The sequence below is a fragment of the Bos indicus genome, chromosome 21 (genome assembly GCF_029378745.1).
Source record: "Bos indicus isolate NIAB-ARS_2022 breed Sahiwal x Tharparkar chromosome 21, NIAB-ARS_B.indTharparkar_mat_pri_1.0, whole genome shotgun sequence".
Taxonomy (NCBI): Eukaryota; Metazoa; Chordata; class Mammalia; order Artiodactyla; family Bovidae; genus Bos; species Bos indicus.
The window spans coordinates 41,938,111-42,757,921 of record NC_091780.1 but is presented as its reverse complement, the minus strand read 5'-3'; the positions used below and the strand labels follow the sequence as shown (position 1 = coordinate 42,757,921).

Genomic DNA, 819,811 nt, shown 5'->3' with positions numbered 1-819,811 from the left:
GTGTGAGGCGCCAAAAAAAAAAAAAAAAACAACTGTTAAGATCATTTAAAAACTGGCTCAGTTCAGTCGCTCAGTCATGTCTGACTCTTTGCAACCCCATGAACTACAGCACACCAGGCATCCCTGTCCATCACCAACTCCCGGAGCCTACCCAAACTCATGTTCATTGAGTCGGTGATGCTATCCAACTATCTCATCCTCTGTCGTCCCCTTCTCCTGCCCTCAAATCTTTCCCAGCATCAGGGTCTTTAAAAATGAGTCAGCTCTTCACATCAGGTGGCCAAAGGATTGGAGTTTCAACTTCAATATCAGTCCTTTCAATGAACACCCAGGACTGTTCTCCCACAGAATGGACGGGTTGGATCTCCTTGCAGTCCAAGGGACTCTCAAGAGTCTTCTCCAACACCACAGTTCAAAAGCATCAATTCTTTGGCGCTCAGCTTTCTTCACAGTCCAACTCTCACATCCATACATGACCACAGGAAAAACCATAGCCTTGACTAGATGGACCTTTGCTGGCAAAGTAATGTCTCTGCTTTTGAATATGCTATCTAGGTTGGTCATAACTTTCCTTCCAAGGAGTAAGCATCTTTTAATTTCATGGCTGCAATCACCATCAGCAGTGACTTTGGAGCTCCACAAAATAAAATCAACCACTGTTTCCCCATCTATTTGCCATGAAGTGATGGGACCGGATGCCATGATCTTAGTGTTTTGAATGTTGAGCTTTAAGCCAACTTTTTCACTCTCCACTTTCACTTTCAAGAGACTCTTTAGTTCTTCACTATCTGCCATAAGGGTGGTGTCATCTGCATATCTGAGGTTATTGATATTTCTCCTGGCAATCCTGATTCCAGCCTGTGCTTCTTCCAGCCCAGCACTTCTCATGATGTACTCTGCATATAAGTTAAGTAAGCAGGGTGACAATATACAGCCCTGACATACTCCTTTTCTTATTTGGAACCAGTTTGCTGTTCCATGTCCAGTTCTAACGGTTGCTTCCTGACCTGCATACAGGTTTCTCAAGAGGCAGGTCAGGTGGTCTGGTATGCCCATCTCTTTCAGAATTTTCCACAGTTTACTGTGATCCACACAGTCAAAGGCTCTGGCAGTCAATAAAGCAGACATAGATGTTTTTCTGGAACTCTCTTGCTTTTTCAATGATCTAGCGGATGTTGGCAATTTGATCTCTGGTAACTCTGCCTTTTCTAAAACCAGCTTGAACATCTGGAAGTTCACAGTTCACGTATTAAAAACTGGTAGGGACTTAAACATATTAAATAGGACAGACTACTTAGTTCAAGGTCATAAAAAATGATCTGGTGCTCAGTCATGTTCGACTCTTTGCTGACGTCATGGACTGTATAGCCTGCCAGACTCCTCTGTCCATGAGATTATCCTAGCAAGAATATTGGAGTGGATTATCATTTTCTCCTTCAGGGGATTTTCCCCATCGAGGGATCAAACACATGTCTCCTGGGGCTCCTGCATTGGAAGGTAGATTCTCTACTGCTAAGCCACCTGGGAAGCTCTGGTGAGTACTGATACATAACTAATTTGGATGAATTACTAAGCAATTAGAAAATATGTCAACTCTTAATCCAACATCACATATACTGGGATTAAGATTTAATATAAAATAGAAAGAAATTTGAATAAATACATTTTAATACCAGGGGAAAGTATCAGACAAGCTATCGGAACAAGAACCATTATTAAACAGTTCAAAATAAATTTTATAAGGCAAATAAAGCTGAACAGAAAATCTATACTGTGAGAATAAACAAGTATCAGGTTGTTCCTAAACTATAAATTCCCTGGCATCTACTTACAGCAGAAGTCCATTCTACTCAAGGTTTTGGCACTCTTCCAACGATGAGTAAAAGTAACTAAACCAGAACTGCCAACACTGCATTAATTCCAAGATTTAAAATTTAATACATCAAGCTAAGATCCTGAAAGATTTCTATAAAAGATTAATATCGAACACTTTAAGATTTAAACAACATGAGAACTGTGGATCTTTCCCACCCAGCCCTGCACCAGAGATAAAACCTTACCAATTCCTCGATCCCAACAGCACAGAGATAAAACTAACACTGTAAGGGGGAAAAAATGGAATCATGCTCATAGGAATGATGATGAGATCAGCTAAGTAGTGAATATCCCCAAAGTTCATTAGTCAGTAGACTTTAACTACCTTAAGAGATCATGGTACTTGGATCACTTCTAATGACTGCACATTGGACATCAGACATTATTAATGCTTGAAGAGTCTTCTCAACTACACGCAGACCCTACCATAAGAAGTCAATGTTGAAGAGTAGTTCCTTCCCTTATTCAATCTTAGAAAACTTTATTTTCAGACATTTGATAAACTGAAAAGGCTTCTGAGAACTTACAGAGTTCAGACACAATAAAAGACTTAAAATGTGATATAAAGTTTTGAAGTAAATCAGAAATTGTTCAGCCTAAGAATTAAGGTAGTTAAAAGGATTAAACTTAAGATAAAACATATACAGTCATCATTCAGGTCACTGACCTCACCAGATCCATAGAATCTGGTAATATAGTCCCATAAACTTTGACTGTAATATTCATGAACCATGAAGAAAACAAAAATATTATATTCTTCAGTGTCAGCACCTCTGTTATAAACTAGAATAGGCTTCCAATATTTCCAGTACCTCAAAATAATGTCTAGCCACAGCTAAGAAACCTGTGCAACCTTGTTTTTCCAAACATTTTAAAATTATCATGCGTAGGTATACATACAGAACAGATTTTGGATCTCCTCTCATGGTACAGTAAAAGCTCAATAACACACTTCTCAAAATAAATTATGTCACCATACTGACATAATTTAAAAAATATTTTCCTATTTTATGAAAAAAAAAAAAGTTGATTTTTACCAATGAAATGGTAAAATTAGAGGCAACTATAACTTAAAATCACATAGCTTCTTAATGTTTTATTCATAGCATTCTTTACACAGAAGCTTCACTGATATTAAATTTACTGCAGCATCCTGTTGGTGAAGCACAAAAAATTACATTATAAACAAAGAAACAAAGCACTTTGACTTTTTAAAATTATATATATATTTATATCCAATTGACAAATAGCATCACAATTATTACCGTATAAAAAACTAAAAATCACCATGTAAGCTAAGGCCTAAGTTCTTAATCCAACTGTTCCCTTCTGTTACTATCTAAGAGATATAAGAAATTAAATTCCAGTACCTCAAAAAAAAAAAAAAGGGTCTATATTATTTACATACAGTATGGAAAATAAAAGCTGCTTTTTGGCTAAGTTAGATTGCTGGTACCTACATTATTTACATTGTAAATATTAGAGGGAGAAAGCACTACTAACAAATACCATTTCAAATGAAAATATATTTTGCCTGGAATTTTGTTCTAAAATTAACTGTATATCCTAAATAAGTGTCTGTTGAAGACAATTTGATTTCCCATAAATCTACTGAAAATTTAGACAGTTCCACTATGCTTCTTTATATTGCTAATCTAGATAGTGTTAAGTACAATATTGAAATAAGCACTGAAGCTTAAATGAAACGATGGCAACATGTGTGTAGATGGAATTTTATTTAAAACTGTAAAATATAATGCCTTAATATTTACCCATAATTATGAGACTATCTAATATTCTTTTCATCCTTTAAGAAGTTTCATATATGACAGGTCCCTAAAACAGTGAAACCTTCCAGTAACTTACCAGAAAAAAGTTTCATTATATTATTTTGCTTGTAGAATTACTTATCTAACATTAAAAAACATATCTAAACCCTTGGCAAAAACAAACGCAATCAATTCAGTGTAACAGACTGAGCTTTAAACTGTATTTTAATTATCAATTAACTGTAACCTATTGGTTAACTGAACCAAAAGCAGAATTTTAAATGATCCGCTATGAAACTTTTCAAATCAATTATAGAATGCATAGAAAAGTGGAGATAAATTTTGGGGAAGGTGTAAGGTAGTAAATGTGGAAAATGGTAAATGCTAGTTTTAATAACAAAAGTTGCACTAAATGTACATGAAAGTTAAATTAACACAGTATAAAAGAGAATAGCTTAAATAAACTGGGATTCACATATTACAATAGCAAAGTTATGACCGAATGAACTGAAGACATGAACAGTTCTGAAAATTCTCTTTTCAGCCTACTTCCAAAAGAAATAGTCAGGCTTTTTTCCTGTACATAGTTTTGAGCTTTGTCTATACCATATATAGTAGAAAAATAAATTCTTTAGCAACCTAGAAACAGTTTATAAAACTCTTACAGTTTAATTTTCTTTGCCAGACATGCTGATGTTAAACTGACAGCTATAAATTAAAGCTATATAGACAATAGGTATAAGTAATATAGAACAAGAATACTACATTTACCAGATTTTTCTTTTTAAAAATTACTGTACTTTCTTAATTCCTGTGTGCTTTGCAATAGGAATAATAGGGACTTTGTTTTCTTAGAAAAGATAATAACATGTAAGAGTATAACACAAATAAGATAATTTATAATATACATGTACTTCCACAGCAGCCTGGTTCATGTCAACATCTTGATTCTGAAGTCAAAATTAGAAGTACAATACCTAGGACATAACAGTTGGGAAAGACAGTATTTATTTTAGGAAAAAATGGAGCAAATCAAACTCTTAGGAGCCTCAAATCTCAAAACCATCTATTTACTATAGTATACATTAGACAACCTTAAAATTGCAGTATGAAGATTACAACATGGACTGAAGAAATTTTTCTTTACTACACAAAATATAACCTAGCAACAAAAATCCACATTTTTTTTTTCCTTTCTGGGGAAAAAAAAGGGGCATGGTTTGATAATGAACAAATTTTGAATAAATCCTATCAAAATTTACCTATGCCATTTAATTCTGAAAATTTTATCCGTAATTTAGTGTTCTGGTTGTAACTTTGCTAACAAAATGTTTAACCTCCAAAGCAGCAGTCATTTACAGCAAATCTGGTACCAACATCAAAGGAAAATAATTGTTTTACAAAACGGTGCAAAAGCCACTTTGGATTTTAGTACAACATATCACAGAAAGAATATGAATACAAGTTTGCAACTTTATATATACATACTCCAAAGAGGCTGTCAGTACCCAAAGTATTTTTATTGCTATATTAGCAATGGATTTTTGGATATGTTTTTTTAAGGGCCACATAAAAATAGATTCAAGGGACAGATTAAATTGAAGTCCTAGATTAAAATGTTTGGTTTAAAGACTTTTCTACAACAAATTTCATGTTTATGTATGAAAAGTTATATAACCTTATATGAAAATGTCATGAAGTATTTTCTACACTATACTAAATGTATTTCCCAAGAGGGAAAAAATTAAAATATCTAAAATATATTAGATTAAGATTACAAGACCATAATAGATCTTTTGAACATGCATCTGTTTACAGAATTAACAGTATACAAGATGTTGGTTTCATTATGGACTATAAAGAAATGAGTTGGTGACAACTATCCTTTGCACAACATTATCAACTCACTTTAGCCACAAGCATGTCCTTGGTATGTGTGTACAAGAAATATTTTCATTTACCCCCATCAAATCATCCACAGGTTTACTTAGAAGATGAAGGTGCAGAAATATGTTAAATGTATTTTTCTTTCCTTCAAACAACATCCCAAGCATGGCATAAGTAGCCTGAAATAATAAAATACTTAACTGGGCTTTTTAGTTATCTACACAACCTACTAAAAGTAAATTAAGTTGCTCAAATTAACACATCAAATAACAAAACCAGCCATAAAGCAGGCTGGAAAGCATTAAATGTTTCATATACGTGAGTTTTTAAATCATTTAATTTCTATAGAAAAATTTTATTCACAATATAATGTGACAGAAAATGCCACAGGAATGATATACTGATTGCAATAAGGTTGCATGCAACAGCAGCTTTGTATTTTATAGCTATTTTTGTTTATAAAAATTAAACCTCTCAGTCATGCTTATCACATGGTCTTAGTTTTGTAATGTAAATGAGTAAGGAATACCATACAGTTCAAAGAGGAAATGTCTCATCATTTTGAATGTGAATTATCTGTAAGAAACATGAAGTATACTACTGAACCCTGAAACATGCATGTCTAGATTTTCTTTTGTCCAATTTCAGGCTGTCTGCAATCCTTCTTACTTATATAATACCAAGAGGATCCGTCTGTAACTGTGGTTGTATCAGCTGAGGTTGCAATGGTGGTGGTAACTGAAGTGGTACCATTGGTTCTACCAACTGTCCTGGGTTTGAAGGTGGCGCTGGAGCCACAGTGTTTGCAGTTTCCACAATTTCTCCATTGTAAAAGAAAAACTGACACTGTTGAATGAATGTTTCAACAACGGATTGATGGATCTTGGTGGTAGACAGAAATTCTCGATTTTCAAAATCAGGTCTCATCAAAGTTGGCCAAAAACAGATGGATAAGTTGTCTGCTGTCATTAAGTTGACTTTATTATGTTGACTGACCCTGAAATTATGATATAAAAGAAAAATTAGAAACCAGTCAAAACTCATTACAATTAAAGAATTCATGAGTTGGAAATTGTTTCAGATGATTTGGCTTTACTTTTTCTTTTTTTAAATCTTAACTTCAAATTTGAAACATTTTCTTCTTGTGCATTCCATGTTCAACTACATTCTAATAACAGAAGACAGCAGTAAAATCCATTCCTTATGAGAATCAAAGATGGTTTTTACTTCCAGAAAAATTATTCTACTTCCAACCAGGAGACTTTTTAACTTTCAAAAAAAATTAAGTTTCTAGTATTCTAAAAAAACAATCTTTTTAATCATCAACTACCTTGCACATCATCACAAATTTCAATGACAACAGTTCACAGAAGCACATTCTACCTTAAAACTCTTATGATTTAACAATAAATAATTTACAAATGACCATATATTACGCAGGAAAATTTTATACTTAACTGTGCATATCAAAAAGTTTAGAACTTAAACCAAAGGACCCACATCCCCGAACATAGGAATTGTTCATCCGAGGTAAAATAAATGCCCTAAAAACATGTGTTCTGTGGTAAAAAAAAAAAAGGCATTATCTTTTGTTAAGAGACTAAATTAGAATAATCAGAATAAAATCAACCTTCTCTTAAAATACAGTGTATAGTGGGGCCCAGTCAGGTATGTCTATGTGGTAGTCAAATAAAAATTCTGAAAATGCCTATAAATCTGAAAGACATGAACCTGGGCAAGTCTAATTGTTGAGTCAAAACAAACAAAAGGGAGGTAATGTTTGAGTTGAGTAAAGGGTAATGGGTGTTAGTAAAATACTAGGAAGAGTAGTTCAGTCACAACAGTGGTTCTCAAATACTAGAAAGCAAAAGTAATAAAACAGCATGGTATTGGCATAAGAACAGACACATGGATCAATGCAACAGAATAGAGGGCCCAAAAATGAACCCACACATTTATGGACAATTAATTTTCAACAAAGGAGAATACACGATGGAGAAAAGACAGTGTCTTCAGCAAGTAGGAGAGCTGGACGGCCACATGTAAATCAGTGAGGTTAGAACACTTTCTCACATTGATATACAAAAAAAAAAAAAAAAAAAAGAAGTCAAAACGGCATTGGACTTAAATGTAAGACATGACACCATAAAACTCCTAGACGAGAACATTCGCAAAACACTCTCTGACATTGTCGTTTAGTCGCTAAGTTCTATCTGACTTCTTTGTGACCCCATGGACTGTAGCCCACCAGGCCCCTCTGCCCATGAGATTTCCCAGGCAAGAATACTGGTGTGGGTTGCCATTTCCTTTTCCAGGGGATCTTCCTGACCCAGGGTTCAAACCTGTGTCTTTTGCATTGGCAGGCAGATTCTTTACCAATGAGCCACCTGGGAAGCCATATTCTCTGACATAAATCACAGCAACACTTTCTCAGGTCAGCTGCCCAAGATAATAAAAATGAAAGCAAAAATAAATGGGATCTAATGAAGCTTACAAGCTTTTGCATAGCAAAGGAAACTATAAACAAAATGAAAAGACAACCTATGGAATGGGAGAAAATATTTGCAAACAGTGTGATCGACAAGGAGTTAATTTCAAATACACAAATAGTTCATACAACTCAGTAGCAAAAAAAAAAAAAAAAAAACACAAACCCAATCAAAAATGAGCAGAAAACCTAAATAGACATTTCTCCAATGACATACAGATGACCAACAGGCACATGAAAACATGCTCTACATTACTAATTATTAGAGAAATGCAAATTAAAACTATACTGAGATACCATCACACACTACTCAGAATGGCCATCATCAAAAAGTCTACAAATAATAAATGACGAACAGGGTGTGGCAGAAAGTGAACCCTCCTAAACTGTTGCTGGTGCAACAGTGTAAATTGGTGTAGCTACCATGGAGAACAGTATGGAGGTTTTTTAAAATATTAGAGTTGCCATATGATCCAGCAATCCCACTCCTGGGCATACATCCAGAAAAGATGAAAACTCTAAACTGAAATGATATATCCACCCCAGTGTTCACAGCAGCATTATTTACAAAAGCTAAGGCATGGAAGCAACTTAAGTGTCTATCAAAAGATGAAAGGATAAAAATATGGTAAATATACACACAATGGAATAAAAAAGAATGAAATGATGCTATCTGTAGTTAATGAATGGACCTAGAGACATACTAAGCAAAGTTAAGTCAGAAAGAGAAAAATACCATACAGTATCACTTATATGTAGGATCTAAAAAATAAAATGATACAAATGAACTTATTTGTTCAAAACAGAAACAAGATTCACAGACATAGAAAACCTATGGTTACCAAAAGGGAAAGGGCAGAAGAGGAATAAATGAAGACTTTGGAATTAAAAGATACACATTACTACATATAAAATACAAAAAATGATAGGGCCCTACTGTATAGTACAGGAACTATGTATGATATTCCATAATAACATATAATGGAAAAGAATCTGAGAAAGCATGTAATTGAATCACTTTGCTGAACATCTGAAACCAACATAACATTGTAAATCAACATTAAAAAAAAACAACCACCACCTCCCAGTGGTTCTCAGTGTCTATCAGAATCTTCTGGAGTGCCTGTTAAAACACAAGTTTGATAATTATGTCTTGAGTTGGGTCTGTTAATTTGCATTCCTAACAAGTGCCCAGGTTTTGCTGATGCTGCTGATTTGAGGACTGAATTTTGAGAAAGACTAAGGCAGTCATGTTAAGATGTGATAAGGAGCCAGGCACAAATTGATACTTTTTGTTAAATGCTATCAGTTTAATACAGTGGCACTGTATTAATAACGTGGTGGAAACGGAAAGGAAATTTAACAGAATAAGTTAGAACTAGGCCACTTAATGTTAATGTTTGGATTTTTTTCTTCAGGATATAAGTGATCTTTACAGAAAGAGTTTTCAAAATGATCACTCTGGCATTGTGATCAAAGGAGAAAGAAAAACTGGCAGAGAGAGCTCAATGAAAAATTAGAGTTCCCTAAATGAGAAATGATGAAATTAAAGCAGTGGCAGAGGAATGAAAAGGAAAAATAATTAGGAGAAAAAACTAATATGACACAGTAACTCACTGAATATGAAAGGTGAAAGAGAATATATTTAAAGAACAACTCTATGGATTAATTTTTGCAATCTGTCAATCACCTATTATATATCTATCATTTATTTCCTATACTAGAATGTAAGTTCCATGAAACGTGTGATTATTTTATTTACTGATATCTGTATAGCACTTATAAGAGTACATGGCACAAAGAGTAAACCCATTATCGTCAATAATTGAGTATTTCTTTTAAAATTTAAGTCTGGTGATAAAATTTCTCTATTCTACTTTCTAGTGGCTCCCCACACCATTCAGAGAAACAATCATGCAATGTTTTTTTTCACTGACACTTACTCCCTACCCCAACCCCTTAAATGTCAGTTGAACTCAACAGTGAAATTAGTGATATACATGAAAGCAACCTCCTTGTGAAAATATTTTGAGGACTAAAGCTAGTCCGTAGGTTACACTCTGAGTAGTACTGTCCTATCCTTCACTCTGCTCAAGCAACATATGCTTCTTTGCTATTCCTCAATATATCAAATGTGCCTGTTGTCACTAACTGTTGTTATCACTGGAGTCAAACACACTAAGTGTCTAACATAACACTGATGGTGGACCAGCACATGATTCTTTGAACATGCTCTTTCCTTTGTCCCTTTTCCATATTATTTTTTAATGAAGTTTAATTCTTATTTCAGTACTTCAATCAAACTATAAAATAATATGTTCATATACCATCCCAACATTCCATACGAGATAAGCTCTCTTCTAGTACCCTGTACACATCTGTTAAAGCATGAACCACCTGTATGGTAATTTTCAAAAGAGGAAATTCCACTACCTATACTGCAATGTTATATATGCTGGTATTTTCTCAGAGAGGGAGACTTCAGAGAAGTTACTAGAAATGTTTATAATTTTATGCTACACTGAAAACAACAAAACTTTAATATTCTCTTTTAAGAGCTACAGACTGAAATGTACTTGTTTTGGACACTGACATTATTAGCTTAAAAAAACCAAACATGAGTTCATTACAATGTTAGTAGAAAATATTGTGAAGGGTGGACTCTCACTCTCAATAACAACTCTGTGAGGTGTTATTCTTCTCACCCTTATACAGTCAAGAAAATCAAGACTTCAGTTCAGTTCAGTTGCTCAGTCGTGTCCGACTCTTTGAGACCCCATGAATTGCAGCACGCCAGGCCTCCCTGTCCATCACTAACTCCTGGAGTTCACTCAAACTCAGTTCCATCAAGTCGGTGATGCCGTCCAGCCATCTCATCCTCTGTCGTCCCCTTTTCCTCCCGCCCCCAATCCCTCCCAGCATCGGAGTCTTTTCCAATGAGTCAACTCTTCGCATGAGGTGGCCAAAGTACTGGAGTTTCAGCTTTAGAATCATTCCTTCCAAAGAAATCCCAGGGCTGATCTCCTTTAGAATGGACTGGTTGGATCTCCTTGCAGTCCAAGGGACTCTCAAGAGTCTTCTCCAACACCACAGTTCAAAAGCATCAATACTTTGGCGCTCAGCTTTCTTCACAGTCCAACTCTCATATCCGTACATGACCAGTGGGAAAAACCATAGCCTTGACTAGATGGACCTTTGTTGGCAAAGTAATGTCTCTACTTTTCAATATGCTATCTAGGTTGGTCATAACTTTTCTTCCAAGGAGTAAGCATCTTTTAAATTTCATGGCTGAAGTCACCATCTGCAGTGATTTTCAAGACTTAGGAAGGGTTAAAAAATTTGTTCAAGGCCACAGAACTAAAAACATTTCAAAACCAAATCTATTTAACTCCAAAGTCTTGAGGTTTATCCCATTATACAATATCAGTATTTTCTTTCATTTAACGAATGATATTGGCAAGAGTTTCTTTATAGAGAAAAGCATGAACTTGAAGCTCTACACTATTTAAGGTTTTTGATATTGGATAATGTTATACATTTCAGTCAAGAAGGATGGTAATATGAATTCAAGTTTCTAACAGACTTTCACTATGAAGACTATCTAAACAAAACAAGCAAGATATACAAAAGAAATAGCACAAAAGAAGAGGGAATTAAAGCACTTAATAAAATTTGGATTCTAATCATAAGATGTGCCATTTGAGCATATGATTTCTCTTTAAATCTCAATTATTCCAACTTCAAACAGGTTGATTTGGTTAATTATCTAAGTGTCATTTTGACAAAAAAAAAAGTACTCACCACACTTACTTTTTATAAAATCATTATGTATACTAAAAGGGTCATATATCTTTCTTTAAAAAGGTTGATGAAAAACCTATTTTACAAATCCAGGAAAAAGTGATCTAGAGATTCAAAATTGAACTATCTGTTAAGTTTGTCTCTATCTTAAAATTATCCAATTTATAGTTATGTTGAAATCTGTAGTGCATTTTACTTGCAAAAACAAAAAATAAAAATACCTGTTTAGATGTGTTATTATATATCTGAATACATCATAGTTAACAGGATGAAATTTCTTAACAATTTCTTTCAGTGCATGAAGACGTTCTGCTTTATCCAGGATTTCTGTAAAAGTAGTGAGGAATTTGTATGAAACACAGACATTAAAAAATACTGATAAAGCTTCTTGCTATGCTTATTATATAAAACAATCAAGAATGTATATGAAATATGTTAGGAGAGGTAAACAAAAACAAAGAAAATGTAAAGAATCTGCTAATAAATAGATTATCATTTATTACAGTAACTCTTCAGAAAGCTAATAACTGAATAACTTGGGGATGGCGAAATCGTGTATTAGTAATTTTTTAAAGCAACATCTAACTAGGTACTGACTTAGAATCAACTAATTACTAACAAATCTGTTAAGCTCTTAATATTCATGGTACAAACAGTAAATATTTTAGGCTTTGTGGGTGAAACTATTCAACTCTGCAGTTGTACAAAAGCAGCCATAGACAATATGCAACAAGAGTGGCTTTGTTCCAATAGAACTTAAAAAAAAAAAATCTGAATTTCATATAATTTTAACATATAATTTTTTCTTTTAACATTTTCAACCATTTAAAAATGTAAAAAAAAACATTCTTAGCTTGAAAGCCTTCTGAAAACTGATGGCAAGCTGAATTTTTGGCCCACAGGTCAGTTTGCCAGCACCTGATTTAAAGCATCACCATATACTTATTTATAATTCACTTAGCTTATCAAACATCTTTTTTCACAATCACTACAGTGGTCAGTTACTTTTCAAACTTATGCAAATTATGAAACAGGATAACTGAAAGGCAGTTCTGCGATAAATAGGAGGAGAGAAGAGAGCACCCTTACTGCTTCTCTTCCTCATTCACTTCTTTCTTCCAAAATAATAGTGGGTTCCTCTGGAGGGGTCCAATCTGCATAGCAACTCATGGCAGGTAGTATGAATACCACTTACTGTGTGTTAGTCACTCAGCTGTGTCTGACTCTTTGCGACCCCATGAACTGCAGCCCACGAGGCTCCTCTGTCCATGGGATTGTCCAGGCAGGAATACTGGAGTGGGTAGCCATTCCCTTTTCTAGGCGATCTTCCTGACCCAGGGATCAAACCCAGATCTCCCACAATGCAGGCAGATTCTTTACCATCTGAGCCACCAGGGAAGCCCCAAAACCAAGTACTAACAAATTTCTCATTTGCCACATATCACTTCTAAATCAGCCCTCAATAATTTCCTAACTAGGAAAGTTCTAAGGCTATTGTTTACAGTCAAAAAGGAAGAAAATCTAAGCTATCAAATGGACCATTTTCCCAGTTTATATATGAGACTATGTATAAGGCAACTGGATCGTGTGCCAATATATTGAAGTGGATTTTAATTAAAAGAAAATTAACTGAGAACTCTTAACAATCAAAACCATAAGAAAGCAACTTCACTCTAAAGAGTCTGAAGACTTGGAATCAGAAAGACATATTGAAGAGAAATATTTAGAAACTAAATATTGAGAACACAGTAAGGATTAAGCACTAGGTTACCTGACAGTCAAATAGACCTTTTTTTCCTCATTTTCCAGATAACAAATGAGTATCTGCTAAGTGGAAACATCTGGATGAATGATTATGCCAAGTAAGAATCAATACTGAATAAATATTCATTTTCCTGTCTAACTCTCTCAAAAACTGACTTAAGACATGAGGCCAAAGTTAATTTCTTTGACTTAAAACATATTTAAAAAAAAAAACATACTTTACTGAAGTACGTTACAGATACATTCATTTGAAGAATTAATTTCTTTTTCCTAACAATGCCTTTGAGTTTGATTCAAATACAAACCTCAAACTTCCAGCACTATGATCTAACTTCTAGGAGCACCTAGTCATCTAGGAGGCTAGCTAAAAGTATTTAAAGGGAAAGAACTTTAATAGACAGCTCTAGAAGCTGAATTTTTATTTGCTACACATTCTACTGAATGACCTCGTTTAACACATAGCAACCAATGTACAAACCCACTACCATCACCCCTCTCAAAAAAAAAAAAAAAAAAAAGGCTTATACTTACTTGCTGCTTCCAGTAGCTCTGGATGAAGAGAATATGGAATTAAAGGATCTGGTAGATCTGCAAAGAAAGCTTTAAGAGCTCCAGCTACAGCATTTACTGTTACTTCCATTGATACTAGACTGATATTATGATCTACAAGACAAAAATTGAAATTAAAAATTATAATAAATTTAAATTTATAACAAGAGAAGTAAGCTAAACAGGTATTTGAAGATCCAAAGATATTTAAGTCTTCTCATTGATCACCTTTATTTAAAGGCAGATTCATCTCTCCCCCATTGTTTTAATGTAAGTTTGCCTGATAAAACTGTAGATAATGAAAGAGAAAACCAAGCAAGGAGCATTTTCTGTTACAATAAAAAACCTGTTAGGCTTATTAGTATACAGGCAATATTATTTAACATTTCTCTTCTCTTAAAACATTTTGTTTAATGTAAGCTATTTTTAAAATAGGTCATAAGGAAACAGAGACACAAAGATAGGAATCATACATATAAATTCAAGCTTCAACTTTTTAACTTATACTTTAAAAATTTTAATATAAAACACTTTAAACACTTATCAGTGAAGTTCTAACTTTAAATAAATAAGAACAGAACACAGTAAAGGTGTATTATAAGGTTAATTTGCTATTTTAAAGTCTTATTTTCCTTTTATAAATACAATGAATACTTATGATAAAGAAAAAAGTACCCCCATAATCAAGAGATAATCACTGTTTATACTTTAGCATGTTTCCTTTCATCCCTTTTCTGCTCATTTGAAAAAAAAAAGATGAATCACATATATATATTTTATATTGAATTTCATTTTTAAGGCATTATCCAAGGTTATTAAAATTTCTTTTAAATAATTTTTAAGGGAGCAGGAAACATTTCATTGCAATTTCAAGCTTGTAGAAATTCTGCAATAATAATAAAAATACAAAGAACTCACACATACCCTTAACCAAGAATCACCAATCTTTACATTTTGTTCCACACATAAACAATTTTAACAACTATAAAACATTCTCCCAGACATAAAATTTACATAATATTCTATTACTGAAGATTTAATTTATTTCATTTAAAAAAGCTATAAAGATTTTATGATTAAAAACTTGTATTTACTAACGCTTACTTCCTTAGGCAGGCTACATTCCTTGAAATATAAGCTACCCAATCAACATTTAACACAGTGTCTGGCACAGAAAATTCATCATATGCATTATCTCATTATTCTTCGGTTATTTTTATCACTCCCATTCTGAAGCACAGTGAAGTCGCTCAGTCATGTCCAACTCTTTGCAACCCCATGGACTGTAGCCTACCGGGCTCCTCCGTCCATGGGATTTTCCAGGCAAGAATACTGGAGTGGGGTGCCACTGCCTTCTCCAGGGGAACTTCCCGACCCAGGGATCGAACCCTGGTCTCCCGCATTGTAGGCAGATGCTTTACCATCTGAGCCACAAGGGAAGCCCAATTCTAGATTAAAAAGTTGCTGTTTAGAAAGATTAACTTCCAGAGATCACAAAGAAAGTAAGTGACTTCCCAGGTGGCGCTAGTGGTAAAGAACCCGCCTGCCAATGCAGGAGATGTAAGAGATGTGGATTTGATCCTTGGGTTGGAAAGATCTGAAGGAGGGCACAGCAACCCACTCCAGTATTCTTGCCTGGGAAATCTCATGGACAGAGGAGCCTGGCGGGCTGCAGACAATAGGGTCACGAATAGTTGGACACAACTGAATCAACTTACCACAGTAAGTGGTAGAACTACAAAACAAAACCAGAAAGTCTAAATCAAGAGACCCTGGTACTGATTATTCTTCCTTTATTACTTAGAGGTAAAATTGTAAGGATTTGATAAAGTCTAAACAGTTCTTGTAACAAAATACTTTTAAAAAGTGAAACACTAACAATACTCTTTCAAAGCAAAGCATACACACCCCCTTCTCCAACACTCAACAATTTTACCATTTCAACACATATAATCTTCATTATTCTATATGGTTATCTAGTATTCTGCTTGTAAACATGAGTGGACTCCCCACCTTTAAAACAAAATACAAACAACACTGCAATAAATTTATTGGTAGGCTTACATGAAGACTTGTAACAAATATTTACAAATGGAATTTCTCCAGCAAAAGCTATATAAAGCACCCATAACCAATAATACACAACACACCTGTTTGCCTATGCCCTACCAATAATCTTTTCCATTCTCATAATAAATACAATCTTTTTGTTTTAATTTTTATTTATTTATAACTGACAAAGGCCAAGCATATTTACATATGTATGTTGTTCTTCTGAAATTAAATTGCTTAATCTAGCAAAGAAAGTCCATAGCCCCCCTAGATTTGCAGTTTTTCTCCTGATTTTGTTTTATCCACTGTTCCATACAGAAGTTTTTACATTTTTAAGCAGTCCAGTTTATCATCTTGTTCATGCTTACTAGGTTTCATGTTAAGTTTAGGCCTCTCCCTACTGCAAGATTATAAAAATATTCACTCATTTTTCTCCCTAGTACATACAGTTTTCATTTTTTTCACTTAAATCTTTGATCTCATAATTAATTTAATATGAGTAGGAAATTCAGCTTTTTAAAAAATCCCTAATTAGTTGGCACAGTATCATGAAAGAAAAAAAACACTTTCAAATTGCACTTAAAGGTAAATCTGCATACACAAAGATGATGATGCATCATAACTCAATTTACTGCTTTTCCAATTCTGCTAATGGATTTACAGCTCTCCTGTTTCTTGACTCTGGTATCTGTCTGATTAAATACTCCTAATACTACTTCAAAACTTTCTTCCATAATACATGATCTTAAGGAGGTTTTCATATGAAATTTCAATAAGGAAACTAACAAGATGGTAATTTTGCCTTATGTAATTATCTTTTTACCTTGATCAAACTGCTTTTGAATATTGTCTTGATCAGTTTTGTTCCCACTAACACGGTAGAGTCCTTCAGTACATAATCCTAAAATAAAGAAAGAGACTTTTATACATGCATATATAAGTACAACAAAGAATATACTTAACCTTATGTACAACTTAGTGACTTACAAAATATGGTGGTAAATATTTTTAGGAACAAAATAATTTTGAACATTTCATTTAAAGTAAGTTCACAATGGACTATTTTAATTTTAAACCAGTTAGGCTACTCAGTTCCATGCAAAAAGTGAGAAGAAACATTCTTCCTATTTCTTTTACTAAATACATCTAATTTCCTGACTGTGATATATTGAAAAAAAACCAAAAGACACTGAAAGGTGAAGAGAAAGTGAATTAACAGCAACTCTAAGAACTTGAAAAACAACATGACTGAGTTCTCTGGGTTTTCTTTTTGCCTTATATTTCCTAGACCAGGCAACAGACAAGCCTGCAACCCAGAAACACTGATGAACACAGGCAAAAAAATAAAAACAACAATAAACCACCACTCAGAAAACCAACAAGAAAAGCCTGCTCTCTCTGGTGAAAGGATTGGGAAAGGTGTAGACTAGCAAGCAAAATCATTTTTTAATTACTGCCCTACTCCAGCCAAACATCGTGGAACCTACTCCTCCTCATTCACAACAATGGCAATCTACTAGCCAGCAGCAACAAAGGTGTCCCTCCCCTTTCAAGATGTCAGCAAGGGCTGATTGAAGTCTGAAGTTTTAACTACCACCTTGACCTAAGAGGTAACCTCCCCTCTCCACCACAGTGGTCAACAGAGGCTGGTGGAGATCAAGCAGGGTGGGGAGTCCAATCTTCTAGCCTCACTTTGTAGCAATGAGGCAGCCTTCCTCCTCGGCTAGTACAGTGTCAGAGGAGGCCTGTTAAAAATAGATTTAAATAAGACTCAAAGTTTCACAGCATACTATTCAAAATCTAGAATAAAAACATAATAAAATGAAAATCATTCATCATTTCAAGAATCAAGAAAATCTCAACCTGAATGAGAAAGACAATTAATCGACACCAATGCAAAGATGTCAGTTGTGGAACTATCTGATAAGGATTTCAAAGCATCATAAAACACTTTGGTGAACAATTATAAACACACGTGAAACATACTTCCTAACAGAAAGTATCAGCAAAGAAACAGAAATATAAGGAACAACAAAATGGAAATTTTAGAATCAGAAATACAGGAACAGAAACAACAAATTCACTGAATGCTATCAACAACAAATGAAGACAGAGAAATGAGCAAGTGATCCTGAAGACAAACAACAGAAATTATCCAGTCTAAAGAACATAAAGAAATTAGACATGGAAAAAAAAAAAAAGACAAGTTGCAGGGATTTGTGGGACAACAGATGAACCAAGATTTATATCATCAGCCCAAGACCTATCCCTATGTTCAATGGGAAACTTCTAAAAGAGACTCAGTTTGATAAGGCATTGTACTCTTCTGATCACAAGGAGGAAAAAAAGAATAGAATAGTGGATTCTGTCAAACTTATTTCCGGAGCAATATCAAAGGTGCTTGTATGGGACAATATATTAATCCCTTCTAATTTTCATCAGGTTAAAATATTTTATTAATATTTTGTTTTATAAATTTCACAAATATCTTTACATACAAAGATGTGAAAGGGGAAAAAAAAATGTACCTCACATTGCAGGAAACAAGTCAACATTGAGAAATTCATGAAAATAAAGGTAAGGGAAGATCCCCTGGAGAAGGAAATGGCAGCCCACTCCAGTAGTATTCTTGCTCGGAAAATCCCATGGACAGAGGAGCCTGGCAGGCTGTAGTCATAGGACTGCAAAGAGTTGGACACAACTGAGCGATTGAGCACAAACACACAAACCCGCAAAAAAGGTAGCAAAAATCCACTGACAAGTTTCATGGGTCAAAGTCATTAAATCCAAAGTTTTAACTTCAATAAAGCACAGCTGCTGCTGCTAAGTCGCTTCAGTTGTGTCCAACTCAGTGACAGGCTCCCCTGTCCCTGGGATTCTCTAGGCAAGAACACTGCAGTGGGTATAAAGCACAGCAGACACCACTAAATAACCAAAATTATCATTTACTGTGGGACAAAATAACATACTACTCCAACAACTCAACACTCAAAACATGAAGATCATGGCACCCAGTCCCATCACTTCATAGCAAATAGATGGGGAAAAAGTGGAAACAGTAACAGACTTTATTTTCGTGGGCTCCAAAATCACTGTGGACAGTGACTGCAGCCATGAAATTAAAAGACGCTTGCTCCTTGCAAGAAAAGCAATGACAAACCTGGACAGCATATTAAAAAGCAGAGGCATTACTTTGCTCTCTAAAGTCCATATAGTCAAAGTTGTGGTTTTTCCAGTTGTCATATATGGATGTAAGAGCTGGACAGTGAAAAACGCTGACTGCTGAAGAATTTATTCCTTCAAACTGTGGTGCTGAGGAAGACTCTTGAGAGTACCTTGGACAGCAGGGAGATCAAATCAGGCAATCCTAAAGGAAATCAACCCTGAATATCCACTGAAAGGACTGATGCTGCAGCTCTAATACTTTGGCCACCTGATGAAAAGAGCTGATATTGGAAAAGACTCTGATGCTGGGAAAGATTGAAGGCAGGAGGAGAAGGGGACGACAGAGGATGAGATGGTTGAATGGCATCACAGACTCAATGGACAAGAGTCTGAGCAAACTCTTGAGAGGGATGATGAAGGACAGGTAAGCCTGGCATACGACAGTTCATGGGGTCACGAAGAGTTGGATACGACTGAGCAACTGAACAACAATACCAACAGATATGACGCACTTAGATACAACAATACTTTGGTGGTATTTCTAACTAAAATGCAAAATTCGAATCCAATAATGAGGAAAAGAAACCTCAAACTGATGGAGAAAGAAAACGTTTATTTGTATAGTAAAACACCAATCCATAAACATAATAAAAATGATAGACTAACCTGACATAGTGACAAGCATTTATTTGCTACATAAAAAGGAAACATGTGTAATCATCCATGCTAAAAACCTTGCCTTCCTTTCACTGATAACTGAGTGATGTATTTTTTCTTTTTTTAAAAAAAAAGCAGCAACACCAACTTAATAATCTAGATGTGAATTAAATCATCCAAAGTATCCATCCTGGGCCTCCAAGTAATACAGGCATTAGAAATCTATACCAATATTCCAAAACTAAACTTAAAATATGTTTTAACCAAGTACTTTCACCTTTTTTTCTTCCATTAGAAAGATTAACCCTTACACTGCACAGAACTCATGATATCTGAAGTTCTAAAAGGGTCTAAGTTCTATTTGAGTTAATAGATATAAAATAAAAGAGTTTCACTAAAGTCACAAAACACACAACAAACAGTAAGGGAGAAGCAAGCTGTGTAGATCATTCATGAATTATATTGTTTCCATGGGAGGCGGCATCAGCAAAAGAGACGAAGAAACAAATTTTGGAGCTTGGTTCCCCAATAAAAGAAACTTAAAGTGAAAGTGAAGTCGCTCAGTCAGGTCTGACTTTTTGAGACCCCATGGACCAGAGCCTATCAGGATCCTCCATCCATGGGATTTTCCAGGCAAAAGTACTGGACTGGGTTGCCATTTCCTTCTCCAGGGGATCTTCCTGACCCAGGAAACAAACCTGGGTCTCCCGCATCATCAGTTCAGTTCAGTCGCTCAGTCGTGTCCAAACTTTGCAACCCCATGAATCGCAGCATGCCAGGCCTCCCTGTCCATCACCAACCCCCGGAGTTCACTCAGACTCACGTCCATCGAGTCAGTGATGCCATCCAGCCATCTCAACCTCTGTCGTCCCCTTCTCCTCCTGCCCCCAATCCCTCCCAGCATCAGAGTCTTTTCCAATGAGTCAACACTTCGCATGAGCTGGCCAAAGTACTGGAGTTTCAGCTTTTGCATCATTCCTTCCAAAGAAATCCCAGGGCTGATCTCCTTCAGAATGGACGGGTTGGATCTCCTTGCAGTCCAAGGGACTCTCAAGAGTCTTCTCCAACACCACAGTTCAAAAGAACACATCAATTCTTTAGCATTCAGCCTGCTTCACAGTCCAACTCTCACATCCATACATGACCACAGGAAAAACCATAGCTTTGACTAGACAGACCTTTGTTGGCAAAGTAATGTCTCTGCTTTTGAACATGCTATCTAGGTTGGTCATACCTTTCCTTACAAGGAGTAAGCGTCTTTTAATTTCATGGCTGCAGTCACCATCTGCAGTGATTTTGGAGCCCAGAAAAATAAAGTCTGACACTGTTTCCACTGTTTCCCCATCTATTTCCCATGAAGTGATGGGACCAGAGCCATGATCTTCGTTTTCTGAATGTTGAGCTTTAAGCCAACTTTTTCACTCTCCACTTTCACTTTCATCAAGAGGCTTTTGAGTTCCTCTTCACTTTCTGCCATAAGGGTGGTGTCATCTGCATATCTGAGGTTATTGGTATTTCTCCTGGCAATCTTGATTCCAGCTTGTGCTTCCTCCAGCCCAGCGTTTCTCATGATGTACTCTGCATATAAGTTAAATAAGCAGAGTGACAATATACAGCCTTGACGTACTCCTTTTCCTATTTGGAACCAGTCTGTTGTTCCATGTCCAGTTCTAACTGTTGCTTCCTGACTTGCATACAGATTTCTCAAGAGGCAGGTCAGGTGGTCTGGTATGCCCATCTCTTTCAGGATTTTCCACAGTTTATTGTGATCCACACAGTCAAAGGCTTTGGCATAGTCAATGAAGCAGAAATAGATGCTTTTCTGGAATTCTCTTGCTTTTTTGATGATCCAGCGGATGTTGGCGATTTGATCTCTGGTTCCTCTGCCTTTTCTAAAACCAGATTGAATATCAGAAGTTCACGGTTCAAGTATTGCTGAAGCCTGGCTTGGAGAATTTTGAGCATTACTTTAGTAGCATGTGAGATGAGTGCAACTGTGTGGTAGTTTGAGCATTCTTTGGCATTGCCTTTCTTTGGGATTAGAATGAAAACTGACCTTTTCCAGTCCTGTGGTCACTGCTGACTTTTCCAAATTTGCTGGCATATTGAGTGCAGCACTTTCATAGCATCATCTTTCAGAATTTGGAATAGCTCAACTGGAATGCCATCATCTCCACTAGCTTTGTTCATAGTGATGCTTTCTAAGGCCCACTTGACTTCACATTCCAGGATGTCTGGCTCTAGGTCAGTGATCAAACCATCATGATTATCTGGGTCGTGAAGATCTTTTGTGTACAGTTCTGTGTATTCTTGCCATCTCTTCTTAATATCTTCTGCTTCTGTTAGGTCCATATCATTTCTGTCCTTTATTGTGCCCATCTTTGCATGAAATGTTCCCTTGGTATCTCTAATTTTCGTGAAGAGATCTCTAGTCTTTCCCATTCTGTTGTTTTCCTCTATTTTTTTGCATTGATTGCTGAGGAAGGCTTTCTTATCTCTCCTTGCTGTTCTTTGGAACTCTGCATTCAGATACTTATATCTTTCCTTTTCTCCTTTGCTTTTTGCTTCTCTTCTTTTCTCAGCTATTTGTAAGGCCTCCCCAGACAGCCATTTTGCTTTTTTGAATTTTTTTCCATGGGGATGGTCTTGATCCCTGTCTCCTGTACAATGTCACGAACCTCAGTCCATAGTCATCAGGCACTCTATCTATCAGATCTAGGCCCTTAAATCTATTTCTGACTTCCAGGGTATAATCATAAGGGATTTGATTTAGGTCATACCTGAATGGTCTAGTGGTTTTTCCTACTTTCTTCAATTTAAGTCTGAATTTGGTAATGAAGAGTTCATGATCTGAGCCATAGTCAGCTCCCAGTCTTGTTTCTGTTGACTGTATACAGCTTCTCCATCTTTGGCTACAAAGAACATAATCAATCTGATTTCGGTGTTGACCATCTGTTGATGTCCATGTGTAGAGTCTTCTCTTGTGTTGTTGGAAGAGGGTGTTTGCCCTGACCAGTGCATTTTCTTGGCAAAACTCTATTAGTCTTTGCCCTGCTTCATTCCATATTCCAAGGCCAAATTTGTCTGTTATTCCAGGTGTGTCTTGACTTCCTACTTTTGCATTCCAGTCCCCTATAATGAAAAGGACACCTTTTTGGGGTGTTAGTTCTAAAAGGTCTTGTAGGTCTCCATAGAACCGTTCAACTTCAGCTTCTTCAGCGTTACTGGTTGGGGCATAGACTTGGATTACTGTGATATTGAATGGTTTGCCTTGGAAATGAACAGAGATCATTCTGTTGTTTTTGAGACTGCATCCAAGTACTGCATTACGGACTCTTTTGATGACCATGATGGCTACTCCATTTCTTCTGAGGGATTCCTGTCTGCAGTAGTAGATATAATGGTCATCTGAGTTAAATTCACCCATTCCATCATAGGCAGATGCTTTACCATCTGAGCCACCAGGGAAGTCAAAAACAACTAAGGAGCAGCCACAGTGTATCAGAATCAACTTCTGCAGAACTCTGGAATCTACTAAAAAAATTACAACCACCATTACAAGTTTTGGAGAAGAAATAAGCTTTAAACTGCCCAGCTACTACTCGCCATAGCCTAGACTGGCAACGACCATGAGGAAGGTAGACTGCACTTGGGGTTTTGGCTGCAAGTGTCAGAGGCAGGAACACAGATCTTGTTTGTAAAGAAATATAGTTGTAAATTTTAACTTGTCTGATGGCTCCCAGAAAAAAGAGCACAAGGGCTTGCCTATGTTTCACTATGCTAAAATATTTAAATATCTTATTTTCAACAAAAAATTTAAGAAGCACAGAAAAGCCAGTATGGTCCATTCTAGGAAAAAATATTAACAGAAACTGCCTATGGGGAAACCCAGTCACTGCACTTATTAGACAAAGACTTTAACCTTTAAAAATGCACAAAGAGCTATCAGTTCAGTTCAGTTCAGTCGCTGAGTAGTGTCCAAACTTTGCAACCCCATGAATCGCAGCAAGCCAGGCCTCCCTGTCCATCACCAACCCCCGGAGTTCACTCAGACTCACGTCCATCGAGTCAGTGATGCCATCCAGCCATCTCAACCTCTGTCGTCCCCTTCTCCTCCTGCCCCCAATCCCTCCCAGCATCAGGGTCTTTTCCAATGAGTCAACACTTCGCATGAAGTGGCCAAAGTACTGGAGTTTCAGCTTTTACATCATTCCTTCCAAAGAAATCCCAGGGCTGATCTCCTTCAGAATGGACGGGTTGGATCTCCTTGCAGTCCAAGGGACTCTCAAGAGTCTTCTCCAACACCACAGTTCAGAAACATCAATTCTTCGGCGCTCAGCCTTCTTCACAGGCCAACTCTCACATCCATACATGACCACAGGAAAAACCATAGCTTTGACTAGACGGACCTTTGTTGGCAAAGTAATGTCTCTGCTTTTGAATATACTATCTAGGTTGGTCATAACTTTCCTTCCAAGCAGTAAGTGTCTTTTAATTTCATGGCTGCAGTCACCATCTGCAGTGATTTTGGAGCCCCAAAAAATAAAGTCTGACACTGTTTCCACTGTTTCCCCATCTATTTCCCTTGAAGTGACGGGACCAGATGCCATGATCTTTGTTTTCTGAATGTTGAGCTTTAAGCCAACGTTTTCACTCTCCATTTTCACTTTCACCAAGAGGCTTTTTAGTTCCTCTTCACTTTCTGCCATAAGGGTGGTGTCATCTGCATATCTGAGGTTATTGATATTTCTCCCAGCAATCTTGATTCCAGCTTGTGCTTCATCCAGCCCAGCATTTCTCATGAGGTACTCTGCATATAAGTTAAATAAGCAGGGTGACAATATACAGCCTTGACATACTCCTTTCCTGATTTGGAACCAGTCTGTTTGTTCCATGTCTAGTTTTAACTGTTGCTTCCTGACTTGCATACAGATTTCTCAAGAGGCAGGTCAGGTGGTCTGGTATGCCCATCTCTTTCAGGATTTTCCACAGTTTACTGTGATCCACACAGTCAAAGGCTTTGGCATAGTCAATGAAGCAGAAATAGATGCTTTTCTGGAACTCTCTTGCTTTTTTGATGATCCAGCGGATGTTGGTGATTTGATCTTTGGTTCCTCTGCCTTTTCTAAAACCAGCTTGAACATCAGAAGCTCACGGTTCACGTATTGCTGAAGCCTGGCTTGGAGAATTTTCAGTATTACTTTAGTAGCATGTGAGATGAGTGCAACTGTGTGGTAGTTTGAGCATTCTTTGGCATTGCCTTTCTTTGGGATTGGAATGAAAACTGACCTTTTCTAGTCCTGTGGCCACTGCTGGGTTTTCCAAATTTGCTGGCATATTGAGTGCAGCACTTTCACAGCATCATTTTTCCGGATTTGAAACAGGTCAACTGGAATTCCATCACCTCCACTAGTTTTGTTTGTAGTGATGCTTTCTAAGGCCCACTTGACTTCACATTCCAGGATGTCTGGCTCTAGGTCAGTGATCACACCATCGTGATTATCTGGGTCGTGAAGATCTTTTTTGTATAGTTCTTCTGTGTATTCTTGCCACCTCTTCTTAATATCTTCTTCTCTGTTAGGTCCATACCATTTCTGTCCTTTATCGAGCCCATCTTTGCATGAAATGTTCCCTTGGTATCTCTAATTTTCTTGAAGAGATCTCTAGTCTTTCCCATTCTGTTGTTTTCCTCTATTTCTTTATAGGAAGCCATGAACAAAGAACCATAGAAAACCAGGAGAATGGTGACTTAAAAAATGAAGAATATTAATACATACAAATTCTAAAAGATGATGCTATTAAAGCACTGTACTCAATATGCCAGCAAATTTGGAAAACTCAGCAATGGCCACAGGACTAGAACAGGTCATTTTTCATTCCAATCCCAAAGAATGCTCAAACTATTACACAATTTTGCTCATTTCACATACTAGCAAGGTAAAGCTCAAAAGCTTTCAAGCCAGGCTTGAACAGCATGTGAACCAAGAACCCCACGGACTGAAGCATGCCAGGCTTCCCTATGTTTCACTATCTCTCAGAGTTTGCTCAAATTCATGTGAATTGAGTCCGCGATGCCATCCAACCATATCATACTCTATTGCCCTTGTCCTTCTGTCCACAGTCTTTCCCTAGCATCAGTCTTTTCCAGTAAGTCAGTTCTTCACATGAACTGGCCAAAGTACTGGAGCTTTGGCTTCAGCATCAGTCTTTCCAATGAATATTCAGGGTTGATTTCCTTTTGGATTGACTGGTTTGATCTCTGTGCTGTCCAAAGGACTTTCTCCAGGACCGCAATTCGAAAGCATTAATTCTTCAGTGCTCAGTCTTCTTTATGGTCCATCTGTACATGACTACTGGAAAAACCACAGCTTTGACTATATGGACCTTTGTAGGCAAATTAATGTTTTTGCCTTTTAATATGCTGTCTAGGTTTTTCATAGCTTTCCTTGGAAGGAGCAAGTGTCCTAATTTCATGGCTGCAGTCACTGTGCATGATGATTTTTGAGTCCAAGAAAATAGAATCTGTTAATGTTTTCACCTTTCCCCCATCTGTCTGCCATGAAGTGATGGGACTGGATACCATGATTTTAGTTTTTTGCATGTTGAGTTTTAAGCCAGTTTTTTCTCTCTCTCTTACCTTCAGCAAGAGTGAAGTTGCTCTTCACTTTCTGTCATTAGAGAAATGACTGCATATTTGAGGTTGCTGATATTTCTCCCGGTCATCTTCATCCCAGTATGTAATTCATCCAGCCCAGCATTTCACATAATGGACTCTGCATACAGTTAAATAAGCAGAGTGACAATATACAGCCTTGTTGTACTCCTTTCCCAATTTTGAACCAGTCAGTTGTTCCACATAAAGTTCTAACTGTTACTTCTTGACTTGTATACAGGTTTCTCAGAAGACAGGTAAGGTGGTCTTGGCATTCCCATTTCTTTAAGAATTTTTCAGTTTGCTGTGATCCACACAGTCTTTAGCGTAGACAATGAAGCAGACGTAGACGTTTTTCTGGAATTCCCTTGCTTTTTCTATGATCCAGCAGATGTTGACAATTTGATCTCTGGTTCCTCTGCCTTTTCTAAACCCAGCAGGTACATCTGGAAGTTCTTGGTTCATGTACTTTTGAAGCCTAGCTTGAAGGATTTTGAGCATAACCATACTACCATGCAAAATGCATGCGACTGTATGGTAGCTTGACAGTTTTTCGCACTATCCTTCTTTGGGATTGGAATGAAAACTGACCTTTTCTAGTCTTGTGCCAGTCCTGAGTTTTCCAAATTTGCTAACATATTGAGTGTAGCACTTTAACAGCATCATTTTTTAGGATTTTAGATAGCTCAGCTAGAATTCTATCATCTCCACTAGCTTTGTTTGTAGTAATGCTTCCTAAAGCCCACTTGCACTTCACACTCCAGGATGTCTGGCTCTAGGTGAGTGACCATACCATCGTGGTTATCTGGGTCATTAAGATTTTTTGTATATTTCTTCAGTGTTTTTTATTTTGTATATCTCTTCTTAATCTCTTCTGCCTCTGCTAGGTCCTTACTGTTTGTGTCCTTTATCATGTCCATCTATGTATGAAATGTTTCCTTGATATCTACAATTTTCTTGAAAAGATATCTAGTCTTTCCCATTCTATTGTCTTCTTTGCATTGTTCATTCAAGAAGGCATTCTTATCTATCCTTGCTATTCTCTGAAACTCTGCATTCAGTTGGGTGTATCCTTCCCTTTTCTCCAGTGCTTTCCTCTTCTTTCCTCAGCTATTTGTAGAGAAGCGATAAGCCTCCTGGCTGGAGGAGGTAATGGCAAACCACTCCAAGAACCCCATGAACACAAACAGCATGAAAAGCACAAATACCTAAGTACAAATCTAACAAATATATACAAGATCTGTATGAGAAAAACTATAAAACTGATGAGTCAAAGCAAAGGACTAAATACAACTGACCTCTGAGCAATGCAGGAGCTAGTCCGTGTATAACTTATAGCTGGTCCTCTGTATCCACTGTTGCTCCACATTCACAAATTCAAGCAAACATGGATTGTGTTTAGTAATATATTATTTACTACGGAAATATATCCAAGTGTAAGTGGACACACACAGTTCAAACTCATGCTGTTCAAAGATTAACTGTAAACGGAAAGATATACCATGTTCTTGGATAGGAAGACAAATACCATTTGGGTGTCAATTCTTCTCAGCTTGATCTATAGATTCAAAGCAACCCAATCAAATTTCCAGGAAATTATTTTATGGTTATCAACAAACTGATTGTCAAGTTTATAGATCACTGACTTAAATGTAAAATGGAGAACTATATAATTACTAGAAGACAACATAATTAAAAAAAACCTAGATGACCTTGGGTATGGTGATGCCTTTTTAGATATAAGCTCAAATACACAAGCTGTGATAAAAATACTGATAAGGTGGGCTTCCTTAAAATTAAAAGTCATTGCTCTGTGAAAGACAACATCAAGAGAATTAGAAGATAAGTCACAGACTGGGAGAAAATATTAACAAAACATGTTATCTGATAAGGACTGCTATCCAAAATATACTGCTGCTGCTGGAAAACAACTCCACTGCAAAATGGGCCAAAGACCTTAATAGATACCTTATCAAAGAAGATATATAGATAGCAAATAAATATAAAAAGAAGCTCCATATCATATGTTACTAGGGAATTTCAAGTTAAAACAATGAGACATCACTATTAGAATGCCAAAATACAGAACATTGACAACACCTGCTGCTGCTGACAAAGATGTGGAGAACAGAAATTTTCATTTACTGCTGCTGGGAATGCAAAATGGTCTAGATGCTCTGGAAGACGGCCTGTAAGTTTTTTAACAAAACTAAATGTACGCTTTGAGCTTCCATTGCCAGGAGCCTGGATTCAATCTCTGGTTTGGGGAACTACGATCCTGCAAGCCTCAAGGTAGGCCAAAAAAAAACAAACAAAGAAACCTAAAGGTACTCTTACCACGTGTGCTCAGTCACTCAGTTATGTCCAACGCTTTGCAACCTGTTGGGCTGTAGCCCACCAGGCTTCTCTGTCCATAGGATATTTTAGGCAGGAATACCAGAGTGGGTGGCCATTTCCTCCTCCAGGGGATACTTCCAACCCAGGCATTGAAGCCTTCTCGTCTGCACTGTAGGTAGATTCTTTAATGCTGAGCCACAGAGCAAGCCCACTCCTACCATACCATCCAGCAATAATGCTCTTTGTTAATTTACTCATAGGAAATGAAAAATGTCTACACAAAAATCTGCACACTGGTGTTTACAGCATTTATTTTGTAGCTATAGCTATGTTTATAGCATAACTGCCCAAATGTGGAAGAATACAGGCTGTTCTTCAGAAGGTAAATGGATAATTAAATGGTGGTACATCCAGACAATGAAATGTCAAGAAAGAATGGTGTTATTAACCCATGAAAAGACATAGAGAAAGCTTAAATGCGTATTACTAAGTAAAAGAAGCCAATCTGAAAAGGGCACATATTGGATTATTGTCTAACTATACATTGTAGAAAAGGTAAAATAAAAAGGTAAAACAATAAATAGGTACGTGGTTGCCAGGGGTGGGGGAGGTAGAGAGAGATGAATAGGCAGAGCACCAAAGATTTTTAGGGCAGTAAAAACACTCTTTATGCTACTGTAGTGATGGGTATGTCATTATACATATGTCCAAACCAATAAAATATACAACACCAAGAGTAAACACTAATGTACACTATTAACTGTGGGTGATATTCATGTATCAGCACAGGTTTATCCTTGGTAAAAAATGTACCATTTTGGGGAGTGATGTTGGTGATGGGAGTTGGGGAGAGTTTCATGTGTGAGACGGGGTAAATGAGAAATCTCTCTCTTGATTCTGCTATAAATCTAAAATTTTTTTTTTAAAGATATAAACACATAGCGATCAATGCAAAGAAACAGAGGAAAACAACAGAATGGGAAAGACTAGAGATCTTTTCAAGAAAATTAGAGATACCAAGGGAACATTTCATGCAAAGATGGGCTCGATAAAGGACAAAAATGGTATGGACCTAACAGAAGCAGAAGATATTGAGATGGCAAGAATACACAGAAGAACTGTACAAAAAAGATCTTCACGACCCAGATAATCACGATGGTGTGATCACTCACCTAGAGCCAGACATCCTGGAATGTGAAGTCAAGTGAGCCTTAGAAAGCATCACTATGAACAAAGCTAGTGGAGGTTATAGAATTCCAGTTGAGCTGTTTCAAATCCTGAAAGACAATGCTGTGAAAGTGCTGCACTCAATATGCCAGCAAATCTGGGAAACTCAGCAGTGGCCACAGGACTAGAAAAGGTCAGTTTTCATTCCAATCCCAAAGAAAGGCAATGCCAAAGAATGCTCAAACTACCGCACAGTTGCACTCATCTCACACACTAGTAAAGAAATGCTCAAAATTCCCCAAGCCAGGCTTCAGCAATACGTGAACAGTGAACTTCCTGATGTTCAAGCTGGTTTTAGAAAAGGCAGAGGAACCAGAGATCAAATCTCCAACATCCGCTGGATCATCAAAAAAGCAAAAGAGTTCCTGAAAAACATCTATTTCTGCTTTATTGACTATGCCAAAGCCTTTGACTGTGTGGATCACAATAAACTGTGGAAAATTCTGAAAGAGATGGGCATACCAGACCACCTGACCTGCCTCTTGAAAAACCTGTATGCAGGTCAGGAAGCAACAGTTAGAACTGGACACGGAACAACAGACTGGTTCCAAATCAGGAAAGGAGTATGTCAAGGCTGTATATTGTCACCCTGCTTATTTAACTTATATGCAGAGTACATCATGAGAAATGCTGGGCAGGAAGAAGCACAAGCTGGAATCAAGATTGCCGGGAAAAATATCAATAACCTCAGATATGCAGATGACACCACCCTTATGGCAGAAAGTGAAGAGGAACTGAAAAGCCTCTTGATGAAAGTGAAACAGGAGAGTGAAAAAGTTGGCCTAAAGCTCAACATTCAGAAAACGAAGATCATGGCATCTGGTCCCATCACTTCATGGGAAACAGATGGGGAAACAGTGGAAACAGTGTCAGACTTTATTTTTTGGGGCTCCAAAATCACTGCAGATGGTGACTGCAGCCATGAAATTAAAAGACGCTTACTCCTTGTAAGGAAAGTTATGACCAACCTAGACAGCATATTAAAAAAGCAGAGACATTACTTTGCCAACAAAGGTCCATCTCGTCAAGGCTGTGGTTTTTCCAGTGGTCATATGTGGATGTTGGACTATAAAGAAAGCTCAGTGCAGAAGAATTGATGATTTTGAACTGTGGTGTTTGAGAAGACTCTTGAGAGTCCCTTGGACTGCAAGGAGATCCAACCAGTCCATCCTAAAGGAGATCAGTCCTGGGTGTTCACTGGAAGGACTGATGCTGAAGCTGAAACTCCAATCCTTTGGCCACCTGATACAAAGAGCTGACTCATTTGAAAAGACCCTGATGCTGGGAAAGATTGAGGGCAGGATGAGTAGGGGACGACAGAGGATTTGATGGTTGGATGGCATCACCAATTCGATGGACATGGGTTTGAGTGGACTCCGGGAGTTGGTGATGGACAGGGAGGCCTGGTGTGCTGCAGTTCATGGGGTCACAAAGAGTTGGACATGACTGAGCGACTGAACTGAACTGATATAAATTTAAATTATAAAAAGCCACACTATCTTTTGCAATGGTCATGCACTCGTTTTAGGAAAAAATAATAAATGCTAATTCTATTTTGGAAAATAAAGACTTAAAAAGATATCACTCTTGTGTTACTATTGGCACAAAGGACACACATGTAAGGTTATTAAAAGAAACTAGGGTTCATTTTTAAACATTAAATAAAGATTTAATCATATGTGCCCCCAGTTTTAGGAGCTACAGGTCCCTAATCTCTTAGAGATTATGGTCTAATGGCTATGGTGTTCAAAAAAACAAAAAGAAAGGATTAGCTGTACCCCAATGACCAGCTACTTTCAAGAAGAAAATGTTCTTGCTAACAGATAAAAAATATGTTTCAAAGCCAGACAACACAAAAGGCCATTTATTAATATACTAGAAATCCTTAAGGAATTTCTGCTAGACACAGGCATACTAAAATTATCTCATGAAACGCTTTAAGGGCTAATTTATAATTCTTGGCTATATCAAGAATAAACAAGTCACTCTTGAATCATTAAAGTCAGATGTCAATGATCACAACTTTAAGCATTATCTGACACTGTTAAGGTTATTAAAAGTCTAGAATTTCCAAAGCAACCTAAGAAGTCCTTTAGGAAATAGCATCATATGTTTCTTAGTGTGATGCATCAAAGAAAGATATCTCAGCCCTATGTAGAATTCCAGCCAAAAGTGTTTAAGTTGAATCTGACCAGGAATCAGACAAAATTTAGGAACATTCTGGGAAAAAAAACTTAAGAATTTTCAAAAAATGTGTCAAGAAAATATAAGGCTAGAGAACTATTATAGATTAAGGAAAGATAAAGAGACATATTTCATGCATAACAATAAATGCAAATGCACGATCCTTGACTGGATCCTAAACTGAAAGAACAAAGAAGCTGTAAGAGGGCATTACTAGGATAATAATGGAAATCTGCTTATAAACAAAATATTAAAAAGTAAGATTTTATCAATGTTTTATTTCCCAAAGGTGTTATTTATATTGTGGTTATGTGGAGAAAATGTTCTTAGGAGATATATGCTAAAAGATTCAAGAATGAAGTACATGGTGTCTGTAACTTTCCAATGGTTTAGCCAAAAAAAAAAAAGGTTGGGGAGAAATGTGGTAACCTCCTCCCCCAAAACTGGTATATCTAGATGAAAGTTATGTGGATGCTTCATAATATTATCCTTGTAACATTTCTGAAGGTTCAAAAAATTTTCAAAATGTTTAGAAATAAAGAAAACACTGGATGATTACTTCAGATTTGTGGTCACATATTTAACGTGAAATGCATGGTTTATGTTTTTCTACAGCCATGATCTACTTTTCTCGTCCAATTACAGAGAAGGCAGAGAGTTAGTTTAATCAAAGTTGAGGTTTGCCAAGAGAATAACATGGTGGGGTTTGATGAGATATGCAAAGGAATGAATATAAAAATGGACTGATATATAGGTAGGATAAGGAAGCACAGACGATAAAAGGCAATGACATTCAGTGAAAAAGTTATTTATTTAGATCAATGAAAATGAGTAGGAGTTCTTCAAAAAGGCAAGTGGGAATGATGAAGTATAAATAAAAACAAAGTTATAGTAACCTTTATTTTACCAAAAAAACAGAGATTCATTTATACTCATTTCACCTCAATTATTTCATTTATCATTGATGTGTTGGAACAACATAATTTTCAGACCAATATTTAAAGAACCTCACTGAGACACTCATGCTTCTAACATAATCTGAGCAGAAAAATAACCTCTAAGCTTTAGAGGTAATCTTTTCTTTGTAATTTGTAATAATGAGGGCATTTCAGATTAACTACATCTACATGCAAATATAAATTTTAGGATAGTGAGAGAAATTCCTGATTTATCTGGAACTTGGTCATCTCATCCCCTAACCTATCATAACTTAAAAAATGCAAATAAAAAAGATTATAAATAACCAAAAAGATGTTACAAACCCCTGCACTAAAATATACTGTTTTCTTTATAGGAGGAATACCTCCTGTTTACCCACAGATTCTATTCAACCTAACCAAAAACACAACTTAGACTAATTCTGCCATATGTTTTCCTGACTCACAACAAATTAGAAGTTGTAAACTGGAAATGCAAAATAAAATTATAAGCAGCAGGAGATACACTGGCAACAAAACATAAAACTGAAAGACTAAAATCAAGAAAAAATTTTAGAAAATCTCTAACATAGAAATGCTTCAAAAGTTCCTGAAGATAGCTCTTTAATAACAGAGAAAACTAGCTTTAAAATATTCTAAAGAATAAAAAGATAAAGGAAGAAACACTTCCTAGCTCATTCTATGAGGTCAGTATTACCCCAATACTAAAGCCAAAGACTCCAAAAGAAATGAAAGCTATATACCAATATTCTTTAGGAATACAGATGCAAAAAACTTCTGCAGAACACTAGCAAACTGAAGGGCTTTCCAGGTGGCACAGTAGTAAAGAAACTGCCTGCAAATGCAGGAGATGCAAAAGATGCAAGTTTGACCCCTGGGTTGGGAAGATCCCCTACATTAAGGAATGGCAACCTGCTTCAGTATTCTTGCCTGGAGACTCCTTGGACAGAGAAGCCTGGTGGGCTAAGAGTCAGACGCAACTGGGCACCCACACAGCAAATTGAATGCAACAGCATTAAAAAGATTATATACCATGAGGCAGTGGGATTTATCACAGGAATGCAAATGTGGTTCAACATAACAAAAAGATAATGCAACTCACATTAATAGAATGAAAGAAAAAATCCCACATGATTATATCAACTGACACAAAAAATCATTTCACAATATCCAACACCCTTTCACAATAAAAAATACTCTACAAACTAGGAATAAAATGTTTTATGGATTGACTTAGTCTCCCCAAAAGATATGTTGACGTCATAACCCCCAATGCCTTAGAAAGGGACCTTACTTGCAAACAAGACCACTACAATCAGCTAGGATAAGATGAGGTCATATAAGATGAGGGTGAGTCCTTAACCCAACAACTAGCATCTTTCTAAGAAGGCAGATACAGCCAGAACTCCAAAGACAGAATGGAGTAACATTATTACTTGTAAGCCAAGGAATATCAAGGATTGATAGACACCACCAGAAGCCAGAAAGAACCAAGAAAGGATTCTATCCAGTCTCTGAGGGAGCATGACCCAACTGACATCTTGATTTCAGATTTCCAGCCTTTAGGCTGTCAGCAAATACATTTCTATTGTTTTAAGCTACCCAGTTTGTGGGAGTTCATTCTGACAACTCCAGGAAACTAATACAGAAGGAAACTTCTATAACATGATAAAGAATATTTATGAAAAATTCAGAGCTAACATGATAATGGTGAAAGAAAGCTTTCCTCTAAAGTAAGGAATACCAACAATGCCTGCTTTCACCACAGCTATTCAATATTACACTGGAAGTTCAAGCCAGAGCAAGACACAGAAACAAAAGACAACCAAATTTCAAAAGAAGAAGTAAAGCTATCCCTATTCACAGTGGTATGACCTTATATACATAGAAAATCCCAAAGAATACACACCCACACCAAAAAAAAAAAAAAAAAACCTAATATGCTAATAAAAAAACTCAGCAAAAAACAGAATAATCTTAAAAGCAGTTGGGAATTGAGGGAGAGAGGGTAACACATCATATACAGAGGAATACTGGAAAGAAAAACAGATTTTTTGGTAAATATCATGCAGAAGATGAGGAGCAATCCAAAAAACTGAAAAGAAAAAAATCTAACAGCCTAGAAATAAAAGAACAAAGTTGGAGGACTAAACTTCCTGGTTTCAAAAATAACCCCAGAGATAAAATATTGAAAACAAACTGGTACAGACAAAAATGGGTAGGCATATAGATCAATGGAATATAAGTGGAAGAACTACTCACATTTATAGCCAAGTGATTTTCAAAAAGAATGTCAAGGTAATTCAATAAATGGTGCTTGGACAATGGATATGCACAAGCAAATGAATCAAGCTGGGATGCCTCCTTGTACCACACACAAAAATTAACTCAAAATGAATCACAGACCTAAATATAACAGGTAAAACCAAAAAAGCTCTTAGAAGAATATATAGGAATACATGTTTGTAATCTTGGCTTTGGCAAAGCTTTCTTAGATATGATACCATGTACACAGTAACCAAAAAAAAATTAGATTTCATCAAAATTTACAACTTTTGTGCTTCAAATGATACCAACAAGAAATTTGGGGGAAAAAAACTGCAAATCGTATTTGAAAGCAACTTGTTCACTGCAGATGGTGATTGTAGCCATGAAATTAAAAGATGTTTACTCCCTGGAAGGAAAGTTATGACCAACCTAGACAGCATATTAAAAAGCAGAGACATTACTTTGCCAACAACGGTCTTTCTAGTCAAGGTTATGGTTTTTCCAGTGGTCATGTATGGATGTGAGAGTTGGACTATAAAGAAAGCTGAGCGCCGAAGAATTGATGCTTTTGAACTGTGGTGTTGGAGAAAACTCTTGAGAGTCCCTTAGACTACCAGGAGATCCAACCAGTCCATCCTAAAGGAGATCAGTCCTTGGTGTTCACTGGAAGGACTGATGCTGAAGCTGAAACTCCAATCCTTTGGCCACCTGATGCGAAGAGCTGACTCATTTGAAAAGACCCTGATGCTGGGAAAGATTGAGGGCAGGAGGAGATGGTGACAACAGAGGATGAGATGGTTGGATGGCATCACTGACTCAATGGACACGGGTTTGGGTGAACTCCGGGAGTTGGTGATGGACAGGGAAGCCTGGCATGCTACAGTTCATGGGGTTGCAAAGAGTTGGACACCACTGAGCGACTGAACTGAACTGTATCTAGAGTATATAAAGAACTCTTCAACTCAACACTAAGATAAACAACTGAACTTAAAAATGGCAAAGTATATGAAAAGATGTCTTTCCAAAGATATACAAATGGCCAATAAACAACTGAAAATTCCTCAAAGGGTTAAACATAGGGGCTTCCTTAGTGGCTCATATGGTAAAGAATCTGCCTGCAATGCCGGAGACCCGGGTTAGATCCCTGGATCAGGAAGATGCCCTGGAGAAGGAAATGGCAACCCACTCCTTCCATGGATAGAGGAGCCTCATGGGCTACAGTCCACAGGGTCGCAAAGAGTCAGACATGACTGAGCGATTAACACATACGTACCCTATGATCTAGAAATTCTGCTCCTAGGTATGTATACTCGAAGGAGGGAAAAATGTGTCCACACAAAAAACTGGTACATAAGTGTTCACTGCAGCAACATTCAGAGTTGTCAAAAAGTGGCAATCAACACAAATTCGCATCAATGGAACATTATTCAACAATAAAAATGCATGGGGATTCCCTGGTGGCTCAGTGGTAGAGTCTGTCTGCCAATGCAGAAGAAATGAATTCAGGGCTTGATCTGGGAAAACTCCACATGCTGCTGAGTTAGCCCATGCACCACAACCATTGAGCCTGTGCTCTAGGACCTGGGAGCTGCAACTACAAAGACCACGTCTGCAACTACTAAAGCCTGCGTGCCCTAGAGCCAGTTCTCAGGAACAAGACAAGCCACTACAATGAGAAGCCCACGCCCTACATCTACAGAGTAATGCGCACAGCAACAAAGACCCCGCACAGCCAAAAATAAATAAAAATTATTTTAAAAAATGAAGTACTGAGAGATGCTAACGTGGATGCTATAAAACACTATGTTAAAGCAAAGAAGAAGACCAGAATAGGTAAATCTATAGAGTCAGAAAGTTAAGGGATGATGAGTATGGAGAATGGGGAACTGACTGCTTAATGGATGGGGTTTACTTTGGAAGTGATGAAAATGCTCTAAAATTGAATGTGCTGATGCTTGCACAACTCTGTGAACATACAAATATACCACTGGACTGTACAATTTAAATGGGTAGAGTGTAGATTATGTGAATTATATTTTTATAAAGCTGTTTTCTAAGAGGATTATAACTTAAGAAAACCTTTCAAAAATAAGGATAATTACTTATTTAAAGTAAAAATTATGAACATATCCTATGATACTTAAAACATATTGTAAATTTAAAGTGTACAATAGAAAAAGGGATTGGAAGGTTAAATGTACTGTTCCAAGGTTCTTAAGGTACACATTATGCTGGTGTAATGTTGTCTAAAGATGAATTGTGATTAAAGATATGTATTTAAAATTCGAGAGTACCACTTAAAATAACCCTAACAGATAAACATTGTAACTGGATGCTGGCGTTAAAATAAGAGAAAAAAGTTTTCAGCTTATCCAAAAGAAAGCAAAAACAGAAAAGGAATAATGTTCACACTAGACAAAAAATAAATAAAAACAAGACAGAAGATTTAAAACCAATTAGATTGATAATTACATAAAAAGCCAATGATCTAATAAATACTCCACTTAGAAGAGTGGATTGTCAGACTCAGTCCATGAGAAACTCCATTAAATAAGAAGATACAATTAAAAGGATTAAAAAAACATACTTCATAGAAAAAAAGAAAGAAAATGCAGTTTGCTACATTAATTTTAGATTAAGTAGGCTTCAAAACAAGGAGAATGCATCATAAGATACTATTTCATAAAAAAAGACATAAACCTAAATATATGTGAAACTAAAGAAATTACAAAACACATAACGCAAAAGCTAACACAACTCAAAGGAGAAACAGACAAGTTATCAATCATGATTAAAGATTTTAACAGTACTCAATTAAAAAAAACAAGTCAACAAGAAAATCAGTAAGGACAGATAAGATTTGACCAATATTCTCAAAGAACTTGACCTGACATTGGATGAATCTTTCATCCGATAGCTTAATAAACATTTTGATCAAGGTCCCAAGGAACACTCTTCAAAACAGACCACATTCTGGGCTATAAATAACAAGTCTCAATAAAGTTACACTGAAGTCAAACTGTTTTCAACTGCAACAAAATTAAACTATAAATGAATAACAAAGTTATCTGGAAAACATCTGAAATAAAAATTAATGTGTTAAATTAAAAAGTCAAAAGGGAAATAAATTACAAAGTATCCTGAACTGAATGAAAATGGAAACAGCATTAAGACCTTGGTGTACAGCTAAAATAATATTTACAGGAAAATTTAAAATGCTAAACAGTATAGAAGACTGGACAAAATCATTAATCTAGGTTTATACCTTAAGAAACTATAAAAAAAATCGAAAGCAAAAAGAAGTAAAGAAGAAGTAGAATTCACTGAGTTTAGAAATGGACAAAAGAGAAAAAAAAAAATCAATAAAATCAAAAGCTGGTTCTTTGAAAAGATCAATAAAATGGACAAACTTCTAACAAGAAGGAAAAATGAAATTAGTAATGCCAAAAACAAAAGAAGAGGCATCAAAAGTATGATATGGAATTTTATACACCACCTTATAGCAACTTGAATGAAAAGGATAAACTCCCTGAAAGACACAGTCAATGCTTACTGAATAAATTGAAAATCTGTACAGTCCTATATCCATTAAAGAAATTTAATCTATAGTTAAAAGCCTCCTCACAAAATTCCAGGTCCAGATAGTTTCGCTGGTGAATTCTCCAAAATTTAATAAAGAACTATTACCATTCTATACAATCTTTTCCAGAAAACAGACTCAGTCTGTGATGCCAGCTTTACCCTGATACCAAAACCAGATATAAGGCACTGCTGCTGCTGCATCACTTCAGTCATGTCCGACTCTGTGCGACCCCATAGACGGCAGCCCATCAGGCTCCCTCGTCCCTGGGATTCTCCAGGCAAGAACACTGGAGTGGGTTGCCATTTCCTTCTCCAATGCAGGAAAGTGAAAAGTGAAAGTGAAGTCGCTCAGTCGTGTCCGACCCTCAGCGACCCCATGGACTGCAGCCTTCCAGGCTCCTCCGTCCATGGGATTTTCTAGGCACTGCTAGAAAACTATAAGTTGTTAATTCTTAGAATGCAGAATCCTTCACATTTTAGCAAACTGGGTCCAGCAATAACACATAGACCAAGTGGTATTTATCCCAGGAATCTCAGGTTAATTTAACATTTAAAAATCAATTAATGTAATTTCACCATTTACACTGAAGTAAAAATGAGCTTTCTAGATAAGACATTCGCCTAACTTTTTTATTAAAAAAAAAAAAAAAGCTTATCAAAAGAGGTCATTAAGAATAAATAGAGCTATAATGAAATTAGCTCATGTTTTCAAACCATTAAATTTTGTAGTCTATTCAGATCACTACAGTTTCATGGTTAACTTGTATTCATTTTAAATGCACATAAACATAATATTCTGCCTATATTCCTCAACTGTGACTAGTCCAACAGATTCATTGGATGAAACAGACGTAAGAGCAGGCTTGTTTTTAAAACAGTGAGGATATCTACACACGCCTTACAAATACAACTCAAACCATATAAACCATATTAAGCTAGTGCTCCTGAATAAATAATAACATCACAAACAAGCTACCTCCTGTGCATTCATAAATATTGCTATGAATTTTAAAAGGAAAAATTCATGTGTAAAATGAGTTAAAAAATAGTATCAGTCTTAAACATTTTGAAAACATTCAAACTACTACCTTAAATCATACCTATGATTAAATAGTAGCATAAATTTTAAATCAAATGTCTTGCAATGGTAACTTCTATCCTACCTGTATCTTCAATAAATTCCACACATTTTTCAACAAACAGTGGTATAGGCTTCTCAGCTGTAACCAGATCCTGGAGGGGCATCCCAAAGTAATTACTTTCCCAATTTCTACGTGTTGGTGGATTGAAGTTCTTAGTTTTCTTTTTCTGCTATAAGAAAAAATATTTAAGTTAAAACTATTTTAATTAATTCCCTTTAAAATAACATTAGTATCAAGCAATATAAATACACAATTTGTATCAAAAGAAATATCTAAAAGTTACATCCAACCTAATGTCCATCAATATGGCATTCAATAAATAAATTCTGCTATAAACAGCAACTTGACCAAGAGAAACAGATGAAAGTGAACAGACAAAAAATGGCTGAACAGAAGAAACTGTTCTCTTTGGAAAATAAGAGAAAACTGGATAGGCAGGAAAATTAGAAAAGATCATTTTTCAATGCCAATGAAAAGGAAAAACAAGGAGTAAGCATCACACAATTCACAGTTCAAGTGTGGTATGTTAATTGCTGCATTTGTTATTTGGTCTTTGACAAGTTCCAAGTGAGATTTTTGTGCATAGCTATACTAGTAAGCATAACATAGTTTTATTTATTGATTATATAATGAAGCTATGCAACTCCATGAGTGTCTATAGTTTCATCATTTATGCCTTATTTCCCCATTTTCTTCCATACTATCTATTGAATATTTCTTAAACATTAAGATATTTTTTATAAAAGAAAGTAACATCCCAGTGGGAAATGAGATGTTAATTTAGTCTATTAAAAACATTTTACTAGGCACCCAAAAAGGTAATTTTTATTAGCAATGAACAAAACATTTTCACAATAGTAAAAAGTTACATAAGGATTTTCAAAGTTTAACTTCAATCTTGCACTGGGAGAAAATAGCTTCTTAACCAGGGAATGAACATTTCAAAAACTAAGGAAATACTGCCTGAAATTCAACCCTTAAGGAGATTCTGAGTCAGTCTTCCTTAAGTAGGGTGTATTTATATTTGTCATGAGTATTTTAACTGACTTACAAATCAGATAAAAACATGCTATTTCTAATCAGAAAAATGTGTGTGTGTGGGGGGGGGGGGGGCAGAAAGGGAGCACAGGCTGAGGTTTCAACACTTAAAGCAACAGCCCTCATTTTAATTTCCGATTCTTCCCATCGGAATCTCTCCTTTGGATGGACTGACCTTTCAATATTCTTTCAAGTTCCGAGTTACGCAATTTCCCTGGTGGCTCAGACGGTAAAGAATCCAACTACAATGCAGGAGACCCAGGTTTGATCCCTGGGTCGGGAACATCCCTTGGAGGAAAAAACAGCAACCCACTCCAGTATTCTTGCTGGAGAACTTCACGGACAGAGGAGCCTGGTGGACTAAGGTCCATGGGGTTGCAAAGAGTCAGACACAACTGAGCAACTAACAGTCAATTAAATCCTTTCTTTCATTTCAATTTGAGGCTGCTCTACCTAGCAACATCCAGAGTTCATGAAATCCAACTTTTAAATTTTCATATACCATCACTCTGGTGATACAGCTTACACACAGTATAACTAGGTGTTTGGAATGTCACCATCAAAGCACTGGAGTACTTGACCTGGCTCAAGACCTAGCCCATCAAGTCAAGTAGTGTGGATTCTTTCTACTCCTTAGACGATCCTTCCACTAACCACCACCACCAAAACAAAACAATGTGCAAGAAAGCAGAAATGAGCTGAGGTAGGGATACAGTGGTTGGGTTGTCGTCTTTCTTAGGAGGAGCATTAAGATGCTTTCTAGTCTGCAAACTACTAGAAGCACCATTTGATTAGAAAAGTAAAAACTAAGGCAATGATGGGTGTTTTGTTTAGAATGATAATACAAGTGGTGAAAAAAGACTACATTTAAGCAGATTAATGATAACAGCAATGCCTAGCCTTTGGTAGCAGCAACAGAAATAAAAGATCTTAATCTGAAATGTCAACTAAAGGAAAAAGTTGTAAGAAAAGTAAGTAGCTAGTCCTAACTGCTCCAATCAACTCTTAAGAAATTTGCTTTTCATACTACCCTTTAGGAACCAATCTAAATTCTGAACACTTTACTAAAATTGGGGTTAGATTTCTCTGGGTTATGCTGAGGGGATATCTCCCAAGGTCCATAAATGTACAAAGGCAAGTTACTCAATTCTGCAGATTCAACACCACTAATCTGAGGGAATGAAAGGCTAGGTGGCTTATAGCATGGAATTTCTGGCAAACTCTAAAGGGATAATTTACTAACATTTAACCGCCTTGACAATCGAGTTACAGGTCACACACACTGTAGGGGAAAAAATGCATAAAAAACTTACGAGACTACCAATTTTTCTACTAATTTAAACTGCTACAAAATAAAATTCTGTGTAGGAAAGCTGTTTTGAATTAGACACTCCTATATTAGCTTTTATGATGAAGAAAAATGTCTGTGACTTTTTTCTGTAAGTGACAGATCTTTTATTTATTTAGGCTGCATTTGGTCTTTTTCTCTAGTTGCTGCGAACGGGAACTACTCTCCAGTTGTGGTGCAAGGAATTCTCATTGCAGAGGCGTCTCTTGTTGCAGAGTACAGGCTCTAGGTACTGAAGCTCTAGGCTTCAGTAGTTGTAGTGCATAAGATTAGTTGCTCCACAGAATGTGGGATATTTCTAAACCAGGGATCAAACCCATGTCTCCTGCATTGTCATGCAGAGTCTTCACCATTGAGCCACCAGGGAAGCTCTATAAACTGACAGTTCTTAGGAACAAAAATCGCGTCAGAGAGTTCTTTAAAAATGTGAATTTTGAAAAACTACATAATTCTAATATACAACCCTTAGTTAAGAGTTGCTAATCTATAGCTTCAAATTTATACCAATTTAAAATAATTTATATACTATAAAATCTATTTCATAAATTAAACTGTCTAAGGCTAGATGATGACAACTTCTATTGCCATCAAGGTTTTCTGAAATGCAAGAAAAAAGATGGGGCATATGGTTATTTGGTCATTTATATCTATAGCTTTTGACCAATCATTAGTCAGAAGTGGCAGCCCCCAATTAAATAATTGTGTTAGTAAGAAAACAAATCTGATTTATGATAATTCAACTTCTGATTCATCATTACATATAAATCTTAATTTCTGCTCAAATACAAATACCCATGGTCTTTTTTTCTGGCCACTTAGGTAAATCTCATGTCTGCAAAAGCATATCTAGTAAAACAAACATTCCATTTCACAAATAATATGAACAATGTTACTAATTAAGTGTCTAGCAGATATTAAAAACTATCATTAGAGTAAGTAAACACAAAAAGGTATATAAATAGCTCTTTACAGAACTGGCTCTTCCCCTTCAGCAGTATCAGCAACACAACAAAGGAGAAAAACTAAGCAACATCCTGAAGTAAATACTATAATCAATAACACTGAAAAAAACACAATACCTCAATTCACAGGTAATCAACCAACTGAAGAAAACTTTGGTAGCAAGAAACAGTGGAGGTAGTTTTCAAAGAATAAATCTAGGAAACAAGAAATTTTGGACTTCTCTATTGTCTTTAAGATGGGATTCTTGAAATAAAAGATGAAAGAAGAAATGAGACAACCATAGGTAAGATGTAAAGAAAGTAAAGAAAAAACCCATTAAAGAAATGAATACCCTCTTTGGTAAAACACTCAATGATTCAAAATATCAGAATAAAGTGGAAAAGATCATCAGAGTCCTCTTTTCAACTATATCATTTCTCTGACACACACCAAAAACCACTTTTGCTCCCATTTTAAAAAGAAGTCTTCATCTTCCTCTCCCTGTGAGTAACTGCTCCAGAATGAGAATTCCTTTTCGTAGAACAAACTCATTGGAAAAGACCCTGATGGCAGAAGGAGACTGAGGGCAGAAGAAGGGGTAACAGAGGATGAGATGGTTGGATGGCCTCATCAACTCAACGCACATGAGTTTGAGCAAACTTTGGGAGATGGTGAAGGACAGGGAAGCCTGGTGTGCTGCAGTCCATGGGGTTACAAAGAGTCAGACATGACTGAGCAACTCAACAATAAACTCCACATAAATCACCTATACTAGTTGTCTCTAATCCCTCTCTCTCCATTCCCTTTTATATGTACTCAAATTAATCTTTTGCTCAGATGATAAAGAATCCGCCTGCAATGCGGGAGGACCCTGGGTTGAGAAGATCCCCTGGAGAAGGGAACAGCTACCCACTTCAGTATTCTGGCCTGGAGAATTCTATGGACAGAGGACGCTGGCAGGCTACAGTCCATGGGGTCGCAAAGAGTCGGACACACCTGAGCGACTTTGACTTCACTTCAAGTTAATCACTTTCATCACTTCACTAAATCTGCTCTTACTAATATTATAAATGATCGTTCTGCAATAGTCAGTTTTCAGCTCTCCTCTTAACCTTTCAACAGTTATTCTCTTGAACAGACTTCAGGAGACTACCTTTGTTATCTCACTTGTCCTCCCCTTATTAGTCTCCTTTGCTGGTCCCTCTTGGCAACCTTGTAATACTGGCAACACCCCAGGCCTCAGTCCCTGTCTTTTTTTCCTCAATATCTATAATCACCCTCTTGGTAATGTCACCCATATGCTGATAACCCAAATCAATACCTCTAGCTCAGCTCTTTCTCTTGATCTCTAGACTCATTTGGAACATTCTACCTGACATTTTCACTTGAATGTCTGAGACATTTCCTAACATGTGCAAAACTGAACTCCTAATGATGTATTTCCTTAAAATGCACTCCATGTTTAGCCTTCTATATACATCTCAGTTGCTGACAATTCCATCCTTTCAGTTGCCAGACTAAAATCTTGGAGTCATCTTTGATACCTCTTGTTTTCTCACATCCTACTTTCAAATGTATGATACAGCAATTACCCACATCTTAACCATCTTATTGTGTTGACTGCCTAATCAATCCTCCCTGCTTCTACCATCATTCCTTACAAACCATTCTCAATAAAGCAACCAGGATAATGACTCCACAAATAATGGCCTTTAAGGGCATATACAATCTTGCATGCCTTGAACTCTGCCTCTTTTTATTCCGACCTTATTTCCCTGTACCTTCTCCTTCATTTTACTTCCTTTCCTCCAACTACATGGCTTACTTGCTTTTTCAGCATGCAACATATGCTCCTAATTTTACATCTGTTCCCTCTACCTTCTCAATGAGGCCTACACTATTAAAAACTGACTATTAAAAATTGTAATCTATGGCCTGTCTCCTGCCCAGAACTTCCAATTCCTCTTACACTGCTTTTCCTATCCACAACACTATATGATTTTCTCATGTATCATCATCATATGCCTGCTACAATTTAAGCTCCACACAAGGGCAGGGATTTTTATCTGCTTTGTTCATTAATATACTTTAATGACCTGGAATACTGTTCGTAAAGAAGAGAAAGGTACAAAGTCAAGGTACAAGTCAAGGTCTCTTCTGAAATAATGAATTTAACTTGCAGACAGAATAATCTCATCATGCACCAAGGAAGATAAACAAAAAATAGGAATAAACCATCAAGTTACAGATATGCTGCAGACTTGGAAAGCTTCAGAAATCTTAAAAAGCATTTAGGTAGAAGAAACCAATGACCAACAATGGTGAAAAAATATCAGGCTAGCCTCAAAGGTCTCATGAAAACCTAAAAAGTCAGAAAACTCATTTCTATAGGAAATGAGAAAAAGATTTGTCAAGGATTCTTTACTTAGTGTGTCATCCAAATTATGGGTAATAAGCAACTCTAAAAGGAACTATAAAGTTCTCAAATACATAATAATTAATATTTAAATAATAGCACTCTCAAACTGCTTTCTTACAAATCCTAATCACATAATGAAACATCATTGGGTGGAGAACAGGGGACACAGGAATAAATTAGGAGTTTAGGATTTATATATATATATTTATTAGTATATATAAAGTAGGTAACCAACAGGGAGCTACTGCATAGCACAGGGAACTATTCTCAGTACTTTGTAATAAGCTACAAGATAAAAGAGTATGAAAAATATATATATACACACACATACATAATATCTGAATCACTTTGCTGTACATGTGAAACTAATAAAACATTCAAAATCAACTATACTTCAATCAAACCACAATGAAACATCATCAGTATTAAAGAACTTACATCTGGAAAATGTGTGCTTTGAAAAACATAAAAATAAACACTTAAACACAAAACTAATTCTGAGTTACAGTGGTACAGCTACTAAACAGAATATTATCTGTAATTTTATGAGTCAATGTACAGAATGTAAAAATTAAACAACTAGTAGGCCAGAACCAAAAGCTTCAACCTATCCTAAAAAAGGTGGTGGGGAGTAAAAGATAAAGTAATTATGTTAATATGCAACAGGGTATCACAATATACTATGAAGGATTAAGGATGTTAAACTGAAGTTGGGATTCAATATAAACTTAAAGATAAAAGGAAGCCTCAAATAAACTAATAGCTCCTTTCTCTTCTTTTTTTTTTTTTGCTGATGAAAAATAAAAATAGAAAATAAGAAAAAAGCAAACTGAAACATAAAAATAAATGTAAATGGGGGTTTCCCTGGTAACTCAGTAGTAAAGAATCCGTCTGCCAGTGCAGAAGACACAGGTTCAATCCCTGGACCGGGAAGATCCCACATGACTCGCAGCAACTAAGCCCGTGCGCCACAACTACTGAGTCTGTTCTCTATAGAGCCCAGGAACCACAACTACTGCCGCCAACTACGGAAGGCCTCGTGCCCTAGAGCCCAAGCTCAGCAACAAGAGAAGCAACTGCAATGAGAAACCCGAGCTCCGCAACTAGAGAGTAGCCCCACCACCTGCAAACTGAGAAAAGCCCATGCAGTAACGAAGACCCAGCACAGCCAAAAACGAAGATTAAAAAAAAAATTTTTTTTAATATCTAAATGGAATAAGATCAGGTAAGTTATAAAAGACTCTCAGACTTGGTAAAAAAAAAAAAAACAAAACAAAACTAAACACGACTAACCACATGTCATTTTAACAGACACTCCTAAAAGTTGAAAACAAAATGATGGAAAAAAGAATCATTTTTGTTTTTACAAGAGCAATGTTAACTCTGCTGCTGTCTTCAAAGCAAAAAGCTTTGAACCATACAAAAGAGACTCACATGATAATTATCCAGAATTCAACCCATCATGTAGCAACAAACTATAGCAGAAATATGTACCTCTAAGGAAACAGAAATTTTTAAATGATCTCCTTTAGTTCTTGTCAGATCAAGTATACCAAAATTATGGATAACAAAGATGAATTAAGAAGGTTGATTTCAACAGATTTATATATACTAATATATGCTAAAGTTCAGGAACCAGATATATAATCTCATTCCAAAGTAAATCATTTATGTTAATATTATAGAAAAAATTAAAAAACAAATACTAAAGTATTGACAACAATCCTCTAAGTTTAGAGGATGGTAAAAAAGGAAAGAAAGAAAAGGTTGGGGTGAGGTTACACAGAATTTTCACTGTAGGTTGTACAGTTCCTTTTGTAAAGAAAATGCTTTCTGAGAAGACAAAGATTACTTGTGTAACCAGAAAAAAAAAAATCAAGATCTTAAAAATTATGCTTATGGAAAAAAAAAACTGTCTACAATACATAAATTGTAATCCTGTTTTCAAAAAGGAAAGAGATAGGAAATCAAATTTTTCCCCAGTAGCTTCCAATTTGAGTTTTCCCTTTCTTACATACTCTGTCCCACACAGATTCTCAACGTATCACAGCATGCTGAAAAACTGAGAAGTTGGGCAATCAAAGAAACTCATGTAACTACAAGCACTACCTACCCTCTCTCTTCCTAATGTCCTCAATTCACATTTCATCCATCTATCCCTCTCCTGGGTCATTCTTATGAATATACAAATATACTATCTCTCATTTTAAAAAACAAACACAAAAACAAAACCCTCCTTTGATCCCATATTGAGCTCTACTGTCCCAATTCTTGCTCCTCTTCATAGAAAAACTTCTTGAAGATGTCATCTACATTTACAATCTCTATACTTTTCCACATCCCATTCACTCTTCAACCTACTTCCATCTGGCTTTCTCTCCCGTCCCACTGAAATGCTTGTTAAAATCAGATACCTCTACACCATCAAATCAAAAAGAAACTTTTAATTCCTCCTGAGCTCTCAGCAACTTTCTTGATTGATCACTTCTTCTTAAACACTTGCTCTCTTGGCTCCCATGTCACGACTCTTTACTAGTTTTTCCTCTTTTCTCAAGAATTCCTTTTTCAGTTTCATCTACTATAACTCTTTCTGGTTTACCCAGTGTCAGTTCTAAGTTCTCCCTTCTCCACCCATTCTCTGTCCTTATGTGAATTTATCTAAACTCATGGCTTTCAATGTTCTTCTATCCTGAAAACTTTTCCTCTGAGTATCAGATTCATACATCTAACCTTTATACTTCCACTGGGATGTCAACACAGGTATTTTAACATAATATAAAAGGCACAAAACAGATGTCCTGATTCTCTCTGATCTGAAACTTTTCACCCTTAGCTTAGTCTTCTTCACTATCCCAGCAAATCTAAACCCACCCGTTGCTTATACCATTGCTTATACCATAAATTAATAATCAATCTTGATTTTCCCTTACTCTCTACAGTGAATGCATAAGAAGCCCTATTGGTAGGACTTCCAAAATACTCTAGAAATTGTCCTAGAGTACTTCCTTTTTATTACCTTTTTATTAAAGGGTAATTTTCCTTTTTATTACTTACACCTTGGCACAGTATCTGGCACACAGGTGCTCAGTCAACACTAAAAGAAGCAAACAGAATGATAAACAGGAGCCTGAGAAAGCATTCACGATATAATGTTTCTGTTAATAAACATACAAGGTACTGTTGGTTTATTTACCAGTTATGCAAATAGTTTCATTATACCTAATTTTTTTTCCTATGGGAGTCAACATATAGGTGTACCTAAACTTAAGTATTTGAACCTAATAAAATCAGGATTCATACAAAATAATGATTCCTATCATAAAACTACAAGAAGAATTAACAACCAACTCTATGCAAATTCATTTGGAATAAAGTAATGTATCTTCAACAGAATGTAAGAACTGAGCATTTACCATGTACGTAACATCATGCTAGGTATTCTGCAGGACAGGGCACACAAAGCTACACACGTGAAAAACTTCACAGAATACACACACACACACACACGAGTACAAGCAAACCTGGCAGACTCCAAAGACCCGTGGGTTAATGTCAATATCCTGTTTGTGATATTGTACTAGTTTTGTAAGATGTTACCTTTATGGGAAACTGGACAAAGGGTACATGGAATCTTTCTGCATTATTTCTTACAATGGTATGTCCATCTACAATGAATCAAGTTAAATTTTTCTTAAAAAGGTCACTGCAATAATCCAAGTAGGAAGTTATGATAACCTCAACTAAGACTGTGACAATGAAATGGAAACATGTTTTATGGCAGAATAAAGATCAGCCAACTAAAATAAATAGCAATAGCATGTAGTTTAGACCCAGAGCACCTCCTTCATGAAAATACATTCTTAACCAATCATGGTGAGGATAGGGAAGTAATATCTATGACCTGTGAGGAAAAACCTGCCTCTCCTAATGAGCAGGTACAAACATGCCTCGTACGATCGACTTCTAGAACGCACAGGAATTTCCTTAAAGGCCCATTCAGCTAGACAGAGTTTCTCAACTTCAGTATTATTGACATTTTGAATTACAGGGTGTTTAGCAGCATCCCTGACCTTTACCCAACAGCTATCAGTAGCAAACCCCCACCCTAGTTCTGACAGCCAAAAATGTCTTCAGGCATTGCCAGATGCTCACTGCAGGTCAAAACTGACCGTGGTTGAGAACCATTGTGCTAGCTAATAACAAGGACTGAGAATTCAAATTTGGGAGATGGCTATAAATATAACCCTGAGAAGTCTGAGTTTTTTTTAAATTCAGGATTGAGAATCACTACTATAGGGTACACAAAGATGAATGATAATCATAACAGCCCTCAAAAAGCTTACAATGTAATAATAAAAATAAAACTTACTGAACTACAAAGCAGTAAAACTACTATAAAGTGATTATGCTGGAAGAATATTACACCATAGCATGTGTGTGTGTGCTTAATCGCTCAGTCGTGTCCAATTCTTTGCGACCCCTTAGACTGTAGCCTGCCAGGCTCCTTTGTCCATGGGATCCTTCAGGCAAGAATACTGGAGTGGGTGGGTAGCTGTTTCCTTCTCCAGAGTATCTTCCTAACCCAGGGATCAAATCCAGGTCTCCCACATTACAGGTGGATTTCTTACCAGCTGAGCCACCAGGGAAGCCCAAGAATACTGGAGTGGGGAGCCGATCCCTTCTCCAAGGGATGTTCCTGACCCAGGAATCGAACTGGGTCTCCCACATTGCAGGCGGATTCTTTACCAGCTGAGCTACTAGGGAAGCCCATAGCGTAACACACCAATATAAGAAAGAAGTCTTTAGTGGAAACCAGTGTTCTGTGAAGATCTACTTAATACTTCAGAAAAAAACCAATTCTATAAGAAATGTTAGGTGCTGAGACGTTCAAACACTTTACAAATGAGAGATATTGTGAATACTCTCTCACACCCTTTAACCTAACACTATGTGAAAAGAAGGAAGAGAAAACTGAGGGCAAATAAAATGTGGTCTGGGTTCTTGTATATACTAATCAGACAAAATGGTTCTCACACTGATTAATCTCTAAGATGACATCTTCCTATAAAGCATTTCCACATATATTATCTACCTGGCAGGCATTTTATTAATGCCATTAACAACTTTATTACAAAAAAAAATTAAATCTGGAGTCACATCATCGACTCAATGGACATGAATCTGAGCAAACTCCAGGAGATAGTGAAGGATGAGGAAGCTGAACACAACTGAGCGACTGAACACCACCACCAGGAGAGGGACCTAGCAAAATCTATTCCAGTAAAGGATGAGTAGATTTCTTCCCAGCTTCCCTAAATATTTATTTTCAAGTGTATTAAAGGGAAAATAAGTTTTATATTATACCCAGCATTTTATTCTTAAAACCACTACTTCTCCCTTTGCTTTTCATGTCATCTGTTAGGTTCTTTCTGGTACTCTAGTGACTTGCCAATCCAACAATGAGAGCATCAGTAAAGAATGAAGAAAAATTCAAGTGTGTTCTCCTCTTACATCAACAAAGGTTCTAGAGTCCACAGTTTTAGTAAGTACATAAGAAACCTTTAAAATGCCACTAAAATTTTGCAAATGTGCATTTTTCCTTTTTCCCAAACCCTTCCTTAGATTCTCAAAGGCTAAGAACAATTTCCAGAAAGCTCAAAACAATTACACATGCACATGCAAAATGTACCTTTTATTTGCACAAAGTTACTTTCTCAAGACGACTTTTGTCATACCCTTGGTATTTTGTTCTAAGAACTGCAAACATCAGAAATTACTACTTTTAAAAAGTAGTCGTCCTTCCTCTGAGGCGTCTCTTTACATAGTCACAGATTAAGTCCTATTGACGGCTCTTTCAACACTCCGACTGTGATGACAAGAAAAAGTTAAGAGCTAAAAATTATACAACAATACCTACTGTAGAAATAACTCTTCTAGGGCTGAGTGGGACAATTTGCAGTACATAAAATTTTGGAGCACATAAAAATTGATAAACCTATAGACTCATAAGTCTTGGAAGAGTAACAACTGCCCACTCATATAAAATTATAGTAAGAACACATATTTTGTGTTACAGGAGTTAAGTGCCTCCTTGATATATATATATATATATTCTGGTTTATATTTTGGTGGTGGTTTTTACCATACATCAACATTAATCAAGCCATGGGTGTACATGTGTCCCCCAATCCTGAATCTCCCCCCACCCCATCCCTCTGGGTTGTCCCAGAGCACCGGCTTTGAGTGCCCCGCTTCATGCATTGGACTTGCACTGGTCATCTGTTTCACATATGGTAACATGCATGTTTCAGTGCTATTCTCTCAAATCATCCCACCCTCGCCTTCTCTCTCAGAGTTCAAAAGTCTGTTCTTTACATCTACGTCTCTCTTGCATATAGGGTCGTCATTATCATCTTTCTAAATTTCATATATATGTTAATATACTGTATTAGTGTTATTCTTTTTGACTTCACTTCGTATAATAGGCTCCAGTTTCATTAACTAAACATATTCTAAAAATTATAATGCTATAGAACTAAGAGTAACTTCAATAATTTGTGCTATGCCAGGTTTTGCTAAACATTCAACATACTACTATGAAAGCTAAGAAAAAACACAAAGTTTGAATAGAGACACACAACTGAAGACATTAACATTTGCTCTTAAATTAGTAAAAAACAAGCATACCACTGACAATCATTTAAAATAAGTCTTATTAGAACGTGTCAATCAAAATATACTTTAAACACTAACCATTCTGAATTACATTTTATTTTGAATTTGAAGAGCAATAGATCTTGGTCAAACCCACAGCAAAAACCAAATCCAAAGAAACAGCAAACAGTAAAATACAGGCAGAAATACTCCTATATTCACACTTATGTCATACCATTAATTGATGTCACCAGCACCAGAAATGCTACTAAAGAAACCAATTTTAACTTCATGAGAAATTTCTGAAACACTTTAGAACTAATCAATCAGAGGCAGAACATATTTAGCCAATTAGCCAGTATGAAAGCAATAGAAGCTGTTACTAAAGACACCTAAGTAAATGCTTTCCAAATGAGAGATACCAGAAGTTTTACTAACCTTGATGAAAATATAAAAAATGCTTAATATTCAACAAAACCAAATTTACTAGACTGAATTCCTGAGAGCAGAGCCCACGACCAAGTCATAACTTTGGCCAGTGTTCCTCTGTCATAGCAAGCATTCAGTAAGATGCTTATTAGATAAAAAAACAATTTCTTGAGTCAAATAAATGCAATTATTAAAATATATATATATATATAAATGGTTGTTTTATTACCACTACAAAAAAAAGTCATATATTCATACTGACTTCAATTGATCATAGTACAACACATTGTGCGAGGACATGGAGATCAACTATAAACAAGATATAAATCCAGCCTGCAGTAGACACTGGCTTTCATCCCTTAGAAATTACCCTAATTTGGGGGAAGCCAACCTCACCCAGAGCTCTAAAGGCTCAGGTCAACATTCAGCAGCATAATTCTACTCTCCTGGCCAGACTTCATTGGTTAGGAATGGAGACAGGACCCAACTCACAGCAATGAAACTGGAAAAGATGCTGACGCTGACTGAGGAATCTGGGAAAGCAGTTTTCTCATTCTTCTGAACACACTTCCTTTACAAAAGTGACCCTTATTCTCTCCATTAAGGAAGTGTCTGCAAGGTAATAATAGATACAATGGGCACCCTATATCAACTGCCCAGAAATCTTTAGATTAAAAAAAAAATAGGTAAAAAATAGAAAATCTGAAACTGTCAAGCAGTTCAAGACTTGGTTAAATGACCCTGTTCATTAAACAGGTACAAACTACATTATCTGTATCTGACCTCTAAGAACTCCTCTTTCTATAGTAAGTTTTTCAAGCATTCAATTTTTAGTTAGCCTTAAATATAATTCTTTCAGGACTCTAGTTTCTCTCAGATGTGAACACCGACAGTCACTTAAGTAACCGTCAGAAGGTTACACTAAAAAAGTGATACACATTAAAAAAAACAACATGCAACTTACCCTATAACTTATACATTCTGATACAGACAAACAGCAGTTCAACACAGACATATTTTCACGTATTTCATTACTTTTGTATCTGGGATGAACAATTTCTAGATCAAGAGAAAGTTCTTGTTACCACTGTTTGGCTTGACAGTATTTTCAAACTGGGCATTTTACTTAATAAAGACTGAGGTTCTAGAAGTCAGAAGTCTAATAATTCTAAACTTAAGATTTACTATTCTAAAGGATCTACCATAGTAATAGCTTGGTACCAATTCACTACTTACTAATAATACATTAACTTGTTTTGAAGAAAACATACCTACTTTGGTATTCTTTCCTTAACAGGCTCTAAGCCCTAGTACAATAGCTAAAGCAGCAGAATCTTCTAAGATACTGATAGAGGGGTTTAGTAAGAAGGGAGCAATAAAAAAAAAAAAAAATAATAATATGGATTGGAAGGAACATCTGAGGGTAAAATACCAGTTGGTAGTTGCTAATAAAAATAAGTGTATGAAAAGATTCACGACCTGGAAACGACAGGAAAACAACTTTTAAAAAGGCTGAAAATGAAAAATCATTAGAATACCAGCTTATTCTGCTGCTGCTGCTGCTGCTGCTAAATCGCTTCAGTCGTGTCCAACTCTATGCGACCCCAGAGACGGAAGCCCACCAGGCTCCCGCATCCCTGGGATTCTCCAGGCAAGAACACTGGAGTGGGCTGCAATTTCCTTTTCCAATGCATGAAAGTGAAAAGTGAAAGTGAAGTCGCTCAGTCGTGTCCGACTCTAGGGACCCCATGGCCTGCAGCCTACCAGGCTCCTCCGTCCATGCGGTTTTCCAGGCAGAAGTACTGGAGTGGGGTGCCACTGCCTTCTCCGCCAGCTTATTCTAATGCACCACAAAATTCACCAAGTATTCTACTATTTACTATCTGAATCAAGAGGATAGCACCAAAATGGATACTGAAGAAAAGACAAGTACATCTCACTTCACTGCATGCATGTGTTAAAAACTGGCAATTTTATCAATACAACTCAAAATTTCTCATTTAGTTCATTCTCTTAAGCACTGTTTTACAAGCACTTGTAAGTTACAAAATCAATTTAATAGGTCATAAACCAGCACCTATTTTTTCACTATAATAGGCTAGAAAATCAAAATAACTTATAAAGTAGGTACTGTTTTAGAAAATTCCCTTTACACAGAAATATATATGTATAATGGGCCATGATTTAAGAAAATAATCCTTACAAATCTTTCCAAACCAAGGAATATCTTACAGCTCTTGTTCCCACAACTAATACTAAACTCCTTTGGGGGTACAGAACAAAAGATAGTTAAGCATAAAGCCATCTCTGATTGGCAGAAATGACAATCAAAGCCCACATTAGGAGAATCAGGTCTTTGAGCCTCTTTTAAATGCCGCTAATGCCCAAATGTTATGATTTTCCAGATGTCAAGGAACCTAAGAAAATATTCCTAGACTATAGCTCCCATGCTGGAATAAAAGAACAAAGGTTAAGAGAATGAACTTTTCTCTTAGAAAATAAAAGAAAGAAAAGTACATAAACTTAGGATCAGAAATCACAGAAATCACGTAAGTGCAAAACTTAGGAGTATTTAATTTAAAAATGAGTCAGGAAAGTAATCCAGCAAATGGGATAGAGGACTATTCTGAAATACAGATGGAGTATACTGGGATATTTCAGGCATGAAGCACATTATAATAGCATTTATTGAGCACTGCTACATGGCAGGCATTTGAAACACATAGTTCCAACTTCTCCCACAATTCCAAGGAAAACATTGTAATTCTTAATTTACAGGTGAGGCAATCAGTTAAGAAAGGGTATGTGATCTTTGTTTATTCTCCCTACCTTTAAGGATAATCGCTGCTACCTGGCCATTCAACGTTGGTAGCTCTTCAAGGCTGTGTTAGACAACTGTATTCACTCCCCCTATGTCATTTCATCTACTGCCATCTCTGCTTCACTGTCTCCTAAATATGTATCTCCAACTCAGACCTCTTCTCTGAAGATCTGCATATCTAAATACCTACTTTACACCTCGACCTGAACTCTAACTTCTACCCCTCAATTCCAAACCTGGCAAATTTCCAATGCTCTATGTAAGGAACTTCCTGGTGGCTCAGACAGTTAAGCGTCTGTCTAGAATGCGGGAGACCTGGGTTCGGTCCCTGGGTCAGGAAAATGCCCTGGAGAAGGAAACGGCAATCCACTCCAGTACTATTGCCTGGAAAATCCCATGGACAGAGGAGCCTGGTAGGCTATAGTCCATGGGGTTGCAAAGAGTCGGACACAACTGAGCGACTTCACTTCATGTAAGGAATAGCATCATCACTAATTAAGCTGCACAAGCTAGAAACCAAGGTGGTATCTTTCCTCTCTCATTCATCATCTTTACCCTTCCCTCATATACGCAATATATTCACCAAATCCACCCCATTCCATCCATTGCCACCATTCTCCCTCCCGACTCCAACTATTCAAATTGTTCATCACGATTCACTTAGGCTACTGTAAATGCCTACTGGTCTTCCATATCACTCAACCTATACTACACACTGAAACCAAGTGATTGCAGATTCACTAACTCTGTTCATTTCAATTTACTCTTAGGCTCAATAACAAAAAGTCCAACAGTAATAAAAAGGTCTGAGTCCAGTCCCCACTCTCAAACCTCTCTTTGTACTATTCTCTCCCATAGGTCAGGTGTCAGCCAACTATGGCCTAGCGGACCAGTTTACCCTGTTGCCTGTTTTTTGAAAATAGCCATACTCAATTCATTTACGTATTGTCCATGGCTGCTTTTGCACTGCAACAGTAAAACTGAGCAGTTATGATACAGGATGTATTACATCTTCAAAGTCTCATATATTTATTATTTAGCTCTTTACAGAAAGTTTGTCAACAATTGTTTTAGATCATTGACTAGTCACAGTGACCTCCTTTAAGAACATGCACATTCTATTCATTTAGGATTAAATATTCTTCCATCCACCCAACCATTCCCCTAGTTAAGTTCTATTCATATATCAGATCTAAAAAATGACAAGTCTCAGAGAAGCCTTTACTTACCCTGTAGACCAGTTTATCCTAATTCAGATTAGCCACATTTCAAGTGTTCAACAGCCTTAGGTGACTTGGAAGGAAAGTTCTGAGTCAGAGGTCTGTATATTTGGGAGCTCTCTGTTCTATCTTACTGGTCAATGTGACTGTCTCTATGCCAATACCACACTGTGTTAAATACTAAAGTTCTACACAATTTGACAGAATAAGCACATATATCACCACTCCACCTCTGCCTTTCTTCTTCAGAAGTGTCCTAGCTATTCGATATTTGTATTTACTACTCTTCCATATTTGTATTAGAATCTGTGTAAAATTTCTTGAAAAATCTGACACTTTGAGTGAAACAACACAATTTAGAGATGTAGAGTCTGAAGAACAATAACTTCTTTATGATAAGCCACATTCATGGACAGGAAGGCAACAGCTCCCCATTTATTTAGATACTCTTTAATGACTTAAAATAATGTTTTATGCTTTTCAACAGAGGTTTGCACATTACATTACAATTACTCCTAGGCACTAGATAATCTGCTATGCTTTTGTAAATGGTGTCTTCTCTAATTACTTTTTCTAGTTATTTATTGCTGAGGTATAGAGATGCAACTGACTTGATTATTGATGATATATGGAACTAACTTTGCTCTTTTATTTATAATTTATCTGTAGATCCTATTTGGCTTTTACATAGGCCAATCATATCATCAGCCACTAATGAAAGTTTTGTTTCTTTCCAATACTCATGCTTTTATTATTTTTTCCTTATCTTTTTGCTTTAACTAGGATCTCTGTATAATATTGACTGGAAGTGGCGATATTATAAATATTCTATCTAGTTTCTGGGTCAAAAGGGAATTTATTTCCCTCATGAGGATGTTATTTAAAGTGATTCACTTGTTTGCGTATTTATAGATACCTGTTCTCAAGTAAGCTCTCATCTGTTCATAATTTAGTAGCTTTCCACTAAATTAGTAAGAAGCTAATGCATTAAATTTTATCAAGTAGTTTCTATATATTGTTGATTTTTTTTTTTTTGGCGTTTAAATACATCTGACAACCCCAACAATTGTGGGTCAGTACCCTGTGTTCAAATACATGAAAATATCTGCAGTGAACTATATGGATATTTTTTAAAATAAGACAAACAATGATTATATGTAGCCTCACACACCAGTTCAAGTAGGATTTTCCCAAGAACAGGGTAAATCAGATCATGCTGCCAAATTCTACAAAAATTTTTGATTTTCAGAGGTTATGGATTTCAAAGTTGCAGTTAAGAGTCTGTGGACTTGCACTTTAAAATTTTTGCATGTGCACTCATAAGTAAAATGGGGCTCTGGGACTAAGAATAGGTAACTTCACAGAGAATAAACTGAATGAATTCTCCTACTCTATTTTCTGGATTGTTTTTGCTTTGGCTCCATCCCTTCATTCTTTCTGGAGTTATTTCTCCACTGATCTCCAGTAGCATATTGGGCACATACTGACCTGGGGAGTTTCTCTTTCAGTATCCTGTCATTTTGCCTTTTCATACTGTTCATGGGGTTCTCAAGGCAAGAATACTGAAGTGGTTTGCCATTCCCTTCTCCAGTGGACCACATTCTGTCAAATCTCTCCACCATGACCCACCCGTCTTGGGTTGCCCCACGGGCATGGCTTAGTTTCATTGAGTTAGACAAGGCTGTGGTCCTAGTGTGATTAGATTGACTAGTTTTCTGTGAGTATGGTTTCGTGTGTTTGCCCTCTGATGCCCTATTTCAACACCTACCGTCTTACTTGGGTTTCTCTTAACTTGGGCGTGGGGTATCTCTTCACGGCTGCTCCAGCAAAGCGCAGCCATTGCTCCTTACCTTGGACGAAGGGTATCTCGTCCAGAAAGAATGAAGGGATGGAGCCAAAGCAAAAACAATACCCAACTGTGGATGTGACTGGTGATAGAAGCAAGGTCTGATGCTGTAAAGAGCAATATTGCATAGGAACCTGGAATGTCAGGTCCATGAATCAAGGCAAATTGGAAGTGGTCAAACAAGAGATGGCAAGAGTGAATGTCGACATTCTAGGAATCAGCGAATTGAAATGGACTTGAATGGGTGAATTTAACTCAGATGACCATTATATCTACTACTGCGGGCAGGAATCCCTCAGAAGAAATGGAGTGGCCATCATGGTCAACAAAGAGTCCGAAATGCAGTACTTGGATGCAATCTTAAAAACGACAGAATGATCTCTGTTCGTTTCCAAGGCAAACCATTCAATATCACAGTAATCCAAGTCTATGCCCCAACCAGTAACGCTGAAGAAGCTGAAGTTGAACGGTTCTATGGAGACCTACAAGACCTTTTAGAACTAACACCCAAAAAAGATGTCCTTTTCATTATAGGGGACTGGAATGCAAAAGTAGGAAGTCAAGAAACACCTGGAATAACAGGCAAATTTGGCCTTGGAATACGGAATGAAACAGGGCAAAGACTAATAGAGTTTTGTCAAGAAAATGCACTGGTCATAACAAACACCCTCTTCCAACAACACAAGAGAAGACTCTACACATGGATATCACCAGATAGATGGTCAACACTGAAATCAGATTGATTATATTCTTTGCAGCCAAAGACGGGGAAGCTCTATACAGTCAGCAAAAACAAGACCAGGAGCTGACTGTGGCTCAGACCATGAACTCCTTATTGCCAAATTCAGACTGAAATTGAAGAAAGTAGGGAAAACCACTAGACCATTCAGGTATGACCTAAATCAAATCCCTTATGATTATACAGTGGTAGTGAGAAATAGATTTAAGGGCCTAGATCTGATAGATAGAGTGCCTGATGAACTATGGACTGAGGTTCATGACATTGTACAGGAGACAGGGATCAAGAACATTCCCATAGAAAAGAAATGCAAAAAAGCAAAATGGCTGTCTGGGGAGGCCTTACAAATAGCTGAGAAAAGAAGAGAAGCAAAAAGCAAAGGAGAAAAGGAAATATATAAACATCTGAATGCAGAGTTCCAAAGAATAGCAAGAAGAGATAAGAAAGCCTTCTTCAGCGATCAATGCAAAGAAACAGAGGAAAAGAACAGAATGGGAAAGACTAGGGATCTCTTCAAGAAAATCAGATACCAAAGGAACATTTCATGCAAAGATGAGCTCGATAAAGGACGGAAATGGTATGGACCTAACAGAAGCAGAAGATATTAAGAGATGGCAAGAATACACAGAAGAACTGTACAAAAAAAGGTCTTCACGACCCAGATAATCACGATGGTATGATCACTGACCTAGAGCCAGACATCCTGGAATGTGAAGTCAAGTGGGCCTTAGAAAGCATCACTACGAACAAAGCTAGTGGAGATGATGGAATTCCAGTTGAGCTATTCCAAATTCTGAAAGATGATGCTGTGAAAGTGCTGCACTCAATATGCCAGCAAATTTGGAAAACGCAGCAGTGGCCACAGGACTGGAAAAGGTCAGTTTTCATTCCAATCCCAAAGAAAGGCAATGCCAAAGAATACTCCAACTACCGCACAGTTGCACTCATCTCACACGCTGGTAAAGTAATGCTCAAAATTCTCCAAGCCAGGCTTCAGCAATACGTGAACCGTGAACTTCCAGATGTTCAAGCTGGTTTTAGAAAAGGCAGAGGAACCAGAGATCAAATTGCCAACATCCACTGGATCATGGAAAAAGCAAGAGAGTTCCAGATAAACATCTATTTCTGCTTTATTGACTATGCCAAAGCCTTTGACTGTGTGGATCACAATCAACTGTGGAAAATTCTGAAACAGATGGGAATACCAGACCACCTATCTGCCTCTTGAGAAATTTGTATGCAGGTCAGGAAGCAACAGTTAGAACTGGACATGGAACAACAGACTGGTTCCAAATAGGAAAAGGAGTTCATCAAGGCTGGATATTGTCACCCTGCTTATTTAACTTATATGCAGAGTACATCATGAGAAATGCTGGACTGGAAGAAACGCAAGCTGGAATCAAGATTGCTGGGAGAAATATCAATAACCTCAGATATGCAGATGACACCACCCTTATGGCAGAAAGTGAAGAGGAACTCAAAAGCCTCTTGATGAAAGTGAAAGTGGAGAGTGAAAAAGTTGGTTTAAAGCTCAACATTCAGAAAACGAAGATCATGGCATCCGGTCCCACCACTTCATGGGAAATAGATGTGCAAAGAGTGGAAACAGTGTCAGACTTTATTTTTCGGGGCTCCAAAATCACTGCAGATGGTGACTGCAGCTATGAAATTAAAAGACGCTTGCTCCTTGGAAGCAAAGTTATGACCAACCTAGATAGCATATTCAAAAGCAGAGACATTACTTTGTCAACAAAGGTTCGTCTAGTCAAGGCTATGGTCTTTCCTGTGGTCATGTATGGATATGAGAGTTGGACTGTGAAGAAGGCTGAGTGCCGAAGAATTGATGCTTTTGAACTGTGGTGTTGGAGAAGACTCTTGAGAGTCCCTTGGACTGCAAGGAGATCCAACCAGTCCATTCTGAAGGAGATCAGTCCTGGGTGTTCTTTGGAAGGAATGATGCAAAAGCTGAAACTCCAGTACTTTGGCCACCTCATGCGAAGAGTTGACTCAATGGAAAAGACTCTGATGCCGGGAGGGATTGGGGGCAGGAGGAGAAGGGGACGACAGAGGATGAGATGGCTGGATGGCATCACTGACTCGATGGACGTGAGTCTGGGTGAACTCCAGGAGCTGGTGATGGACAGGGAGGCCTGGCATGCTGCGATTCATGGGGTCGCAAAGGGTGGCACACGACTGAGCGACTGATCTGATTTTCTGGATTTGTAGAACACTGGAATGACCTGTTCCTTAAAAAGTCTCCTTAGAATTACCTGGGCCTGGTATTTTTGTGCTAAGAGGTAACTACTACTGCATAACTTATTTAACAGTTACAGGATTATTCTAAGCTTTCTTGTAATGGACTTCAACTTTGCTTAACTTTTAAATTTATTGATCTAAATTGTTGACAGTATTTTCTACTATCTTATTAATCTGCTGCTGCTGCTAAGTCACTTCAGTCGTGTCCGGCTCTGTGCGACCCAACAGATGGCAGCCCACCAGGCTCCCCTGTCCCTGGGATTCTCCAGGCAACAACACTGGAGTGGGTTGCCATTTCCTTCTCCAATGCATGAAAGTGAAAAGTGAAAGTGAAGTCACTCAGTTGTGCCCTACTCTTAGCAACCCCATGGACTGCAGCCCACCAAGCTCCTCGTGCATGGGATGTTCCAGGCAGGAGTACTGGAGTGGTGTGCCATTGGTTTCTCTGCTTATTAATCTGATCTATTTGTAATTATATTCCCCTTTTCATTCTCAGGGTTTACACCTTCTCTTTTTACCTGATTTTGCCAGATTTTGGTCTATGTTTCTAGTCTTTTCATATAATAAAACTTTTAGTTTTGTTGATTTCTCATTTGGTCTCTGTACTCATCACTTCAAAACTGAATGTGTACATCGGCCTCCTAGCTAGACTACCTGATGCCAATCTCCTCCCCATTTGGAATCTCAAGTCAAAACAATTTTCTTACTGCTCAGGCCCTGCTTAACTAACTGCTTTTGGATTTGAACTAGCTCTTCAGTTTAGCAGACTCTTATAAGTTTCAGTTCAGTTGCTCAGTTGTGTCCAACTCTTTGTGACCGCATGGACTGCAGCACGCCAGGCCTCCCTGTAAAGGTAATGATATTACACAATACCCTCAACTGGGACAGTTTCCTATTTTATCTTAACTTGCCTAGACACAATCTTATACCTCTGTACAAATGACTTCCCCCTATTAAAATATCTTTTCTTCTTCCTAAAAACCAATCAAAATACTCAAAACTGGTGATTTACCTTTTTCATGAAGTTTTGTGAACCTAACTCTATACCTCTATGGTGATCTCTCATCTTGTATTCACTTAATATATGTATCTGACAGTATTATCACAAAATAACGTATATACTTTTTTATTTAATCAATTTACCACATGCCAAAGCACTATTTTGGAGAAGGCGATGGCACCCCACTCCAGTACTCTTGCCTGGGAAATCCCATGGACCGAGGAGCCTGGTAGGCTGCAGTCCATGGGGTCGCGAAGAGTCGGACACAACTGAGCGACTTCCCTTTCACTTTTCACTTTCACGCATTGGAGAAGGAAATGGCAACCCACTCCAGTATTATTGCCTGGAGAATCCCAGGGACGGGGGAGCCTGGTGGGTTGCTGTCTCTGGGGTTGCACAGAGTCGGACACGACTGAAGTGACTTAGCAACAGCAAGCACTATTTAAAATAACTATGAACGTATTTCTCATAGGGAAATATGTTTATCTCCATCTTCCTTGAAAGGAGTATACAGAAGTTACACAGCTAGCAGTCTGGCTCTAGATCATGTGCTCTTAACTATTACACATGCTTCCCTACAGTGCTCTAGTATTACTTTTCTACCTCTGTTCCAAAAACAGGGTACTGTCTTTCAAACTAACATTTAAGCTTTTTTAGGGATGTGCATCTTCAATTCTTTTATATCCTTCAACAACTTTTTGTACAGACTTAAGCATTTAGCAGGTTTTTAGTGAATGCTCACTAAACTGAAATAGAAGACAAACTTACTCAAGTCCAGCTTACACAATGAAAATAATTTCCAGGCAAACAAAAGCTGCACTAAAATGCTCCAGCTTTTCTGTAATGCTTAAAGGAAAAATACCACGGATAACTATGATATAAATAGTTAGCCTTGGAGACATCCAAGGCACTACACTGTACATATATAATACAAAGCCCTAAAGTGTAACTGCAGCATAAAACTATATTTATAAAGCTGCATTGTAATCTATGTTTATCTTTTTAAGAACAGAGGTTCAAACATTTAAGTGACATTTGTGTTTAAGGTTAAACACTGAAGGATTAAAAAATCACTTATAGATCTAAAAGCTTCCAAAATATCATGTTTTCCAATTCTCTTAAGTATCGTAACACAATTAATCTAAAATTCAAAGCAATGTTATATAGGCATGTCTTGGAGATAATACAGGTTGAGTTCCAGACCACTGCCTAAAAACAAATATCACAATAAAGTGAATCACACAAATTCTCTGGTTTCCCAGTGCATGTAAAAATTACATGTACACTATATGGCAGTCTATTAAGTGTACGACAGTATTATACCTAAAAAACCCAATGTATGTACATCAATTTAAAAACGTAGCTAAAATGTGTTAATCATTATTTGAGTCTTCAGTGAGTTGTATTCTTTTTGCAAAAGTAACATCAAAAATCACTGACCACTGTAACAAATATTATAATAATTTTAACATTTAGAATATTTTGAGAATTACCAAAATGTAACACAAAAGCAAGTAAGAAGTAAGAAAATGCTACTGGAAAAATGGTGCTATGAAGCCTTGATCATTGCAGGGTTGTCACAAACCTTCAATTTGTAAAAAATGCAGTATCTGGGAAGTGCAAAAAGCAAACCGCAAAAAAACAATATATCAAATATGCCAATATATCAAATTAATATGTCAACAAATCAAGCTGCAAAACTGCGAAGTCAAAAGGGAAAAACAGACAAATAGGATGCTTATAAACAGAGAAAATGAACAAAAGCATTTTATATCTAAGTTTCTGTAGACAGAATCTACCTATTCACCTAGAACTTTTATGCTGAAGAATACAAAATCAAACTTCCACCCCAAATAAACTTTTTGCTGTTCAGTTGCCCAGTCATGTCTGACTCTGCGAAATGAACAAGTTAAAGCACAAGTAAATAAAATGAAGTAACAAAAAATAAACAAAATGAAGTAACAAAAAATAATCAATCCTCACAAAATATTCAGAAAATTAAAAAGAGCTGCCAATTACACTTACTAAATGACAGAGAGCGTAACTTCTCACTGACATCAAATCCATTATCTTAAAAAAGTAATTTTTTAAAAGTCAAAACATCTTTAGAAACATTATGAACCATAAATTAAACTTACTTTTTTGTCTTCTTTCACTTTGTGGGTTTTCTTCTTCATTTTCTTATCATCTAACTCTTGATCTGAAGTGATTGCAGGATTATCAATACCACCTTTCCAAGTTTCAACAGGAGAAAGAAGTGGATCTTCCTCACTTCCACGATGTCTTCCTTTTCTTTTCGTTTTAGAAGTCGTGAAAGCCTCATCATCACTTGCATCTGAATGTGTTCTTCTGTAGTATGACTTGGCTTTACTAAACAGGGTTTTAGATTTATATTTGTATTTTGAAGGCCTCCGTTCTCCATGACTTTTCGAGGTTCTATCGGAAAATCCATTTTCTTCATCTCCTTGGGTGTTATTTACAAATGAGTTTCTAATTTTAATAACACGATTCTGACTGTCATCTGGGACAACGTATATCTCATCAGAATAGCCCTTCTGTTTGAAAATTGTGTCAATAGGTTCTGAATAGTTATCTGAAGGATCCATATCTTCGGGATGTGCCAAAGGCACCCGAGAAGTCTGTTTTCTTGGATTTTTACCAATACCAGCTTCAATTGTTTTTAAAAGGTTTGGATCCAATTTTTTCACGTTTGTCTTCGGTGCAACTGGTTTAGGTTTAATAGGTGGAGGCACTTTATGGTTGCGTTCATGGTCATGACAATTCGGGGTGCTGTGAATAGGGTATTCATTTCCTTCCAAATCTAATCTATATCTGGATCGGTCACTAGGTGTTGGAAGCAGCTGTACATCATCCCCAATTGGACTATAAGGAGGTGGTGCTTCTGTATCATCATCTGAATCAGGGTAGTTGTTGTAGGGAAAACAGTCTCTGGGAGATGGCAGGAAAACATCTTCACTCTGATGGGTTGATTCCCTTGTACTATCAGATAAATAGGAATTTTCTATCATATTTTTTTTCTCTAGAACATCACTGAAAAACAGTGTAAAGACCTCAGTTTGCCGATGATACTGAGATAAAGAATACAATGCTGTAAATTTAGCAGAGATCTCAGTTGCAATGTGTTCTCCTTCAGTCATTAACTCCTTGATGGCCTCATTTTCAAAAAAGTCTGCTTGGCTGTCAGTAACTGCCACCAGTTGTACAGGGATGGTGTCCTGAACCTCTGACAGAAATGCTCGAAGCATTCCCATTGATGCTTTCCGTTTGGCAGAATACACTAGTATATAACCATGAACCAGTTCATCTTTCCTTACTCCAATTGAGGAATGGTATGATAATATTGTGATCTGTATTCGCCTCCTTTTTTCACCAATGATTTTATCAAGCATTAGGGAATTATTCTGTCCAGCTTGGGCAGCACTACAAGAATGAGAATCAAGGAAGGGTGAAAGAATAAGATCCACACTAAATGGATCACCACACATGGCACACATGACAATTCTCAAGTCAGCTTCTGATACATCCTTATTGGTGGGAACTGGGCTCACCACATCTAAATTATGTTTAACAGATTCTAATACTCCTCTTAGAGCTTGCTTTATTTGGGTTTCATTAAATTTACGAGGATATGTACCACCAGGTACATCTACAAAAGGACACTGTAACTTGTTTGCCAACTGTTGCCCTTGGTGCCTGAGAATTGGTAGATTCTTACTAATAGAATCTCTCTGATTAGCCAGAATTAATGTAAATGGAAGGTTGGCCATATACTTATCTTTTCTGATCTGAGAAGCTTCAGTTCTTATTTTTCCAATAAACTCCCCAATAAAATTCAGTGACTCAATGGAATTAAATACACAAAAGCACCCATGTGGTTTAAAGGCAGCAGTCCACAACTGACTTAAAAAGTAAGGCGACTTGGCATCAACAGGCCGAAGATCAAGTTCATAAATTTTTCCATCTAAGGCATACTCATCGTCAGTGGATTGTGTCCTTATCTCATTTGCTAGTTCTTGGGCAAGGCCATCTTTCCCTAAAATGAAAAGGTTAACTTTATCTATATTGGTGCTATCATGATACAACCGTAAGCGACCATGATCCAACTGCAAAAGACTACTGGCAAGTAACTGCTCTACTTTAATGTCTGTACAGTTTTGGCCACTAAGACATGTTTCTTTAGTGGGATGATAAACAAATCCTATATGCTTAAGTAGAAGAGACTCCCTATCCGGTGCAAGTTTCTGTAAAGCTTTATATCTAGGTTCTTCACTCAAAACTGTATGAATTTCACTCATTTTATCTGAACTAGGTGTTGCATTAAGATCTAAATCATAAAAAAGTTCAGAATGTTCAAAAAGCATTTCCTGAAACTCTTCTTTGGCTTTTTCAACTATTTCTCGCTGATGCCTACCATACACCTCTTTGCTATCAGCCTCAGTGATGTATTTGAAGGCTTCATCCTCCATTACAAAACACATAACTTCCTCCCATGGTTGCCCAGGTGAAATAAACTGAATTTTTTCCAAAGTCTTCTTGAATTTTTCCTTCATTTCTACCCTCCTCTTCTCTGATATTAGATGCTGTACATGGTTCTGATAGACTTTTTCAGCTTCTAAAGTGCTCAGGAGGTCAAATGGGATCCGTCTATCGTTGATTTTGTCTATATGGTCAGTTTCATCCCAAGGTGTTTTTTCTAGCACCACAAAACATAACTGAAAATCTGCTCTCTTTTCCATTAACTTCAAAGCTTCTGACCAATTCAAATGTTCAATCTCTTCCAGATTTGGCAAAAGAGTGTTAAAAGCTCTCGGTAAAGTATTTATATATTCTTCTCTCCTTTTTCTTATATGTTCCTGTTTAAGCTGTTCTATGTGTTTTGAGAATGTATTTCTAGCCTTTCTTGTTCCCTCTAAGTTGATGTATTCTTCATAATCAGGATGATTTTTCAATTTGTTACTAACAGTTTTCCAAGTTGCATGATAATCTCTTACAGTCTGTACAAGTTTTTCGAACTTATCTGTTGCTGTGACAACAAGTTGTCTCTGTGTTTTATAAGCATCCAGATAGGGAATAATTTTAGGCTTGCCACGAGTTTTATCCAACATTTGTACCAGTGCAGTGAAACATGTCTCAATGTTGACGTTAAATCGTGCTGATGTTTCCACTACAAGAAGGTTCTTTTTGTTTGAAGCAAATGCCTGAACTTCTCTAAGATAATGATCCACACATTCATCACATTTAGTTGCTGCTATTATTACAGGTTTTTTTGATTTTGATAGTTGGACAAAAAGGTTATTCACAAATTTAAGTTGATCATCAAACTTCCTATTGCATCCCTGACTTACGTCAATGCACAATAAAAATCCATCTACATTGAGCTTCCCTTCAGGCATTTGCTTCTGTTCGAAGTCTTGTTCCAAGCCTAGTTGATCAGTGCAAATGTACATTAGTTTTTCTGCTGACTGCAATTTAGAGGCAGCTGCACGCTTTATATATGGTTGCAAATTCGTACTCCGATGAGGCAAGAAAGTCTGGTCATCAATGAACTCAGTTTGTTCGATGACATGAATTTTGCACTCTACTCCATCTTCACCACTTTGCGTTATGTCACCCCAGTACAAAAAATGATCATTGTTTACTACTCGTCCTCCGAAGTCAATGGTGCTAAGCACAGAAGTATGTTCTGGATAATATTCATCAGCTTTTGAGCGTACAAATCTATTGCACAAACAAGACTTTCCAACTCCACAGTTACCTTTGTCTTTTTCAGTCCCAGAGAGTCCAACTACACTGATGGTATAGGACGGGGGACGAGGCTCTTTGTTTTTTGCCATCATAACTCTCTTGTCATGTCTCTACATTCATAAAGATAACCAGATATACTTCTCATTTTGAAAATAAAATCATCTCAAAATACAGATCCCACATTTCAGAACTACATTTGGTTCTTTGTATTTCCCTCATTTCTGTGCAGAAAGGTCTTCAAGATCATATGGATCATCTTCCTAGAAAGAGAAAAAGGACAAATCTTAGTCATGAATTATACATGCTGAACTATATACACATTAAAGATGTTCATAATAAAGCACCAGACAAGTTAACAATGTCACAGTATTTTAAGAAATCACCAAAGACAGTTTATGATTTACTGTTAAAAGTGCAAGATGACCTCAAAATTTAAGGCAAATCTAACAACTAAAAAAACTAAATACAAATTTTAATGTGATCTTACAAACTTTAAAATAAAACCCTATTTACCAAATATGCATTTTGTTTCTAGTCCTTCCCTTCCCTCAATTTTCCTGTCTTCTCTGTCTGGAGGCTATGTTTGATAATAACTAAAACAAACTAGTTGCCTTAACAACTCTCTCACAACTTAAAAACCTATCTGCTTTCTCTTACGTGGTTCCTCAAACCTTATTCCCTAAAATGGAATTTCATGTGAATTTAGCAAGATCTTAGAATTTTTAAGTCTTATGCAATCAAATATTATATACAAAACCAATTAAATATATTCATATACGTAAACAAGAAAAAGGAAAAAATGAACAGTTAATACAAATTGTTACAGTGATTAACTGGATCAACACTTCTCAAACTAAGGACCAATTTTTATTTCATATACGCAAGTCAATTTTTAAAAACACAATGAAATTTTTAATCTGAATGAAATCTTTTAAAAAATGTAGGCCCCAATTTCTTACTAGATTCAAGAGACAAAAAATTACTGCCAAACTGTTTCTAAATGTTCTTGATTCCTGCATTTATTTCCTCTCAGAGTATTTACAAAAAGCTCCCAGATCGTATTTTGAGTAGCACAAAGCTCAAGAATTTTAAGATTATATATCTGAGACAATCTTTTAGAATTATTTGATATAAAAACAACAACAAATAACCCATAAGACTTGCACATAATTTAATTCAGCTTATCTGTGTGGAAACAATGAATTAGTCTAATGGTTTTATTTGGAGACTCTTCACATTCTTTTGAGGTTTAATTAAAAGCAATACATAATTTCTACTATACCAAATTTCACAAGGAAAATATCCAGTCATGTACATCAACATATATGAAAAATATCTTCAATCCAGACAAAATACAAGATCATAAAGACCATGAGGGGAAAAAAAATAAAAGGTCAGAAAATAACCACTATTTGCCCCAAATACGTGGTTTCTCCACTACCCTCAAAATTGCAAGTAAATATCTATTAAGATTATAGTCCACATCTGCTATACTAATGGTAAAAAGAAATTATTCTTGCAATTTAAAATTTTTACTGTATTTCTAATATTTTAAAATAAAATATCAAGATTTATTCTTGTATTATCTAAGTTTATCCTAGCAACCTCAATGAAATACTGATTTTAACTGTATCAGCCACCAAACACTCAAGCAAAATATTAGGTTCACTTGTGTAAAATAATGTTGAAGCACCAAAATCAGTAGTAGAAAATCATGAGTAAATGGAAATGACTTCAAATTAAATTCCTAACATTTATTAGTTTACAACAACAGTAAAACCCTAAATCTTTTGAGACACGGTTCCCCAATGTATAAAATGGAGCTGCCTATCTAAACAAATTTAAGAACTAAGTTTTTCTTTGTTAATGTTAAATGCAAAGAAAAAATGCTTAATAAATATTAAGTTCTGTTTTTAAGATTTGATTGTTGCAATCAAGGAAGCTGTTGAAGATTTATTAAAAAATGACGTGTTCAGGCTGGTGATTTGCCAGTATTTATCCAAGAGCAGTACATACAATAACTAGCAGTGTAAGAAATTAGGGCAGTCCCACTCAATCCTATTAACTCTCTTTTATCAAGTAAAAAAATTTTTAAATCTTAATGTGATCAAACTGAATATTTGCACTGAGCATCAAGTTTAACATTCTTTACTTAAACCACAGAAAAGAACAATTGGGCTACTTAATGGATATCTACTGAAAAGAAAACAGTGAACTAACTGGATAACAAAATTATAAAGAGCAATAAAAAGGGAAATTAGTCTGTGAAAATAGCATGGTGATTCCATAACAAATGATTAAAAAAAAAAACCCTTCAAACAGCAGAATACAAAGTCTATCTTTCTTTCTTTCTTACTAAACAAGCAAAAAATTGCAGACGATATCCTTTTAAATGTGTACCAAAAGAAAACATAACCAGCGATTTCTTTGGGGAATTTTTACATTGAATTCTACAAACACTAGACCTACGCAGAGCTCTTGATTAACTCTGGTGGACAAACATCTATTCTGAAAATTAAGAGCAATTCAAAGCAATGAAAGACTGTTCCCTGCTTTCCAGTTTAAGAGACACAAAATTTTCAATAAAAAAGTAACAGTATGTTATATGGACCTGAGTATTGTGGAAAATTTTCAACTACAAATCTAATCCTTATCATAATGGTTACATCTTGGTTAATATATTTTACAAATACCTATCCAAACACATTAAAAGAATCATTCATGCTCTCCTAGAGCATAAACCTCAGAAGACTGAAACACTTTTCTATCTAAAGTTATCCAGCATAAAAGTCAAAATAAAAACACTACCACAAAATGAATTTTTAAAGTTTCAGAAAGAAAAAGCCGTTAAAAGTAAGGTGAATGGAAGCATGAAGTCCTCATCCTTTTATCAGTCATTGAAAACTAGAAGGCTTTTTATTTAACAGAGAAATAAAACTCTATTGTATTGACAAATTTTCAGTACTAAGGCTCTGACACATCCTAATTAGTGGCAGTCTCTGACTTACAAATATTAAAGTTCAAATTAAAAATAAGGTAGCTTTGTGTGACATGTGTGGTTTACAGACCAAATTCACAGTAAACTACCACTAAGACACAGTAAAGAACATCCACGTTCTTTCTAGTAACAATGTTCTCAGGCAGGCTACCTGCTGGCCTTTTGAAGTCAGATCCAGAGTTTTTGTCATGAGTCACCATATAGTGATTTTCTGGTGAGAAAATTCATTTATCTAGAGGTAGGAAAGAATGCTGGACAAATAAATAGTTGCTCTCTCCAACTCTTCACCAGAGCAGTGCCTATCTGATTTACAGGTTTACTTAATTCAGAAGCTTTAGTTTAAAAGTATTTTCAGATTTTAAAAAAGTTTCAGAAACCCTAGACTAGAAAACTATTGTCATCTTGTCCTTGAAAAGATTTTGTCATTTGAGTGAGTATGGTATAACTACCTCAAGGAAGAAAGTTATACTTTCTGTACAGGTTTATAAGGAAATTTACTTTCAGACACTTGGATAGTTTATGTAATTAATCCACTGGCCCTCACTATTCAAGTCAAAATTGCACACTATTAACTAACCAAGGTAGTTTTTCTTTTGTACTGAGAAAAAAAGAATGCCTTTTTAAAATTTCCCACTAACAAGCTAATGGCCAATGTCTACAGGCAGGCTGTTAGATTCAATTTGAAAACTCCTTTCAAGTATTTTTAATGGTTAATACTTGACTATGTCGATCTAGACATAGCTTTTCTATTTTTGACATAACTTAATCTTTGTAAAAAAAAAAAAAAAAGAAACCAAGATAAAAAGCAATAATGACCTATTCACAGTTACAGGGTTGACTCTCTTGATGACCAATCTTTACCTTCTTAAGCACTGTCACTGTTGTTTACTAAGTCGTGTCCAACTCTTTTGCAACCCCATGCACTGTAGCCCACCAGGCTCCTCTGTCCATGGGATTTCCCAGGCAAGAATACTGGAGTGGGTTGCCATTTCCTTCCTTCTCCAGATCTTCCCGACCCACGGATTCAACCATGTCTCTAGCATTGGCAGGCAGGTTCTTTACCACTGAGCCACGAGGGAAGCCCTTCTTAAGCATTAGTGCTACTTGTAATAACCTGCAATGTAATTTCTCCTCGTGCTTTTAAGATTATCCTATACACTTTCAAGGAAATGTTTAGAATAAGTATCTCTACAGAAATTAACAACAATGTATAATCTTTAAGTTGGACAACTGTGCTGAAATGAAGCTATCTCTACAATTAAGTTTTGAGACGTTTTAAGTCATTCAAACACAACATGATCCTTTTAATGGAGTTTTAATAACATGAAGTGGCCTTCTGCAAAAATAAAAAAAAATTTTTTTTAAGCTCTATAAGGAATCTAGTCAACTGAAAGAGTCTTAGTAATTCTGGATTTAAACTAAATTTTGTAACTTTTCACAAAACCGTTGCACTCATGAATTAATAAAAAGTATATTTTAAAAAATATTTTACACTTCCAAGTTACTATATGCTGTCAGGAAAATTCCTGCTGGCCTCATCTTCAAAATACATTCAGAAATCATTGCTTTTCACTACCTTTATTGCTATAAATCTGATCTCATTCCATTCTCATCTCTGGCTCTTCATTCCTCCAAAGGCTTCTGAACTAATTTCTCTGCTTCCACTCCTGCTCCTCTTCCTCAGTCTGTTCACAGAGCAGCCAGACTATTTCTTTTAAAACATACGTAAGACCGTCCCTTTCTTGAGGTTAAAACTGTCCCGTGTCTCCAAAAAAGTAAAAGCAAAGTCTTTTCAATGGCTTACTACAAGATCTACCTTCTTTAACCATATCTTACTCTCTGACCTATTCCCATTTTATTCTCCCCATTCCTCATTCTATTCCAGTCACAGTGAAGAATCCTGAACAAGCTAAACATGTTCCTACCTTTGCCCTTACTTTCCCTAACAATCTCCAAATTCTCCTTTGCTTATCCTAATTTACAACTTCTTCATTATTTGTCATTAACTCTACCCCTCTCCCCTCCCCATTCTAGGTTTAAAAAGATGTACAAATGCACAAACCTGTTCATTCCATCATCATATTCCAAGAGCCCCAAATAGTCCTTCCCACATAGTAGCTATTCAATAAATGTATGAAGCCTAATAAATACTACAATCAAATGTTCTTAATTCCCTGGTTAAAAAAAGTAAAAAGTAAAGCATGTTAGGTTTACTAAGTAAGTGCTGCTGCTGCTGCTGCTGCTGCTAAGTCGCTCAGTCGTGTCCGACTCTGTGCGACCCCAGAGATGGCAACCCACCAGGCTCCCCCGTCCCTGGGATTCTCTAGGCAGTAACACTGGAGTGGGTTGCCATTTATTAATCTAAAAGACATCATAAAGCTATTTATGGAGGAAATATACATATATTCAAGGTTCCAAAATTTTTGTCAAAAATTAAGCTATCAGAATAAAGACTAACTATGGTCTATAATAATGTACAGGTATACCTTGGAGATATTGCATGTTTGGTTGCAGACACCACAAAAAAGCAAATACACAATAAAGTGAGTCACACAAATTTTTTGGTTTCTCAATGCATATGAAAGTTTACACTATACTGTAGTTTATTAACTGTGCTTCCTTTATGTCTATATGTACATACCTTAATCAAAAAATAACACTGTTGGAAAAATGGCATCTATACACTTGATCTACACAAGGTTGCCAAAAACTATCAATGTGCAAACCCTCGGGATCTGCAAAGCACAATAAAACAAAGTATGCCTGTATTCAGTCAGAATAATCCCCTAATTTTTATTTTTTACACTTAATATTTTTTAAAATCACAATCATTTACTACAGAAAAGTACACTTCAAAGATCTAATTACACAGAAGCAGCTTTGTAATTACATTCTTTTTTTTTTTTAATTAAAAAAATATTTATTTTTGGCTGTGCTGAGTCTTTGATGCTTCACAGGTTTTTCTCTAGTCACAGATAGTGGGGGCAATACTCCAATTTTTGTGTGCAGGCTTCCTGTTACAGTGGCTTCTTTTATTGCAGAGCACAGGCTCTAAGGCACACAGGGTTTTAGTAGTTACAGCTCCTGGGCTCTAGAACACAGGTTTAATAGCAGTGGCATACGGGCTTAGTTGCTCTGCACCATGTGGGATCTTCCCAGACCAGGGAGGATTCTTTACCACTGAGTCACCAGGGAAGCCCTGCTCCATCTTTTTTAGGTCAAATAAAGAAAACATCCCTTAAATAAACAAATATTCAAGACAGAAGACAGATTCAAGCCCAAAGATGATCATATATTCCACAATCTTAGATAAACTTACCTAGAAAAGTTTGAGAGTAAAAATATCAACTGTATACTAAAAGATGAATATGGCATAATATTACCTTAATAATATACTTAAGTATACCTCAATACAAACTTACGCTATAAAAATTAGAAGAGGAAATGAAAAAGCCATTTTAACATATAAAAGAGTTAAGTAAACAATGTTAATGCCAATCATATTCCATATTTTCTTTGACTAAGGTTTGTACCACATAAGCATACAACCTTAAGGATGAAAGGAATGCTAAAGTCATATTCCCATAAATTAGTCTTCATGAAAGCATATCTTGGTAGGATCCAGGATAGAGCGTTAGGATGATTTTTTATTTTTTAATCATATTCCCAGCACTCAGATCAGCGCCTGATATACATGGGAGATCAAGTATTTGATGACTAAATGAATCAATCTTCAAACTCAGATTCTGGAAAATCTTGAAGTCACATTCATAGTCACAATTAACAAAAATCACATACTATTATGGATCCATAAGGTATAGCACTGCAGAATATTCTAATATAGCAAGTCCAGTTCTTCCCCCAAGACCTTTAGTCTGCTCATTAACAGAAATAATGAGTTTATAAACATTAAGCCTGAAGGGTACTTCCAGAAGGGTCTCAGTATGCGGCAGTCAGGGATCTTTCCAAACTCTACTCAGCAAAGGTAATTCTGCTTTTTACCCATTTTTATCTTTTGATATTTCAAGTATTTATTGTTTGAAAAAGTTTCACTGCAGAACATAATGGTGTAAACTATTCCCAAACAGATTTACTGCCAATACTATTTTTAATCCACACTTTCCTCTAACAACATGTCGTCTCTGAGGACATGGTATCAAAGTTATTCTCAGCCCTTCCTAGTCCATTTCTTTATTCTGTGGTGAAAACAGAAGAATCAAGGGTCACCTCATTTACATCAACCTGTGTAAACAACCCATTAAATATATACTGTGCTTAGCTACTATTTGCTTCGCTTTATGGCAGAAATTTAGATAGGGTGGTCAGAGAGGGTGGTCTGACTAAGCCAGAGAGCTATGAATATACTCCCTTCCCGGGTCCAAGTTCTTTCTTCTCACTTTGGAGAATGGAGACATGGGGAGAAGGGCATAATTTGCCATTCGTTATTGTAATGCTACACAGGAGGGAAAACAAACTACAATTTTCTTACTTATGGGAACATTAAGTGGTCAAATAAAAATCTCAAAAAAAGGGTACAGACTAAAAAGGAGGTATGCTTTTTTTTAAAAAAAGGCTGAAAACCACTGCCCACTCTTTAACAAGTACTACAGATGAGAAGACATAGGCAATGCGATACACTATAAAACTGATAAATGTAATAAGAACTCAAAGAAATGAAAGATCAGTACAAATTAGAATACTTTGTAATTTGGGCTTTGAAACTTTTTCTGTGAAAGGTCAAACAATAAATACTACAAGCCACAGACAATATTTACACAAATGATCATTATAGACAATGACATTAGAATTCCATGTAATTTTCACATATTACAAACTTTATTCAAAATTGTTTCCCCAACCATTTCAAAATGTAAAAAGCCATTAAACAAAATAAGCAGCAGACTGGATTGTGCTCACAGACTATAATCTGCAGACTCCTGCAATAGATTTAAGGATTTGAGTAAACTCTGAAAAAGAGACTGGGTTTGGATTTTAAAAAGTTCTTCCTGGTATGTGATTACTGTGGAGTGGCTGAGTACAGTTGCCATGTTAGAAAGTAGAAACTTACTTATTTCTGAAGATATGTCTATGGAAGGTCTTCAAGGGCAAATACAAGTTAGACCTTGTAGTGAGCAATAAGAAACCATTCTAAATTAGAAGTGAAATACAAAATTGGATTTGGAGGGGCACAGTGCCTAAGAGATGGGCAAACACTAGAGAGAGGCTTGAAAGCACCTGAACTATCACAGAACTGAAAAGAGCCATTCAAGACAAAGACTTTGGTGACTGGCTACTAGATAAAAGAAATAAAAAACAAATGAGTCAAGTTTCTTAAAGAAAAACTAATCAGTCTCAGCAACAGATGGTGCTAACACTTGAGTTTCAGGTGACAGTATTACCAAGACAAGTGAAAACACAGAAATGAAATGAGGTAAAGTCAAGATTAGTAACATCAACTTCAAGATCACAAACTTGAGAAAATAATTTAAGAGACCATGTGATGTGATACCCTTTGTAACAAGTATTCCAAGAGTTATAAACTTAGATAGTAAAGTAGAAATCTGGATCTTTGTCTCTCCTTCCCTTTAACAGTCAACCAAAACAAAAATAAAGAAGAAAATGAAGAGAGATATTATCTTGGTTCTAAAAAGGCAAGTATAGAAAGAAATATAAAATGCTGGATCACAATACTGAATAGGAAGAAAATGAACAAACTGTATACCCTATTAGAAGGCAAAGAATCAGTTTTCCAAGGCTGTTTGACAATGCCAAATATAGTTAACAAAGATAGGAATGTAGAGATAATTTATTTCCCCATTACTCCTTCTATTAACCTTGTGTTAATATTTTCCCCCAAATCCTTCAATTTGGCTTACAATGTACAAACTGAGTTTGTACATTTTTACCTTATATTCCTCCCCCACTCTCTCCGTTAATTTATCCACACCTCCTTATGCTTTGGGTCTACAGTGTCTTTTTTTCTCACTTATCCCAATCCTGCAACTTCAAAAGGATATCTCCTTTATTTAAATTTCTTTACACCAATTTTTACATCAATATCTACTACTTTGTATATGGCTCTTCTACTGTGTTAAACTGGCATTTATTCCTAAATCGTCAAGCACCAAAGCTTCGCACCAAAGCTGTAAGCTCTTTTAAGGGAGCAACATTTCCTTGTTTCACTCTAATGCCTGCTGCTGTTGCTAAGTCGCTTCAGTCGTGTCGGACTCCGTGAGACCCCATGGACTGCAGCCTCCCAGGCTCCTCCGTCCATGGGATTTTCCAGGCAAGAGTAATGGAGTGGGGTGCCATCGCCTTCTCCACCCTAATGCCTAGGTGCGCAATAAAATATTGGTCAGGGATAATAGAATATACTAAGTCTAACATGAAGCTAGAAAAATGAAAACTTCGTGATGAAAAGCTTGAAAATCTAACCAAAGGGAACCATACTAGTCATTATGTTAACCCAAAAATTACAGTTATGCATAACTTTTCCCCAATAGTTCTAAGGAGTAAAATACAGACATGATCAAATATTAACAACCTATTTTATCTGACTGCAAATCTAAGGAATTGTGGACAATCTCCAAAATACAGAGAAAACAAAACAAAAACCTTTTTTGTCTCTCTTACTTTCAAAGTTCTACTTGCAGTCGAAACATTCAAATTCAAATGCTTCTTCTGTAAAGGTTTCCCAAAGAGGCCCTGATAGAAAACAGTGGTTCTCTTTTCCACATTTCTTAGTACTTGTAACCATCAATATTTATTACTGTAAAGTTACTACCGCTTCAACTATAGCTTGAGCTACATATTTCTAACTTATCTTGGTACCCCTAAGGCCAGGCACGTAAGTGCTGAATGAAAGTAATCTTAATTAATGAATACAAACTGGATGCTTTCAAACAAATTTTAATACAGATGATTTTTTTTCCAAAGTAATTCTTGTATTTAGGAAGAATACTTTTAATAGACAAAAATAAAAGCTGCCCTGGTTTCTAAGGGTGAGATATCAGAGGAAGTCTCAAGGCACCCAGCAAAAATCCATAAGGGATCCAAGGAACAGAATTTGAAAACCAATTAAAGTTCATACCTAAAATTCTAAGCAGTGAACTAATATTTTTCTTTGTTTTCCTAGTTTGAGAAAATTATCAACAACCTTCACTTAAACAAATAGGAGCTTGATTACTCAAGTCACCAAATAATGGAACACTTTACAAACTTTCTTCACAGTTCTTTGCAAAACCAAACTCCCATGGTGTACCCCAAACATCCTTTAGGAACACAAATGTTACTAAAACACAGAACACTATACAACACTTCTTGAGCCAACTATATTATCTGCATACTTTCTGGGTATGCAAAGAAAAAACCAGTCCAAATAAATTTCAAAAATAATATTTATGGAAACTTAAGTTGTGACAAAACATTCTGCAGCTACCAAGAAAATCCCAATTATGCCATTTCATGTTTAAGAACTGAATACTAAAAGCAACACTTGTGTTAAGTACCATTAATGATGAAAAAGTAAAAGTTTAGTACAGTCTTCTTGAGAAATAACTTTTTCCTCAATGTATAAGTGAGTTACAAAATATTATTCTAAGCTGTACCACAATATCAATTCCAAAAAAAGAATGCAAATACAATATTTTATTCCTTAAAAAATCTTAACTCTCAAGGTCGAAATAATTTTCTCCAAAAGAGTTTAAGTGTATAGATTATATCAGCTTTTCAAACAGAAAGAGAGAGGGGTGGGGTCCTGGTTTCAAAACATTTAGGTTAAGTACCATGTGACAGAATTAAGACATTACTTTTACAATACAATGTCTAAAGTGCTAAAGTAATTTAAATGTGGGAGAGGAGTGCTAAAGAACTGATGAAGATATCAGAATTCTGTGACAATTCTTTCTGGGATATCCAAGTGTAACACACCCCATTCCCCAATGCTCTTGTAATTAATGTACAAAGAATGGTAAAATACATGCTTAAATGGGTTAAAAAAAATGCAGCCTCCACATGACAACCAAATCGATTGTTATCTAGTCACCTGAACTGCTCTAATTTCTGCTTTAAGTCAATTAGATCAGTAGTGCTATTTCTTGAAAGTTAAATGCACAGATATACCCAGATTTTCAATCATGTATGTTTAATCACATGCTCCAAGGCCTATGCAAGTTTTTGGTAGTCTGCATTTACCAGTGTCTTCCTCTGATCGACCATATACAAGAAACGTGGGTCAATTTCAAACAACAAATAGATGAAAGAGCCAAAAATGAAAAAGCAATTTAAAATGGAAGCGAAATCTTAATCTGAAAACTGCCTAGTAGGTTACAGGTATGGTCAGTATGTCTATTTAAGAATACTAAATAAGTGTACAGTTTCATCACATTAAAGTCGAATAAACCGGAATTGACAGTACTTCCAAACACATTTTATTAACATATTTTACTCAACCAAATACTTTTCTGAAGCGTTGAATCCAGATCAAATTTTTGTTAAAAGAACCATCTTGAGTGGAGATTTAAGAAACAGTCCCTGAAATGAATATCAATGGAAATAAACACTTATTAATATATTCAAAATGAATACTGGTTTTGGAATTTAAGTGGAGTCGGCAAACCCCGCCCTCCCAACACCTGTAGAAGACTGCGTAAGAAAAGATCAGTAAACATAGCGACGCATTTCACTGTTTCATACCTGAACACTTTTAAAAAAACGATGTCGTCTCCTACCAATTACAAATGCAAAAACAAATACCGATGGGAATTTAAACTTAAAAACGCGCGTACACACCATCTGTATGCCTCTTTTGGTCTATACTTAAAACATTCGAATTCCATATATTAAACATGGGCCCAAACCGGATTTCTATCATATTGTAAAAGCATAACCATCTTCCTTACAACTTTCTCGGAATTTTACTAAACGTCCTGATAGTTTGCCTAGACTTCCGAGCACCTTTCAGCCTCAGCTACACCCTGAGCCTCCACCTCACTTGCATTTCTAATAACGCTGGAGAGGGAGGGTGAGAGGGAGTGAGTGTATTTATGTGTGGATAAGTGCGCGCGCGCTCCCGCGCAGTTCCCCACCCCCACCCCGATACTTTTCTTTAGTGGAAACAGAGGGAAAATCTAGAGGTTATTCTAGCGAAAACTCAATTTCAAAGCCTCAACCCAGCCGCAGCCAACCCTTAGGACTCTTGTGTTTTGGTTGCGCAGTGCAACTTCTCACATCCTACCCCGAGCTTTAGGAGCAGTCAAGAAATTGGTGAACAGAACCCAGGGTCCGGGGGGAGCTAGGGGGAAAAAGTGAAAGGGCCGATCCCCCAGAAAGGCGCTCAAGTTTGCAATGAAGAGTGTGTCTCCGCGAATATGCGCCCACCCCACCTCTCCCCTTCCAGGTGGAACTCGTTAACAGCAGCCGCCCGGCTAATAGACACCGCCACCTTCCTCCCCCACGCACCACCCGAGACCAGGGCAAGTGAGGGCGGCGGGCTGGAGAGGACTCCGACCACCACCAGGCCTCCGCCGACCCCTGCCCCATCACCTGTGGGGAAAGCGCCCCCTCCCCCGGCCTCTCTGCCCTTCACGCCGCCCGTCTCCCCCCACGGCAGCCGCTCCCCGCCCCGGCCTGCGAGGACAGAGCGCGGCGCCGGGCTCCCCTCCGCGGCGGCGGGGCCCCAGCCCCTTGAACTGGTTACAACCGGCGGCGGCGACCGAGCGGGGCAGTGGGCGGCGGGAGGGTCCCCGGCGGGGAGGGGGCGAACGGGCAGGCCCAGAGGAGCGGGGAGTCGCAAGGTCCTACCTAACACCGTCGGTCTCCTCCGTCTCCTCCTCAACGGCAGCGGCCCCGGTGGTGGCGGCGGCAGCGACATTCCTGGGGAGCGCTCCCGCCACCGCCGCCTCCTCCTCCACTCTCTGCTCGCCTCTCTTCCCTGGCGCGCTCACCGAGCGCCGCGTCCCTTCAGCCACCTCCCCCCGCCCGCCCCAACACACACGCCCCGAAACCTCAAGCCCTACGGCTCCCGTGGCCGGGTAACCCACCCTCCCTCCCTCCCCGCCACCAGCGGCGGCCCCGTCCCTCCCCCCTTCCCCGGCGCCCGCCGCCGCGCCGGGTTCAGTAATGGCGGCCACTCGGGCTCCCTTGCGCTGACGGATCTCTCCCTCTCTCCCGAACTTTACCTCAGCATCTCTCCCGGCGCGCACCGCCGGAACGCACACGCGCGCGCGCGCTGCCACACACCCGGCCGGGGGCGGAGCGGCGGCGCAACCTCGACGGGGCGCGCGCGCGCGCACCCGCACCGCCCTCCCCACAATCCCCCGCCCCCGCCGCCCTCACCTCCCGACGCCTCCCGCGCCGCGCGCCCGGCTGGGCCCCGCCCCTGCCCTCGTCTCCCGGGAGCCTGGGAAGGCGCGAGCGCCGGAGCCGGAGGGAGGGAGCGAGTGAGTGCGCGGGGCCGCGTTCTCGCTCGCGTCCCGGCTCCCCCATTGGCTTCTGCCCCTCCCCCTTCTTCCTCCGCCTCTCCCATCCATTGGTTCCCTCTCCTACTCCATTCCTTCTCACCTTTTCCCTTTTACCCATTGGCGTGAATATTTTTCCTTTGCTTTCCCCCTTTCGCCGTATTCTGCTCCTCCTCCGTCCCATCCTCCACGCTTTAGAAGCTGCCGACCATGCAGCTCTGAGCATTGTCGTCTCCGACCTTCCCTGCTTTCTCCCTTTCCTTCTGTTCCGGTTTCTGGCCGTAACTGAGAGCAAACCACAGTACTGCAAAGGGACCTGATATTATGTTAGCCGTTACAAACATCGCATGGGCACTGAATGATTCTCGATAAATCAGCTTACGCTTTCTGAGTATTACAGAATTCAAGAGAGGAAAATATATGCACCACGCTCGTTCTCAGGGACATGCTCCCGCGTGTGCAGCCAGTTTCCTGCCTGGGATCTCTGGCCAACTAGACGGCACCCGCCCGGGACCTGGTGCCGTACTCACCCAGAAAGCAAAACTCCATGGGAGCAAGAAGATTCCGTTTCTCCGTCGACACCGCACAGGGACGGAGGCAGGCCCTCGGTTTAATCCATTCTTAAGGAAATTGAGCGAGATGCCGAGACATGGGGCGGATTGAATTCAGGTGGCCCAGAAGACCCCTGCTCACACTACTACTGAGCAAACCTTTAGGAACCATCGGTCACCTGGCTTTTATTATACTGTCTCAAATATAGTCTATTTTTGGAGACGTAGAAATTTCACAAGTTTGGAGGTACCCTGGGCTTTTGGCGTATTTCTCATCTGAGCATTGGCATTGAGTCGTGGTTAAAGGGCGGTGGAAAAATGTCTTTTCTTTCATCACTGAAGAAACTGAGGTCTTGTGACTTTCCCAAGGTCATCAGAATCTGTCTTACACGTAGTTCTTAAAATAGCTGCCGGCAGATGAAAGAATGAATGAGCAAAAACATAAATCTACCCCAATTTGTTATGTTTAAAAGAAAGAAGTAACTTGGGGGCCAATTTCTTTTGGGGAGTAGATTTATTTCCTGCATTGAAAACGGCTCATCATCAGTAAACATATAAAAAAGGCTTTTAAATTTAAAGTATTCTTTACTTCTTATGTTACATAAGGTACTTTAGTTAGCCAAGGTTGCTTTTTAGTGTTATAATGATGCAGCTGCTTCCAACCAGAAGTACGTTTAGGGTCTGTCAGTAAAGAAAAACAAAACTACCTTTTGGTAAAAATCTGTTAGAAAATATTTGTCAGTAAATCTGCCACAAAATTTCAGCAGAAGTCCTGTTTCTTTCTTCCACACCCCTGCCCTTCTACTCCATATTTCTCTAAGGTAAACTTAATAGACAAAAGCAGAATAGATGTTTAATTTCTCTATGTCTCTTGCTCCCTAATTTTAAAAAGGCATGACTAAAATTACTTCCTCCAGCCACTCCCTTGCATCTGAATGGTACCAAATAGGTTAAGTGAGGTACCTAGGTACTTATTTCTTTCAGTTATAAACCCTAGGCAAGGAAAAAGGACACTACAGAAAACTTGCAAAAAAAGAAAATATACAAAAAAGGAAGAAAAAGAGGAGAGGAGGAAATTTTGGAGAGTGGACCCATCAAAATGCGGTACTAATGCCTTAATACACACATCACTTGTACAGGTTGGAAAGTCCATGCATTTAAATGCGTTTTTTGACCTTTGTATTAAAAGTTCCTAAAAGTACAAGAAGCCAATTCAAAGCTAGAATTTTGATGTTGAAGTATTAAGTACTATAATAGGGTGTCCACCCTAATATAAAAATTATTTCCTAAATAATCAGAAATTTCATAACCATGGCATGTATCAGTACAAACCAAAGTCAAATCAGGGCTTTTAAAGGTGTTAACATTCTTTACATATTACTGTTTTCTTCAAAACAGGACATCATACTGAAGAATCAGGACATAACACTGGAGACAAAAAAAGACTTTTCAAATTTATATTTTTCATAATATAGACACAAGAAAATGAAGCAGGGCAGGGAGAGGGGGAAGCCATGGTTTTCAAATGATAATTGTCATAACTGACATTGTTTTTACTCTTTAGTCCTCCTATATCATCCATCTTGAATTAAGGAGTCTGAACTTTACAACTTTGCTCCTTATTAATACTAATACACTGGTGAGCTGCTTACCAGTACAAATAACTAACAAATTTTTATATCATTTTAATTTTTGTATCTGCTCCTCTCGAAAAAGAAAGCCTACAGTTTTCGGCATAAATAAAAATCTGAAAATGGAAAAAGGGAGTCAAAGTTCTATGGTTAAAAATACTTAGATATATCAATTAAAGGCTATAAAGAGCAGAAAATAAAACTCAAGGATAATATGGCATATTTTAAAATTGATCAGGAACCATGCCTTCAGGGAAACAGCTTTAAACACCAACCCTCCCCACCCAAAACAAAACAAAAAAAACTTTGAGAAAATAAGCAACTTATCATTTTACATACACACAGAAACACTCTGGAGAGAGAGAGTAAATATCACCAGTCCCTCTCGGATCAACTACTCTTCTTATCTAAAAAGGAAAAAATTTAAGCACTTGTTCTCCACTGGATAATTAAAATCACCCAAAGCTTTGTTCTTCATTTACTTTGAAAAAATTAGCAGAGTAAGATTTCAGTCAGGCATTTTAGGTTTTTAATTTAAATATCCTCCACAAATTTCTATTTCTTTAACACATCCTAACAAAGTATTCATATGCACAGTCTTTTTAGGATCAAAAGAGATGATAGCCATAAAAAATGTTATCAACATTCCAGCTTTTACCATCAGCAGTAGCACTACATATAATATTCAGATGTTTGATGTGATTTGGTTTCAAAAGAACTTACCCTATAGAAGTGGGTACACCCCCTGCTGGAAATCTCTGATTATAACTACTTTGGCTTTTGTACCCTGAACCAAAAATACAGGAAAAGCCATAAAGGGCCTTTCCATTCATGACAAAATTAACCCATACTTTTTGCCTGTCTGACATTAAGACAGGCTTTTGGAAAACATACTATCTCAGAATATCACCCTGATTACAGGAAAAATACATGAAAAAGTTGGAGAATAACAGAGGTAAATAACAATAACAGAAACGTTATTTCATGTCTAATTTCCCACAGAATTTCACGACTTGTTTCCATACCCCACCTAACCCCTACCTCCTCCCTCAACCTTTCTCTTTCTCCATATCCCGTATAGTTAGAGCTATTGGGAGGAGAGAAAGCAGGGTATTATGGGGTGTTACTCCCATGAGCAGGCAGTACCAATAACCAATAACCACAGTATAACCACAGTAGCCATTTGCTGAGTTAAGGTGCTAAAAAGCTTTCTCCAAATTTGTTTTATGGCTACCAATGATATTTTCAGCATGAAGAAAAGGTGTTAATTATGTTTTGGCTATTACAGTAGAAAATATTTTGACAAGAGTTAAGGTAATTGTGAGCATGGGACTGGAACAGTAGGAAAGAAATGCAATGACCTTATTGGCATTTTGTCCCACAAAACCTTGTTCTGTTAATTTTTCAGAATTGTATTTTCAGACTGAAATCCCAAGGATGGTATCAGAGTCTAACTTCAAAATGTTACATTCATGCCGCTCTGGTCCTCGGACATAACTGAAAGAGTAAAATTAAAATTATGTTTTTGAATAATTAGTATTTTATAAAGTTATTTGTAATGCAGACTCCTTTTAAAGTAATAACAATTCATTCAGGTCCCACCAGCACAAATACTTTAATTAGACAAAAATCTTCAAGTTATTTCCTCTCACAAAAGGAGGTATTGTTGAACCATCTGGACCCTCCATTGAGTTTTTATGAAAGATCACAGCTTGAATTTAATCAACCCCAATAAGTTTAACCCCATAAAGCTAAAAACTAACTGCAAAGGTTCCTAAGAATTCTCTTTGAGATTGTTACCACTGTAATTTTAAATCATTACAGTGGGAAACAGGAACCTGTATTGCTTGACTATTTAACTATACACATAATTTTTGTGAATATCTGTATTCCCACTTTCTAGATTGTAAGCCCCTCAAGGTAGGCATCACAGATGAATGTTTGGCCCTGTTCAATAACTAGAATTTGATTAGTAGAAAGTTCAGTAAACATTTGGTAATAATAATATGAAACACTCTAGGTTTTATGGATTTCTATGGATTTATTACTAACAGAAGACTTTGGATTTATTTTGAAATACCAGCTGAGATAACCACTTCGGAAAATACAAATCATTTAGACAAATTGCTGAATTAGCTTGTGAAAGTTGAGTTAGATGTCCTTCCCCAAGTACCACCTATATTTCTCCATATTACATCTCCCTGGTAGGTAATTGTGAGTTACCAGTGACAAGTAACCATGGGTCTAAAGTGTCAAGGAATATTCTAAAGAACTGGTGCAACCAACAGTTTCTGAAATCAATAATAAGGCGTCTAATCTCTTCACAATTAAGGCTTTGTTATTTCCACCTATTATTATAAATTGCAGTAGATGATGAATGTCTTGCCAATCCATGCTTCAGCATTTTCTTCAAAAAGCGTCACAAATAACAATGTGATTTTTTTTTCTGATGAATGCACTGGTTCTTTCAAGCATACCTATTACATAGTGAAGAAGAATAACACTCATCTTTCCCCAAATAGGCTTCCCATCTCTCTTCAGCACAGCCCAGCACAGGGCTCTGGCATATACTGCATTTATTTCTAGCTTTGGTTCTCTTAGGTGTAGACATTAAACAACTCTTCTATTCTTTCCCCCCAAAGTATTTACATTAAAAATTCTGAGATTTTACAAACATGATAACAAAGTAAAAATGACAAAAGTTCATAAAAGCTCTGTGTCCTATAAATCAGATTCTTTAAAATTAAATAAAGTGGATTTAATTAAAAATAGATTAAATTAAAAATAAATTTTAAATATTTTAAAAGTATATATTTATGGAGGTAGACAGATATTCATATTTTCTGTGAAAAAAAATAGACTACAAAGCAATGAAGGAAGTACAATTCTATTTTTATAAAAAGAAAATGTTTTGAAAACAAGATGACAGTATTATTAACTAACATGTTACTAGAGATTTAATCAAAATTTCCAGAAGAAATATCAACAACCTCAGATATACAGATGATACCACTCTAATGAGAGAAAGTGAAGAGGAACTAAAGAGCCACTTGATGAAGGTGAAAGAGGAGAGTGAAAAATCTGGCTTAAAATTCAGCATTCAAAAAACTAAGATCTGGTCCCATCACTTCATGGCAGATAGATGAGGAAAAAATGGAAACGGTTGCAGATTTTATTTTCTTGGGCTCCAAAATCACTGCACACAGTGACTGCAGAAATGAAATTCAAACATGCTTGCTTCTTGAAAGAAAAACCATGACAAACCTAGACGTTGTATTAAAATGCAGAGATGTCACTCCGCCAACAAAAGTCTGTATAGTCAAAGCTATGGTTTTTCCAGTAGTCATGTACAGATGTGAAAGTTGGACCATAAGGAAAGCTGAGCACTGAAAAATTGATGCTTTTGAACTGTGGTGCTGCAGAAGACTCTTAAGAGTCCCTTGGACAGCAAGGAGATCAAACCAGTCAATCCTAAAGGGAATTAACCCTGGACATTCATTAGAAGAACTGAGGCTGATGCTGAAGCTGAGACTCCAATATTTTGGCCACCTGATGTGAAGAGCTGACTCACTGGAAAAGGCCCTGATGCTGGGAAAGAGTGAGGGCAGGAGGAGAAGCAGGGAAGACAGGGTGAGATGGTTGGATGGCATCACCAGCTAAATGGACACTAGTTTGAGTACACTCCGGGAGATAGTGAAGGGGGAGCCTGGTGTGCTGCAGTCCAAGCCAGACATGACTTAGTGACTGAACAAGAGATTTCATATACATGGTGATATTATAGCAAGTGTTTACTTTATTCTTTTTGCTTTTTCTGCAATTAAAATTTTTCCTAAATTTTTTGCAATAAAAATTGGAATTATACTGGTTGAAAATTGAAAAAGAAAGGCAATGTAAAAAGCAGAATAAGGTAAACTGTCTTGAAGCAATTGAACTGTCTCTATATACATCTACTAATTTCCTTTTTTATTCTTGCCTTTTCTTCTCTTCACTGTTTATCCCCTTACTCCTACTTTAGCTGTTTCTTCCTTCTTCCTTTTTAGTTTTTGATTCTCCATCTTCTTGTCCTTCTCTCTTAATTTTCTCTTGGGCATTTTACAGGCCACCTTGGGTACTGTCTGTCTGCGGGAGCCTCTGATGTAATGGAATGAAATGGTCTAGGCAAACCTATTATTTCCACCACTAGATTGTATTGTCTTTGATGACTTTTTAAATGTTCTTACAGACCAAAGCAAATCAAGCAAAGAACATACGTTTTAATTGACTTATTTTAAATTATGTAAATCTGCCAATAGCATTGCCTCTACTGTTGATGATTTCATGGCACAGATTCTATTTTTAAGCTCTTTTTCCACACTAAAACTCTGCACAAAAATTTTCAGATATAGACAATAGATAGTTTGTCTAATATTGATAAAACTGAGCTGATCTTTCCACATGCTCTGGTATTTCCCTTTGTACTACAAGGTTTATGATAAAATGTGTTCCATTTGGAAGGTTTCCCATGTGGATTTGCTGATACTTAACTTCCCTGGTGGCTCAGTCAATAAAGAATTCACCTGCAATGCAGGAGACCTGGGCTTGATCCCTCGGCTGGGAAGATCCCTTGGAGGAAGGCATGGCAACCCATTCCGGTATTCTTGTGTGGAGACTCCCCAATGACAGAGGAGCCTGGCGGGCTGCAGTCCATGGGGTCGCAAAGAGTCAGACATGGCTAAGTGACTAAGCACACACAGCACCGCACACAGGTTACCTTTGACTTCCTATCACCCCAAAGCAACAAAGGGTTGCTTTTCTAAGTCAGAAATTTATCTTGTAGAACTCCTCCTTGGCTATATCGTCAGCACAGCACAATCAATTACCAATTTAAAGAAAGGTGAAGATGCTCTTACTACAATACAAAGGAATGCTGGAGCACAAATTAGTGTAGTAGAAAGACCACCAAACTGGGGATCAGGGGACTTGAATTTGTTATCTCAGGTTCTGCTTACTGTGTGACCTTCAGAAGTCAAGGAATATCTCTGAAGTTTCCGTGTCCCTAAATGGTCCCTTTGCCACTTTAACACTATGGAATTTGAATTTATTTTGCAAGGTTAGCCCACAGACCAGGCTTCACTCCTTCCTGTTTCACACTTAATTTAACACCCACCCACACTCACCATCACACCCAGGACAAAGCTGTTACTCTTAGCTTCTCTGTAAGTTTTGTCTGAGGCCTGTACCTCATCCCTCCCTACAAAGGAAAAGGAAAAAAAAAAATTCATCCTGATGAAACTAAATTAATTGCATTCCTCCAAAACCCATCTCTAAAATCTATTCCTAGAACAAGCCAGTCATATCCCTGTTATAAGGGCAGCTTCTCTGAACATTCTTTGACAAAAGATTGCTTTGTAGTTTCTAAGCTTACAGTCCTTTATACTCCCACAATTTATTCATCATTCTTCCCCCACCCCACCCCCCAATCAGCAATATAGCCCCCGGCATCCAGTAGCCAATTCTGGGTCTTCACAATCCTATTTATTAATAGTATTCAGGTGCTCATGGTCTCACCCATGCCACTTACGGTCAGTCCTATTTCTACCATCACCCCAGACAACAACTAATCTTCTTTCCATCGTTAAGGACTTGCCTATTCTGGACATTTAATATAAATGGAATAATACAATATGTGGTCTCATGTGTCTGGCTTCTTTGACTTACACTATTTTTGAGGTTCATTCGTATTTTCAGATGCATCAGGAATTGCTTCCTTTCCATTGCTGAGTAGTATTCTATTGGATGTATTTACCACATTTTGTTTATCTGTTCACCAGTTAGTTGACATTTGATTGTTTGCACTTTTTTAGCTACCATGGATAATGCTGCTATGAATACAAAAATGTTTGCATGTATATATGTTTTCATTTCTCTTGGGTAGATACTTACAGGTGAAAATTATGGGTCATATAGTAAATTTATTTTTAATATTATAAGAAAATGCCACATATTTTCCAAAGTGATTCTATCATTTTATATTTCAATCAGCAGTGTATGAGGGTTCTAGTTTCTCTACAATCCGGTCAATATTTCTTATTGTCTATCTTTTTATTATAGCTGTTCCAATGGGTAAGAAGTACTATCTTATAAGTACCTTGAATTCACATTTTCCTAATGACAAATTCTGTTGAACATCTATTTATGTGCTTTTTAGCCACTGGTATCTCTTCTCTGATAAGATTTCTATAAAAATCTTTTGCCTATTTTAAAATTGGGTTGTTAGTCTTATAATTCTGGGTCTCATTGGATCTTAAATTCTTCTATTGAAATTTGCTCTCCAAAAATCCTGAAGACTTTTTCTTAATGCAACAATGACTTTATTTTCATATTTCCCAATACTTCCTTGCATGTTTGTGATATTTTTTTCCAACTTGCATAATGTTGTAAAAGCTAAAATATTGAGTAAAATATTTTCTCTTCCAGGGTATTCTTACAATCAGTTTATTTAACTGGCAATACATAGTTGTTTAGACTTTCTTTTCTTTTCCTCATTGTCTAAATGGGATGGCTTCATACCAGTTATCCTATTTGATTTTATTGTAGAAACAGTACACTCATTCTATCAGAAAATCTGAGTGAAGGACTGTTAAACAGTGAGCCACATGCTCCCTGATTCATGACAACTGGGATCTCTATCTCAATAGCACAAGGCTTGAGCAGAATTTTTGAGGGATTTCAACCAAAAGTGAGTTACTACAGCTAACCTTCTTCTCCTTGGTGCCTAATTCATTTTCAGTTAGTAAGAGTTTTTGAAAGTGAGTTAACTCTTTTAAGCCAAGGGAATACAATTTTAGAGCACTTCAAAGTGATCTTTTCATTTGATACCTCAAAATACTGCCATGCCTTTTAGGGTTTTGCAGTAGAAGGCAGCTTCTTGGCCTCAAAGAAATCATGTTCCACAGTGATTTAGGGATTAGAAAAAAAGAGAGGCTACTGAAGTTTGGATACTGTTTTCCGATTTACTATGTATACATCTGCAGAGTGGCCTGTAGGTTTGTGTTTCTGTGGTATGCATCCCAAGTGGCATAATAATTCTAATAAAAGAGCTCTGGCTTTGACAGCATTCTGTATGTTCACCTTGTATTGGAACAAGCTGCTGACAATTCTTTGACTTTACCTGAGGGTAAAACTCTTCACCCTCTCCAAACATCTCATCAGTTAACTTGTTGTAATTGGCTACCACAGCCCACCATTCTGATAAGTATTTTTAGCTAAATCATCACAATAATAGGTGTTTGTTAAGATATCTTCAGAAATCAGATGCCACTTTGTACACCTGCAGCTTACAAAGACGGCTTGCCTATTAAACTCTCCTAAAACATTGAGAATAAATACTCTTGTTGTTCAGTTGCCCAGTTATGTCTGACACTTTGCGACCCCATGGACTGCAGCACGCCATGTCTCTCTGTCCCTCATTATCTCCCAAAGTTTGCCCAAGTGCATGTCCACTGCATTGATAATACCATCATATAAATACTCTTTAAGTTGCTACAATGAAATATTGTCTAAGTTGCTAAAATGAAATGTCCTCATTTGAAAATGGAAAGTCTTCATACAAAGTGGGACACTCTAGGAATGCTGACAATTGGAAATCTTAGTCTCCCTAGTCCTGTTACATTGGTCCAAATCTTATTTAGGTTTTTGCTTTTAGTTTAATCATGTTGAGAACGCTTGTTGTTTGAAAGTGATATTATTGAGTGTAAGCTGGTTATAGGGTAATTATTTTAAGTTTACTCTGTTTGAAAGTGATATATTGAGTATAAGCTGGTTATAGGGTAATTATTTTAAGTTTACTCTGGATTATTTCACATATGAGATATACTCGGAGTTTGATGTATTTTAGAAATTCAGTATGATTCCAAATTTGTTCAAACATATGAACAAACATGTAAATACTTAAATAGCCTGGCAGAAAATAGATAAAAATATTAACAGTGGCTATCTCTGGGTAATTTTCTAAAAAACACATTTATCATATATACTTTCTTGCATATTCATCTTATATACTTTTTATTTGTCCATATATTTTATTGGATTTATTGGATAAAAAAAAAGAGGATTTTTTTTTAACACTGCACATACTAATCATATCTTCTTGTTCACAACATTCCTTAAAATTATACTGTCTGGCAGATAGAATACAATCAACAAGAATTCTGAAACCTAAGTAGACCATCTCTTTGGAATATTTTTTTGATATACTCTCTCATTCAACAACTATCACTTTGTACCCACTATGTACCAAAGACTGTGCTCAAATCAAAAATACAAATGTGAAAGGCATGATTTCTGCTTGCAGTGAGCTCATTTTCATGTTCTAGGATTGGATATTAACTGAGAACTAGGTCCATAGATTACATGTTTTAGTGAAGAGCAAATAAGTCTTTCAATTTCTATTATTCTCTAATAGTTTCATTATCTATAATTTCTCCTTTTAAACATGCCAAGCATAGACAGATAAAATTTTCTGTAGAATGACGAGTTTGAATAGACAATAATTTCTCCTTAGTCTAACTAAACAACTAACTTGCTCAAATTACTTTTGTAATTAAGGTATTTTTCAGATTCTGATCGTTAGAGGTACTCTAACTCACTTTTTTCTCTTCTATTGTCAAAGTTGTAATCTCATGGTTTTGTGTTTTGCAATTTTTAGGTTAGTGCCATACCACTAAATGACAAAGAGGCCATTCCAAGACCAAATGAAGTCTTGTTTTAACTGGCATATAACTGTTTTTATTTGGGTTTCTGTGGAATTTGGGAGTCTGCAACTCATCCAAAATGAGGGCATTCCACAAATTCCATTTCGTAAAAGCCATCCCTCCTTCGTATACCGTTTCCATTTTCTTCAATGTAACTAAACTTTTAGCAGGACATTCCAAGAAAAGTGATAAAGGGATGTGTTTTAAGACAAGCAAAACAGAATTCTTACTCAGCAAGTCCTCTCGGTAATATTAATAGCAGTAGCAGCAAAGTAGTAGTAATAGTAGTACTACAGAAAAATAATAAATATAATTAAACACTTAACACTTTAAAATAAATTTTGAAAATCCAAAAATATAGTTTGTATGTTTTAGTTGATTCAACACAAATAATAGTCACAAATCTTCAGCAATGTGTGTTTATTTCTCAAACTGTCTATAAAAAAACTAGGTTTTTCTGGATTGCCAAAATTGTAGCCTAAAAATCTTAGTTCTTCTTTTACATGCAAAAGTTTACTCGGACTCTGGGCACTTAAATGCAAAGAGAAACAGGAATAGATTATGCTACAATAATAGGAGGCCTTAAGGAAGACTGTGGTTATCTTCCCGTGTAAGATTACTCCTGTGGCATCTTGTTTCCTGAGAAATATAGAATATGGTAGCTCCCCATATATCAGGGATGGTCTGTTGATAACGAGTAAAACTCATTCAACTTAATGGGGATGAGGCGCATAAGTCAGGACAAACATGGAACCCAGAGAATGTAACAGAGGAGACTCAGAGAATGTGACAGAGGAGACTCCAAGAATGTTCTAACCGAAGGCACAGTTGGTTTGTGGAATTGTAATAGGGGTTCCGTTCCAGGTCCTCATTTCTCCTGGGAAAGCCTCAGCACGTTTTCCTGAAGCCTGGCTTTGTGCAGACTCACGACAGAGCGTTTCACTCTTAGTGATGTGCTCTTCACTCTTCTCCTCAACAGAGCACAATTTAATACAAGTACTTCTGAGTGTGCTAAAATTTATGGAAAATATGCTCTGTAAGAGCTTTAAGTAACTTGGATTCTTTTGCTTGAGAAAAGGAAAACTATTTTTAAGCATATAAATGATGCAGTGGTGAGTGAACAAAAGGAAATGAGCTTATACAGCCATAAGGCTGAAAAGAAGGAAGACCTGACAGTGTTAGACATCTTAGGGTTTTTTGGACTTCTCTGATCTGCCTGCAGTGCAGGAGACCCCAGTTGGATTCCTGGGTCGGGAGGATCAGCTGGAGAAGGGATAGGCTACCCATTCCAGTATTCTTGAGCTTCCCTTGTGGCTCAGCTGGTCAAGAATCTGCCTGCAATGCGGAGACCTGGGTTCAATCCCTGGACTGGGAAGACCCCCTGGAGAAGGGAAAGGCTACCCACTCCAGTATTCTAGCCTGGAAAATTCCATGGACTACAGTTCATGGGGTTGCAAAGAGTTGGACAGGATGGAGCGACTTTCACTTTCTTTCACTGGAGATATTTGAAAACCAGAGTCATAAGTGCTGCTGGTAAGTCAGGATAAAGGACTAAGTGGATGTTCCTATGATGCTACTCAGGTAAAGTGAAAAATACCATTAAAATCAAATGTTCTATGTGTCTTAACATGCTTATAAAATAAGAAGGCTGCCTTTCACTTGGTGTGAATGCATGGTAAATAACGCTCCAGTGACACAGGCCACATACCAATATCAGCATCCGTAGCTGAACCCTGAGTCTCAGACTCATCTTTGCATCAGTATACCTGGGCGTCTGTTCTCCCAGATTATCATCATTATCATCGTCATCATCACAAATGAATAAATCATTATCCTTTCCTTCAAAATTTTAATAGGTAGGAAAAAGGACACTATGTCATGGTTCCCAAATTTTTCATGCTGCTGCTAAGTCACTTCAGTCGTGTCCGACTCTGTGCGACCCCATAGACGGCAGCCCACCAGGCTCCCCCGTCCCTGGGATTCTCCAGGCAAGAACACTGGAGTGGGTCGCCATTGCCTTCTCCAATACATGAAAGTGAAAAGTGAAAGTGAAGTCGCTCAGTCGTATCCGGCTCCTAGCGACCCCATGGACTGCAGCCTACCAGGCTCCTCCATCCATGGGATTTTCCAGGCAAGAGTACTGGAGTGAGGTGCCATTGCCTTCTCCGAAACTTTTCATAGTCACTTCAAAATTTTTCAATGGCTTCCATGTGATAGTTTGTGTTTTAAGAATCTGTTGACGAGACAAATACAAAATGACAACAGCAAAAAGCTGTCATGAATTTTCTTATTATTTAAAATGAATGTATCTTGTTAATCCCCATGGCATTTATGTACATTTGAAAAATTGTACCTATGGGACACTGTATGTTAAGTTTCCAGACACTGTTTGGTATGCACATTCAAAGGGCCCAAGAAAAGTCAGCCCTCAGAGGAAAATAACAACTGGAGCTAAGGAGATCTGGATCTGTAGTCACTCCTTGAAAACATGACCAGATGTCTTTCTTTCTGAACCTAACTTTCTAATCTATAAAATAAGGAGGCTGGACTAGCAGCTCTTTAAGAATCCTTTGAGCTTTAAAACGTCTTTGATTATATCAGATTCTTTATTTAGCAACCATATGCAACTGGATTTAAATGTCATATGTGGCTGTAAATGTCAATGTATGGCAATATTAATATGGCTTTTCATGCTGGAAAGTTGTTCTTATCAAGAATTTCTCAATATTCTCAAACACTTACATTTAGTAAACCCATTACAAATATAAAGCATGCCTACTTCTCAGACATTGCTTTATTTTTTATATTTCATTTAGTCAAACAATCTTAAAAATTAGGTTTAAACATATTTATCCATATATTAGAGACGGAAACACTGAAGTCTGTCCAAAGAGTTACATAGTAAGTCAGTGACATAGTTTTAAACAGAGTTGTCATTAGAAGATAAGTTCTGCAAAGAATGCTAAAAGTATCTATTCATGCTCTTTTCACAGTAATGAGTAAGTTATTGAAATAATCACTGTAGGAGATTATTTTCCCCAAAATTATCACTATCCTAATTGCTGATGACTATTAACTCAGTTTTTTCTAGTTTGTACTGTTTGATTGTAATTGATTCAAAGACTGTAAAGCTACTGTATCAGGGTTTGTGTATGCTTTTTAAATGTTGAAGTAAAGTATACCTGAAAATATTTAACGTTAATATTGTTAATGTAAATAGTATTTAAGGAAAATTTTGAGAGTGAATGAATTAGTGAAATAGTAATAAATGCTGTTCTTAGTAAATTTCAGCAAATGATTATACTTTTAAATTTTAAAATATCAAATCACATTTTAATTTTAATGTTTATAGTTCTGTATAATGTTTACTTTTCTTCAATAATATGATTTGAGCATTATCGTTAGCATTTACTTTACTCTTCTGACCATATTTTTCCTAAAGTGAGTATATATACAAAATTAGTATGACTTTATACACAAACACATGATAGATATTTAAATGCCAAGCACAAAATTCCTCTTAATCATTTTGAATTATTAGTAGATATTTTAGATAGTCACAGGAATAACTTTTATTCATAACTGTTCCATCATTTCAAAGCCTAATTATAGGAAATATTTTAAAATACTGGGAGCCTAGAAATAAATAGATATCTACTCCAATAACTTGGGATAGCCAATGTTTCCAGAGCAACTGAATACCTAACGTACTGGGAAGAATAGCTTTTAATTTAGAGCAACAGAACTACTGTCCAGAACAAACCAATACCAGTTTGAAGAGGATTTAGAATGCTTACATTTCACCCAGGTATAAAAAATTATATTGAGTAAAATCTAAGGAGTCATGTCAAGATAAGCATGATAAAGTTTCAGCGATTTAGTTAGCAGTGAAAAGGAGAAAAATAGAGCCTAAAACAGAAGGATGTTAAACCCAGAAAACTTCTATAGAGCCAGGGAGTGAGGCTTTGAGACTTTTGTCACAACTCTTTCTTCTTTTCATCCTTCTCAGCCCTGAATCAAGTAGGTGGCTGGGCCACACTGCAGGCTCCTATCAGGGGTTGAGCCCTGTTCTGAAATTCTGCTGAATGCGTATAGATGTATTCATGGGAACTAATTCTCCCACCTTGAGCAAGCTCTGCACCCTGATTAAGCACTTGCAAATTCTATGCTGCTCAGCAGCATCTTCATGAAGCTTTCCAAGGTTGCTTGGCGAGAAAAAGATCTTCCTCAAAAATATACTGATTATGGAATGGTTCAGATACAAACTGCAAAGTGCTGCATGAGATAGGATCGGAAGCAACTGATCAGAAGCTCACAAGGGTACATATGGTAGGTCCTTGACTAGCCACTGCATGATGGGAGGACACAAAATAGGCATCTAGCCACAGACACAAATAAAATATTGAGAAATGCCAGCACAGTTTCATGGCTAAAACACAGTTCAGAAATTAATTTCAGCTTTACATAATCACACAGGAAGTAATTAAATGAAACAAGACAACCTGCTTGTTCAGAAATTAATTTCTATGCTAATCTTGAACCCTAAATTTTTGCTAATCCTGTTTCACTTTAATCACATTTTCAAAAGCCTACACTCTTTACCATGTTTCCCAAATGCCACTGTTTTTCACAGTGTGTTCTGTTTTGATACAGGTCTTGTCATTTTTGCCCTCATCTGACAAATTTTTAAAAAGGCAATCTAAACACAATCCTACACAAAGTTTGGAATGTTTCTTGGTGCAAATGCCCCTGAAAATTTCAAAGTTTTCTAGATTAGTTTGTCCCAGTCCAAATGATCAGAGGTCTCTACAAGAAAGCTCTCAAATCGTTTCCACGGGCTAAGTAAGAATCCAGCAAATTACCAAATGATGGATGAACAACAGCTATTGTGAGGCCTTTGCTGCTGCTGCTGCTGCTGCTAAGTCGCTTTAGTCATGTCTGACTCTGTGCGACCCCATGGATGGCAGCCCACCAGGCTCCCCTGTCCCTGGGATTCTCCAGGCAAGAACACTGGAGTGGGTTGCCATTTCCTTCTCCAATGCATGAAAGTGAAAAGTGAAAGGGAAGTCGCTCAGTCGTGTCCGACTCCCAGCGACCCCACGGACTGCAGCCCACCAGGCTCCTCCATCCATGGGATTTTCCAGGTAAGAGTACTGGAGTGGGGTGCCATTGCCTTCTCCTGTGATGCCTTTAGGCACGCTGAAAGTCACTCAGTCGAGTCTGACTCTTTGTGACCCCATGGATTATACAGTCCACGGAATTCTCCAGGTCAGAATAATGGAGTGGGTACCCTTTCCCTTCTCCATGGGATCTTCCCAGGCCAAGGATTGAACCCAGGTTTCCCGCATTGCAAACGAATTCTTTACCAGCTGAGCCATAAGGGAAGCCCAAGAATACTGGAATGGGTAGCCTATGCTTTCTCCAGTGGATCTTCTCAACCCAGGAATCAAACCAGGGTCTCCTGCATTGCAGGCAGATTCTTTACCAGCTGAGCTACCAGGAAAACAAACACCAAATCATGCACTAGTCATTTTCCAAAGTAAGTGATTATCATCCCTACAAAAAACATTTTAAAGCATCTAAGTAAAATGACTATATCTTCCTCTAGATTGAAATATATTTATGACATCTAAGGACTGTTTGTCCAACTGGTTTATTCAGTCAATTGTTCATTTGTCCATTCATTTAACCAACATATACAAAGTGCTGGATTTTGTGCTTGGTGCTAGAGACATGAAGATAAAGATAAATCTATTCTCACTGTTTAACAGGAGAGAAATGGGAGAACAATACTGGATTATAGTGATAAGTATGTTAGAAGAATGCTCTCCACTGGGAAGGAGGGTGTACCAAAGAAGGCTTCCATCACCAAGGAGATGATAAACAACCAGAGTCTGAATCAGGAAGAGGAGCTGCAACAGTGAACAAGAGTAAAGCTAAACTAGTTTTTAAAAAAACTAAAAAAGTGAAATTCAGTAGGAATCATTTGGAAAGACAGGTGACCTGTGATTACCCTAGAATGCAGCTCAGTTTTATTGCTTCAGGGCAAGAGAAAGAAGTCCATGCTCTCCAAGGACTCCTTTTCCACTTTACAATTTTTTGATTTTGAAGCTGTGGTACAAACTTAGCAATAAAATGATAAAGAAAATCATTCCACATGTGACCATAGCAGTCAGGAGAATGTAGGAGAGAGTCTAGGATGCATGACCAAACAGTCCTCAAACACCATCATCAAATAATCTCCCCAAATCTCTATGGCCCTAATTCCTCAATCCTCTATGAGCATCATTCATAATTTTCCATTTGAGGGGCTGTGATATATCCCCATTCTTAGAAATCTCTGTGACCTTTTAAAAAGATAGCTCAAAACATGACCTGTAAAATTGTAGCCTACGTTTCTTATTTTCAACACTTAAAATTTCAGAGTTCTTAGATTCTTCCCTTTCTACAATATGAAAGAGATAATGAAAACATTTGTTCTGTCCCAAACTAAAACAAAAACAGAAAATTTACACTAAATTTAGCAGCAGTAATTCTATAGGGCTTCAGTAGAACTGGACTGCAATTGAATAATCTAATGAGAAGCACTTAACTCCATATTTGTGTGCCCCGCTTCAAATCCATGCTGTGGGGAGGGGAGTAATTTTTTTTTAAGGGACTTCCAGCCTGCAAAGAATCCACCTGCAATGCAGGAGACACAGGAAATGTGGGTTTGACTCCTGGGTCAGGAAAGTACTTTGGAGGAGGAAAATTGCAACCCACTCCAGTATTCTTCCTGAAAAATTCCATGGATAGAGGAGCCTGGTGGGCTACAGTCCAAAGGATCACAACTGAGCGACTAAGCACGCACCTATATAAGTGATTAAACTACTCTTGGATGCGGCATAAGATAAATCAATAAGATAAAACAAACTGAACTCAACTTTAAGAGAAACTTTGTTATGGTGAAGACCCAAACATTGAGACATCATTAAAGCTTCCCGATTAAATTAACATAAGAGGCACAATCTTTCCATTCCCCTTTCGGTTAAGAAGCTGAAGCTTCTTTATACTGACATTTCAATGTGTCTGAAGGGTTAGTTAAACCAGAGTAGATTCATAACCTTGTATAAAACAGGGAAGAAAAACCAAATAGCAATGATTACTAAATGTTGCAAAAGACTATTCTACGTGACACTCAAAAAAATGGTGTGCCCTTTAACACAGCAGTTCTTCTAGGACTCTGACTCATGGAAAGATAGGCAAGAATGTCAACTGATGTACTATTTGTATTGTAAAAGAGGGAAAACAAATCTATTTTGATTAAAAGAAGATAGATAAATCAACTACATTAGAACCATAATATGGGATGCTATGCAACCATTAGAATGAGATGTATTTATATGTACTAGCATGAAAAGAGGAGAAGGCAATGGCACTCCACTCCAGTACTCTTGCCTGGAAAATCCCATGGACAGAGGAGCGTGGTAGGCTTCAGTCCATAGGATCGCTGAGTCGGACACGACTGAGCAACTTCACTTTTACTTCTCACTTTTATGCATTGGAGAAGGAAATGGCAACCCACTCCAGTGTTCTTGCCTGGAGAATCCCAGGGACAAGGGAGCCTGGTGGGCTGCCGTCTATGGGGTCACACAGAGTCGGACACGACTGAAGCGACTTAGCAGCAGCAGCAGCATGAAAAGATCTCTAAGATATTAAATGAAAAAAGCATGTCACTTAATTATATATATATATATGTCTGTATCTATACATAAAACTACATTCCATTTATGTGAAAAATATATGTGTACATATATGTACATATATCTATACATTTAATGTATGGTAAGGAAAGATGTGTACCTGTGGAAGAAAGTGGATGGGTTGCAAGGGAGGCAGGGTAAGGATACAATAAAGAGGAATTTGTTACTTCTTATACTTTAATGTTGTTTACATTTTATGATTAAAACTCTCTTAAAAAGTAAAAAGCAAATGGTATACATCAGTTGTCAACAAGGGTAAAGAACAGTAACAGCAACAAAAAACCTAAAATAAAGTTAGAGGTCATAGCACACACTAGAGAAGGCGTACCAAAGTCTGTTCCAGAAGACTGAAAACAATCTCAGTAGCAGATTTTGGGGTTTTCTTTTCAGATAAGGTATTTTCAAACAGTGAATTATGTAACCTCAAAGCATAACATCTCTGATTAGTATGCACTGCAACTTTATACTATATAGATTGTATCATTTTGTAATGTGTCAAGCACATCACTATAAAGGCACAAAACATATGCTTTTCACCTGTGATAAATCACCTTGACTAGGTCACAGAATGAGTAGACAGCAGGCTGTAGAGTTTTCTAAGTACCACATAAGAGCCCTGAAATGTAGTGACACTTTTCTTATTTTGCTGGCATAAGTGACACATGCCATCAAAACCACAGCCCATCTCACATTTGTTACACTTTTGACAAGCAATTGTCATTCAGTAATGCTTGTTCATGTACATTGGCATAAAACAAAAGGAGATATATATTTATTTTTATTTCAGAAGTATAAAGTTGTATTCTAGTATTTTTATAATGCTGGTAATTCCTTACACTTATTAGAATTAACATGATAAAATATAAATATTTAAAAAATAATAATTTGAATAATTATATAGGGGTTTTTGTTCCATGGTACTCAACTCTACCTAGTTAGTATTTAGTTCTATTTATTCCTCACCTTCTCCTAACTTTCTTCCTTCTTTTTTTCCTCCCATCCTTTCTTCATGGCTTCCATAATTACATATTCAACACCTCTTATGTATTAAGCAGTGTGCTAGGTGTTAGGAATCCAAAGATGAGTATGACATAATTTCTGCCATGAATGAGTTTACAGTATAGTGAGGTAAGCAGGTTAGACCGAACAAAACATGATGCTGTAATAAAATCCTGATGAAAAAGAAAATAACATTTACTGGGCATCTACTACGTGCAAAGCACCATGTTAGATGTTTATCTGCATTATTCCTTTAACCTTCATATTTAACCTTCCTACCTTCCTGCAGGTATTTTTACTTTCTTTTTGCAAATGAGGAAATTGAATTTCAGAAAAATGAAATAATGTTAAAGATCTCAAAGCATCTAAGAGATCAACAGCAGTGCTGTTAATATGCTAAATTATAAACTTGGCTTCATTAACTCACTTGTTAATACCTGCCCCTGAACTAGAAACCAAAAATCTTGCCACCCACTGCCAAAGCTCACTTTTAGTTAGAAAGAAATGGGCTGCTATGGTTCAACAGTGAAACTTGGCAAATGTTTTACACAACTGAGTTTCAATTTTAAGTATAAGATAACATTATCATTCTATTAACAATTAATTTTTAAAAATTTGACAATTGGGAGAGTGAATTCTTCTGAAAATAAAAGTATTGATACTATATACAGAAAATAGAGTACTCTAGAAATAACATTGAATGGTTTATCTGACCTCCATCTTACCAAGTTTCCTTAATTTCACAGTTTAAATGCATTCTTAATTTTTCTTCTCTTTTTGAAGGACAGTATTGGACCAGTTTCTATAACCAAGACATATCTAGAAAACTTAAGCTTTTAGGAGGAGAGGAGGAAGCAGGCATTTTATAGCTAGTAAAACTGAAGATCCAAGTATTAACTGAAGGTTGAAAGAAAGGTCAACTAATGAGCCTTCCTCAGTTTAACACTTTCTGTTCTCTTTGTTAATAGAGATGAAAAGTAGCTTGTTTGCTTCCTCCTTACCTTCCAACATATATTAAATACTTACTGTGATCCAGACTTTGTGCTAGGTACTGGGGATACAAAAATGAAGTAATGCACAGTCTAACAGGGATCTTGTTGCTGCTACTGCTGCTGCTAAGTCGCTTCAGTCATATCCGACTCTGTGCGACCCCAGAGACGGCAGCCCACCAGGCTCCCCCGTCCCTGGGATTCTCCAGGCAAAAACACTGGAGTGGGTTGCCATTTCCTTCTCCAATCATGAAAGTGAAAAGTGAAAGTGAAGTCGCTCAGTCGTGTCCGACTCTTCGCGACCCCATGGACTGCAGCCTACCAGGCTCCTCCGTCCATGGGATTTTCCAGGCAAGAGTACTGGAGTGGGGTGCCATTGCCTTCTTGTGAGGCCCTGTAAATACCATGTTCTAGGCACTGTATTGGGCTTCCAAGGTGGCGCCAGTGGTAAAGAAGCACCTGCCAATGCAGGAGACATAAGAGACGTGGGTTCAATCCCTGGGTCAGGAGGATCCCCTGGAGAAGGATGTGGCAACCCACTCCAGTATTCTTGCCTGGAGAATCCCAGGGACAGAGGAGCCTGGTGAGCTACAGTCCACAGACTCACAGAGAGTCGGACATGACTGAAGACAATTAGCATGTACACACAAGCAGCGTATTATGTGCTTTAGATGGGTTATCTCATTTAATACTTACAATAACTCTGTCTGATAGGTAGTAATATTGTCTCCATTTTGCAAATGAAAACAAAGCTAATGACAGTCACATATCCAGAAAGTAGCATTGCTAAATGTGTTTGAATTTTAATTACTGTATGACACTGCTAAAGTAAAGACAACCAAAGAACTGTGGGAGCCAGAAAGGTATAAAAGGGAGTGACCAACTTGGCTCCAGGCAGTCCAGAGAGCCTTTTTAGAGGAGATAATATTTGAGCTTTACCTTGAAAGAAGAGATAGTAGATACACAGTGGGTGGACGGGTATTTTAGGCTGAGTAAAAAATAAAATTTTAATTGTGTGTGTATACACACACACATGTATATAAAGGAACAGAGGTGTAAAAGAACAGGGCAAGATTGAAGACACAGTTCAGGGCCTTCAAGAAATGAGCCAACAGGCCTAAAGCTAGATGAGGAAGGTTTGCATGTTTCAACAAGGAACTTAGGCTTTATCCTGAAAATAGCAGAAAATTAAGAAAATGGAATAAAAGGTTGTGTGCATGTGTGTGTAAGATAATGCCTGTGGCAATGAAGAGAGTGGGCTGAAAGCACTATGTCTAAGTTTAACTGCAACAGTCTATGAGAGAAGGAAGGGGCTATCCTGAGGCTATGTGTGATAATGTGATTTATAATAAGGAATACATGTTTGGTTTTCATTCCTAGTCCCTGACACAGGGCTCCTAAAACTTTATAAATTTCTAAGTGATAAGAACACTAGAAACATCTTTTGATCTAGTGTGGTGACTCTGGGTAGGCTCCTGGATGGAGGCCGGTCAACAGAAAGACCAAACCATGACTAGAAATTTTGGCCCTGCCCCCACCTCGACTTCTCTAGAAAGAGGAGAGGGACTAGAAATGGAGTAAGTAGAACTCGATCAGGCGTACATGAGGAAGCTTCCATAAAATCCCAATAGCATGGGATTCAGAGAGCTTCTGGGTTAGTGAACACATCCACACTGGGAGGGTGATGCACCCCAACTCCACAGGGACAGGAGCTCCTGCACTTGGGACCCTCCCTGACTTCCCCCTATGTATCTCCTCATCTGGCTGTTCACCTGTATCCTTTAATAAACTGGTAAGTGTTTTCCCGAGTTCTTTGAGCCTCTCTAGCAAATTAATCAAGCCCAAGATAGGGGTGGTGGGAACCTCTGATTCACAGCCGAGCCAGACAGAAGTTGGGGACCAGCTAACTATTTGTGATTGCCGTCTGAAATGAGGTGAGAGCTGTCTTGTGGGACTGAACCCTCAACCTTCAGGATCTGATACTATCTCCAAGTAGATAGTGTCAGAGTCGAGTTAAATTGCATGTTGCACAGCTGGTGTCACAGAGAATTGCTTGTTGTGGGGAAAAACACTCCATGCATTTGGTGACCAGAAGTGTCAGAAGTGAAGTGTTCTATGTGAACATAAAGGCGAAACACACAAGAGGAAATACTGTTCATTTTTTCCCTTAATTTACTCTAGTTCTGTGGATGTCTAGGTATCTAAGCAGCCTATCTTGTGCACATGCTGAGAGGGGTTAAGTATGTGTATAGCTTGTGTGTATGCTCAGCTGTGTACAACTCTTTGTGAACCAATGGACTATAGCCCGCCAGGCTCCTCTGTCCATGTGATTTTTTCAGGCAAGAATACTGGAATGGGTTGCCATTTCTTCCTCTAGGGATCTTTCCGACCCAGGAATTGAACCTGTGTCTCCTGCATTGGCAGGAGGATTTTTTAGCACTGAGCTACCTGGGAAGCCCCCATGGACACACCTTACATGTCATGTTATTGTGTTACGCATTTTTACATGTATTATTCACTTGATCCTCATAATAACCCTAGGAACTTATTTCTTTTTCTATTTTGTGGAGATTTCCTATTATTAAGAAAGTTATCTAAGATCATACAGGTGACCACTAGTGGAGCTATAATTCAAACCACTCAAGCCTATCTTCCTTCAAAGCTTATGGCCTTTCACAGAGGACACACTCAAGGACATTACAATCTGTTCAATGGTTCCATTCATTCTAGTTGGCCTTCAGTGAATTTAAATAAAGTACCTTTGAGAGCCAAAGTGTTAAAGCAGCAAAGATGACAAAATAAAGATCACAGAGCAGATCTATAAAATAAGACCTAGTAAGGGGCTTCATTTAAAAGTATGCTCTTTACATCACATTTGTGGGCATACTGCCATTCACCTAAAAGGGAAATTTCTAGAGATGCATGTATAATTTGCATTTGTGGTTTTGGAAACTTCCCAGAAAACCATGCTCTGAATAAAAGGACATGGTATTAAGGTAAAATCTATATGTAGCTTTGCCTAGCAACCTAACTTCCAGAATCAAGGTTATTACTAAAACAATTTTGAGTAGGCTTTGTGTATTTAGATGTATATATATGCGCACACACACACACACAAACACATACACAGTGTCGTTTTAGAGAAACCAGGCTAGCTGCTACCCTTTGTAATGTTGCATTCCTGTGACTAAATGGCCTTGATTCCATATTAAACTAAGCTTTCACACTGCTATAGCAAAGTGCCATTATAGTTTTATTATCATTCATTAAGTTTACAAATGGATTGGGAACGATAATCCACATGGTATAAGTGCTATATCAACGTTAGTTGCTGCTATTGCTGTTATTCTTTATTATTATCATTACTATTTTTCCAATCCAACCAATCATCAACATTAATAGTATCAGGGGTAGACCCTAAAACTTTGGAGGGTCTAGCATAGCATGAATCTCATATGCCTTTGACCAAAGAAGCATCTTCTTTTTTTTCTGAGGATACTCTAGATTATGAGATTGACTCAAACAAGCCAATCATCATTTCATAATTTCCTTCTTCATTTCCCCGCTCCCCTATACTTCTGGCTCCTCTGTCCACGGGATTTCCCAGGCAAGAATACTGGAGAGGGTTGACATTTCCTCCTTCAGGGGATCTTCCCAACCCAGGGATTGAACCCATGTCTTCTGTGTCTCTATTGGCAGCTAGATTCTTTACCACTGAGCCACCTACTTACTCATAAAAAAGAATGAAATAATGCCATTTGCAGCAACAAGGATGGAACTAGGGATGAACATATTAAGTGAAGTAAGTCAGAAAGAGAAAGACAAATATTATTTCATATCACTTATACGTGGAATCTACAATATGACACAAAGAAGCTTATCTACGAAATACAACAGTCTCATAAACATAGAGGACACAGTTGTGGCTGCCAGAAGGAAAAGTGGGTACAGGAGCGGTGGACTGAGAGTTAGGGATTAACAGATGCAAACTATTATATAAGACAGATAAACAACAAAGTCCTATTGTATAGCACAGGGGACCATATTCAATAGCCTGTGATAAACCAAAATGTAAAAGAATATGACAAAGAATGCATTGGCTGGGCAAAAACTCATTCAAATTTTCTGTAAGATGTTATAAATGAACTTTTTGGCCAACTCAACTGAACTACTTTGCTGTAGAGCAAAAATTAACACAATGTTATAAATCAACTACACCAATAAAATAAATTTAAATAAAAGCAATAAAATAAATTAAAAAAATATCTACCTTCAGGGATAAGTCAGGAGCTTGGCATGAACACACACACACTACTATATATAAGATAGATAACTAACATGGAACTACTGTACACTCTATTCAATATTCTGTGATGACCTATACGAGAAAAGAATCTAAAAAAGAATGAATATATGTATGTGTATAACTGAGTCAACTTGCTGTACATCTGAAACTAGCACAACACTGTTCCAATACAATTTTTTAAAAGAAACTAAAAACAAAAAACAAGGGACTTCCCTGGTGGTCAGGTGGTAAAGAATCCACTTGCCAAAGCAGGCAACACGGGTTCCACCCCTGGTCTGGGAAGATTCCACATGCCACAGAGCAACTAAGCCCACACACCACAACTACTGAGTCAATGCACTGCAACTGCTGAAGTCCGGGAGCCCTAGAGCCCATGCTCTGCAACAGGAGAAGCCACCGCAATGGGAAGCCTTGGCACTGCATCTAGAGAAAGCCCACACACAGCAGTGAAGAGCCAGTGCAGCCAAAAAGAGAAAGGAAAAAACCTCCAAAAACCCAAGCCCCTCCCCAACCCCCCCAAATATCTACCCTCAAGAAGATGCTATTCTAGTGGCCCACTCACACCACACCTCTCACCCACGTTATCCATCCATCTACGGCCAGGATCGGATACCCTGTCAGGACACAGGACTGGCAATAGGTACAGAGCAGGGAGGAGAAAAGACCAGGCCTCCAGATAGCCACCCCTCACCCTTACCCTCCTGCCAGACTGACTATACATCAGCATGGTTAAGAGAAAATCCCCTCACCAACGCCCCCCTGCCCCGCCCCCACCGCTACACTCACCTTTGTATGATGTTTTGGCTTTTGTCACCTCTGGAAGCTCACAGTTCATGTAGCTAAGAGGCGGCTCTCCTTTCCAACCAGCAGGCACCTAACACTAAGAGCTTTTCATGAGGAAAAACTTGAAGATTTGTAGGAACCAAGGGCATTTTACATGAAAACTAGACTCCTGGCTGCAGGGCTGTGTGCAAGCACCTTCTCGTCAGGTACGAGCTGTACTGAGCAGCTCTGCGATCTAGGATTCCGTCCACATGCAATCCACTTGTGCCACACTAGACGCTCGCATCAGTAGTGCCTGAAGGGCATGACCAGGAGATTGAATTTGACCTACTTCATACTCGGGTTCCTGCTCTGTGGGATCTTAATGAGTTTCACTAAACCAAATCTTCCCAGTTTCCCTAAAATGTAAGGAAGGAAACAAGATTCAAATGATTCATTTAGAAATATCCCTTTATCATGCGATGTTGACTAAACTCTTCAAATGAGAGCATGTCAAGTAGATGACTACTACTTATCCATCTCAAGAGCAGGAACAGAAATTATCTACAAAATAGAGGAACTCAATTCTCAAAAAACCAAAAAATGTTATTTGGCCAGTGATTCAGCCTCTTTCTCTCAAACCAAACTTTTTGGTAAAAGTAACAACAAATGAAGAAAATAGGTGTTTTGAATTGAATCTCTTGTTTTCCCTTCCTCCTGGTGGAGGTAACTAATAGACAGTGAAATGGCCAAGAGGTAGGCAGGAAGCCACAGACGATAGGAGGAGGAGTGAAGGACAGAAATGATCCACGGATGGTAGCTAGGTCTGAAACAATGTAGAATTCAGTGTATTTCTACTTTACATGATAAAGGAAGAAGCATGGGAAATAATAGTTATACTAGCTTAGGTAATGACAGTAATTAATAGTTACATGCCTCGACTATGCTAGGCCCAGTGCCTGCCAGGTATTTTATATCCATTATCTCTTAGCAATTCTACAAGGGTGGCAGTATTCTTATCTTAGAAAAGAAAAAACTGGGGACTCAGCGAGTTAAGTGTCTTGCCCAGACTCACATAGCAAAGTGGAAGAGCCTGGACTGGAACCTAAACTCAAGGCCCTTCCCTTTCGCCCCAAGTCTCCTCTCCATGACCCCTCAGAATCTATTGCAATATTTGATACAGTTCTCAAGTGGGAATCTATTATATTGATAGTTTAAAACATTTTAAATAACATTCTAGTGAAACATGTAGAATATCATTAGGGTATGGAAAAATCACTTACAGAGCTTGTTTAAATTGAGTATTACTGGGTTCTATCACTGGAAGACTGAAATTCAGTAGGTCTGGGGTTTACTATCTAGACCCCAGGTCCAGGAATCTAGATTTAAACATCCAAGTAATTAATATAAGTGATCATCAGATTATACTTTAAGACACAATGTCATTGACCCTACCTGAAATTTCTAATTCTCAATTTCCTATTCCCTTGCTTTGTCACTCACTTTTTTCTAACATGTATGATGGATACATGCCAATGAGATTATAGTTTGGTGTTTTGGGGAAAAAATACAATACTGGTGGGAAGGCACCCAAATACTTGGTGGAACTCTGTTGCTAACTGGTTGGGTAAACTCAAATAATTCTTTTGAATTGCTGGGGGCCTTTGCTTCTTTACAAATGAAGAGTTTCTAAAATCACACATCTATGATTTTATTTGGCTAAAGAAAGCCAATTTTTAAAATGAAAATGGTCTCTAGAGCCTAAACATTTCAATGGTGAAATCTGATAAGCAGAGTCTGTTTTCTCTATAAGTTTTATAATACCAACACAGTGCCTCTCAATATCATGGATCTGGGGAAAGGGAATGGGAATCCAAAACCAGAAGGAAGTGCAAGTTACATTTTAAAACCATTCAGTTGTTTGCTTAGCAACTGATTTCTTCAATTTCCTGATGGCTCAGCAGGTAAGGGATCTGCCTGCAATGAAGGAGATGCAGGTTTGATTCCTGGCTGGGGAAGATTCCCTGGAGGAAGAAATGGCAACCCATTCCAGTATTCTTGCCTGAGAAAGCCCATGGACAGAGGATCCTGGCAGGCTACAGTCCAAAGGGTTGCAAAGAGTCAGACATGCCTGAGCACACCCACACAATCAAGTAGTTATAGCCATCCTAAGAATACTTTTTGTATACATACAGTAGACTCTTGAATGATACAAGTTAGAACTGTGCTGGTCCACTTACATGTGGATTTTTTAAAATAGTAAATACTGTAATACTAAATGACCCTCAGTTGAATCTGTGGATACAGATCCATAGACACAGAGGGTCAACTTTAAAGTTACCAGAGGACTTTCCACTGAGTAGAAAATGGGGCCTTAAATCCCCATGCTGTTTGAGGGCAACTGTATTTCAAATCTTAAAAGGCAGGTTTTTGCAAATCATTCATTCTAGTTTTCAGCAGCATCTTGCTGCTGCTGCTGCTGCTGCTAAGTCGCTTCAGTCGTGTCTGACTCCATGCGACCCCATAGACGGCAGCCCACAAGGCTTCCCTGTCCCTGGGATTCTCCAGGCAAGAATACTGGAGTAGGTTGCTATTTCCTTCTCCAATGCATGAAAGTAAAACATGAAAGTGAAGTCACTCAATCGTGTCCGACTCTCAGTGACCTCATGGACTGCAGCCTACCAGACTCCTCCGTCCATGGATTTTCCAGGCAGAGTACTTGCAGTCCAATGCAATTTTGAGTTAGCTTTTAAAGAACTAAAGACACCCCTTGATTTACATTAACACACCCTTGGATATTCAAAACACAGGTTGAGAATTGCTGATTTTTATCTTGTTTTTAAATGCCCAAAGTATGATTTATTGGATGGTTAGTGTCCATGGAGATAAACCTAAGAAGTGAAATAAGTTATATGAGTGAAGCCACAAGTTACAAAAGATAAGGAAGACCGTGGTGAGAGACCTATGGTTTGAGGAAAATCAGGAAGCAAACTTGCTCGCTTTCAGAAAATTGTGTTTATTTACCTTGAAATATTCCTCTCAGCTCTGTGACTGATTAACACCTTAAGATTGCCGGGAGAAATATTGATAACCTCAGATATGCAGATGACACCACCCTTATGGCAGAAAGTGAAGAGGAACTCAAAAGCCTCTTGATTAAAGTGAAAGTGGAGAGTGAAAAAGTTGGCTTAAAGCTCAACATTCAGAAAATGAGGATCATGGCATCCGGTCCCATCACTTCATGGGAAATAGATGGGGAAACAGTGGAAACAGTGTCAGACTTTATTTTTCTGGGCTCCAAAATCACTGCAGATGGTGACTGCAGCCATGAAATTAAAAGACGCTTGCTCCTTGGAAGGAAAGTTATGACCAAACTAGATAGCATATTCAAAAGCAGAGACGTTACTTTGCCAACAAAGGTTCGTCTAGTCAAGGCTATGGTTTTTCCAGTGGTCATATATGGATGTGAGAGTTGGACTGTGAAGAAGGCTGAGCGCCGAAGAATTGATGCTTTTGAACTGTGGTGTTGGAGAAGACTCTTGAGAGTCCCTTGGACTGCAAGGAGATCCAACCAGTCCATTCTGAAGGAGATCAGCCCTGGGATTTCTTTGGAAGGAATGATGCTAAAGCTGAAACTCCAATACTTTGGCCACCTCATGCGAAGAGTTGACTCATTGGAAAAGACTCTGATGCTGGGAGGGATTGGGGGCAAGAGGAGAAGCGGACGGCAGAAGATGAGATGGCTGGATGGCATCACTGACTCGATGGACGTGAGTCTCAGTGAACTCCGGGAGTTGGTGATGGACAGGGAGGCCTGGCGTGCTGTGATTCATGGGGTCGCAAAGAGTGGGACACGACTGAGCGACTAACTGAACTGAACTGAAGGCACTAATTTTCTTGTTCAAACAGCTTAGTCTAGCAGCAACTTTGGTTACAGAGAGAAATGAAACGATACCATGTATTATTACGTGGGAAATCTGAATCGTCAAAAACAAAAGAAACAATTCACTCAATTATGAACTAAGTTGAAACGCACTACTTACAGCAATGTTGAGGGAGACATTAATTTCACATTTAGATAGTGTGCAATATTTTCTCCAGCATTTTGCAGTATAATTTAACAGCTCTTATTTAAAAAAGGAACTTTTCAACTCAATTGATGCTAGTTTTATCTCTGAAGCTTTCAATTATACACATTCCCAAAAGCATCATATTAAGTAAACTCAATGCATTCATAATCTTACATAGCCAGTGTAGCATAGTAGAGGCACTTAGGGAAGTGTACTAAGATTATTTTGCATGTATCATAAGGATAAATATATGTTTTCAATCTATTTTCTAACTATTTCCTAAGCCAGATCTTAGAGAGTTCATAAATTGACTTCGACTTCTTCAGTTTATGATTTTGCAGTATCCAAGAAAGATAAAATGTTTGCTGCTGCAGCTAAGCAATGTAATATTGCTACAGTCTATTTATTTGTGCTGCAAGGTAAGCTCACAAGTTAAAATGAAAAGGTTACTTTTTTAGGTCAAGAATTCTAAGAAAAACAAATTTTTATACTCCATACTAATCTTTAATAACATTCATGAATGCTATGCCCTAAAAAACCAAAGTAACTATTTTTTATGGCTTAGAAAAAATTCTAGCCAATAACCTCTAATCTACCAATAACCCAAAATATGAACTCCAGAACCAAACCCCTGACAAACCATCAAAGACCACGTGGGCAGCAGGCTATATAGGTGCTCAAGCATCTTCTCCCTTCACATTGTACTGCATCTTCAAAACTGAAGAAATAGTTCTATGAGCCAAAAAGGGGCTGGTGGAACTACAGCCCTCTCTCTACTTAGCTACAGCTCTCTCTACTTAGAAAAATAAGAAGAGTATGTCCCAGTGGATCAGAAACTTCTGTTATCATGATGTTCAAAATCATTGGGATGCTACTTGGCCGGCAAATTGTGCATTTACCTAATTTTTTAGAGGTTTTGTGTCCACTTAAAAAACTTTGGGTATAATTGTGGTCTAAGGATGCTCTATCAGTGCTGAGGGGAAACCCAGAGAGCAGGACTTTGTTGTAATGTGTCTGTATTATATCTAAAGGATACATAACTTTTTCTAGAATTGTTGTTTAGGCATTCAGAATTTGGGTAGGCTAAATCATTCTCAATAGTAATTCTGAATAATCCTTGTGTCTGAAATGCCAGATGGAGGAATATCAAGGTAGATGAAATGAATTAATAATAATGGCAGCTAAAATTTATCAAGTGTTTGATATGAATGATTTTGGTTAATTCTCACAGTGATCCTCTGAGGTACATATAATTATATATTCCATTTTACAAATGAGGAAATGGAGATCTATGGAAGTTAAGCAACTGGCTTAAGGATTCAGAGCTGGTAATGGAAGAATGCGAATTTAACCCAGGCAACTGGGTTGCATATCTGACATGTTTAAAAGATGTGCTATATGGCCTTCCAGAAGGCCTCGTTTGCTTCCAGGAAGTCCAACTCCACAACGGTCAGCCTGTCTCTGCTTACCTGTTGTTAGTTGCCAAGGAAAGGAGACAATCCTTAAGGTGAGCAGCATAAAATGTTCAAATGAGAGTTAAATAAGGAACTTGTGTTTTTATTTATGCTACATTGTGCTGTATGTAAGGCAATTTATATCATTCAGTACTTCAGAACCATACCATTAATTTTGGAATGTCAGATTAGCATGGAAGCTATCTAATCTAGCATTTTTTTCAATAGGAATTTTCTGACACCAAGGATACAATGTTTAGGGATACAGCCTCTGTAAACATATTCCAAGTTAAAAAGTTCTTTGCAAAAGGATGGGGAAAAAGGGGTAACTATGTAGAATTTGAGGGAAGTGACCGTAAGACAAATGGAATTGACTGAGAAAATCTCATTGCTTTGAGGTTCATGGAAGAAACTTGTTGCCAACTCTGGGCCCCTGGGATGTCCCCCCAGAACCTTGTGAGCAATGGACTTTTATAGAGTTTATAAAAACTCTAGGGACCTCACCTCTAGGGACCAGGGGGCTCCTCAGCTCCAGGAGAGAAGCTAAGAAATTCCAAGAAGCCTGTGCAGTTCCTAACACGTTTGTGTGCACAGCTAAATAGTGTATACTATTTTCTTCCCTACCTCTTCTATTCTTACTTGGTGGGGCAGCGGGGGCAGGGGGGGCATGGGCGGTGGTTTCTGTGTTATCTGTACTCAAAGAAATCTCCATGCCTTTGTGAAGTGACAATGACCAAATTCTCTTCATCAATTCATTCAAAGTTTCTGGTCAAAACAGACAAAGAAATAACTAGAAAAGGTTGGAAAGGATAAGAAGGTGTTTTAGTAAATTTAAAATATATTGTTTCCCTGAAGTACTAGTGCGTTTTCAAAAGGCAGTCTCCTAATTTGTAATCACACTCTTACTATTTTATATCCAAATTCATTCCGTATTTCATGACATTTTATTATTTAAACATTTTATTTCTTTATCTGGCATTGGTTATTTTTGAACCCGTGGTCAGATAAGAAGGCTGGGCAGATGGTACTTTCAATTTAAACAGATTTTTATGCCATTAAATGGAATGTTTGCTCTGTCTAAGAAGAGCATTGACTGTAAAAGTCACAAGCTTCAGACCATTTCCTGTGGGATTTTTCCACTGTCCTTCCAATTAGCCAGTCAATGTGATGTTTCTCTAAACATGATCATTTATTTTTCTCTGAGGGTTACCTTCCATCCCATTCAAGAAAGATGATCCTGGAAAATAAGGACAGCTTTCTACACACCCTCAGCACAGTATTATGATTAATTGCAGCCTAACGTAATAAATGACACAAGGAAAAAGCATTCAGTTTCTTTACTCTTCTCATATAAAAAAGCATTTGTTGCACTTTGAGTCCCAGCCAACTTTCATTGTTTAGACAATAATTAGTCGAATTATACCAATCACCAACAATCATAACAGACATTATATAATTGTAATTTAGACCAATGACCTTGGACTTATGAAAACAGAATGTGGGATATTTAATTGCATAATGTGGCACTACAATTCTGTATCTATAAACTCCAGGTTTTTATATTAGCTAATTGATTTATAATACCCTGTACCTAAACATTTCTGAAAATGACAAAATTATGTGAGTTCTACAAGATAACCAAATAACATTTATTTCAAAGAAACAGATCCATATTAAAAATAAGACTTCCATTCTCCTATAAATAATGACTTCATATACTTCAGAAATTTGAAGGGACTTTGCAACAGTTTAAATTGATCTGTTTCAGACAATTGGACTAGTTTAAATTATTGAAGGATGAAAACAAATCAACATCTTTTATAATCAGAGAAATGCTGAATCTGTTCAATACTCACTGTCAGTGGAGTTCACCTTAAAAATAGAATGGGTTGTGCATACAAAAACAAACCTCAAGTTGGAAGCTTCACATCAACTGAATGATGGATAAAAGACTCTTCCAGCACAGTAGGCAAATTTCCCCTTTAATAAGCAGCCAGGAAAAAGCAATATTTCAATGTTTGCTCTCCTTCCTCTGAGAGAGAGGGTTTCACTATGACTTATTTTACTTCCTTTTTATTCTGTCCTATTTTCTTGGCTCTCACAGACAGCTCCAGTAGCAACATGACAATACCACTTTGCACTTGCCGAAAGCGCCTTTTCTCTAAAACTCTCAGCTGTGGTCTATGCGAGGAGAGTGTAAAACAGGGGAAATGATGCAAACATTGAAGTTCATCCTCTCGTGCAAACATTTTGAGAGACTCAGACTCATTTGAACTCCAGCCTGGGAAAGAAGGACACCAATGAAAACCTAACTCCTCCCAAACTTCATGCTTAGTATCCCTGAGGCCTTCGGCAAGATTCACCATTATCTTGAGCTCTGACTCACATATAAAATACAGCAATTCCATTTTCTTTATGAGCATCTGAAGAGTAACTAGATTGCTTTTTCTAAAATAAAACTTGGGGAAAAAAAGCAGATTCTTGGAATTCTAAAAATAAGCCTAAAGTGGGTACTTAGTAAGTATCAGTCTTGGATGTATGTTTCTAGTTGAAAACATTCACATTTCTGTTTTTTTTTTTTTTTTTTTTTTTTAATGAAAAAAACTTGCTTATCCAGGGGGAAGAAAATCTCAAAATAAAAAAATGCTTCAGAATATAATTTATCAAAAGGTTGTTGATGCTCTCCTTTCAGTGTTTTATGTATTTGCATATGTATATGTAAATCTGCCGGAGAAGGCAATGGCACCCCACTCCAGTACTCTTGCCTGGAAAATCCCATGGACGGAGGAGCCTGGTGGGCCGCAGTCCATAGGGTCACTAAGAATCGGACGTGACCGAGCAACTTCCCTTTCACTTTTCACTTTCACGCATTGGAGAAGGAAATGGCAACCCACTCCAGTGTTCTTGCCTGGAGAATCCCAGGGACGAGGGAGCCTGGTGGGCTGCCGTCTATGGGGTCGTACAAAGTCGGACACGACTGAAGCAACTTAGCAGCAGCAGCAGAATGTAAATCTGCATCTGTAGCCATCTACACAAGTATTTTTTAATGGAAGAGAACTTTCTTTACAAACATCAGAGATCTCTGTTGTATGCTAAAGTTGTTTAAGGTTACTATCATAAGATAGAGATTTTCAACTTTCCAGGTTCCTGAGGAGTACCTGGGTTTCAGGAATCAACAATCATTCCTTTGCTCTCAGCATTTATAATGGCTTTGAAAACTTAGAGCAGTTTTCCCTTCATATTTCATCAAAGATGCAGATAGTTCTTCTCAAAGTTTATCAGCTAATTAGAAGAGTTAATTTGTGTGGGTTGGAAATTCCTCAGCCCAGTTTTTATTTTAGTAAACTTAAAACACACATAACTCCTCTACCAAGAGAAAATGTAGGAAAGATAAATTAACCTGCCAGAGTAACCAGAAAGAATGTATTTTTGCAAACATGTATTTCTTGTAGATTAAAGAAAATGTGTTTTCAAAAAGAGATTACAAGCCAGTCTATACAGTATAATCCTGGTGTTGTTTTAAATAAATGTGTGTGTATGTGTTAAAGTCACTCAGTCCTGTCTGACTCTTTGCAACCCCATGGCTAAAGCCCACTAGGCTCCTCTGTCCATGGAATTCTCCAGACAAGAATACTAGACTGGGTAGCTATTCCCTTCTCCAGGTGACCTTCTCAACTCACATATACACAAACACATATACCAGCAAATAAAATACAACAGCATATAGAAAGATTAATATATCATGACTAAGTGGGAATGCAAGGCTGGTTCAACACTAAAAAAATCAATCAATGTAATTCATCATATCAATAGACTAAAGAAGAAAAATCACATGACCATCTCAATATTCACACAAAAGCATTTGAAAGAATTCTATATTTACTCATGATACTCTTCACAAGTTAGGAAGTGAAGGGAAGTTGTGCAGCCTAATTCAAGGCATCTACAAAAAACCTACAGCTAACATCATACTTAGAACAGGAGCAAAGTAAGGCTGTCTGCTCTCATCAGGGCTACTAAACATCACTCTGAAGATGCTGGCCAGTGCAATAAGGCAAGAGGAACAGGCACATTGTTCAGAAAAGAAATAAATTTTCTCTATTTGAAGATTAAAAAAAACACATCTAAACAACATTAGTTATTAGCTAAATGTGAATTAAAACCACCATTATACACTACCATATACCTGTTGCTAAGTCTCTTCAGTCATGTCCGACTCTGTGCGACCCCACAGACGGCAGCCCACCAAGCTCCCCCGTCCCTGGGATTCTCCAGGCAAGAACACTGGAGTGGGTTGCCATTTTCTTCTCCAATGCATGAAAGTGAAAAGTGAAAGTGAAGTCGCTCAGTCGTGTCTGACTGCCAGCAACCTCATGGACTGCAGCCTACCAGGCTCCTCCATCCATGGGGTTTTCCAGGCAAGAGTACTGGAGTGGGGTGCCATTGCCTTCTCCATATACCTGTTACAGTGACATTAAAAAATAATTATACTAAGTGCTTGTTAGGATGTGGAGTGATGGAACCCTTATAGTTGCTATTGGAAATGCAAATGTTATATAGTCAGCCCGGAAAATTGTTCAGTATTTTCTTATAAAGTTAAACCTTTACCTAACAAATAATCTAGCAATTCCATTCCTAGATATTCACCAAAGAGAAATGAAAATTATTTCCCAGTGGCTTTATTCAAATCGCCAAAAACTGGAGACAACTCAAAATGTACTTAGAGTGAACGGAAACAAGTTGTGGTACATCTATTTATACAGTGAAATCTTAGTCATAAAAAAAAAATGAACTGTTCATACACATAACAACATGGATGAATCTGAAATGCCTTATGCTAAGAGAAAAAAGCCAGACTCAAAAGATTACATCTTGCACAAGTCTGCTTATATGACATTCCAGAGAAGGCAAAATTAGAGAAAGAGAAAACAGATCAGTGGTCACCCGGGGCTGGGGATGAGAGTAAGAGGAGAGGCTGACTATAAGGGCAATGAAAGGAATTTTTTTGAGGTTGATAGAACTGTTCTGTAACTCGATTGTGCTGGTGCTAACAGGACAGTGTGCACTTATCAAAACTCCACAGTACACAAAAAATGTGAATTTTACTGGAGGTGAATATGGTAAACTTTAAAAATGCATTAATACATACACACATAAAACCTGGAAGGATATATGCCAAAATACTGATGGCAATCATCTCTTTGATGTATTAAGTGTGATTTTAATTTCTTTCTTATCCTCTAACATTTTTAAATTATCTCCAGTCAATATATATTACTTTTATTTCCAGGGGAAAATAAAATTACATTTCTTTCATCTGTTGAATGTGAGGTTGCCTGCCTCTTGGAGGTCTTCTTCATCCCAGTATTCCCTTCTTTCTTCCATTCTGTCCTTTACAATAGTTTCAATACATCAAAACTCAGTTTAAGAAGATGTAATGATTGCCTAATGCCTACTCAAGCTAGCCCTAATTTCTTTGCTGCCTCTATTTCTAACATGAGATTAGACAAAGATTTATTGAGCCCTTATTATGTGCCAGGAACTACTAGGTGCTCTACATGAAATATCTTAGGTAATCCTAGTACAATAACCTCAAATAATGTGCTTTTTCTGTCCTCAATTTACGGATGCCTATTGTCACAAGCTAATAGAGATGGAAGTGTGATGATCCCAGAGCTCAAATTCTCAACCACTGCAGTGGAGTGAGGTGATTAAAAAGTATGACATCTGGGGTTTCCTTGGTGGTTCAGTGTTGAAGAGTTGGCCTGCCAATGCTAGATACATGGGTTTTCCATGATCTGGGAAGATCCTACATGATGCAGAGCAACTAAGCCCACGACTATTGAGCCTGCCCTCTAGAGCCTGGGAGCCGCAACTATGAAAGCCATGTGCTGCAACTACGGAAGCCTGCGTGCCTTAGAGCCTTGCTCTGCAAGAAAAGAAGCCACCGCAATGAGAAGCCTGTGCATCGCAACTAGAGAGCAGCAACCCCACTCAGCACAACTAGAAAAAAGTCCGCACACGGTCAAAAATAAATAAAATGATTATTTTTTTAAAAAGTATGGAATCTGGAGGAAAGCTGCCTGGGTTCTAAACCTTGGCTCACTACTCTAGTGGGTGATCTCTGGGGAAATTATTTAACTCCCCTGAATCTTTTCCCTGAGCATACATAAAGATAATAGCAGCAACTATTCAGTTGGTTGTGAGGATTAAATTATATTATACATGTGAGGCGCTTAGTATATAATAGGAGTTCTCTCTGGGCCCTCCTTCCCACCCCTGCCAGTCTTCTTTCCTCTTCAGCTCTAGCAGGAACCTTCCTTCAGCTCCCATCAAGGTGATCACCTAACTATTCAGCAATAGCACCAAGCTCTTCCTGTCTACTACCTTTTTTGTCCAGAACATCTACTCTTCTCTTTTCCACTTGTCTTATCCTAGCTAACAAGGCTTAGCTCAAATTACCCTTGGTCCAAGACAACATTTCTTTATTAAGCTCCTTATGGGTGGTCACTAATGATTTTATGAACACTAATTTTGTCTTTGATTAAAATGGCCATCCAATAAGGTAAAGAGTATTTCTATCATCATAGAAAGTTCTGTTAAATAGCACAGGTCTGGAATGTAGACCTCTGGAGGGCAAGGACTATAGCTAAGGTTCTGGAAACCCAGCAGTACTTAACACAGTGATTACACAGGACGAATTCAGTTGAGCACTTATGTTTTATTGATTTGCCAAGGGCATTCACATTTGATGGGAATACTAATGTAGGCATGATTGTTTGACCTTGGCTACAAAATACTGGTTGATTAAGTTATTTATACAATTTCAATTTTCATTTCAAAACACCAAATTTCCAAAGAGCCCAGCTCATCTCTCCCTATTCAGGGAAATGAAATAGCTTATTTTGCCAATGACCTCTCTAGTTATGAGCTGATGTCCTCTGTGACATATGCAATTTTCACAGAATCTTAGATTGAAGCTGCCCATGTTAAGTAATCTTGTGCAAAACATTACCTAAAAGAATTGTCTTAAAGCAAAAAGATTTCCTTGTGCTTGACAAATACTGCCCTGATAGCCAGCAGCATTTCAATAAAGAGAAAATGTCCACATTCACCTTAAAAGTAAAGAATTAAGGTCAACTGATATAACCAAGGTCACATTTCAGCACTACTACTGGATCCATTTCTCTCAGACACCTGAGCCCCTAGCATGCACTGTCTTTACCGAATCCTAGAATTCTAAATCATTCCCATGCCCTTAGGGTATTTTACGCCCACTAATGATGCCATTTATTCTGAGTGCCTACAATTTGTAAGCTCTCTGCAAAAGTGGGAAAAGCTGAGGCCGAGGCACAGCGCCCCCCCCCCCCCCACCCCAACCCCCAGCCTCAATCAGGTAAACATCTTGGCTCTAACCCAGCTGAGTCACTGTCACAGAGTAAAAGACTCAAAAAAGTCAGATTGAGCTTAAACCATTCCACTAAAGCTGCTGCAAAGTAGGCCATTAAGAAATAAAACATAAAAGTAACAAAACAGCCTTTTTTCCACCATATGCTAAGAGGTTTCTCCAAATGATAACACACACACACACACACACACACACACAATTCCATACATCAGACAGGAGGGCAAATTGAGAAAGTGGCTTCAGGGATGTGTTGATTGAAATACTCAAGCAAGATGAATTGCTTTTTGATAATTAGATTTGAGGAAGTCTTTTTTTTTTTTTTGGTCTTCTATGACTCCACTGTTGTGTTTATTGCAGAAAGACTTAAAATTCCAAGGAGGGAAAGGTCTTTCTCCACATGTTTCATTTCTTTGTGCTTTTATCCAAGACACAATGAAAACCTTTATAAAAATTTCTCTTATCAGGCTTATTTGCCAAATATTTGCAATGTTAAAATGGTTCAGTATTTCACCCAAACTGTAATTAAGATTTGAAGAAGAAAGTTATTCCTGGATATATCATTATTAACATTCAAAAAGAATAAAAGAGGAGTAGATATGAGTTTCAACAAATGAAATTAGCAAAATGAACCTGATTTATATTTTAGGCATTCTCTGATAGCATAGCTCCTAGAATTACAGCATAAATAATAGCCCCTATTATTAAAATTGAGAAATTCAACAAGGCACAAGATCAAAGTGCATGTACACTGGGTTAACCTCATACTCATTCAGTCTCAATTATTAAAAACTGCTTTTGGTTAGATTTGCACTTTGAATTGAGAGGATTTCTTAACTGACAGCAAATTTACAGCCTCTCCTTATTGCAGCAAATTTGCTTGACTTTTGGTCTTTATGCTGACATTTTGATAAACTACTATTCACATCTCATGGAGAAATAGCATGATAATAATCTATAGCAAACACTTGCAAATTAAAAAAAAAAAAAAAGGGAGCAGAGATAGCAGGATAAAATGCAGCTCTCCAACGTCAGAAAAGTAATCAACAGTACCAACAAAAACCTATTGGCAGTCTCTTTACTGTTGCCCATATTGAAGTCCCCTCCACCTCCCACAATCCCCTGGGAGGTGTGCTCAATTTTTTTCATTAAAGGGATTGAGATGGGAAGGTGGGGAGGGTCAGAGACAGAAGGACATAGAATGTGATGAAGAGATACAGACAGAGGAAGAGACAGAGAGACAGGGAGAAAGGCAGAGAAAAAGAATCCAAGACACAGAGTTTCTGACTCAGGAGGTCTGGGGACCCACCTTAGGAATTCAGCAATCCCAGGTAACTGAGGAGAGGAAGACTGTCAGAAAAACAGAACAAAAAAACCAAATAGGTTCATACATGCAAAAAGGGGAGAAGGTACTTCTTCTCTTTGGTCTGTGAAATACCAAAGCTTTTTAAACCTGAATGTGCCTAGGAATCACGCCCGGGATCTTGTTAAAATGCAGATTCTGTTTGAGCAGACCTGGATTGGATCCAGACATTCTGCATGTCTGATGAACTCAGGTGATGTTGATGCAACTGGACCAGGAACCACTGAATCTGAAGTCTCTACATTACCCAAGGCAGTGTTTATCAAAGTATGTCCTGATGACCATCTACATCAAAACCACAGGGTTGGTTAGTTAGGGAGGGAGGGTACTGTTCTTATTGCAGATTTCCCACCCCCTAGACATACTGTATCAAAAACTCTGAAAGTGGAGTCCCAGGAATCTGCAGGTCAAACAGAAGTTTCTTTGATTCCTATATAGACTAAGAACAATGGACTGGGTGTTGGGGGATGGTAGAGGTGAGGTGGAGTGGAGGAAAGGCAGGGAGAGGAGGACATTAACAGGTAGTTGTTCAGGGATTAATATTTCCAGCTACTGGCTTATCAGGGTGCCTGCTTATTTTCTCTCCTTTATTTTATTGCCCACCTTATGTTGGTTGTCGATGACATCAGAGAGGCTAACTAGGATCCTAAAAGAAGGGGTGAAACTTCCAATCACCTATTTTTTTCTGTATTAGTAAAATCTTAGTAAGAAAAAAAAGGAAACTGTAGGCCATATTTAAATTTGTTTTCTTAAATTTAAATTATTTCTGCTTTACCTATCTTCTGTTTCCATAGACAACCACAAATTGTCGTCTAGACTTCTTTTGTTAGCAGTAAGTGAAAAAATGTTTCTGTAGTGATTACTTAATATGTTGCTAAATCCAGGAGACAGCAACTGTCTGCCAGCAAGTACCATATTGAAGTTTCCTAAACACTACAAAAAATAGAAATTATTTACAGTTAGCATTCAACATTGGCAAACAAGTCATGTTATTAAAGTTGTGTTTGCATATGTGATATTAGGAGGCATGCAAATGTATGTGCAAAACTGGTCATAATTAATCATTTCCACCAGTGAGAAATATCCCATTTCCAATCTTGTGGTCCAATCCCGCCTTTCTTGGGAGCACAGATGTGTGTTTTTAACCTGCTGGGGACACAGTTGCTGCTGCTGCTGCTGCTGCTAAGTCGCTTCAGTCATGTCCGACTCTGTGCGACCCCATAGACGGCAGCCCACCAGGCTCCCCCGTCCCTGGGATTCTCCAGGCAAGAACACTGGAGTGGGTTGCCATCTCCTTCTCCAATGCATGAAAGTAAAAAGCGAAAGTGAAGTCGCTCAGTCGTGTCCGACTCTTAGCGATCCCATGGACTGCAGCCCTCCAGGCTCCTCCGTCCATGGGATTTTCCAGGCAAGAGTACTGGAGTATTATGTGCAATAGCCCTTTCCCAACCGCCTGATCCTATACCTAATTCCTATTTCTTAACCAAAGACTAAAAAAATAAAGTTTGAACAGCAGTAAATATGGACAGTTGTTTCTAATCCTAGTTCGTACTGGCAGAAATTTTTGAAAGCTCAGGTTCCCCAACCATCTCAAGATTCATATTCAGTAGGCTTGGGGTAGGCCAGGAAATTTGTAACTGTCTAAAACATCCCAGGTGATTAAGAGGATCAGCCAGAATTGGGCCTTACTGATATATATAAAAGAGCATTGGACAAAATCAAGGAACTTCAATAACATTACAGTTACTATTTTTGTTGTTCATAAAATTTATGTTAATTTAACATAAATTTATGTTTAGTTTAATTTATGTTAATTTATGTTCTTCCTACATATCAGGCATGTTACGAAGCACTTTACATATATTATCACTGAATCATCACACCAACCATGAATTTATGGGTGAGGAAAGTTAAGTAATTTGCCCGAAGTCAGAGATAGTAAGTGGCAAAGCATAAATTTGATTTTATCATCAAGTAATAACTGAGTCATTTGAGCAGGCAGTGAGTCATTCAAGTCATTGGGTTTTCCCATTTGGAGATGAGGACTGGGAGACTAGGAAGTAGAGCTCTTCTAATCTTCCTTTAAGCTCTAATGTTTACTGGTGGAATTCTGTTGAACTAGGAGACATGGTTTGTGCCCTTCTGGAGCTCAAGCTGGGTTGTCAGTCTCCCTGGTCCTCCTCGTTTCAGGTTTAAAGTGTCACTTCATCTCTGTCTCCTCATTTCTTATGGAGCAAAAAACTTCTTCACCAGCAACCCTAGTTCATCTCTCAAGCATCTCCCAGCACCTCAGGGTAGAACCCCAATCCTCCTGGCCTGCTGGGTAGCAGCTAACCCAGCCCTGTGCCGTTGACACAGTATGTTCTCCACCTCGATGCTCTGCCCTTCCTGGTTGCCTAATGGCATGAGCCTGCTTGCCCCTCAACAACCAACCCACGTATCAACTCCTTCGTGTAAACATCCCTCTTTTCCTGTTCAGAACTGATTTTTTCTTTTAATGTTTTATTTTTGTCTTGTGTTACAGGTAGAGTGAACTTAAGTCCTAGCTCTTCGGCAATCTCAGTTTCAAATATTCTGTCAGCTTATCTACACAAGGATGCCAGTACTTGGCAGTCTTGGTTTAGACAACATGGCAACTGTAGTTATGGCATATAACCCACTAGGAATGTGAACTGTTTTCCTTTTGGTGACGTTACGGAGGGCAGAGACACCTGCCTTATCTGTTTGACTATTCTTCCAGCCACCTCCATCCATCTATTCATCCATCCATCTACCCATTTATTTGCATGTAGATCAAGTTGCTGCTGCTGCTGCTAAGTCGCTTCAGTTGTGTTCGACTCTGTGCGACCCCATAGACGGCAGCCCACCAGGCTCCCCCGTCCCTGGGATTCTCCAGGCAAGAACACTGAAGTGGGTTGCCATTTCCTTCTCCAATGCATGAAAGTGAAAAGTGAAAGTGAAGTCATGTCTGACTCTTAGCGACCCCACGGACTGCAGCCTACCAGGCTTCTCTGTCCATGGGATTTTCCAGGCAAGAGTACTGGAGTGGGTTGCCATTGCCTTCTCCGGTACACCGAGTTACATACCCCAAATTTAAGTTGCCTACACTTGGCCCATAATAGACACAATTTTTTATTGAACTGATAGTAACTGATTTTATGTGAATCCCTATTTAGATAAATCCTTTGCAATCATCTTCTTCTCTACCATACCCTCGCCACATTGGACACAAAACCATTTCCTCTAAAAAAGTAGGTAATAAAATATTAAAGGAATGATAGCTATAGAAAATGAATAGAAGGACAGAAATGTTAAATTTGATTAGTGCAGGTATCAGCATAATAAAAGAGACAAAGCTGACATTGTGCTTTGGTTAAAAGACAGTGATGAAGGCCAAGCTCTTTAACTGGACCTGTGCCCAGCACTGCCTTTGTACCAAGTCTGGTAAAGGATTCAGACAGCATGAGACCAATGTGACCCGTAAGACTAAGTGAAGGTAAGCAAGGGGCCATGTCATAGTCAGCTCAGACTGCTATAACAAAATAACATAGAGTGGCGGGGGCTTATACACAACAGAAATGTACTTCTCACTGCTCTGGAAACTGCAAGTCTAGGATCAGGGTGTAGGCATGCTTTCTTGTGAGGTCTCTCTCCCTTGTTGCAGACAGCTGCTTTCTCATGGTATCCTGCATGGCAGAGAGCAGACAAAGCAATCTCTCCTGTGATTCTTCTAAGCATGTTAATCTCATTCATGAAGGCTCCATCCTTAGGACCTCATCTAATCTTAATCACCTTCCGAAGATTCCACCTCCCAGGACCATCACAATATGGGCTACAGCTTCAACATATAAATTCTGAGGGGACACAAACATTCATTCTATTAGCAGACTGTGAATAGGTCCTCAGAGGCAGAGCTCTTCCACTCACCACAGCATAGGGTGACAGTATGCAGGGAAAACAAATAGAGTAGACTTCTGAAAGGGGTTTCATCTCCCAAGGCAATAAAATAAAAGCAAAAATAAATGGGACCAAATCAAACTTATAAGCTTTTTCACAGCAAAGGAAACTATAAACAAAATGGAAAGACAACCTATGAACTGGGAGAAAACATTTGCAAATGATGCAACCGACAAGGGCTTATTTTCCAAATTATACAAACAGCTCCTACAATTCAATAATTAAAAAACAAGCAACCCAATCAAAAAATGGCAGAAAACCTAAACAGATATTTCTCTAAAGACGTCATACAGATGGTCAAGAGGCACATGAAAACATGCTCATGATCACTAATAGAAAAATGCAAATCAAAACAATGAGATACTACCTCACATCAGTCAGAATGGCCATGATTAAAAGGCCTACAAATAATAAATGCTGGAGAGGCTGTGGAGAAAAGTGAACCCTCTTACACTCTTGGTGGGAATGTAAATTGGTGCAGTCACTATGGAAAACAGTATGGAAGTTCATCAAAAAACTAGAAATAGAGTTACCATATTATCTAGCAAACCACTTCCCGGCATATACCCAGACAAAACTATACTTTGAAAAGATAAATGCACCCCTATGTTCAAAGCAGCGCTATTTACAACAGCCAAGACATGAAATCAACCTAAATGTCCCTTGATAGATGAATGAATAAAGAAGATGTGGTACATATATACAACCATATGAAATAATGAAAAATGCCATTATTTCGTAAGAAAGAAATAATGCCATTTGCAGCAACACGGATGGACCTAGAACTTATCATACTAAGTGAAGGAAGTCAGAGAGAAAAAAGACAAATACCATATCACATCACTTATACGTGGAATCTAGAATACGATGTAAGTGAAAATATGAAACAAAAACAGGCTCACAAATATAGAGAACAGACTCATGGTTGTCAGGGGCAGGGAAGAGAAGGGCAGGATTGGGAGGTTGGGATTAGCAGATATAAACTAGTATCCATAGGATGGATAGACAAGGTACGACAGTACAGACAGACAACGGTATTCAGTATTCTGTGATGAACCATCATGGAAAAGAATATATGTACGTATAATGGAGTCACTGTGCTGTACAGTAGAAACTAAACACAACACTGTAAATCAATCACAATAAAATAAAAAAAAATGATAGCTTCTATGTGCTTGGATACCAAGAGGAGATCATGAATAAAGGAAAGATCATGCATAAGGAAACTCAGTGTTCCAAATCTCCTTTTCATGGTTATTGTTTGGCAACTTGTAGAAGGTTTCACTGATTTCCAAGATTTTCTTAAACACCTCTTCTCTGTGCTCCCAGACCATGTATCTCCCCTGTTAGCTACCACAGCGTGGCTTCCTATGACTTATCTATCCTTTTTATTACACAAAAGGAAAAACAGAAAGCTCTCCACAAACAAGATGTCATTTACTCTGGTGTTTCCAAGACCTGGTAGAGACATAGAAATTGCTCAGTATGTGTCTGATGAATTATTGAAGGGAAAAAAATTAGCCATCCATACCTATCATGCGTATTTCCTTTTAGTCACCTCTTTTGGACTTCTCAAGTAGGTAGTGTTTTGTTTGTGTCATCCTCATAAAAATGTAGGCTGTGTCAGGCCACAGGTAGGTTTCTGACCCACAGGAGGTCTAAGCCTGGGAACAATGATGTAGAAAAGATCAAAGCACAGGGGGACTATTTGGACTAAATCCCCTTTTAAACAGAGAACTTTGCTATCTCAGCCATTCTGGAAAACGGTTCTAATTCTGATTTTATTCTAGTAAAACAGGCAAACATTTCCTTTGCAAGGGTTGTCCTCTTCTTTCTGCTTTTGCATGAGCATCCAAAGAGTTCTTGTAGAGAGTTCTTACACTCCTCTGTGTAAGATGAGAATTACAGCTTTAACATTTACTTCCTCTTAACCAAGACTCAGGAATCCTGAATCAATAATTTCAAAGATCAAGTGAGACGGCCTTTGCTTTGTAATGTGTTTTTCCATCTCACTATCTACACACTGCCCTTTTCTCTCTGCAGTCATCTGTAATTAGTTTTCCGCCACGACCTGTTTAGAATAGCGGATGCACTTCCCTTGACCATCTAGTTAAATATTATATAATTATACTTCACATTTTGTGAAACCTTGGTTATTCTAAAAAGGTTGGACACGGTGGATCATATTTTCTCATAGAAAAGCAGAGAACGAGGTTTTGAGGTTTGGCTTATGGTTAGTGGCAAGTCATAAGAGTGCTGGACATTCTCCTGGAGCAGCCTCTAACACATTCTAACTCACCTTTACTGTGTCAGCTCTGTGATCTCTGCCTTAGTCCTGTTAAGCAAAATGATATATATATTTTTTAAAAACCACATGGTCTATGGTGAATAGCACTACATTTACTCTCATACATTTTCCAGTTCCTGTTCTTTTCCCTAATGCACACTGGAAGAACATGGCCCAGCTGCATGCCAACCAGCAGAAGCAGAGGGAACTATATGGCTAGAGATTCCAGTTTCAATGGGAGATGTGGTCCTAAAGGCCTCAAATGACTGAGGTCTCATCATCCTCAAACTATCTTGTGTTGTTGTTATTATTTGTGACTCTTTACTTATGCAAATCTCCACAAAGAACAGTATTTCTTTTTTTTTTTTTTCATTTTTCAAATGTGGTCACATAATTATTTAAACACAATAGTGTATGTGAGTGATGTTTCCATTAACTGTGGGGATTTTACAAATTGTAACTCCTTCAAGCTCCTTTCATCTGGGAATTTTAAAGTCAGATTAGATCTAGATTGAGCTTTATGAGGGGTCTCTCAATGGCAAAAATAGCAAAGCATTTAAGGAAGTGTTATCTATATACAAATAGCCTATATCTTCAAAGGATAGTTCATTATAACTAACATGCAACAATCCTGATTATTTCAGTAGGTCATATACAGAAAATATAATTCTCTTTTCCCTACATTATTTTTTCTGAGAGTAATATCACAGACCAAAGGATCATTAAAATCAGGTCCTGGATTTTTAATTTTCTTCAAAGGCATGTGTCAAGGAAAAGTATATGCTGTAAAAATCAGCTTATCACTGACAAGTCACTCCTTAGGTTATTAAAGGTGCAAAAACTTCCACACCACCATTTACTTTTTATAGAGAAAAAAATGTAAATGTTACAGTCAGAAGAGAAAAATAGTTTATTCAGAATTGTTGAGAGGCATAACTAATGAGACACTATGCAATACTTTGCAAAACTGTCACCTCTCATTCATTTGAGTTCCAAATCTCCACTTGGGTATGAGCAAAATCTTTTGCTGCTGCTTGTCTCATTATGGCCAGAGGTCCTCCTCCTAGACTATCTGCATTGTTTCTCAAACTGGTGTTTTGCAGAACACTGACCTTCAGAATGGTGGACAAGACAACAGAGCAGAGTGGTGGTCACCTTAATAGCCATGGGCATGAGCTGTGTGTGGATTGATGACAAGGTATGCGCTGGACCCAGGATACTGATGAACCCAATGCTGTTCACCTGATGCCAACAACACTTTTAAATTAGACTTTAATGCACACACAGTCCTAGTTCTAGCACGTCCACCTCTGTGATTTCAAATGTTACCCGCTCTAGTCCTTAGTCTCAGTATTTATAAAATAGGCATGATAAAGCTAGTCCTTGTCGCAGTAATTGAGAATACAATGAGATGAGGCATGCCAATTTCTTTGTTCATGCTTACCTATTTCTTGTCTGTCCTTACCTCATTCCCAGGTAAAAACTAGGGACTTTATCTTGTACCCAGAGGTATCTCCAGTGCCAGGAACAGTGTGGTCACGTAGCAGGAAGCTTGACAAATATTGTTCTGAAGAAATGAATGACTGAGACAATGTAAGAGAAGATCTTGACATGATTCCTGGCAAATAGTAAGTGCTCAATAAATATCAACCAAATTAGTTCTTTGAAATGTTTTTTGAATAAAGTAGCTTGTGTAATATATATTATAAAGACTCTGAGATATGGGGCTTCCTGGCCCAGTGGCTAAGACTCTGTGCTCCCAATAGGGGAGCCCAGGGTTTGATTTCCAGTCAGGGAACTAGATTGCATATGCTACAAATAAACAAGATCTTGCGACTTGATGTAGCGACTAGGACTCAGTGCAGCTAAATAAACAAATGAAAAAAAAAAAAAAAGACTCTGAGATATCCTTCAGTGAAGAAATCTGCATAATTTTTATTTCTTCAGTTAAGAAATCTGTATAACTGCTGCATTTACCAGTATTACTTAGCCACAAAACTCCCTCTTCTCAACTATACCTGCTAATCAATATTTTGCAACACTATTGTAAAACTGAACACACTTTGGGGAATAAGGAATTAGTTCAGTATCCCTATTTAGAGGTAAGGCAACTGAGATCCAGCTATTAAAGAATTTGCCTAAATCAAGTAGAAAGAAGTAGCAATTCCAGAACTAGAAGCAAAAGTTCCAAGTTCCAAGCCTGTTGTTCTCTCCCCAGTGTGTGAGCCGTGACATTGTTCTCTGGGATTAGAAGGTATTGGATTCAAATCCCACCTGCATTGTCTAACATTGAGGCATGTATCAGACACCGCTGGTGCTCCACCTCACAGCCTCTCTTCTCTAACTGGGGCCTCTTTGACATCTGAGCGTTGAGTACCTGTTGGAATTGGCCCCTAGGAATGTGCAACCTGGGGGGTTCAGGGCTTAACACCCCACTGGGCAACCTTTGACCAATGGGGGATGGTCTCTCTTGGGTAAGTGCTTTCCCTTTCTACTCCCAGGCAGATAACGCTGAGGTGCAGTCTGTATGTCTCCCTTGAGGGTCCCTCTGGGATGGACCCCAGGCGCCCAAAGCGGTGACATAGTTCACAGCTGGGTAGGAATGTATGCGAACTCTCCACATTGCTAGCTTTCCTCCTTTCCACTCACGTGCCTTTCCCCAGGTGTGTTACTCTTTTGCTTACTATTGGAAGCAGCTGTATCGTCTCTTGTGAGCCCATTAAACATGTGCCAGGTTTCACACCAAAGGTGGCTGCGATCTGGCAGGCAGGGGTGTAAAAGAGGGAGTGACGTCTAAATGTAAGTTGGACTAGAATGGAGGCCTCTCACAGATGAGAGGTGCTACTAGGCTCAAAGCTCTGTTGTTTTCCTCTTCCTGAGTTTTCAAGGATTTTGAGAAGACACGAGAACAATGTGTTTACAAACATACTCTGTGTTTTTAACACCTTCTGGTTGTTCTGTTATGCTGATTGAAAAGAGAGAGCCACTCTTGGTGTGGGAAAACCACGCAATCTGAGGTCATTACCACAATCCTTTAGCAATGTTGGGTAACCTACTAGGGCACCAGAGGTTCAAGCTTTAAGCTTACTGTTCTGCTCTTGACCCTCAGGCAAGAAAGGGAGGCAGCACCGCTGTATTGCACTGTGGACAGACCCCCCAAATCTCAGTTTATTTCCTGCTTATGTAATGATACAATACAAGGGTTTTGGTTCAGCAGTTTTCTTCCATGTTACGCCTTAGGGACATGGGCTTTTCCACACCATGGCTTTGTTGTTCCCTGGAGCCTCATTCTCATCATCTGTATTCAGCTGGCAGAAAACGAGAGTATGGAGAAGGCTCTCTGCCCACAGCTGACACTCAATACCAAAGTTTATATTCCACTGGCAAGAACTAGTCACGTGGCTCCCCCTAGAACAAGGAGGTTGGTAAATGCAGTGGTGAAGTATAAACTGGGGAAAGCAGCCCACCGTCTCTGCTACAAAGGTACAATTGTCAAGAATGCCAGTTCTAGGGACTTCCCTGGTATTTCAGTGGTTAAGACTTCACCTTCCAATGCAGGGGGTGTGGGTTTGATCCTTAGTCGGGGAGCTAAGATCCCACATACCTTGTGGCCAAAAAACAAAACATATAACAGAAGTAATACTGGAGCAAACTCTATAAGACTTTAAAAATGGTCCACTTAAAAAAAAAAAAAAATCTTAAAAAAGAATGCCAGTTCTAGAGCCTAGGACCTGAATCCAGATCCCAGTTCTGCCCCTCAGATGTTGTTGTTCACTCAGTCATGTCTGAGTCTTTGTGACCCCATGGACTGCAGCACACCAGGCTTCCATGTCCTTCACTGTCTCCCGGGGTTTGCTCAAACTTTTCTCCACTGAGTTGATGATGCCATTCAACCATCTCATCCACTGTTGCCCCCTTCTCCTGCCCTCAATCTTTCCCAGCATCAGGGTCTTTTCCAGTGAATAGGCTCTTCACATCAGGTGGCCAAAGTATTAGAGCTTCAGCTTCAGCATCAGACCTTCCAATGAATATTCGGGGTTGATTTCCTTTAAGATTGACTGGTTTGATCTCCTTGCTGTCCAAGGGACTCTCAAGAGTATTCTCCAGCACCACAGTTCAAAAGTATCAGTTCTTTGGCACTCAGCCTTCTTTATGGTCCAACTCTCACATCCATACATGACTATGGAAAAACCATAGCTTTGACTATACAGACTATACAAAGTGATGTCTCTGATTTTCAATATGCTGTCTAGGTTTGTCATAGCTTTTCTTCCAAGAAGCAAACGTCTTTTATTTGGGGCTGCAGTCACTGTCTGTAGACATTTTGAAGACTGAGAAAATAAAATCTGCCACTGTCTTCATTTTCCCCCATCTACTTGCCATGAAGTGATGGGACCAGATTAAACCAGCTTTTTCACTCTCCTCTTTCACCTTCATCAAGAGGCTCTTTAGTTCAAATTTATTGCCTGCCTGTAATTTGCTATGAATTAACTTGGTTTCTCAAGTCTTAAGAAGGAATGCTTAAAAGTGAAGTATTCAGTTAATTCACTTACCTGGTATCCCTGGTTGAAACTGTCTACATTTATCCATCTTCTATACTGCCATCAGAGTTCTGTCCCTATGTAAATCTGATTATTTTACTTTCCTGCTTAAAATCTAAATTGCTTCCTTTCTATCTATGAATTAAGTTCCAACTTCTTAGCCTGGTATATCAGGACCTCTAAATGCTGCTACCCTGACTTATCTTTTACCATCAGCTCCAGCACCCTTTCACTAATGCCTCACTGCACTGGATTTTCTCCATTCTTTTTCACACCTTTGTGACCATGTATATGCTGCTACTAGAATTCTGTTCCCTATCCCATCACCACCTGGCAAAGGCCCATGTACTATTCTTTAAGGCCCACTCATCTGATCCCTTTTCTTTGAAGCCTTCCCTGGATCTGCCAGCTCTGCCTCCTCCCACCACCACCACTCCCGGATGCCTGGGTGAAATCAGCTACCCGTTTCCCTGATTCCCATTGCATGTAAACATACCTCCATGGTGGTATTTATTACTTTACACTCTGGTTTTCCAGCAGTCAGCCTCCCAGGCACAGCTGTGAGCCTCAAAAGCAGAGAACATGTCTGATTCATCTTTCACGGGCCCAAGACAGCATCTGTCTCATTTAGCACCCAACACCCAAAAATGCTCAACTTCATTGGAATTCAAAATCCTGGCACCACAGAAGAATCTGGAACAAGGAAATAAAATCCACTCATTCTCTTGTTGTGTTTCTCCTTACACAAGATCTTTACTTCTCAAGAGTTATTTTACCATGGACACATGTAGTCTATTTCATAAAGTACAAAAAAGAAACAAATGTATGTTTTCTAAAAAGTTACATGCTGCAAGCTTTGATGCTTATTCAAGATCTAGGAGAAAGTATATGGTTTTTCCTCTTAATATGTGTCATCATCCAGGGAGCAATGAAGTCACCAAGGTACATCCACTGGAGATGAGGACTGGAACGATGAAATGTCACATTCTCCACATGTGGACACAGATCCTCTTTGGGTTTTTGAAAACTAATCTCTTATGACCAGACCTCCTTTCTGCAGAGGACTCTTTCAGAGGCGCTGGCATTTGGTAATGTGTATAGAGCAAGTATGGTTGTCACAATGGTCAGAGCATGCTTCTGGTGTTTAGTGGGTGGGAGACAGGAATGCCAAATACTTTGCAATGCATGGTCAGTCATGCAAACCAAATATTGAATATCATTCTACCAATGCCAATAACCTCCCGGGTAAGAACTACTGAGTTAAGGGATATGGTAAGCCCTTAGTTGAGAACCCTTGAGTTACCCACTCATATGCTTAAGTCTTTATTTTTTTAGGTGAGATAATAGCAAATCATAAAAACCCAAAAGGAAGTTCCTGCCTTTGTTTAAAGACCTTAGATTTAAAGAAATTAATAATATTTTTCTTCCATGTACTAAGTATGGGCTTATATCACATTCACTGGAAATAGGAGACTCCTAAAAGAATCAACAAGAGAAGCATTTGGCAGGCCCTCTTGCTTTTGAATATAAGATAGAACAGCAGAATAAAATGGCCCTTCTTTGCAATGCATTTAATTTAATAAAACACCAGATTAAAGGTAGGACAGTCTCATCCTTATTATAAAATAACCTGCAGAGTGAAAACTGAAACATGCACAATTCCATTAACCTTCCATTCATAAAGCATAATGTAAGTAGAATGTCATTTTAACATCCAACTGAACAAGGCTATTTCCATGCCCTTAAGAGTGCTTTACATCTTAACATTATTTGTCAGGGTGCACACAGGAAATAGTATTGGGGAACAAAAATCCCAGTGCAACAAAGCATTTAGAAATATTTACCCTCTTAATCATCTGCTTTCTGAATGAAGATATTTCCTTTTCATATAGAGTTTTGTTTGCATTATTAAATATTCTTTTTATTAAAGTATAGTTGATATACAACATTATGTTAGTTTCAGGTGTATAGCATTGTGATCTGACAATCAAATACATTACAAAATCATCACCACCACAGGTCCAGTAACCATCTCTCACCATACAAAATCATTACAATATGGTTGACTATATCCCTTATCACTCTGTTAAATATTTTTAGCAGCATATACAAAAGCATGTCAGTTGTGGCTTCACGATATTTATTGAATTTGGCGTCTCTGTTAAATATTGACCTAGGGTGTACAGAATCACAGAACTTCAGAGTCTCAGGTCTTCAAAGCCCAAGAAATCATGGAGTCCAGTTCCCTATTTTGCAGATGAGAAAACTGAGGCTCAGGGAGATGAGGGATAGTGGAGGTGATGGTTATCTGTAGGGCCAGGGAGGAAAAAGAGTGGATCTGGGTAGGTTTGCTTTGTGAGTGCTCAGCATTTTCCAGTTACAGATTGTCTTTAGTGAACCTTTGATTACTTTCTGAACGCTGCTGCTGCTGCTGCTGCTAAGTCGTTTCAGTCCTGTCCGATTCTGTGCGACCCCATAGACGGCAGCCCACCAGGCTCCCCCGTCTCTGGGATTCTCCAGGCAAGAACACTGGAGTGGGTTGCCATTTCCTTCTCCAATGCATGAAAGTGAAAAGTGAAAGTGAAGTTGCTCAGTCCTGTCCCACTCTTAGTGACCCCATGGACTGTAGCCCACCAGGCTCCTCCATCCATGGGATTTTCAGGCAAAAGTACTGGAGTGGGGTGCCATTGCCCTCTCCAATTTTCTGAATAGATAATGGCAATTCAAAACCCTGCTCATTTTATACCCTATTTTAGCTGTTAGTACTAATATAATGAGCTCATGACCAAAAAAAAAGAAAGAAAAATAGGGGTAAAACCAAACAACCATATAATTTATAAAACCATGAAACAAAACCACCTAAGATTTGAAAAACATGTTGCATTTCATTAAGATATTGTGTTCTGTTCAGTTACAGTCAGTGCAGAAAGATGTAGCACCATTTACCTTCTCTGGCCCTAATGGGTTGGCACAAGGCAAGCATGTCCTTTAGTGCCTATCTCTTCCTCCCTACCCCCCAACATCTTTGAAAATGCATACCTAATGCTGGCTTTGTGCAAGTGAATTTTAAGCCCAGGAAACAATAGAGTATATTTAGTATATTATAGCAATAGGCTTCAAGTTTAATGAGATTTGGATCTAATGTAGCAATTCGGAAGTCTCTTCAAGCTTATTAAAATGAGATTCTACTCAAGTTTACAAGCAGGTACAATAACACTTGAGATGTGACCGTATTCTGTATTCAAGAGGCTTTTTTTGAAGTACATGTAAGCAAATTGCTTATGTAATATTCTCTTTTTCTTTCCATATTTTTATCCTATGACCACTGACACAGGAACAAATGTCCGTCTTTGCTAGGTACTAGTGTAGCATTTTGGTAATTAGCTTAAAATACAGCTGCTTTGTCCTCCTGCTGCTTTGCCCCAAGGCAACCTGTATCTGAAAGCTTATTTTAAAGCCATTCAACAAGCAGGAAGAACCACACCTGTTGCATTTGATTTCCTCCCCATTAAATCAGGATAAATAATTTAATAAGAGCTGCTCATGCACAGACACTCTAGTGACTGGTTGAAAGATATGACTACCAGGCTGCTGGCATTTTTGTTATTCCTGGCTGGTCTTGAGCAGAAGCTTGTTTTTCTTCCCCAGTAAGCCAAATAGCCCTGTGACCTGAGACTTTCACCTAAACCCTTAGAGCACTAGGACCTTTCAGTTATGACAAGAGCCATTGTTTCTTTTACAACCATGGCAGATACTTTTGGTTGGCTATTTAACTGACCATCACAGCCTCCATCTTCCTATAGGCTGAAATAGGCAGATATTTGTATTCCCAGCCTCCTTTGCAGCCAGGGTGGTCATGTGACCCAGGTCTAAACAATGAAGCATAAGGTGAAGTTGCCAAGGGTCTTCTGGCAAATCTCTTCTTCCCTAATGGAGAGGTGGTTTAACACTGTAAGGGCTCTAGAGCTGAACTGCCAAAAGCTTGAGTCCAGCTTTACAACATCTTGTCTCTGTGACCCTGATAAAGGTAACTGCACTCTCTGTGCTTTGATTTTTCCTATCTGCTGTAGAATTAAAGGAGTTAACACATGTAAAGTACTTAGGATAGTCCCTGAAAGATTAGCAAATGTTCAAAAATGTTAGTTATGATTATAATTAATGAAAGAGAGAGGACACACAAAGAACATTTCTGCTAGCTGCCTTTGAAAATGGCTCTGTGAGGTCACAATGCCTGGAGTTATGGCAACCATTCTGTCATCATGAGGGGAAGAAAATTGCAAAGACTTTTGACTCAGAACCCTTGAGTTCTGAAGATGCTGACACAAACCTGGGACTGTTTAACTCAAGGTTTTCTTAAGTAAACAATAGACATTCTAATAGTGGATTTTCTGTTACTATCTACTGAACAATTCCATCTAACACTGTCCGTATTAATCCAGGGTTTAATCCCTATCATCTCTGCCTCCAGCTGTACTTTTGGCTTTGTTCACCACATATTGTTTCCTCCTCTGGGGGAAATCTTTTAGGATGTTCCCTCCTAACAGTCTGAGGCTGACTTCCTTTAATCCTCTCTGGGAACTCTCTTAAATAGGCTGTGGGTTTGATAACAGCCTCCTGTGAGGGAACTAGGGTTTAATGGGGAACGGGAGTTATTAATCCTTCACCCTCCTTCATCTGAGCAAGATCTAGCTATAAAATAGGCAGACCCCCCCTGGTTCCTGCAGGGCTAGCCACTGCATACAGTCATATACAGTCCATGGAATTCCTCAGGCCAGAATACTGGAGTAAGCAGCTGTTCTCTTCTCCAGGGGATCTTTCCAACCCAGGGGTCAAACCCAGGTCTCCCACAATGCAGGTGGATACTTTACCATTTGAGCCACCAGGGAAGTCCAAGAATACTGGAGAGGGTAGCCTATCCCTTCTCGAGTAGATCTTCCCTACCCAGGAACCGAATCGGGGTCTCCTGCATTACAGGCAGGTTCTTTACCAGCTGAGCTACCAGGGAAGCCAGTAAGTTGCAGGGGTTCCAATCTGGCAACTCACAGGCTGTGTCTGAGGTGGCGTAGGGGGTCTCTGCAATCTCTAGGCTCTGATGGTAATCCAAGGCTACCACATGCATGATGTGAAGAGCAGAACTGAGTGACCTCTGAATTTCACATGGTGCTTTTTTGCCAAGATCACTATAAAACTGCCCTACCTCCACTCCCTCAGTGCAGTTATGTTTCTTCTGGCAAAGTCTATTCTCTACTCTTTGCTTTCCAGACCACTCCAGGGTAGACCATTATGAAAAACACTGAAGACAATGATGTTGTTGAATGACAGAGGAAGGAAGAAATACAAAAGTAGAAGCTCTGGGACTCTTGTCTAGACAGTTTCTTGCTGGGTGCCTGATATCTCTTTTTCTATATCCAACTTTGATGATAAGCCTCCAAGGATTTCTTTCAGCCTGTTTATTGCTGAAACTACTGTAGAATCACAGTTAAAAAAAAAAAAAAGGATAATGAAAAGAGGGTGTTGCTTTATAGCCCACCTGGGTTCTGGAATTAAATCCAGCTCAGGTTAGGAGCAAGCCATAAGACCCAGTTGCTGTGACCTACTACAAGGCCTCAGTGAAATTATTTTCAACATTTCCAGTGCATTTGTAGGTGATTTTTCTGTCACATAAAAGTCAGAATGAGAAGGCAGTTTCTCTGGGGAAATTTGGAAGAAAGAAAGGCACATTCATCTATTGCTTGAATCTGTTTTCACTTTTTAAGCATATCAGGGTATTTATGTTTTAGCTAAACCCACAAGATGTTCCAGTAAGGATCAACACGTTGCGTTGGATTACATTCTCAGAAGAGACTGAACCCTCTGGAAGACAACATAAATGGTCGTTTAGGTGTGGGTTAATGAATAGCCCCAGTGCTTAGCACCCTATGCTATCCTGCTAACTCCCAGGATGTGCTGACCTGAGGGAATAGTTTCATGCAATATACCCACTTCAGTATTCTTGCCTGGAGAATTCCACATGACTGACTAAACACACACACCCACACCCACACACACACACAAACAGATACTGCCATGCACATCACTGGGGGATGACCAAGAGCTGGACAGGGACCTGGATTTGTAGAGCTGCCCGAAGAGGAAGCTTCGTGGCTTTTCCACTCCACACTGTTAGACATGCCTAAGTCCCTTCTCCAGCTAAACAAGCCATTTTCCCCCAGTGCTTCCTGAGTCCTTAATCCTTTTACTGAGAAGCCAGAAAAAGAGGTCAGTGCAAATGGGTGTTGAAAAGAAAAACCCTGGGTCTCTTTTAACCAAGAAAAGCAGAGCATTTCTGAATTCTGGCTCCAACACAGAAAAACCCTGTCTCTAAGTCCCTGCTCATGACGACTGCCTGCGGACTTGTTGAAAAGTATTCTGGCTGATATTAACTGCCACGATCACATATCCGCAAAGAAACGCTTTAAAAGTACCCAGAACCAGGTTTTTAAAAGCAAGTAGGCCAAGCAGTCTATTATACAATGAGCTTTAAATGAGAAAACATATATGCACACATACATACACACACAAGTGAAGGTTTAAGATCTGTAGTCTCAGGTGTGTGCCTAGCACTATGCCAAGCCCCCTAGGTATGTAGAAGATTCAGAAGACAGGTTTCTTATCTTCCAAGAACTTAGACACAGGAAGGAAGGCCCGATCATTCTACATAAGATGGTTAAACAGTTAAGTGCTCGACTGTGTGGTAGTAAGTAGAGCCGTGCCAGGTGGGCAAGGGAGAGCCCTGGGGCTGAAGCTGTCAAGGGACACTTTGTGGAGAAGCTGCCAGCCCAGTGGCTGGTGCCATGTCAGGGAAATGATGAATTTAGACAGGACTGAGATGGGGCAACTTCTTTTATCCACCGAGGGCATCTGTGTGGGTCAGGAATGCAATCAGACAACTTATGTTGGTCTGACTCAAACTTTGTACTTAGTTCAAGGTCTGATTTATAGCTTCAAACACTTTTACCTATAAACACAAAGACACTGCAAAATGATTTGAGTCTTTAAAGTAAACAGTTGAGAGCTGGTTTTACTGTGGCATGAGGCTATGTAAGAACTGTTTGATGGTTCTGTCTTACTACAAAGGTGGCTCTTTCTTACAAGTCAGGACTTCAGTTTCCAGGAAATGAACATTCATGGCTTTAGTCACCTCCTTGCTAGAGAGACAATTGGAGGAGAAACTGAATTCATTCCATCCATGTATATCACTTTCCCTGGATTCCCAAAGCAATGAATGAGATTTAAGCAGCAGTTGCTGAATTCTTTGCTTTGTCCTGACATGCAGACTATTTAAGAAGGAAATCAAGCCAGAGAAGTATTTAGGGGGGAAAGTGGCTGCAATTTATTTTGAAATGCATCAAAAAACAAACTGGACTACTGGGTTGGATAGAGGGATGGATATGTAGATATGTCATAATGTAAGTATAGTAAAATATTAAGCATACTCATGTAAAAAATTTTTAACTTTCAACTTAATTATTAAACAGTTTATGATGGTAAACTGAGTCAGGGTTTTGTTTTGCTTTTTAAATTTTCTTGCCCTTTCTTCTAATAGTTAAAGATCATTATCTGAAAGGACACAGAAAGAAAATAGCTTGGATTAAGTGCTGCTGCTGCTACTGCTGCTGCTAAGTCGCTTCAGTTGTGTCTGACTCTGTGCGACCCAATAGACGGCAGCCCACCAGGCTCTGCCGTCCCTGGGATTCTCCAGGCAAGAACACTGGAGTGGGTTGCCATTTCCTTCTCCAGGATTGAGTGCTAGACATACTGAAAAATAAAAATTGTATATGTTATTTTTTTAAAACAAAACCTCAAATCTGTCTTTACCAGCCAATTGTAGATGCCAGAAGTTCTACCATTAGAAACATGGTCTTCTGAATTTAGGGGTTATTCTATAAAAACCTCCTGGGGTTCTTGGAGGACTACCAAATTAAACTCTATTAGTTATCAACACTTAACTTCAAACCTTAACTGTCCACTTCCAAATAATATGTAGCTAAAGATGTTGAGATAAAGGAGACAGAAAAGAAAACAGAAGTACTGAAGATTTTAGAGGATGAGTGCAAGATGCTGAAAATATATCTACAGATCAGATATAAAGATGTAACAACAACTTCACTTTCTTACAAAGTAACCCTGGGCCAACTCAAATCTGTATAAATGTTTGATGTTCTTGAATTCTATATAAAAACATGAAACTAAAAATTTCTGAAACTCCAATGGAAGTCTCCTGTGGCAATCTAAAAAGGCTTATAAACTTCCCTCCTATAGCTCTTGCTACTTGATACCAAGGACTCAAACCCAAATATCAGGTCCACTGAGGACACTGGGTACAACAGACTGTTCATCTACGATTAGGTTGAAATGTTGACTTACCTTTCCTCTGTGAAGGAGAATAATTTCATCTTTGTATATTTATCTGCTTTTTCTATCATTAGGTACCCTTTCTTAGCCTGGTTTCTAGAGCCCGAGGCAAAGGTTCAGGTACTGTTAGGAAGGGTATACCAAGGATCGGGAGTGAAGAACAAAGGAAGTGAAGCAGGAGATAGAAACCAGATAAGGAAGCATATTGTGCTGGCTACCACTGAGCACAACTGACTGATATCAAAGGACTTTTCCATGGAGCCATGTAAACAATGTCTCAGCAATGCCCCTGTAGGGAAAGACAGGGGAAGAATGTATTCTCTGCTTCCAGAGCCCACTGGTCACAAGTTTCACTCTATAGAGTAAACCCCCACTGGACACCCAGGTGTACACCTTCAAGGGTTGCTGTGAACATCTACGTCAATGTCTTGGAATAGAAGAAATCCCAGAGTAACAGGCAAGTCGTGCACAGCATGGGTGTGAGGCAAAGAGCTGTCAGGCTGTGCCTTTGTGAAGCTGCTGGTCAGCTGGAGCAAGAGACAAGTGGAAAAGATCTCAAGCGGTGGATAAGCAGCAGCTGATACATCCCACCCTGTACCAAGCAGCCTGCTGTTCCCTCTGTCATCTGGCTCACTTGGTTTACTCTAGAATCTCGATTTTCCTAAGAGGAGGGTGCACTTACTTTTTCCCTGAAGGGGAGGTCTAAGTCTAATCAGTCACAGAATTTCCCTCAAGGTGGTGGCAGTTGAAGTTTCCAAAAAAAATTTCAGAGCAAGAGGGTTAATGAAATAAGATGTAGTGCCAGCTGGTTCTAAGGCCTTAATTGACATTCACCCTCCCCCTCTTCCACCTCCTGTTTCAGATTTCTATCACCTTGGCCAGCACTTTGCCACTGATGTGCAGTGCTAGCCTAGTAGTATAATCAAGATCTACACTCCCAAGGGATGTGAGGTCTTTACTGCTTTGCCCTTGGGCTGTGATTGCTATAATTACCCACTTTCCCTGGATGCAACAAAATATATACATCTTTGTGAATCCTGTGGATTTCAGAAGTACTCTTCCCTGCTCACATTGTGCAGAACCACCATAGCTCCTCTTTCTTTGCTTGCTGATCCTCCAGTATAAGGAGCCCAAAGTAAGCAGGAGGTGGATACAATTCAAGTTCAAAGGAAACCTTTGGACCTCTGAATATCAGGGCCTCTAAACTTGGAAAATTCTGTTTGTAGGAATGTAAAACCTTCCCTGAGAAGGTTTCTGGAACTGATGATAAGACAGGCCATGTCTCCTTCCCAGACCCATGTGTTCTAACTAGTGGGAACATGAAGTGAAGTGAAGTGAAGTCGCTCAGTCGTGTCCGACTCTTTGTGACACCATGGACTGTAGCCTATCAGGCTCCTCTGTCCATGGGATTTTCCAGGCAAGAGTGCTGGAGTGGATTACCATTTCCTTCTCCAGGGGATCTTCCTGACCCAGGAATTGAACCCGGGTCTCCTGCATTGCAGGCAGACGCTTTACTGTCTGAGCCACCATCGTATATTGGCTGATTGTTGTTGTTTGGTCACCCAGTCGTGTCTGACTCTCTGTGACCCCATGGACTGTAGCCTGCCAGGCTCCTTTGTCCATGGCATTTCCCAGGAAAGAATACTGGAGTGTGTTGCATTTCCTTTTCAAAGGGATCTTCCTGACCCAGAGAGTGAACCTGTGTGTCCTGCATTGGCAGGTAGATTCTTTACCACTGAGCCACCAGGGAAGCCCACATTGGCTGACCATCCAACATATATAGTGCAAGCCCACAGAAGATTGCTCCAACTCTGCAAGGTGTTTCCCCCAAGGTGACGACTTAGTTGAGTCTTTAGTAGCCTCTTCCACCACTCTGTTGACATGCTTTGGCCACCTGGTGCAAAGAGTCGACTCATTGGAAAAGACTCTGATGCTGGGAAAGATTGAAGGCAGGAGGAGAAGGGGACATTAGAGGATGAGACGGTTGGATGGCATCACTGGTTCAATGGACATGAGTTTGAGTGAACTCCAGGAGATGGTGAAGGACAGGGAAGCTTGGTGTGCTGCAGTCCATGGGGTCACAAAGAGTTGAACATGACTTAGGGACTGAACTGAACTGATTGATATTAGACTGGCTGCTTCTGGATAACAAGGTACATGGTACATCCTGCAGTTATGTGCCTATTGTCACCTCTCTTCTGCCAGTACTATAAAATGGGTCTCTTGGTCTCACATATCATTGTAAGGGTGACTACATCAATATACCAGGTGTTCTGAAAGACCTTTGGTGGTTATATAGGTGGAGGCATTACTTGGAGACAAAACAAACCCATATGCAGAGTAGGTATCAACTAATTTACCAACAGTAAAGATGAAGGCTGCCCATCAGGGTTGCTGCTGCTGCTGCTAAGTCGCTTCAGTAGTGTCCAACTCTGTGCGACCCCATAGACAGCAGCCAACCAGGCTCCCCTGTCCCTGGGTTCTCCAGGCAAGAACACTGGAGTGGGTTGCCATTTCCTTCTCCAATGCATGAAAGTGAAAAGTGAAAGGGAAGTCGCTCAGTCGTCTCCGACTCTTAGCGACCCCATGGACTGCAGCCTACCAGGCTGCTCCGTCCATGGGATTTGCCAGGCAAGAATATTGGAGTGGGGTGCCATTGCCTTCTCCAGCCCATCAGGGTAGAAGGGACCAATATCACAGCCCTGCTATGAAGTAGCCAGATGCGTCACTGAAGAATGGTGTCATATCAAGGAATCAACACAGGTCTCTGGTTCTGCCAAGAAGCCTTGAGCAGCCTTGGTAAGAAGGTTCATAGGTGGACCCTCAAAGGTGGGCCCATACTTTGGACCCACACATAGACTCCTTGCTACTTTGGCCACACTGTTGATGGGATCACAGGACAAGCACTGGGGAGCTGAGGAGAGACACTAGCTTGTACCCACAGGATCAATCATCTGTCCCGCTGGTTGCTGAAATCCTCCCTGCGCTGGATGCTCTTTGGTGATCACTGATGTGAAACACAAACATCTGCACACTTTATGCCCAAACTGTGTGTCTCTTCTCCAGACCTTCTTGCTCCATCTGATGGGACCATCCTCTAAGAAAGTGCATAAACTGCATCTCAAAGATGGCATGCTGTACTGGGATGGGAGAAAAAGAATTTCTCTACGATTGGTAGAGAACTCCCATTTCCCACTAGTCAAAGGTTTAAACTGGGACCAGTAACTCTCTTGCATTTCTAGGTTGGTGCTCACACCTGGGCATCTGAAGGTGGAGGGTGGTCCCATGCCTCTGTGTCAGTAGGGAAGCACCAGGAAGGTGAAGGGCTTGCAGAGCAGTCCTGAGGCAGTCTCAGGTGGCACTGTCTATGAACCCCGTGTGAAGCACCTGTGTGAAGCCCACTGACGTCCATGCAGAGCTGCCCACTTCTGAAGCAGCTGGAACAAGCAGGTGAGGCTGAGAATAACTGAAGTAGAACATACATGTTTGCACTCCTCCAAGCACATTTCCAAAGAACTGTGTCTCCAGGCTATAGGAATTAACTAAGCAATTTTATCGTTAATATGGAGTTTCCCGGCTTTGGACTCCATCTGCCTTATTCCCTCTTCACCACCCCTTACCCCGAAGGTGTTCTTGGGAATCCGAGGAATGTGTCAAACGTGTCTGAGACTCCATCCGGGCCTGTGTTCAGTGCCATGATCCTGTTCCAACTTTGCCCAGCAACCAGACTGCCCCTGCAGGCCCTGCCAATGCTGCTGTTCTACTCGGGAGGCAGAACTTTGCCAAGTGCCTTGGCCACACTGAAAGGAGAAGGTATTCCTGCTTGTGTCATGCCCTGTGGTGGGAGATGCCTCATCCTGCAGCACAGTTGTCTGGGCTGTTACACTTTGGTAACCTGTGGTGTTACACTTTGGTGACACCGCTCCTCCAGTTTTATTTATTCTTCTCTCTAGTGCTGGCGTATGACACTGAGATCATTGGACCAGGGTGTCTTCAAATAACAGAGACTCTGTGCTGAACTGAGAGTCATTACTCCTTTTGATCCTTAAGTCCTTTTGCTAAGTCCGGCTTGCTGTGCCAGAATTTTTTTCCCCTAAGGATAAGTTTCCTCCCAGGGACTGTACAGCTCTTACAATTTAGTATTTGATACATCTTTTTCTTCCAAATCCCTTTCCTCCAGTTTGCTAGAGGACTCAATTCAAATTCTTTGTCTAGGAGGTTCCTGAAGATTCTTGTAAACCAGGACAACTGAGAGCTGGGAGGTGCTGTTTGCCCATTTCCTCCCACTAGTCATATCTGACTCTCAGCTCTGGCCCATCCCTGCTGCTACTGCTGCTAAGTCGCGTCAGTCGTGTCCGACTCTGTGTGGCCCCATAGACGGCAGCCCACCAGGCTCCCCTGTCCCTGGGATTCTCCAGGCAAGAACACTGGAGTGGGTTGCCATTGCCTTCTCCAATGCATGAAAGTGAAAAGTCAAAGTGAAGTCGCTCAGTCATGTCCAACTCCTAGCAACCCCATGGACTGTAGCCTACCAGGCTCCTCTGTCCACGGGATTTTCCAGGCAAGAGTACCGGAGTGGGGTGCCATTGCCTTCTCCATCCCTAAGGGTTCTCAAATGCTTAGGAAAGGAGAACAGAGAAAACATCTCTTATACACACACACACTATCAGGTTAGTGATTTAAAATATAATTTGGAAGTCATAACAAAGCCTCCTCTTAAATGTTTACAAAGCTTGTACCTACAGAGCATCTCTCCTATTACACTCCCTTTGATGGTCACTTCCTTCTTGGTTTTGGTACCCCTTGAGTTAAAATCTTAGAGCTTTTTCCATATACAGAGACAGTGAGACTTGATGATAGCCTCAGAGAAGCAGAGAAATGCTGCCAGGAAAACGTGCAGTGGACACCCTCCATGCCAGGACCCCAGTCATCACATCTCAGGAGCTGGATCTCAGTGGGTGATCCCAACATGAGGGAAACCCCAGCATCCCCTGGGAAGTTATCAGGACTCCTGACCCTGTCTTCTCAGACTTTGGGTGGGAACTTCCCCTTTCTGTTTCCATTGTTGCTTGGACAAAGGAAGTGGCAAAGTATGCCAGCCACGATTCAAGTCAGTCAATTCAAACCTGGCAGACACAGTACTGTGCTGCAGGTAGGCACATCCTGGATTAACTGCTTTCAGCTGAAATACTCATGTGTGTGCACAGCAGATCCTGAGGCATATTCCAAGACGCTGCTACTGTTTTAGTGGGCTGTCATTTCGTGGTGCCTTCCTGAGTGCAGGAATCTTGTTGGCATCTTCCATTGGACAGCATCAGGCACACAGTTGGTGTTAAAAATGCTTATTAAATAATTGCACGAAAAAAGAATTACATGTAGAAAGAAATACTTGAAATAAATGCCATGAGCTGGTGAGCTCTACATTTTTTTTTAATGATAGAGCAGTTCTCACTTTAAGAAACTTTGAAAAAGAATCAATATATAACCCATTTGAATGTGTCTAGACATCGATAAACATGGACCAATGTAGCATCAGAATCCCAATGTGAAAGAATACATAAAGAGGAGAGCTCTGTCTTGTCTGCTATTTCCTATGTACACACTCTTGTGCTGTAAGAAGTCAGAATGTTAGAGCCGGAGGAGACCCACCAGATGTAAAAACCGAAGTCTGAGGAAATGTGGTAACTTGCCCAAGGTCACGCCTTAGTTTGGAGCAGATTCTGGACTGGGACTCAGATGTCCTAACTCACACTAGACGTTTGCTCCCTCTAGTCCCTGCTCAGTTATGACGCCTTCTCCTCGGCTGTACTTTTGGGACCATGGCATGCGAGCATTTCTCCTTCAATTTTGAAGTCCCCTGTTTCAGAGGTGAGCCAGTCTCACTCTTGGAGAAAGGCTGCTGAAAGTAGCAATTACACCCCCAGATTTTAGTCCTTCTCTTTCTTAATGACATCTCTGATCAATTGGTGGAAATATTGGTGGAAATATTTCAGACTGCTGTCTGAAATATCTCAAATTCAGCAGTACCTCCTTATTTCAGTGGCTATGCTAACTTTAAGAGAGGAAACACGGGAGAAACAATTTAGTTAGAAATGCTATGATTTTCTCTTCTCTGCCTCGTACTCTCTTATCTCCCTGTGTGTTTATTTCTCTTTCTCTCCCTTACACACACACTGATTATTTCCTGTACTCAAAGGGTTGCAAAGCAGCCGGAGAAGTTACTCAATTTGTCCCCCTTAGACACGGCCACACCTCTACATCCTAGATGTAAGAAAATCTGACTGTTTGTGCAGAGGACTCCTCCCTTGGAAGTGCCCTTCATTTTCTAATAACTCTGACTAAGAGCAAACCATGCATGAGTACACCCCACACACGGGCACAGTGTGGGCAGCACGGGACCAGAGGACCTCCCACTGCTGCTGCTGCTGCTGCCGCTAAGTCACTTCAGTCATGTCCAACTCTGTGCGACCCCATAGACGGCAGCCCACCAGGCTTCCCTGTCCCTGGGATTCTCCAGGCAACAACACAGGAATGGGTTGCCATTTCCTTCTCCAATGTATGCAAGTGAAAAGTGAAGGTGAAGTCACTCAGTCGTGTCCAACCCTCAGCGACCCCATGGACTGCAGCCTTCCAGGCTCCTCTGTCCATGGGATTTTCCAGGCAAGAGTACTGGAGTGGGGTGCCATTGCCTTCTCCGCCCACTGCTGCTGGCAGCCCCTAAAAGGCAGTGCAGGTGCAGAGAGGGACAAAGTTACCCACAGCTCCATTTCCTACACACACGAAGCTGGGCTCTTTATCAGGGAGCTTTCCCTGGGAGACATGCCCCAGCAGTCACCCTCTTCTAAGGGAAGGGATATGTGTATACATATAGCTGATTTACTTTGTTGCACAGCAGAAACTAACATTATAAAGCAATTATACTTCAATTTAAAGAAAACAGCTTAAAAATAAATAAATAAATAGACACACCTGAGGTATTACAGGGAGTTTGTATCTGGTGCAAGATTCTCTGGATTTATTAACAGCATACTACCTCCTCAGCACGAAATCCTTCCTATCCTAACCCTCACTGCAAAGGCCATTTCTGTCACTTCTCATTGACCACTGCAAAGATGCAGAAGAGTAGGTGACCCCCTGGGTGTCACCATTGACCCAGGTCATCCCTTGAGAGGTTCATCTAGCCTCTCATGGCAGTTTGCTATGAAATTCATTGAACAGATTTTTACTGGAAATGTCCTCGGTGCTAAGCTCTTAGTATAGAAACCCTGAACACAAAACTTATCATAAAGTGAGAAAGTTTATATTATAATGATAATGGTGATAATAGATAGTATATGCCAGGTCCTTCACTAACTTACTACCTCAACCCTATGAAGTGTTATTACCTCTGTGCTGTGCTTGCATGCTCAGTCATCCAACTATTTTCAACTCCATGGACTGTAGCCCACCAGGCTCCTCTGTCCCTGGAATTTTTCAGGCAAGAATACTGGAGTGGGTTGCCATTTCCTTCTCCAGGGATCAAACCCCCAGCTCCTACATCTCCTGCATTGCTGAGCCACAGGGGAAGTCCCTGTTACTACCTCTAATATTCCTTTAATAAACAGAAGTCACGCATCAGAGAGGTTAAGTGACTTGCCCAACATCACACAGCTTATTCATGAAAGAGCCAAAAAGCTTTTCTCCAAAGCCCATGGTGCCACCACCATGAGCAAGTAGACAATTTCAGTAGATGGTAAGAACTATAAAGGAATATGTACAAAATACCTGGCGAGCACAGAGAAGTCACCTAACTTAGCCTGAGGAATTACAGAAGGCTTCCTGGAGGAGATGTTCTCTGAGGAGCCTCAGACCCCTCCAAGCCCTAGGCCAGAGGCAGGCTCACTAATGCAGTAGGGGCCTGTCCAGTCTCTACTCATTTTTCCTTCCTCCATATCTTGACTGGATGTGACTGGCTCAAACCACTGTTCCTGGTACCAGACTCAGATTCAGAGGAAGTTGATCCTTCTTGGGCTTCTGCACCTCCCCACCTCCCCAGCTTGGCTGTTGAATCCCTCACAGTCTAAAGCAAGTAAGAGAATTGATGCTGCCTCCCTTTCACCATTAAGGGAACCCGGGTGGCAGGCGAGGAGAATTAATGCATTGACTCTGAACTCTGAACATATCTGGGATGGGGTGACTCCATTGCAAACTCATTGTGTCATACTTGAACAATATAAGGATTCTTTGCTTCTCTCTGAGAACCCACAGCTGCAAGATTTCTAGGCTGCTTTGCAGACTCTTATCAGAGTTTTAATGAAGTGTAGTTGGTTTGAAGTAAAGTCTGTCGGTTCTCATGAAAAGAATTAAATTTTGTTCTTGCACTGTATATTCAGCTCTGAACCATGACTCAGGGCTCATTACTCAGAAAACAGTAATCCATTTTCATCCCTAAATATTAATTGTGCTGCTGTATTTTCCCCTGATAGGAGGATGAACTCATTATCTAGAAGGGTTTGCCCATAGGAAACAATTGATTACAATGGTCTAGAAACCGGGTGCTCAAAGAATTTGAAAGGGCCAGATACTGCCATGCTGAAGGCGTCTTTGGCTGGGAAAAAGGAAACTAATTACCACACTTAATCCTAGTGACATTCCAAGGCAAACTAGTATAGCCATTGGGATGTTTGCAACATTTGTAAAAGGCTCTGGCTGTACTTTTCTGTAGCAATAATCACTGATTATGAACACAGAGCTGGAGAATAACACAAGGTCTTTTAGTCCAGCTTCTAATCTTTGATTTAAGCCTATGTGTCAGATGAGCAAGACTACCTCTCTCTCAGTTTAAAGATTGACAAGAGCTTTAATCTCAGGGACATGGCACATAGTAGCTACTCAACAAATATCTGTTGAATGAATAAACAAATGTGAATGCATGTTGTGGCTTTCCCGCACTTCACAGGCTTTTCAGCCACGCTTTCTATTGTAGAGTCAAGAAGCAATCTATTTTTTCCATTCATGGCTCTGGGGAAGGTACAGCAAGCATGGTTCAGAAGGGGAAAGAAGGAAAAGGAAGAAGGGAGGAAGAAAACCAAAGAAAGAGGAGAAGGAAGGAAGGAGGGAGGAGCTCTCTGGAGAAGAGAGAAAGGTACAAAAGGAAGATGTAGGGAAGCAGGGAGGGCAGTGGAGAACATGAGAGGAAGGAAGAGCAGTGAAGTAGCCAGACTGGAGGGAAGAGGAGGAAGACGGGAGAGCGGGCATTGAGTAAAGCAGTTAATGGCCTAATAGCAGCTTCTGAGAGCTCTTGGAAAATTGGAAAAAGCTTCTGAGAGTTCATGGAAAACAAGTGCTACGACCTGGTAGTTTCCCTAAGTGGGAGGCAGAAGAGCCCCCGGGGAAGAATCTGTGTCTGTGGTGGTATAACAGACTGAATAAGAAGGTTTTAAATAGCAAGAAAGAGAGGGAGGGAGGGTGGAAAAAGACTCTCCCAGTTAATAAATCTACCATCTTCCTAAAACTGTAAGTTCACTTTCACAGCAATGAGACAGGCTCTTGTTTCCAAAAGGCACCTTTCTAGCTAGAGACCCTAAAAAATTGCCAAGCTCACAGGTTGGAGTGCTGCTTGTGGGGAAATGAAGCCTGCTATACCAGAAAGCAGACCTAACTTGTTTAGGTCCTTGCAGGAAATCTAGCCTGCTTCACTGCCTTTCTCTTTTTTTGGCTGTGCTTTGAGGCTTATGGAATCTTGGTTCCCCAATCAGGGACTGAGCCTCGGCCCTTGGCAGTGAAAGCGCCGAGTCCTAACCACTGGACCACCAAGGAACTCCCCTCATTGCTTTCTGAGCTGGCCAAGGTCAAGATGATAGTTTTACTTGCCCTGCTCAGCAACTTAAAATGCTCATTAGCAGCAAGTTCTTCATTACGTCTAATCTATATCTCTCTTGCTTTAATACAAGTTTCCTTTTTCCTCTCTATCCAGCATCAACAGAGATTAATTAGCCCCTATGTTCTGTACAGTACGTTCCTTGATACTCTTTGCTGCTGCTGCTGCTGCTAAGTCACTTCAGCTGTGTCTGACTCTGTGAGACCCCAGAGACAGCAGCCCACCAGGCTCCCCTGTCTCTGGGATTCTCCAGGCAACAACACTGGAGTGGGTTGCCATTGCCTTCTCCAATGCATGAAAGTGAAAGTGAAGTCGCTCAGTCGCGTCCAACTCTTAGCGACCCCATGGACTGCAGCCTACCAGGCTCCTCCATCCATGGGATTTTCCAGGCAAGAGTACTGGTGCGGGTTGCCACTGCCTTCTCCGTGATACTCTTTACTCTTAGATTATTCATTAGCCATCTCCACCCTCTCCTACCCAGGAAGGCTTTGAATAATCACTAAATAGATAATGAGACCTACTTCTGCTAACTTTTCCTAACACATCCTCGTGCACAGCATCACGAACCTGCCACAGGCAAAAGGATCACAATAAAACAATTTCAGATTGAGAATTATCTGTACATTTCCTTAGTATTTAGTCTGGATTATCACCCAAAGATTAATTAACCACATGCTCTTCCAAATATTTTTATGAAATTCATATAGAGCATGAATTATCACCTCCATGTGAGGGAAGAAACTGGAATGTGCCTTTCCCCAGCAGGTTTTCAGTACAGCCAGAAAAAACCTCCAGTGTTTGCACTTGAATTTTCTTTCCCTGCCCACAGTCCAAAGTATCCTTCATGTCTTCAAGATAAAAGTCCAGAAAAATCCCAAAGAATTTCCGAGAGCCACAGCCACGAAGGAGGGCTTGTTGTTGGTCTCCCTGTGGTTCTAACACTTCCCTCAATAGCCTGATATATCTTCCCACCACACCAGGCATTTCATCCTGAAATTCTCTTTATCAAAAAAAAAAAAAAGCCTTGCAGGAAATGCTCTGGCCATTGAATTGGTTCATAATGACAACTTTCTCAAAATTTTCCATTAGGCATCAGCTGCTCTTTAAGTTAGAGTGAAGAGAAAAGGTCATCATTTCTCTTGCTGCTTAAACTAGAGCATGACTCAGAAGAACAAACAGGGAAGAGACGGCGCGAATCCCCACATTATTTTTTAATACCCCACGTGGTCCTGCAGGCTCCACTCAATAAGACCTAGGACTAAAGTAAGTCTATCTTTCCTTACGTAACTGTTTACCTTTGCAAAGCCTTCCTAATCTCCCAGGATGTGCAGATGGCTACAGAAAAGAAACTACATTCCTTCTTGTATCATATGGGACAGACACCCAGCAGGCAAGACTGGTTTCCCCTAGGGTCAGGCAAGTGGACAGCCAGCCCCGTGTCAGAACAGAAGGTTGGAGCTGAGAGTGTGGGCTGAGCTTCTCCTAGTCAGAGAAGGGGGTGGGGACTGAGGAGAGAGCAAAAGGCCACCTCCCCAGCCAGCACACCCTCCCAACTCAAGAGCATCTGTGAGATTCTATCATTAGAGATTCCTTGTCTTTGTCTCCTGAGAGAAGACAACAAATCACACACTGAATTATAAGCAAATCGGTGGGAATCTGTTCATCATGTGACTCCCTCTGGAAGTGGGGCTCCGGGGCAGTGGGAGTTCTTCATTCACAATGCTGCTCAAGCCCTGTCCAAGAGGACGAGAGCTGGTGCTGTGTACAGGGACAGAGCAGGCAAGTCTTCTCTTCTTGGTCCAGCCAGGGTTGGTTTTGTTTTTGGTTTGTTTGTTTTAACTGAAGTACAGTTGATTTACGTGGCTTCCCTGGTGGCTCAATGGCTCAAATGGTAAAGAATCTGCCTGTAATGTGCAAGACCTGGGTTTGCTCCCTGGGTCAGGAAGATCCCATGGAGAAGGGAATGGCTACTCACTCCAGTGTTCTTGCCTGGAGAACTCCATGGACAGAGGAGCCTGGTGGGCTATGGTCCATGGGGTTGCAGAGTCACTGAGCAACTAACACACACACATAGTTGATTTACAATGTTGTATTAGTTTCAGATGTATAGCAAAGTGATTCAATTATATATATATATATATATATATATATATATATATATTCTTTTTCAGATTCTTTTCCCTTATGAGTTATTACAAAATATTGAGTAAAGTTTCCAGTGCTACACACCTGTCCTTGCTGGTTATTTATTTCACATGTGCAATGTGTATATGTTAATCCAAAACTCCTAATCTGGGGAAAGAACACCCTCCCCTTCCCTCCTTGGGAACCCTAAGTTTTTTTTCTACTTCTGTAGGTCTATTTCTGTTTTGTATACGTTCACTTGTATCTTTTTTAAAAAAGATTCTACATATGAGCAATATCATACAGGGTTTGCCAATGGTTTTTAAGACTCCATAACTAGTCTTACATCACTGGCCTGCTGAGCTGGTACACCTCTTGCACACATAGAACAGCACTGCTTTCAGAATGGACCCCTCACCATCTTGATCTGTAGCCAAAGGTTTTCAGCCCAGGGATTTCCTGGATATAATGTCAAATCAGGTGAATAGAATCTCTTTGGTTACCTTGGAAATTCTCTCTGAAAGTAAAACCTTGGTTTTAAAAGGGAAAAAGGGAAGTTGATACCTGCCCAGCTCCATTTTGGGTGAGGTTGGTGGAGTTGCCTTTGCAAAGTTAAGTGTTACCAGGTCCCCCACCCACGCTGTCCCAAACAGGCTGCGTGAGCTAGAGCTTCCTTTACTCTCCAACTCCTGACAATACAGTGTCCCACTGGCAACTTCCAAAACACAGGGTATGAACTTTCTCTTCTGGATTTGAAGGCTGGAATTTCAGAAGCGATTTCAAATTTTGATTGCCCAGTTCTCATTTTCTGTGGATTTTGGCAAGCCAGCTGTTTGTGACACTATTCTCATCTGCTAGCCCCACCCTTTGGTGGGACACATTTCAAACTGAAATCATCCCATCTTGAGCCATGAGATCTCTTGCTTCGTTTTTAAAAAAGCAAAAGAGCCTAGCACTCAGCTGCAAACAAATTCCTAGGTTAAAGAACAACCATTTTTTGTCAGCTTAAGCAGATATTCTGACTTTCTGGGGACGTTTACCCCATGAAAATGTACTCTCTCTCCTGGTGGAATGCCTCCCAGAATTCGCTGGGTGGATCAAGTGACATTTCCAACTAGAGAGGCGAAGAGGAATGGAATGGGAAACACAGTCATGATTCTTTTCTTCTGCAACCAAGGTTTTCAAGGAATTGGCTACTTACTCTTTTGGCCTTGGTATGTCTCAAGCAGCTGTATTCACATTTTGTTTTGGGGCAAGCTCTCACTGTCTGAATTGCTATCGGCCGTTTAGGCCAAATCTTGTGTCTGAATCTCGGTTAATTTAGGAACAGGCTAGAATTTTACCTGTATACCTATCTTCACTTTCTGTTTTACTTTGGAGACCTGGATTTTTTAGGTAGAACTGGAATCTCTCAATGCTCTCAATGTGGATTCCCTGTGCCAAAGCAGCTGCATTACGAAGTTGAAAAGGGATCTGATTTGACTTTACTTCCATCTCAGTTTCTATCCAGTTTTAGTAAAGATGGAAACTGCACATCTTCTTTTATGCCCATTATTTCCACTTCAGGTAAAAAAGGAAGAAGTTAATGTCCAAACATGTTCGCTTGTCTCTGTCTCAGAACATTTCTTATAGGTCTATCCAGAGAGGACAGAGGCTGTGTTGATTCTGCCTGGGAAGACTGAGACAAGTGGGTTTAAATAATTCATAGCTTTTCAATCTATCAAGGCGGTGGCTGTGGGGTTGTTTATCATACTTAAACAACTGAGAATGGGCAGGAACTGACATTCAAATGACACCAACATGAGGGCATGGGATGGGAAGGAGGAACAGGGGTGGTGGTGGCAGAGCAGAATGATGACTTATGTAGCAGTTCACCCCTCTGCCAGCATCTGCAGCAATGCTACTCATTTCCCCTATGCTTTGTTTCTCAAACCAGAATTTTCAGCTTCCTCCTCCCAAGGAATATGTAGCCATGTGCTGGGCACTGGTAGCCCGGGGATTAACAAATCCATCTTCCTAGAATACAAATTTTGCATGAAAGATTTGGGGGTTGGGACATGTAAAGCAACTTAACTAGTAATTTAAATAGTTTTATGTTTAAAAAGCAACATATTAGGAATAGCATAATTTCAAATATATATTTTAACCTAAAAGAGGAGAGTGAAACCAACTCTTCCAACTTCCATGAGTCTTCTACTAAATCCCAGGCTTCCAGGGATTGCATGTCCACACTCTGGCAGGTGGGATCCCTGAGCAGAAACATCTGAAAAACCCATCCTGCTGTATCTAACAGAAGTACCCACCACACCGGTGTCCCGAGGCTGGCCTGCAGCTGGCTTCTGTTGGGCAGGGCTGCCCCAGGCACGCTGCTGTGTGGACTTGCTGCGTGATGCCTGGGCCCAAATGAGCCATTCCACCCCTCTTGCTCCAAATAAATCCCCACTGTCTGCCTGTCATGATTGCTTCTCACTGGATGGTAGTTACGAGGCCATTAGTAGAAAACAAGAATCTGCTCTCTCCCCATCTGCATATTGGACAAGTCTTGCACTATTTAGCTTGTGAGGCCTGATAAGAAGGCAGCACAATTTGCCCATTGACTGCTGCCCTCCTTTCCAGCCCCGAGTACCAGAGTCTCCTGGCTTAGACTCTGATTTTGCATGTCCCTAGCTGTCCCCCATTGAATGCTTTCAGTCGCACCTGCGTGGCACTTGTGAGCAAAGAAAAAGGGCTCCCTTTGAGCTAATTCAAACTCCTGGCCCTCACACTTGTTCCACTCTTGTCTGTCCCCAAGATCTCTAATTTGAGGCCTAAACATGTTGGAAGAATGCTGTTTTCATGCGTCCACAATGCACTGTTTATTTTGATCCATACTCCTAGGAACATGCTGGGTACTTCCCTTGTATTTTTTTTTTCCCCCAAAGAAGGCAGGCACTGATGACACGGCTCTCTCTCCTCTTCTTTTTCATGATGGCTCTGAGGTCAGCCGTGACTGTGTCCAGGCATAATCTCCCTTGGATTCAGCATCTCTCCGGACCTGGTCCTTCTTTTGTTGACTTTCAAGAAAAACAACTGACTTTAGGACATGAATAGCTCGGTGCCATAGTCCCATGAAGGTTTAGCACATTTGAAAATTATTATCATGATGACAGACTATTGGATGCCATGATAAATTAGGAAGTTCAGATGCCAATTTATCATGTAGTGAGATTTAAAAAGAATTGCTATCAGAACTGTTGCTACCAGAATTCCTTTTGTGAAGAGAACTGACTGCTAAGTTCCATAAGGATAAGGACTATATCTCCTTTCTCTTCTTTGAATACCCAATGCCAAGCTCAGTGAGGGGCACAAAATAGGAGCTCGATAAAAATTTATTGGAAAAAATGAATGCATAAAAACCTTTAATGGGCCATTTAGACAGACTAAATACAGCATCTGGAAGGGCCAGAACAAAGGAAAAGCTAAATGGCTATACATAAGAAAATGGAAGAAATTCCCTCTTAAGAGGGAAGAGAAAGGGAAAGAGAGAACAGAACATTTCAGGAGGTAGGCTCAGAGATATTTAAGTTCAGCAGTGTATTAAATTCAAATTTAAGCTATGCTTGAATTATAAAATCCCTCATCTCCTCATGTTTATTTTATGTAAAACTGCTACACACACAAAGGTTTCAAGTGAAGACTTTTTGTTGTTTTACTTGCTAAGCAGTGAAAGGTGCTGAATTTTCTGTATGGGAAAGTACCACAGGAGTAAGGAATATCCACAATGATGCTCAGAGGACCTAGAAACTACTCCACTGGAAGCGGGAGTCACCAGCAGGGGTTGTTGCTTCTCCTCTACTCAAATCCCAGGCAAACTTGCATAGTGTGGGGTGCAGCCCACCCAAGAGGGATGGGACTCATTTTGGTCTCCTGTGACATCTAACCATGGTAAGACACGACCACTGGGCTATGAATTTCATTGTATCTGACACCACTCAAGTCCTTGTTTTTGAATTCAATCCTTCCCATTACCCTCCTTTCCCATTTTTTATAATGCCTTAAAACATTTTCACTATCATGAAATAAAAAGTTTCTGCTGAGAACAAAATGAGAAATATGTTTATTCCCATGAGGATTACCACCCATGAAATCTATTCTTGCCTTTATAAGGCTCAGCTTAGAATATAGGTAGAAAAGCATTTGAAAAATGCTTGTAATCTTGAATCTGAAGTAATAATTAATTGGCGTGAATCTGAAGAGGCTTCCCTGGTAGCTCAGCTGATAAAGAATCTGCCTACAATGCAGGAGACCCTGGTTTGATCCCTGAGTTGGGAAGATCCACTGGAGAAGGGAAAGGCCACCCATTCCAGTATTCTGGCCTAGAGAATTCCCTGGACTATATAGTCCATGGGGTTGCAAAGAGTTGGACACGGCTAAGTGACTTTCACTTTCCTTTACACTTCCACTTTAAACTAATAATAAATAATTAAGTATAAGAAATTATGATGCAATCTTAAATTTCAAATGAGATTTGTTGAAGAAAAAAAAAATCTTTCAGGCCACTGAAGAAATGTGCCTTCCCCATCTCATCTCAACCATCATGATGGATTAGTGAGATTAAAACAGTAACTTTCTCTACTACTGACTATGATAATAGGTGTTCTTTATCATATCTCTTTATTTAAATTTTAAAAAATGAGTGTGATTAATTCTGAACTTGCAGGAAACTTGCATACCAAGAGACAGTTTGAGGTTAATGTTCTTTGAAATTATCTTAGGCTTTTCTCCAAATCCTCCAAGGAGTTTTCTTAGAACAATATCCTGGGAAACGAACCAGGAGGGTAGACCCTTGGCATCTGAGGGTTCCACATGGCACGTTTACACTCTGCATGTCTGCTATATGTAACTGCCTCTGGATTTCTATGATACATAGGAATTTGTCATTTTGAGTCTCACCTAGCCTCATTTGTTGTTCTCTACTGCTCTCCAGAAGGGGTTCTCTTTCTCTACAAAAAAAAATGGCCACTGAAATTTCTTGAAAATTGAAAAAGTGGTTAATTTATGATGTAAAAGATGGGACAAGAAATAGACTTATGCTTGAAATGTGGTTCTAGGAAAACATGGATTCCCCAAAATAAAGAGAAACAACCTTTTCAAATATTAAAGAAATTGTATACTGGAACTTCCCTGTGGCTCAGACGATAGAGTCTGCCTACAATGCGGGAGACCTGGGTTCGAACCCTGGGTCGGGAACATCCCCTGGAGAAGGAAATGGCAATCCACTCCAGTACTCTTGCCTGGAAAATCCCATGGATGGAGGAGCCTGGTTAAGCTACAGTGTGTGGGGTCACAAAGAGTTGGACACGGCTCAGCAACTTCACCTTACCTTACCTTACTGAAGCGACAGAAATTAAAATTTGGAAAGAAAAGATCTCATTACCAGCTCTTAGCTCATATTTTAATATAGAGGCAGAGTACAGAAGTGACACTGCACTCATTTTCTATTTCCCATCCACCCACGAGCCAGCTGTGTAAACTGGAGATAGCTACTTCACCTCTCTGGTCATTGTCATCATCATCACCATTATGGAGGCCAGAATTTATTGAGTCCTTACTATGAGTTAGGCATTGTGCTAAGCTCTTTATCTGGATTATCTCATTTAATGCTTGCAACAGCTTGATGAAGTAGGCACTATTATTATCTGTAGAAGCAAATACTACTGAATAACAATAAGAGTTACTGAAGCTGTATGTTGTCACTCTGCTTATTTAACTTATATGCAGAGTACATCATGCAAAATACTGGGCTGGGTGAATCACAAACTGGAATCAAGATTGTCAGGAGGAATATCAACAATATCAGATATGCAGATGACACTACCCTGGCAGAAAGCAAGGAAGAACTAAAAAGCTTCTTGATGAAAGTGAAAGAGGAGAGTGAAAAAGCTGGCTTAAAACTCAACATTCAATAAACTAAGATCAGGGCATCTGGTGCCATCATTTCATGGCAAACAGTTGGGGAAAAAAATGGAAACAGTGGCAGATTTTATTTTCTTGGGCTCCAAAATCACTGTGGACAGTGACTGCAACCATGAAATAAAAAGACGTTTGCTCCTTGGAAGTAAAACTATCACAAACCCAAACAGCATATTAAAAAGCAGAGTTATTACTTTGCTGACAAAGGTCCATATAGTTAAAGCTAAGGTTTTTCCAATAGTCATGTATGGATGTGAGAGTTGGACCATAAAGAAGGCTGAGCGCTGAAGAATTGATGCTTTAGAACTGTGGTGTTGGAGAAGACTCTCAAGAGTCCCTTGGACAGCAAGGAGATCAAACCAGTCAATCCTAAAGGACATCAGTCCTGAATATTCATTGGAAGAACTGATGCTGAAGCTCCAATAATTTGGCCACCTTATGCGAAGAGCCAACTCATTGGAAAAGGCCCTGATACTGGGAAAGTTTAAGGGCAGGAAGACAAGAGGGCAAAAGAGGATGAGATGGTTGGATGACATCACTGACTCAATGGACATGAGTTTGAACAAACTCTGGGACACAGTGAAGGATGGGGAAGCCTAGCGTGTTGCAGTCCATGGGGTTGCAAAGAGTCAGACAGGACTTAGTGACTGAACAATAAAGCAAAACATTACTGAATGCTGATTGTGGGGGAAAGGAGGCCAAATGCATTACATGCATCATCTCATATAATCCTTTTAATCATGAGTTGGGTACTATTAAGCCTCTATTTAACAGATAGGAAATTGAGGCTTAGAGAGGTTCATTAATTTGTCGAAGATGACACGGCTAGTAAGAAGCTAAGGGGGATTTTGAATTAAAAATGCCATGTGCAGCAACATGGACGGACCTAGAGATTATCATACTAAGTGAAGTCAGACAAAGATAAGTATACAGACATCGCTTATATGTGAAATTTAAAAAATGGTATAAATAAACTTATTTACAAAACAGAAACTTACTCATAGACTTCAAAAACAAACTTATGGTTACCAGTGGGGAAAGCTTGCGGGGAGGGAAAAATTAGGATTTTGGGATTAACATATACACGAGCTATCTATAAAATAGATAATCAACAAAGACCTCCTGTGTAGCACAGGGAATTCTACTCAATATTCTGTACTAACCTATATGGGAAAAGAATCTGAAAAAGAATGGATAAATGGATAACTGAATCATTCCACTGTACACCTGAAACCAACACAACATTGTAAATCAACTATACTCCAATATAAATGCAAGAGAAAATATTCTCTGGAGCTCAAGATCCTAACCATTAGGCTCTACTGGGTATGTAAAGAAACTAATCATACTGAAAAAACAGACATTAGTGTACAGATGTGGAGTTCTTTATATTTACACAGTACCCAGTGTTGGCAACATTCTGTCATTTAGTCATTATGTCATATAGATGGTATTTCCCATTGGCACGGCCAGATCTCTGAACTGTTTCCTCTGTAGTAATTTTCACAGAACCATACTCACTGCATGTGGTTTCCTATTTGCGGCCAAGATTGAACGCCGAAAGGACAGCTGGTCGAGGTTCAGCTTTTAGAAACAGACTATAAAGCCAGGTCTCATCTGTGTGTGACTTGAGGTGACCCATAAGCGACTGAACCTGTGCCCTGGTCACATTAGCACTGCACTTTATCCAAAGAAACCAACTGCCCTCATCAAATCCTAAGTGTTATCTCGAGCAATTTCTTTTTTTTTACCCTATTAAACAGATGGCAAGAATCTGTGTTTCTGACAATTGAACAAACTTTCTTTTTTGCCTTTCTTGGCTTACAAGAAGAAAGGAATAGAAAATGGAAATTCACTGGGACAAAGAGAGGCAGATTTCTAATGTAGATTCTCCAAACCATACAACATACACCATCACACATCCACACACACACACGCACATACCCCAACACAAAGACACACAAATGCACACAAAATACATACGTACATGCACACATACACACAGAGCCACCACCAGCAGAACAGCAGAGACAAGAGCAATAATTATTTGTCCATAATGATAGCCCGATGGGAGATTTAGCAATACTTCATTTTCATGCATTTTCTTTAAGGGAGCACAAGTCATAGAAGACATAGAAACAAATAAACAATCTGTTAGATTGACTGTCAATGTGAGGAGCAGATGTATCCAAATGATAGTTATTAATGTTATTTCTGTCTCTGGGAGAATGATAAATTACATTCAAGTCCATTACTTAGTAGAGTTATTATGCATTTAGGAACTGAAATGGGGGACAGTTTTGATTTTTTTTTTGGAAGAGCAAAGGCAGACTCATCTTTCGGCTGAAGCATGACTGTTTGGGGATCTTCTTAGATCCCATCTTGAAAGAGAGAGAAGCTGGCCAGGTGTCACTCTCGTCCTTGATGGGTGGCACAGATGAAAAGAGGGGCATGCACAGGGGATTTGTTCTCAACTTCATCATGATACTCTTCCTTTATCTGACATTCACTAAAAATAACATTTGAATGAAGGAATCAGGTCACCCGGTGACAGTTTTAGTAGTAGCAGTACGTTGTGGGGAAAGCTTTTATGTCTTCATGCAGCATTGCACAATTTCAGTGTTGGGTTTGTAGAAGGCATTTCCAAAGACAGTCCTCAGAGCTCAGGAGAGGGTAGCTACATTTCTGGGGCAACTCGGAAAGCACGCTTCCACTATGAAGGCAGAAGCTAGAAGGAGATGAATAAAACCTTAAAGCCTTGTTCCAGTCCTGCCATTCCGTATCTTTTTCCATGTGATATACTGGCCCCAGTAAGTAAGCAGACTACTCACTGCTTTATGATATTTGTTTCATTTTTGAGTACAGAAAATACAAGCTGCAGATTATTTTAGTGTCAGATGGTCAGAGTGAAACTTGGAGCCTCTGAAGACAGAAGACATTTGTATCCTGACTCCTGATTCCAGAACTTTTAAGAGACCTGGCACATAGTAAAGTTCTGAAGATTATTGAATGAATAGTAATAGTCAGAAACTCTTGCGGTCTTTCTGATGCATCTGCTGCCTTCACCCTCACTCAGCCCGGCCACTGGGTCCCCTGGCAGAGACTCAGACACACCGAACACAAACCTCCTTTGCATTCACTGTCCTACTGACCTGGACAGCTTCTCACATTTATTTGTGGGACTGGCTCTCCCACCTCCTAAGGTCTCTACTCAAATGACATCTTATCAATGAGGACTTCTGTCCTTTTCTCCACATTCTTCCATTGTGCTTACCAGCATCTGATATAATATATATTCACTTGTTCATCTGTTTAGCCTCTTTATCTACTCCCCCTGACTAGAACACAAGCCCATAGGAGCATCAGCTTTGCCTTGTTCATTGCTGGATCCCTAGAGCTTAAAAATAAATACTGATTGAGTGAGCAAATGGATGAACATGTGTTTTGGTTATCATTCCTCGCGTTGATACGAACAGATACTCACTCAAGCAATATCAAGTAAAGGGGATTTGCCTTAAAAGGAAGGAATCTTCCAGAAACCCAAGGATAGCAATGATGATAGGTTCCTTGGTGGGGTTGGGATGGGTGTTCTGGAGGCAGGAACTGGAAAAAGTGGCCGGACCTCAGTGGAAGGGTTGAAAAGATTAACTCCAGCACTCCATCGTGACCGCACGTGGAGTCTCCTCTCCCTGGAGACTACTGATTTCCTTCTCACTTCAGCTGGTACCACCCCACGTGATAGCTCTGGCTGTACATTTACTGCCCCACTCCATCAGCTCTCTCAGTCACAATCTTTCCATGGAGGAGTCTGATGATCTCAGGTCACCTTTTCAACCCAGGTCAACAGTGCCTAAGTTGCTGGCTTCTCAACTGGTTAAGCCAGTGTCCTCCCTGGAACCACTCACCTATGATGTGAAGCAGTATCAGGTGATCTGATCCTCATTCAGTAGAAATCGCCCAAGGGGCAACTTCTAGAAGGATCAGGATATTGATCTCCCAAATACTATCCTCCTCCTCCTCCTCCAAGAATGCTCTTTTATCTCCTGTGCTCACACTGCACTCAGTTGCTCAGTCGTGTCTGACTCTTCGCGACCCTGTGGACTATAGCCCACCAAGGTCCCCTGTCCATGGGATTTCCAGGCAAGAGTACTGGAGTGGGTTGCCATTCCCTTCTCCAGGGGATCTTTCCAACCCAGGGATCAAGCCTGCATCTCTTACGTTTCCTACATTGGCAGGTGGGCTCTTTACTGCTGAGCCACCAGGAAAGCCCCTTGATTTCCTACATTCCCCTTTAAAGGCAGTAGGGAGTTCACTGCACCTTTTTTGTTTGCTTGATAGACTTTTAATCAGTTGGTTTTGTCCCCCAGATGTCTTAAATATCATGACATGTGTTAGTTTAAAGACTTTACAGTTCATGTGGAATCAAAAGTCATACAAGCATTTTTTTGGTCATGGGCATCATGGCAGATTCTAGATCTAAAAAGGTCAGATGGTGTGGCAGTCCCACATCATTCCTGGGCAGAGAATGTTCTCATATACACAGTTGACCAGAAATGCCACATCTACTGGGGCTTCTTCTCATGAGTTAGGAGATTTGGGGAGAGGGAACATTCTGAGACAGCTAAATTCACAGCAAAGGGACTGGCTGCTGCTGCTGCTGCTAAGTTGCTTCAGTCGTGTCTGTGCGACCCCACAGACAGTAGCCCACCAGGCTCCCCCGTCCCTGGGATTCTCCAGGCAAGAACACTGGAGTGAGTTGCCATTTCCTTCTCCAATAAGGGACTGGCAGGAGACAATTATTTTGTTTGGCTCAGATGCTAGAGGCTAAGCTCTTGAAAGGTGTGTAATTAATCTCTCCTACGTACTCTTTAAGTCTCTTGTCAAACCCAGGATTTGTGTTACTTTCTGGTCTCAAGATTTTACTATTGAGAACCTTCAGCTAAGTAAACTGAAGCCTGCATGGACCCTGATGATGTTCCAGGGAGACTGTTGCCGTCAGCATTCTACAGAAAGCAGGCAGCCATAAGCAATGGGGTGGTGACCCTTACAGAAGCCACCGAATGCATTCAGCGGACCCAGGGGCAGTCACCCTCAGTTTCTTCAGCTCTGAACCTTAGAATTATGAGGATCAAAATTGAATGGACACACTGTGTGTGAAAAATCCTCCAGTTTAAATGATCAGGAAAGAGACTTTATTTTTCAGAGTAGGAGCTGACAACTATGGCCCATGGGGCTTGCTGCCTGCCTTTTTTTTTTTTTTTTAATAACCTGTGAACTAAGGATGGGGTTTACATTTTTAAATGGTGAAAAATGTCAACAGAAGAAGAATATTTCATGATATGAAAACAATATGAAATTCAGATTTCAGTGTCCATGAGTAAAAGCTTTATCGAACATAGCCGTGTTCAGTTGTTTACATATTGCCTATGGCTGCTTTCCCACTACAAGGGCAGAGGAGTTGTGACAAAGACACAAAGCCTAAAATATTTGTTTTCTGGCCCTTTACAGAATCAATTTTCCAAATTCTGTTTTAGAACATAGAAGTTAAAAGTAACCATCTAAGTCAGACATAACTATGTCAAATCATAGCTCACCACTAACTAGCTTTGTGGCCTTAAAAAGTTACCTAAACTTTTTAAGCTCCACTTTCCTCATCTGTAAAATAGAGACAAAAACAGTCCTATCCCCAGTGGTCTTCTGGAGGAAGTGGATGAGCAGAGAGCCCAGCTCCACTGAGTAAACCAAGGGATGACTGTGAGTCTCTTATCCTCAGCATCCAGGATGGTGATTGGCACAGAACAGGTGACAGATATGTATTGCAGGATAAATGCATGAATAAACAGCAGAGTGGACATTTAATATTAATTTGGCATATTACCCCAGAGGTGTCTGGGGCCAAGTAGCCAATGAAAGAAATGGAAAAGACAAGCCAAAAGTCCAAGAGGGGTCAGGACGGAGCAAAGCCAGACCAACTGAGCTGTTGCTATTCCTACCAATGCTGCCCCTGCTGCTGGGGTCAACCAAGCCTGGGCGGGGGGCTCTCACTGGGCACTGAGATTTCTCTTCTGCTCGGGTTTATCAGAGTATTTATTCCTGGAATTAGAAGCCACTCATTCACTCTCTACCATTAGGAGATCTTTTGGGCTTTACCTTTACAGGCAAATATATCCAGAACCCTCCCCTTTTCTCTCTCTCTCTTTCCTCTGCCATTCCTAGAGTTCTGGGCTGAGCCACCCATCATCTCTCACCTCGGTGATTTCAACAGTGTCTGTTTCCTCCTTTGTCCTCCTGTAGCCTGTTCTTAGTACAGTAACGAGGGTAACCCTTGCACAAGGTCAGATTATGTCACTCCTCTGCTCAACTGTCCGGGCTGCTTGTCCCATGCAAAGTAAAAGCCAAAGTCCTTCCAATGGCTTAAAAATCATGGCTTGCTCTGTTCCACCCATTGCTCTTGACTGCCTCTCCTCTTCTCCCCTTTTGCCCACTCTGTTCCAGTCGCAAGGCAATTTGCTGTCCCAAAGGCACCAATCGGTTCCTGCCTGAGGGCCATCCTCCCATCTGTAGCTTCTGTCTGAATGCTCTTCCTTCTGACAGCCCCATGGAGTACTCCTTTCCTGCCTTCAAATCTCCTCAAACGTCACTTCTCAGTGAGCTCTATCCTGGCCACTCTGATGAATTAATTCTGTTTAAAACCAGATTTGCACCCTTCAGCATTCCCAATCCCCCTTAGCTTTACTATTAAGGATTTAGTCATCCCATCTATTTTTACTGGTTTTATTTCCACTAGAATGTAAGCTCCACGAGGGCAGAATTCTGAGGGTTCTTTGTCCAGCAAAGCATTCCAAGGATCTGGAACAGTAGCCAGCCCATAGTAGGTTCTCAATAAAATTTGTTGATTGAACCAATTAATCTAGTGTTTTATAATCCAATAGCCTTTCCCCCATCTCAGAATTTACCTCTCACTGGATCTGCCAGGAAGCTGACCACCCCCTGGAAGTCTCCGTGCCAGTATTTTAGATTCTATAAAGGAAGCCTAGAGAAACTCTCCCCAGGGGAGTCTGCGGAGGCCCAAACTACACCCCAACTCCAGCTGTACCCCCTGGGTCAGGAATGACCTTACTGAAGGCAGATCATCCAGCACTGGACTATTCAAATTCCTGTTTTTTCCCTTTCCCTTGCTTTGTTTTTGCACCAGCATTATTGGCAAGATCTGCAGAACTTCAGCAAAAGGGTGAGGAAGACACAAACCTCAATAGCACTGAATTTCTAGCCTGTATAAAAGATCTGGCAGGAAAAAGAGCTTAAACTTTGGCAAAAATTAGGGGTAGAATCTGTGTATTGAGTTATCCCAATTATCTCAGATAATGGTGCGATTATATCAACACCTCTGAGGAGGATGAAAGGAAAATATGAAACGGCTCCCTTCTCCTCTGTACACTGTACCCTGTTCTGTACCCTGCCCAGCACAGCACGGGCACATCCAGCATCTCTCATCCCAAGAGGGAGACTGTTGCTTATAGACACCTGGTTCCCGGCTGTCACGTCGTAAGGAATCCTACCAGTGTTCACAGGAAACGTCCTCACAGCCCTCTCCCTCTGGCCCATGTTCCAGCAGAGATGACTGTGGTCAGAGCCGTCATAAAGTTTAAGTGTACGTGAATCATAAATAATGACGAATAACCACATTATAAATTTTGCAAGGCTTGTTTCACAGAGATGAGATTTATACCTAAAGAAACTGAAAGTAAATCCTTCCTCCACCCTTTTAGGGCCTCAGGATACTCAGCAATAAACAGGGAAAGGAAACTGCCTGAAGAATTTATTGAGGGAAGTCCTTGACCAGCCAGAGCTGGGGCACTCCTGGCGTAGGCTTCCCGCGTGTTCTTTCACTTCTCAGGTTGTTATCTAGAGAAAGGGGGTGGGAAGAGCAAAGTGCTCCTAAGACAGCACAATATACTATACTTCTGGGTTCCTCTTTAGAACCTGGAGATGTAAAGTTTTAACTTTTTTTCTTACACATACAACTATTTATTGCTATAAAATAGGCACCTACCTTTTTTTTTCACCTATCAATTTTATAGGTGTGCTTTAAGAAAAAAAAAAAAAAAGCCAAGCCCTTGCTTCTCTCTGCTTCTGCCCAGTCAGAATGTAAGGAGTAAAGTAAGTGAAAGCTATACCCTTTTTTACCCATTGGGCAGTGCTGCCTGCCCCTCACTCTGGGCCAGTGAGTCTATTTGCAAAGCTGATTTAAGATGAAAAGCAAAGTGTAAGGAACAAGCTGTACCCCTCTGCCCTGATGAATATTTTCTGAGTGAAGTTTGACCAGTCTCAAAATTCTTCACAAATTCAAGTGGAAAAGGCATTGGGCTTCTAATGGCCTGGATCAGGTTTCCATAGTAGCTTGGTTAGACAACAGACCTTTTCCCAAGAGTTATGCAGATCTTGTCAATAATGCTTGTGCAAAAACAAGAAAGCCAACAATGGGGTCTTGTTCAGTTTAAGCTGAGTCATGAAAATCATGCACTAAAACCATCCTAGGAGAAAGACCTGATTGGTGAAGCAACAGCCAGTAAACTCGGAAGGAATTTTTGAAAGGAAGTGTTACCCTCTGTATTCTGAAAGGCATTTAAAGCAATGAGATGTTGAAGACAAACAATTTGACATTGCACTTCTTAATCTCATAAAATATGCTTAAAACTAATTCATTATCATAATTTATAGCAGGAACTAGTCTCTTATGTCTCAATGGACAGCCTGTCTGACATCATGGTTCCATTTGCATGATTCATTTTTTTTAATGGCAATCTTGCCAGGCCATTATAAAGTAAAACAATTAATTATTTTTATGATAGTTGGTTGCCTTCTGGCCCTAGTTTTTCCTTCATGGGGAACGTTATCGCTCATGCAGGCTTGCCTGATACTTCTGCCAATGCATGTCAGAATGCTGCCTGTACATTAACACGAATCATCCAAAACATGCAAAATGAAACCTCATTTCGTTGGCCATTGCAAATTTAATACTGTTCCTGTCTTGTGTTTCTTACAGCTCTGCCTTTACAGCAAAGCAATTATTCAACCTGACCGGCACTACCATTACACCAAATGTCACCATTCATCCCAACAAATAGGAAAGCTTTAGTTAAGGACAGAGCTGTTTTCACTGGTGCTCTCTCAAAGAGGACAGTGAGAAGGCTGTGGGGAGGCAGAGTAAAGGATAAGGAAATTAGTCCTTCTGAGACTCTTCTTATGTCTATACCTCCAATGGAGAGTCAGATGCCATCTAAGCCAAAGTGAGGCTAGCTTTTATTTCTCTACCCCCTCCTACTCACTTCCCACTCTTCCTCATAACTACAGAAAAATGTAGAAAATCATTTTTCTGTTAAGATTCTCTATTGCTTATTATAATTATTATGGCAACGATTGCTGGGTAGGTTTGCAATCTGTGAGAGTTTACCACACTAAAGATATTAAATCCTCTTATGGACATGATCTCATTAATTCTTAGAATGATATTCTGATATGAAACAAGGATCCAGACCTTCAGTGCTCGTGCTGTTTATGGACAGGAGAGCAAGGCAAGGAGCTGGGAAGCTACAAGGGAATTAGCTAAGCTGGGATTAAAACCTAGTGTTCTCTCATTGAGTGCTAAGGCTACGCTAGATGATTCTACAGCTTAGAGGCACAAAACAAACACGTAAGGATCAGCCAGGATGGACTGAAAGTAACCCTTATTTCACAGAGCTTCACAGGGCACCATCTGACTGCAGCCTCTGGGTCCCTTAATTCAAATCCTTAGAGGGAAATATCACCGGCAAAGCCCTATCTCTAGACTGATAGCGTTTGGGTCAGGTGCCCAATCCTGGTCTAGCTCCTGTGACGTGAGTTCCGGTGAGGGATCACATGTGATGCAGAGGTGCTCCTGCAGCTAGAAGGGAAGTGAAGGCAGGCTTGTCTAGCCTGTTTGTTCTGACAAGTGTTAGTATATCATTGTGTTCAGCCTTGTCTTCATATTTAACTTGTCTTTCCTAGTACAGTAAGTTTCTCGACATTAGGGCTCTTTTCAAATTTTTTTTTTCTTCCTACCTCTCAGGGCCTTGTATGTGGGTTATCAAAAAATTTGGTTGAACCAACTTTATTCTCTTTTGGTATATAGCAAGTAAAAAATGTAAATATCTCTTAGCCATTTGATAAGAGAATTAATGGTATGACATTTTCAATTGCAATAGCTTTTAAATACTCATTTTAAAAAGATAGAAGATAGCCATATTTTTCTTCATAGAAGATAGCCATATTTTTCTTCATAGAAGATAGCCATATTTTTCTTCATAGAAGTGTGATCTTCCCATTGGCAAACATCACTTACAAGTGGTCTATGTTTCTTCAAAATGGTTTTAAGATGATGTGCTCAGAGACTTCAGTGTTCCACAATGACAGAGTAACTGATACCTGGCTTGTCTTCCTACTGCAATAAACTTTAACGATGAACAAAACACCTGAGGTAACTGTTTTTAGGCAAAGAATGACAGGCAGCATGGGACTGTGGTTTTTGTAATTCTGCAGTTCTTGAGAGAAGGGAAGCATGACATTAACCCCACAATTACCCCAGTTTTGTGCTCTGGGTATAGTTCTGCCATAATATAGGGAGATGGGGACAGTGTAGAGTGAGAAGATAAGTCAGAGATTATAGTTCCAAGCTGCTGAAACAGTTAATATTTGTGAGATCAGATGCTAGAGTAGAATCCATGCAAAAAGAGGTCCCAAAAGTCTGTGGAGACTCACCATGGATCCTTGGCACAGACAGGGCTGCACATCACCAGGTGAGACTCTTGGGTTCAGCAAGGATCGACTTGTGTAGGGCTGACAGTTGCATGGCAGTACCAGTGGTAACACCAAAGGTTGTATAGCACTGGCAGGTACTGGAGTTCTAGTCTAGAATTCAGTTGAAACCTCAGAAAGACTTTGTTTTAGGACTTGAGAAGTAAGAACTTTAAGAGTAAGGACCATATCATAGACTAAGGACTAACTTCAAAACCAAAACAGACATCCCCTAAAACAAAACAAAACAAAACAAAAGAAAACAAAACTGAGTTTGACAGAGCCAAAAAGGATCCACCAGTGACTTAACCAGCCATAAGAACAATTCAACACTCTTTACACTCAACACATAATCCAGAGTCTCTATAATGTATCATTCATAATGTCCAGGCTACAACAAAAATTTACCAAGCCACAAATAAAAAGACAAAATGATATAAAGAAATAAAAAACAAGAAAAAAAAAAAAAAAGACGTTCCAGATGTTGAAATTATTAAACAAATACTTAAAGGGAGCTACTACACATATGTTAAAGGACTTAAAATATGGTCAAAATGAGTGCAGAGATGAGAAATCTCAGCAGAGAAAAGGAAACTATAGAAAAGAATAAAATGGCAATTCTAAAACTGAAAAGTACAATATATAAAATGAAAATTATTACTAAAGTTGAAGAGAGATAGATATTATCCATTCTGGAGATAAGAGATAGGTTTAAAAAAATGAACAACTTGAGTGATCTATGGGACAATCATGTGGTTTAACATAATAAAAAGTATTCCAGTGTGACAACAAGATGGCAGAGGAGTAGATGGACCTGGAGTACTTCTCTCTCCAGGGATGCATCAGAAACACATCTTCAGATGAAGAGAATCTCACAGAGCTGAGAATCTCACCAGCTGAGAGTGGCCAGGAGTCCCTGACTACTGGAAAGGAATATATAGATTCATGCAAAGCTCGTTAGGATGGAGGAAGGAATGGAAAAAGAGGAGAGTGAGTGGGACTGGACCTGCACCTGGGGTGGAAGAACTGAAGCAGGGTGAGATCCCCACAGCAAAGCAATAGTTTGGGACAAAGCGTAGGCGTCTGAGGCTGTTGGAGAGTGAAGCAGCTGACCTGTGATGGTCTGACTAGAGTGAGAACCACACAATCTGTAGCAAACAGGGACACAGGTCCTCTAGTAAGTGTAGTGGCTAGGAGCAGGGACATAGGGATTGGAGAGTAATCCCAGGGTGAGGACCGCTGTTGACTGTGGGGAGATGGCCCGAGAGGACCGAGTAGGGAGATCATGGCAGGGAATGCCCTTGGAGGAAAGCCAGGCAGTGATGGAGACAGGGTGATACTGCTGAGTCACGGGCAGGGGGTGGAGCCATCACTATAGTGCCTCTGTCTCCCCACACGCCAGTGCCGGCAGTTGATTAAGAGAGACAGACCCCTATATATGCCGTCTTCAAGAAACCCACCTCAGACCTAGGGACACACACAGACTGAAAGTGAGGGGCTAGAATAAGATACTCCATGCAAACAGAAATCAAAAGAAAGCAATACTTTTGGAGTAGCAATACTCATGTCAGATAAAATAAACTTTAAAATAAAGACCATTACAAGAGACAAGGGCTTCCCTGGTGGTTCAGACTGTGGACAATCTGCTTGCAATACAGAAGACCTGGGTTCAATCTCTGGGTCAGGAAGATCCCCTGGAAGAGGAAATGGCAACCCATTCCAGTATTCTTGCCTGGAGAATCCCATGGACAGAGGAACCTGGGGGGCTGCAGTCCATGGGGTTGCAAAGAGTCACACACGACTGAATGACAAACACTATAAGAGACAAGGGAGGGCACTACATAATGTTCAAGGGATCAATCCAAAAAGAAGATATAATAATTATAAATACATATGCATCCAACATAGGAGCACCTCAATACATAAGGCAAATGCTAACAACTATTAAAGGGCAAATCAATAGTAACACGATAATAGTGGGGGACTTTTTAAATTCCCTGCTCACACCAACAGACAGATCATCTAGACAAAAAATTAATAAGGAAACACAAAGTTTAAATGATACACTGGACCAGTTGGACTTAATCGATATCTACAGGGCATTTCATCCAAAAGCAGTGGATTTCACTTTTTTCTCAAGTGCACGTGGAACTTTCTCCAAAAGAGATCACATCTTCTACCACAAATCAAGCCTTGGTAAATTTTAAAAAACTGAAATCACTTCAAGCATCTTTTCCACAACAACACTGTAAGATTAGATATCAAGTACAGGAAAAAACAAAACAAAACTACAAAAGACACAAATACCTATGCTTCTGAATAACCAACAGATCACTGAAGAAATCAAAAAGGAAATCAAAATATACCTAGAAACAAATGACAATGAAAACAGAACAACTCAAAATCTATGGGATGCAGTAAAGGCAGTGTTAAGAGGGAAGTTTATAGCAATACAAGCCTACCTCAAGAATCAAGAAAAACATTGAATAAACAATCTAACCTTACACCTAAAGCAACTAGAAAAAGAGCAAAAACAAACAAACAAACAAAAAAACCCCAAAGTTAGTAGAAGGAAAGAAACCATAAAAATCAGAGCAAAAATAACTGAAAAAGAAATGAAAGAGACAATAGCAAAGGTCAGTAAAACTAACTGGTTCTTTGAGAAGATAAACAAACATTAGCCAGACTCTTCAAGAAAAAGAGAAGACCCATATCAATAAAATTAGAAATGAAAAAGGAGAAGTTACGACAACACAGAAATACAAAGGATCATAAGAGATTTCTACAAGCAACCATATGCCAATGAAATGGACAACCTGGAAGAAACAGACAAATTCTTAGAAAAGTATAACCTTCCAAAACTGAACCAGGAAGAAACAGAAAAAAAGAACAGATCAATTACAAGCATGGAAATCAAACTGTAATAAAAAATCTTCCAACAAACAACAGTCCAGGACCAGATGGCTTGACAGGAGAATTCTACCAAAAATTTAGAGAAGAGCTAACACCTTTCCTGCGCAAACTCTTCCAGAAAATTGCAGAGGAAAGAAAACTCCAACTCATTCTACAAAGCCACCATCACCCTGATAACAAAATCAGACAAAGATGCCACAAAAAAGAAAATTGCAGGCCAGTATCACTCATGAACACAGATACAAAAATCCTCAACAAAATTCTAGCAAACAGAATCCAACAACACATTAAAAGGATCATATATCATGATCAAGTGGGCTTTATCCCAGAGATGCAAGGAATCTTCAATGTAGAATCAATCAATGTCAAACACCATATTAACAAACTGAAAGATAAAAATCAGATGATCATCTCAATAGATACAGAGAAAACTTTTGACAAAATTTAACATCCATTTATGATAAAAGCTCTCCAGAAAGTAGGCATAGAAGGAAATACCTCAACATAATAAAAGTCATATATGACAAACCCACAGCAAACATTTTTCTCAATGGTGAAAAACTGAAAGCATTTCCTTTAAGATCAGGAATAAGGCAAGAGTGCCCACCCTCAACACTATTACTCAACAGTTTTGGAAGTTCTAGCCACAGAAATTAGAAGAAAACAGAAGTAAGAGGAATGCAGATTGGAAAAGAAGAAGTAAAACTCTCACTGTTTGCAGATTACATGATACTATACATAGAAAACCTTAAAGGTGCCACTACTGCTACTGCTAAGTCGCTTCAGTCGTGTCCGACACTGTGTGACTCCATAGACGGTAGCCCACCAGGCTCCCCCGTCCCTGGGATTCTCCAGGCAAGAACACTGGAGTGGGTTGTCATTGCCTTCTCCATTACGTGAAAGTGAAAAGTGAAAGTGAAGTCACTCAGTTGTGTCTGACTCTTTAGTGATCCCACGGACTACAGTCCACCAGGCTCCTCTGTCCATGGGATTTTCCAGGCAAGAGTACTGGAGTAGGGTGCCATTGCCTTCTCTAGAGCTAATCAATGAATATAATAAAGTCATAAAATTAATACACAGAAATCTCTTGTATTCTTATACACTAACAATGAAAAATTAGAAAGAGAAATTAAGGAAACAATCCCATTCACCACTGAAACAGAAGGAATAAAATACCTAGGAATAAACCTACCTAGAGAGACTAAAAACCTGTTTGCGGAAAACTATAATTCAGTGATGAAAGAAATCAAAGATGACATAAACAGATGGAAAGATACATCATGCTTCTGGATTAGAAGAATCAATATTGTGAAAATGACTATACTACCCAAAGCAATCTACAGATTCAATGCAATCCCTATCAAATTACCAATAATATTTTTCAAAGAACTAGAACAAAAAAGTTCACAATTTGTATGGAAGCACAAAAGACCCCCAACAGGCAAAGCATTCTTGGGAGAGAAGAGTGGAGCTGGAGGAATCAGACTCCTTGACTTGAGACTATACTATAAAGCTACAGTCCTCAAGACAGTATGTACTGGCACAAAAACAGAAATCAGACCAATGGAACAAGATAGAAAGCCTAAAGATAACCTATGTACCTATGGGCACCTTATCATTGACAAAGGAGGCAAGAATATACAGTGGAGAAAAGATAGTCTCTTTAGTAAATGGTTCTGTGAAAACTGGACAGCTGTGTTTAAAACAATGAAATTAGAGCACTTCCTAACACCATACACAGAGATACACTCAAAATGGATTAAAGACCTAAAGGGAAGACCAGAAACTATCATATTCTTAGAGGAAAACATAGGCAGAACACTCTTTGACATAAATCACAGCAAGATCCTCAATGTCCCACCTTGCAGAGTAATGGAAATAAAAATAAACATGGGACCTAATTAAACTTAAAAGCTTTTGCACGGTGAAGGAAACTATAAACAAGGTGAAAAGACAACACTCGGGATGGTAGAAAATAACAGCAAATGAAACAACTGACAAAGGATTAATTTCCAAAACATACAAGAAGTTCATTCAGCTCAATACCAAAAAAGCAAACAACCCAATCAAAAAGTGGGCAGAAGATCTAAACAGCCATTTCTCCAAAGAAGACATACAGTGGCTAGTAAACAAACGAAAAGATGCTCAACATTGCTCATTATTAGAGAAATGCAAATCAAAACTACAATGAGCTATCACCTCACACTGGTTAGAATGGCCATCATCAAGAAATCTACAAACAATAAACACTATAAAGGGTTTGGAGAAAAGGGAACCTTCCTGTATTGTTGATGGGAATGCAAATTGATATAGCCACTGTGGAGAACAATATGGAGATTCCTTAAAAAACTAGGAATTCCTTAAAAAACTACCGTATAACCCAGCAACCCCACTTCTTGGCATATACACTGAGGAAACCATAATTGAAAAAAGACACACGTGCCCCAATGTTCATTGCAGCACTATTCACAATAGCTAGGACATGGAAGCAACTTAGATGTCCATTGACAGATGAATGGATAAAGAAGTTGTGGTACAAATACACAATGGAATATTAGTCAGCCATAAAAAGGAACACATTTGACTCAGTTCTAATGGGGTGGATGAACCTATAGCCTACTATACAGAGGAAAGTAAGTCAGGAAGAGAAAGACAAATATCATTTATTAACACATATATGGAATCTAGAAAGATAGTACTGATGAACCTATCTGTAGGGCAGCAATGACCATATAGACATAGAGAACAGACTTGTGGCCACAGGAGGGGAAGGAGATGGTGGGATGAATTGAGACAGTAGCACTGAAACATATACATCACCGTATGTAAAATTAGATAGCTAGCACGTGTTTGCTGTACGACACAAGGGACTCAAATCTGGGGCTCTGTGACAACCTAGAGAGGTGGGAGGTGGGAGGGAGGTTCAAAAGGGAGGGGGCATATGTATACCTATGGCTGATTCATGTTGATATATGGCAGAAACCAACACAATATTGTAAAGCAACTATTCTCCAATTAAAAATAAATAATTTTTTTAAAAAGAAATCCATTAACCCAAAAGAAATCAGGAAAGGAGGAAAAAAAACATACGGCAACTAGAAAAAAAAAGAGATGACAGACTTAAAACTAATAATCATCCTACTTATAAATGGACTAAATATTCCATTTAAAAAGGAGAGATTAAAGAGTGAGACCCAACTAAATACTGTTGAAAAGAGAGCCAATTAAAATATAAATACAAAGATAGCTTAAAGTGAAAGTATATAAAAATATATGCACACAGTAAACATAAAAAACTGCTGTGATTTATTAATATCAAAGTAAAGAGTATTATCACAGATAAAAAATGATATTTCTTAAGGAGAAATCAGCAAGATATAAAAATTCAAAACATATACTTATCTAATTACAGACCTTCAAAATATGTGAGAAAGAACTGGCAGAACTAAAGGGAGAAATAGAAATCATAGCTGGAGATTTTAACACCCTTCTCTCAGCAACTGATAGAACAATTAGACAATCAGAGTAGACAAGGAAGATTTTAAACAAAATTATCAACTGGATCAAGTTGCCATTTAGAAAACACCATACAGTTAAGAATCCAGTCTCTTCATGGAATATATTTACATAATGAAATATGTCCATCGTGTTGAAATATTATACAACATGATCTGTGACTATAGTACATTTAAATTAGAAATCTATAAAATAAGGATATCAGGAAAAATCCAAATATTTTTAGGTGAAACAACATAGCCTAAATAACCCATGTGTAGAAGAAAGCACAAGGAGAACTGGAAAATTTCCAAACTAAGTGATAATGATATCAACATATCAAATCTCATGTGATAACAGTTAAAGCAGTCTGCTTGGAAGGAAATTTATAGTTTTTTAAAAAATTCATTTTCTTTTAAGGAAGAATATCTTAGAAACTCAGAAAGTTTTTTTATTTTTTTGGCCACACCTCATGTACTCTGCTGCCTGGAGAATCCCAGGGACGGGGAGCCTGGTGGGCTGCCGTCTATGGGGTCGCACGGAGTCGGACACGACTGAAGCGACTTAGCAGCAGCAGCAGCAGCAGCAGCAGCATGTACTCTGCAGGAGTTCCCCTAACAGGAACTGAACCCATACCCTTGTAGTGGAAGCTCAGCATCTCAACGACTGGACTACCAGGGAAGTCCCAAGAAATTTATAGCTTTAAATGCTTATACTAGAAAAGAAGAATGATCTGAATTCAAAGATCTCATTCTCACCTTATAAAGCTAGAAAAAGAAGAGCAAATTAACCCCAAAGTCAGTTGAAACAAAGACACAAAAAAGCATAATCAAAGAAATATTCTATTTTCATTTATAATACTCTAGCATAATTGATCAAGAAAAGAGACAGTACAAATTACTCACACCAAGAATGAAAAAGAGGATGCTACTATAGACATCCTACAGACATTAAAAGGATAATAAGGCAATATTATGAAATATTCATGCTAATAAATTTCACAATTTAGAAGTACTGGAAAAACTCCTTGAAAAACTCAAACTGCCAAAACAAAAACAAGAGGAGAAAATCTGACTAGCTCTATGTCTATCAAAATAATTAAACTCATAATTAAAACCTTCCCCACGAAGAAAACTCCAGGCCCAGACAGTTTTTATAATGAATTCTCTTAAACACTTAGGGAAGAGTATTACCACAATCAAGGACTTGAAAGATACAGAGGTGGTGATTCCCATCACATCTACACTGAACTTGTCTGTCTGGCCTGTGCAGAAAGCCAATGGATCTTAGAGAATGACAGTTGACTATTGTAAACTGAACCAAGTGCTGACTTCAAATGCGGCTGCTGTTTCGGAAGCAGTTTCATTGTTTGAGCAAACATAACATTTCCCCTGCCACCTGATACGTAGCTATTGCTCTGGAAATACCCATTTCTCAAAGCCTATTAATAAAGACCACCAGAAGCAGTTTGCTTTCAGCTGGCAAAGCCAGCAATACACCTTCACTGTTCTGCCTCAAGGATAGAGCAACTCTCCAGTCCTGTGTCATAATTTAGTCTACAGTACCCTGATCACCCTTCCCTTCCAGAAGATATCACACTGGTCTTACTAGGGGCCACCAAGTTACTATGCCATCTGAGTCAACAGGCAAATAAGAGGATTACTTTACTGGCCAGACTTATTGATCCTGCTTATCAAGGGGAAACTGGGCTGGTACTACACAATGGATATATGGAAGAGTATGTCTGGAATGTAGGAATCGCTTAGGGTGTCTCTTAGTACTACCGCCATATGATTGACAGCACTGGAAAATGACAACAATCCAATTCAAGTAGGACTGCTAATGGTCCAGACAGACCCTTCAGGAATAAAAGTTTGGATCACACTACAAGGCAAAGAACCAAAATCAGCTAAGCTTCTTGCTGCAAACTAAAGGAATATGGAAATGGTAGTGTAAGAAGGTAGATATAAATACCAGCTATGACCATGTGACCATGTTATAGAAATGAAGACTTTAATTGTTATGAGTATTTCTTGCTTCTTTTGTTAAATATGTTTATATATATATATATATGCATATGTTTGTTTTTTCCCTCTCTTATCCCCGTATCATCTAACATAAGATATATTAATAGTTAACTTTATATAAGAATATCTAAGTTATAGGATATCAGGGAGAAAAGGGAACCTCACCCAAGACTTTTGCATCCTCTTTTGGGGAAAGAGTCAGTGCATTTCTGATTGTATACACGATAGTTGCACCATGTTAAGTAAAAGTAGAGTTTTGTTAATGGGCTTTGTTGCAGCCTTTATTTGAAAGTTAAGAACAGTTTAAGGAAATGTATATGAGTGTCAAATCAATAAGAGATAGGCTGTGATGGTCTGTTTTATGCCAGCTTTACTAGGCAATAGTCCCCAACTATGAAAATACTAGTCTAGGTGTTGCTATGAAGGCATTTTCTAGATGTGATTAACATCCACAATTAGCTGATTTTAAAGAGATTATCCTCACCAACAGGAGTGGGCCTGATCCAATCACATAAAAAGGCCTGAAGAGCAGAACTTGAGGTTTCCCTCAAGAAAAAAAATTCTACTGAAGCTTCAACTCCTGCCCAAATGTTTCCAACCTGTCCTCCTTGATGACCTGTCCTACAAATACTTGCAATATAGCCATGTTTCTTCCTTTCTTTTTTTTCTATCTTCACATACACACATACATAGATATGTATATACAAATACATATATGTATATATGTATGTATATATATATATACATATACACACATGTATATGTATACAGTGGAACCCTAACAGATATGTCTTCAACTCTTCTTTGAGGCTAGAAGAATCTTGATACCAATACTTGACAATAACATACAGGAAAAGAAAATTGCAGACTAATATAGCTCATAAATTATAGACACAAAAATTCGTAATAAAAATGTTAGCAAATCAAATTCAGCAATATAAAAAGGATTATATATCATGACCACATGGGGTTTATTCCAGATTGAAAGTTAGTACAATACTTGAAAATCAATCATAGAAATTCATCATTTTAACAGAATAAAAGAGAAAAGCCACATCACCATCTTAAAAGAGTAGTAAAAGCATTTAAAATTCCATATTCATTTGTGGTAAAATTCTCAATATATGAGAACTAGAAGGGAATTTTCCAGAGTGTGATAAAAAGCATCTATAAAAACCTACAGTAAAGATACTTAGCAGTTAAGTATTGGCTGCTTTCCCCCTAAGATGGAAACAAGGTAAAGCCTCCACTTCTACCATTTCTAGTCATCATTGGACAAAGATGGCATAAGCAGTGTAATAAAGCAAGAAAAAGAAATGGAAAGAATAAAGATGTGAAAAGAAAAAAATTAAGCTGTCTTTATTTACAGATGGCATGATTACTTATGTTGAATGTTGATTACACCACATACTCTTAATAGCCTTGTGATCTTGGGCTAACCGCTTACTATAACAAGGCTTATTGTCCTCATCCTCACATCAAGTTATGAGGATGTAATGAAACGTTTAGCACAATGGCAGACTCATGATGGTGGTAATGGTGGTAACTTAATCCAGAACTTTAACCAGAATTTTAACTTCTCTGTGCCTCAATTGCCTCATCTATTAAGCAGATAATACTATTGGCTACCACATAAGAGGGCTTCCCAAGTGGCGCTAGTGGTAAAGAATCCATCTGCCAGTGCAGGAGACATAAGAGCCCTGGGTTCAATCCCTGGGTAGGGAAGATCCTCTAGAGGAGGGCATGGCAACCCACTCTAGTATTCTTGCCTGGAGAATTGCCACGGGCAGAGGAGTCTGGTGGCCTGCAAAGAGTCAGACACGACTGAAGCAACTCAGCATGCATGCACCAAGTAAGAATTCTGTGACGATTACAAGCAAATGTACATATGATGCTTTGAACCATGCCTGGCACAAAACAAGCGTCAGTAGTGTTAGCCACTTGTATTATTATCCAATTATGTGTTCTGTGTTTAGAATAATCTTTTATCTTAAAATTATTCTCTAAGAAGCCATCTTAATAGAAAGGCTTTGGGACTCACTCTTCTTGGTAAGAAGAGCAGAGCTCTCTGGAATCTGAAAGTGATTTGTAGTCCAAGCAATTTAATTAGATTCAATAAGCTCTTATTGAAAACCTACTCTATAGCAGTTACTGCTACAGGAGAAGGCAATGGCACCCCACTCCAGTACTCTTGCCTGGAAAATCCCATGGACGGAGGAGCCTGGTAGGCTGCAGTCCTTAGGGTTGCTAAGAGTCGGACACGACTGAGCGGCTTCACTTTCCCTTTTCACTTTCATGCATTGGAGAAGGAAATGGCAACCCACTCCAGTGTTCTTGCCTGGAGAATCCCAGGGACGGGGGAGCCTGGTGGGCTGCCGTCTATGGGGTCGCACAGAGTCGGACACAACTGAAGCGACTTAGCAGCAGCAGCAGCAGCTAGGCACATCTATACATTTTAATCTCTTTTAAGGCTCAAACCCGGTTTTGGGTGGGCACTTTCTTCAGGTCCATTTTTGGGGAGACTGAGACACAGGGTAAATACTTTGCCCAAAGCCCCACTGCTAATAAGCGACCAGGTTAAAATAGCATTTCAAGGCCTCCAAGTCCAAGCATTCTCCTCGTTTCTTAATCATGTACAATACAAGTAGCCCCCAACTAACCTCACCAGCTTGTGTTTATTCTTTGTGTACAGATAAAATTAGTCAGTCACGAGCATTTACGCTAAATGTCCAAATTAACACTGGGAATGTGTGTCGAACGAAGCCAAAACTGTTGGTGGGGGTGGGGAAGGAGGAAGGGAGAAGGCTTCTCTGCAGTCCAAGGGATTTGGAGCCACACCAGCAAATCTGCCCCCGCTTTCTAGACTCCGTGCTATGAGAGATCAGGACGTATAGTAAACGGCGTCACACCAAACTCCATGCCCAGTTCTTGGAGGAAAAACACAGAAGGAGCTAAAAATGTACCTGTGTTGGATCCCTGCACAAAGTGGGCCTTCATTAGTTATCGCTACATGTTGGTCTAGAAGAAATATTTCATTAGCTACACTCTTGCTGTAGATTTTATCTAGTTGCCATAGAAACTTGGGAGGAAAAGCTTGTTTCTAACCCTTGGACTAGGTTTGCCACCCAGTTTCACAGCTCTATTTAAAGAGCCCCCTTGTTATTTTAAACTCTTCCCCTTCTGGTCTCCTATTTTCTTCTCCTATGAGACAGCTGGATGGGACCTGTTCATGACCTTCCAACTGAGACTTGGCATGTTTTGAAGGCACAATTCCTGAGGGGAGATGGCAAGAGCCAATATTGCTTTTCTTTGTTTATCTCTGAGAAGGGCTCCGGTCGCAACAGAATTTTTTTAAGCTGAGGTTTCACTTCATCAAGAGTAAAAATGAATTGTTCTGTTTCTATTGCCTCTACCAAGGAAGCTTCCCCACGTAGCCCAGGTCCTTACAGAAGTAGTGAGCCCCACCCAACTCCCTAGACAGCCTCTAAACTGGAAGTGTCTAGTTTCTAGACACCCTGAGTTCTTCTGTTCTCTCACAGGCCCCCTCTTCACTGTTCCTAGAGTTTCCAAATACACTACTCGGGCTGTGCTTGTCTGCACCGCTTTCCCTCCCCAAGGGACGAGCACATGTACCTCAGAGCAGGAGTCTAGGCTCAGCTCACAGACAGTGGCTCGCAGGATGTGAACTCCTGCCTGTCTCCATACTGAATGAGTGTTGTCCCTCTCCTCTCCTGTCTGGGGACTCATTCGGCACAAATGGAGATTCTCATCTCATTACAATTGGGTTGGCTCCACAGGAGAGAGGTGGGTGTCAGATGGTGAGTTGTATTTATGGTGGGAGACAGTTAAGGCCTGGCCCTGCTGTGGTTTGGAGGTAAGATTGAGGGCCAAATGCTGGGCCCTCCTGGAAGTTAGAAAATGTAAGCTGGGAAGGATAGGAAGACTGCTTCCAAGCTTATTTTGATTGTAGATGGAGGTGAGCTTGGGTACATGGCCGAGAATGATATCACATAAATGACATACTACTCCTGCCAAGGCAGAGACAGTCTCCCAGAGAGGAAGTAGAGCTACGGGTCTCACCTGTGTCCAGGAGCACGACTGCCACGCCATGGACTTAACCTCTCCAACTGAGGATGAAAATTGGGTATGATGGCCTACTAAGGAAGCTGCCAGGCAACCCCACCTTGCAGGGGTACACGCAGTTAGGAGGGTGTCTTGTATTAGCATTCTCTTTCCTGTATTAGCTCTGGGGAGCCTGATTATGGAGCCTGATAGAAAGGCCTGGATGACTCTCACAAGCATAGGGGAAGATAAAGATGCATTACAAACTGTTCTGTTCCTGTGATTACTAACAAACGAGTGAGATAAGCTGGTTCATCAGTGAAACACTCCCTGGAGATGAGAGGCTTCAGGGTTGCCAAGACAAGTAGTCTTTCCTTGGTAGAAAGTTCAAAGGTGACCACTATGGCTGGGTGGGTGTTTACACCTGGCTGTAAGCCAACAGTATCCAGGTGAGTCCTGGATGTGGGCAAGGAGGAGTTCCAGTTGCACCTATGGGATGCTTATAGCTACAAACCCCTTGTTTGTCACACTTGCAAATGCTTCTCATGCTTCAGATAAAGCTTGATGCATATAGTAGATAGTAAACAAGTGTTTGTTAAATGTATACCAAGTTGTTGTTGTTTTTGCTATAAGTCATGCTGCTGCTGCTGCTAAGTCGCTTCAGTTGTGTCCGACTCTGTGCGACCCCATAGACAGCAGCCCACCAGGCTCCTCCGTCCCTGGGATTCTCCAGGTAAGAACACTGGAGTGGGTTGCCATTTCCTTCTCCAATGCATGAAAGTGAAAAGTGAAAGTGAATTCGCTCAGTCGTGTCCAACCCTTCGAGACCCCATGGACTGAAGCCTACCAGGCTCCTCCGCCCATGAGATTTTCCAGGCAAGAGTACTGGAGTGGGGTGCCATTGCCTTCTCCAGCTGTAGGTCATAGATTTCTTTTAATAACAGTTTTATTGAGATACACTTCACAAACCACGAAACTCGCTGTTTTAAAGTATACAACTCAATGAGTTTCAGTGTATTCACAGAGTTCTACAACTATTACCACTACCTAATTTGAGAACATTTTTCACTACCTCTCTCCAAAACTCTGTATCCGTTAACCATTCTTCCCTAGCCTCTATCCCTCACCCCCTGGCAACTACTGACCCAGTTTCTGTCTGTGACAACAGTTTTCTGACAATTGCATTCCAGTTTTATGGATTTCTGCTTAAGCACACAAAGCAAAATGTCCACCCAGGTCACGTTCTTCAGAAAGCATCCCCTGTGTTATCCTGGTTCTAACTAATCCAGCCTCATCCTTTCTATCACTTAAAAGAACAGATGGCTTTAGCCTTCTCCAGGCCAAGGCTGAGTCTCTGGATTGCCAAACATGCTGATGAGCACTGAAATTCAGCCCAGAATCACAATGAGAGCAAATGTGAAATACCTGGACATCGCCAAACTAACACAGGCCTTTCCCCATGCTCTAGCACCATTTAGCAGCAACGGAGGCGACCCATTCTGGTGCAATGACTGTTAGCGGAAATGGGGCATGCTAGGTCAGTGATGGGGGGTTGGGCTTAGTCTGAAAAGGCAGCACTGAAGATGGGCAGTGGTGTCAGCCAAGCGACTTCACATGCAGAAGCACCAAGACCTACTTTAGGATGCAGCCTGGAATCTGAAGCCCCAGGGTTTGAGATTACGCTGGGAGAAGTGGGGATAGCCCAAAGATCTGAAGCCCAAGGCAGAGCTGATTCAGGATCCAGGGTGGGCAGCCAACTCCAGAACACAGGAGTCTGTGCAGGCTGAAAAGGTAGTTCTGAGGACTATTGCCAAATAGCTTGTTGCTACCTCAGTCAGATTTCTTAGCCCAGTGCAGCAGCAGTTCTTGCCTGAGAGCATTTTAAAGGTACCATGGGAACTCTGACACTGGGAACTGAGACTCACTGGCAGATAACATTCTAGAGGAGGTCAGTTCTTCCTTCAACAGCTTAGCCTATTTTGAAAATGAAAGTTGGTGAGGACAAATCTCCAGTTCCGGGAACATCATGGTGGCTTCCCTTAGAAGAGGTGGCGAGGCTCTGTGTCACATTTACAGGCAACTGTTAACGTGGCTTTCCTAAGCCAGAATGTGAGCTTCTCGCAGACAGTTGGTGTCATTTTCATTTTTGTATCCCAGTGCCTAGAAGTTCTGGCACATAACAACCACTCAATAAAGACTTATTTAGTGAGTAAGTGAATTTCTAGTACCTGACTCCATAAAATATATGCTCTCTTTTTTTTTTTTTCCAACTTCTCAAGGAAATAGGAGGGAAATACAAAGGAGCAAAACTTTCCACAGAACTCAGTGGCAAAGAATACCCCTTCTCCAAGACTCACTGCATTGAGGAGGGCAATTATGATAAAATATAAATGTGTGCTTTTAAATGTGCTGCTCTTTCAGGGGGAAAAATGGCACTGCACATCCAAGAGGAAAATATGTGAGCTGAATGAAGATTTAAAAAACAAAACCAAACAATTGATGTAAGGCCAGGGAAACAAGCTCTTAAAATGCTGGTGCAGAGACAGCGAGTACCACACATGTGTGTCTACCCCCTTCCTCCCGAGCCCATGACAGACACCGCTAATCAAGTTTAGGCTATTCTTTCCCACCAAACTGAGGCTTAACTTTAGAATCCTTGTCAACACTGTATTTCATGTGGTCATTACTGGGTGGTTGGTGTTGATAGACCTAATATAAGCCATTAGTCACGGCTGAGCTGGAGTGTAGGAAGGACAGGGTGGTGAAAGAGTGTGAGGTCATCTAAGGAAGACAAGAAGGGGGACTGGGAGGAGCCCCGACAGACGGCTGAGATCTGTGGTCTGGCTCAAGCCTTCTACGGAGGTTGTGGGGTTCATGCAGAAGTCTTGGCCTAACTCAAGGAACGCCCTGGGGCTGGATCTGAGACAAAGACAGAAAATGGCCTAGTTTTCCAAGAGCCCCAAGGGGCTAAGCTAACAAGTCGGGTCACCTGGCAAAGTCTGTTACCCCAAAGCCTGAGTCCAGAAGAGCAGGCAGTTCACTGAAAGAGGAAGGAAACAGCGTTAATTCTGTGCCAGGGCCAGGTACAGAATAACTGAGTCTGCCTGGAAGACATGCTTGAGCTATAAGCTGCTTGAACCCCAAAATCTGCTGCCTGTGCAGAAAATGCTAGTGGTGTACAATTTGATGGAGCAAACTGCTTCTGCCCCCATGTTAGGGGTGACAGGAGGACAAGGAGGGACAGATTTGTTTCACAAGTGAAGGGAAGGGACTTCCCTGGTGGCTGACTCCACCAACTGAAGGTTGGCTGACTCCAACCTTCCAGTTCAGGGGTCCTGGGTTTGATCCCTGATCAGGGAACTAGATCCTGCATGTCTCAGCTAAGACCCAGTGCTGCCAAATAAACAAATATTTTTAAAAATCAATACAATGTTAAATGAAAAAAAAAAGTGAAGGGAAACTGGTAAAGGAAAAATTTCTCTTCTCTTGTCTTCCCAGAAGGGGATAACACAAAATGACCTGAGTATAGCTTTTTGCTTGTCAGCAGCTCCTTTGTAAACCTGAAATGTCTGCATCTATTTTCAGCCAAGCTCTGTAAGGGCATGGGATTTCAGTTTCTCTTTTGAGGTGGAGGAACGGGAACCCAGACAGACTGCATGACGAGTTCTCTGACACACAGGAGACAGCTGGGATCAGCCTTCACGCTCTTCTTGTTCAAGACTTGTCTGGGCTGACAGTGGAAACCACGATGCCCTCATCAAAACAGCCCTGAAGAGAAGTGGTCAGGAACCACTATGAACTGAATTTGAGTTTTTCTATGGCACTTTTCCTCTGAGAATCTAGAAGTATTTTCCTGCTTTACACTGAAGGAACTCAATAAACATATCTTTATGTCAGTAACATCTTTCTAATATACATGTTTGACTACAGATCAGAAGAGCCAGTGTATGGGCTGGCCCACCCATTCTCAGAAGCAGTGTGGAAAAAGAAAAGTTAGGAAGACTTCAATTTCAGCTTTAGCACTTACTAGCTGTGCAGCCTTGAGTGGTTACTTTCACTCTCTGAACAACTATAAATTTAGGGTACAACTCAATCCTAAAGGAAATCAACCCTCAATGTTCACTGGAAAGACTGATCCTGAAGCTGAAACTCCAATACTTTGGCCATCTGAAAAGACCCTGATGCTGGTAAAGACTGAGGGCAGGAAGAGAAGGGGGAGGCAGAGGATGAAATGGTTAGATAGCATCACTGACTCAATGGACATGAATTGGAGCAAACCCCAGGAGATAGTGAAGGACAGGGCAGCCTGATGTGCTGCAGTCCTTGAGGTCGCAGAGTCAGACACAACTTAGTGACTGAACAACATTTACTTCTTAAGGGCTGTCCTGAGAATTCACAGGGTATATAACTAGCTTGACACACAATACATGATCAGTAAAGCTAAACCCATCCCTCCTAGGTCAAGACAGAGGCTGGTGGCTTTGTTCTTATAAAGTAGGCAACATGGAAGAAGTTGCTTAGAGACAATTCTGGACTCCTGGATGTCCAGAAGTCCAGGCCAAAGCCCCTTCCTCTTCTCTATCTCTTGCTGTCTCACTGGCCTGCAGGCTAGGGGTGAAGACGGTGGCAGGGAGAAGGCCGAGTGGACTGGCTCCCAGGGAACAGAAGCATGCAGCTGCACCCTGCCCTCAGGGCTGTGTTTGAGGTCATTTCAAACCATGGACCGTTTGGAGAGAATTCTCATCACCCTTTTTTGGGAGGTGACAGAGTATAACAGCCTGAAGGGGAGGTGGGAATTAAGGAGAGACAGAGCAGGGAACCATGGCACAGCCAGGACCCCGGTCACTGGGGAACGCTCCCCAAGGGCACTGAAGCTGGCTGCTCAATGAATCCGCTTCTTGGCTCAGAACGTGCATGCCTGTGTCTCAGCCTCCTCCTGCCCTCAGGAGCCCGGGTGCTCTCCTCCCCTGGGCTCAGCCTCTGCCAGCTCCCTTAGCCAAGCCCACGGCTCGCCAGGAGGTCAGGTCCAAAACACAATTGCAACAACTGTAGTGAAGGCTGAGCAAACAGCCCCGAAACGATGATGAAAAGCTGAACCAGGGGAGCAGGCGGGCTGTCTGGGAAAGACACTAGAATGATAAATCATGGCCACCAGGCCCTGAGTTCTCTCCAGACCAGGAGATTTGCCGGCAGTGGGGGTACAAGGCTCCCGGCTGTTCCTCCTGAGCACACTCTGGAAACACAGCACTGTTTCTTTTCAAGTAAAATGTTCACAAGATGGCTGTCAAGACCATGATGAAAGCCATTAGAGGAAAGTATGAATGCAGAACCCTAGGGACTTATGAGAAGGCAGTCAAAGGCTGGAATATTTTAAAAACCAAACTTTTTCTCAGCCACCCCTGGTATGGTCCTGCCCTCTGCTGAGGCCCCAGCATGGCCTGGGTGCTTCACTGGGGAGGGAACTGAAGCCCCACAAGGCAGCTGCCCTGGAACCACCTGGAAGACAGAACCATGGTGCCAACAGGAGGAGGTTACCCTGCAGAGCTTGGCAGGAGGAGTGAGCAAAAGTTATACAGGGGGACACCCTGGGGAAGGGAAGGTTGACCTGCAATCTATATAAGGGGCATCAGGACAGCATGAAGACTCCAAAGCCATCTCCTTCCTCCTCGCTGGCCATCTGGTCCCTGGCCACTGGGGCCCACTTGTACCTTCAGAAAAATAAGACCTCAGGCTTGTGAAAAGCATCAGTGTCTCCAGCTAAGGCCAGCCTGCTGTTTCTTTCTCCAAAATGTTTTACCAGTTCCTCTTTTCCCCCTCTTCATTCCTGTGTCACCCTAACCCAGGCCATGTCATCTCATTCTTGGATAACTGCAATGGCTACAGTGCAGCCTTCTCAACCCAGCTCTCAGGTCTTCCTTGCCATGACCATAGACTTTCTTATTTTAGGACTTTCTTCTTTAATGACTTAAAAAAAAAATCATGAAATTCCCTTACTCCTAGTTTTACACTGTTAACCTATCACGCAGTGTCTGGAGCCCAGACCCCTCCCCCTAGCCTTCCAGATCCTCATAACCCAGCTCTAGCTTCTCCAGCTCGTGGAGAATCTGGACTTTCTGCTCCAGTTAAGCCTCCACCTCCCTGTTCCCTGTTCAGGCCAGGCTCATCCCTACCTGCAGCTCTTATTCCTCCTTTCCACACCCTCCTCACCCTCTCCACCTAATCAAACTCTCCCCCTCCTTCCAGCCCAGCTGCAGTCCCCTTCACTCCTTGCCTTACAGGACTTCCTCGGCCTCTGTGCTCTCTCATTCTTCCAAGTTTCAGCTGAAATCAGCAGCTCGACATGGCTCTTGATGAGTTTCTGATTGTCTCATTTGTCTAGCTCGTCTGCAAGGGATCTGGGAGCAGGGCCACTGCTCATATCCTTCAGTGACCTCAGGAGAACCAGGAAAGAGCATGGTGTTCACATATAAAAGGGTCCCAATTCAAACTGGCTGGCTCTACAAAGTAGGGTGACCTTGAATTATAGTGAGGCCATTCATTTGACAAATGCCCACTGAATACCTACTATGTTTCATGACCGCAGTGTCATGATCACTGGAGACTACAAGGTAAGAAAGATGCGGAATTAATAGACGACAGGGAAGCATAGTTAAATGCACAGTTACCACACAGGCTGGCATGATGATGCTCTGATAGAGAACAAAGAGTATGCTAAGAATGAGGGCAACCAACCCAGTCTCAGGAGACCATGGAAAGCTCCCCAGGGTTGCTGTTTCTTAAAGTAAGACCTTGAGTTAGCTGGTAATGGGTACTAGGGAGAATGAGAGAAGAATATGAAAGAATAATGAAAGAAGAATTTTAAAAGAACTGAAAAGTTTAATGTAGCCTGATTGTTTCTAGAAATGGGTTTTCTCTTATTTACTTGAACAGCCTCTATGCTATCACTAGTGATTAAATGATAATATAATTATCTGTCTGTATCTATTGATCTATCCATCCATCTATATATTCTTAGCCAAGAACACACAAGTCCTGTGTGCTTGCCAGATATGGTCTGGGGAGGAGCAAGAGAGTATATATTTCATAGTAGCTTTTCATTCTCAGCTGTCTGAGATGTTTGGGATAGTATTTCTTACAAACGGAGGGTGGGGAGGAAGGCGGATGGGAGAGGGAAGGATCCCTCTCTCTTACATAACACTCCAGCCCACTCGTTCCCCTCAGTTTATTGCTATTCATAGCATTCCTTTTTCATCCAAAATGTAGGGATAATCTGACTGTGAAGCTATTATGGATAAAATGAAGAGACTGCTATGTACAGATCTGCATTCTCTTTCTATTGCTGAGAGTCAAAGGGTGAGGGTCCATCCCAGCTAGATTTTCACATGTTCAGACTAGCAGGGTAGTTCCTTGAACAGGAAAAGGTGAGCTTTACACATAGCCAATTTCTCAGAACAGGGTCCCAGCCTGGATGTACTGGCATTTGATTATGCTACTTCTGGATTATTTATTTAATATTGTTTCATTAAATTTTCAAAGAGCACAAGCGGTTCTACAAATAAAACACGGAGTGCCAGGGTACGAAAACGGATGGTTATAGTCAACTAATATTTTTGATGCTGAAAGAAATCAGGTAGGATGTTTGTGTGCTTATGTGGGAAAATAGGTACTATTTTGTGACAGAAGATCCTTCCAGTCACACTGAGACCCTTCTCTCTGTGGACCTGTGAACAGAGCGAGCGGTGCTGCCTAGAAAACTGGACTCTACCCAATCTGTCCAAGCACCACAGCCTTCTACTACCTTACAGGGAGATGGCTGGACCTCAGCCTCTCATGCTAAGTATTCAGGGCACAGACATCAAACTCCTCTTTGTCTTCCACGGGATGGCAAAAGGCTGGGAAACACAGTCAGGGCCCCACACCTCTATTGACTAGTTTGGAAACAGGAAGGCCCTGGCTGCGATATTCAACCACATTAAATGGCCGGCATTATCCAGAGCCTTGAACATGGGTTCATTGTCTGGCTGGTCTTTGCCGCTGAGCGCGCTGGAGAAAGGCCGTGCGTAATTAGGGGCTGCCTGGTGAAAAGGGCTCCGCTCACACCACATGCCCAGTTTTTGTCCTCGGAGGAGGGTGCCAATCTGAGAAAGGGTGAGCCCCACGGGAGAGACAGTATAAAGGATTTTGAGGCGGGGTGGCTATCTTGTTACAGTGACTTTGAGTTACAGAGGAGATTCCCGGTCAGAATTTAGATTTAGGGCAGGACACCTGCCTGCGAGAGAACCTAAGAGAACTTTGCTGCCGACAGCTGTGTACGGCGAGCAGTGGCTCTTGTGCTGGGGAACTGTGATGTGTTTTTCTAATAAATTCTTCCCAGTCTGATGTGAATCGTTTCCAGGTACTTAGATGACTCAGTGACTTAATATTTCATTTTAAAGCGTGCTCTGCACAGGAAACACAGCTGACATTAGGATTTTTAGACTTTAGATGTGCCTCATCCAGTCAGGTTGGTTTCAGACCCTGAGGTGGCATTGTAGAAATATTTCCTATGAACATTAATAAACAACCCACATTATTCTCTAGAAAAGCAGAATCAGTCTTTTTAATGACATGAAAAAGCTTTGAAATGAGAAGAATGTGGAGGTTCTCAGCACTCCTGAGACATAAATTCAATCTCTCTGAGTAGAGGGTCTCACACCCAAATCGCCAGCTTTCATTTGCTAGACCACAAGGCTCCTTTAATTCCTTGACCCTCTAGCTTGTAGTTTTTTTCAAATAGCCAAAGACATTCTCATTCATGAGGTTCCCAGTAATTTGAACAAGCTAACAAGCTTTCCTTCCCCGTCTTGTGCTCCTAGCGCGGTTGTGGTTTCCAGGCTGACTCTGGTACCCTTCTCAGCAGTTCTGCTTTCCCTGCCCCATGGTCTGGCTGTGGAGATGCAGGCTCAGAGCAGTAGCCAAGCTTGGCTGTGTTGAAACCAGCCATTGTGATTTAACCATGAACAAACTCGGAACCTTAGCCTTTGAAAGGAACCTGAAACTTATTTGGTTCAGTGTCCTTCCCCAAGTTATCTCCTCTCTAGTTGAAATCCTCACTACTTTGTAAGACGGCCTCTGTATCAGCTGACATTGCTAACTGCAATCAAGTTCTCTTTCCCAACACCCCACCCCAGTGATTCTACTCAGTCATTCCATTTCCTGGCTATAACCCTGGTACAGCCCTCTCCAGAATGATCATAGCTAGTTCCTTATATATCATTTTTCTCTGCTGAAGTCTTGAAGGCAGGAGCCCTGTCTTATTCATCTTTGTATCCTTACTGAACAAGAGCTGAAAAGAAATGGGCAATTCTTTCACTTCGGCACTAATTCATCTCACTCTATCAGTCAACCAAACCAAACTATTTAACTATTCCATGGTTCGAGCCACATTTCTCCAACTTGCTTGAAAAGGTTTCATGAAAGAGCCCATCAAATAGCCTTCTGAAATCCAAACATATTCCCCTGATCTTTAGGCTTAACATTTCACTTAAAAAAAGTGGAAATGAACTTGATTTGTTATTTTTTTTTACTGAATCCATCTTAGAACCTGGTAACCATGTCTCCCCTTTCTATATTTTAACAAACTATTTGTTAGATAACCCATTTGAGAAATTTGCTGGTGGCTAACGTTGAGATTACCAGCCTGTAGTTTGCAGAGTCCACCTCTGAAATTTGGGGTCCAATTTGCCCCTCTGACTTGTGGCTAGTCATTTCTTCATAACTTGTGCAGAAACTATTAAAAAGTTGTTCCTTGATCCTACCTGCAATTATTTTGGTTCCCTGGAAAGTAATTTATCTGGCCTTGGAAACCTGTGCTGCAGTGCTAAGTCACTTCAGTCGTGTCCAACTCTGTGTGACGCCATGGACTTTATTCTGCCAGGCTCCTCTGTTCATGGGGATTCTCCAGGCAAGAATATTGGAGTGGGTTGCTGTCTCTTTCTCCAGGGGATCTTTCTGATCCAGGGATCAAACCTATGTCTCTTAAATGTCCTGCATTAGCAGATGGGTTCTTTACCACTAGTACCACCTGGGAAGCTCTTGGAGACCTGAATGCTTTTCAAATGCCCAGCTTCTCTCAATATCTTTGTCCTCAACTTGGGCTTCACTTCACCTTTCCAGGCTGCGTGCTCACTAACGAAGGAAGACAAAAATCCAGTGTAACTCTGGGACCTGAAGTGTGGTGAGAGTCTGGAGCATTCCTGCCAGCTATTGGCAGAGGTGGATTTACTATGAAGTTCATGAAGCTTAATCTTCAGAGCCTCTTACTAATTTTGTGTTCTTTTTCTTAAAACTGTACTGCCAAACCATGCACACTTCAAAGCACAGACCTATGGATCTGTCTTGGGTATTGTGTAAGGTCACACAATTTGCTTCTACTGGAAGTGTTCTTATGGGTATCGCCAATAGTTGGTCTATCAAAGCAAGAATAGAAAATATAGGGCTGTTTTATGGGCTAACCAGGAAGCTTAAAATACTCAGCACTGATACTACCATTTCACCAAGACTTTAGGAAATTCACTTAACCTTATTGTTGTTTCATTTCCTTACCCACAACATGGGGAAAATAATCCTTCTTTCTGTCTTAGTTGACACTCATTCAATGTTGACCCACTGCAGGTATATCCCACTTTACAGTAATTTGATAAATACAAAGAAATGTTTGTTGACACCATACACATTAAAAAGAAAAATTAATAACCACGGCATAATAAGCCAGGTTAATTCTACAGGGGAATTGATTTAATTAGTGAGTGCTGAATTTTAAAAAAGAATACGATTTGCAGTAGGGAGAACTGACTTATGAACACAAGCCAAGAAGCAGTGGAAGGTTGAGTGTGCCCCTGAACCCTCTTGAGTCCCAGTTCCTGTGTCTGGAAAATGGAGATGACAATACTTCCTCAAAAGATGTTGTGGCAATTGAAACCAGGTAGCGCAGTGGTAAAGACTCTACGTGCCAATGCCAGAGACACAAGAGACGTGGGTTCAGTACCTGGGTTGGCAAGGTCCCCTGGAGGAGGGCATGGTAACCCACTCCAGTATTCTTGCCTGGAAGACTTCATGGACTGAGGAACCTCGTAGGCTATAGTCCATGGGGTCACAAAGAGTCAAACACTGAGTGACTAAGCCTGTAATACTAAAATGCTCTGTAAACTGTGGAAGTGATTTATAGATGACTGGTGTTATTACTGCCTTCAATCATAAAAGTTATGCTGATTTAAAAAATCCAACCTACCCAAAATTTCCTGAAGTACAGACTCGGTATACCATTGACAATCATGGAGCACATGAGTTAAAACTTTGGTGAACAACAATGCAAATATCAAATGCTATACAGATAACCAGAAGTTTGAAAATCAATAATTATCCTACCTCAAAGAGCACATCTCTTCGATCCAGACCCCACTCTTTTCATCCAGCACAGCAGAAAAGCTAGCGATGTTGAGATTCATACAGGGAGTACAGGATCAGTAAACTTATTATCCGACCTTATTATGGAATAAACATTCCTTCAGTTCCTTCTTTACTGTGTCCCAAAGTCTGGGATATTTTGGTGATACTCCCCAGCCCAGGGAAACATTTCTCCAGAGTTTCAAAATGCTTGAATCTGAGTATTCTTATCTTCTTTTGTTCACTCACAATATCACAAGTTCCTGACTTGAGACTGTCCATTCAGAGAAACAACCTTGGACAATAGCTTCAGGTTGCCCTTGAGATGCTTAAGCTCCTTCTTGGCAGGAGAAATTTTACAACATTTTCCTTTCACAGGTTGCCGAAAGATTCAAGAAGGACTTCAAGCCTCTTGGACATTTTTGAGCACCTTGCTTGCAGGATTAATCTCGAGTTGGAAGGCTATTTCTTGACTTTGCTTAGCTCAGTTTAACAGCAATTTAAACATAGATTCCACTCCTCACAACCTGTTGTTTTACAAGGAAGACCTCATTTCACAAAGTTCCACGTAGAGTGGAGCTTCTGGGCTCAATAGAGACAACTGCGTTCATTATCGCCAGCCCTGACTTTCATTTCAGTGAGGAATCCTGTTTCAGTTCATTATCTGCGTTCCGGCTTCATCAGTCTCCATTAGGAAGCACCTTGCCTTTCTGCCAAGAGACAGTGAAGGTGAGTGGCCCAGTTCCCTGCCACAGGTGCAAGCTGCCAGCACCCTGCCCCCACCAAGCACTGGCCCCTCCACCTGCAGGCCAGAAACCCATCTTCCCTCATTAGGAAGAACGTTGTTTCTGAAATCACCTTGTGACATGTAGAGTCCAGAAAGCATGCTCTCTCCATCCCTACCTGTGCCCCTTTCATTCCTGCCACTGGGGGCTAGCCCCCAACTCTCTTATCACCTCAAATAGAGCACTGATCTCCAAAAGGATCCAGACTGGGTATTCAACCCACCTTTCTCAGCATCTTCCCCTTACTGTTGAAGCCATAGCATTCAAAGGAGAAAAAAGGAGAAGGAAATAAACCAAGGCCAATTTTGTACAGAAAGGGGAAGAGTAAGGCAGATGAAGTAAACAATAAAGATGTAGGATGAGCCTGGGATTATAGGGGCACCTGACACTGAATCAAGAATCCTTCAAAGGTCCGCTGAGACCCCATGGTGTCTCTGAATTTTGTTTAAAAACCAATAACATGAAACTAAAATATGTTTGAGAACTGATGAGGGTTTCTCCCCACTTCATCCATGTCATTTCTTTCCCTTCTCTGAATTTATTAAAACAAATGAAAAAACAGACCCTGAGTAGCATGACATGTCAAAACTTTGTCCAGAGACCATGCACACGAAGAACAGAAAGGTGTGTTTGTTTTGCAGACTTTCCACTCAGAAGAATTTAAGGCCTCCTTAGCCCTGCGCAGCAGGGGCTTCACGCGGCCTCTTACAGGATGGAGTCTTTCCTCAGATCTACTATCTTCATACACACCAGCTCCAGCTGTGCCTTCATTTTCAAAGCCAGCACCTGCTTCCCACTTCTCAGGCCTGCACTCAGACAGCTGGAAGTGACGGGGGCATTTCTGTCCTGGTGAGGGAGGGGGGCAGGACAGCCCTTGATCACAGGTGGGAACTCCTCCAGCTCCTTGTCCATCCCTTCCTGATGAGGACAACTCTGAAGGCTGAACTCGTCTGTCTCCAAGAGCAACTCCATGGGACTTTGCCTGATGCTTTCCTAGACCTCCCTTCCTGATCCTACCTTCCCACCAATTTTTCCTGGAAATGCTTCCTAGTACGTCATTTTCACATGACCCCTTATCTTAGCAGCAGCCTCTGAGGAGCCCCACCTATGACATCCTAGAATGAAGCCAAGAGGATGCAGAGAGGGGAGAGAGAGAGAAAAAAAACAAACAAGTCTCCAACAGGTGGGAATCAGAGATGTGGAGGGAGATGAGAGAGAAGGGCTTGACAGAATGGGCTAGATGGTTTTTAGACTGAAATGAAAGAAAAATTATGTGCCCTCTTCCAGGTCCCGTATGTCTTCTAATATGTATGTGTACATGTGGTGTATGATTTTCCTTTTCTCTCTCTGGCAAACAACTGTATTTCATACCTTTCAGAGATAGCAGGCATAACTAAAGAGTTGCATGTTATTTCATCCTAAAATATATTTTCTTTATATATTCTTAATTTGGGGAACAAGAAAACAGCTTTGACAGGAAATAAATGAAAACACAGTTTAAAGAAAAGACATTATGAGCCTCGAGCAAAGTATTAATAACTCTAAGATATGACAGGAAGAGGTGACGGGGATGGAGTGTCATCTTCTCTCTGGATTTACAGAGACACCCTTTGATCCTCTTGCCCCTGAACTGTGAGGGCCCCCGCTTGGCAGTGGGTTTGAGAGTCTTGGCTGAGACTCTTAACCTCCCAGTCTCTTTTCTCTATCTGTAATATAAATGACAGTGAATGAAAACAGCATTCATTTCATCATGCTTACAGGGTATCAGAGCTAAAATTTATTAATGTATTTAACTCATACAACAACCCTTTGAGCAGCTACTGCTATCTTCATTTCCCAGATGAGGAAACTGAGGCACAAAGAAGTAATATGACAAAAATCTGCACAGGTACACAGAAAAGATACTGTCACTGATCATCAGGAAAGTGCTAATCACCACCACGAGAAGCGATTACCTCACACCTGTCAGAATGGCTATCACCACAAAGACAAGAGGTAACAAGCGCCCGCAAGGATGTGGAGGAAAGGGAACTCTTGTGCACTCATGGTGGGAATGTAAACTGGCACTGCCACTATGGAAAACAGTATGGAGGTTCCTCAAAAAATTAGAAATTGAACCACCATATGATCCAGCAATTCTACTTCTGAGCACTTACCTGAAGAGAATGAAAACATCGACTCAAAAAGCTATACACACCCTCATGTTCAATGAAGCATTGTTTACAATAGCCAGGATGTGGGAACAACCTAAGTGTCCAGTGATGGATGAGCAGATAGATACAATGTGATACACACACAATGGCATATTATTCAGTCATAAAAAATCTTGCCATTTGCAACAACATGCATGAACTTTGGGGGCAGTATGCTATGTTAAAGAATTCAGAGAAACATAAATACCATATGTTCTGCAAGAAAAAAAGAAGCTCTCAGATACAGAGAATAGATGGATGGTTGCCAGAGGCACAGGGTGGGTGTTGGGGAAATATCCATGAAGGGAGTCAAAAGGTACAAATTTACAGTTAAATAATAAATAATTCATGGGGATGAGATGTACAGCATGGAGACCATAGTTAATAATACTGTATTGCCTATCTGAAAGTTGCTAAGAGAATAGATCTTACAGGTTCTCAAAACAAGAAAAAAAGTTTTGTAACTAAGTATGGTGATAAGTGGGCTTCCTGGGTGGCTCAGACAGTAAAGAATCCACCTGCAATGTGGAAGACCTGGGTTCAATCCCTGGGTTGGGAAGATTCCCCTGGAGGAGGGCATGGCAACCCACTCCAGTGTTCTTGCCTGGAGAATCCCATGGACAGAGGAGCCTGGTGGGCTGCAGTCCATGGGGTCCCAAAGAGTCAGACATGACTGAGTGACTAGGCACAGCACAGCAGCATGGTGATAAGACTGACCCATTATGGTGATCATTTCGCAATATATACAAAGAGCAAATCATGTTGTACACCTGAAACTAATATACTACTCTATGTCAATTATTCCTCAGTAAATAAGTAAAACAAAATGAAACAAAATAAAATCTTTTCCTATTTCTCATAGTTGTCATGAGGATCAAATAAAATAATGGATATGAAGACAATTTTAAGGCACATGTGGTATCAATTCAGTTCAGTCGCTCAGTCATCTCTGACTCTTTGTGACCCCATGGACTACAGCACACCAGGCTTCCTTGTCCATCCCCAATGCCCAGAGCTTGGTCAAACTCATGTCCATCAAGTCAGTGACAACATCCAACCATCTCATCCTCTGTTGTCCCCTTCCCCTCCCGCCTTCAATCTTTCCCAGCATCAGGGTCTTTTCAAATGAGTCAGTTCTTCACATCAGGTAGCCAAAGTATTGGAATTTCAGCTTCAGTATCAGTCCTTCCAATGAATAGTCAGGACTGATTTCCTTTAGGATCAGTTGGATCTCCTTACTGTCCAAGGGACTCTCAAGAGTCTTCTCCAAACAGTTCAAAAGCATCAATTGTTTGGCACTCAGCTTTCTTTATGCTCCAACTCTCACATCCATACGTGACTACTAGAAAACCATAGCTTTGACTAGATGGACGCTTGTTGGCAAAGTAATGCCTCTGCTTTTTAATAGACTATCTAAGTTGGTCCTAGCTTTTCTTAAAAGGAGCAAGCATCTTTTAATTTCATGGCTGCAGTCACCAGCTGTAGTGATTTTGGAGCCCAAGAAAATAAAGTCTGTCACTCTTTCCACTGTTTCCCCATCTATTTGCCATGAAGTGATGGGACTAGATGCCATGATCTTAGTTTTCTGAGTGTTGACCTTTAAGCCAACTTTTTCACTCTCCTCTTTCACTTTCATCAAGAGGCTTTTTAGTTCTTCTTCACTTTCTGCCATAAGGGTGGTGTCATCTGCATAACTGAGGTTATTATTTCTCCTGGCAATCTTGATTCCAGCTTGTACTTCATCCAGTCTGGCATTTTGCATGATGTACCCTGCATATAAGTTAAATAAGCATGGTGACAATATACAGTCTTGACGTACTCTTTTCCCAATTTGGGACCAGTCTGTTGTTCCATGTTCAGTTCTAACTGTTGCTTCTTGACCTGCATACAGATTTCTCAGGAGGCAGGTCAGGTGGTCTTGTATTCCCATCTCTTTCAAAATTTCCCACAGTTTATTGGGATCCACACAGTCAAAGGCTTTGGCGTAGTCAATAAAGCAGAAGTAGATGTTTTTCTGGAACTCTCTTGCTTTTTTAATGATCCAATGGATGTTGGCATTTTAATCTCTGATTCCTCTGCCTTTTCTAAATCCAGCTTGAACATCTGGAAGTTCATGGTTCACGTACTGTTGAAGCCTGGCTTGGAGAATTTTGAGCATTACTTTGCTAGTGTGTGAAATGAGTGCAATTGTGTGGCAGTTTGAACACTCTTTGGTATTGCCTTTCTTTGGGATTGGAATGAAAACTGACCTTTTGCAGTATTAGCATTATTGGTGTAGTTATTATTGACCACGTTAATAGTTGTCATCAGAGCTACCAACCTATCCATGTTATAAATAACCTTTCCCTACAGGTCTTACAAAGCCACAAGGCTACATTCCTGGACAGGGTGCAGTGGGGCACTGTTTACCTGTAGAAGGTATTTATTTGAGGTTTACAAGGTTTTTCCTGTCTGCAGTGGGGGCCTCAATTACACCTAATGGTCTCTTTTTACTCCAGTGTCCAGTCATGTCTGGAGGACTGCCAAAGTGGGCTCACAATGAAGCTCCTAAGGGGGCCAAGGAGAGGAACTGCAGAGATATCTTCAGCCCTGCCCTTAGCCTCTGTCATGGATCGAACTGCACACCCCAAAAGATGGTGAAGTCCTAATCCCCAGTACCTGTGAACATGATCTTATTTGGAAATGGGGTCTTTGTAGAAAGATCAAAATAAGACAAGGTTATTAGAGTGGGGTCCAATCCAATATGACTGGAGTCCTTATAAAAGGGAAGACAGATACAGAGACAGACACATACAGAAGGCAGATGATGCAAAGACACAGGGAGAATGCCACATACAAGCCAGGGATGCTCGAGGCTACCAGAAGCTAGGAGAATGGCATGGAACACATCCTTACCTCATGGCCCTCAGAAGGAAATCTACACAACCAACTCCCTGATCTCAGATTTCTAGCCTCCAACACTGAGACAACAGATTTCTATTGTTTAAGCCACCTAGTTTGTGGTACTTGGTTACTAATACAGCCTCCTTTGTTACTTTCTTATGGTACTTTGTTACTAATACAGTTAATGTAATAAGTTAATATGACCTCCCATTGATAAGCTGCCTCTGCTCCCAGCCTCTGACAGAGAAAACGGGATACCCTTGTAACCTGCCCCTCTTGGATCAAAGCTATGGGGAAGAATGTGGGAAAGAGTTCTGAGTGAAGGGCAACCAGACCCAAGACTTACCAGGATGCAGGACTGCTGCAGCCTGTTTCAGAGCGAGGACTCAGCACCCGCCCAACCTCTCTCCAGTGACAGGAAGCTGTAGTGAGTGGTGGGTGCTAAAGTTGGAAGCCCACATAGGCCCTGGACTATGGCTGCCATTCTGGGTGGTATATAAGATGAATAAGGAGAGGAATGAGTTTGGGCAAACTCCAGGAGATAGTGAAGGACAGGAAAGCTTGGTGGGCTGCCGTCCATGGGGTTGCAAAGAGTCTGACATGACTGAGCAACTGAAAAATAACAACAAAGAGGAGAAGCTGGCCAAGAAGGAGTTAAGAGAATGGAGAGAAGAGAAGCAAATGAGAAAGACTGAAAGACAGAAAGTCACAGAGAGAAAGAGAGACTGGCCGGGCCCAGTGGCTGTCTTGTTTCTGCCCTTACCTGAGCCAGATTTTGTTCTGGTCCCTCAAGCATGTGTGTATGCTTGCTAACTTGATTCAGTTGTGACCCCATGGGCTGCAGCCCATCAGGCTCCTCTGTCCATGGGGATCCTCTCCAGGCAAGAATACTGGAGTCGGTCGCCATTTCCTCCACCAGGGAATCTTCCAAACACGGATTGAATTTGTGTCTCCTGTAGCTCCTGCACTTCAGGCAGATTCTTTACCACTGAGCCACCAGAGAAGCCTCCCTCATGCATATTCTTTAATAAATACCCACGTTTTCCCTCTGGTAACTTGATTGTTCTCCTTCTTGCACCTAAAGTGGCCTGAGTATAACAGCTCAGAATAGAAACATCAGCCCCTGGAGAATGATACTAAGGAAACAGTGACATGGGTATTTTATTTAGTCCAGCTCCCCATGTTCTGTGCTAATATGAGAAATAGCATAGTAAGCAAATTAGAAACTAAAAAAGGAATTCATAGTGAGGTAATACACAGAATGGTGATTATAGTCAATAATATTGTATTGCATGTTTGAAGCTTGCTAAGAGTAAATCTTCAAAGTTCTCACCACAAGAAAAAATGTTTTGCAACTTTGTATGGTGACAGATGGTAACTGACTCACTGTGGTGATTATTGCACAGTGTATACAAATATTGATTTGTTAGCTTGTACACCTGAAATTGGAGAAGGATATGGCAACCCTTCTTGCCTGGGAAATCCCATGCATAATCCCTGGCAGACTACAGTCCATGGGGTCACAAAGAGTTGGACATGACTGAGCAACTGAGTTGCACACACATCTGAAATTAATATATTGTTATATGTCAATTATACCTCAATAAAAATATTTTTTAAGTAATTAAACGATTGATTTAGCTTTTTAAGGACAGTGAAAGTGAAAGTCGCTCAGTTGTGTGTGACTCTTTGCCACCCCATGGACTATACAGTCCATGGACTTCTCTAGGCCAGAATACTAGAGTGGGTAGCCTTTCTCTTCTCCAGGGGATCTTCCCAACCCAGGGATCAAACCCAGGTCTCCTGCATGGCAGGCGGATTCTTTACCAGCTGAGCCATAAGGGAAGTCCTAGAATACTGGAGTGGGTAGCCTATCCCTTCTCCAGCAGATCTTCCCGGCCTAGTAATTGAACCGAGGTCTCCTGCATTGCAGGTGGATTCTTTACCAACTGAATTATCAGGGAAGCCCATCTTTTTAAAAGCCCTAAGATATTAGGCACAAGATAGAATTGTTCTGGAACCCTGTGACAAAGTATAACACAAAAAGGGGATGCAGGAAGGAAACAATCATGCTGATGGGGTCAAAGCCTAGAAGTTCCAGGGACCTAGTTCTGAAGAGCCTTGCAGACCAAGTGAAGCAGTTCAGCCTTTTCCTAGGAAGGAGGGTGGCCCAGACTGATAGGGATTTCAGAAAGATGAAGATAGCAGCAGGGTGAGAACGGAGGAGAGTGGGACAAGATTGGTGGTAGGGAGTATGATGAAGAGGCTGTCCAAGAATCCAGCCATGAGATGATGGTGGCCTTATATGAGGACAGGGCCCTGGAGGAGGAATGAGGAAGGGATGTAGTTAAGCGAGGTTAAGGCAGGAATGCTGAGTATGAGTGGACTTGGTGACTGTGGAGCTGAGGGGAGGGAGGAACGGACAAGGACATGGAGTCATGTGAAGTGACTGGTGGGCAAGGACTCAGCCCCGGGGGGAAGGACTGAGAAGCAAGAACCAGTCTCCAACATTTAAGACCCAGTCCCCCCAGTGCAGCCCCATCCTCAGGGGCTGAAAGTATATGTCATCCCCCCAACAGCAGAAAAGCTCCTCTTCAGGCTGCTGCCTGCTTGGAGCCTCACACTGGAGCTCTGTGTTTACACATTCAGGAGAATTGAATCTCCCATAATCATATATGTGACAAAGGGCTCGCTATAAGCAACGTTAATGAAGACAAATGAATGAGCCAAATGCTGCAGCTTGCACAGCGGCTCTCCAGGGCCCTGCCTTGCAGGGAGGCTGCTGGGAGGGAGAAGCTCATTCCTGGCTGGGCTGCTGCTCTTGCCGTGCCTGACGGAGATGTATGAGAACCCTCCCACCTCGGGGTGACTCACCACTGCCTGCCCAGTGGGGGCAGGCCTCGCAGGGGGCTTTAAGGGACTTCTAAGAAGATTCAAAGAATGTGTTTACACATTTTTTGGGGAAAGCTATCTTAGAGGAGATAGGCAAGTGGAGATTAGCTGGACACAGTGGTCTGATCACGTTAAATAAACAAGCTCCCTGCATCGTGGTGGCTGCTGACTGGGAAAGCAGGTATTAGGATTTAATTCCAGCCAGTGAGTGACCACACCCCGAAAGGCATCTTGCTGAGTGCCATGAATCAGTCCTGCATCCAGGTTGGGACTGGCTCTCAACGGAATTCTCTCCTAACCTTTAAGGCCATGTGTTTCTGCTCATTTCTCTTTGTGACAGAACAGAGAATATTCAACTTTCGGACTTTTACTCCAGCCCTTACTGCACGGAGAGGGGGGATCACAGCCAGTAGAAAGAAAAAGAAGATACATATAAATCAAGCAGCGTACCACTGGGGCGGGGGAAGCGGCTCTGTTCTGGCCCCAGATGACATGGGTGGATGGCAAGCAGGCCCCACCCTGAAAGGCTAAGCTGTGATGCTTAGATGCAGCTCAGAGAATCTCGAGAGGTAGAAAGACAGTGGTCCAAGGTGCCTTTGGTGAGAGGATACAGAAACCTGCCCCATGAATAGGCAGAAGTGCTTGCTGTAAAAGCACCCAGACTCAGCAGCAGGGAGAGGACCTCCGCCAGTTCCGCATTTGTTCTGTGTGGTTCAGGAGACTGCACAGTGGACAACGACTCGATCCCAGGGGAAGTCTCTGACAGGACATTAAAAAAAGATGCCCCTCAGAGTCTAAATGAAACACTCTCAGAATTTCCCATCACGAATTCAAGAAGTCAATTTTACTAGATCAATAGGAAGGGATTTGAAACTAATTAATCAGTGCAGAGATCAGATCAGCCAATGACAGGAAGACAAAGTGATGGAAACTTGGCAAGTCAGTGCAAGGCCTGCCTGGATTCAGACAGTGAGATAACACTGGGGCTCAGGCCCGTGGAAGAAATTCCAATTGATCAGTGAAGGGAAGAAAGTTGGGTGACAAATCCACCGTTTCCAGCCATCTTCAGGGGATATCCTCTTAATGACACTCAGATTGATTTTCCATTGCTGGAAGAAAAAGAAGGAAGTAGAGGTATTAAGAGACCATAAATAACTTTTAATAAAGCCAGGCAGGTGGCTGAAAGAATGTATGTGTACAGGAAAAATGAAGAACAAAAATAATGCACAAGTTTCCACCATCAACAGAGTGACTACGAGTCAGTAAAACTGGGATGGGAAACAATATGGAGTACCTTAACACCTTAAGTAGCCAGCAGCCACACCCTCGAGGTGCCGGCAGGGAATGGGGCCTTCTCTCAGGCTCCAGTTCCCTCCTCGCCTAAAACAAAGGGTTGGGCCAGATGAGCGACAAGGCCTAAAGATGCTACTGTTTATTCCTATTCTAGAGCCATACTGTGGAGAAGGCAATGGCACCCTACTCCAGTACTCTTGCTTGGAAAATCCCATGGATGGAGGAGCCTGGCAGGCTGCAGTCCATGGGGTCGCTGAGGGTTGGACACGACTGAGCAACTTCACATTCACTTTTCACTTTCATGCATTGGAGAAGGAAATGGCAACCCACTCCAGTGTTCTTGCCTGGAGAATCCCAGGGACGGGGGAGCCTGGTGGGCTGCCGTCTATGGGGTCACACAGAGTCGGACACGACTGAAGTAACTTAGCAGCAGCAGCAGAGCCATACTGAGAGGGGCACAGGTCAGTGTTGACCAAGAATTGGCCATAACTGTGTCATGGGAAGACACAGTCTTGCCTGGCTTTACTAGGTTATTTATGTTCTCTGATCACTTCTACTTCCTTTCAGCAATGGAAAAATCAATCTGAGTGTCACTGGCCATCACTAGGTCGTGGGAAGTTTCCTAAATCAGGACTAGATCTGGCCTCAACACACTCCCATCACTTAATTTTTCAAAATCCTTTCAGAACCCAGTCAAGTTGTATCCCATTATTTTATATGTGCCTAACACCATTCTGGCCACATAGTGGCTCAAAATGTACACATCCCTCACGTCTCCTGGAGCACAGAAAAGCACTCAGCCTTTGGAGCCAGAAAGAACTGGGTTCAAATCCTCATCATACCACTAGCTGGTTGTGGGATTCTCAATTGGTCACTTCCATACAATGGAACAGTAGGCAGTATGAAGAAGAATGAGCTGGTTCTATAGGAACTCACATGGAAACATGCCCACAATATAAGTTTAAAGTACATAACAGACAAGAGTCAAACGATGAAAGCAAGTGTTCATCAGGGGATGATGGGCCAAAAAAAAAAACAGTAATATATATAAGAACGAGATATTATTCAGCCTTAAAAAGGAAGGAAATTCTGACATTCTATAACATAGTTAAACCTAGAAGACATTATGCTAAATGAGATAAACCAATCACAAAAGGACAGATACCTAATGATCCCCATCTATACTAGGTTCCTGAATTAGTTAAGGTCATAAAAATAGGAAGTAGAGTGGTGGTTACTAAAGGCTGGAGGAGGGGGACTGGGGAGTCAGTTACAATAAAAAGGTAAATGACAGAACAGTGAGTTTGGTATGCTCCAATTTTGGTTAAAGCCTTTTCCTCTCTGTGTGTTGTCTTTGTACAGAGGAAAGTCTGGAAGGTTGCCTACCCCACTGCTAACAGGGTTCCTTTGGGGCAGTAGGACTGCAAATGGGTGGTAACAGATGACATGATTTACAAGTTACCTGCATCTCAAGGCATGAAGATTCGTGTTCAGTTTTGACCAGGCAATGTCAGTAAATTCTGACTCTCAAAACTTCCCTGTTTCAAAAGGAAAAAAAAGTATTTATCATTACTCTTGTCATTCCCTCCTGGGATGCTGTCTATGGTTTTCTATTTTTTACCAAACACAGTCTGGACGCCATTGCTTGGCATGTAAGACCTGTACAAATGGGCTGCAACCAGCCTCTGACCAGTCTCATTGAGCTGTCTCCATGTGCCAGGATCACAGCCATTCAATTCTCCCTGAGCACAGTTCTTCACCTCTGTGGCCTTGATCGAGCCTTTCTCTCCAGAAACTGTCCTTCTCCTCAATCTCTGCCAGCAGCCCTCTCATCCATTCCTCATGTACACAGTCTCTGAATTCCTGGATGGAAGCAATCTCTCCTTCCTCTCCCAATCATCACACCTAGCTCATCCCTGGCTCACTTGTGTGTACATCTTCTCTCCCCTCAGGGACCCCCTGCTCCTGGAGAGGAAGGATCATGCCTCATGCAGCTTGGTAATTCCCAGGGCACCTACTATGGCAATAATAACTTAAGAGCAACAGTGGTGATGGTGGTGAGAGCTCCACACGGTACACCTCGCTCACCTCATCCAGTCCCAGCTGCTGCCGTTCACTGAATGCCTGTGAGCCAGGCTCTGAGGTCAGAAGTGACATATATCACCTCACTTCATTCTCACGGGACTTCTGTGGTATAGGTGTTATTATCCCCATTTTGCAAACAAAGAAACCATGGCTTAGAGATTAAAACACTTCTTAAGATCACACTGCAAAAGTGGAGATATGCACTCAGGCCTGACTGGCTCTAAAACACGTGATCCAAATAATTATAATCAACTGCCTCCCCCGTATACTGGCACATGCAGTGGGCACTCAATACCTGCCTGTTTCATGACTGCAACTGGAGAAAAGGCACCATGCCATGGGCAGAGCACAATGGCTGTGGACTCAGTGTTGTAAACAAAACAAAACAAAAAATACCCACTGTGCTCTGGGATCCTCGGCCAGTGGAATTCCTAGAAGTGTCAGCTCACACCCGCTGGCAACATTTGAACAACACTCAAGACTGTTCAGGCCAACCACAGCTCTTCCTTTGCTCTCTGTCTCAATCGATTTCAGATATCCATTTCTCCCCAACCAAAGCTTCATCTTCTCCCCATCAACACCCAGGGGCTCTGCTCATATGTGTCAATGGTTCAGTCTGGAAAGTGGCGGGGAGGCGTGATTCTCTTGGATTCTGACTTCAGACACATAGACGCGAGGAAAGGAGCCCTGCAGAGTTGATCTGGCCCACTCGCCTGCTCGTGCTCTCCAGAAGCAGCGATGACGAGGAACACAGGAAAGATTCTCAGATGTGGAGAACAGATTCTAGAGGCTCTAGGAAGGACAGGAAGGAGGGACCTGCCTGCTGACCTCCGTGCCCTAGGCCTTCTTCTTCAGAGGCAGGTGACCCCAGTACGTGGTGAATGTAGACGTGCATTCTCCACACGTGCTCCCAGAAAACACAGAACAGGTCCCAAGACTTGGTGTGAAAAAAAGTATGTAAAACGTCTCATTAATAATTATGTCGATGACATATCAAAAAGATAACATTTTGGATAATTAGGTTAAATATATATATGGTTAAAATTAAGCTTTAATTTTTAATATATACAGAAAACATGAAATAATATATATGATTTGCATTTGTTGCTTGCATTATATTCTCATTGGACACAGCTGATCAGACCTCTAGCTCCTCTGCTGTAGGTCCATGCCTGAGGCTCTGGCTTTCCGGACTCAGATCAACCCCACCTGGGTTTTCTGTGCAGCGGCAGTTATGGTGCTTAGGGTTCCCCGCCTCTGAAGCCAACAGCAAAGTTTGAGAATAAGAAAGAACTAGACAAATGGAGAAAGTAGTATCGACATATATACACTATCATGTAAAACAGATAGCTGGTAAGAAAGTGAAACTTGCTCAGTCATGTCTGACTCTCTGCGACCCTATGAACTATACAGTCCATGGAATTCTCTAGGCCAGAATACTGGAGTGGGTAGCCTTTCTCTTCTCCAGGGGATCTTCCCAACCCAGGGATTGAACCCAGGTCTCCGATTCTTTACCAGCCAAGTCACAAAGGAAGCTCAAGAATACTGGAGTGGGTAGCCTATCCCTTCTCCAGGCAGTCTTCTCGACCCAGGAATCAAACCGGGGTCTCCTGCATTGCAGGTGGATTCTTTACTAAATGAGCTATTAGGGAACAAGTTGCTATATAACACAGGAGCCCAGCCTGGTGCTCTGTGATGACCTAGAGGGGTCAGATGGGGAGAGGGGAGGGAAGCTCAAAAGGGAGGAGATACATGTATAATTAGCGCTGATTCGCATTGTTGTAAGGCAGGAATCAATGCAACATTGTAATTTTCCTCCAATTAAAAAATTATAAAAAGAAAGAACTAGATCTTTGAGTATTCACTCACATTTCCCTCCCAGCCCATCTCCCTGGGACTGCTGCTGCTACTGCTAAGTCACTTCAGTCGTGTCCGACTCTGTGCGACCCCATAGACGGCAGCCCACTAGGCTCCGCCGTCCCTGGGATTCTCCAGGCAAGAACACTGGAGTGGGTTGCCATTTCCTCCTCCAATGCATGAAAGTGAAAAGTGAAGTCACTCAGTCGTGTCCGACTCTTAGCGACCCCATGGACTGCAGCCTACCAGGCTCCTCTGTCCATGGGACAGTGGTTTTCAAAATGTGGCCCTTGAACCACCTACATCACTTCACCTGGGAACTTGTTAGAAACGCAAGGGATCAGGCACTATCCAGAACTGTACATCCCTAAACCTTGAAGGCCTCTTCCATCATAGGTCAGTGCTGTAACGAAACGGGGAGATACACCTTAGATTTTCTAAGGTTGAAACAGCAATGTGGAAAGGGAACAGCTTTTCCTACTGTCCACCAAGAGGAAAGCAGCTGATGGTCAAGAGAGGCCTAGGACACTTTCATCCTCTGAGGCTCTGGGCATGTGAAAACAAGTTCAGTTCAGTTCAGTCGCTCAGTTGTGTCTTACTCTTTGCAACCCCATGGACTACAGCACACCAGGCTTCCATGTCCATCACCAATTCCCGAAGCTTGCTCAAACTCATGTTCACCGAGTCAGTGACACCATCCAACCATCTCAGCCTCTGTCGTCCCCTTCTCCTCCCACCTTCAATCTTTCCCAGAATCAGGGTCTTTTCAAATGAGTCACTTCTTTACATCAGGTAGCCAAAGTATTGGAGTTTTAGTTTCAGCATCAGTCCTTCCAATGACTATTCAGGACTGATTTCCTTTAGGATGGACTGATTGGATCTCCTTGCAGCCCAAGGGACTCTCAAGAGTCTTCTCCAAAACCACAGTTCCAAAGCATCAATTCTTTGACACTCAGCTTTCTTTTTGGTCCAACTCTCATATCCATACATGACTACTGGAAAAACCATAGCTTTGACTAAATGGACCTTTGTTGGCAAAGTAATGCCTCTGCTTTTTAATATGCTGTCTACGTTTCTCATAGCTTTTCTTCCAAGGAACATGTGTCTTTTATCATGGCTGCAGTCACCACCTATAGTGATTTTGGGGCCCAAGAAAATGAAGTCTATCACTGTTTTCAATGTTTCCCCATCTATTTGCTAAGAAGTGATAGAACCAGATACTATGATCTTTGTTTTTGGAATGTTGAGTTTTAAGCCAGCTTTTTCTCCTCCTTCACTCTCATCAAGAGGCTCTAAAGAGTCTTCATAACTCTTTAGTCTAGTTCCTCTCCACTTTCTTCCATAAGGGTGGTGTCATCTACATATCTGAGATTATTGATATCTCTCCTGGCAATCTTCATTCCAGCTTGTGCTTCATCCAGCCCAGCATTTCTCATGATGTACTCTGCATATAAGTTAAATAAGCAGAGTGACAATATACAGCCTTGACATACTCCTTTCCCAATTTGGAACCAGTCTGTTGTTCCATGTCCAGTTCTAACTGTGGCTTCTTGACCTGTATACAGATTTCTCAGGAGGCAGGTAAGGTGGTCTTGTATTCCCATCCCTTGAAGAATTTTCCAGTTTGTTGTGATCCACATAGTCAAAGGCTTTGGCGTAGTCAATAAAGCAGAAGTAGATGTGATGTGAAAACAAAGGCATGTCCAAATAGGGTTTCAAAAATTGTGACATATTTTAAAAATTTAATAAATGAAGGCTTGTGCCACATGTAAAATTTAAAACACAAAACAGTGTGATCATCTATTCACAATATAATAGAAGGATTTATTTTTGAAATTTACGGGCATGGTACCAAAGTCTGGCAGAAATTTAAAGCCGATGATCGTTTCCTTCTTTTAGCCCTATTAGCATATCTTTGAAGATAAAACTTTTAAAATCCAAATTTGAAGCCTTTGGTGAGTGTGAGAATTCTGGATGAAAGGCCTCCCTTTGCTATGCACCCCCTTTCTGAGGGGACTCCTGGAGAGACGCCCTTTATAAATGCGGCCAGGGGCAGCTGGGTGATGGGGGTCAGCCAGCAACGGAGAGCCTGGCACCAGACTGCTGAGGTGGGTTGGGGGACACAGGAGAGAAATCAGGGTTCTGAGGGTGTGCCCAGGCAGTGCCAGCCAGCACTTTCCCATCCCCCTCTTCCCTGGTGGCTCAGATGGTAAAGAATCTGCCTGCAATGTGGGAGACCTGAGTTCAGTCCCCGGCTAAGGAAAGATCCCCTGGAAAAGGGAGTGGCAATCCACTTCAGTATTCTTACCTGGAGAATTCCATGGACAGGGGAGCCTGGTGAGCTACAGTCCACGGGATCGCTAAGAGTCGGACACAACTGAGTGATTAACACACACATGTGATCAGTGTCCATGTCTGCAGCTCGCCACCTTCTTGGCCTCTGGTGCCCCCCCATCCACAGACTGCTGGCAGCCCAAAGTGGAGCAGTGACCGTTGCAAAACACCTTTTACCAGTGAGATGAGTCCTCTGGCTTGATACATAGTTGCTGGGGAAGGGGAGGAATTGGAGAACCACTTGCCTGTATAGAACCTGCAGTAGTGTGGGTTTATAAAATCACAGCTTCTTCTGTCCCAGAGGCTGGACTGGGTTCAGGGCTCAGGACTCCTTGTGATATTAGGCTTTAGGAAGAAGAGAAAGCAATGCCAGACTGAACAGTTACTGCCTGGGCAGCAGGCACATCAGTGAGGAGTGTCACTGGCTGCAGCAGCATATGCTTTCTTCTTTGGGAGGTGAACTCAGAGACATGCCAACTAAAGGCCTTGCCAGCTGCAAGCCTCTGAGGTCTCTTTGGAGGCCCCCAGCAAGGTCTGTGGCATTCGAGCAGTACAGGCAGCCTGGGTGCCACAGGGTGGAGCGGGGCGGGGGCGGGGAGGCACCGGGCAGGAAGAAACAGCAGCCCTTGCTCTCCTGGACTCTCTGCATCAGCAGCCGCCACCACCTTCCTATTTCCTGGAGATGTGGCCCCAGGCCTCATGTCATCCTCTCTCCAGAGAACCAAGTCTTCCAGGGACAAAGGTCACGCCCAGGCAGATGTGAGTGAGAGCTGGGGTTCGAAGTCCAGGGCCAGCACTCACACTTCATGGTGTCCTCAGCCAGGGCAGGGTTGGTCTGAATCTGTCATTTCATTTTTCTCATCACTCTCCCTCTTGGTCAGCAGGTTCCTGAATTTCTCCAGACTATGGAAAATCCGAGGAGAAGGGGAGAGAAAGGCAGAGAGAGAAGGGAGGAGAATGAGCACGTGGCCCATCCACTACCTCATGGCACCAGGGTGGTAAACATTTGGAGAGAAGCCAATCGTCTGGCGCCTCAAATCTTCCACATCTCTCCAGCCAAGATTCAGACCTGTATATTCTGGGCTCTTTCTGCCCCATTTCACCAGGCTTTAAATTACCCAGACCTGGGTCTGGGTTATTTTGTCCAAAACTTTCCTCTGGAAATCCAGATTGTGATGCAAGATATACATTCTTGGAATCAGATTTCTGAGGCCTAAATGCACGACAGTGTGGACTTAGCAGTCTGCATCCCATTTCCACCAGCCCATGGGGTGAATACACAGTGAGGTAATCATCACTTCCTGCTGGCTCGGGAGACAGCAATAGTACAGATAAATTGGGATAACCTAGCCAGGGCTCAGCTTGTCCTGGCTATTCAGAGAGAATAAGGAAGAGGGCCTCAGATGATTTGTACAATCAATCCCAAGGTTGTCAAATTGTTCCTTCACTGTGGAATTATTGGTTTCAAAATCCACCCCTAGATTCTGTTATGACAGAAGATCATTTTGGAAAGACAACCAAAGCCCAATCCCAGAGAGTCTCCCAACAAGTGCTGTAGTAATAATACTGGTGATAATAATGGTGGTTAATAAATATCACTTTGTGCCGGTTATAGTTCTAATGCTTCACGTGGGTCTGTGGGGAGGGCAAGGACCATCCTTGGTCAGGTGGCCTCAGCCAGCTCTCTGCAGTACAGTCCCTTGCCCTCTGCTAAGCCTCCAACATAGACATGTCTCTTTTTAAAAATTTGCCATCTCATGCACCATGTGGGATCTTGGTTCCCCAACCTGGGATGGAACCCATGTCCCCTGCAGAGGCACAGCATCTTAGCCACTGGACCACCAGGGAAGTCCCAGAACAGACATGTCTTGACTCTTCAACATTCTTGTTCAAGTCTCAGCCAGCCTAGGACCCGGGCCTACTTCTCCTCACCACAAGGAAAGAGCAGTAAGCCCCTGACGGCTGCATTCAGTGGGGTGTTCTTTAGAAGAAAACTCCAGAAGAAGGGACTGTGAGTCTCCAGGAGGCAAGCACTGTTTTTGCTCATTGCTTTTGTTCCTCTAGGGAGCTGTAAGGTGTGGTGGGTGGAGGTCTAATTGGGTAAAAATATGTAAAAAGCGTAAGTTAATTCATAAAGTTATTATTGTCTTTCTAAAGCAGCCTATGTAGATCACAACAAACTATGGAAAATTCTTTAAGAGATGAGAATCTAAGACCACCTGACCTGCCTCCTGAGAAATCTGTATGCAGGTCAAGAAGCAACAGTTAGAATCAGACGTGGAACAACAGACTGGTTCCAAATTGGGAAAGGAGCATGTCAAGGCTGTATACTGTTACCCTGCTTATTTAACTTACATTCAGAGTACATCATGCAAAATACCAGACTGGATGAAGCACAAGCTGGAATCAAGATTGCCAGGAAAAATATCAATAACTTCAGATATGCAGATGACACCACCCTTATGGCAGAAAGTGAAGAGGAACTAAGAGCCTCTTGATGAAAGTGAAAGAGGAGAGTGGAAAAGTTGGCTTAAAACTCAACATTCAAAAAACAAAGATCATGGCATCTGGTCCCATCACTTCATGGCAAATAGATGGGGAAACAATGGAAACAGTGACAGACTTAATTTTCTTGGGCTCCAAAATTATTACAGATGGTGACTACAGCCATGAAATTAAAAGATGCTTGTTCCTTGGAAGAAAAGCTATGAGAAACCTAGACAGCATATTAAAAAGCAGAGACATTATTTTGTTGACAAAGGTCCATCTAGTCAGCTACGGTTTTTCCAGTAGTCATGTATGGATGTGAGAGCTGGATCATAAAGAAAGCTGAGTGCTGAAGAATTGATGCTTTTGAGCTGTGGTGTTAGAGAAGACTCTTAAAGAGTCCCTTGGACTGCAAAGAGAACAAACCAGTCAATCCTAAAGGAAATCAATCCTGAATACCCATTGGAAGGACTGATGCTGAAGCTCCAACACTTTGGCCACCTGATGCGAAGAACTGACTCATTGGAAAAGACCCTGATGCTGGGAAAGATTGAAGGCAGGAGGAGAAGGGTACAAGGATGAGATGGTTCGATGGCATCACTGACTCAATGGACACGAGTTTGAGCAAGCTCCGGGAGCTGGTGATGGACAGGGAAGCCTGGCATGCTGCAGTCCTTGGGGTTGCAAAGAGTTGGACACGACTGAGTGACTGAATTGAACCGAACTGAAAGCAGCCTGCTCTGAGGTAGCAATTACTCAAGTATATTGAAAATATGAAACCTTATCAAACACATGTGCACTGCATAGCACATACCTGTGGTAAAGTGAAAGTCGCTTAGTCAAGTCTGACTCTTTGGGACCCCATGGATGTAGCCCTATAGCTCTTCTGTCCATGGATTCTCCAGATAGGAATACTGGAGTGGGTAGCCATTCGCTTCTCCAGGGGATCTTCCTGACCCAGGGATTGAACCCGAGTCTCCTACACTGCAGGCAGATTCTTTACCATCTGAGTCATCAGGGACGACCTACAAGTGCTCCTAAAATGCTAGTTGGCATAAACCTTATTTTTCTAGCATGTGTCCTGTGTAGAGCAGGGCAAGCAGGGGAGTAAGAACAGTGTCATGTGGCTCCTGCCCGTGCACTGGCTGCAGAGTCAAGCACAGGGTGCCTGGGGCTTCAGCAGCATCATCACCTGTTATCCTCACCTCACACCCATGAGGGAGGGACCCTCATCCCAATTAACAGATGAGAAAACTGAGGTTTGGGAGTCAAATGATGTCCTCATTATTGCACAGCCATCAATAGAAGAACTTGTTGGAACCCGGGCTTCTCTGATTCCAATGACCGGAACTAGAGATAAGATGCAAGCAAGACAACATAGAAAAATTCTCCCAAATTATGCCCCAGTTATGCCCCAAAGCCCCCTAATTACAGATGTGATTACAGAATCCTGTCACTTCCTTTCTTTTGCATCTTCCTTGCCTTCCTGATCCAGTCAGAATATATTTTAGATAGGTCTCAAGTGGGGTGTGCCTTTGCCTACAAAGAGCCACTGAGACACTGGAGCAAATCAAGCCAGTAGGTCTATTAATAAACGCCCCCTTCCAGAAGCATCCTTCTACCAGCACAGCTTCACTAGAAGGACTCAGATCCCAAGCTGGTCAAAAGGGCCATCACCCAGTGGTGCCAGGTCCAAATAAGAGAGGCACTGGTTACAGAACCAGTGACACCACGGGCTGTCCAAGAGAAGCACAACAGAAGGTTCTCCAGGAAGCTTCTCAGCATTCAGGGAAGTTGATCTCTGCAGATTCAGCATCCTGAGGAGCCAAGGCCAATTCCAGGCCGGGCATGTTCTAACAAATGCAGCACTCAAGCCCAAGACGTTCAAATTGTTACCTCATGTTAAAGAGAGCCCAAAGCTGCAAGCAATTAGCACTGCATCTGTGAGACTAGGGAAAGACAACCGAGAGAGCAGGGCTTAAAATGACTATTTTGGTCCATGTGGAAAATTGATATGTTACGTGCATGATAAAATCCTTTCAGATATGCTTTTAAACCTTACATTTTTAAAATTCAGGGTTTAAACGTTATTCTGGGAAAAGCAGCATGAGATCTACAGCATCAGGAGATCCGTAAGTAAACCGAAAAGCTGTTGGAACCTTCAGCAAAGGAATTAATGCAATAAATGAACTCAGGCGTTAGTGCAAATGAATCAAACTGCATAAATTATAAAATTTAATCAGTCATGGAATTTCAATACTCAAAAGGACCTTGAAAATTATCTGTTACAAGAGCAAGAATTATGGAAAATAAATGGTCAGGTGGAGAAAATCTCCTGGCTAGAGAAATGTACAAAGAAACAAGAGAGTCAGGACGTAGCAGGCACAGTGGTTGGAAAGTTCAGGGTTTTGCTCAGCCAGCTTGGGTCTGAAGCTCAGCTCTGCTTCTTGATGGCGGTGTGAACCTGGCTGGGTTGTTTGATCTTCCTAAGTGAGTTTACACCTCTGCAAAATATGTCAGTGCAACATGAGGTTATCTGAGTCTTAGGGGAAACCATCTACAGAAAAGACTTATTACGGTGCCTGGGACACCACATGGTTCCTGAGAGGTCAGCATTCTCTGCTGCTGCTGCTGCTAAGTCGCTTCAGTTGTGTCCGACTCTGTGCGACCCCATACACGGCAGCCCACCAGGCTCCTCCGTCCCTGGGATTCTCCAGGCAAGAACACTGGAGCAGGTTGCCATTTCCTTCTCCAATGCATGGAAGTGAAAAGTGAAAGTGAAGTCGCTCAGTCGCTTCCAACTCTTAGCGACCCCATGGTCTGCAGCCTACAAGGCTCCTCTGTCCATGGGATTTTCCAGGCAAGAGTCATGGAGTGGGGTGCCATAGCATTCTCTACACAAATAGAATCTCAGTGAGCCAGACCGACACACTCACCAGATATCACTGTGGCCTTTCTCCCATCAGTCCATGAAAAAATAAAATAAAATGCAGGAGACTTAAGCACTCAGATTTCTGACTGTGGAGCTGGACATGGTACTCAAGAACGTTTTTGGGTTAAAAAATCATGTTCATAGAAGGGATCTGCATCTCAACTGAGAAAGAAGCCAGACCTGATAAGCAAGAGAAGAGGCCCCAGAGAGACGTGAATCTCCTCCCTTACAAGGGTTAAGTGAACCATCTGAGCCATCTCAGATGGTAAAAAAAGATGCAATGGCTCTTGATGCAAAACTGCCCCAAAGTTATATAACTCTGGGCAAACATCTGGCCAAAGGAGTTTCAAAATGAGCTTCAACAGTGTTCTATTTTAGCCTAGAGTTGAAACCAATGATGCAGTCAGAGTGACTAACTGAAAAAAGCTGAAGTTTAGCAATTAAGATATTATTCTATGTTTGTGTGTCTTTACATCTTAATATACTTTAGTTTAGCCTTATAATGAAAAGAAGAAGTGTTAGTAGCTCAGTCATGTCTGACTTTTTGCAACCCCAAAGACTATATAGCCCACCAGGCTCCTCTGTCCATGGAAATCTCCAGGCAAGAATACTGGAATGGGTAGCCTTTCCCTTCTCCAGGGGATCTTCCTGACCCAGGGCTTGAACCTGGGTCTCCTGCATTGCAGGTAGATTCTTTACCATCTAAGCCACCAGGGAAGCCCCAGCCTTATAATATAACATTTATTCATCATGCTGAGGAAAGCAATGTAGAATAGTGGGAGAATCACAGGCTGTGGAACAGGACAAACCAGTCCACTGGTATGTGAATAATTGTACCTGACTCTGGCATTGCTGTAAAGTGTGGCCACGTAGTTGGTGCCTGATAAGCCTTTGTTTCTTCTTCCGTTTCTTCCACACTTGTTACATTAATAAGCAGCTCTATTTTTGAATGGAAAAGATGGTGATCCTTGCCTGACGTCATTTCCCACACCAACCAATAGGACTCAAGCTGCTCAGATCAAAACCAAGGAATAGATAGCCCTCTCTGGCACCTGGTGGCTCAGATGGTAAAAAAATCTGCTGGCAATGCAGGAGACCTGGGTTCAATCCCTAGTCAGGAAGATCCCCTGAAGAAGGGAATGACTACCCACTCCAGTGTTCTTGCCTGGAGAATCCCATGGACAGAGGAGCCTGGCGGGCTACAGTCCACCAGGTCACGAAGAGTTGGACACGACGGAGCAACTAACACTTTCTGTTTGGCGACAATGCACCTGAAGCACAGACACAGTGTCTGTGAGGGGATTCGCTCTGGAGCATCATTTCCCAAGCCTTAACTTTCATGCACTGGAGAAGGAAATGGCAACCCACTCCAGTGTTCTTGCCTGGAGAATCCCAGGGACGGCGGAGCCTAGTGGGCTGCCGTCTATGGGGTCGCACAGAGTCAGACACGACTGAAGTGACTTAGCAGCAGCAGCAGCAGCAACCTACAGTAGCAGAAAAGACGCCTGTGCTTAGAGCAAGAGACAAGGGTCTTCTTCCTATTTTTGCTACTGGCCAGTTTTTTGTTTTGTTTTGTTTTTTACCATAGGTAAGTCACTTAACATGTATTTCTCCCTCCAACTCTACAAAATGAGGGATTTATTTTTTTTTTTAAAGACTGGACAGCATCCAAAGCCCTTAGAGCTGTAAAACCTCCATGTTTCTACAGTTTGGTTCATGCTGTTTCTACAGTTTGGTTCATGTGTGATTGTGTTCTATTTCAAAAGGCACAGGGCCCTGCTCTATGACCTCCATGTTGGTTCAAGTCATGATTTGTTCCCTGAGCTAGAGTCTCCATATAAACAGTGATTGCACAAACAGAATCTGAGTGAACCAGGGTGCCAGCTGTCACTGCCGTACCCTCTGCTTACTGTGGAGATCAGCTAAAGCTGTGTGAGCTGGGAGTAAATGGATCTGCTATGAAGATATTATTTTACTGTGAAAATGAGTTTTCTGATATGTTTAAAGAAGCAAAAATGCTCTGAAGACATTTATGTTTAAATGATCTCACATGAATTAGAGAAACAAAAAATATCACACAACCTCCCAGGCTTCTGCAGGTATTTAGTTACTGTAGGTGATAAAAATCTCACTTAACTCCCAAATGACCCCCTCACCCTGAAATTTTTTTGGTCAGAATTCAAAATAAAATGAGGGCATATGCCATTAATGGCCTCAATAATCAGACCAATGGGGGCAAGAGCTTTGGTTTATAGAATATTAACATCTCACAAAACTAGGTATTTGATTCACTTCTGTAACCTTATAGCTTCCCCAACAGTTGGCAGAATTTTGCACCTAGCAGGCTGGGAGCTCTTTGAAGGCAGAGAACGTATCTTGTTCCTACTGGGCACAGGGCCCTGGTATTTTATAGATGCTTGTATTATTATCTACGAAAGGCCAAACTATGCCCTATGGTTTGCTAGGGCCACCATCACCACCACCACCGAGTACAGCAAACCGGTACTTAAACAACTGAAATCCGTGATTTGAACAGCAGGGATGTGTTTCCTCAATTTTGGAGGTCAGAAGTCCTGAGATCAAGGTGTCTTTGGCAGAACTGGTTTCTCCTGAGGCCTCTTTCCTTTGCCTGCAGAGGAACATCTTCTCCTTGTGTTTTCACATGATCTTCTCTTTATACATCACTGTTCAAATTTCCTCTTTTTAAAAAGACACTGGTCATATTGGACTGGAGTCCACTATAATAATCTCGTTTTAACTTAATTACCTCTTTAAAGACCATATCTCCAAATACAGTCACATTCTGAGATACTGGAAGTTAGGTCTTCAACATATAAGTTTAAGGTTGCTGTGCTCAGATGCTCAGTCTTGCCTGACTCTTTGTGACTCCATGGACTGCAGCCCACCAGGCTACTCTATCCACAGGATTCTCCAGGCAAGAATACTGGAGTGGGTAGTCATTCCTTCCTCCAGTGGATCTTCCTGACCCAGGGATTGAACCTGAGTCTCCTGCATTGCAGGCAGATTCTTTTACTGTTTGAGCCACCAGAAAAACCCCAATAAATTTAGGAGGGCACAAATCAATCCATTACATTGCTTAGTAAGTGCTGAAAGAGTGAATGGTGGAAGGATAGATGGATGAGTGGATGAACAACTTGGTAGTCAACCAACTCTAGGCCAATTAAATAAATTGACACAATTACTTGTGGAGATTGTTTTTGCTGCCATACTCGAAAGGTTTTTACATGTTTTCATCCAGCCTTACAAGATGTTTTTAACAATTATTACTCACCAAATTCCATCAAGCTGACAAGAAATAGCCACACCCAGACTTATCAATACCATTTCCCCTGTCCCTTGCTATACTCGAGGGAATATTAGTATTTGCCTACAAAAATAACTACTGCCTCTCCTGTAAATAACTGTGTACTTAGTTCCTTTACATTAGGGAAACAGAAAGAACTAAAAGAATAGTTTTAGTTAGATCTGTTGCCTGATATTTCTTTGTTCAGCCTGTTTTTGTTTCTTTTTAACCGAACCTGGCCAGTACTTAGTTTCTAGGTTGTCTTCAGTTCAGTTCAGTTCAGTCGCTCAGGCGTGTCTGACTCTTTGCGACCCCGTGGACTGCAGCACGCCAGGCCTCCCTGTCCATCACCAACTCCCGGAATTTACTCAAACTCATGTCCATTGAGTCAGTGATGCCATCCAACCATCTCACCCCCTGTTGTCCCCTTCTCCTCCCACCTTCAATCTTTCCCAGCATCAGGGTCTTTTCAATTGTGTCAGGTCTCTGCATCAGGTGGCCAAAGGATTGGAGTTTCAGCTTCAACATCAGTCCTTCTAAAGAACATTCAGGACTGATTTCCTTTAGGATGGACTGGTCAGATCTCCTTGCAGCCCCAGGGATGCTCAAGAGTCTTCTCCAACACCACAGTTCAAAAGCATCAACTCTTTGGCTCTCAGCTTTCTTTATAGTCCAACTCTCACATCCATACATGACTACTGGAAAAACCATAGCCTTGACTAGACAGACCTTTGTTGACAAAATAATGTCTCTGTTTTTTAATATGCTATCTAAGTTGGTCATAACTTTTCTTCCAAGGAACAAACGTCTTTTCATATCATGACTGCAGTCACCATCTGCAGTGATTCTGAAGACCCCCCAAAATAAAGTCTGACACTGCTTCCACTGTTTCTCCATCTATTTGCCATGAAGTAATGGGACCAGATGCCATGATCTTAGTTTTCTGAATGTTGAGCTTCAAGCCAACTTTTTCACTCTCCTCTTTCACTTTCATCAAGAGGCTCTTTAGTTCTTCTTCACTTTCTGCCATAAGGGTGGTGTCATCTGCATATCTGAGGTTATTGAGATTTCTCCCCGCAATCTTGATTCCAGTTTGTGCTTCCTCCAGCCCAGCGTTTCTCATGATGTACTCCGCATATAAGTTAAATAAGCCTTGACGTACTCCTTTTCCTATTTGGAACCAGTCTGTTGTTCCATGTTCAGTTCTAACTGTTGCTTCCTGACCCGCATATAGGTTTCTCAAGAGGCAGGTCAGGTGGTCTGGTATTCCCATCTCTTTCAGTATTTTCCACAGTTTATTGTGATCCACACAGTCAAAGGCTTTGGCATAGTCAATAAAGCAGAAGTAGATGTTTTTCTGGAACTCTCTTGTTTTTTTGATGATCCAGCAGATGTTGGCAATTTGATCTCTGGTTCCTCTGCCTTTTCTAAAACCAGCTTGAACATCTGGAAGTTCATGGTTCATGTATTGTTGAAACCTGGCTTGGAAAATTTTGAGCATTACTTTACTAGCGTGTGCTGCTGCTGCTGCTAAGTCGCTTCAGTCGTGTCCAACTCTGTGCGACCCCATAAGACGGCAGCCCAGAAGGCTCCCCCGTCCCTGGGATTCTCCAGGCAAGAACACTGGAGTGGGTTGCCATTTGAGATGAGTGCAATTGTGAGGTAGTTCGAGCATTCTTTGGCATTGTCTTTCTTTGGGATTGGAATGAAAACTGACCTTTTCCAGTCCTGTGGCCACTGCTGAGTTTTCCAAATTTGTTGCACTCAATAGAGCATCATCTTTTCACTGCATCATCTTTTAGGATTTGAAATAGCTCAACTGGAATTCCATCACCTCCACTAGCTTTGTTCATAGTGATGCTTCCTAAGGCCCACTTGACTTCACCTTCCAGGGTATCTGGCTCTAGGTGAGTGATCACACCATTGTGATTATCCACATCATGAAGATCTTTTTTGTACAGTTCTTCTGTGTATACTTGCCACCTCTTCTTAATATCTTTTGCTTCTTTAGGTCCATACCATTTCAGTCCTTTATTGAGACCATCTTTGCATGAAATATTCCCTGAATGGTCTAGTGGTTTTTTCTACTTTCTTCAATTTAAGTCTGAACTTGGCAATAAGGAGTTCATGATCTGAACCACAGTCAGTTCCTGGTCTTGTTTTTGCTGACTGTATAGAGCTTCTCCATCTTTGGCCGCAAAGGTTGCCTTGGCATACTGATTCCATTTGGTAAAGTTTAGAAATGCCCCCAAAGAATTGTAGGGGATCAGGAAAAGACCCACCAGCGATCTCAGGTTGATTTGGTCATTTTGAGTGCTATTACACCTCTAATGGCATAGAAATTCAGAAGCCTACCCTCCTCTGCCAATGATCTTTCTCTATGTTTTCCTCTGGTTGTAGAATAATCTTGGTCACAGTAAAATTATCAAGGTGGTTGAAGGTGTGTGTCTGGATGGGGTCAGCAAGGTACTTGTGCTCCGAGCCCTGCCCTGAGATGTCCTGGGTCATGCTGATGGCCACCAGTTTGACTCACAAGCTCTCCTAGTGCCAGCCTCTGTTCTGATGGGAAGCACTGCCAGGACACACGCCCAGCCTTAAAGAATGAACTCTTTGTGGCACAGCCGGTATGAGACTGATTCATGGTGTTGTGGGACCATGTGGGCACTCATTCATTCATTTATTCATTCATTCCTCTGTCATCCATTCCTTAGTAGAAACCTGGTTCAGTGGTTAAGCCATAGCATAAGCTTCCCTTGAAGAAGTGTGGCAATTGTAAAAGGTTCCATTGTGATTCACACCAATTCTGTGCTTTAAATAACAACAGAGAGATACATTGATACTGTGAGTTCTATCTGTATAACGTGTAAATTAGGTGTTAAAATTTAAAGACAAATTTATTGTGGTCCTTGGTCAATGACAATGATAAATTATCCTGCCTATGACCCCTGGGCAGATCAGCTACTCTAAATTTAGGATTAACCCAGGCAATTGCTCCCCTGCTGCCTTCCCTTGAGGCTTCCTAGACGAGGTGGTATTTCCATGGATGTCACTAGGCATAATGCCGTGCAATTTCAACTCTGTGTACAGAATAGGCCCTTGAGGTTCTAGCTTTCCCCATCTGCAGAGTTCTTTTCTCACCCCACCCCTCCAGACACCCAGACAGTTGTGATGGGAATTAATCAAATATATTCATGTGCCATAAAACTTCTTGTCAGGGATTCAGACCAAGTGATTTCTGACCTCTCTCTGACTGCCTCTGTTTTTAAAAATGTGTTTTAGCTCTCCTGTTTCAGACATGTTTTATTGTATACCACTTCACATTCTTTTTTCCGAGTAGGTAGCGTGTAAATCATAGTTGAAGAAAAATCCATCAAAGCAATGTAATATTCCCACAGCATGAAGAGGAGGCGGCAAGATGCTGGGTCGGTTCCCCTTAGGCCCACCTGGCCAGGCACACCTGTCATTCCCTAGTCAGTCCTGCTCTCTCCAGGCTGAGGAGTGATGGAAGAACCACCCAGAGGTCTGTGAGGAGCCCCACTCTGCCAGAAGTCGAGCGCTTAGTATCACTCGAGCCTTGCTTTGCTGACAATCTCATGTCACAGAAAGACAAGGTTACGGTGACGAGAGCTGCTGCTTGGACCTATTGTTGGCCAGTGGGGTAGAACTAGATGGATGGCAGGATGGAGCTGACTGGCCCTTGGAGACAAAGGGGACTTGTCATCATATGATTTATAAGAGCAAAGAAGGAACATGAGCAGCTAATGTTCCTGAACCTGTAGGAAAGAGGAACTACACAAGTCCAGCAAAAATAAAGTGTGGGTCAATGGACTTAAACTCGGAGGGCAGCATAATGTGGAGGTTAAAGTGCACACGCAGGAAGCTGTACAGACCTGAGTCAGGCCTGCAGCTCCGCCCTCACAGCTGTGCAAATGTCACCTCCCCAGAGCGCAGGTTTCGCACTATAATCGTGAAGAATAAGACCTACCTTGTATGTCAATTGTGGGAATTAAATGAGATAAGGTACATACCGCATAGTGCCTGACCCATGGTAAACACTCAAAGGCTGGCTGTTACTGTTGCTGTTCCCAGTCTTGTAGGCTTCCGAAGCGCGAGGCGCTAGGCTAGGTGCTCTTTGATCCCATGGTCAGAGATTGTAATCATATAGAGCTTGATTCTAGAAAGACTGCAGGTTCCACATAATATAATTCTGATGATCTATTCATACCTAATTCCAGAAAGGAAGGAGCGAGGGAGTTATCTGAAGAAATCACTCTGTCTCCAATGAGTTTGTATTTACAAAGACACTTACAAAGGCAGGAAGGAGGAACCTGCAGCCAAGAGCAGCCCCAAAGGAAGGGCATAAAGTGAAAGAATCAAGCCAGGGAAGTGGAAGGCTGGGGCCTGGGATGCGTGCAAACAGAACAGTTACACTTAGAACAAGAAAAAGAACAAGAGAGGTTGTTGGCCTACTGCTTGGGGCAGACGACACTGTTAACTTTGGCATGATATAGTGAACACAGAATTTACTCAATTCCGAGTTTGTTTCCATCTTCCCTATCAAGAAGAATGTCTGTGAGCCAGAAAGGAGAACAAAAACATGGCCGAGAGGAAATTAAAGTCTGAGATAGCGAGGGGAGAGGAGGAGGGCACCTGCTGCTGCGTTTAAGTCTCCGGGCTCCGATGAATTCCATCTCGGCAGCATTTGTAAGGGCTCCCAAATACTCACTGCAACAGAGGTGCAGGACAAACAGCCCCAGGACCCTCAAAGAACATGAATTCATCATTACAATATATGAAAAATGGCACTATGATAATGTATACGTTTATGAAGCATGGAAGAATTTCCAGAGACTTGCAGAGGGGCAAATGCTTCAAGTTTAGTAGCAGAGACTGTTAGCAAAATTTACACCAACTTCATCCCTCTCAGAGGGTTCCTCCAATGTTAATTTGTTCCACAGACATCCTTGTTTGGAAATGGTAACAAACAAGGCTGCACAATCTTTTTGTGAACCAGGAAGAAAAGTAGAGACTCCTTGATAGTACAAGTAAGAGAACTCAGCGTAGCTCAACTATAATCCCCAAAGAGGACTAGAGAAAATAGGCTAGCAACCATCTGTAAAGGGATTTTAATGGCACACGACTTGGCTTCCAGTGCCTCTGGACACATACAGACAGGGGTCTGGCTTGTAGAACGAAGGAGGTATGCTGACATCTGCTGGGAGAAAGATCAGGAGGCAGTGGGTGGGGTGCAGGAGGGGTTCAGAGAGCAGCCGAGGAAGCTGAGAGCCTGTGTCTGGATCCTAGCTCCACCCCATGATAGCCGTGTGATGTTGACAGAGTTATTTAGATTCTGACTCCATTTCCTCCCTCTGGAAAATGGGAACTTTTTTGCTTCGACCTCGCTAGATGACATAGTTTCCATCACTGTGTATTAAAGCATTTAGAAAAGTACCTGATTAGGGAAGTTATTGAGAGCCCAAACCATCTTGTCTGGCTGAAATTATGGAATCTTATAAAATGAAAGCTATAAAATACTTAAAATAAATTCTAATACCAAATAAGGGAAACAGCCTACAAGTTGAACAATATGGGGTTGATCGTACACATGTATGATGGAATATGACAGCCACCAACATCATGTTACGGAAGAAGAAGTAAAGCAATGAAGAAAATGGGTCAGGGTTAGGGAGAGGTGGCGATGGAGGCAGAGGTGCTCTTTGGGGAGGATGGTCTTTGAGGGATGGTCATGACCAGGGACTGAAGTGAGTCGAGCTGCGCAGTGCTGGGAACAGCAGAGGCCCTAACACAGGAAAGGGCCTGGATTTGAAGGAAGCACACAAGACTGGAGCGCTGTGTGCCAGGTGTAGAGGAGACGGAAGTGGGGTTGGAGAGGCCTTGCCAGGCAGGATCCCTCCAGCCAGGGAAGCGCTAGGGTTTTTTCTGTGACATGGGAATCCACAGGAGATTGTAAGCAGGAGAGAGTTAAGATTTTAAAGGATTGCACTGGCTACTTTTTGGATCACAGGCTATAGGGGAGTAAGAAAGGAAGTAGGGAAACATATTTTGGGCAATAGTAATTTCACAGTTCTGCAGTATTTTAAGAAAAAGATGATGATGGCTTAAGCTGGGAGGAAATGGTGAGAAACGGCAGACTCAGAATACATTTTGAATAGTATGACCCTAATTTTGTAAAAAAAGAAATACACACATGCATATATGCTGGGAAGAGGTATATGCAGGAAAGAAGAGTGGTTATCTCTGGATCATGCTATTCATGGTGATTTTAATTTTCTACTTTGTGACTTTCTGCATTTTTCCCAACAAACATGTAGTATTTAAAATATCAGAAAAAAAGAGGACATTTTTGGAAAAGAAAAAATCAATTATTCAGGGACAGGCCACGTGAGGTATGGATCAGTAACTGCCTAAGCAAAGAGACCTTGAGGATTTGACTGACAGCAATTTCAGTACCTGTTGACAGCGTAAATGACTAACCAAAAAATCATCACGGCAGGTAATAGGACATAATTTAGGGACTGCCTGATCGGGAGCTCACTCTCTGTGGGTGGTGACTGCCCATTGCACTCTGCTTTATCCAAGCCCACCTGGTGAATGTTCTGGGTGCCACATTCTAAGATCTAAATGAGCTGGAGGAGAACCATCAGGGTAGAGAGAGGGCTTCAAACCACACACGTGGTAATAAGGAGCAGTGACTGCCCCTGAGGACCCACTCTGTGTCAGGTACTTGAAAAACGTGAAGTAGTTACAGTATGATATGCTCAATTTGACCAGAGGAAAAAGGTGGCAAATGAACATTTTTTTGAGCAATAATGGAGCCACTGCACTAAACATTTTTTCATACTTTATCACATCTGATCATTACCATGATATCTGAGATAAGTATTACCTTTGTTTTGTAGAACTACAGTTCTATGAAATTGAGTTAAGGAAACAGCATTGGCATTCTTATGGACTCTGGAGTCAGAAAGCCTAGATTCAAATCCTAAGCAGCTCTGTGACCTTGGGCATGCTACTCAGCCTTCCCAAGTCTCAATTTCCTCATCTACAAAACAGGGGGTATGACACCTATCTTAAGGGACTATTTGGAGGTTGAATTATTTAATACATCAGAGCACTTTGCACAGTATTTAGCATTGTTGAGAAAACATGCTTAAAATCACCCTGTGAGTTGGGGAACCAGTGGAGAAGTAAAGAATCCGAGTTACTTTCTAGGAGGTAAAGGTCTGTGGATAGAGAAGGATGGGGAGGCTTGTACTGACTTTAAGAAGTAGAACCAGAGCCACTGAACATAAGCGTAACAGGGTGTTTCAGTTCAGCTCAGTTCAGTCATTCAGTCATGTCCAGCTCTTTGCAACCCCAACGACTGCAGCACGCCAGGCTTCCCTGTCCATCATCAACTCCATCATCAACTTTGAGCTTACTCAAACTCATGTCCATCAAGTCAGTGATGCCATCAAACCATCTCATCCTCTGTCGTCCCCTTCTCCTCCTGTCTTCAATCTTTCCCAGCATCAGGGTCTTTTCCAATGAGTCAGTTCTTCACATCAGGTGGCCAAAGTATTAAGAGTTTCAACTTCAGCATCAGTCCTTCCAATGGATATTTAGGGTTGATTTCCTTTAGGACTGATTGGCTGGATCTCCTTGCAATCCAAGGGACTCTCAAGAGTCTTTTCCAACACCACAGTTCAAAAGCATTAATTCTTTGGCACTCAGCTTTCTTTATGGTCCAACTCAAACATCCATACATGAGTACTGGAAAAACCATAGCTTTGACTAGATAGATCTTTGTTGGCGAAGTAATGTCTCCGCTTTTTAATATGCTGTCTAGGTTTGGTAGGGTGCAACTTGAAATTTGTTGGCTAGGTAACGTCAGTTACTTTTCTGCCAAAGTAGACACAGATTTTCCTGGTTCAGGGAAGAGTCATTAAGTGGTCCAGAGAAGGCAATGGCACCCCACTTCAGTACTCTTGCCTGGAAAATCCCATGGACGGAGGAGCCTGGTACGCTGCAGTCCATGGGGTCGCTAAGAGGCAGACATGACTGAGCGGCTTCACTTTCACTTTTCACTTTCATGCATTGAAGAAGGAAATGGCAACCCACTCCAGTGTTCTTTCCTGGAGAATCCCAGGGACAGGGGAGCCTGGTGTGCTGCCGTCTATGGGGTCGCAGAGTTGGACACGACTGAAGCAACTTAGCAGCAGCAGCAGTAAAATAGGTTAACTCAGTTGTATCTGTTTAACAAGGCTTGATTAAGCTCAATGCTAAGGACTTTCTAATAATAATAATAATAGCTAATATTTATTTAGTGCTTAATATACACCAAAATTTTTACATGCCTTAGCTCATTAATCCTCACAAAACCCCATGAGATGGACACTACTTTTTATCACCATTTACAGATGAGGAAACTGAGGGTGGGAGAGGCTAAAATACCTTGTTCACAGTCACACAGAAGACAAAGATGGAATAAGAGTTAGATGACAGAGACCCAATCACAGAGATTATCCTTTTAACCACTTTTAACCACTGTATCTTTATAAAGATGGAAGGAGAGTGCATACAGAGTGGCACCAGAGCTGATGGCATTAGATCAGATGTATGTTTGGGCTAGAATACCCATAAAGTCCTTTCTTGGGCTACAACACTGAGATTTTACACTTCCTTGCAACCTTAAGATCTGTGTGTTTCATTTATCCCTGCAGAACTGCTATCAAAATGAATTGTTTGTTATGAGTGGAAAATAAGCATAGGAACTACTGCTAAGGAATAAAAAGATAAACCACATGTTGAGATGCATTCTAAGTCTGTAGGTCAAATTGCATTACAACAGCCTTTAGGGGCATGGTATTTGTTCATTCAACATATATTTATTATATGACTTTGGTATGGTTCTAGGTGCTTGGTATATAGCAATGAACTAAACAGTCAAAGGTCCCTGCTTTGTGGATTTTACAGTCTTGTTGGGGGAGGGAAAATAAACAGTAAACATTATAGCTGAGCAAATTATATAGTATATTAGAAGGCTTTAAGTACTTGATCACAGTTGTAGTTTTAAATTAGGCTGGCAGGGAAGACCTCTTTGACATCTAAGCAACAACTTGAAGGAGGCAAGAGAGTCAGTCACGTAGGTCTCTGAAGGAGAAACATTAGAAGCAGAGGATATAACCAATGCAAAGAGCCTGCCTGGTTGGAAGAACAGCAAAAAGGCCCCTTGGGACTGAGCAGGGTTAGGGCGACAGCAAAGGGGAAGAGGGGAGGCCCAAAGAGCAGGGCAGGGGTGACGGGTCTTCCAGGCCATTGTCAAGACTTTGGCTTTAATTCTAGGTGAGATGAGGAACTGCAGTGGGACTGAAAGCAGAGAACTGACATGATCCAACTTACATGAGTACATTAAGATGCACCGCATTTTATGTTGTTTTGACTTTAAAATGTTCTTTACCACTGAGATGGCTGTGCCTGAGGAAACAGAGCTGATGCCTAAATGAAAGTCTGTACAATGTGCTGAGAACTGCACAAGCCTTGCGACTGGAGTGGGAAGAGAGGGGGTTGGTGGATTTGAGTAAAAATAGTTTTGTCATTTAGCGCAGAGCTGCTAGATGGAATAACTAATAACAATAGCTGTAAAGGTCACTGCAAATAATAAGTGCTATTAAACACTAACCAATACTTAAAAATAAAAAGCATATCATTATTCTTTGGCCCAGGAGTCAGGACCTCTGGCCGCCCGCAGGGCTCCACCAGCCTGTTATCGCTCCGGAATCTTTAAAGGACTTTTCCTTCAGCTGGGTTATCTGATGACTGAATCTCCCATCAACAGCTCTGGTGGAAGGAACCGAATTGTTTGCCATGTGTACTTGGCAACAAAACAATCTTGAGGGTAGGGGTTGATGAACATTTGTTTAAAAAAAAAACAACCAACCATTGATTCATAAGTTGCCCTTACAAGACTCCCTGAAAAGCACTGAGTGTGTAAATGAGTGACATGGGATGCAGGTAAAAAGCTCTTGCAACGAGCTGTTTATACCAATCTACTGGGTCATGGAAATTTTGCTCAAGATTTATTTGTGTGGGAATAACACTAGAATACTAGCTTGCCGGTGCCAGCTTTGAAACTGAACAATGAATAGCTATTGTTCTTGACACTGTATCCGGCCGCTCACATCCACACACACTGAAGATGACCTTCCTCTCTAGAAATAACTTCCAGCCATTATATATATATTTAATTGTTACTGGGATACTCAATGTTCTAGATGCCTGGCGAGGAGGGAAATTGTGTAAAGATATTTCAGATTCTCTCCTTGAAAGGATTCCACAACCTCTCTATTTTGGTAAGTCAGGTCACTGATGTTACTGCATTCCAGCATAATGACATATACTAAGAGGTTATGAAATAAAGGGTGGAGAAATGAACTAAGTTATTAAAAGTTATTAAACATCTATCAAGTACCAGGGTCTGTGTGATGGTATCATTTTGTTTCACCATCACAAGCCCGTAAGAATAGATACTCTCGTCTATGTTGAAGATGAGGCAGCTCAGGCTGGGAGAGATGAAGTCACTTGCTTCAATTACTTAATAAGTGTCAGAGCTGGGATCTGCACTTAAGCCAGTTGACTCCAATCCAGGGGCACCTGACACATAGATCTGCCCTCAAGAAGACTCATCTAGTGGGTGAGGCAGGACTGACACACAGAAATCCATTGGAGAAAAACACCAGCAGTACAAAATCAACGCTCATAATCCATGTGATTGGGACTCCTGATTCCAATTCTATAAATGAGTATGAAAGTGAAGTGAAAGTGTTAGTTGCTTAGTCGTGTCCAACTCTTGGCGACCCCACAGACTGTAGCCTGCCAGGCCCCTCTGTCCATGGAATTTCCAGGCAAGGATTCTGGAGTAGGTGGCCATTCCCTTCTCTAGGGGAGCTTCCCAACCCAATCTCCTGCATTGCAGGCAGATTCTTTACCGTCTGAGCCACCAGGGAAGCTCAAAAGGCCCTAAACAAAGTACTTACAGAGACATTAGTGAAGGGACTAAAGGAAGCATGATTGTTTCAGATGATCTAAGATGCCTGAGAAGATGGGCATGAGGCTGCAGGCCCAAGACAGCACTGCCCACCTTCTAACTCCAACATTCTCCCTCAGGTTCCATGGTATGCAGGATAATAGATGTGGGGTGGAAGGTGTCAGATTAAAAGCAAAGTCCTAAGACATTAAGGTAAAATGTGAATTAAGTCACAAAGACAGCAAATAGGATTCACTAGTAACTATGAAAATAAGACTGAAAGGTGACTGATGACCTGCTAAAGTGTTAGGAAATCTTTAGCTTCTAGGATGTCTGCCTTCTTTCTTGTCATGCACTGGGCTTTACTCTGGGAATGGCCATTGTGCTAGTTACTAAGCTATAAACAACCTCCGATGCTCTACCTTGTGGCTCTGGAAATAGAACCACAAGGAACAGAAATGGCTGTTTAGGATGTTGACTGGAAGAAAAGTGGTTCTTCCGGCCAGGGCAGACCACTATGGTGCTGAACGTCTACACAAACATCCCCTGAAGTCATACATGATCCCCATAATGCAAGAGGGCAAGCAATTTCCCTACTGGGAATCTAGAACTCAGCTATTCTGTGTCACCAATTGTGGGGATCAGGATGTTATTCCTGGGAGTAACTGGTCCAGGCATCCCAGTGTGGCCAGGGGTCCCACACAGAAGAGGCAGTGGGAACACTTCCTGGTTGACTACTCCATCAGGGCAGTAGGATTTTGGCTATCTTACCCTTTGACAGCTACTTCTGCCACCACTGGCTAATCATTCATGTGCTCCACCACCTCAATGCTCCCTCAGGTCTGCAAGTACCAAGCAGGTAGATGTGGCAATAACTGAGACCCTGGACCTCAGGCAGTGCAAATCCAACTCTTACCAAGACCACAGTGTAGTTAACATTTTGGAGGTGAAACTGGAAAGGAACAAAGGCCAAAAAAAAAAGAAGTCCAGCCTCTCTTTGTCCTATAATCTATCTTTTGATGACCAACCTAGATAGCATATTAAAAAGCAGATATTACTTTGCCAACAAAGGTCCATCTAGTCAAGGCTATGGTTTTTCCAGTAGTCATGTATGGATGTGAGAGTTGGACTGTGAAGAAAGCTGAGCGCTTTAGAATTGATGCTTTTGAACTGTAGTGTTGGAGAAGACTCTTGAGAGTCCCTTGGACTGCAAGGAGATCCAACCAGTCCATTCTGAAGGAGATCAGTCCTAGGTGTTCTTTGGAAGGAATGATGCTAAAGCTGAAACTTCAGTACTTTGGCCACCTCATGTGAAGAGTTGACTCATTGGAAAAGACTCTGATGCTGGGAGGGCTTGGGGGCAGGAGGAGAAGGGGACGCCAGAGGATGAGATAGCTGGATGGCATCACCAACTCGATGGACGTGAGTCTGAGTGAACTCCGGGAGTTGGTGATGGACAGGGAGGCCTGGTGTGCTGCAATTCATGGGGTCGCAAAGAGTCAGACACAACCGAGCAACTGAACTGAACTGATAATACAATAATATGCATCTGTTTTTACATGGTGAAAGAACATGAGTTAGTTTGGTCAGAGATTAACTGTGACCTCTCTAAGGCAGACTTCACTCACAGAGCGGCTAAGAGAGTTGCATTTGCACATGTGCAGACGTCACAGGGACTCAACTGAATCTTACCAAGAATAATCAATTGCATGGCCCTCGCTCAGGAGCAACTACATCTGTTAGAGTTTCTGTCCCTCTATTTTCAGGCATCTCTGCTGAACAACTGCACACCTATTTGCTTTTTTATCATTCTAATATTGAAATTTTGTATAAACCTGATTGTGAAAGAGCCACCAGAGAGATGTGGCTTTGGTGTGACATCAAGCATAACTGGAGCGTGAAGTCAGTAAACAACAAAAAGAGATACATTTCCTGGTGTAATAAATTTAAAGAAACAAGCTAATCTTTCACATCTTCTCCGTGTAAAGAGCACTTTCTGTGGATGGGAACTATTTTGAAAAATTCCACAGAAGAACAGTGATTGACAGTGGGCTGGGTTGTCTTCCCTTGGTCCCTCCACATCCACTCACCACCCTCTCTTGAGGGCTGCTCCAGGAATTTCAGCCTGTAGACCATGTCACCGGGCTCTTGTGCTTCCCGGCTTCCTGTCAGCTTCTGCCAATGGGGAGCTCACAGGAGGTGGGGCCACTGTTCAAACTGTCACTGGCAAATCAGAATTTCTGTCTTGGGACTTCCCTGGTTGTCCAGCAGTTAAGAATCCTCCTGCCAATGGAGGGGACACAGGTTTGACCCCTGGTCCGGGAAGATTCTACATGCCATGAGGACTGAGCCCGTGCTCAAGAGCCCATGCACTGCAATGAGAAGTCTGTGTACCACACTAGAGTAGCCCCCGCTTGGGGAAACTGGAGGAAGCCCAAGTGCTGCAACGAAGACCTAGTGTGGCCAGAAGTTAAAAACAAACAAACGAAAAAGCCAAAACTAAGAATCCTTTAAGAAAAAAAGTTATGTCTTCAGGACCCCTTTCAGGTTTACTGTGTCCTTGACTTAAGGTCACTGCTTTCTCTATATTACGGCCACCCCTCTGCCATCCATCAGGGGCCAGGGTGAGGGCAGTTTTCCTGCTCTTAGTCCTGGGTTCCTGCTGGACCTCTGTGCCCTGCTCCAACACACACCCACATCTCTGCAGATAACTCCCTTATAAGTAAACTCTAAACAAATTGTTTTAATTTGGTGTGCCATCTCCTTCTTGTTAACTGTACAATGGACTCTAATGATATACCACTCAATATAAGCAGGGGGAGATAACATTCTAGTCTCGTATTGAAAATCTGCTTTTCAAAGAGTTAAGTAATATTTGTTATTGTTAGGTAATGTGCAGAGACGCTATTCAAACATTTAACATGGTGCTCTAGCAGGGTCCTGCTGAACCAGGCATTATCCCTTTAGTTGCTGGATTATGGAAAAGCCTAGAAAGTTCCAGAGGAGGGGTTGCGGCAGCCAGGGCAGAAAGCAGTTGGTGGGATGGGGTGTCAGGACTGTAGCTATTGACCAACCTATACTGGAGGGTTTAGTGTTTCAACAGCTGGTGCATTCCAGCTGAATACTTGTTGGGTAACATGCCTACCTATCTATTTTCACCTTTGGGCCAGCAAGTTCTAACCACAAAGTTCATTTCTATGGTTATTTAATATACTCTGTAGGCAGAAGTGCAGATGAAGAAGGAGCAGGGAACAGATGTTGCCTTGTATGTATAATGAATAAGCAACAAATTTTGCATTCCCTCCCCCTACCCCAAGTGAACCAAGAAAAGAACCAATTTTAAGCCTCTGGCAGAATGGGTAATGCATTGACAAGCTTGACATACGAACCAAATTTCAAGGGCTGCCCAGGCGATTTTTACAACTGTGGCATTTGCATCAAAGATGGTCTGTGCTAAGCATTTTGCATCTCTTATGACAGTCCTTTTAATCCTGGACTTTGGTTTCTTATGTTCCAGCCCATAAAATACAGCACTGTTTGGTCCTAAGCCATATACAAGAAATTTCTTGGTTCTTTTAGTGCAAATCCTATGTAATGTAATTGGTTATTCCTCCTCTGAAACAAAATTATATCACATATTTTTATATTTCTTCTACTGCTTCTATGGTGACACTATTTACATATCTCAAGTGATTAGTCATAAAAACAGGCCATATGCTTGTAACACTTAACTATCTGGATTTTTAATCCTGTTTCAGTCATGGACAATTACATAAATTCCCTTCTTATTTACCATGTTGAAAATAACAAATAGCTAAACTATCTAGCTAATGTAGCATCAGGTTTAAGAAAACAGAACACCTTATGAATTTGCCAGAATTTCAAAGGAATCTTTAGCTATAGGACAATGGTTTAATATGAAAGAACATGCATGCCAGCAGCTAGCATTTCAAATACTGTCATTTCTCCTTTGTCCCATTATCCACTGGAGGTAACCTAATGACAACAGAATCAGGAAGCAGGTATGGAATGTGAGCACATACGTGAAAGAGGCTAAAGGATATAGGATCAATTAAGCTGTAGAAGAAATGTAATGATCACAAATTGTTCTGCACTGTAAGCCAGCCCTTGTTTAATATTAATATCAATGTCAGCTGACATCTATAACATAATTTACAAATTTTACTTCTGTTTAATCTCCTGTTCACAAGAATAACTGATCAAGGAGGATATCCTGTCTTGATATGAAGATATGTTCTTCAAAGCTTATTTGTTGAGTTTTTCCTTATGAGATTTATGAAATCAAATGTTTCTCCTTCTTAAAGAAAAAATTACACCATAAGCCTGTAATTAAACAAGCATCTCTGGAAACAGAAAAGTAAAAAGAAGCACAATTAATTAATTGTGCTAACTATTCTTCCCCAAGGATATTAGCCAGGGCTTCAAGAATTAATTAGAATAATATTAATGAAACAGAATTATCAAGCTGCATCTAGCACTTTTCCATCTTATAAAACACTCCAAGAAAAGACAGGTACTTGGTCCAGTTAAGTAAGCAAACAAATTCAACATTTCTAAGGATACTGTGTTAAAATTCCCTGAGAACAGAGGCAGTCCTGGGGTCTTTGTTCATCTTGCTTCCCAACATGTTCCTAAACACACCACACAAAAGATCTCAAGGCATGGAAATAATAAGTAACTCTCTTGTTTTCTAGTAAAAAGTTAGTTGTTCTGGGAATAAAATGTACCATTACCCAACCTCTAAGTGGGGAAACTCAATCAAACTGCCATAGAAGTATAACGTTAAATAGGCAGCAAAGTAAACCCTTGACTTCTAGTGTGGCTAACAAACAGGCTGCTGACCACCCACAGAGACAATTACAGAATCCCCCACAATCCATTACCTCGGTCAAGTAAATTCCCATTTACTACTAAGGAGCAGACGCTATAAATGTCCCTCTAAATGTGCTTCCCCAGCAAATCTGTGATCAGAAGACGCCAACAGCTTTGCTTCAGCCACAGTGTTGGCTCCCTCACCTGACCGACTCCCCCACTTCAGTTCCGGGCCTGCCTTTTGGGGGGCCTTTCTTTAGTCAGAAACAGACAGCAATCAATTTGATAATATAAAAGTGTCAAATCAATCCATTTACAGCTAAGAAAAAAAAATACTGCTGATGTTACAGTCTCAAAAAATCCAGACACTGAACCATCTGGATTCACAGTGGGAACTCAAAACAGAAGAGGGTAGAGGCACAGAAGTCCAGGGGCCTGGGAGGCCTTCTGGTGGGGTGGCTGGCCTCACACGGAGATCACCTCTATGCCACTCCCAGCAGAGGGGCTTTTGCAGGGTGGCCCATGGCTGCTCAGGTCAAACGGGCAATTGCTTATGCATGTGTGCTAAATCACTTCAGTCATGTCCGACTCTGTGTGACCCTATGGACTCTAGTCCTCTAGGCTCCTCTGTCCATGGGAGTCTCCAGACAAGAATCCTGTAGTGGGTTGCCATGTCCCCTGCCAGGGGATCTTGCCAACCCAGGAATCAGACCCATGGTTCTGTTGTTTCCTGTATTGGCAGGTGGGTTCTTTACCACTAGCGCCACCGAGGAAGCCCTGGCAAATTGCTCATACCGATCTAAAACTTCCACCTGTTTAATACTCCCTTTGTTTCTCCCTTTTTGTTTTTCTGAGGAAGTAGCGTAAGACTAGCCCTCATCTTCCTTCCAGCTCTGCATGGAGTCTGTGTTCACCATAATGTCTTCTCTAGGCCTTATCCCTTTAGTCCAACTGGCTGCCTCTATCAGGCTAAGAACACAGAGGATTCAACGAGCAAGATGCAGTGCCAGGCACATGTGATTAAACAATTCATTAGGATGACTGCTATACCCATAAAGTCCTTTAGAAAGTGCCTTTTAAAGTTTTTATCCATAACAATGTAAACCTTTTTTCAACAAAGTCTATATGGAACACAGTACATGGGTTGACTGAGCAGAGCTGCTCTGGGTGGAGTAAGATGGGGGCTCAGCCTCCCTCTGCTCCCTTCAGAGGCCCTAGAAACACCCCTACCCCATAGAGTCCCAGGGCCCTGTGCAGCACAGTGTAAACACCACAGCTCTAGAACTTAAAAGAAGGCAATCTGATCAGATGTGGAGTGCTGGAAGGTGAAGGTATAAAGAGCAGGTAATGGGAAACATCCCTAGAATAAGTGGCATCTGAGCCAGACAGTGATGGCTGAACAGAGTTAAGCAAAGGAAGCTCGCTCGGCATTCTGGCTGCGCTGAGGGAGTGATTAGCACGGAGAGTGTGTGAGGGAATGTCCTGAACCAAAGTCAAAAAGCAGGCTGGACAGAGGGAGGAAGGCTTTGAATGCTAAGCTGAGGAATCTGTACTTTTCCTAAAGGAAAAGCCATTGGAAGCTTTTAGACTGGGGAGTGACATGAGAAGGTCTGTGTTTCATAAAGGTTAAGTTCAGTGGTGATAAGGAGTTCACCCCACAGAATGGAACAAAGTGGTGGAAATTAATACTGAGGTTGTTGCAGTGGTGAGATGAGCGCTTGTTGGAAGGACATTTTGGAGACGAAACTGGTACCAGTTGTTGGCTGGTTGATTAAAGGAGAATTCCAAGATAATGCTAAAACTTCTTATTCATTAATTCAGTTAACAAGCACTCATTGAGAACCTACTATGTGCTGGGCACAATTCAGAGATGAACAAAATAGTTTCTGCCTTCAAGAAAGTGACAGCCTGGGGCTTCCCTGGTGGTCCAGTGGTTAGGAATACACCTTGAAAAAAAAAAAAAAAAAAAGAATCTGCCTTGCAGCACAAGTGATACCAGTTCGATCCCTGGTCCAGGAAGATCCCACATGTGGAGCAACTGAACCTATGTGCCACAACTACTGAAGCCCGTGTGCCCGAGAGCTGTGCTCCACAAGAGAAGCCCAGACACTGCAACTAGAGTTGCCCCCGCTCGCCGCAACTAGAGAAAGCCTGGGTGCAGCAATGAAGACCCAGCACAGCCAATTAATTAATTAAAATTTTTTAGAAAAGAAAACGGCAGCCTATTCAGGTGAGACAGACAGATAGGCAGTTAAGCAGAGCATGAGTGGTAAGTGTGTCTACAGAAAGTGTACATGAGGGTATGAGAGCATAAAGGGGTATGCTGGCCCCTTCTGCTCTATTCCACTCTCCTTCCATCACACCTACTGTGCATCAGGGAATGGAAAGCTAAGGACTACTTTACCTTGCAACTGTTTCCCCACATGGACTTAGTCTCTGCCAACCAAAAGCAAAGACTGAAAGACTTGGAACATAAGTATAGATGCCATGATGTAGTGGTTACCTGTGACTGCTGGCATCATTTATCCTAACAAACAAGGGTGTGGAGGCTTTTTTACGGGGCAGCCCCCAGCTTCCCGCGGGGTGCCAGTTTCCAGCTGACATGGCTCTTGGCAGAGGCAGTGAACCCTTGTTGGCCAGTTCTGCAGTGATAATTTTGGAGTCACCCCTGGAAACTCAGCTTAGAACCTGCTCCTTCAACCCTATGATAACTTTACGAGCACCTGTTCCTCCTTTCTCTCTTTTTTAAAGCTAGCTGAATAGATTGTTCAGTTCAGTTCAGTTCGGTCGCGTTAGCTACAACTAATTCCTAATTGAATCAAAGAAATTAAGGTAGGCTGGAGGTGGTCAGGGAAGGCTGCCAGGAGAAGATAAAGCTTGGATGACTCTTAAAGGCTGAGTATAATTAAGTCAAATAAAGAACCAGAAAAGACATTCCAGGCAAAGCTGGGAAGGTAAGTAAGAGAGAGAATGATGTGTCCAGAGAACTGCATAGGATTCACACAGGGGAAAGCTAGGAGGTAAAGACAGAAGGGCAGGCAGAGGCACATTCATGACAGCCTCTTGGGAGCCTAAGCAGTCTGAGTTTTATTCATGGGAAGTTATTGGAAACTGTAAGCAAAGGAATAATATAAGCAGTATTAAATGTTAAAAAGACATCCTTGCAGAATTGTGAAGTGTAGACTGGCACAACTAGAGAGGAAAGTGGAGAGACTTCAGCAGGAGGGAACTGCAATCATCCTGGCAAGAAATATTGAACATTGAGAGAACAGCTAAGAGGCAGTTGGAGCAGAATGGTGGGGACAGATTTTAGAAGTGAATAGGAATCAGAATTTCTAAGACTGTGATCATCTAGGTATAAGGTGGATGTGATTAAGAAGGTGCTGTTGAGGGTGACACTCCATTTTCTGGCTTTGCCAACGGGTGGATGATGCTGCCATTTGGAATGGCAGGGGAGTGTGTTTGGTGGGGAAGATGAAGAGTTCAAGTTTGGATATGATACACTGAAGAAGCCCATAGACAACTAAGCAAAATTATAAGCAGGCCTTGGGATAGATGAGTTTGTAATTCAGAGTTCAGTTTGGGAGTCCTTCCATGTAAGTGAATGCTAAAGACTGGGGTAGAAGGATTGAAGAGAATGTATAACCTGAAAAGGGGGTAGGGCCGATGATAGAGAACCAGGGACAACAAGCATTTATAAGGTAAGAATGGAAAAAGAGGAAGACAGGACCAGAGAGAAAAGAGAACACAAAGAAAATGGTGTCTTGGAGGGCCAAGAGAGAGATGTGAAGAAGAGAGTAGTGCAGTATCAGATGTCCCAGAGTGCATGCACACACACACACACACACACATGCACACGCACAAACATATACACACTCTTGTGCATGCGCAGACACACATAGAGTTTTTTGCAAAACCTAAGCAAAAGTGTTTTAATGGGAGAGTGGGGCAATGCATTTTAATAGAGGGGGAGAAGTAAGCACTAGAACAAGGGAGAAAATATCAAAGGCTATTTTTTTTTTTTTTCAAGAAACTTCAATATAAGAGAAGAAAGAGACAGTTGCTAGGGGAAGACATAAATACGAGTGTTTCATGTGCTTTTTAAGACTGGAATGACTTAGAATAGCATACAATTACTGTGAAGCTGCTATATGCCAAGCGCTGCTCTAAGTGTTTCACATGTGTTAATTCACACAATCCTTTTAACCACCCCATGTGAGAGGCACATTAATCTCCATGCTTCCCAGAGGAAGAAACTGAACACGGGTGAGCTTAAGTAACCTGTCCAGGGTCACAGCAGCAGCACTGGGATCCACAGCTGAGGATTCTGTGAACAGGATTGCACGCAAAACCACGTGGTGAGGGAAAGCCCTAGATCTGAGTGAAAAGAGCCAAGGTAACTGCTAAGCAAAGGAGAGAGGGCGCTGTTGATGGACAGTAAAAGGACTGAGGAGCTGCCCTGAGCTGCGGCTGAGGCTGGAGCCCAGGACTCTCCTTCTGCCTTCAGTTTGCCAGGTGTGTGATGGGACTGAACAGGACTCACAATGGAGCAACAGATACTAGGTTTTGAGCATGAGGAAAAGGTAAGGAATGATATTGGAAAGAAACAGAAATAAATTAATATTAATTTATTTAACAAACATTAAATAGTTAATTACGGTGTACCAGGCACTCTTTTAAAGATTTCTAAATATTAACTCATTTAAAAATGACCTCAATAGTCACTGTTTCCATTTATTGTCCTGTGAGCAAAGCATTTCTTTAAAACTCTTATGATCCTCACAACCTCCCTATAAGGAAGCCATTATTCTCATTTAAGGAAAGTAAGTTTTAGACATACTAATTAATTAGCCCAACATCACAAGATTTAGCCAGTTGTGAAGCCAGGCTTTGAACCTGTATTTGTATCTCCAGAGCCTGTGCTTTCCACCACTACACCCCATCTTCTTTGTACAGAATATGGTGATGAATCAAATGTTCAGGCTAGATAGAAGACATAGGCCAAAAGGGGACAGTTGTTTGGCTAAAATTGGAGGAGTATAGGGTGGAGGTCTCCGTGTGTTTCAAGGACAAATAGAAGGAGGCTAAACTGAAAGGGTAGAAGTTGGGGTCAAACATTGGTATTCCAGAGTTTAGGATTTCAAAGGCACAGCAAGAGCCATGGTTCTGGTTGGAGGGTGCTGGGCTAAGATCTTGGATGGACTCAGGATCTAGAAATGACAACAAGAAGGTTCCATGAGGCTCAGGAGAGAAAGATTTTGATAGAAGGATGAAGAATCAGTGGGCTGGTCAGGGATGTAGTGTGGACGGCTAAGAGTGTAGCAAGCAATCTCTCCACCTACCCTCCTACCCATCCCTACTCACCCCTTCCACTTGTAATAAAGTTAATTGATGAATTCAACACAAGTCCAATGAGGTCAATGGTCAAATGGTGCCACACGCACACAAAATTGTTCAAGCTTGTTCACAGCCACAGGAAGAGCAAGAACTTGTATAACCTGACCAAAGGTAGGCGTGTATGAACGTAGGTATTGAATATTTGTTGAGTGCCTAGTACACCAATAAGTTCCACTGGAGAGACAGAAAATAATGAAATAAAACAACGCTGATGGTAAGTGCTATGGAATAGAATAAAAGTTGGTTAAGGGGTACAGGCAGTAAAGGAGTGAAGAGGTATATGTATTGCTATTTTATACAGGGCATTTGGGGAAGGACTCACTGAAAGATGACATCCTTACACAGTCTTGCAAATATCTTAGAGAAGGCACATACATGCAAAGGATCTAAGGTGGTACATGCTTAACATGTTCAAGGAACATGAAGGAGACCTGAGTGGCTGGAGCAGAGGGAACAAAACAGGGAATAGTAGAAGAAAAGGCTGGGGCAGGAACAGAGCGTGCTTATAGAACATCAGAGTTGTTTTTTGTTTTGTTTTTTTTAAGCAGAGGATTAACATGATCTCACTCATATTTCAAGGGCTCACACTCACTGTTGTTGTTCAGTCACTCAATCATGTCCAACTCTTAGCGACCTCATGGATTGTAGCATGCCAGGCTCCTCTGTCCTCCACTCTCTTTCAGAGTTTGCTTAAGTTCATGTCCATTGAGGCAGTAATGCTACCTAACCATCTCATCCTCATCCACCCCCTTCTCCTGTTGCCTTCAATCTTTCCCAGCATCAGGGTCTTTTCCAATGCATTGGTTGTTCACATCACGTGGCCAAAATATTGGAGCTTCAGCATCTGTCCTTGAGTATTCAGAGCTGATTTCCTTCAGGATTGACTGGTTGGATCTCCTTGCAGTCCAAGGGACTCTCAAGAGTCTTCTCCAGCACCACAATTTGAAAGCATAAATTCTTCGGTGCTCAGCCTTCTTTATGGTCGAACTCTCACATCTGTACTTGACTACTGGAAAAACCATAATTTTGACTACACAGACCTTTGTCGGCAAAGTGATGTCTCTGTTTTTTAATATGTTGTCTAGGTTTGTCATAGCTTTCCTTCCAAGGAGCAAGTGTCTTAATTTCATGGCTGCAGTCACTGTCCACAGTGCTTTGGAGTCCAAGAAAATAAAATCTCTCACTGCTTCCACTTTTTCCCATTCTATTTGCCATGAAGTGATGGGACAGGATGCCATGATCTTAGTTTTTAGAATACTGAGTTTTAAGCCAGCTTTTTCACTCTCTTTCACCCTCAAGAGGCTAAAGAACTAAAGTAGTTTCTATTTGCTTTCTGCCATTAGGGTGGCATTATTTGCATATCTGAGGTTGTTGATATTTCTCCTGGCAATCTTGATTTCAGCTTGTCTTTCATCCAGCCCGGCATTTCCTATGATGTACTCTGCATAGAAGTTAAATAAGCAGAATGATAATATGCAGCCTTGTCATACTCCTTTCCCAGTTTTGAACCACTCACGGTTCTAACTGCTGCTTCTTGATCCACATACAGGTTTCTCGGGAGACAGAGAGGGTGGTCTGGTACTCCCAGCTCTTTACGAATTTTCCACAATTTGTTGTGATCCACACAGTTAAAGGCTTCAGCATAGTCAATGAAGCAGAAGTGGATGTTTTTTCTGGAATTCCCTTGCTTTCTCTATGATCCAACTAATGTTGGCAATTTGATCTCTGGTTCCTCTGCCTCTTGGAAACCCAGCTTGTACATCCGGAAGTTCTTGGTTCACATACTGCTGAAGCCTATCTTGAAGGATTTTGAGCATAACCTTGCTAGCATGTGAAATAACTGTAATTGTATGGTAGTTTGAACATTCCTTGGAATTGTCCTTTTTTGGGATTGGAATGAAAGTTGACCTTTTCTAGTCCTGTGGCCACTGCTGAGTGTTCCAAATTTGCTGACATATTGAGTGCAGCACTTTTAAGCGTTGTCTTTTAGGATTTTAAATAGCTTAGCTGGAATTCTGTCACCTCCACTAGTTTTGTTTGTAGTAATACTTCCTAAGGCCCACCTGACTTCACACTCCACGGTGTCTGGCTCTAAGTGAGTGATTACACCATCATGGTTATTCAGGTCCTTAAGATCTTTCTTGCATAGTTCTGTGTATTCTTGCCACCTCTTCTTAATCTTTTCTGCTTCTGTTAGGTCCTTAATGTTTCTGTCCTTTATTGTGCCCATCCTTGCATGAAATGTTCCCTTGCTATCTTCAATTTTCTTGAAGAGATTTCTAGTTTTTCCCCATTCTATTGTTTTCCTTGGTTTCTTTACATTGTTCATTTAAGAAGGCTCAGGATCTGAGTGACAGTCAGCTCCAGGTCTTGCTTTTACTGACTGTACTGAGTCACTCTCACTTCTGAGTGTCAAATAGTTTGTGCATAGCAAGCCTTAGAAAGGAAAGATACCATATAAGAAGCTACTACAATAAGCCAGGCGGACCAGGGTGCTAGCAATGGAGGTGGTGAGAAATACTTGGATTCTACATGTTTGGTAAAAGAATGGGAGAACTGGATTGTGTAGTTGGCAGCCTCTATAATGACCCCCAGTGATTCTTCCTTCTCTTTGAGTGTGGGCTGGACCTAGTGACTCACTTTTAATGAAAAGAATATAGCAAAGGTGATGGTATGTCAGTTTCAAGACTAGCTTATTAAAGGTGACTTCTGTCTAGCTGCCCTCTCTGGCTCTTTCTCTGGCTAACTGTGGGGAAAACCAGATACTATGCTGCAAACTTCCTTTGGAGAGGCCCATACGTCAAGAAACTGTCATCTCTAGCTAACAGCCAGTAGGGACCTGAGGCTTGCCAACAGCCACATGAGTGAATTTGGAAGTGGTCTTCCACAGTCAAGCCTTGAGATGACTTCAGTTCTGGCCAGGACCATGACTATAGCTTCATAAGAGACTTTGATCCTGGAGACCCAGCTAAGCTGTGTCCAGTTTCCCAGCAAGCAGAAATTAGGTATAACTTGTTGCAAATCAATACAGAACTAATACAGATTGGAGATGGGAAGGAAGAGAGAGCATAACTGAGGATGACTCCAAGGGTTTGGGGGTTTTCCCGGTGGCTCATTGGTAAAGAATCCACCTGCAAGGTAGGAGCTACAGAAGATGCAGTTTTGATCCTTGGGTTGGGAAGATCCCCTGGAGGAGGAAATGGCAACCCACTCCAGTATTCTTGCCTGGAAAATCCCATGGACAGAGGAGCCTGCTGGGGTAGCAAAGAGTCGGACACAACCGAGCACACATACACTACTCAGTTGAGAGGGAGAGGAGGAAGCAGGAAGTGTTTTGGATGGGTTAAATTTAAGATGCCCGGTTAACGGATATCATGAATATGCAGTTGTATTTTCAAGCCTGGAGTTTAGGGAAGACATCTTGGCTGCTCAAGCCTTTGCTCATTTTTCTATTACTCTATCTTTTTGTTATTATTTGTAGTAGTTATCTGCATAATATAGATACAGGGCCTTTGTCAGATACATGCAGTATAACTATCTCCCACTCTGTGGCTTACTTTTTCCCTCTCTGAATAGTCTTTTGGTTTACAGTGTAAATTTTAATACAGTTTGACTTATCCACTTTTCTGTTTTGGTTGGCACATTTTATACTCTGTTTAAGAATTTTTCCATACTCCATGGTTATGAAGATGTTTAGAAATATAAATTTGAAAGTCTACAAGCAATAAATTCTGGAGACGGTGTGGAGAAAAAGGGAACCTTTTTACACTGTTGGTGGGAATGCAAAATGGTACAGCCACTATGGAGAACAGTGTAGAGATTCCTTAAAAAACTGGAAATAGAACTGCCATACAATCCAGCAATCCCACTGCTGGGCATACACCCTGAGGAAACCAGAACTGAAAGAGACACATGTACCCCAATCCTCATTGCAGCACTATTTACAATAGCTGGGACATGGAAGTAACCTAGATGTCCATCGGCAGATGAAAGGATTAGGAAGTTGCAGTGCTTAGTCACTCTGTCATGTCTGACTCTTGGTGACCCCATTGACTGTAACCCACCAGGCTCCTCTGTCCATGGGGATTTTCCAGGCAAGGATACTGGAGTGGGTTGCCATGCCCTTCTCCAGAAGAAGTTGCAGTACATAAACAAAATGGAATAGTAACTCAGCTATAAAAAGGAATGCATTTGAGTCAGTTCTACTGAGGTGGATGAACCTGGAGCCTATCATACAGGGTGAAGTAAGTCAGAAAGAGAAAGACAAATGCTATATATTAACACATGTATATGAAATTTAGAAAGATGGAACTGATGATCCTATATGCAGGTCAGCAAAGGAGACCCAGATATAAAGAACAGACTTTTGGACTCAGTGGAAGAAGGCAAGGGTGGGATGATTTGAGAGAACAGCATTGAAACATATACATTACCATATGTAAAACAGATGACCAGTGCAAGTTTGATGCATGAAGCAGGGTACCCAAAGCCAGTGCTCTGGGACAACCCAGAAGGATGGGGTGGGGAGAGAGGTGGGAGAGGGCAGGAAGGGGGACACATATACCTATAGCAATTCATGTTGATGTATGGCAAAAATCATCACAATATTGCAAAGTAATTATCTTCCAATTAAAATAAATAAAATAATTTTTTTTAAAGAATATAAATTTGAGGATCATCAATGTACTGGATAAAGCTACCAATGGAGTGATTACAGGAAGAGGAGAAATCTCACACACGCGCCCGGGGCACATCAATGCTTTAGAAAACAGAGGGATGAGGAGAATCAGCAAAAGAGACTGAAAAAGAGTAGATGGTCAGTAACGTGGAGAAGACCTAACCGAGACAGAGTGGGGGCCTGGAAGTTTCTAAGTGAGGCTATTAATGCTGACATATACTGATGTTAAGCAGAGAAGGATGAGACCCAGCATGGAGCACTGGAGTTGGCTGTGTAGAAAACACAAGATAAGCACTATTCTTAAGAGTATGTGTGTATGTTGGGGGTAGGGAAAGCCCTAAAGTCTAATTGGAGCAGAACAGAAAAAGTGAAGACAAATACAGGTCACCCTTCTGAAAGACTGTGCTATAAATGAGAGGAGAAAAATAGGGTGGCAGCTGGAAGGAACTATGTGACCAAGGAAGGTATTTTTTTCCAATGAAAGATATAATAGTACATGGGAACAGCTAATATGTGTACAGCCAGTGAGGAAGATCAAACTAGGAGATAACTGATAGTGAGTAGACAGTGGCTTAAGTGCTGGAACCATGTCCTTGAGTTGGCAACAGGAGATGGGACCCAGTGCACAGATGGAGCTGCTAGTCGCGTATGCAGTTGGCTGGCAAATGTGGGCATGGAAGCAAGTGGAAGGCCTTTTCTGATTGCTTTGGTTTTCCCACACACACATAACAGAATCACTGAATCTAGACTGTGGGCCAGGCCACCAGGGTTCACATCCCAGCTCTCCCATCTAACAACGTTATAACCTTAGGCAAGTAACTTCACCTCTGTTTTCTCAGCCTTCACATCTGTGAAATGCAGATAACAGTACCTACCTTAGAGGGTTGCTGCAATGATCACATGAATTAATACGCATAAAGCAAGGTTTTCCTTGCATTGCAGACAACATTGAGTTTCTGGACGTTTTATACTAAGGTGCTAGTCATGGACTAAAGGGAAAACACCAAAGTGGAGCTCCAGGCATCTAAGCGTTTCCCTGGGACACATTAATGTCTCCCCTGTGGACTGGGGGAAGGGAGTTCTAAGGCAACTTGGCAGGAATGCTCTGTGACCCTAGCGCCTTGTGATTCTCAACTCTTGGCAGTAGTTACGGCCTCCTGCGGAGCTTCACAAAAGCATCAGTGCCTGGGCCCCACCTTCAGAGATTCTGACTCACTGATCTATGGTGGAGCCTGTGCTGGTGCTTCTGGGAAGCTCCTGCCATGAATGTAATGTACAGCTAGGGTTGGTAAGTACCAGTCTACTAGGCGGGCCATGCTGTGGAGAAAGAGGATGAGCCATGAGAGTTGTATTCTATTAAACATTCTACTTATCCCATAAACTCTGATTCTACATCTACCAAGCCACTTTCAAGATTTACTCTAGTTCTGTAGATGGTTTTTCCGTAAGAGAAGTGTCTTGATATCTAGCCTGAGTGGCAGTCACCTTCTCACTGTAAATGACTACCGTGTCTCTGTGGTCATGTGCAGTGGCATGACTCTCTGCGGGGCACAGGCAAGTGTTTTGGGACTTAGCACTGGCACGGGTCAAAGGGAAGTCATGGAAGTGGTGCCATCTTCCCAGCCTCATCTATGGGCACAGATTAGCAGACCGCTCCCTGAAAACACTTTCATCTCCAGGAAGTGAGCAGCTAGGTATAAACACCACATTTCATAAGATGTGTGGGGAAAGGGAGAGCAGAGAATGCTGGCTCAGCTCTCATACCTGTGATGTTGGCACAAACACTGGACATAATTTCTTACAGCCTAGAGCCACAGCTCCTAATCTACGACTCATGGACTTCCTGTATCAGAACCTCTCTGTTAAATGAGAATATCTGGAAACAGAGCAGAAATCCACATTCTAATAGGCTCTCCGGGGAAGTATTATGTATGAGAAAGCAAGGGAATTTAGAAAGTTGAACTGATTTTTACTTTCCATGAAGATAATATGTGAATAAGTCAAATAATGCAGAAGACCTCAAAACCTACTATCCCCTTCTCTACCTTCCAGTGGCACTATCCAAAGAGCAAACTTTCTTAATATTTTTTCTTTTGGAAGTTACTTATCTCTTCTGGCTAATATGTTGGATAAAATTAAGAATTATTTCTATTTCTTAATTTCTCAACTAAAACAATTTTACTGACTATGATACAAAGATAAGGATTTTTATACTATCCCATTTTTCGCCTCTCTTTTCAATGTTTCAAATTTTTTTCAGTTTAACAATAATCACTGTAACATTAAATAATATTCACACTTCTGTTTCTTTTTATGTAAAACTTTATATCTTGTCTTGAATTCCCTATTCCCTTCCACATTCTACCTTGTGTCAGGTATATTTTTAACTTTACATGACTAGATTCTTCAAAAAATAAGCCTTCAATTGATAGACCACCTCCTCTTCCCCAACCCCCAGCTGCTCACCGCTGCTTCCAAAGCCCCTGTTGACTCTCAACGCAAGGCCTCCTCTGCTAGGCCAACAGCTTCCTTGGCCCCTGCAACTGGTGCTAGGCTGTCTGTTATCTTTCCCTACCTCTCACCCGTCAGCTCACTCTCAACCTTCCAGAAATGTGTTCAGGTTTCTCATTCTGTTGTGAACCCAAGTTCTATTCCCTTCTCTGCTGTGGGTTTATTCTTTTGGTAGTTCTATGCTTTCATTTTGGTTGGTCTTGGGAGTAATGGAAGGCAAATGTTTGCACCTTGTTCATCTCCATGAAACAGATGTCTTGGAACTTATTTTATAGAACAAACTGCATGGTCATTGCTGTTTTGCATATCAGTCCCAATTCCCTCTTAATTATGTTTGTCCTGCTCTTTCTTACATAAAGACTGTTCTTGATAGAATATGCATTAAGCAAATTTTCATTTCCTTTGTCATCAGTTTATAACAATCTGTTCTCCTTGCATTACACTTATTTAAAATCTACCTTAGTGCCACTGAAAGTATTTTCAAATATCTTAGGTCATTGTATCTACAATTTTTGAATGTTTGTCCCATTCTTGGGTATTTAGCACTGGCTATACCTCAACCTCTCTTTTCATTTTGAGTCTAACTTTTAAAAAACAGAATAAGATCTCCTAAAGTAAGTAAAAAAATAAAGTTGAATATCTCATTCTACTGCTCTATGAAGCCAATGCCTATGGGGAGTCTGCTTTTAAAATTCAAGTCCTCTGCAGTGTGAATGTCTGGCTCTGTGGTTCAGATGTCAGCTTTGGAATAGGACTGACTGTATTCAAATCCTGCTCTGGCACTTACTTGGCATGAGATCTCCAGTCATACACATAACATGGCAGAAATTAGTGGGCCATTCTCCACAACACTCTCCCCTTCCTCCTGGGAATATAGGTAGACTCAATTTCCTAGCCTCCCCTGCAGGACGGGGTGACCACACGATTGAGTTCTGGCCACTGAAACTGCAGAGTCCTTCCTGACCTCAGTCATCCTGGCTGCTGGCCTGATATGAATTTCCAGGGCAGGCTTGGGAGCCACAGATGGAGTGGAAACCAGCCCACCCTCAACTGATGCTGACAGTGAGATTTTACATGATCCAGAAATAGCCTTTACATGATTAAAGGATCCATTTCCTTTTTGTTAATCCAATGAGGTTTCAGGTTGATGTTATAGCAGTTTGATTTACTCTAACCAATATACTTAACCTTGCTAAGCCTCACGTATCTCTTTAGGATAATTCTAGTACCTACTTTCATAGTGCTGTTAAGAGGATAAAAGAGAAGCAATGAATATAAAGTATGTTAATGCAGAGTGCTTGGAAAATGGTAAATACACAATAAAAGTTCATCATTATTATTCTGTGAAATTTGTTGTTAATTACTGTTGTCTATTAAGTGTGATGTAACAAAAGTCTCTCACACACACTAAATGCCCATTCCTTGCTGTCTGAAATTCCACCATTCCTTTCTAGAAATCAACATCCTCTCCTTTAAAGAGTAACTTGAGGTACCATTTCACACCAGTCAGAATGGCTGCGATCCAAAAGTCTACAAATAATAAATGCTGGAGAGGGTGTGGAGAAAAGGGAACCCTCTTACACTGTTGGTGGGAATGCAAACTAGTACAGCCACTATGGAGAACAGTGTGGAGATTCCTTAAAAAACTGGAAATAGAACTGCCTTATGATCCAGCAACCCCACTGCTGGGCATACACACTGAGGAAACCAGAAGGGAAAGAGACACGTGTACCCCAATGTTCATCGCAGCACTGTTTATAATAGCCAAGACATGGAAGCAACCTAGATGTCCATCAGCAGATGAATGGATAAGAAAGCTGTGGTACATATACACAATGGAGTATTACTCAGCCATTAAAAAGAATACATTTGAATCAGTTCTAATGAGGTGGATGAAACTGGAGCCTATTATACAGAGTGAAGTAAGCCAGAAGGAAAAACATAAATACAGTATTCTAACGCATATATATGGAATTTAGAAAGATGGTAACAATAACCCTGTGTACGAGACAGCAAAAGAGACACTGATGTATAGAACAGTCTTATGGACTCTGTGGGAGAGGGAGAGGGTGGGAAGATTTGGGAGAATGACATTGTAACATGTAAAATATCATGTAAGAAACGAGTTGCCAGTCCAGGTTCGATCCACGATACTGGATGCTTGGGGCTAGTGCACTGGGACGACCCAGAGGGATGGTATGGGGAGGGAGGAGGGTTCAGGATGGGGAACACATGTATACCTGTGGTGGATTCATTTTGATATTTGTCAAAACTAATACAATTATGTAAAGTTTAAAAATAAAATAAAATTTAAAAAAAAAAATAAAAAAATAAAAAATAAAAAAAAAAAGAGTAACTTTCCCACTTCTAATTATATGATGAACATGTTTATATGTTTATTGCAAAAAATCTATAAAATATAGAACTTATAAAGAACTAAATACTGATAATCTATAATCCTATCATCTGAGATAACCATTGCAAGCATTTTGGCATATGCCCTAATCCTTCTATTAATATAGGAATGTGTGTTGTGTGTGTGTATGTATATATATATATATACACACACACAACACACACACACATATTGGGTTTTTTTGTTGTTTAGTTGCGAAGTTGTGTCTGACTCTTTTGCGACCCCATGGACTATAGCCCACCAGGCTCCTCTGACCATGGGATTTCCCAGGCAAGAATACTGCCTGAATTGGCAGGCAGACTCTTTACCACTGAGCCACCAGGGAAGCCCATATATACATATATAAAATACACACACACATACAATCAAATCAGGAACAATACTAAACATACAGTTTCTTTTTTCACCTAACATTTCATCTTAAATAGCTTCCTAGGATTCAAATATACTTTGAAAAGATGATATTTGATGGGTGCTTATTGGCATGTAACAACTTATTTAACTATTATGGATATATCACACTTCAAACATTCTTTACTGTAACACATTTTTGTTTCCACCAGAATAATTGGAGAATCAACTTTTTGTATGTATATCTTTGCCTTTCTGATTATTTTCCCTTTCTGCTCTCACTTTCCTTTACCCAGGCCCTTAAAAATAGTTTTTGTTCCAACAAATGATACAATAACTGATACTTATTTCATCTTGAACTATGTTTTACCTTTGCTATTTATTATCTTTTTCCTGTAGTTTTAAAAACAAAAAGGTGCTTGGAAAAGTTCACAGATCTTTTCTCTGAATATCGCACATTAATATATTTATTAAATTGTTTTATTTGCAGAAAGAAAACACAAAGTGAAAGTGAGTTCGCTCAGTCGTGTTCAATTCTTTGTGACCCCACAGACTGTAGCTACCAGGCTCCTCCGTCCCTGGGATTCTCCAGGCAACAATACTGGAGTGGGTTGCCATTTCCTTCTCCAATGCATGAAAAGTGAAAAGTGAAAGGGAAGTCGCTCAGTCGTGTCCGCCTCTTTGCAACCCCATGGACTGTAGCCTACCAGGCTCCTCCGTCCATGGGATTTTCCAGGCAAGAATACTGGAGTGGGGTGCCATTGCCTTCTCCAGGAGATCTTTCCGACCCAGGGACTGAACCCGGGTCTCCCGCATTGCAGGCAGACGCTTTACCGTCTGAGCCACCAGGGAAGCCCACAGGGTGATATCTACACTGTGAGTTAGAAGCAAAAGGAGTTCTGTGAGGAGGAAAGGGACAGACGGTGGACGTGAGATTAGAGACAAGACCGTGCCCCACCTCAGAATTCCACATCAGAGAAAGTCTCCTCTTCTCCTGTTGTCCCAAGCATTACCAGAAGATGAGCTACTGAAGTTCTTCCTTTTATACATAAACAGATGCAAAAAGAACATGAAGTGTTAACAAGCTAGGATCTTGCTTAACTGGGTTTTAGCTGAGTATACAGATGGCACTGACAAGAAGAGTAAACAATGGTACTACCAATGAAACATAATCCTTGCATGGGACTCTTGTTTATTGAATGGCTTTGGTCAGTGCCTGTAGATAAATTAATAATGATTCTAGCTACCTCTGTCTCCAGCAGCTAAATCAATGCCCATTCTTCAGGTCAAGGAGATGCAATATTTCTACACTACATGGTATCTTGGCAAAATGTTTGGATATGTGTAGGAATGCAGGTTGCAGCCTCCCTGGAAGGCTTCCATGAATCACAGTTATCTATTCCCACAGCTGGAGGGGACCACGTAAGTCTGCAACTGGCTTGGAGCATGCAGCAGTCATCGTCTGAGGTAAATGCTCCTTTACCTTATTTGCATTTACTTCTGAATTGTTACCTATCATCCTGAAGGTCTAGCTACAGATATTTATTAGAATGACAGTGTCGCTCTGCCTTTTCCCTCAGGCTATGACAAAGTGTAACATTAAAACAATGGACACAGATCTGCCTTTCTGTCTTCACACAAAGGATGGTCACTCTCAGTAACATCCTCTTCAAACAAAAAGGGCAACAATAGGAGGTACGATCAAGATCCCAGCAGGAAACACGACATACTCAAATTAGGGTAATTCATGGATGGCTTAATGGAGGGACTATTTACAAAGGCGTGGGCAAGGCGTAGGGAAAACAGGTGTCAGGGTGGCACTCTAAGTCTAGTAAGCAGCAGGGCAGTGACCGGCCCTAGGCCTGGAGGGGTTAGTTACCGGACACAAAAAGCACAGAATCACGCAGAAATATCTGTGCTGACTTACTTTTAAAAAATTGAATTATAGTTAACTTGGGCTTCCCTGGTGGCTCAGCAGTAAAGAATCCGCTTGCCAAGCAGGAGATGAGGGCTTGATCCCTGGGTTGGGAAGATCCTCTGGGGAAGGAAATGGCAACCCACTTCAGTATTCTTGCCTGGGAAATCCCATGGACAGAGGAACTTGGCAGGCTACAGTCCAAAAAGTCACAAAACAGTCAGGTGCAACTTAGAGAGTAAACAACAAAATAGTTAATGTACAACATTATAATAGGATATTATATTAGTTGCAGGAATATAAACATTGATTCAGTATTTTTGTAGATTCCACACCATACCAAGTTATTATAAAATACTGACTGTATTTCCTGTGCTGTACATTACAGCTCTGTGACAATGATTTTGTAACTGGTAGTTTGTTAATCCCTTCACCTGTTTTGTCCTCCCTCCAACCCTCTCTCCTCTGCTAACTGCTACTCACCTGTGAGTCTGTTTGTGTTTTGTTATATTTTTTTCATTTGTTTTGTTTTTTAGATTACACATACAGTGAACACGTCTTTCTCTGTCTGACTTATTACACTAAGCATAATAACCTCCAGGACCATTCATCTTGTCACAAATACCAAGATTTCATTGTTTTTTTATGGCTGAGTAGCATTCCATTTTATGTATAACACCTTTTTTATCCATTCATCTGTCTATGGGCATCTTGGTTGCTTCTGTATCTTGGATGTTGTAAATAATGATGCAATGATACGCAGTGCATGTATCTCTTGGAATTAGTGTGCTGACTTGCTTGTGATAGAGGGATGCAGCCAGCCTTAGTTGACTCTACAGGGAAGGACCCTGAGGAATAAACACCTTGACATCACTCAACTCTTTCCCTTGATCTCCTGATGTGCTTACCTTGGTAGAACCAACTAGAATGGAGTAGCCATGCCAAGTCACTCTTGCAGGGCAGAGAGCAGGAGTGTGGGGGAAGGTGAAGAGTGAATGTGGCAAGGTACATGGAAGATGGCTAGCAAAGGAAGAAAGACCAGAGCTTAGTGTGGATGTGCCAATGTGAGACATCAAGAGGAGAAGTCAGGGAGGCAGGGCACTTATGACTGCTGTTCAGGCCTGAGCTGGATACACACACTGAGGACCCAGCACATAGATGCTTTTTAAAGCCATGAGACTGAAGGCAATAATGAGGTGAGTATGGACAGAGATGAGTATCAACGGCAGAGACCTAAGTCTTTCCTAGCAAAGAGACCTGAGAGAAAGGAAAGCTTAAGAGCTGTAGAACCTGGAGGGCAGCTGAGCAAAGACTGAGCAATGGAGCGTGAGAAGCACCGAGGGCCAGCATCACAGGCAGCTCTTGGGCTGACTTGGAGGAAACCTGCGACACAGCGTCCTTGGTGACTCTGCTGTGTTGTGGTGGAGACAGGGAGACCAGGGCTTGACCACGGAGCATGGCAGAGAGGATGGGAGCAGGCAGATGGACAGTGTGAGCGTGAATACATTTTGAGGAGTTTTTGCTGCAAAGAGGGGAAGAGAAATGTGAAGGAGCACTGGCAGGGGAAGTGGGGTCAAGAAAAGGTTGACTGCTTTTAACAGAGAGATAACATTAGGTTTGTATGCTGATGAGAATAATCCATAAGAAGGAGCAAAAACGATGGCAGGAGAGGGGGGACTATGGCAACAGGACACTCACGGGCCCCTAGGTTAGGAGGCAGCTGCCACTCAATGCCAGCTGATTGTTGCCACATCTGTGGTTTCTCTAAGAGAAGCCAGAGATTGACATTAAAAAAAAAAAAAAAAAAGAAACATGAGTCTCTTGATATTTCAATGATGACAGGAAATTTAAAATTTTTTAAAAATTTTCTGAAGTCCAAACAAAACTCATCTGCGGGCTGCCAACTGGCTGCCTACAATATGGCAAAGCTTCATCTCTTTCATGGTTACCAGGTGTGGTCTCCTGCTTTAGGGACCGTTGAAGGACACTGGCTGTACAATCGCTAAATTCTTTCAACTTGTAAGGACCCCCGGGGTGGTGCTTGGCCAGGGTGGCTAATGATACAGTCACCGTTCCCTTCCTAAAGGGCAGCGGAACTGAGGTTGCCAGCGCGGGCCGCACATCCTATACTTAAGTCCTCACAGCTAATACTTAGGCTTCACATATGCCCTTTACCTCCTCCCACCTCCGGCTCACTAAGGAAACTTATTATCTGCAGGCCAATGCAAATAAAGGTCACCAAGAGACACTTTCCAGCCAGACACCAAATGCTGGCTTGTGGTAGAAGGTCTGATTGTTTGTAGGCTCCTGGCTAATAAAAGAAATGCCAGTCACAGGGGGCCTCAGCCTGGTCTGAAACTCACAAGGAGCCCCAGCTGTCAGCAATGGCCCCAAGCAGGACAGCACTTGGATTTCCAAGGATGTCCAGCACCTGCACAGAGAAACTGCAGAGCCTGGCGAGTAGACGGTCCTTCACTGACCCAGGGAGGGCACACGACCTGCCAGGCAGGGAGGAAGGAGAGCTGACATAGCCATGCCACTGCCTTCTTCCAGAAGCAAGAGTGAGGAAAGCCACCTTGGGTGGGTTGCTGAGATTTTATACTCAGGAAACTGGCCTTTAGAATAGGGTTAAAACCGTAGACCTCTCTGATTTTCACCGTGTGAATACAAGCGTTAAAAATGCTTCTCTGGTCACAGTGTTGGTTTCCCCTAGTGGTGCCTGGTGCTGCCTGGAAGCACAGTATCAGCCCTAGAAAAACTGTATTTTAAGTGAGTCTCGCCTATTAAGAATGAGTCACTCAAGCTTCATCTGGAACAGAATCAACTTTCATCTCTGAAACATTCTGCTTGCTCAGTCACCTTTCAGTTTGATCCCATGGACAGCAAGACAGGAAAACGGTCCAAGGCTTCTGCCACACTGTGAGGCTCTAATGCATACCTGTTTTTCCTTCCATCCTGCTCAAATGCGCCCAGGGAGAGGAAAAAAGGCTTAAGCAGGCTGAGGAGAAGAGAGAGTCCTCCATCAGAGGCACTTTTAAATGTCTTGAGCAGGGAGGTTAAAATGCTTCTCCCTGCTCCCAAGGAGAAGGAAACTGGGCAAACACCGATCAAGAGCTCCTTTGTAGGCAGGATTCTGGAAAACTGCAGAAGCAGAAAGCTATGGACAACATTTAAAACAAAACTGGACAATGAGGTATCCCCATGCACCCCAAAATATAAATGGGTGGAGACAAACCAACACTCACAAGGCCTGCATGGTAGCCCATCTGTGCAGGAGGAAGAAGAGGGAAGCCGCGGGGCTCTGACTTATGGACCCAAGAACAGGAAAACCACAGCACAGCCTACGGCTTTCACTGGAAAATAGGGAAGGCCAATTTGAGGACAGAAGCTAAAACCAGGAGCTTTTACCCTCACCAATACAAAGTGAGTGCAAGGGGCCTGAGGTGAGCAGGACATAGGGGCCCCTGTGGGATCAGGGCTCCCTCCTAGAATGGGGCCCGCACCAGGGAGGAGCTGCTGGGAGTGCAGTCAGAGATGAGCAGAACAGGGACAACAGAGAGGAAGGAAAGAGAAAGCTCAGGCCAAAGGACAGGCGGGAAACGGAGCCAAGAAAGCTGAGCGAGCAGGCTACTGTATGTTTGAACATGGGCACAAAATCAACAAGAGAGGTGCTTTGTGAGGAAGAAACACTTTGTTTAACCCCCGCCTCATTCTAAAGTTGAGAAAAACTAATTTCACTAAGAATGAGTGATAGGAAAGTATCAAGGTACATACCATACAGATAATGATAAGAAAAAGGAAAATAGGGAACTCAGAAGCATCCCATAGGCAAGGAAAGCAAGCCAGAAATACACGATACAGTACAAAATTGTAACCTAATTACTTTAAAATGAGTTCAAAGGCATTAAGGAAATAATAGAAGACTTGAAAACAACAATCAAAATTAGAAGAGCTCAGAAATGAGGTGACAGAACTAATACAAATTAGAAATAAAAGAAAAACATTTCAGAAATGAAAAGTAAACTAGAAGGAATATAGAATAAATATACACAATAATGTCCCAAGAGAAAGAAAATATAAAAAAGAGAAACATTTTAAAAACCAAAAAGAAATGAAGAAAAGAATTAAAAAGAGATCAAGAGAAAATGAGGAATATTAAAGATAAACAAGGGAGCTTGAATGTATAGGGAAGAGTCCCTGCAGAAAAGTCAAAGTCAAAGAACAAATACTAAAAACTGTAACTCAAGAAAAAATCTTCTACAGTGAAAAATATAGTGACTTCCCTGGAGGTCCAGTGTGAAGACTCCATGCTTCAATGCAGGAGGTGCAGGTTTGATTCCTACTTAAGGAACTAAAGTCCCACATGCTGCAGAGCACAGACAAATTAAATAAAAATTTAAATATAGAACTGTGGTGTTGGAGAAGACTCTTGAGAGTCCCTTGGACTGCAAGGAGACCCAACCAGTCCATTCTAAAGGAGATCAGCCCTGGGTGTTCTTTGGAAGGAATGATGCTAAAGCTGAAACTCCAGTACTTTGGCCACCTCATGTGAAGAGTTGACTCACTGGAAAAGACCCTGATGCTGGGAGGGATTGGAGGCAGGAGGAGAAGGGGACGACAGAGGATGAGATGGCTGGATGACATCACCGACTCGATGGATGTAAGTTTGAGTGAACTCCGGGAGCTGGTGATGGAAAGGGAGGCCTGGCGTGCTGTGATTCACGGGGTCCCAAAGAGTTGGACACGACTGAGCGACTGAACTGAACTGAACTGAACTGATACACATATACACATATATTTGAAATCCATATTGAAAAAAAGCACAGTATGTACCTGAGAATATCAACCCCAAATGACCAATATGAGGCTATATCTGGAAAGGGAAGGAAGAGACAGGAAGGGACCCAGAAAAAAGAACAGATGAATTATAAGAGAAAGAAAATGAAACTGCCACTTGGTTTTCCCCAGAGCAATGCTTTTTCTCAGAAGGAAATGGGGTAACATATTTAAGATAGTTGAAGAAAGAAAGTATGAATCAAGGATGTAATACCCAGCAGAAGTTATTTTCAAGTATAAAGGGCACAGACAAACTCTGCAACATGCAAGGACTTAGGCAATACTATTCCTAAGACCCTTTCCTGAGAATGGGCTTCAGACAACCGAGATGGCTAGGGTGACATTGACATAAGGACCGATGGTGGACATTACATATGGTATATTTTACATGTGGAATGGAGACTATGGGAGGGCTAAGACACACTGTGGAAAAAGTGCAACTAGTAAAAAAATAGGGGAAAGACCAGATGTGAACCCCATGAACAGTATGAAAAGGCAAAATGATAGGATATTGAAAGAGAAACTCCCCAGGTCAGTAGGTGCCCAAATGCTACTGGAGATCAGTGGAGAAATAACTCCAGAAAGAATGAAGGGATGGAGCCAAAGTAAAAAGAATACCCAGCTGTGGATGTGACTGGTGATAGAAGCATGGTCCGATGCTGTAAAGAGCAATATTGCATAGGAACCTGGAATGTCAGGTCCATGAATCAAGGCAAATTGGAAGTGGTCAAACAAGAGATGGCAAGAGTAAATGTCAACATTCTAGGAATCAGCGAACTGAAATGGACTGGAATGGGTGAATTTAACTCAGATGACCATTATATCTACTACTGCAGACAGGAATCCCTCAGAAGACATGGAGTGGCCATCATGGTCAACAAAAGAGTCCAAAATGCAGTACTTGGATGCAATCTCAAAAACGACAGAATGATCTCTGTTCGTTTCCAAGGCAAACCATTCAATATCATAGTAATCCAAGTCTATGCCCCAACCAGTAACGCTGAAGAAGCTGAAGTTGAATGGTTCTATGAAGACCTACAAGACCTTTTAGAACTAACACCCCCAAAAAGATGTCCTTTTCATTATAGGGGACTGGAATGCAAAAGTAGGAGGTCAAATTTGACCTTGGAATACGGAATGAAGCAGGGCAAAGACTAATAGAGTTTTGCCAAGAAAATGCACTGGTCATAACAAACACCCTCTTCCAACAACACAAGAGAAGACTCTATATATGGACATCACCAGATGGTCAACACCGAAATCAGACTGATTATATTCTTTGCAGCCAAAGATGGAGAAGCTCTATACAGTCAGCAAAAACAAGACCAGGAGCTGACTGTGGCTAAGACCATGAACTCCTTATTGCCAAATTCAGACTTAAATTGAAGAAAGTAGGGAAAACCACTAGACCATTCAGGTATGACCTAAATCAAATCCCTTATGATTATACAGTGGAAGTGAGAAATAGATTTAAGGGCCTAGATCTGATAGATAGAGTGCCTGATGAACTATGGAATGAGGTTTGTAACATTGTACAGGAGACAGGGATCAAGACCATCCCCATGGAAAAGAAATGCAAAAAAGCAAAATGGCTGTCTGGGGAGGACTTACAAATAGCTGTGAAAAGAAGAGAAGTGAAAAGCAAAGGAGAAAAGGAAAGATATAAGCATCTGAATGCAGAGTTCCAAAGAATAGCAAGAAGAGATAAGAAAGCCTTCTTCAGCGATCAATGCAAAGAAATAGAGGAAAACAACAGAATGGGAAAGCCTAGAGATCTCTTCAAGAAAATCAGAGATACCAGAGGAACATTTCATGCAAAGATGGGCTCGATAAAGGACAGAAATGGTATGGACCTCACAGAAGCAGAAGATATTAAGAAGAGATGGCAAGAATACACAGAAGAACTGTACAAAAAAGATCTTCATGACCCAGATAATCATGATGGTGTGATCACTGACCTAGAGCCAGACATTCTGGAATGTGAAGTCAAGTGGGCCTTAGAAAGCATCACTACGAACAAAGCTAGTGGAGGTGATGGAATTCCAGTGGAGCTCTTTCAAATCCTGAAAGATGATGCTGTGAAGGTGTTGCACTCAATATGCCAGCAAATTTGGAAAACTCAGCAGTGGTCACAGGACTGGAAAAGGTCAGTTTTCATTCCAATCCCAAAGAAAGGCAATGCCAAAGAATGCTCAAACTACCACCCAGTTGCACTCATCCCACATGCTAGTAAAGTAATGCTCAAAATTCTCCAAGCCAGGCTTCAGCAATACATGAACCATGAACTTCCTGATGTTCAAGCTGGTTTTAGAAAAGGCAGAGGAACCAGAGATCAAATTGCCAACATCTGCTGGATCATGGAAAAAGCAAGAGAGTTCCAGAAAAACATCTATTTCTGCTTTATTGACTATGCCAAAGCCTTTGACTGTGTGGATCACAATAAACTGTGGAAAATTCTGAAAGAGATGGGAATACCAGACCACCTGACCTGCCTCTTGAGAAATCTGGATGCAGGTCAGGAAGCAACAGTTAGAACTGGACATGGAACAACAGACTGGTTCCAAATAGGAAAAGGAGTTCGTCAAGGCTGTATATTGTCACCCTGCTTATTTAACTTATATGCAGAGTACATCATGAGAAATGCTGGACTGGAAGAAACACAAGCTGGAATCAGGATTGCCAGGAGAAATCTCAATAACCTCAGATATGCAGATGACACCACCCTTATGGCACAAAGTGAAGAGGAACTCAAAAGCCTCTTGATGAAAGTGAAAGTGGAGAGTGAAAAAGTTGGCTTAAAGCTCAACATTCAGAAAATGAAGATCATGGCATCCGGTCCCTTCACTTCATGGGAAGTAGATGGGGAAACAGTGGAAACAGTGTCAGACTTTATTTTTCTGGGCTCCAAAATCACTACAGATGGTGACTACAGCCATGAAATTAAAAGACACTTACTCCCTGGAAGGAAAGTTATGACCAACCTAGATAGCATATTCAAAAGCAGAGACATTACTTTGTCAACAAAGGTTCGTCTAGTCAAGGCTTTGGTTTTTCCTGTGGCCATGTATGGATGTGAGAGTTGGACTGTGAAGAAGCCTGAGCGCCGAAGAATTTATGCTTTTGAACTGTAGTGTTGGAGAAGACTCTTGAGAGTCCCTTGGACTGCAAGGAGATCCAGCCAGTCCATTCTGAAGGAGATCAGCCCTGGAATTTCTTTGGAAGGAATGATGCTAAAGCTGAAACTCCCGTACTTTGGCTACCTCATGCAAAGAGTTGACTCATTAGAAAAGACTCTGATGCTGGGAGGGATTGGGGGCAAGAGGAGAAGGGGACGACAGAGGATGAGATGGCTGGATGGCATCACTGACTCGATGGACGTGAGTCTGAGTGAACTCCGGGAGTTGGTGATGGACAGGGAGGCCTGGCCTGCTGCAATTCATGGGGTCACAAAGAGTCAGACACGACTGAGAGACTGATCTGAACTCTGATCTGATCTGATACATGTATCTACAGATACATATCTTTCCTAGCTGTGTCCACTGAAAAGGCCTAGAAACAGACTGATCCAGCAGCACTAGATATGGCTTTAAAAATAATTTCTCTTGAAAATAACCTGGGGCTCATTAGAATAATGGAAGATTTCAGGTGCAATGTAGTAATTTTATATAGATGTGATCATTTGAGTTTCAATAACGATAATACATGCAACGTTTTTAAACCTATAAATATGTTTAAATAATCTTTCAAAAAAGGAACTGGTCACCTTTGAGGTATGACAGGGTACTAATTCATGAGAATTAGTAAATAAAAGGCAAGAATCAAGCATTTATCCTTCTTTCCCTATGTAAACTATACCACTGATTATCAATAGTAATGAAGAATCTCTCTATAAATGTATTCTAACTAATAGAAAGAAAGGATAGAATTAAGATAGCATCACTGTGCAACTCTAATGAGTTAAAAGATGTACACATTAAAGCATCAAAGTTGTTCCTATCACTAAAAGAGAGACAATCAGATAACACGTACCTCCTATGATCTTGCCAAATACCACCCACAATTTTGCCAAAGTGAGTCTGATCCAGTGTCTGGACCTAGTTGCCAATTTTCAGGAAATACAGAGGCCAGGGGAACATGCTGTACTGCACCAAGAGACTACAATCAGCACAATCCAGATTCGGGGAAATGCTAAAGGTCCAGTGGCCTGGACTCCTCTATATAGATTTTAAGGAAAAGAGAGGGAATCTGTAAGTTAAAAGAGACTTAAAGACACCTCAAATTTTTTAAATGAGCAAGAACTAAACCACAGTGCTAAGGGAGGCACATATACAGAATGATAAAAAAAATGCAGCTAAATGATTACAGTAGTCAGGATATGGTTACTTTTGTGGGGAAGGTGGGACTTCAAGTGGGTGTATTAGTCGGCATTCTTCAGAGAAACAGAATTAACAGGATATTTATAGATACATAAAAATACACACATATAGATTTATTACAGGAATGGACTCACGTGATTGTGGGGGCTGAGAAGTACCACGATCTACCACATGCAAGCTAGAGAACAGGAAAGCCAGAGGTGTGATCCAGCCCGAGTCTGAAGGCCTGAGAATCAGGGGACCAAGGGTGTATGTCCTGGTCTGAGTCTCACAGCCTGAGAATCAGGAGTGCAGCACCCAAGGGCAGGGGAAGATGGTTGTCTCAGCTTAAGCAGAGAGCAAACCAGACTTCCTCTGCCTTCCTGTTCTGTTCAGGCTCTGACTGGACGGGATGATGCCAGATTTGGGGTAGCTCTAAAGGTCAAATGGCCCGGATCCTCTACATAAATTTTAAGGAAAAGAAAGGGAATCTTTAAGTTAAAAGAGACTTAAAGACATCAAAATTTTTAAATAAGCGAAGGGCAATCTTCTTCACGCAGTCTACTGATTCAAAAACTAATTTCTTTCAGAGGAATCCTCACAGACACCCTCAGAAATACAGCATGTTTTACCAGTCAAGTAAATCCCATTCCTAGGACCCTTTCCTGAGCATGACTTTTGAACAACCTAGAAGATTAGGGCAGCATTAACATAAGGACATTCCTTTGCCCAGTCAAGCTGACACATACAATTAGCCATCATAGTGGGTGACAAAGTTCTATTTATTGACTTGAAAAGTACGCTCACCTCAGAATAATTATATCATGCTATCACTCTATGTTGTTTTCTGCATCTCTGTTCTATAATAATAAAGTCATATTATTATAATAATAGTCCACCTGAAAGGGCTCTCTACAGTTGGTAGGCAGGAGAAGAGCCGGATGCCAGGTTAGGAGGTGGAAGGAATTCCCCTGCAGACCTTTGGGAAAAAGCAAACCTTGTTCTAGCCCTCACTGTCAAATCTTGTTCAATCTAGCTCTGTGGTCAATTCAACTGGGTGTGCTTTGCTATGGTTATCTAATTCTTGGTGATTTAAAGTCTTTTAAAATATGTAAAATGGAGGCATTTCATCCAATTAAAAAGAAAATTTTCCATTGCAAAAAGCTTCTTAGTCACTAGAATAAATGACTAAAGGAAGTTCTGCTCTTTCCCATGAATGCAAGAGTTAAACTATAAAGAAAGCTGAGTGCTGAAGAATTGATGCTTTTGAACTATGGTGTTGGAGAAGACTCTTTTGAGAGTCCCTTGGACTGCAAGAAGATCAAACCAGTCCATCCTAAACAAAATCAGTCTTGAATATCATTGGAAGGACTGATGCTGAAGCTGAAACTCCAATAATTTGGAACTGACTCACATTAGGAAAAGACCCTGATGCTGGGAAAGATTGAAGACAGGAGGAGAAGGGGACGACAGAGGACGAGACGACTGAATGGCATCACCGACTCAGTGGACAGGAGTTTGAGCAAGCTCTGGGAGCTGGTGATGGACAGGGAAGCCTGGCATGCTGCATGCAGTCCGTGGGGTTGCAGAGTCGGACACGACTGAGCGACCGAACTGACTGAACTGATGAATGGCTACAGGGCTATCTACTCAGAACACCCCTAGGTGCAGGCACATGTGAAGACAGGCCCGACAGATATCTCTTTGGTGTCCCACAAGGAGATCATGATTGTACTGTCATTGCCCAGGTGTGCTGGCCATCATAGGAAGGCAGAATAGTGTGGTGGCTGGGGCACAGATATGTGTCAGAAAGACTAAGTTCAGATCCTGGCCTTGGTCACTTACTAACTCTGGGCAAATTATTTAACCTTTCCAAATGTTTGTTTCCTCACCTACAGAATGAGCATAGTAATCACAACTATTTCATTAAGTTGTGTGAGGAATGAATGTAATGATAGATGTAAAGGGCAGAATACCTGATAATCGACAAGAACTCACTAGGTGTGAGCTATTCTATGTTTATTACTATTAATGTCATTATTATCACCAGAAGGACAGCCTGTTAAGGAAGAAAATACTTTAGACCAGTGGTTCTCAAAGTGTAGCCCCCAAACCAGCATCATCTGCATCACCTGGGAACTTCTTAGAAATGCAAACCAACCCACTCCCTCCAACTCCAGACCTACTGCACCAGAATCTTGGGGGTGGGGCCCAGCAAGCACCACCAACTCAATGGACATGGGTTTGGGTGGACTCCGGAAGTTGGTGATGGACAGGGAGGCCTGGCGTGCTGCAGTTCATGGGGTTGCAAAGAGTCGGACATGACTGAGCGACTGAAGTGAACTGAACTGAACCAGTAATTCTAGGCATGCTAGAATTTGAAAACCACTCATCTCATACCATCAACTGTTAAAGTCTCCTACAAACTTTCACAGCCAGAGAGCTTGAATTTTTCAGGAAGGCTGCTAAAATTTTGCTTTTTTTTCAATTGACTGAGAGAACAATGAACTTGAAATCCAGTCTTGATTTTATCAGCCAGTGATGCTGAAGGAGAATCCCTGCCTGAAATCCCACTAGCATTATAAGTACACTGAAAGCAAGATTGTGGATTGTTATCCATGTGTTCCCCAGCATCTCACATGCTGTCTAACAGGTTGTAGACACTCAATAAATATTCATTGCCTGAACAATGAATGAAGACTTAGGAGAAAGATGGAGATGATCATAGCATTCAACCGGCAATTCAAATCTCAAATAATCTAACTTAGGATTTTGCTTAAAAATGCTTGCTTTGTAGAACTCAGGAGATAGTTATTTGCTTGGCTTAGTCAGCAACATAAACATATCTTATTAAAATGTATGGTTTCCAGTTGAAATTGGAAAAAAAGGATCAACATCGATTTTAAAACCTCAAATAACTAAATTTCCAGTGAAACTGAATTTGGGGCAGTGCTCAGGGAGTCCTTGGATTAAGAGACAACCAGAAGAAAACACTGGACAAAAAAGGATTTTAGCTACTGTTTCAAACGCATTTCTGGGGCTAGAACCTGAAGATAGAGACGTAAATGACTTTCTCCCTCCATGTATGCATATATACATATGTATAGCTCTATAATAGAAGTATAAATGATCCTTTATGTCCTGAAGCAAGATAAAATATAGAAGATAAAAGGGCTATACTGAATATAGTTTATTAAGGCAGAGAATTATACAAATTTTAAGAAGATTTCAATAATTGCAAATTTCCTGCATATTTTGCTTTCTTTTTCAGTTTCTAAGTCATGTCCAACTCTTTGCAATCCTATGGACTACAGCACACTAGGCTTCTCTGTCCTTCACTATCTCTGGAGTGAGTGAGTGAAGTCGCTCAGTCGTGTCCGACTCTTTGCGACCCCGTGGACTGTAGCCTGCCAGGCTCCTCTCTCCATGGGATTCTCCAGGCAAGAATACTGGAGTGGGTTGCCATTTCCTTCTCCAGGGGATCTTCCCAACCCAGGGATTGAACCCGGGTCTCCTACATTGCAGGCAGAAGCTTTATCCTCTGAGCCACCAGGGAAGCCCTATCACTATCTCTGGAGTTTGCTCAAACTCATGTCCATTGAGTCGGGGATGCCATCTAATCATCTCATCTTCTGTTGCCCCTTCGCCTCCTGCCCTCAATCTTTTCCAGCATCAGGGTCTTTTCTAATGAGTCAGCTGGTCTCATTAGGTGGCCAAAGTATTGGAGCTTCAGCTTCAGAATCAGTCCTTCCAGTGAATATTCAGGGTTGATTTCCTTTAAGATTGACTGGTTTGATCCCCTTGCTGTCCAAGGGATTCTCAAGAGTTTTCTCCAGCATCACAATTTGAAAACATCAGTTCTTCAGGGCTCAACCTTCTTTATGGTCCAACTTTCACAACCATACATGACTACTGGAAAAACCATACCTTTGATTATACAGACCTTTGTTGGCAAAGTGATGTCTCTGCTTTTTAATATGCTGTCTAGATTTGTCATGGCTTTCCTTCCAAGAAGTAAGCGCCTTTTAATTCCGTGGCTGCAGTTGCCGTCTGCAGTGATTTTGGAGTCCAAGAAAATAAAATCTGTCACTGTTTCCATTTTTTCCTCTTCCGTTTGCCATGAAGTAATGGGACCGGATGCCATGATCTTAGTTTTTCGAATGCTGAGTTTTAAGCCAGCTTTTCCACTTTCCTCTTTCACTCTCATTAAGAAGTTCTTTAAGTCCTCTTTGCTTTCTGCCACTAGAGTGGTATCATCTGCATATGCTAAACTACTGTATATAGAAAGCAGCAGTCACATCATCAAGTTGAAGCACCACATCTTCATACCGAAAAATATCTTTTCCTTTAAGAATTAATACATAAAACTAATAAATGTAATTCTGGGAGGCATAGGAAAATTGTCAGCCTGGCATCTATCCACACCTACAGACTATATAGAAAAATATTAAAGTAATAAAAAAAGTGTCAGAGGCAGTAATGCCAGGATCATCCATATTTATTTTGCTTCTTGTACTTGACCATCTATCAATGTGAATAGCCCTCAGTAAAAATGAATGGTTTTATCAATATTCCAGCAAAACACATTTGGTTTTACCAATGTAAGATCCACTGCCACCAACCTTGAAAAGTCTGGTCTCCTGGCCCCAGGACACCAGTTCTTTTGCAGATCAGTATAATCTGATGAGAAGCATATATTACCTAGAGCAGCTCTGTACATCAGAGGAAAGGAAAAAAGAAAACTGGGGGACTGACAGCAATTCCTTGGTGGCACTTGACAAAATAATGCAAGTTAACTGAGGAATTAATAGTCATATTGGAACTATCATCTTTTACTTTGGGATTAGAAGTAATGAAAGACTCTGGGGCACTAAAGCATCATCATCCATTGATTTCTAAGTAGGCTGAGAAAGATAAGGAACATCCCAAAGAGTTTAACTTACCCTTAAGGTGATACTGATTCATACTTTCTCCATCCATTTGTTCATTCTCTGTAATTCTGTCCTTGGTTGCACCTTTAGATTTACTTTCGTACTTAGAAAGTAGGACAATGGGCTTGTCCATTTTTCTATGTATTCTATTGACTCTGTTTTTGGTGACTACAAACTCTTCAAGGATTTCCTTGTTATAAAACATTCAGAAACCTCACTAATCTTTGTGAAATTAACAAATAGTTTTAAAATTTTCTCTAAAAATTTCAGTGTTCCATCCATTTATTTTTCCACTTAAAAAGGTTATTTATACTTATTTATACCCTACAGCTCTGTAGTAGCTCAGACGGTAAAGAATCCTCCTCAATGCAAGAGATCTGGGTTTGATCCCTAGGTTGGGAAGATCCTCTGGAGAAGGGAATGATGGCAACCCACTCCAGTATCCTTGCCTACAGAATTCCACGGACAGAGGAGCTTGGTGGGCTACAGTCCATGGGACTGCAAAGAGTTTGACACAACCGAATTATCAACACACACATACCTGACAGCAGTGGTTATTCACAACTGTAATAATGGAAAAAATACCTCAATACTCCTTACAGTGTCACATGCCTACTGAATCTCTGCACAGTTAAGGAGAATATAAATTTCTAATATTGAAATTAAGGAATTTGGGAGTTGAAGAATAAAATAGTTACCTGAAAAAAAAAAAATGCTCCAACCTCCACCAGCGTGTAATGATTCCCAAATCTATCTGAAGCCCAGCTACCTTTCTGAGCTACAGACTGGACACAGAGCTGCCTTCCTGTCACCATCATTCTAATGGTAAGGAGATCTGCAAGGTCCTCACACACACACACACACACACACACATGGCACACTTCATCATGGATTCATAAGTGGCCTTTCAACAGGAGGCCTTTATATGGGAAATGAGCCAGTTTCCCGGTCTAGAGATAGACTCGGGAGACGTACCAGCACGTTTTCTTCCATGCCTGTTTCTGATGCCAACCAATACTGCAAATAGCAGATGACAATTCTGATCCTTCCAGATGCCTGTAGGATCAGGCGCTGCCCCACTGCTGTTCTCCACTTTGCTGGCCAGCATCTGAAGGAGCAATTTTATTATTTGCTCAGATTAACTGATGAAGAAACAGAGGTCTTTTAAGAAACCTTACTTAATAGTTCTGCAGAAACTCTGCACTTGACCCAAAGAATAAAATGAGTGGTCAGTAACTATAAAGGTATATTCCGGGCAGGTGGGGTAGGGGGATGGGAGGGAGGCTTGCAAGGGAGGGGATATGTATATACATGTAGCTGATTCACACTGCTGTACAGAAGAAACTAACACAACATTGTAAAGCAATCATGTTCCAATTAATACTTTTTAAAAACATGCGTTCCAGTACTTCACTACTGGCTCACCAGCATCTGAATCTTTTCCTCAGGGATGAAGCTCAGACCACCAACAGCTGGGCAAAGATGATGAGAAACTAGGACAGAGACTGAGGGGTGGCTGGCACTGCCACAAGCCGGGACCTGTCTCTGCTGTGTGTATGTAATTCCTGTTTTAACGGGGTCTTTTCAGTTACACATAATAAATCCCTCCTTGATTAAATGATGGGGACTAGGTGATCAGTATTGTTTCTTTTGTTTCAGCAACTATAAGATGAAACGTGAACTCACATGGCCTCAAGGGAAGGGTGTAAGTCAGGCTGTATGATCAAGGCCTAATAAAAACCTGTCAAGATGTCACAATGATCACATGTTCCATAGGCATCTGAAATTTAACATGGTCAAAGCCAGTTATCATCCTCCTCCTAAAACACCCTGCTCCTCATTTCTACTGGTACCATCTGCCCAACCACATCCAGACACCATGTCCTACCATTTCTAAATTCCATTTGATTGATCACCCTGAGTTACTAGATCAGATGCAGGAGTTGAGGTGGACATTTAGCAGGCAAAGCAAGTTGAAAAATGGAGTGGACCACCGTGGAGGAGGCAAGGGAAGTCAGGAGGAGGTGGCAATGATCTCTGTCCTTCAAAGAGTCCTCCTAGTAGTGAGCTATTTCTGGCCTATATGGGTGGAATATGTGAGTCTGAAGGACAGCCAAACTAGATGTCCTCTCCACAGAGACCAGAACTTACTGAAATGCTTTTTTTCCAACAGCTTCTTGGTATACTGATAAACCAGAAGATGTCAGGAAGTCCCCTTGGGTATTGATAATTGCAGCAAGCATTGGCTGGCTGCAGAGAGACTCACAGTGAGAACTACAGGGTGTCATGTTGAATGTGGAGCCATCAAAATCCGAAGGAACTCTGCAGTTTCAAGTAACATGTTTTCTGGCTGAGCCACAGGTACAGGAACTGAATGTAGGTCTCTCTTGCCACTGCCACTTCTCTCCTCCCTGAGTAGAGCAGTCCCCAGAGCATGTGACCTTGAGAAGCATGAAGGTCAAAGCCGGCAAGTTGAATTCAAACTAAGCCACTTGTTAATCAGATAAGTCAATCCTAACGGAAATCAACCCTGAATATTCATTGGAAGGATGGATGCTGAAGCTGAAGCTCCAATACTTTGGCCACCTGATGCAAAAAGACGATTCACTGGAAAAGACCCTGATGCTGGGAAAGATTGAGGGCAGGAGAAACGGACGACTGAGGATGAGATGGTTGGATGGCATCACTGACTCAACGGACATGAGTTTGAGTAAACTCGGGCAGACAGAGGACAGGGAAGCCTGGAATACTGCAGTCTCTAGGGTCGCAAAGAGTTGGAGACAACTGAGCGACTGAACAGCAACAAAGAGACAAAGTGGAAAATGGGAGTTAGAGAATGGAGGTATGGGGAAAGGAATCAAGGTGCCAGCAAAGTCAAAAGTGAGAAGAGACAGAGTTGCTCTGGATGAATCCTGAAGGCAAAGTGTGAATGCCTGCTGGGCTTTTTGTCTGCTCTCAGTAATCTCTTAATGTGGGAAAGCCAAGATTGTTCAAATGATTCGGAGCAGAGCAGCAAGTTGAGGTGGTTCATGCTCAACACACATGATTCCACTGCGTTGTAACAGGTAAGCTCCTCTAATGAGGAAGAGAGACTGGGATGAGTAAGAGACCCCCCGGAACTGCAGACATCTGAAATAACCTCTATGGGAATGGAAAGGGTGTTGACCAGGGACATACAAGCAGCACCCAGGAGCCAGAGGACCCCATTAAAGCTGGAAACCACATGTTTGTTGTAGCAGTCTTACACTTGAGTGTGTGGTTTTCTACAGTGTTGCTGAGCAGTTTCAGGAGGAGAAGAAGCCAACAGCAGAAGTCATAAGAGCGCTGGCAAGAACAAAGTAGCATATAGTGATTATACAAAATAAGGGAGTGAGGGAGAAGCAAATGAGCCGTTTACTGTGTGAGTCTAGATTGGAGAAGAAAGGAAGATGTGATGATGTTTCTGTTTCACCTTGGCTGAGCCTTGGTGCCCAAATATTTGGTCAAACATTATTCTGCATGTTTCGGTGAGGGTGTTCTCAGATGAGACTAACATTTAAATCAGTAAACTTTGAGTAAAGCAGATTGCCCTCCATAACGTGGGTGGGTGGACCTTATTCAATCAACTGAAGGCCTTAATAGCACAAAAGACTGACTTCCCCCAAGCAAGAAGGAATTCTGCCGACAGACAGCCTCTGAACTGCAGCATCAGTTCTCCAGGTGTCTCCAGCCTACTAGCCCACCCTGCAGATTTTTCACTTGCCAAGCTCCACCATCACTTGAGCCAATTCCTCAAAACCCCTCTCTCTACATATCAAGAGAGAGAATGTTGCTATTCAATTATCCTATATATTGGTTGCTGCCCTATTACTTCTGCTTTTCTGGGGAACCCTGACTAATACAAAAGATAAATCTGGACAGAGGGGAAGGACTGGGTGAAGGGACATCAAACCATCAGAAGTTCTGCAAAGTTCACTAAAGGTAACAGAGTGTGGGAACAGGAAGAATGGTAAACAACTAAACTCACATTAGGGGAGTTTCAGATTTCAGATGCAGAGCAGACAGAAGGAGAACAAAGTCGGAGGAGTGGGGGCAGAGAATGTGAAAACTGAGAAAGGTTTTGAGGTCGAGGTGCTTGTCAGGCTGTCTGCACATGCACACTGAAGCAGGACACTGCGTGTGGGTGGGAGACTGGAGAGAAGATGGTGAGCTAGCATGCCAGCAGACCTGACAGCCCCATTTAATGGCTCCTTATCTCCAGTAGCAGAGAAGGCGATGGCACTCCACTCCAGTACTCTTGCCTGGAAAATCCCATGGATGGAGGAGCCTGGTGGGCCACAGTCCATGGGGTCACAAAGAGTCGGACACAACTGAGCGACTTCACTTTCACTTTTCACTTTCATGCATTGGAGAAGGAAATGGCAACCCACTCCAGTGTTCTTGCCTGGAGAATCCCAGGGATGGTGGAGCCTAGTGGGCTGCCGTCTATGGGGTCGCACAGAGTCGGACACGACTGAAGCGATTTAGCAGCAGGAGCAGTATCTCAGGTAGGGCAAGTCCAGTTCCTTCAAGTGGAAGGAAGCCCTTAACAACCTGGCCCTTCGCCCCTTCCTAGCTCACCAATGCTCAGCCCCAGCCCAGCCCAGCCTCAGCCACATTGACCTTCTAATCTGTAATCTGGATCCCGACTAAATTCTCAACCTTCAAACCTTTGCACATTTCATTCTTCTTGCCCTTCTTGGAAGGGCAATCCATTCCTTACTTTCCTCATCTTCTTTCCATACTGGCACCTTCAAATGAAGCCAAAAAGAATTCTCATCTTGACAGACACTCCTAATAAACCAAAGACCCTCCGGGCAATAGTCTCTTTCAAAGGTCAGGAAAATTTCTTCCTATTCACAGTGATTAGCTGTACCTTGAATGAAACAAACTGCACTTTCCTATGGGACTGCAGGTTCTACAAATCCTTTAAAAACTTTAAGGCTGCTCAGTCTAAATAGCATCCCGGGATTTGAGCTTTCAAGGTTTAATTCAGGTAGCTTCAGAGAATTGTATTAATTACTTGTAAAGATGACAACAGGTGGCAATAGGTGGACTCACCTCCAAGGCTCTTCATTTTCTGTGGGCCACTGCCCATTGCCAGATTTTCAATCTCAATGTTTAGTGCAAAGACATGCTTTCTGCATCGATTTCTTTTCCTATACTTGATTTTCCCCCTACAGCCTCTCTTGAACTTAATGCTTTATTTAAAAAGTGGTAAATAAAACATGAGCCTGGTTTTAACTTTTAAAGCATAAAGTAGTTCAATAAGTAGAAGAGTGGATGGATGTTGATCAATTAAACTTGATTCATAGCTTTCCAACTGATACCTAGATCAGACACTTTGGCAGTAAACTTTAAGCTCTGATTTCTTTCTTTGGCCTAAGAAAAACTCATCCCTTTGGCTCATTTTCTTCTCTTCATAAAGAGTGTATGGAGGTGGGGAGAGACCTTATGGGACTGGAATAACTCTATTCCAGGTTATAATAACTCTAAACCCTTGCACATTTGCTCATCTTTTCAAACCACTGTCTTCAAGTTCTCACCAGTAATAGAAACAAAAGTATCATTACAGAGTCATATTGATGGGCAGAATTGTCCACATGTGACCCTTCTTTTCACAATTAAGCAAGCTGAAGCTCTTAGTGGCAGACACAAAATATGATTCCTTACTTTAACTAAAAGCTCTCCTCTTTAATAAACTCCTCATTCACTGTGAAATTGAAAACACAGCATTTTCCTGATGACCAGATGGCCTAGCAAACTAAAGCACTTGAGACACTCCACACCTCCTCCCACTACCCTCCACAGTGGGCACATCAAGAAGCAAACTCCTTATTCCTCCCAGATGCCAGCCTCTCTTGAAGGCTTCTCCCAGTATTTACTTAAAAACAACAACAACAACAGAGCAATGGAGTTGGAAGAAAGCAAATATTTCTTTAAAGCTATAAAACTCTTTCATACGAGTCAAATAGTAAATGAATAAAAGAAATGAATCAAAATTACATTCTTGATTAATATTTCATTCAACAAGAACGCCACTTATGGTTATTCTATCTGGTACAGCTGTTTGAATTACAATTTCCCTTCAAGTTCACATCCAGTACTCCGGAGAGTAAAGCAAAGAAATTCTAATATAAGGTAATGTGAGTAGAATCTTATCCCCATCAGTTGATATCCACTTAATATCATGGACTGTTCCAGCTAATAAATGCCTATCACGATTCCTGAGATTCTTTGGGTATATTTTTCTCTAACAGTCTTACCTAGACAAATTCACTGAACTTTCCAAACCTATTTCTTCTACCCAAGAAAATGGGTACCTTACAGGCTTACTAAATATACGGAAAAATAGAGGGAAAGAAATTCATATTTGTAAGGTACTTTCCCATACGGATAAACTGACAATTTTGTCTCTCATTTCATTAGGAAATCTACCTTCTCCCTCTTCCTCAAACCAGTTTTAGAGATGGTGACTAATGTTCTTATTTACATGGGAACTGATACCACTGTCATTCGTAACATGCTAGGGCTGCTAGGAATTGTCAAGGGAAATTAGCTTGTAACAAGGATTTTTATTAACAGGGTTGTGAAGTGAAACCAAAACAGAGGTGGTAGTACCTATTGTGCATTTGGAAAATATGGTCTCAGAAAATGTGCAAGCAAGTCACATACACACTTGTTTCTAAAAAATCAGAACACTAAAGTGGTGTTCTAAAAAGCATGGCAATAAAACCATCATTCAGAAATGAAAGTGGGTTATACAGGTTCCAGCCTAAACACTTAGATGGCATATTTTCCTACTCTTTTCAATGTCTCATTTATAAAAAAGCAACTTGACTAAATAGCTCCTGTTACAACAAGTAGTAACTGATTCTTTACTAATAGGAAGTGATTATTATGAATCTTCATTTTTTTAATATTTACTGTAAAATGTAATTAATTGGAAGTTTTATATAAATATAAAAAACTTGTTTATATGAAAATTCCTCTCTAGAAAGGATAAGAAATCTCCCTGATTCTACAGAAAACAATTACTTGCTAATTCAAAACAGTAAAAATTCTCCCCTCACCATAAAAAGATGTAAACTAATAAAAGGTTTTGACATTTTTGTTTATTAGTGATTTTATGTATACTATTTATAAAAATTGGTTAGTGCAGAGGGAGACTAAATAATGTTGACTGTTTCAAGCAATAGTCTGAACACTAACCAAAGAATAAGGAGATAGATGTTTTTTTCAGGGCAATGTTTTTTCCTACCACAAAACATTTGAGCTAGAGAGTCACAGGATATTTATTTTAAAACTTTCTAATCAGTAAAAAGAAACACTTCCTTGGTGCAAAAAAAGGAGCAAACATCACCCAACGTTCCCTATAAATTCTCCATCAAGGAAAACTGGATGTAATTAAAAAAAAACAAACACAGAATTTTGCTCCGAAAATAAACTTTATGCAATCACAGGAAGCACTTAGATCCCTTTTTTCCTCCTCTTGCAGGAAAATGAAACAATCTCTGGGCCACAGGAAATAACACGAGTTTTAGAAAATCCCTGTGGTATGAGAGAAAAACCTTCAAGTGAATGTCTTTTGAGTCCCATTGATGATGTAAAGGACAACAGATGTTCAAAGACTCAGGTACTTCAACAAGTAGTAACTGATTTGTACTGCTGAAAGTGATGACTCCATCTGAGGTTCAGGAAACACGGGAGAGCAGAGAGTCACACACACAACACTGCCATCAGTATGCCTGCACACAACGAACTCCCAGCTTCATTTTGACTAAAAGAGCAACCGTGGGAAGAGTGATGATGGTAAGAGCAGAAGAAAAGCAGCATGAGAAGAAACGGAGAAAAAGTGTATAGGACTATTTTATTTTAGCTTGCCAGCAGATTCCCCTGGGAATGAGTAAAAATACGGGCATGCCAATGATTGATGAGACGTTTAAGTAAAATCAACAATTCATAACTGTGGATACATATGAAGAAATTCGTATCATAATGCAGCTGGGTAGAAGAAAACCAGCTGAAATATTTATAACACTTTCATTGAATTTAACTATAAGTATTAAGAGTACATTCTGCCTTCAAAGCACTTCTTAGAATATCCAGTTGAAGTGAAGTGAAGTGAAGTTGCTCAGTCGTGTCCGACTCTTTGCGACCCCATGGACTGTAGCCTACCAGGCTTCTCCGTCCATGGGATTTTCCAGGCAAGAATACTGGAATGGGTTTCCATTTCCTTCTCCAGGGGATCTTCCCCACCCAGGGATCAAACCCAGGTCTCCTGCAATGCAAGCAGACGCTTAACGCTCTGAGCCACCAGGGAAGTATATCCAGTTAGGAGGGTATTTTTGCCATTGCTATATAGGGCACATTAGTAAGCACACATTTGTATAATCTCACCATAGACTTGTCAATTAAGTCCTTCTCAGGATGAGAGATCAAAATGTTTTATTTACAGTAAATCAGGAAGAATTTCATATTCTGTAGCGATTTCTTCCTTTGTGGCTTTAATGCAAAAAGGAGATTCCACAAAACCTGAAGACCATCTATTTGGGCTGTGGCATTCCACGACCACATCTTGGATTCAACAGGTCATAAACAGGATAATAAAACAAACTGAATTCAACAGATTAAAAATGTAGTTTCACGTGACTTTTTAGACTGCTGGGTTTTGGCAACAGCAACTCGGCAGGATGCCATGCTAAATCATCCACAGCACCAAGATACACGTTTCACTTCCCCATGCTCTTCCATCATCCTTTTGCAGCCTTGGTTCCCTCAGGGTGGTACTACTGTGATGGTTTTCCAGCTGGTCTCCCTATTTTTCCACAATCGCCTCATTTCCGACATATGGCTGAATCAACTTTTAAAAAATATGGCTTCCATTTAAGTTAGTTCAAGAGTCAGGAACTTATGAGAGCCAGTTTCTTAGTAATCTTACTGAGATAACTGGTATATACATATGTATGTGTGTATGTTTTAATGCAGAGTGTAGCTCCACATACATTTTTTTCTTTAAGACCCCAAACCTGGGGATCACTGCATTTCAGACATATGGAGGTGCTTTATTCTCTTTCAATGGCTGCATTATACTCCACTATATGGATGTTCCACGCCTTATTTAACAAGTCTCTGTGGAAGGGAAATGGGTGGTTGACTGAGTAGGAGGAAATGTATTTTTTCTCCAAATGATATTTTTAAGGTCACATTTCATACACACAAAAGAATACACACAAGTGAGTTAAGTAACAAGACAATATCCATGACCATCCTCCCAAACTAAAAAAAAAAAAAGTTTACCAACAATGTATTTACTTTTGTGTTCATCTCTCACCCGTCTCTCACCCTAGAAGTACGTTTTACCTGATTTTAATGTTTATGACTCCTATAGGTTTTAAAGAAAATTTTATCATATTTGTTTATATGGCTAAATCATAAATTAGTTGGTTTTGCTTATTTTTGAGCTCTGTAAGATAGCATTGCTATAAATAGTCTTTGCAAAGACATTGCTGAAATAGGATATCCATATTGTAAACAGTCTTTGTAACGTGCCCCTTTTGCACATTACATTTCTAAGATTCATCCATTTTTAAAAAGGAGCTGCAGTTCATTCATTATCACTGCTGCAGGATAGTCTACTGTGTGACCATACTGCAATGAATTTATCCACTCTTCTGCTGCCAGACATTTGGGTTATTTGCAGATTTTTGCTACCCTGAGCAGTGCTGCTATGAACATTCTTGTATGTCTTTTGGTGCACATGTGTAAGAAACCTCACAGAAATACCAAGAACAGAGTCATAGCTTATGTGACTGCAGTATCACAACAAAGTGTTCTGCAAATGGCTGCTTACCATTTTACCACTAGGGTCTAAGATACGTCCCTTCTGACACTTGGTCTATAAGACTTAACTACTTTTTACAATCCGGTAAGTATAAATGACCTCTCATTGATTTTGATTTGCATTTTTCTGATTACTACTGGGACTGAGTTGTGTCTCATGTTTTTTTTTTTTTTTTTTTTTGCTTCTTTTAAGATATTTATTAATGTAAATTAAATACAACAATTCAACCTAATTCCCTAGCTTTAAACTGTGTTGATATTGTGCTCTACGATTTTTTTTTAAATTTTATTTTATTTTTAAACTTTACAAATGGGCCATTCATGTTTTCTCTTCTGTGAAATGCCTGTTTTGTTTCTATTGCCGAGTTTTCAATTAAGCTATTCTTTCTTTTCTATTTTCTTACTGATCTGTAGGAGTTCTTGAATTCTTATGAATAACTAATTATAGGTTCTGCAATATGTTCTCAGCTGATGATTTATCTCAATTTCTACATGATGTCCTTTACCGAACAGACATTTTAAATTTTAACGTAATGCCAAATTTATCAATCTTTTATTTTATAATGAATATCTTTTGAATGAAAGGTTATTGTTTAAGAGATTCTTCACTCCTAGGATCACAGTCATGTATTTTCTTCAAAATTTTATGAGTTTTACTTTTAAAATTGATTTTTATATGGCATGAGGTAGGGATCCAATTATTTTTCTGTCTCAGCAATATTTCTCCAGTGATCTGCAATACTCATTTTGTCATAAATCAAATATTTAAATATGCATAAACTGTTTCTAGGCTGTCAATTTTTCTATCCCTATGTTAACTCCAAACTGTCTTAATTACTATAAATTTATAGTGAGTTTCGATATCTGGTAAGGCAAGTTGCCCTCCTCCTCCTCCTGCTGATTTTTCTACTCCAGGAGTTTCTTTGCTATTCTTTGATCTTTCTCTTCACATACATTTTGAAATCAGTTTGTTAGGCTCTATGAAAAGGGGGAATTATTTTTCATGGAATGCTTTTTTGTACCTTTTAAATTTTTCTGGAAAGCATGCATTATAGATAAAAAAAAATTTTTTTTAAGTCTTATGACTACTTGTTGTATCAAGGTCACACTGCACTTCATGTCACTCAAGGCCCTCTGTAATAGGATCAGTTTTTTCCATCCTATTATCCTATTTCCCATTACATCCAAATATGAAACTATATTTCCAAGTGGGTTAGTTTTCCTACAGATTGCCAATATACACCATATTCCTTCCACCCACTGACACCCATTTCTTTACTCATATTATTTCCTCCTATTTAACCCTCTAATCTTCAAACCTGTCAAGTGCCTACAAATTGGCACTTGCCAAGAGCATTTGCCACCTGCCTCTGCAGAGATTGAACCCTGTGTTGTTGCAGCTGCCAACCTTCAAATCCTGTGAGAGGAATTCAGGGTGGAAAGTAAGGCACTTTGCACTTCAGGGCAACTGTGGAACAGGTCTTTAGTTAGAATCTTTTTCAGAAACTGATTTCATGATCCCAATCCTTGCATCTCTTCATGTGTAGAAGAGCACTAAATCTCTTCATGGGGGCACCAGCTCATAGTGACTAGCAGAAAACCTTTTGTAAAGTAAGCGCCTGATTTGCACTGAACTCCCCCTTCACCAAAATTGTACATATTGACCTTCCCCCACTACCTCCTTGGAGCAGTCTCTCAGAGCTATCTGAGGTGCTGTCTCCGGGGCTGCAGTCTTCACTTTGCCCCAGTAAAACCTAACTCGTGACTCTCACGTTCTGCATCTTGTTACTCGACAAACCTGATTTCAGATCTTCTTTCTCCAGGCCATTTCCCTCAAACTGTTAATATACTTGGGAGTTTTGCTCTTATTCATTTAAACATATACTTTGTCATAGTTTAGTGTCCTCAAGTAAAGTAGAAGCTCCTTGTGATCAAGTATGGGCTGGAAAAGAGTTGAAGAAATATTTTTGACCAGTTCTTCTCAATGTTAAATGGATTTTAGACTAAACACTATTGTTGATGTTTGCTTCCAGTAACAACAAGGCCCTTTAGTTTCAATATGTTGGCTTTCTTTTGTACTTGATCTAGGTGAGTAACTAGATTAGTGAACTATAAGAGAAAGCCAGTATTTAATAGAATTTATTTGCCAGGAACCTTTACGACATAATTAGAAAATACCCTCATCAGCCAAGACAGCCTAATAACACATTCTCATAGTGGTTTTCAATTATCTGTATAGTTCTCCATCTGAAGAGATGATAAAGGAACAAGTGTGTGAACCATAATAAATCCATTAGGCACAGTGTGAGAAAAAATGTTTAAACAACAGTTCAACACCTGCAACACCCATATTCTACAATGTTTTTTAAATGCTTGAAACAGATACAGTTGAAGATAATTTATTGTTCCTATTTTACTTTTCAATTTAAATAGTAAAAAAAAATCATTATTGCTTGATACATTCAATTTGTAAAAGATAACTGATGTTACTGTAAAGGTCCAAACTAACCTACAGTATTAAAATTACCAAAGGCACAGGGTATAGATGAGATAAACAAGAACTCACAACTGTCATATTTGAAAATACCTACAAAAGATTAAAAATAATAAAGAGTAGGAAAGTAATTTGAAAAAACCTTCAAAAACATAACCATTTTTTGTCTTTTTAAATTAAACGATAGTTTTTGTACTAAACATCCTTTATGTAGTAATCGAGTTATCTGTTGTTATAAACCTGACATTCCCAGGAGTAAAAGTCAGCTACTTTTCCAGTAAGTTGAAAATATGGCACATCAATATTTATATAGGTCATCCAGTTTTAGAGTTTAACAAGGTTTCCAAAGCATTGTTACATTTTAAACTGAAGGTGTAAAAGTTACTTAAATTATAGTTTATTAGAAAAGTGGTCTGTGACCAAGTTCTATACTATACTCTATGTAGAGTTTAAATCAAAGTAAATAGTTTTAAATGTGAAAACAATTTGCTGCTTCAGGTAACACAAGCAGAAATGGCAGAAGTAAGAAAAGAAAGCAAATAATTGAATTGATTACCCTACAAGTTTCAATCTGAACTCCAAACATCAGCAGTCACTCAGACTAGCACAAGGAAGAGAGAATGCTCATGCAGTTGTTCAATAAGGTCTCTTTAGTTAAAAAAAAAAAAAAAAGAGAGACTTTGAAAAAGGGATTTGAAAATAACTATGCATGGAAACTGTGACATTTCAGTCATTTAAAAGGGTTATTTTCTTATAAAAACACTATTCTAGAAAGTATAATCCAGTAGCAGAAAGCAACTCATGAATGCATCATTTTTCTTAATAACCTTCTTGAAGTATAACTGATGCATAATAAACTGAACATATTTAAAGTGTACAACTTGATGAGTTTTGACCTAGGTATACACCACAATCAACTTAATGAACATTCCATCACTTTCCAAAGCTTCTTCATTTACTTTTATATCTATTCCTCTCTCCATACCCGTTCTCTCCCAGGGCCCATCTCCAGGCAATCACTGATCTACCATGTCTAGTTGGTATGCATTTCCTAGAACGGTATGTACATAAAATTACACAGGTTGTAGCCTTTTTTTTCCCTGACTCTTTCATTTAGCACCATTATTTTAAGATTTAATAATTTAAGAATTTATTTTAATAATTCAAGATTTAATAATTCATTCCACTTTATTGCTAATAAGTATTCTATTACAGAGTGGTGGTTGGTGGTTTAGCAGTAAATCACATCTGACTCTTTGTGACCCCATGGACTACAGCCAACCAGAATCCTCTGTTCAAGTCACAGTCAATCTGGTTTATCCATTCACCTTTTGGTGGAAATCTGAGTTCTGTTCAGCATTTGGATATTATAAATAAAGATGCTAGGAATCAGTTCAGTTCAGTCATTCAGTTGTGTCCGACTCCTTGCGACTCCATGGACTTGCAGTACGCCAGGCCTCCCTGTCCATCACCAACTCTGGAGTTTACTCAAACTCACATCCATTGAGTCAGTGACACCATCCAACCATCTCATCCTCTGTCGTCCCCTTCTCCTCCCGTCTTCAATCTTTCCCAGCATCAGGGTCTTTTCAAATGTGTCAGCTCTTCACATAAGGTGGCCAAAGGATTGGAGTTTCCGCTTCAACATCAGTCCTTCCAATGAATATTCAGGATTGATTTCCTTTAGGATAGACTAGTTTGATCTCCTCGAAGCCCAAGGGACTCTCAAGAGTGTTCTCCAACAACATAGTTCAAAAGCATCAATTCTTCGGTGCTCAGCTTTCTTTATAATCCAACTCTCACATCCATACATGACTACTGGAAAAATCATAGCTTTGACTAGACAGACCTTTGTTGGCAAAGTAATGTATCTGTTTTTTAATATGCTGTCTAGGTTAGTCATAACTTTTCTTCCAAGAAGTAAGTGTCTTTTAATTTCATGGCTGCAATCACCATCTGCAGTGATTTTGGAGCCCCCAAAAATAAAGTCTGACACTGTTTCTACTGTTTCCCCATCTATTTGCCATGAAGTGATGGGACCTGATGCCATGATCTTTATTCTCTGAATGTTGAGCTTTAAGCCAACTTTTTCACTCTCCTCTTTCACTTTCATCAAGAGGCTCTTTAGTTCTTCTTCACTTTCTGCCATAAGGGTGGTATCATCTGCATATCTGAGGTTATTGATATTTCTCCCAGCAATCTTGATTCCAGCTTGTGCTTCATCCAGCCCAGCATTTCTCATGATGTACTCTGCATATAAGTTAAATAAGCATGGTGAGAATATACAGCCTTGACATACTCCTTTTCCTATTTGGAACCAGTCTGTGGTTCCCTGTTCAGTTCTAACTGTTGCTTCTTGACCTTCATACAGATGTCTCAGGAAGTAGGTCAGGTGGTCTGGTATTTCAGTCTCTTTCAGAATTTCCCAGTTTATTGTGATCCACCCAATCAAAGGCTTTAGCATAGTCAATAAAGCAGAAATAGATGATTTTCGGGAACTCTCTTGCTTTTTTGATGATCCAGCAGATATTGGCAATTTGATCTCTAGTTCCTCTGCCTTTTCTAAATCCAGCTTGAACAAGTGGAAGTTCACAGTTCACTTACTGTTGAAGCCTGGCTTGGAGAATTTTAAGTATTACTTTGCTAGCATGTGAGATGAGTGCAACTCTTCAATAGTTTGAGCATTCTTTGGCATTGCCTTTCTTACAGATGGGAATGAAAACTGACCTTTTCCAGTCCTGTGGCCACTGCTGAGTTTTCCAAATTTGCTGGCATATTGAGTGCAGCACTTTCACAGCATCATCTTTTAGGATTTGAAAAAGCTCAACTGGAATTCCATCACCTCCACTAGCTTTGTTCGTAGTGATGCTTCCTAAGTCCCACTTGACTTCATATTCCAGGATGTCTGGCTCTAGGTCAGTGATCACACTATGATGATTATCTGGGTCATGAAGATCTTTTTTGTACAGTTCTTCTGTGTATTCTTGCCACCTCTTCTTAATATCTTCTGCTTCTATTAAGTCCATACCATTTCTGTCCTTTATCGAGCCCATCTTTGCATGAAATGTTCCCTTGGTATCTCTAATTTTCTTGAAGAGATCGCTAGTTTTTCCGTTTCTATTGTTTTCCTCTATTTCTTTGCATTGATCACTGAGGAAGGCTTTCTTATCTCTCCTTGCTATTCTTTGGAACTCTGCATTCAGATGTGTATATCTTTCCTTTTCTCTTTTGCTTTTGGCTTCTCTTCTTTTCACAGCTATTTGTAAGGCCTTCTCAGACAGCCATTTTGCTTTTTTGCATTTCTTTTTCTTGGGGATGGTCTAGCTCCCTCTCTCCTGTACAATGTCACGAACCTCCGTCCATAGTTCAGAAGGCACTCTATCAGAGTCCTTAAATCTATTTCTCACTTCCACTGTATAATCGTTAGGGATCTGATTTAGGTCATACCTGAATGGTCTAGTGGTTTTTCCTACTTTCTTCAGTTTATGTCTGAATTTGGCAATAAGGAGTTTATGGTCTGAGCCACAGTCAGCTCCTGGTTTTGTGTTTGCTGACTGTATAGAGCTTCTCCATCTTTGGCAGCAAAGAATATAATCAATCTGATTTCAGTGTTGACCATTTGGTGATGTCCATGTATAGAGTCTTCTCTTGTGTTGTTGGAAGAGGGTGTTTGTTATGACCAGTGCATTTTCTTGGCAAAACTCTATTAGCCTTTGCCCTGCTTTATTCTGTATTCCAAGGCCAAATTTGCCTGTTACTCCAGGTGTTTGTTGACCTCCTACTTTTGCATTCCAGTCCCCTATAATGAAAAGAACATCTTTTTTGGGTGTTAGTTCTAGAAGGTCTTGTAGGTTTCAAAGAACCACTTCAGCTTCTTCAGCATTACTGATCGGGGCATAGACTTGCTTTACTGTGTATTGAATGGCTTGCCTTGGAAATGAAAAGAGATCATTCTGTCGTTTTTAAGACTGCATCCAAGTACTGCATTTTGGACTCTTGTTGACTATGATGGCTACTCCATTTCTTCTAAGGGATTCCTGCCCACAGTAGTGGATATAATGGTCATCGGAGTTAAATTCACCCATTCCAGCCCATTTTAATTCGCTGATTCCTGAAATGTTGACATTCACTTTTGCCATCTCCTATTTGACCACTTCCAATTTGCCTTGGTTCATGGACCTAACATTCCAGCTTCCTATGAAATATTGCTCTTTATAGCTTTGGACCTTGCTTCCGTCACCAGTCACATCCACAGCTGGGTGTTGTTTTTGCTTTGGCTCCGTCTCTTCGTTATTTCTCCACTGATCTCCAGTTGCATTTTGGGCACCTACCGACCTGGGGAGTTCATCTTTCAGTGTCCTATCTTTGCCTTTTCAAACTGTTCATGGGGTTCTCAAGGCAAGAAGACTGGTTTGCCATTCCCCTCTCCAGTGGACCACATTTGCTAGGAATGTTTGTGTATAAATCTTCATATGAATATATACTTGCTTCTCTTGGTAAATAACTAGGAGCAGAATAGTTAGATTGTTCAGTAAGTGCATCTTTCACTTTTTAAAAATGTGCCAGACTGTCTTCCAAATGTAAATGTACTATTTTATGTTCCCCACAACAGGGTATGAAAGTTCCAGAGGATCCACAGAGTATCACATCAACACTTGATGTGGTCAGTCTTTTTCGTTGTATCCATTTTCATAGCTGTAGAGTAACCTCTCATTTTGAGTTTTTTGTTTTGCTTTGTTTGCATTTCCCTGATGACAAAAGGTGTTGTGTATTTTTCACACTACTTTCCAATGGTATCTCTTTTGGTGAAGTCTCTAGTCCCATTATTTACTCATTTTAAAGGAAATTATTTTTATTTTTTAATATAAATTTATTTATTTTAATTGGAGGCTAATTACTTTACAATATTGTATTGGTTTTGCCATACATCAACATGAATCCACCACAGGTGTACATGTGTTCCCCATCCTGGACCCCCCGCCCACCTCCCTCCCCGTACCATCCCTCTGGGTCATCCCAGTGCACCAGCCCCAAGCGTCTTGCATCCTGTTATCGAACCTGGACTGCCGATTTGTTTCTTATATGATATTACACATGTTTCAGTGCCATTCTCCCAAACCATCCCACCCTCTCCCTCTCCCACAGAGTCCAAAAGACTGTTCTATACATCTGTGTCTCTTTTGCTGTCTCACATACAGGGTTATTGTTACCATCTTTCTAAATTCCATATATATGCGTTAGTATACTGTATTGGTGTTTTTCTTTCTGGCTTACTTCACTCTGTATAATAGGCTCCAGTTTCATCCACCTCATTAGAACTGATTCAAATGTATTCTTTTTAATGGCTGAGTAATACTCCATTGTGTATTAAAACTGGGTTTTCTGTCTTCTTATTATTAGGTTATAAGAGTTCTTTATATAGTTTAGATACAAATTCTTTGTCAGATATTTTGTATAAATATTTTCTCCCAATCTGTAAATTTCCTTTTAATTTCCTTAACTACTGTTTTAATTTCAAATAGCTGTTTTAATTTTTATGAAGTACAATTTTTGACTTTTTCTTTTACAGTTTTATAGCAATTTTCTGTGCCATATTTAAACAAGTTTAACTCAAGATGATGAAGATTTTTCTCACATCTTTTCCTTTTAGAAGATTCATAGTTTTGGATTTTGAATTTAGGTATATGATCCATTTTGACTTAATTTTTGTAAATGCATAATGTATAAGCCAAGGTTCATTTCTTGGCAAAAAGATGCTCGACTGAGTACAACTGCTGAAAAGATGATCTATTCCTCATTGAATCACCTTTGTACTTTTGTTGAAAATCAAGATATCATATCTATATATGTCTATTTCTGAAAACTCTACTCCCCTTCTCCCCTTAAAAAAAACTTCCAGCTGTTAATGAACTTAATTTTTACCAAGAGGTGCTTCAAATACAGTGGTGGACTTATTTGATATATATCTCTATATATTCTTCAGTTTTAACTTTATAGGATTCTAGAAAGGTATTCAGTGTTTCCAAGGAGTCTGTTTAGGGGGATTCTTCCCCTGTTTGGAACGCAGAGAAACAGAATTCAGATAAAAGTTTTAAAACAACCCAAAAAACCAGTAGCTGGATTAAAGTACATGTGACCACAATGGGTTACCAAATACCCTACCCCTAAATTAGATGGACTTGCTCACCCGTGTCCAAGGTAGAGGTGGACAGCTTTGGGCTTCCCAGTAGCCTACCTTGGAAAGCTCAGGATTTGGCTGAAATCAGAGACAGAGATAGGAAGCAATCTGCCCGTGAGTCACTCCTCTTTTCCTGGGATGGAGCAACTGGGGGAGTGAGAGAGTCAATTCCTAGGTAGAGGCAGGTTGATAAGAAGTCCGGGGTCCCTGAGGAGAAAGGGGTCTAGGCTCTCAAGGAGGAGAAAAGGATAAACGTTATTTCTACATTGCTTTGGCTTAGTCTATATAACAATGTATCTTGCTGGAGGACATGTTTCTCCTTAACAAGACCCTTCTGACTAATCCTGTTATCTTAAGACATATAATGTGGGAGTGGGTCTGATGAGACCTTTCTATTGTCAGTTCTGTTAGGTAGGTAGAATAGGAAGCAGAGTCCAAAATGGCAGTGGCTAAAAGACAAGGAAGGGAAAAGCCCATGAAAACAGAACAAAGGAAGGTCAAAGGAAGGTCCTAGGACCAGAGTGAGGACATCAGGTAGAACAAATGGCACTCCTGGCTAGCCCAATTTGCATAGGGCAGGCCCAGGGGGAGGGAAAAACATATAAAAAGAGGAGCCAAAGGGCTCTCTCTCTCTCCTGTGTGCTGGCGCGCTCCTCCACTCTCCTCTTCCCGTCTTCGGGTTGGCATGCCCTCACGCTTTGAGGATGGATTCTCCTGCTATCTTCTAAATAAAATAGAGGTGTAACACTGATTTATCTAAGAGCTATAACACAGTTTGTCCAAGACCCGAGAGCTGTGATGCGCTGAAGGCTTTAATGTCCGTCATTCCAAATCTTTGTTGTGACGAGACAGAACCGAAGAGCATACACTGGCCTGAGAGTTCTAATCTTGTTAATTTAAGATGTATGCTGTCAGAGTGGGTCTGGTAAAAGTATTAAAGGCCTTGATAAGACTAGTGAGTGAGGGCGCTCTCTGTCCCTCTTCTGATGTCTATGTCAGAAGCTTTCTCTGTCCTCTTTCACTTTAATAAAACTCTGCTACACAAAAGCTCTGGAGTGATCAAGCCTGGTTCCTGGTCCCGAAGATAAATCTTCTTCGGAGATCAGGAATCTGACATAGCTCACTGTAAGCTATCAAGAGTTTGTCTTTCCCTCCTGGACTGGTGAATGGAAATTTTCTACATTCTATGGAAATGTGAAGGATGAGAAATAACTATTACTTCTAGCAAGAGGCAGACTAGCTGTGCTTGATAGTCTATTTGAAGTCAGCTCCCTGAAGCTTAGCAAAGGCTACCAGAGGCAAAATTCTGGAATAAGCTTCATTATTGCTCCCAGAGCTACTTTCCCTTCCTTCATTTTTGAACCTGGGTATAAACTCCAACCACAGGTATTTTTCAGTGACTTACCTGGAAGCATGTGCAGAGACTTATAGGTGAGGGAGAAGGGAGCACATTATTACATATGTGAATCTTCTCTAAGTCACATATTTATGAGTAAACTCTTTCTCATTTTTCCATCAGATGTATTAAATTCTGGTACACAACTTTAGGCACTTCTGGAAGCTTATTTAAATTATTCCTTTTCCAGGAAGGGTTAAGCTTGGTTCAACTACTTGCTTTTTTGGTATTTTGAAGTACTCAATGATTATCCACATCGGCCTTCTTCCAAAAAGAGAATAAAATACAATTACATATCTACCACCTAAAGTCATTTCTTCTTTTTCAGAGTGATGAATGATGATTACTGTGTGTCCACAAATACTTTTATTCATGATTTTAATTAGCATGGATAATTTGGTCCAGAAGACTTCAGTTCAGATATAGCAGCACAAGTTTGTTTTTTTAAATTATACTTTTATTTTTATTTTGAGGTATTTGTAGATTCACATGCAGCTTATAAGGAATAATACAGAGAAATTTCATTGTGCCCTTTACCAGTTTCCTCCAGTGTTAACATCTTGCAAAGCTATTGCACAATTTCACAACCAAGATACTGACATTGATATAGTTATGATACAGAACACTTACATCCTCCAAAGGATCTCTCATATTGCCCTTGTACAGCCACAAACACAATTCCCTCCCCCATCACCAATCTCCTCCTTAACCCCTGGAAACCACTCATCTGTTCTCCATTTCTATAATTCTGTCATTTCAAGAATGTTAAGTTGAATCATATGGTACACAACTTTTTGGGATTACTTTTTCATTCAGCATAATTATCTGGAGTTTATCCAGGTCATTGCATGTATCCATACTTTGTTCTTTTTCATCAATGAGTAGTATTCTATAGTATGGATATACTACTGGTTGTCGAACCATTTACCCAGTGAAAAACTTTGGGTTGTTTTGGCTATTACAAATAAAGCTGCTAAACTATGCAAAAACATTTATGCATAGTTTTTTTTTTTATGTGAACATAAGTGTGCAAAAACATGTTTATAATGAGATATAACTCTTTACCTAATTTTCTGGCTGCTTAACGACAGAGCAAAGAAACTCACGCATTTGCCAAAGGTCACAGACCATCTCCTTAAAGTGAGGATTAACTACTAAACTCTTATCAGTACTTACAGCTTTATAACCTTGGGAAGCCCTTGACTCTCTCTCTCTCTCTGAGCCTCAACCAGACAAGATGTTTTTCAAGGTGTGTTCTTTGAAATATGAACTTCATGAAATGCTCCTAAAGGGGAAGGGGAGGTGGGAAAGTTAATGGTCAAATAAGTTGAAGAAATTTTGAACACTATATTCACATTCCTCTTTTGAAATAAACAAATGCCCTTTGGTGTACAAAAGGAAGGATCCAGTATCCAACTGCCCAAGTTCAAACCTCTACTTGCTAGAACAGTAACACTCAGTACAACACTTAACTTTCCCACATCTCAACTTCCCCATCTATAAAGCAGAGATAACAACAGTACTCCACTCAAATCAATGAAAGATTAACTATAAGGACACAAGAAAACCCTTAATAAATGTTAGCTATCATTATTATTGCCATCATAATCAAAACAATCAAAATATTTATAATTTTGTTAAAAATATACATGCCCAGACCCAGATTCATAAAGTCTAGGGGGAGAGTCTATTCTAGATGAAGAAGTAGAAGTTCATCTGTATTAAGAAAGGGTCCAAGATAGTACTAGATGTAGGATTCAGACCCAGACCACAATGCCTGATGGAAAGTTGTCATACTCAGGTCCATACTCATACTCAGTAAATCCTTTAACGCTATAGTCCTGCAGAAAGAGCAAGGTTCTCTCCTGAATTGAAGGTCGGGCTTGTAATATTAACTCATGATTCCTTGCCTTGGGATAGTTCAATAAAATAAAATGCAGTTCCGGGATGCTGGCACACAATAGCTTTCAAAAATATTCCTAAGCATTAAAAAAAACTTTTTTTTAAATTTAAGCATTGGTATGTAAAATTTTTATTTGTGAGTCATTGTTTAGCAAATCAAATCTGAAGACTGGACATTATTTCTTTAGAAATACAAGAAAATAATTATGATTGCTATTGTTTCTGTAGGTTTCACCACCACACTGCTGACTTCCAAAGGCCTTAACTGTCAAAGACCAGGCAAATTTCCAAGACACTTGGGGAATGACTCTGGAGGTGGTGGTAATCTTCTTACCACTTCAGTAGCAATCCTTAGGTAGGCTTTGGCCTGGAAAAGAATAGATTTATTTGCTGTATATTTCTCCCCAGTACACATCAAGTGACTCACAAACTGCCGTCGCTGTCTGCTGAGTTGAACAGAATGTGATGAAATTCAATAGTGAGAAGATACTGCTGTGAACATTGCGGGCAGGGCAGAGGAGAAAGGATTTTAGGTTATTTGGAGGGTAACTTTCTGAAGAAAAAAAAAAAATCAATATTTAGTAGCAGCAATTACTGTTTTTCAAACTCTATTTCCTGTTTCAGCAAACTAGCAACCCAGTCCAGCTGCAGAAAAATTACACCTTCCTCTTCTGAAAAGTTGATATCCTGAGTGGGATACTGCCATACTTCTTTGGCACTAAGAGTTGTTAGTCATTTTTGAAAAGACTATCTATACCATCCTAGGTTGATCTTCAGAAAGCATTTTCATCATTCTCTTTGGGAATGGTGTCTGATACCAGCACCAAGCACCTACAGGCTCCTCCATCCAGTGAGATTTAAGCACCATGCAAGAATTCCTAGAATCAGTTGTCACATTGTCCATCTCTACGACCCCAGTACAACATAACACAAAAAGCAGCTCCCAAGCATCAAGTGGGCCACAAGTGACCTAAAGCCTGCACAGTCCAGTTAGAACAATGGTCCTGGCATTTGTATTTCAAAGTTTTAAACAATTAAAATGCAAATACTACTTACTTCTTCTACCTTATCTATAAAGAGTAACTGTAAGACAATAGTAAGATTTTCTAAAACTGTTAATTTATACATTTATATACTTAAGAGTTGTGTAGATACTAATTCTACTACCCCTACAACCAGCACCACTTGATGTAATGGTAACAGTTAAAATTTACTTGAGTACTTAATAACAGTCAAGTACTATTTCACTTTATCCTCACAGTTATTGTAAGGGGTAAATTCTGTCATTATTCCCACTCTATAAACAAGAAAACCAAGACTCAGAAAGATGAAGAGTATTGTCCACAGCATCACAGCTAGTGTGAGATGAGCTGGGCTTTGAACACAGGCAGACCAGTTCCTTGACTCTGGATGGTAAAAGAACTGTTTGAGGCTTCTTTACTCTGACTATCAATCCTAAAGGAAATCAGTTCTGAATATTCATTGGAAGGACTGATGCTGAAGCTAAAACTCCAATACTTTGGCCACTTGATACAAAGAACTGACTCATTGGAAAAGACCCTGATGCTGGGAAAGATTGAAGGCAGGAGGAGAAAAGGACAACAAAGGATAAGATGGTTGGATGGCATCACCGACTCAATGGATAGCAAGCTCTGAGAGTTGGTGATGGACAAGAAGCCTGGCATGCTGCAGTCCATGGGGTCACAAAGAGTCAGACACAACTGAGAGACTGAACTGCTAACTGAATTTAACTGAACTACCCTGACTTGATGTTTAACCGTGTTTCATACATCTTGATTATTTTTAAAAAACTATACTCAAAAGTAAATATTTTCTCCATTTGGGGAAATAGTTTAATATAGACCCCTGTGTATTTACATTATGAAGTTGATACAACATAATTAGCAATCAGCATTTTGAAAAGGAAAAGAATTATTTTGATATATATAATTATGTTGGGTTTTCCTGGTGGCTCAGACAGTAAAGAATCTGCCTGCAATGCAGGAGACCCAGGTTCGATCCCTGGGTCAGGAAGATCCCCTGGAGAAGGGAATGACTACCCACTCCAGTATTCTTGTCTGGAGAATTCCATTGACAAAGGATCCTGGCGGGCTACAGTCTGTGAGGTTGCAAAGAGTTAGACACGACTGAGTAACTAACATTTTCACTTTTTCATATAATTATATACATATACACATATATATATTATAATTTTGTGCCACAAAAAGAAACCCATGTTCGTAACTCACATCATAAATTTAATATTTGTCACATATTATACCAGAAAGAAGAATATGTATACACACATATAGCTACCTTTATGTGTGTGTATATGTGTATGTGTATGTATCTGTGGATACATAGGTATTATATATACATATACATTAAAAAAAGGGCCTACTACATGGCACACGAAACGCTGCTCAATTTCTGTAATAACCTAAATGGGGAAAGAATTTGAATAAGAATAGGTATGTGTATATGTTAAAATAAAAAATTTACTTGCATTTCCCCCTGGGAGTTGGGAATGAAAAAAGTCAGTCATGTCTGTTATCTCTCAATCAACATGCTGGAAAACTGTTCATTAAGGAAATTTTAAATTATGCTAATTACAACAATGACACACATTTAAGTGTATATTGTCTATATATATATTGCCAGCCTACTTGTTTCATTGTTGAAACATATCATATATGATTACATAAAATATATGTTTCACATTACTACTTTACACCTTACATTTTGGCTCTACTTCTTGAAAAAGATCCAATGATTATAATCAGAAATGTTTGACTTTAAAAGGAGTAATTGGTTATTTATGTTAATATTAATAATTGATATATTTGGGTTTGTATTTATCAAGTTTTTGTGGTCTCCTCAAAAGACCTGATTTAATTTCGTATTCAACCTATATTAACTTCTTTTCTACTAACTTTTAAAAATAAATAAACACTTGACTCCTTTTCTTTAGAAGTTATATACTTGGTATTTGTCAGTTTTTGATCTAGAAACAACAGTGTAATTAAAAAAAAACGAATTACAGAGTAATTTTATTTAATATTTTAAAGATCTACCTTGACTATGTAGGAAGATCACATGTAAATGTACTTTCACACGCTACTTTTTCACTGGTGATATGTATTTAGATTTCTTTAAAAATACATGCATGGATCCTAAGTGCACACAGCAATGCAAGTGTACCAACTGAACACACTTCTGTAACTCAACACCCATGTCAATAAGCAGAATACTGTAAGACCCCCCGAAAAAAAAGAAAAAACTATGTTTGTTCCCTAATAGGTGAATTATATTTTATTTTACCAAGAAAGTGTTAAAATTTCATTTACATTCTTCTTTTAAATAAAAGAATAGCTCTCAAAGCATGAATAAGACCTTATATGTTTTTACTGAGTACATACTGTACTAAGTACTAGTATAAGTAATCACACAATCCAATGGATATAAAATAAACACCATTGGCTCAACATGGATGAAGAAACTGAGCTTGTCTGCTTGGTCACAAAGTTAGCAGGATGAAGAACATTCACAACTGGATCTGCCTGACTCCAAAGCCCAGCTCCTTCTAGCATATCACGTGTAGGCTGTGTGCTCAGTCTCTCAGTTGTGTCTGACTCTTTGTAATCCCATGGACTCCCACCAGGCTCCTCTGTCCAGGGAATTCTCCAAGCAAGAATACTGGAGTGGGTTGCCATTTCCTCCTCCAGGGGATCTTCCTGACCCAGGGATTGAACCTGCAATTCCTGCATTGGCAGGTAGATTCTTTACCACTGAGCCACCTGGAAAACCCACCACATCACAAAGAAAGTGAAAGTGTTGGTCACTCAGTCGTGTCCCACTCTTTGCGACCCCATGGATTGTAGCCCAACGGGCTTCTCTGTCCACGGAATTGTCCAGGCAAGAATACAGGAGTGGGTTGCCATTTCCTTTTCTGGGGGATCTTCCCAATCCAGGGATTGAACCCGGGACTCCCACACTGCAGACAGACTCTACTGACTGAGCCACCAGGGAAGCCACATCACACATTAAACAGTAAATTCAAAATACAAGTAATTCCAATCAAAATGTACTGTCTAAAAAGGGTTTCAATCTCTGCTGTAGTCACCAGAAACAACAGATTTTGCTTTAAAATGGAAATAACATATACTTCATAAAGAAATATTTCTTTTAAAATGAAAGTGTGATTTTCAGGACTTTCCTGGAAGTCCAGTGGTTAAGATTCTGTGCTTCCACTGCAGGCAGCACAGGTTCCATCCCTGGTTGGGGAACTAAGTTTCCACACGCTGCACAGTGTGGCTCCCCCCTGCCAAAGTGCTTATTTTCACCCACGCATTTTTATAAATATTAACACCTTTTATCTCCTAGTAGCTTTTCTAGGTATTTAAGTCTAATATTTTACTGTGTAAATAAAAGCACACTAAAGCAAGCTAAGGCCATCATTCTATAATTTCTTAGTTCTTACTTACATTAAATTAGAGATATAAACCTATCTCACTATACAAAATAAAGATTCCATAATAATCAAATTTGCTACATTTAACCTTTGCTTTTTAATGGACTATCCCCAAGCTTAAACTTTCAATATATCACACTGAAAGTAACAGTTAGATTGTCATTTGCTGAGAAATCACTGAAAGTGCTTAGTTTAACAGTTTCAATTTCCACAAAATTGTTGAGATCGAATTTTTTCAGCCAATGAAGATTCATTCAACAAATACTTTTTGGTTCTTCAGTTCACTTCAGTTCAGTCGCTTAGTCGTGTCTGACTCGGTTCTTAATGCAAGGCATAGTTTAGGGAAATCTGTGGGATGCAATGATTAAAAAAAAAAGGGAGGCAGAAGCACTCTCTGGTAAAGAGTTGGGGCCTTAAGGTCAGACAAGTAAGCTTTAAAATCCTAGTTCCATTACTTATTAGCACTGGCCTTGGGCAAGTGAATTAACCCTTCCAGGCTTGGTTCCATTATCTGTAAAACAGTTATAATAATAGTATCTACCTCAAAGGGCTTGGGGGCATATTAGGTAAGAATAAAGTATGTGAAGTACTGTAATACAAAAAGTAAATAATGAATGAATGTCTACTATTATTACTATTATGACCTCAAGTAATTTACAATCCCATTGAAGAGTTCATATTAACATATCCTTTTGGACAATTTTCCTGCCTGAGGACTAAGTAAATTAAATCCCTTCCTTTTGTTTTATCTATCATTACCAAGTAAAGGCACTGTATGACAACCAAAGTACACAAGCTTTATGGTGAGCTTTTCCCCTTTGTCTTTGTTTTTAAAGATGTGAAGTTCTAGTTTTCCATACACAGTCATTTCATATTAGGATTCAGTTCAGTTCAGTTGCTCAGTCATGTCCGACTCTTTGCGACCCCATGAATCGCAGCACACCAGGCCTCCCTGTCCATCACCAACTCCCAGAGTTCACTCAAACTCACGTCCATCCAGTTGGTGATGCCATCCAGCCATCTCATCCTCTGTCATCTCTTTCTCCTCCTGCCCCTAATCCCTCCCAGCATCAGAGTCTTTTCCAGTGAGTCAACTCTTCGCATGAGGTGGCCAAAGTACTGGAGTTTCAGCTTTAGCATCATTCCTTCCAAAGAACACCCAGGCCTGATCTCCTTTAGAATGGACTGGTTGGATCTCCTTGCAGTCCAAGGGACTCTCAAGAGTCTTCTCCAACACCACAGTTGAAAAGCATCAATTCTTTGGTGCTCAGCTTTCTTCACAGTCCAACTCTCACATCCATACATGACCACTGGAAAAACCATAGCCTTGACTAGACGGACCTTTGTTGGCAAAGTAATGTCTCTGCTTTTCAATATGCTATCTAGGTTGGCCATAACTTTCCTTTCAAGGAGTAAGCGTCTTTTAATTTCATGGCTGCAGTCACCACCTGCAGTGATTTTGGAGCCCAAAGAAATAAAGTCTGCACTGTTTCCACTGTTTCCCCATCTATTTCCCATGAAGTGATGGGACCAGATACCATGATCTTCGTTTTCTAAATGTTGAGTTTTAAGCCAACTTTTTCACTCTCCTCTTTCACTTTCATCAAGAGGCTTTTTAGTTCCTCTTCCTTTCTGCCATAAGGGTGGTGTCATCTGCATATTATGAGATTATAATGTAGAAATTATAAGACAATAAGGCTTCTACTTACCTTTTAAAGCCTTCACCAGGTATATCTTACAGCATAGCTTTTAACATCCAATATTAAGACTTTTACTTGACAAACAGAATGAAACCATAAGATTAACCGTCTATCATAGGTTCATCATTGTGTCCTGGACTCAACCAAAGGCAAAAGGTAGAAATAGTTGAATGAACAATTATAATTACACACACCAGAGGAAATACTATTGAACTTAAGAGTTCTGAATCCTAAGTGTCCACTCTCTCTCCCTTCCTCTATTGCTTTCTCTGGCTATTTTACACTACTTATATTTATAGCTTCAATTACTCTCATTTCCTCAGTTGTACACATAGTGAAAAAGTGAAGTTGCTCAGTCATGTGACCCCATGGACTATAGCCTATCGGGCTCCTCTGTCCATGGGATTTTCCAGGCAAGAGTACTGAAGTGGGTTGCCATTTACTTCTCCAGGGTATCTTCCCAACCCAGGGATGGAACCCGGGTCTCCCACATTGCAGGCAGACGCTTTACCATCTGAGGCACCAGGGAAGCCCGTGGTGCACATATGCAGATGGTTTTGACTTTTGGTTGAGTAGGTAGTAGCCACTTGGAGCTTTTTAACTGGTACTCTAGCCCCTCCCAACTTTTCCAATGATGCCTCAAATTCAACACATTCCACACCTTTCAATTAATCACTATGTTTTTAAATATTACTGGAAAAGTTAAATTCCTAATGCCTAATTTTAGAAGATTTTATGGACAGAGAATGAGAGCCCTGGAACCTGGTGCTGAGAGGAGGGATTAATTAAAGATAGACAAAAGAAGGAGGAATTAGTAAGAAGACAAAAAGCTAAAGATGAAACTTTTATTTATTAATAAATTTGCCTGTAGCAAACCCCTAAAAGCTAACAATGAAAAGTGTCAATCTAAAGGGCTATGCTATGCTAAGTCACTTCAGTCGTGTCTGACTTTGTGCAACCCCATAGATGGCAGCCCACCAGGCTCCCCCGTCCCTGGGATTCTCCAGGCAAGAGTACTGGAGTGGGTTGCCATTTCCTTTTCCAGTGCATGAAAGTGAAAAGTGAAAGTGAAGTCGCTCAGTCGTGTCCGACTCTTAGCGACCCCACGGATTGCAGCCTAACAGGCTCCTCCATCCATGGGATTTTCCAAGCAAGAGTACTGGAGTGGGGTGCCATTGCCTTCTCTGTCTAAAGGGCTAAGAATTAACAAATAATTTGACATATTCCATCCCATTAATTTTTATAGAAGTGTATCACGTTTGCAAGTAAACACTTCTTTCATTCTCTAAATGAAGACATTCAGGTAGAATGGGCACTAAGCTTCCATGCATATGGCAGAATCTGTTGAGATGGCTGAAACCAGCTTCTGAGAGCAGATTTCCATTTAAGTTCACAGGCGAAAAGGGAAGGGGATTATAAGAAGGTAAGATTCACCATAAAAGTCATCAGAAGGATCCTAATCCAGGACTCAACAACAGTTTCCTAATGTCTAGGAATTCCTGATGTCCTAGTAAAATCTTTAATGCTGAGGCTGAGAACTCTATCCTCCATCTTATGATTCAAATTCTGCTGATTTTTAGATGTCACCAAAGAGTGACATTTACCTGAAGCTATGTAAGGGGAAGGGCATAAATGGGCTCAACCCTTTGATGAAGGGTGGAAGAAAGACAATTAGCACCATGACAACTTTCACAGGACATTTCAGAAGACATAAATACTCATAGCTGTATTCTACTTGGCATTTTTCAAAATATTTTCACATTATCATCTCATTTAATCCCTCTCATTATGATATAATTTACAGACAGAGAGAAAGGTTCAGAGACATGAGGGAACTTATCTAAGGTCACACTTAGGAAGTAGCATTCTTGGTAATGAAATCCCAGGCTAATACTGATTAATGCTTTGCTTTTCATGCAGAGACCTTTTGAGAATCTAGTAACTCTCTTGTTCAATTTCCCAGAAAAATGCACATTCATACATTCTGGATATAACTTCAGAGGAATTCTCAAACCCAGGTTAAGATATTCTGTATTATGGCTGCCACTGTGCACACCAATGGGACCACCCCTCTTATCTAGATCTCTGTAATATGAAAAGGAGGTGAACTGAAAGCCAGCCTAAATATACACAATAGACAGACACTGAAGCAAGCTTGCAATTAATTGAGAAGGGAAGCAGATACTGCCTTGGGAAGAGGATGCAAGCCTACAGTTTCAGAGCTGAGTATGGAAATAGCCTCGGGTACTATCTTGGACAAATTCCTTACTGCGAATGAATCTCTACTTCTTCATTTGAAAAATGGAGATTATCAAACATACCTCACAAATGTGTTATGAGAATCAAATTAAGAGAGTATGTTGTATTTAATGCACTCAAGTACTGTGCTCATTTCTTAGAAGGAACTGAAGAAATCATAGCTATTAGTAGAGGACTCAGAAGGTGAGTAGAGAAGGAAAAGGCAATCCACTCCAGTATTCTTGCCTGGAAAATCCCACGGACAGAGGAACCTGGCGGGCTACAGTCCATGGGGTCGCAAAAGTCGGACATGACTGAGCGGCTAAACCACCAGAGATGACACAATGAAAAGAGGACAACATTTAGAAGGAAGAGAATTGCTTTTTAATCACATCTTGGCATCTATCAGTTCTGTGACCTTGGAAAATTATTTAGCTTCTATGAGTCTCAGTTTTCTCAACTGAAAAATGGGAACTATTTATACATTGTATTAAGTTGTCGTGAGCATTGAAAGTATATAGATGCCTAACAGTGTCTAACATACTCTAACTGCTATTATTGTTAGAAAGATGGTTAATAACAATGAATGTCTGCAATCTAAGAGTAGGAAACAATAACTTCCATGGAAACAAAATAAATACAAAGCTCCATTTTCTAAATCTCTTTTTATGGACATGTCTGAATCTTAAAAAACTGCTCAGAAGTCTTCATATGTAAGGCTGACAATGTGGTGTGTGAAATTCTCACTAGTTTTAGCTGAGACTTCACCAGATTAAGTCTAGCCTAAACCACAAAGGGGTAGCTTGCTCACATTACCATAAATGTCAGCCAGCAACAGTAAAATAATAGATCTAATTTTACGTAAGTGTAAATGAGATTTAAAAAAACATGTAACCAAAAAACTCTACAAACACTGTTGTTTAGAGCTTTAAATCATATTGCTTTTTGATGGCTGCTATATATTCTCTGTTATGTTACATTCCTTTAACTTTCTGAAATGTTTTTGCTTTTGGAGAATCTCAAAGAAAAAAAATAATGGACAGGAGGGAAAATATTTTAAAACCTAAATTCATAATTGAAATAAACTACTAGACAATTATTCTTATTGAAAAGGATTCACCACTACATATCTTTAAATAGGCTGCTCTCAGGAGGCATTTAAAAGTATTTGACTTTAAAAACCCTCAATTTTCATACAACTTTTCATTCACTGCATAAAGTACACTTACAGTAGATGAGATTGCCATGCTTCAGTTGTGAAAGCAATAAAAGGTTATGTTTTTTGCTTATCTGAAAGATTTCAAAGAAAAGACTGAAAAGGAAATTTAACATTTATTACTACATAAGAGGCAGAGAAATGAAAAACAAGGATATATACAATAGTAAGTTTACTCAGACATCATATCCCAGCAACTCAATCGCCTGTACCATAACTGTCGACCCTTAAGAAAGAGAAAGGAGCTCTGGGTCCTGAAAGAGAGAGTTCAAAATGAATCTACTTGACCAATCTCAGACTCCTGGTTGTCAGCTTTGCCCTTATTGTATTCACAGTTCTAACAAAGTCTGGCTCCTTTGTCTTTCGGTTCATACAGGATTAGAGGAAGCAAACTAGAATGAAAGGGGGAATAGTTATGGGTGGACAAAATAACGGTACTCTAAAGCTACATTTATTTGGTATGGGAAAAAAAGAAAAGCTAAGAGGACTGATTGAGGCTGTTTGGCAAAGGAGCATAAGAATTACATTAAAACTGATACACCAGATGATGGCTCACTTTCTAACATAAACAGCAACTGCTACTTAGGAAAGAAGAGATATATATGACTTTATTATATATGATTATATATATTACGTATATAATAAAAGTATTATATATAATAAAATCATACACTTATGATTTTATTTCTATTTTAAAAAGAGTAAAATAAAAGAGCCATGACAAACCTAGACAGCATATTAAAAAGCAGAGACATCACTTTGCTGACAAAGATCCACATAGTCAAAGCTATGGGTTTTCTAGTAATCATGTATGGATGTGAGAGTTGGACCATAGAGCACCAAAGAATCAATGCTTTTGAACTGTGGTGTTGGAGAAGACTCTTGCGAGCCCCTTGAACTGCAGGGAGATCAAACCAGTCAATCCTAAAGGAAATCAACCTTGATTATTCACTGGAAGGACTGATGCTGAAACTCATACTTTGGCCACCTGATGCAAAGAGCCAACTCACTGGAAAAGACTCTGATGCTGGGAAAGATTGACGGTGAAAGGAGAAGAGTGTGGCAGTGTATGAGATGGTTAGATAGCATCACTGACTTGGTGACATGAACTTGAGCAAACTCTGAGAGATAGTGAAGGACAAGGAAGCCTGGTGTACTGCAGTCCAGGGGATCACAAAGAGTTGGTCACAACTCAGAGACTGAACAACAAAAGAGTTGACACTTAAAGGCAGTGAGCTTCAGCAGTCTTTGAAAAATCTATCTGTACCACAAATTATATTAGATAATGAAACACTATTAATTTTCCCACCTTACCTCCTCAATCATATTTATTAAAATAAACGCAGTGAAAATTCAATCTCTAAAGGTTTATACAGTTTCCCTACATTCAACTCAATTTTTTCTTGTATTTGGTTTCCTTCTCTCAACAATCAGCCGAACTTCTAACACTGAAATAAAATAACTTGAGGCAGTTAGATATTGCTAACTAGCAAGAAAAGAATTTTACAAATTTCCATTGTTCATGTTCAAATTTCCATTGTTCATTGTTCATGAGAAAACTGGTTGGGTGATGATTCTTTGTAGTTGGGCCTGTTCAGTTGATAATTCAGAATCAGCAATGGTATGTCTACCTTATAGTAACTTAAAGAAGCTTTGATTAAGTTAACTAATATTTGGTTAATACATTCATTCCCAATAGACAAACTTGATCTCCCCAACCTTCTTTCTATATATCAAAAAGTATATATCCTGTGAAAATAAAAAACATATTTATAAATATAACTTACCTCATCACTTTCAGGCTGTGAAAACACAATCGGCTGGCCTGTATCTGAGGCTTCCCTTATGTTAAGATGTAAGGGGATGTCTCCTAAAAGAGTCCACCAGATATCCATTAGTACCACAAAAGCTTATACAGGCATTTGAAATTTTACTCTTTGAACTGCAGAAACAAATTGATTCAAATCAACCTGAGTTATGACTATCCTCAAATTGCTAAATTTCTGAAAAACAAGTTTCAAATGAAACTTAGGGACAAAATAGTCCTTTTGAGGGTAATACCATGATTACATTTGAAAGCAGTGTGGCAGTCAATCAAGGAATAAGATCTCTGATTTATTCTTTGCTGGAGGTCTTCCAGCAAAAATGACCTGGAAGATATTTGTAAATTTTTCCCCCTGTAATAACTGATATAGACATAATAATATGATATAGACATATCTTGCCACATAATAACAGGAAACTGAAAAGGAAAGATGAAGAGGGAAAGAAGTTTTTAAAAAGCACAACAGAATAATCTTCCTGATAGTGGCAGATGGGTGAGCAAAGAGAACTGTTGAAAAGCAGGGCAGACTTGTTAGTTCAACTACCTGCCTCTTTATCAGATAGAATTATTTTTATTTTATTACATATCAATCTATATAGCAGTATACATAACTTGTGAACTTGAGCTCTCAGGAAATAATAAGAACCTCCAATACACAGACTTGTATATGTGTGTCTTTCCTGAGGATATATTAGGTAGTAGAATTCGGAGGAAAAATGCTCTGATCCATCATCCAATTGATTCTTTCTACCACACCATCACAAGTAAAGCTGAGATTTAAAATGCAGTAAATGCAGTAGAAGAGTTGACTTTCATGCTGCTCAGCATTCTTAGAACCACTTTAAAGTCCATGCAAAGGTTATCGAAACATGTATGTATGTGTGTTTTACATAAAATATTCATTCAGTACCATGTCATTCAGTGTAAACAATGCAGAAGAAGAATGTGTTACAAAGTTACAAAGCTACCACAATTTATATTATGAAGTACGGAGTAACAGATATGTCATGTGCCTCTTATCAGCATATTTTGAGATCTTAGCCAACTCTCTTTTCTAAGTGTTCAATAGACAAAAATGCATGAATATTTCAATAACCACGTAAAGGCTAGTTTTTCAGTACATTTGATGTCTATTCTATAGATCAACTTTGGACTATAGGAAGCTGTCATGTGGGAAGCAGGGGAAGATATGTTACAGAAAATATTTAGAAACCCAAAAAGTTTTCTCTCTTGATTTATGAACTGCCAGTATATAGTAAAGAATCTTGAATGCTTTCATTCCCACCACAGTGTCAGAACAAAACAGTAAAATCGTCTCCATTATATAGCCAGCTTGTTCATTGTTGTTGTTCAGTGCTTGTCGTGTCTGACTCTTTATGACCCTATGAACTGCAGCACGCCAGGTTTCCCTATCCTTCACTATCTCCCAGAGTTTGTTCAAATGCAAGTCCATTGCGTTGGTGATGCCATCCAGCCATCTCATTCTGTCACCCCCTTTTCCTCCCCAATCTTTCCCAGCATCAGAGTCTTTTCCAATGAGTCAGCTAGTGACATCATTTCTGCCCTCCAGAGACTCACAATCCGCAGAAGAGGAGAATAAGATGAGGAAAACCTTGTGAGAAAGTAGATGACACAGTGAGAGCAGCAGTGGACTAACAGCTGTGCACAGAGAAAATTTAAATGGGGTGAACGTAGTGAGAGTTGCTGAGGTTCAGTCTGGCCTTGAAAAGTATTTTTGAAGGGCTAGGGCTGAAGGAAGCACATTTCAGAGACATAAGTTAAAGAGGTTTCTGTGACATGATCTGAGACCTTAATTACTATGTATGCTGCTGCTGCTAGGTCGCTCAGTCGTGTCCAACTCTGTTCGACCCCATAGAAGGCAGCCCAACAGGCTCCTCTGTCCCTGGGATTCTCCAGGCAAGAACACTGGAGTGGGTTGCCATTTCTTTCTCCAATGCATTAAACTGAAAAGTGAAAGTGAAGTCGCTCAGTCGTGTCTAACTCTTAGTGACCCCATGGACTGCAGCCTACCAGGCTCCTCCATCCATGGGATTCTCCAGGCAAGAGTGGTGAAGTGGGTTGCCACTGCCTTCTCCGAATTACTATGTATAAACTGTCCCTATAGCTGAATACAGGCTTTCCAGGTGGCTCGGTGGTAAAGAATCCACCTGCCCAGAGGGATAGGGTGGGGAGGGAGGTTGGGAGGGGAGTTCAGGATTAGGGGGAGATATGTACAACTGTGGCCCAATCATGTTGATGTATGGCAAAAACCATCACAATACTGTAAATTAATTATCCTCCAATTAAAATAAATAATTTAAAAAAAGAAAAAGAATCCACCTCCCAAGTAGGCTCGATCCCTGGGTTGCCAAGATCCCCTGAAGAATGAAATAACAATCCACTCTAGTATTCTTGCCTGGGAAATCCCATGGACAGAGGAGCCTGGAAGGCTATAGGGTCGCAAAGAGTCAGACATGACTGAGTGACTAACAACCACCACCACAAGCTGAATGTGGATAAAATTCTGAAGAGCCATTTTACCAAATAACCATTTGAAACACAGCTCCCTAGATGAAAATAAGAGGCAGCAAGAGAGTCAGTAAAGGACAAATAAGAGTCCTGGGGGTGTCACCCACCCAGGAGGTCACAGCTGTGAGAGTTCCTGATTTCAGTTCCTTGTTCCCAATTCCAACCTCTTCATCATCAGAACCCCTGTTTCAGTTCATGCGAGAGCCCTCTGGGCCCCATGATCACATTAAAGGGAGCAGATGTGCTCTACATTAGAACTCTAAATTAGTTTTCCCGAAAGAGTTTGAGATACAACAGTCTATCGCACTAGCCGAGTTTCTCTGATCAGTAATCAGTGTTTCTGATACATTTTTAGGGTAACTATACATTTGATTTGCAGGGCTTCCCAGGTGGTTCAAGTAGTAAAGAACCCGTCTGTCAATGAGGGAGACATGAGATGCAGGTTCGATCCCTGGGTCGGGAAGATCCCCTGGAAGTGGGCATGGCAACCCTCCAATATTGGCAGCTCCAATACTGCAGTTGCCATTGGCAACATGGCAACTCCAATATTCTTACCTGGGGAATCCCATGGACAGGAGCCTGGCAGGCTACAGTCCATAGGTGGGCTACAGTTCATAGGGGCACAAAGAGTCAGACTTGACTGAGGAGACTCAGCATGCATGCATACATTTGTGAGCTGTTGGTTAAAATGTAACTTCCATATGTAGGTTTCTCTAGGAGATGTGTTTCAAATTCTAAATAAGTGACTTAGAAAATCATACCACCCATTCATAAATTAGGGAATTATAATACTGTCAGCATAATTCAATAATGCCATTGTAATTACACATTTACTTTACATATAAGTGAATGTCAATCTGCTGTTATTATGCAGATTTGGGAAACTGAACTTCCTAGGTTAGTTAAATGAGAAACAGTTGCAGAATAAAATTAGTATCTTTAATTATAAAAATGTATCAAAATATATCATTAGTATTCACCTGGTACTGTGGTAGCTGCTATAGTACAAATGCATAAAAACAATAATACATTTAACATCAACTTTTAGAAAACTAATTATAATAAAGAATGTTTTTAATTCCTTGATCTCTAAGGAATATTAATTGCTAACTACCTAAAACTGATAATTCACTCTATGACTGCATTATTTAGCAGCTAACATCTGCCTTTACCCAGAATAGAAACTCATATGCAGAATATCAAAACATGTTCCCTAAAAAGTCCATTAAGTTGCTTGTGGATTTAAAAAAAAAAATATTTTATCTAAAATCTGTGTTTTCCCCACATCTATCCTGGAGAAGGTTCCATGTGTGCTTGAGAAAAAGTTGAAATTCATTGTTTTGGGATGAAATGTTCTACAATACAATAATGTAAAGTAAAAAAGAATAATAATAATAAATAAATAAATAAAAATTAAAAAATAAAAAATAAAATCTGTGTTTTGCTCCTTTAACATATGATTTTACTTCTCCTTCAATTACTAATTAATTCTTCAGTTCAGTAACATGAACAGTATAGACAAGGTGAGTTTCAGGAGCCATACTTCATAGACACAGCATAAAAAGATTACAGAAAACAGTAAATAGCATTTTTTCTAGAGCAGAGGACTTATACATTCAGAACTGATGAGGAAGGCATTTCTTCACGCACATCAAGAACTGACACTTCCAAAGATTGCCACAACATATGAAATAGGTATTTCTGTATACGTCTGCTCAGTTGGTAAAGAATCTGCCTACAATGCAGGCGACCCTGTTTCAATTTTGGGTCGGGAAAATCCACTAGAGAAGGGATAGGCTACCCACTCCGGTATTCTTGGGCTCCCCTTGTGGCTCAGTCCACAAGAGTCCACCTGCAATGCAGGAGACCTGGGTTTGATCCCTGGGTTGGGAAAATCCCCTGGAGAAGGGAACAGCTACTTGCTCAAGGATTCTGGCCTAGAGAATTCCATGGGCTGTATATAGTCCATGGGGTCACAAAGAGTCAGACACTGAGCGACTTTCACCTTCACTTCTGCTTATACTAAGAGATGTCTTCCCAACTTAGCAAACAAACTGATGACCATTATTTAAAATGTGGACTTCAAATCAGAGTAGTCAAACCACAAAACTTTCTTTGCAAATTCAGGTTATGGGCAGTTTTCATCTATAGCAAGAGTTATAATTGGCAGAACAAACCTCCTATTCAAAATGTGTTCCACTAGTGAAGTATCATAAAAAGCCAAAAAAAGGTTAACACAGAGAAGTGCGCTATACTAACTTAATTCAAAACACAAAGCCAAAAGCATTTCACCATTCTGAGATGATCTTCATCACCATGCTATTTCCTTTGCAAATGAATATCCGGTGGTCTTACCTAGAATATCAAGATCAAGGGTCCGTGCTAGTCTCCTTGCACCATCAGCACCAAAAATATGAGTTTTGTGTTTACACTTTGGACACTGGAAAACACTCATATTTTGGACAAGGCCCAGAACCTAGAATAATAAAGACACATTGAAATCAAAACAAAATTAAACTGAATTTCAATCCGTTATTTCAACAAGCTTCTACTGCGTGCCTACTAGGTTTCAGAGATACTATGATGAATAAATAATGGTCTCTGCTCTCAAGCAACTCAAGCTAGTGGGAGGGCAAGACAGATGCCATTAACTCAAATAATGAGATAAGTGCTAAAAAATTATAAATGATGGGGATCAAAAATTCTGTTTTGGAAGAATAAGAGGGATGGATCTCTGGGTTTCCCACAGAGAACTGGTTCTTCAGGTTGAGTGTAAGAAGAGGGGTTGAGGCCTACAGCAGGAATTCTAGGCAGAAGAAAAGGGCAGAAGCCAAGGCAGTGAATTTTGATTTGTAGGGCCTATTTTGGCTGCAGTCCAGTAAAGGGGAAAAGGCAGAAGTTAGTTTGGTAGAAAGGTCGAGGTCAGATGCTAAGGTGACAAATGCTATCCATGTATTTGAGATTTCATTTTTGAAACAACAGAGATGGCACTGAAGAGGCAGTGATACACAGTCAGATCTGTTTCAGAATTTTACTTTGAGGTCAACATGGAAAAAATAAGCAGGAAGCAACAAAAGAAAGGACACAGTTAAGAGGCTAACTGTGGACAAAGCCTCACAGTAGAAAACAGCTAAGAAATGTTGTTGTTCAGTCTCCTGATCGTGTCCAACTTTTTGTGACCCCATGGACTGCAGCATGCCAGGCCTTCCTGTCCCTCACCATCTCCCAAAGTTTGCCCAAGTTCATGTTCATTGTATCAGTGATGTCATCTAGCCATCTCAGCCTCTGATGCCCTCTTCTCCTTCTGCCTTCAATCATTCCCGGCAACATATACTGAGTACTTATTCTAGGTCAGGCCCTGGGATAAGGGCTGTATGAAGTGAGGTGAAGTCGCTCAGTCGTGTCTGACTCTTTGTGACCCCATAGACTGTAGCCTATCAGGATCCTCCATCTATGGGATTTTCCAGGCAAGAGTACTAGAGTGGGGTGCCATTTCCTTCTCCAGGGGATCTTCCCGACCCAGGAATCGAACCCGGGTCTCCCCCATTGTGGGCAGATGCTTTACCGTCTGAGCCACCAGGGAAGCCAGGACCAAGGGCTATATATGCACTATCTTACTGTCTCTTTATAGAACTTTATGAGATGGGTTGTTAGCATATCCTTTCCATAGGTGAGAAAACTGACACAATTAGCAAAAGACTGAAACTCAGCTCTTATCAAAATGTTATTATTTAAAACAAAAATTTAAAGCTATATACAAAGTATTCATTTCTTTCTGAGTTTCCCCAGCTTCAAAAGAGATATTTCATAAACATTAGCTGAATAAACAGACAGGATCTATTTATGATCCTTTTAATCTTACTCCTCATTTATAGAAAGCCTGGTTGTCTTCTAGAGTAAAAATGCAGAAAACAACTATCAGAGGCTTATAGGTAACAATGTCCATATCATCCCACCAATCCTGCCAATACACTCATCATTATGGGAGATATCTCTATTAGAACATTTGCATTTTAAATGAAGAATAGCGCTGATAGTCCACAATTAAATATATCAACAAGAAGGTGATCAAATGTGTTATTCTTTCTGAAAAGAGAAACAGGAAAGAGTAAAGTTTCCTACGACATATGTAAATGAAGACAAATAGTGAGGGATATAAATTTGCAGGTAAGCATTTTCCATGCATTACATGCCCTTTTGCTGATGGAAAGTGTCACAAAAAATAAATCATACCATGTTTTGGTAATTCAGTGCCATCTTCAGAAAGCTAAGGAAAACCCAGCTAAATATCACACAGCTTATTTTATTCACTATGTCTACATAATACACTCACTACTTGAGCTGTCTTATATCATTTATGTTGAATGTATATATCCCCTAACTGTAAGGTTTTCATAAATATAAATAAAGTTACATACTTTTATAAAATGAAATTTTATATAAATAAAATTATATATATTTATAAAAATAATATAAATAAAATTATCACTCAAGAAGGAGAAGAAAGAAAATTGCATCATGAAAATTTAAAGAAGGGTATATTCTAATTCGGAGAGAATGTGAAATGTATTCCTTCTCTGGAACCTCTTAGGCTTTCCAAGATATAGAGACATGGAGCAAGAGTATATTTGCAGTTTGTCTGTGATTAACTTATTAGAAAATCGTTTGCTATGGACTGTATAAATGTCTCAGACATTCCCTGTATAGACTACATAAATGTCACAGACATAAAACTGTAATCTAACTCAGGATTTAATGTTATGCTATTATATGCCAATAACGAGGCTAAACACAAGAAGCAGCACACAGTAGTGAGCAAAACAGACTTGAAGCTTGTACGCTAACTGGAGAAACAGATTGAATAATTAGTGCAAAAATTGATTTTAAAAACTAGAACAGTTTCTCTAGAAGCAAAGTACAGAGTATTAGAAGACTGTAGAGAAGAGAGGACTCTACTACAGGAGTCACAGTGTGGGGAAATGTTTGATACTACGCTTGATCTTAGCCAAAAGGCCGAGAAGCGATGGGGGGGAAATGTTTGATACATTGATCCAACAGTTAAAGAGTAAGCAGGTTAAAAACAAGGAAAAGTGAGGAAATACACTCAAAAAAGAAGTAGAAGCATGTCTACTTCAAGGAACTGAAAGGCAGTACGGCTGAGGTATGGGATGAGTGGTGGGAGATGAGGCTTGAAAGGTAGGGGCTACAGGCCATGTTAGGTATGTAGGCTGTATGAAGCAGAGATGCCACTGAAGAGTTTAAGCAAGAGAGACTGCTATGCTTATAACTGCAGGAGACTCATTTCTCAAGACTGAAGGGTTTTAAAAATGACATGGAATAGAAAAACTAAAAGGATTTTTCTTTGTTTGTTTATTTCTTTGACAAACACAAATCCAGTAAATGTATGCTCTGAAATCTGTCATTTCAGAGGTGACAGTTTTTAGCGAAAGGCCAAGGAGAAAAGGAAAGATATAAGCATCTGAATGCAAAGTTCCAAAGAATAGCAAGGAGAGATAAGAATGCCTTCCTCAGTGATCAATGCAAAGAAACAGAGGAAAACAATAGAATGGGGAAGACTAGAGATCTCTTCAAGAAAATCAGAGATACCAAGGGAACTTTTCATGCAAAGATGAGCACAATAAAGGACAGAACATGGTATGAACCTAAAAGAAGCAGAAGATATTAAGAAGTGGTAAGAATACACAGAACTATACAAAAAAGATCTTCATGACCCAGATAATCACAATGGTGCGATCACTCACCTATGAGCCAGATATTCTGGAATGTGAAGTCAAGTGGGTCTTAGGAAGCATCACTATGAACAAAGCTAGTGGAGGTGATGGAATTCCAGTTGAGCTATTTTAAATCCTGAAAGATGATGTTGTGAAAGTGTTGCACTCAATATGCCAGCAAATTAGGAAAACTCAGTGGCCACAGGAGGGGAAATGGTCAGTTTTCATTCCAATTCCAAAGAAAGGCAATGCCAAAGAATGTTCAAATGACTGCACAATTGCACTCATCTCACACACTAGTAAAGTAATGCTCAAAATTCTCCAAGCTGGGCTTCAACAGTAGGTGAACTATGAACTTCCAGATGTTCAAGCTGGATTTAGAAAAAGCAGAAGAAGCAGAGATCAAAGTGCCAATATCTGTTGGATCAATGCAAAAGCAAGAGAGTTCCAGAAAAACATCTACTTCTACTTTATTGACTATGTTAAAGCCTTTGACTGTGTGGGTCACCACAAATTGTGGAAAATTCTGAAAGTATGGGAATATCAGACCACCTAGAAGCAACAGTTAGAACTGAACATGGAACAAAAGACTGGTTCCAAATTTGGAAAGGAGTACGTCAAGGCTGTATATTGTCACCCTGCTTATTTAACTTATATGCAGAGTACGTCATGGGAAATGTTGGGCTGGATGAAGCACCAGCTGGAATCAAGATTGCCAGAAAAAATACCAATAACTTCAGATGTGCAGATGACACCACCCTTATGGCAGAAAGTGAAGAAGAACTAAAGAGCCTCTCGATGACAGTAAAAGAAGAGAGAGAAAAAGTTGGCTTAACACTCAACATTCAGAAAACTAAGATCATGGCATCTGGTCCCATCACTTCATGGAAAATAGATGGGGAAACAGTGTCAGACTTTATTTTTGGGGGCTCCAAAATCACTTCAGATGGTGATTGCAGCCATGAAATTAAAAGATGCTTACTCCTTGGAAGGAAAGTTATGACCAAACTAGATAGCATATTCAAAAGCAGAGACATTACTTTGCCAACAAAGATCCATCTAGTCAAGGCTATGGTTTTTCCAGTGGTCATGTATGGATGTGAGAGTTGGACTGTGAAGAAAGCTGAGCGCTGAAGAATTGATGATTTTGAACTGTGGTGTTGGAGAAGACTCTTGAGAGTCCTTTGGACTGCAAGGAGATCCATCCAGTCCATTCTGAAGGAGATCAGTCCTGGGTGTTTTTTGGAAGGAATGATGCTAAAGCTGAAACTCCAGTACTTTGGCCACTTCATGCCAAGAGTTGATTCATTGGAAAAGACTCTGATGCTGGTAGGGATTGAGGGCAGGAGAAAGAGGGGACGACAGAGGATGAGATGGCTGGATGGCATCACCGACTCGATGGATGTAAGTTTGAGTGAACTCCAGGAGTTGGTGATGGACAGGGAGGCCTGGCGTGCTGCAATTCATGGGGTCACAAAGAGTCGGTCATGACTGAGCGACTGAACTGAACTGAACCGAAAGTCACTGTAGATGGTGATTGCAGCCATGAAATTAAAAGACGCTTGCTCCTTGTAAGAAAACTTATGACCAACCTAGATAGCATATTAAAAAGCAGAGACGTTGCTTTGCCAACAAAGGCCTGTCTAGTCAAAGCCATGGTTTTTCCAGTAGTCATGTATGGATGTGAGAGTTGGACTATAAAGAAAGCTTAGCACTGAAGAATTGATGCTTTTGAACTGTGGTGTTGGAGAAGACTCTTGAGAGTCCCTTGGACTTCAAGGAGACTCAACCAGTCCATCCTAAAAGAAATCAGTCCTGACTATTCATTGGAAGGACTGATGCTGAAGCTGAAACTCCAATACTTTGGCCACCTGATGCGAAGAACTGACTCATTTGAAAAGACCCTGATGCTGGGAAAGATTGAAGGCAGGAGGAGAAGGGCATGACAGAGGATGAGATGGTTGGATGGCATCACCGACTTAATGGACATGAGTCTGAGTAAAGTCCAGGAGTTGGTGATGGACAGGGAGGCCTGGCGTGCTGCAGTTCATGGGGTCGAAAAGAGTCGCATAAGCCTGAGCGACTGAACTGATCTGAAAATACTCTAGTTTTTCCCCTGCACAGTTCTTTTCTTCACAGGATTTTTCTCCTGGGCACAAAGTTAGCATTTTTCTTCTTTGAATTAGGTGAGGACATGTATCTTGTTCTGGCAATGAAATGTGAACTGAAGTGACATGTGTCACATCTAGGCAGAGGCTTTAATTGCTAATTCCCCATTATGTTTCCCTCTGTTCCTGGGACAAGCAAGCTTCCATAAAGTGGCTGCTCAATCTGTCTGGGTGCCAGAGTAAGAAAAATGCAGACGAGTGTTAAAGCCAAACTGTAATGGACTTGTAGCATGAGAAAAATAAACTCATGTTGTTTTAAGCCACTGAAATTTGACAGTTGTTAGTATACATGCTGCTGCTAAGTCCCTTCAGTCGTGTCCGACTCTGTGTGACCCCATACACGGCAGCCACCAGGCTCCCCCGTCCCTTGGATTCTCCAGGCAAGAACACTGGAGTGGGTTGCCATTTCCTTCTCGGATGCATGAAAGTGAAAAGTGAAAGTGAAGTCACTCAGTCGTGTCCGACTCTTAGTGACCCCATGGACTGCAGCCTACCAGGCTCCTCTGTCCATGGGATTTTCCAGGCAAAGTACTGGAGTGGGGTGCCATTGCCTTCTCCGTGTTAGTACACATAATCCAGCCCATATTGGCTGACAGAAAGGTGTTAGAAGAAACTACTAGAGTTTCTATTTCTTCCTTATGATTTCCTTTTAATCCCAACTTTTTTGTGTGTTACAATGGAAATAATATATAGAATTTAGAATGTTGCCTATATATAGCATACCTTATAGAATCTATATATAGGTACATATAACATATTTATATAATTTATATCTCTATGTAGTATATATAACAGAATCTACCTCCATATATGTGTATATATATAATTATATATACTTTCAAACATCACTTATTCATAAAGACGTACCATCAAAACAATTTAGAGATAACCCTTTATGTAAAAGATTGTGATACCTAAGCTTGGTTCTATTACTGATATTCTTCATCTAGTTAAAGGACTAATGCCTAATACTGCTTCCTAAGTTATTTTGAACAAAGTAATTCCTCTTAACTCTAGAATTTCCTCAATTAAAAACTTTCCACACAGATACCACATTTCTTAAAAAAAAAAAAGCTGTATAGTAATGGAATAGAACAGACAGCCAAGAGCAGACTCATAAATTAAAGTCACTAATTTATAATGGAGATGACACAGTGCTGCAATGTTAATCGGACATCCATATAACATCCAAGAAATCTTAACCCTCTATCTCATACCATGCACAAAAAGTAATTCCAGATGGACTGTAGAGCTAATATGAAAGATAAAACAATAACATATTTGGAAGAAGACAGCAGAATATACTTAAAACCTTGGATGCAGGGAAAGATTTTTTTAGCAGGACACAAAGAAGCCCTAAACATAAATGAAAATGTTTTGTTAAACTGGACTACATTACAATTAATAACTTATCAGAAGATATAATTAGAGTAAAAAGGCCACCTATAGAGCAAGAGATAGCAGCTATAATATACATATATAACAAAGGACTTTTATCTAGAATATATAAAGAACTCCTGCAAATCAATAAGAAAAAATAAGAAAATACAATAGAGAAATAAGCAAGAGACTTAAAAGGCACTTCATAAAAAAAAGATAATCAAAAACAAACGAACACAAGGAAAAGTATTCAATTTTAATCATCATCAGGGAAATGCAAATTAGAATCACAATACCATGCATTTATGCTTAAGACCTGATTAGAACAGAAAAAGGTCCTTATGACTACAACAACCCCCTTGCCTATAAAAAGTTAAAAAGCCAAATATCAAATGTTGATGATGACATACGATAACTGAAACTCGTAGCTTCAGCTGAGTGCAAAGTGGTGCACCATTGTGAGGAACTGGTAGTTATCTACTTAAACTGATGTATGCCTATACTGTGGCGCAGTATTTCCACTCTGTTATATGTTAAAAATGTGAACATAACAGTCACCAAAAGACATGCATAAAAGTGTTCATAACTAATTATCCAAGAATGAAAAGCTACCTAAATGTCCATTAACAATAAAATGGAGAAATAAATTGTGGTATATTCATATAATGGAAAGGGCTTCCCCGGTGGCTCAGATGATACAGAATCTGCCTGCAATGTGGGAGACCCAGGTTCAATCCTTGGGTCGGGAATAACCCCTGGAGAAGGAAATGGCAACCCACTCTAGTATTCTTGCCTGGGAAATCCCATGGACAGAGGAGCCTGGCAGACTACAGTCCATGGGATCGAAAAGAGTCAGACACGACTGAGTGACTAACATACAATGGAATGCTACACGGCAATGAGAAAGAACGAACTTCAGCCACAGTCCACAGCGTAAGTGACTCTCTCAAACAGAACTGGAAGCAAAAGAAGCCACATGAAAGTATATACTTATTATTCCCTTTATATAAAGTTCAAAGACACGTAAAACTAACCAATGGTGTTATAATTTGGGTTCTGCTTTGAGGGCAGTGATCAGGAGGTGGCACAAGGCAGAAGCTTCTGGAGTATGGGTGATGTTCTGTTTCTTGAACACAAACAATGGGTGTGTTCACTCTGCAAAAATGCACTGAGCAATATATACCTACAATACATGTCCTTTTCATATGTATATCAGACATCAATAAAACGCCTACTTTTAAAAAAAAGGTGGTCATGTGAAGAGCAGCCAAGAAAGCAGTAAGAACAAATATCCAAAATGATGGTTTACTGGTCATCTTGTGAACCTGCACACAAAACCAACCATCTGTTTTAAATAGAAAATATTCCATAAAGAGAGAGGTAGCAGTAAAATTAATATGAGGTCTTCAGGAAGAATAATCCCTTATTCTTTCCACATGACATTCCAAAGAAAGAACTGAAAGAAAAATCTAAACCCAGAGAAGCTCTGGAATGGTGGGGTTCTAGACCCTTAATGTCTCATAGGGTAGCCACTAGTCCACATGTGGCTGCTAAGCGCTTGAAATGTGGCTAGTCTGATTCGGGATGTGCTGTAAGTATAAAACACACGCTGGAAACCAAAGACTTAGTACAAGTAAAAGAATGTAAAATATGTTAATAATGTTCTAAAGTTTACAAGTTATTCTTTAACCTTTTTTCATTGAAGTATATCATGAATACACACAGAAAGCACACAAATCATAAGTGCATGACTGGACTTATCATAAAGTAGGCCCATGTTACCATGACGCTGTTAATAAAGTCTAGCCAGCACCCTAGAAGTCTCCCTCTATACTCTCCAAAACAAGTTGCCAAAGGTATAAACTAAAAGCCTGATTTCTAACACCATAAATTTTGTCTAGTTTTGAACTTGATATGAATGTAATCATGCAATACATTCCTTTGTGTCTGTATGATGCATGCAGCTAAATCACATACATCTGCAGTTCATTTGCATGGAGTCCTAAGATTCCATGATGACTATATCACAGTTATTCATTTTCTCATTGGATCATCTGTGCTGTTTCCAGATTTTGGCTATTATTAGACAGTGCTTCTACTAATGTTTTAATACTTTTTTTTTTTTTTTTTGCTGGGTATTAGGTTATGCATATTTAACTTAAAAAAAAGCCAGTTTTCCAATAAAGTTCTACCAATTTATACTCCCACCAGCAGTGAACCAATTTACATTTTCACACAGTACCAGTTGCGTGCCACAGCTTCACCAACGTTTGATATCAACAGGCTTCTTTCATTTGGGCAGGTAGAGTAAGTATACACTAGTATCTCGTTCGGAGAAGGCAATGGCACCCCACTCCAGTACTCTTGCCTGGAAAATCCCATGGATGGAGAAGCCTGGTGGGCTGCAGTCCATGGGGTCGCTGAGAGTCGGACACGACTGAGCGACTTCACTTTCACGCATTGGAGAAGGAAATGGCAACCCACTCCAGTGTTCTTGCCTGGAGAATCCCAGGGACGGGGGAGCCTGGTGGGCTGCCGTCTATGGGGTTGCACAGAGTCGGACACGACTGAAGCGACTTAGCAGCAGCAGCAGCAGTATCTGGTTGTGTTGGATTGTTCCATTGTCAAGCTGTTTGTACTGGGAACTGTATTTCCCAGAATTCCTTCCTTGTATGGCTCCTGATTAAATTTCACCAAAAGTAAAGTGGCATGACATTTGGAAACCTTACCCTCTAAAGGTTCCCTGTGGTCAGAGGTGGGGACAGAAACTTGCAGAGGTGCAAACTGCATTCTAGTCTGTTCTTATTCTTTCTGATGCTGTGCCCAGCTCTCCTTTGTGCTGTGGTTTTGTGTTGTCAAAATTACTAACGAAGTTAAGTATATTTTTACATGGTTATTGGTCATTTGTATATTCTGCTCTGTACTGCTCAGGTCTCTTCTCTATTTTTTCCATTGATTATGTGGGTTTTTTCTTATTGAATTGCCAGAGTTCCTAGTATGTTTAATGGAATCCCTTTTTGCTCGATTCTCAAGTTTTATATTGACTTCATGTTGACAGGATTTTCAATATACTGAGTTAACTATATTTTTAAAAATAACTTCCAACTGACAAGGGATTAATCTCAAAATATACAAACAGTTCATGCAGCTCAATATTAAAAAAACAAACAATTCAATCCAAAAAGTAAGCAGAAGATTGAAATAGACATTTATCCGAAGAAGACATTATAGATGGCCAAAAAGCACATGAAGAGATGCTCACAACACTAGTTATTAGAGAAATGCAAATCAAAACTACAATTAAGTATCACCTCACATTGGTCAGAATGTTGTTGTTCAGTCACTAAGTCATGTCCTAATCTTTGCAACCCCATAGACTTTTGCAACCCCATGGACTGCAGCACAACAGAATGGCCACCATCAAAAAATTTACAAATAACAAATGCTGGAGAAGGTATGGAGAAAAAGGAACCTACCTACACTGTTGGTGGGAATGTAAACTGGTAAAACCCCATGAAAAACAATATAGAGGAGCCTTTAAAAACTAAAAATAGAACCAGCAATCCCACTCTAAGGCATATCCCAAGAAAAAAACCATAATTTGAAAAGATACAAGCACCTCAATGTTCAATACAGTGCTATTTATAATAGCCAGGACATGGAAGCAACTTAAATGTCTATCACCAAAGGAAAGGTAAAGAAAATGTGGTACACACAGACAACGGAATATTACTTAGTCATAAAAAAGAACAAAATCGTGCCATCTGCAGCAACATGGACAGACCTAGAGACTGTCATACTAAGTGAAGTCAGACAAAGAAAAACAAAGATCGTATGGTATTGATTATATGCGGAATAAGTGTAAAAATGAACTTATTTACAAAGCAGAAATAGAGTCACTGAAGTCGAAAACAAACTTATGGTTATCAGGGGATAAGAGGGGGAGGGATAAACTGGGAGATAGAGATTGACATATACATACCAGCACATATGAAATAGATAACTAATAATTAGAACCTACTGTGTAGAACAGGGAACTCTACTTAACAGTCTGTAACAGACTATACGGGAAAAGAGCCTTAAAAAAAGAGTGTATACAACACTGTAAAGCAATTATCTTTCAATTAAAAATAAATTTTTTAAAAAAGAGTGTGTATATATACATATACGTATGTGTATGTTTAACTGATTCACTTTGCTGTTCCCTGAAACTAACACAACACTGTAAATCAACTACACTCCAATAAAAATTTAAAGGATAAATACTTCACCTGTTTTTTTCCATTTTAAAAAATATGGCTACTAAAACCTTAAAATTACATTTGTGGTTTGAATTATATTTCTATTGGACAATGCTGCTGTTGACCACTAAAGTCAAAGTGTAGAACTTATTTGATAGTTCTCCTATCAAATGTTATTCTAAGGTCCCAAAAATGCAAAAAAAAAAAAAAAAAAGGTTATCAGGGCCTGTAATTTATGAATATTTTTAAAAAATTGAGGAGAAATGAAACATTTACCTTTAAGACTATTTAGGACAGATAAACTGTCAGGTTTCTTTGCTTTTAGTTGAAATTGTATCAACTGGGTGTGGTAACATTCATGTGTGGTTATCTCTTTCTGTTCAGAAGTTCATACAACAGTGATACACACACATATTATTTAACTAGAAAAGAGAAAACAAATTACTTCCTAAGATACACAGACTATGTGGCTGAACAACTTTTTCAAAAAATGGGATTGGGTGGGAGAAAATTTAAGAGAGCTTTCAATATTAAAAAGATTAGAAAACACTGCCTTAGTCATTTAAGAGCAGTCTTCTATAATTAATGATTTTTGAACAGGGGTAGCTAATGTAATAAAACAGAAAATTATAATAACCATATTACAATGCTGTTCATAAAAATTCTTTAAATAGGAAGGAATACATATCCACATGATCACTCCCTCCCCTCACCCCCAAAAAAGCTTTATACTGTGTGAATACTTTATATGTTGTTAAGCTGTTTGTGTTTACTGTAGAGCTATTTTGTGTATCCTTTGATCATAGAAACATTAGAAAACAGACGCTTTGCCACAGCTTAATTTACATAAAACCACTGAGACGCAGCTGTGAGCATGCTCAACCATTTTTTAATGTCTCATCAAAGTATAAGATCCTTTTTTCTTTTTACCTCAGCTGGTTTCACTGAAAGAAAGTAAATGCTACATGCCTGCCTAGCACCAGCCACCACAAACCTTTAGCACGCTATTCTTACATGATTCTAATCCATCACTGGCTCAGAAGGGCACTTCTTTTATTAACTTTTAAAAAATTGACTCTCTTGAAATATCAACATTGCCCTTAAATACTGGATTTTTGTGTCTAAATGTATTGAATTAAGCAGACTCAGAAGACTCCAGTTTTAATTTCTTTTTGGCATTTTAAACCTGGACTCAAGTAAGTAACAAGCAAGATTTTCAGGCTACTATATAATCCAATTTCTCAAGGTTACAATCAGGTTAAATTCTTGCCGGCTGGAACCTGTCACAAGGATAAAGAGCTATGGTTTAAGAAAAAATGAAGAGGAAAAACTCACCATTAAACAGAGAATGAATAATAATAACTAAAATTGATTAGATTCACAAGTGCTTTTCAGTTCTCCATTTAGCCTTGAACCAGGTTCTGGTATATTTTAAAGCATGTGTACAGACATTATAATCTTAAAAAATGAGACTGGCGTTCTTGTTTTCTCTTTCAAAATTAGTCTGGCAATAGACAGAGCAATGAGTGGGGAAGGCCTGCATTCATTCTTCTCTCAGGGACCAACTACTTCTGGATCCATGTGGTACGACTTAACTTCTCCAAGCCTTGAATTCTAAAATGAGAGGTTGTAATGATTTCTAAAATCTACCACTATAACAATAACATTCAGAGCTACCCTTTACAATGTCATGAGGTAAGATCTATGCTAAGAAGTACACGTGTAATCTTATTTAACTGCCACAACAACCTATGAGATGGGTCACAAAACACTTAAGCTAAATTATTTCTTAATCTCCTTAACCCTGTGATATTTGATGATATCCACATTACTAAACCTCAACTCTAGATAATTCACAGAAATAACAATTAAGAATGCAGAATCTGGTTGGCAATCACCTTAGTGTTTCTTAAATATTTGAGTTTTGAGGTCTTTTCACTTGGTCTGTTCTGATGGCTGACTGCCTCCAGTGTGAAACAGAAGGATGACTTTATTTTGTGAGCTGGACAACTATGAAATAAGAAGCTGTATGTGTGAAAGTCTGTGGAAAGAGAGAGTCTCCTAGAATGGCCCCTCAAACCAGTCAGTGGAGGCATTCTGCAGGCGGCTCCCAAGAGATCCCCAAATGCCACAGAAACTCCAGGGACTTAGGGAAGAGGGACCCTAAGATTTCTCTGGCTGTCTTCTTTACCAATGCCTTTGTACTCACTACCATCTCCAAGACCAGGAACTTCTACATCCCTGCCAACTATTTCATTGGCTCCTTGGCCACGACTGACTTCTTAGTTTCTATTTTGGTCATGTTCATCAGCATCACATATACAACCACCCACCCCTGGAGCTTTGGCCAACTCCTGTGTGACATCTGGTCATCTTCTGACATCACATGCTGCATAGCCTCCATCCTGGTACTGGGCCATCACTGACACCCTGGAATACAGTAAACAGCAGACAGTGGGCCATGCGGTGCCATGCTTGCCATCATCTGGGCCATTTTCATCCACATTTCCATCCCTTCATTCTTGTGGCAGCAGGCTAAAAGCTCAAGAAGAAATATCAGCTTGCCTGGTGAGTACTTCTCTGATCTCTTACATTATCTATTCCATCTGTGGGGCCTTCTACGTCCCGCCTGTATTGCTCATTATCCTCTATGGACAAATCTCCAAGGCCACCTGGAACCATATCCTGAATCCACTATCACTTTATGGGAAGTGCTTCACCAACAGCCCATCTCATCAAAGACTCTGTGGGGTCCTCACTTTGCTTGCTCAACGCCAGCCTTCATGAGCGGCATTCTTATTTGACCGGTTCCCCTCTCATTTTCAACCATATGAAAATCAAGCCTGTGGATAGTGTTCTGGAGCACAAGAGGATTTCTGCTGCCTGAGAGAGGAAAGCCACAAAAAACCTGGGGAAGCATCCGGGGGACCTCTATCATCTGCTGGCTGCCCTTCTTTGCTGAATCTTCAGCCTTCCTTATCTGCCAGGGCTCCCGCTGGGCCGACCCAGCCCTTTTGACTTTTTTCACTTGGCAAGGCTATCTAAACTCCCTCATAAAACCAGTAATATACACTGTGTTTAACAAAGAGTTCAGCAAGCATTTCAGAAAATTGTCCATTTCCAAAAAGCCTCTTAGTCTTATTAATATTTGGTGTAGTTACTGCTGTTGTCTTTTAGGGCCTATAACCTGATTGAGTTAATGAAAGTCACTCAGTCGTGTCTGACTCTTTGTGACCCCATGGACTATCCAGCCCATGGAATTCTCCAGGCCAGAATACTGGAGCGAGTAGCCACTCTCATCTCCGGGGGATCTTCCCAACTCAGGGATCGAACCCAAGTATCCTGCACTGCAGGTGGATTCTTTATCAGCTAAGCCACCAGGGAATGTCTTTTTTATTCTTCCTAAGAGTTGGATTAACCCCGATATCTTGGGTTTTGGTTCAATTAATAAAAGTCTTAATATTTTTTTTTACAGAATGGGGACTCTGGAAAGTAGACCATTTAGAATAGGATCCCAGAGACCCACTAAACAGATACACAGCCTTATGTGAAATGTTTAATCTCTGTACTACAGTTTCCATGTAAGAAAAATGGGGAAAATAATGTTATTACCTCACAGGGTTATTGTGAGGGTTAGATTCGGTAATTCATGTAAATCACATAGAACTGCATTTCCACTTAAAGCATACATGGACCACTGAGAGATGCTGGAGGAAGACAAAAAGGAGCAAACAGCTTCAGTCTCTAAGATAAACTATGGCTGAGATGCAGAATGCTATCTACTCAGTCTTACAAAGGTTGTGACTAAAGAAAAGTCATTTTTGAAAATGGAAAACTTGTTCAGTTGTGAAGAAGGAAGCCACATGTGATACATCATGTGCAAACTAGTAGAGTTCCAAGAACGAATTCTAATAGCACCTTCCAAGGCCTTGAAAGCCAATGATGAAAGACTAAGTACATCAAGCGTATTAAACTTTACAGAGAAACAAATGAGACAACTTGATGATCACAGAGGAAAAACTATGCTCAAGAATGAAGAGAATAAATGTGTCACTTGTCTCTATCTTCATGTAAGGTTCAGTTCAGTTCAGTCGCTCAGTCCTGTCTAACTCTTTTCGACTCCATGAATCGCAGCACGCCAGGCCTCCCTGTCCATCACCAACTCCCGGAGTTCACTCAGACTCATGTCCATTGAGTCAGTGATGCCATCCAGCCATCTCATCCTCTGTCGTCCCCTTCTCCTCCTGCCCCCAATCCCTCTCAGCATCAGAGTCTTTTCCAATGAGTCAACTCTTCATATGAGGTGGTCAAAGTACTGGAGTTTCAGCTTCAGCATCATTCCTTCCAAAGAAATCGCAGGGATGATCTCCTTCAGAATGGACTGGTTGGATCTCCTTGCAGTCCAAGGGACTCTCAAGAGTCTTCTCCAACACCACAGTTCAAAAGCATCAATTCTTTGGCGCTCAGCCTTCTTCACAGTCCAACTCTCACATCCATACATGACCACAGGAAAAACCATAGCCTTGACTAGATGGACCTTTTTTGGCAAAGTAATGTCTCTGCTTTTGAATATGCTATCTAGGTTGGTCATAACTTTTCTTCCAAGGAGTAAGCGTCTTTTAATTTCATGGCTGCAGTCACCATCTGCAGTGATTTTGGAACCCCAAAAAATAAAGTCTGACACTATTTCCACTCTTTCCCCATCTATTTCCCATGACGTGATGGGACCTGATGCTATGATATTCATTTTCTGAATGTTGAGCTTTAAGCCAACTTTTTCACTCTCCTCTTTCACTTTCATCAAGAGGCTTTTTAGTTCCTCTTCACTTTCTGCCATAAGGGTGGTGTCATCTGCATATCTGAGGTTATTGATATTTCTCCCGGCAATCTTGATTCCAGCTTGTGCTTCTTCCAGTCCAGCGTTTCTCATGATGTACTCTGCATATAAGTTAAATAAGCAGGGTGACAATATACAGCCTTGACGTACTCCGTTTCCTATTTGGAACCAGTCTGTTGTCCACGTCCAGTTCTAACTGTTGCTTCCTGACCTGCATACAGATTTCTCAAGAGGCAGGTCAGGTGGTCTGGTATTCCCATCTCTTTCAGAATTTCCCACAGTTTATTGTGATCCACACAGTCAAAGGTTTGGCATAGTCAATAAAGCAGAAATAGATGTTTTTCTGGAACTCTCTTGCTTTTTCTATGATCCAGTGGATGTTGGCAATTTGATCTCTGGTTCCTCTGCCTTTTCTAAAACCAGCTTGAACATCAGGAAGTTCACGGTTCATGTATTGCTGAAGCCTGGCTTGGAGAATTTTGAGCATTACTTTACTAGTATGTGAGATGAGTACAATTGTGCGGTAGTTTAAGCATTCTTTGGCATTGCCTTTCTTTGGGATTGGAATGAAAAGTGCCCTTTTCCAGTCCTGTGGCCACTGCTGACTTTTCCAAATTTGCTGGCATATTGAGTGCAGCACTTTCACAGCATCATCTTTCAGGATTTGAAATAGCTCAACTGGAATTCCATCACCTCCACTAGCTCTGTTTGTAGTGATGCTTTCTAAGGCCCACTTGACTTCACATTCCAGGATGTCTGGCTCTAGGTCAGTGATCACATCACTGTGATTATCTGGGTCGTAAAGATCTTTTTTGTACAGTTCTTCTGTGTATTCTTGCCACCTCCTCTTAATATCTTCTGCTTCTGTAAGGTCCATACCATTTCTGTCCTTTATCGAGCATATCTTTGTATGAAATGTTCCCTTGGTATCTCTAATTTTCTTTAAGAGATCTCTAGTCTTTCCCATTTTGTTGTTTTCCTCTATTTCTTTGCATTGATGGCTGAGGAAGGCTTTGTTATCTCTTTTTGCTTCTTTGGAACTCTGCATTCAGATGCTTATATCTTTCCTTTTCTCCTTTGCTTTTCGCTTCTCTTCTTTTCACAGCTACTTGTAAGGCCTCCCCAGACAGCCATTTTGCTTTTCTGCATTTCTTTTCCATGGGGATGGTCTTGATCCCTGTCTCCTGTACAGTGTTACAAACCTCATTCCATAGTTCATCAGGCACTCTAGCTATCAGATCTAGGCCCTTAAATCTATTTCTCACTTCCACTGTATAATCATAAGGGATTTGATTTAGGTCATACCTGAATGGTCTAGTGGCTTTCCCTACTTTCTTCAATTTAAGTCTGAATTTGGTAATAAGGAGTTCATGATCTGAGCCACAGTCAGCTCCTGGTCTTGTTTTTGTTGACTGTATAGAGCTTCTCTATCTTTGACTGCAAAGAACATAATCAATCTGATTTCTGTGTTGACCATCTGGTGATGTCCATGTGTAGAGTCTTCTCTTGTGTTGTTGGAAGAGGGTGTTTGCTATGATCAGTGCATCCAACGCCAAATTTGCCTGTTACTCCAGGTGTTTCTTGACTTCCTACTTTTGCATTCCAGTCCCCTATAATGAAAAGGACATCTTTTTTGGGTGTTAGTTCTAAAAGGTCTTGTAGGTCTTAATAGAACCGTTTAACTTCAGCTTCTTCAGCGTCACTGGTTGGGGCATAGACTTGAATTACTGTGATATTGAATGGTTTGCCTTGGAAACGAACAGAGATCATTCTGTTGTTTTTGAGATTGCATCCAAGTACTGCATTATGGACTCTTTTGTTGACCATGATGGCTACATGGGAGCCATAGTAGATATAATGGCCAGGGGCAGCGGCCGGGAGGACCAACCCTGTGTCCAAGGAGTGGTGGCTGCATGGGCCCAGGAGGGCCTAGAGGAGCTATCCCACGTTGAAGGTCAGGAACGGCGGCAGTGAGGAGATACTCCTCGTCCAAGGTAAGAGAAACCCAAGTAAGACAGTAGGTGTTGCAAGAGGGCATCAGAGGGAAGACACACTGAAACCATAATCACATAAAACTAGTCAATCTAATCACACTAGGACCACAGCCTTGTCTAACTCAATGAAACTAAGCCATGCCTGTGGGGCCACCCAAGATGGGCGGGTCATGGTGGAGAGGTCTGACAGAATGTGGTCCACTGGAGAAGGGAATGGCAAACTACTTCAGTATTCTTGCCTGAGAACCCCATGAACAGTATGAAAAGGCAAAAATGATAGGATACTGAAAGAGGAACTCCTCAGGTCGGTAGGTGCCCAATATGCTACTGGAGATCAGTGGAGAAATAACTCCAGAAAGAATGAAGGGATGGAGCCAAAGCAAAAACAATACCGAGCTGTGGATGTGACTGGTGATAGAAGCAAGGTCCGATGCTGTAAAGAGCAATATTGCATAGGAACCTGGAATGTCAGGTCCATGAATCAAGGCAAATTGGAAGTGGTCAAACAAGAGATGGCAAGAGTGAATGTCGACATTCTAGGAATCAGCAAACTCAAATGGACTGGAATGGGTGAATTTAACTCAGATGACCATGTAAGGTTACTCTCTGGGATCGCAGAGAGTCAGACATGACTGAGAAACTGAACTGAACTGAACCTATCACCTACACTAGTGTTTTTGCAACTTTCTAAAACTGTCTTATAAGAGAAATATTTGACATCTTGATCTAATACAAAAACACATGTATATGTGTTTATGACTGAGACCATATCCCTACGAAATAACACTTTCTCTTCCTAAGAGCAATTTACCCTGATACTGTTTTAAAACTTTGGTTATATCTCTCACTGTATTGATTTCCTGACTCACTGGTGGGTCACAACCTAGAGAGTGAATGACTCTGACCATTGCTAATGCTTTCTTATTGCCTCCACACTCCTGGCTGCTATTCTACTTATCTCCGCAAGATTAATTTCTTTTTAAGTTCCATTCTAATTTTGTCTTTTTCCTACCCAGCATTCATTATGAATGCCTCTAAACATTTCAAGAAGAATTTCCAAATTCTTTAACCTAATATTTAAGGTTTGACCGAACCAGAGCCTAGCTAGCAAAGACACATACAAATGTATTATGTCAACTATAGCAAACTGAATAACCCTGAACACTAGTTATTTCCTCATTTTTTTCAGACTGAATTCTGTCCCTTCCCTAGTCTCATGATAAACTAATAACAATCCTCCTCCACTCATTCATTCAATATAAATTTAGTGAGCAGCTGTGCTGGTAAAGAATCTGCCTGCAATGTGGGAGACCTGGGTTTGATCCCTGGGTTGGGAAGATCCCCTGGAGAAGGGAATGGCTACCCACTCCAGGACTCTGGCCTGGAGAATTACATGGACAGAGCCTGGCAGGCTACAGTCCATGGGGTCGCAGTCAGACACGACTTAGTGATTTTCACTTTGTTTTCACTTTCATACATGGTGGACACAGTAGGAGGTCAGTGGTCCCTGTACTCACAGAGTTAACAGTATGGCAGTACAGTGTGAAAATACTGACGAAATGTGAAAACAGTTACAAAAGGGGAAGCAGAGCATTACTGAGTCATACACTAGAAAAAGCTTACCTCATTAATAGGGTCAGAGCCAGTCTCCCAGAGGAAAAGCCATTAATCTAAGTACCAAAGGATAAAAAGGATCTACCAAGTGAGAAGTGAGGGTAAGGGTTCTGAAATATGAAAACAGCATGCTGAGGACCAAGAGAAGAGAAACTATGGAAATCTCAAAGAAGCGAAAGACAACCCGTTTGCCTGGGGCAGAGAGAATGCCAATCAGAGTGGCCTTGAGCTGGGAACAGCAGATTGTGGATGGCATTATATCACAGGTCAAATGTCAGTGTAGGAAGGAACATTTGAGGATATTTAAGATATGTTTCTTGCCCTCTAAGAACTCAGATTCTTCTGTTGGGACTGATAGGTAAACTTGTAGTGGAATAAGAGACAAACTAGATATATGTTCAAGTAGTTCAGAGAAAGAAGTATTAACCTTTTCTGGTAGGTTGGGAAAAGCTTCCTAGAGGATGTCATGCCTGAGCAGGAATTTGAAAAATGAATATGAACTGGAAATGGCTTTTTAGGCCAGAGACCAGCATGTACAAAATTACAGGAACATTAAAAAAAAAAAAAAAAAGCCAAATATGGCTTTGCCATGAAAACTTTCCTTGATAGCCCAGAGAAGAAAGAGTTCTCATGTCCCTCAGAATTCAGGGCCCCTGCACCACAATGAAGTTAGTCTACAAAATGATAAGGTACTTGAAGAAAAGGCTTCATTCTCACTTTTTTATTTTAAATCATCAATTGAGCTTACCACAGTACTTTGCTCATAGAAGGCACTCAATGTAAGTAAATATATATTTGTAGAATAAATAAACATAAGTATTTGTTGAATTAAAATTACTAACTGACCCTTTATATACAGAAAGAATAAGAGAGGAAAAATACTTTACTATGTGGTTCCCTAGTGGCTCAGGGGTGAAGAATCCACCTGCCAGTGCAGGAGAGACACGGGTTCAATCCCTGGGTCAGGAAGATCCCCTGGGGAAGGTTATGGCAACCCACTTCACTATTCTTGCCTGGAGAATTCCATGGACAGAGGAGCCTGGCAGGCTCCAGCCCATAGGATTGCACAGAGTCAGACATGACTTAGCGACTAAACAATGACATACTTTAATATACTTTTCAGCTTCTGAAAAGGAGATTACCTAAGAAGAAAGGGCTGGGTAGTGAAATACCTGTGATTTTACAGTTCAAACAGAAGAGGAAGGGCTCTAAATTGAGGTGTCTGGGCCTTCCTTATCAGTCAGTTCAGTCGTGACCGACTCTTTACGACTCCATGGACTGCAGCACACCAGGCCTCTCTGTCCATCACCAACTCCTGGAGTTTACTCAAACTCATGTCCATTGAATCGGTGATGCCATCCAATCATCTCATCCTCTGTTGTCCCCTTCTCCTCCTGCCTTCAATCCCAGCATCAGGGTCTTTTCCAGTGAGTCAGTTCTTCACATCAGGTGGCCAAAGTATTGGAGTTTCAGCTTCAATATCAGTCCTTCCAATGAACATTCAGGACTGATTTCCTTTCGGATGGACTGGTTGGATCTCCTTGCTGTCCAAGGGACTTTGAAGAGTCTTCTCCAACATCATAGTTCAAAAGCATTAATTCTTCACCACTCAGCTTTCTTTACAGTCCAATTCTCACATCCATACATGACTACTGGAAAAATCATAGCCTTGACTAGACGGACCTTTGTTGGCAAAGTAATGTTTTTGCTTTTTAACACATATAAGGGCTTTCTTATAAAAGTCAACAAAAATGGATGAGAATGACATAGTATATGCTGCTAAGTCACTTCAGTCGTGTCCGACTCTGTGCAACCCCATAGACGGAAGCCCACCAGGCTCCCCCGTCCCTGGGATTCTCCAGGCAAGAACACTGGAGTGGGTTGCCATTTCCTTCTCCAATGCGTGAAAGTGAAAAGTGAAAGTGAAGTCGCTCAGTCATGTCCGACTCTCAGCGACCCCATGGACTGCAGCCTACCAGGCTCCTCCATCCATGGGATTTTCCAGGCAAGAGTACTGGAGTGGGGTGCCATTGCCTTCTCTGGACATAGTATATAGTCATCATTAAAAATGTGTAAGATTGAAAAATTATTATTTTTTTTTAAAACTGTCTATCTACAAATACTGACATAATCAAGAATTTGGCAAAGTCAATATCATTTCAGGCAGAGAACAGAGAATTTAATAGCTCTTCTCCTTCCCCTAAGGAGCCTTGAATTTTAAGAAATTATTTAAATTAATTTCAAAACGTTTTTGTAGACATTAATAAACTCTGACCATACCAATGAATTCCAATGACATCAGTGTTTCCATGGTAACTAATGCACTTCAAAAGGGGAAAAAAAGAGAACAAGACTAAAAACCAGGAAAAAAATGAAATAAAGTGGTACAAACAAAGCATAACATTTCTCCTTTGCATTTATGGAACACTTTCTAATTTCAAATGCTTTACCATTACTCAGACTGCAAGGCTCTTAAGTGCCAGAAGGATCTCAGAGGTCATCAAATCCACATCTTGCTCAAAGCCAGGATTCCCTTCACAAGGCACCTACACCATGGCTGTCCTCCAGCAGTTTACAGAGCTCTCTGCTGGGAAGTTCTCATTCATTTACTTGCAAAGATTACCGAACACCTGTCTTGTTTTGCAGGTTAAGAGCTGACTAAAACATTCTACCGCTTTTTCAAATTTTCTGCGGTTTAGAAGGCAAATAATTAAAATCAGTGAAGAATGAGGGCTATAATAAAGACAACAGACAATGTCAAAAAAATAATGGAGGAATTATGCATTTCCAATGACTTTCATTTCCACTCCTCTTCAGTCCCACACATCCATGACCAACCATATCCTGTACCTTGTCATGACCCAGGACTGCTCTGACTCTGCAAATTTATATTCCAACATTCACTTTCACTTCACGAATAGTTCCTTTTTTCCATAACTAATCCTGCCCTAGTCCCACAAGCCTTATGCTGCCTAATACTTCCTCACAATACTTTCTGGTTGACAGCTCAACTTTTATCCGTTAGTGACACCCACCTAACAAAATTCTGGCTTCCTCTCTTTTAAAAACTTTTCTCTCAAGGATTTCATGCTCCTTTTGAGTGAGCTGGACACTTGCCTCTGCACTCATCTTACAGAACTAGAAGTTTAGCATTCACTTATATGCTGATAGAATGGTTATTATCATGACCTTGAAGTGGCAGTAACAGATCATTGGCTCAGTTATCTAATTCCTGCCAGAAAGACGGATTATGAATTACTTGTTCACATAATTTTGGGTGGGTAACTATCTAACTTTTTGCTGATTTATACTTTAAAATCTCATATAAGTAGTCTTATTAGTTATCTGCGTAGGCACATTACTTGCATCTAGTTTATCTCGGAAGGCATAATAGGAAATAAAATTGTTCAACTAAGTGCTTTATCAAGACAGTTTTCTATCTGAAGCAGGTATTTGGTTCAGTTCAGTTCAGTCGCTCAGTCGTGTCCAACTCTTCGCGACCCCATGAATCACAGCACACCAGGCCTCCCTGTCCATCACCAACTCCCGGAGTTCACTCAGACTCACATCCATCAAGTCAGTGATGTCATCCAGCATCTCATCCTTTGTCGTCCCCTTCTCCTCCTGCCCCCAAACCCTCCCAGCATCAGAGTCTTTTCCAATGAGTCAACTTGCTTTAAAATTTGTCCAAGCTAAACTTCAAATTTATAAGCTTTTGCATAGCAAACAAAACCATAACAAAATGAAAAGACAACCTATGGACTGGGAGAAAATATTTGCATATGATGCAACTGATAAGGGCTTAATTCCCAAAATACACAAACAGCTCATACAACTCAATAACTAAAAAACAAAACAACAAAACAACCCAATAAAAAAATGGGCAGAAGACCTAAATAGACATTTCTCTAAAGAAGACATACAAATGATACTCAAATCACTAATTAGAGAAATGCAAATCAAAACTGCAAAGAGAAAGGCCATTACTAAAAAACCTACAAACAGCAAATGCTGGCGAGAGCATGGAGAAAAGGGAACTCTCCTGCACTGTTGGTGGGAATGTAAATTGGTGCAGTCACTGTGGAGAACAGTAAGAAGGTTCTTCAGAAACCAAAAAATAGAGCTACTGTATAATCCAGCAATCCTACTCCTGGCCATATATCCAGACAAAACTAAATAAAAAAGAAACACGCACTCCGATGTTCACAGAAGCATTATTTACAATAGCTAAGGCATGGAAACAACCTAAATGTCCAGTCCACCAACAGATGGATGGATAAAGATGCGGTGTGTGTACGTACATATACAACGGAATGTTACTCAGCTATCAAAAGGAACGAAATAATGCCATTTATAGCTACAGGGATGGACTTAGAGATTATCACACTAAGCAAAGTAAGCCAGAAAGAGAGATGAATGCCATATAATGTCACTCATACGTGGACTCTAAAATGTGACACAAATAAATTTACCTGTGAAAAAGAAACAGATTCACAAACAGAACAGACTTGTGGTTGCTGGGGTCAGGGAGTTGGATTGGGAGTCTAGGATTAGTAGACACAAACTATTATATATAGAATGGATAAACTACAAGGTCCTACTGTGCAGCCCAGGGAAGTATATGAAAGACTCTGCAATAAGCCATATAGGAAAACAAAAACAAAAAGTTCCGCTTTATAAGCTCTAAAATCTAACCAAGAATTAAACAAAGCCATTGGGAGCCACAGAGATGGAAGTATCATTTTGGCTTCATACTGAAACACTTGTTCTAAACCACACTTTGGCACAAATCCACTTGCTTTTGATGAGGCACGCTAGGAGGAAGAACCCTCTATTTATGGTTACAAAGGTGATGAAAATGTGTTCATTACCTACAGGGTTTCTTTTATTAATATTCTTGAGGATCTAGGAAAGAGTAATGCCTCTCCTCTCAGTTCTGCTTCTTTTGAGCATCAAGCTCTTTTTTAAAAAATTTACTGAAGTACAGTTGACTTACAATGTTGTGTTAATTTCTTCTGCACAACAAAGTGACTCAGTTATATATATGTATATATATGTTACCTACTAATCCCAAACTCCTGTTCCTTTCCTTCCCTATTCCACCATCCCCGTGGCAACCACAAGTCTTCTTTATGTCTGTGAGTCTGTTTCTGTTTTATCAATAAATTGATTTGTATAGCACTTTAGATTCCACATATGAGTAATATCATACGGCATTTATCTTTCTCTTTCTGAGTTACTTTGTTTAGTATGATAATCTCTAGGTCCATCCATGTTACTGCAAATGGCACTATTTCATTCTTTTCTGATGGCTGAGTAATAGTTCATCTTCTTTATCCTTTCATCTGTCAGTGAACATTTAGGCTGTTTCCATGTCCTGGCTATTATAAGTAGTGCTTCAAGCTCTTTTATTTAACCCCACAGAAATGGACAGTCTTATAATAGCCTATGTTTCTTTCCCTGTGACTGCTTGAAAATACATGGCATACTTCCAGCACACACCTAAGTCCCTTAATAGCATGCAAGTTGTTTACAGACTTCACTCTGAGTCCATCTGATTTTGTCTTCTCGCTCCTTTTTATATTTTTATTTTTTGCCACTTTGTATAGCAAATTCTTACTTTCAAGAAGATGGTGAGCTATAAATGAGTTACAACTGTAGAAGACAGAAGGAAAAAAGTCATCTACCTAAATAATTTCTCAAAATTCTCATTATTTTTTTTTTAGATAGTGACAGCTACAGATAGTTGAGACAGGGAATAATTGTTCAGAAAACTCATACTTGAAGGATATTTCAGATTTTTCTTTGATTAATATAATGTGCATTCCTGTTTCCACCTATATGTGTATTTTTAAAGTAACAATTACAATGAAGAATGGGCTACCCCGGTCTCAGTGGTAAAGAATCTGCCTGCCAATGCAGGAGATGTGGGTTCAATCCTTGAGCCAGGAAAATCCCCTGGAGAAGGAAATGGCAACTCACTCCAGTATTCTTGCCTGGGAAAGCCTACGGACAGAGGAGCCTGGCAGCTACAACCCATGGAGTCGCATAAGAGTTGGACATGACTTAGCAACTAAACAACAACAAAAAATGAAGTAGGGTGTTCACACAGATTTCCACCCAGGACTAAATTAAATTTTGGATTGTATTTCTCAATGATCTGCTTTTTTCAGTTAGAAGCATTTCTTACTTTTCCAACAGTGAAGGTGTAAATACTTACGGGCACGTGGACTTTTCGAAACATCTCAGCTCCCTTGTGTGCATCCATCAATGCAATGTCCTGAGGCGTGGAGACAATGACAGCACCTAACCAAGTGGAAACAGAAACCACAGCAAAATGATGCTATTATTTAATTCCGTATGGAAAGACTACTTCCAAAATTATGTTGACTACACACTAAAAGAGTCTATTATATTAACCGTTTAGGTAATCTGCATAAATTTCACATACATGAATAGGAAAGATAAGGCAATATCTGTTTTGTTCTTGCCAATTTTTGACTCCTCACTCCTAAAATTAAAACTGACCTGTGACTCATGATCACAGCTGTATCATCAGGATCTTCTTCTCTTTCACACACACACAACGTGCTACCTAGAAGATGCACAAGGTGTGCTTTACTTTCAAGAACCTAACAGCCTACTTGGGGAAACCCCCAAATTAAGGATTCAACACAATATGCTAATAAGGGTTATAATAAAGGTAGACCTAGGGTGTTATGGAGTTATAAAGGAAGAACAAGAGAAGAGGATGGTTAAGGTGGTCGTGAATGGGGTGAGGAAACAAGTGATAAGAAGAAACAACAGGGAAAGTTTCCAGAAAGAAGCGATACCCAGCTGAGCTCTAAATCTGTATTCCAGAAAACTCGCTACTGTGGTTTATACTGTAGAGAATCCTTTGGTGGGGATAAAACTAGGGCTTGTGGCAGAAACTCAGATGCAAAACAGGGGCAGTCTGAACTAAAGCAGCACTGAAAGTAGATGGAGATGGAGGCTTTCCTGGGTCTCCACTATTACCCCACAGTAACCAGATGGTTTTGAGTTTTGAGGGAAAGTGCAGTGCAATTTTTTCCTGTAAGTAGAAACACCAGAGACCTGGTTATGATTTGTAGACAGTATGAATTTCTTAAATTTGGGGGTTTCTTCTAGATGATAGACTGAAAAAATGAACATATTTTAGGTCACCTGATGACCACAATCTTATAATGAAATATTTACTGCCGTGACATTTCGGCATTCCAGACCACCAAACTGGCAGTAGTACTTTGGCACAGCCAATGAGAACAGAAGTAGGATTAACAATAAATAACTGATGCATCAAGTGAAGGGCAGATGGTACTATTACAGAGCGCTACAGAGTCTGAAGGGACAATTTGAAGAAGACAGAACAGAGAAAAGCAGCAGCAGCATCAAGTCCTCACAAAGCATGTGGCAGCACTGGCACACTAAACCCAGAGCAACTGTGCAGCAGCAGTTAGCTACAAATTCATCTTGCAATTGGTACTTTCATTTCAGCAAAAACTTTATCTTTCATACTAAATCAATGTCATTAGTTTGAATTTTACTGATCTTACACATTTGCTTGAATGTAATTTGTAAGTTTTGTAGTTTTTAAAAATTATATAAGAGCTATAAGCTTAAGGATTTGTGTTTATGCTTAGATAAGTAGCCTACTAACAAAAATAAGTCTATTTGGGGCATGAGCAGATTATTTTCCTTTAGAAGAAGGGTTTATTCATTAGTCAAGCTTCAGAAACACTGGCTTGGAATTCAAACAGAATGAGAATTCAAATTTTTATTCCATAGCTGACTACCAGTGTGACAAGGGGACTAACTTAATCTCTTTGAGATTTAGTTTCTAATTTACAAAATGGCATAGTAATTCTTAGGTCACAGGATGCAATAATTTAATGAAGTAATGTACATACGATACTCGACATGATGCCATAGGTAAACAATCCATAAATGGTAGCTGTTGCTGTTGGTTATATTTTTATTATCTTTATTACTATTATTAGTAAAAATGTTCTAGAAGTTGTTGGCAAGGTCATTTTCATATTTGCCATCAGGCAGCTCATCCTACTTTTTGAACTGTTCCATGGATCACTACATTCTTCTATTTGGATTTATTCTTCCCAAGAAACCCAAAACAAACCAACATTTCTCTTTTTCCTTTTTTAAAGACTGATGGAAATAACTGTTGTGCAAAAATATACTCAACTCTGCACATCCAGTGTATTTCCATAATTTGCCACCTTCCCGGTTCTGTTATCATATCCAGGCATTTGGAGGAAAATTAATTCCAGTTCTGCCCCCATCTACCTGTGTGACTAACCTTGGGCAAATAACTCAGAATCACCCCAGGTCTCAGTTTCCTTAGCCGTAAAATTAATGCAAGGGCAGATAGTCTTCAAGGTCTCAGCCAGCTCTCTGATCACACGATTTTGCATTCCCTCTTAACTGTAGTTTTCAGTTCAACCTGACTGCCTCAGTAATCCTATTTAAGCATATGTGAAATACCACCTCCTCTAAGAATTATAGTCTCTCAATCTCAGAGCCATTCTCTTCACCTGTAAACAATGCCCCCCACCCCTGCTGCTGCTGCTGCTGCTAAGTCACTTCAGTCGTGTCCAACTCTGTGCAACCCCATAGACAACAGCCCACCAGGCTCCTCCATCCCTGGGATTTTCCAGGCAAGAGTACTGGAGTGGGGTGCCATTGCCTTCTCCAACCCCTCGGCTATTTCCTCCAAATTCTCTCATAACGATAAATCAGTATAGAGGGGTTTTCTATTAGTCCTAAAAAGTACCTTTAGCTTTAAGATAATATAAACATTTTTTCGTTGAAACACACTTCATTCACTGTTTATATTACTAGTAGACAATATAGTTTCATGGATGGTTATTTTTCTCAATTTTTAATCAAACAAAATAACTATGCTGTACACAAAACAGGCACTTAACAAAGGATCAGGGATTTAAATAATTGTCCTATGTTTTCGAATTATCCTAGACTACAGCTCTAAGAACTCTTTGTAACTCCTTGAACCAGGAAGCAAAAGCTCTGAATTCTGGTTTTGTTGACTCTGCTAATGTATTATATAATCTTGGATAGCTCACTAAATCTCAATACATCTCAATTAACTTCTCTATAAAATGAACCTATTTCCACTGGTCTTATTTAAAGAGCTATTTCACTTTTTAAAAAATAACAAAACTGTTACAAAAATGCTTAGTGATAGCTGTAAGACCCTAGAAAGAGGGATTAAAGTGTCTTGGTTTTCTTGTACTTCACACTAACATGGTCTCACAAATAAGCATCCATGATGGCTGAGCTTGTTTGCAATTTAAACAGTACCACTCATCCATCATAATAAACTGCTGACAAGGACAGACGATCATCTTCCATGTTCCATAAAATGCTCATAAAACATGTAAACATTCCTCTGGAATTACCAGCTACATTCATAAGAGTTTTTGGTGTAAGATTTTCTTCCCCTTAAATATATGTTCTTAACTATTGACTAATTGCAATGCAATCAGTCTTCAGGAAGCAATTTTGAGAAAAAAATGTCTAGCCCTTGTTAAACAATACAAAAACGTAACTGACCCATAGAGAAATCACTACACCTCTTTTGCTGTACCAAATTTCACTGCGTCGCACGTGTACTATTCCAGACACCCGAGAGTGACCTCTACAAATTACAAAGAAATAAAGTAAACAAAAGAGAAACAAAATCTCCAGTAAAATTAGTCATTAACCAATCTGTGCATCACAATGCATATTTTTCAATTTTAAAGGAATTATGTTGGTTTTTGTTACTAATCTCTTAACTTAAAATATGATCTCTAAATCTGATATTACAGTTTATCTCTACAATTCTTGACTTTCTACTTAATAAATTTCCATTTTTCTCACAGACTCTGGAACAGGAACCAATATGAACTAGCCTAGATTGTTCCCCTCTATACCATCACTGATGATGTCACTTCAGTTTTGTGATGGTTAGGAAACTTGTGCTCCCTCTACTGACCACAAGGAATACTAATAGCAACAAAGAGAATGTTTACTTTGCAATAAGGATAATAATTTTCAAGGGGTAAAAACAGAGTACCATAAAGTACCATCTCAAGAACTCCATGAAGAATTTTCTATTCATTTTCTAGGGTAAATGTCTAAGTCTAAATAAATAATATTGTTTAAATGTTATTTTCCAAGTTGTAATCTATGTAAAAGGCATTTTACCCTCTGGGATTTACTATAAGAGGTTAGTTGTCTATCAGATTCTGGAAAATATATAAACATCCTGAAAAATAATTATTTAGAGTATTGTCTTAACTGCTAATTCTCTTGAGTATTGACAGGAAACTGCATCTATAACTGCATATCTAGATTTGGATCCAAGTTCAGAGCAGTTAGTTCCAGTGGTCATGTACGGATGTGAGAGTGACTATAAAGAAAGCTGAGTGCTGAAGAATTGATGCTTTTGAACTGTGGTGTTGGAGAAGACTCTTGAGAGTCCCTTGGACTACAAGGAGATCCAACCAGTCCATCCTAAAGGAAATCAGTCCTGAATATTCATTGGAAGGACTGATGCTGAAGCTGAAACTCCAATACTTTGGCCACCTGATGCAAAGAACGTGATGCTGGGAAAGACTGAAGGTGGAAGGAGAAGGGGATGACAGAGGATGAGATGGTTGGATGGCATCACCGACTTGATGGACATGAGTTTGAGTAAGCTCCAGGAGTTGGTGATGGACAGGGAAGCCTGGCATGCTGCAGTCCATAGGGTTGCAAAGAGTCAGACACAACTGAGTGACTGAACTGAACTGAAGCATTTAAAACTAATCATTCCAGATGTTACACTGATCATAATTATACCAGTGTGGAATTACTGAACTATGGCATTCTAAGTCTCCAAGGCATAAATTGTATCTAATACCCAAGCTTGATTGAGAACTTCAGTGTTGGAACCTAATAAAAATATACAACAAAAACTGCCCTTAAGTATACCTGGATGAGTAATTCTATATAATCCTTTAGCACATCAATGTAAAGTCAACCAACACTTAAAAGAAGAAATTAACTGCTATTCTTAATGTTCACAGTGCTCTAATATTTAATGCTGCTGATGCTCCTTGATTTATTTAAAGATACTTACAGCAAAATAATCATTTTCTGCTAGCTTAGCAGAATTATGTTTACATAATTGTTTATTGACTATAAAGGAGATTTGCTTCAGTATTTTTTAGCTCTCCCTTGCCATTCTTCTCTATAACTCCCAAACTTCCTGAATTATAAACATTATTCCCTGTAATATCAATAAATGTCCACTAACATTAGCAGCAGATTAAGTAAAACAAAATTAAAAAGGCAAATTCACCTTAAATGTACCCCCAGACTGTGTTTCAACAGGGAATATAAATAATTCTTTCATGAGTCATTGTTTTGGATTCTATACTCCATTCCAACAGAGGAGAGAATTGGTATAGTCACAAAGGGTATAGGTTTTACTAATTTAAAGATCAATCATTACGTTGCTCACTTTAGAAATGAATTTTGTCACAGAAAATTATGCCAATTGCTGCCAAAAAGCATTATAAAACACAATAATTAGTGGAAATCACAGAATTTCAAAGTCATTGGTGAGAGAGAGCATGTGCACTTTTAATTAAGAATTCAAGTTTGTTAAAGGAATCTGGACACACATCTGCTATTTAGAAAGAGAGATTAGCTCTTCAATAATGGAGTCAAAGGCAACAGGCTTCCAATCACCTACCTTAATGAACTCACTAGGGATTCAGACTGCGTTCACTGTGAACCACTGAGGACAAGAGAAGTTTCTGGAGATTCTAAAGAGCTTGGGCTAGAACCATCCAGTTCTCTCATATTCTATTCACATGCTCGCTCTCTCTCTCATTCTCATTCTTTCCCTCAGTTCTGATACTATCAGTAAAGATTAAATCCTCAAGTCTTGAGTCCATCTTTATGTTGATCAGTAAACACCTAGAGAAGCCTACTTGTTTTACACAAATGTCTCTGCAATCTTCTTCTATAAGCATCTGTTCATGCTGGACTCTTAAGATTTAATATTTTGGATTTCAAACTCTGTTCAATCAGATCAGTCGCTCAGTCCTGTCCGACTCTTTGCGACCCCATGAATCGCAGCATGCCAGGCCTCCCTGTCCATCACCAACTCCCAGAGTTCACCCAGACTCACGTCCATTGAGTCAGTGATGCCATCCAGCCATCTCATCCTCTGTCGTCCCCTTCTCCTCCTGCCCCCAATCCCTCCCAGCATCAGGGTCTTTTCCAATGAGTCAATTCTTCGCATGAGGTGGTCAAAGTATTGGATTTTCAGCTTTAGCATCATTCCTTCCAAAGAAATCCCAGGGCTGATCTCCTTCAGAATGGACTGGTTGGATCTCCTTGCAGTCCAAGGGACTCTCAAGACTCTTCTCCAACACCACAGTTCAAAAGCATCAATTCTTCGGCACTCAGCCTTCTTCACAGTCCAACTCTCACATCCATACATGACCACAGGAAAAACCACAGCCTTGACTAGACGGACCTTTGTTGGCAAAGTAATGTCTCTGCTTTTCAATATGCTTTCTAGGTTGGTCATAACTTTCCTTCCAAGGAGTAAGCGTCTTTTAATTTCATGGCTGCAGTCACCATCTGCAGTGATTTTGGAGCCCAGAAAAATAAAGTCTGACACTATTTCCACTGTTTTTCCATCTATTTCCCATGAAGTGATGGGACCGGATGCCATGATCTTCGTTTTCTGAATGTTGAGCTTTAAGCCAACTTTTTCACTCTCCACTTTCACTTTCATCAAGAGGCTTTTGAGTTCCTCTTCACTTTCTGCCATAAGGGTGGTGTCATCTGCATATCTGAGGTTATTGATATTTCTCCCGGCAATCTTGATTCCAGCTTGTGTTTCTTCCAGTCCAGCGTTTCTCATGATGTACTCTGTATATAAGTTAAATAAACAGGGTGACAATATACAGCCTTGACGAACTCCTTTTCCTATTTGGAACCAGTCTGTTGTTCTATGTCCAGTTCTAACTGTTGCTTCCTGACCTGCATACAGATTTCTCAAGAGGCAGGTCAGGTGGTCTGGTATTCCAGTCTCTTTCAGAATTTCCCACAGTTTATTGTGATCCACACAGTCAAAGGCTTTGGCATAGTCAATAAAGCAGAAACAGATGCTTTTCTGGAACTCTCTTGCTTTTTCCATGATCCAGAGGATGTTGGCAATTTGATCTCTGGTTCCTCTGCCTTTTCTAAACCAGCTTGAACATCAGGAAGTTCACGGTTCACATATTGCTGAAGCCTGGCTTGAAGAATTTTGAGCATTACTTTACTTGTGTGTGAGATGAGTGCAGTTGTGCGGTAGTTTGAGCATTCTTTGGCATTGCCTTTCTTTGGGATTGGAATGAAAACTGACCTTTTCCAGTCCTATGGCCACTGCTGAGTTTTCCAAATTTGCTGGCATATTGAGTGCAGCATGCACATAAAGCTCAAGCTGACCATGCTCTCAGTGAGCCACCACCAAAGGCTGTTTTATTCATAATAATACACATTCCTTTCTGAACACATTGTTTCTCTAACACGAACCCCAAAGAAGAGAACCGCTATACCCTGATTACCTTAACTTATTTAACCAGGTGTATTTCACAAAAGAAAGACTGAGATTTTTCATGGAAAAGCTTTGCTCCAGTTTCAAATCATACTTAAGATATGAAGACATTCTTCAGAGCTACACAGCACTCTGATCAAATCTTTAACATCTAAGACAAAGTGCAAAAATTTTTAAATGATAGATTGTGAGTCTCATCCTTTTTCTACATATAAATGTTTAATAGATTTAAAAGTAGTTTTTAATATGAATCTGACTATCCCTTGGCCATTAACTATTCATTGAACTTTAAGATATTAAGGAATTTTAGCTGTCAGGCATATGATGAACAAAGTGCCTAGAAATTCTTCAAGGATAAAACTGAATGAATGATATCAGAAGGGTCCCATCAAAACACAGGCTGGATAAATCAAGGAATTATCAGATAAGCTGTTCTAGACAGAATGATTCTGATATCTACATAAGAATCATTTGGGGAAGTTTTTCAAATCCTGGGTCTTTCCATGTCATAGTTTAAAAGTTGTTAATTCTTAGGCTATTTCCTTGAACTGTTAACTGACACATTATAATTTCTACCTATAATATATGTTGACACAAATACAGGGGCCCTGCTTCTTAAATTTAATTGGAAACATTATTGTTCATTAACCAATAGCATTATATTTGCTTTATAATTTGATTCCCAAACTAACAAAGACTGAAGTTTCAGACTGAATACCAGGAGAGTCCTTAAAGATAAAATACTGGAATACAATTCCTGGTCTTTAATCCTTGGCTACAATTTGCCTAACAAACAATAACAAAAAAATATTTTGGAAAGAATTTTTATAATTTGATGGATAAAACAGTAATTCTCTTCTTCATCATGTGATTATTTGCCAAATATCCATTAATTATAACCCTGCCCAACATTTTTATGGAAATACACCAGGGGAGAAATCCAAAACTGACTGTCTCCTTTAGTTTCACACTACAAACCAAAAACATAAGAAGATTTACTATCTCTGAATACTAGGGAAATCTATGACCTAAGTCTGCCACCTATCAGGTATAAGCATGCTTTAAGCTTTACAATTTGAGGTAATTACAAATTGTACAATGTAGGGAGAAAACAGCACTAAAATCCAAAGCAGCCAAATATGGCCCATGGAAATTTACTTAATGAAGGCAACAATATGTTTCTGATCTGTTCATGTAATAAAAACTACTGTTGGGCTTCTCCAGTGACTCAGTGATAAAGAATTCCCTTGCCAATACAGGAGACACAGGTACAATCCCTGATCCAGGAAGATCCCACAGGCTGTGAAACAACAAAACCCATGGGCCACAGCTGTCGAGCCTGCGTTCTAGAATCCAGGAGTCCAACTACTGAAGCCCCTTGCTTGCCCTAGAGCCCATGCTCTGCAATGAGAGAAGCCACCGCACTGAGAAACCTGCACGTCACAACTAGAGAACAGACTCCGCTTGCCACAACTAGAGAAGAGCCTGCAAGGCAACAAAGACACAGGACAGCCACAAACAAAGACAAAATAAAATTTTACACACACACACACACACACACACACTACTGTCAAAATTGGCAGTCAAAGAGTATTACTGTAAAAGAGATAACTGAATAGTCCAAGCTGGTGGTGGGAAAAATACAAGTGTGGGCTTGGACTGGCATCTACGATGAGTGAATAGGAGTTCAGTTAATGTGGCAAAAGGCCCACTGCCTTTCATAAGCAATAAATGCCCTTCACTTTAAATGATGACTGAAATATTAAGGTGGCCCAATTTAAAATTCCCATCTCATCTCATTTAAGCGAATAAGAGGCAGAAAGGCCTCAGGCTTTCCTTCTATCTGTAGCGTCCAGAAAGGAAGGGCTCCAGACAGGAAGAAAGGGCATAACCTCATTTCCATAATGCCATGCCAGTCTGCTAGTGCAGCTTGAGTCCGTGGATATTCAGCATATTGTCTAGCTGCCTACTCTGCCACACGCAGTAGCTTCTCCCTCCTTGTGGGAAAGTAATGAAGACAGCACCCACATGAGGACCACCTGGCTGCTTTCTATGCCCTTCCTTGGAAGTAAAAGAAAGAAGACCAAGAAGGGATCATGAACCGCCCTCACGAGTGTTCAGTCTTTGTCCCTTCTATTTTAAGAATCATTTCCAGAAGTTTTATTCCTGCATCTATTTTTATTTAATAAAGTGAAGGAGAACTTTTTTTTCATAACTCTATCCTATCAAAATAAGCCCTTCTATCCATTACTCCCCACTGCAACAAAATATACTTAACATCACAGTTTATCTCCAATATAAATATTCTGTTCATTAATTTGACGATAGTAAAATTTTGACATCTGATAGCATGAATTTTCACTAATTTGACTGTACTGAAATCTGTATTAGCTTCAAACTTTCAGAAGGCAGGAATCTTTGTACTTCATCAATCACAAGTCACTAATTCACAGTTATAATGACAACCATGAAGAAAAAAAAAAGCTGTTTTGATTATTTTCCACTTGCTATGCTCCACTTCCTTCCTCTCCCTCTTTCCCAAGCTCTGCTTCATTCTCTGTGCTGATCAACCCAGGTAGCTGACCTGTGTGAATTCTAGCGCCTGAATTTCCTTATCTTCTGGCTTTCAATAGGGATCTGCCATAGCAGGTACGCAGGGCACAAAGCTGTGAGAGGAGAAAAAGGTGGGACCACTGTAAGTACCACACACACTGCTTCCTCTCTGTCTTGCAGAAGTTCTGCCCTTGCTTGCATTCCTCTGTGGTCAGAGCTCCCAACAAACAGCCCCTCTACCATGACTTCAGCAGTCGCCAGGTCTCACTAACAGGCTTCACCCTCTGTTCCTTCAGGCAGACAGTCAGTAAAAATTCCTGACTGTCACCAGCCTCTGGGTATTTCTCCATCCCTTGTTGGTTTCCTGATTGTTGCCCACACCTCGGTAACTAATCCCTTCATTAAACTCACTCTGTTAATTCTTTTTAAAGTGTGTCACCTCTTTCCAGCTAGGACCCTGACTAATACAGCACCTTAATATGAGTCACTAAAACTCTCTAGTCTCTCAAAAAACAAAAATATGCTTCACAGATTTCATGAGAGGCATAAATTCTTCACTTAATTCCAAGAGTCAGTCATCTAACAAAGCAAGAAAAATATTTTAGGCAACATCTATTAGAATTCAAATAGTAACATGGTGCCTATATTTTCAGACTTTCAAGGAACTTATAATGTTTCTCAAAGAAATATTAATCCTCTTCCATTATGGAGAGCAGTTAAGTGTTCGATAATTCCCAAGAGTATATCACTATGGATTAAAACAAAAACAACAACACTACAAGTCAACACTGGAATATACCCAACTCAATATATGGCACCAACTAATTTACAACAAGACAAACAGCAAGCAAAAACTCAGCAAACTGTGCAACAAAAAAAAATAAGAAAAATAACACAACAAAATTGTCACTGATAACTCTGGCTTCTCCTTTTGACAGGTTCAACAAGACAAGAGCAAATGCAAGGACTATAATTGATTATTTCTCACCCTCTATTCTGTCCCCTTTCCCTCTAGAAATTACTACAGCTACTAGATATTTGCAGTATATAATGATTCAGTAGTCCACGGAAGCTCAAATTTAAATCATTAGCTACTAATACTGCTGCCAACACATTTATCACTATTTTTGCTACACAACACTCTTAACAAATAAGAGGAGGATTTTTTTCTTTAAAGTTTCCTCTTATAATGAGCTTGTCATCTATCCTATGGAACAAAATGGAACACATAATAAGACTTGCTAATTAGCACTCGGAAAGAAGATCTTTTACTTGTACAGGTCTGTCTCCATAAATTTTGCAAAATGATGTCTCTTTACAAGCATAAAACACAATTTCATTCTCAACAGGGGTTGGAGAAATGCAAAGTTCATATAAAGATTCCTAATTCACAACATTTCACACACCCCCAAAAAAAACTCTTCTAAAGTATTCAAGTAGTTTCTAAAAATGACTATACATTTATATAGAGCTTTTATGTTCATTATCTCATTTGCTCCTTCTAAGTCTATGGGGTAGGCAGGTATTCCACACATAAAGATAATCACATAGTTAGTCCCTTGCCAAATGTCCCTGCAAGTAAATAAAAGAATTTCTTATTACCTTACAATGGAGCAGCACTAGTGACTCTCATCAGTAATTTTATACAGAGCCTGTTGTTGTTATCGCTGTTTAGTCACTAAGTTGATCTACTCTTTTGCAACCCCTTGTCTGTTGGATTTCCCAAGCAAGAATACTGGAGTGGGTTGCTATTTCCTTCTCCAGGAGATCTTCCTGACCCAGGAATCGAACCTGCATCTCCTGCATTACAGGTTTACCTGATTCTTTACCCCTGAGCCACTTGGGAAGCCCATAATACAGAGCCTGCATGTAACCAAATAACAAGTGCCCATATGTATACTATTATCCCAGACACCAAAGAAAAGTTAGTATCAAAAGATATCAACTAACCACAAGTATGTTATACATAACACAAGAAAAAAGATAGCATAAAGAAATCCCTAAAATGAAATTGTTTTTCCCTCAAAGGAAGAATTAAATAAAATCTATGTTGCTTTTGAACTGTGATATTGGAGAAGATTCTTGGGAATCGCTTAGACTGCCAAGAGATCAAACCAGTCCATCCTAAAGGAAATCAGTCCTGAATATTCATTGGAGGGGCTGATTCTGAAGCTGAAACTTCAATATTTTGGCCACCTGATGCAAAGAACTGACTCATTGGAAAAGACCCTGATGCTGGGAAAGACTGAAGCAGGAGAAGAAGGGGACAACAGAGGATGAGATGGTTGGATGGCATCACCAACTCAATGGACATAAGTTTGCACAAGCTCTAGGAGTTGGTGATAGACAGGGAAGCCTGGTGTGCTGCAGTCCATGGGATCACAAAGAGTCGGACACGACTGAACAGCTGAACTGACTGATGTTTTTAAAGGTAATGCTTTAACTGATACACAGAAAAGAGCTCCCAGGTAAAAGCAGCTGGGTTAGGAGAGATCGCAGGAATGAGTTAGATAAGGGGACACATAAACAGTGACAACTAGTCAACTAACTTTGTCATTTATTCGATCAATATTAATTGCATAAGCCATTGCCCAAGGTACTCTAAGAAATACTATAATAAGTGGGGAAAAAATCATTGCATTCAAGCAGCTTACCGCCTAGTTGGTAAGATAATACCAACACAGATAAAACACTCATTCACTGATCAACATTTCCTGAGTGATTACAGGAAGGCACTGAGTTCGGCCCTGCAAGAAACACAAAGATGAATGAAGCAGAGGCTTTACTCTCCAGAGTGTAACAGTCTGGTAGAGAAGATAACACAGTTATGTAAGTTTTGAACAGAGAACATAAGAAGTGCTATAGAAATCGTTCAAATAAAATGCTATGTGAATTCCAAAGAGGGATAAAGGGTTCCTAACTGGGAGACTGGGGGAAAATGGCAAGTAGTAGCCATTAGAATAAAAAGTAAGCAGGACCAGGGTACCCAGTGAATGGGAAAGGAAGACATTCTAAGTGAGGGTCAACTGTGTCTTATATTAGAGAAAGTAAAGGTAGGAAAGAAGGGCAATGGGTATGTAAGGTTTAGGGGGAGTATCCCAGGTTATACGAAGGAGTTTAGTGGGAAAGAAAAGGAAGTCGAATCATAGCGGGGCTCAAATGAGAGTTGTAAAAGCTTCTGTGGTTTGTGGGATATGGGACATAAGAAAAAGTAGAACACAGAGTATCCTAAAAGAGTTCTAAAGTCAATGATAAGAAAAAAGGAAAATGAGGTTCATAATTAGAGACAGATAATTCAGGTAGGTCTAGAAGGGCAGACATGATTCTGTCAGGCTGTTCCAGATTATATGAAGTGATGAAAGCCATGATTCAAGCCAGGCCAGTAAGTCTTTGGTTGGTGCCCTTCCCTCTAAATCCTGGGAACTGGCTCAATTTTAGTATTTACTTAGAAATGTTAGCTGTGAAATGACCGTGGCCTGAATAAAACTACACTTCGGGACCTAAGCCTGTAAGAAATATACATATACAGAGACAATCACCAATGCACGTGTCCCCTCAACATCCCCTCATATCCTTTCTGGTGTGTTTCTGATATGTCCTGCTTGCTCTGTTTTTCTCATTATAAAATTAAGACATGTTCACTATAGAAAATCTAGTCTTCTCACTGCTATTAACTTTAACATTGACATAATAAACCATTATTGTATTAACACCAACAGCTGCAATTCTATACTGAGAGCCAGTGTGCCTGGAAACCAGCCAAAGGCCCATGACCAGTATGACCAGCCCCAAAGACAACACTAGTCTGCCCAAGAATGATTTGGAGGTCTCCTAGGGCTTCCCTGGTGACTCAGACGGTAAAGAGTCTGCCTGCAACGTGGGAGACCTGGGTTCCATCCCTGGGTCAGGAAGATCCCCTAGAGAAGGAAATGGCTACCCACTCCATTTTGCTTGCCTAGGAAATCCCACGAACAGAGGAGCTTGGCAGGCTGCAGTTCATGGGGTTGCAAAGGGTTGGACATAACTGAGCGACTAATACTACTTTCCTAAAGCCCAAAGGAGACTGCTTCTAGACTGCCTTCAGGTCTTCCCTAGGATGTATAAAGAGGCCCAAAGCAATCTTTCAGGAGTCAGAAACAAACAAGCAAAAGCCTTGAATGCAGGAGACACCAATCTAGACCACTGGTTGGATACTCACCACATAGGGTGCACGGGTTTAGGCATATTCACAGACAAGTTTATTTTTATTAGAGATAACCTAGATTAGAATATTTACAGCCTAAATGGGTTAAATGGACTAGAACTAAACTTAGTAAATCCATCAGTCAAATATTGCTGGGTTTTCTACTAGGGCAGCATGATGTAGAGCTTGACAGTATAAGCTTTAAAGTCAATCAGAACTAATACAAACCTCTGCTATGACTCATTGTAACTGTGTGGTCTTGAGAAAGTTACTTAACCCTTCAAAAATTTAAGAAAATAGACATAATATAACACCTGTGATCCTCAAATAAAAAACTAACACATGGAAAACTGTCATTAAGTGGCAGTTTGTTAATAACAGCCAATCATCCTGGTATCTGTTTACACAGAAATGTATTGTCTTTAAAGAATGAGTGTTTTCTCAGAAAAGGAAACCATAAACCAAATGAAAAGACAATCTATGGATTGGGAGACAATATTTGCAACTGATACAACTGACAAGAGCTTAACTGTCAAAACGTATAAACAGCTTATACAACTCAACAACAAAAAACCAAATAACCCTATTTAAAAATGGGCAAAAGACCTAAACAGACATTTTTCCAAAGAAAACAAACAGATGGCCAACAGGGGCATGGAAAGGATGCTCAAACTGCTAATTATTAGAGAAATGCAAATCAAAATTACAATGAGATACCACCTCACACCAGTCAGAAGGTCCATTATTGAAAAATCTACCAATAACAAATGCTGGAGAGGATGTGGAGAAAAAAGGGCACCCTCTTATACTGTTGGTGGGAACATGAGTTGGTGAAGCCACTATTAAAACCAGTATGGAGGTTTCTCAAAAAGCTAAAAATAAAGTTGCCATATGATCCAGCAATCCTACTCAGGCCTATATCCAGAAGAAACTATAGTTCAAAGATATATGCGCTATGTTCACAACAGCACTATTTACAATAGTCAAGACATGGAAACAGCCTAAATGTCCATCAACAGATGAACGGATTAAGAAGATGTGAGATATATATATATATATTATATATTATATATATATGCAGGAGTTAATAGTCAGCCACCTGTTGCTCTGGCTAAGCCATGAGAAAATCACCATGGGAAAAGAATAAAAGCAAAATACAGCAATACAGCATAACCCAAATAAAAGTACATTGGGTTGATCAGTTGGGGTTGTCATGCCCTGCTAAGCTAAGGAAAAACATAGTGTGGACCTTGGAACACTGGGTCAGAGCAAGTCCAGAACGCTGCCTGTGCACACACTAAGATGTTTTCCCAAGGCATATGCGGGTCTATGACCTCCAGCTAGGTGATACCCCTTGTACAAAAAATAACAAAGATAGTTTAAAGTAATCAATAAAATGGGAGACGTGACTGGGAACACAGGAGGCTGACTTCATTGCAACACAACAGATACTTTCTGCTTGCCAAGACACTAAATAAAAGTGATGTGGCTCCAAGGAACAGGGCTCTTGATCTAAGAGGTCTTGAGTCCACCGGTCCCATCTTTAAACCTTTAACTCTGTCTCTCTTTTTTTTTAATTTTATTTTATTTTTAAACTTTACAATATTGTATTGGTTTTGCCAAATATCAAAATGAATCCACCACAGGTATACATGTGTTCCCCATCCTCAACCCTCCTCCCTCCTCCCTCCCCATACCATCCCTCTGGGTCATCCCAGTGCACCAGCCCCAAGCATCCAGTATCGTGCATCGAACCTGGACTGGCGACTTAACTCTGTCTCTAGTTTCTTTTTCCCAAACTGCGTCAACCACTTTCGATCCCTACCTGCTGTGCTGGCTGTACACACACACACAGATATATACACTCAGTGGTTTTAGTCATGTATGCCAGGCTCCTCTGTCCATGATATTTTTCCAGCAAGAATACTGGAGTGGGTTGTCATTTCTTTCTCCTACATACACATACACACACACACACACACACACACACACACACACACACACACACACACACATATAGGGGTTCCTGGGTGGCTCAGTGGTAGAGAATCTGCCTACCAGTGTAGGAGACACAGAAGAGGTGGGTCAATCCCTGAGTCTGAAAGATTCCCTGGTGGAAGAAATGGCAATCCACTCCAGTATTCTTGTCTTGAAAATCCCATGGTCAGAGAAGCCTGGGAGGCTACAGTCCATGAGGTCACAGTCAGTCAGACGTGACTGAAGCAACTTAACATGTGTGTGTATATATATATATATATATATATATGAGTATTACTCAGCCATAAAAAAGAATGAAATAATGCCATTTGAAGCTACATGGATGGACCTTGAGATTATCATACTAAGCAAAGTAAATCAGAAAAAGAAAGACAAATACCATATGATATCACCCATATGTGGAGTCTAAAACACAACACAAACAAACATATTTACAAAAGAAAAACAGACTCACAGACATAGAGAATAGCTGGTGGTTGCCAAGGGGAAAGCGGGATGTGGAAGGGATGGAGTAGGGGAGTTTGGGGTTAGCAGATGCAAACGACTATATGTAGATCAACAAGATCCTACTGTACAGCACAGGAAACTACATTCAATATTCTGTGGTAAACCACAAAAGAAAATAATATGAAAAAGAACATATGTATGTGTATAAGTGAATCACTCTGCTGTACAGCAGAAACTAATACAACATTGTAAACCATCTATACTTCAATTCTAAAAAAAAGAAAAAAGAATGAGTGCTTTCGACCTACTTTTTTTAAATTATAAAAATATGCACATTTGTTAAAGAAAATTTAGAAAATACCGATAAACGAGAATTTTAGTGTTATAGTCCAGATATAGCTAAGTTTCTGTATTTTTGAAAGCATCTTTACTACCTGGTCCGATTGTTTTTTTAATGGATCAGAATCGGGAAGTGAAATATACATTAATTTTCCATAACAGAATTATGGAACACTAGAATTTTCATTTTCAGATCTCTTTCCTGAGACAAGACAAGACAAACTAGGTGTGGCACGATCTTAAAATGCTCCCCAATGCACTGTTTATTCTTTAAACCTCATCTCCATGAAGTGTTCTACAAATCCCTTCAAACCTATAATCTCTTCTTCCTTTGATCCTCCGTGTGTGTGTGTGTGTGTGTGTGTGTGTGTGTGTGTGTGTGTTATTCACTCAGTTGTGTCCGACGCTTTGCGACCCCATGGATTGTAGCCTACCAGGCTCCTTTGTCCATGGGATTCTGCAGGCAAGAGAACTGGAGTGGGCTGCCATTCCTCCATACCATGGGGTTTATATCTCTCAGATTACTTCTTCGTACTCCATATTATAGCTATCCATGTTTCTTTTCTTACCCGCCACTCCCTCTCCTTGCCCTTCTCTTTGCTCTATCTCCTAAGACTGGGACTTCTAGTTTTCAAGTATAAGTGATATACAATAATATATACAGGTGTGTAATATAGTGAGTCACAATTTTTAAACTTTATGTTCCATTTATAGGTATTATAAAATATAATATTCTTGTAGCTTATATTATACATAATGTTTTGTATATCTTATTCCCTACCCTTATGCTGCCTCTCTCCACTTCCCTCCCTCAACTAGTAACTACTAGTTTGTTCTCTATATCTGTAAGTCTGTTTCTTTTTTGTTATATACACTAGTTTGTTGTATTTTTGGGATTCCACATAAAACTGATATTGTACAGTATTTGTCTTTCTCTGTCTGACTTCTTTCACTTAGCACAATACTCTCCAAGCCCATCCATGTTGTTGGAAATGGCAAGTTTTCATTGGTTTTTTTTGTTGTTGTTTTTTACAGCTGAGTAGTATTCCATTGTGTGTATGTGTGCACACATATGTATACATAGATATATATACATACTCACCACATCTTCTTTATCCATTCATCTATTGATAGCATTTAGGTTGCTTCCATATCTTGGCAATTGAAAATAATGTTGCTATGAACACTGGGGTGTGTTTGTCTTTTTGAATTAGTGTTTCCATTTCTCTCAGATATGTATCCAGGAGTGGAACTGCTGAGTTATATGGTAGTTCTATTTTCAGTTTTTTGAGAAACCTCCCTACCGTCTTCCCCAGTGGCTGTACCAATTTACATTCCCATCAACAGTGTACAAGGATTCAGATGGGACTTTTAACCTGAGGACAGTGAACCTTCTGAAATTATACATAAAAATTGTGTTTCTGTAGGTACAAATACATTTCCATTTATACATCAAATTATCAAAAAAAGGTCCACGAATCAAAAAAAGGTTTGGAACACTTGTCTATTATGGGAAAGACTTGATTTAACCATCCATGGATTCTGTACAGTGCTAAGTACCTACCTTCATATGGATAGTATTTGTTGCTTTGCAACCTCAACTATACTTCAATGAAAAATAAAAAGGGACAAAAGATAAATGAAAACAAAAACTTGAAGAAGAAGCAGCAGTAGCAACAGCAGCAGCAGCTACCTACTATGGAGTACAGCACAAACTGAGTTGATGAGTTTTTCCCAAAGGCAGATTTTAAGAATGACAACAAAATTAAGAAGGAAACACTGTTTCTTCATTTTAAAAAATAATTAAAGTTTATTATTAAATCATAAAATCAATGTTAGGTTTATGTTTAATGCAATCTTATAAATATGTTTTCCTCATTCTAGAATCATTCTCTCATCTTATTGTAAAAAATACTGTTTCTGAATGGTGCTTACCAGGGGCTAGGGGTAGGAGGGAATTCAGAGTTACTGTTTAATGGGTAAAGAGCTGCAGTTTGGGAAGATGAGAAAGCTCTGGAGATGGATGGTGGTGATGGCTGCACAATGTGAATGTACACAATGCTACTGAACCGTCATGCACATTTGACCAAAATTCTAAAAACATTGCTTTTTATTCATCTAACATACTGAAAAGCAGAGACATTACTTTGCCAACAAAGGTCCGTCTAGTCAAGGCTATGGTTTTTCCAGTGGTCATGTATGGATGTGAGAGTTGGACTGTGAAGAAGGCTGAGAGCCGAAGAATTGATGCTTTTGAACTGTGGTGTGCGATAAGACTCTTAAGAGTCCCTTGGACTGCAAGGAGATCCAACCAGTCCATTCTGAAGGAGATCAGCCCTGGGATTTCTTTGGAAGGAATGATGCTGAAGCTGAAACTCTAGTACTTTGACCACCTCATGCGAAGAGTTGACTCATTGGAAAAGACTCTGATGCTGGGAGGGATTGGGGGCAGAGGAGAAGGGGACGACAGAGGATGAGATGGCTGGATGGTATCACTGACTCGATGGACATTGAGTCTGAGTGAACTCTGGGAGTTGGTGATGGACAGGGAGGCCTGGCGTGCTGTGATTCATGGGGTCGCAAAGAGTCGGACACGACTGAGTGACTGAACTGAACTGAACATTAATTACCTATTACAGGGTAGACTCTTCATCAAAGGTAAGAAATAGAGATACTAGTTAAATTTTAGGATATTATAAAGAAATCCTCAAAGGAGAAGTAAATCTTAACCTCAATCTACACATTATTTGTTTTAGAGTATAAGCACAAATTAAACAGGGTGATATAATCATAAATCCTATCCAGATAGAGGGGCTATTATCTGAATAAACAAAGGAAAATTGCTTAGGGACATCCATTTATCTGTGTGAAGTAAATTAAACTTTTTCAAGGTACCAATTCACAACTCAGGGAATAAATAATAATTTAGCTCAACTTTATCAATATTATCCACATAAATAAGAGTTTTGGAATCTTGCAACAGGCATTTCAAAGTTCAAGGAGTACAACTTATTCAATAAACATTTAGCGATTACTCTTGGTATTTAAAAAATAAAAGTCCCAAAACTACTTTAAAAAGAAAAAAATACAGACTATTTAGAACTCTGACTACAGAAAGGACAAATTACTTTCCTGTTTTACTGCACTTTACTCCCATCTCATGCATTATAATTTGCCCCAACAAAGTAAAAGCCTCAGGCTCCAGAAAGGTTATAAATCTAATTAAAATATCAAAAGCAGTCATAATTATTAGTAATATCATAATGATATTTTCAAAGAATATATCAGATCAGATCAGATCAGATCAGTCGCTCAGTCGTGTCCGACTCTTTGCGACCCCATGAATCTCAGCACGCCAGGCCTCCCGGTCCATTACCAACTCCCGGAGTTCACCCAGACTCACGTCCATCGAGTCAGTGATGCCATCCAGCCATCTCATCCTCTGTCATCCCCTTCTCCTCCTGCCCCCAATCCCTCCCAGAATCAGGGTCTTTTCCAATGAGTCAACTCTTCGCATGAGGTGGCCAAAGTACTGGAGTTTCAGCTTCAGCATCATTCCTTCCAAAGAAATCCCAGGGCTGATCTCCTTCAGAATGGACTGATTGGATCTCCTTGCAGTCCAAGGGACTCTCAAGAGTCTTCTCCAACACCACAGTTCAGAAACATCAATTCTTTGGCGCTTGGCCTTCTTCACAGTCCAACTCTCACATCCATTCATGACCACAGGAAGAATGTATATATATTATCAAATACCTAGTTTCTAAACTTTTTGGTGACTGTCCATGATAGCTCCTGGTTATTTATTACCAACAAATAACAGATTTGAAAAGACATTTTAAAATTCCATTATTTTCCTCAAAGTCTTATATGTATATAAGAGAGATTTACAGAGAGATTTACAACTATTTTTGCATTGGAATCCAGGAAAATCCTTAGAAACAGGTTCAATATAAAAGCTAATACTAATATTTAAATTCCATTGCATAAAAAGATATCCACTACCATACTGAAGTGTTATATATTTTGTATTTGATGTAAACAAACATGTTTATTGCTCTCAACTTTAACATTAACTAATTGGCAGGATATAAAATTTTCCCATAGTTGTATTTATTAAAAAGCCAAATTTTCCCAGTATTTATTCTTATTCAATATTCATTCAATAAATATTACTGAGTGCCTGCCACATATCAGGCACTATGCTGTAAGTGCTGAACAACTGTGAACCAAAAAGCCAGGTTTTAACTAAATAATACTTAAGCATTACTTCTTTTCTAAAACACAGACTAACATAACTACGTTTTCAAAGTGTCTTTCTTTATATTTTTGTTTGGCAGTTCTTTGCAACTTTTGTTCATGAATCTGATTTCTAAAGGTAAATTTATAAATGATAATGTTTTTAAGACACAAAAATGTTTGCCTGTCATAGAGTTTGTTTTACTGTATGACAATAACAAAACATCAAGGATAACACAAATTCCATTTAACTGTAAGAGTTACCTGAAATGGGAATATTCTGTGAGACTGATAACTGCACGTCTCCAGTTCCTGGTGGCATGTCAACAACCAGATAATCCAGTTGACCCCAATCTACCTAAAAGCCAAGATGACACAAATAATATCACTATAAAAACAAATGTGGTGAATAGTGATGTAAACAAAAAAATGAATTCATGACAAATCTAAAATAATAGATAGCTTTCACTTTCTAGAATAATGAAATAATAACAAATCTAAAATAAGATTACTAAGTGCCAGGGACTATGCTAAGGGCTGATATGGACGTATAAGAAACCATCTTTGCTTCTAGCAGAGCTTCTCTGACCAATAAGGTTAAGTTTTCAGATGATCCCACAAAACACACACAATACCATAATGATGATATCATTGCACAATGGACTTCGGGACCAATAATCTATTTTCACTGAGAACAGCCCTAATTTTACCTAAGGAGGTCTTAGCTTTTTGTCCTTCAAGTTTTGTGTGTGTGTGTGTGTGTGTAATAAAGTTTTATTAAAGTATAAAGGAGATAGACAAAGCTTCTGACATAGGCATCAGAAGTGGGTAGAAAGAGCACCCACTTGCTAGTGTTAGCAATGGAGTTATATACTCTCCAGTGAATTAAAAGAAATGTCTGGAGGTTGTAAAGACCTCACCAAACCTACTCCCATAATTTACATTTTAAGATAACAGGATTAGCCAGAAGGTTTAATCCAGAGATTGTCCTCAGGCAGGATACATAATCCTAAGGAATGTAGAGGGAAAAAAAGTTTGTCCTTTCTCCTGCCTCAAGCATTTCAGACCCCTCTCTCCTTGGGGACCCCTAGACTTCTTATCAACCTGCCTAGGAAATGACTCTTTCATTCCCCTCTTTTCTTTTAGGAGAATTGTGTTGCCAAGGGAAAGGGGTGTCATTTTCATTCCATAACTACTTCCTGCTGCTTAGGGGTGTGGTCCCTAAATTGTTGAGGCAACATATTCTCCTAACCCTCATATTGAGGGTCTCTGATGCAGCGGCCCCAAGTAATAGTTGGAGGAGCCTATGGCACTCGTAGGAGCTTGGACAACCACTTGTAAATTAAAAGCTTTTAGACGGTTAGAAAACCCCATTATACAGTTACAGACATAAGGCAAAACAGTCATTAAACCAAGTTAAAATCAAAATGAAAAGTCACATTATGTCCATAGATACGTCAGTCCATCTTAAGGTTGTTAGATGTCATCAGTTTAAGAAGAGGCATCACATGCGATTGTTGTTGAAGGTGTTTGCAGACTTGGAGAAAGTCTTTTCCTTGAAGTGGAGATGTCCACCACAGGAAGCCTTCCACTGATGAAGAGGGGAGCACCCCACAGACCCAGCAGTTAGACTGATTGTGAAATGCTGCGTAGGAGTGAACCCAGGATAGGAAGGAATTGTCTTGAGGATCAAACGGCAGACTCAGGATTTTTGGAGTCAGCAGAAGTAGGCTCACATAGATTATCAGGCCCATCTTTTGGCTCGTCCAGACAGTCCCACTATGGAAGTGGATCGGGAAGAAAGTGGCCAGGGGCTTCAATAAGCACGGAGTAAGTTGCCCCAGTATCATGTCCTGAAGAATCCTGGACGAGCCCCCAAGATGAAAGGTTGTTGCTGAATCACTCAAAGACACCGGGATTCTTGGCCTCTGGAGGAGAAGAATTCAATCTGGGGCCAGAGATGAGGCTTGATAGCTTGGAGCTTTTGTGTAATAAAGTTTTGTTAAAGTATAAAGGAGATAGAGAAAGCTTCTGACATAGACATCAGAAGAGGGTAGAAAGAGCACCCCAGAAGGGGGTAGAAAGAGCACTTTGTTTCCTGTATCAGATCCTACTAAAATTTTTAATGTTTATTATTTTTTCTTCATATAACACACTAATAATGAAAACTGAAACTTGATAAGAAAATTTTATAAATATAACTAGATTTCCAAACTATTAGCATTTGATTATTTCTTTTCAGTCACTTTTCTAAGTATCTATACCTAGAAAAATGTTCAGCCTCAATTAAATAGGTATCAAGGATACTTTGGGGCTTTCCTAGTGGTTCAGTTGGTTTTTAAAGAATCTGTCTGCAATGCAGGAGACCTGGGTTCGATCCTTGGCTCAGAAAGGTCCCCTGGAGAAGGAAATGGCAACACAATCCAGTATTCTTGCCTGGGAAATCCCATGGACAGAGGAGCATGGCAGGCAACAGTCCATGGGGTCCCAAGAGTCAGACACAACTTAGCGACTAAACCACCACCACCACCAAGGGTACTTCAAGCTCTTTTCTCCTTAAATGGTTCTTCCTTATGAATCCCCAGTTTCAGCAAATGGCTGTAAGGTCCTCTCAGTTGTCTAATACAAAGACTTGGGATCATACTTAACTTGTTCCCTTTCCCTCACCATTTATATTAAACTTTCTAAAAAATCTATGAAATGTATTCACTTCTCCTTCTGCATGGCCAAGAACCCAACATGAACCACAGTCATTTATCACCAAAATCTCCCAACCAATTTCCTTGTATCAGCATTGCCCATACAGTCTATTCTTAATACCACAGACAAAAATGATTTGATAGTGCAGTGTTTTTTTGTTTGTTTGTTTAAAACTCCTCCATTGCTTTTAGAATAAAGGCTGAGCTTAAGCTTTAGAACTTCTACCTGGTCTTCTTTACTTGCTAATTCCTCCTCATTCTTGAGGCTGCAGCTTGAAAATCACTTCCCATAAATTTCATTAAAGATTAGATATGCTGTTCCTATTATGTAGGAACAATTCTTCTAATCATTTGTTCATTCATTCAACCAACAAATGTTTACTGAGTATCTACTCTATATCAGGCATTGAGCAAGGTAATTAATAATTGAATAATATCATGGTCCCTAGTCTCACAGAATTTACAGTACAGAGGGAGAGAAATATTCAACACAAAATGATATAACCTGTGCAAAAAAGGTTAGTGAGAGAATTGAAAGATCAACATAGCTGAAGAGCAGTGCAAGAGGAAAGATGGCATTCGTTTACTATCTTTTCAGTATCTATCTTCTCATGAAACTGTAGATGACTTAGAATATCTAACATAGAATGGACACATAGGAGACGCTCAAGTTTTCTTTCAAGGAATGGATGAATAAATACACACATGCAAATACTTAACATTTTTTTAAAAAGGAAATGGAAATTATACTGTGTATCCTGCTTCTTAAAACTTAATAATGTGAAATAAGCCTTTTCCACAAAATCAGATATTCTTAAAATATGATATTGGGTCTGATGGATTCATTTATGTTTTAACACATTTTTTCAACATATATTTACTGAGAAGTGATTCCAGGCACTGTTCCAGGTGGTGAATAGACAGCAATGAAAAAAACAAAGTCTCAGCCACTAAGCAACTATAGTTTTAGTGAGGGAGACAGGTAGATAAACAGAAAGACAAAGAGTAAAAAGTACTACAAAGAAAATAAGCATCCCTTTCTATGCAGAATTACTTGGTTCCTGATTTGGATATATCCAGATCAAACAGCAAGAAACATTTTAAAAGTCTTCAATTTCTGAGTTTCAGAGAGCGGGCAGTAAGAGTTCAGACAGCTAAGAATTTATCAAAGGAGTTCTTTCAGTCTCTTTAGTTCCCAGGGTCAGATAGTGAGGAACACATGAAGAAGAGAGAAAAGGAATAGAATGTGGTGTAAGGGACTACCTTCGACAGGGTGGTCAGAGTCTGAAGTGAGAAAAATAGCATGCAATTCTTAGAAAGCATTCTAGGCAGAAGCAATGGCAAGTGGAAAGACCCTGAGATGGGGATACGCTTGGTACATTCACGGAATAGCTAGGAAGGCAGCACAGCCTTTCTAAAACAGCACTCCTCCAACCATCAGTCTCTTTCCTTCTCTGAATGTGTTTTTCTTGAAAACATTTATCAATATCTGACATTATATACTGACATGTCTTTTAGGAATTCTATGATATTTCTCAATCACAAGTATTTGATACTGATTACATGACACATTTTAAGAGAATGATGAAATGATGAACATGAAGTAGTTCACTTTCAATATGGGGTTTCTTGGTTTGAAAACAGTTATCCCTAAGTTACCCATGGCCATCATCTATGAAACTATTTACAAGAAAGATAAAGGATACTTTTCATTTTACACCCTCTACACTGAAACTCCTAGTACTGGCAAACTGACAAGCCTCTTTGTTTCAGAGGACATCAAATGACTAGCGCCAACAATTTATAATTGTTGTTCCTTGGCATTTAATCATATTTATCACATTGGCTCCAATTTCTTACATCTTTAAAGAGAATTCCTATTATATTTCCAAGGAACTAAAAATACTACACTGTTAAGGCAATGAATTTCAAATGACTCTTAAACTGAATTCAAACTCTATGGGAAAAATAAAAAACCTGGCCCAGAACCTTCATCACACATAGTAGGCATTTCACCAAGGCTTGTAGACTTGAACTGAACTCAGTATCTGATTTCTAGTTTTATGGCATTCACTAATATATCAATATATGGCTATTGATGAATATATAATAATATAAAATAAACATAATTAACACATTATTGTTGTTCAGTCACTAAGTCATGTCTGACTTTTTGTGACCCCAATTAACAAATTATTATAATATTGAAATGAAATGTTAGTTGTTCAGTAATATCCAACTCTTTGCAACCCCATGGACTGGGGCTCACCAGTCTACTCTGTCGGGATTTCCCAGACAAGAATACTGGAGTGGGTTGCCATTTCCTTCTCCAGGGGATCTTCCTAACCCAGGGATCGAACACAGGTCTCCTGCAGTGCAGACAGATTATTTACCAACTGAGCCACCAGGGAAGCTCTCAAGGAATACAATATTAATATATTAAAATATACTGTCTGCCAGAAAGTTCCAGTTCTCTTGTAAAAGAACTACCAAAGCATCGATTTTAGAATGATTTGGGGATTCTTTACATTCTATTCAGTGTGGATTTACTCACATAAATTATTCATTACTAAATGCAGGGAAATAAGTACTAGCAAAACACCCAGGCATCTAATTTAGTAAAACCCAGCAGCAGATCCTGGCTTCCCAGGAGACTTTATGGTAAAGAATCTGCCTGACGATGCAGGAGACGCAGATTTAATCCCTGGGTCAGGAAGATCCCCTGGAGAAGGGGATGGCAACCCACTCCAGTATTTTTGCCTGAAAAATCTCATTGACAGAGGAGCCTGGTGGGCTATAGTCCATGGGGTATCAAAGAGTCAGACATGACTTAGTAACAGAGCACACAGCACAGCAGAACACCCGGACTTTGTGTCATGGAGCACATACAACTTCGGTGGTCTTCTCTAAGAATAAGAATGCAAAGTCAGGAATGCAAAACTAGATACAAAAGTGAATATTTATTTAGAATGTAAAAGAAATCATCATAACATGCTAGCACCTTAGAGTTCCTTTCTCCGAGACCTCCTGAACACCAGAAATGCTTACACAGAAATTGTCCCTGACTGCAACCGGCTTCCGCTGTCCACTGAGAACATTCTACAACCCAAGACTGTGTGGAATCCTGAACTTAAGCTTCATTACCTTCAAGGTAACTCCACCTCTGGTAAAACCTTCTCAGCTGCCTCTCAGGCTCTAGACTTAAAAGATCCCAGTGGGACAGACTGAGTCAGTCTAGAAGTGGAGTTACCAAGGTGGTTCAGAGATGCCCTATGGATAAAGAGGCAGTGCTGCAGCAGAGAACCCAGCAATGCAGTTAGGGAGTCAAATAGGTGCATCGTATCTGAAGGGGCACATAAACAGCATAATAGGAGATTAAAAAAAAAAAAAATCCAGTGTTCAGGGCAATTGAGAAGGATGGGATGTGGTACAGATTAGGAGCAACAGTTCAGACCTCAGTCTGCCAACAGAAGCTCTGTGCAAGATGTCTCTTTTACATAGTTATATGTAACTTTTAATTTCCTCTAAAGTGTTTGAGATACAGGACTTTTGGAATCAAATCAGTCACTGAGCTTTGTCCAAAGTCCTTCAAATAACATTAGAACAGCTGTTTTTTCCTGTCTTATAAATATGCATTTGTATTTGCTAAAACAGCACATCTTATGGTATTGCTTTTTTAAATTGCTCTTTCTCTGTTATTAAGACAACCAACACTTGAAGGGTATGCCATCAGAAATAATTAATAGATCTCTGCTAAATTACTTTTATTTTTTGTCCTCATCTTACTATTTATCTTTTTTGTCAACCTTATTCAAGGAAAATATTTCAGTTAGCACCAACTGGGGTTCAGTTTGGTTCAGTCGCTCAGTCGTGTCCGACTCTTTGTGACCCCATGAATTGCAGCACACCAGGCCTCCCTGTCCATCACCAAATCCCGGAGTTCACCCAGACTCATGTCCATCGAGTCAGTGATGCCATCCAGCCATCTCATCCTCTGTCGTCCCCTTCTTCTCCTACCCCCAATCCCTCCCAGCATCAGAGCCTTTTCCAATGACTCAACTCTTCGCATGAGGTGGCTAAAGTACTGGAGTTTCAGCTTTAGCATCATTCCTTCCAAAGAAATCCCAGGGCTGATCTCCTTCAGAATGGACTGGTTGGATCTCCTTGCAGTCCTAGGGACTCTCAAGAGTCTTCTCCAATACCACGGTTTAAAAGCATCAATTCTTCAGTGCTCAGCCTTCTTCACAGTCCAACTCTCACATCCATACATGACCGCTGGAAAAACCATAGCCTTGACTAGACGAACCTTTGTTGGCAAAGTAATGTCTCTGCTTTACAATATGCTATCTAGGTTGGTCATAGCTTTTCTTCTGAGGAGTAAGCGTCTTTTAATTTCATGGCTGCACTCACCATCTGTAGTGATTTTGGAGCCCAAAAAAATAAAGTCTGAAACTGTTTTCACTGCTTCCCCATCTATTTTCCATGAAGTGATGGGACCGGATGCCATGATCTTCGTTTTCTGAATGTTGAGCTTTAAGCCAACTTTTTCACTCTCCTCTTTCATTTTCTCAAGAGGCTTTTTAGTTCCTCTTCACTTTCTGCCATAAGGGTGGTGTCATCTGCATATCTGAGGTTATTGAGATTTCTCCCAGCGATCTTGATTCCAGCTTGTGCTTCTTCCAGTCCAGCGTTTCTCATGATGTACTCTGCATAGAAGTTAAATAAGCAGGGTGACAATATACAGCCTTGACAAACTCCTTTTCCTGTTTGGAACCAGTCTGTTGTTCCATGTCCAGTTCTAACTGTTGCTTCCTGACCTGCATACCAATTTCTCAAGAGGCAGGTCAGGTGGTCTGGTATTCCCATCTCTTTCAGAATTTTCCACAGTTTATTGCGATCCACACAGTCAAAGGCTTTGACATAGTCAATAAAGCAGACATGGATGTTTTTCTGGAACTCTCTTGCTTTTTCCATGATCCAGAGGATGTTGGCAATTTGGTCTCTGGTTCCTCTGCCTTATCTAAAACCAGCTTGAACATCAGGAAGTTCACGGTTCACGTACTGCTGAAGCCTGGCTTGGAGAATTTTGAGCATTACTTTACTAGCATGTGAGATGAGTGCAACTGTGTGGTAGTTTGAGCATTTTTGGCATTGCCTTTCTTTGGGATTGGAATGAAAACTGACCTTTTCCAGTCCTGTGGCCACTGCTGAGTTTTCCAAATTTGCTGGCATATTGAGTGCAGCACTTTCACAGCATCATCTTTCAGGATTTGAAACAGCTCAACTGGAATTCCATCACCTCCTCTAGCTTTGATTGTAGTGGTGCTTTCTAAGGCCCACTTGACTTCACATTCCAGGATATCTGGCTCTAGGTGAGTGATCACATCATCGTGATTATCTGGGTCGTGAAGATCTTTTTTGTACAGTTCTTCTGTGTATTCTTGCCACCTCCTCTTAATATCTTCTGCTTCTGTTAGGTCCATACCATTTCTGTCCTTTATTGAGCCCATCTTTGCATAAAATGTTCCCTTGGTATCTCTAATTTACTTGAAGCGATCTCTAGTCTTTCCCATTCTCAGATGACCGTTATATCTACTACTGCAGGCAGGAATCCCTCAGAAGAAATGGAGTAGCCATCATGGTCAACAAAAGAGTTCAAAATGCAGTACTTAGATGCAATCTTAAAAACGACAGAATGATCTCTGTTCGTTTCCAAGGCAAACTATTCAATATCACAGTAATCCAAGTCTATGCCCCAACCAGTAACGCTGAAGAAGCTGAAGTTGAATGGTTCTATGAAGACCTACAAGACCTTTTAGAACTAACACCCAAAAAAGATGTCCTTTTCATCTAGGGGCTGCTGCTGCTGCTGCTGCTGCTAAGTCGCTTCAGTTGTGTCCGACTCTGTGCGACCCCATAGACGGCAGCCCACCAGGCTCCATCCCTGGGATTCTCCAGGCAAGAACACTGGAGTGGGTGAAATTGAAGAAAGTAGGGAAAACCACTAGACCATTCAGGTATGACCTAAATCAAGTCCCTTAATATGGTGAAAGTGAGAAATAGATTTAAGGGACTAGATCTGATATATAGAGTGCCTGATGAACTAAGGCTAATATGTCTTCCCCAAACAATATTTGTGTTTTGTATTCAAAATAATGCCTGATAATCAGAGAGAAACCCAAAAGCTCAAATAAAGGTAATTCCTTCTTTACTGAGGAATGACTGGGAGATAAAAGTGTGTCTTATATTTGGACAGATAAGGTTATGAAGACAGCAGGACATCAGTTATGAAGAGTATGTTGCCATGAATGGGTAAAGAAGATGGACCACTTCCTTCCACAGATATTTCTCTTAAGAAGCTGACCAAAGCAGCACCTATCAAGCCTCGAAGCAGAGGATGCTGGGAGTACAAGTGCAAAGTGTCTGAGTTGTAAGTGTTAAAAAGAAACGGCCCATGGATGCATTCCATTTTTAGCTTCTCAGCTGGCTGGGGCAGTGTACCACAGTCAGCCTCCAGTGGTTTCCATCATGAGCACTACACAGGCCATGCTACTACCACAGGGTCAAGACGAGCTTTTCCAAAGCAAAGCTTTGGAAGGCAGAGTGTCCCAGCTTTCCTAGGTTTGTGAGAAAGGTCAATGGGAGCCAGATGAAAACAACATCAGCCAGGGTGGGCCCTGGATCCCTGTGGATTCAGGGAGGAACATCACTGCCAAGAAAGAAGAGCTAGAGTTATGATCTGCTGGAGCCAAAGTAGTGGCCAAGAAGAATTACACTCCTGAGGACAAAAAAAAGGTGTGACTTAAGAACAAAAAGACAAATCACGAAGCAGGAGAAATGGGAGAAAAATCTAGATTGAATAATTTAAAAGTGGACTTTATCTCGAAAACCTATTCATACAATGCTTAAAATAAGTCCATCGGTAACAGAGCAAATTCTAAAGGAAGCTGGCTAAGTCAGACATTGCCTCTTTCCTTCCTGTCTGCTCTTAATCAGTCCTTGAATAGTTGGTTGACCCTTATGCCCACTTGAGGCATGAGTAGATCTTAATGTCGTGTCCTGACATCTGACTCTGGCTATCCATCTGTTGCTCCTTCTATCCCGTACCGAAATCCTGCCATCTCTCCCTGATTTCCTGGTTCTCCAACTGCATGATTTAACCCTAACAGCAAATAGAACAGTACTTATACTTTGTTCAGAATCCCAGACATGAAACCATGCTACCTCTGGCACAGGAGATGCAGCTAACCTTGTCCCAGACCCATGGACAAACTTGTCAGGCAAATCACCAAGCTACTAGGATTTTTGCTTCAACTAACTTCCAAGGTTTGAATAGGTCTTCAGCTCCAAGAATTCTAGGTAATTATTTTTATATAAAATTATCTTCTCAACTTCAGTGTAAGTTCCCTGACATGAGTCCATTCTTTATGCATCTCTGAACTCTCCACAACTAATTCCCTCCATAATGAACCAGTGTTCAGTGTTCAATCCATATCCACTGAGAGTAATTCTGAGTCAATTTATTACACTATTAAAACTAATTTTTTTTTTTTGCCATATGAAGTACCTTTTACATAAAATATAGATCTAAAATAGAACACAAATTAGGATTAAGTCTGAACCATGGTTTTTGCTCTGCCCAGTGGCTTATTCATAAAATCATATAACATTTTATTTTGGTTGCAAGAAGAAAATTGCTACAAAGACGAAATTATTTAAATAACAAATAATGTAATAAAAACTTGAATAACAAAAAAAAATTCCACTTGAGTTGATGACCTACTAACTTGTAGAAATAAATGACACAACAAAATTTAATGAACTTATCCTTGAGACTATTTTGATAAGAGCTAACCCAGTTACAGGAGAAGGCAATGGCACCCCACTCCAGTACTCTTGCCTGGAAAATCCCATGGATGGAGGAGCCTGGTAGGCTACAGTCCATGGGGTCGCGAAGAGTCGGGCACGACTGAGCGACTTCACTTTCATTTTTCACTTTCATGCATTGGAGAAGGAAATGGCAACCCACTCCAGTGTTCTTGCCTGGAGAATCCCAGGGACGGGGGAGCCTGGTGGGCTGCCGTCTATGGGGTAGCATAGAGTCGGACACAACTGAAGCAACTTAGCAGCAGCAGCAGCAATCCAGTTATGTGGTGAAAACACATTATTCGAGTTATAACAATGATCTAAAACTTCTTTAATATTTTCACTTATTTCAGATGAAAATTCTCTAGTCCATTTTTTAATTTCTTCCTTGCCATAGGAAAAGAAGGTGGGGTGGAAAATGCCTTGAATAAATCCCTCCAGATACTACCAACCCAAATGACAGCAGTAATGTTCTGAGAGAGAAAGAAGAGAAACTTTATTCTTTATCCTTCCCTTTAACATCATATTTCATTTCATTTTATCCTTCTCTTTAACATCATCTTCCATTTCATTAACTGTCCTAGCAGATATACAGAGCAGACTGAAGCTGACAACACGGACAGCATCAATTCACAGATGACTTCTTACCCAAAAGTTGATAGATGGGCCAATCTTTGGTAACGCTACCCAGTTTCTGAAGCAATATTTAAAGATTATCCAATTCCCAGTCCAGCCCACAGACACACAGGTAAATCCACAGACACCCAGGTAAATCCACAGTACAACTCAAACAGTAAAACTTCATGGTATAAAAATAATAATGTTACCACAAAAGTAAGAATATATCAGTTAATTATGAGAACATCTAAGTTCTCCAGACTCCTGCTTTAGACCAACTGCTTATACATATAGATGTTCATAACCTAGGAAGATGATGTTAGTAAAGGATAGGACTGCTACCGAAAAGGCCTAAAATATTACAAACTTGCCCGAAAATCAAGATGTTTTTATTTTTAAAAAATACTATGGGGAGGGTGGTGGGAGGGACGTTAAAGTGGGAGGGAACATGGGTAAAAACGTATGTCTGATTCGTGTTGATGTTTGGTAGAAACTAACACACTACTGTAAAGCAATTATCCTTCATTTAAAAATAAATGTTAAAATTACTAAAAGATATTTAAAAAATAAAAACTCTGCTTTGTTTTTTATTATACACCTAAACGCTGAAGCTTCAGAATTTTTTTTAAGTAGGAATAACAAACCACCTTACTAACCTAATTTGCATGCTTAGTCACCCACTGATGTCTGACTCTTCACGACCCCATAGACCATAGCCTGCCAGGTTCCTCTGTCCATGGGATTTTCCAGGCAAGAAGACTGGAGTGGGTAGCCATTCCCTTCTCTAGGGGATCTTTTCGACCCGGGGATCAAATCCAGTTCTCCTGCAGTGCAGGTGGATTCTGTACCATTTGAGCCACCAGGGAAACCCAACCTAATTTGGAACAGTTTATAAAATATATTTAGATGTGTAGGACTCTCTTTAAGAAAATTAAAAACTATAATACTCTTTTTAAAAACTCCTTAGAAAAAATACTGTATTTGTGAGGATCCAAGGTCCTGAAGGAGGTTCTTAAAGATGTTACAGAACTTGAGGGACTTTCTGCTCCTGGAAAGCAATCTACCCAATGTATTAACAGTACTGAATGCTAGGGGTGATCTGACTAACTGTTCCAGATGATTTCTTGAGCTCCAGTTACCTGCCATCTAGAATCCTACACTTGAGCCTTATGGTGCATCAGGAGGAACTGGGTTAGTGAACAGGGAAGAGGTGGGGGGAAGGGTTTGCAGGTAACAGGTAAAGGAGAGCAAATGGAAATGAGTCTTTTTGAGAGTCTAAGGCAGATACATTTATGTAACACTGCAAAATGGGCATTATAATTTCTTTCTTATAGAGATAAGAATATTGAGGATTAGAGAAGTTAAGAAAGTTGCCCAAGGTAAGGCTGATGGTGAGTGATAGAGTTGGGATACAAATTCTGGTCTGTGTGGCTCAAGTTATGTTTCCAAGTCTCCCAGAGACTTAGGAGCAGCATGACTATTCCAAGCCCATTCTCCGAGGCCTTGTTCTATTCGCACAACCCCAAGAACAAATGAGCTTTACTACACCACTTTTTCAGAGTATGATAATAAAAAAGTAGACACTATAGACTCACAGAAAATTATTTACTTACATAATATAAGTAAGAAATAGAAGAATCATTTGTTTCCTTATTTTTTCCCCTTTACTGGTTAATTAGAATGATGTTTCCTCTATTTCTGAGTATTTTTTATGGTATGTCATAGTATTCTTTCCTTACATAATCCTTTAAGAGTCTTTTACATATTAAAGCAAGATCAACCAGTCAATCCTAAAGGAAATCAACCCTCAACTCTGAATATTCATTGGAAGGACTGATGCTGAAGCTAAAGCTCCAATACTATGGCCATCTGATGCAAAGAGCCAACTCATTGGAAAAGACCCTGATGATGGGACAGATAGATGGCAGGAGGAGAAGGGGACCACATCCAGCATCTCATGCTGGATGGCATGAGATGGTTGGATGTCATCACTGACTCAGTGAACATGAATTTGAGCAAATTCTGGGAGACAGTGAAAGACAGGGAGGCCTGGCCTGCTGCAGTATATGCAGTCACAAAGAGTCAGTCATGACTGAGTGACTCAACAACAACAGATTAAAGGCTCTTATAACCATGGAAATGTTAACTATGTGTTAGTAAAGAATATTAATAGTAATAATAATAACCCACCACTAAATTTTGGTTTTGTTCTCAATCAATAAATCATTAATGAATCATAAATCATAGAATCATCATTCTACCAACCATCTACACACAAAAAATTATGTGGAACAACGGTCTGAAACAAAGTAAATATCTTCTAAAGACTAAGACACAAAATAAATATGTTTTTAAATACCTACAATTTTGAACACAGTGTTTCTTAAACTGGCCCACTAGGTTTTAATCCAAAAATTTAAAGATCTAACACCAAATAGAAAACCAACTGTGAGGAATTTATAGCTCCATATGCAGCTATATTTCAAGTATGAGCTATTATAATGCAGCTTTTAGATTTCAAATTCTGATTCAGACATTAATTACTATGATTTAAAAAAAAACGGCACTGGAAAGAAGGAGCTCAGCAAAAATCAAGACTATGAATCTAGCTGGATATAGATAAGAAATCCAGATAGCTCTTCATCAAAAAGAAGAGTTCTAGTCTGGGAAACTCGTATACCTAAGTTCTAATCACTTTTGTCTCTAATTAACTGTATTACCATGGGTCAACTAATTAACCTCTGTGGCCCTAACTATTCTCTTCTGCTAAAATCAAGTGTTTAAATTAGATAATCAGTAAGATTCCTTAAAATAACTTAAAAAAAGAAAATGTGATGATGACTTGTTTGTGTAAGCTGAAAAACATTTGTGAGAGATTTGCTTAGAGAAAAAAGTGAATAGAAAGTATTCTTATCCAAAAGCACCAAAATGACAACACAAGCTTTTTTTCTAATTTTTTTAATGGGAGTACTTTATATAAAAACAAGAAAGGTAAAAGCAAACTGGTATATTTAACAAATTTATTTCATGGAATGATCATATTTCTTATGGAAAAATTAGCTGAATTTTACAAAGAAATATAAATTTGTTTTGATCAGTCCTGACTACCATCCTAAAATACCTCATTCTGGCTCATCTAGGAATTAATATGTTATATCTCTATAAAATGTCATAATTTACAAAATAGATTCTTCCTGAAAAGCTGTATGGGGAACTACCACTGAGGTAAGGAGTGGGGAGGGGATTCAATCACAGACTCTTAAAGGGGGAGGACCTAACCCAGTTTTCCCACTAATACAAAACTTCTGTCCATAAACATTCATGACGGAGATATACTTAGCCAACAACAGAAAGTTCAAATCATTCCAATGCATATCACACTCAAATACAAATCGTGGAATAATTTACACAAAAAGGATGGACAAAAGTTGTCACTTAAGAATTTTTTCTATTTTTTTCTTTTGCTATATATAAGATCAGTTTACTTTAACTTACTTTATTTCTCCTACAACACAGCTTAAAATATGCTTTGTTTTCTGATTTTCCTTTGTTGGTATGGTGGTTTAGTTGCTAAGTCGTGTCCTACTCTTGCAACCCCATGGACTACAGAACCTGCCAGGCTCCTTTGTCCATAGGATTTTCCAGGTTAGAATATTGGAGTGGGTTGCCATTTCCTTCTCCAGGGGATCTTGCCAACTCAGGAATGGAACCCAGGTCTCCTGCACTACAGGCAGCTTCTTTACCGACTGAGCTACCAGGGAAGCCCTTTGTTTGCTACGGGAACCTCTATTTATAAAGACCTCCTCCTTTTAAAAATATGAATAAGCACCTACTAAATTATAAGGATTTAACTTGAGACTACAGACATATACTTGGGCTTTTAGAAAAATAAAAAGGATTAAATGTGTAGAATAATTTTTGTAAACTGATGTGTTTTCAGTAAAGGGAAGATATCAGCAGTTTCAGGTGTAAGGGTTGTGTGAAAGTGTCAAAAAACAGCTTAGTCAGAAAGTCAGATATTAAGGTTTTATTACTGATTGATTCTCTGAATTTAATCAAGCTGCTTAACTCTTTGGTGCCTCTGTATCCTCATCTTGAAATGGTTTTCAACAGAGAATTTCAGAGATAGCAGGGACTCTGGAGGTTATCTTGTAGTCGTGTCTGACTGTTTGCAACTCCATGGACTGCAGCACACCAGGCCTCCCTGTCCATCACCAGCTTCCGGAGCTTGCTCAAACTCATGTCCATTGGGTCGGTGATGCCATCCAACCATCTCCTCCTCTCTCGTCCCCTTCTGCCTTCAATCTTTCCCAGCATTAGGGTCTTTTGCAATGAGTCAGTTTTTCGCATCAGGTGGCGAAAGTACTGGAGCTTGAGCTTTAGCATCAGTCCTTCCAATGAAAGTTCATGACTGACTTCCTTCAAGATGGACTAGTTGGATCTCCTTGCAGTCCAAGGGACCCTCAAGAGTCTTCTCCAACACCACAGTTCAAAAGCATCAATTCTTCAGCACTCAGCTTTCTTTATGATCACTCTCATATCCATACATGACTACTGGAAAAACAAAAGGTTTGACTAGAGGACCTTTGACAGCAAAGTAATATCTCTGCTTTTTAATATGCTGTCTAGGTTGGTCATAGCTTTTTTTCCAAGGAGTAAGTGACTTAATTTCATGGCAGTCACCATCTGCAGTAATTTTGGAGCCAAAGAAAATAAAGTCCGTCACTGTTTCCACTGCTTTCCCATCTATTTGCCATGAAGTGATGAGACCGGATGCCATGATCTTAGTTTTTTGCATGTTCAGTTTTAAGCCAGTAAAAATCACTCTCCCCTTTCACTTTCATCAAGAGATTCTTTAGTTCCTCTTCACTTTCTGCCATAAGAGTGGTGTCATCTGCATATCTGAGGTTATTGATATTTCTCCCAGAAATTTTGATTTCAGCTTGTGTTTCATCCAACCTGGCATTTCGCACGACGTACTCTGCATATAAGTTGAATAAGCAGGATGATAGTATACTGCCTTGAAGAACTCCTTTCCCAATTTGGAAGCAGTCTGTTGTTCCATGTCCGGTTCTGTTGCTTTTTGACCTGCATACAGGTTTCTCAGGAGGCAAGTACAGTGCTTTGGTATTCCTGTATCTTTAGGAATTTTCCACATTTTGTTTTGATCCATACCGTCAAAGGCTTTAGCGTAGTCAATAAACAGAAGTACATGCTTTTCTGGAACTCTCTTGCTTTTTCTATGATCCAACAGATGTTGGCAATTTGATCTCTGGTTTCTTTGCCTTTTCTAAATTCAGCTTGATCATCTGGAATTTCTTGGTTTACATACTGTTGAAGCCTCGCTTGGAGAATTTTTAGCATTACTTTGCTAGCGTGTGAGAAGAGTGCAACTGTGTGATAGTTTAAACACTCTTTGGCATTGCCTTTCTTTGTGACTAGAACGGAACCTGACTGTGGCCACTGCTGAGTTTTCCAAATTTGCTGGCATATTGAGTGCAGCACTTTCACAGAATCATCTTTCAGGATTTAAAATAGCTCAAGTGGAACTCCATCACCTCCACTACCTTTGTTCGTAGTGATGCTTCCTAAGGCCCACTTGACTTCACACTCCAGGATGTCTGGCTCTAGGTGAGTGATCACACCATCGTGGTTATCTGTGCCATTAAGATCTTTTTTGTATAGTTCTTCTGTGTATTCTTGCCATCTCTTCTTAATATCTTCTGCTTCTGTTAGCAGCAGAAGCAGAAGATATTAATATGTTTAGCAGCAACATATTGTTAGCATACCATTTCTATCCTTAATTGTGCCCATCTTTGCATGAAACATTCCCTTGGTATCTCTAATTTTCTTGAAGAGATCTCTGCTGCTGCTGCTGCTGCTAAGTCACTTCAGTCGTGTCCGACTCTGTGTGACCCCATAGACAGCAGCCCACCAGGTTTCCCTGTCCCTGGGATTCTCCAGGCAAGAACACTGGAGTGGGTTGCCATATCCTTCTCCAATGCATGAAAGTGAAAAGTGAAAGTGAAGTCACTTAGTCGTGTCTGACTCTTTGCGATGCCATGGACTGCCGCCTACCAGGCTCCTCCGTCCATGGGATTTTCCAGGCAAGAGTACTGGAGTGGGGTGCCATTGCCTTCTCCGTGAAGAGATCTCTAGTTTTTCTCATTCTATTGTTTTCCTCTATTTCTTTGCACTGATCACTGAGGAAGGTTTTCTTATCTCTCCTTGCTATTCTTTGGAACTCTGCATTCAGATGGGTATATCTTTCCTTTTTTTCCTTTGCCTTTCGCTTCTCTTCTTTTCTCAGCTATTTGTAGCTTAACAGACAACCTTTTTGCACTTCTTTTTCTTGGGGATGGACTTGATCACTGCCTCTTGTATAGTGTCATGAACCCCGTCCCCAGTTCTTCAGGCACTCTGTCTATCAGATCTGATCCCTTGGATCCATATGTCACTTCCACTTTATAATTGCAACGGATTTGATTTAGGTCATATCTGAGTGGACTAGTCGTTTTCCCTACTCTCATCAATTTATGTCTGACTTTGACAATAAGTAGTTCATGATCTGAGCCACAGTCAGCTCCAGGTCTTGTTTTTGCTGACTGTATAGAACTTCTCCATCTTCAGCTGTAAAGAATATAATCAATCTGATTTCAGTATAGACCATCTGGTGATGTCCATGTGTAGAATCATCTCCTGTGTTGTTGGAAGAGGGTGTTTGCTATGACCAGTGCATTTTCTTGGCAAAACTCTGTTAGCCTTTGCCCTGCTTCATTTTGTACTCCAAGGCCAAACTTGCCTGTTACTCCAGGTATCTCTTGACTTCCCACTTTTCACTCCAGTCCCCTATGATGGTCAACAAAAGAGTCTGAAATGCAGTACTTGGATGCAATCTCAAAAACGACAGAATGATCTCTGTTTGTTTCCAAGGCAAACCATTCAATATCACAGTAATCCAAGTCTATGCCCCAACCAGTAACGCTGAAGAAGCTGAAGTTAAATGGTTCTATGAAGACCTACAAGACCTTCTAGAACTAACACCCAAAAAAGATGTCCTTTTCATTATAGGGACTGGAATGCAAAAGTAGGAAGTCAAGAAACACCTGGAGTAACAGGCAAATTTGGCCTTGGAATACGGAATGAAGCAGGGCAAAGACTAATAGAGTTTTGCCAAGAAAATGCACTGGTCATAGCAAACACCCTCTTCCAACAACACAAGAGAAGACTCTATACATGGACATCACCAGATGGTCAACACCAAAATCAGATTGATTATATTCTTTGCAGCCAAAGATGGAGAAGCTCTATACAGTCAGCAAAAACAAGACCAGGAGCTGACTGTGGCTCGAATCATGAACTCCGTATTGCCAAATTCAGACTTAAATTGAAGAAAGTAGGGAAAACCACTAAACCATTCAGGTATGACCTAAATCAAATCCCTTATGATTATACAGTGGAAGTGAGAAATAGATTTAAGGGCCTAGATCTGATAGATAGAGTGCCTGATGAACTATGGAATGAGGTTCGTGACATTGTACAGGAGACAGGGATCCAGACCATTCCGATAGAAAGAAATGCAAAAAAGCAAAATGGCTTTCTGGGGAGGCCTTACAAATAGCTGTGAAAAGAAGAGAAGCAAAAAGCAAAGGAGAAAAGGAAAGATTTAAACATCTGAAAGCAGAGTTCCAAAGAATAGCAAGAAGAGATAAGAAAGCCTTCTTCAGCGATCAATGCAAAGAAACAGAAGAAAACAACAGAATGGGAAAGACTAGGGATCTCTTCAAGAAAATCAGAGATACCAAAGGAACATTTCATGCAAAGATGAGCTCGATAAAGGACAGAAATGGTATGGACCTAACAGAAGCAGAAGATATTAAGAGGAGGTGGCAAGAATACACAGAAGAACTGTACAAAAAAGATCTTCATGACCCAGATAATCATGATGGTGTGATCACTGACCTAGAGCCAGACATCCTGGAATGTGAAGTCAATGGGCCTTAGAAAGCATTACTACAAACAAAGCTAGTGGAGGTGATGGAATTCCAGTTGAACTATTCCAAATCCTGAGATGATGCTGTGAAAGTGCTGAACTCAATATGCCAGCAAATTTGGAAAACTCAGCAGTGGCCACAGGACTGGAAAAGGTCAGTTTTCATTCCAATCCCAAAGAAAGGCAATGCCAAAGAATGCTCAAACTACCGCACAACTGCACTCATCTCACACGCTATTAAAGTAATGCTCAAAATTCTCCAAGCCAGGCTTCAGCAATATGTGAACCGTGAACTTCCTGATGTTCAAGCTGGTTTTAGAAAAGGCAGAGGAACCAGAGATCAAATTGCCAACATCCGCTGGATCATAGAAAAAGCAAGAGAGTTCCAGAAAAACATCTATTTCTGCTTTATTGACTATGTCAAAGCCTTTGACTGTGTGGATCACAATAAACTGTGGAAAATTCTGAAAAAGATGGGAATACCAGACAACCTGATCTGCCTCTTGAGAAATTGGTATGCAGGTCAGGAAGCAACAGTTAGAACTGGACATGGAACAACAGACTGATTCCAAACAGGAAAAGGAGTTCGTCAAGGCTGTATACTGTCACCCTGTTTATGTAACTTATATGCAGAGTACATCATGAGAAACGCTGGCCTGGAAGAAACACAAGCTGGAATCAAGATTGCCGGGAGAAATCTCAATAACCTCAGATATGCAGATGATACCACCCTTAGAAAGTGAAGAGGAACTAAAAAGCCTCTTGGTGACAGTGAAAGTGAAGAGTGAAAAAGTTGGCTTAAAGTTCAACATTCAGAAAACAAAGATCATGGCATCCGGTCCCACCACTTCATGGGAAATAGATGGGGAAACAGTGGAAACAGTGTCAGACTTTATTTTTCTGGGCTCCAAAATCACTACAGATGGTGACTGCAGCCAGGAAATTAAAAGACGCTTACTCCTTGGAAGGAAAGTTATGACCAACCTAGATAGCATATTCAAAAGTAGAGACACTACTTTGCCAACAAAGGTTCGTCTAGTCAAGGCTATGGTTTTTCCTGTGGTCATGTATGGGTGTGAGAGTTGGATTGTGAAGAAGGCTGAGCGCCGAAGAATTGATGCTTTTGAACTGTGGTGTTGGAGAAGACTCTTGAGAGTCCCTTGGACTGCAAGGAGATCCAACCCGTCCATTCTGAAGGAGATCAGCCCTGGGATTTCTTTGGAAGGAATGATGCTAAAGCTGAAACTCCAGTACTTTGGCCACCTCATGGGAAGAGTTGACTCATTGGAAAAGACTCTGATGCTGGGAGGGATTGGGGGCAGGAGGAGAAGGGGACGACAGAGGATGAGATGGCTGGATGGCATCACTGACTTGATGGACGTGAGTCTGAGTGAACTCCGGGAGTTGGTGATGGACAGGGAGGCCTGGTGTGCTGAGATTCATGGGGTTGCAAAGAGTTTGACACAACTGAGTTACTGATCTGATCTGATCTGATCTGATGATGAAAAGGACATCTTTTTTTGATGCTAGTTCTAAAAGATCTTATAGGTCTACAAAGAACCATTCAACTTCAGCTTCTTTGTCATTAGTGGTTGGATCACAGACTTGGATTACTGTTATACTGAGTTGTTTGCCTTGGAAATGAACAGAGATCATTCTGTCATTTTTGAGACTGCACTCAAGTACTGTATTTCGGACTCTTGTTGACTATGAGAGCTACTCCATTCCTTCTAAGTGATTCTTGCCCACAGTAGTAGATATAATGGTCACCTGAGTTAAATTTGACCATTCCAGTCCATTTTAGTTCACTGAGTCTTAAAAAATGTCCTGTTGACCACTTCCAGTTTACCATGATTCATGGACCTAACATTCCAGATAAAAAAACTGAAAGTGAGAAATCAGATGATTTGCCTAAAACTTACCCTGTAAAATAGGGATAATAAAAATACCTTTGTCTGATATACAGAGGCTTTTTTCTGAAGCAGAAATGAGATCACTAATTTTGTAAAAAGCATTAAATAATTAAATAGTATCATATTGAAAAAAGTTACTTTAAAGAGCAATTTGTCATATAGTGCAAGTCAGCACTAAAATTTCTCTCAATGAGCATATCATGTCTATTCTTCTCATCAAGGGCTAAGAAAATATGTGTCGATTTCTGAGGTCACCACATTCCAAAAAGACCTGAAAATGTAATTTAAAAATATATTTTCCATATGTTTAGATGTCATCAGTTCAGTTCAGTTCAGTCGCTCAGTCGTGTCCAACTCTTTGCAACCCATGAATCCCAGTATGCCAGGCCTCCCTGTCCATCACCAACTCCCGGAGTTCACCCAAACTCATGTGCATTGAGTCAGTGGTGCCATCCAGCCATCTCATCCTCTGTCATCCCCTTTTCCTCCTACCCCCAATCCCTCCCAGCATCAGGGTCTTTTCCAATGAGTCAACTCTTCGCATGAGGTGGCCAAAGTACTGGAGTTTCAGCTTCAGCATCAGTCCTTCCAATGAACACCCAGGACTGGTCTCCTTTAGGATGGACTGGTTGGATCTCCTTGCAGTCCAAGGGACTCTCAAGAGTCTTCTCCAACAACACAGTTCAAAACCATCAATTCTTCAGCGCTCAGCTTGCTTCACAGTCCAACTCTCACATCCATACGTGACCACTGGAAAAACCATAGCCTTGACTAGAACGGACCTCTGTTGGCAAAGGTCTCTGCTTTTGAATATGCTAAATAGGTCGGTCATAACTTTCCTTCCAAGGAGTAAGCGTCTTTTCATTTTATGGCTGCAATCACCACCTGCAGTGATTTTGGAGCCCCCCAAAATAAAGCCTGACACTGTTTCCACTGTTTCCCCATCTATTTCCCATGAAGTGATGGGATAAGCTGATTTAAATGCCTTTTTGCAAATTAAATAAGGAAATTTTCTCACCAGTAAAATTAAGCATGAAACCATTGTGTCAAAGTACAATTTAAAATTATGTAAATGACTAAAAATAAAGGCTAAGAAAAGAGCAGAAAAGAAGTCACATCTGTTCTTTGAATATATTAATTAAATTTCTACATTTTGGTGACCTGTATCCTGTTCCTGTTAAGTAGACCTGTCACCTACATATCTGAAGAAAAAACAATAAATGTACTGTCATAAGTGATTTTTCCTAGCGAAAACTAAAAATGTAGCAGCTAATACAAAAGACCAAGCTATATTTAACAAAGGATTTTGAGAAAGATTAAGGATGGAGAAAGAACAGAGATGAAGATGATACAGATATAGATTGGAAGTAGGTTTGTGGACAGAGAGGGGAAAACACATAAAACAATCTACTTCCCATCTCATCAACTTCTGAATTTCCAAACTTCCTAAACTACATAATTACTTAGAAGTACCCAAAAGACATCTAGGAAACCTGAAACAACCAAATTGCAAAGAAATAGAAAAACGGACTGAATTTTATGCATCTCATTAAAAGACCATTAAATGAACAGCTGTTCCTTCATTCTCATTTATGAACACTGGTCATTATACCCAGACTTGTTCACAATAATCCTGTCCCCTAATGAGCAAGTGAATGTGGTAATGTATCTAGAAATTGTTCTTTCCAAAACAGGTATCTAGTGTTTTCTTATTTATCTTAATATTGCAGATCACACATTAATACACATGCCCAGCGCCAGAATATAAGAGGGTACACAGAATCACCATTATGGAGTTTAACCCTAACTAAGAAATTAATTCCAACATCTTCATGTGCCAAGTGTTGTTCTAGACACTGAGAATACAGCAATGAACAAACTAACTGAAGCTCCTGTGTCCCTGAAATGGGGACAGAAGGACAAAAAACAAACCAAATCTGGTATATCACTTGTAATCTTGATGAAAGTCATCTTTTGAGACCTCAGTTTGTTGTCTATAAAACTGGAAATTAATATTACTAAGTATCACTAGACTCTTCTCAAACAAAAACTACACCAAAAACCTGTAATCAATAGAACTTGCACTACAATTTTCCCTAATCGATCCTTGCCTCCAGTGGTAGACACATAACAGAATCCAGTCCAGAGTAGGAAGTGTAAGCCATGCCATGAAACAGAAGAAAAATAATTGGATAATGGTGAGGCTCAATACAAGTGTTAGTTGCTCAGTTGTGTCGTACTCTTTGTGACCCCATGGACTTTAACCCACCAGGCTCTTCTGTCCGTGGAATTCTCCAGACAAGACTAGAGTGGACAGCCATTCCCTTTTCAGTCCCGACCTAGGGACTGAACCCTGGTCTTCTGCATTACAGGGAGATTCTTTACCATCTGAGCCACAACTAACTCTAGTTAGTAAGCTATGGTTTCTCAAATAAGATAATCATGACATATATTGCTATTCTGGAAAATATTTTCTCTTAGTTTCAGTACTATTGCCCAGAGAAGTCATTTTCAATTTAAATATCATGGCTGTCTGTTTAAAAATCTTTGTTATCAACTAGACTACTGTTTTCAGATAATGAATTTCAAGGCACATTTAACATGAGAATTCTTTTTTCTCTTTCAGTTGAAAAATAATATTAATTATTTTATTTAGTATGATGAACACATACTTTTTCAAATTGCATCAGGATAGGCATATAGTCAGAGAAGGCAATGGCACCCCACTCCAGTACTTTTGCCTAGAAAATCCCATGGACAGAGGAGCCTGGTAGGCTGCAGTCCATGGGGTCGCTAAGAGTCAGACACGACTGAGCGACTTCACTTTCACTTTTCACTTTCATGCATTGGAGAAGGAGATGTCAACCCACTCCAGTGTTCTTGCCTGGAGAATCCCAGGGACGGGGAAGCCTGGTGGGCTGCCGTCTATGGGGTCGCACAGAGTCGGACATGACTGAAGCGACTTAGAAGCAGCAACAGCAGGCATATAATATGAAGTTTGATTTCTTGCATTTAAAACAGTTTGACTTCTTGCATTTAGGGACTTCTCTGGCATTCCAGTGGTTAAGACTTTGCTTTCCAATGCAGAAGGTGTGAGGCTGATCCCTAGTTAAAGAACTAAAGGCTCACATGCCTTGCAGCCAAAAAACAGAAGCAATACTGTAACAGCTACTCAATGAAGACCTTAAAAATGGTCCCCATTTTAAAAACAACAGCAAAGTAGTTATGGAGGAACAAATTAAGGTTTGAAGTTCTGACCAAGCTACTTTAGCATCAGAAAGCAAGGATATCTGGGTGTAAGAAATTAATTCCGTGAATCAGGTATAGTCTTAGTAATTCTGAAATATTAACATATAGGACAATAAGTCAGAGTAAACAAATATATGTGGATTGCCAACATAAAATGTAAGTTAATTTTATGGCCTGAATCAATCTGTTGGTATCTCCCCTCTCTCTCTGAATTCCTCAATCAATGACCTATTAAAAAATAAAAACGAGAGAAGAAAGACCAACAGTGAGAAAACTAAGGCTAAAACTTGAGCACAAACCAATATAACTGGAAGAAATGTGTATTAACAGTAGAACCAAGCTGCTATCCTGTTTAAATAGTAAATCTCTCTCTAAAGGGCAGAAGACAAGTCTCATTCACCTTTGTATCTTCAGGCCAGGTACATGCTGCTGCTGCAGCTGCTGCCAAGTCGCTTTAGTCGTGTCCAACTCTGTACAACCCCAGAGATGACAGCCCACCAGGCTCCCCCGTCCCTGGGATTCTCCAGGCAAGAACACTGGAGTGGGTTGCCATTTCCTTCTCCAGGCAAGGTACATACATGCCCAATGAAAAGTCTCATTCTGTTGAAAAACAGAGACAATCAAAAGAAATCTTCCACAACCTCCCACCACCAAAGCCACTAACCTTCGTCATCACAGCCCACATTCTTTCCATATAACATACTGTTTTTCAATAACAGTTACCCCCATCCCTTCTATCTCAATTTCTCTTCCCAATTTGGAACCAGTCTGTTGTTCCATGTTCAGTTCTAGCTGTTGTTTCTTGACCTACATACAGATTTCTCAGGAGTGGGTCAGGTGGTCTAGTATTCCCATCTCTTTCAGAATTTTCCAGTTTATTGTGATCCTTACAGTCAAAAGCTTTAGCATAGTTAATAAAGCAGAAATAGATGTTTTCCTGGAACTCTCTTGCTTTTTCGACGATCCAGTGGATGTTGGCAATTTGATCTCTGGTTCCTCTGCCTTTTCTAAAACCAGCTTGAACATCTGGAAGTTCATGGTTCACATATTGCTGAAGTCTGGCTTGGAGAATTTTAAGCATTACTTTACTAGCATGTGAGATGAGGGCAGTTGTGTGGTAGTTTGAGCATTCTTTGGCATTGCCTTTCTTTGGCGTTGGAATGAAAACTGACCTTTTCCAGTCCTGTGGCCACTGCTGAGTTTTCCATATGTTGCTCTACTGGCAGATCCCTATTCACCTACTGAAGGCCTCCTGTACACTCCTGTTCAAGTGTAGACCCCACACCCCAAATGACCCACAGAGGAGTGGTGGCAGGGCCTTAATCAGTCCCAGGACTCCAGTGCCTGCACTCCTACCCTTTACACTGCATGGATACCCATGAACTCCAGCAGGACAGACCACCTCGCAAACTCACTGGTGAAACAGTTCAGTGAACTATGTGAGACTGAAGCCCCCAAACTGAATCCAGAGGCACCCTCATCTGAACTGGAATTGCCTGTGGGCATCGGTAATCCCTTGAGGACCAGACATCATCTTGAAGCCAGACTGCGCTTCCTTCTGGACAGGAAGAAACAGAACAACTCACCAAAACCCCTATGGCCAGCCTTGAGAGACCCCAAGACTCTCCAATCTTCAGGTTCTAAGCGCAATGGATGGAAAATAAGGTACTAGGGAGGTCTCTGCTCACCATCCTGTAGGATGACAACTCCCCCAGGACCCTGTGACAGGTAAGCAGCCTTCTTCCCTGAGTAAAAATGCTAGAGAACTAAAGGAAGGGGGTTTTGGGAACTGAATGACTTCTAAACACTGGAGGATGAGCTTGGGAGCAAGGCCAGGACCAAGACAAGGGAAATCCACATTTTCTTTTGTGGAGAACTAGGCCCTATGAGACCCCAGAGCCTGATGAAATTCTGTCTTTATAGCCCTCTCCCAGGGAGACAGGAAAGGCTCATTTTCTCTGACTCCTCCTAAACCTAAGATAGGACTATAAATGAATGAGCACATAGGTAACGAAAAACTCATTCTAAAGGCAATTCCAGAAGAGATGTTCCACAAAGTGCAGTTATCCAAGGCAACATCCTTGGGGTAAGTGTATCATGCCATGTTCATTTCTATCTTATTCTCTACAATCTCAAAGCTAGTGCTTTCTACATGACAAACCACAATAAACTTGCATTAAATAAAGAAATAAATGGGGAAATGAGCAAAGGAGCAAACAAACAAGCCCACTTAGAATAAAATATGTCTTGACCAAGAGTCAAGTCTGAAGAAGTTCCACTATATCCCTAACAGGAGATACTGAAGGCGAGAAGCATACAGCATCATGTTTCCAGTGGAAAGGCCATGATCACCTTTGTTGACACCTGTGTGCCAAACTGGAGGATGGTGAGAGGACCACCCTGGCCATAGCAAACAAGCCCAACTCTGGAGCCCAGAATGTGCTGCAGAGCGGAAGCATCCTAAGGACACAAGGAGGAGAAAATCTACCAGTCATTTATGTTTCTACTTATAAATATTAGGATAAAAATTATTTTACCAAGGAAACTTATCATTTTATTCAACAACCATAATGAACAATTTCCTTAAGTAATTATTTTGAATGACACCTCATATATGTATGTACATATTTTTATTTGTACATATTTTTACAGTCTCATTCCCTCTATGCATTTACCTATAAATTATTTCTCAGTTCCCTCTTGATGGAAGATATAATTGTAAGTGTCTATTATTCACATGAGCCAAGGAATGTTTGCCAAATTTTTATATCACATATAAACACATATCACAAAACTTAACCTCTACTTATCCAGATATGGAAAACAGCTTTTAGACACGATGTGACATTAATTACCCAAAATACAAATATTTTTAAATAAATGCTAAGAGAAAATGTGACATTTTGTGAATTTTAAAAAATCTTTCTGAAGCTTTGCTACACGTTAATTCTTCCACACATGAGCCTTTGAAAACATTAAAAATGAAAATGCCAGCTGAATATTAAATACTTTCATTAGGCAACAACAGTATATACTGTTAATATTCCAAATGTAAAAGATTAATAATTCACCAGCTTAACAAAGATTTCATTGATTCATTCCAAATATTTATTAACTGCCAGCTGCATCTGCCAGGTATTCACCTGAAGTGCTGGGAATTTAAAAGCGAACATGCTAGTCAAGATCTTATCACCACCACTATGCAGCTTACATTTTAATGGTGGAAACTGTCAATAAATAAATATAAAAGAAAATGTCAAATCACGGTAAGTGTTGTGACAAATAAAATAAGATTAAATGATTATCACAGCCAGCTCTTCTGGGATGACACTAAAATGAGACCTGAAAAAAAATTAAAATGAAACCTGAATTTTAAGAGGGAACAGACACTAAAGGTCCAGGAAAAGAGGGTTGCAGATAGAGAGAACAGCAATTTCAAGGGCCCTAAAATGGGAATGAACTTGCAGTACCTAAGAAAAAGGGAGAACTGTACTCTGAACAAAGGTAAACAAGGCGGAGATGACCTAAGTAGAGGTCATATTAGGTAGAATCTGCCAAGATAAATATTTTTGACTATAGGCACAGTGACTTTTTGTTTTGCTTCCAATTTTATTAAAGAAAGTTAAGACATATATGAGAAAAGCAAAATGGAGTCTGATATCTTTATTATCCAGTTTCAACAATTATTAATTTATAGCTGGTCTTGCTTAATCTGTATTTTACTTATTCCCTACCTACTCCTTAGACATCATTTCATTTTAGTATGTATCTCTAAAAGATAAGGACTCTTATAAGTATAACCACAATCAATATTATCACCATTATACATTATTTTCAATAATAATTTATTACAATTGTCAACTATGTAGATAGTGTTCAAATTTCCCTGTGTATCATTTTCTGAAAAAGCTTACTGGTTCAAATCAGAATCAAAATAAGGCCCAGATATTGCAATTAACCGTTTCCTGACCCTTTAAATCTATAAATCATTGTTCCTTTACTGTTTTCCCCTGTAATTTATTTGTTGAAAAAACTGAGTCCTACAAGATTTTCCAATTCTGGATTTCCTGATTGCACCTCCCTGTGTCACTTAACATGTTCTTCTGTCTCCTGTATTTCCTATAAACTGGTAGTTTAATCAGATTCAGGTTAGAATTTCAAACAAGATTGCTTCATAGCTTATGCTACGTACTCTAAACAGGAGGCAGATAAACATATAGTATACTCTCTCTGTCTCTCTGTCTCTCTCTCTCTCTCTTATATATATATATATATGCTGTTCTGTGTTCAGTCACTTAGTCATGTCCAACTCTTTGCAACCCCATGGACTGTAGCCCACCAGGCTCCTCTGTCCATGAGTATTCTCCAGGCAAGAATACTGGAGTGGGTTGCCATGCCCTCCTCCAGGGGATCTTCTCAACCCAGGGATTGAATCCAGGTCTCCCACAAGGCAGGAGGATTCTTTACCATCTGAGACACCAGGGAAGCCCAAGAATACTGGAGTGGGTAGCCTATCCCTTCTCCAGGGGATCTTCCCAACCCAGAATTGAACCAGAATCTCCTGCATTGCAGGTGGATTCTTTACCAGCTAAGCTACCAGGGAAGTCTATAAATATATATATATGCAACCAGTGTTAATTACTTAGATCTATTATAATATTTCATTAAGAGTTGTAAAATGTTGATAACTATAATTCTATCATTCCTTCTTTATCAGCTGAAATACTTCTGTAAAAAATTTTCTTCATCAATTTTATGGTTAATAGTACAGGAAAAATAAAATAAATACTTGATTTTCTTTATATTCAAGTTTTCCAAATAATAAGATGGTTGCCTAGTATATGGATGATTTTAAGCAGGGAAGGTTTTAAAGATCATTCTGAATATCATTTGGAGAACAGAGTGAAATACAAGAAAGTGAAAGCAGAGATATCACCTAGGAGGCTCCTGCACTATTCTGAACAAATGATGATAGATTATACTAGGTTGGTGGAGAAGATGAGAGGAGTAGACAGATTTAAGATCTATGTGGAATGTAAAATCTATAGAAGTTGCTGGTAAGTTGTATATATAAGGTAAGGGAATGAAAGAAATTAAGAATGAGTCCTAGATGTTTGGCCTGAACAACTTGTTATGGGAAACCCTAAGGGAGGCACAAATTTAGGAATCAAAGTCATCTAGGTAATGATATGGATGAAATTAAGTCAATATTTACCCAACTTATTGTTTTTTTTTTTCCTTATCCTAGCTGAAGATAACTAAAATTTTCAGGACAGAGAAATAAACTACTGTTATTTGTTGTTTTCTATAAATAATATTTCTGCTCAAAAATAATACAAATTCCAACTTTCTTTCTTAGAGAATTCATTTTCTCACCATATCCCTTCATGCATATATTAACAAAGAATACACTGGGTTAAAAATGTCAAAGAATAGTATTAAATATTTTAACCCATATGTATTATCAATCTTTTATATTTTCTAATGTGTATGCTATGTAGTTCTAAGTTGTTTCAGTCCTGTCCAATTCTTGGCAACCCCATGTACCGTAGCCTGCCTGGCTCCTCTGTCCATGGGACTCTCCGGACAAGAACAGAGGGCAGGGTTTCCATGCCCTCCCCCAGGAGATCTCCCTGACCCAGAGATAAAAACCATGTCTCTTCAGTCTCCTGCATTGGCAGGCAGATTCTTTACCACCAAGGCCATCTGGGAAGCCCATATCACCTAATAGGTCACCACAAATAAGGGATATACAAAGAGTCAGGATACAGAAAACAGGAGAAACAGATTAAAAACATTACCATTTAATAAGTATTAATGAAATTAATCTTGGGGGAATTCTTCACTTTTTAGAAGCTAATTTTCCAAACTCCCATTTCTATGTGAGTAATAATAATTCAAATTGCCCTGCTGTTTTCCCTTGCCTCGTTCTACAAAGGAAGATGTGGAATGTTTAAGAGAGAAGAGAAAGAAAAGAGTCTAACCTTAACATATCATCAATAACAACAAAAATAATTAAAATTACCTTCTAAAATGACAAGATTTCTAAAGATATATTATCTAAATTTTCATACAGGAAAGGAATATCAGATGTGTCACAAACTACTTCTATATATAGAACTTTTAGAATGTTATTCCATTTTGATAATACACATCTACAAAATATCTGATTACCTAGTGAGTTAACAAATCACTCCTTTCATAATGCATTATTCATATACACATTGTATTTCTGGATAATAGTTTACCAACGCTTTTGACCTCCATTAGGTCTTATAACTATCTGTAAATATATCTTATTTAATAGGAACTGGGTTCCAGACTAGAATGTCTTTCTTTTTAATATGCAAATAATAGCTCTGGGTTATAGTTTCCAGCCTCAACAGTGTCTTGTTAATTGGGCTCCACTGGACTACTCAGAAAAAGTAAGAGAAAGTTTTTTTCAGCTAAAAATCAAAGTATAAAGATAAAAATAGGATAAGCACAAATATAATTCCAAAAATTACCAATGTGGATCAAGCATCTCTTAATTAGAAAGAGAGATATCCTGGACCTAAAGGGAATTGATGAAAGAAGTCTGCCCATAACATTTTTGCACCTGTTTTATATCCCTAGATATGTTCCAATGTCTCCTGGTTTATAGTCCAGGGGAACTTGAAGAGAATTTGTATCCTGCTATTGTGTGAAAACTATATAAATCTTAATTATGTTGAATTGGTTCATAGTGCTTTTTAGTCTACTATATCCTTCTACTTTTCTGTCTATTCATTCTATTAATTTTTGAGAGTTTGATATTGAAACTCCAACTAGAAATCTTTATCTTTTTTTAAAAAATAATTTCAATATATAGTGAAACTGTACCTAACCTTGTTCGGTATTTTCCAAGTCTCCTATAAATGTGTTATCATACTTTAGACAAGAAAAGAAGAAAGGAGTCTGAGTTCATTTAGAAAAGCAAAGCCATTAAAATCAATAATAAAAAGCCTTCAACATAATGAACACATTGAGAGTGAAAGTGGCTCAGTTGTGTCTAACTCTTCGCGACCCCATGGACTATACAGTTCATGGAATTCTCCAGGCCAGAATACTGGAGTGGGTAGCCTTTCCCTTCTCCAGGGCATCTTCCCAACCCAGGGATCGAAGCCAGGTCTCCCACATTGCAGGCAAATTCTTTACCAGCTGAGCCACAAGGGAAGCCCAATGTATACATTAAAATACATAAAATAATTCTATTAACCCATGCACAGCTATAAAATACTTTGAATTATGAAATAAAATTGTCCCTTAGGTACTACATTTTATTTTACTTTTAAATGCTTTTCTTGACACTTATTTTTAAAGAAACATAATTAAGTGCTCTTTGATCCTGTGTATTCTTCTTATTCAGAATCATGATGAATGTTTTAATGCAAGTCAGTTCCATCAACAGCTTTATAAATGATAAATTGTATTTTGAATATAAATTATTCAAAAATGCATAGTCAGAAGATTTCTAAACAGCTTGTTTAAATATAGAATGCACAAATTTCAGACAATGTATCTATTCATTATCTGTAATACAAAATAGGTCCTTTTATTTATGTATGTGATATAAGACTAAGTAACTTAGTCTCAAATTTCTTTACTACTCTACCTTCTCCATGTAAAAGATCACATTTTTTCTCATATCTGTTTCATTCCTACTGGCTCCTTCTTGGTAAAATTTTCCCTATTTTTTTTTTCATTCTCCTTATCTAGATGCTAAGACTTCCCCAATGTAAATAACTGACAGTGTGTTTCTTCATTAACTTTCTAATCAGTTCAGTTCAGTTCAGTTGCTCAGTTGTGTCCAACTGTTTGCCACCCCATGAATTGCAGCACGCCAGGCCTCCCTGTCCATCACCAACTCCCAGAGTTCACTCAAACTCATGTCCATCGAGTCAGTGATGTCATCCAGCCATCTCATCCTCTGTCGTCCCCTTTTCCTCCTGCCCCCAATCCCTCCCAGCATCAGAGTCTTTTCCAACGAGTCAACTCTTCGCATGAGGTGGCCAAAGTACTGGAGTTTCAGCTTTAGCATCATTCCTTCCAAAGAAATCCCAGGGCTGATCTTCAGAATGGACTGGTTGGATCTCCTTGCAGTCCAAGGGACTCTCAAGAGTCTTCCCCAACACCACAGTTCAAAAGCATCAATTCTTCGGCACTCAGGTTTCTTCATAGTCCAACTCTCAAATCCATACATGACCACTGGAAAAACCATAGCCTTGACTAGACACACCTTTGTTGACAAAGTAATGTCTCTGCTTTTGAATATGCTATCTAGGTTGGTCATAACTTTTCTTCCAAGGAGTAAACGTCTTTTAATTTCATGGCTGCACTCACCATCTACAGTGATTTTGGAGCCCTCCCAAAATAAAGTCTGACACTGTTTCCACTCTTTCCTCATCTATTTCCCATGAAGTGATGGGACCAGATGCCATGATCTTCATTTTCTGAATGTTGAGCTTTAAGCCAACTTTTTCACTCTTCACTTTTACTTTCATCAAGAGGCTTTTTAGTTCCTCTTCACTTTCTGCCATAAGGGTGGTGTCATCTGCATCTGTGATGTTATTGATATTTCTCCTGGCAATCTTGATTCCAGCTTGTGCTTCTTCTAGCCCAGCATTTCTCATGATGTACTCTGCATATAAGTTAAATAAGCAGGGTGACAATATACAGCCTTGACGAACTCCTTTTCCTATTTGGAACCAGTCTGCTGTTCCATGTCCAGTTCTAACTGTTGCTTCCTGACCTGCATACAGATTTCTCAAGAGGCAGGTCAGGTGGTCTGGTATTCCCATCTCTTTCAGAATTTCCCACAGTTTATTGTGATCCACACAGTCAAAGGCTTTGGCATAGTCAATAAAGCAGAAATAGATGTTTTTCTGGAACTCTCTTGCTTTTTCAATGATCCAGCGGATGTTGGCAATTTGATCTCTGGTTCCTCTGCCTTTTCTAAAACCAGCTTGAACATCTGGAAGTTCACGGTTCACGTATTGCTGAAGCCTGGCTAATACATTATCCTTAATCTGGGTAAAGTGAGAAACAAGGTCATGGGCTAGCTTGAAAAGAAGCAAGCCATATATTTTCATCCCTTTAACCTTTCTGATTACTATTTCTTTGAAGAAGTATAGTGAAGTCACTTAGTTATGTCCGACTCTTTGCGACCCCCTGGACTGTAGCCTACCAGGCTCCTCCGTCCATGGGATTTTCCAGGCGAGAGTACTGGAGTGGATTTCCATTTACTTCTCCAGGGGATCTTCCCAACCCAGTGATGGAACCCAGATCTCCCGCATTGCAGACAGACACTTTACCATCTGAGCCACCAGGCTATTTCTTTGATTTCCTCTCAAAAGGACTCTGCTTAGTCTTATCCTCAATTATAAAGAAATAGTGCAACATAGTTCCTGAGGAGTTGGTTAGAATGTCATCCTATAATTACTTTAAATGAGTAGAGATGCAGATCCAGAATTTCAAAGATTATCTGATCCTGAGGGAAAACTGTTCTCTTGTTTTAGGTTGATTAGCACCAGGATGAAAAGGCAGTACCACCATGAGGTGTATGTTTTCCAAGCAAACCAGACAGATTCGGTTTCATCAAGTAAACCAGACGGATTCAGATTCACAACAAAACAGGATACTTCCTCATCAGAAATATTTAGAATCTTAAATTAGATAGGAAATTCAAAATTGAAACAAAGAAGGTGCCTTATAGAGAATACCACCATAACTTGTAATAAACAGTATTTAGAGTTACTGTGGCTTTTAAGAGTCATGTAACACATTCACCAACTAACAACTATTGAGGACACAGGCCACTCTAAGAATCACTGAAAATTTTACTTGCCAAATCTCCTGTCACAAGGTACGAATACCTTTGGTTTTTACTTTATTCAGAAATTTTCACAATAGCTTATGATTTCTAAATATAGACCTTAAATTATATCAATTATACTTAAGTAACAATTTCTTGATGACACTTATAAAGATATTACTGTAATCAATAATGAATGTGCAAATTAGATTTGAGGAAGAGAAGCATTCTGGATACAGCAATTCTCACTTAAAGAATGAAGTCTTATTAAACTTAAGACAATGACTCTTCTTGCTTTTCTTTCTTATACCTTTTTCCGTTTCTTAATGTCATAGCAGTGAAGGAAAGTTATCAACACTAGAAGATATTGGAGAAATCAGGAAGAAAGGAAATGATGAAAGTACACAAAAATAGAGCTCTGAATAGGGAAAGGAACCAGGAATTGAGAACTACTGCAGATATGCAGGCAAGTGTTGAAGTGGGTAGGGAAAGCTAGGAATTTTCTGCCATTCAAACTCCTGAAGTTCTGCACACCCTGAGGAACAGCATCACTGAGGCATCTGCAAAGTTTGAGTTCTATCATTTGTTAAATAATGTGACAAAAACAACACTTTCTATTTTCAGGAAAACTTCCTCTTTCTTTTCTATATGAACCCTCACACAAAAATCTCCTCAAAAATATTTTCTCTCTATAAAATACTTTGGAATAAATTTAACCAAGAAGCTGTAAGATCTGTACAATGAAAACTTTAAAATTTGAGCAAACTCCAGGAGATAGTGGAGGGCAGAGGAGCCTGGCATGCTACAATCCATGGAGTCACAGAGAGTCGGTCACAGCTTAGCAACTGAACAACATCCAAAATATATAAGGAATTAATATAATTCAATTTAAAAAAAACAATTAAAATATAGGCAAAGTTCTTGAATAGACACTCTTCCAAAGAAGACATATTAAAAAGGCCAATAGGTACAAGATTAGGTTCTCAGCACCACTAATCACCATGCAAATGCAAATCAAAATTATAATGAGGTGTCATTTATACTTGTTAGAATGGTTATTATCAAAAAGATAAGAGATAAATGGTGGCAAGAATGTAGTAAAAAGGGAAAACTTGCAGACTACTGGTGGGAATATAAATTGGGACAGCCATGATGGAAAATAGTATGAAAGTTCCTCAAGAAATGAAAAACAGAACTACCGTATGATCCAGAAATCCCACCTCTAGGTAAACATCCAAAGGAAACAAAATCACTGCCTCAAAGACATATTTGTACTCCCATATTCACTGCAGCGCTACTCACAACAGCCGAGGTACAGAAACAACCTAAGTGCCACAGATGAATACATGAATGAAGATGTGCATGTGTCCTCAGTCACTCAGTCATGTCTGATTCTTCATGACCTCATGGACTGCAGCCCAAGAGGCTCCTCTTTCCATGGAATTTTCTAGGCAAGAACACTGGAGTGGGTTGCCATTTACTACTCCAGGGGATCTTCCCAACCCAGGGATCCAACCCACGTCTCCTGCATCTCCTGTACTGGCAGGGGGATTCTTTAACACTGAACCACAAACCACACGGGAAGCCCCAAAGATGTGATGTATATACACAATGGAATATTATTCAGTCTTAAAATGGATGGAAACCCTGCCATTTGCAACAACATGGATGAACATGGAGGGTGTTATGCTCTAAGTGAAATAAGCCAGACAGAGACAGACAAATACTGTATGGTACCACTTATATGTGGAATCTAAAAAAGAAGTTGAACTCATGAACAAAGCAGAATAGTGGCTGCCAGGGATTAAGGGGGTAGAAGAAAAAGGGAGAGTCTGGTGAAAAAGGTATAAACTTTCAGTTACAAGATTAATAAGGTCTGAGTATCTAATATATACTGGAGAAAGGCACAGCAACCCACTCCAGTATTCTTTCCTGGAGAATCCCATGGACAGAGGAGCCTGTCAGTCCGTGGGGTCACATTCAGACACAACTGAGAGACTAACACACACACCTTATGTATAACATGATGACTACTGTTGGTAACCTAATCAGAATTTGTTAACAGAATGGAACTTAAGTGTTAAAAGCAAAAAAAAACAAACAAAAAAACCCAAAATATGTGAGGTGATGAAAGTGCTAATCGTGGGAATCCTTTCAAATCATGTTATACAGTTGAAACATATTTTAATATTATTTCTCAATATACCTCAATGTAGCTGAAAAATAAACAAACATATATACATGTATAAATAAATATCAATCAATCAGTATCAATATCAGTCATATACTGATTACCTTTGAAAGTGAGCACTGAGTGGGAAGAAATATGAGGGAACCTCCAGGTATTAAAAACATTCTAGATCTTGGTCTGGGTAGCAAGTATGCAGGAGTGTATAATATATTAAGATTGGTGCATTGTACTTCACTGTTAAATACTTTTGAAAGTATTTTTAAAGTTAGAGTGGTAGACAAAAAGGCAAAAAAAGTCAAGAAAAATCTAAAGTTAAAAGTAACATCACAAATGGCTGCCCAGACCCTCAGGAAGCAATCTAGCTTTATAATATAAACTCTTTGAAATGCAGATAAGATATTTTTCATACAAATATTTATAATGGGAGGGAAACAAAAACACTGAATTTCTAACAAAGGGGAAAACTTGGGAAGACTGAGTTATATCTACTCACTCTGAAGTGTATAGCCTTTGTCAGGAGCTACCTTTATTGAGAGAAGATTTTATGTGCCACTGCAGTAGTTTGTGAAGCATGCTTCAGATATTTATCACACAAATGAAATATAAACAAGAAATGTGCCTTTCTCACTGTCCAAGATTATGAATGCATATCTACTCTGATTTTTGAAACCAGGGAAGCAGTTCTGCTTCTCAGCGAAAAGACTAGTGGGACACATCTAAGCAACAGACACAGAAGAGAGAGCTACTGTTCCCCAGACTATTCTACTATTTGAACCATACATTCAAATGTCTGTAGTCCCTGATCCAGATATCAGTTGTGTAACCAAACAAGGTAGTCTATAATTTTCCTACTGTTGGAAGCAGCTAATAGTTGTTTTTGCCACATTCTTCCTGGTTTGCTATCAATTGAAAAAAGCAATTTAATATATATCCATTTTGCATGGAAATTTACTATATCTACAGGAATAACAAAAATGACACAAAGATACTAGCCTAGAGTGATATGTCTCAACCAGGTACAACTCTGACCTCATCCTCAAACCAGAACATTACCAAGGTCTAGAGAAAATGTGAATTGTCACAAGTGGAGCTGCTATGGGCACCAGTGGATAAAAGCCAGATATGCTAAATATCTTCCAGGGCACAAGACAGCCCGCCTTCCCAGCCAACAAAGACATTACCCAGCCCACACCTAGAGCTGCCATATGAAGACTATAACATTTCATGTCTCAGAAAAACTGTGATTTATCTCTTTGGCTAAAATCTGGGGCCAAAAAGCCCAGATCCACAGAGACTAAACAGCATTCATAGAAGACAGGTGGTTGCTACTCAGTCATTCAGTCATGTCCAACTCTTTGTGATCCCACGAACTGCAGCATGCCAGGCTTCCCTGTCTTTCACCATCTTCTGCAGCTTGCTCAAACTCATGTCCATTGAGTTGGTGATGCCACCATATCATCTCATCCCCTTCTCCTCCTGCCTTCAATCTTTCCCAGCATCAGGGTCTTTTCTAATGAGTCAGCTCTTCACATCAGGTGGCCAACATACTGAAGCTTCAGTTTCAGCAGCAGTCCTTCCAATGAATATTCAGGACTGATTTCCTTTAGGATTGACTGGTTTGATCTCCTTGCAATCCAAGGGATTCTCAAGAGTCTTATCCAACATCACAGTTCAAAATCATCAATTCTTCGATACTCAGCCTTCTTTATGGTCCAATTCTCATATCCATACATGACTACTGGAAAACCCATAGTTTTGACTAGATGGACCTTTGTTGGCAAAGTAATGTCTCTGCTTTTTAATATGCTGTCTAGGTTGGTCATAGTGTTTCTTTCAAGGAGCAAGCGTCTTTTAATTTCATGGCTGCAGTCACCATCTACAGTGATTTTGGAGCCAGCCCCCCAAAATAAAGTCTGTCACTGTTTCCATTGTTTCCCCATCTATTTGCCATGAACTGATGGGACCAGATGCCATGATCTTAGTTTTCCGAATGTTGAGTTTTAAGTCAGCTTTTTCTCACTCCTCTTTCACCTTCATCAAGAGATTCTTTAGTTCCTCTTCACTTTCTGCCATAATGGTGGTGTCATCTGCATATCTGAGGTTATTGATATTTCTTCTGGCAAACTTGATTCCAACCTGTGCTTCATTCAGCCCAGCATTTCTCATGATGTACTCTGCATATAAGTTATATAAGCAGGGTGACGATATACAGCCTTGACGTACTCCTTTTCCTATTTGGAACCAGTCTGTTGTTCCATGTCCAGTTCTGTTACTTCTTGACCTGCATACAGATTTCTCAAGAGGCAGGTCAGGTGGTCTGGTATTCCCATCTCTTGAAGAATTTTCCACAGTTTGTTGTGATCCACACAGTCAAAGGCTTTGTTCAGTTCAGTTCAGTCGCCCAGTCGTGTCCGAGTCTGTGACCCCATGAACTGCAGCACGCCAGGCTTCCCTGTCCATCACCAACTCCCGGAGTCTACCCAAAGCCATGTCCATAGAGTCGATGATGCCACCCAATCATCTCATCCTCTGTCATCCCCTTTTCCTCTTGCCCTCAATCTTTCCCAGCATCAGGGTCTTTTCAAATGAGTCAGCTCTTTGCATCATGTGGCCAAAGTATTGGAGTTTCAGCTTCAACAACAGTCCTTCCAATGAACACCCAGGACTCATCTTCCTTAGGAGGGACTGGTTTGATCTCTTTCCAGTCCAAGGGACTCTCAAAGAGTCTTCTCAAACACCACAGTTCAAAAGCATCAATTCTTTGGTGCTCAGCTTTCTTTATAGTCCAACTCTCACATCCATACATGACCACTGGAAAAACCATAGCCTTGACTAGATGGACCTTTGTTGGCAAAGTAATGTCTCTGCTTTTTAATATGCTGTCTAGGCTGGTCATAACTTTCCTTCCAAGGAGTAAGCGTCTTTTAATTTCATGGCTGCAATCACCATCTGCAGTGATTTTAGAACCCAGAAAAATAAAGTCAGCCACTGTTTCCACTTTTTCCCCATCTACCTGCCATGAAGTTATGGGACCAGATGCCATGATCTTAGTTTTCTGAATGTTGAGCTTTAAGCCAACTTTTTCACTCTCCTCTTTCACTTTCATCAAGAGGCTCTTTAGTTCTTCTTCACTTTTGGCATAGTCAATAAAGCAGAAGTAGATGTTTTTCTGGAACTCTCTTGCTTTTTCAAAGATCCAGTGGATGTTGGCAATGTGATCTCCAGTTCCTCTGCCTTTTCTAAAACCAGCTTGAACATCTGGAAGTTCTTGGTTCATGTACTGTTGAAGCCCAGCTTGGAGAATTTTGAGCATTATTTTGCTAGTGTGCGAGATGAATGCAATTGTGCAGTAATTTAGACATTCTTTGGCATTGCCTTTTTTTGGGACTGGAATGAAAACTGACCTTTTTCAGTCCTGTGGCCACTGCTGAGTTTTCCAAATCTGCTGGTTTATTGAGTGCAGCACGTTCACAGTATCATCTTTGAGGATTTGAAAGAGCTCAGCTGGCATTCCATCACTTCCACTAGCTTTGTTCATAGTGATGCTTCCTAAGGCCCACTTGACTTCACATTCCAGGACGCCTGGCTCTAGGTGAGTGATCACACTGTCGTGGTTATCTGAGTCATTAAGATCTTTTTTGTACAGTTCTTCTGTGTATTCTTGTCACCTTTTCTTAATATCTTCTGCTTCTGTTAGGTCCACACTGTTTCTGTCCTTTATTGAGCCCATCTCTGCATGAAATGTCGTCATGATATCTCTAATTTTCTTGAAGAGATCTCTGATCTTTCCCATTCTATTGTTTTCCTCTATTTCTTTGCACTGATCACTGAGGAAGGCTTTTTTATCTCTCCTTGCTATTCTTTGGAACTCTGCATTCAGATGGGTCTATCTTTCCTTTTCTCCTTTGCCTTTTGCTTCTGTTCTTCCTCAGCAGAAACGTGAGTATGTACTAAACCATTTACTGAAATCTTATTTGTGACGAGGTATACAGTATTCCTGTTGCAACATTTAATATATTAGACTAAAATAACATGCAACATCTATTTAAAATGAGGTAGCCAAAGCAATACTCAGGGAAACATTTATAGACTATACTTACATCTATGGTTCAAAATAAGATTCAATTAAAAAATAGAAAAATAATAATAAACCTTGAGAAAAAGAAGAGAAAAGCAATTTAAAACTGAAGAAATTTATGCTATAGAATACCAAAAAGCTGAAGACAACCTTGACAATAAATCACTACAAAGATATTCTAAGAGAAGAGAATTATAACCCAACATCCTTTATGAACACAGATTTTTAAAACCTCTAAATTAGAAAAAACAAATTTATCAAAATATAAAAATAATAAAACATCATGACAAAGGGATTTAACGTCATGAATACATGGTAGATCTAATTAATAAAAACTCATGTAATTTATTACATTAGTAGAATAAAAGACAAAAACTGTACAATCATCTCAACATATATAGAAAAAGCATTAAACAAGATTCAATCCCCATTCATAATATTAACATTTAGCAAAGTAGGAAGGAAGTATCTGAAGCTAAGAGATGAGATCTGTAAAAAAAACTAAGGTTACATAACATATTTACTTAATGATGAAACAGTAAATGCTTTTCAAAAAGTCAGGAAAAAGATGAAGAAATCCATTCTTACTGCTGCTACATTATACTGAAAAAGCTGGTCAGTGCAGTAAGCCAAGGCAAAGAAATAAAAGACATAAATATTGAAAACGGAAAGCTTCTTTATTCCTAGATAATATGACTGCATGGTATGCAGAAAACTCAATGGGCTCTACAAAAATCACAATAATAAATGATTTTAGGAATAGAGGAAGATATAAGATCAATATACAAAACTCAACTGTATTTCCATATACTAGCAATACACAGTTCCAAATGAAGTTAAAAAAGAAACAAAAAGGTATCTAAAAATAAGCCTAACAAAGATGTACAAGTTTATTACACTACAAAATGCTACTGTAAGAAATTTCAAAAGACCTAAATAAATGGCAAGATAAATCATGTCCATGCATCAGAAGACTCAATATTGCTATGTCAGCAATTCTCTCCAAATTGAGGTATCAATTTCACAAACCCCCCAGCAAAAGTCCAGCAATCATTTTGAAGAAACTTACAAGCTGATTCCAAAATTTCCATGGAACTAGCACACAATCTAAAATTCCCAAAACAATTCTTTAAAAAGAAAACAAATCCAGAAGCCTTATCCTACAGCTATTAGACTAAGTCGTATTGGCATGAGGCAGATAACAGAATACATAATCTAAAAACAGACTCCCTACACACATACACAAATAATATCTATCTACCTTTCTATACATATATACATACATGTATTTTTCTTTCAACCAAGGCTTCAAGTTAGTTAAATGGAGGAAAGTGTCTTCTTAAATTTAGTGCTAGAAAACTGGAAACGTGTATTAAAAAATGAAGTTTAACTTCTTTCTCACACTATACACAAAAAATAATTTGAGATGAAGCACATGTCTAAATACAAAAGACAACCAAAATTAAAAAAGAATCTGTCCATCAAAAAACACCATTTAAAAATGACTGACAAACATGAGAAAATATTTTTCTTTCTTTCTCTTTACCTCTCCTCTGTCACATGTGCACATACACACTCTATCTTGCTACTCTAAATAGATCGATGAAATCACATCTAATTTTATGTGACTGTTAATCAAAATATTACAAATCAACAGAAAACAACCATTTAAAAATGAGCAAAAGACTGAACAGACTCTTCACAAAAGAAGATATTCCAGCAGCTAATAACCATATGAAAAGGTCCTCACACTTTTTGGTCATCAGAGAAATGCAAATGTAAAACACAGTAAGGTATCACTACACTCTAAGCAGAATGGCTAAGTCAAAAAGAATGACAGCCCCAAATGTGGGCAACAATACATGGCAAATGGTATTCTCATACACCACTGGTGGCAGTATAAAATCACTTTGGAGAACTCTTTTGTAGTTTCTCATAAAGTTAAATGTATATCTAATCTGCTGCTGCTGCCGCTAAGTCACCTCAGTCGTGTCCAACTCTGTGCAACCCCATAGACGGCAGCCCACCAGGCTCCACCTTCCCTGGGATTCTCCAGGCAAGAAGGCTGGAGTGGGTTGCCATTTCCTTCTTCAATGCATGAAAGTGAAAAGTGAAAGTGAAGTCACTCAGTCATGTCTGACCCTCAGCGACCCCATGGACTGCAGCCTACTAGGCTCCTCCATCCATGGGATTTTCCAGGCAAGAGTACTGGAGTGGGGTGCCATTGCCTTCTCCAATACCTAATCTATAACTCAGCAATTCTACTCCTAGGTATCAACACATTGAAACACAATGAAACACATTCATTTTTCAATGAAAGACATTGAAAAAACAGAGATGAACCAACTGTCCCTCAACATAAAGTAAATAAAATGTGGCACATTCATATGATTAAATATTATTCAGCAAAAAAGAACAAATTACTAATACATGCAACATTGATAATCTCAAAAACTTTATGCTGAACAAAGGCAAAACTATTCTATGATTGTAAAAATTCATAAAGTGGCTTCCTGTGGGGGGATGGGGAGAGGAGATGACTGAAAAGGGGCACAAGGGAAGTTTCTGTTGTCATGAGAATGCTCTTTATTTTGTTTTGTATATCGGACAGAGCATGGGTGTATCCAATATCAAAATCTCACCAAAATGTTCACCTATCATCCTTGTATCTTATTATATGTAAGTTATACTTCAATAAAACAAAAATAACCAATAAACTCAATCAGCAAAACCGAAAGCTTTTTTCCTCAAAAAAGATCAATAAAATAAGACAACACTTTGACAAGTCTCATTAGGAAGAAGAAGAGATTTGATATTATAAGAGATTACTAAATACAATATCATACTAATAAACTTAAAACTAGATGAAATGGATCATTTCTTAAGAAATTACAAATTTAAAAACTGACACAAGAATAAATAGAAAATATGAATGAATAAATAACACAAGAAAATAGTCAACGATCAACTTATAACCCAAAAGGCATTTGGTCCAACGGTTTTGAAGAGTTCCTTCAATGTGGAAAATTTGTTTTCATTTTCTTAAGATAAATATCCCAAAGTGGAATTGCTAGATTGTATGAGAGTTCTATTCTGAATTTTTAAAAGAATCCTCATACTGTTTTCCATGGTGACTGCACCATTTTACATCTCCAACAACACTGCACAGGAGTTCCCTGTGGTCCACATACTCGCCAATGCTTCTTATTTCTCGTCTTTTTTTGGAACAGTCATTCTGACAGGTGTGAGGCACTATTTCATTGTGGCTTTGACTTTATTTATTCCTCAGTATTTTTTAAATGCAACTGTAAATAGGACTGTTTTCTTAATTTCTCTTATAGCTTGTTGTTAGTGTATAAAAAAGACAGATTTTGGATACTGATTTTGTATCCTGCAAATTTACTGAATGTGTTTATTAGTTCTCATAGGCTGTTTCTTTCGGTGGTGTCTTTAGGGTTTTCTACATATAAACTTACGTCATCTGCAAATAATAATTTTACCTCCTCCTTTCTGAGTTGAATGCCTTTTTCCTGCGTAATTGGTCTGGCTAGGATTTTCACTAACAATAAAAGTGGACAGAGTGAATAAAATAAAAGTGGAGAAAATTGAATACTATAGAGTAAAAATGGAGAGAGTGAACATTCTTGTATTGTTTCTCATCTTAAAAGAAAAGCTTTTAGCTTTTTCCACTGAGTATGATGTTAGCTGTGGGCTTGTCATAAGGCCTTTATTATGTTGATAGAGAGTTGGACTATAAAGAAAGCTGAGCGCCAAAGAATTGATGCTTTTGAACTGTGGTGCTGGAGAAGACTTGAGAGTCCCTTGGACTGCAAGGAGATCCAACCAGTCTATCCTAAAGCAGATCAGTCCTCGGTGTTCATTGGTAGGACTGATGTTGAAGCTGAAAACTCCAATCCTTTGGCCGCCTCATGCAAAGAGTTGACTCATTTGAAAAGACCCTGATGCTGGGAAAGATTGAGGGCAGGAGGAGAAGGGGATGACAGAGGATGAGATGATTGGATGGCATCACCGACTCAATGGACATGAGTTTGAGTAAACTCCAGGTGTTGGTGATGGCCAGGGAGGCCTGGTGTGCTGCGGTTCATGGGGTCGCAGAGTCGGACACGACTGAGAAACTGAACTGATACCACTTTGCTGAGAGAGGTGTTTTTTTTTTTTTTTTTTTTATCATAACTGGGTGTTGAATTTTGTCAAATGTTCTGTCTGTATCTATTGAGAAGATAATATAATTTTTATCTTTTATTTTGTTAATGTGGTGTGTCATATTAATTGAACCATCTTTGCATCCTTTGGTTAAACCTCACTTGTTCTTGGTGTATGATCCTTTGAATGTATTGTTGAATTTGGTTTGTAAATACTTTGTTAAGAATTTTTGCATCTATGCTCAAAGGGACACTGGCATATAATTTTCTTTTTATTCTTGTGTGGTTTTGGTATCAAGATGTTGTCAGCCTTGTAAAATGAGTTTGGAAGCAATTTCTCCTCAAATTTTTGGAAGAGTTTAAAAGAACAGGTATTAAATGTTTTGGTAGAATCTACCAGTGAAGCTCTCTGCTCCTGGACTTTGTTTAGAGTTTTTTGATTACTGATTCAATCTCCTTACTAGTAATTGGTATATTCATGTTTTTTATTTCTTCCTGACTCAGTCTTGAAAGACTGTATGTATCTAGTATTCATCCATTTCTTCTAGGTTGTCCAATTTGTTGACACAGATAGTGGTTCAAAGTAGTCTCATAATCCTTTGTATCTCTGAAGTGCTGGTTTTAAGTTCTCTTCTTTCATTTCTAATTTTATTTATTTGAACTCCATCTCTGTTTTTCCTAGTGAGTTTGTCTAAAGATTTATCAATTATATCTTTTCAAAGAACAAGTTCTTAGTTTCATTGATCTTTTCTATTGTATTTTTAGCCTCTATTTCATTGATTTCCACTTTGATCTTTCCTCCCTTCTACTAATTTTGATTTCATGTGTTGTTCTTATCTGTCTTCTTTAGGTATAAATTGACTGTTTATTGAAGATTTTTCTTTTTTCATAAGGTAGGCATTTATCATTATAGACTTCCCACCTAGAACTACTTCCCTCTTAGAATGATGTTTGCTGCATCTCGTAGATTTGGGTAGATTTCTTTTTGTTTCCATATGCATGAAACATCTTTTACCATCCTTTCACTGTATATGAGTCTTTTATTATCAACAAATATGTGGGCCTTATTTTTGTACTCATGTCTATTAAGTCTCCTTCACTGGAAGGCAGGTTCTTCACCACTAGCGCTACCTGGGAAACCGTGTGTGTGTGTGTGTGTGTGTGTGTGTGTGTGTGTGTGTCTGTGTATGCACTATGTCACTTCAGTTGTGTCCGACTCTGTGCAACCCTATGGACTGCAGCCTGCCAGGATCCTTTGTCCATGGGATTCTCCAGGCGAGAATAATGGAATGAGTTGCCATGCCCTCCTCCAGGGAATCTTCCCAACGCAGGGATTGAACCTGTATCTCTTACGTCTAACCTACATTGGCAGGCAGATTGTTTACCACTAGTGCCGCCTGGGACACACACACATACATACCTACAGTAACAAGTTAAGTTCGAAGTCATTCTAACACTCTACATTTTTGCTCCCTGTCCAATGTTTCAAGTTTTCTGATGTCATATTTTACATCTTTTTTTAAGTGTATTCCTTAACTAATTATTGTAGTTACAGTTATGGTAAATATATTATTTTTGCCTTTCAACTTTCACACTAGTTTCACAAGTTTTTAATCCAATACCATTAGTATAAATTTATCTTTATTGGTGAGGTTTTTTGTCTGTTTTATTGTTACTAATTAGTAACTTCTTTTTAGCTTAAAGATTTTCCTTTTTAACATCTTTTGTAAGGCCAGCTAGTAGGGATAAACTTCTCTTGCATTTGTTTCTCTAGAAAGCTCTTTATTCCTCCTTCAAGTCTGAACAATAATCTTGCCAGGCAGAATATTCTTGATTGAAAGCTGTTTCTTTTTCCTTTCAATACTTTTAAAATAGCATGCTTTTCCCTTCTGGTCTGAAAAGTTTCTATAGAGAAATCAGCTGATAGTATTATGGGTGTTCCCTTGTACAGGCATACCTCATTTTACTGTGCTTCAGCTTATTTTGTACTTTGCAGATATTGCATTTTTTACAGCTTGAAGGTTTGTGGCAACCCTGCATTATTAGATGATGGTCTGAAATTTTTAGCAATAAAGTATTTATTGAAAAAGATTTGTACATTTCTAGAAATAATGCTATTGCATAACAGACTACAGTAGAGTGTAAATGTAACTTACACTAGAAAACCAAAATGTTTGTATGACTCACTTCCTGCCATGTCCACTTGATTGTGTTGGTCTGGAACTGAACCTGCAGTATCTCTGAGGTGTGCCTGTGGACCACAGTTGTTTTGCTCTTTTTTTTTAAGGAATCTCTCTTTAAATTTTTATATTTTATATTTATAATATATATAAGATAAAAGCAACTTGAGAATTCCCATAGAAGCATCTACTGATAGCAACAATGACATCTCACAAAGAAGAGGGCGAGGGAGGAATCAGCCAGGTTAATAATGATTGCAAAGTAATACAATTTGAGGAGAGACAAGGAGAATAAGAATCCCAAAACTTGATCACTAAACAATTATTCACTTTCTCAACTACAGAACTGGTTCCAGAATGTCATCATAGTTGATGCTTTTATAAGTTTCTCTATTCACCGTAAACCTAGATCTGACTTCCTATGGGCTTTGTAAAGACACTTTCATATTCTAAGGTGGTTCTAACAAAATACTTAATGCATCTACTCAGTAAATACTTTTCAAATAAATCTATCAGAAATGTTATAACAAAACACAGGAAAAGAAACAAGCCCATTTAAGAGGCTGTCAGTTTCCTCACTTGGGTTCACGGGAATTAAACATCAAGTAAAAAGCATCTGAATCTGCTAAAAATATGAGGGTTTTAAATGCTGTGACACAAAGTAGTAGAAAATACTAGTGTCAATTTTTCCCTCTATAATACAACAAAACTTGGATTTCATCTGACAATTTCTATACTAGTTTCAGTGCAAAGCAATTTAGAAATAGACAAGTCAGAAACTCCTTAAAACTACATTAGGGCTTATAATGGAAATGCTGACAGATGCTTCTCTATAATAATGCCTGGTGAGACTATATTTTACAAATGACTACATCACAATATGCATGCAAGTGTTGTATATTAAAATGCAACAATGCCTAGCTTATAATTAAATCAAAACCATGAAAACTTCTGTAGAACACGTTATAAAGAAAGTGTGATGTGACAAGAATTTTTATGAAGTTAAAATATAATTCAAACAAGGACTTCTTAGAACTTAACTATTTAGAAGATTGAAACAAGAGAAAATATCAACATAAATACTAGTAATACAAGTCAGAGAAGTACAAACTCAGCACAGTCTAAAATGAAGTGAAGATGCTCAGTCATCTCCAACTCTTTGCAACCGCATGGACTGTAGCCTGCTAGGCTCCTCCATCTATGGGATTTTCCATGCCAATAATACTGCAGTGGGTTGCCATTTCCTTCTCCAGGGGATCTTTCCAACCCAGGGATCAACCCAGGTCTTCTGCACTGCAGGCAGACTCTAAACCATCTGAGCCACCAGGGAAACCCATACAGTCTAAGATAGTTTAGTTCTAATGTGACCAGTGTATACCATAGTTACTTACAAAATCATATCTGTTTTTGAGATGATCATATCCCTGGACTAAGACCAAAGTATAAACTTAGAACACAGATATAAGTTTAAAAAACAAAAAAACCCTCAGTATTCCTTCTTCTAGAATCTGTGATCAGCACTCTGCTGTTGCAACATTTCCTGCCATTATACCTCATGCTGTCTTTGTTTTTGACAGTTATAAGCCACCATCTCCAGTAACCTTGTTTTGAACCCTCCATACCTATACTACAATAGATAATGGCAGTCAAAGCAATTCCCTCGTGGCTTATATGATAAAGAATCTGCCAGCAATGCAAGAGACCGGGGTTCGATCCCTAGGTTAGGAAGATCCCCTGGAGAAGGAAATGGCAACTCACTCCAATATTCTTGCCTGGAGGAATTCCATGGACAGAGGAGCCTGGAGGGCTACAGCCCCTGAGGTCGCAAAGAGTCAGACTCAACGGACAGACTAACTCTTTCAGTTTTTTCTTTCAAAGCAATTTGGATCCAAAGACCCAGAATAAGCAATTCTACCACTACCAAAGAAATATGGTAAACCTTCACTTACTAAGAAGCTAAAACTAAAGAATCAACTTCATGTTTCAAAGCAAAGTAGAAAGCCAGAAGCATTACACAGACAACTTCATTATAAAGCTGTATGCAGATAACAACATACATTTCATGATACTAGCACATAGTTCATCTTAAAACAAATAATTTACAAAGAGTTTTCTAAGGGATACCATTTTCTCTATTTTCATCTAATGAAAATACTATATTTGTCTACTTGCATTGGTGTGTCCTACTGAGTTATTCACTGACTCAGCGGTTCTCAACAAGTGACAATTTGTTCCCCAAAGGATATGTGGCAAAGTCTAGAGACATTTTTCATTGTAATGAGTGAGGAGAGGGATGCTACTGGTTTATTGTTTTTCAGTCACTACATCAGGTTTGACTCTTTGGAGCCCCATGAACTGCAGCACACCAGACTTCCCTGTCTTTCACTGTCTCCGAGAATTTGCTCAAACTCATGTTCCAGTGAGTCAGTGATGCCATCCAACCATCTCCTCCACTGTCGTCCCCTTCTCCTCTTGCCTTCAACCTTTCCCAGCATCAGGGTCTTTTTCAGTGAATCAGTTTTTTGCATCATGTGGCCAAAGTATTGAAGCTTCAGCTTCAGCAGCAGTCCTTCAATGAATATAAAGGGCTGATCTCCCTTAGGATTGACTGGTTTCATCTCTGTGCAGTCCAAGTCAAGAGTCTTCTCCAACATCACACTTTGAAAGCATCAATTCTTCAGTGCTCAGACTTCTTTATGGTTCAACTCTCACATTTATACATGACTACTGGGAGAAAAAAAAAACATAGCTTTGACTATATGGACCTTTGTTGACAAAGTGATATGTCTGCTTTTAACAGCTGCTTAGGTTTGTCATAGCTTTTCTTCTAAGGAGCAACTGACTTTTGATTTTGTGGCTGCAGTCACCGTCTGCATTGATTTTGGAGCCCCCCAAAATGAAATCTGACACTGTTTCTACATTTTCCCCATCTATTTGCCATGCAATTATGGGACTGGAGGCCATGATCTTCATTTTCTGAATGTTGAGTTTTAAGCCAACTTTTTCACTCTCCTTTTTCACCTTCATCAAGAGGCTCTTTAGTTCCTCTTTGCTTTTTGCCATTAAAGTGGTATTATCTGCATATTTGAGGCTGTTGATATTCCTCCTGGCAATCTTGATTCCAGTTTGTGATTCATCCAGCCCAGCATTTCGTATGATGTACTCTGTATATAAGTTAAATAATCAGGGTGACAATTTACAGCCTTGACGTACTCCTTTCCTGATTTTAAAACAGTCTGTTGTTCCATGTCAAATTCTAACTGTTGCTTCTTGTCCTGCATACAGATTTCTCAGGAGGCAGGTAATGTGGTCTGGTATTCTAATCTCATTAAGAATATTCCATAATTTGTTTTTATCCACAAAGTCAAAGGCTTTAGCGTAGTCAATAAAGCACATGTTTTTCTGGAATTATCTTGCTTTTTCTATGATCCAGCAGATGTTGGTTCCTCTCTGCTTTTCTAAATCCAGCTTGTAAATCTGCAAGTTCATGGTTCACATACTGCTGAAGCCTAGCTTGAAGGATTTTGAGCATAATTTTGCTAGCATGTGAAATGAGTGCAATTGTGTGGTAATTTGAACATTCTTTGGTTGTATCTGGTCGTCAAAGTAAAATCCAACGCTGTGAAGAACAATACTGCATAGGAACCTGGAATATTAGGTCCATCAGTCAAGGTAAATTAGATGTGGTCAAACAGGACATGCCAAGAGTGAACATCGATATTTTAGGACTCAGTGAACTAAAATGGACTGGAATGTGCAAATTTAATTCAGATGACCATTTTATCTACTACTGTGGGCAAGAATCCCTTAGAAGGACTGGAGTAGCCCTAACAGTCAACAAAAGAGTTTGAAATGAGGTACTTGGTTGTGATCTCAAAAATGACAGAAAGATCTAGGTTCCTTTCCAAGACAAACCATTTAACATCACAGTAATCCAAGTCTATGCCCCAATCACTAATGCCAAAGAAGCTGAACAGTTCTGTGATGACCTACAAGACCTTCTATAACTAACATCAAAAAAAGATGTCCTTTTCATCTTAGGGGACTGCAATGCAAAAGTTGGAAGTCAAGAGATACCTGGAATAACAAGCAATTTTGGCCTTGGAGTACAAAATGAAGCAGAACAAAGGCTAATAGAGTTTTGCCAAGAGAAGGCACTGGTCATAGCAAACTCTTCCAATAACACAAGACAACGCTATGCATGGACATCACTAGATGGTCAGTACCAAAATCAGATTGATTATACTCTTTGCAGACAAAGATGGAGAAGCTCTACACAGTTAGAAAAAATAAGACCTGGAGCTGACTGTGGCTCAGATCATCAGCTCCTTTTTGCACAATTCAGGCTTAAATTGAAGAAAGCAGGGAAGACCATTAGGCCATTCAGATATGACCTAAATCAAATCCCTTATGATTATACAGTGAAGGTAATAAATAGATTCAAGGGACTAGATCTGGTAGGCAGAGTGCCTGAAGAACTATGGATGGAGGCTTGTAACACTGTACAGGAGGTGATGCTATGGATATCTGATGAGTATCCAACAGCTAGCGAGGCTGCTAAAAATTTTACAATGTACAAGATAACCTCTTCCTGGCCCAAAGCGTCAATAGTGCTGCTGTTGAGAAACGTTCCACTAATTTGTTTTAGTGGAATTTTAATTCCACTCATTTGTTTTCTTACCAAATGGCAATTCACAGTTTCACTTATTTTTAACTGAAACAAACATATAAAAATATCAACCAAAAATCAGTAACTAAACTTAATTAAGGAGAGTGAAGAGGAGTGAAGAACGCAGATAATCATACTTGAAGTACGCAACTGACTCACTCATTCAACATATGATAGTACTACGATCAGATCACAGTCTGACACAGTACTAGGCATTGAGGATATCACGGTGCTAAGACAAGAAATCTGCTTTCATCTAGCTTATGTTCCAATGCTTCCAGGTTGAAGAAATATTCAAACTAAATTTAAAAAACCTTCCATTGCTGATACATTCTGGATAACTGATGTAGCTATGCACACAGTTCCCAATGATAGAGCACTCATTCAATTTTTGGAAGTGTCTTCATTTTAATAAGCCAAAATAACCTTCCCTGTAGTTTTCACCCTCTGATCATAGTTCTGCTCTCCTGAGTCATAAAGAACAAATGTCTGTTCCACATGACAGCCCTTTACACATTTAAAGACAGCTCTCATACATCTCTGAATTTTGTCTCCCAGAGGCTAAAACAACTCCTCTACTACCTCTGACAGTTCTTCCTAAGACATGATCCTTAAGACTGAATGGAAATGAATAAAATCACTAAGATTTTGCAAGAATTTTGGCTACTAATTAGTAATTGATAAATTTTCTTGAGCTATCCTTCTCAAACCCACAAAACTGTTTTTAAAAAGAAAGAATATATTTACTACCTCCATGTACAATATACTTGACATTTTATATGCATCATCATATTTAACTATCACAACAATCCAGTGAAGAACATAATTTTATCTTCACTTAAGACATGAAGAATTCATGCTCAGGAAGATAAAAGGAAAGAAACTGTGGTACATATACACAATGGAATACTACTCAATCATAAAAAGGAACACATTTGAGTTAGCTCTAATGAGGTGAATGAACCTAGAGCCTATTATACAGAGTGAAGTAAGTCAGAAAGAGAAAAACAAGTATCACACATTAATGAAAATATATGGAATCAAGAAGGATGGAGCTGATGAACCTATTTGCAAGGCAGCAGTGAAGACACAAACACAGAGAACAGACTTACGGACAAGGGTGGAAGGGGAGGAATGAGAGGGTGAGATGAATGGAGAGAGCAGCATGGAAGCAAATACACTACCATATGTAAAACAGATCGTCAATGGGAATTTGCTGTATGACTCAGGGAACTCAAACTGGGGTTCTGTAACAACCTAGACGGGTTGGAAAGGGTGGGGAGTGGGAGGGAGGTTCAAGAGGGAGGGGACATATGTACACCTGTAGCTAATTCATGTTGATGTATGGTAGAAATCAAACCAATATTTTAAAGCAATTATCTTCAATTAAAAATAAATTCAACAACAAAAAAAAGGTGTCTGGGAAAAGGATTAGAACAAGTCAGTTACACAGCAATAAACATTCCTTTCATTAAAAATAAAAAGAAAGATTCAAGCAATTTTTCGAGATCATATGCCTTTCCTAAGCCCATGTTCTTTTCACTATACCATGTTATCTAAAAATGGTGCTTGCGTTCACATTTTAATTCAATCACTGAGTTTTCATTATTTCCATTAACCAGTCTTTCAATGAAGCTAAATCTCAGAGTACTTTATGCTTGCATAAACAAGAAACTTGCTCTAATATAAAAGCATTATAACATTAAGTGCCTTTTAATAAGAATATACATAAATTTCACTCTACCTATACAATTCTCCCTATTATACATTGAATTCTGCTTGATTAACAAATTCTATGTAATACATGATTTCACAAGTTGCTATACCTTAAGAAAACAATCTAATTAAGAAAGATAACATTCAATTGAAATCTATACACTATTACCTATACTGAAATAATATACAATGTCAAAAATTCTTAAAGCTCATTCATGGAAATCAGACAGGATAATATAATGGCAGAGATTAGTGACAGACTGGGTATGAAATACTGAATAACCTCTTAATCTCTTTGGGCTTCTGTGCTCTAACCTAAAAATGAAGAAAACAATAAAACCTACCTCACAGGGCTTTTGGAATACTATAACAGGTCCTGAATGGGTCTCGCTACTTCCACCATTCTCATCCGTTCCTTCCCATTCCACCTACTTCTGTTCTGTACACAAGCAGCCAAAGTTTAAAACAAAAATCCTATTACATGATCCCACTGTACAAAAACCTTCAGTACTTTGTGTCATTTTTGGAACAAAGTCCAAAATCCTTACCAGAGTCTGTAAAACCCTAAATGGTCCAATCCTTGGCTTCCTTGCTCACTTATACCCGCCACTATGAATGTTCTTCCCCTAGATGCCTGGATGGCTCAATCTCCTTCCTTCCATTCAAGTCTGCTTTAAATGTCACCTGCTCATATAAGCTTTCCCTAGTTTCCTCTACTTATTTCCAACAGCACTGATCAGTAACCTCTATCATATTGTTTTTATTTATTTGTTTATTTCTGTCTCTCCTACCAAAAAATATTAACTAACCCATAAGAACAGGGTCTTCATGTGGCTCACCACTGTATCTCCAGTACTAAGCATAGTGCCTAGCACATTGTAGGTGCTTAATAGTTAATCCATGAAATAATGCAAATAAAGAGCTTAGCACAACCGTTTGGGAAACAGAAAACATTCAAACAGTGTTAACAACAATAATAACCACTATTATTACTACCAATACCAGTATTTCTGTTATTTTTCATACATTCATTAAACAAACTACCTCTAAACACTAACTTTGTGCCAGGCATTGTACTGTGTAATTTTTTACATGTTGATTTTGGGTGTTGACAAGTTTTTGAAAACTAGCTAGAAAGCCACTGGCATAGGATGATAGTTGCAATTCACAAAGTAATTAAATACCTCCAAAAGACTTCTGGAATTCTACTAGTTCCAGACTTTCTGGTTTTTCCTTTAACTTGATCTGTTTATCCCATTAGTCCACGCACAGTACCAGGCAATAGCAGTCAATAATAAAACGTTAACAGTGGGGGCATTATCATTTTCTTCTTTACTATTTTTTCAGGCTGTTGACTTTTCTTAAAACCAAAACCCAAGACATACTCCAGCCATGAACAATTATAAAGTATATGAATCACCAAACCTAGCCAGAGGCACTGATTATATTAACAATTCAAATGAGGTTATAGGCGAGGCAGCTATGGTATAATAGTAAAGAGTCCCTTCCCAGCTACATATGACCTCATGCAAGCTACTTAGCTTCCCTATGCTTCTGTTTCCTTAACTGCAAAACAGAACAACAACAACAAAAATTACCTCATAAAGATATTATAAAAATGAAATAAAATAAAGGAGGTGAGATTTCAGGCACACACAAAGACACTAATGTCTGCTCTCACAGCTCATGGAATATAAGCTCAAGCAGAAGTATGGAATTTGGGAGTGCTTTATGCTTTTGTGTAATGTCCACAATATCTGGCACAGATTTAGTAAATATTGACCTTATATTACATTATATAGGGGAAACATACCTAATTACACAGTGTATAGACGTTAAAAGCATCAAAAACCAAGCAATTTGTCCAAGGTTTTGTGAGTCATTAATGAAGAGAAACTGATAACCATGCACTTTACAAGATGGAATCAGCATTTCTCTAGACTTGAAAAACCCCTAACATTGTCATTATTCATATGACTCCCCCAAAATCATGTCATTTTTTCACTCATTTGTTCAAGCCAACACATCCTGAAATTCAAGTGCATGCCACCTATTATTCTAGGTGCTAGAGATAAAAAGGATAAGGCTTGGTCTCTCATCTACCCTTAAAGGAATGCAAAGGTTTTTAAAAATAGCTCATCTTAAGGGTTATGGAAGCTCTGTGGAAGGAATCAATTATTTTAGGAACAGCTTTATAGAAATGTTCTCCAATGGACCTTTCTGCAAGAATGAAAATGTTCTTTAATATGCATTGTCCAATGCAACAGCCACTAACCACATGTGGCTAATGTAACTGTGAAATGGAATTTTTAATTTTAATTAATTTTAATTTTAATAGCCACAGGTATTAACTAGTGGTAGTAACTAGTGGTTACTTTACTGAATAGCAGCAGGGCTTTACAGAATAGGTAATACTGAGCTGAAATCTTGAAAGAAGGGAGTAAGGAACTGATGGGGGTAGGGGACAGCACAGTCCCATTCCCAGGAAATAAGGGCACAGATGAGACAAAGGCCTGTGAGAAGGATTTCCTAACATGTTTAGGGAAGGCTGCCTGGGATATGTAAAATGTGGGAAAAAGAAATGAGGTTAGAGGGCTAGATAGAGCCAAAATATGACACCTGTGAATATCAAGCTAAAGAGTTAAACTTTATGCACCAGATAGCGGAAAACATTAAAGACTTCAGAGTCAGGGAACATATGCATATGACCATATCCACACCTTAGAAAGACAATTAGACCATAAGAGGAGCCATACATTGAAAGAAAGAGGAGACCAGAGTGGTGGCTTTAGCTATGGATCAAACTACTGCAGTTCTCAAAGTAGTTTCAGTGATTCTGATGACCACAATCACAGGGAGAACAAAGATGAAGAAACAAATTCAAGAGACATTTTGGAGATAAAATAAGTGAGATTTAGGAAACTGAGATGTGGCAGACAAGAAGGAAATCAAAGTGAAAGCAGCTGGGGTATCAGCTTGGAAAACCAGATAATTTAGTTACTTCCTACATTGACCGAAGGGATAAAGAAAATTTAAAGGCTCTTGCTTACAGTTGTTTGTCAGAAACAATCTAAATATCCATTAATATCTTAAAATTTAAATAAATTTTGTAATTGAGATAGTATAATTACTAAAATTATTTTTAAAGAATATATAATACCAGGGTAAAATATCATGACATAATAAATGAAACAAGTAGACTACAAAGCACCATATACAGCACGACCCCAATTTTGTTCTGTATATTGGTAGGATTTTTTTTAATTGAGGGAATATGCCCAAAGTGAATAGTAGCTTACTTTGATAGTGAGGTAATGGGCCATTACAACTTCTTTCTTGACCATTTTTTTTCTTATTGTCTTATTCCAACAACTACAGAATATATTTTCTTTAAAAATAAACTTTTGGTCTAAAGCACTGTACTTTATGGGTGCAGTGGCTCAGTGGTAAACAATCCACCTGCCAGTGCAGGAGATACAAGAGAGATGGGTTCTATCCCTGTGTCAGGAAGGTCTGCTCAAGGAGGAAATGGCAGCCCATTCCAGTATTCTTGCCTGAAGAATCCCATGGACAGAGGAGCCCTCGGGGCTGCAGTCCATGGGGTTGCAAAGAGTTGGACACAACTGAGCGCCTAAGCACACATGCACCGTACTTACAGCACTGGCATCTGTGGTAAACCTACTGAAGTGTGCAACTGTGTCACAAACAGAGGGGATTTACTTTACAACGCTGTGTCAGTTTCTGCTGTACAGAAAAGCAAATCAACCATATGTGCAATATATCCTTTCTTTTTTTTTAATTTCCTTCCCATTTAGGTCACCACAGAACACTGAGTATAGTTCCCTGTACTATACAGTAGGTCCTCATTAGTTATCGATTGTATACATAGTAGTATGTATGTGTCGATCCCAATCTCCCAATTCATCCCACCGCCTCCTTTCCCCTTGGTATCCATACGTTTGTCCGCTATGTCTGTGTCTCTATTTCTGCTTTGTAGATAAGATCATCTTTACCATTTGTCTAGAATCCACATATATGCATTGCTAACTGCTACTGCTAAGTCACTTCAGTCATGTCCAACTCTGTGTGACCCCACAGACGGCAGCCCACCAGGCTCCCCTGTCCCTGGGATTCTCCAGGCAAGAACACTGGAGTGGGTTGCCATTTCCTTCTCCAATGCATGAAACTGAAAAGTGAAATGGAAGTCACTCAGTCGTGTCTGACTCTTAGCGACCCCATGGACTGCAGCCCACCAGGCTCCTCCATCCATGGGATTTTCCAGGCAAGAGTACTGGAGTGGGGTGCCATTGCCTTCTCCGACATATATGCATTAATATACAATAACTGTTTTTCTCTTTCTGACTTACTTCACTTTGTATGACAGTCTCTAGGTCCATACACATCTCTGCAAATGACCCAATTCTGTTCTTCTTTATAGCTGAGTAATATTCCACTGTATAATATATATGCATCACATCGTCTTTATCCATTTCTCTGTTGATGGGCATGTAGGTTGCTTCCATGTCCTGACTATTGTAAACACTGCTGCAATGAACACTGGTGTGCAAGTAACTTTTTGAATTACGGTTTTTCTCTAGGTATATGCCCAATAGTGGGATTGCTGGGTAGTATGGTAGCTCTATTTTTAGTTTTTTAAGGACCCTCCTCCATACTGCTCTTCACAGTGGCTGTATCAATTTATATTCCCACCAATAGTGTAAGAGGGTTCCCTTTTCTCTACATCCTTCCCATTTATTGACAGAGGGAATATGACGTGACCGTTCCCCAAAGTCTACTGCAGGTTTGTTATGGGAGACTAAATTCATGACACATTGAATAAAGCAGTTTTTTTCAATTTGAAAAATTTACCACAAAGTATAAAATGGATTCTTCCCCATTAAATTTATTTATAATGTCTTATCATGTATAGTTTATGTCTATATACTTGCGACTACAAGTGGGAATTTGCTACAAACCTATCTTTTATTCTGTGTAGTCATGCAAAAAAAAAAGATTTATTCTGTTCATACTGAATTTCAATTACTCAGGCTCACTTGATATACAGCAGACACTGTATGCTCAAGAAGTGGTTCAGCAAATACTAATTTCTTTTATAGGTACATTCAGTCCTTTTTGCATTTAGCAAAAACCTAGCTTTCCAAGCCCTACATTTAGATTTACAAGGAAATCCTAATCTAGTATAGATAAGCCTACCAGAGAGGCATATGGCTATGACAAATCCTAATACATTTTGGATGTGAATAAAACACAATTAGATAAGCAATGTAATAACTCCTCCTTCACTAACTAGGAAATGAATAGATTTTTTTCAACTATAATGTTAATCACTCTGCCATATGATAGGTTTTTTTTTTGCCTTGGGAAACCACATGTACATTAAAAAGGGAATCTTAACCTAATATTTCTAGCCACATGCCATCTTATTCTCATAATTTTATAGGAAAAGAAAGTAAAGGGCTAGAATTAAAAGCATTTTTCTATTTCAGATGTTTAGAAACCTGGTTTGGTCTCCTTAACTAAAATTAGTTGTGTATCTTATTTCTATGTTTTCTATGAAAACACACTTGTAGAGAAGCAGGCTTTTCTCTGGGACATTTGGACATAAGCCTCAGGGCTAGGTGGTAGCAATGGGCTCATCCAATAAATCTGATGAAAGTGAGACAGTAACAGACCTGGGCCCAAGGCCAGGTACCCTGGCTTGAAATTCGACAAGATTACAGTTCTAAAATTAAAACATATTTTCCCTCCGAGTTGAAACAGGGAATAAGCTTTTACAATACTAGTTAGTGACAACCGGGAAACATCAGCTAGCTTCCAAACCCAGAAAGAGCCTCAGATGCTTTAGCTGACTACCATGTACTACACAGTGGGCAGGAGTCACTAAAATAATCACTCCACAGGCAAAGAGAATCCAGAAATCTGCAACAGCAATTAGCCACCAGTATCTTACTATGTTTCTGTGATCTGATGTCCATTTCCATGGAAACAGAAAAAGAAGTGAGAGGCAGCCAAGAGAAGAGATGTCGGAACTTGTCAGGTTCAGTGACTAGAGCTGAAAGCTGTAAATGCCATTTTTTTTTTTTTTTTAAACAAACAGCATCAGCTGACTTCTGGCACATAATCGATTCTCAAGTTAGGCAATGTCAGCTTGCTTGGAGAAGCATAAAGCTAAAGAACAGGCTTAGGTTTTTTGTTTTGTTCTTGAAGGTCTGGATTAAGGGAGAAGGAGATGCAAATTAGAAGCAAATGGTTCAAAATTCTACATTCCTAATATATAAAAATGTCATAGAATTGTTTCAGATTTCACAAAGTGAAGAGAAGGATTTCTTAACTGTAATGGGGAGTGGGGAATGTAGGCTCACCACAGACCATTATCTGTAATGAACAGCAAGACGATAGAGGCAGGGACGAGACAGAAGGCAGAGGAGGCAGCAAGTACAAAGGCCCTGAGACGAGAGAGTGTGTGCTCCTTTCAAGGCACTGCAAGCACCACAGAAGGCTTTCCCAAGGAGGTAACGCCTAAGCCAAGACTTCAAGGACTAGATGGAGTAACAGAAGAGAGCATTTTGCCAAGAAGTAAGAGCATGAGGGAAGTCCTGGAGGCAAGAGAGCAAAATGAATCCAGGAATAGCAAATAGTTTAGGGCAGCTGAAGCAGAGAGTGGGAGTAGGGGAATGAGCTGTGATCAGATCAAGAAGGTCTTTATTTCCCAACTTGGATTTTTGCACTTTTGTCCAGAAAATAACAAATTGTCACTAAAGAGTCTAAATCAGGAAAGTACATGATGAGATCTGCATTTTAAAAAGATTAGTCAGACTATCTCAGATTACAGAGGGATATAGATGTAGAAGTCTGTTATAGCTTTCCCAGGAGAGAGAGAAGGGGGAGTGTGGGAGGGGCAGCCACAGAGATGGGAGACTAGGACACAAGGAATATGGGGGCTAGAGGGGAGAAGGACGAATCAAAGATGACAGCCAGGATTTTGGCCAGAACAGGTACAGGTATGGTAGTGTCAATCACTGAATCTCTGTCACCAGCACAGAAGGAGGAGTTCAGGTGTGGGAGACAATGACGAGCTCTCATCTGGACTCCATGACTTTGAGATATCCAGCTAGCCAGCAGGCAGCTGCCCATGGGATGGGTGTTTTTACCACTCAGAAGAGACAGATGGGGTGAATATAGTGTCTGGGCTTCAGGGCTGGCTGCTATTGCCCAGGGAAAGCACGAGATCAGACAGGATTCTAAGAGATGAACTGTAAAGTCTTTAGACTCAGTTCAAATGTTGGCCACACCATTTACTAAGTAGGGTCACTTAGTCTCCAAGCCTGTGAGTTGGGATAATTACACCTGTGCTGCAATCATGGGGTCGCAAAGAGTCGGACACGACTGAGCAACTAAAATGAACTGAACTGAACTGAAGGACTAATATTTTTTAAACGAATATAGAGAAGAAACTATAAAGGAGAAAGAGAAAAAGAAGATTAAAAAGTAGATATCATAGGAAATGTAGTATTATGAAAACCAATGGAAAAGGGTATTCAAAATTAAGAATAGATCAATTAAGAACAGATGAATTAAAATGAGAAAAGTTTACAAAGGATTTTTTTAATAGACATTTCTGGTGATCCTGGCTAAAGTAGGGTGAAGGTGCCAGAAGTAGATGATAAATGAAGGAGTGAGACAGATTTGGAAAATTCCTTCAAGAAGCTTGCCTGCAGCAGAGAATAAAAATTATACTGGCAAGATGAGTAAGATGAGCACTTCCAGGGGACAAGATTGAGGGTATACCATGAGAATGGGTGGCTGACATAGAATGGAGGTTAAAGGCACTCACATTAAGAAGGCGAAGACCTGGAGAAGGAAATGGCAACCCACTCCAGTATTTTTGCCTGGGAAATCCCATGGACAGAGGAACCTGGCAGGCTACAGTCCACGCCACTCTTTTGTGTCCTAAAGAGTCCGACACAACTGAGCTACTGAACAACAGCAAACAGCTGTCAGAAGTCATGCAAAACATGATGGACAGAACACACACATAAGACCAGTTTCCTCTCATCCCTGAGCTTCAGCTGGATGTTAATGTGTGCCACTTGGGCCCCCTTCAGAACTGAGTCACTCTTTCTTCCAACTGCTGGGAGTGTTGGCAGAGGATGTCACTCAGCTAAGTCTCCATCCAAGCATCACAAAGGCATCCCATGCCTAAGACTGTGCATCCCACCTGGGGATAAGCCCATGATGGAGGATAAAGGCCTGGCGAAGGGGGTGATCCCCAAGAAGTCACTCCATCTCCAGAGCCCCCAGGGAATGTACTGAGGCTTGTGTTAAAACTGTAATATGACACAGACATAGAGAACAAACATGTGGACACCAAGGAGGGAAAGGGGTAGGTGGGATGAACAGAGAAACTGGGACTGACATGTCTACACTACTATGTATAACACAGATAACTAATGAGAACTTACTGTACAGCACTGGGCGGGGTGGGGAGGTACAACCTGCTTACAGACATATATTCAGTTAACCTTAAAATGCACTGCAATATATAATAGGTGCTCCCCAGGTGGCTCAGTGGTAGAGAATCCACCTGCCAAAGCAGGAGACGCAGGTTCAGTTCCTGGGTCGGAAAGATCCCCTGGAGAAGGAAATGGTGATGCACTCCAGCATTCTTGCTGGGAAAATCCCATGGACAGAGGAGCCTGGTGGGCTACAGTCCATAGGGCCGGACAGAGTCTGACACAATTGAGCGACTAGGCATATGCAGTGGGTGCAGACAAATACTGTTTGATTCTGCTTTTACAAGGAACCCACAACAGCCACATTTATAGGGTCAGAAAGTACAATGGTAGATGCCAGGGGCTGGGGATGGTGTGGGGAGGGGGAATGGAGAGTCAATATTTAATGGGGACAGAGTTTCAGTTTAGGAAGGTGAAAAATTTGAGAGATGGATGATAGTAAGAGCTGCATAACAATGTGACTGTACTTGGTGCCACTGAATTGTACAATTAATATGGTTAAATAGTATGTTTTATAGTATGTGAGTTATACTGAAATTTAAAAAAATTGTTTTAAGCTCTGTTAAAAAAAAAAAAAGGCAAAGAAACTGAAAGACCAGGATATTAACTGGATTGTCCATATGGACTCTGAAGTTATCCAAGACGGTGGCTAGAACAGGAGTAAAAGGAAATGGCAATATCTTTAGCAACTAAAAAAGAATGACAGGACTTCTCTGGGGGTCCAGTGGCTAAGACTCCAAGCTTCCAATGCAGGGGACACAGGTTCGGTCCCTGGTCAGGTAATTAGATCCCACATGCCACAACGGAAGATCCCACCTTGCTGCAAGGAAGACTGAAGATCTTGCTTTCTATAACTAAGACCCAGCACAGTCAAATAAGTTTATTTACTTATTATTTACTTACATAATTATAAAAAAAAAAAAAGAATGACCAAAGAAGGACAGGAGAAGTCGGCTGTACTTTTTGTAACCATGACTATCAGAAGAGAATGTAAGTATGGAGGAGTACCAGAGCAGAAGCTGCTCTAGGGAACAACAATGTGTCAGACCTTACCCTAAACCCATGGGTACACAGTAAGTGAAAGAGGTGCATCCACTTAAGAAGACTTCATGAAAAGTGCTGTCTACAAGGAATTGCAATTTTCAGTAAAGGCAAAGAGACAGAGAGGAGTTCTCAGTTAATGACATTAAGGAGAATACATCTAATGTAAGTTGGGGCACCAGAGATCCTCGAAACAAAGCTTTGGGAAGAGGAAAGTAAACTCAGGTTTAGGAGAGAAGAAGTTCCAAGCACATATAAAGATGAGAAAAATTTTGTAACGACCAGAGAGGATTATATTGGGGTAATTACCAAAATGGCAGGTATATGGGGTGTAACGGAATTAGTAGACTCAAGATTTCCAAAACACTCTCAGCAGCCTTTCTACAACTGAGAAAAACTGTACTTTCAAGGAATTCCCATATTGAGTAACAATACCTAGAAACTCAGCAACAATGTTTTTAGCGTACTAGGTGAACACCCAAGTTTAGCTCAGGCATACATTCATTCTGGAAGTCAGTTTTATTCACATTTATAGTGAATAATCTAACTTTGCTCAAAAAGACCCCTAAACACTGACCTTTGACTTCAGCTTGTGGGAGGTAATCTCTAAGGTCTCTGTTTTCCTGGGGCGATGGTGTAGCCAGGTAGTAACAATGTGATTTAGAATGGGGGCTTTCTCTTTTCGGTCAGTCTCAGAGGAGCTGGAGACTAAAGACTGAGACCAGCCTCGGACAGTCAACAATGACCATGTCACACAGTCCCAGCAAAACTTCTGAGAATACCAAAGCTCAGGTGAGCTTCCTTGGTTGGCAATACTGCATGCCCAGCATCACACATCAATGCCAGGGGAGTAGTGTGCCCTGGCGCCACCGGGAGAAGACAATGGAAGCTCCATACTGCGTAACAATTCCTCGGATACTGCGTTAGGCACTTCTTCCTTTGGCTGATTTTAATCTCTTTTTCCGGTAACAAACCATACCCATGAGTGCAGTTGTACTCAGTGAGTTCTGCGAGTTCTTTTAGCAAATTACTGAATCTAAGGATGGTCTTGGGAATCCCTGAATTTGTAACTAGTGTCAGAGTGAGGGCAGTCGTGGGACCCCTCTAAATTTATATTTGGTCTAAACTACATCTGTTCTCTCTAAATCAAAATGTTTGGCAAAAAAATGATTTGAAAAGAACTCAATATATGAGGTTAGCTGAAATTTGTCACTGAATAGTAACTAGTCTATTCTGCTATCGATGACTCTTTGCTCCCATAAATTCCTCTGAACTGTGAAGAAGTCTCAACAAATAACCACTAAGAAAAGCAGTGTTGAGGTTTCATCTAGATATAATAGATACTCACTATATCACTAAGACAGAAAGTCATTTCCCTCTACTGAATTGCAGCTTATTCTAGGTAACTGGGAAACGCCATAGTACCTCAGTGAAGTGTGATCAAACCCAAATAATGAATCCTTATAAAACTATTTTAATTTTTTAAAAAGGCATTCTATAACTACTACACTTTATAAATGGTTTGTCAAATTTCCCATTATCAAATACTGGTAAAGACTTTATAACTTACCTTCATATAAAAACTGTACCAAAATAACATATTGCCTAAATTTTTAAAAATGCAATTGAAGTGGAATGAAAAACAGTATTTAACTAATGAATGTTATTGTAAAGAGATTTATCAAGACATTCTCTCAGATATGCCTTATATGGTACAAAGCATAAAATACAAAATATATAGTCAAATGACAAAGGAAAAGTCTCAATATATTAATACCTATTAGTATTTCAGAGATGATAGCAAAAGGCGTGTTTTCATTCTTTTAGGTGAAAATTTAAACCTTTGAGATTTCAGTTGTACAGTTTAGTTAAAAGCTCAGCCTAGGGAATCAGAAAGATTACTTGTAGGATCCTGCTGAAGTTATTTAATGTCTTTATGCCTCAGTTTCCTCATATGTAAAATAAGAATAACAGTATCTATTACACAGAATTGTGAACATTAAATGAGCTAATAAAGGCAAACAGCATAAGGCTCAGTATATAGTAAAAACTCAATATTAGCTATTTTTAGTAGTTTAAAATTATCCAGTGATAATACATTAATTCAATCTATTTAATCTGATGCTTTCTACATTGAGGATCTGACAAATTTGTTGCTATGGACATACATACATATATATATAGGCTTGGCATAAATACAAAAAGAAATTTTCTTTAAAAAGGATGTTTTCATTCACCATGAGTCATTTCTTTCAGTGCACTTTTTATCAACATCAAATAAAAATTAAGTAAAGGTTCACAGAAACAAAAAGAATCTATGCCATCAAGTTTCATGCCGTTCTTATCTACAATTTCTCTAAATCTAACCACTGAACAAATGAAAAATGTCAGAGGATAGGTTGCTGTAAAAAGTAATAGGGAGACTCAATGACTGACATCCCCAAAATCAGACACTGGGAAGAATAATCTGGCAGGTTCTGGCTAAGCAATAAGAAGGAAAATTAAGTTAGTGATGAGGAGATGAAAGAGGATGAACAGGTTGCCAAAGCTGTCACCAGCAGTTTAAAACAGTCTTTCAACAATAAAAATACCTGACCAAAATGAATGACATAGAATCATTCTGCAGTGACTGTGAAAAAGATGAGAATATAATTCAATCAGCACCAAAGCAGTCACAGTTAAAATAATATTTTCCATACAGAAGACATCATAGATTGTACGATATACCATTATTTTATATACCAAAAAAGATTAAAAAGTTAATAATTAAAAAAATGTGATGTCAAGATTTAATGATTATAAAATATACTCCAATTTCAGAGATACTGAAATTTGAAAAAATATCTATCTTAAAATCAATTAGGTACAGTATCTATTTAAATAATAAAAAGTGGTCAAAATCCTATAAAGTCCCCAGTAACAACCACAACTCTCTTTATAGCCTGCTTGGGATCTATTCAAATCTTTTTGGAATTTGAACAGCTCTAGTAGGCTTCTCAGAGAAGGCAATGGCAACCCACTCCAGTACTCTTGCCTGGAAAATCCCATGGACGGAGGAGCCTGGTAGGCTATAGTCTATGGGGTCGCTAAGAGTCAGGCACGACTGAGCGACTTTACTTTCACTTTTCACTTTCATGCATTGGAGAAGGAAATGGCAACCCACTCCAGTGTTCTTGCCTGGAGAATTCCAGGGACAGTGGAGCCTGGTGGGCTGTAGTCTATGGGGTCGCACAGAGTCGGACACGACTGAAGCAACTTAGCAGCAGCAGCAGTAGGCTTCTAAGATATGATTCTCACCCATGATTCTCCCTCTGGACCTAAGGAAATAGAAAAAGCCCTGTCCATCCAAAGGGGCCACAGCTCTAAGAAGCTCTCCTAAGGGCCCAGTAAGTAATCTTACTTTATTAATCTTGATCTTTATTAAGGCTTCTTAATTATAACTGCAGAAGACAAGGTCCTACCTTTTATAATTACCCTCTATCCTAGACTCAGTTCAAATTATTGTAGCTTATTCTTAAAAGTCTTGATCAACAATATAAAAGAATTAGAAAGTTATAGAAAGTTAGGAATTCTGAAGTGTTCAAGGTAGAAATGGGAAATTGTAAGGTTTGGGTAATTAGTCTACTTTTATTTTATTCATTTCCTAAGGCAATTATTTTAGCCTCGTTGGTTTTTGCTGCTAATGATTTATATTTGACATCATTCCATTGCCCTTTGATTAATGTATTTCACTGGCTTGGCACAATTTTCTAGTAGTGATTCCTTTTGCACTAATTTTGATTGCTGACTTCAACTTAATTGAGAGAGTCCATTTTGTCAATTCTCTTAAAAACACGACAGGATTCTGTATGCTTCCTACTATGTCAGAGCTACAGTGAGAGCCATCTTTAATATGAAATGACTGTCCAAGGACCCCTATTACTTCCCCCAGGTAGTTACACAAAGAAGGAAATGGGGAAAGCTTCCTGTGCTGTTAGACGCAAAACAATACTAGAGCATCTTTGCATGGTCAATGAAACACTGATCAAGTTTAAACCACAAAAATTACTTCAATTTCCTAGTACCTTTCTGTCCTTTCTTCCTTGTTACTTCCTTTCCTGCTTTCCTTCCAGATGCAAGGCCTGGAGTCAAGCCAGATGCTCTGTTTTTCTTTATTTGTCCTTACTTCCCGATTTAGGTGTCAAAAAGTCATAAATGAAATCTGCTGTTGTATTTCATTGGGACTGAATAGTCACACTGTGCCTCCCTTCCCATTCTATGTCCTAAAAATGAATCCTGATTCTCTATGTTCACTACTGAGAATGAAAAATTAATATGATGGGACAAAATCAGGAAGGCCCCATCTGTCTCATTGGGAAGCACTAGAACCACTGCCAGGGACTCAAAACTGGTAATCTGAGTCCACAGCTTCTATCACTCCTAGAGGGTGGGTGAGCCTACAGATAGGCTGAGAACGTGTTTTTCACTCAGGCAAAAAGAGCTATCCAAAGTAAACAAGGGCTTTGAGCTGAGAAGAAAAGGGAAGACCAGAAATGAGAAACCGAATACACTACTGAAAAGTTCTAGGGAAGAAGGACATTTAACTAGACAGGTGACAAAGCCTATCCTTGCCAAAGGGGTGAGCCATGTGAAGAAATAGCTAATGAGGTACCACATGAGAAGGGATAGGAGATGACATGCTGGTTCCTGCATCTAGACCAGAGCAAGATATGACTGAAACACCTAAAACGCGAGAAAGGAATTCATGACCACAAATAGGAAAATTCATCTTCCAACGGTACCAGGAGTAGGGCTGATCAGCAGAGAAAAGACAGCAGAGAATACTCTGACTCAGGTATATATGGTCAGAGGGCTGCAGCAGGAGGCCTTCTGTGGGTGTCAGGTTAGAAAAGAAGCTCTGAGAAGCAGGGTCCTCCCAAACTTAGAAATTGCTCCAACCCAAAACTACACAGAAGAATATCAGTGCTACACAGAGAATATCAGTGGCTGACACTGGACAACAAGAACCCTTCTTTTTATAAATATACTTTGGTTGCTTTACTTCTATTGTTTTCTTCATAAAAATACCCATTTAAACATTCTGGTCATTAAGTAGTTCTATCAGGTGAAAACGTATGTCTACGCCTGTGTTAACAGGGATCAGCACACATGAGTAAACTGGTGAAGTAATGACGTGTTAGATCCACTCTGATGCTTGAGAAATTTACCAGAAATGGCTTGGGGTGGGGGATTAGGGAAGTCAGTGCCAGCCTAGAACACTGTAAAAGCTTGTATTCAAAGCTGCATATATAAGAATAGTCACCATGGTGAGTTGGAGGAACTCATGTAAGTCATCTCTGACAACTGGTATTTTTAAAAAGGGTACTTTAAGTTGGAGGAAATAACCAGCATTTATATTCATAAGCCATTTTCAATTCCTGAGAACTCATTCCCTTTCAATGTGACTGCATGGTTCCTTCTATGACATGGAACCGAAATGAATTGGTTAAACCTGGTCTCATGACAATACCACCGACTTGAATGGTCAATACTATATAATATTCAGCTTTGTCCTCTAAGTACCAGCCTTGACTGCCTTAAACAAAACACTGTAAAACAGTATCATTATCAAAATGTCTAATGTTCAAAACATCTTGCTTATGACCAAAACTCAAAAGTAGGTCTGCAACTAAAAGCTTTGACATTTTCAAAGGTGGAACTACATCTTACATAATCCTTGTGTCCTCAGCATCTAAACAATGCCCCCCCAAACACAGTCAGTTCAGTTCAGTCGCTCAGTCGTGTCCTACTCTTTGTGACCCCATGAATCGCAGTACACCAGGCCTCCCTGTCCATCACAAACTCCCGGAGTTCACCCAGACTCACGTCCATCGAGTCAGTGATGCCATCCAGCCATCTCATCCTCTGTCGTCCCCTTCTCCTCCTGCCCCCAATCCCTCCCGGCATCAGAGTCTTTTCCAGTGAGTCAACCCTTCGCATGAGGTGGCCAAAGTACTAGAGTTTCAGCTTCAGCATCATTCCTTCCAAAGAAATCCCAGGGCTGATCTCCTTCAGAATGGACTGCTTGGATCTCCTTGCAGTCCAAGGGACTCTCAAGACTCTTCTCCAACACCACAGTTCAAAGGCATCAATTCTTCGGCGCTTAGCCTTCTTCACAGTCCAACTCTCACATCCATACATGACCACAGGAAAAACCATAGCCTTGACTAGACAAACCTTTGCAGGAGCCACTTAAATATGTGCTGCTGACAATGACAAAAAGTCTGATGACATTTTAAAAGTACAGAATTGTACTGTATTTGTAGAAGTACAAGTATCTGATACTGTACAAGTATCTGATTGCGAAATGAATGAATAAATGCAGTGATCAAAAGAAACGCCTGCCAGGTTAATCAAATTGAGCTATTTCTTAGCTAATACTGCCTCAGAAAAGTATTTCAAAGAACTAGACTTTAGTTATATTGTATCTCTATTTCCTTGTTGACTAATCTATAGTTTTAAAAGGGAAAGGATAATTAAAAACAATGCTTAACATGCTTGATTCTGTCACCTCAGAAGTCCCAAAGAAATCTAAGAGTAGTAACTGAGATATTACACAGAAACTGTGCCTCATGTTTAAAGATTTTTTAAGGAAAAATCAGGTCTTTAGGTGCCTGAAAGACTACTGTCCTGTCCAACTGAATTCATTAATGTTCTTTGTTCTTTAATGCTTCATGGAAGCCTAATAAAGTGTTTTTAAATATGAGACTTGCTAACTATCTGATGATGCAAAAATCATAGAAATGAATAAGGTCAGATGCCCAAAAGTGACAAGGAAAACATTCAGTAACTTGATCTACATTTAATGCATAGTCTGAGAAACTTTTCCATGCAAGGCAATAAATTTCTTTAGTATATTTAGACATGGTTAACTTAATTATCTTAAGAACATCATTTAACATTTTATTTCTTTGACTAAGTAGGAACTTCTGAAATTTAATATATCATATTATAATTCTTAATGATTATTAGTTATATAATATCAAAGGAAGAAAAACAGATAATTTCCTTAGGAATTGTTTAAACTATGAATGACTAAAAGAAAATCATTTAAAGTAATATTTTCATGCTTCCATGTATCTTAATAATCAGAAGACCTCTGATCTATTACCACTGCCAAATAAGGATTTAGATATGCCACAATTAAGTACAACTAAATATTAGCAATTATTTAAAGTTAAACATTAAATTGTTCAACAGTTTAGTATAAAATGAACTATTGTAATAACTGGTATAATAGTAACTTTATGTATAGAATATTGTTTGAAATAAAGTAGGTTATAGATTAGAAGATATTTTTATTACACTGTATATTGAAATGGTAATAAAGTTTCATATATATATTTTCTACCATACATTGGCCAATACTTAATAAACCTTGGTTGCCTCAAACATTAAATACAGAAAAGAATCTGGCTGTTAATTATCCTGTTAAACACTGGGAAAAATACACCCATTATAGCTTCTTGTATAATGACTTGCCATTTGAGAAATGATGTATCAAACTCCTTTGGCTCTTCCCATGAGAGGTACTTAGGGGGCTCAAGAAATTTTTTTCATTTTATACAGGATTAAGCAGAGCTTAGCCCACACTCAAAAGCAAAATTCTTTAGGAAACCAAAGGCTGAGAACATTCCTTATTCAGAAGTGAAATTCCATTGTCAGGGAAATCACTAATACCAGCTATCAAGGGAAAATGTCTCATTCCTATTGCAGGATCAGCTAAAGTGAAACTGCTTCTTTAGTTGCTAGGAAACAACCAACTCATTATATGCCATTATCAGAGCCCTAGAGAAGAAACTGGCATCTGCTTCACATTTGGGGATACTGGAGAATGAACTAAAAGCACTGAGACTGCTGCCAAAATCCCTGGTCTTCAGGGTTTACACTGTGACCGCAGCAGGTGCTGACACCAGACTAGCCTTTGAAGTTTTCCTTCCCATGCTGTTCTTCTACTAACTAAAGTTATTTTTCCAATATCCCACATTTTTAAAGTCAAAGATTCTAAGACAAGATTTCCTTGTTTGAGTTAAACTAATTATATCATGTTGAGCACCACTTAAGAGGAAAAAAAATATTACTCCAGAATCAACGAATAATAGAAAAATTTTAAACTATCAGTTATTCATTGAGTGAAATGATACTAAATGTTTGTGCCTTTAATTATTTAAAGTCAAGATGGAAAATAAAAGGAAATTGTTTCCAAAATCAGGAGAATAAAAAGAAAAACACAAAGATAAATCTACTATTCAAAATGACATTCTAGCATTTATCTGCCTAGTTTTCCTAATTGATCATAAAGTTTAACTTCTATTTTTATGGGCTGGCATGCTTTCCTGCAACTCATCACAAAATGCATTCATGAACACACAACATTTATTCATCAATCTCTTCCCATCCTTTTAGTAGATGAAGTTGAAAGGAGGTGGGGTGATATTATGCAGATAAATTAACTAGACACTGGCAACTGAAACCATGAGAGACTCCCTATACAACTGCTTCTGTATCCAGAAAAATAAGTTATGCTTCAGAAGAAGGTGCAGATGTTGGTAAAATAAATTGACAAACCATCTTTCTTTACAAAATTACAAAGAATGATCCTGGCAGAGCTCCCCTACTTTAATACACAATAATTCTTTGTCTCATCTCCCACTCTAATGGTCATCTTATTTTGATTATTTATACCTGACACTCTTGGCTAAATAATATTCCCCTGATACTACTTCATACTTTCTATTCTCAAACAACTCAGTTCCACTCCACCACCGTGACAACCTTCTCCCAGCCTGGCTCTTATCTATATCTTATGAAACATCATTTCTACCAAAGGTTGCCAGACTTAGTAAAAAAAAAAAAAAAGAAACAGAGGAAACTGCTGCCAAGTCACTTCAGTTGTGTCCGACTCTGTGACCCCATAGACGGCAGCCCACCAGGCTCCCCTGTCCCTGGGATTCTCCAGGCAAGAACACTGGAGTGGGTTGCCATTTCCTTCTCCAATACATGAAAGTGAAAAGTGAAAGTGAAGTCGCTCAGTCGTGTCCAACTCTTCGCGACCCCATGGACTGCAGCCCACCAGGCTCCTCCATCCATGGGCCTCTCAGTTAAATATGAATATCAGATATACAATGAATACTTTCTTAGTGTGAGCATGACCCAAGCAATATTTGGGACATGTCCATACTGAAAACTTATTCCCTGCGTATCTGACCTCAAACTTAACTAAGTATATCTTGCATTTTATCTAGCAACCCTATTACCATCCCACAATGAGATAACTTGATCCTTGACAATTTTCTCACTTTGAGAGAAACGTGCCTTTCTTCAACAACACCAAATTTTCAAATAAGGAAGGAAGGCCCAAACTTTCTAATGCCCCTCCCTTCCCTAACAAAATCAATTTATCTGAAACTTTCTACACTTGTTCCTACCAAGCTACTGAACCACTTCTTCCCCATAAAGAATGATTCTCAATTATGTGATGCCTTCGATTTTACACTCAGCCTCCTGATCCCTCCTGACTGCCTGTCTTCCAGGAAACCAGACCGTGAATTCAATATTTCCTTCATTAATGCCCTGGATGTGTTTCCCGTCTGGATTTTCTGCCATGCCGATCCTGGATCCAACAACAGATTTCACCTATGTCAGCTTTCAGGCTTTGGAGAGTTGCTAAAGACAGTCATAAAAACTCATCAAACCTAAAAAAATCACATTTAGCATCCAGTGGGCCTTGGCTGTTGCACAGGGCTCATTTCTCTCATCTTTTTTTTATTCCTCTGAAAGCAGTTCAAAAGCACTGCCTCTAGCCCAAGGTATAACCAATCTTGATTTCAGAACCACCAGCATTAAGACGACTCACCTGGGATAATCTATTAAAAATGTAAACTTCTTGGCCCTCCTTTGAACTTACTGAGGAAAATGTTCAAGTGGGGGAGTGGAATGGGAAGGCTATAAATATGAATTTTCAACTAGCTCCCTAGACAATTTTTATGAATACAGAAATTTGTGAACCAAATTTGCTCAACTGAGTAAACTCACTATCTTTTTCCTTCCACTGAGAAGATCTAGGAAATACGAATTTTGGTTAACCTCTTTTTAGTGTCAGTTATGATGGGGTTCCCTCATCTTCTTTTCATTGTACTCACCAAAATTGGACTGAAAACTTATTTTCTATAAATAATTCATAACTTTTTAATCCCCTTCCCTTTTGCCTCTTTCATAATATTCCTCTTTCAATAATCCTCTCATTTTCTATTCTTCAGTCCTTCTACACTATATTCTGTGCTTTGGAAAAGGTATGCCTGCCCTACTCGGAAAACAAATGAAAAGGGTTTTCATTTGATACCATTCCTCCTTAAGTTTCCACCCTGTTTTTCTTTCCTTTTCCCCATCACCGCTGAATGGCCTATTTTATATTATGGGCTTTATACAACTCTACTTCCAAGGTCATGCTATAAATTCATTCTTAAACACCTATCATCTGACATTTTTCATTCCCTATACTACTAAAGGATCATAAATGGTTACCTACCATCTATTATTTCTTGCCCTTTTTCAATCCTCACTCTCACTGACCTATCCTTCTTGAAACTAGTGGTTCCCAAACTTATCTACACAGTGGAATCAGATGCAAAGTTCCAAAAACACTGATGCCTAGTTAACACCCCAAGAGTTTATGATTTACTCTGTCTGGGGTGTGACCTGAAATTTGAAATTTTTTTAAAATTCCCAAATGACTCTACTATGCAGATATGTTGAAAAACCATGGCTGCAAACACTTTATGATATTAGCATTCTTAGTTCTTTTCCTACTTGAACTACTTCTCTTCTTCTTGACTAATTCCTTTTCCTCACAAAATCACCACCTCAAATCAGAATATTAACCAAAGAGAAGTCTGCTACTATAATTAATATAGCTGAAGTCATGAAATCAGATGTCTCAGGGAGGATGGTGGTGATTATGACAATAATAATGACACCTAATATCAAGAAATCTAATACCCTACTTATTATAAGATGTATCATTATTTTATGTCAGAAGAAAATAGAGCAAACACCTAAGATGAGAAAGAATCTAATAGAAGAAACTTTCGTAAAGTTGGGGTCCTAAAAGACTAAACTCTCTTCTTCTAAAGGTAAATAAAACATAAATCCTCAAGTGAGAAATAAATTTCAAGGAAATATGCACCTCTCCAGGCCATGGCAGAAGGCAGAAAAACACCTCCTAAAGACAATGAACCAAAATTGGTACCCATGGAGCTTTCCATCTGAATTCTGACCACCAGACTGGTCCCAAAAACGAATTCTATTTAAAGTTGCCTCAAGGGGTGGGAGGTGGGAGGGAGGTTCAAGAGGGAGAGGATGTGTGTATACCTATGGCTGATTCATGTTGATGAACGGCAGAAATGAACACAACATTATAAAGCAATTATCCTCCAATTAAAACTAAATTTTAAAAATAAATAAAGTTGCCTCCGGTTGAAAACACCCCAGATGAATGAAGAAACAACACAAAATATCTCTGGAAGAACCAGAATTCAAGCCACAGATAAAGGAATTCTGAGAAGTTATCACTCATAAGATGCATTCTGATTAGAAAATGTTAAAATTTGGAGAGAATCTAATTTGTATTAAGGTTGATAAAATACAGTAATAACATGGCACACTTATATAAAATTACTATGCTTTCTAAGAATATTATAAACTCATTTAATTTTTATAATGTGGTAGATACTATTAACCCCATTATACTGGTTAGGAGACTAAAGCCCAGAGAGCTTTCTGCCCAAGGATATACAGCTATTACATGTGTAGTAAGTATTGGACTCAGGCAATTGTGGCTCCACAGTCCATGCCCTTAGCTACTGAGCTATGGACATCAATTAGACAAATTAGGGCATATTGCTTATTGGAAATAATGAGAAGCAGAAGACAATGGAACAGCACCAGATGGTCAATATGGAAATCAAACTGATTATATTCTTAGGAGTTAAAGATGGAGAAGCTCTATACACTCCTAATTGCAAAATTCAGGCTTAAATTGAAGAAAATAGGGGAAAACACTAGGCCATTCAGGTGACCTAAACCAAATCCCTTATGATTATACAGTGGAGGTGACAAATAGATTTAAGGAATTAGATCTGGTAGAGTGCCTGAAGAACTATGGACAGAGGTTTGTAATGTTGTACAGGAGGCCGTGACCAAAACCATCCAAAAGAAAAAGAAATAGAAAAAGGCAAAGTGGTTGTCTAAGGAGGCTTTACATATAATGGAGGAAAGAGGAGAAGCAAAACCCAAGGGAGAAAGGGAAAGATATACCCAACTTAAGGTAGAGTTCCAGAGAATAGCAAGGAGAGATAAGAAAGCCTTCTTAAGAGAACAATGCATAGAAATAGAGGAAAACAATAGAATGAGAAAGACTAGAGATCTATTCAAGAAAATTGGATATGTCAAGGGAATATTTCATGCAAGGATGGGCACAAAAAAGGACAAAAACAGTAAGGAACTAAAACAAGCAGAGGCGATTAAGAAGAAGTGGCAAGAATACACAGAAGAATTATACAAAAAAAGTCTTAATGATCTGGATAACCATGATGGTGTGGTCACTCACCTAGAGCCAGAAATCCTGGAGCATTACTTGAGAAGCATTACCACAAACAAAGCTAGTGGAGGTGATGGAATTCCAGCTGAGCTATTTAAAATTTTAAAAGGTGATGCTGTTAAAGTGCTGTGCTCAATATGTCAGCAAATTTGGAAAACTCAGCAGTGGCCATAGGATTGGAAAAGGTCAGTTCTCATACCAATCCCAAAGAAGGGCAATGCCAAAGAATATTCAAACTACTGTACAATTGCGCTCATTTCACATGTTAACAAGGCTATGCTCAAAATCCTTCAAGCTAGGCTTCAGTAGTACATGAACCAAGAACTTCCAGATGTACAAGCCAGGTTTAGAAAAGGCAGAGGAACCAGAGATAAAAATTGCCAACATGTGTTGGATCATCAAGAAAGCAAGAGAATTCAAGAAAATATATCTACTTCTATTTCACTGACTAAAATTCTTAAAGAGATGGGAGTACCAGACCATCTTACCTATATCCTGAGAAACCTGTATGGGTCAAGAAGCAACAGCTAGAACTGGACATGGAACAATGGACGGGTTCAAAATTGAGAAAGGAGTACCACAAGGCTGTATATTGTCATCCTGCTTATTTAACTTACATGCAGAGTATATCATGTGAAATGCCAGGTGGGATAAATCACAAGTTGAAATCAACATTGCCAGAAGAAATATCAACAACCTCAGATATGCAGATGATACCACTCTAAAGGCAGAAACTGAAGAGGAAGTAAAGAGCTTCTTAATGAGGGTGAAAGAAGAGAGTGAAAAAGCTGGCTTAAAACTCAACATTCAAAAAACTTAAGATATGGCATCTGGTCCCACCACTTCACAGCAAATAGAAGTGGAAAAAGTGGAAGCAGTGACAGATTTTGTTTTCTTGGGCTCCAAAAGCACTGTGGATGTTGACTGCAGCCATGAAATTAAAAGACACTTGCTCCTTGGAAGGAAAGCTATGACAAACCTAGATAGCATATTAAAAATCAGATACATCACTTTGCCAACAAAGGTCCATATAATCAAAGCTCTGGTTTTTCTAGTAGTCACGTATGGATGTGAGATTGAACCATAAAGAAGGGTGGGCACCAAAGAACTGATGCTTTTGGAGTACTGTGGACTGCAAGGTGATCAAACCAGTCAATCTTAAAGGAAATCAACCCTGAATACTCATTAGAAAGATGATGCTAAAGCTGAAGCTCCAACACTTTGGCCACCTGATTAGGAAGAGCTGAGTCACTGAAAAAGACCTTGATGCTGGGAAAGATTAAAGGCAAAAGGGGGTGGCAGAGGATGAAAGGGTTAGACAGCATCACCGACTCAGTTAGACAGCATCATCGACTCAATGGACATAAATTTGAGCAAACTCCAGGGGATAATGGAGGACAGAGGAGCCTGGTGTGCTGCAGTCCACTGGGTCACAAAGAGTTGGATACGACTTAGCAGCTGAAGAACAACAAATCCTAATGAAAACAGTAATATGCTTTACAAATTGATAAGCTGAATATGAAAATTATATAGAAATGTGAAAAAACCTAAAGTAGTCAAAGTAATCTTAAGAAAGAACAAAGTTGGAGGACTCTCACTTTCTGATATTAATAAGCCATCTAAAGAGCTACAATCATTAAGACAATATGGTTTTACTGTAAGGATTCAACTATTACTGGAATACAGCAGTGTCCAGAGATAGACCCTATACATAAGCTTAATTGATTTTTGTCTAATGTATCAAGTCAATTCAATGGGGAAAGGGAAGTCTTCTCAACAAATAATGCTAGAAAAATTAGATAATGTGTATTTTCCAATATGACCAAGCAATTAACTCTGACACTCTCTACCTGGAGATAGCATCAGATTCCATATTAAGGGCTTAGTCCCACAAGACTGCACCCAATTCAGATGCCAATCACAAATCCAGGCTGTTACATGTGCTTTGGGGCTAACTGGCTATTAATCAGAGGTTCTCAAGATCCCTCTCCTTAAGTTCAATTACAAACATATCTCATTTTATCATGCTTCACAGATACTGCATTTTTTACAAATTGAAGGTTTGTGGCAAACCTGCATCAAGCAAGTCTTTCAGGACCATTTTTCCACATGAGCATTTACTCACTTTGTGTCTCTGCATCACATTTTGGTAATCGTTACAATATTTCAAACTTGTTAATTATTACTGTATTTGTCACTGTGATCTGTGATCACTGACCTTTGATGTCACTATTGCAAAAAGATTATGACTTGCTGAAGACTTCAGTTCAGTTCAGTTCAGTTGCTCAGTCGTGTCCGACTCTTCGCAACCCCATGAATCGCAGCACACCAGGCCTCCCCATCCATCACCAACTCCCGGAGTTCACTCAGACTCACATCCATCAAGTCAGTGATGCCATCCAGCCATCTCATCCTCTGTCGTCCCCTTCTCCTCCTGCCCCCAATCCCCCCCAGCATCAGAGTCTTTTCCAATGAGTCAACTCTTCGCATGAGGTGGCCAAAGTACTGGAGTTTCAGCTTTAGCGTCATTCCTTCCAAAGAAATCCCAGGGCTGATCTCCTTCAGAATGGACTGGTTGGATCTCCTTGCAGTCCAAGGGACTGCTGAAGACTTAGATGATGGTTAATGCTTTCCAGCAATAAAGTGTTTCTTAATTAAGGTATGTACAATGTTTCTTTTAGACATAATGCTACTGTATACTTAACAGACTAAAGTACAGTGAAACAAAACTCTGTGCACTGGGAAACCAAAAAGTTTGTGTAATGGCTTTATTGTGATACTCTCTTCATTGTACTGGTCTGGAACCAAACTTAAAATACCTTAGGTGTGCCTATATTGTACTTGAGCAGCTCACAGAGCTCACAGAAATGTTTACTTACATTTCCCAGTTTATTACAAAGGGTATAGGATACAGATGAAAGGGCAGATGAAGACGTGGTAAGTACACAGGGCAAGGTTCAAAAGGGCTCTGAGCACAGGAGCTTCTGTCCCCATGGAGCTAGGGTACACAACCTACCCAGCACATGGATGTGTTTTACAACCCAGAAGCTCATCAAATCTTATTCAAGAGTTTTATAGCGTTTAATCTGCAGTCCACCCCATATCCCCTTCCCAGAGGTAGGCAGGTGAGGTGGAAAATTCTAACTCTCTAAATACTTGGTCTTCTGGTGACCAGTCCCATCTGAGGCTATCTTGAGATTCCACCCTAAGTCATCTCCCTAGCATGAACCAGCCAGTGTGCTGAAAAAGGGGCTCCTTATGAATGACAAAGGACAAATCTACTACTCAGGAAATTCCAAGGGTTTGGGGAGCTTTGTGTCAGGACCAAAGGACAAAGAATAAATGTATTTCCTGTTATCACACAACAATGAAAAATATAAACCTCGATCATTATCTCACTTCACACACGAAAATTAATTCAATATATACAAGCCAGACCCATAAGTTTTAAGATAAAAGAAATATACAGGAATATCTTTACAACCTTGGGGTAGACAGGCAAAGATTTCCTACAGAGGACACAGAGAGCACTAAGCATTAAACATAATTTTTTGATAAACTGGATTTCATGAAAATTTACAACTTCAGCTCATCAAAAGCAAGCCACAGACTGGGAGAAATATTCCCAATATATGTATCTGATAATGGACTCATAGCCAGAATACTCAATTACAAGAAGAGAAATGAGCCAAAAAAAAGTGAAGGACTTGAACATAACACTTACGAAAGAAGACACAGCAATATCTAACATGCACATGAAAAGGGGCTTAACATCACTGACCATCAGGGAAGCACAAACCGAAACCATCGGAAGACATCATTTTTACAGCCACCAGTGAAGAGAATGATAACACACACAAAAAAAGGATGTGAAACAGTTGGAACCGTTATGAATACCTGTACAAGTATTTACAGCAGCATCATTCATAATAGCCCCAAACTGGAGACTACACAATTGTCTATCATCAGAAGTTATAAATTGGGTTATATTCATGCAAAGGAATTACTACTCAGCAATAAAAAGGACTCAGCTACTGATACATGCAACAAGGATGATTTTAAAAGCATTAGGCTAAGAAAAACAAATGAGATGCAAAAGGGAATTATACTACAAGGTTCCCTTTATATGAAATATATAAGAACACACAAAACTCACTTAGAGTGACAGAAGTCACAATAGTGATGGCCTAAGCAGAGAAGGCAATGGCACCCCACTCCAGTACTCTTGCCTGGAAAATCCCAAGGATGGAGGGGCCTGGTAGGCTGCAGTCCATGGGGACACTAAGAGTCGGACACGACTGAGCGACTTCACTTACACTTTTCACTTTCATGCACTGGAGAAGGAAATGGCAACCCACTCCAGTATTCTTGCCTGGAGAATCCCAGGGATGGGGGAGCCTGGTGGGCTGCTGTCTATGGGGTCGCACAGGGTCAGACACAACTGAAGTGACGTAGCAGCAGCAGCAAGGGAGCCCAAGGAAACTTTCTAGAGGGGGATAAAAATGTTCTCTATCTTGACTGGGGTGTGGTTACATAGTTATATATGTTTATCAAAAATCATTGAACTCCATATATAAGATATGTGCATCCTACTATATCTGTAAGTTTAACCCAGTAAAACATTGAAAGAAAGGAAAAACAACTTTAAAAACAGATTTTAGCTTAAGATGGCAGACTGACCACAAGTACTTATCATCTCCCCACAAATTAGTATCTGGGATGAGATAGAAGAGCATCTGAAACACTGGTATTCTGCTTGTTTTGTCCTAGGTGATGAGTACAAAGGTATTTTCTCTTTGGGATAATCCATCTATCTGGACCCTTATGTACATGTATCAGATCAGATCATGTATACGTGTTATATTCTGTACATGTGTTATATTCAATTTTTTTTTAATTGGCCAATGAACTAGGTATCCTCCACAATCCACTGCTATATAGAACATCCAGAAACGAAGGAAATTTGTTGCTGACTGTAGCCCTCCAGGCTCTTCTGTCCATGGGATTTTTCAGGTAAGAATGCTGGAGTGGTTTGCCATTTCCTTTTCGAGAGGATCTTTCCAACCAGCGATCGAACCTGCGTGTCCTGTGTCTCCTGGATTGCACGCAGGTTCTTCACCTGCTGAGCCATCAGGGGAAGCCCACAGAGCATCTAACCAGCTATTATACTTTCACAGAGCATGCTCCTCAGAACACCAACCTTTGGCCTGTATTTCTGTGTCTCTTCTCACTGACTTGAATCTCTAAGTGTCTGATTACTGTGGAAAGTGGAAGAATTTCCACCTTCTTGTGGCCATCCACAAAGCCTTAGGAGGAATTCTGAATCATTTCCTGTTGATAATTCTAACCCTAACACAGGAGGGGGAAAACCAATAATGAGGATGAAAAAATGTTGCCTGCCATATTAGTAAACAAAGGACTTGCAGCCATCAAGCCACTGCCCTGTAGCCTCCCTGACAGTTAGCCCTGAGGGAACTTAGGATAGAAACAGGATGTCTGTCATCTAGCGGTCTGTCAGCTGCTGCAGCCACCCCGATGGTGCACCCTGAGAGCAAGCTTAGAAGGAGAAAGCACAGGATACTGGTCCCAGATAGCTGAGGCCCCAGATAACTGAGGAATGATTTCAGTGAGCCCAAGCTCTTGCATCTTCCTGTACATAAACAAGCACTAAATTCCTTACCTTGAGATATGTGGTTTTCTTTAGTAACAGTAATTTTTTTTTAATTTTTGTATTTTATACTGGAGTATAGCCAGTTAACAATGTTGTGAGAGTTTCAGGTGGACACCAAAGGAACTAAGCCATATGAATACATGTATCCATTCTCCCCAAATTAACAGTAATCTTTTGATGTTCTGACTACCTGGAAAACTTTGCTGCAAAAATTCATATATCCTGGTTCCTCCCTTAACCACTTTGAAGCAGTCCCTTAGAGTTATCCGAGAGACTGCATCCAAGGATTAAGTCCTCGGTTTGTCCACCAAACAAAACATAATTTTCAACTTATAGGTTGTACTTTTTTTTCAGTCAACAATATTAAAATCAGAATCCTCCTTCTGTGTTTCCAAATTTTCATTGACTCTAATTATAAACTGAATAAAGATTGTTTTAAAATTTCCTTAAAGAAAAAAAAGGCTGGTTTAATCCACGAAAATAAAGGTCAAGATCACGGGATGGACAGAATGTTGTTAGGAGTATAACTGAAATAACTAACTATGGGATCTGAGTGTAAAAGAGAAAGAAATGTAGCCAAGAGACTTAAATGTGCTGGGAAAACAGAAAGATCCTGGGAACAAAGATCAAAAAGCAAATTTATCAGAACTCAAGCAGCAGAAAAATAAGACAAGATGTTACAGGGGAAAAAGAAGAGTTTCAGAGTTCAAGAAATATCTACTTACTTTAACAACTGGAAATGAATATAGGAGTACCTATGATTAGAACTGTCAACCTATGGCATGGTGCCTGACCTAAAGTAAAACGTGAATAAATAAGGGGTAACTGTTGTGAGTCAGTGAGAAAATGTGAAGTACTTATAACCTAGAAAATAATTAACTATAAATGTACAGCAACTAAGAAAAAAATAAAATTTATTTCTATAAATAACATACAGCCCATCTGATATTTTTAGATTATCAAATCAAATGTTCTCTTCCTTAAGGATAAATTAAAGTTGATTGGACAGACACTATATATATAAATATATAGCCATATGTACTCAGAGTAAAATAAAATTTCATTTTCTTCTGAAGCAATTTTAAATCATAAACACGGTGGTTTAAATATTTTTTTCTACATTTGAGGAATTTCTACAATGCCCTTATAACTCAATATTGGCCACAATGAAATTAACCATAAATCTAAAGAAGGCAGATTACTTATAAAATAGATATCCTCATTGTACTACAGACTCAACAGAGTCTGAAAAGGGAAACAGAACAATATAAAATAAGGCATTAGACATTAGTACTGAAAAGCAATGGGAAAGTTTCAATCACATGATGGTGGAATTTGGTCTTGGCGCCACATAACTCATTATAAATTCAGTCTGTCAACTGGATTCTTTTGCAAAACATCTCAAACATGACTGGAAACCTTAATGACCCTTCACCAGCAAATATTTACCACAGTGTACCCATAATAAAATTCTACTTAAAGCAATTTTATTACCTGCCTCAATAGTTTCTCAATGGCAGACATTACCATAAGACCTCTCCAAACAAGGGGGGCAGTCTCTTCAACCAGGAAGCCCATGGACATACTGCAGAAGGAAACCAAAAATACAACTAAATTACATAGGGTAATCAATATTACTCTGAAAACTAACATAAAGTAAAAAAAAAATATGCTCACCAAGCAATACCATAATTCAAAAGAGGCCGCATTAAGTTGCCTGAAAGAGAAAAAAACATTTTTTAGAAGAGAAAGTCACTATACATAAACATAATCATCAAGCAGTGTCAAATTAAAAATCTAACTAAGGTATTGGAAAAAAAGCTATGACAAACCTAGACAGTGTATTAAAAAGCAGAGACATCACTTTGCCAACAAAGGTCCGTATAGTCAAAGCTATGGTTTTTCCAGTAGTCATGAATGGATGTAAGAGTTGGACCATAAAGAACGCTGAGCACCAAAGAATTGATACTTTCAACTGTGGTGCTGGAGAAGATTCTTGAGGCTCCTTTGGACTGCAAGATCAAACCAGTCAATCTTAAAGGAAATCAACTCTGAATATTCACTGGAAGGACTGATGCTGAAGATGAAGCACCAATAAATACTTTGGCCACTTGATGTGAAGAGCTGACTCATTAGAAAATACCCTGATGTTGGGAAACGTTGAGGGCAGAAGAATGAGGTGACAGGATGAGATAGTTGGATGGCATCACTGACTCAATGGACATAAATCTGAGCAAACTCTGAGAGAGAGTGAAGGACAGGGAAGCCTGGTGTGCTGCAGTCCGTGGGGTCCCAAAGAGTCAGACAGACTTAGCAACTGAAAAATAACAAAGCTACTCATATTGCTACTCTTAAATTAATACATCTCAATTTGAAACAGTTAAAACATCATACCAAGTATATAACTAACATATGCAATAGATTCAACATCTAAAAACAGGTGGGATATAGTTTCAGAAACACATCTATAATTTTCAAGTGTTCTAAAAAATAGTCTCAATAAGTAATTTGTCTTTCAATTTCTTACTTCAAATCTCAACATAATACAAGCCAAATGTGAAAAACCAAAAGCAACATAGTACTCAATAATAAAAGACTGAATGTTTCTCCTCTAGGATCAGGAGTAAGACAAGGAGGCCCACTTTTGCCACTTCTACTCAACATAATACTGAAAGTTATAGCCAGAGCAATGAAGCAAGACAAAGAAATAAATAGCATCCAAACTGCAAAGGAGGAAGTAAAGTTTCCTCGTTTCACAGATATTATGATCTTATATATAAGACCCTAAAGATTCCAGAAAGAAAACTATTGGAGCTAATAAGTAAACCTAGTAGAAGATACAAAGTTAAAATTAAAAAATCAGTTTATTTCTTATACACATGAACAATCTTAAAAGGAAATAATGAAAATCCTATTTATAACAGCATCAAAAAGAATAAATACTTTGGAATTAATCAAGGAGATAAAAGACTTGTAAAATTAAAACTATAAAATATTGCTGAAAGAATTTAAAGAAGACAAAAATAAAAACACATCCCATGTTCATCAGCTGAAAGACTTAACATTAAGATGGCAATACTACCCAAAGTCACCTACAGATTCAATGCAATCCTTATCAAAATGCTGTTAACATTTTTTGCAGAAATAAATCCATCCTAATATTCATATGGAATCTCAAGGGATCCCCAATATGAAAATCAATCTTGAAAAAGAAGAACACAGCTTGAAGACTCTTACTTCCTTATTTCAAAATTTACTACACAGCTACAGCAATCAAAACCCAGTGGGGTACTGGCAGAAATGCAGACATATAAACCAATGGAATAGAATAGAGACCCCAGAAATATACTCTCACTTATACAGTCAAATGATTTTTTCACAAAGAGGCCAAAATCATTCAATGGGGGGAAAGCTGGGAAAATTGGATATCTAAACACAAAAGAATTAAGTTGGACCTTTACCTAACATAAAAAATTAACTAAAAAATGGATCAAAGCCCTAAATGGAAGAGCTATTAATTATAAATCTCTTAGAACACACAGGGCAAGAGATTCATGCCACTGGATTTGGTGAGTCTTTCTTGGATACAACACCAAACAAGAGCGACAAAAGAAACAACAGACAAACTGGAGTTCATGAAAGTTTGTAAATGTTGTGCATCAGGAGACAATATCAACAGGGTGAAAAGGCAATCCACAAAATGGGAGAAAATATTTGTAAATCATTTATTCTATAGAGATTAACACTCAGAATATAGAGAAAATTCTTAAAACTCAATAAAACAACAAAATTCAAAAATGGGCAAAGGAAGTGAATAGACATTTCTTCAAGGAAGATATATAAATGGCCAATAAGCACAAGAAAAAATGTTCAACATCCTGATTGCTATTAAAATGTGAATCAAAATTACAATGAGAGATCACCTCACAGTATTAGGATAGCTGCCATCGAAATGTAAAAAATATATATGCGTTAGTATACTGTATTGGTGTTTTTCTTTCTGGCTTACTTCACTCTGTATAATAGGCTCCAGTTTCATCCATCTCATTAGAACTGATTCAAATGTATTCTTTTTAATGGCTGAGTAATACTCCATTGTATATATGTACCACAGCTTTCTTATCCATTCATCTGCTGATGAGCATCTAGGTTGCTTCCATGTCCTGGCTATTATATACAGTATACTAACGCATATATATGGAATTTAGAAAGATATATAGACTGTATAGATCAGTCTTATGGACTCTGTGGGAGAGGGAGAGGATGGGGAGATTTGGGAGAATGGCATTGAAACATGTATAATATCATGTATGAAACAAGTCGGCAGTCCAGGTTCAATGCACGATACTGGATGCTTGGGGCTGGTGCACTGGGACGACCCAGAGGGAGGGTATGGGGAGGGAGGAGGGAGGAGGGTTCAGGATGGAGAACACAGGTATACCTGTAGTGGATTCATTGTGATATTTGGCAAAACTAATATAATTTGTAAAGTTTAAAAATAAAATAAAATTTTAAAAAAATGTAAAAAATAAAAACCTACAAGCAATAAAAATTGGCAAGAATATAGACAAATGGGAATCCTTGTACACTATTCACAGGAATGTAAAACGGAAATACTACAGAAAATAATATGAGTTCTTCAAAAAACTAAAATAGAATTACCATACAATCCAGCAACTCTACTTCTTACTATATACCAAAAAAGGACTGAAAGCATGGCCTCAGTGTCCCGAAGAGATTTTTGTACACTCGTGTTCATAGCAACAGTATTCACAATAGTTAAAATGTGGAAACAAACCAAGTGCCCATTAATGAATGAATGGATAAGCTAAATGTGGTATAGCTATACAATGGAATATTATTCAGCCTCAAAAAAGGAAGAAAATTCTGACATATGCTACAACAAGGATGAACCATGAGAACATTATGCTGAGTAAAGTAAGTTACCCACCAAAAAAAAAAAAAAAAGAGAACTACTCTATGATTCCTCTTAAATGAGATACTGAAAGTCAAAATGACAGAAAGTAGAATGATGGTTGACAAAAGCATGGGGAAGTAGCAATAAAGAGCTACTGTTTAATGGGCAGAGTGTTTCAGTTTTCCAAGATGAAAAGAACTATGGAGATAGTCGGTGCTGATGGCTGAACAATATTATAAATGTATTAAATATCACTTAACTGTGGTGTTGGAGAAGACTCTTCAGAGTCCCTTGGACTGCAAGGAGATCCAACCAGTCCATCCTAAAGGAAATCAGTCCTGAATATTTATTAGAAGGACGGATGCTGAAGCTAAAGCTCCAATACTTTGGCCACTTGATGCAAGGAGCTGACTCATTGGAAAAGACCCTGATGCTAGAAAAGACTGAAGGCAGGAGGAGAAGGGGACGACAGAGGACGAGATGGCTAGATGGCATCACCGACTCAATGGACATGAGTTTGAGCAAGCTCCAGGACATGAAGACAGACAGGGAAGCCTGGCGTGCTACAGTCCATCGGATCACAAAGAGTCGGACACGACTGAGTGACTGAACAACGTACACTTAAAAATGGTTAACAGGGTAAACTTTAAGTTATGTGGTTTTTACCACAATAAAAGAAAGAAAAAAAAAACAACTTGACTCTCTAATCTGAGACAAGAAATTGTATTAATCTTAAGATAAAAACCAATGTACTACTTATGCTCACGACAAAACAAAGAAAATACACTTCATGGGGCAAAAGACTATTATAAAATATAGTTTCTTTTATCAAACTATCTGTGCAGTCATGCCTCCAGTCATTTTCGCTACCATATCCTACATTTTCACCATAACAAAGTATATAAAAAGCCCTCTTATCTTAGATAACTTAGACAAGTACAGGGCTAAAAGTTTAGGACAAAATCATAAAAATCTAGCAAGATTACACATTCAGATTTTATCATATATTCTTCAGTTCTTTCTCCTCTTTAAAGAAGTTTAAATTTAAAATAATGTATAAAGCATATAGGCATGATTTATACAAGAAATCCATTACTGAACTCAACTCTATTCATTGGATACCTACATAAGAAAAGGGCTTCCCTGATAGCTCAGCTGGTAAAGAATCCGCCTGCAATATGGGAGACCTGGGTTCGATCTCTGGGTTGTGAAGATCCCCGGGAGAAGGGAAAGGCTATCCACTCCAGTATTCTGACCTGGAGAATTCCATGAACTGTATAGTCCATGGGGTCGCAAGGAGTTCGACACGACTGAGAGACTTTCACTTCACACAAAGAAAAAACTATGACGCTTCATTAAAAGACTGGTGAATAAGAATGCTTTTTACTGTTCCAAACTAAAATGTTTAAGAATGCATATATTTCTTTATGGTTTCCCTCTATAACTTCTGACTAAACTAACAAGCTCAATCTTCCTCATAGCTAATTTGGTAATACGACTCTTTCCCACATAACTTCATCAGTTCTTTCCAAAGCATCCAAGTTAAATTTCAGAGTAACAACTTTCCTTCATTCTGCTTTGGACTTCGTTCTACTTTCTATTTTCTTCAATAACATATGCATAATGATTAAAAAGTCAAGTAGTATAATTAAAATTATTACTAAATGTCAATAATCCCCAACCCTGTCCTATTTTATTACTCTCCAGAGCCAATAACTCTTAACTGACTTTTTTGTTGTTGCTGTTTCTTGTTTTCTAATTTATTTTATTTATTTTTAATTGGAGGCTAATTGCTTTACAACATGTGTTGGTTTCTGCCGTATATCAGCATGAATCAGCCATAGGTATCCGTACGTCCCCTCCCTCTTGAACCTCCCTTCCATCTCCCAACCCACCCCACCCGCTCTAGGCTGTCACAGAGCACCAGGTATGAACTCTCTGCATCATACACTGAACATCCACTGACAGCGGCTGCTCTTTGCTGGAGGAGCCGTGAAGAGATACCCCATGTCTAAGGTAAGAAAAACCCACATAACATGGTAGGTGTTGCAAGAGGGCATCAGAGGGCAGACACACTGAAACCATAATCACACAAAATTAGCCAATCTGATCACATGGACCACAGCCTTGTCCAACTCAATGAAACAAAGCCATGCCATGTAAGGCCACCCAAAACGGACGGGTCATGCTGGAGAAGTCTGACAGAATGTGGTCTACTGCAGAAGGGAATGGCAAACCACTTCAGTATTCTTGCCTTGAGAACCCCATGAATAGTATGAAAAGGCAAAATGATAGGATACTGAAAGAGGAACTCCCCAGGTCGGTAAGGGTCCAATATGCTACTGGAGGTCAGTGGAGAAATAACTCCAGAAAGAATGAAGGGATGGAGCCAAAGCAAAAACAATACCCAGCTATGGATGTGACTGGTGATAGAAGCAAGGTCCGATGCTGTAAAGAGCAATATTGCATAGGAATCTGGAATGGTAGGTCCATGAATCAAGGCAAATTGGAAGTGGTCAAACAGGAGATGGCAAGAGTGAACATTGACATTCTAGGAATCAGCAAACTAAGATGGACTGGAATGGGTGAATTTAACTCAGATGACCATTATATCTACCTCTGTGGACAGGAATCCCTTGGAAGAAACAGAGTAGCCATCATAGTCAAAAAGAGTCCGAAATGCAGTACTTGGAAGCAATCCCCAAAACGACAGAATGATCTCTGTTCGTTTCCAAGGCAAACCATTCAATATCATGGTAATCCAAGCCTATGCCCCAACCAGTAACGTTGAAGAAGCTGAAGTTGAATGGTTCTATGAAGACCTACAAGACCTTTTAGAAGTAACACCCCAAAAAGATGTCCTTTTCATTACAGGGGATTGGAATGCAAGAGTAGGAAGTCAAGAAATACCTGGAGTAACAGGCAAATTTGGCCTTGGAGTATGGAATGAAGCAGGGCAAAGGCTAATAGAGTTTTGTCAAGAGAACGCACTGGTCATAGCAAACACCCTCTTCCAAAAACACAAGAGAAGACTCTACACATGGACATTACCAGACGGTCAACACCGAAATCAGATTGATTATATTCTTTGCAGCCAAAGATGGAGAAGCTCTATACAGTCAGCAAACACAAGACCAGGAGCTGACTATGGCTCAGATCATGAACTCCTTATTGCCAAATTCAGACTTAAACTGAAGAAAGTAGGGAAAACCACTAAACCATTCAGGAATGACCTAAATCAAATCCCTTATGATTATACAGTGGAAGTGAGAATTAGATTTAAGGCACTAGATCTGATAGACTGCCTGCTGAACTATGGACTGAGGTCAGTGACATTGTACAGAAGACAGGGAGCAAGACCATCCCTATGGAAAAGAAATGCAAAAAAGCAAAATGGCTGTCTGGGGAGGCCTTACAAATAGCTGTGAAAAGAAGAGAAGCGAAAAGCAAAGGAGAAAAGGAAAGAAATAAGCATCTGAATGCAGAGTTCCAAAGAATAGCAAGGAGAGATAAGAAAGCCTTCCTCAGCCATCAGTGCAAAGAAATAGAGGAAAACAACAGAATGGGAAACACTAGAGATCTCTTCAAGAACATTAGAGATACCAAGGGAACATTTCATGCAAAGATGAGCTTGATAAAGGACAGAAATGGTACAGATTTGAAGATCTGTACAAAAAAGATCTTCATGACCCAGGTAATCACGATGGTGTGATCACTCACCTAGAGCCAGACATCCTGGAATGTGAAGTCAAGTGGGCCTTAGAAAGCATCACTACGAACAAATCTAGTGGACGTGATGGAATTCCAGTGGAGCTATTTCAAATCCTGAAAGATGATGATGTGAAAGTGCTGCACTCAATATGCCAGCAAATTTGGAAAACTTAGCAGTGGCCACAGGACTGGAAAAGGTCAGTTTTCATTCCAATCCCAAAGAAAGGTAATGCCAAAGAATGCTCAAACTACCGCACAATTGCACTCATCTCACACGCTAGTAAAGTAATGCTCAAAATTCTCCAAGCCAGGCTTCAGCAATACATGAACCATGAACTTCCTGATGTTCAAGCTGGTTTTAGAAAAGGCAGAGGAACCAGAGATCAAATTGCCAACATCCACTGGATCATCGAAAAAGCAGGACACTTCCAGAAAAACATCTATGTCTGCTTTATTGACTATGCCAAAGCCTTTGACTGTGTGGATCACAAGAAACTGTGGAAAATTCTGAAAGAGATGGGAATACCAGACCACCTGACCTGCCTCTTGAGAAATCTATATGCGGGTCAGGAAGCAACAGTCAGAACTGGACATGGAACAAAAGACTGGTTCCAAATAGGAAAAGGAGTATGTCAAGGCTGTATATTGTCACCCTGCTTATTTAACTTCTATCCAGAGTACATCATGAAAAACGCTGGACTGGAAGAAGCACAAGCTGGAATCAAGATTGCCGGGAGAAATATCAATAACTTCAGATATGCAGATGACACCACCCTTATGGCAGAAAGTGAAGAGGAACTAAAAAGCCTCTTGATGAATGTGAAAGAGGAGAGTGAAAAAGTTGGCTTAAAGCTCATCATTTAGAAAACTAAGATCATGGCATCTGGTCCCATCACTTCATGGGAAATAGATGGAGAAACAGTGTCAGATTTTATTTTGGAGGGCTCCAAAACCACTGCAGATGGTGATTGCAGCCATGAAATTAAAAGATGCTTACTCCTTGGAAGGAAAGTTATGACCAACCTAGATAGCATATTCAAAAGCAGAGACATTACTTTGTCAACAAAGGTCCGTCTAGTTAAGGCTATGGTTTTTCCAGTGGTTATGTATGGATGTGAGAGTTCACCTGTGAAGAAGGCTGAGTGCCAAAGAATTGATGCTTTTGAACTGTGGTGTTGGAGAAGACTCTTGAGAGTCCCTTGGACTGCAAGGAGATCAAACCAGTCCATTCTAAAGGAGATCGGTCCTGGGTGTTCATTGGAAGGACGGATGCTGAAGCTGAAACTCCAATACTTTGGCCACCTCATGAGAAGAGCTGACTCATTGGAAAAGACCCTGATGCTGGGAGGGATTGGGGGCAGGAGGAAAAGGGGACGATGGAGGAAGAGATGGTTGGATGACGTCACCGACTGGATGGACATGAGTTTGGGTAAACTCCAGGAATTGGTGATTGACAGGTAGACCTGGAGTGCTGCAATTCATGGGGTCGCAAAGTGTCGGACATGACAGCGACTGAACTGAACTGAACTGAATTTGTTTCAGTGCTACTTTCTCAATTCACCCCACCCACCTAAACAGACATTTCTCTAAAGACATACAGATGGCTAATTAACTGACTTTTTAAACTTCTTATAATGAATTAATACTACACTTACAGACAGTCGCAAATATAGCCAAAGTCCTCATATGCCCTTCACCTAGCTTTCCCTAATGTTAATATTTTATATAACCATAGTACAATTAGTCACAACTATAAAATTAATGTTGATACTATACAATTAGCTAATCCACCAAACCAAAAGTCTGACAGTTTTTAGTTATGACATTATTATTTAGCTCTTTTCCACAAACACTGACACACTTTTCATGCACCCATCTTCCCAACACAATTATATCACACAATTTTTATTACATAGTCATGTAAATGTTAGTAACAGATGAGCAATATAGCACACAATACTATTTTTCCTTTGTCTCTCTGAACTGATAAGATCTTTGTGCGGAACGTGTGTATGCGTTTCCTTCATTTTCTATGTATTTATTAGCTGTTTGTTCCCATTTTCCAGTTGCTCAAGTATCAAATTCATTAATCAAATGCACTAGGTATTTGAGTTCATCATCTTGAACAAGGCTCTGTTGAATCCTTTATAATGTCTCCTGAATAGCAGAAGTTCTTACTTTTTAGGTAATCAAACTAATCGATTTTTTTCATTTATATTCTAACCTTTTTGGGTTTTCTTTAGGAAAGCCTTTAGTAATACAGTCATTGAGACAGTCTCATATTATCTTCTAAACCTCCATGGCTTTGAATTTCACATCTAAGTCATTAATTAAAGTGAAGTCGCTCAGCTGTGTCTGATGCTTTGCGACCCCATGGACTGTATCCCACCAGGCTCCTCCGTCCATGGGATTTTCCAGGCAAGAGTACTGGAGTGGATTGCCATTGCCTTCTCCGGGGAACCTTCCCAACCCAGGGTTGAGCCCAGGTCTCCCACACTGCAGGCAGATGCTTTACCATCTGAGCCATCTAAGTCATTAAACCATCTAAAATTAATTTGTGTGTGTAGTGTGAGGATTCACTTTTTTATTTTTGTGTGGATAATAAATTGTCCCATCATCAATAATCTGCAATGCTAGCCTTGTCATAAATCAGGTTTCCAAATATGTATATTCTGTTTCTGGACTATCTATTCAGTTCTAGTTGTTTATCTGTCTATCCTTAAGTCTGTCTATCCTCAAATAGGGCATATAGTGCAGCTTTATAATAAGTCCTCTTATCTGGCACAGCAAGCCACATATTATTCTCTCTTATCTGTTCATAGACCCTTTGCTCATCTTTATAATACGTAAATTCAACTTGGTCATCACTTTTGACAAGTGGAGTTTTGACTGAATTTGCAAGACTATTAGGAAGACTGAGATTTTTATAAAATTTAGTCTTCCTATCCATGAACATCATTTGTTTTCCATTTATTGACATTTAAAAAAAATTATTTATTTTAATTGGAGGCTAATTACTTTACAATATTGTGGTAGTTTTTGCCATACATTGACATGAATCACCCATGGGTGTACATGTGTCCCCCTGTCCCAAGCCCCACCTCCCACCTCCCTCCCCATCCCATCCCTCTGGGTTGTCCCAATGAATTGGCTGTGATTGCCCTGTTCCATGCATTGAACTTGGACTGGTCATCTATTTCACATATGGTAATATACATGTTTCATGCTTTTCTCTCAAATCATCCCACCCTTGCCTTCTCCCACAGAGTCCAAAAGTCTGTTCTTTACATCTGTGTCTCTTGCTGTCCTGCATATAGGGTCATTGTTACCATTTTTCTATTTCAATAAAACTTAAAAAAATTTTCCACATGAAATTTGTATATTTGCTAGATTTGTTCCCAGGTACCCTGTATTTCTGAAGCTATTTGTATCTTTTTTGAAACTGAACTTTCTAATTTTTTATTGGTACTAAATAGAAGTTTAATTTTCTCATATATTAATCTTATATCTAATCACCCTACTAAATTTCTGTGTCCATTTTAATAATTTTTCTATAGATTTAAATTTATTTCTACTTAATTATATTTTCTGCAAATAATGACAGTTTGCTTCTTTTATTTAATTCCCTATTCACCTGCGTTAGTATGTGTTGGAACTTATTTTGCAGGTTAGGAGTGCCTATATAATGTTAAATAAAGCTGTGATACCAGCGTCTTTCTCTTACTCATAATTTTAAATGGAATGCTTTTAATAGTTCACCAGTAAGTATGATTTTTAAGAGATATTTTTTAAGAGATACACTGTATTTTTAAGAGATACACTGTATCAGGTTAAAGAAAGTTCCGATAATTTTATTCCTTGTTCGAGAAGAGTTTTGATCATAAATGGTTTCTGGGTTTTGTAAAATGCTTTTTCAGCATCTTTCTGAATTATACTTTTTCTGCTTTAATCTGCTAAAATAGTAAGCTACATTAACAAAGTTTTACTAATACTGAATCAAGAGATATTTTTAAGAGATACACTGTATCAGGTTAAAGAAAGTTCCGATAATTTTATTCCTTGTTCGAGAAGAGTTTTGATCATAAATGGTTTCTGGGTTTTGTAAAATGCTTTTTCAGCATCTTTCTGAATTATACTTTTTCTGCTTTAATCTGCTAAAATAGTAAGCTACATTAACAAAGTTTTACTAATACTGAATCAAATGTGCTTTTGTGTATTAAATCAAATTTAATCAAAATATAGTTGTTTTGTATAATGTTGAATTTGTTTTGCTAACATTTGCTTCAGTCTTTTTACATACATTAATTAGGGAGACTGTTCCATAATTTTTCTCTTTTCATCCCAGCTTCTAAGGTTTAACTAGCCTCACAGTTAAGCCTCATAAGTTGTAAAGTATTGTATACTTTTCTATTCCATGAGTGAGTTTGTGTAAGATTGGAAAACAACAAAATTCTGTAAAGCAATTATCCTTCAATTAAAAAATAAATTAATAAAAAAATGAAAAAAAAAAAGATTGGAATTACCAGTTTTTTGAGTGTTGGCTTGCTATTTTCATCACAATAAGATTTTTAACTACTGATTCCATTTTTTTAAATAAGTATAGAATGATCTAGATATTCTATTTATTTCTTAACCTGTTTTGGTGATACATATTTTTTCAGGAATTTTCTATTTCAGAAAATGTTTAAAACACTTTCTCATAATTAAAACTAATGGTTGTATCTGTCAATTCCCTTCTTTATTTCCAATTTTTTATACATCTATTTTTTAATTCTACATTACCAGAAATTTGTCTAAGTTATTAATTTTTTTTCAGTTCTGTTGGTCCTCTCCACTGTATCTTTGCTTTCAAGTTCATTAATTTCTGTTCTTAATCACTTTATTCCTTCTACTATCTTTGGGTTGACTGCATTATTCTAATTTCTTCAGTTAAAGAGTTACCAGATTTATTTTCAATTTCTTCTTTTTAAATATAACATGACTATTTATTTACCTCTAAATATTATTTTAGCACTGTCCCATGTTTTCATTTTCATTATTTCTTCTTTCAACCATAAGTTCTTAATCAACTTAATTTCCAAATGTGTAGATGTTTTTAGTTACTATTTTGTTATAAACTTCTAAATTAATTGTGTGACAATTAGAGAATGTGGTCTGAATGTATAATCTTTGAAATTCACTCAAACTTGTTTCAGTGGCCAGCACACAGTCAATTTTTCCAAATGTTCCACTTATATTCAAAAAGAAGAGTCCATAGATAGCCATTAGAGGAAGCTTGTTTACAGGCAGCAATTCCTCACTTTCAGTAATACTTTGGCTTTAAAAGTCTTCAAAGTCTATTTTGTCTATTAATATTATACCCACTTTCATTTTGCCTGATTTATCATTTTCGATCCTTTAACTTTTAGCCTATGTACAATTTTATGTTTTAAGGAACAACTCTTCTAAACAGCTTTAACCTATCCAGATTTTACTCTTGTTGTAATTATGGTTTTAGGTTTTGTTTTATCCTGTCTTACAATATTAATCTTGCAACTGGAGAGTTGCATAATATTAATATTATTGGTACATTTGAATTCATATCAACTATTCTGTATTGTACTTTCTCTTTGCCTAAGTTTTTTGAGGAGTAGCCTTATTTTTTTATTGTGATTCTTTCCCTCATTTCCCCCTTCTAAAATAGAAATCACACGGTCCAGTTCTGTTCTTAAAATGATGATCCAGTAATGTACACAAACATTTAAAGTATAAAGTTAATCAATACTGCTACCTTTTCCCATCTGAATGTTTAAAATCTAATGACTCTCTCTCCCAGGCCAAATTATACGCTATTGTTTTCCTAAATTTTAGTTCTATCTGGAAACCTCTCAAACATTATCTATCTCTTTAAAGAATGCCTCAGTCACATTTTCTCCATTACCTCCTTCTAGAAGGTCTTATTAGACCTATGACAGACCTTTTCATGCTATGTTCCATGCCCTTCAAATTTCTTTTTCCCCCCCCAGTCTTCTCTATAGGTTACATTCTGAGTATTTTCTTTTCATCTATATTCTAGTTAACTGACTTCCTCTTTAGTTGTGTCTAATCTTTTGTTTTATCTGTCTCCCCCAACCACTCGCCCACGCCCCGCCCCCACCCCCACCCCACTGCCCGCTTCCTTTGGTTTGCATTCTACCCAGAGCCAAAGACAAGTTCAATATACATCCCTATAACCACCAGTGTAAGGAAGAGCTCTTTCACTGGTCATTCATTAAGGATGTCATCCTTCAGACATCCCAGCTTTATACCTGGTGATTCTCCACTGAAACTTCTTTCCCTCCCCACCACCTAAGGTGCCAAACTTCATCTCCATTCTCTCATACACAGATCTATAAAAATATAGGTCCTAAGCTACCAAGGATCAGCAGGTAATACCTGGGTAGACATCATTTCCAGTGCTAACCAATACTAATTAGCTCACACTTTCTTATTATTTCTAAGTTCTCAGAAACTCTCTTCCTTTCCTACTACCTCAGGTATGCATTGAAAAGTACTTTTTGTTAAAATTCCACATAATATTTTAAGGTATGCCATTACAGGAAGAGTTTTTCTTTTTCTTTTTTTTTCTCGAACCCTCCATATTTTATTTTTTTTTATTTTTTTTAAGCATGCAATTTGATAAGTTTATTTATTTATTTTAGTTGGAGGCTAATTACTTTACAATATTGTAGTGGTTTTTGCCATACATTGATATGAATCAGCCATGGGTTTACATGTGTTCCCCATCCTGAACACCCCACCCACCTCCTTCCCCATCCCATCCCTCTGGATCATCCCAGTGCACCAGCCCTGAGCACCCTGTCTCATGCATCGAACCTGGACTGGCAATCTGTTTCATATATGATAATATACATGTTTCAGGAAGAGTTTTTCTAAACACTGTCTGCCTACCTGACAGAACTAAAAGTGGAAAGCTGCTGATTTTTATTTAATGATCTTATATCCCCCCAAAATATCTTGCAGAACTCTATTTTTCAAATAGTTTTCTATTCATATCTTTGAATTTTCAAGGTAGACATATTACATCAAATCCATGTCAATTCTATCTTTTCCTTTCCACTATTAATAATACTTACTTCCTTTTCTTGTTTTAGTGCATTGGCTAAAACCTGCAATAGTAATAACAGTCTCATCTCATAGGAAAAAGATTATACCAAAGTAAATTAAGAGAATATGAGTATCATCTATTCCTTTACTCCTCCATTTGAAATACAGATGGTTTGAGTAGTTTGCTGCTGCTGCTGCTGCTGCTAAGTCACTTCAGTTGTGTCTGACTCTGTGTAACCCCATAGACGGCAGCCTACCAGGCTCCCCCGTCCCTGGGATTCTCCAGGCAAGAACACTGGAGTGGGTTGCCATTTCCTTCTCCAATGCATGAAAGTGAAAAGTGAAAGTGAAGTCATTCAGTCGTGTCCGACTCTTAGCGACCCCATGGACTGCAGCCTACCAGGCTCCTCCATCCATGGGATTTTCCAGGCAAGAGTACTGGAGTGGGGTGCCATTGAGTAGTTTGACTCTGCTCAAAACATAGGTGTGAAGTTCAAACTGGAATTAGAAATTCAAACTAGGTGTTCAGGACTGAATGTCTTTCTAACACCATACACAAAAATAAACTCAAAATGGATTAAAGATCTAAGCATAAGACCAGAAACTATAAAACTCTTAGAGGAGATAATAGGGAAAGCACTCTCCGACATATTTACATCACAGCAGGATCCTCTATGACCCACCTCCCAGAATATTGGAAATAAAAGCAAAAATAAACAAATGGGATCGAATTAAACTTAAAAGCTTCCGCAAAACAAAAGAAACTATAAGCAAGGTGAAAAGACAGCCTTCAGAATGGGAGAAAATAATAGCAAATGAAGCATCTGACAAACAACTAATCTCAAAAATATACAAGCAACTCCTGCAGCTCAATTCCAGAAAAATAAATGACCCAATCAAAAAATGGGCCAAAGAACTAAATAGACATTTCTCCAAAGAAGACATACAGATGGCAAACAAACACATGAAAAGATGCTCAACATCACTCATTATCAGAGAAATGCAAATCAAAACCACAATGAGGTACCATTTCACGCCAGTCAGAATGGCTGCGATCCAAAAGTCTACAAGCAATAAATGCTGGAGAGGATGTGGAGAAAAGGGAACCCTCTTACACTGTTGGTGGGAATGCAAACTAGTACAGCCACTATGGAGAACAGTGTGGCGATTCCTTAAAAAACTGGAAATAGAACTGCCATACGACCCAGCAATCCCACTGCTGGGCATACACACCGAGGAAACCAGAATTGAAAGAGACACGTGTACCCCAATGTTCATCGCAGCACTGTTTATAATAACCAGGACATGGAAGCAACCTAGGTGTCCATTAGCAGATGAATGGATAAGAAAGCTGTGGTACATATACACAATGGAGTATTACTCAGCCGTTAAAAAGAATACATTTGAATCAGTTCTAATGAGGTGGATGAAACTGGAGCCTATTATACAGAGTGAAGTAAGCCAGAAAGAAAAACACCAATACAGTATACTAACGCATATATATGAAATTTAGAAAGATGGTAACAACAACCCTGTATGCGAGACAGCAAAAGAGACACAGATGTACAGAACAGTCTTTTGGACTCTGTGGGAGAGGTAGAGGGTGGGATGATTTGCGAGAATGGCACTGAAACATGTATAATATCATATAAGAAACGAAACGCCAGTCTAGGTTCGATGCAGGATACAGGAAGCTTGGGGCTGGTGCACTGGGATGACCCAGAGGGATGGTATGGGGAGGGAGGTGGGAGGGGGTTCAGGATGGGGAACATGTGTACACTCGTGGCAGATGCATGTTCATGTATGTCAAAACCAATACAATATTGTAAAGTAAAAAAATAAATAAATGTCTGTGATTTCCGACCCCCGCTCCACCATCAAAATTTATGTTGCAAACCTAACCCCCAATCTGATGGTACTAGGAGGTAGGTCCTGTGAGGTGATCAGGTCATGAGAGTGGAGTTCTCATGAATGGGATGAGTGACCTAAAAGAGACCCCAGAGAGTTCTCTTGCCCTTTCTACCATGAGAGAACACAATGAAAAGATGGTTATCTGTGAGTCAGGAGGCAGGTCCTCACCAGACCCAAATCTGTTGGCACTTTGCTTGTGGACTTCCCAGACTCAAGAACTGTGAGAAATAAATGTCTGTCTACAGCCATACTACCCTGAACACGCCTGATCTCGTCTGATCTTGGAAGCTAAGCAGGGTGGGGCCTAGCTAGTACTTTGATGACAGAAATAAATGTCTGTGATTTAAGCCACCGAATATATGGTATTTTTGTAACAGTAACCTGAAGACTAAGACATTGGGTCAATCAAAATCTTTTCACAAAACTGAAAATTAAAATGTCTAACACTGTAAACTCAATGAACAAGAGTTTGAGCAAGCTCTGGGAGATGGTGAAGGACACCGGGAAGCCTGGGGTGCTGCAGTCCATGGGGTCGCAGAGTCAGACACGACTGAGTGACTGAACAGCAACACCATAAAGGAACAATCTTTAATCTACTGTATTAGCATGTTAGTTCCTAGTCCAGTGAAAATGTATACTTTCAATATCTCTTGTACTTTAGTGAATAATCAATTATAAACCAAAAGCTCAGCAATGTGAGCAGATTCAGCACCATGTTAAATGTTTTTTTCAAAATTTAACTGTAAAAAATGTACACTGAAACAGAAACATGGATTGCATATACATTAAAGAAGAAGGCACATCCTTCACTATCTTCTCCCATGTAAACTGGAGTAAACAAAACTGATGCTGCCTAAAAGCATTTTAGTCTAATTAATAAAACTACCAAAATATATTGCCAGCATAGGCTGAAGCCATACATTTAAATTAACAGAGAAAGACTGAAAAATAACTCATGATTACATGTACAAATTAGTTTCTTCGCCCTACACTTTTATTTAAAGAAAATGTGTACAGCCATTCCTCCACATAAACCTCATAGGAAAACTAACACAGTACTACTGTAAGCTTGCATAGATACTTTGGAATCCACTGTCCTGTGAATAATAGCATTTTGAAGAGACCATCATTAGCAGAACATACCATGACACAGATCATTATTTCCCACTTGCTCATATCTTCACAAGAGCTCATGCATTTAAGCACAAAAGAGTCTTACTGTAAGTCAAACTATCTCAATCGCCACAATGTCACTCACAGAATGAATGACACATTGTCGTATCCTCCTCATTCTATTACAACACAGTCCCATCATTTCTAACAGGTGCGAATTTAATTAATGGATTATACGTCACCAGTGGATTTCAAACAGATTTAGAGACTACTTTTATATTATAAACTAATTGTCAAGCTAGAATAGACACTGTGACCATGTCAAGATTAAAAACTAGGTAAAAGGAAATGGGCATAACAAGGGCTGTTTTAAACCTTTCTATTAAAGTTGACATCATTAAATGTTCCAAGGATAACTCTGATCTAGAATCAAATCTTTTTCTGTAGCAATCCCACTGTTCGCAAATCAGCTAAATAGTAGACATTCCCATTTACTTGGTATTAGCAATAAGCCTGAAAAATCTCTGTACCTTCTACTCTGTCCCTTAGCTCTGAAAATAAAGAAAGTATTTTAAACACAGTTGAACACCAAGGTCAGGAATATATGTCTTGAAAAAAATTATACCTTGATATCATATAATTAAAGGTATTAAATTCATTTTTAAAATGCAGAATGCAGCCAAGAATATAGAACCTCATCTTATGAATTTTAAGAAGTATTTAAACATAGAATCAAGTAAATAATAAAAGTTTTATAAAAACAAGCCTTTACCCACAAATTAATGAGAAGACACTCAAAGGTATAAGAACCTTCAAAAAGTAAGAAAGGACTGACAGGCAAATTTTACAATTTCACTTTCTCACCATCCACTTTCATATTCCTTCTTTTCTTTCTAAAACAAAGAACCTTTCTTAGGAGAAATAAGATGCAAGGAGTTGTATCCACTATTGTTCTTTCAGGAGAACTTCAAGTGGTTTGGGGAGACAAAGTAGTTCCACCAATTAATAGTACCTAGGAAAGGTTTTGAATACCCTACCAGCTTACCTAAAAGAAAAGAATTTAGAGAGAAGATGAGTAAAGGTGAGAATAAAATGGGTCAAAATTCACGTGAAAACCTGGATAGCCCAAAAGTAGTAACACGGTAAATATTAATAGAAGTGGAAAGGAAAGACATCTAGAATTCAGAGAAGGGAGCAAAAAGTATGAACACAAAGACAATTCTTCAGTGCTTTTATTGTATATCTATTAATCATGGAGAAGGAAACAGCAATCCACTCCAGTGTTCCTGCCTGGGAAATCCCATGGACAGAGGAGCCTGGTGGGCTACAGTCCATGGGGTCGCAAAGGGTGGGACACACTGAGCACCTAATACACCTATCAATCAACATGACAATTTCACTTATCTCCAGAGTACTTTTCATTTTTGTACCACCTTAGAGCCTTACTATACCATCCCAGGAATCCACTCATCTAAGAACTGAAAGCCATTCAAGCAAATCTTTCTCAAAATCTAACCCTTTTCCCAATTAAAACACTGCCTCTTTCTTTTCCAACCCATTCCTTCCCTCAATTTAAAACTCTCCTTTTCTCATGTGGGTGGCTTCCCTTAGGAAAAGAATCTGCTATGAGTAAACCACTTTGAGAACTTAAGTTTTATAGAGGATATATATATATATTTTAAATAGAAGCTGCTCTCTAGAATAATATAAATAAGATAATATATAAAGAGATATTTTGGAGGAAGGATTACTATCTCAAATTCTTACCAATCTAGAGCTATGATTTTCTGATTTTCTTCATTTATTTTTTTTTTTTATTTTTTTTATTTTTTATTTTTTATTTTATTTTATTTTTTTTTTATTCTTCCAATTTTATTTTATTTTTAAACTTTACATAATTGTATTAGTTTTGCCAAATATCAAAATGAATCCACCACAGGTATACATGTGTTCCCCATCCCGAACCCTCCTCCCTCCTCCCTCCCCATACCATCCCTCTGGGCCGTCCCAGTGCACCAGCCCCAAGCATCCAGCATCGTGCATCGAACCTGGACTGGCAACTCGTTTCCTACATGATATTTTACATGTTTCATTGCCATTCTCCCAAATCTTCCCACCCTCTCCCTCTCCCACAGAGTCCATAAGACTGTTCTATACATCAGTGTCTCTTTTGCTGTCTCGTACACCGGGTTATTGTTACCATCTTTCTAAATTCCATATATATGCGTTAGTATACTGTATTTATGTTTTTCCTTCTGGCTTACTTCACTCTGTATAATAGGCTCCAGTTTCATCCACCTCATTAGAACTGATTCAAATGTATTCTTTTTAATGGCTGAGTAATACTCCATTGTGTATATGTACCACAGCTTTCTTATCCATTCATCTGCTGATGGACATCTAGGTTGCTTCCATGTCTTGGCTATTATAAACAGTGCTGCGATGAACATTGGGGTACACGTGTCTCTTTCCCTTCTGGTTTCCTCAGTGTGTATGCCCAGCAGTGGGGTTGCTGGATCATAAGGCAGTTCTATTTCCAGTTTTTTAAGGAATCTCCACACTGTTCTCCATAGTGGCTGTACTAGTTTGCATTCCCACCAACAGTGTAAGAGGGTTCCCTTTTCTCCACACCCTCTCCAGCATTTATTGCTTGTAGACTTTTGGATCGCAGCCATTCTGACTGGTGTGAAATGGTACCTCATAGTGGTTTTGATTTGCATTTCTCTGATAATGAGTGATGTTGAGCATCTTTTCATGTGTTTGTTAGCCATCTGTATGTCTTTTTTGGAGAAATGTCTATTTAGTTCTTTGGCCCATTTTTTGATTGGGTCGTTTATTTTTCTGGAGTTGAGCTGTAGGAGTTGCTTGTATATTTTTGAGATTAGTTGTTTGTCGGTTGCTTCATTTGCTATTATTTTCTCCCATTCTGAAGGCTGTCTTTTCACCTTGCTAATAGTTTCCTTTGATGTGCAGAAGCTTTTAAGGTTAATTAGGTCCCATTTGTTTATTTTTGCTTTTATTTCCAATATTCTGGGAGGTGGGTCATAGAGGATCCTGCTGTGATGTATGTCGGAGAGTGTTTTGCCTATGTTCTCCTCTAGGAGTTTTATAGTTTCTGGTCTTACGTTTAGATCTTTAATCCATTTTGAGTTTATTTTTGTGTATGGTGTTAGAAAGTGGTCCAGTTTCATTCTTTTACAAGTGGTTGACCAGATTTCCCAGCACCACTTGTTAAAGAGATTGTCTTTAATCCATTGTATATTCTTGCCTCCTTTGTCGAAGATAAGGTGTCCATATGTGCGTGGATTTATCTCTGGGCTTTCTATTTTATTCCATTGATCAATATTTCTGTCTTTGTGCCAGTACCATACTGTCTTGATAACTGTGGCTTTGTAGTAGAGCCTGAAGTCAGGTAGGTTGATTCCTCCAGTTCCATTCTTCTTTCTCAAGGTCGCTTTGGCTATTCGAGGTTTTTTGTATTTCCATACAAATTGTGAAATTATTTGTTCTAGCTCTGTGAAGAATACTGTTGGTAGCTTGATAGGGATTGCGTTGAATCTATAAATTGCTTTGGGTAGTATACTCATTTTCACTATATTGATTCTTCCAATCCATGAACATGGTATATTTCTCCATCTATTAGTGTCCTCTTTGATTTCTTTCACCAGTGTTTTATAGTTTTCTATATATAGGTCTTTAGTTTCTTTAGGTAGATATATTCCTAAGTATTTTATTCTTTCCGTTGCAATGGTGAATGGAATTGTTTCCTTAATTTCTCTTTCTGTTTTCTCATTATTAGTGTATAGGAATGCAAGGGATTTCTGTGTGTTGATTTTATATCCTGCAACGTTACTGTAGTCATTGATTATTTCTAGTAATTTTCTGGTGGACTCTTTAGGGTTTTCTATGTAGAGGATCATGTCATCTGCAAATAGTGAGAGTTTTACTTCTTCTTTTCCAATTTGGATTCCTTTTATTTCTTTTTCTGCTCTGATTGCTGTGGCCAAAACTTCCAAAACTATGTTGAATAGTAATGGTGAAAGTGGGCACCCTTGTCTTGTTCCTGACTTTAGAGGAAATGCTTTCAATTTTTCACCATTGAGGATAATGTTTGCAGTGGGTTTGTCATATATAGCTTTTATTATGTTGAGGTATGTTCCTTCTATTCCTGCTTTCTGGAGAGTTTTTATCATAAATGGGTGTTGAATTTTGTCAAAGGCTTTCTCTGCATCTATTGAGATAATCATATGGTTTTTATTTTTCAATTTGTTAATGTGGTGTATTACATTGATTGATTTGCGGATATTGAAGAATCCTTGCATCCCTGGGATAAAGCCCACTTGATCGTGATGTATGATCTTTTTAATGTGTTGTTGGATTCTGATTGCTAGAATTTTGTTAAGGATTTTTGCATCTATGTTCATCAGTGATATTGGCCTGTAGTTTTCTTTTTTTGTGGGATCTTTGTCAGGTTTTGGTATTAGGGTGATGGTGGCCTCATAGAATGAGTTTGGAAGTTTACCTTCCTCTGCAATTTTCTGGAAGAGTTTGAGCAGGATAGGTGTTAGCTCTTCTCTAAATTTTTGGTAGAATTCAGCTGTGAAGCCGTCTGGACCGGGGCTTTTGTTTGCTGGAAGATTTTTGATTACAGTTTCAATTTCCATGCTTGTGATGGGTCTGTTAAGATTTTCTATTTCTTCCTGGTCCAGTTTTGGAAAGTTGTACTTTTCTAAGAATTTGTCCATTTCTTCCACGTTGTCCATTTTATTGGCATATAATTGTTGATAGTAGTCTCTTATGATCCTTTGTATTTCTGTGTTGTCTGTTGTGATCTCTCCATTTTCGTTTCTAATTTTGTTGATTTGATTTTTCTCCCTTTGTTTCTTGATGAGTCTGGCTAATGGTTTGTCAATTTTATTTATCCTTTCAAAGAACCAGCTTTTGGTTTTGTTGATTTTTGCTATGGTCTCTTTTGTTTCTTTTGCATTTATTTCTGCTCTAATTTTTAAGATTTCTTTCCTTCTACTAACCCTGGGGTTCTTCATTTCCTCCTTTTCTAGTTGCTTTAGGTGTAGAGTTAGGTTATTTATTTGACTTTTTTCTTGTTTCTTGAGGTGTGCCTGTATTGCTATGAACTTTCCCCTTAGGACTGCTTTTACCGTGTCCCACAGGTTTTGGGTTGTTGTGTTTTCATTTTCATTCGTTTCTATGCAAATTTTGATTTCGTTTTTGATTTCTTCTGTGATTTGTTGGTTATTCAGCAGTGTGTTGTTTAGCCTCCATATGTTGGAATTTTTAATAGTTTTTCTCCTGTAATTGAGATCTAATCTTACTGCATTGTGGTCAGAAAAAATGCTTGGAATGATTTCTATTTTTTTGAATTTACCAAGGCTAGCTTTATGGCCCAGGATGTGATCTATCCTGGAGAAGGTTCCATGTGCGCTTGAGAAAAAGGTGAAATTCATTGTTTTGGGGTGAAATGACCTATAGATATCAATTAGGTCTAACTGGTCTATTGTATCGTTTAAAGTTTGTGTTTCCTTGTTAATTTTCTGTTTAGTTGATCTATCCATAGGTGTGAGTGGGGTATTAAAGTCTCCCACTATTATTGTGTTATTGTTAATTTCTCCTTTCATACTTGTTAGCATTTGTCTCACGTACTGTGGTGCTCCCGTGTTGGGTGCATATATATTTATAATTGTTATATCTTCTTCTTGGATTGATCCTTTGATCATTATGTAGTGACCTTCTTTGTCTCTTTTCACAGCCTTTGTTTTAAAGTCTATTTTATCTGATATGAGTATTGCTACTCCTGCTTTCTTTTGGTCCCTATTTGCATGGAAAATCTTTTTCCAGCCCTTCACTTTCAGTCTGTATGTGTCCCCTGTTTTGAGGTGGGTCTCTTGTAGACAACATATGTAGGGGTCTTGTTTTTGTATCCATTCAGCCAGTCTTTGTCTTTTGGTTGGGGCATTCAACCCATTTACATTTAAGGTAATTACTGATAAGTATGTTCCCGTTGCCATTTACTTTATTGTTTTGGGTTCGAGTTTATACACCGTTTTTGTGTTTCCTGTCTAGAGAATATCCTTTAGTATTTGTTGGAGAGCTGGTTTGGTGGTGCAGAATTCTCTCAGCTTTTGCTTGTCTGAAAAGCTTTTGATTTCTCCTTCATACTTGAATGAGATCCTTGCTGGGTACAATAATCTGGGCTGTAGGTTATTTTCTTTCATCATTTTAAGTATGTCTTGCCATTCCCTCCTGGCTTGAAGAGTTTCTGTTGAAAGATCAGCTGTTATCCTTATGGGAATTCCCTTGTGTGTTATTTGTTGTTTTTCCCTTGCTGCTTTTAATATTTGTTCTTTGTGTTTGATCTTTGTTAATTTGATTAGTATGTGTCTTGGGGTGTTTCTCCTTGGGTTTATCCTGTTTGGTACTCTCTGGGTTTCTTGGACTTGGGTGATTATTTCCTTCCCCATTTTAGGGAAGTTTTCCACTATTATCTCCTCAAGTATTTTCTCATGGTCTTTCTTTTTGTCTTCTTCTTCTGGAACCCCTATGATTCGAATGTTGTAGCGTTTAATATTGTCCTGGAGGTCTCTGAGATTGTCCTCATTTCTTTTAATTCGTTTTTCTTTTATCCTCTCTGATTCATTTATTTCTACCATTCTATCTTCTAATTCACTAATCCTGTCTTCTGCCTCTGTTATTCTACTATTTGTTGCCTCCAGAGTGTTTTTAATTTCACTTATTGCATTATTCATTATATATTGACTCTTTTTTATTTCTTCTAGGTCCTTGTTAAACCTTTCCTGCATCTTCTCAATCCTTGTCTCCAGGCTATTTATCTGTGATTCCATTTTAGTTTCAAGATTTTGGATCAATTTCACTATCATTATTCGGAATTCTTTATCAGGTAGATTCCCTATCTCTTCCTCTTTTGTTTGGTTTGGTGGGCATTTATCCTGTTCCTTTATCTGCTGGGTATTCCTCTGTCTCTTCATCTTGTTTAAATTGCTGAGTTTGGGGTGTCCTTTCTGTATTCTGGCAGTTTGTGGAGTTCTCTTTATCTGGCGTTTCCTCACTGTGTGTGGGTTTGTACAGGTGGCTTGTCAAGGTTTCCTGGTTAGGGAAGCTTGTGTCGGTGTTCTGGTGGGTGGAGCTGTATTTCTTCTCTCTGGAGTGCAATGAAATGTCCAGTAATGAGTTATGAGATGTCTATAGTTTTGGGGTGACTTTGGGCAGCCTGTATCTTGAAGCTCAGGGCTGTGTTCCTTTGTTGCTGGAGAATATGCTTGGTATGTCTTGCTCTGGAACTTATTGGCCCTTGTGTGGTGCTTGGTTTCAGTGTCGGTATGGAGGCATTTGATGAGCTCCTGTCAATGAATGTTCCTTGGAGTCAGGAGTTCCCTGGAGTCAGGGTTTGGACTTAAGTCTCCTGCTTCCGATTATCGGTCTTATTTTTACAGTAGTTTCAAAACTTCTCCTTCAATACAGCACCATTGATAAAACATCTACATTAAAGATGATAAGTTTCTCTACAGTGAGGGTCACTCAGAGAAGTTCACAGGGTTACATGGAGAAGAGAAGAGGGAGGAGGGAGTTAGAGGTGACCCAAATGAGGTGAGGTGAATCAATAGTGGAGAGAGTGGGCTAGCCAGTAGTCACTTCCTTATGTGCACTCCACAACTGGACCACTCAGAGATGTTCACGGGGTTATACAGAGAAGAGAAGAAGGAGGAAGGTAACAGAGGTGGCCAGAAGGATAAAAGGGGGGAATGAAAAGGAGGGAGACAGATCCAGCCAGTAATCAGTTCCCTAAGTGTTCTCCACCGTCTGGAACACACAGAAATTCACAGAGTTGGGTAGAGTAGAGAGGGGTTAGGGAGGAGACACAGGCGACCTGGTGGAGAAAAAGGAGGGTCCAAAGGGAGAGAGAGCAGTCAAGCCAGTAATCTCACTCCCTAGTGAAAAATGGGTCCTGAAGATTGGGTCCTTAAAGGTACAAAATTGGTAACAAATACATAAAAGCAAAAATTAAAAATCTAGAGTAGAGTTTGGGATTTCAAAAATACGATGTTAAAGAAAAGAAGAAGGAAAAGAAAGAGAGAAAGAACGAACAAAGAAAAACAAACAAGGTCGCGAAAATTATAAAGAAAGTACAGGTACAAAATTGATAACTAATACCAGAAAGCGAAAATTAAAAATCTAGAGTAGAGTTTGGAATTTCAAAAATACGATGTTAAAGAAAAGAAGAAGGAAAAGAAAGAGAGAAAACAAACAAACAAATACGAACAATGTCACAAAAATTATAAAGAAAATACAGGTACAAAATTGATATCAAATACCAAAAAGCATAAATTAAAAATCTAGAGTAAAGTTTGGAATTTCAGATATACAATGTTATATAAAAGAAGAAGAGAAAGAAACAGAGAAGAAGAAAAAAAAAGGAAAAAAAAAAAAAAGTCACAGAAATTATATAAAAAAAAACTATAGGTACAAAATTGATAACATATACCAAAAAGCGAAAATTAAAAATCTAGAGTAGAGTTTGGAATTTCAAAAATACAATGTTAAAGAAAAGAAGGAAAAAACAAAAACAAGAACAACAACAACAACAAAAAAAAACAAGGTCAAAAAATTATAGAATATATATATATGAAGTTTGCTGAAGAAGAAAAAAATAGGGTCTTTTTTTTTTTTTTTTGCAAAGTAATAGGTTATAAAAGTGAAAATTAAAGGAACAATAGAGGACTTAAAATTTTTTTTTTAATTAAAAAAAAAAAAGAAAGAATGATCGTAAAAATAATAAAAATATATCTAGGGCTTTTTTTTTTTTTTTTTTTTGGGTGTTGTGGGTTCAGTTCATTTTTGGCTAGTTCCTTGGTCAGATTTATATTTCTCAAGATCTATAGGCCCCTTCCTATGTAGTCCGTAGTAACCACAGGGTTTTGATCTATTGCCTGTAGCTTCCAAGGCGTTTCCCTCTGTTATATCTTCTTCTGTTTGTTAGTCTCTTCAGTATCTGGTTTCCGCCCTGACTCAAAGGGCACGGTGGAGGACACTTTTTTTTTTTTTTTTTTTTTTTTTTTTAGGCTTACTTGTTCAGTCGCGCTGTGGGGAGGGATGCTGCAAACAAATAACACTGGCGTGGGCTCGCAGTGCCTCAGCCACCCTGGGTCTGCCCCCACTCACGGCGCGTGTAGCCTCCCTGTCCACACTGCTCGGACTCTAGGTTGTTCCGCCGGGAACAATCCGAGGCCGGCCCTGGGCTGCATGCACCTCCCAGGTCCAAGCCGCTCAGGTTCAGGCACTCGGGTAGTCCTCAGAGGCGCAGACTCAGTTGGGCCTGCGTTTTCTGCTCTTCCCAGGTCCGAGCGCCAATTTGCTCTTCCCAGGCGAGCGCCAATGCTGCGACTTATCGCCTCCCCGCCACTCGGTTATCTGGATGTAAAACCGGCGCACCTTCTCAGGCAGATGTTGACCGTCCAGACCCCCAAGAAGTTTTAGTTAGCAAAGAAGCCTGCTTACAATTTTATAGATAATGTCTCTCTGGGGCTGCGATTGCCCCCTTCCGGCTCTGGCTGCCTGTCACCGGAGGGGGAAGGTCTGCAGCCGGCTATCTCTGTTCAGTCCTTTGTTCTGTGCGCGGGCCTGGCGGTCTTAGGTTAGGGCTGGCTTTTCGCGTGGTAGGTATCCCACAGTCTGGTTTGCTAGCCCAAATTATTTCGCTCAGATAGCGCTCAGGGTATTCAGGCCAGATTCTTACTCTCAGCTATGCAGCCCACACCGCGTCTCCCTGCCCAGCCCCGGTTTGCTAATGGCGGATGCAGGCGTCTGCGCTGCTTCTCTGCTGGGGGAGTTACCGTAGGGCTCGCAATCTGCGAGTTTTAAATTGTTTATTTATTTTTTCTCCCTGTTATATTGCCCTCTGTGCTTCCAAAGCTCGGCGCAGATTCGGCTGTGAGAAGGTTTCCTGATGTTTGGAAACTTCTCTCTTTTTAAGATTCCCTTCCCGGGACGGAACTCCGTCCCTCCCTCTTTTGTCTCTTTTTTTTTGTTTTTAATATTTTTTCCTACCTCCTTTCGAAGAGTTGGGTTGCTTTTCTGGGTGCCTGATGTCCTCTGCCGGCATTCAAAAGTTGTTTTGTGGAATTTACTCGACGTTTAACTGCTCTTTTGATGAATTTGTGGGGGAGAAAGTGTTCTCCCCGTCCTACTCCTCCGCCATCTTGGCTCTTCCCCTGATTTTCTTCATTTAGTGTGTGTGTGTGTGTGCGTGTGTGTATGTGTATGCTCACTCACTCAGTTGTGTCCAACTCTTGCTTCCCCATGGACTGCAGCCCATCAGGCTCCTCTGTCCATGGCATTTTCCAGGCAAGAATACTGGAGCAGGTTGCCATTTCCTTCTCCAGGGGATCTTCCCAATCCAGGGATCGAAACCACGTCTCTTGCATCTCCTGCACTGGCAGGCAGATTCTTTACCACTGCACCACCTAACTACTTAGCAAATATTTACTGAGTAACTAGAAATACAGGGACAAACTTGGCATCCTACATTTGAATCTTGTCAATTTATACTGCAGAGTTTAACAAGAAGAAGTGAAAGGAGGACTAGAAAAAAACAGGTGATAACAGGACTACAGGTAAGGATGATAAATACTTGCTTCACATACTCCAACAACCCATACACCACAATTCCTGAGCTCCAGCCTACTTTACACCTGCTTTGGCATCACTAACTGAGCACTAACTGATCACTAACTGACCACATTTTTTATTGCTGCAACCAGATACGGATAAGAATTTTTTCAACATTATGTTCCAGATAAGAAGTTAGTATTTAAGTTGAAAACTATGTGTTATCTCCAAGTTAATGGAGTAGTCAGGCATCTGTGAAGGAAAAATTTTTTAAGATGACAGAAGGAACCACTTACATTCAGTGTAGAAGAATAACAAAAATAGCAGTTATGTGTCATACAGCACCGTATAGATACTTTACAGATATTTACCATATTTCACTGACTCCTTATAACAATCCTATGAGGCAGTACTATTTCCATTTTACAGTTGAGGAAAGTTGAAGGCTGTCCCCAGTCTCTAATGCCTTTCTTGCATGGCAGCCTCGAAACCAGCTCTCCATAGCCATCCCCTCTTCTAATCTCCTCCAGCATCAAACACTTAACAAATGGGTGGGATGCATGGAGATAGTAACATGGAAACATACATTACCATATGGAAAATAAATAGCCAGTGGGAATTTGCTGTATGACTCAGTGAACTCAAACCAAGGCTCTATAACAACCTAGAGGGCTGGGATGGGGTGGGAGGTGGGAGGGATGTTCAAGAAGAGGACATAGGTATACCTACGGCTGATTCATGTTAACATTAGGCAGAAACCAACACAACCAGGGACGGGGAGCCTGGTGGGCTGCCGTCTATGGGGTCGCACAGAGTCGGACACGACTGAGGTGACTTAGCAGCAGCAGCAACAACACAATATTGTGAAGCAATTTTCCTTCACTTACAAGTAAATAAATTTATTTCTTTTTAAATGTTACCCTGTATGATTATTTATCTTTTTCATGCCTCTTTCTTGCCTCTCCAACCAATACCATATTCTTCTTGCTCAGTATAGCTGGTACTCAAAACTACATGTTAACATAATGGCCAAAACACTTCTGTAAATAGCACGCCCTATATTTCGTCACTCAGGCATTTTCAGTACAGTAAAATATTATTATTATCACTTTTTTATTATTAATATTTTCTTTATAAGTTGTAGCATGCAAACACTTCACTGTGGCATGTGGTATCTAGTTCCCCCAACCAGGGGTTGAATCCAGGCCCCCTGCTTTGAGACCACAGAGTCCCAGCCACTGGACCACTAGGGAAGGCCCCAGGAAAGCTAATTTATTATAAGAAATTAACCACTTCTAGCTGTGGCCTTGAAAAGTTGCCTTCATATGACACATGAAGTATTTATATGTCATACTTCTTATAACATAGTCGAACATCAGAAAACTAAATTGCCCAAAGTTAAACAGCTAGCAACAAAACGAGTAAGGATTTGAGTCTAGGCTTGTTTCATACTAAGTCTCATATTCTTACCACATACATCTCCAAAGAAGCAGAAGGTTTAATTAAGGTCATGCCAACATACATGAGATCAGAAGATAACACACAGTTTAAAGAGCAGCAAATATAGGAGCATGTTTTCTTTCTATCGCTTGATGATGTCCAAACAAGTTTCCTGAAATGATTTAACTCTGAAAGACCAAGTTATTCTATACTTAATGTGTATCATCTTTTAAGCCAACAGAAAAGTCTTAACTGGGGTTATGGCTGTAAAATCATAATTGACTATTTTGGGTTATTTTGATATATCTTTTATATAAATTTCTGTAATCCCTATCTTTCTGTTTATATGGTGACATTTCCAGCCTTCTTATCAAATTTATATGACATATAAAACTGGTTTTATTAACCCACCAAGCTTTTAAAAATCTCAAATTCATTTTTGAGCAGCTACAGCAAGCTCCAAGTACAGGGGATTCAGGAGCTGGAATTTGAAACATACTAGCAATACATGCCCACAAGGCAAAATAAGAGAATTTAGCAGCAAATTAGCAAAACAGGAGTGACATACTGGGACAAACGCTATCTTAGCCATATGACAAGGGCTTAACACAAAACTGAGCTTCATACAGTAACTAAAATACATATTAATGTGTATACTTGAAGCAACAAAACATAAAAAAGACAAAATTATGACTGCCAACATTTAAAAAACACAAGAATACAAAATACAATAGAGAAAATAAATAGATGTACAGCCAAAGACAACACTCTGGTTACAGCACACTCTTTACATCAGTGTGGTTAAAACAATACATTAAACTCAAGTTAAGAGGAAAGGAAAAGATACAAGGCATAAAAATGAAAAAACCGTCTTAAGAAGACTACCGGGGGGGGGGAACAAAAAAAAACAGACCTAACATGACAGCAACAAAAAAAAGCCATAATAAAGATAAAGCTAAAAATGTTAGTCTTTCAGTTGTGTTCGATTCTTTGAGATCCCATAGACTACAGTCCGACAAACTCCTCTGTCCATGGAATTCTCCAGGCAAGAATACTGGAATGGGTAGCCATTCCCTACTACAGGGGATCTTCCCAACCCAGGGATCAAACCAGGGTCTCCTGCCTTGCATTCTTTACCATTTGAGCCACCAAGAAAGCCCAAAGGTATAGCTAAGAAATGTAAATAAACATAAATTACAATAAAAACATTAACAACTAGGAAATGAAATAATACATTTACAAATACTCAGAGGCCAACTCCTTTCAATAAGCATTTTGCATATACAATAAAAGCCTTACCATTACCCATTAAGTTATACTAGATATCTGGGAACTTATATGAACGGTCCATATATCAGAGTATATAGATAAGAAAACAGAAAAAAAAAAAAAAAATAGAATTAATAGGAAGCAGAGTCACTAATGTCTGTGACCCCACAGTAATCTGAAAACTATTCAAAAAGGTAATGAAACTTTGTAATGTTAGATAGCTTTTTATTTTGGATATGGGCTACCATTAAAGCATTTATAAAATAGTAACATTTAAAAATTCCATTCTCTACCACTTAAAATTACAGGCAATAAACTTATATAAAAGTTGCAACCCCACAAAAGACTAAATATAAATTACATTTCTGTAAAAATGAGTTTTATTTTAAGGTATCAATGAACACTCACCACTTAAAGAGATTTCTTTCCATTCACTCTCTCATTCAACACATTAGTGAGCATCTACCATATACCAAGGGCCTTCCCTAGTTGCTCAGTGGTAAAGAATCCACTTGCCAATGCAGGAGACATGGGTTCAACCCCTGGGTTGGGAAGATCCTCTGGAGAAGGAAATGGCAACACATTCCAGTATACCTGCCTGGGAAATCCCACGGACAGAGGAGCATGGCAGGCTATAGTCCAATGAGTCACAAAAGAGTTGGACACAACTGACTGAGTCTCCTAACAGCAAAGAGCTAAGCTTGTCAGTCTCATGAAAGATATGCAAATATTAAAGCAATTATTTACTCCCCCTTGACAATATAAAATGTACACTCAAAAGCATTTAAAGAACTAATGTCAGCAGTCTCAACTCCAGGTGCACAGCATGTTATCTCCTCATTATCTCCAATTATAGTTAGGTAAATTAAGTTGTCTAAAATATTTAAAACTATATTTAGAAATCAAATAAACCTGACACTCTCAAATCTTACAAATGCCTGACAGGGTAGCCTTACCAACTACCAAAATCACTCTAAATACCCAAGTAACTCTTGTAAATTTAATAAACAGAAATAATAAATGAAATAAATCCAAGTATCTTGAATGCTCTAACACTTTAGAAACTTAACCAAATTATTTTAATACTTTCAAGTTAAAATCTTCCTAAATGTACTGTAGCAGCAAACTGGGGGGAAAAAAAACAAAACCCTGGTTCCTGAACACCTTGTGGAATAAAACTGTCTTATCAGGCCTGTATGGATGCACCCAAATTCTTATGTGAAAGAGAAATAAACTACCTTGTTTAAGCCAACATTGTGTTGTGTTTCCTTTCACCCACGATCAAAAAAAATACTAATTAATACATAACATATGTTTAATATCAATGAAACATTTCAAATTAAAATTACAAAGCTAACATGAGATTCTCTAATATGTTTAATTCTCTTAAATGCTTCCAACACCTTTAAAAACAAATACACATATATAGTACCACAATGATTCTAAAACTTTTTCTTAAACAACACAAAAATGTTAATACTAATAGATGTGATTTGTTCCATAAGACAGCACATTTACCACGATACGGTTTAGGAGTACAGTTTATCAGTCAGCATCAAACAGGGTCACAGAACCTAGGGTCTTCTTCCAGGAGAGTTCTGCTTGGCAAGCACGCTAAGTTTTGTCATGTTGTTTTTGTTGTTTTAATAGTTCTAGGGCTTTTCAGGCCAATGGTTTTTCTTACACCTCAATATATCATGCTTCTTCAATTTTTTTAAGCAACCTCCCAACACATCACTTAGTTGCCTGTTTGATTTGGTAACAGTCTGTATGGTGGTGTGCTGGTAAAGAACCCACCCGCCAATGCAGGAGACACAAGTTCAATAGTGTCTCATGGGAAGATCCCTTGGAGAACGGAATGGCAACCCACTCCAGTATTCTCGCCTGGAGAATTCCACGGACAGAGGAACCTGGTGGGTTATAGTCCACTGGGTTGCAAGAGTTCAACACGACCTAGTGACCAAACAACAACAGTCTGTATACTATACTCAGATTCAACCAATATCATTAGTGACTGATTGGATTCTGCCTTCTTTCCTCATCTTTCTCATCTGGCTCAATGCCACAATGCTACATTCATTTTATTGGCAGGAGAAACACAACAGAGAAATTTTAATTTATTGCTGTTGCTTTTACAAATGATAATCAAAAATTATGACAGAAATCAACTCTTTAAAATAGAAGCTTACATGTCTACCATTATTGATTACTTGATTTCCACAGCTGGCTACTTATACAGTCTTATTTACCATAAAGTTCAGTTTACTTCAGTCACTCAGTCCTGTCTGACTCTTTGCAACCCCATGGACTGCAGCATGCCAGGCCTCCCTGCCCATCACCAACTTACAGAGCTTGCTAAAACTCATGTCCATCAAGTCAGTGATGCCATCCAACCATCTCATCCTCTGTCGTCCCGCCTTCAATCTTTCCCAGCATCCGAGTCTTTTCCAATGAGTTGCTTCTTTGCATCAGGTAGCCAAAGTATTGGAGCTTCAGCTTCAGCATCAGTCCTTCCAATGACTATTCAGGACTGATTTCCTTTAGCATAGACTGGTTGGATCTCCTTGCAGTCCAAGGGACTCTCAAGAGTCTTCTCCAACACCATAGTTCAAAAGCATCAATTTTTTGGTGCTCAGCTTTCTTTATAGTCCAACTCTCACATCCATACATGACTACTGGAAAAACCATAGCCTTCACTCAATGGACCTTTGTCGGCAAAGTAAAGTCTCTGCTTTTTAACACAGTCTCAGGTTGGTCATAGCTTCTCTTCCAAGGAGCAAGTGTCTTTTAATTTCATGGCTGAAGTCACCATCTGCAGTTATTTTGGCACCCAAGAAAATAAAGTCAGCCACTGTTTCCACTGTTTCCCTACTGTTTCCCCATCTATTTCCCATGAAGTGATAGGATCAGCTTCCCTCATCTTAGTTTTTTGAATGTTGAATTTTAAGCCAGCTTACTCACTCTCCTCTTTTTCACCCTCATCAACAGGCTCTTTAGTTCTTCTTCACTTTCTGCCATAAGGGTGGTGTCATCTGCATATCTGAGGTTATTGACATTTCTCCCGGCAATCTTGATTCCAGCTTGTGCTTCTTCCAGCCCAGCGTTTCTCATGATGTACTCTGCATATAACTTAAATAAACTGGGTGACAATATACAGCCTTGACGTACTCCTTTTCCTATTTGGAACCAGTCTGTTGTTCCATATCCAGTTCTAACTGTTGCTTCCTGACCTGCATACAGATTTCTCAAGAGGCAGGTCAGGTGGTCTGGTATTCCCGACTCTTTCAGAATTTTCCACAGTTTATTGTGATCCACACAGTCAAAGGCTTTGGCATAGTCAATAAAGCAGAAATAGACATTTTTCTGGAACTCTCCTGCTTTTTCAATGATACAGCAGATGTTGGCAATGTGATCTCTGGTTCCTCTGCCTTTTCTAAAACCAGCTTGAACATCTGAAAGTTCATGGTTCACATATTGCTGAAGCCTGGCTTGGAGAATTTTGAGCATTACTTTACTAGCGTGTGAGATGAGTGCAATTGTGTGGTAGTTTGAGCATTCTTTGGCATTGCTTTTCTTTGTTTTTCCATAGACCACATCAAAAGCAGAGCAGAAAGAGGAAGCGGGGAGTGGTTATGGCATTTCATTTCCTGACTTTCCCTCTGTAGGATGATCTTAAGCTGGCTGGGTACCTCTGCTGCTGCTGCTGCTGCTGCTGCTAAGTCGCTTCAGTCGTGTCCGACTCTATGCGACCCCATAGACAGCAGCCCACCAGGCTCCCCCGTCCCTGGGATTCTCCAGGCAAGAACACTGGAGTGGGTTGCCATTTCCTTCTCCAATGCATGAAAGTGAAAAGTGAAAGTGAAGTCGCTCAGTTGTGTACGACTCTTCTCGACCCCCATGGACTGCAGCCTACCAGGTTCCTCTGCCAGTGGGATTTTCCAGGCAAGAGTACTGGAGTGGGGTGCCATTGCCTTCTCCGCTGGGTACCTCTACCGAGTGCCAATGCTTCTCCCAAAGCAGCCATCTCTACAAGAACAGTCTCCTTCCAGGCTTAACATGCTCCCTCCTCTAACCTCTTCAGGCCTAGAAGTAGTAGCCACTATCAACAGTTACTACTTCCACTGTTATCAACAGTTATTATCCTACCTATTGTGGTTTTCCCTCCCACACCACTTCTACAGATTTACAAACAGTCCCTTTCAAATAATTTGAAAAGCACACTTCTGTGTTTTTGGTGAAAAGTGATCCCAGGGAACAGCTGCTTGAAATGTTGATTTTGCTGTTGTTCAGTCATTCAGTCATGTCTGACTCTTTGCAATCCCATGGATTGTAGCATGCCAGGCTTCCCTGTCCTTCATTTTCTTCTGGAGTTTGCTCAAACTCATGTCCATTGAGTCAGTGATGCCATCCATCCATCTCATCCTCTGTCGCCCCCTTTTCCTCCTGCCAATCTTTCTCAGCATCAGGGTCTTTTCCAATTATTAGTTGGCTCTTTCGCATCAGGTGGCCAAAGTATTGGAGCTTCAGCTTCTGCATCAGTCCTTCCAATAAATATTCATGGTTGATTTCCTTTAGGATTGATTGGTTTGATCTCCCTGCTGTCCAAGGGACTCTCAAGAATATTCTTTAGCACCAGAGATTGAAAGTATTGACTCTTCAGCTCTCAGCCTTCTTTATGGTCCAGCTCTCACATCTGTACATGACTACTGGAAAAACCATAGCTTTGACTATATGGACCTTTGTCTGCAAAGTGTTGTCTCTGCTTCTTAATACACTAAGTTTATCACAGCTTTTCTTTGAAATGAGATTGAGATTACTCTAGAAACTCAGGAATAATCTCCACAGTGAGAGAAAATGGGGCCAAAGGTAATGCATTTAATGTTATAAAGATTAATGATTATACAAATCAGACGAAGGGCAAACTGGGAGATACTGTGGTGTGATATATAATTTTATGGCAATTAGCCAGAATCGCAGGGTACACAGATATTTGGTTTAACATTATTCTGGGTGTGCCTGTGAGGGTGCTTCTGGGTGGGATTAATATTTGAATCAACAGACTGAATAAAGCAGATTACCCTCCCCAGTTTAGGTGAAGTGAAGTGAAAGTTGTTTAGTCATGTCCAACTCTTTGCAACCCCATGCACTATACATACAGTCTGTGGGATTCTCTAGGCCAGCATATTGGATGGTAGCCTTTCCCTTCTCTGGGGGATCTTCCCAACCCAGGGATCGAGGGATCAAACCCAGGTCTCCTGCATTGCAGCTGGATTCTTTACCAGCTGAGCCACAAGGGAAGCCCAAAAATATTGGAGTGGGTAGCCTATCCCTTCTCCAGCAGATTTTCCCAACCCAGGAATCGAACTGGGGTCTCCTGCACTGCAGGCAGATTCTTTACCAGCTGAGCTATCAGGGAAGCCCCTGAGGGCAATGTAGGTGGGCCTCATCCAATCCACTGAAGGCCTCAATAGAATAAAAACGCAGAGTTAGGGAGAATATCTTCTCTCTGCCAGTCCTCAAGCTGGAACATCAGTCTTCTCCTGCCTCCAGACTCAGACTGGAATTCACATCATCAGCTCTCCTAGTTCTCAAATGTGTGGACTTGGACTGAAACTATACCATCAGCTCTTCTGGGTCTCCAGCTTGCTGACTGCACATCTTGGGACTTCTTGGCCTTCTTAACCACATAAGTCAATTCCCTATTATCCTTCTATCTATCTGTATCTCCTATTGGCTCTGTTTCTCTAAAGAATCCAGATTAATACAAATGGTTATGGAACTTAACTGCTACAAAAAAAAAAAAAAAAAGCTGATTGTAAAATTGTGGACTCATCTGACTTCCTGAAGAGTACACAGGAAGGAAAAAGAAAAGCTATGAACATATCTTTGCTTCTGGCAATAAAAACTAACAGCAGTATTTACCCTATAAATACCCCCAGCCTCAGCACCCCGCCCCACCAACACACACACACATGGAAAAACCACACATTTTCAGACACAGGACAACAGGAAGGAAGCCCACAATCCTTGAAAGAAGGGAAAGCAGAAGATGAGGGCTACGACTGCCCCAGTTCAGTGCCCTTGAAGGACTTTCCAGACTGTGGCACAGGAAGGGGGAATTCAAACAAAGCCCAGTAACATGGTGAATAGAGAAAAAAATAATCAAGAGTTAAGTGAAGCAAAGGCAGCAAGTATTTATGGGGCAGAATATCAGAGAGGAGGAAGCAACACAGAGCACTGCAGAGAACTGCACAGGGGACCCGAGGAGTCGCTGTTGAGTATTCATCTGCACATGAGTAAGAGGAAATTCCCCGGGACCAAGGAAAGAATCAGCAGGAAGCCGCAAACTGTACAATTTCCCAAGATCACATATGGCTGGGAACATTTGCTATGTTCCCACCAGCCAGAGAGGAAAGATTTACCAATACACGGTAGAGTCCTCTGGAAGTCATCACAGCAGTATTGGGGTAAATTAGCCCTGGACTGAAGTCTGTTCTGGACCCACTCTAAGTTTAAAAGTTATCCTCAAAGAATCAAACTGATTCCAAATAACTTAATTATATGTAACAGGAACTGGCAAACTTTTTTTGTAAAGAACCAGACAGTAAATATTTTAGTCTCTTTTACATGGTTAGACCTCTTGAACTGGGCAATGTATGTCAAGATATCCATGACAATCGAAGCTGACTATTTTCCTAAAACCATTCCCATTTATTATATAAATAAACTAAGGCTTGGAGAAGATAAGTCAACTTGCTCAAAGTAAATGAAGGTAATAACATAGCCTGCAGTCAAGATCTGACTCCAAGTCTCTCAGACTGTGAAATCCATGGTAACAATTCTGTATTCTACCTCCCTTGTAATAAGCCTTTTGCTATCCCAGTCTAACAGATAAATTTCATCACAGCATGAAAGTTGCTCAGTTGTGTCCGGCTCTTTGCAATCCCATGGACCATACAGTGCATGGAATTCTCCTGGCCAGAATACTGGAGTGGGTAGCCATTCCCTTCTCCAGGAGATCTTCCCAACCCAGGGATCAAGCCCAAGTCTCCCGCATTGCAGGTAGATTCTTTACCAGCTGAGCCACCAGGGAAGCCCAAGAATACTGCAGTGAGTAGCCTATCCCTTTTCCAGCAAGTCTTCCTGACCCAGGAATCGAACCAGGATCTTCCACATTGCAGGCAGATTCTTTACCAACTGATGCTATCATCTTAATTGATGCATCCTCTGTCACTATCAACTACTTGTAATAACAGTGAAAGGCAGTGAGCATTTACTAGGAACCTTTAAATTTATTTTCTTACTTATTTTTTATACAGGCTTCAAAGTTGTAGACCTTGCCCATGGGCAGTAAATGGTGACATCAGAAATGGGGGTTGCATTAGTGAGATCCCAAAGCCTAATATCTTTCCACCATAGCACACTGTCTTAACAGCAGCACAAATCATAGGCCTCAGAGTGGTCCAAAATTGAGAAGTGTAAGAAAAACTGTGTCCCAAACCACAGAAAGGGAAGAAGGAATGCAAGGGGAAACTGAATGGCTATTTGGGAGGGGAAAAGCTTCACTGTGAAGTATGATGTATTCTCTGGGCTTCTTGGCTCATTATCATTTCCGTTTCCATTAAGGTCCAGTTTAATTCTATCAAATTCACAAAGACATTTTCTACTTCTCCTTGCCCTCTCTAGTCTCCTATATTCTCCAAAGCAATCATGTAATAGCATAAAATATATTATATTGCTATTTCTGAGTGTATATTAATCAGATTATAAGCAGCTTTGAGGACATCTTTTGTATCTTATAGCCTACATTCTAACATGACTGCAGTGTCTGCATTGATAAAGATCATATTCAAGTATTATATTTTTGAAAAATTAATTAGAAATTTTTAAAAAATAGGTTATCAAGTCCAGGTATAAACAAAATAAATGGAGAGAAAAGTCCCAGTGCAAATCTACAGGACTTCTTTATAAAGAGCCACATTTAAATAATACTTTCAGACTTCTGACACAAACTAATTCATTTGCAAAGCACTCATTTCCACATTACTTTAAAAAAGGAAGAAAAAAATGAGGTCAATAATTTCCTGAAATCCATAACAAGCATTACTAAACCAGAAACCAAGAATTCTGACGTCGGGTTGAAGAATGTCCTACTAAACAAGTAGGTCTCCAAGCACACTCTCTGGTCCTCTAGAGATCCCAGAAAACCTTTCAGATGATCCACGAGGGGAAGACTATGTTCATAAAAGTACTAAGATATCATTTGGCCTTCCACTCAGTCAACTTTTGCACTGATGGTCCAAAGGCAATGACGGGTACTAGAAACTAATGATGCCTTAGCACAAATCAAGGCAATTGCACCAAATGTACTAGCAGTCATCAGACTCTCCCCCACCATGGACTGCAGTAAAAATAAAGGCCAGCCCTGGGTGAAGTAGTGAAATTTACTTATTAAATCTTGACCCTTGAGTACACATCTTTTTAAAATTCTGTGTGACAACACAGAAAATACATATAAAGCATCTCTGCAGCACACAATTACAATTGCCAAGGGAAAGCACTTGTATAATTGTTTGAGCTGTAAGCTAACTGGCCATATTTTTCATGGACCACCATTTTTACCTGAAAGACAAACTTAAAGACCACATAGATGACAAACCTGTGGTTGCCAAGGGGAAGAAGGGTAGGGAGGGAAGGAATGGAAATTTGGGATTAACAAACTATCATACATAGAACTGATAAACAGCAAGGTCCCACTGTCGAGCACAAGGAACTCTATTCAATATCCTGTGAGAAGCCCTAATGGAAAGTGTATATGTATACACACAACACACGCACACAAATATATCTGAATCACTTTGATGTACAGTAGAAACACATTATAAATCAACTATACTTCAATAACATAAACTTTAAAATGAAACTATTACTTGTCAAATTTCGGTGTAGCATCAAAGAAAACCGACACTTATTTGAAATAACTACTAAAATATCATTCTCTTTTTCTAACTACATGTCTGTGTGAGACTGGAATTTCCTCATATATTTCAGCCAAAATATTGCAACAGACGGAACGAAAAACGAGTTATGAAAGTCAAGCAGTTTTCTATCAGGTCAGACATATAAATGATTTACAAAAGTATAAAACAATGCTACTTTTCTCACTGATGTTTTACTTCAGAAAATACTTTTCATTAAAATGTTATTTATGTTAATAAGTATGAGCTTGATGTTACTTTTAATGAATTAATAAAGTTTTTTTTTTTTAATTTCTCAGTCTTAACTCTAATTTGATAAATATCAGTAAATATAACCTCCTGTGTAGCTCAGCTGGTAAAGAATCCACCTGCAATGCAGGAAACCCCAGTTTAATTGCTGGGTCAGGAAGATCCCCTGGAGAAGGGATAGGCTACCCACTCCAGTATTCTTGGGCTTCCCTGGTGGCTCAGATGGTAAAGAATCTACCTGCAATGCAGGGGACCTGTATTCGATCCCTGGGGGTTGGGAAGATTCCCCTGGAGGAGGGCATGGCAACCCACTCCAGTGTTTTTGCCTGGAGAATCCCCATGGACAGAAGAGCATGGCAGGCTACAGGCCATGGGGTTGCAAAGAATCGGATATGACTGAGCGACTAAGCACAGCACACACATTAGCAAAAGCTGTGTGGGATCCTCAATCATTTTTAAGAGCATAAAAGGCCCCACAGACCAGAAGGTTTGAGAACTACTATAGTGTGTGCTGTGCGTTGTGCTCAGTCGCTCAGTCACGTCCCACTCTTTGTGACCAACACTCAGAAGAATATGAAGATAAGTAAACAGTTTATAATCTAAATATTAAAAATTAAAAAACACAAATTTGTGAGGAAAAAATCTCACTTCACTTCTGGTTACACCCAGGGTTAGGATGTAAGGAGATGACTATCATTTATTTTGGAGGAAACGGATAGACAAGAGGAAAAGCCAACTCTAGGATAAACTTATAGATTCTCCAGAAAAATTCCCAACTCCCCACAGCCCTCAGTTATAACTACCATTTCCTATCTCTGCTTGGAATTACAAAGAAACAGAAGTGGGTAGAGAGGAAAGAGAAACGGCACAGAAATGAGACAAGCCTCAGGCACATTCTAAACAAAGGGCTGTGTTGGGGTGGAGACAGAAGGTGGTAGTCTACATTGCGATTTATAAGTGAAACATCCCATACATACTGCTCATGGCAGAACATATCACCCATACTCCCAATGGCCATTTTTAACACTGAAATTAAAAAATAAACATAATCTTTCCATTATTTGTTTTCAATATGCCTAAGTCTTTTGCTCTTTCAAGCCTTCTCAGGATCCAGGGCTGGCTGTATGTACTACATCACAGGAAGATTAGAAGGTCCTCTCCATGGTTCTCTGATCATACCTCTTCATATGTTACATTGCATGTTGACATTTCCCGTCTCTCCCACTGTAAGCCTCAAGAATAGAGTTTACATCTTACTCATCTTTTTCCCCTGGAGCACAGCATAGTACCATTTTAGTCATGCTCAGTTTCCAAATGATTGATTTCCCAGAGGCCAAATGTAAATATTTTATAAAATACATTTCTTCAAGAAGCACAACACAAGTTGTGCACATTTATAAAACAGTAGTTTCATAAACTGAAAACAGAATTATCAAATTTAAAATACATAATTTTTAATACTTATCTAAATTAGCCTCTCTAAAAATGCTGACCCCATGCAACCCCATGGACTTGCAACCCATGGACTGCAGCCTACCAGGCTCCTCCGTCCATGGGATTGTCAAGGCAAAAGTACTGGAGTGGGTTGCCATTTCCTTCTCCGGGGGATCTTCCTGACCCAGGGATTGAAACTAGGTCTCCCACATTGCAGGCAGATGCATTACCTTCTGAGCCACCAGGGAAGCCAAAAAATGTTGACCACTTCATCCTAAGGCTCCCCCTTGGCTTCCAGGATGCCATTTCTTCCTGCCTTCTTCTTAGTTCTCTGGTCACTCCTTGTCAGTCTTTCTCTGATCACCTTAGGTTATTTCCCCAAAATTCTATTCTCAGCCCTATACAGTACTGCAATCTCTCTGAAATTCTTTTGGGTTACATTATCTAAATCAGGAATTCTCAACTCCAGCAGAAGTGACATTTCGGACCAGATAATAATTTATTGACTTCCCTAGTGGCTCAGTTGATAAAGAATTTGCCTGCAATGCAGGAGACCCAGATTCAATCCCATCCCCTGGAGAAGGAAATGGCAACCCACTCCGGTAATTCTTGCCTGGAGAATTCCATGGACAGAAGAGCCTGGTGGGCTATAGTCCATGGGGTCACAAGAGTCATACACACTTAGTGACTAAACCACCACCAATAATTTATTATTATTGTGCTTTGTGCATTACAGGATATGTGCATTGCAGGATATCTAGCAGCATCTCTGGTGTCTACCCACTACATTTCCCCCCAGTTACGACAATCAAAAACATCTCTAGTCATTTTTGACAGCACATTTTCATATTGGCTCTCCCTCCTTTTCTCCTTCCTCAGTCCAGTTTTACTCTCTAATAAATTATTAGTGTGCAGGGCTCTGCTTTCTGGGGAACCCAGTTTTTCCAAGAAAAGTCTGTGGTTTGTAATATTGCAAGGGAGATCCCAAAGCCCATCAAACTGCAAGCTGCTATTTCTGCTTTCCTTTCCTTAATTGAAATACCTCAGTGACAGCAGAATAAAATCAAAACTTACTGTCACTGCTTCCTCACTCACCATGTCTCCAAACCTATTACAAATAACAAGTTCCAGAATAAACAGTCTCAAATAACATCTTTATACTAATACATTCACATAATAATCGTTGTCCATGCACTATTTTAGCCTGGCAATGAAGGCAGTCTGAGGAAAAGTAGGATGATGCATGCTGAGGTTCCAGTTCCTCTTCTTTTCCCAGGCTGTTCTGTCTCAGAGCAGGGACTGTGAACTCTGTCCTTTTCATCATGGCCCAAATTCAGGCCCCACAATCCTCCACCTCTTATAGCTAACCAGAGCTATACTCAACATTTAAGTTAAAACATGAGGCAAGAGTGGCAGTGTCCTACACACTGAAACAATGTGAACGGCCATTTCACTCCATGTAACATAATTCTCAAATGTCAAATTACTAACCATATAGGTCCTTTCTCTTTTCCGAAAAATGGAAAAAAGTGGTGTAAGAATCATTCATCTACCACAAAGACTAATGGCTAAGAAAATACCTTAAAACAGTCTACATTATTCATTAAAAAAATTATATATATATATTATGATTGCAAATTAAGTTACTCACATACCCAAAGTAGAAAATAAAGAATGCATCTAATGTACAAGAAATCTAACAGAAAACTTCTTTTATTCAACTAAGATTGACTGAGCGTCTATTATATAACCAAGTGTAAGTGAAACTGAGCCAGAAAGCCTCAGCTTTGTGGATATTCTACTGTCCGGTAGAGGAGATTGAAAAAATTAAGCAGATAACTTACCCTTGCAATTGCAGTAAGGAGAGTAAGGAGTGAGAGAAGGAGTCATAGAAGAAGAATCATTAAAATTGAGACTTGATAGTAGAAATTAGTTGTGGAGGCGGGGTGGAAGACACTAGAAATGTAAGGTGTCTCAGGGAGAGAGAATATACTATGTGAGGGTCCTCAGCACTTCTGTGCTGGCATTTTTGAGAAACAGAGGCCACTGAGACTGGTATTTGCTGAATAACAGAACAAGGTTATTGGAGCTGAGGCAGTAGAAGTAAATAGAAGGCAGGGACCAAATCACAGAGGTGTTTATAACATTGATAATGTTACAAATGGTAATACAGGTAGCCATAACAGTAAGAATTTAAAATATAATAAGCTCTGCCACTTTTTGTGACACAAAAATGTAATTTTTGGCTATAATTCATAACAACTTGTATACTAGTGAAGTTTCCAAACTGAACAACAGAGAAAGTTTACAGCTAAGCTTACGAAGTCTCCCAAATAAACCTCACTATTCTATTTTCTCCCAGTTCTATAATGATCGCTCTTTTACAGAGCAAGTTGATTCACTGGGTTGAGACCACAGACATACTGAAGAAACCCTATACTGTTAAGCCTAGTACAGTTAATACTGTCAAAAAATATACCCAGTTTTTTCCCTTTCGTAATGGTGGTAAAACATTCATAACATAAAATTTATCATCATTAAGTATACAAAAGAGTGATATTAAATATAATGTTGTCCAACCATCACTACCATCCCTCTCCATAATTCTTTTCATCTTAAAAATCTGAAACTCTATACCTACCAAACAATAATTCCCCATTTCCCTTTCCCCCCAGCTCCTGGCAACTACCATTCTACCTTCTGTGCTTATAAAACTGACTACTCTAAGTACCTTATGTAAGGGGAATCATATACTATTTCTCTTTTTATGACTGGTTTTACTTCATTTAGCATAACATCCTCATGATTCATCCATGTTTCAGGTTATGTCACAATTACCTCTTTAAGGCTGACTAATACTACATTGTATGTATATACCACAGTTAAATTCATTCACTGATGGACACGTGGGTAGCTTCTGCATTTTATCTACTGTGGATCCTCTATGAACATGGGTATACAAAATCTATCCAATCTTAAAGAACAAGATGGCATTTCAATGCATTACCCTATATAGATGCATGCCACATAGACAAAATCCTGGGTGGAAGTGCAGAAAGAAAATGAAAAAGATGCCTCATTTCATTATTTTTGTGTGTGTGTGAAAGTCGGTCTGTCGTGTCCGATGCTTTTGCAACCCTATGAATTACACAGTGCATGGAATTCTCCAGGCCAGAATACTAAAGTGAGTCCCTTCTCCAAGGGATCTTCCCAACCCAGGGATCAAACCCAGGTCTCCCACATTGCAGACGAATTCTTAACCAGCTGAGCCACCAGGGATAGCACGTCTAATTTTTCTTCTCTCTTGCTAGCCTCCAAATCCAGACCATCAAAACTTTTCATGCCTCTTAGTATAATTTCATTATTAATGGCCTCTTGCCTTTTGCCCTAGAATCCCCAATTCATGGATGAATTATTTCCCTTATCTTCCACTTCAAAACTCATTTTACGTTCTGCTTTCACCAAACTCTTTTTCCGTCTTAAATGCTTTACTTTCTGTTAGCTCAAAAAGAAAAAAAAAGGAGGAGGGGGGAGCATATGTTTTGTTAAAATATTCCTTAAAGGTTTCTAAAGTACTCACTGAATTATTAAAGTAACTATGAATCAGCAATAATGTGTTCTGTTCTAAAAAGCAAAAATTCAGAGAATACATACATAAAAACTAGAGTATTACAAACAAAATTGCAAGCTATCCCTCCACAATACCTAATAATAGTAAGTTTCTTTTAATTTTTCTCATTTCAGAGAAGATACTGAAAATGTCCTGATAATGTTGAGAAATACTAAAAATGATCAAAGATTAGGAAATAAGGGGAAAAACAAAAAACAAAGCATCTAGTCTATCTGGGGTTAGACTAGAAAAGAGAATATGAACTGAGGTAGAAATTACTAGGGAGCCAGTGCAGAACTCTGAGACCTCAGTCCTGTTTTCAGTAAACATCCCACTCCATTGTCCTGAATTCATAGAATGTGTCTTTAGTCTGATAAATTATCAGCAATCAGATCCAGGGAAGGGTAGTAAATAACTTCTCTTTCATATTGAGTTCAGTTCAGTCGCTCAGTCCTGTCTGACTCTTTGGGACCCCATGGACTGCAGCATGCCAGGCCTCCCTGTCCATCACCAACTCCTGTAGTTTACTCAAACTCATGTCCATTGAGTTGGTGATGCCATCCAACCATCTCATCCTCTGTCATCCCCTTCTCCTCCGGCCTTCAATCTTTCCCAGCATCAGGGTCTTTTCAAATGACTCAGTTCTTCATATCAGGTAGACAAAGTATTGGAGTTTCAGCTTCAACATCAGTCCTTCCAATGAATATTCAGGACTGATTTAATTTAGGATGGACTGGTTAGATCTCCTTGCAGCCCAAGGGACTCTCAAGAGTCTTCTCCAACACCACAGTTCAAAAGCATCAATTCTTCAGCACTCAGTTTTCTTTATAGTCCAACTCTCACATCCATACGTGACCACTGGAAAAACCATACCTTCAAGTCCCCTGACTTCAGCCCTAATTCTTTCTGAGCACCACTCTTCTCCACGGTGAAATAGATATGAGTAAGTAAAGTAAAGTAAATGTTGCTCAGTTGTGTCGATCTTTGCGACCCCATGGATTGTAGCCCACCAGGTTCCTCTGTCCATGGGATTTTCCAGGCAAGAATACTGGAGTGGGTTGCCATTTCCTTCTCCAGGAGATCTTCCCAACCCAGGGATCGAACCCAGTTCTCCCACATTGTAGGCAGACGCTTTACCGTCTGAGCCACTGGGGAAGTCTAAGAGTCATATTATTTCGGAGTGCACATGCCTCAATGGGGGCTTCCCAGTTGCCTTAACTGCCTGTGGCCTCAGCATCGATTCTGGATCAGGAAGATACCCTAGAGAAGGGAAATTGCAACACACTCCAGTATTCTTGCCTGGAGAATCCCATGGACAGAGGAGCCTAGAGCGTTACAGTCCAAGGGGTCACAAGAGTCAGACACAACTTAGCTACTAAACCACCACCAGTATTCTTGCCTGGAGAAATCCATGGAGAGAGGAACCTGGAGGGCTACAGTCCACAGTATCACAAAAAGTCAGATATGAACAAGTGCCTGACTGTGCACACACAGCTACTAAAACACACTTGTTTGTTCTTTAGATAAATAAAGCATTCTTCATGGACTTTATGTGCTACAGCCTTTGGCTAAGATGGTTTGCAGCAGAACAAGTAGAACTCCAAAAAAGAGGCTGCCTATTCTCCAGCTCAGAACTGGCAAAGAAAAAAGGAAAAGGGTTTTACCATACTAAAAAAAGTATTTAGTTCAGACTATTCAATGACCTGTGTAAGAAACAATAAGCCAAGTGAAGGGTGGACTTTTGTCTTGATAAAGTAAGGTGACAGGATTCTTTAAAGAACACAAATCTTATCTCTGAGATATTTTAAAGATAAATATCTTTATCTGAGGTTCCTGACACTGTACAGGAGACAGGGATCAAGACCATCCCCATGGAAAAGAAATGCAAAAAAGCAAAATGGCTGTCTGGGGAGGCCTTACAAATAGCTGTGAAGAGAAGTGAAAAGCAAAGGAGAAAAGGAAAGATATAAACATCTGAATGCAGAGTTCCAAAGAATAGCAAGAAGAGATAAGAAAGCCTTCCTCAGTGATCAATGCAAAGAAATAGAGGTAAACAATAGAATGGGAAAGACTAGAGATCTCTTCAAGAACATTAGAGATACCAAGGGAACATTTCATGCAAAGATGGGCTCGATAAAGGACAGAAATGGTATGGACCTCACAGAAGCAGAAGATACTAAGAAGAGGTGGCAAGAATACAGAGAAGAACTGTACAAAAAAGATCTTCACGACCAAGATAATCACGATGGTGTGATCACTCACCTAGAGCCAGACATCCTGGAATGTGAAGTCAAGTGGGCCTTACAAAGCATCACTACGAACAATGCTAGAGGAGGTGACGGAATTCCAGTGGAGCTCTTTCAAATCCTGAAAGATGATGCTGTGAAAGTGCTGAACTCAATATGCCAGCAAATTTGGAAAACTCAGCAGTGGCCACAGGACTGGAAAAGGTCAGTTTTCATTCCAATCCCAAAGAAAGGCAATGCCAGAGAATGCTCAAACTACCACACAATTGAACTCGTCTCACATGCTACTAAAGTAATGCTCAAAATTCTCCAAGCCAGGCTTCAGCAATACATGAACCGTGAACTTCCAGATGTTCAAGCTGGTTTTAGAAAAGGCAGAGGAACCAGAGATCAAATTGCCAACATCCACTGGATCATGGAAAAAGCAAGAGAGTTCCAGAAAAACATCTATGTCTGCTTTATTGACTATGCCAAAGCCTTTGACTGTGTGGATCACAATAAACTGTGGGAAATTCTGAAAGAGATGGGAATACCAGACCACCTGACCTGCCTCTTGAGAAATCTGTATGCAGGTCAGGAAGCAACAGGTAGAACTGGACATGGAACAACAGACTGGTTCCAAACAGGAAAAGGAGTACGTCAAGGCTGTATATTGTCACCCTGCTTATTTAACTTCTATGCAGAGTACATCATGAGAAACGCTGGGCTGGAAGAAGCACAAGCTGGAATCAAGATTGCCGGGAGAAATATCAATAACCTCAGATATGCAGATGACACCACCCTTATGGCAGAAAGTGAAGTGGAACTCAAAAGCCTCTTGATGAAAGTGAAAGAGGAGAGTGAAAAAGTTGGCTTAAAGCTCAACATTCAGAAAACGAAGATCATGGCATCTGGTCCCATCACTTCATGGGAAATAGATGGGGAAACAGTGGAAACAGTGTCAGACTTTTTTGGGGGGGGCTCCAAACTCACTGCAGATGGTGACTGCAGCCATGAAATTAAAAGACGCTTACTCCTTGGAAGGAAAGTTATGACCAACCTAGATAGTATATTGAAAAGCAGAGACATTACTTTGCCAACAAACGTCCATCTAGTCCAGGCTATGGTTTTTCCAGTGGTCATGTATGGATGTGAGAGTTGGACTGTGAAGAAAGCTGAGCACCGAAGAATGGATGCTTTTGAACTGTGGTGTTGGAGAAGACTCTTGAGAGTCCCCTGGACTGCAAGAAGATCCAACCAGTCCATTCTGAAGGAGATCAGCCCTGGGATTTCTTTGGAAGGAATGATGCTAAAGCTGAAACTCCAGTACTTTGGCCACCTCATGCGAACAGTTGACTCATTGGAAAAGACCCTGATGCTGGGAGGGATTGGGGGCAGGAGGAGAAGGGGACGACAGAGGATGAGATGGCTGGATGGCATCACTGACTCGATGGACGTGAGTCTCAGTGAACTCTGGGAGTTGGTGATGGACAGGGAGGCCGGGCGTGCTGCAATTCATGGGTCACAAAGAGTCAGACAGGACTGAGCGACTGAACTGAACTGAACTGAAAGCCAGAGTAAATCAAAACAAGATTTACAGATTAACATGATTAAGTTAATAAGATTTCAAGATTCCTTCAACTCCTGATTTACACTTTGCCTTAATATTCTGGGCTTCCCTGGTAGCTCAGCAGTAAAGAATTCACCTGCTAATGCAGGAGATGTGGGTTCCATCCCGGGGTAGGGAAGATCCCTTGGAGAAGAAAATGGCAATTTGCTTCAGTATTCTTGCCTGGGAAATCCCAAGGACAGAGGAGCCTAGTAGGCTACACAGCCCATGGGGTTGCAAAAGAGTTGGACACAATTCAGTGAGTAAACAACAACAACAATTTAATATTGTAGGTATAAAACAGATTGTAAACAAAATCCAGGAAGTCAGCAAGAAAAAAGTCATTTCTATAACACCTTGATTATGCAATACATCCCAGAACCCTTTCCAAAGATAATCAGAGGAACTCTAGCATCAGATTAAACCCGAGAGTCCACAAGACAATGACCAGAAGAAGTAAATTATAAATGAGAAACTTTCACTGTAACTACTGCATCCAAATTTAATTATTCAAGTCAGTAACTTCAGTAACACCCCTAACTCTCTGCCTTGGAAGAAAAAAGGTAATTTCAGAAATAAGTAGGATTCACTCTCATTCTTTATGCACTTAAATTACCTTAAGAAAATTTAGTCACTTCTTGATAACTCTTACTGGAGATGACTGCTATTATAAAAAGTCATTTGCCAAGCTGATTTTCCACATTTTCTCTGTCTCTTCTGTACACACATTCATTTCATAAACTTGGAAAATGCTTATTAAGACAGAGAGAGCAGAATATTGTGACATGAGTAGAAAATCTATCCCCCAACAAAAAAAAGTGAATCCTACTTTTAAAAAAAGTCTCATAGTTAATCATTATTAATAAGAACTGTGTCATCCTCAATAAAATTACTTGACATTTCAATTTTAGTAACCTCTCTCCACAGGCCTTAAAAATTTTCCTACTTTATTAGCTAAATATACTATAAGACATTCTTTAGTAAAACTAAGTAGTGATAAATTCACAACTGTGATAAAGTGTGAATTCATCATCATAAAACTGTGAAAGAAAGCAGATGTCTACCAATAAAAGTTAGTTGAGAAAGCTTAGTGAAAATCCTCAACAAAAAAGAGTATTACATCAGTGAATTAACAACACATTTCTGTGTGCAACTACCATGTAATATTTTCTTACAATTTCAAGTGAAAACCTTCCTAGTCAATAATTTCTAGGAGTATAGTTTGGCTATACTCTAATATGAAATCTGCATATTATGTTATTTACAAACTTAAAAAAGAGAAAAATGACTAGTATTTGTTCTTTAGACTAAAAAAAAGGTTAACTCATGGTAAGATGATAATTTCTCAAACTACACATGGATTTTATTCTAAATTCCATTAGGTTCCCAAAGCAACTGGTCATTTGCAGCCATTATAATGTCAACCTGGTGAGGTTTTTTGTACAATACTCTCTCTACAAACCAGCTAGACTTTCCATTACCATAATTTTGCATACTTCAAACCAACATAGAAAATCACTATTGTCATTTTAAGCTGATAGAAACATTTTCAGCCTAAGAAATCCAAAACTATTATAAACAAATTTTTCCTCAATTACTGAACTCACTTCTCTAGAAACAAATGTAAAATTTCCCTTGGTGATCAAGACTAAAATATCATAAGTATAAAAAGTATGGTTTTTCTATAATCTCCTCAAAAATAAAAAATATAAGAGAATGAATCTGCCAACTTTAACATGGAGTTTTAAAATTAACAAATTGATCAAAACTACATTACCATATGTCTGCTTAAATAATGAACAGAAAAATACAATCCTGAAGTCCCACTCCCTCTATGGTTGTGTAGCTAAGTCCAAGAACAGGGGAAACGTTTATAAAGCTAAGATTCTACTCACAGTTCTATCTCCCCAAAATCTGAACCACGGAAAACAAATCTTTTTTCTTACCGTTAATAAGATAATTTCATGCTGCACTGTGCTTTCTTTAATAAACAGTAATACAGGATAAATTAAAATGACAAAAACTTAGAAAAGTCAAAATGATGCCAATTAGTACAATGGTAGCAGGTTTATCTAAGATTCAAAAACCAATTTATAAGATGGGCTTTCAAGAATCCACACTCTTCTAAGTGAATGCCTCAATCGTTTGGTTTATTTCTTATGGGACTTGAGATCTGCTTGTCAACACATATTCTTTTTAGGCTTTCCAAGATTTCCAGTAGCTCATTTTTACCAGAAAGTCTATTTAATGGCAGCCAATTTGCAAACATCAAATTTAAGAGTACAGCTTCAGAAAAACAAGAAAAAAGAAATTAAAGTTCACTTCAAGTATTTATACTGGCATAGACTGAACAGACTAAGAAAAACTGACACCAAGGGCTCCATTTTGCCATCACTCATGTGCTACACGCACTAGTTTTCATGCTACTTTAATCAAGAGACAGACATAAAGAGTCTATCATTTAAAGTACACAAATCCATTACTTCTTTGTGTAAGTTTGACATTTTGGCTCATGGCACATATTTGTAAACTAAGTACGCATTCCACTAAAAGGGCAAAGAACAAAGAAACTAGAATAAATTAGCTTTCTTTTAAGTTTATATTTTCACAAAACAAGAAAACAACTTAAGTGGGTGCTTGAAATGTAGGACGGCTAGGGTCCCTTTTATCATCACTAGAGCCTTAAATTCCTTCAAAATAATAGGAAGAATCCTTATTATCTGATAAGCGGTTATTCAGAACTTAACGCTGTAACTGATTTCAACAACTACAGCACGAACAAAACCACCTTGGTGGTGGTTTAGTCGCTAAATTGTGTCCAACTTTTGATCCCCATGGACTGCAGCCCGCCAGGCTCCTCTGTCCATGGGATTCTCCAGGCAAGAATATTGGAGTGGGTTGCCATTTCCTTCTCCAGGGGACCTTTCTGACCCAGGAATCGAACCTGGGTCTCCAGCATTGCAGGCAGATTCTCTAACGACTGAGGTATGAAGGAAGCGCTGCTGCTGCTATTGCTAAGTCACTTCAGTCGTGTCCAACTCTGTGCGACCCCATAGACAGCAGACCACCAGGCTCCGCTGTCCCTGGGATTCTCCAGGCAAGAACACTGGAATGGGTTGCCATTTCCTTCTCCAGTGCATGAAAGTGAAAAGTGAAAGTGAAGTCGGTCAGTCGTGTCCGACTCTTCGCAACCCCATGGACTCCAGCCTACCAGGCTCCTCCGTCCATGGGATTTTCCAGGCAAGAGTACTGGAGCGGGGTGCCATTGCCTTCTCCGTGAGGGAAGCCCATCTCAGCACAAACAAAGGCACCTTAAATAGCAGATAATGTCTTACTAACATTTAATCACAATGACAAAAATAACACCTTCTGTTATGTACACAGAAAATTCAATAAAAACCCTTCAGTAAATACAGGCATTTTGTCCTAGATTCATGGAAAATGAAAGGTCCAATAAGAAATAAAAGAAATTATTCAATTTCATACGCTTACTATCAGTTCAGTTCAGTTCAGTCACTCAGTCGTGTCCGACTCTTTGCAACCCCATGAATCGCAGCACGCCAGGCCTCCCTGTCCATCACCAACTCCCGGAGTTCACCCAGACTCATGTCCATCGAGTCAGTGATGCCATCCAGCCATCTCATCCTCTGTCGTCCCCTTCTCCTCCTGCCACCAATCCCTCCCAGCATCAGAGTCTTTTCCAATGAGTCAACTCTTTGCATGAGGTGGCCAAAGTACTGGAATTTCAGCTTTAGCATCATTCCTTTCAAAGAAATCCCAGGGCTGATCTCCTTCAGAATGGACTGGTTGGATCTCCTTGCAGTCCAAGGGACTCTCAAGACTCTTCTCCAACACCACAGTTCAAAAGCATCAATTCTTTGGCACTCAGCCTTCTTCACAGTCCAACACTCACATCCATACATGACCACAGGAAAAACCATAGCCTTGACTAGACGAACCTTTGTTGGCAAAGTAATGTCTCTGCTTTTGAATATGCTTTCTAGGTTGGTCATAACTTTCCTTCCAAGGAGTAAGCGTCTTTTAATTTCATGGCGGCAGTCACCATCTGCAGTGATTTTGGAGCCCCCAAAAATAAAGTCTGACACTGTTTCCACTGTTTCCCCATCTATTTCCCATGAAGTGATGGGACCAGATGCCATGATCTTCATTTTCTGAATGTTGAGCTTTAAGCCAACTTTCTCACTCTCCACTTTCACCTTCATCAAGAGGCTTTTTAGTTCGTCTTCACTTTCTGCCATAAGGGTGGTGTCATCTGCATATCTGAGGTTATTGATATTTCTCCCGGCAATCTTGATTCCAGCTTGTGCTTCTTCCAGTCCAGCGTTTCTCATGATGTACTCTGTATATAAGTTAAATAAGCAGGGTGACAATATACAGCCTTGACATACTCCTTTTCCTGTTTGGAACCAGTCTGTTGTTCCATGTCCAGTTCTACCTGTTGCTTCCTGACCTGCATACAGATTTCTCAAGAGGCAGGTAAGGTGGTCTGGTATTCCCATCTCTTTCAGAATATAGTTACAAATAAATTTTAATAAAGTGTCTTCATGCAAAACTATTTTTCAAGGAAAGTTACCAGTTGTTTCAATTTTTCTCTTTTTGAGCATAGAATTTCCTTGTTCTTAAAGCTTTATATTTAATAGTTTTGTAAGAAAATGTAATAACAACAGCTATAAATATTAAAGATTTATTCAAAAAATTACTCTGTCCTATTATTGATGGCAGTGAAGGCTCGGGAGAGAAATTAATTTTTTCAAAAACAATTTAAAATAAATATAACAAAAATCTGATTAGAGAAAATAATTTTCAGCTCTTCTAACAAATATATTAGATACTTTCTATTCAAACACCCCCATACATCCACACATTTTATATACGAAGACGATGATGAGCTAAATTTGACCATGTACAGTGTGCCAAGCACTGGGCTTCATATGCACTACACTTACAGCAATTTTGTAGTTAAGCAATTAAATATAGCAATTCTATCCAGTAAGTACAATTGTTTAACCCTATTTTAGACATGGGGGCACTGAGGCACAAAGAGGTTGAACAAGTCATTCAAAGCTACACTGTTAATCAGTGACAGAGCCAGAATTCAAACCCAGACAGTCTGGCTCCATACCTTATATTGCAGTGCGTGTAAGGTATACACGGTATATGGCACAATGCCTGACACCCCACAGGTACTAAATAAAAGTGTAACTATATTGTCATACTCTTTATCTCTTCTTTACTTACTCTGTGATAATTCTGGATTGCCTTTCAGATTCATCATCTTTGGAATTGAAGGGCCATACACATCCACATCTAACAAACCAACAGCCTTTGACTGTAAGAAAACAGAATTTACCATAAGATTCCCCCACTCTTCATCAAAGAGAAAGTGCACAGCAACAGTAAGTCTAACTACAGAGAAGCTAATTTGTAAAATATTTCAAAATCACAACCTAAACTTTTAAAGCAACAGTAAGGTAAAAGAACATAAACTCCTAGGTGTAAATATTTTTTGTTGGTTTACTAATCTCTTTCAGATAACTGACCAAAGAAATCCACTGCACATACTTTAAACATTGTGGTTCAGATCTCCCATACAGTCACAAACAGACTAAGATTTTTTTATCTGAGAACTAACAAATTACATGCACACAATGTTAAAATAATGGTTTACAACAGCAAACATAACCCCAGGAAGATGGAGCATTAACTTTTGGAAAGACTATCTAACACACCAAAGAATACAAAATGAGGGGAGAAAATCATGGAAACAAGACCATAATTAAAGCAAGTGAGGAATTCTGATGCAAATCTGGCATGGAAATGCTAATGAGGATAGTGGCAGACATAATACAGAGGCAACCTCTTATGTGCAAGTCACAGTAGAACACCCAAAGTCTTCCAGAGAATTCATAAACAACCAAAACCATTTTCTTTGATGATTTATGCAGTTGCCCAAGAGCAGAATATCTAATTGGTCTCTTCACTAGCTGACAGTTAATCAGCAGATTAACAAAGAAAGACAAACAAAATTCACTATCTCTAAATAGGTCTTTTTTTCTTCTCCCCCTACCACCTCCCTGCTCTTTCTCCTTTCACAGATTAAATCAATTTGTTACTGGTTTTTCTCATATACAAGCAAACAGAATGCTAATACTAACACGTGCTTTTGAGTTCTGTTTCCCCAGGACATACAACTCACTCAGTTCTCTCCCTATATGCTGGCAAGATAAAATTCCTTAAACTCTCAAAACTTTTTAACACTAAACAATCTCTCATTTTCTGTTATCTACCTATTTCCAGACACAAAATTACTTTTTAAACCTGTCTGGTTCCCATAAATTGACAAAATAAGGTACACTCAAATTTATGCCCCTAACTTTGACTCAAATGGCAGTTGTAAGGAAATTATTTAATATCCCTCTGTGACTCACAGAAGCTAAGGGACTCGAGATTACTATCTATCTCTCAGTTTGCCATAAAATAAATGAAAAAGGAGGAAGAATACATTACCTTTAATAGAATAGTGATATATAAAAACTAGGTTTAATACTTAAAAAAATCATTTTGAATGTTAGTTTCTAGCTTTCTCATCAAAAGTAGGTGTAAGACCACCTTGCTGCTGCTGCTGCTAAGTCACTTCAGTCGTGTCCGACTCTGTGCGACCCCATAGACGGCAGCCCACCAGGCTCCCCTGTCCCTGGGATTCTCCAGGCAAGAACACTGTAGTGGGTTGCCATTTCCTTCTCCAATGCGTGAAAGTGAAAAGTGAAAGTGAAGTTGCTCAGTCGTGTCCGACTCTTAGCGACCCTGTGGACTGCAGCCTACCAGGCTCCTCCGTCCGTGGGATTTTCCAGGCAAGAGTACTGGAGTGGGGTGCCACTGCCTTCTCCGAAGACCACCTTATACGGTTACTATGAGGAGTCAGTGAAAACTGTAAATAAAATCCTTAGCAGAGTGCCAGGACCCAGAAGGAATTCAAGTGGTACAGAGATATAATCAGGAAAAGTCTAGATGTTTCTTTGGGTGATTTAGGATGGCATGTGTTTAGAGATTCTGATTTCTCCACAGAGCTGGCTGTGGAAGCCTAGTTTATCCAGGTTCTTTTTTTTTTTTTTTTTAAACTTTACATAATTGTATTAGTTTTGCCAAATATCAAAATGAATCCACCACAGGTATACATGTGTTCCCCATCCTGAACCCTCCTCCCTCCTCCCTCCCCATACCATCCCTCTGGGTCGTCCCAGTGCACCAGCCCCAAGCATCCAGTATCGTGCATCGAACCTGGACTGGCATCTCGTTTCATACATGATATTTTACATGTTTCAATGCCATTCTCCCAAATCTTCCCACCCTCTCCCTCTCCCACAGAGTCCATAAGACTGTTCTATACATCAGTGTCTCTTTTGCTGTCCCATACACAGGGTTATTGTTACCATCTTTCTAAATTCCATATATATGCGTTAGTATACTGTATTGGTGTTTTTCTTTCTGGCTTACTTCACTCTGTATAATAGGTTCCAGTTTCATCCGCCTCATTAGAACTGATTCAAATGTATTCTTTTTCATGGCTGAGTAATACTCCATTGTGTATATGTACCACAGCTTTCTTATCCATTCATCTGCTGATGGACATCTAGGTTGCTTCCATGTCCTGGCTATTATAAACAGTGCTGCGATGAACATTGGGGTACATGTGTCTCTTTCCCTTCTGGTTTCCTCAGTGTGTATGCCCAGCAGTGGGATTGCTGGGTCATAAGGCAAATGTAACATTTCTGATTAACCTTCTTCCGTCCTTCCCTCTCCTCCCTCCTTCCCTCTGTCCCTCTCTCACTTTCCTCTCTTCCTACTGGTCTTCATACCTTTCTCTCCTCTGTTACCTTTTTGATGTATGTCAGCACTGGCTGGATGTCATCACCGACTCGACGGACATGAGTCTGAGTGAACTCCAGGAGTTGGTGATGGACAGGGAGGCCTGGCACGCTGCAATTCATGGGGTCGCAAAGAGTTGGACACGACTGAGCGACTGAACTGAACTGAAGCACTGGTACTAAATTCAGGTCAGTCAGTAGCTTTAAAAAGGTAGAACATTCAATGAGAAATTCTGACCCAATTTAACTCCTTTTTAAACCACAAACAAAAGAATCCAGTTAAATTGAAAATAGGAGTAAATTCACTATGGATAAAAAGATTTTCAAACCTAACAAATCTAGATAACTGTTAACTATTATCTATGGGTCTGCTAATATTATAACTATCACCTCTTTTCCATATCTTTTCCATGACACCTACAAAACTAAATGCTACCATAAAATAATAATAATGGCAATTAAAACAAAAAACATTCTAAGATTCTTTGTCCTTGCTCTCATTTATATTAAGATTGGTTTTAAAGTAACTTGAAAGGGTTAGGTCCCAGGTTTCAAATTAATCTTCTAAAAATACCTGTCAAGTAAAATAACTTAGTTTTCTAAGTTTATGTTTTCAAGAAACAAGAAAACAATGAAGTGGGTGCTTGCAATAGAAGATTGCAAGCTCAATTTTATCATCACTAGATCATTAAGTTTCCTTCAAAATGTTAGGGAGAATCTATTTATCATCTATCTGTCCTGTCTTCTAGAAGAAAACTATGCTTGTCTACAAGTGAGCCCTTGGCATCATGGGTTAAAACAAAACTGAAAACCTGCTCTAAAATTTGCTGTGGTAGGAGTGGATTTTGCATATATATATACACACCTAGATAGCTGCTGGTACACATTATCACATAAGAATAAAGAGGGTAGGGAGGGAGATCACAAGAAGTTAATTTCCTCTGCTTCCAAGACGATGGAACTAAGAATAATAATAGAAAATCCTCTACAAGTCTCTACTGACTGACTAAATTTAGTACTAATTTAAATTTTGTACTAAATTTAGTACTAATGCTTACATGTATCAAAAAGGAAACAGAGAAGCCAAGGTATTGAGACAGGAAGGAAGACGGCAGGACATAACCGTTAAAAGAATGACACAACCATGAAAAACAAGAGGACAAGACCAAAACGGGTTAGAACCTACTAGGCTCAAGGTGGAAGAAGATTCAGCTTCCAGTAGACCTTCAGCCACACTATATGCTCGCTGTAATACATTTTCATATGCTAAATATACACCCACAGGTGCCATGACAGTTTGGAAGCCAATTATAAAAGGCCCCAAAGAGGGTGGTGCCCCATCTCCTGAAAATCCCCAATCCTTCTCTAAGATAGTTAGACTATTCCTGCTACTCCTTCTTTGTTGTTTAGTTGCTAAATTCTCTCCAACTCTTTGCAACCACAGGGACTACAGCCCATGAGGCTTCTCTGTCAGTGGGATTTTCCATGCAAGAATACTGGAGTGGGTTGCCATTTCCTTCTCCAGGGGACCTTCCTGAGCCAGGGATCAAACCCCTGTCTCCTGCATTGGCAGACGGATTCTCTAACTCTGAGCCACCATAGAAACCCATAAAAACTAAATTATGCAAACCACTAACCACCTGCCACAGCCAAGCTCTGCTCTCACTTTTCAAAAAGACTCCATGCCCTGGGGTCACCTCTTACCTTCTAAAGAGAGTGTGAGTGTGTGTATGTGTGTGTATTAGTAGATAAGTCATGTCAGACTCTTTGCGATCCCATGGACAGTAGCCCACCAGGCTCCTCTGTCCACGGGACTCTCCATGGGAGTAGGTAGCCATTCCCTTCTCCAGGGGATCTTCCCAACCCAGGGATTGAACCTGGATCTCCTGCATTGCAGGCAGATTCTTTGCCATCTGAGCCACCAGAGAAGCCCCTCAAAAGAGTGTGTCTCTCTAAATAAACCTGCTTTCATTTTACTATGGCTAGCTCTTGAACTCTTTCCTGCACAAGGCCAAGGACCCTCACTTGGCAGCCCATCCCAGGTACTCAGTCAAGACCTGGTACGTGACCATCCTCTCATACCCCATTTTTCCTGCAATATACAATGGTTAGTAGAAGGAGAGGAAAGAGAAAGAGGGGCACAGGGAAGCAGGAAGGAAAGGATGGAGGAAAGTTAATCAACAGTGTTGTATTAAGAACCTGTATAAACTAGGCTTCCACAGCCAGCTCTGTGGACAAATCAGAATCTCTAAAAACATGCCATCCTAAATCACCCAAAGAAACACCTAGACTTTCCCTGATTATATCTCCCTACCACCTAAATTCCTGCTGGGTGCCAGGCACTTTAAGGATTTTATTTACAGTTCTCCTTGACTCCTCATAGCAACCGTGTGAAGTGGTTTTATACCTACTTTTGATGAGGAAGCTAGAAACTAACACTCCAAATGATTTTTTTTCACTACTCTTCCTTAGAATGAAACAGAATGGAAAATTAAACACAAAAATACCAACCACATAAAACTCCACCGTAACTTGAACACGACCTATCTACAGAAGACTTAGATTAAAAAACAGGAGTCAGCAAGATTCTCCCGACAGGGCCAAATAACAGAAAATATTTTAAGCCTTGTGAACCATTTGATCTGACAGTACTGATCATTGCCACTGTAGCAGCAAAGCAACTACAGACAACATGTGAACACAAATGAGCATGGCTGTGTACTATAAAACTTCATTTACAAAAACAGACAGGATTTAGTCCACAGGTCATAGTTTGCCAACAGTGATTTTAAAAATAAACTTTTTCATGACAAAGTTATTCAGCTGCCCAACAACCTAATTTTGGTGAAGCCAAGAGCAGGCAGGACACAGTCATCTCCTATGGTGTCAGAGGAGCTACCTCAGTAAAGATTTACTTCCTCATCTTTAATTGGATAGTTTTTAAAAATAATAAGGAGCACATGTATTAGGCTGTTTCACTGGAACTTAGTATGTCTTGTTTTGATTTTATAAAATGCAAATAAATTAGTGCCCATTAAATAGAAACTCCAAAGCCTGTATTAATTAAAGTATATTGTACTTTGATTGTGGCACAGCTACCAACCTGATAAAATTACCATAGCTACAAAAATCAGCTGAAACATAACTTCAAGTCTAGAATTCAATAATGTTCAAAAGATGCAAAATAAACTTTGTTTTTCAAAATTTACACCATTATTTTTCAATAGGCTCCTATTTTAAGTGTACGAACAGTTTCAATTTAAACTTTCAACAGTTTCACACTGTAGGAAAATAAATGAGCAAGGTAAAGGTTACAAATAAATATATGCAACTGATTGTTCAACTAAGTTTTATAATGCCTTTCCACCTCACTCCTTCTAAAATAATTATATTTAGTCAAGAAAGGTCCAATTAAAGTTTCTTTCATTACAGCCAGGCCCAAAAGAATAATCACTACAAAAGCCTCATCAAATACACAACAAAGAAAATGATTATTAGCAAAAAAAAAAAAAACCACCTGTAAATGCACTGTTGTAAGGTGGGCTTTCCAGGTGGTTCAGCGGTAAAGAATCTGCCTGCCAAGCAGGAGACGTGAGCTCGCTCCCTAGTTCAGGAAGATCCCGTGGAGAAGGAAATGGCAACTCACTCCAGCATTCTTGCCTGGGAAACCTAATGGACAGAGGAGCCTGATGGACGACAGCCCATGGGGTCACAAAAGAATTGAACACGACTTAGTGGCTAAACAACAACTATTGTAAAGTAGAACTGCCATGATAAACTTAACCTAATACGTTGGTACCTAGTATTACACCCCTTCTGTGACTCTCCTGCAGTACTCTCACTCTAGCAGACAACAAAAACATAACACATCAAACCCCAAGATACTACTTAGATTTTTGGATTTGTTTCTTTATAATTCACAATACCCTGTGAGAGCTAGACAAGGCGGCAGAATTATTCAGAGTGATTATAATGTTTCATTACCGTTGCATGAAAGCTACAATTTGAGCGCCTACAAGTCCTGTTTTTTCTGTGTGTTGGATTTCAAAGCCTCCAGCAATAAATTTGATAGTGCTTTGTTCTTCCAACAGAATTATTACTAAAGAAGATTGCAAAGCTTCATGATGATCTTTTTATCCATGACATCTGCTAATAGAACCCATCAAAACAACATCTTAGAGTGGTCTACCCAATTATTTGTAAGTAAACAGTCATTTAAGATTAAGACCTACTCAAAAGTGTCCTTTCCACAGAGATATCCAGTTAAGAATCCCATGATTATCTACACATTATATTACATTTAACCTTGGACTGGAATTGGGGATTTATTCAATTTGAAGCTTAGTCAAGCCTCTTTTTCCTCTCTCTGTTAAGCTTTAAGTCAAGCTGTCATTCAAAGAATTTAAATCTCTTAGTAGAGAAAAATGCTTCTTATCTTGTTCTTGTTGTTGTTCAGTCACTGTCATGTCCAACTCTTTGCGACCCCACAGACTTCAGCATGCCAGGCTCCTCTGACCTCTGCCATTTCCTACAGTCTGCTCAAATTCATGTCCATTGAGTCAGTGATGCTATCTAGTCATCTCATCCTCTGCCGCCCTCTTCTCTTTCTGCCTTCAATCCTTCCCAGCATCAGGGCCTCTTCTAATGAGTTGACTCTTCACATTAGGTAGTCAACATACTGGAGCTTCAGCTTCAGCAGCAGTCCTTCAAATGAATATTCAGAATTGTTTTCCATTAGGATTGACTGGTGTCATCTCCTTGCAGTCTAAGGGATTCTCAAGAGTCTTCTCCAGCACCACAATTTGAAAGTTTCAATTCTTCGGCACTCAGCCTTCTTTATGGTTCAACTCTCACATCCATATATGACTACTGGAAAAACCACAGATTTGACTAAACGGACCTTTGCTGGCAAAGTGATGTCTCTGCTTTTTAATATGCTGTCTAGGTTTGTCATAGCATTCCTTCCAAGGAGCAAGTGTCTTTTAATTTCATGGCTGCAGTCACCAACTGCAGGGATGTTGGAGCCGAAGAAAACAAAATCTGTCACTGCTTCTACTTTTTCCCATCTATAAGCCATGAAGCGATGGATGCCATGATCTTAGGATTTTTCATGTTGAGTTTCAAAAGCTTTTTCACTCTTCTCTTTCACCCTCATCAAAAGGCTCTTTAGTTCCTCTTTCCTTTCTGCCATTAGAGTGGTATCATATCTGCATACCTGAGGTTGCTGACATTTCTCCAGCAATCTTGATTCCAGCCTGTGATTCATCCAGCCCAGCACTTCATATGAAGTATTCCGCATAGAAGTTAAATAATATACAGTGACAATATACAGCTTTGATGTACTCCTTTCCCAATCTGGAACCAGTCAATTGGTCCATGTCCAATTCTAACTGCTGTTTCTTGTCCTGCATACGGGTTTCTCAGGAGACAGGTAAGGCGGTCTGGTATTCCCACACTTGAAGAATTTTCCACAGTTTGTTGTGATCCACACAGTCAAAAGCTTTAGCATAGTCAATGAAGCAGAGGTAGATGTTTTTCTGGAATTCCCTTGCTTTCTCTATGATCCAACAAATGCTGACAATTTGATCTCTGGTTCTTATGCCTTTCCTAAACCCAGATTGTACATCCGGAATTTTTCAGTTCCTGTACTGCTAAAGCCGAGCTTGAAGGATTTTGAGTATAACCTTACTAGCATGGGAAATGAGTGCAACTGTATGGTAGTTTGAACAGTCTTTGACATTGCCCTTCCTTGGGATTGGAATGAAAACTGATCTTTTCCAGTCCTGTGGCCACTGCTAAATTTTCCAGATTTGCTGGCGTATTGAGTGCAGCAGTTTAACAACATTGACTTTTAGGATTTTAAATAGCTCAGCTGGAATTCCATCACCTGGCTTTATTTGTAGTAATGCTCCCTAAGGCCCACTTGACTTCACATTCTGGGATATCTGGCTCTAGGTTAGTGACTACACCATCATGGTTATCCAGGTCATTAAGACCTTTTGTATACAGTTCTGTATGTTCTTGCCACTTCTTAATCTCTTCTACCTCTGTTAGCTCCTTACCGTTTCTGTACTTTATCATGCCCATTCTTGGACGAAATGTTCCCTTGAAATGTTCCCTTGTTCCAATTTTCTTGAAGAGATCTCTAGTCTTTCCCATTCTATTGTTTTCCTCTACTTCTTTGCACTGTTCATTGAAGAAGGCCTTCTTATCTCTCCTTGCTATTCTCTGGAACTCTGCATTCAGTTGAATGTAACCTTTCCCTTTCTCCCCTGCCTTCCACTTCTCTTCTTTCCCCAGCTATTGAGGAGTAAAACCTCCTCAGACAACAATTTCACCTTCTTGCCTTTCTTTTTGGGGGTAGGGTTTTGGTCACTGCCTCCTGTACAATGATTCGAACTTCCATCCACAGTTATTCAGGCACTCTGTCTACCAGATCTAATCCCTTGAATCTAGTTGTCATTTCCACTGTATAATCATAAGGGATTTGATTTAGATCATATCTGAATTGTCTAATGGTTTTCCCTGCTTTCTTCAATTTAAGCCTGAATTTTGCAATAAGGAACTGATGATCTGAGCCACAGTCAGCTCTAGGTCTTGCTTTTGCTGACTGTATAGAGCTTCTCCATCTTTGGCTGCAAAGAACATAATCAATCTGATTTTAGTATTGACCATTTGTTGATGTCCATGTGTAGAGTAGTCTCTTGTGTTGCTGGAAAAGAGTTTGCCATGATCAGTGCATTCTCTTGGCAAAACTCTGTTAGCCTTTGCCCTGCTTCATTTTGTACTCCAAGGCCAAACTTGTCTGTTACTCCAGGTATCTCTTGACTTTCTACTTTTGTATTGCAATACCCTATGATGAAAAGGACATCTTTTTTGAGTGTTAGTTCTAGAAGGTGTTGGTGGTCTTCATAGAAATGGTCAACTTCAGCTTCTTTGACATTAGTGGTTAGGGCACAGACATGGATTACTGTTATGTTGAATGGTTTGCCTTGGAAACAAACTGAGATCATGCTGTTGTTTTTGAGGTTGCACCCAAGTGCTGCATTTCAGACTCTTTTGTTGACTATGAGGGCTACTCCATTTCTTCTAAGGAATTCTTGCCCACAGAAGTAGATACAATGGTCATCTGAATTAAATTCGCCCATTATCATCCACTTTAGTTCACTGATCCCTAAGACGTCAATGTTTAATCTTGCCTTCTCTTGCTTGACCAACCAAGTCCAACTTACCTGGATTCATGGACCTGATATTCCAGGTTCTTATGCGATATCTTTCTTTACAGTATCAGATTTTACATTCACCACCAGACACATCCACAACTAAGCGTCATTTCCCCTTTGGCCAAGCTGCTTCATTCTTTCTGGAGCTATAAGTAATTGCCCTTCACCCTTCCCCAGTAGCATATTGGATACTTCTGACTTGGGCAGGGGGGCGTGCTCATCTTTCAGTGTCATAGCTTTTTGCCTTTTTATACTGTTCATGAGCTTCTCCAGGCAAGAATACTGGAGTGGTTTGCCATTCCCTCTTCCAGTGGACCACGTTTTATTAGAACTCTCCACCATGACTGCCTGCCTTTGGTAGCCCTGCATGGCATTACTCATAGCTTCACTGAGTTACGCAAGTCCCTTCCCCACAACAAGGCTGTGATCCATGAAGAGGTTCCTAATTCTTTCAGTTCAGTTCAGTTCAGTCACTCAGTCATGTCCAACTCTTTGCGACCCCATGAATCGCAGCACGCCTTTAATTCTTAGCTAACATTAAATAACTTTGAATGTCAGAAGTAGTAATGGTTGGACAAAGTGATAAGAGAACAATTTCCTACTATATTTATCAAAGGACTGTCTAAATCTTCAAGTTCAATCAAGAAAGAAAGAGGAACAAGGGCAACATAAAGGAAAACGTTCACATGGCTAGACAGAGGGTAGAGATGAGCTCATGAAAAGGACAAAAGAATCTCAAATGATAAACTGTTTGTAAACAAGCTAGAAATGGAAGAGTATCAAATTAAAGATTATTTAGGATTAAAAACAAAACAAACAAACAAAAACAACACCAAAAGAGATCATCTTAATCTTCTGACTGCTTTTTAGCAAAGAAGAAACTGGTCCAGAGATAATGTCGTAGCTGGGTCTAGCTTCCAAGTCTCTTTCCAACATACCATAAAGCCTAATTACTAACACTCACTAACCACTCCTCTTTCTTATTTTTTCCTCTCATCTCTTCCCCTACTATTTTCCCCCTTTCACTCCACTCCAGACACACAGCCCCCGGCAGTGTATTTAACACACCAGATTTGCACCTGCCTGAAGAAAATGGCAACCCACTCCAGTGTTCTTGCCTGGAGAAGCCCAGGGGCGGGGAAGCCTGGTGGGCTGCCGTCTAAGGGGCTGCACAGAGTCGGACATGACTGAAGCGACTTAGCAGCAGCAGCAGCAGCGGGACTTTTGTAGTTGTTATTTCTTCAGTGAAGAATGCATACCTCCAGGGATCTACCTTGTTCTGTCACTTTCTTCAAGTCTCGATTCAAACATCACTATATGGTGAGGTCTTCACTGGGCATAAGCTGTTTAAAACTACAGCTCCCTCATCATTACATAACATATGTCCTTTCCTCGTCGTGCTTTTTCTTTCTTCTTAGCACCTATATAAATATTTAACTTACTATATATTTACTTATTTATCTTATTTGTCTCACCCACTAGAATACCAATTTCATTCGGGCAAAGAATTTTGTATGTTTTATTCACTACTGTAAATAGAATCTAGAACAGTAGGCAGTCATGGATTTACTCTGTGCTATCTCAAGAAACTGTGATTCAGTAGGTCTGGGCGGAGTCCAACAAACTGCATTTGTAACACTCTCGGGGATAAGATGACCAAAATGTGAAAAACAGTAATTTGGATAGTATGGAAAGGCAAAGAGGAAAATTTGCTCTAAGGGCCCATGCCTTGGGATCAGCAGGATCAGGGTAACAGTCATCGACAGTAACAATGAAGAGCGTTCTTTTTCTTTTTTTAACTATAAAATAGGAGTTTACATTCTGCCACATGGGTAAACAGTCACAAGGCTTGGGGCAAATGTAGATAAAAAAACTACTGTTTATCTAAAATTCAAATTTAATTTAGTGAACATATTTTTATTTTCTAAATCCAGTAACCCTACCCCAGCATCTCTTCTCAACAGGGCAGTCAGAATGATTCAGAGTTGAAACATAAGTCAGATGCTGTCTACTCAAAACCTTCACTGACACCCCTTCCTACATTTCATTCATGAAAAGCCAAAGTCCCTACGACTCACCAGACCCCACAGAATCTATCCAGTTTCTCATATCCTTGCCTTCCAATCCTGTCAACTTTCCTTACCTGTTAACTTCAGTCCACTTTTACTCCAGAAGCCAAAGTGATGTTTTTACTATTCAGTGAACGGTAAGCTAGACATGGCCCCGTGTATTAGCCTTTGAATTGGCTATCCCTTTTGTCTGACACAATCTTCCCACAGATAGTCACACAGGCTACACTCTCATCTTCAAGTTTCTGCTCAAATATCATGTTTTCATTGGGACCTGCCCTATTTTGAAGTGCAAACGAAACCCACCCCCACACAAGTACTTTTCTCTCCCCCTTATCCTAGACTACTTTTATCACTTTCCAATATGCTATTTACTTACTTATGATGTCTAATATCTATTAATTGTGAACTCCTTAATGCTAAGGATATCCCCAGCACCTAAAATAGCAATAGTAAAATAAATATTCATTGAGTGAATGGGTGGATGAATGAATGAATAAACCTCCAGTGTTCCTCTACAGAGTATCAAGATTGGTTACTATATGATCCCTATGGTCTCTCTTAAGATCTAACACTCTATATGAGTTCATGAAATTCCCTCTCCTAACACCTCTACACTAACAGTTTAAGTTAGAAAATTCAAAATTAATTAATGTAGGTAAAGTTTAAAATATCTAGTATTAAAAAAAAGGGGCGAGGGGTCATACATTTCCTTGCAGTCTATTCTTAACCACCACTTTTCCCCAAGAAAATCCAATGTTATCTGCATTTTTCTACTGATCTCAAATCCAGAAAAATGGGACTTCATAGAAGAAAATCTAGTGCAAAGACTGGTTATAGTGGGCTGCTGTAAAATACACACACACACACACACACACACACACACACACACACACACACACATATATATATATATATAATAAGAGTATACTATCTTTAAAAAAAAAAAGCACACTATCTAAATTTTTAAAAACTAGACCCACAATATAGTGTGAAAGGGCTCATTAAAAAGAAGGCAATTTTTATACCTGTTCACTATCAAGATTAGGTTCAATCCAGGGTTTTAAGCAGAAAAAGGCTTTTTTTTTTTTTAACATAAAAAACACAGAAGTGTGTGTGTGTGTGTGTGTGTGTATGAGTTCCTTTCCAGAACACACACACATACCATGGAGACAGGCAACATCATCTTTAACAAAAGGAATTGCGTTAAGTTCCACCTTTTCATCTAGCAAGTATCAGAGAAAGTAAATTAGGAATAAAACCACTAAGATTAAGAAAAACCTTGCATCTTTGGTCTTTATAATTAAAGAAAAAAAGTATTGATGCTCTTAGCAGAGTCTTCAAAATCAGAGAAAAATTAGGACGCCTTCTATCACCATGGTAATACAGATGCAGAAAAAGATACTTCTAGATACTAACCTCTAAAAATAATGGTCATCTTATCTGTGACATCAACCAGCCCCTTTTTTTGACAGAATCTAAGCCTACAGAACTACAAACCTAACCAAGTAAGAACCTTCTTTCCCAAATCAGATAAGGTACTGCAGCAAAAGCACTGAAAACCAACATCAATTCCTTCAAAATGTCCTTAACTAAACTGCAATGCAGGGAAGAGCATTTACAATTCTGATAGCAGCTCTTGCAAAGAAAAGCAATGCAGCAATGCAGGAATCAGATGTAAACACAGCACCTGATCCACCCTCCAGATTCAAAATCACAGGAGCCAAGCATGGTTTTAAAACCCACGTCTTCATGCGTCCTCTGCTCTCCTTTCACCAATTGTTTCAACACTGCCCTACCGAGGATTTAGAGCCCTCCTTATTCCTCAAAGAGATGAGATGAGGGAAACAAACCACTGAGAAGAATAAAAATGAGAGAGAAAAAAGGAATCGGTGAGAGCCAAGGTAGGGAGGAAGGGGAGAATAATTAAGAAAAAAAAGACAAGACTGTTCTGTGATAAAGATCTGGATAACTTCTTATTGTACAGAATCAGATCGTGAAATTCAAAGGATGTGGAACAGTTTTGCCACCAATATGTTATAAACTAAACGAAACTAAGGGAAAATATATTGAATGTAAAATTTAGGTAACTGTTCTCTTTCTAACCCATAAGCAAATTCAGCAACTTCCATTCCATTCCAAAGAGAGAAAATGAATTTCTGGCAACACGCTGCACTTTACCAAAAGAAATTTATAAGGTAGGCCAAACAGTGCTGAGGAGGAAACACATAGCTTCTTGAGAGCTATTCAAAGCAAAATCGCTATTGCTTCTAATGGGAAATATCAAAGCAAGTTGTGTACAACGCTTTCTACCTAAAACTATAAAGGGGAAAAGCAGTTTGGGGCTTTTTACCTTCTGAAAATTACCTTATAAAACAATATTTTTATTTTATTGTTTGGTAAGTGTGGTGAATGTATCTGTGTGCTTACAGAGAAGAAGGAAGAGTAAGTAAGGAAACATTTCTAATGCAAGACTGGTTTTAGAGGCTAGTTTAACATACTTCCCCCTCTGTTACAGAATTAATTAAAAACAAAAAACACAGCCTATCTTTCATTTTAATATTTTAAATTAAGTTTCTTATTCAGTACACAATTATTCTTATAAAAGATACAGAGAGGTAGACACAAATGTCTCAAGTCAACATTATTCATACACATTAGTGGCGATCTATTAGCAGGCAAAACTGTATATATATTCCATAAAATGTATTTAGGGTTAGATAATTCAGGATTTAGATTTAGATGTATCACAAATGCATCCATATTATAAATGAAGTAAATAACAGTATTGTATTCAAATATTTATATAACTACAAAACAAACAAAAATAAAGTCCAAAAACCTCAAGGTACTATTATGGTCACACAGAGTTGGACACAACTGAGCAACTGAACTGAACTGAAATATTATGATCATCAAGTATAAAATGATGTTATAAAAATATCATTATCTAAACCCAAGTAAGTTATATTTATATAATTAATTTCAATTAAATACCTATTGCAATTACACTATACTTTAAAATATCTCAATACATCTTGATACAATATTTAATTTTTTATTGAAGCATAATTGATTTATAATATTATGTAAGTTTCAGGTTATAACAGTGATTCACAGCTTTTTAAGATTATACTTCATTCACTTCAGTTCAGTTGCTCAGTCGTGTCTGACTCTTTGCGACCCCATGAATTGCAGCACACCAGGCCTCCCTGTCCATCACCAACTCCCAGAGTTCACTCAAAATTAACTGCCATTAAAAAATGCTGGCTATATTCCCTGTGCTACACAATATATTCCTGTAGCGTATTTATTTCATACATAGTTCAGTTCAGTTCAGTCGCTCAGTCGTGTCCGACTCCTTGTGACCCCATGAATCGCAGCACACCAGGCCTCCCTGTCCATCACAAACTCCCGGAGTTCACTCAGACTCATGTCCATCGAGTCAGTGATGCCATCCAGCCATCTCATCCTCTGTCGTCCCCTTCTCCTCCTGCCACCAATCCCTCCCAGCATCAGAGTCTTTTCCAATGAGTCAACTCTTCACATGAGGTGGCCAAAGTACTGGAGTTTCAGCTTTAGATCATTCCTTCCAAAGAAATCCCAGGGCTGATCTCCTTCAGAATGGACTGGTTGGATCTCCTTGCAGTCCAAGGGATTCTCAAGAGTCTTCTCCAACACCACAGTTCAAAAGCATCAATTCTTCGGTGCTCAGCCTTCTTCACAGTCCAACACTCACATCCATACATGACCACAGGAAAAACCATAGCCTTGACTAGACGGACCTTGGTTGGCAAAGTAATGTCTCTGCTTTTGAATATGCTATCTAGGTTGGTCATAACTTTCCTTCCAAGGAGTAAGTGTCTTTTAATTTCATGGCTGCAGTCACCATCTGCAGTGATTTTGGAGCCCCCAAAAATAAAGTCTGACACTGTTTCCACTGTTTCCCCATCTATTTCCCATGAAGTGATGGGACCGGATGCCATGATCTTCGTTTTCTGAATATTGAGCTTTAAGCCAACTTTTTCACTCTCCACTTTCACTTTCATCAAGAGGCTTTTTAGTTCCTCTTCACTTTCTGCCATAAGGGTGGTGTCTTCTGCATATCTGAGATTATTGATATTTCTCCCAGTAATCTTGATTCCAGCTTGTGCTTCTTCCAGCCCAGCGTTCCTCATGATGTACTCATACACAGTAGTTGTACTTAATTCCCTACCCCTATATCGCTTTCCCCGCTTAACTCTCCCCTATTGGTAACCACAATTGTTCTCTATATTTGTGAGCCAGTTTCTTTTTAGTTACATTTGCTAGTTTGTTGTATTTTTTAGGTTCTACATATAAAGGATAATATACAGTATTTTCTTCCTCTGAATGACTTATTTCACTAAGAATAACACCCTCCACATTCATCCATGTTGTTGCAAATGGCAAAATTTCATTATTTTTTGTGGCTGAGTAGTATTCCGTTGTAAATGTATGTTCATCTACCTATTAATCTATTAATGGATACTTACGTTGCTTCCATATCTTGGCTTTTATAAATAATGTTACTATGAACACTGGGGTGCATGTGTTTTTTTTCAAATTATTGTTTTTGTTTTCTTCAAATATATATCCAGCAGTAGAATTGCTGGATCATATGACAACTTTATTTTTAGTTTTTTGAGGAAACTCCATACTGTTTTCCATAGTGGCTGCACCAATTTACATTCCCACCAACAAAGTGCAAGGGTTACCTTTTCTCCACATCCCTTGATGCAATATTTTTAAGGGAGGATCAATAAAAAATGTTTTTCAAAATATTAACAGCTTACTCAAAGTTCAAAAATAGTTAATCCATTCTATTGCCAATTAGCAAAAATATTTTTTGATAAATGAAATCAATATTACTTATTACCATATGAATCACATAACTAATTATTTTTATAATTTTTTAAAAATAACTAAATTATTAAAGGCATAGTAGAATGCAGAAAGAAGCTATCTAGGATTTGCATCACCAAATAGACGGCACTGTGGCTAAGTTACTAACCTCGTCAAATCTCAGTTTTCTTACCTATAAAAAAAGATTAAGAAGATACATACCTTACAGGATTTTTACACAGAACAGCGTAAATTTGTGAAATTTGTGAAACTAATAATAGCCAACAGTTATATATAACTATAAGCCAGGCACTTCGCAAGTACTCTAGGTATGTTAGCTTATGTAATCCTCACAACAACTTCATGAGGTAGGTGTACAGTATAATGTCAAGGCACACAAAGATTAGTAATTTACCTAAAGTCACATCTGTAAGTGCAGGAGCTGAGAAAGGAACCCAGACAGCATGCCTTCAGAGTCCACAGGAACAACCCACTACAGCAGGCTGCCTCTTTCCTATAAGACAAATTAAGTCAAATTCCCTAGCACAAAGTAAATAGCCAATGTAAGCATCTTCTCCCTTCCACCAAGACCTCCTTACGCACTGAAACAGGAACAACGAGCATTCACTCTCAATGAGTAGTTATTTATCACGAGACAGTCATCACAATAACATTCCAATTATTAACCCAGGCAACTACATAAGCCCCAAGAATAACAAACTGATCCTAAATATGCACTTACTACTTTTATCAGAATTGTCTGGTTTTTGTTTTATAAGAGCAAGAATCCTGCCTAGTTTAAGGTTTCATATGAGATTACTGTGAAAAATAGCCTCTACTGAATATTAAATAATGTATTTCACAGAAATGGGATTAGTAATTCTGTATACTGACTGATTTTTAGCCTATATATTTATATAGATTATACAGAACAGACACAGCCAAAAATGCAGTTAGGAAAATAAACAGAGCTTATATGCTCAAGCTTAGAATATGTTTGGCTGGGCCAAAAAAATCAATTATTGATTACAGTGGATACCAAGTAACAAGAAAAGCAATTTATTATATTTGGCTTTTTATTTTCTTTTTGTTGTAGCTTTACAGAAATGTGTTTCTTTGCTAAATTAAACACCCAGTACTTATTAAGGTACATGAAAATAACCAGTTACTGAATCCTTACAATATGGCAGTCATTAAGCTAGACACACTACATAAATACTGTGTATTTCAAAAAGCTATGTAAAGTAGCTATTATTATTATTATTGGTGATGTTGTTGTTATTACACATTTCACAGATGAGGGACCTGAGCTCTGTGAGCGAAGTGCTTTGGCCAAGTTCACACAGTTAATAAGTGAAGAATTGGGATTTAAATTCAGGTTTGCCTAAAACCAAAGACCACATTTTTCCTACCAAATATACCTAAACCAAGCTGTGCATCAGAATTACCTGGGGAGCTTGTTAACAAAATTGATGGTCAAATCGAAGATCTAAAAATAATCAAATTCCCAAAGATTCTGATTTATTTAACAAGCTCCCCAGGTGATTCTTATGCAGTGAGCTGACACTGGTCCAAGAAGTAGTCCTTAAAAATGAGAAGTGGACATATGTATACCTGTGGCTAATTCATGTTGATGTATGACAGAAATCAAACCAATTAAAAAAAAAAAGACTGAACTACCTCCAACAGTCTCCTCCAAGTTCCATTAGCTTGGTGATTAGAAGGTACAATAATAGGGTCCTAGGCCTAGGACGGTATCACCTTGTAAGTGGTATTAACAGGTTAAGGACCCAACTTAATTTTAGATCTTAGATTTTAGATTTTACACTTTGGTAAATAGCATTATCATCTCTTCACTCATCACCAAACCAGGAGCCAATCTTAATTTCTCCTTTACTTCTAACTTTTCTTTTAAATCTGTCCTTTTGCCTTTTTACTACTAACTAGAGGGTATTGGCATCTCCTAACACTACTAATTTCTAGCCTCTGAGAACTCCTACTCTCACCTGTTCTTTTCATCAGCAGAGCTCACCTCCCACTGCTGCTGCTACTGCTAGGTCGCTTCAGTCGTGTCCAACTCTGTGTGACCCCGTAGACGACAGCCCACCAGGCTCCCCCGTCCCTGGGATTCTCCAGGCAAGAACACTGGAGTGGGTTGCCATTTCCTTCTCCAATGTATGAAAGTGAAAAGTGAAAGTGACGTTGCTCAGTCATATCCAACTCTAGCAACCCCATGAGCTGTAGCCTGCCAGGCTCTTCCATCCATGGTATTTTCCAGGCAAGAGTACCACTATAAAGATGGAAAAAATCAGATTCCCCATTTCCCAGCTTCTTTTGCAGCTAAGTCACTGTCATGAGATCCAATCTTGGTCAGTCAAGCTAGGAGTGCCTAGTCAAAGTTTTCTTCTCTAACAACAAGACAGCTTACCCTTTTAACCTCCTGTTTGTGACTGAATGAGAGCCATCTTGTGACCATAAAGATTAAAACAAGAAATATGCAGCAATGCCATCCTAGAGCCCTGATATAACTGGGTTTCTTTTAACCAACTCTTTAACTTCTAGATTTCTTTCATGTGAAATAATAAACCCCTATTTTTAAGTGAATTTTAGTTGATAAGTCAGTTCTCACCCTTCTCATTACAAATGCCTCCCTTGCCTCCCCATCTATCTCTAAAGTATCCCACTGATTACAGGACAAAATTCAGAGTCCTTTACATGTCGTATGCATCCAGGCTATTTTCAGCTGGATCCCCCATGAGCCGTCTTGTTCCAATACAACAGAAACTATAATCACACAGACTACTTCTCATTCCAAACACCTTAGTGTTTCTAGGACTTTGCTTACATAGTTCCTTCAACCTAAAATTCTCTTCTATTCTGCTTTCTACCAGCCAAAATTCTACCTAGTCTACAAGCTACTGCCTCTGCTAAAAACTGGAATTAATTTCTAGTTAATAACTCTGATAGTAACACACTGTATTTATACCCACCAACTGCTACACTTGTCACATTCTTCCTTATATATAAATAAATGTGTATCTGTCTCCCCCACAAGATTGGAGGATTTGTGAAGGTAGCCCCCATGTAAACACAGTAAAAAGAGTGACTAGTACAAGATGGTCCTTGGATTGTTCAACTGAACTTGTTCAAAATCAGTAAATGTTCTCAACTATGTCTTTTAGGAGCCAAAAGGGATGAAGACTATATTTTAAAGGGAAAGAAAAACTGTAACAAAAATATTCAGGGAATTTGTGAAAAGCATTTTGGAACCTCAAAACTATTTTCAATTTAAGGTACAAAATAAAATGTCTTCATTGTCAATTGATAAATAAGAATCACAAAGATAATGCAAAATCTTAGAAAATGATTAAAATACTTACTTGCATATGCCAATTCATTTCTACTCTCTTATGATTAACATATTCGATGTCAGCCTGTAAACTGTCCTTACTCTATCTTATTATTTTAGTCCAATAGAAACACTGTTGGGAAACTCAATTCAAAACTACTATGAGAAACCACTTCATACCCACGAGGATGACTATAATCAAAAAGAGAAAATAAGTAAAGCATTGTTGAAGATGTAGAAAACCAGGAACCTTCATATACTGCTGGTAGGAATGTAAAATGGTATACCCAGCAATTCCACTGCTCGGTATACCCTCAAGGGAACTGAAAATATATGTGTATACTAAAACTTACACACAAATATTCACAATAGCATTATCCCTAATAGCCAAAGAGTGGAAACAACCCAAACATCCATCAACTGGATGAAACAGATAAATGTGTTATAACCATACAATGGATTATTATTCAGAAATAAAAAGAAATGAGGAAATGAAACATGCTATGACATGGATAAACCTTGAAAATATTACACTAAGTGAAAGACGCCAGTCACAAAAGATCATGTATTGAATGATTCTACTTAAATGCAATGTTCAAAACAGGCAAACCTATAGAGACAGAAAATGAGACAGTAGTCTTCATAGTCAATAAAAGAGTCTGAAATACAGTACTCGAGTGCAATCTCAAAAAAGACAGAATGATCTTGGTCGGTTTCCAAGGCAAACCATTCAATATTACATAATCCAAGTTCATTCCCCAACACTGATGCCAAAGGAGGTGAAGCTGACTGGTTCTATGAAGATCTACCACACCTTGTAGAACTAACACCCCCAAAAAAAGGTGTCCTTTTTATCACAGGTGACTGGAATGCAAAAACAGGAAATCAAGAGATACCTGGAGTAAAGGCAAGTTTGGTCTTGGAGTACAAAATGAAACAGGGCAAAGGCTAACAGAGTTTTGCCAAGATAACACAGTGGTCATAGCAAATACCCTTTTCCAACAACATAAGAGACAACTCTACACATGGACATCAACAAATGGTCAATACCAAAATCATATTCATCAATCTGTTCTTTGCAGCCAAAGATGGAGAAGCTCTATACAGCCAGCAAAAACAAGACCTGGAACTGACTGTGGCTCAGATCATCAGCTCCTTATTGCAAAATTCAGGCTTAAATTGAAGAAAGTACGGAAAATCACTAGACCATTCAGGTATGACCTAAAATCAAATCCCTTATGATTATACAGTGGAAGTGACAACTAGATTCAAGGGATTAGATCTGGTAGACAGAATGTCTGAAGAACTATGGATGGAGGTTCGAATCATTGTACTGGAAGTAGTGACCAAAACCATCTGCAAAAAAAGAAAGGCAAGAAGGTAAAATGGTTGTCTGAGGAAGCTTTACTCCTCAATAGCTGAGGAAAGAAGAGAAGCGAAAAGCAGGGGAGAAAAGGAAAGATATAACCAACTGAATGCACAGTTCCAAACAATAGCAAGGAGAGATAAGGCCTCCTTCAATGAACAGTGCAAAGAAGTAAAGGAAAACAATAGAATGGGAAAGACTAGAGATCACTTTAAGAAAACTGGAGATACCAAAGGAACATTTTGTGTAAAGAGAGGCACAATAAATGACAGAAACAGCAAGGACCTAACTGAAACAGAAGAGATTAAGAAGAGGTGGCAGGAACAGGCAGAAGAACTATACACAAAAGGTATATAATCACATTGTGACCTGAATAATCACAATGGTGTGGTCACTCCCCTAGAGCCAGATATCCTAGAGTGTTAAGTCAACTGGGCCTTAGGAAACATTACTACAAACAAAGCTAGTGCAGGTGATGGAATACCAGCTGAGCTGTTTAAAATCCTAAAAGATGATGCTGTTAAACTGCTGCATTCAATATGTCAGCAAATCTGGAAAACTCAGCTGTGGCCACAGGAAAAGGTCAGTTTTCATTCCAATTCTAAAAAAGGGCAATGCCAAAGAATGTTCAAATTACCATACAGCTGCACTCAAGTTGCATGCTAGTAAGGTAATGCTCAAAATCCTTCAAGTTAGTCTTCAGCAGTACATAAACTGAAAACTTCCAGATGCACAAGCTGGCTTTAGAAAAGGCAGAAGAACCAGAAATCAAATTGTCAACATTTGTTGCATCATAGGGAAAGCAAGGGAATTCCAGAAAAACATCTACTTCTGCTGCATTGACTATGCTAAAGCCTTTGTGTGGATCACAACAAACTGTGGAAAATTTACCAGACCACCTTACCTGTCTCCTGAGAAACCTGTATGCAGGTCAAGAAGCAACAGTTAGAACTGGACATGGTACAACTGCCTAGTTCCAAATTGGGAAAGGAGTAAGACAAGGCTGTATACCATCACCCTGTTTATTTAACTTATATGCAGAGTACATCATGTAAAATTCTGGGCTGGATGAAGCATAAGCTGGAATGAAGATTGCTGGGAGAAATATCAACAACCTCAGATATACAGATATGATACCACTCTAATGGCAGAAATTGAAGAGGAACTAAAGAGCCTTTTGACAACAATGAAAAGAGGAGAATGAAAAAGCTGGCTTAAAACTCAACATTCAGAGAACAAGATGTCAGAGGAGTAGGTGGACGTGGAGTACAACTCTCTCCATGGATACATCAGGAATACATCTTCAGACACAGAAGTGCATGCAGAACTCCAGCTAAGAGCAGAAAGGAGTACCTGACCAGAGGAAAAGAATATATAGAACCACACAAAACTCAGTAGGGTGAAGGAACTAGACGGAAAAACAGGGAGCGTTAGTAGGACTGGATGGTGGAGGAACTGAAGCAGGGGTCCAACCCCCATTTTGGGGCAATCGTTTGAGTCAGAGGCGGAGAAGGAAACGGCAACCAACAATAGTATTCTTGCCTAGAGAATCCTGTGGACGGAGGAGCCTGGTGGGCTGCCGACTATGGGGTCGCACAGAGTCGGACATGACTGAAGCAACTTAGGAGCAGCAGCAGCTGAGTCAGAGGAGAAACATTTAAGGCTGTGAGTGAAACAACTCATCTGTGGCAGCCTAAATGGAATGAGAATCAGACAGTCCTTACTGCAGTCATACATACCCTGGACAGGGAGACGTAAGTCTCCTTGAAGGTGCAACAGCTGGGAGCTGAAGTTTAGGGATTGTGAAGCAATCCTGGGGGAGGGCTGCTGTTGACTGAGGAGAGATGGATCGAACGGATGTGAGAGAGGAGATTGTGGTGGGAAATGCCTGTGGAGGAAAGCCAGGTAACCATGGAAGCAAGGTGATACTGCTGAGTCACGCGTAGCGGGTGGGGCCATAACCGTAGCCTCTCTCTCCCCACACACCAGCATCAGCAGCTAAATAATAGAAAGGCTGGCCCATCAAACACCTGATGCACTGAACTAAAGAGCAGAACTCCATTCAGGGTACTCCTTTAAGAGACTGATGTGCCCAACTACAGAGTAGGACCCCACCCAGGGTGCCCCAGATGTGCCTGACGCGCCGAACAACAGAGAAGGACCCCAGGCAAGGGAGCCCTCTAAGCGCCTGAACCGGTGGAGCTACGGAGAAAGACTGGCCAAAGAGGCCTTCTGATCACCAGCTACAAGACTCGGAAGAAGACTCTGACAGGGCCATAACTCCCACAGTGGAGGCAGTCCGTGTCCCTGCACATTTGGTGCTGTTAGGGTCCCAGCAAGCCAAGCAGCTGCGCAGCCTTCACGCCCAACTCTCACTGGGGCAGAGCTGACACAGGGAAAGTCTTAACGCCAGTGCGCACAGGGTCACTTTGGTAGTGTCTGACTCTGCAACCCTGTAGACTGTGGCCTGCCAGGCTTCTCTGTCAGGGAGGGGGATTCTCCAGGTAAGAATACTGGAGCATACTGGCCAATACTGGTTGCCATAGCCTTCTTGAGCACTATATTTCCGGCTGTCCTAGCCACCAACTCCCCTGAGTACCTGGAGCTGCCAAAACCCCTGTGACCCAAGCAGCTGCACCACCTCCACACCTGGCCCTCACAGGGGCAAACCCAAGCCCTCCAGGGCAGCCTCAGGAGGAAATCCCAGTGGGCAAACCACATGCAGAGGTGGAAATAAAACCACAATTGAAACCCAGGGCCAGTGTGGCTAAGGAAGAAGACCCAAAACCTTCCCACCAGCTGTACAAACTTCAGATTAAATCCACACAATCAACTAAGCAGACTCTGTGTCTATGGAATATATAAAAGGTCATTGAGAGCTCCCACAAAAGAAAACGCACTAGTTCTGAGAGCTGTGGACACTGGAAGCAAGAACACATAGAAGCAGGACCAGATTAGAATCTGAGCTGCCTCCACAGCAGGTCCAGAGATCAGCACAGTGTTGGACGGCCTCCTAGAGAGCTGAGGTGGACTGTGACTCCCAGCGAGGGAAAGGACTCTGAGAGCAGTGACTCAAGAAAAACATTTATTATGTTTTGACCTGTTCTGTAGATTCTTTTGGATTTTTTTTTCCTTTTATTTCCCCCTCTGCTATAGTTGTTGATTTTATTGGCACTATGAAATCTAATTAAGCTTTTGAGCTTTTTTTTTCCTCAGTCACATTTTTTATTGTTGTTATAAACCTCTGCCTCTACATTGGGCTTTTGCAGTTCTGTGGAGTTTTCCTTTTCTTCTTTTTTTAAATTTAATTTTTAATTTTTTAACCTATTATATTTTTCCTACATTTATTCCTTTCCTTGCCTTTACTACTGTCCTTTTCCCCTTGCAGTTAATCTTTAATGTATATAAATCTTCTTCATCTACATCTATTTAACTTTGCATATCTATTCTTTCTTTTCTTTCCTTTCCATTCAACATATTTGTTAGTTTTATTTTCATTGCTTTATTCCCCACTTGGTACCTTGCTTTAGTTTTGTTTTCCAGTTTGTGCTTTAGTTTTGCTCTTAACCAGTAAATATAATTTTTTATTTCCTTTGTTCGCTGGGTCAATCTATTGTACTTTATTTTTGTTGGACTGTTTTGACTCTGCTCATGGGTGTATATGTATATGTGTATGGTCCATTATTTTAATTATTATTTGCCTGATTTTGTAACTGCCATTTGTCGGGGGTTCATCTTTTGTTTCTTATTTTTGGATATTTGTTTTAATCTCACTTAAATGCCATAACAAACCACTTGTGGAATCTTCATTCCTGAACAGAGATCAAGCCCTGAGCCTTTGGAGTAGGAACATTGACTCCAAGACCCTAGACTATGACAGAACTAACCCTGCTGCTGCTGCTGCTGCTAAGTCGCTTCAGTCGTGTCCGACTCTGTGTGACCCCATAGATGGCAGCCCACCAGGCTCCCCCGTCCCTGGCATTCTCCAGGCAAGAACACTGGAGTGGGTTGTCATTTCCTTCTCCAATGCATGAAAGTGAAAAGTGAATGTGAAGTCGTTCAGTCCTGTCCGACTCCTAGCGACCCCATGGACTGCAACCTACCAGGCTCCTCCATCCATGGGATTTTCCAGGTAAGAGTACTGGAGTGGGGTGCCATTGCCTTCTCCAGAACTAACCCTAGGGAGTATCAAATACTGAGAACTCACACAAAGGAAACCACTTGAATACAAGACCCAGCATCACCCAACCACCAGTACTAGCACCCTGTGCAGGGCATCTCATCTAAACAACAAACAAAATAAAAATACAAACCCAATCATCAGCAGACAGGATTACTACCTCACTCAGCCTTGCCCATCAGATGAAAAACAAACAAATAAACAAAAACTCAGCACAAATCTCACCCTATACAAAGCTTGTACAAACCACTGGATCAACCTTAGGAGGGGAGAAACCAAAAGGAAGAAAGAATTCAACCCTTAAGCCTGGGAAAAGGAGACCTCAAACATAATAAGTTTAAAAAAAAAAGAAAAGAAAGAAAGAAAAGGCATAGAAATACTACACAAATGAAGGAACAAACTAGAAACACAGAAGTCTAAATAAATGAAAAGGAAATAGGCAAACTACCTGAAAAAGAATTCAGAATAACGATAGAAAAGATGATCAAAGACCTTGAAAACAAAATGGAGAAAATGCAAGAATCAATTAACAAAGACCCAGAAGAATTAAAGAATAAACATACAGAGACAAACAACACAATTACTGAAATTAAAAATACTCTAGAAGGAATCAATAGCAGAATATCTGAAGCAGAAGAACAAATCAAGTGAGCTGAAAGAGCTGCTGCTGCTGCTGCTGCTGCTAAGTCGCTTCAGTCGTGTCCGACTCTGTGTGACCCCATAGACAGCAGCCCACCAGGCTCCTCTGTCCCTGGGATTCTCCAAGCAAGAATACTGGAGTGGGTTGCCATTTCCTTCTCCAACGCATGAAAGTGAAAAGTGAAGTGAAGTCACTCAGTCGTTCCCGACTCTTAGCGACCCCATGGACTGGAGCCTACCAGGCTCCTCCGTCCATGGGATTTTCCAGGCAAGAGTACTGGAGTGGGGTGCCATTGCCTTCTTCGCTGAAAGAGCTAACTCACTGGAAAAAATCCTGATGCTGGGAAAGACTGAAGGCAGGAGGAAAAGGGGGCAACAGAAGAAGAGATGGTTGGATGGGATCAGCAACTCAATGAACATAATTTGAGCAAATTCTAGGAGATAGTGAAGGACAGGGAAGCCTGGCCTGTTGCAGTCCATGGGGTCACAAAGAGTCAGACACAACTTAGCAACTGAATAACAACAATAGAAACAGAAAGTAAATTAACGGTTGCCTAAGGCCGGAGTACAGGAGATTGAAGAATAATGGCTAAGCCATACAGGGTTTCTTTTGGGGTAATGAAAACGTTATAAAATTGATAGATATACTACTCTGTGAATATATTAAGAGGCAGTGAATTGTACACTTAAAATAGATAAACTGTATCTATTTGTATATGAATCTAACTGTATGTAACTGTACGTGAATCGTTATCTCAATAAAACCATTAAAAAAAGAAATGTTCGGACCCCAGTCAGTTGTAACAATCAGCAAGCCTTAAGCAAAGATATAGATTACTTACTAGTAGGTAAAAGAGTATAGACTAAAAGGTGCACTTCTGTCTTGACCAAAAGTTGACTGGAAAAGTTCAACACATTTGCTAATATTTCACAATCAGGAACAATTCTTCTATATATAAAACTTGAAAATGTGCACGTTATTTTTCAAAGGCATCAGGAAAATGTATCTGACATCAACTCACCTGTACAATAAAGAAGTCTGGGATGGAGGTCACCCCTGACTTCTTCATCTCCTCTCTTGTATCCAATCCATCATCAAGACCTACCAATTTTACTTTCTTTTCCATTTCCACTGCTAAAATCTGAGTCGAAGACATCACCCATGTTCTGCTACTTAGGTTACTATAATAGCCTAAATTGGTCTCTTGGGCCCATTCTAACATCTCTACCATTCTTCATTCAACAGTGAAGGAATGTTTAAGCAAATCTGGACATTTCTATCCCCTGCTCATAATTGCTTCCCACTGCCCTTAGGATAAATTCTAAACTTCTAAAATCCTTGACATGGTCTCCAAGGCTGCTATTCTCCCTCTCATACTGACTGCCACCTCACTGGCCTTTTTTACATTCGTCTACCTCTCCGTGTTCCTTTCAATTTAGGGTTTTCTGGCACAAAGGTCCTTGCTCTCCAGGAGTTTTCATTCTAATGGGGGTGATGGGGTAGGGGAGTTGGAGAAGGAGACACGAAGGAAGAAGAAAAGTAAGAATTTTGGGGCAATAACAGTTATTAAACTGGAAAACAACAGACTGGTTCCAAATAGGAAAAGGAGTACGTCAAGACTGTATATTGTCACCCTGCTTATTTTACTTACATGCAGAGTACATCATGAGAAACACTGGACTGGAAGAAACACAAGCTGGAATCAAGATTGCCAGGAGAAGTATCAATAACCTCAGATATGCAGATGACACCACCCTGATGGCAGAAAGTGAAGAGGAACTAAAAAGCCTCTTGATGAAGGTGAAAGTGGAGAGTGAAAAAGTTGGCTTAAAGCTCAACATTCAGAAAACGAAGATCATGGCATCTGGTCCCACCACTTCATGGGAAATAGATGGGGAAACAGTGGAAACAGTGTCAGACTTTATTTTTTGGGGTTCCAAAATCACTGCAGATGATGATTGCAGCCATGAAATTAAAAGACGCTTACTCCTTGGAAGGAAAGTTATGACCAACCTAGACAGCATGTTGAAAAGCAGAGACATTAGTTTGCCAACAAAGGTCCGTCTAGTTAAGGCTATGGTTTTTTCTGTGGTCATGTATGGATGTGAGAGTTGGACTGTGAAGAAAGCTGAGTGCCGAAGAATTGATGCTTTTGAACTGTGGTGTTGGAGAAGACTCTTAAGAATCCCTTGGACTGCAAGGAGATCCAACTAGTCCATTCTGAAGGAGATCAGCCCTGGGATTTCTTTGGAAGGAATGATGCTAAAGCTGAAACTGCAGTACTTTGGCCACCTCATGTGAAGAGTTGACTCATTGGAAAAGACTCTGATGCTGGGAGGGATTGGGGGCAGGAGGAGAAGGGGACGACAGAGGATGGGATGGCTGGATGGCATCACTGACTCTATGGACGTGAGTCTGAGTGAACTCCGGGAGTTGGTGATGGACAGGGAGGCCTGGTGTGCTGCGATTCATGGGGTTGCAAAGAGTTGGACATGACTGAGTGACTGAACTGAACTGAACTGAACTGAAACTGGAAAAAATAAAGTAGAACAGAGTACTGGGAAAGAGAGCAATGGTGGTTGTTGGAAAGAAGATATAACTGCTGTTACTCCCTCAGGGAAGTCTTCCCTGAGCCCTCAGATTAGGATCAGCATCCTGTTACATGCTTCCCTAACAACAGGATTTCTCTTTTGCAGTACTTAGCACAGAGGTAAATAAACAACTTGAACTGTCTTATTCACCACTCTTTTCAAAATACCTACCATAGAGTCTGACATAAAGCAGACAGTTAAACACACTTTAAAGGAATGCCTTGGGTTCTCCAGTTTCACAACATCAATCATAAAACCACAGACCATGTGATGTAATCAGTCAACCTAGCCAGAACCAAAACCAAGAGTTACCAAGAAAAACCAGAGGTTATCTGTCCCACCCCTGCCCTACCAGCTTCTGCAACACCCACTCTGCTGCCTTCAGTTTACTATTGCCTATGTTACAGTCCCCGCAGTCTCAGAAGATACACACTTAAAACAACATCTGGCTTCCATATTCTCTATCCAGTCAAGTATAAAAATAAAGCATCATTTATTATCACAATCATTTCCATGGCAAATATGAAAATGTCAGAGCCCTAATTCAAGGACCATACGTGTAAGTAGCAGCTTTGCAGGGGATTCTGTCAAAGGTGGATTACTCAAGTTCCAATTACAGGACTTGTTTCCAGGCAGGTCTCTTCTTTCCTGACTTTAATTTCCTCCTTTAAAAACGACATTTCAGGGGCATTCCCTGGAGGTCCAGTGTTAGGACTCCAAGCTTCCACTGCTTAGGGCATAGGTTTGATTCCTGGTCAGGGAACTAAAATTCCGCAAGCTACATGGAGTGGCCAAAAAATAAATTAATACTTTTTGTAAAAAGACAACATTTCAGGGACTCCCCTGGCAGTCCAGTGGTTAAGACTGCACTTCTACTGCAAGAAGCATGGGTTCAATCCCTGGCCAGGGAACTATTAACAAGACTCTGTGTGGCACAGTCAAAAGAGTTTTAAAAAGACGTATTGCAGACTCTTATATTTCCCTTTTTCTTTTGACTACTTATAACAATCTTTAGTCCTTTTTTCTCCATTACAAAAACAATTTCTACTACCAAACTACTTTTGAAAAGATCTGATGCTCAAAACAGGTATTATTTATTACTATAATGTGGGGAAAAAAGTTTGTCAAAGTATTCACAAGCTCTGTGGTGTGACCACTGTAAATACAAAATTGGGAGCTAATTAAGCTCAATCATTCTCATTAAATGGAGGAAAACAAGTAATATGAAGATTTAGCCCTTGAACATTTGGTCAAATGCCTATGAAATATAGTATTTAGGGAAATTCTAGCCCAGTATTGTTGCAAACATCCCTCTGATTCCAAATATGTCCTCCACCACCATCTCATCCCACCAGAGTGGTCTGATCCTTCCTTTGAAACTTAATCCTCTGTAAAAGTAAAGAGACCAGTAGTCTAACTAAAAAAAAGTCTCTCTGCTGTTAAAAAAAAAAAAGTACACAAATTTCCCCCAAAACATCCTTTGCCTGGATGAATGCCACCTTTAGTCATGCACAGCTGGCATTTGCTCACTAAAATACTCTGTTCATAAACAAGCCCCCTCTATCCTATTATCACCAGCATCTATTAATTTTCAAATTGTCCCTACCATGATAGAATTTCTATGTTATGTAACTTTTGGAAATTAACCATTCTAGTCAGTACCCAATTCATCCTGACATGATTTTTTTTTAATTCCTTAGAGAACTTCCAAAAGAACGAAGCTTTCCACTATGTTAAGCCAAAGAAAGTATGGGGAAATGGCTAATAAAGTAACAAGTAGACAACTGCTTAAAACCAATGTGCTATACCAATTAGAACATTTAAAACCAATGTCTTTTTTTTTTAACTCTCTACGGCTTTAGCAATTTGGATAAGTCTTAAAATACATGCATTCCATTATCACAATCTTAAAAATGTCCTACTTGATATAAGACCATTTTCCCAAATCCCAAGTTTCAGTTCGGGATGATGATATAGTTTGAGTGATGGGTTTCGGACCCAAGTACTTAATTAACACTACCTCTACCACCAAGGGCTTACCTGGTAGCTCAGCTGGTAAAGAATTCACATGCAATTCAGGAGACCCTGGTTCGATTCCTGGGTTGGGAAGATCCCCTAAAGAAGGATAGGCTGCCCACTTCAATATTTTTGGGTTTCCCTGGTGGCTCAGATGGTAAAGAATCAGCCTACAATGAGGGAGACCTGGGTTCAATCCTTGGGTTGGAAGATCCCCTGGAGGAGGGCATAGCAAACCACTCCAGTATTCTTGCTTGGAGAATCCCCATGGACAGAGGAGCCTGGCGGGCTGCAGTCTGTGAGGTCGCAAAGAGTCGGACACGACTGAATGACTAAGCACAGCACATAGCTACCACCAAGGCAGATGACAGTGCAAGCTATCATCTTTAGCCTCAACTCCTGCAACTGCTACTAGCAAGTCTCTCTGCTTCCATTCTTACTCCCCTATAGTCTATGCTCTACAATGCAGCTGCATCCTTCTAAAAAGGAAATAAGATCATGTCACTGCCCTGGTTTAAAAACTGACATCATACTCAGAAAAAAAGTTCAGAGTTCCACCATGGCTTATAAGGCTGCATGATGTGACCCTGCCACCCTCTCCCTTGGTCCACTCTAGACACACTGACCTTCCTGGTATTCTTTAAACAATCCGAGTGGAGTCCATGTCAGGGCTTCTGCTCTTCCCCAGGCCCAGTTTTTCAATTTACTTAGGTCTCTGCTCTGACATCTTTAGACAGTCCCTTCCTGACAACCCAATCTAATACAGCACCTCCCATCACTTTCTGTTTCCTTACACTGTTTTATTATCTTTCATAACTCTTGCTACTACCTAAAAGTATATATTTATTTATTGTATCTCTTCCACCAGACTGTAAACTCCTTTAAAACAGGACTGTGGACTTTTTTATCATTATATCTCCAGGACCCAGAAAAGTACTCAATACATAAGTACTTAGTAAGTACTTGAATGAATGATTCAAAGTATCTCTATCTGTAGAAGCATTGAGTATTTTAATTTCCTATAGATAGACTGTTTTGAACATTAAAGGAAATCATGTTATTTGAAATAACCAAGAGGAGCCTCAACAATTCAAGTTTCCATTTTTACCTTTTCTGAGTCTGACCTTGAAAACGGAATAAACCTTTGAATATGGAATAATGCAGGCAGTGTGGCTCATAACACTATTAGTGTAAATTTCACCTCAATTTCTAAAATTAACTATTTAAAAAAGACTTTGAACACAATGCTGCAAAGCAACTACAGCCAATAAAAATTAATTTAAAAAATAAATAAAAATTTTAAAAGGCTCTTCTGTCAGCATCAGGCAAATCCCCATAGTCTCTGTTCAGATCATACTCCTCTGCTCACCAGTCTCCCACTGAGGAAAGAGACTGTCAAAGCTCAGACTTCTAAGGATTACCATAAATATAAAGTCCTCCCTAACTTTGGCTACAAACTGGTCATTTCAGAAGATGTACTATTAGATGTCTATAATACCTGAATACTTAATTATCTTAATTGCTCACAGATGCCTTTAACTCGTCCATCTCTGTACAACATAAACCACGTTTCACTTGGCAACCATATAATATAATACACATGACTTAAAATCTATGACAAGTCCCTCTCCATCACTAAGCAGTAAATGGAAATTCAGCATTTGTTATTCTATTGCATATATAAGCACAGAGGCCAAAAGACAAAATCACAAACCAATGGAATTATGCCCATCCAAAATGAGCGTTTTCATTAATGTTCCTTGGCCAGAATAGTCTTCAGCTGCACAGAATGTTTTAAATAGCCTAATAAAAATAGGATACAGATACCCTTTTCTCTCTTAGTAAGCTGTATCTTTAATAACTTTTAAAGAAAATATATATGTGGGGAATAGGATTACATTTGCTGGTCATCTTTTATTTAAGTCACCCCAAATAGCCCAAAGAATAGGACTAGATAGAGCTTTGGTCAGTTTCCATGGTGACTGACAAAGAGCCCCATCACATTCCAGATAACATTCCAGCACAAATTTGAGAGCAAGGCTGTTCCAGGGTTTGGAGAAACCATATGTGTCTTATCTTATTCAGGAAAAATCTAAACACAGAGCAACCATATTCCCACGCAGGGCATGGAAACTGCTTCCCAAGATTACCTGAGTACTTTCTCTCTTTAATTTAAGAACGTTACATTGTTTAAAAGCCACAAGTGATAAACCAACCTGTCATTTATTGCTCTTAAAAAATCCTAGCTTGTTATCTGTCCTGACAGTGATAAAATCATCTTTTAAAGAAATAGCAGGATAGAGTTCTTCCTTCCAGCTCAGCTGAAAATCAGGTGGTTACTGTACTTTATCACTCACTCAAGCAGAACATGCTGCCTGCTCTCTTAAATGGCCATTTCAGACTTTTATAGACATACAAAGGAGACTTATGTCCTTTTGGAGGACAACAGAGAAAGACTTTCTGAAGAAGCTTCTTAAGAATAATAGCTAAAGAACTATTTAAAACAGCAATCCATTTTCTGTAAAATTCGTTGATGTGGTTAATTTGGCAAGGCATTTGAGAGATGAAGGAGGAAGTAAGGACAGTAAGAGGTTCAAGCTTATAATTATTTTGTCTTATTACACCAACAATAAATAAAGACTCTAAAAGTTTTTTTCGCTTTCATCTGAACGCTCATTGACCCATTTCTGCACAGCAGTGCTGACCCCAGCCCTTTCACACAGCGCAGCTGCCAAAAGCGAAGCATCACATGTTTCCGACCAAACAGAAATAGGCTGGAACAAAATCTGTAACGTGAACTTTTTCAAGGCCAAAACTGAAACTTTCAAATGCTTCAAACGAAAACAATACTGTTCTGGTTTCAACTTTATTCTCACAGGCTTTAATCTTATCAAAGCTTCTTTTAAATCTAATCCTTGTTCACTTCCCTAAATTCTGGCACACAATGATAATATTGCAAGTATAAGGTTTTTGGTTTTGTTGTATATGATTTAACTGAAATAAAATGTTGACACACAGAATGTAAACTCCCTAACTTCAAAGCTTCTCTGAGCATAACTCTCCCAAGACAAAAATGACTCCTTGGTAATTTTATAGACATTTTAGAAAGTCCAGTAACTCATTCAAATATTTAGAGAATTTGACCAAAGCAAAATTTGTTTTCAGTTGCCTAGCAAGCATTTACTGAGTATATAATAGGACAGGCAATAATGGCAGATGATTTAAGATATAGTCCCTGACCTTGTGAAAGTTATGGTCATTCTAATGGCAGGAGATAACCATATGAACCAATGAGAAAGAAGTGATATTGACATTATGTGAAGCCACTAAAAAGGCTTCAGAGAGGAAGGAGGTTTAGAAGAGGAAGAAAACTGCCAACATGAGACTTGAAGAATGAAAGGAACTGGGCAAACAAAACAAAGAAGACAGCTAATGCAAAGGAGAAGCTGAAGCAAAGTCAATCACAGAGTGGAAATTTAGGTAGACACAACCTTTAAGAAACTGCCTGCAGTGCAAGAGACCTGGGTTTGATTCCTGGGTCAGAAAGATCCCCTGGAGAGGGAAATGGCAAACCACTCCAGTATTCTTGCCTGGGAAATCCCACAGACAGAGAGCCTGGCGGGCTAGAGTCCATGGGATCGTGAGAGTCGGACACGACTTAGTGACTAAACCATCACCACCAACCTTTAAGAGCTAAATTAAGCAATTTGGACATAGACCTGTATGTAGTAAGAACTATCCTACAGTCAATGTAAGGAATCACTATTTAATTCAAGTGGGAGAGATAATAAAGACTAATTAAGAGGTTATCACTCACCTAGAGCCAGACATCCTGGAATGTGAAGTCAAGTGGGCCTTACAAAGCATCACTACGAACAAAGCCAGTGGAGGTGATGGAATTCCAGTTGAGCTATTTCAAATCCTGAAAGATGATGCTGTGAAAGTGCTGAACTCAATATGCCAGCAAATTTGGAAGATTCAGCACTAGCCACAGGACTAGAAAAAGTCAGTTTTCATTCCAATCCCAAAGAAAGGCAATGCCAAAGAATGCTCAAACTACCACACAGTTGCACTCATCTCACACACTAGTAAAGTAATGCTCAAAATCCTCCAAGCCAGGCTTCAGCAATACATGAACCGTGAACTTCCAGATGTTCAAGCTGATTTTAGAAAAGGCAGAGGAACCAGAGATCAAATTGCCAACATCTGCTGGATCATGGAAAAAGCAAAAGAGTTCCAGAAAAACATCTATTTCTGCTTTATTGACTATGCCAAAGCCTTTGACTGTGTGGATCACAATAAACTGTGGAAAATTGTGAAAGAGATGGGAATACCAGACCACCTGATCTGCCTCTTGAGAAACCTATATGCAGGTCAGGAAGCAATAGTTAGAACTGGACATGGAACAACAGACTGGTTCCAAATAGGAAAAGGAGTCCGTCAAGGCTGTATATTGTCATCCTGCTTATTTAACTTATATGCAGAGTACATCATGAGAAACGCTGGACTGGAAGAAGCACAAGCTGGAATCAAGATTGCCGGGAGAAATATCAATAACCTCAGATATGCAGATGACACCACCCTTATAGCAGAAAGTGAAGAGGAACTCAAAAGCCTCTTGATGAAGGTGAAAGAGGAGAGTGAAAAAGTTGGCTTAAAGCTCAACATTCAGAAAACAAAGATCATGGCATCCAGTCCCATCACTTCATGGGAAATAGATGGGGAAACAGTGGAAACAGTGTCAGACTTTATTTTTGGGGTCTCCAAAATCACTGCAGATGGTGACTGCAGCCATGAAATTAAAAGACGCTTACTCCTTAGAAGGAAAGTTATGACCAACCTAGATAGCATATTCAAAAGCAGAAACACTACTTTGCCAACAAAGGTCTGTCTAGTCAAGCCTATGGTTTTTCCAGTAGTCATGTATGGATGTGAGAGTTGGACTGTGAAGAAAGCTGAGCACCAAAGAATTGATGCTTTTGAACTGTGGTGTTGGAGAAGACTCTTGAGAGTCCCCTGGACTGCAAGGAGATCCAACCAGTCCATTCTGAAGGAGATCAGCCCTGGGATTTCTTTGGAAGGAATGATGCTAAAGCTGAAACTCCAATACTTTGGCCACCTCATGTGAAGAGTTGACTCACTGGAAAAGACTCTGATGCTGGGAGGGATTGGGGGCAGGAGGAGAAGGGGACGACAGAGGATGAGATGGCTGGATGGCATCACCGACTTGATGGACATGAGTTTGAGTGAACTCTGGGAGTTGGTGATGGACAGGGAGGCCTGGCATACTGGGATTCATGGGGTCGCAAAGAGTCGGACACAACTGAGTGACTGAACTGAACTGAACTGAAGAGGTTATGAAAACTCCTAAGTGAAAGGTAATAAAAGTCTTACATATGTTCATGATAATGGAGAAAAGGAGATACTTCCAAATTTAAAAAGGCCAGCACTTAGTAACAGATATATAAAAGTGGAGTGGGATTGAAGAAACTAAAGACAAGATAATATCAAGGTTTCTAAATTAGGACACCAATAGATGTGGTGTGATATTTTTAAAACATGGCCACATATTTACTAGTACCCCTCCCATTATGAAGTGAGGTCTATGCCTCCTCCCCCTTGAATCCGGGAAGCACATGAGTACTTCAGAACCAGAACCCGGCCTGATGACCAAGACTAGATCACAAAAGGCCATACATCTTCCTCCTCATTCAGTGGGGCATTAACTCTCAAAGCTCTGAGCAGTCACATAAGAAGTCCAACTGCACTGAGGCTGCCATGCTGCGATTAAGCCCATGTGATATGGAAAAGCCAGGTAAAGGTACTCCAATCAACAATTCCAGCTAAGCTCAGCCTTCAAATCATCCCGGTCTAAGGACCAAGCATATGAATGAAGAGTCCCAGATCATTTCTGTCCCCAGCCATTTGAATCTTCCCTGGTGAAGCCCCAAATGTTGTAGAACAAAGTCAAGCCATCCCACCTATGCTTTAGCCAGATTTGTGTCCCATAGAAACCGTGAGCAAAATAAAATAGTTGTTGCTTTATATGACCAAGCTTAGGGTGGTTTGTTACACATCAATAGATAACTGACATGAGTAATGGTAGCATATAAGTGATTTATCAAAGAATACAGGAACAGAAGGTTCAGGAGAGGAAGAAAATTACGGAGTTCCATTCCAATGATTAAAATCTGACAGATCTGTAGAACACCAAATGGAGATGCTGAACAAACTACTGAAAATAAAGCTCTGGATTTTTAAAAAGAGACAGATGACAAAGAAGCAGTATATAAAGACAAAGGGAAGGCATGTTAAGTATAAGGGAGAAAAATGTTAAAAAATAGGAATGGAGCAATATGAAAAGTTAGAGAGGAAACTGAAAGGGTTGGAGAAAGAGAAGAATCAAGATAGAGTGATAAAAAAGCCAAACAAATAAAGATTCTCTAACACGTCAGCCACTGTGGTCAGCAGTATCAAATATAGCAGGGTATCAAGTAGAATCAAGCAATTTGGACAGAGCATATATATTTGGCAGATAGTTGATAACTACAAGAGGAAATTCAACAGCATAGTAATAAGTCAAATTACAGAAGTCGAGAAGCAAACGAGAATTGGGTAAACTGATACAGCAAGTGTAGACAACTCTCTCAAGTATGGCTGTAACCAGAAAGTCGGAGGGGGCAGAAGCTTGAGGGGACCCAGGGGCTAACGAAGATCTGCTGATTCATTCACTCACCCAACAAATACACATTCATACTTTTCGATGTGTATGAGTGAGATGAGGAGCTCTCTAGACCACGGGGAAAGAATGAGTAAAGATAAACTGAAGATAACAAAAGGAATGTATAAGTCAAATCCTTTTAGAAAAGGCAGCAAATGGAGGATCAAGAGTCCAGGTAGAAGTATCGGGTCTGAAATCTCTTTCCCTGAGGAAGGAGAGGAACGTAATCATGATGATCACAGGAAGATACAAATGATACAGGGAGAGGACAGTAAACAAGTTACCAAGGAAAAGTCCATTTTTCAAATTGAATAGGAGGCAAGATCACATGCTAGGGGTTGAGAGAGTCATTTCCTACGCAGGTTGATAAGAAGTCCAGGGGTCCCCAAGGAGAGAGGGGTCTGGAATTCTCAAGGAGGAAGAAAGGACAAACTTTTTTTTTCCTCTACATTCCTTAGGATCATTTAACAATAATGTATCCTGCCTGAGGACAGTCTCTGGATTAAACCTTCTGGCTAATTCTGTTATCTTAAAATGTAAATTATGGGAGCAGGTCTGGTGAGGAAAATCCCATGGGCAGAGGAGCCTGGTGGGCTGCAGTCCATGGGGTTGCTGAGAGTCAGACATGACTGAGTGACTTTACTTTCACTCTTCACTTCCATGTATTGGAGGAGGACATGGCAACCCACTCCAGTGTTCTTGGCTGGAGAATCCCCGGGACGGAGGAGCCTGGTGGGTTGCCATCTATGGGGTCGCAGAGAGTCGCACACAACTGAAGTGACTTAGCAGCAGACATTCTTTGGATTCACTGGAGAGTATGTGACTCCACTGCTAACACTAGGAAGTGTGTACTCTTTCTACCCTCTTCTGATGTCTATGTCAGAATCTTTCTCTATCTCCTTTATACTTTAATAAAACTTTATTACACAAAAGCTCTGAGCGATCAAGCCTCGTCTCTGGCCCTGGATTGAATTCTTCTCCTCCAGAGGCTAAGGATCCTGACGTCTTTGCGTGGTTCAACAACAACCTTTCAGGGTGAAGAAACGTGGAATGTGATAGACAGATTGAAAATGGGAAATATTTGGAAGAGCATTTGTGGCAAATGAGAAGAGAAGTAGACCAGAGACAAGTCAAAAATCATCTAGTCACACAGAGATCCTGGCTCCAACTGAAATAACAATCTCCCAAACAGGCACTCAGGCTGTAAATTAACTAAGATGAGGACAGCGGTAGGGCTTTTTCAGCTCTGAATTCCCATGTCAAGCATAGAACCTAGGAGATGACAGGCCCTCAACAAATGTTTTTATAAAAGAATGAATGAACAAACCTATATATGAAGGAATAAGACAAAAGTACTCTGCTGTGCTTAGTCACTCAGTTGTGTCCAACTCTTTGGGACCCCATGCAGTGCAGCCCACCAGGCTCCTCTGTCCATGGGGATTCTCCAGGCATCAATACTAGAGTGGGTTGCCATGCCCTCCTCCAGTGGATCTTCTCAATCCAGGGATCGAACAGGTATCCCGCATTGCAGGTAGATTCTTTACCAGCTGAGCTACCAGGGAAGTCCAAGACAAAAGTGCTTCACTGGAAATCTATTCATTCTTTTCATTGATTATAAACTGATAATCCCCTATGAATGTAATACGTATGAATATGTGTAGTGATCACAATTATCAAATATTTGTAAGAAAGTCATTATAAATTTATTTATAACTACTAAAATAAATCCATTTCTTATCCTAAAACAAATTCTTAGTTTTAATTAAGATTTTTGCTCTAGTTACATATATATCTTGAGTCTCTCCTCAGTAAATGTCAAAATGTGTGAGTTCAAATTCACTTAAAAAAACACTCTTCTTACCAAGAATTACTTTTGAATTGAAGAACAAAAAGGAGGGAAAATGATTTTGCAATTGTTCCTTCCAGATCTCTTGTCTGAGTTTCCTCTCCAGCTTTAAAATATCTATACTTTGAACACGAATAGTGCACCCTTCCTCCAAAATGGCTAACCATTAACAAAACAAAATATTTTTATAAGAAATGTGTATGTTGTATATACTACCAAGCAATGATTAAAAAAAAAATTAATAGGTTGCTTTAATATACTGTAATTTCTTTACAAGACTGGCATTAAAGAGAAGATAATTCCCAATATGAGCTAAGTAGTATACATCAGGATTTCCTATGAACTGTGAAAAACAGAGTTTCATTCATATTTAATCCAAATTCACATTATAACTAATATTATAGTTAATGTGTCCAGGCTGGAATTTAGAATACTAGAACAGCTAATGCTCTTATTGGCATTTACTATATGCCAGACCATGGGGTTGCAAAGAGTCAGAGGCGACTGCATGGCAACAACAATGTGCCAGACACTGTGCTGAGTGCTATATATGTATTATCTCCTTTAATACTCACAGCCTTAAGAGGTAGGTACAGGCAAAAGTTATACAGGCTGCAAGAGGCAGAGCCAGAATCAAGCCCAGGTCTATTTGCCACCAAAAAGCTGGATTGTTAACTGCTATACACATAACTATTAATGAAGAAAATCATCATGTTTTAAGTGGCAGTACATATCATGTTCTGTTTCCAAGATCAATGAACTTTTCAAAAACCAAAACCTAAATCTCAAACTAAAACTTCCCAGTTTTTCCAACATAATCACAGAACTTCAAAGACTTAAGACAATCTTAATTATGTTTAAGAGGCTCTCATAATAATTTTGTGAAATAGAGAAGTACATCTGCAAAGAGTAAGTGTGAAGACATTATGTAATCATGGGAAAAAAATAAATATTTTGAGATAAACATCAGTGGAAAAAAAAAAACCAAAGAAACACAAACTCTTTGAAGATTATACTGCTTCCTTTTCCATCTTTCAATCCAATTAAAATTCTACTTAATGATTCATTGTAGCAATGGAAAATAAGTAAAAACTTAAAATAAGATTTTGTTAATAGTCAATTAAGTAAAATGCATATCAATTTTTGAGACATTACTTGCAAAAAAATTTTATTTAGCTACAATACTAAAAAGTAATTTAAAGCTTACTGTGTATCAGCCATTGTGCTAAGCACTTCACATTATCCCATTTAGATTTCAATTTCATTTGCTCAGGGGGAAAGGGGCATAATTTAGCATTCAACAAATCATAGATAGCTTATCCAACACTTAGAACCTACATATGTGAAACATATTAGTATATATATTCACAACCACTCTTCACTTAACGTGTTCCATTGTCATTACCAACATTTACCAAGAGCCTTCTATATACCATCACTGGACTAGAGACTGAGAATTAAAAAAAAGGGAATAAGGCCAAGATCCTTGGCCCAAAAAGGTTCCTAAACTAGCACAGAAATTAAACAAGGAAACAGACCTCTCAAATAATATGGGAGGTACTAGTCCTGTCCTCAAAGCATCATAGCAGAGAAAATAAACAGCTGAAATCACCTCATGAAAGATCCATAATAAAGGTCTGAAAAAGATATGGCATTAAGGAATGAAATGAGAAGACATACTCCAGAAAGCTTTGAGTGGTAGCAGCAGCAGGAACAGGTATCTGATTTGGAGGTGGGAGGGAACCACATGACTGTCACAGGACAAAGACAATTACAAGAAAGAAGAGTTTGGTTTTATACATGTTGAGCCTGAATGTTTGTAAAGCACTCAAGTGGGCATCTACAGTAGGTGAGGCAGCCAGGTCTGGCACCCAGGAGAGATATCTAGGCTGCTAATGCATTTAGAATCCAGGGCACATGGGTAGTTACTGGGGTAGTGGGGAAAAATGAGATTACTAGACAGTATAAAATGAGAAGAGAGCCAAGTAGAATGATGGAGCACACTATGATTTAAGAATCAGGAAAAGAATAGAATGCAGCCCACTAAGCCACAAGCCCTCCTATCGCACACCACTCCTCAAAAAACAATGCAAAACAAAACTTTGCACTTATATACTATGAAACCCATCTATATACACTTGATTCATCCATGTGGCAAACATTTGTTGTCTATTTCCTAAGTCAATAGCCAAGAATGAAGACAACACAGTTCTGAATCATAAGAATCCAGCTATCATAGGCGTAGTATAACAAATAGGCTAAGGGCACAGGATCTAGGCTGGCATTCAAACCTGGCTCTGCTGTTTACTTCCTGGGTGAGCTTGGGCAAAGTACTTAGCCTCCAGCTGCTTCTGCTTATTATGTACAGGGATCATAACAGTATCTGTTCCCATATGGTTGCTATGAAAAATAAATGAATTAAGAAACATATAATGAGGAACAGTGCTTGACGTATAACAAATGTTCGATAAATGTTATTTTTATTATTTGCTATATAAAATTACCAGAATGGTTACATAGGTACATAATAGTAACAATAAATAGTGCTACTGGATTTCACAAGATGGAAGAAAGACCCTCACTGGGAGTGAACTCAGGGAGCACGTCACTAAGTACCTCTCAGGGCAGGCTAGCTCACACAGTGCCTCAGTGTGCATCAGAATGCAGTCTGCGGGTGCACATGAAGAGGAGGATACCCTGGATGTCTGTCATCACTCAATGCCCTTGAGAAGTACTCTAGGGGCACAATATAACCAGCTCAAGCCATGCATCGCAGCCTGGAGGAGAAGACCTATAAAGCTGAAGAAAATGTAGAGACACTCCAGTAGAAACATAGAAGAAACACTGTAAGCTATTAAGAACATAATATAGTCAAGCCCAAACTGGCAACAGCAAGTAACCCAGATTTGCCAGAGCACAGGGACTGTCTAGAAGAGCTGAAGATAAACCCAGAAAGGTGGATGGGAGCCAGATTACAGAAGATCTTGAAGCTCACCAAAGGCATTCAGGAGTGACTCTGAGCAGGGTGAAATGGAGTTCCAATGGTGCTCAAGTAAGAATAATCTGGCATTATGTACTGAATGGATTTGTGCTTGGGCAGGTAAGATGTGCTGCATCTGGCATTATGTACTGAATGGATTTGTGCTTGGGCAGGTAAGACGTGCTTGCAGCAGTCTCCTAGTCTGCGAGGCCCTTAAAGGCAGGGGCTGTATTTCATGCATTTCTATATTCTCCAAAGTAGCAAAGTTCTTGGGGAAGCGTAGGCACTCTGTAACTGTTTGAGGTATACATGAATGAATGAGCCAAAAAAAAGTAATATGAGGCTTAATTAGAGTGGGAACAATGAAAAGAGAAAGATACATACTGGAAAAATATTGCAGAGACAAGGACATTTGCTGGCTGATGAAATGTGACAAGGATAGGGCAAAATCAATAAAGACTGTAAAACTGATAAATACTAATTGTACTGCATTATAGGTTTCTGTGAAAGGCAAATATAATTATGTTCACAAAAATGCTCTATGAAAAAAAGACGGCTTTTCTCTGAAATAAAAGCTAGTTGTCTTGGACAGAAACACTACTATATTTGACCTTGAACACAGGTCATCATTTTAAGACATTTATCTTCCTCTTGTCTTCACTAGATTATAAAACCTTTAAGAGTGCACAGCGTGCCTACTCTGAAACAAACTACGATAAAACCTTATTAAGTGTGGCTTTAAGCACACTTTGTCCCACTCACAGAAGAAACAATTACTGAACTGAAACAATTACCATCACCAAAATACACACACACATACACAAAGAGACATATATACACTTACGTAATTATATATACACACACAAAACAGTTTTGTTAATGCAGTCTTAGTAGGCATATTTACTTTTCTTTATATACCCATACTCATTGTGTCTGACAGTGAGTGTTAGAGGTGCTCACTAAATGTCTGTTGAACTAAAATGAACTGAAGTGAAGTGATTTAGGAATATCACAGAGCTTATCAATGGTTTCTGGTGACCTTTACCTTCCCCTCTCCAGTTTCAGTGCTTCTCTGTTCACTAAATTTACACTGTAGAAGAATGAGATCCATAATAAAAGTGGTTAAGAAGATAGAAAAAAGAAAGACTAAAATATATGATCGGTAATATGTATAATCAGTGTTGTGCCAGAAAATGTTTAACAATGGCCCAGGGTGAGCTGGGAAGTCTAATTTTCAGTATTTGTCTATTTTCATTAATTAAATACTCCCACCATGGCCTATTTTGAGCTAACAACAGGATATCAACTGGAAAATTCTTAAAAATTTAACAGTTCTCACAACTAGCACGAGCCAGCTCCAATATACCACAGGAGTGAATATTTAAATGCATGGTACACGTGACAGGATCCCAGATTCTGCCCTGTAACACTACCTGCCACCTCCCCAAAGCAAAGTACAAAAGGCAAAGAAAAGGCAGGGAAAATTCACACCCTATTCCTGTAAGGCTTTTATTTCCAGCTATAAAGTAGTCTTCTTTTGAACTGGCATATGATCCAGCTCAGAAGTTTTCTTTTGCCTTGGCCAGTGACAACCAAACTTTTTTGACCACGTACCCCACTCGGTGAAAAATGTTCAGGTATACAACCTCAATACATGTTAATACATCTGTTGACTTTATTAGAGCCACTATACTAATTTACTATAAATTATAAAGTGTATACAAAAAACATAAATTTTAAAAGATAAAAATTCATACAACATAAAGAAAAATTCCACATTCCAATGACTATCTTACATATCCCCTGGGGTTTATATAACCCTGTTTAGAGATTATTAAGACCAACATTGTAAGTAAAATGAATAACTTCCTGGACCTGTTTCCTCTAAGCCAACAAACAAGCCTTATTAGCTCTTCCTACTGCCATGCTGAAAAAGGGCAACCCAAAGAAGAAAGGAGAAAACGGTTAGCAAGGTCTTGGGCAAAGCTGGCTTAAAGGGTAAGCGGGTCAGAGACCCCTCTTACAACACAAGCTCCATGAAATTAAGACTCCATGGGAATGAACCACTAGATCAGCTCCAAAGACACCATCACGCCTGGAGATTTTAAGCCCCAAAGCAACATACCCTAGTACCATTCCCCAGTAAATGTCCCTGGACGTAAGCCATCTATATCAGCTCAGGCAATGAGAAGGCCTCGGAGGAATCTTGAGTTTTCCCTATAGACCAAACATGTCCTTGAAATAAACGCAATATTACTAAAATCTTAAGTTGGGGAATACAGATTATAAGACTATGCCAGATATATATAAATCATATATTTATATATGATCTATCTTCTTTTCTATATGCAGTTAGTCCTCCGGCAGATCACAGTTTAAGTCAAACATCTTGCTCCCAAATCAAAAACACTGTTAATCAAGCTATATACAATGAATCTTTCTTAAATACATGCAAACTAATTAACTAGGACAAGACAGTAACCAACTATAAAATACTGCATTATGTCTGATTATCTTTGAGTTCCACAGCATGCTGCTCAAATTTCCTGACTTTCTTTTTTCTAAGTTATATACTAACATTGCTAAAGAAAAAAAATCAAGAAATGAAAAAAAAAAAAAAACAACTCAACAGAATACTGAAGCCCTGCCTAAGGAAGATTCTACAACGTCTTTAAAGACACTTAAGGATACTAAAATGCTTTCTGAAAAAGTGGCCCAGAGAAAAACATTGCTTTTCCTTTCTTGCGGCCAATTTCCCTGTCATACATCTAGACCATTAAAGACGAAGCTGCTCTCATGCCTGAAGGAGGGGGGTGGGGGTGGGGGTGGGGTGAAGCAAACAGAAAAACAGAAATTTCGGAGCTACCATCTCACCAAACTAGCAACATCTAGGACTTCTCTGGTTGTGTGCTGGATAAAAACCCACTTTCCAATGCAGGGGACATGTTTTGATCCCTGGTCTGGGAAAATTTCACAGGCTGTGGGGCAACTAAGCCCACGCACCACAACTACTGAAGCCTGCCACGCTCTGGGGCCCTTGAGCCGCAGCTAGTAACCCTGTCTGCTGCAGCTACTGAAGCCCGTGGGCCTAGAGGCAGCGAGATGCCTGTGCACCACAAAGAGTGGTGCTCACTGTAACTAGAGAAAGCCCGTGAGCAGCAACTAACACCCAGCACAACCAAAATAAAAGAATGAAAATAAATAATAAATTTTTTAAAAAACTAGCAACATCTGACATGAAGGAATCAATCCCTTTTAACTATTTTTTTCATCCTTAGATCATTTATTACATGGTTACTTCACATTATCTTATGACTCAAAGCTTTGGCTGAAATGATATCCAAATTAAAAGATCCCCATACCTATGAATTTACTTACCTTCCTATCCACTGAACTTTTCCTGTTTCCTCCCTAATTTAAGAAAGATGGGGTCCTTTCTTCAAGGTAACTAAGTGCTTTAATAAAAAGTATTCTTTAAAAAGTAGTACTGGATTTTATTTCAATAAAGTTGCCTAACCATACATGAGTATCTCTCTTCTATTCCAAATTCACATTGAAACCAAACAAACAAACAAACAAAGCTTAAAACTAAATTAAAAATAATCACACAAGAAAACAAAAAAGAATGCATTAGCAATTTAGAGTTCTAAAAAATTCTAGATGCATGGCTCAACCTTTGCTGCTGCTGAGTCACTTCAGCTGTGTCCGACTCTATGCGACCCCATAGACAGCAGCCCACCAGGCTCCCCCGTCCCTGGGATTCTCCAGGCAAGAACACTGGAGTGGGTTGCCATTTCCTTCTCCAATGTGTGAAAGTGAAGTCGCTCAGTCACGTCCAACCCTCAACAACCCCACGGACTGCAGCCTTCCAGGCTCCTCCATCCATGGGATTTTCCAGGCAAGAGTACTGGAGTGGGGTGCCATTGCCTTCTCCGTGGCTCAACCTTTAGCATGCATCAAAATCACCTAGAGGGCTGGTTAAAACACAGACTGTAGGACTCCACCTTGAGGGTTTCTGATGCAGTAGATCTGGGGCTCAAGATTTTATGTGTTTAACAAGTTCCCAGGTGATGCTCATTCTGCTGGTCAGAGGACCACATTATAAGAACCCCCATGCTAAATAAATAGAGATCATTAAAAGGAACCTTTTTTATTAATTCTAATTAGCATCCTCGGAGAGACTCAAACTAATGGTACAACCATTTTTTTAAGTGATCAGGAAAAGCAACTGCAAAATAGGCAAACAGTGCTGAAAAACTAGAAAAAATATAATTTCCAAATTAAAAATAAAAAGGGCTAAATAACAACCACAACCTAATATAGCAGTGTGAAAAATAGCATAAGACATCTTCCAAAACACAGAGCAAAAGACAAAGAGATGGAAAATATGAGAGAAAAATTAACAAGCATAAAAATCAATATCTACCTAATAGATTTCTGGAGAAAGAACAAGCACATCACAAAAAGTAATCAATGAGGAAATTTTCCCTAAGCTGAAAAAGACTCAAGCCTTGTACTGCTTGCCCAATTTCCAAACAGGTAAAAAAAAAATGTAATGCCAACAACCAGATACATATCTGTGATATTTCTAAATTTAAAAGACATAAAGGAAATTCATAAAAGCCTCAAGGGGAAAAACACAGGTTATTACAAAGCAGTATGAATCAAACTATCACCAGACATCTTATTAGCATGCTAGAAGAAAATGGCAAGCTGTTTTCAAGGTTCAGAGAGCAAATTATCGTGAACCTGGAATTCTACATCTAGTCAAACTAGCAAATATGAAGGTAAAATAAAGACACTTTTGGAAATTTAAGGACTTAAGAAAACTGACTTCCTGTATCAGTTTCCTACTTTTACTGTAAAAAATTATCACAGAAATTCAAATGGGTTTCAATGAGCTAGAATTCAGGTACTGACACGATTACATACCTTTGGGAGGCTCTAAGGACAAAAAAACATTTCTTGCCTTCTCTAACTTCTAGAGGCTACCTGAATTCCTTGACCAGCAACCCCCTTCCATTTTCATCACCATTATTAAATGTAACCAGTACTTACGGCAGATTTTTTAGCCCCTTAAAGACATGCAAATAACTAGAGCTACAATATACAGCCCCTGATAAGAGTAAATGAAAAACATCAGTATGCTCTAAATCATTGACTTAAAAATGTTAATAAATTAGTAGTTCTATTAATAAATACCTACCGAATCATTCGCTGCTAGAGCAAGTGCAAGGTTCACTGTAAGAAACAAAGAAGTAATTAAATTTAGTAACTTTCCTTCTACCAGAATTTATTTTGCCTTTTAATATTTTCAATGTAATAACCAAAGCAAGTAAAATTTTAATATAAATCCTTTATTAAAAAAAAATAAACAAGGACATGGAGAGACTATAAAAAGTAAAAAAGACAAAAAGGAAAGTAACATTTCAGCAAAAGCAATAGATGCCTGCCTCAAAACTTTAAATAATCCATTTATCATATGTTACAACTGTGTTTAAATAATCCATTAAATGTTTTAATCATATTAATGTATATATCATTCAATTACTTTCAAAAAATACTTTGCAGAAAAATTACTTTTTAATAAATAAAAATGGAGCTGATCCTACTGTTTTTTAAACATAAATGCAGGTAATACAGGAATTCCAAACACTCTAACTCACAAATACCCACATAACTGAAAGCTTGGATCAGTGAGGAGAGGGAAGGGAAAAAGGTAAGACAATGAAACATTTTCCCAAAAGTGCCTATTAATAGTGAATCTCAGACATAAACGGGGAAAGCAGTAGGCCCCAAAACCACTGTTAACCCAGCAAGAGAGATATGCTACATCTGAGATGAGAAAGAGGTCCAAAAAGAATATATTCCCAAACTGATAAACAGACCCTCATACTGTGGATGATAATTCCTTACCGGACAATGTTACAGATGATGCCAATACTGTTTCTTTTGAAGTATTTAAGAACATAAACTCTCAAGGCAGACCTGGTTCAAACCCCAGGGTCACCACTCTGTCTTTTACAATCTTGAGTATTTTTACCCCCAAGTATGTTTCCTCCTCAATAAAATGAGGTCCTATATCATAACTGTTGTGAGAATCAAATCAAATTCTAAGTGTAAAGTCCTCAGCCTAGGGAATGGCACTTGACAATTCATTATTAAATCATTATTAATGTTTAATAGTTGATTTAATCATTAAATTATAAAATAATTCTGAATTTCAGGTATACTGTAGGTTAAACATAATCCAACTTTGAGGCAGAGTAATTCATTTCACTGTGAGGGTCTTTCTCCATTTACACAACAGAATCTAAGAGCATGTTTGCATTAATCAAAGGTCCTCATTCTAATCCAAAATATTTCTAGCACACATATTCAGAAGGGAAATATTTTGAGACAGTTTGGAATTGGAATAAATATGTATAAGGGAAAGAAATATAATGCAAATGGAGTTACATAGAAATAATCTATTTCTAAAGCAGAGAGAGCAGTTATGAAAAAGTATAGATCAATTATTTGAGATAGATGGTATGATGCTAACAAAGATGAAAGCAAGGAAGGGATGCTTACTAAAGCACACGTACGTCACACACTCAACATTTTCTCATATATTTTCCTGTCTAAATGCTGCCACAGCCCATAACATTAGATGATCTTAGAACCTAAAACAATAAATAAATTTGCTTTAAACAAGTGCTAGCCTACAGATTTGACAAATTATATTGCACAAAACCCAAAGAACTTATGGCTATTATCATGAAAATGCCTTCCATCTTTAACCAAACCAAGTAAACACAGAGCTTGCAAAAGGATTCACACCACTGAAAACAGGTATTTTTTTTTTTGAAACCTTAATTTTCAAAACACAAGTAGAGGTGGATTCTAGAACTGAAAACTAAGAGCTTCCAAATTTTACAAACAAAATATCAAACAGATAGATTGTACGTCCCTAGGAAAGAAAGCAAGAGTGTGTAGGATACAGCATAAATTCATTAAGAACAATCACTAACCATTTTAAATAATAATATGGTATCTATCAAATAGTAATAGTAGGAATCTATCATAACTACAATTCTTGTTAAATCTTAATTTCTTCAAAATATCTGAAAAACTCTTCCACAATACATTCAGGTCAAAATGGGGGGAAAAAACTAAGCTAATAACACTATATAGTTGGATCTATAGCTGGTTATACAACTACAGAACTGCTGTATCCAGGAATTACCAAATATGGCTTTGAGTCAAGACACAGGATCTCTAGTGAAAGTCACAGAACTCTGTACCTGGCCCTTTTTATTTCAAAATGTCATTGGTTTCAATGGAATTAAGTGATTTTAAGGTACATATATGCCCCGAGTTTAGATTAATATCTGAGGAAAAAAAACTTTACAGATCTTAGGGAGGAGGTGCAAGATGGAGTAGGGAATTAAGAGGTTCAAACTACTATTATAAAATCAATAAGCTGTAAGGATATACTATACAACACAGGGATTAGATCCAGTATTTTTTAATAACCATAAATGGAATATAACCTTTAAAAATTGTGAACTATGCTGTATACCTGGAATTTACATAATACTGTACATCAGCTACACTTCAATTTGAAAAAATGCAGAAATATGAGTCAAAAGCTGAAAAAAAAAATACATGATATATACAAGATCTTAATAGTAAGGAACTATGTCAAAACTAACAAAATGAAATACAATAAGGATAGTTATTTTTTTAATCAGCTGCAAAAAGGATAGATTGGAAAAAGATCTGAATTAAGCCATTCCTATTAAAATGACTGAAAATTTTAAGTGATGCAACAAAACTTGAGAGATTTATGACTTCAAATTAATAATACAAGTTGCCTCTGTTGAACTGGAAGGAGGGGAGCTACCTTTTTACATTATTATACTGAAAGTTTTTTTAGAAATAAAAAGTTTCTTTTGAAAAAAATTGGGAATACCTGTTCATTAGTCCTGGATGGTACCTCTTACATTTCTAGTGGGACTTCTTTTATGGGTTCCGAAAGCAGCATTTCAGTCACAATGAAATCTATAATCAATTTGAAAACTCCACCAAAAAAAAAATCCTCTGTTCCAGTATATTAATATAAAGATCTAAAGATTAAATGTTTTAAATAATTAAAAGATTTTCAAATATTAGATCTATTTTGACTTTATAAATGCTGGAAAACTGTTATGGTTAAATGAAAATAGGTCACAATAATGTAAACAATCTCATTGCAACTACTTAGCTCAATGTACACTGAAAAAGATTAGAAAAGAATGCAAATAAAACAAATAAATTTAGTATTTAAAAAAAAAACAAATAAATTTAATATTAAACTTACTAAATGTTTTAAAAATAATAACAATCAAATGTTGAGTACTTACTATATAGGAGACAGGGGGCTACGTGGTTAACTTGTTTAATTTGCATGACCACCCAATGAAAAAGATTATCATCATTGTCACTTTACAGTTAAGTAAACTGAAGATCAGAGAACTTCCCTGGTGGCTCAGACGATAAAGCGTCTGTCTACCATGCAGGAGACCCGGGTTCGAGCCGCAGGTTGGGAAGATCCCCTGGAGGAGGAAATGGCAATCCACTCCAGTACTTTGCCTGGAAAATCCCATGGACGGGGGAGCCTAGTAGGCTACAGTCTATGGGGTCCCAAAGAGTCGGACACGACTGAGCGACTTCACTTTCAAACTGCAGATGTGATGGGCAACCTGACTACCTTTTCCTCGGTCAAGGAGTCAAAGACCTGGCAACATATCTAGTTCTGCCTAACTCCAAAATCTAAGCCCTCAGTCTCTACCAACTCCTCATACTAAGGAACCAGCTATTAGAAACTTCACAAACACTTTTTCAAGAACAAAACTACAACTTTAATATTGTGCACTTGCCAGTTGGCCTAAAGTTCTACTCAAAATGAGAATATCCTATAATACCTGCTGTAGTAGACTTTCCAACTCCACCCTTTCCAGAAGCCACAACTATAACTTGTTTAACACCTTCTATCGGTTTCTGCTTTGGAAGTCCTCGAGACATGATTTGTGATCTTCTTTGTTTTAGGGTCTCACTCTCAGCGCCAGAGAACTTGAGAAGAAGAAGAAAAAACAGTTTTAAAATAAGCTATCTCCATTATTACGCGGTTAAACAATGAGGTATTTGCCACTAACAGGGCTTTCTTTTCTACTTTAATTCTGCTCATCTCCATTAGTTAGGTCTTTAGTGTTATTTACAAATAGGTGTTGATAAAAACTGCAGAGACACATTGTTTAAGTTGGAATTTATTTACCAGGCGTTAAAAATAGCAAGTAAACAATCTCCCTCTTTACGGAGCTAAATCCCCCACGTGTTTTCCTTCTCTTTAACCTATTTTCTAAATAAACACTAAGGAAGCATGTGCAAGCCACACATCCATGTTCTAACCGTCTATTTCACATCCCTCTATGCCTCGCCCTGGTCCTCCTGGGGGCCTGCCTGGAAAGTGGGCACATCCAGACCACTGGGGTCTCACTGAGCAGGGGAGGGGGCCCAAGAGGGACTGAAGTGAGTTCTTGGCAAGAGGCAATTGCAGAACACCTGCAGGGAACCTGCAGCCCTGGCGCCCCAGCATCTCCGACCCGCCCGCCTCCACCTGCCCTGCAGCAACACGGACCTGGCGCCGACAAATCACTAGTCGGCTTCCCCCAAGTGGGACACGGACCCCGCCGCAGCCCCGAAGCGACACTCCACCAAACACCAGCAAACGCCGCCAAACCCCCATGGCGCGGAATACTGCCTGAAGCCCAATCCGGAAACCGTCGCGTCTGGCGCGGGGTGATGACGTCCCGTAGCAACGCTCCGCTTCCATTCCCTAGCGATTAGCCTCTGAGTTTGTTTAGCCCAGGAACGTAACTTGTCGTGGTCTCATCTGTAGCCAGGTACAAACATTTTGTAGCCTTTTACCAAACGTCTGTGAAATATTTTCACGTATATACTCTAATTTGCTCCTCACAGAAGTTCTGGAGTAAGTAGGAGACTCAATACGATTCTCTTTTCGTAGATAAGAAAACTGAGATTTAGAAAGTTTAGAAAACTGACCCGACTAAGAAGTAGGGAGTGGTGGAAGTTAAAAATGACTCCAGGTGTTCTCACAGCGCAGAATATAGTCACTTAAACACTGCCACTATTAAGGATTTTTTTTCTCCTGAATGATCGATAGTAATAGTCTCTTTTGTGTTGGTTTTTCCTGCTATGTGCTTATAATTCTCTGAAAGAGAAATCAGTGCTTTGCTAGGCTCCGAAAAGTTTAGCTAAATCAAAAACCAGATCTAATGAAACAAATTTCACTCAAGAAGCAACTTGAGTGAGACAAAGCTTGAAAGAGGAGATGGAATTTATCCTGGTAAAAGGAAGGATGTATCCATACATTCAAAGCAGATGAGAGTGAAGGAAATCACTTTAGGAAAGAAAGCTGGAAAGCTGATACAGAGACCCCAAAAAAGGATCATTTAGGGTGTAGGGTGATTTATCCTCACATATACCCCATATTTTCTATGGTTGAGTTTTGTTTCATTTGCTTTCTATCTGTAGAAAGTTTATTGTATAATCATTCAGTTTATTTTACTCTGATCTTTAATTTCTTTAGTTTTAATGCAACTGTAGCATAGCAACCTCAAAGAATTATTCTAAGAATTAAATTAGATATTACTGGGGGGAAAATCCATTCAATTTAGAAGGCGCTGAAAAAAATTCAATTCCTTGCTTTTTCTTCCCCAGTCTCAAACTTTGTTACTTCATTCAGTCTTCTTTATCTTACATTAAGTTTAACACTCCTAGGTTACTGTTTTATATCACTTTCTTATTTTATTATTTTGTGATATGTTTTTATGGTTAATTTTCTCAATTTTTAAATTTGTATCTGCTCAATTTTTATAAATTATAAGCCAAAAGTATATAGTTAAGGAGAAATAGCTGTCAGAATAATCCATTTACTAAACAAGAAATGCTGAATATCTGTTTCTCTCCAGGTAACTTTGTAAGTTCTTCCAGACCTCTCTCAGATTTATTCATTTAACAAATATTTATTGAGCAACAAATACACACCAAGCACTACCCTAATCTTAGGGTTTTCAAAACTAAACTATACTGCATCTTTCCACTCAAGGACTTTACGATCCAATGCAAGAGACAGAGTAAGTTAACACACGATTACAGCATGGTTTGAAAAGCATAAGAGAAAATCACTGAGTAATACAAAAGTATAAAGAAGGAGTACCAAATTCAATCAGAAAAGGCTTCTGAATAGCGTAACATCTAAGTTGAATCCTGACTATGGGTAATGTGTAGGAGTCTGCGGGATAATGACTACAGGGTTGTTGTGCAGAGGAAAGAAATGAATTGTTACGAACTGAAAATAATCTGTGTGGCTTGAGGATAGACTGTGAGGTACAGGACTGAAAGAGATGAGGCTGGAGGTTGGTAAGGTAAAGGCTGCCCAGATCATAAAAGGTTTTATACATCCTGTGAAGGAATTTGGACTTTATCTTGAGGGAATCTTATAAGGATTTTAAGCAGGAAAGTAGCATGATCAAACATAACAAATCTGTTGCGTTTTGGAAATACCACTGTGACTGCCAGGCAAAAAAAGAATTGGAGAAGACAGTTCAGAGGCAGGGAGATGGCAGATTACTGCAGTAATCCAAAAGAGATGTTGAAAGCTTGACTTCACATCTCCAAATTTCACTTTGCTTATCTACAAAATAGATAATACTTATTTGTAGTTGTTTTGAGATTGAACTTAATGTACATAGAATGCCTATCACATAGTACAATATTCAATGAATATTAGCTATTGTGATGCTTACTGGTGGTATAGAATTCATTAATTTGGGAAACTACATAAATGTTACTGACACTCTTTGAAAGAAACATAAGAGGAAGAAAACTGAGACCAATGTCTATAGAATGAATGAATGGTTAATTTGATTTATCTTTTCCTCAGATTGGGCTTCCCTGGTGGCTCAGACAGTAAAGAATCTGTCTGCAATGCAGGAGACCGAGGTTCGATCCCTGGGTCAAGAAGATCCTCTGGAGAAGGGAATGGCAACCCACTCCAGAATTCTTGCCTGGAGAATTCCATGGAGAGAGGAGCCTGGTGGGCTACAGCCCATGGGGTCACAAAAAGTCAGACATGACTGAATAACTAACACATTCCTCAGATTACGGATATTGAGAGAGTAGTAGATCTGTCTATTATTTCTTCTTCAATAACCACTGCCATACAGACACATACTCACCCATGGCCCCTTCTCAAAAGAGTATTCTTGCTCAGCTCCTAAGAACTGCTGAGTCATTTGACCCATCCCCATGGTCACAAATTGGATTAAAGACTGACATACAATCAAAACTGGACCAATCATATTCTTTCCCCAGAGGACTTAAAACATAGGAGATGCTACTCAATCTTAGTTTGCATTTGAACTGGTATGACTAAAGTGACCATTTTCTAGTTTGTACACAGAGAAATAGAAAAAGCCAATGCCAAGAAAGAAAAACAAAGCAGATAATAAGAGATCATGTGTCCAGAGAAGGAAGGGAGGACAGCTGTACTGGTTCATAACAGTTTTCTGGTTCCTGCTTCTAGTCCATAGTAAAGTTCAGCTATACTTCCTATCCTTAGGTCCATAAGATACACTTACATCTTCCAACAAATTCTCTTCTTGCCTTGGCCTACTTTGGGTGGGTTTCTGTGGATTTGTAACTATGGTGAGATAAATTTTATAATATTTATAGAGGACTTCCCCCTATAGTTTCTTGTAGCTCATATAGCCCTTCCGCATTTGGACAAACCATATGGCATTGTATTATGATACCTTGAGGTGTGCCAGTTGTTGAGTGAACATGCCAAGCACAACGGTGACAAACACAGTTACAAAAGCTAACAGCTAAGGGTAACAAAATGTAAGTATGGCAAGAAGATGAATTCCTGGTTACACAGTGACGCTGCTATGCCGGTCCTGGCCTGTGTCTCTAGACCTCCTGTTGTATGAGATAATCAATTGTTTAAACCACCGTTGGTTAGGATTTCTTTTATTTGAAGCTAAAATTATCTGCACTTATTGCAGATAATTTCCATCCCTAAGAAAGAACCCCATAAACTTTGACTACCTCTCCTCATTCAGCTAAGATTGAGCCCCAGTGAGGAAGGGGAAAGAGAGAGCCTCAAATCAGTTAGAGGGATATGAGAAGAACAGAATCAATGGCCACATTCCCAGATAGAACTCAGTGTAGTGGCAGGGACTACACAATAAAAATGGCTGAGTGTTGTGTTTAGGCAAACAGTCTGAGACAGCCTCGTTGTATTTGCCCCCACAAAGAGCCACAGGAGTGGCTGAGAGAAAACTGATCCGTAAAGAGACCTTGGTGGTGATTTAATCTCTCAGTCATGTCTGACTCTTGTGACCCCATGGACTGTAGCCCTTCAGGCCTAAAGATCAACTAAACAGACATTTCTCTAAAGAAGATATACAGATGGCCAATAAGCACATGAAAAGATGCCCATCATAGTTAATTATTAGAGAAATGAAAATCAAAACAGCAATGAGGTACCACCTCACATCAGTCAGAATGGCCATCATTTAAAAGTCTGCAAATAACATATGCTGGAGAGGGTGTGGAGAAAAGGGACCCCTCCTGCTCTGTTGGTGGGAATGTAAACTAGTACAGCCACTATGAAAAACAGTATGGAAGTTCCTCAAAAAACTAAAATCAGAGTTGCCATATAATTCAGCAATCCCACTCCTGGGCATATGCCCAGACAAAATCATAATTCAGAAAGACACATGCACGCCAACACATACAGCCGCTCTATCCACAGTAGCCAAGACATGGAAATAACCTAAATGTCCACTGACAGATGAAAGGATAAAGAAGATGTGGTAAAAAAAAAAAAAAAAAAAAAGGAAGAAGATGTGGTAAACACACACACACACACACACACACACGCACACAGGAATATTACTCAGCCACTAAAAAGAATGAAATAATGACATTTGCAGCACCATGGATGGACCTAGAGATTACCATAGTAAGCAAAGTAAGTCAGAAAGAGAAAGACAAATATTAATACCACACTATATCACTTACATATGGACTCTAAAATATGACCCAAATGAACATATCTGTGAAAGAAAAACAGACTCACAAATACTGAAGTGTGGTTACCAAGGGGGAGGGGCCGAGGGAGGGATTGGGAGTTTGGGGTTAGCAGATGCCAACCATCGTATACAGGATGGATGAACAAAAAGGTCCTACTGTATAGCACAGGGGACTATATTCAATATCCTGTGACAAACCATGATGGAAAACATGATGAAAAAGAATGTGTGTGTGTGTGTGTGTGTGTGTGTGTGTGTGTAACTGAGTCAGCTTGCTGCACAGAATTAAACACAATGTTGTAAATCAACTATCAGATCAGATCAGATCAGATCAGTCGCTCAGTTGTGTCCGACTCTTTGCAACCCCATGAATCGCAGCACGCCAGGCCTCCCTGTCCATCACCAACTCCTGGAGTTCACTCAGACTCACGTCCATCGAGTCAGTGATGCCATCCAGCCATCTCATCCTCTGTCGTCCCCTTCTCCTCTGCCCCCAATCCCTCCCAGCATCAGAGTCTTTTCCAATGAGTCAACACTTCGCATGAGCTGGCCAAAGTACTGGAGTTTCAGCTTTAACATCATTCCTTCCAAAAAAATCCCAGGGCTGATCTCCTTCAGAATGGACTGGTTGGATCTCCTTGCAGTCCAAGGGACTCTCAAGACTCTTCTCCAACACCACAGTTCAAAAGCATCAATTCTTCGGCACTCAGCCTTCTTCACAGTCCAACTCTCACATCCATACATGACTACTGGAAAAACCATAGCCTTGACTAGACGAACCTTTGTTGGCAAAGTAATGTCTCTGCTTTTCAATATGCTTTCTAGGTTGGTCATAACTTTCCTCCCAAGGAGTAAGCGCCTTTTAATTTCATGGCTGCACTCACCATCTGTAGTGATTTTGGAGCCCAGAAAAATAAAGTCTGACACTGTTTCCACTGTTTCCCCATCTATTTCCCATGAAGTGATGGGACCGGATGCCATGATCTTCGTTTTCTGAATGTTGAGCTTTAAGCCAACTTTTTCACTCTCCTCTTTCACTTTCATCAAGAGGCTTTTGAGTTCCACTTCACTTTCTGCCATAAGGGTGGTGTCATCTGCATATCTGAGGTTATTGATACTTCTCCTGGCAATCTTGATTCCAGCTTGTGCTTCTTCCAGCCCAGTGTTTCTCATGATGTACTCTGCATTGAAGTTAAATACAGGGTGACAATATACAGCCTTGACGAACTCCTTTTCCTATTTGGAACCAGTCTGTTGTTCCATGTCCAGTTCTAACTGTTGCTTCCTGACCTGCATACAGATTTCTCAAGAGGCAGATCAGGTGGTCTGGTATTCCCATCTCTTTCAGAATTTTCCACAGTTTCTTGTGATCCACACAGTCAAAGGCTTTGGCATAGTCAATAAAGCAGAAACAGATGCTTTTCTGGAACTCTCTTGCTTTTTCCATGATCCAGCAGATGTTGGCAATTTGATCTCTGGTTCCCCTGCCTTTTCTAAATCCAGCTGGAACATCAGGAAGTTCACGGTTCACATATTGCTGAAGCCTGGCTTGGAGAATTTTGAGCATTACTTTACTAGCGTGTGAGATGAGTGCAATTGTGGGTAGTTTGAGCATTCTTTGGCACTGCCTTTCTTTGGGATTGGAATGAAAACTGACCTTTTCCAGCAGTTTCCACAGGACCTTTTCCAGTGGTCCTGTGGCCATTGCTGAGTTTTCCAAATTTGCTGGCATATTGAGTGCAGCACTTTCACAGCATCATCTTTCAGGATTTGGAATAGCTCAACTGGAATTCCATCACCTCCACTAGCTATGTTCGTAGTGATGCTTTCTAAGGCCCACTTGACTTCACATTCCAGGATGTCTGGCTCTAGGTCAGTGATCACACCATCGTGATGATCTGGGTCGTGAAGATCTTTTTTGTACAGTTCTGTGTATTCTTGCCATCTCTTCTTAATATCTTCTGCTTCTGTTAGGTCCATCCCATTTCTGTCCTTTATCGAGCCCATCTTTGCATGAAATGTTCCCTTGGTATCTCTGATTTTCTTGAAGAGATCCCTAGTCTTTCCCATTCTGTTGTTTTCCTCTATTTCTTTGCATTTATCGCTGAAGAAGGCTTTCTTATCTCTTCTTGCTATTCTTTGGAACTCTGCATTCAGATGTTTATATCTTTCCTTTTCTCCTTTGCTTTTTGCTTCTCTTCCTTTCACAGCTATTTGTAAGGCCTCCCCAGACAGCCATTTTGCTTTTTTGCATTTCTTTTCCATGGGGATGGTCTTGTTCCCTGTCTCCTGTACGTCACGAATCTCATTCCATAGTTCATCAGGCACTCTATCAGATCTAGGCCCTTAAATCTATTTCTCACTTCCACTGTATAATCATAAGGGATTTGATTTAGGTCATACCTGAATGGTCTAGTGGTTTTCCCTACTTTCTTCAATTTAAGTCTGAATTTGGTAATAAGGAGTCCATGGTCTGATCCACAGTCAGCTCCTGGTCTTGTTTTTGCTGACTGTATAGAGCTTCTCCATCTTTGGCTGCAAAGAATATAATCAATCTGATTTCAGGGTTGACCATCTGGTGATGTCCATGTATAGAGTCTTCTCTTGTGTTGTTGGAAGAGGGTGTTTGTTATGACCAGTGCATTTTCTTGGCAAAACTCTATTAGTCTTTGCCCTGCTTCATTCCGTATTCCAAGGCCAAATTTGCCTGTTACTCCAGGTGTTTCTTGACTTCCTACTTTTGCATTCCAGTCCCCTATAATGAAAAGGACATCTGTTTTGGGTGTTAGTTCTAGAAGGTCTTGTAGGTCTTCATAGAAGCCTTCAACTTCAGCTTCTTCAGCATTACTGGTTGGGGCATAGACTTGGATTACTGTGATATTGAATGGTTTGCCTTGGAAATGAACAGAGATCATTCTGTCGTTTTTGAGATTGCATCCAAGTACTGCATTTCGGACTCTTTTGTTGACCATGATGGCCACTCCATTTCTTCTGAGGGATTCCTGCCCGCAGTAGTAGATATAATGGTCATCTGAGTTAAATTCATCCATTCCAGACCATTTCAGTTCGCTGATTCCTAGAATGTCAACATTCACTCTTGCCATCTCTTGTTTGACCACTTCCATTTGCCTTGATTCATGGACCTGACATTCCAGGTTCCTATGCAATATTGCTCTTTACAGCATCAGACCTTGCTTCTATCACCAGTCACATCCTCAGCCGGGTATTCTTTTTCTTTGGCTCCATCCCTTCATTCTTTCTGGAGTTATTTCTCCACTGATCTCCAGTAGCATATTGGGTACCTACTGACCTGGGGAGTTTCTCTTTCAGTATCCTATCATTTTGCCTTTTCATACTGTTCATGGGGTTCTCAAGGCAAGAATACTGAAGTGGTTTGCCATTCCCTTCTCCAGTGGACCACATTCTGTCACATCTCTTCACCATGACCCACCCGTCTTGGGTTGCCCCACGGGCATGGCTTAGTTTCATTGAGTTAGACAAGGCTGTGGTCCTAGTGTGATTAGATTGACTAGTTTTCTGTGAATATTTTAAAAATAAAATACACGTGCATGATCAGATGTGGACGACTCTTTGCGACCCCTTGGACTTTAGTTGTCCAGGTCCTCTTTCCTTTGGATTTCCCAGGCAGGAATACTGGAGTGAGTTGCCATTTCCTACTCCAGGGTAACTTCTGACCCAGGGAATCTTCTGCTATGTCTCCTGCAGCTCCTGCATTGGTAGGCAGATTCTTTACTACCTGGGAAGCCCCAAATAAAATCATAATGAAATACAAAAGAGAGAGAGAGCTTAAGGTAAAGAAAAATAGTAAGACTTGGTAATAATCTGCATAGTTAAGTATCTGGCATTTCAGTGGATGCTGGTATGGATAGATAAAGACCACGAGAATTACATTCACATCACCATGTCTGGACACTATAGCAAATAGATGGGGAAACAGTGGAAACAGTGGCTGACTTTATTTTGGGGGGCTCCAAAATCACTGCAGATGGTGATTGCAGCCATGAAATTAGAAGACACTTACTCCTTGAAAGGAAAATTATGACCAACCTAGATAGCATATTCAAAAGCAGAGACATTACTTTGCAACAAAGGTTCGTCTAGTCAAGGCTATGGTTTTTCCAGTGGTCATGTATGGATGTGAGAGTTGGACTGTGAAGAAAGCTGAGCACCAAAGAATTGATGCTTTTGAACTGTGGTGTTGGAGAAGACTCTTGAGAGTCCCCTGGACTGCAAGGAGATCCAACCAGTCCATTCTAAAGGAGATCAGTCCTGGGTGTTCTTTGGAAGGACTGATGCTGAAGCTGAAACTCCAGTACTTTGGTCACCTCATGCGAAGAGTTGATTCATTGGAAAAGACCCTGATGCTGGGAGGGATTGGGGGCAGGAGGAGAAAGGGACAACAAAGGATGAGATGGCTGGATGGCATCACTGACTCAATGGACATGAGTTTGAGTAAACTCCGGGAGTTGGTGATGGACAGGGAGGCCTGGCGTGCTGTGATTCATGGGGTCTCAAAGAGTTGGACACGACTGAGTGACTGAACTGAACTGAACTGATACAGAAACTATATATATGGAGTCTGTGATGGGGTCTTACTTATCAAGATTAAGTTTCTACCACCCTAAGAAAATTTAACAAATACTGATCAAAACAAAGAGAATTATTTTGAATGTCTCCTGTGCATACAGTAATAGTATGTATTGTTTTCAAGAAAGGGAGTATCTGTACCTGCTAGATTACTCTCTCTCAAAATGTATATATATCCTCCTTAGGTGACCAAGAACTCATTGAAAGCTCAGATACCCAAACAAATAAGAAGCCTGCCTTATTTCCTGCCCATAAACCTCAGGTACTTCCTCAGGGTTGCACAACTTGGCTCAACTCACTAAAGAAGAGAAGAGTCTTGTGGACTGTTTCCATTCTCTGCTGAATAGTCTAAATAAAGCCCCCAAACTAGTGCTACTTCCTTCAGTTTAAGGTGACTGTCCCCAGCTGAGTCTCTCATCCTGTTCAAAGGCCTCACGAAAATGAAAACCTCACCCCATCTATGCTGCTGCTACTGCTAAGTCGCTTCATTCATGTCTGCCTCTGTGCGACCCCATAGACGGCAGCCCACCAGGCTTCCCCCTCCCTGGGATTCTCCAGGCAAGCACACTGGAGTGGGTTGCCATTTCCTTCTCCAATGCATGAAAGTGAAAAGTGAAAGTGAAGTCGCTCAGTCGTGTCCGACTCTAGCGACCCCATGGACTGCAGCCAACCAGGCTCCTCTGTCCATGGGATTTTCCAGGCAAGAGTACTGGAGTGGGGTGCCATTGCCTTCTCCGCATCCCATCTATGGACTTGTCTAAATGACAGCCCCATTAACTGACTCTACTTTGCCTCATAATGTGATTTGTTTCTGAATCTCTCTACTCTTGACTAAGCATGAAACTGGCTTTTATCTATATCTAATACAAATGTTCACATTAAAATATATGGAGTAATTCTGCTTAGGAGAATAACTTCCCAGTGAGCCAGGCTCTCTGTAGGAAACCTGGTCTACAAAGTTTGTGGATTTTCCCATAACAAAGACTTTGCTGGCCTTTCAGTACCTTAGCTCACATAAAGTTCTGTCAAAGAAGTTCCTCATTCTTATGTTTAAAAATTGCACAAAACCAATATATGTACAGGGTTTCCTCCACTATCTGAAAGTAGAGTGCTCCTATGAAACCATATGAAAGCTGAAATGGTGTAAGGCAAAAAAGCAATCACCTTAGGGTACATCTTACTAATAGATGCATAAAATATTAATAAATTGAGATACAGCACTGATGCTCACAGAAATAGTTCAAAGCTACGGTGACTTAGAAGGAAAGCTATGACAAACCCAGACAGTGTATTAAAAGCAGAGAAATCACTTTGCCAACAAATGTCCATATAGTCAAAGCTATGGTTTTTCCAGTAGTCATATACAGATATGAGAGTTGGACCATAAAGAAGGCTGAGCGCCAACGAATTAATGCTTTCGAACTATGGTGTTGGAGAAGACTCTAGAGAGTGCCTTGGTCAGCAAGGAGATCCAGCCAGTCCATCCTAAAGGAGATCAGTCCTGAGTGTTCATTAGAAAGACTGATGCTGAAGCTGAAGTTCCAATACTTTGGGCACCTGATATAAAGAGTCACTGGAAAAAACCCGGATGCTGGGAAAAATTGAGGGCAGGAGGAGAAGGGGACGGCAGAGGATGAGATGATTAGATAACATTACTGACTCAATGGACATGAATTTGAACAAACTCAGGGAGATAGTGAAAGCCAGGGAAGCCTGGCATGCTGCAGTCCATGGGGCTGCAAAGAATCGGACACAACTTAGCAACTGAGCTACAACAAAGGGTCCAACCAACAACAATAAAAATGACAACTTGATGCTGAGATGCTGCATATAGTTCCTGGGGAAGGAGCTTGAGGTGCCAACTTGCTGCTCAGGGGGCACTGCCTCTATAGACACTTGCTGTAAAACAAATGCTGAACGCTATTTTCACTTTCCACCTTTTTTCCATAAAAGTAAAAATCCTCTTCAGATTTCATTTAGTGAAAATACGTACTTATCGTAGGTCCTTCATATAGACAAAGGGGCATAAAGCAAACTTTGGAAAAGAGGGGGAAATACCTGTATGTTCTTAGACTGGATAGGCTTCTGATAATGCCTCCAAATGACTAAAACTTCACCTCTAGAATGAGACAGGGTGGGTCTCTAAATGCCAGTATACAAAGCTGGGTAAATCATGGGTGATTTGACATTTGAATTTCTGATTTATATGATTGAACTGAATCCTTGGGCAAAGGTCAGGGGCTCACATTATAACTGAATAGAGTCTATTTTTAATGCTACACCTTCAAAGAAGCTCCTACCCTGAAACAGAAGCCACACTATCAGAATTCAGAAAAAGTATTTTTCTCCTCAGGCAAATACTTGCTACACCCAAGGCCTTAGTGTTCCCAGTCTTTTGTTTTTTTGTTTCATTTGCTCTGGCATCAAACCTGTATTTTTTCAGCAAAGTCCTTCCTGCCCTTCAATTCTATACTAGAGATGAGAAGACATAAGTTTCTATAAGACTTGGCTAAAACCTGACTTCACTCTGTATTCAGAAGAGAATTTTCCTGTGTATTTCAGAGAACATTCCAAGGACAATGACAAAGCAGAGCCCTGTCAAAATACCAAACCTACACTTCAGCTAATAAAAAGGAGACATGTAGATGTTTGTCTGTTTGAAGCTGCTACCACAATATTAGAATGTCTTCTTTGATCATGTGGCTTACATAATATCTTAGTCTACTTGGCATGGTGGTACCCCATCTTGTCAATTCATTTCTTGACCTTTTCTATTTAGGATTTATGAACCATAGATATTATACATGATATGTCATTAATACTGCAGGCACAAAATTTATTCAGTCCTTTTATGTGAGTGAAGAACTCCTACCAAATCACTATAATCTCTCAAAATACATCTATAGTCTGATTTAGAGCAGTAGAGCAGAAATACCAACATTAAGGGTTATAATATCAATTTGCCCTAAAATAAACTGGCAAACTTAAAAATAGGAAATGTATCTATCTTTGTCTTCAGCCTTCCACACAACTCTTAAGCTGCAGGAAGTGCTCCAGTTCATACCAACCAAACTTACAAGTACTATTTCCATTTTCCATGGCATTTCTTCTGCAGCTTAAAAATAAAAACAAAATAGGATTTTCCTGACTACCCATTCAGGCTAATGAACTTATTCTCAATCCTATTAGAGGCCATCCACTAACTATAACTCAACAATCCAAACATTATTGAAGCGGTAATTACTAATCTCTCCCATCATAGGCTTTTGCAGTCTTTGTTAGTCTTCAAATAGATAAAAATGTTTTCACACAGAAAATGATCATTTGTGCATAATTGCTCTAAACTGTTTAATAGCTGGTGTTTTGACTTGTTAAGAATACAAAGAGCTCTCTTAATTACCTGATGAAGTTTTGTCAATTACTCAGTCAACAACCTTATTACAGTAATGCCACAGTGACTCTCTTTTGATCATTTCTAATCATATCCAAGCATTACTATTTAACCTTATTTTATCTGTAGAGGAACATGTTGGCAGGTAGGGTTTCCCTGATGGCCAAGTGGTAAAGAACCTGCCTGCCAGTGCAGGAGATACAGGAGATGTGGGTTTGATTCCTGAGTCAGGAAGATGCCCTGGAGGAGAGTAAAGCAACTCACTCCAGTATTCTTGCCTGGAGAATCCCATGGACAGAGAAGCCTGGGGGCTACAGTCCATGGGGTCACAAAGATGTGGACGCAGCTGAAGTGACTTGGCACTCACACATGCAAGCACATGCTGGCCTGTGCTGCTGAGAATGCCATTTTTAGTAGATATCGCTTATCGATATAACAAAAGTAATATCATGTGCTGATAAACCATTTGTTGATAAAACTCATATATATGTGAGACTATTTTTCTCTAACATTTTTCTGAAGTACAACTCTTTACTATTTTTTCAGGGTCTGATGTAGGGTATCTCATTTCATAGCTGACAGTAGTAGATAAACAGCAGAATAGTGGAAGAAAAAATAATGTGCTTAGTAGTTTATACCTACTTGCTTGTGATACTGTATTGCTAACTAGAAAATTCTATTAAGTCATTCTCATCAATTCCTTCTGGATTATAGAATTAATTGAATACTATTTCTTCTTTTTTTTGGCCATGTCATGTGACATGTGGATCTTAGTTCCCTAGCCAGGGTTGAACCTGTGCCCCCTGCAGTGGTACTAACCACTGAACCTCCAGAGAATTCCCCTGAGCAAGATTTCTTAATGGGTATCTCTCTTGGTAGATTGTCATATGTCAAACTAATCAGTTCTTTTCCAACTAAGATACCTCAAATGATCCCTGTCTCCTGGCATTTACTGCTGCTGCTGCTGCTAAGTCGCTTCAGTCGTGTTCAGCTCTGTGAGACCCCATAGACGGCAGCCCACCAGGCTCCCTCATCCCTGGGATTCTCCAGGCAAGAACACTGGAGTGGGTTGCCATTGCCTTCTCCAATGCAGGAAAATGAAAAGGGAAAGTGAAGTCGCTCAGTCGTGCCTGACTCTTCACGACCCCATGGACTGCAGCCTACCAGGCTCCTCCATGGGATTTTCCAGGCAAGAGTACTGGAGTCGAGTGCCATTGCCTTCTTCTATTAAGAGCACAAGACTCAGTAAATAGAGTAATGAAAGAGAAGAAAGAACATAAAAGATCCACACTTACACAGATTTTTGTTTTACAAAAAGCACCAAAGTATCCAATTAGGAAAGTCTTTACAACAATGACAGTCAAATAACCCTGACTCCCATCAAACACCATCAAGGTGGATGATAAACCTAAACATAAAAATTGTGATTTTGGAGTAATCAAGTTTTTAGATGGGTCATACAACACAATAACTATTAAAGAAAAAATTGAAGAATTAAGCAATATTCAAAATTCATCAAAAGATACCATTAAGAAAAGGAATAGGCAAGCCACAGATTGGGCTTCCAAGGCGGTGCTGTGGTAAAGAATTCACCTGCCAATGAAGGAGGTACAGGAAATTTGGGTTCAATCCCTGGGTTGGGAAGAGTCCCTGAAGTAGGAAATGGCAACCCACTCCAGTATTCTTGTCTTGAAAATTGCATGGACAGAGGAGCCTGGCAGGCTACAGTCCATGGCGTCTCAAAGTGTTGGAGGCAACTGAGTACGCATACACGAGCCACAGATTAGGAAAAGATACTTACAAAATATGAATCTAATAAGAACTGTTGTTATCTAGAACTTGTCCAATATGTAGCCGACGTAGCTATTTCAATTTAAATATAATTTAAAATATACTTCTTCATTTGCACTAGTTGCATTTCACAATAAATACATTTCACTATGCAGAATATTTTATGGGACAGCACTGGTCTAGAATGTAAAAAAAGAAAAGAAAAGAAAAAATCCACAACTGACAATAACTAGACAATCCAATTGAGAAATAGAATAAATATTTGAAAATATGTTTCATAAAAGTGAAGATACATGGATAGCCAACGTTATTAGTTAACAAAGAAATGCAAATTTAAATTACAATGGTATATAATTACAACACACCCACTAGAATGGTTAAAATGTAAAGGAATGACAAAACCAAACACTGACAAGGTCGTGGGGTAACCGGAACTTTCTCACAGTATTGCTTGGAATTTAAAATGGTATGACCACTTTGGACATGAATTTGAGCAAACTCCGGGAGACAGTGAAGGACAGTGAAGCCTGGCGTGCTGCCAGTCCATGAGGTCACAAAGAGTCAGACACAATTGAGTGACTGAACAACCACCGCCACTTTGGAAAATAGTCTGGCATTAGAAGATCTAAATATATACCTATCCTATGACGTAGCAATTCCACTCCTAGGCATAAATAAAAACACATTTCCCACAAAGATTTGAATGCAAGTGTTTGTAACAGCTTTATTCATAATAACTCCAAACTGGAAATAGCCCAGATGTACATAAATAGAAGCTAGCTACAGTGTGCTCAGTCGTGTCTGATTCTTTTCAACTACATGGACAGTAGCCCACCAGGCTCCTCCGTCCATGCAATCTCCCAAGCAATATTACCGGAGTGGGTTGCCATTTCCTCCTCAAGTGGATCTTCCCAACCCAGGGATCAAACCCACGTCTTTGGCATCTCCTGCATTGACAGGCAGATTCTTTACCACTAGCATCACCTGGGAAACCCACATAAATTAGCAGAATGGATTTTAAAATTGCTTTATATTTGTAAATAACAGGTAGTGAAAAAGAACAGACATGAAACAACATAGATATCTAAAAAACATTATGCCAGTGAAAGAAATCTTACACGTGAGAGCATATACTGGATGACTCAGTTTATATAAAACTCTAAAACAGGCAAAAATAATCCATGGTGGAGAAAAAATTAGAACAGTGATTCCAGAGGAGGTGAGGGCAGAGGTTATTTGGGAAGGGGCATGAGGATCTTTCTCATCTGGAGTGATGGTAATGTTCCATATGTCACAGTGGTTTGGGCTACCCATGCATATGTGTAAAATTCAGTGAACATACACTTAACATTTGCACATTTCATTACAGTAAATTTCACATTTTAAAAATTGTTCTGAACTGTAGCTATTAATACACATAATGGACAAAGTATTTAGGGAGAAGTATACTAATATCTGCGGAGAAGGCAATGGCAACCCACTCCAGTCCTCTTGCCTGGAAAATCTCGTGGGCGGAGGAGCCTGGTAGGCTGCAGTCCATGGGGTCGAGAAGAGTCGGACAAGACTGATCGACTTCACTTTCACTTTTCACTTTCATGCACTAGAGAAGGAAATGGCAGCCCACTCCAGTGTTCTTGCCTGGAGAATCCCAGGGACAGGGGAGCCTGGTGGGCTTCCGTCTATGGGGTCGCACACAGTCGGACATGACTAAAGCGACTTAGCAGCAGTAGCAGCAGCATACTAATATCTGCAAGCAAATTTACAATGCATCCAAAAATTAGATGGTTTAGATAGAGGGATGAATAGATGGAAATGTGACAGAACAAACAGAGTAAAAAGTTAATAGCAGGTACTTCCCTGGCAACCCAGTGGTTTAGACTCTGTACTGCCAATGCAGGGGGCACAGGTTCAAATCTGCAATGCCTCGTAGGAGAATAAGATCACACACGCCACAGAGCATGCTCAAAAGATTAAAAAAAAAAAAAGTTAATAGTAAATCTAGGTATGAATAGATTTCACTGCAAAATTCTTTCAATTTTGCTATGTGTTCAAATTTTTTATAATAAAACATTGGTGAGGGGGAAAAAGATATCCCAGGCCTGTCAAAGAATTCCAGTATTAAATCTCCAAAATAAAAATTGAGAGAAAAATATGATGTCAAAATCATATTTTTCTCTTGCTCTTGTCTATAGCTTCATCCTACAGGTCCCTGAGCTGCACTTCCCTATCTCACATGAGATAATTCCCTCCCTTCAAGGATTCTGAGTATTATAGAAAAAAGAAACACTCAGAGTCTTTGCAACTGCAATTTTTACTTAAAGCTCTGTTTTATCTTCTGTCCTTTTATCTTCTGTGCAAGAATATAGGCAGGTTCTGATTTAGAGTTTTCAGATTTTGGTAGTCCACCAAAATCAAAATGCTAATGAGCACTGACTAGTAATATTTCCAAAATTAAAATAAAAATAAGGAGTCAGGAAGAAAAGAAAATGATTTTTTTAATGTAAGTAATGCTATTCTCCTATAAAAGAGGAAGATATGAAAAGAGTGGAAGGAGAGAAAGTTTAGAGGAACTTGAAAAACACTACCTCAGTCAGGTGATCAGGATCAACATCAACAGAGATAGGTCATTGTTGATGGTATGTGCCTGTTATAATAAATAATCTGACTGCCCTTTATCCCTGGTGCCTGGGCAGTAGACTCTAAATCCTTGGAATTTTCTGTGTAATTGGAATATCTTTGTTATTTCTGAGCCCCTTGAACTATACCTGAGTTTATGCTAATAAGATACCTTAGGATGGAAGCTGGCCATGCCAGAGAGACCAACCAGGTGAGCCAAGTGATATCAGCACAGCCTGACCCCCCTCCACGGAGGGGAAGTATACTGGAGAATGCATCCAATTACATTGTCAATGATCCAATCAATCATACCTACGCAATGAAACCCCAGTAAAAATTCTGGACACCAAAGCTCAGAGGTGCTTCCTGGTTGATGAGCAAATTGATGTGCCAAGAGGGTGATGCACCCTGATTCCATGGGGAAAGAGCATGGAAGCTTAGTGTTTGAGATCCTCCCCAACTGCACCCTATGTGTCTCTTCACTTGGCTGGTCCTGATTCATATCCTTTCTAATAAAGCTGTAATCTTAAGTATACCTCTTTCCTGAGTCATGTGAGTTGTTCTAGTGAATTATCAAAGCTTCAGGGCTTGTGGGGATCCTTGAATTTATATAGCCATTTGGTCAGAAGTGCAGGTGGGAAAGGAAACCTCAAAATTGCAACTGGTGTCTGAAGCACGGGTAGTCTTATTGGGGACTGTGCCCTTAATCTGGAGTCTGTGCTAACTCCAGGTGGTTAACATCAGAACTATGTTGCAAAGTTGTAGTACCCTTGATATAATGCAATGAAAATAGCACTTTATCTCTGAGGCCAAAACCCCTCGTCTAATCATAAGCAAAAACATCAAAGAAATCACAGTTAAGGAACATTCTATAAAATACGTTATCAGTACTACTCAAAATTGTCATCAAAAGCAAGGAAAGTGTGAGAAACTGTCACAGCCCAGAGGACCCTAAGGAAACATGATGAAAAATTTAATGTGGTAACCTAGACAGGATCCTGGAACAGAAAAACTTAAAAGACTCAAAATATAGACTTTAACTAATAATGATATATCAATGTTGGTTTGTTAACTGTAACAAATGTAACACATTAAGGAATGATATTTGTAAAAAGGAAAAGTGAATATGGGGTATACGAAAACATTCTGTACAATCTTCACAACTTTTCTGTAAATATAAAATTATTCTAAAATAAAAATTTTATTTAAAAACAAAGGATGTAGAGAAAAAAGCAAAATGGATATCTAAGGACCAAGAACATAATCAGATCAATAATACTATACTAAATAAATCAGTAGTTAGTGATAAGTTCCTGTTAACTGACAAAGTTGCAACTGCAAGTATTCAGGAATCTTAAGTCAATTCAACAATTTTTAAATGCAACACTTTAGTGAGCTATCTTTCTAGTTAAACAAATCTAGCTGAACAAACGTATTTATCTGCTTTCATTCATGTGAAAAGGAAATATAAAATTTATAAGCCCACAAGGACAAAGAAAATGGGAGAGATGATAATAACTGACTAGTGATATCAACATTTAGAAGATAGAAAGCAGATGGAATAGCCGCAATGGACCCAGGAGGACAGAGGCACTGCTCGTAAGAGCCTGCAGAGAAGCTTATTATACTGGCAGAGCCAGAAAGAACTCAAGACTTTGTGGCATCAGGTACTCTGGAAGGCAAGAGTCAGGTACGGAGCTGAGAACATAGAAATCTGTTGAAAGTCTGCACAACAAGCTGAAGATCCCTAGATTTTCTCACTTACAGCTGTGCAGTTAGGCCATCACTCTTTATCTTCCAACACCTCCTTGCAGAATACCTGAACTGTTTTTGTCAGAAGAAAAGCAACAATAGACTTTAAAGATAGAAAGACCAGACACAGCTATACCCAACTAAAGTATCAAAGACTTTTTATAGATATTCAAGTCTCAAAATGTCACTTCCCATTTCTTAGGAAGGTACTAGAGTATATGCTTCAGCAAAACAAAAAAGTAAATCATGGAAGTCATAGGATTCTAGAGATATTGATAGCCAGACTAGATAATTCTCAACATGATTAAACAGAAAGAGTGTAGGGCCCAAGAAGGAGGTATCCAGGAAGAAATAGAATTTATAGTACCTATGCAGATGACACCACCCTTCTGGCAGAAAGTGAAGAGGAACTAAAAAGCCTCTTGATGAAAGTGAAAGTGGAGAGTGAAAAAGTTGGCTTAAAGCTCAACATTCAGAAAACAAAGATCATGGCATCTGGTCCCACCACTTCATGGGAAATAGATGCGGAAACAGTGGAAACAGTGTCAGACTTGATTTTTCTGGGCTCCAAAATCACTACAGATGGTGAGTGCAGCCATGAAATTAAAAGATGCTTACTCCCTGGAAGGAAAGTTATGACCAACCTAGATAGCATATTCAAAAGCAGAGACATTACTTTGCCAACAAAGGTTCGTCTAGTCAAGGCTATGGTTTTTCCTGTGGTCATGTATGGATGTGAGAATTGGACTGTGAAGAAGGCTGAGCGCCAAAGAATTGATGCTTTTGAACTGTGGTGTTGAAGAAGACTCTTTCAAGTCCCTTGGACTGCAAGGAGATCCAACCGGTCCATTCTGAAGGAGATCAGCCCTGGGATTTCTTTGGAAGGACTGATGTTAAAGCTGAAACTCCAGTACTTTGGCCACCTCATGCGAAGAGTTGACTCATTGGAAAAGACCCTGATGCTGGGAGGGATTGGGAGCAGGAGGAGAAGGGGACGACAGAGGATGAGATGGCTGGATGGCATTACTGACTTGATGGACGTGAGTCTGAGTCAACTCTGGGAGTTGGTGATGGACAGGGAGGCCTGGCGTGCTGCGATTCATGGGGTTGCAAAGAGTCGGACACGACTGAGCTACTGATCTAATCTGATCTGATGTGTCAATTGTCTTCTTAGAAAGAATTAGCAATTTTTTAAAAAGCCTAAGAAATAGGAAAAATGAAATACTAGCTAACTTGTGAAAAAATAAAAGGCTGTTCCAGAAAGAAAATATACTTAGGAAGCAGTATGGTATTTTTCATATATTATTTTTAACAAATTTTGGATTAACTAAAACTTTGAATATTAACTAAATTGGGAGGACAGAAGGAAAGTATAGCTATCAGTCAGATCCCAACAGGGAGTAGATGATAACAAAGAGGGTATGATTACAAAGAGATCCTTTACAAAGACGTGGGCAGTATGTAAGAGAATCACAGTATTGGACCCCCTAGGCTCCAGTATTCTTGCCTGAAGATCCCCATGGACAGAGGACCCTGGAGGGCTACAGTCTGTGACGTCACAAACAGTTGGACATGACTGAGCATCTAAGCGCAGCACAGCACAGGCTCAAAGAAGGGAGGAAGGGAACGACAGCCAAAACCCAAAAGAAGGTCTTGAGGCCCTTTTGAAAGGAACAATGACCTTTGTTTGAGGGACACTGGGAAAAAAGTTGGGGTAAAAAATAGCCTAGCCTCTCCCACTTCCCTCTGTCACACTTCCTATCTGCTCCCCACTGCCCAAATCCAACAAGAAGCCAGAGAGTATGGCAGCCATAGATGTGATCCATACAGCTGAGATTCCCAGGACAGAGCATGTAGATGGTGGAAGCGGAGGGACAAACAGGAGGCAGCTGGCACAGAGGTGAAATGTGACTGTGAAAGAGCTAAGTCCTCATCTACCACCGTAAGTCAGTTTTCAAAACTGATGAATCAAAAGATTGTACTATATGGATATTACTGAGCAGCACAAAAGCAAATACCACAAGAAATAGTTGGTAATGAACATTCCTGAAGAAGATACTGTATGAGAAAAGTACAAAGGAGGAAAAAGTTCAAGGAGTAGTCAAAGAACAAGTGTCGCAGTTTGTTCACACCACAAGGAATCTGTAAAGGAAAAGTGAGAGATAAAACTGAAGCGACAGATTGGGGTCATATTTTGGCACTTCCAAATGCCAGGCTGAGGATTCTGTATTTAAACAGTATTGAGCCTTTTTAGGACTTTCCTGGTAGCTCAGACAGTAAAGCGTCTGCCTACAATGTGGGAGACCCAGGTTTGATCCCTGGGTTGGAAAGATCCCCTGGAGAAGGAAATGGCAATCCACTCCAGAATTCTTGCCTGGAAAATCCCATGGACCGAACCTTTTTAAGTATGGGAGTGACATAATGAGAGCTGAGCTCCAAGTAAGGTTGATCTGGTAGTGATATGTAGGATTAAAGTAACAAAAGCCTAGACAATATGATACTTAGTATATTCTATTTTATAGTCCCAGTTAAGAGTTTTCAAGTATTTAACTTACAACAGTGGCAGTGAGAATAGAAAGGATGACATTACCCTAAAATATATTTGGAAACATCATTGTGAGAAATTGTTTACTTAAGTGGATATCAGAGAAGGATAGGGAAAAATTAAAAACAACTACAAAGATTTGAGTTCAGATAAACTGCAAAACCATAGCTGGCATTAATGGGCATCACTGGCAAAACCAATAATGGCATTAATCCAGGACAGGAACAAGTTTGGGATAAAGACTGCTTTAACAAATACCCACTGAATATTTACCACACATGAAGCACTATTGTTGGCAATGGGGAAACAGCAGTGAGCAAATCATACAGCAGTTCCTACCCTCATGGAGCTCACATTCTGGTGGAGGAAGACAGACAGTGGATAAAACAAATAAGTACTATGGAAGCTAGAGAGATCCTAGCAAGAAATTCAAATCAGAAATGTGGAACTGGGAATTTGAGATGATTAATTTGCATTTAGAAATGAATTTTGACGAGAAGGCAATGGCAACCCACTCCAGTACTCTTGCCTGGAAAATCCCATGGATGGAGGAACCTGGTAGGCTGCAGTCCATGGGGTCGCACAGAGTCGGACACAACTGAAGCGACTTAGCAGCAGCAGCACACAGTTATAAGCCTAATGTAGATGGATCCTAAACTACATATCATGTGCAATTCATAAATGAGATTGTGCTTACATAAAGAAATGATCCTCTTAAGTGTAGAATTAGTGGACTTTTAGATATGCAGATGACACCACCCTTATGGCAGAAAGTGAAGAGGAACTAAAAAGCCTCTTGATGAAAGTGAAAGAGGAGGGTGAAAAAGTTGGCTTAAAGCTCACCATTCAGAAAACTAAGATCATGGCATCTGGTCCCATCACTTCATGGGAAATAGATGGGGAAACAGTGTCAGACTTTATTTTTTGGGGCTCCAAAATCACTGCAGATAGTGATGACTGCAGCCATGAAATTAAAAGACGCTTACTCCTTGGAAGGAAAGTTATGACCAACCTAGATAGCGTATTCAAAAGCAGAGACATTACTTTGCCAAAAATGGTTCATCTAGTCAAGGCTATGGTTTTTCCTGTAGTCCTGTATGGATATGAAAGTTGGACTGTGAAGAAAGCTGAGCACCAAAGAATTGATACTTTTGAGCTATGGTGTTGGAGAAGACTCTTGAGAGTGAGTTCCTTGGACTGCAAGGAGATACAACCAGTCCATTCTAAAGGAGATCAGTCCTGGGTGTTCATTTGAAGAACTGATGCTAAAGCTGAAACTCCAGTACTTTGGCCACCTCATGTGAAGAGTTGACTCATTGGAAAAGACTCTGATGCTGGGAGGGATTGGGGGCAGGAGGAGAAGGGGACGACAGAGGATGAGATGGCTGGATGGCATCACTGACTCGATGGACGTGAGTCTGAGTGAACTCTGGGAGTTGGTGATGGACAGGGGGGCCTGGCGTGCTGCGATTCATGGGGTCGCAAAGAGTCGGACACGATTGAGCGTCTGAACTGAACTGACACAATATCCTTTCTGTGTTGGTGCTTGTATTTAAGACTGTAAATCTCATCAGCTTTTGCACAGTTAATGTCTCTATTAGACTCGTTAAAAAGTATCTTCTATGGTTAATAAAATGTAAAGACTGCACTGGCTATTATGCTAGCTTTCATTCTTACATATTTTCACAGGGAACTTGCTGTAATGAATTTATTTTGAGAAGTTTTAAATCAAATTCTATGTCAGGATTTTACATTAATGTCCAATAGGTCGTTAGATTTGTTCAATGTTAAAATAGGTATTATGGTAACTTCCTCATCAGTTAAATTACTAATTTAAAGTATAACATGTTTTTTATTAAGAGAAACTAACTTATAGAGAAATTTGGCTGAGAATAGACAATTGTTAAGGCCCTTTGTTGTACAGAATACTGTGCTTTAATAAATCATGATGTTGTAATAGGAAAAAAAAAAGAAATGAATTTTGAGATGGAGCTGGGATATCCAGATGGAATACCCAGATGACCAGAATTCAAGAGAATTTAGAGCTAGAGATGTGAAATAGAGATTTTGGAGTCAGAAACAGAAGAACCAGAAAGTGCTGTACAGGGTCGACTTACTATTCACAAGGTAGTACCTTTTCATTTCGTTTTGTTTTGTTTTTGGTAGCATCTTTTTGATTCAGCTGCTGCATTCCCCAGTACAAGCTCTAGTTTTGCAGGTCGAAAGAAATTCTATTTTGTCAGTGTCTCCAGTTTGAGGCAACTAACTCATGCTAAAAATAACAACAACAAAAAAAACGGACTGATGTAAGGTCAGAATTTTACTGTTAAAATGAGAAACCACTATCAGCTCAACTGTAGGGCTCACATTATTTAGTTAATATCTGTAGGAAAGTGTACATAGGTAGCTAGAGTGTCTGACTCCTTCTTACTCATCACAGAATCAAGGCTAGGAGAATTAGTTGAACAAGGTCATAGCTGTGATAGTCTCATGCACTCCCTAACCCCACAGAGGGACATTTGAACGGAACAGTAATTGTTCTCCCTGGTGATTTGTCCACCATCTTCTCAGACAGAGGGAGAAACATGATGTCAACTCTTCCCCTTTGACCCCCTTTCTTCTAGGCACCTTACAGACTCTTCCTTACATTCCTTTTTTACTCAGAATAATACATAGGTGTTTTCTTGGGAACTGGGGTACAGTTAAATAGTATTGTTATGATTTATGGAATCTTGAGGTTTGATGGGAAATAGAATGACAACAGCTTCATCTCTAAAGTATTTAGAACTATCCAGGAACGTTTTCAGGGCTCATGGGCAGATGCCATGTCATAATATTCCAAGAGAATTCAAGAAAACACTCAGGAAAAACATTTTAATCTGCAACCATGTCCTTCCCATCCCCTTATACCCCATTTGGCACATGATTTATGACTTACAATGTGAGAGGCTGAACTGAGAAGCAATTGAAAATGTGTTGATATTGAAATGTGTTATTCTTTATTTTTTAGCACCTATTATGTGCCAGACACTTTGCTAAATGCTAGGGATACACTGTAATAGAGAGCTAATATGGGGTTTGCAGTATATTGAAGCAGGAAACACTAACCTTTCCCAAAGTTAATTCCTGTGAATCTATCTTAGATGTCACGTCACAACCCTGGCCCCCGTAATGTCAGGATTCATCATGAAAATGATGAAATTTTCTAAGGTTCTACAAGTCAGATCTACCTCTACTGTTACTCCAACAAGGCAAAGGGTATTGAGGGGAAATGGGTGTTATCATGGGTTGTGATAATAGCTACTGAGAACAGAGAATATATGCAGAAAGAAACAGGTGAAATCAAGAAAAGAGAGTGAAGGGGACTTCCTTGGTGATCCAGTGGTTAAGAATCCATCTTCCAATGCAGGGGACATGGGTTCAATCCCTGGTTGGGGAATTAAAACCCCCACATGCCACGGGGCAACTAAGCTTACACGCCACAGTGAGAAGCCCAGCCCACAAGCCACAAAGCAGACCTAGCGCAGCCAAAATTTAAAAAAAGAGAGAGAGAGAGCCAGGAACAGAACCAGGGAAAATGTTTACACCTAGGTTACAAACAAGAAGAAACGAAGCCAGCAAAGGAAATGGGAACAGTTTGAGGAAAAACAGGAAGAGCAGTCTGACACGATGCCTCAGGAAGCAAGGAAGAATGGCGGCAAGGATCAGCAGTAGACACTAGTTAGACGTTGGCTTTGGAGACAAAGAAGTCATTTGTCATCTTTAAGAGGCTAATGTCAGTGAGATGTGGAGTTTGAAGCCAGAAAACAAGATGATAGTGAGTGTGTCATAGAAAAGTAGCCACAATGACTGTCTCCTCAGAGGGCAAGAAACTAGCACTGTCTCTGTCTCTCCTCAAATAACCTGGACTAGGGAGGGGAAAAGGCCCTCCTCCATCCAGGGAGGCCATCTCTTCCATAATATAGGGAGACCAATTCTCCCAGTATGCTCAGGATTCTCCCAGGTTTAGCACCAAAAGTCCTACACGTGGGGAAACCTCTCAGTCCTAGGTAAACCGGGACTGCTGGCACCTGATGTTCATATGGGTGTGACACTTTATTTTGGTAAAGTCTTGATACATGCTGGTAATGATCATTTTAAACAATTTTATTGTGGTATACTTTGCATACCATAAAAGTCACCAGTTCAAGTAATCATCGAAAGCAAGTCTCAACCCAGGTTGTACGTTAAAATCACTGGGGAGTTTCTAATGAATATCAGTGACAAACCTTCAGTCACAGGGATGCCTGAGGCCCAGGTGTTGATATTTTTTTTCCAAAGCAAACCCAGTTGACCTCTAATGTGCATCCGGCATTAAGATCCACTGGTTTGAAGTAAAGAGCAATACATAATATCAGTGCTCTTCTAAGTTTTCAAGAAGGAGAAATGAAGTAAGAACTCAAGTGGATATGATAATATAGGCTTCTTAAAATGAGTAAATATTTGAAAAAGTAGGGAAAAAAAGAGTATTTCAAGTATTTCTTATTTTGAATTCTAGTGCCAAATTCTAGAACTCAGATGGGTTTTTCCTTTCATTAAAATGCAGTATGGTAATTATCTTGCTAGGAAAATTATAATGTGTGTCCACATTTTGCATGAAATCCTGCTTCTGATTACACAACGGTCCTACAAATAAGAAAGTATAATTTTTAACTTTATACAGATGAATACATGTTTCCTTTGAATGTGTAAAAGGGAATGTTTCAAAATTTAAACCTTCAGTCAGCATTCCAACAGCCTTTACACACTAAAATGTTATTGATTTCTGTGTAAAAGGAGATTGTCTTTTCCATAACAGTATTATTCTCGGACTCCAAATCAATTAAAGATACCCTGCTATAATCCACAAGAGACTCCCTAACAAATCAATGCTAATTCCAAAAAATGTTTTGGCATTTTAAATTTTTATTCACTAAGATGTCCAACTGATTCATATTGAACAGGACAGGCATCTGAAAAAAGTAGATTACTTGAAAGTATTTATTTTATATGCTCATTTCTAGCTATGAGTGAAAAAGTGTGTAAGTCGCTCAGTCGTGTTCGACTCTTTACGACCCCATGGACTGTGGCCCAGCTCCACTGTCCATGGGATTCTCCAGGCAAGAATACTGGAGTGGGTTGCCATTTCCTTCTCCAAGACCCTATATAAAAAATATATTTGATCAATAATAATAAAGTGATTATGAGTCAGTTCAAAATTTCAGTAAGCAAGAAAGCTAACTTTATTTTCCTACAACTTAACTTAGTTTCTATCTTTAAGCCTAATTCTGCCTGTGTGCAGCATGGCACAGTCAGGCCCTGTTCTTGCCTGTCTCAAATAGTCATGGGTATATACCTCGTAGCTCAGACAGTAAAGAATCTGCCTGCAGTGCAGGAGACAATGGTTCAATCTCTGGGTTTGGAAGATCTCCTGGAGAAGGGAATGGCTACCCACTCCAGTATTCTTGCCTAGAGAATTCCATGGACAGAAGAGCTTGGCAGGCTACAGTCCATGGGGTCACAAAGAGTTCGGACATGACTGAGAGACTAACACACTTTATCCGCTCTCTTTCAGGTTTGTCCAAAAGGCAAGGCCCAAAACCTTCAATGTGAGACACACCAACATCTATTTTTCCATTGCTTTCTTCTTGTCTCATTTCTTCCAAAGAAAGAAAGTAAAGTTCCTCAGTCGTGTCCAACTCTTTGTGATCCCATGGACTGTAGCCTACCAGGTTCCTCCATCCATGGGATTTTCCAGGCAAGAATACCTGAGTGAGTTGCCATTTCCTTCCCCAGGAGATCTTCCCGACCCAGGGATTGGACCCGGGTCTCCTGCATTGTAGGCTGAGGCTTTACTGTCTGAGCCATCAGGGCACCCTGATAAAGGGCACTTATGAAAAACTCACAGCTAACATCTTACTTACAGTGAAAAACAAAATGCCTTTTCCCTAAGATTAAGAGCAAGGCAAATATGTTCGCCTTCACCAGTTCTATTCAACATTGTCCTGGAGGTTCTACACATGGCATGTAGCCAAGTAAATGAAAAACAATCCAGATTGGAAAGTAAAAAAGCAAAACTATCTCTATTTGAGGACAATATTATCTCATAAATAGAAAATCCTAATGAATCTACTAAGAGCTACTAGACCCAATAAAACAATTCATAAGATTTTAGGATACAAAAATCAACTATATCTCTCTGTATTAGTAATAAACCATCCCAAAGCAATAATCATCAGATGAATGCAAATTAAAACTACCATGAGGAATCACCTCATACCTGTCAGGATGGCGATCATCAAAAACACCACAAATAACAAAAGTTGGCAAGGATATGGAGAAAAGGGAATACTTGTACACTGCTGGTGGGAGTGTAAATCGGTGCAGCCTCTGTGCTGTGGAAAACAATATGGAGGTTCCTCAAAAAACTAAAAATAGAACTATCATATGATTCAGCAATTCCACTCCTGGGTATATATTCAAAGAAAACAAAAACACTAATTCAAAAAGGTAGATGCACTGCATTGTTCACAGCCATAGTATTTACAGTAGCCAAGGAACAGAAACAAACTAAATGGCCATCAACACATACATGGATGAATAAGATATACGTGAATTACTACTCAGTCAGGAAAAAAGAATGAAGTTTTAAATATTTAAATAAACACATAGAAACAGAAAGTAAATTAGTGGTTGCCTAAGTTTGCAGGATTTGGATAGAAATTTGGAATGACTGCTAATGGTTATGAGGTTTCTTTTGAAGTGATGAAATGTTTTAAAATTCATTGTGATGATGGACTTATTATTGGGCGAATATACTAAAAACCACTGAATTCTATAATTTAAACTGGCCAACTGTATAGTATGTGAATTACATCTCAATAAAGCTATTTTTTTAAAAAGATAGATTGAATAAGGATATTTCTGGAAATGAGAATATAAAGTGATAGATTTAAAATAAGCAGCATTATATCTTTAAGCAGCATTTATCTTTAAAATTTTTCAACATATTTGAATATACTGGACCAAAAATCTAAAAATCTAGACTATAATCACCAGATAATGACAAACTTTACATAAGACAAAAAGTCATTTCATTTCTATGCTTAAGTATCTGCCATAGATTAATCTCCTTGATTCTAAGGAGAAAACGTGTTTACATTTTGATAGCTAGTTTATAAGATGGTTGACATAATTCCAAATATTCCAATATGATAATGGTAGTATACAGCAGAAAAAGAGGGTGCTTCATTCTGTATGCCTCTTTAAGAGTAAGAAAATCTTTCCCAGAAGCCTGCATTGCAGGTTTCCCATCATTCCTCGTTGGTCAGAATTATGTCTCATGCTCCTTCTCTAAATCAGACTTGGTGTGGGTGTTTGGGTAGATGGGAGTGAATTGCAATAATTGACTTAGACTAATCAGGATTTACTTGTGTCAAGAAGGTGAGGAGTAGATATCAAAACAAACTCAGGACTCAGCTGGCAAGGAAGAAGGGGTGTTGGGTGGGCACCAGTAGACCCTTCTATAATACCAAAGACAAAAGAGAAATATGAAATAAAAACTTCATTGTACCTTCTTCAGCTCAGAATAAGGTATGGGCCCTTCATTCTGTGCCAAGCAAGAGTTTTATGACCTCCCAGAACTATCGGATTTCTCCAGGAATTTTTCCCCTCAAAAAGTAACCATTGCTTACTGGAAAAGGGGGTTCCACAGCATACATTTTAGGAAGTCATCAGAAAGTTATTACTAGACCTTTGCTAGCACGTTATTAGCAGAAGTCACTGTTCCCTACCACTGGTCCTTCACCATACAATTTTGGATGTATGCATAGTTACAGAATATCATCAATTTTTTATTACTTCGGATTAGTGTCATTCAGTCACTTAACAAATGTTTATTAAGCACAGCTAACCTAGTGTCATACTAATGATGATTAATGTCTACTGAATGCCTACTACATGCCAGGTACTATATTAGGTGCTTTACATATATTCCTTTATTTAATCTATTTAATCTTCAATGTTATAAAGTAGTTGTTACTATAATTTCTATTCCACAGATGAGTGAATTGTCAAATGGTTAAATATCTTGCCAGAGACCACAAAGATAAGGTACGAATCACTATTTTACAGAAAACAAAGGAAACTGAGACTTAACAATAAGCCATTTGCTTGAAGATAAACAACAGAAGAGAGGAGCTGGCAGAAACAAGACTCAAACCAGGAGAGTCTACTTCCAAAACTGGTGCTAATGAACTGCCGCCCTGTATATTCATGGAGGATATTTTGTCTTGAAAGATGTAATTCAGTGTATTTCATGCAAGGTCATCACACCCAGTTAGATAATGGCTTTCCCGATAATATATTCCAAATAGGAAAACAAGTACATCAAGGCTGTATATTGTCACCCTGCTTATTTAACTTATATGCAGAGTACATCATGAGAAACGTTGGGCTGGATGAAGCACAAGCTGGAATCAAGATTGGTGGGAGAAATATCAATAACCTCAGATATGCAGATAACACTACTCTTATGGCAGAAAGTGAAGAAGAACTAAAGAGCTTCTTGATGAAAGTGAAAGAGGAGAGTGGAAAAGTTGGCTTAAAGCTCAACATTCAGAAAACGAAGATCATGGCATCTGGTCCCATCACTTCATGGTAAATAGGTGGGGAAACAGTGGAAACAGTAGCTGACTTTATTTTGGGGGGCTCCAAAATCACTGCAGATGGTGATTGCAGCCATGAAATTAAAAGACGCTTGCTCTGTGGGAGAAAAGTTATGACCAACCTAGATAGCATATTCAAAAGCAGAGACATTACTTTGCCAACAACGGTCCATCTAGTCAAGGCTACGGTTTTTCCAGTAGTCATGTATGGATGTGAGAGTTGGACTATAAAGAAAGCTGAGCACAGAAGAATTGATGCTTTTGAACTGTGGTGTTGGAGAAGACTCTTGAGAGTCCCTTGGACTGCAAGGAGAGCCAATCAGTCCATCCTAAAGAAGATCAGTCCTGGGTGTTCATTGGAGGGACTGATGTTGAAGCTGAAACTCCAATACTTTGGCCACCTGATGCAGAGAGCTGACTCATTTGAAAGGACCCTGATGCTGGGAAAGATTGAGGGCAGGAGGAGAAGGGGACGACAGAGGGTGAGATGGTTGGATGGCATCACTGACACAATGGGCATGGGTTTGGGTAGACTCTGGGAGTTGGTGATGGACAGGGAGGTCTGGCGTGCTGCGGTTCATGGGGTCACAAAAAGTCAGACACAACTGAGTGACTGAACTGAACTGAATAATATATTCAAAAATCAAATTGATTTTTCTAAAACAACTTCAAGAGAATGTCTCGATTATTCCCAATTCAAGTCTCAAAACTTCCACTTCAGATTTCTACTGGAAAGGTAGAAATGCTCTTCTGAGTCTTTTATTTGTAACACACGGTTTACCAGATTTGTTTCTAAAAATGGGTACCACTGGATTTATTAGGTTTCTTGGATTTAAATACAAAAACTCTGCCTACTTATACATGCTATATGTCAATAACATCTCAATGAAACTGGGGGAGGAAAAACTCTACCTGATCCATCAGCATCATAGTTCAACTCTGTCAAGCAGATGATCAACTTAAAAAGGATGATGGAACTTATTAAGGAGAATTAGGGTCAGATTGCTAAAACACCAACTGTGTTTGCAAAAGAACACAGAAAATTAAATTGGTCAGAAAAGATTAATTAGTTAAATTTGTTAATTAGTTAATTAAATTGGTCAGAAAAGATTGACCAAATTTATTAACTAGATTTCTCATCCCTCACCAAGTCACTTCATATTCAATAACAGGAGATTGTCCTATCTAATTTGTCAGTGGTACTCTGACTTACATTCTACTTGCTGTCAGGGTCTACATCCTGTCAGGGTCTCCTTCCTTCAGGATGCCTTCCCAGATCTCTCTCATACGAGCTGATTGATATTAAAACTATTTGTTATCTTTTTCTTCCCATTGTGAGCTGAATTGAGTCTCCTCCAAATTCATATGTTGAAGCTCTAACCCCCTAGTACCTCAGAATGTAACTGTATTTAGAGATAGAACTTTGAAAAGGTGATTAAGTTAGAATGAAGACATTAGGGTGGGTTCTAATCTGACTGGTGTCCTTATATGAAGAGAATATTTGGACACATGAAGAGATGAACACACACAGAAGAAAGACCATGTAAGGACATAGGAAGAAGGTCACCATCTGCAAGCAAGGAGAGAGGTCTCAGAAGAAACCAGGCCTGCTAACACCTTGATCTTACATTTCTAGCCTACAGAACTGTAAGGAAATAAATTTTCTGTTGTTTAAGCCACCTAGTCTGTGGGATTTTGCTATGACAGCTCTAGCACATTAATATACTTCCCTATCTTAAGAGACCCTCTGAAGGAGAATCCATGTCATATTCAACTTTGTATCTTTCAAAGCATTGACATTAAAGGCACTTGTTAATTGTTCATGTCATTATTATTATTGTTTTAAAATTTGCTTCAAATATCCTCATCCAGATGTAGATGCTGAGACTCTACAAAACCAAAAATAATAGTGTAACATATTCAGTTCCAAAAGATTTGTGTAATATTCTGCCACATGCTAAGTGCTTCATATACAAAGACGAATAAGACTATTCCTGCTGCTGCTGCTGCTGCTAAGTCGCTTCAGTCGTGTCCGACTCTGTGCGAGCCCAGAGACGGCAGCCGACCAGGCTCCCCCATCCCTGGGATTCTCCAGGCAAGAGCACTGGAGTGGGTTGCCATTTCCTTCTTCAATGCATGAAAGTGAAAAGTGAAAGGGAAGTTGCTCAGTCGTGTCCGACTCTTAGCGACCCCATGGACTGCAGCCTACCAGGCTCCTCCATCCATGGGATCTGCCTACTCCCAAGGAATTTATTTTCAGTATTCTAAAAAGACATGTAAATGAATAATTGCAATTGTGCTTGACTAATTCCAGTGACAGCCTTAGGGAAAGAGGAAGTCACGCCTTAGCAGATATTTGAAGGCCACTTTGCTCATGAAACTGTCTGTCTTCACCCATTTAATTTCATGAGAGTAGCATATATCTTATTATGTGCATAGATGAGTCAGTGGGACACACCAGCCTGTTCTGCTGTCAGTCTTACCCAATTTAATTTGACAGCAATGGTTCCACTAAAACATTGCACAAAAGGCCCTCTAGAACCACCTGGTAATAGGTGTTTGAGGCATATTTCATGAGGATAAGAATTATTCTTTTCTAGCCATCTCAACTTCTCACCTAGTGTGTCTATATTCACCATTACAACATAGAAGCAAACCCAGTTTAAACAGACGACTGCCTTGCTGATTCAAGGTTTTGCTAGCTCAGCAGGAAGGGATGTTATAAATGCCAGAGATTCATTGATGTTGTCTCTTTTGTTCTCTGCCAGTGAAGGAATGGTTAGGCCAGAGTAGTTGTCCTAATGAACAATTTTTAAAGGCTTTTTACTTTTCTGCTATCTAAATAGTACGTTTTAATCATCTAGAAAATGAGGGGAGGGGAGGAAAATGAGGGGGTTGATCAAGATCATCTCAAATGTCCCTTTCTGTTTTAAAATTCTATGACTCTGTAATCCATATCCTGACTTTTTAAAATGTGAAAATCAAGAAACAGTAAGCGTCTAGCTTATTCATGCATGCTTATAATTTATTCATTCAGAACTATATTACATAACAGTAGTAGTTATACATGCTTCTAAAAACTAATTCATTCCTGAAATTCATTTAATTTTTATTGACTTTTTTTTTGGGGGGGGGGTAGGTTTGCCATATGACATGGCGTGGAGGATCCTAGGTCCCTGACCTTGCCACCTGCAGGGGAAGCATCAAGTCTTAACTTAGACCACCAAGGAAGTCCTGACCCTTGACCATTTTAAAGTTCCTCAGGGTATAGCTCAATATATTACATTAATTTCAATATCTAATTATGTCTGTCATTGAGGAAAAAACATGTTTTATTGATTCTAAGAATCATGCTCCTATATAAAAATACTGGCTTTTAAGAAGGAAATCTCCTTGTGGGAAAAAAGTTTTGGCCTCTACTACAAAAAAACTTATTTTTAAACCTAAAACTTGAGTTTTTTATTTTGTGATGGGCTGCGAAGTGCAGCCTATAGGATCTTAGTTCCCTGACCAGAGATCAAACTCGGGGCCCCCACACTGGAAGTGTGGAGTCCTAACCACCGGACCAACAGGGAAGTCTCTGAAGCATTTTTAAGACATTAAATGCTTCCTTTCTTTAATGAGATTTACTGGTCATTGTTCATTTCCTTTATAATAGAAGATCAGTTGAATTTCTTAATGCCAAATAAATTTCTCCTAATGCTTTTAATTCTCACTGAATCTCACTCAGATCCTTATATCTGAGTGGAAATGTCACTTATTTCAGAGAAATTAATATATAATTCAGATGAACTGTTTACTGGTTTCAAATTGGAAATCAAGGTACACAGTTTACACTCATCAATTCAGTTCAGTTCAATTTTTCAGTGGTGTCTAACTCTTTGCAACCCCAAGCACTGCAACATGCCAGGCTTCCCTGTCCTTTACCAACTCCAGGAGCTTGCTCAAACTCATGTCCATCGAGTCAGTGATGCCATCCAACCATCTCATCCTCTGTCATCCCCTTCTCCTCCCACCTTCAATCTTTCCCAACATCAGGGTCTTTTCAAATAAGTCAGTTCTTCACATCAGGTGGCCAAAGTATTGGAGTTTCAGCTTCAACATCAGTCCTTCCAATGAATATTCAGAACTGATTTCCTTTAGGATGGACTGGTTGGATCTCCTTGTAGTCCAAGGGACTCTCAAGAGTCTTCTCCAACACCACAGTTCAAAAGCATCAATTCTTTGGCGCTCAACTTTCTTTATGGTCCAACTCTCACATCCATACATGACTACTGGAAAAACCATAGCTTTGACTAGACGGACCTTTGTTGGCAAAGTAATGTGTCTGCTTTTTATTATGCTGTCTACGTTGGTCATAGCTTTTCTTCCAAGGAGTAAGCGTCTTTTAATTTCATGGCTGCAGTCACCATCTGCAGTGATTTGGGAGCCCCTCAAAATAAAGTCTCTCACTGTTTCCATTTTTTCCCCATCTATTTGCCATGAAGTGATGGGACTGGATGCTATGATCTTCGTTTTCTGAATGTTCAGTTTTAAGCCAGTGTTTAAGTTTTTAAGTCAGTTTTTCACTCTCCTCTTTCACTTTCATCATGAGGCTCTTTAGTTTCTCTTCGCTTTCTGCCATAAGGGTGGTGTCATACGCATATCTGAGGTTATTGATATTTCTCCCGGCAATCTTGATTCCAGTTATGCTTCATCCAGCCCATGCTTCATCCAGCCCAGCATTTTGCATGATGTACTCTGCATATAAATTAAATAAGCAGGGTGACAATATACAGCTTTGACATACTCCTTTTTCTATTTGGAACCAGTCTGTTGTTCTATGCCCAATTCTAACTGTTGCTTCTTGATCTGCATACAGACTTCTCAGGAGGCAGGTCAGGTGGTCTGGTATTCCCATCTCTTGAAGAATCTTCCACAGTTTGTTGTGACCCACACAAAGGCTTTAGCATAGCCAATGAAGCAAAAATAGATATTTTCCTGGAATTCTCTTGCTTATATTCAGGGACTCCTTTATGAAATCAGACAATAAAGTGTCCCTCCATTCCTTCCTTCCTCTACCCTCACTGTCTTCTCTCTCTGGCTCTCTTTTTCCTTCTCCTTCTTTTCACAGAGTTTCACTAGATAAATATAAAACCTATGTAACTGTGACCCAGGTACTCTATCCTAGAATGGTATCATCAAGGGAACACAATCCAAGAACTAAAAGGAGTTCAAAAAAGACAAGTCCTTTACTTATACTGCTCAAACACCAAGGCAAAAACTCATAATTCATGTCAACACTGCTTAAAGTCCCACATTTCTCTGCCACCCACTGTCCTCACACATTCCAGGTAGTTCCCTGCTTCTTTTTCCTTGTTATAGGAATTCCAGCCTTGGAATGAAAACAATTCATCTTTTTTTTTTTTCACTATCCCTTACATCTCTGTACTACTAGCCCCTTAGACTTTCCCAGCTTCATTTCTATTTCTGGTAACATCCTCCCAATACATGTTAGGCTTGGGTGGGAATGGGGGGAAAAACCTGGCCCTTTGAAAGAAATTTTGAAACTGCCAGAAACATGATAGCCTTGTCAAAACCACACGGATTCAGCCCTATGATCTATGAAACATGTGGTCTGGGGTTTTTTGTTGTTGGTGTTGTGTTCCACATCACAAAAACTCACTACCATGTTCAAGTAATGTGTGTCTTCTTGAATATCTTATTCACATCTTTTCAAGGCCCTTTTCATCCTATGTGACTCCTGCAACACCTTCCTAAGTGGGTTCTGCTCCAGTTTCTACCAATTCTAATCCACCTAATCTACTGCTAGATTTTTTTTAGAAAAATTTATTTTAGTGTTAGTTGCTCAGTTGTGTTCAACTTTTTGTGACCCCAGGGACTAGAGGTCACTAGGCTCCTCTATCCACGGAATTCTCCAAGCAGGAATACTGAAGTGAGTGGCTATTCCCTTCTCTAGGGAATCTTTCTACCCAAGGATCTAACCTGGGTCTCCCACATTGCAAACAGATTCTTTACTACCTGAGCCACCAGAATCATCCTAAATACTGCTTCATTATGTCATTCCCTTTAAAAAACTGCAATAACATACAAATGTCTATAAAGTTTAACCTGTTTAGCTTTACACAAAGAGTCTTGAAAATTTGCCTCCAAACTATCATCTTACAACCTTATTTCTTTTTACCCCTAATTCCGTCATATATTCTAATCAACTCAAATGCTTAGCCTCTCCAAGAAATATCTCCTGATTTATCTGCCTAGTAATCCTTTTTCTGAAACTGCTTCTCCTCTCTTCCAACAGCATGGTTACAATTACCATGTCCTTACTTGCATCTCAAACATTTATAACTAATGTAATCATACTTGCATTTTAGAGCACATGTGTCCACAATATGGAAGGAGGGTGGACTAATACAAGAAGAGAACAGAGGCAATAAAACCAGTCAGGAGACCATTGGAAGAGTCCAGGAACAGGCCTTAGAGATGACTGGATGTGCAAGGTGAGCCAGGGTGGTTGGGACTGAGGATGACCTGAAGGCTGGATGATAGGTGGAGAGTAAGAACGAGAATACTAAAGAATTGGGGGGATGATACTGACCTCAGTTGTCATGAGGTAATTCATATGGAAGCCCCTAGCACCAACCCTAGGACAAAGTAGGAGGTCCATACATGTCAGTGTCCTAGGTCCTTTCCCCACACCCTTGGGTTCTGTTTCCCTGTTAGGCTCTAAGGTCCTATGGGGCAAGGGTTACACACAATACTTCTCTCTCGCCCTCACAGTGACTACTCAAGTCCTGGTACACTACAGAGAGTCAGCAAATATTTGTTGATTTCACTGACTTTATGCAAAGCAGTTTTGTTTTCATTGCTTATAATAATATATTTTGTCAAACTGAACACTCTGAATAGTATTGTATAGACCTATTTTTTAGACAAAGGACTGAAAGAATGCTTTCCTCACTGTAATCTTGTTTGATTTTGGAATGGTTTTTAGAAAGTCTGAATTCTAATAAACCATCATTTTCTTTTTGATGAGTAATAAATAAATAAAATCCAGACCCCCCAAAATAAATAAGTTTTTCATTTATAAATATGTATAAATCTGAAAATGTTCAGTAAACATCAATGCATAATACTTAAAACTAAATCTGAAAGCTGAATACACAGCCTGACTCCTAATATAAAAACAAACTAATTAAAGCCAAGGATTTAGAATTTGAAGCAACTCCTGTTGTTGAATCTCAATCTCTATCTCAGATATAACTATGAAACTTTTAGAGAATTAATTCCTTCTTAATTCTCTATACAAAAGATTACTCTTATTTTCCAATATACATTATCTCTTATAAGTTATCTATTTACTACATCAACTATATGCAATATATAACTATTGTATAATAATAGATTATCTGATATATTTATACATAAAATCTAATATACATTATCTATGTGCAGCAAAACTGTAAATTTGGCAAATATATTGAAATTAAATACTCAGAAATTTATCTTAACTAATTCTACTGCCCTGGAGATATACAATGTATCCAAGAAAGTCATCACTTTTATTAACCTGAATTCAAGAGGAGAGATGAGCCATGCATAGCTGCTGTGTTTGGCAGTATACCTGTGCAGATTCCTGAACACTGATAGAAGAGAACATAACCTGAGAATAAACTCTGATACGGGAAATGTAGGCCAACCTATAAAAAGTGTGATCTGAGACACAATGAAATGCTCACCTACTATGATGCCCAATATTCCACCAGTGGGAGCATTCTTTTAAGTTAAGAAGATTATCTCTGGGAGACTTTTGTTATACACTGATGTATAGAACAGTCTTATGGACTCTGTGGGAGAGGGAGAGAGTGGGAAGATTTGGGAGAATGGCATTGAAACATGTAAAATATCATGTAAGAAACGAGTTGCCAGTCCAGGTTCGATGCACGATACTGGATGCTTGGGGCTAGTGCACTGGGATGACCCAGAGGGATGGTATGGGGAGGGAGGAGGGAGGAGGGTTCAGGATGGGGAACACATGTATACCTGTGGCGGATTCATTTTGATATTTGGCAAAACTAATACAATTATGTAAAGTTTAAAAATAAAATAAAATTAGAAAAAAAAAAAGAATGACCTTGGTATGCAGTAACTACCCATTACTTAACTTAATTTTAGTATCAGTCCAAGGTTTTAAGCTACCTAAAACTCTTGGAAATTATCTTCAAGCTGACATACCGCAAAACAGAATTACTGTTGAAATAAAAGTTATTTTCAGAATAATTACTGTGAAATAAAAGATTTTCAGAATAATGAAAAAAAAAATGCAGTAAAAGTGTTAAAGCATTGACCTGCAGGTACCCACAATTTCACTGTCATGATGGGTTTGTTTTAATAGCTCCCTATCACCTAACAGAGAAACATGGTTTGGTCCTTCGCCCACTACTTACCTTTCTCAACTTCATTTCCTGCCATTCTATTCTCCCCAACAAACCCTTCCCCCGACTTCCATGGCTGGTGCCTTCTCAATCCTTCAGGTTTTCAAATTAAATGCAATCTCTAAGAAAAGCCTTCCCTCACCACTCAAGTCATAGCAGGGCCCCACTCTATCAGAGATCCCTTCAGAGCACTACTAACAACTTGTCTTTTATCTTTTTTCATTTACTTGTTTGTTATCCATCTCCCTCTAGGAGCATCAGAGCAAGGACCTTGAGTACATTTTCTCCATTATAATCTTGGCCCTACACAGTGTCAAACACTTAGTAAAGGCTTGATAAATATTTGTTAAGTAAGCAAATAAATGATAAAGTGATATAACACTTCTAGAATTTTGTATAAAAAGTATGGCAAGATCTTAAAATGTTGAGAGTGATCAAATAATTCTTCTAGGTATTTATCTTAAGGAAATAATTCAAAATGTATAGATTTATACACAGATTTTTCATCACAAATTTGTTGTGATGAAAAATTTGAATGTCATTTTTCATCACAAGTGATGGATGTGAATGTCCAGAAATAAGAAACAGTATTAAATAAGTGACACTTTAAAAGAATATTTAATGCCATGATAAAATGCCCATGATATAAAGGTAAATGGGAAAAGTGCACAAAAAGAGTCTAAACAGTATGATCTCAATTTTGCAAAAAGAAAGAGTATAAATGCATAGGAAAGAACTGGTATATGTATCAATGTACCAAAGTATTAATGGCATTTTTCTATAGGTGATGGACGACTTCTACTATTAATAATATTCTATGTTTTAAAAAATTCCCTACAACAAATATGTATTACTTTTATATGTAGATTAAAACAAAACACTTTAAAATACAATTGTAAATACCTGATGTGTGAAAAGCTAACTACTGTGCTAATTACTGAATGATCCAACACCTGAATGAATGATCAACACTTTTCCCACTCTCTAGTGGTTTGTAGCTTATGACATGCTCCTGCTGCTAAGTCGAGTCAGTCATGTCCGACTCTGTGCGACCCCATAGACTGCAGCCCACCAGGCTCCCTCGTCCCTGGGATTCTCCAGGCAAGAACACTGAAGTGGGTTGCCATTTCCTTCTCCAGCGCATGAAAGTGAAAAGTGAAAATGAAGTCGCTCAGTCATGCCCGACACTTAGGGACCCCATGGACTGCAGCCTACCAGGCTCCTCCGCCCATGACATATTTCCAATCCCAAAACGGACCTTGCAATTAGAGCCATTAGCAGGTCAAGAAGAGGATGACTGAAGATGGAAAAATGGTGAGACTGGGTGAGGCAGCGTGGGGCAACACAAAAGAAAAAAGGGGAAACAGGAAGGGAGATGAGGGAACCCCAAGGATAAACTTCAACTGTTTTCATCCTTTCAATAAATACATAGTGAGTGCCCACTGGGCAAGGTATTTTGCTAGACAATAGGGTTACAAACATGAATAAAACAGAGTAGAAACCAGCCCTAAAATTACAGTGGGGCAAGTTGATAAGAAAAGCAATTCCATTAGAGCTCTACTGTATAATTATTAACAAGATATTCTGCGAGTACAGACAAGGCACACCTAACTCTCATGAGAATGGCTGTGATCAGAAAACTTCTAAGAAAATACTAACTCATGATAACGCCCAAAGGACAAAATATGGAACTTCAGGCAGGTGAGACAAAATATAACCAAAGTTATGAACATGAAGCTGCATGGCTATCAAGATGCTCTAAGCTGCCTGTAGCCCTAATTAGGACCTGAGGTGACTGCTATAAGTGAAATATCACTTGCTCTGGGCTCCATATGAAATGCAGTTGCTTGAATGGCAAGTATGCAACCTTCCCTGAAGAAGATTTTATTGTGTAAATTAGATGAAATTAATGTTTGTGGTCAGACCAGTATGTCTCAGGTATTATAACCTGGTATTTCTGTTATACTCTGAGGGATAACAAAGCTCTTTCTCAGCACAAATAGCACATCAGAGTGCTTGACTGAAAGCGGTAAGTAGACACATTAGCAGATCGGGAGGGCAAAGAGAATTTTCTTTCATGTCTATTGCCAGCCCATTTTCTTCAAGAAAGAGGGGCCTCAAGCTGACTTAGTACATGGTGCAATCAATACATCACTTGTTTTTATGTCTCAATCATCCCTCTTTTGAAGGGCATTTAAATTCAGCTTGGTGGGATTATGTGGACTAACCTGTGCACAGTGATGACTTAGTTTCTCATCCCTTTGCCTTGTGGGATACATTAGGTCTAGCTCTCTTACATCAAAGCCTGAAAGTAAAGAATTGGAGAATCTGTGCCACTGCCAAGAATCTAATGATTCTCCAAAATTACGAGATCTCATGTGGCTGCTGCCATTTAGTTTGCTAAGTCATGTCTGACTCTTTTGTGACCCCATGGACTGTAGCCCTCCAGGCTTCTCTGTCCGTGGGATTTCCCAGGGAAGAATACTAGAGTGGGTTGCCATTTCCTTTTACAGGGGATATTACCGACCCAGGGATCGAATTTGCATCTCCTGCATTGGCTGGCAAGTTCTTTACCCCTGCACCACCAGGGAAGTCTCATTTGGATTGCAACAATACATGAAACAATCACCACAAACACCACTGAATAAACATTTAGTAAATTTAAAAAGGAATAAAATATTTATAGTTTGCCAAAAGATCTTCCTGGATAATTTAAATACAATTTTTTCCTTTACTTTAGGCCTTAATTTCATTTCATGCAAAGATGGGCACAATAAAGGGCAGAAATGGTATGGACCTAACAGAAGCAGAAGATATTAAGAGGTGGCAACAATACACAGAAGAACTATACAAAAAAGATCTTAATGACCCATATAAACATGATGGTGTCACTCACCTAGAGCCAGAGATCCTGGAATGCAAAGTCAAATGGGCCTTATGAAGCATTACTATGAACAAAGCTAGTGGAGGCGATGGAATTCCAGTTGAGCTATTTCAAATCCTAAAAGACGATGCTGTGAAAGTGTTGCACTCAATATGCCAGCAAATTTGGAAAACTCAGCCGGGGCCACAGGATTGGAAAAGGTCAGTTTTCATTCCAATCCCAAAGAAAGGCAATGCCAAAGAATGTTCAAACTAATGCACAGTTGCACTCATCTCACACACTAGTAAAATAATGCTTAAAATTCACCAAGCCAGGTTTCAGCAATATGTGAACCGTGAACTTCCAGATGTTCAAGCTGGATTTAGAAAAGGCAGATAAACCAGAGATCACATTGCCACATCCATTGGATCATCGAAACAGCAAGAGAGTTCCAGAAAAACACTGACTTCTGCTTTATTGACTACGCCAAAGCCTTTGACTGTGTGGATCACAACAAACTGTGGAAAATTCTTCAAGAGATGTGAATATCAGACCATCTGACCTGCCTCCTGAGAAATCTGTATGCAGGTCAAGAAGCAACAGTTAGAAATGGACATGGAACAACAGACTGGTTCCAAATAGGAAAAGGAGTACATCAAGGCTGTATATTGTCACCCTGCTTACTTAACTTCTATGCAGAGTACATCATGTGAAATGCTGGGCTGGATGAAGCATAAGCTGGAATCAAGATTTCCAGGAGAAATATCAATAATCTCAGATATGCAGATGACACCACCCTTATGGCAGAAAGTGAAGAGGAACTAAAGAGCCTCTTGATGAAAGTGAAAGAGGAGAGTGAAAAAGTTGGCTTAAAACTCAACATTCAGAAAACTAACATCTGGCATCTGGTCCCATCACTTCATGGCAAACAGATGGGAAAACAATGGAAACAGTGACAGATTTTATCTTTTTTGGGCTCCAAAATCACTGCAGATAGTGACTGCAGCCATGAAATTAAAAGATACTTGCTCCTTGGAAGAAAAGTTATGCCAACTTAGCATATTAAAAAGCAGAGACATTACTTTGCTGACAAAGGTCTGTCTAGTCAAGGCTAAGATTTTTCCAGTAGTCATGTATGGATGTGAGAGTTGGACTATAAAGAAAGCTGAGTGCCTAAGAATTGATGCTTTTGAACTGTGGTGTTGAGAGTCCCTTGGACTGCAAGGAGATCCAACCAGTCCATCCTAGAGGAAATCAGTCCTGAATATTCATTGAAAGGACTGATGCTGAAACTGAAGCTCCAATACTTTGGCCACCTGATGCGAAGAACTGACTCCTTGGAAAAGACCCTAATGCTGGGAAAGATTGAAGGCGGGAGTAGAAGGGGACAACAGAAGATGAGACAGTTGGATGGCATCACTGACTTGATGGACATGAGTTTGAGTAAGCTCCAGGAGTTGGTGATGGACAGGGAAGCCTGGTGTGCTTCAGTCCATGGGGTCACAAATAATAAGACACGACTGAGTGACTGAACTGAACTGAGGCCTTAATCTAAAGCTTAATCCTGAATGTGCTTTTAAATCTCATTTTGAATAATTCAGAGTTTGGGGAAACAACCCATAATGTCAATAAGCCAGTGTAAGAGCTAAAGAAGCATTCACACAAAGTAATATATTAAAATCAATTCAGTTAGCTCCCAGAAGAGGAATCTACTATATGTTTAACCTCTCCATAATATTACATGACTCAAGTACATAGATTGATAAAATTTATGTCTCACCAAACTGCCACTCTTCTCACTAGATTTAGGACCTTTACATTATGTCTACATAGACATTTTAAAGAATACGTATTTCTTATTCTTTGAAGATGGCATTTCCAGATGCCAACAGAATATTAGATTACAAGCACAAAATTGACATCATGTTCAAAATAAAGAGAATATTCAACTTTCTGATTTGTCAAGTATAAACTTATTCTCAATGACATGTCAATGTCTTTAAAAGAGGGAATTTTCAAAAAACAAAATTTATAAACAGACAAAATCTTCAACTTCAAAGAAAGCCAAATTAGAAAAATAATGAAGATCATTTTATTTGTAAAAGATGGTTATTGATGATAAGCTGTTTTATTTTTTTTAAGCTGTTTTATTAATATTTACTTATTTGGCTGCACCAGGTCTTATTTGCAGCGTGTGGGATCTAGTTCCCTGACCAGGGATCAAACTCAAGCCCTCTGCATTGGAGCACTGAGTCTTAGCCACTGGACCACCAGGGAAGTCCTAACGACAGGTTGTTTTAGGTTTCTACCATACTACGGTGTCAACACTCAACTTTTTCTTTGAGTCATTTCCCTTTCCTTATTCCAGGAATCTTGGTGAGATTGACAATCACAGTTGTCCTGTCTCCCTCACCCCCGGAATGAGCACTTAATACAGGCCTCCTCAATCAGAGTCCTTCCCCACAACCGATATTTGAACAAACATGGAAAGTCATCTCTTTCCACAATTTTCAGTGACTTGGGATCAACATAAGCCTGGAGTTGCTTGTTGGCCAACTTCTCCAGTTGCATGGAAGAAGTCCATTTTCTAGGACAGAAGAGGCCAACAAGTAAAGGAAAACAGAGGGAAGATAGTGTAAGAGAGAGAGAAAAGGGGGAGAGAGAAAGAGGTCTGACCTAATAGGATCACTGATGCCACTTAGTTAAGCTGAAAGCTAGTTTAACCCTTGAGTTCCCCCCAGTACATGAACCAGTAAATGTCTCTCTTTTTTAAGGGGTTTGTTTACACTAGTTTAGTTTTAATTTGCAATTAAGATCACCAATATAGTACCTCTCCAATTTTAGTGACAATATCTATTATTATGGAGAAATAATTATGTACCTATAATTACTATACATTACTGTTAGATTTTCTTTTGGTCTCATGCAACAGAAATATGACTACAGTTTCTTAACTAAATATGGATTAATTTATTCTAGTAACAAGAAGTCCAGAGGAAAGAATCCAGCTGGTACCAATGTTCAAAAAAGTCACAAGCTCCTTCTAGCTTCCTGTTCTACCACCTTAACTTGCAACATGTGTGCGTGCTTAGTCTCTCAGTTGTGTCCTGACTCTTTGTGACCCTATGGACTGCTCTTTGCAACTCCATGGACTGCAGCCTGCCAGGCTCCTCTGTTCATGGGATTCTTCAGGCAAGAATACTCGAGTGGGTTGCCATATCTTCCTCCAGTGGACCAGCGAAGCCATTTCGTAGCCTAAGTAGCAAGAAGGTTGCCCTACTTCCAGTCAGTCAAGGAGAAAGGAAGGGAAAAAGGGAAATGTGTGTGCCAGTCACTTCCTTTTAATTGGTAAAACAAAATTGTTTCTAGAAGCTCAACCTTTATAAACCAGAACACAGTCATATAGACATACCCAGCTACAAGGGAGTTTGAGTAAGTGAGGTTTCTGTAACAAGTCACATTCCTACCAAAGAAAGTCTTTTATTAATGAAGATGAGAATGAATATTGAGTAGGCAAATGCAACATTTTATTTTGGTGGCCATATAAGTTGGTATAGCATTTATGGAAAGCAATTTGGATTAACTGTAAAAGTATTCATACCTGGTGATCTAATAGTACTTCTTCTGGGGATTTATTCTGAAATAATTCAAAACATGAAAAACTAATGATCCTAAAAATAGAGGGAAAATCTGTATAACAACCATAATATCCAAAAATAAGGAAATAATTATGAAAATTAGTTTGCAAATTATATATTGTACAGACAATAAAAATTATAGTTCTTAAGACTTTGAAACAATATGGGGAAACATTTAGGATATAATGTTAAATTTTCAAAGTTGACTATAGGATTTTATATGCACTAAAGTTACATATATGTTAAAAATCACAAAGGAAAAAATTACTGAAAGAAATTACACCAAAATGTTAACAGTGGTTGTATTAGGTTATTGTGGTTATAATTTTTCTTCTTTCCTCTGAGTTACAATTTTGTTTCCTTTAATGATACATTTTAAAATTAGAATATTTATTTTTAAATCAGTCAGTTTTATCAGCATATCTATCTATTCTTTGAAGTAGTTCTCAGATATATTAGATATATTTTCTGTATGTTGATACTATTCTACTATTATCCCATTGCTCAAAATAACACTAGGATCAAAATGTTACCAAATAGATATTTGTTGGCAGATTATTAGATGTTTATTTTTAAGCAGTATTAACAGTGTATTAATCCACGTTCTCCAGAGAAACAAAACCAATAAAATATATTTATGAAAAAGAAAGAGATATAAGAAATTGGCTCATGCAATTATGGAGGCTGGCAAGGCCAAAATCTGTAGAGCTGATATCCCCATTCAAGTCCAAAGGCTGACAGGCAAGAGAATTCTTTCTTATCGGGGGAGGATCAGCCTAATGTGCTAGTCAGGCCTTCAACTATTTAGATGAGGCGCACACACAATATGGAGAGCAACCTCCTTTTTTAAAAAATAATAATGGTGTATTTTTAAAATATTTATTTATTCAATTAATTTACTTATTCGGCCATACCAGTTCTTAGTTGCAGCACATGGAATCTTCTACCTTTGTTGCAGCATTCAAACTCTTACTTGCAGCATGTGGGATTTAGTTCCCTGACCAGGAATCGAACCAAGGTCCCCCTGCATTGGGAGTGCAGAGTCTTAGCCAATGGACCACTAGGTAAGTCCACAATCTCCTTTGTTCAGTCACAGTTTTAACTGTTAAATTGGTTAAATTTCATCCAGCACCTCACAGAAATACACAAAATCATGTTTAACCATATCTGGACACTCCATGGCTCAGTCAAGTTGACATAAAATTAACCATCACAGTATAGGCTAACTCAAATACATTTCACACGTTAGGCTAATTTATATCTTTTTAGATCATGCATTCTTTTCTCTACTTTATGTTTGTGTGTTTATATATTTTGCATTTGCCCAGCAGGACTTTACCTTTGCTCATTCTGCTCCCTCTGTCTAAATGCCTTCCCTATAATTGCCATATTTCTAAATCCTGATTATGTTTAGGCCGTACTCGGATGCCACATCTTTTCTGATTCCTCCTGTCTTCACACTCCCTATGCAGTCCACTCCTCCCACACACATCAAACTAGAAGTAACTTCTCCTTCTCAAAGTGCCGACTCTGCTTCTCTAATGGCATGTTCCATATGTACCTTGCTTTACAGATTTCTGAATAGGATTTTTTAGGCTATAAAATTCTTGAGAAAAGAATTCATGTCCAATTCAATCTTGAATCTCATGAATATCTTACACTGAATAGCTGTTCAACATTTATTTGTCGAACTAATATATTTTATATATTTTCCTTGCAGCCAAAGGAGTCAGGAATTTCTTGGATAACAAATAATTCAAAGACATTTTCCTACAAAGTAACAGAGTTCAAGAAACTGTCTCTTGATAAATCCATGTATTGAGTAGTCAAGAAAACACACCTTTAGCTGGTTAGAATCTTTAGTCGCTTTGTAACAAGTATATTCTATATATTTAAACAGAATTTTAAGTATTAATTGTCAGATTCACTTGAAAAGTATTGGGGAATTGTTTTGATTATGATAATAGTTTTCCTTTATTGCCACTTTTCCCACTTTTGAAGTCTGAAGCAGTTAATTCTTTCATGATTTCATTCTTATTAAATACCTATTTATTGCACTAAGTCTTTGAGCAAAGGCATAAATTGAACAAGGGGGCTTCCCCAGTGCAGCTCAGCGGTAAAGAACCTGCCTGGAGTGCAGGAGACGTATGAGGCATGGGTTCGATTCTTAGGTCGGGAAGATCCCCAGGAGAAGGAAATGGCAACTCACTCCAGTATTTTTGTCTGGGAAATCTCATGGACAGAGGAGACTGGCAGGCTACAGTCCGTGGGGTCACAAAGAGTTGGATATGACTGAACACACACACACACACACACTGAACAAAACTATAATTGAGCTGGTCACGCATGGCATTTGCTGTTTATCATGCTTTAGAGAAGTCACATCATCTTTCTATTACATTGTTTCTATAAGAGTCCATAGAATCAACAGATTTCAACAACAACTGTATCTGTGAGTGCCTTTCTTGAACTCGGATTTCACTACAATTAGTACATTTTACTAATCGCTCAGAATTGTCAAAATTTACAAAGCCTTTCTTGTTTCTCCCTCTAGTGGTCAGTAATATTCATTGACATGGAAAACCAGATGGGTGATCTTAAACATGGGTGAAAAGGAGGTGAACATTCAATTGTGGTGTGAGTAAATGTGAAATGTATTCAAATAGATGTTTCACAACTTTAGAAGAGGTTTATTTGGGATACAGTTTCTTCAGATACTACACATAAATATTCTTTATACTTATTTTTTTAATAACACCTATTTCTATTTTACATGAATAATTTTTAGACATTCTGTATAGTAAATTTCCTATGCAGAAATAGGTCCAGAAATAATTTGGTTTTCATACCAAATTATCTGATAATATTTTAGTAATAAGTACATTACTAGATAATTTTAATTCTTTTAATGTTTCCTTAATAGGATAATCCTTCCTCCACACCCACACAATTTGCATTGACTCCTTGCTATTATGTAAAATGTTTCCCTTTTCAACTTCTGATTTCTTGTTTTAAAGTATAATGAAAAGCTTCTTTAAATAGAAATAAATTTTAAAGTTCCATGATACTTTTGTGAAGTAATAAGATGGTCAAATGTGAGTGAGATAAACAGGGAATATGTGTGTGTGTAATGAATTCTGATTTCAGAGGTGAAACTGTGGTCAAGTACCTCTGAATGGAAAAAATTTCAATTTTTTAAAATGTATTTATTAAAAGTAGTACATAGTGAATCATCTTAAAAGAATGCTGTCAAATATTATTATATAAAAATTGGCCTGCTTTGCCAAGACTCACAAAATAGTACTCCTGTTTAAGAATGATCATTTTATTAAAGATAGAGTGACCATATAATTTGTCATCCAAATCAGAACACTTTTGAGACTGCAGAAGACCCTATTAATTATCTTGGACAACAAGTATAAATTGGGATTGTCCCAGACAAATCGGAGCATTCAGACACTCTAATGAACTCTAACTTATTAGAAACATAAACTATTTAATTTATTAAAAACAGAAAGCAGTTGTAGCAGTTCTCTTACTAAGAAGGTTACAGTGAGTCATGCAGATTTATTTGCTATAGGCTAAAGTTACATCTTCTAAGATAACTCAAGGACCAAAGACCCTAGGTCTATTAGAACACTTTTATAGAGTAACCAACTCATCTCAGTTTCTCCAGGGCCTACCTAGTTTTGAAACTGAAAGTCCGTCATCTCAGGAAGCCCCCTCAGGCCTAGGCAAACCAAGCAGGTTAATCACCTGAATTCCATACAGCCAACTTCTAGTAAGCTGGCATCTCCTCCATGGCCCTTTAGGTAATGTGGGGCAGGTTGCTCAATGAGAACCTCTTCTACCAGGAGTGAAGCAACTCTTTCCTGACCCCTAACCTAGTTCCAGCCTCCCTCCAACTGCCGCAGGGCTCAGCCTTCATTCCAAGGACACTGCTGACCATGACCCTGGTGCCATGACACATTGTGCCTCCTGACACAGCCTTTCTGCTCCCCATCTCCCATTAACACCCTTGTTTCCACTGAGAGGCCACATATGAATGCACTACTAGGGTCTTTGTGCTGCCATGAGAAGGCCTTCTGTTCTACCATCTACTTAAGAGTTTTACACACTTCACTTTTAGTGCAAGACTCCATCTTTTATTAAGCTTTGCATGCAGGAAGGAAATGAAAAGAGCATTCCTATCCTCAAGAAGAGGTTAATAATATTAGGCGATTCCTTTAGGCATATTAAGTCACAAGTCAAGCCAACTATCGAAAATTATTAAAGAAATATTCCACAATGTTAACTATAAAAAACTACTGAACCTTATAGCTTAGCAAATTTTGAGAAAGAATTTCTAAAGATGCCAAGAGCACATTTTTGAAAAGGGCAATAATTTTTTTTTTCCCATGAAAAGTAAAATACAAGGACCAGATAACAGTGAAACAGGAGGGAAGGGGACAGGGTGCAACACTTAAAGAATGACACAGCTGTTGTGAATATGACATAAACTGGTTAGAACCAACTAGGCCCAAGGTGGTGAAAGATTCAACTTCCAGTAGACCTTGAGCCTCATTATATGCTCATTGCAATACATTAGTATATGCTAAATGACTCACCTACAGGGGCCATGACAGTTCCTAGGCCAACCACAAAAAGCCAAAAAGCGAGGGTGGGCCAGTTTCTGGAAATCCCCACTCCTTTCCCAAAACACTTGGACTAATTCGCCCACTTGTTAGCCCATGAAATTACACAGCTGATAAAAGCTAACCACCCTGTATTTCAGGTCCGCTACTGCCTTTTGAGGCTGACCACATTCTGTCTATGAAATGTGTATTTCCCACGGCCTCTCACCTTCTGAAATGGTCCACACTGACTATGGAGTCGGTATCTCTCTCAATAAATCTATTTCTTAACTATCACTTTGCAGCTCACTGAATTCCTTCTGGGATGGGACATAAAGATCCTGCGCTTCATTAAGTCCTGAGATCAGGTGTGCAATTCCAATTAAAAGTGGGTTCGAGTTCCAGCCAGTGGGTTCAAGTCCCAGTGTGAGTGTTGGATAGCTTCCCATAAGAGCCCCATCTGACTCGTGCGATTTCAACAGCAACCTTGTCTCTTATAGTAGATGATCTAGATGGCAATCTGCTCTGTGATAGAGGTTGATTTCCTCTCCAGCAAACACTTTGCTCGTCATCTCCCCTGGATGTCCGACAGATACCCACATTCAACATGAGCAGAAATGAGCCCATCATCTTCCCCACAAATCACTGTTCTCTTTTTCCATTCTTCTTTTTCTAAACAAACTGCATCACCATCCAGCCAGATGCAGAACAAGAAATTTAGGAGTCATCTTTGACTCCTCCTTCTCCCTCACCCTCAGATTCCATGAATCCTCCTTAGAAGTGCTTCTCAAACCCATTGCATTTTCTCTATCTTCACAATACACGTCTTGGCTATCATCCCCACTATCATTTTTTAAATTAATCTCAAAGAATTTGGCTGTGTTGGGACTCAGTTGTGGCACATGGGATCTCAGTTGTGTCATTTGGGGTTCTTCGTTGTGGTGCATGAACTCTCTAGTTGTGGCTTGTGGGCTCTAGAGCACAGGCTCAGTAGTTGTGGCCTGCAGGCTTAGTTTGTGTGCAGCATATGGGATCATAGTTCCCCGACCAGGTATTAAACCTACATCCCCTGAATTGCAAGGCAGACTCAACCATTGGACCATCAAGGAAGTCCCAGGTCACTATCATTTTTCCAATACAGTCTACACTATTGCCTCCTTCTAATACATTGTCCACACAACAGGCACATAAATAGTATTATGAGCTGAATATGTCCCCCCAAACTCATATGGTGAAATCCTAACTCCTAGTACCTTAAATGTGATGACTTTGTGATAGGCCCTTTAAAGAGTAATTAAAGGATGTTAACTAGACTTTTCATGGTGATCATTTTGCAATATATACAAATATTGCATCATTATGCTGTATACCTGAAACTAAATTAATGCTATATGTTGATTATACCTTGATTTAAAAAAAATTCCTAAACGCTAAAAAAAGAGGCAATTAAGTTAAAACAAGACCGTTATGGGGGCTCTAATCTAATCTGGTTGGTGTCCTTATAAACAAAGAAAACTTGGGTATACGAAGAGATGCTGGCAAACAATCCCCTCAGAAAATGAGCAGAAGACCTAAATAGATATCTCTTTAAAGAAGACATACAGATGGCCAATAGGCACTTGAAAAGATATTCAACATCACTAATTATTAGAGAAATGAAATTCAAAACTACAATGAGACATCACCTCACACCAGTCAGAATGGCTATCATCAAAACAAATCCACAAATAATAAATGCTGGAGAGGGTGTGGAGAGATGGGACCCTCCTACACTGTTGGTGGGAATGTAAATTGATACAGCCACTATGGAGAATAATATGAAAGTTCCCTATAAAACTAAAAATCAGATCAGATCAGATCAGATCAGTCGCTCAGTCATGTCCGACTCTTTGCAACCCCATGAATCACAGCATGCTAGGCCTCCCTGTCCATCATCAACTCCTGGAGTTCACTGAGACTCACGTCCATCGAGTCAGTGATGCCATCCAGCCATCTCATTCTCTGTCGTCCCCTTCTCCTCTTGCCCCCAATCCTTCCTAGCATCAGGGTCTTTTCCAATGAGTCACCTCTTCGCATGAGGTGGCCAAAGTACTGGAGTTTCAGCTTTAGCATCATTCCTTCCAAAGAAATCCCAGGGCTGATCTCCTTCAGAATGGACTGGTTGGATCTCCTTGCAGTCCAAGGGACTCTCAAGAGTCTTCTCCAACACCACAGTTCAAAAGCATCAATTCTTCGGCGCTCAGCCTTCTTCACAGTCCAACTCTCACATCCATACCTGACCACAGGAAAAACCATAGCCTTGACTAGACAAACCTTTGTTGGCAAAGTAATGTCTCTGCTTTTGAATATGCTATCTAGGTTGGTCATAACTTTCCTTCCAGGGAGTAAGCGTCTTTTAATTTCATGGCTGCAGTCACCATCTGTAGTGATTTTGAAGCCCAGAAAAATAAAGTCTGACACTGTTTCCACTGTTTCCCCATCTATTTCCCATGAAGTGATGGGACCAGATCTTCATTTTCTGAATATTGAGCTTTAAGCCAACTTTTTCACTCTCCACTTTCACTTTCATCAAGAGGCTTTTGCGTTCCTCTTCACTTTCTGCCATAAGGGTGATGTCATCTGCATATCTGAGGTTATTGATATTTCTCCTGGCAATCTTGATACCAGCTTGTGTTTCTTCCAGGCCAGCGTTTCTCATGATGTACTCTGCATAGAAGTTAAATAAACAGGGTGACAATATACAGCCTTGACGAACTCCTTTTCCTATTTGGAACCAGTCTGTTGTTCCATGTCCAGTTCTAACTGTTGCTTCCTGACCTACATACAAATTTCTCAAGAGGCAGACCAGGTGGTCTGGTATTCCCATCTCTTTCAGAATTTTCCACAGTTTATTGTGATCCACACAGTCAAAGGCTTCGGCATAGTCAATAAAGCAGAAATAGATGCTTTTCTGGAACTCTCTTGCTTTTTCCATGATCCAGCGAATGTTGGCAATTTGATCTCTGGTTCCTCTGCCTTTTCTAAAACCAGCTTGAACATCAGGAAGTTCACGGTTCACATATTGCTGAAGCCTGGCTTGGAGAATTTTGAGCATTACTTTACTAGCGTGTGAGATGAGTGCAATTGTGTGGTAGAGCTACTATATGACCCTGCAATCCCACCCCTGGGCATATATCTAGAGGAAAACATGATCCAAAAAGATACATGCACCCCAATGTTCATTGCAGTACTATTTACAATAGCCAAGACATGGAAGCAACCGAAATGTCTATAAGCACAGGAATGGATAAATAAGATGTGGTACATATGTACAATGGAATATTACTAAATTCATTAAAAAGAATGAAATAATGCCATTTGGAGCAACATGGGATGGATGTAGAGAGTGTCATACTGAGTGAAATAAGTCAGAGAAAGAGAAATAATATATGACACCCCTTATATGTGGAATCTAAAAAGAAATTATATAAATGAATTTACTTCCAAAACAGAAACAGATTCACAGGCTTCAAGAAGGAGCTTATGGTTGCCAGGGCAGGGAGGGGTGATGGAGAAGGATGAGGGGAAGTGATACTTAGGGAGCTGGGGACGGACATGTACATACTGCTTCATTTAAAACAGATAGTCATTGAGGACCTACAATATAGCACATGGAACTCTTCTCAATGTTACGTGGCAGCCTGGATGGGAGGAGAGTTTGGAGGAGAATGGATATATGTATATGCACGGCTGAATCCCTTCACTGCTCACCCGTCACAATATTGTTTGTTCATCAACTATACCTCAAAACAAAATAAAAAGTTTAAAAAGAGATGCTGGCAAACAACCCCTTCAGAAAATGAGCAGAAGACCTAAATAGACATCTCTTTAAAGAAGACATACAGATGGCCAATAGGCACTTGAAAATATATTCAACATCACTAATTATTAGAGAAATGCAATTCAAAACTACAATGAGATATCGCCTCATACCAGTCAGAATGGCTATCATCAAAAAAATCCACACCCTCTCCAGCATTTATTATTTGTGGATTTTTTTGATGATAGCCATTCTGACTGGTGTAGGTGATATCTCATTGTTGTTTTGAATTGCATTTCTCTAATAATTAGACCCTAGGGGCATACCCTAAAAGAAAAGACCCTTTGAAGAGGTGACAACAATGGAGCCACCTGTAAGCTAAAGAAAGAGGCCTTAGAGGAAACCAACCCTACCAGCATCTTGATCTCGGACTTCTGGCCTGTAGAACTGTGAGACCATTACTTCCTGTTGTTTAAGACACCAGTCTGTGGTGTTGAGTTAAGGCAGCCCCAGCAAATTAATTCATGTGGCATTTTCCCCTTCCCATTACCCTTCAAATAAAATGCAGTGCAATTAACATGGCCTGTAAAGGCCTCCATGATCTGGCCCTATGAACATCTCCTGCCTCATCCCTCTCCCCAGGTCTCTGCCCTCTGTCTCATGCTTAGTCACTTAGTCGTGTTCCACTCTTTGCAACCCCATGGACTGCAGCCCACAGGCTCCTCTATCCATGGGGATTCTCCATGCAAGTGTACTGGAATGTGTTGCCACGCCCTCCTCCTAGGGATCTTCCCAACACAGGGATGAAACCCAGATCTCCCTCATTGCAGGCAGATTCTTTACCGACTGAGCTCACCAGGGAGACCTTATTGAACTTCTCAGTCAAACCTGAGGCCTTTTCACAAGGTGTCTCTTTTGCTGGAAATGTTACTCCTTCACTCTCTTTATCCACCTAACTTCAAGTCTCAGCTCAAATGTTACTCCCTCAAGGAAATCTCCCTAACACCAGGTCTCAGTCAATTTTCTCTTTACATCATTAAACACAGTTTACTCTATTTGCCTCATATGTCCTGTTTTCCCCCACACTAATTCAGAAGCTCCCCAATAGCCGAACCACTCTTGTCTAGTTTACTCTTCTATCTATAGTGCCAGCACAGTACTTGACACATAGAAATATAGTTGGCCATATGACCTATACTCTCTTTCAATATTTACAGCCTCCTCTGATGAGGAACTGAAACCTCTGTCGGGTTAGTTGGAGAACCCACTGGGATAGCACTATAAGATGCCAAATATGCAGCCCTCCTCCCAGCAGGCTCTATCTTCACCAGCATCCTCAGCTCAGAGGATCCTTTTCAAGAGGTTTAGTCTGAAGGAGGGATGGCAAACAACACACCTCAGAGTTCCTCCTGTGGACTCTGCTCCAAGTGACTTAGGACAAGACCTAGGATCTCTCTCTATCCCAAACCATCTGAGAGTGTGTCTGTAAACTGGTATTCAGAGAGGGACTGTGAACTAGCCTAGTGAATGCTCCATACAACAGTGTTTTGAACTGCAGCCAACATCATTTACAAAAATAATTTTTGGAATGTTAAGGGAGCATTTTAAACCTAGAATGTAGTAGGAGGAACACATATTTTCAGATAGGAATCTGAAGTGTTTTTCATGTTCTGATAATCTCACTGAAGTGGGAGGCCATTAGGTGAATTTTCTGTAAAGAAGAGAACAAACATTCCTAGGGTGCTAGAAATGAAGAAATTCACAGAGATGAAAATGAACTTTCTGCTCTGAGAAGCTATCCTTTAATTGTTTCTTTCCTCTAGGAGTCTGCTGGCCTTTCAGGTCCTGAATTAGTAAAATAGGCTTTTTTTTTTGTTTTTCTATAGCGCCCCAATATTCCATGATGTTCCATCGCAGAAAGCCATCATGACCTACAATTTCTATGTGGGTTCTTGTGCCACCTTTGTTCTGATGCCTTCAGTGATGTCTGAGATGCAGGGTTCCTGGTCCTGATGTATGAGGCAATTATGTGTGGAGGTCTTGCAGCCTGCACGATGGTGGCTGGCTAGCAAAGATAGGTGGGAAAAGGTCTGCCTGCAGGCTGATTGTGAGAAACCTAAATTCAGTCCTATTTATATTTCAGTTATTTTTAAACTGCTATATGCAACTTCAGTTCAGTTCAGTCACTCAGTTGTGTCCAATTCTTTGTGACTCCATGGACTGCAGCATTCCAGGCTTCCCCATCCATCACCAATTCCCAGAGCCTACTCAAACTCATACCCATCACATCAGTGATGCCATCCTCTGTTGTCCCCTTCTCCTCCCTCCTTCAATCTTTCCCAGCATCTGGGTCTTTTCCAATGAGTTGGTTCTTCACATCAGGTGACCAAAGTACTGGGGTTTCAGCTTCAGCATCAGTCCTTCCAATGAATATTCAGGACTGATTTCCTTTAGGATGGACTAGTTGGATCTCCTTGCAGTCCAAGGGACTCTCAAGAGTCTTCTCCAACACCACAGTTCAAAAACATCAATTCTTCAGCGCTCAGCTTTCTTTATAGTCCAACTCTCACATCCATACATGACTACTGGAAAAACCATAGCTTTGATTAGATGGACCTTTGTTGGCAAAGTAATGTCTCTGCTTTTTAGTATGCTGTCTACGTTGGTCATAGCTTTTATTCCAAGGAGCAAGTGTCTTTTAATTTCATGGCTACAGTCATCATCCGCATTGATTTTGGAGCCCCCCCAAAATAAAGTCTGTCACTGTTTCCATTGTTTCCCCATCTATTTGCAATGAAGTGATGGGACCAGATGCCATGATCTTAGTTTTCTGAATGCTGAGTTTTAAGCCAATTTTTTCACTCTCGTATTTCACTTTCACCAAGAGGCTCTTTAGTTCTTCTTCACTTTCTGCCATAAGGGTGGTGTCATTCAGTTACGGTCACATATTTTTATCTCATACTAAAATCCTCAAAATAGCCTGCAAGGGACTATCAAATGATGCAAGGGATTATCAAATGATAGCTATCAAAATGATGATGTTAAAAAAAAATGATGATGTATATGTATATTCATTAATAGTTTATTGAGATGAAAGACATGTATAACACATTATTAAATGGAAACAGTTACCAAACAGGATGCATAGTGGGTCCCATTTTTATAGAAATGTAAATCCCATGTACAGAGGAGCCTGGTAGGCTGCAGTCCATGGGGTCACTAGGAGTCGGACACGACTGAGCGACTTCACTTTCACTTTTCACTTTCATGAATTGGAGAAGGAAATGGCAACCCACTCCAGTGTTCTTGACTGGAGAATCCCAGGGATGGCGGAGCCTGGTGGGCTGCTGTCTATGGGATTGCACAGAGTCTGACATGACTGAAGTGACTTAGCAGCAGCAGCAGCTGTACATATTTAGATTTATATACCACAGTCAAAAACAAAAACTAGTTAGTTAAACTTTTTTAAAAGCTCTTTCATGAGAGTCCTTTGGACAGCAAGGAGATCCAACCAATTCATTCTAAAGGAAATCAGTCCTGGGTGTTCTTTGGAAGGACTGATGCTAAAGCTGAAACTCCAATACTTTGGCCACCTCATGTGAAGAGTTGACTCATTGGAAAAGGCTCTGATGCTGGGAGGGATTGGGGGCAGGAGGAGAAGGGGACGACAGAGGATGAGATGGCTGGATGGCATCACTGACTCGATGGACATGCTGCTACTGCTGCTGCTGCTAAGTCACTTCAGTCGTGTCCAACTCTGTGCGACCCCATAGACGGCAGCCCACCAGGCTCCCCTGTCCCTGGGATTCTCCAGGCAAGAACACTGGAGTGGGTTGCCATTTCCTCCTCCAACGCATGAAAGTGAAAAGTGAAAGTGAAGTTGCTCAGTTGTATCCGACTCTTAGTGACCCCATGAGTTTGAGTGAACTCCCGGAGTTGGTGATGGACAGGGAGGCCTGGTGTGCTGCAATTCATGGGGTCTCAAAGAGTCGGACACGACTGAGCAACTGAACTGAACTGAACTGAAGATAAATAGGGGACATCTGAAACTTAGACTCTAAGTGATAGGACTGAGGCCATGTCTTATTAAAAAAATACTAAAAGATTTGAATTCAGGTACATCTGAAGTCAAAGCTTTTTTTACGCTTTTGTTAGGTTATTTTTTGGTCACCCTTTAAGCAGTGCTGCAGGCTCCTCAGAGGAATCCTTATTTATAAGTAAAGAGACCTACCCTAGACTCCCTTAAGGCCTCATAAAAACAAGGTTCTGGGGTGTGTGTGTTAGTTGCTCAGTCATGTCTGACTCTGTGCCAATCTCCTTTGACCATGGAATTCTCCAGGCAAGAATAGTGAAATGAGAACAAACCCAGGTCTCCTGCATTGCAGGCAGATTTTTTACCGTCTGAGCCACCAGGGAAGCCCAAGTTTCAAGCAGCCATGAGAAAACTCTTCACCTCCAAATTGGCTACAGTCATGATGACTCCTTACTTACACTGATTAAGCCACAGTAGGCCCAACTTGCCTTAGTTTTTATTCTGTTTGTATCCACAACTTTGGGGAAAAAACATAAATAAGCCACATTTGATGATGGCTTTCATAAGTATACCTTAAAGGATGCAGTTTTATAAGTATATTAAAATATTTAATTTCATTCCTCTAGGTATCCAGGACCTTTGATATTATCAGATTATAATCTTAGTCAAGGACCAACTTATATTGTCCTATGTTATTTCACGTACTGAGCAATAGAAATTTCTCATTTCCATCGTGAAGACAGAAAGAAAAGGAGCATGCTTCATAAGACAAGGAACTGTGAATTCCAATCTTATATTATGTTCTGATAATTGTGGTTGTGAAATAAAGAAGAGAGGGACCTAGGATATTGCCTAAGAGAAATGAAAGTAAAATGAGCTGTAAAACTACTGATTTTTATATCAAAACCTTAAAGACAATTTCCTGTCTAACTAGCAAACAGTAAGAAATATTTATCTTCAGGAAATCACCCTTACCAGCTATTTTAAGGTCAAAAAAGTTAAGGAAATTGTCATTCTAGCCATCTAGTTCTCCTTAGTAGAAATCTTTACCAACTTTAAAAATTATATCTCACACTTAACTTGGAAGTCTTAAAATAATATATATGAAGGAAAGTCCAAAACCATGTTAATATTACACAGTAAATTTTAGTTTCAGTATTCAGGACTGGAGTTTCAGCTTTAGCATCATTCCTTCCAAAGAAATCCCAGGGCTGATCTCCTTCAGAATGGACTGGTTGGAACTCCTTGCAGTCCAAGGGACTCTCAAGAGTCTTCTCCAACACCACAGTTCAAAAGCATCAATTCTTCGGCCCTCAGCCTTCTTCACAGTCCAACTCTCACATCCATACATGACCACTGGAAAAACCATAGCCTTGACTAGACAAACCTTTGTTGGCAAAGTAATGTCTCTGCTTTGCAATATGCTATCTAAGTTGGTCATAGCTTTTCTTCCAAGGAGTAAGCGTCTTTTAATTTCATGGTTGCAGTCACCATCTGCAGTGATTTTGGAGCCCCAAAAAATAAAGTCTGACACTGTTTCCACTGTTTCCCCATCTATTTCCCATGAAGTGGTGGGACCGGATGCCATGATCTTCGTTTTCTGAATGTTGAGCTTTAAGTCAACTTTTTCACTCTCCACTTTCATCAAGACGCTTTTGAGTTCCTCTTCACTTTCTGCCATAAGGGTGGTGTCATCTGCATATCTGAGGTTATTGATATTTCTCCCGGCAATCTTGATTCCAGCTTGTGCTTCTTCCAGCCCAGCGTTTCTCATGATGTACTCTGCATAGAAGTTAAATAAGCAGGGTGACAGTATACAGCCTTGACGTACTCCTTTTTCTATGTGGAATTTAACTCAGATGACCATTATATCTATTACTTTGGGCAAGAATCCCTAAGAAGAAACGGAGTAGCCCTCGTAGTTAATAAAAGAGTCCAACATGCAGTACTTGGATGCAATCTCAAAAACAATAGAATGATCTCTGTTTGTTTCTAAACAGGCAAACTGTTCAATATCTCAGTAATCCAAGTCTATCCCCCATCCAGTAACGTTTGAAGAAGCTGAAGGTGAATAGTTCTAAGAAGACCTACAAGACCTTCTAGAACTAACACCCAAAAAAGATGTCCTTTCCATTATAGGGGACTGGAATGCAAAAGCAGGAAGTCAATAAACACCTGGAGTAACAGGCAAATTTGGCCTTGGAGTACAAAATGAAGCAGGGCAAAAGTTAACAGAGTTTTGCCAAGAGAACGCACTGGTCATAGCAAACACCCTCTTCCAGCAACACAAGAGAAGACTCTACACATGGACATCACCGGAGGGTCAACATCGAAATCAGATTGATTATATTCTTTGCAGCCGAAGATGGAGAAGCTCTATACAATCAGCAAAAACAAGACCGGGAGCTGACTGTGGCTCAGATCATGAACACCTTATTGCCAAATTCAGACTTAAATTGAAGAAAGTAGGGAAAACCATTAGACCATTCAGGTATGACCTAAATCAAATCCATATGATTATAAGTGGAAGTGAGAAATAGATTCAAGGGATTAGATCTGATAGACAGAGTGCCTGAAGAACTATGGATGGAGGTTTGTGACAATGTACAGGAGGCAGGGATCAAGATCATTCTCAAGAAAAAGAAACTCAAAAAGACAAAATGGTCTGAGGAGGCCTTACAAATAGCTGAGAAAAGAAGAGAAGCAAAAGGCAAGGGAGAAAAGGAAAGAAATATGCCATGGACATGTGTTGAGTAAGCTCTGGGAGTTGGTGATGGACAAAGAACCCTGGCATGCTGCAGTCCATGTGGTCGCAAAGAGTCAGACATGACTGAGTGACTAAACTGAACACATCAAAATTTAAAGACCCTCAAAAAAGGATGCAAATACTTCAATAATTTTGTATTGATTACATGTTGAAATTATAATATTTGTATATAGAGAGTTAAATGAAATAACATCATTAAAATGAATTCTACCTACTGCTTTTTACTTTTTAAATTGACTTCTGGAAAATTTTAATGTGACTTGCATAATATTTCTACTGGACAGCACTGCTTTTACTTTTCAGTAATTTTAGGATACTAAATCAGAAGAATATTAGACTTCATTGCTATCTTCTTGGGATATCTCAAGCTTACAGTTTACCTTAAAAGAGGATCAGAAACATATAATCTACAAACATGGTTAACAAAATGAAAAGCATGAAACTCATATGCACATACATGTACCTGTACCTCCTAAATCCTTTCACTTACCCCCATCTTCGTCGCCACTACTTGGTCCAAGTTGCCTTTGTCTCTTGCCTGAATTAACAGAATAGTCTTGAACAGATGTAGCAGAACCTCTCTGATGCCCACCCATAACTCCTTGTTATTACTCTGTCAGTTCTTGCTGGCCAAATTTCCTCTGCCAGGATCCACTTTCTTTTAACCCCAAAACTTTCTCTGATCCCATTCTATCATATTGTGAAAAAGAAAGTACCAAGAAATAATACCTTCTGGGAGCATCCATCAACCAAAAACTGACAGGAATTGGTATATAAAAACCCAAGCTCCTTGTCCCTTGGCTGAAGTAACCCAGTGGTATATGTTCTACACCAGAGTTTTCCAGAGTTCCTCAGTGGGATTAAGCATTAATTACCCACAATCGTATCTACATTCCATAGGGCTGCCAAGAGTTGGACACGACTGGGTGACTGAGCACAGCACAGTACCTTGTTTAATGTTTCACCCTTCATTTGCTCCTGCCCTTCCCTATCTCTCTTCCTCATCCCTTACCAGAGTTTCCTGGGGTCATTTCAGAAAAAAACTACCTACTTTAGAATTCTTGTCTATGGGTCTACTTGTCTATGGAACATAAACTGAGATCATTAGTTTTCCCACTGCCACACTAATTTTTAACCAATCCATTCTCCACCTTAAAAGCCAGACTATCTTTTTAAACTATCACCAGAATCATATCACTTCTTATCTAAAACCTTTCAGTGATTCCCACTGCTTTTAGGATAAGGACTATTGATACTTTAGTTTGAAGTTTCTAGATGTGGATTCCAATGATTACTTTACTACCTGAGTTCCTTTACTGCACTCTAGAGATCTTACTCAGAGAAGGCAATGGCAACCCACTCCAGTACTCTTGCCTGGAAAATCCCATGGACGGAGGAGCCTGGTAGGCTGCAGTCCATGGGTCACTAAGTCAGACACGACTGAGTGACTTCACTTTCACTTTTCACTTTCATGCCTTGGAGAAGGAAATGGCAACCCATTCCAGTGTTCTTGCCTGGAGAATCCCAGGGCCGGGGGAGCCTGGTGGGCTGCCATCTATGGGGTCACACAGAGTTGGACAGGACTGAAGTGACTTAGCAGCAGCAGCAGCAGAGATCTTACCATCAAACAAAACATTATAAATCAACTATATCCCAATCAAAAGTTTTTGTAAAAAATAGAACTTCCGCACCATGAACATTACAAATTCTAGTATCCTACTTCAACCATAGTCTATATTTAAACAAACACTACTATACCTGCACCAGACCCCCAGTCCCTCAACCTCGCCCTTTCTCTCTCTCTGTCAAACTCACAATGGTTTTGCTATTCTTCCTAAACTCCTAGAAATATCACTTCTACTATATTATCAGCAGTCTCAACTCTGTTGGCCCTCCACTCTGGTAGTATTAGCATGGAAACCATCTGCCAAAAATATTTTGACAATCTGCTTCTTCTACATCCAGGCTGAAAGCAAATGTAACAGAGTAGATGGCTCATAATTTAAAATTTTCACAATGAGGTATTTTTCCCCATTCCCAGGGGGAATCTACAAATAAGTGATTCTAATCTCAAATAAACCCTAATCATAGCTCAATAATTTAAATGTGTCTCATCACTTCCATCAGACATTCTAAATTTTCATTGTTTTCCATCACCCTTCCTTTGCTCACTTTCAGCAGATTACACTGAGTCTGAGTTTGCAGAGAAGCAAGCCTATCAAGGCCTCCATTCTATCATCCTGTCAAAAGCCCATCTCCCCACCTATGCTCCAAAACCCAAATCTTTTTCCTCCAAGACTGAATCTGAATCCAAGACTTTCCATAAACAAGATGCAGACCAAGTTCCCAGCCTCACATTCTGTCTCTCCTGCAGATACATCCTACTTACAGTTCCCGGAATGCTATCCAGACATGGAGAGCAGCTGGAGCCTGATATGGTGGATCTTATCCAATAAGACTAGGAACAGATGAACCCAGGAGATAGTTTCCTGAATAAGGCTGAATTTCTCTTTCCAGGAATGCTATCAGAACAAGGACCCAGCCAAGGAGGAGAACACAAGCCATAAATCATGACATGAAGTTGAAAGGTCATGAACCAAAGATTCTAATAAATGGGGAGACCTAATTCTGAGAGCAAGAGCAGACAGAAAGTAGAAAGGGGTCAATAAAGAGGAAACAGACATGCAGCAAGAAGTGAGTTAGGTCCAGGGTAATGCTCTTCTCTTAATCCCTGCACAGTTGGCTCCTTTAAGTCATCCAAAGTCACTAAATATCACCTCCTGAAAGACTTTTCCCAGCAGTCCCATTTGGCTAGTCACTTAGTTACTCATCACATTGCTACGTCTTAATTAATAACACTCTGCATAATACTGTAGGTGCTAGCTGACATTGGATTGTTGGTTTATTGTACATCTCTCCCAACTAGAATGTAAGCTCCATTAGAACAAAACTCTTATTTATTCTATAACCCCAGTGACAAAAACATTGCTTGATAAATATTAAATAAATCAATTAAATCTCAAGAATATTTTGCATTTTTTAAAGATCTCCAAGTGATTCTAACTTTAGTCAGAATAAAAACCATTAGGTTAATAGATGTCTTGTTGTTCCCACTATGCTGGCATGTGGAAGATGATGAGAAGTGATCTTGAAAAGTGCAGAACCCAGCCAGACAAATGAAACATTGCTCTCTTTCATTAGGCCTTTAAACACCCTGTTTCTACGGCCTAGAACTTGCTTTCCTTAACATTGCTTAGGTGTTTTGTTCACATGTCATCTTTTTAATAACTATAAACACTAAAGGCAATATTTTAAAATTATTTATTTTCCCTAGTCTTGAACATTCTCTGGCATGTATTAGATATTCAATAAATATTTCTTGAATTGCACTGCCTGGATTCGTTCCAGCCTACTGGGTTTGCTGTTGTTCTCTGATACAGCTTATATATGAATGATCATGCATTTAGCATACCATGTGCCAGGCACTGTGCTAACCCATTATATATAGTATCAACGAATTGTTATTAATAACTCTTAATAATATTTAATAACTACTATTAATTCTCAAAAGAATACTTCAGGAGAGGTTTTCTTTCTTTTTTTTACATGTACAAATGAGGAAACTTGAGATTCAGGAAGGTTTTGTATATATGGTAAGTAAAAGAGAATTTGTAACTATGGCTTTGTGTTCTCTCCTATATTGTTTTGTGCAATCAATATAGTGCCTATAAGTAGTGCATCAGTATTTTCAGTGTACATTATTTCTGCCCCAAATCTTTTATTAACTAATAATGGAATCTAGGACAAGCTCCCAAATATCTTGATGGATCTTAGTTTCTTCACCTATAGTACCAGGAATTAGATGAAATTAACTGCTTGGTCTCCTTCAGCTCTAAAATTATATACATTTATGAGTTTATAGACTTTCAAGCATTTCACCATCTGTTTCTGCATTTCTATTTCATACTGTGATCACATCAAAACAATATAAAAGTTTCCATTTCCATGAATTCCCCTTAAAACCACCAGAATTATTTTGAAATATGAAAAGTGAAATGAAGTCATATCATCAAAGCCACAGAAGAGAAGCTCCTTCCTCAAAAAGTTTGCATCTTTCTCAACAGAGATAATATCATTGATGTAATTACCTATTAGATAAATACTCTCACTAATGAGAGTATTTCACAGGGGAGTAATGGAAGAATGAAATTTTAGGCTATGTAATAGTGGTACTGCTGCTGCTGCTAAGTCGCTTCAGTGGTGTCCGACTCTGTGTGACCCCATAGACGGCAGCCCACCAGGCCCCGCCGTCCCTGGGATTCTCCAGGCAAGAACACTGGAGTGGGTTGCCATTTCCTCCTCCAATGCATGAAAGGAAAAGTGAAAGTGAAGTCACTCAGTTGTGTCCGACTCTTAGCAACCTCATGAACTGCAGCCTACCAGGCTCCTCCGTCCAGGGGATTTTCCAGGCAAGAGTACTGGAGTGGGGTGCCATAGTGGTACTAGCCCTTGTGAAAATTTTGGCAGGGGCTGGGGGTAAGGAATTAAACACTAGTCCCAAATATATTTATTATTTATGAATTTTACTAAAAGTTGAGTTTGGAAATGTAGAGTGGAGGGGGGAGGAGGAAGAACCTGGTCCAAATTCCTTTTTGTACTAATGAAATAGTACAGGGCAGTGGAAAGAGCCCTTGGTTCTTTTTTTGGTGGAAACCTATTGTGAATCACTCAGCTTCCCTGAATCTCATTTGGCCAATCTTCAAAATTAGTAGGTATGGATCAAATAATATCTCAGGTTGTTCCAAATCTGTGAATTAGCTCACAGGGTTTGAAAACCTAGCAAGAAATTCCTTTTAAAAGGCAGTTCAGTTCAGTTCAGTTGCTCATTCGTGTCCAACTCTTTGGACCCCATGGACTGCAGCACACCAGGCTGCCTTGTCCATTGCCAACTCCCGGTGTTTACTTAAACTTATGTCCATCGAGTCGGTGATGCCATCCAACCATCTCATCCTCTGTCGTCCCCTCTCTTCCCACCTTCAATCTTTCCCAGCATCAGTCTTTTTCAAGGAGTCGTTTTTTCGCATCAGGTGGCCAAAGTATTGGAGTTTCAGCTTTAGCATCAGTCCTTTCAATGAATACTCAGGACTGATTTCCTTTAGGATGGACTAGTTGGACCTCCTCGCAGTCCAAGGGTCTCTCAAGAGTCTTCTCCAACACCACAGTTCAAAAGCATCAATTCTTTATAGTCCAACTCTCACATCCATATATGACTACTGGAAAAACCATAGCTTTGACTAGACGGACCTTTGTTGGCAAAGTAATGTCTCTGTTTTTAGTATGCTGTCTAGGTTGGTCATAACTTTTCTCCCACGGAGCAAGCATCTTTTAATCTCATGGCTGCAGTCACCATCTGCAGTGATTTTGGAGCCCCCCAAATAAAGTCTGCCACTGTTTCCACTGATTCCCGTCTATTTGCCGTGAAGTGATGGGACCGGATGCCATGATCTTAATTTTCTGAATGTTGAGTTTTAAGCCCACTTTTTCACTCTCCTCTTTCACTTTCATCAAGAGGCTCTTTAGTTCTTCTTCGCTTTCTGCCATAAGGGTGGTGTCATCTGCATATCTGAGGTTATTGATATTTCTCCTGGCAATCCTATTCCAGCTTGTGCTGCTCCAGTCCAGCATTTCTCAAGATTAGCAAGTTTGAAAACTTATCTTGAAGCAAAGAAGATCAGTTCTTAGGTTGAAGATCATACCTTCGAATGAAATTAAGAACTAAAATGTAAGTTTGTTTTTCATAAGGCTACAGTAGCAAGGAAAGCTTACAATTCTAACACAAATCCTGGATTCCTGAGCGTCACTGCTGAAGCCACACAGCAGTTTTGATGTGCGTTTTCTCCACTGGCAGTGCAGAGATGAAGAGGATAGCAAGCAGGAGAGAAATCAGCACACTGGGGTCAGCACAGAGGCCGATCCTGAAAATGTCAGAGGTGGATTAGAGAGAGGAAAATAGAAAATGCAGGGCTCCGTCAGTCATAAATGCATTACACACATTGTAGGAGTTTCTTATAATGCAATTGTCTTCTTGGATATGGTAACCGATTCTGTGTTCTTTCTAGCCATTCTCAACAACTGTACAAATGCAGATCTTTCTGCCTGTCAGTCTTCATCTTCTCACACTAAACAATATTAATTTTTGGCCTGTTTTCATACATTCCATTTTACTGTGAAACTCAATATTTGAGTTTTCCTTTCTGACCACTGTCTCTCCAGCAGCAGATTCTACCATTTTCAGATTCTAACTTTTCCATGCTTAATAGTTATCACCTCCCTATGTACCCAACACCATGTATCCATATGCTAATTAACAAGCTAGAATCAAGGCAGAATAGATGTCTGGTGGGATGACCAAATATGAGATGGTAATTTTCTTTTGAGGTGATTTTTAATCAGTGTTTTAACACCAGAAACAAGCTTTGTTAATGGAATAACAATAGTTAAACAGAATAATGTTTTTGAACTGTGGTGTTGGAGAAGACTCTTGAGAGTCCCTTGGACTGCAGGGAGATCCAACCAGTCCATGCGAAAGGAGATCAGTCCTGAGTGTACATTGGAAGGATTGATGTTGAAGCCGAAACTCTAATACTTTGGCCACCTCATGTGAAGAACTGACTCCTTTGAAAAGACCGTCATGCTGGGAAAGATTGAAGGTAGGAGGAGAAGGGGACGACAGGATGAGATGGTTGAATGGTGTCACTGACTCAATGGACATGAGTTTGGGTAAACTCCAGGAGTTGGTCATGGACCGGGAGGCCCGATGTGCTGCAGTCCACGGGGTCGCAAGGAGTCGGACATGACTGAGCGACTGAACTGAACTGAACTGAAATAGAGTAACCTGAATAGCATAACATTGTTTATGGAATTTTTTAAATCTTTCCTTAAAATGGAGAAATTATTTGAAGAAATACTCAACTGTCTGCCTACACCTTTAGAGTATACATTCCACAGAAAAAGGAAGGGAAACCAGCAAGAGGAAGTCTTGCTGAATATTTAAATAGTAGTTTCATGGCTGGGAAGTAGTATAGGCAAGAAGAAAAGCAGGTGAAAGGCAGGCAAAGTGTCACTAACTTGAAGCGACTTAGCAGCAGTAGCAGCTGGAGAGGAAACTGCTGATATAGAGTCCCTTTGACCCTCCCAAGACCATCTGGTGTGAAGATACAGCTTCAAGGTAAGGTTCCCTGAGACAGAAGGTTTATCCTAGAGCTATCATCTGAATAGACCCTCTAGGCTCACTCCAGATCAAGCTTCCACAGATTTTTGTAGTCCCCTCCTCCATAGTAGCTTTATAATCCCAAGCTAAGGTGGGGTCTGCTTGAAAGTCACTTATGCCAAAGGTATCATTATAGCAAGGCTTCATAATAACTCTGACAGCCCTTGCCCCAGTAGATGAACATTTAGATTTTTTCAGAAATCCCTAGTGGTACTTTAGAATTTAGTAGTTGGGCTTTGGGAAAGAGAGAAATATGACATTAAAAGGACAAAATGAGGCTCCTGCTACTCTTAATATAACAAGTTGAGGGGACTTCCCTGGAGGTCCAGTGGTTGAGAATTCATGCTTCCACTGCAGAGGGCGTGGGTTTGATCCCTGGTGAGGGAAAAAAGACTCCACATGCCATGCAGTGAGGCCAAAAAAAAGTTCAACAAACAAAGGGAGGTAAGTGATTCAAATATATTATCTCACTTAGTCCTCATAAGAAGTCACTGGGGTTTAGAAGATGAAACAGGCTCGGAATTAAGAGTCCAAAACCACAGAACTGGTAAGTGGTAGAGACAGGATTGAAGCCCAGTTCTGTGGGATGCCAGAGCCCCAGTTCTGCCCCATTAGTTTATAAATGCCATGCCGTGCTGTGCTCAGTCACATCCTGCTCTTTTCAGTCCCATGGACGGTAGCCCACCAGGATCCTCTGTCCTTGGAAAATGCTAGAGTGAGTTGCCATTTCTTCTTCCACAGGATTTTCCTGACCCAGGGATCGAACCTGCATCTTTTGCATATGCTGCATTCGCAGGTGAGTTCTTTACCACTAGCACCACCTGGGAAGGCCCAATTTATAAGTAACTACTTTAAAACCATTTCAAAAGATGTTTAAGGATGAAGAAATCTCCTGGTCATGTGCAATAAATCAGGCTTCCTAGGAAACTTTATATGCTTTAATCTCTGAGCCACCAGGGAAGCCCTCAGAATCACTACCAAGGTTGATTTTCCTCAAGTCCTACATTACTTTCAGGCACCCTTCTAGATGGAGCCCAGCCACACAACTTTTAATAAAACCTTCTCTATAATTCAGCTTCTCATATGCACATACAGAGCTATCACACACACAACCAGACAAACATACACACTACACAAATAAACACACACACGGACTGCTGATACCACAGAGACCACAAAAATATGCCACCTGTGCTCAGATTACAGATACACACACACACACACACACACACACAGAGCTCCACACACATCCCATGAATTCAAACACATACCATTAGAGACACACACAGCATATATGAACATACATACACACAAAGGCACCACAGATATAAAGACAGACCACAGGCACACAGACACACAGGTACACACACACACAGCACACACAAATAGATACACATAGGTCTACACACACACTATCAGAAACCCTCCATAGGATTTTGTTTCTCCTTGTCTACTCATGCCCCACTGTCTATCTAGTCTCCATCACACTCATCATCTCATTAACAACTCCTCTCCCACCACCGGTCTCTTCTCTTTGGAGGAAACACAAGCTCTTTTCTTTCCACTCCCCAGAGCAACCACCAACACAAGAAAGCTGTGATTAATGAGGATAAGGGAGACATTACACCATGCCAAAGCATAGCAAGTGGATTAAAATTAAATATTACGACAGTCCCCATTTTAAATCCCTTGTGTCATCTCTGCCTCTCAGAATATCTCATTGGCCCTTGCTCCTCTGGAAGCCTCCCCTCACCTGCTGTGTTTTCATGTGGCCCCTCTCTGGAGAACATCCTTATTCCTCCTCCCTCTTCACATGGTCCCAGGACCTTTAACCAGCCTCTTCCTTGGGCTGCAACTCTTTCACTCACCATTGCTCATCCATGCCATGTCCCAAGACTTCACTTTTTATTCCCAAAGCAGACTACCAAGGTATCTTCCTGAACAGGATCATTTTTCTACTTGGCAGGGAAAATCTTGCAACTACCTTCGCAGGCAGAATTAACTTAAGGCAGTCGTGATTTTAACAGTAATTATGGTATTTCTTCTCTTTCTGTATTCTTAGAATGTTTTTGTTTAGTGAAAAAAAAATTAGTAATTTCCACTGCTTTACCCAGTTTATCAAAAACCAATTAGCTGATATGATTCTATTATAATAGCTATTTTCCAAAATATTCTCAGGTCTATATTTTCAATATTACAGGGGCATTTATTCAAGAAATAGGATATTGTGAATCATCAAAGACTTTGTTTCATGGAACACTATTAAAATACTACACATGTGCATAGACCTAGAGATTGTCATACTGAGTGAAGAAAGTCAGACATAGAAAGACAAATATCACATGATATTTCTTAAATGTGGAGTCTAAAAAAAATGGGGGTACAAATGAATTTATTTATAAAACAAAAGTAGAGTCACACATGTAGAAAACAAACATATGGTTATCAGGAGATAAAAGGGAAGAGGCATAAATTGGAAGACTGGGACTGACATACACACACTACTATATAAAAAATAGATAATAATAAGAACAAGCTGTAGAGCACAGGTAACTCTCCTCAATACTCTGTGATGGCCTATGTGGGAAAAGAATATATTAAAAAAGAGTAGATATGTGTATATGTATAACTGATTCACTTTGCTCTACTCTTGAAACTAACACAACATTGTAAATCAACTATACTGCAATAAAATTTTTTAATTAAAAAAACACTTTACACAAATTACCAATTTTCAAAGAAATAACCAAACACTGATGGTGTTCCCCATCTGCCACAGTGGATGTATGGTGGGAGATGTTGATGAATAAGAAATTAAACCCCTCCTTCATTTTCTCCTCTGTTTAAATATTTGCCTTTATATGGAAAAAAGAAATTATTTTTATATAAAACTACTTGCATACAACAAGTATTGGATAAATATAAGTTCCTTGACTTCTCTCTCCTCTCCAAGTAAGAAAGAGCAGCTATGAGGTTCTACAATACACCCTCCTCTTTCATTGATTTGGGAAGGCACTTCATGATCTCACAGTATACCACAGAGCTCCCATATGAACTGAGTGTTAAATACTATTAATAGCTAATAACATTTGTTACATATAATTAGCTCATGGGAGAAGTCTAACTATAGCTCCAACATGATTACCAATTTACAGCCATTGTTATGTTTGTTATTCAGTTTCATTAGCAATATCACCCTAACCAAGTCCTAGTCAAGTAAAACTTCTACACTGCCATATTCAAGAACCTGTGCCCATCAAGAAGGGTCAGACTTCTGGCTAATACCTAATTAGAATACTTTTAGCTACCTAAATCACTTAACAGAGTAAAAATATTCCAAATGTTATTTCTACTTCACATTAATTCATTGCATCTACAGTGTTTCTATATTTGATGCTCAAATTCAGATCAGATCAGTCGCTCAGTCGTGTCCGACTCTTTGCGACCCCATGAATCGCAGCACGCCAGGCCTCCCTGTCCATCACCAACTCCCGAAGTTCACTGAGACTCATGTCCATCGAGTCAGTAATGCCATCCAGCCATCTCATCCTCTGGTGTCCCCTTCTCCTCCTGCCCCCAATCCCTCCCAGCATCAGAGTCTTTTCCAATGAGTCAACTCTTCGCATGAGGTGGCCAAAGTACTGGAGTTTCAGCTTTAGCATCAGTCCTTCCAAAGAAATCCCAGGGCTGATCTCCTTCAGAATGGACTGGTTGGATCTCTTTGCAGTCCAAGGGACTCTCAAGAGTCTTCTCCAACACCACAGTTCAAAAGCATCAATTCTTTGGCGCTCAGCCTTCTTCACAGTCCAACTCTCACATCTGATCCTAATTCCTCATACAAAAATAAAGAAAAATATCTGATTTGTATTCTTGCAGAAATATTGTTTGCCATTTTAAAAACATTGCCATTTTGAATATTAATATGGAAAAATTACTATTTTAATTTCCATGTTTAATCATTTCCTTTGCTTCTTTTTTGTTGTCATTTCCAGTTTCTCATTCCAATTATGGACCTGACCAACTCTACTGATTTCCTGCTCAATGACTCTACTTTAATAAGAAACAGAATTCACATTCCAAAGTCTGCCTCAAAAGTGATTGTTGTAGTTCTTTTGTTTATGTCATTTTTAATTGGCACTATCACCAATGGTCTCTATCTATGGGTGCTAAAATTCAAAATGAAAAAGACTGTCAATACTCTCTTATATTTTCATCTCATTCTCTCCTATTTTATTTCAATATTATTTTTGCCATTTTTGGCCATCTCCCACCTTCAAGACAATCACTGGAGCTTTGGAAGGGCCACGTGCAAGATCTTCAACAGCATTTTGTATGCAACAATGTTCGCCTCTGTGTTCTTCCTCTCGGCCATCAGTGTTGATCGTTACCTCCTCACTTTTCACCCGGTGTGGTCACAACTGCATCGAACCCCACGCTGGGCTTCCAGCATCATCTTGGGAGTCTGGATCTTTGCTGCTGCCCTTAGCACGCCCTATGTGGTTTTCAGGGAGACACATGATGACCATAAAGGAACAGTGACCTGCCAAAACAACTATGGTGTGTCTACTGACTGGGAGAGCAAAAAGATGCAAACATTAAGGAAATGGATTCATGTAGCCTGTTTCAGCAGCCGCTTCTTGCTAGGCTTCCTTCTGCCTTTCCTCATCATCACCTTTTGTTATGAAAGAGTAGCCAGAAAGATGAAAGCAAGGGGACTGTTGAAATCCGGCAAGCCCTTCAAAGTCATGATGACAGCCATTGTCTCCTTCTTTGTGTGTTGGATGCCCTATCATGTATACCAAGGCTTACTTCTCACTGAAAACAGATCTCTGTTTTTCCAGCTGACTGTCTTACTCACAGTGATAACTACTACCTTCAATACTGTGTTTTCTCCCACACTCTACCTCTTTATTGGGGAAAACTTCAGAAAAGTTTTCAAGAAGTCTGTCCTTGTTCTTTTTGAGTCAACATTCAGTGAGGATTCCTCGGCAGAAAGGACAGAAAACCTAAATTCAGAAGCTGACATGTAAATTCTGGATCCCAGAGCAAACAGGGGACTCTTAGTCAAAGACATCATCAGTAAAGATACTCAGCTTTTGTATATAATATAGTGTCTATACTAGAGAGACAGCTGGACTGTACTATAGTTAGATTTATGAATATTATAAGGGCTATAAAATGTGGTGGGTAATGTTGAAAATATGATTTTTTTCTTTTTACTTTGTAGTAAAATACATGCAACATATAACACCATTTTTTTTTCATTGTACATTTTGGCGGCATTAAATTCACAGTACTTTGCAATCATCAACACTATCTATTTCCAAAATTTTTAATCACCAGAAAGAGAAACTGTACCCATTAAGCAGTAACTCTTCACTCCCCCTTCCCCCAACCCCTCATACCATCTAATCTGCTTTCTAGTTCTGTGAATTTGCTATCTAGATGTTCTATGTAAGTGAAATCATACAGTATTTCTCCTTTTGCATCTGGCTTATTTAACTTAACATGTTTTCAAGGTTTATCCATGTTGTGACATGTATCAGAACTTCATTCTTTTCATGGCTAAATAATATTCTATTATAGGGTTCCCTGATAACTCAGTTGGTAAACGATCCACCTGCAATGAAGGAGACCCTGGTTCGATTCCCAGGTCGGGAAGATCCACTGGAGAAGGGATAGGCTATCCACTCCAGTATTCTTGGGCTTCCCTTGTGGCTCAGCTGGTATAGTATCCACTTGCAATGCAGGAGACTGGTTTGATCCCTGGGTTGGGAAGATCCCCTAGAGAAGGGAAAGGCTACTCACTCCAGTATTCTGGCCTGGAGAATTCCATGGACTATATTGCCAAGGGGTCGAAAAGAGTCCAACACGACTGAGAGACTTTCACTTCCCTTCACTTCATATGAATATACCACATTATGTTTATCCCTTCTTCTGTTGAGTTGTTTCCACCTTTTGGCTATTGTGAATAATGCTACCACAAACACTAGTGTACAAGTGTCTGAGTCTTTGTTTTTAACTATTTTAAATTATTTTGAATTGCTGGGTTATGTGGCAATTCTTTAAGTTTTAAGGAATTGCCACCTTTTCCACAACAGCTGCACCATGCTGCATTCTCACCAGCAATTTACAAAAGCTTTGGTTTCTCCATACCCTCAGTTCAGTTCAGTTCAGTCGCTCAGTCCTGTCTGACTCTTTGCAAAACCATGGACTGCAGCATGCCAGGCCTCCCTGTCCATCACCAACTCCCAGAGTTTACCCAAACTCATGTCCATTGAGTTGGTGATGCCATCCGACCATCTTATCTTCTGTCGTCCCCCTCTCCTCCCGCCTTCAATCTTTCCCAGCATCAGGGTCTTTTCCAAACAGTCAGTTCTTCGCATCAGGTGCCCAAAGTATTGGAGTTTCACCTTCAATATCAGTCCTTCCAATGAACACTCAGGACTGATCCCCTGTAGGATGGACTGGTTGGATCTCCCTGCAGTCCAAGGGACTCTCAAGAGTCTTCTCCAACACCACAGTTCAAAAGCATCAATTCTTCTGTGCTCAGCTTTCTTTATAGTCCAACTCTCACATCCATACATGACTACTGGAAAAACCATAGCCTTGACTAGATGGACCTTTGTTGGCAAAGTAACGTCTCTGCTTTTTAATATGCTGTCTGGGTTGGTCATAACTTTCCTTCCAAGAAGCATCTTTTAATTTCATGGCTGCAGTCATCATCTGCAGTGATTTTGGAGCCCAAAAAAATAAAGTCTGACACTGTTTCCACTGTTTCCCCATCTATTTCCCATAAAGTGATGGGACCGGATGCCATGATCTTAGTTTTCTGAATGTTGAGCCTTAAGCCAACTTTTTCACTCTCCTCTTTCACTTTCATCAAGAGGCTCTTTAGTTCTTCTTCACTTTCTGCCATAAGGGTGGTGTTATCTGCATATCTGAGGTTATAGATATTTCTCCCAGCAATCTTGATTCCAGCTTATGCTTCATCCAGCCCAACGTTTCTCATGATGTACCCTGCATATAAGTTAAACAAGCAGGGTGACAATATACAGCCTTGACATACTCCTTTTCCTATTTGGAACCAGTCTGTTGTTCCATGCCCAGTTCTAACTATTGCTTCCTGACCTGCATATTGGTTTCTCAAGAGGCAGGTCAGGTGGTCTGGTATTCCCATCTCTTTCAGAATTTTCCACGGTTTATTGTGATCCACACAAAGGCTTTGGCATAGTCAATAAAGCAGAAATAGATGTTTTTCTGGAACTCTCTTGCTTTTTCGATAATCCAGAGGATGTTGGCAATTTGATCTCTGGTTCCTCTGCCTTTTCTGAAACCAGCTTGAACATCAGGAAGTTCACGGTTCACATATTGCTGAAGCCTGGCTTGGAGAACTTTAAGCATTACTTAAATGCTTAAAGAGATGAGTGCAATTGTGCTGGAAAACTCAGCAGTGGCCACAGGACTGGAAAAGGTCAGTTTTCATTCTAATCCCAAAGAAAGGCTGTGCCAAAGAATGCTCAAACTTTTCTCAAACCTTGAGCTATCCAATGCATTTTTCTTATGGAAATGTTTTTCTTAAGCTATGTTAATTAAACTATTTATTTGATTTGGAATTTGCCTTTCTTCAAAATGGTTCCACCTAAAACTAACTTTTTTCTTTTCTCAAACCTTGGGCTGACAATAGCTCAACAAACCAGTATTCATATCAATTGTTTTTTTAAAAAAATATAAATTTATTTATTTTAATTGGAGGCTAATTACTTTACAGTATTGTATTGGTTTTGCCATACATCAACATGAATCCACCACAGGTATACACGTGTTCCCCATCCTGAACCCCCCCCTCCCTCCTCCCTCCCCGTACGATCCCTCTGGATCATCCCAGTGCACCAGCCCCAAGCATCCAGTATCATGCATCGAACCTGGATGGGTGATTCGTTTCATACATGACACTATACATGTTTCAATGCCATTCTCCCAAATCATCCCACCCTCTCCCTCTCCCACAGAGTCCAAAAGACTGTTATATACATCTATGTCTCTTTTGCTGTCTTGCATACAGGGTTATCGTTACCATCTTTCTAAATTCCATATATATGCATTAGTATACTGTATTGGTGTTTTTCTTTCTGGCTTACTTCACTCTGCATAATAGGCTCCAGTTTCATCCACCTCATTAGAACTGATTCAAATGTATTCTTTTTAATGGCTGAGTAATACTCCATTGTGTATATGTACCACAGCTTTCTTATCCATTCAACTGCTAATGGACATCTAGGTTGCTTCCGTGGCTGGGGGGTGACACACCTCACGCCATCCTATCTCAAAAATGCATATTGTGGGAGAGGGGCCTGGTAAAACTCCGTCAGCCTTGAGGTGTCTCTCTTATCCAATTAATAGCTTTCTAACAGATACAAAACAGCTTTCTGAAACTAGTAAAGGAGGCACTCTTTTTTCCCCCTTCTGATGTCTATGTCAGAAGCTTTCTCTCTTTTATACTCTAATAAAACTTTATTATACAAAACCTCTGAGCAATCAAGCCCCATCACTGGCCCCATATTGAATTCCTCTCCTCCAGAGGCCAAGAATCCCAGTGTCTTTCACAGCTCAACAACAACCTTTCAGTAAGGAATGCAGAACTAACAGGCTTTCACCCACTAGAAGAATTCGGGAAACATCAAAAAGAGAGAGGAGACTCCAGTGTACATGTCCTACCAACCTTCCAGAATCCTTCTCACTGGAATCCATCTTGACTGTATGATGCATGTGTCACCAGGAAGGACCTTGAGTCAGAGTGATTGGCCAGAGACAACTCAGAAACTAACTGGATTATCATAAAACCCCAGAAGGCGAGCCACGTGGCAGAGCAGTTCTTCCGGGTTCCGTTACCTCCTGCTTTCCACCAGGGTGTCCTCTCCCAATAAAGTCTCTTGCTTTGTCAGCACATGTGTCTCCTCGAAAAATTCATTTCTGAGATTTAGACCAGAGCCCACTCTCAGGTCCTGGAAGAGGTCCCCCTTCTGCAACAGTACCAATTACTGCTATTGCTACCTCTGGGCCCAAAATGCCAGCAACTAGGTTTCAGTGCAACTGCTACTGCCACCAATGCCACTTCTGCACCTGATCTTGAACCTCCTGTGTCTGAAAGCCCTGCCAACAATGACATCAGGAAAATGGAAGCCCCATGCAGAAGCCCCAAGCACTGTTTATTCACACTGCTCACTTGCAAGCTTAATCTTGCATGTAGCATCTAATCAGCATGCCTGCATCCTAGCTGCAAAGGAGGCTAGGGAACTGATATCTACATGGAAAAAGGATAATGTGGGAATTTCCCCAAATATAAAAGTTATTCAAAAGGTGACCCTGTCCATTGACTTCACCCTAAAAGCTTTTCACAGTGATTAGCCTCAGCAAGAGAAGCAAAACTGCATTCTGCTGAGGAGTGACTGGGAAGTGAGAATCCAGGCTCTAAGAATAGTAACTGTCTTAAATTTAGAAAATTAAGGTGTTCCCCCTCTTTGTGTTAAGGGACTCCTATTAAACGCAAATATACCTTTTAAGAAGGTTATGTTTCATTCACAAGTTAATGTGAATTACTTTAATCAGCTTCACGCCCAGCAGAGTGCAGCTAAATACAGTACTTAGAATATTAGACTTTTGACTGTGGCCCACAGGAAGAGAATCTATCTTTGAAGTTGTAGGTCAAGCCAGGAGCAGATATTGGAGACCCTAAAGGTAACATAACATAACATAACATAACATAACATAACATGCATAGGCGAAAGACTTTGACTATGTGGATCACAACAAACTGGAAAATTCTTAAAGAAATAGGAATACCAGACCACCTTACCTGTCTCCTGAGAAACCTGTATGCAGGTCAAGAAGCAACAGTTAGAACTGGACATACAACAACTGACTAGTTCAAAATTGGGAAAGGAGTACATCAAGGCTATATATTGTCACCCTGCTTATTTAACTTATATTCAGAGTATATCATGCAAAATGCTGGGATGGATGAATCACAAGCTAGAATCAAGATTGCCAGGAGAAATATGAATAACCTCAGATATGCACATGATACCACTCTAATGGTAGAAAGTGAAGAGGAACTAAAGAGCCTCTTGATGAGGGTGAAATAGGAGAATGAAAAGCTGGCTTAAAACTCAACATTCAGAAAACTAAGATCATGGCATCTGGTCCCAACACTTCATGGCAAAAAGATGGGAAAACAATGGAAACAGTGACAGACTTTACTTTTTTGGGTTCTAAAATCACTGTAGATGGTGACTGCAGCCATGAAATTAAAAGATGATTGCTCCATGGGAGAAAAGTTATGACCAACCTAGAGAGCATATTAAAAAGAAGAGACATTATTTTGACAACAAAGGTCCATCTAGTCAAAGCTATGGTTTTTCCAGTAGTCATGTATGGATGTGAGTTGGACTATAAAGAAAGCTGAGCGCAGAAGAATTGATGCTTTTGAACTGTCTACTCCTGAGACTCCCTTGGACAGCAAGGAGATCCAATCAGTCCATCCTAAAGGAAATCAGTCCTAAATACTCATTGGAAGGATTGACACTGAAGCTGAAACTCCAGTACTTCGGCCACCTGATGCAAAGAACTGACTCCTTGGAAAAGACCTTGATGCTGGGAAAGATTGAAGGTGGGAGGAGAAGGGGACAACAGAGGATGAGATGGTTGGATGGTATCACTAACTCAATGGACATGAGTTTGAGTAAACTCTGAGAGTTGGTGATGGACAGGCAGGCCCAGCATGCTGCATTCCATGGGGTCGCAAAGAGTCGGACACGACTGAGTGACTGAACTGACTGTGTATGGATGAGAGCATTGGACCACAAAGAAGGCTGAGTGCTGAAGAATTGATACTTTTCAATTGTGGTTCTGAAGACTCTTCAGAGTCCCTTAGTCTGCAAGGAGATCAAACCAGTCAATCCTACAGGAAATTAACTCTGAATATTCATTAGAAGGATTGATGCTGATGCTGAAGCTCCAATACTTTGGCCACCAGATGCAAAAAGCCAACTCACTGGAAAAGACCCTGATGTTGGGAAAGACTGAAGGCAAAAGGAGGAGGCAGCAGAGGATGAGATGATTAGCTAATATCACCAATTCAACGGACATGAATTTGAGCAAACTCTAGGAGATAGTGAAGGACAGAGGAGCCTGGTATGCTGCAGTCCATGGAATCACAGGGTCAGCCATAACTTATTGACTAAACAACAACAACAAAATAAAGGAGAAAGAAGATGGAGAGCTATTCTGAACAGAGAGTTGGTGACTAAGAAGAAATTCTTCTAGATCTGGTATGGCCCTAAAAATCCAGTTTGTGCCAAATTGTTTAAGCTGCAGACTTTATCTTCTCTGCAGTTAAGTCTAGTAATCCCCATTTAGTTCAGGCTTTCCAGGAGGTGGCTCCCCTTCCAAGTCCTGTCCTTCCCTTACTGGTGAAACCCAGCAGGACCCTGCAGGGTCCTCCTAGATACAACAGTCCCTCGGTGCCCCTATTACAGGAATGGGGATTCCTTCCAGGGCCTGAGAGTGGGCTCTTGTCTAACACTCAGAAATGAATTGTCCAAGGAGACACACATGCTGACAAAGTAAGAGACTTTATTGGAAAGGAGCACCTGGGTAGAAAGTAGGAGGTTAAGGGAAGCCAGGAGTACTGCTCTACCACGTGGCTCGCAGTCTTGGGTTTTATGGTAGTCGGGTTAGCTTCTGAGTTGTCTCTGGCCAATCATTCTGATTCAGGGTCCTTCCTGGTGGTGCACACATCACTCAGCCAAGATGGATTCCAGCAAGAAGGATTCTGGGAAGTTGGCAAGATATGTGGACTGGAGTCTGCTCTCTCCTTTTGGCCTTTCTTGAATTCTTCTGGTTGGTGGTAGCCTGTTAGTTCCGCATCCCTTACCAGGAACCCCTGTTTAAGATAACTCATGCGAGTGGTTACTATGGTGTCTGGCCAGGGTGGACAGTTTCAGTCAGTGGTCAGTGGTTCCTCTAACATCGCCACCTTGGTTTTTTTGTTTTGTTTTGTTTTTTGTTTTTGGTAGAAAAAGAGTCTTTACTGGGTTCCAAAGAGGAGATTCAAGAAGTTATTAATTGCTGCTGCTGCTGCTAAGTCTCTTCAGTCGTGTCCGACTCTGTGCGATCCCATAGACAGCAGCCCACCAGTCTCCCCCGTCCCTGGGATTCTCCAGGCAAGAACACTGGAGTGGGTTGCCATAGCCTTCTGCAGTGCATAAAAGTGAGAAGTGAAAGTGAAGTCGCTTAGTCGTGTCTGACTCTTAGCAACCCCATGGACTGCGGCCCACCAGGGTCCTCGGTCCATGGGATTTTCCAGGCAAGAGTACTGGATTGGGGTGCCATTGCCTTCTCCAAGTTACTAACTAGGGAAGTGAGGAATGCAGAAACAAAGGGTATCAGTCAAGAAACAATAATAGCTCGGCTACATAACAGAGTCCTAGTTCCTCCTCCAGGAATATTTATAACAATTTGACATATACTTTTGACTTGTCCTGCAGGAACTAAGACCTCGACCAGGGTGGAGGATGTGACTACATTCTGAGACTACAGATCAGTCTGAGGGAGAAGACTGATGGTTTAGATTTCTGGATCACCACTGTTTTAGGTCACCACCAACCAATAAGAAGAAAATCACATACCCTGCAGCCTTTTGGCACACCCCGCCCCCCAAATGTTGCCTTTAAAAATTCTTCCTTGAAAACCATCTTGGAGTTCAGGAGGGTTTCTTCTGCACGAGCTGCCTGTTCTCCTTGCTTGGCCCTGCAACAAATCTTTCTCTGCTCCACACTATAAAGTTTGCGATTGACTTCACTGTGCATCAGACTCATGAATTTGGGTTTGATAACACTGGGAGGGTAAGAACACAATAGTGTAAAAGAAATCCTTTTCTAATGTTCCCTATTGTTTTCCTTGGGTCTTCACTAAATTCTGAGCACTGTGAAGTGAGAACAGCATCTTATTCCTCATATATTTCCAACACCTAGCAAGGTGTCTGGCATGATAAATAAACGTTTATACCAAAAACTGGCTAAATATGTGAATGCACTTATTAATTAATTTCAGAGTTGGAATTGTTCTCTATTTGTGGGGTCTTTATATTGTCCTTCCTCAAGCATGCTAAGGCTCTACAGTATTTCTTTTGCTTCACTTGCCAAAAGAAGCAATCAAGGAATTGCCATCTGATAATACTGATAATTCCTTTTTTTTTTTTTTTTAATCTCAGTTTAGTTCAGTTCAGTTCAGTTGCTCAGTCGAGTCTGACTCTTTGCGACCCCATGAATCGCAGCACGCCAGGCCTCCCTGTCCATCACCAACTCCTGGAGTCTACCCAAATCCATGTCCATCAAGTCGGTGATGTCATCCAGCCATCTCATCTTCTGTCGTCCCCTTCTCTTCCTGCCCCCAATCCTTCCCAGCATTATGGTCTTTTCCAATGACCTTGACTCATGGACCTAACATTCCAGGTTCCTATGCAATATTGCTCTTTACACATCGGACCTTGCTTCTATCACCAGTCACATCCACAACTGGGTATTGTTTTTGCTTTGGCTCCATCCCTTCTTTCTTTCTGGAGTTATTTCTCCACTGATCTCCAGTAGCATATTGGGCATCTACCGACCTGGGGAGTTCCTCTTTCAGTGTCCTATCTTTTTGCCTTTTCATACTGTTCATGGGGTTCTCAAGGCGAGAATACTGAAGGGGTTTGCCAGTCCCTTCTCCAATAGACCACATTCTGTCAGACCTTTCCACCATGACCCATCCGTCTTGGGTGGCCCCACATGGCATGGCTTAGTTTCATCGAGTTAGACAAGGCTGTGTGATCAGATTGGTTAGTTTTCTGTGATTATGGTTTCAGTGTGTCTGCCCTCTGATGCCCTCTTGTAACACCTACCATCTTACATGGGTTTCTCTCACCTTGGACGTGGGGTATCTCTTCACCGCTCCTCCAGCAAAGCGCAACTGCTGCTCCTCACCTTGGGTGAGGGGTATCTCCTCACAGCTGCCCATCCTGACCTTGAACATGGAGTAGCTCCTCTCGGCCCTCCTGCACCCGCCCAGCCACCCCTTCTTGGATGTGGGGTAGCTCCTCCCAGCCGCTGCCCCTTACCTCGGGTGTGCCGCCCCTGACCTTGGAGGTCAAGTAAATGCAATTGAAGATTTAGATGTATATGAACAATTCATTATCAAAATTCTATTATTTATTTACTTCTTGCTGGAGTCAGTATGAAGTTTACTTAGTTACAGCACTCAAAGACAACGAAAATGGTTCATTATTTTTTTGGTATCAAATCAAATTTGATTCCAAATTTTCTTCCCCCATGGTCCAAAAGAGAGCTGTAAGTCCATAGTGGCTCCCTGTAGCATGCCTCTTAGTCAAGTCTTAAAGATCCCTTGAAGGCAGTGGTTTCCTTCCTTTGTGAAATAAAATTCTTATTTTATGGCAAAATAAGGAAAATTTAAACATAAAAATTTTCTTTGTCCTTTGAACTCCTCTCTCCCCAGCTACCGTCCATTGTATATCTGCATTACACATCAGACAAACCTCCCCCACCTGCATACCTTTTTAAACATAAAAAGCAACACTCTCTTAGCATCAAAACAACTCCTTAAAAGATAACATTCTTGGAACTTTCCTGGTGGTCCAGTGGCTAAGACTCCATGGTCCCAATGCAGCAGGCCTAGATTCCATCTGTGGTCAGAGATTTAGATCCCATATGCTGCAAATACGACCCAGTGCAGCCAAAGAAATAAATATTTAAAAACAAAGAAACAACCAAAAAACACACTTACACATCAACAAATTAAATTTTTTTAAAGATGACATTCTTCCTTATTCTTGCAAAGGGTCATAAGATGCTTAGATCTGGGTTGTATACACTATCAGTAATATGTCATTTAATGTACAGCCTTCTGTTTCAAAACATTTATATAACTGTGCCTTGACTTCTAAAGGGTGGAATAGTTCTCAGAGTTTTCTGAGATGCTCTTTGGATTATAATCCTCAAATCTGGCTCAAATAAAAATTTCCATTTCTTTTTAGATCAACTGATTAAATTTTTGTTGACACCTTCCTGCCATGCAAGCTGGGCATTATAGGGGGCATTTTCACCAAGGCAAGAGTCTTAGCAACCATTCTCCTCTGATGTCTTGCCATATTCCCAAAGGCCGGAAAAAAAAAGGCCAGAGGAGGAGTAAAAGACTTTGACTCATCTTACACTGATTACTCACTAAGTCAAACTTCACCTTGCTAAACTCTTGGAAAAATTAAATATTTCCACTAGAAACATTAACAGCAGCGATGTCTCTCCTTGTCTTCTCAGCTGTTATATTCCTACCAAAGGGGGACAAAAGAGTCCTCACTGTGGCCTTGACAACCTCTTAGGTCAGGGTGCCAGATGTCTTTCACTTGCCTACAGATCGACACCAAGCATTCTCCCCCTTGTTTTCTGCCCTGGATGTTGGGACATCAACAGGTCCCCTGCTTCTTAGTTTCTGGTTAGGTTTTATGATGGGGGCACTCTGGCAGGAAACAGAAGGAAGGCAGACAATGCTGTCAGGTGTTTCTTTTCCTAGCTCCTTTCCTAAAAGGTTACTTAAAGTTAACTGTGCTTCTTAGCACATGGTCCATTCCTTCTCTTAAGGGTCTGTGTACCCCTGGATTCGAGATTCCCTCCCTTTCCCCTTCAGGCCAAGGGAATGGTAACATCTCAGCTGCTACTAAGTCTTGATTTTGTCCTGAAGACAAAGGTCCATCTAGTCAAAGCTATGGTTTTTCCAGTAGTCACGTACGGATGTGAGAGTTGGACCATAAAGAAAGCTGGGTGCCAAAGAAATGATATTTTTGAACTGTGTTGTTGGAGAAGACTCTTGAGAGTCCCTTGGACTGCAGGGAGATCCAACCAGTCCATCCTAAAGGAGATCAGTTCTGAATATTCATTGGAAGGACTGATGCTGAAGCTGAAGTTCCAATAATTTGGCCACCTGATGCGAAGAACTGACTCCTTGCAAAAGACCCTGATGCTGGGAAAGACTGAAGGCAGGAGGAGAAGGGGATGACAGAGGATGAGATGGCTGGATGGCATCACGGATGTGATGGACATGAGTTTGAATAGGCTCCGGGAGTTGGTGAAGGACAGGGAAGCCTGGCGTGCTGCAGTCCATGGGGTTGCAAAGAATCAGACACCACTGATCGACTGAACTGAAGTCCTAAGTTACTATGCTACCCACTATGGATCTCCTACACCTACAACTTTGTAAATAATGCCTCTGTCAGTAAAACTCTTCTAAGGTTATTCTATGTAGACTATGTTATTTGATTGCCGATAGGTCCCTGATTGAACAGTGTGATAAAATGACATATTTTCTCTGACTATAAATAATCATTAACTTATTTCCCAAATAATGTATTTGTTTATGGCATTTATCCATCGATTTCAAAGAACTACATAAAAAATAATTTCTACAACATTTCTCAGTAGAAAGATATAAGAGGAAATTTTTTTAAAAAAAAGAATAAAATCACAATTCTCATACAAACATAAAATTAGCATATGTCAAAAACTTTTATTTCATTCATTCTTAACAAGGAAGAAGCCAGTGATATATTACAACCAGCTCAAAAAAAGAACTCAAATCTTCTCAAATGTTCGCATGCATGCTAAGTCGCTTCAGTTGCGTCCGACTCTGTGTGACCCTATGGACAGCAGCCCTCCAGGCTCCTCTGTCCACAGGATTCTCCAGGCAAGAATACTGGAGTGGGTTGCCATTTCCTTCTCCCTTCTCAAATAAAGAATTCCAAAAAATTTATGTACATACTTCCTAGCCAAGGAGATAGATTGTAACTCCTTACCCCTTGAGTGTGGGCTGTGTTTAGTGATTTGCTTCCAAAGAATAAATCATGGAAGTGGGTATGTGTATAAATTTACAGTGGAGAAATCTGGCAAACACACTACCTTAGCCAGGTAATTAAGGTTAACATTATCACTGATAAGACCTGCTAACAGCATGTATCTTTGATATAATGTAATCAGAAGCACTTCATCTCTATGGTCATCCTCCAAAAACCCATAATCCTGCTCTAATCATGAGAAAAGACACCAAATTCCAATAGAGGGGCATCGTACAATGTACCTGATCAGTACTACCCAAACTTTAAAGGTCATCAAAAACAAGGAAAGTCTGAGAAACTGTCACGACCTAAGGAAATATGATGGTTGAATACATTGTGGTATCCTGGATGGGATACAAAAAAAAGGATTTAAGAAAAAACTAATAAATCTGAATAAAGTATGGAGTTTAATTAATATACCAGTGCTGATTTCTTAGTTGTAACAAATATACCATAGTAATTCAGGATATTAATAATAGGAGAAATCAGGTGAGGGATAACTTTCTGTGGTACTATTCTAAAGTTTATTAGAAAGAGAGAGAAAAAACTACTCAAGGTGCTATATATTTATATTCAGGAAAAGAATGCTGAAATGAATTTACAAACAGATGCAAAACTGGCAAAACATATCCACAGAGTAATGATCAAAATTTACAGGCATGAATGATTTGCTTTCTATCACTATGCAAAGAGTTAGCTTCTATTTCTACAGAGTTGTAAAATAATCTAGTCACAGACAAATCCTAAAAAAAAAGAAAGAAAAACAAACCAATCCTGTATGGCCCTCTAGGGCTAGGTGAATCTCAGATGCTCCAGCATTCTGTTAAAAAGATACCTAGAAATCTCTTTGCCCATTTCAAAATCTTTTACAATTTTTTTCTATAAAGGATGCAGGTGTCAAAATTATTTTAAAAAGCCCTTACAACAGGCTGGCCTGATTTGACAGAAGTATACAAATATTCAAAAGGTTATGCAATGCTTTGCTAAGTTATCAGAACACTATGAACTGAAAAATAACCCAAAGATGAAGATAATTTATCAGCCTGCCCTGGGGAAACTCTACAGACTGCCAAAGATATACATCATTGCCTTAGAGTTAAAAGCACTTGCTATGATACGTTACCTAGGCAACACACCAGCAAATGGTGCAGTAATAAAATAGAATTTTAAAAAGCAAGATGAACAAAAGAACAATCAATATCAGGTTCCAAACTCAATTCCATTTCCTACCTGTTTGTACAAACTATTCATGTTAAGAAGGGACTCAGCAGGAGACATAAGCGACACAGGTTCGTTCAATCCCTGGGTTGGGAAAATCCCCTAGAAAAGGAAATGGCAACCCACTCCAGTATTCTTGCCTGGAGAATCCTATGGACAGAGGAGCCTTGTGGGCTATGGTCTACAGGATCGCAAAGAGTCAGACACGACTAAAGCTATTCAGCACACAGCACACACAGCTCTTAGGTGGGAACTATCATCTTACCAGGCCTCATATTTTCATCTGGGAGAGACTTCAACTGAATTAATGCCATGACAAAAATATATGGTGACAAAAATATATATGGTTATGACTGGAACATTTGCCCTTGGAGTTTTCTTTTAAAGTTCTTATTTAAATATGTGTGTTTCCTTTTTCTTCACAGTATTAATGCATGTGTCAAGTGTCTTGAAGCCAGAATTCACATGGGTCTTTCACACCTCAGTTTTAGATGCCTTGGTGGAAGAGTGTCTGTCTCTTACAGTAAATTGGTAAAGACACTTCTGAATATAATCTAGTAAACTCTGCTTGACCACAGGGGAAAATGTGCTGATCATGCCTTATGTGAGAATTTCCACTCCATGACAGTAATATTTCTTATTATACAAATAAATCCATTCGTATTCTGGCTCTATCCCAATTTACATGCATTTTAGTGAGTATGAACCAATTTCTCATAACCTTATCGCCTCCCTAGGCACTGAGGAAAAAGAAACTTTTCTAAGCTTTGAAGTAGGGGGTTAGGTTTCTTCCAGCCTTCCCTGAAATGAAACATCTCCCTCCTCGTGTTGCTTTTCTACTGATTAACATTTCCATGTAAAGCCTCAGGCGAGAGGCTCATTTTAGAGCTAAATCTTAGGAAAAGCTCCGCTCATTCCAAGAATGATGAAACAGACTACTCCTTGTTGCAATCAGGAAGCTGACTATCAGCTGCAAGGGATCTTTCAGAAGTGGTTCTCAATTTTTTTATGTTTGTGAAACACTTTTGAGCATTAAAATTTGGGGCAGCCAACTTGAATGAATTAAATCACTTAAAATAACTCTAAATTATTATACATTTCAGAGGGCCTGGAATGCATTCATAACTAACACGCTATCCAGATGGTCTCCTTTCAGCACTGTGTTTCAGAACTATTTCTGCCCAGTGATTTCTTGTATTCTCACAAGGAAAAGCTCTCTTTACATTCCAGTTAACCTCCCTCTAGAGCCAACTTAATGTTGTGCTTTGCCTTTTACTTCTAACTTGAAGAAAATTGTACAACACGATCCACTTCAGAATTACACATGATGAACATAACTGTCTCATAACAAAAATTACAGTTACATATCTGTGAAAACTTTGCTACATTGTCAGCTCAGCACTCCAGTCAAAAACAGTCTTGTCTGTTTTCAATTTCCCACATTGCAACTGACATAATTCCATTTTCCTTTACTTCCTATGCTTTATTTTTATTCACATTTCACTATTTTATTGCAGGTATAGCTGACTTTCTTAAATTCTCTGTGGAATGAGGTTAGAGGTTCCAAAAAAATAAATAAAATACAGAAAGTAAATACTTTCTCTTTGGTGCCTACTCTCTACTGACCTCTGCAGGTAGAAGGAAAGAATAAGATCAGCACCCAACATAAAGATTTAAAAGTAACTGGTGTTTTTTGAGAGGCTAACCATTACCCACCAGACTCCATCTATTCACAAGAAGGATTTCCCAATTTGCTGAACCCTTCATTGTGTAAAAATTTCTGGGAACCACAGACTATTTTCAAGAGACTTCCCTATCTCCTACATCCATATACAAATGGACATGAAGTCCTCTCTCATTCAAGCTCAAGGTTAAGCACCTCTATGTCAAAATTCCTTCAAGCCCTGTAAAACTTGAGTCTGGGAGTCAAAGAGAATAGAGACATAAAAGTGCAGACAATGCAACTTGTCTGTGCTTTGCAGACAAATGTCAACAAATGTATGAACCCCTGCAATGCAGCAATCAGAGATAATATGAGATTTTGCTGTTTTTACAAATGTGTGCAGGCAGCCTGCAAGATAACCAACAAACAGGCAGTTTCAATTCTGTGTAGAAAGGACCTTTGATTACGCACGGATTATTTTCTTCAATCACACTACTTTGTATGGATAGCAACACTGTCAGTGATGTCATCTTCTAAAACAACAGAGAGAAATGTACAGGCATATTGTGCCAGTTGAGCCCAAATCAATGACCTGGGTAATGCAGTCAGGGTAACACTATTATCCCTCATCTAAATCCTTCAAGCCCATAGAAAAATAATGCTAATCTGATGCAGGTTCAAGAAATACGTTATGTGGGAAAGAAAATCAAGTATTTAATTTTACATACACTCTAATATGTACTTACAGGAAACACCACAGAATATATAGTTTTTACAATTAGGAGCATGTTTAAAATTTATTAACAATCACAGGCTTTCTTGTATAAGAATATTTTTATTGAGTATATTCTATGAAAGACTGATGTTCAAATATGTATTCATATAGCCTATCAATACCTTTAGACAACCGCGAGAGAAGAATGATTTATATAGCATTTAGGTGGCAGTGTTGCTTTACTGATTGGGGTAAGGAAATTTTTTGAAAGATTTATTAGACCTTTCAGTTTCACCTACACTTGTTTTGTGATTCAATTGACTCGTTCTATGTACCTATCTTCATAATGGACATAATATGGATTTATGCAGATTTAATTTTGTTTAACGTTTGGAAACTGAGATGAAAAAATGTGTCTTAAAAAGGTATGCAGGGAAGAGAACCACTGGGTCCTTAAAATCTTTTAAAAGAATCCACTGAGCGTCTTCTACCGAGTTGCAGGTTGGGGTAGAGTTAAAGATTGTATTGACAGAGCTGTGAAGCCCGCACATCCGGGTCACCGGAGAGCCAGGCAAAGGCCCCGCCCTCCTGGAGGCGGGGCCACGAGCGACCAGGATGTTCCTCCGTCTCGCCGCGCCCCGCCCCATCCTCCCTGAGCGTAGAGGGCTGGCCTGTGCGGCGCGAGGCCGGAACCTGTGGGATATCCACGCAGCTTGAGCTATGGCTGACAGTGGCAGAACGCCTCAGGCCCGGGCTCTCCTGCAGCAGTGCCTGCACGCCCGGCTGCAAGTACGCCCGGCCGAGGGGGACGTCGAGGCCGAATGGGTGGAGGTAACGTTGGCCCCGCAGCTCCGGTTATCCTATGGCGCGCAGGGGCGGTTCTCACCGTGCTGTCCTGGTGATTCGTACCCCGCGCTCACTCCGAGCCAGCCTGCTGGCGCCTGGCAGGTGGTGCGGTCGGCGCTGGACTCCTGGCCCGTCCACCCAACGCTGCCGTTAATGCCTGCCTGGCCTCGCCTTTCTCCTCAGTCTTGCATCACCGGCCCCGGCCCCTTCTCCCTCGGACTTCCAGAGGAGATTAAGAGGGACCCCGGGGATTTGAGCTTCCTCTCAAACGATCTACCTGAGCTCAGTGTACTTCAGGCCTAGTAGTCTCAGACCTCTTGCTTCAAAAGAGCAAAAAGCCTTCTCACTCCTGGCGCCTTGCCCGGGCTGCTGGTGACTTGTGGTGGTCTGGTTCGAGCTTCTAGGTTAGACTTGTTGCAAACGCTGAAGATCTGTTTTGACTTGTACTCCAGATCCCGTCGAATTCCGTCTTATGTTGGGTGCAGCTAGGTGTTAACACAGTAATGAGATTGCCTATGAAACTTCCTTTCTCAAGAAACTTAAAAATTTGGCTTATTTCACACTAGGAACAAAGACCACTACTTTAAAAGTTGCATTGTTATCAAACACACTTCCTCCAAAGAATTTTAAACATTTACGCCAAATGTCCTTCCACTTGAATATTTGCCTTTTTAAGACAGCCTGCCCATATGCAAAATTCCATGCAAAAACATGTTCTTTGAGGCCCTGACTTATTTTTGGAGTAAGCTGAAATGAAGGGAGGTCTTCCCTGGTAGCTCAGTGGTAAAGAACTCGCCTACCAATGCAGGAGACATAAAATTTGCAAATTCGATCCCTGGATGGAGAAGATCCCTTGGAGGAGGGCATGGCAACCCACTCCAGTATTCTTGCCTGCAGAATGGCATGGACAGAGGAGCCTGATGGGCTGCCGTCCATGGCGTCTCACAAAGAGTTGGACACCACTGAAGTGACTTAGCAGGACCACTCGCAGAAGGGGAAAAACTTGTAATAATAATAAATAAAACTTTTGGAGGTACCAAGAAACTTTAATGGATCATTTCATTCACTCATCTGCTGAATCCCATCCCAGATCTAGCACTCTGTAACACAATCTTCGTTATTATTTTAAATACAACACATAGACCCTATGTGGATGACTATTCTTACATCACAATCTGTTGCTGCTGCTAAGTCGCTTCAGTTGTGTCCAACTCTGTGCGACCCCAGAGACGGCAGCCCACCAGGCTTCCCCGTCCCTGGGATTCTCCAGGCAAGAACACTGGAGTGGGTTGCCATTTCCTTCTCCAATGCATGAAAGTGAAAAGTGAAAAAGTCGCTCAGTCATGTGCGACTCCTAGTGACCCCATGGATTGCAGCCTACCAGGCTCCTGCGTCCATGTTACCCTCTGGTAATTTGGAAATACTGAATATTTATAAGCATAAACATTCTGGTATTTTTGCCGTCCCTTTTCTTAAAAATTCATTTCTTGTTTCTTTTGTTGTGGCCTTTTAAAAATTTATCTTCCTTACTTTGAAATTTTATTCTTTCTTTTTTGCCATCCTTTCCAAAGAGTTGCCTATTTTTATATTTGCTTCAGTTCAGTCGCTCAGTCGTGTCCGACTCTGCAGCCCCATGAATTGCAGCATGCCAGGCCTCCCTGTCCATCACCAACTCCTGGCGTTCACTCAAACCCACGTCCATTGAGTCGGTGATGCCATACAGCCATCTCATCCTCTGTCGTCCCCTTTGCTTTCAGGGGATTATAAATCCCAAACTATTAATCATTTAGATTTCTTCCATGCCTCTTTATCTTTTTATATGCTTCATGTCGCATCTCCTTATGCAAAATCAAATAGTTTATTGCAGCCTGCCAAACTATCAGTGTGTTTATAAACTTTAAAAGCTATTTTAAAGCTTTCTCTTCCACTCCCACACATGGTTAAATTAGTATAAAGAGTTGACAAGTAATTAGAGAGTAAATACTTTCCTCTTTCTCAAGCATCCTCCATTCTGTTATTAACAGTTATAATTTTTTAAAAGCTTTCTTTTTTAATTGTCACAAAGATTTGAAGGTTACTTTGCGTATTCTTGGTTTCATTCATTTAGATCTTTGCTCTCACAGTAATGTTTTTCTTCCTGAGAGGCATGAACTTTTTAACCTACAGTGAGAATTATCTGTAGTTCTCTATATATTTGAAATGCTCTGTTTATACCAAAAGAAGCTATAAGGAAAGTGATTCTGTTTTGAAAATGGGAATTTGTAGGTCACAATTTAAGAGCTATTGTTGTGGTAAACTAAAAGAAAATACCTTAATGAGGAGTGGTATGTGGTGAGTGGTAAGAACAGGCATTTATTCATGCAAGTAATTAGATGCTTAAATCTGATGTTGTTTAGTTATTAAGTCATGTCAGACTCTTGTAACCCCATGGACTGTAACCCACCAGGCTCCTCTGTCCAAGGGATTTTTCAGGCACCTCATAACGTGTCCGAATATGAATGTGCTTGAAAAATTTTGCCCTGTGCCAAAACAATCCCAGGAGAGAAGGCTGTGACAGTGGTGCAGGTATCTGTATCATTCCACCTGCCACCTCCTTACAGTGGGTATGCGCTGGAGGCACTTGCTAGTTCCAAGAGCACTATTTAATTTTTTTTTTGATGGAGGGATGAAGCTATTTTATTGAGGAGCTTTGGGAGAGGGTCAAAGGGCTAATAGAACAATGAGATCTGTCTTCCTTCTCCCCAGCTTCACCCTAGTCCTCTGAAAGGCAATCGCACTTGTAGAAGGTTACTTCCTATCCAGATAGATCAGGTGTGAATGCAGAGCTGTGTTTATATTTATTTAGAAGACTATTTAGATAACACATAGAACCTATAAGATAAAGTTGAACTTAAATGCACTCAGCAGAGCCTCTATCATGTACAAAACAGTCTATAAAGTGCTTTGGGAGTTAAGATGTAAAATAAATTGTGTTTCAGTCCTTAAATTTCTTTTCACATACTTAATAAGCAAATATATAGCTCTTACTATGAACCAGGCACTGTTTTAAGTACTCTACAGATATTAACTCCTTTAATTTTCACAATAGCTCTTGGACTCAAAAGGTTAATCTACAAAATAAAAAATTTAATGATTCGCTTTGCAGCAAAATGAAAGTCATTTATCAAATGTCTTCTCCATATAGTCTCTCTCCTACAAGAGCTAAGAAAGAAATGTCCTAGTCATTATATAAAATAAGCTTACATTCCTGATAACAGACAACCTCTTGATGTAGAACTTAATATGAATGCGATTTCCAAGGTTTAATCACTGTGTGTATTTAAAGAATTAACAAAAGTAACAAAAAAATAATAGGACAGAAATTTCTTGGAGTTTATTGCAATGGAATCAGACCCTTATTTTTATTATTTATAAGTAAATGGATTAGTAAGAACGAAGAATGATGATGTCAAAAGACATGTAAGTCACAATGTTGTTTATACATCAGTCATATCTGATATTATGTGAATTCATTTGATGTTGAATGAATAAGCCTCTGCAAAACTGAATGTTTCTAAATCTGTCAGCTTTACTTGAGGAGGGGAAGTGAAGTGAAATGAAGCTGCTCAGTCGTGTCCGACTCTTTGGGACCCCATGGACAGTAGCCTACCAGGCTCCGCCGTCCATGGGATTTTCCAGGCAAGAATATTGGAGTGGGCTGCCATTTCCTTGTCCAGGGGATCTTCCCAACCCAGGGATTGAACCCGGGTCTCCTGCATTGCAGACAGACGCTTTACCGTCTGAGCCACCAGGGAAGAAGTCTAGTTCATAATCCTAATGATTTTGATTAGAGGTTTGAAGGTATAACTTGGGGTCTTCACTGCTCTTGGCTCTTTGGTTTTTTTTTTTTTAGGTGCCATCAATTTATTTTTTAAAAGTTTGTTGAGCTCACCAGGTTTATCTGGATTTTAAAATCACCCAGGGGTCTTACTTCTAGGAATTTACCTTATGAAAATACTTACCTTGACTGTATTTTTAACTTGATTTTTGAAAGAAGTGATAACTGAGGTGATTGAATATAGAAAAATATTTTCTCACACATTTAAGAAATCAAGACTATTGTAAAAAGTTATTTCTCTTCTTCTGCGTTTAACCTCTTACCTATAACAGTTGTAAAATTTTATTCATTTTCCTCTGTATCTCTCTATAGAAGTTTCTGATCTGAGTTTATTGTGGTTTCTCATAGGTTCAAAGAGGATTAGTGATCTACGTGTGCTTTTTCAAGGGAGCTGATAAAGAACTTCTTCCCAAAATGGGTATGTGTTTAGTATTATTTGTTTTATAAGAGTGAGAGTGAATAGCAATAGATGAACCAGAAGGGCCAAAGAGTACAATCTTATATTATACAGGTGTGTAAGTTATAAATGACTTAACTCTGTGTTCTGTTGTTGACTTTATTTATTTTCCTGTTCCAAAACTTAATGTAAGCAAGTGTGGTGGAATTCTTTTAAAATATCTGCAGCTTTTCGGATGGCTGATGGACTGGTTTAGAAGAGTGTACAAAAACACACAGAGACAACACAGCAGTATTTAGCCAAGGATACAGAAACTTGTGGAAGCAGGGTGGCCACACAGAGAAAAACAGATGCTGCATTTCTTAATATAGTTTTCTTATCTCTTAGAGGCCCTAACAGGGGGATGTAGGTGACACTGTATATGCAAGATGTGGTTCAAATCTGTGTAGATCAGGCTTATATTATTATTATGGAAAAATTTACATTCTGTAAATTCTTTGTAGGAAATGCATATAAATATTCTTGAATCAAGTTTGGTATCATCATAATCACACCTCCCCTAGGGGCAGAGAAAACAAAGTCAGTGTTCGGGCATCTCTGCAGGCATAATTTACCTGCCTCCATCTTCCCAGTGTTCTAAATAGTCTATACCTCTGCACATTCCTTTGATAATTACATAGGTTCAGATATACCAAATCAAACCATATGCTATCTCAAGACAGTATTTGATAGAATAATTATGTCCAAAAAAAAAGCCTGAAATAGTGGAGCTATCCCTAAAGTTGGGGACAGGTTATCTTTCTCTTCATTAGTAAAGGCATTACCCATTAGTTGGATTAATAAAGTAGCTCAGATGATAAAGAATCTGCCTGCAATGCAGAAAACCTGGGTTCGATCCCTGGATCAGGAAGATGCCTTGGAGAAAGCAATGGCTACCCACTTCAGTATTCTTGCCTGAAAATCCCAAGAACAGAGGAGCCTGGCGGAATGCAGTCCATGGGATCACAAAGAACTGGACATGACTAAGTGACTAATACATACACATAAACTATACAGATGGATAATTGAAGCAGGCAGAAGTTAATTAACCCAGAAGAGCTTTGAACAGTGGAACTCAAGCGTTAATAGCCCAATGAAGAACAATTTGAACAAAGGGCTAAAGCTTCTAGAGGAGATTTTATGCTGAGACATCAAACATGTTTGACAACTTTGTCAGAAGTTGAAAACTAGACTTGAGAGGGGCCTGTGATAGGTAAGGATGGAAAGCCAGTAACTGTAATAGTTTGAAATTTGAATCTGGAGGATAATACAGAGCTTTAAAGTGTTTAAAGAGAAAATAAAATGAGGTCTCTTGTTAGAGAGGATGATTGCAGGGATTTAAGGCTTGGTTGTTGGGCATTCTGTCTGTTTCTGCTTTGAATTAAGGCCTTATTGACCATAAAAAGTATATAGTAGAAATCTTCAAAAACAGGAAGGGCATTTTTTTCATGACTTAATGTTGACTTTCTAAACTTGTTTTTATATATTCTTAAATGGATCCTAATTATAATAAGGCAAAATGAACCAGCCAAATGCAAGCCGCATTTTGTTATGTAGTAATTAAATCCTGTGTACATACATGTATGTCTTTCTGAGTTTACTTTGAATATGTGCATGAGATTGTGGTCAGTTAAAAGTCCGCCTTAACTCTTCTAGTGGACAGTCTATAACACAAAGCTTTTATATATCATGATTCTCAGTAAAGAACTGTGACTCTTAAGAATCACATTCTACTGGTGTGAGTTATAAGCAAAACAAGTCCATCTATTATTGATAGAAGTAGCTTGTACTTCCCTCTATTCCAGGAGGCAAAGTATGCCAGTGTGACGGGATTCTCTTAAACAGCCCACCTCATACTTATTACATGGATTCAGATTTTTCCAGTCAAATCATGTACCTCTTGGGAACATAATAACCAGTTACAACCATAAAGTCTGAAGTAGCATGACTAACATAGAAATGTGCATAATCTTCCTCAATTCATCTTCAGTATAATTGGACAGATTCAGGGGCCCTGTCAAAGCTTTGCTTCCCATATTCATCATTAGAGATACTTGAGTTTCCAAAAAGTGAAAGTGAAAGTCACTCAGTTGTGTCTGATTCTTTGCGACACTGTGGCCTGTACTGTCCATGGAATTCTCAAGAGTGGGTAGCCTTTCCCTTCTCTAGGGGATCTTCCTAACCCAGGGACTGAACCCAGGTGTCCCACATTACAGGCACATTCTTTACCAGCTGAGCCCCAAAGAAAGCCCCAAGATGCCATTAATTCATCATCTCATTTTAATTCTACTTACTGACATTTGTATTTGTATTTACTTCTACATGCTGATATTGGTGGCTCAGTGGTAAAGAATCTGCCTGCAATGCAGGAGATACAGGTTCAATCCCTGGATTGGGAAGATCCCGTGGAGGAGGGCACGGCAACCAACTCCAGTATACTTGCATGGAGAATCCATGCTCAGAGAAGCCTGGTGGGCTACAGTCCATGGGGTCCCAAAAGAGTCGGACGTTAGCAACAATAACAACTGATATTTGCGTTATCAATCATCAATGCATGCATACTTACTTGTGTCTGACTCTGCAACTCTGGACAGACTCCTCTGTCTGTGGGATTTTCCAGGCAAGAATACTGGAGTAGGTTGCCATTTCCTCCTCCAGGGGAATCTTCCTGACTGGGGAATTGAACCCCCATCTCCTGTGTCTCCTGCATTGAAGGCAGATTCTTTACTGCTTGGGCCGTAGGGGAAGCCCATCTTTGTATGCCAACAGCACTAATTGAATTCTCAGAGCCAGTAGAGGGAGATGTATGGAAGTGTAATAAATTGCATTTACCTTTCTGGCCTATTATTTCAAAACTGCCTTCTTAGTCTGTCACTGGCCTGAGGCCTGGATAGCTGGGTAGTGATTTCTGTGGAATGAAATGCTCTGGAGAATTACAGTTTCCTTAAAAGCAATCACTAAGGACTGCTGGCTATATAGCAAAGTCCTATTTATAATAGAGAAAATTAGAAGTATTTTAAAATAGGTATTAGTTAAATGAAAATTGATAGTGCTTAATGCATAACTTAGAAATTCATTTGGGTGTTCACCTTGGCAGGTTTTCACCAGGTTAATTCCTTGATTTGTAGAGTAAAAGCCTTATTGAATCCTTGCTGATATTTGCTACAGGCTTTCTAAAATTGAAACCATTGATACCCCACCAGAAACCATAGCTTTTCAAGCCTGATTATTCACAAAAGAATGTGAGGTTTCAGTAATTCTTTTACCATCTGTGTCCTCTCAGGACTATTCTTTATAAGCAGAAGTTACTTATATGCCTTGTAGAGGTAGAAAGACCCTGAGTGTTTATATTAGGCATTTCATTTGCTTTTTGTTTTGAAAACTGGCCAGTGTTGAAATGTAAAAGTTCTCTAAGTTTAGTTTTTTTTAGCTCACATAAACATTTATGGTTATTTTGACACTTCTTACTAGCTGTGAGTGTACTTTCCATAAATGGCATAAAAGTAATAATCCTATATTTTCCAGTATGTATGTGAAGATAATGCCAGTAACTCTATGCCTTTGGATTTACTTTTCCAGTTGACAATGAATTTATTTTATTTTATTTTTGTGACAATGAATTTCTGATGATTCTACCTTTCACCTTTATCCTTCTCCCACTGGTGATGTTTGTATTGATGAAATGATTAGTCTATGTTAATAATGCCTTTGAGGTTATAAAACTCCAAAATCAGCTAGTTTGTAACAGAATTGAACCTGGAATCTTTGTTTCAGCTTAGAACTCTAGGCAACTAAGTTTAAAATAATAAATGCACTAAGGTTTTTATTTAATATTCTTTGTTATAAAGCATAATATGTGTGTGGAGGATCTTTCATGGTCTTTTCCAGTAGGATTTGCTCTGAGATATAAAAAGGAACAAAAAGGCAAAATCTTTTCATATATCCCTCAGGGAAGCAATATTTTAAAGTTCTGGTATATGGTTAATTCTGTAGTCTTTTCTGGATGATTTTATTGCAGGAAGATCCTAACTGCCAAGTCAGATTTAAAACATCATGCCATTTTCTGCTTGAAATCTTCCTTGTTTTTCATGCTTAGATCATTTAGCTTACTGAAGCCATTTTTGAAATCTACATAGAGACTTTGGGTTAAAAGCATGAGCTGACAAATTGGATTTTCAACATGAAATTTGCTGAGTAGAAGATTGTTGTTTTTCTTCATGTTTGTTTTTTGCTTTGTTTTCCCTTTCTTCCCCACCCAGTTAATACACTGTTAAATGTGAAATTAAGTGAAACAGAAAATGGCAAGCACGTCTCTATATTGGATCTACCTGGCAACATTCTTATCATCCCTCAAGCCACCCTTGGGGGTAGAGTAAAAGGAAGAAGCATGCAGTATCACTGTAACTCTGGAAAAGAAGAGGGATTAGAACTTTATTCCCAATTTGTGAATCTCTGTAAAAAAGAATTAGCTGCTAATAGCAAGTGTGCTGAAGCTGGGGTTGTCGTGAAACACGGTACTTACGGCAATAGGCAGGTGTTAAAGCTCGACACCAATGGACCGTACACACACCTAATTGAGTTTTGAAAGTTTCGACAGCCGTAATTAGATTCCCTAGCCCCTTCTTCTGGAGAAGGCAATGGCACCCCACTCCAGTACCCTTGCCTGGAAAATCCCATGGACGGAGGAGCCTGGTGGGCTGCAGTCCATGTGGTCCTAAGAGTCGGACACGACTGAGCGACTTCCCTTTCACTTTTCACTTTCATGCATTGGAAAAGGAAATGGCAACCCACTCCAGTGTTCTTGCCTGGAGAATCCCGGGGACGGGGGAGCCTGGTGGGCTTCCGTCAATGGGGTTGCACAGAGTTGGACACGACTGAAGCAACTTAGCAGCAGCAGCAGCAGCCCCTTCTTCTTGAGTACACGAATCTGCAGCATTTTTAGATAAGAAAATCCTGGGTTCCATCCACAACTCTGCAGCCTCCTAATTAGATGACCTTGCCAGTCACCTAACTGTGGATGTCAGTCACCTTCCATCCCACTTTCCCCTACACTGACACTCAGAAACTTGAAATATCCTCTCTTCACTTTATGGTCATTGATAAGAACATGGAAGTGTTCCTAGAGAGTTGTATTTAAGCTTTTTGCTGTGAAGCATTTTGTACAATCAAGAAAAATATATTTCTTATGCCCTCAAATATATGTGGTATGTAATAAAAATCACTATTTGTGTTAAAACTAGGTAAAACCCAGCACAAACCAATTATAATTTTGTCAAATTTGTTTTAATATTTCAGATTTCCATATTTTGAATAAAAGAATATGCATTTACTATTCTTCTAATACTATGAAAATGTAATGCAGAAATGTTATTGTGCATTTTAATATTACTTTCCAAGAATATCCAAGTGCTTTAAGTTAAGAATCTTTAGTTGATATAGGAACAGGGGATGGGGGACTAAAAGTTGTTGTTTTTGTTTAATATTCTTGGTTAATATTCTGTTTCTCAGTTTTTTACCAAAACAGTGTGTGTCATATTGTTTGTCTTTGGTTTTTAAAAGTTACTGTTTAATTAAATTAGTGCTCATAATTTTTTTAGGAAGTTCTTTTCTTGTTGATTTAGATTGCTATATAATAGGAATAAAAAGGGAAGCTTTCTGCTGGAATTACTTGAAAACAAGTTGATTTGTTTATTTCTGTTTTATTGACTTAGTGATTTGGACCCAGTGTCATTTTTTCTTTTAGTGTATTTTTGTGTCCTCCCCTCTCAAAATTTATATGTTGGAGTCTCCCAAGTCTCCTAATGGTATTTGCAGATGGGGCCTTTGGAAGGTAATCAGGGTTAATAGATCATGAGAGTGGGTGTCCTCATGATGGGATTAGTGTCCTCATAAGAAGAAACACCAAAGATTTTACTCACCCTTTCTTTTCCGGCCATGTGAAGATTCAGTGAGAAGGGGGCCTTTTACAAACGAGGAAGAGAACCTTTACCAGAAACTGACCATGCTGGTGCCCCGATCTTGAACTTCTAGCCTGCAGAACTATAAGAAAATAAATTTCTGTTGTTTAAGCCACCGTAAGTGTCTGGTATTTTGTTCTAACAGCCTAAGCTAAGACAGTGATATAAATAGCCAGTAAGGTAGGCTTTTCAAAGCCAAGAGAGAAAGATCTATAAGAAGTTGAAAGAACAAATGAATCAATAAAAGGTATTGTTCACTTTTTGCAAACTCCTTTGACTTGAATCAAATATTTTAAAGAGTGAAAATGAAATAGTGTTTCTTAATTATCAAAAGATGAAAAATTGAGTTGAATAAATACCTTAAGTAGCTGTTGAAAATTCTTTGTGTCTTATACAATTTCTTTAGGATTGGGTTCCTTAGATTCTTAAAGTGTCTTAAGAAAAAAATCCTATTTTCTCTGTATCCTTCCTGTACTATTCTATTTTAGAACTTGAGGATCAATAATTGGCTTGGTAGTGAGCTCATTGTCCTGAACTTTTGCTTTATTGATTCACAATACACTTATTGAAATGTAATAAACTATTCATAAACTTGCAAACTCCAATTTTCTCAGAATTTCTCCAAAGAAGTGTATGTCTTTCAAAAAGATTATGTGTTACCTATTTTAAATCATTTTGATGTGTGTGGGTGAAATGCTGACTCACAGCCCTAGATTGCTATTTTATAGTTCAGGCAGTTCTCCTTTAAAAAAAAAATTTGCTTGAGGTACTTGTGGAGAATAGCAATTTCAACTACATGAAAGGTTATTAAGCAGAAGATGACACCCAAGTTTGTTTCATTTCCCAGGAGACTAGAACAAGCGAGAAAAAGCAAGAGAAATAGTAGATTTGAAAATAACTACTGTGTCTTTCTCTAGCTCTCCTGGCCCAAGATGCTCCAAGAACCTTCAACAGATACCTAGTTTTATCTTCACAATATATAATGAGGACAGTGCTCTGGAAAGTAAGAAAATGCTGGAATAATTTTCCCAAGATCATACATTAGGGAGCAATAATTTCCATCTCCCTGACTTTTTTTGTAGTGAGAGTTAAAATTGATCTTTATAAAGGTTTGGCATCTCCCAGTGTGGATCACTTGAGAAAGAACAGAAAATAAATTGTTTACTTACTGAATTAGGTGGCTGCAGGGTTACACCTAATTTAGGTGTCTTCTGTCTCTGTTCTTCGAAGATTCTAGAATGTTTAAATTAGAGTATCTTTTCTTTTAACTGAAGTATATAGTTATTTACAGTGTGTTTCAAGTATATAACAAAGTGATTCAGTGTGTATGTGTATATATATATTTTTCAGATTCTTTTCCCTTTATAAGTTATTATAAAATATTGAGTATAGTGCCCTGTGCTATACAGTAGGACCTTATTGTTTGTCTATTATATATCAGATCAGTTCAGATCAGGCACTCAGTCCTGTCCAACTCTTTGCGACCCCATGAATCGCAGCACACCAGGCCTCCCTGTCCATCACCAACTCCCGGAGTTCACTCAGACTCACGTCCATCGAGTCAGTGATGCCATCCAGCCATCTCATCCTCTGTCGTCCCCTTCTCTTCTTGCCCCCAATCCCTCCCAGCATCAGAGTCTTTTCCAATGAGTCAACACTTCGCATGAGGTGGCCAAAGTACTGGAGTTTCAGCTTTAGCATCATTCCTTCCAAAGAAATCCCAGGGCTGATCTTCAGAATGGACTGGTTGGATCTCCTTGCAGTCCAAGGGACTCTCAAGAATCTTCTCCAACACCACAGTTCAAAAGCATCAATTCTTCGGCGCTCAGCCTTCTTCACAGTCCAACTCTCACATCCATACATGACCACTGGAAAAACCATAGCCTTGACCAGATGGACCTTTGTTGGCAAAGTAATGTCTCTGCTTTTGAATATGCTATCTAGGTTGGTCATAACTTTCCTTCCAAGGAGTAAGCGTCTTTTAATTTCATGGTTGCAGTCACCATCTGCAGTGATTTTGGAGCCCAGAAAATAAAGTCTGACACTGTTTCCACTGTTTCCCCATTTATTTCCCATGAAGTGATGGAACCGGATGCCATGATCTTTGTTTTCTGAATGTTGAGCTTTAAGCCAACGTTTTCACTCTCCACTTTCACTTTCATCAAGAGGCTTTTTAGTTCCTCTTCACTTTCTGCCATAAGGGTGGTGTCATCTGCATATCTGAGGTTATTGATATTTCTCCCGGCAGTCTTGATTCCAGCTTGTGTTTCTTCCAGTCCAGCGTTTCTCATGATGTACTCTGCATAGAAGTTAAATAAGCAGAGTGACAATATACAGCCTTGACGAACTCCTTTTCCTATTTGGAACCAGTCTGTTGTTCCATGTCCAGTTCTAACTGTTGCTTCCTGACCTGCATACAGATTTCTCAAGAGGCGGGTCAGGTGGTCTGGTATTCCCATCTGTTTCAGAATTTTCCACAGTTTCTTGTGATCCACACAGTCAAAGGCTTTGGCATAGTCAATAAAGCAGAAATAGATGTTTTTCTGGAACTCTCTTGCTTTTTCCATGATCCAGAGGATGTTGGCAATTTGATCTCTGGTTCCTCTGCCTTTTCTAAAACCAGCTTGAACATCAGGAAGTTCACGGTTCACATATTGCTGAAGCCTGGCTTGGAGAATTTTGAGCATTACTTTACTAGCGTGTGAGATGAGTGCAATTGTGCGGTAGTTTGAGCATTCTTTTGGTGTTGCCTTTCTTTGGGATTGGAATGAAAACTGACGTTTTCCAGTCCTGTGGCCACTGCTGAATTTTCCAAATTTGCTGGCATATTGAGTGCAGCACTTTCACAGCATCATCTTTCAGGATTTGGAATAGCTCAACTGGAATTCCATCACCTCCACTAGCTTTGTTCATAGTGATGCTTTCAAAGGCCCACTTGACTTCACATTCCAGGATGTCTGGCTCTAGGTGAGTGATCACACCATTGTGATGATCTGGGTTGTGAAGATCTTTTTTGTACAGTTCTTCTGTGTATTCTTGCCACCTCTTCTTAATATCTTCTGCTTCTGTTAGGTCCATACCATTTCTGTCCTTTATCGAGCCCATCTTTGCATGAAATGTTCCTTTGGTATCTCTGATTTTCTTGAAGAGATATCTAGTCTTTCCCATTCTGTTGTTTTCCTCTATTTCTTTGCATTGATCACTGAAGAAGGCTTTCTTATCTCTTCTTGCTATTCTTTGGAACTCTGCATTCAGATGCTTATATCTTTCCTTTTCTCCTTTGCTTTTCACTTCTCTTCTTTTCACAGCTGTTTGCAAGGCCTCCCCAGACAGCCGTTTTGCTTTTTTGCATTTCTTTTCCATGGGGATGGTCTTGATCCCTGTCTCCTGTACAATGTCATGAACCTCAGTCCATAGTTCATCAGGCACTCTATCTATATCTATTAATTCCAAACTCCTAATTTGTCCTCCTTCCCCTTTCCCTTTTGGTAACCATAAGTTTGTTGTCTGTGTCTCAGTCTGTTAATATTTTGTGAATAAGTTCATTTGTGTCATTTTTAAGATAACATATGTAAGTGATATCAAATGATATTGATCTTTGCCTGAATTACTTCACGTAGAATGTCATTTCTAAATACTGTTTTATCTGTCCAGTTTGAAAACTTCATGTATTCAGTTATATAAAATACTGTGTATAAGGCATGGACTACCAATGAGTATGAATTTATCTTGAATATACTCATTCTAGGTAAAGCAAATACTTTCACATTTCTTCATTAGTTCAAGTCAAAAGAAGACATGAAATTTGTGAATAATATATGTATTAGTGATTTATTGAGTCCATAATGGAAGACCTGGGCTTCCTGGTGGCTCAAAAAGTAAAGAATCTACCTGTGATGCAGGAGACCCAAGTTCAATCCCTGGGTGGAGAAGGTCCCCTAGAGAAGGAAATGGCTACCCACGCCAGTATTCTGGCCTGGAGAATTCATGGACAGAGGAATCTGGCAGGCTACAGTCCATAGGTTTGCAAAGAGTGGAGCATGACTGAGCGACTAACACACACAATGTATCTGATTTGTTACATTGTAGTTATTTCTTAAAGCTCACATGATAATGAAACCAGTATTTCTAGAAGTACTTTACCTATTAATTTATTGAAATAATGCTTTCTGAAAGGGAAGATCTACTAGAAAACTAACATTTTCATTCTGAAGCCACACTTTGGTGATGACTTTAACTGTCTGTTTATTTTGATAGTCTCCTAATTATTCTCCCTCCATTCTGTTTCTCCTACCTCTAATCCCTTTTTGCAGATGATTTCCAAGGTAATGTTTCTAGAAAATTCCTTTCTGTATAACATTCCACTGTTCAGAAACTTTTATAACTTTTTTTTTTTTTTTTTTGGTCTACAGGACAAAGTCTAAACTTCTGAAGTTGGCATGAAGGTTCTCCTTACTCACTAGGAGTGAATGAACTCATGAAGGGAAATATGTAGAGGACCAAAGTCAGAATCCTGAGAAAACAAAGTAAAGGCAACATATGAGAGGCCGGAGAATGGTACAGAGATCGAAGAGACAGAGAGAACCAGATAATGCATTGTTAACACAAGATAGTTTTCAAGATGTAAACAGTTGGCAGGGTCAGTGCCAAATACTGAAGAAATATCAGATTACACTGAGGGAAAAACTTCTGGGCCTAGCAGTTAGGTGTTTTCAAACTTATGGAAAATTGATTTAAAATTTGAAAGTTAGTCGGATAGAAAAGGATTCTTTTTTTTCTTCAGGTAGAGTGTTTCAGGGTTTGCCACTGGGCCACCTGTACAGGAATCCCCTGGGGAATCTGACATTTTACCAAATGCAGTTTTCTGGGACCATCCCAAATCTGTTGAATTAGAATCTCAGGAGTTAATATCTGTCTAGTCACCAGTCTTCTCCCGGTGATTATTGTATATACTGGAATCTCAGAACCACTGTTACATGAATGAAGCCCAGACTTCTAAAGTTGGTATTACAATTTTATAATCTGGCTTCAGCTTGACTTTTTAACCCTTTCTCCCTCTACTCCCCAATAGAAATTCTCCAGTATAGCTCTTTTTATACCCTTCTTAGATCATGCTAATTAGTAAGTTGCCTTCTGCTCTCCTCTAAATCCATCATTCAATATCTGGCTCAAGTTGGTCTCTTCTGTCATTTCTCCTGCCTTTATCTCCCCAGGCATTATGGTTGTTCCACTCTTGACACTTGTTATGTGTATTAGGAGAATGAGTACTTCACCTTTTTTTATGTTGATATGTCCTAACTACAAGAGGATAAATAATATTGGACAGAGACAATATAACATGAGCGCACACACAGTTTTTCTTTAAATCTCCCACAGTTCATCTATAGCACTGTGTTGTCCATGCTCAGTAATTCACAATGTTACCTGAATTAATATGGAGGCATGTAAGGGGCTCGGAGAAGGCAATGGCACCCCACTCCAGTACTCTTGCCTGGAAAATCCCATGGGTGGAGGAGCCTGGTAGGCTCCAGTCCATGGGGTCGCTAAGAGCCGGGCACGACTGAGCGACTTCACTTTCACTTTTCACTTTCATGCATTGGAGAAGGAAATGGCAACCCACTCCAGTATTCTTGCCTGGAGAATCCCAGGGACAGAGGAGCCTAGTGGGCTGCCCTCTATGGGGTCGCACCGAGTCAGACACGACTGAGGCGACTTAGCAGCAGCAGCAGCAGCATGTCAGAGGCTAGAATACTCTTGATTTTGGTTCAGTTTTACCAGTATTTCCCACAGATTTCTTTGTCATTAAGGAATAAAGAGGTTGGAATGTGCAGGAACCAAATTTAATACCACCACCCCCTTTCTTTAATACAATAGATAATACCAGAAAAGTTAAAAAGACAAACTAAAACAGATTTTTGAGATTCAACAAAAATGTAGGCATGGCTGTTTCTATTTTGTCGCTTTATTATATCAGGATGTTAAAGAGAAAAACCACATGCCCAAAATGATGTCACTTGTGCTAAAGCCCATGATACCAAACCTAGATTTAAGATCTAACCTACTTTCAGTTTCAACCTTCACCAGAAATGTGGTCTTTTTATTAAAAAAAAAAAAGAATAGTTGACTTACAATGTTGTAAAATCGTTTCACAATTGTAGCAGTTAATTTCTGCTGTATAGCAAAGTGATTCAATTATACAAATATATATATATATATACACATTTTTATATTCTTTTCCATTATGATTTATCATAAGATATGGAATATAATTCTCTGTGCTATACAGTAGGACCTTGTTGTTTATCCATTCTGTATATAATAGCTCACATCTGCTAACCCCAATCTCTCACTCTACCGCCCCCCCAACCCCCTCCCTCTTGGCAACTACACGACTGTTTTCCATGTCCACGAGACTGTTCCTGTTTTGTAGATAGGTTCATTTGCGTCATATTTTTAGATTCCATATATAGGTGGTATCATACGGTATTTATCTTTCTCTCTGACTAATTTCTAGTTGCATACATATTGCTGCAAATGGCATTCTTTCTTTCTTTCTTCTTTTTTTTTTTTTTTTAATATTCCTAAGTAGTATTCCATTTCAGAGCTAGTGGTAAAGAACCCACCTGCCAATGCAGGAGATGTAAAGTGATGTGGGTTTGATCACTGGATTGGGAAGATGCTCTGGAGGAGGGCATGGCAACCCACTCCACTATTCTTGCCTGGAAAATCCCTTGGACAGAGGAGCCTGGCAGGCTACAGTCCATAGGGTTGCAAAGAGTCGAACACGACTGAAACGACTTAACACACAACACACACAGTATTCCATTGTATGAATGTACCACGTCTTCTTTTTCCATTCGTCTTTTGATGGACATTTAAGTTGTTTCCATGTCTTGACTATTGTGACCTGTGCTGCTATGAACATAGGATTGCATGAATCTTTTTGGATTAGAGTTTTGTCTGGATATATGCCCAGGAGTGGAATTGCTGGATCATATAGTAATTCTACTCTAGTTTTCTGAGGAACCTTCATACTGTTTTTCATAGTGGCTGAACCAACTTACATTCCCACCAGAATGTAATGTAGGAGAGTTCCCTCAGAAATGTAGTCTTAATCAACCAGTCTAGAGTTTTCTTATCAATACCAATGTGGTAGTCTGCCATGGGCTTCCCTGGTGGCTCAGACAATAAAGAATCTACCTGCAACGCGGGATACCTGGATTCGATCCCTGGGTTGGGAAGATCCCCTGGAGAAGGGAATGGCTACCCACTCGATTATTCTTGCCTGGAGAATCCCATGGACAGAGGACTCCGGTGGGCTACAGTTTGTGGAATCACAAAGAGTCAGACATGACTGAGCAGCTAGGCACACACAGTTTGCCATGTGGGTACTCTCTATCCTCAAGAAGAGGAAGCCATCTATATAATAAAATCCTTCAATCCTTCCCCCTAAAGATGTTTTAGCCTAAAAGTAGTTCTTTCTTTTGTTTTGCTAAGAGCTACCTTGCCCCACCTTTCTTCCTATAAAATGCTTCCATTTTTTATACCCCCTCCTAGCACCCCTCTAGTTGCTCAGTAGGATGCTGCCTGATTCATGTATTTCTCAATAAAGTCAATTAGAGTTTCAGCTTCCTTGCGCTGTGGCATGTGGGGTCTTAGCTCCTGAATCAGGGATTGAACCTGTGTCCTCTTTGGCAGGTGGCAGCTTCACCACTGGGCCACCAAGGAAGTGCCAATTAAAAAAAATTTTTTTTTGAGTCCTTTTCAAAGTAAACCTTTTATGAGTCAAATATAAATGTCTTTCTGTATTAATAAATACTAATTTTGATACAACAAGCTTTAAGACCCTTCTACATTTAATTACAAAGTGAAGTGAAAGTTACTCAGTTGTGTCCGATGCTGCAACCCCATGAACTATACAGTCTATGAAATTCTCTAGGCCAGAATACTGGAGTGGGTAACCTTTCCCTTCTCCAGGGGATCTTCCCAACCCAGGGATCGAACCCAAGTCTCCCACTTTGCAGGCAGATTCTTTACCAACTGAGCCACAAGGGAAGCCCATATTTAATTACAAAATAAAGCAATTCTGTGGAATGCATCACAAATAGTAGCCAATTTCATGATAAATATGATCCTACTTCTTTTTACTGGACTTCTCCATATGAATGAATTCTTTATCCTGGGTTATTTAGCATTTTTCTCTTAAGAAACTTAATACAATTTGACCTATTACATCAGCTTTTTTTTTTTTCTGAATGTGAAAAGAAGAATTTATGTAGAGAATGTACCACACCCTCTTTAAGAGTATCAGAACCATTAGCTAATACTGTTATAAACAATTGGGGTTGGGAAGTTAATTGTGGACTTTTTTTTTGAGGGGGAGGTACGGAGTCTTTTTAGGGCAGGTCTAACTATACTAGCAAAAATGCCATCCTTGGCTCCCACTTTGAGATATTGTTTACTTAGCTTTGTACTAACAGATAAACTGAGACACACTTTCTACTCTAGGCGTTCTTTTACTTTGCAACCCCAAGGTAAGTCTCTTTAATGAGTAGATATTATCATCACGGTTGCATTTTCTTAATGCCTAAATTATTTTGTATCTTGATTACATTCACATAGTCTTCTTGACTTTTATCTCTTTTCATCCTATACATATTTCACCTTTTTCAAGCCAGGTGTTGGAAATCTAACATTTTCATAATACTGCGTCATCGATAGCTGCTGTCTATTTGAAAGTTATAATCCTTAGAATGTGCAGGTCAGCAGTGGATCTGGGGGCTATGTGAAATACAGATGGTTCAAGATATGACCCTTAAAATGCCAAGGAATTTACCATCTAGCAGTGGACATGATAGACACAGAAATGTATTAAGTACTGTGTGACCAGTGGTATCTGGACAGTGCTATCTCTGAGCTATAGAATAGCAGCAGAGGGAGAAGATATTTCCAGCTAGAGTGGTGAATCCCTGTGTTAAAACAGGCATGGCAACCTGAGCCACCCCTTGTAGAATGGGTAGAATTTTTATAGGCACAAGTGAAGTGAAAGTCATTCAGTCATGTTTGACTCTTTGTGACCCCATAGAGCATACAGTCCATGAAATTCTCCAGGCCAGAATACTGGACTGGGTAGCCTTTCTCTTCTCCAGGATAGGCACAAGGTGTGGGGATAATAAGGTGTCACTGAAGCCTTTTTAAAGAGTGACATAATTAAGACAGTTGTTTTTGCCACTTCATGTGGCTTTTGGGATCTTAGTTCCCGGACCAGTGATCAAACCCACACTGCCTGCAGTGGAAGCACAGAGTCTTAACCACTGGACCACCAGGGAAATCCCAAGTCAGTTGTTAGGAGAATAGTCCTGACAGTGGTATACAGGCTTCCCAGGTGGCTCAGTGGTAAAGAATCCACCTGCTATTGCAGGAGACCCAGGTTGGATCCCTGGGTGGGGAAGCTTCCCTGGAGTAGGAAATGGCAACCCACTTGAGTATTCTTGCCTGGAAAATTCCATGGGCAGAGGAGCCTGGTGGGCTACATTCCATGGGGTCAAAAAGAGTCAGACATCACTGAGCACACAGCATGCACTGGTAGGGAACATAAGGATTGCAGAGAAGAGGAAATTTTGTGACAGGAAAACAGATTGTTAATTTTGTTTTAGTTTTTATGAGTAGTGCCAGCATAAAGGGATTCGGCTTCACTTATAACATGGTAGTGCCTATGAACATGGAAATAAGCAAAATTGGTGATACTGAAAGGTGTTTAAAACAATACACTTCAGGACATCTGATTAGTTGTGAGGGAGCTAAAAGGAATCAGAAATCACTCTAATATTTCATGTATGGGTTACTGAGGAAGATGAATTCAGATTTTAATACACTGAGTTTCAGGCACCTAAAGTAGAAATGTCTACTAGATTTGTCACTCGGGGCAGAGAGAATACAGAGGCACTCAGTAATATTGGATGATTAAATCTTGTCTATAGGGTTTCAATGGTCACTTTTATAAATAAGACTCTTAAATCTGGACTCTCTCTGCCCTGAGTGACAAAACTTTTAAAGTTTTTGCTTTCAAAGTAGTACCATCTACCAGATTTGGTAAAATTTTGTTTATAAAAGTGATCGTTGAAACCCTATAAATAGACAAGATTTAATCATCCAATATTACTGAGTGCTTCTTCGGGTAAGTATAAGAGGCACACTAAAAAGGAGAAGGCAGTTCCCTTATGTATGTTACAACAGAACTGGTGTGTTAAGAAAGTGAACCGAAGCACAGAAACTAGGGGTGCCAGAAGAGAGGTTAAAACGGTACCATGGAAATTTGGAGATGGGAGAGATTTCATCTAGTTATGGGAGCGCTGGCATTTTAGTATAATTATGAAGATAAGATCTATGAGAGATGATGTAGAGAACAACAAAGGATTTGGGTTCCAACCAAATTTATAGTAACAGAAGGAAGAGGAAAATTGGCAAAGGAAGGTTAGACAGGAAAAGTTGGAGAAGTGGAAACACTAGTTTCCTAGAGTTCAGGTTTCAAGAATTGGGGAAGTTGGTGCAAACATACAGGAAACTTGAAATTATTACATAGTTAACATCCCCGTACCCACCACCTAGAGTGTAATAGGCGTCTTGCTGTATTTGCTTTACTACCTATGTATCCATCTGTCCATTCCAAGAATGAGGTTATTTTGTTTGCAAAGGGTTTTGCTGGTGGCTCAGATGATAGAGAATCTGCCTGCAATGCAAGAGACCTGGGTTTGATCCCTGGATTGGGAAGATCCTGTGGAGGAGGGCATGGCAATCTGCTTCAGTAATCTTGTTTGGAGAATCCCCAAGGACGGAGGAGCCTGGCAGGCCACAGAACACGGGGTCCCAGAGAGTCGGACACGACTGAGCAGCTAAGCACACACAAGGGTTTTAATTTATTCCCCTTCTTTTCTCCCCTTTTAACCTCTACTGGTTAGCTTCTCCTCCTAGAGGCCCCGGTTGCATGTGAGCCTGCTGCATTTCACTGATAAACCCAGATTCATTATACCTATATAATAGAAAAGCCTCTGCACTGTGAGCCTCTCTGTCTTTAAAGAAATGTCCCAAATGATGACCCTAGGAGAAATAACTTTCCCCCTTTCCAGTTAGGTTAATTAACTGTCCCTGGAAGTCTGCACCTGAGACAAGAGTCTATTTCTAAATGACCCATGATTTATCAAGTTTGCTAGTATTTCTGAGAAGGGGGCAACAGAGGATGGGTTGGTTGGTGCTATCACAGACTCAATGGACATGAGTTTGAGCAAAATCCCGGAAATGGTGAAGGACAGGGAAGCCTGGTGTGCTGCAGTACATGGGGTCGCAAAGAGTCTGAGCCACTGAATAACTAGTAGTTTACCAAAGTACAGTCTGAGGATCTCCCTAGTCAGAATTACTAGGAAAACTTGTTAAAAATGCGGACTCCTGTATCTCACCTTGGACTTACTGAGTCAGAATTTCTGAACAAATGCCTGAAAAGTGCATCTTAAACCACTTTTCCCTACCTGTGACTTATACAAACTCTCATCTGAGAACTAATGGTATAGCCTTTGTGGTGATATGTCTGAACCAAGACCTGGGAGGCTTCTGTTGTGGTCTCAGCTTTTCCATGGACTCTTGTGTGTTACACTAGCCTAAGGTAACTCACTCCCTTCAGGACTCATAAGGGAGGGAATTATACTTGACAAATTCTGAAATTCCATTCAGTTCTACCATTTTGTGGAACTCTGTAAACTGAGTGTTATAAATCAGCAGTTGGTTAAACTTTAATCAGATAAACTGAAAAAAAAAAAGTTTCAGTTTGTGTTCATTTGAGCTATAATTGTTGCTTTTAATTCAGCTAGTATGTGTGTTACTCATCAACATAACTAAATCCTTCTTGCATCTCATGAGTTTTCATTTGGTTTTGAAGGCTGGGCTTCAGGCGTTTCACTCAGCCCTTTGCCATCTCATAGCTCTCCGTTTCCGTGGAGATTCCAGTGTTCATAGTCTGCCAGTCCATTTTGAGCTGTTGCTACTCTGCATTCCTTTTACATTGTTGACAATATCCTTTTCTTCTTTTTCCTATAAAAAAGTGGCTTATTTTTCAGGGCTCTAAGTTGGCAGAAATTATTACAAGTTTTAAAACTGTATTTACCAGTGAAACAGAAAAGTATCTTATTGTCTTAAGCAGTGATTAAATTTTCTGCCCTCAATCACCTTGGTGTTGGGAAGCTTTTTTTTTCCCCATTATAAATCTGGGCCTAATTTTCATTTCAAGGGGATTTCAAAATATTATTTTTAATGTTATTCAGTGTTCTTGCCTTCATCTCATAAATGATAATGATGAGTGCCTGTACCCTCCAAAATGTTTTGGTTTTTTTTTTGTTAACTCTTTTTCTTTTTGGTAGCATTGTAAATTTGCTGTGTGCTAAACTTTTCAAAATATTTTACTGATCGATTCTTACTTACTGAAGTCATATGCTCAGAATAAAGTTTATCCAGTATATAGTTCACATATTTGTGTTTATGCTAAAAATATGTGTAGGAGTAATATTAATTTCTATATTTTATCCTCTCTTTTTAATTTACAAATAGGGGAAAGAAATTACACAAGTATTTTGGTACTGGGCCACTTCTCTCAGTTTGGTTACTATTTTAGATTAGGTAGTTAACCACATACTACCTAGTTAAGTGCAAAACAGTAGTAAGCATTATGAGAAGCAGATAAGTACATTGCAAGATGCCTAACATTAAGCTTACAATAGTAATTCATCATGAATTACATAATAATCAGTAGGAAAAACACTGGACTTTAGCCCTCCTAAAATTTCTTTTGTTAGACACACTCAGAATTCAAAAGGCATAGTTTTTTAAACAAGAATTTGTTTAGAAGCAATTGTACGTAGTGGGTAAAAAGATAATCATGTTTCCCTCCTTTGTAAGTTCCTGTCTTTATATATATCAGGAGGCAGAGGGATCGGGGCATGAATGTAGATTTGGAAGTTAGCTACACATACATGGTAGTTAAAGTCACTGAAGTTAATAGCAATGGTTCCTCAAAAATTAAAAATACTACTACCATATGATCTAGCAATCTCTCTTCTAGTCATACATCCAAAAGAAATGAAAGCAAGGTCGCAAAGAGACATTTGCACACCATTGGTTATAGCAGCATCATTCACAGTAGCCAGAGATGGAAGCAGCCCATACATTCTTTGAAGACTGGATGAATAAACGAAATGTGGTATACACACACAGTGAAATACTATTCAGCCTTAAAAAGAAAGGAAATTCTGTTACATGCTGCAAAATGGATAAACATTGAAGACATGATGCTAAGTGAAACAAGCCAGTCACAGAAAGAAAACTACTGTATGATTCCACTCATGAGGTATCTAAGGCAGTAAGAGTCATAGAAACAGAAAGTAGGATAGTGGTCGCCAGGGGCTGGGATCGGGGAGGAGGATAAGTTGTTGCATAAGGAGAGTTGTTTAATGGGATAGGATTTCAGTTGTGCAAGATGAAAAAGTTCTAAACGTACAACAATGTGGGTATACTTAAACTATGGAACGACACACTTTTTAAAAAAGTCACCAAAGTGGATGATATTTTCTAAGACAGTGTGTAGAAAAGATGTCAAGAGATAAACCTTAAGGAAGCCTGTGCACCCTTGGAGCCCCCATGCCACAACTAGAGAATCTGTGTGCTGTAGCAAAAGATCCCACATGACGCAATGAAAATACTGCATGCCAGAACTAAGACCCGAGGCGGCCATATATATATATATGTTTATGGGCTTCTCAGGTAGCTCAGTCATAAAGAATCTGCCTGCCAAAGCAGGAGATGCAGGTTTGGTCCCTGGGTTGGGAGGTTTCCCTGGAGGAAGAAATGGCACCCCACTCCAGTATTCTTGCCTGGAAAATCCCATGGACAGAGGAGCCTGGTGGGCTATGGTCCATAGGGTTGCAGAGAGTCAGACACAACTAAGCACAGCATGCAGTGCAGTATGAAGGAAGAAGCAAACAGTAAGAATCTGAGTATTTAAGAAACAGGCAGATGAAGAGATGCCATCAAGAGGCTAGCTAACAGAGTGAAAAGAGAAGCAGCAGAAAAATTCTAAGAGACATAGAATCCAAGAGAAGAGATAATCTCTCTTGAAGTAGATCATAGTGAACAATAGCCAATCCAGTGAAGAAGTCAAATAAGGTAGAATTTTTTTATGAGCCACTTAGATTGACAACTGGGAGGTCCCTATGAACCTTACCGAGAACACATTCCTTGTAATTATGTAAGCCAAATATCGAAGATTGAATGGGACTAAGAAAATATAGTAAATGTAGATGACGCTCAGAAAGTTGAGTATGAAGGAAACTGAAGAGCGTAGTTTTGTGGAGAGGCAGTATTAAGGATTTTTTTTTTCCCTTGTAAGATGCAAAAAATCAGCATGTTTTTAAGGAAGAAGAAGTAGAGAAGAAGAGATTTATAGAGCAAAATTATGGAACAAAATATATCGAAAGTATTGGTAGAGAAATTCTTTTAGAATACTGGAAAACTTTGGGTATCTTTGAGATAAGAAGAGAAGATTGCTGAGTATGGGATGAAAAGGAGAGCTCTCATGGAATTTAGATACCATGACCTCTACTTTACCATGAGACACAGTCATCTGGGAGAGAGGAAGATGGCGTGGCTTAGTGGCTGGAGGATAATAGTGAATGTTTGACGTAGCCACTTCAGGAAATGGGTAAGTGAGCCAACTAGCTGAGGCTCAAAATCATAAATAATGCAACAAATTAGAAAGTACTGTTACACAATTTTCTTGGCAATCCAAAAGCAGATTGGAAAAAGCAGATGGTTGGGTTGATTCACATTCAGGGATTGGCAGAGGAGATGCAGTGTATTGAGGTCATGGAGTGGAAGGAATTGGAAATGCTAGTAAAAAAGTGGTTGAAACAACTGACCTCATAAACCAAGGGTGGAAAAAGCAAAATCAATGAAAAATTAACAGATGAAGGAAGTGATCGAGAAGACATGCTTCTAAAAATTTAGAAGGAGAATTATAAAAGAGAGTGAAAGATGTGGAAAGGTGAGAGAATGGTCGTTGTATGAGATCTCTGAGATAGAGTTATTATGAGTGATAAAATCTAGAATGTGGCCATGGGAATGTGCAGCTGCAGTGGAAGATGTCAAGGAATTTAAAAGCTAGTACCCCATTTGGATAATAAATGTAACCCAGAATGCTAAGCGGAGAAGGCAATGGCAACCGACTCCAGTACTCTTGCCTGGAAAATCCCATGGACTGAGGAGCCTGGTAGGCTGCTGTCTATGGGGTCGCATGGAGTCGGACACGACTGAAGTGACTTAGCAGCAGCAGCAGCAGCAGCAGCAGAATGATAAGACTCAGAACAGCAAAAAATACCCATGACCCTGAGCCCAAATCTTTAATCACTGTGAAAATGTGATATGAAGATCAGTAAAAGGCAGAGATGTGGATGGGAAGAGAATGATGTATCAAGAGGATGTCAGAGAAGGAGCAAAGAAGAATTATAGTTTGAAAACCATGAGAGAGCCAGGGAAATGTCAAGTCCATCTCCTGGTCTTGAGAATCACTGTCACTTACAGGGAAGTTCATGGTCAGGAGGACGTCAGGTTTCCATTATAGCAAAAAAGAAAAAAAATTTTTTTTAATATTGTTAGGGAAAAGTTAGAAATAGAGGAAAGTTTATTAGCAACAGAATGGTATTTTAGAAGATAAAGTGAGATCAGTAGGAGAAAAAGCAAGCTAAGTTGTATGGGATAGAGCACAAAAAAGAAGTGACTAGAGACGTTATATAAGGGAGATAGGATGCTGAGAGGTACTCAAGAGTTTCAGGGAGGTAAGAGAAGAAATATGAATGGAATTATGATGCTAAATTCTGACTGACTACTATTTGTGGGAGATGAAGCAAAAGAAGCTGAGAGAGAGATTAATACAACCAAAACACTAATTATGTCTAAATATTGTTTGGAAGACATAAAAGATGGTGACATATATACAATGAAAACACTAAATTTTGGCTTCATATTGTGTAGGAGAGATGAAGCAAAATGAAGATGATCTGAAAGGAATACCTCTTATTAGTATAGACTCTGCTTTAAAGTTTTAGAATTCAGACTTAAACATTTTGTCCAGGGAAAAAAGCATCTACTTACCTTCTTCAATCACAACTTTCTCCACATATTTATCGTTCAATATTGAAAATACATTGAGTGCTTGATTTACAGTGACCATAATTCTGTTCCAGTTCCCCTGTTGGCCCAGATTTCTCATTTGTTTGCTTATTATTTGTTGACATATAGTTCACATGTCATAAATTTACCACTTTCAAGTGTCTAATTCAATGATGTTTAGTGTATTCACAGGGTGGTACAGTATTACTGTATCATACAGTATTGCAATAAGGTTGAACGCCACCACTGTCTAATTCCAGAACATTTTCCTCACTCATCCTCACATCTTTGATTTCTATGGATTTTCCTATTCTGGACAGTAGCCCTAACTGGAATCATGCAATATTTGACCTTTCGCATGTGGCTTCTTTCATTCAGCATAACGTTTTGAAGGTTCATCCATGTCATAGCATGTGAAACTTAGTATCAAAATGTCATTCCTTTTTCTGACTAAATAATATTCCATTGTATGGAGATATGTTTTTGTTGATACATTTATCTAATTGGTAGACATTTGCATTGTTTCCTCTTTTTGGCTGTTATGAATTGTGGATAATGCTGCTATAAACATTGGAGTACAGTTTTTTTGTGTGAATGTATGTTTCAATTGTTTTGAATATATACCTAGGAGTGGAATTGCTGAATCATGTGACTCTATGTTTAATTCTTTGAAAAACTGACAAACTGTTTCCCAAAGCAGGTGCACTATTTTAAATTCCTACTGGCAGTGTATGGAGGTTCCAGTTTTTCCACTTTATCACCAACACCAGTTATTTTCCATTTAAAAAAAAATTATAGCCCTCCTAGTGCCTGTGAAGTGGTATGTCATAGTTCTGATTTGCATTTCCCTTATGACCATGTTAAACATATTTTCATGTGCTCAATCTCCCTTTGTATATCTTTTTTGGAGAGATGTCTGTTCAAATTATTTACCTATTTTTGACTAGGTTATTTGTCTTTTTGTTGTTGGTTATAAGAGCTCTTTATATATTCTGGATACTTGACCCTTACCACTAAATGATTATAAATATTTCCTGTATTTTATGAGCTATCTCTTTATTTTCCTGATAAGGAAATCTTTATCCTTGATTTCAAGATGTTCTTGGACAAGAAAACATTTAAATTTTTATGAGGTCCAGTTTATTTCTTTGGTTGCTTGTGCCCTAGGTGTCATATCTAAGAACGTGGCATATTTATAAATATATCCCTTATCCCTCTCAAAGTGTCACAGTAGACAATAAGTTATATGGACACTACTAATAACAGTCTCAGGGATAGGTAATTAGAAGTCCCTGGGATGAGTAAATACTCACTTATTTTATCCTTACTTCACCATAGCCAGTGTCATCATTTGGCATCTCTAAAGAAAATCTGCCAGCAGTTACAGTTGCCATTTTGTATACTTAGTCATCAAATATAGTACATTGATCACCTACCATGTGTCAAGCACCTGTCCAAAGGGGGAAAAATTACCCCTGGAAATTGCGAAGAGAAAACTTTTAAAAGTCCTTATTTTTTTTTGGTAAAAGTGATATAAACAAAAACAAATAATGAAAAGATCAAAAACCCTGTAAGTCTATTGCTCAAATACCATTATTTCACTTTTATGTATTCTCTTATCATCTTTGTTTATAAACACACCCATATTTTAGTGCAGTTAAGTGATAAAGGGATTTTATATTTTTCTTTTTTAAAACAATATTTTATCATAATACTTAAGAAAAAGATTTTTTTTTTTTAAATTTTGATCTCAAGGAGTGTAAGGAAGAGGAAGCAGACAAAAGGAGAAAATGTGTAAATCAATAAAATATTATTAAGATAAGCAAGTATGGCCTGTAAATGGATTTGTGCTCTGGTCTGTGAATGCCTGTAGGTTAGCAAATCGAGTTCGAGAGTATGTAATTCTATTCCATATTATTAACATTTCTCTTTTCTTTCTGATCTATGACTCTGGCTCCACTGATTATCTTAACTATATTATATGGTTAATTTAATTTCTAGCTATTGTTCATGCAAGTCAGTTAAATATTTGCATCTAAATAGGTTCTTAATTCTAAGTCTAAAGCTAAACAAGTTTGACATATAAACTAATTTTTATTAGAATTCCTTCAGCAATAATGTGTCCCAGAGGAATTAATAATAGATCTATCTTCATAAATGCAGTAACTGATAAGAATTTTCATATTTATTATATATAATTTTTCCTCATGAATTATAATTCAGCAAGAATACTATTATGTTTTGCCCTTTTACTGAGTAAATTCAATTTCTTGAGGTAGACAAATAATCTTTGATTATGAATTTTACAACGAATTATTTGAATTGTAATATCACATTATCTTGTGTGATTAATATTCCAATACATTTAATTTTTAAGTGGATGATCATCCATCATAAGTTTTTACATTCAGATGTCTGCAGTTGGTGAATAAAGTTCTGGTGGGATGCCTTATATGCTACTTATAAAGGATGCTGCTGCTGCTGAGTCGCTTCAGTCGTGTCTGACTCTGCACCATCCCATAGACGGCAGCCCACCAGGCTCCCCCGTCTCTGGGATTCTCCAGGCAAGAACACTGGAGTGGGTTGCCATTTCCTTCTCCAATGCATGAAAGTGAAAAGTGAAAGTGAAGTCGCTCAGTTGTGTCCGACTCAGCGACCCCATGGACCGCAGCCCACCAGGCTCCCCCGTCCATGGGATTTTCCAGGCAAGAGTACTGGAGTGGGTCGCCATTGCCTTCTCCGTATAAAGGATGAAACATTCCTAAATGAAAGCACTAAATTCCTTTCTTAAGTTGCCTGTCTGCAGGTAAACAGTGTACCTGCCTAAAGAGCTTGCAGCTGAAATTGAAGATTTGTGTACTATTCTTCAGTCCTGCCTCTGGCTTGACCTATCCTATTCCTTGGGCTTTGGCTCATATTTAGAAGTGAGCGGCTAATGTCATTAAATTTTGCTCCTTCACCTTGATATACTCCATGATTAATTTGGCTTATGATAGTGTTTCCTGTGGTTCCCCTCAGGAACTTTCTGGCAGGGAAAAATTTGACAGGCTGACCAAGGAGTCTTCTCATTCCTCTCAGCCCCGCTTTTATTGATTCCCAACAGACACCTCCTTCCCGCTTCCTGGAATCAGCTCTGGATCCCATCATCCAGAGCCTCCTCTCCCTGGCCACAGTGAGTTTGTTGCTGCTTGGTCCTCCCTCTTTCCACTGAAACCTTCTGGTCCTGCTGTTTACTTCTTCAGGGTCACAGTCTCCCTATCTTCCAAGGTGAAAACTCTATGAAAGAAGTAGCCAGAAGAGATCTCCAGGATTTTCTCTCCCATCTCAGGATACAGCATTCAACATGGACTTCCTAAAGCCTGTTTCCTTGTCTTTCTAATGAAAGCCAGAGGAATGACTCCTAACCATGAGATTTTATTTATTTATTCATTCATGGCCATGAGGCCTGTGGGATCTCAGTTCTCTGACCAAGAACGGAACCTGCGCCCTCACAGCTGTGGAACCGGCTGCCTTCCACAGCTGTGGAAGTGCAGAGTCCTAACCACTGATCCACCAGGGAAGTGCCTAACCGTGCGATTTTAAAGTCAGATATGAAGGAAAAGGGTATCATAGCAAACTACAGAACCATTTTAGGTCTTCATTCCTTGCCAGTTATGCCTCCCTACGAGGAGATAAATAGGAGATAGCAGTTTTCCCCCTCAAGTCCATGTGATTGACTGATACCAATCTCATACATAGAAGCTTATGTTTATATGGCCAGTGGTAAGAAAATTACTATGAATACAAATTTGATGTGCCATATGCATATGACTTTGCTTTGACATATGACAGTAACGGTTAAAAGAAAAGCAAATAAGTGAAAATAATTTCATGGAGGTAGCAGGATCCTATCTTTGTTTCTTTGAATTAAAAAAAAATAGTTGTATTTTCAAGGTGATGCTAATAATAAAATTTTAAAATAAATGTATGACTACATACCTGTAAAAGAAAGACTTGTGAAGGTGTTTAACATATCTTATACAGTTTTTAATATATGTGGTACTATATTAAATATAGTGGACAAGATAACAGACAAGGATTCAGAAGACCTGGTTTTAAAATCTTACTTATGGAATCTTGTTCCAAACATAGACAAATTACTTAGCTATCCTGGGGTTTGGTTTCTATTTCTGTTCACTGTGAAGGGATTTTTGAAAGAATAGCAATAGAATATTTGAATTTAAAAATTGGAGAGCTTAGAGATCCTGTAGTACAACATGGTTGTGTTCCAGAGGAGGGAATTGAGGCCCAAAGATACTAACTGACTTGCTTATAAAATATATGCTGGCAACGTTAGGACAAAACCATAAAGTTTATGCACATATAAAACACTATTTCTTAATCTGATCAGAGAATGAGAAGTTGAAAGAGATATTAAGGGTCCTAGTCAAGTATGAACATAATTTGCAGTCGATTCTTATGTAACAGCTGTGTAGTTGCAGATTTGCCTTTGCTCCATATTCCTGCTCAGAAATACCAACTCTGAATTTAACTGCTTCTTCCCAGATTACCGTTAATCCCTTGTGGCTCAGACAGCAGAGAATCTGTCAGCAATGCTGGAGACCCGGGGTTTGATCCCTGGGTAGGGAAGATTCCCTGGAGAAGGGAATGGCAACCCACTCCAGTATTCTTGCCTGGAGAATTTCATGGACAGAGGAGTCTGGCGGGCTATAGTCCAAGGGATTGCAAAGAGTCTGACATGACTGAGCGACTAACCCTTTCATTTTCACTTTCCAGGTTAGATGGTCTACTATTACCTACTTACCCTCATGGATCAAGGTCTATACTATGTTGTAAGTACTTCTTGGCTGAATATTTATAGTAGTAGATTCCCTACTGAAGAAAATCCTGTCTGTAGCCAAAAGTTCTTAATAGAAACTTAGTTCTAAAAGCAGTCACAGATTACAGCAAGCTCAGCAGTACATTGACAAATGATGCTTGATAGACCAAAAAGTAGAAAGCTGTATCACAAAAGGCCAGCAGATCTTTTGTTGGAGTGGGAGGTGTCAGTGTCATTTTAAGGCTTCAGATCACACTGAAATTGACAGAGTGGAAGCTGTGCCCAACCCATGAGTTTTGTGACATGAGCTTGCCACATGTATACTCCAGTCTCCTTGATGGCTTCATAAATATTGAGGAAACTCTGCTCCCAGGAACACTAGTTCTAAAAGATATTAGTATGCGTTCCTTTAAAATACACACACACACACACACACACATTATATTCCATTGCCAAATAAGAGTGGGAAACACTGCTTGAAATGCAGTCTACTAATATGCCTAATGACTAAGAAACAGCTATAAAATGTTAACATATAGGTTTTCTCAAATTTATTTAAGAATGCCTTTTTTAAAGGAACAATTGTTGACATCTTGAGGAGTACAATCTAGAGCAGGAGTGTAGAGCTTCATGGGTACACAAGAGTCCCATTGTTTGGGTAGTACTGTTCTACTATCATTGAATTTTATACTCTAAGGGATAGAAGCAATCTTAAAGGGTATCTATCATTTCCAGTTTTCCAAATGTATAGTGGTTGGAACCTAGAGTTATAGCAGATGGGTTTGAATAATAAAGCAAGATATCACGTAGCTGGTCAAATGGGTAATTACAGGTTTACTTCTTCATTTTTACATGCACCATTAATCACCAACAATTCTACTTCTAAGAATGCTTCCTTTATTGTGGGGGAAATTATTCCTTTACAGAAAACAAGAAAATGTAGTATGATGCATTTTAGGATAAGTATAGAGTAAAGGGGCTTCCCTGGTGGCTCAGAGGGTAAAGCGTCTGTCTGCATGTAGGAGACCCAGATTCCATCCCTGGGTTGGGGAGATCCACTGGAGAAGGAAATAGCAACCCACTCCAGTACCCTTGCCTGGAAAATTCCATGGATGGAGGAGCCTGGTAAGCTACAGTCCATGGGGCTGCAAAGAGTCACACATGACTGAGCAACTTCACTTCATAAAGTAAAGAGAAAGTATATAGAAGTCTCCCTTCCTTCAGCAGGTAACTGATGAATGCCTTCCGTGTGCCCAGCAGGAACACCCAGTAAGTTGACCAGCTGGAGTAAGTTGGGAGTAGAGAGGTAAGGTAAGTGCCCCAAAATGCTGGCTATCATTTGACAATGGGCAACATGCCAGTTATTTCTATTATATTTTGAATCCTCAGTACACCTCAGAGAGGGAGATGTTGCTCTCATTTGAAAGGGAGGAAACTGAGATATGAAGAAGTTTTCCCTAGGTCAAGCCTACTAAGTGGTAGAATTAGGCTATGAACACGTTACCAGATTCCAAAGCTATATGCTACAAGCTTCATCTTTATTGTGACTTAAAAATCTCAGCTTGAGATTGAACAAAGTATAATAGTATTTAGTTGAGAGGTGAAACATTTCCGTTTGGTTAAAACGAAACTCGTTTTTCAGAATTCTGTCCTTGCTGTTGTCTCTCTTTTTCTCTTTCATTGTATTAGCTGTCCGCTCCATGCAGCAAAGTTCTGAATCTAGAGCTCTCATTCTGACCCCTCTCCTATGCTGTAGTCCTTTCTCCATTTCTCCACTGTCACCTCAAATGTGGCGTATTAATAATTAAACTTATTACTTTCTCCGCCTAATTTAATTTTCTTAGTCACTTGGGCTCAAAGTTTGGACCCATCTTTGAATCTTTGGTAAAATTAGTTGTTGGACTCAACGGTACTGTTATGTATCCCTTCCAGCTCTAAAATTCTAGTGTTGTTATTCTTGTACCAGATAGTCAAAATGAATCACTTTCTCTGCTTTGGCCCAAGAATAAATAATTTTATGCTCAAACTGTTTTCCAGGATTATTTCTATATCTAACGGAGCATATTCTATTCATCCATTCTTATGCATTCTCAAAGTCCATTTTAAATGCCATATTTCTTTTTTTTTTTTTTGAAGATAGATAGCTGCCATTTAATGAACACATACTATGTGCCAAGCACTTGATATATTTTCGCTTATTTTATTTTTAGCTGTGCAGCACATGGGATCTTAGTTTCTCGAACAGGGATTGAACCCAAACCCAAGCATTGGAAGCACAGAGTCCCAACCACTGGAGTGCCAGAGAAGTTCCTAAGTGCCATCTTTCTTTGAGCCTCCCAATTGTACTTCACAGTATTTGCTCTCTCCTTCAGGATCTAGAATATCTTCGTACCTTTCTCAGCATAGTTTACAGTACCCCCCACACACACACGTGTGTGTGTGTGTGTGTGTGTGTGTGTGTGTGTGTGTATCAAGTGGGAAAAAGAGGATGCCTGGAGGGATGCTTGGTGAGGGATGGAGCCTGAACAGGGTGGGGAGGGCTCGACGACTGGGATGAGGATAGGGTTTGGGAGAACGGGTAAGGAAAGAGAAAGAGGGGCGTGCGGTGGCTAATTTAGGGGTTTCACACCTTAGTGGGGTGAGGGCAGCATCCTCCAAAGGAAGAGATGGCAGCAATGGTGATTACTTAAATACAGGATAGGTGTTCAAACAATAAATATCTGAAAAATAGGATCCAGAATGTTCTCTGTAGTAAAGAGTTACAAATGTGGAAGGGAGGATAAACTATGAATAGAATAAACTATATGATGCTAGATTGGAGGTATTACTGTGAAATACAGGTTTTCAATATATGTTGTTAAAAAAGAAATACAGCTGTAAATGTATATGTAAGTACACATACACAGATGTACTGTATGTGTGTGTTAAGGTACAAATATTCCCTAGCTGGAAAGCCTAAGACAGCCTGAATGGTGATACCCCAGTAATAGTGAGCATGCCTAGTGTTGCCCACTTCTCCTCCTGCCTGAAGTCTTTCCCAGCATCAGGGTCTTTTCCAATCAATCAGTCAATTCTTTGCATTAGGTGGCCAAAGTATTGGAGCTTCAGCTTCAGCATCAGTCTTTCCAATGAATGTTCAGGGTTTTTTGCTTTAGGATTGACTAGTTTGATCTCCTTGCAGTCCAAGGCTCTCAAGGGTCTTCTCCAGCACCACAATTTGAAGCATCAGTTCAGCGCTCAGCTTTCTTAATGGTTCAACTCTCACATCCCTGCATGACTACTGGAAAAACCATAGCTTTGACTATATGGGTCTTTATCAGCAAAATGATGTCTCTGCTTTTTAATATGCTGTCTAGGATTGTCATTGGAAGGACTGATGCTGAAGCTGAAGCTCCCAGGCGGCCCTAGTGATAAAGAGCCCACCTGCCAATGTTGGAGAGGTGCTGGTTAGATCGCTGGGTTGGGAAGATCCCTTGGAGGAGGAAATGGCAACCCACTTCTTGCCTGGAGAATCCCATGGATAGAGGAGCCTGGCGGGCTATAGTCAATAGGGTCGCAAAGAGTTGGCCATTAATGAAGTGACTTAGCAAGCAGGCATGTGCTTATTAGGAAGACATCTATTTAACCTTCCCTGGTGGTTCAGACAGGAAAGCTTCTGCCTACAATGCGGGAGACCCGAGTTCAATCCCTGGCACAGGAAGATCCTCTGGCGAAGGGAATGGCAACCCACTCCAGTACTCTTGCCTGGGAAATCCCGTGGACAGAGGAGCGTAGTAGGCTATAGCCCATGTGGTTGCAAAGAGTCAGACACGACTGAGCGACTTCAAAGTATTTAGGGACAATGTGGCACCCTCTCAGTAACTTAGATCTCAAATGGTTCGGGAAGGAAAAATGTTCTCTACACTAGAAGAACTTTTGTACGTTTGCGCTTATTTCAAAATAAAAATTGTAAAATCAGATTCAAAATGCTGAGTATACTAGAAAAACTCAATTGACTTGGGGGCCAAGAGGTTTTTATCTCAATTTCTCCCGTGGCTGGGGTGTGTGACCTTAGCCAGGCCCCAGAGTTTCGGGCTGTAAGACTACAAAGCTCTCTAAGGGTCCTTTCCATGTCTACACCCACCCACGTACACTTCCTGCCTGAATTTCTTCAGGCTCTAGTCGTGTTCAGATGCCCGAAGGCTGTCCCCAAGGATTCTGGCTGGCGTTGGAAACAAACAAAAATGGGTGTGGCCAAGCTCTCCAGACTGCAAAGCTGCTGCCCTGGCTTCAACTTGGGCCGCAGTCTCCTTCATCGCTCTTTCGGCGGTGGAGCACTCACGCCTGCCAGAGTGGGCGCTCGATAGCTCGGCGGCCGGCTGGCGGGGCCTCGGATCGGCGGTGCGGTGCGGGGCGGGCTCCCAATCGCTGGCTCCCGCCGCACTCCAGGCTCCGAGCTTTCCGGCCCCGCCCCGCGCGAGCCCCTCCCGCCCCGCTGTCTCGCAGTCGCCGCCGCCGGCGAGTCCCGGTGCTACCCTGCCGCACTGTGTAGCCGATAGAGTGGCTGGGCTGGGACGGGCGCTGAGTCGTGAGGGGACGCCGCGGGTGAGCAGTCGGGAATCCCAGGAGTGAAGGCGGCTCTGGGCGCGAGGGGGCGGTGTCCGGGCTGCCTGCCGGCGGGGAAGAAACACACCCCGGGGGCCTGCACCGTGAGTTGAGCTGCTTGGGGGTGCGCGGGGTGGTCGCGGCAGCCAAGAGGTGGAGGAAGTTGGGACCCCGGGAGCAGGAACAGGTCGAAGGATTAGGTGTCCTGGTCGAAGGGGCCGGAGCCCGCCGAGGAGGGGATCTACAGGGGCGCGGGGACGGCCGAATTGCCAGTGCAGTCGGTCCTTCTTCCTGGGCTCTGGGAAAGTGTGTTTCACCCGAGCACAACAGGTAGGCGTGGACTCTGGCCTCGCAGGCTGGAGCCCCCGGGCGTGCGAAGAAGGTCGGAAGGTCGGAGCCCGCCTAGCCGGCGCGCCGCTCCCCGGATCCGCCCTAGCGGCGCCCGCAACGTCGGGGGTTGGCTCGGAGCGGGGCCCCAACCCGGGCTTCGGGCGAGGTTCTCCGGACGCCCGCGAGCAACCCTAGAGGCGGGTTTCCTGAAGCAGTAGAGACTGGATACTGGATAGTCTTTCGCAAAGAAAGCGAGCCTTTGCTGGGCTAGCTTTTGCTTAGTACAAGGAAACATTTCTTAACCCTGCTCTCGGTCAGCACAGCGTCATTGCAAGGGATTGTAAAGTCTTTGGAAACTTTTAAGAAGCGCTTTATGATACTAGTCACAGTAATGCATACCTCTGGCAAGATGATTTTCATAACAGTCAAGTCAAATAATGTCTGTCAGATGATTTGAGCTCTTTTATGAAAGGTCATAATTATACATTCTTTTTCCGTGCAGTCATTTATTCAGCAAATATTCAGCGCCTTTTATGTTCAGGCTGAGCGCCCTTAAGGACCTTAGAGAGTAGAAAAGACGTTAAAAGGAGGGAAAAGGGGGACCCGTAAGTATGGTTCAGAACTTTGTCAGAGAAAATACTCTGAAGAGATTAAAGTGGAAAGAAAGCAGAAGTGTCCTTGAAGCTGGGCATTAGGCGGATGGGGAAAGGAGAATTGTCCTGTTTCGCAAACATTTTAGAAAGTATGTCTTTAAGAAAATGATTTTAGATCAGTATTGAAGCCGATGGTTATCTTACATTTTAAACACCATGGATTTTTTTTTTTTCCCTTTAATGAAATGGGTAGCAGGCAGGGTTTATAACATAAGAATAGGGACAGTTGGAAAAAGTAGTTATTTATATAGAGAGCTTTAGTGCTACAAGCCTCCTGAATTGACAACAGACCTGAATTTTAGCTTAAGCGCCTCCACTACTGTTATGGATGTTAGCTTACTTTTCTCTTCTTTTCGTCTTTATATCTTTATGACTTTAGTAACAGAAAATACATAGCCAAACTAAAATTTTGAAAAATTGCCCAAATAATACATTCTCTAAGAAGAAAAATTTAAAAATTTTTGTCTTTAGGCAATGCACATATCTTCCTTTCTTCAGCTTTATTTCAAAAAGAGGACTGAGACAGTTTATAATCTTAAGACTTCACTGAATCTTCTTTCATTAACTATCCATAGTATAGTTAATGGGTTTGAACAGCCCTTAAGTGGGATCTTAGTCCTCTCACGTAAAAGCATTTCTGCATTTTAAGGAGAGTGCCAAAACTGGGAAACTGTTATTAAATTTCATTTAAGAAAAGAATTAACTGAGGCCTGAGGAATTAGTAGAGATTTGTTTGTATCATTTAATTGAATCTTTTGTCTAGTTGTAGTATTAAATTCGTTGAAATTACACTAGGGGTCAGTAATTGGCAGGCAGATCCAGCCTGCTGCCAGTTGTTATAAAGTTGTACTGGAACATAACCACACTCTTTTATCTATTTATAGCTGTTAATGTGTTGTTTATGAGTAGTTGTGATAGAGACTGTGTGGTCCATATAGCCTAAAGTATTTACTCTCTGGTCTTTTACAGGAAAGAATTGCTGACACTGGACTAGAACTCTACAAACTCTTAGTCACTGTATCTTTTGTGAGAGGAAGTAGGTTAAGTTCAGTTTTTATTATTTTTCTTACTTTTTTAGTTGTGTCAGGTGGACTACTGCATCCTATAAATGCTTCTGGATCCTAGATGTGTAATGTTGGGAAAAGGTCATGGCTTTTCAGTCATAATTACCTAGTAAGTTTTAATTTCAGCATTTCTCGCCTTTTGGAAGGCTAGAGAAAGGGAAGGATTTTTGTGTTTCTAACAACTTTATAACTTCTACTTTTAATTTGGATCTGGTGTGGACTTTTTTAATTTAGTAAGCTCTTTTTAAGGTATTTCTGTTTTTCACAAATAACAGTTATTTTTACTTGAACATTTTTTTTTTTACTATGAATCTAGTGACATTGATTCAAAGACTAGACAGAAAATTATTCACAGTGTAACAGCATGAAGTCAAAGATATATCTACAGTAAGACCCAATGGGAAATTGGAACCCTTGAAACAGACACGCAGCAGATTGAAATTGGAGCATATTGTTCTGAATCATGTTTGAACTTCTTTTTTTTAATAGTAACAACTTAAAAAATAAGTATTTCTAGAAAAGAAACATAATATAGTCATAAGCTAAACTAAGTCACTTCAGTCGTGTCTGACTCTGTGCGACCCCATAGATGGCAGCCCACCAGGCTCCCCCGTCCCTGGGATTCTCCAGGCAAGAACACTGGAGTGGGTTGCCATTTCCTTCTCCAATGCATGAAAGTGAAAAGTGAAAGTGCATAATGTTATGTTTATGCTGCATAAGAAATTAGAACTAATTATGTGACAGGAAAGAATGTAAAGTTGTGTGAGGTGGTATTTAAGTATTAAAGCAGAGTATATACTTTTGCCAATTTTGAAACCATGGTTCTAACTTCTCTAAAATATTTTATGTATGTACTCCTTTCCTAGTTTATGCTTCTCTATGGATATATTACAACATCTATCTATATTCTTTTCTGTTGCACTTGTAGATTTCTGTATGTTGAATTTATGCATGTTTTTGTGTATTAAATATATAGTCAAAACATTACCTCACTTATTCCATACATTTTTATGTAAGTAAAATTATTAGGAAGTTGAAATTACCCATTGAAAAGCACAAAATTTTTTAAAAGATATTTTGGGAGGAAATCTGAAAAGCAAAAAAAGAAAAAAGAAGCATATACAGGTACAGAATCCCTTAAGCTTAATTACAGAGTCCAAAAGGCACTTTTCTTAACTCATTTGGCAGCAGAACATGACCTGACCTGATAGGAAGCTGTTTATAGTCATTATTTATCCTACTTTTATGTGAATATGTTTATATTTTGCTGCAGAAATATCAGTGAATTTGATTGTGGAGTGCTGCCTGAGACGAGCTGGGGGTTAGAAGTAATAGATGATGTGTTCACTATATTACTTGGGTGGATGTGATGATGGCAGCCGGAAAAAAAGGGAATAATGGAGTTGTTCCAGAGAGCTACACTTGTGAAGTTAAGAGCCCAGTTAGGCATCTGGCAGGGAGTCTGCTAAAACAAAACAAAACAAAAAACCCTCAGGTAGGGCCCCAGGAAGGTCAGAACTGTGGCTAAATTCTGGGCTAGGCACTTTATAAGATATGTTGTAAATTAGAAGTGGGAACCATGAAGAAAAGCCAAGATGTCAGACCATAGTGGGAATAAGGGTGACTCTGAGTGCTCACCAGGATAAAAGCCATGAAATGAACAGTTAGAAGGGGGAAAAGGAGGGGATTCTAAAGCAGGTAGGGTCTAATGACTAAAGTAGGAAGTCCTCAGTAGCAGATTACTTGAGCACAAATACAGTGATATTTTGGAAAACTGAGCAAGGATTCCTCTGCTCAGCTGGAGGAATACTGGCATCTTACGCACTTTGCTCTTGAACTAAGTATCCGCATATTGCCTGCTTTTTAAAGTGTCTATATTAAATAGTATTTTTGTCTCTTCCATTACTGTTAGCTGCCTGCTTCAACTTCTTCATGCTCTCAATTAGTCTGCTCCTTCGCTTTTAATATGGGGCTCTACCCCACTCCAACTAGAATCCAGATAGCTGGATTATTAGTCATGTCTAGACTAAACTAAGAGTCAGCAGGCCCCGAGAGACAAGAAACTTATGTCAGTAAAGTTGATGATCTTTGAAACAGTTAATTGCTATGTATCTTTTTTTAAACTTTTTTGTTTGTTTGTTTTTTACTTCTTATTACTGAATTCTTTACTAGGTACCAAGTAGTGAGATTGCTTAGGTAGTGACTTTCAGATGAGTGTGATGGGAGACATTAGAGTAAAATTTCTCTTTTAAAACTTGCCTTCTGGCACTGCAAAGTGTCCAGAGTGATATCTTTCTTCCCAGGGGGAGGTGGAAGAGTTGGTTTGTGGAATGAAGATTGATAAAAATTGTCAAGAATAACCAAGGACTAAGCTAACACTGTTAGTCGCTCAGTTGTGTCAGACTCTCTGTGATCCCAGGGAGGAGCCCACCAGGCTCATGGAATTCTCCAGGCAAGGATACTGGAGTGGATAGACCTCCCCTTCTCTAGGAGATCTTCCCAACCCAGGGATCGAACCCAAGGCTCCTGCATTGCAGGCAGATTCTTTACCGTCTGAGCCACCAGGGAAGACTAACGGTGTTAGTATTAGTTACTTAGGGATTTGCTGTCTTGGTGGGAAGGGCCCTCTGGAAGTTGATGTCTCTAGTACACCTCACATTTTATCAAAAAGCCTCGAAGTACTGGAGACCTAAGTGGATAGTGAACTGATAAGAGAAAACAAAGTTATAAAGGTTAAATGCTTCAGTGGGCGTGGTAGTAACTGTCAGTGATTAGAAACTGTATGAAGAGTACATGAAGTAGTTGAAGGAGCATGGACATTGAAACTAGACAGATGTAGGCGTTACCTTCTTTCTTCTACTTCTTTCCTCACTTAAATCTTGGACAGATTTCTTAATTCATTATCCTCATCTGTAAAATAAGGATGATAATATCTGAATTTTAGTATTAGGGAAGGGTTTCCCTGGTAGCTCAGTTGGTAAAGAAATTGCCTGCAGTGCAGGATACCCGGGTCCAATCCCTGGGTCAGGAAGATCCCCTGGAGAAGGAAATGGCAACTCACTCCAGTATTCTTGTCTGGAGAACCCCATGGACAGAGGAGCCTGGTGGGCGACAGTCCATGGAGTCTCGAGAGACAGACACGATTTAGTGACTCAACTACCACAGTAGTAGGGAGATTCAATGAGATAGTGAATTAAAAGGTTCTAGTAAGGAAATCCTGAGGAAATGTTAAGTCTCTTTTCCTATCATTGCCTTGTTAGCGTTGGTTCTGCTGCTCAGCCCCCTGCGCCCTTGCCACCATAGTTCCTTTTACCGTCTAAGGTTTTCTCTTTTTTAATCTGGAGGGAGAATGCCAGAGCTAGGCTACGCCAGAGGCCTCTTCTGGCAGCCTCCTTCACTGAATCCAGCTTCTGCCATTCTTCTCATCCTTAGTAGTAATCTGCAGCACTTGAGGAAAAACGGGAGGAAGGCAAAGGAAATTGCATACCTACTTCTGGCCCTTTCTTACCTCACTTTATCCATTTCTGTATAACTCCTGTTTCTTTCCTACTCCATTCTAGCTTCTCTGTCTTATAGGATGTGCTCCTTAATCAGTTCTTGGAGTTGAGTGAATCTGCCTTTCCAACTGATTTGTATTATGCCGTGATAAGCAGGTTTCACAGCATTTCTACCACATTTGCAGGAAGTATTTGAATCTAGGTACACTGAATGTATTTTCATTATATTGTAAAACAGGTTATTAGTGCTGTGTGCCTGGGTCATGTTGTCATATGACTTAAGAAACATGAATTAAATTGATTTTATGGGAATTGTATTCAGAATTCCAAAAATCAAATATTAAAATTTATGGTGCAGCAAGCCATTTTTAGCTCAGAATGGGTGTGGTGTGAAACTTGGTTGAAAGTTATGAATAACACAGATTTTTATGTGAACTGATAAATCATTTGGTTAATTAAAACTGTTCTTTTTTTCTTCACTCTTCTTCCAGGAGTAGTAAAGAAAAGATTGTTTATATTTAGAATTCTGAATGTTAGATAATTTGATCCAAAATATTAACCAGAAATGGCTACTTTTAAGTAGCAGTGTGACATTGTCTTGTTACATATTCTTCTACTTGCTATAAAAATCCTATCATAGTATAACTAAAAGGGAATTAAAATTTTTTTGAATTATAGTGGTCTCTAATGATTAGTATTTAAAGATTGTGCTCTATAGAACACTGAGTTCTCAGGATTCCCAGCAGGGGGAGGAAAAGAAAAAGGTAGAAATTGGGCAAAGGTCAGTACATAAAATATGCTGAGAAACGTCAGGTGCCATACATACACACACACACACACACACCCCCTTCTGGCAGTATATAATGTACATTACATATAGCACATGTGTGGAGACCCTCTATAGGAAGGAAGACTGCCATCTTGGTGTTTCCTGAAAAGATTAGGATTCCGTTCCCTCACATACAACACAAATCCTCATTTCCTCGTTCTTTTTCACTACTGTTCTACACAACGCTTTTTAGGAAACACTGCTTTACCTGTGGGGATGCTCTCAATAGGTTAACCTGTTAAAATTTATGCACTTGTAGTTTCTACAATTACAGTTTTTAATGAGAGCCTGATAGTGTCTGAAAATGTCAAAGAATCATTTCTCTAATGATGGACTTGCAGGTTTTCAGTTTTCACCTCTCACAATGCTCTAATCAATGCTTACACTTCTGATATTTTCCTTTTCCTTTCTCTGCCACGAATTTTCAAAAACTCATGCTTTCGTCAGGTGGTTTTGATGTTTTTTGACTTCTTTATATTTTCCAAAAGAGTTGAACCTATTTGTACTGTCACTATAAACCTATCAGCTTTTCTAAAATCTCAGTTTGGCTGTGAAATTTTTGCATTTATAATATTTAGATTTAATGTACATGTATTGAATCACTCAGCTAAATTCTTACTGAGCTTAATCAATATTGTACACTTAACATTTTAAGTATTTGACTAATGACAACTGGTTTATTTAGAGTATTAGAATGTCTAAGTTCATATCAAGTAATATCATAGATTTGAATTTCATTGTCATTTTCCTGCTATTTTCTAAAGCAATTTTGGTTTCTTTGGGCTTATCTAAAAATAATAAGTTAAATCTTTTTTACCCAAGGTAATAAATGAATTATAGGAGAGTAGGGGACACTCATCAGCTATTAAAATACCTATATTATCTAGTTTCCGTATTCTTTGTAGATGAATAGTGCTAGTTTTATTTCTTTTTTTTAAACATTTGGTTATTTCTAGTTAAAAACATCCTTTTACAAAGAAGACAAAGTGAAATCAAAGACAGAAGCAAACAGGGCATGGGCTTCTCATAAGCTCTTGGTCCAAAACCTGGACGTGATTTTCCGCGTGGACAATAGGGGTGACTGGCCAGCAGAGGGATGACTTTGAGGGGGTGGCTGGAGCTGCAGCCTAGTTGCCTAGTCACCTCACCATGTGAGGATTAAATGAAAACTCCCATTATCATAGCATCTCAGCCTCCAGAGATTCTGTTAAGTTGGTTTAGGCTCAAAAAACTTTGTATTTTTTAAAAGCAACCAGAGTTGCTATTAACCAGAGTGGTCTATTTTGTTATAGGTCTACTATTTTGACATGCTCAGCTTTTTTAACAGTTTACCTACCTCATCTGTGTTCTTCCTTTTGCTGTTTTCCCAACACTGCCTTTTTAATTGTTTGACCCTTGTCCCTGAAGGAGTTGGGAGGTAAAACTGATTTTGTGATTTACCGAAAGGTATAGGGCAAAATATTGGGGCTTCCCAGGTGACGCTACTGGTAAAGAATCCACCTGCCAGTGCAGGACCTGCAAGGGACGCAAGTTCGATCCCTGGGTTGGGAGGATCCCCTGGAGGAGGGCATGGCAACCCAGGTGATTCTTGCCTAGAGAATCGCCTGGACAGAAGAGCCTGGCAGGCCACAGTCCATAGGGTCACAAAGAGGTGGAACGACTGAGCATGCCCACATGCGTGGGGAAATCGGCAGAGTGAGCCCAGATACAAAGTAAGGCCCCACCTCCACCGCCATGCTCTGTTTGTTCTACACTTTTGTCCCTTACATCTTAATGTCAAAAATGCTGTTTTCCCTTTTTTTCCGGTGGAAAGGTTTCCTAGCACTGAGGAAAGAGAATGAGCTTTGTTCCCAAAGAGACCTGGGTTTGTTCTCATCTCTCCGTTTACTGGCATCAAAGTTTTTTTTTTTTTTTAATGTAAAATGGGGACCAGTAATACTTGCTTTCTTTCCTGTGATGATTAGAGATTTAAGCACCTAAAAAGATCTTGGCTCAGTGAATAATAGCTGCTTTTCTGCAGGGCAGCAGTGGAGATGCAGACAGACCAGACTTATGGACAGAGAGCAGGAAGGAGACAATGGGACAAAAGGAGAGAGTAGTATTGAAACATATACATTACCATGTGTAAAATTAAGACAGCCAGTGGAAATTTGCTGTATGATGCAGGGAGCTCAAATCTGGTGCTCAGTGACAACCTAGAGGGATACGATGGAGTGGGAGGTGGGAAGGAGGTTCAAGAGGTTGGGGACATGTGGCTGATTTCATGTTGATATATGGCAGAAACCAACACAATATTGTAAAGCAATTATCCTCCAGTTAAAAATCAGTAAATTTTAAAAATTGATGAAATTTAAAAAGAAAAAGAATAGCTACTGTCATCAGTTTGTGTTTTGGGAATTAGTGGGAAAGTGAGAGGCTTTGCCATGAACTGCAGCAGGTAATAGGTGTGTCCTTCCCACTTGCGTTACCAAGGTGATGCTAACAAATGGTATTGTGAATTATAAAAGTAAGGAATCAGTGGAAGTTCAGTTTATTGGTTTTTAAGGGTTTCATTTTAAAAGTTTTAAAATCATAAAAAATCTGGAGACTAGAGAAAATAGCATTACCCACAGTGCTACTGCTTTAATAATCATTGCTAACGTTTTGAATCAGAAAAATACCAGGAGCATCTCACAATTTAAATGATGGCTAGAAAAGCCCAACACTTTATGAAGCATATCTATAATAAAAGAAATCTTGTACCGAGCGAAGACAGTATTAATAGGGGGATTAATCCTGAAAGACTTCCTGAAGGATTTATTTTTAATAAAGGTAGATTTTGGAATAGTTTATTGTAGGAAGAAGCAAGGTGCTTCAGATTTAAAAAATAAGATGCAGATAGGATTTTCAAATCATCAAGATGAAACTATTAACTCTGGAATCACAAGTGACTTGCTTTAATATTTGTTTTACTCTACAATCAGTGAAGACTGTACTTAGGGATATTTAAAGTACAGTGACAAAAAGACCTTATTTGCTTTCTACCAGGGGCAGCCTTCCTTAGGCAACATCTTAATTATGACCTAACGCTCTGTGTAATTTGTGAGTTCCTATTTTGTTACCTATAATTGTGCAAAGCCTGAATCACAGGTCATAGGGAGTGTCAGGTCAGTAAAAAATGATCCATCTTCTTTTAGATTAAATCTTGTGGGGATTCAGATCAAGCTGCCCAGAAGGTGTCACTTTTGCATGAGGATTCTTTTGAACCCATGGGTTCAAGAGAAAATATTGTCCTCCCTTAACTACTTAGAATAATTTAAATTGGGGGCTTGTCTCAGGGAAGAGTTGTTATTGGAGGTAAATTTTTTCTAAGTAGCCCCATCTCTGTCAGAGCAAACATCTATTTACCGAACATCTTACTCCCCTTAGTCATCCTGTGACTGTTCCTGTCCTTGAAGCCCCAGGCTCCCTCGGCTTAGAGTGGCATAATACCTCATTTTACCTTTCTGTCTCTCAACACTTCATGTATCTGGGGTCTTTGATCTTCCTGTGTGGGGGGTTCCTTATGTCTGGAATTGAATTTTTTCTCCTGTTTATCTGTCCATGCCAATTTAATTCCTAGACCAGAATTCAGAAAAACCTAGAAGGGTAGAGGAATGTTTCTTCCCTCCCCAACAAAGCTAATTACTGTTTTGGTTTTTTTGTTTGTTTGTTTTGAAAGGTATAGATTTTAAGATTTATGTGTGTACCCTGAAATATGGGAGATTCTTGAGAGGATTTTTTTTGTTTCCTTTTTTTTTTACTCTATGCTCTTTAAACAAAACTGAGAAACTGAAAGCTGGAGGTGGAGTTGCAGCTGCTGTGATGTCTTTTAAAGACTTGAGAGGCCAAGAAAAGTAATTTAAATTTGAGACATTCCAAAACTTTAACTGCATGATTCAGTTCCATTTACTGAATGGCTTGTTCATTTTGTAAATTAATTTTTTATTGCTCAGGAAAGAAAGAAAACCAATTTGACAAACCTGTCTTATTTGTGTTTGAGGGGGTCTCTTTATTTGTGATTTTTTTTTTTCTCCATACATTCTTCAAAATGATATAATAAATCATTTTAAGAAACTAAAATGACCAAAAATATGAAGAAGACTTTTCCCCCTGCATGAAATTGAGCATATGTTCCCCCAAATGACATATGTTCTCAAAATAGTTATGTTCCCCAAAAGTCCTTTGTAGATATGGTGATCATTTCAAATATTAGAAAATGTCAAATCATTATGTAGTACACCTGAAACTAATGTAATACTGTACATCAAGTATATATTAGTAAAAATGAATGAATGAATAAAATTCCTGGCTTCAAGGTATTTGATAGGCTTGATTGGATAAAAGGGTGGCAGCATAGTATGTAGCGGTTAAAGCGCATATATCTCGAGTTACATCGCTTCAGTGCATGACCATTTTCTGTGTAATCTTAGAAAAGTGACTCACTCAGCTTCTCTGTGCCTCAGTTTCCTCGTCTTAAAATGGTGCTAATAAAAATAACTACCCATGGACAGTTCTGCAACTTATTCAAGAATATTTAAAGCTCTTAGAGCTGTGCTTGGACTATAATTAGTGATCAGTAATAATTAGTGTCTGTCAAAAATAATGGTTGGCCTTATAGTTGGTACAGTGGTTTGATGACACCTTTTTTTCAAGTAGCATAACTGTACCTTGAAAAATACATTGTTATATGTGTTCACTTTTAATAAATTAATCACTCTGTAACCTCTCCCGAGAAGCATAAAAATGGAAAATAAGAGAAAAATTAGACAAATAAGCATTCTCCAGGTATGTATAGCCATAGGACTGTAGTTGAATTAAAACATACAGTAGATTGACTGTATTTGTATTCATCATCCTTAAGTTACACTGTAGGTTAGAGCAGGAACATCTGTTGTTTGCAAAGTGCATTTACTTATGTCATTGATAATACATATGTGGAGATCAGAGGCCGTTGTAGATTTGGGGGTTTGGATGTGGGATTACCAGTGTGAATTGTCTACTTCGTAAGAGTAATTTATATGAGAAATGTATTGAGGGCATGGGAGATAAACTTTATGCCCTGCTTATGATCTCTAGCTCTTTACTGAATTATTTATTATTGCATTGTGTTAGCTATTTTGCTTCTTGATAGATCATTTTACACCACAATATTGCTTCTGCCTAAGGAAAAAAAATGTCTCTTCAGCAGTCCTAATGACCTCTAAAAAGGGTAATTTGATTCTTAAGATAGGGTTTTGACTTGCCCTGGTGGTTACAAGAAATTTTCTCTGTGATACTCAGGTTATTTTTTTTCTTCCTCACGCAATAGCAGATACTGAGTACAAACTTGCTTTTCTCCTTTGGTATACTTAGATTTCTTCTGGAAATTATTTCTGTAGTGTTTATTACCTTTACTGTGCATATTTTCATCACTTCACTTTGATAAATGAAGAAAGAAAAGGAGGGTTTCTTGCCCAAGCCAGAGGGCGAAAGTAAGGTAAATCAAGAGCAGGAGCTGAAAACTTGAATCCCCATAGAAGTTGGCAAATAATGTAAATGAATAATGTAAATGAATAAGAGTCCCTGCTCCCCTTAGATTCAGTCATTCATTGCTGTATGGGATATGGACCCAGATTTTTGTGTAAAATCTTGTGTTTAAATGTTAGTAACCAGTTTTTTCCCCAGTACATATATTGCAGGTGAAATTTAGCCAACAGTTCATCAATTTGCAACTACTGTCTTTTAAAGAGGCTCTTTTCAGTTATATCACAATTATTACAGTGTTATAGTCTAGGTAATTTCATACCCATAAACTCTCTAGGAGAAAAAAGAAAGAAAAGCCTTCCTCATGTCTCCCATCTGATTTTCTAATACTGCTTACTACACGTGCATGCTTGCTAAGTGGCTTCAGTCCTGTCCGACTCTTTTTGTGACCCTGTGGACTATAGCGCACCAGGCTCCTCTGTCCATGGGATTCTCCAGGCAAGAATACTGGAGTGAATTGCCATGCCCTTCTCCAGGGGATCTTCCCAACCCAGAGATTGAACCCATGTCTCTTACATCTACCTGCATTGGCAAACAGGTTCTTTACCACTAGTGCCACCTGGGAAGTGCACATCTTACTGGCTTCTCTGCAAAAGACTGAGGTTTATTTAGGGGGAATATGGGTTATGTATTGTATATGGTTTAGTTTAATTACCTGTGGCATTCTTTTTGTATCTCTATGCATTTCGAATTACATGCTTCTTTTTAGCTTAATAGGTTTATTTATAATGTATTAAAGTTACTTTTTATACTTCAATATGGGATAGATGTCGGAGAAGGCAATGGCACCCCACTCCAGTACTCTTGCCTGGAAAATCCCATGGACGGAGGAGCCTGGTAGGCTGCAGTCCATGGGGTCGCTGGGAGTCGGACACGACTGGGCGACTTCACTTTGACTTTTCACTCTCCTGCACTGGAGAAGGAACTGGCAACCCACTCCAGTGTTCTTGCCTGGAGAATCCCAGGGACGGGGGAGCCTAGTGGGTTGCCGTCTATGGGGTCGCACAGAGTCGGACACGACTGAAGTGACTTAGCAGCAGCAGCAGCAGCATGGGATAGATGTACCCACCTTAAATGTATATGATACCTTCTCTGTTGTTTAATGTTCTTGATGATAGCTGTTACTCCTGGAAGTAGTAGTGTAATTTGTTTTTAAGCCAGCTTATGTTTTTAAAAATTTTTTCTCCTTAAATAATTTTTCCAACTTTTTTATTGCAATATTTAAAAAATTACAGAAAAATTGAGGAATAGTAAAATGATCGCTCACATATGTACTACCTACAATATTCATCTGTTAACATTTTGCCATATTTTGTGGCTAACTGATTGATGTACTTAACCATTTGAAAATGAGTTGCAGACATTATACTGTTTTATTGCTGTATACTTGAGCATGCACCTAGAAATAAAAAAATCCATAATCAGAAATGCCATCTTGTAAATTTGCATATGAGTGAGTGTATATGTATTTTACCCACATGCTTGTATGTTGTGTATATTCTAGAAAGTTACTAGAGTATACCCAGGAGATGCTCATGAATCTAAAAACAAAACCTCTTCTATTGATTATTTGTTACGAGAGAAGTGAAGGCTGTATTGGATCTGGGTCATAACAAATAATGATCTGTGTTCTACAGTCCTTGGATGGCATCCATCCAAGTGCCTTTAAAAACATGAGTTTGCTTTCACAACAAGGTTCACAGAGATAGGGAGACTATCTGTATTGGTAGAGATGGGATTTTCCCTAAAAACTCCTAGCCTCAGGCAGTGTCTTTATTAGATTGGAGAAACAGATGCTAATGGGAATAAGTACCTTTGCTCAAGTCTTGGTGCTCAGTTGATCAGTCATGTCCAACTCTTTGAGACCCTGTGAACTGTAGCCTGCCAGGCTCCTCTGTCCATGGGATTTTTCAGGCAAGAATACTGGAGTGGGTTGCTATTTCCTTCTCTTGGATCTCCACATAAATGACAGGTTATGTGTGGAGGCAAAGGCCCTGGGAGACCTCAAGCTTTGGTAATTGTTAATACATACTCACAAGCCATTTTAGTAAGAAAAAAGTGCTTATGTTACAGAGAAAACTGAAAGTCTTCACACTTGAGTAATCTTAACTGTAAAAATTTCAAAATTTTAATGAAATGTCTCCTGTTTGGCAAGTTTTGACATATGAAATCAACAATCCTACTCTGTTCTGCTTATCTACTCTCTGAAAAGGGGGTTTTGTATCAATAAGTTTACTATTGGGAATTTTCCAGTTTTACCTTAGGGCTGTTAGGAAAGATGTCTCCATTTATTTATGCTTTGTGCTTTTCTGTGGAAGATTTGCAGTATTGTGATTGCTTTCCTTTTCATTCTTCTTTTAAAATATTATTTTCCTTTATTATAGGTATATGACTAAAGTTTAATGAGAAGAATCGTGACCAGCTAGGAGACTTTTCTGCAAGGAATGGAATTAGCTCATAGCTTATTGCTGAATGAAGAAGCATACAGTCAACTGGGTGAAGTTCAGAAGGCAGAGTTTATTTTTGATTGGTTGAGATATTTGGAGAAACTCTTGGTTGCAACCAGCAGGGTGAGTAACATTGCAAAAACTGTTTTCCAAGGTCTTTGGTTTTTTTTTAAGTGCCAGATAATGTTTAATTCCTTTGGTTTACTTTTCTGGTTCTGTCCAGCATAACCTAAATTAGCTTTCAAAGGTTAGACCTTAATAAGATTTTACAATGAACTAGTAGGTTTCTTCTGCTTGAAAGAACAGGAAGAAATTAACCAATATTTATAACGTTACTTTCAAATATGTTAAAAACTAATTCCAGAGCACAGTGTGTTAAATTTCATCATTGTTATCTTCTTACCTGTGTCCCTCCATATGCATGACGTCCTGGAACAGTATTGCACTAAATAATGTTATGGGAGTTTCACTTAAAAGGGTGAACTCTTGAAGGGGAATATGAGCTGAGGAGTCTTTGAGTAAACATATTCTCTCTTAAAAGTTTATAAAATAGGTACTACAAAGAAGAAAGCTAATTCATATCCTTTACCTACATTCAACAACTGTTTACATTTTGCCAAGTTTAATTGATTTGCAGAGCCATGTGAGTTGCTACTTTATTTCTAAATACTTTATATCTCCTAAAAATAAAGGTATTCCACAGAATAACAATACCTTACATAATGCAAAAATGTTGCAAAGACACTACTCATGGAGACATTTAGAATTTATAAATGACAAAGATCCATAGCCTAAATTAACAAGTGTTTTATTGTGAAAGTTGATGCCTCAGGAAGCATCTGAATACCATGACAACTGTGATAATACTCTGTTCTCCTTTTTTAGAGAGTAGATAAGTAAAATGGAGTCACAGCATGGCATTTACATGCATAAGCTTGCAAAAAGAAAATTGCGCTAAACTAGGAAACAATCTGAGTAAAACAGGTAACTGTTAAAAGGTCAGCTCTGGTTGTAGGTTGTTCACTGATGCAGATATATATCAGGCAGGGACTTAAGAACTAAGAAGTGCTGCTACTGCTAAGTCACTTCAGTCATGTCCGACTCTGTGCGACCCCATAGACGGCAGCCCACCAGGCTCCCCCGTCCCTGGGATCCTCCAGGCAAGAACACTGGAGTGGGTTGCCATTTCCTTCTCCAGTCCATGAAAGTGAAAAGTGAAGGTGAAGTCGCTCAGTCATGTCTGACTCGACCCCATGGACTGCAGCCTACCAGGCTCCTCCACCCATGGGATTTTCCAGGCAAGAGTACTGGAGTGGGTTGCTATTGCTAGTTAAGATATAAATTTGTTCTACATTTCAAACCTAAGAAGAAAGAGAAAAAATGGAACCCTTGTCTTGTTCACAGACTCCAGTATATTGTGGTCCAGAATTTATTCTCTGGAGATAACAGCAATGCAGCAAACTACTTGCTTGTGAGGTGTAATAATTATGCCACCAACTTATTTGTAATATTTAGTTAAAATAATTTTTCATTTTTCTAGAGGCTTTTGGTTCTTAATTACATGAAAGCAAAATCATATTATAGAAGTACATGTAATTGCATTGATGATAATCTTCTTTGTTCACTTCATTTGTAGAGTGATGTAAGGGAGAAACAGAAGACTCTTGTGGAACAGCTCCTGTCTTTGCTGAACAGCTCGCCAGGGCCTCCTACTCGTAAACTCCTTGCTAAAAATCTAGCCCTTCTTTATAGTATTGGAGACACGTTCTCTGTTTATGAGACAATCGATAAATGTAATGATCTTATTCGAAGCAAAGATGATTCTCCAAGTTATCTTCCCACTAAACTGTAAGTTAATATTGAAACTGAATATAAGAGATCTTTGTTGTATCATTTTTTAAAGAACTCAAACTTTGCTGTATAGTAGAAATTAGCACAACCTTGTTAATCAACTCTGTTTAGTAAAATAATTTTTTTTAAAGAACTAAACTACTTGATAATTATTATAAAAATGAATACAAATTGTTTTCCTCATTTTCTTAAAAATATGTAGCTTTTGAAAAGATCTAATATTTTCCCATTGAGAAATAGTTCTTTTAAAAATTTTAGACATGTGAAGCTTAGATTTGGGAATCAAAACCGTCTGATTAATATTTTAGCCGTTGAGTGTTTAAGGAACAAGTATGTTAAATTCTTCATGTTTTGGATGTTCTTTTAGTTTATTAGTTCTTAGTAGTGAAGATTAATAGTAAATATATAGAACAATACTTTTCTAAGATCCTAAAAGAACAACTAAGTTTCTTTCTCCATAGGACTCAGTTCATTTTATCACCTGTTGTTTACAGAAGGCTATTTACGATGTATGGCTCCACGGTACTAATTTTATAGAAATTTTTTTATTGATTTAATTTTTAGCTTATGATAGAATATGCTTTTCCATAAAATGTTGAGACTTAATGAGAACACTGTTCTTTTTCTTTTAAGACTGTCTTTGATTATCTAACATATGAAGCTCAGTTCTATTAAAAAATTTGGAGGAATGGAATCTTTGGGCTGAGATTTAAATTAGTTGAAGATAGATCTTTTTAACATTCTTATATTGAAAATGTAATCATTTGATACTCCAGTGTCATTCCTTATGACTTAGCAGTGGAGTAGATTCTGGGAAATTTGTCCTTTAAAAATTTAAGTAGTCATCTTTGCATGTCCTAAGATCCTTTTTTTCCTGTTTTTTCATTCTTGACTGATTTCTAATTGAAATGTCGTTTCAGTGCTGCTGTGGTGTGTTTGGGTTCCTTGTACAAGAAGTTGGGTAGAATATTAGGTAACACCTTTACTGATACGGTGGGGAATATTCTCAAAGCCATGAAGAGTGCAGAGGTAAATACAGATTTTATAGTTTCTTGAGCTTATAAAAGAGCCTTATCTGTGACAAGCATACATAGTATATGTGTAAATATATCCATAAATGACATATTTTTAGGTAGTGCACCTATGTACTTTGTATATTAAATCTTTATTAGAAAAACAATAATGCAGTAAAATTTTGTGTATTCAGACAAATTCCAGTGGACACAAACTAAGGTGTTTCTCTGGCAGACCTGTCCTGCTCCTCCTTGTTTCACCTTTTCCATCTCATGCTACTTACTAGTGCCAGAGCAAGTGCTTGCCACCAAGGGTCCAGATACATAATGGGTAATGACTGTCTACCTGATGGATGGATTAGTATTCTACCAGCATCAGCAGGGAGTAAGGAATAAAATCAGGGTAGGAAAGAGTGTGAAGGACATAAGCTTGACTAGGACCTGGATGACCTTTTAATTGCCAGGGGTGAATATATTCTCAGCCTTAGCCTCACTGATATGTTGGTATCATTTACCATTGTGAAACACCCTTTGTCTTTATCAGACTTCTAAGATATACTGTAATTTTTTGCCAACTAAAGTTTTACCAATCACATTTTAAGATTCAAACATTTGTATGTTTGTATATCAAAAATTTTAAATCTGTGGTTCCTCATATTTAAGGATAACTCAGCACCTTTAAATATTAAAAAAAAATCGCACTAGTTCTTATTCTTACATTACTTTGAAGAAGTCTAGAAAATTTGTAAAAATGCAGGACTGTCACACACCTTTCTTTAACTATATCAGGATAAAACATGGGAAAATTCAAATATAAAATATGCCAAATTTCAAGAAGAATGTAACTGATTATAGAACTTTACAGAGAAGTGAAATCCATAATATAAAACTGGTGAGAAAATCAACTCAGCAGATTACTTCTCAGCAGTAGTAGCTTTCACAAAGATTGAAGAAGATGATTAAGGAGGAGAGATTGTTAACATCCATAAACATGGTTTTATTTAAAAGGACGTGTCTGTAAAAACTTTTTTTTACTGAAGTGTGTCCACTTTAAACTTTTTTTTTCTCTTAGCGTCATTGATAAAGCTATACTTTTTAGGGCTCATGGTTAACAGAGAATTACTTTATAAGTCTCAGAAAATATTAAGTTCTTGCTAAGTATTTTATTGCTCCTCCACTTTATAACCTTTATGATTGAGTTGATTTATCAGTACCACAGTGTTTTGGAAATATCAAAAGGGATTTCCACCGTTGATACACACCAATAGTGATAGACAGTGTTTGAAACTGGCAGTATTTGAAAAAAAAGTTAAGTTTCCCATTAGGAATTAGCATTAGGACTCATTTTGCTATGTCCACCTGTAATTACTCACTATTATGCCCCTTTGAACAAAAATTAATAACATTGCTATGAAAATGATATTGATGTTAGCTTACCTGTAGTAGCCTTAACTTCCTGAGATACACAAACAGGTACTATTTCTTGAGTGTTTACTGTGTGCTAGGCACTATGGTGAATGATTTCCCCACAGGCACTTATTTACTGGCTCTATGGGATTCATCTTATCCTCGTTTTATTTTTATTTATTTATTTTTGGCCATGGTATGTAGCATGTGGGATCTTAGTTCCCAGACCAGGGATTGAACCAGTGCCCCCTACAGTGGAAGCCCAGAGTCTTAACCACTGGACCACCAGGGAAGTTCCTTATCCTCATTTTATAGTTGAAGAAATAAGTAAGAACAGCTTAAAGTCACATTGTTGCTAAGGTTCAGAGCCAGGATTCACACCCAGATCTTTTAAAATCTAAATTCAGACTTTAAACTTTGAGTTTACTCACACCAATAAATGATAAAAATATTCTGAACATTTACTGTGTGTCAGGCACTGTTCTAAGTAGTTCAGTTCAGTCATTCAGTCATGTCTGACTCTTTGCGACCCCATGGACTGCAGTACCCCAGGCCTCCTGTCCATCACCAACTCCTGGGGTTTACTCAAACTCATGTCCGTTGAGTTGGTGATGCCATCCAACCATCTCATCCTCTGTCGTCCCCTTCTCCTCCTACCTTAAATCTTTACCAGCATCAGCTTCTTTTCAAATGAGTCGGTTCTTCTCATGAGGTGGCCAAAGTATTGGAGTTTCATCTTCATCATCAGTCCTTCCAATGAATATTCAGGACTGATTTCCTTTAGGATGGACTGGTTGGATCTCCTTGCAGTCCAAGGGACTCTCAAGAGTCTTCTCCAACACCACAGAGTCTTCTCCAAAAGCATCAGTTCTTCAGCGCTCAGCTTTCTTTATAGTCCAACTCTCACATTTATACATGACTACTGGAAAAACCATAGCTTTGACTAGATGGACCTTTGTTGGCAATGTAATGTCTTTGCTTTTTAATATGCTGTCTAGGTTGGTCATCTTTTCTTCCAAGGAGTAAGCATCTTTTAATTTTAGGGCGGTGGTCACCATGTGCAGTAATGACATGTAGTAATTCATTTGATCCTCACAACAACCATATAACAGATAGAGAAACAGATTTGCCCAAAGACATGGAGTTAGTAGGTGGCAGACCATGCACTCTTACCGTGTTACCTCATTTATAACAACCATTTATTGAATGCTTAACAATGTGCAAGCTTTATGCCTGGTACTTCCATACAATTTCATTTAATCTGCGTGTCAACCCTATGAAATTTGTACTGTACTGAAGTATAATATATATTAATACAAATAGCACTGTAAAGTAGTAAACACTGGGCCTTCCCTGGTGATCCATTGGTTAAGATCTGCCTAGTAGTGCAGGGAACTCAGGTTTGATCCCTGGTCAGGGAACTAACATCCCATATGCTGCAGAGTGGCTAAGCCCTTGTGCCTCAACTACTGAACCTGTGCCACAGTTAGAGCATCCTTGCATCACAGTGAAAGATCTGCATGCCATAACGAAGATCTGATGCACCCAAATACATAAGCTTTTTTTTAAAGGAAGCATAAAAAAATAGTAAACACTGTGTAAAATAGAAATTGTTCATGTTTTTAAATGTCAGAATAGGTTAATTAGTTTGTATAAAAATCCTACTATTTCTCTAATATGTGAGATAAATTTCAATGCTCATGCTGTTTTTCACAGTGAACTTTTATTCCTGATCCTTAAATTTTTTCCTCTTTGACAGTCACAAGGTCGTTATGAGATTATGCTGAGTCTGCAAAACATACTGAATGGACTGGGAGCTGCTGCTATCCCTTGCCACAGGGATGTTTATAAAGCTGCTAGATCTTGCTTAACAGATAGATCCATGGCTGTTCGTTGTGCTGCTGCAAAGGTAAAATAGTCTAATAAGCAGAATTTGTAAAAATTAATATAAAGACAACTTAATCAGTTAATCCCAGTGAAAACACTGGTAACCGCTACATGATCTCAGAGCTGCTACCTTGGTATTGAGGTGAGACTGTCTCATTTTAACATATGAGGAAAACAGGGCTGCAAGGGTTATGTGAATTTCCCAGGGTTCTTAAAAGTAGTTAGCAGCACATTGTCAGAAGTGGGGTCAAGTTGTCAGACTCCTAAGTATTCCTTCCATTCCACTGTCCCTCCTCTCTATGGGTGTGTAAAATTTACCTGTAAGGTTTGTGTTGTTTGAAAGTGACCTTTGTTTTTATCATGCTTTCTTAACATAGTGGGTTAGACAGTTAGTGTTTATGTTGGAATTAGTCTCATAATTGCTCATAGCCAACAGATAGCTTCTAAAGACATTTTTCATACCCCGCTGAATTAGAAATGGGTCTTTGTGGACACATTGCTTTATATATCGTAATTTTTATGGCTTATAGTTAGTATTCACTTGTCCCTGCAGTCATTATTTAGAGACTTTGGATTTGTGTATTCTTTTTGTTAGCTCTTGATAGGTTCTTCGACTTATGTATATCTGAACCTGACATTTCTATTTTGTGTTTCATTAATTTCTTTTTTTCCCAATTGAATAGTGTCTCCTTGAACTTCAGAATGAGGCCGTCTTTATGTGGAGTACAGACCTGGACAGTGTGGCCACACTATGCTTTAAATCCTTTGAAGGCTCCAATTATGATGTGCGGATTTCAGTTTCAAAACTACTAGGCACGGTGTTGGCTAAAGCCATAATTTCTAAACATCCAGGAACAGGTAAATTTATGTAATTGTTTTCATAATGTCTTCCATAACTTTTTCCCTGTTGACTTGAACAAACATACGTAGCATTACTGCTACCCCTTACTACTTCTTGAAAGAGGCAGAATATCACGCAGATTTTAGCTTGGGAACATTCAAAGTCCTCAGAGTTCATATTAAAATAATTCAGTGAAAGTTTGAGGAAAAACTTAAAAGAACTCGTAAATAAATGTGCTTTGTTCAGTCATTGTCTTCCTCTACACCATGGCCTTTGTTTTTGTTTTTTTTTGGTGTAAGTTAATTGTGGAGTGTTGCTCAGTAAGAAATAAGATCTGATTCTTGAGAATTTTTTTTTTAAGCAGCGTGCATCTGATTACATACATTTGGTTTGCCATCTTCTAGATTGGTATAAGGGAGCAATGATGTAAATAATTCCAAACAACAGATACTTGAAATTTGCTATATTTGGACAGTTTAGATAAGTTGCCAGGGATTTATGGAATCTTTTAAAGTTACTTCTTGAGAACTTAAAGGTTCGTATCTTCATTTCCCTTGTCTATTCATGGTCCCACTTTCCTAACTATTTTATACCTTCATCTTCTCCTATATTACTTTCATTTGATGGCCTATCTTCCATAGGCTCCCCCTACTAAATCTACCACCTTCCAGCATCTATCTGCACATGCTCCACTGCTATCAAGACTTTTCCCCTATTATCAAGATGAATTATCTTCTATTAAAGCCTTATGTTCAATATGTATTAGAGCTCATCTGCTCACCTGCTTGAGGACATAGCTGTAGGAAGTCTCCCCTCTCCTACATCAACTTTTCCCTTTCAGTTGGTTCATTCCCTATAAAGCATGCTTTTCTCCCCCCTCTCATCTTTATTTTATTTCTCCCCCCTCCTCTCATCTTTAAAATAATTTTTTTTTCCTTGTGTCTTCCCAGCCAACTGGAGCCCAATTTCTCTTGCCTTTGCAGCAGAGTTCCTCAGAAGGGTTCTTGATATTCAGTTTTTAGTTTCTCTCTTCTTTGAAATGCACTTAAGATTTTTCCCCAGTTGTCTGTCAAAAACTATTTTTGTTAAGGTCATCAATGACTTCCATGTTCATCATTTATTCAATAAATAATCAAGTATTTATTGAGGATTTATACCAGGCCATGAACTATTCTCAGCATGTAAGAGGTGTTACTGAACAGAACAGATTAAAAGCCCCTAAACTTTGCAGCTTCCATTCTAGTTTTTAGTCACGCTAAGCCAGTGGGCAGTTCTCTGCTGTCTTACTTGACAGCAGCAGTCAGCTTTCAGCAACATTTAACTCAGTTGATCTTCCTCTCATCCTCTTTTCACTTGCCTTTTAGGGCCTTATACTGCCTTGGTTTTCTTTCCTCCTCTGTAGAAATTCCTTTTCAGTCTTTAATGATTCCTTGTCTTCTCAAAGAAGACACCCATTACCTTGTCCTTGATCTTCTCTTTACGTGGGCTCACTCTAGTGATCCCAGCCAGTCTCTTAGCTTAAATACCGTCTGTGCATCAGGGGTTCCTGGATTTATGTCTTTAGCCCACACTTCTCTCCTGGATGCTGAACTCTCATACCTACCTGCCTGTTTGACATCTCTGTTTGAATGTCTGTTTGATGTTTTGACTTGTCCCAAGTGAATGTTTGATTTCCCCTCCCCCATATGTATACATATATACCTGCTCTCCTTGCAGTTGCAGTCTTGCTAATCTAAGTTGATGACAGCTTCATCCATGCAGGTGTTCAAGCAGCAATTTGGAAAGTCACCTTGAATCGTCTCTCTCACACTCAATACCTATTCTACTTACCAATATTAAAACCATCTAGACTTGGGGCTCCATGGAGAAGTGGCTCATATGGTTGAGGCTCATCTGAGAATGAGCCTGGGACATCTTGTTGTGCCAAAAAAATAAGGGACGTCCAATGGCCAGCTTTCTGAAGACACTTCCTCTGGTCAAATTCAAAACAATATTAGAATTAATAATGCTAGAAATAGATTATAACATGTTAAATAAAAAAGGAATCTATGAGTCTGTAATGAAAATAAGTAAATAAAGGAGAAGGGAAAGGTCTATTTTTACAGTTGAATGCCGACCAAAAAGTTTAGAAGTGATGAATGTTAGATAATGACCTTTTGCAGTCATTATAGGAATAGTTCATGCAGATAAGAGTCTTCAGTGCATTCTGAAATGGGTTAGAGTTTATTTATACTGTCTTAAAGTATCACTGAAGAAGGCAATGGCACCCCACTGCAGTACTCTTGCCTGGAAAATCCCATGGACAGAGGAGCCTGGTAGGCTGCAATCCATGGGGTCGCTAAGAGTTGGACATGACTGAGCGACTTCACTTTCACGCACTGGAGAAGGAAATGGCAACCCACTCCAGTGTTCTTGCCTGGAGAATCCCAGGGATGGAGAAGCCTGGTAGGCTGCAGTCCATGGGGTCGCACAGTCGGACACGACTGAAGTGACTTAGCAGCAGCAGCAGCAAAGTATCACTACACAGGTGGCATAGTGATAATAAAGGGGAAAATGGTATTTTACAGTCAATGAGATTGACAGACACCTGATTCATTTATTCAAAGATAATACCACCAATATAGGGACAGACTGACATCAAACCTGACATTCTTTCTGATATTATGTGTTGAGAAATCTTACAGCATTACTTATGCAATTGAAAGCTTTTCTGTAACTACAACTAGCCATATATGTAGGCTTCAAAAATGAGAAAGTGATAAGGAAGATATGGAAGCTAGGAGAAGGGTACATGAGAATTTATTTTACTCTTGCAGCTTTTTTGTGATTTTGAAATTTTTTCTAATAAAAAATTTTAAAACTATGTAAATATGTATACCAAGACTCCTGTTGTAACTACCTTGATCTAGCCTGTTAAAAGCTACCATCACCTCTTGGTATTACTAAATCCTCCTAATGTTTTCGTTTTTTCTACTTCCACCTTTGCCCCTCTGTAGTCTTCTCTCAGCACAGAAGCAAAGTGACAGATGCTGTTACTGCTTTGCTTGAGGGTCTCCACTGGCACCTCACTTTACTCACATCATCATTATAATGATTGACAAGGTCCTATATCTTCTGCTCTTGCACCATCCTCACACCCTGTCCTGTCTCCTACCAGAGAACTCACTGCATATAAAAGATAATCTGCTGTATTTTTTTGTGTGGCTTTTAATCACTGTCTGACATACTATTAATAGACACTTTGTCATTTGTTATATTTATTCTTGTCTCTCCTTTCTAGAATTTATGATCTGTGAGGGCATGGATTTTGTACTGTTCACTAATGTTTCTTTCCATGTACCAGTATAGATTTTCATCTGTGTCATCTTTAGGCTGAGAAATTTAGTTTTCTGAATAATCTTAGTTTTCTGAATGTTGACTTGGATTAACATAAGTTTATTTTGCCACTGCCTATGACTTATGTTGGTAATGAGGATCAGAGCATGTGACCATCATTTTTTCAGAAGAATGAAAGGGTGAAAATGCTTTTTTTTCTTTTTTTTAAAAGGAGATACTCACAGGGAGAAACGCAACTGTGTCAAACTGCAGACAAACTTAAAACGTTCTGCCTAGCTAGCCTCTTAATTATTGCAGCCTAAGGATTGACTGAGAAGTTTTAGTAAATACTAGCTTTGATTTCTTTAGAGACTGAGGATGTAACAAAAGTTGCACTTGCAATTGAGAATTTTTAAAAAACATGGTGTGGTTACTTTATATAAGTTTCATTAAGAGTTGTAGAGCATTTAGAAAGGTAAAATTTTGATTTTTGGCCTTTTTAGTATTTCAAAAGAATTTTCAAAGTGTTGTGTAGTGTTTTCTATTTATTTGTTTATTTGACTCTGCCAGGTCGTAGTTGCGGCATGTGGGATCTAGTTCCCTAACGAGGGATTGAACTTGGACCGCCTGCACTGGGAGCATGGAGTCTTAGTCACTGGACCACCGGAGAAGTCCCTGTAGCATTTTCACTCTTGGAGAACTAGGGCAGTTTATTTATGTTTCCCCTTGTTTTAGAAGACTGTTAGCCTTTTAACTTGAGGGCAAGAGAGCAGTAGGTCATAATCTCAAAGTGGCATAGACTTTAAGATGTCATTGACTTGATACATCAGAGTCCATTATGATTTGTTGTCTGAACACTTTTGTGACTTTATGTGTTACTGTGTGTAATGTCCTGTAAGTTCTGCCTTTTGTTTGGATTTTTAGTTTTATTTTTCTTTCTGTTAACATGCTGTTCAAGATTATGTATTAAAATTTAGTCTGTAAAACAAAATTACATGTTTTGTTTTGTTCTTTGTTATAGCAGCCTCACGTCAGAGCATTCGCAGAGTATCACTGGAGGAAGTTCTGGAATTACTAGGAACAGGGTTTCTACGTGGAAGTTCAGGATTTCTTCGAGCCAGTGGAGATATGCTGAAAGGAACCAGTTCAGTCAGTAGGGATGTTCGAGTTGGAGTTACTCAGGTTAGAATCACAAACCAGTCTCTAAATGTAATTCCCACCTGCCCGTGATGAAAGTTTTAGTATCTGACTCCAGGCAGAAGTGATACTGTGCCAGGTCATCACTTATGCTCTAATGTTTATAAATAGATGTGGTGAGGCCAAATACTTTATAAAAAAGCTAGATTATAAGTAAAAGAAGCTTGTTTATACAAAGCCAGCTAAATAAGCTATTGCAGTGTACTTTCAGTTCGTAATAATGGGAGACTTGTTTATTTCCTTTGAAAGGTAAACATTTTTTTGTTTGTTTCCAGGCCTTGGGCTTCCATGTGTCTTGTGTTTTCACATGTTTTCCATTGTGTTTTTGTGTGCTTATAGGGTTCAAATTTAAACTGTTAGGTACATAATATTCAGCGTGGGCAATATTATATTTCTATCTTATATGGTTTCTACTTTTAAATAAAGATTACAGAATTGTAATTTCCTTAAGGGCTTAAATTCTTGGTTCTAAACAAAACTTAAAAAGCTAAACCTTGGGAAAAGGGTCTTTGAATAAGAGAATATAGAGGTCTTTGCATTCTTTCTTTTAATTTTCGTATTTTCTAGATGCCATTGTGGGTCTAAGCAAACACATATATATTTTTTTAATTCACGTATAATCCTCATTGTTTTATACTGTATGATATTAGAGTTCATGAAAATATAAAATGTCCCAGCATAACTGTAAACTGTTTTTAAAAAACAGATTACATGAGATAACTACACTCTGTATCTCTAGAGTAAGGCAAACCATTAGCATTCATGAAAATAAAGATAGTGATTCATCACTATAAACTTTCTTTTCCATTTTCTAGAACTGAATTCTCTTAGAGTTATGGTATTAGACCATAGTTAATTCTTACATTGTGTTTATTTGTTTGTTTTGAGTTTTCTTCTTCACAATGTTAAAGAGCTTGAATGCTTTGTTCAGAAAAGTCATAGGCATGTTTTACTGATTAGCTAGCTACGTTGGCTGTCCTGAAACCTTGCAAGTCTGACCAAAATAAAACACAGGCAGCATAAATGAAATCTCAGTTGAAAGACTAGGTACTTCAATTTTGGCTTAACAAGCAAAACATTGTACAATATTTATATAGTTAAAGTGGCTACACAAATGAGGAAAAACTAAAAAATATTAATAAATTCTGCATATTTCATGGAAGATAAGACATTGATATAGAATTGAAATTATTTCATTTTGAAGATAAAACTCATTTCTATTTTTTAGGCTTATGTGGTGTTTATTTCAACACTAGGAGGAGCATGGCTAGAGAAAAATTTTGCTGCTTTTCTTTCTCATATCCTAAGCCTGGTTTCACAGTCACACCCTAAGGCCACCCAAACTCAGATTGATGCTGTCTGCAGTCGCCGTTGTGTTTCATTTATCCTTCGAGCCACTGTTGGAGGCCTTCTTGGAGAAAAGGCTCAAGTTGCTGCTGCTAAGGATATTTGCCAGGCTATCTGGAAGTTAAAGAAAGTTATGGGTATGGATCTTCTAAGACAGTCTCTTTTAAAACAGGGCTAAAGAAATTGTCCCTTTGAAAAGCTGGACTGGTATATAATTATGTTAATACAAAAGAAGCTACTTTTATAATACAGGTCAGTTTTTTCAGAGTAGAGCAGTCTATGATAGATGAGACATAAATTATCTAACTTGATAAGAACTGTTACATAGATGTCCTGATCTTAGAGGGTGGTGGTTAATAGTTCCTTAGAATTCATAGTCTTTCTATACAAGTTAAGATACATTCTCTTTAAAACAGGTAGTTCATCTTAGTTCTTCTACTGGCCGAAGTCTACTCTGCTTATGGAGTTCTCCCTTTCAGGGACACTTGCTAGAAGAGTGATAAGGCATCTATAATCAGCTTGCTTGAACTAAATTGGTTATATTAGTTCAGTTCTTTCTCTGTAGATGCAAGTCTCATTTTAGTATTTTAGTTACTGCCTCAAGGATTTCATATATATCAAGTGGAGGTATTCTTTACCTTTATATGTTTTTACTCCTGATACCTATTGCCTGTAATACATTTTAATAAAACAGTGATGCCTAGTTAATTTTCCTGTTTCTATCAGATGCTGTAATGAGTGATGGTAATTTGGAAACCCGGCTTGGCTCTGCAGATGTAGCTGCCAGCCAGCATATGCTGGTGTGTGCTTTACAGGAACTTGGAAATCTCATACACAGTCTCGGCACCACGGCTGCACCGTTGTTACAGGATTCAAGTGCAGGTATCTGTTGCTTGTGACTAGTCTGAATACTTTGTTTTCACTTTTCCTTTTAGAGAACTTTTCTCTGAGAAAGAAAAGCTCCTTCATATCACTCATTTATTATAGATTTATTAGGGTCATTTTATGAAATATGTATAATCAAGATTATATAAAATATGTATATATTTGATTTTTTTTTTCCTTTTAGCTCTTGTAGATAAAGGTTGTTCTCTAGGTCTCTTCTTTACTCTAACCCCCTTTCTGGAGATATTTAAGATAACATGGAAAAATGGAGAAGTAATCCTGAACTTATATCTTTCATCTGCAGTGAAAGTGTTAGTATTAGTTTCTATATGGTGCATGTAATTTACCTCCTCAAAGGTCTTCTAAGCATTCTCTTTCCTTTCTCTTTCCTTTCTCTTTGAAAATTATTGAGAGATAATACTATAAAATTCACCGGTTTAAAGTACACAGTTCAGTGGTTTTGGCATACTCACAAAGTGGTACAAACACCACCACTGTCTAATTCCAGAATGTTTTCATCACCCCCAGAAGTCCTAAATGACCCATTAGCAGTCATTTCGCATTTCCTCTCCTACAGCCCTGATAACCACTAATCTATTTTCTGTCTGGATTTGTCTGTTCTGGACGAGATTTAATATAAATAGAATCATATAGCGTGTGGCCTTTTGTGACAGGCTTGTTATGTAATTACTATTTAAAATCATCTTTAATGGCTTTTGTCCTTTGACTGTGATACACAATTCCTGCTGGCTAGAGCTTACATTATATTTGGTTTGTATGCAATTTATTGTAGGGCATATATTGGTAAGGTAGCAGTCGACATGAACTGTTACACGTTATCATGAAGGTATATGTTGAACTGCAGCAGTACAGACTTTCTTGTTACTGGTGGTAGCATTTGCATTTCATTGTCTTCATAGTGGTTTAGTAGCCTTCTGGGACCTAGTGAAGCCTTGATTTTGTTCAGCATTTTGTTCTCAGGTAAGAGCAATATGGTGGATAGGGAGAATACTGATTACATAGATAAATATGCCAGAAAGGACTTACAAGAAAAGGAGGCTGACCTGAGATGTGACATTTCTTCTCAACATGTTTTTGTTATTAATTTCTAGTACCACATTAATGATCTCAGATCAAGTAAGCAGAACATTGGCTTGTTTAGGAAATAAAACTTTGCTTTGTCTACTGACTTAATTTAAGCCAATTTTCATGTGATATATTAGTAGAAGTAATTCTTAGGTACAAAAAATTATAATTATGTATCACTTAATTTTTACAATTCTGATTGGCTTTTGATAAAGATAATATATTTTAAATCCATGTGGCTGCTTACTCTTTTGGCTGTTTGATGACATCTTTATTTCTGTAGCTGAGTCATTGTTTGTTTATTCCATCCCTGCAGGCATCCTTGACAATGTCATTTCAGTTACTCTTCATCCTAGCATTTCCGTTCGACTAGCAGCCGCGTGGTGTCTACACTGCATTGCTGTGGCACTACCTTCCTACCTGACGCCACTCTTAGATCGTTGCCTCGAAAGGCTTACTGTGCTTAAGTCTTCACCTGAAGCAGTGACTGGCTTTAGTTTTGCTGTGGCAGCTCTGCTTGGAGCCGTGAAACATTGTCCTCTAGGAATTCCTCATGGAAAGGGCAAGGTAACGACTTCATTCTTCACGTATGATAGTGATATTTCAAGCATTTCCTAAAAACCTTCGTTGTCTTCCTGTGTGTCACCCGGTAAGAGGCATTCAAGACGGGTTTCTGAGCTATCAGCTATAGTACTGCTTAGTGTTAAATATCATTAAGGTAATAACTGTGAAAAATGAAGGGATGGTTAAAAATATCATATCCACACTTAAACAGGAGTTGGTTTTAGTGCCTTTTGTTAGAAATACCTCCAGTTAGTAAGATACTTTTTTCCTGAAGACTTTTTTCTTTTTTTGGTTATATATTCAGCTCTGCCATTCCTTTCTCCAGGGTATCTTCCCGACGAAGGGGTCAAACCTGGGTCTCCCTCATTCAGCCGCCAGAGAAGCCCAGATGTACTCTATAAGCATACATTATCCATAAATGTGAAATATCCTATTTCTCTCTCCTTTTGTTTTAAAACAATATTTCTTAGACTTTTAAAATATAACATTTTAAATTAATCTCACTTTACTGTGAAACTGCTTTATTGTGAAATTATTAAATACTTTCAACTATGGTTATATAGTATACTACCTTTGGAAAGACTGTTATCAGCCACAGTAGTGTGCAGAATTTTAAAATGAGTTTCCTGTAATCAAATTTTCTTTAAACTAAAAGTCAATTCAAATTTTAGACAGCTTGAACAGTTGTACAATGTTTTCATGTAAGCTCTACAAAGAATTACAGGGTTGCTGTATACAGAACTAGGATTGCTGTGTACAGTCTAATATACCAGTGTTTATCCTGGGAGCCTTAACGTTTTCTTCGTTTCCTTTATGACATTGTCCTATGGTGTAGTGTATGTGAATGATTATCTTTTATCATGTACTTTTATTATGTGTAAGAATTTTTCAAGAGATTGTTATTATTAGTTGCTATCATTTGTCAAGTTAACCTATAAACTGATATACTTGTTTTTACCTTTTTCTTCTATACATCAATAGATTATTATGGCGTTAGCAGAGGATTTGCTGTGTTCTGCTGCTCAGAACAGTCGCCTTTCCGCTCAGCGCACACAGGCCGGATGGCTGTTGATTGCTGCGCTGATGACCTTAGGTAACAGTTTTGTGGAGGGCTTATAAAACTACAAACTACGTGGGGTTTTCTGAATATAAATATTCTAATGTATGACTTGATAGGAATAACTTAAAGTTGGATATATACCAGAATTTAGATAGTCATAGAAAAATTTTTCTCCTAGCAGTCACCTTATGAAACCATGTACTTATTTTATCTAATTCTCAGAATGTTTTCGGATGTCCTTATTTGAAATTCTCTTTAAGACCAGTTTATGAGCCTTAGGTAGGATAAGCCAATTTGATTAGCTTTTACATTTAACTCTGGTTTTTCCAAAAATCATTCATATCTATCTTCATGAAAAAAATTTTTCCACAGTTTAAAGATAGGCAAGAGAACATATGATAGCCCATGAATCCAGTTCTATAATTGTTCTGAGAATCAGTGACACTAATAAGGTGATTACATTGATGAGGATAGGGTACATTTAAATTATATTTATTAAAAAATTAGTAATTATTTTATGATCATGACTATTATATTTACATCCAATAACTTTAAACTCAGTTTTATGACTTTATTAAAGCTATAGTCTAATTTTCTTTTTATAGTTTTTTGGTTTAGTTTTGGGATACAAAACTTGATGGGTTTGACCAGCAAACCATTTTGACACCTCTGAAGTAATTTGATCTAAAAGGAGCTTAATTAAAATAAGCAATCATAAATGAAGAGCCACTTTAAGTTGTTTTTGAGGTGATTAAAAAGACTTACTGGACTACATCAGAGTTCAGCCTATAGGCCAAATCTGGATTGCCACCTATTTCATACAGCCCATTAGCTAAGAATGGTTTTTATGTTTTTCATAGTTTGAAAACAAAAATAGAGTATTTTGTGATACATGAGAAATACATGAAAGTCAGTTTTCAATATGCATGAGTAAACTTTTTGTTAAATACAACCATCATCGTTAGTTTACATATTGTTTCTAATGTTCAGGCCCTGCAGTGGCAGAATTGAGTAACTGCAGCAGAGATGGTATGGCTTTCAAACCCAAAAATGTTTACTCTCCGGGCCTTAATAGAAGTGCTTGTTGGCCCCTGGCATAGACAATGATTTCACAATGCAATGGGAATAATGTGGTCAAGCTTTTGTTTACTTTTGTCAAGATGTTTCTTGCCTGCCGTATTGATTATTTTTGGTTAATTAAAGGAGAAAATAAACTACTTAATAAGTATAATGTTTTAATGAACAAAAGCTTTCAAAACAGGGTAATCCCATTGGAAGAAGACTACAAGACAGCCTTTATGTAAGGGATTAGGGCATCCTGTTTTGTGCATATTCATAGTCAACATACCAAAAGAATACAAAAAATTAGTGTTTTTTAATTGTTGTTTTCTTGGGCTTTTTAAAAAAATACATTATTCTTTCACTTTATTATCTGGTTTTAGAATGTGTTACTGTCCTAATTTCAAAGATGAGTGAGATTTTGCTTTTAGGTGTCATTATAAACTCACAGATTCTTACATATTTATGTGTTTCAGTCCATTGCAGTCATTATTCCTTTGATCCTCAAATTGTCTGTGGGAGCCCCTGCTAGTTGGTTCCTATGTCCTTTTTCTTTTTTTTTTTTTTTTAATTTTTGGTTGCGCTGGGTCTGTTGCTGTGTGAAGGCTTTCTCTACTTGCAGCAGGCGGGGGCTACTCTCCAGTTGTGGTACATGGGCTTCTCATCAGGGCGGCTTCTCTTATTGCAGAACACAGGTTCTAGGTGCATGGGCTTCAGTAGTTGCAGCACATGAGCTCAGTAGTTGTGGGTCACAGGCCTTACAGCACGTGGGCTTCAGTAGCTATGGTGCACAGGCACAGTAGTTCTTCGATGACATGTGCAGTCTTCCCCGACCAGGGATCGAATCCATGTCCCCTGAATTTGCAGGTGGATTCTTATCTACTGTACCACCTGGGAAGGTCCCCTGTGTTCTTTTAACATGAACCTAGTGTTCTTTTGATAACATCTCTGTTTTTGACATGACAAGATGTCTCAGCTTTTACATCATAATTTCTGCTTCAGCTTACAACCAATGGTTTCTCCAAGGAGCTCTGATTATATTTGGTGCAGTGGAATTTAGGTGACAGTCTGTATACTGTCACCCTGCTTATTTAACTTATATGCAGAGTACATCATGAGAAACGCTGGGCTGGAAGAAGCACAAGCTGGAATCAAGACTGCTGGGAGAAATATTAATAACCTCAGATATGCAGATGACACCACCCTTATGGCAGAAAGTGAAGAAGAACTAAAGAGCCTCTTGATGAAAGTGAAAGAGGAGAGTGAAAAGGTTGGCTTAAAGCTCAACATTCAGAAAACTAACATCATGGCATCTGGTCCTATCACTTCATGGGAAATAGATGGGGAAACAGTGGAAACGGTGGCTGACTTTATTTTTGGGGGGCTCCAGAATCACTGCAGATGGTGATTGCAGCCATGAAATTAAAAGACGCTTACTCCTTGGAAGGAAAGTTATGACCAACTAGACAGCATATCATAAAGCAAAGACATTACTTTGTCAACAAAGATCTGTCTAGTCAAGACTATGGTTTTTCCAGTGGTCATGTATGGATGTGAGAGTTCTACTATAAAGAAAGCTGAGCGCCAAAGAATTGATGTTTCTGAACTGTGATGTTGGAGAAGACTCTTGAAAGTCCCTTGGACTACAAGGAGATCAGTCCTGGGTGTTCATTGATAGGACTGATTTTGAAGCTGAAACTCCAATACTTTGGCAACCTGATGTGAAGAGCTGACTCATTTGAAAAGACCCTGATGCTGGGAAAGATTGAGGGCGGGAGGAGAAGGGGACAATAGAGGATGAGATGGTTGGATGGCATCACTGACTCAACGGACATGGGTTTGGGTGGACTCCAGGAGTTGGTCATGGACAGGGAGGCCTGGCGTGCTGTGGTTCATGGGGTTGCAGAGAGTCGGATAAGATTGAGCGACTGAACTGAACTGAACTAAGTGCTTTATTGATTTTTGCCTGGCAGTTTTAACACCTCTTTTGTATTTTCAGCATTTCTTTCACCACTTATAGTTTTCATTGTCATTTTTAATATATTCACTGTTCTGAACAAACCTAAACTCAGGTAGACCACATTTAAATCCTTTTCTCAGATGTGAACACTTCTAACCCCTTTTGCTACACTTTTCAGTTTCTCTGATGTCATGTTAGTGCCTTTGATTCAATTGCAGGCATCTACATGTGTGTTTGGTTTTTGTTAGATCCAGTGTTATTCTTGGTGTGAATAAACTTACTCTTGTATAACTTTGTAATTACTGTAAACTCACGTTTATTAACTTACTTTACATACACTTCTGAAATAAATTATCCTCATACCTCTCTGAAAAGTGATGCTACTTTGTTCACTGTTGAGTTAGTGAGATATCTTAAGGGCAAATACTATGAAACGTTTTGTTAACTGTGGATATTCCCAGTGACAGCATACCTGCTTTGTTTTTTGGTGTCTGACTAAATTTTGCATTCAGAATTTTCTGTATTCCCACAGCCCACTGTATATGAGTGTGCCTGTGTGCACACTCACAGAAACCTTTTAAAGTCACTTACTCCTAATTGCCTTACTCCAGTTTCCTTATTTTCCTAGGATGTTTTTAGTACTACTTCATCAAAGAAAGTAATAAGCAAGGAGTGAATATGGCTTATTTTGCTGTATTCAGTTTCTAAATGTTGCTCTGAAATCAAATTTGCCTTTGGATTTAATCATGTCTGATTTTTGACCTGGAGCAAGTTGCTATCAAAAGTTAGAATTAGGGTACTTCCTTGCTGATCTACTGGTTAAGACTCTGAGCTCCTAGTGCAGGTAGCCCTTGGATTGATGCTTCATCAGGGATCTGGATCCCACATGCCACAACTAAGACCTAATGCAGACAAACAAATATTTTTTTAAAAGAATTACTCTCAGGAGACAGTATTATTTGTTACCAAAACAATAGTACTTTGCATTTATGCAGGTACATTAGTTTTTTAGGCTTAATTTAAAATGCATTCTGTTGTTTGGCTCTGGACAGGTCTTTGGAGATAAACAGTGCAGGCTGTTCTAGCTTCATTTTACAGTTCAAAGAAATTGAGGCTTAAAGAGTTCACAGCAGTAGTAGAAGAGCAGACACCAGAGCCTAGAGTTTGCTGTCAGTTCCTTGATTTTCCTCTCTACTCCAGTGCCTTCAGATAGTCACTGATCCAGTAGTACATTTGTTGGAACTAGAGGGATGAAGTAATCCAGCAGTAGTGGATTCAAATATGTTTCTTTTAAAAGGGAAGGGTTTTAAAGAGTACCCACTTCGGGTTCTTGTACAAGTGACAAGTTGAATAAATTACAGGTCCTGCATTTGTCAGTCATCACCTTGCTCGAGTACTGCTCTTGTGGAAGTGTGTCTTCCCAGTGTCTCCTAAAGATCTAGAAACAGAAAAGAGCCGAGGAGACTCCTTCACATGGCAGGTAACCTTGGAAGGACGCGCTGGTGCTCTCTGTGGTAGGTTGAGTTTAGTCTTTCCCTTTCCTCTGGCTTTTTCCATCTTTTAACTTCACATATACTTGTATGTTTGAACTTGAGGGGGAGAATCTGCTTCTGGTGATTTTTGTTATTGAAATAATTGATATGTTGGCAATTATAATAGAAGTATCATGTAAAAAAACAAATTTAAGCATTCTTCTCTTTGGGATATTTTATTATAATATGATCTACTTGAGAAGTGTCAAGATTGCTTTGTGTTAAGTGGGCATTCATTTCCCTTTTCAGAAAAACTAGGGTTGAAGTTAATTAATATCAGCTAAGTATGGTTTCTATTTAGCTTTTTATATATGTGAAAGTTGTACCCTTCTACAACACACAGACCATTAAAAATAGTATCCACATTGAAAATTTAAGCTAAGGAAAAGACATGGAAGCACAGACTTTTTTTGAAGCACATTTTCTTAGAAAAGCATCTTTTTTAAGAGTAAAAATGACACGAATAAACAAAACCAAAATCAATGCTTCCTTGAATCTGAGTCTAAATTTTAAATATTTACTTTTTTCTATATATGTGATAACTCCTTATAAACTTGTATGTTTCAGGTAACATCTGTGAAACCTAACATGCTGACTTAAAAGGCAACCGGGTTCCTCAGAACTAGTGTAGAATTGGTAGACTTGAAGGTCCACTTTGAGTTTAAGGGCTGAATAAAGCCCCAAGAAAGCAACATTTTGTTGATTTGGTTTTCCGTCTCTTTTAGTAATTCTAGGAAGTTTGATTTGTTTTTTTGTTTTTTCAGTTTCACTGGAAGTAGAAGCCACTAGGTTCCTTTTTTTACTAGAGTTTCAAGAATTTTTTTGGTTTTCACACATTTCTTTATTCTTAAAAAAATGTGAATGCTGTACCAAAATTGAATGCTTTTTTTCATGCTTCATTACATTCTGCTAAGTCAAGGTCTGTTCTGTTTTTCAGCTATCAAGAGCTTTGTCGCCCACTGCGGTGATCTCCTTACTGAGGAAGTAATTCAGCATCTTCTTCCACCACTTCCTTGCACTGTGGATTTGCTAACTCAGTAAGGATCCACTATTAGATTTGATACAGACTTATAGCAATCAGTTACCCGCTGGTTATGTAATATTGTATGAAGTACATTAATGAAGCCAAGTTTCTGTAGTTGGTGAATGATGTTCCATTTGTAGACGAAGGCAAACATTTAGTTACATGATTTTTTTTTTTTTAGGGTAGGATCTTGAAAAATACATATTAAAAGGGAAGGAAAGTTACTTGGTGGATAATGTATCTTCCATACAGTCAGATTTAACCGAGAAAGTAAATATTAAGCCTGTTAACCTTTTCAGGTATGCGTTTCATTGGTTTGTTAGTGCTGTTCTGTGTTCTTAAGAACCAGATGCTTGTTAACAGTTTCAGTTTTTTGTTGTTCATATTTTTCATGTTTGATTTATATTTTTTAAATATAATTTATGTCATGGTCACTAATAATTTCCCAATTAATGAAATGTACAGTTTAGGGAAAGATTTTCCAAAAAGTGTTTAATAATACAACATTTTATGTATATGGAAAAATACATGTGCAACTTCCTATGAAACTATAATTATTTTAAAGTAAAAAGCTGAAGAAAATTCTAAAATAAGAAAAAAACAGTTCAGATTATGGCTTATGAAGCATAACAGTAAAGTGAACCCCTGTGAGTTCAGCACAACTGGCGCAGAGGTTAATGAATGTTTGCGGTAACAGACTAGAGAGTAAATATTTTAGGCTTTTCAGTTCACACAGTCTCAGTTGCACTGGCTCAGTTCCCTTGTTGTAGCTTAAGAGCAATCATAGCTCATCTGTGAATGAATGAATGCAGCTGTGTTCCAGTAAAACTTTATTAATAATAAGGGGAAGTGGGCCCAAATTAGCTATCCCTGGACTAGAACACTGATAACTTTTGAAGTTTTATCTGTGTGCTCCTCTTTAATACCATTCTTTCTGCCCTACTTTAGAGGTAATCACTATCCTGAATTTTAGAGTTGTCATTTTCTTGTATTTTTCAAAAGTGTATCACATATACATGTTTCCCTAAACAGTTCCTTGTTTAGTTTTGCTTGGTTTTGATCAGGCAGATGGTATCATATTGTTTCTGAGGCTTAACTTGTTTTACTCAACATGATATTTCTAAACTTCCTCTACATGCAAGTATGTTCTTGTTTGTTGCTGTTTAATTTTTAATTGAATGTACAGCAACTTACCTTCCTGTTCAGTGAAATAGCCAAACTATTTTCCAAAATTTTTTCATATGTATATCCATATTAATGGGAGTACCCATCAATCTACTTCTTCACCAACACTTACTCAGATATCAACTCTTGTTTAATCCAATAGGCATAAATTGGTAATCTCGTTATGATGTTATATGTATCTGGTTCCTGATGCTTTAAGTGTCATACTGTATGTTTATTGTTCTCACTATTTCTTTGAAATCCCTATCATGCATATATTTACCTATTTTTAGGTAAAATAATGATTTGATTAACAGACATTCTTTTTTTTTTCTTAGCTGTACCACATGTCTTGTGGAATCTTAAGTTCCCTGACGAGGGATTGAACCTGGGTCCTGCAGACATTCTTAATTTAAATGTCAGATTTATGAGTCTTTTACTTCTTGGTTCAGTTCAGTTCAGTTCAGTCCAGTCACTCAGTCGTGTCCGACTCTTTGCGACCCCATGAATCGCAGCATGCCAGGCCTCCCTGTGCATCACCAACTCCTGGAGTTTACCCACTTATGCACATCAAGTCGGTGATGCCATCCAGCCATCTCATCCTCTGTCGTCCCCTTCTCCTCCTGCCCCCAATCCCTCCCAGCATCAGAGTCTTTTCCAATGAGTCAACTCTTCACATGAGGTGGCCAAAGTACTGGAGTTTCAGCTTTAGCATCATTCCTTCCAAAGAACACCCAGGGCTGTTGTCCTTCAGAATGGACCGGTTGGATCTCCTTGCAGTCCAAGGGACTCTCAAGAGTCTTCTCCAACACCACAGTTCAAAAGCATCAATTCTTCAGCGCTCAGCATTCTTCACAGTCCAACTCTCACATCCATACATGACTACTGGAAAAACCATAGCCTTGACCAGATGGACCTTTATTGGCAAAGTAATATCTCTGCTTTTGAATATGCTATCTAGGTTGGTCATAACTTTCCTTCCAAGGAGTAAGTGTCTTTTAATTTCATGGCTGCAGTCACCATCTGCAGTGATTTTGGAGCCCCCCCCAAAAATAAAGTCTGACACTGTTTCCCCATCTATTTCCCATGAAGTGATGGGACCGGATGCCGTGATCTTAGTTTTCTGAATGTTGAGCTTTAAGCCAACTTTTTCATTCTCCTCTTTCACATTCATCAAGAGACTTTCTAGTTCCTCTTCACTTTCTGCCATAAGGGTGGTATCATCTGCATATCTGAGGTTACTGATATTTCTCCCAGCAGTCTTGATTCCAGCTTGTGCTTCTTCCAGCCCAGTGTTTCTCATGATGTACTCTGCATATAAGTTAAACAAGCAGGGTGACAATATACAGCCTTGACATACTCCTTTTCCTATTTGGAACCAGTCTGTTGTTCCATGTCCAGTTCTAACTTGCTTCCTGACCTGCATATAGGTTTCTTGGTTAGTACTTTCTTTTGATTTATAAAATATTCCTGCATGGTTATAAAGATACAGTTTTTCCTCTCTCTAAAATGTTTAAGGTTTTTGTCTTTCACATTTGTGTTAATCCATCTGGACTTTATTTTTGTGTTTGGAATGACATAGGGTTCCAATTTCATTCTTTTTTAATATGGATAACACATTGTCCCATACTTTACTAAAGGAATCCATGCTTTCTCTCTCTGGTAAATGCCAGAGCACAGTCTGTTTCTGCATTTTCTTACCATATTCTATTGATGGGTTTGCCCATTTCTGTGCCCATACTACACTGTATAATAATAATGATAAATTTTAATGTCTGTTAGGGCAAACTTTTTGGCCTTTTTCATCTTTAAGCATAGTTTGGCCTTTTTGCAGTTTTGATTATCTCCTGTTGAAATTTTGTTTGGAGTTAAATTGGATCTATAGATAAACTTGAAGATGATTGACATTTTTATAATATGCATAAACATAATACCTCTACTATTGTTGAGGTTGTTACAAAGTGTAAAATTTTTCTATGTGAAAGTCTTATATGTCTTTAAAAACATTTATTCCTAGCCAGTTACTTCCTATTTTTCTTTGCAGTTATTAAATAAGTATGTCGGAGTGAGTATGTGTGTGTCTCTATAATCTCTTTATTGCTAGTGTATTAAAAAATATAATTGACCTTATATCCAGCCACCTTGCTAAACTTTCCTATATCAAGCATTTGTTTGTAGATTCTTTAGGATTTCTCCCTTTATGATATTTATTCATATATTTATTTGTGTTCTGTCGCTCCCCTATGTGGTAACCAGATGACTTGACTACAATTTAAAACTGAATAGAAGTGGCTTATTAAAGCGAATGCTTCTCATGTTTCACGAATAAGAATAATGTTTGTGACAGGCTTTTTGTTTTATTATTATTTTATTTCTTTTTGATTGCATTGGGTCTTTATTGCTGCACAGGGGCTTTCCCTAGTTGTGGTGAGCGGGGCTACTCTGTGCGAAGCACAGGCTGTGGGTGCACAGGCTCTCACACAGGCTCAGTAGTTGTGGCCAGTGGGCTTCATTAGGTTTTGCTTTTTTTTTTTTTTCATTTCATTTATTTATTTATGGCTTCACTGGGTCTTTGTTGCTGCATGCGAACTTTCTCTAGTTGTAGCAAATGGGGGCCTGCTCTCTAATTGCGGTACATGAGCTTCTCATTATGGTGGCTTTTCTTGTTGCGGAACATGGGCTTCAGTGTTTAAGGTATGTTGGCTTAATTGCCCTGTGTCATTTGGAATCTGCCTGGACCAGGGATCAAACTCACGTCTCCAGCTTTGGCAGGCAGCTTCTCTTAACCGCTGGACCACCAGGAGAGTCCGGTTTTGATTTTTATAAAGTGGTTTAATCTGATAATTTTAATGTAACAAATTTTACTAATTTTTTACTAGGTTGCATTCTTGAGATAAACTGAGCTTGGAAATAGTTATCCTTTTTTGTAAACTTATAGATTTGGTTTTTTATGTCTGGGATTCTTCACATATGTTTATCAGTGAGACTGCCCTATAATTTTCTTTATTGTGCTGCAACCCTCAGGTTTTCAATGATGCTATACTAGCTTCATGGAATGAAGTAGGTGAATGTTTTATAACGAGGGGCTTTTAGAAGATTGAAATGGTGTGTCACATGAAACCCTCTGTAAAACAGTCTGGACCTGCTGTTTGATTTGTGGGAATTATTTTAAACTACATAGTTCATTTCCTTAATTGCTTTAACTATTTGAGATCTGGCTTGGGGTTCTGTTTTGCTTGTGTGTTAAATTTTTCCAGAAATTTTCCCATTGCATCTTCATCTTCAAATTTTTTGGCATGAAGTTATTCTTAGTATTCTCTTATTTTTTTAATCTCTGTTGTATCTGTCATGTCCCTTTATCAATTTCTGATAAGTTTTCATTATGCCTTCTATTCTGTTTTTCCTGACCCATCTCATGAGAGGGTTTTTTTTTATTCATTTATACAAAAAGTAACTTTGCTTATGTTGAACTTGTTTCCTATTTCATTAATTATCACTTGTCATTACTCCTGTTCTTAAATTCTTTTTCTAACACCTTAATTTGAAAGCTTAGCTTGTTGAATTTCTTATAATTCTTTTAATATAAGCTAAGGTCATAAATTTCCCTGTAAGGATCCAGTTGCTCAATCATAAAAGTATTAACATATACTATTTCCATTTTTTTCCAATTTTATGTATTTTTCAATTTCATTATAATTTCTTTGGAGTTGTTTAAAATTATGTTTTAAAATTTCTAAATGTATGGAGCAGTTTCTAGATTACAGTTTCGTTAGATTGTTAATATAATTGCATTGCTCCTAGTTAAAAGGATCTGTATATTTCTTTATCCAATGTGGTGTATATTTTGTTGGATTCGTATATTTCAGTTGTCCTGAAAGAAAGGCCGTTATTTCTTCAAATATTGCCTGTTTTCCTTCCTTGTTAAACTTTCCTTCTGGGGCTTTGGTTAGACAGATTTTCAGTGTTTTTGTTTTGTCTTCCATGTCTCTTGTGCGTGTTGTGCTAAGTTGCTGCAGTCACATTTGACTCTTTGCAACTCACTGGACTATAGCCCACCAGGCTCCTCTGTCCCTGGGATTCTGCAGGCAAGAATACTGGAGTGGGTTGCCATGCCCTCCTCCAAGGAATCTTCCAACCCAGGGATTGAATCCATATCTCTTATACCTCCTGAATTGGGAGGTGGGTTCTTTACCATTAGCACTATCGGGGAAACCATGTCTCTTCTAATATTTTTTTCTTTCTGCTGTTTTCTGTGATTTCTTCCACAGCTTCTTGCAGTTAACTAATTCTGCCCTCAACTGTGTTTAATTCAGTATTCCTTTGCCTCTGCCAGGACCTGGGACTATTTAAACTGTCTTTCAGTTCAGTTCAGTTCAGTTGCTCAGTCATGTCCAACTCTTTGTGACCCCATGGACCGCAGCACACCAGGCCTCCCTGTCCATCACCAACTCCAGGAGTTTACCCAAACTCATGTCCATTAAGTGGATGATGCCATCCAACCATCTCATCCTTTGTCATCCCCTTCTCCTCCTCCCTTTAATATTTCCCAGCATCAGGGTCTTTTCAAATGAGTCAGCTCTTCACATCAGGTGTCCAAAGTATGGTAGTTTCAGTTTCAATATCAGTCCTTCCAATGAACACTTAGGACTGATCTCCTTTAGGATGGACTGGTTGGATCTCCCTGCTGTCCAAGGGACTCTCACGAGTCTTCTCCAACACCACAGTTCAAAAGCATCTTGGTGCTCAGCTTTCTTTATAGTCCAACTCTCACATCCATACATGACTACTGGAAAAACCATAGCCTTGACTAGATGGACCTCTTTGGACAAAGCAATGTCTCTGCTTTTTAATATGCTGTCTAGGTTGGTCATAACTTTCCTTCCAAGCATCTTTTAATTTCATGGCTGCAGTCACCATCTGCAGTGATTTTAGAGCCCAGAAAAATAAAGTCTGACACTGTTTCCCCATCTATTTGCCATGAAGTGATGGGACCGGATGCCATGATCTTAGTTTTCTGAATGTTGAGCTTTAAGCCAACTTTTTCACTCTCCTCTTTCACTTTGATCAAGAGGCTCTTTAGTTCTTCTTCACTTTCTGCCATAGGGTGGTGTCATCTGCATATCTGAGGTTATTGATATTTCTCCCAGGAATCTTGATTCCAGCTTGTGCTTCTTCCAGCCCAACGTTTCTCATGATGTACCCTGCATATAAGTTAAACAAGCAGGGTGACAATATACAGTCTTGACATACTCCTTTTCCTATTTGGAACCAGTCTTTCGTTCCCTGTCCAGTTCTAACTGTTGCTTCCTGACGTGCATACATATTTCTCAAGAGACAGGTCAGGTGGTCTGGTATTCCCATCTCTTTCAGAATTCTCCACAGTTTGTTGTGATCCACACAGTCAAAGACTGCGTAGTTAATAAAGCAGAGATAGATGTTTTTCTGGAACTCTCTTGCTTTATCGATGATCCAGCGGATGTTGGCAATTTGATCTCTGCTTCCTCTGCCTTTTGTAAAACCAGCTGGAACATTTGGAAGTTCGAAGTTCATGTGTTGCTGAAGCCTGGCTTGGAGAATTTTGAGCATTACTTGACAAGCCTGTGAGATGAGTGCAGTTGTGCAGTAGTTTGAGCATTCTTTGGCATTGCCTTTCTTTGAGATTTCTGTGGGATAAACTGTCTTTAAGAGATCTCATTTATCATCCCTGCAGTGCATGGGCACAAGCTCAGTTGCAGGTTCTTGTGTTGATATTGGTGTTCCCACTCTGATTTTAGCTCCTTTTTTATTTCAAGCATGTTATGATCATTTATTTTGGGGGGTAGTGTGGGCTTGGCCTTGGAAAAGTCTTTCTTCAAGTCTAGCAATGGAAATTATCTTTTATCCAAAATCTAAAGTGTATTTATAGAAGAAGGCCCTTTAGAGATTTTAATCTGTCCTACTTATAGTAGTAGAAACCCTTAGGAATAAGTTCTTACTTTTTTGTATTCATCTTATTTTCTTTAAATGGACACACATGCAAACAACCCTCTGAACTAAATTCTATTGTATTTAGACCAACTGAATGTTGCAGAATTTTTAAGAATTGTAATATCTTAACGTCTTGCCAATACAATTTAAATATTTTTCATGTAATCAGTCGTAATCCCATCTTGTTTTAGAGGAATACAAAAATACAGTGGATTTGTTTTTAACTTTCATAACTAAAAAATTCTCCCCAGGTTTTATAAATGTTGTTTTCGAAGGTGAGAGATAATAAATAGAACCAACTTTCTTCTTTTTTTTTTTCAATAAAATGACAAGTCAAAAATAATTATTTACACTTCCCTCATGGCTCACTGGTAAAGGGTCCCCCTGCCAATGCAGGGGACTCGGGTTCCCTCCCTCATTTGGGAAGATTCCCACATGCTGCAGAGTTACTAAGCCCATGTGCCACAATTATTGAGCCTGTGCCCTAGAGCTTGGCAGCTAAAACTGCTGAATCCCACATGCCTTGGAGCCCATGCTTTGCAACAAGAGAAGCCACCACAGTGAGAAGCCCATGTCCTGCAAGTAGAGAAAAGCCCAAGCAGCAGCGAAGACCCTGCACAGCCAATAAATAAATAAATATTTTTTTATTAAAGAAGTAGATTACCAATCGTAGTCTCTCTGTCTCTGTCTCAAAAAAGAAAAAAATATATATATATAATTCTTTTTTTCTTTTAGAAACAAGAAACAGCATGCAGTATTTTTCTAGCAAACACACATGAATAAGCATTACCAGGATTTCTTAGAATACCTGGAAACCACATGCCAAAACAGCATAGTAAATTTATTCCAGTGGCACAGCAAAAGTAATACCACTGAATTTCTGTATTGCTACAGGAGATGAAAGCTTCACTCCATTTTATCACAAGGCAAAGTGTAGTAATCCTTTAATAAATATTAGACGAGTGAACATCAATAAAATGATGAGAATACCAGTAGTGAGAATGAATAAAAGATTAAAAAAAGAGTACATTAAAGTGAATGAAAGAGAGTGAAAAGAGGAGGTGATAAGAGCTTTTATGACTGGAGCTTTTGGGGAAACATTGGCTTCACTTTTGCTTTCTTAAAAGTGAATTTGTTTCATGATTCTGTGTATTTTTATGATTCATTGTTATTTGGTGAGTGCATTCCAGATGAAGTTTTCTAACACTTGGATTTTTTCCTAGATCTTTGCGTCTCCTGTTTCTTTGGCCTGTTCCTTTTCTGCATAACAATTTAGTTTTCATAAATGCAGTGTTGTAAATGTGGGGGTTTAGTAAGAGTTTCAGCTAACAGACAAAATAGTAACAACCTTAGATATATATAGTTTTATGAGGTATGATAGAAAAAATAGCTAAATGGTTTTCATATCTGACACTTGTAATTCCTCTTTTAACTTCAGGTCATGCATTATAAAAAATAATAAATATGGACTTCCCAGGTGGTTCTCTGCTAAAGAGCTCACATTCCAGTACAGGGGGTGTGGGTTTGATCCTTGTTCCGGGAGCTAAAATCCCACATGCCTTGCAGCCAAAAAGCAACAGATAGAACAGAAACAGTATTGTAACAGATTCAATAAAGACTTCAAAAATGGTCCACAGTAAAAAATTTTTTTAATAATTTTAGTAAATAAAAGCATTAATGATTATATATAATACGTATTTTATCTTTATATGTCAATATGTTGAATATTTATACATTGTTATATAACTTAAACACTTAACATATACTTTTTCTTTTACTTTAAGGCTCTCTTCAATACTAAAAACCTATGGAAGTCCTTTGAAAACACCATCAGTAGTTTATAGACAAAGGCTTTATGAATTGTTGATTTTATTATCTCCTGAAACCTATGAAGGTAAGTGCCTTACACCTGAATGTTTTACTATTTGTGATTAATACAGTGCCTGAACAAATGGATTATATGGCAGTTACTTCGTGCTTTGTGTTCAGGAGATTTTGGGAGTTCAGTCTTAACGCATATGTTTACCGTTTTATAGTAAACACTGTTGTTCAGTGGCTAAGTTGTGTCTGACTCTCTGCGACCCCATGGATTGCAGCACACCAGGCTTCCCTGTCCTTCACTATCTCTCAAAGTTTGCTCAAGTTCATGTTCATTGAGTTAGTGATGCTATCTAACCATCTCATCCTCTACTGCCCCCTTCTCCTTTTGCCTTCAGTCTTTCCCAGCATCAGGGTCTTTTCCAGTGAGTCAGCTCTTTGCATTAGGTGGCCAAAATATTGGCGCTTCGGCATCAGTTCTTCCAATGAATATTCAGGGTTGACTTCCTTTAGGATTGATTGGTTTGATCTCCTTGCAGTCCAAGGGACTCTCATAGGTCTCCTCTAGCACCACAATTCGAAATCATCAATCAATTTATAGTAAATAAAATACATTAAAAAAGAAAATGTTTCATGTCTTGCTATCTTCTCTCTTCTGAGAAAAATGTCCCTAGTTTCAATGTGTGAGAGAGAATGAGTCCCAAAGATTAGTCTTGGTTCTACTCCAGGGTTTTCTACAGAATACATAATGCAAGTCAATTAGAAATTTGACCATTCCCTGTTTTCCTTCTAGAGTGCATATCTATTGTACACATTGCCTTCCATTATTCCATTCTTAACTCTGTCCAGATAGCACTTTAATCTTGAGTGGTATACCAAGGTATAATTTATCTTATAAAGTTTATAATGTAGGTTTTGCTTTTATTGGGCTCAAGATGACTTCAGAATATTTGAATACTGCATTTGGTTAAAAAAAAAAAAAAAGCTTGCCCTTATTTTGCAATTAGTTCTGTATCCTTTCTTATAAATTTCAAATACAGTTTTAAGAAAATGTATTGCTACTACTACTGAATACTTTAAGATGCTTGTTTTAAGAGGTGAAAGTTGAAAATGGCCTCTAATGGGAGCATCTTTTTTTTTTTTTTAATTTTCAACTAACCAAATTAAGTTAATCATTACTTCAAATCTATTTCTTTTGGGGATTTCCCTGGTGGCCTACTAGTTAGGATTTCAGGCTTTTCTGCGGCCCGGCTTCTGTCCCTGGTCAGGGAACTGAGATCCCACAAACCACTTGGCATGGCTGGAAAAAAAAAGAATTTATATAACTTTTCATCATGGTTGTCCAACAAAAGCAGAATTTTGTCACAACAGTTGCTTAATTTTCTTAAGTTTATGGAACAAAACTTGGGTTCCTAATATTTATTTCCTATCTTAGTTTCGTTATGGATCTGCATTCAAGTATTTTAATTTTCTCCACACTGAAAATTGCTCCTCATTAGCATCAGAAAGTGGTGTATTTTTACAGGAGAAGCATATTTGCATTTTAAAACTGAATCATCTTTAAGTACTTTGTTCAGGGACAGTTAGGCGGCCAGCAGTTACTTTATATGAGAAATGGAGATATACCACTGTTTTCACATTTAGCTGTAGTACCAAACATAGCTTGCATGTTATGCCACCAATAGAATTATTTTCTTGAGTATCACATACTGGTAACTAAACTAACACACTCTTACTTGCTTCATTAAGCTTTTATTGATCCCTGTCCACTGTCCCCAGTTGCTGTGTATAATCTCTCCTTTCTCTAAACATAGCTATATACTCGTTTTTCATTCTCTATGAAGCTTAGTATTTCCTACCTTCATTTTTTAGTTAACGTGTGTGTGTCTTGAGTCTTATATCTTCTTCAAGGGAGGATTGTCCACAGAGAAGTCCCTGTTTAGTAATTACTAAAACATCAAATTATGATAGTGAAATTGTTTAAAACATCCTTAACTGTAGTGATACACAGTGAAATATTTATAGATGCAAGTGATAGGCTTTCCAGGGATTGCTCCAAAATAGTATGGAGGGTGATGAGATAGTCAATTGAGAGTACAGGTGAACCGAGATTGATCTAGCTGGTTAGGATGAGTGACAGTCATTTGCTGGGGTGGTGGGGAGTTAGGCTGCCATACTACTAATATTATGCCTGCTTTGTCTGCCTTTGTTACTCTTTTTTCTTTCTGTTTTTATGCTCCATGTCATTTTATTTAAAATGATGGTAGTAGTATTTATTTAGTGCTTAAAATATACATACACACATACTTTGAGATGTTTGTTCTTATCCTTGTGGTCAGCAACATAGTTGAGCTTTTTATAGGTAGGGCATTTCTCAGGGAGGAGAACAGATTAAAGAGGCTGTGATAGATTAAAGTTAGCTGATAATGCAGTTTAACGTTCACCCTGGGCTCTTTAAACCCCGTTCTCAGACCTGTTAACTGCTATTGCTAAATTGCTAATTGCTCTTTTTCTGTGACTCAACAGGAAACCTCAGTGTTATCCTCAGAGAGCTGGCTGCTGACCTGACCGCCCCTGATATACAGGTGGCCGCATCCGCATTTTTACTCCCACCCCTCTGTCATCAAGATGATCTTCTAATATTAAGTCCTTTGCTACAAGAGACTGACCATAGATTTATTGAAGAACAGGTATGGTCATTTTTCAATAACTCTTGGATTGATTCAACCTATGAACTGTGGTTTAATTTGTTTTTTGTTGTTTTTTTTAAATTGGCCACACTGCACGGCAAGTGGGATCCTCCTTACCCAACCAGGGCACAGAGTGCCAACCACTGGACCACAAGGAAGTCCAGAATAGTCGTTTTAAAACCCTATATGCAATTTTTTTTTTTTTTCTTTTAGCTCCTGCTTGGTAGTGGTATTGCTTGTGGAAGTCTCGAGTATGACCCTTACTCTATTTACGAGAAAGATGTAGAGGGAGATTCGGTGCCTAAGCCCTTACCTCCAATGCTGTCAGTTACTAGCTCTGCAGTCAAGCTGTTTGGAGTTGTATGCGCTCATGTGGGAGAAGCTCAAAGGTAAACCGTCTTCAGAGGTTCACTTATCCTGAAATGTGTTTCAGGTTTGGTAATTTGTTCAGTGAATGCATAATAGACTGGTAAAAAAGAAGTTGTCAGAAGTTCTCATTAATATAAAAGACTTCTTATAGATGACAGGTGAAGGTGAGATTAAAGGCTCTTGTTTAATTATTCAGTTGGCTAAATATTTAATAAGAAGTAATGAAGTCAGTGATTAAACTGAAAACTGCTAGGCACTATGGTGGATGCAGTGCTTTTCCCGCATTAACTTCTCATCTAGCTGAAAATACGAATGTAAAACTCAGTGACACAAAAAAACAGTGATTTATGAGCCAGTATTGCAAACGGAAACACTGGTTGTCTGAATAGACAAGATCTCATACTATATCTTCAGTTTCAGAAAAATTAGATTAAAACAGATTAGTCTTCAATTTGGTAGATTCACTTCACTTGAAATGAACTTTGGTTTTTAAAAATTACAAAGACTGCTAATGATTTCTCATTGAGGGTAACAGGGTAATATCTTTCTTGGGGATCAAAACCTACTACTCATGTCTAGTATCCAGGAAATTCTGTTTTTATCTGAGATACTGAATGGGAACTGAATCTCTCCCACAGGCTGTGCTGGTTAACAGTTTGCAAAATATTAACTGTCTTCATTCATTCATGTTCCTTCTCTTTGTTTCTTTTATGCTAGACCAGCAACAATGATAGATCATAGTTTTTATATAATTTTATCAGTTATGTCTTCCAGAGAATACCAATTAGGTAAGGGATTTACCTTGGTCTCTTTGATGAAGAATCGCAGAAATATTTGAGTCTTGTCAGCAACACATTTGGAGAAGGCATTGGCACCCCACTCCAGTACTCTTGCCTGGAAAATCCCATGGATGGAGGAGCCTGGTGGGCTGCAGTCCATGGGGTCGCTAAGAGTTAGACATGACTGAGCGACTTCCCTTTCACTTTTCACTTTCATGCATTGGAGAAAGATATGGCAACCCACTCCAGTGTTCTTGCCTGGAGAATCCCAGGGACAGGGAAGCCTGGTTGGCTGCTGTCTATGGGGTCACGCAGAGTCGGACACAACTGAAGCGACTTAGCAGCAGCAGCAGCGGCAGCAACACATTTCTGAAACAGGCTTTTGGATAGTCTACTTTCAGTGGATAGAAAACAAATAACATTTATGTTGATTTTTAATAACTTCATGTTGTTCTATTTTAACTTACAATAGTACTTAGTATCATATGGTATATGCATATTTTGAAATTAATTTCAAAAGATGATTTGAAATTTGCAACCTATAGTTCACTGTATACTATAACTATAAAGTTAAGACAATATGTGACTAACTTATAAATGAATGCTGTAGCACTAAAAGATGAGAGGAAAATCACAGTGGTCTGGAATTTTTAAAGAATTACTGATGGAGAGAAGATTTGAACTAGCCTGTAACTGTATTATTTTATAGTGCATACAATTAATTTCAAATACTTAATTTGGATTAATACAGCAATAACTGCAGCCTTATGAGCAAAAGATTTAAATTAAGCATGTTCTTGAAAGACTCTGTTAAACTCTTTGATAAGTCTCAGATAAAAAGTGGGGGAAAAAGCATACTTCTTACAAATTTTCCTTTTAAAACATTGGTTTTATTGCTCTCCTAGAGAAGGTGATTTTCTTTTTGATTTTACCCAGATTTATTGCCCATTTACAGTTTCAAGGAAATAATTACAGTTTCAAGGAAATAGTTTCTTATTTCTGTTTTTTACAGTTTAATGAACTTTAAAATGTGCCACATTTCTTTTTATCCCACCTGGATAAAAATAACATATAGAATGAATATTCAGGGGAGCAGAGGTCTTGTTTGTCTTAATGAAAATGTTACAACCTGGTAAAGCAAAGCATATTCTCTTTGAATTCGTAACTGAATAAAAATAGTAGGCCGTAGTTTGGAGAGTTTTAAAGGAAGTGGTCTGGCAGGATCCTGCATTTAGCAACTATTAGCAATCTCCAGTGGATGCACTTGAGCACCACAGAGAAACAGACAGCAAAGTTGAGCTTCTAGTTTCCTGTTATCCAGAGATGTTACTTGTTTACAAGGCAGACCCTTCTCTGGGCCATAGGTTTGCATCTCTAGAAAAGAAAGGTCTTCAAGTACCTGTATTCAACAAGTGAATGTTTTCAAGTGTTTTGTTGTGGTGGTTATCTTTGTGTTAAAACAGTTTAAAAGAAACTCATAACATGAGGTTGTCCTGAAATTAGAAATAGGTTTTTAGTACTTTATTTATGCACTTAGGAATTAAATTATCTTTAAATCATTGATTATTTTGACTGTAGGATTCTAAAACTAAGAAAACTTTGTATTGATAATTTTAAAGCACTAAAATGTTGAAAGCTCTGGAATATCAAGATATTTTATACAGAGAAGAAATTATTACTGATCTTATACATGTGTTATTTATGGTTACTTTCCAATATATTTTGCACCTAATTACAAAGAATGAATTACTTAATTCATCTGAATTAAGTACCTTGACTGTACATTGCAGTCATTTGGATCATTTTTTTAAATGTTTTAAAATGTAGGTTCTGATTTAATAGTAATGGTATGCATACCGCATTGGACATTAAAATTTTTTAAACTCCTTAGGTGATTCTGGCATGCAGAGAACAGTGCTAAAAATGCTATAAAGTAATGTACAGTGTAAACTGATGGAGAGAGAGGAAAAGGATAGTTATAGCTCTCAGTAGTAAAAATTTTCCCCATTATACACCCTCTCTCTGAATGTATAAGAAAGGTAAATCAGCATTTTCAATATTTATGTCTTTCCTGTTTACTTAATTACTTGTATGTTTTCATTTCATCCAGACTCAAACGTTTTATTATCTAACTTTGTTCTGAACTAATCAGTTCAGTTCAGTCTCTCAGTCGTGTCCAACTCTTTGTGACCCCATGGATTGCAGTATGCCAGGCTTCCCTATCCATCACTAACTCCTGGAACTTGCTCAGACTCATGTCCATTGAGTTGGTGATGCCATCCAACCATCTCATCCTTTGTCATCCCCTTCTCCTCCTGCCTTCAGTCTTTCCCAGCATCAGAGTCTTTTCCAATGAGTCAGTTCTTTACATCAGGTGGCCAAAGTATTGGAGCTTCAGCTTCAGCACCAGCTAATTTTATTAATTATATTAATATGAACTAATAATTATATAATTGATACTACTTAGGAATACAAATTCAGTATTACTAAAAAGTGGTCATCTCCATCTTCCTGAAGAGTCAGAATGTTTTCTTGTGATCCGTGTCAGAATATGGGAATAAAGGCTGGAGAGAAAAGTTTGGGCTCTGGTAGTCTCATTTAGGGTCTTTGGCCTATGTATGTGGGCAAGAAAATAGTACAGGTCAGATTTTATTAAAATATAACAAAATTCTCAAGCTCTAATCTTAAGTATTTTTAGTACTTTCAACATGACACAGTTTCATTATAACAGGTGATTAGGATATGGTCTAATAATGATGTTTTAGGTTTTAAATTCATTGACCATATGGTCAATATGGTTACTCTTAATTTTTCTTCCTGCTGGGCAATTTGGTTATAAATATTTTCTTGAAGCATAATGACTTACATATGGTCTTGGAAAACAGAAAAATTTTATATGATACATTTATTGTGTTAGTTGTAATAAAAATTAGAAATGGCCTAAATATCCCAAACTAGAGAATTAGTTAATTAATTCCAATAGCAATTTAAAATTATTTCAGTATGTGTGGAATCTGAAAAATACAACAAACTAGTTAATATAATGTAAAAGAAGCAGACTCACAGATACAGAGAACAAAACTAGTGGTGACCAGTGGGAGAGGGAAGGGGGAGGGGGAGAGCAACAGGGGGTAGCAGCTGAGAGGCACAAACTGTCGTGTGTGAAATAAGCGACAAGAAGATCCTGTGCAATGCAGGGAATATAGTTGTTTGAAAGTAACTATAACTGGAATGTAATCTTTAAAAATTGTGAATCACTATATTGCATACTTGTGACTTAGATAATATTGTATGTCAGTTATACTTAAATTAGAAACAAAATCACAGGAGGTCAAGATAAAAAAGAGAAAAAACTGTTTCAGTACAATAGTTAATAAGGTGGGATTAATGTTTAGGGAAATAAAAAAGTTATTAACAAAGTATGTACACTGTGAAACCAGTTTTTAAAAAATGATCCATATATCTGGAGAGACAAGACCAAAAATGTCAAAATATGGCTTTCTGTTTTTTTTGGGGGGGGTGGGGTGGGTTTTTTTTTTTTGGCTTTCTGAATGGTGGGATTTGGGGTGAATTTTATTTTTCTTTCTTTTTATTTATTGCGATGAACTGAATTAACCTTGAAATAGGAAATAAATATTTAAATAGACTACTTAAGAGTTACTATGATTTTCCCTAAATTTTTAGTGATTCACTGTGTTTATCCTCTGAATTGATTTTATGTATATTGCTTTCCTCGAGTCATATAATGTAACCTCGCATACCTTCCTTTTTTTCTGACTTAACTTCTTCCACAACTGGGTTTATTTAAAAAAACGTAAGTTCCATATCTATTCTGTTTTGATAACAGAAGTATCCTTTGGAGCAGAACTGTGTTTGGGCTTTTTGGGCTCAACAGAGTGATAGAGATTTAGTTAAGGGCTTTAGAAATATTATTGGAAGTACAGTAGAGTTGAGTAAAAGTATACCCACATGCCATCTTCAGCCAGTCATGCCTGTTTTCACTCACTGGGTTAACCCTAACCCTGCTGCTAAGTCGCTTCAGTCGTGTCCAACTCTGTGCGACCCCATAGACGGCAGCCCACCAGGCTCCCCTGTCCCTGGGATTCTCCAGGCAAGAACACTGGAGTGGGTTGCCATTTCCTTCTCCAGTGCATGAAAGTGAAAAGTGAAAGTGAAGTTGCTCAGTCATGTCGGACTCTTCGCGACCCCATGGACTGCAGCCTCCTCCTCCCATGGACATGCAGGCTCCTCCATCCATGGGATTTTCCAGGCAAGAGTACTGGAGTGGGGTGCCATCGCTTTCTCCGAACCCTAACCCTAACCCTGATTTAAAGGGAGAGAAGGAGAGAAAGGAAATTCAGAGCTCTGAAGCAATGTTTATAAACAGAATAATTGGTGGGGAGAAAAGGGGGTGATTTTTTTTCAAGGTTAATATATCTTTAATCTCATCAAATGAATTTAAAAAACTCCTGTGTTACAAGAACATGAAAAACAACTCACATTGTTTTTTAATACATTAAAACCTAACGAGCACATTCAATCCCAGACCAAAAGTGATATGCACATTCATTATAGGTGGAATTGTAGAATTGTGAAAATAAGAATATTACTCTGCACTAGTAGGAGAATGGTTGAATAAACTGTAGAATGTGTATAGTAAAATTTGGTTTCCTGAAGAATAAAAATGATTTGAAAAGTGATAAAGAGGTAATGTTAATGAGAAAAGCAAGTGTAAAAACTATGCTATATATAGTATGATCCCCACGTACATGTTTAAGGTATAGTTGGGGTTCAGAAGGTTGTGCTTCTTCTCACAGTGATTCACTGTGAGAAGTCCAGGCTGCCTTTAAAATGAAGCAATGTATTTGAATCCAATAAGTCCTGTTACTAAGAACAAAAATGTTGATGCAGGTAACTTTTAAAATACCCTTTGTTTAGAAAATAGTTGCTGAAATAGCCAGATTTGCCCAGGTAAATCTACATCAAGTGATACATGTTATTTATTTTTTCCTCCCTCAGTGTCATGACACATAGTCAAAATACTTTTGCATTGGTATTAATATATTTTCATTTCCCAAAAGGCTTCAGTGTATTTGACAACAGTTTATCTCATTTTAGTAGCTCCAATAAAATGCAACCAAACAAATTAGTAGTGGATACTTAATACTGCCCTTTGACTTAATTTCTCTTTAAATCTTGTTGTTTCTGATTTTAGGCTTCTTGTATTGGAACAGCTTTTGGACAGTGTAAAGCATACAAAAGGAGCTCGTCAACAAGTAGTTCAGTTACATGTTGTTTCTTCAGTTTCTAGTTTCTTGAAGGTAATTCTATTTTTTTTTAAATTCCCGCTTACTTGATTTTCTTTTTTTCCCCTAACATGTGGCCAACTAAGTAGGTTGAGGGAAGAAGTTTTTAAAAGATGGTTTCCCCTCCCCCCCATTTTTCTTGTTTCAGGATTTGTAATTCCCCTTTTACTTTTTCTCAGAATAAAACTCGCTGGTCAGAAGTCAAACCTATAATACTATTTTAGAAACATGCTTTAACCTACCAAGCCTAATATCGGAGACCTGGGATTGGCAGATTATGGCCTATGGACCAAATCTGGCTCATTGTCGCATTTATGACTTACTGTTTCTAAGTAAAATAGACTTCATTGGTCATTTATTTTATGGAAATCCCTATTAATGTTCTTTGAACACATATGTAGTACAGTGATAATTGATCACCATATTGTTTGCCTGGAGGCTTGAAATTCTAAAGTACTTCATGAGAAAAATTACATTTGTATGTCAGTGTGTGTTTCTGGTGTTTTGATTTTCTTTTTTAAGTAGTAATCACTGAATATGAACATATTTGTTTAACCACAATATATATTCCAAACTGGATAAGAGAATTTACTACAGTTGTAAGTTTGGATTGTTTTTTACATATTTCAGTATGTGGCTGGCTCTAAGGGACATTTGGGTCCAGAAGAAGTGAGAAGACCTGTCCTTGCATTGGTGATGGGAGCCTTAGAAAGTCCCAGCCCCCTCTTGAGATGTGCAGCTGCAGAGGCATGGGCTAGATTAGCCCAAGTAGTTGATGATGGAGCTTTTACTGCTGCATTAGCTCAAGTTAGCTTTGACAAGTAAGTGAATTTCTTACTTAATACTCATGAGATATGTGTCAAAACTGTGTATACCTTGTTGGAACTTATGAAACTTCTGATTATAACTTTAAAAAACTGAGAAAGGCGTATTTTGTTGTTGTTCAGTCACTCAGTCATGTCTGACTCTTTGCGACCCCATGGACTGCAGCACACCAGACTTCCTGTCCTTCACTATATCCCTGAGCTTGCTCAGACTGTTGTCCATAGAGTCAGAGATGCCATCCAACCATCTCATCCTGTGTCATCCCCTTCTCCTCTTGCCTTCAGTCTTTCCCAGCATTTGGGTCTTTTCTAATGATTCAGCTCTTCATATCAGGTGGCCAAAGTATTAAAGCTTCAGCTTCAGCATCAGCATCAGCCCTTTCAATGAATATTCAGGGTTGATTTCCTTTAGGATTGACTGCTTTGATCTCCTTGAAGTCCAAGAGACTCTGAAGAGTCTTCTCCAACACCACATTTCAAAAGCTCAGCTAGGGTTAGGGTTAGGGTTAAAGTGGAACCCCCACCCCCACCCCCGCTGCCTTCGACTGCTTTTCTTAGAATGTAAAACTATTATTAATATTTTTACTTTGGTTTTTGTTTTTATATGAGAAAGATCACTGTCTCTATGAGTGATGTAATAGGCCACCAGTAGACTCTGGGAGTAAGAAACTTAGGGAGTTTCATCATATAACATATAGATGATAGGTAGTAAAACAATCTACTGGAAAGAAAAAAGGCTGCAGATCAGGAAACATAAACTGTATGTTCATTCCTACCAGCTTTGTAACCATGAGCTGGTTGTTTAATCATCTTAACCTGTTTTTCTCTGTTTCAAATAGAAGTTTATTAATGATGCCCTGCCTGCTAAGAATGTTAAGGTGAATGAGAAAATAAATATGAAAGTAGTATGAAAAAATAAAACAACTGCAGATGCTCATGGTTATATTAGTTATATATGTATATAAAGTTAGTAGCTGTGCTAGTAATGCAGAAGGCACTTTGACCTTCTAGTCTCCTGAGTATGTATGTCTTGATTTGGTTATGAACTCTATATCTCTTGTCAGATTGCTAACTTGGTTCTAATTCCAACTCTTCCATTTAATAGTTGGTTACTTCGTAAGAGTTCTTTGGCCAAAATGACTCAGTCGTTTTGATTTCCTCATTTGTGAAAAGGAACTGATAATAGTATGAATCTCACGATTCCTGAGAGGATTAAAGGACCCAATATAAAGTGTGTAAACTAGAATACAGTGAAAACTCCGGATGAATAATAAGTTCTCTTACTTTATTTCATTTTAAATCAAAGTTCTTGAGCTGGAACTCTATATGGAATTAGTATCTCTGCAGTGAGAGTTTTAAAAATATAACTTAATGATAAGATAATAATGCATGCCATATGAATTTAGTGTGTATTTCTGAAAGACATTGAAATTGTTTATATTTAAATAATTATTATTAATAATGTGATGACATCTAAAATTTTTTTTATTTATTCTTGGCTGTGCTGGATCTTCGTTGCTGTGTGTGGGCTTTCTCTAGCTGCGGCAAGCAGGGGCTACTGTCTAGATGTGATGTGTGGTTTTCTCATTGCAGTGCCTTCTCTTGTTGCAGAGCATGGGCTCTAGGGTGTGTGGGCTTCAGTAGTTGCAGCACATATGTGAAGACATTTTTATTTAAAATATTTTTCTTTTCAAGATACCTTTCAAGTTATTTCAGAATTTTTTTGTATCAGTTAACTGTAAATGTATTTCTGAATTTTGCAGCTCTTTATATAAAAAGTTTCCCTAAGTGACTGTGCATGCATTGGTCTATTGCAGTAATTATCATTTATTTTTGTTTCCATAATCACAGACTGAAATCAGCAAGGGATGCAGTTACCAGAACAGGACACTCATTGGCTTTGGGATCCCTACATAGGTACTTAGGAGGAATAAGTTCTCAACATTTGAATTCTTGTGTTGGAATCCTTTATACTTTGTCTCAGGACAGTACCTCACCTGATGTGCAGGTGAGTACACGATTGATTTGTAGATAATGCCCATTATGTTGTATTGACCATTACTAATTTATATAATAATTCTTGCTCCATAATAAAATTAAAACTGTTGTTAACCTCAGTGGATTTTTAAAATTCACATATCACTATCTTTACTTCATACTCAATACCTAAAGTCAAATTCAGTATCATTTTCTGAAAATTGATCTGCCTTCTATCTTAAAATAACATCTACTATCTTGTGGAACTTAACAGGGACCAGGCATTGTATTACATTTTTCTAAACATATTAATGTATTTAATCTTCACAGTTATCTAGGATGTATATTCCCATTATATAGAAAGAAAACTGAGGCTTATGGAACCTAAGTTACTTGCTCACACTTACAACCACTAATATATCGTGGAGTCAGGTGAAGAACATAAGTCACGGACTTTAAACTCATGTTCTTAACCACTTTACCATATTATTATACATAACTTATTCATTTCTGCCAGTCATCATTCTCCTGAGATCTTAATCACATCTTGAATGATTGTTGTGCTTCCTGCTCTTCTGGTCCCCTTATTGTATCTCTGTCCCCCTTGTGTGACCCTGATTACTATAGTGGACTTCCCTGGTGGCTCAGATGGTAAAGCGTCTGTCTACCATGTGGGAGACCTGGGTTCGAGCCCTGGGTTGGGAAGATCCCCTGGAGAAGGAAATGGCAATTCACTCCAGTACTGTTTCCTGGAAAATCCCATGGACAGAGGAGCCTGGTAGGCTACAGTCTATGGGGTTGCAAAGAGTCAGACACGACTGAGCGACTTCACTTTCAGACTTTCAATTACTGTAGTAGCCTCCTACCTGGTCACTTTATTTTTAGGTTCTTTACAACTCTACCTAGATATGAAGCCAGAAGTCTTTGCCTGGGAAATTTTCATCTTGCCACTTCCCAACCAAAAAGCTGGGGATACTGCTTATTCTTCAATCAACTCCTCATTGAAGTCCCATCAACTGACTCAGAAGCTTTTTTGGTTATTAACTCAAAGTACTGATCTTCTCCTAAGATGATCTTCCTGCTTTCCTCCCACACGTCATTCTCATATCTGTGCTGGAGTTTTTCCTATTGCTCTTCTTTCTATTCGTATTTTATAATCCACATTTTTTAGTACTGTAAGATCCAGTTTAACCACCACCTTGTCAAACTTCAGCATCTAACATGGGTCTCATTCTTTGAATTACCATATCACTAATAGTTTTTTTCACATCATCTGTTACTTGAGTTGATTTATAAGGTATTCCATCCTTTCTTCATTCCTTTAATACAGTACTTTTTGCTTCTATTTATTATATTTCTCCTCTTCCCCTTCAAAAAGTCTGTTCTGAACAGACTCCTTTTCTATTGAGTCTCTTTTGTTGATTATTAGATTTTTCTTTCTGTGGCATCCAGTGTCATCAGTCTGACTCTTCTTGATTGCTGCCATTTCTCACCTAATGGGAGCTCATCATTTTACCATTTAAAAATACTGTAAGCTTTTTTTACATATTTGTTGATAAGTGGGGTAAAACTTTCTTAGTTGATTTCCTAAAGGGAGAACTTTTTAGATACTTGTTGTTATAGGAAGTTCAAGCATACATAAAAGTAGAGAACATGCTATAAGGAACCTATTAAACCCACCATCCAACTTCACTGATTATCAGTGATATTGGTGTTGCCTGATTTTATACTTCATGTCAGTGGAACCATACAGTATATACTTTTTTATGTTTGGCTTTCTTCAACATTGTGTTCCAAGAGATTTGTATTATTTCCTGTAGTTGAGATCCTGTTGAATCTTTTAAAAATTTGAATTTTTATTCGCTGTATAGATTAAGCAGTAAATAATTTTCAACACACTAGATTTAGTTCAAGCCGTTAGCTAAAGAACCAAACACGATTCTGGAATTCTCAGTTCTGAGATATATCCATATGTGTGCGTGCTAGCTAAGTCGCTTCAGCTGTGTCCGACTCTTTGAGATGCTGTGGACTGCAGCCCTCCACGTTCCTCTGTCCATGGGATTGTCTGGACAAGAATACTGAAGTGGGTTGCCCTTACCTTCTCCAGGGGATCTGCCTGACCCAGGGATGGAACCCTCATCTCTTGTGTCTCCTGCATTGGCAGTCAGATTCTTTACCACCAGCGCCATCTGGGAAGCCCCTGTATCCATGTATGCCATTCTAAATTGGACATTTGTCTCTCAGTTGTTTTTTTACTGGTATTTACATTTTTTTTCTTCAACTCCTGAAGTTCCTTGTTTCTCTCTCCAAGTTAGTAATAACACACACTTGACTTTATCACTCATTTCAACAAAAGAACAGTTCGTAGTGTTTTTGTGTTTCTTAATGCTGCTATAACATTTTTAACTCTTTTTCTCTGTCTTCACAGACCTGGGCACTGCATTCTCTCTCATTGATAATTGATTCTGCCGGCCCACTCTATTATACACATGCAGAACCAACCCTTTCTCTTATTATGATGTTGCTGTTAAATGTGCCTTCTACTCATGCTGAAGTTCACCAAAGTCTAGGTCGCTGTTTGAATGCCCTTATTACTACATTGGGTCCAGAGCTACAAGGTATGTATAGCTGCTTTTGTGATATTTTACATAAAAATATATGCATAAAAATGAAAAGTTTCTCTCATTGACTCAAACACTTCTCAATAAAGTGAAGTTTAGCAGAATGTTCTTTCAAAAATATGGGCAGAATATTGAGAATAATCTTGGGAAGACTGACTTCTTAGTGATGACATAATAGAAAAAAAAAAAACAAAAACATAGAAATTTAAGCTTCACCAACCATTAGTTAGTTGGATGACTTGGGAAAACTTTCATGTCTCTAAGCTTTAGTTTCCTCTTCTGTCAAATAAGAGAAGAGTTGCAAAACCCTTGTAATTGACACACAGTAAATGCTCAGTATATTTTGTTAAAATAAATGCCAATCAGATTTCTCTTATCTTGTAAAGATGCGGACCATATTTAGAAGGATAATGTCTTAAAAATACTTTCCTTAACAAGTTAAATGACAAACATAAAAAGGAATAGTTTCAAAACCTCTTATCTCTTATAAGATACGAATGACTAAGCCCCAAAACTCAGTTATTCTGATCTATTCAAATGCAAAATACATGATTTTAATATATAAAAGCAACCCTCAACTAATACGAGCAGGGTTATTATTAGCAGTTTCTAACTCTACTTTTCATGAAAATTTGATGTGAACTGCAGTCTTCAGTTCTTTGCCTAATGATTTGTGTTGCCATGAACCTTTCAGACTAAAAATAACTAACATTATCTAAAAACTTATAACCTGGATTATCCCTCCTTCTGAAGAAGAAATTTACTTCACAGAACCTCAAGTTTAAAATTAGAGGAAAAAAAGAAATTTTAAGCCCAGTAATATGTGTTTCAAGGGTAATGATTTTCTAGGCCGATTTAAAGCTTTCTGCTTTCATCTTAGGTAACAGCACTTCTGTTTCTACCCTAAGAAGTTCCTGTCTGCTGGGTTGTGCAGTGATGCAAGATAACCCAGACTGCCTTGTCCAAGCTCAGGCCATCTCTTGCCTTCAGCAGCTTCATATGTTCGCTCCACGACATGTCAACTTGTCTAGCCTGGTCAGCTGTCTCTGTGTGAGTATAAAACTGCATATGTCGTTAGTTTCTTTTATTGGAAATTTAAATTTATTTGTTAATCTCTCGACCATATACAATAGTTATTTTCCCTCAATTTTAGTCTTTTTTGGGGAGGGTGTGGGGTAACTTCATATAATCATATCTTAAACTGCTCATATATTTATTCACTTTCCCTTCCATTAATGTTAAACTTAGTATTTGGAATATTGATTCATTAATACTGAGTGCTAACATCCCAGGTACTGTATAAATGCTGTAGGACATGGAAATATTTATGTGGTAATAGCAATTTTTTTCCTACTTCTTCTTTTTCCTGTTTTCCAAACTTACATATAAAGTTATTTTCATCCCAGATGAAATATTTTTCCTGAATATTCTAGCAGTGTATGCTTCAACATCTGGGTTCTAACAGTGTGTCTAATGAACATAGAAAGGTGAAGGTGATCAATACAGTGTTCTGATTAGGTGGTTCATGATCATCAGTGGTTTTAAGATTTACTGTGAGCATCACCAGTTTCTATCTGGACTTGCCTGAAAAAGTTACAGTTGGAGTTAAAACTTAAGACCATTGATTTTCAACTTTTTCTGCACTTGTGATGTTTACAGCACCCTCCCCTTAGTAACATGATAGTTGAGAATCATCACTGTAGACAAGACCTGTCATTTTCAAACTTGAGACAAAATATGCAGCATTTCAAACCTTGAAAGAACCGCAAACATTATTAAAACCAACATTCTCAATAAAAATATAAAGAGCAAAAAGTGAAATATTTTGCCCAAGGTAATATATCTAGGTATTAGTAGCTTTGAGTCTAGAACCAGCTTTCTGAACTCCTTCTTCAGTCCTCATTTCATTATTTCATGTTTACTTGGTAGTTATGGATACCTCTTAACTCTGCCCCCTCCTAGCTCTGTGGCCTTAGGGATGGCCCATAACCTCCCCCAGCCTCATCTTTCCTGTCTGTAAAACACAAGGGTTACACAAGATGCCACCTGTAAAGGCATGGGTCCTCGACACTTAATAACCACTCAGTAAATTGTAGTTGTTTTTGTTTTCTTAACATATAACTTAGATGTAGAATTTTATTTATCTTCATATTGATTTTCATAGTCATAATTATCTAAGACTCTTAAGGAGAGAAGATGACTGACTTTCCTGATAGAAACTTCGGTTTCTGTCTGTATTAAACATTTATTAGAGAGTATAGCACCTCCTGGAAAAGAATATTACCTTTATCATTCAGCAACTTTTCCCAGTAATATTGCTGTTTATATTCGAAGAACCATTGCCAACATTAATTATTGAAAGATAACCCACTCCTCTGCAAGTTGACCTAACTTTCTGCTCTCCATTTAAATATATCAATACTACCCTTTTTTTCTTCTTGAATCATAGTAGAAAATTTCCATTAATAACCATTTAAAATTTCTTCTTTAACTAATACATGAATTTATTCATTAAGTAGAGTTTATTGAGAAATAAAGAGCATAACTAATTCCTAATGAATTAATTCTGATTGCATTCATTACTCTTTTGTTTTCCCAGACTAAGAAGGTTATATACAAAGAAGAATAGACACTGTTCTCAGATTTTTTCTTTTAGGTACATTTAGAGCCACTGAGAAAATCAGAAGCAACAATTACAGATCTTATTCATGTTACTCATAATACTTAAGCTATAAAATAATCTTTTTAATACAGAAATTAAATTCAAAAATTGCTATCACTATAGTGTGTTAATTTTGTAACTTAAAATTTTGGTTAGTAAAGCTTTTATCCTAAATTTATTATATTTTAAAGTATGCCCTGTAATAATAAAATTGCTTCTGCTTTCCTATTAATAACTTTATGTTCAGGTTTTCTTTTCTTCATAGAAATTAATTATTTAGCATGAAGTGTTTTCATATTAACTGAAACTCTCTGAATATTCAGAATACATTTAATCATTAGGAAAGAATCTTACTATAAAGGATTTTCTTCTAACTGCATGCTATTTAACTTCCATTCTGAACTTGGCCTTAGCTACACTTGCAATTCTCACTACTCACAGTTTTAAAACTTGGCTTCCAAGAGTAAAAAAATCTATAACTTGTGATGAGGTAAACGATTAACTTTGTCTCTTATGGGACACCTGTTCATGTGAAGGTAATCCAGATCACTCCTTTCACACTGATGTCTACTTGATCTGGTTTTATTACTAAGGCTTGATGAAAGATTCCAAAGGAAAACCTAATTAAACAAATGTGCATTTTGAAATTACTGTATTTTTGTTATCTATATCTTGAGTTGACTGTTTTTAAAATCTTAGCTCAACTCATGTTTTAAGTTGGAAAATGAAGTATTTATGGCCTGTCTTTAAAGCTGAAGCTAAGCCAATTTGAATGATAGCTCTATCAACATGTATATTTTAATGCTTAGCTGACTGTTGTCAGAGTCATCCTGGTGTTTATCTTTTGGTTTTTGTCATGACCAGTCTGTCGTTTGTTTTTGTGCAGGAGATCTTGTTGGATAATTCTGTGTTGGTAGGTCCCTGACCCCCGATTCCTAACTTTATTTGAGGTTTGCAGTGCTGTTTCTTTGTGTCCACCCGCCCCCGGCCCTTTTGGTTGTAGATGTTCTTCTTTTCCTCTGCATCTCTCTGTTTAAGCTAACCATTAATGCAAAGTCCAGTGTGTGTGGCATGTTACATGGTGTTAACTTAATACCAGCGTAAACAAATCCTCCCTAACCTTCTCCAGCTGGTGCACTCACTCTTTGCATTTAATTTTGCATCATTTTGATTTAATATATTCATTTCAGAAAGGAATTGAACATATAGTTTGATTTTAATTTCTGTATTTTGCCTGCTTGATTGTTTGCCTTAACCCGCTCTGTTCTTCTTCCCAATATAAATGCTGGAGAATGACATGGAGATATTAAGCGTCCCATTTTGTTTTGTGTGACAGTCCTTAATATATTTTCTACTGAATAAGTAGAGTACTTTTGAGCATGCTTTTTCTAAAAGATTGTATGACCAGCCTGAATAAATGCTGCACCTGCCTTGAATTATATGCTTGTATATGCTCCAGTTAATACAGCTAGTAGATTCATTAACTTTTCTTTAAAATTGTCTTTAGAGTGCTTCTTTGCTATTGTTGTTAAATACAGCCTTAATCTTGGGCATGAATAAACTTAATCTTTTTACATTTTAAGTTCTCTGTTAGCCTGTGTACGAGTTTCTAACAGCAAAGTTCTTAAACATGACTAGAATGACATAACCTTGAAACTTTGTGAATGACATTCCTGTCTTTCCACTGTCCATGACATGTACTCAAGGGTATAATAGAACATATTTATAAAGCAGACCTCATCCATATATTTCACTGATAGTATATTTACAAACTTTGTCTTTTAGCTCATGATAAAATTAAGGGTTTAGCCCTCTGCATAGGGTCGTGTGCCAGAAGCCCCCACCACTGCCTACGCTTTTCTCAGAAGTCGGCCTCTGCTCTTTTTGGCAGACTCACCTGCCTCAGTCATGCCTTTCCCACATAAGCCAGATCTAAAGGCGCTTATAAGAATTATGCCATTAATTCTCAAATGCCGCTTGGAAAATCACTGTTGAAGACATTTATTGTCATAAGCCACACCAAACTGGTCTTTATTTTCATAGTTGGAATGAAATAAATTTTAAAATCTCTAGGCTTTATTCTACTTATGAAATCACCTTTGACTTGTTTTAATTACTCATTTAAGGTATATCACCATTTGTACTATCATTTACCCTCAGTAGATGCAGCTTATTGAGATTTACATTGTTTAAATACTTCTCAGTAAAAAGAATATGTATTGAGTCTGTCATTCGAGCAGAAATATTCTCTATCATGAAGATATTTAGATATCTGTGTACATATATGTATATCCACATATAAGTAGATATGCATGTATAAAATTTGCTATCTATAATGTCTCTAGAGAGCACTTTTGGTGAATATGTTTTCTGAGTTAAAACTCTTTCTGCCTTTATTTGAAAATGCATTTACTTACTCTCTATGGCATCTGCATAAACTATTGATAGAGGCTGCATTAATAATAGCTATAGCTAATGTTTAATTGCGCATACTTACTATTTGCCAGGTACTGTGCTAAGCACCTTTGCATGTTTCTTTGTGTTGACTTTACAGCAGCCCTGTGAGATAGGGTAGTGTTATTTTCATATAATAAATGAGGAAACTGAGGCACAGAGAATTTAAATAATTTGCCCGTGGTCACATAGCTAGTAAGTCATGGATATAGGACCCAAACTGAGACAGTCTGACTCTAGAGCCTCCATTTTAATCACTGTGCTACAGTGCTCATATAGATTTATAAAAACTTGGAGATTCATAAAATGTAATAGTATATAGTTCCACATAAAACATAACAGTATATGGTTCCATGAGCACTTGTATATACAGTAGTGTATAAGCTGCAAATAAATTCTTTTTCAGTGGTATCCCTTTGTCTCTCAAAACTGTTTTACTCATATACATTTTATGTCTTCTAACATTGTCAAGAGACTTTTGCTTGGGTTTGTTTATGAATATTGCATAATAAGTACATGTATTACTCCTTAAGCTATTTCTAAGTTATTTAGTAAAAAATACGTGCTAAGATAGTTGAAGAAATCTCTGTATATCTAATGAATCAGGAGGGGTCCAGTGAGTAATCTGTTAGACTTTTTGAATGTCACCAAGAATTTCGGTTCCTTTACTTCCCAAATGGTATTTTTCAGGTGAATCTCTGTAGTCCCTATTTGTTACTGAGACGAGCAGTACTGGCTTGTTTATGTCAGCTTGTTCAGAGAGAAGCAGCTGAAGTTTCAGAGCACGCTGTTATGCTTGCTAAGAACAGCAGAGAAGAACTGACTCTGGGTAATTCTCTTTATCAGTATTATCTCCAGCTCAGATGATTATTTTAATCCTAAAGCTTCTCTAGAGACATGAGTTTTTAAAGGGAAATTTAAAAGTTAGTATATAATATCTTAAATGTGCTATAAGTGACGGTTGCTAAACAGTTATCATTCCAACCATTGATTTTACTGGTTTAAAGCAGTGGTTTTCAAACAGGCTCCCCACAGCAGCAACATCCAACTCACCTGGGAATTTGTTAGAAATGCAAATTCTTGGGCTCCATCCCAAGGCTAAGCCAGAAATGGGGGAGTAGCGCCCAGTGATCTGTTCCTTATCCCCACTAACGGTAGTGTGTACTGACGTTTGAGAGCTGTTGGTTTTGGACCAGTTTTTTTACAATGGATTGAAATTGCATTTAGGCCTGAAGTCATTTATGATATGTGCCTTTCTTCCCCTCAAATCTAATTGAATAAAATTTCTCATAGATGAATCTGCTTCAAATTAAAGGATTTCTTTGCCCCTTCTATGTTTTAGAGCTGAATTAAAGGACTTCTTAGCCCGTAAGGTTTTAAGTGTATCTCTTCATTTTAAAATCATATAACTAACACAAACATGTGTATAAATTCAGACTACAAAAATAGAAATGATAATGTCTTATACTTTTAAAATATATAGTTTCCAAAGTGCTCAATAAAGGACAGAAATGGCATGGACCTAACAGAAGCAGAAGATATTAAGAAGAGGGCAAGAATACACAGAAGAACTATACAAAAAAGATCTTCACGACCCAGATTATCACAATGGTGTGATCACTCACCTAGAGCCAGAAATCCTAGAATGTGAAATCAAGTGGGCCTTAGGAAGTAGTACTACGAACAAAGTGAGTGGAGGTGATGGAACTCCAGTTGAGCTATTTCGAATCCTAAAAGATGATGCTGTGAAAGTGCGCACTCAATATGTCAGCAAATTTGGAAAACTCAGCAGTGGCTGGAAGAGGTCAGCTTTATGGACTATGCAAAAGCCTTTGACTGTGTGGATCAATAAACTGTGGAAAATTCTGAAAGAGTTGGGAATACCAGACCACCTGACATGCCTCTTGAGAAACCTACATGCAGGTCAGGAAGCAACAGTTAGAGCTGGACATGGAACAACAGACTGGTTGCAAATAGGAAAAGGAGTATGTCGAGGCTGTATATTGTCACCCTGCTTATTTAACTTCTATGCAGAGTACATCATGAGAAATGCTGGGCTGGAAGAAGCACAAGCTGGAATCAAGATTGCTGGGAGAAATATCAATAACCTCAGATATACAGATGATACCACCCTTATGGCAGAAAGTGAAGAGGAACTCAAGAGCCTCTTGATGACAGTGAAAGAGGAGAGTGAAAAAGTTGGCTTAAAGCTCAACATTCAGAAAACTTAAGATCATGGCATCTAGTCCCATTACTTCATGGCAAATAGATGGGGAAACAGGTCAGACTTTATTTTTCTGGGCTCCAAAATCACTGCAGATGGTGATTGCAGCCATGAAATTAAAATACGCTTAGAAGGAAAGTTATGACCAACCTAGACAGCATATTAAAAAGCAGAGACATTACTTTGTCCAAAGAGGTCCATCTTGTCAAGGCTATGGTTTTTCCAGTAGTCATGTATGGATGTGAGAGTTGGACTATAAAGAAAGCTGAGCATCAAAGAATTGATGCTTTTGAACTGTGGTGTTGGAGAAGACTCTTGAGAGTCCCTTGGACTGTAAGGAGATCCAACCAGTCCATCCTAAAGGAGCTCAGTCCTGGGTGTTCATTGGAAGGACTGATGTTGAAGCTGAAACTCCAATACTTTGGTCACCTAATGCGAAGAGCTGACTCATTTGAAAAGACCCTGATGCTGGGAAAGATTGAAGGCGGGAGGAGAAAGGGACGACAGAGGATGAGATGGTTAGATGGCATCACTGACTCAATGGACATGAGTTTGGGTAAACTCCGGGAGTTGGTGATGGACAGGGAGACCTGGCGTGCTGTGGTTCATGGGGTCACAAAGAGTCAGACACGACTGAGCGACTGAACTGAACTGAACTGAAATTTCTATCACATTTTTAGAAAGTCTCAGACTTCACAGAGCTTTCCAATATCTAAAGCTGTCAGATCCATAATGTGTTTTACTGTTATTCTGTGCTCTTTAACTTAGTTTTATTATTATATTAAAACCTTGGCTCTGACTTACTCTATCAGCATTGCTGAACTTGTATATTAGTCATCAAATAGGTTGAAGAACTTGTTTGTAGATTATTCTGTGATCAATTAACCAGAGAAATTGTAATCTTCTAACCATGTATGGTATTCTCCCCATAGTGACCTTTAACTTATATTAACTGCTGAAATTATCTATATTTGTTGCTTTAGGATTTATTATGGTAATATGCTGGTATATAATTATTGAATAAGCTATGTGGGTAAGATAGTAAAGGATTTATTATATAATTCCTTATTAAAATTTTTATAATTTTTCAAACCATGGAAAAGTAGGAAGAAATATGCAAGTGAACACATAGACTCACCTACTTCGTATGTTTGTAACATTGACTTTGTGTATCTCTCAGTATAACACATAAGCCTCTTGCCAAACCATCTGAAAGCAGGTTGCAGGCATCATGACTCTTTACCCCTAAATACTTATCTGCATCTTTCAAGAAGGACATGCTCCTGCTTGACCACATGTTATTTCCAAACCTAGTAAAATCATTTAGTATTTTCATAGAATTTGTAGTTCTCACGTAAATTTCCTGTATATTAAAAAAAAAAAATGTCCTTTATAAATTTGTTTCCCCCCCTCATGCCCACACCCCACCCCCAAATTTAGGATCCAATCATGACTCATACGTTACATTGGGCTGTTCTAACTTTTAGACCCGTGATCAGAAACATTCCTACCACCTCCTTCTGATCTTTAAAAGATAACTAAAAGATCACTAAAAGATCTTTAAAAGATAACTCTTCTTTTAAATAGTCTAATAGTAGCATAATCTTTAGAAACTAAATGCTTTCATAATTGCCAAATGAGTTAAATCCTCATAAGAAAATGTACTTGTTCTTTTTATGTTTCCAGAGTTAGAGGAAATAGATACTAGATCAAGGCTTATATTTCTTTTTTGAAATGATGTATTACTTTGCAGTGAGAATATTGTGTAGTAATTTATATTAATTCAATAGTATTCTTAGATCCACTGTAGCTTAGTTGTAGTAATTAAACAGTCTTCTCCATTTAATAGTTGTTTTCTGAGTTTTACTCTCATGTTAATAAATTTAAAGCCTTTATACCAGAATAAGTAATGCTTAATTATGATTATTTATTTGAATTTACTTTAAAGAGAAGATAAAATAATCATTCCAAGAAACACTATAAATTTTTAGAAGTATTGCATGCTAATTGGGTTAAAATGTTTACCTGATAAGGAAAACATATTAGTAAACTCAAAGATTTATCTTTTAATGACATTGTATAAAAAATAACTTGGCAGTGTTGTGAATAATAATCAAACTTTAGTTGTGAACTAAAACAGACCTCAGTAGACTGAGGGTGCCGTACGTGGACCAGTTCTTTAGAGTGTATTTGCATGTAATATTTTTAATAACCACTGAATGTGTGTGCTTCTCATATGGCAGTTTTGTTTTCTATATTACTTAGATCATCGATTTTCTTCTTGTCAGATGCTAACATCAGAGAAGTGGGCCTTGAAGGGGCCTTACTGACCTTACTTGACAAAGAGACAGATCAGAAATTATGCCATGATATCAAAGAGACTTTAAATCATATGCTCACATCTATGGCAGTGGATAAACTCTCCTTTTGGTTAAAGCTTTGTAAAGATGTACTTGCTGCATCAGCTGGTAAGTACTGGTGATTACCAGCCAACATAATAAAACTGAAAGTAAAAGCGTTATATAAAATTGTCTGCTAGTGATAATTTATTAATTTGGATATTTGGGGTAAAACTGTTGCTTTTCTTTAAGTGAAGATTCTAATGCTAGTCTTTAAGTCCAGCACTTAAAGCTTACTTTTTTTTCCTCTTATAATTGTGTTAGAGTCTTTAAAATTTGTATCTTTGGACTAAGAGAGACAGTGAGTGAGAAAGAAAGAAGATAGGAACCATTTCTGTTCCAAATACTGTACATACTATGTATCATTTCCTCTTTTAACCATCTTATGAGTAGGCAGTAGTGTTCCATTTTACACAAGGGAAAACAGGGCGTGCAAAGGATAAGTAATTTTCCCAAAGACACACACATATTCAAGCCTTAGCCTGCATGACTTTAACATCTAACTTTTCATTATATTTCAGTAGCTCTCAACTCAGTTACTTAAGCCTTATAATTAATGTAGCTCTGGTCTCAAAGGAAGAAAGGTACTGTAAAATCTGGCTCTTTTTTTTTTAGTTTTCTTCTCTGTCCACCTTTGTTCTTGTTGGTACTCCTATCTTTCAGTTACTGACACTTGTCTTTCCACCATTATGTTGTACATGTTTTCCTTTCTTGATGTTTTCTTCTGTCCCCAGAAGAAAGAACTTAAAAGGACTTCTTCAAAAGAAAAACTACAAGTGCATAGATTGGTGACCTATCTTCTTTAAAATTTTATAGTCACTATGTGAACTTAATACTCAATTTACTTCACTGTTTATTCTTTTTATCCTTTGTCATTTACCTCTACCCCTTTTTATTCGAAAAACATAAATTTCAGTCTCTATTGATGTCTTCAGTCTCCATTGATGTTTTAAGACGGGTTTGCCTTAACTTTATAACATCTTTGCTATCTGTTGTATCACACTCAAAAAATGTTGACATAAAAGATAATTTAAGAAAAACAAGTTGGTTTATGTTATAAGTTGCATTTTAAGTTGAGTTAAATAGTTAATAAGTCAGCAATTAGTACTCTTGCCTGGAAAATCCTATGGATGGAGGAGCCTGGTGGGCTACAGTCCATGGGGTCATGAAGAGTCAGACACGACTGAGCAACTTCCCTTTCACTTTTCACTTTCATGCTTTGGAGAAGGAAATGGCAACCCACTCCAGTGTTCTTGCCTGGAGAATCCCAGGGATGGGGGAGCCTGGTGAGCTGCCGTCTATGGGGTCACACAGAGTCGGACTCGACTGAAGTGACTTAGCAGCAGCAGCAGTATAATATTAAAGGGAAATAATTCCTTAATTACTGGCTCTGTTGCTGCTGCTGCTAAGTCACTTCAGTCATGTCTGACTCTGTGTGACCCCATAGATGGCAGCTAGTCATCTGGATAATTTGTGATTGTAAATATACCAATGGGTCTATCCTGAGGAAAGTATTTTTTGGACATTTTTGTGGATTCAGGAATCTTCTTAAATTCATTCAAGGGCCCAGTGTTAACATATCTAGTTCTGTCCACCATACTCCCTACCACAGAATGCTGTGCTTCCTTGAGTATATCCATCTTCATACAGCGGATTGATAATTATTCTAGTATCATATTCAGTCTTTCACTTTAAATATAATTTAATGGCTTCATCATTTTTTAAGAATAGTTTTTTAGCGTTTCTCGAGGTAAGCACTGTTACCAGTAGTCATTAGACATGATTATTTTACATCGTTAAAAGATGTATGATTGATGAACAGTATGATCTGTACTTAAGGTCATTTGTGTCTCTTTATAAGTGTATCTTCCAGTTGAAACTATGTGTATTTTTCTCCCTTGATAAAAGATTTTGCAAGCGTAACCTGTGTGGATACAATGCAAGAAGAGGAAGGAGATAAAGGGGATGACGCTTCGGTTCTGACCAGCAGAAATGATGGCAGACCTCACCCTTTCACCAATCCCCGATGGGCCACAAGAGTCTTCGCTGCTGAATGTGTCTGTAGGATAATCAACCAGTGTGAAAATGGACACAGCGCACATTTTGATGTTGCTTTAGCGCAGGAAATGAAAAAGAAGGATTCAAGAAGTAAGTGGCTTAACAATGACAAGACCAAATGGTACACATAGAGGCGCTCTGTGCCTGCAGTACATTTCTAATGTTCAAATGCATTCTTTTTTTTTTTTTAAAAAAATAAAAATTTCAGCAGTGCAGCCTTTATTAAGGTCGGGCCCCGGCTCACTTGGAGCTGGTGTACTTGGTCACAGCCTTGGTGCCCTCGGACACAGCGTGCTTGGCCAGCTCCCCAGGCAGCAGCAGACGCACGGCCGTCTGGACCTCCCGGGACGTCAGTGTGGTTCAGCCTGAGTACTGGGCCAGCCGGGCGGCCTCACCGGCCAGCCGCTCAAACAGATCGCTCACGAACGAGCTCATGATGCTCATGGCCTTGGAGGAGATGCCGATGTCGGGGTGCACCTGCTTCAGCACCTTATAGATGTACATGGAGTAGGTTTCTTTGCGCCGGCTGCGCCTTCTGGACTTCTTGTCCCCAGGACTCCGGCCGCGCCGGCCCCCAGACTGCTGCAGCTGTCCGTGCTCAGCACTCATCCTCCTGGTCCTCCCGGCTCAAATGCATTCTTAATGATTGAACTGAATGCTTAAATCAGCATTCACTTTTGTTTAGTGGACATAATGTGATACATTAAGTTTATAGAGAATGGTCACGTTCTTGGAAAGTATGTGCATTCCCAAGTTTTATTTTCTTAAATTTTATTTTTATAGAACTATTAAATAGAGCAAAATATAGCTATTTTGCTCATAGATTATTTTGGTTCCATGGATATTACCTTGAAAACATCTGAGTCTATCTCAATGTAAAGTAAACCTACTTGTGAGACCAGTTTGACCTTTTATTGTTCAGTTTTATTATTTTTACCTAAATACATGTTGATTATGGTTTAATTCACTTAAACACATATATTCAGACACAATGCTCATATCTCAATGCCTTATAAATATTCTTTACCTGACAAAAGTATCACAAGGCAAGATGTTGTTATTCCCCATCTGAGACTATGAATTAGGTATTTCTTTTTTATTTTTCAAGCAAGCACGTATTGCGTCTCTTAGTTGTCTTTCGTTTGCTTAGTTTTATTGAAGTATAGTGGATTTACAGTGTTGTGTTAATTTCTTCTGTACAGCAAAGTGACTCAGTTATGTGCACATTTATATATTTATATGCTTTTTCATTTTCTTTTCCATTATGGTTCACCACAGGGTGTTCAGTTATCGTTCCCTGTGCTGTCCAGTAGGACCTTGTTGTTTATCCGTTCTGTAGAGAATAGTTTGCCTCTGTTAATCTCAAACTCCTATTTATTCTCCCCGCTACTTCCACTCCCCTTGGCAACCAAGTCTGTTCTCTATGTCAGTGAGTCTGTTTTTGTTGTGTAGATAGGTTGATTTGTATCATATTTTAGATTCCATGATGCTGCAAATGGCATTATTTCGTTCTTTTTGATGGCTGAATAATACTGTGCTGTGTGTATATACCACATCTTGATCCATTCATCTGTCAGTGGACTTTTAGTTGTTTACATGTCTTGGCTGTTGTAAACAGTGCTATGAAAATAGGGGTGCATGTATCTTCAGTTTATGGTTTTCTCTAGATATATGCCCAGGAATAGGATTGCTGGATCATATGGGAGCTCTTTTAGTTTTTTAAGGAACCTCTATATTGTTTTATGTAGCAGCTGTACCAATTCATATTCTTGCCAAATTGTACATTCCTTTTCTCCACACCCTCTGCAACATTTGTATTAATATTTGCAGGCTTTTTAGTGATGGCCATTCTGCCTGGTATGAAGTGGTTCCTCAGTGCAGATTTGTGTTTCTCTAAGAATTAGCAGTGTTGAGCATCTTTTCCTGTGCCTGTTGGTCGTATGTATGTATAGTTTGGAGAGGTGTCTGTTTAGGTCTTCTGCCCATTCTTTGATAGTGTTGTTTGTCTTTTTGTCGTTGAGTTGTATGAGCTCTTAGTATGTTTTGGAAATTGAGTCTCTTATTTGTGATGAGCACTAATACTGATAGGTATAAAATGAGTGTGCTTACTGACTCTTGTGCTCTTGATTAAAATTGTAATTGGCACTTACTAAGATGAGCTGGTTTCTTCAGTATGACCTGTAACTAGTATACTTCTTTGACTTAGTCTCAAATTTTTTTTAGGTAAACGTTTGTTGTACCTGTAAACATTTTATTGTTGGAACACTGTTAAATGATTGTTTTATGTCTCTCCCCAGTAGAATTATTATACTAAGTAATATGTTGTAGGCATGAAAGGAATTCTCATTTATAATTTTATAGCTAGAAATATTTTTTTATGCCCCATCTTTTGTGTGTGTGGCAGCACATGCAAAAAAGTAAGGTAATGTAGTCCATATGAAAGTGAAAGCGTTAGGTGTTCAGTTGTGTCCGACTCTTTGTGACCCCATGGACTGCAGCCCACCAAGCTCCTCTGTCCATGGGATTTCCCAGGCAAGAATACTGGAGTGGGCTGCCAGTCCCTTCTCCAGAGGATCTTCCTGACCCAGGGATCAAACCTGGGTCTCCTGCATTGCAGGCAGATTCTTTACCATCTGAGCCAACAGGGAAGCCCATAATCCATATAAAGAACCACATAAAAAATCTTTAAAGGAATATTATCTTTTAGCTTCAACTTGACATGAAGAGAATGATTAATGTGTAATTCATCAAAACCCAAAGTTTCCTAAGTACCTTCTAATGTACTTTTATCAGAAAGTCTGAACAAAATTTTTATTGAAAATACTATTAGCATTCTTCTAAAGGATGCTAATTCTGCCTTTGTTTTTTCAAAGCTGTATTAGTATTTGGTTTGGGATGGTTGTTTGTGTCTGAGTATTTGATCTGGGATGGTTGTTTGTGTCTGACTACTTGCACTGGTGCAGTAAATCCAGCTTTAGGGTCTGTAACAAACAGTCAAACTGTAAAAGTACTTGAAAGTCTAGCTTATGAAATTAAAAGGAGGAAAAATTAGCACTTAGCATAAATCTTAGTTCCAGCATATTCTTAATAAGATTTTCTTTTTTTAATCTTGTAGATGATTTTTTGGTGCTACATCTTGCTGACTTAATTCGCATGGCTTTTATGGCTGCCACAGATCATAGTGACCAGCTCCGTCTTTCTGGCCTTGAAACCCTGTTAGTGGTTATTCGGCGATTTGCAGCGATTCCAGAACCAGAGTTTCCAGGTCATGTGATTCTGGAACAGTATCAAGCCAATGTAAGCACTTTCTATTAGAGAATCTTATTATTAAACAACCAGGTTAGAAGTCTGTGAAACTAATTGGCATGTCACCTCTTAATACATAAATGTGTGTGTATCTCTGTTAATATATCACCAGTCTAATCAGTATATGTTTGAAGAAGAAATCTTCAAGTAAAAGCAAAATAATTCATGAAACAGGTCTTTTATAACGCTAGAAGTTAAGTCACGTAATAAAAACCTTCTTGGTAATTTATGGGGAATAAAGGGCTTTGATAATGAAATTCTTTACAGAATATCCAAATAACCTTAAGATAACACCAAATCATTAATATTATTAACATATTCCACTTAGGCTACACTCATTTTATCTTCAGGTTACTACTCCTAGGCTAGATATAACCTCCTTTATTTCCCCTGAACTTAGAAAAGAGTTCAAGATTCTTTTACTGGTTCTGTAATCTTTTTAACTGGTGTTTGTTTGCCTGGTGCATTGAGCAACCTAGGAGGAACAAGGAAGGTAACAAAATCATCATGTTACATCACACACATCACATGTAGTCCTTCAGCAGTCATGCAAGGATACCTCTCGTGATTCAGAGGCAGCTTCTGTTGACTGGCAATTAGGGAATCCAGAGTAGTTCACCAATTGGTAGCAGGCTCCATCACATCTTCCCAACAGGTAATGTCAGTGTATGTTTAGGGAAAGAGAAAAGGAAGGGATGGGAGTTACATAGAACTACATATTAGTCTAAATACTATATTCCAGCTTAAGGGGAGCTCTGTTATATTTTTATTCCTCTTAAAATTATAAATGATAGAAATAAAATTACCACTCACTTAAGCAGAAAAGGAAGATTGTTTTGGGGAATCTTAGTTGGCTCTGCTTTCTCCTGCACTGGCTCTTTTTTCAAATTTGCCCTCTCCAAGTGGTATCAAAATGGCTCTCTTAGCATCTAGTCTTTTAAAGACAGCACTTCTTTCCGAGTACTTCCAGCAAACATCTACAGGAGAGATTTCATTATACCAGTGTGGATCCCTGGAGCCAGACAGTACTGTTAGCTCCATAGCAACCACATGGGCTAAGAGTTGGCGAGAAAGTTCCCCAAAGGAGAATTGAGATGCTCTTACCCCAAAACAGGGAAAGACATCCTGGGCTGGCAGAACCAAAAAGTGCTTAATACCTATTATAAAGGGATAATTTTAAGATAACATTAAAAAGAGAAAAGAGTTTGTGCTATCTTACTTATTGATGCTTGAACGAGCATATCATTTCTTGCCAGGTAGGAGCGGCACTTAGACCAGCCTTCACCTCAGAGACACCACCTGACGTCACTGCCAAAGCATGTCAGGTAAATAGTAAACTCTCCTTTAGGAAGCAGCTCTCCAGATAGTGTTTAATACCAAGGTTCAATGTTACAGTTGTCCACCCACCCATTAATCTCAGCTGCCCCTTTTCTTCACCTTTTAAATTTACAGAACTTTTTCTTTCTTGTAACTGCATAGTAAGCCAGTATATGGGTATGTCACCAGTTGTCTAGTGATGGAAATACGGGGGCTCGTTTTTGTCTTTCGCTCTTACAGATAGTGCTGCAGTTAATGACCGTCTTTCTGTATGGGTCATTTCACTGGGTCCAAGCATGTATGGGAGCTAAATTCCCCAAAATTGAATGGTTGGGTTAAAGAGTGTATTACAAGAGTTAACCACTTTAAACTCCTGCCAGCACTCTATGCAAGTGCCTGTTTCTCAGCAGCTGTGTGAGTTGGCAAACTTAAGATTTTTGTGATGGAGTAAAAAGGGTATCTCAGGATAGTTTAGATTTGTATGCCAAGTGAGGTTGAGCGTTTTTTCATATATCTAAGAGCCATATGGTATACAGTTTTAAATAGTTGCTTTTCTTGATGGTGTTGTCAAGCATTCAATATCCAGCCCTGAATGGTCTGAGATAAAAGCAGAACTGGTATGAATTAAATTAATTATAAACAAAATGGCAAAAACTGATTTTACTCATTTCTTTCAACTTTTCAAATTCAGTTGTATTTAGGAAATGTTTGAGTACCTTCAATATTCATAGAATTTTGTTAACTGTTATACTGAGTCTAATTTATCATTTTATTATATGTGTTCTTGCTATAAGCCACTTGAAATCTTTTGTGAAAGGAAATGTGAACTAAATAAGTAGACAGTAAAGGAAAAATAAATTTTCATGAAATATCGTGACAATCAGGAAAACCTTCATAGATGGCCCCTGATAACTGAGGAAATTTCTGGCATTGGAGGATTATTAATGATGTTTGTTTTAAAAGTTAAAAATATCTTCAAAAGAATAAAAATCTTTATTGAGGCGCAATTAATCCCTGATTTTAAAATAGTAAGATGAAATAATAAAGATTGGAAATATAATTCAAATGTCAGTCCAGACAATTATGCAAGTAGTGCCTTTCATGGCTTATCTTCTCTATGTTAATAACATCTAAAACTCTTTATTTACTTAGCACAGCTTCCTTTCTTCAAATCAAGAGATTTCATTCTCTTTTGAGTTTTTAAAAAATTTATTTATTTTAATTGGGGGCTAATTACTTTATAATATTGTAGTGGTTTTTGCCATACATTGACATGAATCAGCCATGGGTGTACATGTGTTCCCCATCCTGAACCGCCCTCCCTCCCCATCCCATCCCTCAGGGTCATCCCAGGATGTGCTCCAACCCTGAGCACCCTGTCTCATTCTCTTTTGAAATGCTGGCTTTGACTATCATTATCAGCAGTATCCCATTGGGTTTCTTGATAGCAAGATGATTTAAGTGACCAGATTCCTGAGATATGAGTGAACTCTGCTGAACTCCCAAAGAGGGTGTTTATAGTTTTTAAATATAATTTTTGATTTTCTTAAAAAACTAGGTTTGCAGTGCCTGGATAGCAAGTGGAGTTGTAAGTGACCTTAACGACATCCGAAGAGTTCATCAGCTGCTTGTTGCATCATTAACAAAAATTCAGGTTGGAAAAGAAGCTCTTAGTCACTTATATAATGAAAGTGCTTCTACCATGGAGATCTTAGCTGTGCTAAAAGCCTGGGCAGAGGTTAGTATGTCTCAGTTTATGACTAGAATTTTGGAAGTTGTTAATAAACGTCTTAGGCCATAAACTGAAATTAGCTATTTAAAACACAAGTAAGTCTGTGTTTAAGGTTAACTGAAGACTTTCAACATTAGATATATTTATATGCTAATTGATATTTTGGCCAAGGATTCTAAAGTACCCTCCTGTTGTCTTATCTGCTGTTTTAAGCAGGGGGCAGTCATAAGAGACTTTATCATAGCCAATGGAAATCAACTTTTATTGAAACCTGAATTATTGGAAATGTGGGTTTGCTCATATATTCTACCAACTATAACACATGCTTTAATATTTCTTAGAGCTCTTTCTTTCATAAAATGACTTTTGAATATTAAGTAAGTCATTTATTTCCTAAGATTAAAAAAATCTTAGAGGGAAGTACTTAGTTGTTCTTTATTTACTTTTCTAATCAGAAAGCCATATAATTTTAAAAATTTATGATAGAAACGTTTACATATATACAGAAGTAAACAATACTGTAATGAACTCATATAAACTCATTATCCAGCTTCAACAGTTATCATATTTGGCCAGTCTTGGTTCATGTATCACTTTAGTTAGAAATATATATAGTCTCAGATTGCAACTGAGTGTTGCAGCCAATATGTGAGAAGGGGTTTTCTACAGTAGGGCTAATTAAAACCAGAAGATTGTTGAGTTTCTGTTTTTGTCATTATTTAGTATTGACAAATTTCAGTTAGAAAATATTTCTGCCTAGACTTAATAAGTTGGATTTAATGATCTTTAACAATCAACTCTAAATGGTTTAAACATATGCTTTTGATAGAACAAACAGATATTCTGTAATTTCTGTAACCTGTTTTATAAATTTACTGTTTTATAATGTTTTTTATAATCATTTGAATCTCTGTATTCTTGCTTAAGCCATTATACATTCTCCTGTTCTCTCCTTAGTGGAAATAATGACTAGCCAACAAGCTCCATGTAATTGAGGTCCATAATTATTTGAAATCCTTAGAGCCAGATAAATTGGGATTTAAAATTTGGATGCATATTTCATGTATCCCTCCAGGATGTTTGGGATAATACTGTAAAATCTATAATCAAACAGTTTATAATATATCTGTGAAAATGTTTGAATAGTCACACTGTATAAATAGCCTCACATAAATTTTTTTGTGTTTTGTCACCAGATTGTTGCCCACAAAATTACATTTTACAGAGCCTTTGGATTTCAGAGCTATGGATAAAGAGAATAGTACACATTATGTACTATGTTGAATACTTTAACATTCTGTAGTCCGTGTCCATAGTCTATATAGGTAAATGTTTTCTAAGTCATTTAGTGGTAACATTGAAAAAATATTCAGTATTTCAGCTTATTTGATTTCAGAGATGTAATCCATTTCAATATATGGCTACAGGCAGCCAAGGCCATAGCCAGGCTTAGTGAAACAGGGTGCCAGGATCATTTAGTGACAGCTGTCATGGTTGTAAACTGCAGTGTGGCAGCATCCTTGTCAAGTATTATTACCCCTAACATATCTCGGTGAAGATAATGCTTTGGATCTTTCTACCCCAGTTTTGTCTGTGGTTGCACCTGTGTACCTTCTTGTATCATGTGCATTTCAAGTCCAGGAGGCAGGTTCAAGGTAAGTCTGCAAGATAAAAATATTGTAGCACCTGTGGGTCTAAGATTTTCCTATTTATAAAGTAACCTTTATACAGGTCTACATAATTGCTGTAGAAAGGCATAAAAACCACAGACAATCTTTGAAGACTCCTGCCTGTTCAGAAGAGAGCGTTGGAAACGGGTCAATTTCACCAGATGGGCTGCTTGACTTAGTCCACGCAGACCTCGGCACATTGAGTAGGCTCTGGCTAGCTGCACTTCAGGATTTTGCTCTCCTAACTTTGCCTTCAGAATTTGCCTCTCAGCTTCCTGTTGAAGGTAAGGGGGTGAAATATTTACTGTAATTCCTAGAATGACTGTCACTAACATGTATTTTCAAAATTTCTCCACTAGCAGGTAATGTTTATATGAAACATTTTTTCAAGAATAATTTTCATTCATAGAATAGTCATGGGAGAGTTGCTCCAGGGTAGAGACCCTGCAGTTGACTCGTTCAGTCATGAGGCACGCTCTTCCGAACTCACAAGATAACGGCCAAATCGTTCTCCAGCGTGATTACAGCAGTGTATATGATCAACAACATGCCTCTGTTTATCTACATCTTCCCTCCACTGTATGTTACTATACTTGTTTTTCCCAGTGTGATGAGTTTAAAGAATTTCATTGGTTTATTTCGTTGATTGAAAGTCTTTTTTCATCAGTTTTTGGGCTGTTTAAGTTTCTTTTTCCATAAATCACCCAGTCATCATCTTTGCCCATTTTCTACTTCATATTTGTCATTTTCTTACTGACTTGTTAATCCTTCCATATGTTTAATACTCTTCCTTTGTGGTTCCATATCTGGAAGGTATCCTCTCTCAGCCTGTGGCTTGGCTCTTTTACCTTTTTAAAATTAATATAATCAGTTTTTTATGGTTTATGTTTCCTCTGTAATACCTGATATTTTTTTTAAATTAAGACCACAAAGCTATATAAGCTTTACACTTTTGCTTTTTACATTTTAGATTGTAGTCCTGCTGGAATTTCTTTTTAGTGTGTAGAATGAAGATAGGGCTCTAGTTTTTTTTAATTGGAGTATAGTTGCTTTACAGTGTTGTGTTAGTTTCTGCTGTACAGCACAGTGAATCAGTTATACATACACACATATCTACTCTTTTATACATATATTCCCCCAAGGGAATCTAATTTTATACTCAGTTATTAATATCACATTTTGTGGATTGGATATTTGGCAGCTGCTTTTAATCTTCATGTTATTCCAAAACAGCTATTATTTTTTTCACTCCTTGCTATGAATTTTAGGGCCAGCCTGTCAAGTTCTATTAGAATTTTAATTGGAAGTATACACAATGATATGCAGAGTATTTATTGGACTTTATACCTTTTTATAGCATTAAAAATGGAAATAACGTTGATTTACTGAAAAAATTTATCAACAAAAATGAATGACACATGAATCAACATATGTAAATCTCTAAAACATAATGTTCAGGGGGAAAGCAAGTTTGAAAAGGATACACACAATATGAGGCCTTTAAGTAAACTCACACTAAATAACAGCATCTGTTATTTATGAATATAAACGTCTAGTGTGAAAGTTTAAGACCTGAGACTGATTCACAGTGACTTGAGGAAAGTGGTTATAGAAAGAAGGGCAAGAATTAGTGGTATATAGAGTTTTAGTGGTTTTGTTTGTTTTTAAGAAAGAGATTTAAGAATGGTGAAATGTTACTTAATCTTAGAGGTAGGTGAGTATCAGCATTTGTTTTATACATGCATATATATACTCTGGGCTTCCCAGGTGGCTAAGTGGTAAAGAATCCTCCTGCCAATGCAGGGGACAAGGGTTCGATCCCTGGGTCAGGAAGATCCTTTGGAGGAGGAGATGGCAACCCACTCCAGTATTCTTACCTGGAGAATTCCGTGGACAGAGGAGCCTGGAGGGCTGCAGTCCATGGGGTCACAGGGAGTCGGACACAACTGAGTGACTGAGCATGCCCGCACACACACTGTGGTTTCTCTTCAGATTGTATGAACCTTTTGCATTCTAAACACACATCACATATTTGTTTTAAAATATTTTATGATTAAAAAGAAAAAGGGCCTACAAATTTCTTACGAAGTTTTAAGGATATGTCAGCACTGTGACCAACAGTTGTATGCTCAGGAGAAATAAAGTCTGATAATAAAACATTGATAATATAGCAGCATGGATGATCCATCTCTAAAAATATTGTTAAGTTAAAAACAGTTGCATACTGTGTATTTTTGTGAAGTCCAAAAATGGGCAAATCTAATCTGTGGTGGTGTAAGTCAACAAGTAGTCACCTTGAAGTGTAGGGTACAGGCTGGAGATGGTCTGTCTCTTGTAACAGATAAAAGGGAAAATGGAGTGTGAATACATCTCTTCATTTATTCCTCCTGAAACTGTTTGCTTTCCCTTTTTTGTAGGTGGTGCTTTCTACACAGCAGAGACTAGTGAAAATGCAAAACTGCATTACTACAACTCCTGGGCGCTTATCTTGCATGCCACAGCACTGTGGCTTACAAGCACAGGCTTTGTCGTTGCTGACCCAGATGAGGGAGCCCCTAATCTCTCAAGGCCTGTGACACCAACTTCCATGTGCCAGGGCTCATCCTCTGGACCTACAGTAAAGTCCCCTGAGGATGTCTACACTGAGAGATTCCATCTTATTTTAGGTCAGTAAAACACTTTTTACCTGCTGCCAGCCATACAGAGTTTTTCATGGATTGTGCTTTCTTACCTGTCAGCTCTTGTGGCTGTTAACTTCATTCTTTATTAGGCAATAACAGTATACTGAGTCATCTACCCCTCCCTCCCCATTTTCAAGAATTACAAGGTTCAAGAAGGTATATTCACAGGTCCAGAACTGCATTAACATTTAAGGTCAAAGATAAATGAGATTTTTAAATTTATGAAGTTTAACCATTTTTTGGCTTTCTTAGAACTTCATTTTTAAAATGAGGTATCTTTCTAGATGCCTTGAGTTTCTAGATTAAATGTTTTTCACACTTACCTTGTTCTGAGGAAGCAACCTGTTAGATTACCTATAAATAAGTTACTAACTGAAATGTGAGGGTTATAAAGGTCAGTAATTAACTACTGAGGTTTCTGGTTCATAGAGCTTCTGTTATTCCTCCTGAAGCCAAACATGATCAGACTTGCTATATCCTTGGGTATATTAAAATTTTGTTTCTGTTTGCCTTGAGAGCTTTTTAAAAACAAACTTTTATGTAATAAAGACTGGCAGGGCATAAGCTGTGCTGTTTAATTACCTTAGTTCAAATTCTTGGTGTGCCTCATTGTAACAGACATTTAGTGAACTATTTAAGCTTTATGTGCTCAAAAGGAGTGGGAATAATAGTACCTACTTCCTGAGATACCGTGAGAGTGAAATGATGTAAAGTACAATGCCTGATACGTGGCAATCACTCAATAAATTTTAGTCAGAATAAAATTATGAAACTCTACATGTTAAGTTCTGGCACAGTTTTATTATAATTTTTGCAGTAGTGCACAAGCCTAGTTGAGATTATTATTTGTGTACATGTTGATAAAAACTGTTAAGAGATTGCCTTACCACTTAATTGTTTAGTCTTAAATTCATGGTGATTTATTTGCATTGCTTCTGTGCTGTTTATTTGTGTATCTTATCAAAATAGAAAATTCTTTAACGTCAGAAACCAAGACTCTAAAGAAGCCCTGTTCTCTTTCTCTACTTTCTACAGGAATCAGTGTGAAGTTTCTATGTTCCTTACGTTCAGATGCAACCATGGAAAGCATTACTGCCTGTTTACACGCGTTACAGGCCCTTCTCGATGTTCCTTGGCCAAGATCTAAAATTGGCAGTGATCAGGTGATTTCTTGTTGCTTGTCAGGCTTCTGTAGATTCCAAGGCACAGCAACAGAAATGTGTTCGGGTTTCTATAGTGAACAGTGGGTGAACACAGAGAAGTAAAAAGGAAACTGAAGCACTGCATAGCTGAGCTCCGAACTGAAGAGCCGGCAGCAGCCGTGCTGACTCGGGAGCAGTCACGCCTCTGTCTGCCGCTTTCTGTCTCTGCTCCTGCCACACTTACTTTTGCTGCCACCAGCCCAGCACTCTGTGTAGCAGCTCTTCGGGCGAACTTGCTGCGTGATGGGAAGGTTCTGTCTTGTGCTATCCTTGCCTCTTGCCGCTTCGCTGCACTCGCTCCTCATATGCATCTGTGTCTTATGCCCCATTTCCCCAGGAGAGAATCCTCTTGGTGCATGTTCACTGTCAGGTGTGTAGTGCTCCATCAAGGTCTTTTAAGAGACAACTGCCTAGCCTATAGGTGGAGTCAGACACTAATACCAGACCCAGTTGTGACCATGATTTGAAGGACCACTCTACAGTGTACAGCACTTCCTTTAACTGCCTTCCCAAGAGCAACAGTGCATTGGGCAGGCACTCTTAGCATCATGTATCACCATATGTGTGAATACTTATTCGCTAAGTTGTGTCTGGCTCTTTGTGACCCCAAGGATTGCAGCCCACCACGGTCCCCTGTTCATGGAATTTCCCAGACAAGAATACTGGAGTGGGTTGCCGTTTCCTTCTGTAGGGGATCTTCCTGACCCAGGGACGGAACCTGCAGCTCCTGCACTGGCAGGCAGGTTCTTTACCACTGAGCCCCCAGGGAAGCCGGTATTACCAGTATATTGAATTGTATATTAAATGGACTTTTGGATGTTAAGAAAAATAAATGGTATAATTTCCTCTCTGTATAGACTGTTATTTATTACCACTATCGTTTATTAGGTTTAAAGTATGAATCAGGCTCCTGCCTGACTTGAATTGCACATGGATAAGTTTTAAACTTTTTGTGCTTGTTAATTCTGTATGTTAAAACAAGTATTATAATGAGTATTTTGCACTTATTTTCAAAGATGAAAGAAAGCCACCAGAGTGACCAATAGAACAGGGGGAAAGTTAAGTAGTATTCTTCTAGTGTATTTTCTTTTGAGTGATATTCATTCTATGCTTAATAACTTACACACTGTTAATGTCATTTTTGCCACCATTTGTAAGTATTAGAAAACTTTAATATATCTCTGGGAATCTTTTTATCTTGAATCTGGCAGTCCTTGTATACTTTGAGCCATGTTTTTTTATCTTGTTATAGAAATTTCCTTGTTTGTTATCTCAGTTGAGGAACTGTGTGAAAATGATCTTTTGTCATAGTGCCATCTCCTACAAGATTGGACAGAAATCAACCTGGAGATGGTTTAAAGTGGAACAAGTATTACATAACTTTATTGCCCTGACACTTTATGATTTTTCAAGCATATAATTTTCAAAATGGTCTCACCTGTTTTCGGTCATAGGACTTGGGTATTGAGTTGTTGAATGTACTACATCGAGTAATTTTGACTCGAGAATCACCTTCCATTCAACTGGCTTCTCTTGAAGTGGTCAGGCAGATTATCTGTGCGGCTCAAGAACATGTGAAGGAGAAAAGACGAAGTGCAGAAGGTGAATATTAAACCACAATGCCAAATTAATCATACAGCATCATTACCTTTTTTTTTTTTTAAAAAAAAAAAGCTTTTTTAAGTATTTATGTGTCTATGTCATCCTGAGAATCTGTTGTGTATAATACAAATGAAACATCTCTAGTTACGGCTTTAAAGTCTCTCAGTCGTCTCTACGTGTTACCTTGGGTATTGTCAGTAGTTAAAGTATTTTTCCTTGGGAGAATTAGAATTTTAACAGCCCTGGAAGGAAAAAAAAAATCCCTTATATGGATTGAGTACTTAAAAGTGTTTACCAGTGTACAGGTAAAGAATCACTGACAATTTTTTTTACTGACTTAGTTTTATATAGTGATTAAATTGCTCATTTATAAGTCTGATTTGGTATTGGTGAGTATATCATTTAAGATTACGTTTGACTACATATAACAAAACCCAGAACGACAGTAGATTTAAAACACAAGGACTTATTCTCTCATCTACAAGATCTCCAGAGGTTGGCAGTCCTGGGCTGAGATGGCAATTTCATAAAGACAGAGACCTCAGTCCGTATCTTTCTGCCCAGCCACTGCTTACAGTGGTAAAGTCAGTGCTGGAGCTCTAGCTTTCAGGTTCACATCTTAACTGCATGGAGTTAACCAGACAATATGCAAGGCTGAGAAGGTCCCCGAGGATTTCTTTTGATCCACTACAGTAAGAAGTCCAAATAAAGACAACAACTCCTTTTACCTCCATAACTGCTTTCTCTTTCATTCTTTAAGACCCAAGGCTTGACCCATTTAAATGTGTTACCTACAACAGAAGCAAAGCAAACGTGAAGTATTTATTCAATACTGGTCTTTTTGTTTTCCAGTCGATGATGGAGCTGCTGAAAAGGAAACCTTGCCAGAATTTGGAGAGGGAAAGGACACAGGAGGACTTGTGCCTGGGAAGTCTTTGGTCTTTGCAACATTGGAGCTGTGTGTGTGCATTCTAGTTAGGCAGCTCCCAGGGCTAAATCCTAAATTGACAGGTAGCCCAGGAGTCAAAGCAGCAAAGCCACAGATGCTGTCAGAAGATGGAAGTAGGTTGGTTTCAGCCGCGTTAGTTATCCTCTCTGAACTTCCTGCAGTGTGCTCTCCTGAAGGTATGTTGTGGTATGTGATGGCTTTACTTGACCCGAAAGGAGAGAAATGGTTTTAATAGCTAATGGAGATAATGGTTGCTAATCTTTTTTTCATTAAACAAATGGTGACCCAAAGATTTGGGTATTGTCTTTAATCCTTTACGATTAATGATAAAGTAATTTATTTTACTAAAAGGATGAAAGTAAATATAGGGACAGCATGTACTCTAGAAAAATAATGCTCTTCAATGGTGGGTTTTTTTTTTTTTTTTTTTAAGAAATATTTTAAGCCAGTTGATGGCAATTAATCTCTCTGGGGCGTCTTTTGGTATACAGTATCTAATGGATTTTCCCTGCCTCAGTTTTGATAGAAGCTTCTCATCATATCCAGTTCTGTTTGGAATCAAGTCCATACTTTTAGTGTAGTCTCTAAGGCTCTCCACAGGGCTCTGCTGAGTACAGCTGCCTCCTGATACCTTCTGTGTGAACCATAAACCTAGGAGGTTCCATGCTTAGCCCCGTTCTGTGCTATTGCCAGTGGTGTTACTTGATCTGAAATGACACCAGCCCTTCTCTCCTTTTTAAAATTCTGCCTTCCTTTGAAATTCAACTCCAGCCCTGCTTCATCCGTGAAGGCTTCCCTAAAAACTCTCATACTGAGTTTTGTTTTTCTGTGTGTGTGTGTGTGTACAGCTTCCATATGTATATACATAGGTTTTTTTGTTATATATAGAGGCATTATATGTAATCTATTATTATATAGAAAAGATAAATATACATATATATATATATATATATATATATACATACACACACACAGACATATGTCTTATTTCCAGCTAAATGTTTACCCTCTAGTACCCTAGCACATAATAAGGACTCAGTACTTAATAGATACTTAATTGGTAAGCATATTTCTGCTTAGATGTGACTTGACAGACTTATATGCAGACAGCATATAAGTCTTCGTAAGTCTCATATAATATATATTATAAGCTTAATATAACTTCAAGCTTCAGTTTGACTTAAAACCTTGTATTCCTTATTCTCACACCTGCCTTATACCAAGAATGCAGAAAAAGTGACTAGCAAAGGATTAAGGGCAAAAATACACTACATGAGTTTTGTGGATAGTCCCTGGGAAAACTTAATTGACCGTTTTAACTTTAGTCTCTCTTCCCTTTCCTTTTAAACAAAGCGACTTTTTAACTACTTAGTAGCCATGGAAACTTTTAATTTTTTGTACTAACTCACTGCAAATTGCAAGGCTTAATATAAAATAAATCCCCCAAATGCATAGTGGTAGCGAATGTACTTAATGCCACTGAGCTATACACTTAAAAATGGTCAAAGTGGGACTTGCCTGGTGGTCCAGTGGCTAAGACTCCATTAGGTGGCCTGGGCTTGATCCCTGATCAGGGAACTAGATCCCACATGCCACAACTAACACCCAGCACAGCCAAAAAAAAAAAAAGATTAAAGTGGTAAATTTTTGTTAAAAATATTTTACCACACTAAAAAAAAAATAAATTCAATGTCAACTCCCAAATAAAATCACACAGCACAAGATAATGATACTGTGATATAATTTAAATAACATCTCCAATTAGAACCTAAATTTTATCCAACCTTTAACATCTTAAGGTTATTAAAATTGTTATAATCATTAATGAAAAATAATCTTAAAAGCTAGAAATCTTTGACATAACCTTACTCATTTGGTAATTTCTTTTGAGGAACTACATACAGACTGAAATAGTGTTTTTCAAAATGTCTTATAGGAAGCATCTCAATCCTTCCTACTATACTGTACCTCACAATTGGAGTCCTCAGGGAAACGGCCGTGAAGTTACCTGGGGGCCAGCTGTCTTCAACGGTTGCAGCTTCCCTACAGGCTCTGAAAGGAATATTGTCTTCTCCCATGGCCCGAGCAGAAAAGAGCCATACTGCTTGGACGGACCTTCTCCGTAGTGCTTTAACTACGATTCTTGACTGTTGGGATCCAGGTAAGTCAGGCTCTTTGGAAGCAGTTGTGCAGTTTGTTTTAAAAAGCAAGATGGACAGTTTTTCGAGAATAAGCTGTTTACTTGATCGTGTTTGGCAGTCTTATCTAGAGGAGACCATGTTCACTACATATTTAGAGGATAAGTATCATAGGTAGCAGGTATCTGTGGTCTCATTTTAGTATCTTTAACGTTAATGCAAAAAAATGGCTAGAAGCCTGTGTGTTGACAGTGAGAGACATTCAAATGTAATAATATGTTAATTTTAAAATATGGTGTCATCCATGTCAGAATTTTTTAATACAGTATACTGAAAACTGGATAAGATATACATTATAATTCAAGACTGATCTGGTTTATATCCTTACTCCAGCACCAGTGCTAAGTGACTAGACATGCTATCTAATTCTCTGAGCCTTAGTTTTCTCATTAACAAAATAAGGAGACTGTGTTACAGGAAACTGTTAGATCAGTAACATATATGAAAATTATTTCACTTTTTACTTGGCATATATCAGTAAATGATAGCCAGTATTATGTTCAATATCTGTTCAAATTAGTTTTTCTCTGTTATTGTTATATATTTTCAACATTGTCATTGTGATTGTAAAAAGTGTTTACACATATTACAATTAACCCTGCCTTCTTTGTTCTGTTTATCAGTGTCATAGTTCACCATATTCTGTTTCATATGGTAAAAAGATTTCAGTTGAATGCAGCAATTGATTGATCGCACACTTTGTGCGCAGAGTTGGGAGTCTAGGGAAGTCTGCTAAGTCGCTTCAGTCGTATCCGACTCTGTGCAACCCCATAGACGGCAGCCCACCAGGCTCCCCCATCCCTGGGATTCTCCAGGCAAGAACACTAGAGTGGGTTGCCATTTCCTTCCCCAATGCATGAAAGTGAAAAGTCAAAGTGAAGTCGCTCAGTTGTGTCCGACTCTTAGCAACCCCCTGGACTGCAGCCCACCAGGCTCCTCCATCCATGGGATTTTCCAGGCAGGAGTACTGGAGTGGGGTGCCATTGCCTTCTCCACTAGGGAAGTCTAGTACCTACAAATTGCCGTTGGGTGTGATTAATACCATAGAAGCTCCTGAAGGCAACAGTAGTATCTTACTTATCACTGCATTTCTAGTATAATGAAATAGAGACAACTGGCAAAAAATTAGAATGGTTCTGTTTGAGTGAACCAGGCAGAGTGTCACAGTAGGGTTCTGTGGAAGCGCATGCTGAGATGCAGTTTGGCGAGCGAGTATTTTTGAAGGCAGTGGGGAAAGCAGTGTTAGGCAAAAGTAGTCATACTGCAGTACGAGTGCCCAGCAGAACTCAGCACACCTACGGGGGTCCTCTGAATACTGCCTTTCAGAGGACAACAGGGTTTGCACTCCAGCTCAGATGTGGCTGCCCCCTGAAGACTGTGATGTCAGTCAAGACAACTCTGGGGCTGAGGTCAACCTGAGGGAGTTGACCATGCTCCTCACAGCTGGGCAGGACCTCCCACTATGGAGGGGAGCTCAGTGGTACCCCTCTGTAACTACCAGAAGAGATTTCTCAAGAGAGTTTCCTAAAGGATAAGAAAGTATTCTCCATTCTCCACATAGACATCATAGAAATGTATTCTCACACATTTTGATATAAGACCAGGAAACTTAAATAGTACGGTATATTTGGGGACAGCAATAGTGCAATGAGTGAATGTGGGTTTGAGGGGAAAGAATAAGAAGGTAGTGAATGGTAATGAGTAAAGAGATGAAGTTGGATGGTACATGGGGTCAGATGATGAAAGGTTTGGCATGATTGGTGATTTGGACTGTCTTTAATAGGCATGTTCTTAAAATGGTATCGAAGTGATAGGGTTTGGGTTTCTAAAGACTCACTTCGGCAGCAACACAGAGAAGAAAGCAAGACTGTTGGAGACAAGATTGTAGCAGTAAGGATATGAGGAATGGGATAATGAAAACTAAAATGTTAAGCAAGTATTAACAAAATTTACTGGTAGTTTGCCATAGGAGTTGAAAGGTTAAGGTGATTTGAGCATTCATGGTGCTCTTAACAGAAATACCAAAGGGAGGGTTTTCAGGGGAAGATAGTGAGTTGATTTTGAAATGTCTACAGGATAATCAAGTGGAACAAACTGTGAAGCGGTCAGGGATTCAAGAAAGGCTGGCTAGAGATGGTTTTAGACAGCATGTGTTCAGGAGTTGTCAGTGCCACCTGTGGGATGGTTGAAATCACCTAACTTGGGTTTATGCGACAAGATGGGAGGAGATTCTGAATATAATGCAGGAACAGAATCCAAGGAAAAGAGTTCTAATGACTAGAGACTGGGCAGCAGTGTAAATTACACTCTGGAGATCATGCTTTACAGAGTTTAGGCACAAATGAGCAGGAAGGAGGGGAAGGATCAAGTTCAGGCTTCTCTTGACCACAAGACAAGAAAGCGAAGGAAGATAGAGGGTCAAGGAAGGTGGGTTTTGTTTTTTTTTTTTTTTTCAGATGAGGGTCTAGCATGAGTTCCTGCTAGTGGGGAGAAAAGGTGGAGATAGTGTTGGAGTTGGAACTGTTAGGGAAGAAAGCAGCATCCCTTTTCTAGGCAGAAAAGGAAAAAAAAAATTCACAGCGCATTTAGAAGGATGAATCTGTGCCAGTATGAAGACAAGGAGGTAAGGATGGAAAGTAATAAGTGTAGGTTGTTAGGGTGAGTTATGATGAGCTTGCCTCTTTGATCTCCACGCACAGGCACACAGATGGTTTTCTGTTGTCTGTCGGGGAATGAGGTTAGGACATGAAAGATTTGGACTCACTAGTGAGAAGAAATTAGGAAGGGGCTGATCGTGCTAGGGAAAACATTTACAACATAACAGATTGCTCCAAAACTTAGTGGCTTCAAAGAACAAACATTTGTTATCTGACAGTGTTAGAGGGTTAGGAATCGGGGAGCTGTGTAGCTGGGTGGTTCTGTCTCAGGGTGTCTCATGAAGTTACTGTTAAGATGATGGCCAGGGTCACAGCCAAAGAACCCATTTCTGGCTCGTGGCTGTTGGTAAGAGGCCTTAGTCTCTCACTGGCTGTTAGCAAGAGGCCTCAATTCCTTACCACATAGAGCTAATGTTAAGGGAACTGTGCATCTTATTGTAGGTAAAAGAGAGGAACATTGGGCTTCCCTGGTAGCTCAGCTTATAAGAATCAGCCTGCACTGCATGAGACCCCACTTCTGTTCCTACGTCGGGAAGATCCCCTGGAGAAGGGATAGGCTACCCACTCTAGTATTCTTGGGCTTCCCTGATGGCTCAGATGGTAAAGAATCCGCCTGCAATGCGGAAGACCTGGGTTCAGTCCTTGAGGGGAAAATCCCCTGGAGAAGGGCGTGGCAACCCACTCCAGTATTCTTGCCTGGAGAATCCCATGGACAGAAGAGCCTGGCGGGCTACCCTCCATGGGGTCGCAAAGAGTCAGACATGACTGAGAGACTAAGCACATAAGGGAATTGGGGCATGAGTGGCAGAATAAGGAAATTTTAGAAGAAAGGGGGAGAGGAACCCAGGAGAACATTACTTACGGGGAATAAAAAGAGATTTTTATACTACATAGACTAGCTCTTGTAGTTTCAAGTCACTGTAAATGACTAAAAATAACTTGGCTGTATGGGAAACACTGTGGCACTGTAAGTACCAGTATATTCTCTGGAATCAAACTCAACACCTCACTAATAACTGTGTGATTGTAGCAAATTACTGAATTTCTGTTCCTCAGTTTCTTGTCCATAAAATGGGGGAAATGAGGAATACCTTCCTCATGATGTTACTGTGAGGATTAAATATAAAGTGCTTGTAATAATGCTTTCGTAATTTTAATAGGCCTTGCACCTATTTTACCTTAAAATTATCCAGATTATTCTTATAAATATATCTCCTTCCATCTATAATATTTTGCCTTCATTGCTGCTGTGTTGCAAGTGTCCATTCAAGTATTAATCTCCTCAAACTTTCCTCTGACTGCCCGGTGTAGCAACTCTGGGTTGCCATAGACCTTGTGACTAGCTGAAATTAATTTCTTTATTTACTTCCTGGCATATAGTACATCTTCTCTGTAAATTGTATTCCTAGAGCCAAAAAGAATGCTGGCACATAAAAAGTTTCTTCAGTATTTGATGAGTGAATGTTAAAGAGTATGTATATCTGATTTCTTCCTAAGTAGCAATCCATTCTTACACAATTTAATGAATTGAATTTGCCATGCCTTTTCAAATAACATTGATTTTCCACAGCAGGTTTATTAAAATTATTTAATGAGAGTAGGACTTTGGAAAATGAAGGTAAATTACATCTAGTAGAAAATTCCTTTAAATGATTGTGACACACAGATTTTCACATTTTTCTATACTCTTAAGAAATAGGATATGTAACAAAATGCTAAGTTATTTTCATTTGACACATGTATTATCAAAATATGAATACTTTAAATTTAGCAAAGAAAAGACAATTGTCCAAGCAACTCTGTATTTCTCCCCAATAAAAATAACAATAGTTAATTTATTATGAGCATTTATGTACAACATGCTATTCTGAATGCTACATGAGGATTAACTCATTTAACTTATAAACTTAAGTACTATTTTCAAGATGAGAAAAGTGAAGACAGGGTTAAATATCCAAGGTCACACAACCAATAAATGCATGTATCTAGTAAATATATATATGTATTTACTCATCTCTTTACTTGTGAGGGATTCCCTGGTGGCTCAGAGAGTAAAGCATCTGCCTGCAATGTGGGAGACCCGGGTTCAATCCCCGGGTCAGGAAGATTCCCCTGGAGAAGTAAATGGCAACCCACTCCAGTACTCTTGCCTAGAAAATTCCATGGATGGAAGGAGCCTGGTGGGCTACAGTCCATGGGGTCGCAAAGAGTCGGACACAACTGAGTGACTTCACTTTCACTTTACTTGTGAAGATTATAATTACTTTCGTAATTCTTGACTCTAGAATTACTTAAAATGTGCATTTTGAAGCTATATCATTTGCCAGGATTCTTAGTAAGTCACTATTTATTATTGTCTGCAACCCTCTGGTGCCCAAAAGAAATCGTTACTACCAAACTGGAGAAAGTTTCACAGATACATAAGACAGAAAATATGACAGTATCAGGATCTGTTTTTCATAGATGACTTCTCCTTAGTAGATGGAACACACCAAGAACTTGATGAAGTCAGTCTGCTTACGGCTATCACAGTATTTATTTTGTCTACAAGTCCAGAAGTAACTACGATCCCATGCCTTCAGAAGCGCTGTATTGAGAAATTTAAGGCCACTCTTGAGATAAAAGATCCTATGGTAAGTGTCCTTAGAAGACAGATGTTTATAATAATAGGAATACGTTTAGGCTTTTAAAAACTTTTCTTTGTGATTTTGTTGGTTCCAACAAAAAGTACCAGACTGAAGTTTTTATTTTTAGGTTTGGATTATTTCATATTCTTAGGTTAAAGTCAAATAATAATGGTCTTGTTTTTTGGCCCTGAGGATAGAATGTAGTTAGAGAAAGATTTAAAAAAAAGATTAAAAATACCACCAACTAAATTTTAAATAGGACATCTTAAAATTGATACATTCCTAGAACTTTAGTGGGTTTTCCTTCAGAAGGGAAGGGAAAGGAAGACTCTAGCACATGCCTTCAGTATAAGATTGTAAAATAATGAGACCAGTTTCAAAAACAGCACATACAAATTAATCCCATTCCTTTCTGATCCTTTTATTCACTTGGTTAATTTCCTATATTTTTAGGTGCTACAGAATAAGTTTGTAGCACATGATCACAAATAAACTCCTAAAATTCAGGAACCAGGTTTTCTCTCAGAAAAAAAAAAATCTTTCAAACATCATCACAGTGAATTAAATAAGGGATTATTTGTATATATGATGTATCAGTTCAGTTCAGTCACTCAGTAGTGTCCGACTCTTTGCGACCCCACGAATCGCAGCACGCCAGGCCTCCCTGTCCATCACCAACTTCCGGAGTTCACTGAGACTCACGTCCATCGAGTCAGTGATGCCATCCAGCCATCTCATCCTCTGTCGTCCCCTTCTCCTCCTGCCCCCAGTCCCTCCCAGCATTAGAGTCTTTTCCAATGAGTCAACTCTTTGCATGAGGTGGCCAAAGTACTGGAGTTTCGGTTTCAGCATCATTCCCACCAAAGAAATCCCAGGGCTGATCTCCTTCAGAATGGACTGGTTGGATCTCCTTGCAGTCCAAGGGACTCTCAAGAGTCTTCTCCAACACCACAGTTCAAAAGCATCAATTCTTTGACACTCAGCCTTCTTCACAGTCCAGCTCTCACATCCATACATGACCACAGGAAAAACCATAGCCTTGACTAGATGAGCATTTGTTGGCAAAGTAGTCTCTGCTTTTGAATATGCTATCTAGGTTGGTCATAACTCTCCTTCCAAGGAGTAAGCGTCTTTTAATTTCATGGCTGCAGTCACCATCTGCAGTGATTTTGGAGCCCAGAAAAATAAAGTCTGACACTGTTTCCACTGTTTCCCCATCTATTTCCCATGAAGTGATGGGACCAGATGCCATGATCTTCGTTTTCTGAATATTGAGCTTTAAGCCAACTTTTTCACTCTCTACTTTCACTTTCATCAAGAGGCTTTTGAGTTCCTCTTCACTTTCTGCCATAAGGGTGGTATCATCTGCATATCTGAGGTTATTGATATTTCTCCCGGCAATCTTGATTCTAGCTTGTGTTTCTTCCAGTCCAGCATTTCTCATGATGTACTCTGCAAAGAAGTTAAACAAGCAGGGTGACAGTATACAGCCTTGACGTACTCCTTTTCCTATTTGGAACCAGTCTTTTGTTCCATGTCCAGTTCTAACTGTTGCTTCCTGACCTGCATACAGATTTCTCAAGAGGCAGGTCAGGTGGTCTGGTATTCCCATCTCTTTCAGAATTTTGCACAGTTTATTGTGATCCACACAGTCAAAGGCTTTGGCATAGTCAATAAAGCAGAAATAGACGTTTTTCTGGAACTCTTGCTTTTTCCACGATCCAGCGGATGTTGGCAATTTGGTCTGTGGTTCCTCTGCCTTTTCTAAAACCAGCTTGAACATCAGGAAGTTCACGGTTCATGTATTGCTGAAGCCTGGCTTGGAGAATTTTGAGCATTACTTTACTAGCATGTGAGATGAGTGCAATTGTGCGGAAGTTTGAGCATTCTTTTATTCTTCTGTCCTGTTTATTTCCTCTATCCTAACAGGCGCTTTATGTAGCAGTCTCAAAGTCGTGTCTCTGATACATGGTGACATATAATTAATACAGTCTAGACACAGTTCCCTAACACCTTCATTGCATCAGATATATGTGATTCTTCATCTAAAACGTTTTCCAAAATCTCCAAAATATTTTTCAAAGTTCTTTTTTTTTAATATATATATTACAGAGACATATAAAGGGGGAAAATAGAAACTAGTCAAAAAAAGAAAAATTAACTACTTTATTCCCACTCCAAGCTGTCACAACCACTTTTAGCATGCAAGCTTGAATTTAGTGTTTAGACCTCCAGAATTGAAGATAAAACAGAAATAAGTTTAAGTTTGGGGGTGGGGGTGTAGGAAAATTTTTTCCTTTACATTTTTAAACTTTTAAAAATTAAAACTTACATTTTAATGTAAATGTAAACTTGTATATATGGTTTATACTTTTTTTGTCTCTTATCTGACTAGGTACAAATCAAGACCTATCAGCTCCTCCTTTCCATTTTTCAGTATCCGAATCCAGCTGTTTCCTATCCATACATTTACTCTTTAGTATCCTCTATCGTGGAAAAGTTGCAGGAAATAAATAGGAGGAAACCTGAAGACACTGCTGAGCTTCAGATCTTTCAAGAAGGCATAAAGGTCTTGGAAGCACTGGTGGCCGTGGCTGAGGAACAGCACCGTAAGTGCTAGCACTGAATGCGTACGAACAGAGTCAGAACCTGAATGTTCTTTAAAGTATAAAACATCCCTCTAGTCACTTAATATTGTATTTTCACACTTGCGGAAAGGCAGATGTTGATGTTAACCCCAAGTATTGATATTATTTAGTATTGGTTTGGGAGAAGAGATCGGAAGAACTGCTTCCCTTCAGGCTGGGGAAATAGGTTCCTGTCAAGTGTGCATGGAACATCTGCATCCCTGCAGCCGGTGCTTACACGGTCTGTGTTCTTTGCAGGCTCTCAGCTCGTGGCCTGTCTTCTGCCCATCCTCATTTCCTTCGTTTTGGACGAGCATGCCCTGGGATCAGCAACTTCTATAATGAGAAATCTCCATGACTTTGCTTTGCAAAATCTCATGCAGATTGGGCCTCAGTACTCATCCGTCTTTAAAAGTGTAATGGCTTCTTCTCCAGCCTTGAAAGCCCGCCTTGAAGCTGCTATAAAGGGCAATCAAGAAACTGTCAAAGTCAAGACACCAACATCTAAACATACTAAGAACTCTGGGAAGAGTTCAAGCATCCAGTTAAAGACCAACTTCCTCTGATTTTTTTTTTTTAAACTAGTAAGCACCTTAACACAATACTTGATCATTTCCTTCACTTTGGGGGCAAAAGTGACATTTTAGACACAAGTGCACTTGAGGTCTGGCTATTTATTTTAATTTAAATAGCTTAATTTGGAAAGTCACAGCCAACTTACTTTTTGTGGGTTTTTTTTTTTTTTTTTTTTCTTTCATATAATAAAACCACAGCTCAGTCAGAATTCTTGCCAGGAATGTCAATAAAATGCTAAAGAACTAAACTTAGAAAACCAACCACTGCTTTAAAAACAAAATTTATTTCTTCTAACAGTCTACATACATATGGTATACTTAATACATTTACAAATATAGATTTGACTCTAAATTATCTGCATTTATATTGTATCCCAATTGCTAATTTAAAATTCTGCCTTATTCAGTAATTGTATTAAACTTTCTTGGAGTTCTCGAACAATGTAAGTGACTGGAAAGCTATTTAGGAAACTTGGCTTGGAAGTATCTAATATATATATAATAGTACAAATTAATTACAGTCCTACAGTGTAACTTAAGATTCGATATCTATAAATATCATGACATTTTATGATCTATTGGTTTTATTTGTATTGAGTTTGGAAAATTGACATTTTAATCATTTTAAATATAACCAGGGCATTTCAATTTCTCCCAAGGATTTTCTTTTACCTCTGTTCCTAACAATTTTCTTCATTTTCATTTGTGGCAAACATTCATACCAATGCGTTTATAATTCATATCTATATTTTAATTAACTATGGGTTTCTATAAATGTTAAATTTAGTATAAATTTAGATCATCAATGAATAAAAGTATGTTTTTTTAACATGAAACATATTTTAATATAGAAAAATCTGATGATGAAGTCATTTTGGTTGAAAAGTATTTTTTAATTGTTGATGATCATTGACTCTCCTTCCACTTCAGCGTTATACTGTGTGAATTAAACACTGTGTCAAAACAAAGCACTTCCCCATTAAAAATTAAAACCCGAAGTGAGAGGGGCATGTTCACAATGGAGAGACACTTGGAGTCAAGCAAAAGCAATGTGATGTACTCTATTTTATTATGTTTGTATATAAATACACTTGTAAATTGTTCAGAATGAAAACATTTGACAAATTCTAACACTACAATCAATTTTTCTAATTTACATAAATAAAGCTAATTTTCTTTACCATTCTTGTATGTGAAATTATTTTACCCACAAAAGATGGCTGGTTAGTCTTAAAGAGTCCAGAAAATCATTTCTGTGGAGCAAATAATACTTTCTCTAAAACAGCCTATTTTCTCTTAAGAGTCCTGTTTTGGGCACATTCTTTGCAGTGGTTTGCATTCTTTGTCTTCCTAATCGTCTCTATGAATTTGTATACTTACTATTTCCTTCACCTGAATGCCCTTCTCTGCCTGTTCTGTCGGGCTGACTTCCACTCCTTTTAGATCTGGTTTAAAATGTCACTTTCCCTAGATAACGCCTTAAGGCTTCTTACCCTCTCCTCAGACCAAGCAACTATGACTGCTTCTTGACCTGTGTTCCTATAGTACTTTATATATTCTTCCGTGCATTGAACATCACATTACATTTTAATATTTCCCTTTTAGACTGTGCCTCCTGACAGTGAGCCATTTTGTCTTCTATAACTGCCTGTGTGACACCAACTAGACACTTAAAACTGTTGAACTGCACTGATGTAGGATAAATTTGAACTCAGAAAGGTATTCCTTTGCAAGGCAAATGCTAGACTGGGATATTCCCAGGATAAAATTTTGTTTGTTTCTTTTATATTGTTTTGTGTTTTGTTTCATTTAGTCTGTTTGTAAACATTAAGGTTTCTGCTCATCATTTAGCGACCTGGCATCCTGAATTAATCTGGATTAAGGTGCTATACAAATATCAGTACTTATGAAAAAATATCATGTCGTCATAGAATTAAGAACTTTGAGTTGGACACTATTCTATAACCTATTTCTTTGTATCACCTTAACACAATATTGGGTTGTTTGGGATTTTTTTCTTTTCCTTACCCTGAAGCTTGTAGGATCTTGGTTCCCTGACCAAGGATTGAACCTAGGCCCCCAGCAGTGGAAGCAAGTCCTAACCACTGGAGTGCAGGGAATTCCCTCTTTAATACAATATTGAATTAGTTAAAGATATCCTTACTGATAAAGAATGTAAGAGGCTTAATGGCTGAGGTTTGAACCCACCTTTCAGTGTTCCACATTCCGTCCAGAGCTTTCCTCACTCTTTGTTGAAGATATTTTCATTGAATATTTCTCCAAATTGCCACCAGAAGTTTTATGGCTAAAACAACAGGAAAAAGTGGGAGAAGTTTGTGACCTCTACAGTTTCCATGGGAATAATAATTATACAATTAGATACTGATATAAGTTCTGACTTGTTCAAAGGTGAATACTTAAAAATTGAGAAACACATAAAAAATTCTTTACATCTGTTTTATTTTAATGAGTCTCCAGTTACGATAAAGCAGTTGCCCCTTAATTAACAATAATTCTTTACAAATTAAATCTATTGATGAGTGACTTGGATTGAAACAAAGTGATATAATATTTGCCTTGAGCTTTATGTTTTTCTAAGGGCAGAAAGAACTATACATAAAAGTTCTTAACGACCTGGATAACCATGATGGTGTGGTCACTCACGAAGAGCCAGACATCCTGAAGTGTGAAGTCAAATGGACCTTAGGAAACATTACTATGAACAAAGTTAGTGGAGGTGATGGAATTCCAGCTGAGCTACTTCAAATCCTAAAAGATGATGCTGTTAAAGTGCTGCACTCAATATGTCAGCAAATATGGAAAACTGAACTTGGCCACAGGACTGGAAAAGGTCAGTTTTCATTCCAACCCCAAAGAAGGGCAATGCCAAAGAACATTCAAACTACCATACAATTGTGCTCATTTCACTGCTAGCAAGGTTATGCTCAAAATCTTTGAAGCTAGACTTCAGCATATGTGAACCGAGAACTTCCAGATGTATACACTAGATTTTGAAGAGGCAGAGGAACCAGAGATCCAAATTACCAAAATTCATTGGATCATGGAGAAGGGGAATTCCAGAAAAACACTGACTTCTGCTTCACTAAAACCTCTGATTTTGTGGATCCCAACAAACTGGAAAATTCTTCAAGAGATGGGAGTACCAGACTACCTTACCTGTCTCCCAAGAAGCCTGTATGTGGGTTTGAAACTTTTGTTTCGAGAAGCAACATTTAGAACACAACATGGAACAACTAACTGGTTCAAAATTAGGAAAGAAGTACAATAAGACTGTATATTATCACTCTGCTTATTTAACTTTTATGCAGAGTACATCATGTGAAATGCAGGGCTGGATGAATCGCAAGCTGGAATCAAGATTGCCAGGAGAAATGTCAACAACCTCAGATTTGCAAATGATACTAATCTAAGGGCAGAAAGTGAAAAGGAACTAAAGAGCCTCTTGATGAAGGCCAAAGAGTTTCCTCTTTAAAGCTAGCTTGAAATTCAGCATTAAAAAACTTAAGATTGTACATCTGGAATAGAAGGGGAAAAAGTGGAAACAGTAACAGATTTTGTTTTCTTGGCCTCAACATCACTGCAGATGGTGACTGCAGCCATGAAATTAAAAGATGCTACTTGGAAGAAAAACTGTGACAACTTAGACAGCATGTTAAAAAGCACAGACATCACTTTGCCAACAAAGGTCTGTTTAGTCAAAGCTATGGTTTTTCTATGGTCCAGTAGTCATGTACGGATATGAGAGTCAGACCACAGAGAAGGCTGAGCACTAAAGAATTGATGCTTTCGAATTGTGGTCCTGGAGGAGATTCTTGAGAGTCCCTTTGACTGCAAGGAGATCAGGCCAGTCAATCCTAAAGGAAATCAACCCTAAATATTCAGTGGAAGGATTGATGCTGAAACTGAAACTCCAATACTTTGGCCACCCAATGGGAATAGCTGACTCACTGGAAAAGACCCTGAAGCTGGGAAAGATTGATGGCAGGAGGAGATGGGGGCAGCAGAGGATCAGATGCTTAGATATCATCACCAACTTAATGGACATGAATTGAGCAAACTCCAGGGAATAGTGGAGAACCGAGGAGCCTGGCATTCAGACATGACTTAGCAACCGAAAAACAAATAATCTCATTCTACTTAATCTAATGTTTAAAAGCTTATCATGCTGCTAAGTCACTTCAGTCATGTCCGACTCTGTGCGACCCCATGGATGGCAGCCCACCAGGCTCCCCTGTCCCTGGGATTCTCCAGGCAAGAACACTGGAGTGGGTTGCCATTTCCTTCTCCAATGCATGAAAGTGAAAAGTGAAAGGGAAGTTGCTCAGTCACGTCCTACTCTTAGCGACCCCATGGACTGCAGCCTACCAGGCTCCTCTGCCCATGGGATTTTCCAGGCAAGAGTACTGGAGTGGGGTGCCATTGCCTTCTCCTAAAGCTTATCATGGAAATTCTTAAAAAGAAACCTTGGAGACACCATATATTTATTAATGGAGCACCTAAAGCAAAATTTCTATTTCTATAAAAGAAAACTCCACCAACAACCTAAAGGGATCATTAAGGCACTTTTAAAAGATACAAATAAATGCTACAAAAGAGATGATAGCATTGTGCTATGGAACTCTGTAACATTAATATTGAAGAGAAAAATTCCCTTTTTATTACAATATTAGTTTGCATGTTGAGGGAAGAATTTAAACCCTCAAGCTAATAAACTGTGATGTTAATAAAAAACTGACAATCTATGAAATAAAGTCTATACTACCCAAAAACTATAAAGTTAAAATGTTGAATCATTTCTGGCCATTTAAAGGAGTCTAACTGTATTTTTAAAGAAAATAAGAGGCCATTGCTACCAATGGAAAACTAATGTTGACACTGTTTTGCTTAAATATTAGGATCAAAATTTAATCACTTCTCTGGAAAATAATCTAGATGAAAAATATATGTACGTGTGTGTGTATATATGCATATAAACACATATCACCAAGAGTGGACTGCTTTATAAAATAAAATATTCCAAGAAAGAACAAAACAAGTGAGTTATTTTTAAGGCAATTTAAAGCATGCTAGTGACACAGCAAAAGCAGTTTTGTTAGTGTTGTTCCTGAAGTTAGTACAAAGGTCCTCAAGGGGGAAAAAGAGAAGTGCATCTACAACTAGAACAGGCTCTCCGCTGAGCAATGAGGTAGAAGCCCTGGCATTTCTCTGCTGGCTACTTGTTTCTGATCTTAAACCAAACTCCGGGCCTTGTAGTTTCTAATCAAATGCTGGAGGAGTACCTGCTGCTTCCTGAGTTGCCGGAGTGACTTGTCTCCTACCCTTTTCTCCCTAGTAGGGTCAGCAACATATCATAAGCCTATTAGGGTTAGAAACATACCATCTAGGCCTTCATTTAAACACAAAAGCTTCGTAAAAATAGATTTGCTAAATTATGGAAATTCTTTTATTTCAGTGGTCAACAGACTATCATGAGTCAATATCAGATGAGATGTGGTTAGAACATGTACTTCCTATTCCCCAGTCAGCTGTGTTGTGACTCTACCATTTGCTACAGGTTTTCATCACAAATGCATTCTCTTTTCAGTAATAAAGTGACCATTCTGATTTCTCAATGTTGTATAAAAATTTTTGTAGAATTTTCTATAATATTAAAGTGTTTCTTTGGTTATTTATGTTCTTAACATAGAGCTGGAACTTCCAGAAATCACCTAAAAGGTCTGTCTCTGGGCAAATACAAGTCTAAACCATTTAAAACAGTTCATTCTATTTTAAGGTTGGGGTTTCCATGCCTGTCCTTGAAAACCTGTCTAGCACGTTGCATTATGTGACTTTCAAAATCATCTTTTCTCTAACCATCTTAAAGTGCCTACTTTTCAGCTGTTTCTTACATATTATACCTACAGCACAACTGACAGAAGGTAGGTAAGTTGGACTTCATCAAAATTAAGAACCTTCGTGCTTCAAAGGACACCATCAAAAAAACGAAAAGACAACCCACAGAATGGGAGGAAAAATTTTGCAAATCATATTTATATTATATATATATATATATATATAGAGAGAGAGAGAGAGAGAGAGAGAGAGACCATCCAGCATATATAAAGAACTCTTAAAATGTGACAATGAAAAGTCATCTCAATTTTTAAATGGGCAGAGAATTTAAACAGGTATTTCTCCAAAGAAGATGGATATACAAATGCCCAATACACACATGAAAAGATGCTCAGTCAGTAGTCATGAAGGCAGTGCAAATCCACCATAAGATACCACCTCATTTCCACTAGGATAAGTGTGATCAAAAAGACAATGACAAGTCCTGAGAAGGATGTGTAGAAATTAGAATCTTCTTACATCGCTGGTGAGAATTAGTTGTAGCTGCTTTGGAAAACTGGTAATTTCTCAAAATGTTAAACATAATTAATGATATGACCCAGCAAGTCCATTCATGCAAAAACTTGTACGCGGGGACTTCCTGGTGTCCAGTGGCTAGGACTCCAGCCTCCCAATGCATGGGCCCTGGGTATCAATCCCTTGTCAGGGAACTAGATCCCACATGCTGCAACTAAGAGTCTGCATGCTGAAACAAAGGCCCAGTGTGGCCAAATAAATAATAAAAAAGAAAAAAAACCCTGTACATGAATATTCACAGCAGAATTATTGATAGTAACCAAAAAGTGGGAACAACCCAGGTGTCCATCAACTGATGAATATATAAACAAAAGTGGTATATCCACTCAATAGAAAATTATTCAGCCATAAAAGGAATGAAGTATTGATACATGCTATAAAATGGATGAAACTTGAAGATGGTATGTATGGTAAGTAAAAAAAGCTAGACATAAAAGGCCTCTTGTCATATGATTCCATTTTATGAAATGTCCATTGATGTGAACTATTATGAATAGGCAAATCCATAAAAACAGAAAGCAGATAACTGGCTGTCAGTGAAGGGAGGCTAGAGGGGAAGGTGACTGCTAATGGGTATGGGGTTTCTTTCTGGAATGTGGAAAAGGTTCTGGAATTAGACAGTGATGTTGGTTGTACAACCAAGTGAATATAGTGAAAAAAAAAACCCCGGTACACTTTAAAAGGATGAATTCTGTGGTATGTGAATTTGTTATGGACTGAATTATATCTCCCAAATAGATGTAGTCTTAACCCCTATTACCTCAGAATGTGACCTTACTGAAAAACAGGGTCATTGCAAATGTAAAGTTACGATGAGGTCATACTGCAGTAGGGTGGGGCCTTAATCCAATCTGACTAGTGTCCTTGTAAGAAGAGAAGAATGCCCCTGGGAGACACAGAGGGAAGATGCACATGTGAAGATGGAGGCAGAGACTGCAGCTACACTGCCACCACGGAGAAAGGCCTGGCCTTGCCAGAAGCTGGAGAAGCAAGCTCCTCCTTCCCCAGAGGCTTTGGAGGGAAAATGACCAGTCAACACCTTGACTTTGGCTTTTAGCTTTCAGAATTAGGAGAGAGTAAGTTTCTGTTTAAAACAAGATTCTGGTACTTTGTAATGGCAGCCCTAGAAAAATGACAGATTTATATCTCCAAGTTTCAAAGAAGGAGTTAGTTACAAAGTTAAGGGACCAGGCTATTCTCAGCAGAAAGTAGTTGCTCAGTATACAAAGTAAACACAGTTTACTGTGATGGAAGGAAAAGACGTTACAAACAAATCTTTACTGTTCAAAACATCAAAAGGCTCATAGCTATGTTTTTAGTTATTTTACTTAGTAATGTTATTTTGGTTCCCCAAATACAACACATTCTATTGTTGCTTTTCTTTTCTGCCTTATGGTGGTGTATGCAGCTATGCGATCTTAGGAAAGCCACTGGGTTTTCACTCTTCTCATTTACAAAATGTTCTTCTTCCTTCATATTTTAATGAGAAACAAATGACAGGGTGCATCTGAAAACACTTGGAACTCCAACAGTGAAGCATTTATTCTTTCAATGCCATGATTGTAGCTGTTATCTAAATTAAGCCTTATTCAAAAGTCTCAATTAAAATTTCCTTAAGGCTATGCTTACCAAACATGCTTGGTCCTACAAATCATTGGAGGAAAAATGATAAAATCCAGATATTTGGAGCTCACCCTAGAACCACTAAATCAGAATCTTCAGAGAAAGGGCCCAAGACTCTTATTTTTAGCTAGGCCCCATGTGACTCAAAAGATCTCACAAACATAAGAAAGAAATTCTTCCCTGTCAGTATCTGCTTACACATGGTGCTCCTGGAAACATAAGGAAAGCATATTGAAAAAACTGAGTGCCCCTACCCCCACATGCCAGAAAGTAATAACGTGCTAAAACAAATGATCAAAACACAATGGGAACATGGAATAATATACAATAAATGTCCATGAGTCTATGCTAATACAAATTATTGAATAAATAAATGGTGAAAAATAGACAAATCTCTCATGCAAAAGAATTCCAAATAATTTATGTGAACACTAACTCCCTACCCCTTAAGTGTGGGCTGCAGGTAGTAATTTCCTTTAAAAAAGAGGGGAAGGAAAGAAGAATAAACTTTACACTGGAGAAGCCTTAAAATATTAATTACCTCAGCCAGGTGATCAACATTAACATCAACAATGAAAAGTCATGTGGATAATATATACCCTTGACACTGGGCTTCCCTGGTAGTTCAGCTGGTAAAGAATCCGCCTGCAATGCAGGAGACCCTGGTTTGATTCCTAGGTCAGAAGATCCCCTGGAGAAGGGACAGGCTTCCCACTCCAGTATTCTTGTGCTTCCCTGGTGGCTCAGACGGTTAAGATTCCACCTGAAATATTGGAGACCTGGGTTCAGTCCTTGGGTTGGGAAGATCCCCTGGAGAAGGGCATGGCAACCCACTCCAGTATTCTTGCCTGGAGAATCCCATGGACAGAGGAGTCTGGCAGGTTGCAGTCCATGGGATCGCAAAGAGTCAGACACGACTGAGTGACTAAGCACACACACACACTCTTGACACTGTATGATGAGAATGGCACTTTGCCTTCGTGGTCTTCTTTCTAAAAACCCATAACCCCAGTCTAATTATGAGAAAAACATCAGACAAAACGATATGGAAGAGTATTCTATGAAACACCTGGCCAGTACTTTCCAAAGCCATCAAACTTATCAAAAACAAGGAAAGTCTGAAAAACTATCAGAACCAGGAAGAGCCTAAGCATGATGACAAAATGTAAGAAATTCTGGATGGGATCCTAGAACAGAAATGGGACAGTAGTTAAAGACTAAGGAAATCTGGACTTCCCTGATCATCCAGTGGTTGGAAGTCCACTTGCCAATACAGGGGACACAGGATCCATCCGTGGTCCTAGAAGATTCCACATGCTGTGGGGCAACTGAGCCTGAGATCTAGAGCCCGCGAGCTGCAACTGCTGAGCCCATGTGCTGCACTTACTGAAGATTCCAAGCTTAAAGCCCGTGCTTTGCAATAAAAGCAGCCCGTGCACTATTGCTGGAGAAAGTCTGCACACAGTAACAAAGACCCAGCACACAGCAACGAAGACCCTGAACAGCCAAAAATTAGTTAAACTTTTTTAAAAAACTAAGGAAATCTGAATACAGTATGAACTTTACTTAATAATAAAGCATCAGTTTGGTTCACTAGTTGAAATGTACCATATTAATATATAATAACATATTAATGGCAGGCAAAACCGGGTGTGTGGTATATGGCAACTCTTTACTATCTTTCCAACTTTTCTATAAATTTAAAACTGTTCTACATTTTAAAGTTTACTTAAAAAGAAAGAGAAAATCTGATTCAGAATGTCTGAGGTATGGTCCAATAATCTGCATTTTTACCCAACACTTGTTTTTCATCTCCCTTCTTGCTTTTTAGTGCTTCTCACTTTGTGAAAAGCACTACCCTAACTAAGGTCGGCTCCAGTGTGGCTTTCAGCCTAAAGCAGAATGACTGTAGGCTGCTTGACCTCTGCCTACAAGAAGTTTACTGATTAACACTATACAGGTATTTATAAAGTAGGTCAGCTCTGCCTCTGTTTACCTCTGCTTTGAGGGATTAGTCAGAACAGGTAACTCTGTCTCTGGTCGCCAGCAGGAACAGGTGTGGTGGAATAGAAAAGCAGGTACCTGGCTTCCATTTTGAGAGTAACACCCATCTTAATAAGTCTCAAAACACCTTAGTCACTTCCATTTTGTTGTTGCTGCTCCCTTTTCATGTACTACTTCCTTGGGCTCCATTCCAGATAAAAGAAATCAAGTGCCAAACACTACCCTACAGAATGAATGCCTGAAGACGGCCACAATAAATAATGCTCCTGGACCCCCGTTTCTAGCAGTCACTTCTCCAGTCTGAGTCATCAGCTAGACACATTCCTACTGCTTTTCCTGTTCCCTCCTAGAGATAGCACCAGCGCCTTCTGCAGCTGAAAAGACTAGAGCACTGAATGGTATAAACAGCGGTGTTTAGACAAGAGATCACTAAGATCTAGGTATAACAGACTTAAGGATCCCTCGTAATTCATACTACTTTATCAACATCTGAATATTAAGTATCCAGGGGAGAAAACTGGTAAGAAAAACAGGGCAGATCTCAGACCCAGAAGGACAAATACTGCTGGAGTTAGTTCCTTTTGAAGTCCTTGGAAACCATGTAATGTGAACAGCAGGTGACACTATTTTCATCACATGTTCATTCCCACACTCTGAGGACAGGGAAACAATGCACCCTTCTCATCGGCGTTTACACCCCGTATTGTATTTCTATGTGTCCCCTGCTATGGTGTTGCTCAGCCAACCTGTACACACAGGTCTTTCCATCTTTGCACAATCCTTCTATTTTCTTAACCACTTCTGTCATTGTTCACTAAACTTCCCTCCCCTTAACTCAGTCTATTCTGTTCAGACTCAAGAAGTAGAGACTACTGATTCATGATGACGTTGAGTGAGATCATGGCTAATTAGGAATGATCATATCTGTAAAAAGCATTTCCCTTGAACTCAAAACCCAATCATAACAGAAACTTAAGCACCTACACTGTGCAAGGCCATGTGGAAATATAAGGAAGGACCAGGGCAGAAAGAGTACTGAACTCAAGCACCAATGGATATGGATTCTAATTTCAGATCTGCCTATGACTAATTTTGTCAGCGTGGGCAAGTCAGCCTCCTGGCTTCAGTTCCTTCTCTGCTAAATAACTGAGCAGAGTGTGACCAACTATCCCAGTTTGTCTAGGATTGCCAGGGCCAGCACTGAAAGGGATTGCCAGGGACTGTGTCCCAGGAAACTTGTCAGTACCAAGTGAGCCAGGACAGTTAGTTCCCCTCTTGCACAGGCTATTTGGTTCTGATACTTCTAAGCATCAGATGCTTCTCAAGGCATGTTGTTTATGACCTTTTATGAGTGTGGACTGAGTCACAGAGAGACAGGGTGGGGGGTACAATGAGAAGAATCTGCACGGCTTCCTGCCTCTTGGGTTGTGACTCACCAGGGATGTTACAGTGCACCATTCCTAACATCTCAGGGTAAGAGATCAGCTGAGAATGGTACACTAAGGCAAGAGACATTCTTGGATTTCCCAGTGGGAAAGAAATTCAAAAAAAATGGCCTAGTGAGAAGAATTTGCAGTAGATGTTGAGGCTGCCAGCATTCTTGCAAGTGAGCCAATGGCCTTTTAAACTACATCTACAACTGACGAGCTTCTTGGCCACCATCCCAATGGAGGCTCCTTTCCCAGTTTAGACTATGTATTCAAAACTGGCTTGGCAGTAAGGCTTTTAGCATCCTTATTCCAGCAGGAGAGAACATGAAATCAACTTCCTAATAAAGGCTTAACATTTTTTTTTAATGCAGAAAACAAAAACAAAAACCAGAGTGAGAGACTGCCACTGTTGAGGCTGATAACAGAATCTGTTGTCCTGTTTTCTTGAGTTTCAAGAAAAAGATCCCCAGGACTCCCCTGGTGGCCCAGTCGGCAAGAGTCCATGCTTTCAATGCAGGAGGCACAAGCTCTACCATCCTTGGTCAGGAAATGAAGACTCCACATTCCACATGCTGTGTGGCACTCAGGATGGGGTGGGGGATGCTAGCCTTACTTGAATAGAAAGACAGCTGAACTCAAGGCCTTAAGTAGATTTACTACATGGCAAACAACAATAGAGGTTGCCAGGTGGCCCTGAGCTGACTCAGAAAAATGATGTAGCTTGCTACAGATTTATATTTAATTTAGAAGCAAACTTCAGAATCACCTTGCATATTTATGTGCTTGATTTCATTTTGGCTTTATGCTTAAGATCAACTCCTATTTCAATCTCACCTTGTGGAATAAATCTGGCCTGATTTCCTTCTCAGTCATTCTTCTTAAATACCTGGATCCAAAACACAAGCCCCAAATAATTATTGAGTGGAGATAGAATGAAGGTACATGGAGAAAGTCAAAAGAGCTAGATTAACACAGGCTACATAAGGAGCTAAGAAAGAAATCAAGGACTTTCTCTAACTCAAGAAATTAAGAGAGCAGTTTTGTAAAGTCTCTTACCCACCCTTGGCCAATCAAAAATACAGTAAAGTCACGGACTTCTCTGGTGGCCCAGTGGTTAAGAAACCGCTACCCATGGAGGTGACACAGATCTCTGGTCTGGGAAGATCCCACATGCCGCGGAGCAACTAAGCCCATGCGCCACAACTACTGAGCCAGCCCTCTGGAGCCTGCGCTCCACAACAAGAGAAGCTGCCGCGATGAGAAGCCTGCAATCAGAGAAAGCTCAGCAGTAGCAAAAAGACCCCATGCAGCCAAAAATAAATAATAAATGTTTTAAAAAATAAATTACAAAGTCTTTAAAAAAAATACAGCAAAATCAAGTTAAACTGGTTTAATAAGTGTGTGCCAAATACTATTATAGTATTTCCCTTAAGCAAATTTGCTCCTCTCCTCTGTTAGCTCTATTTTAGTATAATCAAAAGCAATTAACAAAGAAAACTTTTAGCTATAATTTCAAGAGTTAACTGTCTGGAGACTAGTTCATCAGTTCAGTCGTTCAGTCGTGTCCGACTGTTTGCGACACCATGAATCGCAGCACGCTAGGCCTCCCTGTCCATCACCAACTCCCGGAGTTCACTCAGACTCATGTCCATTGAGTCAGTGATGCCATCCAGCCATCTCATCCTCTGTCGTCCCCTTCTCCTCCTGCCCCCAATCCCTCCCAGCATTAGAGTCTTTTCCAATGAGTCAACTCTTCGCATGAGGTGGCCAAAGTACTGGACTTTCAGCTTTAGCATCATTCCTTCCAAAGAAATCCCAGGGCTGATCTCCTTCAGAATGCACTGGTTTGATTTCCTTGCAGTCCAAGGGACTCTCAAGAGTCTTCTCCAACACCACAGTTCAAAAGCATCCATTCTTCGGCACTCAGCTTTCTTCACAGTCCAACTCTCACATCCATACATGACCACTGGAAAAACCATAGCCTTGACTAGACGGACCTTTTTGGCAAAGTAATGTCTCTGCTTTTCAATATGCTATCTAGGTTGGTCATAACTTTCCTTCCAAGGAGTAAGCGTCTTTTAATTTCATGGCTGCAGTCACCATCTGTAGTGATTTTGGAGCCCAGAAAAATAAAGTCTGACACTGTTTCCACTGTTTCCCCATCTATTTCCCATGAAGTGATGGGACCAGATGCCATGATCTTCGTTTTCTGAATGTTGAGCTTTAAGCCAACTTTTTCACTCTCACTCTCATCAAGAGGCTTTTGAGTTCCTCTTCACTTTCTGCCATAAGGGTGATGTCATCTGCATATCTGAGGTTATTGATATTTCTCCCGGCAATCTTGATTCCAGCTTGTGCTTCTTCCAGCCCAGCGTTTCTCATGATGTACTCTGCATAGAATTTAAATAAGCAGGGTGACAATATACAGCCTTGACGTACTCCTTTTCCTATTTGGAACCAGTCTGTTGTTCCATGTTCAGTTCTAACTGTTGCTTCCTGACTTGCGTATAGGTTTCTCAAGAGGCAGGTCAGGTGGTCTGGTATTCCCATCTCTTTCAAAATTTTATTGTGATCCACACAGTCAAAGGCTTTGGCATAGTCAATAAAGCAGAAATAGACATTGTTCTGGAACTCTCTTGCTTTTTCCATGATCCAGCGGATGTTGGCAATTTGATCTCTGGTTCCTCTGCCTTTTCTAAAACCAGCTTGAACATCTGGAAGTTCACGGTTCACGTACTGCTGAAGCCTGGCTTGGAGAATTTTGAGCATTACTTTACTAGCGTGTGAGATGAGTGCAACTGTGTGTCTGGAGACTAACTATAACGCAAATGAAAATTTGTGTTTACCCATAACCTACACAGCAGTAAAGGGATCTAGTGACATGGATATCTATAGAAGACATTTTTGGTGACATAAGGTCAACATGGGATAGAATGGCTAAATAAGAAGACTCCGGGCATGTGACTTTATTTTATTTTAGCCAGGCCATGTGGCCCAACCAGAGACAGAATCTATGCCCTCGGCAGTGAAAGCATGGAGCTCTAACCACTGGACCACCAGGGAATTCCCTAGGCTTGAGACTTTAAATTCTTTCACTTGAGGAGTATTCATTATATGTTACCTAATAGGCTGTGAAGAAATGGAAAGATGTGCACTGGTTTGCTTTGTCCACCCTGGCAGGTGATCAAAGTTCCCTTAATGAGCAAGACTGGGCCACCTGTCCTGTCCACTTCCCTCTGAGTTTGTTAATCTCTAACCTATGGAGCTGAGAGAGAGCAAGAGGAGGGGTTGTAACTTCTGTAAATCCTCCCTGGGAAGGAATTTCTGACAGAAGATCAGATGAGAACAAATAGATTGAATCACAGCCTGATTCAGTCTAAGCATGTATCAGAATTATCAAACTCATCTAACCAGATGTCAGTGTTGTACTGACATCCCAGCAGACATCCTCTGGGTGCCTACTGTGTGCTGGGGACACTCAGCTTAGAAGGTGCATAAATTCTTCCTGATTGTTTTTTTTCCTATAAGATGAGGAGTTGTAGGTGTGGAGAGTTCAGGCAGTGAACTCTCAGTGACTTTTTGGTATTTTTAATAGTAAAGTTATATATATTAAATTGATCTCTAAAACTTGATCATCTAGGGTTCTATTTGCCACCTCATCTTGGTCCTCTGAAAGCAGGAATTTTTTTTCCTTAAGTCACTCATTTGGGGTTAAGAATGAAAGTCATTCGCTATTTTATTCCCCTCCAGATCTCATACAGATCTAAGGTACCATTCTGTAAAGAATAAAAAGGCTAGATTCTTGGCTACATGCAGCTCTCCAAACCAGAACACAGTATAATGGTGGTCTGGGCATGATGTGGCCTAATATGGACAAGAAGTGGGGGGTTCCCAGGTGATGCTAGTGGTAAAGAACCCACCTGCCAATTCAGAAGACACAAGAGATGCAGGTTCAATCTCTGGGTTGGGAAGATCCCCTGGAGGAGGGCATGGCAACCCACTCCAGAATTCTTTCCTGGAGAGTCCCATGGACAGAGGAGCCTGGCAGGCTACAGTCCACAGCGACAAACAGAGTCGGACACGACTGGAGCAACTTAGTGACATGCGCGCACATGGATATGAAGTACTGACTGGGGGTGGGGTGGAGGTCTATCCTGACTAGAGAAAGGCATTAGCACCACGTGTTCTTGGCCCAAATATTCTAGACCACAGGATGTGGTATTCCTGTTGCAACCAAAACACTTAGAACTCCAAGTTCTAGTCCCAAAGAACATAAAATGCAATGAGGTGGATCTATATTTCGCCGTCCAAATGGAGTCACATTCTTCATCATGTTTCCAAAGTTTCCAGGAAAATTAAGCATTTTGTGCTCTCTTTTTCTTTAAACAGGTCAGTGATTTAGGCTGTTGGTCTGAAAGTTTTGCTATAAAGTTCTGTTTTATCTGGCAGACTAAAAAATCCCACCACCTTCGGACATTGCAGCAATTAGTGAGATTCTGCACATTCTGCCCTTTTCATTTTTAGGGATAAAGTGAAAGTGTTAGTCGCTCAGTCATGTCCAACTCTTCACAGCCCCATGGACTATAGCCCATGAGGCTCCTCTGTCCATGGGATTCTCTAGGCAAGAATACTGGAGTGGGTTGCCATTCCCTTCTCCAGGAGATCTTCCCAACCCAGGGATCAATCCTTGGTTTCCAGCATTTCAGGCAGATTCTTTACCATCTGAGCCACCAGGGAAGCCCTTTTTAGGGATAAGTATATATGAAATACAGAGAAGGCAATGGCACCCCACTCCATACTCTTGTCTGGAAAATCCCATGGATGGAGGAGCCCGGTAGGCTGCAGTCCACGAGACTGCTAAGAGTCGGACACAACTGAGCGGCTTCGCTTTCACTTTTCACTTTCATGCATTGGACAAGGAAATGGCAACCCACTCCAGTGTTCTTGCCTGGAGAATCCTAGGGACGGGGGAGCCTGGTGGGCTGCCCTCTATGGGGTCCCACAGGGTTGGACACGACTGAAGCAACTTAGCAGCAGCAGCAGCATTTATGAAATAAGGCTTTAAAATACATTATTGTTATCATTATTATTATTTTGGTCACACTGAGTTTTGCAGGATCTCAGCTCCCCAACCAGGGACTGAACCTGGGCCACAGCAGTGAAAGCCCAGAATCCTAACCACTAGGCCACCAGAACTGCCAAGGTTATTGTTTTTCTTCAGTGCTATAAAGAAGAAAGGACTTCTCCTTCCCAAGCAACTCAACCTTTCTGAGAAATTAAATGTCCATGTAAGTGTCCCTCAGAATAGCCACATGTGCAGAACACGAAGGGAATGGATTGTCCCTCAGTAGTTTCCTCTGGTCCTAAGATGCAGACAGTGTGAATTTTTATTATAAAGCAGTACATTTAATAGCTTATCCTGGCTTTCCAGTCCTAGGTCCAGATGATGTTGATGCCCAAGAAAAACTGCATTGCCAAGGATGATGGCCAAGAAGGATGTCAACAGGTCAAAGAACTCTAGCTGGCAAAAAAGAAACCCAACCTTCATGTTGTAAGGGAGCAACATTTGCCACCTGAAGATGTCCTCCTGGCAGGCAGATTATTTCAAGCTGAAAACAATTAAGGCCAAAAACACTCAGAAAGAAACTTTGACCTTCCCCCTAACTGACTAAAAGAATGTAGGCAGAAGATCTCTTCTACCAGGAGCTGTTACCATAGAGAACTACAGTATGAATTAGGTGTGGTTAGACAGAGAGAAGGCGATGGCACCCCACTCCAGTACTGTTGCCTGGAAAATCCCATGGATGGAGGAGCCTGGTAGGCTGCAGTCCATGGGGCCGCACAGAGTCGGACATGACTGAAGCGACTTAGCAGCAGCAGCAGACAGAGAGAAACCTAACAAAGTCTGTTAAGTCCTCTCTGTGTCCCACCGTCTCTGCATGCCCAGCAAACATTTATCTACCAAACATTTGCTCTTCCATCTCTAAGTACTTTGCCTTCTTACCCTTTGAAAGTCCCAAACCACTACTCCAAACATCCTCTTTTATCTTTAACTAAAGATGATATTTAAGGTAAAGGTTTCAGCCATTTTAGCAAGTTACTCAGGGCTTCCCAGGTGGTGCAGTGGTAATGAATTTGCCTGCCAAAGCAGAAGACACAAGAGACGTGGGTTTGATCCTTGGGTCAGAAAAATCCCCTGGAGGAGGAAATGGTAACCCACTCCAGTATTCTTTCATGGGAAATCCCATGGACTGGGGAGCTGGTGGGCTATACAGTCCATGGGGTTGCTAAGAGTGGGGCACAACTGAGCAGACACACACACACAGCAAGTTACTCAGTTTACCTGGATCCCCTCCAGGTATACATGTGATTAAACTTTTGTTTGGTTTTCTTCTTAATCTGTCTCATGTTAATTTTTAGACAAGCCAGAAAAAACTAGAAGGGTAGAGCAAAATGTCTTCTCTCTGATAACATCATGAGAGCCATGCAGTCTCCCAAGTTGCAAGACTACTCAAGGAAGGGACAGTTGGCCCAGAGACACTTCAGTGTGTACCTTACCAACAGTGTAGCCAATATTGCCATGATTACCATGATTACTGCCATGATTTGCCTTTGAGATCACGCCTGCCCCCAGCACCACAACTATCCTGAGACTGGAGGCTAGCCAGAATGTCCTGAGAACAAACAACCAGCAAGACTCCCCAGAGAGAAGCCAACAGAGACACCTCTACATGGACCACTGGGTCGGCAACCAGATTCCAGTTTAAAGGCAGATACGGTCATCAACTTGATAAGCCAACTCAGGCTGGAAGGACTGTTTTGTGTTGCATAAATCTGTGTTTTTCTGTTTTTGTAGAAGACAAAAAAAATTTTTTTTAAGTACTTAGGTTCATTTTGGAGAAGGAAATGACAACCACTGCAGTATTCTTGCCTGGAGAATCCCATGGGCAGAGGAGCCCGGTGGGCTACAGACTGTAGGGTTGCAAAGAGTTGGGCATGACTGAAGCGACTTAGTAGCTGCAGCACCAGGTTCATTTGCCTATTTGTTCAAACCTCTATGATTACAAACCTAGAAAAGCTTTTGAATTACGTTGCCTTATTTTCATTTATTTATACCATAAAATTACTATAGTCCCTTCTTGAACTAACATTCTATGTCTTTCATCAAAGCATCTTCATGCTGTATTCTTGGTAGATTATATCTTGGTACATCTTATTTGAAAATCACATGAAGAGAAAAGTTTTGACTTCGTTGTAAGGCCAACGGTCATGTCTTAGTGACCAATATGGTCATATATCTGCTGCTCAATAAATGTTTTTTGATGATTAAAATGACCAGTGCCTTTTTTCCATTCTTTGAACCCAGGCATTTTTGCCGCTAATTGGTCACAAGCCTAATATTAGGACTCCTTACCTTTGGGTACAATCCTACCCTTAGGAATTTATTCTAAGTAAATATTAAAAAGAACTGGTAAAAACATACAAAATAATTTGAAGGATTATTTATAATAATTCAGAACCTTTTACAGCCCGTGCTGTGCAACAAGGGAAACCCATGCACTGCAACTAGAGTGGCTTCTGCTTGCTGCAACCAAAGAAAGTCCACGTGCAGCGACGAAGACCCAGCGCAGCCAAAAATAAATAAATAAAAAATTTTAAACGTCCATAGACACTTTAAGATAAGGGTTCTTTTAAAAAGGTATAAAATCCAAGTGCTTCTGGGCTCACTGAATGCTGTTTCTCAGTGCCAGAAATAAACACTGTGGGGTGTATCGAGAGGAGAGTATACGTACTTTATTTTCTGCACCCAGGAATCCAGAACACTGAGTGGACTTGTGTTTTCTTCTCCCTTTCTTCTGAGGACACAGAACACCATCAGAGCCTTATGAAATATAACTATGAGGCTATGAGGTATTTCTGGTGAAATACGGCAGAGCTATTTCCAGGAAAAAGGTTCCTTCCCCTTAACGTAGGAGAGAACTCTGCTTCCTACCCAAGTAGTCTGAGGAAACACTGGTTCACAGAAATATATCAAGAAACTGGAAAAATGCCGTTCCTTTCTTTGCTGTTCCAGTTCCTGACTGAAAAAAACATACTAGCGACCTCACAAGCTGGAAGTTACTCTGATCAATCTCAGAAGTCTGGTTTGCTCTGCCAGGATCACTATTTTAAGCCTGTTCCTGGGGCTCTGTGCCACCTTTGCCTGGAGCAAGGGAACGGAAACCCTCTGCCTTTTCTCCATAGCCAAGGGGCATTTGTACCCGCCTCCTCCACCCCTCCTCCCCTTCTCCCATTGAATAGTCTGTGTTTCTTGGCTAGTTGTACCTTCAGTCAAGGGGAGCATCAAAATTCAAAACTCTGGGAAGACTTGTCTCCCAGTGTGAGAAAGGTAACACAGGTGAGACGGGCGTGCCCCACATCACTAGAGCAGAGGGGAAAGTGTTTCTGGCTGCCCAAAGTGAATGTCTAGACGTATGTTAAACAAAGCTCAACACAGTTAAACAGTGATTAAGAGTCTCCAACTACCAGCACAGACTTATATTTTGAAGACGTCAACTACAAGTACCCTGGAAGCTTGAATTAGAGGCCTAGCACTGCCTATAGGGTAACATCCCTGTCTCGCCCATGAAGCCACTCGCCATTTGTAGCACTGTACAAGAAAATGCTTTCAAAGCCCCAGATTGTAAATAAACCAGAGAAACAAATCAGCGACTCCCCACTACCTTACTCTTACACTGACCTGGGACTCCACAACTTGTTTACTCTGGTAAATGTGCTGAGTTCATGCATTTTTACTGTATATACATTTCTACTGCAAAAGACTGAGAGAAAGTTTTAAATATGTTTAGAAAAGTTTTGATGATCCTCAGCAACAACAGACATGTTGAGAAATAGGCACACACATCGGCCATTGGTAGAAGAGTAAACTGGTACAACATATTAGGGGCCAATTATGTAATATCTACTTTTTCACTCTTTTTTTTTTTTTTCTAGCCACGCCACACAGCTTGCAGGATCTTAGTTCCCTGACCAGGAATTGAACCCATACCCTGAGCAATGAAAGTGCAAAGTCCTAACCACTTGACCTCCAGGAAATTTCTAATACCTATTTTTTTTTTAAGTAATACTTTTTTTTCTATTAAAAAAATACATATAAGTAACATAATGTCCATTGCTAAGACTCTGATTAAAGCATAATATAAATAAATAAATATTGGAGTAATATGAAACTAATTTTTTTCAAGGAGCAAATCAGTTGTACTGGTGTGTGAAATGTCCAACAGACAACTGTTAAAAAAAAAAAGCTTCAGAGCAGAATGTATATTATGCTCTTATTTATGATTCTATTAGTAGATCATATATGTGTGTTAATAGACAAGTTCTTTGTTGAACCATGTATGTGTATGTTTGTGTGTGTGTGCTTTTATTAGCATGGAAAATTTCCAGAAGGATATACAAGAAACTATTAATGGTGATTAAGGACGAGTACCAGGAAATCACTTTATACCACTATTTACTGCTGAAATTTTTTACACAAACACAGTTTATCATTTAAAATACTGACGAATAAAAAAATACTACTGCATTTAGGATGCTACCCTAGGCACAACTCTGGAAACACAATTAGCCTTCCTTAATGCTAAAAATCCTTGGAGAAGGAAATGGCAACCCACTCCAGTATTCTTGCCTGGAGAATCCCAGGGACAGAGGAGCCTAATGGGCTGTTGTCTATGGGGTCGCACAGAGTCGGACACGACTGAAGCGACTTAGCAGCAGGAACAGCAGCAATGCTAAAAATCAAGAATCTCAGAGTTGGCTCTGTGTTGACCAAAATTCTGCCTTTTGCTGGCAGCTTCTGAGCCCCATTAGTAGTAATTCTGGCTACTGAACAGCCCAACAAGAAACATTAGCGCATTAAGACCTTCCATGAACTTCTATGTGTCAGTAAATCGGTGTAACCCTCATGTCTAGAAATGAGAATGTGCCCACAATACTGTTATAAATCACCATACACACACCGCCTTACAGGCTTAGATGTTTAGCTGTTTTCAACGCCCATCCCATGGGATAACCAGGTGAGAAGATCCTTCTGGGCTTCTATTCCTTAGAGGAAGGAGGGCAGGTAGGTCCCAAGGTGACTCTAGCATCTTCTAATTACTCCATCCACCTTCCAGCTAGCCACTAAGACACTGAGAGATCAAAGGACTGGGGACTACTGGGGAGGTTTCTCCATTTTGTTGAGTCATTGTAAATGTATCTTCTCATTTCTAAGGCATCAGCTTCTTCGATTCCATCACGATGTTTTATCATTGGTTACTTTTATAGTAACATTTATTTGTGTTATTTAAGTGTGTTCACTGGTCCCGGGGAACTCTGTTGATTTAAGCGCTACCAACTGGGAAGAGGTCTATGCTCTGTCCTCCAATCGCCAATGAACACAATCTCAGATCCAGTAGCTGCCAGGCTACTGGAGAGAGGAGTGACTGACAGCCCAGAGTGAGGAAGTCACACACTCAGAGCTCACACAAGGCGGCTGGAATGAGGAAGGAGAGCTGCCTGCAGAGGCAGCTAGCTTGTGCCCTGCTCTGAATCCTGGAGGGTGGTGGGCAAAGCCCTACTCTAGGAAGAGATAAAATCATACACCTATCCGTGGAGTTCCCTGCGCCATGGTGATGAGCTCCAGGCTCAAAGAAGGCACTGAGGAAAGAGAGCAAGAGGACGGAGGAACAGGTGGATGTGGAGTGCCTCTCTCTCCACAGACCCATCAGGAATGCACCTTCAGACACAGAAGTGCACGCAGAACACCAGCTAGGAGTGGCCAGGAGAACTTGACCAGCAGAAAAGAACATGTAGAACCACGCAAAACTCAGTAGGACGAAGGAACTAGGGGGGAAAACAGGAGTGTTAGGACTGGACATGCCCTCTGCGGGTGGGGGAACTGAAGCAGGGGTCCAATCCCCACATCGGGGTAACTGAGATAGTGGAGAAACATCTAAGGCTGAGAGTGAAACAGCTCATCTGTGGCAGCCTAAATAGAATGAGAATCAGATAGTCCTTGCTACAGCCATACATACCCCGGACAGAAATGCTGGTCCTCTGGAAGGCGCAGCAGCTGGAAGCTAGAGTTTAGGGACTATGGAGCAATCCCACAGTGAGGGCTGCTGTTGACTGAACAATAGAGAGGATGGCCCATCAAACGCCTGACGCACTGAACTGCAGAGTAGGACCCCAGTCAGGGTGCCCCTCTATGTGCCTGGCGCGCCAAACAACAGAGAAGGACCCCAGGCAAGGGAGCCCTCTAAGCACCTGAACGGGTGGAGTTACAGAGAAAGACTGGTCAAAGAGGCCTTCTGATTGCCTGCTACAAGAGGCTCGAGAAAAGACTCTGATAGAGCCATAACTCCTGTGGCGGAGGCAGTCATGTCCATGCACACTTGGTGCCACCAGGGTCCCCGTAAGCCAAGCAGCTGCGCCACCTTCACGCTCAACTCTCACTGGGGCAGAGCTGCCACAGGCAAAAAAAGTCTTGTGACCATGCATGCAGGGTCACTTTGGTCGTGGTCCAACTCTTTGTGACCCTGTAGACTGTGGCCTGCCAGGCTTCTCTGTCAGAGAGGGGGTTCTCCAGGCAAGAATACTGGAGCATATTGGCCAATACTGGTTGCCATACCCTTCTAGGGCACTATATTTCCTGCTACCCTAGCCGCCAACTCCCCTGAGTACCTGGTGCTGCCAGAACCCCTGCGACCCAAGCAGCTGCACCACCTCCACACCTGGCCCTCACAGGGGCAAACCCAAGCCCTCCAGGGCAGCCTCAGGAGCAAACCCCAGGGAACGATCCACATACAGAGGCAGGAATAAAACCACAATTGAAACCCAGGGGCAGTGTGGCTAAGGAAGAAGACCCAAAACCTTCCCACCAGCTGTATAAGCTGCAGATTAAATCCACATAGTCAACAATGTCTATGGAATATATAAAAGGTCATTGAGAGCTCCCCCAAAGAAAACACACTAGCTCTGACAGCTGTGGATATTGGAGGCAAGAACACACAGGAGCAGGACCAGATTAGAATCTGATCTGGGACCACAGCAGGTCCAGAGATCAGCACAGTGTTGGAGGGCATCCTAGGGAGGTGAGGTGGACTGTGACTCCCAGCGAGGCAAAGGACTGACGGCAGTGACTCAAGAAAAACATTTATTATTCTCATTTTTTGACTTGTTCTGTAGATGCTTTTGGATTTTTTTTTTTCATTCCCCCCCACCTCTGTTGTAGTTGTTAATTTTCTTGGCACTATGAAATCCAATTAAGCTTTTGAGCTTTGTTTTGTTCCCTCAGTTACATTTTTTACTGTTGTTATAAACCTCTGCCTCTACATTGGGCTTTTGCAGTTCTATGGAGTTTTCCTTTTTTTTTTTTTAAGTTTTTTAAATTTAAAATTTTTAAACCTATTATTATTTTTTCTACATTTATTCATTTGCTTTTGCTACTGTTCTTTTCCCCTTGCAGTTAATCTTTAATGTATATAAATCTTCTTTATCTACCTCTTTTTAACTTTGCATATCCTTTCTTTCTTTCCTTTCCACTCAACATATTTGTTAGTTTTATTTTCATTGGTTTATTCCCCAATTGGCACCTTGTTTTTGTTTTGTTTTCCAGTTTGTGCTTTAGTTAGTTTTATTCCAGTAGATATAATTCTTGGTTTCCTTTGTTGGCCATGTCAATCTATTGTACTTTATTTTTGTTGGACTGTTTTGATTTTGCTTATGGGTGTAAATGTATATGTGTATATTCAGTCACATTTTTTATTGTTGTTATAAACCTCTGCCTGTACATTGGGCTTTTGCAGTTCTGTGAGTTTTCCTTTTCTTCCCCTTTTTTCTTTCTTCTTTCATTTCTTTTATTTTCTCTTTTTTAATAATTTTAACTTTTAACTTTTTTAAACCTATTATATTTTTTCTACACTTATTCCTTTGTTTGCCTTTCCTACTGTTCTTTTCCCCTTGTAGTTAATCTTTAATGTATATAAATCTTCTTTATCCACCTCTTTTTAACTTTGCATAACCTTTTTTTCCTTTCCACTCAACATACTTGTTAGTTTTATTTTCATTAGTTTATTCCCCAATTGGCACTTTGCTTTAGTTTTGTTTTCCAGTTTGTGCTTTAGTTAGTTTTGCTCTTAACTGGTAAATATAATTTTTTATTTCCTTTGTTCACAGGGTCAATCTACTGTACTTTATTTTTGTTGGACTGTTTTGACTTTGCTCATGGATATAATCGTATATGTGTATATTCCATCATTTTAATTATTATTTGCCTGATTTTGTAACTGCTATTTATCTGGGGTTCACCTTTGGTTTCTCATTTTTGGATATCTGTTTTAATCTCACTTAATGCCATACAAACCACTTGTGGAATCTTCGTTCCTGACCAGAGATTAAGCCCTCTTAAGAGGGTATTAAGGGTATAAGATGGGAATACACGACTTAATCTCTTAAGACATGGAACAACAGACTGGTTCCAAATAGGAAAAGGAGTACATCAAGGATGTATACTGTCATCCTGCTTATTTAACTTCTATGCAGAGTACATCATGAGAAACGCTGGGCTGGAAGAAGCACAAGCTGGAATCAAGACAGCCAGGAGAAATATCAATAACCTCAGATATGCAGATGACACCACCCTTATGGCAGAAAGTGAAGAAAAACTAAAGAGCCTCTTGATGAAAGTGAAAGAGGAGAGTGAAAAACTTGGCTTAAAGCTCCACATTCAGAAAACGAAGATCATGGCATCCAGTCCCACCACTTCATGGGAAATAGATGGGGAAACAGTGGAAACAGTGTCAGACTTTATTTTTCTGGGCTCCAAACTCACTGCAGATGGTGACTGCAGCCATGAACTTAAAAGATGCTTACTCCTTGGAAGGAAAGTTATGACCAACCTAGATAGCATATTCAAATGCAGAGACAGTACTTTGCCAATAAAGGTCCATCTAGTCAAGGCTATGGTTTTTCCTGTGGTCATGTATGGATGTGAGAGTTGGACTGTGAAGAAAGCTGAGTGCCGAAGAATTGATGCTTTTAAACTGTGGTGTTGGAGAAGACTCTTGAAAGTCCCTTGGACTGCAAGGAGATCAAACCAGTCCATTCTAAAGGAGATCAGCCCTGGGTGTTCTTTGGAAGGAATGATGCTAAAGCTGAAACTCCAGTACTTTGGCCACCTCATGCGAAGAGTTGACTCATTGGAAAAGACTCTGATGCTGGGAGGGATTGGGGGCAGGAGGAGAAGGGGACGACAGAGGATGAGATGGCTGGATGGCATCACCAACTCGATGGATGTGAGTTTGAGTGAACTCCGGGAGTTGGTGATGGACAGGGAGGCCTGGTGTGCTGCGATTCATGGGGTTCCAAAGAGTCAGACACAATTGAGCAACTGAACTGAACTGATGCACCTAACATAGGAGCACCTCAATACATAAGACAAACACTAACAGACATAAAAGGAGAAATTGACAGTAACACAATAACATCAGGAGACTTTAACACCCCATTCACACCAATGGACAGATCATCAAAACAGAAAATTAATAAGGAAACACAAGTCTTAAATGACACATTAGATGAGATGGATCTCATTGATATTTTGAGGACATTCCATCCAAATGCAGAAGAATACACCTTCTCCTCAAGTGCACAAGGGACATTCTCCAGGACAGACCCCATCTTGTGTCACAAATCAAACCTCAGTAAATTTAAGAAAACTGAAATTGTATCAAGCATCTTCTCTGACCACAATGTTATGAGACTAGATATCAATTACAAGAAAAAAACTGTAAGAAACACATACACCTGGAGATGAATACATTTCTTAATAACCAACAGGTTACTGAAGAAATAAAAAGGGAAATTAAAAAAATTTCTACAAACAAATGACAATGAAAACATGACAACTCAAAACCTACGGGGCCACAGCAAAAGCAGTTCTAAGAGGGAAGTTTATAATAATACAATCCTACCTCAAGAAACAAGAAAAACATTGAGCAGACAACCTAACTGTACACCTAAAACAACTTGAAAAAGAACCAAAAAACCCTAAAATTAGTGGAAGGAATAAATAGACAGATTGTTAGAAAAGTCCAAGCTTCCAAGACTGAACAAGAAAGAAAGAGAAATTATGAACCACCCAATTACAAGCACTGAAATGAATCTGTGGTCAAAAATCTCCCAAAAAACAAAAGCCCAGGACCAAATGGCTTCAAAGGAGAATTCTATCAAACAAACATTTAGAGAAGAGCTAATGCCTATCCTTCTAAAAACCCTTTTAAAAAATTGCAGAGGAAGGAATACTTCCAAACTCATTCTGCAAGGCCACCATCACTCTGATACCAAAACCAGACAAAAACAACACACAAAAAGAAAACTACAGGCCAATATCACTGATGAACACAGATGCAAAAATCCTCAACAAAATTTTACCAAACAGAACTCAGCAACACATCAAAAAGCTCATACACCATGATCAAGTTGGGTTTATTCCAGGGATGCAAGGATTCTTCAATATATGCTAATCAATCAATGTGATACACCATATTAACAAATTGAAAGATAAAAACCATATGATAATCTCAACAGATGCAGAAAAAGCCTTTGAAAAAATTCAGCTCCCATTTATGATTAAAACTCTTCAAAAACTGGGCTCAGAAGGAACCTACCTGACACAGTAAAGGCTATATATGATAAGCCTACAGCAAACATTATTCCATTGAGTGAGAAACTGAAAGCATTCCCCCTAAAATCAGGAACAAGACAAGGGTGTCCACTTTCATCACTATTATTTAACATAATTTTGGAAATCCTAGCCACAGCAATCAGAGAAGAAAAAGAAATAAAAGGAATCTAAATCAGAAAAGAAGTAAAGCTCTCACTGTTTGCAGATGAAATGATACTGCACACAGAAAACCCTAAAGATAGTATCATAATAGAGCTAATTTAGCAAAGTTTCAGGATACAAAATCAATACACAGAAATTACTTGCATTTCTATATACTAACAATGAAAATTCAGAAAGAGAAATTATGGCATCAGTCCCATTCACCATTGCAACAAAAATAATTAAATATCTAGGAATAAACCTACCTAAGGAGACAAAAGAACTGTATGCAGAAAATTATAAGACACTAATGAAAGAAATCAAAGACAACATAAACAGTTTGAGAGATATTCCATGTTCCTGGGCAGGAAAAATCAATATTGTGAACATGACTATACTACCAAACACAATCTACCGATTCAATGTGATCCCTATCAAATTATCAATGGCATATTTCACAGAACTAGAACAAAAAATTTCACAATTCATATGGAAACCCAAAAGACCCCGAACAGCCAAAGCAGTCTTGAAAAAGAAGAATGGAGCTGGAGGAATCAACCTTCCTGACTTCAGATTATACTACAATGCTACAGTCATCAAGACATTATGGTACTGGCACAAAAACAGAAATAGAGACCAATGGAACAAGACAGAAAGCCCAGAAATAAACTCATGCACCTATGGGTACCTTATTTTTGACAAAGGAGTCAAGAATATACAATGGGGCAAAGACAGCCTCTTCAATAAGTGGTGCCGGGAAAACTGGACAGCTACATGTAAAAGAATGAAATTAGAATACTTCCTAACACCAGACACAAATACAAACTCAAAATGGATTAAGGACCTAAATGTAAGACCAGATATTATAAAACTCTTAGGGGAAAACAGGCAGAACACTCGATGATATAAATCAAAGCAAGATCCTCTATGACCCACCTATCCTAATGAAAATAAAAACATAAGTAAATAAGGGGGACCTGATTAAACTTAAAAGCTTTTGCACAATAAAAGAAACTGTAAGCAAGGTGAAAAGACAACCCTCAGAATGGGAGAAAGTAATAGCAAATGAAACAACTGACAAAGGATTAACTTCCAAAATATACTAGCAGCTCATACAACTGATGGCCAGAAAAGCAAACAACCCAATCAAAAAATGGGAAAAAGACCTAAACAGACATTTCTCCAAAGAAGACATACAGATGGCTAACAAACACATCGCTCGTTATCAAAGAAATGCAAATCAAAACTACACTGAAATATCACCTCACACCAGTCAGAACGGCCATAATCAAGAAGTCTAGAAACAATAAATGCTGGAGAGGGTGTTGGAGAAAAGGGACCACTCTTGCACTGTTGATGGGAATGTAAATTAATACAGCCACTGTGGAAGATGGTATAGAGATTCCTTAAATAACTAGGAATAAAACCACCATACGACCCAGCAATCCCACTCCTAGGCATATACCCTGAGGAAACCAAAACAGAAAAAGACACTTTTATCCCAATGTTCACTGCAGCACTATTTACAATAGTTAGAACATGGAAGCAACCTAGATGTCTATTGACAGATGAATGAATAAAGAAGTTGTGGTACATATACACAACGGAATAGTACTCAGCCATAAAAAGGAATGCATTTGAGTTAGTTCTAATGAGGCGGATGAACCTAGAACCTATTATACAGAGTGAAGTAAGTCAGAAAGAGAAAGATAAATATTGTATTCTAATGCATATATATGGAATCTAGAAAAATGGTACTGAAGAATTTATTTCAGTCAGTCAGTTCACTCACTCAGTCATGTCTGACTCTTTGTGATCCCATGGACTGCATCATGCCAGGCCTCCCTGTCCATCACCAACTCCCAGAGTTTACCCAAACTCACGTCCATCGAGTCGGTGATGCCATCCAACCATCTCATCCTCTGTCATCCCCTTCTCCTCCCACCTTCAATCTTTCCCAGCATCAGGGTCTTTTACAAGGAGTCAGTTCTTCGCATCAGGTGGCCAAAGTATTGGAGTTTCAGCTTCAGCATCAGTCCTTCCAATGAATATTCAGGACTGATTTCCTTTAGAATGGACTGGTTGTATCTCCTTGCAGTCCAAGGGACTCTCAAGAGTCTTCTCCAACACCAAAGCTCAAAAGCATCAATACTTCTGCGCTCAACTTTCTTTATAGTCCAGCTCTCACATTCATACATGACTACTGGAAAAATCATAGCTTTCACTAGACAGACCTTTGTTGGCAAAGTAATGTCTCTGCTTTCTGATATGCTGTCTAGGTTGGTCATAACTTTTCTTCCAAGGAGCAAAATATTTATTTACAGGGCAACAATAGAGAAACAGACATAGAGAGCAGACTTATGGACATGGGGAGAGGGGAGGAGATAGTGAGACGAATGGAATGAGTAATATGGAAACTTCTATTACCATATGTAAAATAGACAGCCAAGCCAGAATTTGCTGTATGGCTCAGGAAACTCAAACAGGGGCTCTGTATCAACCTAGAGGGGTGGGATGGTGAGGTAGATGGGAAGGAGGTTTAAAAGGAAGGGGATATATGTATACCTATGGCTGATTCTTGTTGAGGTTTGACAGAAAACAAGAGAATTCGGTAAAGCAATTATCCTTCAATAAAAAATAAATTAAACAAAAAAAGAAGGCACTGAGCCACTGTTTACCTCTCAGTCCAGCTGTTTTTTGGGTCTCCCTTTTGAGTATAGCTGAGAATCCCAGCCTGGATCTTGTTTTGAACTGAGTTGTTAATTCAGGTAACAGGAAAAACAGTTGGGACCCTCATCTGGAGGTCGCACATTGTTGCCTTTATTATTTAAATCAGGATATCCTGTTCTAAGGATACATGAGGGGCTGGGTCTTATATACACACTGAAGAGTCTGGGGGAGGAAATTCCCCTAAAGGGTTTCTCTCAAGCCCCCTGAGTAATTGCAGACATTCATATCTCCCCAATCTGTTAAGATATTGGATTAGGGAATTTTGAACTGTTTTCTTTCTTTCCCAAGGATCAACTTTCTCGCCACTCTTGGTATAAATAGCATTCTGAAAAATAAAGGTAACAGCAAACAGACAAGCAAACAGAATCAGACAGTTCAGGAAACCAGAGCAACTGAAAAAACCTTTCTGCCCCTCTAAAGAATATGTGTGTGGGGGGGAGGGGGGGTGTAGAGGGGCACGTGTGTCCTATTTAAATCATAAAAAGAGTTACACTATACATTATCCTGTAACATTTTTTCTCTCATGTCTGATCTTGTTTCTTTGCCTACCTCCACCCCTCCTTCTTTTTGCTTCTATCCTCACTCTTTTGTGAAAGAATAAATATGTGTCTATGGTAAGAAGGGAAGGCTCAAAAACATCGTGCATGACAAGGAAAAATATATAGTGGTTAAGCCAGATTGATTCCTAGCTTTACTACTAAGTCAAATTATAATACTTAACCTCTGTCTCCAAGCTTCTCTACCTGCAAAATAGTGGGGCAGATAACAATGGCATCTACTTCGTAGGGGTATGGACTTAAATGAGATTAAATGAGATCATAAATAAAGCAGTTAGAGCAATGCCTGGGATTTGGTAGGTGCTCAATATATTTTAGTTCTTAGTTACTAAGAGCTTCTCTTTCAGTGTTTGCATATTTTAAAAATAGAGCACCTTTTGCTACCATAACCCCTTCTCTGCTCTTCCTCCTCCTATAGGCTTCTTCTTCCCCCTTTCCTTCCTCTTCCTGTTGTTATAAATTCTCATACTCCTCTTCCCTTACATGCCTATTCTTTTCCCATTTCCTGTAGCTGCCACTGCAGACACAACAAGCCATGAAGAACCCTGTCCCCATTCAAAGGCACTGCCACACCTTGGAGCTGTCACCATTTCCGATACCCCAGGTCAGGCTCTCAATCAGATTGCTTCCTTGGCTGGAGACATGCCATCATGGTGGCACAATGCCTCAGGAATCCTGGAAATGACTCACCAAAAGGGGGTGGAGACTCACTCCTGAATATTTGTGAGTCTGGGGACACCATAGGGACTGGAGCATTATTAAACTTTTGCAACACTTTTAAATGTGTTTTTGAAGACTCCACTCTGTTCCCAAGCCTCGGAACAAAATCACGGGTACTAGGGAATAGAAAAGGAACATGGAGGACTGGCAAGGCACAAACAAAGTGCTCTAAACATATTGATTAAATTAAGAATGACAGGGGCTTCACTGGCAGCTCAGTGGTAAAGAATCCTCCTCCCAATGCAGAAGACACAGTTTTGATCTCTGATCTGGGAAGATCCCATATGCTGCAAAGCAACTAAGCCCGTGCACCACAACTACTGAGACTGTGTTCTAAAGCCCGGAAGCTGCAACTACTAAAGCCTGAGCATCCTAGAGCCCGGTCAGTTCAGTCCCTCAGTTGTGTCCAACTCTTTGCAACCCCATGAATTGCAGCACGGCAGGCCTCCCTGTCCAGCACCAACTCCCGGAGTTTACCCAAACTCATGTCCATTGAATCGGTGATGCCATCCAACCATCTCATCCTCTGTTGTCCCCTTCTCCTCCCACCCTCAATCTTTCCCAACATCAGGGACTTTTCAAATGAGTCAGTTCTTTGCATTAGATGGCCAAAGGACTGGAGTTTCAACTTCAGCATCAGTCCTTCCAATGAACACCCAGGACTGATGTCCTTTAGGATGGAGTGGTTGGATCTCCTTGAAGTCCAAGGGACTCTCAAGAGTCTTCTCCAGCACCACAGTTCAAAAGCATCAATTCTTCGGTGCTCAGCTTTCTTCACAGTCCAACTCCCACATCCATACATGACCACTGGAAAAACTATAGCCTTGACTAGACGGACCTTTGTTGGCAAAGTAATGTCTCTGCTTTTGAATATGCTATCTAGGTTGGTCATAACTTTCCTTCCAAGGAGTAAGCGTCTTTTAATTTCAAGGCTACAATCACCATCTGCAGTGATTTTGGAGCCCCCCCAAAATAAAGTCAGCCACTATTTCCACTGTTTCCCCATCTATTTGCCATGAAGTACTGGGACCGGATGCTATGATCTTAGTTTTCTGAATGTTGAGCTTTAAGCCAACTTTTTCACTCTTTGGCTTTCATCAAGAGGTCTTTAGTTCTTCACTTTCTGCCATAAGGGTGGTGTCATCTGCATATCTGAGGTTATTGATATTTCTCCCGGCAATCTTGATTCCAGCTTGTGCTTCATCCAGCCAGTACTCCACAATAAAAGAAGCCACCTGTGCAGTGCAACTTGAGAGTAGCCCCCGCTTGTTGTAACTAGAGAAAAGCCTGTGCAGCAATGAAAACCCAGAGCAGCCAAAAAGAAATAAATTAATTAAATTAAAAAAACTGGATTTAGATTATTAAAAACAAACAAACAAAAAATGCTAACTGCAGGGACTTCCCTGGTGGTCCAGTGGTTAAGAATCCACCTGCCAATGCAAGAGACTTATGTTTAATCCCTGATTTAGGAAGATCCCACATGCTATGTAGCAACTGAATCCGGGGGCCACAACTACTGATCCTATATCCAACTACTGAAGCAGGTGCACCTTAGAGCCTGTGCTCTACCACAAGAGAAGCCACTGCAATGAGAAGCCTGAGTACTGCAACAGAGGGCAGCCCGGCTTGCCACACTTGAGAAAAGGCCAAACAGCAACAAAGAAACACCTCAGCCAAAAATAAACAGACATACATATATATACATATTCAAATGTCAACTGCCGCAAGTGCAATTAAGAAAGAGCTTGAGTTCTCTATTGCTGCCAACCAAACAACCCTGAAATTTTCGATATAAAACACCAACAGTCTCCTCCTCATCCTGCTCTTGCTTTTCCTTTCTCTCTCCCCCTATCCCTTGCCCCTCCTCCTCCTCATTATTATTATCATCTAAGGGTCCCAGCCTCTTGAGAAACCTATATACAGGTCAGGAAGCAACAGTTAGAACTGGACATGGAAAAACAGACTCGTTCCAAATAGGAAAAGGAGTACGTCAAGGCTGTATATTGTCACTCTGCTTATTTAACTTCTATGCAGAGTACATCATGAGAAACACTGTGCTGGAAGAAGCACAAGCTGGAATCAAGATTGCCAGGAGAAATATCAATAACCTCAGATATGCAGATGACACCACCCTTATGGCAGAAAGTGAAGAGGAACTAAAGAGCCTCTTGATGAAAGTGAAAGAAGAGAGTGAAAAAGTTGGCTTAAAGCTCAACATTCAGAAAATGAAGATCATGGCATCTGGTCCCAGTACTTCATGGCAAATAGATGGGGAAACAGTGGAAACAGTGTCAGACTTTATTTTTTTGGGCTCCAAACTCACTGTAGATGGTGACTGCAGCCATGAAATTAAAAGACACTTTCTCCTTGGAAGGAAAGTTATGACCAACCTAGATAGCATATTGAAAAGCAGAGACATTACTTTGCCAACAAAGGTCCGTCTAGTCAAGGCTATGGTTTTTCCTGTGGTCATGTATGGATGTGAGAGTTGGACTGTGAAGAAAGCTGAGCGCCAAAGAATTGATGCTTTTGAACTGTGGTGTTGGAGAAGACTCTTGAGAGTCCCTTGGACTGCAAGGAAATCCAACCACAACATTCTAAAGGAGATCAGTCCTGGGATTTCTTTGGACGGAATGATGCTAAAGCTGAAACTCCAGTACTTTGGCCCTCTCATGCGAAGAGCTGACTCACTGGAAAAGACTCTGATGCTGGGGGGGGGGGAGCAGGAGGAGAAGGGGACGACAGAGGATGAGATGGCTGGATGGCATCACCGACTTGATGGACGTGAGTTTGAATGAACTTCAGGAGTTGGTGATGGACAGGGTGGCCTGGCGTGCTGCAATTCATGGGGTCGCAAAGAGTCGGACACGACTGAGCAACTGAACTGAACTGAATTGAACTGAAGTGTCCTAGGGGTGGGCTGGGCTCAACTGGAGGTTTCTGACTTGGGTTTTCTCATGCCGTTTAAGTCAAATGGTAACTGGGGCTGCAGTCGCCTCAAAGATTTCTGTCATATGTCTGGTGACTGACGTAACTAATGCTGGCTGTCAACTGGGACATCAGCAGGCCAGAATACATACCAGAACACATTCGAACCCAAGAATCCAACCAGGGTCTCCTGCATTGCAGGTGGATTCTTTACCAGCTGAGCTACCAGGGAAGCCCCCATGAGAGTTATAGCCATCCATATGACAGAGAAGAGGGATCAGAATCCAGCTCCTGATGGGAAGAGTGCTTAGGAATTTGATTTGTAGACATGTTTTAAAACCACCACAGTCTTCAAGTTCTGAGTGCTATGGACTATTTGGAGTATGCCAGCTGGGGGTTCTGTGTTTTCGAAATTAAAGGAATATCAGACAGGGAACACATTCACTTCATTTTCACAGGAATGTATCTTTGATCCCATGTTCAAAGGGTCTTCAGCTCTCTAAGTCTCTATGTCTTAGATTATCGGCCTTCCTCTCAGGTCTGACACCTAGAGAATAGAGGGATGAGCCACACTCCACCTGTAGTCTGTGGCCTCCCTCCCAAGTTTCACAACAAACGTAATAGCCCTTACTATACTCATTCAATATTTACCATCCCTTCCTTCTAGGGCTCACTCAAGACGGAGGAATCCGGGATCTGCTAGGGCTAGAATAGTCTGCAAAGAACTGGACATATACAAGCCAACCAACATCTTGTGTTCTCTCTTCCTGAGGCCATAACCAGGAAAATTAGTAGTTAGAAACATGGAAAGAACAAACATAAGGAAATTGTCTATGCTAAATTACACACTTGCACACAACTTAGTGACTGAACACAGAGAATGTGCTGGCTAAGAGCACAAGCTTCCCAAAGACATAGTCCTAATCTTGGCTCTGCCACTTACTAGCTATGCAAAAAGCAAATCATCTATCTTCTCACCTCCCCATCTATAAAATGGAAATGATGATAATAATGGTATCTACCCCATAATGTCAAGGATTATACAGGATAGTACACACAGGGTTCGTAAACTTAAGCCTAAAAACACAGTTGTTAGAAGTAATATTTTAAAAATATTTATAGCTCTATTTGACAGCTGATTTGCACCTCCCTAACCCTCTCCCCACCTCCCCGTCCCCCTCACCCCCACCAAAACAGTCATTCTGGGCACTTTGCCTTGCCCATCCAATGGGGTTGTACCAAGAATCACACAAAGTGCTCAGGCCCCAGTGTATGGTATATGTTTAGGTATGTGTATGTGTTCTTTTGATCAATAACCACTGATCCGCACAGGTAACAGCTGAGGTGTCTGCTGTCTCTGTTTTTCAGCACTCTGAAGTACCTACACCATTCAGAAAGCAAAGAAATTTTCTGCTAAGATTTCCTACGGTCTGTATGCCAAGGTGCATTATACAACCATTTCTTTCTGAAGTCTCGCTGCCTCCCCGTGATGGTGCCAAAAAGTAAGATGCTTTTCTCCAGTTCTCTAGGACTTGCAGGCCTTCCTTTATCCACTACCTGGGGGAATGCTGTTCAAGCCCCAAAGATAATACCTGCTTTCCCCGCTGCTTCTCAAGACACCCTTGCTCAGTGGTTCTCAACATGTGTTTCACAGACCCCGAAGGGTCCCTGAGACCTTTCAGTGGTGTTGGAGAAGGCAAAAATATTTTCAAATTACAGTAAAATGTTATCTGTCCTTTTTACCACGTTGGCATTTGAACCAATGATACAAAATAGTGATGGGTAAAAAATGGTGGTATCGTGGCACTAATTAAGATGATGGTCCTGAAGGGGTCCAGAATTCGCTACTGTGGCATAAAAATTATTTTGAGCAGAAGGCATTGGAGTTCCTGAAGTCCCTTATCTGCTTAAAAGTAGAGGCTCCCAAAAGAACTCAACTGTCATAAATCCCGTGCTCTGGAGCAACTACTATCCCTGGAAATGAGAAGTCTCCAAACCACTCCCCTCCCCACCACCAAAAAAAACAGACTTTCTCCTAAGGGGCCATTCGTCTTTCCAAAAGATCATTTGTTTTCCCTTCAGTACCCTTTCTCCCCAGACCCTTATTTTTTATTTTTAACTTTTTATTTTGTATTGGGGTATAGCAGATTAACAATGTTTTGATAGTTTCAGGTTAACAGTGAAAGGAGTCAGCCCTACATACACATGTATCCATTCTCCCCCAAATTCCCTTCCTATCCAGGCTGCCACATAACATTGAGCAGAGCTCCATGTGCTGTACAACACATCCTTGTTGGTTATTCATTTTAAATATAGCAGTGTATACATGTCCACCCCATATATCCCTTTCACCCATCCTTCCCCCAGGCATTCATAAGTTTGTTCTCTAAATCCCCAGATCCTTATTAAGAAGTCAACTGTTTTCCTTTAAGTGCCCTTCTCTCTCTTTCCCACAATAAGGGGGCATAAAAGCCCCAAATTTTAATTTCATCCAAATACCACCTTCTTGAGTTACATTTTTCTGTGAACTCCAGTGTATCCTTATTTGAATAAAAATCTGTCTTGTCTTTTGCTAACCTGTTTCCCAGTTTAATGTGAAGATACTCTAGCACAGAATCTAAAAGGGTACAGGAAAAGTTTTTCCTCCCCAACAGTACCAAACTACAGTAACAGTTGTATTCTCTCTACCACAGTAAAGAACCTGCAGTAAAGAACAAAACAGTTTCACTTAAGAATGTCCTTGATGAAACAGTAAAAAGTATTACTTTCATTAAATGTTGACTCTTGCGTACACATCTTTTTAATACTCTGTGTGATGAAATGGGAAATACAGGGTATGTCCTGCTACAGAGCACTTCTGTTACAAAGCACTCAAGCAACTGAGTTGTGAGCTAAACTAGCTTTTTTTTTTTTTCCATTATAATTAAAAGAATGACTTACAGACAGCTGTCTTACTTTTACCTGGGCTTTAGGCCGGTATTTTCTACCAAAGAAAGTTAGCCTGCTAGTTAAATATAAAGAAATAAATAAGTGACAACATTTGTTGCCAATGATAAAATACAGAATTTTGGGAAAACCTGTACAGCCTGATGTGTTAAGGACTTTTATGATGAGATCAATGCTGATGACAAATGTATATATAATATCACCATTTTGATATTACATGCTGAAAGATGTTAGCATTTGGAAGATTTGCATGATTCATTCACTCAATGAGCCAATATTTTTCTGAATGTCCACAGAGGATGTTACAAATTCATGAAGGGTAGAGAATCCATTCTCAGTGCAACACACACAGATGCATGGATTTTAATGTAACGGTAGACAAAAAGTTAATTTATTTGGTTTCAGATTCTACACTGTAACTAAACTATAAAGAAATTACCACTTGTTGAGTTTTAGTATGCTGCTAAATTGCTTCAGTTGTGTCCGACTCTGTGCGACTCCATAGACGGCAGCCCACCAGGCTCCACCATCCCTGGGATTCTCCAGGCAAGAACACTGGAGTGGGTTGCCATTTCCTTCTCCAGTGCATGAAAGTGAAAAGTGAAAGTGAAGTCGCTCAGTTGTGTCCAACTCCTAGCGACCCCATGGACTGCAGCCTACCAGGCTCCTCCATCCATGGGATTTTCCAGGCAAGAGTACTGGAGTGGGTATAGTACCTGTTAAAAAACAAAATTCAGCTGAGTGAATGTGAAGATCTAATTGGTTTTACTCAACAATTCATGAACTGGACAACATCCTGTCTAGAAAGCAGGAGACCAAAGGCAGGGTTTTGAAAGGCAGAAGCGGGGTGGGGGCAAAGCTGCTATTAACAAAAGAAAAGAAAGGATTGTTTCAGGCCAGGTTAAGTTCTTTCAGGGTAAGGATAAGGATCTATCATGCAGATTACCCTTTCTTTCTTTCTCAGGGGAAGAAGGATATATGGACAAGGCCCATGCAACAGATTATCTCATTGGTGCTGACCAACCAGAGAATCCCAAACTGGCAGATTAAGCATACTTTCCTGGGTAAAATAAAAACTGCAATGATATTCTGTATTTAATCTACGTTTGGTATCACGAGCTTCAGCATAAGTGACACCATTTGGGGATCGTGATTTTAACAAAGTCATTCAGTCATGTCCGACTCTTTGTGACCCCATGGACTGTAAACCGCCAGGCTCCTATGTCCATGGGATTTCCCAGGCAAGAATAGTGGAGTGGGTTGTCATTTTCTTCTCTAGGGGATATTCTCAACCCAGGAATCGAATCTGGGTCTCCAGTATTGCAACTGGATTCTTTGCCATCTGAACCACTAGGGAAGCCCAGTTTTCTCTTTAACATACCCAAAAAGAATGTCCACAAATTATCTGAAACTAACATGTAAAAAAAAAGACACTTTTTAGTTTTAAATAATATTTAAGAATATAAAGAGGTCTTAAGATCAAAATCTGACAGAATGTGGTCTACTGGAGAAGGGAATGGCAAACCACTTCAGTATTCTTGCCTTGAGAACCCCATGAATAGCATGAAAAGGCAAAATGATAGGATACTGAAAGAGGAACTCCCTAGGTGAGTAGGTGCCCAATATGCTACTGGAGATCAGTGGAGAAATAACTCCAGAAAGAATGAAGGGATGGAGCCAAAGCAAAAAGAACACCCAGCTGTGGATGTGACTGGTGATAGAAGCAAGGTCCGATGCTGTAAAGAGCAATATTGCATAGGAACCTGGAATGCCAGGTCCATGAATCAAGGCAAATTGGAAGTGGTCAAACAAGAGATGGCAAGAGTGAATGTCGACATTCTAGGAATCAGCAAACTCAAATGGATTGGAATGGGTGAATTTAACTCAGATGACCATTATATCTACTACTGCGGACAGGAATCCCTCAGAAGAAATGGAGTAGCCATCATGGTCAACAAAAGAATCCAAAATGCAGTACTTGGATGCAGTCTCAAAAAAGACAGAATGATCTCTTCGTTTCCAAGGCAAACCATTCAATATCACAGTAATCCAAGTCTATGCCCCAACCGTAACGCTGAAGAAGCTGAAGTTGAACGGTTCTATGAAGACCTACAAGACCTTTTAGAACTAACACCCAAAAGAGATGTCCTTTTCATTATAGGGGACTGGAATGCAAAAGTAGGAAGTCAAGAAACACCTGGAGTAACAGGCAAATTTGGCCTTGGAATACGGAATGAAGCAGGGCAAAGACTAATAGAGTTTTGCCAAGAAAATGCACTGGTCATAGCAAACACCCTCTTCCAACAACACAAGAGGACTCTACACATGGACATCATCAGATGGTCAACACCGAAATCAGATTGATTATGTTCTTTGCAGCCAAAGATGGAGAAGCTCTATACAGTCAACAAAAACAAGACCAGGAGCTGACTGTGACTCAGATCATGAACTCCTTATTGCCAAATTCAGACTTAAATTGAAGAAAGTAGGGAAAACCACTAGACCATTCAGGTATGACCTAAATCAAATCCCTTATGATTATACAGTGGAAGTGAGAAACAGATTTAAGGGCCTAGATCTGATAGATAGAGTGCCTGATGAACTACGGACTGAGGTTCGTGACATTGTACAGGAGACAGGGATCAAGACCATCCCCATGGAAAAGAAATGCAAAAAAGCAAAATGGCTGCCTGGGGAGGCCTTACAAATAGCTGTGAAAAGAAGAGAAGTGAAAAGCAAAGGAGAAAAGGAAAGATATAAGCATCTGAATGCAGAGTTCCAAAGAATAGCAAGAAGAGATAAGAAAGCCTTCCTCAGCAATCAATGCAAAGAAATAGAGGAAAACAACAGAATGGGAAACACTAGAGATCTCTTCAAGAAAACTAGAGATACCAAGGGAACATTTCATGCAAAGATGGGCTCGATAAAGGACAGAAATGGTATGGACCTAACAGAAGCAGAATATTAAGAAGAGGTGGCAAGAATACACAGAAGAACTATACAAAAAAGATCTTCACGACCCAGATAATCACGATGGTGTGATCACTGACCTAGAGCCAGACATCCTGGAATGTGAAGTCAAGTGGGCCTTAGAAAGCATCACTACGAACAAAGCTAGTGGAGGTGATGGAATTCCAGTTGAGCAATTTCAAAACCTGAAAGATGATGCTGTGAAAGTGCTGCACTCAAAATGCCAGCAAATTTGGAAAACTCAGCAGTGGCCACAAGACTAGAAAAGGGCAGTTTTCATTCCAATCCCAAAGAAAGGCAATGCCAAAGAATGCTCAACTACTGCACAATTGCACTCATCTCACACGCTAGTAAAGTAATGCTCAAAATTCTCCAAGCCAGGCTTCAGCAATACGTGAACTGTGAACTTCCAGATGTTCAAGCTGGTTTTAGAAAAGGCAGAGGAACCAGAGACCAAATTGCCAACATCCGCTGGATCATGGAAAAAGCAAGAGAGTTCCATAAAAATATCTATTTCTGCTTTATTGACTATGCCAAAGCCTTTGACTGTGTGGATCACAAGAAACTGTGGAAAATTCTGAAAGAGATGGGAATACCAGACCACCTGACCTGCCTCTTGAGAAATCTATATGCAAGTCAGGAAGCAACAGTTAGAACTGGACATGGAACAACAGATTGGTTCCAAATAGGAAAAGGAGTACGTCAAGGCTGTATATTGTCACCCTGCTTATTTAACTTCTATGCAGAGTATATCATGAGAAACGCTGGGCTGGAAGAAGCACAAGCTGGAATCAAGATTGCCAGGAGAAATATCAATAACCTCAGATATGCAGATGACACCACCCTTATGGCAGAAAGTGAAGAGGAACTCAAAAGCCTCTTGATGAAAGTGAAAGTGGAGAGTGAAAAAGTTGGCTTAAAGCTCAACATTCAGAAAACGAAGATCTTGGCATCTGGTCCCATCATTTCATGGCAAATAGATGGGGAAACAGTGGAAAGAGTGTCAGACCTAATTTTTTTGGGCTCCAAAATCACTGCAGATGGTTACTGCAGCCATGAAATTAAAAGACGCTTACCCCTTGGAAGAAAGGTTATGACCAACCTAGATAGCATATTGAAAAGCAGAGACATTACTTTGCCAACAAGGGTCTGTCTAGTCAAGGCTATGGTTTTTCCAGTGGTCATGTATGGATGTGAGAGTTGGACTGTGAAGAAGGCTGAGCACCCAAGAATTGATGCTTCTGAACTGTGGTGTTGGAGAAGACTCTTGAGAGTCCCTTGGACTGCAAGGAGATCCAACCAGTCCATTATGAAGGAGATCAGTCCTGGGATTTCTTTGGAAGGAATGATGCTAAAGCTGAAAGTCCAGTACTTTGGCCACCTCATGCGAAGAGTTGACTCATTGGAAAAGACTCTGATGCTGGGAGGGATTGGGGGCAGGAGGACAAAGGGATGACAGAGGATGAGATGGCTGGATGGTATCACTGACTCGATGGGCAGGAGTCTGAGTGAACTCCTGGAGTTGGTGATGGACAGGGAGGCCTGGGGTGCTGCACTTCATGGCGTCGCAAAGAGTCAGACAGGACTTAGTGACTGAACTGGACTGAGACTTCATTCTCTCATTTTAAAATTTCACTACTAGAAGACTAAAGAGCTGGGTTTTTTTCACTCTCATTCAGCAAAATACATCACAATGGGTTCCCACAGAAAGGACTGGTATGTGACCAGCAAACCCCACATCTCAGTGCTAAATAAATATAAACACACTAGAGAATATAGGAATATTTACTAAATCACTTTTCTTTAATTGTTGCCCCTGCTAGGGTAGAACTTCTCAATTTTAGGGTGGTGAAAAGTCATCTAGGGTGCTTAATAAACTATAGATTCCTGGACTCCATATTTAGAGGTTATGATTTGGTAGGTATCAAGTAGAATCCAGGAACCTCTCAATTTACTAAATATCTTAACTGATTCTGATTCAGGTGATCAGAAATACTATCCTGGGGTTTTTACTACTGACTTGAAAGCTAAATATTCTTATTGGTTCTATTCTTGGCCAATTATTTTCAAAATTTTTTAGTTTCTCCATTTTTCAAAACTGAGGTGATCAGGCTGATCAACCTGATTCCTTGGGATAGGTAAAGTTGAACATAATTATGCTGACATTTATTCCACAAGACAGAGACCAATATGTTGAACAAAAGAATTCCCTGCTTTAAATGAATCAGTGATTAAAATAACAAAATACAAATAATAAGCTAAAATCAAAACAACTGGGAATGGAGAAAGGAACGGGAGGAGGGTGTGTAACCTTTATGCAGGTAAACCAGAATCATCTCTCTCTATTGGGTAGTTAGAATAGGAAAAAGGAGTCCAGAATGGCGGTGGCTAAAAGACAAGGAAGGGAAAAGCCCACGAATATAAAACAAAGGAAGGTCCAAGGACTGGAGTGAGGACCTCAGAGAAAACAAACAGCACTCCTGCTAGCCCAATTTACATAGGGCAGGCTCAGGGGGAGGAGAAAAAAACATATAAAAAGAGGGGCCAAAATTGGGCCAGGGGGCTTCCCTTCTCAAGTCGTTTGGGTCAGCATGGCTTCACGCCTCGAGGAAGTCTTTTCCTTTACTTTCTAAATAAAACTGAGCTGTAACATGGACCTATAACACTGGTCCATCAGACGGCTGTAACGCTGGTCTGTTGCTTCAAACTTTTGGTGCAACTAGACAGAACTGAGCAAATTACAAACTCCCCCAACACTGTGATAAAGGTTCTCAATCCTAATCCATAATATCCTCATCCTGCAGAGAGCTGTCACAGAGCACACTTACTTATGAGGCAAATTTTTCTTTCATCTGTTAGCCTGCCCTGCCTACCGGGGTGTGTCAAGCCTGATAATTTCTGAAGGAGAAATATAAGCCACCAACATCAGAAACTAGTCCTGATAAACATGTAACTTCCATTTATATCAATCATTAAATTCTCCTACAAAGAACCTAGCCTAAGGAAAAATCTAAAATATAATAAATATATATATATATACACACACATATTATAAACAAAACATTTGGGCTAGTGGTTATGTCTACAGGGAAAAAGAGAAGATGATGCAACTGAAGAGAAGAATACAGACAGGCTTCTAAGTTACAGGCAATGTTTTATTTCTTAAGTTGTAAGTGGATACTCAGCTATTCATTTTATTATTAACCTTTACCTGTTCGTATATGCTTTATATAAACTTTTATATAAACCACCTGAAATTTTTAAAATTATACTAAAAAGCTGTATTTTAAATTGTAGTCATTTCAGAATTATTCATAATAACAAGCAGTCTATTTGTTGGAATGTTTAAAGTGAACATTGGTTCAGCCATACACTAAACGGAAAGTCATTCAGTTATTTTAAATATGGTTCTGTAGCACTATGAGCAAAAGAAAGCTTATGATAAGTTACCAAAAATTATGTGACAAAATCTTTTAACTCTTAAGTTTTAATAACATAGTTGTTAAAACCAAGTGAAACAGTTCAAAGAATAGGAATGTATGCTACTATGATATCATGATTATTTTCAGCAAAAAAATAATAAGCATTCCCCCCTTGCTTTTTCTAATTATCTTTAGTGTCATTATGTTGTTTTTAATAATTAAACAACATTACAACAACAACAAAAATTCCCCCCATTTTTTGGTTCCACTATGAATCAACATGACCAGAAATTGCACTGGCTTCTAAGATATTATACAGGTGAAAGTTTTCATGAAAAAGCAATAAAAAGTCAGAAAATAACATCTTTCCCTTAGATGCTTCTCAGCAGCCTCTCAGACTCTGCACCTCAAAGGCAAATGCCTGGTGCTAAGATTCAATTGTTTGCTAGGAGCTGAGTTTCCCCTCCTTTTGGTTCCTATCATTGGCCAGCTTGCCTTTCCATCACCAACGACCTCCAATATCTTGGTCACACACACCTCAGGGCAAGAAGCTGACTAATCCTAATGCTGGGGCGGCAACCTTTCACATAGTGCCCATTGCTACTCATTGCACAATATATTTGACCAGGAATGATAAATGCCATGGTTTACATTTGACTCCAGTTACCCTGTCAGTGCCAGCAGCTTAAGTGGGTAAATATCACCCACTACCTTTAGAAAGTTGCTGACATTATGTTTCAGGCTCCCTAATGTTGTGTAACATGAGAGTAGGGAGCAGGGAAGAATCTATGAGGAAGAATTGGAAGCAGATGAGGATATTAATCAACTTGGGCCTTATTTATGAAAGAAATGAAAAGCTGAACACATAATGAGTTGTAGCTACAAATAAACTTATTTTCAAGATTTAGAATTTAAGAACTTGAACGGGTAAATAAATTAACCCTCTTAACATGTTTCTATTAGTCCACGATAAGAAGTAAATCTCTCTAGGAGGCAGGAACATTTTTTCAGTTGACCAAAATAAGCCAAATAGGGAAAAGCAATTGTCCTGTCTAAAATTCTGTCATAATTTTATCACTTTTACAATATAGAATGTGTTTGACTGAAGAAACCATTATAAAAAGAAGGTTCTGTGGTTTGTTTCTTTAGACTGCAAATTGCCTCTTAAAAAAACCCTATAGCCATTCCCAGGCTTTCCAAGTGTCTCAAGTGGGTAAAAAACATGCCTACAATGCAGAAGACACCGGAGATACGGGTTCAATATGGGTTAATTCCTGGGTTGGGAAGATCCCCTGGAGGAGGGCATGGCAACCCACTCCAGTATTCTTCCCTGGAAAAATCCCATGGACAGAGGAGCCTGGCAGGCTATAGTCCATAGTTCACAGTCAGATACAACTGAAGTGACTGAGCACACAGCACACACAGCCATTCTCAGGTGAGGGGGGAAGACGGGAAAAAAACCCAAGTGAGAGGAGAATAAGGGTTTCAATTGTGATTTGTTCTAAAAATAAATATTATCCTCCCTAGATCGTTAGGTCTGTGGGAATATGCAGCACATACAGTTCGGTCCATTTACTGAGGTTAGATTAGTTATTTTTAGTCTTCCACCTCCCAGTGTACATAGTGTGGCAGTAACACTAATACAAAAGCCACCTGCAAATTTTGTTTGCTAACAAGATTCCAGACCACTAAAGAAAGGACATGGGGTTCTTTAGCTAAAGAAAACAAGGAATAGCAAAATACATTTCTTTTTCATTGGTTACAAGGAGTGTGCTTTGAAATTGGGTAATAGAGAAAGGCAAAGGCTAGCTTCCCTTTGATAAGGTAGAATCATATGGAAAGTTACTCAATGGTTAGCAAGATTACATTCTAATCAATCTGGCTACATCCCCTCAAGACTGAGGATAAAGGAAGCTCCTTAGAATAAGTATCTTTGTATAATAGGTCTGAATCATACTAAGACACACTAACAAGATTATCTACTTTGACTTGCTCTTTCATTAATATTCAGAAATTACCATGGTTGGAACCTCATCACCTGACAAAACCTGAGCGTGGAAGGTGTTTCAAACTTGGACTTGTTTCCAAAAGGAGCGAAAGGCAAAACTCACGTTCTGCTTGATGAATCGCCAATAACTACCTTATTGTTCTAGGTGTGATTGGTGCTCCTGCTAAAATTCAATCCTTAAATATCTGTGATGAAGAATTTCACTTGTGGCCCCTAGATATACAGGAATTATTTTAAATCTCATTTTACCACAGTTATTATTTTTCAGTGGGGGCAAAGAAAATGGCCAGAATAGATTTTATGGGTTATACTCCAAACGGTGGTGATGCTAGCCCTGGCTTGTTATGTCCAAGGGGAATATGATTATTTTCTTCCCTAAAAACAAAATAAACTGATAGGAAGAACAGACCTCAGGAAACAGAAGACTAAGAAAACATATTCAATCTACTCTCAAGACTTGGGCTTCCCAGGTGGTGCTAGTGGTAAAGAACCCACCTGCCAAAGCAGGCGACATAAGAGGCGTGAGTTTGATCCCTGGGTCGGGAAGATTCCCTGAAGGAGGGCATGGCAACCCACTCTAGTATTCATGCCTAGAGAATCCCATGGACAAGGAGTCTGGTGGGATGCAGTCCACAGGGGTGCAAAAGAGTCAGACAGTACTGAAGTGACTTAGCACGCACTGAAGACTCAGATATAATCCATCCCCCTACCCTCATTCACCCGTCAAATTCACTTCAAATAGCTCAGAGTTAGGGTTATCCTGGGTTATGGCTGGATTTTTGAAATGAAATTAGCTGAGGAATAGGTATTCACTATATTGGGGAGTATTCATTATTTGTATTTTCTTCAGAGAAATATACCTAAGAAGCAATTTGCAAATTGAAGGATTTTATGTTTTTTTACAATGCATATTACAAACAGCAATTGATCATCTGAAGCAGTTTTCATAATTTATTTATTCTCAGTCATTTTCTCCGTCCTGTTGGAATTCTAGCCTATAATGTTATTATAAAGGTTGTGAACTCCTTTCTGTTCATTAGGTGCTAGACTAGAATTACAAGAGAACTTCTGTCATCTGTGGTAGGACCTACAGTAGGGAGAATGGTACATTTAAAGTCAGTAGTCAAATATGGCCAAATGCTATTCTCTCTGCTTTCAAGTTAAGGGAATCGAAGCCTGGATAAAGAATAAATGGTTTAATCCAGGTTACAAAATCAATCAATGGACTAAAAACCATTAGCAGATGCTAAGACTCTTGATTCAAAACTCAGTATTTCCACTAAACCACATTACTTTAGATAATTACAGTGTAAAAAACTATTGAAATGGGAAAATATCTGAGGGAAGTAGCATATGTAAACTGAATATTTTGAAAAGAACTTAATAAGAGTCTAAAATAAGCCAAGACATGATGTACAAAGCACTAGTAAAGGTAAATACACAGGTAAACATAAAAGATAGTATAAACGTATTTTTGTTTGTAATTCATTCTTGTATCTGATTTAAGAGACAACTGCATAAAGTACTGATTATACAGTGAGTTGATGGGTATATGATGTATAAAGATGTAACTGTATGTCAATAATAGCACATTGGAGAAGGGAGGAAATAGCTATATGGAATAAAATTTTTGTATACTATTGAAATTTAGTTGCTATTAATCCAAGCTTGATTATTTTTATATTAAGATGTTAACTCTAATCCCTAGCATAACCACTAAGAAAACAACTCAAAAACATACAGAAAAAGATACAACAAAGGAACTGAAATGATACACCAGAAAATAACTATTTAACAAAAGAGAAAGCAGTAATGGAGAAATATACATAAAACACACAGAAAACAAGTAACAAAATGGCCAATGTAAAAACTATGCTGTCAATAATTTCCTTAATTGTAAATAGACTAAACAATCAAGAAGCATACATTTGCAGAACGGATTAAAAAAATTTCAACTACATGCTGTCTGAAAAAAGACAAGCTAGATTCAGATACAAATATATTGCCACAAAAAGAATGGAAGAATATATACCATATAAACAGTAACCCAAAGGGAGTTGGAGTTGGCTATACTAACATCAGACAAAAGAGATTTTAAGGGAATTCCCTGGCAGTCCAGTGGTTAAGACTCTGCTTTCATTGCCTACAGCCTGGATTCGATCTCTGGTCAGGGAACTAAGATCCCATAACTTGAGTGCCCCCTCAAAAAAGATTTTAAGACAAAAATTGTTACTAGAGGCAAAAAGGCAAAGGATATAGTTTAACATTAAAATGGTCAGTCTGTCAGGAAGACATAACTAAATATACATGCACCTAACAGCAGATCCCCAAAATACATGAAGTAAAAACTAATAAAACTGATGGGAGACACAGACAATTCAACAATAATAGTTGAAGACTTCACTTTCAATGATGACTAGAACAACCAAACAATTGATTAATAAGGAAACAGAAGACTTGAAAAATACTGTAAAAAAAACACAAAAACTACAAACCAACTAGACCAAAGGATATTCACTCAACAAAAACAGAATATACATACAAACATCTTCATGACGTAAAATAAGCACAAAACATGTACACTGAAAGCTATAAAATGTTACTGAAAGATTAAAGATGAACTAAATAGATGAAAGATATTTCATGTTTATGAGTTGGAAAATGTTATTAAAATGGCAATACTTCTCAAATTGATGTACATACTCAGCATATTCTCTATCAAAATCAGAGTTTGGTTTTCTTTTTAATTAATTTTTTTTTTTTAATTTGTGGTCACACTGCATGGCTTGCAGGATCTTATTTTCCTGAGCAGGGATCCAATCCAGGTCCCCAGGAGTGGAAGCTCAGAGCCCTAACCACTGGACCACCAAGGAATTCCCATCAGACCTTGTTGAGACATTGAAACAATCTAAATGTCTACTGATAGATGAATGGATAAAGAAGATGTGGTTCATACATACAATGGAATATAACTCAGGCATAGAAAAGAATGAAATAATGTCATTTGCAACAGGCAGAGGAACCAGAGATCACATTGCCAACATCCGCTGGATCATGGAAAAAGCAAGAGAGTTCCAGAAAAACATCTATTTCTGCTTTATTGACTATGCCAAAGCCTTTGACTGTGTGGATCACAATAAACTGTGGAAAATTCTGAAAGACATGGGAATACCAGACCACCCTGACCTGCCTCTTGAGAAATCTGTATGCAGGTCAGGAAGCAACAGTTAGAACTGGACACGGAACAACAGACTGGTTTCAAATAGGAAACGGAGTACGTCAAGGCTGTATATTGTCACCCTGCTTATTTAACTTCTTTGCAGAGTACATCATGAGAAACGCTGGGCTGGAGGAAGCACAAGCTGGAATCAAGACTGCCGGGAGAAATATCAATAACCTCAAATATGCAGATGACACCACTCTTATGGCAGAAAGTGAAGAGAAACTAAAAAGCCTCTTGATGAAAGTGAAGGTGGAGAGTGAAAAAGTTGGCTTAAAGCTCAACATTCAGAAAATGAAGATCATGGCATCCAGTCCCACCACTTCATGGGAAATAGATGGGGAAACAGTGGAAACAGTGTCAGACTTTATTTTTGGGGGACTCCAAAATCACTGCAGATGATGATTGCAGCCATGAAATTAAAAGACGCTTACTCCTTGGAAGGAAAGTTATGACCAACCTAGACAGCATGTTGAAAAGCAGAGACATTAGTTTGCCAACAAAGGTTCGTCTAGTCAAGGCTATGGTTTTTCCAGTGGTCATGTATGGATGTGAGAGTTGGAATGTGAAGAAGGCTGAGCGCCGAAGAATTGATGCTTTTGAACTGTGGTGTTGGAGAAGACTCTTGAGAGTCCCTTGGACTGCAAGGAGATCAAACCAGTCCATTCTGAAGGAGATCAGTCCTGGGATGTCTTTGGAAGGAATGATGCTAAAGCTGAAACTCCAGTACTTTGGCCACCTCATGTGAAGAGTTGACTCATTGGAAAAGACTCTGATGCTGGGAAGGATTGGGAGCAGGAGGAGAAGGGGACGACAGAGGATGAGATGGCTGGATGGCATCACTGATTCCATGGGTGTGAGTCTAAGTGAACTCTGGGAGTTGGTGATGGACAGGGAGGCCTGGCATGCTGTGATTCATGGGGTCGCAAAGAGTCGGACACGACTGAGCGACTGAACTGAACTGAACTAAACTGAGACAGACCTAGAGATTATCATACTAAGTAAGACAGAAAGACAAATATAATATGATATGATATACATATGGAATAGAAATAATGCTACATATCAACTTATCTATAAAATAGAAATAGACCATGGCGTGTCAGCCTGGGTTTTTTCCCCCTCTTTCTTAGCTCTATAGTTCTTCCAGGCTTTTTTGGAGCAGTTTAAGCCTACAGCATCACCTTCCCCTGGCACCCAAAGATCTAGGAGGAGCTTCAAGCTGTGACTAGACTTCCGATGGATTCATCAGAAGATAACCCAACCTGGACCCTAGAGTCTCTGAAAACATCCATCGATGATGCTTCCCAGGCAATGCAGGTTGCCACTCAACTCTCTGAAATGTTAGCAACGAACCTCAGTAACTTGACTCTCAACCCTAGTATCAAGTTGCCATATCTACCAGAATACCCATCTCAACTGACGGGGCAGTTACCTAAAAAAAAAAATAAAATAAAATAAAATAGAAATAAAGTCACTGATGTAGAAAACAAACTTATGGTTACCAAAGAGGAAGGTTCAGTTCAGTAGCTCAGTCATGTCCAACTCTTTGCGACCCCATGAACCGTAGTATGTCAGGCCTCACTGTCCATCACCAACTCCCAGAATCCACCCAAACCCATGTCCATTGAGTCAGAGATGCCATCCAACCATCTCATCTTCTGTCGTCCCCTTCTCCTCCTGCCCTCAATCTTTCCCAGCATCACCGTCTTTTCAAATGACTCAGGTCTTCACATCAGGTGGCCAAAGCATTGGAGTTTCAGCTTCAACATGAGTCCTTCCAATGAACACCCAGGACTGAGCTCCTTTAGGATGGACTGGTTGGATCTCCTTGCAGTCCCAGGGACTCTCAAGTCTTCTCCAACACCACAGTTCAAAAGCATCAATTCTTGTGCGCTAAGCTTTCTTCACAGTCCAACTCTCACATCCATACATGACTACTGGAAAAACCATAGCCATGACTAGACAAACCTTTGTTGGCAAAGTAATGTCTCTGCTTTTCAATATGCTATCTAGGTTGGTCATAACTTTCCTTTCAAGGGGTAAGCGTCTTTTAATTTCATGGCTGCAGTCACCATTTGCAGTGATTTTGGAACCCCCAAAAATAAAGTCTGACACTGTTTCCACTGTTTCCCCATCTATTTGCCATGATGTGATGGGACCAGATGCCATGATCTTCGTTTTCTGAATGTGGAGCTTTAAGCCAAGTTTTTCACTCTCCTCTTTCACTTTCATCAAGAGGCTATTTAGTTTTTCTTCACTTTCTGCCATAACGGTGATGTCATCTGCATATCTGAGGTTATTGATATTTCTCCTGGCAATCTTGATTCCAGCTTGTGCTTCCTCCAGCCCAGAGTTCTCATGATGTACTCTGCATATAAGTTAAATAAGCAGAGTGACAATAAACAGCCTTGACGTACTCCTTTTCCTATCTGGAACGAGTCTGTTGTTCCATGTCCAGTTCTAACTGTTGCTTCCTGACCTGCATACAGGTTTCTCAAGAGGCAGGTCAGATGGTCTAGTATTCCCATCTCTTTCAGAATATTCCCCAGTTTTTATTTGATCCACACAGTCAAAGGCTTTGGCATAGTCAATGAAGCAGAAATAGACGTTTTTCTGGAACTCTTGCTTTTTCAATGATCCAGCAGATGTTGGCAATGTGATCTCTGGTTCCTCTGCCTTTTTTAAAACCAACTTGAACATTTGGAAGTTTACGGTTCACATATTACTGAAGCCTGGCTTGGAGAATTTTGAGCATTACTTTACTTTGAGCGTGTGACATGCGTGCCATTGTGCAGTAGTTATCGTCAATGCATGGCCTATTATGTTTCATCTGAACTCTACCCACTATTCTCTCAAACAATTGTGCAGCAAAGCCTAGTAATCATATCATTTCATCTGTAAATATTTTAGTATGCTTCTCTAAGGAATATGACTCTTTTTTTTTAGGAAATATAACCATTATATCATTATCATACACTAAAGACAATTAACAATAATCCCTTACTAGCAAAATATACAGGAGAAACTTTAAATTTATACAGTCATTATATGTTTTTCCCCTAATACACTTTTAAAAATATGTAATAAAATTGAATTATTTACATAACTTAGGTTCTTGAAAGTTTTCTATGAACTAATTTTTTCCTATGAACTAAATCAGATCCTACTTTTAAGTGATAAAGTACTTATGCACATGAGTAGGCTAAAGAACAGTTAACAGCTTTTTTTTTTTTTTTTTTTTTTAGCCTTGGAGCAAGAACACCTACTAGGAACATAAAACACAACTTTTACAACTATTGTTTGTTTTTTGTCTATACTATCAAGGGACGTATGATGGATACAGTGAATTTGTAAAAAACTGTCAAAATTCTAGAATTTTTGAAACCTTTAGAATAGAAGAATGATTTCTAGAAGACAGCATTACTAAGAATTGGTCATCTCAAGCTAAACTTACTATCTTATTCTTTTAACTTTCAATTTTGAAATAACTTTAAACACACACAAAAAAGAGGGTTCCTACATATATGGAGTTACCCAACTTCCCCAAATGTTACTGGAATGCCACAGTTGAAATAAGTGAGTTTCAAGAAGGCAACTGACAATATTTCCTCCAAAATTTTGGATATAAATATGTTCATTATGTATTATAAGACTCAATTTTGGTTTTCATTTTCTTAGCACTGTGACTTTTTAAACAAAAGAACATTAAAATTCCTATCATCAAGGAGGAAGTAAGCGGGTCAGGTTATAAATACTGTTAGGTAAAGCTGTTACCTGAACAACTACACCACGAGAATGTTATTTAATGGATAAATAACTGCTTGGTAAAAGGTTTGTCATTCATCAGAGCCTTTGTTTTGGCCATATTCTGTCCAACACCTTTATCTAATTGACTACTAACAAAGAATCTGAGGGGACGGCTGATACCTTTCACCACCCAGTCAGGATTCAAAGAGATTGCCATAGGATGCAACATTGACACAGAACCAACAAGACGAAATTTAGTAAGTCTAAACATTAAGGACAAAAATGTCAACTGCTAAATTAAAAGACTGAAGGAAAGTTGGCTTGGCAGTTCAGGGAGCAAGCAGTAAGGACTTTAGTTCAGCAAACTCTGTATGAGCCAATAGCGTGATGTGAGTGTCACTCTCTGAACCCAATGCAATGGAAGACGTCATTCCTCTGTCCAGGTCTGACCACCTTTAAAGCACAGTTTCAGGCTTAGGAGTTTTTAATTAAAGTATGTCAGGAGACATTAGAACATGACCAAGGAGGGTAACGCCATTGCAGAAACTAGACTTATTTTGCCGGGAGAAGAGAGGGTATGGGGATCATGACTGTTGTCTTTGTTTGGTGACGTGTCCTATGGAAGAAGGAGCAGACCTAGGATGCCACAGCAGAGAGCTGAACCAATCATGTAATATTATTTATAGCAGGCACTTTTGAGCATTTATTTAATATGTGGTAGGCATTTATACGGAGAAGGCAATGGCACCCCATTCCAGTACTCTTGCCTGGAAAAATCCCATGGATGGAGGGGCCAGGTAGGCTGCAGTCCATGGGGTCGACAAGAGTCGGACATGACTGAGCGACTTCACTTTCACTTTTCACTTTCATGCATTGGAGAAGGAAATGGCAACCACTCCAGTGTTCTTGCCTGGGGAATCCCAGGGATGAGGGAGCCTGGTGGGCTGCCGTCTATGGGGTCGCACAGAGTCGGACACGACTGAAGAGACTTAGCAGCAGCAGCAGGCATTTATATGCCTTATCTTACTTAATATAATTATTCTATGTGGGGTTAGTTTCTATTATCATCTTAATCTCATACATTAGGAAAACAAAGGTCAGAGAGGCCAAGGCAACACACACAGCAAGTCAAAGTAGCTGATGTCCACAGTGAATTAATATTTGTAATACATTTAGAAGGTTGTTAGGACATGATAAGTACCTAATAAAAATCTAGCTGCAACAATAATAAGTATTATACTAATTATATTTAAATATTATTGTTGTTGTATTGACTTAGGCCAGTGGTTCTCAGCCTTGAGCCTTGGCTATACATCTGAATCACTTCAAAAAATACTGATGTCCAGATTCCATGCTCAGAGACACTGACTGAACTGGCCTGAGAAATGGCCTGAGCATCTGACATTTTACAAGGTCCCCAGGTAAAGAAAACATTCACAAAGACACATCTGATAAATACTATTATCGAAATATACAAAGAACACTTAAAATTCAACAATAAGATGAACAATTGGCTTAAAAAATGGGCAATGGATCCAAACAGACACCTCACTGAAGAAGATATACAGCTGGCAAATAAGTATATGAAAAGATTAAAAGAAAAGTATATACTTTCATAAGTACACGAAAAATATATGTTCCGTATCACGTCAGTAGGGAATTGAAAATTAAAATAATATTCCATTATACATCTGTTAGGATGGTGGGCAAAATCCAAAACACTGACAACAACAAATGCTGAAGGGACTGCGGAACAACAGCAACTTTTACTGCGTATGGAAATGCAAAATGGGGAAATTCCTTGGCAGTCCAGTGGTTAGGACTCGGTGCTCTTGATCCTTGGTCAGGGAACTAAGAGCCCACAAGATGCGTGGCAGTGTCAAAAAAAGAAAAAAAAGTAAATGGTACAGCTACTTTGGAAGACAGTTGAGCAGTTTCTTACAAAAGTAAACATATTCTTATGGGAGGGAGAAAGAATCAGATGAACGTAGTCAAAAGGTAGAAATTTCTAGTTATAAGGAAAAATACGTACCAGGAATGTAATTTATAACATAATAATGATAATTAACAATGCTGAACATTAAAAATGAAAGTTGCTAACAGATCATGGAAAAAGCAAGAGAGTTCCAGAAAAGCATCTATTTCTGCTTTACTGACTGTGCCAAAGCCTTTGACTGTGTGGATCACAAGAAACTGTGGGAAATTCTGAAAGAGATGGGAATACCAGACCACCTGACCTGCCTCTTGAGAAATTTGTATACAGGTCAGGAAGTAACAGTTAGAACTGGACATGGAACAACAGACTGGTTCCAAATAGGAAAAGGAGTTCGTCAAGGCTGTATATTGTCACCCTGCTTATTTAACTTCTATGCAGAGTACATCATGAGAAATGCTGGACTGGAAGAAACACAAGCTGGAATCAAGATTGCCGGGAGAAATATCAATAACCTCAGATATGCAGATGACACCACCCTTATGGCAGAAAGTGAAGAGGAACTCAAAAGCCTCTTGATGAAAGTGAAAGTGGAGAGTGAAAAAGTTGGCTTAAAGCTCAACACTCAGAAAATGAAGATCATGGCATCCGGTCCCACCACTTCATGGGAAATAGATGGGGAAACAGTGGAAACAGTGTCAGACTTTATTTTTCTGGGCTCCAAAATCACTACAGATGGTGACTGCAGCCATGAAATTAAAAGACGCTTACTCCTTGGAAGGAAACTTATGACCAACCTAGATAGCATATTCAAAAGCAGAGACATTACTTTGCCAACAAAGGTCCATCTAGTCAAGGCTATGGTTTTTCCTGTGGTCGTGTATGGATGTGAGAGTTGGACTGTGAAGAAGGCTGAGCGCCGAAGAATTGATGCTTTTGAACTGTGGTGCTGAGAAGACTCTTGAGAGTCCCTTGGACTGCAAGGAGATCCAACCAGTCCATTCTGAAGGAGATCAGCCCTGGGATTTCTTTGGAAGAAATGATGCTAAAGCTGAAACTCCAGTACTTTGGCCACCTCATGCGAAGAGCTGATTCATTGGACCCTGATTCTGGGAGGGATTGGGGGCAGGAGGAGAAGGGGACGACAGAGGATGAGATGGCTGGATGGCATCACTGACTTGATGGATGTGAGTTTGAGTGAACTCTGGGAGTTGGTGATGGACAGGGAGGCCTGGCGTGCTGCGATTCATGGGGTCGCAAAGAGTCGGACACGACTGAGCGACTGATCTGATCTGATCTGAACAGACTAAGTCCTAAGAGTTCTTTCCCATCACAAGGAAAAAGTATTTTTTAATCTGTAATATATCTATATGAGATGATGGATAATCATTTCATGACATATGTAAGTCAATTAATTATGTTGTGTTCCTTAAGATTACACAGTGCAGTGTGTTAATTATATCTCAATAAAAATGGAAGAAAAAAAAACATTCTTACCATACAATCCAGAAACTGTGGTCCTTAGTATTTATCCAAATGAGTTGAACACTTATGTCCATGTAAAAACTTACACCTGGGTCTTTCAAAAGCAGTACTTATATTGCCAAAACTTGGAAACATTCAAAATGTTCTTCAGTAGGTGGATGGATAAACTCTGGTACTTCTCGACAGCAGAATATTATTTGGCCCTAAAAAGAAGCAAACAAAAAAATGAGTTATTAAGCCATGAAGAGAACCTTACATCCACATTATTAAATGAAAGAAACCAATATGAAAGAGCTATATATGATTTCAACTATGCAACATTCTGAATAAGGTAAAACAACAGACTCAGTGAAAAGATTAGTGGTTGTTAGGGGCTAGGCGAGAGTGGGATGAATAGGTAGAGCACAGGTGATTTTTAGGGCAGTGAAATATTCTCTATGATATTATAATGGCGGATATGTCAAGCTATGTTTGTCTAAACCCACAGAATATATATAACACTAAAAGTGAACTCTAATGTAAACTATGGAATTTGAGTAATAATGGTTTATTGACATAGATTCATTGTCAGAAATGTACTAGGTTGTGGAGTACTTTTGACAGCTGTGCATGTATAGGGGCATTTACAAAACACTTGCACGTATAAAAGATTTTTAAGATTTATTTCTTCTCCATAGGAACTGTCTTCCTATTGCCAAAAACTAGGCCCTTTCTCTCTCCACTGCTGGAGGATTTTTCCAATCTCCCAGTTAATCTCCTTTTCTAGGTAGTTCCTATTAGCTATTCTGGTCACTCTTGCCCTATACATCTTTGTAAGACTCTTTAGAACTTTTCTCGGAGAAGGCAATGGCACCCCACTCCAGTACTCTTGCCTGGAAAATCCCATGGATGGAGGAGCCTGGTAGTCTGCAATCCATGGGGTCGCTAAGAGTCGGAAACGACTGAGCGACTTCACTTTCACATTTCACTTTCAAGCATTGGAGAAGGAAATGGCAACCCACTCCAGTGTTCTTCCCTGGAGAATCCCAGGGACAGGGGAGCCTGGTGGGCTGCCGTCTATGGGGTCGCACAGAGTCGGACACGACTGAAGTGACTTAGCATAGCATTAGAACTTTTCTAGTCAATGTTCTAGTCCAGAGCTTGCTACTTTACCTCAGCATAAATTCTGTATCGCACACATTTAAGTCCCTGCTGACTTTAGCTCCTATTTTCTCCATCATTGCTTAACGCTGGCTTTTGCTTGAGGCACAGGTCCTCTTTCCTGTTTCAGAACTGATCAGGCTTTGCTTTATTCTTCCTCCTCCCTTGCCGTGTTCACATTATACCCATTTCTTCAAGGTCCAAAATAAATGCCACTTCCTCCTTGAAGACTTTCCTGGCAGCTCCAAGTCACACTCATAGCTCTCAAATAATTATTCTTATGTGCTGTAGTTGGGACAAGATAGTGGAATCCTCAACTCTTATCTCTTAATTTGACCTATGAGCAGGAGACCTAGGAACTTTACCTGCTATAGTGGGACATGTATTTATAGATATTCGACGTGCAAATGCGTAATTTAAAAAATACTAGTTCTTCAAAGATATGCAGCAGAAAGGAACACGCCTCAAATACTAACACGCGTTTTTGTTTTTTAAATACAGTGGGTGTAAGGTCATGGGTTTACTTATCTCACAAACCAAGGGATTCATTTCTTGATTTAAAAAAAAAAGAAAGCTATATCACATTTCCAACTAATTACGTCTCAGATGTCTCCAAGCGCTTCTCATAAGCAGGCATATTTTGTTTTCAACGCGTGTGAAATAAAACGTTCGAAGGGAATAACTACGGACATACTTAAGACCACAACCCATAGAAAAAAGTCGAACACACTCGAGGTACTGCTGCTTCCTGGGAACGCCACCGGGCCTGAATTCAAACCTTTTGGAACCTCAGCTCTCTCGTCTGTACAGTGGAGAGGATACTCGACAATATTTACCTCCCAGGGTTGTGGTTAAAGGTTTTCTTTCTGAACTGCCGGGCAGTTTGCCTCCCAGGACCGAAGGGTGGCGCTTTTCTTCCCGCGACGCACTTCCGTGCGCGAGGAGGGGTGACCAGCGAGGAGGGGAAGCTCTCGCCGGAGGCCGGGTCGCAGAGGCGGGCGGGAGGCCGGGCCAGGACAGGTTGGGC

The 819,811-nt window shown here is 39.3% G+C and overlaps 5 protein-coding genes and 3 pseudogenes across 29 annotated transcripts; 4 read left to right on the top strand and 4 right to left on the bottom strand.

Annotated features, from left to right (window-relative positions):
- Positions 1-2,951: 2,951 nt before the first annotated feature.
- ARHGAP5 (Rho GTPase activating protein 5) lies at positions 2,952-68,907 on the bottom strand. 2 transcript variants are annotated; one of them, XM_070775422.1, is made up of 6 exons: positions 65,188-68,907; positions 40,359-40,506; positions 17,009-17,086; positions 14,116-14,247; positions 12,042-12,147; positions 2,952-6,528 (listed from the first exon to the last, which is right to left on the bottom strand). In XM_070775422.1, exons 1-6 carry the CDS (start codon positions 68,905-68,907, stop codon positions 6,201-6,203), a joined length of 4,512 nt encoding a protein of 1,503 aa, XP_070631523.1. In that variant the 3' UTR covers positions 2,952-6,200. The 2 variants fall into 2 exon arrangements, with proteins under 2 accessions (XP_070631523.1, XP_070631524.1); XM_070775423.1 differs by having other exon boundaries at positions 40,359-40,503.
- Positions 68,908-68,940: 33 nt separating this feature from the next.
- On the bottom strand, positions 68,941-594,946 carry NUBPL (NUBP iron-sulfur cluster assembly factor, mitochondrial). 12 transcript variants are annotated; one of them, XM_070775430.1, is made up of 15 exons: positions 540,227-540,477; positions 539,514-539,661; positions 535,772-535,806; positions 531,611-531,655; positions 488,095-488,185; positions 434,319-434,358; positions 434,136-434,226; positions 351,856-351,949; positions 330,414-330,499; positions 304,583-304,703; positions 299,661-299,743; positions 205,632-205,707; positions 194,107-194,834; positions 127,763-133,752; positions 68,941-69,075 (listed from the first exon to the last, which is right to left on the bottom strand). In XM_070775430.1, exons 1-12 carry the CDS (start codon positions 540,419-540,421, stop codon positions 205,660-205,662), a joined length of 1,077 nt encoding a protein of 358 aa, XP_070631531.1. In that variant the 5' UTR covers positions 540,422-540,477; the 3' UTR covers positions 68,941-69,075; positions 127,763-133,752; positions 194,107-194,834; positions 205,632-205,659. The 12 variants fall into 12 exon arrangements, with proteins under 12 accessions (XP_070631531.1, XP_070631532.1, XP_070631536.1 ...); XM_070775431.1 differs by lacking the exon at positions 194,107-194,834; XM_070775435.1 differs by lacking the exons at positions 194,107-194,834; positions 205,632-205,707 and having other exon boundaries at positions 540,227-540,475.
- On the bottom strand, positions 307,079-307,252 carry LOC139178505 (U2 spliceosomal RNA; annotated as a pseudogene).
- LOC109575105 (5-hydroxytryptamine receptor 1D-like) lies at positions 317,815-318,884 on the top strand (annotated as a pseudogene).
- Positions 594,947-611,521: 16,575 nt separating the features above from the next.
- On the top strand, positions 611,522-612,767 carry GPR33 (G protein-coupled receptor 33). Its single transcript, XM_019983302.2, has one exon. It carries the CDS (start codon positions 611,522-611,524, stop codon positions 612,542-612,544), a length of 1,023 nt encoding a protein of 340 aa, XP_019838861.2. The 3' UTR covers positions 612,545-612,767.
- A 15,882-nt stretch (positions 612,768-628,649) lies between these two features.
- On the top strand, positions 628,650-651,677 carry DTD2 (D-aminoacyl-tRNA deacylase 2). Of its 2 annotated transcripts, XM_019983496.2 has the most exons (4): positions 628,650-628,880; positions 633,121-633,190; positions 640,083-640,168; positions 643,578-651,677. In XM_019983496.2, exons 1-4 carry the CDS (start codon positions 628,770-628,772, stop codon positions 643,587-643,589), a joined length of 279 nt encoding a protein of 92 aa, XP_019839055.1. In that variant the 5' UTR covers positions 628,650-628,769; the 3' UTR covers positions 643,590-651,677. The 2 variants fall into 2 exon arrangements, with proteins under 2 accessions (XP_019839055.1, XP_019839054.1); XM_019983495.2 differs by lacking the exons at positions 640,083-640,168; positions 643,578-651,677 and adding an exon at positions 637,468-639,281 and having other exon boundaries at positions 628,658-628,880.
- Positions 651,678-664,623: 12,946 nt separating this feature from the next.
- HEATR5A (HEAT repeat containing 5A) lies at positions 664,624-762,801 on the top strand. 12 transcript variants are annotated; one of them, XM_019983488.2, is made up of 38 exons: positions 664,624-664,878; positions 666,727-666,793; positions 679,076-679,261; positions 680,775-680,986; positions 681,910-682,018; positions 685,169-685,318; positions 685,980-686,154; positions 690,477-690,634; positions 691,878-692,133; positions 692,723-692,878; positions 694,284-694,534; positions 695,513-695,624; positions 699,972-700,124; positions 701,080-701,179; positions 710,082-710,191; positions 712,642-712,805; positions 713,019-713,194; positions 719,169-719,274; positions 719,890-720,080; positions 721,935-722,091; positions 724,489-724,678; positions 725,562-725,731; positions 728,230-728,256; positions 730,488-730,626; positions 734,310-734,489; positions 736,329-736,568; positions 739,594-739,775; positions 741,041-741,109; positions 742,660-742,839; positions 744,565-744,787; positions 746,921-747,169; positions 748,220-748,347; positions 749,841-749,988; positions 750,841-751,113; positions 752,874-753,098; positions 758,256-758,425; positions 760,815-761,028; positions 761,305-762,801. In XM_019983488.2, exons 3-38 carry the CDS (start codon positions 679,136-679,138, stop codon positions 761,610-761,612), a joined length of 6,177 nt encoding a protein of 2,058 aa, XP_019839047.2. In that variant the 5' UTR covers positions 664,624-664,878; positions 666,727-666,793; positions 679,076-679,135; the 3' UTR covers positions 761,613-762,801. The 12 variants fall into 12 exon arrangements, with proteins under 12 accessions (XP_019839047.2, XP_019839049.2, XP_019839048.2 ...); XM_019983490.2 differs by having other exon boundaries at positions 690,474-690,634; positions 758,274-758,425; XM_019983489.2 differs by having other exon boundaries at positions 690,474-690,634; positions 758,271-758,425.
- On the bottom strand, positions 736,667-739,597 carry LOC139178342 (histone H2B type 2-K1-like; annotated as a pseudogene).
- Positions 762,802-819,811: the final 57,010 nt, after the last annotated feature.

What these genes read in the sequence shown, in the direction of transcription:
- HEATR5A (XM_019983485.2), top strand. Translation starts at nt 679,136, where the DNA reads ATGGAATTAGCTCATAGCTTATTGCTGAATGAAGAAGCATACAGTCAA. An exon ending in TCACTGCCAAAGCATGTCAG is followed by an intron (nt 741,110 to 742,659) that starts GTAAATAGTAAA and finishes TTAAAAAACTAG; the next exon opens with GTTTGCAGTGCCTGGATAGC. An exon ending in CTCTCAGCTTCCTGTTGAAG is followed by an intron (nt 744,788 to 746,920) that starts GTAAGGGGGTGA and finishes CCTTTTTTGTAG; the next exon opens with GTGGTGCTTTCTACACAGCA.
- ARHGAP5 (XM_070775422.1), bottom strand. Translation starts at nt 68,907, where the DNA reads ATGATGGCAAAAAACAAAGAGCCTCGTCCCCCGTCCTATACCATCAGT. An exon ending in GGAATTTATTGAAGATACAG is followed by an intron (nt 17,087 to 40,358) that starts GTAGGATAGAAG and finishes TCTTTATTTTAG; the next exon opens with GATTATGTACTGAAGGACTC. An exon ending in AGAGCTACTGGAAGCAGCAA is followed by an intron (nt 12,148 to 14,115) that starts GTAAGTATAAGC and finishes CTACTTTTACAG; the next exon opens with AAATCCTGGATAAAGCAGAA.
- DTD2 (XM_019983495.2), top strand. Translation starts at nt 628,770, where the DNA reads ATGGCTGACAGTGGCAGAACGCCTCAGGCCCGGGCTCTCCTGCAGCAG. An exon ending in TCGAGGCCGAATGGGTGGAG is followed by an intron (nt 628,881 to 633,120) that starts GTAACGTTGGCC and finishes GGTTTCTCATAG; the next exon opens with GTTCAAAGAGGATTAGTGAT. An exon ending in AGAACTTCTTCCCAAAATGG is followed by an intron (nt 633,191 to 637,467) that starts GTATGTGTTTAG and finishes TTCCCCACCCAG; the next exon opens with TTAATACACTGTTAAATGTG.
- NUBPL (XM_070775425.1), bottom strand. Translation starts at nt 540,421, where the DNA reads ATGGAAGCGGAGCGTTGCTACGGGACGTCATCACCCCGCGCCAGACGC. An exon ending in CTGAAACTGGAGAGGGGAAG is followed by an intron (nt 488,186 to 531,610) that starts GTAAAGGTCACC and finishes GTTTTCTTACAG; the next exon opens with TCAAAGGCTGTTGGTTTGTT. An exon ending in CCTTGATCTTGATATTCTAG is followed by an intron (nt 299,744 to 304,582) that starts GTAAGACCACCG and finishes GGACTCTTTTAG; the next exon opens with GAGACATCCCCTTACATCTT.
- GPR33 (XM_019983302.2), top strand. Translation starts at nt 611,522, where the DNA reads ATGGACCTGACCAACTCTACTGATTTCCTGCTCAATGACTCTACTTTA.